We start from the raw sequence: 1,153,433 nt of genomic DNA on the forward strand, positions 1-1,153,433 counted from the left end.
ACTGCCCCCATGATCCAGCCACCTCCCACCTGATCTCTCCTTTGACATGTAGGGATTACAGGGATTATAATCTGAGATGAGATTTGGGTGGGGACACAGAGCCAAACCATATTGGTACCTTACACCACACATTGGTAGGGTATTTGTAAATCAAGTAGAGGGAATGATTAGATGACTTCCAAGATATTCCATGAGAAAGCAAGGTGTCACCTGTAAAGCACCGGACACATCATTGCAATTATCCTCACCTCAGTGCCACCAGGTCTCATGACACCCAGTGATGTGGTATTAAATGGATGCGTGGAAAAATAGGTCATTAATTTCTCAGCCCACAAAATTTTACAATTTAGTGGTTCTAAGATGTCTCTATGGACCTGATGTGATGTTGAAAAAAAAAGAAAAAGTCCTTTGGAGCCAGACAGACATGAGTTTGAAGCCTGGTGCTACCACTTCATGGCTATGTGACCTTGGGCAAGCCAGTTTATCTCTCCCTGGCACAGTTTGCTTATCTGGAAGGTGAGAAGACCACGTCCTGACTCACAAGGCTGCAGGGCACTCCAGTGAGGTCCTGAAAAGTGTCTTGGTCATAGGACGGGGCTGTAGAAACAAGCCCAGAGGAAATTGTGATGGGGTGGGAAAGGAACTAAGTTCAGCATAAGACGGTCTTGGTTTAAATCTGAGGTCACTTTCTTATTGGCTGGATGACCTTGGGCAGGTCAGCTGGCTTCAGTTTTTCTTGGCCATAAAATGGAATGAGATGGAAGAGCAGAGGCAGGAGAGCGGGCAGCAGTGCTCTGCAGTGAGAAGACCCCATGCTCTCATCCTCGGCAGCTCAGGGGGCCTGTAGCTCAGTTCCCAGGGTTACGAGCAAACACTGTCCCCCCAACTAGCCCTTTAAGGAAGCTTGGGATGTGTCAGACATGGCAGCCCCCCTGTGCTCCACCTTAGGGACCTGCTGACCGGCCCACAGAGCCCAAGGGGCAGCCCTTTGGACATGTGGCCACGTGGCTCTGGCTGCAGCTGGTGGGACCAGCTTAGGGTGGACACCTTAGCTAATGGGAAATTTTGTTTTTCCTCCTTGGAAACTTCTCTTGGAATTAAAACCCAGGGAGGATGAATTGGGTGGCTCTATGGGCTTGACCTGTGAGGGGTTGACAGCCATGGTGACTGCCTCTGGTGGCCTGTGCCCCAGCAGATGAAGCCAATCTGTGGAGAAGAGAGAGGGGAGAGGCAGAGGCAGGAGGGCAGGAGACCCCAGAGAAAGGAGTGTGTGTGTGAACGTGTGTGTGTGAGTGTGTGTATGAATGTGCACGTGTGAATATGTGTGCGTGCATGTGTGAATTTGTGTGGGCGTGAACGTGTGTGTGCACGTGAATGTGTGCATGCACGTGTCAATTTGCTTGGGTGTGAATGTGTGTGGGCACATGTGTGTGTTAATGTGTGCATGCACACGTGTGTGTGTGAATGTATGTGCGTGCATGTGTGAATTTGTGTGGACATGAATGTGTGTGTGCATGTGTACCTGTTGATGTGCGTGTGCGTGTGCGCGTGTGTGTGTGTCAGATATGGGGGATAAAGCCAGAGAAAAACACAGACTTCTGTTCTCCAGGGCTGGCCCCAAGTGTCAGTCCCACTTTATTGTCCTCCTGCCCCGAGATTTCAGTTGCCCCTCCCCCACCTCATCCCCTTGCCCTCTGTCCCCTGTTTGAGCAGATTGAGTGAGATTCCTCTCCCTGTAGTCATCATGTCCTGAAAACACCAAGCTGGTGTCCCTAGTTCATGGAAACCGAGGCTCAGTAATAGCCAGGCAGGTGTCTGGGCCGTCGTGTCTGACACCTGGGCACCCGTCAGCTTCCCATACCCTCAAGCTGCCTCTCTGTGGAGCGGCTTCCAGGGCAGGACCATCACTGGCTCCTGGCGTGGGCAGTGGGGACAGCGTCAGGATGAGCAGGCGGCCTGCTCTCTAATGCCTCAGGAGGAGGGGCCATTTTCTCTGTTGATCTCGGCTGGCCACACCCTGGAGCCAGGGGCCTGTTTGGGGATCACAAACCAGATATTGGAATTTTGGGGTCCAGGTGGATATTCTCTGGGTTGAGCAAGGAGTCCAGGAACAGAGATTGGGCACGAGTCCCTTGAGGCCAGTGTCCGGCCTGTTTCCAACCCGGCTCCTTCTCATGTGTTCCTCCCAGTGTGGGCTAAGGGCCGGGCCTCCCTGACAGACAAGGACTGCAGGACACAGGGCTTGGAGGGGCTGAGGATCAAGGCCCAGGAGTCCCACACTCCCCGGGGAGCCTCTGGGCCCTGAGCTCCCTCGGCGTCCTGTCCTGCCCTCCGTCTGCTGTCCCACCCCCATGCATCTCCTCCTTGACTCTGAACTCAGGGAGACAGCTTTGTGCCCCCAGAACATGGCTGGATGTTTTGCAGTGATTGAAGAGTGAGTGTTGTTGAGCAAAGGAAGCCTTTGAGAAGAGAGGAGAGCAGGGGGCACTGGGCCTCCTTGTGAGGTCTGCAGCCCATGGCCTGCTGGGAAGTGTCTGGAAGAACCTCACCATGGACCCTCCCTGCAGTCTGGACGGCCCAGGCCTTAGTCACTCAACGTGCATGATATTGAACTGTGAAAGATCTCCAGCCTGTGTCCGGAAGCCTCCATATATACCAATTGCAATACAGCAACCCATGTTGGATTTGCTCCCAATTTGTAATTGGAGTTGATAAACAAGGGAAGCCTGCATTTATTAGATGGCTGCTTTGGAAGCCTCACTAATCATCTTCTGTGGTCAATTTCAATTGTTTCTTTCCTGCATGTGAAAAATGCACTGTGATGTAATTCGAATATGGGTCTACTTTGTGGGGTGGAACTGTCAGTCATCCTGGCTCAGGAGTTGGGCTGGAATTCTGGCCAAGGCTCACTGGGGGCCCACCAGACACTTTGCTGGAGTTTCGACTCATCCGTGGGGCTCCAGCCAAAGGCAATTGTTGATTTGCATTCTATAAAGAATCCCACTTTTTTTTTTGTTCTCTCCAGATCATTTTACTCCCTTTTTAAGAATTCCTTTAGCCAAAAGTGATTACTCCGAGGCTTATGTCCTGGAAAGTCCTGGAGTCAGAAAGAACCGAATTTGAAACGTGTCGTGTATCTTCTGTGTTATGATTGGCAAGTCATTTTCCTTTCCAGGGTTTCATATGCCAAATGGGGCTAAAATAGCTTATACTGGAAACGTATTTTTTGCATCAGATGGGATAGCAAGTAAAAAGGCTTTGCAGGTTTAATAAAAACTCAAACTACACTGTATACATTTTCTCAAGCATTGCTAGTTAAATAGTTAAAAAGTGAGCTGGCCATCACAAGACATGTTGTTTAGTCAAAAAAAGTGACTCCCGCATGTTTCATTTAGTCATTCTGCAATTATTAGGCACCATCTGTTTTCAATGATGTGCGATGTATTCTGTTGAAAATAAAATGGCTTTAGATACCATCTTACTGTCTGGTAAGAGAAAGAGGACATGGTATTGATAACGGCAAGGTCCCTTCACCCTAAGCTGTTTATTTTTATTTTACTAAATATATTTACTAAATCAAATTAGAATATATTTGGAATAAGGCTGGGTACAAAAGAATTTCGCTCTAGTGTTCGAGTTAATCAAACATCTGGAAGAAATATGATTGTTAAAGTCCAGTTTTATGCCATGAGCCATGGGCATTCTTGGCATTGGAGTGTTGGGCTCCTGGGTGCTCTAGGGAGTTCTAGGTCTCAGGTTGGACAGCGCGACCATTAAAAACAGCTGAGCCAACAGCACAGAGTCCAGGGCTGCCTTCACAGGCATGCGACCTGGGCAATCACACAAGGTCTTGTGCTCAAAAGGGCCCCATGCTTGCTTTAATGCTCTGATCTTTTTGTCTTGAAATCTTTTATTTAAAAAAATTTTTTTTAAAATTATTTTATTTGTTTAAGTTCTGGTGTACACGTGCAGGATACATAGGTAAACGTGTGCCATGGTGGTTTGCTGCACCTATCAACCCATCACCTAGGTCTTAAGTCCAGCATGCATTAGCTATTTTCACTAATGTTCTCCCCCGCCACCCTCACCCAACAGGCCCCATTGTTTGTTGTTCTTCTCTCTGTGTCCATGTGTTCTCATTGTTCAGCTCCCACTTGTAAGTCAGAACATGCAGTGTTTGGTTTTCTGTTCCTGCGTTAGTTTGCTGAGGATAATGGCTTCCAGCTTCATCCATGTCCCTGCAAAGGACATGATCTTGTTCCTTTTCATGGCTGTATAGCATTCCATGGTGTATACGTACTACATTTTCTTTATCCAGTCTATCATTGATGGGCATTTTGGTTGATTCCATGTCTTTGCTATTGTGAATAGTGCTGCAGTGAACACACGTGTGCATGTATCTTTATAGTAGAATGATTTATATTCCTTTGGGGATATACCCAGTAATGGCATTGCTGGGTCAAATGGTATTAATTTTATTCCCAAACTTAGGTTTTGTGAATGAAGTTCAATGGGACAATGGAGCATGTGCCTTGAGTGCAACGTGCATGTCCCTGCTTCCTGCTGTCCCATTCACATGTGGCCTTCTCAATGTCTCCTTGACAGAATGTTAGTGGACCCCCCGGTGTGTAGAAGTTCAGCAAGATTAAAAGCCAATACAAGGTGAGCATGTCCTGGAAAACTTTCAGCTTCCATAGAATGTTGGCAGAATATGCATGTATGAAGAAGTGAAATAAAAAAGTGGAGTTAATTTTCTGCAGCGTTTCCATATTTCTGGTAAGAATGAAATAAACATGCATGTACAAGCTGCAAAGTACAAATTGTATAATTTTGCTTATTCTATGCATGAGTTAAATGCTCTTACATTTGTGTTTAAACTGGAATTGCATGACATAAAGATGTATGATACACTTCATGCTAATAATTTAAGTTTAATTTTTCTTTACTTAGAATGACAAATATATAGCAAACAAAGACAAGTAGGGAGAGAGAGGAAGGAACAGTGAGGGTACATTTCAGTACTTTGCAGGGCACGTTTTTCCTGCTTTTAGAGCAAGTGCCTCTGCTTCTACATTTTATACTGTGCCCCACAGATTATGTAGCCACTGCTTTTGTTGGGATTGAGACACAGTCTTTTGTTGGGATTGAGACCAGTCTTTTGTTGGGATTGAGACACAGATATGTTACACCGTATTCTAGCAGGATGAGGGTTTGCAGAAGCTCATGGAACAAAGTGTCCAGAATTAGAGTTGAACCCACTCTACCAAGGCTTCATAGGAAAAACCAGATGGTGGGAATTGGTGAGAAGAAATCTCTTCCTTTTGGAAGTTGGATTTTCCTTAGAATTGTGTATACGTGGTGTGATTATTCTTGTGGTGGACTAAGGCCCAGAGAAGTGCAGTGTTCCACTCAAAGTCACACAGTTCATCAGCTGCAGGGTAGACCTGAACTCAGGTATCCTACATCCTGATGGCCAGAGTCCTCGGCCTATCTTTTCTACTCCACGCTTGGAAGCCAGGTGGGCACATTTCCTCATCTGTGCCTCTTTGATTGTGTAGTGGGCACTCATTCTTCAAACATTCAGTGAGTTCTACCTTGTGTTGGGTCACAGGTCTGGTGCTGGGGAGATAGCTGTGCTAGCAAGGAGTGTGGGCTATTGGTTATGAGCTTGGTTTCTGGAGATGGACAGAATTGGGTTCAGAGGGCAGCACTCCCCCTCATTAGCTAAGTGATGCTGGCCATATCCATAGAGCATTTGAAGAGCTCCTGCCCTGCCTGGGGCCATTAGTATGGCAGTGAGCAGATGGGTGCACTTCCCTCCTGGAGGCTAGAGCTAGGGAGACAGATATCAACAAAGCTACTACAAAAATATTTATTTACTGTGTGGTAAAGGCTATGAAGGAAAAGTGCAGGATTCAAAGGGAGATTGTAACAGAGAAAGTTACCAAATTTTTAAAGTCTCATTTTCCCACCTGCAAAATGGGAATAATAAAACCTATCTCAGAGGTTCATGGGGAGAATTTAAAGAGATACTTCAGGCCGGGCGCGGTGATTCATGCCTGTAATCTCAGCACTTTGGCAGGCTGGGGCAGGCAGATCACTTGAGCTCATGAGTTCGAGACTAAGCTTGGCCACGTGGCGAAATCCCGTCTCTACTAAAAAATACAAAAATTAGTCAGGTGTGGTGGTGAGTGCCTGTGGCCCCAGCTACATGTAGGGCTGAGGTGGGAGGATCATTTGAGCTGGGAGGTGGAGGCTGCAGTGAGTCCAGATCATGCCACTGCACTCCAGCCTAGGCAGCAGAGTGAGACCCTGTCTCAAAAAAAAAAAAAAAAAAAAGACAGGTACCTCATGTGTGTACTAGCTGCTTTTAAAGGTAACTATTTGGGAAGCACAAATTTGGCCCAAATTTGGACCACTGAACTCTTTTGCCTTCTTTTAACATACGATGTCCATACTTTATCTTTGAAAGAAAGTCAACTATTATATTTATTCTCAATAAACAAAGTTGCCTTTCAACTATTAATAATTATCGTTAGCTACATTTATTATAGACAGAGTTGTAGTTTAAAAGAATCTGGAAAAACCCTGACAGTTCGCAAAACATTTGGGGTAAAAATTTAAATTTCTCCCAAGTACTATATGATGGTATTTACTTGGATCATTCACCAATTAAATGTTCCTTCTATTTAATAACATCATCTAGACACCTATAGGAAAGATCCCACAGTGAGTAACCTCACCTACATTTTGTCTTATTCAAGCCTTGAGACGGGGCCCTTGCTTTGTATATAATTTTTTGGCCAATGCTAATACAATGGTCTATAATAAATATATTCAATTAAATAATATAAAGTACTAACACATAGTTTTCTTATGAATATTTAATCTCATGTTTATAGTAATATTTTTCTTCTAAGGACTATATGCTTAAATATTTATTCTTACCAGGAATTGTATTTTGTGTCATGATAGAAGTTGGGAAAATGATTAGGAAAACTCAGTGATTATTTGGGGAATAAAAACAGCATCACATGAAACTTATGTGAAAATAAAATACACCAAAAAAAAACCCCATAAAATGTTAAAGTATAACCATTTCTAAATGATCACTTAAAAAGGGTTCCAAAGAAACCTTTCTTCTAGTTCCTGTTGTAACATACAAGTAATATTAAAAATTCTTGAATAAAGACGATGGTTGTAAAATTCTGTGAATACACTGAAAACCAGTGAATTAAACGGAGGAATTGTACAGTATGTTGGTATGTGAATTATATCTCAATAAAGCAGTTTTTAAAAAGACTGAAAAAACCTCTCCAAAAACCGAATGTCATTCTTCTCCCCTTTTTGTTAAAATGAGCAGAGGCGCTGTTAATAACTATATTCTGTCCTCCAGTCATCTGCTGAAGGGCTTCTCTAAAACCAGTCAGCTAAACAACCAAACAGCCAAACCTAAGCCTGTATTCCACAGCTGCTGTGAACAAGGACACACAAGGCCGCTTTCCTTAGGAAGCTTCCCCTGCGCTCACGAGTGGGATGAAACTTGCCCTCTTCCCTGATGTTTCATCCTTGCTCTGTTGGGTTGTTTTTGGTGACACTGAACAGAAAATCTGGCCCAGTGAGGCATACATAATGGCCCTCACATCTAAAGAGAAGTCCAGAGGTATGTGAATTTCAGGTGCTGAATATCAGGGGTTGGGTGGGTGCTTGGTTCTGATTCTTTGTGATTCTCTGGGTCCTGCTTGATGTGTGAGCTTCACCCTTGGGCTGGTAGCAAGATGGTGGCAGCAGCAACTCTTGCTTCCCACGAGCCACTTCTTATCATCTGGGACGACTTTTCCCAGAAGCTCCAGGGAGAGGCCCCTCATGCCACATCTCATTGGCCAGAAGTGAGTCACATGTTCACACCGAAACTCATTGCTGGCTCAAGACCTGGAGTTACACCATCTGGCATAGACCAATCAGGATCTCCGCAAGAACAGGGCTCGCCAGTTCCTGAATTCCATAGTGAGCTGGCAGTTTCCCTGAGCACCATCAGGGCTTCTGATAGGAAGAGAAAGCAGGCGAATGCATGCTGGGAAGCAGCCGTACGTTCTCCCTGGGCTTCATCCTGCTTGCCTATCTATACTTTGTGCCCCTTTTCTGGATGCCTGGAGGCCAAGGCCAGGGTCTTTCTTATCTCTGAGTCTTCCTCACTGCCTGACACCCAGGCTGTAATCCTGGGAGTGAGCCGATTAGATTGCCTTCTTTTTAAAGGGAATTAAAACAAAAACCCAAATGCTATGAGCGCATCACGAATATGTAGACACTGCCATCCGCTGTTGTCTTTGGTGGTACTTAAAAAAAAAAATCTTAACACTGACAGCATGCTTACAAACCTGCTATATCTGCAGTGAGCAAACAGTTTGATTTTGCAACAATAACAGGCAACTTCTGACGCACGTTCACGCTAACCGCTTCTTTTCGGCAGGCAGCCATCTCCCCTCTGTTGGTGAAATTGGCCTCTCCTCATCTTCCCGGTATCTTCTCCCACAGTCTACATCCTTGGGGGGCTTTGCTCATAAGCTCAAATCAGGCGAATTCCCTTTTTAATACACGGAGGCACACACAAGACATTAATACTAAAACAAAACCTACCTGCACACAGATCCTTTTTTTATCTGTGATGTTTGTCTTCAAACTTCCAAAATTTGTTTTCAATCCATCCTTGAAATCCAGAGGAACTTTCTGTGGATCATTAACAATGGAATGTCAACAGAAAGCAAGGCCTGCCACTGTGCATAAGAAATGGGTGTGGAACCAAGGAGAGAAAAAAGAGGAAGAGTAGAAGAATCTTTACGCCCTCCCTTCAAAAAGTCACACTTTACTATTTCTCTCTCATTTTCATCAATCACCAGGGCAATACCCCCTAGATCAATGCATTAACTTGTTTGTTTTTTACAATGAAGAAAAACTTCATAGCCTCATCATTCATTCCAGAGTGTGGGGGAAAAAAACAAAAGCCAGCCACCGAAATTTGCATGGTGCTCAATTATACATTAGTGAACATCACTTGGCAATCTGTTCATATCAATTTAATTGGATTTTAATACTGCCTCTGATCTTGTTTTCTAATTAACAGCAGTGCTTGGAAATAAAGCAGAACCATGCACCCAGCAACACCTTTGATCTCGACCATATGGAGCCCCACCAAGCTCTGGAAAAAAATCTCCCTTGCCTCCACAGCCGGCCGAGAGAAGCGGGGGCCCCCAGATGGCTAGATACCATGGGCGCCCGCACCCTATGGCTTGTCTTGTCTTCTGATTGGTCCCCAACGCAAAGGCAGGGGACTTGCTTCTAAGGCTGGAGGCAAATCCGTGTCCCCCACGTTGGTGAAGTTGACAGTTTTCACAACTGGGTTTTGGGGAGCAAATATTTGAGTAAACAGCCTTGACCCTGTTGGGTTTGTTTTAGAGTGGAATCTCACCATCAGGACAGAGCAAAAATGTCATGGGACCAGCGTGGGAAGCCCACTAAACCATTTTTCCAGCCGAGGCTTTTTCTTCTCTCTCTTTTGTAAAATCCTTGGGTCTCTAACTTTGCTGATCATCGTCTTGCGAACTGACCACATGGGAGGACTGATTACACTCTGGGTCAGCCCGAGAAGGAAAAAGCCCATGACCAAGGACATCGGGGGGTCCACAGGGAAGCTGGCTAGGGCAGAGGGAGCAGGTGGGCCATGGCCAAGGGCCAAGGACCTGCATCCTCATCTTCCTCTCACCAGCGTGGGGACTGGCAGGTTTAAGAGGCAGTTAGGAGAGGCAGGGGTGAGTAATGGGAAAAGCACTGGGTTTCACCAAGCAACCAGGTTCACGGTAGCCGTCATGTGACCTTGGGCATGTGACTCTACCTCTCTGTGAGGCAGTTTGCTCATGGATTCTTCTGCAATTCTGAAATCTGAAAGTGCCAAAAGTCAATGCTTTGATAATTTCATAGCAGACTCATGTGGCAGCAAAGCCTGACCTGAGCTGACGCGAGACTATTTGTAATCTTTATTTATGCTGCTTAATGCAGGTACTCATTCATTCTGCTGTGGAAATAGTCCTGTCTGGGACAGTTGAAGGCTGCCCTAGACTCCATTGGGATATTATATGTTTACTTTTGTAAAATCCAAAATATCCTGGATTCTAAACCACACTGGGCCCCAGGAATTTAAGAATAGGGATTTTGGGCCGGATGCAGTGGCTCACGCTTGTAATCCCAGCACTTTGGGAGGCCGAGGCGGGTGGATCACGAGGTCAGGAGATTGAGACCACAGTGAAACCTCGTCTCTACTAAAAATACAAAAAAAAAAAAAAAAAAAAAAATTAGCCGGGTGTGGTGGCGGGCGCCTGTAGTCCCAGCTACTCGGAGAGGCTGAGGCAGGAGAATGGCGTGAACCTGGGAGGTGGAGCTTGCAGTGAGCCGAGATTGTGCCACTGCACTCCAGCCTGGGCGACAGAGAGAGACTCCATCTCAAAAAAAAAAAAAAAAAAAAAAAAGAGTAGGGATTTTGGACCAGAGCCTTCCTCTGGGATGTCAGTTAATCAACCTAGAGCAGTGATTCTCGCCAGGGTGATTTTATTCCCCAGGGAACATGTACCAATGCCTGGAGACATTTTTTATGATTGTAATGTGTGTGCAGGGTTCCCACTAGCATCTACTAGGCAGAGTCCAGGGATGCTGCTAAACATCCTACAATACCATAGGACAGACACAGAATACTCCAGTCCCAAATGCCCATGATGCTGAGGGTGGGAAACCCTAATCCATAGAATAGTACGCATTCCAGCTTTATTCTTATTTCACCACTCTGAGCTCCTCTTCCTTCATTTGCCGGTTGGAGAGCATGAACAACTGCCTCCAAGAGTTCTGGGGAAACCATATGAGACAGTAGCCGTGACTGTGCCTTCTAAACTTTACCACTCAATAGAAAAATGAAAGATAGTTTACTCATTCAAAAAATGAAGTGTTGGCTGGACCCAGTGGCTCACAACTGTAATTCCAGTACTTTGGGAGGCTGAGGCGGGTGGATCGCTTGAGCCCAGGAGTTAGAGCAACATGGTGAAATCTGTCTCTGCCAAAAATATAAAAAATTAGCTGGGCATGGTGGCACACGCCTGTAGTCTCAACTACTCGGGGGTCTGAGGTCAGGGGATCACCTGAGCTTGGGAGGTTGAGGCTGTAGTGAGTCGTGATTGCACCATTACACTCCAGCCTGGGTGACACAGCAAGACCTTGTCTCAAAAAAACATAAAACCACCGCAAAAAAGAATAAAGTGTGTTCTTTGTAACCCTGGTCTTCATGATAAACACCTGTGTATACACCATGGGTGCTAGGCAGTGTGCAAGACACGTGGAGAGGGATTCATGGTTTCCGCTTTCAGGGAACTTGTAGCCTAGTTACTCTCCTGCTAGAGGTAGCCATTTATAACTTGATCGATAATTTAGATGTTCTCGAAAGCAATATTTCCTTTGACTTGTTTTAACCTTTAGACTTCCCACTTTCCGAAGAACCCCAGCCCACGCACATACATCCCTTGTTGCTAATTAGAGAACTTTGATATGCAGGAGAAAGCACTAATAAAGAACCGTAAATAGGTCCTGCCTGGCTCCTGCCTCCTCTGAGCTCCTCTCACTCCAGCTGGAACCACTTCACCCCTACTTGCAGGCTTAACCCCAAAGCTAGATTTCAGGAACAGCATTGCCTATGTAGTGGGGCCCTGGAGCAAGGAGCTCTCTACTCTGTTAGCTCAGCTTTGAGTCTTCATGGATTTAATCCACCCCCACACTTGTGGACTGTTTGTGGCCTGTGGGCTTTGGTCTTGTCCCAGGTCCTGGTCTCCTGAGTCCCAGGTTTGGAAACTGGGCTTCTCCGCTGTGATCCTTCCTGGTGACTCAGGTTGTTCCAATCCCTTTACACTTTGCCCTTCCTTGCGCTGGTATAGGCTCTCCCCACAAATATTGGATCCTGGCTCTTAGCAACCAGTGAATGGCAGACTATTTAGATGTTGCCTGCCTGTTCCCTGACCCCTGTCCTTAGATTCCTGTGACCCTGGTCCTCTGTGAGGCAGGATATTTTATGTTATAGGCCATTCTGGGATGTAGAGGTCAATTCAAACTGTCATTGCTGGAACACAGTGACTTCTGCTTGAAGGACCTTTGATTGGCCACAGTCCTTGCTATAGTGTCCTGCATTCACTCTGGTGTCTGGCCATTCCCATGCCACCTGTGCCTTGCAGAAGTTACACAAGCTCCTTGGATGTCAACCAGCCTTTTGCATTGGCTCAGATGTTAGATACACGGATGCCAAGCTCACACATACTTCCTTAAATATGACCAGGTGTATCGGTTAGTATAAGTAACACTGGTTGCTGAAATAACCAATCCTTAAACCAGCTCTCAGGAGCTATAAATAAAAGTTGATTTCTTGCTCATATCATCATCTGATGACCTTCACAAGCCTCTCCTGGGCAGATTATCTTCAAGTGCGGACTCGGGGATCCTGGTGTTTTCTACTGTGTGGCTACGCTGCCTTGGATTCCTTTGCTTCCAGCCATGTGGATTGGAGGGAAAGAGACAATGGAAGGTAATATGGGACTTTTTGGGGACCAGGCAGAGAACTGATGTACATGACTCTTACACCCACATTCAGTTGGCCAGAATTTAGTCACATGACCCAACCTGACTACAGTTGGGCTGGGAATTATAATCTCTCCATGCATCCTGGAAGAGGAAATGGGATTGAGGAGCCTTAAGATAATGATGGCCACAGTGCATCTTTCCGGTTGTCAAATCACTGTTTGACTTTTCCTCCTACACACAGAAGACACTCACCCCCTTCCAAGGGGAAAAACCTCAAAAACCATCCAGTTTCCATCCAGTCTCTAGATCTAGCTGAAAGTCCAGGATTTCTGAGTGCTACATTATCCTCTACATCTGGCCTAAATGTGGCTTCTCATGAGCCAGTGACTTATGCACCACGATGACAAGCTACTTGTCCCCATACAGTCAACATGAGGTGGTGCAACAAAGGCTGGGTCATTGCAATAAATACTTCCTTTAGGAAAATGGATGCGTGGAAGACATTAGCAGCCCCTGATTCCTAACAGGCCCGAGAGTCTCAGCCTGGGTGTGTGTTGTGAAGGCTGTCTGCACCTGAGTTCTGGGGACTGCCACTGATGAAGTTCTGGTCTTGGTTTCTGAGACAAACCCCTGGGTACACGTTTCTCTGCTGCTCCTGCCTCCATCCTTTAGGGGAGTCCCCTTGTTCATCTCTCTCCTTAGCCACCTCTAAAGTTGTTGTTGGGGGCATACTCTTCTTAGGGGCTGAGTAGCCTTTGAAGGCTGCATTCTTCTTGAGGGGAGGTTGGGGGCTTAAATGTTTTTAATGCAAATCAATTATTGATTGCCTATGATAAACTTTTATTCATATTTTTAAAAATTGAGGTATAATTTAAGTATGGTAAAATTCACCTTTAGTGCATACTTCTGACTTTTGACAAAGACTTGTAATCATGTAACCGTTGCCACAATTGAGAATTAGGATAGTTCCATCACCTCCCCAAATTTCCGCGTCTTGTTTGTCATCAATCCCTCCCCCAACTCTAGTACCTGGCAACCTCTGATCTGTTTTGGAATCATACAGTATGTAGCCTTTGGGTCTAACTTCTTGCACCATGCATAATGCATTTGGGATTCATCCAAGTTGTTTCCCGTATCGATGAAACAGTTTATTTTTATTGCCAAGTAATATTCTAAGTATATAGACGTCACCTCTTGAAGGACATTTGTGTTGTTTCTGTTTTTTGTTTTTTTTTTTGGCTGGAAATAGAATAAAGCTGCTGTGAATAAATAGAACTTTCACATATAGGTTTTAAGTTTTCATTTCTTTTGGGTACATAGAGAATGGAATTACTGGGTCATATTGTAAGTGTATGTTTAGTTTTATGAGAAACTGCCAGTGTTTTCCAAAGCAGCAGTACCATTTTGCACGCCCACCATCAATATATGGGAGTATCAGTTGCTTTCTGTCCTGTCAGCACCTGGTGTTTGTCTTTTTCATTTTAACCATTCTAATAAGTGTGTCGTTGTATCTCATTGTAGCTTTAATTTGCATTTCCCTAATAACTGAGCATGTGTTTATTTGACCTTTATAAATCTTATTTGATGATAGATCTCTTCAAAACTTTTGCCCATTTTGTTATTGAATTATTTTCTTATTTTGAGTTGTGAGAGTTCTTTGTATACTTTGAACACAAGTCCTTTCTCTGTTATGTGATTTGCAAAAACTTCTTCCCAGTCTTTTGGCTTGTGTTTTGCTGTCTTTCTTTCTTTCTTCTTTCTTTCTTTCTTTCCTTTCTTTCCTTTCTTTCCTTTCTTTCTTTTCTTTCTTTTCTTTCTTTCTTTCTTTTCTTTCTTTTCTTTCTTTTCTTTCTTTCTTTCTTCTTTCTTTCTTTCTTTTCTCTCCTTTCTTTCCTTCCTTCCTTCCTTCCTTCCTTCCTTCCTTCCTTCCTTCCTTCTTTCTTTCCTTTCTTTCTTTCTTTCGATAGAGCCTTGCTTTGTCACCCAAGCTGGAGTGCAGTGGCAAGCGATTCTCCTGCCTCAGCCTCCCAAGTAGCTGGGAATACAGGCGTCTGCCATCACTCCTGACTAATTTTTGTATTTTTAGTAGAGATGGGGTTTCATCATGTTGGCCAGGCTCATCTCGAACTCCTAACCTCAGGTAATCTGCCTGCCTTGGCCTCTCAAACTGTGATTACATGTGTGAGCCTCCGCACCTGGTCTGTCTTTTACTGTTTCTTAACAGTGACTTTTAAGAGCAGAGCTTTCATTTTGATGAAGTCTAATTTATCAATTTCTTTCTTAAAGACTGTGATTTGTGATGCTGTATCTAAGAAATCTTTACCTAAGCCAAGGTCACTCAGTGTTTCTCCTGTTTTCTTTTAGAACAAAATGTGTTTTAAGTCTTGAATAGTGAAAGGCCTTTAGAATTCAGACTTTTGGTTTCTTTAGATGCATAACCGTTAAGAATTTAGTAAGCTTCTGATCAATTTGCCTGGCTCCATTCTGTGTACTGGTAGCCACACCCAAAGTCCCTTTTGAGGTGTGGTTCTCGGATGGGTTTCATTTCTTTGCTTTCTCTCCCCTGCCTTTCTCTCTCTCATTCTCTTTCGATTTACTGGTGTTTCTCTGGAGTTAAAAGGCTTGAATAGAAATGCCATACCCTTAATCTGAATCTTTGCTTCAAGTTCCTTTACCCAACTCAGAAGATTTCCTAGGCCTTTGCCCTTCAAACCTTTTAAAATCCCATTTCTGACTCCTGAGGACTTGAAGCATTTGGCTTTTCTAACCTGGCAAAATCCCAAATTTCTGGATTCTCTAATTCTCCTTCCATTCTGCTTGCAAACTGGTCAAATCTTTCCTCAGCTTATCTCTTTCTTTAATAGTTTTCCAGATGCACTCAAATGTAGCTGATACACGCAGATTATTAACGCTGTGTTTTCCAACTGCTTCTCTAGAGCTTAAGTTCAGTAGTCACAAGTTTTGCCTGCCACATAATCACAGGCAACAGTCTTAGAAAGTGCCTTTCCCTGGATAACTTAAATGTCTAGCCATCTATCCTGCAAAATCTGTTTCCTCACCTCCTGATAGTTGACTGATAATCTGATGACATCTATTTTAGAATATAAAGAAATCTGCACCCCTCTTTTTTCTCCTTGTTTTGTTAATCAGGATAAGAAGCAGTAGTTGCTATAACAAACAATCCAGCATTTCAGTGCCTTAACATAACAAAAGCTTCCTTTTGACTTGTGTTAGAGTCCATTGACTTTCCTGTGAGTACTGACTGGGCTTCTTCCACAGTGCAGCTCCCCTATGTCCACAGCCTTTTACCTTCAGCCACGAGGACAGAGGAAGCAGAGAGAGCATGAAGTAGCCTGTAGAGTGGATTGGAGCTGGACTTGACAGGTGCCTATATGTCCACTCCCATTCCGTTGGCCAGAACCGAGGCACATGGCCCTAATATCACTGTGAGCAACATTGGAAAGTGTAGTCTTCCTGTGTGTCCAAGAAGACAGGAGTAGTGAGAATCTCGCTGGATCCATCCTAGAACTTTGTCTTTGGCAAAGAGATGGGGGTTCTCCCCTGAGTTAGATCTCTCCTGGCTCTTTTAAGGATTGTGTATTGAGTAAAACCTCAGCACCTTCTTAAAATCCATCCGTTCAGTGATTTATTGGTGAGCATTTCAACCTGCCAGGCATAGTGTTTGGAAGGGGGAGGTGGGAGGGGAAGGGGGTGGCCCTAACATGTAGTAAGTGGCTTCTATGTTTCTAGCACTTGAAATGATTATTTATTTATTTTTGAGGTGGCGTCTCACTCTGTTGCCCAGGCTGAAGTGTAGTGGTGTGATCTCGGCTCATTGCAACCTCTGCCTCCCGGGTTCAAGTGATTCTCCTGCCTCAGCCTCCTGAGTAGCTGGGACTACAGGTACCTGCCACCATGCCCAACTAATTTTTGTATTTTTAGTAGACACAGGGTTTAACTTGTTGGCCAGGCTAGTCTTGAACTCCTGACCTCAGGTGATCTGCCTGCCTCAGCCTCCCAAAGTGTTGAAATTACAGGCATGAGCCACCACACCTGGCTTGAAGTGATTATTTAATCCCCACAGTGATAGAGATACCTGTTTTATCCCCCTTGGACAGATGAGTGAACTGGTTCTGAAAGGTGATTGTGCCCAAGGTCACAGAGCTAATAACCTGATCAACCACAATTACATCCTACATTCATTCTACATGACTAACCTATGTTTGTACCATGAGGAGATTTATATCCTCTAATTCTAGTCTGGTGCGGGAGACAGACATCAAAATCCAGTGAGACAAGCGGACATGGTATTGTCAGAGTACTGGCCACCATAACTGGGGGTGGAGGAGACACTGGGAAATCTAGGGGGAAGGACATTTGAGCTGGGCTTCTGCAGGACAGCCAGGAGCTCAGCAGATGGTGGAAGACAAGGTACTTGCTACCTATGGTTTCCCATGGCCTCTGCTCCAGGCTAGGCCCTACAGGGGAGGGCCTCCCTCAAGTTTCAGTTTGGGGTTCTTATTTTAATTTGTAGTGCCTGTGATGTGGGGTTCTGGGGAGAAGACCTAAAGGAAATTGCTGTTTTGAGCCTGCTGGGCTGTGTCCCCAGTAGGTGCAGATGTTCTGATAAGGTGTGGTGATCGTGACCTCACAGAGCCGCTCCGCTAGGAGATAAGGGCAGATGAGTTGCAGAAAGAGCTTCCTGTCGTGGACTGATTGGCTGGCAGGGCGGATCTGTAGCTGCGGCTGGGCCAGCCCTGCAGAGGCCGCTGACTGGGTCAGTGAAGTGCTGAGGCTGCACTTCTTGCTCTACCCTCCATGGCTGCGTCTCTGGGTCACCTCGTCCATGGAGGACCCCTTTGAGACACGTGAGGGCAAAGGAGAGAACAGTGTTTTAGGGGATCCTTAGAGCTGGTTTCAGTCTTGCCTATGTTATTAGTTAGATATACGGCTGTAGCAAAGCCACCTCGCTACTCTGAGCATCCTTCCCCCATCTATAAAATGGAGTTATCAGTCCCAACTTCAAAGGACTATTGGTGGCGTTCAGCAGTCGGTGAACCTGAAGTTCCTACGAGGGCACCGGGTGTAGAATAGATGCTCAGTCAAAGGTGGCTACACTTTGTGTCATTGCCCTATTCGTCATGATTGTCCCATCACTCATTATCCTGGTCTGATTTTTGCTTCTGCTCTCTGGAGAATCTTTCTTGAGCTCTGTAGCCTTGCACCAAGCTCTGGGATTTCAGCTATAATCAGTCTCATATACAGTGCCCCGCCTGGAGCTTCCAGGCCAGGAGAAGAGACTGTGCTTAACAATTGATCAACCCCATATGTCACGAGTGGGGTGGACTCTGTGGAAGTAAAGCCTGTGGGTGGAGAGGTGGCCTATGGGGTCTCACCCAGACCAGCCAGAGAGGTTCCGCCAGAAGCCTTCAGCCTGGTAAGCAGCAGGGCAGGGGCTGTGACCCCGATCTGGCTCTGCCTGACTCTGAAGACGTTGTGCCCTTTGATAGCTATGCAATGAGGTCACCATGCTCTAGGCACCAACATTTGTCCTATTTGGTGTCACCTCAGTCCTTTGGGTTCAGTCCTCAAAATAGGTAAGCGTCAGAAGTCATCCCTTTCCTTTTTGGTTTGTCAAAATGCTGCAGGCTTTTTGCTCTTCCTCCCTCCCTCCCTCCTTCTTTCCTTCTTTCCTTCATTCCTTCTTTCTTTCTTCTTTCGTTCCCTTTCTCCTTTCCTCCTTCCCTTTCTTCCCTTCCTCCCTCCCTTCCTTTTGATGCTGCTTCACGGTGTGAAACTGTCCCTGTGAACACACGATCTGTACGTGTTGCTGGGGCACTGTACTTGAGCTCCGGTATCATCCCTCCTCTGTGTGCACCATGAAAACCAGGTTGCTACCTAGAGGAGTCCAGACACCTCAAATGTCAAAGGAAGCTTCTCTTTCTGTCTCTGTCTCTTCCCTCTTCTGTGGGAGGGGCCACAGCTTGAGGAAAGGGCCCATTTTGGGGGCCAAGGAATCATTCAAGGGGGCCAGGGAATCAATTTTTACTCATCTACTAAGGAGCAGCTCCAGGCCTGGCCCAGGGCCCTGCTAGAAAGAACATTCCAATACAGGCTGACAGGCTGTAGAAATTAACGTGCAATGCAGTGAGGGGCGGTTATTCACATGGGTTGGGAACAATAACAAAAAATGCGGGAATATTAATTGGCGTGCTATGTTCATAAAATGAAGAGGGGGGAGGAGAGCTTGAAATGATGGGGACGAAACAGTAACAAGATGATTCTTAACAGGAAACATCAAACATACATACAGTGGCAGCGAATTGGATACGTTCGCAACAGATTTCCTACTAACACAAATTGGCTGTTAGCCTCTTTACAGACAGCTGAGGGAAGCTGGCATCTTGGTTTGAACTAAGTGGAGAATTTTAACCGGTTAGGGAATGTGGGGTGCTAAAAACCATCCTCCATCCCCTGATAGCTGATATATTATTTTGTAAAATCTGCAAAAAGCAAGCTAAGAAGACAGGTCTAGGTCTCTGGCTTCTGGATTCCAATGTTCCTCTCATCTTCCTCTCTCATGACACACATGTGATTTCCCCTTCTGTAGCACTTCCTGCAAAAACTTACATGTTTATTTATTTGGTGTGATGTCTGTCTCTCCAGCTAAGCTGTAGACTACAGTGTTTTTGCCCAGGCATTCTAGGAGTTGGGTGTTTCCTCTACCTTAGCACCTTTGAGATCTCCTGTTCTTACTGAATGCTGCCTTGTAGCACCGTAGCCCAATCCCAGAAGAAACAATTCTGGTATCACATCTGGACCCAAGTCCTCGTTTTGCTCTCTGGCTATTCTCAATGTGACCTTGGGCAAGCCACTCCACCTCTCTGCATTTCAGATTCCTAGTCTGCATAACGGAGGTAAGAATTGGGTGAGATAGGGTGGCACAGGATATAGTAGAATCCAGGTTTCCTGACCCCACGCCAACACTCTGTTCCTCACAATTGAATGTTCTTGCGGCTTCCAAAGCGGGTAGATGTACATGTACATGCAGGGAGTTAACACTGAAGACAAGGAAAAAACACTAGAACTTTTATTTATGGTTAACTCAGCTCAATATAAATAACAACACATGCTTAATAATACATGTGTTTAATTTATAAAGAAGTGTATACGTAGGAAGTCCATGCTCGAACATTCCGTCTCTGCTTTGAAACAGCTCACAAACTATGCCTAGATGACACAAGCTCAGCAATTTAGGCATCTACCGCCTTTTGTTTTAACCACTTTAAGTGGAAATAATTTCCACTTAGGCAGAGACAGTGGAATACGATGTAGCATTGTCTGTGAAATTCCGAGCTCCAATTGGGAATATCAGCTAGTACCATTCTAGAATACTGTGTGACTTTTACATGGGGCTACTGTTTTTCACTGACACTAAATGGCCCCAGACTTCAGTTCCTTTTCAGGATTCCTGTCTGCTTTTTGTAGTCGTTCTATCTCTTTCTCAAGCTACTGCATAAAGGTAAGAGCCTAAGAGGAATTTTGGAGGATTTGGGATTCTGGGTTCAGGTCGGCCACTAGCTTACCAGGTAAGCTTGGGAAGATCTCTTCTCTTCCCCAAGTTCTGGGTTCCTGGTTTGTAAATGAGTGGATTGGTCCAGGTCATCATCTCTGGTCCCTTCTAGCCCAGTGATGCCATCACACTGAAAGATGTAGGCCAGCATATCTTTCAGCACCCCTCCTCCCTCCCGCTCCCTGAAATCTATTGTGGATTGGAAAGAAGAAACATATACAAGAAGTTGCATTAGGTCTTTATGCATGGAAAAAAAAAAGTAAATAAGCAAGATTACTACAAAAGAGCCAAAGTAAGATTTAAGAGAGAATTGGAGGGCCTCTTCCCGGGACAAGTACATGAAGGTTCATGTATACTTTTTTTTTTTTCTTTTTTTTGAGACAGAGCCCCATTCTGTCACCCAGGCTGGAGTGCAATGGCGAGATCTGGGCTCACTGCAGCCTCCACCTCCCAAGTTCAAGAGATTCTCATGCCTCAGCCTCCTGAGTAGCTGGTGCCTGCCACCACACCTGGCTAGTTTTTGTATTTTTAGTAGAGATGGGGTTTCACCATATTGACCAGGCTGGTCTCGAACTCCTAACCTCAAGTGATCTGCCTGCCTTGGCCTCCCAGAGTGCTGTGATTACAGGCATGAGACACTGTGCCTGGCCCATGCATGCGTTTTGTTTTTTTCATTGTGTTAACATATACCTAACATAGAATTTACCATCTTAACCATTTCTCAGCATGCTGTTAATGGCATTAAATACATCCATAATCCTGTGCAAGCATCTCCACCATCTGCCCCCAAGACTCTTCATCGGAAACTCTGTCCCCATTAAACACTTACTCCCCATTCCCCTTCCCCCAACCCTGGCAACCTCCATTCTACTTTCTGGTTCTATAAATTTGACTACTGCAGATACCTCATGTAACTGAAATCATATGGCATTTGTCCTTTTTTTTTCTTTTTGAGACAGAGTCTTGCTCTGTCACCCAGGCTTGAGTGCAGTGGCACAATCTCAGCTCACTGCAATCTCTGGCTCCCAGGTTCAAGAATTCTCGTGCCTCAGCCTCCCAAGTAACTGGGATTATAAACATACACCACCAAGCCTGGCTAATTTTTGTATTTTTAGTAGAGACGGGGTTTCACCATGTTGGCCAGGCTGGTCTTGAACTTCTGACCTCAGGTTATCTGCCTACCTTGGCCTCCCAAAGTGCTGGGATTACAGATGTAAGCCACCAAGCCTGGACAGCATTTGTCCTTTTGTGACTGGATTATTTCACTCAGCATAATGTCCTCACAGTTCATCCATGTTGTAACATATGTCAGAATTTCTCTCCTCTGTAATGCTGAATAATATCACATTGTATGGATAGACCTCATTTTGTTTATCCATTCTTCTATTAGTGGATACTTGTGCTGCTTCCATGCTTTAGCTATCGTGAATAATGCTGCTGTACAAAAATGCTGAACATAGCTGTACAAATATCTCTTCAAGAAAGTGTTTTTAATTCTTTTGGATCTATACCCTGTCTTAGTTCATTTGGGCTGCTTTGGAGTGGGTAATTTATAAGCAATAGGAATTTATTGTTCACAATTCTGGAGGCTGGGAAGTCCAATATCAAGGTACCAGCAGATTCAGTTTCTGATGAGGGCCTGTTCCTGATAGATGGCATTTTCTAGCTGTATCTTCACAGGGTGGAAGGGATAAAAAAGCTCCTTTAGTCTCTTTTATGAGGGCACTAATCCTATTCATTAGAGTGGAGCCCTCTTGACCTAATCACCTCCCAAAAGCCCCACCTCTTAGTACCATCACATTGGAGATTAGATTTCATCATATACATTTTGAGGGGACACACACACTCAGACGTAGTATAGCCAGAAGTGGAACTGCTGAATCACATGGTGTATTAGTCTGTTCCGGCATTACCATAAAGAACTACCTGAGACTGAGTAATTTATAAAGAAAAGAGGTTTAATTGGCTCACAGTTCCACAGGCTGTACAGGAAGCATGGCTGGGGAGGACTCAGGAAACTTACAATCATGGTGGAAGGTGAAGAGGAAGGAGGCAAGGAGGCATATCTTATTATTATTATTATTTTTTAGACAGAGTCATGCTCTGTCACCCTGGCTGGAGTGTAGTGGTGCCAATCTTGGCTCACCGCAACCTCTGCCTCCTGGGTTCAAGTGATTCTCCTGCGTCAGCCTCCCGAGTAGCTGGGACTACAGGCGCGTGCCACCATGCCCAGCTAAGTTTTTGTATTCTTAGTAGAGACGGGGTTTCACCATGTTAGCCAGGATGGTCTTGATCTCCTGACTTCATGATCCACCCTCCTTGGCCTCCCAAAGTGCTGGAATTACAGGTGTGAGCCACTGCACCTGGCTGGTAGGAGGCATATCTTACATGGCCGAAGCAGGAGGAAGAAAGTGAGGGGGGAGGTGCTACACACCTTTAAACAACTGGATAGCAGGCGAACTCACTCACTATCATGAGAAAAGCAAGGGCGAAGTTTGCCCCTATGATCTAGTCACCTCCCACCAGACCCCTCCTCCAACACTGAGGATTACAGTTTGACATGAGATTTGGGCGGGGACACAAATCCAAACCATCCCACAGGGTAATTCTAATTTTTTATTTTTTGAAGGAGTGACATACTATTTTTGCAGTGACTACACCATTTTACACTCCCACCAACAGTGCATAAGTGTTTCAATTTCTCCACATCCTTACCAACATTTTTTTTTAACTTTGTTTTAAAAATTACTGTTTTGAGATTTCTTTATGTATTCTGGTTATGGTTCTTTATTAGATATGCAATTTGCAAATACATTCTCTCATTTTGTGGTTTGCCTTTTAAGTTTCCAAAGTGTCTTTTGAAGAATAGAAGTTCTTAGTTTTGATGAGGTCAATTATAATTTTTTTCCTTTAAGAATTGTGCTTCTATTGTTGTATCTTGGAAATATTTGCTTAACCCTAGGTTACAAAGATTTTCTTCTATGTTTTCTTCTAGAAGTTTTATAGTTTAATTTTTTACATTTAGTTTTATCATTCATTTTGAGTTAATTTTTGTATATGGTGTGAGGTATGGATTGAAGTGCTTTTTTGGCGTATAATTGTTTAGTTGTTCTAGCACTATTTATTGAAAAGACTGTCTTTCCTTCACTAAATTGTCTTAATATTTGTGTTGAAAATCAATTGACCATATCTATGTGAGTTGATTTCTGAACTTTGATCTAGTTGTCTATTTTAGCACCAATACCATACTGTTTTTGATTACAGTATTTTTGTAATAAGTCTTGAAGTCAGTCAGTGTTAGTCACCCTACTATGTCCTTCTTTTTAAAAGTTGTTTTGGCTATTCTAGGTTATTTGCATTTCCATACAAAATTTAATGTTGGCTTTCTACAAAAAGTCTTGCTTGGATTTTGATTGAGATTACATTGCAGCTATAGATCAATTAGAAGAGATGCGGTATCTTAAAATTGTAAATCTTCTGGTTCATGATTATGAAAACCTTCATTAACTTAGATCTTTCTTAGTTTTTCTCAGCAATATTTTGTAGTTTTCTGTACTCAGGTCTTCCACATCTTTAGTTAGATTTATTCCCCTAAATGTTTCTTATTTTTTAATGCTACATAAATAATTTTTATTTCAATTTCTGGTTGTTTGTTTCCAGTCTATAGAAATATAACTGATTTTTATATTGATCTTATATTCTGCAACCTTGCCATACTCACTTATTTAGTTTTAATCAATTTCTTTTGCAGATTACATAGAATTTTCTATATGGGCAATATGTCCATGAATAAAAACAGTTTTATGCTTTCTCTTTCAATAGTTCCTTTTATTTCTTTTACTTGCTTTATTGCACTGCCTAGAACTTCCAGTTCAATGGCAAATTGAAGTGGTGAGAGTGAGCTTCTCTGACTTGCTTCTGAACTTAGGATGGAAAAATTTAGTATTTTACCATTAAATATGCTATTAGCAAAAGTTTTTGGACAATGATCCTTATTATATTGAGCAAGTTTCCTTGTATTCCTACTTTGCTGAGTGTCTTTGTTTTTCTTTTTTATTTTTTTTTACATGATAGGCTCTTTTATTTATTCATTCACTACACGTCTTCAGAAATAGATGCTTCATTTGGCCAAATGCTTTTTATGTGTCTATTAAGATGATCATATGTTTTTTAAATTTTTTTGTCTGTTAGTATAATGAACTGTAGTGATTTTCAAAAATTAAACCAATCTGTTATTCCAAGGAGAAAATCCTTTATATTTGTTATTAGATTTGATTTGCTAAAAAATTTTAAAGAAATTTTGCATTTATGATTATGTAAGCATTTATGATCATGTTGTTCTATAGTTTTTCTATCTTGTAGTAATCTAGTTTTGCTATCAAGATTGTGCTGGTTTATTGAATATGTGGAGAAACAGTCCCACCTCTTCTATTTTCTGGAAACATTTGATATTATTTCTTTCTGAAATATTTGAGTAGAGTTTACCAGTGAAGCCATCTGGGCCTGGTGTTTTCTACTGGGAAAGTTTTAAACAAAAATTTGAATTTATTCAATAGTCAAAGTGCTATTTGGGTTATTTACTTCTTTTTAAGTAAGCTTTGGTAATTTGTTGAATTTCATCTAAGTTGTTGATTTTGTTGGCATAAAACATGTAATAATGTTCACTAGTTATCCTTTTAATATCTATAGAATTTTAGTGATATCACCTCTCTTATTCCTGACATTAGTAATTTTTTCTTCTCTTTTTTGTTCCTGGTCAGCCTGGCTAAAATTTCATCAGCTAATCTTGTCAAAAAACCAGTTTTTGGTTTTATTAGTTTTTTTCTACTGATTTTTATTTTTTCAATTTCTGCTATGATTGTTTTTATTTTCACTATTTTCTGCTTAAATTTGGATTCATTTATTCTTCTTTAGCTAGTTTCTAAAGCTGAAAGCTGAAATAATTGACTTGAGACACTTCTTATTCTGTAATGCCATAAATTTCTCCCTAAGTGCTGCTCTAGCAGCATTCTATAAATTTTGATGTGTTTTCATTTTTACTCAGTTTAAAACATTTTCTCATTTTTATTTTGATTGCTCCTTTGCCCTGTGGAGCATTAGGAGAGTGTTTAGTTTCCAAATACAGTTAGCCTGTGTATCTTTGGGTTTACACCCATGGATTCAACCAATTATAGATTGGTTGAATCATAGATAGGTTTGAAAATATTTTAAAAAAATCGCATCTGTACTGAACATGTATTGACTTAGTTTTTTTGTCATTATTTCCTAAACAATACAGAATAACAATAATTTACATAGAATTTACACTGTATTTATTAGGTATGACATGTAATCTAGAGATGATTTAAAGTGTATGGGAGAGTGTGCATAAGTTGTATGAAAATACTATGCCATTTTATATCAGAGACTTAAACATCTGCAGGTTTTGTTATCTGTGGGAGGTCCTGGAATCAATCCCCCACAGATACCAAGGAATGACTGTACTTGACGATTTTCCAGATATCTTTGTGTTATTGATGTTCAATTTAATTCTATTGTGGTCAGTGAAAATGCTGTGTATGACATGGATTAGTGAGACTTGTTTTATGGCCCAGAATATGTTCTACTTTGATGACTGTTTCAAGTGCACTTGAAAAAGAATGTATATTCTGCTGTTGTTGGGTAAAGTGCTCTATATGGGTCAATTAGGTTGGTTGATAGTGTTCTTCAAGTATTATTAATGATTTCATATCTACTTGTTCTGTCAATTATTGAAAAGGGGACATTAAAATCTACAACTAGAATTGTGAAATTGTCTGTTTCTTTATGCAGTTCTGACATTTTTTCCCTCTATATTTTGAGGTTTTGTTAGTGGATGAGTAAACATTTAGGATCATTATGTTCTCTTGATGAATTAATACCTTTTCATTAAAAATGACCTTTGCTATCTCTGTTATTCTTTGCTCTGAAATCTACTTTGTCTGATTTTTAATATAACCACTCCCACTTTGTTTTAATTAGTGTTAGTGTGGTATATTTTTTTCTCATCCTTTTACTTTTAACCTTTTAGTGTGTTTATATTTAAAGTGAGTTCCTTATAGGTAGTATAGAGTTGGGTCTATTTGTTTTGTTTTTATCCAATCTGACAATCAATCTCTGTCTTTTAATTGTGATGTTTGGATGACTAATTTTTGATACCATTATAGATATGGTTAGGTTTAAATCTACCATCTTGCTATTAGTCTTTTATTATTCTCATCTGTTCTTTGTTCTTTTTTTCTTCTTTTTTACCTGTCTTTTGGATTGAGTTTTTTTTTTTTTGAGATGGACTCTCGCTCTGTCGCCCAGGCTGGAGTGCAGTGGTGCAATCTCGGCTCAGTGCAACCTCTGTCTCCCAGGTTCACTCCATTCTCCTGCTTCAGCCTCCCCAGTAGCTGGGACTACAGGCGCCCGCCACTACGCCCAGCTAATTTTTTGTATTTTTAATAGAGTTAGGGTTTCACCGCGTTAGCCAGGATAGTCTTGATCGCCTGACCTCGTGATCCACCTGCCTCGGCCTCCCAACGTGCTGGGATTACAGGCGTGAGCCACTGTGCCCAGCCTGGATTGAGTATTTTTTTAATGATCCATGTTGTCTCATTTGGTTTATTAGCTTATTAGTATGACTTTTTGTTCAGTTATTTTAGTAGTTGCTTTAGGGTTAATATGCATGTTTAGTTTACCATGGCCAACCTTCAAGTGTTATTATATCACTTCACATATGGTATAAGTTGCTTATAACACTGTATTTCTATTTTTCCTTTCCTGGCCTTTGCACTATTGTTGCCATACATTTTACGTCTACATACATTATACATAATACATTGTTGTTATTTTTCTTTAAGCAGTCAATTGTCTTTTAAAGAGTTTCAGATAATAAGAAAAGTGTCTGTATATTTACCCACATGATTATCACGTGTGGTGCTCTCCATTCTTTTGTGTAGATCCAGGTTTTCATCTGCTATCATTTTCCTTCTGCATGAAGGATTTTCTTTAACATTTCTTGTAGCACAGGTCTGCTGGTGATGAATTCTTTTAGCTTTTATACGTCTGAAAAAAGGCTTTATTTTGCCTCTGCTCACTGAAGGACAGTCTCAAAGTCTCAACAAATCTACCAACAATTCCTTTTTTCTTTTTTACTGCCCCTCAAGGCTCTAAGAGGATTGTGCAAAAAATGGTAGGATTTAGAATTCTTTTGTGCAGAATATTTTACAAGGGCATAGAGGAATCTGCGTGTGTCTGAGCATCCACTGAGGCAGGAGCCAGTGTGGCTGATTCTCCATTCTGACAGCAGGAGTCATAATTAGAAAACAAAAGGACAGTGTGTGGGAGAGGGCAATTTGTCACTAATAAAATTGACATGGCTGGGGAGGAGAAGAGTATTTTTTTTTCTTAACTATCTCCTCATTGAGATAAATTTTTTGTGGTGATAATTTTTTTGCCACCAGAAAATGAATATCTTTTGTGCCTCAGTGACCAAGTTTTAGGTTTCCATGTAGCATCAAAGTCATGTCTATCTTTCATGCTGTGTAGAAGGAACTAGATTTGCAGAAATTGTGAGAGATTTCTGTCCTCTTGGCTTATGGTACCTGTGGCTGGTTTCACAGATCACCTTTTCCTTGTCCTCCAAGGCAACACCTCCCTGGTTCAGGTGACATTTTGAGTCATTCTGTCTTGTTAATTTGGTTGGCTGTGTGAAACTAGACAAACAACCTTCGTGCTTTCAGATCAATATTTTCCCCCTATGGTGCATATTGCTTATTTGAACAATCCTGGTACTGACACTTAAGCCCAGCTGATTTCTTAAGGTGATAGGACTTAAAGGGAGGGGCCACAAAAACCAAAAACAATCAAAGCCTGGGTCACGGAAACACCTTCAGAGTCTGGTTGTCTCAAGGTCAAGGCCTGGCTGGCTCATCTGAACCACTCTCTTTTCTAGGCCTCAGTCTTTCAGCTGTGCAAATGGATTAGTGACTTCCTTTCCAATTCTAATATCAAATGGATGCACCATTCCAGATTCCATGCATTCTCTCCCTTGCATAATCTCACATTGGATATTTTGCATGTGTCCAGCATGTTGCAAATTCCATTCCCATGCTTTCTCGTAATAAAAACAGGTATTTTGTTTAATGCTCATGATTATTTTTTCTATTACACAAATAGTCATGTGAACGATAGAAAATTTAGAAAATACAGATTTGCAAAAAGAAGAAAATATCTATACAAAAATCATACTGTCCAGAAATGACCACTATTTTAAATTTTTGGTTATATATCTGATATGGTTTGGATCTGTGTCCCTGTCCAAATCTCATGTTGAATTGTAATCCCCAGTGTTGGAGGTGAGGCCTGGTAGGAGGTGATTGGATCATGGGGGCAGAGTTCTCATGATGGGTTATAACCATCCCCTCCATGCTGTTCTTGTGATAGTGAGTGGGTGAGTTATTGTGAGATCTGGTTGTTTAGAAGTGTGTAGCACCTCCCTTCTCTCTCTCTCTGTTCTTTCTGCTCTGGCCATATGAAGATGCCTCTGCTCTGGCTTTACCTTGTGCCATGAGTAAAAGTTCCCTGAGGCCTCCCCAGAAGCAGATGCTGGCCCTGTGCTTCCTGTACAGCCTGTGGAACTGTGAGCCAATTAAACTTCTTTTCTTATAAATTACCCAGTCTCAGGCATTATTTTCTAGCAATGCAAGAAAGGATTAATACAATATCCTTCCAGTCTTTCTTCTCTGAATATACTTATGCATATATTTCTATTTTTCCTTTATAAAATAGTATTATACAGGATAACTGGCTTTGTAAATTTTTTCATTTAACATTTTCTGTAATCAGCTTTCTACATAATTAAATATTCTTTCACCATGAATTTTCAATGCTTACTACATATTTGCTTTTAGATGTGTCATGACTTATTTAACCATCTCCTGTTTTTGGACATTTGAGTGGTTTGCAAATTTTCACTGCCTTGAACAATTCTATGCTGAGCCCCTTAAAGTGGAGATTTTGTACACAGCTATGATAATTTTCTTAGGATCAATTTCTAGCAGCAGAATTTCTGGGACAAAGAACATTTACTTTTTTTTTTTTTTTTAGGTATTGAAACATTCCAAATTAAATTCTGGAAAAGGTTTTATGAATATAAACTTCAATTTATAAAGCAAGAGTACATCTTTTTCTAGCCACCTCCTCAATTCTAGATATTATTTATAAGTTTTCAACCCTTCATATGTAATTCTGATATCCAAAAGGCTCTGAAAACCCAAAATTTTTTCATCATTCATTTAGCATCAAAACCTGACCTCAATTGACGTGAAGACATTAACAGCCTTTATCTGTCTCATTTAGTGTGGATATTCATATTTTGCTTTAGAAATATCTTGCTGTTGGATTTTGAGACATTTCAGGGTGAAAGGGCTGCTTATGTCCAGCATATGCACCACAATTCCTTTCTAAAGTCTGAAAAATTCTAAGTTTGGACTCACATTTGGCCTCAAGAATATCAGATAAATAGCTGTGAGCCTACATTAAAAAAAAATTGACACCAACCAATAGGCAAAAGTGATGCCTCAGTTATTTTAATTTACATTTCTTTGTTTACTAGTAAGGTTAAATATATATTACCTATCTTTAGCATCAATATGATTATTCATAGTTTTTGTTTATTTTGGTAGAGATTTTGGTTGTCTAGAGAATTTCTTTCTTTTTTTTGAGAGACGTAGTCTGTAACTTTATTTGGCTGATGATTGCAAGGATGTATACATTTGTCAGAACTCATTGATCTGTACATTTTACTATCTGGAAAATATTCTTCAAAGAATAAAAAAAAAAACAAGCAACATAAAGGAGTGGTCCCATCCTGGCAGCCCCTCCCTGCGTGCGTTGGTGGGAATGTAACAGTTAGTATAATGAAGGAGCAAAAATAGACTTTAGGATACACTGAGCTGAGTGTATATTTTTTCTTTACGATTCAATAGTGGTAACCATGGGCAAATTCTTTAATCTCTGCAAGCCTTAGTTTTCTTATCTCAAAAATCATGCTGGTGCTAACGTTTACTTTATAAAGTTCCAATGAAGAATGAATGCGTATAAATAGATGAAGAAGTTAGCACAGTTTCGGGTACACAGTCCCCCAGAACCAAACATTCCCTGAAGGTGGGTGGTTATCTGCCATGAAAAACGGTGCACAGGCCGGGCGCGGTGGCTCACGCTTGTAATCCCAGCACTTTGGGAGGCCGAGGCGGGCGGATCACGAGGTCAGGAGATCGAGACCACGGTGAAACCCCGTCTCTACTAAAAATACAAAAAATTAGCCGGGCGAGGTGGCGGGCGCCTGTAGTCTCAGCTACTCCGGAGGCTGAGGCAGGAGAATGGCGTGAACCCGGGAGGTGGAGCTTGTAGTGAGCCGAGATGGCGCCACTGTCCTCCAGCCTGGACGACAGAGCGGGACTCCGTCTCAAAAAAAAAAAAAAAAAAAAAGAAAAGAAAATGGTGCACAGTGAAGGAAAGAAAGATCTGTCTTTAATTACGAGAACCTTGAGTATTTTCAGGTTTTGAAGATGTGTTTTATTAATCCTTACTTCAGAAACATGATACAACATCTGCACACCAATATCAAAAATACACTTTGGAAAAATTTTAAGAAAATTGGGCATGTCTCTGATGGAGCTCTCCCACCTTACAGAGGCATTTTTATATATTTCTGGTTACTAGACGATTTATTTTGAAATGAAATAAGGGATGATTAAAAAAATAGATAATTTAGAGCAGGAAGGATTCTTATTTCCTGGTTCAAGTTAGAGAATTTCTCTCAGAGTAAATGTTTTCTCCTCAAAGCCACGTGAGAAATATATTTTCGGAGTTCCAGAATCCTTTCTTTCATTCTTTTCTGTTTCTTCTTCTTCATCTTTGATCCATTTCTTGGCAGAGAAAAATTCTTGGGTCACTAACTCTCCCTCCTAGTCTATGGAGAAGGCCCTGTTGTCCTGTTGTGTTCTGTCATTTGGGAATATGGAGGAAAATCTTGAAGCCAAATCATTTTTCCCCTACCTAGGATGCCAGTACATTTTTTTTTCTTCATCCTTTGACATTAGTCTCTTTGATTTTGTCGAAAAAAGAACATGAAAAATCAACACAAGGAGAGATTTTCTTGATCCCAGGGCAACTATTTTCCCCTTAGTCCTTAAATTAGTGCTTGCTTTCGGTCTGATCTGGACTCTCTAGAATTTCAGTTGCACAAATATTGTGCCACTAGAATAGTTTTCTTGACACATATCACTTTGTTCCTCATGCTATTGATCCTTTCTTTTGGGTTACAGGAGGATTTTTCAGCCAGTGCTCTAGTTGGCTGATTTGGTTTTCTGCTCCATCAGTTCTGCCCTTCTCTCTCTCTGTCTCTCCTGCTTGTGTCCATCATGTGACTATTCTCTTAATCTCAGTCTTTCCTACTGCAGGATGGGTGGGTAGGAGTCAGACTGGACATCCTGGATGGCCTTTTTAGCACCATAATTCTAAGAGTTATTCCTGAAATTGCTCTAAAAAGAGGAATAATAAACACTTGACTCAATTCCTCCCCTCTTTTCGGTTGAAGACATTAAAGGGTCATGATATTTAGTGTTTGGGGCCAGAAAAAAATCCTGTAAGAATACATAAAAGGGCCGGGCACAGTGGGTCATGCCTGTAATCCCAGCACTTTGGGAGGCTGAGGCAGGCAGATCACGAGGTCAGGAGATCGAGACTATCCTGGTGAACACAGTAAAACCCCATCTTTACTAAAAATACAAATATATATATATATATATATATATATATATATATTAGCTGGGCATGGTGGCATGCAGCTTGTAGTCCCAGACACTTGGAAGGCTGAGGCAGGAGAATTGCTTGAACCCAGGAGGTGGAGGTTGCAGTAAGCCAAGATCGCGGCCACTATACTCCAGCCTGGGTGACAGAGCGAGACTCTGTCTAAAAAAAAAAAAAAAAAAAAAAAAAAGAATACATAAAGGAATACATACTCCTTTGATCAGAATAGCCTTGCTCTGGGGTGCAGAAATGCACTGCCCTGGGGGTTAGGGGCTTGTTATGCCACAAGCCCACTGAGTACCTGGGATGAATCCTTTCTCCCTCTGTGCCTCAGTTTCCCCATATGCCATATGTAGGGGCTGGACCAAGCATGCCAAATTCTCCTCCCCCTTCTATGGGACCCCACGGATCTGCTGGAGGACAATTGATTTAATGAGTGAAATGTAATCAATTTTTGGTGAATATAGTTATCTTCTTTCCTTGGGCCCTTCAAAACTGTGATGAATGTGTTTCCCCCCAAGGCATCTGATTTTGGACCAACCCCGAAGACAAACAGCATGAAATTGTTCTGTGCCTGCCTCATAGCTAAATGTACATGCTTGACTTGACAGAGTTTGCCCATTTCCAGAGTCTCCCAGGGGATCCCCTTTTCATATATTTAAATTTCCAAACAACTACAGCTGGTTGAACATATATGGTTTGTCCTCTTTGGGATTCAAAATGAGGGGAAACCATTGTTTCCACTCAAAATGGGTTCAATATGGCGAATCTCAAGACAAGTTTTGACCCACAGTGACCTGAGTTTTCTGTTTATAGTGAGACTCCAGGTCATGTGAGAAATCGATCTTGAATTTGGTTTCTGTCTTAGTCCATTTGTGCTGCTATAACAAAATCCCTGAGACTGGTAATTTATAAAGAATGGAAATTTATTTTCTTATGGCTCTGGAGGTTGGGAAGTCCAAGATCAAGGTGCTGGCAGATTCAGTGTCTGGTGAGGGCTCCTGTCTACTTCCAAGATGGAACCCTGTGGCTGCATCCTCTGAAGGGAAGGAAGGCTGTATCTTCACATGGCAGAAGGAATGAAAAGGCAGGATAGTGCTCCTTTCAACCTCAAGACCTTTTATAAGGGTGTCTCTCAAAGGCCACACCTCTTGATACTGTTGTACTGGGGATTAAGTTGCAACAAGAATTTTGGAAGGGACACTTCTATACAAACCATAGCAGTTTCAAAGAGTTTGCATGGCTTTAGCAATGCACTGGGCTAGAGCTTCTACCTTGGAGAGAAGGCTGTAGTCTTTGAAATGCCTTCAGCATCGATCTGGGGACACAGCACAGTGTCTTACAAAGATCATGGGTAGCAGACAGTTGATTAACCAAGCTCTTCCACTTTCTATGTAACCACAGACAAGTTATTTTACCATGAGGAGCCTCAGTTTTCTCATTTGTAGAATAAGGAATGCTAATGCCTACCTCACATAAGCTAAAGATCAAGTGAGATCACATATGAACAGTGCCTGGCAGACCTGTTCTTTTTCATTCATGAAGCAGGGGCCACATACAGATCTAGAACAGGATTTCTCAACTTCACATTCCTGCATTTTGGGTGGGCGAAATCTTTGCTGTGAAGGGCTGTCCTGTGCATTGCAGCATCACTCTTTCTACCCATTAGATGCCCGTAGCACTTAGATTGGGTCAAATGTGCCCTGGGGCACAAAATCCTCCCTGGCTGAGAACCACTGCTCTGAAGCAAGCAAGGTGCTGTTCTAGAACTTCACTCTGAGCTGTCAGTATGGGGATGATTTTTGTGCCGGTGGAAAAGATTCGGTGGGATGATATCTACCTCATCTAAAATCCTCATCTTCCTGGTGATGGCTGTAGCACATTTAAATCAATAGGCTATTTCCCGATTGCTGGGTGTGCAGGTGGACTTTCATGTCTGCTGCCATAGGGCCTGCAGCAGTGGCCATCACTGTACAGGTCTCCTTTGTACACCTGCCTTGAACTTCTAAAGGGCTCTGCTTTTAGTATCAATGTGGCCTCCCTCGTGATTGGCCTATGAAGTAGGGATAACGAGGGTGATGTGAAGCAGCCCAGGGATTCTGAAGCCAGTCTCACTGGTGCCCAAACATGATTGTGTGGGTGGAGGTTGCCCAGCCTTCACTTCTCTCTACCTACCCCATTCCCTGGAGCCTGCCAATGTCCTCTGGAATTGTGGCCCTAGAACATTTTCCAGGCCAATCCCGAGTACCTCATGTGTCTGGAGAGACCAGTACTCAATCAGGTTTTACTCATAGCAGCGAGGGCCAGGTTTCATTCCTTCCATTGGGTGGGTGAGAAAATAGAGACTCAGAGAGAATTAACTTTCTAAGGTTACACCAGACACTTTTCTTTTGTGGTAATGAGCTCTCCATTCCTGGAAGTACCCAACACTGGGGACCTTGGCATGGTGCAGGGGAGCATGCTGGGCCATGCCACCAAGTTCTCCGTCTTGGGACAACACTTCTCTTCCTTCCTTGGAGGCTGCCCACCTGGCTTCAGCTCTTTCCACTTTCTTCCTTCTCCCTTGGAACCTGGTCTCCATCCTCTCTCTGAAGTGAACTCGCTCTATGAGTTCTAACAAGAAACATTATGATCTAACTTCTTGTGGCTTCAGGAGATACAGATCTGTGGCAACACTTCAAATTAAGTGTCGTGAGTGAGTAATTACTTTCTGAATCCGAGGCGTTCCATTGAATGGGAATCATTACTGTGTGTTAATTAAAATCCCACTGATTATTAAAATTATATTTTGGTGTTTTAATAACTCTATAAGGGACATGTAGATAAAGCCCAAAGATACACATTGGTGTGGATTCTTGTTCAACCCCAATAAATATTTATATTACTTCAGACATGTACTTATTGATTCATGAAATGTAAGTGGAATTCACACTGGAGATGGGTCTGGGTGTCGCAATGACGTCTGCCCCTCTTTGAAAGCCGAGTGCAGGGATCTTTTGATCTTTATGAAGTCTGAGTTTGGAGCAAGCTTCCTCAGAGTGCAGAGTGGTTGGGAATATCAAGGAGGAGGTGTGGGGTGGTTATGACACACTCCTGTCTAATTCCTTCTGTGTGCTTCCAAGGACCAGAGTAGAATTGGAACTTGCAATCTTCATGGAATCTGATTAATATTAGATCATAGGGCTGTAGATACTCAGGATTGGCATTCAGGAATTTTAAGTCATTTACTCACCAAGCCTGGCTGCTGATCAGAATCCGCTTGGGAAGCTTTGCAAACATTCACATTTCCTACTGCTTCTTTGAGGTCCTGACTGGGCAGGTAGGTGGGTCCAGTCCAGCCCCATAGGTGATCTGTCCACTCCAGTGTTTCTGTTTGTCTGGGGATGCATCAGGAATATTTTCACCTCCTTGTTCCTACTTTTCCATGTCCCTCTTGGGGCTCTGTCTCCCAAACTTCCTTCTACTCAAAGAGTCTGCAGAGGTGTTTTCTAGAGGTTGGCATTCACTGGATTGGGAACATTGACACATTCCTGTCCTCTGTAGCAGTATGGGCTCCAACACCCCCAGCAGTGCCCAGCCAGCCTTGCCTTCCTGCTTCTAGAAGCTGAGCTCACCCTAGGACTTCTCAGATGTCTAGAAAATTATTATCCAGGGGAGAGATAGGTGCCCCAGGAGCTAGACGGAGAAATGATATTATCTACCTGAATGGAGCCAGATATTTGGAAGGGTCCACTTGATGTGGTCATTTAATGGGGCTGTTTTGCTATAGGAAGTGTATTGGTCAGGCCCTGGCAGGAAATAGGACACCCTCAAATTGGGTCACTTGAGGAGAATTTAGCAGATGTGCCGTCTGCAAAGGGGTGAGGAGGGAGAAGGGTCATCCTAAGAGATAGTGCAGTGCCCTGGACTCAGGGTCTGCAGTAGAGACAGGAGGAAGAGCTCCCTGGGACAGGGATGCAGAGAGAACTGGGGATGGGGGGATGTAGCCCACTTGCCTGTGGTGAGCCTGGGAGAGAGTGCTGGGGGGGAAATACCCCACCAACCTCACTCTCCTTCCCACAGAGCTGAGCAGCAGCAGCAGGTCTCCTGTGGCTCTGCAAGGTGCACAGCGCAGCAGGTGCTCACAAGTGACCAAGGGGCAGCACCTCTGTAGAGTGCGTGGCCTTTGAGATGGCCTGGGTGGGGTGGCGGTGGAGGGGGTCTAGGAGTTGGGAGATGATGCTTGATCCGGGTGGAGGGAGTTTTCAGGTTCAGAGTTGGGGTGGGTGAGGCCAGGAGCTGGGTTCTGGATTGGACAGGGGCCCAGGCTGGACCAGATAGGAGGGTAGGGAGGGCTGGTTCCTGTCCCTCGCGTGAAGGGTCTTTGATTCCACACGACACGAGCATCCACTGACGGGGTGAAGAGAGGAGAGCCTGGTTCTGGGAAGAGGACTGCAGTGAGATGGATTGGACTGGGGAGATGCTGGAGATGGGGACCTGTTGGGGTTACTGTGTTGTCCAGGTGGGAAGTTAAGAGGGTCTGGGTCCCAGTGGAGAGGAGAATGGAGGGAGAAGCCCTGAGGCTCTTGCAGAGGAAGGACAGGACTGGATAACAGAGATCACGGGGGAGGAGACGGGGAGACGCCTTGGCCCCGAGCCAGGTGATACCTGCAGAGGGAGGCTTATCCTTCCCATACCCAAGGAAAGTCGTGGTGGATTTTTCTCTTACTGGCATGGAAACCGAGGCACAGGGAGGTGAGTGGCTTGCCCAGACTCATACAGTTTGAACCCAGGCTGGCATCTGTGCAGAGCCGCAGTCCTGTGGTCTCACAAAGCCAAGACCTGGAGGAGACTGAAGGGGAGGGGTGGGAGCCCAACTTCGGTTTCTTTACTCTCACCTCTAGGGCTACCAACAGCTCGCTGGGAGGCCGTCTCCTGCAGTGCAGGGTGGGGCAGGGCAGGCTGCACAGGGAGTGGGCGTGTGGGTGCCAGACCCTTCCTGGTGGCCAGGACCTTGGCAGACAGACCCCGACCGGGCCTGCTCAGGCTCAGCAAGCCCTCCAGAGCAATCTGAGCAAGGGTGGGGGGTGCTGATCAGCCCCTGGGTCCTGGAGGGTTCATTTTGAAAGGATTATAAATGATGAAATGGGCTTGTATCCTTCTCTCTTCAGCTGGAAACACTGCCAAGGAAAATCACGCTTTCATGCCTTGGGGATTTTACTGATTAACTGTGCTTCACCAGGGCAAGGCGTGTGGCCTCAGTTTGCCTAACCTGTCAAATGGGAACTAGTGTGGAAGTTTAGTGTCACATACTCAGATGGGCCTGGCTTCGTATCCCAACCCATGCCCTTGGGCAATTGTCTCTGTCTCCTACTTTCTACATCTGCAAAGCAGAGACAGTGACGCCAGTCTCACTGTGTTATAGTGGGTATCGAATGGAATGCGATGAGAGCACACATAGCTAAGCACAGTACTGGGCATGGGCAGGAGGAAGCTACTGATTGCTGCTATTAGCCCAAGTACCTGGCACATCCCACATGCTGTTCATTTGTTGGTGAAGACAAATATTTAGTGTCTGTGTGAATTGCTGTATGCAGGAATATGGACATATATGGAACTTGGCAAGCAGAAGTTTATGATCTAATGGGCTGGGACAGCAGAGAGATCTGCTGTCTGAATACCTTGTTGTGTCTTGAGCACTGGCCTGGGTCTTCTTTGGGACCCAGAAATGTGAACAGGAGAACGAATAAATTTCTTAGCACCCCACGTATGCTAGGGTCACTCTAGGCTGTTTATAGTCAGCCTTACTGAACTATTTGGCAACCTTTTTTCTTTTTTTTTTTTTTTTTTTTGAGACGGAGTCTCTCTGTGTCACCCAGGCTGGAGTGCAGTGGCGCGATCTCGGCTCACTGCAAGCTCCGCCTCCCGGGTTCACACCAGTCTCAGCCTCTCGGAGTAGCTGGGACTACAGGCGCCCGCCACCACGCCCGGCTAATTTTTTTGTATTTTTAGTAGAGACGGGGTTTCACCATGGTCTTGATCTCCTAACCTCGTGATCCGCCCGCCTCGGCCTCCCAAAGTGCTGGGATTACAAGCGTGAGCCACTGCACCCGGCCAACTTTTTTTCTCTTCTCTTCTCTTCTCTTCTCTTCTCTTCTCTTCTCTTCTCTTCTCTTCTCTTCTCTTCTCTTCTCTTCTTTCTCTTCTCTTCTTCTTCTTCTTCTTCTTCTTCTTCTTCTTCTTCTTCTTCTTCTTCTTCTTCTTCTTCTTCTTCTTCCTCCTCCTCCTCCTCCTCCTCCTCCTCCTCCTCCTCCTCCTCCTCCTCCTCTTCTTCTTCTCCTTCTCCTTCTCCTTCTTCTTCTTCTTCTTCTTCTGATGGAGTCTTGCTCTGTCACTCAGGCTGGAGTGCAGTGGTGCAATCTCGGTTCACTGCAACCTCTGCCTCCTGGGTTCAAGCAATTCTCTGCCTCAGCCTCCCTAGTAGTTGGGATTACAGGTGCCCACCACCACGCCCAGCTAATTTTTGTATTTTCAGTAGAGATAGGGTTTCACCATATTGGCCAGGCTGGTCTTGAACTCCTGACCTTGTGATACACTCCTCTCCGCTTCCCAAAGTGCTGGGATTACAGGCATGAGCCACTGCCCCTGGCCCTGCCAACTATTTCTGAACTTGATGTGTTCCCTTTCTCCTTCATGATGCCACCAACTCCTATACATCCTTGAAAATCCTACTCATATATTCCTCTCACTGAGAATCATTTCCTGACCCGTGCATGCTCCCCTGGGCTGGGTTAGTGCTTCTCTGCCTCCATGGCTGGGGCCTGCACCATCGGATGCCCATCTCACTGTGTGGTAGGAGGTGATTGTCCAACCCCCACTGGATTGTCAGTGGCTGGAGGGCACCAGCCATGACCCTAGTGTCCAGCCCAGGATGTGGCACAGAATAAAGGACAGCTTTGTTGAGTAAATGAATGGACATAAAGAAAAAGAGATCACAGTCCCTGCCTGAAGGAATAAGCATGGACACAGGGCAATTGGGCCGTCCTGCCAAACATGACAAGGGCCGGGTAAGTGATGCATTGGGGAGCCCAGAGAAAGCAGCAGTTTCTCGGGGGGACCCAGAAGGACTTCCAGGAACAGGTGGCCTTTAAGATGGACTTGAAAGGTAAAGGGATGACTTATTCCCAAGTTCGTTCTTCTCCATCTTACAGGGAGTGAGCCCAGCCACGACAGGGTGGAGCCAGATGATTCACCTCCAGCCTGCTCCCCTGCATCAAGAATCAGGTGCACATTTTGCCGAGTTTGAGAGTGGGTCCCATCGCTCCGTGGTTCCACTGGCCACAGTTCACCTCCAACACAGTCAAGGGTTTTACTTTCAGAAAGGTGGGACCGGAAGAGCTGAGGCAGGGCCAAAGGAAAATGAAATGAGGCAGGAAGAGCCAGGTCTGCCAGGTTGGGGCTGGCCCCACTGCTGGGACATCCTGGGCAGTGGACAAAGATGTTATGTCAGGGGGTGCATGGGACTATTCTGGCACAGTGGCCGCTGTTCCTTTAGTTGTTCGGAATACAAGCTCTGGGGGCACCTCCAATGAGATGGGCCTTGTGCTCTGGGCCAGGGGAGCAGGTGAACAAATCATACCCTGTGCCCCTGGGAGGTCACAGGTGAAAGAGGCAGACAGATATGGAGATGATCAAGTACATGAAAGCCTCCTAGAATCGCTGACAGCCTACTTTACAGAGACTGTCTGTCCTGTGAAATGACCATTCACACACATGCATGGATTAAACATGTGTACATGCCCAGTAGCATGGATCAGACAGTTAAAGTAATTGAAAGAGCTAGCCATTCATCAAAGCATCACTAGTAAGTGCTGGAGATGCTGTTAGGAGTGAGGTCTTCCCTGGTCAGGAAGGCCATGGGTGGAGATGTGAAGGTAAGAAGGCCAGATAGGGCAGGGACATCACTAGAGGGGACAGTGCAGTTGCAAAGGGCCTGAGGAGGGGCCCTGGAGGGGGCCATTCTGGCTGGAGTGGTGACAGTGGGAGTTGAGTGGCAGGAGGTGGGCTGGAGGGGTGGGCTGGAAGGGCATTAGCCCACCCACCAGGGATCCCATACCACCCGGTGCTCACTGGAAACCCCCCGGCATCCTCTCCCACCCTGGCCCTTGGCTGTTATGACATGGTGAGATCAGGCCTGTTAAATGACTGGCTGGACCCGTGACTCACGGACATCCTGGGTGGACTCAGGGATGGAGTGAGAAAGAGGGAAAGAATAGAAAGGTAGCAAACGCCAAATGCCTTGATGCCAAAATGATGGGCATCCGGGCCTGAGTAAAGATTCCATCTCTACCCCAAAAGCACTGATAGAAGGACCCTATCCTGCTTTAGGTGGAGTGTATCTGGTGTGACCAGATTAGCATTTGAAAAGGATCGCACTGATGGGAGCGGTAAGAGCAGAAGCTTCTGGAGGCCTGAGTTGTGGTATTTTCCATCCAAAGCTGTTTCCAGATGAGTTTTGAGACAATGCCCATTCATCTATTATTACCTGCTCTGTCCTGGAGGAGAAGCAATGGAAGTGTTCTCTGCCTCCTGCTCAGGCCACCAGCATTTGATGCCAACCACGAAAGGACTGTGCCTGGTGTTCTGGGGCCAGCCCTGGGTCCTCAGGAAGCTCACAGCCCAGCCAGCATGACCTGGGGGCCCACCTGGCAGTGACAATGGTGCTCCCTCCACTCCCTGGGAGCCCTAAACCAATCACAGGTGCTAGGGAAGGATTTCTGCCTGGGCTGATGCTTGGGCCTTATCTGGGTGCAGAAGGCAAGGAAGGGTGTGCCAAATAGAGGAAACAGCAAACTTGAAAAGGGGGAGACTTTGGAGAGCGTGCTATCTGAGGAAGGTGGTTAGGTGCTGTTAGAAAGAGAAATGCGAGTAGGTGGTGGGGGTGGAGCAATGCCGGAGCCAAGGTGGGGTGTTTGAAAAGGCCTGGGACCTGGCAGGCGGGGTGGCGGGCAATGGGGCAGGACGCAGCCTGGGCCTGCTCCAGGCGGTGGGGCGCTTCCCGCAGGTGTCCCTTTGATCTCACAACAAATGGCCTATTTAGCATCTCCAAGACTGGGCCAGCTTCTGGCAGCCAGGGCGGGAAGGTGGGAAAACACAAGGGGATTGTCTGCCCATTTCCAAAGCCGGGAATTTGCTCAGCAACACTGCACACGCAGGGAGTAGCCAGGTTCTAGCAGTCGTCAGGATGGCTGTTTGCCAAGGACTCCCCTGATGGGCTGCAGGCAGACCCTGGGGGCTGGGATGCCCAGGCTCCTTTGCCTGCCTTTGCAGGTCCTGGGGCAGGAGTGGTGTGTGGCATGGAGATAGGGATTGCTTGGATTGGGGTGTTGGGTGCAGTTGTTCATTTGTGCACAGATCCAAGAAAGACAGACCCTTCAGCAGGGCAGAGTGAACCGGCAGCCTTGCCACTGAGCCCCCAGAAACACTGACAGATGCGAACTTCTTTCTTCTGCTGGAAACTTTTTTCTGTGGGTGAAGGCCCATTTGTGGAGGGAGGCAAGGTTGGATATTGTGATCCTTCATACTGAAGAAGCTGGGTTCTCCTTCCCACCCTCCACCTGCCATTCCAAATGAAGCCAACACTAAAACTACAAGAGACTCTTTTATTTTATTGAAGTGACACCAAACATGATGAATGCTGAAAGCAAAACAGCTTCTTTGTAGACTTTTGGGCTCTTTTTCTTTATTAATTTATTATAGGTGTGTTCTCTGGTGTCCCAAGCCCACATTTGGAAGGTCCACTGGATAAGTGCTGATGCTGGAGAAAGGTCTGTTTGCAGACCGCCAAATTCAAGAGAGAAACTTGTTTGGGGGCTGAGGGGTGTTCCCGGGCAGTGTGGGCAGCTCAAGTGTGGACGCACACAGTCCTGGCCTTTGACCTTCCTGGCTTCACCAAGCTGTATGCACTCAGGGAAGTTGCACAGCCACTCTGAACCTCGGTCTTTTCCTCTGGTAATAACTGGCATTAACGCCCATTTGCAGTGTTGCTGTGAACCAGATCAACTGTGTCGATATGCACAAGATGGTGTGTGTACTCATAGTAGCTGCTCAGTGAACATTAGTTTCCCATCTCTTAAGAAAGAAAAGTTGGCTTAGAAATCAACTTAAAAATATTTTTGTTAAGAATGGTTCAAAAGTCACAAAATTATTTAGAAATTGTTTTCACTGAGTTCAGAAATCCAGGAGACTATTTAGTCAACAGTCTGTTTTCTTCCCGATAGCCTCATGATGGACTCATCTTTGAAAACCCAAGTAAAGCAATTTAAGTTTTCAAATTCATTTTGCTCATTTACCCACTCATTCATTTATTCTGCAAACAAGTAGTCAACACCTCCTATGTGTGAGGTCCGGGGCTGCTCCCAATTACACAGAAAAAGTGGAGAGGAGGCTTGGAGCTGTGGGAAAGAGAAAACTCGGGTCCAAGAGGTCCCTGCAATTTACTAACTGTGACCTGGGGCAAGTCATTTCAGCTCTGGAGCCCTCGGTTTTCTCATTTGTATAATCAGGATAATAATATTTCCGTTGCAGGGTTGTTTACAAGAATTAGAGATATGTGTAAAATGCGGGGTGCGTGGAGCCATGGGAGCAGCTGGTCCTGCTAAGATGAGGTCCCTGCCCTTGTGGCTGAGGCCCCTGTGGTGGTGACAGACCGATGGACAGAGGCACCCAGAGTGATTTAAGAGTACATCTCTCCATCTGCATCTGTATATAACAGACCTGAGATACAGGCACTTTGCCTGTATCTGTTTGCAGACTGCCAAATTCAAGAGAGGAAACTTGTCCGGGGGCTGAAGGGCATTCAGGGGCAGTGTGGGCAGGTCAAGTGTGGACGCACACAGTCCTGGCCTTTGACCGTTCTGGCTTACCAAGCTGTATTCACTCAGGTAAGTTACACAGCCGCTCTGAACCTCAGTCCCTTCCTTGTCTCCAGGCAAAATGACCCAAGGACCTTTCTTTGGGTGGGCCTTTTTATCCCGTCCATGTGTAAAAGCCCACTCCAAATGAACCAAATCTGCCACATGCTTTGCAAGGTGTGACTCAAGAGTCAAGGCAGCGCGGGGACCTGCCTGTGGCCCTGGATCTTAAATGAGCCCCTGGAGCTCAGCAGCAGGTTCCCGGGAGTCTGGCTGGCTGAGGGCTTGGCTGGGATGAGTGGGAGCAGCCGCAGGAAAAGGGAGAACTAGTTTCTCCGGAGTGTGTTTATCCTGCTTATCTGACCTCAGAACTCAACCATCCTAATGGTTTTTAATGACTCTAATGTGCCTCACATCTTGACTGGACCCACTGGCCATGCCGCGCTATTGAATGGCCTCTTTCCCATGCGTATTGCCCGGTGGAAGTGGGTCCAGATGCCAGGTGGGATTACTTGGGTCGCACACATGGTGGGACTTAGTTCAAAAGGATTTGACACCAGGCTCTGCCGGAGCTCAGAGCTTGGGGAGATGGCTGCAACCAAGCCCCTTTGTCAAGCCAGGTGGAAACATGCTCAGGGAAATGGGATCAGCTTCAAAGTCAAATCTCAGCAGTGCTGCTGACTCGCTGAGCTCTCAGGATACGAACTTGGCTTCTCTGGTCTCTATTTCCTCATCTGAGAAATGGGTGCCATAATGAGATCTTCCTCGCCTTGCCAGGATCCCTGGTCCTCCGCCCTCTGTGGGCCTGAGCTTTGCCTGTAGCAAATGTAGGATTTCTCAGGCGCCTCCCAATTTTGTAACCCTATGACTCTCTCGCTGGCCAGCTTCTTCCTGTCCACGCCCATTCCCACCCACCTGAAAAATACCTGCCCTTGGACGATATGGCCTTGGCCAAGCCATTTCCCAAGAAGGGCTGCCATGGCCTGGGGTTGCCACCCACCTGAGACCTCGTGGGGCCAGGGCTGAGCTTTCAGGGTGAGCCTTGTGAATAGCATAAACACTCACTAGTTCCCATCCCGTCCCTGCTGGCTGTCTTTAGGCAAACTGGACAGGGAAGCACCAAAGCCCTTGCCTCCCCTTCACACGCATGACGTAACTGTCACTGGTGAATGTGGAGATTTCTAGAAAGTGAGGGCTTCTCCATTAGTGAGTCAAAAGGCTCAGATCAGCTCTCTGCCTTTTATGCAGGCTCCAACTGTTGCTTCACCCGAACCCACCCTCTTTCGTAAGCAAGAGTATCCTTGCCAGCTGAGTCACTGAGTCCGGGGACTCCAGCCAGAACATGGTAGTGGCTTCATGGCCCAGACCCTGGCTTGAGGAGGGGCCTTGTCTCTTCTTGGTCAGCTGTGTGGGTGGGAGCCCCCTTATCCCAAGGGATCATTTGCTCTCTCTCTCCCAACAATCTGCAGATGAACACCCTTGGGGTGGAGGAGAATTTCAGCTACTTGCCTGATGCTTTATGGTTCTGGGCAATAGAGCAGCTTTGTTTTGGGGTCTGACCACAAAGCCCTAGCCATTATTATTATTAATATTTCTTAGAAATATTTATTTCTTATTTAATAAGATGTCTTAGAAATCTCAGGAGTGCGTCAGATGAGAAAGTTGGGAAAGGTGTGAAAATGTCCTTAATGACAGCACAGTGCTTCTCAGCTGGGGAAGTGTTGCCCCCAGGGGATGTTTGGTAATGTCTGGAGACGTTTCTGTTGCCATAATTGAGGGGCAGGAGGTGTCACTGGCATCAGGTGAAGAGAGGCAGGGGATGCTGCTATATACATGCTACAAGGCACAGGGCAGCCCTCCACAAAGAGTGACCCAGTTCAAATCATCAATATCGCCCAGGCTGAGAATTCATGATACAGGGAAGCTGAAGAGCTCCCTTGCCTTGGAACTAGACCATGAGGCCTCCAGAGGGTCTCAAAAATAGTGTTTATATATAGAAAAACAAAAACCCCATTTTAATCGTAAGATAGATTTGAATATTGAGGTTGAAGGGCTGGTGAGTGCCCAAGTCAGAGTGCAGCCTGGTGGCATCTCCGGGAGTCCCCATCGCTGCCAGCCCCGGGCTGTCCTGACTCCTGCCCCGGGGCAGTGATGACACCCACTCCCTGCCCTAGGCACAGGTGGCACCCCACTCTGCCTCTGCAGCCCTGATCTCTACCTGGGGCGATTCTCCCACATTTCACTGCTGGTTGGAAGTGACACCTGGGTTTCCCATCCATAGCTCAAAATGCAATGTGTCCCGACCTGAGCCCGGCCCCTGCCCTCCCAGCCTGCTGCTCCTTGTGGGTCTGGTGTGCCTGAGCCTCCCCCCATTCCCTCACCTCATTGGCCTCCTTCCCACCACTCCACAGCTGTCTTATTTTACATTCACCACCATCTTTCTGTCCTTCCTTTCCCTGCCCATGCCTTCTGTCATCCTTTCCTTTCTACCTGGGATCCCATTCGATCTGTCTTCTTCCTTGTCTCTTCAGGATTCTCTTGTGTCAAATGTTTTGTCTGAACTGCTGTAAACTTCATCTTTCCGAAGCTGTTTTTCATTTGTACTACTTTTCTGGTCAAAACTCCTCCATGGCTCCCTTTGCTAACAAGGGAAGGTCTTTCTACCTCCCTAACTTGGGAGTCCCAGCTCCTTGTGACTGGGCTATCAACTTCCCAAGACAGTGCAAACTTCTCCCTCTCTCAGGCCACTCCCTGCTGCAATATAGGGCACACTTGTGGTGGCCAGAGCTGTCTATGCACTCCCTAGACCGTGAGATCTGTGAGGCCAGGAGCAAATCTTGCCTGTTCAGTGTGGGGAAGCTGTGCTAGTAGGTCCTCAGCTCACCTTTGCCAAATGCTCCATTGAATAGTAGATGAACCAGCCCCTCTCCTAGGCGATCCATGATTCCTCCCTCTGTTGTCCTTCCTGCTGTTCTCCACTCTTAGAACCTTCCCTCTCCTACATCCACACCTCACTATGGGTTCCATTTGAAGTCAGCTCTCCGCTCAGATGCCATCCCCCACCTGGAAGAAGGGATGGTTTCAGTTTTCAATCAACCTCCGTAACACTTTGTCTACCCCCCTCGAACAGTGCTCACTACTCTCAGCCTTAAATTATAGCTATTTATGATAAAATAAATAATAAGGGTGGTTGTTGAGTACAGCCAGGCTCTCTTATTTGCAGGCCAGGCACCTTGTTGAAGCCACACGAGGACCTGGTTCATGTAGGCTTCAATGGGTCCTTTTTACAAAGAGGAAAACAGAGGTGCAGAGATGTTTATAGATGTGCCTCAAGGGTGTGAGGCTAGTTTATTTCTGAGCCAGAGGCAGTGCACCTTGATTATGACAGCTCCATGCTTGGAGCTGAGAGCACCAAACTCTGGGCCTAGGCTTGCATTCATTCCCTCATTCATTCATTCACTCATCCATTCATTCTCTCATTCATGAGGGAATGCACAAATCAGTGAAACAAATGAATTCCTTTGTTCACTAAACTAATATTAATTGAGTATTTTTCATGTGTCAGGCACATCCTAGCTGCTCAATGAAAGGTTTTCTTTTGTCTTTTCTTGAGGAGGAGGGAATGAACACATCGATACCTCTGGTCTATTGAATTAGGAAGCAAGTGGCTTAAAATCATCTTTTGAATTTCAGAGCCCTAACCTGGTAACACTGGAAGGGACACATGTGATTGTTCTTATCCACAGGCTTAAGTTACAGATGAGAACAGTGGGCCCGCTCAGGGAAGGGCTTGCTCGGGGCCACCCAACAGCCCCATGATCAAGCCTGGACTTGGCCCCTCTGGCTTTAGACTTACCATTCGTTGTTTTCCTTTCACCGACTAACTGCTCTTGACTGTGTCTGGGGGATGGGTATGAGTAACCCTGGCTTCCAGGACATGTATGACTTGAGTGAGATGTGGATTTTGGGGGTGGACAAGAAAACAGAGGAGAGGAGAGATTTCACAAGTTCTTATCAGGTCCTTGTCATCTTGTGTGCTGTGAGGGAGCCATCAGGGTTCCATCTCACCGATGGAAACCTGGACATTAGGAGAAGGGAGCCCCCCAGGAGCATGCAGGGCTGAGTAGCGCCAAAGCTCTCAGCTCTGGAGAGGCATGGCAGAGCCACCCAGAGAGAAGTTAGGTGCTTTTGCTGTAGTGATGCGGAACGTGGGTTTGAGCTCTGCCCCTCACTTCTGTGTGGCCGGGGCAGGGTATTTCACCTGTGGGCATCTCAGTTCACTCGGGTATAAAATGGGGAACTGATGCTTCTTACCTCATACGCTTGTTGTGAGGATCCAATGAGTAATAACCCAGCCAGGACTCAAACCTATGCCACACAAGTGAATGCTCATGGTTAGCTCATATTTTTAATGTTATCATCAGAGAAACCTTTGGTTCCAGACCCAGGTCTGCCAATCACTCCCCAGGTGACCTTGGGCAAATCCGTTAAAGTTTCTGCGCCTCGGTTTCCTTATGTGTAAAATAAGGTAGACAGTAACCCCCAGCCATAACCCGAGATCCTGGTGCCCCGGGCCTGGCCTCCTGCCCTGCCCCGGGAGCTGCTCAGCCAGCACAGGCGGCTCTTTCTGTTTCCACTGCTCCATCGAGGTTGTTAGAGTTAAAAGGAAAGGAAGGGGTTTTGATGCTGAAGAAAGAGCTGGGGAATTAGGGGAGCTGGGAGTTAGCCCCGAGGAATTCTGGCTTTTGGCAGTTTTCCCTGAGCTTCTCTGGAAATGTTGGGTAGACACCGAATGTCCCTCTTGCTTCATCTGGCTGGGCATTGCGACATCGGCACAATGTGAAAAATAGAGCTGTCCTGGGAGAGCCGCCTTAGTCATGGGAACCTGGGGAACCTCTCCCAGGAGTGTCCTGCAGTTGGGGCAGGGCTTGGACTGCGGGATCGGCGGTTAGTCAGGGGCCTGGCCGGGGAAGACCTTGTTGTGCAAGTAGCCACTTGGCAGGACCATCCCCAGCGTCTGCACAAACTCAGAGGTCTTGGTGTGCCCAAGAGAAACTGGGGGGCTGCTCCTGCCCCCAATAAGTGGGGGAGGTCATAGCTGGGATTTCTGTGGCCTCCTCAGCAGGCCAGGAGGCATGGATCCAGCTTCTACTCCTAGCTCCTCCATCAACTTGCTGAGTGAACTTAGGCAAGGCTGGGCTTCAGGGCTCCCATCTGTAAAAGGAAGTGATCAGACTTGGTCTCTGCCATCCATTTCAATTTTACATTTCTCCAAGTTGAGTTCTCTGCTCCTCATCTAGGGTGCACGGTGGGTTCCCAGTAGCTGTGATGTGAAGAAATGAATGAACAAATGATAGATCAAAACACAAACCTTTCCACTTCTTTCCAGCCTATGGAATGCTTAGCTCAGAGATGAGCTCAGAGCAGAGCCATCAGCAAATGCAAGGTGGCTGCAGAGACCAAGTGCAAAGAGTCTTTTAGAGAGGCTCAAGTCGGCGGATTAGAACAAACCAATTAAGGGTGTTTGTGTATTTAGCATTTTGCACTCAAAATACTTACGGGGGAAGGGTAATCCTTGAAATCAAACACATCTTGCCGGTTAATGTTGGTGTAAGTCTTTTTTGGAGGTAGGGCCCAGACATGGCGGCCAGAGCTCATGTGAAAAGGCAGATTACCTACACATGAGGTTATGCCTAATTACCTGAAATACCCTCGTCTGTTGAGTGAAAAACACGGTTTTCATCAGTCCTGTATTAATTATGGCTGCTGAGAGCTGCAATTGGCAAAGGCGTGTTTTTAGCTTATGACTCAGGGCTGACTCAGGGTTGGGGACTGAGCTTTCTGTGGCCTCGAGCTGGGCTCCCCTTTTTTCCTGGAAACGCCTAAACTGCTTGCCAATCCCTTTGACAGGGCTCTTGGACTTTCCCGGGAGGCTCAGCATATTGTCTTTTTTTTTTTGTTAAGATGTATTTTCTTTTTTTCTTTCTAATTTTTCATTTTAGATTTGGGAGGTACATGTGCAGCTTTGTTACATGGATAAATTGCATGTTGTGGGGGTTTGGTGTACAGATTATTTTGTCATTCAGGTGATTGGCATAATATCTGAAAGACAGTTTTTCAATCCTCATCGTCCTCCCACCCTCCACCCTCAAGTAGGTCCCATGGTCTATTGTCCCTTTCTTTGTGTCTATATGTACTCAATGTTCAGCTTCCACTTTTAAGTGACAACATAAGATATTTTGTTTTCTGTTCCTGCACTAATTCACTTAGGATAATGGCCTCCAGCTCCATCCATGTCATAGCAAAGGACATGATTTCATTCTTTTTTGTGGCTGCGTAGTATTCCATGGTGTATACGTACTACATTTTCTTTATTTAGTCTGCTGTTGATGTGCAGCTAGGTTGATTCTCTGTGCTTGCTATTGTGCACAGTGCTGTAATGAACATACCAGTGCACGTGTCTTTAGGGTAGAAAGATTTCTATTCCTTTGGGTGTATATACCCAGTAATGGGATTGCTGGGTCAATGGTAGTTCTGTTTAAAGTTATTTGAGAAATCTCCAGACTAGAGCCCCTGGATTTAAGCTCCTGGATTCCAAGCTGGGGGTAGTGGGTGGGTATGTGGCCAGTTTGCCTTCAGCCCCATGTGGCTGCCTGTGCTGGGTGCGCCTGTTCCCACCCGTGCGTCAACCTGTTGACTGTCCTGAGACGCCAGTGTTAGCTTCTCCTTCAGAAAGGTGAGGAAACTGAGGCCTTGGCTTTGAAGTGGTGCAGCATGGATTTGAACTCAGCATTTCCTGACCAGAACCGCTTTTTTCTCCTCATTGCTTTTTGGGGGTCTCACTCAGGTTACCTGCAGGGCACGAGGTGCTAAGTGGCCTCAAGAAGGTGGGTCTCACTTCTTCAAGCTGCGCCCCTGTGGCTCAGGAATGAACAAGTTTGTGATTCCATCTGAAGGGCTTTGAGGACATGCCAAATTATAAACTGTGGAAGATTTTCCAGGTGGGGAGAAAGGACTTTGTCATCCATCCTGGCCTTGCTTCTGCACTGATGGATGGATTGACCATTTGGTCGTGTTTGTGAGACTATTTTCCCATCTTGTTTATCTTCAAACACACAATCACCTCTGCCTTTGAGTTGTCTCCCAGGCCTGACTCTACAATGCTGGCTTGGAGGGTCAGTGGGCATCCTGAGCAAATGCTGTCCCATGTAAATATCTGGCGAGCTCCCTGCATGGGCCCTCAGGAAATGTCCGTTTCCCTCCCGGCCTCTCTGGCCCTCCAAGGCTGACAGGTGCGTTCTCTTTCTCTATTTTCCCCTCACAGTGAGGGGAGGTAGGACTTCATAGACCCAGACTTGACAGATGACAGATGGGGAAGCGCAGCTTCAAAAAGTGACCTTTTCCCAGCCAAAATGGGGCTAGGTTTTGGCACCTTAGTCCAGACCTCCTATGGTCTTTCTGGGAAGCATGAGGTAAGAGTTCCAATGAGTTGCCTCCCATTTAAGCACCAAATATCCCTGGTCAGCATCCTTCCTCTAACACCCCCACCCCCATCACATGGGGATGGCCTCAGGAGAGGATGAACCAGCATGAACTACCCTCTAGGTTGTGAGCCTCACAGTTAACTATTCACATCTATCAGTTCATTTCTTTTTCTCTTAAATACCCTCAGGAACTGGGTTTTATTATTCCATCTTTTCAGAAGAGTAAACTGAGGCATACAGATAATTAAGGCATCTCGTTCACGATGATTCATCCTGACTGTTCAAGACAGACCAGCTTGGCATGGTCCAGCTTGGTGTAGCCTGGCCAAGACTGCAGCCCAGTCTGGCCAGATCCTACCGCAAGCTCCTTCCAGCCCCTGTGGCCAGGCTCACCTGTGAGGGGGGCAGGGGCTCTGTGGGGGCCCCAGTGGGCCAAGTGATAGGAGTGACAGTGCCCCCCAGGGTCTGTCATGGTGTGTTCACCACCGAGGGTGCACAAGCCATGCAGACACAAACTCTGCCTCCTGTTGGAGATTGACAAGGCCAGCTGGCATTTGCAGGCCAGGAGAACACCTGCCCCACAACAGGAGGTTGAATTCTGCCCAAATCTTCAGTCTCCCAATTTGTCAGACCACAGGAAGCCTTTTCCCCTCCCCTCCTCTCCCCTCCCCTCTCCTCCCCTCCCTCCCCTCTTCGTCCTCTCCCCTCCCCTTTCCTTTTCTGTCTCTTTCCTTTCCTATCTTTTTCCCATCCTTTCATTTCCTTCCTTTCTCTTCCCCTTCCCTTCCCTTCCCTTCCCTTCCCCTTCCCTTCCCTTCCCTTCTCCTGTCTTTCCTTTATCTCTCTCTTTCTGTCTCTTCCTGTGTATCTCTATCTCACCCCATGTCCCTCTGTCTCTGTCTGTCTGTCTCGCTCACTCTCCCTCTCTCTTTTCCAAATCACCAAAGGCCAAAGACTCTTTGGGAAGTAGGGCTCTGAGACTTTGAGAAGGAGAAGACTGAGCTCCAGTCTGCAAACCTGTTTGTTTCCGGGCCAACTTTGGGCCTGGTGTCCTGAAGTTAGACACTCACTGTCACTGGGTAGACTCTCACCATCCCTCACCACAACCAAGGCGTGTGACTCTCCCAGGTTCCCCAGTGAGCACACAGAGGCCCGGACAGCCCATGTAGACAGTGAGCTGGGTTCAAGCCTGGGTCTGAGTGCCTGTCCCGGCCCCTCTCCTGTGACCATGGACACTTGGATGTAGAGGGATGAACTTGGGGTTTGGATGGGGTTGCAGCCCCTGCTTCCAGCCGCCACTTGGGCTGTCAGGTTATCTCTCTTCAGCCTGGGCTCCCTGGATGTTGTGGTCTGTCCTGTTGCGCGAAGCCCCCAGGGGAGGCAGGGAGGAGTCTTGTTCATCTTTAGTTCATCTTCATGCAAATGAGCCGGCCAGTTGGCACTCGCATGCATTTCCACTGCAGCAACAGGAAAGACGAGATCCACGGTAATTGCCTTCCCATCTTCTTATTCTCTGGTCAGAGCCGTTCCCAACTGTCAGAGTGACTTCTTGCTCCCTGACACAATAGCCCTTGTGACACTTCTTTGTTCCCCTAAGAGTTTGAAGGCAGGAAAATTCTCAGCTCCTTAGGGTTACCTAGGGCTGACTCTGATGCTTAGGGACAGTTCTTGTCCCCAGACACGATGTGGCCTCTCCTTTCCCCCTGAGCTAAGATCTATTGTTTTTACTTAACCTTGCTTCCAGGATCTGAAAACATCTTTTAACCAAATAGCGATGATTCATTTCTGGACAGGCCAGCAGAAAGACAGGATTAAGATTTGGAGCTCCTCCTGGCCCCACTTCCCTTTTATCTCCTCATCGCCTTCTCTTTCTTCCTTTCCCACCCGGCCCACCTTCCTTTGGCCTCCTCCCCAAGCCCCAATTAGCAGACAAGAGGGGCTGCTTGGTCAAGGGCACATTGTGGGTGGTCCAGATCTTTGAGAGGATTTTCTCTCTGCATCTCTAGCTCTGGGGAGACAGGAGGCTGACATCAGTGGGAAAATCTTCCCAGGAGGTTTCAAAGCACTGGAGACTGAACTGTTGATGGTGAATTAAAAAGAAAAAAAAGGCAAAATCTCCCAAAGGCAGTATTTGGACATGATCATTTGACCTCACCCCATCGTTGCTCCCCTGCAACCCCAGTGTTTGGATTCCACGATCTCAGGCTTCCCTGGAACCGCAGAATTTGCTGTTGATGCAAACTTTCCTGACTAGTAGAAAACATGCAGGGGTATGAGGAAAGACAGCTGATGTTTGTGGAGAGCTAACTTTGTGCCACGTGCTTTTTTTGTGTGTCCACATATTTTGTTACTCTTTGGTCCCCTAAGAATGATGATGATAGCAGACACATGGGAGAGGCACTGGGTGCCGGCCGGTGTCTCCGTACTTTGCATGTACTAGCTAATTTAATTTTCACAGCAACCTATTTTTCTTTTTTTTTTTTTTGAGACAGAATCTTGCTCTGTCGCCCAGGCTGGAGTGCAGTGGCATGAACCCGGCTCACTGCAACCTCCGCCTCCTGGGTTCAAGCAATTCTCCTGCCTCAGCTTCCCGAGTAGCTGGGACTACAGGTGCGCACCACCACGCCCAGCAAATTTTTGTATTTTTAGTAGAGATGGGGTTTTGCATGTTGGCCAGGCTGGTCTCAAACTCCTGACCTCATGTGATCCACTTGCCTCGGCCTCCCAAAGTGCTGGGATTATGGGTGTGAGTCACCACGCCCGGCCTCACAGTGATCTTATGAAGTAGAAACTATTATTATCCTGATTCTACAGTAGAGGATTTTGAAGCACAGAGACATTTAGTAACCTGGTGAAGGTCACACAGCTCAGAAGTGGTGGAGCCAGAAGTCCAACTGCAACTGTCTGACTCCAGGAAAACTCTGTGCTGTTATCCATTTAGTCAGACTGCAACTTAGTCCTTAGGGATAGCCTCCCCCAGAATTGTGTAGCTGCAAGAGGTGAGGTGATGTCAGCTGGGGATGGGTAGGCATGGCAGTGCTGCACATCCAGACCTCAGCTTGGCCACCAGTGGGAACATGTTCCTGCCTATTGTGCCTGTGTGAGCCAGAGCATGAATTGGGATCTATCTCTCTCAAACCAGCATGGTTGGGGGTGGATGTGTCTATGTCATAAGTCACCACCTTTCCCCTGCTTTGAGGCAATGTCAGTGTGGGGCACACAGGAAGAGGCCTACAGAACAAATCTCAGGGGGATGGGACACACCGTTGTTAATTATCATTGCTGTTACTGTTATCATCTCTTAGCAAAGAGGCTCTAGTAGTTGATATCAACCACTAGAAATGTAGTTTTGTTCATGACACACTAAGCTCTAGAAACGATGTGTTCTTTGCTCCACGGGGAGCTTTCAATGTTTATTTACTCACTGTTTGCTTGTGTGAGTTGCAGAATCCCTGCCAATGTTATTCCAGCCAGTGAGCCAGAGTGGATAGGTAGGCATTTGGAATGGAGGTACGATGACTACCAGGGGCAAGATTTTGGTAAAATCTGATGGAATTCTGTCTGGCCAGGTGTTTTCCTGGCTAAGTGTGTTTCCTGGCATGCATTTACACGTACTTTGCTTTGCTTTATTTCACTTCCCTCTTATTGAATATTTCCTTTTTTCCACAGTCTCATGGAATAGATGTTGACTTTCACTCTCCCAAAGACCACACAGAGATGGAGTGGCCCGTGCTCCCCACCAGGGCCACGTGTGGTGGGCGGCAGCATCAGGTCCCACGTGTGAAGCCAGGATCTGCATTTTCCTTTGGGTCTGCCAGCAGTTCCTGGTACTAACTCCCTCCGCCGCTGGCCCTTTCTCTCCCAGCCCGTAGCCACTCCTCCTCCCCCTTTGCCTGCTGCATCCAGGCAGAACAGGGCAGCAGAACAGGCAGAGGAGCATGGAGCTCCTTGGACTGTAAATACTTTGTCTGCGGTGATTGCGACAGCAGCTTTTGCCAAATTCTGAGTCTGTTTGGCCTCTGAGGGTGCTGAGTTTGGAAATAAATGCAGCAGCCCCTTTGGAGTCAAAATTTGGTTTCCTCTTGGAAAATGAGTACTTCCTGATTGCTAGAGAAATAGAAGAAAGTCTTTAAAAGACTCTGGTGTTCCTGTTGGCCTCCAAACCATCGGCCTATAGCATTTTGATGATTTAAGTGTCGATGGATTAAAAACATGTGGTCCGAGTTTCCCCTGAATTCAGATGCATGTGGAACTTAAAGGAAAGTTTTTTTTTTTTTTTTTAAAGGATTTGGAGAAATAGCCTGGGTTTTACTCAATGCCCTGACTTTGAAAACTTGGCGTAAGGTATTTGCCGTGTATAAGCTCCAAAGGGGCTCTCCTGGGCCCTCTGGAAATGTCTTTGATTGGTGGGGAGGCAGAAGAGACTTGTGCAGGAGTGGGGTGGAGGTGGGGGCTCAGATCCCTTCTGCACTGGACCCAGATCAGCTTTGTGCACCTCCAAACACGGGGAGAGGGCTAAGACTTGAGGAGGGAAAAAATGCTGCAACCTCATCTCTTCCAGAGACCTCCCCCTTTCATCCTACTTTTGCTCAAAGTCTATCAATGTCCAGCCAGTCAACATCTATTGAACACCTCCTCTGTGCCAGGATTCTGAGTGGATTCATGTGAATGCCTACTGCTTGCTCTTTCTTATCCCATGCTCTACCCAACCAAGCACCTCAACGTTCCAGCCGCCCTGCCTTGGCCTGTGTGGATTCCCCCTACCTGGCATGCCCTTTTCTGATCTTTATCAGCCAAATCTCATCCATTCACACCCATAATGTTCACTGCGGTGCTTTCTGCAGACTCTGGGCTCCATCAACTCTTGAGAGTAATGGCGGACTCACAGGGAGATCTGGCTCCTTGGGTTGGAATCCCTAATTGCTCAGGACACAGAGCTGCACAGAGGGATGTTGGCATTTGCTCCTGCCGCTCAGCTCCGCCCCGTCATTTTTGGAGGGTTTTCTCTGGCCTCCTCCCTCTCGTGCCTTGTTTACTGCAGGGAGTGATTTTAGCTTAATAGAACCGGGAAGGAATTCCGCTTTCATGTGGTTGAGAAGCAGAGGCCCACTCAGATATCCATGGGGTTTCATGGCCAGGCAGGGGAGCTGGTGAATTTGTTGGGGAGAGCCCTGATCCCAGCAGCTCACTGGGAATGAGGCCTATAAATAACTCCTGCCAGTCAAAGCATAATGATTTCAATCTTCCCACTGTATAAATAAACAGTATTGTTCAGGAGTTCTCCCTGGCTACAGTTTTGGCCCATTAGCAAAGGCTTGCAGAGGATCCAGCTGGAATTTTCATCGAAGGCAAAGGATCTGACATTTGGGGAGTAATTACTGTGTGCCCGGCCCTGTGTGAGACATCTGAATAGACTGTCCCGTTAAACTCTCATGCCAACTCCAAGAGTCAGTATCATCCCCATTCGACAGATGAGGAAATGGAGGCTCAGAGATGACATGGCACAAACTGGACCTCTCGGGCCAGGGAAAGGGAAGTAATGTCAGGCTTGTCAGAGTGCAGACCCCTGGCACCTCAGCCCCCCTCGCTGTCTCAGTCATCCTGCAGCAACACTACCAAGATCAGTATTCATGGAAGGCTTGTGTTTTTTCTTGGTAATATAAATAACACATGCTCTTTTCTTTACAGGAACATTTGAAAATTTAGAAATGCAGAAAGGAAATTAAAATCACCTGTATCCTTGCCACCCAGTAAAATACACATGAGTATGTTTTGTTTACATTGTTCCTGTGTTTAGACAGATCGGTAGATAGATAAGAGATGGAGAAATGACCTTACAGAAACACACACTGAGGGATAAATGGTTTTTAAAAACACAACTAAGATAACAGAGTAGGTTCTGTTTCAGAAGGGACTTTGGTTCACTTGATGTTGATGACGCAGTTATTATCTCCATTTTCAGTATGAGGCATTGGTGGCTCAGAGGGTGTGATGACGTGTCTATGCTCATGGCTCATGCAGGTGGACAGGACCAGCTTTCCATCCTGCCTCCTCCTTCTCTTCTCTTTCTGTCCCCATATCCAGGTGCAGGTACTACTCTGGTCATGGATCGACTAGCTCATTTCATTCTTCCATTAGTCTCTAGATTGCTGAAGGTCAGCATTCTAGTCCTGACTGTGTGGCTTACTAGCTGTGGGGCCTTAGACTACTCTCCTTTCGTTTTGTTTCATCCATAAAATGGGTACACTTTGATCTAAATCTGTAGTGAACCCAAAAGTGTTGGTAGAACATGCTCTACAGATCGTCTCTCCAGGTTGGGAACAGGGAAGAGCAGAGGTTTGGATTTTGAAGCCAAGGTTTGACACTTAGGTACTGGGAAGACTTGGGAAAGTCATTTGACCTGTGCTTCAGTTTTCACATCTGTCACACGAAGACAATGGTGTCTACCTCATGAAGTTGTGGGATCATTATCATAACAATAGGAGGTGTTGAGTACTTGCGATGGGCTGTGTTGAGATCTTTTCATAGATTCCTTCACTGGTCCTCATAACAATTGTGTGAAGATTAGGGATGATGACTCTCCCCATTTTACAGATGAGCAAACTGTGCCACAGTTAAGAAATTGAGGGCTAAGTTTACACAGCTAGAAAACTGGATCTGAGCTGGATGAAGACCCTTTGAAACGGGAAACCCTTTTTCTATACAAGACTCAAGCCAGGCTTCTGGCTACACAAAGTGGATTTGGGGCATTTGTCTCTATTACTGTTAGCCAAAATGTATCTCAGCCAACAAACAATGAAAATGAGAAACAAATTTTTTACTTTCCTTGGCATAAGGAAAAACTACCCTCCCAAACCGTGGAAAGTCATGTGTATCTCCTAAATCCTGCAAAATGCAATTGAAGAGGAAGGTACCCAGAGCTAGTACCAACTCTTTGGACTTTGAGCAGGAAACAACTTTCCCTAAGAAAGAGTCACCCAGGGCTAAAAGACATACCGAATGAACCATGGATTATGACCACATCATCTAAGCATGGGTGGGCAATGTCCTGTGGAGACTCAGATGACATCTTGCAATGATGAGAGTGTGGAGGCGCAGGAGAAATGGACTCAGCATGCCAGTTCTAGTACATATGAGCAAGGTCCCTGGTCTTGGGAAAGCACTGGTTATATATGCAATGTGGAGGAGGAGAGATAGACACCGAACGCTGGATCAAACGCAGAGACCTCCTCTGGAAAAGGAAAAGCTCCCCTTCAAGGCCAACAGGACAGAGACATGTTTCAGGGCAAAGGAAATCACATTTAAGAAACGAGGAGTTCCAGACCCCAGGCTGTGTCCAAGTTCATGATGTCCCAATTCATGATCTTTCTCACTTCACTCTCTCTCAAGTCAATATGTGGCTAGCTCCATTCAACATGAAAGGTTACACAGAGAAACCAGCCCGTGACGTACTGTACTGCAAAAATAAAATAATCACAGCCATGGTGGGAAGAAATCCCTCATTAAAAGGCAGATAAAGGGAATTTCTAACATAAATTGCCCAAGGAAAGAGTGAAAAAATTTAGACAAATACTTCTCCATAAATTAAAAAAAATTATAAAGCAAGATATAAAGAGATGATGAAAAGGGAGCTGGCAGAACTCAAGAAAAAAAACTGATGTGAAAAAGAAAAATGCTACACAAATGTAAGCTTCACTAGAATCTGAAAGTGGGAATCAACATACTAGAAAAACATCGTCAAGGACATGGTGGTCTGGCCAACTCTATAACATCTATTGGCATCTTCAGCACCACATTCATTATAGCACAAGACTCCCACATATTGAAAGATATTTAGGAGCCTTATGTAACTCCCAGCCTCTCCAGCTACTGTGTCAAGCAAAAATACCATCCCCCATTTTCAATGTATGATGATATAAAATGATTGTAAAGATGATATACTACTATTATAATTTTTTTTTTTTTTTGTGGTGGGGGACAGGTTCTTGCTCTGTCACCCAGGCTGGAGTTTAGTGTCACAATCATTGGTAACTGCAGCCTCAAACTCCTGGGCTAAAGTAATTCTCCTGCCTCAGCCTCCTGAGTAGCTGGGACTCCAGGGGCATACCACCATGCCCAGTTACTTTTTAAATTTTTTGTAGAGATGAGGTCTTGCTACATTGCCCAGGCTGGTCTTGAACTTCTGGCCTCAAGCAATCCTCCCACTTCAGTATATTTTTATAAAAGATAGGCAGAAAAGAGAAATGGGAAAAATGCATAATTTGTGTTCTTTGGGAAGAGACCAGAACAAATGACACAGAAAAACATTAAATGATATAACTGAAGAAAACATTACTGAAATAAGGGCTACAGATCACAATACTTATGAGCATTTCAGGGAAAAATAAACATTCCTCAAATGGAAACTCCCAATTTATTTTGTTTTTCAGATCTATACAACACAAAGATGAACTAAAATAAATAATGCAGGAATGATGGCATCATGGCCAGATGGTGAACATAATAATCATTAAAACTGACTGAACCAAAATTTTGTTCACTGAATGAAATGTAAATATTATAAAGCTAGACAATAATAATACAACTAAAAAGAGTTGAGAGGTAGAGAAGGAGAAATGTATGGTGTTAATTTCCACTTCCTTCATTGCAGGAAGCTAATAGTCTAAAATTAAAATGTAGTTTAAAGATAACTCAAACCCAGTGTGTGGTATAATGTCTTGTCTTCCTTTAGAGAGACCTTTTAGGAAGGAAGTCATATCCCATATACTGAAGAGAATGGATCTGAGATAAGCCTTCCAATTTTACTTTAGTTTCTTTTTTATTCCATTAAATTCAAGTAAAATATAATCTAGAACTTTTAAATATTGAAAAGAGCATGCATAATGTTTCTATTTTTGTCCCTTTATCTTTCTTTTATTTCATCATCACTATCATTTTATCTGTTTTTACACATAGAAGAATGCTTAGAATAATGTTTACCAAATACTGGTGGCCATTGTTTGAGTGGTGGAATTTTGAATAGTTTTTCTTTTTTTTTTTTTAACTGGCTTTTTTGTACTTTTTTTGTATTATCGGGGTATTTTCACAATGAACATGTTTCATATTTACTAAACAGAGTCAATATTCTTAAAAAAAGCATGCTATCACAATGGAAGCAAAAGACAAACTAATTTTATTTTATCCCCACTTTATAATGGGAGGTGTCTCTCTGGGCCGCCCATTCTGGGCATTCAAATTCTAATGGTGGCTTCAAACCTATTTCCAACAATTTTTCTCAAGAATATGTGATGTGCTTTGAAGCTCAGGCTACATCTTAAGAAAAAATGGAGCCATACAATGGAGTAAAGTTCAAGTGCAGTTGCATTTAAGTTAATTATAAAGAATACATTAATTTAACTGCATTGAGGTGATATCATGAACCCCAATGCCTCTTTTCTTGTGGGAGTTGCCTGACACAAAGCAGGTGTGAAGAGGGTAAATGTGTGTGCTGTGGACTCATTCAGAGACTAGTTTGGTGTCATCTGCTGATTCACTTCTCATAGTGTCCCATAATAATAATGTGTGGTTTAAGTCTGGTATTATATAAAGCTTTTCATTTGGACTCTGCTAAATACCTTCACATTTATAATCTCGATTTGATAGCAATTGATGAGAAAGCCATATAGCACCCATTTTGTTACTTTCTGAAGCTCCAACACACCTGAGGATATGCAATAGCCCCTTCCGCCATCCATGTCATGTGGATGAGGCTTGCCTCCTTCTGTAAATCCCAAGAGTGTGCAGGTGACCTGGGCTCAGGAACTCAGTGCAGTCCACCTGCCTGGGCACCATGAATTAGTTCAGGGATGGGCAAGGACTCAGAGGTGGCCCATAGGAGCAAACACGGGGCCTTTTCCTAGTGTGCCCAATAGAGAGAGTAGTACAGTAGCGCAAAAGTAGTACAGACGACACAAATCTGTACCTGCTAAGCACCACCACATAGGTTCCAGGAATAAAGCCGACAAGGAGGAAAACAGAGACAAGAGAGAAAGACAGACTAATTCCCATTGCGTTGTTAAAGATCTCGGATCCAGCCATGCCTGAACCCAGCGCATCTTGGATTTTGGAGATACACAAGATACTTTATCCATTCGGCTTTTGGTCACTTGAGGCTTAGTGGTCCTTATGCATTTGGAAACAACACACTAGATAGAGCCGAGGTGGAAGCTAGATCTTCTCACTCTCAGTGTGGACTCCTTCTATCAGACTCCTTATACCAGACCAGTGTGGACTCCTACCAGACCAGTGTGGACTCCTACCAGACTCTGGGGGTACCTCTGTGGCTTTGTTTGTAGAAGAGGAAGGCTTACTCATTTACTGTGCACCCCGTATCTCACGTATGGCTTTCTCCATGAAAACTGAACTGCAATAGATGAATAAATTACAACTAAGGTTGTCACTTGGAAAGTTTTGTTTTAAATGATCTAAATTAAAGGAAAGATCTTTCTCTTTTAATGTGCGTATAAAATCACTGCACTTTTCTGGTTAACAATATAGTTTCCATTCTCATTATCAAAATCATAAAAATGAGTGAGATGACAGTTTCTTTTTAAAATGCAAAGTATTTTATGCCAGAAGTTAGAAGAAATTAGATGGGGACTCTCGCTATCTGCAGGTGTAAAAGAGTGACTTTCTTTCTTTGTGTATTTTTTCACAATTCTGATCTAATCCCCTTTCTTTAAAAACAAGAATAGATATATGTATATATATATATATATATATATATATATATATATATATATATACCATTAACGAAAGAAAACAAGAAAATCCACACACAAACCCCCGTATTTTTATGGAGACAAAGAGAAGGCAGTGAGCTGTTCAAAAGGAAAGTTATAAATGTAATGATAGGAAGATCACGTGATGCACATTAATTCAAAAGGGCCCCTTCATTGGATTGTGATCTGATTGTGTTTACAAATATATAGCCAGAAGGCTTTTAATTTTGGGGCAATTTCATTGTTCATAGATATATATCTGGCTGCAGATATACGTCTATGAAATTATGTGCTTATGTGTTTTCAATGAGATACAGCCCCTCTCCTTTAATGCAATAATGTTCCCACTTTATGATCTACGGTTGCCCAAAGTTGGGGCAATTTTATAACAATCTTATTTGAAATACCATAATATATGAAAGATGTAAATAATGTGATGTTTAGAGACCCGGTTGAAATTTGAATTCATTGGAATTTAGCATTTGCTGGAGCTAACAAGGACAGACTTTATTAAATCACAAGGATTGGGTTCCTCTTGCATTTCCAGCTACTTCTTGCCTTCTTGCTGTTTATTTTTCTTTTAAGCCCGAGTTCAATAAATAAACCCAACTAACAATTAAAAAGTCCCCAAATGATTCTAGATTGAAAAATGCAAAAATAGCCTGGCTGGCACTGCACTTGCAGTGGAGTTTGATTAAATTCTCTAATTGCATTCGAAAGGGTGGGGAAGACCACAATACGCCGGCGCTTTTAGCATAAGCCTCCGACGAGAAACTTCAGTCACCACTAAAAATGGAAAATGTTCATAAGAGATAAATGCTCTTCCCATTTGAGGGTTGCCTTTTAAACATTACATAACTGGTTTGGGTGAGGTACTATTCTATTTCCTGTTGTATGCTGTGGATCGATTTACACCCCCTGCCCCAAACCTGGAAACCTTCTCTCTCTTCCAGGGGAGAGGCTTTGCCTGTAGCTGGCTTGGCTGAAACAGCTTTTTTCCTAGTCTGAGACTGGATGTCTTGTGTTAGGGCTGGTGGAGTCTTCCAAGTTCCTCGGACAGAAGGAAGAACAAAGACAGAGGAAGATGTTAGTAGGATGGCTTTAGAGCAACTGTGGCGTCTACTGTTGGTTTGGACTCTGCTGTGGAAAGTGGGTGAATAAGGGGCAGGGCAGGGCAGGGCAGGGCAGGGCAGGAAAAGGTGTCAGGCACTGCCAATATTCCCATGTTGCCCTGAACCAAATATGCCTTGATCTTCTGGGAAGATGGATGCTTACTCACATGGCTTAGCTCAAATGTCACCTCCTCCAGGAAGCCTTCCCTCACCCTGTCTCCTCTGTGCCCTCAAGAACACTGTGCATTCCCTATAGTGGCTTGTTCTGCTTTAGTACGATCATTGTTCATACCACCTCCTGCCTCCCAATGCACCTTTGTGAACTCCCTGGGGTCAGAGCCCATATTTGGTTTTCTGTGTCTCGATCAGGGTTTGGCCCCTTGTGGGCTAGAAAAGCACCACCCCTACTAAGCAGTTTTCCGATGCTATTCATCTCTTCCTGTTTCTCCTCCACTGTCTCCCTCCACACTAGAAAACAGGAGCTGCAGAGTCACAAAGACCAGGATTTGACTCCTGTCCTGCCCATTTTAAACTGTGCAGAGAGCTCCACACTTTGGACCTCGGCATTCTCATCTGTAAAACAGGGATAAGATTACCCGTTCCATAAAATTGCCGAGCAGGGTTAATGGAAATTCCAGTGGTGAAGGCAGCTAGTAGATGCCGAGCGCATACAGTAGACACTCAATCTATACTAGTTTTCTTCTTGATTTCTCTCATTCTAACCACCACCTCTGCCATCGTCAGGGTTTAAAGAGCATTTACTCAGCGCTGGGCCCTGTGCTGAGTGCTCTACACAGATCATCTCATCGAGTTCTCCACGTCCTTAGGTTTCCCTTTTTATTCCCCTCTTTGCTGTGTTCCAGCCTTATTGCCCAGCCTCATGGCTTTTCTTTGGAGGGGCGGGATGGGTAGGACTCAGCCCAGGCGTGCTCCAGGCTCCATGGCAATTCTGATTCCAGCTTTGGCCTCACTTTCCAGGGGCTGGACCTGTACTTTTTGCAGCCCAGTGAGCCAATATGCACCGCCTCAGAGAGAGGCTGAGGTACATTCCCATGAGATTGGACAGACCAGACAGACAACACTGCCTTGAGTGGTGCCTGAGCATGGTCCAGTGTGGCCCGGTATCTGTCTTCTGCCCCGGCTCTACTCATCTCCCCATGTTCCAAGCCCGCCTAACACTCAGCCACACCTGTTTCTGCAGAGGCCCCTGCCACCTCGGCTTCCTCCCTTCCTGTCTCAGGCTTACCTGCACCTACTCAGGTGTGGCACATTCCTGTGGTCCCCTCCTCTATTCCTTTCACATTTGCTGCCCTTCCTGTCATCCCTCCTTCCTTCTTCCATTTTCTCTCTTTTCTCAGCCCCTAATTTTTTATGGCAGATTCTAGCATTACAGACATTCATAAGACTGAGTCACTTCCTAGAGGAGCTCCAGCCCGATGAGGAAGACAGAGCAATGACCCATGACCACAAAACCTTTTGGGCCCTGGAGCTACATTCATGCAACCTCCTACATGTAGGGTCAAAGAACAGGAGCACAAGGAAGATCAGGGTAGGGTAAATTCAGCTTTGTAGAAATGCGTGAATCAAATGCCTTGGGAATCGTACTCAACACAAGTCAACAGATGCTGTGGTAGCTTATATAAAGTGATTGAGATCTGAGGTTGCATTACAATGGGCTCAGGTTTAGGATGGGGAGATGGGCGCACTGATCATTTCTGCATTGCTCCCTTATGCTGCAGGCATTGTGCTCACTTCAGAGTGGGCAGTGGGCTCTCCCTCCCCAAAAAGCAGCAAATCGCAGGACATTTTATAAGAAGGTGATGAGGAGTGGGGGAGGGGAGACTTCCATCTCATCGGATACTGAGGAGGGACAGAATTGAGCTGTGGAAGGACGGAACATGCTGCCCCTAGAGGAACACATGCCATTGCCCTCAGATTTCAGGGGCTAACTGAGAAAAGGAGTGAAGGCACTCAGTAGGGCCTGAAAGCAAAACAAGAAGACATCAATAGGGAAGCCGACTTTGGCACAGGCTAAGGAAGATCTTTGACATCAGCCAAGCCTACTGTGCCAATCATGTCTGAGGGAGGCCATTCCCTGACACTGGAGGTGATCAAGCAGGAATACACATTTTAGGGGACTGGCCAGAGCAGTTGGCACCCTAGGTATAGACTTCATCTCTTTGCCTCCCAACCTTTCCCTTGCTGGCACCTTCACAGGGCTGAGTCATAGAGCAAGCGGTTCCGCCCTCCATCCCTTCTTACTTCCCTGCCCCACACTAGGACAGGTGACTGTCCCCAGCACCAGGCAGCTGATATCCTGGAGGCCCACACTTCTCCAGCTTGCAGCCTATGGATGAAGTTTTGTGTTGGGAGTTATAATCTTCTCCTTTTGCTTCTGAATCCATGTAGTCTCAGATACATGGCAAATGTAGAGTATTGAATGAGCCATGCAGGCCTAGCCATGCCAGAAACTTTCAGACTCTCCCAGAGGCGAGCTTGGTTGGCTCCCCTCTAAAGGAACAGCAACAGAGTGCAGACACCAGACTCTCCTCTAGTTCCTGTCTCTTCTTCTCTTTCCTCTCTGTGAATGTTGCCCCATAGAAATCACACAGGCTCCCACTCTTTCTCACTGCTCATGACTGGTGGTGCCCCTCAGTCCCGTGGCTTCTATCTCCCAGGCCCTCTTTCGTGTATGGTTCCTGCTCCTTCTCCACTGTCCATATCCTTATGTCCACCATTCCTTAATCTCACCCCAGAAATAGGGGTTTGAAATGGGTCCTATTGGGCTCAAATCAAGGACTCAGCAGGGCCACCTTCCTCTTGGAGGTTCTAGGGCAGAACTTATTTCCTTGACTCTTCCATCTTCCAGAAGCTGCTTGTAATTTTTGGCTCTTTGTTCCTGCCCCCATCTTCAAAGCCAGCCACCTGGCAACCTTGAATCTCCTAATCCTGCCCCTCCTGCCTCTCTTTTATCAGGACCTTGTGATGACACTGGGCCGGCTTGGGTAATCCAGGATCACCTGCCCATCTCAAAGTCCTTAATTTAATTATGCTAGCAAAGTCCCTTTGCCATGTAAAATGACATATTCACAGGTCCTGGGACTAGGATGTGGACATTTTTGGGTGCCATTATTCTGTCGAGCACAAGACTCCACTACGCTGCCTGCAGTTACCGTCTTTAATCCCACACTGCATCATCCCAAGGCTGCTAGCTCTCATCTCCTACCTGACAAGGGACAGTCTCCTTAGCCTGGTGAATGGTGCACCCTGTGATCTGGTCCTGGCCAGCCAGCCTTGTTCTCCATCCTCTACAGAATCCACTTGCTGGGACTTGGTCCTGCATGTTTCTCCCTCTCACTGTCCTGTGCCTATCCCCCGGTGGCCCCTTCCACCTAGATGTGGCCCCATCTTAGCCACAGCTCAAGCCTGACCTCAGCATGACCACACCAAGGATTTGCATTGCCAAGGGTTGCCATCAGCAGGGGATGATCCTCAGGAGACTCCCAATAGGTGTGTGCCATGTCTTTTTGCTGCTGTGCCTCTCCAAGCCTTAAATTCATCCTCAGTAGCTCCTTAAAGACCAAAATCCCTCCCCGTGACTTTCCAGGCCTGGTTTCCTTTTTTGATTTTGTCTGGCTTCATCAAACCAGGCCTGGTTTTGGTTTTCCTTTTGGTTTTGTTGGGTTTCATCTCAGGCCAGGGTTTTCCTTGCTCCTCCTCCAGCCACCATCGCCTTTTTGCAGTTCTTCAAGAGCACCTCGAACCCTCCCGTGTCTTGGCTCTTGCTCATACTTTTCAGGTCCTCTGCTGGATGGCTTCATCCCCTTTTATGTTCACCCAGCTTTGGCCTGCTCATCCCTCAGCTCAAATTCTCATCCCTGAAGAAGCCTTCCCTAACCCTCCAGATGAAGGCAGAGACCCTCAGTGGCGCCCAATCCTTTGAGCACCTCACAGGGCTTGTAATCATGTGCTCATTCGTGTGTCCATGCAATGAATTTTGTCTCATCTCCTGGGGAAGGTGGACATTGTAGTGGATGCTGTTATGCATGGCGTGTGTACTCTGTTAGGGCCCAGGAACTCACTTCCCAGCTGCTGAGGTTGTTGGCCAGGGCTGGCTCAGAGTTGTATCCCTTTCTGGAAATTGCTCTTGGCTGAAGGAAGCTGCTTAGCCCTAAGTTTCTCCCTCTCCCTGGGTGTATCCCATCTCTACTAACTGCACCATGTGGGAACATAAAGGCCTGGCCCCCTTGTCTCAATCCAGGACAGCTCTGATGGGTGACGCCATATTGAGAGTTCCCCATGGGGTTGGCTGAGGCCTTTACTGCAACTGGATCCCAATCCAGCTTCTCCCTGTGCCCTGTCCTCCCCTTGCTCCATCACAGGCGTGGTTCTTGAGAGCTTGTGTTAGTCCATTTTCATGCTGCTGATAAAGACATACCCCAGACTGGGTAATTTATAAAGAAAAAGAGGTTTAATGGACTCAAGCTTTCACGTGGCTGGGGAGGCCTCACAATCATGGCAGAAGGTCAAAGGCACATCTTACATGATGGGAGACAAGAAAGAAGAAAACCAAATGAAAGGGGTTTCCCCTTATAAAACCATCAGATCTTGTTTGACTTATTCACTGTCATGAGGACAGTATGGGGGAAAACACCCCATGATAAAATTATCTTCCACCAGATCCCTCCCACAACACGCGGGAATTACAGGAGCTAACAATTCAAGATGAGATTTGGGTGGGGACACGGCCAAACCATATCAGAGCTCTCTTCAACAAACCTCCAGGACGTGAATTCCATCTCATGGTCTATTACCTAGGAGCCCACTAAACAATCAATGCTCCTGCAGTGGCCCTATGATGCTCACTCCAGAATTTGATTTTGGCACTGGATCACCTGCTGGCTAACTGGCAGCGGAGACTCCATCCCAGGAGAAGGTGCTGCATGGACAGACCCTGGCATGCAGTGGCAATGCAATTATTCAACCTTTTTGCTGGTGGTGAAATGAGATGGGATACTGGGGGAAGGGATGCACTGGCAGGTGCAATTTCTCAGGTGAGGAGGGAGGGGATAGTAATTAAAAGTATTATGGAATTGTCGCTGGGGGCAACGAATGCATTACAGAGACAATGCTAGGCTGAGAGTGATTAATCACCAATTAAGGGCTAAGTGTGAAAGCCAGAGGGCAGCAGATAAAGAGATTCGCCTTCCTGGAGGATGGAGAGTTGAGGATCAGGCCCAGGTCATAATTATAAAAGTGGCAGAGTGTTCCAGAGGAAGTCAGATCCTCAGACCCTGCAGGTCTGTTATGCCAAGGTCAGATCCCTAATTAGGAAGGCATGGGACCCACTGAAGTTCAGCTTCTCCCTTTGTCCAGTCCTGCTTCCCTCATCCTTCAAGTGAGAGTTTTACAGTGGCGAGATGGGGTGGTTCGTTCCCTCTGGTGAGCCCCTGTTCCACGCCATGCAGTAGAAATGCTGACAACAATAAGCAGGGGTGTAAAATGTGCTATAGGAGGGACCATGAGTGTTAGATGCAGCTATGACAACAGGACAGTAGTGGTGGCTGCAGTTTGTCCCATTAACCTTTCTCTTGTAAGTCCTCCCAGGGAAAATGACCAACCAGAATCCTGGAGCAGCTGTTCCCAGATAGAGTAAACTCAGTATGTGAAATAAATGGGTATAGGCACCACAAGGGGTGGACAATGGTGGATACGGTGGGGAGCAGCCCTGATTCCAGTTTGCCTTAGGTGCCTGGAGTGTTGGCTGTGTCATTGCTCTCTGGACATTGCCCTTGGCCAAAACATGCCTTCTCCATAGGCAGCCTGCATCCAGTTAATGCTGGGGTACAAATGCCCAACCCCTTTGCTTTGATTTGGGGCATCCCTGAAGATCTCTCCTAGCTCCAGGGTTTCCTGTGAGATCAGCTGCAGCACCCCTTGCAACTGAACCACAGTACAACTTTCTCCTCTGCCCAATCCTGCTTTCCTCAATGCTCCCTCCACCCCTCCCAACCTGTTGTGCCAGAGAACACTCATTAATAACCCTTCTCCCATGTAACTCTCAGAGTCTCGCTCTTGGACTCCCAGAGAACCAGATCTTCACACACATTATGGTCAGGAGCTCTTGTCCCCTCCATCTCTCTTCTGGGTTAATCTCCAAATACGAGGTCCCTACTCACTGTCCCCAAACTCCCCAAGGATGCTGCTATAATTCTGTGCCTGCCACTTGCTTCTCTGGCCCTATTCCCACCACCTACCTCTGCTACTTTTCAAGCACCCTGGGCTCTAGCCTCTCCAGCTGGTCCACCCAGCTGCAAAATAAGTCCTGGTTTTGCAGAGAAAACAGGAAAGAGAGGAGGCGTTTACCTGCTGATGAAGAATGCCCAGGGAAGATACTCAGTAAAAGTGCAAGTGCATGAAGCATGCCCTCCCTGTCACCTGGGAATCATTTACTCCCCAAAGCCACATTGCTTGGGGAATGACAAGACAGAGGAGGTGAGGTGCGGGGTAGGGAGTGCCCATGCACTTTCCTTTCTAAAGACACGTGGCTAGATGAGCTGATCACCCCAGGAGGGCTTATGGTCCGTGGATTCTGGTAGCTTCTCCCATAGGCACCCGGAGTCCACTCTAGTTGTACAGTTAGTGGATCGGATGCCAGGCTATAGTTAAAAATCTTTTCAAACATTTGGGCTTGGCAAAGCACCAAGCGTGGTTTTTTGTTTTTCATGTTTCTTAAAAAGTGTACTTCTCTGCTAATTTCCAAGCCTCCTGTGCTTTGAGGGATCTTTAAACTGCGTGATTTGGATTCATGTACATGAAACTCATCAAAGTGCTATTTTGTGAGATGGGTTTGATGTCCAAGCAGGCATTAAAAGCTGTTTTGTTTTTGCTCCTTGACCCAGTGATTTATGCTTTACTAAGACTGAAAGGACTGCCCGGCGTGCTCAGGAAGGAGTTCGGCCTCTTTTCTAAAGGCAGGCTGTCCAGTGTCCTGATGAGATCTCAAAGCTGGCACAGCAGATTGTCTTTTAGGCCTAATAATTTCCATGCTTACCCTTTCATGAGAAGGAAGAGTATTTTGGAAGAAAATGACTTTTTTTTTTCCTTTTGGTAGCCTTAAAAATTTGCATTACCAAAAGAGAGTGAAGGCAGCAAATTGTCCCCCCGCCCAGCCAACTTGTGGCTTTGCTGCAAAGGCCTCTGGGAAGCCTCTCTCTACATGCCTTGTTCTTCTCGCCAACCACATCCTGCAACTCCACAGGCAGTGCTAGACTTGGGTGGCCAATGCTTCTCACTGGGACACGCTGGCCTGTCTTAGCCACTAGGACAGGTTAGGAGCAGCTGCGACTGTTTTTAGGCTGACCCGAAGCGGGAGGAATTTGCAGAGGACCTTCCTGCAGATGACATGGGCATCCTTGTGCAATTTATAGGGAGAGAAGGCAAGAGCTGGTCAAAGCTTGCTGATGACTCCAGAGCACACTGTCTTCTTCCTGGGGATGTACAGATGGTCCAGTGATCGCAGCCTGTTGCCTGGGAGTGCTGGGGATGTTTTGCATTGAAAGGGTGTGAATGTAACCACAGAAGGTTTGGGGACTGGAACCCATCCTCACATGGCTTTTGAACTTGCCAAGCTACAAACATGCAGTGACTTTGTCCAGGGCAAAAAGCTTTGAACTTGGAGCTAGCCCCTGGCCTGGCTGGGTGTGGACTGGGCAGATTCCTCTGAGTTCCTTAGGTTATTGTGAGGACCCGTGGTAAAAAGCAGGTGGTGTGCTTAGTACAAGGCCAGCCTCACAGCCAGCGTGCTGATTTTTATGATTATGGGATCAGGAGTCCAGTTTCTTTCCTTACCCCTTGGCTGGTGACCACTGGGATCAGATCAGACCACAGCTCTCTTGGAGTGCTTCACCTGAGTGAGGTGCTTCGATTCCAAGCCCACTGAGAGGTGGCCTGGAATAGGCAGATAGGAGTGGCTTGCCTGGTCTTGACTCTACTAGATGGGGAAGGGTGGCTGGCTCTGCACATGCACCTGGGGGAGAGGGGTTGGAGGTGGTGGGATGTACAGAACATGGAGAAAGGTACTTTCTCTGGGCTGAAGTGGTCTGACCTCCCTGACTGAGATACTGCAGTAGAACTCACCAGGGGCCATTCAGTGGAGACAGGCTTAAGGTTCTAGCTGTTACTTGTACAGCCCAGTGGGGTGTGCATGTCCTGCGTGCACAGAAGAGAGGTGGAGTTGCATCACGTAGAGACACTTGTGTTGCTGGGTTGGTAAGACCTTGCTGCTACTTCTCAACATGGACCCTAAGTGGATTCCTCTTCTGTCCATTTTCCTTCTTACATTTAGCAATTGATACTTTTGCCGTATGAAACATCTAGTTTATTTTTAGTCTGGCTGGAAAATATCACTTGGTTGGGAAGGGATCTGCCCCCACCTCTGTGTGTGGAGCTCACGGGGCTAAGAACTAGAAGCTAACATGAGTGATTGTTTAACCCAATCCCTTTGGTCACCAGTGAGGAAACTGAGTCACACAGAGGGAAAGGGCATTGCCAAGATCCTCATAACTTGTTAGCAGCAGAGATGGGATCTGAACCCAGAATTATTTTCACAGAATTTTTTTTGGAATTTGAAAAGGAAGAAAAGGTGCAAATAATTTACAATCACCTTATATTCTCACCACTCATAATTAACCTTTTACCTTTTCTTATATATGTTTCAGTTATTTTTCTGTGTATATAGTTGAGCTATTCTGCAAGTAATATATGAATGTACCAGAGTACTTTAAAAACTATTAGAACCTTGTAGATAAATACACAATTCATGCCTACCTCCTATGAAAACTATTTCCATCCTGGTCTATTTCCTTGTCTCCAGAAGCAGCGATTATTATGAGTTTCACATCCTTCTAAGCCACTAAAAAATTGTGTGTGTATTTTATAAGTATTATATATATTATTTTTGTGTTTAAACATTTACATAAATGATATCTTGTATCATATCATCCAGAACCATCAGCAACATACTCCCCCAGTGATGTGTTCCTGGCATCTGTTTATGTTGCTGGCTAGTGATCAGGTGCATTTTTCTCTGTGGCTGAACATATTCTACTGTGCTGCCCTGCTATTTCTTAGTTATCCACCGAGGCATGGGTTATCACCAAATGCATGACTTGCTTTTCAGTGATCTGTATTTATTTATTTATTTATTTATTTATTGAGACAGGATCTTGCTCTGTTATTCAGGCTGGAGTGCGGTGGTGAGATCATAGCCCACTGTAGCTTCAACCTCCTGGGCTCAAGAGATCCTCCCACCTCAACCTCCCAGGTAGCTGGGACTATAGGCCCCAGAAAGCACAGCCTGTATCTGGCTAATTTTTTGTTTATTTTTTGTAGAGATGAGGTCTCCTTATGTTGCCCAGACTGGTCTTGAACTCCTGAGCTCAAGCGATTCATCTGCCTCCGACCCCCAAAATGCTGGGATTATAGGAGTGAGCCATTGAATCTGGCTTAATGAATTTCTGAAAAAATAACCTGGAAACAAGAAGGACTTCTGTCCATGACCTGAAATTATGGAGGTGGGCACTGAGCCAGTCACTTCACCATTCTGTGCCTCAACTTCCCTATCTTATCAAGTTGAATACTACTTGTCAACGAATTATGTGGATAAACGTGAGGTTCCACCATAGCTCCAGCTGCCTCCACACCTAAGGGTCTAAGTATTAAATACAAAACTCCCTTGTCCTCAACATAGGATGTGTTTGTGATGAAATAACCACACCCCTATCCCCCATATTGCTCCCTTTGCGTGTACGGATTTCGTCATGGGAAGGCTGTGCTTTCTGTGACACCTCAGGATACGATATGTCTGCAATGGAGAAGTCCCGCCAAAGAGTAGAAAGAGAGAGGGCTCCCTCTTGAAAGGTGAAGTCATTTCTAGTTTCTGTCACCTCAGAAACAGGTGGATCCTGATATAGAAAAAGCCCCGGGCAGGCGAGAATCATAAAGAAGTCGAGATATTTCTATGGCAGCTCCAAAAGACAGTGAGCCCCTCCTCCAGGCGATGGATGCACGTGGGTAGGTGACCTTTCTAAGATTACAAAATGAGCTCAAGAAAAGCCCAGAGTTCAAACTCACGGCTGGGTCTGCTGTCTGTGGTGTGGGCTCTTCCCATTCTGCCCATTTACAAAGGGGACTGGTTGATGAAACTTTAGCTTGTCTCAATGGAATGTATTGTTGATGGAATTTCAGGCAGCGCTGAGTCTAACAGCAGGTGAAAGATAATCGACCCTGCTGGGGTAGCTGGGAAAGCCTTCATATGAGAGGTGACATGTCAGCTGAGTTTTGAAGCATGAACAGGAGTTTTCCAGGTGAGATAGGCAAAGGCCATTCCAAGCAAAAGGAGAAAATAGCCAAAGATATGCAGGTTTAAAAAATCAGGAAGAATTTCCTGGGAAATGGTGCAATGTGTATGAGGATTGGGCTGTGGAAAAGTCAGGAGGCTGCAGAGACAGATGTGGATCCGACCATATCACGGAGGGGCTGAGGAGCTGTGGGAAATTCAAGAGCAGGGAAGCAATAAAGTGAGGTTTGTGGCTCAGGAAGATGATCAGGGAAGCCATGGGGCAGAGGATGGATTGGAGGGAATGTGGCTCAGGGCAGAGGGGCGGGTGGATGAGCTCATTGCAGCAGTGCTCGTGAGAGATGCCAGCTGTGGGGGGTCGAGAGGAGAGGCTGGAAGACTGTAAGGGAGTGTGGTAGGGGTGAGAGGGAAGGGAAGGGAAGGGACATAGCTTGCAAATGTTCACCATGACCCTGTGATAGAGGCATTATCGCCTGCTTTTACAGATAAGACAGCAGAGACACACACAAAAATTTGGTAACAAAGGCTCACAAGTCCTACCTGTCTATGGGACTCCACAGTCAGCTCTGTTGCCCCTAACTCCTAGGGAAGGGGGAAAAAGCGTCCATTAATCTCAGAAGACCAGAGTTTCACCCTGGGGTCCTGGGCAAATAGCAATATTGACAGACATCACTGCTGCTTCCCAGTATCCCGCCTCCTTTTTTGTGGGCAGGTGCGGGCACGTGACTAGTTCTGGCCAATGTGTTGAGAGTAAAGCTGACCGATGACACTTCTGGACTGGCACATGTGCCAGCTGATGTGAGGCCCTTCAGCTCTCCATTTTGCTTTGTTGAACAAGGAAACACGTGTTAAGATGCAGACTTAATCAGCTTGGGAACTTTAGCAACGGGGACGAGCAGGAGCCACCTGCCTACCCATGTTGCTGCCGAGTATGAGTGGGAAATAATTCCTGGCTGTTTTAGGCCATGGCCATTTAGAGTCATCTGTGCTTGCGGCAGAGCCTGCTGCATACCGACTGATACGGTGATGTGGGTCCTTGAGCAAGGGCATAAAGGAGGAGAAGCAGGCCGAGGGCAGGGGTGGATAAAATGGATTTGGCAAGACTGAGTTGGGGCATACCATTTTAGTAGAAGGAAATCAGGCTTTGGAGGTTAGCAAGCCTGGGTCCAATGTCACGTCAGGCACCCGCTATCTGAAGGCTTGCAGGCAAAGGCTCCTGGCTTTTCTGGCCTCAGTTTCCTGAGCAATAGGAAAGCCTCCCGGCTCTTCTGGCTTCAGTTTCTGTGCAATAGGGAGTGCTGTAATCACTACCTCCTTGGCCTTTAGGGTGAGTAGAGCTGACACATATAGAGCTCCAGCAAGGTACCCAGGCCCTAGGAAGCACTCAGCAAACAAAATCATCACCCTGGGAAGATGGCGAGAAGAGGGTGGGCAATTTGTGCACCGAAATAATAGACATCTTTTTTTTTTTCTTTTTTTTGAGACAGTTTCACTCTGTGGCCCAGGCTGGAGTGCAGTGGTGCGATCTCCACCCACTACAACCTTTGACTCCTGGGTTCAAGTGATTCTCCTGCCTCAGCCTCTAGAGTAGCTGAGATTACAGGCACCCGCCACCATGCCCGGCTAATTTTTTGCATTTTTAGTGGAGATGAGGTTTCATCATATTGGCCAGGCTGGTCTTGAAGTCCTGACCTTGAGTGATCCAGTCACCTCGGCCTCCCAAAGTGCTGGGAATACAGGCATGAGCCACTGCACCCAGTCAGAATAGACATAATTTCTATCTTATTCACTTGATTTTGTCTAGTACCGAGAACGGTGCCTGGGCATAATAGGTGTTCATTTTATATTCACTGGATAAATGAGGGAATAAAACATACTACAATTTGCAGAATGTACCTATTTACTCTTACAACCAGGCTGGGAACTCTGATGGGAAGGACCTAGATGTATTACTTCATCTGTTTCCTCAATGCCCAGTGAAAATCAGTTCTCAGGAAATTTTCTTTGAAAAAAATGAGTCATCCCGGCCTTTAGAAATAGCCAGATCTGACTTGGACACAGGGCGGGAAACATCACACACTGGGGCCTGTCGGGGGGTGGGGGGCTGGGAGAGGGCTAACATTAGGAGAAATACCTAATGTAAATGACGAGTTGATGGGGGCAGCCAACCAGCATGGCACATGTATACCTATGTATCAAACCTGCATGTTGTACACATGTACCCCAGAACTTAAAGTATATAAAAAAAAAAGAAAAAAAGAAATAGGCAGACCTGTGGGGGCATTTCTCCTTGACATACTGATACAAAGCCCAGCCTTGGTTTTCCAGGGGATGCCCCACTCCTTATTGCAAGGTGTCTGTTCTGACCTCTGGTATCCCCTCAAGGACCTTTCAGGCCGTGAGTTCAAATGCCTGGGAAGCCCACCTCACAGGAGCCTCAAGTCCCCTCCGTCTTGTTCCCAAGTCTGGCAGGATCCTGACAGCCCCTGCATGTGCCCGTCCTCAGACCCCTGCAGAGGGCTGGGTGCAGACCTTGGCAGGAGTAGGCTGGCAGGCAGTCTCTTTCCTTCCCAGGCAGACGTGTGTGTAGCAAGTCTGTTTATCAGGCAACGCCTCGTAGCCAGCAGTGGCGGCTTAACAGTGGCAGAAACGCCCGCATTGCCTCACCAGCTGCTGGGTACTAAGATGCGCCCTTGGCCTCAGCCAGCAGATAAGCACCTGCATTGGAGAGGGAACCCTTGATCGTGGGCTGATAAGTGCAGGGAAGAAACAACAACAACAACAAGAAAAAGCCGAGCGACCCGCCATGGAAGGCTTTTGCATGTACGCATGGGCGTGTTTCTTGTCCTCGCCAACACACAGGTGATGCAAAAGCTCTGATTCTAATTTAATTTGGTGGTCACGCAATCATGGAATGAGAGCATGTCAGAGCTGGAAGGGACTCTGGGGATTGTCTGGTTGAACTCTTTAATCTTCCAGGTGAGGGCAGTGAGGGCCACAGAGCTGTACTGACTTGTTCAGGATCATCCAGCAAAGTTTTGGTGGAGCTGGAACTAAACCTGGGTCTCCGGACCCTCGGGCCTGCGATCTTTCCATCACATGGGATTGCTTCACAGGCTGCCACCCGATTGCTCAGGTGTAGACTGCAGGTTGCCCTTTGGTGCCTAAACAGTCCTCTTTAATATCACGAATTGGCCCTGTCTGCCTGCAGAGTCAGATAGATGACCCCTGTCCCTGCCTCTCCCCCACCACGTGCCAGCTATTGGGGTTGACCAGTTAGCTCAAGGCCACAAGGTCTGATGCTACTGTTTCAAACCCTGTTATTTCATATTTTGAAAAAGCAAGGTTCAGATAAGAGAGGCGACTTGCCTAGGTGATACAGCTAGAGAAAGTGAAAGACCTGGGTCTAAAATTTTCAGCCTCCTGATTTCAGTTCTTTCCATACATAGTGTATGAAACCCAGGTGTGGGTGAAGGTGGGCAGAAGGGCACCCGGCCTCTGCAACTTTCCCCTGTGACTTGGTTTTGGGGAAGAGTTACACATGTTTCCTCAAGGACAGAAATGGAGTCTGGCAAGCCTTTGTATTGAAAATCTTGTTGTTCTCAGTAGGGGCCTCCTAAGCAATGGGTATAGATAAATGAATGAATCCTTTTTTTTTGTTTGTTTTTTTGATATGGAGTCTTGGCTCCATCGCTGAGGCTGGAGTGTGATGATCCGATCTTGGCTCACTGCAACCTCCACCTCCTGGGTTCAAGCGATTCTCCTGTCTCAGCTTCCCCAGTAGCTGGGACCACAGGCATGTGCCACTATGCCCAGCTAAGTTTTATATTTTTTTTAGTAGAGAGGGGTTTTCACCATGTTGGCCAGGCTGTTCTTGAACTCCTGACCTTAGGTGATCTGGCCACTTTGGCCTTCCAAAGTGCTGGGATTACAGGCGTGAGCCACTGTGCCTGTTTTTTTTTTTTTTTTTTTTTTTTTAGAAGGAGTCTCACTCGGTTGCCCAGGCTGGAGTACAGTGGCACTATTTCAGCTCACTGCAACCTCCATCCCCTGGGTTCAAGCCATTCTCCTGCCTCAGCCTCCCGATTAGCTGGGATTACAGGCGCCCACCACCACACCTGGCTAATTTTGTATTTTTAGTAGAGATGGGGTTTCACCATGTTGGCCAGCCTGGTCTCGAACTCCTGACCTCAGGCGATCTGCCCATCTCAGCCACCCTAAGTGCTGGGATTACAGGTGTGAGCCACTGTGCCCGGCGGATAAATGAGTGAATGGTAGGGTTTTGATGGAATATTCATACCGCAAAAAGTGTTTTCAAACTGTAGGCTACTTATTTTTCTCTGTGAAACTTGCTTTCTAGGTTTGATCTGTGAATGGGGCAAAAGAGAGAAATCTAGATTTGAGTTTAAAATTGCTTCTACATCAAAAAGAGTCACGAACAACAGCAACAACAAACTAGTATCACCTCAAGAGTCATCAATATAATTGATACACTCCAATTTCAGTTACCTGCGTGTCCTGCTGGATCTCTATCAACTGCAATAGAGAGGCACCAGGATCAAGAGACCCAGAGCTAGCAAATGAGGCATAGGGTTTTATTAGCGGAAACTTACCTCCTGAGTGGTCCCATGGTGGCAGGTGAGGTAGAAGAACTGCAACCTCTTGCAAAAGGCATGCAGTTGATATAGCATTTTCTCTTAGCACCCTCCCGCTGACAACCTCCACCTGGCGAACTTCAGCCAGCCCTCAAAATTGAGGCTTCAATCCCTTTCATGGCCCACATTCCAAGGGACAGGTGGGGGGTTCAGGTGTTCCTCATAGATAAGGAATGAATTTCCGGATTGTCCACCCCTGGACTCATCAGCTTGGAACTCTGAACACACAAGCAGGTGTGTCCACCATACACTGTGGCTGCAAGCATGAAGTCAGCCTTGGAAATGATATCTATATTGATCAAATACCTGCATGTGATTAAAAAATCATATCATAGAGATATATTGCTATTAGGTTGGTGCAAAAGTACTCGTGGTTTTTGCCATTAAAAGTTATGGCAAAAACCGCAGTTACTTTTCCACCAACCTAATAATAAAAAATAATGGTTTCATCACAGCACCCCTTCACGCTAGTCATTTTCTCCCGAGTAAGCCACTTTTAATTCTGTTAACCAGTTTTGCTTGTTTGTTTTTGTTTGTCCTGGTGATTCACTTCATGTCTCTATACACATTAATCATGTTTTTTTTTTTTTGAACAGTCAGCTTTAGACATCATCTGCTGACCTCTTCTCGTAACAGATGAAGAATTTGTTCTTTCAAACCATCACCTTCGTCTTCATCTTTTTCCCTACAACTTATTTTATACACACACCCCTCACAGTTTAGTTCCCTTATTATTTGCATTTGTAAATGTAAATTATATATGAATACATATTCCTTCAACTGTATACAATAACATTTGACTCACTATTTATAAAATGGACATAGGAACACTGCAAATCTCTCATCACCTCTTCTTTCCTTGCTACTTCTCATTTTTAACAACTGTACTTTTGCTTTTATATGGCTAAGATTGATAACATTTATTTTTTATTTTAGAAACTTAAGTCTACAACACTTTGTCTATATATAGGCATTCTAGAAGTTCAGAAAACAAATTATGTTTACTGTATACTGTAAATATTGCATTTTCAGCCAAGTAGTATACTGTGATTACTACTATAATTACTGTTCATTTCAGCCAGGCACAGTGGCTCACGCCTGTAATCCCAGCACTTTGGGAGGCTGAGGCTGGTGGATCACCTGAGGTCAGGAGTTCAAGACCAGCCTGGCCAACATGGTGAAACCTCATCTCTACTAAAAATACAAAAATTAGCTGGTGTGGTGGTGGGCACCTGTAAACCCAGCTACTCAGGAGGCTAAGGCAGGAGAATCACTTGAACACAGGAGGTGGAGAATGCAGTGAGCTGAGATGGAGCCACTGCACTTTAGCCTGGGCAACAAGAGTCAAACTCCGTCCCCTGCCCCCAAAATACCGTATATTTCTTTTTCTTCTTTTAGTTTCTAATTGTATTCATCACCTACTTGAGGTATCCCCAATTCTCAAAAATAAATTTGAACCCATAGAATTCTACCTCTTTTTCACAGATTCTTCCCAACCCCTGGAATCCTCCATTCTTCTGCTCTAGTCTCGTCCAATTACTCTGGGTGCTGTAGAGCTGTCATTCTATGTCCTGGGTTGAATACTATATCTTATTCATCTTTCTTGCTTATTTACTCACTATATTACACAAGCATAGCCTCTATAAACTTTCCTATAAATCTTCGTATGCCTGATTATGTCTTTCTTCATCTCTCACACATTATTCTACTCTTGCCCTTCAGTGACAGTTTAGCAGGATATAGAATTCCAAGTTGTTGCTTATTTACCCTCAGAACTTTGGAGGGATTTCACCATTGTGCCAAACCCAGAGGTGCTAATGACAAGTCTGACCTTGGTTCTATTCCTTTTTCTTTGAAGATGATCCCTAGATGATTGAACATTTATCTCTTTATTGTTGGTGTTCTAAAATTGTATAACGATGTGCTTACTTATGGATCTGTTTAAACATTTGTGTGCTGGCCACTCAATGGCCCAATATTTCTGAAGACTTTTGTCTTCTACCTTTGGCACCTTCTTTTGTATTATTATTTTTTTGAAGATGGCAGTTTTCTCTCCTTCATTTCAACCTGTTTTCTCTTTCTAGAACCTTTATCTGTTGGATGCAGAACCTCTTAAATCATGCTTCTTTGCCTCTTCTCTTTTCTTTTTTTCTCATATTTCCATCTCATAACATTTTTATTCTGCTCTCTAGATTTTCTTTATGTTAGCTTCCAAGGCTTTCATTGAATTTTCTTCCCTTTTGACAATCATATATTTAATTTTCCAGAACATCTTCTTGTTAAATGATTGCTCCTTTTACATAGCATCTTGTTCTTACCTTATAGGTGCAATATCTGTTTACGTATCTCACAGGATACAAGCTTATTTTCTCTGAATTATCTTTGTTTTCTCTAAAATCGGTTTTTCAGTTTGTTTCTTTTGGCTTCTCTTCTATTTTCAGACTTCCCTAAGATGTCTGGAGAGCCTTGACTAACCGTCTAACTAAAAAGGTGAGATTCTAGATAACTAACAGGGAGTTCTGTGTATCTGGGCAGAGCTGGCTGATGAGCAGGTTCCCCTCTGGGATCAGGGAGTTATATGAAGAATGATGTGGACCTGGGGCATGCTCATTCACTTGGATCTAGGCACCGGTGCCCACACCAGCAATCCTACTTCTTTCCACTTAATGTCTTTAAAGAAAAATTATCCTCTTAAAAAAATAGGGCTAGGCATTTGGTCACTTTTTTTCTATGTCCGTGTGGGTGATATGGTTTGGCTGCGTCCCCATCCAATTCTCATCTTGAATTGTGGTTCCCATAATCCCCACGGGTTATGGGAGGGACCTGGTGGGAGGTAATTGAATCATGGGGGTGGTTACTCCCATGCTGCTGCTCTCATGAAAGTGAGTTCATCCTCATGAGATCTGATGGTTTATAAGGGGCTTTCCCCCTTTTGCTCGGCACTTCTCCTTCCTGCTGCCATGTGAAGAAGGACGTGTTTGCTTCGCCTTCTGCCATGATTGTAAGTTTCCTGAGGCCTCCCCAGCCATGTGGAACTGTGAGTCAATTAAACCTCTTTCCTTATAAATGACCCAGTCTTGGGTATGTCCTTATAGCAGCATGAGGATGGACTAATATAGTGGGGATGGGCCAATGAGGAACTCAATTGACAGGGATCCACCATTGTATGACCATGTAGAGCATTTTCACTGCCCTAGAAGTCCTCTGTGCTCTGTCTGTTCATCACTGTCTCTCCCGACCCCTGCCAGCCAGAGATCTTTTTTTACTGTCTCCAAAATTTTGCCTTTTCCCATGTGTCACAGAGTTGGAATTATACAGTAGGTAGCCTTTTCAGACTGGCTTCTTTCACTTAGTGCTATGCGTGAAAGGTTCCTCCATGTTTTTTCATGGCTTGATAGCTCGTTTCTTTACTCTCTGCCGTTTTAGAACAGCATTTCCCTGATCGCTGTATTTAACTTTGCAGCCCTTCTAGCATTCCCCCTACCCTTCTCCTTGTTTTGTTCTCCCTCAAAGCATTTAACATCTTTGATATATACCTTAAAGTCAGCTAACTTATTTTTATCCATCTTCTCTATGAGGGTGAGAATTGTTATCTGTTTTATTCACTGCCATTTTCCAGAGCCTAGAACAGTGTCTGGTACACAGTAGGTCTCAACAAATACATCCTGACTTGGATATAGAATGGTGTGGTTCACACATACAGCTGTATCAGCTGCAGGCCTCTGCTTTCGCTCCAAAAGAACCTGTTATGTGTTGTTTTTTCACAAAAACAAGAGTATTCTCTTTCTTCAATGATAAATTCACATCTTCGTGTATATGTTAAAAACAGATCAGTTGGAAGCTTTGAAATTAGCTACCCTCTCCAATCCTAAATGAGGTTTCAAAAATTTCAGGACCAATTTTTAGTTCTGGCAAAGCATGCAGTACTTCTCCCTGCCTTCCTTTTCAACCCTTTCATTTTATTTTATATTGATTGGTTGATTGAGATGGAGTCTCGCTGTCACCCAGGCTGGAGTGCAGTGGTGTGATCTAGGCTCACTACAACCTCCGCCTCCAGGGTTCAAGCGATTCTCCTGCCTCAGCCTCCCATGTAGTTGTGACTACAGGCATGCACCACCTTGCCCAGCTAATTTTTGTGTTTTTAGTAAAGATGGGGTTTCGCCATGTTGGCCAGACTGGTCTCTAACTCCTGACCTCAAGTGACCTGCCCCCCTAGGCCTCCCAAAGTGTTGGGCTTACAGGCGTGAGCTACTGCACCCGGCCCATCTCCAACCCTTTTACTTCCTCCATTTCAGCACCATCAATCCAGTGACAAGAAGATGATGGTCTTCTTCTGTTGTATAAAACAAACTCAATTCACTTTATTGAAGATGTGACCATGTGGTCCAGACACTGGGGGCTTAAGGACAGGAAACACAGCTCCACTGGCAAAAGTCAACTGAAAAACCATTGCCTTTTTCCTTGCTTTTCTCTGAGTTCATCTGAGGGACGCCATTTGTAAATGGCAAGCACACCTTCTCAGATCCTCGTTTCCCCTCTCTCCAGTCCTCTCGTGCCTCTGCTGGGTGACTTGCCTGCCAGCCTTTTGCCCTCACCTGTAAATGCACAGAGTAAGGGCTGTCCTGCCCCTCCCCACTCTGCAGGGTTGCCATGAGAAGCAAAGAAGCCATTGCATGCAAAAAAGCACGAAGGGTTGGGCCAGCCCTTCACACTGGCTGTGGTGTGGTGTGGCCAAGGCGTGGACCTACTGGGACCTCCCAGGGCGCTGCCCCTGCTGGTGCACTTTGTGGTATCTGGCCTGGTCCTGTTGCTCAGGGCCTGGATGAGGTCAAGGTGACACCCAGGGGTTTGGAGCAGCTCATCCTTCCTTCCTTAGCAGGTTCTGTCTTTAGGAAAAAAGGTGGGGCTGCAGAGAGTTTGATGTTGAGCATAGCCCTGAAATGGACTAGGACCATCACCAGGTCAGCATCAGCCAGAAGTGGAGTTGGGGCCAGGGGTGGTGTCCCCAGATGATGTCCCCTTTCTACTGGCATCTGTGCCCCGTCCCATCTCTTAGACATGGTTTGGGTCCATGAAAATAGAAGCTGTTTCTAGAAGACGTGTCTATGATTTTCATTGAATTTGTTGTTGTTATTAGGAGAGAAATCCTAACACCTGAGCAGACAAAGCTTGATTTGATTTTTTTCCAGGGTTCTGATTAGAAGAGATATAATTGATATGGGGATTGGCCAATGCGGATGAAGCTGGGGCTGTGGTTGAGGAGGGATGTATGTGCGGGGGGTGTCCAGCGGCAGCTTTAGCCTGAGCCTGCAGCCTACGGGAGTCAGGGGAGGAGGGGAGGGCAAGAGCTGGGGAGTGTGTGGGAGCAGCTCAGGGGGAGGCCAGAGAGGGAGGGGTGCTGTGTTGTGGGCCCCCAGCTGACATTCTAAGTACATTTCTGCTTAGCACTCAGGCTATATTCCGTGTGTGTGTGTGTGTGTGTGTGGTGTGTGTGTCCATTGAGCTTGTCCTTGTACCCTTTGAGAATCTGGCTTTTTATAATGAGGATCTTCTCTTGGACACACTCCCTTCACCTGCCTTCCTATCCCCACTCCACCTGAATGGGCTCTGGGCTTTGTCGTATGTCTCGGTATCCTTGGACGCTCTGAAAATGCAAGGTCAAGGTCCCTATAGGGATACCGGATGTCCTCAGAGCTTTGCAGCTCCCCTTCCTTCTCTAACCCTAGTTAGATTTGGACTTCAGGACTTCTTGCTGTCTTGCCAGCTGTTCTACCTGTTTAAGAAGCTGTTTGGTAGAGTTTACCCTGAGTCTGTGTGTGTGTGTGTGTGTGTGTGTGTGTGTGATTTCCAGCCAACCTAGGTGGCTTTATTACAGGAAATGGCACTCTTCCCTTGAGTGGCTCTATCACTGCCGTGAGGTGCTCTATGCCTCAATATCCCCCCTCTGAGAGTGGAAGAAAATAGTACTTGCTCTGCTTAACTTTTTTTTTTTTTTTGAGACAGAGTCTCACTCTGTCACCCAGGCTGGAGTGCAGGGGCTCAATCTCAGCTCACTGCAACCTCTGCCTCCAGGGTTCAAGAGATTCTCCTGCCTCAACCTCCTGAATAGCTGGAATTATAGGTGCACGCTATGACACTCAGCTAACTTTTTCTGAAGCGTGGATGAGGTTAATGGCTGTGGTGTTCTTGCAGGGACATGAACTCTTCTTCTTATGACGGATTTGGAGGGTCCCAGCTGCTTTGGAACTTGTGACAGGTGGTGTCGTTTTACAGCTGGAAGTCTGAGCCCAGAGAGAAGTCAGCAGCCTAAAATCAGCCCATCAGGGGCAGCATCAGGACTGGAAACTGTGTTTTTTGGATTCCATATCTTGCTTCCTGTTCTCTTCACAGCTCCTCTCCTCTTATCACAAATCATGAACCACTATGTGAGTGGGGCCAATTAGGTTGATCCCGCTCAGGAATATAGCTGGGGTGGGTAGGGCTACACACCAGTTTCACTGGGATTTTGCAAGCTGATGATGGGCTGGGTGTTCAAAGCTCTGCTTTCCGTCCTCCTCCTCAGCCTGAGCACAGTTCAGCAGGGCGGCGAGGACGTCACTTTGGTGGCTGTATCTTTTTCTCTCAGTCAAGGACCAGGCTAAAGGCTGAAGATGAAAGCTTGACTCCTTGTTGGGTATAGCTGGCCACAGATGATTAGGGAGGAGGCCCCAGACTCTGAACTTTTTCTCCAACTCTTCCTTTAGGTAGAAAGGGATGGAATGCAGGATTATGATGACTCAGTGGGAAAGGACAGAGACCTCATGCATGGAGTTGCCTTAATAAACAGAGGATTTAACACTGAAGCCAGAGAAGTCTGGGTCTTAATCAATCTATATGAGACCAATTCTATCACAGACACAAGAGCGAGTCTCCACCCTTTTAAGACTTAATTTGCTCTTCTCATGTCAAAGCAGAAATGGGATGCAACTGTCTAACTGCCAACTCTAAGAAATTATTTATGAAAAGACAAATTCCCCACAAGGCCATCCAGAGAAGGGGGAAAGACAAGGGGGGCAAAAGGAAGAAAGAAAGGAAGGGTGGGGGGAAGGCAACCGGTAGACCTGGCGCTTGACACTTAAGGCTTAACATCAAATGCAGCCAGAAATCCATTTCCACAGTTTTATTGGCCATTCCGGACGCCTCATTTCAAAGGGAAAGATTTGAATTCAGAGACATAACGTTCCCTTTGTTCTCTTGCCCTCCAGTCTTTGGTGCCAGTGTGGACTGTACTACAGGGAGAGGGTGAGATCAAACCCCTCTCCGCTCAGCTACCTGCCCCAGAGCTGGCCCTTGGCATGCTTAATGAAATCAGCTTCTCGATAGATTGACAATGCCCTGTCAATTATAATCATTTATCTTGGCAAGCAGAGCATTGGAACACTTAAAAGAGCAGGGGTTCAGCAGGCCCAGGAAAACCAGAATAAAATTATACTGCATGGTAATCAGAGCGAGAGTATATTGCTCACATAAAATTTTACTTTAACTGTCAGAAGGACTGATACAATCTTACTTCTCATTTTCTGCCCATAGGGCGTTCACAGTTCTATTTGGGTCACTTTCTGCTAACTGTGATGTAATAGGGGATTTGCACACGGTCTATATAAGAGGAGGGGGGCAATTACCCAGTGCACAGGGAAGTTGGGGGTGTTTTCTCATTGCTGTTTTTAGGGAACACCAGGATGGGTGTGCAATGGCAATGACAGAGACGGGAATACAGGATTGGAGGGGAGTCCTTGTTCTCCACTTCCTGACTGTGTTAGCAAGGGCAAAGCATGCCACTTTGCAGTGTCTCACTGTCTTTCACAACAGAGGAAACAGAGGTTGTGTATTATTATAAATCCTGATTTTTGCTGGGCATACGTCAGCCTGGAGGATGTACCTTCCCCCTTCTTGGATCAACTTTGGATGAAGCAGCAACAGCAAGCCCAGACCCATGAGAGAGGCAGCTGGGGGAAGCTGTATCTTGCTTCTCTGCTCATGATCTAGATGGAAGGGCCAGGTCCCACCTGGCTGCAGAGCAAGGAGCAGTGAGTTGAGGGGTCTCCTGGCCTCACAGTCCCACAGGCCCTGCATGGCACCTGTCTGCAAAGCCTCCAGGAGAATCTGAGCCCCCTGAGATTGGGGCACTGCTGGGAGAGGGCTGGGGGACACAGCACAAGGGAGGCCTTGTGAATGGAGAGCATGGAGGAAGGCAGCTGTCATCCTCAGATCCCCAGCCATGAAAACAAGGACAGAAGGGGACCAGAGTCAGCCCTCCAAGGCCAGTGGGCACTGGGACCACTGGGGTCAGAATAATATGCACTTCCCTCCTTCTGGGCTCAGACCTTCCCTGGAGAGAAGAGAGACAAACCCTGAAGGGAACCGGGTGTTTCCCCCATTTGACATCAGAAGGCACCAAGTTATCCTGAGCAGATGATTTTCTACCCTCAGCAGAAAGGAAGCCTGAGAGCTCACTTTGCACCCTGGGACTTGGCCTGGGAACACATGCAGACCAGTAAGGTCATGCTTCTAGTTCCTCTGCTGCAACCTGTTGGGGACATTTTGGTCAATGAAGTACAAATAAAACATATCTGCAGCCAACCAGGAAAAGCACTCCCTTTCTGAATGGCCTTTTCAACAGGCATAGACTGAGCTGCCAGTACCTGGCTTTCAGTAGGGCACAACCTGCTTAGAAGCCCCAGAATTTGGCAATTTGTCTATGGTGAGGGAGAGAGAGGTGTATATGTTCCTTGCAGTCTGGGGGCCAGGGAGGGGTGGGGGTAGGCTGTATGACAGCAGAAACTGGGAATGGTGGTTGTGCTGGACTTTCGAGGGGGACCTACCAAGAACGCACATTATATTAACATTTGGGGCGGACCTACTAAGAACACACCCCATGACAGGCCTTGCCTAGGACCCTCCACGATGTTTTCTCCTCCTTACCATCACTGTGCAATGTGGGGGATGGGGATTCTCTGTACTTTACACCTGGGGAAACTGAGGCTTGAGAAGGCAGAGAGAGGCTCTTTTCACTCCTCTAGGAATGCCTTTCTTCCTTCTCCTGCCGACCCTGGCCCCTGTGCCCCAGCCCTCAGCCCCTCCATTTCCAGGGCAGTGGGCCAATTTATTGCAGAACATAGCTCTGGGCAGCTGTGGGCAGCTGTTTTGGAAAAGGGCTTTATGAGGCCAGCACGTTGGCCTCTGCAGCCTTACTAAATTTCTTCACTTGTGCTTCTGCCCACAGGGGCCCTGACAGCTGAAGCTGGACAGCAGGGGTTGGGGAGTGCAGAGCTGTTCAGCCTGTCCTCCTTTTAGCTGGAGTCCCTGTGAGATGGGGTGGGGTCTGGGGCCAGGTCCCCTAAAGGGTACATCCCATGTTAATTATGGTAACATGGTAACAACCATACCTAATTCACAGGGGTATTGTAATTGTTAGCAGAGACACTATTCGACGAGCGTGGGAAGCCATCCCTTAGAGAGTCATGAGGCTCAGAGAGGTTAAGCCCCTTTTCCAAAGTCACACAGTACTCTGGGGGTCACTTTGTGAGCTAAACCTGGCTCTCTTAGCTTCCAACTCACTCCTCTTTCTTCACACTTACTTTCTCAGCCTTTAGACAAGAAACAGCTCACTCCCTGGGACCTTTCTAATAACATTTTCTTTCTCTAATTCATACATCACAAATGTACTCCATAAATTAAAAAAAAATCATACAGCCAGTGGGAATGAATGAAGCTATTGTAAAATGACATGAATAGGAATTAAAATCTCAAGCTACATTTTTCTTTTCGGGGGCCGGGGAGGGGACACTAAATCTCTCAGTGGCGAGCAGGGTGCATTATGTCACGAGGGGAGAAGCAGACGCCTGAGTGGGAACAGTGGTCTTTGAAAGGGTAAAACGGGAGTGTCGAGGTTTGTAATCACATTCCCCCAAGATCATGCAGAGCAGGCCGCAGAACAAGGGGCCTTCTGTGTAGGGTCAGGCAGTGGGAGAAGTGGTTAGCATCGCACTGGCCACAGATGGGGAATTGGGAAGAGGTCTGGACTCTAACTATCCTTCTCCTTACCTCCCTCTTTCCCACCCTGCCTCCCTCCCTGCTTCCTCACTCCTTTCCTCCCTCTCTTCTTTCCTTCCTTCTTCTCTCCCTCCCTTCCTCTCTCCCTTCTTTCCTTTTCTCTTCCCTTCCTCCCTCCCTTCTTTGCTTGTTTCCTTCCTTCGTTCTTCTTCTCTCCCCCATCCCTTCTTCTTCTTTTCCATCCTCCTTTCTTTGTTTTCTGCTACCACCTGCTGTATTCCAGACATGTGTTGGGGGCTCTGCTTGAGTCTGACCATCTGAGAATCTTCCCGGGCTTTGGATCATTGCCCCGGCTTGTCCCTTCCACTGCCCCATTTCTGACTGTCTAAAGTCCTGTCGTCCTTTAGTGTCATCTGAAACCCCTGCTTCCCCAAAGAACTGGCTCAGCTGCTGCTTCCTTGAGTCTTTTGCAGCCGAGAGACTCAGCTTGTCCTTAACGGGTGGGTACCCAGCTCATGCAGTTGTAATACATAGATTCTCTCACGTCATCTTTCCTATAACCCCTTGTGGCATGCTGGTGCAAGGTTAATAGCACAGTTCTTGAGTTTCATCTGATGCATGCTTATTGCTGAAGGAAATTACTCCACAAGCAGGTGGAAGCTAACCCCATCTTACAAAGAAATAGAGGCTCAGAGGAGCTAGGCAGGGAGTGTAGATCATTAGTGAATAGCAGAACCAGAATTTGAACCCAAGGCAGTCACATTCCAGTGATCCTGTTCCCACCTCATTGAAGCTTTGATGGTGTCCTATTTGACTCTCTATGTTAGCCCTTCTGAGAGTCTTCTTTCAGAGCTATTTGTGGACATGTGGCAGTTGCATTGAGTGGAAAGATTATGTGATTTGAAGTCAGTTTTATCTCAGCTGCCTCTGAACTTATATTAATAGAAAGGCCTCATCTAGAACTGGCCAACAGATATGCTCTGTCCTAAGAGCTTTACACACCAAGGAACCCCACAACATCTATGAGGAGGGTACTTTTCCAGATGGGGAAACCAGGCAGAGAGAGGTCACGTCACCTGCCCAGGCTCACACAGTTGGTCCTAGCAGAGCTGGGCTTTCCTCCCAGGCAGCTGCAGTGCAGCATCCATGCTCCTAGCCCTGAAGCTGTCTCTAGCATGAGTATCTGGGATGAGGCTTAGAAGTAAGGCCAGGAATTTGTAGGACTCAGTGAGAGGGCTCACTTGAGAACAGGCAGCTTCTATACATTATCCCTCTTCTCTCACTACAGTCTCTCCTGGCCAGGGCAAACCTGTTTTCCTCACTTCCATATAGCCCCTAGCACGAAACAGGGCATGTAGTTGCTGTTCAGGGTGCCCTGTACATTGCACTCGCCCAAGGTCTTCTGCACCACCACGGTATATTTACTTCAGAGGAAGCACATAGCATCCTGGTGGTGTCCTGTGACTTGTGTGCTCTTGACAGCTGTGGTTTTATGATGCTTGGTTGCTGAGTCTGCTTTGGGGTTGTTGGAGGAAGTTGTCCCAAGGTATTCTATTTTAATGATATCTAAACAAAACAAAACAGAAAGCTGTGCAGTAAAGCAAAGAACCCAAACGCGAAATTGCTTATGAATCTTGTTTGTAGCTTCCCAGTTGAATTCAGGAATATAGGAATAGTTTCCCTGTGTTGCCTCATACTCATACTTCTCAGTTCTGCAGAATATTCTATTGTATGAGCGTTTCTCTGTGTACTTAAGTGTCCCCCTACTGCTGACATAGCTTATATTTTTACCATTTTTTATGGCACTACAGTGGAAATTGTTGGGCATAAATCTTTGCCATTTGGGTCATTGAAATGCAGAGTCCCTTGATGAAATTACTGGTTCAAAGGAAATTCCCTAAGTTTTAAATATATATTATCTCTCTTTTTTCTTTCTTCATTAATCTAGCTAGCTGGTGGTCTGTGAATCTTACTTGTTCTTTTGAAGAACCAACTCTTGGATTCATTGATCTTCTTATAGGCTTTTGGGTCTCAATTTCCTTCAATTCTTATCTGATTTTATTTATTTATTTTCTTCTACTAGCTTTGGGGTTTAATTGTTCTTTTTTTTTTTCTCATTCCCCTAGTTGCAATGTTAGATCATTAATTTGAGATTGTTCTAACTCTTGATGAAGGCATTTAGCACTATAAACTCTCCTCTTGACACTGCTTTAACTGCAACCCAAAGATTTTGGTAAGCTGTGTCTCTATTTTCATTAATTTCAAAGAATTTTTGATTTCTGCCTAAATGTCATTGTTCACCCAAGAGTTATTCAGAAACAAATTGTTTACTTTCCATGTTTTTGTGTAGTTTTGAGAGGTCCTCTTGGTATTGATTTCTCTTTTTATTGCACGGTGGTCCAGGAGTGTACTTGGAATTATTTTGCTTTTTCTGAATTTATTAAGACTTGCTTTATGGTCAAACATGTGGTTGATCTTAGACTATGTTCTAAGTGGAGACAAGAAGATATATATTCTGTGGTTGAGTAACATATTCCATAAATGCCTATTGGGTTCGATTGGTCAAACACTGAGTTTAAGCCCAGAACTACTTTATTAGTTTTCTGTCTCAATGATCTGCCTCACACTGTCAGTGGGGTGTGGAGTGGACATTCATGGAACATTCTAGAGAAAGAAAACCAACATGGATTAAGTGCCCATGAAGTCAATGTTGTATTATATTTAATTCAACTATGAGTCTTGAGAGGTGGGTATTTGTATTGGGAATATATGGATACAGAAACTGAAGCTCAGAGGAGAATTCAGCTTGTCCAGGGTCACATGGCAAGATGAGGTCACACTCCAGATGTGTAAGGCACTAAAACAGGGTCACTTCTGACCCCAGGCCAGGGAGGAACATTATTGACATGAACATACCTGTTAAACAGTGCATTTTAGGCCCCTATTGGCATTCAGAGCTCCTCTGTCTCTTGGGCACATGAGAACCAAGTGTCTAGTCCTTCAGTTGTTCCATGTTTAGGGGAAGCTGTGGGCAAAATAACCAAGTTATGGAGGACACCCACACAAGAGTGCAGAGGACTGGCTCTCTCCCAGGTATGGCAACATGTGTCTTATTATCCTGCTGATGCTATGAAAATATTTACTTTGCGATTCCATACCAAATGAAGAGCACGTTGCCACAGAAACCATCAAACCATGAACACTTAGCTAACAACTCCTGGTATCTTCCACTTTTTAAAATCTAATTTTCTGGGCACGAGATTGGCTAGAGAATGTTTCCCCCATTTCCTCTGCACTGTGTCTTTACTTGGCAAAAACGAGTCCATCATTCAGGGGCCATTTGCTCCTCCTCTGAGAAGTCACTTTGGCTGACATCCAGCTTGCTTGATTGGTAACGAAGTGTCCTTTCTACCCAGGTTCATTAAAACCCTCTTAGTTAGTTGGGATTTATTTATTTATTTAATCATTCATTCATTCATCATCCGTCATTCATCCATCCGTCCTTCCACCCCTCCACCCATCCATCCATCCATTTATTCATTCAACAAGCATCTGCTGCTAGCAGTTGTAGTAGGCAATCCCCCCACCGAAAAACCCCACGAAACAAAATATAAGCATCTTCTCAGCACCTACTCTGTACCAGACCTTGTGTTGGGGTGCTAACATGAGAACACCAGAAAAACCAAACAAACTCAGTAACTACTCTCAAAAGGCTCAAAGACAAGTTGGGGAGACATTAATCGAAACATGCATTTACAATCTGGGGTAAGGAAGACTCCAATAGGGCATGACACAGAAAAGGGTGTGGTCGACTCTGTTTTCTGGGTCTTCGGGAAGCTTCCCTAGAGAAAGGGGCAGCTAAACTCTCACTGATGGACGAGTAGGAGCTTCCAGAGCAGCCTGCTTGAATAACGACCTCTAGACCTGCCACTGGCCCGATGGAGCTTTTATGTGAATTAGAAAGAAGAGTGACCTTTCTCTGGGTACCTCCGTGCAGTCAATAACCTGCACAGCCCTACTGATAATCCTGCAGCTCACTGTCTCCTCTGTCATCGCTGAGCACATGTTTCAGGCTTTCTTGTGCTCCTGAACACAGAGGCCCACTTGGACTATATATGTGGCTTAGGAGTTGTTTTTGCTGGCTTAGGCAGTGGCTCTCTGAGGACAGAGAGTACCTTTTCCATCTTTGCACCACTCAGGCCTTCATACAGAGTGGCACTCAAAACATTATTGGAATATTCCTAACATCAGAGAGCTTCATATAACTTACGGTGGTTCCTAAGTGCCAGGCCAGCAACTCACTGCTTCAGAATCATTTGTGGAGGATTTTAAAAAATCAGCCAGAGAATGTTGCCTCCATTACTTCTGCACTGTATCTCCACCTGGCAAAACCAAATCCATCCTTCAGGAGCCATATAAACTTGGTTCCTGATCTCCCTGGGAGATCTGATTGAGCCGGGCTGTGGTTGGGACTGAGGGTCCTGTGGTTTCTGAAGATAACTAATTCTTATGAGGCTATTACTAATGTCAGACACTGTCGTGTTGTATATATCCTCTCAGTTAAGGCTCACGACAGTTCTATAAGGCAGATACTGCTATTGTCCCAGAGTTTTTAAAGAGCAGGAGGCAGATGCATGGCAAGGTTACATGACCTGATTAGGGTCACCCAGCCAGTAAGTACTCAGGCCACGGTCTGCACCCAGGTGAACAGAACCCAGAGGACACTGGCTTCTGTACTATGTGATAACACTGGTCCCAGGGCGGCAAAATCTGGGACATCTGCCAATACTAGATTAAAATGGTGCTTGTGAGTCATCCTTCAGCCTTTCCATGTTAGAGAGGGGAAGACTGAGTCCCAAAAGGGCAAACAGACTTGTCCAAAGTCCCTTGTGAGCCAGCCTGTGGACATCTGACACACTCCGACTGTGATGTCCTGAAGTCCCGCTGTCCAGCCCCCAGAGCGATTCATTCCCACCGACCGTAGGCAAGTTAGTGATTAATAATAATAATGCCATGTGTGATCAGTGTTTGCCGTGACATGCTCTGTGTTCTTTCCCTTTTGGGCATTGTGTATTCTGCATTTCTAGATGTCCTTGAGAGAAATAACATAGACTTTCTTGAAGGAAAGCTGAAAACTGTGAGGCAATTGTTCGCAACTGGGGTAGGAGTGATTTCCCCCCCGCCCCCCACGCGCAGGGGACATCTGGCAATGTTGACACATTTTGGTTGTCACAACTGTCCCGGGAGAGGGGAGTTCGCTACTCCCAGAGGATGCTGCTAAACATTCTACAATGGACAGGGCAGCCTCTTATTACCCAGTTCCAAATGGCCATGGTGCATGGGGACAGCCCGGTTCTAAGGCAGCTTGGTTTCCCCTTCATCTGCGTCTCCAAAGGGAGGGAAAGTTAGAGGGTTGCAAAGATAGGAGGTCTCATTTTGCCAGTGTGCTTAGCCAGGGCTTCCTGGCCCATCATGTGCCCTCCCTGACTTCAATTCTCTCATGTGTAAGGTGAGCCGGGTGGTACCTACCTTCTGGTCCTTAGAGGATTGGTGCTTCTGTATGCAGCATGTCCAAGGCCAGAGGGCACATTCCAAAGGCAGCCATTCCTACTATAAATAGGACAGGAGGCCCTGAGTGGACATCCCATCCACCTGTATCCAGGCCTTTTGTCACCTGGGGTGGTGATCTGCTTGCCCTGCCATTTCTGCATCTCTTAAATGGGCCTAATGAGACAGTGCTCTCAGAGTTGATAAGACAGTGATATGAAGCAACTGGCAGGGGAGCATTCAGTTAATTAATTGGTTCTAGAATGTAATTGTCCCCTTGCTGCTGTCACTATCCTGGGGTTGAGAGCTGAAGGGGAGGCACCGCCTGCTTCACCCCATGCCAAACGGACAGACAGATCCAACAGGTGGGGAAGGAGTGAGGGAGGAGGACTGGGAGGGACGGTGGGGCAGATGGAAGGGCTCGTCATCCCATCACACAGGGCCCAGGATGGAAGAAAGTCCTGTGGGGACAGGTGGGGCGGGGTGGCAGGGATCAAACCTGCCACACTGTAATTTGGAAACAGTGCCCCAGGGAGGGATTTAGACACAGTCAGGCTGCTTTGTACAAATCACCCCCCTTCCCGGACAGCTGTCAGAATGAGTCCTGCATGAAGCCTGCTCTATCCCTCCCCCAAGGGAAGGAAGGGGCAGGTGGGGGACTGGAGGAGGGGCAGGGGCTCACAGGCCCTAAGCCAGGCCCTACACAAACGTCGTCCCCTCCTTCCACACAACAACCCCGAGTGCCGGCCTTGTAAGGCAGAAACTGAACTTAGGAAGCAGAGAGTAGTCGAATGCTGCAACTCCTGGGGGAGAGTGGGCGTTGGAATTCAAGAAGTGTGTTTCCTCCAGAGTGCACATCTAGCAGAAGGTCTCATACATAGTAGGTGCTCAATAAAAATGACGACCACAAAAATGAAGGGCAAGCTTGAGGGAGAGCAGACAGGCAAAGGAAGAACAAAGAAAGCACAGGAATGAAAAAACACCAACGCAAAATGGAGAAACTCCCAGAATACGTTTTTTAGGGTGATTTTGGAGCTGTGTTTCAGCTGGGTCAGGTTAGGTCTGATGCAGCCTCTAGGCCCCTGTTGGTCACCAGTAGCCCAGGGATGACAATAGCTGCCTAACAGCTGGGTAGGGACAATCATAGAGGATAAAGCCATCACAAAATCTGGACAACGGCACGTGGCTCACAGCTAGGGTTCTACCTTACTGCTCTCACTCTCACTGAGCTCAGAACTGGGGGTCAAATGACTACCCCCTGATTCTCGGGCAGGAAAGGGAGCAAACTTCTCCTTTGTCTTCCTGGGCTAGCCCTTGCTGTGCTGGTGGTGTGGGCTGGGCAGTACCTCTGGATCTGGTAATATGCCCCCTCCCCCATGCTGCCGTCAGGGCTGGGTAGGGAGGACAAACAGACAACACAAATGAAAAGGAACCCCCAACTCCTGGGGCCTGCTTTCCTGCCCTTCCCTCCCGCAGGCTGATTCAGTTTTTTGAATAATGAAGATGCACGCTTTGAGTCAGCCTTTGAGTCAGAACACAGTAGTGGAAAAACATTGGCTTCGGAGTTCGGCAGAGCTGGGGTTAAGACTATGCCATACTTCCTGGCCGCGAGACCTTAAACCACTCATTTTATCTATGCCTTAGTTTCCTCATCTGTAAAGTGGGTAGTAAATACTAGAAACAAAGCATACAAGGCACTGAGCGCCTGGTAGACTGTCAGTAAACTGCAACTGCTGTTGGAGGCACTGGTAGAGAAACATCCATCTCATCCTTTGGAAGACGTGAGGATGCAGCTCCCTGATGCTGTCGAGGCCTGTTTCGCCGTGGTCATTTGGAGTTTGGAGGAGGTTGTGGGTTGTGAGTGGGGAGGGATCGCTTTTCTCTCCTTGTGCTTTTGAATAAACAGTTCCCTCTGATCTTAGCTGCCCTCGCTCCCCGGGAGCACAATTTCAAAGGATTTCTCCATCGAGCAAAAGCAAACCTCAATCATCTTCGTGCACAAAACACCCACCCAGGCTATTTGTCTCCGTCCTGAGCGCTTGGCATGGGGCCCAAGAGGAGCCTTCAGAAGGGAGTGCTTAGCAAAGAATGCTGGCATTCAGATGCAGTTGACTGTCCGCTGTCGGACAGCCCCACCCTCTGTACTGTGCCTGGGGATCTTGGCAGCCCAAGTTAACCACAAGACAAGTTTTATCATCTGTTAAACCTGTCATTCGGAAAAAAAAAAAATGACTTCAATAAAATATTTCAACAATTATAGTCCATTTTAATTAGGTGTGTACCACATAATTATAGATTTAAAAAATGTATAGGGTTTCAAAACGCAGCACCATGGTCATATGGAGTAAGCTTTTCTTCCCTTCGGAATTTCTAGCCAGATTCTCCACCTGAGGAGACGCTGCATACCTGGCTGAGACAGCTCACCCCTCTACAACTTGGCCTAATTACCTCCTTTTTACCATTCTTTCCATTTCCATCTGGAATCTCAGAGTCCTGTAGGCAGCCACTAAGCCCACAGGAGGGGGACTGGATGGCAGGTGGGCCCTGGAAGGCTGCAGAGTCAACATTAGGATAGAGGGAGGTCAGGTGATGGGGGCAGTGTGAGAAGGGCTCTGGATGTGGAGTCTGGAGGTCTGGATCCTCTTTCTGGCCCCATCAGCAGCTTGCTAGGCGATCTTGGTCACGTTGTATTCTCTCTCTGGGCGTTCGTGTCTTATCTTTAAAAGGGAAGAATTAGACCATAATTTTTCAAAATTTTGATTTTGGTAATTTTTTGTGTGCGAAATTTCAGTTTGCAAATGAAATTTGGAAAGCCCAATATGTAAACAGCTAAAAACAGAGGTACTTAGGTCAGGTGGGATACAGCCCCAGACTTTCTCTAGTGATCCCTGCAGCCCCTTAACAATTTGAAAATGGCCAGGTGCAGTGGCTCACCCCTCTAATCCCAGCACTTTGGGAGGCCGAGGCGGGCGGATCACGAGGTCAGGAGTTCGAGACCAGCTTGGCCAACATGGCGAAACCCGGTCTCTACTAAAAATACAAAAATTAGCCAGGCGTGGTGACGGGTGCCTGTAATCCCAGCTACTCAGGAGGCTGAGGCAGGAGAATGGCTTGAACCCAGGAGGCGGAGGTTGCAGGGAGCTGAGATCATGCCATGGCGCTGCAGCCTGGGTGACAGACCAAGACTCCAACTCAAAAAAAAAAAACCAAAAAACTTTGAAAATGACTGGACGAGATAATTTCAAAAATCCCTTTCCAGTTCAATCATTCATTTATTCAACAAATATTTACCAAGCATCCACTGTGTGCCAGCCCTGTTCTAGGCTCTGGATAGACAGCAGGGAATAAGGCTGGCCCAATCCCAGTCTGGGCCATCAGGAGGCCTCACGGCTGGGACACGGACAATGGTTTCATCCACTGGTGTCCTCAAAACAGCTCCAGGACAGGGAACCATGTGAGGCTCACTCAGGTTGAGGAAGCCACCCAAGGTCTCAGGACTCCTTGGTGGCAGTTCTAGAATGGAGTCCAGGATCTTGCAGCTCCATATTCCTCTGCCCTAGCCAGGACACCCAGCAGCCCATATCTTTACTTATGAAGTTGGCGGCTGCCAGATGAGGGTGGGATTCCCCTTCCTTGGCCCAGTTGTCCACCCAGCACCTGAGGGAGCAGTCTTCACCACTGCCCCACATGTCTTTGGAAGTCTTCCATGGCCTCAGGGAGCACTACCCTTAGGGGAGAACTCCCTGGTTGCCCTGGCCCAAATTACCCTCTTCCCTTGGTGCCCTAAAGAACCTGGCTTCTCCTTTCCCAATCATGCTGTGACTCACTTCTTCCCTGAGGTGGGCTGACTGCAGTCTGAGGCTCATCTCCTGTGTGAGACCCAGGTGTGAGCAGGTGACACCCTCGCCTTGATTGTTCTTACTTGCTTTCCCCAGAGGAGGAGCTGATTCTTGAGTGAATATGTGTTCAAGTTAATGAATAAATGCAGTGATTGAGTGGATGGATAAAGAGACAGTGGATGGGTGAATGCATTAATAAATACATTAATAATGTGAGTCAATGTCTGGGGAAATAAATGAATGGATGAATGAATAAATAGATGAGTGGGCAGGTGGATGATGGATGCATTAATACAGAGTAAGTGAACAAGGGAATCTATATCAATCAATATCTATATCTGGATCTATATCTATACATAAACTAGTAAAACTCTGAGTGAATGAATGAGTGAGGGAGAAAATGAGTAAAATAGTCTAAGCTGCAATAAACAAAGAAACAAATGAATAGATGAATGGAAGAATTTATGTGTGAGTGAATACATGAGTGAACAGATAACTTCTCTCATTAATGAGCTTCTCAGGCATATGCCAGGCACCTCAGCACCAAGTTCTGCCAATGCACCCTCGTCCTGGGAAATCTGTCTAAGGATGGCACGAAGAATCCACCCAAAACTCAAGGCAGCTTTGATGAGCACCAGCCGATGGAAGGATATGGGTGACAATACTGGGCACCCTTTGCTGTCTATGGCCCGGATGGGCTGCAGCCTTGGGTGGTGACTAGCCGACTCTGAAGCTCTCCAGGAGTTTGCTGAGTTGCGTGCCTAGAGTAGCTCCTGTCTCTAGCCCAGGGAAATTCCAAGAGCCTCTAATTAGCCAAAGTGCACAGTGAGGGTGGGAGGGCATAGTGTGGTGCAGGACAGGCACAGAGGGGGTTGCTGTGCATTTTTTTTTGCCATGACCCAGCTAAGAGAAGCCAAGTGATTTTCCATAAATTCTAGAACAAATGTTTGCCTTAAGGCTCAGGCCTCTGGTGCCAAGTTTCAACGCAACCAAATACTTCTGGGTTTGGGAGTTGTGTGGTGTGTGTGTGTGTGTGTGTGTGTATGTGTGTGAGTTAGAGTTAGTTAGAGAGAGAAAGAGAGAGAGAGAGAAGTGGGGTTGGGGGAGGGATATGAGGCCCAGGGTGGAAATACAAAATGTCCTTTGGGGACCGTGGCCCTGTCAAGTGTACCTGATAAAAAAAAATTATTAAACCCCACCCATGGCAAGGTGACCTATGTCACAGTTGGTGTGACAACTAAGGCTCAGAGGGCTGTGAGACACACTCTGATTCCATGTGGGTTAGAATTCAAGTGTGGGCCTGCCTGGCCCCAAGGGAGAGTGGGCGTGGTCGTGTTTGGGGAGAAAATATGTGACTGTATAAAAGTGTAGTGTATTCCAGGCAGAAACCTTTCCGTGCCAGCGGGAAGTCCAGCTGAAGGAGCCAGGGCTTCCCATCAGAGGTGGTTTGGGATTGGGTTAATCTAAATGCCTTCAGAGCCAGGCAGGGGCCACCGATGCATGTGGCTGACCAGGTGACATTACCGGTGCCCTGATGGTTGGTGACGGAAGGTCCCCTTAGGTGAGAGTGTCTTAGTCTGTTTTGTGTTGCTATAAAGGGATACCTGAGATTGAATAATTTATAAAGAAAAAAGGTTTATTTGGCTCACAGTTCTGATGTTGGAAAAGTTCAAGATTGGGCATCTGGTGAGGACTTCAGGCTGCTTCCACTCGTGGCAGAAAGCAAAGGGGAGCTGGTGTGTGCGTCACTCCCATGGAGACAAGGGACACAAGGCTCGGGGATGGTGCTGGGCTCTTTTTAACAACCAGTTCTGCTGGGCACTGTCAGCGTGAGAACTCACTTACTCCCAAGTGAGAACACGAATCTGTTCATAAGGGATTCGCTCCGATGATGTAAACACCTCCTACCAGACCCCAGAAATCCAGATTTTAATTTGAAATTCCCAATGACTAAATGTTGGCCATGCATCTAAAAAAAAATCTAAAGTGCTGTGCTGGTCAAGCAAAACTGGACTTCCAGCCTGTGACCTCTGATGTACGATTAGGAGAAGGAAGATAGACTGAGAAGGAGGGAGGGAGTTTTGACCCCTGCCTGGAGGCGCTCTTCCTCCTCCCACCTTCACACAGGCCTGTCTGCTGGGATCTCCTTCACCCACATCTGTTTAAACCCACCTTGACCCATGAAGCCCTGCTCAAAGAGCTCTTCCATGAAACCCCGGGTCCCTTGAGTCAGGTGTTTGTTATCTTCTGCTCATTGCGGCAGCCCTAGCACCTCTGTCTTTTAATGTAGTCTGTAGGATTTTCCCAGCAGTGCCAGTGTGATGCAGAGTGGTGGCTGCGGGGAAGGCCTGGGAGGATTGCACAGTCTGTGTGTGCGTGTTGGGGTGTGGGGTGGGGGGTGGTGGTGCAGGGAGCAGAGATTTTTTCTAAGTGTGTAGGCCATACCTACAAAGCAGAAGCACCCACCCCAGCCTTGGGGAAGGTCAGGAGGGCTTCCTGCAGGAGGTGACTGATTCTTAAAGAATAAGAGGGAGTCAGGCAGATGGACAGGGACCCAGAGCTCCCACTTTGTGCCTGGGAAGAGGTGTCATAAGGGTGCAGGGCATGAGCTTTGGAGACAGGGACCAGCACTTAGAGCCTGAACCTTCCTCTTACTAACTGGTGACTCTGAGCAAGCCACTTTGCCATTCTGAGCCTCAGTTTCCTCCTCGGTGACAAGGATCTAATGATGGTTCCCCAATGGGTGTCTTGGGGATTGGATGGGTGGACCCACGTGAAGTGCTGAGCATCGTGCCTGGCACTTGGTTGGGTTTTGGCTGTGGCTATTACGGAGGGGCTGTCACCTCTCAGGACCCAGCACCCTCCAAGTTGGCCGAAACTCTCTGTGCCTGTGCCCTTTGGGGAGGGAGAATGGTGGAAGCGAGGGTGCAGAGGAGGTGCCTTCCTGGGCCTCCATGTGGTGGAGGGTGAGACTGGAGGTTTCATATCCAGGTGTGGAGGATGTGGGCTCCACCCTGCCATGGCTGTAGGTGGCAGTCCTGTGAGCTCTGCTGTGCTTGGGAGATTATTCAGGCAGGTGCAGTGTGTCCTGGAGGATGGGTGTGATGGGGAGGCATGGGAGGCAGGGAGGCCAGACTGAGGGCTGTGACAGTGGCTGGGCAGGGGCCCTGTAGGTCTGGCTGTGAATGGTTGTGACTGAGTGGGCAGAAGAGCAGGAGCCCAGCTGGCAGACTTTATAGAGTGAGATGCAACAGGACATGATGCCTAATGGGTCAGTGAGGCACAGCAGGGAGAGGAGGCCATGCTGGCATTGAGCTTCTGAGTCGGGGAGGTGAGAAGGCTGGTGGCACCAACAAGGACTGGGGCATCAGGAGAGGAGACCGCTCAGCAGGGGGCTGTTGGGACAAACTTCTGTCTTGTGGGCTCCACTAACTCCTCAAAGTGTAGGCCATCAGGACTCAGTGCAGGCGACACCTCCTCTGTGAAGCCTTCCTGGAGCCCATCAGTCCCCCTCTTCCCTCTTCTATGTCTGCTCCATGTCCTGGACACATGTGTGTTTCTCCATGTGGCCCAGGATGCAGCCCACAGCAGGGCACAGCTACTGTCAACTGAGTACGGAAGAACGAAAGACAGATGAGAGAGAAGGGGTGGGAGGGAAGAGGGAAAGGAAGTAGGCAGGTAGGAAAGGCTAAAAAAGAAATGCAGGAAGGAAAGAAGGTAGGGCGGTCCAATTCAGGAGGCTGGAGTTGGCTTAAGTCTCTGTTTGCCAAGGTCATTAGATCAAGAACCCCCCAATGGAAGGGGAGATGATGCAATTGGAGGTAAGGCCATTTCCCTTGGGCAGTGGAGCAGGAACCTTTGGCTCGGGCTGCCATCTGGTTTGCTACTAAATGAGGTATCTGGGAGACCCTGTTATTGCAAAACAACAACTGATAATCTTTGTTCTCCTAAGAGGTCTGCGATTCTCTGGGCTGGAATCACAGGTGCTAGGGGCTGGAGATAGAGAGACGGCTGAGATCATGAGTGGAGCTTCAGAGTCAAGTCCAGCTCTGTCCTAACATCACTGTGTAACTTGAAAAATCGCCAACCTGAGTTTCCTCCACAGCAGATCAGACCAAAGGGCTGACTATCAAGGATTTAGGGAGGATGGCAAGAGCATGCATCTAAGTCACCCAGCACTGTGCCTCACGTGCGGCAAGTGCTCAGCGGACAGTGGCTGTTCATCGTTGTTGTGACAGGCTGGTGGAGAGTAAGGCATGGGGGCCAGCACTCACATGGCACCACATAGTACACACCAAGAGAGGAGGCAGCAGCATTCACACCCACGCTGCCTGGGAGAGCTTCAGAGCCATGAGGATGGCAGCTCTAGGACATGAAGACAGAAGGGACAGAGAGTGTCTTCCAGATAGAAGGAATAGCAGGGCAAATGGATGGCAGGTCCTGGTGCTTGGCTGGGGGTCCTGGGAGGCTCTGATAGAAGCAGGCACCTCCCTCTTTGTTCGTGTCCTCGGGGGCCGCTCCCGGGGGGGTAATTGTCTGCTGCTGCCCCAGCCCGAGTGCGGCAACCATGAGGGAGCGACAGAGTAGTCACAATTCTGATGGCCATGGCGTTCGCCGTGAAGATTGCTTTCTGCATTTTTAAATCAAAAATTGTAATTCTCTTCTCACTGCACACACAAAAATGGGAAGTATGTGAGGCTATGGATGTGTTAATTAGCTTGATTGAGCCTTTCCCCAATGTGTACCTACCTCAAAACATCAAGCTTCACAGCAGCAAACATGTACAACTTTTATTTGTCAACTAAACATTTAAGTAAATACTTTTTAAAGTAATTTTGTTTCCTCTATTAATAAATCCCTTTCACCCAATAGGAGAGGCTGTGCGAGGGACATGCAAAATGAAGGCATGCCTTCCAGCCCCTGTTGAAGGGCTCCTGGCTTTGCGACAGAGCCGGTAGCATCTACCACTGCCAGAGAAGCCCTAGCTCACAGTGACTTTCCAGGGAGCCCCTGGCGTGTACCGCCTCTGATTCTATCAGACACCAGCCACACTTCGAGGGTCATCACTCCTCTTTTACACGGGAGGGAAATGATCAAGGTTGGTCTGTGTCCTTCCAAACCAGCCACCCATGGGTGTGGTCGGTGAAGACGTAGCAGGAGCCGGCCCCTGAAGGCGCCTGGAAATGACACCAGGTACAAACAGTGGGGGCTGCGACTGCAGGGTCACCTGGGGGGGAAGCGTGGTGGCCCGCAGCACTGCTCTCAGGCTGTCACCGGGCAGAGGACCCCGGGCTCCCCTGGCTTGTCTAGACGATGTCGCACAAACGGACTTTCCCAATCCACGCTGCTGGGGTTGGGGGCAGGAATCATCCCCTGTTCTTGGAGGGGTTTCCCCAGAGCATGGCCTTGTGAGAACATTCTAGCGCTGGGGAGGGAGGTCAAACGCAGTGGCTGCTCAGGCTTCTCCCCACTTTAAATTCCACATTGCACATCCACCGCAGGCAGGACTCCAGCCTGAAGGTCTTCCAGCACCCGGCGCGTCCTGCCGGCACGAGAACCTCCTGCCACAGGGCATTCTCCTGGCTAAGCGTTCCCCCTCCCCAGTCTTCTGGAGCAGACCCACTTCTGGGAGTGGGTAGTGCCTGGTGTCTTAGCATGGCTGTTCCCTCTGCAGCTGTGGGCAGAAGCGTAAGGAAAATGCGGGGCTGAAGCCTCTCATGGGGAGGGTGGGGTGTGGAGTCAGGAAAGGGAGCCCACTCTGCAATTCAGAGTCCTGAGTGACAGTCCTGCCCGGCCACTTTCTCACTGGCTGCCTGCATAAGTCTCGTCCCCTCTCAGAGTCTCGGTTTCCTCATCTGTAAACTAGAGAGGACACAGAGGCCACCCTCACAGGCTGATGGGAGGTACATGTGAGATATAGCCCAGGAAAACGCTTTGTCAGCTCGGAAGGGCTGTCCTGATGCGAGCTATGATGAGACCGTGTTTGGAAAGCACTTAGCATGTCACCTTACTAAATGCCTAATAAACGTGAGCTATTATTATTATTATTATCATTATTATTACTACTACCGTGTTACAGTTTTGTCCTCGGGCTGTTCCACTTTGTGCAGAACTGTATGGCACCATCCTGCGCAGCCAGTGATAATTACACAGGAACTTTTAACCTCAGTGTGTTCTTCGCTCTCCCCCGTGAGATATTAAATAATGCGTCGATGTGAAATGGATGCCATTTCCTGGACGGTGGGGGCTACCTGGCGATAGCTATCATTTGATGAGAGTCTACTTTGTGCCAGGCCCTATTTAAAAGTGATGTTCCTAGAGATTATTTCATTATGACAACCAACCTATGATGCAGGCACTCTGACTGCCTCCACTTTACAAATTGAGAAGAGTGAGGCTCTGAGAGGGTCCAGAGCCAGGCAGTGTGGAGCTGGGGCTTGAACTGGGCATTTGGGGCCAACACTTGTGCTCCTGTTACATTTGCGTGAGCCTGGGGCGTGAGGAATTGCTAGTGGTTGAATTGTGCTAAATATATGAATTAATGACCACAGCCAGTCATGAGCAATAATGGAGGGGAAGAGTCGTGTACAACCCGGATGGAAAGAGTGTCCTGAAATCAACACGGGAAGTGGACGTGTGAAAGGCTATGAGGATTGAGACAACCACGGGCTCCAAGACGTCAGGCCCACCCAGATTCAAATTCTTACTCAGTCCCTTCCTGGTCATGTAACAATGGATAAAATATCATGGGTTGGCAAGCTATGGCCTGTGGGCCACACCTGGCCTGCTACATGTTTTAGTAAATACAATTCTATTGGAACTCAGCCATGCCCATTCGTTTATGTATCGTCCATGGCTGTTTTTGCACTCCTGGGTCAGGGTTGAGTATTTGGAACAAGGACCATTGGGCCTGCAAAGCTAAAATATTTACTCTCTGGCCCTTTATAGAATATGTTTGCTGATCCCTGGAGAGATGGTGACTTCTCTTGAATCTTAGTTTCTGCAGGAAAAAGCTAGCTGTGAGTGAGAATATGAGATGACACAAGTGACCGTGGATTATTTGAGACCTGTCAGTGCTGGTTCTTGGTAGGTGCTGAATGTGCTGATTAATGGTTGGATGATGTGAGGAAAGCCAGTGCACTGCCCGATGCCACAGGAGGCAGGAGAGAAGGGTGGTGAGCGGCAGATCAGCCTCAGGGAGAGGCAGACCTGGGTCCAGCCCTGACTCTGCTCCTTACCGGCTTGTGACCTTGGCCAAGGGGCTTCATCATTCTTGCACTTCGGTCTTCCCAGCTGTCAAGTGGGAATAAGAACAGCTTGTATCTCTATGGTATCTGCCAGGATTCTCTAAGTTAATTGATAAAAACAAATCACTTGGCAATAGTAAAAAGATATGCAATAGCAAGTGTTGGTTAGGGTGTGGGGCAACTGGAACCCTCGTCCGTTTCTGGTGGAGCCATGAAATACTGCAGCCACTTTGGAAAACACTGTGGCAGTCTTTTTAAAAAGTTAAACATAAATTTACACAGCAGCAATTCCACTTCTAGATGTCTATTCAGGAGAAATAAAAACACATCTGCGCAAAGACTTGTACGTGAATGTTCACAGCAGAATTATTCATCATAGCTTCAAAGTAGAAACAACCCAAATGCCCATCCATGGATTAATAGAGAAAAAATGTGTTAGAGCCATCAATGGAATATTATTCAGCAATAAAAAGGAATGAGATACTGATAATGCTACAAAAAAGTGGATTTCAAAAACATCACTCTACATGAAAGAAGCCAGGCACAAAGGACCCCATGTGGTATGATTTCATTTACATGAAATGTCCCGAGTGGGCAAATCCATGGAAAGAGAAAGTAGGTTCATGGTTGCTATGGACTGGGGACAGAGGGGAGTGGGATGTGACTGTATATAAGCCTGAGGGATTCTCCTGTGGTGGTGCAAATGTTCTAAAGTTGGATTGTGGCGATGGTTGCATAACTGAAAATTTACTAAATAGCATTGAATTGTACACTTAAAATGAGTACATTTTATGGTATATAAATGAAACTGTTAAAAAAAAAAGGCCTTGGAATCATACGTGGTGCAGAACAAGGCGTGGTGGTGGCTGTCAATGGTGTTAATTCCTCCCATTGTCTCTGGCTGGGGTGGAGAGATCATTAAACCTGAAGCATTGATCTAGGCCTGGGAATTCAGATGCAGAGCCTCCCTGCAGCTTTGCTCTTCCATACCCAACCGCTTTGCCTGCTCTTATCTGTGTAACTTTGAGCCTCTGTTTTCTCCGTAAATTGCAAATTGTAACAATTCCCGAATCTGTGGGGGTGGTGTGTGTGTGTTTTGTTTTACATATTTACATATTGAACTGAATGTTTGCATTCCCCCCAAGTTCATGTGCTGAAGCCCTCATCCCCAATGTGGTGGTATTTGGAGACAGGGCCTTTGGGAGGGGATCGGGTTTGGATGAGGTCATGGGGTGAAGCATCCGTGATGGGATTAGTGCCTTTATAAGGGAGTGAAGGGACCAGCACTTTCTTTACCTGCCATATGAAAATGGCAAGAAAGTGTCTGTCTGGACCGGGCGTGGTGGCTCACTCCTGTAATCCCAGCACTTTGGGAGACTGAGGGGGCAGATCACTTGAGGTCATGAGATCTAGACCATCCTGGCCAACATGGTGAAACTCCATCTCTACTAAAAATACAAAAATTAGCCGGGTGTGGTGGCGGGTGCCTGTATTCCCAGCTACTTGGGAGCCTAAGGCAGAAGACTCGCTTGAACTCGGGAGGCGGAGGTTGCAGCGAGCCGAGTTCGCACCACTGTACTCCAGCCTGGGTGACAAAGAGAGACTCTGTCTCAAAAAAAAAGAAAAAAAAAAGAAAGTGTCTGTCTGTAAACCAGGAGGTAATTCTTCACCAGGAACCCCACCATGCCAGCACCTTGCTCTTGGACTTCCAGCCTCCAAAACTGTGAGAAATATATGTTTGCTGCTGCAGACACCCAGTCTATGGTGTTTTGTTATAGTATCCCGAACTGACGAAGACATATCTGAAATCTGGAAAGTGCTGGCACATGACAAACACTCACATTTTCTTTCTCAGATGAACAAATGAATGTGGTGGCCATGATACTGCCCATTGTTCAGCTGACACAAATCTTCACTTTCTGTTCATGGAAAATGGACAAAATAAATAGTGTCCTTAAAGTTCAAAGACCAGAACCCTATTTCCAGCTCTGCTGCTAACCAGTCGTATGTTCTTTCCCATCTGAGTCTTTTTTATTTTTATTTTTGGTTGCCCAGGCTGGAGTGCAGTGGCACAATCTCAGCTCACTGCAACCTCCGTCTCCTGGGTTCAAGCCATTCTCTTCCCTCAGCCTCCCGCATAGCTGGGACTACAGTAGCCCACCACCATGCCTGGCTAATTTTTTGTATTTTTAGTGGAGATGGGGTTTTGCCATGTTGGCCAGGCTGGTCTCAAACTTCTGACCTCAGGTGATCTGCCTGCCTCGGCCTCCCAAAGTGCTGGGATTACAGGTGTGAGCCACCACGCCTCACCTCCCCTCTGAGTCTTTAAGGTCAACAGGGCTCTTTGGCAAAATCCTGCCTGTCAGGGCTTTGGAGAGCATCCGGTGCAATATGAGTAGCCCTGTGTTACCTCTGGGTGCATTGCATGGCTTTGGTTTGGTAGTCTCAATCCCAGGCAGCATGAGCTGCTCCCAGGAAAAAGATCTGGAGCTCATGAAGGAGAGGGTCCAAGTTTAGAAGGACACCCAACGGAGGTCCCAGAGCCCCCTGGGCCATGCATTAATTTAAGAGACTGGAGGCTCCAGCTCTGATGGGGGTCTGTCCTGAATGGGAAAGCTGAGGTTCCTCATGGGAGGTCACCCCTGCCAGCCCTCTCTGGGACATCTCCATGAGCAGGGACCACTGGAAAGCTCCTCAATGCTGGAAGTTCTCTAAGCTTGTGAGTCTGGCAGCTTGGTGTTGTTCAAAGGCTTGCCAAGCCCTGGAATAACCAAAGTTAAGCAAAGATAAGGAAGCAGGGAAGAGGCCTGGACCCACGCCAAGCTGTGTTGCATTTCAGGAGGAGCTGTTTTGGTTGGTTTTGATGGGAGAGTCTTAAGGAGAGGCCAAGTACACCAGTACTCGGAGCATAGGTCCTCTCGCCCAGGCTGTTCCTGTCCCCTAAGCTGCTGCTGACTTCAGGCCAGTTTCTCCTTCCCCTGGAGCCTTGCCCCTTTCTTGGAGAAGAAAAAGATGTTGATTGGAGCAGAAGTCTCCCACTGATGGCCAGGCATTTATTTTTATCGTATACATTTTTGGTGTCTGTAGTATGGCAATCACTGTTTTTTTTTTTTTAAAAGCTGGCTTACTTGCTAATATATTAACATCACGAGGTTCTACTGAAAAAATCAGATTTTTGGCTTCTCTTTGAAAAAAAAAAACCAACTGGTGCCACTTAGGCTGCTGGCATTTCAACATGGCCACAGTAATGCAGAGAGGGCAGAAGCTGCCCCTGTCTCTGACCCCCTTATGCCACAATCTCCAATCACCTCTATCGCTCCCACTCTGGGCTGAATGCTAGCTGTCGTTTATGGAAACATGAAGAGGAACAAAAGATCTCTTAGGCTCATGTTTTTTCTGAAAGTGGGAAAATAAAAAACAAACTAAAGAAACAAGGTTTCAAGAAAGATAAGCTAAGTTTTTTGATGGAAGAGAAACATAGTCTCAAACATCTATTAGGGCAGAAGTGTGTCTGTGGGGTTCTAAGGCTCACTCACATCCACTTGCTTTCCCTTCTGGGCTTGTTGGAGATTTATAATGTCCCACCCTGCTGTAATTAGGTAGAGACACAGGACTAATTTGAATTGGTTAGTAGACAGTGAATTGGTTAGGGCAGCTGGTTGAAGTGAAGCTTATTACTTATGAGTTGAAGAATGTAATTGCTGGTCCAAGATTCCTGGCATTCTTTCTCTGCCTTGGTGTGTTCTAGCAGGTGCAGTTGCAAGGTGGTGGCCTTGGTCAGCCTGAGTGACTGGGTAAACTTGAGCCTCCTCTGCCAACCTGTTTGGGTATGGTGTGAGTGCATTGTTTCTTACTGCAGCACAACCTATCTCATTCTGACTAATACAGTACCAAGAGATACACCCTTCTGCTTCTGTCATTTATTCCACTTGCTTTTGAAATCAAACATTTGCACCTGTTCCCTCTGGATTTGATGGTCTGTAGCTCCTGTCCCCATTTGACTCCTCAGAGGATCACTCTAGGCTCCACTGGATGGTGAGCTCCTTGAGAGCAGAAGCTCCTTGAGCTAAGTCTTGTTGTATATATACGCCCAGCATCTAGCCATGGACCCGACACAGACGGCGTGCTCCATAAGAGTTTGATGAATGAATGCCTGAACTCTGCCACTGGTCTGACCTGACATCTGGGCAAGTTGCTTTCCTTCTATTTCTTCAACTGTAGAATAAATGGAAGCAGAAGACTAGGTTGCCTCTGTCCTTCCCAGCTCTGGAAGTCTATACTCTATGTTTAACCTCTGTTTCTATATGAGCTCAGATGCCAGGGAAAGCACCTGCCATGGGAGCTGTCCATGTCATTAGGAAATGGCCAACTACTTTAGGCACTTAGATGACTTGAACTTGAACATGTCCTTGCTGGACTTCCATCCCTGATGTCCACATAAATGATGCGTTACTGAGAACTGACGAGGCCTCACTTCCTGGGACCTTTGATCTAATGGCATTTTTGCTTTGCTCAATTACAAATCTGCTACTCTCAGGACACGGGAGGTCTCGCCCATCATAAAATGATACCCACTCAGAAAGGATGATTGTAAAGGCTGAGCCCTGCTGCCAGGAGGCCCCAATTGATGGAAATCAGCAGGCATGGTGCCCAGCACACTCCAGGGGAACGAGTGAGGTTGTGGCTCACTCCTCATCACCTTGGGATCCTGCTGTCCTGGTCCATGGCACCTAGTGACTCAGTGGCACCTCCTTTTCTCTACCTAGGTAGGACCAAAAGAAGGGGCTGCCTAATAAAGTGAGAAAGAGCAAAGGATTCGGAGTCAAGAGACCTGGGTGTCGTCCTGAACCCACCATTTACTAACTGCCTAAACAGGGCTACAAATGTTTTCTGCATCTTATTAGGGCAGGGCCTGTCACTCTGAGGCTCTTTGCCCATCCGAATGTCTGTGGTTAGTCCTGACTCTGCCCCATGCTGTGTGGTCTCAGTCAAGTATACAACCTCTCATCTATAAAGTTCTTGATCTAAAGAATGAAGTAGAACAATTGTTTTTATTTACTGGGTGCTTCATGTATGTCCAGCACCATATGGATGCTTTCCTGCATCTTCTGTCATAATCCTGAAGATAACCCTATTGATCATGGTCAGGGTCACCCATATTGCACCATTGCACCTCGATTCTCCAGGCAAGAGACCGAGGCATAGAGGGACTAATAAGGCACCTGTCCTGGGAGGTCTCCCAGCTTGCATGGGGGTGGAGTGGGACCTGAAGCCTGGCAGGTGGACTCTGGGAACGGCCCAACTGGGCATGCCATGCTGCTCCCTGGGGTGTGGTAAAAACAGCAATGGCTCGAGCTTTGGAAGAACGGGCTTGAACTTGTACTCTTGCACCTTCTCAGTTTGTGGGCAGGTCACCTAGCTTGGTTTTTGCAATTCTGAAGCAAGATCGGCATCCACTGCCTCCCTGGCTGGTAGAGGGACCTGATGAGGTCATGGATGTGGAAATGTCTCGTAACCAGTGGGCTGGGGAGCTGGGCATGTCCTCTTCTTGTTCTGAGATCCCTGCATGCTCCATGATTTTCTGCTGTCTGTCCTCACTATCTACATCTGTCCGCGTCTGTCCCCAGCTTGTTTTCAGGGAGGGACTGGGGTTCAATCTGGGTTGCTCACCCTGGCCCTGAGGGCCAAGGGAAGAGTTCCTCTTTCCATCGCTGACACAGAGACCCTGAAGAGTGGCTCTGGAGTAACTTATACTGTTTTATGTGCTGATTCTTTAATCGCTGCGGGAGGCAATAAATCCACGGATAAGATGGGGCACATCTTATCTCACTCGTGAGAGGGAAAAGGAACACGGGAAGCAGAGATCCCATTGATCAGGGCCTAGGGTGGATGTCACAGGGAGGAAAAGGACACACAGGGCTGTTGCCTTTGACCTGCCCGTAGGATGCATGGAGGATGAGAGTGGGGACAAGGTGGACAGGGTAGGTGGGTGTGACCACCAATGGCCTCGTGGGCCAAGATAGCTACAAAAACAAGAACAGTCGCAGCCAGTGCCTAGGATGGTGCCAGGCACACAGCAGAACCTCTGTGAAGGGCCGTGGAACACATGTGCTGGGTGCTGGCTGGGATCCTCCCAGTTCCACTGACGTGAACCGCCCCATGGGATGTTGGGGTGCAGTCAGAATCAGTTTCCAGAAGCCGCTGCAGAGAGCGCGGCGGCTCTGCCCCCTAGTTACCCAGGTTGCTTTAACCTGAGCAAATATGCCGAGCACGGTTGCTGGATGCTTTCTTCCTTGGAAAACATACTTGGTAAATAGGAGCCTGTGCTATTATCTCAGAATGGGCTGGGTTTGTCTAAATATAGACATTTGATAATTACCCCTGGAAGCATGCGTTCTGGTGCAAAAACGGATCAACAACTCACTCCCTATTCTGCTGTTCCTTCCCTTGGAAGAAGGAGTGGGCTGGCCTTCCAGGGCTTGTCTCAGCATTAGCTTCTTAAGATCCCAGCAGTCTCTGCAGAGATTAGGGCTTCCCTTAACCACCAGTGTCGAGTCTAGGATCAAGCATTTTCCCCTGCAGTGGAAACTTTTTCCCTTGAAAGGGGTATTAGGTAAACCAGTTACATGTTTCCAAACAGCTTTAAAAACAGAAGGCTCTTTCCTCTCTGTGTTATTTCTTTTCTTCTTCTGGTGAAATGAAAACTAGTGTGGCCAACCTGGTTATAAATGTGGTAAATCCAGTTGCACAATGAATTCCAGTCTGTACTCTTTTTTTAAAAAAATTTTCAATAAAGGCTACTTAGGGCCAACAGAATTTTTGACTTTAAGAAGCATGTAAAAGGGAGTCGCCGTTAATAGGGTGAGCTCTTTGCTTTGGGATTAGGCCTATGTGACAGCGCCCGGGTCCCTTTATTCATTGGGATTGCGCCAAGAGAATGCTTTGTGCCGCTCTGAAAAAGATAGAATTAGGCGTTCCATTTATTCTATTGATCTTAATAACCTCATCTCATAAATACCTACTTTATGACATCAATAAAAAGGGATCGTGGCCGCTCAGAACAATACAAATGGTTACTTTGCAACTGAAGTGTTCCATTGAGTGCCTCAATGAAATTCCAGAGAGCAGAGCTGTCAAGAGATTTCTGTGCTGGCTTTTTAAAGTTCATGCAGCAGGACAGATTTCCACCTCTTTCCCTGAAAATGCAAATGAACTGGGTGCATAGGATCGCATGGTGCAGCCTCTTGCTTCTCAGGCATATGGTGATTTTTCTTCTCGTGTAACTCAGACTTAAGTTATCATCTTGCAGTGTTACAAGGGTCTGCATTGGTCGACCAAAGGCTACCCGATCAGCAAAATATCACGGATAATCCTCTGTTCACGGGTTGAGCACAAAGGATGCTTCACACACAGGTGGTACTTGAAGGTGTTCCCAACACTCCCACCTCCTCTGTTTTGTTCTTTCACTTTGTGGAAGAAAAGCCTGAGGGTCAGAGAGGTGCCATAACGCTGATGCCAATCAAAGCCCATGGTGCTGGTCTCACAGACACCCAAGCTGCCACCGAATGGGGCTCATCTTAGAGCCACGAGGCATGAGGTCTGTCAGTCCTGTTCTGGGGAGAAGCTGGCCTCGCCTGCCCTCCGGGGCTACCTGGGCCAGGGTTTAGCATGTGTCTCTTCTGTGGAGCTCCATCTTATTCCAGCAGGCCCGGATTTCAGGTGAGGAGTTGCATTTGAAGGGCTGTGCCAGCGTTCCTGGAATCCCCTCACAATGATAGGTTGGCTTCAGGCCTCCACTGGAAAGAACTCCAGGTCTAGAAGACAGTGAAGGAAAGGCAGCCCGGGGAATTGAGGCTGGTTGAGTGCCAAGGCCGTGCCTTGTGAGAGAACTGAGGCATCCTGGCCAGCACAGCACCCACTGCCAGACGTGTGAGTGACGCTGTCTTGGACCTCCCAGCCAGCCAGTCTTCCAGGGCAGTGTGGCTGCAGGTGCTTCAGTGATGCCAGCAGAGGAACTGTGCAGCCAATTCATGGGATCAGAAGAAATTTGAGATGGTGGTTGTTGCAAGCTGCTAAGCTTCAGGGCCATTCGTTACATAGCAGAGGCTGACTGACGCGTCCTCCCATGCCACTGTCTCCCTCTGCCCTCTACCCTCCAGCCCCGCTGGCTTTCCTGCTCCTGCCTAAGGTCACTCAAGTCAGGAGTCCTCTGTGTCTGGCTTGCTCTTCCCCAGATCTTCTTGTCACTCAGGTTGTAGCTTAAACATCATGAGGCCCAGTCAGATTCCAGTCTTCACCATTGCATGGGGTGGGGGTGCAGCAACATTGTATTGCATAGGAGTGGGATTCCTGCATCTGGAGGAATTCAAAGCCTTTAAGAGATGGGAATGAAAAGAGGTAGGAAGCTTTGAGAGCATAGCGTGTGGCAGCCAGGGCAAGAAGTTAGGATCGTATCTTACGTGTGATGGCAGCCATCTGAGGGCTTTGAACAGGGCAGTGCCGTGACACAGTTTGCAGTTTTAAAAGACAACTCTGTTTGATCTGCAAAGAATAAAGTGAGGGGCTGGGGGTAGGAGAGAGATCAGGGGGATCAGGTAGGACATAAGGGCTGGTGGTAGCTTGGGCCAGGCTGGTTAATATGGGAGAATGATGCACAGATTCAGAACATACTTTGGATACGTGGGTGGATGACTTTGCTTCCAATCATTTATTTCCCTCCTCTGCTTCCACACACACCCCTGGACTTCGCTGTTCCCTTGCCATAACTTTACAGCTTGCAAACTCCAGGCTGCAAACATCCTCTCCCTGACATCCACTCCTCTCTTTCCAGCTCCCTCCAGTATCCCCACCCCACCCTGGACCCAGATCCACTGGCCTGCGGTACTTAGTTAGTCACTTCCACAGTCTTCTACTCTCTCCCTCGCCCCTTACCCTCCAAGGTACTTGTCTGATAAAATGGCAACCTTGAAATACTCAGCACTGCCCCTCCTCTGGCCTGCACAGAAGCAGTTGCAAATTGCCAGGAAATAAGGCACCCAGCCGTGCCCACTGTGGACAGTGGAGAAGGCAGCTACATACATACATTTAGACCTCCTGGCAGAGAGGCTGGAAATAGGGATTTGAGAGCCATCAGCTTATTGAGGGTATTGGAAGCTGGGGTTGGGGCAGGGCTGGGCCAAGTCTGTGGGGAGTGGAGTTAGACAGGGAACCTGGGATGGAGCCCAGGGGTACCTAATCTAGAAGCAAGGAGAGGAGGAGGAGGGAGCCAAGGGGATCCTCCCACCACCATCACCCCCCTGGATGCCTAGGAAGAAAGGAAGATGGGGCTGGGGACTTCCCCATTCATATGGGAATCAACCCCAAGCCACCTGTCCTGCTCTCAAGCTGGTGAGCTCTCCTGGCAGGGCATGGCTCCAAAGCCTTGACTCTTGGTGAACTTCCTAGAGTAATTGATGCAGCTGCCTGAGGCTCCCACAGCAATGTCACAGCCTCAGCTCCTCACTGTGACTTCAGTGCCATGACTTCCAGTGAGAATTTTTTTAAGAAAGAAAAATGATAGAAACCACATCATCCATATCGTCTGACTCTTGCTGGATCTTTGCTTCGATCTGGTTTTCTTTCTTTTTCTTTTTTCTTTTCTTTTCTTTTTTTTTTTTTTTTGAGGCAGAGTCTTGCTGTGTTGCCCAGGCTGGAGCGCAGTGGCGCGATCTCGGCTCACTGCAAGCTCCACCTCCCGGGTTCGCGCCATTCTCCTGCCTCAGCCTCCCGAGTAGGTGGGACTACAGGTGCCTGCCACAGCACCCGGCTAATTTTTTTTTTTGTATTTTTAGTAGAGACGGGGTTTCACCATGTTAGCCAGGATGTTCTTGATCTCCTGACCTCGTGATTCGCCCACCTCGGCCTCCCAGAGTGCTGGGATTACAGGCGTGAGCCACCGTGCCCGGCCTCGATCTGGTTTTCATTTTTCTGCAGGATTTCCGAAAATGAGTGATTGAGCAGAGGGCAGATGGATGGATTCCTGTCACTGTGGGCTTTGAGATATTCCTCTCTGTCCAGTGCTTAACCCCTTGGAGACTCAGTTTCTACATCTGTAAGGTGGTGCAATATGAGCACACACTTAAATTATGCTTTTCTTTCTTTCTTTCTTTCTTTTTCTTTCTTTCTTCCTTCCTTCCTTCCTTCCTTCCTTCCTTCCTTCCTTCCTTCCTTCCTTCCTTCTTTCTTTCTTCTTTCTTTCTTTCTTTCTTTCTTTCTTTCTTTCTTTCTTTCTTTCTTTCTTTCTCTTTCTTTCTTTTTTTCTTCTCTCTCTCTCCTTCCTTCCTTCCTTCCTTCCTTCCTTCCTTCCTTCCTTCCTTCCTTTTCTTTCTTTCTTTCTTTTTGAGACGGAGTCTCGCTCTGTTGCTCAGGCTGGAGTGCAGTGGCGCGATCTCAGCTCATGGCAAGCTCTGCCTCCCGGGTTCACACCGTTCTCCTGCCTCAGCCTCCTGAGTAGCTGGGACTACAGGTGCCCACCACCATGCCCGGCTAAATTTTTGCAGTTTTAGTAGAGATGGGGTTTCACCTTTTTAGCCAAATGATACTTTTCTAAATGCTGCTTATGTACACGAACTCATTCATCTTCAAAATGGTTACACCCCATTTACACATGAGGAAACTGAGGCACAGAGAGGTTAAGTCACTGGGCTCCCATTCACACAGCAGTCATTTGAAACCAGGTCATCCTGCTGTAAAGTCCACTTGCGAGCAACAGCACAGGTGCCTCCTAAGAGTCTGTCCATCTTCCTGCTTGACTCAGAGATCACGGTGGGGGAAAGGATGAGTTGGTGCCTGTGAAATGATGCATTGCATTGGAAAGAGTGACTCTCAAATTGTTTATTTTTTTTAAGTGGCAGATTTATTTTTTACTTGACTCCAGCCTAAAGGAGGAAAGGGCAGCCCCTGGAAACTCAGTGACTTGCGAGGCCCACCTCTCTGCACTGTGGGGCAGGCCCTGGTCTGGGCCTCCATGCCCCACCTCTCTCCACCCTGGTGCCTTCACCCATCTGTCACTGAGTGGTGTCTGGCAGCACCAGCCTCTCTCAATCACCCCCACTCCACCCCAGGCCGTGCCCTTGCCTTGCCTTCTGCCCCCTGCTCTGATCTCCTCCCGCCCCGCCTTCCCTCCTCAGGGGACCTGTGCAGACTGGCCTCCTGCGTTGCCTCCTCACGCACCTTGGCTCCCTGCTCAGCTGGCAGGGCCCTCTGAGTCAGCCTGTCCCCCGCCCCCACGCCAGAGTACCTCTCCAGCCTGCGGGCTCCCAGGCTGTCCTGGAGCGTGCCTGGCTCTCCCTGCAGCTGGCTTTGCTCACACTTCCTCCCTCTTTCCCATTCTGCCCTTCCTGGTCTGGGACTCAGACCACTCGTCCTCAACCCTCTCCTCAGGGGACGTAAGTACACCCTGTTTGGTCCTCTGGGCTCCTCTCTCCCTGCCCCATTCTGCTGGCTCCTGTTCTTTCATGTCCAGGGAGGACTCTGGCCTCTGTGGAGGAACTCACAGGGATCCACCATTGCTGGAAGTGTGGAATCCAGGAGAAGGAGCCCAGTTGTGTATTTACTTGGCATATTATTCAATTCTTAGACCTACTACCTCCTACATCCTGTCTACCTCAGGGCCTTTGCCATTACTCTCTCCTGCCTGGAATATGCCCCCTTCCTGCACCCAGGCCAGGCCTTGGGTTCTACCCAGTTACCTTCCCACTCATCCTTCCATTGTGGATTCAAATGCCCATCCTCAGGGAGCCTGTCTGGGTTTGATTGCTGTTGCTGTTGGCACTGTTTTTCCCGTAGGTCCATCCTGTTTTCTGCCTTTTTGCATGTCGTGGCTGTGAATCCCAATGTATTTATTTGTGGTATTATTCCAAGCTCCAGGAGGGCAGAGAGTGTATCCCCTTCTCATTACTACATCCTCCCGGCCTAACATGGGGCTTGGCTACTCATGCAATGAAAGTAGAGTAAAAGGAAATTATTTGGGGGATTATGACATTTTGCTGTGTCCCAGGGCCTGCAATGGCAACTAAATACTTATATTTGCTGAAGAGAGAAAGAAAAGAAGAAAAAGAAGCAGGAGAGGGAGTGAGAAAAGAAGGACCAACAGGAGCTGTGTTTCCTGGTTTCCCTGTGCCCTGCAGTGCATGGGCAGAGCAGGGCTCTGTGCGGGCCTGTGCCCAGTAGTGTCTGAGTAGTGTGAGGCCAGAGCCCCAGCACGGGTGGGGACTGCTTCCTCTGTGGCCGAAGACCTGTGACACCTGCGTGTTTACAGCTGGCCCTGCAGCCTGTGGTCCCCACTGTGGCAATCAGATATGGTGGCCAGGCCGGCTCGAGCCTGTCCCACTACTGGCCCACACGCCCGCAAGCCTGGCCCTTGGCTGGATGCGTTCTGTGTTCTGGGTCTGGTTTGGTCAGCCCAGATCTAGTGGTCCCTGGGAGTCTGCAAAGCTTCTTAATCTCACATCCAGCAAGGACAGAATCATTTCCTTTCAAAGGACCACAGTAGCACTCAAAGAGGTGACCAGAGCATATGCATATCTTCCTTTGTCCTGGCGGAAAGAGACAGGCCCTTCCCACTTATTTCATTGACATAGACAGAAGGCCTCTGTTGTGGGTCTGGTCTTAGTATTGGGGGCTGGGATTCAGGCCTGAAAAGACTCTGCCACTGCAATCACCCAGAGGAACAGCAGACTCCCCTAGAGCCCTCCCAGTGTGGCTTCCCAGGTGCAACGCAAAATGTGGCACAGAGGCTCCGGGAGCACAGAGATGAGCTTCTGGAGGAAGCAATGTCTGATGGTTCTTCAAGGGTGAAGAGGAGTAGGAAAGAAAAAGAGAGAAGAAAATCCATTTGGAGAGAAGATCATGAGCCAGCAGGAAGGAGGGATAAGGAGTCAGGGGTGGAGGGCTGTCTGCAGGCCAACACAGAGATATTAAGAGGCCAGAGGCATTAGAAGATGACTTGGAGGGGTAGGCTGAGGTGGTCAGGAGGGCCACAGACTCCAGATCAATGAGTCGAGATGAGACTTTATCACTCAGATTCATCAAAGAGTCTGGGACAAGGGAGTGATTGATAAAGGGCATGATCTTGGAAGATTTCTCTGTTGGCCACAGCGTGGAGAAAGGGCAGAAGAGAGACAGGAAAACCATTTAGGATGCAAGTAAGGCCATGAGGATTGAGAAGAAGGAGAGATTTGGAAGGAAAAGAAGGAGGTTGAAGGAATGAATGTCAGAGCAGGCTGGACATGGAGGGTCAGGGAGGTGACTGGTGAGTCTTCCATTTATAGTTGGGCTCTGTAGGCAGTTGCTTGAATTAATTTTATCACGTCACTACTTTTTTCTGTCTTATCCTTAAGAATCTTTAGTCCCATAAGTTTGAAAAAAGAATCTTCTCCAAAGTGATGTATTAAAAAGGAATAAAATAATTACAGAAAGGGAATAAACAGGAAGCAACACACTGTTTCATTGTTGCAGAAGCTGCTGATGCTCCACTCTAACTAATGATGGATACAAGTTGGTGTATAGATACCCCAGCGGTGTAACTAACTCTCAGGTGTGCTCTATGTTGGATCCCAGAGTTCCCCAGTGGGCTTGAACTACCATTGCCCACAGTGGTTACTGACTTGATAACCTTTTCTTTGCTTCCCTGCCTCACCTCACCTCTTCCTTACGGGGATCACTCTTGGGGCAACCCAACCTGGGATATTCATATTCTAGAAACTGCCCTCTCTCTGACAGCCTGGCTTATGGCAGAGATCCTGAAGCCTCTCAAATTTTATCCTTTGTCCCTGTCCCTTCCATCGCAGTCTCTTTAGCTGAAAGGGAATTGAAATACACTTCAGGAGCCCTAGAACTGGCTATTGAAATGATTTTTTCGAAACACTGGGCAGGAGAAGTGTATTAGTCAGCCCAGGCTGCCATAACAAAATATTGGAGACTGAGCAGATTAAACAACAGAAATTGATTTTCTCCAAGGTCTAGAGGCTGGAAGTCTGAGGACATGGAGCCAGCATGGTCAGGTTCTGGTGAGGGCTCTCTCCCTGGCTTGCAGACGGCTGCCTTCCTGTTGTGTTCTCACAGAGTGGAGAGTAACATGGTGGAGAGAGTCATCTCTCTCGTTCTCTCTCTCTGTCATCCTTTCGAGGCCACTAATCCCATCAGGTGGCCCTCATTGTCACAACTTAATCTAACCATGATCACCTGAAGGCCCTACCTACTGTATCATTACATTGGGTGTTAGGGCTTCAACATATAGATTTGGTGGGGGACACAAACATTAAGTTCATCACAGAAGGGAAGCAAGGCAATTCTTAAAATGAAACTTCTTTCTCCAGCGGCCGACCCTGTTTCCTTGGCTGAGAAGATATTTTTGTTCTCAGGGAGAAACCTAAGGCTGTGCTTTTGCCTAGAGTCACGGCCTCCAGACCTGCCCTCGTTCACGACAAGCCTGGAAATGGCTCCATTTTTGGCAGCTGTGGAAGCTCCCTGGCGTTTCTCCTGCTTTTTACATTTTTTTATTTGTAAAATGTTTTTCTTCTTCTCTTCAGGGAGTCCTTTACTTTTTAGTCACTGCTAATTTAAGATCTAGAAACAAAAAGAAATTAGGTAACAATCATTGAACCTATATTGTGTGGTAGGTTATTTGCATGTATTTTTATAAAATAAATGTTAGCATAACCTGGCATGGAAGATTTTATTATTTAAGAGATCATATGGTACAAAATACTCATTTTGTAAGTGGGGAAACTGACTCAGAAAGCCAAATCCTTGCTCAGATGCACACAGCCATTGAATGGAGGTTTCAGGATGCAAATTGCAGTTAGTCTGATGCTATGCCTGTGTTCTGCCAGTTTTAACCTGGCTGTGGCCAGAGTGACTGAAAGTGCATGGCTCCAGGTAGGTGACATGCTACTGTATAAGTTTTCTTGACCCACGGTTGGCTTCTTGAGTCAATGGATCAAAGATAGAGGTAGACAGCCACATTTCTATGCCCCAAGAACACTCGAGATCCCTCTGCATTCTCTGCTGCTGTCTGATCACGTTTTTGTTTTACGACAAGTAGCTCGAACTGCCCCACAGCTTAGCAAACTACAGCGCATGGGCCAAATCTCACCTGTTAAAAAAATTATTTTATTTTTGTTTTTAAATTGGGGTAAAATATACATAACATAAAATTTGCTATCCTAACAATATCTGAGTGGCATTAAGGACATTCACCTGGTTTTGTATCCATCACTACCATCCATCTCTAGAACTCTTCATCTTCCCAGTCTGAAGCTCTGTACCCATTAAGCACTAGCTTTCACTTCCCTCTGCTCCCAGCCCCTGGCAACCTCCATTCTACTTTCTATAATTTGACTCCCCGGGAGCTTCCTAAAAGTAGAGAGATGTCAGCCGGGCACAGTGTCTCATGTCTGTAATCTGGGCGCTTTGGGAGGCCAAGGCAGGCAGTTCACTTGAGGTCAGGAGTTCAAGACCAGCCTTGGCAATATGGTGAAACCGCATCTCTACTAAAAATACAAAAATTAGAAGGGTATGATGGCAGGTGCTTGTAATCCCAGCTACTTGGAAGGCTGAGGCAGGAGAATCACTTGAACCTGGGAGGCGGAGGTTGCAGTGAGCCGAAATCGCACCACTACACTCCAACCTGGGCGGCAAGAGTAAGAATCTGTCCCTGACGAAAAGAAAAAAAAAGTAGAATCATGCCATATTTGTCCTTTTGTGACTGGCTTATTTCACTCAGTCCCCGAGGTTCATCCATGTTATAGCATGGGTCAGACTTCCCTTCCTTTTTAAGACTGAATAGTATTCCATTATATAGATGTAACACATTTTGTTTATCCATTCATCTGTTCATGGATACTTGAGTTGCTTCCACACTTGACTATTGTGAATAATGCTGCTATGAACATTGTACAGATATTACTGCTTGTTTTTATAAATAATGTTTTACTAGAACCCCAACATGTCCATTAGTTTACGTATTGTCCATGGCTTCTTTTGAGCTATAATGGTACAGCTGTGTGCTTGCAACAGAGACCATATTCCCTCAACATTTACTATCTGGACTTTTGTGGAGAACTTCACAGAAACAATTTGCCAACCCCTGAATTAGAGGGACCAGGCCCTGACCCGATCTTGCCTTGGCCTTTGAGCAAGGTACTTCCTGACCATGGGGCTCAGTTTCCTCATCTGTAAAATGAAAAGTTTGGGTTAAACTGGTTTTCAAGTTGTGCTTTCTGGATTCCTGGTGGTCCCCACTTGGCCCCAGAGTGGAGTTTATTGGGAGGAACAGATACTGGTGGGATAGGTGGTTAAGTCTGAAACTGACTAATTCATCCAGAGCTTCTTCCTTTTTTTTTGTTTTATATCCCAGGGCAGACATTCTGCCCAAGGGTTCTGATATGGTTTGGTTGTGTCCCCACCCAATTCTCATCTTGAATTGCAGTTCTCATTATCCCCATGGGTTGTGAGAGGGACCCAGTGGGAGGTAATTGAATCATGAGGGTGGTTACCCCCATGCTGGTATTCTCATGATAGTGAGTTCTCATGAGATCTTATAGTTTTATAAGGTACTTTCTCCCCTTTTGCTCGGCACTTCTCCTTGCTGCTGCCATGTGAAGAAGGATGTGTTTTCTTCCCCTTTCACCACGATTGTAAGTTTCCTGAGGCCTCCCCAGCCCTGCAGAACTGTGTTTCAATTAAATCTCTTTTCTTTATAAATTACCCAGTCTCAGGTGTGTCTTTATAAGTAGCATGATAACTGACTAATACAGCTTCCTTTGACCAAAAAGTTCTTTAGCTTTAGGAAATATATTGGGTTTGGGATTAAGAATGGTTCCCAGGTGGATCATGGGTGTCATGAGATTCAGGAAAAGCAAGTCAGCAGAGTGTATGAGTCCATTCTTGCATTGCTTAAAAGAATGCCAGAGACTGGGTAATATATAAAGAAAAGAGGTTTAATTGGCTCACCATTCTGCAGGCTCTACAGGAAGCATGGTGTTGGAATCTGTTTCTGGTGAGGCCTCAGGAAGGCTACAGTCATGGTGGAAGAGAAAGGCTGAGCAGGCATATCACATGGTGAGAGCAGGAGCAAGAGTAGGGGAGGTGCCAGGCTCTTTAAAACCAGATCTCTTGTGAATCCAGAGTGAGAACTCACTCATTACTGCAAGGATGCCATCAAGACATTCATGAAGGACCTGCACCCATCATCCAACCACCTCCCACCAGGCCCTGCCTCTAACACTGGGGATCACATTTCAAAATGAGATTTGGAGGTGTATTAGTTCATTTTCATGCTGCTGATAAAGACATACCAGAGACTGAGCAATTTACAAAGGAAAGAGATTTAATGGAGAACTCATGGTTCCACGTGGCTGGGGAAGCCTCACAGTCAAGGTGGAAGGAAAGGAGGAGCAAGTCACATCTTACGTGGATGGCAGCAGGCAAAGAGAGAGAGTTGGTGTAGGGAAACTTCCATTTTTAAAAAAACCATCAGATCTCATGAGACTTACTCACTATTGCAAGAACAGCATGGGAAAGACCCGCCCCCACGATTCAATTACCTCCCACCAGGTTCCTCCCATGATACACGGGAATTGTGGGAGTTACAATTCATGATGAGATTTGGGTGAGGACACAGACAAACCATATCAGGAGGGAACAAACATCCAAGCCATATCAGCATGGGAGACCCAGTCCTCCAGGTTGAGGAGAATTTCTTTTTTTTTTTTTTTTTTTTGAGATGGAGTCTCACCCTGTCACCCAGGCTGGAGTGCAGTGGCATGATCTCAGCTCACTGCAAGCTCCTCCTCGTGGGTTCACGCCATTCTCCTGCCTCAGCCTCCTGAGCAGCTGGGACTACAGGTGCCTGACACCACGCCCAGCTAATTTTGTGTGTGTGTGTTTTTTTTTTTTTTTTTTTTAGGAGAGATGGGGTTTCACCATGTTAGTCAGGATTATCTCCATCTCCTGACCTCGTGATCTGCCCACCTCGGCCTCCCAAAGTGCTGGGATTACAGGCGTGAGCCACCACGCCCTGTCGAGAATTTCCAGTGAAGATCGCAGCCACTCTCTGTTGCAGTATAGAGGAGTCCCTTGGAGTCTAGAAAGCACAGCACTTCCGGACTCCAGACTAGATTTTGTCATGATGCCAATCTTTGAAAGGTGGAGGAGGTATCTCTGGGGACTTCGGGCACTAAATATTCCTTCAGGGCAGAGTGGACAGAGCAGTTGTCTCTAGACTCTTCCTCTCAGCCCCAGTGGAATTATTTGCTGTTAAAATAACAATGGGGTGACGTTTCCTGAGGTTCCAAATTATCCAACAGGAGACAAACACATCTTTGGCTCACTCACAGATGCAGACACCACCCTACAGGTCTCCTGTGCCTCAAAGCCATCTGGTTCCTTTCAGCCAGCACAATGCCTGAACGGTGCATTCTCATTCTCCTGCAGGCGTACGAGGTGAATAGAAAAGAATGCCCCGGGCATACCATGAAATGAAAGAAGCCTCTGGACATATTTCCAAAACATTTTGGACATTGACTCCGAACGGACTTTCTGAGTAAATGCAATTTGGGATTTTCAGTGCATCCTCTAGCGTGTTATTTTATTTATATTTTTGGAGGCTTGCAGATGTGAAGTGGTGATATTTGTGTTTTTCTTATCCTGGATTAGGCAGGAGAGTGTATCCATGCCTCTGCTTGGGGTGTTTATTTGCCAGTTGTGGGGGAGATTTGTGACATTCCAAGAGGAGTTGACCTTCAGGATTGTAACCCCTGCTGGCTATCCCTGACCGCCAGCCACTTTCGGCTTTAATGGCACAAGCTGAGGAAGTGTCAGTGTCTGGTCTCAAGGTGGGTGACTGTGTATGTATTGAGGAGGAAATATGATTATCATTCCCATCAGAGGAAGCTGGAACTCAAGAGAAGGAAGGGCCTTGCTGGAGATAATAAGGTAATAAATCCTTATTATAATAATAACATATATAAACAAATCCATCATGGCAGCACACAGCCAGTAAGTGACAAAGGGATGTTTCTAACTTAGGTCCCCCATAGCCATTGCTGCCTTCCACCCCCAGTGGTCCTCTGCGTCCTGTGACAGCTTCTGCTGGCCTGGGAGACCAGTGTTGATGAGCTTGACCTTTCTGCTTTAAAGTACAGCTTTATTCAATCCAGTCACCATCAATGACTTTTGGTGACTCTTTGGTTAAGAGTCTCTTGCGCCCCAAAGTGAAATGCCTCCCAGTGTCTGGTTTCCTAAAATTTTCTGAAATGATTTCATTTATCTCCAAGCTTGGGTTGGTGCTGTGGGTGTGGCCCTCTTGGTACTGATGTTCCCTCCTATGACTCCTGTAGCTCCTTTGGCTCCTGGGACACAGTCTTGCCTCAGTGGCTCCCATCATTGATATGGCTTGGCTGTGTCACACCCAAATCTCATCTGGAATTCCCACGTGTTGTGGGAGGGATCCAATGGGAGGTAATTGAATCATGGGGCATGTCTTTTCTGCACTGTTCTTGTGATGAGTCTCATGAGATCTGATGGTTTTATAAGGGGGAGTTTCCCTGAACAAGCTCTCTCTTTACCTTCTGCCATACATGTAAGACATCACTTGCTCCTCCTTGCCTTCTGCCATGATTACGAGGCCTCCTCAGCCACATGGAACTGTGAGTTCTTTAAACCTCTTTTTTTGGTAAATTGCCCAGTCTTGGCTATGTCTCTATCAACAGCATGAAAATGGACTAATATAATTGTGCCATCTGTTCTGTCTTCCTGGACCACTTTTCACCTAGGTGGTCACAAGACTCACCCCAGTCCCACTCTCATTAGGGACTCCACTCCAGTATCACTGCTCAGAAAGGCCTTCTGACTCATCTGCCTGAAACAGCAGCTCATGTCACTCACTGTCCTCTTACCCTCTTTTATTTGGACTCAGCCCATCTCACTACCTGACTTTCTATTAAAGGAATTGGCAAATTTTCTTTAAAGGAACAGATAGTAAATATTTTCGGCTTTATGAGTTATATGGTCTCTGTTGCAACTATTCATTCCTGCTGTTGTGGCATAAAATATCTAAACACAATATGTAAATAAATGAGTGTGGCTGGCTGTCAATAAAACTTTATTTATAACAACAGGTGATGGGCTGGGTTTGGCTCTTGGACTGTAGTTTATTTGCTTAATGTCTCTCTCATCCAATAGTATGTAGGGTATTTATGTAGGGTAGACTCATTACTGTAGTCCATAATCTAGAATAGAATAATTCAATGAATGTTGAATCACGAATGAATGAATGCTTAAATGTATCTCTTCCATTTAAAAAGAATAGCTTTATTGAAACATAATTTGCATACATACAGTTCACTTATTTAAAGTACACACTTCATTGGTTTTTGGTAAATTCACTGAGTTACCCAAGCATTGCTGCAATCTAATTTTAGAACATTTTCTGCACTCCAAAAAGAAACCCTGTATCCAGTAACATCCTTCTCCATTTTCCCCAAACCTAGGGAACTACTATTCTATTTCTGTCTGTATGCATTTTTCTGTGCTGGCCATTTCAAATAAATTAAATCATATAATATGTGGTCTTTTGTGACTGGCTTCTTTCACTTAGTGTAATGTTTTCGAGGTTCATCCATGTTGTAACATGTATCAGAACTTCATTGCTTTTTATTGTGAAATAGCATTCCATTTTGTGAAAACACCACATTCTATTTGTCTATTTATCAGTTGATGGGCACTGGGTTGTTTTCATGTTTTATTTATTTTGGAATATGGACAATGAATAATGCTGCTTGAACATCCATGTATAAGTTTTTGTGTGATCTATGTGCTCATTTCTCATGGGTGTAATTTAGAAATAGAATTGTTGAGTCATACAGTAGCTGTACAGTTAACATTTGGAAGGACTGCCAATTCTTTTCCAAAGTAACTGCACCATTTATACTCTCGCCTGCTATGAGGCTTCTCTGTATCGTCAACAACAATTGTTATTGTCCATCCTTTTGATTCCAGCCATCCTACTGGGTGTAAAATGGGTGTCTCATTGTGGTGTTGATTTGCATTTCTCTGATGACTAATGATGTTGTGCATTTTCTCATGTCTTTATTGGTCATTTGTATATAATCCTTGGAGAAATGCCTATTCAGATCCTTTGCCCATTTAAATATTGTGTTATGTAAGTTTTTACTATGGAGTTGAGTTTGTTGTATATTCTGGAAACAAGTCCTGTATCAGACATATAATTTTCAAATGTAGTTTTCCATCCTTTGGGATGTCTTTTCACTTTCCTGATAGAAGTCTAAATCATAAAAGTCCTAAATTTTGATAAAGTCCAATTTGTCTACTTTTTTCTTTTATTGCTCATGCTTTTGTTGTTGGAGCTAAGAAAACATTGCTTATCTCAAGCTCATAAAAATTTGCTCCTACTTTTCCTCTAAGAGTTTTATAGTTTTATCTTTTATATTTATGTGTTTGGTCCATTTTGAATTAATTTTTATATATGTATGAAGGAGGGGTTAGACTTTGCTCATTTATGTGGGGCTATCCAGTTATCCCAGCATCATTTATTGAAAAGTCTATTCTTTCTGTTTAACTATCTTGACACCCTTATAAAGAATCAATTGACCACAAGTATAAAGGCTTGTTTCTGGATTCTCATTTCTGTTTCATTGATCTATGTGTCTATCCTTATGCCGGTACCATATTGTTCTGATTACTGCAGTTTTGTAGCAAGTTTTGAAATTAGGAAGTGTGAGTCCTTCAATGTCGTCCTTCTTTTTCAAGATTGTTCTGGTGTCTTCTTCCTTTTTACTCACATGTGAAGGCCGCAGGCTTCAAAGGGCTGAGTGCCTTGCTCAGAGAGCTTTTCAATTGCCTCAAAGGAGCTTCAAGCCCTGTGCTCAATTAAGTCATGACCTTTTCAAACTGTAAGAGACCGGGGACAAAATGTCTGTGGGGTCTAGTCCTGATGCTGCCAGCAACCATGAGGCACAAGCAGCTCCCTTTCCCTCTCTGCATCTGAGATGGGCCATCTTGAAATGAGAGATTCAGGCTAGATGACAACTTTCCTGTCCTCTTGCTGCTGAGATCCTGTGGTGCTATGGTGTTAGTTCCATCCAACTGGAGGAAAATATCACTGGGTCTGACAAACCTATTCTACCCTTTAGAAGAAATGTTGAATATGACAAATTTAGGGTGAGGTAAAGCACAGGATATTCACTTAATTGCCTGTTCAATTATTTCATGTTTTCAATCTCATTAGAAAGTTGTTGTTTTCAACATTGACCTTAAAAATTAACGTGGGGTCTGTCACAGTTTATGATGTGAAATTTGTTGGACCATTGCGTGACTGTAATCCGGAGTTAAACAATCTTCTTTTTTTTTGGTCTAAATTTATCCACTTGTTTTCTTTGTCTTATCTGAATTCTTACCCAATTATTAAGGGAGCTTAAAAAAAAAAAAACTGTCCTCAAGAAAGGATTTAAAAATCAGAGTAAGAGAGCTTGTGTCCCAGGTAGATATAGGAATGACAGTTACATGGTGCTTCCCACCCATTGTGCACACGGATGGGGTCACTGTTCTCAGGGTGTCCCCTGTAATCCTCACGGTGGCTCTCTGAAGTAGGCATGATTCATATCCTCACTTCAGGTATATATCCTCAGTTTGAGCAACTGCAAGGGGCCTGGTCATTTCTTAGGACATTAGTGTGCATCATTGTTCACATTTATCATCTCAGGCATTCTAGAGGCCATTCCATCTTGGAGACAGTTTCCATGTCCCACAGCCTCTAGGCCCTGGGCCACGCTGCCATGACAAGTACTGGGGTAAGTAGCATCTTTATCTTAAAGATCACATGGGAGCTATGCATCCTTCACTGATTCCTTGGGGTTCCTTGGTGGTGTGTTCCTGTCCTGGGTAAGGCTCCTCTCCAGGGTGTCTGTCCGTGGGTCAGCTACGGTGAGATGCAGGTTCTGAGCCACAAAGGGCAATGCTTCTTCATGGACGTGATGAGCATTCTGGAAGTTCTCATCTCAAACAAAGCTGTAAAAAAATGCAAGAAGGGCTGATGCTGTGCTGTGGAAATAATAGGCATTCAATAAAAAGCAGTCAAATCTGTAGCAGATTTGCCATGGAATGAAGGCACGAGTCAACGCGACTGTGCCGAGTGGGAGAAACACTATTTAACATTATCTTGGCTTGCTAGATGTCACTGAGAGAAGTTCAGATGTCACTGGAAGTTGAGGGGTGCAAGGATGAACATGTAGTCTTATGTTTATGTCTAAGATGAAAACTGTACAATAACAGAACAGAGCAGAGCTCAGATGCACCCTTCTCTTGGCTTCAGTGCTTTGGTCTCTAACCTTCTGCATCTGTGCCCCTCTGTGTGGTCTGCCTTCAGGCTACTGGAGCTGCTTTGCCATTCCTGGAAGAGAACAGGGACTGCCTGGGAGGTTATGACCCTTTGGGGTTTCCTTAGCCAAGGGCTGACCAGTGAGAGAGTATGAGAGCCCAGCTCCCTGGCTCAAGTCTGACAAACTCGAAGGTATAATTATTACTCCAGAGCTCCCATGCAGGGTCAGTCTGAGGCTGCCCTTTTGATACGGTTTGGATTTGTGTGTTCCCACCCAAATCTCATGTGGAATTGTAATCCCCAATGTTGGAGGAGGGGCCTGGTGGGAGGTGACTGTTTCATGGAGGTGGACTTACCCTGTGCTATTCTTGTGAGAGTGAATTCTCATGAGATCTGGTTGTTTAAAACTGTGTTGCACCTCCCCCCACCTTCCTTCCGCTCTGGCCATATAGGATGAGCCTGCTTCCCCTTCCTCTTCCGCCATGCTGGAAAGCTTCCTGAGGCCTCCCCAGCCATGCTACTTGTACATTCTACAGAACCATGGGCCAATTAAACCTCTTTTCTTGATAAATTACCCAGTTTCAGGTATTTATTTATAGAAGTGTGAGAACAAACCTTCCTAGGGCTTTGGCTGTGGTCACAGCCTTGCCAGGTTTCTTCCTTTTGATGCCCTCCTTACCACAGTCTCTTACTAGTTTCCTCCAGAACAACCTTTCTAATAAGTCCCTACTCCATTTCTGGGAAACCTGACCACAAGTATCTGCCAAAGTAGTGTATACTTGGGTTGCAATAACAGCAGTATAGTCTCTACGATAAGGGAGCTGAAAATTCTACTTTGTGCTACTCAGACCATATCTGGAGTATTGGGTCAGTTGGCTAAAATGTTTAGAATATTTTTTAAAAGTATAAGCAGGTCCAAGGAATGGTGACTAAGATAGTCCAAGAATTCCAAGGGAAGTCCTGTGAGGAGTAGAGTTAGAGGACCTGAGATTATGCTTGAGAAAATATGGAATAAGCCAGAGCACCATCATTAAGTAACTGGAGTGCTCTTATGGGGATGGAGAAGCAGCTCACCATGGCAGGTTCTACAGGAGGGAAGGAGGCCCAGAAAGAAGATGTTGCAGGAAGGCAAAGCTCCATGTGAGAAAGACCTACTTAGTCATCAAAGTCATTTAAGGATAGGATCAGTGTCCTTGGGAGAACATGGATTTCCTGCCATGGGAGGCAGCCAGGCAACTGAGAAACAGTTGCCTCTAAGGAGCTTCAAAGGGGATTCCAGTATTTCCTGGGGCACTGCACCAGTGAGTTCTGGCCCAGTTCAACAATTCTGTTACTCTGACCATTCTAAGCTATGCCTGAAGTGTCAAAACAGATCTTGTTCCTGCCCTCAAGCAGCTTCTGGTCTAGTGGGGAAGACAGAGAGACAAACAGACACATACACACAAATAACTAAGCCACAAGAAAGTGTGTTTCGAGTGCTGCAGGCATAATAAAGCTGTCACAAGTCCAATTTCCTTTATAGAAGGTAGACAAGGAAGGCCTCCCCAAGGCGTGAGGAGTTGGGCAGTTTTGAGAATGCAGGTAAGGCACTGAGGCTGAGGGGGCAGCGGGGCAAAGGCCTTGTGGTGAGCACGCTTTGGTGCCATTGGGGTGTGTGGGCGAGTGAGCCATTGCATGGGGTCGGGGAGCCGTGTGTCCATTTTGGGGACCATAAGGGCCAACTATGACAGGAGATTTTGATTTTATTCTAAGAGCAATGAAAAGTCCTTGAAGGATTTGAAGCTGGGCGGAGATTGACCTACAGCCTCTGAAAGACCCCTCCAAGGGTGGAGTGGAACCCGGGAGCAGGGGGATCCAGAGACAGGGCTACGGCTGAGGTCCAGGGGAGAGATGAACAGCCTGAACAAAGGTACAGACCAGGAGGAGGGGAAAGGGAGAGGCAATGAGAACAGAAATTGATGCTGGAGTTCAGCCAGGATGATGGCCTTCTGTCTTGGAAGTGAAAAGTGCAAGAGACAGAAGGTTCATGTGCGGGTCAGACATCAGACTTGACCACCTGGGTGGATGACGGGGCCATCTGATGAGAAGCACGCCAGGGACACATTTTGGGGAAGCAGCTGTGAGAGCAGCTTCGGGAGCCTTCTGCAGTCCCTCCTGTCTGTGTCTTTCTGCACACTAGGCTGGAAGTCCCCACAGGGAAGGGCTGTGCCTCTGTTGTTTTGCACACCCTGAACCAGGCCAAGGGCTGAATGAAAGATTCCTTCTTTCTGTGATTGTCCGAGTGGGGAGAGGTATCACTGAGATCCCACCTAATCACAAAGGGTCACGATCCCTCTCCCTGATATTTTCCCTTCTTCCTGCCGGGGACGGATGCCTGCATGTGTCGTGGACTCAGACACCCAAGGCTCTGGCCTCTCATGACTGTGGACTGGGAGATTCTGTTCAAAGATTTTGCGTTTTCATTTGAAGGAATTATTCCCACTTATCTGTAATCTAGACCAGATTGGTTTAATACGAAACAAAAGTCCCTTGGTGGCCCAGGGCAGATGCTTGCTCGGCTGTCTCCAGGCCGTGGGGGGCTGGTGATGCTTAAGTGTGTCCCAAAGAACAGGCCTATAACACCGTGACACTGTGTGTGTGTGTGTGTGTGTGTGTGTATGTGTGTGAGAAATAGAACATTTTCCTACATACTTTATGCTTTGGGGGTTTCAGAAAAATGCCGTGGAACAGATGCAAACTGTTTGAGCATCAGCTGACCACTTTTACTGTTGACAGTTGGGTGACATCGGACCCTCTGCGTTTTTGGGCCTCCCTGGGTCTCTGACTCTCTGTTGTCCTCCACAGCCCTTTCTACATGGGAGGCAGCCCTTGTGGTGTGGTGAGCAAAGCACTGGATACGGAGTCAGAACTCCTGGGTCCCGTCCAAGCTCTGACTCTTACTAGCTGGGTGACCTTGGGCAAGCCGCCCAACTTCTCAAAGCCTCGTTTGGGCTGCTGCAAAATGCCCAGTACCTACTTGGTAGAGTTGCTGTGTGGTTCCATTAAATGCAAAATGAATGTGAAAGGTGGGCCACAGCTCTTTGCCTCCCTGGCCACTGTGTTTCCTTCTGTACAGTGGGAAGTGGGATTCAGGGATTTTTGGGTGTTTTTGGCTGAATGCCATATGTAACATGTTAAATAAAACAGCTTTCTATACAAAACAAAAAGATCTTGATTAATGGCTTAGTTAAAGTCTGTGGTCTTAGAAAGCACAAATGCAAATGTCTGCAGGCACCATGTATGTGGAATAAAGCTGATGGGGTGGAGTGTGGCAGGGTGGGGTAGGGACCCTGTACGTTGAGATGACTGTCTAAACTGGGATGTCTGTTGTTTAGCTCCAGTTGATTGAAGTCATGTAGCTAAGCAGGTCCTGGGTTGCCAGAATTGTTTTTTTATTTTAATTATTTTCAGTAGTGGCAGAGACTTACTGTTGGTTAGGCTGGACTACGGTGGTGCAGTCCTAGCTCGTGGCAGCTTCGACCTGCTGGGCTCAAGCAATGCCTTAGCCTCAGCCTCCTGAGTAACTGAGACCACAGCTGTGCACCACTCCATTAGGCTATTTTTATTTTTTAATTTTAGTTATTATTATTATTATTATTATTATGTAGATGAAGTCTTATTCCGTTGCCCAGGCTGGAGTATAGTGGTGCAATCTCTGCTCACTGCAACCTCCGCCCCCCGGGTTCAAGTGATTCTCCTGCCTCAGCCTCCTGAATAGCTGGGATTACAGGCATGTGCCACCACACCAGGCTAATTTTTGTATTTTTAGTGGAGACGGGGTTTCACCATGTTGGTCAGGCTGGTCTTGAACTCCTGACCTCGTGATCTGCCTGCCTTGGCCTCCCAAAGTGCTGGGATTACAGGCATGAGCCACTGTGCCTGGCTTATTTTAATTTTTTGTAGAGATGGGGTCTCACTATGTTGCCCAGGATGGTCTCAAACTCCTGGCCTCAAGCAATCCTCCTGCTTCAGCATCCCAGAGTGCTGGGATTATAGGTGTGGGCCACCGAGCCTAGCCAGTTGCCAGATCTTATGTAAATCTGGTCTTTAAAGGTTCACCCTCCTCTAAACATTTTTCAACATTGGCAGCCAAATGAAGTCTGTGAGCTGGGTATGGTCTGCTGCTTGCAGTGTTACTTCTTCTGGGTAAACATCCTCTTCCATCAAGATCTGCTTCACGTAGCCTCTTCTGAGCAGGACCTGCCATCTGTACTTCTGTAATTGGTAAGGTGTCCATCCTAGAGCCTGCCACCCTCTTTGTCATGCTTGGTTGCTGAGGTTGTGCCTGGTAGGCCTGAGCTACCCAAGGACAAACCTAGGTCCCATTCATCTTATTCACCTTTGCATCCTGGGGATCACCCCAGACCCCGAATGCACTGAGCCCTCAGTCAGTGCGTTGTCATGGGAACAAGCCTGCCTACTTCTCATTTGCTGTTAGCCATGTTTTCACTTCCAAAAAATGAGCCTACCATTGCTGCTTAGCAAGCTATCTGGGAGGCTTCCTTGGGGATGTGCACATACAGTGTCCAGCACACAGTAGGTCCTCTCATCTTTCCGAGCTGGTCTCTGCCATGCTCTGGGATGGAACTGCATGGAATCTATGAAGCACACCCAGTTGGAGGGCAACCTTTGGCATGACTGTAGCATCTGCCTCAAGTGTCTTCCCTCTGGTCTCAGGGGCTCTGCTCTCTGATGCTGGCAGTTGGTCAGGTAGCGCCTTTTCTCAGGCCCAGAGGTGTGGTCCTCTGAACATTACTCTGCCCCATCCTCTTCTTCCTCAGCTCTCAAATGCCAAAGATGCTGTCTTTTTAAGAATATATTTTATGTTTTATTTTATTTTTAATTTTTTAAATTTTCATAGGTTATTGGGGAACAGGTGATATTTGGTTATATGAGTAAGTTCCTTAGTGGTGATTTGTGAGATTTTCATGTACCCATCACCCGAGCAGTATACACTGCACACAATTTGTACTCTTTTATCCCTCACCCCCTTTCCACCCTTTCACCCTGAGTCCCCAAAGTCTACTGTGTCATTCTCATGCCTTTGCATCCTCGTAGCTTAGCTGTCACTTATGAGTGAGAACATATGATATTTGGTTTTCCATTCCTGAGTTACTTCACTTAGAATAACAGTCTCCAATCTCATCCAGGTTGCTGTGAATGCTATTAATTCATTCCTTTTTATGGCTGAGTAGTAGTATCCCATCATATATTAAGTATACTTCCAGGTAATGTAATCTTGGCCTTTATCCTCTGTCTTCAATCCCCCAAGCATTTTAAAGCTCCCAGAATTGTAATAATTAGGTATTATCACGTCACCTGATAAGGTGTTTTTCCCTCACTTTGGGGTATTGCTTTATATTTTCTTGTTTTTCTATCATTACATTGCTGGCAAAAACAATGATGCATGCTTTTTTTTCAAATGCTCCCTTCAGATGCTCCTGGGTCTTAAGTAAACATGAAAGAAAGGGCCTCCAAGGTCCTTCCTGGGAGGAAGATGCCTGCAATTTTGGGGTCAGGCAGGTCAGTGCTGTGCAGTTGCCCAGATAGGGAGTCTCACGCTTGCTGGTAATTGGGAGAGCCTCTCGCTCTGCAGACTGGCCAGTAGAAGGAAAATGTCCCCAGTGGTTATCATGTCCTTGGCTGGAGGGTGGAGAGGCCCATATGACCCGAGCTCCCCGCTTGATCCTAGAACTGTGGGACCCTCCCTGGGTGGCTCCAACTTTGTCCAACCCTTCTTAGCTGTGAACGAGCAACAGTGACAGCCCCTGAGCCTTCTGTATCCAGTGTCTGGCACTTCCTGAGTGGCTCTGCGCATGTCATCCTGGGGCCCTGGCTGGACCCCAGGGCTGCTCAGCCTCACTTTACAGATGAAACCACAGCTCAGGCACCCAAGGGCGACATGGCAGGCATGGGCCAGAATGGGCCTGGGATCGAAACCTGTCTGACCCCAAAACCCATTTTCTCACACTGCCAGCCAAGCTGCTTCAAGAACCAGGACTCCTGAGTCCTCTGCCTCCCTGTCTAGTGCTCTTTTTGAAGTAATAATACAGATGATGGTAATAATAACGATGATGATAATAAGAAGAACAGTAATCACAGCTGATGTTTATTGAGTCATTCTGTGTCCAGGGCCCTGCTCTAAGTGCTTTGTATGATTGATGCATTTAAACTTCATACACAATCATGTGAGGTAGGTACTATTATTATTCCCATTTTACAGATGAGGAAACTGAGTCACAGAAAGTTTGAAGAACCTGTTCTAGGTAATATAGCTAGGACAAGACCCAGGTGAGCTTCAAACCCAGACCACCTTGCCCCAGAACTTGTGGTCTTAGAGGTTCAGTTAAACTCCCTACATCTGTAAGTTCTTTCTAATTCTCAAAGCCCCTTTCAAATATGTGAGTAGCTCTGCCCCTTGCACCTGCCATTTCCCCTCCTGGAGTAGTTATTTATTGCCTCTAGCCTGGGGATGCTGAGAACATGTTGGTGTGAGGTTCAGTGAGACAGGAAACGGCCTGGCATCCTGATTTCTACCTCTACGGACTGATGTTATGTTATTTGTTATTTCTTATTTATTATCCATCTTCCCAGACACTCTTCAAGGTGACAAGGTTCTTTCCACTTCATTGAGGGAGAAACTGAGGCACAGAGTGGAGAGTGACTTTCTCAAGATCACGTGCCTGGAAAACATCACAGCCAGGTTTCTTTCCAGTCTGCACAAGGCTGCTCAGGTCTACCCAAGACACCATTCTGTCTCTTAAGAACAAGGGGTTCAGACCAAAGGGAAGATGAAGGAATGAAGCACCTTAAGAAAGGAAAAATCAGAGCAAAAACATCAAGCACCAGTTTGGGGAGAACCACGTGAGAACGGGCAGGGGGCAAGGACATGGGCTGTGCTTGGCTGTGCCCAGTGCCCTGGCATAGCCTCCTGCTGCAGGCATTCTGGGTGCTGATGTGGAGTGCATGCCACGGGAGCCCAGGAAGCATGGCTGGGTCACCCCGTGAACAGGTATGGAGGAGCACAGGCAGGCTGGGATTCTGTTCTGGGCAGGCACCATGGACTACCTCTGGTGTTCGTTGCAGACGTTTATTGTGCAATATTAGATGTACCCATATCCCTTCCAGGGCACATTTGGGAGGAGAAGAAGAAGGAAGAAACTTTCTGGAAAGAATCAGATTTGCAGGGAAATCTAATTTTCCTGTGTAGGGACCAAGTGCTTGGTGGATCAGGCATCTGGCCAGAGGTTGGGGGTCTGTGATGGGCTTCCAAGCTGTGTGTTGGAGCTGGGGGAAAGAGAAAGGAGGCCAGCGCCAAGTTCTTCTCTTGGTGTTTCACTCAGTAAATGAGAAATAGGAGTCACACATTGGGCCTAGATACCAAAAATTGGTGAGGAAAATGGCCTGGGGTTCACAGCTGATGGAGCTGCATGTGAGCTCCAGAGGTTCTGGCAAGAGCCACCCTTCACTCCACAGTGGAATGCACCAAACTACTGCCCTGGACAAATGTGGCTGGCTGGGATTCTGGCTTCTCAACCACAATCGCTTAATCTGCCAGGGCTGCCATGACAAAGCACCACAGACCCAGGGGTGGGGGGCGCGCAAATGACAGATATTTACTTGCTAACAGTTCTGGAGGCCAGAAGTCCAAGATCAAGGTGTCAGTAGGGTTGGTTTCCCCTGAGGCCTCTCTCCTTGGCTTCTAGATGGCCACCTTCTCTTGTGTCCTCACATGGCCTTTCTTTTGCATGTGTCTCCATCTTAATTTCCTATAAGGACAACAGTCAGATTGAACTAGGGCCCACCTGAATGACCTCGTTTTAACTTAATTCCCTCTTTAGAAACCCTATCCCCAAATAGTTACATTCGGAGGTATTAGGGGTTAGGGCTTCATCATGTAAATTTTGGGGGGAGATGATTCCACCCATCACAGTCACTTTGATGACAGTGGTAACAGCTGACGTTTGCTATTGAGAGTGAACTTTAGCCAGTGCTAGGTGCCTTCTGCAGCTTTATGCAGAACTCACCACCACCACCCAGGGAGGTCCAAGCTCGTCTCTCCCTTGCCCCATAAGTGAGGAAACAGAGGCGCAGAGCTGCAAAAGGATTTGTCCAGAGGCCACAGCAAGTGAGGGTTGCAGCTAGCCCTGAACCGGGAGGCAGTCTCCAGAGCCTTCTTTGACCAGTACTGCTGCATCTGCCTGCAGATATTGACACCTCCATTGCAGATGCCAAAATCAAGACCAGGTGACTTGTCCAAAGTCATGCTGCTTGATGGAGGCAGGAGCACCTGAGTAGTGTGGGCTGGCTGCTGAAGCACATTCCAGTAAACTGCACAGCTGCCCATTTCCTCTGGGGACAGGCAGTCCCCAGCACAGATGCAGATGCTGGGCAGAGAGGACAGTGTATGCTCTGAGGTGCGGCCAGGGAAATGTCAGAGCAGGTGCATGGGACAGGCCTGTGATGGGATGGGATACAGGCAGGTGAGAGCCTGAAGGTCTTAAAACTACCTGTAGCCAGAGTTTGCTACATGTCCATGCCTTTTTTTTTTTAAGCCAGTTTATTGAGATAGAGTTTATTGAGATAGAATTATATACATAAAATTCACACTTCAAAGGTCTACTGGTCTATAAGTTCTAATCAATGTATATCGTGGTGTAATCAATGCCACACTCAAGGTATAGAGTATTTCTGTCATCCCCCAAATTCCCCGGTGCCCCTCTGTAGCCACTCCCCAACCCAACCTCTGGACACCACATAGAATCATATCAACACCATGAGAATCAAGATTTATAATGCTTCCATCACTCCCCAAAATGCCCCTCATTTCTCTTTATGGTCACCTTCTCAATTTCTGATCTGTTTTCTGTTACTATAGTTTCACCTTTGCAGCATAGCCTATACATGGAATCATACGGTAGGTAGCTTTCGGCCCTCGTTTCTTTCAGTTAGGATAAGACACTTTCCATCCATCAAGTTGTTGCCTGTATCCACCGTTCATTCCTTTTCATTGCCAAGTAGTATTCCATGATATGGATGCACCACTATTTGTGGATCTATTAGCGATTATGAATAAGGCTGCTCTAAACATTTGCATACAGGTTTTTGTATGGACATGTCTTCATTACTTTTAGGTCAATACCTAGGAATGGATTTGCTGGGTCGCATGCAAGAATATATGAACTTTGTCAGATGCTGCCAAAATATTATCCAAAAAGGTTGTGCCATGTCACACTTCTGCCAGCAATGTGTGACAGTTTCAGTTGCCCCATATCCTTGAGAGCATTTAATATTGCCAGTATATTTTTAGCTATTCTAATAAATGTGTAGTAGTGTTCCATTTTGATTTTTAAATTTGCATTTTTCTTAACACCGATGATGTTGAATGCACTTTTTCATATGCTTGTTTGCCATACATGCATCTTCTTTGGTAGGATTTCTGGTTAAATTCTGGATATGAGTCTTTTGTCAGATAAATAACTTGCAAACATTTTCTCCCAAACTGTGGCTTATCTTTTCATTCTCTTAACAGTGTCTTTCAAAGAGCATAAATATTTAATTTTGATGGAGTCCAATTTATCAATATTTTTCTTTAATGGCTTGTACTTTCTGTGTCTTAGCTAAGAAATTCTTACCTAACCCAAGGTCACATAGACTTTCTCCTAGGCCTCTGAGAAATTTGATAGCACTATGTTTAAAATTGAGGTCTCACAAGACTCTTCAAAAATGAAGAGTCTTCAGTCTCACTTGAATCTCGCACCAAGCTTGCAGGTTGGCTCTTTTAACCCTCAGTTTACAGATGAGGAAACTGAGGCACAAAGAGGTTCATTGTCTCATCCAATGACCACAAAGGTAGGACATGTTGATCAATATTTGAATGTTAGTCTCTCAGGTTCCCAAACTTGTCCTTGCCTTTGCTTTCAGCTGGGAGAAAAACGTGGCCTTCCTCAGAGCCCCCTAAAGTGCCCGTTTAGGGAGGTGGTTTCAAATGATCAAGGTAGGTAGGAAATGATCAAGACTTGAATGCAAGTCTCTCAGATTCCAAAACTTGTCCTCGACTTTGCTTTCAGCTGGGAGACAAACATGGGCTTCCTCAGAGCCTCCTGAAGTGCCCTTTTAAGGAGATGGTCACAGTTTCCCTCACGTGCTCAGCCTTTGCTCAGTGTCTCCTCTCAAGCAGACCCTGCTGGCGCCAGCACACAGAGTGGAAGGTGGGGACAGTGAGGTGGGGAGAGGAGAAAAGCCAATACATGGCACATAACTGAGATGGTGGCTGCTGTGGGCATCTGGACGCATTTCCTCTAGGCAGCCTCTGAAGGACCAAATAAATGTGCCTCACCCTTGCGTTATTGAAGGCTGGGAGGCTGGCCCACTCATCCACCAACTCCCACTCCACTGTTGAGGGCGGGCCCCTAGGGAATTCATAACGAGGCCCTGCCCTGCGATGGCAAAGCAGAGAGGTGCCCTGCTCTGGCCACATGCATGGAACTATCTACCCAGCTGCGCTGAAATCAGGTGTGGCAAGAGGACTCAGGTGGGTCCATGCCCCTCAGCTATAGCTCCACCCAGCAGGGCAGCAACAGATCCTTCTCATGCACCACCCAGATGTTCTAGGTCTCACTTTCTCACTCAATTAGGTGATCAGCTCTGTGTAGGCTTCACTAATTTCCATGAGGACACCAGGGTAGCCCTGTGCCTCTGGCCTGCTGCCCTGTAGTTGGAGAGGCAGCGGATGCGGGAATGTCTGTCCCATGTCCTTGAAGGGGCAACCCGGAAGTGGAGAGGATTTATGTTCTTTCCTGAAACAGGCTTGCAAATTTGTAGAGCTGTTAAAAGCCCTTCTAGAGGGGGCTGGGGGTTTCTGCCATGATTTGGACATGTTGGTTTGCGGATGCCACACATCTGGTTCTACCCGCTTGCATTTTTAAATTTTCAACCCAAAGAAGGGCGTCCTCTACTCAGTCTCTAACTTCAGGGTGGCATTGCATAACCGAGGGTGTGGGTGTGTTTAATTCCTGACTCTTCTCTTAACAGTTGCGGAACAATGTACACAAAGTTTACCTTCTTTTTCCATTAAGGTAAATTATCATGAATTTTATGTTAAGAGCATTTTTAGAGTGTCACATTAGGATGCTTGGAACCATCTTGAGACAATTCCAGACATGATGGAAAACCAGGGCCATGTGAGACTGATATCCGAGGGGCACTTGTCTAAAGGGCAAAAATAACAACAACTTAAAAGCATCTCTCCTCAACAGAAGCAAAACAAAGCAAAATGAAGACAAAAAAAAAAACACTCGGTTGGTGATCAGGGGAAATAAGGTTGCATCTTGGCTCTGCCATTTATGTGACCTTCACCATGTGCCCTTCAGCAGGCTGCCTTAACGTCTTTTACAGGCTCCATATGACATGTTGGAGATGTCACAGGAGGTGTGGCAGGGCAGGTCTTTCTAGGCACAGTGTGCCCCACATGGGGATAGGAGGCACTGGGAGGTGGAAGAGGCAATGTCTCCAAGATTGTGTCTCCTAATTCCTCGAATAAAGACTAGGCTACCGCTAACTCTCCCAGCCCCTGTTTGAGAGGGGCGTCTCTCATTCCGGGCGCTGTGCTAAAGTAATGTCTGTTTCCTAAGGCTGCCATAACAAATTCACACAAACTGGTGACTTACAACAACAGAAACTCATTCTTTCAGGGTCCTGAAGGCAGAAGTCCAAAACCAAGGTGTCCACAGGTGAGTTCCTTCTAGAGGCTCTGAGAGAGACTCCCGTCTGTGCCTCTTCCAGATTCTGGTGGCTGCTGGAAACCCGTGTTCCTTGGCTTGTGTATGCATCACTCTAGCCTCCGCCTCCTTTATCACGTGATGCTCTACTCTGTGTCTATGTAAACTTTCCTCTGCCATTTTCATTATAAGGACACTTGTCATTGCACCTGGAGCCCTCCCAGGTAATCCAGGAGGATCTCATCTCTAGATCTTTCACTTGATTACTTCTGCAAAGACTTTCCAAGGAAGATCATGCTCTCAGGCTCCAGATTATCATATCCTCCCATCTGAGGTGGAGAAAAATGAAACACATAGTTCTAGACTTCACCCTTAGTGACTGACAGAACTGGAACTCAGATTCAGGTCTGGCTTCAAAACTCATGCTCTTAGATCTCAAACTATCGAACTGTTTCCCCTCCTTTTAAGTTGCTAATAATAACAGCTACCGTCTACAGTATCACTTACTTTCCAAACATCTTTTCTAATCCTCTTGCGATCCCTGAAAGATGATATGACCATCTTCCTTGGACAGTGGAGATTACTGAGGCTGAAAAATGTGCAATGTCTTGCCTGGTGTCACACAGCAGGCGAGAGGCCAAGAGCAAGCTTGGACCCAGCATTGATGAATTCCAAACTTTGAATTCTTCCTTTTTCCCTTTAGGTAGTGTGTGGTTAAGAGCACTGAGTGTCCACCTGAGGCTCTCAGGATTTGCACCTGTTCAATGAGGTGGGTCACCTACTGGCTGACCCCAAGTGTAGACCACCCTGCCTCCAAGTTCTGCATCTGTTTGATCATACCTCCTGGTCTTCTGGTACTTGATGAACAAAGCACAGTGGGTACATATTTCATTGCCTCCATCTTTATGACTGTATTCAGTAGCCGAGTGTGATTATTAAATCTGAGCTTCCTTCTGCATCCGTCTACTCAGGGGCTATGTTCCCCGGCCAAGTCATCTGGGCAGGCCAGAGACCACATGTGAGCCTTAAGATTTTCAGAACTCCATTTTGCCACTTGGGTTGGACCACAGGAGCAATTTCAGCCCCTAGTCTTTGATGCAGGCTGTTTGGTTTCATAAAAGTTATATAGAAAGTTATAAAAGAGTGATAAGACTCTCCAGTTTTACCACCAAATGGAAAAGTTGTCCACACAAAGACTTTATAACCATCTTGTAGCAATTTTGAGGCTCTGCCATCATCTTAGCTGATTATGTATTAAAGGAGTCTTTGAAAGAAGCCCTAACCTTTGGTTTCATATGGACAAGACAGAAAGACAACAACTGAGCTTCTTGGCTTCAAAGTTTGGGCTTGGAGACTAGATGTTCTCAGAAGGGGTGGATGTTTCCATTGGTTACTTAGACTGGCTTCCTCTGATTCAGATATATTACATCTTAGGAATAAAGCTATTTACAACCACTGTAAAAGTCACAGCTGGTGAGAAGCTGCTTCTGAAACAAGGACATAGTTTGTCAAAGCAGAAAGCCTGGGATTCTTTTGCAAATTTGCTGCTCCTTTAGCTGGGAGGTTCTGGAAGCATCAGTTTTCTGACCTTTGGTTTCCCCATATGAAAACTGGATGGTGATGCCTTCACAGTGTTGTTCTAAGCAGGGGTCAAGTGTGCACGGCATAGCTTTGTCATCTGCATAGGACAACTCAGACTTTAGTTAATATTAACTTCAGTTAATGTGGTTTAATAAAACTCTTAAACGTGTATGTAATTCCTAAGCCTTTCTCCTAGGAATGGGTATGTGTAGATTAGGATTTGTTTTATTTAAAACCGTCACATTTGCTTTCTGATCTAAAATTGTGCATTCACACAGGGTAGGTGGATTTGTTCCTGGGGCTGCTATAACATGTAGCACAAGTGGGGTGGGGGCTTAAAACAACAGAAATTTATTCTCTCCTGGTTCTGGAGACCAGATGTCCAAGGTCAAGGTGCAGGGCTGTACTTACTCCAAAGGCCCAGGAGGAGAATCTTTCCCTGCCTCTTTTGTCTTCTGGTGGTTCCTAGTGTTCCCTGGCTTGTGTCATCATCACACCAATCTCTGCCTTGGTCTCCACATGTATCTCAAAGCTCCCTCTACCATTCCCTCACAGGACAATTGTCATTGGATTAGGGTCCATCCAGATAATCCAGGATGATCTCATCTCGAGATCCTTAATTTAATTTCATCTGCAAAAGCCCTTTCTCCAAATAAGGTCCTATTCACAGATTCTGGGTGGAGCTATATTCTCAGTGGTGGTGGTGGGGGACCATTTGACCCATGATCCTAGGTATTTGTGAAGAATTCTTAAGACCCCACTTTGAGAGGTATCAAAGGCACCTTACCTCTGAAGGACACATTTTCCAGTAACCATGCTATATTATTTTAGGGGGGTGCAAGCTGGCATGAGACACACATCTTTCTTCTTTATTATGTCTCACTACAGAGCTTTCGTTAGGCAATAAACTCACCCCAGTGGGAATTTAACAAAAGCAATATCAAATCAGACCAAAATGCCTCCTTCTCCTGAGTATATGATACGATAGTCGTGCTTCGTAACCAGGGGCACGTCATTTCTTTACAGCCATCAACTCGTAATAGGAGCATGTGGCTCCTGGAGCTCTCTTCACCCAAGAACAGCCATGTGGAGACAGGAACACAGTGATTCAACAACACGGAAATCAAGCCACACGTCTGTCTCTGAGCCATTTGTGTCTCTGCTGGCATCTCTGAAAGAAGCTGAAGACTGTGGCTGGCAAGTGTCATGGGATTTGGGGACCTCACTTCTTTGACGAATGTCTGGGTTGCAGGATCGGAGGTGGAACGGAAATTGGGAATAACCTTGAGACGTTGTCACTCCCCAAGTTCTGGGAAGTGTCCTGCATGTGAGGCAGTCTTGATGTCAGGCCCTAGGATGCTCCAAACATATTAGTGAAATGAAATTGCATGGCTGTTTTTCTGAGACTCAAACACACATTTCCATGGCTGTTTCTCGTGCCCAGATGCCTGGGGTACCGCTGCCCCATGGAGCTAAAGGAGGAGCAAACTGCCATGAGATGGGGCAGCAGTACTTCCACTCTCTAGCCCAGGCACCCGCAGCCCTGGCCCTCATGCATGTTATGTGGTGGCCACCGCCCCCAAGCCTGGCGCCTGCTGCCCCTCAGTCAGCCTCTGATGGGCTTCTGCTTGATTGCGTGTCCAGGCCCTGGCTCGGGTCTTTCCTGAGTCCCCTTGGCCCCCAGCCTCTGTCTTCTCTTCTCTAACCCTCCGTTAATCCCATGCACAGCCATCCTTTTGGAAGGCTCCTATGAGGGCATGCCCTCTCCACTCCCCATCCCTGGCTGGTTCCTTCCCTTTGCGGGTCTGGGCTCTGCACCCTCCACCCCCATCCCTAACCCACTTGGGGCTGTCTCTTGGACCACAGTGTTCCCCAAGTTCTTGCCTGCACTTTCTGCTCCCTGTCAGGAGCACCTGACAAGCTCCCTCCCCGGCAGCATCAGCCCCTCAATCACAGTGACTTTTCCTGCCCTCTTCTCTTCCACTGAGCTGTGAGCCTGCCCTGCAGCTTGAGGGCCAGCGTTGCTCATCCCTGAGTCTCCAGCATGTAGCTGGGGCTTGGTGCAGAGTAGGGGCTCAGTGTTTGCTCTGTGGATGGAAGCCACCTCCTTCCTGGCCTCCAGGCTCCCACAGCTTGGGGCTGGAGCCTGAACTCAGCTGCTCATTCCTTCCTAATTCTCTTTTAATGCTTGGCCCCCAGGTGTGGCCAAGTGACCCCCTCTGTCTAATCCACAGCACAGCTGAGGGCAGGCTGCTTGGTTTCCAGCAAGCTGGGAAAAGTGAACAGAAATACAGGGTCTCAGACACCCCAGTAGCCTGGGTCACCAGGGCCTGTACATTTCTGGCTCCCTGTCTACTCCCACCCAGTAGACAGTGCTCCTAGGTGACACCACTGGTGGCCTGTCCCCCTGGGTCTGGACTGAGGGGAGGGCAAGAGCTGGGGGGGTCTTGGGGTCCGCCTCCCAGGCTGTTCCTCTGGGCTCGGGCCCTCCTCAGTCCCTGCCTTGCGGGTAGCCAGAGTTCACTCACCTGCTTCCCCATCAGCATCCTCTTCCTTACCACAGAAGGCACCAGAACTTCCCATTTGTGACCAGGTTACGATTCTTTCCTTACCGTTGGGAGTCACATTGCAAGCATCCATTCCAAGGGCAGAAAGATGAAAACACGTAAGCGCGTGAGCCCGTGGGAGGCTCAGCTGGTGAGCTCAAGCACATACGGGCCATTTCTTTCTCTGTGGAAGGGGAGGTTAAAAATCCTCCTGTGCCTGGCCTGGCAGGACAGAGCAAGTAACAGCAACATGGATTCTGGGGCTCTATGGATGGGGTGGCATCGGCTCAGTGAGAGGCTGGCTGGCTTCGAGCATACAAGGCCCTGGTGAGGACAGGGGGCAGCTTGGCATGCAAAATGAGCCAGGCATCAGAGGGCTGGGGATGCTGGGAGGTGCTGGGGCAAGGGGAGGGTGGCCAGGCTAGGCCACAATGCCCAGCAGCCTCCACTTTGGCGCCCCTGCTCAGAGCTTCCCCTGCTGTGTGACCCAGGAGTGAGTGATCCCCCAACCCCAGAATCTCACCCTGACACCTGCCCAGGTCTAGACTGACGTCACTCCTTCCCCAGGCACCTGCCACGGCTTATTCATGAGCTGTCCACACCTGCCACCTGTTCTTGTCTGTGCCAATCCTTTCTCCACACTGCACGGAGCAAGCTTTACGAAATCCCAAGCTTCAGGGTCCCTCTGCTTCCTGTGGCTCACAGGGTCAAGCCACGACTTTAACATGCCCACTGGCCAGGTGCCCTGGGGACCTGGTCTCCACCCACCTCTCCCCTTCCACTCCCTGACAGTGGCCTTCTTTCTGTACCCTAGAGCCTTCTGCCAGCATGTCCACCCCAGAGCCTTTGCTTGTGCCATGCTCTGCCCGGAGTGCTCTTCTCTCCCTCTTCCCGTGGCTAATCCCTGCCACGCTCCGGATCTCAACCGACTTCGTGGGCCAAGTCCCCTTGCTGTCAGGTCTTGTAGCACGCTGTGCTTTTCCTTCATAGATTCTCATTCTATAGTTGTTTATTTCTCCTGTAATTGCTTATGTGATTATTTGGCTCATGCATAGTCCCTCTGTGCTCAATGGACTAATTAACTCAACCGTATTCATTGAGTGCCTACTATGTGTTGGCTGCTGATGCTGCACTGGCGCCCTACAAACACTGTGCACTTCGTACTCTGTCTGCCCCGCTCACCACTGTGCGCTGGGTACTCTGTGTGCCCCGCTCACCATAGCAGGGTACCAGGCACATCCAAGGAGCTGGAGAAATGTTTGCTGAATGAATCGATGAGTGACTGAGCACATCGACTGTCTCAGCACACTGGGGAGGCCCCATCAGAGAACCAGCGACAAAGTGAGTCTCCAGTTGTGGAACAGACACTGAGGGTCCCTAATGCCTGCTATGTCCACCCAGGGAGAATGCGCATCAAGAACCCAGACCCAGGCCTGTAATCCTAGCACTTTGGGAGGCTGAAGCAGGCAGATCACTTGAGGTCAGGAGTTTGAGACCAGCCTGGCCAACGCGGTGAAACCCCGTCTTTACTAAAACTACAAAAATTAGCTGGGTGTGGTAGTGGGTGCCTATAATCCCAGCTACTTGGGAGGCTGAGGCAAGAGAATCACTTGAACCCGGGAGGCAGAGGTTGCAGTGAGCTGAGATCGGGCCACTGCACTCCAGCCTGGGCCACAGAGTGAGACTCCATGACAAATTTAAAAAAAAAAAAGAAGAGAAAAAAAAGAACCTAGACCCAGGCTTCCCACTGCATGCCAAGCGTCTTTCCCCCAGCTTCCCTCCTGTGGTTTTGATTCTCCCTCAGCTTTAGCTCCCAGGTGGATTAACAGGGAAGAGGGAATTCATGTCTTAGAGACAATTCATGTCTTAGAGAAAATGCTTAGGTCAGCATTCACCACTTTTACACAAGTGATGGAATTTGACATCTTTCACAATGCCGTACATCAGGTGAGCCTCCCTAATTTTGCACATGACGAGCTGGAGGTCAGTCTGTCAATAGAGTGAGGACCTGGTGAAGCCAGCACTTGAACTCGAGCTTTTAAAGTACACACTGTCTCTACCAGGCATTATTGATCACCCAGCTCGTACTCGCTAATCTCAACAGTTAGTAATCTTTTAATATACATTTATCTCAACATCCTCTTAAAATTTAACCCAGCGGTGGAAGGGTCACCAGCCTCATGGTCAGAGAGTCACGGGGGCCACGAATCCACATCGGTCCGTGGCTGCGAACTGCAGGCACCTGTTCTTGGCAGGAGCTCTTCTGGGTAGCCATGCGTAGCTCCCCTGCGCCCCTGGCCAGGATGAAGCTGTAGGAGCTAATGTATTCTGAGTCAGACCAACTGCCGCTCATGAAGGGGGAAAAAAAGACTTGCTTGAGTAACCGTAATAATTGGAAAATTATTTTGATAGCCTGAAACAATCTAATATATTACAGAATTTTATTAAAATAATATCAAATCAAATTAACTGCTATTCCATAATGAATTAGGTAACAAGGTAGGCAGATATTAATCGGCCTTGGCTTCTAGGCAGGGGAGCCGGGAATTTATTAGTTCTTGCGGCTGGCGTGAGGGTGAAGGCAGAAACCACTATCACCGCGGGAGAGGGAACCCCCTGAGACAAGCGGGCTTTTACTTTTTCTCTTCCCCCTACTTCCACTTTCTAATCCATCATTAAACACTTGTATTTCTTTTATGTAGAGTCTTATGAAATTTTTAATTTTTTAATTGCTTTGTGATTTAATAATGAGGCCTTTTCATTTTGCCCGAATAAGGAACGAGATGTGATATTGAAATTCTTTCACTTTCTCCACCCTGGCTAACCTTCTTCCCCGCTTCTCGCCTTGTCTCTTTCATTTCCTAAGTCTAGGTACAAGTAATCTAATCGCCAAGGGGACCAATCGCCAGGCAAACAGGCTGCCTGGACACTTACTTGTTTGAAAAACAGGTGAGGGTCCAGACGCCTAGATGGGCTGTAGGGAGACATTCTCTGAGAGGCCATTCAGGAGTAAAGGTTGGCGGGTTTTCTGATGACTCAGTGACCTGGGGACTCTAAATAACTCAGCCCCTATTTTATCCTTTTGGAATTTTCTCGGCTCTTTGACTTCATTCTTTCCAACGTTTTAAAATGTCTTGGCACACATAGAATATGACAGTGAGAACAGGTTTTCGGCACCTTGGAATACAGTGGGGGCTGACCTGCTGGGGGCTCCAGCAGCCCCAGGTCCTGCCTGGCTGCAGGGAGCAATGCCTCTGACCCTTCAGTGCTCATTTGCCTCCAACCGTTGCAAAGAGATAATGCTGTTTTCATGGCTTAGGCAGCCAGCAGTATCTGAAAGAGCTTGTTAGTGCTAGAGCACGTTTCTCTGAACCTTGGTCTGCTCTTCTGTGAAGTGGGGATTACATAACCTTGTGAAGTTGTAAGGCATAGAAATATTACATACAAAGCTCCCAAGGCACAGCCTTCGCTCCACAAATGGCCATGTATTAAGTACTACAGAGCTGAAGGAGGAGAAATGATGGCGATGAAGTGTTATCACATTGAATCTTCATGATACCCAGATAACGAGGGCACTCTTAATTTCCACTTTACCAATAAGGAAATCAAGGCTTAGATTAATTGCCTGATGCCACGGAACCAGTCATGGTAGAGCTGAATTTGGAAACCAGTTCCATCTGATAGCAAAGCTTTTCTACCACACGAAGAATCTCACGTTTTATGCTTCTGGTTTGGATTCTTTCTGATTTGGGTAGATTTTTTTTTTTTTTTGAAGGATGCTTGGTTCTAGATCAAAGTTTAAGTAGAAGATTAAACATTAGGGAACCTCATAAATTCTGTGTAATAAGAAAGAGAATATATCACTTCAAGGGCAAACATCGAGTGGAAAGAACAACGCGTGTGTTGTCATTTCTCCTAACATGGTATCGTCACATGGTTTGAATTTTTTGTCTTTATTGACAAGGACTTGTCAAAATTCTTTGACAAATGTCCCAAGTTAAGAAACAGCATCTGCTCACCTGCAATATTTCACAGCAAGGGATCAACCTGATTTTGATGAGAAAGTTGGGGGATAGAGGAGAATGCAGCGTTCTCTTAACAACAGGGGAAGGTTGGAGTTATACACACTTCTCAAACGCTCACCACAACAGCTTAAGCTTTGAGAACTTGTTTCTCCCTCCCTCTTGTAGGGGGCAATTGTTACAGATTTCTTTCTCTTTTGGCCCCAGCCCCGACTTCTTTTTGGGGAAGGACACTCTTGGGAGCCTTGTCAGAGGGTCTGTCAACTAAATGACTCCTCTCAGCATTTAGCTGAGGGGTAGACAAGTGACATAGGACAGGTCATTTAGATTATTTATCCCCAGGCCTTGCATTTGGAGGTGGAGGGGAGAGATGCAAGAAAAATAAGAATGACATGAACAACCAACCAGTTTTAAACAATTGAAGCCAGTCCATCTCTTTCCTTCATCTCCCTGATGGTGCCATGAGGAGGACCTGGATTCCGTCCGGGAGTGGACCTTATTTAGAAAAGGTTTGGACATTCAGTCACAGACAGACTTGATAGCACTACATTTTACATGTAAGTAAGGGCTATACGGTTATGGAAAGTGGGAAAACCAATGCCCAGTGATAAGTTCAGGTCTGTAATGAAAGGCTTTTGGTAGCTAACCACATGCTTTTCCCTGCATTGAATTAAAAGCCAGACTTGGGCTAGATGTGAGCACATACCCCCACACACAGAGCTGATAAACATAGACCTGCCCCAGGGAGTCACAGCCTATTGGTGGGAGGTAGTTTAAGGTGATTAAAAGCAGAATGTGTTAGTGCCTAGGCTAGGACTGATAAAGTGTCTTCTGAAGTTTAGAGGAAGGAAAGGGAGGGAAGGCAGGGACTGGAGGCAGCAGGGTGCCTCCTCCTCCTTCTGTTTTTTTTTTTTTTTTTGCCTAGTGGATGGATACTTAGGGACTTAGGGGGAGAATGGAGGATATTTGGAGGGAGGGAAGAAAACAAGTGGATGCCCACAGGCAGGGCCTGCCAGAGCCTGTTTGAGGCACTGGGATTAGTCACTTTGAAAGGCAGAGGGGACAGCTCCCAGTCTGGTTGTGGGGTCCTAAGGGTGGGAGTCTGCCTGTTTACCCCAAAGGCACCAGCTGCCCAGGCTCCTGCACCAAGCAATAACCCCTCTGAGAGGGGGCTCCCGGGGTGGGCACAGCAATCACTTTAATGAACCACGGTGACTGAATTCTCATTTTTCTGTTTGGAGTGAAGTGAACAGTGCTTTCAAAAGCTCGCCCCCAAAAGCTCAGTGTGGGCTTCTCTGTGGGCAGAAGGTGTGGTCAGGATTTGCTAACTTGGGGTTGCATGGTTTATTTTTCCTCATGGAGAGAAAAAGCAAAGGCTGTAGGACAGAAGGTCAAGATCCAAATGAAATGAATAAGGAATTGTTCCCGTGAATCGCAAACACGGCTCAGGGAGTTCATTTATTTAGAAGCCATTTTCTTCTAACCCCGAATGTTCTTAGTCACTGATACAGGGTCAGCGGCATTTCCTTTTATGGTAAAAGGTGCACAGTAAGAGGTGCTTCGTCCTAGGCATTCAAGGGTTGGGGGTGTGTAGGACGAGTCTTCCAAAATGAGATGATTTGCAGGGGATGAAATTATACCACTCAGTCTCTTTCTTATTGAAAAAGTCCATTGACAAATATTTTATTGAGGCAGTAAAATATTTTGACAAGTGCAGCAAACACAAGCAATGTAACCACTCAGCAAGAAGTCAGGATCCTGGTCTCTAAGAGCTGCCTGCAGGGGCGGCCTGGGCCACTCTTCGGGCATATATGAATCTGCTCCCCTCGGTCAGTGCCTGGATGGAGCTCATGAGGCTGACGACCTTTCTACCCACATTTGCACATGGCTTGGGGTTTTTAAATGTTGTGAGATCGAAACAGAAAAGAGGAGTTGCCCAGGTGCTGATACTGATGTGCAGTTTGATGTAAATTCTCTTTAGTTCAGTCACATTTTATAAAATTGACAAAAATCAATGCAATTGTTTCCTGATGAATAACTACAAGACAGGTAGGAAACTTTATTGTTGTTACTGATAATAATTAATTTAAAGCATCATTAGTAAATTAAAATGAGACACAGACATGCTATACCATAGGATGCAGTATTACATAATATTTGAGGACACATGAGACTTCACACAGAAATTTTATGCTTATAATTAATCTTGTAGAGCTGGAGCCCCAATTCAGCCCTTTTCTACCTGCCCCCCAGCCCAGGCATGAAGAACTCCTCTAGGAAAAAACATAAAGACATAGAGGTCAGAGGATTTTGCAATTGTGAAGTTCTTTTTTTTTGCCCAAGCAAGAATAACTCTTCTTTCAAATTTGCAGACAGCTTGGGGTCTGTGAGTTCTGAATGAATGTGCAATTAAAATGAAAGTTTTTTATTCACCCTATTAGGCAGTAAAGAGATAATCTTAGGGCTACGAGAAAGAATATGGTATAAGCAGTTGCCACTCACCTTGTCTTCCAAAGAGGGCTCGTTCAACAGGCAGCTGAATGGAAATTCACAGGGAAGGACTTTGCAGTGTCTGAGCTGCACAGGCAAAGTCAATTTTGTGCATTTTTTATCATGGTTTGGAAATAAAATGCAACCCAAATGAAGTGAACGCCTCTCTTGTGGATAATTGCTTCCAAAAGAATGAGTACCAAACAACCCCCTTGGTGCTTACATGGGAAAAAATAGTAATAAAAAGGATTTAAAATTAAGGACAAAAAGAATAAAAGGGTAGATAAAATCTGAGATGCATCGGAGGGAAGATAAAGTGACTTTTTGGCTGCAACTTTAATAGAAGCTTTGCTTCAAAAGTCATCTAACTGTGGTGTTAATCTGCGCCTTCTTTGCTAAACCTCATGAATGCATGCTTCTATGTTATTATCTCAGTTAAAAAGGATATATATCTCAAATCAGAATCCGCTGAAACTAGTTATTGCACATCATTCCGCATTTCCCATTTCCGTCAGTGGGTAATGAGAGATCACGCTGTTTAACCCATTTTGGAAAAGATTATGAAATGGCCTTTCACTTCCCAAACCCGGCTGCAGGCCATCCTGTGTGGTAGGAGCCGCTTAGCACCAGCCAGGGCGAAGCAGTGGAGGGGCTGGATGTTCAGGGAGAGGAGGAAACTCGGGTGCTAAGAGCTGAGAAGCAGCCGCCACTGTGCCATGCCTCGAGGGGATCGGTGTTCACCTGGTCCTCCCTGGGGCCCCTTGGCCTATGGGTTACGATGATTCGCAGGGAATGAAATGGACCTCAGTGGGGTGTGCTGGTCTGTCTGGGGTCACCAGGAAGTGAGCAGGGGAGTTGGAATTCTCATGTGGTTGAGACTGACCCATGCCTAGTGCCAGCAATATGTAGGATAATCAGCCAGGTGCCCATGATGTGGCTCTCCAGCCTTCCTATTTGCTCCCTGCACTAGACCCAAATCGGCAGGAGGGAGTGGCTGTGGAGGAACCTAGTAGGGAGATGCCCTGACATCTAGGTATGGCGAAAGAGCCGCCACGGCCCAGTCACTGCTGTCTAATGAAAGCCTTGTTTGCCTCATCTGTAAAATGGGAACAATGATATTTGCCTTCTAGACTTTGGAGGCAACATGAGAAAACTCATTGGAACATTGTTTGTTCATGACACAGGTCGGGGCTATTACAATTTTTTTAAAATATCTTCATTTATGTAGGTGCAGCTGCCCATATCACAATAGGTGCTATTATCTCTTTGAAAAGGAAATGAAGTAAATGAGCTATTCTGTTTAACAAGGGACATTATCTAGAGTCTTCTGTTACCAGAAGGCACCAAGGAAAAACAACGGCTCTGCTAGGGCTGCCATAAAAAGTCACAAAAATGAAGCACCTTAAACAGCAGACATTTATTATCCCACAGTGCTGGAGGCTAGAAGTTCAAGATCAAGCGGTTGGCAGGACCATGCTCCCTCTGAAGGCACAAGAAATGATCTGTTCTAGGCCTTTCTCTGAGCTTCTGGCAGTTCCTGGGCTTGGGACAACATAACCTTAGCTCTAAACTTCACCTGGTGTTCTCCCTGTGGACGTGCCTGTGTCCTAATTTCTCCTTTTTATATGGACACCAGTCATTTTGGATTAGGTCCCACTCTGCTGCAGTCTGACCTCATTTTAACTGATTACATTTGCATTTGAAAAGTCAATTGAAGACCCTATTTCCAAGTAAGGTCACATTTTGAGATACTGGGGGTTAGGACTTCAACATATGTATTTTAGCGTCACAAAATTTAACCCGTAACAATGGCCAAAATTAAACTTGGAGAGCTCTGCAAACTTTAGTCTTCTCTTAAGGATTTACAGTGTATTTTAGTTTTATCTATAGGCCATATAATAACATGTAAGAAGAAAGAAACCTGTGTCATATTTCTTTTTACATTTTAAATGTCTTTAACTTATTTTATTTTAATATTTTAATTGAGGTAAAATACGGTCTGATGATTTTTTTAGATGCATACACCTATATATTCTATACTTCATTAAGATAAAGGAACTTCTTTCATTTCAGAGAGTTCTTTATGCTTCCTTCCAGACATCCCTTGCAAGAAAGAACTATTGCTAATAAAATTCCTTTAATCATGGGTTATAATAACTTTGCCATTTGTAGAACTTTCTATAAATGAAAGTATATAGTAGGTAAAATCGATGTTGTTGCATTTATCCATAGTTCATTCCTGTTTATTGCCAGATAGAATTTTATTGTATGGATTTGCTGCAGTTTGTTTATCAGTTCACCTGTTGAGGAACAGGTGGGTTATTTCCAGGTTTGACTACAACAAACACAGCAGCTATGAACATTTATGTACAAGTGTTTATATGTGAACATATGTTTTCATGTCTATACCTAGGAGTAAAAATGCTGGGTCATGAGGTTGGTATAACTTTAATTTTTTATGAAACTGCCAAACAGTTTTCCAATGTGGTTGTGCCATTTTATATTCCTACTAGCAAGAAATATGGGTTCTGGTTACTCAATATCCTTGACAACATTTGACGTTATCAGTCTTTTTAATTTTAGCCATTTTGATGAGTGCATGGTTGTAGCTCATCATAGTTTTAATTTTTGTGTCTTTTTTGATGAATAATGAAAGCTACTGGCTGGGTGCGGTGGCTCACACCTGTAATCCCAGCACTTTGGAAGGCTGAGGTGGGAGGATCACGAGGTTAGGAGTTTGAGACCAGCCTGGTCAACATGGTGAAACATTAGTGTCTCTACTAAAAATACAAAAAAAAAAAAAAAAAAAACAACAATTAGCTGGGTGTGGTGGCAGGCACCTATAATCCCAGCTACTCGGTAGGCTGAGTCAGGAGAATCTCTTGAACCCAGGAAGGTGGAGGTTGCAGTGAGCCAAGATTGCGCCACTGCATTCCAGTCTGGGCAACAAGAGCAAGACTCTGTCTAAAAAAAAAAAAAAAAAAAAAAAGAAAAAGAAAAAAATAAGAAAAAAACAAAGCTACAGTAATCAAAATGGTATGGTATTGGCAGGATGGTGGGATGATGGTGTCGAAATGAAACAGAATAGAGAGTTCAGAAACAGATGCACACTTACATGGCCAATTGATTTTTAACAGAGGTAGCAAAGCAGCTCGGCAGAGAAAATTCTTTAAAAAAAAATGGTACTGGAACAACCAAGTATTCATATGAAAAATAACGTACCTCTATCCTCATCCTATATTATATATGAAAAATAATTGAAGAATGATTATATCTCTAAATATAAAAGGTAAAACAATTTTTTATTTTATTTTATTGTTTTTTGTACTTTATTTTTATTTTTATTTTTTTATTATACTTTAGGTTTTAGGGTACATGTGCACAATGTGCAGGTTTGTTACATATGTATCCATGTGTCATGTTGTTTTGCTGCACCCATTAGCTGGTCATTTAGCATTAGGTTTATCTCCTAATGCTGTCCCTCCCCCCTCCCTCAATCCCACAACAGTCCCCAGATTGTGATGTTCCCCTTCCTGTGTCCATGAGTTCTCATTGTTCAATTCTCACCTATGAGTGAGAACATGCGGTGTTTGGTTTTTTGTCCTTGCGATAGTTTACTGAGAATGATGTTTTCCAGTTTCATCCATGTCCCTACAAAGGACATGAACTCATCGTTTTTTATGGCTGCATAGTATTCCATGGTGTATATGTGCCACATTTTCTTAATCCAGTCTATCGTTTTTGGACATTTGGGTTGGTTCCAACTCTTTGCTATTGTGGATAGTGCCGCAATAAACATACATGTGCATGTGTCTTTATAGCAGCATGATTTATAGTCCTTTGGGTATATACCCAGTAATGGGATGGCTGGGTCAAATGGTATTTCTAGTTCTAGATCCCTGAGGAATCGCCACACTGACTTCCACAATGGTTGAACTAGTTTACAGTCCCACCAACAGTGTAAAAGTGTTCCTATTTCTCCACATCCTCTCCAGCACCGGTTGTTTCCTGACTTTTTAATGATGGCCATTCTAACTGGTGTGAGATGGTATCTCACTGTGGTTTTGATTTGCATTTCTCTGATGGCCAGTGATGATGAGCATTTTTTCATGTGTTTTTTGGCTGCATAAATGTCTTCTTTTGAGAAGTGTCTGTTCATGTCCTTTGCCCACTTTTTGATGGGGTTGTTTGTTTTTTCTTGTAAATTTGTTTGAGTTCATTGTAGATTCTGGATATTAGCCCTTTGTCAGATGAATAGGTTGCAAAAATTTTCTCCCATTCTGTAGGTTGCCTGTTCACTCTGATGGTAGTTTCTTTTGCTGTGCAGAAGCTCTTTAGTTTAATTAGATCCCATTTGTCAATTTTGGCTTTTGTTGCCATTGCTTTTGGTGTTTTAGACATGAAGTCCTTGCCCACGCCTATGTCCTGAATGGTATTGCCTAGGTTTTCTTGTAGGATTTTAATGGTTTTAGGTCTAACATTTAAGTCTTTAATCCATCTTGAATTAACTTTTGTATAAGGCGTAAGGAAGAGATCCAGTTTCAGCTTTCTACGTATGGCTAGCCAGTTTTCCCAGCACCATTTATTAAATAGGGAATCCTTTCCCCATTTCTTGTTTTTGTTAGGTTTGTCAAAGATCAGATAGTTGTAGATATGCGGCATCATTTCTGAGGGCTCTGTTCTGTTCCGTTGATCTATGTCTCTGTTGTGGTACCAGTACCATGCTGTTTTGGTTACTGTAGCCTTGTAGTATAGTTTGAAGTCAGGTAGCGTGATGCCTCCAGCTTTGTTCTTTTGGCTTAGGATTGACTTGGCAATGTGGGCTCTTTTTTGGTTCCATATGAACTTTAAAGTAGTTTTTTCCAATTCTGTGAAGAAAGTCATTGGTAGCTTGATGGAGATGGCATTGAATCTATAAATTACCTTGGGCAGTATGGCCATTTTCACGATATTGATTCTTCCAACCCATGAGCATGGAATGTTCTTCCATTTGTTTGTATCCTCTTTTATTTCATTGAGCAGTGGTTTGTAGTTTTCCTTGAAGAGGTCCTTCACATCCCTTGTAAGTTGGATTCCTAGGTATTTTATTCTCTTTGAAGCAATTGTGAATGGGAGTTCACTCATGATTTGGCTCTCTGTCTGTGATTGGTGTACAAGAATGCTTGTGATTTTTGTACATTGATTTTGTATCCTGAGACTTTGCTGAAGTTGCTAATCAGCTTAAGAAGATTTTGGGCTGAGACGATGGGGTTTTCTAGATATACAATCATGTCATCTGCAAACAGGGACAATTTGACTTCCTCTTTTCCTAATTGAATACCCTTTATTTCCTTCTCCCGCCTGATTGCCCTGGCCAGAACTTCCAGCACTATATTGAATAGGAGTGGTGAGAGAGGGCATCCCTCTCTTGTGCCAGTTTTCAAAGGGAATGCTTCCAGTTTTTGCCCATTCAGTGTGATATTGGCTGTGGGTTTGTCATAGATAGCTCTTATTATTTTGAGATATGTCCCATCAATACCTAATTTATTGAGAGTTTTTAGCATGAAGTGTTGTTGAATTTTGTCAAAGGCCTTTTCTGCATCTATTGAGATAATCAGGTGGTTTTTGTCTTTGGTTCTGTTTATATGCTGGATTACATTTATTGATCTGCGTATGTTGAACCAGCCTTGCACCCCAGGGATGAAGCCCACTCGATCATGGTGTATAAGCTTTTTGATGTGCTGCTGGATTAAGTTTGCCAGTATTTTATTGAGGATTTTTGCATCAATGTTCATCAAAGATATTGGTCTGAAATTCTCTTTTTTGGTTATGTCTCTGCCAGGCTTTGGTATCAGGACGATGCTGGCTTCATAAAATGTGTTAGGGAGGATTCCCTCTTTTTCTATCGATTGGAATAGTTTCAGAAGGAATGGTACCAGTTCCTCCTTGTACCTCTGGTAGAATTCGGCTGTGAATCCATCAGGTCCTGGACTCTTTTTGGTTGGTAAGCTATTGATTATTGCCACAATTTCAGAGCCTGTTATTGGTCTATTCAGAGATTCAACTTCTTCCTGGTTTAGTCTTGGGAGGGTGTATTTGTCGAGGAATTTATCCATTTCTTCTAGATTTTCTAGTTTATTTGCATAGAGGTGTTTGTAGTATTCTCTGATGGTAGATTGTATTTCTGTGGGATCAGTGGTGATATCCCCTTTTTCATTTTTTATTGCATCTATTTGATTCTTCTCTCTTTTCTTCTTTATTAGTCTTGTTAGCGGCCTATCAATTTTGTTGATCTTTTCAAAAAACCAGCTCCTGGATTCATTAATTTTTTGAAGGGTTTTTTGTGTCTCTATTTCCTTCAGTTCTGCTCTGATTTTAGTTATTTCTAGCCTTCTGCTAGCTTTGGAATGTGTTTGCTCTTGCTTTTCTAGTTCTTTTAATTGTGATGTTAGGGTGTCAATTTTGGATCTTTCCTGCTTTCTCTTGTGGGCATTTAGTGCTATAAATTTCCCTCTACACACTGCTTTGAATGTGTCCCAGAGATTCTGGTATGTTGTGTCTTTGTTCTTGTTGGTTTCAAAGAACATCTTTATTTCTGCCTTCATTTCATTATGTACCCAATAGTCATTCAGGAGCAGGTTGTTCAGTTTCCATGTAGTTGAGCAGTTTTGAGTGAGTTTCTTAATCCTGAGTTCTAGTTTGATTGCACTGTGGTCTGAGAGACAGTTTGTCATAATTTCTGTTCTTTTACATTTGCTGAGGAGAGCTTTACTTCCAACTATGTGGTCAATTTTGGAATAGGTGTGGTGTGGTGCTGAAAAAAATGTATATTCTGTTGATTTGGGGTGGAGAGTTCTGTAGATGTCTATTAGGTCCACTTTGTGCAGAGCTGAATTCAATTCCTGGATATCCTTGTTAACTTTCTGTCTCGTTGATCTGTCTAATGTTGACAGTGGGGTGTTAAAATCTCCCATTATTATTGTGTGGGAGTTTAAGTCCCTTTGTAGGTCACTCAGGACTTGCTTTATGAATCTGGGTGCTCCTGTGTTGGGTGCATATATATTTAGGATAGTTAGCTCTTCTTGTTGAATTGATCCCTTTACTATTATGTAATGGCCTTCTTTGTCTCTTTTGATCTTTGTTGGTTTAAAGTCTATTTTATCAGAGACTAGGATTGCAACCCCTGCCTTTTTTTGTTTTCCATTTGCTTGATAGATCTTCCTCCATCCCTTTATTTTGAGTCTATGTGTGTCTCTGCACGTGAGATGGGTTTCCTGAATACAGCACACTGATGGGTCTTGACTCCTTATCCAGTTTGCCAGTCTGTGTCTTTTAATTGGAGCATTTAGCCCATTTACAGTTAAAGTTAATATTGTTATGTGTGAATCTGATCCTGTCATTATGATGTTAGTTGGTTATTTTGCTCATTAGTTGATGCAGTTTCTTCCTAGCCTCGATGGTCTTTACAATTTGGCATGTTTTTGCAGGGGCTGGTACCGGTTGTTCCTTTCCATGTTTAGTGCTTCCTTCAGGAGCTCTTTTAGGGCAGGCCTGGTGGTGACAAAATCACTCAGCGTTTGCTTGTCTGTAAAGTATTTTATTTCTCCTTCACTTATGAAGCTTAGTTTGGCTGGATATGAAATTCTGGGTTGAAAATTCTTTTCTTTAAGAATGTTGAATATTGGCCCCCACTCTCTTCTGGCTTGTAGAGTTTCTGCCGAGAGATCAGCTGCTAGTCTGATGGGCTTCCCTTTGTGGGTAACCCGACCTTTCTCTCTGGCTGCCCTTAACATTTTTTCCGTCATTTCAACTTTGGTGAATCTGACAATTATGTGTCTTGGAGTTGCTCTTCTCGAGGAGTATCTTTGTGGCGTTCTCTGTGTTTCCTGAATCTGAATGTTGGCCTGCCTTGCTAGATTGGGGAAGTTCTCCCGGATAATATCTTGCAGAGTGTTTTCCAACTTGGTTCCATTCTCCCCGTCATTTTCAGGTACACCAATCAGACGTAGGTTTGGTCTTTTCACACAGTCCCAAATTTCTTGGAGGCTTTGTTTGTTTCTTTTTATTCTTTTTTCTCTAAACTTCCCTTCTTGCTTCATTTCATTCATTTCTTCTTCCATCAGCGATACCCTTTCTTCCAGTTGATTGCATCGGCTACCGAGGCTTCTGCAATCTTTGCGTAGTTCTCGATACTTGGCTTTCAGCTCCATCAGCTCTTTTAAGCCCTTCTCTCCATTGGTTATTCTAGTTATCCATTCGACTAATTTTTTTCAAAGTTTTTAACTTCTTTGCTATTGTTTTGAATTTCCTCCTGTAGCTCGGAGTAGTTTGATCGTCTGAAGCCTTCTTCTCTCAACTTGTCAAAGTCATTCTCCATCCAGCTTTGTTCCGTTGCTGGTGAGGAACTGCATTCCTTTGGAGGAGGAGAGGCGCTCTGCTTTTTAGAGTTTCCAGTTTTTCTGCTCTGTTTTTTCCCCATCTTGGTGGTTTTATCTACTTTTGGTCTTTGATGATGGTGATGTTCAGATGGGTTTTTGGTGTGGATGTCCTTTCTGTTTGTTAGTTTTCCTTCTACCAGACAGGAACCTCAGCTGCAGGTCTGTTGGAGTTTGCTAGAGGTCCACTCCAGTCCCTGTTTGGCTGGGTGTCAGCAGCGGTGGCTGCAGAACAGAGGATTTTCGTGAGACCACAAATTCAGCTCTCTGATAGTTCCTCTGGAAGTTTTGTCTCAGAGGAGTACCTGGCCGAGTGAGGTGTCAGTCTGTCCCTACTGGGGGGTGCCTCCAAGTTAGGCTGCTCAGGGGTCAGGGACCCACTTTAGGAGGCAGTCTGTCTGTTCTCAGATCTCCAGCTGCGTGCTGGGAGAACCACTACTCTCTTCAAAGCTGTCAGTCAGACAGGGATATTTAAGTCTGCAGAGGTTCCTGCTGAATTTTTGTTTGTCTGTGCCCTGCCCCCAGAGGTGGAGCCTACAGAGGCAGGCAGGCCTCCTTGAGCTGTGGTGGGCTCCACCCAGTTCGAGCTTCCTGGCTGCTTTGTTTACCTAAGCAAGACTGGGCAATGGCGGGTGCCCCTTCCCCAGCCTCGTTGCCACCTTGCAGTTTGATCTCAGACTGCTGTGCTAGCAATCAGCGAGACTCTGTGGGCATAGGACCCTCCGAGCCAGGTGCGGGACACAATCTGGTGTGCCATTTTCCAGGCCCATTGGAAAAGTGCAGTATTAGGGTGGGACTGACCCAATTTTCTAGGTGCTGTCTGTTACCCCTTTCTTTGACTGGGAAAGGGAACTCCCTGACCTCTTGCGCCTCCCGAGTGAGGCAATGCCTCGCCCTGCTTTGGCTCGTGCACAGTGCGCTGCACCGACTGTCCTGCACCCACTATTTGGCACTCCCTAGTGAGATGAAACCGGTACCTCAAATGGAAATGCAGAAATCACCCGTCTTCTGTGTCGTTCAGGCTGGGAGCTGTAGACCGGAGCTGTTCCTATTCAGCCATCTTGGCTTCTGCCAGTAAAACAATTTTTTAAAAAGCAGAAAATTTTTGTGACCTTGGGACAGAAAAAAAAAGTATAGCTTTAACAGAACACAGAAAATGCTAACTATAAAAGAAAACACTGATAAATTGCACTTCATCAAAATTAAATACTTCTGCTCATCAAGAAAATAAAAAGGCAAGCTATGCACTGGGAGAAAATATTTGCAATATGTATAATAGCTACAAAAGACTGATTACTAGGATATATAAAAATGTCCCACAAATCAGTAGTAAAAAGACACACAACCCAATAAAAATGCACAAAATATCAAACAGATACTTCACAAAAGAAGACTACTGAATGGCCAATAAGCACATGAAAACATGCTTAGCAGGAACATGCTTGACTTGGAAATTTTTTTTTTTAAACCCAGAGTTTTTTTTTTTTTTTTTTTTTAAACCTAGAGTTTTCTTGGCTTCTTTGACCATGTGGAACTGGTGATGTGCAGTGGTGAAAGTTCAGATACTCGGTTCTGACCGCAGGAGTTGAATATCAGCTTTCTTACTGACTAGCTCTATGAGTTTGGCAGCAACTTCATACTTCATGCCTCCATTTCCCTGGGTCTAAAATAAGGATCATATTAGCTGGTGGGATCAGATGGATTAATATCATAATGTGCTTAGTGAGTGGCATGCAGTGAATGTTACATGGATAACACTGACTATTATTGAACTCCTTTTTGCAGGTCTGACCTTTGTTTATACTCCATAGAAACAGGGGTTCCGGAGAACCCACTTTGGAAAACATCCCTAGTAGGAAAGACAGTTTTGAAGGAACAGAGACTGTGTAAGCCTGGAAGGCAATAGTTCCACCTCTTCCCGTCTCTCCTGCCCCTGGAGACTCTAACATCTTTGACTTCTGAAGGGTCTCACGGGCAAGAAAATGTGGAATTAGTATACACCTGTCTTGTTCAATGCTGTAGCCTCAGAGCCTAGAACAGTGCTGGGCATTTAGTATGTATTCGGCAAATGTTAACTGAATAAACAAATACGCAATTTCCCAGTGTGCAGCTCAATCAGTCTCAAAGGCAGGGTCCAGGGGTCCGCCTTTAGACCAACAACTCGTAGGGGAAGGGCCAGCATTCCTCAAACTTGTCCTGACTCCACCATCTATCTATGGAGTTAAGTGCAGAAGTAATTGCAGGTCTGAAATGGCCAAAGAGTGCCGTCCTAGTAGCTGGGATTAGTGAGGTTTAGCAGTTTTTCCTGTAAATGGCCTCCATGTGGAGAAGGTCACATGTTCCAGAAACTTGGAGTCTGGACACTTGGCCGATTCAGTGGAGAGAGAGCCAGAGTCAATATGCAAAGCTCCGGAGACCCAGTTAGCAGAAATGAGGGTCAGAAAAGACTGCACTTGCAAAACTCAGCTCTTGAAAACAGAGTACTTTATCACCTCCCTCCGACAAACCTGCAGTCCTTCTCCTGCACCCTCTCATCCCTTCCTTCTTCCTCTTTTTTCCCTCCTTTCTTTTCTTCTCTGCATCTCTCTTTCCTTGACCGCGTACATCTGACTCACCACTGATTCTGCCAAGGGCCACCCCCGGTCAGATTGCTGTCATTGCAATGGTCTCCAAGGTAACCCATGGAGTGTAGTCTCCAACCCCTCTTCCCACACTAGGCCATCCTCCAAACTGCTTCTGGATTAGGCATACAGAAAATAAATGTTTTATGTCACTCTTCTACTGAACGACCTCTTGTGGGGAACTGTTTGATGCAAAAGCGATCCACAACTCCTGGTTTATGGACTGGCTGCATCAGACTCACCTGGGGCATTTATCAGAACTACAAATATCTCTGCCTCTTTCCACACACTCCGAAGAAGAATTGCTGTGGGTGGCACCATAGAATTTCATTGACACATGTTTCCTAGGTGAATTGGAGATAAGGCCATGTTAAAGAAACACTGGCCTTGAGATTAGTGCCTTTTGACTCCTCTTTGAGTTCCTCTCTTATCTTCCACTTGCCACTCTTCTCATAGCTCTAGGAATGCCTGAATCAATTCCGTTCTTGAAATAAACTGTATATGTTCTTGCTACTATGCCTTTGCATATGCATTCCCTTTGCCTGAAATTTTCTCCACTTCCTATAATCAGCAAATTCTTACTCTTTCACCAATATCCTTGCATTCGTTTCCTATTGCTTCATAAAAAACAACTACAAATTTAGTAGCTTAACACAATTTACTGTGTACAGATAATTTCACAGTTTCTGTGAGTCAGGAGAGTAGGCATAGCTTGACTAGGTCCTCTGCTTGGGGTTTCACGAGGCTTCAGTCAAGGAGCTGGGCAAGTTTGGTGCCTCATCTGGAGGCTCAACCCGGGAAGGATCTGCTTCCTATTCATGTGATTGTGCTCTGTTTCCCACTTGTTGCCAACATTTAGTTCCCTATAGCTGTGGGACTCAGAGCTTCAGTGTTTTGCTGACTATCAGCTGGGTACTGCCTGTATTAATCTGTTCTCATACCGCTATGAAGAAATACCCAAGACTGGATAATTTTTAAAGGAGAAAGTTTTAATTGACTCAATGTTCTGCAGGGCTGGGGAGGCCTCAGGAAATTTACAATCGTGGTGGAAGGGGAAGGGGAAGGGGAAGGGGAAGGGGAAGCAAACACGTCCTTCTTTATGTGATGGCAGCAAGGAGAAGTGCAGCGTGAAGGAGGGGAAAAGCCCCTCATAAAACCATCAGGTCTCATGAGAACTCACTCACTATCACGAAAACAGCATGAAAGTAACCTCCCCCATGATTCAATTACCTCCTATCGGGTCCCTTCGATGACAGGTGGGGATTATGGGAACTACAATTCAAGATGAGATTTGTGTGAGGACACAGCCAAACCATATCACTGTCTTTAGATTCTAGAAGCTTCCCATGGTTCTTTGTACATGGGGTTTCCCAATTTGGCTGTTTCTTCACGGCCAACGAAAGTGAGAGAGAGACCCCTGCAAGAGAGTGATTACAGTTGTATGTAACCCAATCCCGTAGTCATGTGCACACAGTCACATACGTCCTGTTAGCTTTGCTGTGTTCTATGGCAAGGGAAAGCCACAGGTCCCTGTGACTCTCAAGGGGAAAGGATCAAGCAAGGGTGTGAATGCCACGTGGTGGGGATCCCAAGGACTGCTGTAAGGATCTGTCAAAGTCCTTCTGGAAACATCCCCATTCTCTCTGAAACCTTCCCAGATGACCTCCAGGACAGAGTTTCCCATCTTTCAGGGCTTCCATGGCAATGTGTTGCTCATCAGTGTGAACTGGTTGCTCACAGTTCACATCTGAGAAAGATAGTGGAAGCAGCTTCCGCCCTCTGGATGGTTTCTTCCATTTCTTTTCTTTTTTGTTTTGTTTTCAATTCTCATACCACAAATTTTTTTGTGTAATTTTAAAGTAAGCCCTTTTGCCAATGAGTGTGCATGGTCATGTTCTGTTACTCATAGTGCATCACCAAAGAGAAATATTTGAAAACAAGAGCTCCTGTCACCATCACACCCCTCTGCTGTCCTTTCCTAGGCGTTGGATCCCTGGCGAATCCTAATGCATGAGTTATCTTTGACTTGGGCTCTGCCAGGGGCTGAGATGTCTTGGACAATAGAATAGCAAAGGAGGCACAGACTGAGATGCTTCTGAGTATGAAAGACAAGGTGAAAGTCAAAGAGCCTTACCTTCTCTCCCCCCTTTGTCGTGCTCTGCCTCTCTCACATGCGCCTGAAGCCTGTCTCCCTCTCTTCAAACATTTCTTAATAATCTGTAATTTCATGGAAGGGATAAAGGATAAGAAGAACCTAGAAGGTAACTGGATTTACATATGAATGTAGGGTTTTCATTTTAATTTTGACAAAGTGTAAAGGTTGCTAATAAAAGCATCATTACTGCCTCACCGTTTCTTTGATGAACTACAGAACAGATTGCTAAGATATGGAGACAAATCCAGGGGTCACCAGTTTTACCAGGAGCCATCGTTCATCCTTTAACAAGAAACAAAACACCATGACAATTTAGAAAAAAAGGATAAAAGAGAAATGACATTATTTTCAAGGCAGTTCTGACCATTGTGAGCACTTCATAGAGGGACTGAACCCACTGTCCGCTTCAGCACAGGTTCTGAGTTTACTGAGAGTCAGGGATGCTGATGTGGCTGGGTGTGCCAGAGACCTCTGAGACTCTGGCTCCTTCTAACCAAGAAGCCTTGGATCAGTCCTGGAGGTGGGACCAAAGAGCAGGGAAGCTGGGCTGTCCTGACGTTCAAGCTTATATCTTGGTTTTACCCCAGAGCTAATACTGAATCAAAAGGACAAGGTGACTGATTAGATGTGGATGGAAGGGATCCAGTGCTATCTCCACCAGGGGTGAGAAGTGAGAGGGCTGGGTGACATTGATGAGCAAGTGGGTGAGACCCTAGAGCTGGCTTCTGGTGTGTTCATCCGCCTTGGGTCTGAAGGCAGCATGATGCCATAGGAAGAGCTTGGTCAGTCCTCAATCTGCTGTGACCTCAAGCAAGTCACATTTCCTCTTTGAACCCTGGTTTCTAAACTGGATGAGACCAGCGGCTTTCAACATGTGCTCTGTGGCACCCCAGAGATGCTGTAGAGGGACTTGGTGGCATCCCCAGTGGGTACCACCCAGCAGGAGTCTGTCTCTGTGCACCTTTCTTCAGTGAGAGCAGCTCTGCTTTTAACTGTGTGCCATGTGGGATTTCATTTGAAGGAAGGGTTTTATGAATTGAAAGAAATACTGAGAAGTAGTAGTTGGGTGATCTCTGAAGATCTTTCTAGTGCTATGATTTTCTACTATTATTTAATAAGTGGATGCTGTGTATCAAGAGGGGAAGCCTTCTGTGCTGTGTTTGAGTGAGGTGTTTGTGCATGTGTGTGTGTGTGTGTGTGTGGTTTTTACAGCTGGAAGTCTATTTTCTCCTGGCTCTTATTAACATTTCAGAGCTGTTTTGTCTTTGTTCTTATCTGATCTTCTAGGGGCAATGGCTCTTAGTTGTTGCTATTGTGCTTACCAGTTTCTGTTTATGTGTATTAATTTAGTTTAATGTTTAAGTTTCTGCTTGGTCTGAGTCTTTTGGTTGTCATAGATGGAGATTCTTAGGGGTGGGAGGTCCAGCTATTGATCAGTAACTTCCATTCTTTCAGTGTTTGGATGCAATTATTTTTAAAATTTTTTTGTCCTTACCACACTCCTAAAGAGCTGGTAAGTCCTTTAGAAATCATATAGTCTACATTCTTCTCTATATAAATAGGGAAACTGAGGCACTGAGCGATTAAGGTGACCAGCCACCAAAACCACATACTTTAATACTCTTCTGGTCTAATTGAGGCCTTCGTCTCTCCTTTTATTGGTCTGTGACTCACTGTATGTGTGCCAGCTTAATGTACCCCTGGCAGTTTCTTATATAAAGTAAAGAATCTCTCTTTCCTGTAAGGGTCACCCTTTAATTATACATGTTGAAGTTCACCTGCTAATTATCTTGTGAGTCATCCCGGCAGAATAGGAGTAGCTCACAAATGTGTCTGTGAAAATTATTCCTTTTATTAATAAGAGTATGGGGCCAGTAATCAAGATACCTGGGTTTTAGAAAGGCATTTATCTGTTTGATGTCAGAAATGGCTTCTTTTGATTAATGCTAATGTTTTTCCTGATTATGAAAGTAAACAGATATTTATGAGGAGACACTGGAAATATGGCAAAGATCAGAAAGCTTACAATCATACTGCGTCCTGCCATTCGTTGATTAAAAACTTACCATTTTAGTATATCATGGGAGTCTTTGCTGTGTGTATATGCTATCCTTACATAAAGATTACCAAATTTAGTATGCGATTTTTATTTGCTTACCATCTCAAGCATTTGCTCCCACCTTTCCCAACTAAATGCCAGCTTTCTAATGGCCATCTGGCCAAGTATGAAGTAGACTCACTGAGAAACAGTGAGCCTCCATCAATACAGTGTGCAAATGGGGGTCACTTTACTCCTAGATAAGGTATCAAGAAAATTCATGCAGCAGAGAGAAGGGTGGAGCAGGTCTCAGTGTGTGCCCTGCTGGCCATGACCTTCCCCAAGACTCACACAGCCATCTCCTTTTCAAGAAACTCACACTGGCCAGGTGCGGTTGCCCACACATGTAATCCCAGCACTTTGGGAGGCCAAGGCAGGTGGGTCAAGAGGTCAAGAGTTCGAGACCAGCCTGGCCAGCATGGTGAAACCCCATCTCTACTAAAAATACAAAACATTAGCAGGCATGGTGGCACGTGCCTGTAGTCCCAGCTACTCGGGAGGCTGAGGCAGGAGAATTGCTTGAACCCAGCAGGCAGAAGTTGCAGTGAACTGAGATCACTTCACCACTGCACTCCAGCCTGGGTGACAGAGCGAGACTCCATCTCAAGAAGAAAGAAAGAAAGAGAGAGAGAGAGAGAGAAAGAAAGAAAGAAAGAAAGAAAAGAAAGAAAGAAAGAAAGAAAGAAAGAAAGACAGACTCACACTAAGTCCCCATATCTTCCCAGGGTCTCTCTCATCCAGTGCAGGAAAGAATGTTCAATTTCCCATTTCCCAAAGGCAAAGGAGAGGCTGATGGGATCCTGTAGGTATGGACTGAGAAGTGTCCAAAGTTCCTCAAAAGTCGTTTATAGACATCCAGCCTTCTTAGAATGGGTCGTGTTGAACCTAACTCTCCAAACCTTGAGGCATTTATTTCATGTTGTGTCCATTGCCACCCAGGTGATGTTCCTGTCTAGGGGGATGTTGAGTGCCTCCAAGACTGAGTACACAGTCTCTCAAGAGAAGGAAACCAGCCTTTGTGCAGTGTGCTGGGCATTTTACGCCTGCTTTTCCCTTCCCCGGGGCACCTTTGCAAGATGAATGACAACCTTATGACAGATGAAGTGGCAGAAGCTGAAAGGTTAAGGAATAAACCCAGGGGCACCTGGAAGCATCTTGGTGGAGCTGAGATTTGAACCTGCATCTGGGTAACTCCAAAGCCAGGTCTTTGGTCTTTGACAGCCCTGTCACATGGTCTCTGTGCTGGTAGGACCTGAGAGGTGAATCCCTTGCTTCAGTCTCTCTAGCTGTGTCCTCCATGGGCTCACATTGAGATGATGGGCCACAGCCTTCAACCTTATTCACAGGTTACTGCTCAGGTCAGTAGCCTTCAGGGACTAGTCTCTTACTGAGTCGGGGGGTGAGGGACAGGAGGTATACTTTCGTGCCTGTCGAGACTTCGCAGGGCAGGGGAAGACAGCTGTAACATCTTAGCCTGCAACTGAATTTGAATTGTATCTACTGGCCTGGTAACACCATGGCTTGGCAGTTTGGTATAATAACTTCGGGACACAAATGTCTCAGCTCTGGGGAGTAAGGCATGGTCACTAGGAAGTTTAGACAAGAAATGTGCAGTTGATGATGTAAGACCCAGTGTCTTGCTCCCATCTTCCTATGCTGGCCGCTGAATACCATGAGGTGCTTTCATGAGGTGAGCAGCTCCTAGAAGCTGAGTTCTGCATCTCGCTGTTATCACTGGGATCCTGATGGGACTCGCCAGTGACAAAGAGGCTGCCAGCCTTAGCCACTGGCTTCTTGGACAGGCTGTGGAAACACCTCTCCACTCTCTGTGGAACTTGAGCTGTGGGGGTGGGGAGAGCTCTTGGTATGGACTCAGGAAGCTGTAGCTCATGTTTCTGTTCAGTGACTCTCCATCTCTGGGGCTCTGGGCATTTTATTTTACCTCCCTGCACATCAGGTTCCTTGATCTACAGTGGGGCAGATACCCACCATATGGAGCTGCTGTGAGACTCCCCCCGATAATGGTATGGAGTACTTTGTAAATCCCAGAGCTTACCACACAAATGTGGTTAATATCACCCCTCCCAATCCTTTTTGCTCCTGCCAGAGGGAAAACATACACACATTCAAACACACTCACACACACACATGCATATACATATACATATATGTACACACATACATACATGCACATGCCCATATATTCACATACACACATGCATACACATACACACACCTCTCACTCTTTCATCTTTATGTCTCCATCTTTCTTGCTTTCAAATCTTAGCTCCTACTGACACTTCTGCTAGAATAATCATCCCCCTTTAAAATGCTGCTAAATTTTCGTTGCTGCTTTCTCCACAAAGCCTGGCCCAGGTTGCTGGCTGCACACAGAAGTGGCTGTGGAGGTGTGGACTGAGATTTGAACTGGGCACCAGGACCTCTGGCTGTCAGTTCTGCTTCTGCTCACTCTGTGGTCCTGGGTGAGCTGCATAAGCAGCCAGTGCTTTATTCACACGCAACTCATGTGTTCACACACCCATTTATTCATCCACTTGCCCATTCACTCAGTTCCTCATGGTCTGAACAAGAGGCCTGGGATCAGAGCTTCTTCCAGAGCTGATGGGCACATGGGGGTAGGAAAGCCCCAACACCCATTATCCTTTAGGGAAGACCGAACTCTTTCCTGGGGAATACTGGAGCCCCGGAGCTCACTCAGTTACCCCAGAACTCCTGTCTCCTCTGTGGTGTGTGTCTACCCCGGGGCAGGCACAAAAATCCCCAAATTCCTGGATTTGATCATAATAATCAACTTGGAAATATTTGGCCACCAGGGCTGCTCGGTGTGCTGGAGCAACTGGAGGATGAGATCTTCACATTTACTTGGAGGGATGTGTGTCTGTGTGTGTTTACTCTTTTCACTGCAAGCAACAAGTTCAATATTAATCTTCATTTCTTGGGAAATAATTAGTGTTAAGTGAACTGTGATTTCTATCTCTAGTTATTTCTCATGTGTTAATTTTAGCAGCAAGGAAAATGCTCTGTGTTGGCTGGATCCAGGGCTGCAAAGACATATTCCAACATAGGAAGAAAGGCGGGGAGGATGGGGAAGAGGCAGACCACCCATTCAACAGGGGATTGAATTCCAGCACGCCAAGAGTATCCAGCTGTGGGGAAAATTGTCCTTCCTGTCACAGGCCCCTCTAAGAGGGACCAGCCCACCCATGCACTTGCGTGCTGGAGCTCAGAAAAGGAAAAGCCCAGCCTTGGGCATGACCTCTTGTCTCTGGAATCTGCAAACTCCTCTCTGCTCATGCTCCCTGGCTCTGACTTGCTTTCCTGGTTCTCCAGCCCCGTTCCACTCTAAACCTTGGAATTGGACTCTTGTCTCCTACATCCCAGGCTGGAAACCCATCAGGGACCCACTCTCCTGTCTTGATGTTAGTGTTCTCCTTTCCAACGCACATCTTTGCTTGTCATTCCTCCTTGAAAGGTCTCATGAGAATGGCCAGCCAGGCCAGCTCTTCCTGCCTGAACCCCCTAAGATCCCCGATCCCGTTCCCACTTATGGTTAGCATGATTATTCACTGCTAATTTTCCATGTGCCAAGGGCTTCAGGAGTGCGGTGTCTTAATCCTCATGAGCCCTGTTTTACAGATGGGGAAACTGAGTATCTGAGAGACTGATTTGCCCAAGTGAGTGGGGAGAACTAGGGTTGTAATTTAGATCTGCGTGACTCAAAATCTCATGCTCTTAACCATCATTTCGAATGGGATATGAACAAAGGCAATTTGGAAGCCCAACATAGGCACTAAAGAACTTGGGGCAGGAGTGGTGATGTGGTGATGTCTCTAAACCTCAAAGCGCAAGCTGGAAAATAAACCAGAACCAATTCCTAGGCAGTCATGTACCTTTTAATTCATTCAAAATGTGCTTCCAGCTTCAGCTGGGTGACCTTGGACAAGTTACTTAACTTCCCTAAATCTCACCATTCTTGTCTGCAAACTGACAATCAAGACAGGTCTCCTCTAATTGAGCTGCTGTGGACGTTAAACGACCAATAGTCCTGCTCAGAGGAAGCAGCCCTCCAATGACCATTGCCGTTACTACAAGGCCCTCATTCATTCACGCTCATTCATTCACCCACACACTGTTGGTGAATATCTACTCTGTGCCAGGGAACATGCAGGTGCTGATTTTACTGCATAAATATTATGGGGTCCCTGACCGCAGGGAACTCTTGCTTTCATGGGAGATCCTGAAGAAAACATGGATATGCATAGCTGGGTGTGGTGAGTAATGAGATGGTGATGAGAATCGGGTAAGATGGGAAGAAGGGGGTGGGCTCAGCTGACTTGGGAGGTCCATCCAGGGAAGCCTTCCTGGGAGAGGTGACATTAGGCCAGTGTCTAGGAGAAATCGCTCAGTTGAAGAAGAGATGGGATAGTGTTCCTGCAAGAAGAAATTGGCCCTGTGAGTGTGTGGAGGTGGGAGACAGTATGGCCCCTTGAGTTCTGGTGCCCGCTGATGTTAGACGGAAGGAAAGCTCCTGTGAGGGAGAGGAGCAGGAATGCAGCTCTGAGCTCGTGTGCTTCCTCACCACTGCTGGGAAGAGCCTGATGCATGATGCCGGGTGGAGGTTGAGGGGCCCATCCTTGCTCTTGGTTCTCAGCCCTGGGGGAGGGCACATTTGCTACTGTGATTGCACCTTCCTGCTGCCCCTCACTACACCCTCTAGCTTGTGGAAGAAAATCATCCCTCTGACTCATCCCTGACTTACTAATTGGCAGGGCCACTCTGTGTTAATGGCCATTGCTTCCTTTATTTAAAGAAATTATCATGGTAAACTATACAAAACAAAATTTGCCACTGTCACCCTTTTTGGTGTACTGTTCAGTAGCATTAAGCACATGTACAAAGTTGTGAAGTTATCTCCACGACTATCTCCAGAACTCTTTCATCATCTCAGACAGAAGCAGGGCACTCATTAACCACTCGCTCCCCATCCTCCCTCCACCAGACCCTGGCCCCGCCATTCCAGTTTCTGTCTCTATGAATTTGCCTACTCTGGGAAGCTCATATGTGTGGGATCACACAGGATTTGTCCTGGATGACTATCTTATTTCACTAGCACAATGTTTTCAAGGCTCACCTGTAGTGCCGCACATGTCAGAATTTTCTTCCTTTATCAGGCTTAATAGTGTTCCATTGTATGGATATACCACATTTTGTTTATCCATTAATCAGTCTACGGACACTGGGGTTATTTCTGCCTTTTGGTGAATAATGCTGCTATAAACATGGAAATACAAATATCTGTTCTTGTTCCTGCTTTGTGCTCTTTTGGGCTTATACCCAGAAGTGGAATTAGGGGTCATATGGACAGTCTATGTTTCACTTTGAGATAGCCTGGAGAGGCTGTGTCTTCAAAGGTGTGCTCACCATACTGGGATGGTGCCTGCAAAAGTCATGGCTGGAAATGGCACCGCCAGCTGTCTGACTCTCTCCACTCTCTCTTCTGGCTTCTCAGCACCTGCCATGGGTGGTCAGTCAGGCCACACTCAGGTGTGTGGACTCAGACATCCTGTATGTGGGAGAGTAAGAGGTTCATTGAATTGAAGTACATTAAATTCATGATACTCGCTTGAATCAGGTGTACTATGAGAAAACTGGTGCTCAGAGAGGTGAAAGAACTTACCTGATATCACACAGCTGGCATGTGACTTCAGAGATTTCAGTCCAGGCTTGCCAGACTCCCAAGTTCCCACTTCTGTCCCCATACTCCACTGGTTCTACTTCACTCATCTGGAAAGGCTGCCGCCTCTGTCCAGCACTGGTCCCTTCTGTCTCACAATAGTACCGTGAGGCTGCAGAAGGGGGTGCCACTGCTATGCCCCACCCATTTCCAAGACCTCAGTGCCCACCCCAGTTTTGCCACAGAGCATGCCCCGAGCCCATGCATGCACAGATGAGGCCGTGGGGACACAGATTCTATTACCAGCCTAGGGAACGAAGTGATGGATTGACTTCCAGCAATCTTAGACTGTGGAGAAAGAGTGTGAGCCTGGAGTATGATACAGAGATGAAGACCTTAGTTGAGGCGCCGAGAACGGTGAGCTCTAGCTGTGCCTCTGCCACCAGCTGTGTGGACTCCAGCAAGTTTCTTTTCTCTCCATGCCTTAATTTTCTCATCTGCATAATGGGATGAGCTTTGACACAGCCCCTTGGTCCTAATAAACTGTGTCACGAGCACAGTCCTGGGCCCCACTGCCCACCTCTGCCTGCAGAGACCCTTGACATCACCATCCCTGCCCAGAAACGTCAGAGGCCCTCAAATCTGGGCTTTGGAGTCTGTGTCTGCACAGGGCGGAGCTGTGCATGGCTAGAGGGTCCTGGGATACTGAGATGTTCATCTTTTTGACCTGATCGAGTTTCGTATGCTTCTTCCAATATCCTCTGTCCTGCATCACCCAAGCATGAAGTACAGCCACCTGTTGTCTCAGAGCCTGGCTTCTCGACACTACTAGAGAGATTGGGTTCTTCCAGAGTCCCTTTTTGGCTGGCTCTGACACGTTCTGGCTCAGGCTTCCACAGCCAGACCTGAGGGACCGACCACAGAGCGCAGGCGACAACAGCATGCTTTTCTGATTGTTGTTGTTGTTTGTATTTTTGTAAAAAAAAGAGAACAGATTGAGGATGGAGGGTGTGGCTGTGCAGGATGCGACAGAAGTGGCCACTTATTGTCGAATGCTTTGGGCTTGGAAAATCCCAAAGTAGAATCATCCAAGTCTTTGCTTTTAATTTTTCAAAAAGATGTGTGTAAGTGAGTGCAGTGTGTGTGTGAAGCGAGTGTGGTGTGTGTGTGTGTATGTGTGTGTGTGGTTGGCAGAATGATGGACTCTCAAAGACATCCATGTCCCAATCCCTAGAACCGAGGGCTCTGTTACACGTCACAAGGCAAAGGGGAATGAAGACTGAGGGTGGGATGAAGGTTTCCCAAGGGCTGACCTTAAAATGGAGACTATCCTGGGTGATCCTGGTGGGCCCAATGTCATCACAAGGGTCCTTAAGACTGAGAGCACGAGGAGGGGGAGGAGGCCACAGTGCTGCCCCGGGAGGCAGGCCTGCCCTACCACTGCTGGCTGCGAAGATGGAGGAAGGGGCCCAGAGCTGAGGGACGTAGGCCACCTCCAGAAGCCGGGAAAGGTGAGAAAGGGCTTCTCTACTGGATCCCCCAGAGGGAGGGCGGCTTTGCTGGCACTTGATGTTAGCCCAGAGGGACACATGTTGGATTTGAATGCCCAGAAGAGCAAGGCAATATATTTGTATTAAGTCACTAAATCTGTGGTAATTTGTTATAGCAGGGATAGGAAATTCATATAGTGTTTGTGTGTAAGTGTGAATGGAATGTGTATGTGAGGTCTGTGCATATGTGTGAATGATTGAGTTGTGGCCTGTGTGTGTGCGGGGTGGGGGGTGGTTGTGAGTGAACAGGTGTGAGTGTGTGTGGGTGAGTGTGAATGCATGTGGGTGACTTGAGTGAGCACAGGTGTGGGTGAGTGTGAATTGGTGAGTGTATGTGAACATGAGTGAACAGGTATAAGTGTGTGTGGGTGAATGTGAGTGTGACTGTGTGGGTGAGAGTGAGTGTGGGTGAGTGTAAGTGAGCAGGTATGAGTGTAAGTATGTGGGTGAGTGTGAGGGAGCAGGTGTGTGAGTGTGTGGGGGTGTGAGTGAGCAGGTTGTGTTAGTGAGCAGGTGTAAGCATGAGTGTGTGGGTGAATGTGAGTGTGTCGGTGAGTGCAAGTGAGTGAGTGTGTGTGGGTGAGTATGAACAAGTGGGTGTATGTGTGGATAAATGTGTGTGTATGGCTGAGTGTGACTGAGCAGGTGTGAGTGTGTGAGCATGTGTGTGAGTGGGTGTGAGTATGAGTGTGTGTGTGTGAGTGGGAGTGTGTGGGTTTGAGTGAGTTGGTGTGTGTGAGTGAGCAGGTGTGACCATGTGTGTATGCAAGTGAGCAGGAGTGAGCGTGTGTGGGTGTGAATGAATGTGAGTGTGAGTGAGTGGGTGTGAGCATAAGTGTGTGGGAGTGCACATGAGCAGGTGTGAGTGTGTCAGTGAGCCAGAGTGTGAGTGTGAGTGAGCCTGTGTGTGTGTGAATGTGACTGAGCAAGTGTGAGCATGAGTGCATGTGTGAGTGAGTGTGTGTGAGTCTGTGTGAGTGAGCTGGTCTGTGTGTGTGAGTGAGCGGGTGTTAGCATGAGTTTATGTGGGTGTGAGTGAGCTGGTTTGTGTGCGTGAGTGCGAGTGAGCACATGTGAGTGTGTGGAAGCGTGTGTGTGAGTGTGAGTGAGCATGTGTGAACCTGTGTGTGGGTGTGCGTGATTCTTTCAGAGGAAATGCCATTGACATGTGCCTGAACCACTTATCCCCTAAGCATTGCAGGGTTGCCTGCTGAGAACTTCTTACTGGTCCTGCTGACTTTGGGGTTCGTCTAACACCTCCCGACTTCTCCCAGCCTTCACACAGCTGCTTTCGCTGGAGAGAACCTGGGCCCAGGAATCATAATGAGTCACATTTTCTTCTCAGAGCTCTGAACCTCTGCAGGCGTGAAGCTGCCTCCTTGAACATTGGAAGGTCAGGATTCAATGTGGCATGGACACCTGGGTTCCTGAGGCTTAGCTCAGATCTTTCTGAGTCTGTGAGCTGGCCCAGGCCCCAGAGTGGACCAGAGGGCTGGTCCAGGTTGGGGACCAGCTGAAGGCTCTGAGTGCCTTGGTAGCCTAGTGACCCAGAAGGCAGGGGTTGCCCACAATTCCCTGGTCATTGCAATCCCCAGGACTGGAGGAGATTTCCAGGGCATAAGTTTTCAGAATTTTACTGCCATTAGTCTGGGGCTGGGTCCCAGCTGACACTGAAGGGTACACCTAATACCTTTTCCATGACAAGCTGACATATACACAGGCACCTCTCTACTGACTGCTAAAATACTCAAATTGTTCTCAACAAAATTGGTTGGTAACTAGCCACTCTCTGAGGTCCCTAAGTGCTGCCCTATCCACTCAGCCTCTTCCCTGGGATCCACCATCCAGCAACTGAAGGGCTAATGTTCAGCCTTGCAGGGCATCTCTGAGATCCTGCTTTAGCCCTTCAGCCTCTGTTTTCTCTGATTACCTGGATGTCTGCTTTCCCCATGTTAAGTATTTTGGGCATTATCCCTGATTGTCACAACATTTTTGCTGAGTCACAAATATTGCATGTTAGACAGTAGGAAGACGTGGGAGGGAGGAAAAGAACACAAGCTCTTTTGTCCTAAAAAATTTTGCATGGGCCCATCAGCCTCTCTAAGCCTAATTTTAGATACCTTCAAAATGGGCTTACTAATGACTAGATTACCAATAGAACCAGACTGGCCCACCCTGTAGAGATTTCTAGCCAGCAGTTGCTGCCTCACTAGATAGGCGTTCAGGCCCTCTTCTGTCCCATGTATCTGTGATAGGCTGGCTACCTTCCAGAGGTCCTGTTTTCTGACTTGCTTATATTGGCCTAGTGTGAACTGGTCTCTGGTGAAACACAGATCTTTTTCCGTGAACACTCAAGAGTGGTTCTCCCTGGAACTTCCCAGCTCCTTCTGTCCTCTCATCAAGCACTTGTTTTCAGGTTGGAGATTCTCTCCACCTGCTGTGATTGACATTCTCTGGGCCCCACTGTGTGATGGTTAGAACTTTCCAGGCTCAAGTTATCAGTTCTTCAGCTCTGCCCATCCCTGGGCTCTGAAAGTCCACCCATTCCCATGAGTCTCTTCCCACTCCCTGTACCTGACGATGTGGGAGGGTGACTGTCTTGCAGCTGCCAGCCCAGGCGTTAACCTCCCAGGTCTCCACGGCCAGCCTGTTTATTTCCTTCCTTGAGTCCCATCCGCCCAGCTCACAGGGTCTCAAATTCTGTTTCCTCACCAAACTTGGCAGGTCACTTCATAGCCTGCTTCTGCATGCAACCTTGGAATCTCCTCTGTTGCTGTCTATGACCCCCTCACTTTCTCCTGGCTTCTTTGCCCACCTATGGAAGGAGGATGAACTTATTTTCTGAAACCTCACCAGGAGAGATTGGGATCACAAGTGGGTAGAAGCCACAGGGACACAGATTTGTGGTCAAATGGAAGAAGGGCTTTCAGAGGTGGCTGGGGCTATCCCAAGCTAGAGTGGGCCACCTACCAACTGGTGCTGGGCTCTTTGGAAGGTTGAGGTCAAGAAGGACCCAGGTCCAGGGCTGGAGTGTGGGGGCAGAAGGGGCCCATCTTTAGGCATATTCTTGGTCAAGGTTCCCCTGGTTTGTCTTCCTCCATTACTCTTGGTATTTTTTTTCTTGAAACTGATCATCAATTTAATTTTCACAACTACCTTTCTAAGTTGGAAAGAACTTTTCCATTTTGCTTGTCAAGAAAGTAAGTCTTGGAGAAGTTAAATAATTTAATTTATTTAAATAGACAATTCTTTTAACTTTTAACAACCAAAATTTCAATCCATGTTTTATTTGAAGGCAAAGGCCATCCACTTTCAATGATAACACACTAGCTGAATACACTGAATAGAAAATGATACTTTTATTTCTTTCTCCTTTAAAAATCATTTTAATACTCGAAAGAATTGAAAACAGGGACTTCAACAGATATTTGTACATCCATGTTTATAGAAGCATTATTCACGATAGCCCATAACAACCCGTGTCTATTGATGGATGAATGGCTAAAGGAAATATGGTATATACATATAATGGAATGTTACCTAGCTTTAAAGAGGGAGGAAGTTCTGATACATCCTATGTCATGGGCAAACTTTAAAAACATTGTGCTAAGTGAAATAAGCCAGCCAGAAAAAGACAAATTCTGCTTGATTCCACTTACCCGAGGCATCTAGAGTGGGCAAATTCGTAGAAACAGAAAGTAGCTTGGTGGTTTCCATGGGCTGGGGTAGGGAGGGAATGGAATGGACGGTTATGGTTCAGTGAGGACAGAGTTTTAGTCTGGGAAGACAAAAAGAAGTTCTGGAGATGGATGGTGGCAATGGCTTCCTAAGAATGTGAATGCACTTCATGACACTGAACTGTATATTTTAAAATGGCTAAAATGGTAAATGTTATGTTATGTTATGTTATGTTATGTTATGTTATGTTATGTGTGTTTTACCACTATCATAAAAAAAGCTTTTTAAAAGGAATGTCCAGAGCATAATTTAACATTTATGCTTATGGATCTATCATAGGGCAGGCTGTTAGAGCAAACTGCAGAGGCCCTTATCACAAGTAAGCAAGCTTGATGTCCCAAGTATCCTTGGAGCAGTGGACCACTCAACAGATGATTAAAAAATACAAAACAAACAAACAGAAAAACCCAGATGGTATTGATACTTAATATTTGCAGGCAAATCACATCATGAAAAATAAAATAATGTTTTTTTCAGAGAAACCACACTGTGGAAAGTCAGATGCAGTTTGGAGGGCAGATATGGTGGCTTCCTTAATGCCTACACCCCAGGTCAGGTGGATATTAGCACTATCCTTATTTGTAGCTACTGACACAGAGGTCACGGGCTCACTAACACACCCGGGATCTCAGTGGTGGCCCTTGTCTTTGTACTCCGTCCTCACTCCCTGTCTTCACAGTTGAGCCATGTGTGTGGTATGTGAGTGCATGTCCACACACACATGTGTGAGCGTACAGCTAAAGGCATATGTGTTGTCTGGATGTGCCGCCAGGTAACATAGCCTCAGTAGATAATTCTTAGGGGCGAAGATCCCTCCTGGGAGTTTGAAAGACAAGGAGAAAAGTCTCCACCTACAAATCTCTCCTCTGCAAGGGATGCCAAGGAGGATTGGGAGGCAGGGTCTGCATTCCTGGCCGGGTTTACCTGGTCGCCTAGGACAACAGACTTGCAGGCAGCCAAAGAGATCGTCAAGCAGCTGAGCGTGACAGTCAACATCAAAGTGGGAATGCCACTCCTTGATCCAGACTTGGCCATACCTGCCAGGGCAGAGTCTCACATATGACCACCCCGGGAATTCAAAGGCGTTCTTAGAGCAAACGGACACCACACACACACACATACACACACACACACACACACACACACACACAGCCCAAATGCAAAATCCTCCTACTTTCAAATGAAAATAAAAGTCTAGACATCCTTTCTTCACAATTCTTCACTGACCTAATTATTCAGATCTGTGCTTCCTTTTGGTCTTTTCAAAGAACAAGAAGAATGGTTAATTTCACTTAATGGAATAATTGAATGTCATAATTGTTTTTTACATTTCAGCACGAATGTTTGGGTTAAGCTGCACACACTCTCTCTCCCTGTCTAGAGCTCTTAATAACCAGGCTGCTCAAAGGGGCCTTTCTGTTCCATCTTTTTGTTTCCTAACTGGACTGTCTGGGCCGGCTTCTGGCAGCCAGCGTGTTCTGGGAGGGGGTCTGGAGGGAGTGGCAGTTAATGACTGTTTTGGTCTTGGATGTTCTGATCTCTTTCTAATTCATTATTTGTCAGGCATGAGAGGCACCCCGAACAGGATCGTGAACAATGCCTTTTTATTCTCACTCTTATTCTCTCTCCTTCCCTCCTCTCCTTTCTTTTCCTTCTTCATCTTGGATGAAGGAATAAAATCGTAACACAATGGCAGGTCCAAGAAGTCATCATTTTCAATGAAGTTTGCTGCAGTCTTATTTTATTCTACCAACAGCTAAGCTTACGCTAGTAGATTCATTCATTTGTTCAATCATTCATTGACCATATATGGAGAGATTACTATATGCCAAGACTGTTCCTTGGTGTTGGGGGTCTAGTGAACACAATATTTTGATAGAGACACTGTCAAAAATTCGGTAAGCACAAGAAAAGGTAGCTTCCGTTGGAGGTATGTTTTGTGAAGATAATAGAACAAAATATGGTGTAGCATTAGTGGGGAGAGAGGATGGTTGGCTTAGCAAAGGGGTACCAGGAAGACCTCTTTAAGGAGTTGAGAAGAGATGAAGAGAAGTTGTCAAGTGTGGGAAGAGCTGGTGGAGAGGGCACTGCAGGTAACAGGAGCAACTGGTGCAAAGACCTTGAGGTGGGAGGGCCATCAAGGAGGCAAGGGTGACAGGGGAAGGAATCAGCACAGGGTGTAATTAATTGTCATGGATGGGGCTGAAGAAGTGATGTGGAGCCAAGGCACACAGGACCTTGCAAGCCACAGTGCGGAATTCAGATCTGTTCTCAAGACAGTGGGTCACCATAAGCAAGGAAAATTAGAAATAGTAAATATTGGAAAAAGTCCCTCTTGCTTCTATGTGGAGATGAGAGGAGAAGCAGAAGGATCAGTGGATGAGCTGCTCCAGTCCTTTGCCAGGGGGAGTGGGATGGAGATAGTGATAAACACTCAGTTCCAGAAACACTTTGAGGGTAGATCTGCCGGGACTTAGTGATGGGTCAGAAAAGTGTGTCAGGCTGGGACACGAAAGAGAGGCATCATAGGTTTCCGGCCCGAGTAACTGAACAGCACTATGAATGAAGACTGTGCAAGACATGGTGTACTCATCCGCAGGGACGGGTTATGCTGCAGTAACAAATAACCCCCCACATCACAAAACCTTAATACAACAAATATTTATTTTCATGCTTTTATCTAGTGTAGGTGCAGAGCCACCATCTGGCAGCTGTGCCTTCTAGGGCATGTGGCCACGTCAGTGACTGCAGTGTGGAAAGTATGAGAGCATGGAGATCCCATGGCCCCTCTTCTATGCTCCGGCTGAGAAGAGACACATGTCACTTTAGTTCTTAGCTCCCTGCCCAGAACCAGTCGAGGGAGACAAACTGTGCACCAAGAAGGCGATATGAGTCAGATATTTGTGAGTACCAGGATGTCTACTATTGCGGGGGAGACACATGTCTCGGTGGGATATAAAGAGATTTTCCTTGTATGTGGTAAATATTGAATATCCAAGTGGGTAAGTGCACTAGGGTATTAGAGCCCAGGACTCAGGGAGAGAACCTGGGGCTTGATATAGAAATGTACAGTTGCTAGTGAATATCTTTTACTCTATTGCAGGTCCTAATTTTGCATTTTGAATACAGCAATGACAAAAATGCAATTCTTTCCTCACCCCAGATTTGCTTGAAGGACACATGATATTCCCATCAATTTCCATTGAAGTACCTAGGAAAGTGCTCCTAGGAACAGCCCACCTGTGCTTGGCCCTGGGCTGTCTTCACAACCATGCATCCAATTTGTCCCATAGCAACCATTCATTCATGCCACAAATATGTCCTGAGCACCTACTATGTTCCAGGTACAGAACAATTTCATGAGTTCGTAAACTTTTCACACACTTGTCTCTGCACATTTGCTAGAGCTGCCCTTTTGTGGTGTGGCTTTGGTCTCCCATCTGCCTGGAAAACTCTTATGCACTCCTCAAGGCCCATCTCAATTTCACTGCCATTGTGAAGCATTTGCTCACATCTCACTTGTCTCCCCAGAAAAGTTCGCTGCCTCCTTCTCTGGGGCCCTTGCTGTGACATCTCAGTTGTTGCCCTGTTGGTCTCCCCATCAGAACTGAATTACACAGGGGGTGACTTATTCATTTATTCAACAAACACTTAGCAAAGGAAAACTGTGTTTTACCATACAGAGGCTGTGGCAGAGATTGGCTGTCAGTCTTCTTCATGTTAGCCATACCCAGCATGGGTTGAATAGTTACTTGGTCATAATAACGTCCTCCTCTAAGCACTCATGCCACTCTGTGCCTTGCCTGATGCTTTGTATTTTACAAATAGCTTCTCACTGGCTTCTCTGCCCTCACCTATACTCCTCTGCCCCAAGTCTGTTAAAAGCACAGCAGCCAAATAACCCGTTGAAAAGTGTCTTGAGGTCTAAATTACATTATATCAATCCTTCCGAAGTACAGATAAAATCATGTCACTGTTGTCCTCTACATGGCTTCTCATCTCACTCAGAGTCATTGCCCAGGTCCTAGCAGTGACCTAGCAGTTTCCAGCACTAGGGTAATGCTCCTGCTGTTTCTCTGGCCCATCCCCTTGCTGTCTCTACCTAGCCCATGCTGGGCTCCTGGCTTTTCTTCAGACTCCAAATATGCTGTCATTTCAGAGCCTTTGTGCTTACCCTCCCATCTGCCTGGCACCCTCTTCCCCCAGATGCTTGCAGAGTGTGCTTCTCTGTTTATGTGGCTTCAGCTAGGGCCTCCCTCTGCAGAGGGCGTGAGTATTCAGTAAGATCATGCAAGGAAAGCACTCAGCATGGTTCCTGGCACTTAGCAACACTTAGCAACTCATGCCAGCTGCTGCCATGTGAAGATCATGCCATAGGGCATAAAGGGTTGTGGAGGGCTGGGTGTCCCAACCTGTTTCCTCTTTCCCTTTGCAATTGAAGACTTAGAGTTTATGATGCGATATGCCAATAAGAGAACGATGTGGGCCATGGAGATCCAGCTAGAGCTAAATGAAGGCTACAAACACTTCTGTGATGTGTAGAACCCACCAGGCCCACCTCACATCTAGCCTCATGAGAAGATGCCTTCTGAGGGGATTCCTGCATCTTGCCTGCAATGCCCCCTTCTCAATTTCTTCTCTTCTCCATTTTGCTAGAGTTGACCATTTCTAACTTCTCATGGAGACACTTGTGCCAGGCCTATCTGCCCATCGGAATATATCCTCCTCGAGGCTGAGATCATGTCTTTACCTTCTGTGTCATGGTACCTAGCACAAGACCTGATACTGAGGACACAGTGAAAGTGTTTGCTCAATGAATGAATGAGGTATTCTTTACTCTTTCAATAAACGGATACTATAGCTTGAAAAAGCAGAGATATTTTCCGAGGTTATCAAACTGGGACTCAGGAAGCAGATTCTTTCTCTATTGAAAATCAGAATAAATCCAGCTCCATGGATATTACCCATTTCCACTTTACTGCCCTTTTCCTTGACAGTGACTCCCATCTGCCATTCCTCAGCCCTCCCCTGACCCCTCTCTCCATCATCCCTTCCCACTTGTGTTCTGTTCACTCTTCTCCTGGACTTCCTAAGTTCTTCCTCTTTGTCTTGCGTAAGTGGCACTGTCGTCCATGCAGTCTGCTGTTGACCTGGGTTTCCAATGGCTGGGGTCCACGTATTTGCAGCATTTATAGAAAATTTGTGCACATCAGATTACATGAAGACAATGGCTCATTCCATTTTCTTGTTTTCACTTGTGCAAATGGTAGGAAAATTTTGGGAAATTTAACCCTAAAAGATCATAGAACATACTGCCCTCATCTGGGGCTGGGTGAGATATGAGATAGCAGGATGGAGAACTGCTCTTACTCTTGTCTTCCTCTGGGGCCAAAGAGGAGCACCCTTTCTCTCTGACTTTGAGGTGATCCTACACTCCCCATGGAGCCTCCTGGTCAAATCCCATCATGAGAAGGGATGGGGTACATGAGAAAGCCTTTATGTTTCTCAGAGTTTTGTCTGTTTGGGAATTTTTTATGGGAACTGAATGAAGTTGTTTATGAAAATGAAATTTGCAAATGGGAACATGTTCATTCAATAAAGCAATGTATGAATGCCTGCCTACTGTGTGTTTGGCACACAGCAGGTCCTTGGGGAGGCAGAACTTAGTAAGACACAATCCTTGCCATTAGTTCCCCTTCTAGCTTCATGCAAATTACAGGAAGTGGCTTTTGCTAAGCAGAGGTGGCCTTCTGCCAGAACACACAGCTTGGCAAGAGGAGCAGAGACTGGGTTTTCCTCTGCACTTGGCCTCTTATCCAGATGACCCCAGCAGTTAACAACCTGTATAACCTATGGGGCAGTCCTGCCTGCCATCAATGAGTGGTGGCAGGTACTGTCTAGAGGAACATCTTAGATTCTATGGGACAAGCAGACAGACTTAGCCAGGTGCCAGCTCTGCTGCCTACTAAGGATATGACTTTGAATGAATACTTGACATTTCTACACCTCACTTTCCTCATCTGTAAAATTGGACTGAAATGAATGACTTCCCCAGGTTGTTGCAAGAATTAGATGGGATAAGAAATGTGGAGGCACTTTGACGACTCTGGAATAACAGGTAAATATGCTTGTCAATCTACGTTATTATTATTACCTGTGTTATTGTGTAAATCATGCTGCAAGCAAATGGGCTACATAGTCCAGCTAGAAATCGAATTGTCACTTGGAGTGCTTTGCTTTGATGATAGTCATTACAGTGGAATTCATTGTGGACTCCAAATTTGCTGTTTGAGCTCCACCTCATATCCCTTCATGTTTTCTGTATATGCACAGTGACGTAAGGCAAATCATTTTCTGCTGAGCAACATTTTATCTCACTTGACAAACATTAATTGAGGTCCTACTCTGTTATATATTTCACTACATATAAAGGATGAAGATCTGAATAATGTACAGACCTTGCCATCATGGTGATGACAATGTAGTGAAAGAGACCAACATGGACATAGGAAAATTTAGGACAAGTTAGAAAGTGGTGACTGGTACAAAAATGGAACAGATAATGGGGGAAATTCAAGCAAGCGAAGAGATCGTTATTTGCAATATGGAAGTCTTCATGTAGCTGTGTCATTTGATCTGGGTGTTAAAGGGTGGTTATGACTTTGGTATTTGGAGATAGGGGGAAAGGTGCTGCTGATAAAAGGACCGCTGTGGAGAACACAGAGAGGAAGGAGGAGTAGATTTCAATTTACTGAGGTTTGGGATTAAGAAAGAGAGGGACGCTTTGAATAAATAGACGGGATAAAGATGGACCACAGGGCCTTTCTTCTATAACATTTAATTAAATGAATAAAAATTAATAAAAAGCAGCCAAGAATGAATAATTGCAATAAAGCAAGGAACTAGACCCAATCTCATGCTATTTGCATGCAGAAGTGGAGTCAAAAAAAGAAACATAAGATTCCGAAGTGACTGTCTGCATATTTATCTCAATCCCCCAAATAATAACTATCCCATAAAAAAGTGAGTCAACTGAGGCCGGGTGCGGTGGCTCACGCCTGTAATCCCAGCACTTTGGGAGGCCGAGGCGGGCAGATCACGAGGTCAGGAGATCGAGACCATCCTGGCTAACATGGTGAAACCCCGTCTCTACTAAAACCACAAAAATTAGCCAGGCATGGTGGTGGGTCCTGTAGTCCTAGCTACTCAGGAGGCTGAGGCAGGAGAACGGTGTGAACCTGGGAGGTGGAGGTTGCAGTGAGCCGAGATCACACCACAGCACTCCAGCCTGGGCGACAAAGCGAGACTGTCTCTAAAAAAAAAAAAAAAAAAAAAAATGAGCCAACCAAATTCTCCAATATTTTTTGGCAAAAGCCCCGTTTCCTAACTTTGAGATAGGTAGACTGAGGAGATGAATAGGCAGCTTTAGGAAACATCAGGGAAAATTCATTGCATTTTCTTCAAGTAAGACCAGTCTATATCAGTCAAGGTAGCAACAGGATAGAGTTGGAGCTAAATTTACTTATTCCTAAGCTCTTTCTGGAGTTATGAATCTTGTTTCCACCTGGAGTGTCTAGCCTTGCCATGAAAATGAAGTGGATTAATAAAGGGTGGAGGGGCCAGTCATGCACATCTGTTAGGGGCTCAGAGGAAGAAGCAGACCCCGGTTTTCATAACAAGAAGTTTCTTTATTTAAGAAAATAGAAGATCTGGGAAGAGATGCACTTGTTTAGGATAAGTTAGGTGACAAGAAATAATTTGGCCACTCTACAAATATGCTACATCAAAAGACAATTATAAAAAAATTAAAGACCATTATATATCAAATATAGATGAAGAAACTAGTTCTGAAGAAGGCATAATCCCAGAAACTGAAGAAAATCCTTAGCAACTGCTGCTTTGTGTTATATAAAATATAATATGATCATAGGTTTAGTAAAATAGGGAGTCAACGATGTGTTAGTGACATCACAAGATGAAAAGAACATGATAGGATAAAGAAAACCACATGATTACTGAAACAACAGCATGCCAGAATCAATAAATAAATCACAACAAAGAAAAGAACTACGTGGTTGAAATACTGAATTAACTGATATTGAGAAAATGCTTGAGAAAATCTAAATGAATGCAGAAAAAAGAGATTGACTCAATCAGAGGAAAGATAATAGACAAAGATAATGTCTTATATGACTGATCTGTGGCCCTAAAATCTAGAAATCAGCAAATGGGACAACTGTTCACAGTCCTAATTAAAGGAAAAAATTCTCCTGAAGAGAGGAAAGAAATTTATTCATATTAAAAGACCACACTACGTTTTACAAAAAGTCAATAAAGAACATTTGACACCAAGACATATCCTGTTTAGTTTATTGAACACCAAAAGCATGTGGAATTTTTCAGACATCCGAGTGGGAACAAAAATCAAGCTTTAGATTTTCCCTGCAGCAACATGTCACACCCAAAGACAGGGAGCAGTACATAGAGTTCTAAATGATATGAGGTATGAATCAAGAATCTCATTGCAGGTAAGTTGTATTTCAGGTATAAATGCAACAGGTAGATACTCTGAAACCTGAAAGGAGTTATGCAATAGAGTCCTGTCAGGCCTTAGGAAGAAATAGTGCTCTATGTTAAAGTTCAGCAAATCAGAAGGTGATCAGAAGATGGTTGCGCAGCCTTCAGTGCCCCCAGAAGGCTGATATATAAAGTTCTGGGGGAAATAAGTGTGACTTCCAGCTCCAGATTTCACAACCAGCCAGATCACTTGAAGGCAGGGGCTAAGTCTGATTTTTCTCCTTAAGTCTAATGACACAAATGATCAAAAACAAACTAACAGAAAACATGGAATGTCAATCGAACAGTAGAATCTCAAGAAACACAGCATATAAGTGCCTTTCTTTTTTTTCACCCTCTTAACCTGGCTTTTCCCATAAGTGGCTTTCTTGAAAAAAACAAGAAAGAAATTGACGGCAAATTTCAACTAACCAAGTGATGAATTAAATAAAGAACTCAAGAATGGGGAAGCTGAAGAGAAAGACTGGTGGTAAGCATTGAGACTATAGAGATGTTAGATTAATAGTAAAACATGTAGGAATTATGGTTATAGATTGGAACACAAATATTAAAAAAAATTGATGTAAAAATAATAATATGACTAGCTAGATGAGGGGTTGGGAACATTTTTCTGTAAAGGGCCAGCTAATAAATATTTCAGGCTTTGCAGGCCGTGTAGAGTGTGGTCGCATATTTATAAAATTTTATTCATTTATTTACAACCCTATGAAAATTTAAAGACCTTTCATAGCTCATATGCCATACAAAAACCTGCTGGGGGCTGATTTTGGCCCATGGGCTGTAGTTTGCTGACCTCTGACCTAGATCATTGGTCTTTTATCTACCATTAAATCTATGAATCAACATGGCTTTGCCTTGCATAATGATCCCATTTTCTCCACTCTTGAATATTTGGAAAAGCTGACAATGTGGCTTTAAACAAAGATAAAGAGGGAAAGCCAAGCTAGACCTCACAACTCCAAGTCATGATACAAACCACTCTGCCATTTCACACGCAATTCTAGAGCTGTCCTGTCCAATATGGCAGCCCTTTCCAATATGGCAGCCATTATCATATGTGGCTGGTGAGCACTTGAAATGGGGCTGGTTCAAATGGAGATGTGCTATTGATATATGTTGCAATGATAATATTTGGGGTATTTTGGGTTAATTAAAGTATATCATTAAAATTAGTTGTACTTGTTTGCTTTACTTTTAAAAAAATGTGGTACTAGAAAATTAAAAATTACGTTGTGGCTTGCATTATATTTCTATTGGACAGTAGAATTTGAAGCACCTGGCAAGAAGATAAAATAACTTTTCACAAAGATGGAGACTTGCCATGAATGAAACCAGGTGTGTTAGGCAAATGGATTCTTTGTCTTCTGTCCCTTTGTTTTCCCAGTTGAAAGGAGGGTGGCTAGAGTCCCTTAAAAAGAACGTGAGGCTTCCGTTCAAATGGTGGAGGTTTCACCTGTTATCTCCTTGGCCTTAGGAAAGACTGGCGTTTTGAGGTTTACTTTCTCATTGAGAAATAGGCAAAAAAGTGTGTGGGGAAGATTTAATACAAATCTCTATATTACAAAACCCTATAAATAGTTGTATAAACGAAAGGGTTCAGTAATACCCGCCTCACCCAGAGGTGGGCTGGTTTCATGAACAGCAGGATTTAGAACTCAGCAGAAGGATGACACTCTTCGAGGTGGGCGGGTTGTGTCTCCAAATACATGTGCCTTCCCCAGCATTGTCTTCCTCCCAGTATGTGCCCTACTCTCCCCTACCTTTCTGCACCACTCAGCAGGCTGTGCCACGAGTTCCCTCTGTCATTACTCTTTCTCCTTTCTATGCTGTGCCTGGGCTGAAATAACCCCTCTCTCCCTATCTTCTATTCAGCTCCCAGTGAGACTCCGTCAGGCAAGCTAATCCCTTCTTCTCTGGGCTGCCTGGTCTTCCCACCTCTCCTCCCTTCTCTTCCAGTTTGGCTGCTCCTTGAAGGCAGGGATTACATCTGATACACCTTAGTAAACCTCACAAACAGCCTAGACTCGGGTCCAGTTGGCCCCGGCGATTGATTGGTAAACAAATGCATGTGCAATGACATTTCCTCTCACTTTCAGGCAACTTGTGGAAATCCTTGTAACAAAATCTTCACCTCTGTTGAGAAGTTGCTTTGGAAAGACCGTTTTGGGGTAAGCATTGATACCCCCAGTTTTGGCATGAGGATGGCACTGAGAGAAAATGAAAATACTGGTGGGCTTCATTTGAGGCCCCTCAGAAGCAGATGCTGAGACAGAGGATTGTGTGCAAGGACATAGTTTGGAGTGTGGTCCAGGGAGACCTCCTGGAGGTGGCCAAGAACGAGGTCATTTCTGTGCAAGTGTTTCCTGCGGACACACCTAGAGGCTAACCCTGCTGGGGCACCCTGGGAGACAGCACAGAGCATATCTCTGAGCTATCCCACCTAGGTAGGGAAGAAAGCCTGGGGATCTATTCCCCATCTTCCATCCATCATGGTGGAGGCCCAGGGGGAACAGATCTGCTTGGAGGGCTAGGTCTCTTAGCATCCAGCTTCTCCCTCCCCCAAGCAGACGAGCGCAGCTGCAAGCTGGGCTGGTGTGCACTGCAGGAGAGCGGTGATCATGGGGACACCCATGCATCTGCTACATCCACACACCCAACATTTTTTTCCTTGTTCAGAAAAATGGATTTTGTTTGCAACACCAGTGTGTCAAGGCAACGAATCACATGTGGACTAAGGGAGATATGATCATCCCATCATGTTATTTTTTGGTCTTCTTTGAAGACAAGCGGTGATTGTGGGACCCAGTTTTGATGAGACCAAAAGATAGGGCAGCTCTGGAGGCTTTGGGGAAAATTTCTGCCTTTCTGATCTGACCTATCTAGCACCATGCCCAACCCCTTCTTCTAGAATTTGGTGTCGATATAATTTGTAAAGTCACAGCAGCCTCCTTGGCATCCTGAGTGAAGAATTTTGAGAACCACTGCCATACCATGCCTACGTTGACCTCCACGCTCTGGTTGTGTGGGGAAAATAATGAGTTAGGTGCATGGGCACTGGCGCTTAGATTTTCCCTTCCCTGCCAATGAAAGCACTTCCACCTGATGCTCTTGGGGAAAATGGGGGAGGAAATGGAGTGAGGAGGTTGTTTATAGAAGGCCAAGTACTCCAGGATGTGACACTACGGACCGCATAGCTCCCCAAATTTTGGAGAGTAATGTTTTCTATTGCTGCTGTAACAAATTACCATAAACTCAGTGACTTAAAACAACACAAATTTATTCTCTTACAGCCCTGGTGGTCAGAATTCTAAAATCAAGTTGTCAGCAGGGATGGCTCCTTCTGGAGGTTCAGGTGAGAATCCTTTCCCCTGCCTTTTTCGGTTTCTAGAGGCCGCCTGCCTTGCTTGACGTGAGATCCCCACCTCGCCTCACTCTGACCACTGCTTGCTTCCATTGTCACAACTCCTACTGTCTGACCCTGTGTCTTCTTTCATCCCTTATATAACGACACTCATGATTGCACTGGGTCTACCCAGACCATCAGGATCATCTTCCCACCTCAAGATCCTTGACTTGATCACATCTGCATAGTTCATTCTACCATATAAAGTAGCATTCACAGGTTCTAGGGATGAGGACATGGATATGTTTGGGAGGGACATTATTCTACCTATGATAGAAGACACAAGTGGATTATTTTAAAAATAGGGAGCAAGTGTTCTTCATGACTGGATACTGGAGCTGGGGCTGGAGGCAGGGGTAGGTATTGCATTTACATGCAGGAGCACCAAGGCAGACAGAAGCAAGAAGTGAGCTGCAGAGACAAGCAGAGCTTATAGGCCCAGGGCTGTGACTCTCAAAAGCCTGGGACAAGTTTAACTGTAAGTAGCTGGGGGTGGGGGAGGAGCACAGTGGCCACCTGGGTTATGTGGATGGAGAAATCAATGAATATACAAATTAGTATCAGTATCCTCTTCCTGGTGAGGGAAAAACCAAGCTGTCCCCTGCTCCCCTCCTCCAGGGGTTCAGGTGCTGGGCGCAGTCTCTTCTGTCGCAGGAGTTTAGATAAGCACTGAGCCTGTGCTTGCACTTGAGGCCGGTCGGGGGGACCCTCAGGGAGGTGAAGGCCAGGCAGATGTGCACTTCCTGGGCAGCCTCCCCAGACAGTGAGAGGCCTGGGAATTTGGGCCTAGAACAAAGCCTCTCTGCTGGGAGCACAAACAGGCTGCCAGGAATGTCGCTCCACTGGTTCTTGCGCCTGCCCCTCAGAGCCCTGCCCTGGGCAATGTGGAAGAGCATCAATAGCAGGAGAAAATCAATCAAGCCCTGGAAAGCCAACCCCACTGTCACACGCATCCCTCGTCCTCTCCACTCCTTCACAGCTCCTCAGATCATCTGCCCCATTGGTTTCAGGCCTTTACGCATTCTGTTTGGTTTCTAGAGGTGGGTGGATATTCTGCAGAAGAAAAGGGATTCCGATATCCTGGGCGTTCAGCTGAAATAATCCTGTGGAATAACCACTATGACCCTCACTTTTGGAAGGAGGCTCAGAGAGGTTAGGCCACTTGCCCATGGTCACACAGCACACAGACGGGTCATAGAGGAGAGAGGATTCTGGTCTCTGTGTGCCCTTCCCCAAACTCCATGCTCTTCTCAGCTGACAGTTGCCTCCTTTCCTCTTTCAACCTGTCAGTGGACATAGACTTGTGGAACAGGCCCATTTCCTCCACCACTAAATAATGGGAAACACAACGGCTTAACTCAAAACAGGGTGGGGGTTGGGAACAAAGCCACGCCAAGATATTTTAAGTCGAACTTCGCGATAAACGGAAATTTGATATTTCTGGATAATTCCCAATGAGCACCCTTCCCCTTTAATTATCTTGTGGTCGCCCTTTCAGAGGTGATTAAAGCTATTCTTTAGTAGATGTGGTTATAGAGTGAGTGGGAACCTGGTCTTTCTTGTGGTTTTTATCGTAGCAATTAAATCTGGCCAGCTCATAGAAGCTGTGTGGCAGGAGGGGTTTTATCAAGCAAAATGATTTTCCCCTTCGAGCAATGTTAAATTTAGGAAAATACAATTAATTATATCAGACAGGTATCTATTATACATTGTGCATGCATTAGAGCTCCTGGGCTCATTTCACTCCGAGAGGGAGCCTCACTCCTCCTAGCCTGCATGTGTCCCAGGCCAAAGCTTTCACTGAGGGCTGGCGGGAAGCTTCCTGCCCCCTCCCACCCCTCAGTTCAACACCCACAACTCTTTGGAAGTAAAAATGAAAGGACTTATGTTTACCAGAACTTTCTCAAACGCTGTCAAAGGTGTATTTAGGTGTTTATGTTGATAAATAAGGGTGTTCCCAAATAGCAGAGAAAAAAACCTTTCACCTCTTGGAAGAAGAAAAAGACAAAAAAAAAAAAAAAAATTCACCTGGCCTCTGCCCTCTACTCACTGTGACTCAGGGGGAGTCCCCCAAGATCTTTGAGGCTCCTTTTTTCCCCTTCTTCAAAATGAGAGGGTTAGACCAGATACCTTCAAAATCCTGCTCAGCTCAGAGCTAGGAATGTAAACGAAGGCTCAGTGGCACGAAGTCCTGATTCCTCGTTAAAAGACATAATTAATATTTTTTCTCAGGTGCTTGCTTTGTGTTCCTGACGTTGAAAGGGGCTTGGAATTCATATATGATTATGCTCTTTCCTTTTTGCTGGAAGCTTCATTGGCACTCAGATAAATTTAGGAAGAAGGATTCATAAACATTATTGATAAGCGTCACTCATCTGTATTGCCAGTGGGAGCTGGTGTTGAGCATATGCTTTGCAAGTATTTGCTGAGAAACAAAAAGGTGACTTTCGAAGATGTCAATGATTTGATATCATCTCCTAAACACCAATGAAATGTCAGACATATCCATTACTCACTTATGCGATGCAGATACGTTTTTATAGAACGCACATGTCCAGCTGGTCCATGGACTGGGTTTATGATGCAGCCAGCTTGGGTGCGAGGTCCCAAGCGCTTCCATCTCTTTGTCTGATCCTAGTCCCTTCTCTAAGCATCATCTTTCTGTCTCCTTTCCCTTTCCTGATAAACTGGGATAGGTTTACCTGCCAGCTGTCTCACGAGGGTGTTGTGAGGATTAATGAGATAATATTTTTTAAGTACTCAGAGATCTTCTGATGAAAGAGGCTATAAAAGTACAGAGTGTCACTATTATTATAATTAATGGCATTTCTGAGAACTTTCAGAGTATACATTGGGTTACGCCAAAGACAGAGGAGATCCCTGCTTCAGGAGGCAGCTGCCTGTAGGAGAAAACAAGGCGTTAGAGTCTGTGTGTGGCCAAGACGGTGGTGAAAAGTGGGCTCAGATTCAGCAGTAGGACGGGCATTGAAAATCTGATTCCACAATAGGGGGCATTGGTGGGGAACGTGCCTTTGCTGGGAGACAGACGACTGTCTGCAGAGACGGCTTCCCTTGCAGGGAAGTGTGGCCAAGTCGAGGTCAACTTGTGAGCAGATCTCAATGTGGGCAGCAAAGCAACGTGCGTCCCTGGGTGGCTGTTTTTCCTGTTATGCCCTGCACACGAGGGAACCTGCCAAAGAGTCTTGCTCCTCACCACTACTCCACAAACAATGACTGTGGTCCTGCCAGGCATCAGGGCTCCAATGAGAAAAGGCATCATCCCTGTTGCAAAGAGCTCAGAATCTGCTGGGGCAGACAGACACATGCTCTAGGCATGACTGTAGGGAATGGGAGTGCTGTCAAAACAGACGGAAAGCAGGAAAGCCAAGGGCACTGTGGGAGGACAGAAAAGGGTGATTTGACCATACTATGGAAGTCAGGGAAGGAGTCCTAGAGGAAACAGCCCCTGAGCTAACCTCTGCAGGTCCAGGAAGGAAGCTAGAGGGGAGGCCAAGAAAGGAGACAGTGCACGCTCGATTGGGGTCGCTGTAAACAGGTGGGCTGTGGGATGAGATGAGGAACCTGAGAGCTGAGCGGGGGCGGCCTGCCAGGAGGAGGGTCTGACCTGAGTTACTGCCACAAGGAGGGGTGAGTAGGGGCCCCAAGGAAGTAGCATTTGGGGGACCAGTTCAGGCAGCTGGAGGAGAGGAGGTTTTTTTTTTCAGTATCTGTACTGCTTGCTCACATGTCTGAGTTGTGGACAAAACTGCAGGGTCTTCCCTAGAAGACTTGATGTATCTTTGGGAAATGAGGGCTAAGGATAGTGCCAGGCACAGGACCTGCTACATCATTTGTGGGACCCAGTGCACAATGAAAATGCTGAGCCCCTTGTTCAAAAATTAAGAATTGCAAGATGGTGACATCAGAGCATTAAACCAAGATCAGGGTCCTTCTAAGCACAGGGCCCTGTTCAACTGTGCATGTTGAACCCCAGGAAACCATCTCTGACCAACCACGTGGAAGGCATTCAGTGCCTGGAACAGGACAGCACGGCGCACACGGTGGGAGTATCGGGCCGCTAGGCTGGTCGTCTGGCCATTCTCCTGTGCACATGGACACCATTCTGGTGGCCAGGAAGAGAGCAACACAGAAATGCAGGAGGAAGAAGAAGAAATTCTGGTGGACCTTCCATATACGTTGGATAGAAGTCACAGAAAGTTTCTTCTGTGTCCAGGGCAGGAGCCATGCGAGTCAGTTCTTGCCTTGGCACCTGAATGCATGTTCTTGCCAGATGTATCAGAGTAAATGGAAACATTAATTTCTGGAGTTCGTATGCCAGTGATGGTGCCAACACATCAGACCAGCAGGAACTTCCACAGAGAAAACTCTGGCAGATGTGTGTGTCTCCTTGGGAGGAGAATTCGAAGTTAATCAATAGAATTCATATATTAATTCAGAAACACCTTTTGAGCACTGACTTTGCCAGCTTCTCCCCTGGGAACTGGAATGCAGATGGGAGCAAGACACAGACCCTGCTGTCCTCAAGGGGCTTTCATTTTGTGAAACATGACTAGTAAAATACCAATTATTACTAAGGCAAGTAACACAAACATTCACGGCTATTTATTTAGTTGTCTTCATCTACAAAATGCGTTCAATTTCAGTAAACACACAAACACGTGTAAGTTTTCCCATAGTTTGTGTCTTACTTCTGAGCCTACTGAATGTTGTTTTCCCTATAAAATCTTGAGCCTCTCTAGCTGGTCTTTACCTACCAAGAGGATACACAGGAAGGTGACATTCTTAGGATGGAAGCAGCCACTCTGTTGTTTTCCAGAAACATAGTTTTATATTATATTTAACCATATCCATTAGCATTATTATTGTTGAATGCAATTGGTGTTTGCTTAGATTTACCTTTCGTGTTTTCCAATCTTGTTCATGATTCCTTCCTGTATCTCAGACCTCACTGCTGCATCTTTTTCCTTCTCAATTATGTACATCATTTATACATTTCTTTGGTGAAGTATGTTGGTGGTAAATTCTCACTTTTATTTTTAAGAAATAATTTTGACAGCCTATTACAGTTTTTTAGATCATAAATATCTTGGAAGTTCAGATAAATAGTGTGTGTGTGTGTATTTGTGTATGCTGGTGTAGGAGTGTGTACATGTGTGCTATAAATCCGAATATGCTCTTTTTCAAGTCATTTGGGTACCACAGCAGTCACAATGACCACTGGAAATGTCATGGGCTCAGTGTCAAGAAGACAGAATTTTAATGCCATTTATTAACTTTGCGACTTGGAGAAGACTATGTACTCTCTGTAAGCCTCTGTCTCTGCATTTTTTTTTTTTTTTTTGAGATGAAGTCTCACGCTGTTGCCCATGCTGGAGTGCAGTGGCATAATCTCGACTCATTGCAACCTCCGCCTCCCAGGTTCAAGCGATTCTCCTGCCTCAGCCTCCCAAGTATCTGGGATTACAGGTGCCCACCACCACGCCCAGCTAATTTTTGTATTTTTAGTAGAGACAGGGTTTCACCACGTTGGCCAGGCTGGTCTCGAACTCCTGACCTCAAGTGATCTGCCCCTCTCAGTCTCCCAAAGAGCTGAGATTACAGGAGTGAGCCAAGGCGCCCAGCCTGTCTCTGCATCTTTAAATTGGGGAAAACAGTGCCTTTTTTCATGGAGTTTTTGTGGCGAGCAGAAGGAATGTCTCCCGATGCAGCCCTTCAATACATTGATCGCAGCTATTATTAATCTTCTGTGTATTCAGTGTCATCCTTTGAAAAAGTTATGTTTGCCAGGAGCTTTTGGAAAAAAAAAATCACCCTGACGATAGTATCACTATCTCACAGATTCCCTCCCCTGTCTCTTCCCTAACCTCCTCAATGTTTTCAAATTTAAACCCACCACGTTTTGGGAACGTGTCTGGGAAGTCCTTCAGCTTGTAGACCAGTGACAGCGTACAAGACAGGGTGCACCCTGGTCAGTGCCAGGCTCAGCCCCCTCGGTCTGCTTCTTCTGTCTGCCAGGTTCAATAATTGGACTGTCACATCACTGCTTTCTTTAGTGCCAAAGCCTTAACTCCACTTCTCCCCAGTGAGGACCTGTGAGTCAGGTCAATGGGCTAACCACAGCCTAAGCCGTTATCTTTGAGCCGAGCAAACTCATGGTTCCAGACCTGTCAAAGCCCATCGGTTTCCAGGTTCCCTATGCTGCCCAATTAAAGTAGAAAGTCATAAGCCGGCATTTAGATTTTCAGAAGGGTGGATATGACATCCTTTCCAGTAATTTCCTAATAGAACCACCTTTCAAATAGGCTTTCAGTTATCTAAAGCCTAAGTATATTTTCCTCTAAATGGAATTTAATGAGATGGAAAGCATTAAAATGAGCAAGAGAAAAATATTTGTGCAGTGCAAGGAGTACCATGAACATTGAAGTCATAAACCTATGTTCGGACTTCTCCATGCTGTCCTTGCTGGGAGAACTACTGCAGAGTGCCATGCAGCCTCGGAGCCTCAGTCTCTTCCTCTGTAAAATGGGATGGCCACTGCTAACTCATAAGGCAACTTAGAGCAGATAGCATACGAAGGATCTAGCTTACTGCTAACACTGTGTGTTTTCTGTCTTTCTGTCCCTCCCTGAATCCTTCCCAATTAGCATGCCATAGCTGAAAAATACTTTAGATACCATTTAATTAGAGCCCCCTTGTTTTACACACGTGGGAACCTAACGCCAAGTCAGTAGAAGATAGCTGCCAGAGGCTTCCAGTGAGAGGAAGACAGCATTGGAGCTACACCCAGACCCCACTTCGGGGCCCATCTTCATCCACCCACATGGGACTGAAAGTTCCCTCCCTCTTTGCCAGCTTAAGATGTTTCTGATTGTAATTGAACAATGAATTAAAGAGAAGAAAAAGAAGGCAAATTTGACCCACAGCGGTTATTCCGTACATGTTTGTGGGATTCATGGAATTCTTCGAAACTAGAGACTCAGACGCAAATTCACTCGAAACATTGATGCTAAGAAATGTAATTTCAGGCATGTGTTGACAATTACGCAGTTCTGCCTCCAATCCTCATTACTGAAGGCTTGGGCTGGATTATACCATTTTTGGCAGCTGGGGGAAATGAAGTCAGACAAAGCAAAGGATGTGGTTGGATGAAAAGGTAGGCTCTGGCCCCTAGTTGGTCCAAAACAAAGTTCAGAGTTCTGGATCTTTGAGCTTGGAACTTAGTCCTCAACTCTGCCGTGTTCAATAATTTTATCACCAATGTGAACAACAACAGGGAATAATTTGGGAAGAAGACCAGGCTTGGAGAGAAAGCCCAGTTGCTGGCTGACAAAATCCAGGAAGACCTAGTAAATTAGAGTATCATGGTGACCTAAACAAGATGAAAATTCATTAAACATGGAAAAGATAGTTTTTTTTTTTTAAATTGAAAACAAAGACACCAAGAACCAAAACAAGGACAGAAAAATTGAAGAGAGGGGTTAGGTTGTGATTTAATAGGTTTAATAAGCAAAAGTCTGAGAGATTATTAGTTCACTGTAAGGTTGATAATAGTCAATATTAGAATATTTCTAATACAACAGAATTGAAATAACAATAAGTTTCGGTTGTTTTAAGAGAAATTTGCATTTAACAAAGTAAGATGTAATTCCAGCACTTTGGGAGGCAGAGGTGGGTGGATCACGAGGTCAGGAGATTGAGACCATCCTGGCTAACATGGTGAAATCCTGTCTCTACTAAAAATACAAAAAATTAGCTGGGTGTGGTGGCAGGTGCCTGTAGTCCCAGCTACTTGGGAGGCTGAGGCAGGAGAATGGCGTGAACCCGGGAGGCGGAGCTTGCAGTGAGCCAAGATCGTGCCACTGCACTCCAGCCTGGGCGACAGAGTGAGACTCCGTCTCAAAAAAAAAAAACAACAAAAAATAACAAAGTAAGAAATGAAATGAGAACTGTTTATATTTTTGTAATAAAATCAAGTTTGGTGGATATCCTAAACTTCCTGATGTGATGTGAGCAGAAAGGACTTTATCTCTGTGGTATGATTTCCAAAAACTGTCACCCCAGTCCAGTCGTGAGAAATCACACAAACCCAGACTGGGGGACATCCTATAGGGTGCCTGATCAGTACTCCTCAAGAATGTCAAGCTACTATACACAGGGAAAGGCTGAGAAACTGTAATAAATCAGGGGACGCTGGGGAGACCTGATAACTATGTGCATTGTGGTGTCCTGAATTAGTAAGATGACATTAATGGAAACACTGGTGAAATTTAAATAAAGTATGTTTAGTAAATATTGATGTGGCAATGTTGGTTTCCTACTTCTGACAAACATATCACAGCACCGCAAGATGTTAACAACAGAAGAAACTGGGTGAAGGTATATGAGAACCCTCTTCATTATCTTTGCAAACTTTCTATAAATCTAAAGTTTTTTCCAAAATAAAAGAATTTATTAAAAACACTATGCTGAAGTCACATTGTCTAGCTCATTACCTAATGCCCCTACATAAGCAAAGTCTGTCATGATTTATTGTTTGGAACATGTTTGCCCCCACTGCTCCCTACATTCAGATGTTGTTATGTTTCTACTAGTCTGACAACTTGAGGTGTTAAATATTGTATTTCCCTTTTTGCCATGACCACCAGGAAACTCGATCCAACTTTGATATTACATCAACCAAATGAGCTCTCATGGTTACCTTCTTCCCTTTTCTAATTTTTATCATACATTTTCTCTTTATAGACATAAACTTTGTTGAGGACCACTCTTTTGCACTCCCCAATTCCATTTCCTAAGAGAGATGGAGAGCAAACTGGTGACTCATGAAAGAGGAGAGGTGGAGAGAGAACATCATGTTGTTTGAGGAAGGAGTGCAACATCTGGGTTATCTTGGAGATGACCAGCATGGGCATAGCATTATCTCATGATGAGGACATGGTGGTTAATAAAGAGGATTAAGCCCTCTCTGTGTGTTCACAGAGCTTAGGGTCAGAACTCAAGTGTGGAAATTACGCGAAGTGTCACCTTCTGAGATACAAAGCTGAGCTGCAATGTTGCAGATTCAGAGCATGACCTGCTACCTCATGCAAAACACCTGCCAAGGGCTTCACTTTGCTTTGCCTTCCTATCTTTGACTTTGGAATTTGAGTATTCAAAAATACCAAAACGTGTCTTTTCAGCCTATTTAGGATTGCGCTTTTTTTTTTTGGCACTTGCAACCGGAACAATCCTAACTTCATGTATTCATTCTTTCATGTCTTGATCAATTCAGCAAATATTTGTGAAGCTGCTGCTTCCTGCCCAGCACTGTGCTAGGTGGTAACACAATAAGAAAGAGGATGGGATAACAGGGGCTGAGAAATTACACAGTGTCCGTTTGCTTGCTCTGAAATATTTCTTCTCTTCCATGCCAAAAGGTCGAGATGCACATTTCCTGTATATCCAAAATTTTCAATAACTTCTCTCAGCTTTTTTTTTTTTTTTTTTTTTTTGGTTTTTTTTTTTTTTTTTTTACATTTTTTTTTTTTTTTATTATACTTTAGGGTTTTAGGGTACATGTGCACAATGTGCAGGTTTGTTACATATGTATCCATGTGCCATGTTGATTTCCTGCACCCATTAACTCGTCATTTAGCATTAGGTGTATCTCCTAATGCTGTCCCTCTCCCCTCCCCCCACCCCACAACAGTCCCCGGAGTGTGATGTTCCCCTTCCTGTGTCCATGAGTTCTCATTGTTCAATTCCCACCTATGAGAGAGAACATGCGGTGTTTGGTTTAGAAAATGTGGCACATATACACCATGGAATACTATGCAGCCATAAAAAATGATGAGTTCGTGTCCTTTGTAGGGACATGGATGAAACTGGAAAACATCATTCTCAGTAAACTATCGCAAGGACTTCTCTCAGCTTTTAAATGTGCACCCTGCCTCCACTTCTACCAGGAATTGTCTTCCTTCCTTCATTTTCCTTGAAGAGGATAGGCACTTCTGTGAGCCTTTTCCCCCCATGGAATGAATAGGTTCAATTCGGTTTAATAAGCTCCCTATCTTCAGCGGGCATGAGAGTATATGAGAAGGAACGAGGCACAATTCCTACCCACAGAGGACTCAACGAATGGTAGCTATGATAGTCGCACACACAGACAGCTCCATTGCAACATGATGAACAAAATGAGAGTGGTAGGACCCATTGTAAAGGGAACACCCCGGACCCAGTCATCCCCTCCAGGAAGATTCACTTGGAAGGATTCAGGGAGAAGTGGTTAATGGTACCACCTGCTGCAGGAAGACAGATTTGGAGGCAAAGATAATGACTCTGAAGGTTTTAGGTGGTTGCAGCTATTGTGATAGACTCCAATAGTTCCCCTCACCAGCACAGATTTGGGAAGAGATAGCAGGGAAGTCAGGGGTGCATTCAAGGAGGCGCAGGAGTTGGACCACGTACAGAAACATGTCAGTTTTTCAATTCTTCTATCTTGGAACCCTTAGGAGGTCTTGGCTTTGCAAAACAACATATTACCTCTGAATCTGAATCTTTGAAATGCTGGCAGGGGGGCCAGTCCAGCCGGCACTGTTGCCATATGTGTTTAGAATTTCATGCACAATAATTAATTTCCATTCTGCAAAAATGAATAATTAATATAGCATCCCACATCAATTGATCCAAACAGAAGTTGACACATATTAAGAGACACACGCTGCTGAGCAAACTTTTTAAACTGAAGCGTTTTATTAACAAAGCAACTTTTAAAAATTCCCTATCTACCAGACAATAGGAACTGAACGTATTCCAACAAAGAGGGCAGGCCAAGCAGGGGGTGTTGAGTTGCGATTTCGAGAGGGGGAGGTAACGGGAAGATTACATTCATTTGAAGTTGCCTGTGGGGGAGCCAGTACAGAGGTGAAGGATGCTCCAGGGATGGAAGGAAAATAAAATAAAGTGACAGCCTTAAAGAAATTTAAGAGCTAAATATTTTACTTTGATTTTTAATTATGCAGCCATGATGGAGAAATATGGGCAGATCGATGGTAAAATTAGGGAGATGCAAAAACTATTTCAAAAACTGCCCATGACAAATACTAGTTAGGAGATGCAACAGCATCCCGACGGCTTTATCATCCCTGTCTGATTCAAAGGTGCTCTTAATAAGTCAGTTGAAAACGTTGACAGTGTTACCAAATTTGCGGGGGACAAGAAGCTGAATTGAAAATACCTGGGGCCGTATGACAAGGATCTAAAAGATCTTCTTTGATCAGAACTTTGAGACACCATGGAATATATCATCATATAATTGTTATCATTTTCATGATTGTTAACACTGTTATTAATTCTAACATCTTCCATTTATTCAGAGCACTCTGGGTCAGACACTGTGCTGGGCACCTGAAATGCTTTGGTGCTCCTGATGAGAAGAGAGCAGGCACAGCTGCCCCGACATTCCGGACTAGGAAACAGGAGTTAGCAATAAGGTGCTCCTGGCCCCTTACACAGGAAGGTTGGAGCCTGGACTCGTGCCTGGATCTGTGACTCCAAGTCTTCTGCTTATTTTGTAAAATAGGGCTATCTTCCCTTTAACAGGAGTGGAGACAAGTTCCAGATGTGAGGTCTTGCAAAACAAACAAATAAACAATTTCCTTAATGGAGGAAGGGAAAGAAATAGCATAATAATCATTTTCCCTTGGAACCCTGAAAGTCTTGGATCTGGGAAGCACTGGCGTTTACAAAATCTCATGTTACCAGCGTGGATGTCAAGAAGGGTAATGCAGGTTTTGGCCACATGAACAGAAGAATGATTCTTAGAATGAGGGAGGTGCTAGTGTCGTGTGCCTGGCTTAAATCAGTTATGTGCTTGGGTGATGCATTTCAGCAGCCATCTAGACCTCCAGGAGGACAGTGGGAAGAGGCCTGCTGGGATGGTTGTGGGACTCAAGGACCATTGAGGGAGCTCTTTGGTTTGCTGAAGATGGGGCTTCTGGAGCTAGAATCATGCCCTCTGTCCCCTGAAAGATCTCCTACTTGGAGATTTTCTGACTCACTCCAGAGGCCAGAAGAGGCACCGCTGGGGTGGTAACTCTCAGACTGAGACTTAGTCCCAAGGAGAAAACTCAACCTTGGAGGAATGCAGTGGCAGACGGCCCAGGAGACACACGACATGCCTGCAGGTGCCAGACGCTGGGTTGAGGTGGGGGCAGATGGAAGTGAGGGAGGTACAATCCTTGTTCTTCGGAGGGGAAGAGGGAGGGAGAGAGACAGGGAAGAAGGGAGGGACAGAGGATGGGGATCAGGGATGAAAGGAGAAGAGGAGAGAGAAGAGAAGAGAGAAGAAAGTGAGAAGTGAAGAGAGGTGTCCGGCCAACCTCAGACTGCCCTAGCCACCCTGGTGAGGCACCAGACTTGTAGGGAGGAAGCTGTCTTGGATGTCCAACCTAGCTGAGCCTTCAGATGACTTCAGCCCTAGCTGTCATCTGTCTGCAGACACGAGAGAGATATGAGGAACCAGAAAAGAGAATAACAAATACTTGGGGCCATATGACAAGGCTCTAAAAGATCTCCTTTGATCAGAATTTTGAGGCACCATGGTTTAAGCCGTAGAATTTGGGGTGGTTTGTTACATAGCGATGGGGAACCAGAGATGTCCACAGCTGCGGCAACCTTTCTGTGTGGCGTTGATTTTCTCTAACAGGCTGGCCTGGGCTTGTTTCATGGTAACCAGGCAGCTTTCTTTGCAAAGCAGAAGTGTGCAGGGCCTCTCAAGGCCTTCTCTGAGAACGGGCACACTGTTCCTTCCACTGTGACCACACGGCCAGCCCAGAGTCAAGGTGTGGGAAGTGGATTCATTGTCTCTTGATGGAAGGTGTTGTGCTCATAGTGCAAAGGTTGTGGATATGGGGAGGGGAATAGTTGGGGGGCATTCTTGGGATGCTCCTGTGAGCTTTCTAGACCTGCTTACAAAAAAGCATTGAGGTGAAGAGTGATGGCGACGTGACCATTTCAAGTGGTGATGCTGTGAGCTGAACAAGCATGTCAGAGTTATGAGCCAGAAAACACTTTTAAAATCATTTTTTTCAACCCTCCTGTTTTACAAATGAAGACACAGAATATCCAAGAAGCTAAGAGGTTCCGAAGGCCAACGGATCCCAAGGGCCGTGGGATCTTTTGTGAGAAAGCATGGACATTGGAGCAGGCTGACACCAATATCATCTGGCTGGGTAACCTTGGGGACCTCCTGTAAGCTCAGGCTCCTCCCCTATAAACAGGGGCTGTTGGCGCTCTCGGGAATATACAAACAGTTGCCACTTACCAGGTGCCCCCGAACAAGGGGTCACATTGATGATCGTTATTGCAAGATGTGGCCTGGAACCTGGGTCCCCTGGGTCCTAGTTCAGTCTCTTCCCGCTTCATCAATGGCCACTCAGTAAGCTTCCAGATCCAGATCAACTCATGCCCAAAACAGGAAGGAATGTCAGGTCTGGAGAAGCGAGCTGGGGTAAGTGAACACCACCGAACGTCTGCATAGTGTGGATGTCCACGCGGTGACCTGCTGGGTGCTAGAAAGAGCCAGTGAAACACACCGGGCGTCTTCTCTATGGAAGCCAGTTTTAGCTGCTGTGTGTATGTGTATGTGTGCCTGGAAAAATATCATTATCTTTTCATAACAAATCCCACATCATAGTGGCTGACAGAATAGATTTACTGCTTAAGGTAAATGTTGGATTTCTACACTATAGCCATGTGGTCTCAGTTAGAGGAATCACAAACAATTTATTGATTTTTTCTAAAAAACATGACTGCAGAAAAATTACACCTTGATGATAGGGTGTGGAAGACCTGGAGCAGGACTCTGGTTAAAGACACAGGAGGAAATATTATGAATCAAAAATTAGTGGATGTCTGTGAAACAAGTATGAATGGAATGTTGAGTAAAAACAACTCTTTGCTTTGTCACAAATATCATATTGAGGTGCCGACTTATTTCTAGAAGATAGAATCTGAGAGGTACAATTGCTGTTTAAAACTGTATTCGCTAAAACAGTGTAGCATCTTAGATAAATATTAAAAAGGCTGTCTGGCTCTGGGGCAGCTCACTGGGCCCAGTCTTCAGGTTCAATTTGCTCTTGAAACTGAAGCCAGAGAGCAGAGTCAAGGTCAAGTAGATGAGGAGGAAGGAAAGCTCCTTAAATGACCTTGGACAAGTTAATGAACTCTGAGGCTCAGTTTCCCTCTGGAAATATATTCCAGATTAGAGCGCACTGGTTCCTTCCAGCTGTGGGGAAGGTTTGCATCTATAAATGTAAAGCTTTGCCCATATACCGGCAAGGTAGCTGCACACACGAGTGCACACACACACACACACACACTTACTAAATCAAATACCAAAGACCTAAATTTTATTAAATGCATTTTATGACAATATGAAATGAAGCCAGAGTCCAGCTGGATGAAAGAACTAATGCTAATTGTGTGTGTGTGTGTGTGTGTATGCAGACACAGTTTGCATATGGCCACCTACAAGCAAAGGTGGGGTGCAGGGAGAGGGTTATGTCATAACCATATGCTCTTAGCACTATTCTTGATTTGGAAGACTGTTATTCATTGGGGTTTAAACACATCAGGTTTGATACCTTTAGCTTCTTATTTTGCCTTATTTTAGTAGAATTTTCTTTCCTAAATAAAAAAAAAGTTAGTTAAAGTAAAGGAACTGGAGGGGGCCCAACACCCAGCCCTCCCATTCCTTCTGTGAGTAAGTGGCTACTGGAGCCTTCTGCAAGAGGGCCGGCACTGCAGGTAGGTGCAGTCAACGTGGAAGGCATTGGTGTTGCTGGATTCGTTTTCATCAGAGATTCCCAGCTTACACTCCCCAGCTTCATTGCATTAAAATCTATGACCGTTAAAATTTCAGGGAGAAACATTGATCTTTCTTTTGCCCATTAACCCTTCCCCCCACCTTCCGAGAAAATCTGAACCAACCTGTCTACCTTCATTCCAAAGTTCTTTTCTCCCACCAAACACAGCTCCACCTCCTTGTACCCTGACTCTCCAGGGGCCTCCCCATCCCATCTGCAGGGACAGGGCTTGTGGAAAGACAGGATGCTGAGGGTGGCTGAGGGGGCGGGTTCCTGGGGGCCAGGCCAGGGCAGCATGTGGGGCTTTCCCGGAGGGTCCCCAGCAGCGAAGCCCTCTCTCTCCTGTCGGCCCCTTTGTGCAGGGAGCTCTTCCACGGGGGCCATACCAGGATGTGCTGAGCTGCCAATCACACCATCAAGGCATCAAGTCATGCAGGTGAAGATGTGAACTCTTGGGAGGAGAATCCCTGGTAAATTCATTCACCTGACTCTTTTCTTTTTTCTTTTTTTTTCCCAAGACGGTGTGTTGCTTTGTCGCTCAAGCTGGAGTGGAGTAGCACGATCTCGGCTCACTGCAACCTCTGCCTCCCAGATTCGAGCGATTCTCCTGCCTCAGCCTCCTGAGTAGCTGGGATTACAGGTGCCCGCCACCACGCATGGCTAATTTCTGTATTTTTAGTAGAGACGGGGTTTCACCACGTTGGCCAGACTGGTTCTGAACTCTTGACCTTGTGATCTGCCTGTCTCACCTTCCAAAGTGCTGGAATTACAGGGCTGAGCCACCACGCCTGGCCTTTTTTTTTTTTAATTGTGGTAAAATACTCATAACATGAAACTCATCATTTTAACCATGTTTGAACGTACAATTCAGAATATTGTACAACCATTATCACTATTTATTTCCAAGACTTGTTTTATCATCCAAAGCAGAAACTGTGTCCCCACTGAACAACCCCTCATTTCCCCTCTCACCAGCCCCTGGCACCCACCATTCTACTTCCTGTCTCTATGAATCTGACTACTCTGGGGGCCTCCTGTAAGTGGAATTGTGCAGAGTTTGTCCTTTCATGACTGGCTTCCTTCAATCAGCACAATGGTGTCAAGGTGTGCCTGTGTTGTAGCATGTGTTACAATTTCCTTCCTTTTTAAGGCTGTATAATATTCCATTGTGTGTATACCACATTTTGTTTATCCATTTGACTATGGATGGACATATGGGTTGCTTCTACCTTTTGTTTAGTGTGAACAATGCTGCTATGGCCATGGGTGTACAAATCTGCATTCCAGTTCCTGCTTGCAATTCTTCTGGGTGTATTCCCAGAAGAGAAATTGCTGGCTCACATGATAATTTCGTGTTTAACTTTCTGAGGAACTGCCATACTGTTAGCTGGCCTTTGAGTTCTGAACTGGGGTCTGCAGATGTGTGGATCTGCACAGGGCAACAGTTGGCCCTTCAGAGGAAAAATGAGTTGCAAAAGGCTTCGAGGGCTCGAGCCATCTGTTCTGTCATGGACATTGCTGATTCAGCACCACTCCCACGCAGACCCCAGTTCCTTGAGCATTTCAGTTTTTTTCTACGTAAATTTCCTGGAGTACCAGGTACTGTGAATTCTTTGCCAGAGCCTGCACAGAGAGATTTTTAGACGCGTTAGACAGGAGGAGATGAAGTTTGGAGAGCTGCAGAGATCTGCCTCCAAGCCACAGACGCCCAAGTCAAATGTCAGCTCCTCCACTCCTGGATAGGAGCTTGGGCATATTAGGCAAACTCTCTGGGCCTCAAATGCCTCCATTGTAGAACAGAGGCCAGCACACCCTCCGAAGGGTGTGACTTAGGAATGCCAGATGACGTGCTCAAGCACCGTGGTAGGTATGGTCTAAACAGTCACATTTATCAGCTCTGAACTAGCAAATGCCAAGCCTGGGACTTCCATCCATATCCACCTGATTCTGAAGTCCATGCTTCTTCCACTGCAATTCACATAGATCTGGATTCAGTTTTATCTGTAAGAAGAAACCACAAATACTCTCCTCCCAGAGCAGCTGTGAGGAGCCAAGGGGATGGTTGATGTGAAGAGCTTGCTCATTCTTTGGGACAAATAAGCACTTACGACTTGCCAGGTGCTGGGCTGGGCTGTTCAAACATGATCTCATGGTGTGTATCTCTACCATGGTCCTTCAAAATGGGGATCATGCCATCTTGCAGGAATCACCATGAGAGAAGGAGAAGTTCACTCAAGACTCACAGCTATGAAGTGGTGGGGCTGGGTACAAACCGATGTCCACATGACCCCAAAGCCAGTGCTCATAACACAGGGCTGTTTAGCTTCTTAGATTTCCATCCAGGATCAGCCTCTCAGCCCACTCTTGCTGGGGGTCATTTCTGGGGGATCTAAAGGCATGTTCACCCATCTCCATTCCTCGGGCCAGGCCCTTGGCCTACAGCAGGAGGGGTGGGCAGCGTCTAGGAGGAGGCAGGCAGAGGCTGCCTGTGTTGGGCTGTGTCTCCCGGCTGACGCCACGGCCAGGGCCGCCACTGTCTCTGACTGGTTTCCTGAGTCTGGATGGGTCTGAGGTTTCCTGTTTCCCTGCAGCTCAGGACTGGCCTAATTGGAAAGACATGTCAGGCTGATGTGTCCAGCATGCTGGAGATGAGAAGGAGGAGGAAGGGGGAAGTTCAGTTTGCTCAGGTCATGTCTGTAGAGGAACCTGGAAGCAGACCCAAGGGGAGGATTGGAGACCATAGACCTCACAGGTGGTGAGCAAACAAGAGATTTTCGGAGGAGCTTCCCTGGACCACAGAATCCAGACCCTTCTGCGCAAAGCAATTTGGAGGAGGAAACAGAGTCTGCTCTTTGCTACTCTCCAGCCCTGGGCAGTGTTCCTGGCTCTCTAAGTCTCTTTTTCTCACCATTAGATGGGTGCAGTTCTACTTCACAAAGATGGGAGCCCGTGGATGGCCACGTGCTTTGTACAATGACCAATGTGATTCTGAAAACCTGGGACAAACATCTGCAGGTGAACAAATACATGTAACTTTTAGAGCACGCCATCTAGCCCCCGAAGAAACTACGTGAAGTAAGAGCACTATGTGAAGTCACAGCACTACGAGAAATTTGCCAGTTCTCTTCAAAGTGGATAAAGAAGGGAACTCAAGCGAGCAGTGCATATTGGTGAACACTTGTACCCTGTTGGGTTTCACACCAAGGAAATGAGAGGACCAGATAGGTCCCCTTTCTCCAGGTTTACTCTCAGATTATTCCTGATCTGGTCAAGAAATCTCTGGATTCAGGTTTAAGCTTCTTGCTCCCAATGTTAATATTGAGGGTGGAATAGAGTCATTCCCCTCCATCATTTTCTTCTCTAAGCATCCAATGGTCCTCAGTTTTCTCATCTGCAAAATGGCCATCAAGGCATTGCCTTGGGGCTTGAATGGGGTGGGCAGAGTAAGGGCCCTGGCTGAGGGCCAAACCCATGCTCAGTCTCTATTTAATACTGTGGCTGCTGGTCCTCCTCCTCCCTAAATCTGTGTGGATGCCTCTGGACATCAGTTTATCTTCATGAATCTCCAATGCTGCCAGCAGTCCCCCTGCCCCTACACTGGGGCTCTTTGGTGAGCAGGCACAGATGTGGAGGCTGGACTTCATGCTGTGAAGGGGACTCCCACATGCCTGTAGAAACCATGGCCACCACAAGTAACATTCCATCCCCCGGCTCATGGCAGCCGGCCACAGGGACACGCGCCAATGCACGAGGCTCAACTCACGATGGCACATGGGTCTATCTCCCTGCAGGGCTCTGGGAGGGCGGGGAGTCCCATGTCCCTCCACCCACAGTTCTCTGGCCCTGAAGTTCAAGGGGTCCAGGCTTGTGCAAAATAAGGACCTGGGATGCTAAAGGGGTATTGGTAGGAAGACCTAGCCCTTCCCTTGTTCCTGAAGCCAGCACAATCCATTGTTCAGCCAGGTTGGCCCCCATGGTTCCTCCCACCAGCGATGGCAGCGGGTCAGACAGCAAGAACCTCCCAGCTGGCTCTAGGAAAAATGGCAAAGGAAGCAAAAATTTCTTCAGGATTTCAAAGAAACAGTGTGGCATTGCAAGGGTTTTGCAGTCAGATGTGAGCTTCATTCGAACTCTGACAGCCACTAGCTGTGTGGTCTTGAACAGGTTGGCTCACGTCTCCAGACTCAATCTTATTCATCTGTAGAAACGGGGATGGTGTCTGCTGTGTGTGTGTGCCTAGGTGTGCCTGTAATGATTAACCGCGAAGAGGCTCCAGGTACAGCCTCTGGCACATGCTAGGTGTTCCATAAAATTAAATTCATGTGGAGAGAGTGAATAAGACTTAGTATGTGATAGCGCAGCAACACGGTGACCAAAGTCCATTGTAACTTAATTGTACATTTAAAAATAACTAAAAGAGTGTAATTGGACTGTTTGTAACACAAAGGATAAATGCTTGAGGGGATGGAGACCCCATTTTACTTGATGGGATTATTACGCGTTGCATGCCCATATCAAAACGTCTTATGCACCCCAGAAATATGTACACCTACTATGTACTCACATAAATAAAAATAAAAAATAAATAAATCCACTCTCCCCTCCTTTCCTCCAGTGCGCTGTTACATGGCTGTCAACCACTTCTCAGCTACTAGCTCTCAAGCACCTACTACGTGCTAGGCATTCCATTCCATTGCAGAAATGTGACTGACAGCAACTTAGACGCAGCCACTGTGGCTCTTAGAGTCTTCTGAGGAAGGACATGTAGACAAGCAGTCATGCCCCAGAATGGCCCTGGCCATTGGCAGTGGTAGAGGGGGGCGGGGGAAGTGCAGGTGGTATGGGACATGGGAAGAGTTTCTATCTGCTTCAGTCACTCAATAAGCATTCATTAGAAACCTTGGCATGCTGTCCGCCAGGCACTTGGTGTACTGAGATGGATAATAAGTGGTTTATGCTCTCGAGGAGCTTATGGTCTAGTGGGGCAGAGGGGTATGCACACAGATAGTTGCAGACTTTAGAATTAAGATCACTTGAGAGTACAGATACTGGGGCCAAAATATACCTTTTTAAGGCAGCATCCTATAGGGAGATAAGATGCTTCCACTCTGGACAGCACAGCCTTGACTGTAATGGAGATCTGGGGTAGAACCTTGACTCTAGCATCAGATGATCAACCTTCACCTTAGTTTTCCTGTTTGTTGAATAGGGGATAAAGGGATATAATGAGAGAGTTTAAGTCCATCCCTAGGCTAAGTATTTTAACAGTGTTGGCCAGGCGCGGTGGCTCAAGCCTGTAATCCCAGCACTTTGGGAGGCCGAGGCGGGTGGATCACGAGGTCAGGAGATCGAGACCATCCTGGCTAACACGGTGAAACCCCGTCTCTACTAAAAAATATAAAAAAATTAGCCGGGCGTGTTGGTGGGCGCCTGTGGTCCCAGCTACTCGGGAGGCTGAGGCAGGAGAATGGCGTGAACCCAGGAGATGGAGGTTGCAGTGAGCCGAGATCGCGCCACCGCACTCCAGCCTGGGGGACAGAGAAAGACTCCGTCTCAAAAAAAAAAAAAAAAAAAAAAAAAAAAAAACAAACAAACAAAAAAAACAGTGTTAGCTTATTTGATCTACAGTTAGGTGGGTACCATTCATGTTATACAAAGAAGTAGACATCAAGGAGGTAAAGTGACTTGATGAAGATCTCAAGGCCAGTGTGCAGCAGAGTAGGTGTGAAACCTAGACTGATTTGGTCCCCAAATCACATGCATTTTGTTGTTGTTGCTGTTGTCCTTGCATTTTGCCTCCCTGGGTAGGACTAGTTGACACCCACTGTCCTGACTCTCACTTAGAATTTACTCCAAGGCAAGATGCTGTGGACTGTCACAGTGCAGCTTCCAGTGGCCACTCCATGGAGAAGGGTGACTGTGAATGGAATGCTGTCCAATTATAGGGCTCTGTGCATCATTTCTCAAGCAGAAGGTGCCAGAATCACCAGACCCAGAGGAGACTGTTTTCCTGACCATATTCGGAGGAAGCCTCTTTGCTCTGTATTTATCTAATTGATCCCAGGGCTGGGCAGTGGCGAGCCAACGTGAGGCATTTGCTGACTATATGCCATTCTATTTTTTGAGCTGGGATTCACAGGAAAGTGAAGCCACATTTTTTTTTTTGCAGCCAAGGGGAGTGGGGCCAGGCATTTGAACAATGGGTTGTCTCCTTGGCCACGAGGCCAGGCATAGTCATATTTGGTTATGTGTGGGGCAGAAAATAATTATTTATCAGTACATTTATTTTCAGGGCTCTGGGTAACAGGCAATTGAATCCAAATATGGCCTGGAGAAAGCTTTAATTCTGTTGTATACTGTCTTCTTCTCCTGGCCCTGATTCTTTTAACTTTTGCAATTGTCCTTTAAACAATTCCAACTACGTTTTTCAGTGAAATTATCCCCATTAAACACATAGGCACACATGCATGCACACTGCTTTTTAAAGAGAGGGTAATAAAGGAAACTTCATGTGGATCAAGCACTGTACAGAGAATTGCCTTTCAGGGCCCTGTGGATTCTGGAATCAGAGCTGAGTTGGAACACTGGCTCCATCAACTACTGGCTCTGAAATATTCAAGAAGTTATTCAATCTCTCCCGGTCTCAGTGTCCTCGCCTGTACCGTGGGCATGAGAATTCCTACGCATCATGGTGTTGCAAGGGTAAAATGAGATAATACGTTTCAAAGCACTTTGACACATGTATCTGTCCTGGGTTGAATAGCGTCCCCTCAAATTCATGTCCTTCTCAGAAGCTCAGACTGTTTTGAGGTGGGTTTTGGGGGCCTTTACCATACATAGAGATGGAGGCCATGTGGAGACAGAGGCAGAGCTTAGAGTGATACAGCTGTAAGCCCAGGAGTACACAGGATGCAAGGCCACCGAAACAACCAGGGAGTGGCAGAAAGAACTCTACACCTTGATTTTGGAGTTTTGGCCTCTAGAACTGTGACAGAATAAATCTCTTTCTTTTTTTTTTTCTTTTTTTTTTTGAGATGGAGCCTCACTCTGTTGCCCAGGCTGGAGTGCAGTGGCATGATTTCGGCTCACTGCAACCTCTGCCTCCCGGGTTCAAGCAATTCTCTGCCTCAGCCTCCCAAATAGCTGGGATTACAGGCCCCTACCGCCACGCCCGACTATTTTTTGTATTTTTAGTAGAGACAACATTTCACCATCTTGGTCAGGGTGGTCCCGAGCTCCTGACCTCGTGATCCACGCACCTACGCCTTCCAAAGTGCTGGGATTACAGGTGTGAGCCACCATGCCCGGCAATCTCTGCTGTCTTAAGTCATCACCCAGTTTGTGATGACTTTTCTCATGGCAGTCCTAAGAAAGGATCTACTGCCCAACAAATATTTTCATAGAAAACTTAGCACAGAACCTGGCACAGAGGCCCAGAATTTATTATTTGCTTGAACTTGGTGTCTGGAGATGCCTAGACATTGGTCTGGTTCAATACATATGAGTTCCTTTCTTTCTTCTCTTATTTCTGTTCTCCACTTAGCCCTCTGCAAACAGCTCAGCAGAAAATCTTAGTCAATTTTGCATGCATTCCCATAGTATGCAAATGCAGGGCACTGGTTTATTTTATACTGAGACCATATATACAAATTCTACTTATATATACAGTTCCATATAAAGTACCATGTCTCCTGTAAATAGACTTTTTGAAGTTTGCAGAGATGTTTTGAGCTGTCACACTCTTCCCAGGTGGTGTGTTACCATCAAATATCTGAGTGGGCAAGTGTAATTTATGTAGGCATATATCATGCTTATAAAGGCCAATGCCATTGCTCCAGGCCCCCGTGAACACTTAGGGCTGACAGTGCCTAAATAAACTGGTTTATTTACTGCAGTAGTTACCTGTTTAAGACTAGCCGTTACGTTAAGTAACACAGAGTGCCCAGACTAATAAATTTACAGCGTGCCTGTTTGTTTTACTGAAGAATTTATTGCAGCAGTAGTAACTGTCAGAGGGTGAGGCTGGTGAAAGGGCCAGAGCTACACAGAGGATCCATCACATGATCGGCTTCCTGACAGCCCTCTGGGGAGCTCTTTTGTCACCAACACAAGCACCTGAGTGGATACCTTGGATCGATGGACAGGGAACTTGGGAACCAGCTTCCTGGGGCAAGGCCACCTCTTTTATTTGACCCATATGGATGTGAGTGCCAGGCTTTCTATGTTGTGGTAATGATTTACAGCAAGGCCCTGGAGATGGGCGCGCGTGGATTTGATGAGTGCTTCATGCCAGCCAGAAGAGGGGAATCCCCTGCTTTCAAATCCTGGCTAACTAGATGGTGATCAGGGGAAAAACTACTTACAGTCTGCAGTCTTACACTTTCTATTCTTAACTCATATGGGCTTTTTGTTTTGACACCAGCCAGGGGCCTGAGGACTGAAGATTAGATTGGATTGGATAGGATTGGATTAGAAGCCTTGTGGAGGGGCTTGACACATGGGTTTTGGAGGCAGGTAGGTAAATTCGAATCTTAGAATGGTCATTTATAAGTTGTGCAGCAGTGAGCAAATGTATTTAAATTCTCCAAGCCACGCATTTGTCCTCTGAAAAACTGGAATAATTCTCTATTTTACAAGGTTTTTGTGAGGACTGGAGGAGATATTATTCATGATGCTGCTTCTATTGCCATTTGATCCACTATTTATAGACTCTAGGGTTTAGACAAAAAGAAGACAAGAAAGAGGTTTTCTAGTCTGGCCCTTCCCTCTTCCTATTTTGCAGAAGGAGAAACTACGCACATGAGAGGACCATTGACTTTTCCCAGCTCAGCCTGCAAATTAGTGGCAAAGTCTTGGTTAGACAAAAGGTCTCTCAAGTCCCAATCCGACCTCTGAGTCAATCAATCAATCATTCCACAAATGATTATGGAGCACCTCCTATGGGCTCATCAACAATGGCAGAAAAGATGGGGTATTTGTCTGTCCTGCCAGGTGCAGCCTCAGGCTTCTCCGGCTCTCAGGTGTCAATCACAGGACCTGGTATTGAGTAGAAAAGCCAGAGAGGTTTGTGAAATGAATAAATGACAGCCCTGCTTAAGAACGTAACGGCACTGTGGAAAACACAAGCAAAGAATTTTGAGGGGGTTTAGAGGAGGGTCTATTAGTCCTCTTGGGATGGGAAGGCTTTCTAGAGCAGGAAATACCCTCTCTTTGTCCTGATAGACATGAGCAGCCAGCCAGACAGGGAACAGGGTGGCATTTCAAACGGAAAACAGTGTAAGGAGAGGCCCTTTGAAGTTAAAAAAAAGTCTGCTTAAAGCTGCAGAAGTGTAGGTTGAGCGTGGTTAGTTGGGTAGATGAGCTATGTGTCTGGGAGATGCATGTCTTGGGCGAGCTTTCCTTACGTCCTCTGTGGTGATCCTATGAGGCTCTGTGAATGAGACACTGGAGGGGTTATTGTTCCTACTTTTCAGAAAACAGGCTTCGAGTCTGGAGTGACCTGCCCAAGATCACTTAGGTGGCATTCATTCATTCATTCATTCACATAGAGCCGACTACAAAATTTATGGGACAAATAAAAACATAGAACCTTTCCTTCAAAATTGTTAAAAATTTCAAGACAGCAACAGCAGAGCATTAATTCAGGTGCAGGGCCATTCTGGACTTGGGGCCATGTGCAATGGCACAGGTCATGTGCCCATGAAGCCAGTCCTGGTTCCACAGGTATTTATTGTGTGCTTACTATATGCCACCAGCAGTTCAGGCGCTGGGGATACAGCAGTGAACAAGCAAGAGGTGCCCCTTCCTCTCCTGAATTATTTGGGTGTGTGTGGGGGTGGTGGTTGGAAGGAAGATACAATAAACAAGTAAAGGGATCAATGAATGAGATGGTTTCAGGCAATAATGAGTGCTAAGAAGGGCCTAAAAATTTCAAGGGTGGGATGGAACAGGTAATCAGGCATTACTGAGTGGGTGAGCTGATGTCTAGGTGATGAGATGTTGTGGAGATCAGAGGAAACCGCACTGCAGCCAAAGAAAAAGCAAAGGATCTAAATGGAGCACAAGCTTGGAGCATTCAGGAAGAGGCACCGATGCCGAAGGGGTTGTAGGAGCAGGGAGGCTGCAGTGTGTGTATCTCGTGGGCCCTGCAGGACTTGGCAGGGGGTGCTGGATGAAAGACACTGGACAGTGCTGCAGAGGGTGACCCGGCAGGAGCATGGAAGCCTCTGGGCCGGGATGTCTCTTCATCAGCCTCTCCTCTCAAGGGCGGGGAGCTCTGGGGATCAGATGCCCCTGGCTGGTCACATGGCTCAGTAAAGAATGATGTGAAAGTATTGTTTTTGACTGACAAGTAGAACATTAGATGACCACTTAGGTGGTTGTTATGCAACTCGTGTCCAAGAAATTATAAGAAAATGGGGATGGCATTTGGTGGTAGGGATAAACAATTTTTCTTTTGTTAAAAACTCTGATAATTATGAAAAAATGCAAGCGGTTAAGTGAAAAGAAACTTAAAAAATGTCATTTCAAATCACTCAGAAGTAACAATTATCTAACATTTGGTAATCATTAGTTGGACCCTTTTGTGTATACAATAGGAAACAAGTTAAAATATAGCTAGAAAGAAAATGGATTGTTAGTACAAATTATATTTCTGGTTTTTATAAAAATCAAATGCATATTTTTGCTTCACTACAACAACAGCGGCAAGAAACTGAACAACTTGATTTATAGACACGTTTCTTCATCTAAAAGTGAGATTCATTATGGAAAAAGTTGAAGAATTTTTAGAAGACCCTCTCAACTTTAAAGAGTATCTACTGATTTTTTCCATCAAAGATGAAAAAATTAGCATGTCTGTGCTTTCTTTTATGCCTTCCTCTAGTCCCTGATTTTTGTCAGTTATATTATTAATTTTACATTTGAATTTTGTCATTTTTATGGTTTATATGTTTTTTACATTTATGAGTTTGTTAATTATACTTTTTACATTGTTTAATGCACCTTTACATTTGAATGAACTCAATGCCTTTTATTAGTCTTCTTAACACAGCTTCTCTATTCCTGAGTTTGCTTTTTTATTTTTATTTTTTTGAGATGGAGTCTCGCTCTGTCACCTAGGCTGGAGTGCAGTGGTGCGATCTTGGCTCACCGTAACCTACGCCTCCTGGGTTCAAGCCATTCTCCTGCCTCAGCCTCCTGAGTAGCTGGGATTACAGAAACGAGCTACCACACCCAACTAATTTTCATATTTTTAGTAGAGATGTGGTTTCACCATATTGGCCAGGCTGGTCTTGAACTCCTGACCCCAAGTGATCTGCCCACCCCTGCCTCCCAAAGTGCTGGGATGACAGGCGTGAGCCACTGCACCCAGCCAAGTTTGTTTTTTTATTCCCAGCATTGTTAACTGGGTTTATAGTCCAGCAGATTTTAAAAGAAGGAGTCAGGGCTGCTAGAGTCCTCCAGTTATTCCATCCTTTGATAGCTTCTGTTGTTTTTATGGCTAAAGACTAGCTTGCTCCCTATGCAATTTAGGAGTACATTGTTTTCCCTCAAAACTTTGTAATAGTCAACTCTCTTCTGACATTGAATAGCTGAGGTGCATTCTGGGTAACTTGATTCTCTCGTTTAGATGTTTTCATGATTTTTTTTGTTTCTCTTTGAGGGTCAGTCATATTACTGGGATTTTATTATTTTTTCCTGAAATATAACATGTTATTTGTTTTGCAGATTTTAGTGTTTATTTCAGAATTTTTTTAAGAGGCCATGGATAATTTGTTTGATTTTTTTTCCTCCAGAAGCACCAACTATACATTTATTGGCTCTTGTTTAGCTCTTTTATATGTTATTATCCTCTATGTAATCATTTTTGTTGCTTTTCTTTTCTATTTTACTTTGTGCCATTTCCTGAAGTTTACTCTCCAAGTTTTTTTTGTTCTGAATTGTGTTTATCTTTTTTCTTCTTTCCAAAATGGTTTTCATCTCTAATATCATTTTCTTTCACATTTCTTTCTTTTCCAAATTATCAGCTCTTTTTTTTTGTCTGATAACCTCTTCTTTGCACCATTGTATAACTTCCTTGAATTCAATTCTATAGAGAAAAATCCCCTCAAAGCTACGTATAAGTATTTTGTGATCTATTTTTTTATCCTTATGGGTAATTCCTCCTGATATCTATCTATATCTATATCATCTATATAGATATAAATATATAGATATGGATATGTATATTCAGCATGAATACATATGGATATATTCATATATATGGATATACAAATATATATATATGTTCATCTCTCTCTCTTTCTTTTTTTTTTCTTAGACAGGGTCTCACTCTATCACCTAGGCTGGAGTGCAGCGGCACAGTCACAGGTCACTGCAGCCTTGACTTCCTGGTCTCAAGTGATCCTCCCACCTTAGCCTCCTGAGTAGGTCAGACTACAGGCACTTGCCACCATATCCAGCTAATTTTGTTTTTTGTAAATATAGGGTTTCACATCTTTCCCAGGCTGGTCTTGTACTCCTAGGCTTGAGTGATTCACTTGGCTTGGCCTCCCAAAGTGCTGATATTACAGGTGTGAGCCACAGTACCTTGCCCCTACCTATCTCTTTTTTATATCTCTTTTCTTTTCGATTTTTTTTTTTAGTATCATTAACATTTTTTATATCCAAAATTTGTTTCAGCCTACCTACGGACAAATGGTATGAAGAAGGACAGGGAAAAATGAGCTGGGGCAGATGGAAGCCTCAAGTCTGACAAAGTGAATCTTTCATCCTCTTCACAATACCTAGGACGTCTTGTATCCTGGGAGATACAAGGCATTTTTTCTTTTTTTGCCTCAGTTTATTTTTTTGTTTTTTTTTTTGAGACGGAGTCTCGCTCTGTCGCCCAGGCTGGAGTGCAGTGGCGAGATCTCTGCTCACTGCAAGCTCCGCCTCCCATGTTCCCGCCATTCTCCTGCCTCAGCCTCCCGAGTAGCTGGGACTACAGGCACTCTGTGAGGTCAGGAGATCGAGACCATCCTGGCTAACATGGTGAAACCCCGTCTCTATTAAAAAATACAAAAAATTAGTCAGGCGTGGTGGCGGGTGCCTCAGTTTTTAACATTCAAATGCTGTTGTGGCTAAGAGCAAAGCCACACATTCTCTGTGCTGCCATCTTGAATTCCCACCTCCTCTCCCTCTTGGGATCCTTTTGACCTCCACAATATTTATCTGCTAAGAGACAATGAGGCCATGAGTCCTGTAGCCCATACTTCTTTAGACAATTAATATTTTTGGATGGGATCTCCAGAAGGGCATTGCTCACCTCTTCTGTATTTTGCAAACAATTCTAGAATCTTAATCAAAGAACCATTGGCTACACGTTGGCTACACACTGGCTACATTGCTCAAAAAGTTGGCATTTTAGGGACGACATACTCCGCTTGAGATCCAAGCTGGTGGAGTATTTCTTTGCTTAGTATCCTCCACTATCTAGGTTTAAACTAGGTGCTGTTTGGCAGGCGTGTCCTATAGCTTTTGGTTTGTGGTGGTGCTTCCCTTGTGTCATCTTCTCTCTTATTCTCATTCCTTTTTTAAAATGTTATTATTTTTGGTAAGGTTTAAGAGTTGAGCATCAAGCAAAAATGTACTTTCTTAACCATCTTCAAATGAACAATTCCTTTGACTTCCAGATTAAGAGAGATGATAATCTAGGGCTTCTATATCTCCCTACTTTAATTGTAAAACAGATGCAAATTTAGCTTAAGAATTTAGGCTAAGAGCCAAGGGATCGTAGGACCAATAGTTATTTGTAGCCCAAATAAGTTTTGCCCAGAGGAATTTGAGCATAACAATGATAATATTGACTATAGCCTCTTGAATGCCTATGATGGTCCAGGAGCTTGGCTGATGCTTTGCTTATTTCAATTCAAATCCAAACAAGAACCTCCGCCCCCACTTCTCCAGACAATTTATATTCTTGGATGGGATCTCCAGAAGGACATTGCCACCTCTTCTATATTTTGCAAACAATTCTGGAATCTTAATCAAAGAACCACTGGCTACACATAGGCTACATTGCTGAGGTGAGGTTTGTTAACCCCATTTTACCAAAGGAAAAAGAGAAAAGTGAGAATCTGAAAGATCAGGTGACTGGATGATAAATCACTGAGCTTGCATTCAAAATCAAGTGAGTTTCATTTCCTGACTCCTCCTCCTATTTTTCTCTATAGGCAATATATGAAGTCTAAAAATAAAATTTTAATTCAGTAGAAGTTTCAGCAAACCCTAGTAGTTTCTTTTTCCTCATGCCCTTTGCTTTGAGTTTAATCTCTGTGGCTATTTTAGCAGCACCTCATGGGTACTTTTCCCTGGGCTCACTTATTATCAGTGTCCATTCACTAACCAGTGTGTAACAGGGACTGTTAAGTGTGCCTGGATGAGAAAGGGGCTTTTTTTGTACCTTTATAGCTATTATTGATTGGTTCAATAATTTGGTTTATTTACAATCAATATGTTCTATGCTGGGCTGAAGAGAACCAACTTCAAAAACTTTGTAAAGTTGAACTCTGGCCACAGCATCCTTTCACTCACTCAGCAATTGCAAATAACATAATGAGAGTGACTACACACTGTCTTCATCTTCAAATTCTCTCACTTCCTCATGGTACATCTCCTAACCCCGTTTCTTTTCTTGCTGTATCTAGTATCTGCTGAGGGGATAACCTACCACCTGGTTAGGAGAACTGCCTCTCCAGCCCTCCTCTGTGTATTGATCTCCAGCATTCAGTGGGTTCACAGGTGTCTGCCCGCAGAGTCTCTGCTTTGCTTTTGTCATGGAGGCATGGTGAGTGTTGTGACTCTACAGTCCTTTAGTCTTTTGTATTTGCTTAAACATTTAAAACAGTTTTGTAATAAAAAAATGAATCTAGAGTGATTATTTTCACATCATCATTAGAAACATTTCCATAGGTGACCAAAAGCCTCAGTCATAGAAACTAGTAAGACATTATTGAGAAAATGTGCTTAAATTCAAGTTACATTTGACCATTTTCAAAAACTTGCTTTCCTCCTTCTCCCACCAGAAATACCTACTTCTCCACCTTAAAATTGTACTTTCAGCTTGACCTCCTCTGGTGGTACATAGCTTGGTAGCATTTGGTACATAGCATTTGCCACTTAATATTGAACTTACCTATGTGTGGTTCTGTCTCTCTAAGGCGTTCCTTGAGTTCCCATCTTCTCTAAGAAGTTTCCACTTGTATCCTCAGTATCCAGTCCAGAAACCAGCAAAAAATTGGTTGTCTAGCGAATGCTTCCTGCAGGGCATCATGAAAAAGCTAATATTTATAGAACACTCTTTGAAAAAACGGCCTCATGATTAAAGAGTGGTGGGAGAGGGAACCTGACTGCTTGGTGGCTCCTAAGCCTGCCACACCATGGGCAGACACCCGTGAACCCACTGAAGTTTGGAGATTAATACACAAGAGGATGGGTGGAGAGGCAGTTCTCCTAACTGCTCCTTGCAGGACCTGACTGTAGCTCCCAGGATTCCACCCTAGCAGCAGTTCTTTGGGAGGCCAATCTCATGACCCGTGGTTCTCAACATCAAGATGGTGTGTTGTCATATCCAGACCTTGAGTGGACTTTCCAATGATCAAGAAGTCAAGTAACCTCTCTCTTCATGGCTGTTAAAAACTTCAGCCAACATAGCATACTCAGTACAGGATTGGATTGAGGCAATGATACTGTGCTATAAAAGTGAGAGGCTGTCATGCATTTATACCCACATCTTGACACACACCCGTCCTAACTTTCCATGTTCTTTGCTTCTCTACAGATTTTATAGAAACTTTAAATAAAAATAAGATAATAAAATTCACACCATATAAAATTATACCATGTAACATTTATAGATGCCATTGACATCTTTGTTTTAAAGAATGTAAAAGGGCATTATATATGGGAGTTTTATAAAATTCCAAATTTTCAGCTGACAGGATGTTCCATCCTCAAACTCGACAAATGTCATTTTTGGCCAAGCATGGTCAAAGAAATAAGAGACACAAGAAGATGTCATTGATGTTTCAGGGTCTACTCTCTGACAGCTCTGTGGAAGATGGATTGAAAGGTGAGAGAAAGATGGAAGATTCTCATGATGGGCGTAGAAGTCAGAGTCCCTGCTCGCAAACAACCTTTATTCAAGTTCCAGGAACTGTCCTTCTGAGGCTCTCACAGCCATCCTGGGTGTTATATCTTCTGATTTTGCCACTGCTTCACAGCGGGACTGGGTGGGAGCAGGAGGCTATGGTTTTTTATACCTAGAAGTGCATCTGAAGAGCAAATGATCTAGCTTCTTTATTTTACAGATGGAAAAACCAAGGCCAAGGGAAGAAAATGGCCTGTCCAAAGTTCCTGGGTCAGGCTGGCTCAGTGTGAATAAGGAAACCAGCGTCTGCTCCCCCACAGCTGCACTCCCAGCCCCAACAAGGAGACCCATCCTACTGTGGCCTGAGTGGTAGCCATTTGAAGACCCTGACCCTCTGGGACTCAGAATCAACCCCTGTAATGACTTGTTTCATGTCCTAGTTTGGGTAACCATGTTTATTCTTTGTTCTGGGACTCACACTCATTTTTAGTTTTAGCTGAAGGTTCTGAGAGTTCTTCTTATGGAACTGACCAGTACATAATTCCTTTAGGAGTGAGCTCTATTCAACCTTATTATTTAGGACTATTCCTTTGGCAGTGAATTAAACTCAATGGAGATGGGCTTAAACCAGATACAAGGAGACTTGCAGCAGTCCAGAGCTGTAAAGTCCAGTGGTGCTTCCGGGGGGCTGCATAGCATTATTCGGGCTTGGTTTCTTTCTATCTCTCCTCCATGTTGGCTTTCTATTTAGGGACTCTCTCTCCTTCTGGTGCCCCCTAAGCTACCCCCTAGTTTCATCTAGTTGCTGGAACTAGCTCAGCAATATCATCAGAAAGAAGGCTTCCTTCCCCCCTCCAAATTCCAGTGCTTTCTCCGTTGGACCCGAGTAAGACTCACACTCATCCCCAGGTATGTGGGAATGGGGTAAGTCAGTCTCACCTGAACCATATGGACTGAGAGAGGGAGAGTAAATTTTCCTAAGAGAAGTCATGGATGCTCGTTATCAGAAAAAAGGGAGATACAGTTTGTGTGGGCAAAACAGCAGATGTTCAAGATGTCTCTCCTGCCCTCTCTCACCCTCGTTTGGCATTCTATCCGTGACTACCCTTGGCCTGGAGTCCGGCCCTGAAGGCTGTCGATAGACCTCTCCAAATATGACTGATCTTAAACACTTTTAAGGATTAGCTGTTTGCTTTTTCTCCTTCATATTGGAGTTCTCCACCCTCCCTCTAACAGAGATGGTCCACCTGGGTTATCACCTGCTTGTCGCTCTACCTTGTGACTCTTAACCATGAATAATGGACAAGAAAGCCTCCCTGCATTCTCTCCTATCTACAGACAAATGGTATGAAGAAAGACAGGGGCAAAGTGAGCTGGGGCAGATGGAAATCTTCTAGTCTTTATTTCAGAAAATTTTATTTTAAGACGGCATTGAATAGTTTGGTTATTTTCTCCAGGAACACCAATTATACTGTCATCCCATGGCTCTGTCTGGTCCCATGACCCATTCCTTCCCCGTTAACCCCAATCTGGGTCAATAAATGGGGACGGATCCAACGGGCATCAGATCACGACCAATGCCCCGCAGCAAGTAAATGGCTCCTCTGGGACTTGCAGCCAGTTCTCTAGGCTCATCTGCCCTTTGCACTATTCCAAAGAGCCAACGACACTGGAAAATCAAACAAAGAAATTAACACAAAGTAGCTCCGAGTGTGAATATGTCAGCCAGCCTACAATCAGAAGAGAAGAATCAAAACCAGAATCAAGGCTGCTATTGGGCGTTGTCGTTATAGATGGGCACCCTCGTACTGCCATCCGAGGAGCAAGTTCTTTGACAGGTGGGGGAAGCACTGACTTCATTAGCTCGTGTGGGAGTGAAGGGGGGAGATGTCCCTGGGAACTTCTGGCAGCCTTGCGGGAAAAGGATGGTGACGTCGTGTTTCATATTGAACTTGGCATACATGGGAGTGATGGGGGTGTTCATAGGAGATCAGATGGCACTTCCAGTTTGTCTGCAAGAGCCTAATTACTGACCTGACACCCGTTGCTTCAAATAGGCCCGGGAAGCAGCTAACTGGTGTATGGAAGCATCTGGTAGTGCAATTACCCTGTCAGCTCTTTATCCACTTGTAGCCCTGTCATTAGACACTTCTTTTCCTTGATATGCTTAAAATGTAGAGTTACTAACCAGAGCAATTTAAAATGATATATAGTTATTTTTTTCTCTCCTCTCCTGTCGAGGGAGAACTTCATAAATGATGTCACAATAAACGGAATGTGAGAGAAACCTCAGAAATGAAATTTGTAAGGGCAGAGACGGCGGGAGGAAGAGAAAGATCATGCCAGGGCTTCCGAGTGCTAATGAATTAACGGAGAAGCCGAGTTAACGAGTGCCGAGGAGGAGTTGTTGTCGGAGGTTTTGAGGTAATAGTGAAGAGTTATGGAGCCAGGAGGCAGAGGCTGGAGTGTTCAAAGTGGCCCCCATGGCTCCAGAAAGGGAAGGTAGAAAAATTAGGGAGATGGGTCTCCAGGCTAGGTAAAGAGTCAGGAAGACAAGGAGAATGCTGAGAATGATGGGAGTCCTGCAGCCCTGGAGAGAGTCCTGCAGCTGAGGAGTTTGAGAACAGCCTGGACAACATGGAGAAACCCCGTCTCCACAAAAAAAGTACAAAAATTAGCAGGGCGTGTTGGTGCACACCTGTAGTCCCAGCTACTCAGGAGGCTGAGGTGGGAGAATCGCTTGATCCGAGGAGGTCAAGGCTACAGTGAGCTGTGATCACACCACTGCACTCCACTGCACTCCAGCCTGGGCAACAAAGTAAGACTCTGACAAAAAAAAAAAAAAAAAAAGAAAAAAAAAGATGGAGAAGGGGTGATTAAAGAGTGTAGGAAAGGTAGATGAATTTGGGGACATGAGGTGATTTGCAACTGTGTTTTGACTTAATTTATCCCCTGAGTCTGCATTTGAAAACGGAAGGATTTGAAACTCAGAGAGGTTTAATTATTTGCCCAGGGCTCACCCAGCTCCCAGTTGTGGTACAACTCAGATTCTGCTCAACACTTTCAGAATTTGCTATAAAAATGCAGATGCTGTCTTGGACTCAGAAAACTCACAGCCTCAGCAGGGGAGGCAGATATGCACCCCAACAACAATATATCATGGGAAAAGTTAAAGTAGAATTTCTTCCAGATTTATCTCCAGCCTTCTCTCCCACCAGGCTGCTATTTCCCCTACCAGATGGTTGTGGGCATCAACTAAGACCAAGGATGTGAACAGTTTTGTAAACTCCAGAGGTCTCTAGAAATATTACAGCAATCCTCCTTGTGGTTCTCTGAATAACCTCAAAAGAACAGTGCTGCTCGATTTATTTAGATGAAAACTTAAGGCAAACAGGTAATCCTGGTTGTCCAAGTACCAAGGACATCTTTTGCACCTCCAGATTGCCATTGCTTTCCTTGGTGTGTCTCTTGCTTCCATCACTCTTTCTGCAAGAACCCATTTGGCATCTACTGCATGTGAGGTCCTGTGCTGGTGCTGGGAGCATGATGTTGAAGAGCAAAGCCAAAGTGGTTTCAAGGAGCTTTCAGCCTGGGAAGAGCAGCTGACACTTGTCAACAACCCCTCATGTGGACATCAGTCATGATGCAGAATTGTTTTCTTACCTTGGTGCCTTCCGTTATATTGCCTTCCTCATCTCCTAGATGATGAATTTCTCTTGTAAAGTTCTGTCTTGCCTGTGAAAGCAACCCCAATTGCACAAAGTAGGAGAGATCAGCCTAAGCCCTGGGTCCTTGGTAGGTGCTGTGCACACCTCTGTGGAAGCACTCCCACATTCTGTGGCGGTCTTACTGCCCCTTTGTTCAATGGAGTGGCTTGTCCACACTAAGAGGGGAGGTAAGTCTGATTCAGCACTGAAAACCCAGCACCAATAGGGCAGGTGGCATAAATGAGAATTCAATAACTATTTATTGATTGTATAAATTAATATCTGATGTTTAAGGGAGTGAATTTTCTTTTTCTGAATTTACTATGTATAACCAACCTGAAAGATAACTGTCTTCTCATAAATAATGGATAGCAGTCATTTTAGGAGCTCCACAAATCTCAGAATTGATCACATTGCTCTTTTTCTGTGGCCTCTAGGAAGCTCAGAGCCTACTTTTAGCAAAATATGGAACCATCTGGCTTGCATTTTCAGTTACTTACCTAAGCAATAGTTTTTTTCTTTTCCTTCTTTACGATAGGATCACACTGATTTCTTTCCATGCTATTCTATTCTATAGAATAGAATTGAAACCACTTTTGCTATGCTATTCTATTCCATAGCATAAACATGGAAAGAAAGGAGATTTAATAGACATCTTTTAAAGTGAACTGGTTGTTAGAGTCATCTGGGTGGCCGTACTCCTTAAGTTGCTTAGTCATTGACTGCAGAGTCATAGCATATTCATAAATGATAACGTTCCCTCTCTTATTCTCTCTGAGGGTCTCTTAGGCAAAATACGGTATTGCACACAAGCACATTCAGATAAAAATCCTATAGTTGGTGATAGCTTCGAATGATAGAATCTTAATAAACTTTCTGTGTTTGAGTGGGTGAGATAACTAGAGATACATATCATGTGTGATCACTGCACGACGGAAGATAAGCTGGTCATCATTTTCAGATAAAAATGCCCATCCATCCACAGATTGCAATCAGGGGGCTGCCATGCAGTTCTTGGTCTATTCCAGTTAATTAAATGCTAAATGAAATTCAGAATTCTGGCTTCTAGAGATTCAACAATCTGTTGCCATGTGCTGCAAAGTCACAGAATACAGTCTGAGAGCTTTCCTGAGGTTCTAGTAGTTGCTCAAGAAATACTCATTCCCTTCTGTTGAGATCTCCTCTACAAAGCTAAATGGGGTGATGTCTGAGCCCTCTTCTTCCTCTGACAGATGTGGGTCACAGGTGTTTGCCGGTGGGGTGGGTGAGGGGTCTGGAAAGACCTCTGTGTCCCATTCTACCTGCAGTGGGGTCAGCATTCCTGAGTTCCCATTTTGTGCACTGAAAACATGAAGCATATTTAGATGAAAATGAGAGAAAAAGATATATTATAACAATTCTCTATGTTGGAATAGTGTCCTGATTTTTCTCTCTCCAGGAACCAGAATCAGGCAGTCTCTACTGGGCCTTGATACCTACCTCTAACTATATGTAGTTTTCTGCTGGAACTTCACACAGATGAGCACTAGCCATTATTACTGAGCACCTATCAATGTCAAGTGCTGAGCTAAATACTTCAAACTCAAGTTCATCCTCACAACATCCCTACACGGAAAGTATTATCACCTACATGATTCCGAAGCTCAGAAACTGTAAGCAACTTGCCTAGGGTCACCCCACTAGCAAGTGGTAGACCTAGGATTCCTATGTGTGCCTATTTAATTAATAATGTTATTTAAACACTAAATAACAATTAAACCTACCATTGGAATTACTTATTCAATAAACACATCATTCAGTATCGACTCCATGCCAGGCACTGTACTAGGGGCTGACATGAGAACTGTGTATAGTTTGCAGTACTGGCTGCTGTCATATGAGCTATAAAAACTACCAAGTCGGCCGGGCGCGGTGGCTCACGCTTGTAATCCCAGCACTTTGGGAGGCCGAGGCGGGCGGATCACGAGGTCAGGAGATCGAGACCACGGTGAAACCCCGTCTCTACTAAAAATACAAAAAATTAGCCGGGCGTGGTGGCGGGCGCCTGTAGTCCCAGCTACTCGGAGAGGCTGAGGCAGGAGAATGGCGTGAACCCGGGAGGCGGAGCTTGCAGTGAGCCGAGACTGCGCCACTGCACTCCAGCCTGGGCGACAGAGCGAGACTCCGTCTCAAAAAAAAAAAAAAACAAAAAAAACAAAAAAAACAAAAAGAAACAAACTACCAAGTCATGGATCTTCTGTGTGTCCCACTGTGGTACACTTTATGACAAGGAGGTCTCTTCTTGCCTGAGCTCTCTTAATGATAGTGAAGAAGGCTAGTTGTTGTTGTTGTTGTTATTCATACTCTTGCTCGAAGCCCAGGTTCTAAGACTGTGTAAACTACATTTAATTTGTCCCCAAGATTGTGTTTTCTCTGAGCTGTTCTGCAAATTGCCGACCACTGGCATTCCCAGGAGGGAGGGGAACCTGGAGAGGACTCAACTCTCTACCTCCCTTTTACTGTCCACTCTGCCAGCCTGTCACTTAGCAGTGTCAATGGTCTTTCATTGAACAGTCCACAGATGACCAAGGGACAGTCCAAATCTCCTCTGGGGATTGCTATCTACCTAGAAGAATAAACCATGTTCTTCATGCTTAAATATGGAAAGATAACCAAACGCCACTAAACATCTGAAGGAAACCAGTGTAACAAAAGAGAGATTAAGATCAACATGCAGTCTGGAAATAAATCAGAGAAAATTCAGAAGCAATCGCCTCTAGGTTTGAAGTTCTTTGAAATGATATTGCATCAATAAAACAAGAAAAAGATGCCACAGTAAAAGAAAAGAAGAAAGAAAACTCTTTATTAAATGTCAAACCAATAAAATGAAATAGCTGGATAGAAATGGCAGAAGTTAAAGTCAAAGACAACTCCTAAATAAATAAGAATATTGATAGGAATTATAAGAGCTGTAGAGCATTAATCCAGGAGTCCCAGTTGAATGAGTTTCCTACTGTGCCTGTGACAAAGTACACAAATAGTGACTTCACATGACACAGATTTATTCTCTTACAGTCCTGTGGATTAGAACTCCAACTTGTGCCTCACTGGACTAAAAGTCAGGTGTGGTTGGGCTGCATTTTTCCTCGAAGCTCTAGGGGAAAATCTGTTTTCTTACCTTCTTCAGTTTCTAGAGGCTACCTATAATTCTTGGCTTGTGGCCCCTTCTTCCATCTTCAAGGCCAGCAACAGCAGTTTGAGTCCTCATATTTCCCTCCTGTGACTTCCTCTCCTGACTCTCCCATTCACTCTTCAGGATCTCATGACTCCTTTGGGCCCACCTGGGTAATTCAGGACAATCTTCCTACATTAAGGAGAGCTGATTAGCAACCTCAATTCCATTTGCAACCCAAACTCCCCTTTGCCACACAACCTAGCACATGCACAGGTTCTGGGAATTAGAGCGTGAACATCTTTGGAGGACCATTATTCTGCCAACCACAGCCATATACAACTTACTGAAACCAAAGAAAAAAATGAGTCAGAAATGGTCACACAGATAGATTTTTTTTTCCCAAAGCTGAAAAGATATGTCAGTAATTGGATTGAATGAGCTTTCCCAGAGGGAGGAGAATGAATGAAGAATGATCTATTCCTAGACATGCCAATGTGACATTTAAAACCCTGAGGATAAAACACATATCTTAAATGTTTTCAGAGAGAGAGAGAGAGAGAGAGAGAGAGGATTAGAAGAGAGAAAGGAGAGTGAGAGAATTGGAGAGGGAGAGGGCAAAGAGGCAGAAGTGTCTGGAATAGGGTGTAGCCAATAGGGTTATGCACAGGGAGGAGCTGAGAGCTTTGGAAGAAGGAAGGGACAATGGTTTACTAATCTCCAGATCCCTAATGTCCACATGACCCAATACTCAGTAGAAGCCAGGTTTCCTAGATTGTTAAATAAACAACAACTGAGCTCTTAATTGTTAGCTGTTATTAATTGCTTAACTCTGCTATGCCAGGGTCAATATCTGATGCATCATCAAGCTGCAGAGGATAAGCTGACAAAATTCAGTAAGAATCGGTGCCAGTGAATCAACAAGATGCTTTGGGAGTTTTTCAGATTCTCTTATTAAAAAAGTCACTCTGGATTTGTCACCTGGAGGAGATTCTTGTAGCACTTACCATTCCAGAGTTTACTGATGTCAGTCACTGCTGGGGAAGCATTAAGGTGCTAGAATATTCCAGAAGCATCCATACTACTTGGCACTATTTGGACAAAGATTACAGCAAGAGAAAGACAAAGAGTGCTTCGGCATAAAGCCTGTCCATATCACATTATTAAATCACACCAAACTCATGGAGGAAGCAGAGATGTTTGGCATGGTTGAATTTCTGAGCTAACTAGTACATTGGTTTTATTTTCCAGACAGATTTATTCATTTCTCCTTGGCTTTTTCCACAGAACACATATTTATAGTCACCCACAAGTGCCAATGAATGCAGCGGGCTGCCATGACTCCAGCGTGGCTCCTTCCTGCCATCAGTCAGTGCAATCCTGCTGGTGCATGCTCTCACCTCTGGTGCCTGCACACACTGGTTCCTGTCTAGGCTGCCGGTTCCCTCCTGTCCATGTCTGGTCATCTTTGAGACTCACCTAAGCTCCCTGAAAGCCTTTTCTGCCCCTGGGCCCTAATCCAGCCAGGGTCCACTGCTTCTCTGGGCTCCTAGAATTTACCTCTGACCATAGAACTCCTAGAAACACTTATATCAGGATTGAAGATCAGGGAACGTTTCTCTTCTTCTGAGGAACTGTCCGAGGTCTCCCATTCTGATAACACAAGTGATGGATTCCCCATGTTCTCCTCTTTGTGTTAGCTGCTAGGAGCTTAAGGCATAGAAATTATCTTAACTCCTATACCACAAATAACAGCATGCTCCCTTTTTCATGTTACTCTTTTCAATTTCATTGTATTTTCATGTCATGCCATCACTATAGTTGTTGTAAACTGCCTTACATCCTCTCTAACATGTAGGGTCTAGGTAAAGAAGTGTAGGTAAATATATAAATGAGCAAATTGGAAGAGATGGGTCACAATCATATGTTCCCCCAGGGCCTGAACTTCTGGTGATGATGATGATGATGATGATGATGAGAGCAGTAACTCATAGCACGTGGGACCTTTGATAACAGCCCTATGGGCACCCTCTATTTATTCTGCAAGGTGACAAGGAAAGAGGATGAGCAACCAGTTTGTCATAGTAACCATAGCCACTCTGGGTCTAATGCTGCTCTGGGTCTAATGCTGTGGGTCTAATGCAGCTCTGATTGTGTTTCCATGAAAGTCCTGTAGTTCTGGAGGTGCTACTGGGCTCTCATCTACTAATAGACTGCAGCTGTAGATTCTGAGTCCAGATTTAACTTCTGTTTTTATTTTGAACAATTGATTATTGGGAAAATGGGTGCATTAGGGTTCCCTAGAGGGGCAGAACTAATAGGAGATACATATATCTATATAGATAGATCTATATAGTATATATAGATATCTATATACATATTATATAATATATCATACGATATATTATAATATATCGTATGATATATTAAATAATTATATATTATATAATATATAAATATGATATATTATATTATATCCTGTTATATATTATATAATATATTATACAATATCCTATTATATAATATATTATATAATATCATATATAATATATCATATAATATCCTATATAATATATCATATAGTATCCTATTATATGATATATTATATCATATAATATATCATATAAATTATATGATATATTATATGATATAATATCCTACTATATAATATATAATTATATAGTATATATAGATATCTATATACATATTATATAATATATCATATTATATATTATATATTATATATCATATGATATATTATATAATTATATATTATATAATATATTATATCATATATTATATAACAGGATATAATATAATATATCATATTTATATATTATATAATATATAATTATATATCATATGATATATAATATATAATATATCATATGATATATTATATAATATGTATATAGATATCTATATATACTATATAGATCTATCTATATAGATATATGTGTCTCCTATTAGTTCTGCCCCTCTAGGGAACCCTAATGCACCCATTTTTCCAATAATCAATTGGATATTGATTAATATTATATAATATATATATTATAGACTGGCCTAGCCTCCCTGCCTGTATCTTTCTCCTGTGCTGCCTGCTTCCTGCCTTCAAACATCACATTCCAAGTTCTTCAGTTCTGAGGCTCACACTGGCTCTCCTTGCTCCTCAAGCCTGCAGACAGCCTACTGGGGGACCTTGTGACCTTGTGATCGTGTAAGTTAATACTTAATAAACTCATATATATATATATATCCTATTATAAAGGGATAGTTAATAAACTCCCCTTTTTATATCTATCTATCTATATAATAGGGGATAGAATATATAATAGCGGATATAATAGGATATGTATATATCCTATTATATAAAACAGGGGATATAATAGGATATATATGTATATTATATAATAGGATATTATATAACATATTATATAATAGGATATTATATAACATATTATATAATAGGATATTATATAACATATTATATAATAGGATATTATATAACATATTATATAATAGGATATTATATAACATATTATATAATAGGATATTATATAACATATTATATAATAGGATATTATATAACATGTTATATAATAGGATATTATATAACATGTTATATAATAGGATATTATATAACATGTTATATAATAGGATATTATATAACATATTATATAATAGGATATTATATAACATATTATATAATAGGAGATTATATAACATATTACATAACATATTATATAATAGGATATTATATGTATTATTATATAATAGGATATTATATGTATTATTATATAATATATATTATATATAATATATTATATAATATATATAATATATAATATAATATATATATAATAGGATATTATATGTATTATTATATAATATATATTATATATAATATGTATTATATAATATATTATATATTATATATATAATATATTATATAATATATATTATATATTATATATTATATAATATATATTATATAATATATTATTATTATATTATTATATAATAATACATATATACTTATATATAATATAGATTATATATTATATAATAATACATATATACTTATATATAATATAGATTATATATTATATAATAATACATATATACTTATATATAATATATATTATATATTATATAATAATACATATATAATTATATATAATATATATTATATATTATATAATAACACATATATAATTATATATAATATATATTATATATTATATAATAATACATATAAGTACATATAAGTATATATGTATTATTATATATTATATAATATATATTATATAATATATTATATAATATATTATATAATATATAATATATATTATATATAAGTATATATATAATATATATATTATATATATATATATATAATATATAATATATATTATATATAATAATACATATAAGTAATATAAGTATATATGTATTATTATATAATATATAATATATATTATATAATATATTATATAATATATTATATAATATATAATATATATTATATATAAGTATATATGTGTTATTATATAATATATAATATATATTATATATAAGTATATATGTATTATTATATAATATATAATATATATTATATATAGTATATATGTATTATTATATAATATATAATATATATTATATATAAGTATATATGTATTATTATATAATATATAATATATATTATATATAAGTATATATGTATTATTATATAATAATATAATAATAATATATTATATAATATATAGTTATATAATATATAATATAATATATAATATATTATATAATATATATTATATAATATATTATATATAATATATATTATATAATATATTATATATAATATATATTATATAATAATACATATAATATCCTATTATATAATATGTTATATAATATCCTATTATATAATATGTTATATAATATCCTATTATATAATATGTTATATAATATCCTATTATATAATATGTTATATAATATCCTATTATATAATATGTTATATAATATCCTATTATATAATATGTTATATAATATCCTATTATATAATATGTTATATAATATCCTATTATATAATATGTTATATAATATCCTATTATATAATATGTTATATGATATCCTATTATATAATATGTTATATGATATCCTATTATATAATATACATATATATCCTATTATATCCCCTGTTTTATATAATAGGATATATACATATCCTATTATATCCGCTATTATATATTCTATCCCCTATTATATAGATAGATAGATATAAAAAGGGGAGTTTATTAACTATCCCTTTATAATAGGATATATATATATATATGAGTTTATTAAGTATTAACTTACACGATCACAAGGTCACAAGGTCCCCCAGTAGGCTGTCTGCAGGCTTGAGGAGCAAGGAGAGCCAGTGTGAGCCTCAGAACTGAAGAACTTGGAATCTGATGTTTGAAGGCAGGAAGCAGGCAGCACAGGAGAAAGATACAGGCAGGGAGGCTAGGCCAGTCTCGCCTTTTCATGTTTTTCTGCCTGCTTTATATTTGCTGGCAGCTGATTAGATTGTGCCCACCAGATTGTGGGTGGGCCTGCCTTTCCCAGCCCACTGACTCAGATGTTAACCTCCTTTGGCAACACCCTCACAGACACACCCAGGAACAATACTTTGCATCCTTCAATCCAACCAAGTTGACACTCAGTATTAACTGTCACAATGGGTCTATATTCTTTGAAGGCACAATTTAGAAAGTAAAAAGAAAACAAAGATAGACGTCCATTTAGCCAGGAATGTTTGTTTTCTACCAATTTATAGATGAGTAAGTAGAGACGCAGAGAGTTAATGATGCATTCAAAGCCACAAGGCAAATCAATGAGAGCCACAATTTGAACTCAGGCCGGTGGCCATGGGAGTCTCTGTCCACTGCACTGTGTCCTTGCCGATGGACTCTACCAGGTATCTGCAGCTCCTTGATGCTTCTCACATCTGCTCCCCACATCCTCTGGACTTCCACTGCTGGAGGGTGTAAACTGCTTTCTCAGGACCCAGGGGTTCAGGCCCATTACCTAGGCTCCAAGCATTTTCTCCAGAGTGTCAAGCTGGGAAAGCAGCCTGACTTGTGAACATTCCATATCAGGGCACAAGAAAAGCAGAGGCCTCTGCTTTGTTTCTGCATTTCTTTTAAGCCATATAACATCTCAGTTGGAATAACAAGGCAGAAGTCACGTTGCAAGGACACGATGTCCACACCTACTAAGAGAGATGAGATCCACCCTGCTAGTAATCCATCCCAGCCTCCTTGTTAGTGATTTAACTCACTCTTCAGTTAGCACTTTTCAGTCTTTCTATGATCTCACCTTAAATTACCTTTTCAGTGGTATTTCCACAGGTGCCTACTAGCACCTGACAGTCTTGTCAAACTGGATAATTAATGCATTTGTATCTGCCCTGAATGCATTTGTAGTTCTGTACATATTAGGTTTTCCGTAAGAGTATGGTGATCATGCTGAATGCAACTAAATTGTAATCTAGTAGAGCATACCTAATTGTGTGCTTTCCCAATGTTTGGCACCGCTCAAATCTCTATTGTCCACCCACGGTGAAGGAAATCAAGAGTGGTGGCCTGTATTTGACTGAAATGTATCTAATATTTTAAAATATAAGATTAGAGTGCCACAGAAGTACCTCAAAGACAGCAGAGCTTCTGCTCTGAAGAGATGGCTCTTTGTGACATGCTTCGAGTCTCTTCATCATAGTCTAGTTATAGATAAATCAAGGAGTAGGGCTGGCTGATTCTCCCTGGGAGATCCCCATGTTAGTTTTGACTCAGGGACTGTTTCTTGGAATTCACACCAAGATGTTTGTCCTATTGAATGTGACTGCATTTTATCTTTTTAAATTTAACTTGTATTTATTAAATACTCACTAAATGCATTGAAATACAGAACCAGAATACATGCCTTCATATGGTTGCTGCAATAAATGCAAATAGCTCATCTTTTTAAATGCAAAGTAAACTGTGCCAGTGACCAGAAAGAGCATGGGTTCTTTGTATATAGTGAGAAGACCTGTGTAGATGGCTTTGGGGGCCCTAAGAGGGACATTTCCTGAGATCTGAGATACGGCAACAGGCAAATGGAACTAGGTCAAGGTTGGCCCTGGGGAGCTTCAGGTGGCTTACACGCCAGCTGTGGGTGGCTTTTGGGGTTCCCTATGGTTGAAACGTGGAAGGTGGTGTATGGAGGGTTATGTGGGGCTGTCATTGAAAATGCAGCATGCAAGAGTGATGGCCTGCACTAGGACGGAGGCAGTGAAAGAAGGACAAGAAGCACTGTCTCTACCACATTCTGGTTGTAGAATCCACAGGACTTGCTGATAAAATTTTATGCACTCTGGTAGAAAGGAATTTTATGCAAGGTGGTAGAAAGGAGGAGGTCAAGGTCACCTACGAGATTTCTGGGCCAAGGAAGTGAATAATGGTGGTGCTAAAACAATAAGATGAAATAAAATAGAATAACATAACTAATGTTCGCTGTACTTAAGCTATGTGCCAAGTGTTATCTTGGGTGTTCTACATGCACAAACTCATTTAATTCTGATAAAAACAAACATGGTAGGAACTGGTATAACCCCCATTTGAAAATGAGGAAACTGAGTCATGGAGCAGTGATGTCACTTGCCTAAGTTGAAGAACAAGAATTTGAATTTTCACCTTGATATTTCAATGTGTGTGTCCACACCATTAATGCTGCCTTGCAGTATAACCAAACACACCAATGAAAGGTGCACAACAGAAAAATTACACGCTGGGTAGGTACTTGGCCAAAAGATTCTTTGCTTTACAAAATGATTCATTCATGTTTCTACTGAACTACGTTAGTGAGCTTACCATAGGGTTTGTTAAATAGTTCCGTTGCCACACATGCACGAGCAAAAAGGCACACACACGCAAGCTATTGAGGAAGAGATCTGTGGCAGAAAAGAAGGCATATTACTGTTAGATTTCATTGTTATGTTGGGAGTGACAGCATCTGCCTGTCCCCAGTCAATGTCTCTAGCAGTAGGCAGTCCAACACCCCTACCCAAAAATACCCTCAGGGGTACCCCAAACAAAGTCTGGGATCCTCTAGAGATCTTCCTAGTTTGCTTTTTGCTTCCTTCCCTGCCAGGACATTCAGCTGGATCTTAAGCTGTTAATTCATCAGATTTTTCTATACTTGCCATTGCTTCTTGGACTTTTGACATTTCTGTGTACCAAGAATTAGACCAAGCCCTTTATATGCATTTTAATGCAGGGGTGCCCCAGATGAATTCTGGGATCCTCTACCGGTTTGTTTTTTGCTTCCTTCCCTGCCAGGATCTTAAGCTATTGGTTCATCAGATTTTTCTATACTTGCCATTGCCTCTTGGACTTTTGACACTTCCATGTGCCAAGAATTAGACCAAGCCCTTTATATGCATTTTAATGCTTAATTTTAAAAAATTTTTATAGGTTATTGGAGTATAGATGGTATTTGATTACATGAGTAAGTTCTTTAGTGGTGATTTGTGAGATTTTGGTACACCCATCACCTGAACATCACCTGAACACTGCACCCTATTTGTAGTCTTTTATCCTTCACCCCTCTCCTCCCATTCCCCACAAGTGCCCAAAGTCCATTGTATCATTCTTATGACTTTGCATCCTCATAGCTTAGCTCCCACATATCAGTGAGAACATACAATTTTCCATTCCTGAGTTACTTCACTTAGAATAATAGTCTCCAATCTCATTCAGGTCACTGCGAATGCCGTTAATCATTCCTTTTTATGACTGAGTAGTGTTTCACCATATATGTATGCCACAGTTTCTTTATCCACTTGTTGATTGGTGGACATTTGGGTTGGTTCCATGATTTTGCAATTGCGAATTGTGCTGCTATAAACATGTTAATGCTTAATTTTTAAATAATTGATACGTAGGCATTATAAGACCTACTTTGCCAATGAAGAAACTGGTCCAGAAATGTTAAGCTCTTGGACCAAGGTGAACAACAATGGCCAATATGACCCATTCCATCCATATTCTGCCGCCACTGGGTGATACTCTTTCTCAGTCCCTGACTCCCAGTTTCCTTTCTCAGATCCCCAGTTTTACCTGACCCCTGGCTTCATTCATTCCAACTGACCATTTCAGACCTCCAGCCTCAGTCCGGGGAGCTGGTGCCCCTGAGCTGCCCGGCCTAGGACCCTGTGGACAGGAGGACAGGAGATATACTATTAGATAATCATACTCCTTTACCTTCAGATGCAAATGGCCTTGGGCTATTTTGGCCTTTTAAATCTCTGATTTTCCATAGACTCTTAAGGTTTAAGAGGAGGTTCTTTTGACTTCCCCCAAATAAAGGTTTCTGTGCACAAAAAGAAATAAGCATAGGTGAGATCAGCAAAGGTGATTTGTTACTGCTATGTTGGATTAAAAACATATATACTGTAAAAAGAGAACTCCAACTCCTTACTCATATATTTATAAAAAGAGAAATTTGGCTGATTACAACTTGTTAGATCTGCTGCTTCTCTAGTTCCATTTAGGAAAAAAAATGTGGCTTTATATTCCCACCCACTGATTTCCAACTAAAACAGAAGTTAGTTGCCTGCTGATCCCGCTGGCTTTTTAAATGAAAAACTTATTCTTTTTAAACTACTGGAAAATGATATTTAAAAATCAGCATAATTCCATTGCCTATTTTTTCTGGATTCCTTGAATAATGCAGGGCTGGTTTCTGGAACAACCCTACGTAATCTGATGGACAAATCTGGTTATCGACATGCATGTTAGCTGGTGATCTGTACTCTTGCTAAGCTGTAGAGTCTATTTGCACTTGCTAATTAATATAATCTGAGTTAAGATTTTTATTCTCTCTAATCTAATTATAACTTCAGGAGGTAAGACTTTGGTAAGACTTGAAAAGATATTATAATAGTATTATATATTTTTCTATATATTTCATATGTATATATGTTCCAAATTCTTGACTCACAGACTCATGAATTGTAGTCACAGTAAATTGTTGTATTAAGCCACTGCGTTTTGGAGTCTGTGTTATGCAACAGTAGGTAACTGGAGTACTGAATATCCAGCCAAAGTCCACTACACAGCACATCCCACCCCCTTATGCCATTAGCCCAGCTAGAAATAGACTATAATAGATCACTTCCAAAAGTTTACCTATATTTGACCTTACTTATAAAGAACACAGATGCTATGAAAGTCTCCATCTTGGTACCTCCTTATTTATCTGGAAGGAATTGTTTAGATTCCTGTCACTGTTACGGTTAATCTAGGGGTACAACACTTGTGATACTCTGCACCATGATGTGAGATCTGGGGGGGCTGGACTAGTTCAGATATAATATTTGGTGGCACTGAAGCAGGTAGAGTAAGCCATGAATCAATCTTGCTATCAAGATATCAAGACTGGAAAGTCAGAGACAATCCCTGGGTGAGTTATCAGATCTGGGAACAGAAGAGGTGGAGAGGTATCCACTGGGGTCCCAGACCAGGGTTGGTCTGGATAGTGGAGTGCAGGAGGCATCAGAGCGAGAGTTCTGGACTGAGCCCAAGAACTTCCCAAGGGTTTAGGAAGACCATTCTTCATGTGGGGACTACTATTTAATACAATGCTAGGCCTACTGACTTGCTCAAGGGATAAACTAATAAATAAATGAATGCATGAATAAAAATAAAAGAGGTACCAGTAATGACACCTAGTATTGAAACACTTCTATAGCAGGCACTGTGTTAAGTGTCAAGTGTATTAGCTCATCTTTTTCTCACAACATTTTTATGAGGTTAATACTTTCATTTTTCTCATTTTACAAAGGTGGAAACAGATGTTGACAGAGGTGAAAGGTTACTTGCCAAAGCTTGCACAGAATTGTCATGAGAGAACATATGTCCGAATCCAGAGTGTTTGAACTCCAAAGCCCATGGTCTCTAATACTCATCTTTGAACCGCCTTGTGGGTGAGATTGAAAAGCAATATAGATGGCTTGTCTCATGCAGAGATGTTCCCTTCATTGTGTCAATGGTGCAGGTGACTCATCTGCAATACTGCTCATGAAGAATCAACATGATTCTCTTTTGAAATGCAAAGGCATCCAGTAGAGTTCTAGAAATACCATGAAGCATCCATCACACAACATATAGAAGACTCCCAAAATAATGCTCTTCCTCTACTCCTGGTAAACATTTACTTTTTGTTATTTGTTCATTTATGGACAAAACTCAAGGAGTGGTAACTTTGTGCAGACATGATGCTCCAGAAATACACAATAATCCCAGAAAGATGGCCAGTGGGAAAGTAGATCTAGAAACAAGCAGGAGAGAGAGTACGAAATGTACTGCAGCCACGTGACAAATTAAATGATGATTAAACATGCTTGCAGTGATGAAAGAAAGAAAAAGGCAGATTGGGGAAGGGCAGGAGGGCGTTTCACCGGGAAGGAAAGGCCAGCATACTAAGGTATTAAGGGGTGCAGCGATAGGGCTTACTTGGGAAACCCTGGGTAAGAACCTGATGCCATCACTAGAAATTAATGCCGTCCCAATAATCCAGAAATGTCATTGGTTCTAGTAAGCAGGAAGATTGAAGAAAAAAATTTTACTTCTCACCAATCATTCCATTGGCAGTGGCCGGGGTGTGCCTGAGAGTCATCAGTGCAGGGTGGGGGCGTGCGTGAGAGTGGGGTAGTGAGGTATGGCTTGATGAAATTTGAACAGCATTTGCTTTGAACAATTCTATCTTCATTGTCATCTCATCAAAAACAAACAATTGCACAGTCAGCTCTGGAAAGCCAGGTAATAATATGCAATTCTTTGAATGTCCTCTGTAACCTTTTCTATTTTCTCACATGTCCTTAAAAAGACAGATAGAGCTACAGATGATTATCAGGTAAGGAGAGAAAAAGATAAGCAAACACAAAGTAATAATATAGCTCTCTGAAATCATTGGTTGTTTCCCTGCCGAGTATGTGCACTCACATAAGCCTTCACTTAATGTCTTATTCTGCTTCTTAAAAATCCCACGAAGGCAGGATGTTTTCTCATTCTCACCCTTGGCTACCTCTGTGAATAGGCTCTGGGAAGCAGAATATTTCTCTGGCTTTCCTCCCTGCTGTTCCTCTGTTTCTCTCCATCTCCAAGGTCTTCCAAACTTTCCATCACATGGGGATATACGGGAGCAAAGCACTCAGTGGCACCTCCGAGGCCTCAACTATCTCCTGCATTCCCTTCCAATCAGACAGATTTCCTCATTATCCCTGGACCACAACATGCATTTCCACCACTGTACCTTTTTTCAAGTAATTTGCCCAACTCAGCAAGCTCTCCCCTTCTCACTTTGTTGGTGCCATTTTGGGGAGAGTGGGGGTGGGGGTAAGCAATGTAGAAAGAGGTGGGAAGGGTCTGAGCTGGGCAGGCCTGGGTGTGAGCCCTGCTCTACTGTTTGTCCCCTCTGTGAGACTTGAGCAAGACATTTAATGCAGCCTTTGAAATGTGGCAAGCCCTCCATGAGTATTTGTGCACAAATGGTTATGAGTATTCACAGATCTCTAAATCCTATCCATCCAAGATCCAGCTCAAATTCTGCAAGGCAGACCTTTAGCCTGGGGGAAAATGGTGGTGGCCATCTCGACCACCTATTTGTGAGAAGTGCACATGAACCTTTTGCATTACAGGCTTTGAGAGGACACTCTTCCTAGGACTAAGCTGAAGGCTGCCTCCCTGAACGTTGGTCACTGACCTGACTTTGGCTTTTAGAGACACTGGAAGTGGTGGGCTGGTGCTGCTGCCTCTCCCCCAGGTGTTTGAGTCCTACTTTCTGAAAGGTCCACGGAAATTCAGAGAAGGGACAGATGTAATTTCTTTTGCCTGGGACTCCTTTCCTCCCTGCTCACATGGCCAAGTCCTGCTTGTCCTTCAATACCTAGCTTGGGTGTGACCAGCACATTGGTTACATTGCAGATAAAATACAGATCAACCTGTTAAATTTAAATTTCAAATAAGCAACAAATGATTTCTTAGTGTAAGTATGCCCCTAATACTGCATGAAACATCTGAGGATTAAAAACAATGTTTATCTGAGATTCAAATTTACCTGGGCCTCTTGAATTTTTATCTGCTAAATCTGGCAGCCAGTCAGATGTCCCTCCTCTGTGTGTCCCTAATGCCGGTGCACATCCCTATCAAAGCACTCCCATGCGTGCATTTATTTATCATGCTGTTCTGCTCATACTTCACATCAGAAAACTCTATGGGCTTCCAGCACCCCGGCTCCAGACACACTGACCCCTCCCTTCTGTTGTTGTGGTTGTCTTCCACCTGGTGGCCTTGCTCCATCCTTGTTGCCTTGTGTCTGTTCTTTGCACAGAGAGATTTCTCTAAAATAAAAGTCGATGAAGTCCCAACTCTGCTCAGAATCCTGAAAATAAAACCCAAAGTCCTTCCAACATCGATGAGACCCCCTCTCACTTTGCCCCACCTGCATATCTGACCTCATGTCCTGTCATCCTTTCTTCCCTTTCCCCTCCCCAGTTCTTCCCCAGACATGCCCGGTGCCCTCCCACTGAAAGGCTTTTGCATTTCCAGTGCTTCTACCCTGAGCACTCTTTGCTGTATGATGTCATGGCCCTCTCTCCCACTGTATTCCCATCACCTCCTCAGACTCTCCTGTTGCTCTCTGTAAAATCTTGCTTTCAACCATGCTCTTCATCCCCCACAGCCTGCTTTATTTCCTTAGCATTATTTTATTGGCACTTGACATATTATATGTCCATGCATTTGCTTTTGGGCTGTCTTCCCCACTGCAACTTCCACAAAGGCAGAATTTGTTTCGTGCCCTCTTCTAGATCCCCACTGCCTAGCCTTCTGCCGGCCATTTAGTAGTTGCTTAATAAATATTGATTACATGAATGAATGTTTATACACCCACTCTTTTCCATAGAATGGGCCATCCCTAGTTGTCCAGGGTCCTTCTCCAAATCCCCAGTTCCTAGCACAAGACCAGAGATGTGGTAGTACTTCTCTAAAGCTCTGTGCCTAACATAGGGGGTGGCACATGGTAGGGCCTCAGTATGTGCTACTTGTCTTGAACTGTAGAACGTGTTCCTGGCTCTTGACAATGAAGCTGAAGGTCTTAATTAACATGCTCCTGGAAACCCGTCAGAATGTTATGGGATTTGAACACTGCTAGTGAAAAAAGCAGTGAAATAAAATAAAATAGAATCACAGTCTTGGAAAACTCTGAGCGTTGCATGCCTCCTTAATAGATCTTGATTTTGAGCTTTCTCTCCAGGGTATGGAAAGTTCAGAGCTGCTAAATAGTCAAATATATTTGTTGAGAAAAAATCCATATGAACAAAGAACACAATAAACATCCTTAATTAGGAGTAGAATAGGCAAGTAAAGGGCTGGCTCTGATGTGTGCCATAGTTAGCAACAATGGGAACACAAGCACCTCAGCCTTTTCCCCCTTCAGTCAGGAATAAAGAGCTTGATTTATATGAATCCTCACTTATTAGCAAACAAGATATCTTGGTTTACCATTAGGAGGCAAAGACATGCCTCAGGAATGAATAGCTAATATTTATTAAGGATTTCTACTATGCTAATTATTAGAGCTGACACTTTCACCTCACCAAAAAAAGTTATGATCAAGGTGTGATATGATCTTTGTCTTCGAAGGATCAGTATTCATAGGTAGCTCCATCCAAGAGAGCTTTCTGCCATGGAGATGTCCTATATCTGTGCTTTCTGATATGGCAGCCACTAGTGAGAAGAAAGGTGGTCGATAACATCAAGAAACTGGATTTTAAAATGTATTTAATTGTAATCGATGTACATTTAGATACCCCTGTGGCTAGTGGCATTGGATAGTAGAGTTCTAAAGTAAATAAAACTTAGAAAGGACTCAAAGGTACCGCTGGTCAGCTTGGCAAAGTGGATAAGAATCTGAGTGCCCTGGTGATCAGGGAGTCTGAATTCCATGTCAACTTTAATTTACTTCCTCCATTGATATACTCAACCTCTCTGTGGCTTGGTGTTCTTATCTCTAAAGTGGAGATACTAATAGTTCCTGCCTTATGGGTTGTTCAAATAATTAACTGAGCTAATACGGATAAGGCATGCGGGATAGTACTTGATACATAGAAAGCCCTTTGTAAATGCCATATAATTAGGAGAATTATTTATAGAAGTGGGGGGCTAAGGGGTGGGTTGTTTGTTGATCAGTTATATCTGTGCATGCAATTAAATATCGACAAATATATGCCCCAGTTCTCACTAATCTGACACACATTACTGATGTCCTATTCTGGGTACCAGGTGACAGGAACACAGGTGTGCACACAATGCTGCTTTTGTCCTCAAGGTGCTGACAGTCCAGCAGAGATGACCAGAATGTAAACAGAACATTTTAATTTGTTCATTTATTCATCAAGCATTTACTGAAGATCTACCATGTGCCAGTCATGTCTTCGTCTCTGGGAATTTCTTAGTGAACAAGATAGCCAAAGGCCCCCATTCTTACAGTGCTTAGAGTCTAATGGCAGAGACAGGCAATCCGTCAGTCAATCAATCAAGAAGAGTTCAATGCTCCATAAAAAAACATTAAAGAAGGATAGAGGCTGAGTAGCCTTGCAAACTTCTCCAAAAAGGCACGATTTACCCGAAAAGTTAGGGTGATGAGGACTCTGCTGTAAAAGGTGACATATAAGGTTTCCAGGTAGATGACGCTGAGCCAGGATGCAGATTGCCTCAGGTGGGAGGCAGTGGGGAGGTGGCACGGACTGAATGGCAGCCTTGGGGGTGGGAGGGTGAGCGAACTCATTTCAGATATGTTTGGGAATAGAGTCAACAGAAAGAGCTTGCTTCTGGATCTGATGTGAGTAGTGAGAGAAAGAGAGAAATAAGGCTGCCTGTGATTTTGGCTGGAGCTTCTGAGTGGTTCTGTGGACTGACATGAGGAAGGAGAGGCAGAACAGCATTACATGGAAAAGCTAGAGGTCTATGTGAACTCCTTGGTTAAGTTGAACGTACTTCCTCTAATCCCAGCACTTTGGGAGGCCAAGGTGGGAGAATCACTTGAGGCAGGGAGTTTGAGACCACCGTATGCAATACAGTGAAACCCCTGTCTCTACAAAATATTAAAAAAGCATACCCAGGTGTGGTGGTGTGTGCCTGTAGTCCCAGCCACTTGAGAGGCTGTGGCGGGAGGATCGCTTGAGCCCAGGAGGTTGAGGCTGCAGTGAGCCAAGATGACACCACTGCACTCCAGCCTGGGTGACAGAGAGAGACCCTGTCTCTATTTTTTTTTAAAAAAGTTTAACATGCTTATTAGATGCCTAAATGAAGGCAGAGTGGTGTTATTCTAGGAGTAGCCAGGTTTTAGATGGTCAAGAAGTAAGGGGAGTATTTAAAGAAGGTGAGAAGGGATGTGTTGGATTAAACCACTGGGCAGTGGGAACTGGAACATGTAAGGAGACCCGGCACATAATGGGTGGAGGCCAGGGAACAGCAAATACTTCCTCAATGAGGACACTCAGAGAAGCTTTAGTTATCGGAAAGCATTAGGAGTGGAGTTGGGGGTGAAGCAATGCCTTCCTGGAGTTATCGGCTCCTTCCAACGCTCTGTATAAGGAGCTGGCAGATGAAGCCTCTGAGCGGGCAGATCGTGTTTGAGACTCCACTGCTTGGCTGGTGCTGTTCAGGCATCTGAACATTGCCCTCCTTAGCATCTATGGCCAGGAAGGTTTTCTGAGATTTCTTTCGTGTAAGAAAATGATGAGCGTTCCTACAAGGATTTCTGTGAATCTGTATAAAAGAAAAACAAAGCAAACCCAAAAATCAACAGCTTCTTTCTCATGTGTAAAGCCACATGATGGATTTGATGCATTTGTGTCCTCAACATTGACCCGTTATTTTGCTGCCATGTCAACAACCACTTCTTGCTCAGAGGGGCAACTGTGACTAAGCAATTCTAAGTGGAACGTATTTCTCATTTTAAATGTGTCTCTTCCTTTCCACTTAACATTCTGTCACAAGCATTTCTCCACGTGGCTGCGTCGGTTGAGATCCACTGCGACTTTATGCTTCTTGAGACTGAAGCTCTTAGTTTCCTACATTTACATGAAAAGGTACTTATCTAAAAATTACGCTTCCACTTGCATTAAAGTTGTTTCTATTTTAGTTTATTTTCTCTGATTATAAAATCATTATTGAATCTTTGTAGGAAATTTAAATGCAATGTGCAAAGAGAATAAAATATCGTCTATAATTCCTCCATATTATCTCATTACATTTCACTGATGGCCTATGATGCAATTTCACAATGTTTTAAAATTTATTTTTGAAAAAGCATTGTATAAACATATTTTAAATGTTTGGGTAGTACACAGAGTATACGCTGAAAGACAGATCTCTCTTCCTCTGGCCTTGAACCTGTTCACCTACCAGTTGCGATATTTCTTACAAGTTGGTGTTTAAATTTGCAGGAGTGTCTGCCTACCCGGGCATGTATCTTGTATTACCCATGTCTATCTTGCTCTTTTTTATTTGTCTATATATATCTGGGTATACTTTATGCATCTTTTCTGTTATTCTGCTTTCTCCCCCTTAATATTGGAGATCATTCCGAATCGAACATTCAGATTTATTGAATTCTTTTCAAAATAGCTGTGTTATTTCAATGCATAGAAATACTAGAATGTAATCAGTCTTTTTTCAAAAATTGTCCATGATGAACAAATTACCCTAATTTTCTAACATCTATTGTTTCCACTGAGGGCACTGTCAATCTAAACTTTATCTTCTGAAGGTCATTTTTTTTGCTGTTTGCCTTTAAGATTATTTTTGTCCATGATATTCTTCCCTTTCTCTGTGATGCATTCAGATGTGGACTTACATTGTTTTGTACTGAGTTCACACCTTTTATCTTGGGACTCATATATTTCTTAATGTTTGAAAACATTCAGCTACTGTCTCTTTAAACGTTCCTCTCCACCACAATCTTAAACTCCTATTGGACACATATTGGAACTTCTCAAACTTTCCTTTAAGTATTTTAATTTTCCCGTCTCTTCATCTCTCTGAATTCTGGTTAATTCCTCAGCCTTATATTCTCTTTTCATAAATTCACTTTTTGATTGTGTCCTGTGTGCTGTTTAAATATTGGGTTTTCCACGAGAATTCTATATTTTACACTTGTGGGTTTTCTAATTGCTTACTACCTCTCTGTTCATATCAATCTGTCTGCTTTTTTTTAAATAGTCTTCTGTCTAGCTTTCTGTATGCTATTCATTCTTATCACATTGAGAACTTTATTCTTATATTTAGAGTCTTTTCCCAATTACATAATTATTTCCATTTCCTTATGAAAATGTATCTTGCCTTAGTTGTATTTAGGTAACTTTTATGATGTCAGCTTTCCTCATGTGCCTTGAAATTTTAATCTGTACACTCTTGTTAAATGAAGATTTTAAATCTCTGATCTTATCCCTCTCTGAGTCATTGTTTTAGGATGGTCTCCCCCTGCTTTCTGGGGCCTCTGCAGCATGAACGAGCGTGCTTATTGGCTCTCCTCAGCTTCCCATCTCTGAACTTGAAGAGTAGAAAGACTAAGTCTCAGCATACTGTCGAAAGATTGAGCATACTGGATTTGGGATTGTTTACTTGGGAATGCAGTTGAGTATATTTTATATATGCAAAGACAAGTGAAATGGGTGTTAGCTGTCCAGAAAGGTGGAGCATGCTGGGACTAGGTAGGTGTTCCACACACCTTTCCCAGAGCACATGGCTAGACTCTGTTTTCCCGCAGTCTTTGCAGCTGCTTAGAGCCCTGCAGCTGAGTAGAGGTCAGTAGACTGCAGGGAGGGAAGACGCACATCACTTCCACAGCTGGCTCACACAACTTCCTATGTGCCATCGTCCCTTCTCCCTTCCCTCATCTGCACCCTGAATGTCCATCCTGGAGCCCCCTTGGGAGTCACATGTTGGAGATTGCTGAGCCCCCAACAGACTTGGTCCCTGTAGGTCTGGGAGTTGAGTCCTCCACTTTCACCAGCACTACTTTTTGTGATTGAGAAATCTGCTTCTTTTGTGTTGAGTCACTGAGACTTGGAGGCTCAGCTGCACAGCAATAAACCTAACGCCTGCCTTCTTTGTCCTTGTGAGCTTATGCCTTTAAAAATATTACTTCACTGTCATTGGAGTGGTGTTCCAGGAAGGAACATGTCCACGTCACCCTGGTGAAGCAACATTTCTCTCCATTTACTTTCTCTCTCTGCTCTGGAAGTCTGAGAGCTCCCTCATTGTATTTTTGAGTGCATGAATTTATTTGTTTGTTTTCAAAATAGCTTTACTATCATTTCTATGGATCGGATGCAGGGAGGGGGAAGCTCAGACTGCCATCTTCAAACTAGTTTAGTGTGCTGCTGGAGTCTATTTGCTAATATTTTATTTAGGATTTTTCATCAATATTCATATGTGAGATTGGTCTGTAGTTTTACTTTATCCTCTCTGTCAGGTTTTTAAATCGATAGTAGACTGGTTTCACAAAAGGAATTTAGAAGCCTCTCTTCTTTCTCTATGTTTCCAAAGAGTCAAAGAACGTTGAAGTAATGCATTCCCTAAAATTTGAGGATTTCATTGGTAGAACTATCTCAGCCAGGGATTTTGGGAGGAACAGCTTTTTTAAAAAAGTCTTCAATTTCTTTTATGGAACTATTTATATGCAGAAAGTCTATCCATCTGAGATCAACTTGTTTATGATTTCTTAGAAAACCGCCTATTTCATAAAGAATTTCAAGTTTATTTGCATAGCATTAAGCCAATTATTTTCTTATGTGTCTTTAATTTCTATTATTTTTCTGGGTTTTTTTTGATACTCATATTTTTATGTAGGTATTTATACTTTCAAAGAAAGATTTGTATTCTTGACTATCTTATTTAAGATTTTTAAAAAAATTCTTGGTTGTTAAGCTCTTAAATGTATTTATTCTTTCTATCATTTTCTATTTTCAAATTCATTACTTTTTGTTTTTATCGTTTGCATTCCTTTTGTCTGCCTCAGCTTCTGTTAGATTTCTTGCATTTACCTTTTCTTTTACCTCTTCAATTGAATGTTTCCTATAGTTTTATTAATTTATTCTTGTAATATAAAAAAATTAAATTATTTTAAGGCGTTTTGTTCTGAATGTAGTTTTAACAATAGCTTGTTGGTCAGTGTTTGTATAATTGTAATTTATGTTATAAAGATATTCTATATTTTGCAGCTGAAGCTCAGGCATCTGGGTCAAGCATCACTCATAAAATACATGTTTGGAAGTGAGCATTCCTTAAATCAAAGAAATTTTTTAAAATGAAAAAGTTAGCCATTGGAGGGATGTAAGTCTAGTAGGTGAGGCAGAGCAAGTTTCTGGGACAGAAAGGGCTTTTCTACTTGTGGAATTTGAAGTGGTAAGGAAGAAGGTTTCTTTATCAGGCCACTTTATGATTATCATTTTGAGGGTCTTTCCTATAAGCATGTCAACTAGTGTGGTTCTTTAGACCTGCTTGCGATTCTGTGACCTGACCATCAAACAAGCTCCTTGTTGTACTTCATCAACCAGAGATAGCTTCTGTTGTTGTGGCTTTGAACCCAGACTGTTTTAGAAGCATACAAATCAATTCTATATATTCTGTCACTTCATGTATAGTATATTAAATATCCACAAATTATCTTATGTTATGTAGGTTTTCTGTATCCTGACTGACTTTTTTTTAGTTTTTTAAAGATTTTTAGTATTAGATGATTGTAGAGTCTTACTTTCATTTTATTTTACTTTATCTGATTTAAATTTCTACTCTTATGGGCTGAGAGAGATGCATTAAAATCTCCTAATGCTATTTTTTCTGTCTCTTCTTACATTTCTTCTATCTTTGTTGATTAATTTTGCTGAAGTTTTAATTGTTGCATACTTATTCAAAACTGCCACATCTTCATTGTGGTTTCTTTACTCATGAAAAATTGCCTTACATTAACTTCTTTAAAACTCTGTGCCTTGAATTTATTGTTATCTGACATTTTAAGGTTAGTATCTGCCTTGGAGTGTGTATGCATGAGTGTGGCTGTATATGGTTGTGTTTCTTCTACTAGTAATCATTTGGAAGGACTATTGTGTGTTTTCATTTCTTCTGGTAGTTATATTTGTAGCTATAAACGTATAGAACACACACGATTTTTACTTCTACCGGTAGAATTTATTGATTTTCCTCTTTCAGACACACTGTGGTGATCTTGATTTTCTCTCCTTAATCACCATCATCCCCCCATCCTTCCTGTACTACTAGTTTTGATTAGTTGTACTATAATTTTATTTCTTCAAGTGAATGCTTTACACTTTTAATATAATTTGTTTTTCTGAATTTATTAGCTTTTAAAATTATATATATTGATTGTCCAACCATCCCCAAAAAAGATGATGAGCTTGGCATTCATATAATATCTGTCCCCTTCTTTCTTTTCCTTCCAATTTTTGATAGTTTACATGTCATGGTTGAGAGTATACACTGTATTCAATAGCGAAATTTCCCCACAGCTGTGTAATATTTTTTAAAATTAATTCATTTAGGTTAACTTAATAACAATCTTTAATTCTTTTACAATATCTTCTTCCTTTATTCCTGGATTGGTGACAGCATAGCTTTTAATAATTTCTTTAAGAAGAGAGCATGGAATCTCTTTCTTGAGTTGTTAATGTTTAAAAATGACTATCTGTTGCCTTGCTTTATAAGAACATTTTGGCTAGGTATAAAATTATTGCATCACACTTTTCCTGAGGACTCTAAAGACACTGTTCCATTCTTCTATAGCACTGAATCGTTCAGGGAAAAGTTTAAAGGCAGATTCTTATTACTTTTTATTCTTGTAGATGAATTGGCTTTTTCTTTCTAGCTATAGAGTTTTATTGGTATTTTTGAGGTTTAATAGGTATAAAATGTGCCTCTCTGTTCAAGGATCTGCCTCAATTCATCTGGGAATTGGTTCTTTCAAAATGTAGATTCAAATTTTTATTTCAAAAATATTTTCTTTACTTCACATCTTTAAGTAATTTTAATGTTCTATTTGTTTTGCTCATTAATCCAGTCACCAATTTCACATATCTTGGTTCTCCTTTGTCACTTTTTATATCCATTATTTTCTTTTCTATAAGTTTAAACTTTTGGTTACTTTTTTTCTATTTTATTTTCCTCAGTTTCCTTAAGCATGTCCTACATGCCGAAATCATTATTGTGGCAAAGTCTATTTCTTATTTACTGCTTTCAAAATGGCCTTTACTTATTTGATAATTTTACTTTTATTTTTCTCTTCTATTTTGTCTTGATCTTTGCCAATTCATTTTTTTCAATTTTATTTCATTGTCTTTTTTCATAATTTGGTTCTTATATTTCTGCTTTGATCTTTTATTTCATAAATGCCATAATTTCTTTTAAAGAGACAATGCTAAGGTCCACTGTTTTCTTCCTGAATATTCAATTTTTTCTGAAGTATGCTTATTGCCTACTCTCTTTTGCCATGTTTTTCTTACTCCATACCTAGGATTTTGGAGGACTGCCTTGTTGGTTATTTTTCTTTGGTTTTCCCTCTTCTTTAAATAGGGTCATTCCTTCTGGATGAGCTATGTGCTGCTGGAATATGTGTGAGAGAAAGGCCAGGAGAGGGAGGTAAACTTGAGGTCAGCTTGAAGGTGGGAGCAAAAATTTGAATGTTGATCTGTTGCCTGTGGAGACTGTCCCATCATCTCCTTATTTTTTGAAGAATACATGGTCTCCTGGCTATGCTGTGGTAGGTGTCCTGTCTCAACATCCTCACATATGCTGGGTCAGTTTTCTCTTCAAAACATCTTTCCTGGCTTTATGGAAGATACAATTTGTTTTTTTCTCAGTCTCCTTATTTTATGTTGTATCAGAAACAATAAAGATCAGAAGCACCTATACGATACACTTTTAAAATGGACCATTCTCCCTCCTTGTTTAATCATTCTTGTAATGCTGTGTTGTTTCTCATTTTGGACTTTAAATAATTGTGTGATAAATCTTAAGGTATAATGTTTCATCCATATAAGAGGTTCTTTATTTGGGGCAGATGTCTGCAAATGAAATTACCAGGTATAGGACATGAACATTCTTAAGGCTTCTGATTTATGTTTAGAAATTGCTATTTACAAATTTTTCTTTACATTTCTTCCAAAAATGTACCAGAATGTGTCAGAATTACCCCTCTTCACAACTTCCCTCTCCAAACACTGACCAGTTGTATTAAAAAACAACAACAACAAAATTTCTTTATCAGTTGACAAATATCATAGTATATTTTATTTATTTACTGGTAGATTTAATTATTTTAAAAAATGGTTTTTTTCTTTTGTGTGCTTGAATTATCTGCCCATATTCTCCACCCATTTATCCAACATATCTATTCTCAGTTTGTGTGAGTTTTTTTAAATAAGAAGAGTGATATATTTGTCATAGTTGTTAAAATAATGTCATTCTGTTTGCTTTAATTTTCTTTATGACATATTTTACTTCAGAATTTTACATTTTCATGTAGTAAAATTGATTTTTAAATTTTTCAGTGATTTTTTTCTTTGTTTTGAGGCATCCCTCTCCTATTTAGAGAATAGATAAGTTTGGTAATTTCTTTTAGCTTATTGAGAGTTTGATGTTTTTAAATTTTTTAATTCTTTATTTCACTTAAACTTTTGTTTACTTGATTTTGTACTCTATGTTCACTTAACATTATGTTAAATATGTAACCTTGCTATTAAAGATTTTCTTTATGACTATTTTTCTACACAATAATCTCTTGTGGGATATGTCATAATTTATCTGACCCTATTATTAGCTGTTTAGATTGCTTCTGGGACTTTTACTATTTTAGAGTATACTGTAATAAAAAATATTCCAAATAATTATTTTCTCCATAGTTCGCATTATTTCATTTCTATTAAAAGTGTGATCTATAGGACTAAAGTTATAAACATAATTAAATCTTTTGAGACAGATGACTTTGCAAATGGAGTTTTCCATTTTGTAATCTGATCAATGGTATTGTCTGGAGAGTTTCAACACAGAATTCCCTGAGGTGATCAGGCTGTTTAGCCTGGCATGTTAACTAGTATTCCCAATCTACTACATTTTCTTTATCAATTTCTAGTATGCAAAAGCTGTTGTTGCTTTGCCAACTATTTATTTTCTCATCATTTATAGAGGAAAACACTGGGGCCAAGGAATGCTCAACCCCTCTTCCCAGGTTGACAGAGCCAGAAATTGAGCTAGCCAAGCTAGGAGCCATGTTGTCTGATTTGTACTCTTTCCCCGTCTCATTGCCTCTTAATGACAAACACAAGCCCATTGACCAAAAGGCCAAGGCAAGAGATGATTTTAAAGCTCAGAGGGATCTGCATGCTCATCAATATTCAAGAGAAATATCAGCCACCCATCTATGCAACAGCAGAAGCATTTGGCAAATTTCTTGAGAAGGAAGCTGCCTTTTACTGACTCCCCAAAGTCCTTATGATATTCAAGAAATCTTCGAGCAGTTGCTCCTGAAAATTTTGTGAGGTGAAAATCCCAAGAATTTGGCCTGGTTTTAATCAAATATTTATGATGTCCTCATTAGTCTCCAGTCCAAGGGTGGTATAGGCTCTCATTTGAATTTCTGAGCGGTTAGAAAGTTTTGAAAAGAAATTTCGTATTATATGCACTGTTTATATAGATCAAATATGCATGTGTTGGTTTTGCAGACTGGTGTCACTGCTGCTGTTATTTACCAGTGCAGTGATAATGGGGTGCACCAGGACCCTCCATGCTCCTCACTGCAGATCCTGGGGAACATCTGGGCTGTGGTGGGCTGGGGGAGACCACCTCATGGCACTTGAGGCTTCTGTAGGGCCAAGGGATGTTAGGAGGGTTCCCGTCACTGCATTGCCTGGCAAGTTTGACTGGTGTGTGATAATGAGGTGACATTCACACCAACCAGGCAATGGGGGAGGGGGGACGGAGAATATTCCAGAAAAAGCCACTTCTATAACAGGCTGGAGGCCACAGAGAGCAAAGTGAGTCTCAATAATTGAAGGTTCAGTGTAGCTGGAGAATGCACAATGGAGGAGTGACTGAAGGGGACCCGGAAAGGAATGCAGGGGCTGGAATCTGAGTGGCCTTGTAGGTTCTTCAAGGAATTTAGGCATTATCCTTGGGGCAATGGGAAGGCATCTGTGGGTTTATAGCTAGAGGGTGACATCATCTTGCTTATGTTTTAAGAAGATTACTCTGGCTGTTGTGTAGACATGGACTGGCAAGAGAGAAAGCTGAGACAGAGGAACAAGGTAGGAGGCTCAGAATTCCTGGAGGTAATGACAGAGACATGGAGAAGCATGGTGGCCATGGAGAAGCTGAGGAGGGCATGCATCGAGTTAGGTTCTAAGATCGACATGATTCTGTGGCTATGTGGGTATGTGGGGTGAGGAAGGAAGACACTTCAGCGTTGACTCTTTTGTTTCAATTTAGGTGACTGTTTCACGAGACCTCTAGAGCACCAGGTGAGACAGTTCGAAGAGGAATATGAGGAGTTTGTCCAAGAGAATCTTGAGTTTGAGTTGCCTGTGGGCTGCCCTAGAGGAGAGTCTAAGTGGACTCTTGGGTGTACAGATCTGGAGCTCAGGAGGAAAAATGGGGGCCTATACAGGTGTGTGTAGATTTAGAAGCTGGAAGTGGAGGATCTTCTTATCCTATGACTTCTGTTTTCTCTGAGAGGAAACAGATGCTTTCCTAAGCATGAGCCTGGAAGTCTTGGAAGGCATAGAGGTGCGAGGAGAGAGCTAGCTGTGGGGAACAAAGCCACGAATGACACCAAGCGCCCTTGCATTGAGCAGCTTGCACTCTAGTTGGGGATGCAGGTAAGTGGCAGATGGCTCCACCAGAGGTGAGGAGGGCAACCGAAAGGGCAGGAAAAGCAGATAATGAGGGGGTATCTCACCCCAACTCCAAGAGGGCAGGTTGAAAAGAGGGGAGGAGTCTAGAACAAAACCAAAACTCACAAGTCAAAAAAAACCCCACAAAAACAAACAAAAAAAACCCCTCAAACCCAAAACACCCTAACATTTGATTTGGGATTTAAAGGACGAGAGGGTTTTATTCAGGTGGGGTGGGTACCTGGAATGGAGACAAAGCCTATTCACCTGGGAGGCTGCCATCACAGCACATGACTAAGAGCCCAGGAGTGAACAGGTGATCAATATTTATTAGAAAGGAAGTAGAAAAGAAAGGAAGGAGAGAGAGAGATGTGGCAGGGGGGTGAACAAAAGGCAGGAAGAAAAAGACAGAAGGAAGAAAGAAAAGGAAAAACAAGGAAAAAAGAAAGAAAAGGAGGGAGGAAAAAAGGACAGAAGAAAGGAAGGAAAGAAGAAAGGGAGAGGATGAAGAAAGGGAGGGAGGGAGGATGGGAAGAAGGAAGGGAGGAAGGATGGAAAAGGAGTTAGGAAGGCAGGGAAGGTGGAAAGTCAAAGGAAGGAAGGAAAAGAGGATAATGAACTAAGGACTTAATCAGAATGAAGGTCAGTGAGGCTGGAGAACTACAAGGCAGGGTGATGCAGGGCCTGGTGGATCCAGGTGAGGTGTTTAGACTTAACCTGAGGTCAAGGGAATCTCACGGATGAGCTGACTCCAGAAGGAGACGTGGTTACATCTGCAGGCACTTGCTAATGTTTTAACAGGAGGGTTAGAGCCTCTTTTGGCAAATTCATGAAAGAGGTAAATGTTTAGATTTTTGTCAACCAGTGTTTCCAGGTCTTTGTTTAGTGCAATTTCTGCAAAAAAAATAGGCTCTGTGAAAGTTGGTCTAAAGAGGTCTAAGGCAGCTGTCACCAGGAGGAGGCTGAAGGGCTCACAGGTGTATGGCAGGGAGGATTCCCACAGGCCACACAAGCCCTTCCCAGCACCCTTGCCCACCCCACACTCAGGGAGGGTCCTGGCAAGAGAACAACCAGAATGGGAAAATGAAGAGGGTGTGGAGCTGTGCCACTCCCTAGGGCAGAGAGTGGTCAGGGCTCTCCCATCTTGGCTCTGTCTGATTGGTGGCAGGGTGGGTGCCTTGGGAAGGAGGCCCAAATGTGTTAAGAAAGTTCTCTCTCTCTTTTCTCTCCATCTTCCTTTTTTTTTTTTTTTTTGAGATGGAGTTGCACTCTTGTTGCCCAGGCTGGAGTGCAGTGGTGTGATCATGGCTCACTGCAACCTCCGCCTCCCGGATTCAAGGGAGTCTCCTGCCTCAGCCTCCTGAGTAGCTGGAATTACAGGCATGGGCCACCACACCTGGCTAATTTTTTGTATTTTTAGTAGAGACAGGGTTTCACCATGTTGGACAGGCTGGTCTCAAACTCCTGACCTCAGGTGATCCACCTGCCTTGGCTTCCCAAAGTGCTGGGATTACAGGCTTGAGCCTTCGTGCCTGGCCCTTCCTTTTTCATTAACCTACAGAGAGAGCGATGTAGTGTGGACCTAGACCTGCCTTTTCCTTGGGAAGTCCTCACTTAATCAAAAGAACACAAACTTTGGAGAAAGGCAGCCCTGGTTTCTAATCTCAGTTTTGCTTCCTTTTACTACTTGTGTGTGACATAAGATGGATTATTTTTCAAGGTTTCGTGTGTGTGTGTGTATGTTTGGCTCTTAAAGAACAATCCTTTTTCAATCAGAGCATGACTGTGAGGCTGCAATGCTTAGCATTCAGTGGGCATTAAAAAAAATATTCATTCTTGTCCTCACCCATCTTGGGACTTGCTTTTGTATCTAGGGATCTAAGAAGGTTCTAGAAGTAGGAGCAGGGAGGCAGAGCCTTTTAGAAAGAGAGCAGTTAAGGAAACAGGGTATACCTTTGAGGTCAGCTTATCTGTTGGAAGAGAAGTCAGAGAGTCACTGTTTGTAGTTATGAATAATTTATGTATAAACCACATAGTCATATGGATGTTTTTCTCCTCACTAACTCCAGTGAATCCAACAGAACTCAAACGTATTTATCAGGGTCTTTACTATGGCCTAGATGAATAGTGATTAGAATCAACAAACTAAAAAGAAATAGGAAAAGACCCAGCCCCTGACCTGGGGATCTCCCACTGTAGTTGGAGATAGTCATAAAAGTTTCCTACCTGCATACTTGTTAAATGAAAGATAACATAGTTGAATATCAAGAGCGTACCATTAGAGGCCAGTACTCAGAGCCCTGAGGGGTCATGACCAACTTGCATGAGGAAGCTGGGAAGATCTCACAGCAGAAGAAACCTTTGAGTTGGATCTTGGGGGAGGGGAGTGGGAGGAGAACATGGCGGCGAACAGCAAGCAAGACCATCAGGTTGGAGACCTGGTTTTCAGCTGCCCCTGCCCTGTAGACTTGTGCTGAATGTGCAGGGCAAAAATTAAACTCTTTGCCATTGGTTTTCCCATCTGTAATGAATACACCTGAGCCTCAGTTTCTACAACATCCCGACCCACACCACTGACTCCATATCGAAAAGAGGAATCCATGTGGTATTAGACTTGAAAATGCTTGGAAAAGCACATCATGCTGCCTCAATGCCTAAGGCCTGGTGAGGAAGTGCCTGGGGCTTCTCCCGGCTATGTCCTCAGGTGTGGTACATCCATCTTCTCCACAAGCCCACTGGCTCAGTCCTTCATTCTCTCAGTAACTACTACCAGCCTCATTTGTGTTTACTTTCCCTCACGACTGGCGTACACCAGGCTGCATGTTTGTGAACTCCATGAAGGCCACAGTCATATCTGGAATTTTCATCTCTGTGCTCCTTATGCTTAGCTTAGAATCTGACAGGAGTTAGGGATCCATAGATCTGCAGGGAATGGATGAATGAACGGGCAGAAGAATGAATGCTTACATGAACGCAGGCAAGAAGTTGCATGGACTTCCCTAGTGCTTCATTCCCCTGTAGATTCTGAAGCTGAGACCACTGTGCTCTCCTTCCTTTAAAACATATTATTTATTTATTTATCTATTTACTTTTTCTTTTACTGTCTGTGGTTTCTAAATTCCATGGTAGGAAATTTCATCTCCATGTTTCCCATGCCTTGCCTGAAATTTCACTGTAGAAATTCAAAAATTTCTCTACATCCTAATTCACTACAGAATTTTTTTTAAATAAAGAACAGACATAGAAAAACATTGCTCCTATTTCACTAGACAGGTTAATATTTTGTTCATTTTCTTTATTTTTGTCCTGTGCATGTATCTGAATAGTTACCTACCTATCAATAGCTATCAGTGTATTTTAAAAATCAAATATAATTATACAGTTTTGTTCTTTACTTATTTTCTACTTAGCATTATATCATGAGAATAGTATGTCAATTTTTTAAAAGGAAATTAAAGTTTCATCATATGGTCATATAATTCATTAAATTATTCTTATTTTGTTGGACGTTTTAGACAATATTTACCTTTATAATATTATTGACAGAGAGGAAATAAATATACTGCAGCCTGAATCTTTGAAGGCAATTTGATTGTTTCCTTAAAATGAAAGTTAATGGATTTAGATTAATGGATTAATAGAGATATAATGGATTAATAGGGTCAATATATATAGATAGTTTAAGGCTTGTGGTAGAAATTGCCAAATTGGTTTTCTGAAAAATTGCTTCCATTTACATAGTTTTCAGCAATAACAGGGCTCATCTTACACAGTCTTCATAGGTCTGTGGCCAAAATTCAAAAGCAATTTGAAGCTAACTCTAGGGTTTACTGGCTTTAATGCTTATTGTCTGTTCTTAAATGCTATCATTCAGTCCTTAATTTTGCTTGATCGCCATGGTTTTGCATAAATTTTTAACTAAATTTTCAGAGACAGGCTTGTATTGATATATGTCCTGACCCCTTATCTAGCTGAGAAAAAATGACTCTCTATTTCATTCACATGTGAAAGACAATTTTGCTTGGTATAACACTGTTGGGTCACAAATTTTGTTCCCCAAATCTATGTAGAGTCTGGCTCATGATCTCTGGTCATATAATCTCAAAAAAGGTAGAATAATCCTGAACTTTACTTCGTCTTGAGTCTGCATTGTATGCTTGGATACTTGTATAACTCATTTTTTTCTTCTCCTTTTAATTCATCACTTTTGCTATTAGCCTCTCTTTTCTTTGATTTTTCTCCCTCTAAATCAGATAGGCTTTCTGACTGCAATGCCTGGTATCTTCTGAATCCAGTTGTCCCTTCTATTCCTGTGGGCCTGACTTCTTATGCATGATCACCTTTAACTCAAGAGGTCCAACATTTTTCTTGTTTTCATTACCTTGTCTCATCGTCTAATTATTTACAATTCTTTTTCTTTTTGTCTGAAGTCTAAAAGATCTAGTCAAATTTTCTCTACACGTCACTGATTTTATTTTTTACAGTGCTGGTTCCACTCTTTAAAACCTTCCATAGAGTATCTTTAGTGCTCAGGCAATCCTTCCTCACCACACTTTTCTTCTTTTTATTCTTATTTAGTTGATTTGATTTTGACGTTGTTCTTACTTCTGACTTCTGGCTGGCCCCTGCTGAAGATGTCCAATAATGCCAGATAATTTTCTTTTTTAAAAATTTCAGCATTAAGTTGTTATCTGTGTCCTGAGTTGTCATTGACTATTGAAACTACTGTTTTCTTCCTCCTTTCTTGTTCAGTGTTGTTCTTTCATCAGCTCCTTTTCCTGTTGACTCATCCTCATATGAGGAGTGAGCTCTCTAGACCCTGGGCTGACCAAAGACAAGACATGTGTTCTACATGTGCTCTCTCTACCATTTCCCAATTCATAAATTATATGTAACTTGAGCTCCTCACCGTCAAGTGTCTTCTATAGTAATGATATGGATAAACGCAACAGAAACAGCAACACTACCTATTGTCAATCAAGGATGAACACATGACATTCAATATGCTAAGTGCTTTACATACATGAGCTCATTTTGTTCTTCAAACCACCCTGCCAGGGAAGCATGATCTGTCATAAGGGATTTTGTAGATGAGGACACCAAGAGCTGGCAAAGTGGAGAGCTTGACTGAGGTTGACCATCTAGCCAAGATTGCAGAATCTGGCCTCTAGCCCACCACATGCTATGGAATGAGTCATCCAGGGAGACTGTGTGCTCACATACTCCTTTTCACAGTCCCGTACGGGCTTAGACTCAGCACACAAGTTGTGTGGAAAACGAACATTTCCAGCATACACTGCTACCGGGACCTTCCACCCTCTCTTTCTACTTGATGTGCCTCAGTGATGAAGATCACGTCTTCCAGGACCTGTCATGTGACCACTGGGTGTCTTGGATTTGACTCACATGATTTCTGAGAGTTACAATCTGTTAAAAGCTAGAAAATAATAATGTGAATGGTAACAGTAGGAATAATTGACCTCTTTTGAGTCTATGATGTGGACTGTACTGTGGGAAGTGCTCCATCTATATGAGTCCTGTGAATACTCAAAAAAATTCTGAGAGAAAGGTTTTTATGTTCCCATTTCACAGCTAAATACACTGAGGTGGAGCCTGCTGTCCTGATGCCTCTCCTCTTTGGAGTGCAAGGGCAACTGATGGAGGGAGAGAGCAAGAAACAGCAGGGAGATTACCACCCAAAGTTGTGCTGATACTAAAATGAAAGAGCTATGTGGTTTCCACTTTGGACAGATCTTGTATTTCTGTCCCAGAAGACCCTGGAGGGTGGGTGCAGGGGCTTTCTTCCTAACCTCAAGTAAGTGGGTTTGCTTTATCAGCAGTGCCACAGTAAAGGCAGGCTAAGAATGGCGATGTTTAGTCCTGCTCCCAAGTTCTGCCCCCAGCCTTATTCTGGCCAGATTTTCCAGTGAAAATCCAGTGAGGATTTGGTGAGATTTTTTTTCTCCATGTTTCTGAGACTCTGATTTCTCTTCAGTGGACTAATGATTTTAATAATATCACCCTTGTGGACCTGTCAGCCTCAAGTAAAAATTGTGCCAAGCCTTTATCATACTGACTGGATCAAAAATATCAGAGCTCAAAAATGCCTATTGCCCTTACTATTACTATTCTGTGTTCAGAATGACTGCAGTAAGAAGTTGAAAGAAATTCCACCAGAGACTGCTAGTTTGATGCCCTTTTAAAAGCTCAACTAATGCAGACTAACTTAAAAATCTGTGGAGGTATATGTTCATATGGATTCTAGATTAGTGCTAGTGCAGGAGAACCAGACAGGGGTGCAAAATGGAAGGCAGGGACAACGTTAAAGCCTTTAACTGTCATGGCTCCCAAACCTTATTTCCTAACTTTGTTGCTTAGATAGTTCCTGAAACATACTGATTGTCTTTACAAACCTTGTTTATTATAGGTTTCACCGTAGCCGAGCTCAACCCTTCAGATCTAAGCACTTTGGCCATTCTGGCCTTATGTTCCAAGGCAGCTCGTTTAATTCATTCATTCATTCATTCATCCATCCATCCCTCCATCCATCCATCCATCCATCCACTCACTCCATCATCCATTCATCCATCCATGCATCCATCCCTCCATCAATCACCCACCCTATCATCCATCTATGCATCCTCTATCCACCCATCCACCAATGCATTCATCCATCCACCCACTCATCCATCCATCCATCCACCCACCTACCCATCTATCTGTCCATCCATCCACCCACCCATCCAACAGACATTAGCTAAATAACTACTGTACACCAGGCTTGGCCCAAGGTGCTGGGGATACACAAGATTCTCAAGATAAAAGTCCCAACATCTGGTTCCTCGTGATCCCACAAACCTGATGCAGCCAGCAGGGTGGGACAATCCGTAGACACTCAAATACATTGAGGTGCTTCCTTGAATGAGGGGACAATAGATTTTAGGTGACTTCCCAAATGAATGATACCACCACTCAACCCACCTTACAACATCCTCTTGCACCTTTCTTCAGAGCAAATAAAAATGAAAAGCCCAAAGCACTTCCGTCTCTATCCGTCTCTAAATATAGAAATGACAGTGTTGGTTTCCTTGGCCTCTTGGTGTGAAGGTCTGCCTCAGCAGTGATAAGGGCCCTCTCCCCACACCACTTTCCTCTGGATTACTCCAGGTTTTCTTATGCAGCCTGTGCCCATCGGTGCTTTCAACAGCTGTCTCTAGAGGAGATAACTCTGGCATGACAAGCTCCTTCAGAGGGTAGATATTTTTAAAGGTTGTCAGGATCCTGCCAGCAGCTCTTATTACTGAGTACTTCGAGGCTTTTCACGGGAACAAAGTTGGGTGCAAATACCTTTCTAACGTGCAGTCTGCCCTGACAGAGAGTGTGCTATTATTACTCCAGGAGGTTAACATCCCACTGGGTTTTGAAGTTGATTCATTACTTTTTTCATGACTTATATTTATTTTTCAGCACCTGTGAAAAAACACATTGATATTTCAATACCCACTATCATCGACTGCCTGTTGTGTGTAAGCACTTGCGCTCCTTGAAGGCAATTTTTTTAAAAATAGAAAGTTATTTAAAAGTTTAAAATCAAAAGTGACTTTATATTAGTCATTTTAGCATCTGACTTAAACAGGTGGGTTTTTTTTTTTTTTGAACTTTCATCCCAATTGAGAATTTGGATTTAAATAGTTCAAAGATGGTATTTTGAATTTAAATTTGAAAAAGAGAGGCTATATTCTATAGATTTAAAAGAAATTCACCCCCAAATAGATCTCATCTGAGTTCCAGGTTTGTTTTCTAAGCATCTGCTGGATGTCTCTAGCTGGAAGTCCCACAGACCATGCAAACTCAGCATGAAAAAAGAAAAATAATTTTCTTCCCCTTCAATCTTGCCTCTTCTCCTCTGTCTCCTTAGTTCTTATATTAGCAAGCTTTCCTATCCAATATCCAGGGCTAAATGTCCCAGATTCATTTGCAAGCTCCCTCCTCCTTTATCACTCATGTTTCTTCTTCATCACAAAATCCTCCTCCCTATGTTTCTAGAACCCTGTGGCTCTCAACTGTGACTCACCAGAAGAGCTTGTTAAGATGCAGATGCCCTTGCCCCACCTAGAGATCTAGGGCAGGGTCTTGCAGTTGGTATTTTCAGCACACTTCCATGGTCATTCTGCTGACCCCAGAGTGTGAGATCTCTCAAGTCTCCCTCTCATGAACCTGGCCAGGTACTCCTTGTCTCTAGTTTCATGTTCCTAGAACATGATCTGCCTGGCTTCCTTGCTCCCCACTCCTACCTTCTCCAGGCCTTTTCTGCACTATTCCATCTATGCATCCCTCTATCCACCCGTATACCCATCCATTCATCCATCCACCCACTCCATCCATCCATCCATCCATCCATCCATCCACCCATCCACCCATCCATCCATCCATTCATTCACCCACCCATCCAACAAACATTAGCTAAGTAACTACTGTACATCAGGTTTCTCTTCTGTGAATTGAGCAATATCTTTATCATCAGCATTTGATTATGCTGTTACTCTTCTGTTAGAAGAGTCAGTGGAATTCCGTGACTTGAGGATGATGCCCAGGCAAGTTAAGGTGGCATCTTAGGAGTTCTGACAGTGTTATCCACTGTAATTTTCCCTAATTGTCTTCCACACGATCTCTGTTTGTGGATGGATATAACATAGGGTGCTTCCAAGAATACAAAACTGAAGTCAGATTGCACGGATGCAAGTAAAGTACCGTGAATGGGGAGGGATTGTTATGCTGATCAGAACACATCTAGGTTATGCATTCAGTGTGGGTTTCTTAAATGAGAAGTGGCCAAGTACAGTTCCTTGGAGAGGCATGGAGATAGTGACAGAACCTATGGGAATGCTGGTGCAAGCAAAAGGATTGTCACTGGAGTTACTGTGAAAGGAAGTCTTGGAGAAGACATGAGGGTGGACTTCAAATATGCAAAGAGAGATCACAAAGGAAGGTGTTAGTCCTTAGGGACAGAAGGGGAATTGTTGGGTGGAAGCCAAGGGACACTGTTTTCAGCTGGACATAAAGCTGCCCAGCCAGAGTTCTCCAAAGATAAAATGAACTTTGACAGTAGGTGATGAGCTCCCTGTCATTGGAGATATGCAAGCAGTGACTCAGTGGTGTCTTGGCCAGACCATTTAAAAAATGGAAGGTGCTTCAACAGTGACTGGCACATTACAGGGTTAGTTGTCATCATCATAATCACTGTTGATTTCATCCCAGTATTGGAGGTGTGCAGATAATGTGTTATTTAAGGTCCTCTCTGACACTGGGATTTTGGGAGCCTGTGCATTGCAGCAGACTAACACAGCTGGTCACAGTCACAGTGCCGGAGCCTGCTGGAATGTTCCAAAACCAGCAGCATGGATCGCCTGGGCAATGCTCCACCCAGACCCTGCTCTCTCTATTCAGGTTGACACTTTTTTTTTTTTTTTAAATGACTGGAAATTGCTTTTTCATAATCTCCCCATATTGTTTTATTCCAAAGATTTATTCCTCACCTGCATTATCTTGTATGGTTTCTGAGATATTTGTGATCAACCTTTGCAACAGCAGGCACCAAATTCTACTTTGAAGCAAAGTAATGAGAACAATTCAAAGAGAGGCACTGCCTGGCACGATGGCTGTGATAGACCAGGGGACTCCCTAGGCCATTTCCCAAGGTTGATGCCATCTGCAACATTACAAATGCATTCTCAATAAAACCCAAACCTGCTTTTCTGATGCATTACTAAATACTGAGGTCTTTTATTTTCTTCCTAACTTGTATTTTTACATCTCGCCATATTGCATCAGTGTTTATTAAAAGAGCAACTAACTTATCATGGAGTTATAAAAATGAATATAAAAATACTAAGTATTGTTGTGAATAATTCTGGCTTATAATATTATTCCAAAAATTATGTTAAGATTATTGAGAAACTGGATGTCAAACAATAAATTTTACGCATCTATATTTATTTTCTTTTCTTCCTTATGTTATTGGAGGAGCTTAAAAAAGCTCTAGGTAGTTGTTTAAGAACAGTCTTAAAATTGAGAAAATATTGCCATGGGATGATCCTCTTGGAACTCTTGATGAGCAGAAATATATACATACATATACATATATGCATATCATATATACATATAAATGCATGCATACATACATAAATATTCAAATTTTAAAGATGATAAATATACCCAACATCTAGAATTTAATCTCTATAGCTATCTGTCTATCAATCATCTATTTATCTGTTCTCTTTCTCTGTAGGTCTCTATCTCTCTATCTGTCATCTATCTCTTTATCATCTCTCTCTGTCTCTATCTGTCATCTCTCTATAGAGCTCTCTATTATCTAGCTAGCTAGCTATCATCTATTTATCTATTATATATCTATCTCTGTCTATCTGCCATCTATCTATCTTTCTATCATCTATCTATTGTCTATCATCTATCTATCTGTCATCTATTTATTTACCTATCCATCATCTGTCTTTCTCTTTCATTCTGTCTCTATCTGTAATCTATTTTTCTATCCACCTTTCTGTCTATTATCTGTCATCTATCTGTCTATCCATCTATCTATCTATCATCTATTTGTCTATTTTCATCTGTCATCTATCTCTTGTCTGTCTCTATCTCTGTATCATCTATTATCTATCATTTATCTATTTATCTATTCCTTACCTATCATCTATTTATCATCTATCATCTATCTGCCTATCTGCCATCTATATCTCTATCTATCAATTATCCATTTTATGTCTGGAATACATTTAAGTATGAGTTCAAGTCACTTTTTTATCCTGCATGGCTCTAATTATTCTCCCTCCTTTCTCAAATGCAACAATTATCAGGCATTTCCTGTGAATCCTTTTGGTCTACACTTTAATGAGTTATTACAAGAAAATCCATAAACAATATATTGTTCATAGTAAGTAGTAAACAGCATTGTCTTGTGCCACATTTTAATATATACACAAATAGAAGAGCACTGTGGTTTTGCTTATTTTGTACCTTGCTTTATACCCTCAGCAGTATGTTTGAGACCTCTATGTGCACAGCTTAATCTCTTTTACCTGCTTTGCGATATCCCATTTTATGAATATGCTACATGTATTTATTTATTCATATCATTTGCTATTTTCAATTTTTAATGCTTACAAACTGTGCTGGAATTGACATCTTGGTTATGCCTTCTTGAGTATTTGTGGAAGGCTTCTATAGGGCAGGGTAACAATTTGGGGGTTCAGGGCTTAAAAGAAGAAAAAAGTCTATGTTTTTAAACATTTGCCTGAAATTTGGTATTTCCTCCGACTTTGAATGCAGGCAACCAACTTCAGTAGCATTAGCAGCCCTGTGGCTTTGAAAGCAATGGAAAGTACAATTTCAGATCACATTACAGTTGTTGAAGATATCTGAAATATTATTCAGGAGCATCAGCACTTCAAAATTACAGTAATTGTGTGAACCTTACTAGATCTCTATTTTAACAAGTGAAGAAGTAACACATATGTTACAATATCAAAGATTTGTTTTTTAAACATTTATAGATGTTTTCAGTACAATTGGCTTTCATTTCAATACTGTGTATTTTATTGTATACATATATATTTTAAATGCGATATATACACACACACACATATACAAACACATACAAACATTTAGACATACATGTATATTTATAAGCATCAAAGACTGTCAACAGGGTCCATGACAAAAAAAAGAAATTGAATAAGCCCTTCTCTAGGACGTAAGGGTTGGAAATATAATTGCTAGAGTGCATGGTGTTTACAATTTCAGCTTTAGTAGAAATTGACAGTTGTTCTAATAAAAGATGTTACCAATTATTTGACGAACCCACTAGCGATAGCTGGGAATTCCCATCTCCTGCACCCTTGCCAGTACTTGGTATTTGAAGACTTTTTCATATTTGCCAGTCTGATGTTTGAGAAAGAGTATCTCATCATTTTAATTTGCATTTCCCTGATTCCTAACGAGGCTGAGCTTCATCTCAAATGTTTGTTAGCCATTTTAGTTTCTCTTCTGCGAATTGGGCAATATCTTTATCATCATGCCACTCCTAAGAGAGTGATGAAAAGCATGGAGTTTTGGGAGGTATTTCTTTTCCTGTGAAACTGCACTCATCAATAACCTTGAAGCCTACATTTTCTACTGATGATATTAAAAGTGAAGTGATTGCTCATTGGGGTACCTAAAATGATTTAGACATAGTTGAGATTCTATTTATATTTGTTTTTATCTAAAACATAAGAAAAAATTTAAACTTTCTTTAAAATTTTATGTATAGGCTAATATTTACACATATCTATAATTTACAACATGAAATATATGCACATATATAGGGAAAGCATGCTTATTGTTTCCAAAAACGTTTTGACACCATTGTTTAAGACAAGGGGCTCCATGATAAAAATAATTACATCTATTGAGCACCTACTGTGTGCCAGTTGCCTTACAAGCCTTATTCAATTTAATTCTCATGATAACCCTATAGAGTAGGTACAATCATTTCTGCTTCATCAGGAACCCAAGAATGAAGGCTGTTACGTAATTTGCCTCAATGCTGCTTTTAGTAAATTGCGGAATTAGGAATTCCATTTACATTTATTACTTTTTGATTCCATAGCTCAATCGCTTTTTACCATGCCCTGCTCTCCTTCTGCTAAAATATTAGTTCCATGAGGGTGGAGCCCATCTGTCCTTTTCACTACTCTACCCTCAAATCTCAAAACAGTGCCTGCCATGCCAGAGGATAGCAGTCTATTTTTATTTAATGAATAATTGAAGAGATGAAAGAAGGGAGGGAGGGAAGGAAAAAGAGAGAGTGACTGCACAAGGAATTCACAAAGCAGTGTGGGAACGGACAGGGCAGCTGATGAGTGGGACACTCTGGGGCGTAGTGTGCATGGTGTGGTAGAAGCGTGTATGTGGGACAGAGTAGCTGGGATGATTTCTTAGCTTGGGTTGGAGAAGGGAAGAGACCCTGAATGGACATGACATGATGTCTGATCATGAAATTTGACATCTATTAAGTATTTCTGTACATAGGTGAGGGAGTGGATGTGGAGCTGAGATCCTGGGTGTGACTTCAGTTTGGGGTCATGGGCTCAGTGCTTTCTTATTGGAGTTGTGGACCTCCAAAGAGCAAGGGGGTGTGTGTGTGGCTTTAGCTTGCCTGTGGCTGTAGGGCACCTTTGGTCTTCTTTTTCTATTTACCTTTCTAGGCAGGGTTGTTCATCACACTTCTGGGGAAATGCAGGACAAAGCTGATATGGAAAAGAACCCTTGTTCTTCCGAATCCAATTTTTTGTTTGTTTGTTTGTTTTTGTTTTTTGAATATGTGGCCTGTATGAAACTGGACACTGAAGTCACTAAGCAGGCAGGCAGGGGGAGTCAGCAAGCAAGTGCCAGGCTATTCATGTCATGTTCTGTGTGGTTTTGGATGAGGGATATCAGGGGATAATGGCTCTTATTAACCCCAATAACCCTGCTGTACAGAAAGCATCTAAGACTTTCCTTACTTCATAGCAACAAGCAGAGGTGCAGGGCACAAGGTGCAGGGCAAAGTGTATCAACATGACAGACAGGAGCTATCTCTTGGTTAACTAAAAGCCATCAAGTTCACTTTTGTAAACTATAATGAAGAAAGAATCCTCCCCAGGAAACAACTGCTGAAGACAGAACACCGAAAAGAAACTTTCCACATTGGTAGATACAAAGGATTCCAGATGTTTTGCAGAGCAGACTGAAGAGTTCTACCCGAGTATAAGAGCATGTCAGCGCAGAAGTGCAGAGGGCGTGGAACAAGAACGTTGACAACTCCCAGAGAGACACAGCAGGACTTGCACCATGCATAGAGAATCTTGATTATCTTGTATTAAGGAGGAAGAACTGGGCCTTTGATCAGATCCTTCTGAGTCCATGGTCTGCCTCATGGTTAGGTTGATGTTGGGTGACCTTCAGGGAGAAGCCACTCTGGGCTGTGGGTTCATTCTTCATTCATTGGCAAGCAGTCCTGTTGTGTTCATAAAGTCTCCAGTTGATGGCCGGGCGCGGTGGCTCACGCCTGTAATCCCAGCACTTTGAGAGGCCGAGGCAGATGGATCACGAGGTCAGGAGATCAAGACCATCCTGGCTAACACGGTGAAACCCCGTCTCTACTAAAAATACAACTAATTAGCCGGGCATGGTGGCTGGCGCCTGTAGTCCCAGCCACTTGGGGGGCTTAGATAGGAGAATGGCGTGAACCCGGGAGGCCGAGCTTGCAGTGAGCCAAGATTGCGCCACTGCACTCCAGCCTGGGCGACAGAGCGAGACTCTTGTCTCAAAAAAAAAAAAAAAAAGTCTCCAGTTGGTGTACCTCAGAGGGTGTTTTGATAGATATATTTAGACCCAACCTGGAAATGGCAACTGTAATTTTGATGCCAAAAAACAAACAAACAAACAAAAAAACAAAAAAGCAGTGGGTCTGTTGGAGTAAACTGTGTGCTACTTTTAGTAAAAGAGGGCTGTTGAAGCTCAAGATGACGCCCTTTGGCCCTAATAGTTGTTTTGATCTCCAGGCTGAACTGCATATTGCATTATGGGCAGGTAGGAAACACCTCCGTGGACCCTGAGCCCCACAGTCTTGGTGGGATCGAGTTGACACTCAAGCGTTCGTGGGAACTTCATTTCTGAAAAAAACCCTTGAGATGCTGCTGCAGTGGCAAAGCCCTAAACCAGAAGATCTTTACTTTGTGTGATCTTGAAATCATCACTTGTCCAAAATCAGTGTGGATGCTTTCTTTGTTCCTTTTAAGACCAGGGACAATGAACGGTGGATCCAGTTGTGTTCTGGTTGTAGTAGGCAGAAGGCTAAAGGATGTAGGGCTATTTTATGACAAAATTTGCCAAAATAAATTGCCTTCTTGCTCATTGGAAAGACTTTGAAAATGGAGCTGCTCTCAGTGGCGGTGATGTGGTTAAATAAATAATGCTAACGCCCTAGCGTGGCAAGAGCCCTGTTCGTTTTCCCATCCTCCACACTTTTGATTTATTTTTCCCCCATTTGGTGCTAATTGGACTACATTTGCAAAAATCGTTATGACCTGTTGTCCTGTGTACTTGGTCTAAGGGACACTCAAGAGATTTCAGAGAAAAAGAAGATGAGGACTTGTCTGATCTTTTTTTTTTATGTTAATAAAACCGAAGGCAAAATAGTCCAGTTTCAACCAAGAAAGGAACTTAAAATAGGTCTTTTTTTTTTTAGGACTGATAGTGAAAGCACCGTTCCTTGTGTCTTTTCTTTCTTTCTTTCTTTTTTTTTCTTTCTTTCTTTCTTTCTTTCTTTCTTTTTCTTTCTTTTCTTTCTTTCTTTTTCTTTCTTTCTTTCTTTTCTTTCTTTCTTCTTTTCTTTCTTTCTTTTTCTTTCTTCTTTCTTTCTTCTTTCCTTCCTTCCTTCTTTTCTCTCTCTCTTTCTTCTTTCTTTCTTTCTCTCTCTTTCTTTCTTTCTTTCCTTCTTTCCTTCCTTCCTTCCCTTCCTTCCTTTCTCTTTCTTTCTTTCTCTTTCTTTCTTTCTTTTTTCTTTGCTTTTTTTTTTTTTTCTTTCTTTCTTTCTTTCTTTCTTTCTTTCTTTCTTTCTTTCCTCTTTCTTCTTTCTCTTTCTTTCTTTCTTTCTTTCTTTCTTTCTTTCTTTCTTTCTTTTTCTTTCCTCTTTCTCTCTTTCTTTCTTTTTCTTTCCTTCTCTTTCTTTTCCCAAATGTACCTGAAGACTATTAAGCAGCTGCTGTTGGCTATTTTGAGAAAAATGCTAATATTCTTTGGTACCATCATTTAACATTCGTAAAAAGTAACCACTTAGCTTTAAAAATGTGGTTTGGTTGAAAAGGTTATGTTTGTTTCATGCTTTTATAGCAGCCAGTGTGAGCAAGACAGCAGTTGGGAGAAGGAATGATTTGTTTCCCCATGTGGTGTATTGATTATCACATCTTACTACATTATATTTGGAGATAAAAAATTGCCCAGGAGGGCAGCGGCAGGACTCCACTCACCTCATCCCTCACAGGTGCCCTTGGAGGCATGCTTTATCTCCGGCTCCTGCTGGCTTGGTCGTATCTGCCTATGCCCCACCTGATTGGACCCATCTTCAGAGTATGGATGCAGTGGAGAGGGACTGGGGAGACTCCTTGCCCCAGAATGTGTGACAAACTGGAATGAGATATTTTAACAAGAAGGACTTTTATGGCCTCTTAGAGCAAATGCCCATTGCTGGGGCCTTGTACACATTCATGCTCATTCATCAGTAACTACAGATGGTCCCCGACTCACCATGGGTGCAATTGGGATTTTTGACTTAAGTCAAAATAGAAACTGTTCAATAGAAACTGTACTTTGAATTTTGATTCATAATTCTTTAGAACAACATGATTATATGTTATATTGTATTATATTATAAATATATGTAAATATAAAATATATTATTACATTTGGCCCGGGCGTGGTGGCTCATGCCTATAATGCCAGCACTTTGGGAGGCTGAGGTGGGCAGATCACTTGAGCCCAGGAGTTTGAGACAACCCTAGGTAACATGGCAAGACTCCATCTCTACAAGAAATACAAAAATGTGCTGGGCATGGTGGCCATGCCTGTATTCCCAGCTACTTGGGAGGCTGATGTGAGAAGATCACCTGAGTGCAGGGAGGTCAAGGCTGCAGTGAGACAAAATTGCACCATGGCACTCCAGCTTGGGCAATAGTGTAGGACCCTATCTCAAAAAAAAAAAAAAAAAAAAAGACAAACCCAAAACAAACAAACAAAACACGCGCCCCCCCCCCCCAAAACCCATTACTATAAAACTGGCTTTGTTTTAGGCCCTTTTGCCCAACTGTAGGCTAATGTAAGTCTTCTGAGCTCACTTAAGGTGGGCTAGGCTAAACTATGAAACTCAATAGGTTAAATGTACTAAATGCATTTTCAGCTTATGATATTTTTCAACGTATCATGGCCTTATCTGTCCAGATAAGACATAACCTCATTGTAGGTTGAGGAGCATCTGTATTTTGAGCATCTCTATCTCTTTTATGCCTGGCTCTGGGATGGATGCTGTAGACAGAAGAAGCAAATGAGATATAGTCCTGTTTTCAAAGCACTCACAGTCTAGGGAGGGAGACAGGCGTGGGAACAGACGGCCAGACAAATTTCCTAGCCTGTAGGGTAGAGGTGAGAAGAAGATGCTTTGGGAATTCAGAAGAGGTATCTTCTTATTGAAGGTGCAGACTGTGGAGGCAAGTCATTCATTCCTTCAATATCTGTTGAGACCCTAAAATTTATAAATGTGCTAGTGAGTCTGAGGTGTTAAAATAGACATGGCTCTTCCTTAGGATCAAGTTCAAAATAAATTATTAGATCTCTCTTTTCTCTCCCTGCCTTTTCTCAGATGTATAAACGTACACACACAGCCATACTCAGAGACATACATACACTCACCGCACATTCACAGATGCACGCACAGTAGTTAAGGGGTCTGTATGCTTTTCAATGTATAAAGGTGTGTGTGTGTGCATGTGCGTGTCTGCAGTCAAGACAGTCTTTCAGGATCAGGAGCAGGGCTGTCGCAGCTGATAGAGGACCAAGCAGTAATTAAGAGCAGATGGAGATCAAGAGCTCTTTTTATCCAGGAAGTGCAGCCACTCTGGGGAACCTAGTGTGGCTTAGAGAGCGTGAAGCTTGGGGCCAAGGTTGAGCGGGGAGAGACTCAGGGAATTGCAGGAGCCTGTGGGCTGAGGGCTGGGGAGGCATCCTCTAGGTGATGGGGGAACTGCTATGAGCACTAAGGGTGGCAGGAGTGTGGTTGGATCCCATCCTTGAGTTGAAACCCTCACATGGCGGCAGCTCGTCTTCCTCTACTCTGTGCTGGACTTCATTGACTTGCCTCATCTAGTGTAGAATTTTGCTTCAGACATCTTTTTTTGTATTTATTATTTATTTATTTATTTTTGAGCAGGTTCTTTCTCTGTCAGCCAGGCTGGAATGCAGTGGCACGATCACAGCTCACTGTAGCCTCTACCTCCCAGGCTCAAGCTATTCCCCCCTGCCTCAGCCTCTCGCGTACCTGGGACTGCAGGTGCCCACCACCATGCTTGGCTAATTATTTTATTTCTGCAGAGACGGGGCCTCCCTATATTGCCCAGGCTGGTCTTGAACTCCTGAACTCAAGTGATCCTCCCACCTCGGCCTCCCAAAATGTTGCGATTACAGGCGTGAGCCACTGCTGCTAGCCAGACTTCTCCTTTTCGATACTGTAGTCTGAAAAGCTGGGTCTTGGTTGAAGAAATTGTAAATAGAGTTTTAAAAAGGGAGGGGCTCTCCTGGGGGTGGGCGAGAACTGGATTGGGATTGGGCTGGGGATGGTGTGACTGGTGGGCATACCCTTGACCTCGGCAGTATCCGCAGCACAAGCTGTCCAGAAAGATGACCTGTGACCTGCTTGCCTTGGAATGTCTGGTGGGTTGGGAACTGAGAGAGAGGGGAGTTGGGGGATGCATAACGAGGTGCTTGGCCGGCCCTTCCTTTTCCTTCCCCTCCTACCCCCGCTCTCTCCTCTCCCTCCTTAAGACATCCAATGCTTCTTCCCTAGTCTGAGCCTGGGATCTGGCTCCTCCTGCCTAAACTGCCTCATGGATCGGAATGTCAGAGAACAGAAAGCCCTGGGGCTTCTAGACTTGAGCTGGAAATTAGAAGACCATTGATTCCAACATGGAAACGGAAGAACAAAGAAGAAGTAAACAGAAAACAAGAAAGAGAAAATCAAAGGGGAAAAAAAAACGGAAAAAAATGGTGGGGAAAACAGTGCCTAATATGTGGGGAGGCCATAGCTGTTTATGTTGATTAGCAAATCAAGAGAAAATATGAAGCAGATTGTTTCATAAGTTGTTTTGGTGATATGAAAGTGATTCCAATTATAGCAATTTATAAAAATCAGTGTCTATATTTGCATATTGCTTTGGTGCAGTCTGAGGGTGGGGTTTGCAAAGCTCATTTTAAAGTGGGAAAACTGAGGCTCAGGTGCTGCATGATAAGCTGGGTTCATTCCGCTAGAAGTGGAAAGTTGGCCTTGGACAATCAAGGGTACAGCAGCCTATAGCTTATGTCCAGGAGTTATCTGTCCTAAAGAGAATGAGATTCCCCTGGGAGGGAGCCATGCAAATTTGGAGAAATGGAATCTTCCAGAAAGAAAATGACCTGAAAATGGGTTGGGGAAGTTCTGGCACCCTAGGATCTTGGGCAAGAATCTTTTTTTTTTTTTTTTTTTCTGAGACGGAGTCTCGCTCTGTCTCCCAGGCTGGAGCGCAGTGGCATGATCTCGGCTCACTGCAAGCTCCGCCTCCCAGGTTCACGCCATTTTCCTGCCTCAGCCTCCTGAGTAGCTGGGACTATAGGCGCCCGCCACCACACCTGGCTAATTTTTTTTGTATTTTTAGTAGAGATGGAGTTTCACCGTGTTAGCCAGGATGGTCTCTATCTCCTGACCTCGTGATCCGCCCGCCTCGGCCTCTCGAAGTGCTGGGATTACAGGCATGAGCCTGCAAGATTCTCTTATCTCCCATTTCCCCAGTGGCAAAACAGGTAACCAGGCATAGAGAGATGGGAGGCTGCCTGAGAGAGAGGGAGGAGAGCTTATGGAAATTGGCTTTTTCCTCCTCTTCTTCCTGCTGAGGTACACAGCTAATCCTGGGACAACAACATTTTTTAATTCCTCTTCTCCTGCTCTGCAAACAATTTTCTGCTTCCAAATGTAACTCTGGTTAAAAACTACAGACATGCAGGTGCAATTGTAGACAGGTTTGTGATGAAAGTCAAGTTCATACATATTTGCCTATTAAGACAGGACCCTTAAATCTCCAAGCCAGGGGGAAAGGAAGTTAAGTCTTAAAATGCACATGTACAAACTTCCCTGTATAACTGAGATTTTCTGTAGCTCTGGTTTTTATTTATGGATTTCTGCAGTTCACTTTGACGGGGAGGGATTATTTTTCTCTCTGCCGACTCCAGCTGATTGATCCAATGCGCCTGCTCACTTTCAGATACGGCCGCAGAAGCTGCGGCCTAACTTTGTGTCTGTATTTAAAATTGGGAATACAAAATGAGTTTAAACTTGAATATTTCATCGAGACACTACATTTTTATAAGTAATTTATTTTGGAAATCCAGGCCTCTGCCTGGGCTGTGTAGATTTTGAGCGACTTGGGATGCTCAGAGTTACTTCTGAATATTAATATCATTTGGGCAGTACACATTCTGAGATTTCATATAACCTTATCACTGCTAGATACTTAAATAGCCATGAAGGGGGGGATAAAGCAAACACTTTCCTCAACGTTTATATCAGGATATTGGCTTTCCATATGATGACTTTAACTAATATAATCTCAGGCAAGACAAACAGCAACATTTACAATGAAAGACAACTCTGTTAATCACAAAAGACGTTGGATGCAAGACTTAATCATTTTTAGGACCATGGAAGTTATGTGCGCAGAGTAAATGTAGATTTTTCTTTTCTAACCGGCTCACACAATAAATATTTCCTCAATTTCTTGAAGATGGAAGCTTTCGTAAGTCTGGTTTAGCAAAGACTCAGTCATGGCCAATTCCATTTCTCATGAGTACATCCTGTTTAGAGGGGGAAGCTCATCAAGCTCTGAAAAAAAAAAAGGCTGGGTGCTGTGGCTCATGCCTGTAATCTCAGCACTTTGGGAGGCTGAGGTGGGTGGATCACCTGAGGTTAGGGGTTCGTGACCAGCCTGACCAACATGGTGAAACACCATCTTTATAAAGAATACAAAAATTAGCTGGGAATGATGGCAGATGCCTATAATCCCAGCTACTTATGAGGCTGAAGTGGGAGACTCGCTTGAACCCAGGAGGCACAGGTTGCAGTCAGCCGAGATCACACCATTGCACTCTAGCCTGGGCAACAGAGTGAGACTCTGTCTCAAAAAAAAGAATAAAAATAAAAAAAGCATGAGGATTGGTGGATTGGAGTAAGGGAACAGGTTCAGATTGGAGCTCTGACATTCTGGGATCACTTCCTTTCCCTGAGGATCAACTTGCCCTTCTATAACCTGTGAACATTTCATAATTGTCAACTGGAAGATGACTTTCATTTTAAATGAGAGAGAGGGAGCCTGGCATGAGTGTGGGGTAGGGGTGATGACAATGGATATTATATAGGTTGAGTTGTATCCCCAAGAAAGATACCTTAAAATCCTAACCCTTGGTACCTGTGAAGGTGCTCTTGTTTGAAATTAGGGTCTTTACAGATATAATCAAGTTAAGAGGAATCATACTGAATTAAAGGAGATCCTAATTTAATCTGATCAGTGCCCTCATAAAAAGAGGAGAGACAGAGACAGAGACACAAAAAGAAGGCAGTTCAGAGACTGAAGTGATGTGGCCACAAGCCAAGGAATGGCTGAAGCTACCAGGGCTTGAGGAGGCCAGGAAGGATCCTCCCCTAGAAGCTTCAAGGGAGCATATCCCTGCCAACACCTTCACATCTGACTTCTAGCCTTCAGAACTGTGAGAGTAAGTTTCTGTTGTTTTAAGCTACCTTGTTACCACACTTTGGCAGGTGCTGTAGATATGAGTGGCATCATGGCTAGAACTCTGAAGAGAGATCAATCTGGGTTTCAGCTCTTGGGCCCTCCCAGGTTATGTGACCACCAGATAAGTTACTTCATTTCTTTTAGCTTCTGTAAAGTGGAGATGATGTAAGTATTTGCCTCATAGGACTGTGTATAGGTTAAATAAATGATGTGTGTGAAGTGTTTAGCATAGATAAATCACTGTGCGCATGTGTGTGTTTGTGATCTTGTCAACACTGGTCATTTTGTTTGCTGACGTTAAGAGTTACAACCCTGGTGGCAAATGCACTGTAGGAGACCAGTACAGACTGGTCTGAGTCAATACAAATTATTTCCATTCTATTGAAACAAGGTATTCATCTTTCAGTTCTCTAAAGTACCTGTATCTGTACCAGAAGTCCAATGTAGAGAAAGGAACACAGAATTGAAAGTCTGAAACCTTAGCTTCAAGCCCAATTTCTACTGCTTTAGTAACTGTGTGACCCTGAGAAAGTGGCTTGATGTCTCTGATCCTCATTGGCCACTGTCAAATGACATTGATAATTAAGACCTCACAGGCTTGTAGCATAAATCAATGAGACAATGGTCATGAAAGGTTTATTAAATTGTAACTTCCCAGAAGTTGTCAGTTGTTCTTGTTACTGGAGCTTAGCATAATGTCCGGTGCTGAGTTTTCTGCATAGATGAGACTCAATCCAACTGATATTTATTAAACCAAATTGTGTTGGTCTGAGTACCCCTGCATCTAATCACAGTTGTTTTCATAGGCGTGTGATTTTCCTGACTCTCCCTATTTGTTCTGATGGGAACATATGCATCTCAGTGGACTGATGATACAGGTTTTCCCTAGACACGAAGTGACTATGTGAATGCAGACATATATTCCTGGTGAGAGGCCCTGAGAAGAACAGAGTTCCTTGAGCACCTTGGATGCCTGAAAAGGGAGGTGGGATTTCCAGACCTTTTCACTGGATCACGTTCTGGATTCGCCTGGGAGGGAATATGGCGGCACCGTGGCTGGTGCAGAGAGTCAGTGGAACGGAAATCCCAAGGCTCGTGTGAGCTGCGGAAGGCCGCCGGCCAGAACCTTCTCAGAGCAGAAAGCATTTCCTGTGCTTCCATGGCCGTCTCCCCTGCCTGCCTCCTCCCAGCCTGCCCCACTAAGGCTCAGGATTGAGGCCATTTAGCTTCTGTAAATACCAGGTTTCATCATCTTAACCTCCAAGAGATTATGCTTTTTGAGTAAAACAACTGAAGCAGAAATCTTGAAAACTTTAATTACGATGGGCTCGCACTGCTTGCTTTGTTCAAGACCAGATCCTCAAGGCAGGGAATCTCTGTGGCAATGTGAAGGGTGTGGGTGGCAGCTGATGCCTCTTTTGTCTGCTCCTGAGCTCTCCCTGTCTACACTGGCCACAGCAAGCCCAAGGGCTCCACGGCAGTGGGGAGCAGCCACCCTGTCTGGCTATGCTCTGGGAATTGTTCAGGGGAGAATTGAAGGCTAACAAAAAGGCAGCATTCTGACACAGGTGGGGCTCAGAAGCTGGCCGGCATCCTACCCACACCCTGGAATTACCCAAACTGACAGTTGACAACTGCACACAGTATCTGTCGTATCTCCCCAGTAGAAACTGACCTAAGTTTTGCCATAAAAATGCTGTCAAAAAAGGAATCTTTTATGTGAGGATCCAAAAAATAAACTTAGAGCTGGACGAGTATCTCCCAGGAAACGTTCTTATTTTCTCCCATCCAGCGATTCCACAAGACAACCCTGGCCTGGGCTGCCATGGACTCTGCCCAAGGTTCAACTGTGGCAGCTGTTTTAAACAAGAGCCTCAGTGGATTTCTCTTTTCCCTCATTCCAGATGACCTCTAATTATTCTTTTTAAGCACAATTTTAACAATTTCTTTGCACATGCATCTAACCATAAGCTGTTGCACATAGATTTAGAAGTAAGCAAGATAAAAATCTCAGAAAGCCAGGTTCCTAGAAGCTCTTGAAAAGATCTTTGCACTTTATCCTTGTGCTTTTACACACGCTTGACTCTAGAATCTACATTGCCACACACAGACTCGCTAGCATGGACTGATATTTGATAAGTGTCTTCAACCTGGGGTGTTGGTATCTGTGTCCATGCCCATAGCCTGACCCTTGGCTGACTATGGATTCTAGTTCTCTAGCCTCGCCTCTGTTCAATTGCATTCTTATCAGCTCTATCCCTGGGTTCTACCCAGAAATGCCTTCCCTGGCCACATTCACATCTACCTTGTCTGCTAGGCGTGGCCACACCCTGGGCAGGGACTTCATGAGTCCTGGGTTCTGGATCTATAAAATGGGGTTAATCACATCTCCCTGCCACCCCATTGTTTCTCTGGGAGGATCACAGTGAGCATGAGGAGTCCTGTGAGTTACTCCTCAAATATGACCACCTCCTTCCTTCTGATGCTCCTTTTTCTGGAGTTCTCTTTCCTTGGATCTGTGCATGACTTCCCTCTTCACATCATCTGGGTGCCTGCTTACCGTCATTGGCCCCCTGTCCCTAATATACAAAACTACACCCTTACCCTATCTCCTTAAGGTGCTTCCTCATTCTCCATGACTCTGATCTCTACCTGGAATTACAATACTTATTGATTTGTGTTCTGGTTTAGTGTCTGTCTCCCTCATCAGAATGCAAGTGCTAAGCAGACAAAGCCCCTGACTGTCCAATCTTCACTGCATCTCAGCATCTCCTGGTCACTGCCTGCAACAGAGACGATGCTCAATAAACACTTGCTGAATGCCTTACTAAGTGAACAAGTGATCATAGTGACCATGGTGATCCCTGTCAATGTTGGTCATCATGCATACCACTTACAGGGGTGGGGTCCAAAGCCATCATGGAAAGTGAAGATTGAACAAGGCAATGACGTCTTGAAATCCCTTTGGAGGCCACCATGTTGAGGCTGATAAGTCATCTCTCACCCTGTCCCCTCTAGTTTTCTCCAGTGGTGGAACATTCTATTGTTTCTTTGGTAGAAGATCAGAGGCAGAACTAGGCCATGGTTTTGGATCCACATTGCATGAGACATGCCCATCAATAAGCAACAGAATCACACCCTTCTTGGTAAGTTGTTCACATGTGTTGGAACTGGGACCCATTTAGTAAAAGAAGCCACAATGCCCAAGTCATGCACACCTTGGGACATATTCTCTTTGAGTGGAATCATAGACAAACCCTCCCAAGCTATTTGATCTAACCATCAACACTGTGATCATTTTCTCCTGCCCCTGAAGCCTCGTGTTTATAGTAACTTTATAAATGATGCTATACCCCTGTGCTTATTCTTAACACTTTACCTGCCCCATGCCCTTAGTTTTGGATCAATCTGGTGAAGATGCTCTTGGAAGATGGCCCTACTTCCTCCAATGACTCACTTCTGTGCCTCAGTGACCCTCCCCTCCAAGACTGGGGCATACCTTCCTAGCATGTGAGTCTTGTGCATGGTGACATTCTAGCCTAGGTTTTGCTACACAACCAAAGTGAGTCATCCATAATCATTGACTTATTTAGAGCTATTTTTCTGTAATTTTTTCTTCCTTCAAATTGCTACCTCTGCTGAAAAGACCCCCAGGCACAGAGACAATAACATCATTCATTAAAATATTTAAATCAGCTGCAGCAGCAGTAATGACCAAGATGAAACCTTAAAGCACAAATTGCCTGTAACAGAGGCACCTATTTTGCCAAAGGGGCTTGAAATGGTCTGGATTTCTGGTGCTGGCAACGACTAAACTCTTGTCAATAGAAAGGATCTCAGATTAGGTCCTACGTTTGCAATCTGGGCTCATGATCCTGAAATGTTTCCTAAAGATCACTAATCCCGAGGTCTAATAAGATCTTCACTTTTAGTGCCAGAAATACAATTCTCATAATATGATAAAAACTGTTACTTAAGATAAAACTGATTTTCACTCAGTTATCTGAAAAAAGCATCACAAATAACAGTTTTTTTAAATGTTTTTATCAAAAGATTAAATTTTGCTGTACCTCCTGAAAGCAAGTAATTGCCAGTTGATAGAATCTGGGATTAGAACAAAGACCCTGGTAAGTTAAATTTGAGAAATAAATCTAATTTGAAAAATAGAAATAGCAGCATTTTTTGGAAGTTAAATGAGCAGAATATTTAGTGAAGGCTAAAGATTGGGAGGTGGTGTTGTGAAAAGGTTAAGAGCAAAGTCTCTGGGGAAGAGAGGCCTGCTTGTGTCCCGTGTGCACCATTGTAGGACGAGCTGTGTTCATGACCTTTGGCAGGTGGCTTAATGGCTCTGAGTCTTGGCAACATCCTCTACAACATGAGGCACTGCATTTACCCAATCCAACTCTCCTCCAACTTCCGAGTGGGGCTGACTATTGGGAGACACTGCCAGAAGGTCAGAGGGGAGGGGAAGGAAAAGCCTGTGTGCTTTCCCCGCTCTCCAGTGTCATGTTCCTCTGTGTTTCCAGCTCCTACTGGGAAGTGTCTCCTGTGGCTCTAGCTCCCACCAGATGGCCTCTGCTCCTGGGTTCTGATAATACCATCTCCTTTCTTGGTGGCAGTGGCTTCCAGCTGTTACTAATTCCTATATTCTCTCACTATTCTCTTATTTGACTCCTCAGAAATTCCATGGCTCTGTGTAACCAATTCCCAATATCTGACTCCCTCCAACTGAAGCACCTGGACTAATTTCTATCTTCCTAACTGGGTACTTCTTCTTAACCTCCCTTTCTCTTCTTATCTTCTTTTCTTCCTTTCTTCCTCCCTTCTGTTTATTTTTCTTTGTTTCTTCTCATTATTTAAATTGGTTATAGACCCTAATCAATATGATGACCTTTCTTTTACTCGTATTTCAAGACCTGGGTCAAATCTTATTTCCTGAATGAGGCTTTTCTTTTTGTCACCTTCAGCAGAAATAATTATTTTTTCCTCTTTACTGCCATGTCTTCTATTAAACCTCTTTCATAACAAACCATGAAGATCTAATTTATTTAGTTTTTTTCCTTTCTTTTTATCTGACTTCTTTACCAGACTGTTTCTTATTCATGTTTGTGTCCTTAGCTTCTGGCATGGAACAGAAATTAGCTTATGTTATTGAGTTAATTGAACTAATATTTCCCAAATGATAACAGCAGGTGTTGCATTGTGCACTAAGGATGCAAAGGTATCTCTAGACTCAACACAAGCACTGAGTCCCTCCAGATTCTCAATTACCAACACCTGGGTGACTCTGTTTCAGGCCTAACTTTGCCCCCCACCCCCGACTCCACCAGCTAGACCTCCACCTGTGGATTTGGGTTTTCTTTGTTTTCTTGGTGGAAGAGGATCAGGAATAAGAAAGGCTCCATCCTACATCTGCTCTGGCTGCCTGTGGACTTACAATTTGAATTGCCTCTCTCTGGGCTTAGCTCCTGATCTCCACATCTATCAAATAAGGCATTTGAGCTGAAGCAGGACCCTTTAACTGGAGCGCAAGGACTCTTAGGATGTTCCTGGAGGGCTTCTAGCAGCCTGTGCACATTGGGAATTATGGAAAACTTGTTGGATGTGTAAGCATATACTCATTTTCCTGGGAGGAAGGTCCACAGCTCTTGAAACAGCCCATTTCAGCCCTGCTATTTTGTGAGTCCAAGAGTCCTTGACCTTCGCTGTGCAGGCCGTGGGTGGCCAAGAGTGGCTGTGGAGGAGAGGGCAGCTCGACTGCAGGAATACCTGCCTCTTTCAGAGGAATTCTTCATTTGGTTCTGATGGAACCAAAGGAAGCACTTCAGGATGTTATAATTTTTCCCCATCACCCCATTTTTAAAAAGCACTGTATAATTCATAAACTATCTGCCTAAATAAATGTTTATCTGAACACTGGGCAAGAAGCCTGCAATATCTCCGTGGAAAATGAATTATTTTCTAACCTTTGATGAATTAGTATTTATGGGACTCAAGCAAGCCAACAAACCCATCCTCCTCTTTCCCTCCCCATGCCCCTCCTTTTCCCTTGAGGAAAAATAAAAACAAATCTCTCCCTGTTCATCTGGATTATCATCCAGATCTGAACAGACAAGGGTTCAGGTTATGGCAGCATCAGTGACTGTGGTAAAGTCCTGTGGAGGAAACAGACTCAGGCCAAATGTGCAAAGAAAATCCACATGATTCTCCACAGAGTCCTTGAGGTCAGATGGCTGCACAGCTATCAGGCCTGTGGGTTGTCCTTGAAGCTGGGTGTTACTGCCTGCCATACAATCCATCCATACAATGAGTCAAATGTCAAATTCCTTAACTTTTCTTTTTTCCTCTACCTACTGTCATTTGGAAAAAATACTCAACATCATAAAATGTGTCTGATCCTTAGTCATCGATAACTCAGGTAGATGAGATCAGAGCAAGGAGTGGTTTCATTATAAAATGCAGGAGAACTATTTTGCTTGAATTTCCCAGGGTAGACACTGAGTCAGCAGGGCTCACATTGGCCTGGAGATCCTTAGGAAGCCGTTTTCCTCATACGGGTTCAAGAAGACCAGGAACAAGTGGCCTGGTTGTTGTATCTCAGGGTCAAATCCAGTGGGGATGCAGGTAGAGTCACTGGAGCAAGACTTGGCTTGGGGTTTCCTCCAGAGAGAAGACAGAAAGGCACGTTTTCAGGGGCGAATGCAGAATGCAGCCCCTGGAAGCCCAAGATGTGTGCAGGCAAGGAGGGCTGTGTTTCTTGTCAGACTTGGAAAGGAGTGGGAGAACGCCGTCAGGCAATCAATTAGGCTAGAGGTGAGGAGATCAATACAGCAGGTTTGGAGGCAGATGGCAAAGCAGGAGACAGTGATAGGCTCATGGCATTGGCTTTGCTGAAAGCTCCCCCACTCTGAGAATAGAGGCAGATCCGATGGTGAGAAAAGGATGGTTGATCTGAGGTGTTAGGTCATGCTGGACACAATCCGATGGACAGCTTTCTAGGTAATTCTGACCTCTCTGGAGGTCAAGGTCCCCATTTATAAGTTGGTATAAATAACCTCCATTTTTCTCCTACTCCTCAAAAAAAGGTTTTGTAGTGAGACATGAGGGAGAATAACCATCAAAGCCTTAAGGAGATTACCTGGATCCAAAGCAGTATTACTTATGACCTTTACAAGCCAAAGAGCAAGAAAGAAGCTGGCTGCATGCACACAGGCCCTTAATGCTCTGCTCGGCAGCTCCGGTGTCTGGCACCCACACCAGGACAGTCAGCACGTCCCTAGCTTCTGTGGCCAGATGAACTTTGGGAGAAAAGCCTCTTTCTCCTTCCCCATCTCTTTCCCTTGAGTCAACTACGTTGGGAACAACTCTCCTATGCCAAAAAATGTTTGCTAGCTTTTTAATTGGACAGTGCATATCCCATTTTCATTGCTTAACCAACTTACCTTTTTAAGAAATAAAATAAAAACTTTAGGAGTGAAGTCAAAGGGGATGAATTCAATTGCTCAAGCACTTTTTCCCCCTTAATATGTACCCACTTGCTTTGCTAGGCCTCGTCTTATGCTTCCCATCTGTGTACAAGTATTCATCCTAGCACTGGCTCTGTGGAGACCTAATTCCCTTTGCCGTGTCTAGGAAAGGCAATTATATCCTGTAAACATTCCATTTGCTGTCAGTGCCTGGAGTATGTTTTGGTTAACTCTGAATCCTTCAAAGCACCTTCATTTGAAGTAATTCAGCAGACAAGAGGATTATATTGGGGTCCACTCTTTGGGGGTTTGTGCTGATAGCTGTCCAAGCTTGACCTCCACATGTCTGCCTGAGGCAGGCTGGTGTGCCAAGGCTAGTCCAGAACCAATTCAAATGCAAGAGCAGAAGCCAAAACTTTCTTATCTGCACAATGGCTTTGCTGTCAGAAATGCACCCTGACCTCTGATTACAACATGTTGCCTCAAAATACAAGGGGTGGTTTTGGGCATCAGGGAAGGATTTCTGGAGTCAGTGTTGGCTTACTTTAGTCCTTGTGGGATGGACAGAGTTTGGACAGGCAATGGGTAAGGGGAAGAGCCTTAATGCGGAAATCCCTAGTGTCAACATGATTAGTAATCAACAATCAGCTGTGTTACGAAACAAGCGGTGTAACCAGATTTGGCATTGTATGGTCCCCCACCAGAGCAATCTCTTAGGGCAATCCAGCCTGATTCTAGCCAGAACACACTGGTGATTGTCAAAACAGCACCAAGACCCTGGCAGGAGTGCTTATTAGCAACTGGTGGTGGTAGCTGGTCCGCAGAGGGCCCTGGGAGGACAGCAAGGGGAGAAGCCTGATCACACAGACAGGCATTAGATTGAGAATTACCATACCTGGGCTCTGATATTGCCTTTACCACCAACACAAGGCACACGATCTCAGTTGAACACTTGGTCTCAGTTCCTCTCCTGGATCTCCTAGGTGGAAGTGGTTTTCCCTAATTTGGGGATCCCACACTTGATGACAGAGACCCTTAATCACTTGGCAGCAGAGTCTGGCTGCAAACTCTGAGGGCAGCAGTGTTGCCCCATTGGCCTCTGTCTCAACCTCCTGGGCTGGCCCACTTCCCTTGGCCTCAGCTACCCTAGGACACAATGCCTGAACACGTGGGTTAAATGAAAATGACTGCAGTCCAATGGAGGACTTGCCTGCCTCTCAGTAAATGCAGGCATTCTGACCCGACTCTTCCTGAGTCTAGGAAAAGCTGGGAAGCTGGTTTGTATCACCATGGTGAGGGGTTGTGGAGTAGTCGAGTGCTGACTCTGACATCTCAGAGGTGACATCTCAGCCCTGCCTCTGTGCTTTCTCTGACACCATTATTAGCCCCACCCTCGCTCTCCTGAATCGCACAGCAGATCTGATACACCCCGCAGAATACAAAGACATGGACTGTCATGCAAATGACATGAAATCATCATCTCGACCTGATTTCTCCCTCTAGAACACTGTGGAAATGCAAATCTGCCAGCACCCTTCCCCATATGTAATGCAAACAATGTTTTTTTGTTGTTTTTGTTTTTTTGTTTTGTTTTCCATCTGGAAATTATTCCCTCTGATTGAGAGGTTCGAGTCCCTTCTGCTTGTAATAATATTATTATTTATAATTTATGTTCTTAATTTTTATAAATAGCGCTCAGTCACCATGGCAACAGAATCTTCACAAATCATTAAATTAAATAATGAGTAGTCATGATGCTTTGCACTTATGTTCATTTTCTTATTAAAAAATAGATCTCCAAGTTTTTTAAAAGTCCTAATTAATTGAGCCCTTCAACCAGTATTTTCTGAAGGTGGGTAATCAGGTAAATGCCTTTTACCTTTCTGCTGCTTCTCTCTTGAAGTCAGGAGATTACAGGGTTGGAGGGACCTCAAAGGTCATCTGGCAAAATATTTCTTAGAATGGGGGCCCCAAATTCCTACTTAGGGTCACCGGGGTTCTTGTTAACAGAAAAGCCGGCTCCCAAGCCTACTCCAGACCCACTGAAATAACATCCCTAGGAGCTGGAACCCAAGAGTATGGACATTTAACCAGCTTACCTGGTGAGTCTTAGGCATGATAAACTCTCACACTCATGCTACGTTACCAATACATGGTCTGCTTTGGGATGAAATACTTCTGGTACAAGGTTTCTCAATTGCAGCACTATAGAAATTTGGGTCCTGACAATCCTTTCTTGTGGGCTGTCTTGTGTACTGTAGGTTTTTGAGCAGCATTTTTGGCCTCCGCCCACTGGAAGCCAGTAGCAGTCCCCCATCCAACAGTGTTTCAATTCAAGAAGGCTCCAGACATTGGCAAAATCCCCTGGGTGTGGGGGTCGAGGGTGTCAAAATTGCCCCAGTTGAGAACTTCTGCCCTAGATTTAGAGAACTCATTCTGGATCGGGGAAACATGGCCTTCTTGTTTTGTTTTATTGTTTTATTACTTTATTTTTTGACAGCTCCATGAGGAATTTCTTCTGCATGTTGAACTAAAACCTGACTCCCTTAAGTTCTGTGTATGAATCCTCTTGGTAGGATAGAGTAACTAGTAGGTGGCATTCACTCTGTCTGACCTAGCACAGCCTTTCCAATCAGAAGCCTGTGATCTTAGGCCCTTTGAGCCACTTATTAGGATGAAATTTGGTCCTTCTTTCAACTGTCCTTCCTAAGACTTGAGTTTGAATTCTCCCTCTAATGGTTTTGATAACACGTCTCTAAAGCAGAAACTTTTTTTTCAGTATCCATATTGAAGATCAGTGCCCAGGTATAAACACAACCATTCTTGAATGGCATTTGTTCTGCCCCTGTTATTTGCAAAGTTACCTATGCGTGGTGCTGGAAAGACAAAGATGAACCTACCGGAGGGGACATAAACTCAAAGTCAATGTATTTCTATAAGCAGGACATAGTCTAATGGTGGATGCAAGAAGAGAAGCCAAAATAATTCCAAGGCAATCCGTGGAGGAGGTGATATAAAGTAGCCTTTTAGCAGAAAGGAAAGCTGAAGGAAGCATTCACGCTGCCTGCGGGAGTAGTTGGTGGGGCCTGCGAAGGAGAAGAGATTGTGTTTAGCTCACTCTGGAAGACAGAGCAGCTGGCAGGCTCAGGGACAGCCTGAGCAGGGCCCCAGGATGTGCCAACGTGGGTCATGTTTCAGGAAGATCGAATGTGATGTGTGATGAGAGCCCAGAAGGCCCAGATGCCACGTGAACACACACCTGAGGCAGAGAGGGCCTGGGCTTCCGGGAAGCAGCTTGTCCATGAACCTCAAAGACCTAATGAAACCAGAGGGAAAACCAGGCTCCCGACTGTGTGGAAGACACCTCCAGTGCTTTTCCGAAGAAGATCCTCAAACATTCATAGGTATAATCCAAAGCAGGGATGGCAAATGCCAGCCATGTGGAAACCTGCTGCCAGTCTCCTTCAGCTCCAGACCAATGCCTGCCTTGCCTCTCTGGTTTTTAGAGAGGCCGTTTGTCAAAAAAGAAAGAAAGACTCTGCTCCTTGGAATTGTTGGGGAGACTTGGTTTAGAACAGCCATGCCAAAAACTAGTTCCCAGACCTGGCATGCATTGCTTCTCTGAGATTCATTTATTTATTTATTTATTTATTTATTTATTTTACCTGAGCAGTGAAAAAAAAATAAGACCCACTGTTATGGGTTGAATTATGTCTGCTCAAAATTTGTATGTTGGAGCCCTAAGCCCCAGGACCTCAAAAATTGAAACTTATTCAAAAATGGGCTCCTTACAGATGTTCTTAGTTAAGACAAAGTCACACTGCAGTAGGGTAGGCCCTAATCTAGTATGATTTGCATCCTAATCAAAAGGGGGAAATTAGACATGGAGACATGCACACAAAGAGAACGCCATGTGAAGAGGAAGGCAGAGATCAAGCGATGCTTCTCCAAGTCAAGAAACGACAGAGATGACTGGCAGCCAGCAGAAGTCAGGAAGAAGATGGAAAACACATTCTCACTCACAGCCTCAGAGGCAGCCACCCTACCAACACCTTGACCTCAGACTTCCAGCCTCCAGAACCGTCCCAGAATCAATTTCTGTTGTCGAAGACATCCTGTTTCTTTCGTTAGGCATCTGTGTTATTTTGTTCCACACAGTCCTAGAAAACTAACACAGCCACCTTACTGCATTGTGTGAAAATAAGATGGAATACATGAAAGCCAGAAGGTGAATTGCTTGGCACTTAGTGCAGGTACTGCCATGTGAGCCCAAGTTACCAGTAGAAGAAAGAAGTTGGTTTTGGAAGGGAGCATGTGAGAGCCACTAGAGCCCAGTAGGAAGGATGTGACAAAGGAGCACAGAGAGCAAAGCATGTGGAACCACAGCAGGAGGCTGACTCAAAGGCTGCAGAGGAGCCCTGACAAAAACGTAGGTCATGGAGGCAGTTGAGCCTGTGCCTGTGTTTTAATGAAGTGAGCGATGGACCTGGGGTCAAAACAAGAACAGCTCTCATCCTTAAGCACCCACTAGGTTCCAGACGCCACCTGTGGTGTTTGACAGATGCTGTCTCTCAACCTGGGAAGAGTCTTTCAAGGTAAATGGAATTTCTCCCATTTGCCAGGGGTTTGCTAAAGTTCCCAGGGATGCCAGTCAGCCCAGTCCTCCTGGGCAGCAAGGGGCCCGATGATATCCATGCACAGCATCTGGGTCTAGACAGACGACTGGCTAGTGGCATCCTGACTGTTGGTTAAAATAAAAGTGGAGGGACTTGAATTCAAACCTAGGACCTTCTAGTCCAGAGCTCACTCTTTTTTGTTTTCCTCTTTACTGCCCAATTTAACAGACAGCTTATCTAGCAGGACGGCGAGGCCTGTGAGCCAGCCGCAGACGGTCTAGACCCTCAGCTGCCCCATCTGTAAATTAGAAGTAATAAAATGCATTCCAAAGCCTCCTTACTTAGGACTAAATGAGCTATTTTAAGTGAACGGGCTTTGCAAACTGTAAATTGCCACATAAACATGAGGAGATGAAATGACAACTGAAAGTGTCCACCAGCACTTCGCCTGCACCCAGGTGCTCTTGTTTTGAACACAGCCTTCCGCAGCTAATGAGTAATTTACTCCCCGAAAATCCACAGTGTGTGTCCCTGAGCAGCTTCACCCAGAGCCAGACACTCAATTAATAAGTCCCCATTACCCTGCAAAATACCCCAAACAGACAAAAAGCCATTTTCTAGTAACTAAACAACAGGATTTTCGACTTAAGACACAACACCAGCCTAATTAACTAATTAGAAAACAAAATAAATAATGATCCAATGTATCAGCAAGAGGAAGAGAGGCGCATTAAAAGGTTACTCGGATGCATAGCCTCCTCTGGAAAGGGATCGAGACAGCTTCACCAGGAACCGGACAGTTTTATTGGTGGGTTTTTCAGTCAGAGACCTCTCCCGGGCTGCCATGTAATTACGCCCGTCTCCTGTTAATGGGTAATGGCAGAGCCTGGGCATGCAGACTTTCTGGGTGATGAGCAGTCGTGTCTCTCTCCCTCTGCATTTTCCCTGCGTTTCAACGCAAGCCTGTTTCCAAATTCCTCTCCCGAACAAACTTATCAGAGCTGTAACATCTACAAGTTGAAGAAGATGATGCTATTTATCAAGTGAGCCCCACACATGCACTCAGAGGATAGATTTTGGTCCCTTCCTTTGTAATCCTCAAGCAAATTGCTTTTATGTCATTGCAACTCTGAGTTCTCAGGCAGGCGACTGGGGCGAAAGGTCCCACATTTACTAATAGGAACAGAATCTATACAAGGTATCCAAGTTCATGTATTTATTTTTTTCTGAAAGAGATGAAATTACTTTATTGATTCAAATAAACCGAAAAAATAGAAAGACAGACAAATTACTTAGTTGTAATTTTAAGGACTACCACAAAATAAACTTGAATTTAAGCATAAACTTATGCTTACTGATTACTATTTGAATTAAGCAGTAAGAACTACAATTTAAGTTTTTTAGTTTTATAGATTGAATTTGCAGGTATGCTGTCTTGCTCATATTGAAATAAATTTATTTTTTAGGAATTATTATTTTAGTGGATTATGTCAGAAATAGGGCTGTATTCTTGAGAAGGGACATGTTTTTTCTTGTGCTGGTGACAAAATCATGTATACACCAAACCCCAGTGACACACAGTTTAGCTATGTAACAAACTTGCACATGTACCACCCCCCTGAACCTAAAAAAGAAGTTGGAGGAGAAAATAAATAAATAAAAATAATATTCTGAAAAAAAGAATTAAATAAATGATGCATGTAAAGCTTTTAGCATAGCACTCAATACCTATTGAGCCTCCAACAAATAGTACTTTGAAAAAGAAGACTTTTCTTTTAAACAATAGCTTCTTATGCCTACTAAAGCCATATAATGGGAGCTTGAGCCTCTTCCCACTCCGTGGATGTTCATGACCACAGCCCACTCTGCATATGAGGCAGTGCACTATCCTTAACTACAAAAGAACAAACAAGGTGTCTCCAGTCAGCCTTGGTGAAAATTGACCCTGATCCCCCTCTTCTTTCAGGGGTCACAGCAGCTCAGACAATTCTATAGTGTGAAAGGAGGGATGACTATCATGGCATGAAAAGGCATCACTATGGAATCTTATTTTTCTGGTTATCTTTTCTTTGACCTCATTTAGAGTCTTGAATGTGTGGAAGTAGCCAGAGTTGAGCACATCCTAATTGGTTTTCTTTGCCTCCCTGAAAAGTCCTGTGTACCTTCTCATCACTCATTTATTAATTTGAAAAAAGTAGGGTGATGAGAAGCATGCATCAAGCCATGTGGCAGGTGATACAACACACACTGCCTGCTGGTTCCTCCCAACACCGCTTGATGTGTATGCTCTGGGAAGAGATGGTATACTGTGCCCAATGGATGATGTCCCCATCTTCAGGGGAATGGATTTGATGATGGTTATCAAATGAAATCCAAATTTAAAAAATGTCTCAAATGAAGGAACTGATGTTACCTTCCAAATATTAAGATTCCAAATCTCAAAATGTCCCTAGCGTTTGGTTGGAAAGATGATTCTGGACCTGGGGCTTATGCATATAATGATACCATCACACTTGCAAAGAAGAGAAATGCAGTGAGTTGAGCCTATGCCTGTGATTTAATGAAGCGATGGATCTGGGGTCAAAACAAGAATAGGTCTCATCCTTAAGCATCTACTGGGTTCCAGATGCCATGTTTGCTGCTTGTCAACATCTGTCAAGCATCAAGTGAACAAGTGAAACAATTCACTTTTCGTAAAAGGACTTTATACTTCTCATTCGTATCTTGAAGAAGAAATTCCTTTTTCCTCATTCTCTTTTCTCTGCAAACTCTTTGCATGCACTAAGAATCTAACAGTAAACAACTCCATTCATTTCCTTGTGAAACTTACATTTTTGTAAGGGAGGCAGACATTATCCCAGTTATGCAATCAGTTATTTAATAAAAGGGGCGATTGATGCCACAAAGAATAAGTCCAAGAACTTCAATAGTAGGTAACAAAGACATCCTGAATTAGTGTGGTAGTGAAGGAAGTGGCCTTTGAACTGAAATCTGAGAAAGTCAAGAGACAGGTACTTAGGAATCAGCTTTTGCCGAGAGTGGAGGCTGAGATTTTTACCTTCAGACCAGTAGGGAGCCATGGACGTATTGTATATAGAGCAGAGTCCTGATCAGACTTTCATGGTCATGATGGCTGCTGTATGGTGAATGTGTTGGAAGTGGTCAACATTAGATGAACAGAGACAAGATAGACAACTTGGAGATAGACAACAGGAGACAGGGCTGCTGAGTGGTCCTAGAGAGAAGCTGCTAGGTATCAGAGATGTGCAGGGAGAAATCCACAGGGTTTGGAAAGTGATTAGATTGGGTGGGAAATGAAGGAGAGAGAATTGTCTAAATCTGAGTCCTAAGGTTCAGCTTCTACCATTAGATGAATAGCAGTGCAAAGTCACAGAGATAGTTGGTGGAGAACCTCACACAACTGATCAAAGGGCCTCATTCTGTGAACTACAAGACAATTCAAGGGACGCATCCTCTGCCCCCCAAGTGAGGATATATCACACAGAAATGGGGGATGCCTCATGCCCATCAAGGGCAGGGCTGATGCAAGTCACCCGTTTGGGGCAGAAAACTAAAAGCTAAGAACAGTGAGGAGCCTTGAGGCTGGAGACCCTAGTGCACAGAGGCCATCTGGGCTGCAGGGGACTTGTGGAGCCCAGGCAGGTGCAGTGGGAAGCTGTTAAAAGTAGCACAGCTTTGTGCAGAGACAGGCAGTATGGCAGGACCTGAGGATGGGCCCTGAAGAAAGACAAAGCTGGGTTTGAATCCTGGATCTGCCACTCACCAGGTGAGTGGATTTGGGCAGGCATCTCAACCTGTCTGAGCTTCCCATCTGTATTGGTCCATTCTCATGCTGCTAATAAAGACACACCCAAGACTGGATAATTTATAAAGAAAAGAGGTTTAATTGCCTCACAGTTCAGCAAGGCTGGGGAGGCCTCAATCATGGCAGAAGGCAAGGAGAAGCAAAGTCATGTCTTACATGGCAGCAGGCAAGAGAGCGTGCACAGGGGAACTCTCCTTTATAAAACCATCAGGTCTTGTGAGACTAATTCATATCATGAGAACAGCACAGGAAAGACCTGTCCCACCTCCATGATTCTATTACCTCCTACCGGGTCTCTCTCACAACACGTGGAGGTTATGGGAGCTACAATTCAAGATGAGATTTGAGTGGGGACACATCCAAATCATATCACCATCTGTGGAAGGAAGGTAACCTTAGCATTAACCTTAAAGTGAAGACTGGATGAGATGATGGGGAGAAGAACCAAACACAACAACTCACGGGTGATGGGTGTTCAATGAACCTGCTACTGTTGTTATCATTATCATCATAAGTGGAGCAAACATCAAACCTAACACCAAAGCAAAGCAAAAGTCAGGGTGGCCCCTGCGGAGCAGTGCAGGCTTTAGGGTAGCAGCAGAAAGGAGGCAGGCAGCGGAGACTGAGCTCTGGTGTCCCTCTTTTGCTTTCATAAAGCTTCAGGTTTCTGAACAAACCACAAGCACTCAATCTGAATAATTATAGAAAGTCAAGGACCAACCTCTCATGCTGCAAAGCAGCAACTGCTAGTAATGAACCATGAGTCCACAGCCAATCATAGTCTGACCTTGGCCACAGCCAGAGCCAGTAGGCTTTGTTAGGTCTGGCTTGCAGATTTGTTTTGTTTGGCCTTCACACTGTTTTTTTTTTTTTTTTTTGTAATTAGTAATAAACATCTAACATTTGGATTTGCCACATTAAAATGAGAATTTTCTGCTTCTACTGAGAGACCAGAAGATCTGACAAAGCTTGAGTTCACATGTCAACAGGGTTGGAGACCCCTGGACCTAAAGGGTGGCTGTCTCTGAAAAGAGACACCTGCTCTCCAAGTCCCCAAAGTCCTAGGGTGACTCTTAATGGTTTCTGTATTTTCTTACACCACCCCTGCGTCTCTGACCTTCCTGAGTCCTGTAGCCTTGAGACTTTTTGAAACCTTTATCTGAAGCAATGGTTATCAACTATGTTCCAGGTAGAAACACTATTTCTCTTTAAAGTGGATAAAGCGTCATTAACATGGACCATTGACAGTATTTTCCAAGTCTTAACAGCCATGCACAAGGACACACGTGTGCTCATGCTAAGCAAAGCTTATTGATGAGTTTTCTGAACTTTTTCTCCAATAATGTTCTTTAAAGTCTTAAGCTTGTCTATACTAGAATCTGCTGTCAGCAGCAGATCGGGCTCACATTTACATCTTTGGGTTTTTTTTTTTTTACATTGAAGGCATCTATCTTTCACAGTTCTTCTCCAGGTGTTTTGCCACCTGAATGCTTCTGAGATGCACTTGGCCAAAAGTTCTGGTTCAAAAGAATCAAAAACTCTTCTAGGCCCTGAGGGAAATATCTTTCGACAATTCCTCTTCTCCATTCTCCCTTGATGAGCTCGGGAGGAGGTAAAGAGACACATAGGAAAAAATCTACCTGTTCTATTAAAACAAAACAAAATAAAACAAGGCTGAAAAATAGTAGACAGGGAAGGTATTTTGCCTCAGCAGCAAAATCAACTACTTGTGGAATTTCATTTACCAGAGGAGACAGTGTTTTCTTAAATATTCTGTAGTGATTAGCTGGCAAAATCTCAAGCATTTTTTAACACAAGATGTCTTTGGTCAATAAATACCAGAACTGAAATGTCCTGGGGGTGGAGATTTATGATCTAAGCACAAGAAACACACCCATAAATCAGGCAGAGAAAGCTCTCAGGTAGCCGAGCAGGCATTATGCAGATCTCAGCAGAGGCCCAGGAAGGAAGCCTTGGGGTCCTGGCATGGCTGAGCTCATATCAGCCTGTGGGAGGAAGGGACGGGCTTTCGAAGGCTCCATTTCTTCATCCACAAAGGAATGAACACTTTGGCTTTGCACTGTTGAGTTCCTCTTTTTCTAATCATTGGAAATTTTTCCTTTTCTATTGTTCACAGACATTTGCAAAGACAGACATGTTGTGAAGGACCTGGGGAACCAGGGTGAAATCGTGGCTGGAACACTCGGCTGTGTGACCTTGGGCAAGTCTCTTAAACGTTCTAACATTTTGCATCCTTCTCTGAAAAGTGAGGATAATAATACCCACCATACAGGATGACTGTGAGGATTAAATCAGATAATGTTGTGAAATGCTTAGCACAGTGCCTTGCAAAGTTTCACTTATAGATAACATTTATCAAAGTGCCTGGCACCATGTAGGTCTTCTATAAATTACCCTTAGCCCTTTCCAATGTGCAAAGTTAAGGGAAAATGTGGATGATGCTCTATAATAAATAGTAGCTTCATCCAGATGCAAACTTGACTAAAGCTTTTTGTGGTTTATCTTCATATGGAGTCCAGTTCTGATAATTGGGCTTCTCTTGGGTCCCAAGATCCAGTCTCACCTTGAATTTGGTTTGTTTACTCTCTGTTCCCTCCCAGACTTGTTCTCCATCTCTGGCTTTTTCAACTCTGAGTCTATGCTCTCTTCTCCTCCCTCCCCTGGCCTCCTCACCCCTCCTCTCCTCTTCCCTCTCCTCCCCTTCTTTTCCATTCCCCTCCCTTCCTCTCTACAGTTTAGTCAAAACACTCCCTCATTATCTCAAGTGCTTCCATGCTTTAGGTTACTGTCTATGTATCCTGATGACTCCAAGGGACCTGTAGCTCCCCCCAGTCCTCTCTTCTGGGATAGACAGGTAACCCAGGTACCCCTGTCCAGACAGCTCTTCCACCTGACATTTCCACCAGGGTATGTCACAGGGGTCCCAAATGCAACCTTACCCACACATATCTCTGGATCCTTCTTTACCATTCTCACAGTCATGTTCAGCCTCTCCCATGTGCTGAGCCTTTTGTACGATTTGGAGGAAGCAGCAGTGAGAGGTCCCGGTCTGGACTTGGTGGTGCTCACACCTGGTCCACCCCTGTACTCATCATCTGGGTAAATGTCCCCAGTGACATAACTGCGGCCCAGGTTAAATATCTGAGAGGCCATGCTGACACCTTCCTCTCCTGCATACAAACTTCTCCCACGTCCCGTGGACTTTACTTCCTAGATACCCTTCATGTCTGTTTATTCTGTCCATTTCTACGTCCCCATCCTATTTAAAACCACTCGCTTCTGTCACCTGGGTGACTATGGCAGGCAGCCTTTCAGTGGAACGCTGCGTTTCCCCAGCCATGGCCCACAAAGTACCGAGAATAACTAAATACACAAGCCTGGTCATGTAATCCCCCTGCTCAAAACTCCTGCGGCTTCCCAAGGACTTCGGCATAGAATCCAACGTCTTAACCAGCTTCCAAGGTGCCTCCCCGTTCAGACCCCTGCCTCCATCCCCAGTATGTCTCCAGCTTCCCTTCCTGCCCCTTCCACACTAGACTTTATGTTTTCTTTTTTCTTTTCTTTTCTTTGGAGATGGAGTCTTGCTCTGTCACCCAGGCTGGAGTGCAGTGGCTCGATCTCAGCTCACTGCAACCTACACCTCTTAGGTTCAAGCAATTCTCCCTGCCTCAGGCTCCTGAGTCCCTGGGATTACAGGTGCCCAACACCACGCCTGGCTAATTTTTGTATTTTTAGTAGAGACGTGGTTTCGCCATTTTGGCCCAGCAGGTCTTGAACTCCTGACCTCAGGTGATCCGCCCACCTCGGCCTCCCAAAGTGCTGGGATTACCACCGCACCCAGCCGACTTTATGTTCCTTCGGGTTTTCTAATATGCTGCGATCCCCTTTGCTTCCAAACTTGCTCTGGATCAGACTTTCCACTGCCTGGAAGACCCTACCCTGACTGTTCCCGGTTCCTGGCTCAGGAGTCAGCTGAAATGAGACCTTCTAATAAGATGTTTCTGAGACTTCCTACCCTCGATACATCCCTTTGTTCTACACTTCCACACCACCCCCGACTCTTTCTTAGGAGCTCTTTAGGCACTTGCAATTGTTTAATGAGTTCTAGGATGCGATGGAGTCCCGAGACAATGTCTCTTCAAATGTGCTCCAAATCACTTGGTCAGTAAGCCTTAGAAAAATGCAAAGTTGGGGAATTCCTGGGAGGTGGGGTCTGGAATTTTATATTTTTAGCAAGTTCCACAAGTGAATCTAAGCACAGCAAACTCAAAGCGCCGTTGCCGTGAGTGCTTGGCCCACGGGACGGGGGTGATTTCTTCTCTGGACTCAGGGATGCTGCAGGAAGGAAAGCCTGCACTCGGCATAAGCCCTCAGAACATCCTGGAAAGCTTCTCCCTCCTCAGGTTCTCTGCTATTACTGCATGGTTCAGACATCCAGCTGTCTTAAGATCACTCGACAAGCACGTATGTCACAAAACGTGAACAGTGTTCTGGAAGTGTCAGCACGAGCGTCTTTCTTCTTTCCTATCCTGGGGGGTCTGCCACTTAGATTCCTCTGCTTGGACATTCTTCTGACACATGCATAAGCCTCATGGACAATAAAGCCCCCCTATCCAAGTTATGGGTCTGGAGGAGGCAAATGGAAAAGGCCAGTCTTTCCATCTATGAAATCTGACTACCTTTCAAGAATAGTTACATCTGTGACATCTATTCTACTGTTTCTTTGAACAGCTGCTTAAATCTTGGTGTAGCACAAAATGCAGAGATGGTCAAAGCAGACATTATTTGGTGATTACATGACCCTGGAGAACTTTCTTCATTTCTCTGGCATTCTGATTTCTCTTCTGTACAGAAACAGGTGGAGCACTTACGTGGAGGGGGATTGAAACGTGCAATGGTGCTGGACACAGGGAAGCCTCTTGAGGATATTCACCACCCTCCCCGCCTCCCTCTCTGCCAAGTGCACATCGTATCTAGCATCCATAGAGGCCAGCTCCTCTCTGACAGTGACCTCACTCCTGCCCCCAGGTACATGCTACAATCATCTTTGAACCAGGCAGAAGCACTCCTTGCTATGGTAAATTGCTCTATCAAATGCTTATCTCATTTTATCCTCTCTTGAAGATCAAAAGGACTCATAGCTTCATTTTCCGTAGAGGAAATCTAGAAACTTAGAATTGTCCATTTTTTTCCTGTGATCAATTAATGATTTATCAGGATTCAGGTCGTGGCTGTACTCCTTGCTAGCTGTGTGATACAGGGCAAGAACCCCAATGACATCCCTGCAAACATCAATCATGTACCTGGTGTCAGGCGCTGGTTGGAGTGTTTGGCTGACTCTTCCCCTTTCCCTCACTTTGCAATGATGGTCTTGATTTTACAGGGGCAGAAAAGGAGGCTGGGTGGAGTAAGCCTGTGGTCTGAGCCTCCACTCCTGGGAAAAGGCTGTGGGACAGCAGAGTCGGCAAGTCTCTGTCACTCTCTACCACAGTGGTTGCCTTTCTAAGCCATAGTTAGTCCCATGTGGGAATATAGTGAAATTTTATAAGCAAGGCGATGTATGGGAAATACTTACCACAGCACCTGGCCTTGGTGAGTGTCAGGGCATGCTGCTTGTTATGTCTTAGGCTCCGCAGGTGCTGAGAACTTGGGCATTTCCCTTCACCAAGGTGGCCCACTGATGGGAGTCTGATCATCGGCTTTGTTCCCTGCTTATGTGGCCCTGGCAGCTCCTCTTGTGGCCTCCAGCCTTGCCCCAGGCTCTTTCCGATGCATCCAATCCTACTGAAAGAGATTGATTCCCGTGGCTCCCACGCCTGGTCACGGGCCTTCAGTGCTTGCCTCCACACTCTGGTTAATAAAGGCATGGAGGGGGTGCTCAGTGAGGAGCTAGTGTTGGGCTGGGCCCCCAGCCTGTTGCAGGCACTGTGGAGGGAGTGGCTCCTCCAGGGGCCCCTCACCTGCTGCACCTCCCCACCAGCCCCTAACTCATGCAGGCTCCTTGCAGAACGGGCTCTGGATCTTTCTTCTCCATCTCAGCCTGGGCCCTCCCTGCTCCTCACATGGGGTAATTTGACAGCCTTCTGAATGGCTCCCTACATCCAGGCTCTAGAGCAGGGGTCAGCACATGACAGCCTGTGGTCAAATCCAGCCCTTAGTCTGTTTTCATAGCCCTTGAGCTAAGAATATTTCTACGTTTCTAAAGAGTTGTTAGAAACCAACCACATGACAAAAATAAAGAAGAATATGCAACAACGACCGACTGCAAAGCCCTTTACAGATACTGTTTGCAGACGCCTGCTCTAGACCATTCTTCATATTGACCTTCTCGCCCAGCCTCAAGGTCTCACCCTGATTCCACCCAAGGTCTCACATCCTGTCTCTACCCTGCTTAAAAATCTTTAAGCCACGCTGTGTGCAAAAAAGGCACCCTGAAGGTAGTCTAAGAAGATCTGGATTCAATTCCCAACTCTGATACTTATTAGCTGTATGACCCTCTTGAACCTCAGTCTCTTCCTCTGTGTAATAGAGTTAACAGGGTGAACCCAGGAGGTTATTTGGGGGACCTGATGACTTTGAGGTATGAAAATGCACTCTGAGATACACAAAGCTATTCAAAATATGAAATTTCATCATAACTGTTTTGTCCATGGGCAGTGTCCACAACCCAGAGCCTGCTGTAGACTCTGTCCCCAGCTGAGACCCAGTTTGCTTTCCAAACCTCATCCCTGTGACTTTCCACATGACATCCCAACCCACATGCCGCATGGCTTTGCTCTCACCCTGGCTTGGTTGAAATGCTCTTCCCAGTATCATCTTGCATTTGAGCCCTACCTGATCTTCAGATTTCACACCCAGCTCAGTGGCAGGTGCCTCTGATGTGTGGATCCTGCAATCTGCATGGGGACAGTTAGAGACACGGCGATGGGAGGAGTCTTCAGCAGTCAAAGCGCTTGTTCTCCAGCCCGAGAAGGCATTAACCATTTCAATCTGTGCGCTAGTCTTAAATCTTCTCCTCCCTCCTCTCTCTTTTTCCTTTCTCTTCCCTTTTCTCTCCTTCAACCACTCTAACCATGGAAAACAGTGGCCCTGCCTGGTGGCCAGTAAAAAATATTTTTGGGCTGCCCTCCCTTTTTTAAAAACGTTGAACTTGCGATTCGTTATGAGCTAGAATTGTTAGTATGATTTAAGGCATAATATGGGTTTAGAAATAGTATTTCTTTTACTACTAATAGTTATAACTTTGCAGGATGATGCCTACAGTTCTCATTCAATAGACTCTTTTTTTCTTTTCTTTTCTTTTCTTTCTTTTTTTTTTTTTGAAGCAGAGTCTCGCTCTGTCACCTAGGCTGGAGTGCAGTGGTGCGATCTTGGCTCATGGCAACCTCTGCCCCCTGGGTTTAAGTGATTCTTGTGACTCAGCTTCCCAAGTAGCTGGGATTACAGTTATGCACCACCACGCCCAGCTATTTTTTTTTTTTTTGGCATTTTTAGTAGAGATGGGGTTTCACTATGTTAGCAAGGCTGGTCTCGAACTCCTGGCCTGAAGCGATCCACCTGCCTGGGCCTCCCAAAGTGCTAGGATTACAGGCTTGAGCCACCACTCTCAGCTGACTCTTTTTAAATAAAATTATTATTATTATTATGTGATACAGGGTCTGGCTCTGTCATCCAGGCTGGAGTACAGTAGCACAGTCTTAGCTCGTTGCAACCTCCACCTCTTGGGCTCAAGCAGTCCTCTCACCTCAGCCTCCCAAGTAGCTGGGATTATAGGTGTGCACCACCATGTCTGGCTAATTTTTGTTATTTCATGTAGAGAAGGGATTTTGCCCTGTTGCCCAGGCTGGTCTCCAACTCCTGAGCTCAAGGGATCCTCCTGCCTCGGCCTCCCAAAGTGCTGGGATTACAGGTTCCTATGAATCATGGCCCCCCAGCCACATTCAATAGACTCTTTACACTGGGGTGGGTGCTGTGGCCACAGCAAAAGGAAATGTGCATTTATTTATACAGTGACCAAATGTTTATGACCTGCCATCGTGGTTGGTATGTGAGAGTAAAATCATTCTCATTTTATAGAAGATAACACTGAGACTAAGTGAAGTTGGAATGACTATTCATACTCATATCTGTAACACTAGCTCATTCTACGTGGCTCATCTTAGGGCCCTAGTCTCAATAAGAATTCCCATAGTAGGCTTTCAACTTACTGATTCTTCAAGTCATTCCTAAGTGTAAAACAAGTTATTACTTATGATGCACTATTAAATAAAGTGAGCTATTAGGTTGGTGCAAAAGTAATCATGATTTTGCCATTCTTTTAATGGCGAAAACCACAATTACTTTTGCACCAACCTAATATTTTGGATTGCAATTATTTCAATATACCACTTCATATGATATTTTGGGACTGCCTTTGAATGAGCTCTATTGCTTGTATTGTGCCTCAGTAAAGTCCCATTTAGAACTCTTCTGTAATTCAGTCTTTCAGAAAATCAAGACTCTTTAATAAGTCTGCGATTTGCTCATTCTTGCACATCATTAGTCACTATGTTAAAGAGGCTTTCATGATCAATGTGTTTTGGAAATATGACTAAACAAAGTAAGGTTAGTGCCTTTATAGCAGGGCCTCTTGCATCCTGTAATGCAAGGGTATGTATCTGAGATCTCCATGAGGGTGTTGCCATTTGCTGCTTTTACTTTTCCTGAAGTTCTTTTACTCTGGAAAGTACTATCATGGAATTTCTGACAGCACTGGCATTCACAGAAATCTGTGTTGCCCCCAGTTAATCTTAATTTCTCTCATCGGCACTGTATCTGTGGGGTTTTTCTGCAATGTGAAATAGAATAATGACTATTTGTTATATTTTAGACACTTTATGGATTCCAAAGCATTCATCTCATACGGTTCTTAAAGCCATCTTGAGAGATGGATGTGATTACTCCATTGTATTCACAAAGCAGTGAGAATTTTAGTGTAGAATGGTGTACCAAATAAATACTACAACTTTTCCCCACTTCTCTGAACACATAAGGAAGATGGTAATAATATTAGTAAGTCATACTAACTGCATAGCAGGGCCCTGAAACAAGAATGGGCAATCTACAGATACCAGAAATGGAAATATTTCCTGGAAAGGAGGGTGCTTGGGATGATTACTAGGGGCTGAATCACTGGGGCCTAAGAGGGTGTAGGGAAAAGAGCTGAGAGCCATGCACAAGGCTGCATCGAGGGTTTCAGGTCCTAGGAGGGGCAGGGGACCACATCTGGCAATCTAGGTGTGGCAAAGGACAGCAAACCTGCAGTGGGGACTGAAAATCTACCCCCACTCATTTCTAGAGTCTGCAACTGCTCTGTGTCTGCCTACCGAGTGCTGTGGCTGAAGCCCTGGTCCTGGAACTTGAGAAGCACCTTCTGCATGGGGTAGGGTCTGGAGCCACCATAAGAGTAGGAGCTGTCTGGAAATAAGTTCATCATGTGGGTTTGGGGCTGAACTTAGACACGTACAGAACCTGTGTTTATAGCCATGATAATGCATCTTGGAGGTTCCTGGAATTCAGAGAAGGGAAATCACCCAGGGTGGTGATGACCTCACAATTAAGAATTACACAACACTGGAGGAAGACAGAGCCCAAGTGAGACAAACAAAAACACAGCACAGAGGACTATATACCCGGTGAAAAGAAGGGAACTTAGAGAATCTGAAAAGACATGTGAAACGTTTTTTAATATCCTGAAAGAAAGCAGAGGAAGCAACCATGGCAGGAGGAACGAAGGCTCTGGAGGAAAAGAAGTCTTGAAATAATAACAGGAAGTTAGGGAAGGCAGTGATAAATTCCATCTATAAAAATACATTTTTGGGCCAGGCACGGTGGCTCACACCTGTAATCCCAGCACTTTGGGAGGCCGAGGCGGGCGGATCACGAGGTCAGGAGATTGAGACCATCCTGGCTAACACGGTGAAACCCCGTCTCTACTGAAAATACAAAAAAAATTAGCTGGGTTTGGTGGCAGGTGACTGTAGTCCCAGCTACTCGGGAGGCTGAGGCAGGAGGATGGCATGAACCCAGGAGGCGGAGCTTGCAGTGAGCCGAGATTGCACCACTGCACCCCAGCCTGGGCGACAGAGCGAGACTCCGTCTCAAAAAAAAGAAAATACATTTTTGAAAATCACAAAAGTACCTTTAAAGATGTGCTGGACAGATGAAACCTCCAAGATCATAGCAGCACAAAGAGAAAACACATTAGAAAAGTTAGGGGACATAGAAGATGGGTGGCCCTGTGACACAATTTCAGTGGGGTTTCTAGGAAAAGCAAATGAATAGAAGAGAGCACAGGAGACCTCTACAAATGTGCCACGTGGGTATTCCAAGAACTAGCTGATGTCATCTAGAAAACACACAGATACACACAGACAAACACAGACACACACACACATTTTCTGCAAAGGAATGAAAATGAATATTGACATCATTTTCTCATCAGGAATATTAGATGACAGAAGAATAATTAAGTAATATATTCAAAGAGAAAACAGTTTTCTGTCATAAATACTTTACTCATTCCAGGTAGTTTTCAAGAGTAAGTATCATATAAAATAAAGAAATTTAAAGACATAGACAAACCAGCACATTACCACAGACCCTCTCTGGAAGAACAACACAACCTAGAGCCATCGTCAAACCATGGCCCGTGGGCCAAATCCAGCGAGCACCTATTTTTGTATGGTCTTTGGGTTAAAAATGGATTTAATTTTTTAAATGATTGAAATGAAATCAAATAAGGATTAACATTTTCTGACAAATGAAAGTTACATAAAATTCAAATTTTGTTGTCCATAAGTAAAGTTCTGTTGGAACATAAACATGCCCTCTGGCTTCCCCGTTGCCTGTGGCTGCTTTCCTGCTACAAGGGCAGAGCTGAGAAGCTGCGACAGATGCCAGATGTTTGGCAAAACTTGCACTATTTATTATCTAGCCCTTAACCAGAAAATTGCCAATCCTGAAGGATGTACTTTAGCAAAAAGAAATATGAACCCAGGAGAAAGGAATTAGATGCTGAAAATGAAAGTAAATAATTTTTATTGAGTCTATTATTTGATACATGATGTAATAGTGATTAATAAAAATAAAATGTAAAAACAAGCTGGAGCTAAATTTTAGACAACAATGAAATGGGGAGGAGAGTTATTTGGAGGCAGTGGACTCTGCAGATTGTCTTGCTCAGGAAGATGCCAAGACACTGATGATAGCTCTGCCTTCCAGAAAAAGCACTTAATAGGTGACTTACATTTTTTGAGAGCCATTAATAAATAAAGAAAATGCATAATTTCCAAATGAGTAGAAATAAAAAAAAAACTGCTTAAATGAAATTTCAATCATCTAACAGAAGGAAAGGGGAAAAATTTAAAAAAGGGAAAGTAGAGTAAATAGAAAACATTAAGAAGGCAGAAATAAATCCAAAATTTTAATAATTCCAATATAAAACAAGTTAAACTCATCAAAAACAGACCTACTAAAATATGGCAAAATGCTGTTTATGGGAAACACATATAAACAAATAACTCCGAGGACTGAAAATGGATGGGAAGAGATATTCAAGCAACATTTTCACCTAAAGAAGGCTGGTGTGTCAATTATTAACATCTAAAAAAGAGAATTAAAAGGGAAAAAGGGACAACAATGCTACTTGTTGATAAAAGGACTAATGTATAAGTTATGAACTTTCAGAGCCCTTTAAAAATGTAGAAACTATTTTAGCTGACAGCCTTTACAAAAACAGCCTGTGATTTGGATCTGAGTAGCTTCTGCTCATGGTTGTCTCAGGGTTGCAAGTGGTGGCTTCTTCAGTAATAGAATCTTCATTCTAAGAAGAATGAAATAAAAGAAAAAAGAGAAAGAAGGAGAGAGAGAGAGGGAGGGAGAGAGGGAGGGAGAGACAGAGAAAGGAAAAAGAAAGAAAGAAAAAGAAAGAAAGACAGAAAGGAAGGAGGAAAGAAAGGAAGAAGGGAAAAAGAAAAAAGAAAGAACATAGAAAGAAGGAAGGAAGGAAAGAAAAATAAATATAAATAGATAAATAAATAGCAGTTGCTTCGGCAACGGTGTAGAGGACACTCAGCTGTCTTTCTCAATAAGTGAAATAAGCCAGGCACAGAATATTGCATATTCCCACTTATTTGTGGGATCTAAAAATCAAAACAATTGAACTCATGGACATAGAGAGTAGAAGGCCGGTTACCAGAGGCTGGGAAGGGTAGTTGAGGGCTGGGGAGGAGATGGGGATGGTTGATGGGTACAAAAAGTAGTTAGAATGAATAAGACCTACTGTTTCATAGTATAACAGGGTGACTACAGCCTGTAATAACTTAATTGTACATTTAAAAATAACTAAAGTAGTGTAATTGAATTGTTTATAACACAAAGGAGAAATGCTTGGTGGGATGGGTACTGCTTATTTCACATTGCATGCCTGTATCAAAACATCTCATGTATCCTGTAAATATATACACCTACTATGTACTCACAAAAAATGAAAATTAAAAAATAAACTTAAAAACTCAAAAAAAAAAAGATTTACCCAGCTGGAATTTTTAGATGCACATCCTCCTTTGTCATTTATAAAAACAAGAACTAACCCCAAATATAAACCCAGAGGTGGTCAGAGAGTGAAACTTGACTTGAAACAGATGATGTGGGGTGGTGTGCACAGGCTGCTGTTCGAGTCCCAGTTCCCCACCACCCTTTATCCTCCTCTGGTGCTTGCAGACACAGCATTTTCTCACTCAATAGCAGTTTCCTTGCTTTTTGGTTATTTTGTTGTCGTTGATTTCTAGTTGTGCTGTGACCATGGTTTGCATGATGCCCGTCTTGGGAGGAGGGAGGAGGATTAGACTTAGTACAGGATCAATTTCTATAACTCTTCCATGTGTACTTAAAAAGAGCATATAGTACACGTTCATGCATCTATCAGTTACACTACCTGCACATCCTGGTATATGCGCTGTACATCAGCATCTCAATAGTGATATTCAGTCCTATCATATATTCTACTTGTGTTATGACTGTTCTGTCATTTTCCGAGCCAAGTGTGTTAGAGATTCTTGCTTGTGTTGAGGATTTGTCCCTTTTTTGTGGAGGTTTTGCCAAGCTTTTGTTTCCTATGTTTTGGGAATTGTATTATTAGGTACTAAAAAAAATTCTTTCCTCCCAAGATCCACTCGCTACTTCTTACTAACATAACCTCTACATTACTGGAAGGAGCAATGTGCCTAACTTAGAAATTATATTTTCTTCCAAGAAACAGAAAATAACAAATGTTGTAAGGATGTGAAGAAAGCGGAACCCTTGGGCATTGCTGATGGAAATGTAAACTGGTTCAGTCACCAGTGGAAAACAGTATGAGGAGGTTCCTCAAAAAATTAAACATAGGGCCGTTTACGGTGGCTCACGCCTGCAAGCCTAGCACTTTGGGATGCCAAGGTGGGCAGATTACCTGAGATCAGGAATTTGAGACCAGCCTGGCTAACATGGTGAAACCCCGTCCCTACTAAAAATACAAAAATTAGCCAGGTGTGGTGGCACATGCCTGTAATCCCAGCTACTCAGGAGGCTGAGGCAGGAGAATTGCTTGAGCCTAGGAGATGGAGGTTGCAGTGAGCTGAGATCATGCCACTGCACTCCAGCCTGGCTGACAGAGCAAGATTCTGTCTCAAAAAAAAAAAAAAAATTAAACAATTAAACATAGAATTGCCATATGATCCAGAAATCCTACTGCTGGGTCTATATATCCAAAATATTGAAAGTAGCAACTCAAACACCTATTTGTACACCTGTGTTCATAGAATCATAATTCACAGTAGTCAAAATGTAGAAACAACCTAAATATTTGTCTATAGAAGAAAGAATAAACATAATGTGCTATATTAATTCAATGGAATATTATTCAGCCTTTAAAAAGTAAGGGAATTCTGACACACATTACAACATGAATGAACCTTCAGGACATCAAGCTAAGTGAAATAAGCCAGTTACAAGAGGGCAAATACTATATGATTCTACTTATATGCAGTATCTAGTGTAGTCAAATTCATAGAAGCAGAAAGTAGAATAGTGGTCCCCAGGGCCTGGGGAAGGGGGACAGTGGGACTTAGTATTTCATGGGCATGCAGTTTCAGTTTGGGATGGTAAAAAAAGTTCTGGAGATAGGCAACGGTGATGGTTGTGTAACATTGTGAATATACTTAATGCCACTGAACTGTACATTTAAAAATAACTAAAATGGTAAATTTCTACTATGCATATTTTATCACAATAAGAAAGTTATTAAAATTATGTTTCCCAATATCTGTAGGCAAAAATAATTGGATGGGACTTTGAGGAGGAATGGGACAAGTCGTTAGGCACTCATTGGCTTCTTACCATTTTTTTTCCTCTGCATTCTCTTGGAACGGTGGGGTGTGGGGGTGCGGCTGAGGACGCCCTGTTTCCTCGTGCACACAGCAGGATACCCACAGGCCGGCACTTGGCTCGAGAGTCCTGGATCCCACCCTGACATGAAGGACTATGGAGGGTTGACTCAGATCTGCCTTCCCTTTGTCAGAAATCCTTCATCATGCCCCAATTTCATGATGCGATTTTACTGGAATGTAGCAGGAACAGCAGTGCATTATAGAATTAATTATATTCAGCTTTAAGGCCTGTGAATAATTGATATGCAGCTCTAAGTGTGATGCCTGGAGAGCCAGTATCGCAGCACTGTGTGTGCAGGGCCAGGGTGGAAGAACCACACCCCCCACCCGGCCATTTCTGCTTATTCGCTTCTTCCCTCCCTGACTCTTTCCCACCATCCACTCCTCTTCACCTTCACATTCCTGCTGCCCTCCCCTTTTTCACAGGTGAGAGATCTTTAGCCCGGGGAGGTGGTGAACAGTCCCAGATGATACACCTTGTAACAGACAGAGTTGAGATGCAGACACAGAGCTATCAGGCTTTGAATTGCCTTTCTTTCTGGATCTGCTCCCCCATTCAAAGAAAACATCTCCTAGACTCTGTCTTAGGAGTCTGCTCCTTTTCCTGAAAAGGACTGCTCAGGAGAGTATTAGACGATGAGGGATTAAAAGACTGTGTAACTCCAGGGATTTGCACTTTTCTTCCAGTGGGAATTTGTACGTCTGCTCAAAAGCTTCCTGACTGAAATAAGTTGCAGGCAGCAGGCTTTCCCCATGCTCCCCTAATCAACCCATTTTTCCTAATTCCCCGCCAGTCCTCTCTGACAGGTTCCAGAATCTACCAAAAGTCAAGGAGCTCTTTTCTGCAATTTTTGGTGCTCCTCAAATAACAAAGCTTTTTTTCCTTTTCTCCTCCCCTTTTCCATTGACCGGCTGCACCTTACTTGTCATCTGAAATTCTCTAACCTTATTCATAAATCGTGAAATATGCATTTATGGAAGAAAAAAATCTCTTCAAAGCATTGTGCTATTCACTGGGAATCCCGAGATTAAAAAAAGGACAAAGTCTTGATTCTCCAGCAATTCATAACTCAGTGTGATATATAAACAGATAGTGATAATTAATATTTATTGGACGTTTACTATTACACATTGCCATTTAGTCCTTCACACACTGTAACCTCAATTAATCCTCAAAACAAACAACTATATGAGGAAGGTATTATTATCAGCCCGATTTCAGGGATGTGAGAGTTGCAGGCGAGCCAGTAGGAGGTAGGGGCAGGCTCATTCCCTGATCTGGGGACGGCCAAATCCACACACTTCGCGTGGGCAACAAGGCCACTTGCATTAGGGTGTGATGCTTCCCATACTTAATGGACCCCATGACGGAGGATGGTATCAACTCTACCAGTGACGTTTTAGGGCAGCCTGCCCAGAAGGGGGTGCAAAGTAAACTGAGTCTTGAATAATGAGTCAGAGTTCACCAGGGAGAGCTGGAAGAAGGAGGGAGAGGGGACAGAGGAGGCAAAGACCTACAATCACTGTGCAGCTTGGCATGTTTATGCAACTACACGTGGTTTAGCATTGCAAAAGCTTATAGCAAGTTGGGGGCAAGTGGGGAGTAGGAAGGAAGGAAGGGGGAGGAGTTGAGAGTGAGAAGCCAGTGGGGCCAAGTCAGGGGAGGTCCTGCAAGGACTGGGACATCTTCCCGTTGGAGACAGGAAACGCAGACATGTTTTCGGCAGGGGTTGGTGTGATGTGTTTGTGGCTGTTTCACCTTGCCAGGAGCAGAGTAGGTGTTCAATTCATGTCTGTGAAACAAACCTATTTGCTCTGGAATCATCTCTGAGTTTTCAGTTTAGATTGTTCATTAACACAAAGAACTAAACTGCAGTAAAAGCCAACAATGTGTCTATTACATGCCCATGTCTGTTTTAGACCATTCACAGAATAATTATCAGGATGGCTAACAATGGATGATTTATTATAAATATCAGCTTTGCTGCTTGTTAATTCAGAACCAAAATATTTGCCCATTTCCATCCCAAAGGGAGAAATCTAGTTAGTTTGTTCCCCATATTATAACTATGAAATTAAATTAAATGAACTGAATGGATTGCATGGGGGTAAATAAACTATTTAATATAATTCACACGATGAAGAATAATACTGAATACATCTATAGTTGGCTAAATAAACCAATTAACTATTTTCTCTTTAGACAGCACAAGCCAATAGTGCAGCCACGACAAAAGGAAAAAAAAAAAACAGAATAAGAGAAAAAGAACTTGTCTTAATTAAGTGTAATCCAAATCTCTCTGGAGCCACCATCCCTGGGCTTCAACTCCCTTGCCCTCTTGGGTAACTCACACATTGGCTTCAGGTATGCCTCTTTCTTGTCTTCCAGGGTTTTTTGGTTTATTTTTTAAATCACAGATTGACAGAAATAAGCTCATGAGGTTGAATATGATGTGGTCTCATTCCTCCAGCAGACACCTGGAAATGACAAACTGTGGGGAAAGGGAGCACAAGTTGACCTGTAAGTATATCTGCAAATGGTGGGTAAGAATTTAGGGTTTGGGGTCAAGTAGATCTCAGCTTGAATTCTTTCTCTGATGCTCATGGCTGGGTGATCTTAGGCAGGTTACACAGCCTCCTTCAGCCTCAGTCTCCTTAGTTCTAAAATGGGAACAGCGACTACTTCCTGTGATGATGGTGAGGAGTAAATGAGACGGAATTTAAAGGCATAGCCCAGTGGCAGGTACCCAAGCGCTGCATGGTTGGTGCTTCCTGCCTGCTAGAGGCATTAATCTGCCTGTGTTCTTAGAGTTAGAACTAAATTCTTTCATCCACTATTTACTGAGTACCTACTGTATGCTTGGTTTTTTCCTCGAGGTAGGGGGTGGTGATAGGTAGATAAATGGGATCCCTGAGAGCATATAGTCTAGTAGGTAAGTCAAATTCTGTCCCCATAGGTAACAGAATTGGAATTTGATAAGAATGGGTGGAATGAGGTTTTAGAGCTGAGCTGGGCTTCAAATTAATGTCCTGACTTCCAGAAGTCACTGACAGCAAGGGTCTCAAAAAGCTGTAGACATTTTCTGACTGTAGTTTCAAGTTCAATAAGCCAAGTTTTTGCTTTTTCTGAGGTCGATTCTTAGTACAAATGAAGCTGATTGAGAGTAAGCTAGGGTTTTATGAGCATTACTTCCGGTTGGCCAGGGGTGAGTATCAGCAAAGAACAGCGGGAGGGAAAGGAGTGCTGTTGCTAGGAGAGGCGTCCTGGATCAGTGTCGGGGTCCTGGGCCTGTGCAGGCTTGGCTTGGCACTACACGGCTTTCCCCTCTCTGGGTCTCAGTTTCTACATCTGTGAAGTGGGGGTGGGGGAAGTTTTCCTCCAGTTGTGAGACTCTGGAGCTATGAGTGCAGTTTGTTGTTGAGAGAGAAAATTAATTAATTATCTATTTATTGGACATTTTTTCAATTCTGACAGTACCATGAACTGAAGTTGGTGCTGGGGTACAGAGAGATTGAGCCCAAAGTGTCCGCAGTCCAATGGGTGATAGAGAAACCCAAGTGATATTTTATGTAAGACTTGGTGAGTGCAAAAGTAAAGTGCAGAGCCAGGGAAGCTGTAGCTGTGGGGAAATGGGACTGACCCCAACCCTGGACTGGGGATGGGGGGTTGAGGAATCTGCAGTCTCTGGAGGAGCTGAAACCTGATATGAATCATCAAGGACATGAACGAATTAAGAAGGTAAAGGTGCGAGTCTGCCTGGTGTACAGTCTGAGCTGGGGGATGAAAGTTGTTCGGTGTTGCCGAAGTTGAAAGAGACAAGGACACAGAGAATGGCATGGTCAAAGTGGGGAAGGACTTTCTAAATTTTGCTAAGGAATGGGACTGGTGCAGGGTGACCCTAGCAGAGGTCTAAGCAGGGAGAAAGGGCCACAGAATCAGATGTGCATTGAAAATACATATCTCAGGAAAAGTGAGTTTGAGAGGTCTTTATTGGAGAATAAAAGAACTGCTAGGATTGATTCTACCGCTTTGCTATTGTGAATAGTGGTGCAATAACCATACAAGGGCAGATATCTCATGGAATCGACCTAAGTATCCATAAATGGATGACTGGATAAAGAAAATGTGGTATGTATATATATATATGTGTGTGTGTGTGTGTGCGTGTGTGTGTATGCATGTATTCAATAGAATACTATACAGCTATTAAAAAGAAAGAAATCGTATCAGCAACATGGTTGGAACTGGAGGCCATTATCCTAAGTGAAACAACTTAGAAACAGAAAGTCAAATACTGCAGGTTCTCACTTACAAGTGGGAGCTAAATAATGTGCACACATGGAGTGTAGAATGATAGACACTGGAGACTCAGAAGGTGGGATGGGGGAGGAGGATAGGGGATGAGATATTACTTAATGGGCACAATGTACATTACTGGGGTAATGAACATCCTAAAAATTTGGACTTTACCACCATGCAATATATCCATGTAACAATACTGCACTTGCACCCCTTAAATTTATTTTTTAAAAAGAGCCGCTGGGAGGTGATAAGAGAGTGAACAGTAGTCGGAGTGGTGTGGGAAAGGGCTAGAGTTAAGAAAAGTTTAGAGATAAAATCTTTAGGATGCTAGGAATGCAGGAGACAGAAGAAGGTCCCGACTTTCTGTCCTGAGCCACGATGGATGGGTATCCTCTGCAGAGTCACAAACCACAGGGGACAGAGGCCACGGGAGGTGACAGCTCCCAGCTGGAACTGCTGATGTAAGAAGCCCACCAGCCTCCAGAAGGGAAGAGGATAAGCATCAGGTGCAGAGCTCAGAGGGAGGCTCCAAGGCAGGAGATGCACATTTGGCAGCTGAGATGGCGCAGGAAAGTGAGGGAGTCTGATACCCTCACTTGAATTAAATCTCTGTCTTCAAACAGAGAGGAAAATCAATCACAGGTGAAGATGCAGCATTTGATTGAAACCTGACAATCCCCAAATAAAAAACCCTGTGTACGTGTTGTCCTTTCTCCTGAGCTTTCTCAACTCCACGTGGATGTTCATGACAGCTTGTCAGAGGAGTTTCTCCAGAAGAGCTGATCTTCTGAACACAAAACACAACTTGGTTCAGTAGATTGTGCTAATTGCCCTGAGATACCCTGCCGACTTCATCTGTCCAATGTCATTAGAGGGAAGATAACGAATTTTAAAAATCTGAGGTGATTCAAAGAGGGTAGCCAATGGTTATTTCAAACTTTGTGCCTTGGCATCCCCTCTCTCCAATATATTTGTTTAGAAGTTTTTTCTTTGGAAATATATATTGTTGTTTGCCTTTGTTTTCAATTAGGGAATAGGGTGATTGTGTAACTTTGCTAGCTCTGAAGGATGCCCTGATATAGATCATTATCCTAAACCTGGTCTTCGAGACCTCACACTCTCATCTTGCTCCACCTACAGGTTCTCACTTGTCTGTTTAACCATATGCCTTAATCCTGCCGGGTGAGAGGAGCTCATTACCTGGCCCAGTGAACTGGGAGATTTTGGAGGGCCGGACAGGCTGGAACTGCTCCCCTCCTTGTCCCCTCCAAGCCCCACACAGGTCTCGCATTGACAGGTGCTCAGCAAGGTTTTCTGAGACTAGACTTGTTTTCCTAGAACAAATCACATCTTTGCTCATGCAGTGACCCCCCGCTTGGAAGGTCTTCCTCCATCTCTGCATTTCATTCCCTCATTAAAATCCAGCTCCAGTTACCTTTCTCTGGAAGCTGTTCCCAGTGCCCCCAGCGGTGAACACTCTGCGCGTATCTTTCTGTACCGTGTCTCTCTAAGTGTTTCTGGGTAGTGGGCTATGCAGCGTATTCTTTCTGTTTCTAAACCAAGCCTTACTGTGCACAGGACTCAGCTTAGGACTTGCAGGCTTTTGGGTACTCCTACAAACATCTCTTGAGGCCTCATTTCTTTCCCATTCTCTGGGCCTTGCAAATACAGAGTTTCCAGCACCAAGTCATTGCAGGCCACACACCATCAAAGGGTCACACCGGCTTATGATGGGGAGTACCATCCTCTCTTAGGGCCTTGTTCGTATGATATCACATCTTCCTCACTTGGTGCACTGCTGCCATTTTGCAGTCAGTATTCACCCCAATACAGCGTCTTGGTTGAAACTGGTCAACTGGTTTCCACACTAGGATACTGGTCCTCTAATTGTCAGTAAGGGAACCTTTTCTCCAGTCTAGGACACTGTCCACTGACATACAACAAGTGCACAATCAATGCACGTTGGGTGGCTCAGGCTATCACAATGGTTTGTATATAATACAGATATGCCAGGCAGTGATATGGTGAAGTGGAATGAACAGAATTTGAATATTGCCTTTGCCACTGAACAGCTACATGACCTTGGACATGCTTTGAGGGCTGCCCTAGAGGTATATAACTGGCCTAGGCAAGGGAAGATTGTTTAGAGTTTAGAGACCCTGCTAATTATTTATGCAACCACCATCTCCTATGTCATGGTGCCGATATCAGAGAGCCGGCTAAGCTCCATATCGCAGCTAGGTTCTAGAAATAGAAGCATGGATTAACTATTTTCCTTACCATGAAAGAGCTAAGTCTATTGGAAGAAACAAACATATAGACAGGTAAATTTCCACCCAGTGCACATTGACTAAATGGGTTAGCCCATCTCATATTGTAGAATACAGGGCCAGTGACATTCTAACCTATTAGTTGAAGTTGCCCCTTTTATTTGGCCTCCATAAACATAGTGAGAACAAGGTGAGAGAGTGAGTCAGTGGCTGGAGAAAGACTCATAACAATGACTTTTGTCTTTACAACCTGGGTGGCCATAAACAGGTTACCCCATGATACCGTTTGTGTATGTTCCCACCAAAATCTCAACTTGAATCGTATCTCGCAGAATTCCCATCTGTTGTGGGTGGAACCCCGGGGGAGGTAATTGAATCATGGAGGCTTGTCTTTCCTGTGATATTCTTGTGATAGTGAATAACTCTCACGAGATCTGATGGGTTTATCAAGGGTTTCTGCTTTTGCTTCTTCCTCATTTTATCTTGCTGCCACCATGTAAGAAATGCCTTTTCCCTCCTGCCATGATTTGGAGGCCTCCGCAGCCATGTGGAACTGTAAGTCTGATTAAACCTCTTTTTCTTCCCAGTCTTGGGTATGTAGTTATCAGCAGTGTAAAAAGAGACTAATACACCCCACCTCGTGGAACCTGTTGTTTCTTCTGTGAAATGAGGATCAATCTTCCCATTTGTTTGAAGAATATTTGCTCATGTTTCCGAAGCACCTGGTCTGCAGTGGACCTAGAGGAAGCACACCGTGAATGCTAGCCATGGTTCAGGTATTCTGGACTAAAGGGTCACCTTTTGGAGAGATAGGAAGCAGGCATCCCACACAGGAGGTGACGGCCTCAGCCCTTATGTTCTTCTGGCTGTGGGACCAGAGAAATTGGAGGCCTTCAGAGGGCTTTTCTGATTTTTGCTCTTTCTCTAGCATGAAGTGCAGAGAAGTTGTCCTCATCACCTCTAAGTCCCACTTAGAGTCTCACTAAGTCTCCGTGGGTTCCTGTGCATTTTTGCACTCAAGGGAAAAAGTGAGAGTGTGCTGCGGTGACGCTGGATATCTCCCAGTCCCAGATTGCTCCCTGACTGCTCTTTCTAGGTGAGGGTGCCCATTCATGGAGATACAGAAGTCCCTGGGCATGCTCAGAAAGTGGTCTGCTCAGATATTCAGTGCCCATCAGTGCAAGGACCCCATGCCAGTGGCCACACTGGGAATGGAGAAATGGTCTGCATGTTTGCACTGCATTTGACTTCTGGGGGTGGCAGAGACCTACACTTGACTGCCCACCCAATCTAACAGGCTACCCTGAGCTTGAATCCCCTCTTTCCTGGGTCTGACCAGGGATCATTCAGCCTCACCTTGAATATTCCTGGAGAAGAGGAACTCACCAACAACAGAACAAGCATGCATTGAAAGAGAAATGTCAAAATCATCTTCTTTATGTGCCACCAAAACCTTTATTCTTGTAACTTCCACAAATTCATCTTATGTACTAGGAAAATTACTAAAATTTGGACTCTGAAATTTGCCAGCCCATTCATTTCTCCACATGATAAGTGTCTTAAAGACAGTGGGGAGCCTTCTCTCTCTTTATATTACCAGCTGACAGAAGAATGGGCAACACTGTTAACAAAGCCTGTGAGAGGGAGTATTAAATGAATGAATAACTGTGAGAGGCAGGATTAAATGAATGAATAGCTTGTTGATTGACTCCACCTCTGCAGATTTCTTGGTCCATGGTTGCATACTAATCACACAACCTCTCTGAGTTTTCCTCATCTGAAAAACAGGAATACTCTATTCCCGTTATAACATTCTTCCATCCATCCATCCATCCATCCATTCAATTATCATTACCTATTTCTATGTGGTAGGCTGTGTGCTACACACTGGACATTAAATGGTGAGCAAGCCAAAATGCAAGTAGGATGGTTGAGAATTTCCCTGTGTCAGGGAGATAAAATCAGCGTACCCCCACGGAGTCAGGAGAGTGACAGGAAGGTCAGAAGGTGTGAGCAAAGCACCCTGCAGATACCACCTGCTGCATGTACACCTGGAAGAATTTTAGTTCCCTTCCCTCCCTCACACACACATCCCCTCATCAGATGTCTGGAGATCTCAGATATCAGTGATTAGAGAACAATCACTACCATATCCTTAAATCTCTGTGTCCAGAATGTGGGCAGAGTAGCCAAAGGGAACTACCTCTGATGGGTCTTTGGCATGTGCCAGAAAAAAGCTGCCTGGGGCTTTGTGTGGGTCATAGCTCACAATTTCTCCAGGGCAAGCAGGGCACAGAGGCCTCCCTGATGATTCCCTATGATGCCACCTCCACTCCTGCCTCTCTGCATCCTTGCCTTCCTTCATTATCTTCATTTCCTCATATGTTATATACTTCTTCATTTTATTAGCTTCTTGTCATGTATAACCACCCATCCTCTCTCCCACCTACATACCTCTCCACATTTCACTTTTCTGCTTCCTCTGTTAGAAACAGTGGAGAGCTGGAATGGTGCATCTCTTGCTCCTACTGCATCCCAGATGCTTAACACAGAGACTGCCCCATAAGAGGTCTTCATTAAAGATTTATTGATTGTGCAAAGAATCTACAGTTCTTACAATTGTTACTCTTATTCTATGGTACTTATACCCTTCACTCAGCAGTTCTCCTGAATCCACCTCTCAATCTTCCTGGAAGCACCCCCACCCCCACCTGTGGCCCCAGGCAGAATTCAGCAGGCTGTGCACCACACCATCCTTGCATTCTGTGTGCCTCTCAGTTTCAGATCTTAACATACATGACTGTCTCCTCCATCCCATTCCCAGAGCTAGATCAGGGCTTGGTCCTGTCCACTTCATGCTGAACAGAGCTTAGCTCATGGTAATTGATGAATAAGGATGTGCTGAATGAATGAATGAGTGAGCAGCCTGGTTGGAATTCAACTTTGGAAAAAATTGGAAAATGTCTGGAAAGACTTAATAGAAGAGTGAAGTACAAGCTTAATGAGAGGGGTGATGGACCCCTCTCATTAAGAGGGGATAGTCTTAATGAGATCATGAATAAGGTATTCCAGTAGCTTTTTGCTATAATTAGCTTTTTATGTTTTATGCTACAGTGCTAATGAGCAGTTTAAATAGACTTGAAAACTACTCAACATGGGGATAGTCCCTATTATTCAGTTTTCTGAAGGCACAAGGCATAGGTACTGAACATGGCTCTCAAAAAGTCCCTGAAAATGTCCGTCCAGTCATCCTGGCTTTTTGGCTGCCAGTATTTTAGATCAACATCTGCCACTTCTTTCACCATTCATAGAACATAAATTAACTTTCACTGAGTGACTCTCACATGTCTGGAGTTGTGACAAGGTATTTTACAAAATTAAAACACATTAATTCTGTCCACCATTTTGCATGATAGATATTTTATCACCATATTCCAGGGTTAAGAATAAAAGGCCTTAATAATATACATAATCTGACAGATACAAGGTTGTATATTTCATACCTACTGGATTTGACCTGTTATTGATCTAACACTAAAGCTTTGTTGTTTTTATTTAACTAATTAAGAGTCATAGACTCATAAGGGAAGTGGAAAATCTTTGAAGTCACCTGGCTCCTCCGCTTCCCATCCGGTGTGAGGATCTCTCACTCAACATTTTTGACAGAAGCAGACTGTGTTTACATTGTTATCACACTCTTGTCTTCCTCATCACCATTTTTCTCATTAGTGTCATCTTCATCATCATTACCATCACCATCATCACCATCGTCATTGCTACTATCATCATCACCATTGCTATTATCATCATCATCACCAATATCACCATCATCATCATCACCATCACCATCATCATTATCCTCACCATCATTATCATCATCATCATCACCATCATTATCTTCAGCATGTTCGCTGTTTTATGCAGCTAAAAAGTCTCATGGTTCTTCAGTTGGAGCTAAGACATGAACTCAAGTTTGCCCTGAGTGCTGTGATAGAATTGGCTGTCTTGCACTTGGGTTGGGCAATTCTTTCACAAGACAAGACATCTATTTTTTGGCCCACTTGTCTGATATGGTTTGGCTCCGTGTGCCCACTCAAATCTCACCTTGAATTGTAATTCCCACAAGTCAAAGGTGGAACCAGGAGGAGGTAATTTAATCATGGTGGCAGTTTCTTTCATGCTGTTCTTGTGATAATGAGTGAGTCTCACCAGATCTGATGGTTTTTTTAAGCATCTGGCATTTCCTCTGCCTGCACTTATTCTGTCTCCTGCTGCCCTGTGAAGAGGTGTGTTCTGCCATGATCATAAGTTTCCTGAGGCCTCCCCAGCCATGCAGAACTATAAGTCAACTAAACCTCTTTTCTTTATAAATTACCCAGTGTCAGGTATTTCTTCATAGCAGTGTGAGAATGAACTAATGCATTGTCATTGCCAGAAAGGTCTTCAATTAGTATATAAATGGACTGGCCACTTGAATGATTCTAGCTTTACTCTGTGCAGACAATTTTGATTCCTCATGTACACCACAACCTGCACTTCAGATATTTGAAGACAATGCTCAATAGGCCAATGCTCAATTTTTCATTCTGTAATTATTTTAACCTTCTTATCTGAGCCACACCCAGGTTAATCTCTTCCCTGGTAAGATGCACTGACACAAAGTGTAAACTCTTCTCTAAGATGAGGTCTAGGTTTGGTAGCTCCTCTAGATATAAACATTGTGGAAATGGAATGGTAATAAAACACTAGAGCAGTGTTTGCAATGGTTAGCTGGAGACGCTCATCATGTATAAAGTTTTAGGGGGTGAAAGAGTAGATAGTCACCCTGGGCAATATGGACCATGGCCAAAAATGGGGATGGACAGGCAGATACATCCAACACCACCCTCTTACAGAGACATTCTGCACAAAATAAAAGATCATCCCATCTAAGATCCCACGGATCTAGTCCCAGCTCTGCCATGAATTTGCTGTGTGACCTTGGCTTATCCACTCTGGTTTTCAGATAGACCATCTGAAAAACAAAGGGACGTGATGTAATGATCATATTACTTACATTGTGCAACATCTCTGAATCAATGGATTCAAAGGGAATGAATGAAACTAGTAGCTTTAAGACAAACCAAACATTAACTCAACTGAAGACTTTGAGGAAGAGAGGAGGCCAACCACTAAAATTAGTCATTCTTCTCACACATGGAAAACAAGAATAAAAACTAACAATGAATCTGCTTAAAATCAATCCAAACATACTTAGAAATATAAGTTGTAATAAAAAGAAAGGGACTGAGCCTATTTTGGATGTAGATGTGAAATTACAAGTGGAAAATATAATTGAACTTATTACTTGGTGCAATGTCATTGATATATCAGCTTGGGTTTCAAAGGGAATGGCAATGATCTAGTAAGAATGGTAGGCCGACTTGCTGTTTGAAAAAGAACAGAGACCCTGAGGCCAGTAGCCAGTTCTCAGTGTCTTCTAGTTTGGGAAGCAAAGCTGAGGTCAAATGAGCTCACTCCCACTACTCCAGATCAAACCTTTTGCCAGACCCTGGCTTATATTTTAAGGCATATTTTTAATATACAGCGTTTGCAGTAAGGTAAGTAAGTGCTTATCCTATTAATTTAATCAATACCAAAATGATCACAGATCAGTTATTCTTCAAATAAGTGACACAACCCATCTTTATTATTTATGTAGTGAGCTGATCATGTTCAGTTTGAAAATAAATGAAATATGAAACCCTCTGGAACAAAGAAGATATATTAGCCATCTAGGTCTACATCTTGCTTATACCACCTTTGACATTTTGTAGAATATAATGGAGGTATAAATAAAACTATATAATAAATTTCACATTTTCTTTCTCTGTCACCATATCAAGCAAAAATGGCCAGATTCCTATGCACTGCGTTTGGGGTGGCTGGACAGAAAACTCGAGCTCTATGGCATGTGTAACGTTCACTTTGGGGATCCTGATGGCCTTTCTAAGAGAGAGGCAGGCAGCTCCAGCCGACCTTGAGGTTTAATGAGAAGTATGTGTGTCGGCTTATGGGGAAAGATAGACCACAGCATAAAGATGCTGTGGACAAAGAAGATGAATAGTGGTTTCAACAACAGGCTCTAAATTAAAAGTCCCAGGGGCAAAAGTTTGAACTTCAGGTGTTGCTTTGTAACCAAGCTGCTTCTTTGGTGAGCAACTCTATGGTGAGGAGGATTAGCATCAGGGGTCAGTTTAATTGACAAGTGTTAATAATTTTAATCAGTAAAAGGAGAGATGTATGGACACGTATTAACTGCACATATGTAACATATTTATAGATATAAAACATATCTGTAGCAATACCTATGGGTAAGTTTAGGCATACATACAGATTTGTTTATACCTGCTATATGTAACAATGATAATATCAATTTCTCTCAAGGTGACTTAATTTTTTGGCTCCATTTTTTTTTTAAAGAAAAAGGGTGGAATTAATACAATTTTCAAGTCTATTTAAACTACTCTAATTAGCACTGTAGCATAAAACATAAAAAGCTAATTATAGCAAAAAACTACTGGAATACCTTATTCAGTAACTAAGCGAACCATTAAGGAGAAAAATCAGCTAAACGTCCTTCCATATGTCCACTAGTTGTGACACAGTCTGCAGTCAGGCCACTATGGTTCAGAATCCAGCTGTGCCACGCACTGGCTGTGTGACCTTGAACAAGTCACTACTTCTCTCTGGCTCTTGATCACCTTAGTCTGAAATGAGCCGAAAACTCATCTTCTAGCAGCACTGTGGTGAGGGTCGCAGGAGATGAGGAATGTGGAGCAGTGTGGCATGATGATTTAGGGCTCAGACTGTCTCAGTGTGCCAGGTCTTGATTGAGTAACTGTGGATTAGTAAGACTGAGCTCTTGGGGTTTCACTTTCCTCATATGTAAAATAAGGATGTTGATATTAATATCAAGGGGTCACTGGGAAGTTTCAGTTAATTGAAGAGCTTTGCACAGTGGCAGGCACTTAGGAAGAGGACTGCTAGCTGGTGTGATTAACAAGCCATGCAGAACCATCAGCCACTCATCCTCATCAGCTTTCTGGGGACCAGTGGCCTTGCAGTCCTCTCTCAGGCTTGGAGAAAGAGGACAGGGGAAGGACAAGAAGGAGGGCAATTGCTCTTTCCCTCCCAGCCCCTTAACAAAGCTTCCGGAGTTGAGCAGGTTCTGAAGGTCCTTGCTATCTTTCTCCACAGTGAGCCTGCCTCCTCGCCTTGACAGGTGGACATTATTATCTCTATCAGGATGGCTAAGTTACTGAAGGGAAAAATTCCATCCTGAAGCCAGCAATTTTACTTTTGATCCTTCTCCTCAGGTTGAAGCTTCCTTCCAAAGTCACTTTTAAAATATTTTTTAAAAATCTTTAAATGGAGGTTTTATGCAACAGACAATGTCCCCTATTTGAATTCTCTTGTGCTGGGATAGCATTTCTCTTGCCCACCGTCCAATAAAACGTTAATCACAGAAATATTGAACATTAAAGGGTGTCTTCAACTCTCTAACGCATCCATGTCAACCACTTGGGGGAATGGATATATTATAAATCTGGAAGGGAGCTCAGCTACGAAGTTCACCACTTCCAATAGAGACGCTAGCCAGCGGGGTAAGGAGCTTATTCTGAGTCATGCACTCCTTGGAGCGGGGAGAAGGCATGCATAGGAAGAAAGGAGCTCACATTCGGAATTTCATGGTGCCATGCATCCCAAGCAGCTCTGTGTGGCCACCAGGAGCTGCTGTCACACAGACTTGGATTTTTTTTTTTTTTTTTAGAAGGAGTTTTGCCCCATCGTCCAGGCTGGAGCGCAATGGCACAATCTCAGCTCACTGCAACCTCCACCTCTTGGGTTCAAGCGATTCCCCTGCCTCAGCCTCCTGAGTAGCTGGGATTACAGGTGCCTGCCACCATGCCCAGCTAATTTTTGTATTTTTAGCAGAGATGGGGTTTCACCGTGTTGGTCAGGCTGGTCTTGAACTCCTGACCTCAGGTGATCTGCCCACCTCGGCTTCCCAAAGTGCTGGGGTTACAGGCATGAGCCACTGCGCCCAGCCTGGATCACTGCTTAGTTCTGCTTTTAGATGCCTTGAGGACATTAGGCACATTGTTTAGCCTCCATGGGACTCTGTTTCATCACAGGTCATGGTAAGGATCTAATAAGCTAAGGATACTAGGGCTTACAAACATGTAAACCATTTTCGAGAACTCGCCAGGTTGTAGATATTACTCTGACTGCATTACACACACAATCTCTTTCAATCCATGGTTTCTTCTTTGTGGTGGGCATTATCACCATTCCCTTCTTGCGGCAGACATTAGATTTAGCAATTTGTTCAAGATCCTACAGCTTATAAATATGGACTCCAGATATCTGCACTCATTATCGTAAGTACATGCTGCCTGTCTCTCTATGAGGTAGGTAAATAGATGTCCTGTGCCTGATGTGTGGGAGATGCTCAAAAATGCCAGTTCTTTGCCTTCCTTTGCCCGTTTGCAGTTAATGTCTGTCCGAGGACCCTTTTTCTTGAAAGAAAGAACACACTCTGCCCACATGCGTGGGGAGACAAAAACGCTTTATACTCAATGGCCTTGGAAAAAACTATCAACCACTCATGGGTGGCACATTGGTGACTAAATACCCTAGCTCCCTAGTACCTGATTTGGGGGTGTAGTATATCACCTCCCAGAGTTCCTAAGACTGAGCCTACTGCCCTCCAAAGTATTTTGCTTGGTGGCGCAACCCTTTGTTACAAATTTCCCATCTCTGTCACCTTTCCCAACTGCCTCACTAGTGCTTTCTGGAATCATCTTCCAAATAAACACCTTGCTCACCAATCATTGTCCCAAGTCCTGCTTCTGTGAGAACTCAGACCAAGCCTGAGCTTTCAGAGAGTTCTGGCCTGTCTGGTCGTTCTTGGATGCTCTGGCAGGTGGCACAATGCCTGGAAAAGAGGAGGTGCCCAGCAAGTGCTTCATGTGACAGGCAGATAAAAGCAGAGGGGGCACAGGTGTCCTGGGTACAAGCCTTGGCTTGGGAATGTGCTGGCTGTGATCCTGAGCCAGTTACATAGCTCCTTTGAGCCTCAGTTTACTCATACGGATCAAAGTCCTTATAGGATTATTTCTGGGCTTGTACAAAATTCACAGAGAGCAACTAACATGTAGTGGGCATCCAATAAATAGTAGCTGTGGTGACACTGTGTAGAAGGCACTGGAGTTTAGATTCCCAACTTGCCTTTCACACTGGCAAGTTCAAGTCCCATGATGCAATGAGGTTAGCAGCTGTTGAATAAACTATTGATAACGCTCCCTCCAAAAGCAGTCTGAGCTTGTGTGTGACTTGAACTAGACACTTCTGTTGAATTGGGCCGCTCTTTTTAGCAATAGCCTCCAATGGGCGTCTCTGGCAAAAGGGATGAGGGAGGAGGTGGATCTTCTAAGTTCATTCTTTGAGAAAAAAAAAAAATGAGTTTCTTTTATCCCAAGTTTGAGAATGGTCTGTGGAGGTCAGTACATTTTTGCTCCAAAGTCAATGGCTTAGACAAAAGGCATTTGACTAAGAGGATAAACAGATGCAAATACCCCAGCTACAGACCTGGCTATCCTCCAAGAACAACGAAGGGCCCCTGGAAGTGGAACTGATTGGACAAATGCCCCACCTTCCTCCGTAATCTTTTTGAATACCCCCCTCTCAATTAAATGTGTTAGACTTGCAAAGGCAATTTCTGAAACAGGACCTGATAGAACAAGAGGCATGAGCTTTGCCAGCATCTTAAGGCAAGTGCGCCTGGCCTCTGTTCCAGGGTATGAGTCTGCCTTAACCAAAACTTTTATTCAGAGAAGCCACAGGAAACAGAAATAACCTGCATTTTCTGAACATATATGCTGTTTTGTTGTTGTTGTTTTTAATTGAGTAAGTGCATGAGTCATGCATCCTGCATCCAGGAAAATTACTCTCAGAAGATCTCAGTGTATCTGCATTGAATTGTATGGACATTTAAACTCATATGATATGGCATGAGTTTAAATGGCCTCTGCCATGGGATATGATGGACCCAGAGAGCGTATGCACTGCATGTTGAATATCTGGGTTTAGGCAGCACACATAGAAATGACTATCCCCTTCGAAGGAAAGGCTATTTTCACCACACTCTTTGCTGCATATATTAGGCCGTTTTGTGCATTGCTATAAAAGAATACCTGAGACTGGGTAATTTATAATGAAAAGAGGTTTTATTTTGGCCCCCGATTCTGCAGGCTGTACAGAAAGTGTGGTGTCAGCATCTGGTAAGGGCCTCAGGAAGCTTCCAATCTTAGCAGAAGGGAAGGGAAGCTGGTGTGTCTCATAGTGAGAGTGGGAGCAAGAGACAGAGAAGTGAGAGGTCCCAGACTTTTAAACAAGCAGATCTCCCATGAAGGAACTGAATGAGAACTCACTCATCACCAAGAGGATGATGCTAAGCTATTCATGAGGGACTGGCCCCTGTGATCCCATCAAGGCCCCACCACCAGGCCCCACCTCCAGCATTGGGGATTACATTTCAACATGAAATTTGGAGGGGACACACCTCCAAACTGTCTCACTGTCCCTATGCTGGGAGAAGGGAGACGTGGATTTGGAAATACACTTTAGGAAGGAAATCAGTGTTTGTTGTGGTCCACTAGGCAAGATACCTGTGTACTACAGCAGGTATGAAATGTGCACAGCAGCTCATAAAGACCTCTCTTTTGGATGCAGTGAAGCAGTGATGTAGCTGGGATTTTAGGCTCAGCCGGGCCTGGTTTCCAAGACTTTTCCACCGCAACTGAGTGATACTCTAAAAATGTAAGTTAAATCACATCAGCAAATGCAGTGATTATTTGATCAGAGGGATGAAATCTCCAGTACAACCAAAACTCGGTCCTCTCCACCAGATGCATGTCTTTTTGAGCTTTGTTGGAAATAGACAGAGCAGCAAATTGTTATGGATGGCAAAGACAGCCCATGGTTGTTCAGCTCCCATTTGAGTACTAAATAGCAGCCTCATTCTCAGGCCTGAGTTCCTGGCGCTTGGCCTGGGACACAGACAGAAACCAGCTGGTCACCACACTGGCCAGATTTTCTGAGTGCTCAGAGAGGTATATCCACCGACGAGGGTGTGCCCTGATCATCCCAGCCTGGCTGAGCCCGGGGCCATCCTTGCCATTCCTCAGTCGGCCTTCAGTACATCAGGAGTGTCCCCTCCACATGTTTTCACTTACTGCCTGAATTCGGTTCCTACCCTTTCAACATGAACCAAGTCCAATTAAGTAATTTATTTATCACCAAACTAGCATCCTGGTCCTTAGAGAGTTAAAGAATATTATTTTATAAAAGAAACCATTTATTAATTTGTTCTTCAGTAGATATTATCTGGGCATCCATTCTTTTCTGCTCGGCTTTCCCCTGAGCTCTGCTGTGATAAAGATAGATATGGCTCTGTCATGCCTTTGAGAAGCTCATGGTTTAGTGTACTGCTCAGATGCAGATGTGGAAACCTTCAATGCAGCAGGAAACGTGTTGCAATGAAGGTAGTGAAGCCAGGCAGGCTGCATAGAGGAAGGGGATGAACTCACCAATGAGTGAAAGCAAGTCCAGGAAGGCTTCCCTGAGCAAGTGAGGTTGGGCTGAACTTGACTGAAGAGTAGGGATCCTCCAGGAGGAAAATAAAGGAAGGGTGCTCAGGCAGGAGGGACCGCATGTATTTGTTTGTTGGTTGGTTGGTTTTGAGATGGAGTCTCACTCTGTCACCAGGCTGGAGTGCAGTGGCACAATCTCGGCTCACGGCAACCTCTGCCTCCCGGGTTCAAGCGATTCTCCTGCCTCAGCCTCCTGAGTAAGCTGGGACTACAGGCACGCGCCACCACGCCTAGCTAATTTTTGTATTTTTATTAGAGACAGGGGTTTCACCATGTTGGCCAGGATGGTCTCGATCTCTTCACCTTGTGATCCACCTGCCTCAGCCTCCCAAAGTGCTGGGATTACAGGCATGAGCCACCACACCCAACTGGGGCCGTATGTTTCAGGAAAGCGACCTGTACACAAAGATGGTATCAATAGAGTCAGCTGTAATTGGAGCATAGGAGGAGGGGAACTGGATGAGAGACAGGCCCATCCAGGATGACCTGGGTCCCCACTGTGCATCTGTCCCTAAGGAGCTGGGTGGACCCAGTAAGGTGTGGACAATGAAGGGTTATGTCGGCTGGTCTCCCCACACCCCTCCAGGGCAGGATTCTAGGACCATGATGCTATGAACAGCTGGGTGCCAGGTGGCCCAGGCCTGCAGGCCCCTGCGTTCCTGGGTAAATTCAGAACAGCTGAGCATCCTGGCCCTTTCCTCGAAGCGCATTGTCCACACAGGCCTCCTTTGGCAGAAAAATCAACTTTCATTCTTGGGAGCTCTGGGGATTTGGGACAGTTCTCAAAGCCTGCCCCTTTCTCTCCTTCCATTCATTAATTATTGTCATGGGGAACTTCTATTTATCAGGCACCGAGCACAGGTTTTGGTGAGAGATAGACCCATGTAGAATGCCCGTGATCTGATACAACTGGACTCTTACAAGAGCTACCAGACCACGGATGTTAGTTAATTAGGAATTTGGAGCCTGCCATTCAAAGGTGGTTGATAACCAGCTCTAAACATCATTATCTCTGCAGCCAATGGAGCGACTGGCTGCCTCTCTGCCAAGCCACCCTGCCCCCTGGGAGGGAGAGAAGTTCCCTGCATTTCGAACAGCACCTGAGCGTCCGAGGCAAAGCTCTGCTGTCAGGTCAGTGCCGGGCCAGCCCACACGGAGCTTGGTCTGCTTGGACTGCAGCTCTACTTTCCAGTTTTTTCTTACACACTGCCAGCCTCACTTTGCTCATCAGTCCCATGGGGCTGATGCCAGATCCCTGCCTGCATTGCTGATGCGAAAATGTGATCACAGGATACAAGAACATGACAGACCACAGACTCACATGCCAATCGACGAAGGTTCAGAAACACTGAAGGGTGATATCCGAAGGGGATTCCCATAGTCTTTCTTTCTCTTTGGGATTATTGTGTTTCTAAATTCTGTGAGGGCTCCCATGAAGATCATGGAGAGGATGCCAATTGTCAAGGGGGCTTGGTACCCAGCTGCATTGCTTGTGCAAAGATGATGGAAAGGCCAGTGGGGTCTATGCTGAAGGTTTTCACCAACACAGCCCCTGATCCTGCCCCACCCTGCCTTTCTTCTCCTCACCAGTAGCCATGGTGGGGCCTTGCATTTCATGCAAGCATGTGGCCCACCCAGTTGTTGGTCTTCCTGGATCTGCCCTGATCCCGTCAGTTTCCCCTTTTGTGGGAGATTCATTCTGCAGGGGTTCAACTAGCAGGACTCACCACCTTGGCTTTGAGCTGCTATAATTCCAGTTCACGTGGATTAAAAACATCCAGTTGTCCATCCTGATCCAGGAGGGAATCAGGATGTGCACTTCCCAGTCTCTTTTTATATATAGGTATAAGGCAAAGGGAATAGGAGAGAGTGAGGGTCATTTTGGGGCCTGGGAAACCTGTGACTCTAGAATTGGGGGGAAAGGGGAAGTGAATTCATAAAAATCTAGTTGAGAAAATGGTGTTCATTTTTCCTTTCTCCATCCTTCTAAAAACATCCCAAAGGTTGCAGGCCAAACAGCTCCAGGGAAAATTAACAAAAATGGTGATAGAAGTTTAGTTTTAGGGTTTTCTTCTGTGTGGGGGTTACGTTTATTTTGTTTTTTACAGAGCATGGATGAAGGATCACAGTTTTCACTATCTAATTGGGACAGCAAGTGAGGCATGGCCCTAGCTTTCCGTCCCTGGGCTGAGACTTGAGTAAGGAGAGCTGGCCACCCCTGGAAGGGCATCCCTTCCTGCTCACAGAAAGGCTGCAAGCTGCTGCCCTGGAACCTCTCTGCTCTGAGGGATTGAGCTCAGGCTTCCCTCTTGCTGCAGGCTGTGCTAGTGAGAGCTCAAAACACATGCTGCAAAGCAGTGCAATTGTTTCTGTTCCCCATTAGACAGCCAATTCATTCCTCTCAATGTTTCTGGCACCTGATTTGCTTCTTGGCACATCTTAGGCCCTCAGTATGTCTTTACTGATAGAATAAATGAACAACAAGAAGGAATGCTCAGAGCATGTTTGCTGAATTACAGAACACTAAATACACTTCTCATACCTATTATCCTAACTCAATTCTCATAGACACCCTAATCGGGCAGAGTGGAAGATGGGAACTTATCATCTCCATTTGACCCAGAGAAATACTGATGTCCAGATAAGTTTAGGCAACTTACTCAAGGACAAAATGCTAGTGACTTGTTGTTAAGGGGGCTTGGTACCCAGCTCCATTGCTTGTGCAAAGATGATGGAAAGGCCAGTGGGACCTATGCTGAAGGTTTTCACCAACACAGCCCCTGATCCTGCCCCACCCTCCATTTCTTCTCCTCCCCAGTAGCCATGGTGGGGCCTTGCATTTCATGCAAGCATGTGGCCCACCCAATTGTTGGTCTTCCTGGATCTGCCCTGATCCTGTCAGTTTCCCCTTCACAAGGCCCTCCGTGAGAATGCACATCCAGGCTGGAACAGAGAGGAGAGAGAATCCCATTCTCACTCACCACTTTCCAGGGAATGCCTGACACTTGGGCTAGATGACAAAGCCTCTCTACCACCAGGCTCCACTCAGGAGGCCACAGGGGGTGTTTCCGGGCAGATGTTGGCCCCTAGCCATGAGTCCACCCTGCTGGACCCCTCGATCATCTGGCCCAGCTGTGCATAAGCTTTAGAACTAATCCACAAGAATGTCCTTTTCAGCTTTGATTGGCTGCTGGTGACATCATAGGAATCTGGGGGAAGTGATTTTTGTGTATATCTTGTTTTATATGTCTTTGATTAATAAACATTGGGCAATCAAATTAATTATGTCAGCCTAAGAACACATTGGTTGGCAAAATATTTTGAAAATGTAAAGTTCAGTCAACTAAGACCTGATTAGAGTTGTAACCCTCTCAGTGTATAAATGAGGAAACCAAGAGCCAGCCGGAAAGATTTTTTGTCTAAATTAATATCCAAACTCAAGTTTCCTGACCCAAGCCAGGGCCCTTATCCTTTACTCTCTACTATCTGGGAAGATCTTCCAAGGAGACAATGAGATTTTTAAAATGTCATATACAAGGCAACACTTCTCCACGGTACACATATGAGACATGTATGTATGCATGTACAGAGGACATGCGTGGGTACTCTGCCAGAAGGTGTCCAGTTGTAATAGAATGATGCTGAATTAGTTTTTCAGGCTGCAGTAACAAAGTACTACACATTAAGTGGCCTAAACAACAGAAATACATTCTCTCATAGCTCTGGAGGTCTGAAGTCTGAATTAAGGGATCAACATGTTTCCTCTGAGGCTGGCAAAAAACTGTGCTCCAGGCCCTCTGCCCTATTGTCTGGGGGTTTCTGGTAAACTCTGCCATTCCTTGGCTTGCAGAAGCATCACCCTAGTCTCTGCCTTCATCTTCAGGTGGCATTATTTGTGTGTCTCTGTCCAAATTCCCCCTCTTTGTGATGACACCAGTCATACTGGATTAGGGCCCACCCTAATGACTTTATCTTAACTAATTGCATCTACCATGACTTGTATCTCCAAATAAGGTCACACTCTGAAAATATTGGGATTAGGACTTCAACATACTAAGTTTGGGGGGGAGGAAGGGGAGTGGGAGAGAAAAGTCACAATTCAAGCCATAAAATATGCCTTTTTCAAGAGTTCAAAACCAGCCAGGCCAACATGGTGAAACCCCATCTCTACTAAAGATATAAAAAAAATTAGCCAGACATGGTGGCAGGAACCTGTAATCCTAGCTACTCAGGAAGCTGAGACAGGAAAATCATTTGAACCAGGAAGGAAGAAGTGCATGCAGTGAGCTGAGACTGTGCCACTGCACTCCAGCCTGGGCAACAGAGTGAGACTCCGTTTAAAAGAGATTACAGGTTATAAAAAAAAAGTATTGTCTGGAATACATTCGAGATCTTCCACCTGGGCAAGTCAATTTCCTTCACTGAATATGAATTTCTTCACCTTTAAGGTGGATGTAAGGATAGTCACATGAAGGATAATCACATGTATGCTTTGGTTTGTCCAGTAAGATGAAAACTTAAGGATCAGATAGGGTGATGACTTGACCAAGTTCACACAGAGTAAATGACAAAGTCTAGGCTTAAGCTTTCGGTTTCCTAAAGTAGCTCTTTCTACTTTATTAGGCAGCATCTCTATCTTTAGTATATTTTCTCCACATTGAAGTTTTTTTTTTCCTCTACATCTAAAGAAAGATAGCATAAAGGAAAAGTCCCCTGAATGAAATATAGGAGATCTGAGTTCTAGAGTCCAATCTCCCTTTACTTACATGTATGAGTTTAGGTGTTGATATGTCTGTATTAGACATTCATGACTTTGTGCTTGTTGTGTATCAAGAACTACATTTAGCTTATTACCTGGGAAATGGTGAAGGTGAATAAATGACAGTTTCCCCCAAACGAAATCTGGCTATGTGCGATGTATAAGAGACACATCTAAAAATAAGATAATACAGAATGTCTGAAAGTGAAAGAATGGCAAAAAATATATCAGACGAATGCTAATAACAAGTAGGTGTTCCGTTTAGGTATAAAAATATATTTTATATATAGAATAAAATATAAGTACTTATAAAGATAAGTATTCCAGTTAGATTGCTTCTATAACTTGGCTATTGTGAATACCAGTGCTGAAATGAGCATGGGAGTGTAGATTTCACTTTGACATACTGATTTTAGTTCCTTTGGGTATATATCCAGAAGTGGGATTGCTGGATCATAGGTAACTCTATTTTTAGATTTTTTGAGGAAACTCCATACTATTTTCTGAAATGGCTGTACCAGTTTAAATTCTCACTCACAATATCCACATCCTCACCAACACTTGTTATTCTTTGTCTTTTTTTTTTTTTTTAATTTTGACAGGGTTTTGCTCCATTACCCAGGGTGGAGTGCCGTGGCACAATCACTGTTCTTTACAACCTCTGCCTCCTGGGGTCAAGTGATCCTCCCACCTCAGCCTCCCAAGTAGCTGAGACCACAAGCGCACACCACCATGCCTGGCTAATATTTGTATTTTTTGGCAGAGACAGGTGTTTGCCATGTTGCGCAGGCTGATTGGTCTTGAACTCTTGAGCTCAAGTGATCTACCCACCTCAGCCTCCCAAATGCTGGGATTATAGGCATGAACCACTGTGCCCAGCCCATCATTTATCTTCTTGATAATAGCCACTCCAATGGGTGTGAGATGATGTCTAATTGTGGTTTTAATTTGCATTTCCCTGATAATTAGAGATGTTGAGCATTTTTTAACGTATCTATTGGCCATTTGTATCTCTTGTTTTGGGAAATGTCTATGCAGAACTTTAGTCCATTTTTAAAATCAGCTTATTTGATGTCTTGCTATTGAGTTGAGCTTCCTATATATTTTAGATATTAGCTATTAGACATTGTTAGATATTTGATATTATACATTTGTATGGTTTACAAATGTCTTCTTCCAACTCATGGGTTGGCTCTTCACTCCAATTGTTTCCTTTGCAGTCCAGAAGCTTTTTAGTTTGATACAATTCCATTTGTCCATTTTTGCTTTTGTTTCCTAGGCTTTTGGAGTTCTGTTCAAGAAATCATTGCTCCAACCAACGTCATGAAACTTTTTTTTTTTCTAGTAGCTTTACAGTTTTAGGTTTTACATTTAAGTATTTTTTATTGATTTTGAGTTTATTTCTGTAGACAGTGCAAGATTAGGTTCCTATTTTATTCTTTTGCCTGTGGATATTCAGTTTTCTCAATACGATGTATTACAAATTATCTTTACCCCATCATGTATTCTTGGAAACTTTATCAAAAAATCAATTGACAATTGACCATAAATACTTGGGTTTATTTCAAGGTTTTCTATCTTGTTTCACTGGTCAATGTGTTGTTTTTTTATGCCAGTATCATACTCTTTTATTAAAATAGATCTATCATATATTTTGAAACCAGGGAGTGTGATGCTTCTAGCTTTGTTCCTTTTCTAAAGATTGCTTTGGCTATTTGGAGTCCTACAGTGCAAATTTTAAGAATTTTTTTTTTTTTTTAGATGGAGTCTCACCCTGCCTCCCAGACTAGAGTGCAGTGGCGCGATCTCGGCTGTCTGCAAGCTCCGCCTCCCGGGTTCACGCCATTCTCCTGCCTCAGCCTCCCGGTAGCTGGGACTACAGATGCCTGCCACCATGCCCGGCTAATTTTTTTGTATTTTTAGTAGAGACGGGGTTTCACCGTGTTAGCCAAGATGGTCTCGATCTCCTGACCTCATGATCCTCCCCCCTCGGCCTCCCAAAGTGCTGGGATTACAGGTATGAGCCACCGTGCCCAGCCTTAAGATTGATTTTTATCTCTGTAAAAAGTGACATTGAAATTTTGATGAGGATTGCCTTGAATCTGTCGATGGCTTTGGCTAGTGTCCGTCAATGGATGAATGGATAAAGAAAATGTGGTATATACAAACAATGGTATACTATACAACCTTGAAAAAGAAGGAAATCTTGTCATTTGTGACAACACGGATGGAACTGGAAGATGTTGTGCTTAGTGAAATAACCCTGGAAGAGAAAGATAAATACTTTATTATCTCACCTATATGGGGAATCTTTAAAAAGTCAATCTTTAAGAAACAGAATGTAGAAAGTTAGTTTCCAGAGTCTGGGGTAAGAGCAAAGAGAAAGGAAAAAGGAGATGCTGATTCAAAGGTGCAAAGTCTCAGTTAGACTAAAAGAATAAGTAAGGCACTTCGTGGTGAACACTGTTAATAGTAAGGTACTCTTTCAAAATTACTATAACAGTAGATTTTTAAGATTCTCACCAAAAAATGTTGGTGAGGTGCTAGATATGTTAATTACTTTGATTGAATCTTTCTACAATGTATACATAGATTAAAAAATCATGTTGTATTCCATAAATATATACAATTATTGGCAATTAAAAATGAGTAAATTTAAAAACAGGTATTCAAATTAATATCAAAAAATTTCAAAATAAAAAATTATTATTAGGGATTTGGTTTGTCATTACTTATAATAAAAAGAATATTTTATCTGAATATACAATAATCATGAACCTGAATGCAACTAGCAACACAACTATAAAACATATAAAGCAAAAGTTTGCAGAGTTATAAGCAGAAATTAGCAAATTCATAATCAGAGTAAGATTATTTTAGTAAGCCTCTTTTGAAACTGTTAGTAAAGATACAGAAAATGTGAACAACATGCTGAAAAACTTAAGCTATATATAAAATTCTGAAAAACGCAGAAAATATTCATTTTCAAGAATATCTATGTACTACTTTCAAACACTGAGCATGTAATAAACTGAATGAAAGTTTCAGCCAATATTTTCAATACTATTTTATTTGTATATCCAATAGACCACAATCTCTAAACCTATTGCAGGAAATCCAGAGATTAGTGAAATAATCTCTCCCAATCTGATCATCTGCTTAGACACTAAAACAGAAGAATGCTACATTTAGTAATTCATGGAACACAGAAGAAGACATAATGTAAATAAGAAAATATTTAAAACTAAATAAGAAAATCATTACCAATAAAAATTTCAGGTAAAATTAAAGTGTTATTTAGATGGGAATTTGTAACTTTCAAGGCACACATTAGGAAATACTAAAGTTTAAAAATTAAATAGGCACTTAATAAATTAATAAAGACAGTAGAGTAAGTCCAAAGAAAGTAGAAGCAAAGATGTAATAAACATAAGAGCAAATATTACAAAAAAAAGCATTAAAGGATTAAAGAAATCAAAGGTAACTATTTAAAAGAGTACTGAAACAGAAAAAGCCCTGGTAAAATTAATTGAGAAAAAGCAAAAATAAAAATATTGGGAACAAGAATATTTGTGACAGGAAAAGATTTTTATGAACAACTTTATTGCAGTAAATATAACAATTTAGATGAAATAGATAATTATTTAAAATTATGACTATAATCAGATGAAACAAAAGAAAATATATAGATACACCAATTACCATTAAAAAGTAAACTTACTGATATATAAATTACATCAGTTGTATCTCTTTTAGAAAGACACCAAATCTTGTTTTTTTACAAATGAACTTTACCAGACTATCAGGGAGAAAACACACCATAGTTTGTGTGTGTGTGTGTGTGTGTGTGTGTGTGTGTACAGTTTGTTTCTGAATAAAGAGGAAGAAACCTACTCAACTTTTTATGATGCTAATTTTAGCTTGATTTTAAAATTGGTAAAGGACAGATCAAGAGGAGAAAAATTACAAATTTACCTTACTAAAAGAAAAAATCATAAGTAAAATATTAGGAAACCAAATTCAATAGTGAATTAAAACACTACATGCTAGATTGGTCTCAGAAATGCATAATTTGCTTAAAATCACAAAGTTTATTAAAATACACCAGAGTATCAACAATTGATGTAAAAAACAATTGGATAAAATCCAATACATCTCTGTGATAAAAACTCTTGATAAACTAATAAGAAGGTAAGGGTGTCTATTATTAAAATAAAAGGGTCTCAATAAATTTAAGAAGATTTAAATACAAATTTTGATACAAATTATGTTGTTTAACATACCAAAGATAATTTAGAAACCAATAAAATAAAATCTCCAGAAAAATTTCAAATGCTGAGAAATTAAACAACATAACTGTAACTAACTATGGTTCAAAGAAGAAATTGCAATGGAAACTAGAAAGTATCATAAAGTGAATGAAAATAAAATCACAATGTATTAAAATCTATGGGATACATACAGCTAAAGCAGTTTTTTAGAGGAAAATGATTAGAATTAAATTCATATAGTAGAAAAAGGAGTGCCTCAAATCAATGAGCTAATGGTCCATAAAAGAAACTTAAAGAAAAGAAAGAGCAAAGTAAACCCAGAGCAACTAAAAGAAGGAAACAATAAAATAGAAGAACAGAATTTAATGATGTAGAAAACAGAAAGGTAATAGAAAAAAATGACAGAGTCAAAATCTGATTGCTGGGAAAGATTAATAAAACTAATGACTCTCTAGACATGATGATCAAGATAAAAACAAGAAAGACACAAATTACCATTAAAGGAATGAAAGAAGTGACATCCCTAATACTGCTAAAAATAAGAAGAACATAATGAAGTATTATGAATAACATTATGTCAAATGAATCTGCAACTTAGGTGAAATGGGCAAAGTCACTGAAAGACACAAAGTATGAACCTAACTCAAGAAGATAGCCTGAAAATCATCGTGTCTATCTTATAAATCAAATTTGTATTTAATGTCCCCCAGCCAGGCAAACTCTCAGCCCAAATATTTCACAGGTAAATTCTGCCATATATTTAAAGAAGACATTTAACCAATTCTAATGGGATTATTTCAGGATATACGAGAAGAATTATTTTTCAACCCATTTTATGAGTCTTGCATTATCACGATACTATAATCAGACAAAGGTAGTACACCTAAAGAACAGGCTAGGCGTGGTGGCCCATGCCTGTAGTCCTAGCATTCTGGGATGCCAAGGTAGGAGGATTGCTTGAGCCCAGGAGTTCTAGACCAGCCTAAGCAACATAGTGAGACCCCATCTCTACAGAAAATACAAAAATTAGCTGGGCATGGTGGTGTGCACTTGTAGTCTCAGCTACTCAGGAGCCTGAGGTGGGACGATCAAGAGGTTGAAGCTGTGGTGAGAAGAGATCATGCACTTCAGCTTGTGCAACAGAGGGAGATCCTTTCTTAAAAAAAACAAAACACAAAAACAAAACACAAAAACAAAAACAAAAGTGAGGTAGGAGGCCGGACTAGACTCTGGAGGTGGGGCTTGGACACTAGACCAAATTGAGGGCTAGATAAAATGATCTGGGGTGGAAGCACCTCCCCATAAGACATGCCCACCAGTATGCCATGTGAGTTTACCATTGCCATGGCAACACTCAGAAGTTACTGCCCCTTTTCATGGCAATAACCCTGCAACCCAGAAGTTAACCACCCTCATCCTGGAAATTGCTGCAAAAATTGCCCGTTAATTTGCATACAATTAAAAGTGGGTATAAATATGAGTGCAAACCTGCCTCTGAGCTGCTGCTCTGGGCACTCTGCCTATGGAGTAAGCCCTGCTCTGCAAGGAGGAGTCCCTCTGCTGCTGCTGTACTCCACGGCCTCAATAAAAGATGCTGATGAACACCCCCAGCCTGTTCTTGAATTCTTTCCTGGGTAAAGCCAAGAAACCTCCTGGGCTAAGACTCAATCTTGGGGCTTGCCTGTCCTGCATCAAAAGGACACTATAGAGCAATATCCCTCAAAGACATAGATGCAAAAATCTTTAAGAAATTTGTTTTTGCAAATCAAATCCAACAACATACATGCAAATGTCCTAATGTATCATAATCAAAAGAAGTTTATCCCAGTAAAGCAAATTTAGTTTAGCTTTCCAAAATCAATCAATGCAATTCACTGTAATAGCAGACTAAAAAGGAAAATATATTTTAATAGATGCAGAAATATATTCACTAAATTCAACACCTAGTTAACTCTATGCAAACTAGGAACTCTATATAAACTAGGAATGGAAAATTCTGTCACCCTGCTAAAGGGAATCGAACAAAAACTTTGAGCTAACCTCATCATTCACAGTGAGAGATTGAATGTTTTCCCCGAAAGAATAGAAATAAGGCACAACTATCCATAGTCACCATTTGTATTTAATATACCAGAGATACTAGCTTCTGCAACCAGGGAGCAAAAAGGACATAAAAGCCACTCACATTGGAACAAAAAAAGTAAAATTGTCACTATTAATAGAAACTTGATTGTCTATGTAGAAAAGTCTAAGAGTAATATAATTTTTAGAAATTTAATAATTCTTTAATAAAGTGAGTTTAGCCAGACCATAGGATACAAAATCAGTATACAAAACTCAAATGTATTTCCCATACCAGCAATGGACAGTTAAAAAGTTGAAATTTAAATAAACAATACCATTTACCAGAACATAAAATATAAGAAATATGTAAGGACAAATTTAACACAATATTTGCAAGATCTGTACACTAAAACCTATAGAACACTGCTGAATTAAGTTAAAGAAACCAAAATAAATGGAGAGATGAAACACGTTAAGGATTGGAAGAGTGTCACTTAGTATTCTTAAATTCAACTCTAGATTGAATAAAATTCCAATAAAAATCTCAGTAGAATTTTTTAAATTGGCAAGCCGATTCTAAAATTTATATGGAAATACAAAATATTTAGAGAACATTTTATAAGGAATTGTAGTACCTAAGTTGAAGCTTCCTGTAAAGCTACAGTAATCAAGTCATTGTGCTATTGGTGTAAACACAGACATAATAGATCAGTGGAAAATAATCCAAAGTAGAAAAATAGACCCTCACATATATGGTCAATTGAATTTCAACAAAGCTGCCAAAGTAATTCAAAAGGGAAATAATAGTCTTTTCAACAAATGGTACTTGAACAATTGGACATCCAGATTGAAAACAATGAAGCTCAACCCTTATCTAATACTATATAAACAATGAATTTCAAATGAATTAGATGTATCAATATAAGAGCAGCTAAAATTGTAAAGCTTCTAGCTAAAAACACTGGAAAAAATATTTGTGACCTTGAGTTAGGTGAATATTTCTTAGAACACACAAAATTAACATAAAAAGAAAAATATAATAACTGGAAGTTCATAAAAATTTAAAACTTTTGCCTTTTATGAGACAGTGTTAAAGAATTTAAAAGACTGGGAGAAAATATTTGCAAAACAGACATCTGACAAAGAGCTAGTATTTAGGATATATAAAGAACTCCCACAACTCAGTAATAATAAGAAAAACAATCTGATTTTAAAAACTCTGGTTATAAAAATTGAGCAGACACTTCACCAAAGAAAATACAAAGATGACCGATAAATACGTGAAAAAGCTCTCAAAGTAATTTGTCTTTAGGGAAAAACAATTTGAAAGTATCATTTTAAAACTGGACACATTCCAATATCAAGTGTTGGTTGGGGGTGAGGAGCAATTTCCACTCTCACAGATGGCTGCTAAAAATGCAAAGTGGTGCAATAATTTGAAATATAGTTTCTTACAAAGTTATAATACCTATCATACTGCCTGTCAATCTTATTCCCAGGTAGTTTCCCAAGAGAAATGAAAATGTATGCCCACACAAAGACTTTGAAGGAGTTAAAAATATAACCCTCTAGCATATTGAATATTTAAGTTAAAGGCACTTGGAAAACAGCAGGTGCAAAAAGATTACTCTGACCTTTGTGCTGTTTCTTAAAAGCAAAAGGTGAAAGTCTCGTGTGAAAGATGCAACATCTTTATCCTCAAGGATGAGAAATTGAGACCAAGAGACTTCTGCACAGACCTTGTTAAAATAACTCTTTTAAGTCTCCCTACATGATTTAGCTGCTTCTTCAAACTTACTATTCTTTGCCCAACTCGTATTTATGTAACTGATTGTAACTGCTTCTTTTGTTCTTCATTTCTTTACGAGGGCTCCCATCCTGCTTAACTCTTGTATTAAATATATCTGTATGTTTTTCTCCTGTTAATCTATCTTATGTCAATTTAATTCCCCAACCCAGCTGGGACCCTAAAAGGATGAGGGTGGGATTTTGTCTCTCCTTCAACTTGTACTTGAATATTCATGGTAGCTTCATTTGTAAATGTAAAAAAAAAAAAAAAAACTGGAAACAACTCAAATATCCACCAACTGATGAATAAATAAACAAATTGTGGTATATTTACACAAGAAAATACTACTCAGCCATAAAAAGGGACATGCTGCTGATACGGGCATCAACATTGATGAATCTCAAAACCATTATGCTAAATGAAGAAATTCAGACACCAAGGCTACATACTGTATGATTAATTTTACATAATTAAAAATTTAAAACAGTTATATGGACAAGCAGATCAGTGGTTGCCCAGGGGTCGGGGAGGTGCTTAACAACAGATGAACATTCAGGAGCCTTTTCAGGTAATGAGAATGTTCTGTTCCATCATTGTGACAATGAACATTCGTCAAAACTTATCCAACTGTACACTCTAAACTGGTGAGTTTTATTTTCTGTAAATTATATCTCAATAAAGCTGATTTTTAAAAAAGTAGTAGCATAAACACTGTAGAAAGATAAGCCAAGGTCTGGGAAAATATAATTGCAACATACTTACCTAACCAGGATTAGCATACTGGAATAAGAAAATGCATTTTTTTCCCTTATAATGTAATAAGAAAGAGACAAGAAAAACAGGAGAAAAGCAGGCACAGGTTATGAACAAAAAATTATAGAAGAGAAAATCCTACAGGACAGTGAACACATTTTCACTATGTTTCAGGGAAATGCAAATTAAGATAACATCTCACATTATTTCGCTCCCTTTGGAGTAATTAAAATTTAAACAATAAAGTAGCAAATATTTTGTGACTCCATGCTGTGGATGAGAGTAGATATTTCTTCTGGCTTCCTGGCACCTATAGTATACATAGGATCTGAAGTTAAACAATCACATGTTCCTCTTGAATCTTGAGCAAGCATCACCAATTATGTAGATACAGATGCAGATATAAATACAATTCATTTCTTGTCCATCATCCCCTCCACAGTGTAAGCCCTTTGAGGGCAAACAGTTGGTTTTATTCAGTGCTCTGTTCTCAGGGCATAAGATAGTGCCTGAGAAATGAGGGAATCCACAGACTACTAGAATGAAGATGGAGGTAGCAGCACCAGTGAGTACCAGCAAATGCGACAGATGGGGTAACATGCATGGTTCACTGGAGCATAGCCACTGATGGTGGCTGTGCTGGTGGCAGGCAAACTGCAGAGGTGCCACCAGGGGTACCCAATTGCACTTCCTTTGGTAAGACTAGGTGTGTGATTTCAGTTGCCTGGCCTCTTGCCCAACTAACTACCCTTTTCCAAAGCCTGTATCTTCAGACTGTATGTTTCTCCTGTCAAATCCCCAACAACCTTCTAATTGAATCATTTTCTGCTTAATTTAATGAGAGTCAGTTTCTGTTGTTTTTGACCAGGACCCTTGATGATGACAGAGGCACCGCTGTTAAAAGGAATTAAACAGATCTGTGGATATTGATGTGGATAAAACTTAAAAACAATTTTGAGTGAACAAAAACAAGTTACAGAATGATACATGCAGTATAATATATGCACCGAACAATACCGTCTATTATTTATAGATAAAAAGATATAGAGTGGAAGCATTACAAATATAATGGGAAGTACATGCAACATCTTCAAAATGCTAAAGACCTCTAGAAAAAAGAAAGGGAAATGAGAGAATAAGAGAAGGAAATAAGTTTACATTTGTAAACTTATTATCTTTACTTTTCTTTATATTCGACATATTTCATAATTATTAAAAAAGCTGAGCAGTGCTTTTTACTTCTGTCCTCCACAGTGACCCCAACCAGAGCCACCAACTCAGGACCTGTGGATTTTCAAGAGCTGAATTTGGAATCTGCTGGTTCAAGTTAAGAACCTGCTCCCTCTTTGGAAAATGTGGTCATTGTGGTTACAGCTACTGCTGCCTTGGTTGTCAAAATAATCAAGCATTTCTTAAAAATGTTAAATGGTCTTAGTGATAGGAAATTTACACCCCAAATGGGATTAAGGACATAATATAATAGAAATGAATCTTTAATGTATGGATTAACCATTGTTTCATTGAAGCAATATAAAGAAGTCCTTATAAATGTTATTAAATATTAGAATACAATGAATCTTTACTGTTAAGATAGTTGTTACATGTTTGAAATTTAAAAAAGCACAGTTTGCATTCTATCATATTTTAACTGATTCCTTACCAAAGACTACCATCTGTTAAGGTTTTATATATACATATATGTGTGTATGTACACACAAATATATAATATCTTCTTAAAATCTTTATAAAATCTTCTTATGATCTAGCAAGAATGTTAGTGCTGTAAATATATCCTGATATTTCTCTTAAAAGGCTGAGAGTTGTGATGGGATGAGATAAAGTAAATCCCTGTGGAATAGTGATCATACTTGCATTTTTAAAACACTCAATAATTTCTATATTTTTTCTTCTTTTAAAACTCAAAAAACTTCCAACTAGGTGTGGAGGCCAGGAATTATGCCCACGATGTACATGAAAAGACTGATGCGCAGAGAGAAATGCCCATCAAGGGTCTCGCATTGTTTCAGGAAAAAAGAAGGACTAGGATTTGGTTCCCTTTGCTATTCTTTTGAATAATTTTTCATTTAATGATGTTGATTTACCCTAGACCTCAACCCTGTGACCTCTGGGTTATTAAGATAACTTTGAAGCTTACTTGAACAAACATTTAAGGAGTATTCTGTGTGTGAAGGACTCTATGCTAGGCTCTGGGAAACCAAAAACAAATAAATCTGTTCCTATGCTCATAGCCTAATGGGTGAGACAAACATGTGAACTGATCACTTCAATTGAATTCTGAAAGGCTTGTGTGAGATGTAAACACAAGGAATTATGGGAAACTCACCCGGGCAGAAGGTCAGGAAAAGCTCATGGAAAAGGTGATGTGTGAGTTAAATGACAGAAAATGAATAGGTATTAGCCAGGAGTAGAGGAGAACAGAGGGCATTAAAAACAGAGGAAGCCACATAAATTTAAGTGTGAACGGCATGACATGTGTTGACACTGACAAGCATTATCAGAGGCAAAAAGACCAGGAGATGGAAGAACTTATGGTTTTGGTTGTGGACAAGATTCTGAGGAAACACAACTGCTGAATTCCTTCCCTGAGAACACTCTGGAGGAACTACAGGGAAAAAGAAAGAAAACTGCAGGAAATGCCTTAGATAAAATTTAATAAGAGATAGGAAAGAATATGTAAATAGAGGGAGAAATATACGATGTTCATTGATAGGAAATCTTAATATTATAAATGTATCAATTCTTCCCAAAGTGATCTATCTATTCAGTGTAGTTCCAGCTATGGAACTTGAAAAGTGATTTCTAAAATATATTCTAAAGGTTAAAGATTAAACCTGCAAGTTTAGCCAGGACATTGCTGAAGGAGAAAAGCTGGAAGGAGTGATATCAGTTATTAACATCTATTATGAGACCACAGACATCACGGGAGTATGAAAATAGAGGAGAAATAGACACATAGACCAATGGGCTATAAGAAAGAAACCAAGCTACATGTGCAGGGGAGTTTGGTATACATCAGGGTGGTATGTGAGATTAAAGAGGGGAGAAAAGATTAAAAAATCATTCTGAAAAATGGCTATCTAAATTGAAAAATAGAACATTTAACCCCTACCTTATGCCATGCACATAGTTAATTCCTAAAGGATTAAGGTCTTATGTATTAAAAAAATTAAAACTATTTGCAGAAATATGTTTTAGATCTCAAAAATTGACTGGACCTTTGAACTAGACATAAAGTATTCACTATGAAACTAATGGCAAAAAATTTTACCTTATTAAAATTAATCCAAAAACACCTTAAACAAGTGAAAAGAAGGGTTATAAACCGAGAGAAGATATTTACGATAACCATCTAATAGAGAAGTAGTATAAAAATCCAGTAAATTTTGAAAACCAGGCAAACATGTGAACAATAAGGTCGATAAACATGTGAACAATAAGGTCGATAAACATATAAAGATCTGTTCAGCATACTTGGTGAACCAAGACCACAAAGTCATATTTTATATACTTTCAATTGGCGATTTTGAACATTGCAGGTGATGGATATGATGGAATCTGCAGAATCTTCTCTGTATAACTGATGAAACAAAAAATTGGTGCAAATGCTTTGAAATCCATTTTGTTACTACTTTCTAAAGTGGAGATTTTAGTAAATCAATAACCTTGATAACTATTTCTAGGAATATTCTTGAAAGAAATTCTTGCACATATACAGGCACACTATAGCTGCACTGCTCATGATTACAGAACTATAGGAACAAAAACATTTGATGTCAGTGAGAGTGGATAAATAAATGGAATATTAGATACAGTCACACAATGAAATATTAGACATCAGTCAAAATTGCTGAACTATTGTGACTCATAACTAAAGGCTGAATATTAGCAATATAATATTACATGAAAAAATCCTGAATACATGTAACAGCATGATATTATTTTTATAAAGTTTATAACCTGTTAAATAAAAAACATTTTTAATGGATACGCATAAATGCTATAAATGTATTAAAAAAGAAAGCAAGTTAAAGATGAACAGAAGCTTGAGAATGAAGTTTACCTTGGATGAAAAAAGGCAGGGGTTGGGATGGTGTGTGGGGACATTTGGTTAGATGGAATTATTGTCAAGGTCCTGGCTTTCATTTCACAAGGTGGGTTTATGTTTGCATATGTTTAGAAATGTCTATATAGCTAGCTAAATAAATGAAAGTGTGTCATGAACTAAACATTACCTTTATTCCAGTTCTGCGCACTTGAAGTAGATAAAAAGAGGGGAGGGAGGGAAGGGGAAAGAAAAGAGGAAGAAAGAAAAGAAGGAAGCAAGCAAGGAAGAAAAAAGGGAGGGGAAAAGGGAAAGAAGGAGGGAGGGAAGGAAGAAGGGAGAGAAGGAGGGAAAGAAGGAAGGAGAGAGGGAGGAAAGGGAGGAAGGAAGAAAGGAAGGAGGGAGGGAGGGCAGAAAGGAAGGAGAGAGGAAAGAGGAAGGAAGGAAGGAGAGAGGGAGGGGAGAAAGGAAGGAGAGAGGGAGGGAGGAAGGGAGAGAGGGAGGAAAGAAGGGAGGGAGAGAGAGAGGGAGGAAGTGAGGAAAGAAAGAGAGAGGGAGGGAGGGGAGAAAGGAAGGAGAGAAGGAGCGAGGGGAGAAAGAAAGGAGAGAGGGAGGGAGGGAGGGGAGAAAGGAAGGAGAGAGAGAGGGAGGGAGAGAGGGAGGAAAGAAGGGAGGGAGAGAGGGAGGGAGGAAGTAAGGAAGGAAGGAGAGAGGGAGGAAGTAAGGAAGGAAGGAGAGAGGGAGGGGAGAAAGGAAGGAGAGAAGGAGGGAGGGGAGAAAGAAAGGAGAGAGGGAGGGAGGGAGGGGAGAAAGGAAGGAGAGAGGAAGGGAGGGAGGGAGAAAGGGAGGAAGGAAGGGAGGGAGAGAGGGGGGAGGGAAAGAAAGAGAAAGGGAGGGAGGAAGGGAGGGAGAGAGGGAGGGAGGAAAGGAAGGAAAAAAGGAGGAAGGAAAGAAAGAGGGAAGGAAAGGAGGGAGGGGGGAGGAAAGAAGGAAGGAAAAGGAAGGACGGACAGACAGGGTGGTGAGCAACCTCAGAAAAAAACTCAGATAACAGAAGCTGGCAGGCAACAAAATTTGTGTTTCTCATGGAATAAACTTTCATAGACCTGTAAAGTTTTATGAAAAGTTTTTGAGATGACCATATGATTGCCAATTTTTATCTTTAGCTAAATTGGTCATGAGCAACTAACTACACAACCTACTACCACCTCTCACCATCATTCCTAAAGGGGAATACATTCAGCTCTTTGGAATATTTGCTGTTGGCCTCATTTTTCTGTTTCTGTCATAGTTCAAGCAAAGCTTTTTTTTTTTTTTTACAAAGGGTCCTGGTGCATGGACTGCATTTGTGGAGTGTTGGACAAATGGCCAGTTAGGGATAAATGTGTACCATTCCATAGACTCATAGCTTTAGCCTGAAACAGCCACTAAATTTTCCCCCGCTACTCAGCAATTTCTTGACAAGTTAGAAAATATATAGCAAAAGATAAACATTTATAGAACATTCAACACCTTTTCCCTTGAGGTGAAAAAAAATAGCACTCTCACCAATGATCCAAGTTTTTAAATAGCTCTGATTGCATTCCTGCAAGCCTCCTTCCAGTCACTTGAAATCACCTTTCAGTAACAGGAATAATCGGAGATGTAACCAGAGTTATGTGTGTGAGGCTGCTCCGTGCAGTGTCATTCACACACACGTGCACACACAGGCAGCTTCCTAAATTGCCAAATTTGCAGAAATGGGTAAATACATTTTGAGACATTTCATCATGGGAAATTACACAGCCATTAAACATCACACTTTCAAGGGGTCTTTACTCATGTAGGAAAATGGAGATGATTGACATAATGTAAGAAAAGCAGGACACAAAGCAATATTCAGGTGACCCTTGAACAACACAGATTTGTACTGCATGGGTCCACTTATCCGCAGATTTTCTTCTGTCTGTGCCAACCCTGAGACAGCAAGACCAACCCCTCTGTTTCTTCCTCCTCCTTGGCCTACTCAACGTGAAGATTATGAGGATGAAGTCCTGTGTGACAATACACTTCCATTTAATGAACGGTAAATATATTTTCCCTTCCTTATGATTTTCTTAATAGCATATTTTCTAGCTTACTTTAATCTAAGAATACAGTATATAATACATATAACACACATAAGATGTGCTAATCAACTGTTTTATGTTATTGGTAACGCTTCTGGTCAACAGTAGGCTATTAGAAGTTATGTTTTGGGCTGGGCATGGTGGCTCACGCCTGTAATCCCAGCACTTTGGGAGGCCGAGGCAGGCAGATCACCTGAGGTCGGGAGTTTGAGACCAGCCTGACCAACATGGAGAAACCCTGTCTCTACTAAAAATACAAAATTAGCAGGGCATGGTGGCACATGCCTGTAATCCCAGCTATTCAGGAGGCTGAGGCAGGAGAATCGCTGGAACCTGGGAGGCGGAGGTTACGGTGAGCCGAGATTGCGCCATTCATTGCACTCCAGCCTGGGCAGCAAGAGCGAAACTCCAGCTCAAAAAAAAAAAATAAATAAATAAAAAGAAGAAGAAGAGTGCTACTACTGCTGCTGCCTGGGGGAGGTTTGAAGATGGGACACAGGAAGTCTCATCACACGGTTCCGGTGGAAAGCATCCTCAGGCTGGACCCCATACAGAAAGTGACTTTTACTCTGAAAAGGATTTTCAATGCCCCCTTTATCACCACAGCAACCAGAGTATGTTGATGTCAATAGTGACTATAGGCAGAACAGCACATGCAGGTTATGGGGGAAATTGGCCAGATCAGACATTAGATAAAATCCACTTCTAAGTTAAAGAGTTAAACAGGCAGACAGTATTTTGCTGAGCATATTGGAGGAAAGCAGAACAAGCTAAATATAAATTTAGCTTTGAGCATTTGCAGATATAAAGACTAAAAACTCAGAAGTGTGGGTCATGAGATGAGAAAGCAATATCAGAGCCCATAACACTCTGGGGTGAGAATTGGGGGGTACCCACTTGAGCTTGAATCTGAACACTGCAGAGAAAATAAAATCAGGGGTGTGTCAGAGGAGGGTTCTCTGCAGCTGTTTAGGGAGGGTAACAAGGAAGATGGTTAATTGTTTATTTTTATGCCTTAGCCAATTGTGTAGGTAACTAAAGAGAGTTCAATTTTGAGGTCTATCTATTCCTTATAATTATTTTAAATATCTTAAACCTCCCCCAAGCCACTGTTGATCCACAATCCCTTATCAGCAATACCAAAATCTGAACAGTTCCGTAAAGCACATTTTAAGAAAAGTTTGTGGCAAACACGTTTGGCAGCAGACCTTGACCTAAAGTGAAGTGAGGCTATTTATAGTCGTTATCAGAGCCCTCTTTGTGTGAATATTCATGTCTTCTGTAGCAGAAATATTCATGTGTTTAATTACAGGTTGCTGCTTCAGATCCTGCTGGGGCTGTTAAGTCATATCCAGTACATGGATCATATTACATTTCTAAAATCTAAAAAACTTCTGAAATATGAAACCATCTGCCCCAAAGGTTCCAGCCAAGGAATTATGGATTTTTATATTAATATACATATCCTATGAGTGTGCCCCTATACTCTATAAAATTCTAACAGACTGTAAGAAATTAAATATTAGAGAAATAGTTTAAATCTCTTATCTATTACTCTCCTATTCCAATGTCCTTCTTTCTTCTTCAAAATCTCCATTTTGAATGTTGGTATCTATTATTTCCATACAAGTTTCCATAAAATGACATATATTAATTTTAATATCCATACATATTCTATGAATATTAACATATTCTATACATTTATATACATATATGCATGCATAAAACATCTACATACTGTATATATTTATAGGTTGCTGTAACTCCATAAAAATTGTTTTATATATGGGATTCTTTACATGTTTTTAAGTGTTATGAATAGAATCTTTCAGGAATTATCTTTACTTTTTATTGATGACTATTGATGTCAAGCTTGTTTTTGCATGCTTATTGATCATTGATATATCTTCTCTAGTGAAGTGTCTGTTCAAATGTTATATCAGTTTTTAAAATTGATTTGTTTGTTTTCTTGTCATCGACTGATAGTAATTCTTTATATAATCTCCACATAAGTTCCTTGTCAGATATATGATTTGCAAATATTTTCTTCCAGTAAGTGGCATAGCTTTACATTTTCTTAACATGTTTTTGAAAGAGTAAGTCTTTTCTATCAGTTTTTTCTTTCATGGCTTGTGCTTTGGTTCTTGTTTTAGAAATCATTACCTAACCCATTGTTACAAAGATTTTCTTCTAGTTTTTCTTCTAGATACTTGTTTCAGCTCACATATTTAAGTCAGTAATCCATATTAAGCTATATTTTTCTATGGTGTGAGATAAACGTGAATGTTCATTTAGAGTTTTTTTTTGTACAGGTAATCTAGTTGTTCCTATTATTGAAGGACTATCATTTCTTCATTGACTAGTATTAACATCTTTGGCAAAAATTAATTAGCCATGTAAGTGTGGATGTATTTTTGGAATCTTAGTTCTATTTAAGTCATTTATATGCCTATTCTCACGTCAATACTACCTTGTCTTTATTACTATACTTTTATAGTATATGCTGAAAGTAGGAAGTATGAACATCTGTGCTCTTCTTTTTCAAAATTATTTTGGTTATTCTAGATCCTCTATTTTTCTCATATAAAATTTAGAATTGGCATGCCAATTTAAAAAAATAAAGCTGCCTAAAAAGATTTGTATTGAGGTGGCACTGAATATCTTTGCATTTACTTGAGTCACCTTTAATTTCTCTTTGCAAAATTTTGTAGTTCTCAGTGTTTTATTCCTAGTATGTATTCATTGTTTATTCCTCATATGGAGAAATGCATTATATTGATGTGTATATTGACCATTTATTCTGTCATGCTACTCACTTCACTTATTGCTTCTAGTGTTTTATTTATTTTGTAGATTTTTAAGGATTTTCTTAAGTCCTTTCTATCAATTTTTTCTTTCATGGCTTGATTTTAGGTACAAGGCTATATCGTCGACAAATGAAGAAGTTTTCATTTTATCCCTTTTGCTATGGTTTGAATGTGTCCCCCCAAAGTTCATGTGTTGGAAACTTGATTCCCCATGTGGAGATGTTGGGAGGTAAGTCCTTTAAGAGGTGTTTAGATCATGAGGTCACTACCCTCATGAATGGATTAATGTCCTTATCGTGGGAGTGGATTTATACATAAAGATGGGTTTCCCGTCTTCTTGTGTGCTCTCTGTCTCTCCCTCCCCCTCTCTTTGCTCTTTCACTATATTATGATGTAGCAAGAAGGTCTTCATCAGACATAACCCATAGATCTTGGATTTCCCAGCTTCCAGAAATTGTGAGAACTAAATTTCTGTTTATTATAAATTACCCGATCTATAGTATTTTGTTATAGCAGTGCAAAATGGACTAAGATACTGTTCAATTTACATGCCTTTTATTTTGTCTTTTTATTGCCTTATGATGCCATCTAGGACCTCCAATGCAGTGCTGAACAGAAGTAAAGAGAGAAGACCTCTCTGTCTTGTTTCTGGTCATTGGCAGAAAGTATTGAGTCTTTTACCACTGTGAATGATGTTGGTCATAGAACTTTTGTAGATGTCCTCAATTAGACTAAGGGAGTCTCATTCAATTACTAGTTTGGTGAGGGTTTTTTTAAAAAAAAATCATGTATGTATTTTGAATTTTTTCAAAGACTATCTTTATCTATTACATTGTCATAAGTTTTTCCCTTTTATATCCTTTTATTTAGTACATTACATTGATTACGTTTCAGATGTTAAATCAACCTAGCATTTTTGAGTTAAAATCCACTGTGTCATAAAATATCACTGATTTTACATACTGTTTGATTTAATTTGCTAAAATTTTGTAAAGGATTTTGCATCCAGATTCAAGAGGAATGAATACTTATCTATAATTTCTCTTCTTGTGATGTTTTTATCTGCTTTTGATTTCATAATCTCAGATTTGTAAGATGAGTTGTAAAGGATTCTCTTCTCTATATATTCTGAATGAGTTTGTGTATGGTTGATATTATTTCTCTCATATATATTTGATTGAATTCACCAATCAAGCAATCTGGCCATGAAATTTCATTTGTGGAAAGAATTTTACTCAATGATTTCATTTATATAGGCCTACTGAGTTTTCTATTTCCTATTGGGTGAATTTTGGTTACTTTTGCTTATCAAGGAATTTGCCCATTTTATTTAGGTTTTAAAATTTATAGGCGAGGCTGGGCGCAGTGGCTCAGGCCTGTAATCCCAGCACTTTGGGGGGCCGAGGCAGGCAGATCACAAGGTCAGTAGATTGAGACCGTCCTGGCTAACACGATGAAACCCTGTCTCTACTAAAAATACAAAAAATTAGCCGGGCGTGGTGGCGGTAGCCTGTAGTCCCAGCTCCTCGGGAGGCTGAGGCAGGAGAATGGCATGAACCTGGGAGGCGGAGCTTGTAGTGAGCTGAGATCAAACCCCTACACTCCAGCCTGGGCAACAGAGCAAGACTCCGTCTCAAAAAAAAAAAAGTTATAAGCGAAATGTTGTCCATAATTTCCTTTTAAGGTCGATAGAATCCTTACTGCTGCCCATCCTTTTATCCTTAGTATTAGGAATTTATGTCTTATTTCTTTTTTTCTTTATCAGCCTATGTAGAGGCTTATTTATGTGATTTGTTCTTTGAAAGAATCAAATATTAGTTTAAAATTTTATGTCATTTATTCCTGCCTTTATCATTCTTTCCTTGCTTATTCTTAGTTTACGTTTGCTTTTCTTTACCATGCCTTGAAAGTTGAATCTCAGATAGTTGACTGTGGGTCTCCTTTGAAATGTAATCTATATTGGCACCAAATTTCCTGTATGTATGACTTTATCTATATCTCACAAATTTTGAGATATTGTATTTCCATTAACATTTATTTAAAAATATTTTCTCATTTTTTGTGTTTTTTGACTATGGATTCTTTAGAAATGTCATATGCAATTTCTAAATATTTCTATTTTCCTTAGTTATCTTATTGTTATTTGTATTTTAATTGCTTTATTGAGGTATAATTAACATGTTATGCATTCTATATGTTTAATGTATACAATTTGAAAATTTTTGAAATGTGCATACTTCATTAAAGCTATCACCACAATCAAGATAATGAACACGTCCATCATTCCAAAAAGTTTTATTATATTATTTTGTAATCCCTCTTGCCAGACCCTCTCCCTCATCCCTAGGCAACCACTGATCTGGCTTCTTTTGTTATATATTACTTTACATATACTAGATACTTTTTTCTGAATAAATGGAATTAAACTGTATATGATTCTTTAGTCTGACTTCTTTTAATCATTGTAATTATTTGAGATTTATGTATATCTATTTCTTTTCATTTTTAAGTACTTTTCCATTATACGTACAGGCACAATACCTCAGGTATATGGCAAGTTTGGTTTCGGACCACTGCATCAAAGCAAATATCACGATAAAGCAAATCACACAATTTTTTTGGTTTTCCAAAGCATATAAAAGTTATGTTCACACTATATTGTAATCTAAGTGTGCAATAATATCTAAAAAAAATGTACACACCTTAATTTTAAAATCCTTCATTGTTAAAGGATGCTAACAATCATCTGAGTCTTCAGTGAGTCATAATCTTCTTGCTGGTAGAGGGTCTTTCCTTGATGTTCATGGCTGCTGCCTGATCACAATGGCGATTGCTGAAAGTGGGGGTGGCTGTAGCAATTTCTCAAAATAAAACAACAATGTCCCAGCACTTTGAGAGGCCAAGACAGGTGGATTGCCTGGATCCCAGGAGTTTCAGATTAGCCTGGGCAACATGACAAAACCCCATCTCTACAGAAATTACAAAATATTAGCTGAGTGTGGTGGTGCATGCTTGTAGTCCAAGCTACTCAGGAGGCTGAGGTTGGAGGATCTCTTGAGCCTGGAAGCAGAGGTTGCAATGAGCCATAATCACACCACTGCACTCCAGCATGGGTGACAGAGTGAGATCCTGTCTAAAAAAAAAGAAAAACCAAAACAAAAAGACAACAGTGAAAACAGGGAAGTTTGCCATGTTGATAGGCTCTTCCTTTCAAAAAAATTTCCTTGTAGCATGCAAGGCTATTTGATAGTATTTTACCCACAGTAGGACTTCTTTCAAAATTGAAGTGAATCCTCTCAAATCATATCACTGCTTTATCAACTAAGTTAAGGTACAATTCTAAATGCTTTGTTGTCAATTCAACAACATTCACAGCATCTTCACCAGCAGTAGATTCCTTCCCAAGAAACCACTTCCTTTGTTTATCCATAAGAAGTGGCTCCTCATTCATTCAAGTTTTATCGTAAGATTTCAGCAATTCAGTCACATCTTCAGGTTTCACTTCTACTTCTAGTTGTTTTGCTCTTTCTATCATATCTGCAGTTACTTCTTCTGTTGAAGTTTTGAATCTCTGAAAGGCATCCATGAGGGTCGAAATTAACTTCTTTCAAGCTCCTGTTTATGTGGACATTTTGACCTCATCTTATGAATCATGAATGTTCTTAGTAGTATCTAGAATGCTGAATGCATTCCAGAGGATTCAACTTATTTTGCTCTGACCCATCAGGAGAACCACTATCTATGGTAGCTATAGCTTTATGAAATGTATTTCTTAAACAATAAGACTTGAAAATCAAAATTATTCCTTGATCCATGCGCTGCAGATTGGATGTGTTAGCAGGCATGAAAACAACATTCACCTCCTTGTACATCTCCATCAGAACTCTTGGTCACCAGTTGTAAGGTAGATGAGTAGTACATTTTCAATTTTTTTTTTTTTTTCTGAGCAGTAGGTCTCAACAGTGGGCTTAAAATATTCACTAAACTATGTTGTAAACAGATGAGCCATCATCTGGACTTTGTTGTTTCATTTGTAGAGCACAGGCAGAGTAGATTTAGCGTAATTCTTAAGGGCTCTAGAGTTCTTGGAACAGTAAATAAGCATTGGCTTCAACTTAAAGTCACCAGCTGCAGTGGACCCTAACAAGAAACAGCCTGTTCTTTGAAGTTTTGAAGCCAGGCATGGTCTTCTCCTCTCTAACAATGAAAGTCTTAGCTGGCATCTTCTTCCAATATAAGTCTGCTTCATCTACAGTGAAAATCTGTTGCTTAATGCGTCAATAATCTTAAGTAGATCTGGGTAACTTGATGCAGCTTCTACAACAGCACTTGCTGCTTCACCTTGTTTTTTCATGTTGTGGACATGGCTTCTTTCCTTAAACCTCATGATCCAACATCTGCTAGCTTCCAGCTTTTCATCTGCAGCTTCCTCATCTCTTTCAGCCTTCATAAAATTGAAAGGAGTTAGGTCCTTGCTATGGATTAGGATTTGGATTAAGAAAATATTATGACTGGTTTGATCTTCTATGTAGATCACTAAAATTTTATCCTTATTAGCAATAAGGCTGTTTTGCTTTCATATTATTTTTGTCTTGATTGGAATATCATCTTTAATTTCCTTCAAGAACTTTTCATTTATATTCACAACTTGGCTAACTATTTGGCACAAGATATCTAGCTTTTGACATGCCTTCTTCACAAAGCTTAATCATTTCTGGCTTTTGAATTAAAATGAGATAACGTGACTCTGCCTTTCACTTGAACACCTATTGGCCATCATATGGTTATTATTTGGCCTAATCTCAATATTGTTGTGTCCCAAGTAATAGAAAGCCTGAAGGAAAGGGAGAGAGAGGGGGACATGGCTGGTCAGTGGAGCAGTCAGAACACACACATTTATTGATTAAGTTCACCATCTTAAATGGGTAGTTTGTGGTGCTCCAAAACAATTACAAGAGTAACATCAAAGATCACCGGCCCAAGGTCACCATAGCAGATGTGATAATAATGAAAAAGTTTGAAATATTGCTAGAATTGCCAAAATGTCACACAGAGATACAGAGTGAGCACCTGTTTTGGGAAAAATCGTGCCAAAAGACTTGCTGAACTCAGGGTTGCCACAATAGTTCAGCTTGTAAAAAACACAGATAAAGCAAAGCACAATAAAATGAGATATGCCTGCTTCTTCTTTCTAATGGGAGTGCTTAATCCCTTAACACTTAATATAATTATTTATATGATTGGGTTTGGATCTACATTTTAATTTATGGTGTACTTGTCTTTTCTGGTTTTGGATCATCTATTCCTTCTTTTCTACCTTTAAAAAATAATGTGAACATGTTTTAGAATTCCCTCTTTAATGGTTATGTTGGCTTTTTCGCTACCATTAATTACGTTATATTTTTAGTGGTTGCTGTAAAAATTATAATATACCTGTTTGCATCTTCACATTTTATATGTGGTTAACAGTATCCCACTTCATGTAAAATAGTAAAACTTAAAACTGCACTAGTTCATATCTCCCATCCTGTGCTTTATGCTATAGTCATTGTATGTGTAACATCTACATACATTTTAAAACTCACCAGAAACATCACATGTTGTTTAAAATATTTACATGTATCATAAAAAATTGGCAAGAATGAAACAAAAAATACAGTCTTTTGGGTTTACAAAGATTTCTGAGGAAGAAAGCTCAGATCTTCAAAATTAAAAATAAAAAAGGCATAGAAATGCCCTTTTGAGCTCAGGAGTTTGAGACTAGCCTAAGCTACACAGTGAGACCTCGTCTCTACAAAACATCAAAAAATTAGCCAGGCGTGGTGGCATATGCCTGCAGTCCCAGGTACTTGGGAGGCTGGGGTGGGAGGATTGCTTGAAACCAGGAGGTGAAGGCTGCAGTGTGCTGTGATGAAATGCCCCCCCGCCTTTATTTTTTTTTAATTTTGAAGATCTGAGCTTTCTTCCTTCAGCTTGAAAGGAAGCATTTCTTGCAGTGCAGCTTTTTGGGTGGTACTCTCTTAGGTTTCTTTAATCTGAAAATATACTTTACTTTTATTCTTAGAGAATATTTTTGCTGCAATATAATTCTGGGTGGAGAGCTTTGGTTTTCATTTTTTCACTAATATAAAATCTTCCACAGTCTTCTGACCTCTGTAGTTTCTGATATTTATTCATTTACTCTTTACTTTCATACATATTTGTCTTTCTCTCAATGTTTTCCATATTTGACTGCACCTTTGGCTTTCAACGGTTTAACTATGATGTTCCTTCATGTTTATTTTGACTGACGTTTATCAGTATCTTGTATCTGTAAACTTCTCTCTGCCATCATGTTTGGAACATTTTCAGCCTTTCTTTTTCAAATATTATTTTTGGCCTTTCTTTCCTCTCCCTCTGGAACTCCAATTACACATATGTTGGAACACTTGGTATCATTGAGCAGCTCCCTGAGGCTCTGCTCATCTTTACATTTCTTTTTCTCTTTGTTTCTTTGAATAATTTCTATCAATTTATTTCCAGTTTACATAATCTTTCCTTTGTTGTCTCTGTTACTATGATTATTTTTTTAGGCCTTGTTCTGTTTCTCATCTGAAGTTTCCTATCTCATTATTTAGTGCAAGTCTATTTACAAAATTAATTAATTGTTAATTATAACAGCCACTTAAAAATCTTGGTCTTTTGTTTTCCATATCAAGATCATCTTAGGGTTGGTCTCAGTTTATTTTCTTTTCTCCTTTGCATGTGTTTTGTATTCTTGGTTCTCTATGTGTCTGGTATTTTATTTATTTATTTTTTTTGAGGCAGGGTATCACTCTGTTGCCCAGGCTGGATTGCAGTGGCGCCATCACAGCTCACTGTAGCCTTGAACTTCTGGTTTCAAGCAATCCTCCCACCTCAGCCTCCTGAGTAGCTGGGACTACAGGCATGTGCCACCACATCTGGCTAATTTTTTGATGTTTTGTAGAGACAGGGTCTCACTAGTAGCTTAGGCTGGTCTGAAACTCCTGAGCTCTAGCTATCCTCCTGCCTTAGCCTCCCAAAATGCTGGGCTTACAGACATGAACCACTCACCGTGCCCAGCTGTATCTGGTTACAGTTTTGGACTGTAACCGAGACATTGTGGATACTAATTTGTGGAGATTCTTTATTCTGTCACTTTTCTCTGGTGAATGATGCCCCTTTATTTTAGTAGGCAATTACGTTGGATGGACTTGAACTGCAAACTCCGTATCTTGGGTGGCATATCGTCTCTCTTCACATATTTTGTCTTTAGCTGGAGTGCTTTGAGTCTGTGTGCTTGGGTGATCCGAGTGTGAGTCGCTGTCAGTCAGAGATACAGGGAGGCAGAATTTAAGGATCCACCCTAGGCTCTTTCCTTTCTAGAATTCTTCAGCTCTCTTCAGTAGCCATAGATTCCTTGTATATAGTTTTCTGGTTCTCCAAACCAGAAACATTGTGGTTTTCCCACTGGCCCTCCTTGCCATCTCAAATGTTTTGCTGACTTGTCTTAGGCTAAAAGCCATGAAAATGGGGACTGACTTTATTCCTTCCTCTTCTCTGTGCATGGACTCCCTGCCAGAGTTCATCTACTTCTGCACACTATTCAGTGACTTCAAACAACTGTTTGTACTATCACATACCTATTCTATAGTTGTTTGCTGTGGCGTCATATGCTCAAAAGAATCTTACTCCTTCATTACCACAGCAGATCCTGAAACTTGCTTTTTACACACGCACACACAAAATGCTTTTGAAAATCACTCATGGCACCATGTTAGTTCCAGTTATTTTTTTATTGCTGTCTAGTGTTCTCATTGAAGGACTATAAACATCTTAAATCCAATTTTCATACAATGGATATTTAGCTTTCCAGTGTTTCTTACAGGAAATGCTGAGATGAACATTTTGCAACTTCTATATTTACTTTTTTTTTTTTTTTAAATAGTTCAGTTTCTTTTAGGTATATGCCCAGAAGTGAAATTTCTAACTTGAAGGTCATTGATATATTTAGCTTTCCTAGATGGTGCCAAATTGTTCTTTGAATTTGTCAAACCAACTTTGCATCCCACCAACAGCATGCAGTTCTTGTTTCTTCAGATATTCACCATAACTAAGTATCATTAGACACTTGTGTGCTTGACAGTCTGATGAGTGTGAAATGAAATGGTGTCTTACTGTTGTTTTTATTTGCACACCTCAGATGATTAATGTGGAACACAATTTCTCTCTATATTAATCATTATAATAGCTTCTTGTGACTTTCCTTTTCAGATTTTAGCAAACATTTTTCAGAAATTTATTTCCTTTCCTTTCTTTTTAATTTTCTACATTTGTAGTAGTTTATTATGTATTCTAGATACCTTTTCTATTTAGTTCTATGCTTTATAAACATCTTTTCTCAATCTGGCCTGTCTTTTCTTATAGTTGAGAGTTTCTTGTTATGCAGAAATGCTTATGAGTTAATTTTTTCAGTCAATTCCATTAGATTTAATTTCTTACTATGTAAGGTTTCTTGTTAGATTTTTTCAAGAAATTCTTCACTGCCCTTATATCATAAAGATATTTTCTTATACATTCTCCCACAATTTCAGAGTTTTTCCTTTTTAGATTTAGATATTTATTATGTCTGAAATTTATTTCTTGAGGATACTATAAGGCAGGTATGTGACATTTTATTTTCCACATGGAGAAGCAATTGTTCTTTACACTTTATTGTGTGATCCTTTTCACCCCTCACTACAATTTAGTGCCACCCTTGGGCCAGTTCTGGTCCTCCATACTTCCATAGGTCAATTTCTGGGCTTCAGTTTTCAGTCAATTTTCTATCACCTGCATTGACCTCATGGTTTTAGTTACAAGAAGTTTGTAACACATCAAGGCAAGTTTTCTGACAAGCCAAACAGTTGGATTGTAACTGCAATATAATAATTTTGAGGAAAATTTGTATCTTTATGATATTAGTTCCTCTAAAAAACCTGACTATATTTCATGTAGGTCTCCTTTTAAGTACTTCTGTTCCCCGGCGGGGGCGTTCCTTGCTCCCAGAGCTCCAAAGATGGTGGTAGGCCGCTTCCAAAATGGCAGCTGGCTGCTTCCAAGATGGTGGCAAGCCTCGTGTTCTCTGACCTGGGGTTCTTGGCCTCACGGATTCCAAAGAATGGAATCTTGGGCCATGCAGTGAGTGTTATAGCTCTATTAGAAGTGTGGGTCATGGAAGAGAACCGTGGAACCCAGTGACTAGTGTTCAGCTTGATTAGGATGAACCCAGGCACTTAGCCGTGCAGGAACAATGGCAAGCCTTTAGTCCAATCGGGAGCAGCAATGGGCGCCTCGCTGGATCAGGAGCACAGCAGACACCCTGCTGGATCTGGAGGGATGGAAGTCAGCGGCGGGTCTGAGATGGCAGCAAACAGCAGTGGTGGACGGCTAGTGAAAGCTCAGCTCGCGCCATAACAAACATGGAACAGAAGGGTGCAGTTGCAAGATTTAATAGAGTGAAAAGAGAGCTCCCATACAAAGGGAGGGGACCCAAAGCGGGTAGCTGTTGCCAGCTCGAATGCCTGGGTTTATATCCCAATCATTGTCCCTCCCCCTGTGCTCTCAGGTGATAGATGATTGGCTACTTCTTTACCTCCTGTTTTAGCCTAATTAGCATTTAGTGAGCTCTCTTTACTATCTGACTGGTCGGGTGTGAGCTAAGTTGCAAGCCCCATGTTTAAAGGTGGATGGGGTCACCTTCCCGGCTAGGCTTAGGAATTCTTAGTCGGCCTAGGAAATCCAGCTAGTGCTGTCTCTCACTTCAATGGCATTTCTGTAATTATTTTCATAGCTATGTGACACATCTTTTAATAGATTATTACTGTATCTTACAGAATTGTTGCTATTGTTAATAGAACGTTTTTGTTAGTTTTTTTAGTAATTGGCTATTATTGGTAAATAAGAAACAACTTTCTTGAATATTAATCTTGTTAAAACAAACTTGCTTAATTCTTGCATTAATGTTAACAAGTTGTTTGCAGATTTTCAATCATATCAATTTATTTTAAATTCTTATTGTTTAAAATAAATTCAGTAAAGCTATGCATTTGTCTTAAATATTAATTTAGCTTTTCACAAAAGTTGTGATATATAGTATACTGATTTCTAATTTATTCTAAATATTCATAATTTTCCAAAATTAATTTTGATTCCACTTTTGGCCCATTATATTTCCAAGTATATTAAAGGAAAGGAGCATTGATGATACTTTTATTGTTGATTTAAAATTTTAATTGCATTGTAATCAGAGAACTTGGGCTGTGTTATATTGATTCTTTGAAATGTGTTGTATGTAATACGCTTTGGAAACTAACACATATTACAGTTCTTTATAACATGAAAAATAATAGATATTTTCTCATTCTACATATAGAATTATTTATTTGTGTGAGTGTATACACTATAGATAGATAAATAGATACATACACACTCATTTAAGCAGAGTGTATTTTGTTCTAATCATTTATTTTCCATCTTTTTTGTCTTCTTGGGTTATTACTTTTTGATAGAGCACATAATATAAAATTTAGATTTTATAATTTCTCCTTATAATTCTATCATTAGAATTCATTTTTATAGTTCTTCATGATAAAGTGTACTCTTTGTAATTTTCTAGTTTCTGCTTTCTTTTCAAAGAAATTGCTATAAATAAGTTCTATTTTCTCTCCAGTAATATTTTATACCAGTTGCCTAAACTGTGAACTTCTTGAAGGTAGGGTTACCTGATGCTCCCCTGGGTTGTCAGTGCCCAGGAGGTAGGCAGGGCAGTGACTGCAGCACAGGAAGCAGTGACACTCATCAGCCATCATCAAATTGAATAACATGAGCGGCTGATGGAAACTAGCTGGAAGGAAACTGCAGTCATAATATCTGTAAGCATGTTTTTTTTTTTTTTTTAATGTTCTACCCTTTACACCTTTCATGCGCGTCCGTGTGAAGAGACTACTAAACAGGCTTTGTGTGAGCAACATGGCTGTTTATTTCACCTGGGTGCAGGTGGGCTGAGTCCGAAAAGAGAGTCAGCAAAGGGTGGTGGGTTATCATTAGTTCTTATAGGTTTTGGGATAGGCGGTGGAGTTAAGAGCAATGTTTTGCGGGCAGGGGTGGATCTTACAAAGTACATTCTCAAGGGTGGGGAGAATTACAAAGAACCTTCTTAAGGGTGGGGGAGATTACAAAGTACATTGATCAGTTAGGGTGGGGCAGAAACAAATCACAATGGTGGAATGTCATCAGTTAAGGCTATTTTTACTTCTTTTGTGGATCTTCAGTTACTTCAGGCCATCTGGATGTATATGTGCAAGTCACAGGGGATGCAATGGCTTGGCTTGGGCTCAGAGGCCTGACAACACCTATCATTTTATGAACATTTCTCTATATCAGGGGTTGGCAAACTTTTTCGGTGAAAGGTAAGATAATAAATATTTCAAGCTTTGTGGGCTATTTGGTGTGTGTCCCGAATCCTCAACCTGCCATTGCAATGAAAAGCAGCCATAAATGAGTGATCATGGCTGTGTTCCAATAAAACTTTATCTAAGAAAAAAGTGGCAGGCTGAAAGTGCTGACCCCTACTCTACATCATTAGAGCTTCTATAAAAATGGCTATAAGATATTCCAGGCTGTGAATATTTTACGGTATATTTCACGAATTCTCTATTGTTGCACAGTTAGACAGTTTTTCTTTTTCATTATTAAAAATAACATTGTAATACGAGTTCTTAGATACAAATGTTTTTGTGTGTTGGATTTCTTTCATAAATTGTGATTTATCTGGCATGTGATAGATAATAAATATTTATTGAATTAATTAATTAACAAATTTCTATTGTAGCAAGAACACTTCACTGGGTACTATGGATATAGATTGAAATGAAGGTCAAGTTGGCTTGGAGAAATTCACAGTCTAAGGAGACAAGGCAACTTTGTTTTCCAGCTGTGTGGCCTTGGTCAAGGCACTTACTCCTCTGGGCCTCACTTCCCATAATTTAAAAAAAGGAAATAACGCCTTCCTTGGAGATATGCTGTGAGGCTTGGATGACATCAAATGGGACTGCCTGGCAGGAAATACCTGTGAGAGGGTGGTTTTAAGAAGTCACCTTTACTGGGCTGACATTGTGCAGTGCAGTCACATTTTTCATTATTATTCAAAACCTTGCTTGCCCACAGCAGGAATGCTTTGAGGCCATGGCCTAGGGGTCCTTGGAAATTTACAGCAATTTGCATAAATCTGCATAGGGAGCCTAATGCCTGTAGTATCATTATTGTTAAGTTACTCAGGTCTCAGCTTTACATGTTATACATAAAAAAACACACTTCCGAATTCCCAGCTTACCTCCCTAGGCATAGACCAGAAATGTCAGGTCAGGGATTAGCATGCTCTGGACAAAAAGGAACAATAGTTTATTTCTAGAATTGTGTGTTCCAAATAAGCCACCATTAACAACTAGAGTATGTTATACAATAGCTGGAACTCAAATATGCCAGGAACAAAATACTGTAGATCTGTCACTAGGTCATTTATTGGTAGAAAAAGCTGAAATGAATTTTCTAAATCAAGAAGGAGTTATTCAATTATCTTTCTATTATATAAAGGTGAACTATAGGCAATACAGACAGTAAAATGTGCTTCCCAGTTCTTAATAATAATAAATAGAATTTAGATTTCTTCCCCCGGCAGTTTAAATTCCAAAAAGGAAGAAATATGTTGGAAGAGCATTATAATTATGATAAGTAAATAAAAACATGCAGGACAAAAGTTTAGGACAAAAAAGAGTTTAGGATGGAGCCTGGCACATAATAAATGTGAAATAAATGATATTTATAATGTTGGCTGTGATTTTTCTTTATTTATATCACCAACTTCAAAATAAGTTGCCTTGTAATAAAAATGTAAGTATCATCCTAATCAAAGTAGAGATAATATTGAGTACTTATGCGTGAGACATTGCTCAAAATACTCTCTATATATTAACTAATAACTCATTTAATTCTAAAAAAACTTATGAGATGGTGATTATTAGTAGCAGATGAAGAAACTGAGGTAGAGTTTCACAGACAAGAAGTCTTTTAAGACAAGGTGCTGTGGCTCACACCTATAATCCCATGAGGCCAAGGCAGGAGGATCACTCAAGCCCAGGAGTTCAATACCAGCTTAGGCAACCTGATGATAACATGTCTGTAAAAAACATTAAAAAAAAAAAAAAAAGCTGGATGTGGTGGTACACACCTGTAGTCACAGCTACTCTGGAGGCTGAGGCTGGAAAATTGCTTGAGCCTGGGAAGTTGAGGCTGGGGTGAACCCTGATGGCACTACTGCATTTCAGCCTGGGCAACAGAGTGACACGGTCTAAAAAAAAAAGAAAAGGCCGGGCGCAGTGGCTCACGCTTGTTATCCCAGTGTTTTGGGAGGCCGAGGCGGGTGGATCATGAGGTCAAGAGATCGAGTCCCTCCTGGCCAACGTGGTGAAACCCTGTCTCTCCTAAAAATACAAAAATTAGCTGGGTGTGGTGGTGTGCACCTGTAGTCCCAGCTACTTGGGAGGCTGAGGCAGGAGAATCACTTGAAAGTGGAAGGTGGAGGTTGCACTGAGCCGAGATCATGCCATTGTCCTCCAGCCTGGGGAAAGAGCAAAAGTCCGTCTCAAATTTAAAAAAAAAAAAAAAAAAAAAAAAAAATTAACTACTAAGCTATACTGCCTTTGATACAAATATTTACTGAATACTTCTTATGTCCTAGTTACTGTTCTAGTTACATAAGTTTTGAGTGAGAAGAAAAGGTTCATGCTTATATCTCTGGTAACAGAACAACTTCAGCTGAATTAAATTAAAAGGAGTTTAATTGAGCAACGAACGATCATGAATCAGGCAGCTCACACAATCACAGCAGAATAGAGACTCCAGGGATGCCTGTGGTCATAACAAATTTATAGGCAAAAAAAGGGAAGTGATGTACAGAAATTGGAGGTGAGCTACAGAAAGAGCTGGATAGGTTACAGGCTGGCGTTTGCCTTATTTGAACAGTCTGAACACTCAGCAGTGTATAACTGGTTGAAGTATGGATGCTGGGATTGGCCAAGACGCAGCCACTATTACTGGAGCATACTCCTAAGTCAGGATTTCAATCTTGTCTACTCGCTAAGTTAGGTTGCAGTTCGTCCACAAGGACTCAAATATAGAAGAACAGAATCCTTCTCAGACCATATTTAGTTTGCTTTAACATCTCTTAGGAATCCTTCTCAGGACATATTTAGTTTGCTTTAACATCTAACATATTTTGCTGTGTAATAAAACCAATCCAAAATTTAGTGGTTTAAAAAAATACCCATTCTATGTAATTCATAATTCTGTGTGGCAGCTGCATGGCTTCTGCCTGGGACGGCATGCTGGTCTGTCTCCTGACCCTCTGGAAAGCTGGCTGACTGGCTGCCAGCTTGATGAACTAGGCTAGCCTTTTCACATGGTTGGTGGTTGGTAGGCTGTTGGCTAAGGGCTGGCTGCACCCTGGTTCTCTCACTGTGACCTTTCATCCTCCAGCAGGCTAGCTTAGACTCACTCATGTGGTTGTCTCAGGGTCAAAGTGCAGGATGAGAGAAGGTAAGCTCCAATGTGCAAGCTTTTTTTTTTTTTTTTTTTTTTTTTTTTTGAGACGGAGTCTCGCTCTGTCGCCCAGGCTGGAGTGCAGTGGCGCAATCTCGGCTCACTGCAAGCTCCACCTCCCGGGTTCACGCCATTCTCCTGCCTCAGCCTCTCCGAGTAGCTGGGACTACAGGCGCCCGCCACCACGCCCGGCTAATTTTTTGTATTTTTAGTAGAGACGGGGTTTCATTGTGGTCTCGATCTCCTGACCTCGTGATCTGCCAGCCTCGGCCTCCCAAAGTGCTGGGATTACAAGCGTGAGCCACCGCGCCCGGCCTGCAAGTGCTTTTTGAAAATAGCAATATATCCCCTTGATTTGGGGCATGTGGGAGTCACTATAGACAATGACTCGGCAGTATGTTTTGCTGTTTTGTGTTTTAAAACTTGAGCATCAGCTGTGTTTCTGACCCAGTACTAGGTATGTAGGAGACAGAAATGTGGATGGTCTGTCTCCTACAGTTAAACGTCTCCTAGGGTAGGGGTGGATAGAGGCAAGTAAACTTGCTTTTTTATTTTAAGTTTAATAAACGCTGTATGCCAGATCCTGTTGTAAGCATTTAAAAATATTAATCTATTAGCCAGTTTAGTCTCCATAATGACCCAGGCAGGCTTGGACCACTGTACCCATTTTCAGTTGCTGAAATATAGAGAACGGTTAGATAATTAACAGAGTTCTCCAGGCTACAGTATGGTAAGCCAGGGTTTGAATCTGTGCAATCTGCTGTCCAGTTCAGGCTACACAAACCATGTTCCCTTGAAATTTGACAGCAATGAACCAGATTTGAAAACCAAATACTTTATGAACACAGAGTTGGGACCAACTATTTCTCTTGTTAAGGGATTAATTCTCAGAGGACACATGACATTTAAGCTGAGCTGGCAGATTGAATAGGATTTTTCAGGTATATGTATGGGTAGATGTAATTTTCCTGTTGGGGGTTAAAGTGTCTGCAAAGTCATGGGGATGGGAAAAATACAATTTTAATTATTGTGTATGTCAGTTTTCCTTGGCTAGATGAAGACAAGCAGCAGATTATTAGTCTAGAAAGGGTAGGAATGGCCTAACATTCTTACTTTGGTGATGTAACTTCCAAACTCCATTCCTGTGTTTGACAGTGGGAGTGAAACATTTTAAACTGGTAGTAAAAAGCCATACAATCATGTCACTCTGGAAAGTCCCGTGTGCAATAAAGAACCTGTACTTGTGGGGTATGCATTTTCTGGCGTTGGGTCTAAATACCCTGTAATAAGTGAGTGGGAGATTGCGAGGAGGTGAAACCTTTGATGTTGATTTTTTTTCCACTTAATGGTGCCATAAGTAAGACAAATTTGATCAGAAAATGGGTCAACCCATGAGTGATTGGGATACAGATGTTTCCCAGTTGGAGAGATGAACATAAAAGAATAACAGATAATTGATTCAAGTGCACCAGTGTTGGGAATGATAGCAGGAGCACGGCACCTGAACATAATTTTACATATTTTAAGGACTATTGTATTAGTTCTACATTTGCAAGTGGCCCCAGGAAAAGTGTGCATGAAAAATCAATGAGGACCTAAACCATCAAATGGAAGAGCTTATGATAATATGGCGTGATCATCTCACTCATGGCAGAATTGTTATTCTGAGAGACCTTTCATAGTTTTCTATCTATATCTAATATAGATATAATTGATATCTATATCTATCTAATATCCATATATAATATAGATATAATCTAATATAGATTACATGTATTTATATATCACTTTTATTCTGGAATACTTCAAACATTTAGAAAAATACGGAGGATACAGAGAATATTCTAACCATTACTATTTTCTTCTAGACAATGCAACATTAATAATAGGTGAGTACAAAGCAGATTCTAGGATACAGTCTGAACACTTTGGAACTCTGGGGGTAAAATTCTCTGACTGGCATTTATTTTCCAAGCAAGGATGCACAGTAACTGCAGAAAGAACCTGGAAGTACCCAGCAGGATCCATCAGTGCCTACAAGGTCTTACATCAACTATTTTATCTCTACCCTAATGATGACTGTGCACGGCATCATTATATGATAGTGCCTTGGTGGGTTCACACCCTGCATAAGACCCTACAGCATCTCCCCCATTTTATTTAGACAGTTTCACATCTGTTTGGCCTTGGACATCAATCTCTTTTCATGCCCTAACTTCCAAGCACACTGAATTGTCAGTCAGCCAGCCTACCCTGCCACAGTCCCTGTGTCTACACAGCTTGCTGGTGGTGGAAGAGAGACAAAATGAATTAATTACTCCTCTGGGCATGAAATCTAAAGGATAGGTAGGAGCTAGCCAGAAGAAGCCGGGGGAACACATGGCCAAGACAGGCAACAGAATAATCTTTCCTAACCACCCTTCCAGAACAGTGCTCTTTAGTTGAAATATAATCTGAGCCACATAGGCAATTCAAAATTTCCTAGTAGGCCCGTTAAAAAAGCAAAAAAAAAAAAGCTGAAATTAATTTTTAGTAATATATTTTATCTAACCTAATATATCAGAAATGCTATTATTTCAACATGTAATCAATATGAAAATTATTAATAAAATATTTTGCATTTTTGTTCATACTGAGCCTTTGAAATCTGGTGTATATTTTACACGGCAGCACATCTCAGTCCAGACTGGACACTTTTCCAGTGCTTGATGGCCACATGAAGCTAATGCTTACCATATTGGACAATGGAGCTCTAACCTACTCTGTTTTAATTTTCTTTGTAGCATTTATGGCTATCTGAAATTAGCTTGCTTATTTCTTTACCCACTTATTTACTCATTTATTTTTCTCTGTCTCTCTCCACCAGAACATGAGCTTCATGAGACCAGGAACTTGGCTGACTGTTCAATTTCAGATGGAGATAAAGGCACTCCGTTCATGGTAAGCTCTTGTTACATCCTTGTTGAATAGTGAATGAGCAGAAGGTATGAGGGCCTGGAAGTGGGAAAGATCTTGGCATCTTGGATGCCTGCAGCATTGTGAGAAATGGAAACAAGAGTGTGAAGGGATATGGAGGAAGAGACAGGGGCCAGGCCTGGTTAAAGATGCCTGACATGTAAACATGCTGCTGTCTACTTAGAAATTTCCCTATTCTTTAACATCCAAGTTAATGCCATGTCAAATGAGTAGCTTTCTCACATATGTTCCCCAAACAGGGGAAATCTCAGTTTCGGGGCTCACTAGTTCGGACAATTATTCCATTGGTTTACACGTTGATCTTCCCTAGTGGAATGCAAGCTCCTTGAGAACAAAGCTTAGGTTGTGAACACTTTGTGTTAATTTTTCTGTGTTCAGCAAAATGATTTTTGACATTTACCCACATTGATGCATGTCTTAGTTATTTATTCCTTTTTATTGCTGAGTAGCATTTCATTGTGTGGCTGTAACATTATTTATCCACACACTTATTGATGAACATTTGGGTTGACTCCAGCTTGGAGCTATTATGGATAAATTTGCTATGATCATTTCTGTAAATGTTTTTGTGTGGACGTATCTTCCTTTCACTTAAGTGAATAACTAGAAAGATAATTTCTGGGTCATATAGTAACAGTACTTTTAAATTTATATCAAACTATTGAGGCGGGCGGATCACAAGGTCCAGATATCGAAGTCATCCTGGCTAACATGGTGAAACCCTGTCTCTATTAAAAATACAAAAAATTAGCCAGGGGTGGTGGCACGTGCCTGTAGTCCCAGCTACCCAGGAGGCTGAGGCAGGAGAATTGCTTGAACCTGGGAGCGGAGGTGGTAGTGAGCCGAGATCATGCCACTGTATCCCAGCCTGGGTGAAGAGTGAGACTCTGTTTAAAATAAAATAAAATAAAAAAATTTGTGTCATTTTATATTTTCATGCACAACATATTAAAATTCATATTAGAATTCACCAATACTTGGCAGAGTCTGCCATTTTAATTTTAGCATTCTAAGGGGTGTGGTGTAGGGTCCATTGTAGTTTTAAGTTACAACTAGTAATGTTGAACGTATTTTTCATTTGCTTATTTGCCATTTGTTTATCTTCTTTAGTAGCGTCAGCTTAATTTTTTTGCCTATTTTAAAAACTGAGCTGTTTGCTTTCTTGTTTTTAAGAGTTCTTCACATATTCTGGACATAAATTCTTTGTCAAAATATATATTTACCATAGTTTCTCCTGAGTATGATTTGCCTTTTCATTGTCTCAGTGGTGTCTTTCGAAGAGCTAAAGATTTTAATTATAATGAAGTCTAATTCATTAATAATTTTTTCACAGTTCATGTGTTTTGTGCTTCTTCTAACAAATTTTTGCTTCTTTCAAGGTCTTAAAGTTTTCTTCAAGAACATTTTTAATTTTAGCTGCCATGTTTAAGTGTAAATCCATTTTGAGTTTATTTTTGTGTATGAAAATGTTCATTTTCTTGTGGATATTTATCTATTTCTCTCTCTTTTGTTGAATAGAATTTTTCCCCATTGAATAGTTTGGTATATTTTTGAACAATCATTAATATGTTCCTTTGTTCTATATGTCTCTTCTCATACCACTAACACACTATCATGACCATTGTAGCTTTATAGCAAATCTTAAAATCATGCAGTATCTATCAATCACCTGATTGTATTCTTCTTTTGTGAAGTTTGCTGGGTATTCGAGGTCCCATAGTTTTTTCATATAAATTTTACAACCAGCCTGTCAATTTCTAAGTTAAAAAACCTTCTGGGATTTTGTTTGGAATTGTGTTGAATATATGAATCAATTTGGAGAGAGTTAACATTTTAATAAATATAGTATAATTTTCTGATTATGTCTTCATTACTTGCTTCTCAGCAATATTTTATAGTTTTTAAAGTATAGGTCTTACAGATGTTTTATTAATCTTGTCTTGGGTTATTTCCTATTAAGGAATGCTACTATCTTTATTTAAATTTGCAATTATTTGTTGCTAGTATATGGAAATAAAATGACTTTTGTATATAAGCCTTATTGCACTCCTTTATTAATCCTAGGCTTAATTTTTTTTGTATATAACTTAGGGTTTTCTATGATGTTGTCTGCCAGTAAAGATAGTTTAACTTCCCTTCCCATTTTTATGTATTGTATTTCTTTTTCTTACTTTATTGCACTGGCTACTACATTTAACACACTGTTACATAGAACTGGTAAAAACAGGCATCTTTACCTTGTTTCCTAATATAAAGGGAAAATATACATTTTTTAAAGTATGTCTGATCTTAGCTTTGTAGAGCTCTTTATCAAGTTGGTGCTGTTCCCTTTTTTTTCTAGTTTGCAGAGTTTTTATCCTGAATGAGTTTTGAATTTTGGCAAATTATGCTCCTCATTTAATAAGATAATCATATTTAAATTTTATTTAGTAAATTAACATAGGAAATTTTACTCTTTGATTTTAATGTTAAACTAATGTGTCATTCCTTAGATTTACTGTATTTTGTCATGTTTACATAGGTTATGTGTGTCTATATATATTGTTGTATGTATTACACTGTATATGTATATATATATATACACACACACACATATTTATGTGTGTGCATGTTTATGCATGTGAAACGATTTGTTAATATTTTGTAAATGATTTTTTTTACCTATAATCAAGAGGGATAATTTGTTCTGTAATTTTATTTTAATATCTTTGTTTTTGTCTAGTTATGGTAATAAAGTTAACTTAGTCCCATTAAATTAATTTGAAAGTATTTTTCTTTACCTTACTTTTATGAGGGAATTTAATTACAATTTCTTCCTTAAATGTGTGACAGAATTAACTAGTAAAGTCACTTGGGCTACAAAATTTTCTGTGTGGAAAAGTGTCTAATTACAGCTTTAATTTCTTAGATAGATATGAAATTATTTGTGTTTTCTATTCCATCTTGCATCAATTTTAGTAATTTATTGGCATAATATTGTTCATGATGTTCTCTTATTATTTTTAGTGTCTCTTGGATCTGTAGCAAATTCCCCTTTGTTACTCCTGACACTTGCTATTTGTACTTTCTCTCTTTTTTCTTGATTTACTTTATTGTCTGTCCACATTGTATTTCATTAATTTTTACTCTTTTCCTTTTACTTTGTTATTTGTTATTTTTTCTTAATACTTTCTTCTTTGCCTACCTTCTTATTGTAAAAACTTATAATAATATTCGTTTGGACTTTTCTTCCTTTTAATGTAAGTATTTAATGCCATACAGTTTCCTCTAAGAATTCTTTTAGCCACATCCCCCAGATTTGATAAGTTGTATATTCATTTTCATTTATTTTAACATTTAAGAAATCTTTTCTAATTATTATTATTATTTATTTTATTTTATTTTATTATTATACTTTAGGTTTTAGGGTACATGTGCACAATGTGCAGGTTTGTTACATATGTATCCATGTGCCATGTTGGTTTGCTGCACCCATTAACTCATCATTTAGCATTAGGTATATCTCCTAATGCTGTCCCTCCCCACTCCCCCCACCCCACAACAGTCCCCGGAGTGTGATGTTCCCCTTCCTGTGTCCATGAGTTCTCATTGTTCAATTCCCACCTATGAGTGAGAACATGTGGTGTTTGGCTTTTTGTCCTTGCGATAGTTTACTGAGAATGATGTTTTCCAGTTTCATCCATGTCCCTACAAAGGACATGAACTCATTTTCTAATTATTGTTATACTTTCTTTTGGATCCATATTTATGTAGAAGTGTTTTGTTCAATTTTAAATTATTTTAACATATTTTCCTGGTGATATTTCTAATTTTATTTTATTGTTATTAGAGAGAAAATTCTAAATTTATGGAGACCTGATTTATGGCCCATAATATGGTTTATCTTTGTCAATGTTTCATTTATACTTGAAAATAAAAGATGTATTCTGCTATTGTTGGGTGGAGTGTCATATAATCCTTAATGAAAGCAAGTTAGTAGTGTTTTTCAGGTCTTCTATATGCTTGCCGATTTTCTGTTTTCTTGTATTGTCTGTCACTGAGAGCTGTGTTAAAGATTCCAACTATGATTGTGGATTTACCTATTTCTACTTTCAATTCTGTGGGATTTTGGTTCCTGTGTTTTGAAGCTCTGCTACTAGATGCACATACAATATTAAGGAAATGAAAACATTATACGTTTTAGGTGAAATTAAATCTAATAAAAACCTAGCTTATTATAATTATTTGAAGTCATTGGAAATATCTAGAAACGAATATATTTGTAACATATATGATGGAACAATGATAAATGTCAATATTACATAAAGAGTTCATGAAATTTAATAAATAAGTGAAATGTTGAAATCTCCATACACAAATATGCAAAGAATATGAGAAGACCATTCACCAAAGAGGAAATTCCACCAGTAAAGAAACAACGATACATGCTAAATTTTTGTAGTAATCAAGAGCTATAAAAAAAAACAACTGTGCATATTTTTGTCTGTTAATTGACTAATATATCTTGAAAGTTTTAATAACCAGTGCTAGGAAAGGTACAGTGTGATTACACTCTCACACAATGATAGCGACAGTGTTAAGTGACTTTAATAATGTATAAATAAATGCAGTCTGAAAACAATTGAGCCACATCGATTAAGAGCAGTAAAAAGTCTCATGCATTCATTCAGCATATTTTTTAGTATGTATCACATTTTAGACACTGTGCTAAGTGATGGTGATACAACCTCTTATTGAAGAAAAAATTCTGTTCTATTGGAACTTAATCATGATTTTGGTCTATATCCCTAAGGAAATAATACATGTGTGGCTCACATTATATAAGTGAAGACATTTATCATGTCACATATAACTATCAAATTAATTAGAAACAAATCAACTGTTCATTAGCTAAGTGAACTACAGTACACCAGCACTTTGAAATATTATTAATACGCTACAATAAAATTATTTATTCATTTGTTAACTAAACAGGCTTTTATTTATTATAAAATAAGTGCCAGGGATTGTACTAGACATTATGGATATAATGGTACACAAGACAGAGAAATTCTTTGCCCTCAAGAGGTTTATATTCTATAATACAAACATAATGTCATAAGAGCTAGCATTATTTCAAAAGGAGTGTATAAAATAAATTCTGATTCTATGATTTTAATTTTTATATAAAAATATAATTGGAACCTAAATAATGTATTACTTTTTAAAAAAAAATTCTGTGTAACAGATTGGCATGAAAGTAGTGGCTTTAAACATCACACACATTAATTATCTTGCAGAGTCTGTGGGTCAGGAGTCTAGGCACAGCTTAGCTTGGTTTTCGGCAAGACAAAAATCAAGATGTTGGGGGCTGGATTATCATCTGGAGGCTCAACTGGGGAAGGACCTGTTTTCATACCCACTTAGTGTGCTTGCAGAATTCATTTTCTAGCTGCTATAGGATTTATTACAATTTGCATTTACAAAGCCAGCAAGGAGAGCAAGACTGCAGAGGAAATCTGCTAGCAAAATAGTCTTACTAATGTAATGTAATAATGGGATAATGAGAATGACATCCCATTACCTTACCATGAGATGTAAAACAATCATTAGAATGACATCCCATTGCCTTTGCTCTATTCTATTGAGTACAAGCAAGTCACAGCGTTACTGAAACTCCAGGGGTTCTGTTTAGGTCATGCTGCTCACTGCATAGAAAGCCAATCACTGAGACTCCAAGTATTGCCAAGGAAGAAGGTTTTAATAGGGTGCTGCAGTTGAGGAGATGGGAGATCAGTCTTAAATTCATCTCCCTGACTGAGTAAAATCAGGGGTCGATATAGCACGCAAGACAATGTAATCATGTGTGGGAAAACAGGAATTAGGGAAAGGTAAGGATGAGAAGTTGGTCAACAGGAAACAAGTGGTCATCTAAGCAATCATTATGGGTGAGGGGTCTGGCATCTCACAGTCCAGATGCAGTGATCTGGTAAGTTTTAGCTCCTTGACACTACTTGGGAGGCCTAAACCTTGGTTTCCTGAGGAAGAAACTCAGATAAAACAAATGTAACTTTCTCAGGTTTTAAGACTGGGAGGGTCAATGTCTGTATTTATTCAGAGAAACCATAAACATCAGTTCTGCAGGAAAATTGGGCTGGTTTCAACAGTTCCTGGCTACATTCAACAATAAAAGGGAACTGTACAAGGGCATGGGCAAAAAGGCAAGGGTCATAGAGGGCCATCTTCAAGTCTGTCTGTCATAGCAAGTAACTGTAATGTTAGGGCTGGAGTACTACAGACAAGTTTCTAGCCTACTTTTTAATATTTATGATAAAGTTGCTATGCTCTTCATAATAATTTAACACATATTAATTTTCAGAGGCCATAGCTAACCATTTACTCTCTAATTTACCTGTTGTCAAACCTATCTTATCTTCATGATGCAATTATTTCTTTTAAGACAGCCATTTATCCTTGGTTTTTATTATTTTTTAAATTATGTCTCTTAACTAATAAAGCAGTAGTCCCCTTTTCTGCTACTTTCATTAAAAAAGCACATTATCTCAGCTACAGATCATTGTCAGCATTTTCTGAGTTAGTCTTGGAAAATAACCACTATTTGTATTTTTTTTTCTAAGGTTGTTGATTCCTATGGTCACTTGGTATCTGTTGTATGCAGCCTACTGCATGGCTGATACCTAAACACAGACAGACAGAAATGGCAAAGGTAGTCATTTCATTTGGGCATGTCTTCGTCAGGTGAGAAGCAGAGGCACACTGCACCAGGAGCAGACAGAGCTGTGTGCCAGGAATTAGGTGTCACGAGAGAGGCTAATAGTGAACTCACATAATCCTTCACCTTTCCTCCTTGACAAAGATCCAAGGAGTGAATGAGGGGTGGGCCTATCTAAGTCCTGATGATTAACTTACACTTGGAAGACATTGAGGGTGTGGTAATTGTTGCCATTTTTACAATATTGTGATCTTAATCTTATGGAATATTGAATCTCCAAATAGCCCATGACATAAAGAGACCTTTATGGCTTCGAAGGAGCTATTATACTTTATTATCTCACGAATCTTCAGATTTAAAGAGTCCTCAATGAGACCTTGACATAATTAAGCCTAATGAGTCCAAAAGAGTTACAATGGCCTATTGTGTCAATAATTTAGACATGACAGGTCTTTGTTGGAAGTAGGCTTTGGTATCCAGTGTAGTCTGTGTGCTGTGTAGATATGATTGACAGCTGAGTTACATAACAAACAGTAGTTATTCAAAAGTTGCCTTATACATCAAACATACAGTTGAAAATTTTCAAATAAAGACTTTTTACTACATTGAATCTATATTTTAATAATACCCTGGTTATTAGCTCATTCATATCTTCATTTATTAACACCATTTGTGCCTGCCTACTCATCCATATGCTGTACTAGGTATAGGACTGCAAAGGTGAATTGAGACACAGTCCCTGCCCTCAAGGAGTGTAGCACGTAAAGGTTTAAGAAGTTTACAGTCTAGAATGATGTTTGGAAAACTATGGCTCACAGGGCAGCTGCCAGCTTTGCAATGAAATTTTATTGAAATACAGGCAGAATCATTCACGTATGTCTTGTCTATGGCTGCTTTTGTATTATGGCAGCTAAACTGAGTAGCTGTGACAGAGACTACATAGACCACATCTCTGAAAATATTTGTGATCTGGACCTTGAAGACAAACATCGCCAATCCCTAGTCTACAATTTCAAAGGTTCTGGGGCTACTTCAGTAAATCCCAAATATGCATGAATTAGCATTGTCAGTTCCCATACTTTTGGTGTAATTCAGAGAGAAGGTCTTATTTTCTCATTATTTTGTATTTATTGTGTTTTAATATCGATGGAATGTTATAGTTAATTCTTCAAAACATTACTCAGCACTATTTCTACACCAAGTTTTGTGATACACTCTTGGTCTAGCGCCTGGAGTATAAAAGATGGTTAATGTTTACAAAACATGAATCCTATTTGTCTATACCATGAAGCATAGGGTGATTTTAAAGGTATATCCTCAACTTATTGGATATTCCTCCCCCAAAGAGATGAATTTTTCCCTTTCCCCTCTGTGTGGGCTAGGCTGTGATTCACTTCTACCAGACAGAATATCTCAGACGTGAGGGGATACCGCTTTTGAGATTAAGTTATAAAGAAAACTACAGCTTCCATCTTGGAAGCTTCCATCTCTCTCTCTTAAGTCATTCTGGGAGAAGTCATCTGCCATAGAGGAGGTGATCCAGGGGAGATGGAAGCCACCTGCTGTGTGGTGAGTACCCCAGGCAGCAGGCAGAGAAGCCCACATGGTGAGGAGCTAGGGCCCAACAACAATGAGTGTACTTGGAAATGGATCTTCTGAGGCCTGTCAGTAGCCAGGCAAGTTTGTTTGGAAGTGAGTCCTATCTCATTTGGGCCTTGAGATGTCTATAGCCCCAGCTGAAAGCTTACCTGCAACTTCATGAGAGATCCTGAGTCTCTCAGCTAAGCCACTCCTGACTGCTGACCCACAGAAGCTGTGTGATAATAGATGCTTGTTTTCTTAGGTCACTCAGTTTGGAGTAATTTATTATGCATCAAGCAATAACTAATGCAGAAGGCAACTGGCCGATTGGGTGTGAGAGGGAGTAATAGTTGTCTCTTGCTGTGAACTCCCCTCCATGCCCCTGCAAGACTACTCATTGCTTGGTTAAGTTCCTGAGATAGTTCTGAAATTCTCTGCCTGCATACCCAGATGGCAGTCTTCTCCCCATTTCCATGTAGTCATCTTTGCCATGTTGCCATTCTCAAAGGCAGTCTGGGCTCATCTAGATATGATGTGGGTATGTATTGCTATTAGCCTCATGCAACTTTGGTGTTGATGCTGTCTTGGAGACTCCTTTCATTTATTGCTCCCTTACTCGCAGGAGGGAAGTGAGTTCTGTCTATCAGAGTCGTAATTACTTTACAAGACTCAGAAATAGGATTGAAGCTGGCAATGCTTATAAATCTTTCATTTGACTTGCTTTTAATATATATCTTTCTCGCCACTCCAAAATGTAAGATGTCAGTTGTAGATCATTATTTGGGATGATGCCATTCAGGGTAAGAGCCAAGTATGTCCACCTTTGCTAACTGACAACTAGCGCAGCACCTTGCTTCTTTTAACCTCAGTGTGATTTGAATGACTACATGGTGTGGCTTATGGGGTTGCTGGCATGTTGTCATGCTCTTTTTCTCAGAAAGCCTTGGCCACATGACCAACAGGCAACTCCACAGTGTCTTCCAAAAGATTGATTGGAACTTAGTGTCCACAGAGATTCCCTTCTCCACAGGACACCTATGAGATGATATCTGCCAGAATTCCACATTGAGCAGTTCTGGGACTCTTACTACCAAACCCAGCACAAAGCAGGCTGTGATCAATGCCAACCCACAGATACAAGCAAAGTTCAATAAAAACACAAATGTGGCTAAATTCAATGTTGTGTCCCACATTGGATCCTGGAGTGGAAAAAAAGGACATTGGTGGGAAAACTAGCAAAATCTGTGTATGGTGTGGAATTTAATCAACAGCAATGCACCAATGTTGGTTTCTTAGTTGTGACAAACACAGGGCAGTAATAATGTAAAATTAGTAGTAGGGAAAAATGGGAGAGGGGTCTATAGGGGCTCTCTATACTATCTTGACATCTTTACTGTAAGTCTATGCGTGCGCGCACACACACACACACACACACACTCACCATGAGCAGGAAATTTATAGGAGGGATATGGACAGGCAGAGAAGGTGGGTGTGGAGAACTTTCTAGGCAGAAACGACAACATAAAATGTTTGAGAGCAGCCACCTGTGGCAGGTTCTGTGATTGGTGAGGTGTCCCCAGAACATGCCCTAGTATCCATGGTGGGTGTTGTGGGGATACAGAGCAAAAAAAGAAAGCATGGCTGGGCCTTGAGTGGTCCAGTAAAGGGTCTGAATTATCATACTACTGGCATGATGGGCCTACCGAGGGCTGTGACGTGAGCAGAGATGTTTACAAAGGTTCTAGGACATTATAGGATGCATTTCTGTGGCCCTTGCCTGAACATATACATATAGCCTCACCCACACAAGCACTGCACCTTATCTCAGGTGACTTCTTTTTCATTTTCACTTGCAGCCTCTAACTCCTGGGCTCAAGCGATTTTCCCACCTCACCCCCACCAAGTAGCTGGGACTACAGGAGAGCACCACCACACCCAGCTAATTTTTGTACTTTTTGTAGAGATGGGGTTTTGCCATGTTGCCCAGGCTTGTCTCAAACTCATGAGCCTAAACAATCCACCCACCTCAGCCTCCCAAAGTGCTGGGATTACAGGTGTGAGCCTCTGCACTGCGCTGTTCTCAGGTGACTTCTAATTAATTATCTTTCAAATCTCCGCTTCAGGGAGGCCTTCCTGGCCCCTGTAGGAAGGGTTGCGCACTCCATCTTCATCCTTACTATCCCTTGTTCAAAATATGGCTGCCTCCTCCTTTATAGTTTGTACCCAAGGGTAGAGACCACACCTATCTCACCTGTCCTCAGGACCAAGCACATGTCATGTGCCCAATATTATTGTTGAAGGAATGAATTAATGGGTAAATCTAGGGGTGTTCGGGGGGCAAACCAAGTGCCAAGGAGCCACTTGTTCATGGAGTTAAATGATCTGCCTGGCTCTCAGTGGATAAGAATTATTAATCAAAATAAACACTATCTGAGCCCTAGTTGATTTTAGAAGGACTTTAAGAAAGCCTCTGGGGTTAGAATAAGATAAGGGGCAGGAGGGGTTTTGGTGTTTTCCGGGAAATGACCTGTGAGTCAGGTCAGCCTTCCTGGTAACTCAGCATAGCCTCTCGGCCCCTCAGCTCTGCTGTCAGACACTGGGCCATGCTCCATGGAGACCCCATGGCCATAGCACCTATAGAAAATCAATGTCTTCAACTTTCCCCTACATGCTAAGATATCAAACAGCCCAAAAGTCGGCAATTCACAAGGAAAGTTGGCTCCATCCAACTTTCAGCTCTTTGAAAAGTTTGCCTTAAGAATTGAGACATCACTTTTCTCTTCCCAAAGAATGTGTATCTTTTCAGGATTCAAAGAGGCCGGAAAAAATGTCCTCATTTTCCTTGACAGAAGACGTGCTGTGTTCTCCGGGTTGCTGATCGGCAAATCGGAACAGACGATTTTTCCTTTTTATCCCTCCTCGTTACCCCGATGTGGCTTTTTGGTCTTTCTCCAAATGAAGCCCTCGGTGAGACATTGCAAGATGAAAGGGATGGTGGTCGAACTCTCCGTCACTGAGCCTATCAAGGATTTAACATTTTGATTGATAACTCTGCTGTGTCAGGGACATATGTATTTAAAAGCCCTCTGAAATTTGGAGTGAATATATCTGAGAGATGCATCTGATTTTCCTCCCGCAAGGAAAGAAAGACCGAGGTCAGGTGCCACTTTCTAACATTCTCAAACATAAATCTCGGGTTTATTTTTCTGACCTTTCAGTGTGCAAGAGGTAGGTTTGGTGCTGGAGAAAGAAGGGTTTAAAGCTTTCTTTCTTCCTCCTTCTTTTTTAATATAATAGCACCCTTTTCTCCTCCTTTCTTTATCCAAAGCACAAATTAACACCTCCTTGTTGGGGAAACGGGAGACAAAGGGAGATTATTGGAAATTACTGACCACAGAAACACCATAAGTGGATTACACTAGACCTGGGGATCCCCAGGGACAAAGAAGCAAACCCAGGCAGAGACAGGGGCCTCAGATGAGTGAAGCCAACAAAGGATGGGATGAATCTTACCGAATGAGAGAGCTGCTCCTCTGCAAGGAGTGGTGAATTCTCCGCAGCTACATCTGAAGGGACGTCCCTATTTGCAGACCATCCCCAGGTTGCCAGTGAATATGATAAGTCTCCAACCAGGGCCAGGTATAAGTCCACATCCTTGGACACTAGTAAAACCGCTAAAGACAAAGTCTCCAAGTCCTGATAACCTGCTAAGCAACCATGTAAATCCTGAGTGAGTCGTTTGAATGATATAAGCCTCAGGTTCTCCTCCTCTGTAACCTATTGTTAACCCTCATAGCAAGGTTGGCAATATTGAAGGAGAAAAAGTGCTTATCATGATGTCAGCAAATAATTACTCATTGAATGTGACCTCTTGTTATTGTTATTATCATCACCATTGTTGTCGTTGTATATTCATTTAGAGACAGAGATAGCATTTCCTCCTGTTTCCTGTGACTCTGCGCAAATGGCCAGGGCTGTCCAGTTCTTTGATTTTCCCTTGCTTCTTATTAAATCTTCTCTGACATCCTGAATATAACCTGCAAGAAAACTCAAAACTGAGCAGATTTTATTTTTTCTACCCCTTCTTAAAGGGAAACCAAGACACAATTTATCCTGAATATAACCTGCAAGAAAACTCAAAACTGAGCAGATTTTATTTTTTCTACCCCTTCTTAAAGGGAAACCAAGACAGAATTTACCCTTCTATGAATAGATTGCTGTTTGGATAATCTTTACTCCACGCCAGTTCGGTTTCTGTTCTGAACATAACTTTATTTTTCCCCACTGGAGGATATAGCAAAACCCTTCTTTGTGCAGGGGCCATTAAGACTGCCCATTCTTAAATTAGCTCAGCAAAAAAAAAAAATAAATAAATAAAAAGAAGTGCATTTTATAGTCAAGCCAGCAGTAATTGGACACTGTGACTATGAGTGGCCCTTGCAGTGTTTGGACGTGGGCCAAATGTACCTTCTGTCTGTCTCTGACACAGGCAGACAATAGCGGTATTATTTACTGCACTGGCTCTGTGCAATTCCAAAGGCCAGCTGCGAGAACAAAAGAATCACTAACACTTTGCCCAGCCCTAGACTAAACTGGACGTGCTATCTATGTTTCCTAAATAATTCACCCCTCCATCCCAAATGTTGGATCATCTATTCTTCCTTTCTTTCCTTTTGCACTGATCATGGCTGTAAGGAAAATACGTATCACTACTCTGAATCCTTAAAAGGGAATGGAATGAAGGAAGGAATGGCCAACAGTTCTTTGTTTCCTTATCTTAAGGTGCAGCATCACCACCACAGACCAGCTGTGAGAGGATGGTAGCAGAATCAGTGTATGGAACAATCTTGGCAAGGGTTAGTCTTCCCTGGAAAGTGATGCTTCCCAGGAATGCCATTCTGAGTTTTATTTTCAGAACTTCGTAAAAGAGCCTGATGTTCACCTGGGTAACATTCACCGGTTGCCACACTCACAGACCTGTAACCCCTGTGTTACAACCTGAGCTTTGAGTAGACTGAGCTGAAAGTATCACCCTTGACTTGGCTCTGGTTCATATCCAGATTCTGGGAAACTGGACCCCACTGCCTTGTACTGTCCTATTGCAGTCCCCACTGACACGATATTTATGAGGAAATAGCCTCATCAGTTGTTGAACATGCAGCTGCACATGGAGATGGGATTCGCAGCTTCTGAAGCCACCAGTCCAACCTGAACTGTACCTCCAGGTTACAAATAGAGTAGCCTCCAGCCTTCTAAATCTTTCCATAGCAATCTGTGTGTCCTCATCTCCTCTTCCCACTTTGAACTGTGTTTTCTGACCTGTTCCTGAGATATCCAGCTCCTGGCTCTGCACAGACATTTGATCCTGCCTCCCACGTACTTTGGGATCTGCTGCCTGCTATTGCTCTTTCCTGATGGGTCAAGGAGCCTCGGTCTGCAGGCTTGGCCTGTGTGTGCCCTGTACAGCATCTGTCTCCAACTGCTTAACCGACACTTGACCTGAAATCCACACCTGGCATTCTGTCCAGCCACAGCAAAGCACCATCCTACATCCACAGGCTCTAGAACTCCAGCAGGAGCACTTTCCCAGATCAGTCACAATCATAGCATTTAGCTGTCATTGGGGGATTCCTAACAACTCATAAACTAACAGTTTCTAAGCTTTGTGCCGCCCCTTTTCTCATTTGCTTCTCACTCTATGAGACAGACCAGGCAGACCTTATCATCTATGTTTTAGAGGTAAGTTGAAGTGAGCTTTCAACTTATCTCTAAGTTGGTGCAAAAGTATTTGCAGTTTTTGCATTGTTGAATTTTGCCATTTGATATTGGAATAAATTCTTAAATAAATGTGGTTATGTTATACATAATTTTAATGGGCATTTTTCACATTTTTTTGCTAATGACTTATTACTTGCTGTTTATTTTATATTTATTTGAGGGACTATGGAAATGATATTGGATGAAAAGCAAATTCGAGTGATTTCCTTATTCGAGTTCAAATTGGGTTCTAAAGCAGCAGAGACAACTTGCAACATCAACAATGCATGTGGCCCAGGAGCTGCTAACAAACATATATTACATTGGTGGTGCCAGAAGTTTTGCAAAGTAGAAGAGAGCCTTGAAGATGAGGAGTGTAGTAACTGGCCATCAGAAGTTGACAACGACCAGTTGAGAGCAATCGTCAACACTGATCCTCTTACAACTACACAAGACATTGCTGAAGAACTCAACGTTGACCGTTCTACAGTCATTCAGCATTTGAAGCAAATTGAAAAGGTGAAAAAGCTCCAAAAGTGGATGCTCCATGAACTGAGTGAAAATAAAAAAAAAAATCGTTGTTTTGAAATGTTGTCTTCTCTTATTCTATGCAACAACAAACCATTTCTTGATTGGATTGTGATGTGAGAGGAAAAGTGGATTTTATGCGACAACTGGCTATGAGTGACTCAATGGTTGGTGGGAGAAGAAGCTCCAAAGCACTTCCCAAAGCCCAACTTGCATCAAAAAAAGGTTGTGGTCACTGTTTGGTGGTCTGCTGCTGGCCTGATCCACTACAGCTTTCTGAATCCTGGTGAAACCATTACATCTGAGAAGTATGCTCAGCAAATTGATGAGATGCACCAAAAACTGCAATGCCTGAAGCTGGTATTGGTCAACAGAAAGGGCCCAATTCTTCTCCACAACATGGCCTGACTGCATGTCCCAAAACCAATGCTTTGAAGGTTGAAAGAATTGGGCTATGGAAGTTTTGCCTCATCTGCCACATTCATCTGACTCTCGCCAACCGAATACCACTTCTTTAAACATCTTGACAACTTTTTGCTGGGAAAATGCTTCCACAACCAGCAGGATGCAGAAAACGCTTTCCCAGAGTTTGTTAAATCCTGAAGCAAGGATTTTTACACCACAGGAATAAACAAACTTATTTCTCATTGGCAAAAATGTGTTGATTGTAATGGTGCCTATTTTGATTAATAAAGATGTGTTTGAGCCTAGTTATAATGGTTTAAAATTCCCCGCCTGAAACTGCAATTACTTTTGTACCAACCTATTTTGCCAAAAAGGGGAGAAAGCAAGCCTAAGGTTTTCAACTCTCCAAGTCCATAGGCATTTTAATATGCCTCAGTCAGAGGGTGGAGGGAGATTAGAATTTTATTTTCCTTGATTTTGAAAGTCTCATTCCATTCTCCACTGGCCTTGTGCTCAGCCCTTGGATTTGTCTTTTGTGGACAATGCTCCCTAAAGAACGGACTCTGCCCCACTACGCTGGACTTCCTATGATGGAGAGGCTGTTTATCGTCACTCAGCATTGTATCTCCCGGGCCTAGCACAGACTTATATGTGAGCAGGTGTGGAATAAATGAATGAATGGATTGAATGGATACATGGACGGATGGATGAGTGGCTGAAAGAATGAATGTTCCATTCCACATATGCTGCAGGTTGGCAAGTTCATTGTTTGATTGCGCTTGGCACCAGAATCCTATCTGTCCCTTTCTCAGAGTTTTCTTTCCATCTCTTGCATCATCCAAACTCTTCCCTGGATACTCCAGGCCTCTTAGGCACTGGGAGAACTTCCATTCTCATGGAAGATGGATACTTTCTTTCCATGTAGCCTCACCTGCCACCCTCGTGCCATCCTGGAATGAAACTGCAGGTACCACTATGCCTCCTTGCTGGGCAACTCCACTTTCCATTTCTCTTAGGGTCTCTCTCTGATGTGGGTGTGCATGGACCAGAGGCCAGGAATCCTGAGGCCCCTCTTTCTGACCCCTTGACATAATCTTTCATCTTCCACCAAGAGCCCTCTCCCCACCCGGTGCTCATGCTGTGGATAATGAATCAAGTCAGCCTCCTGACTTTTTTCAGAGACTCCCAGAGCCAGATGGGACTTCAGACACTTTGTTTTGTTTCTTATTTTCAGGCAGAGAGAACTGGAGCCTGGAGAAGTAATGGGTTTTGCCCAAGGATCTGTGGCCCTTCAGTGACAGGCAGGGACTTGAAACCACAGTGCCAGCCCAAGTACTCTGAGCCTCCCAGGCTATCCTCTTTGTGTGTCATAACATGTGCCATATTTTCTTCAGGGTTTGGCCTAGAAGGATTTTGACATTTTGAGCATGAGGATGAGGGCCTTTGGAATGTCACCGTACCTACTCTGAGAGAAAGCCAATTTTCCCTTAGTTCAGTACTTGCAAATAGCAAAGTTAATTAATCCCCTGTAAATAAACATTTGCAAACTTCAGCTCAATATAGCACTGACCAGGAATGCTTCCAAATGTATGCTGAGATTAAATGATTAAAAGACGAGAGCTGATCATGTGATGGTGAATCCGCAAGTTGGGCTTGTTAATTTATTGGTATGGTAGAAAAAGCATTGGTTTCGTGGTTCATAAAAGGCACAGGCCTGATTCCACTCTGCCATTGACTGACTGAGATGTCTGGCAAATCATAAACACCCTCCAAGCCTCTCTTCTTATATGTAAAATACACAGAGGTCATGCCTATGAGCATTATGCTAGATACTGTGAGTAGGAGTGTGAGGTCTGCCCCCAGGGAAGCACTCTATCAATAATAGATTCCTCCATCCTCTCTCCAGCCACCCACCTTCCTGCCATCTAGAGTAGACAGTGCCTTCAAATCTGCTGACCTCTAGGGACTCCTGGACTTTTGGAAGCCTCTTTGGTTAATGAAGGTGTCGAGCAGGTTTGAACCAGACCTTTTCCAGCTCTTCTAATTTTTGATGGACTTACACAGACCACTGGTTTGCATCATCCACCTTCCCCTTTAATGAGCTCGTGTGCTCACAGTTAATGAACTAATTACTTCTGGGCAAAATCAACATTAGGTTGCAAACCTGGTTTCTGCAGCCTCCGCCAGACCAGCATTCTTTTGTCAAGTCAAAAAGATCTGGCAACGCAGCAACTCCGCCAGATTTCGGCGACAAGTCTTCTCCGACTAGGAGATGTCCAACTCAGCTGGCACAATTTGAATTAAAATATCTCACCAAGTGAGCAGCATCAAACATGACATGTACTTTCTCGAGATCCAGGGTGAGGCTGAAGTGCAGGCTGTGACCTGAAGGTCTTATCACCTTCCAGTCAGAAATATAGCTCTTCTTGAAGGCTACAGATTTTTCCCCTGCAAAATGACTCAGTTAATGGCAATAAAATGGAGGTATGCCAAACGGCCTTCTTTAAATTCAGGTGGTGGTGAGAAGACCATCTCTTGAGTATACAGAGGGGACATTTATGCACAAAGTGCATCTTAATTGGAGGAAAACACTCTACACTTTGAAACAGTTAAGCCATTAGCCTGGGGAACACCTTTAAGTGGTGTAGTACAAGGTTACTTGCTGTGAAGGGCTCCGTTTTCATTCCTTCAAGACTCATTTACTGAGAGGCCAGAACACAGACTTCAGAGCTGATCCTCCTAGATTTGAATCCTGGCCTTGCCCCATTTGCTGTGCTACAGTGGAGAAGTCACTTAATGTCTCTGTGCCTTAGTTTCTTCTTTCCTGACATAGGGAAAGTAACAGAGCCCAATCACATTAGGGTCATTGGGAGGTCTAAATGGAATGGAGATATATTTAATTATTCTACAAATATTTACTTAACACCATGGCAGAGACCATCAGTGTTCTTCCAGTTTCTATGTGTCTTCTTGCATTTCACAGCCTTCTTTATAGTTGGGTTGGGGACATGCGCCTGAGTTCTGACAATTGGGAATGTGAGAAGAAGCGAGCCCTCTCTATCTCTTAGTCCCTATCAACAGGGGCCTGGAGGGTCACTTGTTCTAGATGATATGGTTGCAATAAGGATGAGTCTTAGTCAGCTTGGGTCCCTGAGTCACTGTGTGGAGCTAGGCTGTATTAGCTTCTTCTGCTATGTTAGTTTCATAGGACAGCCTTAATAAAGTGCCACAAACTAGGTGGCTCTAAACAAAAGAAATTTCTTCTCTGACAGTTCCAGAAGCTGGAAGTCTGAAGTCAAGGTGTCAGCAGGGCCATGCTCTGTCTGAGACTTTGGGTAGAATCCTTTCTTGCCTATTCCTAGCTTCTGATGTGTGCCTTCATCCTTTGTGTTCCTTGACTTGTAGGTGCATTGCTCAAACCTCTACCTTGGTCATCACATAGCATACTTCTCCTCTTATAAATATACCCACCATATTAGATTAGGGCCCACCCTAATGATCTCATCTTCACCTGATTACATCTGCAAAGACCTTATTTCTAAATAAGGTCATATTCACAGATACGGGGATTAGGAGTTTGACATATCTTTTTGTGAGTTCAGCCCATAACACCTATAACACCTCCAAATTTGTGTTAGACATGTAACATGAGTGAGAGAGTAACCTTAGTTGGATTAAACCAATGAGATTTGGGGATTCATTTGTAACCAAAGTATAGTCTGGCCTGTCTCCACTAACACACATAGTTGACTGATGCAGCACCGTGCCAGTGACCAGGGATTAAAAATGTAACAAGGTAGAGACAGCTCTTGCTCACTTGCAGCTTACAGTCTAGTTCAGTGCCTGGAAAATAGAAAGTGTTCAATGAATGGTAGCTATTACAGTTGTTATTTGAGAATATTAGCATTCTGGTTATCAAGATGGATAAAACACAGTTGGGTAGACAGAAAGGGAAACAGATTTATAATATAGCAAGATAGCTAATTCACTGAGTGTGTAAAATGATTACTTTTGGCAAAAAGAGTGCCTTCTCAGCTCCCCAAGGCATGGGATACAAGGTGTGAGGGTGTGGAGGGGTGGCAGTTGGAAAGAGCCCATGGCACAGAGGCCACCGCATAACAAGCCACACTCTTGAATGTAGGAACTGGTGAATGTGCAATAGCATAAAGGCAGATCTGTCCTTGGTGGGAACAAAAAGTTTTGCCTTTCTTACCTAGATTATTACAGTAGCCGCTTAGCTGGTCACCTGCCTTGGGTACTGCCTCCCTCTAATCTTCATGCCATAGTGATGGCTCCTGACCTACCTTTTAACATGGTCACACACCTTTGAAAAAACCTTTCAAATCTACCCATTGCCTAAGGGATAAAGGTCCAGCTCTTTAAGTCCCTCCTCACTCTCCAAGGTTCAGTTCCAATATTAACAATATTAATTCCCCATTAGGACTTTCCTGGCCTCTTCACTTACATTTAGCATTGCTGTGTTCTGTGTGCATTCTGACATGTATGACTTATGACTTATATGTGTATATGCATGTTTAAGTAAAGTAATTCAGTAAACACTGAGCACCCTCCATGTGCCAAATTCTGAGCAGTCATAACAAATCGGGTTTTAAAAATTATTTTTTCCTTCTTCAGGCTTCCATCCATACGAATCCCACTGCAAGAAATGCCCTTTTCCTATCTCTTCCTTGGCTCAGTCTTTCCTGTTCTCCAGCTTTCTCGACATCTGCTCCCAGAAGTCCTTGATCCCTCCAGAATAGGTCAAGATCTCACCATATACTTTCCCTCTGAATTAGTTTCCTGTGAGTGCTGTAACCAATTACCACCAACATTGTGATTTAAAGCAACACAAATTTATCCTTGGTTCTGAAGGTCAGAAGTTTAAAATGGGCCTTGTGGGCTAAAATCAAGGGGTCAGGGGGCTGTATTCCTTCCGGAAGCTGTAGAGGAGAATCTGTTCCTTGCCTTTTCCAGCTTTTAGGGGATGCCTGTGATCCTCGGCTTGTGGCTGCATCCCTACAATCTCTGTCTCTGTTTTCATGTCTCTTTATCTGACTCTGACCCTTTCCTGTATCTCTCTTATAAGGGAGATAACCTTTGTGATTATTTCGGGCCCATCCAGATAACACAAGATAGTCTCTTCATCTCAGGATCTTTAACTTGATCACATCTGTGAAGTCCATTTTGCTACAGAAAGTACCATATTCACAGGTTCCAGGGATTAGAATGTGGACATCTTTAACACATTTTTATGCTCTGTTATAATTTTGGGGGCTTCCTTCCCACGGACCCATGATATCCTGAAGGTAGAAACAACATCCTATACAAGGTCCCAAAAATGATTTATGTATGAATGAAGTCTCATGCACATCCTGTAGCCTCTTCTCTTGGAAAACTGTCCTGGACTGTCAGTTGGTGAGACAAAGTTAGGGGGCTTAGTTAGCAAAAATCCTGCCACGACAGTGCGGAAACAGAAGTTTCCTCCAGTGTTGGTACACTACAAAAGACAGGGCCATGGAGCTCTACAGAAATCCAGGAGAAAAGGAAGGCTCTCATTTGGACATCTGTAGGATTGATGCAATTCTTCACCAAGTCCTTTGCCTTGACTGAACTGATTCTGCACATTTTATTTGCTCTAGGTTTCCAACTGGGACTGTAAACATAGAACACATTGAATGAATGAGTAAGATATATTAACATTTTTCTAACATGCACCTGGCTTAAGTGCTTGAACGCATTGTTAATTAAGTCTCGTTTTCAGAAATTAGTCATGCCAAGCTATAGTTGCCTTATAGGAGGTAGAAAATCAATGTCTAGCTTTTATTTGTAGTGTTCTAGTAGCTGTTATTTTCTTTGTTTTAATCATCCTCCAAATGATGGAGGAAATGTTCTTGTGTTAATACTGGACCATACTTGCAGCCAGAAGGAAATCAGGAACAATGACATTTGAAAGAAGTAGAAGTGGGGAAGAAGAAAGTAGAAGTAGAAGAAGGCAGCTAACGTGTTGATCATCTGATATATGACTGGATCTGTATAGAGTTATTCCCATTGTATCAGTCAGCTATGTCAAAATAATGCTGTATACAAGTTATCCTGATCTTCAGTTGTGTAAAACAGCAATTATTCCCATTTCTCTGCAGGTAGACTTGGGTAGCTCTTCTTCAGGTTGCAGCTGTGTAGATCTGGGCCTCCTCCACATTATTTTCATTCTTCTTAGACAAGCATGCATGTTGGGGCTTATTCTTGTCATGGTGATGACAGACGCATAAGAGAGACAGTGGAAACAGCAAGATGTGATAACTTGTTGACTTGACTTGGGAAAAGCAAATCACATGACCAAAGTTCTGGGGTCAGAGAAAGTCAAGGGTTAGGGGTGCAGAGAGAGAGATGATAATTGGAGCCAAACACTTAATCTACCACACTCATATGGACAGAATTATGTCCCTCATATGGATGAGGAAACAGAGGTTGAAAGAGAGTAAAGTCACTTGTCTAACATCAAAATGCTAGAAAATGATAGAATCTGGACTAAATTCTAAATCTATTTAACTTAGTGTTCCTCAGCCAGGAGAAACTTTCATCCCCAGGAAATATTGGCCAATATCCAGAGGCATTTTTGTTTGTCACATTGTTGGAGAGGGTTAGGGAGGGGTTGCTGCTGGTGTCTAGTGAGTAGAGACCAGGGATGCTGCTAGACACCCTACAGTGTGCAGGTCAGTCCCCCATGACACAGAATTATCCAAAATGTCAATAATGCTGAGGTGGAGGAGGTGTGTCCTCTTTCTGTTCTGTCTAAACAGCTTCCCCAAGTAGAGAGAAGTGGTGAGCTTGTCCCAAGTACAGAGAGTGACCCTGGGCACATAATAGTATGATGATTTCATTTTGGGCCTTTTTGTATTTATTTGATAACTTTTTATATTCAGTCACTTATTCATTCAATATGCATTTGGGGCAACTACAGTGCACAAAGCTTTGTCTTGTCTTACTTTTCCATTGAGACTACGATATCTCCAAGTGCTAGTCTCTGACTGTTTTTATGTGCCTCTTAGTACTCACCACATGCCTGCAATTGAATCTCATCCTTGATGGTTTAATTGGCACAGTGGTAGGCACGTGGGAAGCTCTTGCTCTATGTCACCCATCATAATTATAATGGCACTGGAGAAGGCCAGGTTTCCCTAGTTCCATCCTACACTCACGGTGCCCCAGCATAATGCCATGTAACCAACTTCCTTTATACAGCATTTAATTATCTTTCATATATACAACACTCCTTACTGAATAAAATATTCAGACATCTCATTTGAAGGGGGGAAGCAAACAGTAATATGTAGCATTTCATTTGTTTTTTCATTAAATCGGGCATGACCATTGTTGGTGCTGGGGAGTTTACGACCGCAGGTCTGACACGCTGACATTACTCATCTATTCATAGTGGGTTTGAGCTCCATGCAAGTGCCTCATTTTCTCTCTATTTACATTAGCCAAATAAATTCATCTTTTATTTTGTTGAGCTGAATGCTTCCATCTGTGGGGCTGTTTATGAGACCCACCAATTCTATTTGGTTATTTATTTTATTACTGATTTTTTTTTTTGTTTTGCTGCCACCGCTGCTGCTGCTGCCACTGCTGCCTTCTCATTAAAATGTCTTTTAGCTTTTAGACATGAAGGCAGAAAAGGATTAATTAAAATCTCCCTGGTTCTCAGATATTGCAAAATGAAGAAATGTCAGATGCACATTATCAACCAGGTACAAACAAAAAATATGGAGCTACATCAGGACTCGAATTGCACAAATTCCTTCAGAAACAGAGTTAATAACTCAGATAATTGAATTAAACCAGTCCCACAGACTGCTCACCTGGTCCCCACCTGGGATTCAGAGGTCACTGGGAGGTTGTTTATGAGGCCTGGCCTGCCAGCTGAGTCTAAATTCTAGAACAGTTATGTTCTGAATTTATCATGCTGTTTAGCTGGGGAAAACCTTGCTCAAAATGATCATTATCATAGATAGTCTACAGTGTTTTCTTTATATTTGTTTAATCAACATTCTAGTGTGTAAAAGATCTAATTCATTGGGTATGTGCTAAATATGAAACACCTTGACCATAACTAGTTTACAGGCAGAATCTCTTTTTAATCTTTTAATAACACTGAGAAATAAGGCATTAACAAGTTTTTTTTAGTTGGTATATAATTACATGCAGAAAAATGCACAGATTTTAAGTATAAAGTGCTGTGTGCTGTGACAAATTGATACACCTGTATAACTCACACCATTATTAAAATTTTGAATATTCTTGTCACCCCAGAAAGCTCCATGATGTTCCCTTCACAGTGAAATTCTGCCAACCGCCTGCAGCCCTGCAACTACTGTTGTGATTTCTTTTGCCACTGATTACCTTTGGCTGGTGGATAATTTCACATAAATGGACTCATACTGTATGTGCTCTTTTATATCTTGATTCTTTCACTCAGTATAATGATCTGGGGACTCATGATCTTGTTGTGTGCCAGTAGTTAATAGTTTTGTTGCTGAGTCATAATCCATTGTATGAATATAGTATAATTTATCTGTTCTGTGGATGGACATTTTCAAAACTGGCTCTTTATAGTTTGTGGCTGCTATGAATAAAACAGACAAGTCATTTTGGAAGTTTCTGTTGGGTAAATACCTAGAAGTGGAGTGGCTCAGTTATTGGGTGGTGTCATGGACTGAATGCTTTTGTCTTCCCAAAACTCACACACAGGCATACCTCAGAGATATTGCAGGTTCGGTTCCGGACCACATAAAGTGACTGTCAAAGTGAGTTGCACAAATGCTTTGGCTTCCCAGTGTATATAAAAGTTATGTTTACACTGTGCTATAGTCTTTTAAGTGTACGACAGCATTACGTCTACAAACACAACATATATACCTTAATTTAAAAAAAAAACTGTATTTCTTAAAAAATGCTAACAATTTTCTGAGACTTCAGTGAATTATAGTATATTTATTTAGCGATGGAGGGTCTTGCCTTGCTGTTGATGGCTGCCGACTAATCAGGGTGGTGGTTACTGAAGTTTGGGGTGGCAGTAGCAATTTCTTAAGGCAACAATGAAGTTTCCCACACTGATGGACTCTTCTTTTCACAAAAGATTTCTCTGTAGCGTGCAATTTGCTTTGATAGTATTTTACCCACGGTAGAACTTATTTCACAATTGGAGTTGATTCCCTCAAACCCTGTCACTGCATTGTTGATTAAGTTTTGTATAATATTCCAAATTCTTTGCTGTCATATCAGCAACGTTGACAACATCTTCACCATGAGTAGATTCCATCTCAAGAAACCACTTGCTTTGCTCACCCTTAAGAAGCATCTCCTCATCTGTTCAAGTTTTATCATGAGAATGCAGTAATTCAGTCACTTCTAATTCAAGTTCTCTTGCCCTTTCCACCATATCTACAGTTACTTCCCTCACTGAAGTCTTGAACCCCTCAAAGTCAGCCATGAAGTTTGAAATCAACTTTTTCCAAATGCCTGTTTATTTTGATATTTTGACCTCTTCCCATGAATCGTGAATGTTCCTAATGGTATTTAGAACGGTGAATGCATTCCAGAAGGTTTTCAATTTACTTTGCTCTGATTCCATCAGGGGAATCACTATCTATGGCAGCTATAGCCATATAAAACGTATTTCTTGAATAATAAGACTTGTAAGTCAAAATTATTCCTTGATTCATGGGCTGCAGAATGGATGTTGCGTTAGCAGGCATGAAAACAACATTCAGGCTGGGGGGCGATGGCTCATTCACCCCCTTGTACATCTCCATCAGAGCGCTTTGTGACCAGGTGCCTTGTCAATGGCAGTAATAGTTTTTTGTTTTTTGTTTTTTTCTAAGCAGTAGGTCTCAATTGTGGGCTTAAAATAGACAGTCTAACATGCTGTAAACTTATGTGCTGTCATCCAGGCTTTGTTGTTCTGTTTGATTATTGATTCCAATGCCATCAGGCCCTGAAAAGATTCTTCTTGGTCCACTGGAATCACAATAAGACACTTGTTCGTAAGAAAGAGTAGTAGTTTTTTATTAATTCATTAATACAAAAGTATTTATTGAATATCTGCAATGTACCACATATATCTCCAGTTTCCAGGAAGTGAAAGACATTCAATAAGACATAGTGGTAATTATCAAGGATTCGATTTAGCATAATTCTTAAGGGCCCTAGAGTTTTCAGAATGAGAAATGAGCATTGGCTTTAACTTAAAGTCACCAGCTACAGTAGACTCTAACAAGAATCAGCCTGTTCTTTGAAATTTTGAAACCAGGCATGGTCTTCTCCTCTCTAAAAATGAAAGTCTTAGATGGCATCTTCTTCCAATGTAAGGCTGCTTCATCTACAGTGAAAATCTGTTGTTTAGTGTAACCACCTTCATTGATGATTTTAGCTAGATCTTCTGGGTAACTTGCTGCAGCTTCTACATCAGCACTTGCTCCTTTACCTTGCATTTTTATGTTTTGGAGATGGCTTCTTTCCTTAAACCTCATGTACGAACCTATGCTAGTTTCCAGCTTTTCTTCTAGTGTATTCTCATGTCTCTCGGCCCTCACAGAATTGAAGAAAGTTAGGGCTTTGCTCTGGATTGGGCTTTGGCTTAAGGAAATGTTATGGCTCGTTTGATTTTTCTGTCCAGACCACTAATAAGCTAATTCGCTTTCTTATCATTCATTCATCTGTTCACTGGAATAGCACTTTTAATTTCTTTCAAGAACTATTCATTTGCATTCATAATTTGGCTAACTGGTGCAAGAGACCTAACTTTCAGCCTACCTTAACTTTTGGCATGATTTCCCCACTAAGCTTAATCATTTCTAACTTTTGACTTTAAGTAAGAGGTAAATGACTCTGCTTTTCACTTAAACACTTAGAAGCTATCGTGGGGTTATTAATTGGCCTGATTTCAATATTTTTGTATCTCAGGGAGTAAGGAGGTGCAAGGACAGAGAGAGAGGGATGGGAGAACTGTGAGCTGGTGGGGCACTTAGAACACACAAACTATGTATTGATTAATTTCATTGTCTGATATGGACATGGTTTATGGCACCACTAAAACAATTACAATCATAACATAAAAGATCATTAATCACAGATCACTGTAACAGATATAATAATAATAATAAAGCTTGAAATATTGTGAGAATTACCCAAATGTGACACAGAGACACAAAGTGAGCACATGCTGTTGGAAAAATGGCCCAGATAGATTTGCTCAATGCAGGGTTGCCACAAACCTTGGCAAAAAATGGCACTTAGAGGTGGGGCTTTTAGGAGGTAATAAGGGCATAAGGGTGAAGCCCTCATGAATGGATTAGTGCCTTTACAAGAAGAGACAGGAAGAAAGATGATCTCTTTCTCTTCAGTACGTGAGGATATAGTAAAAGGTGGTTATTGAAAACCAGGAAGTAGGTGGTCATCAGAGTAGGTTGGCACCTTGATCTTGGACTTTCCAACCTTCAGAACTGTGAGAAATAAATGTTGATTGTTTAAGCCACCCTGTCTATGATAATTTGTTAAAGCAGCCCGAGCTAACCATGAACTGACCAGGTGGTAAATGATTAATTTATTTATTGCCAAAGGCTTTCCAAAGTCATGCACCATTTTACCCTTTTACCAGCAATGTATGAGCATTCAGTTTGCTCCACATCTTCACCAATGTTTCGTGTTGTCAATCTTTTTTAACTTTACTATTCTCATGGGCATGTAGTGGTGCCTCATTATGGTTTTATTTGTATTTCTATGACGGTTAATTATATTGAATAATTTTTCATGTGCCTGTTGGCTCTTTGTACATTTTCTTTTGTAAAATGTATGTTCTAGTCTTTGCCCATTTTTGTTATTGAATTTTAGGATTTCTTTTTCTATTACAGATGTAGATAGAGATACTGCAGATATATTATGTACTGTCAGGAATGTTCTCCCAGTCCATGGCTTGGCTTCTCATCTCCTTAATGTCTTTTAATGAACAGAAGTTTTTAAACATGTTGATTACATTAATTTTGAAATTCATATATTTTTAATAATCATCCATTGCTCAAGCTTTTAAAATTTATAGGTAATAAATTTGTATATAATGTCATTTAAAAATTATTATCTGATTCCATGATTTTATATAATCTCTTATTCCTGATTTTGCTTATTTTTGTCTTCTTTTTTCTTCATTTCAGATTTCCTGATAAGTCTTTTAACTATTTTATTGATGCTTTCAAATAATATGCTTCAGAATCTATTAATTATACCATTTTTTTGTTCCCTATGTAAGACATCTCTGCCTCTAAATTGATTAATTTTTTATTTTAATTTGTTTAATTTTATTGTATTTTTAGCATTTTAAGTTGAAATCTCAATTTCTTTTTTCCAGTTTTCAATTTCTAATAAATGCAGTTATGACTAGAAATTTTTCTTTATATTTCTTTGGTCATATCTCTAAGGATTTGTTTTATAGTTTTTTCATTTTATTTATTTCTAAAATGTATTTTATTCTGTTTTAATATCTTCTGTAACTCAAGACGTATGCAGAGGGATAAATTTTCAATTCAATGTGAAAACTTTTAGTTTTTTTTTCCTATTGTTCTTATTTATACAAATACTATAGTCAGATATTTTTCTTCTTATTTTCTGCTTTTGTGAATATATTGATATTTTATCTGACACATTACCTGTATTCAATTCTGTTGTCTCTGTCAGAGGAATTTGAAAAGGTTTGTATTTTCTGTTTGGCACTGCATGTTAGTGGTATATTCAATGTTTTTGTATTTCTACTTATTTTTTGTTTACTTGATGTGACATTTGATCTGGGAGGAATGTGTTAAAATCTTCTATTATGATTGTGGATTTATTAGTTTTTTTCTTGTCTCTCCAACAGGTTTTGTTTTATGTAGTTTGGAGTTTTATTACTGGATGTGTGAATATTCTTCTGATGGAGTGTAATATTTAATAATATTGAAATCCCTTTTTGTCCTATTTAATATTTTTGAGTTGGATTATATGTTTTCTGATATATATTTTTCTTCACCTCTTTTATTTAAGCATTTGCTGATTTCTCTTTTTCCATCTGTCTGTTTTCAGGCTTTCCCTGTCATTTTGTTTTGGGGCATGCCTTATAAACATAACATAAATAAGTTTTTCTTAAATTTTCCTTTGTTTATCACCCAATAAGAAAATCTCTATCTTTTCACAGGGGGATTTGACCCATTCACATTTATTGCAATTATTGGTATTGTTATACTTATCAATTCTCTCTTTTTTTTTTTTCAAAACAGCAACATTTATTGGATTGAATTTTATCTTCAGCATGAAGCAGAAGTTTTAAGTTGAATATTGTCTGCTTTTTTAAATTTTATTATTATTATACTTTAAGTTTAGGGTACATGTGCACAATGTGCAGGTTTGTTACATATGTATACATGTGCCATGTTGGTGTGCTGCACCCATTAACTCATCATTTAGCATTAGGTATATCTCCTAATGCTATCCCTCCCCGCTCATCCCACCCCATAACAGTCCCCGGAGTGTGATGTTCCCCTTCCTGTGTCCATGTGTTCTCATTGTTCAATTCCCACCTATGAGTGAGAACATGCGGTGTTTGGTTTTTTGTCCTTGTGATAGTTTACTAAGAATGATGATTTCCAGTTTCATCCATGTCCCTACAAAGGACATGAACTCATCATTTTTTATGGCTGCATAGTATTCCATGGTATATATGTGCCACATTTTCTTAATCCAGTCTATTGTTGTTGGACATTTGGGTTGGTTCCAAGTCTTTGCTATTGTGAATAGTGCCGCAATAAACATACATGTGCATGTGTCTTTATAGCAGCATGATTTATAGTCCTTTGGGTATATACCCAGTCATGGGATCACTGGGTCAAATGGTATTTCTAGTTCTAGATCCCTGAGGAATCACCACACTGACTTCCACAATGGTTGAACTAGTTTACAGTCCCATCAACAGTGTAAAAGTGTTCCTATTTCTCCACATCCTCTCCAGCACCTGTTGTTTCCTGACTTTTTAATGATCACCATTCTAACTGGTGTGAGATGGTCTCTCATTGTGGTTTTGATTTGCATTGCTCTGATGGCCAGTGATGATGAGCATTTTTTCATGTGTTTTTTGGCTGCATAAATGTCTTCTTTTGAGAAGTGTCTGTTCATGTCCTTCACCCACTTTTTGATGGGGTTGTTTGTTTTTTTCTTGTAAATTTGTTTGAGTTCATTGTAGATTCTGGATAATAGCCCTTTGTCAGATGAGTAGGTTGTGAAAATTTTCTCCCATGTTGTAGGTTGCCCGTTCACTCTGATGGTAGTTTCTTTTGCTGTGCAGAAGCTCTTTAGTTTAATGAGATCCCATCTGTCAATTTTGGCTTTTGTTGCCATTGCTTTTGGTGTTTTAGACATGAAGTCCTTGCCCATGCCTATGTCCTGAATGGTATTGCCTAGGTTTTCTTCTAGGGTTTTTATGGTTTTAGGTCTAACATGTAAGTCTTTAATCCATCTTGAATTAATTTTTGTATAAGGTGTAAGGAAGGGATCTAGTTTCATCTTTCTACATATGGCTAGCTGGTTTTCCCAGCACCATTTATTAAATAGGGAATCCTTTCTCCATTTCTTGTTTTTGTCAGGTTTGTCAAAGATCAGATAGTTGTAGATAAGCGGCGTTATTTCTGAGGGCTCTGTTCTGTTCCATTGATCTATATCTCTGTTTTGGTACCAGTACCATGCTGTTTTGGTTACTGTAGCCTTGTAGTACAGTTTGAAGTCAGGTAGCATGATGCCTCCAGCTTTGTTCTTTTGGCTTAGGATTGACTTGGCCTATACTTACGAATTCTTTTAATTTCCATTTATTGTTTTATTTTTTTAAATATGGTTGTTATATTGGTTTAGTATTCTTCACTTATTTGCTTTCCTCTAGGGTATTCGAAGATATATATCTGATTTTAAGCAATTTTTGATGCATAACATAAAGAAATTAAGGACAGTTTGGTAGACTAAATCAGATCATGGCATGTGAGGGACAGAACTGTAAGGACAAAAAGCATGGTGGGCATTGGAATCACAATAAGACACTAGTTAGCAAGAAAGACTAGTAGGTTTTCATTAATTCATTCATATGAAAGTATTGAATATCTGCAATATACCACATGCATCTCCAGTTTCCAGGAAGTGAAAGACATTCAATCAGGCATAGTGGTAATTATGAAGGAAATTCCTGCCATAAGAGAGACAGAAATAAATGCGATAGGTTATGCTGAGTGAATCTTAGACTTAGGTAAGGGCAATAAGAACTCATTACCCAGGTATAGAGGAGCGTGGAGTGGTGTGAGCCATGTAGGGCACAGAGAGGTGGTGGTGAGGGTAGAAGTGCTTGCTCTGAACACTGAGTAGGTGTGCATTAAGGGAACTGACCAGTTTAGTGTGGCTGGATCATGTTGAAGGTGAAAACTTACATGTATTGAGGCTGAAGAAGTAATAGGTGGGCGACAGTGGACCTGAAATGTATCCTACAGCAGTAAGAAAATGGTGTGGCTGAACCATGGGGTCAGATGTAGGGATGGGGTAAACACTGAACCAAGAAGAATCTTTTCAGGGTCTGATGGCACTGGAATCAACATTTGGACTTTTATTTGGGGGGAGAAAATACAAATTTAGAACTTCTGTGTGAAATTTGGGCTACTTATCATTAAGGAAGGTGACCAAAAGGAACTCATATTTTCCAGAACCTGCTATATTATAGGCATTATCCATGCAATATCTCACTGAATTCCCACAACAGTACTGCCTTCTGGGTGGTCCTATCACCACTTCCTACAGATTAAGAAGCTGAGATTTAGAGAAATAAAACTCCATGGCAAAGGACTAGGAAGTAATTATCATAGTTCAAACTCAGACCTATCTGGCCAATAAAATATGTGTTTTTTAGAAAGGAAGAGTTTCTGAGTGCTTTGAAAAAACATGCTGCTCACTGCCCACCATATCTCAGTAACCTAGACAGTAACAGCCCTGTAGTTTTTTCAACAGTCAGTTGTTCCGGAGCAGGCCCCTTGGAGGAAGGGTAAGGTGCAGGGTGAGTTCTGGGAGAAGCTTGGCTCTCCATGTGACCACAAAACCACAAGGATAAGGCATGTGCCAGACCATGTGTGCAGTCCCATTTACAGCCACCTGCAAATAATGGGACCGGGCAGTCTGCCGGCCACAGGATAATACACCTTAACCGCAGAACCCTCTCTCTGGGAGCTCCCAGATCTGGCACTGAGTGGCCGGAATCAGAGGTGCTCATTTTTCATTCTCCCAATTCTAGGTGGCTCATTTAAATACCTTTACAAGCCGGATAGCTCCTGGACACTTGAGGGTGTTTCTCTGCCTCACTTCCTTACTCTGAGCTCTCCTTGAGGCAAGAATTGCATCTCACTCATTACCCAAAGACTGCACAGATCTTAGCAGGCATCCAATAAGCAAGTTCGAATAAATGAGTGAAAACTAAAGTCGTGTGCCTGTGTGAGGGGCGTGACTCCAATTTCCTTCCTTCTGCCTCCCCTCTCACACATGGAAGCTACAGGCCCTTGAAATGCAGTGTGTGGAGCCCTGTGGGGTTTGACTCCTTCCACGTTAACTTCCACTGCAATGGGGAGAAGCAGCTTGAAGTCAGATATGCAAGAAATGGGAGTGAATGGCAATTCCTTAGTAGTTTGTGCTTCAAACTATCGTTTGGCCTGGATGAGACGGGGAGGAGATGTGGTGATTGTTGTCCCTTAAATGATGTGTTTCTCTATGACAGAATTTTGCCTATGAAGGCGAGGATTTTCTTCTTCTTCTTTTTTTTTTTTGAGAGGGAGTCTCTCTCCGTTACCAGGCTAGAGTGCAGTGGCACAATCTCAGCTCACTGCAATCTCAGTCTCCTGGGTTTAAGCGATTCTCCTGCCACAGCCTCCCAAGTAGCTGGGACTACAGGTGCGTGCCACCATGCCCAGCTAATTTTTGTATTTTTGGTAGAGACGGGGTTTCACCATATTGGTCAGGCTGGTCTTGAACTCCTGACGTAGTGATCGGCCCACCTTGGCCTCCCAAAGTGCTGGGATTACAGGCGTGAGCCACTGTGCCCGGCCGAAGATGAGGATTTTCAAGACCTGTTCTGGGAAAGACTTGCTGCTGCAACTTGCCATAAGTTTTAATGCTTTATGATTAGGTGTGAGAATGTTAAGTAACGCTATCAGAACCATAATGGAATTTAATGTGCTTTAATATCCTCAACCATGTAAATCTGCTGTAGTTCTAATTACTAAAGGGATACCCTTACCAGAGGATCTCAAAGTGCCTTATAATTACTGGAATATTATTTTGTTCTCTATTATGGGAACCATCAAAAACATCTTTTAAAGAAAAATCGCAGCTAGAAGAAGATTATGAATTAATAACAATAATATTAATAAAAGTAATAATAACTAAAAACTTCAGTCGTAGGTCCATATGAACAATAATCATCACTTTTTAATCCATGACTTCACTTGATCACATGACAGCCCTGTGAGTTATGGAGTATAGTTCCCATTTGACAAATGAAATTAAGACGCTTAAGAAATTCTAGGTAAAATAAGCCCGAATCTTGGAAAATGCCCACCTCTGACACAGCCTCCATAGGCAGACAGAAGGATCATGTTACCCACAAAAGAACATTCTCAAAGTGTTAGAGATACATATCCAGCATCAATCCTCTCAAAAACACCTGTCATTGAGCGCTAGTGTTGTCCGTGTTACTGTGTGCTGAGTTCTGCCTTGATTTGCGAGCCCAGCTTAGAGATCTTTAAATTTATATACTCATTTTCCACAGGTGTAACCTCCACTTTGTGGTGCTCAGGGTTCATTTCCCCAGGTGGTTCCAAGCTTCCCTGTGGATATTTACAGGTGTCCATGAAGCAATCTTTGTCTCTGTTCACTGGCTTCTGTGGCCCCATAGGGCCACGAGCCCCTTGAGGCCACATGACCTGCTGCTGGCTCTTATAGCCCTGCCCATTGTATGATCTTACCAGATCAAGCACAGCTACCTCCAAGCCATTAATGATAGAAGCCAGGTTGTAATTCTTCAGGCTGGATGCTGTTGAATCTGGGTTTTGGTGTCCACAGCCCCTGAGGTCTTCCAAAGGTATTGCTCCAAGCAGAGCGTGCCATATGGCTGGCTTTGCTGCTTTAAACACCTTGGCCTGGAGTAGTCCACTGCTACTAACTCCAGCTGCACTCTCCTGTAAGCCATCCAGGCCATGAAGGTTCCTGTACTCCTTCTCTTTCTCCCTTCAAGTAGCATTCTGGGGTGTCCTATCATAGAAAAATGGCCTGTAAAATCCCATTACTGGGTATTTACCCAAAGGATTATAAACCATTCTACTATTAAGACACATGCACACATATGTTTATTGCAGCACTATTTACAATAGCAAAAACTTTGAACCAACCCAAATGTCTGTCAGTAATAGACTGTATAAAGAAAATGTGGCACATATACACCATGGAATACTATGCAGCCATAAAAAAGAATGAGATCATGTCCTCTGCAGGGACAGACATGGATGATGCTGGAAGCCATCATTCTCAGCAAACTAACACAGGAACAGAAAATCAAATACTGCCCTGTGGGGGTCATACTATAGATGGTGGTAGCTGTGATTTATTAAGCCTCTACTCCATATCTGACATAGCACTATACTCCTTGCCTACATCATTTCTGATCACAACATCCTGGTTAATGGAATGTCATCACCTTGCAGGCCCATTTTTTTTTTTTAGCTCTTCTAGTTCACACAAAAACATAGTGATTTCATCCTGAGGTACATCCATGGTGCCAGGAGGATATGTTGAGATGGGCTGTGCTTTCAAGGGCACACCATGCCCTGAGCTCCAAGTTCACTTACTGTCTTCAGAAGATTTAGTTCATGGCCCTTGAGTCCCAGACAGGACTCCAATGCACCTGGGATAGATTGTCTGCAAAAATGGTCCCACTTGATGAAAAGAGTTATTATGGAGACGGGTGTTAGTGAAAATCATATAACATTTGAGTGTATTTAATACCACTGTCCTGTACACATAAAAATGGTTAAGATGATACATTTCATGTTATGTGTATTTTAACACAATTTTTAAAAATTGGGAAAATAATGGTCATTTTCTTGCATCTGTGTCCCTCTACAACATGACCTTGCAGCTCCAGGCCTTACATGAACTTTGCATGTATTGTCTTGTTCAATGCTCACAGCTGCTGCACATCAAGTACTAGGATTATCCCCATTTTACAGACTAGGAACACAGGCACAGTTTAATTGTCACTCAAGTTATATGTGGGAAATGATCAAGCTGGGATTTGAAGCCAGCCAGCTGGGCTCCAGAGCCAGTGCCTGTAACCACCAAGCCACACTGTCTCATAGCATGCAAGAGGACGCAGGAGGGAAGGAGTATGTGGATAAGCAGGCAAGGCACTGAGGAGTGAGAGAGTGAGCACATGAGTGCAGGAGTGAACCGGTGGATGGCGGTGAACAGCTGATCCGGTGAAGGAACCCTGAAAGCATGGATGCATGAGTAAATAAGAGTATGTAAATGCATGCTGAGTCCAGGCACTGATGCCTGAATGACTGAACGGGTCCCTGCAGGGAGACTTTCCTTTTGGGCTGTGCACAATTGGACAGCCTGAGTGACCCCTGGCCACCAGGCCCAGCCATGTTTTGCTGCTGTGGCTGCTCATGCAGCAGGTTGTTTACCAGCTCATGGAGCTGCAAATCTGATTTCCCAAAATAGTCTCAGATAACACAGTGTACGACACTGGGGCGTTGGAGCCCACTCCAGGAAAGGCAAGGTGTACTTCAGAAGCTCATTATAATCAGCAGGCGGATCTTGGCACAAGCTGTTGTCTCCTCTTACAGCTCCTGACTTTCAACAGGCCCTTGGCTTCCTCCTTCCCCAAGTCTCTGCCTCAGCAGGAGGCTTAGCTCAAGGAGACTGCATGCAATTCTGCACGGCATGCTGATATCTGCCATCCCCAGCAACTCCTACCACGGCCAGCTGATTTCTAGGTTATGTTGGGGATCTCCATCACCTTTAACACAGAATCCAAGTGCTTTAGCTGACTTTTCAAAGGGCTTTCTTCCCTGGCCCCACCTCAATTCTTCAGCACCCTCTCACTCCGGCTCCCATCTCCTCCAGCTCTGACCTGGATCATCAGTCAGGCTTCTGAAGCCCATCTCTTCAAATCCCCTATCTAACCTCATTTGAAACCCTACTCACCTTTCCAGCTCTAGCTCCTAACATGTGCTTTGTACTTTCTGCCTCCTACCTAGTGATTACCATGCCCCACCTTCCAGCCTAGGCTTAGAGCTTCTTAAAGGCTTATTATATTTGTATTCTAGTTCACTGATTGCTGCTGAATATGTACCTTACAAGCCACAATTACCAACCATTTTGTTACAACTATCATCTGTCTTTCCAGTGGAACCCCCGTTTCTGAAGTGATAGGCATGGTCTCTGAGCTTCTGCCTCAGCTCAACCCTGTCTCACAGCTTTCCCCTGCTGTTCGCTATGTGGTCACAGAGCAGTGGCTTCATCTGGGTTTAATTTCCAGGCCAGCCACTGCATGTTGTGTAAACTTGGTGAATTTCTGAACCCTTGGCACCTTGGTTTTCTCTTCTGTAAAGTGGGAATAATGATAATTGCCATATAGTGCTGTTGCAAAAACGTATTATAAAATAAGTAAAGAACCTGCTCAATGCTTGGCCTGTACTGATGTTAGAATTATTGTTATTGTCATGAAAGAGTCAAACCAGTTTAAACATTTAAATAAGTTGACTCATTACTAAATGCCAGGCCCTGTGCTGGCTTTGTATTCATTATCTTATGCACCAGGGAGACACTGCTGTTTCCGCTCTCCTAATTTTGTCGATGTGGAAACTGAGTCTTAGGGCTTTAAGGAACTTGTCCAGGGTCATTCAGCTTCAGTGGGCACTAGACCATCACTTCGTAGATGAAATTGAGCTTTTATAAGAGGTTTTGCCAAATGTTATTCCCACTTTTTAGACCAGTTTCTTGTGGATGTGAAGATATTTGTCAGAAACTGTGAGGTGCTCTCTTGTACACCGCAGGGTTGCCTTTCATTCCTAGAATTCCAGCTCACTCCCTGGTTTGCTTATATGGGTTTGAGATTCCTAGTAGAAGCATGCATTTCAGGCCAACACTAGCTTCGGTAATGCCTTGTAATGCTGGGAGGTACTTCCTTGCCCCTTGATGGCTCCTTTTTTTTTTTTTTTTTTTTTTTTTTCAGAATTGTTCATGATTTGTTGAAAGGTGACGTTCTTTTCTGATACTTTAATTTGAAGGTCCTTAGAACATCAAACTTTCACAGGAAGGAACCGGAGAAGTGACATTCACACATTCATTGGTTCATTTGTTCAGGCCACAAAAATGCATTAAGACCTTAGACACTGTGAGGACGCAAAAATAACTGGAAAAAGGACCTTCCTTCAGTGAGTTCAGAGGCCGGTAAGAGGGAGCAAAATACAACATAACAGATTTAACTAAATACCATCCTGCACATCTTCCCAAACATTTCAAAATGAGTTTCTATTCTTGGATTATGTAATAGTGTTCTAATCTTAAAATACCTTGCAGGAAAAAATGTGTGTTGTCCATTCATTCATTCATTTTTTTATTTACTTACTGGCATCTACTTTGGACCAGGCTTTGTGCTGGGTGCTTGAAGGAGAAGACCCCCATGAACCTGCCCTCAGGGTGCTATGGCCTACAAGGGGGTGGTGGTAAGGGGACCAGTTAAGCAGATGGAGCAGTGCTGTGTGACAAGGGCTTTGCCAGTGGGAAGAGCAGGGAGGCGAGGGCATACACAGGACGCCCAAGGCTGGAGAGTCCACAAGGCTTCCTGCAGGAAGAAAATCTCAAGGGAAGTGAGTACAGAAAGACACCGTGACTGAGGGAGAGGATGGAAAGGGTGCGAGAGGAGCCAGGGCATGGCTTCCTGCACGAGCGGTTGAGAGCAGCAGCTCGGGAGCTCCACAGGAGAAAGCTGCAGTCAAGCCCATCTCTGTTCCCTGTGAAGATGTGATGTGGTCACTGCACTTAAGCGATACAGCCCCTTCTTGAAAGCCACACATAAGGACATTTCTAAAAGAAAGCATTTTGCACGGAGAATATTTGTAGTCAATAATCTCTAATAACTAGGATGTTCTTAGCTAGCACTTTCCCGAACGTATGCAGTGACTTCTTGCCCTACCCCCAGGAGTGTTGCTGGTGATGGTGGAAGACCTGCCATCATGGCTGCAGTAGCCTCGCTGGAATGTTCTGGAAACAGCACCTTCTTTATTGGATAAAGTTTTTTGATGGCATCTTAGACTGTGTGGTGAAACTGGGGCTCCCAGCCCACCCTAGAGAAGGTGAGGTGTACTTCAAAGACTCATTATAATCAGCAGAGGGATCTTGGCACAGGCTATTGTCTCCTCTTACAGCTCCTGACTTTCAACAGGCACTTGGCTTCCTCTTTCTCCAAGTCCTCACCTTTAGATAGCAAAGTAATCTCTCCATCTATCCCAAAGTGCTTTAGATAGTAAGTAATTCACTACTTTGACTAGTTTTTACTCCAGCCACCCCCTGCCCTTACTCTTGTTTACTCTAGCTGCCTAATTTTAGTATGAATTTTTCCCTACTCGCCACTCTGCCTTTCTTTGGAGTTCAGCCCACTACAAGTCCAGAAGTTCACCTTATTTGATGACATTCTGCTCCATAAATCCCAGAAACAGGTCTCTCATAAGTACCTTTTTTTTTTTCATGAGTTCCTACATAATCTTCATAACCATTACATTTTAGTTTTTTTTTTCTGGTTACCAACTTACCACATGCTTGTTGTAGAAAAGCTGGAAAAACACAAAACATTCAAGGAAAAAATTGAAATCTCCTAGACATTTATAATCCTGAGAAAACCACCAATGACACATCAAGACCGGTATTTTAAGCACTGAATAATATTTTATCACATTAAAACCATCATTTACTTAGCAGCTCTGATCGCACAAAGGTTATTTCCGTTCTTTTTTTTTTTAATCATAAACCCTCAGGGAACAGCTTTTTCTCACACTTATGTTTAAGAAAAGATCCATCTATGTATAGAAAAAAATTGCAACTGCAACCCCTGAGCTGTCAGCAGGTTCGTGATTTTCCTTGTAGATTCTCTTTATAGAGAAAATGAGAGGAAAAAGAGGAAGAAAGAAAGGAAAAGAAGTTGGGAAAGAGAGAGAGAGGACAGGAAGCAGGATGGACAAAGGCAGGACAGATGAAAGCAAGTTGGTGATTCAGATCCCCAGCCCGAGGCAGATGGAAGTGGAGTGCGACCCCTCATCTGCTACCCCTTCACTGAGGGGTGCTGACACTTGTCTTAGCGCCTCTGACTCCAGATCCCCTCTCTGTAAAGTAGGAGAAGAGTAACATTTACATTACAGAGTTATTGAGGGTATTGAATGAGATAATACAGCTCAAGTGCTTAGCAAGGTACCTGGGGCATAGTCAAGGGCTCCATGAATATTAGCTGTGATTCTAGATGACCCGCTGATCACAGGAAAGTCTGGAGAGGCTTTCCCTCTCTGCCCTCCACCTGCACATAACCGCCTCCATGCTCTAAGAGTTGATGCCCAAGCCTGCAGGGGCAAGACAAAGTTCAGGGCACTCGACTTACAGCACACATGGCAGCCCACGTGTGACACTGGGATGTCTTCCAAACAGCCTGGGGTTCAGGTTCCTGTTCCTTAAAATGGGCGCACAGGGATATGGTCAAGGTAATTTGTACACTGGATGAATGAAGTCTTTTGGTGGCAAAGCTCTGCAAACAGATGTCAGATATGGTGGAAAGGGTGAGTGTGCGGGGATGTGACCTCCTTGAGGTGCATGCCATGCAAGTGAGGAGGCCATGCCCGTCTAAGAGCCTCACTTTCCTTCTCTGGGAACTGGGGGTTTTGCTACCTGCCTTGCGTCTATGAGAGAAGTAAGCACTCTGGGGGACTCCAGCCTACAGCAGAGCTCAGGGCTCTGTGATCATTTCCTGTGCAGTCCCTGGGGCAGCCATTCTCTTCTATAGTGCAGGATCACTTGCCAGCACAGCTCAGGGGTTCATCTGCTCCACACAGTCCTAGTTCCAGGGACACAGTCTTAGGCCTCTCTGATGGAGAGACCACAAATGAAGACGATATCATTCCTGGAGCCTCCATAATCTGGGTAGATGGCAGATGATCCCTGGCAGTCTCTAGGGAGAGTCTGAAGCCTGTACTGAGCCTGGCTTTGGTCCCCAGGAGAGGAGTTGCGAGGATGGCTGCTTCTCTGCATGGAGGCCCTCCTCCCACTGTGCTCTGAGGAGGAAATCACCTTTCTTTCAAGGTGTAGTCCTTTCAGTGCATAAGACTTGACAGGTTCACAGGGAAGCGTGTTGCCAGGGCCCAGGAGAGAAGGCAGTGGAGAAGACATCACTGGCAGCTGCACAGATGGGGCCTTTGGGCAGGAATTGCTGGCCAGCTTGGGGGAGGTTGGTGTGGCCCACCATGCACAGGGCTGCTGGAAGCCAGGTGTGTCTGCGTGGGAATCCTTCCTTCTCCCTTCTGGGAGTGGGCAGGGGCAGGCAAGGAAGTGCTCTTCACAGAGGAAGATAGGACACAGATGGCAAGTGGTGGGGCTCCCAGGGACAGCCTGGCCTTGCCCAGCTGCAGACACAGATACAGGGACCCTACAGGCTTAGCCCAGGTGAGTGGTAACCCTGGGGTGGGGTTGAAGGGCTGGACTGGGGTGGGATGGGGAGCCGCTGTTTTCTCAGCACTTGTTATGAAGCTTTCATCATGCTGCATACTTCAATACATTTTTAAAGACGTAGTTCTTAGAAAATATTGCAAAGTGGATTTAAGCCCCTTTTAATCAGTGGAGAAACCAAGGCTCAGAAGGGTTCAATAAGTCACCCAAGGTTACCAGCTGGTCAGTGGCGAATTGGAATTCAGATCCGGGGTTCCTGAGCTAGCAGCGCCCTCGTGTCCTGTGTTCTGCTTCTCCGGAAGATCAGTAAGACCTGCACCTTTCCAAGCTGCCAGCTCGTCTTGCCCAGCCATGGCCTTCCTGGAGTCCCTCAGGAGCCTCCTGTCCCAGCTGTGCCCCATGCCAGGTGTCTGACCATGGCCAAGCCCACTTGCCCCGGTGGCTCCCTTTTTAGTAACAGGATCCAAAGTTTCCAGTTTATAAGGTTGTTGGGAAGTGCCCGAGGAAGAAAGCAGGGAGTGCTGAGAAGGGAACTGCAGAACACTGATTAAAATGCACTTCCTCCTTCTTACCTATCAAGGTTTGGGCTCCCCAGTAAGCTGACTGACAGATGATAGGTAGTGTGTGGAGGTTCAGTAGGGACCACGGATCACCTGTGGAAGGGAGGAAGGGAGCAGAATTGGACAGAGGAAGAGTCCTGCTGAGATGTGGGCACGAGGACTGCTGAGTTGTCCCACCCTTACACTCTTGTCACCAGCCTGTGGGTGGGAGTCAGCCCAATAAAGCTATGACCTTGCTCAAAGCAGCCCTCTGAGGTGGAGGCAATTCTGCAAGGGCCCACAGTATTCCCAGAAGCTGGCACACTGAACAGACACCTGGGCAGGGTGGCCCAGGGTCAGCCATATCCTGGCTCCATGCTCTGCCCCCAGCCCCTCTCTGGGTGGCCTTTGACTCCCTCCCTCTGATCTGGCTCTATTCCCCTCCCTGTTGGTTCATCCCAACATGCTGCCTAGCTCTTGTCTTCTTCCCCCAGCTTCATAGCAGACTCTGCCTCCTGAGTCGCCCAGTGGAAACAGATGCTTCCTAAGACTTCCAGACAATTTTCCCGGGACTTCTCCCTCCACCCAGCATGTGTCTGGCCTGAGGTTACTGGACCCCTTGGAGTTGCACCTACACCCTGCCCCCAACCAGGCCTACCACCTGGCCAGCACCTCCAGCCCTACCACCTGGCCAGCACCTCCAGCCCTACCACCTGGCCAGCACCTCCAGCCCTGGCCTCTTGTGCTCCACCTTCCCTGGCCTCCCTGCCAGCCTATGCCGCGACTACGCCCCCTTCAGTCCCAGCATCCAGCATCTTCCCAGTGACACAAGGGCATCATCCCTGTTTAAATAAAGGAACTGAATGTATTGGAAGGTGTGAGTACAATCACCCGATCCACGTTTCCCTTTAGCTGTAACAAAGACATACACGCCAATAGCAATTTCTTCTCCTTACATTCTCAGCACCTTTTGCTCCAAAGGCAGTCACCTCCTCCCATGTGGACAGCCTCTGTGTAATTGGAAAGAATGGAGCTTCAGCTAAGCAGAGACACGGGAGCTAATGTTACTTGAAATGAAGAGCACTTAGAGCCCCACTTCCACGACGGTGCCCCGAGCAAGATACTGCTGAGGATGGCTAATAAGACCCAGCAGGGAGAGAGGGGAGGGGCACCTCCCTGGCAAGGGCTCTTCAGGTAGAAAACAAAGCCAGGGCCTTTTCTTTGAGGCACCGGCCCAGCTCCAGGCTGTTGGGAGTTTTGTGCAAGCAAGAACTGCCCTCGTAAGACAGCATCCCAGCTACACAAGCTCTGTGTTGAGTCCCCTCGGCCACTCAGTTTGTTTGGCCATTATTTTCCTGGCCTGGCCCACACAGTCCTGGCCTTCTCTTGGCTCTGATGATGGCCTGCTGTGTTCCCCACCCTTGAATCTCACTGCAGCAGCTTCCAGACAATCCCTGCCTCCCAGCCTTGGGGGCCATCCTCACGGTTGGTGGTTTGTCCTGGCCTCCCTGGCAGGGAACTGGACATGCACAGCCAGTCTCCCCTCATCCTAACTGGCTCTGGAGGGTGAGCACTCTGTTGCTTTCTCTCTTTACCTGATGCTGATCTTGACACTAGACTTTCACTAACAACTCCCTTGGTCTCCCGGTTTATCTTAGAGGGAGTGTGTTAGGTGTGAAGTTTAAGTGAATATGGTCTAGGAGAGAGGCTGAAGGAACGGCCAAAATCAGGTTTATTGCTTCGCCCTTGTGGCTTTGTGTATATGATTATCTTCTGGTCCTAAGATTTTGTGACTCTGTTTTTCTGCCTAACTATGAAATTTCAAGTCATTAACATTGAGCATCCATTCTGGGATGGGATGGGAGGGTGGAGTGTGACTTAAATCTGCTGGAGTCCACTAAAAGATTTTGACGTGCTAACAGCTCCTAACACAAAAGGAGGACATTGATTAAGTTAATAAGCTGTTAAGTGGAGTGAGATTGGTCATGTCAGTTTAAATTCAACCTATTTCCTAGGATTGTAGGATGTTAACCATAGCCACGCACTTGTATTTGTCTGCGTACATTCCTTCTATTCAAAAATCTATAAAACTAATCCAACTGGCAAAGAAAGTTTTGTGCTAATAAGGTTGCTAATGGAGCTTAGGACTAGGATTTAAATAACTAACACTGAATGCAGAAAAGAAACATTTTAATTATTTAATAGGGCATGAAAAGGAATTCCAAAGTATTTCTACAGAAGCAATCCCAATGGGTATAATTTTGGTCCCCAAATTTTATTCTTATTCTTTGAAGATGATGGCCTGAACTTCTTATTTCATCGGATTAAAGGAATTGAGATTCTCAAGGGGAAGTGTTAGGAGGATGGGCTAATTTAGAGACCAGCAGGGGAGGCTGTATCCCAGCAAAGGGAGGCATTTAGGGGGAGATGAGGTGTCCCGAAGAAGAGATGGAAGAACTGAGATGCGGAAAAAACACGTCTTGGGACAACCCTTGGGTCCTTATAAATAATCATGATAATTTGCATCTCAGTAATGTTTTATAATTTATAGTCTACTTCCTACATTTCTTCTCATCAGTTACTAATTACAGCCCTCTCCAGAAGTTGTTATTATTCCTGTTTCACAGACAAGGAAACCGAGGCTCAGAAAAAAGATAGGTTATCTATGTAGTAAGCCCAAATTCTTCCCTACTCTGCTCCAGGATGTAGGAGACATCTGTGTCACACTTGGAGTTCTGGCCATGAGTACCATCCCTTCCATAGAGGCAGGCACCCGGAAAAATGGGGTGGGGGCAGAGAGAAGGCATCCTCCAGGGATGCTCCTGATCTTGGCACTTGTTTCCTAAATCTTAGTGCATTGCTGTGTTGCTAGGTTGTTCAAGAAGTCAGCTTATTAATACTGAAGATGAGATACCCCCACAGTTGAGAAAGACCTGAGTCTAAGTCTAGAAGCAAAGAGTCACTGCTAAGGAGAATGTTCTCAAAGCAGGCACAGGTGTCTTGTTAATTTCTAGGATCCTCGCCATTGTAATGCTCCCCTCTAACTGGCATCCCCTTCCCACTTGGCTCTGGCCCTGGTGAAGTTCTTGCCTGTGTATTTGCCACTTAGACCCTTAATTTAGTTTCCCCCACCTGCCCCACATGACCAAGTACTCTAATGCACTGAAGCCATTTCGGAAGAGGTTCTGTCTGGACCTCAGTGCCAAGTCATGGCCTTCACGTTTGAAAAGTTTGGTGGAAGCCATGTTGATAGGAAACCTGTCTGAACTCTTGAAGTTTAACCGTTTAGAAGCAAAGCTCTCCCTTTCTGCGCACTTTCTATCTATAGCTGGCCAAACAGATCTTTAGGAAAGTTATTTTGTAAGTAACAAAGTCCCTTAGGTAGCAAGTAATTCTTCAAAACCATTTTGATCAGTTGAAGTACATCCTATGTTGGATTGAATGTTCTGGAATGTACACCCAAGTTTATGAAGTTTAAAGTGCTTGAAAAAAATGCATTTTTGTTTCTGTTGAATCTTGAATGTTGGAATAATTTATGCAATGCCTGTTCTTATTGCACACCTAATGCTGCTATTTCTTCTGTGTGCAGCAAAAAAAAAAAAAAGTATTCAGCAAGGAATTCCAAAATGTGTGTTCATCCATCTGTTACCATCACATCTGACTCTAGAGGTGAGTAAACTCAGTAAACTCCATGTCAATCAGTCTGGACTCTCCATTTAAACAGGGGTTGAGTTTAGGAGGAAAAAAGACCCACTAAATGTATGTGTAGATATAAAACAGATATTCGAGATGACTTAGCTGGTAGTTTTCAAAGCTAGGTTTTAAAATCCGTTTACCGAGACAATTTAGCAATTCACCAAAAGAGAGGTTTGGAATTGGCAAATCAAACACACAAAAGGTCATAGGCTTCAAGATGTGAAGATTATGTCATTTTACCTGAAACATTCCCTTAAAAATTCATTTCAATGTGAAAATTATTTTGTGGTCTGTGTATATTTATACATGGGATAATGATGATTACAGAGAATTTAGTAATATCTTAAACCTGGAGTCACAATTCACATTACTTCTGAAGTGTAGAACCTCAAAAGATGGTTTTCCATTGTGAAATGTATGGTGAATGCTTGTGCCAAGAAATAAGCACCAGCCCAAGGCTTATTACAGGTGTCCTCCCATGAGGCTCTGACTCTGTACGTGGAATTCCTTATCATCATTCTGGTAACTCTTCAGGGTGATGTTGATTGTTTGGCACTAACACATTACCGGTGCTGAATGACATTCAGGTTGACTAACCATTAAATCCCTTCTAGTTTGTTTTAAAAAGAGATTAAAATCCACTGCCTGTGGATGACCACCCGAAGCCTATCTCCATGTGGCCCTCTGCAGACTCCTTTTTGACCTCAGCCCTTGCTACCCAACCCTGAGCCACGTGGAGCCTCCTGCTGGCCCCCCGTGCACCTCGTGGCACTTCGTGTCTCTGGCTCTGTTCCAGCTACTGGGCCCTCCCCTCTGCCTGCTGTTCTTCTCCGTCCCCATGGACTGCGCAGCTAGCTCACGCCACACACTTCCTTCCTGCAGTTTCCCAGCTGGAGTGAGTCCTTCTGCTCTCCCTGCCATCTTGTCCACACTTCTATTTTCTAGCTTGTTTCTGTCTACCTGACTCTGTTCCTCCGTAGACTGTGAACTTCCTGAGGACACTGACCGATGAAGGCATTTCTTGTTTTTTGTCTTGTGTTCTTTTGTCCAGAGGAAACCACAGGCAGATATATTCAGCGAGTCCAGGAATGTGGAGTGAAATGACCACAGGACCACAAGCTCTCGGAGGATAGAGTGGGGGCCTGATTTCGGAGTCAATACTGGGTTCTGATGCCTCCGATTTAATCCAAGATCTGAAGAGGCAGGAGTGTGTTAGTGATCAGGGCTGTAACCTTTAAGTTCCTGGGAGACCCCAAGTGTCTTGAGTAAGTTTGATGCCCAGCAATGGGGAAAGTGGGAACCCATGGATGAAACCTAGGAAACAGTCAAGGTCACAGGTGCAGGGAGAGGGACGCAGGGGGAAGAGAGAAATGTGATCGATTTTGCCCGGTGATACCTTTTTATCTGTGGCTTCCTCTATTCCATGGTGTGCAAACTGGAGTCCTCTGGCATTATAAAGATGTTTTTGGTATCTGTTTGTATTTTCAGTAAGTTGCTTCTGACTTCCATGGGTGTTTCCTTCCATTGGGTGAGTTCATTTTTTCATTCACTTATTTATTCATTCATTCATATATTCAACAAAGATATGCCAGACGCAGTTGCCAGGCTGCATGGGGGAGATGGGGAGAAGCAGGTGGGGACTTATCCTCATGGAGCCTCTGATCTTGTGGTTGAGACCAGCAAGGCAGCAGAAGGCAGGATAGAGAGCTGCAGGGGACAGAGGAGGGCCAATCCACCCTGCGGAGGCTGGGGCCAGGGAAGACTTCCAGAAGAGATGACGTTTGAAGTGAGTCTTAAACAAGTAGGATGAGGGTTAAATGGAAATGCTGGGGGAGGAGGGCCTTGCAGACAGAAAGAACTGCATGTAGGGGTATGTGAGGGAATCTGACTGAACTTGGGGCTGCATTTGCAACAGCGGTGAGCTGCTGGGCCGAGGGGCCACAAGGCTTGAAGCAGGGGTGTCGGGATGAGATGTGTGTTTTAAAAAGGCCCCTCAGGCAGTTACATTGTGCAGGAAGATTCACTGCCTGTAGAATGATAAGCAACTTTGTTCAGGCTGAGACACTTCCGAATTGCACCTTGTGAAGCTGACGCCCTGTGGTTCTAATGGACCCCGTGAGCAGGTGTTATTGAACTTGTGGAGGTCTTGCAAACAGGACAATCTGCACCTCCTGCCTGAAGGCAAGACAGGGAGTGGGTTAGAAATTTCCAAGCAGTGTTCCAGAAGCAGAAGCCACCAGTTCCTAGTGTGCATTTCTTAAGTAGACATTGGCTTTGAGGCTTGTGTAAGAAAACTGTATTTTTGCAGAGTTTAGGTTGACACATGAAATCTGTCCCGAATCAGGACGTTTTTCACATCCTCAAATAATGCTCCCAACTCCACCTCTCATAAGGGCTTTCAAAAGTCCATGCACCATTGATTTCCAGCCAGAGAGGGCTGCGTACACCTGGTGCCCACAGGCAGGGGACATAGGACCTCTGTGGAAGGGAAGAACTTTCTTTTAACTCAGCTGGTAGAGAATGGAAAAGGCTGCTCATGAGGAACTGGCTTGCACCCTTTGAGACGGTTGAGAGGCTGAGAAGGGGGCAGACACCCACTTATGTGCACCATGGGTGGACACATATGAGAACTGTGCACTGCACACTTCCTCACAGAGGGGAATGGAGTAGACTCTGTAAAACTTTTTTTTTTTTTTTTTTTTTTTTGAGATGGAGTCTCACTCTGTCGCCCAGGCTGGAGTGCAGTGGTGCGATCTCGGCTCGCTGCAACCTCCGCCTCCTGGATTCAAGCTATTCTCCTGCCTCAGCCTCCCTGGTAGCTGGGACTACAGGCACATGCCACCACGCCTGGCTGATTTTTTGTATTTTTAGTAGAGACAGGGTTTCACTGTGTTAACGAGGATGGTCTCAATCTCCCGACCTCGTGGTCCCCCTGCCTTGGCCTCCCAAAGTGCTGGGATTACAGGTATGAGTCACCGCACCCGGCTTATAAAATTTTTTTAAAGTTAAAAAGTAACACCGGATTGCAAAAATGAAAAAAAAAATAGAGAAACATATAGAAGAAAAAGTCTTTCATTATTTATGTTTTCTACTCTTCCCTCTTCTACTCTTCGAGCTGCCCCTATCTATATTTCTACACCCTTCTAGAAAGATCAGCCTGGGAAACAGAGATATGCAAATACCTGGGAAACAGATATTCAATTGGCATATATTTGGTAGGAATGAATAAGCATATTTATATTTGCTTTAATTGCATGGATATATATCTGCATATATATCATATCACATGCAATATAATGCATACTCTTGCATTCATCAGTGCAGAGATGGATGCACATACATCAATGTATTTCAAGAGTATATATTTTATATCTTCCTTTAAACTGCTTTTCTCACTTGTATGTATTTTAATTTATATTAGTTTTTTTCACTTAATAACATAACAAATGTCTTTCTATGCCAATTTCCATGAAGTGCTTTTTTTTTGAGATGGAGTCTCACTTTGTTGCCCCGGCTAGAGTGCAGTGGTATGATCTCAGTTCATTGCAACCTCTGCCTCCCGGGTTCAAGCAATTCTCCTGCCTCAGTCTCCTGAGTAGCTGAGATCACAGGCGTGTACCACTACGTCCAGCTGATTTTTTGTGTTTTTTGTAGAGACGTAGTTTCGACATGTTGGCCAGGACGATCTTGAACTCCTGACCTCAGGTGATCCACCTGCCTCAGACTCCCAAAGTGCTAGGATTATAGGCATGAGCCACTGCACCTGGCTTGAAGCACATTTTTTAATGGCAGCAAAAAAAAAAAACAAACAAAAAAAACCCATAGTTTAGATTTAATTAACTGATCCTACTTTTAAAATTTTTATATTTTACAAACATTGCTAAAAATATCGTTGTATACCAAGTTGCATATTATTTTAAATATACTTGTTTAAATGTATGAGTATTTACATATTACAAAATATACAATTTCTTGGTCAAAACTATGTGTATGTTTCAAATGATTATAAAAAAGCCACATGGCCCTTTTAAAATGGTACCAGTTTTCACTTCAATAAAGTTTGTTAAGAAGTGCCTGCTTTCCAAAACTTTTGCCAATTGCATTTTAAAAAATTATTTTTTAATTAGAGGGTTGAAAATCGTACCACAACTTTTAAGTTTTCATTCTCTGGTTAATAGTAGGCCTATTAATCTTTTTTATAAATTTATTGGCTATTTGTGTTTACTTTCCTTGCATTGACTGTACATAACTTTTGGACATTTTTTTTCCTTTCTCATTTGCCCTTTTGTATTAACTTTATAAAGAGGCTTTATAATTTACTGAGTTATTTATGTAGTAAAATAATCTATTGAGAAAGTAACTTTTATGTTTCCTACCTGTAGGCACTCCTTAAAGAAATGACAGATACTTCCCCAAATCGTGTCTCCACCCTCAGGCTTCTCTTTCTACCAGGCATGGTGCCAGGTTTTGCTCTTGGTGTCCGGGCCCTCCCTAATCCCATGGCTGGAAGGGTTTTGTGCATCGCAGGCCCAGGGAGGAGAACACGCCAGGTGGCAGGCACCCTCCCTAAACAGGTCTTTGATTTCCATGCCTGGGCCCACTGAGGCAATTAAGCTGGATTTGTCTGATGGGGCAGGGGATCAAAGGTTTGATGTTTTGAAAACTGAAGAGGTAAAAAGCTCCACTTGAGAATGGGAAGGAAAATTCCCCCAGGACAGGAGTTACAGGCTCCTCAGCGGTAGGAATCTGATCTGGAGAGAAAACAGACCCTCTGGCATGGAAGACCTTACTGTTGGAGTCCTGAGCCCTTGGCCCTGTGGCCTGGGAGCCCGTGCTGTTGCTGGGACAGCAGGAGGAAATCGATCAGAATTGCCTGTCCTAGAATTGAACCACGCAGGCTTGAGCCAGGAACTGGGCTGCAGCATTCACTCATCCTGGAGGGAGGCCCGTGGTTGGGCCCCATTGCCCAGGACAGGTTCATGTGTGATAAAAATACCATGGAAGGGCCCATGGCTGACTCTTGGTAATGAGTCCACTGACCATCTTTGTTTTCGAATTAAATACACAGAAAGGTAGCATTGGCATGACAGCAGAGCCTGGTGGAGAGGAAAATGGGCTCTGGAGCCAGGCAGCTGGGGTTGGGATCAGGTCCTTCCACCTACTTGAGCAATCTTGACCAAGTGACTTCTGTCTGTCTCTCAGTTTCCTCACCTGTGCAATGGGAATGACAATAGTGCTTGCCTCATGGACTATATGTAGTTAACTTTTGTAAAGCATGTATCAAGTGCTCTGTGGGTGTTTACCATTAATAATATTGTGATCCTCGTTAAGACATGCTGCAAACATGTTCTCCATTTTTTAACTTTGTTTATGGTTAATTCTGTCATGTAAAAGTGTAATGGTGGTAGTAGTTGTTTTGCTGAAGAATTTCTATCTCTGTGTGTGCTGCTATAACAAAATACCACAAACTGGATGGCTTAAACAACATAAATTTATTTACCACAGTTCTGGAGGCTGGAAAGTCTAAGATCAAGGTGCTGGCAGGTTCACTGTTTGGTGAAGGCTGGAAAGTCTAAGATCAAGGTGCTGGCAGGTTCACTGTCTGGTGAAGGCCCCGTCTTGGTCTCTGCTTTCAAGATGGTGCCTTGAATGCTGAGTCTTTCTGAGGGAACGAACACTGTGTGCTTACACGGCAGAAGTCAGAAGGGTGAAAGAGTTGAATGCTGCTTGGAACCTGTATTAGTCTGTTCTCATGCTGCTGATAAAGACATGCCAGAGACTGGGTAATTTCTAAAGAAAAAGAGGTTTAATGGACTCACAGTTCCACGTGACTGAGGAAGCCTAGCAATCATGAGACTTATTAACTACCATGAGAACAGTATGGGGGAAACCACCGGGTGAATCAATTATCTCCCACCCCACCAATCTCCCCCATGAGGTGTGAGAATTGTGGGAGCTACAATTCAAGATGAGATTTGGGTGGAGACACAGCCAGACCATATCAGGGCCTTTTTGATAAGGGCCTTAAACCTATTCAGGAATGTAGGAGCCCTCATGACCCAATCACCTCTTAGAGCCCCTTTATTAGGCCGGGTGCAGTGGCTCATGCCTGTAATCTCACCACTTTGGAAGGCCGAGGCAGGTGGATCACATGGTCAGAAGTTCGAAACGACTGGCCAATATGGTGAAACCCTGTCTCTACAAAAAATACAAAAATTAGCCAGGCCTGCTGGTGCACACCTGCAGTCCCAACTACTCAGGAAGCTGAGGTAGAAGAATCGCTTGAACCTGGGAGGTAGAGGTTGCAGTGAGCCGAGATTGTGCCACTGCACTCCAGCCTGGGCAACAGAGCAAGACTCCATTGCAAAAGTAAAAGCCCCTGTATTAGTCCATTCTGATACTGCTGTAAAGAAATAAGGAAAAAAAGGTTTAATGAACTCACAGTTACACATGGCCGGGGAGTCCTCAGGAAACTTACAGTCATGGTGTAAGGGGAAGGAGGTGCAAAGCCATGTCTTACATGGTGGCAGGCAAGAGAGCATGTGCAGGGCAACTGCCCTTTATAAAACCATCAGATCTCATGAGACTTATTTACTATCATGAGAACAGCATGAGACAAACCTGTCCCCATGATTCAATTACCTCCCACAGAGTTCCTCCCATGACACATGGGGATTGTGGGAGCTACAGTTCAAGATGAGATTTGGGTGGGGGCACAGCCAAACCATATCAGCCTCCACCTCTTAATAACATCACATTGGCCATTAAGTTTCAACATCTGAATTTTGGAGGAGACATATTCAAACCATAACAGTATCTGTTTCATGGCTTTTGGGTTTTGCATCTTTCTTAGGAAGACTCTGCCACCTCTTCCTCTCTTCTTAGGAAGACTCTCCCACCTCTGCTCTCTTGGGGGGCAGAGTCAGCCATGATTTTCTCTACTCTTCTTACTTGTCCCTTTGACATTTAGATTTCTAATACTGCTTATCTCTGTAACCACATGTCTTGACATTCCTGCCTTCAGACACCATGTTCAGGCCAACAGGCTCCCTTCAGATTCTAGGACACATCAAGCCTTTTTCTGGGTTTGGCATTTCACATGCCTTTTCTTCTGCTTCAAACTCCACCCTGCATTTCTGAGTCAAGGTCCTCTCTGATGAAACTCCAGTCTTCTCAGTCATGGAAGTTGACTGGTTCCCTTCCTAGCAGTTCTCACAGTTGTAACATCTTTATTACCTTGCCTATTGTATAGCTCCCCACTGTAGGAACCATTAATTCAGGGTCCCTGTCTGTTTCATCTATCTTCTACCATGCTCCCAAGTGCCTAGTAAGGCCTTAAGGCATAGATGTTCAATAAACATTTCTAAAGCGAATGAACAAATTCATAAAAAATTATTTATTTGGGGATATATTTTGCAGAAGGCATTTGCTTATTTTTCTCCAAATAGATAACCAAATGTAACTTCATTCTTTGAATAAAGATAAGGTATCTTTCCTTCATTGTTTTGAAATGCCCTCTTTGCTATACATTTTATTCTCAAACACAGTTGGCACCAATTCTGAACTCCTCTCTCTTTGTATTTCTCCCTTCATTTCTTCCTGGGCTGATATGGCACTGTTTTAGTTATTGTAGCTTGATAGCCATTTTTATGGCAGGGCAAGCTACGCCTCTCATTATTCTTTATTTAAAATATTTTCTTTGCCAATTCATGTACATTTTCTTTTCTGAAGGAGTTCAGCACTATCTTGTCAATTTCCATAAAAGATTCCATTGCGATTTTGATTGGAGTTGCATTGTTTTTGTAGTCTAAATTGAAGAGACTCAACATTTCTATACCATTCGGTCCACTCATCCATGGCATTGTGTCTCTTCATTAATTCATGTCTTTTTTTTTTTTTTGGAACAATCTAGACAACTCTAGCTTTCAACATATAAGTCTTGGACATTTCACATTAGTTTTAGTCCTAGATTTTTTATATATTGTTTTTGACAGTGTGAATGGAAATATTTTCCATTACATTTTTTTGCAATCTATAGTACTATAAAATTGAATAATTTCTAAGCTTATACTTTTTATGATATGGTGACTCTGGTACTGAGATAATAGTAATAGTAATGATAAATCATAATAACAACCCATTATCAAATGCCTACTAAGTGTCATGTACCATGGTAGAGATTTCTATCATTTTATCATATAACTTTATGTATAATAATATATAATATGCATATATATTACAGATTGAGCAATCCCAGTCTGAAAACCTGAAATCTGAAATGCTCCAAAATCTGAAAAATGATGCTCAAGTAGAATGCAAATTAAAGCATTTTGGATTTCAGATTTCTGGATCGGGGTGCTAAGCCAGCACTACAAATGTTACAAAATCTGGGAAGATCCATAATCTGAAACACTCTAATCCCAAGAATTTTGGATAAGGGATACTCAACCTCAATTAGATTTTATTTCATATATTATTTATAAATAGTATATTTATATGTAATATATTATAATGCATTAGATATGTTAGTATATCTTGTTTAATCATAACAAAAATGCTACAAAGTTGGAATAGTCACCTTGCTTATGCTATATAATGTAGGAAGCTAAGGCTCACAAAGCCAACGTGGCTGGCGTATACCACAGGTCTGTCTGATGCTGGACATAGCCTTATCCCACTGTCTGTGCCTCCCAGGTGAGAAGCTCTCTTAAAGGCAGATGTTTTATTAGAACTTATATAATGACAATAATCAGTAATTATACTCCCTAATTTTCAGAAATTACCAGAATTTTAATGAATCTTCAGGTTTATCCAATCTAACTTCATTGGCTGGGGCTTGCAGCTCCTTGGTAGTGTCTGTCATGAGATTGTGCAGGCACTGCACACACAACACCTCCATTAACGGGGGGCTCACCACCTCACATGCTGCCCACAGAGTCTTTGGATGCCTCTGACTGTCTGAACATTCCTCCTTGGGTTGATTAAAACCCATCTCCTGGCCGGGCATGGTGGCTCACGCCCGTAATCCCAGAACTTTGGGAGGCCTACACGGGTGGATCACGAGGTCAGGAGATCGAGACCATCCTGGCTAACACGGTCAAACCCCGTCTCTACTAAAAATACAAAAAATTAACCGGGTGTGATGGTGGGCACATGCAGTGGGCCCAAGCTACTCAGGAGGCTGAGGCAGGAAAATGGTGTGAACCCGGGAGGCGGAGATTGCAGTGAGCTGAGATCCCGCCACTGCGCTCCAGCCTGGGCGACAGAGCGAGACTCCGTCTCAAAAAAAAAAAAAAAAACAAAAAAAAAACATGTCTCTCTGATCTTCACTCCCTTCCATGGGGTCCCATTGCTCCCTGAATCCACTCATTTTAGCTGGCATGTGTTCAGCGGAATCTTTCTGTGGAGGCTTTGAGCCAAATTAGGACAAAGGCTGTTTGTCTTCCATTTTCCACTGAATCCCCAGTGCCGCTCTTCACCCTCGACATGGACAAAGTCCTCAATAAATATTTGGTGGATGAGTTGATAAATTGGCTTCATTGACTTACCCAGAGCAAGCTTGTTCCCACCTCCTCATGGAGCTTTCTCCTAAGATGAGGACTGAAGAATACCCGTCTAAGCACATTTCTTTGGACATGGTGCAGGTTACTACTGTCCCTATTACAGTACGGTGTCCTGGGCCACTCCATTTCTCTAGCTTTCACCTGAGCGGACCAAGGACAGGATGATTAACGCTCACCGCCGACACACTGTATTCCATGCCTCTCTAACAATCACAATATTTTTTCAGCTTTCTTCACTACAATCTCTGGCCTCCGTGTAGTATTTATTTTACTTTATTCCAAGTGATATAAATATCACTAGCCTTGTACTCCTGGGGCTGGGGCTAGTGACCTTCCTTCCCAAATGCACAGAGCCTGACTCATCAGGAAACTTGTAGATTGCACAGGGCAATACCTAATGGTCTGTTTCAGTTTTATGCATGTTTTAGAGATATATGTTCTTCGGGAGAGCTGTCTGACCATTTCTCCACTCAGATTTCTCCATGCAACAGGACCGTGATAGTCCTTAAAATATTGCTAATGAGACAGGAGGCATTGCTGCTGCTGAGTTTCGGCTCCCTGCTCTCCGTGGGATGTGAAGCTGACTGGAGCTGGCTGGGTCAGGCAGCTGTGGAGGGCTGGGCTCCCAGACACAGCAAAACAATGAGGGCCAGTGGAGGAGGCCGAGCCAGGGCTGAGAGGGACACTCGTGCCCCTGTCTTCATTTGGCTCCAAACCCCCAGGACAAAGCAAACATTGTGCAGAGGTCAGGCTGCTCTGGATGAAAGGCCCTGCCTTGTACAGTGGGAAAGAGCCCCCAGGGAGGGAATGTGTATGGGGCGGGGAGTGGGAGTAGAGGGCACAGGAGACGAAGCAACTAGAGAGGCCGCGCTGACACCATGAATGGAGGCGGGACACAGAGACCAGGGGACAGAGGAAAAAGGGAGAGGCCACAGCCCAGGCAAAGGGACACAGAGGAGGGGCAGGGAGGAGTGGGAAGGAGGGGGAAAAAGGTGACGGATAAAAGGCAGAGAGAGCACAGCCTGGGAAAGCGGGGTGAAAAGAAGAAGAAGGACCCCGCAGGGAGTTGGAAGGGAGAGGGAAGGGCATGGAGAAGGGGGCCTGAGGGCCAGGTGGCACTGCAGGGACCCCATGGGAATTGTGTCGCCCTGGGCTGTTGCTGCTGCTGCCTTCCTAGGCCCGGCTCCTCACTGAACCTATGTGGGGTGTGTGGAGGGGCTGCCATCAGGGCCCCAGGGGAGCCGCTGGCAGGGAGGACCAGCTGCTGTCCCGGTCCTCCTGGCCCTCAGATGGCCTCCGGGATGGGCGTGGGAGGCCAGGACCAAGGACGGCTACCACCAAAAGAGAAGCAGAGATCTGCTTGAAGTTGCAGGGTTGGCTGGGTCTGAGAGGTTGACTGGAGGTAGCCGAGCACACAGGAGAAGAGCTGCCAGTGCCTCCCATGGCGCCCAGGTGGGTGGGACCAGCGCCCCCGCCCTGTTCCCCAGGCCGAGCCGCGCATGCGCACCTGCACATCCACCTGCGCTGGGCCACCTGAACTTGGAGGGAATGACCCCAGCTCCGCATGCCCGGCAGGGCCCAGCTTAGTGCTTTTTACATATGGCATCTTTAATGCCCTGTGGTTGGGATTAGCCTCTCCATTAAAAAAAAAAAAAGAAAAAAAATGAGAGAACAGGTGTGTTCAGTTGATCTAGAAAGCAAAGCATTAAGTGAATGCTCAAAGTGCCGGTTAATTATCTGACAGAAGCGGGATGTCCTGTTAAGACTTTGCGACTCCATATCAGTTGATCTGGATTTTAATGTTCCTTGAGACCTTGACCAAGACATTTAGCCTCTACTAGCCCCAGTTTTATCACCTGTAAATTGAGGGGAATATTCTCTGTAGTGGAGAGCCCTTCTGTGGATGACGTGAAATTACTTGGCAGGCCGTAGAAGCACTGTCTTCCCATGAGAGAAGATGTATCCTGTTTGCCTGTGCTCCCAGTCTCTCCTCCTGACCTTTGTATTTATTGTACTGGAGTTTCCCAGGTAGGGCTTAATTTTTAATTACCAATACCTTTTCTAAAGGCATAATTGAGGGCATCTTGCCTATGAAACACTGTGGACTCCACTCCTAGATCTGTTATTTTGTACTGTGTGGTCCTGCATGGGACACGGCTCTGGATCTCTTTCCTCATCTGTTTAAAATAGCATTGCTGGCCAGGTGCAGTGGCTCATGCCTAAATTCCAGCACTTTGGGAGGTGGAGGCCGGTGGATGGCTTGAGCCCAAGGGTTTGAGACCAGCCTGGGCAAAATGGCAAAAGTGTCTCTATGAAAATTACAAAAATTAACTGGGCTTGGTGGCAAGTGTTTGTGGTCCCAGCTACTCAGGAAGCTGAGGCTGGAGACCACCTGAGTCCAGGGAGATCGAGGCTGCATGAGCTGAGATTGTGCCACTGCACTCCAGCCTGCACAACAAAACGAGAGACCCTGTCTCAAAAAAACAAAAATAAATAAATAATAGGATAGTGCTTCTAACACTGACTGCCCTAAAGTGGTGTTTTGAGATTGAATTCTTGACATGAACGTGAACGCATTTTGTCCGCTGGAAACGGAGGAGCAACTGGGAGGTAGATCCAATCCCTGGGAAAGCTGGCCCATAGGGGGTTCCTAGTTTTTGCTAAAAGAGTAAATGAATGACTCTGAGAGAGATGAACTACCCCCTTCTTGAGTTTCTTGGACAATAAGGTAGCATCTCTCTCTCTCTTTCTCTCCTGCCTTTTCTCTTTCTCTCTCTCTAGGCCTGGTGCGTTTATGACATTTCCAACATAACATAGGAAGATTGACCAAGGTTAATGAGAGCAGCTCCCCACAGCGCGAATCTGGATATCACACATAGCTGACTGCTGAACAGCAGAAATCAGTGTCCTGCCAAGTCCTCTGCGGTGCTCTGGACCCAGAGCCAGAAATCTGCTCACCTCCAGTGTCTTAAGACACTGAAATGAGAACCCGCACAGCTTGGAAAACCAGCACATAAAACCAGGCTCTGTGTTCCCCACCCTCTTCACTTATTTAACCATGCCAGCTCTCAGGCAACTGGAAAACATGAAAAAGGCCTCAGGATGCCTCCTGGAATATGTTCTACATTAACTCACAGCTGGTAGCAGTTACAGCAAAATTAGAAAACATCGAAGCAAAATTGTCCTTTCTTTCAAGTTAAAACTCTCCGAATTCAAGGTTGTGAGCAGTTGGGGTGGCGGGGGTGGGTGGCAGGGATTGAGAGAAAGCGGGGGAAACTGTGACCTCAACCTTCCAGTCATGCTGTGCTTCTGGCTGGGTGATTCCCACTGAAAAATAGACATATGTTCTAAACTCTGACCACATCTCAGTCTCTCCCCAAGAGGAGATTCAATAGAGAAGGTGCTTTGGGACCCCTGAAATTCACAGAGTTCTAATAAATAACCCAGATCAATTTCACCGAGGCTGAAAATGTTTCATATCCCTTCATCATTCTAATTTATTTATTTTTAATTAATTTTTTAATTGAGAGAATTTCAGATTCATAAGCAGTTGTGCGGAATAATACAGAGGGATCTGGTATAGACGTTACCCAGTTTCCCACGATGGCAGGGTTTTGCAACACCATCCCATGATATATCATAACCAGATTATGGACCTTGATGCAGTCCACCAGTCTTACTCACATTTCCCCAGTGTGACTTGCAGTTATGCTTGTGTACATTTCGTTCAGCTCATTCTTACATAATTTTATTACATGCCGTAGATTTATGCATGCACCACGTCAGTCAAGATACTACAGTGCCATCACCACAAGGATCCCACACGTTAACCTTTAATAACTACACCATGCCCATCTCCCTTCTGCTTCCATCTCTCCCATCACTAAACCCTGGCAATCACTAATTGATTTTCCATGTCTATAACTTTGCTATTTCAAGAACACTATATAAATATAATCATACTGTATGCAATTTTTAGGTTTTGACTTTTTTCCACTCAACTCCTTTGAGATTCATCCACACTATTGCCTGAAATAGTAGTTGATTTCTCTTTATTGCTCAGCAGTATTTCATGGTATGAATGTATCAGAGTTTATTTAACCATTTACCTATTGAAGGACTTATGAATTGTTTCCAGTTTGGGGATATTGTGAATAAAACTGCTGTGAATATTCATGACCAGGTTTTTGTGTTAATGTACGTTTTCATTCCTAATTATTTTTGCACTGAAGGTTGAGGTTGTGCTTACTGGGGAGGAATTAAGGCTGAGGACAGGGGTCAAGGACTGCAGTAGACCAGTTGAGGGGTCAAAGGGAAACTTGGAAAATGAGGCTAACCATTCTCCCTTTAAAGTTGTTTAGTGAATGGAAGTAAAGATTGCATATAAAATGTTCTAAGTTAGAGGCCTACAGAAGTGTACATTAGTGCCTGGTGCAGTGGCTCACACCTATAATCCTAGCACATTAGGAGGCCGAGATGGGTGGATCGTTTGAGCCCAGGAGTTCCAGACTAGCCTGGGCAACATGGTGAAATCCTATCTCTACAAAAAATACAAAACTTAGCCAGTTTTGATAGAGTGCACCTGTAGTCCAGACTACTTGGGAGGCTGAGGTGGGAGGACCATCTGAGCCTGGGGAGGTCAAGGTTCTAGTGAGCCCACTATACTCCAGCCTGGGTGACAGAGTGAGAGATCCTATCTCAAAGAATGTACATTAGCATTACTATTGCATTTCTTCTTTATTGTTTAACTTTTATTTTGGGTTCCGGGGTACATGTGCAGGTTTGTTATATAGATAAACTATTGTCACAGAGGTTTGTTGTACAGATTATTTCATCACCCACGCATTAAGCCTAGTACCCAGTAGTGATTTTTTCTGATCCTCTCCCTCCTTCCACCCTCCATCCTTAATATGTCCAGTGTAATTTTTTGACCAGAGACAAAGAAGGGCTAATAAAATATATTATTACAAAAAATCCCCCCCCACACACACATATTTAAGGGAACCAGCTGGAAGCTAAGGTAATTTCGTCCACAACAGATGACAGTGTACGTGGATGGGACTGGTTTTAGAAAGCAGGATAAGGGTTTTGTATTAGTCCATTCTCGCATTGCTATAAAGAAATACCTGAGACTGAATAATTTACAAAGAAAAGAGGTTTAATTGGCTGATGGTTCTGCAGGCTGTATAGGAAGCATGGCGCTGGCATCTGCCTGGCTTCTGAGGGGGCCTCAAGAAACTTATAATCATGGTGGAATGTGAAGGGGAGTGGCATGTCTTGCATGGCTGGAGCATTGAGAGAGAGAAGGGCGTTCCACACACTTTTAAACAACCTGTTATCACGAGGACTCATTCACTATTGTGAGGACAGGGCCAAGGGGGAAATCTACCCCCATGATCCAGTTACCTCCCACCAGGCTCCACCTCCGACAATGGGGATTGCATTCCACCATGAGATTTGGCTAGGTACCACACCTAGATCATGTTAGGTTTTTGTTGTTGTTTTCTTTCTTTTTCTTTTTTTTTTTCTGAGATGGAGTTTCACTCTTGTTACCCAGGCTGGTGTGCAATGGCACGATCTCAGCTCACCGCAATGCCCCGGGTTCAAGCAATTCTCATGCCTCAGCCTCCCAAGTAGCTGGGATTACAAGCATGTGCCACCATGCTCCGCTAATTTATTGTATTTTTAGTAGACATGGGGTTTCTCCATGTTGGTCAGGCTGGTCTTGAACTTCCGACCTCTGGTGATCCACCCGCCTCAGCCTCCCAAAGTGCCTGGACCACAAGTGTGAGCCACCGCACCCAGCCTAGGTTTGGTTTAAGAACAGGCAGGCTTCAGGGATTTTGACCAGTTGAAAGCTGTATGAATGACATGGGCACATGGGGGACTCCTCTGAGGCTCTGTTTCTTTACCTGTAAAATAGGCATAATGACTTTGCCCTCCCGGAGTGCTGCTGTGCTGATTAAATGAGGTGATATTGATAAACCCCTCAGCATGGTGGTGGCTGACATGGCCAGGTCTTAACAAGTAGCTTTAGGGTATGTATCAACAGTTTTTTATATATATATATATATATATATATATATATATATATATATATATATATATACACACACACATATATATACATATATATATGTATATATATATATACATATATATATATGTATATATTTACCTCTGACAACTATTAGGCTGAAAATGTGCCATCAGTAAATCATTCAAAATTAAGAGAAAGCTTCATTTTCTAAAACAATTTAAATATCCATTCATATATTGTATCATGCTATTAATATAGATGAATAAAGATGAAATACACAGACAAAATATGTTGAAATATTGGATATTTCTCCGCCCTCTGTTTCAGGTGAAAACAGTAGGATCTGCATTTATCTACAGCGTGATATTATCGGTGTTCAAAAACAGTGTTCAAAGAAGAAGAGAAAAATATTTTAAAAACCCGTCGATGATAATATCTAGATGCCAGAATATTTATTTTTTTATCTACAATCTTCTGATTTTACCTATTTTCTATAATAGTGCTGTTAACTTTGCATTCAGAAGAAAAACTTACTTAAAATATCCTACAGCAAAATCTATTTTTTTGGAGGCATGATATTGTTCTAAAGGAGGTCGTGGAGAGTGAGTGGCTGTCAGAGGATGCAAGTGGACAGGTTGGGAGCACCCACTGCCTGCCTGAGATGGACATCAGCCACTGCTGGAATGCTTGAAGGCACCCGGAGCATGAAGCAGGGGCCAGCTAGGAGGATGCACACTTTGTACTCAGTGCAGACTCAGGGACAGGGCCCTTCATCTCCCCTGTCTTCTGTCTCCTCCCCAAATGACGGTGGTAACAATCCCTGCTTCAAAGGTTGCATTGAAGAATAGGCATAAAGAAATTAATTCAGGCCCAGTACATAACTGTTGCAAAAGTGGGATTTATCATAGGCCAAGCAGAAGAAAACTGAGTGAATTGTGTCGTAATTAGACCCACATATGTAGAATTGAGATCTGAGAGAGGGAGGCAGAGAAAGTCCAGGTACTGCCGAGCACCCTGATGACAGTGAGAAAAGAGAATTCTAAAAAGAGGATGCAAAAGTCACAGGCTTGTGGCTGCTCTTCTCCACCAACCTTCCTCCATTCCTGCCCCACTCCCTGGATGCAGGGCTTTGTCCCCTCATTTGTGGTTCAAGGGAATGGTTGTTGTGTTCCACCACGGTCACTTGATTTGTGGTCACAGTGCCTCCTCCAGTCCTCACCTGGGGGGTCTGAGGTCAGGTAAGCTGAGTGAGGGCCCCCTGCACTGCTTCCTAGCTGTGTGGCCCTGACCAAGCTACTTCTGTATTCTTTCCCCAGTTTTGAGGATTAACATCAAAAGCAACTTAAACATTTTGTGGTGGGGATGAAATAAATTTAATCCAAGGAGAGTGCTTAGGCCAGGATGTATCACATGGTAAGTGCTCCGCACGCATGATCTGTGTGTGATCGTTTGTAATAAGCCATACTGAGTCAGTTATATGTTACTGATCTCCAAGTCCCTGAAGTCTTAGGATGTGATGGTACACGATTCATCCTTCACACATTTATGGAACATCTACCATGTGCTAATTGCTGTTCTGGGCACAGATATAAAGTAATGACACACGAAGCAAAATCTCTGCCTCGTGGCCACATGTTCTCAACAGTTACTCAAACAAACACAGCTACCATGTCAGTTGGTGATGAATTCTGAGAACAGTGGGAATTGGAGAGGAGGCCTCTCTGGAACCCTGATGGAGGATGTTACATAGGATGTCCATGCCATACTACCTTTCTAAAACCCTAGACATCCTGAATTCTAAACATGCATCTCCTTCCCACACTAGGCTATGCAGCTTCAGAAACTTCTCTTAGAGCGAGCCACATGCACAACCTGAACGCTCACGCCCATGGCTTTCCATTGTCCTATTTTGACTGAAAGCCTGGAATAGAAGTAGGAGTTGCAAATGGGTCACTTAGAAGCCCTCAAACTCAAACAGAGCAGCTTTCATTACTTACCATAGCCAAAAGGAATCAGGGTCAATATTAAATATAATTACCATGCATGGGGCTAATAAATGGCATTTTTATCCTGGGTGCACTTGTGGGGGTGAGAGGGCCCCACTGTGGCCCCTCAGGTCACCTAATCCTCCCTTTGCTTTTATCCTCAGAGTCTGAGCAGATGGAGGCCAGGGCTCTCAAATTACCTTTCTTCCTTTTTCACTCTGAGTACATTCTGCAACTGCTGTGGCTTTCTCCTTCTGTCTCGTTCCCATGTCCTGCCCCTCCTCATTCCTTCCTTGTCTCTCTCCTCCTCTCCTCACCCTAGCCCCTGGCCTTTCTCTACTGGGACATCTTAAAGCGTCGTTTGTGCAGTCTGGGATCTTTGTGATTTCTCCCTTTCTGACCTCAGTATGTATGTCAGACTTATTTGCCCCAGGCTGCAACTCTGGGCGAGGATAGAATTTTTCAAAATCCTGTTGCATCACTCACAGCCACAGAGCCTTTGAACATTGACCAGATACTTTGCACAGGCTTCTTTTTGGTCCTCAGAGCAGTGTCTGTCTTGGACACACTGTAAAGAATAAGCAGGTTGCTGAATCTCTGTGTCTATTGCCCTGTGTCATTGGTTATGTTGAAGGTCTAAATGACCACCCTGCATGACCCCACTGATCAAGCGACAGACACTCCTCCAAAAGCTAAGTGAGGGTGAGAACCAGGCCAGCCCTGCCCTCCAGGTGCCCCAGCACAGACCACAGGGCGGGTACGTGGTAGTTGCATATGCTCAGCAAGTGTCGAGTGCGTGGCTGGCATACATGATATGGTCAAGGAGTGGATAGAACACAGAATCTTGGGCTGCTCAGAGATCTTAGTGTCCATGCCCCTTTGACGGCATCGTAAACCAAGCATCAGACCAGCAGTTTGAAAATCTGACTCAGGTTGGTCTCTGCTCTGCCACACGGGAAGGTTTTCCCCTAGGACATGGCCTTGCATTTAAGGAATAAGTGAGGACATGAGGTGAGTGATCTCCAAAGCCCTTTCTACACCATGACTCTGAGATATAACAATGTATAATGAAATTATTTGTGCCTTTGCATGAGTTCATTGGTGACAGAGGGCCTCAGCCTCACATTTCACTACTGCAGAAGGCAGGAATCCTTTTGTCTTTTATTTCTCAGTGAGGGTGGATTAAGCTTTCATCTGGGTGTGCCGAAAAGAGCCACAGTTGGCCCTGCTACCAGCATGTGTCCCAGAATCTCATCACCTGCCCCCATGACCCGGGGGAGTCCCTACTCCCGGCCACCATCTCAACTCCCATGAGTGTTTCCCTGGACTCCCAGTCTCCTTTACTCACATCGGCCTCCAGTCCTTCTCCTTGTGGCCCCCAAAGATGCTCTCTATCACCCTCATCACCCACCGCCTTCAACCTCCATTGCCTTCCCAATGCAAGTCCAATACACTCCAAACTCCTTCTTGGCCCAAGGTGCTCTGCTGGGACTGGCCCCAGCTCCTCTAACTTCTTCCTTCATCTCTAGCCACACTGACCTACCTGTAATACAAGGAGCTCTTTGAACTGATTGGCCTTTTTGGCTGAAAGCATCTTCCTATAAAGGCCACCCAAGTAGCTGGGATTACAGGCATGTGTGGCCACGCCCTGGCTAATTTTTGTATTTTTAGTAGAGACAGGGCTTTGACATGTTGGCCAGGCTGGTCTTGAACTCCTGACCTTAGGTGATCCACTTGCCTCGGCCTCCCAAAGTGCTGGGATTACAGTATCTGCACTTTGAATTTGCTCTGTAAGCCCAGGTGTAGGTGAGTACTGGCCTTCCTCTGTGTGTGGGTGCATGTGAGCACACCTTCTCCTGTTGGGTGAAGGTTCTCTTAGAGTTGGGATAGGGCATTCAGCTTCAGAGAGGTGTGCCTCACCGCTGGTGAATGACTTGGGCAGCTGTGAGCAGAGCTTCTGCGGTGCCATTTGAGGTCAAGTTGTGATTGACTTATACAACCTCTTGAATAATTAGAATTCTCTATGAATTGGGCAAAAACAAACTGCAGCCCCAGTTAGGTTGATGAGTAATAAACATCTCATTTCTGGGCCTGCAGGACCAGGGTCTGGGTGTGGGTCTTTGTCACATACAGCCATGTGATATTGGACAAATGAATTAGGTTCTTTTGAACCCTGGCTTCTTCATCTCTAAAGAGAGAGAAATAATAGCACTCTGCTTGTTGAGATGTTGTAGGGATTACATGAGGTGATGCAAGGTACTTGGTGCCTGGTACACGTTGAAAAGAGCTTACTGAGTTGATCATGGTTGTTCTTCCATCTCCACAGATGTGTGGTGGCAGCAAGGCACCATTTGCACTGTGCTGGGGAGAGCTGCAGAGGCAAACCACACAATGCAGTGCCTACAAGCACAGGCCATGGGCCCAGGCAGTCTAGGGTGAGCACCTCTGTGCTTCTCGCTACCTGTGTGACTCTACGTTCTGCTTGCCTTATTTTCAAAAGGGAGCGTGGGCATGATACCACCCTGGTATTCTTGCTGTGAAGATTTTATAGGATCTTTTATGTTAACACAAGGCCTAACCTATAGCAAGAGCTTAATCAATGTTAACAACCACCACAGTGGAAAATTATTGAGTCTTGAAGAGCCTATCTTCAGTGTGGGCAATAGATGTGTAGATGGCAAAACCCACAAACCCACACAAAACAAAGCCACAGAAATTCTGATACAGTACTAAAAGTAATAAAACATACATGGGCCAGACAGAGTGGCTCATGCCTATAATCCCAGTACTTTGGGAAGCCAAAGTAGGAGGATTGCCTGAGGCCAGGAATTCGAGACCAGATTGGATGACATAGTGAGAAGCCATCTCTGCAATTTTTTTTTTTTTTAAATTTAGCTGTGTGTCGTTGTGTGCGCCTGTGGTCTCAGCTACTTGAGAGGCTGAGGATGGAGGATCATTTGAGCCTAGGAAATTGAGGCTGCAGTGAGCTATGATCACACCACTGTACTCTAGTCAGAGCAAGACTCTATCATAAAAACAAAAGCAAAAGCAAACAAAAACCAAAACAACAACAACAACAACAAAAAGGTGTTTGGGCAAGGAGCACAGAAAAAGGGATTCTTTTCCATAGAGGTATCAGGGAAGGCTTCAGGAAGAACATGATACATAAACTGGACCTTGAATGAGTATTATTTTCCATGAAAGAAGAAGCATTGGGATTGTGAGTTCAGGCAGGTGATGTCTGGAAGGGGCTAAATCAGGCTTGTGTAGTAGTCCTCGTGGCAGGCTTTCCTGGGGTCTGGTGGAGCCAGAAAAGGGGGTCTGGGGAGGAGGGTGAGGCACAGGAGGGGAAGAGAGGGAGGCCGGCTAGTCCCTCGGGGATGCTGAGTTTCAGCCTCATTCCTGGGGGCTGCCTTGTCTCGAAGGGGCTTTGAGCTAAGGAGCAGCACCATGGAGCAGTGCCTTGATGATTCACTGTTGTGTTGGATGCATTGACTCATTTCCTCACTCCTTCATACAAAAAGCACTTTTGTAGATAACAGTATAAGGCTATTTTCATGGAGTGAGGTGTTGTTCAGCCCTCTGTGTTCACAGTTCACCATGGGAAAAAGGATATAAATCAAGTTATTTGGAGGGATGAAAATGCCAAGGTTTGGAGAAGACAGACAAAGTGCAACAGGCTTCAGGGATGGGGAGATGACTTCAACTGGGAGATTGTGGAAGACTTTGAAAGGAGGTTGTGTTCAGCAAGAGAGAAGGGTAGGTGTGGGCAAATAATGATAGCAGAGCTGGGAATTCTGGGGGAAGGAACCCTTGGGAGCAAAATTCAAAAGGTAATGCAGGAGAAGACCGGCACCGGGAAGGGGGAGCAGAGAGAAGGGGTGTGGGAAGTGCAAGCAGAAAGCCAGGCTTCCCCTAGATCTTCACAGGCACTTGAAAGGCAGACAGAGGCATTCGTACTTTTCCCTGTGGAATTGGTACAAAACAGAGAAACAATAGCATGCAAGGAGGCTGGGCTACAAAAGGACTTGTTTCAATCAGCATTTTTAACCTCTTCTTTCACATTTTTTAATTTTCTGATTCACTTTCTCAACTTTTAATCCAAAGCTCGGCTGGAGAAGCTGCTGTTTTCAATTTGTATTATCATTTTTTTCACATTTTAATCCTCTTAGATCCCATTTCTGCTGGGTTAGTTTACCCACTAATCAGGTAAGCAGCCAGCAGCAGTCAGTCCAATTATGAAGAAAAATCAGGCAAAGATGGGTCAGGGCACCAAGAGGTTCCATGCTACCACAAAAACCACCCTGGGGCACTTGGGTCCTCATCACAGAAACACTGAGACACCCCCTGAGGGTGGAAGCCAGGGGCTGCTCATCCCCAGGTGAGAGTCCCTCTGCCTCCTCTCTTGGCTTGGTTTCCTCAACATCCCTGCCACTTCACAGGTGGCAGCATGACAAAGTCCTACTTATTCTTCAAGGCTCAACTCAGATGCGTTCCCCTCTGGAGCATCTTGGAAGGGGGCCAGGCTGAGTTGAAAAAGACCTGAAATGGAATGAGGCTGAGTTCCAACTTTGCCATGTGCAACCTCTGTGACTAGGAGGGGGAGTGAAACATTTTTGACCCTCAGTTTCCCCTTTTATTGTCAACTTCATAAGGTTGTTATGAGTATTAAAAAGTGAGCACTTAGCAGAATTTTGAGCACATGTAAAATGCTCAGTATATGTAGTGACTGAAGAACCTTCCAGAATCCTCAACACATGGAGTTGGTTTTCCTCTGAGTTCCCATAGCACCCTTTCTTTCTCTTTCAAGTGAGTTATCACACTGTGTTATGACTACCTTTCCATACCTGTGTCCCCACCTGTCTTGACTGTCTGTTCCTTGATGGCAGACTTTATAACACTTAGCACTTTATAACACTTAGACTTTATAGCACTTATAATTCCATAGCACAAGTCTTGCTAACTAAGCCATTATTCAATTAAGAGGTGAATAAACAAATAATAAACAAGACAATCTTGTGGCTTTAGGAGAGTTCCTGGAACATAGTAGGTGCTAGATAAGCATCTGTTGAATAAATAAATTAATCGGTTGATTTACAGGCAGGAGGGGCAATTAGGTTGGTGGGGGAAAATCAAGCCGTTGTTGTGGGAAAGTTATCCAAGGAGATGAGAATGAGGATGAAGTAGATTCTAAGGACTTAGTCCAAATTAAGTTGAAGGAAAATAGACATCAGAAAGGAAGAGTCATTTGTCTTAGAAGTACTCACTTCTCCTTCCATCTCTTTCTGTGGTCGTCATGCCATAGGATGTGTTCTGTGCATGGGCAGCACTACACCAAATCCTGCCATGTTCTTGCATCCCAGCTCACCCCCTCCTTTGTTCAGCCTTCACCTGCTCTTCAGCCCAGCTTCTCTCTTCCTTCTCTTAACTCTCTTTTCATTATATTGCGACTTACGTTTTAATAGTCGACTTTTTTTCCACATGGAGATGGTGCAATGCTTCACTCACTGTGTTGAAATGATCTAGAATCCATTGCTTATTTGAAGGTCTAACTGTAGACCTTATACACAATCAGCCCCTGTAACAATCAGTGATTCTTGCCATTTGAATACAGCTGTATACACATCCTGATGTCTGCTTTAGACCCAGTTTTATGGTTCAGAGGTATCCTGACTTCAATATGGACAGTCAAATGGCCACAGAGTGAAGGCTATCTCTCCTTTCTATTCTCCACTACAGTAGCAAATTTAATTTGGAGCTGTAGATGCTATAGTCATAGTATGGCTAGAATGTTTGGGTACTGGGGCTGACGTGATACTGTCCATGGTGCTGAAACGCCATTTGTTTTTGTTGTGGTGGTTTCCTTCCAAACTGTAGTACATTGGGAGACTCCTGTTGAGTTTTTCCCGAAGAGCACTTCACTGTTGTATTTATTGTTATTATTATTATCTTTTAATTTCTAATACATTAAATATTTGAAATTATTTACTCTCATGAAATGGTTTACTCTTATGAAATCGTTTACACTCATGGGATTATTAACCCACCCCGCCTCCATTGTGCGTCCTTCACCTTCTCTTCAGACAGCCCTGGAAAGGTATAAAGGGAAAACCCAGACATAATGCTCTCTGAAACACATAACCCTGGTCCTGGTCCTGTCTGGTGCATTAGGTGCCTGGGGAGGGTACAGGTTGCCTCCAGATGAAACCCATAATCAGCGAGACTTATAATACTCTCTGTATGCACGTGTGTGTGTGAGTGTGTAATTTTTATCATAATTTCAAAAATATTGTTTTACCTCTTGGAAGTGAAGAAGCATGTGAGGTACGTCCACATTATGCTCCTTCAATGCTGTGTTTTTTGTAGGTGATTCTGTTTGTGAGGCTCTGATTAAGTGGGGTTAGGTTGGTGTCAGAGAAATGTACTTAATGTTAACTCTTTAAATTCATTTTAATTGACATTTTTCACATTTTAGTGAATTAGAAAACAAGTTTGGAGGCTTGTAGGAGATGAAAGTCCTACAGTTGCTGCATTTTGTAGGTTAGCACACACAGGCAGGTGCTTAGCTTAACAAAAATTCATCAAGCACATGCTTTTACTGTTTTAAGCAAACATTTTATAGACACTTTTTCTAAGAAGCTAATAGACTACTGGCAGATGAGTACATATGAAGCAATAAGTTTAGTTGGTATGATATTTGAGTAACAATATGAGGCATAGATAAAATCCAAAGGAGGGAGTGTTTAGTTCTTTTCAGAAGGACAAGAAGCCTCCTCAGAAGATGTTTTGAAGGAGAATCAGCAGTGCCCAAACCAGATGAGACATACTGGGGCTAGTATTTATGGATGAAATAGCAACACTCATAACTGCCTGGAGGCAGGTGATGACTCCAGACAGCCCTGGAAAGGAGTAGAGACCCAGGTGCAGTGCTCTCTGAGTCACATAACTCTGGGCATAAATGGCACAGCAGCTGCCTGGAGAGGGTATAGGTTACCACCAGGTGAAACCCATAATCAGTGGGAATGTCAGCCCCTGGTGCTCAATCAGTGCTCATTGAGCAAACAGAGACATACACAAGTCATTACCTGAGATTCCTTCAGTCGTAAGAAACCAAGTATGGCATTGGGAAGGTGTGGAAATCCTAAATTTACCCACAAGTTATGACACTTCAAAATAACTTCTGTAGTTAAACTCAGAAGTTCCACTTCCCAAACCACGCTATTTAATGAGTTAAAATTCCAAGAATATATGCTATTTTGAAAAAAGGTACAATATCTGCCTTTTCAGCCCATAATGAAAACATTGGGTTATGAAATTTTATCTTACAGAGCATTATGGGGATTATGAAATTTTCCCATTCCTCTTTTAAAATCTGAAGTTGTATTACTTTATCTGTAGGATCAATTTCATAAAAATCATAACATTGTTTTCTAAGTTCATTTGTAGTCATTGGGATGCCTCTCTTTGATAGTTTTAGAGACACTGATTATTTCACAAGCTTTTGAAAATCCATATTCTCACATACACACTGTATCAGTCATCAAGTGTTACAAAAATGCTCTGTAACAAACCACCCCAATCCTAGTATTTTGATATAATAAGCATTTACTTAGCTAATTAAATATAGCTTTTCTAGAAATAATTATTCTATTTCCAGTTATGCTAGTCTTGGACAGTTATGCTAGCCTTGGATGGCTCTCTTGCTTATCTGGGGGTCACTGACTCTCAGCTGATCAGGGACAGCCTCACCTACAATAAGTGGTAAAATGCAATTCTAGGTGATTCATCTTCTATTAGTCCAGTTGGGCATGTTCTCATAACAAAGGCTGAGGAGTAATAAAAAAGCAAAAATGAGCAAATACTTTTTCAGATCTTTGTTTGTATGACAAATTCTGACTCATGAGCCAAAGCAAGTCACATGGCTGAAGAAACCTTGGCCATTTATAAGAAGAGTTCAAAAATCACATTGCAAGCAAAGGGCATAAATACAGGAAGGATTAAGACATGAGGTCATTCAATGCTCTTTCTGAGTTTCAGGGAACTTAGCAATTCTTAAGTTCATTCATGAAACTTAGTTCTGTGAGCACCAGCAGGCTTCAGAATTTATGCTCCACTTTTCTGTGAACAATTTATTGAACTAGGGCATAGCAGATATATCTGCACAAAATATTATCATAATCAGTTATTTTTGCAGAAGAGTGTAAAAATTCATATGTAGAAAAAAACAACATAAAAAACAAAAAATGGAAACCAAAAAGAAATAACAAAATATAGTACAAAGAAAAGTCAGAGTAATAAATCCAAACATATCCATAATCACAAAAAATGTGAACAAACTAAATTTATCATAGAAAGAGAGAGAAAGGAGCTGAGTTAAAGAAAATATAAAAAGAAAATTTTACTTATAGATAGCATTTAATATAGTTAAAACAAAAGAGTATACATTATTTGAAAAAAGCTCTTGAAAATATATATCAGATAAAAATAAAATGTATTTGTATAGAACTATTAACACATGCTAAAAAGTTAATATGGAAGGTAGTTCACAGGACAGAGTGATACATTTTATGTAAATAAGATACAGCATGCTAAGAAGATATAATAGGCATAAACCTTTATGCAGATAACAACATAGGCTTGGAAATATAAAGCAAAACTATTAGAAATGCAAGGTAAAAAGTGAAAATGCATAATCACGGTAGGTGATATTAACATTTCTCAGAAATAGAAACAGAGATAAATATGGAAATGGAAGTTTTGACTAACACAATTAGTGTGCTGAATAAAACACACACGTTATATAATGTCTATATGTATGCACATATACATGGGTATACACACATAGTCACACACATATACATATATAAATATTTAATAAATTAATTTTGGTCCATTGAATATGTATGTAATATTAAATGGACCAAAATAAATTTGGTTCTGGGGTTCTTGGACACACACACAAGTGCACACAGACACACACACAGACACACACACACACACACACACATATATATGTATATTTACTGGATCAAAATAAATTCTGTTAAAACACTTATTAAACCTTCTCAGTATTTTGAATATGTAATGAGTAATAAAGGAAACCTCAAAAATTTTTAAAAAGCAGGTAAATTACAGATTTTATTCACTGACCATAGTGACCATACTACTCAACTAAAAAATACACAGCCAAATTTCTTCAACTTAATTTTCTCATCTCTCCAGTTAAACCAATATACCTGAAGAAAAAGAATATGTTGTACTTCTGCATTCCTTGACTTGGTATTTACAATCAAAACAGTGCTGATGTTCTAAGTTGATGCTCAAAATATTTCTTATTAAAGTGTTCAAATGTATGAATAGTAATGTTTGAGATTAGTTTGTTTGCATATTTGACATAAGAGTGTGAACAGATATAGCTGTAGTCTTTTGGAGCTTATCCTAAAGCTGTAGGGACTTACTATGAAGGTCAGGAACTTAGGCTCTGGCATTTGAGCCCTGTGATGATTATTTTTCACTTGGCGAGGTTACCATACCCAGTTATTTAATCAAATACGAATCTCGGTGTTGCTGTGAAGGTGTTTGTTTAACATATACAATCAGTTCACTTTAAGTAAAGGTAGGTACCTTTTATAATGTGGGTGGGCCTCAACCAATCAGTGGAAGGCCTTAAGAGCAAGAGCTGAGGTTTCTTGGAGAAGAATAATAATGCCATAGTTTCCATCCTGCTGGTCTACCCTATGGGTTTCAGACTTGCCAGTCCTTACCATTGCAAGAGCCAATTCCTTGAAATAAATAAACTGTGCGTGTGTGTGTGTGTGTGTGTGTATCTAATATTGGTTCTGTCTCCCTGAAAAATCCTGGCAGATACAGTCCCCAATCCTCTTTCAGGTATCTTTCTTTCTAAAGCTCTAGCTGGGAGTCAATGCACTGGGGCAGAAACAGCATGGTCTTTGGAGTTGTATTTTCCCGGGTTTGAATACTGTTCACACTACCAACAAGCCACATGGCTACATACAAGTCACTTAGATTTCCTGAGGCTAGTTTCTGCATGAACAAATTGGAAATAATAATCTTCCTCATAGTTTTTTTAAGGAAATAAGGAAAATTAACATAATGTATACGAAAGTGGTATTATGTTTGGAGTTCAAGAACTCTGTTTCTTAATCTGGCCTTAAACTCTGCTCTGAGCTTGGTTTTAATACATAAAAGTCTTTGTGTTGGGGTATTTGGAAAGTTAGGGCATGAGATAAAAAGGACATTGTGTGGGAGGGCTGCGGCTTTACATTCATGTGATGCAAAACCTGAAATCTGGATAGTCATCATTCCGTGATATGGTAGGATTTGTTTCCAGCATATGGAATTAAAAGAAAGCATGTGTTGCAGCTAGTTTTCTTCAGAATTCTCAAAAATGTTTTCCAAACAATGGAATGAAATTGCTCTTATAAAGTCACCACCATCTATGGAGCAATTAATATACATATTAAACATTTTCAATCTATATGTCATCACAAGGCAACACAAGTTGCCTGAAGCACTATATGCGTTTGCACTCACCAGGCTGGGATGTTTGGAAAAGCTGTGAAAGTCTATTTGATTGAGACTGCTCTGAAATGTTTGGGAAATGCAGCTAAGTAGGTACCATGCAGGTCAATGAAATAGAATCCTTTCTTCTCAGTACCTGGGAAAGTGGCAGCTTGATCTATGTAGGTAGGACAGCAGGGAGAAAAGATGGTCAAGTGAGAGATTAAAGTTTATTGTTTGTGTTTGCTTTGATTTTCATTTCTGAGAAAAGAGATGGCTTCGGAGACTGCAAGCAGAGAGTCCAGCCATGATCAAGGAGCAGCAAACCAGGTAAAAATCACGCTGCCATTCACTCAAATATGGATTTATTAAACTCTTCCTGAACCCTGGAAACTATGGGAGGAGATTTTGTGCATCTCATCTTATGCTAAAATGTAGGTACTATTGTTAGATTACACTCTTGAAAATTAATGATTAGCTCAGTCTTTAAAATCAATAGCAGGATTTTGCCTTTAAACTCGGGATTTTTATGAGCTTTAAGTGACTCAATCACACTGCACCTCAGTTTCTCCTTCTGTAAACCTGGAGTATTGGGGAAAAATCACTCATTTGAAAGCAGGAATTCAGCAAATTAGGTCTAGATCTATAACCTACTATGTCTCTTTCAGTCATTGGCGGCCACAAATCGCCCTCAAACTCAGTGACTTGAAATGATATTTATCATTGTTCTCAATTCCATAAGGCAGCTGAGTGGCTCTTTGGGTCTTAGCTGGGCTTACTCAAGTATGGACTGTCAGCTGCAGGTTGGGGTCAGCCAGCTGTCAGCTGGTTTAGAATGGCCTCAGCCAGGACAACTGGGGCATCCTGGCTCTGCCCGATGTATCTTATTCCTTAGCAGGTTGGCCTGACCATGTTCTCAGGGCAATCGTAGAGGAGGAAAAGAGGAAGCAGAGGTGGGCAAGGGCATTTGAAAAATCTGGGCTTAGTTCTAATATCCCATTGTCAAAATATGTCCTAAGTCCAGGAGTGAGTCCACCCATGGAGAGAGGGTACTGCAAATTTATACAGCAAAAGGCATGGATTCTTTAGGTAGGGAAGAAGCATGATCAATCTACCACAGTCACATTGAATAAGTTTCTTTCTCCACTCCACCTTCCCTTCCCTTCTACCCTCAGGACAGTGTGCCAGGCAGTAGTTTCCCATTATGGAGAATGCATCGTGTGAAAAGGGCTGGAAACATATAAGGCATTGCTGTTTTTCTGATTATTATAGTTATAATAAACAGTTTCTTTATTCTCTTACTCCTTACATCTTTGTCTTGGAAGATAGCGTTCAAATTGAAATTATACTTGCCAAAATCTTGTCAGTAACAGGAAATGTAGAAAATAAAAGGGATTCTATGAGCTGGTATAACAAAGCCAAGGCCCAGGGCATGACTGTGTTTGTGTCAGTATGTACGGCTCTGAGCCTGTCAGGGGCTTGCATTTGAGCCCCCTGCGTGTGTATGTGTGTGTGTCATATGCCACACATTACTGATGCCTTTTATCTCTCCCTTCATGTGAGTGGTTATAATTCAATGGCCATTGCAATGCAGCTGTCAGCACCATCATCTGATGAACAAAGCCATATTTTGCAGCTATGGCATGATGTAACCAGAACACTATATTTGCTTATGTGTGAACCCACACCCCTCTTTTGACCATAGCAACTAGGAACTATTTACAAAATTAAAAACATAAATTGCACAAGCAACTATAGTGAGTTGCACTGAATAAGTCCATGGCTGGTGCCAGAAATATGTTATAACTGACTAATAGTAATGAATCAAGCCCCTCTGAACAAAAACTGAGTAGTTGCAGAGTTTGGAATTTCTGTCTTAAAAGTGTTCATTTGCTTTATCAGAGTTTGGGAACTCTGGGAGGGTCTTGTCATCCTGAGTTTCAACCTAGGAGTGAGACCTCAGCCTTGGATGGTCAGAGCCTCTTATACGGACACTGCATTCAGGGAATTCAAAATGGCTGAGACTCTGATGGCAGGCAGATCTGGGTAAGATTTCAGCATTTCAGTAGCTCTATCATTTGGGCCTATTTGAGTTCCAGGTGTCAAAAGGCGATAAAGATTTGTACCCAGTATTGATCACGAAGTGAACATGAGATCACGCTTAATTCTAGTGTGTCCTAGACAAATGTTTTGCTTACCCACTAAAGATGTATTTCCTGAGCACCACATGTCAGACACTACCCCATATTTCTTTCTAAACCTTTTGCCTCACCTACATCCAACTATAGAGGCTGCAAAGCCTTATAATCACATTTCCATCCACTCTTGCTGCTAGAAGGAGCTGGTCAACCAGTTATAAAGAATAAAATATAAAGAATAAAATAAGCCTATTGAATGGCTCCCAGGAAAGAGAATTCTGCCTTGATAAAAGCAGAGAGGTTCATGAGGGGAGCTCTTCTTCACCACCCCGGTCATCTCTTGCTTTCTATCTTTGACTCTGCTTGTGTGAAGATATGATGCTTAGAGCTGTTGCAGCCATCTTAGAACCATGAGGCAACAAGGCTAGCCATGAAAAACCCATCATGCTGAACATGGTAGAGATAGGGATGAAACACAGCAGGTTTCTGGTGATCTCACTGAGCTGGCAAACCAATATAGGAACAATCTACCTGCAAATTTTCTAATAAATAAAGAATAAATTATTTCTGGCTTAAACCACTGCTTATTACCTATAGACAATGATATTACTAACCAACGTAATCTTACTGTGTCATAAGTAGTGTATCAGGCTCATAGCAGTAAGCAAGGCACTCACATTCTCTGTCTTCATGGGAGCTTCAGGCCTGCAGGAGATGGAGATGCTATGGATAATGGGCAAAAATTTGAGGTAAGATAGACAGGGATGTCTTCAAGCCAGGTCTTGTGATTTATGGTAATTATTTTGAACTTTATCCCCAATAAAACAGAAACACATTGAAGCATTTACGCATACCAGCAGCTTGATTTGATATTCTATAGAAAGTCAGATGGTTTTTCACAGAAAACACTGTGGTATTTGAACTCCAAGCAGAAAATAACTAACCATCCTTTCTATAGCCACAGCACATGGAAAGGACAAGGGCTTCTTGGAGGACCTCCTACAGGATGCCAGACACAGAGAGCTGCAGCAACATGCATTCAACCCCAACACTGCACTAGACAGACTGAGGGCATCTGCAAGCATCTATAGAAGCAGACTCGACATTTACAGACTACAAGAGAGCTAGAGTGATCCCTGATAAACACTATCTCTGCTGGGTGATCAAAGTCAAAATCAACAGTGATAACTCATATTGATAGCATATACCCTTGAAAAGATGTGATGGAAATGACATTTTATCTCTGTGCCTCCTCCCCTAAGTCCACAATCCTAGTCTAATTATGAGAAAAACATCAGACAAATCCTACTTGGGGACATTCTACGAAGTATCTGACAAGTACTTATCAAAACTGTCAAGGTCATCAAAAACAAGGAAAGTCAAAGAAATTGTCACAGCCAAGAAGTGCTTAAGAAGATATGGTAATGAAGTAAAATGTGGTATCTTGGATAATATCCTGAAACATTAAAAATACATTAGGAAAAATTAGGAAATTTTAATTAAATGTGGAGTTTAGTTAACAATAGTACATCAATATTGTCTCATTAATTGTAATAAATTTACTGTACTAATGCAAGATGTTAACAATAGAAAAAAATGGGTGTGAAGTAGAAAAGAACCCTCTGTACTATCTTCACAACAATTTTGTACATTTAAAGCTGTCCTAACATAACATTTTATTTTTTATAAAAGCAGTGTGAGCAACTAGACAAAGGAGGAAATTGTAAAATAATCATTGAGTTTTTGTCAGAATTTATGCAACCCAGAAGACAATTGAGTGGCATATTTAAATTCTGAAAGAAAAAGTAAATCAACCTAAAATTCTATATTCATTAAAAATACTCTTCAAAAATGAAGGTGAATTAAAGACAGAAGGATAAATATCTCTATCAATGGAATAAAATATACAAACCAGAAATAAATATACATATATTTTATCAATTGATTTTCAACAAAGATCCTAGTGGGGGAAGGATTGTTTTTTCAACAAATGGTGCTCAAACAACTTTAAAATTTAGGATAAGGGGTGGAAACTTGATGTTTTTATCACATCACAAGAAAAATTAAATTGCAGCAAATTATATAAATCAATGTAAACTACAAAAATATAAAACTTCTAGAAAGAACACAAAAACTGTATTTGCAAACAGAATGGGCAAAGATTTCACTGATAGGATACAAAAAGCACAGGGAATAAAATTTAAAAAGTAATAATTTTAAGATCCTGTTGTTTGAAAGAAATCATTAAAAAAATAAAAAGGTAAGGCACACTCTGAGAAAACATTTACAATACATATATCTGAGAAAGGACTAGTATGCAGACAATATAAAGAACACTCACAACTAAATTATGATAAAACAAACAACTTGCTTCAAAAATGGGTACAAGTTTTGAACAGATATTTCATAAAATAAAATATATAGAGATCTGACATGCACATGAAAAGAGGCTCAACAACGTTAATCATCAGAAAAATGCAAATTCAAACTACAAGGGGATACCACAGCACACACACTAGAATGGCTGAAATGTAAAAGAGACAATGCCAAATGTTGGTAAAGATGTGGAACACCTAGAGTGCTCATACATTGAGAAAACATTTTGTAAGTTTCTTACAACGTTAAACATATACTTCTGTGCAAATCCCATTTTCCAATTTACCCAAGAGAAGTGAAAACATTTGTCCACTTAAAGACATTTTCTGTACATTTATAACAACCTTATTGTGAAGTAGTCAAAACCCAGAAATAATTCATGCATCCATCAACCAGTGAATGCATAAATAAATTGTGATATGTCCATACAAGAATATTACTCAGCAGTAAAAAATAACAAAGTACTGATACATGAAGCCACACAGGGGATCTCAGAAACATTATATAAATAAAGTAGGAAGACATAAAGGGTACATGCTGTATGACCCTATCATCTGGAATTCTGGCAAATACAAAGCCAATATAGAGTGTCAGGAACTGGAGCTATGGCTGTCTAGGGCAGAATGAGTCAATTGAAAAGATGCATGAGAGAATTTTGGAGTGGCAAAAATGTTCTTATTACTATAGTGGTGGTTACATTGGTTTATTTTTTCTCAAGCCTCACCAAATTGTGCTTAAAATAGATGCATTTTAAAATACAAATTATACCTCAGTAAAGTAATTCAAAATTATATTGGATCCAGATTGTGGAGATCCTTGCACATCAGAATATAACCTCTGTGATCACAGAACAGTTTTATTTATTGCTGTTTATTCAGAACCTTGAGTAGTGTCTGCCACACATGAGACACTGAGTGCATGTTTGTTGAATGCATAGATGAGTGAATGAATTGCTGAAGGAATATCAGGGAAGGGATTTTGAGCTCTTGTTGTAAAATCATTCCCATTTTCCTCTTTTGTGAAGTGACATAATCAGATTGTTTTCAATATGGGGCAGGATGACTGTGTGGCAGGTGGATTTTAGAGGCTGTATGTAGTTAGGGTGCATCAGTGAAACTGACAAGAGAACACAGGTGCTGTCTGCCCTTGGGTAGCACCATGCTATTTTTTCTTTGAAAAGTACTCATGGAAATATAAGCTTTTATCCTAACAAAGAAAAGATGAGAATGTTCTCATATATCCTGCCAGGATGCTTCCTAAAACTGAATGAAAGATGAGAAGATGGCAATGTGGGAAGAAAAGGAATAGGAAACACGTTCCTTCAAATTCTAAATGAACTGTTAACATGATCTTCTCCTTCACCCTGGATCTTGAGTAATGTGGTCAGAAGGTTGATGACTCTGGAGAAACATGACCCTTGGGGAGGAAGAACTCTCTCTCTTTCTGACTGATTAAACTTAACACTGTTATTAGAACTTTCTTAGCAGATGAGAATTCAAAACTTTGGGCACCTCAGCTTCACCTTTAAGAGAAACTGTGTTATTGCCTTCATAACTGGAAGCAGCAAATCAGAAGTTAGGAAGAAGGCACACTGACAACGATTGATGCCCAAGGCTTCCTCCTGATTCGCTGATTAAGCTCATCAATCTATATGCAGAAGATGCGTCCAAGGCAAATGGAAGCAACCAGCCTTAACGAATCTGGCTGTCAGAACTGAGGGGAAAAGGAGACTGTCAGTTTGGTGGTGCACAGAAAATACCGGGAAAAAGTAAGGAGCACCGGGAGAATATTTACTTTCAAGTAGGAGAAGCCCTAGGGACAAAAGGTTCCCCCAGGAGGAGCTATGAGTGTCCTTGTTGAAGGATTAGAGAAGTGAGGAAACAATGATTCCCTAGAGAATCCAAAAGATTTGCCAAGTTGCTTCTTGGGAAACTGGAAGGTCTCCAGAGAATTCAGGGACAGACCCTTACCTTCCTTGTTTGCTGATTAATTCCTTCTCAGCCTATTAAATATAAGCCAAGACTCATCTTCTGAAAGCAGCTTTTGCTAATATAATTTCCCTCTGTCCTGCTACCTTCATCACCTAAAAGTCTGGGTTAGAAGACCCTTCTCTATACTTGCACTGGGTTGTGTCCCTCCCTTTCTGACAGCACTGTCACCATTGTGTTGGGGTTTTCTGTTCTTTTGTTTGTTTGTCTAACTATTAGATATTGGGCTTTTTGAGGACAAGGACTTTGTTTTGCTCATTACTCTTTTGTGAGTATTAAAATGATTCCCGTGACAGGGGTGCTTGTTGCCATTTGGCAAATTGTCTTTCAGAGGCTTCTCCGTACTTTACAGCTATGAATAGGTCTTGTTGGTGGGTTGTTCCTAAGTACTTCTCCAGCCTCCATTATTCCTGCTCTCGCCATGTTCATTTCACAAGCCTGCTGTAACCAATTACCGGCAAACTGGGTGGCTTAAACCCACAGATATTTATTCTCTCATAGTTCTGAATGCTGGGTGTCTGAGATCATGTGTCATCAGGGCCTCACTCGCTCCAGAGGCCCTAGAGGAGAATCTCTCCTTGCCTCTTCCATCTTCTAGTGGCTCCAGGCATTCTTTATCTTGTGGCTTCATCTCTCCCATCCCTGCCTTCACACAGCTTTTTCTTCTGTGTGAGAGTGTCTTCTTTTCTTTCTCGTATAAGAACAACTTGTTATTGGATTTAGGGTCCACCCTTATCCAAAATGATATCATTTCTTGATCCATACCTTAATTATATTTGTAAAGGCCTTTATTCCAAATATGATTACATTCTGAGGTTCTCAGTGGACATATTTTTCAGGAGTCCACCATTCAACTCACTACACTCCCTTAACTGCAGTCTAAGATGGTTCCATCCTTTTCAGCCATATGGTTTGGCCAGCACAGAGCCCAGTGGTGCACTCACATGAACTTAAGACAACCCACATGTTCTATCCTTTGGCCAACATAATGACTCCAGACCAGACAGGGTCACATGACACTGTTCAGGCCAAACAGTGGCAATGAGAGACAATTCCAACTGATCTTTATAGGAAGCAGATTCTTTTGTTTTCAAGGGAAACGTGGAGGAAAACCTGTAGCCCTGGAAGTTGCTATCAGCCATATTGGACTATGAAGAGACAATCTACAGAAGAATGGACCCAGGAGGCAGAGGCTAGAGATGGAGGGGAGAGGGAGGGAGGAGAGAAGAAAGAAGGGAAATGGAACAAGAGATAATCAAAATGCCAAGTCACGGCCACATCATTCATTGTGGTCCAGGATAAAACCTCATTTGATTTGTAACTAAACAGGTTACCAGAGTTACTCAAACAATAAATAAACTGTCTTTTTGTGTTAACCCAGTTCAAGTTAAGTGCTTTGTTACTTGCAATTGAAGAATCCTAATTTATACAACCGTTTGGGGGAAAAGTTAGCTCAAGGTATGCATTATCGCAGAAGGTTATAATGAAATTGAATATGTTTGCATGTTCACTTTATCTTCTTTCATAACATTGGTCACAGACTTTATTTTTAAAATTAATGCTAACAATTTTAAGTGAGGTGCAAATCCTAGGAGTGGTGCTATTAATAACTTACATTCATTTCTCTTTCATTTACTTCTGCGTTTGTTCCACAATTATTTCCACAGGCACTGGAGGCATTTTTAAGGTCTCACATCGTTTGAAAAGTTTTTCCTGAGATAAGTGAAACTAACATTTAATGCATTTCTACTATGTGCCTTGCACGTGGCTGGATGTTTTTAATAGACAATCTCAGATGCTCTCCAAAGCCACCTTAGGTATGAGGTAGAACTCTGCTCATATTGGCAGGTGTGGGAACCCATGATGTGACTAATTCATTGATGTGCTTAGGATGGCACAGTTGATATTTGATGGATCTAGGAAACCAGCTCAAGTTGATACCACCTCAAATCCTATCCGTAAATCAGCCATGGAGCCAAGTAGCAAAGACATACTTACAGTTCTTAGTGAGCTTAAAGGTTAACTGGGGCTATTAACTGATATATGTTATGCAATTTAATAAAATGAAAGAGCATTATCCTGGAGATCATAAAATACGGTGTCTCGGCTTGGTGACAGAGCCACAGTTGTGTTTCGAGGGTCTTGAAATCTCTTAAAGGTGTCTACACATTTTGTGGACAAGTGCAAATGTACATTTTTTAGGGAGACTGTTTATAGCTTTCTGTAGAAGCTTTAAGTTTCTATAGCCCCCGAATATTACAGATCAAGGTAGTCTTTAAATGGTGGAATTGAAGGGGGTCTTTAGATAATTGAGTTCAATCAGAATCAAGATTCTGATTAAGAAATGAATACCAGGGAACTTTCTTATTATGTGTGCTAACATCTCACAGAAAGAGAGATGCAAGTGATCTGGAAAAGTTATTTAGGGATGGTTTTCATGGAAGACAGCTAGTGGAAGGAAGGCACCTTGAGGGTGAAAATGTGAAAGGATTGTGGAGAGATTCAGAGTGTGTGGATCTTCCTGGAGCTCAGGATTAAACTTTTCAGTTTAAGAGAAAAGAAAGGGAAGACTTTGAGTTGCTGAAATAGCAAATAATCCACTTGGGGAAGGGAAGAGTGATCTCCAGAATCTTTATAATTTAGAAAGGGCTAAATTTCTATCCTTCCTGTTGTCAATCCAAAAGAACATTGGCTTGAACTAGAAGAAATATTTGGTAAATTGAGAGGAATGAGTTAGTATTTTCTTCTTGAGTGAAAACATAAATTTGTAGGAAATCTTCTCCATTTTAATGCATGATTAACAAACACAAAAATCACCCTGATGCATTGCCATGTCTTTCTCCAAAATATCTTTTCCCCGGGCCACCCCTCTTCATTACCACCATGCATACATCCCTCAGGTCCTTGTCTGCTCACAGACGGGCCCTCCCAGAGCCTTCCAGCTGGTTTTCCCACTTTCATTCTTCTCCCAACTTAAGCCGAACTTGAAGTCACAAGTGAATACACAAGAGATTGCAACTTCCACAAAGAGAAAAGACATAGACTTCCATGATGCTTGGGTTTCAGAATCTCCCTTACTTAGAGTTCTGCAGTGGACATAGGATGCCTGTCTTCCAACAGAATCCTAAATCTTTGGCCCTATAGGTCTACCCTGGCTTCCCTCTGATTTCTCCTCTCTATACTTCTAGGGCACCCTCTATGCCCTAATTGCTTCCCAGAAGGCTAAGGGAAGATTAAGTGGGGTGCCATATGTAAAGGACAGCACTTGGTTTCAGTATGCGATGGAGCTGTTGGAGTTGTTGTCTATTTGCTGCCTTCCGTCAGAGCTCAGGGAAATAACAACGTAGACTACTCTTCCTTCTGGACTTCCGTTATTTTTATTTTATTTTAATTCCTATTCTAGTTATTTATTATTATTATTGATTTAGATAGCTGTGATTTACTTTATATTCTTTCTGTTACCTTTAGCAACTTCCACTGGCACATGTCAAAGAAATAATTACCTGTCCTGTGACTAATCCATGATGGCTAAGATTAAAAGGATATTCTTGCTGACAGTCTTTAAGCACTATGTCTTTATATCTCTGCTGCATGAGGGCTGATCATGTCTTTGAGGATTATAGCTAAAGTAATAAATAAGGATAAAGCTCATGAGTGGACATTATAAAGAGAATATAAAGCACACAAGCACTTTTGTGAGCAGTGACTCTACATTCAGTACAAAATAAGCATTATGTTTGATTGTCATCGCAATGCTGCAGGGTCAATACCATTATTACACATATTTTATTGAGGATGAGACAGAGGTTTAAAGATGGATCGTTTGGAAGGGCAAAGAGAAAGAGAGACAAAAGCAGAAGGTGGCTGAATCTGTCAGCCTTCACAGGGGCCACTTTAACTCAGCATCAAAAACTTGGAAAGCATCCCCTTAGTAGTTCATGAAGCTACGTGCTGGTACTAAAGCAATTTCCAACTGGCTTAACACGCTTTCTAACACACCAATAAAATAGCACTTGCCCTCTCCCACCAGGTCTTAACCTTTCAGCTTCATGGCCAGTTCCCTGATTTATGCTTACTGATTGCCATGGGGGCTTACCCTTTCTCTGACCTAATGGCCTGCGTATAGGCCATTCCACTGACAAAGGGACCTTCTGGGGCTTAGGGTTTACTAGGGAACTGATCTCAGATGTCAGGGCTGATTTATCAAGTTAAAAGGACTATGTTAAAGTAATAATGAGCCTCCTTTCTTATCTTTTCACTCCTCTCTCTCCACTCCATGGCCCTTCCCCATCCTTCTGGTGCTGCTGAGTTAATCTTCCTTAAGCACAGCTCTCTCTCTCTCACTCACTCTCTCGGTGTGTGTGTGTGTGTGTGTGTGTGTGTGTGTGTGTGTATCTTCCTCTTCTCTTCTTCTTTTCTTCAACTGACCAACAAACTCTTTGTCTACCATTCAAATCAACCTTATAATTCTGATGACCCACTCAATCAGAATTCTGTTAATTCCAGTTCTTTTCAAGGCTTGCCTGGTTTATTACCTTCTAAACTGTTCTGTCCAATAGGGTTGCCACTATTTAAATTAATTAAAATTATATAGAATGCAATACTATTCCGTAGTACTATTCCTTAATACTCCATTCCTTAATTGCATCAACCACATTTCAAGGGCTTGATGGCCACACATGGCTAGTGGCTACCATATTGGACAACGAAATACAGAATATTTCTCATTCCAGAAAGGTTTATTGGATTGTGCTGTCCTAAATCCTCTCTCTAAACTATAGGAACCTTCCAAATAGAGTTCAGAGTGATCATCAGCATGTACAGGTTAAGTTTCAGTTTGGTCAGCACGACAGTGGAAGCTTTTCTGTTGGTTTACAAACTACCTTTCTAAGTTGCATTTGAGTTAAAATGACTGGCCTTGGATGGTGCTGGTTTGGGGACACTGTGGGAGCTGGGGAGATTCAGTATGTGCATCTCTCACTCTCTGGTGCCCACAGCTGCCTCTGACATCTCTTACATTTATTTTCTCACCCTTAAGCCAGCTTCCAGAGGTACTCCAAAACCTGGTCAAACTTTATCAGCTTTATATAGAGGCAGGGAAAACAATTTTGCATAGCACAGTTATACTTTGTTTTTCCTCTCTTATCTGCCATTCTTTTCCCTCAGCCATCCACCTTCTCCTCCTGGCTTCTCTCTAATTTTTCTTTTTCTCAGATGAGCTCCTTCTACACATACATTGTGCATATTGTTCCAGAAGGTGGCAAGTTGTATCCTCATGAAATTATACCCATTTATAGATGTTATAGCTATATTTTTTCCACTTCCTATAATAACCATCTATTCATTCATTTCTGCATTTACTCATTGATTCATTCATTCATCAATTTGACAAATATTTTTGAGCATCTATGTGCCAGTCCTGTGGGTTTTCTCCATTTATGCATTCCCTGACCTTGCACTCCAGTAAAAAAGGATAATAGATGCTGCGTACTTATATTAAAAATTAGCACAGCTATTCAAGTGTAGTAAGTGCTAAGACTTAAGACAATGAGTTGATGATGTAGTAAGGGAACATATCCTGGTCAGGAGGTTGAGGAAGTGTCATCCTGGAGGCTGCTGGGAGTCAGGAGAGCATCTGGAGGGGTGAGGGTGGGAAGGCACAGAGCACTACAGACAGGGAAGCAACACCTGTGTCAGGAGGGAGCATATACCTTTCAAAGAACTTGCAGAAGACCATTGTGGCTACAAGGCATGGAGCAAGGAAGCGGCTGAAGGAGTAAGCCACACTAACAATATCACATGTAAACTAGGATGATCATAATATTTATCCTTCCAACAGAGAAACTTGAGATAGCAAACACAGGTGCTATTAATGATTATGCTGAGATAGCAGACATAGACTGGATCGTACTGGGCAGATTGAGGTGTACAGTCACACCACTTTACACGAAGAGGAAGAGGAAATCACTGAGTCATTTAAAGCCTGGGAATGGCATGCTCAGATTTGCATTAGAAAACCATCTCTCTTTGGGAGGCTGAGGCAGGCAGATCATGAGGTCAAGAGATCAAGACCATCCTGACCAACATGGTAAAACTCTGTCTCTACTAAAAATACAAAAATTAGCTGGGTGTGGTGGCACATGCCTGTAGTCCCAGCTACTCGGGATGCTGAGGCAGGAAAATCGCTTGAACCAGGGAGGCAGGGGTTGCAGTGAGCTGAGATCACGTACTGCACTCCAGCCTGGCATTGGAGTGAGACTCAGTCTCAAAAAAACAAAAACACAAACAAACGAACAAAAAACAATCTCTCTGGTTCCAACGCATTGCTGGAATGGAGGACAGCAAGAACAAATGCAACAAAAAGACTGCCACTCAGAGAGGGGTGGAGGAGTCAGGAGATAGTAAAGTGGTGGGAAGGAAAATCTACACCTTTGGAATCTGACATGTGGGGGACTAGGTGAAGAGGTGTATCCAGGAGGCCTCTGTGGGAGCCACTGGGAGCAGATGGGCCATGCTAGGGGTTGTCCAACAGGGTGGTGAATGGTGGATGTTTGAGATGTCAATGATACTGGCACCTTGACCTCAACACCTATGGCTTCTCGCAGCTTCTTCATTCAACCCCCAACCTGTGTCTTCAACACCAGATTTTCTGACTAGTTACCACAGCTCCCACTACCTTCCACACATACAGTAATGGCCCGTGAGATATTTTTAAAAATGAAACTCATATTGGAGACATTTAATAGAATGCACATCTGTCAAACACAATTTTTTGAAAGGGAAAAGTCAATAATAAGTCAATAGAAGCAAAGCTGTTTTTCTCCTAGACAGAGGACTCAATGGCATGGAAGTGGGTAGGATTCGCATTCTAGCGACAGCATCTTGAATTATAGAGTGTGAGCAGCTCATCCCATGGAACCTTGTAATTTAGAGTTCTTTATTTTCAGCATTGTGTTTGGTCTTGGCTTCTAGTTTTCTTTTATTCAGAATTAGTCATCACATTTACTGTCTTTCCTGGCATTATTTATAACGGCTCCAGCTCCTAGCATGGAGCAGATTCATGCAGCACACTGTATTTGGGTCTTAAATCAATCACAGACTGAGAAACTGCACATTATTCAAAGCAACTCGTTTAATATTTTATCAAGAAAATATAATTAGGATTTTTGAAAACAAGTTTCTAGATAATTGGGGAAACAGCTACAATCAATTTATAAGATTGGTTGTGGGTAGAATTTCTTGGGTAGCTGGGCCAAGATCTTAAACTTCTTTATCATGATGCAATTCTATGACCCTCTTCTATTGACTTGCACATGGGTGAACATGATTTTTCAAAATAGGCAAAAAAAAAAAAAAAAAGGATAGCTAACAAGCAAACAAAAAAACTTGCTTTAATAGTCCCCCCATCATTAAAAATAATTTATAAAGTAATCTTTTTTTTTTTTTTTTTGGAGACAGAGTTTCACTCTTTTTGCCCAGGCTGGAGTGCAATGGCATTATCTCGGCTCACTGCAAACTCTGCCTCCCAGGTTCAAGGGGTTCTCCTACCTCAGAATCCCGAGTGGCTGGGATTACAGGTGTATGCCAGCACGCCTGGATAATTTTGTATTTTTAGTAGAGACAGGGTTTCACCATGTTGGCTAGGCTGGCCTCGAACTCCTGACCTTAGGTGATCCACCTGCCTTGGCCTCCCAAAGTGTTGGGATTACAGGCATGAGCCACGGCGCCCGGCCTACGAAGCAATCTTATTTTGAGACTTATTTTGTATAATTCGCTGGGTGGAGACCTTAAGGATACTAGGATGAATAAAGTCATATAACTGCCCTCCAGTGGGGCACACTCTAAAAGGAGAAGTGAGAGTAATGCCAAGACAAAATGTACAGTGAGAAAACCAGAGAGAGAGAGATTCATTGTAACTAGCAGCACCTGGGAAAGTCAAATGAAGAAATTGCCGTTACTTAAGCTTCATCTTCAGGAAATACAGTGTGAATGTGTTACCAGTGGTTGTCCAGGTTCTTGGCATTTTAAACAAAGAATTGGACAAAATGCACCACCAAAGCAACAAAAGAATGAATCAGCAAAAACATAGATTTATTGAAACGAAAGTAATACTCCACAGTCAGAGTTGGAGCAGGCTGGAGCAAGTGGCTCAAGAGTGCTGGTTACAGAATTTTTGAGGGGTTTAAATTCCCTCTATAGGTTTTCCATTGGTTGTTTGATTACACCCTATGCAAATGAAGGAGTGGCCCACGACCAGTCTGATTGGTCATGGGAGGCAACCAATCAGAGGCTGAAGTGAAATGACAAAATTGCACCCTATGCAAATGTATGATTGGTTGCAAGAGGGGAAAAATTAGAGGCTGAAGTGAAGTTACAAAGTTACAGCCCCATGCAAATGAATGCTATGCCCCTGACCAGTCTGATTGGTTGTGGAAGGGCACCAATCACAGGTACTTTTCATTTCTCATCTGCCATACAGAAAGTGGGGGGTTGCAAAGGGAGTAGCCATTGTTCTTTTGTTATTTGGGCATGGAAAGTTGGGGTTTTCCTTTTGATGTAGTTCTAGGAAGTCAGTGTGAATTGACTCTAGGTTCCCAGCCTCCAGAACCTATTCTCCTACCTCAAATGCTGTATCTAGTTCAGAAAGGACACACTTCTGTGTGTGTGATATGATTCGTTTATGTGTCCTCACCCAAATCTCATCTTGTATCTCCCATAATTCCCACATGTTGTGGGAGATGATTGAATCATGGGGGCGGATCTTTCCCATGCTGTTCTTGTGATAGTGAATGGGTCTCATGAGATCTGATGGTTTTACAAACCTGAGTTTCTCCACACAAGCTCTCTCTGCCTGCTGCCATCCACATAAGATGTGACTTGCTCCTCCTTGCCTTCCACCATGACTGTGAGGCTTCCTCAGCCACGTGGAACTGTAAATCCAATAAACCTCGTTCTTTTGTAAATTGCCTAGTCTCGGATATGTCTTTGTCAGCAGTGTGAAAACGAACTAATACAGTGTGTCTTTGGGGATGGAGCACAGAGACTCATCAAGACTCATGCCCACTTTTCTCTGGGCACACAGTGCATCCTCAGCTAAGTGCCTGCCCTCAATGCAGTTAGGATAACTACAGGACTGGTGCCAGCCAGTGGAATGTGAGCAAAAATGATGGATGCTGCTCCACACGTCTGACCTGTAAAGACAACCTTCTTTTTCCTCACTCTCTGCATGAAGGCATGGCAAAAAAAGGCTCCCAGACAAATCTTATCCATGGCTTGTTTTTGTATGAGCCAAAGGCTAAGAATGGTTTTTACAGTTTTAAATAGTTGAAGAAAGATTTAAAATAGAATATTAGAATATTTGGTCACATGTGAAAATTATATAAAATTCAAATTTCTATGTCCACGAATAAAGTTTTATCCACACATAGCCACACTCATTCATTCACGTATTGTCTATGGCTGCATTCATGCTCCAGTGGTAGAGTTGGGTAGTTTCCAAGAGAATGTATGGCCCCAAAGACAAAAATATTCACTACCTGACCCTTCATAGTAAACGTTTGCCAACTCCTGTTCCAGAGAAATGGAGAGAACTTGGCACTGCAGGTGGAGTGCCCATTTGGGAAGGGTAGGCTTCTAGGAATACAACATTGGCAGTGGATTTGGTATTAGCTAAAATAATAATAATAATGATAATTTTGTTGTGTTAAGGCAATGAGATTTTGGGGTTTACCTCAATACCTTAAGTCATGCATTGTGGGTTGTGGGAGTTGTAGAAGGAACAAGAAACCAACAGAAACTGTGTCTTGAGAGTTTGGACTCCAAACAAGCAAATTTTAATGTGTGCTGAACCCACTGCCTGAATGGAACTTCAGACAGTGGACAACAGACCTGTGCCTTAGTAGAGCAGACTTCATATTTTCAAGAAATTGTCAATCTGTTACCTGAAATAAGCAGAATAACACCAGTGCTACCAGCACCACCACCAAGAAAAAGACAATATTAGAAAGTAAAGTACCCTAATATAAATAGTTCTAGAAAAATAAGCATTGCTAAATTCAGTGCTTTATACTGAAGGCTATTCAATTGACTACTTTTATTTCAGCCACATCTCTGAAATAACCTAAGTGTTCAATAATAGGGAAATGGTTAGATAAAGTGTGTTATGTCTGAGGCACCTTTTTCCCCATGGGTCCCTTCCTCCATAAAACGTACGTATCTGATGACTCCATTGGTATGATGTACTATGCATTAAAATGTTTCTTCAACCTAATAGTTTATTTTCTCTTAAATTTTAGAATAAATTAAACTATTTTCATGGGCCCTTGAAAGTACGATGGGCCCTAGGTACTGTGTCTGCTGCATCTAATGGGGAAGTTGGCCCTGGTTACAAAATAATTTTTTTTTCTTAGATACTCATGGAAGGAAATATGTCAAATTTTATATGTTGGGGTTTCAATGATGGCATTTTGGGTGAGTATTATCTTATGTGTCTTTTTAATATTTTCAAAAATCATCAATACTCATATTATGATTAAGAAAAAATTAGACACAAGCTTTCTAAGGTGCAGGTTAACTTTTTGACTTCCCTCCTCTATTCTCTTCTGTAGATTTCTGTTTGCTATAGCTGTGTTTCTTTACGTGTACAACTAGGGCTTTTGCACCAAAATGTTTAGCAGACAAGTTAAAAACATACATTTCAGAATGGTCGCTAAGTCATAATCCATCAAAGTATTTGGAGCTAGGGCCCCAAAACCTGCATTTCATATTTGATGAACATGAGTGAACATACTCTTTGGCAGTTCTTATACATAAGAAATCGGAAAACCACTAATCTTGGGACAAAGCCCCAAATTCATTTGATTTCAAATGAGGTACTTCAAAAACCAGCCTGTGTCTACTCCCACAGCCTCAATTCTGCATTCTCCTAATACTCATCTTCATCCACCCCTTTATCCGATGCCTTTTCTCCCATTCACCTTCATCAAGCAACCAAGATGGAAATAATCAAGACTTTGCTCTAAGGCAATGCATTTTTAAAAGGGAGTGCAAGGTCTGCATGGTGGCTCATGCCTGTAATCTCAGCAATTTGGGAGGCCCAGGCAGACCCAGGAGTTTGAGACCAGCCTGGGCAACATAGTGAGACCCCATGTCTACAAAAACAAATTTAAAACTATTAGCCAGGCATGATGGTATGTGCCTGTAGTCCCAGCTACTCAAGAAACTGAGGCAGGAGGATTGCTTGAGCCCAGTAGCTCAAGGCTGCAGTAAGCTATGATTTAGACAGTGCCCTGTAGCCTGGGTAACAGAACAAGACCCTGTCAATAAATAAATAAATAAATAAATAAGAATACACATATTTGAAAACATTGGGTTTAAAATATTTAAAACATTTAGTCCTTTGCTACCTCCTTGCCACTGCTTCTCCTGCTTTGAACTCACCATAAGAATTGGAGTCTGACTCTTAGAGCTCCTCTGTGCAACAATGAAGAGATCCTCCCTCCGTATTTCTTATTGTTTTTCCTGTTATCTTGTACAACATTCCTGTTATTTGCCTTGGAGGGATGCACACACACTGGCATACCCACACCTATCTTTGTCACACCTTTGTGCTTTTGATACTCCACTTTCCACCTGAAATGCTGCTACTTAATCATCCAGTCCCAACTAGAATATCTTATTCTTTGGGGCACTGCTGTGTGGGCCTTTGTCATAGTATGGCTACAATTATTTTACACTCATTATGCCTTTGTTTTTATATAGGTATATTTATTTCAAAAGGAATGCCTAAAGGAAAGGTAATTGCAGGAATAAAGGCAATGCAAACAAAAGTTTGAGGCTTGCTCCATATTAGCAGGGGAGGTTGACAGTGCAAGAGATAGATTGAAGACAAGTTAGCACTGAATGAGGGCTTTCTGTGTGTACAATGCAAAGATGGAGGAGAAGTGAAAAGTGGCACCTTGTCCGTATGTCATTATTGTTGTTTGAGGCTGATCGATGAGTCACCCGACATCACATATGGGAAACCCAGGTATGGCAGAAGGAGCAATGGACCCTATCTCAGAAGACCTTGGTTAGAATCATGTCCTGGCTCTTTCAGCCAGCCCTCCAGGCCTCAGTTTCTTCATCTGATAAATGGAAATAAGGATATCAGCATTGCCCATCTCACTGGGTTTCCCTGAGGGACACATGGCATAGTATTTCTTTTTTAATTTGCTTTATTGAACTTGATGGTCTAAGTCAGAAACATATAGGTTTCAAACAAACCTATATGTTTGAAAATATAGGCGTCCCATGTTGATTGTCACAGTGTTTGAGGGCAAGGGATACTTGTTTTTAGGCAATAGTCAGTTTATGAATGGGGAACAGAGGGGCCAGATACACTACAAATGAAGTAACATACTGACTAGCAAACAATAAATTTTCCTGCAGTCTGCAGACTCTCAATGTCCCCCAAACATTCAGGTAAGTTACCTGAATCTGCTTTACACATCAATAAAGTCAGTCTGCTTTTTTTCTTTTCTTTCTTTCTAACTTCTCTTGTTCTTTTGTTCTTCCCTTTCTTCTATTTTTACAGACATTTTAGTTGGAAATAATTTTAGACTCACATAGAAGTTGCAAAAAATAGCATAGAGATTTTATGAATACCCTTCATCCAGTTACCCCTAGGGATGATATCTTATGTAACCAAAGTCCAATGATCAGAGCCAGGAATTTGGCAATGGTATAATACTGTATAAACTACAGAGCTTAATTATATTTTATAAGTTTTTGCATGCACCTATTTATTTATTTTTGGTGTTTAGTTCTACAAGATTTTATTCCATCTGTAATTTTATGTAGCCACCATAACAAATAGGATAGAGAAGTATTCTATTCCTTCCAAAGAAACTCACTTGTACTATCCTATTATTCATACTTTTAAAGATATTATTTTAGCTCAATAAACGTATGTTAAATTAATAAAACAATGGATTAATATATGGTTGAGATGTCACTTCTTGAACTTTTGGAAGAGTTAATTTAGTGATATCTTTACCTAAAATAGCCTTCCCTAATCGTAGAGCACATTTTTGAGGATCTCAACACTGTAGTGAAAATCAGTATTTGAGTCAGGACAAACACTACTTCATACAACATATGTAGTTTCCCAATGCCAAATCTGAATCAAATCAATTTAATTACCTAACAAAGGTAGTTGTTATGGCAACAATGCAACTAATCTATCTCAGCAAATACTCAGTATACTTGACTTGTTGCTAGGCAACAACCAATACCTTGCATGGTGGGTGATGACAAATTTCATCTGACGCAGATGTTGTTATAAGGTCATAAATTAGTCCTCTGGTCAAGGAGAAGTTTCCCAGAGAACATCATTGAGATATGAAAATGATATTCCTGAAGACCAACTAGAGCACTGATACCCAGAAACAACGAAAACCCAAATTTATATTGGTTTATAGGTCAAAAGTCTAGCAAAATCGTAATTATGAAAATTAGGATGAGGACCTGTATACTTAGTATGATGTATTTGGAATGACATAGTTATTTTCATTTTCTACAGGCTTGTTCAATATCTCTGGGAAAAATTCTCTCTCTTTCTTTTTGTAGGGACAAAATACCCATTTATAAATTATAGTTCATGTATGGAGAATAAATCAGGGTAGGCAGAATTGTTGGGCATAATGCAAATAGAACTGTGTTATTCAACAATTCAGCATCCTTGAAGAACTGCCTCTACCTCCTCTATCCTTTGGTATTCTCTTATTCAAGATAGTCCATACCACACAATTTAAAACTTTACTTACTTTCATTTGAGGTAGCCAATTAATTGTTTCCTAGGTTGCTAAGTAAGAGACTTGTCTCTCATGATCTGCCTTCTTAAACCATAAATAGAAGCCATGAATTCAAATGGGCTCCAAAGGAAATACAAGTAGAGGTGCCATGTGGGTGGGCTGAGGGTGCCATTACTGTCAGGGGCTGCCTGGACAAGTTAGCCCAGGTGTTCTTGGTAAACTGCCAAGAAGGTCACACTTTAGACCAATGTTTGTAAACTGAGAAGTGTTCAGGTGTCCAGCAGGTAAAGTGCAAGTGTGAAATAGCCATATGCAGGGTGATGAGGGGGAGTGGGCACTAGAGAGCAGGTTATACCAAAAGGCATTTGAGTATAAATATCTTCTTCAACAACACCCTGCCCTTGCACTCATTTACTTCTCATAGAACCACTGAAATGGGCCTATTCCCTGGCTGGGTTGACCCCGGGTAGAGACATAGAGTTTGACTCATGTGGAAGTTGCATTTTGTAGCCTGAGGTCACATGGCACCATGGGAGACACATAGGGCTGAGTCTCTGATCAAGGGTGGATTGTTTCTGATGCTCTTAGGTGCACAGCCACGGTGAGTCATTTCATCTGGGCTCTGTTCCCCATCTGTTACAGGAGGTGATATTCAGGAAGTCTTTCCCAATCCTTGGGACTAACTGCATAGTTCCAATTAAGCACCTTGTATCCCTGGTCACAAGGGATTTAATGAGAGAGTTTGAGGAAAATTTCACCTAAGCCAGCCTATTCCCACTTCCCACCACTGGCAAGAAGGAGGACAAGGGAGACCTCACTAGTTGAGAACATTGGTGAGGCTGTCCACGGAAAAGGCAGTGATAATCATGACGAGGGTAATGCTAAGTAACTACCTACATGGAAAGCTTTGTGAAAGCCGTCTTTCTTCATAGAACTCTGCCTGGAAGATCAAATCTGTCTCCCTGATTCAGAAAGTTAGTAGACCAGACAGCATTGTAATTAAGTAAGAAGAAGAACAGGGGAGAACGTGGAGGAAGAGAAAAGAGGAGAATAAAAAGAGAAAGTGGGGGGGAGGAAGAGAAGGAAGAAAAGAAGGAAAAGAGGAAGGAAGAGAGGGGATGAGGGAGGGAAGGAAGGAAAAGAGAAAAAGAGAAGGTGGGAAAGAGGAAGGAAAGGCAGAAAAAAGGGAGAGAGAAAAATGGATGGAAACTTTTTCTGTGGGAGTATAATTCAGATATATTTGTAACATATATCAAAGTGTCCTTTTCTGTTAATGTATCCTGTTGATTCGTCCAGTATTTGCTCATATATATATATATATATATATGATTTTTTTGCCGTGATTCCATGCCATCAACTAAAAATTATTGCATAAGAGGAAGCTAATTTGGGAGGAGCAATTTTCTCAGAACTGATTGCAGAAGCAGCCATACAATTATCTCAACAGAGCACTTAGCACAGTGCTGAAAGGGCCACGCTTTAAGATTTACCCCCATCTCCTGCACCCTGGCTGAATTTTGTGCATCCAGTCACCCTCCGAATGAGACAGACTGAAATCTTATCTCCTGAAAATGACCATGGATCAGGGGATGCCCGAGAGTTGGGGTCTGAAGCTGTCTTCTCGCCCTCAGGTCCTCCCCTCTCGGGGCTGACCAATTTCTGAAGCAGCTGCTTGGATGGTGGAAAACTGGTCTCATGCAGCCTGCTTCCATGTAAAAGGTGCCCCTGGTCGACCAATCTAACTCTTCTAATCTCTGGTTACTCCATGTTTCTGATGGAAAAGATTTGCAAGCATGCTTTGTAAGATCCTCTACAAATATATGATGGTATTAGAAGTCATAGTAGAAATAATTAGGAAGATATTTGGACATCTTGGGCAAGTTGAATATTTGGACAAGCTCTTTGGCTTGAACTTTAGAAATAGAGAGAGTATGTACATATGTGATTCAGGCACTAGAGCTCAGGCAAGATAAAATAATAGCAAAAAATGTGTGCCCTGGGTTGTGACAACCAGAGTTTAAAGGCCAGTCTATGAGACCTTGAGAAAGATATTTAATTTCCCTAAACTTCAGTTTACTCCTAAGTAAACTGAGGAAATGAACAGCATTTCCTTTACAGTGTCAATGCAAGGATTCAATGCTACAATCTGGATAAAATGCCTGGCCACAGTTTCTACTCCAGAAATGTTGGCCATTATTATTGCTAATGTCATTAGGCCCTCCTGACAATAATCCCAGAAGGTTGGCACTCTCCCCATTTTCCCAGATGATAAACATGAGGCCCGAAGAGGAGACACGGCTGGCCCAGTGTCACCTCCCTGATAAGGGAGGGCAGGGGCTCCAACCCGGGCAGCTTCCAAAGTCCCCCTTCTCTGTGCAGCTTAATGAGGGCTTCAGCTTCACGCTTCTCTCCCCTTGATTAGGTGTTAAATATTTACCATCTTGCCTTTCTTCCTCTCTACCCTCTTTAAAAACGGTTTAATTAAAATCATTCGTTGAGCTCATGATAAAAATATGTAAATGTGATGATTTTTGTGAAATGAATCTATTGTTGCCCTTTCATTCCCAAGGGACTGTGGATAAGAAGGGATGGATAGCTGGGTCTTCCACACATTTGAAAACACACTGTAGAACCGATTTCAAGGTCTGGTGGCCACAGGCTCCAGTAATTTATGTATGTGAAGCACAACTGGGTTTGCAGGCATGGGGTGGGCGTGGAGGGCGAGCATGACCTCAGTATCCCTAGAGAACCAAGTGGAATAAGCTGGAGGAGGTAGAGCTGAGGGGAAACTCATTTTTACTTCCTTGCATCTGCTTTGAGTGGCCTACCCTCCTCCAACTTGCCCACCAGAAGGCAGCCTGGTGACCTTTGCCTCCTCCTTCTCTGATGCCACATATGGACACTCATGCCTCCCCTAAGTTCCTGCCTGGCACGTACCCTCAGTAGAACTCAGTGCAGTTCTTTCGTTCATTAGGCAAGTGCTCTGGAGTTCCAGTTTTGCATTTAGTACGTATTTCCTTATTGAGATTCAGTGGGCCAGGCATTGGGATAAATGAGGACCCCCTTGCTTAAGGTTTCAAGAAACCTAGGAATGGTCACGTTTACTTCAGAACGTCTGGTCTAATACAAGTCAGAGGAAGGACAATCTCCTACACCAGCGCCTTTGACATATTCCTGCTCCTTGCCAACCATTATAAAATGCTCCTCCCAAGTTTGCTCCTGAGTCTAACCGAGCTGGATTAGGAGCTATTTTTAAATTTTATTTTATTTTATTTTAATTTAATTTTATTTTATTTTATTTTATTTTATTATTTTATTTTATGCTCCAGGATATATGTACAGGACATCCAGGTTTGTTGCATAGGTAAATGTGTGCCATGGTGGTTTGCTACACCCATCAACCCATCACCTAGGTATTAAACCCCATATTCATTAGCTATCTATCTTGATAGGAGCTGATTTTTAATGGCCCCTATTATCCCACAATCAGATAGGGTTAGTTCCATAACAACAGCCCCCATCTCAATGACTTAGCACAGTGAATTTTATTCCTTACCCATAGATTAGGAGTGGGCATTGGTCACTTGGTAGGGGGACTCTGCTTGTTGTAGTTATTCAATGATCAATATCTCTTCCATCTGGTGACTCCAGCTTCCTTTACTTCTTAACAAGGATCCTGCGGGAAGTTTTGTTGGGCCAGAAAGTGATGCAAATTTCTGCCCATGTTCCATAGCTCAGCCATATGGCTGTACTGGAAGGCAGGTTGGCAAGTGGAATCTAGCTTTGGGTCCAAGAAGAGGAGTATGTGGCATATTAGTGAGGGACACATCTGCATGTTTTTGGGTTCTGTGACAGTGAGGTGCTTTAGGACAGAGACTATGTCACACAACCACACATGCTGTGTACTCATGCCTCCTCCATGCTTGGTTTAGGTAAATAATAAATACTTCCTGGGAAAAAAGAACAAAGGAGCAAATAAATAAATAATGTATAACCATAATGTAATGGCCAAAGTGAATAGGTTTACCTGAAACCATTAATAAAACATTATTGCACATCACAATTTACTTCTAACATATGTTTTATTCTTCTTTGCTGTGTTGGACATGGCAGGAAGTGGAGTACAACCTGGATGTTTCAGACTCCTTCTCAAACTTTTTGACATTTCGACTAGAATTTCAATCATTTCACACCCCTCTTCTCTCACCAAATCTTGGGGAAGTTGGAGGTTTAGCTCCTTTAGGTGATGTTTGTTCTGTGGCCTCTTTTCCTCCAACGCCCCCACTTACTCTCCATTGTGCCACTGTTTTTGTTTGTTTGTTTGTTTGTTTGTTTTCTTCCTTACCCAGTGTCTTAGTTTGTTCCTGCAGCTATAACAAAACACTTTAGTCTGAGTAACTTACAAATGACAGAAATTTATTACTTGCAGTTCTGGAACCTGGGAAGTCTAAGATCAAGGAGTCAGCAGATTCTGTGTCTGGTGAGGACTCACTCTCTGCTGTTTCCTCATGTGGCAGAAAGGGCAAACAGTCTCCCACAAGCCTCGTTTATGAGGACACAAATCCTACTCATGAAAGTTCTACCCTCATGACCTAATCACCTCCTAAAGGCCTCACCTCTTAATACTTTTGCATCGGGACTTAGGTTTCAACATAAATTTTGGGTGTGCACCAACATTCAGACCAGAGCAACCAGTCACAGATAAAATGGTCAGAAGTTCTGTCTTGTACCACTTTCTATCAAACAGCTCATAGTAAACCCCTCAGCTCAGGCCTTTTATGATTGTTGTTGATATAGAACCAGACTATTTTTCTTTATAAGATTATGAAATTCTTTTATACATGAAAAAATTCACCTGTTAAGAACATCGTTTTTCTTTAGACACACAAAAAAAGTGTAAATGGAAACTCAAAGTTGAGTCCTTTGATCTACGTGGTATCTGCCTTCTCTGTGAATATGTCATTGATGTAATGGAGGTGGGCACAGCATAATTGGAAAAGGAATGGAAAACAACTACTTTAATAACTCAAAATATGATTGCCATTACAATAGTTTTGCCAAAACAAAGGGATGAAGAGCAACTTTATATTTATGTATGATACTTGCTCCTCTTTCATCACGAGTCTTCAACGCAAGGTCCCAAGGAAATCTCAAAGGGATCCTGGAATGGTTCATGTTATGTGTCAACTTGGCTGGGCCATGGTTCCCAGATATTTGGTCTAACATTATTATGGGTGCTTCTGTGAGGGTGTTTTTTGATGATATTAACATTTACATAAGTAAACCCTAGGTAAAGCAGATTGCTCTCTCTGATGTGGGAGGGTCCATTCAATCAGTTGAAGGCCAGAATAGAACAAAAGACTGACCTTCCCTGAGCAAGAGGGAATTCTTCCAGCAGACAACCTTCAAACTTCATCTACACCATCAGCTCCCTGGGTCTCCAGTCTGATGGCCCACTCTGCAGATTTTAGACCTGCCAGTCTCCATAATCACATGAGCCAAAATCCTTAAAACAATCTCTCTCATATCTATATATACACACACATACATATATTTGTGTGTGTACAGGATGTACATGTATGTATACAAGTATGTAGGTATACACACATTCTGTCAGTTCTTCCTCAGGAGAACCCCGACTAATACAGATCTCAAGGGAAAGAGGATTGTACTAGTCCATTCTCACGATGCTATAAAGGACTGCCCAAGACTGGGTAATTTATAAAGGAAAGAGGTTTAATTGACTCAGTGTTCCACATGGCTGAGGAGGCCTCAGGAAACTTATGATCATGGTGGAAGGGGAAGTAAACATGTCCTTTACATGATGGCAGGAAGGAGAGGTGCCAAGCAAAAGGGGCAAAAACCACTTATAAAACCATCAGATCTCATGAGAACTCACCCACTATCATGAGAACAGCAGCATGTGGTAACCGCCCCCATGATTCAATTATCTCCCACGAGGTCCCTCCCACAACACGTGGGGATTATGGGAATGACAATTCAAGATGAGATTTGGGTGGGCACACAGCCAAACCATATCAAGGAGCCATCTGGAATCCCCCTTAGGACCTTCCCTCTTCTACTTCTTGCTTTAACTTCCTCCCATCTAAGCATGAGGCTTTTTCCTCTAGAACATCAGGCCATGAGAGCCAATATAACTATCTCAATCTACACATAGTTCTCCACTAGATGAGATTAACATTTTATCAGTAGTCTCAGTAAAGCAGATTACCTTCTATAATGTGGGTGATTTTCACCCAGTCAGTTGAAGGCTTTACGAGAAAACAGATGAGTCACCTGAAAAAGAGATAGAATTCTGCCTCTGGACTGTTTTCGGACTCCAGACTGCAACATCAACTCGTCCCTGGGTCTCCAGCCTGCCTACCAGGCTGCCCGGCAGAATTTACATGCTTCAGGGCCCAGAATCATGCCACCCAATTTCTTAAAATCTCTCCCTACCTCTGGCTCTCCCCACTCCCACTCCTCTCTAAACACCTGGTAAGTTAGTGACTCCAAATACTCTCTTTTTTTCCCAAATGAAAAGATAGAAGTACAAGATTTTTGTCACCTTGAGAATATAAACTTTTAGGAATGAAGATGAAATAGTTAAGTGTCTACTTACATTTATTTCATTTATTTATTTACACATACATATTGAAAATACCTGATAAATACAGCACTAATGGCAATATTGTGAATGAAATAAATCTTGAAAATATTATAAATTAAAAATAGACTACTTGGAATTTACCAATCACTTTGTCAATCTGCATTTTTTGGTTTTGATTTGTTTTGAATTTTACAAAATCAGAAAAATTTTAAAAGGTATCGCGTCAATAGTACTTACTTTGGTAATTCAGCTCAAATATTATCCCCTTGATAATTTCTAAGGAAAATGAATGTTTTCAGAATCTTATTTCTTCAGAATTCTTCTTTACTCCTTTTAATTTTGAGCAATACATGAATAATGAAAGCAATCATTTAAAAAACTGAGAATTCCTGATTTCTACTTATACCACCAAAATTCTTTTCTGAAAGAAATTTTTCATTTTAATAATTGTAGTTAAGATGGCTCTTTAGCTTTGGGAAATTTGTCATAGCTTTAAGAGACCACATTTTTTGCTGTTTTGCAATAAGCAAAAGAGCTTCTTTAGGACAGTCTAACTAGATTCAAATATGAGCAAAATATCTAAAAAGTTTGCTTAAACAATTATTTTTTTGCTTTGTACTAAACAATGGTGAAATTTTTCTAGGTACCTAAAAACCCAAATGTAGAGCAATTTCTTCTTTCTGATGGACATTTTTGGGGAATATATATTATTTTCCCCAAATAATATAATCCTTTGGGGAACAATCCTATAATAAAATAATCTTTGGGGGAACAAAGCATTTTCTGCCCAGAATGTTAGTGGGACGGGAGGAGAGACTGACCTGGGAGCCACTTCAGAACATCCTTCCTCCTTTTCTCCCACCCACATCCTCAATCTACTAAACTTAATGCAGTGGAAATACAGGAGCAAGTTATTTCAAATTATTGAGATGTGACCTATTCTCGATTGAACAATGCTGCCCAATTGAAATATAATTTGAAATGCATGCAATTTTAAGTTGTTTAGTAGCACTTTAAAAAAGATGAAAAAAAACCCAGCTTCAATTAATTTTAATAATGTATTCATTCCACACAGTGTATTATCATTCTAACACATAATCAATATGAAAGATATTAAGGAGATGTTTCGTATCATTTTTTCCTAATAAGTCTTAAAAATTGGGTGTGATTTTTACACTTACAACACATCTCTGTTTGGGTTCACCATATTTCAAAGCTCCCTGGGTGTCTGTGGCTAAGGGTTAACAAATTGGAGGACACTGCAGTTTTAGATATAAGGTGTATATATATACATATATGTATGTGTGAGTGTATATATATATAGTTGTTCTTCTGTACAAAGGAACAAAAACTCTACAATTGCCAACTGACTGAGTACCTAATTTTAAGGGGTGAGTTAGGGAAATGAAACATTTACTTCCAGGCAGTTCTGTTCCATGCACGTAGGTGTGATTTCTGAAGCAGACACTTTATCTGTTTGGAACTTACCCTTGACGTGTTCTCTGCTGGGCTAGAGCAAGCTGGTCTTGGGTTCTCCATTCCCACAATTTGTATCATTCTCTTTCTGCTGCTGTCCTGGGGTCATGGTCCAAGGGTTGTGGAGAACTTGTTGTTTTGAAATCTGTTATTCTACTGTCTCTTAAAGGCTTTAAACTTTAAATGAGAAAAAAATACACATAATAGAATTCAAGTTTTCACATATTAGACATTCATGAGGAAAGACTACTCCGCTTGCTATTGACTATTTGATGCAATATTAGTAGCGATCCTAACAGTGGTAATTCATTAAAAGCCTACTTCACACTTCACATTGCCAAGGTATTTAAACATATGTCTCACTTTATTTAATCCTCATAACAACACCATGAGGGTAAAAATACCTGTTCTGTAGATGGTAAAATGGACCTCAAGTGAAGGCATGTGTTCAAGGGGAGAGACCCGGTAAGGAACGAAGATTTAAACACAAGCGTTTTGCTTTTTGTTCAGATTCAGATATCTGATTCCAAAGCTCATGGTTTTGCACTGTTAAGAGAATTTCTTCCAAGTACCATTACCAAACCTTCATCTCTCATAGGCCAATTGGCCTTGAAGAGAAAACACTCATGTTTGAGTCCTTTCTGTTTTCTTACCACATACTTTATGGTTTTAGGAAAATCATGAATTTGACTTTTATTTCCTCTACTCCAAAATGGAATAAAGAAGTCACTCTCCCAAGGGGACTCATGCAGCTTAGACATCAAAGCATGCTATAGCCAAGAAAACTAAAAGCAACTTAATTGTTTATTAATAGTGGAGTAACAGATATAAAATAAAAATATATGTCATGCTAAGGCCAAATGATGATTATGTAGCCATTAAATGCCAAGTTTTCAGAGACTATTTAATATCTAGACTCTAGATGCAATGCTAAATATATTTTTAAAAACACAATATAAAAAACAATATATACCATATGATTCTAACTTGGTAGTTCACAGATGCAAACATAAACACTTAGGAAAAAAGACAGTCTTGCTAGGAAACACATTTCTTGTGGTTATCTTACAGTCATAAATTACAAGTGATTTTTTTTGTGGAATACATTTCTTTATATTCCAAAATTTCTATAATGGTCATATATTAATTTCTCTCGCTTAATCAGAAAAAAAATGTATTTTTAAGTGGAATTTCTAGTTCCTTGGAAAAGTTCACTTTTAATGAAGACCATTTGATTCATCAAATAAAGTTTTCTACCTCCTACACTTAATGAACTATTTTAAGTCTCCTTTTTTCTTAGACTCCCACTGTTCCTATTAATTCTAATACACTATCAGCCCTCATTATAACACCCCTAAGGGACTGTAGGAACAAGTGTATTCTCCGACAGGCATAAAGTGAGGTCATGGGGAAAGTAAGGAAAATCTGTGACTTTCTCATTCCCCTGTGACGTGCTCTCAGTGATTTTCCCTAAGTAAGTAAGACTTCTGTGAATGACCATGTGTGTATCATTAGAGTCCTAGATACAGTTGATCTTTTATGGAATAGCGAAGTTCTGCTTTAGTTAGAAATGTCAGTGCATCTCACAGAAAGTAATTTAAATGCCTAGCAAAACCTAAAAGCTCTTTAAAGGGGTATGAACCCTAACTGTAATTCTCTAGTACTAGAGATTGAGCAAGGAATCCTGGAGACATGTATTTAACTCTTTGGCCCTCCCCTGGAAAGATTTTGAGCTAGTCACTGAACATCTCGGAGACTTAATGGCCTCATCTATAGAAAGGAGCTGGACTTTCTCCTCTTAATGTTGTTGTGTGGGTGAAATGGGACATCTGCTGACTCTGTGTTCGCAAGGGTACCTTAAAAATGAGAATTTTTGCTTTTCCTTTTTTTTTTTTTTTTTTGAGACAGAGTCTCGCTCTGTCGCCCAGGCTGGAGTGCAGTGGCGCGATCTGGGCTCACTGCAAGCTCCGCCTCCCGGGTTCAAGCGATTCTCGTGCCTTAGCCTCCCAAGCAGCTGGGACTACCGGTGCCTGCCACCACGCCCCGGCTAATTTTTTTTTTGTATTTTAATAGAGACGGGGTTTCACATCGTGTTGCCCAGGCTGGTCTCGAACGCTTGAGCTCAGGAAACCCCCACTCCTCGTCCTCCCAAAGTGCTAGGATTACAGGCGTGAGCCACTGTGCCCAGCCTACCTGATATATTTCTATTGGAACAGGCTATCAAGGAGGGAATGTGAGGCGGCGGATGAACACTGGATTTCAAGTCAGAACCATGTGATTCTACGTCTGTCTCTACCATGCACAGGTCTCTATCATGGACCTGTGTTAAGTTACTTTAACCCTCCAAACCTTTCTCTTCTGGCAAGAAAGGATAAAACCATCTGTCTCACACGGTTATGACAATGATACACTGAGAGTGAACACTGCAAAGAAAGCAAAGCGTTCTGACTATTTCATTCTAGTTAATGGATAGACTCTCTAACTGATATAGCAAAAGGTGACATGTTACTTAAACATTCTTTGACGGCAGACTAGAGTTTAAAAAGTGTCACGTTTCAAGAAGTGCTTAAATATTTGGAAAATAATACATTTGCCCTTGGTATAATTATTTGAGGCACTAAAATTGTTAGAATTTAAAAAAAGTTGTCCTCACTATGTTTTCTCATGTATGGTCATACTTAGAATTGCTCATGGTGATAAAATATAAAATCGTGGAATAGATGAGGCTCAGAATCTTATCTGAGAGTCCCAGGGCCTGTCTCTTGGGTGCGTTCTAAGTTCTCATTGGCAGGTGCAGGGCAGAGGAAAGAGCAAGTCCAGATCTGTAGCTTCCCTTTAACTTTCTTTCTTAGGCACTTGATCCTTCACTGCAGATGCCTAGAGGAAGGTTTACAGGAGAACTGAGAAATTCTTTTCGTGTCTTGAGAAAGTTTTTTTGGGAGGGAGTAAGGGGGAGCTTTATAGGGCAACATGAAATCCCAAAAAAAAGTACTTTTATGAAAGCTATCCATCAAATGTCAAGGATAATAATCAATTTTCTGTCACAATGAACTGATAAAAGCTTTCAGTAATAATGTCATGGGGGGAAAAATTTGTGTTGGAACTCAAAACGCACAGCCCTGATATCAAACGAATTCATAAAAGCTCGATGCCGCTGTAGCCCTCGGAGGCATGACAAAATACAATTTCTCATCCACAGGATATAGAATAATTCCCCTCTTTTTTATTTTTACGCTGAGAAAAAGCAGAAGGAAATCTGAATTTCGAAAAAAAAATTACACAATCCTGCTTTTGCAGGTGAACATTAGTGATCATTTTGGCCGCTGATATCAGAAACATTCTGGTGATTTCTCTCACATCATGCAAATGGCTGCATAATGCCTGCTCCTCTTGGAATGTACAATCAAATCAGCATTCTAATGCTACAAGCCGGTGATGAGCTTGGGAATAAATATGCAGGAGCGCATAAAAAAAATCAAGGCAATCAAGAGCAGCCAGCGTCCTCGCTCGGACTATAAATCTTTGTCTATTTCAATCGTAGGGCTGGCCGAATCAGTGTAAAATTCCAGCGGGGATGTCATCAATTTCTGTTAACCTCTCTATTCCTCTTTGTGTTGGCTCTGGGGTGATGGATTGGTTTTGTCACTTCTGCTCGGTTCACAGTATGTTAACATGGAAGGGTGCAGGCAGGTGATGAGGAAAGGTTATTGCTGTCCCAGCCTTGACCCTCACATGCTCTCTTCTGTAGGATCTGGGGTACCTTTCTGTCTGGGGACACGATATCTCCTTCTGGTTCCAGGATGCTCAGCTCAAGGACCACATGCGGGCTGGGCCGGTGTTGAATCGCAGGTCATCTTTTTGAAGTGGAAACAGGTCTATCTACACAGCTTGCAGAGGAACAGACAACAATGAAAGGAAAGAGTTAGGAACCTGAGCTCCAAACGGGACAGAATCCTCTCTGTGTTAGCAAGGGTACCTTAGAAATCAGGATCTTTGCTTCTCAAATGCCATTGTGGTTCCTGATTTCTCTGAGACTACTAGGAAGCTCCTCCCCAAATTCTCCAATGAAAACTAATACTGCTTTATTAGAATTTGCACAAAGTGTGAGTGCCTCCTTGTCTGCAGGAAGACTGGAGCAGAGTGTGACAGGATTGTGACGTCAAGAACAATGACAGTGGAGGGACCAGGCCAGGTGTTTGAGATCCATTGTGATTTGATTGCTCTGCCTAAGAGAGAGAGAGAGAGAGTGTGTGTGTGTGAGTGTGTTTCTGTTTGAATGAACAATTGAGTTGAAAATATATATTCCTAAAGGTGATGCCTGATGTATTTTATTGGTATAGGCTATCCTTGGAGATTCTGACTCACTGACTGGTCCAGGGCATAGCCGTGTCTCTCTGTGCCTCACTTTCCAAACCATAAATGGCTGTTCCTGGCCATCATGTTATGGTTCTCTGCAACAATTCTAACGTTGTATTGAGGGTCTTCATTTCCCCTAGAGATGCGTTTTAACACTCTACAATACATGGCCTGTGTACGATATGTGACAATAAGCCTAGTGGCTAAGTCCATATTCTCATAGCACACACATGTGCTTCTGAGTATTTATCCAAAGGAGTGGAAATTAAAATCTTAAAGTGCTATTAGCACTCCTGTGTTTGTTGCAGCACTATTTACAACAGACAAATATGAAAACAACCTAACTGCTTACTGACGAATGAATGGATGATAAAAATGTGGTGTATACATACGATGGAATAATATTCAGCCTTAAAAAGGAAGGAAATTCTGCCATATGGGACGGCATAGATGAAACTTAAGGACAATATACTAAGTGAAATTAGCCAGTCAAAGGACAAATACTGCCTGATTCCATATATATGAAGTATCCACAACAGTCAGTAGGCTGAGAGTGTTTGCCAATGGCTGGTGGGGGGGAAGTGGGGAACTGCTAATCAAATTTCAGTTAAGTCAGATAATTAAGTTCTAGAGATCTGCTGTACAGCATAGTGCCTATAGTTAACTGTATTGTGCACTTAAAACTTTAAGAGGGTGGATGTCATATTAAGTGTTATTACCATGATAAAATAATTAAAAAAAAAAAAGAAAACCAGGTTCCAGAATGGGTTATTTTTGTTGCAGTTGCTACTGTTACTAACCCATAGCTTATACCATGTGTTATCCTGGCCAAAGGTGGCTGTTTAAGTTTTAAATTCATTAAAATTAAGTAAAATTTAAAATTTTAACTCTTTAGTCTCACTAGCCAAATTTCAAGTGTTTAACAGTTACCTGTGACTCGTGAGTATTGCATTAAACAGCATAGACATTGAACATTTCCATCATCATAGAAAATTCTATAGGACAGAGCTGGCTTAGGTTGCATTAGTCTAAATGAGTTTGTGCCTTTCAAAGTAGTCACCAAGGGAAGCCAGATATTCATTTCAGTAAGGTTGCCATTGTTGAAACATGGGAGCTTAGTTATGCAGCTATTAATCAAAGATGTGGCATGCTCCTAAGGTAATGGCCTGCTTGGAAATTGACTAAAGGAATTCCAAAGAAGTTTCATGCTTGTTTTGAGTGATGGCAAAGTTATTGGAATAAGCATGATAGAAAAAGCCTATAGAACTTTGCTTTAGGCTCATCTGGATTCCAGACACAAATCTGACACCTCCCTGGGTCTCAACTTTCTCATGCACAACAGAAGAAATAACACTTTCTCCCTAAGTTCTTTTTTTTTCTGAAATTTAAATTAGATAACATTGTAAAAAAGTCTAGAACAGAAGCTTAAAACATATTTGTTCATATGAACTTAAAAATTATGTAGGCATAACAAAATCTCCAAAAAGTTTTATAAAACAGTGTATAGTAAAAAGCAAAAGTGAAATGGTACTTTTAAAATCACTGGAACACAAAGCCAAGCACAAACTAACCACCTGGGTTTTTTTTTTTTTTTTTTAAATTGTGGGGTGAGTTAGAGCACGTGGGTGTCTCCCGGTTCATATTTACATCCTTTCTGCTGACCACCTAAGTTTTTCTGGGCTTCTAGGACCTCCATTTGTAAACTTAGCCCTCCGTGAAATGGCAAATCAGCCATAACTTCTGCAGGCCATGCATTGGCAGATAGCAATATGAGCCAGGGAATAGGATGCTGCCAGTGGAGGGTCATATTCCAAGCCTGGGATCCCATGTGGGCATATTCATCAGGTTGTCCATAACCCCTTACCCAGTATCTTTCACTTTTAATTAGAATGGGGAACCTGTGTGCAAAGGGTATGCTTTTGAGCAAAGCTTTCCTCCTTTATTGAGGGCCTTGATTCTTCACACTGGTCTTTGCACTTGGAGCCTGATTAGTGGCACACTAGCCATTCCTCATTGCCACCCTCAAAGAGACAGGATACTACTCTAAATCCAAGAATATGGGTGGGGCAGAAGCATCTTGCCAAGGCTTGAAGCCTAGCAACCTATTGTTTCAGGCCATCAGAACATCTCCACCTCTGAACAATCTGTTCATGTTGTTTGTATCTCAAGGCTATAGATCTTTGTCTTGTACATCATACTAAGTGCTCCATAAACATCTGATAAATGGTAAGTAAATGTGGATGAATGTTACATGTTAACATTATGATACAACATATTGCCAATTTCAATATGTCTAGTTTCCTTAACAAAATAGCAGCATTATTTTATAGCTATATTTAAGACTCATCAATTAACTATTAACCAATTAACTTATTTGTTGGTGTATTAGTCCATTTTCATACTGCTATGAAGAAATACCCAAGACTGGGTAATTCATAAAGAAAAAGAGGTTTAATGTACTCACAGTTTCACATGGTTGGGGAGGCCTCACAATCATGGGAGAAGGCAAAGGAGGAAAGGCAAGTCCTACATGGCAGCAGGCAAGAGAGTGTGTGAGGGGAACTGCCCTTTATAAAATCATCAGGTCTTGTGAGACTTATTCACTGTCACAAAAACAGCACTGGAAAGACTCACTCCCATGATTCAATTACCTCCCATCAGGTCCCTCCCATGACACATGGGGATTATGGGAGCTACAATTCAAGATGAGATTAGGGTGGGGATACAGCCAAGCCATATCAGTTTGCACTGATATGTAACAAGATATATGGAATAAACATGATAGAAAGTAAACAGGCTGGAGACAGTGGCTCATGACTGTAATCCCAGCACTTTGAGAGGCCGAGGCGGGCAGATCACCCGAGGTCAGGAGTTCAAGACCAGCCTGACCAACATGGAGAAATCCTGTGTCTACTAAAAAAATACAAAATTACCCGGGGGTGGTGGCGCACGCCTGTAATCCCAGCTACTTGGGAGGCTGAGGCAGGACAATCACTTGAACCCAGGAGGCGGAGGTTGTGGTGAGCTGACATCATGCCTTTGCACTCCAGTCTGGGCAACAAGAGTGAAACTCTGTCTCAAAAAAAAAAAAAAAAAAGAGGGAAAGAAAGTAAAAAAGTAGAAGAAAAAAATCATGTCAGTATTAATGCACATTAGATATGACACATACTAATAAACAAAGATAAAAAATGCCTATGAAATTGTATTGAATTTCCACTATGAGTTGAAGTATTTTGCTATACTATTATTTCTAAACCTCAAAACCAACTTGGTTTTTAAGTCAACTAATGCACAGAGAAACTAATTGATTTGCTCAACGTCACTCAGTGAATGCAAGATTCTGGATATGAATCCAGGTGGTCTCCCTTTCTACCCCATGGGGCTACAACTATAAAATCCAGTTTGGTCAACATCAAAATGTAGGAAATTGGACAAATAACAAAGATTGGTGATTTCCGTAACTTGGAAGAGCTATTGTGTTTAGACATGAATATAAGTATATCAAACAAAGATCTGAAAAAATAAAACCTTTAGCTGGACTCCACAGTCTGGCAGCCCAAGTGGTATGGAAACTCTTTGATCTATTCCAGGAACATCAGAAACTATAAATTAAAAACCGACCACTACTAACCCTATCTAGGGAGGCACTACCATGTGGTGGTGAGGCAAAGAGCCACTGAAACTAGATTATCTGCAGTGGAATCTCTGCTCTGCCATTGGCAAGCTCAATACCATTAAGCAAGATATTTTCAGCCATTAAGGTCTAGGTTTTCTCATCTATAAATTGGGGATCCTGTTACCTACGTCACAGGGCTACTATGGAAGTTAAATCTGATAATCTATGTGACGTGCTTAACACAGTGCTCCCTCGGGCTACGTCAATGGCACCTGTTTATATTTTTATAGTAACTGGTGCTCTCACAATGCACTGTGGTGCACAGAGCTCTTCCACAGGCACAATTTCACTTGGTCCTGGGCTGTTTCACTCAGTTGTGTTACCAGGATCACCACACTCATCTTGTTGATGAGAAAACTACACAAAGGCAATGCAATCTACCTTCATGACCACACAGCCAGGAGGCTGCAAGTCTAGCTGATTTCAAGCCTATAGCATTTAGAAGAGAGTTAAGACATAAATTGAAATAAAAGATTAACATTGCTATGGAGACCAAATTAATCAGAAAACAGTGTGGTCTCAGCTCCAATTTGAACCATATATGTATCTGTGTGCCTGTGTGTGTGTATAATGGGGATCTTGTTACACACATGTGCAGACGCAGACACACATGTGCGTGCATGAGATTGGATAACTACTTTTAAGGATTCAGAATAATCTGACCCTGAGGTGGTAGTATTAGGAGGGTATAGGAAAGACAAGGTAATGGACAAAGGCAAGTGAGAGACATATCCATCCAAGCAGGTGTTAAATTGTAAGTTCTACAAGCACAGGAATGGACTGCTGAATTTACTATGTCAAGAAAATATCCAATAGAATGCCTGATATGCTAGAAGTTTTTGTGATTAGTGGATAGAAGAATAATTGAAAGCTTGGATGGAGGAACGTAGGAAGCCAGCAGGAAAATCATTCTAACTAGTCCAGTGGTTCTCAGCAGAATCACGATAGAATCACTTGCAGAGCTTTTTACAAACTGTGGTGCCTGGACCCCAACATAGACCAATAGAATCAGAATCTCTGGGCATGGGGCTTGAGCAAAAATACTTTGGAGTTCCCCAAGAGAGTCTAGTGTCTAACCAGGTTTGAGAACCATTGATTTGATACCACCCTTTAATTTTACATATGGATCCATGTGCAGAAAGGACGTGCCTAAGGATACAATGCAAATGTGTGGTGGTGTGAAAGCAAGGAGTGTGTGTGTGTGAATGTATACTGTGATTTCTTGTGCTATTCCTTTCATGCATGCTAGTGATTATTTGGCTTCTGAAAGTCATTCTCCATTTGTCCTCTTTCTATAAGTTTCCATCCCCTATAAGCCTCTCTTCTGGGTTTCCGCGTTTAGAAGCCTCCACTGACTTGTTGTATCCGCAGGTTGAGTGACTTCCTCCAGTTGGTGCTCTCACAGTCCCCTGCGTTTCCCGAAGCACATGGATCCCAATGCACTGTGCTTGTGAGTTCTTACTCCTGTGTCCTCCACTATAGGATGAGCTCATCAAGGGCAGAGAGGATGTCTCCTTTTTAGCTGCAGTCTCCAGGGCTTGACACGCAGGCTTGATAGATAATGAATAAATATAGGCCAATTGCTTTACATTTATAAAAGTGATTTTTATATGCATATTCGTGTGAGCATATGTCATTTGTGGAAGACCTAGTTAAAGGATACATTTTGCTTGTACATATGATTAAATGTAAATGAGATAATTTAATTTAATTTGAGAGAATCTGTTGAGCGCTTATATCTAAAACAATTTGTAAAAACAGAAGATTAATGATAGGTAGGACATAGTCTCTGACCTTACCAGAGCTCTCAGGCTAATGGGTCAGGCTTACCAGTTCTAACAGTGCATTCTTCAGAGTGTGTTAACTGTGGTGACGGACCAGCAGGCAAAGCTCTGAAGGAGCAAAAATAAGCTGAAAATACTTGTTTAAATGAAACATTAATTCAATGGTCCTTAAACTCCCTTTGGAGGGAAGGTATAGGTCTTTGTCGGACCTTGATGAAAACTATGGATACTCTTGATGAAAACTATGGACACGTGTACACAAGGAATACCATTTGGAGATTCACTGTGAATTTTTCGTAGACCCTTTGGCCACCCACAGATACAGAATAAAATGTTGGGCCCTGGTCACTACCTCCATGTGGTTCAATGACACCCAGCTTTGAGCTTTCTGTGCAATGTACTGAGCCAGGGTTTTTCCCATTCAAGACAAGTTAGCAACCTAGGGACCAAATATGTTTATGTGTTTCTTACCTCCACTTTGCAAGGGCTGAAAGGATTAAGAAGGAGGTTCTTTCACTGCAGAGGTGCCAGACATGACAATACCCAACTGAATTTCCTCTTGATGTGGCTGCGGCTTGGTGCATGACCTGGCAAAGAAAACCCTGGAGGACCACTGGAAGGTCAGAGTTCAGTCACTACACTGTTCATTGAAAGAAACAAATTCTCATTGTTACGATGGGTAGAGTCACTTCCTGATTTGGGATCGGCATGTCAATGGATTCCTCATTGTGCTGAAACAAGGGTGCCATTTCTCCTGTAACGTCATTCACTATTTCCTGGGCTGAAACAACTTCTGAGAAATTTCTATTAACTACCTGGCATATTATTTAATGCAGTGGTTTTCACACTTTGGGATCTCACTTTACAGTCTGAAAAATTATTGACAACTCAGAAAGCTTTGCTCATGTGGGTTATATGCATTAGTATTTACCATATTAGCAATTAAAACAAATGTTTAGAATACATACGTCTTTATTCATTTAAAAATAACAACCACATACTCATTACTTGATAATGAAAATAAGATATTTATAATAAAAAATAGTGAAATGTTCTCCCCAAAAAAACCTCTGAGAAAAATGACATTCTTTTTTACGTTTTTGCAAATCTTTTTTAATGCCTAAATTAGAAGACAGCTGGATTCTAATGTCTGCTTCTGTATTCAATTTGTCATGATCTATTGTTTTGATTGAAGTGTATGAAGGAAATTGAGCCTCACATAGTTATGTAGTTGGAAGTGAAAGAAGCATTATAATAGCTTTCACAGATACTTAGGGATAGTCTTCTTTAACACTACAACAACAAAATTCAACAAGTGGTAGTTTCTTCAAGGTTAGTTGTAATGTAAAAGTTGAAACCATATCAATGAGCTTTTTATGCTCTGTTATGTTAAATTCTTTTGGTCTGTTTAAATGTAATTAGTGATAGACTCATACATAATTTTGGAGTACCATATATCTGTCATTTGGAAAGTACAATATTGGTTCAGGAAGTTATACAGATCTTCCAAATGCTGACACATTTCTTTACGCATTACCAAAAAAAAAAAAAACACCTTCATTAAAGATGATTTTCAGTGATCTCATCAGAAAAGTCTTTAAGTATTGGGAAGTTGTCAGGATTATGATAGTAGATACAAGTTTTTCAAAATTCTAATGTTAACTTGAAAGTTCTAATTTTATTATTGGCAACACATACAATCGGTTGTTGTTTGGGGCTTTCAGAACCTGAAGGTGGGCATTTAAAGTGTCTTTAAGTCTTCCTATTAAGAGGCATGCTCTTGGGATTGATGAGACTGTTGTGTTTCTGTATGCAACAGAGGGGCTTTAGGCATACATCCCACCGTGTCAGTCAGAATCCCATAAAAACTGTCCTAGAAAGAATAATGACCCCCAAAGATATCCACATTCTAATATCCAGAACCTGTGAATGTTACCCTAGATGGCACAAGGGACTTTGCAGGTGTGATTAAATTAAGAACCTTGAGATGAGAAGATGATCCTGCTTTATCTAGATGGACTTAGTCCCATCACGTAGGTCCTTATAAATGGAGAAATTTTTATGGCTGTATTCAGAGCAGAGACAGAGATGTCACCACAAAAGAAAGACCCAGAGGGAGGCAGTGGTGCTGACTTTCAAAATGGAAGAAGGAGGTTATGAGCCAAGGAGTGCAGGCAGCCTCAAAAGCTGGAAAAGACCAGGAGATGAACTCTCCCGTAGAGCTGCCAGGCAGGGAGGTCGCCTTGCTAACACCTTGATTCAAAACACAAAACGAGACCTTGTTAGACTTCTCACCTATAGAACTGTGAGATAAATAAGTGTGTGTTGTTTTAAGCCACTGTGGTAATTTGTGTGGCAGTGGCAGAAAATTAATACAGACCTGTACTCCTTGGTTAAGATATAATAACATTGATAATTTTTACTATTTTATTAAATACATTCTTAAGTAAACCTGGGAGGAGAGATGACTACCAATGCATTCTGGGGCCACTGCCTTGATCAGGGCTAGGACTCCAGGAATTTTGCCCACCAGTGCTTTGTATTGCCAGTGCAAATGTCAACACAGAGGAAACGGCAGATAATGCCTGGGTATAATTATAAACATAGTTTTGGCTGAGTGTGGTGGCTAACTCTTATAAACTCAGCACTTTGAGAAGCTGAGTTTATAAGGCAGGAGGCTTGCTTGAGCCCAGGAGTTCAAAGCCAGCTTAGGCAACATAGCAAGATCCCATCTCTAAAAAAAAATATATATTAGCCAGGCATGGTGGTACATACCTGTAGTCCCAGGTACATGCTGAAGCAGGAGGATCCCCTGAGTCCAGGAATTCCAGGCTGCAGTGAGCCATGATCACACCACTGCATTCCAACCTGGGCGACAGGGACAGACCTTGTCTAAAAAAAATTATTTTGACCTCATGGATCCCTTGAAAATGTCTCAAGGACCTTAGGGTCCGTGGCCCACATTAGATTTTAGTTGTACAACCATTTTTCATAGCATCATGATAATCCCCCCTGTCAGTCAAGTTCAATTTGTGAACTACCTAAAGAATTAAACCAAACAGTTATGAGTATCAACAAGTAAGGTGAGATGGAAATTTGGAGCTCTTGAATTTTATCTTTTGAGAGTTCCTTCCATAATATTCAGATTGCTGGGAAATTTTCAATGCAACTTTGAGTTTTAACACATCAATAACCTGTACATAAGCATTTTCAGTGATTTAATTTTGGTTTCACTCTATCTAGTATATCCCAGTATTTACCAATTTAATTAAAATAAAGACACAAATACATACATCCTTCCATTTCAGTACATGGTTCCATCTATTTCAATCAAATTATTCACTTTCTCAGAGAATTAAAAATGATGAAATTGATGAAGTTTTCCCATGGGGGAAAACTTTTTTGGGGAGCCAATTCAAACCATCTAAGCTGGAATACATGGAGCTAAAAATGTACACTGTGGGCTTTCAGAACCTGAAGGTGTGCATTTAAAATGTTTTAAGTATTCTTATTAAGAGACATGTTCTTTTTGATTGATTGATTTTCAAAAAAAGAAATCTGCCAGCGAAGTAAAAAATTTAGCAATAGTTAAAAGTTAACAGCAGTAAAAGTGATTACACTGAGGACACCAAAACCCTCTCTGGGAGGAGATCCACTCAGTGTCTGACCAACCCAACTCTACAGTGTTGAACTAGACACAACAAATAGATCCTTCATTTCTGATTTCCAAAGCAAGGACTGAATGATTTGCTGAGGGGTAGAAACCCATTTAGACTGAGATAACACTTAGAAATTGATGACTTTGCTCCAAATACTAAATCTCTCTAATTGTGGTTCTTTTATATACATAGAATTTTTATTAATAAGCTGATGTCTTCTAAAGTAGGTAGATCATGAAGACTGGCAAGCCTTTTGTTTCCTAAGGACTCTTAGGAAGGTGTGGGTGTGGCAGTTTCAAGACAGGGTCAGAGAAAGTGCTGCATTACTCTTCACGATGGAGGGTGGGCCAATTAGGATTTTCAAGGAGAAGATGCAAGTAAAAGGAAACAGCAGTAATCAAGGCTGAATAACGTGGGAGGGAAGGGTAGGAAAAAAGAAACCTTCTGATGATGTAGCAGAGAAGAGGAGATCTTGACAAATAGACATGTTTGATGTGTGTTTTTTTTTTAAGTTTATTATTGGGTATGAAAGCTTCAGCACAATCTACAGTTCTCATTAATGCCTTTGGTGCAAATGGATTCATTCTGGGGAACAGGAATAGATTTTTGAATTCTGCTTCAAAATTGGCATGTGCAACCAAGAACAGCTGAGACTTGTATAGCATGTAAAAGAAGCCACAGGCAACCTATGTGAAGAACCTGCCGAGTTGGGTGCACAGTATTTATTTTCTGACTTGGATTCAATAAAGTCTATTTGAACACAGGGAAGTAAGTTCAGTTTTCGTGAATAGAGGCAAGAGTTGGGACCAGAAATAACCTGGTTTTGTGCCTAGGTCTGGGTAGGGCCAAGAACAGGTTTTACACAGCAAGTCAGAGCTCCATCATAGTTAAATTTCTACCAGCAAGGGGAAAGTGAGAAATAACATTTTTCTTTCTGTTCACCTCATGGATAAATAAGCACACAAGTATGATGATTCTATTTCTTGAGTGTTTACTATCCACCAACCCTAACCAGCCACATTACAGCCATTTTCTCTTATAGCAACTCTGTTTTACAGATAAGGAAAATATGAACCTGAGATCATTTGTTAATATCTCAAGGTGAGTAATTGTTTCTAGTAAATATTTATCCTACAATTCCTGGCATTCGACAATTGCACAAAAACCCCTCCTGTCTGGAGAAACCAATGTACAGTACAGCTGGTGGAAGGGCTTCTTCTGGGCATCTGGTCTATCCACCTCCTCCTCAGGTAGAAACTCCTACCCCTACCTCATCGCCATCATTCCTGTCAGGCTTTCCATTCTGTGTCCAAACAGTGAAGGCATGGCACAACAGTAATTTTGTTATACAAGAGTTCACAATTTAGGATATGGATGTTTGGCCTCAAGTCCTGGTTTTTATAGAATGGTGGGTTGATTCTGAGTGGCAGAGACTTTTGCTGGCTGTTTAGCAAACCCCTTTTATCCATATAGCAACTGAATTACATTCCCCAGTCTCTTTTACAGTTAAGAGTAACCACATTGGCCAATGCAATGTGAGCTGAGTAAAGAATGTCACATCCAGGACTGGTCCTTATAAGCCTCCTTTGCAATGCTTTTGCCCCAGAGCAACCATGGAAGCCATATGTTAAACCTAGATCCCTGAATGACTGCATAGAGCAGTTTTCTCTCTCATATTTACCCTACTGCTGGCTGGACTTTAAGTGAGAGAGAAAGAATTTATCTGGTGTTAAGCTACTGAAATTTGGAGTTTTAGTATGTAATTAGAACTTATATTATCTTAATAAAATTTATCTTACGTTTGAATATTAAATACTCCTGCCACTCTTGATAATAGCTGCTATTTACTGTTCAACCACTGTGAGCTGGGATTGTGCTAAGAGTTGAATATGGATGATCTTACTCAGGTTTTACCCAAATACTAAGAAGTGGATAATGTCATCTTCATTAACAAATGAAGAAGTCCCACATTGTGAAAGTGAATTGCTTGGGTCACATATCTGCTGGATGATGGGAGATGGATTAGGAGCTGAGTCTTCCTGATTAAAGCCCATCTCCTGTTATGCTGTGATGTTGCCCTGCCTTCTTGACTGGAACCTCTCTTCTTCTTCCTCTGTGTCTGCACAGAACCTAGAAATCACTTGATTCCATTGGGGAATACTTATCAATCAAGTTAAAAGCAACATTTTTGTAATCTTATAAACTTAACAGCGGCCAGTCTATGTCAAGCTGTGCACTGACTCTTTGAGGAACACGTGGAGAAGCAATTATGGCACCTGCTCTCACAAAATACATTGAGGTGACATCTGTGATCCCAGACCAGTGAGAAGATGAATGCTTCAGCATCCTGGATGGCGGGACCATGGCTGTAGCACGTCAAAAATGTCTCTGTGTCTATGGCCTGTACTGGGTCTCTTCTGAGTGTGGATACCCCAGCAACCCCAGGTGACCTGCTTAAGTAAAAGGAAATGTATACTCCATGGGAGGCTGTAGGGTTGGAGACCTACAGAGGCAGAACAAGCCCCACTCTTGGCATGGATAACTCCCCTTTGTTCTTCAGGTCCTGGTTTACGTCACTTTGTTCTGGCATTTCCTTACCCCAGGGTCTCTTCCTGAACCTATCTCTCTCAAAGCATCAGAGAGCACAGCACCGAAGCCTCAGCCTTGAAGTGATTCTTGATGAAGGATGATAGAAATGAATAAAAGGGGATTTTTTTTCAGAAGGAACATTAAGAAGGAAAATTTGGGTTGGTTCTGAGAACCTCAGGGTTTCTTGGTCTGTTGTTACTGTACAATATGACTGAGGCCCACAGGTTTGTCTCAGTGAGGATGCATTGAGATGGCTGTCCCTGTGGTTAAATATTTAAACGTGATGAGAAATAGCTTCTGAGTGTAGCCACCTCCCACACCTGGACCCTCTCCTCTCTCCTAGAATCACCCCCATGACCAAGCAACTAAAGAGCTCAGGTCCCACCCCTATGCTACCGCCAGAGACTAATCTGGCTGTCCAGGCCCCATTGATGACATACCACCTTTGATGCCCCACTGATGCATGGAGCTATGTATACAAAGTTCTGGCCGTTGTCTTCACTTCCCATTTCCTTCCACTTGGGTCCTTGGGTTTATCTTTCCTGTTCCATGCAAGGCTTGTTCCATGCAAGGGGGGTGACATGGCGATTTATATTTTCAGTATATATATACATGTTCTTTAATCTCCTAGTTAGGTAGAGGTTGGAGTATAAGGGCCTAGAATGTAAAAAGTGTAAGTTCATGTTATTAGAAGGAGGACAATTCATGAAAAATTGGTCTCAACTTTCAATAGAAAACAAAACCCAGCACACCTGTTTATTGGATAAAGTGCTTGTGAGTGGCTGTGTGTGTAATACACAATGGAAGTGCATCTTGTTTGGGAGAGGCACCCCAGTCAATGTGTTGGAGATCATGGAATGCACATCCCATCCTCTTATCCTTGATTTCCTCCTCCTTTTCCTTCATGGCTTTGAACCCCTTGCTTGGCCCTTGGTATTCCCTGTGGATTCCTGCTAGTGAAGACCCTCCTGTCTGCAGTTATGTACCTGCCACTCACTGCTAGATACTTCTGTCCTTTTGAGATTCTGTGTTTTCCCAGCTTCTGCTCAATATAACCTTGAGCAGTAACCCTTGAGGGGATCTGGGAAGGAATCTGTAGGATGAGACCTGCTCTCCATCCTCATGACGTGTCCACCTCCATGGGGCCAGCTGGGATGGACACATAAACAATTAGCCAACTGTAGATGGGAAATGTTGGAGGGATGTTCTTGCAAATCTACCCATCAGGGCATGCTTATGAGAGAAGGGAACATTTAGGCTTGGTTTTAATTTTAGTCCAGTGTGGAAGACTTATTTATTTATTTAATTTTTTGGAGATGGAGTCTCGCTCTGTCACCCAGGCTGGAGTGCAGTGGCACGATCTCAGCTCACTGCAAGCTCCGCCTCCCGGGTTCACACCATTCTCCTGCCTTAGCCTCCCGAGTAGCTGGGACTACAGGCACCCGCCACCACGCCCAGCTAATTTTTTTTTTTGTATTTGTATTTGTTAGTAGAGACGGGTTTCACCATATCAGCCAGGATGGTCTTGATCTGACCTCGTGATCCACCCGCCTTGGCCTCCCAAAGTGCTGGGATTACAGGCATGAGCCACTGCGCCCGGCCGGAAGACTTATTTTTAAGTGCTCAGTTGATTCTTTGATAACCACAAACATCTTCCAAGCCAATCTGTGCATTGAATTCAGGTGACCTCCCTCACTACACATGGCTGGCAGCCTCTAAAACAGAGCTGTGTGCACACCTGCCCTGTAGGAGGCGTGAGGCTATGTATTCGAAGCTCTGGCCGTTGTCTTCACTTCCCATTTCCTTCCACTTGGGCCCTTGGGTTTCTCTTTCTTGTCTTGTCCCTTATACTTGACTGTAGAATTCACCTTCCATGGCCTTGACCTTTGCTACTTTCTTTTTCTTCTTTTTTTTTTTTTTTTGAGTCAGAGTTTCACTCTTGTTGCCCAGGCTGGAGTGCAATGGCGTGATCTCGGCTCAATGCAACCTCTACATCCTGGGTTCAAGTGATTATCCTGACTCAGCCTCCCAAGTAGCTGGGATTACAGGCACCCATGACCACGCCCAGCTAATTTTGTATTTTTAGTAGAGACAGGGTTTCTCCGTGTTGGTCAGGCTGGTCTCGAACTCCCGACCCCAGGTGATCCTCCCGCCTCGGCCTCTCAAAGTGTTTGTATTACAGGTGTGAGCCACTGTGCCTGGCCTGACCCTTGCTACTTTCTCAGGACATCTCTTTTGCAAATCCTTGCCTTTCTCCATTCTTTTTCTAATTCCTAACCCCCTTTAGATAACATTATTACTGGCCACAGGCTCTGGGAACTCAGTCCTTATTTCAACCTATGTGGGTACAGAGAGGGAGAACACGGTAAGACCATGTGGATGATACAAGCTTGACCATGCATTGCTGGGCCTGTCTTGTCCAGTGTTGTGTCTTTCTGTTTCTAGAACAATACCTGAATGTCACAGCACTGAATATGAAATGAATAAGTGGAAGAAAGTATAGGAAGACGGAGTATGCTTACTATCAGCTGAAACAAAAGAAAAGTTCATGAGTTGACAACTCGGTAACAGCGTGAAAACAAATTAAGCAAAAGAAATACCTCCCCTGAGATGCTTCATTACTTTCCCCATCTAGGTGTGGATGCCATTAAGGCAAATTATTGCCTCTCAAATATTTTTAGCTCGATGCCCATTTCCGTCTGCATTTGCCTTAGAGGTATATGTTTTCAACTAAGTAATAGGACATACAAATTAAATGCAATTTCAACTTTAAACCTGTAAAAGTGTCACTTACCAAGTCCCCCCTGATAGTTCCAGCGGGCTGCCCATAGCACTGTTGGAAAGTATATTACTGTACTTGGTTCCCATTATTTAGTCCAAGAGATTCTTATTAAAATGAAAGCCAACAATAAGTTTAATATTTTATATACTGCACAACCACAGCGCATGTTTGGGCCCTAAGAAATAGATTTATTTCTCATATACTTCTTCTTGCTTACATTATTTTTTATTTTCTAATACACATAATGACGTATACGTATAAACACCCACCTAGGATATTTCAAGATTAAAAGGTAGCATAAGAATAAAAATTGAAAACAGTTATAGAAAAAGGTTGACATATTCAGAACTCAGAATTCTGGCTGGATCCTCAGCCCCCAAGAACCTGATACTGCAGCCTTAAACTCAGTTGAGGTACCAGCCTTGGTAGCAAGGGAGGCTTTTACAGCGGATTTTATCAGTTGACACAGTTACCTGCGACTCTTTCTTCTCTTGACTTGCTTTTCTCCCAAACCTGAATGCCTAGGAGTTTGGCCAGGTGTTCACATTCCAATTCAGGTTATTACAGACCCTAGGTTTACCACCCATACCACTTAGCACAGCCAGAATGAAGCTGACTTGGGTACTAGACCATGAGCTCCTTCATGGGAGGGACTGTGCTAACTTGTCTCTACTTTCCCAATGACTGTGTACTGCTTGGTGCAGAGTAGGTATTAAGTAGGTGAGGTATTGTTGAGATGAGCTTGGATTTGGAAGCTGGCCTGGACCCTGGCTTTTTCTATCAATGGATTCTTTCCTTCTTCTGCGTTATGCAATGGCTCACCTAGCAGGCCCTGGGTGTTCTTCTGGTATTATCTGTGCTTACTGTTGATCTCTCCATCCGTACTCTGGAATCTGTCAAATACGCCTTACTTAATTTTTTTTTCAAGCAAACATAGCAAGAAGACTTTGGATCTTTAAAAAGGAGAGGTTTGAATGACTCATTGACACAATGAGTTGCTTTAGATATACCAAGTAAAATCTTCAATCTGTTTACAGATCTGGAAAATGAGAGGACTGGATTAAATAATAGATCTTACCTCTTCCAGGTCCTTGATTCTCTTTTTCTGATTCCACAAGAATTGGGATATATGCTATTAATGCAAACAAAATTAAAATAGCAATCTTTATGGAGTTCCTATCTGACACCCATGGTATAGGGTGTAATTTTCTGTACAAGATTTGGATGGAGATCTTTAAGTTGGTAGAATGATTTCCTTGAAAAAGACCTGTTTTCCATCTGGAGAAGACATGCCACAGTCTTGGAAGGCAAAGCAAGTACTCACTGAACCAGGAGGCTCAGAAAATGTTTATAGGGAGATTGGAAAGCTACTGAGTTCCAGGTTTAGCAGGCAGTGTAGCAAAAACATAATAACTTAAAAGGAAAAAAAGAAAGCAACTCATTCATTCATTCATTCATTCATTTAAAAGTGCTCATTGAAAATCTGCTCTGTGCTGCAAATGTTTGTGCCATCTAGCTCAGCCAGAACATTTAAAACATAGAGCAGAAAAAATGAAGAGCAAGGCTGCCACCAGCCTTGGAGTGAGCATGTATGTGTGAAGGGGTGTTCTTTAAACCCTTTTTTCTTTATGCATACCACTTGTCATATACTTTCAAAGATGGTGGACACATGTTGAGGCATTCTGTTTTGCTCATTTCACATTAATAGCATAAGAGTTTTCCATGTGGTAGCATAGTTTCAATAATTATCATTCATTCTACCAGAATTTAATTATTGTTTGCTTTGTGATGGATTGTTTAGATTTTCCTTGTCTTTGTTTTATTACAAATAATACTTCAGTGAAAATATCTGTGAACATAACTTTTTTTTTTTTTTTTTTGATACGTAGTCTCACTCTGTTGCCCAGGCTGGAGTGCAGTGGCGCGATCTCGGCTCACTGCAAGCTCCGCCTCCTGGGTTCACGCCATTCTCCTGCCTCAGCCTCCCGAGTAGCTGGGACTACAGGTGCCCACCACTGTGTCCAGCTAAATTTTTGTATTTTTAGTAGAGACAGGATTTCACTGTGTTAGCCAGGATGGTCTCGATCTCCTGACCTCGTGATCCACCCACCTCGGCCTCCCAAAGTGCTGGGATTACAGGCGTGAACTTGAGCAAATCAATTAGTTTCCCTGTGCATTAGTTGACTTAAAAACTAAGTTGGTTTTGAGGTTTAGAAATAATAGTATAGCCCAGCCTGTGAACATAACTTTTATTCATCTTTAGACTACTCTCTTTGAGTAAATCTCCCAAAATACTAAAATGTGGGAACCATTTTTTTCTCTTTAACTATTTGTTAATTTTAGCAGTATTACTTAGCTCCTTTCCATAGAAGGTAAAGTTCATCATTTTGTCAATGCTGAGGTGCTGCGCATGCCTTCCTGCCATCATAATTCCCCTAGCTCTTTGTCCAGGGTTCTTTATTTAAATGGACTCAGTACTTATTTTCAATTGTTTTTCTTAAGATTCCCTTTTCCTGAATATATTGTTTTGATTCTGTCCTTGCCTTGATGGATTTTATCATTGAGTCTTTCAAGAGGCTCACTCTGATCCTGTCTTCCCTGAGTTTTTTCTTGTTTGAAAGTGTCATCTATTTTAATGCTATGCTTATGGCTAATAGTAACTCATATGAATCATTGGATTTGAGTTAACAAATCACATTAATAAGAGATAATAAAGAAGATCAAATTTGGCATTATGATTAAGATCTTAGACTTTGGAGACAACATTTGCTCCTGAATCTTGGTTATGTTACTTACCTGGCTGTGTGAACTTGAACAAATAACCTAACCTCTCTGAGCCTCAAAGTCCTCCACTGAAGAATGGGGCTTACAATGGAACCTGCTTGCCAAGGCGACCATGAGGTTTAGGTGACATGATGCATAAACAGCACTTAGTGCTTGACATACAGTAAGCAGTGAATAATAATACAAGATTTCTAAACACATTTTCTTTAAACAGTTATTGAGTATTAGTAGTTTATTAGTGTAATTATGGTCATTCAAATCAAATAGAATGTCTTGAGCATGTTCTATGTTCCAGGTAAAAATAAGTTATAGTATCTCGGGTCATTATGCAGAGAAAATAAAATATTAAGTTTCTAAGTTTGAGAAGGGAGGTATGGGAGTCACAATAACAGTCACCTGTTTGTAAAGCTTTTGATCATGTGCTTTCTTATTCTGGTGATGGAAAGTTATGTACCTACCACTCACTGCTAGATACCCCCACTGGTGACACAACTCATGCCTCAATACTATGCTACTTAGAAATGATTGGAAGTGGAAAACAAATGAGGATTTACAGCTGATGTCCTCTAACAAAATAAACAACATTGAGAAAAAAAAAAAAACACTTCAAAAAGAACATTTTAGCCCCGATCCTTTCACAAACTGCTGCAGAGAAACTCAAGAAGCTTTGGGGGGCAGGGGACACTTGGAAGTAAATGGAACAAAATTTGGGAAACACTCAATGGTACTTTCTGGATTAAGTGTGAGGACATTTCATTTCCATAAAAGGATAGGTGGAACTCTACTAATTTAAATCTTACTAAAGCATGACACATAATATGCTGACCTCTGTGGAAAGGAAACCTGGGGGAAATGGGTGTTACCTTGTGAGGCACACAGCCCATCAGTGTGTGAGCCCAGAACACAGTGCAGAGCGTGTCTCAGCAGGAGAATGAGGAAAAGAGCTGGGTTTCCAGGGTCCTGAAATCATAAGCTTGAGCCCAACCATAAGAAAGATCATAAGAAAGAGAATAAAAAAAGTCACATTACCTACAAATCTTAGATGACCTTCTTGACACTTGACATTGGGCTGTTGAGGTTCAACCAAGCTGATTGTGTTGGACAAGCTGGTTGTGTTGTATGAGTTTCTCCCACGTAGAAAACACTGATGATCTGGACTGAGCTCTCAGCTCTAAAAGAAGAAGTTTCCCACCTCTTGGAGGAGTGCCTTCATGGGGGTTTGGGGCAGGGGAAGAATAGGGATATTCAAGATAAACCTTAATTTCCAAGAAATGCTGAAATTACATTTTTTTTACCTGCTCTTGCAGTTGTGTGGCAGCCTTGATGGTATCAATGGGATCTTCTAGCCCCAAACTCAAAGTACAATCTATGTCCAAAGTTGGCCCATGAGTCTCTGACTGGTGTCTATGAAGGGTTCACTTTTTCATTTATGTTCCAATAAATGACATATGTGGGCCTCTGCAGCTCATTGGACAGTCTTGGAGGCCCAGATAATTGAAACAAAATCTCACAATAAATACTCTATATGTAGATAGCAATAAGCCTAAAATGATGGAGTGTGTGGCAAATATTTGCTAGATATGAAGGGGTCAATTTAAGATTTATCTATCATATGATCCGGCAATCCCATTGCTGGGTATATATTCAAAGGAAAGGAAGTCACTACATCCAAGAGTTACCTGCACTGCCATGTTTATTGCAGCACTATTCACAATAGCCAAGATATGGAATCAACCTAAGTGTCCATCAACAGATGAAAGGATAAAGAAAATGTAGTTCATATATAGAACAAACTACTGTTTAGCCATAAAAAAGAATGAAATCCTATCATTTGCAGTAACACGGATGAAACTAGAGGACATTGTGTTAAGCGGAATAAACCAGGCACAGAAAGACAAATATCACATCTTTTCACTCATATATTTGAGCTGAAAATTTGATATCATGAGAGTAGGGGTAGAATGGTGTTTACCAGAGGCTAGTAAGTGTTGTGTGGGGGAAGAAAGAAGGATCAATTAATGTGTAGAAAAACACAGTTAGATAGATGGAGTAAGTTCTTGTGTTCAATAGCACAGTGGGGCAAATATAGCTAACAAGAATTTATAGTATATTTCAAGATAGCTAGAAGGGAAGATAGGGAATGTTTCTAACACAAAGAAGATGATATGTGTTTGAGGTGATGGATATCCCAATTACCCTGATTTGATCATTACGCATTGTATGCATGGATCAAGAAAACACATGTGCCCTATAAATATGTATGGTTATTATGTATCAACAAAAACAGATCTATATGGAATATAATACATTGGCTTAAAAAGCCAGTATCTCGGTTTGCTTTATGATGTGTTCTGCTAGTGAGTCACTCACCCAACAGGGCAAATAAGAAATCCAGAAAACATTCCTAAAACCTCTTCCTCCCTAGTCCCGTTTCCCCAACTTCAACCATTTACCAACTTCTGTCAATTTCATACACTAAAAATATTCTGAATTCATCTCTTTCTCTGCATTCTTCCAATGTCTTGGTAGACCAGGCTATCTTTGTCCCTGTGAAACCAACAGTCATGTTACTGGTGGTCTTCCTTATTGAGTTTTCTCAATGATGGCAGGGGCCCACCCTAGTATCTACAATCTACACAAATCTGATCACATAGCTCCACCACTGAAGAACTTTCAGTAGCTTCCTCTTAGTGAAACTTGAGGCCTTGTATTACGATCTGGACATCTCTCACCTTTCCAGCCTCATCTTGCTATTCTCTCCCTTCTCTCTTTCTGTTCCAGACAGTTGACTTTCTTTCAATTCTTTGAGCCTGGTACATCCGTGCTCACCTCAGTGCCTTAGCACATGGTGTTCACTCTGCCTTGGGTGCTTGACCCATCTGCGCCCCTCTCATTCACCAAGTAGGCTCCTATTCATGTCAAGATCTCAGCTGGGCTGTCATTTCTTCAATAGTGAGACTAGATAAGGTCTCAGGAGACTGTCACAGCAAACTGTATTTTCACAGTGCATATTTGTTAATCTGTGTGATTATTTGATCAATGTCACTTTTCTTCACTGGGCAGTAAGCTCCCTGATGGCTGACACTCTCTATCTCATCCTCTATGGCATCCCCCACTCACAGCACAGAGCCTGACAAATAGCAAACATTCCATAAAAGTGCGTTGATGAAAAAGAAGAATAATTGAACTAGTTTGATACTTAAATTAAACCTTTAGCTTATTAAATTTTATAATTATAAAACAAGTTGACTTTTCTAACATCAGCCAGTTCACGACTATGGCATGCACGAAGCACTATCTCAGGCATCTGAGGCTGAACCAGGAGATCAAGCATGATCAGTTTACTCCAAGCACTGACATGTGAAAAAGGGGAGAAAGACAGGCAAATGTGTTTTTCATGGGAAGGACAGTAGTTTTTTCCACTAATCACAGTCCCTCTAATAAACTAGGTATTACGTTGTTCTGTAATGATCTCTTTCCATGCTTGTTTTCCCCATTAGGCTGATGACTCCTCAGGGGCCAGAACTATTTGGTATTAATCTCTGTGGTCCCAAAACCTTGTAGGGACCAGGCCCAACATGAATTGTCAATAAATATTTTACACATAATTAAATAACTATAAATAAATAAAAATCTAGGAATATTAAGTAATAGTTGAAGTATCCCTGCTTATTTTATGTATATGTTTTTAATTTGGAGGAAGCCTACAAATTTCAAAGTTTAGTTCTATGCTGCTAAGCCCTCAACTGCAATCAACAAAGTACCATAGACCAGCTCTCATCCCACAGTAAGAGTGCAGATGGCATATAATTAGTATATTTTAACATATACATTCCTAAGTTGGGGGTATTTATATTTATACATATATATAAAATAAAAGCTACCCCTCATCATCTCATAAGCTCAGATCCACTGTCTGTGCTGCCAAACTCTCTCCTTCAAGTGGTGTCCTTGAAACTAAGGCACAATCAGGGCGCTTGATAAAGTCAAATGCTTCACTGATCTAAACAAAAGGCAGTTTGAAGATGTCTGGTTGGCATCCAGGGAGGGGGAGGATCCTTGGAGAGACTTGTCACATCCCTCCTTCTACTTTTTTAAAAATTTCTTGGCTGAGGGAGTTAGGATATCTGTGTTGGTTAGAGAGAAGTTATTTCTTGAGAAATTTTTTTTTTTTCCCAAGGACCAGGGTCAGGAAGAATCCACCCCAAGGGTAGTTGGAGGGAAGAAAAATAACAAGGCTCATGGGTGTCTGGGGACCACAACATTGTTCACATCCTCTATAATCATCAGTGCATGGCTTGGCTGTCTTGGTAATTTACATAATTCCATCCTGACACCTTCACTTCAGTTATCCATCACTACCACAATGGAGCTTTCTCTCCTGGCATGCTTGCTTCACTCTCTGTCCCTTGGTCTCTCTCCGGGTCCCTATTTTTTTCTTCTCCTTTCCCCCTGCCCTCTTGTATGTTTCTGCCTCTCTCTCTCCCTCTCTCTCTCCATTTGTGCTTATGTTGATAGAACCAAGAAAAAAAAGAGATTTCACATCATTTCTGTCTTTCTTGTTCAACTCACATGAATTTGCTAAATGATGAAGCATCAAGTCAATAGAGATAGGAACGATGCAGAAGAAGAGAGTTCCCTTTTTCTATAATAAATAGTATCACTGGGGTGGGGGGAAGGGAGTTGCTTTAATAAATTTATACATGAACACGCTGGGGGAAATGAGGTCTTCAGTTTATATGTTGTTTTGAACATAAATCAGTTTATACTTTGCACTGAACATAAATTTGCAAATAGAGAAAAATTGGACACTGAATATTCAATTCATCTTTCAGTATAATCCAAAGAGTCCATAAGTAAATAAATCCAAGGATTGCATGCAAATAGGAATATAATCAAGGCACAGTGCTGATGATTTTCTGCAAATATTTTAATTGACTGTTTTTATGGTTTAGGCAGCAATAGGCAAATAATCTGAAGAATCTATAGTTGGTTTTTTTTTTTCCTCACAGTACACTTTAGGGAAAAATACATAGTTGGGAACATTATATAAAAATACCTAGAAAACCTGTTGCACAGAATACATGCTTTGTGATCTTACCAATATGCAGTGCAAGTTATTATGAAATGTTTGACAAAGACTGAAGAAAACCAAGGTCACTAGGGATGAAATGCTACGAGACGGCAATTTATGCATATCTGATTTTTAAAGACAAAAATTATGTAATTGAATTGATTCTAATAGTTTTTCATAAATTTCATTTTTTTTAAATGCCCGCACTACCCCATCATTCTTTGCTTTATTTTTCTTTTTATCCAAGTCTCCTATTTATAGGAGCACGTGGATAGGGCACATGGATAAATAGTACGTGCGTACATGCTTTCAATAGTTGTTTTCTGAAAGGCAAGCTCAATGTTTTAGCACTGCCTGTAGAGTTTTTTAAAAAGAAATACTGATGCTTAGACTCTCACCTAGACATACTGAATTGGAGTTCTGAAATAAAGAACAGCCACTAGGTTCCTGTACATTTTAATGGTAAACTTTCCATATGACATCTCTATTCACCTTCTAAATTTTCACCCATGCCCTTATGTAATTTTCAAGAATCTTTTCTACTGATGCTTGATGATCTGATGCCATTAAAATAGTCTTAGATTGGTTTTATTAAATGTAAAATGATAAATCATAAGTGGCCACATCCTCATTTGTAGGGACTCTGTGGCTACCTGAGCTGGGCACTATGCTAAGAACTTCATTTGCATGATCACACATCCTCACCACAATGCCACATGGTAGGAAACGTTACTGTCTCCGTTGTACAGATGAATACATTAAGGCTCACAAAGGGAAGTAACTTGCCCAAGGCCACTCAGCCAGGACAATGCGGAGCAAGGATTGTAAGTAGGGAAATAGGGTATTGTATGCATGAACAAATGATGGCTGTTTATGAGGTAATCCCTGCTCTTTTAGTCTGTGGGTCTTGCTAGGAGACGCTATTGATATTTTTAAAAATGGGAGATTAAAAGCATCGAGGAATAAATGTACCTGCAGTCAGTGGATGAACTAGCCTGAGAGCTTCCTGAGGCCAGAGGTTGGATTTATTTCCTTTGTGTGTCCTTCGTCCCTTGATGGGGTTCAGAGGTCCTAACTAGAATGCAGCAGTAATTTGTTGAAGTGAATCCCATTCTGATTCCACAGAATTCTACTAATGGCTAGGTTGTGCTTGGAGAGGTGATACAGTCATGTTTCCTCAGTGAGAAGCAGGTGGTACCTGGCCCACCAGCTGCCACTTCTGCCAGCAAGGGGTAGACCCTGGATTATGGCAAAAAATTATAACTATCTCAGAATATTGAACTTGGATGCTAATGCCTCTGTCTCTATCACTAGGACTGTCCAACCAGCGAGACTGTATGTTGGTCCTCTCAGCATCTCCCTACGGAGCAGTGTGCATGGAACAGAGGAAGTATTGAATGGCTGCTGACCTGGACTGGCTGAACTGTATTGGCACCTGCTGTTTTCCTCACCTTTGTAGCCTAGGATCTAACACAGAGCTTGGCACATGGAAGAACCAGATTATTACTTGTGGAATCAGTGGATAAGTTAGTAGAGGCATGGAATGCATTAACATTTCCAAGTGTGATCTCATTGGCAGAATTCCCTTTGAACAAGTCTCCTAAGAGCTCCCCCTGGAGCAAACTGTATGACTCCCTGAAGAAGGATAATGCATATACTCTCATTCCCAGCTTTCTCAAAGGGCAAGACTTCACATTTCCACTGCACACTCAGATGACAGGCATCCCAAAGAAAACACAGAGTTTGTACAGTAAGAAGGGAGAAACATGAGCTAGGAAGTCTAGAAGCACCACAGCCAAGCTGAAGGGAAGTCTTCCTTGGAAGTCCTGCATACCAAGTCAATAGAAGATTCCAAAGTATCCTTCCTCGAGAAACTTCCCACTGATCCTGACATCAACTCACATCCTCCTGCACTACTCTCTTGTAGCATCCTCACTCCTTTCTTCATGACACTGTCTACCTGAATTGACTTTGTGTATATGTATGTGTTTACTTTCATTTATTCACCTAACGAAGACTCAGTTTCAAGTCTCTTTGCTAGGTGTGATGCTAGAGCCTGATTACTGCCTTTTGTCCTGAACAGAATGCAAAGTCTATAAGCTCAGGGATCATAAGTATGCCTTGTTCATCAATGCATCCCTACCATCATCTGCTACGTGGTGGGTCCTCAATAAACATGTTGCTGATGAACACATGATGAATGAATGAGTGAATAAGCTGGGCTCTGTGCTAGACACTGGGGATGCAAAAGTGATTCAGCAGCGGCACTTGCCTTACCCTAAAGGGACTCAAACTCTGTGAAGTAGCACTTCTACCTGAATAACAGCACACCGGTCTGCAGCAATGCACTTACTGTCAGCGTAGAGACATGCCATCAATATGCAATGGATGGTGTTTGCAAACACTTCCCCCAGAGCTAATGAGCCTGTGGGAGTCAGGGATCACGTCAAATTCATCTCTGAATTCCCTACAGCACCTACTCCAGGATGCTGTCCCAGTGGGCACCTTGCAAGTACTGGTGGATTTGACATTTGAATGTAGACTTCCAGCCCACTGCGTGTCAGAACCCCCAGGGCTGAATGTAACAATGTTGACTGAAGAGAGCAACAGGATAATAGGGCAAGAGTAGAGTAGCCATTTATTGAGTTCTTAGTGTATACCAGGAATGACTGAACACTGAACAGAGGTGTCATTTATTCCTGACAGTAACCCAAGGGGCTAGTTTCTCATGTCCTCATTCTATAGGATCAAACACTTGCCCCGGTTAAGACATGTTTGCTGGGATTACACAGCTGGGTATTTATAGAACCTGAACCCCAAACCAAGTTGGGCTATGCCTGGAGCTTTTGACCTTCATGTACCACTCAAAGACATTGGTTCTCTGCACAAACATAGACAGATGGAGAGATCGCTACACAGCGGGGTGACCTACTGTTGCCAGCACTTGGAAAGTTCCAAATTTTGTCTCATATCTTCATCTCCACATAGTATCTAGGAAGTGCTTTTCAAGCAATCCTATTTTCACAATGGTTTGGCATTTGATATAAAACTCCTAGCTCCCTACAGGAATGTTCATGATCCAACTGTGCACTGAAAAAAAAGTTACTGTTTTTTGGTAACAAATTTATAAGCCTTGGCAGAATCCACCTGGAATTTACATTCAGAGAGGAATTCTCATCAAACAACTAACATTGTGCTTCTGTCAGTTATCATTGTACTGGCTTCTATTAGCACTTGATTAAACTACAGGAACGGAAATCTTCTCCACACCCCTATATACACCAAGAAGTAAAAAAACAGGAAAAAAAAAAAAGAAGCAAAATTAGAAATCACTTGAGCCATTTGGGGCAGGTTCCTTCTATTTCCACAAAGTTACATTTCAATATGTTTTTCAGATCCATCATCTGCAAATCCAGAAAAATTGGTGGCCCCTAGACTTTCACAGTGGCTTTTTCTTTTGTTCTATCTAATACTAGGAAGTTACTTTATTAAGATTGGAGTTTATGGTATAAATTGAATTAAGGCACAACTATATACAGTTCATTTTGTCTTTTAGCACTGCCCACTCTTACTTTCTCTTGTGATAAAGAAAACCATTAGCTCCTGTCAGAACCATGAGGAGGGAGATCATTTTTATTGAAATAAGAAGGAAATGATAGTGTCAGGCACTGAGTCCGAGAGATAAAATATTACATCTAATAAACATGCTACATATGGGATTCGACAAGGGGTCCTTGAATTATGGAACAACAGAAGCTTCAGGAAAACAATAACATTAATATTGAAAAATAATCACTAACCCTTTCATCTTGGAGAAACCTGCATTTTAATAAACAGGAGAGAAATTCAGGAATCTCTGAGAAAGCAACTTAATGGTATCCAGTGCATTGGAAGGACTGTCAAAGGCGGACAAGTGGAATGATAGCAGGAATGGATGTTCAAGACAATCAGTAATTAGGGCATGGGAGGTGGGGGCAGCCAGGAGACTTTGTTGAGAAGTAGAAGATACTTCATATGCTGCAGAGAAGCAAATTAAGGCACGGACAGGAGTCTAAATTCAAATGGGTAAAAATTTTCAAAAGAATAGATCCACAGTGGCTGTCTGGTATGCTGGGTGGACACAGTATCTAGGTCTATGTTGGGCTCAGCAGTATATGGTGTCAGGAGTGATGATTGGCACCTGCTTTAGGGATGGGGTGGGGGTGGAGGCTGAAAGGACAGTGTGTGGTGTTGTTGGCAGAATATATTTGCCATTATTTGTTCAAATCACTAGTTCTCAACTGGGGGTTATTTTGGTTATCACACTAAGGGCATGGAGATGCTATTGGCATTTAGTGGGTGGAGTTCAGGGATGCTGTTGCATATCCTACGGTGTCCAGGGCAGGCCCCTACGGTAACAAAGAATTACCGAGGCCTAACTGTCAATAGTGCTATGGTTGAAAAACCAGGGTTAAAAGTTGATGTTTTCCATTTCCCAGTGTAGAGTCCACCTGCTCCTCAATGACCCCACATCAAATGCTCTTTTGAGTACACTTTCCCTTGGCAGTTTCTGATTTTTCACACCAGCCTCCTAAGTCAGGATTAGTGTTTCTCCGCAGATCTAGATCTTCACTTGGTTTATCAAAGTTTCTAAAAAATAAATTGAGTATTATTATTGACAATATCACAAACTACAACAGTGAATGAGCAATTTCAGTAGTTGCCACTTATTGAGTGTCTACATGTTGTCAAGTACAAAGTTCAACACATTCTACATATTATCTTAGATTAAGCAGACATACCTGTAAAGGTATTCTCTTCCCCAAATTATACAGACAGAAATTTACGGAAAGTTGTCCAAGCTAGTAAGCTACAGAGTCAAGATTCAATACAATTCTGCTGACCTCAAAGCTTGATCTGTTTGGGGCTATCCAAAGGTTTTTTCAGCCTCAGTACTAATGACACTTAGGGCTATGTAATTTTCTGTTGGGGTGGTGGTGGGTATTTCCTGCGCACTGTAAAATGTTTAGCAGCATCCCTGGCCTCTACCCACTAGCTACCACTAGCCACCCTGCCCAGCCCCAGTTATGACAACCAAAATTGTCTCCAGACATTGTTAAATATCCCCTGGAGGGCAAAATTGCCCATGATTGAGTCCCGTTCACCTAGACAATATGTGTTAGAGTTTCAGCACTGAAACCCCACAGACCTTACAGGATTGTAAATGGTTAACTGTTTGCTATGAAATTAGAAGACAAAGAAATAAGTTCTATGCACTCTTTCCCTTCCTCTGCCATTAGAAACGCATCTGTCTTATTTGTAACATGTGCGAACTTGAGGGTTTTTGGCATAGATTGTTTCCATGAAAACATATTGGGAAAATCCCCTACCTGCCAGATTCAGGCCTCTGCCTGACTTGGCCTGGGTTAAAATATCCTGACTTTCCCCTGGGCTTTTATTCCTGTGAGATGATTCACTGATGCGTCTCAAGACAGTGATCATCGTGGTCATACTAAGCACCTGCTCTGGGACTGGTTCTGTACTTCTTATTCCATTTGTATACAATATGATTCTGTCACATAGATGCCTTCATTCATATTGTGTAATAAGTAAAGTCGGACTCTGAAATTAGGAAACTGGCTGTAGTCATACCCTGTGAGAGGGTGCTGAGGACTTTGAATCCAAAGTCGATCCCTGCAAAGCCCACATTGCTTTACCTCCAATCCCCTGGTGCCCATGACATGTGAGTCATATATATTGCTCCTTCCCTCTAATTAAAAAAATAAAATTTTAATCGTTGTTGAAACTAAGTGGTTAATGAATGTTTATGCTTTCCTCTTTATTTTTATGTATGTTTGAAGAGTACCACAATAAAAGATGTCTAAAAATTCAACTGCCCACCACCCCATAGAAAACAAAATCACTCATTTCACACTTGATTTTAATTCAAGTGCCTAAGTACTGTCTTTCAGTTGCCTGGAGTTTACTTTGAACCCAAACTTTTAGTTGAATCTTGTAGGGGAGTTCGGTGCTCAGACAGCACAGGGAGCTCTAAGCTTCCTGAAAGTCCTTGATGGAGAAAATCATCTTCTCCTCTGCCTTCCTGGGACTCCTCCCTTTGCCTCCCCCAGCAGCCCAAACCCCAGCAGAGCAGCGTGGGGTGCTGGCTGCCTGGCATTTGGTCTTCCTCATGCTCAATGGCCCAGTTGTCTGTTGCTCGGAAGTGCAGATAACTGTAATTCAAACAAAGATTTCAAAAGAGACTCACAGACACGTTGCCTTACACCTTTTTTACCTACTCAACTGTTTAAACTGAGAAAAAGACAGGATTGGGGGACTTCAGCTCCTGAATATTTCACAAGCGTGTCTCTATTCTGCAACACAGCCAGAGCCACCTTCAGAGAAAAGGTAAGAGGAAAAGTACTGAGATTTCCCTGGGTAAAGGGACCTGAGAAATTCCCTGTTTTTCCCCATGAAAATGAAAGCGATAGCATGGGCTTGGTTTATCAGATGAGAGTTTTGCTATTAATCACCTAAGCATAACTCTCATCTCCACCAGTGTGCTAAAAATAGACATTTTGAATATGAACCACATCTTTTTAACCTGACAGCTGTTTGGAAGATTAGAAAGCGTTGTTTGCTTTAAGTTGCCTTGGGAAGACCGAGATTACCTCCTCGTCTTCTCTCTCTCTTTCCACCCCTTCTGCCATTAACCAAGATTCTCCATCTCTAGATTGATCTGTGAGCCCCGGGAGAAGAAACGTAGAACTTCCACAGGCCATCCTGTTTTGCTCTCTGCAAGAATCTAAATGTGACCCTTTCTTTGTGGATTTGAGATTCCCTGGGCTAGGACATATTCTGGGTAAACTCTCCAAATTATCTTTTTCATATATTATTTCAAAAATATCCATTGCTCCTACTGTGTACTCAATACTATGCTAAGCACAGCAGGACCAGAAAGAAATATGGCTACCACCACTACTTCTGCTACTGAAGATTACAGTGATAAATAAAATCCCGCTCTCATGTAACCCACAGTAGAGTGGGATGGGACAGATGGGGAGAATGCAGGAAGCTGTGGAAAGAGGTATGAATCTCCCACTGTGAAGAGTCAAGGCAGGAATGGGAGAAGGGGATTCAAGACAATTTTGCAGAGGAAAACAGAAGTGAAGTCTGAAGGTATGTAGGAGTTAACTGGAGGATGCGGCCAAAGAGTGTTCCAAGAGGGAATAATAAAGCAATGGTGGAAGAGCAGCAAAGTCATGGTCCAGGACCTGATGAGTGAGTGAGTTTCAAATAGGTTGAAAGTGAAGGTGTACAGAAGAGCAGCCCAGAAACGGTTGTAGGGAATGATCAGATTGTTCCCCCAAAGCCCAGCCTTCACTCTGACAATTATAGAAAGCCACTGAAAGAATAAGACTGGGAGGAATAGGGCCATATTGGGTGTGTTTTTAAAAACACCTTTATGGAGACTTAATTGACCAGAATTAAGCTGTATCTGTTTTGTGTATGATTTGATGAGTTTTGACACCATCTATAAAACCATTACCATAATCAAAGTACTCCTCTTTTCCTTCTACTCCTTACACATATATTAGACTGATTGAAGTCATCCCACAACCCACTGATACTTGGTTTAATTTTTCCCCATTTTGTTGCTCACGTTGTTTAGTTTGAAAACTGTCTATTGTTTTGACTTCAAGTTTAGTAATACTTCCTTCTTCAATATCTAATCTTTCCTTAATCCTATTTGGTGTATTTTTCAGTTTAAGCACTGTAGTTTTTACCTGTAAAAGCTTAATTTGGTCTTTTTCTATGTTCTATTTATCTACTTTACTTTTTGTCTACTCATTCTATTATGTGTGTAGTTTCCAGGTTAATTTTGACTGGGTTTTCCTTCTCATTGCCATCTGTATTTTCCTGCTTGTACGGATGCCTGGTAATTTTTTATTAGATGCTAAACATTGTAAATTTAGTCTTGTTGGGTGCTAGACATTTTTGTGTTTAAATAAGTATTTTTGAACTTTGTTTCGGGTCCTGGCTAAGTTATTTAAAAATAGTTTGAGTCTTTTAAATCTTGCTTTTATGCTTTGTTAGGAGGGACCAGAGCAGTATTTAGTCTAGAGCTAATTTTTCTCTGCAACAGAGGTAACACTGCTTTGAGAATTCTACCCAGTACTCTGAACTGTGTGTTTTCCACCCCGGCTGGAGAGAACAGAAATTATTTCTGGAGGTGTCTAAAGACGGTTCCCTGTTATCCTTTCAGGCAGCTCTCTCCTTGAGGAGTTTTCTCGCATGGATGCAATGACCAGTACACTAGTCTCCTCTTACTCTTAAATGATACATTTCAAGACCCCCAGTGGGTGTCTGAAACCTGAATATTACCAAACCCTATATATACAATGCTTTTTAATACATGCATACCTATGATGAAGTTTTATGTATAACTTAGGCGTAGTAAGAGATTAACAAGAATAATAAAGATGGAACACATAACAATATACTGTAATAAAAGTTATGTGAACGTGATCTCTCTCTCTCTCTCAAAATACCTTATTGTACTTTACTTCAGGTAACTGAAACCGTGAAAAGCAAAACCATGGATAAGACAGGCTACCGGATTCTGTTGAAGATTAGAGAAAAGCCTTTCTCAGAGTTTTTCTTTCTGTGTAGCTCTTTCCTCTCTGCTACTTCATTCTGAAAACTCCTGCAGTCCTTCCCTCCATGGCCTCCCAGCTCCATTGCTTCACCTCAGGAAGACACTGGGCTCTGCGTCTATTCCCCAGTGTTCTAAAAACTCTCTCTAAGCAGTAAGCTGGGGGGAAATGACAGGGTTTACTTCATGTGCTGCCCATATTTCAGGGAAACCTGCTTTTTTGCCTCATGTTAATTTGATTAAAACTGTTGTTCTAAATATTTTGTTGTTGTTTTTCAATTGACTCAAGTGAGAATGAGCGTGTGGTCCCTGTTAGTACAAGTTAGCTGGAAGTGGGAGTCTTCTCATGTTGTTTGTGAACAGTCTCTGACTGGGACATACATCCGGGACTGGGATTGTCAGGCTGGAGGCTGGACATCCTTTGGAGACCATTGTGATGTCTTCCCAGGGATGGAGGATTTGCCTTAGGCTGGGGGACGTAGGGAAGGGCAAGCGGGAAAGGAATCTGAAATACTAAGAAATTAGCCTCTTTCTGTGATGCAGTGTATGTAAATAATGAGTGAGAAGAAATACAGGTGCTCCCAGTCTTCTGTCCCCGGTGACCCAATGAATCATCTCCTGATTTTGCAGAATTCTCAAGGAACTCGCTGGCTTCCTTCTGGGACAAGCCATAGACGTCACTGCTTCCCTCAATATGGGCCTTTTGCTTTCTGATTATGCCATAGAACCTGATAGGGAAGTGTCAGAAAAATGTATTAGGATGTGAGAAAGATATAAAGTCCTAAAAGGAATTTGAAAATAGGTGAATGTTATCTAAAGTGGAAAAAAAATGCAACCTCAACAATAGAACTAATCACTATAGTCCCCTCCAAGAGTTTAACAAGATTCTTTCTGTTTATAGATAATCACTTCATCTCAACCATTGTTGGGTATTTTTTATTATGTAATTAATGTTCTTCTGCTATTCTTCTTTCCAGAGACTTAATCTTATTTAAATTAAAAAAGCACACACCTTGTTAATTAAAACACCAGATGAGAGCAATTGATAATTCATGCAAGGGAAAGCAAACATCTTTTCTATAAATATTTCTCCTCTTGGTTCTTTAGGTGCTTATTATTTAAGCTTTAGGAAACCACTTTATGCTCTAAACCAAACTAATTAATAATAACCACTTACATGTGCACAATAGTTCACAGTATAGAAAGCTTTGCTTTTATCTCTTATTTAATTTCATCTCTTTAACCATCCTACAAAGGGGCAAGGCCAAGAATTAATCATCCTTCACATGATAGAGGAGGAAACCAAGGTTGTAAGACACGACATGATGTGCCCAATGTCTCAGTTGGCAACTTTCAGCATCTGACTCCAAATTCAGCAGTTTTAGCTTTCTATCATGCATTGGGGTTTTCTTGCAAGTGAAGAATGAAAAAATTTCATTTTGCAAGTGGGATCTAGCTCTCGACATAATTTTAAGATGTTGAAACAGGTGAGTAGTATCTCTCAAAACAAGAGAGTTTAGGGAAGGGAAAATACTGCTTCTTTCAGATGCTTTGAATGACAGCTTGATGGCTGTATCAATATAACCTCAAAAACAAAGAGGGAAGAGGGAAGCAGTCCCATCTCACCAGTTATTTGGTGTCATCTAAGGCAAATAAGAAAGAACAAATCTCCGTAATTCTTGAAGTGAATTAATTTTTTAGCACAGAAGTCAGCCAATCTGTTTTGAGTCTACAAAAATAACTTCAATAGTTTTGCCTGAAATAGCAGGGTGATGTTTTTTCTTTTGTTTAATGCCTATCTTCAATTTGCTCATTACCAAATGGGCCTGGGCAGTCTCTGAAATTAGAGAGCTTGGATGGAGATATCGGATCCAGACTCCAGGCCCAGCTGAAGGTCCGTTTCTCCTGATAAGGCTGTCGTTTTCATCCCATGTCACAGAGAGTTCTCTCGACTCTGCACCACCTCAAGTCAAGTCCTCAGGACAGTGGAGCCAAGGTTCATGTGAGTTTTCCCCAGGAGTTTTTCATGGGGCTGACCTTCAATGTATTCTTTACCAGGGATGTCGTGTAGCAGAGTCACCAGAGTATGCATTGGAAGTCTGAAAAACTTGGAGTCAAATTCTGAAATGTGCATGCCTTTTGGACACTTTATCTAACCTATTCAAACCTTAGTCACTTTACGATTAAAATGAGTTTAATACCCATTGTATCAGTGCCTCAGTCTGTTCAGGCTGCTATTGCAAAATACCTTAGGCTGGGTGGCTTATAAACAACAAAAGTTTATTTCTAACAGATCTGGAGGCTGGGAAGTCCAAGGTCAAGACTTCCAAGGTTTGGTGTCTGGTGAGGGTCTGTTTCCTGGTTCACAGATGGGGCTTTCTAGCTGTGTCTTCAAGTGGTGGAAAGGCAAGGCAGCTCTCTGGGTTATTTTTATAAGGGCACTAATCCCATTTATGAGGACCACACCCTCATGACCTCATCACCTCCCATGTCTTAAACTATCACATTGGAGATTAGGTTTCAACATATGGATTTAGGAGGACACAAACATCATCACTGCAGCAATGAGATATTCTGTGTATAACCCAAATAAATCCCAGGCTCCTGTGGTACTATCTCAACATAGCACTGCATTCAAACAAATACATTCCAGCAACCAAAAGGTAGCTGAAAGTACTTAACAACTTATTTATCTTGTGAAAGAAATGTCAAAGTAAGAGGAAGACATAATTAATACACATCAACCATCTAAAAATTCCTCTTTTCTGATCTCTGTCACATTTAAAATCCCCAATACCTAATTCTCAACACTTTCATTCTCTGCTTGCAATTCCAAACAGAGAACTCCTAGCTTATGTGTTTCTTCTTCTCCCTTCTCCCTCTTTTTCTTCTCTGTATTGCATGGATACTATGGTCTTTATGGATTTTTTTTAACTTTCTCTCTTCCTTGCTTACTTCCCAAATTCTTTACAGCAGTGGAAAGCCCTTGACCTGACCTAGCATGCAGAGATCTTTCTTTTATAGAAGTCAGGGGAGTGAGTAATACTGTAATTATCCATTTGTCGACAACTTTGGTCAAAGAACCATCTGATTTTTGCACATATCTCATGTGCCAAATGCCTAACACAGTGCCTGGAATTCAATACTGTACATGCCATTCTTTTCATACAACCTTGGAAAGAGTTCCAATTACTCAGTATGAGTGTTCCTCATCTCCCCAAGTGGACAGCAAATTTCCAGAAGTCTAGAATCCTATCTGGTAGCTTATTAAATTCTTAGAGTCTAGAACGATTCTCTAATGATTATAGGTCATTCATTTAAAGCAATACAGTCACTTATTTAAAACAATATAGTGCTCCTACTACATTTCCAATATTGAGCTAGGCTCTCAGGATTTAATATAAAGAAGATGTATTCACAATTTCCATGAGTCTCCCAGGTTAATGAAAGGGAGCCCTGTACAAAAAATAAAAATAAAAATAAAGGAAGCACAGTTTGTAATAAACCTTCAGATCACTTCAACCAGACTGGTGCAGTCATCCTTCAGCCGCTGAGTGTGGCTACCAATGGCTCATAGCTTTACCCTTCCCAGGAAATTAATATGGCCAGTGGGGCTGCCTCACCCAGCCCAGTGCTGACCAGGAGGTCCTGTCTCCTCATCCGTTATCCAAAACATGGCCTATAGCCAATGACTGGCTGATAGGGAGCAAAGAAGCCTGACACTGATTTCAAGGCAGAACAGGTTATGCCTCAGAGCTCCCCTCGGGATCAAGATAAGGCTAGACTTCAGCTGAAACCATGTCTTCTTCCCCAGCACCATCTTGCTATTCACTTTTCTTACAGGTTTTACCTGAGAGCTCTCCCTCAATAAGTTACATACAAAAGAATCTTCATTCAGGCTATGTAGTTAGGAATGGCGACTTAAAACACAGTGCTATTATAGCTCAGGATATGATGGGCAGGGAGAAGAGAAGGCTACTCCTTCAGACATCGGCGTTAGGGGCATTGCATTTCATCTTGAAGGATGCATTGGAGTGAGGATAGTAGGAAAGAGATGATGTATGTGGAGTGCTACCAAGCCCACAGTGCATACTAATTGCTGAAGAAATGATAATTTCTGTCATTTCTTTCCTAATATAAGCAAAAATAACTATAGGAGCAAAGACATCAGAGTATGAAAGATCATGGCATTGTTAGACAATGCAGAAAAGTTCTATGGCCTGGAGCTCAAGGAGACTGGTGGAGACTTGTAGGAGAGCCAGGTCCCTAAGGCATCCAGGTACCATGCTTTTTCTCATACACATCAGAAAGCCAGAAGTTTTAAATCAAAAGGATGATATTGGATCTGTGCTTCTAGAAGCTAACTCTGGTGGCAGTGGGAGGGTGCACTGGTGTAGTGAGACAGGGAGATGAGATAGGCAGGAGAAGCTTGAGAGAGAGATGGAGAAAAGAGGTTTTAGAGTTGGGGATACATTTAAAGGATTCTTAAAAGAGTGACACTTCAGCATGAAGAGACCAGTTTAGATGGAACAAGGAGCCAATATTAGAGTGAGTGATGATATTCTGGCATCTTGCAGTGATAAAATACTAAACTTGAATAAGGATTATTCTATTAACTATATTGGTAAAAAACAATTCTAACGAATGGTGCCACCCAAGTAAAACATACATTATCCTCTTATTTGAAATCTCCCTGTAATTTAAGACATCACTGTCGTATTTAAAAGAATGCATTATTGCAAGTGCTAGTAGGTCAACATTCATTAGCAACCCCACAATAATAGCCAACAAGTGTGAAGAGTGAGCCTGCGCTTGAGGAAAACAATTTCAGTTAGAAAATAGACTCTCATTTCTGTCTCTTGCAAGGTTATTATAGCAACAAGAAAATGAAAACACTTTTATTTTTCGAATTTATGAAAAAGCCTTCACCACCACTGTCATTGTAGGCAGGAAAACATCTTTAGCCGGTGTAGCCTTTTCTTCTCTGAACTTAAATAAAGACACACAGCTATCAAACATAAGAAGAACGGGAGATTTTGATGATTTCTTTATAAAATGCAAATGAAAACTAAGCTGTTAATGTTTAATACAGATATCGGATTAGATGTATTTTCTTGCCGTTGGTGGATGTGTGTGTGTGTGTGTGTATGTGTGTGTCTGCTTGTGTTGTCTGAACTGAGTGTATGTGTGTGGGTGTGGGTGTGCCTCTGTTGTCTGAACTGTGTGTGTGTGTGTGTCTTGTGTTTTCTGAGGTGGGTGCATGTGTGTGTGTGTGTGCTTGCATTGTCTGAAGTGTGTGTGCATGCCTGCTTGTGTTGTCTGACCTGGTGCATGCGTGTGTTTATCTGAGATTGCTGGAGGTAAGTGGTCATTTTAATTCAGCATACTTTTTCAACAGTTGACATTTTCACATAGTTTATTTCCTTTACTTTTCATAAGAACCCTTGGATAAGTATTAAAAAGCCATTTTAAAGGAAAGAAAACAGAGCCTCAGAAATATTGGGTGGCTTCTTCAAGATCACTGAGCAAATAAGGAAGCAAGGAGTGTTGGGGCAAGAGAGGAGACACAGTCCCGGAGCCATTGGGTAGCTTGTGAAGGCTTGCAGGTGCCATTAAAAGGCAGAGCCAGGATGTAAACTCAAAGTGGAGAGGCTTATCTCTCTCCACTCCCCGATCATCTCATCCCCGAACCCTAGACTAGAGGGAGCTTTATAGGCGGATGCAGAAGTTCCCAAACTTGTCAGCACACTGGGAGCACCAAGGGAGCTTCCAAGAGCACTCATGCCTGTATCTTACCCTAGAGTTGGTGAATTAATGGGTACAAGATATGACCTTAGCCTTGGAAATTTTCAGATTCCCAGGTGATCCTAATTTGAGACAAGCTGGGGAACTACTGGTAGAGTCATAAAGAACAAGTTCTCTGAAGCCCACAGACCTAAGTTCAAATCCCAGATGCTACACCTCCTAGCTGTGTGACCTTGGGCAAAATGCTTGATCACTCTCTGCCTTCGTTTCCCCATAGCATCTACTCCACAGAGATGTTGTGAAGATTAAAATAATGAATGATTATAAAGCACTTAGAAGCGTTTGCCATTATTAGTTTCTTAAAACAGCAGTAAACCAACTACCAAAACATGGACCCCTGGCTTCTGTGCCTGGGTGTCCAGGAGGAAGAACATGCTGAAAAAGACCACCAATATAGAGAGACCACCAATCAGAACTTGGGCTGGGAGGAGTTAACGGAATCTTCAGCCATCAGAGCTGGAAAGGGGCCTTAGACAGCATCTCCCTCCTCATCAGGTCCGGGTTGTATGGGTGATAACAGAGGTCCAAAGAAGCTAAATGACTTGTCCAAAGCCACACAGCGATCATACACTGCTTGAGATAGGACCAAGGTTCTTCCATTACTCTCCGGAACAAGTTCTGCTTTATGGTGGCTGTTCTTGGAGGGTTCAAGGTGTTGGGTGGGTCTCATGAGTATGGGTTATGTTGATTTAAAGGCGGAAGCTCACAGACTCCTGAGAACCCTCTCTGACCTGCAGTGACCTCGATTCACATACTCTTGATGGACAAGTCTCAATTGACCAGCAGGGCTGGTGCTTGTCATAGCTTCTCTGCGTGTCTCTTCAACGTGCCCTGGCTGGTGGGGAGAAATTCTCTTTAAAGCATCTTTGAATTAGAATCATCCAAAAAGGGTTTGATTTGCCTTTCAGCATTTTAAAGGGAGGCATTTTCACTTGTGTACCTAAGCAATCAGTACAGCCCCTCTGTCTATGAGGAGTCTACTGGCATTGTGCAGTCATACAAACTCTAATCACAGCGGCAGTACTTGACTCATTCTTTCCATGTTTGCATTTTTAAAGGCCATTTAACTGGAACACATCTTTTCAAACAAAATCCTTGGGAGAATGTTGGCTTTTGTGTGAGTATGAGGTAGTGCGAGAAAGGTGTTCTCTGGAATCAAACAGACATGAGTTGTCTGCTGACATCTGACACAGGAATTTCTCAACCTTGATGCACCTTAGTTTTCTTACCTTTTAAAGTGGGGGTTATGAGAGCCTTGTAGTGAACTTGTGAGATCAAATCAGATAATGCACAAATCAGATAGTTAGTATGATGATCAGTGCCTAACAATTAACTGGGGAATAGTTTCTTTTTGTTCTGGTATTTTATGTGGAGAGAATGAAGTGAATTAATCAGAGTGCATCAGAAACAAATGTTCATGGCTCAGTTTCCCGGGAAGCACCCTGTGGGCTGTCAAAGCTGAGTCAGGTAGCATCTCTGCCCTGGAGGAGTTTTTGATGTAGTTAGAGGCAAGAAATTAATGAAATATGTGTTAATGTATCAGGTAGATAAGGTAGGTTACTCAAGTAATGTAGTGTGTTAGAGGCGGCTATCAATGTTGTAGAACAGGTCACCAGCTAGCAATTTCAGGCTAGTTCAGGACTGTGAACAAGTGCTATTTGGTTTTTCTTGACAAATAAACAAATAAAACAGGAAAACAACGAACAAAAACCATTTGATTTAGTTGCCAAAATTGTAAATTCAGATTTCACTAAAAAATCTTTATTGCCCAATTACCTTTAAAAAGGGAAGAATTTGGAAATCTGGAAACACTCCACTGAATTTTAGCCCCAGCTGTTCCCTTTAGATGAAGTGTTAATATATTCTCTTTAGTTTGGTGCAGTCCCCACCAGCCCCTGCTGTCTCTCCAGTTGGGGTGCCCCTTACAATCTGACCTGCATTGTCATGTTAGTCACAGTCGAGTTAAGAGGAAAATGAAATAGACCACGCTCCAGGAAAGCGTTTCAAGGAAAACAGAAGAGAGCATAATGGACTAAAAGAAAGACCATTCTTATATGAGTAACATATAAACCAACAAAGATTTATGTGTCATGAAAATAAAACATAAGTTTTCATTACAAAATAAAATATCGCAAAACAACACAGATGTAAGGGAAAAACGCATGATGAAAAGCACAAGTGAAAATTGGTGAAAAAATATCCATCTTGGTCTAATGTGTTGATTGCCATTAGCACCTTGGTAATTGTCTCTTGTATGCGTGTTGGTGCAGAAATGCAAGCATGAAATTGAATCCTTAATTTACTGTACCTTTGTTGCATGGCATGAATCTTTCTGATATTTACTTTTGCAAAATGAAGACAATAACATTGACCTCCTAGGATTTGGGGGAGGACTAGATGAACAATGTGCAGAAAAGTGCCTGTGGTTGTGGCTCATGGCTGATGGTAATACATGTTAGTTAAATCTGAAAATGCAGAGGGCTGGGGGAAGAATTTTGAGACCTTGAGTAATGAGAGATGTCATTGAGAAAGTAAGACATCACTGGACTTCTCAGAGAAAAAAGTAAGATGCAAATGGGCCTGGGGCAGGGAGATGTCCTAGGTGAATTGCACAGCACACATCCAGTTGGGGATGTGGATGGGGACAGGTTGGGCATCGAGCTTCTGGATTCTGCTGGGCTGAGGGTCCATGTTGCTGAGCTGAGTCATCCCACGTGGTGGGTGAGTCAGGTCTTCAAAGCCTGGCCATGGGGTCTTTAGGCTTCTTATCCCTTCAGACCTAGGGTCCAACCCACCGTATGTGTTGATCTCTTGCGTGCCGGTCATTGAGCTAGGTCCTGGGAGCAGAGAGATGTTGAAACTCAGATTCTAAATGTATTCTGCCTAACGTCAGACCACAGGTCCATCAGTTGGAAAATGTGTTACCCTGGACACATTCCTTAACCTGTCTTCATCTCAGTTTTCTCATCTGAAAAATGGAAATTGTAATGGTGGCTGCCGCATTGCATTTTGTGAGTGGGGGGTTGTGAGCAAAATGAAGACTTCATACATGTGCATGAAGGTTTTTTATAAGGCCTGGACCTCAAGCCCAAACTGTTCATTATCCAGTGCTCCGGGAAATGGATCACTGCAATGGAGTAAAACACGTGCAGAGACAGAGGTTAATCCAGGGCTGCTGGAACAGCTTGTAGTACGACTGGCCCCACCTGGGTGACTCAGGACTTAACAGAGAAGGTGACGTGAGGCTTGGTCAGGGCCTGCAGGTTGAGGAAGCTCTGTGGGAAGAAGAGCAGGCAGTAGGGAAGGCCTTAGCGACAGTAGAGATTACAGGAGCAAGAAGGTAGTCAGGGATGCTTGGGAACCACAGACAGACAGGTAGCTTGGAGCCAGGGAGGGCTACAAGGAGCTGGGAGGATGGATCTGAAATTGTCCAGCTGAGACTAGAATAAGAAGAGCCTTAAGTGTTGCATTGAAGAGATTTTATTTTCTTCTATAGGTGATCAGGGGCCTCTGTGTGACTTAAGAATACAGGTTGAGACTATCCTGGCTAATACTGTGAAACCTCGTCTCTACTGAAGAAAAAAAAAAAAATTACATGGGCGTGGTGGCCAGCACCAGTAGTCCCAGCTACTCGAGAGGCTGAGATAGGAGAATGGCGTGAACCCAGGAGGTGGAGCTTGCAGTGAGCCGAGATTGCGCCACCGCACTCCAGCCTGGGCGACAGAGGAAGACTCCATCTCAGAAAAAAAAAAAAAAAGAATACAGGAATGACACCATTCCTCTAGAAGTAGTGTTTTTTAAGCATCCACACTGGTGCTTGCAAAAAGGAAGACTGGACAAACCTCTCTTTGAGAGACAGGGGGAAGCAGGTGGCATGAAGTCTGGGGTTTCTCTGGGACAGCGTCTGGCCTTTGCCCCTGCCAGTTGTTTAGCTCTGTTTAGTATCTTTTATGCATTTAACACATCACACATTGCAAAACATTGCTTTTCAGGGTTGCTTGAGTTTTTATAAAGAGATAACAGCTGTTGTTTCAAGTAAGACTGATCCAGGCATTGCTGCCAGCCATGTACCATGCTTGTGGAAAGCATCGCTTCAGTAACATCCAGCGGTGTGGAGTCTCTGGTTTGGATTGGATGTTTCCCAGAAGGGAGAGCTGGGTGGAAAGGGATGCATTCCTGCCAGAGAAGAGAAAGGCACGCCCCGTGAGGCGTCCTCCAGAATGAAGGATCTCAAAGGCCAGATATATGGTGAGCACTTGAAAAATATTCATTGAATGAATGAAAGGATGAATGAATAAACAAATTAATTAATGATCTCTCTCACCTCATTGATACATAGTATGTTGGGGGAGAAGAAAATTAAAACAAATGTATTCCAGGTTTTTTTTTTCTTAAATTAGCTTTTAAAAAATTTCACAAGTACAATGTTAATCCTTTCTTGACATTATAAAAGTCAAGACCAAGACAGTCTTTCTTCATGGCGCCCTTTTCTGAGGGTCCTGTCTTCTCACTCTGGCACCCACCGTTTAAACCTGTTTCTCCACATTTACATATGCATAGCTAGGACTTTTATGTGGCTGTCTGTATTTACAAATATATCTCCACGTACTTTTAGGAAATTAGGGATTATTTTCCTTATTTAAAATATAGGGAAACTGAGGCTCAGGGAAGCGATCTTCTAAGTTGAAGGTCTTTAAGAGTCAATATTTGAACCCGGCTCTGGTGACCCCGACTCCTGTTCTTTCTCAGGCTTCCCTCAGAATGAGTTCTTCCCCCAGTTCCCATTGTGTGTTTGCCTTTGAATTGTGAGTAGAGTAAACCCTCTCCACACAGGAAGGGGAAGCAGATAGTAGGAAAAACCACAGTGCAGTGGAGAAAGTGAACTCCTGTGCTATTCAATATGGTAGCCACTGGTCACGCATGGCTTTTTAAACACATTTAAGTCAAAATTAAATGAAATTAGAAACTCGGTTTCTCTGTTGCACTGGCCACATTTCAAGTGCTCAGTTGTCACATGTGGCTGCCAGATTGGACAATACAGATATAGAACATTTCCATCATCACTGAAAGTTCATTTGGACAGCACTGCAGCTAGACTGTAAAGCATTGTAGCAGAGTGAGGGCTTATTCACATTATGCAGGAAGAATATTTTTCATAGCTTTCCTGACATTGAACTAATACATACACACTGAACTAATACATACACCATATCATACACACTGACATTGAACTAAGGTATTCTCCCATTGCTCTCCAAAGACGCTGAAGTGCAGGCTTTTCTGTGAATCTCTTTTGCATGTTCTGGTGATTCTACGCAGCAGAAGTATCTCAAATGGTCCACAAACACCTCTTGGACTTCAACTTTATTCAAAGTCTAACTAATTCAGACCACTAAGGGTTCTGCAGCATTTTCCTCATGGAAGCCCTTTAATGGAGCTGAACTTTGCGTTACAACCTCTGCTTGACATAGGTGTGTTAAGAAATAGGCTTATCTTGTAGAATTGACAGTTGGGGATATCATTGATTCTACTCACAACTCACACCTTTTTATGAGGACATCTTGAATAAATTTATTTTAGACTTGAATTCTTCTGGGTGACTTCTGTTATGTATTTCCTATCTGGTTCTCACAACTGACTGTTTTCTTGTTTACTTTAGCTACTAGAGAGCTCGGAGTTAATTTTTTAACTCAACTTTAACAATTATGAAGTACTGTCTATCATATGTTTCTGTGAACTAATTTTTCTCTCTGTTTATTTCACTAACCTCCTGTTTGTCTTCTTTCACTTTGCCTTCTTTATCTATTCTTCATCCCATTGTACTATAGGATTTCTTCTTCTCTCCCCTTCTGTCACCTGCCCTCTCTCCCTCCCTCCCTTCTTTCCTTCCTTCCTTCCTTCCTTCCTTCCTTCCTTCCTCCTTTCATCTTTCTTTTTTTTTTTCTACATCTTTTTGTGTCTCTCCTTTTTCTTTTCTTCCTCTCTCCTACCTTTCTGGTATTCCGGTTTCAACACCTTGAGATGGGGTACACAAAAGTAAGTCAGAGGTGGAAGTGCAGGGCGAGCAATGGCCCTGCTCACTCCACATCAAATAAAGGCCACTACTTCAGAAGCATGTTGCATTTGCCCCTGAGGCTGGCCTTGACACGTGGCCAGTCCTCACCAAGAAGGGGAAGGCTGGAGACGTGTCTGGGCAATTCAAGCTTCTGGGATCTGAATTGGGATGGCCCCACCTGTCCCCACTCCTGATCATAATCAGGAACATCTAAGCTGAGTCACTTGAGCCTTTGGCCTCTCTCCTTTCAGGGAGTGGCTTTCCCAGAACACTGATGCCCCACCACCCTGCCCTCTCCTTCCAGTGAGTGACAGCCCCAATTAAGGGTCAAAACAGCGAGTCATTTGTCTCTCTGGCCTTCCCCATTTCAGGAGCTGATTTACTCCTTGTATCAATTATTCATTTTCCTTGGGGAGGAGGCTTTTACGAGATCTTGGTCAGCAGCACCAAGCTAGCTGGAGGGTGTGTCCTGCCTGAGGGCTGCGCCAGGCAGCTCTGAGCCTCTGGAAAACAGCAAGTCCCAGCCAAATGGAGGCGAAGGATTGCAACCTAAATGTGCTTCCATCATGTCTTGCATTAGGATTTGATTTAATTTTTACCTGATGCTTCACCTACTACAATGAGACATAAAAAGGGAATTTGCAGCTGCCTGCTTATCAGAAAAGATCAACTGTTTCTGTAATTAATATGGAAGATAACAATTTAAAATAATGAAACACCCATAATATGCTTAGGGGAAGCAGCTTGTTGCTATAATTAGAATGAGAATCAAATTGTTCTGATGGCAAACACATCATTTATTGAACTGAAGCTACTCTATGAATGAAAGTAAATAGCACAGCAGGAAAAAAAAAAGACGAGTAAGAGACATTTCATAAAACTCTGGGTCTGAGAAAGCTATTACAGGCACCAGGGATAGGGCTTAACAGAACCAGACGTTCCTGCAGTGCCCTGAGAGTCTCCACCCAAGCTCCTGTGTGGTGTTTGTTCAGTGGCTTTTGAGGCCCTTGAGAATTTTCTACAGTACGTCTCTGATTATGTCACACCTGTGCTTAAACATCCCCCCACGACATTAAATGTAATAAGGTTTATATCTGTAAGTGTGTGCGTGCACACACACACACACACATCTTCCATGACACCTGTGTAGAACTTTTTACCCAGGGAACTGTTGTTTCCTCTTCAATAAAATTTTGACTGGGAAGGGAGGATTGAGGAGGTACTTTCAACTTAACACATCATTTTCACTCTTCTATCTTAAAAAAATCCATCAGTATATATTATTTCATGATTAATAAAGAAGTTGTTATTTCCCACAGATAGCCAACCAGGTCAGTCTCCTCTCCTGCCGATGTCCTCCTGTACCTGCTCCAGCTCGCTAGGCTGTAGCTTCCTGGAAAACTCCTTGGATTCATCACTTACCTGTATTTTTAGGACTTTTGTTCCTATTCATCACTTAGCCAGCAACTTTCTCCCTCTCTTTTCTTGCCTTGAAGTCTCTGACTTTTCCAAAGAGGCCTGATGCAAATGTTACCTCTTCGTTCTGTCACCCAGGCTGGAGTTCAATGTCACGATCTCTGCTCACTGCAACCTCCATCTCATGGGTCCAAGTGATTCTCCTGCCTCAACCTCCTGAGTAGCTGGGATTATAGGCACACACCACCACGCCCGGCTAATTTTTGTATTAACAGGGAAGAAAGGAAGGGAAGGTATTAACTATGTTGGCCAGGCTGGTCTCAAACTCCTGACCTCAGCAGACCCATCCACTTTGGCCTCCCAAAGTGCTGGGATTACAGGCGTGAACCACTGCACTCGGCTGTCACCTCTTCTTAGTAGCCTTCTTAGACCAATGCTCTACTCTGGGACACAATTTATTTCTTTCTCCTCTGAGTTCTCATGGTATTTCCCACAAACGTGTATCAATACATTATTTTGTACTACACACTTGCATCCATTCACATCTCCCGCTCTCAATGTGTGTGTGTGTGTGTGTGTGTGTGTGTTTATGTGCCTGGCACATAGTAGGTATAAATGTTTACTAGAATGGTGTTAGATTAATTTGGGTGAACAAGGACACATTTTGGGTTCATTAGACATGTTACGATATTTTTAAAGTTTTGTGGTTAGAGTAAAATTTGAGATGCATCTTGCCAAGTATGTTTCTCCCTATTTTGTAAAGCCCATATGTCTATTAAGGGAGGAAAAGCCATATGGTTCTGATTTCTTTACTCATAGATCAGTATTTCATTTTGTAGGATATCTGATGTTCAGGATGCTGCCTGTACTGTGTGTATTGGTCCCTCTTTTTGAACGTTTTTCTTTGAACCGAGGAGATCGTCTTTCCCAAAAATAGAAACTTAACTCTCAACAGTATAGAGGATATTTTCAGTCCTGAACTTGTGAGGCTTGGGAGATGGGTTCTCAAATGAAACCACTTTGTGTCTTTTCTTGTGAAGAAAAAGGTGATGGCCCTTAAACAGGATCTTTTGGTCAAGACGAGCTGAATTAAGGTACAGTTCATGTGGGGTCATTTGGGTTTATTTTTGATGTTGCTGAAGGTAATCCATGGGCAGTAAGGATATATTAACCAAATGGATTAATGAATTAATAGATGAATAAATGAATGAAAGCAGTCTAGAGAAGGGTGATGTCATAAACACAATTTTAAAATTAGAAATCCTGGATTTAATTACTGTTGCGCTTGACTTTGGGCCTTAATAACTGAGAGTCTTGTGCCATCTCTGGCTTCTCTGAATGTGGTCTCCTAATTAAAAGATGACGTTAATACTGTCTTGGATGCCTTCAAGTTTATTTTCTTCTTCTTGCTGCTGCTGCTGCTTCTCCCTCTTCTCCCTCTTCTCCTTCCCCTCCTTCTCCCCCTCCTCCTCCTCCTCTGTCGTCTTCTTCTTCTTCTTCTTCTCCCTCTCCCTCTCCCTCTCCTTCTCCTTCTCCTCTTTCTTCTTCTCTTTCTTCTTCTTCTCTTTCTTCTTCTTCTCCTTCTTCTTCTTCTTTTTCTTCTAAGACAGGGTCTTGCTCTGTCACCCAGGCTGGAATGCAGTGGCACGATCATAGCTCACTGAAGCCTCCAACTCCTGGGCTCATGTGACCTCCCACTTCCACCTCCCGAGTAGCTGGAATTACAGATACACAGTAGTATATCTGGCTAATTAAAAAAACTTTTTTTTCCTTGTAGATACAGGGATCTTGCTGTGTTTCCCAAGCTGGTCTTGAACTCTTGGCCTCTAGCCATCCTCTGCCTTGGTTTCCCAAAATCCTGGGATTATAGGCCTGAGCCACTACACCATGTCTTGAAGTTTTAATGACAACTTCGTGAAGATCTATTTGAGCAACATTTGCCAAACTTTAGTCATTCATCCAATGTCTCTGCAATCTTATCACTTAACATTTTTTTCTAAATGAACTTTTCTTCATTTTATAAAGTACTTAAACAAATATATTTACAAAGAAGACATTCTGTCGCTGTCTGTGAAGAACTCATATTGCATACTGTAAAGAAATTCCTTACTGTGGAAAAAAAGAGATATTTATTAATCTTTGTTCTAAATATTAGTCTGTGTACCACCTAAAATTATCTCACTCAGCATCAGTGTTGCCCATGCCCACCTTTGGAAAGCATCCATGTTGAGAGTATATCTGGGAGCATTTTTGTAAAGTGTATGACTCTATAAGCATTTTGAATAACTATTATTGTTGTTATTGAAAGGATTAATCTAGGAGCTGTCAGAAACTATGGCTTAAACCTTAGCCAAGGCATTTTAATATATACAATTATAGAGCTACAGTATCCTTACCTGAAAAGCAGAGTTGTTTCAGCAGTGTGGGCCACATTTTATAATTATTTGTGGTTTTCCATCCCTACCTCCATGGGATGCCAAACACTTGAGTGGAAAACAGAGTCAGTTGTGTGGATGTGTGTCATTTTCTGGCCCTCTGCCACATCGTCATCATGCACTTTCTTCAATGGTGACTCATCAGATGATTGTGCTACCCTCATGAGGCAGGCATGGTCATGACTGGGATTCCCATTTTAAGAGTGAAGAAATCAAGGCTTCAAGGAAGTGACATGCAGTTCTCAGGGCCTTGCAGCTCACAAAAGGCTGAACTGGTTCTAGAAGGACACAGGAGCTTCTGACCAATACTGGTCATGGCTGCTTGTTTCTGTGCCACTGAATAGGCAAAATGTATGACCTAGAGCAGGTCAGTGAGAAATAATGGGACCTGAAACTCTGCTGAGAAGCTTGAATGTGTGAAATCCTAAAAGATCTCCTCTGTCTTTTTATTTGTTTGAGTAGAGCTCAGAGAAGACACAGCCCAGAAAGCCTACTTGTGACTTAACAGGCCATCTTTTGAACTTGGGAAATTTAATGAATGCTATACAGAAATAGAATGCGTCAGGTCCTAAGATAGTTACTGGAGAAACAGAAATAATTTAATTCCATGTTTTCTTGAAAGTGTTCATAGTCTGGTGGGGAGATCCACTGATTAGAAAATGCACCCAAAAAAACCCCAACAACAACAAAACACACAAAACAAAAATGATGTAAGGTCATGGCTAAAATGAAACTATGTGCAAGGTATCCTGGAAGAACAGAGAAAGTAGTAATTATTTGTATTAAAAAGTATGAATGTGATGCTATTTGAATGTAGGTTAATGGAGTCCAAGCCCCCAAACTATTTTGTTTTGTCTTTAAAATAAGCCACTTATAAAGAAATCTATCTTTTTTTCCTTTTATCTTGTTAGTAATAGACTGGCCACCAATCAAAATCTCTTTCAGTAGATCTCTAAAACTTTCTTAGTTCTTATTTTAACATCTAGCTCAGAATGCAACTTGTCCCCAAGGCATACAGGCTACAAACTTGAGGGGGCCCCTAGCATTTTACAGCAGATATGGGAAAAAGCTCAGCAATCAGAGCTACTGAGAAACAGAATCTTAAACTTGGCAACAAGAAGCAGAGGAATTCATTTTTAGACTTTAAAAATAAAAATGTCCATCTTCAAGTCAACACATTCCCCTGTTTTGGCATCTTGAATAATCTTATTAAAAAAAAAATTTCAGCTTACCTTTGCATCTATAAAACGGCTTTTTTTAAAATAAAAAAATTCCAAATTCCACATTACTAAACCCTGCATGACTTGCATTAAGAGACAAGATTATGATTTCCGCATGCACAGACTTACAGACTGGCCAGCCACAGGGGGTTGATCAGCCATGACAGGGTCGGATACTGGGCAAGAGCAGGAAGAGGCCAATCTAAAGTGAAGCCAACTGCTTTGTATTCTTGCACCGCCCCTGGGAAAACAGAGGGGCTGGAAACCCACTGATTCCTGGTCAATGGCTGAGAATGGTTGCTAGTGGGACACCCATCTCTGCAAGTGGAAAAGGCCATTTTAAAAGTAGCTTCCCAAGCTTTGACCAAGTAGAACAACTTGGTATGCAAGCAAAATTAACACAGGCCTTATCTTTTTGTGCTGGCTTTGGTTATATTTTCCAAACACTGGCTGTTCTGTTACAAAGCCATGAGTGATGAGCTCACTGAGGTGTGTGGGAGCTCCCTAGACCCTCTGTGCCTCAGTTTCCTCATCTGCAAAGCAGGGATGGGAGTGGCACCTCTTTCGCAGAGCTGTGTGAGGATGATTTGGATAAAACATACATAACACGGTGCCTGATGCATTTTAAGTACTCAGAAAGTACAATATATTATTACTTGTGAATAATGATAACAGTTATTGATTCCTGCTAATCTTCACCAAAAAACTGTGCAGAATAGGTTTGATTGTATCCCTTTTTCAGATGACAATAACTGAGGTTCAAAAGCTATTTTTTTCTAAGGCATTGTCAGAGACATTTCAGAAGTTAAAACTGAAGCAAGAGCTATTTGACTTCAAAGTCCAGTTTTACCAGCTTCCCATGCTGTTTAACATAGGAACGATTTTTGAGCTTCTTAGGCTGTTTGCAGGATTTGGGATTGAAAGGTGGAAACCTGAGTCATTCAACCTTTTGTTTTAACTCTATAAAGCCCATATATCAGATATTTTTCCTTTTTGGTTTGATGGGATATCACAAGTAACGATGGCTATATGTGGAGGACACGCCTTGCCAGTGCATCTGAGATTTACCTTCCTTGACAACAGAGTGAATAGCGGGTAACATCATCCCCATTTTACTCGTGTCTTGCTGTTCGGTGGTGGAGGCTGACATACGTTTCTGGTCGGCCTTATTTGAAAAACTCAAGCTCTTTGAAACAACTGGCTTGTTAATAATTTGCCCTAAGTCTTGAAGCACAGGGTCCAGAAATTATTTTATATTTATCTGGAGAGCACATGAGGACTCTGGAAAAAACACTGGCAACATATGAAGAAGTAGAAACTTTTATAAGCTCAATACACCTCTTGGGCGGTTAGAAATGTCATCTGTGATGTAGCCAGAGAAGCTGATTCCATTATAAAGTGATATAGCATCTTCATTTCCCGTTTTCCCAATCTTTGGGTCTAATTATTGTTGACATTCCTTGCAAAGAGTTCTACTAACTACATATACTGTGTCAAATTTTTAAGTATTGATTCCTGGGGATTAGCTGTGAGGTACTTTGGTGTCTCAGTATTCATTCCTTTGTTTAAGATATTTACTGTTGAAAATTAGGAAAAGTGGAAAAGACAACGAGGCCCCAAGAATTCCACCATTTAGAGAAATACACTTTTACCTTTTTCTTCTACACTTTTGTTCTATGTTTTAAAAAAATGTATGAGGTTACAATACATACATTTATTTGTACTGAAAATATAATTATTCTGGGAAGAAGTCAGAAAAATACAGAAAATTTCCAAGGTGACAACAACAACTGGCCATGTTCTATAAACATTGAGGTACATTTTCCAGCCTTTTCTCCTACCATAAATATGTGTCAGCTGGGCATGGCAACTTACACCTATAATCCCACCACATTGGGAGGCCAGTGAGTGAGGGGATTATCTGAGCTCAGGAGTTCAAGACCAGCCTGGAAAACATAACAAGACTTTGTCTTTACAAAAAATAATAATAAAAAAATTAGCTGGGCATAATGGTGTGCATTTGTACTCCCACCTACTGAGGAGGCTGAGGTGGGAAGGCCACTTGAGCCCAGGAGGCCCAAGCTGCAGTGAGCCAGGATCACAACACTGCACTCCAGCCTGGGCAACAGAGCCAGACTCTCTCTCAAAAGAAGGATAAATAAATAAATATAAATAAATAAATAAATAAATATAAATAAATAAATAAATGAATAAGTCAGATAATATAGGAATGCATTCTCTTTAAAATGAATAAATAAAATAAATTAGAATGGCTGAAATAGCTCCACTTTCATCCTAAGACAATATTCTTCATGCATGTTTATTTCCATTTATTCTCCCCAACGGTCAGCTTCATATTTTAATTCCCCACATTACTCTTGCCAGTAGCTTTAGCTTTTATACATTTATAACTTTTTTATACATATATAGTTATAATGTATAATTTATACATTATAAATTTTATGGCCAGTAGTTATTTATAATCACCAATGTCTAACTGATTTATTAGTTAATTTTTTCTTCCCAAATTCCACTGTTTCTTTCTGGTGAATTTTTTTCCTTGCTGCATAAAGTTCAGAAGAGGCCGTGGCTTTCTGAATGACTTTGTGTCCAAAATGCATATTTATTTTACATTCTCTTTAAAATGATATCTTTCCTGGGTATAAAATTTTAGGTTTTAATTTTCTTTTCTTATCAACAATATTGAAAGCATCGTACCAGTGTCTTCCTGCATTGCAGTGTTTCTAATGAGAGTCTGAGATAAACTGTGTTCTCAGTTCCTTGTGAATAATATAATCTTTTTCTTGGTAATATTTCAGGATTTTCTCTTAATGCTTGATTTTCATGGGTTCAATAGAAAGCATATAAGTATGGTTATTTATGTTCTTTTATTAATTCTGCTTGAAAATTGGTGAGCTCTTTCTTTCTGGGGTATCTTGAATTCCTTTAATTCTAGGAATCCTCAGCCATCTTGTCTTTAAATGTTGCCTGTTCAACTGGAGCTTCAATGAGATGGATGTTAAAATTTCTGGATTTATTCCACATGAAACACAGCTGTACTGTCGAACTTTCCATCTGTTTGTGCTATAGTCTGGAGAAATGTCTCAAATTAATATTCTAACATTTGTTATTTAGTCTTTCTCTGTATCCAGTTTGCTTTTTAACATTTCTACAGAAGTATTTCATTTCAATCATTAGAGATTTCATTTAAGGAATCTCAAGTAATTACCTTTTCTAAATCTGATTGAACTTGTAATTAAATTGTTTTTATGGCAGTATACATGTATTTAAATGATTAATTTAATATTAATATTTTTAAATAATTTTATAATTTATTATTACGTAAAATTAACAAAATTAAGTTTTAAAATAAATTGAAATACTTTAAAAATACAATTAAAATCTTTTTCTGATTGCTTTATTTGGTCTGTTTCCAGAAGGTATTGTGCAGTGAGTTTTTATATTTTTTATGGAATGTGTGGAAGGAATTTCTTTTTTCCTGACATCATATTGCCATTTGAATCCACTAACAAACATCTGACAGTGCGATGTAATGAATCTATCTTTTCTCTCTGGTTTCTTTGAAGACTTTCTCTTAGTCTTTGGCATCTAGAATTATATTATGATGTGTTTAGGCACAAATTTGTTTTAATGTGGTATTCTTTATATAAATAGGATGTTTAGATCATAAGTGTTCAGTGTGATGAAGTTTGTCAATTTTATACAACTTTCTGTAACACAAACACGAGAACATTTTTATTGCCCTAAGAAGTTCCCTTATTTCCAGAGATACTTTTGATTTTTAGTATGATAGACTAGATTTGTTTGTTCATGAACTTCATGTAAATGGAGTCATACAGCGTAAATGGTTTTGCCTCCAACTTCTTTCACATGATATAATATATCTGAGATTTATCATGTTGTTGCATGTATCCGTAGTTTCTTCTTTTTTACAGTTGAATAGTGTTCCACTGTATTACCATATAACAATTTATTAATCTATTCAAGAGTTGACAGGTTTTGGGGTTGTTTACAACTTTCCTTTATTATGAATAAGGTTGCTATGAACATTCTTGTATAAGACTATGTAAACACGTTTTGTTTTTCTTGGATCAATATTTAAGAGTGCATTTTCTGGGTCATAGGATTGGAGTACATTTAACCTTATAAGAAACTGTCAAAACATCCTTCTAAGTAATCGTGTCATTTTACACTTCCCCCAGCAATGAGTAAGAGTTCCGATTACTCCACATCCTCACAGATGTTAGGTATTGTCAGTGGCTTTAATGTTAGTCTGTCTACTGGATATGAAGTGATATCTCATTGTGTTTTCATATCACGTTTCTTGAATGGCTAACAGAGCTTAACTTATATCTGAGTATTTACTGGTCATTTCTACGTTTTCATTGTATAGTTTTTGTTCAAATCTGTTGTCCTATTTTATTGGATTTGTTGTTATCATTACTATTACTACTGATTTTCAGATGTTCCTTATATATTCTACATATCAGTTCTTTGTCAAATATGCTACAATTATTTTCTCCCACTCTGTATTTTTCTTCTTCATTTTATTAATAGTGTATTTTGGTGAGACAAATGTTCATCTTGAAGACATGTAATTATTATTTTTTTCTCTTGTGGTTAGTATTTCTTGTGTCTTTTCTAAGAAATGTTTACCTAACTCAAAGTCACAATGATATTCTTTGATTTCCTTCTGAAAGTTTTATGCTTTAAGTTCAAATCTATGATCTATATAGTAAAAATTACTAAGGTATTTTCCCCTCATACACAATTTGTTAATTACTTGCAGTTTGGAAACCAGGTAATTTTTTTCTTTTTCAAGATAATTTTGGCTATTCTAGATTCTTTGCATTTACATATAAATATTTATATCAACCTGTCAATTTCAAAAAAAGAATAAAAATAAAAAATAAAAAGGCTGCTGGGGTTCTGATTGGGATTACATAGAGTCTATAAACAATTTAGGAAAAACTGTCATCTTAACAACATTGCATCTTCTAATTCGTAAGTATGGTCTATATCTCCGTGAATTAGGTCTTCTTTAATTTCCCTCTGCTCAAACCTTCTTTTTGAAGCATAGAAATCTTCCACATCTTTTGTTAAATATATTCCTTGTTTGATATTTTGATGCTATTGTAATGGTAATACATTTTTAATTTCATTTTTAAATTATTTTGGTAATGTATAGAAATACAATTAAGTTTTGTGTAATAACCTTGTATATTACAACTTTACTAAATTTATTATTTTTAGTAATATTTATGTATATCCCACAAGATTTTCTATGCACACACTTATATTCTCTCTAAATAATGATGGTTTACTTCATCCTTGTAATATTTATTCATTCATTTATTTATTTTCATTTATTTTTTTTTTTTGAGATGGACTCTAGATCTGTTGCTCAGGCTGGAGTGCAGTGGTGCAATCTCAGCTCACCATAACCTCTGCCTCCCGGGTTCAAGGGATTCTCATGCCTCATTCTCCCAAGTAGCTGGGACTACAGTCGTGAGCCACCAAGCCCAGCTACCTTTCAATATTTTATGTAATATTTTCTTTTCTTTCTTTTTCTTGCTTTATTGTGCTAGTAATGACAGCAGACACTTTTGCCTGTCTCTTGGTCTTAGGGGAAAAGTGTTTAATGTTTTGTCATCTATTATTATAGAAGCTGCACGATTTTCCCAAGTGTCCCTTATTGGAATAGGGAAGTAATTGTTGTGAGAATTTTTACCAGAAATGGATGTTGAATTTTATCAAATACTAAATAATCTTATAATTTTTCTTATTAATGTATGTGGTACACTATTTTAATTGCTTTCCAAATATAAATAGTCAAATAATAACCAACCTAGACTAAATTTCACAGAATTATGATGGATTTAATATTATTTGTACATATTCCTGGATTCAATATATAAAAATATCATATGATATCATATTAGGGATTTTTGCATCTACATTCATGAAAACATTAGTCTATAATTTTCTTTGTAAAAATGTCAGTGTCAAGTTTTGGTATGAGGGTTATTCTGATGTAAACAAGATGAGAAGGGTTTCTTCTGTATTTCCTGAGAGACTATAAGATTGGTAGTTTCTTTCCTTACATTTTCTGGAACTCACCAATAAAGCCCTCAGAGCCTGGAGTTTTCTTAGTGTGCAGGTATGGTAGGCAGAATTATGGCATCTCAAAGACATATGTACATCTTAACTCCCAGAATCTGTGAATATATTATGTGCCACTTGAATATATTAATATGTAACTATGGCAAGAGGAATTAAAGTTGCCGATACAATTAAAGTTGCTAATTTTTGGCCGTAATATGTGGAGATGATTCTGGATTACACAGGTAAATCCAATGTAATTACAAGGGTTGTTTAAAGTGTAAAAACAGCATAAGAGGAAATCAGAGTCAGACATATTTGAAAATGCCACACTGCTGGTTTTAAAGATGGAAGATGAGGCCAAGCCAAGGAATGTGGAAGTCCTGTAGAAGCTAGAAAGGACAAGGAACTGGATTCTTTCCAATACCCTCCAGAAAGATCGTGATCTAGCTTTTAGACTCCGGACTGCCAGACCTGAGAACTCCAAAATCTAATGGCTGAATAATAAAACATAAGCTTCAAAGGAGACAGAGAATGAATAGCAGATTAAGATAATAAACTTGTGTTGTTTTAAGCCACTGTGGTTGTGCTTATTTGTTATAAGCAGCAATAGAAAACTAATTAGAAAGTGTTAGGAACAAATTCAATGTATTTAATAGACAGGGGGCTTTTTAGGCTTTCTATTTCTTCTTGTAAAAACTTTTGCAAGTAGTACTTTTTAATGCCCTTTTTTTCCCTAAGTTTCCAACATTTTTTTATATAGGCCTTTACATTTATTTATATGTTTAGTCTTTCCAATGCTCTTCCCTCCTTTCTGAAGATCCAGAGTCTCATCTGGATCAAGTCTTCAACTTGATGAACTTTTTTGTGGTATGTTTTAAAGATCATGTCTAGTGAAGGAAAATATTCTCTGCTTCTGCATCTTTGGAAATAGATCTGTTTGATCTTCATTTATAAAGAATATCCTTGCTGGATATAGAATGCTAGTTTGATTGATTTGTTTTTCTTTCAGCACTTAAAATATTCCAATTTTTTTGGCCTCCATTGTTTCTAATTATCATGCTTATACTTGTTCATGTATGTATATGTCCTTTTTTCTACTTATTTTATGATTTTTATTTTATTTTAGGGTTTTAGCTCTTTGATTACAATGTTCCTAAATGTGGTTTCTCTTCAATGTATGCTTCTTAAGGTTTGGTGTTATTCTTGAATTTGTTGGTTGATACTTACATCAGTGTTATTTACAATCTCTTTACATACGTATTTTGTTTAATTTTCTGTCTCTTTTACTTCTGGGACTCAAATCAGACTTGTATTAGACTACTTAACAGTGTTCCACCGATTTAGGACATTCTGTTCTTTGCTTTTTACTCTGTTTTCTTTTCGTGTTTCAGATTTAATGATTTTGATTGGCTGTCTTCAAGGTCATTGATTTGTTTCCTCTGCGATACAGTCTGTGCTTAATATCATCTAATGAATCATTTTTTTCTGATATCACACTTTTCTTTTATAGAATTTCTATTTTTTTCTCCTCTATGGATTTCTATTTCCATTGCAATTCTCCATTCATTTGCACATGGTATATACCACTCTGCCAGACTCTTTAATGTACTTACAATAGCTATTTTTCTGTTATCATTCCAACATCTAAGCCATCTCTAGTATGCTTCTATTTTTTGTTTCTCTTCTCAATCACACATCACCTTTTCTTGCGTCTTCATATTTCTCATAAACTTAAATTCTATGTTGGACACGATAGAGGCTAAATTACCTCTAGAATATTTTTTTAGCAGAAAAGATTTTTCTTCTTTCAGACTACCAGTGGCCAGGGTTACACAAATCTAACATGAAGGTAAGTGTAGTTTGGGTTTTATTGCAGCTATTTTTAAATTTAAATCTTACCACTGGCTTTGACCTTTATGTTCAGCAGGCAGGAAATCTAAAAATTTGCAAAATTTGAAGATCTCTTTATGTTTATCATTCAGCCTCCAGATTTCTGAAGATCTCTGCTTTAAATTTTGGCTACTAGCTTCCAGGAACATTATGGAGTTCTCTTTGCTCCCAGCTTCATTCAAGATTTCTTTGCATTCGGAAATTTCTTAACACTTGATGTTTTGTCTCCAGTCTTCATAGGGCTGCTTCATTGCTCTCATTAAAACCTGGAGTACTTGTAACGGTTTCTCTATTAAAGGTTTTTCTCTTAGCCATGCTTTCTGCCCTAGTCTTTCCAGCAGCTGCTGTCTTACATGTGAAGAAGGCTATGTGTTTTTGCATTTAATTGGTCATGTTTGATAGTCCTTGTTTTCTTAATCTGAAAATTCACATCTTTCAACAATTGGGGAAATTATTACATGTGATTGCTTTATATATTATTGTTTCCTTATTTTATATATACAATTTGTTTGGAATTTGTATTGGAGTACATTTCTGCATTTTATTCTGTCCTCTATGTCTTTTTATGTCTTTCTCACATTTCCAATTTTGTTACTACTCCATGCTATATTCCAGATAATTTCCTCCAACATATCTTCTAGTTCATTGATTCTCTCTTAATCAATCTGTGTATAGTATGCTGTCAATTCCTCCCATTAAGTTTTTAACTTTATTGATAGTATTTTTTCATTTCTAGAATTTCTAGTTAGTTTGCTTTCAACTAGTTTTTCTTTTTCCATAACATCTTTTATGCACAATGTCATTTCTGTACCCCTCCCTATTCATATGTTGAAGCCTCAACCCCGCAATGTGATGATATTTGGAGACAAGCACTTTGGGAGATAATTAAGTTTAGATGAGGTTATAAGGGTGGGGCCAACCATAATGAGATTTGTGTCCTTATAAGAAAAGACACAGAGTGTTTTCTATCTCTCTCTCCTGTCCATGTAGGAATACAGCAAGAAGGTAGAAACAGAGCCCTCATCAGGCACTGAACATGCTGGCACCTTAATATTAGAATTCTGGCCTCCAGGACTATGAGAAGATCCATTTCAGTATTTAAGCTACGTAGTCTTGTATTTTGTTATGGCAACCTGAGGTGACTAATACAGCATCTTATTATTTTCCTGTAGTTTTAGTTTGTTTTCAATGTGTTTAATCAATTAAAATATAGAATGCATTTATTGTATAATTTCTATAGATTTTCTATTTTATAAACCTTTAAGTTATTAAATCTAGCCTTTCTTATATTTTTTAACTCACAGTGAATTGTTACTTTTTTATTTTATAGTTTTAGATCGTGAACTCTTCTTTAGTGGGAGTATTTGTGAACATTGCATGGCCTAGGAAGAGTAGAGTCCCTCAGAGAGGCTCTGCCTTTATTTTCATCATAAATGCAAAAGGTATTAACAATTTATATACACATACACATATATTCTTAGCTTGTGAATGTTTAATACTACATTAAGTTGATTCTATAAATATAAGCCTTCAATATATCCATAACAGCATCATGTTTACAAATCCTCAAAACCAACATTTCCCTAGTCTCTGATTCCTATTTGAAACGAACATAACTTTATTGTTGACTTATTGTAACTACAGGTAAATTTATTTCTAACTTTTCTTTGAGGAATTTTTTTTCTGGCATAAAATCAGGTAAGTCTCAATTACCCTTATTTTAAATACACAATAGTATTTCCCCTGTCTCTGTATAGTCATTCAAATTGAAGTATCGAAATTACAAAAATGGAAATTACATTAATAGCTTATTGTCAGCTTTTCTTATGATTTGAGCTTTTGTTCCTTCTTTGTATTTTGTTGTTTTATTTTGTTTTATGTTATTGGTGGTTTATCTAAGCATGTAAGGGATGTTTGTTATAGTGTATATTTCATTTTTATGTGTTTTTGTAATGAGGGGGTTTTAAATTGTAAGTAGTTTGCTATATTGCCAAAAATGAAAATTAAAACTCATTTTACAATGTCACTATAACTTGATGTCAAAAATGGATATTGATAGTAATGTAAAATAAAATTATATACCAATCTCACTAATGACTATAATAGCAAAAGTCCTAAGTAAAATTTTAGTAAAGAGATTCCAGTAATATATTAAAAGAATTATATATCATAATCAGATATGGTTTTTTTAAAGAATGTAAGAATTGGCCAATATTGGAAAACTGTACAAATAATTGCTATGTAATAGTTTAAGATAGAAAAGTCATATTTCCTCAATAGGCAATAAAAGTCATTTAAGAAAACATCATATAATCCTGAATAAAGGAAAAAATTCTAGCATACTAGAGGTAATAGCTTTCTAAATTATAATTATCAGAAATCTTCATTGTGCCATACTTAGTGAAACTATTAACCAATAGCATTCACTTTCCATTCCTATAGTGAAAATATATTAATCACTTATTAATGTATTGTTCTAACTAAACATTGTTTTAGATATAGGGATATAGCAGAGTAGATAATAAAGCCCTAGATTTTGATGTTAAATAACAAAAGAAAATAAATTAATTACATTTTATTAAAAAGCAATAATATTGTCATAATTTGCAAGTGAGGTTCTTAAGAATCAACTGACCAAACACTAGTGCTAGTGAAGGAGTTCTACAAGGTGACCTGAGTAAGCTCAGCACTCAGATGTTACATTTTCCTATTGATATATCAATTATCAATTAGGAAAGTTAGCCAACATATTTTCCAGTAGCTATAATATCAATACTGTGTGTAGTGCCAAATTTAAATAAAAATGTGTTCAGCCTGGCCAGGCGTTGTGGTTCATGTCTGTAAACTCAGTACTTTGGGAGGCCAAGGTAGGCAGATCACTGAGGTCAGGAGTTCGAGACCAGCCATGATGACCAACATGGAGAAATCCTGTCTCTACCAAAAATACAAAATTAGCTGGGTGTGGTGGCGCATGCCTGTAATCCCAGCTACTTGGGAGGCTGAGGCAAGGGAATCATTTGAACCTGGGAGGTGGAGGTTGTGGTAAGCTGAGATCGCGCCATTGCACTCCAACCTGGGCAACAAGAGCGAAGCTCTGTCTCAAAAAAAAAAAAAAAAAAAAAAGGAGAGAAAGGATAAAACAGAAATGTGTTCAGCCTTTTTGAAGAAATTTATAACATTTTAATAAGAGACATAAAATAATTCAAATAAACTGAGAAAATATCTATGGTCATAAGTGAAAAGAATCAATATTAACATTTTACAAAATCAATCTATTATTTAGAGAATTTAATTAATCTATTATTTGAATGCAATCCACTCAAAGCCAAACAGGATTTTTTTGTCCAGGGATTCTAACAAATTCATTCTAAATTTGTTCTTGTGTGTAGAAATTCCAAACAATTTTAAAAAAACAAAAATCAAGAAATAATTGTTTTTTTAGAACAATTTTGAAAAAACTATATACAATGTAAATTATATTTCAAATTCAACAAAGAATCTAGAAGTAGACTCACACAGATAAAATAATTTGGTTTACCTTAAAGGTAGCATTGCAAATGGCTGAGAAGGGGGTAGACTATATCTTCCACAGTATTGGGTGAACTGGCTATATATTTTAAAAGAGATCATCAGTTCTGATCTCAAGCCATTTAGAAAAATATGTTTCAGATAAATTATTCTTATATTCTCATTTATATCATAAGGAAATTTAGGTTAATATGTTCTTAATACTGATGTGTCTTTTCAACAAGACACAAAATCATAAGGGATTAAAGGAAAGATTGATTTCCCCTGAAAATGCCAAAATTTAAAAGTATTTATTTAAAAAAGTTAAAATGTGAATGATAATTCAGGAGAAAAACCTTCTTGCGTTATATAGAAAATATATAAAGAAATGATATCAAATATCTAAATATATGTAGGACACATGTTAATAATTAGGGTAGTAATAACATAATAAAGAAGAAAAAATAAATAAACTGGCAATGAAGAGTAGAGGAAATTCAAAAGGCCAATAAACATGGGAAAATTGATACTTTTTATAAAACAACATCAAGCAAATGTAAATTATGACAACAATTATATACTATCACCCATTAGATCAGAAAAAAATAAAAAGTAAAGAGTATCAAGCGTAGGTGACAGTATGAGGAAACATCATTAAATTGCTAGTAAGATACTAGGTCAGAATAGATGCTGAACTACCTCCATGCCTATAAGAAGGGGCATGTTCAAACTAAGGTGTATCCTCATAATAGAATCATACGCCATACACATCAATTAAAACTAGTGAGGTTTTACTGTTTGCAGAGATTGGGAAAGCACTTTAATATGTATTATGAAACGGAAAAGAAATGTGCAGGTTTCTATGTAACTTATGATACTATTTATGTGAAACTGTCACACATGCACATATATATGTGTGCACACAGACATGTGCACACACTGATATATTTCCAACGGCAATATATTACAAATAAGCAGATGCATAGAAAAATGTCTAAAAAGACATATTTAAAATATAGCAGCGATTAACTTGGGGGCAGAGGTAGACTGTTTGCAAAGGACTTAAATCTTATTCATTTTTAAGAGACAGGTCTCTCTCTGTCATCCAGGCTGGAGTGCAGTGGTGCAAGCATAGCTCACTGTAGCCTCAAACTCCTGGCCACAAGCAATCCCTCCACCTTAGCCTCTCAAGTAGCTAGGACTACAGACATACATCACCATGCTCAGCTAATATTTTAATTTTTTTATTTTTTGCAAAGACAAGGTCATCCTGTGTTTCGCAGGCTGGTCTTGAACTCCTGGATTTAAGGGTTCCTCTTTCCTCAGCCTCCCAAAGTGCTGAATTACAAGCATGAGCCACCACACTTGGCCTTGAGTCTTATTGAAATCTTCTAATTTTTTATCCCAAAAATATTTTTATGAATTACTTCTATTTTATAAAGAAGTAGATCATGTAAGGAAGATAGAAGAAACTAATTTCCTTTTTCTAAAAAGTAGTATTTATTTATTTCCAAAAATGTTTTGCTCATATATCATCCTTATGCCTGACTCATTTTCATAGGTGCTATCTCTCACACTCTCACACAAGCAGTAGTCTTCCACCTGCGTATGTGCACACAGAACTCTTCTGAAGTCCCCATGGAGCTTGGAAAAAAAACATTTCTCCACTAAAACCTTATATTCTGTCTAGAAGAGACATACAATAACACAGGGAATAACTGTGGTAATTACTCAGTAAATAGTAGTGACCCTAATTATAATGGTAATAATAATAATTTAAAAAAGCATGTTTGTGATTGCATCACTGCACTCCAGCCTGAGCAACAGAGCAAGACTCTGACTCTGAACAATAACAACAAAAAAGCATGTTTGTTTTGGGTCATGTCCAGATCATATCTACATCTCATATCTTGTCAGCTTCCATGCAGTTTTGTTAGCATCCACTCTGTATTAGGCACAGTGCTAAACCATGGTAAGATGTAGATGAATAATGCTTGGTGCCTGTCTTCAGTCACTCTCCATTTCTCAGATAAATGTTGCATAGGTTGAGAAAATCTGGAAAAGGTATCCCTATAAAATGAAATAAAAAGCTCTATGGAAATCTCAGCAGATATCTTATATTTCAAGGGCAATAACATGATCACCTAGCAGACTTTAGCTGCAAGGGAGGCTGAAAAATTTAAGTTTTAAGTTTCCTAACTTCTATATTAAAGTACGGTAAGCAAAAGAAAAGTGGGGGATAAAAGGGTATTGGGAATGTGTGTTGAGTGAGAAAACACTTGGCAAGCTGTGGGCATGCAAAGAATAATTGTGATATCATTTTTTTTGTAAACATGACCAGAATTCTGTAAGAGCCCACTGTGAGGTCTTTTGCAATAGATTGACCAGCTCATGTCAGTGCATGTACAGCAACAAAATGACTATTTTTCTTCATCATCATCATCATCATCATCATCATCATCATCAACACTCAGTGCCTCTAATGGTGGTTGGAACAGTTACATGGTAGGCACTCAATATGTGTTGAATGAATGAAGCAATACAACAAAATCATTATCATCATTAACACAGCTGCCAGTTATTTGGTGCATATTTTATGCTAGACTGTGTAATAGGATATTTCAAACACACTATCTAATTTAATCTCAAGGTAACCTTTAGTAAGTGGCAGAAGTTGAGATTTAGAGAGGTTACATAGCTAATTAAAGATCAAATAGGTACTAAAGTTGAGAGCCAAGGCTCAGTTCCAGTTGTCTCTGGGTTTGTTCTCTCTAGTAGCATTAACTCCATCTGTGTGGATAATATACATATATGAATTATTAGTATTTTGTTAGCTGTAATCCCTTTTTGTTGCTGGGGATCTCGAGAAATCTATTTATTTAAAAGACATATGAAAAAGATGAAGTTTTTGATGACAGCAGCCGATGCAATTTTAGTAAATATCATATTTATAGGACTCTGCAATTAATTTACAAATTTTTTACATCAAAATTTGCCCCGATGATCTTATTCTTTGGGGACAACAATTGTCTCCTCCTTGATGTTTTCCTACACTAAAGGCAATTATTGTTGCTTCTAGCTGTAATAAAAAAATAACCGAAACAGATAGAAGTGTCTTCATTGAAATTGAGCTGAAACTCCCACTGTGGAAATAATCAGAAAATTAAAAGCTCTGCAATCTTGCAAATAACATTGCAACTTAATATTATTGGAACATAACATTATTATCTCTTTTTATAGAGAAAACAAACATAAATATATTTTCAAATGACATTGTAATATTAGTTTTATTTTATTGGATGGGATGGGAGGGGAGTAAAGAACAATAACTTTTTAGGGTAGAGCAAATGAAACAATGGGGATTTCTGAAAAACGATCAAAAGCACAAAGCTATGTACGCTGCAAGTCTCAATCTCAGGCCGAATCCTTCAAATACAATGTGGCCCTACCCCAGCATGTCCTGCGTGATTTTCTGAGATGACTTCATCTATAGTTCTCCATGGCAGCAACCAGGCACAGGGTCTGCTACCAGCTGTGCATTCAATCAATGTGGGTTAAATGAGTTTTTAATTATTATTGAAAGAGATCAAAGTCAGGTTCTTCCTTTTTCTATACCTTACCCTTCCTTTCTGTCTGTCTTCCTCTATATTAGTTTGAGTTATGAGAAGGTGTAAACTATAATAGTTCATCTATACAAATAAAATACATCATTTGAACTCAGAAAAGCAATTAAACAAGCATCCATTGAGGACTCAGCCTGTGGAAGATAATCTGCTAGACACTCAGGATGAAACAATGGATATGTCTTAATGTCTGGCTTCAAAAAATGTTCAGTACTGCCTGACTTTGACCCTGTACCATGCAAGGATCTGGGGGCTGCAGACATGAGTCAGCCTCCACAATGCTTCACAGGCTGTGCCGTCCCAACACAAGTAGATTGGCAGGCACATTGCCATTTGCAGAAATGTTGAAGTTGGTGTAAGAGACTTCTTGGGAATTGGTAGGGGAAGGAGTTGATGATTTCAATTTTAGACAAGTTATGTGGACATTGGGACAGGCGAATGGAGCTGTTCCCAAGCATCTAAGAAGTTGAAAAGTCCTAGGGTTGGTGTTGCAGTGTTTTTTTTTAATAATGATAATGTAAATCATAAATTGGTCAGCCATTATTTTCTTAAACTGCATGGAGTGAACATGATTTTCTTTTCCTCAGAATATCCTGATGCTCCTTGAAACAATCGGAAACACTTTTCTATATTATGGGTGGGTAATCACGGATAAGAAAGCATGGTTCAGCATACCTGGCCACTTAGCTGCTATTGGGCAAGCTCCCACTTTCTTCCCAAGATGCTCAGAATTAAACCCAATCCCTGGCTGCTTCCTCAGGAGAACTAACTGTAATTGCTTCTGGGCATGATTTTGTGGTGAAACAGTAACACTTTTGTGGGGAAAGTACAATGACGTGGAAAAAGTACAAGCTTTGGACTTGGGTTTGCATCCCAGATCTGCAACTTAACTAGGTCTAAATTGCCACACAATTATTTTACTTTGTTGTCTCCTTGGTTTCTTAATCTGTAAAATGGAAATGAATTCAGGGTCAGGTGAATATGTTCTAATACTTAATGCCTGGCTCAGGGCTTAGTTGAGAATACAGGCCAGATATAGTCTAACCTAAGTGATCTCAGTTCTCTGTACTACAGTTTTGGGTCCAAGTTCAGTCTTTAAATCAAGCATCACTTTCTTTCCCTTAGTTACAGTTCTTTGTGCATATTACTTTCTCTACAGAAACCTGCAGTCAAATATTCTTGGGTTCCTCAGCTTATTTCTGCCTAATGTCACCCTATTCCAAATATGATGAATACAATTAATAACTGGATGAAGACCTGGGTCAGACTGTCAATGGCTTGATTTCTGGGATTCCCTGCCTTTGAAATAGGGACACAAGAAATTCAGAAGTCACAGGCTGCTTCTTCCCTCCTGGAGACTTGCATGGCCGGCGCAGATGATGATACAACCATGGAGCTTTCTTTTAGTTTTCTTTCCTGACTTGGTTTCTGTCCAGAGTTTAAACAAATAAGCTGGAAATTGAAGTTATACAAAGTACTGGCATCTTTCTTTTGGGATTGCTTTATTTAAAGAGACTTTTTATGATAGATAAGTTCTGTGATATATATGTTTATATGAAGGGTTTGAATACGATTTAGATCTGAACTTCCTGCAGAGTGAAAAAGAGTTACTTCTCTTTTATCCAAAATGTTCAATATTTAAATTGTAAATTAAAGATATGCTCAGCTTCTGCCTCACTTGGTTGGGGCATTTTTCTTCAATTTAATTCAATCTAGTGCATTCAACATAAATTAAAGCTTATTGAGTACCTACTGCATATATAGTGCCATGCAAGGACCCAGGAACACAGAGAGAAATAGCACTCATTCCCCACCCACCTCTTCCAAATGTGCCTTGAACTCGTCCACTTCTCTCCATTCTCCCTGTTGCTTCCTATGCAGCCTCCATCATTACCTAGACTGTGGACATAGCCTTCCAAGTAGTCTCCCTGCATTGGGTGGTCCCGTCCACATTCTTCCCCACAAACTAAATGATGTTTTTGAAATGGAATTTAGATTACAAGATTCCCTTCCTTAAAATCCCCCATGGCTTTAACTGAATTTAGAAGAGCATTCAACTTTTTTTTTTTTTTTGCAACCTCTTTGCTCTTCTTTCATGCCTGTATCTCCAAAATCCCTTTAAGCCAGTCCCCTCTTTGCCACCAGTCTTCCTCCCCAGCCTTCTTCTTGTCCCTGGTGTATTTAGTGTCTTGGTTCTCTCCAATACTATTTCCTTGGCTGGAATGCTCTTCAGTTGGATCCGGTCTGTGGCTCTCTCCTCTGATGTCATTAAATTTGTCTTCTCAGAGAAGTCTTCTCTGCTCACCCAGTCTAGAATAGCCTCTCTCTATAGCACTGGTCACTGCCCAATATTGTTCTTGTTTACTTGTCCATCATCTTCCCACTCTAAGTTTCATTGAGAACGTGCTGTGTCTGACTTTTTTTATTATTATTTTAGATGGAGTCTTGCTCTGTAGCTAGGCCAGAGTGCAGTGGCACGATCTTGGCTCATTGCAACCTCCACCTCCCGGGTTCAAGTGATTCTCCTGCCTCAGCCTCCTGAGTAGCTGGAAATGAAGGCACACATCACCATGCCCAATTAATTTTTGTATTTTTAGTAGAGACGGGGTTTCACCACGTTGGCCAGGATGATCTTGATCTCTTGACCTCGTGATCTGCCCACCTCAGCTCCCAAAGTGCTGGAATTATAGGCATGAGCCACCGCACCCAGCAGTGTCTGACTTCTTATAGCTGTCTTCCTAGTGCTAGAATAGAGTACCCTCAGAGGTGCTCAATAGATGTTTGTTAAAAGAACAAGTAAATCCATTCAAGATAGTCACGGGCCATTGGAATCTGAAGTGCTGCAACCTAACTGATAGAAGGGAGACATGGAATTCAAGGAAAGGGTGCACCATTATGGGACCATTAACAGAAGCCAGGGGATGGGAAGATGGGTCTTTGCAATATGGCATCACTTTCGGAAAATGTTCCACTGCTTGTCCTCAGAAATCTGACATATAGGTATGACAATGTCTTCTCTTTTGGGAGTAAACTTTCTCGTAAGAATGATCTATAAATGTGAATGAAACCATATCAACTTTAAATGAGAAATGTGGCTGTCAATGAATGGGATTAGGTCATAGAATCATGAAAACAGCGTATTTTCAGTCTCTACGTAGAATGTCTGGGAGCTAATACATTCTCAAAAAGTTACTTAGGGAGCTTGGTGTCATATCATAGCAGTTAGTAATCAGTTTACAGTTTTAATAGAATTGCCAAGTCAAAAGCTAGGAAAATCCCCAGCTGTTTAGCAGGTGGAGTGCAAATGGGTCAAGATAAATGGTCAGGCCCAAGATCAAATGCAACACAAGGGTTGGCAACCCCCTTTCATGTGGAGCCTGCTTTGTAAGAGTGCTGAAGTGTGAATAGTTAGAGGAGCCGAAATATACAAGTTTTCCTATTTGCTGCCCTGCTTCTAACTCAGACCCAATCAAAGAAAACCAAATGTACCCCATAAATAAATGACATAAGATGCTGCTCGTAGTTTATCTGAGCTCCCCATTGCAAACAGCCTCCAATCAGGGCACCCTTTAAGCCATCCCTGTTTTGACTATAAAGCTCCTCCATTCCCCTGCCTGCCACAAGTGATGGTGCGTGAGTTCTTTGCTATAGCAAGTTCTGAATCAATAGCTTCTGATTGTTCTCCTTTGGGTGGTCTATTTATTTCCTCATTCCCAAGACCCTGAATAAGAGACATTAATATTTTCATTTTACTTTAAGGAAACTGAGGCTGAGAATGGTTATAAAACTTGGTCAATTTCTTATAGCCAAATGGGACAAAGCCAGCATTTGAAGTCATGGCTCTCTGATTCCAAAGCAATTGCTCTTTCTATTCTGCAGTGACGTCTGTTCCAGGACCCATACCTGCTATGCACTTGTTGAAGGCAAGGCCTGTGTCTTATTTCTCTGTACAACCCCAGTGCCTTCCACAGGGACAGGCCAATGCTGATCAAATAGTTGAGGGCTTGCATTATTGCTAATGTTCCTATGACATTGTTCTAGATAGGTTTTAACAGGTCTGTATTTCTTAAAGCAGACAATGTAAGCAGGTTCTGGTGAACATTTCTGTTCTTAGGTTAAATGTGAGCTGTTATTTGTTGCAAAAAATACCAAGACTCATTTTTTAAAATACTGCTTAATGTAATAATTCCTGGAAATGGTTCCCCTGTGGTGAAATCATGAAAAGTAAGTGAAAAGAGCTGCAAATGTTGCTTCTGAGCAAAAGATTAGTTGAACGTATTCCTCTCCTTGGGTTTGCTTCACATGTTTGAGTAATAGAATTTGCTGGTTGGCCTCACATTGTAAATTACAAACCCAACCATTGTGGGGCTCCTGAGTGACAGCCTGGGTCACGTGACTTTGGTATGTGCAGGTCATGTGATCAGAGCTGGGTATTCTTGGGAGAAATCCATTCTGAAGGAACCATGTTGCCAGTGTCCCAAACCTCTGGCTCATTGATGAAACTGTTCATAAAATCATGTTTTGTAGGTGTGAGCTCATGGAAGTAGAGACTAGAATGATGGTTATCAGAAGCTTGGAACTTGGGGAAGGGAGGTGGGGATGAATGGTTAGTTAATGGGCATAAACATACAATTAGAAGAACCAACTTCTGGTGTTCAATAGCACAGTAGGGTGACTATAGTTAACAATGTAGTGTATATTACACAATAGCCAGAAGAGAAGATTTGAAATGTTTCCAACACAAAGAAATGATCAATGTTCCAAATGATGAATATCCTAAATGCCCTGATTTAATCATTACACATGGTATGCATGTATCAAGATATCACATGCACACCATAAATATGTACAATTTTTATATATCAATACAAATTTTAAAATATTCATTTCTGTGGAAGTTTAGTAGTTCTGGGAATACTTTAAACTAGAAGCAAAACACAGAAGAAAACATCCATTATGGAAAGCATGCATATTGGCAGCAGTTCTTTTACAACAGTTTGCAAAGGTTGCTGAAGCAATAATTATATAGGGTGTTGTTAAGAAATGAATTTTCTCAGAGCAGCGAGGAGTAGGAATGCAGCAGTCTGGATTTTACAGAGGACTAGGTGTTTTGAGCAAGAGAGGTTTTATCAATTTTCAGAAGCCTCAATAATCTGATCTATCAACTAGGTATAAGTGCTGTCTGCTCTATTTTAAGTATTAAAAGAGATAATAAACGTGAAAGTACTTTGTGCACTCTGAAAGGTCATGCAGATATGATCATTATTATCACAAAACAAATTATCCAAAATGATTGCTGGTTTTCCACAGACTATCCTAGCAAAATAAATCTTAGTTTTAGAGAGGTGAAATGTCACTGTCAGTTGTGTAAAACCTAGAACCTTACATTTGCATCAGTGATTGTATTAGTTTGTCACGCTGCTATAAGGACATACCTGAAACTGGGTTACTTATATAGGAAACACTCACAGTTACACAGGGTTCTAGAGGCCTCAGGAAACTTACAATCGTTGTGGAAGGGGAAGCAAGCATGTTCTTCACAAGGCAGCAGGAGAGAGAAAAATGAGAGATGGGTGAAGGCGGAAGTTCCTTATAAAACCATCAGATCTCATGAAAACTCACTATCCCAAGAATAGCGTGGGGAAAACCACCCCCAGGATTCAATTACCTCCCACTGGGTCCCTCCAAGGACACATGGGGATTATGGGAACTACATCAAGATGAGATTTGGGTGGGAACACAGCCAAATCATATCAGGGATCATAGAATTGCTAGTATTTGTCAAGCTCTAAAAGATCAGATCATTTAGTTCACCCTATGTATTTGAAGTCTAAAGAGAATTTGCCCAATGTCAAAAGCCTTTGTTTCAGGGAAAGACAAAGTGAGAAGGCCTTGAAGGGATGGGCCTATGTGAAAAAAGGGAAGAAACAGGAGTTGAACCTGATATATATGCTTAAGTGCTTTTTCTAGGTAGGAACGTTAAATTCCATTAACCCACCACTTGTGAAATCAAGGAAGCAAGATGGCGACTGGACACCACGTGGGGTGGTCAGTAAGAATGATGGTAAAGAGAAGATAAATATGGTGTCTCTCTATGGTCTTATCCCCGTGTAGCTGAAATGGAGCTTTTTCAGCAGAAGATTGGCTAACTGTGAGTTTCAATATTTTTGTACAATTTGTTACATAGACGATTGGTATTTTTGCATTCTACCACAAATCTTTGGCCTAACATAATTTAGAAAATTCTGGTATGTCTCAGTTGCACTGGAGGAACCAAGGCAAGATGGGTGTCTGCTCAAACGAGGACTCTTCCTGATGAGGCAGAGTCTTGTCCTTGGAAAATATGATTTTTCAGAGTGACTTAGAAATCGCTGGCACAGGATTATGACTCCTTGGGACTTATTGATCCAGCTGCCTTGTTACAATGTTGAACCTTTTTGAGTTCTCTTTTCTGCCCTAACTATAGAGCTCTGTGCTTTGTTTTCCAACAAGGTTGGAAAGAAGGGCTGGGTTCACTGCTTTCAGTTAACTTTGGAGGGGTCGTTTCTGAGCAACCTGGCACACACAATAACCTGTCCTTTAACTAGCGATGTGGCTCCCTGATAAGAGCCACCTGATACATCCTAATGGGTGCACACCTCTTCATAGGAGTAGGCACATTCCTCAGATGTCTGGCTCCAACCTGACAGCCTTTTGAACTTCCTATATTCTGAAAGCCCATTATTTGACTTAATAATTTGGGGGAGATTTCAGGGCTTGCTCTTGCCAAGGTTTTTTCAGACATTTGTCTAAGGACAAGACATGATTTGTAAGAAAATATTTTTGAAAGTAATCTCTGTGGAAGACCAACATGTTCAGATCTCACCTTATCCCTTTGACCCACCCACTCCCTCTTCCAGTATTTTTGCCTCCAAGGAGAGATTGTAACTGGTTGTCTCCTTTTTGCCATACTCCAATGACTTACCACATATCTACCCCAAAGCTTTCCTATTGTTCCTGCAAAACTGTGGTTTCCATGGACTCCATGGCTAGTTGCTGGTCCAGCTGAACAACTTCTGCCCTTATCTTGACCTTTCTGCTATACTTAACTCTGATAACTCCCTCTACTTTCTTGGAACTCTTTCATAAGCTTCTATTCTCACCTAGTCGTCTAATTTTTTTCATATTTCTTTTCTCTCACAGGTCAGGTTCTCCAGAAGCAGATGCTGAAATAACATCTAGAGTGCAGAGTGTTGATTAAGGATGAATTTCTGTGAGCAGAAGAGAGAAAAGAGGAGATAGAGGAAGAAGGTGAACTTCCTCATGGGAACAACCATGCCTCAGTAACCCCAGGATCTGCGGAGGGAGGACTGGACAAATCACACCTAACAGCGTGTCCTGTGTCACAGGAAAATGAGCAGGTGTTTATTGCCACCTGGCTCAGTCACAAAATGCCTTGGCCCTGGGAAGGACAGGAGAACTGCAGGCAGAGCAGTTCTCTGCAGGGCAGGTGGAATCTGAAGGAGCTGACAGCCAAATGCTGTTTATAGACCACACTCTCTACTCCTGGGCAGGCAAGTCTGGACTTCAAGGGGAAGGTCAGCGACTCAGCCTCCTATGACTTCTACACTTCCTTGCAGGTATGACTTTGCATCAGCTGGTCATAAACACCCCTCACAATGATGAAAGCAATGGACTCTCTCTCTGAAGAGAAATGTGTGAGTGCCCACTGATAAGTATGTCACCAACAACTTCAAAAATTGTTCATAAGTGTTCCAAAACCCACCCATGAGTTTTTACAGTGGATAAACCTAATTAGGGTTAACTTGACATTGAATTTTATTTTCGTACTGCATTTAAATTCACATCCAACTGTATTTCAATAAAATCTCAAAATCAAAATGATGCTGGGCACTTTCTCCTGTATTATTTTATTTAGTCCTGACTACATGCCTTTGAGTTGAATATTGTTAATCCTGTTGACATATTAGGAAACTGAGTCCCTGAGAGGGTAAATGATTCACCTGAGAGCTCACTGACATTGAGTGGTGGAGCCAGGATGTCACAGCAGCTCTGTTTACCTCCGTCACTCACGTCTCTTCCACTCAATCTCCCTTCCTCAAAGAGTTTCTCAGTTCTCCAGGAGTTAGTTCCACTGCAATGCCATAGAGAAGTGGGTAGTGTTTGTAACATGGAATGGACCTAATGTTTTTGTTATTCTCTCTCACTACCCCTTGTGTGGGCTCATTTAAAATGGATTTAATTATAAATGCTTATTATGTAGGTAGTACATGTGTTTGTTATACACAGTATAACATACAGAACTTCTTATGTTCTTACTGAGTCAACATTTACTAAATCTATTAAATAACATTTCTGCTAGCTGGCCTGAGACTGATGCAGGGCTAGGCCCACAAGAGGTATCTAATGAGTAGTCTAAGGGAATGCATAAATGATTCAGCAGAAGAATGAGTGAACAGATTTTTTATTGCCAAATCCTCAGGCCTTCTCTAAGATCTCTTCCTACTGGGTACCACTTCTACATTTGTAATTGTTGGAAAGCATGGAAATCCATCTGGCTGCCTCCTCTTTCATTCTGAATTTGGTACGCTCAACCCAATGGACAACTGGGAGTCACTCTTGTGTGTACATCAAGCCCCCAAAACCCAACATCTGCACAGCTCACTCGGTGGCAGCAATTTTGTGGTGGTTAACAGTGAGGCTTTGAAACCCCAAGTGCCTGGGTTTGGATTCTGGCTTCCGCCACTTCCTGGCTGCTGAGGTCTTGGCCAAGGTGTTTAAGCCTCCATTATTGTGAGGATTGAGCATGTGAGCTACATGCAAAAAACACCTATCACATAGGAAAACTCTGTCAAGGAGAGCTCTCATCATCCTGACCAACTCAGCTTTTCCTGTAAGGCCCATCAGATCCCTACCTGTATCTGATCAGTACCCCCCTGCACCCATCAAACTGGATTCCCCAGGCTTCCTCCATCCCTACATTCAAAGTCACCTCAACAACATCTCTCAAATCCACTCTCAACTTCTCCTTCCCCAGCATCCTGCTCTGGCTCTGGCCTTCCTTCTCTGGAGTCTCGACTCTTGAAGTGTGTTCCCACCTGACCTCCTCCCAGTGGCCAGACTTATTTTCCTGGAGCTCAAGCCACACACTCCATTTAAAGTATAGATTCAGTGATGTTGATGTCCTTGCCTCAGTGACTCCTGCTACCCTCAGACTCAAGTTTAAATTCCTTCCTTGCCTCAGTGACCCCCACTACCCTCAGACTCAACTTTAAACTCCTTAGCATCATGGCATCCAATATCCTCTAGCACCTGGTATCACTTCTGTCCCCAGATTCTTCTTTCCCTGTTTTTCTTCCGACTTCCAACTATGCTAAACCTATGAGTTTCCCAGACATGTCTATATTTTCCTTTTCCCCTTGGCCTTTGCATATGCATTCCTTCTTTCCTCTCTAGGACACCCTGCAGTTTCCTTAACTCTCATGCTTGCTGTCTTTCTCTGGAAGCTGTCCCTAAATCTCCACAGATTGACTGGGTGGCTCTCTATGTACTATCACTGCATTTTGGTAGGAGCTGAAAGCCTCACACGAGGGGAAAAGGAACACAGACATGTAGGACTGATCCATGCTCCAGGCAGAGTAAGGCTACATACTTACATGACTAGGGCCTCCTAGACACCTGTGCAGCTCACCTGAACTTAATCTTCCACAGGGCTTGGAGTTGGCCACCTCATCTAGGGCCCCAACGTCAGACCTACTGCAGCCTCTCTGCCAGAAAAAGGCCTCTTGGTTCTCCCATTACTCAGCTGCACCAGAATAGATAGGGTCCAGGATTTTATAAAGTTCTTGGGGTCACTGGTGATTACTGGCCCTACTAGAGGAAGTAAATCCTGTTATCTTCCTGGACCCTTGGAGAGGAAACAGGGTCAGTGTCTGACTCCAGGGCCTAGCAGCTCAGAAAACAGTCTCCTGGGCCATCCTCCCACATGGACTTCCTCTTCCGCTCTCCCTACCTCCTTGAGAGCTTTATGAATTATATATATATATATGTGTGTGTGTGTGTGTGTTTGAAATCATACAGAAAACTGATCAATGTGTGTGTGTGTGTGTGTGTGTGTGTTTGAAATCATACAGAAAACTGATCAACTCTGTATCCAGTAGGGATGATGTGGAACCTGGACCTACACATGGTTTACATGGCCTACATTGCAGGAGAGGAGGGTCTGGGTGGGCTGTGGTTAAAAGACCGATTTGATGGTTAGACCATTTGGGTTCACCTTCTTAGGTCTGGGGCTCCCAGAACCTAATTTATCAGTGTTTCACTTTCCCTATCTTTAAATGGGGGTAATAGCAGTGCTAACCTTCACTGCAGTGAGTAGTGTTTAGTGCAGCTCTGGTACAAAGCAAGCATGTGCTTAGACTTAGCTATTACCTAAGGCTTCTGCTATCCAGTTAAAGGAGGAAATCTATGTAAAGAGGCATTAGAAAATTGATCGGTTGGGGGCTTTGGGGTGGAACTTTTGTTTGAAATCCAGTCCCATCATTTAAAGAATGTGGTGCCCATCCTCATTGTCTTCACCTCCAAAACATGGATCATACACCTGAGAGACTTGCTGGGAAGTTTAGAAATAACAGTGTAGGTCAGGGAGTGCAAAACGCCTGTCTCATTTGTGCAAATCCTCTTCTCCTTGAGTTCCTGTAAAGATTAAATAGAGTACCTGTGACCACAGACAGCACTTTCCCTCAGAGGAGCTAAAAGATAGGAACTGGGTCACTGATCCAACTTAAGTGCGGGCAGCCAGGCCGTGGAAGAAATTACTAAACCCTGTCAGAGACTTTCATGGACAAAAACTGGCATGGGGAAGAGAGAGGACCTTCAGCAAACCCCACACAGGCACAGGGAGGAAAGACTTGGGAGCTGTGCTGCTAGGAAATTGTGAAAGGCAGCCGCAGGAGTGTGGGGAGCTGAGGCTGCCGTCCCCAGGGGGCCCCCAGTGGGCTTAGGGAGTGTGTGGGTCCCTCATGCCCAGGAGCAAACCAGGGACTTGGGTTTGGCAGAGACAGGCAGGAACTGGCGCCTGGCACCTTCTCTGTTCCAGAAGGCACACCAAGCCAAGAGAGAGTGGATTTGGAGGATTTAAAGTACAAAAAGTAAAACAAGCTGTTTTGTTTTTTTCTTAGACACCCATCCTCAAAGACAGTGAGTGGAATTTGTGTCAATTTAAATAAGCAATGTGTCAGGAGGAAAAATGAAGTAGAAAGATCCCCCATGTCTCTCTTCTGGAGACAGTGAGACAACACACCGGTCAGTGTGCCAGACACAGCCACACCCACCCCTCTCTCGGCCATGCATTTTTTTCTGTGATTCACTCCCCATCCCTCACGCTGCCTAAAGTCTATTATTCTTGTCCTCAGGAGTTCTTTAGTTCAAGGGAAGCCAGCAATTCCCTGCCAATGATTTCTCTCTATTATCACAAATGTGAGTGATTCAACCGAAGTTCATTGAGTGTCTACTTAAGCTCAAGAGGAAAGCGCAAAAACTCTGTACAAAGGCAAATATTTGGTTCTATTCTGGAGGGAAGGCTGATTTCTGGGATGGAAAACACTCCCAAAAAGCACTGGAATATAAAAATGACAACTAATGAAGTTAGTCCAGAACTCCTTTATAAAGAGCGTTTGCACACGTTACCACATTTCACAAAACAACCCTGTAAATAGGAAATGAGTGTTAACAAGCCCCACTGCATGAAAGAGGGGAAAAAAGGTCACTAAAAGGATGTGAATTATCCAGAGTCAATCAACTAGAGAGATGATTGGCCTATGGTCCCAGAGGGGGAAGGTCACCTTCAAGATGCTTGCTAAGACACTCACCGTCTTCTCTTTAAGTTGCACCCCCATGGCCATCTCAAGGACAGACCACTGTCAACTACAGTGTTACTCCATGGTCCTGCTCTTTGGCCATTGCTTGGTGAGCCAGGTCCTGCACAGCTGAACAAATCTCTGCAGGTGTGCATGGAAATGGTAAAATGATCAGAAAGAATTAAAGAGGAATGCTGAGGCCGGGCGCAGTGCCTCATGCCTGTAATCCCAGCACTTTGGGAGGCCGAGGTGGGCAGATCACAAGGTCAAGAGATCAAGAGCATCCTGGCCAACATGGTGAAACCCCGCCTCTACTAAAAATACAAAAATTAGCTGGGCGTGGTGGCGTGTGCTTGTAGTCCCAGCTACTCGGGAGGCTGAGGCAGGAGAATTGCTTGAACCCTGGAAGTGTAGGTTGCAGTGAGCCAAGATCGAGCACTGCACTCCAGCCTGGGTGACACAGCAAGACCCTGTCTCAAAAAAAAAAAAAAAAAAAAAAAAAAGAGGAATGCTGACAATTCTGCTACAGTTACCCTCAATTTCTAAATTTGCACCTTTAAACAAAATCTAAAACAAATCATTCCTTCCATTCTCCTCACAAACAAGGCAAAGACCTTAAAGTCCTTTAATTCACTCTGAATTCCACTCATTTCTCTGAACTCACAGTTATCATCTAATATTTCAGTTCCAAATCATTTTTATGCACAAACGATTAGCAGTAATAAAATAATAATGATGATTATTATTATATAAAGTCAATCCTGATTCAGCATTTCCATCATGTATGACCGGCGTGTTTACTCACTATTGCCTCTTGGTTCCCGCTTCTTTCTTCTGGCCTAATTTTCTTTCTTACTGAAGTTTCTTCTTCCAGTGAAAGGATCTTTCAAGTGAAGATCTGTGGATAGAATTCTCTTAGTTTTTAGATACCTGAAAATCTATTTTTCTGAATCTGTTAAAGATTATGTCAACTGTGAATAGTAGAGTGTTCCTCAGAACAATGACTTAAACCCATCCAAATTTTATTTTCCTCATTTGATAACAAAATCAGGGCTGGGTGTGGTGGCTCACGCCTGTAATCCCAGGACTTTGGGAGTTCTGGGAGGCCTAGGCAGGTGGATTACGAGGTCAAGAGATCAAGACCATCCTGGCCAACAGGGTGAAACCCCGTCTCTATTAAAAATACAAAAATTACCCTGGCGTGGTTGTGCACACCTGTAATCCCAGCCACTCAGAAGGCTGAGAGAGGAGAATCGCTTGAACCCGGGAGGTGGAGGTTGCAGTGAGCCGAGATCACGCCACTGCATTCCAGCCTGGGTGACGGCGTGAGACTCTGTGTCAAAATAAAATAAAATAAAATAAATCAGAAAGGCCAACTATGGCTTATGTGCTAATTGTGCAACAGACACAGGCATCTGGCCCTGCTGTTTCCTTTTTGATGGCCTCTAGGTCACTTCATGCTCATAATTTGGTGGCTGAAGCTCCAGCCTTCTCTGAAGTTCCAGGTAGAACCAAACGGAAAGGTAGAAAGCAAAAATGACATTATCTGTTGCCTCAGACCCTTCCAAGCAGATTCTGTCTGCGCTTTACTAACAATTGTGTTCATTGCTGCATACACGCCAGTCAGCCAGTGACACTTCAAACATCATTTTTCTGCAATCCTGTTTTCTCTCCACCTGGGTCTTCGTGTAGGGAAATTTGAGCTTCTGTATCTTTAAACTTATCATTCATATATTCCATCTTTTGATCCTTCTGACAGATATACTTTACATTTCTTTATCTCCCAATTTGCTAATTCTCTAATTTTCTGTGCTACAATTACTGTTTTACTCAGTTATTGAAATTAAAATTAAATTCTTGTTTTTATTTTATTACTTGCATATCTAGGCTTCCTAACTGGTTATTGTTACTATTTGGCTTCCTTTGTTGGTTCTTGCTTTATGTATGACGTTCCCTTTTATCTTTGAACATATTAAATATTTTTATTGTAAATAACTTTCAGACTCCTCTATTTTATATGGCCCCATGGGTCTAAGTTTCCCATCTTTCAATCTGTAGACTATTATTTCTGGTGGTGTATGTTTGCAGTTCTTGAGTTCAAGGTCACTTCTGAAGGGCATTATCTTCAATGGACATTCCCTTCTCTTGAGCATGAAGTTATCCTTTTGAGAAATTTGGAACTTGCCTCTGCTTAGACAATGCAGAGTTCACCGGCTGTGAATGAATTTCGGGGGCCTTGGGTTGGGGTTTCTGTATTTCATGGGTTGCTCTATTTGAATTCTGAACCTACTGCTGTGCACCTTTTGGTTTGTCATCTTTTTCACCATGGCTTTGGGTTGGCAGCAAGCTTCTGGACAGGGGGTTAAGATTGTCTAGTTCCAGTTCACAGAGGGTCAATATACAAGACACCCATGGCTTCATGCTTATTGTCTTGGTCCTCTGCTGTTTGCTCTTGGGCTTATGTCCCTTGGACTCTAATTCCAGCTTTCTAATTCATCTCCCTTACTCCATGATTTCTCTGTCCACTCTATGCAGTGTCCAGTGCCAGCTTTCTAGAAGGCAACTCTTATACCTGCAGGTAAAGAAGTGGTTTCCATGGCTCCACAAGTCTGGTCCAGAGCCCCCCATTTGGGCTATATACTCAGAACCCTGAGTTTCTTCTACACGACTGGCCCCTGCATATCTTCTTGCTTGCTTTGAAGCACAGCTAAATACGTGTTTGATAATTTATATGTCACCTAACATTTCCATGTGTTCAGAGCAGGAAGGATGGTATTAATATGTGCTTCATAAGTCGTCTTGCTGTGAAGTTAGAGTCTACAATCTATGGAAAAGAGAGTTTGTACAAGGGGTTGAGAAGTGCTGTTTGCTCAGGGCAGGGTGCCTGGATCAGTACCGTGTACCTTAGGAGATTCACAACTGTCCTGCATGTTACGCACTTGTCTGAAGATTTAGCTGCAGAGAGAGATGAATAGAGCCCGTTTGCTAAGTGGGGTCGAGTCAGGAGGGGAGCTTTCTGGCTTCTCAACAGCTTTCCAACCTGTTTCCAGTCCCTTACATGGCTATCTGACACTTGCTGTCTTTGATTGCGTAAGATAATTCACTGTCCTTCAAGTGTATGCTTTTGTAGAAATTCATTGAAGTGATTCTCTCTACATGCAACCAGAGGAGCTTTCACCAAAATGTGGAATTCAAGCTCAGACCCATCAAAAGCCCAACTCAGATCCTCCAATTTCCTCAGAGAATGGGTTGGCCTGTTTGATCAGAAGTTGAGGCTTACGTAGGTCATTTTAAGTAACACAGTACTGAAATAAGAACATTTCAATAAGCCATAAACTTTGGTCCTCCAAGTGAATTTCTCTCTGTCATCACAAAATGCCTGAAATCAGTGGGAAAAATTGCTTTGAAGATGGGCAGTGTCTCATTGTTTCTTAGTAGTTGAATAAGCCTGAGTCTGTTAGTTAACCTCTCAAACTCTTGGACTGGTAATTTGTGAATACTCAGGCTATTTGGAACGTTAGAAGCATCAGTGTAGTCTACAGGGCCAAAGCAGTAGACTACAAGCAAGTTTGTCCCTGTAATCTACAAGGACAAAACATCTGTCATCTCGTCTTCTCTCTGCTTACAATGAGCAGGTACTTAGAGAAGAAAGAAGTGGTACTGCCATAGAAGAAACTCCCTTTGAGGAAAGATCTGGCATTACTTTGGGGCAGGGAGCCCTTTTGGCCAAGGGAGCATGTGCTTACTTGGAGGCATGACCATGTCCAGTCTTCAGCTACTCTTGGGAGTGCCCTCCATGGTTTGGTTTTTGGAGGCTGAGGCTTGCATTGTCTGATGAGTGTCAGGAGCAGTAAGTTGACACTGCATGTTTTCCTCCTCTGAGTTTAAATGTGTTATGAGGGAGGCAGGCAAGTTCCTATGAGGAAGGTAATTAAGTTCCCATTGATTGTGCCTGTCTTCATTTCCCCAACTTGTTTCATGGCTTCACTAGTTGGTGTTCAGGGTCCACAGGGGCAGTAACAGACATTGCTACAAGGTCAAGATTTAAATAAGGGCAGAGGGAGATGGCCCTTGACCTGATTCTCAGGGGAAGAACTTGGCATTTTTTGAATATTTTGCTTGTTTTTTTTTCCCAATTATTCATATTCAAAAGGCCCCCTTTTATTTGCCAAGAAGCACTGAGAATGCAGTTTGGAGCAGGCAGAAAGAAGTTGAGCTTCCACACTGCTTATCCTCTCAAATGACACAGAGATTGTCTCTTTTCAGGCAATGGGTGATGGGGCACATTGCTTAAGAAGTGCTGGAGGGATGCCTCCACGTCCAAGCTGGATGGCATTCCTGTGTGTGATATCTCACAGTGAGGTGAGGAACTGGCATCTTCTAAAGAAAAGCCTCGTTTAGAAGTGCAGGCTAGGTTGTGGGTCCCTTGGATTGTAACTCCAGCTTTCTAATTCATCACCCTTACCGCACATTTGCTCTGTCTACTCCATGCAGTGACCAGTGCCAGCTTTCTAGAAAGCAACTCTGACCATGCCTCCCTGTAAGCTGCCACTTAGCCCTCAGGACAATCTCAGGGCTTAAATCATGGAGTATGGGGCTTCATACAGCCAGCATGACTTCTCTGTTTTCATCTGTGCTTAGAGAAAAAACGTTAACACAAAGATTGTTTAGTTGGGCCATGTGTTGGTCTGTTTGCTTTGCTATGAAGGAAGGCCTGAGGCAAAATAATTTATAAAGAAAAGAGGTTTATTTTGGCCCACAGTTACACAGGCTGTACAAGAAGCATGGTACCAGCATCTGCTTCTGGTGAGGCCTCAGGAAGCTTCCACTTATGGCAGGAAGCAAAGAGAAGCCGATGTATTACATGGTGAGAAGATACAAGCAAGAGAAAGGGGAGGTGCCAGGCTCTTTAAACAACCAGCTCTTGTGTGAACTACCAGAGTGAGAACTCCCTCATCACTATAGGGATGGCACCAAGCCATTCATAAGGAATCCACCCTCATGACCCAAACACCTCCCAGTAGGCCTCACTGCTAACACTGGAGGTCACATTTTAACATGACATTCAGACGGGACACATATTCAAACTATATCAGGTCATGAACACAAAAATACCTGTAGGAGAATGAGGAAGTGAGTTAGAGAAGAGCATGTTAACAAGCTGTTTACCACCAAGGCAACAGGAGCTTAATCCATCTAAGATTCCACAGAGGTGGTGAGGGAGGTGGGGTATGGATTCCCCGATGGCTATAGGTGTGGGTGGGTGCTGCTGAAGGAGCAGCCCCAGGCCTTTCTGGCCCTCTGCCCACATGGTCCAAGTGGGTTCTGATGGCCAGAGGAAGTCCTCAGCAAGGAAAGAAGGTACTGATAATCTGAGCAGGGCTTATGAGCACGGACATTCTAATGATGGGAGGGAAGTCAGGGTCCACCTATCTCTCTCTTTCTCACCTGCAGAAAATGTATAATATTAATATATACATAATGCAAGGTTAATGAAAACATTGTGCTCTTTACCATGGCCTTTTTCCCAGGTCCATCCCTAAGATGCTAAAATATTCCAGATTGTCCTGTTTACCTGATGTCTACTTATTCATTAAGTAAAATCATTGAATTACTTTTACTCACTGATTATTATATACACTGTGAGGATGTCTGTGGATTTCTTCTTTAATATGGCACAAGATTTTTGTCCTTAGAAACGTATAATTTCACAGTAAGTGGTGGAGCAAGTAACATGCAGACCAGAAACCAGGCAATTACATTGCATTGCATCAAGTCCAATGATTGGGGGAGAACAGGGTAATATGAAAACTTTTTATTTTTTTTGAGATGGGGTCTCACCCTGTTGCCCAGCCTGGTGTGCAATAGAGCGATCTTGGCTCACTGCAACCTCCACCTCCCGGGTTCAAGAGATTCTCTGGCCTCCGCCTCCAGAGTAGCTGGGGTTACAGGTGCGTACCACCAGGCCCGGCTAATTTTTTTTTTGCATCTTTAGTAGAGGTGAGGTTTCACCATGTTGGCCAGGCTGGTCTTGACCTCCTAACCTCGTGATCTGCCCACCTCGGCTTCCCAAAGTGCTGGGATTACAGGTGTTAGCACCGCATCCACCGTGCCTGGCTGAAAACTTCTTTTTTTAATGCCCCCATCTTGGATGATGAAAAATTCCAAGAGGAATGTCGAGGCTCATCTAGAGAGAAAGGGATGTTTAAGCCTAGACTCATTGGACATGTGAGAGTGAAGTGGGGTTGGAGATGAGAGGCCATGACTGGTGCCATCAATGTCACTTGGCAGATGACCCACCAAGGTCTTGGATGAAAATGGTTAAAAAGACCACACACACACAGACACACACACACACACACACACACACACACACGCTGCCCTAAGACAAGTGACTTTGGCAGTTGGTGCTTTTGTATGTGCCTCCGTGTCAAGGTCTTGAGCATCCATTAGGTTTCCTTTAGCAGCACTGTCTTGGCCCTCCCAGAGACCACATTGCGATACTCTTTTCATTCAGGGCATTCTTCTCTGATGGAGACTTCTCTGGAAGAACATGGCTGCTTGCTTTAGCTGGAGCCAGACAATGCCTCCCCGGGAAGACATTCTCCATTATGGGGTCCAGGGCAGGCTCTCCTTAGAAAGATTGTGGAGAATTTTCCTTGTCTTTTTTCTTTTTCTCTTTTTTTTCTTTTTTTTTTTTAATGTGCTGGAGTTGTATCATTCTTTCCCTTCTATGCTTTTGGTTCAAATGCTTTTATTTCTTTTGGTTCAAAAGAAATACGCACATCCTGAGACTATACAATAATATAACAGTTACTAATTTTTAATGAACACTTTAGTACCTGGCCATCTAAATATCTACCACCCTTCAACACAGCCACTTTGGGATGCTACATATTTGTTTGAAATATATTGCTTCCTTGGGATTTTGCTTGTTTGTTTTAATGGCAGAGTGGCACGGCCAGGGACTTCTGAATCAAAGATTTGGGGTTTGGGGTCTCTCACTTGTGATGTTGAGATCTATCAATGAAACCATTTCCTCTGGGAGCCCCAGTCTCCAACTCTGATAAAAGGATGGATTTTGTCTGAGCCCCAGAGATGGAGCAAGAATTAAGGAAGTAATGAAGTGGCAACTATTGGCATTTGGTAAATGCCTGAACATTGTTGAATGCAAAGTCAAATGCTGTGAGGAGATAATTTCGCAATTTCAAAATGTTAAATTAGTTTTAATGCTAGAACTATTATTTAAAGCAAAACTATATAGCAAGCACAGCCATATAATGCTGACTCAAGAAAAACAGCTCTGGTTTCAGAGGGGTGGGTGACGAATGCAGTCTCCTTGGAACACTCAGCTCCCTGGGACAAACTGTCACCTTGTCCAAGAAACTGCTGGCTCAAAAAAAGACATCTGCTTTCTTTAGGTTCCACCTCCCCATAAGAGACTAAGATTTTGAGGGGCATATAGAAAGCCCCAGTTAGACTCACAACAAGAAAGGAAGGGCTTTGGTCCTTGCTACTAAAAATTGTGAAAGCCACACCATCTGATCATCCGTGAAGAATGAACCCATAGGCTGATTGTGGGGTTGCATGCTTAGTCCCCGTGGTTTTGCATGCTCAGTCCCCATGGTTTTGCAATTTCCAAACCAATTTTGCAGATGCAAAGACTCAACGAACAAAGAACAACAAAGTTTACTGATTGTGTGCATTTGTGTGTGCATTTCATTTAGCTTCCCCTTATTCTAACATAACCCAGTGGAGATGCTCCCCTTCTATAAAGATCTCCCAGCTCCCTTCCCCCAAAGACTTAACCTCTCCTCTTCATTGTCTTCTTTTGACAAGCCTGTTTGCTCCAGTAGACACTGAGCTTCTTGGGAACATAAACGATTATTGAGCTCGTTCAGTGGCCTGGAATGACACATGATGTGGACAAGACATTGAAATGAAATAACATTGAGCCTCTGGGTCTGCAGCCAAGCTTTTTAGGCACTTTTTTATTCTTCTCAAGGAGAATAAAGTCATTATCTCATGAAATCCATCTCCACTTCATTTATTGGACAGAGTCTATTGTTCTACCAGTTCTCTCTGCCATTGAACTATTGTTCCTGGCCAAGTGACTCGTAGAATGAGACGCCCTGGGCCTCTGGGCCTGGAGAAGGCCACTGTGAGCTCTATGACATGACTCGAGGATTCGTAATTGCTCTTTAAGCTTTCACTGATGGCAGGCCATGCTCTGCAGTAGAAACATAGCTGTCAGAGGGTGAGGACCCCAGCTCTACAGTGAACCCACTGTGTAGCCTGGGAGGGCCACATAAAAACTCTGGCCTCAGCTGAGTCATCAGTCAAAAAAAGAGTGGGGTTAGATCAGTGGTGTCGAACTTTTTTCAGTGTGTAGAAGAGTACAGAAGGTAGAAGGTAGAGAAGGTAGAAAAGTAGAGAAGGCTGGTTCAAAAGAAGGCAATCCTGGAAGCCTAACCTGAGAGCCACATAAGAGTAGGACTCTTCTCCTTGAAGTGGGGGCTGTGCATGTGAGGATGTGTCTGAGGTGGGGTTTGCTCTTTGTCCAGCCCCCTACCTTGTAGCATCACTATCACATGCTTTCAAGATGCCTGAGGGCTTCCAAGAAACCCCAGTGGTTCAGAGTAGGATAGTTTGGAAGAACCAACACAAAACAGTGGATTAAATTACTTCTAAGGCTCCTTCCAACTCTAATATTTCATAAGCCTTGGATTAAGTCAGATGCTGGTTAGTGTTCTTATAAGAGTTACTTTTCCTGGAGAACTTCCTGGACAACAAGATGGTGCCGGTTTGAAGCAAATATTACCCATGGGAGACAGAACTTGTTGACCGTGATGCCTGTGGAGCACTTCAAGGACAATTTGAAAGCCAGCTCCATTAGGGTGTGGCACCACCAGCATGGGGACTGCTGACTCCCCAGCACCCAGCACAGGTGACAGCACATGGCAGGTACTCATAAATAAATACTAAATACAGTCATAAAGAATTCATTTGTGACCTGAGCCTTAACCTTGACTTTGCCTTGAGCCCTTGTTTTCTTACCTGTAAAATAGCAATGCTAATGCCTACTCATCTACTCTATCAACACCTAATATAGTAACCTGAGCATAAACAGTTGTTGTCTTCCTGATTAACAGGACTAGGCATTCTGACCCACCAACTGCATCCTATTTAATAAGCCTCAAGGTTATGAGAAGGTAGGGACTTCCCAAGGCCCAGTCAATGCTGAGTAGGCTGAGAAAGGATGAATGGGAAAGAGAGGGGCTTTTGGAAAGGGAGGGAGGTGTCTGGTGGTGGAGACATGTAGCTTTGACAGGGTTGCCATTATGTCAAGCACCCAAGATGTGGCCTGGGATGCTCCACAGTCATTTTTCTCATGAACCCTTGCAAAGACTCCAAAGAGCTTATTAACTTGACCTGCCAGTATGAAAGCAGTCCCCAGAGGACTTAGAGGATGGGGCATGTCTTTGGACGCATCCTTGGATTTGGAATGCTTGCCACCTTCACTGGTGGATTTTCCCAGCCTACCTGGGTCACTGTGGAGCAAGAGAGATTCATCATGTTTCCTTGACTGAAATGTGGTGCTGAGATAGACTCGTAGTTCCATGGAGATCACGTCACCCCCTGTTGTGACCCCTCTCTGCCATCTCTGTTCTTGCTGGCATGTGAACCACTTGTTCCTGCCAGAGGAGTCAGTTGTGATGAGAACACTAATTTCCTTGCATGGACATGTGTCCATGTCACTTGTAAAGAATAATGCTATACCTAACACATGCTCACACAGAAGCAGGTGACAGCACTCCCTTCCAGCACATACCAACAAGTGACTACATGATGATGCCTCGAAACCACATCACACGTGCCCATGCCATGGGGAGATGACTCTACATAATGATTGTTTATCTCATTCTCACCCTCATCCCTTATGTTCCAATAGCCCTCCATAGCCCAAAGAACATCCTTTAATGTTCTTTAATTCACGTCCTTTCATTCACTTAATCCACAAAAATTGCTGCAGGGAAGAGACAATGAGTCTCTGTGTTGAGGCAAGGAAACTGAGGCTTTGAGAAAGGATGGGATAGAATGTACCCCAGGCAGAAAAGCTGGCACAAATTGCAAGCAGGATTTGGCCCCAGCAATCAACAGCTGGTCCCACGCTGCTCACGAGTCCTTCTGTCCAGAAGTCCTGCTTCTTTTCACTGGATCGTAATCTCGAGGGACATGTCCATTCACACAGAAAGTCACATTTGGCATCATGTGTGAGGTTTGAGGCACTAGACAGGGGAGAAAATATATACAGTCATTCATTTACATATAACATGCAAAAACACGCAAACATAAGCTACACTTTTTAAGACATTTAGGACAACATTCTCCTCTAAGACTAAAAAATGCCTCTTAATTTAGCAGGTACCAATGCAAAGGCTCAGGCTTATTTTGCGTCATTCACAAAGCAGGGTCACAGTAATCACGGAAGGTTTATATTGATAACTTTTAGCAATTTAAGTAAGTGTGTGTGTGTGTGTGTGTGTGTGTGTGCGTGTGTGTTGGAGAAAGCAGTTTTCACTGGGTTAGCCAAGACAGAATCTGGGGGACACTGACGAATACTGTTGATTTGCTTCCTATTTCAAGTATTAAGTATCAGTAGAGTCTCTTAGATTCAAATGTTAGTTATAATACTATTTTATTGAGCATCTATTATGTACTAGGCTCTGCCCACAGCATATTTTATACAATGTTTCCCATAAACTAAGCATCTAGGAAGAGATAAGATACAAGGTATTGCATTCTGTCTGAATTTTATTTACATTTCTATTAAAGTATTTAATTTTTACTTAATTGTTTTTCTTTCATAATTTGGTTTGAGACTTCAGGGAAATGGAAGTACTGACTACTGTTTTATAAGTTCAGTATGATAAATGTCTTCTTACCTGAGGACACAGGGCATAAAAAAGTAACAACACCCTTGGATGACCCTGGCCATCAGGGTTGCAGCGACGGCATGGACACATAGAAGTACTCGGCTTAGATCAAGCCCAAAGAACTTCCCAGCTGTGTGGTCCTGTGGATGTTCCCTGACCTCTGAGAGCAGCAGTGTCCTCATTGAATAGCTTCCTGCTATGACATGATATATGTACTCCTGAAAACGCTTGCATTCTGCAAAATCGCACACCAAAAATAACAGGGCTTATGGCAGAAATAGCACGGAGACCTAACAACTCAAAAGGTAAGTAACACTGCCGCCAACCACCTAAAAATATGAACAAAAATGATAGTGCCATTTAAAGAAATGTGTTAAATGTTAATAAAAGCATTCTACAGTAACTTTAGTTCATTACTTGTAACACACAGAGAAAGTTCCTCATGAAAGCAGGTGTAAGGAAAGATTATGGCTGCTGAATTGAGACAAGGACAAAATGTTTCAAGATTGGGGAGAACCTGGACATAAGCACTTCCAAGAAAGAGCATATGGGGAAACTGAGTCAAGACAAAGACCAGGGTGAGAACAAGCATCAGTACAGGACTGTTCTCCTCCCCAGCTTGCTGTGACCCACTGGACTAGTGCACTTTGTTTAGCTGCTGTTACTCATTGTGGAAAATCTAATATAGAGAGAAAATTAAATCTCACATGAACCAACTCTCTTGTGCATTACACACACAGCTTTCCTATTTACTCATTCCTGCTTTACGAATATGCTTCATAGAGAAACAAATAATCGCATATCCCAATGAGGTTGTTTTGGTGCTTGGAGGTAGGAAATATAAAGGCTTTAATGGTGTCAAACACTTAGTAGAGCCTTCCTAAATTCTGGCTCTCATTCATGCTATGCCATTATTCCTTTTAGGAGGATAAGCAGTAGTTGTAGTTTTGCAATAATGAGTTGTCTCACTTCTGGTTCAGTCATTTTCCAGACACACTGCTCCTTATTTTTTTAAGACTATTAATCTGCACAGAAGGGGCAGAAAAAGTAACATCCTGAAACCTTGGGGAAGCTTGTGTAAGCTGATATTCTTTTAGAGGGTCGTCCTGAGAGAATGAATCAGGAAGGAAGGCTGCAAAGAAATGCAAACACAAACTTTCAAATGTAAATCTCGTTCAAATAGCATCTTTTGGAAAAGTAAATTTATGTCCTGTTGATTGACTCTGTGGTATTTGGTGAGATTGTAAATAGAACCTCTGTCAGACATGACCAGGGGCTGAGTGCAACATAAATAAAATATTAACCTAATTAAGGAGTGTCTTTTCTATCTTGATGAACCTCGTGAGGTCTGATACATAAGTGCAAAAAACCCCACAGAAATAGTCATCCTGAGCACAAAGAGTAAATGCAAGCCTGGGATTATGGTTGTCTTGGTCACCCTTGGTACATGGACTGTTTAAATAGAAAGGCCAAGTCATTCAGAGGCATCAAAGAGAGAGGCAGAGGGATTTAAAATCATACCACATGAAAATCAGTTAAAGATCTGGTCTCATTTAGCCTCAAGAAGATAAACTCAGACTCAGAAGCACTTATGATCAATGATATCATTTGTTTTCTAAGTCTTTGAAGGTTAAATAGGAGCCATAGAAGGGAGGTGCAGGAAATCAGTGTAGTGTAGACTGATGAAGAACTCTCTAACAGTGGAATCTGCTCAATTCTTGAAGGCTGTGTTGCCAGAAGTGAGTGTGTAAGCAGAGAGAAGGGTCTCCAGGGATCATAGGAAGTTAATCAACTGAAGCCGTCATCCTGTTTTACAGCCTTCTGCCCTGCAGCTTGTTTTTACAAAAGCCTGTGTGGAATGTGGTCACCTTGTTGGTTGGAACCAGCTCCTGACAGACTCTGGCAGCTTATAGGAGAAACTGAATCAGGTTTCCTAGTGACCATAATAAAGTATCCACCCCAGGAAGAGCTATAGCTTCTGATATGGTTCGGCTGGGTCCCCACCCAAATCTCATGTTAAATTGTAGTTCCCACAATCCCTATGTGTCTTGAGAGGGACCAGGTGGAGATACTTGAATCATGGGAGCAGTTTCCCCCATCCTTTTCTCATGATAGTGAGTTAGATCTTATGAAATTTGATGGTTTTATAAGGGTCTTCCCCCTTCACTGGGCACTCATTGTCCTTCTTGCCACCATGTGAAGAAGAACATCTTTGTTTCCCCTTCCGCCATGATTGTAAGTTTCCTGAGGCCTCCCCAGCCATGCAGAACTGTCAGTCAATTAAACCTCTTTCCTTTATAAATTACCCAGTCTCAGGTATGTCTTTATTAGCAGCATAAGAATGGACTAAGACAGCTTCATTACCATAACACGTGACCCGTATGCTGGCATGATGACTCACTGCCTCTGCCCAACTTGGAATCCTGCTCTACATTTGATGCTGCACCTTCTCCCCTCCCAATCACTCCATGAGATCCTCCTGTCACTTTCCTTAGGTGAGACACTGCTTTGGACAATACTCCCAGTGTCCTCCTACTTTGGGCCAAGTAATAAAACTCCATCAACTCTGCCTTCTCATGGAGAGTCTTTGTTACTCACCAGGCAAACAAACCCCAGTTTTTTGGGTGACAAGTGTGCTGTCTCTGGTGGGCCTGACCACTTTGTGAGCAGGTTACTGTCAGGCCTCTGAGCCCAAGCTAAGCCATCATATCCCCTGTGACCAGCACAGACACATCCAGATGGCTGGTTCCTGCCTCAACTGATGACATTCCACCACAAAAGAAGTGAAAATGGCCTGCTCCTGCCTTAACTGATGACATCACCTTGTGAAATTCCTTCTCCTGCCTCATCCTGGCTCAAAAGCTCCCCCGCTGAGCACCTTGTGACCCCCGCCCCTGCCTGCCAGAGAACAACCCCCTTTGACTGTAATTTTCCTTTACCTACCCAAATCCTATAAAATGGCCCCACCCCCATCTCCCTTTGCTGACTCTCTTTTTGGACTCAGCCCGCCTGCACCCAGGTGAAATAAACAGCCTTGTTGCTCACACAAAGCCTGTTTGGTGGTCTCTTCACACGGACATGAGTGAAATTTGGTGCCGTGACTCGTATTGGGGACCTCCCTTAGGAGATCAATCCCCTATCCTCCTGCTCTTTACTCCATGAGAGAGATTCACCTACGACCTCTGGTGCTCAGACCGACCAGCCTAAAGAACATCTCACCAATTTTAAATCCGGTAAGCAGCCTCTCTTTACTCTCTTCTCCAACCCCTCTCACTATCCCTCAACCTCTTTCTCCTTTCAATCTTGGCGCCACACTTCAATCTCTCCCTTCTCTTAATTTCAATTCCTTTCATTTTCTGGTAGAGACAAAGGAGACACATTTTATCCATGGACCCAAAACTCCGGCACTGGTCACGGGCTCGGGAAGGCAGCCTTCCCTTGGTGTTTAATCATTGCGGGGACACCTCTCTGATCATTCACCTGCATTCCGTTGGTGTCTGATCTCCACGAGGATGCCTGCCTTGATCGTTCACCCACATTCCCTTGGTGGCAAGTCGGTTTCAGGGATGCCTGCTTTTGGCTGCTCACCCACATTGCAGCCTAGGGCTGCTCCCCAAACCCCCTCCAATGTGTCTCTACCCTTCTTTTTAAACTTGCCTCCTTCATATAGGCACCCTCTATTCCTCCCTTTTCTCCCTTAGCCTTTGTTCTCAAGAAGTTAAAACCTCTTCAACTCTCACCTAACCTAAAATCTAAGCATCTTGTTTTCTTCTGCACCACCGATTGTCCCCAGTACAAACTCCACAGTGGTTCCAAATAGCCAGAAAACGGCACTTTTGATTTTTCCATTCTACAAAATCTAGATAATTCTTGTCATAAAATGGGCAAATGGTCTGAGGTGCCTGACGTCCAGGCATTCTTTTACACATCGGTCCCTCCCTAGTCTCTGTTCCCAGTGCAACTCATCCCAAATCTTCCTTCTTTCCCTCCTGCCTGTCCCCTCAGTCCCAACCCCAAGTGTTGCTGAGTCTTGCTAATCTTTTCTACAGACCCATCTGACCTCTCCCCTCCTCCCCAGGCTGCTCCTCGCCAGGCCGAGCTAGGTCCCAATTCTTCCTCAGCCTCTGCTCCTCCACCCTATAATCCTTTTATCACCTCCCCTCCTCATACCCAGTCCGGCTTACAGTTTTCGTTCCGTGACTAGCCCTCCCCCACCTGCCCAGCAATTTCCTCTTAAAAAGGGGCTGGAGCTAAAGGCATAGTCAAGGTTAATGCTCCTTTTTCCTTATCTGACCTCTCCCAGATCAGTTAGCTTTTAGGCTGTTTTTCATCAAATATGAAAAACCCAGCCTAGTTCATGGCTCGTTTGGCAGCAACCCTGAGATGCTTTACAGCCCTAGACCCTAAAAGGTCAAAAGGCCGTCTTATTCTCAATATACATATTATTACCCAGTCTGCTCCCGACATTAAATAAAACTCCAAAAATTAAATTCTGGCCCTCAAACCCCACAACAGGACTTAATTAACCTCGCCTTCAAGGTGTACAATAATAGAGTAGAGCCAGCCAAGTAGCAATGTATTTCTGAGTTGCAATTCCTTGCCTCCACTGTGAGACAAACTCCAGCCACATCTCCAGCACACAAGAACTCCAAATGCCTGAATCACAGCTGCCAGGGGTTCCTCCAGAACCTCCTCCTCGAGGAGCTTGCTACAAGTGTGGGAAATCTGGCCACTGGGCCAAGGAATGCCCACAGCCCGGGATTCCTCCTAAGCTGTGTCCCATCTCTGTGGGACCCCACTGAAAATCAGACTGTTCAATTCACCTGGCAGCCACTTCCAGAGCCCCTGGAACTCTGGCCCAAGGCTCTCTGACTGACTCCTTTCCAGATCTTCTTGGCTTAGTGGCTGAAAACTGACGCTGCCCAATCGCCTTGGAAGCCCCCAGACCATCATGGATGCCGAGCTTTGGGTAACTTTTACAGTGGAGGGTAAGTCCATCTCCTTCTTAATCATTATGGAGGCTACCCACTCCACATTACCTTCTTTTCAAAGGCCTGTTTCCCTTGCCTCCATAACTGTTGTGGGTATTGATGGCCAGTATTCTAAACCGCTTAAAACTCCCCAACTCTGGTGCCAAATGGGACAACACTCTTTTATGCACTCTTTTTTAGTTATCCCCACCTGCCCAGTTCCCTTATTAGGCAGAGACATTTTAATCAAATTATCTACTTCCCTGACTATTCCTTGGCTACAGCCACACCTCACTGCTGCTCTTTCCCCCAGTTCAAAGGCTCCTTCACATCCTCCCGTTGTATCTCCCCAACTTAATTCACAAGAATAGGACACCTCTACTCCCTCCTTGGCGACCAATCATGCACCCCTTACCATCCCATTAAAACCTAATCACCCTTACCCAGCTCAATGCCAATATCCCATCCCACGGGATGCTTTAAAAGGATTAAAGCCTGTTATCACTTGCCTGTTATAGCAAGGCCTTTTAAAGCCTATAAACTCTCCTTACAACTCCCCCATTTTACCTGTCCTAAAAGCAGACAAGTCTTACAGGTTAGTCCAGGATCTGTGCCTTATCAACTAAATTGTTTTGCCTATCCACCCCATGGTGCCAAAGCCATATACTCTCCTATCCGCAATACCTCCCTCCACAACCCATTATTCTGTTCTGGATCTCAAACATGCTTTCTTTACTATTCCTTTGCGCCCTCCATCCCAGCCTCTCTTCGCTTTCACTTGGACTGACACTGACACCCATCAGGCTCAGCAAATTACCTGGGCTGTACTGCCGCAAGGCTTCACAGACAGCCCCCACTACTTCAGTCAAGCCAGAATTCTTACACAAAAGCTGGGACCATGCCCTGTAGCCTTTTTATCCAAACAATTTGACCTTACTGTTTTAGCCTAGCCCTCACGTCTGCGTGCAGTGGCTGCCACTACTTTAATACTTTTAGAGGCCCTAAAAATCACAAACTATGCTGAACTCACTCTCTACAGTTCTCATAACTTCCAAAATCTATTTTCTTCCTCCCACCTGATACATATACTTTCTGCTCCCTGGCTCCTTCAGCTATACTCACTCTTTGTTGAGTCTCCCACAATTACCATTGTTCCTGGCCCGGACTTCAATCCATCCTCCCACATTATTCTGGATACCACACATGACCCCTGTGACTGTATCTCTCTGATCCACCTGACATTTACCCCATTTCCCCATATTTCCTTATTTCCTATTCCTCGCCCTGAACACACTTGGTTTATTGATGGCAGTTCCAACAGGCCTAATCGCCACTCACCAGCAAAGACAGGTGATTCTATAGTATCTTCCACACCTATCATTGAGGCTATCGCTCTGCCCCCTCCACTACCTCTCAGCAAGCCAAACTCATTGCCTTAACTTGGGCCCTCACTCCTGCAAAGGGACTACACATCAATATTTATACTGACTCTAAACGTGCCTTCCATATCCTGCACCACCATGCTGTTACATGGGCTGGAAAAAATTTCCTCACTATGCAAGGGTCCTCCATCATTAATGCCTCTTTAATAAAAATACTTCTCAAAGCCACTTTACTTCCAAAGGAAGCTGGAGTCATTCACTGTAAAGGCCAGCAAAAGGCATCAGATCCCATTGCTTGAGACAATGCTTATGCTGATAAGATAGCTAAAAAAGCAGCTAGCGTTCCAACTTCTATCCCTCATGGCAGTTTTTCTCCTTCTCATCTGGCCACTCCCACCTACTACCCCACTGAAACTTGCACCTATCAATCTCTTCCCACACAAGGCAAATGGTTCTTGGACCAAGGAAAATATCTCCTTCTAGCCTCACAGGCCAGTTCTATTCTGTCGTCATTTCATAACCTCTTCCATGTAGGTTACAAGCCGCTAGCCCGCCTCTTAGAGCCTCTCATTTCCTCTCCATCATGGAAATCTATCCTCAAGGAAATCACTTCTCAGTGTTCCATCTGCTATTCTACTACTCCTCAAGAATTTCTCAGGCCCCCTCCCTTCCCTACACATCAAGCTCAGGGATTTGCCCCCACCCAGGACTGGAAAATTGACTTTACTTAAATGCCTCGAGTCAGGAAACTAAAATACCTCTTGGTCTGGGTAGATACTTTCACTGGATAGGTAGAGGCCTTTCCCACAGGGTCTGAGAAGGCCACTGCGGTCATTTCTTCCTTTCTGTCAGACATAATTCCTCAGTTTGGCCTTCCCACCTCTATACAGTCTGATAACGGACCAGCCTTTATTAGTCAAATCACCCAAGCAGTTTCTCAGGCTCTTCGTATTCAGTGAAACCTTTATATCCCTTACAGTCCTCAGTCTTCAAGAAAGGTAGAACAGACTAATGGTCTTTTACAAACACACCTCACCAAGCTCAGCCACCAACTTAAAAAGGACTGGACAATACTTTTACCACTTTCCTTTCTCAGAATTCGGGCCTGTCCTCAGAATTCGGGCCTGTCCTCAGAATTCTACAGGGTACAGCCCATTTGAGCTCCTGTATGGATGCTCCTTTTTATTAGGCCCCAATCTCATTCCAGACACCAGACCAACTTGGACTGAACTCCAAAAAACTTGTCATCCCTACTATCTTCTGTCTAGTCATACTCCTATTCACCATTCTTAACTACTCATAAATGCCCTGCTCTTGTTTACACTGCCAGTTTACACTGTTTCTCCAAGCCATCACAGCTGATATCTCCTGGTGCTCTCCCCAAACCACCACTCTTAAAGTAAATAAATAATCTTTGCTGGCAGGGCTATGCTGAACCTCCTTAGGCACTCACTATTTGGATGTCCTGAGTCCTCCCAATTCTTCGTACTTTAATACCTGTTTTTCTCCTTCTCTTATTCCGTTTAGTTTTTCAATTCATACAAAACCATATCCAGGCCATCAACAATAATTCTATATAACAAATGTTTCTTCTAACAACCCCACAATGTCACCCCTTTTCACAAAATCTTCCTTCAGCTTAATCTTTCCCAGTCTAGGTTCCCATGTCACCCCTAATCCTGCTTGAAGCAGCCCTGAGAAACATCACCCATTATCTCTCCATACCACTCCCAAAAAATTTTTGCTGCCCCAACACTTTACCACTATTTCATTTTATTTTTCTTATTAATATAAGAAGACAGGAATGTCAGGCCTCTGAGCCCCAGCTAAGCCATCATATCCCCTGTGACCGGCACATACACATCCAGATGGCTGGTTCCGCCTTAACTGATGACATTCCACCACAAAAGAAGTGAAAATGGCCTGCTCCTGCCTTAACTGATGACATCACCTTGTGAAATTCCTTCTCCTGGCTCATCCTGGCTCAAAAGCTCCCCCGCTGAGCACCTTGTGACCCCCGCCCCTGCCTGCCAGAGAACAACCCCCTTTGACTGTAATTTTCCTTTACCTACCCAAATCCTATAAAATGGCCCCACCCCTATCTCCCTTTGCTGACTCTCTTTTTGGACTCAGCCCGCCTGCACCCAGGTGAAATAAACAGCCTTGTTGCTCACAAAAAGCCTGTTTAGTGGTGTCTTCACACGGACACGAGTGAAAGTTACCATGCTTGGTCCTGCTTCCCACTGTTATAATAGGTAGATTGGCAGATAAGAGCAGGACAAGAAAGGGCCCCAAAGAATGTCAGATGATTCCCAGATGACTGTCTTGTGATTGTCAGGTGGGATCCTCAGGCATTATAAGGTAAGTGGTCACAACCGGGGGAAAAATTCCTGACAAACAGGAAACATCTTGAGCTTGTGGGCAACAACTTCCCAATAAGATCCTAGGAACTGAATCTTATTGGGAACCTTCATAACAAGGGTACCTTCATAACAAGGTACTGCAGACTGGGGGATTTACACAACGGAAATTGATTTTCTTGCAGCTGCAAAGTCTAAAAGTTCAAGATTAAGGTGTCAGCAAGGTTGATTTTTTTCTGAGGTCTCTCTCCTTGGGTGGTAGATGGCTGTGTTTTGTCTGTGTCTTCACATGGTTTTCAAGCCTTCATGTCTTCAGATGTCTTCAAGTGAGGTTGAACTAGGGCCCACTCTGAGGACCTCATTCTAACCTAATTACATCTTTAAAGGCCTTATCTACAAATACAGGCACACTCCAAGGTCATCTTCATTCAACATATGAACTGGGAGGCAGGGGCACAATTCAGCTCATAACAGGTGTCATTACTCCCATTTTACTAATGAGGAAACTGAGGCAGCGTATTTTGCCTAAAGTCACACAGTGAGCTGGGATTGGAACCTGGATCTGTCTGAGACCAAAACCCACATCCAACCCTCCAAGCTGTATCGCTCATCCTGAATAAGGCAAAGTCAGGGCAGCCATCCCAACTTGAATCTTTAAAGGGGAAGCTGAGATGGGCCCCAGAGGACAGGAGATAAAGGGAATTGCATGCTGAGAGCTGGCAGGGGTGTGGGAGAAGCTGCAGGACAGGCACTATGCAAGCAGAGATGGGAACACGGCTGTGGATTCCGAGTACCTTTCCAGACCATCTGGTGCATGGTGCACCTGTGTTAGAGCTCCTTAAACATCCTAGGTGGAGACAGATCTAAAAGAAAGCTGCTCTTCTTGTATTCCTGTGAGAGAAAGCTGCTTGCTAGCTGGAAAGACAAGGGATACTGTGGAGGGAGAGTGAGAAGAAGACCAGTTCCTTCTCCACATCACAGACGCTACGCTAATACAACAATGGGAGGTCGGCCCATTGCTAATTGTTCTGGGAGAAGAAAGAGTGAGCATCACACGAATGTACAGGCACACGAGAGATGTAATAAACAGAGTCTAAAATATCACCAGCTCCCATACAGGGCTGATTTGCAATTGTAAATCCATTAGTAGCGTACATGAATACTAAGAACGTCGGAGTGCCAGGCTGTGAATTTGCCAAGGAAACTGACGTGCTTTTCTGCCAGAGAAGAAGTATATACCCTGTGGAAAATTATTTTTTTTCCCATGCAATTAGGTCTGTCTCTCCATTTAAATCATTTTTAATAATCTCCTGATCAGTGGTGTATTTTTAAGTGTGAGTAATATAACTCTACATTTACACTCAACATAAACCATTAAACAAAAAGTATTTTATGAACTGGAACTTACCTTCCCTTAAATAATGGCTACAAATAAATGATTTCATGCAAGCAAGATGATCCAATCGAGCTGCTATCTTTGGAGCAGTAGGACTACATTGTTTATTCCCATAGAGCAGGGATCGCCACACTCCATCCATCTGGCCAAGTCCAGCCCATTGCTTTTGTAAATAAAGTTTTATTGGAACAGAACTACATCCATTTGGTTGGGTACTGTCTACAGCTACTTTTGCATTACAACAGTAGAACGGAGTAGTTGCAATAGCTATAGTATGGCTGGCAGAGCCTTGTATTTCTAGCTAGCCCTGTACAGAGAAAGTTTGCCCATCCCTGCCTTACAGCCTTATGTCAGCAGGGTCCCTTCTCCATCCCAGGAAACTCTTCCGGTGGAATCATAAGAGGATGTGTCCAAGGCTCTCTTGAATCTGGTTCTGGTTCTACCTGGCTCAGAACATCCAGTAACTAATAATGTCATGACTACCATCGTTTGTTCCTGATGGTATATTGGACTCAACTATCAACAGCAGTTCCTAACTCCGAAGAGTCAGGGAAACCACTATAAAAAGATGAAATTGATGTAAAATGAGCACATATCCATGCTGTTGGATGTTGGCGCTGGTTCTGGGCCCACTTTGTGCTTAGACCCAGTCTTCGCTTGGGCCTCGTTGAGCTCTCTCTCTGGGAGGGTTGACTTTTGCTGGTTCTTCTCCAGGTTTTACACTGGTCAGCTGCTTTCCACCTGAATGTGGCCATTGGCAGCCCTGGGCAAGCGACCTGGCAGCAGGTGGAAGGGAGAAGCTAGGCTACTTCTGTCTTTCTCTCTGTCTCTTTGCCTTGGGTATATCTGTGGTAACAGCTTTATTTACTCTCAAGCAGGTTAAGCATTCATCAAAGACTTTCTATCTAGGAAACGAAAGAGCTGGGACTCCAACTCTGCCATGGCTGTTTTTAAAGGCTCTGTTCTTTGCCACACCTTGTTGTCTTTCAGACAGTGAGTGACCTCAGAATGCCACCCCCACTTCCCGCCCGGAGGTACTCAGCAAAGGTGAGGTGAAAAGAGCCCTTTAGTAAAATTACCATGGAGGGAGAGTAGAAAGCAAACTATAGCAGCATGCAGGTTGGAAGCAAGGAGGAAAGTCAAGGTTCTCCAGAGGAACTTCTAGAACAAAGCTAGGACCATCAATTGCACCTAGGCACATGTATTGTTCTATGCACTGCTTCCTTTAGCTTCCTTGCCAAGATGCCCTTCAAAGCATGGTTATCAATGAGGTGGGGCGGGGGATGATGTCCCCATGGGTGGGGAAGCAGTTTTGCCCCCAGTCCTGGGGATATTTTGCAATGTCTGGAGACAGTTTTGGTTGTCACATTGGGTGGGTGCTGCTACTAGCACCTAAAGGGTGGAGGTTGGGGATACTGCTAAACATCCTGTAATGCCCAAGATAGGCCCTGCAGCACAGGGGCCCATGCATTTGGGCCCCAAATGTCAATAGTGCTGAGGTTGAGCGACTTTCAGATTCAGAGTATTCACCTGACAGCATAAAGTAATTGTGGCCTGGCAAGATTAATAAAACGAAGATTCCTGGAATAGCCCAGGAAAATATGTCCCCAGTGGAAGATATTCTTCCTCTATGGTTTACATTATCTGCCAGATCCCCTCCTCACACATATGTAAATTATTTGAATCCCCTCTTTTTCAGTAACTTCAAGTGGCTAACCACATTTCATTGTGAATTTCAATACCAGTTTACCTAGGAAAATGTATTCCAGATACATCAAAAGATGCTGAATGAAAAATATCATGTGTATCCTTTTTATATTTTTAAAGTCAGATTGTAATGTATTAGCAATAGATATAATACTTTAGACTTTTCTTTTTTGGTCAAATCATGTTTGATTTGGTTAATCTCAGTTGAACAGGAATTTAACACCAGGTCTTTTAAGTGAAATCATTTCTATATTAATGAGATCCAGACTGATTCAACTAAAAAAATGATTAAAAAACTAAAGTGTCCCTTTGCTATTATTCAAATGAATGGAAGGAAAGAGGTGGTATTTTTGAAGCTCTCTCTCTCTCTCCCTCTCCCCACTATTTTTTTCCTGGCCTAATTGACTTGGATCTGGTTCATCTTGAGTAGGTTATGTTTTCTTATTGTAACAGCCTTTCCCCAGCAAAATCATTCCCCTCACTAATGAGCTCCATCCTCCTATGATAGGGAGAGAGTTTTAAAAACACCCACTGTTCTCACTCGTTCATTTGAATAGCACCAAAGGGGCACTTTTCCCATCATTTCTATCAGAGAGATAGGGTTGGATCTCATTAATAAAGAGTTGATTTTACTCCAAAGAGCCCTCAGCATTGAGCCCTAACCTAGATTAGAACTTTGTTAAACACTGAGCCCCAGCCATTGAAAGGTCCTCCTGGGCTGTTCCGGCACCCAGTGTCACCAGAGCCGAGATTTTACCCATTGAAGGAATGGACAGCCAGGGTCAGCCTGTGCCCTCAGTTCCCAAACCTGCAAATCCTATGATGCTGGTACTATTCAAATGAACAAGTGAGAACAGTGGGTGTTTTTAAAACTGTCTCCCTATCATAGGGATACACCTTTAATCAGCTGTATTTCACCTGTATTTCACAGTGGTCTTCTCCGACCTGACCCTTCAAACCCAAGGGCCTTCCACAAGCCATGCAGCCAGACTGAGATGTAGGGGAAGGACTCCAGCAGAAGGGTTTCCCAGCTCTGCCCTCACTTCCACTCTCTGCTCCCTGTCACCATGCCTTGCCTTCATTCTTCTGGGTCTCAATTTCTATTCCTTCATAGCCCAGTTCACTCTCAAACTCCTGTCTCTGGCCTGCTAATTGCAGCAGACCCTCTGACTCTGGGGTAATGAGCTGCAGGTTAGATGCATAGCCCAAGACACCTATGGCCCCAGAGAGCCCCTGGCTTTGCATGAGTCCTCTCTTAGCCACCCTCATCTTTCAGGTGCCCTGAGAGCTTGGGAGAAAGCAGAGCCTGGTGGTTAGCATGTGGGCTCTGCAGTGTCCCAGTTTGAGTCCAATCTTGCCATTCATGACCTTAGATACATGCCTTATGTTGGAAAAGATTATGTGTTTCTTGTGTTTCTGCACATCTTATGAATAAGGCACTGACTGCTCCTTGTTCTGGTCTATCTGTCTAAGGTTGTTTATAGGATAGTGTTTCCCTCTAGAGGAAAGAGCTAGCAGCCTTACTGTTAATTATAAAACATTTGGGTTTCCTAAGCTCAGAGATCCTCTCTTGTAATACAAGTAATTGCATATGAAGGTGTCACTTGGCTCTCTTTGTGTCATCCTGTGAGAATTGGAGCTCCTGGGGCAGGTGCAAGAAATACTGATACTCTGGCTACTTCTATAACTGTGATTAAAAAACTGTTCTGTATCTCTGACCCAGGAAGCTTGTGTCTTCCGCTAGCATCCATGAAACTGTGACAGGCTCACTTGTTAGCTGTTTCACAGTTCTTGACAACTTGCTTATTTTGAGCTTCAGTTTTCTATGTGTAAAATGGGAGAATAATAAGAATACTGCTATAAACTAAACATTTACATTTCTCTAAAATTTGTATGTTGAAATCCTAACCCCTAATGTGACGGCATTAGGAGGTGGAAGTCTTTGCAAGGGCGGAAACTTGAAAATGGGATTAGTATCCTTATAAAAGAGACCCTAGAGAGCTCCTTTGCCCCTTCTGCCATGTGAGAAAACAGGGAGAAGGTGCCATCTATGAAACAGAAAAGAAACATTCACTAGACAGTGAATCTGCCAGCACCTCGATCTTGGACTCTCCAGTCTCCAGAACTGTGAGAAATTGATGTGTGTTGTTTATAAGCCACCCAGTTTATGGTATTTTGTTACAGCAGCCTGAATTGATGAAAACAAATACCTCTTTTAGAAGATAGTTGTAAAGATTTAATATGATAATCAATGTTAATGATGATAAACATTGGCAAATAGTGAGCATTAAATTAATATTATCTAATTTTCATTATGTCACTTTTGCCTGTCACCTTATTATAGCAGAGAAGGCTGATCAGAGGATTTGAGAGATCAATGTGGTCAGAGGGAACCCTGATCTCAGCAAAATAACCAGTTCTATTGTCAGCTACAATGGTCATACAGATAGGAAACACTCCTCTTTGGATCACCAATTGGAAGGAGATTAGTGATCAATTTCCCCTCCTTTGAGTTTCCATCAGTAACTGCAGTGGACTGTGTCTTATTTTATTATAGTCCCTAGTCATGTGTAGGTACTTACTCATAAGATGGAACATATAAATATGAATTTAGTTACCATCACCAGGAGGAAATACCATATTGGAACAATGGGCCCATTCCCTTGCATTTACAATCATATTTATCCTCTCTTAAAATCTCTCCCTAGCTCCTTATTGCTCCCGAGATAAAAATCTAAACACCTACCTCTTTAGTGCACTCTCCCACCCCTGCACACCCATACTTTGTCTAGAGAGACTAAATGTCCATCAGTTATTCCAATGGGCCTCTAGACAGTCATACATTCTGTGTACTCTGCTTACAGTTCTCCATCCTCCTTTGCCCTCAGTCTTAGTCTGTTTTGTGCTGCTCTAAGAATATACCTGAGACTAGGTAATTTATAAAGAAACGAAATGTATTTCAAACACTTCTAGAGGTTGGGAAGTCCAAGATCAAGTCACTTGCAGATTTGGTGTCTGGTAAAGGCTGCTCATATGGTTTGGCTATGTGTCCCCACCCAAATCTCATCTTGAATTCTAATCCCCATATGCCAAGGGAGGTACCTATAATCCTCACATGTCAAGGGAGGGAAGTGATTGGATTATGGAGGCAGTTTTCCCCCATGCTGTTCTTGTGATAGTGACTAAGTTCTCATGAGATCTGGTGGTTTTTATAAATGATCGTTTTTCCTGTGCTCTCATTCTCTCTCCCGCCACCTTGTGAAGAAGGTACTTGCTTCTTTGCCTTCTGCTATGATGGTAAGTTTCCTGAGGCCTCTCCAGCCATGTGCAACTGTGAGTCGATTAAACCTCTTTTCTTCATAAATTACCCAGTCTCAAGTATCTCAGCTATTTATTTGTAGCAGTGTGAGAATGGACGAATATAGCTGCTCTCCACTTTCAATATGGTGCCCTTTGGAAGGGGAGAAATGCTGCATCCTCATGTTAGAGAAAGTGGAAGGGCAAGCCAGCAGAAGACTGCATGAAGCCTCTTTTATACAGGCATTAATCTCATTCATTAGGGGAGAAGCCCTAATGATCTAATCACCACTTAAAGGTCCTACCTTTTAATACCATTATATTGGCCATTAAGTTTCAACATCTGGATTTTGGAAGAAACCATAATATTATATTACAGCCCCCCCCACTCTCAACTCTTGCATCTGTTAACTCCTATCAGTTAACATCTGTTAACTCCTATTCATCTCTAAAATGTCAGCTTAATATTACTTTCCTGGAAAGTTCTTTCTTCCCCAGGTCCCAGAGTAGCACAATATCCTTGCCATACAACCCTCCATCTGGCATTATTTCCTCTATCTCAAGTTCCATCACATAATTTTGAGGGGTATTTATCACTAAACCTGATTTAGAAAGGTCAAAATCAGAAGATTAGGCAAAAGTATACCAGAGAAACATAAGATAAAGCAGGTTTTGCTGTGGTAGATTTAAAGCATGTCTGTAAAGCATTTGATACTTCTTCCATCAAGATATGAAACCCAATAGCTGACTCATCTAATACAGTCTACTCTTCGTAACTTACTTCTTGTGAAAAATTTAGGAAAAAGGGATTCTGAGAGACTATTGAAGGAAATTCATGAAGGGAAATATAGTTCTTGCTTGGCTGTTTCTTGGGACCCCTAATCTTGGAACCCAGACGCCATGCACTGAGGAAGCCCAAGCCACATGTAGACGCAATGTGCAGGTGTTCTCACTGAGATCTCCGGGTGAGGTCCAGCCAACTTTTGTCATCCACTGCCAGTCATGAATGAGGAAGCTTTTGAGATGACTCCATCCTCACTTCTGGAGTCTGGGAAGTCTAAGATCAAGTTGCTTGCAGATTCAGTGTCTGTTGCAGGCTGTTCTCTACTTTTAATATGGCACCCTCTGGAACGGGAGAAATGCTAGCAGCCCAAACCACTCCCTGCCTTCAATAAGAAGAGATACCCTGAACGAGAACCACCCAGCAGATCCTTGTCAAACCCAGACCCATGAGAGATTCGTAATAATAATAATAGTAATAAATGATTGCTTTCTTATAATTCTAAAGCTTGAGTGGTTTTTACATAATTATAAATAACCAGAATACTTGGACTGTTTTTGCCTTTTATAATGCTAAAGGCTACCATTCATAATAAAGATATAACCATTCTAAATATCTATGCAAAAATGGCATGTTAGCAACATTCATAAGGCAGGAATTTCTGGACTCTAGTCAAAAATACATGAAAACCTGAAAAAAGTAGATAATTTCTCAGGAAAACATCATTTATTAAGCCCAGTGCAGAAAAGAGACAAAATGTAAAGGACTTAATGTCCATAGAAGAAATAGAGAAAGTTGTCAAAGCTCCAAAGAAAAGCAGCAGACCTAAATAAACTGTTAGAGAACATTTTTTAATCAATATTTTATTTTTGTCAAATAAATATATGCAAATGTTTATATATAAAGTAGGATTAACTTCTTCACCAGTTTCTTCTGAAATTTATCTTCTCATTCTTAGCATGTTTATATTGCTAATTCTTGATTGATCACTTTTGACATCATCTATTGATAACAATTTTTTTCTCTATGGAATTTTGGATATATTTTTAATTTTATAACCGTTTTAGATTTACAGAAAAATTGCATAGGTGGTCAGAAATTCCTCCATGTCCCACACTCAGTTTTCCCTATTATTAACACTTTGCATTAGTATGATATATTAATAAAACAATATTGTTATATGATTATTAATTAAAGGCCATGCTTCATTAAGATTTTCTTGCATTTTACCTAATGTCCTTTTTCTACTCAAGGATTCCATCCAGGACACCACATTACATTTAGTTTTCATTTTTCTTAGACTCCTCTTGGCTGTGCAAGTTTCTAAGACTTTCCTTGTTTTTTTGTTTTGTTTTTGTTTGTTTGTTTTTTGAGATGAAGTTTCACGCTGTCACTCAGACTGGAGTGCAGTGGAACTATCTCGGCTCACTGCAACCTCCAATTCCCCTGCCTCAGCCTCCTGAGTAGCTGGGGATTACAGGCATGCACCCCCATGCCTGGCTAATTTTTGTATTTTTAGTAGAGATGGGGTTTCACTATGTTGGCCAGGCTGGTCTTGAACTCCTGACCTCAGGTGATCCCATCTGCCTCGACCTCCCAAAATGCTGGGATTACAGGTGTGAGCCACCACTCCTGGCTGACTTTCCTTGTTTTTGATGACCTTAACAGTTTTGAAGAGTAGTGGTCAAGTATTTTGTAGACTATCCTTCAACTGGGATTGGTCTAATGTCTTTCTGTGGAAAGATTGAGGTTATGAGATTTGGGGAGGAAGACCAGGAAAGTAAAATGCCATCTTTATCACATCATATCAGGGGTACCTACTATCTACATAACTTATGACTGCTGATGCTGACCCTGATCACTTGGCTGAAGTAGTGTTTGACAGATTTTCCCATTATGAAGTTACTTTTTTCCCTACTTTTTTTTTTTTTTTTTTTGAGATGGAGTCTCGCTCTGTCGCCCAGGCTGGAGTGCAGTGGCACAATCTCGGCTCACTGCAAGCTCTGCCTCCCAGGTTCACGCCATTCTCCTGCCTCAGCATCTCCAAGCAGCTGGGACTACAGGCACCTGCCACCACACCCGGCTAATTTTCAAATATTTTTTAGTAGAGACGGGGTTTCACTGTGGTCTCGATCTCCTGACCTCATGATCCACCCGCCTCGGCCTCCCAAAGTGCTGGGATTACAAGCGTGAACCACTGTGCCTGGCCCCTACTTTTTAATACTGCACTCTTTAGAAGGAAAGTCCCTGTGCATAGCCTGTCCTTGAGGAGTCGGGAGCTATGGTCCACCTACTTACAGGTAGAATATTTACATAAATTGTCTGAAATTCATATGCATCATGTATTTGCCTCTTCTGCCCCTATTTATTTATTCAAACACTTATTTATATCAGTATAATTCAATACTAATTTATTTTGTTGCTTAAATTTTTAGAGCTTTAGCTATTGAAAGAACTTTCCATTGGCTTCTGTGTCTTGCATACTTTCATCATTGTGCAATTCTTTTTTTAGCACAATTTTTGGCACTACAACTTATTCCAGGCTCATCTTATGTATTTCCTGAACCAATCTCACTTTTCCAAGGAGCAGGGCAATTTTTAAATGGGAGATAAGGCCTCATACTACTTAAACTGTTTCTGATAACATTAAAAGAAGTACAGTGTCCCAATCATTTTGGAAATGAATAACTCACTAGTTGGCAAGTGAATAAGACTGTTGGCAAAACATGACATACACTGGACAAAAATATAAATTAACAATGTTACTTATCAAACTTGATGTACTTATCTTAAGCAAAGGGTTGGAAAACTAAATTCAGCAGCATGATATGTAGTATTTATTCCAGGAATGCAAAGGTCCTTCATTATTAGGAAATTCATCATATTAATGGGCCTAAGGGATGCAAATTATGTAGTCATCTCTATAAATGTTGAAAGAAATTTGAAAAAATTTAACATATAGATCTTATTTTAAAACTCTCAACAAAAATTAATAAGAACACTAACAACTTCACTAAAAATGTGCAAAATGTTTGAACAGACACTTCACCAAAGAAAATATATGAATGGCAAATGCACATAGGAAGAAATTGCTGCATCATAAATCACTAGGGAAATGAAAAGTAAAGTTGTAATAAGACAACACTAGACAGGTTAAAATTGAAAGACTGACATACCAGGTGTTGATGAAGATGTGGAGACACTGTAACTTTTACTCATAGCTGATGGAAATGCAAGAGGGTAACCACTTTGGAAAACATTTTGGTAGTTTCTCAAAGCATTAATTCTATGCCTACAATATGGGCCAGTAATTGCACTCATAGATATTTACTCAGGAGAAATAAAAACATACGTTGACATAAAGACTTGTGCAAAACTCTTCATAACTACTTTCTTTGGAATAACTAAAAACTAGAAACTATCTGTCCATAAAGAGATAGATGGATAAATAAATTGTGATACAGTTGTAGAATGGAAAACTACTCAGCAATAAAAAGTAATAAACTACTGATGTACACAACATAAAAACCCCGATGAATCTCAAAGTTATGCTAAGTAAATGAAGTTGGACTACCCCCATCACCAAAACAGCACACACTGAATGGTTCTCTTCAGATAAAATTCTGTAAGGGGCAAAGTAACCTATAGTGATAGAAAGCCTTGATTACGTGGGGAAGAGGGTGGGGAAGGAGCAATTCCAAAGGTGTTTGAGTACACACTTGGGGGTGATGAGTATATTTATTCTGTTATTGGGATAATGTACAGTATAAATACATCTAAATGTATCAAATTGTATGCTTTAAATATGTGCAGTACACCAATTAGACCTCCATAAAGTTATAAAACAAATTTTTAAATCCTCAATAATATTGCAATATATAAACCCTTCTTCAATATGATATTGATATACAAATATTGGAAATATAGATAATTATAAATAGATACATGGATATAGATATATATCTTTATATATAAGATATACATACATATTTTTGGCTATGGATACAGATATAAATGTAAACTTATATAGGTTTATAGATTATGTAGATACAGATAGAGACTTACAGTAAGTTCACTCATTCTTCTACCCAAAAACCATCATCAACTTACTGGAGAGGCAGTAGAGTCACATCACTATATTCTGAAATATGACAAGGATGCCTGCTGTGACCACTATTTTTCAACACTGTACTGGAGTAAAAATAAAAGGAAGGGAAGAAAATACTTTCATTACAGCAGTGAGAGTATATAATTGATTACCAGAAAATCCAAGAGAGTCAAGTTAAAAAAAAAAGGCAACAAATAATAATTCTATAATGACATAATACTGAGATAGTAGGCTTTGAACCCAATAAACATAAATCAATATGTACAAGCAATGAATAATTGGAAAAGATAATGGAAGAAATGACTCCCATTAATAGCAGAAACAAAAAAGATGAAATGCCAGGGACTAAACTTAATAAAAGATACGCAAAACCTTTACAAAAAAACTTTAAAACACTGTTGAAGGACATAAATAAGTTCTGAACAAATGAAAACAAAAGTTCTGAAAAGGATTTTAGAAAGGAAAACTCAACATAGTAAAGATATCAAATCTCCTTTATTTTATTTATGTATTAAATGAGATTGCAATTTAAAAATACTAAAATTGTTTTGTTTGTTTTGCTTTTGGAACTAGACAAAGGTGATTCTAAAATTCACACAAAATAAATATAAAAATGTTTTCAAAAATAAAAGAGTGAATAATGATTGACCGTATTGAATATATAAAACTATATTTTAAAGACTTTTAAAACATATGACATCAGCACATCAATGTATAGATTAATCAAAGGAAAAGATTTGAAAGTTCAAAAATAGGCATAGATAAATTCAGAAATGTAGCATATGACGTTGGAATCTCAGAGTTAGCCAAACAAGATCTCTTCAATAAATGATGTTGGAACTTCTGAGTAGTGATCAGAAAAAAAAAAAAAAAAAAAGTTGAATCCATACCTCACTCCACTTACCAGAAGAAAATCCAAATACATTAAAGATTTAAAGCATAAATAGGAAAGTATAAAAAGAAAAGAAAAAAAATAGGTAGATTTCTTTATAACCGTGGTATCACAAAGCTGTATCTATCGGATTCAAAGTCCACAAACTAAGCACACGGAAAAAGATTGATAGGTTCAATCACATTGAAAATAAAACAAAATATTCATTAGGGGTCAAAAACATCAAAAGAAAATCAAATGATAGATAACAAAATCGGAAAAATGTTTACAAGTCGTATTATAGATAAAGGCTACTTTCTCACAATCAAATCTGTAAGTTAAAATAATCACATTATTAAACTGCACTCTAGCCTGGCGACAGTGCAAGACTCTCTCAAAAAAAAAGCAAGATGTCAAAAAAGTGATATGAATAAACCCTTTGCAGCAACAGCGAGAATCACAAGTCACTCATAATCCCAGAAACAGTGATGCAAATTATACTGTGGTGCCATTTTTTACCTATCAGATTGGAAAAATTTATGAAGTTATACTAACACACTCTCAAGCATACCTAGTAGGAAAGGCCAATTGGAATGATCCCTTTGGAGGGAATTTAGCAATGCCGTCAAATTTAACAATGCGCCTGCCCCTCTATTCACTAAGAAATAATTTTTTTTGTAGTCTAAGTATGTCCCAAATATTGCATGGGACATACTTATACTGATTATTTATTGTTCATCTGAAATTCAAATTCCACTGAGTATCTTATATTTTTATCTGGCAACTCCACCATAAAAATTTCTGTCTATGTTCATATGTTCATAATCCCTGCTCAAAATTCACTCCCTATCTTGGGGGCATTGTTCTAAGACAAATGGGCAGCAGCCTGGTGTTCGCTTATCGCAAAGCTAGTGGTCTTAAGCAAGCTGTAATGTCTCTTCTTATGTAAAATGGAACCATTAGCCTGGATGATCTTAATGGCTCCTTCCAGCTGTAATTTTCAGGATTTCTTCATCACACTGGTTCCTGTGACCATTTTCTTGATACTCTCCCTGAGAGACAGAACTTTCACAGTTTAATTTTTGTTTGTTTGTTTTAATACAAAATGATGAAGTGGGGTCACTGGGGCCATGGATTTTGGCAGTGGACCATCTCAACGATTTCCTGTGTGGTACTTCCTAGATGAAACTGGCAAACCCTCCAGATCACAACCACGACAAACCAGAGCTACGTTTGTATTTGGATCCACTCATCTGAGACAAAAATTACAGTCAAAACTCTAAATTCCAGGAAGGGCATTTCACTGGACGTGGGAACAGTTTCAAGAAATCAAGATCTTGAGAACAGAAATGAAACAAGTGAAACAGCGTTTTTGTTTGTTTGTTTTGTTTTGTTTTGTTTTTCGAATTTCAAGAACTGTACTGTCAAAAAGAAACTGATGATAACAGTACCCTTCACAATTAAAAATTTCACAAGTTATTTTTCACATACCTTGTCTCACGTGACTATTCTACCTTCCTTGTGGGCAATGACAGATTTGGTTATTATTTCCCAGAGAAAAGCAACCAAAAGACACAACACTTATGTGTGGGGAAACTAAGACTCACATCCTGGATTTCCAATTCCAGGCCTGGTTCCACCACTCCTTATGATCAAACAGACTTGACTCCATGCAGCTGACATTAGAGTCACAGAAACTAAAGAAAGAGACACTTTCTGAATCTTCAGGGAGTAGAATATTGCAAGAATCATAACTGTCAGAGTGGGCATGGGCTGCTTCTAGAAGTAGAGAGTTCTGTGCCACTGGAGGATTTTAATCAGAAGCCAGGAAAATTGTCTTGGGGAGTGGTTAAAACAGATGCATGAAAAGCACAGAAGTTGGGACCAAATAATTTGCAATACTATTTATAATTCAGACCTCTTAATCTAATGCTAAACACTCAGCCCATTCCTTCCCCTCCCCTCAACACCAAACTGTGAAGGAGAATGGAGGAATGAATCCTTTTCTTATTAATTCTCCCCAGGCTTATTCCTACTCCACTCCCGAACTTCTACAGGTGCATTTTCTATGAAAGCATCTTACCATACTTCACATCATTGTCTTTACCTGCCTGTTTTTCACACTAGATGTGAGATCTCAGATGGCAGGGGTCCCTCTAACATATCCTGTATCTCCAGCACCTCCCATAGAGAACTGAGGATGTCCTTTCTAAGCAAATGCTTGCTGACTAATTGAACTTCTTGGCTGAACTGACAACGTGCAAACTCACTCTGCGTCTTTTTGACATGCTTTTGTTTATTTTACCAAATGTTCCTCTCATATCCTCTCATCAGTTTCTCTTTCACTTCTTCGCGCATAATCTATCCTGCATATTCTCTCCTTTGAAAAAACAACATTTGTATTTTTGTTTTGTCCCAGTCACAGTCCTCTTGCCCCTTACAAGCAGGAAATAACAGGGAATACGGACTTCCCTTTCCCCTGGGAGAGTCTTTTAAGCTCAAAGTCAGTAACCAATCGGTACTATTCATTTTAGCAGAGGTAAATTACGAATCATGTTTCTGAGATATTGATAAAAATGGCGATTAGCAATTGCTTGCTTAATAGAGAAGAAAAAGGTCTGTCCTAGACCTAATGGGAGTTGACAGGGTTGTTTTATTAATGTTGCTAATTGATTCTTGGTTTAGGTGGAAGCCATCTTAGTTGAAAAAATGGCCTCTAATAGGTATGGACAGCTAGTAATGAAGACCTTTCAATTAACATGGCAGATGCTTTTAATGTATAAATTTGTCAAGTTCCAGAAAAACTATTCAAACTAAAGTACTGATTTTGAGCAGACCTGCTTAAAACAGTCTATAGAAAAAAAGAGAGAGAAAGAAAAAGAAAAAAGAGCAAAGCGATTGTCTTCCGTTGTTACCTAGTACTCACATTTATTTCCATGATGAGTTTCACATCCTTGGCCTCATTGGTACCTTTGGTGTATTGCTCATACATGTGTACAAAATAGAACAACAAGAAAAGGCTGTATGAAGCACATAACTCCAGCATGTGATTCTTTAAAGAAGATTTTTACCTGGGCAGGTAAAGGTTGTAATTCTATAGCTGAGTGTGCTACATAGACTTCACTTAGTTATTAAACATGCATATAGTGTTTTCATGAATCTAGCTTGTCAGCTGAATTAATCATTCCAACACAGTCATTGTGAGGACACATTTACTTACCTGATTTGTAGATTAGGTGGCTGAGGCTCAGAGATGTTAAGTAACTTGCCTAAGGTCACACAACTAGTAAGCAATGGCACTGAGGTTCATCTCCAGGAAGCCTGGCTCTAGAGCCTGTACTCACCACCTCATTATCTTGCATCTCATATTTTCACAAATACTTTCCCATTGCATACCTATTCTTGGAGGTTAGGCATTATTGTTAGTTCTACTTTGTAGATGAGCAAAATGAAGATTTTTGGAGTGAGGACTTCTTGGTTGGGCATTAACTGATAAAATTAACAACTCTGAGACGTGAATGTCAGCAGTCTTTCCAATTAATGCTATCTTTTGTGTTTCCATCCAAAACTATAGCTTTTTTGTTGTTGTTTTCTGATTATAAAGTGAATACATGTTTATGTCAAAAATCAAATATATGGAAAAATAGAAAGAAAATTCACCTGACAATTCACAAACCAAAGGTATGGCTTTAACATTTTGAATGTATTTTCAGGAATATATTTTTTTCATCTGTGTATTTATATAAATGAAACCATACTCTCTCTCTCTCTCTCTATACTCTCTCTCTCTCTCTCTCTCTCTCTCTATATATATATATATATATATATATATATATATATTTTGTGGGGGAGACAGAGTTTCCCTTTTGTTGCCCAGGCCGGAGTAGAATGGCATGATCTCTACTCACTGCAACCTCTGCCTCCCTAGTTCAAGCGATTCTCCTGCCTCGGCCTCCTGAGTAGCTGGGATTACAGGCTCCCACCACCATGCCTGGCTGATTTTGTATTTTTAGTAGAGACAGGGTTTCTCCATGTTGGTCAGGGTGGTCTCAAACACCCGACCTCAGATGATCTGCCAGCCTCAGCCTCCCAAAGTGCTGGGATTACAGGCATGAGCCATTGCACCTGGCCTTCAAATTAATGCTATCTTTTTTGTTTCCATCCAAAAATATAGCTTTTGTTGTTGTTGTTTTCTGATTATAAAGTGAATATATGTTTATGTCAAAAATCAAATATATGGAAAAAATAGAAAATTCACCAGACAATTCACAAACCAAAGGTATGCTTTAACATTTTGAACGTATTTTCAGGAATATATTTTTGTGATCTGTGTGTTTATATCAATGAAACCATACTATATTTTTTAAATGCTGTTTTATAACCAAATCTATCCCTCAACAATGGGTCACTGAAATCTTCCTTTTCATTGTAGAGCTATATCTGCCCTCTCAGTGACTACATATTAGTCCATTGAATAGATATACCACAATTTATTTAAACAAAATCTTCCAGTAAATATTCATGTCATCACCTTATTTTAAATTATAGAAGCAGTCCCAGACTGCTTGTGATTTTCAAGGCCTCAATGAATTCACTTTGCGTATATAGATGATCCTTGGAGAAAATCCCCCTTAGAAGAGCCCTCTGTTTTCAGGAGTAAAGAGGAAAGAGATGCGTCTTCCATGGTCCCTTCTGAGGCTGAAAACTGATTAAACTGTGTCTAGAGAGGGAGTTGGCCCTTCTTATTGCCTAGCAGGTTGGCCCCTGGGTCCTGCAGTAGATGCAAGAGGGAATGGCTGGAGAGGAGAGATGGGACAGAAGCGAGGTGCCCCCACCCCTGCCCAGCTCTGTATTCACATCCCCGTCCTACCTAGTTTCCAGCACTTGTCACTCGATGCAGTTATAGGGGTTGAATGACTTTCTTCACTTCAGCAAAGACTGCATTTGAAATCTGATTCCAAAGCTGGGAGGCATGTGTGTTATATACCTGTTATCTAACAAAAGTTGTCAAAGTAAATTTCCTCATGGAAACACATGACAGTTACTGCTGTTCACACCAGGAAACATCATACCCACAACTTAAATAGAACACCGGGTGGTTATTATGCCAGGCTTGTTTTTTTTTTTTTAATTAAAGCATCATGGAAACACCACCTTCTAATGAAATCAGTGCACTTACAGATCTTTAGTATATAGAAAGAGTCAGGTGACAAAATTGGGGCACAGAGGCTTTTTTCCACAATAGAGAATAAAAAGAGAGATTTCCTATCTTGAATGCATTTAAAACTTGTATTCCATATCTATATATTTCCTTCATTTTATCTCTAAGTCTACATCTACCTAAAGTTGCATTATTTTTGTGTATATGTATGTTTATGTATATATGGAGAGAGAGAGAAAGACAAAAAGATATTGAGCTCCTCAGAGTATCTTATATATTAGCAGTTTGACTTTGTCATCAAGTCTCCTCAGTGGCCAAGACTAAACAGTTGTCAAAGAATCCAGATGCTAAATTAAGTGCTAAAATAAAAAGGGCCTGTGAACTTATTCACTGTTCACTGTTCATAATTCTAAAATACCTTGGATATGAGTGGTGACGTATGAAATGTCCTAGCACACCTAAGGTGGAAATTCAGACCTTAGTTGAGTAATTTCATGTTGCATATAAGTCTTAGGGAAGCAGAGAATAGACATGGCTTTCACAAAATTGTCTGTTCTTGATATTTTCTTTCCTCAAGAAGAAAAAAATCTATAAATACAAATAAAAATATACATATGTGAATTCAGTTATATACACATACATACATATATACATATATACGCATATCTGTTTATATATACACATATCATCTGTATCTAATATAAACATACCTATCAGTATATAGACAGATGGACGAATACATAGGTGGATACACACGTATGTATTTACCAGTCTTTAGTAGTCATCTGTATGTGGTGAACTGAGATGAGTCATCATAACAAACTAAAGTTACCAAGATAACTTGAGAGATAAGATGCATTTCTTAATTGACTACACAGAACACATCTTTGAAACACTGGAGAAATAGCATGAGCTCTTACTGTTTTAAAAAATAGTAAAGTTCTTTGTGATCTGCTATGTGGTTTACTGTTTGGGACTCACTGCAAAAACTCTGTTTATTCATTCCTTCCATGATCAAAGGAATGGAGTTGATGAGTGCAGAGATGTTGTTAGTGAATTCTGCTTAAATATGGTGGGTTGAAAATATGCATTTCTGCTACTTTCCTGAAAACCAAGAAAAGAAAAGTAAAATAATATCAAAAGTATACAGTCAAAGGATGAAGAGAATTAGAAATTCAGTGTCAGCAAATGCGATGTGTTCAAACATGGAGGATGAACACGTGGCCGCTGCTCCTCCAAAGCAGAGAGGAGAGCCTCACGTTCTGCACAGGGATGACACTCAGAAACAGGCAGATTCTTGCAATGAGAAGAAGAAATGAAAAGAAATGTGAGGGTCCAGTTACCTCTGGAGGCCAGAATGTGGGGTGGGCTTGAAAATTGGAATGAAATTGTAACTGAGAAAATAGCAGCAGCCCCCTCATTCTCCTTCCTTACTCTATACAGCCAGACCATTCTCTCCACCCACCCTCAGAGAAGATGGAGCGACAGCAGTCCAGGACTGTAGGATTCCAGCCACAGGGGTCAGGTGTCAAGCTGAATAAAAAGGGACAGGATAGGTAAGTGAAAACCACTACAGAACTACGAGACCCTAGGCAAAGTTTTTCCTCTCAACTCCCAGACCACTGAAAGCCTGCCTTGTATACCTAGGCAGGAAATTGGAGAAATTAATCTTTAGAAAACTGACCAGCATGAGAGAATAGAGCTGCAGTTAAGGACATTTGAGTATCTCCCAACTGTGCATAGTGAAAGCCCAGTTTGCAAGCCCTGCTTACACACAAGGTTTCAGTCAATATTTCAGTGCCTTGTTCTTAAATATGCATGAACAATCAGGGTCTCCAAACATTTTAAGAAATTGGCTAATGTTAAAGACAGAGAACAAAGCATAAAGGAAAAGGAACATAGAAGAAACAGAGCAAATAGAGTGAGTAGAAAAAAACCTTAATAAAACTACAAATAAAGTTATAATTAATTTCCTAAGAGAAACTATTTTTTGTCTAAAGCTATTGAGAAATAGAGTCCTTAAAAATTAAAAATCTAAAGCAAATAATTAATAATTCAATAGAAGGATTGAAAGACAGTTTAAAATTCTCCCAGAAAAAAAAGTTTCTTCAAAGAAGAGATACACATTGACATTGAAAACATGAAAATATTCTTACACCATGAGTCGCTTAAAAATGCAAATAAAAGCCATAATAAGAGGCTGCTTTGCCTTGACTTTATGACTGAACTTTTTAAAAAGACAATAAGAAGTGTTGTTGAGAATGTGGGGCATGTTTGAGCTATGGCATAGTTTGCCTACTTTGGAAAATGGTTTGAAAATGTTTAACATAGAGTTACTATATGGCCCCTGATATGGTTTGGCTCAGTGTCCCTATGCAAATCTCACCTTCAATTGAATAATCCCCATGCATCAATGGTGGGGCCAGGTGGAGATAATCGAATCATGGGGACAGTTTCCCCCATACTGTTCTCATGATAATAAGTGAGTTCTCAAGAGATCTGATGGTTGTATAAGGGGTTTCCCTCTTTGCTTGGCTCTCATTCTCTATCCTGCCACCTTGTGAAGAGGTGCCTTCCACCATGATTGTAAGAGTCCTCCCCAGCCATGCTGAACTGTGAGTCAATTAAACCTCTTTTTTTTATAAATTACCCAGTCTCTGGTATGTCTTTACTAGCAGCATGAAAACGGATTAATTCAGCCCCCAGTTATATTCTCAGATGTATACCCAAGAGAATTGAAAAAAAGAATGTCCACAGAAAAACCTGTGCATGAATGTTCATAGCAGCATTACTCACAATAGTCAAAAAGTGAAAACAACCCACATGTCCATCATCTGATAAATCAATAAACACAACACGGCATATCCATAAAATGGAATATTGTTTGGCTGTAGAAAGAAAGGAAGTAACTTGAGCCACAAAGACATATGCTACATAAAATACACCGCCCAAAAAGACACACATGGTATGATTCTATTTATATGAAAAGTCCAAAATAGGCAAAGCTATGGAAACAGAAAGGAGATTGCCTCTTGCCAAGGGCTTGGAGAGTGAATACTATTAGGTATTGATGGGGTTTCTTTAGGAAATGATAAAAGTATCCTTAAATTAGAATGTAGCGGTGATGGTAGCACAGCTCAGAATACACAAAAAATCACTGAATAAGGATGAATTTTGTGGCATATGAATTATATCTCAACAAAGCTGTCATTAATAATATTTTTATTAGAAAGCAGAACAAATGACAAAAATACATGTGATCAGAAAGAAAGAATAAGGAGGTGAGAAAATCAATCTAGAAGATCAAACATCCAAATAATACAATCTCTAAGAAGAGAGAACCAAGGCAATAAAGGGGAGAAAATAATCAGTTAGTTACACAGTAATATTTCCTGGAAAGGAAGGACATAAGCTTTTAGATGGAAAGGCTCACTAAGTATGGAGCACCATGAGTGAGAAGAGACCCAACTGAGGCACACACTTTTCAAAACTCTCAAAAATTTAAAAAGGTTTTTTTAGAGGGCTTCTGATGAGAAAAACTCAGATACATCCAACACTTTGGGAATCAAAATGTTATTGGGATTCACAATGGAAGTATTTGGTCTAAAAGAGAATAAAAAAGTAATTTGAAAATTTTGACCAAAAATAATTAGTAACCTACAATTCTATAATCAGCTAAACCATCAAATAAATACATGTAGTAGAAATATAGGCATCTTTCAGAAGATTTTTGAGGATGATTAAAAAACTTTTTTAAATGATAAAAAACAACAAAGAATGATGAATACGCAGAATTCAGGATGTGAGATCTAACATGAAATATAAGTAAAGGGATTTCCCAGAATGAAGGTGATAGAGGTCCCAGGTGGAGAGCTATGAAGTAGCTCTTGAGAACAATCAGTCCGTTGCAGGAGAAGACTGAAGGGCTCTAGAATGATTGCTTGCAAAAAATAAAAACAGTACTGATCTATTTTATTTGGTATTTGACCATAGAGAGAGGAGTTTCATAGTTTTGTGAAAAAGTGGTTGGCACTTAAAAACCAAGAAAAATGGAAACAAATTATGAGGCAATTATCACACTCAACAAAAGGCTGTACAGAAAATGTAATCATAGGATTCTAAGTGACTCAGCTGTGAACATTATTTTTACAGTCCCAAGGAGAGCACCAAATATAGTTGACCTCTGAACAACATGGAAGTTGTGGTGCTGACCCCCTATACAGTTAGTAATATATTATAACTTTTAAGTCCCTCAAAACTTAACTACTACTAGCCTACGGTTGGCTAGAAGTCTTACCAATAACAGAGGAACACATATTTTTTGTATATGTGTTATGTACTGTGTTCTTAAAACAAAGTAACCTAGAGAGAAGAAAATGTTAAGGAAATCATAAGGAGAAAATATATTTGCTATTGGAATATACTTTTTACAAAGTGGAAGTGGATCAGCATAACGGTATTCATCCTCATTCACATTCATGTTGAGTGGGCTGAGAAGGAGGGGGAGAAGGAGGAGGGGTTGGTCTTGCTGTCTCAGCAGTAGCAGAGGAGGAAGAAAGTCAATGTGTAGGTGAACCTAGGCAGTTCAAACCTGGGTTGTTCAATGGTCAGCTGTATTGAAATAACCCCAAATTATGCTATAATACTACTTTGAAAATGTAGAGAACAGAGCTGTGTACAGGAAGGACCACGTAAGAGAGAAAATGTCAAAAAAGTGAAAAGCATTTAAAGAAATGTCAGCGATATAGGTATATTACTTTAAAATACAGAGGTATGGCTGGGTGCAGTGGCTGACGCCTGCAGTCCCAGCACTTTGGGAGGCAGAGGAGGGCAGATCACTCGAGGCCAAAAGTTCGAGACTAGCCTGGCCAACAGGCTACTTAAAAAAAAAAAAAAAAAGACAAAAATTAGCCGAGCATGGTGGTGCATGCTTGTAATCCTAGCTACTTGGGAAGCTGAGGCAGGAGGATCACTTGAACCCGGGAGGGGGATGTTACAACGAGGCAAGATCTTGCCGCTACATTCCAGCCTGGGCGACAGAGTGAGACCGTGTCTCAAAAATAAATGTATTAATTAATTGAATTAAATTAAATTAAAGTAAATACAGAGGTATAAATACCAGCAGGGACAGATAAAAAATGGTAAGTGGATGTTCTTGGGAGCTGATTATGGAGTAGCAAAACGTGGTAAAATGGACTGCTTTGTTGTTATTAAGTTTAAAACACAATTTAACTTTTAAAAAGAGTCTATGTGCAATAATTTGATCAGAACATTAAATAAGTAAAATAAATTGAGTTGGCCCCCACAAAAGGTAAGGAGTAAATGGGGCACAGATATAGAGGTCAGAGCTTATGGACAATGCTGGCCTCTTCTTCTTGTCACACAGGTGGCATCCGAATTAACCTGAGCAGCCACTTAACCTGGGCAAGTTTCTCATCCTCTCACCTGCACCTTCTAAACTCATGTTGTTGCAAAGTGCCCGTGAGGTAATGCATGTGTGAGTTCTTGTAAGCTCTACAAGTGTGAGTGGATATTATCAATAACCGCTACAATTTATTTGTTTTTTCATTCATTTACCCATTTATTTTTGAAATATGAAATGCCTAAGATGACATTAGATAGAGTTACCATAAATGGATAATTTTATATTGTATACAAATATGGGCATCCCAAAGAACTGACACCAGGAAGTCAAAATGAATATAATTACCAAATTACCATGCAAAGGTATTGATTTTCTCTTTTGGGCTTCATGCGGAGACATTGTTGCACAACTCAGAAGGGAGAAGTCTCCTAACTGACCGATCATTTTCTACTTTTCCCCATGTAGTTCACTCTCCAAAAAGCTCATTTTGTAATTTGAAAGGTTATACTTGAAAGTGCCTTACTGAATTGTTTAGTAGATTGAGATCTCAATTTTGGCTGCAGGATCTACAATCATTGATGGAATGAATTATTTCTCACTCCCCTGGAAGATGTCAGCTGGAAAACAACTTGGTCATTTTCTTAGTCTTTCAGACTTAGGACTATCAATCTTCCCCAAAGATTGGATCAATGGGATTAATAGAAGGTATAATAGTAATGAGACCCCTATAAGGTATAAGAGGATATATATTTGAACCAAGGCATTATGCGTTTTGGGTGGACAATTTGCCATTGTAGTCGTGGAGAATCCCTCATCTAGTCAAATCGTCTCATTTTGTAGGTGAGGAAACTGAGTGTTAGAGGGGTGAAGTGATTTGATTTGTTCACGGCCACTTATGTTTTTAAATGAATGAGCGCTTCAGTGCCAAAAACCAGCCAGGGCATTTTTAAGAATTTTTGATAAGATGCATTTTCAAATGTAAGTATATAAATGATGATAAATGAATAGCCAATGATTAGAGTTAATATTGATTGTAGATGCTAATTAATTGTGCTAAATGCTTTATTTACAATCAACTCTCCAAAGCCCTCATGTGGAGGTACTATTAACCTTTTTCCAGAATGAGACAGGTGCAGGGCAAGGCTTGCTGATTGAGAGGAATTAAGTGACTTGTCCAGTGTGGGCGGCTTCACTGAAGTCCAAGGCAAGATTCAAACCCAGGCCTGCTGAGTGCCTTGCCACTAAAGCCTCTGTCCTAGATCCCACTGTGACATAGTGTACTGAGAAGTGAGCAGGGCAGTCGCTAGTCACCTGGGCCTGGAGAGAATGCTCAGGCACAGTAGGTCTGTGGGGAGAGCTGCTCTGGCTGAACACTACAGGGCTGCCACATAGGACATCCTCCAGGAATTCTGATAATTTGACGGTGTGCTGGGCGCAGTGCTAACTGCTGCTGATGCAGTTTTGAGCAAAGCAGACATTCATTCTCTTCTTGTCTTCATGGAGCTTATATCACGTAGTTACACATACAATATGTATATTTCAAATAGCCTTAAGAGCAGTGAAGGGAACTGCCAAGACCTGGGAGGGAGCAGATCAGAGGGTGGACTGAACGTGGCCATCAAGAAAGGTTTCCATGAGAGCATGGCATCTGTGTGGGGACAGTGGCAATGGCCATCTGGGTAATTTGGGAAGTGAAATAATCTGGGTCTTGGAAGTGGCGGCAGGTGCAGTGACTTTAGCAGGAGCCACCTTGAGTCTGAGAGGGCCTGGGTTTCCCTGCAGCACGCGCTTATGTGCAGCACACTGGCGGGCATCCCAGGAATTCCTCAATTGTTCTGCCTCAGGAGCTTGAGGAGAGGAGCCAGGATTGGCACTGAGAGCTGAATCAGCTCCTCTGGGAATTTCCTCGGCATTCCATAAAGGAGGTCCCTAAATGGGAGGGAGAATTGGATCACCTGCTGGTGTGGGCAGTTTTGGGACCCCGTTAAGCAGCGTAGTGGCTGAATTCCCAGAACGTGTGATTACTATCTTATTTGGAAAAGTAGATCTTTGCAGAAGTGATTCAATTAAGGATTCTGAGATAAGGGGATTACCCTTGATTATCTGGGTGACCCCTTAACTTAATGACAGGTGTCCTTATCAGAGAGAAAAGCAGGAGGTTAGATGCTGAAGACAAGCAAGCGGCCTGACCCCGGAGGTGGAGATCAGAGGGATGTGACCACAAGTCAGAAGCTGGGAGAAGCAAAGAATTCCTTCTTTCCTAGAGCCTCCACAGAGAAGTGAGCACAGCCCGGCCGACACATGGAGTTCTGATTCCTGGACTCAAAACTTTGAGTATATAAATTTCTGTTGCTTTAAGCCACCCCTTTGTGGTCATTAGTTACAGGAACTTCTGAAAATTAATATAGCAGGTGACATTTAAAAATATTCCTGTTAAGGTGGACTCACCAGCTACTATAAGAATATTATGCTATTACTGTATTGCATTTTATTTTTCAATTGCACTTCGAGAGCAGGAGGCTAAGGTAATCATACCCTATAGTATGTTCATGGTGCATTATTGCTACCTGTCATTCATTCATTCATTCATTCTTCTCTTTCACCCCCATACTCCATTCTCATAGTCCCCATCCATCTTCAGTGTATTCAATGAATTCTTATAAAATGAATTTTGCTTTCTGTGCATGTATTTTAATTTGCATAAATGTTGCATTTTAAAACATTTTCTATTTTTTCACTCATGTTTTAAGATGTCCTCCCATGTGCACGTCCAACCTGTTGGTTTTAACTGCTTCATGGTCCTCCACAGTCTATACAGCCCCTCTTGACAGTCCGCTTTGCCTGTGATGGCCCCAAGCTGCCTGCAGTGTTTTCCCAGTACACATGCTGCTGGGGTGAATGTCGGCAGGCCATTCCCCTTGTGGGTTGTAAGAATCTATTTGGGCCATAATATCTTGGGATGGCATTTATTAAGCATGCATTATGTGCCAGGCATGGTGTAAAGCACTTTCCACCTCTTTTAAGCATTTGTTTTTCCAACTCCACTTGACATTCATGTAATTAAGGAGTGGAGGCTTTTAAGACCATGGCAAAACCACCCTCAGCAAGAAATAAAACTAGGATTCAGACCAGATGTGTTTGACCCAGGAAATAAACACTGCTTTTCAAACTTTCGAACTTTAAACACAATTCTTTAAATTTCAAGTCATTGAAACTATATATCCAGCAGATTTGTTGTTAATGATTAGATGATAATACTTCCTCATATTTGCATATGATGTATGTTTTAAAAAGAACATATATATCATCTTATTAAATCTTTGCAGAGAAAACGGAGACAGGAGTTACATGTTATGTCCAGAAACACACAGCTGATAATGGGATTCAAACTCAAGATCAGGTCCTCTAACCCCGAGTTCAGCCATCATTTTTCACAGTATAAAAGCAGAAAGTATGTTCACCTTTGGAGACAAGGTTGATTTTTGGATCATGACAAGTAAATAAATATTGTTTGTGATTGACGTAGTCCAACATTTCCCACGTGATGCTCAGTTCACTGAGAGGCACTGTGTCCATCAAAGACCAATAGTCCATCCCTCAACCTCTATGGCTGAGGGGGATGAAGTCCTCCCTGGACATGCCCTCCTGTGTCTGCTCACACTGATTTATAAGCCAGGAGAGACCTCACTGCTGTGTACATTTCTCATGGGAACATTGGAATAAGTAGACTAGAGGCCTGGTGGAAGCAATGGCTGTACTAAACAAATTAGTTGTAGAACCAAATTTCTGGGAAAATATTTAAACTACCTAAGAGCACACACTGTTTTCAAGCATCCTCAAGCACTTCCCAAGCATCCTTTGCCATCCAAACAAATGACGGACTAATTACAAGCCATTCTTATCTATTCATTAAGCCTCATCCTCTGAAGGCTGCTACTTAACTGTACGCTGGCCTACTTCTGGCTAGTGTGTGTCCTTGAAGGAGATAAAATTGGATTTCTTTAAAGATATTTTCTAGATCCAATTTCTCACCATTCAGTGGGAAGGTCCTTCAGATAATGAGTCTGAATTGGTGAGGTTTTGTGGTCACTATGCTTTAATGTCTTATTCACATTGTCCAGAACTCACCAATTGAAGAAATGCGAATCTGTGATGGCATTCTCCCAAATTGTGCACCACTTACGGATTATTTGGAAGAGCTTAAATTGTAGCCTTGATTGAGGTTTTACTTGAAAGTAAGTATAACAGGGGAAAAAACAAGAGATGGCCAAATACTTGGAAAGGAAAATGCCCAAATGGAATTTGAGTTTTAGGCAATTTTAGGATTCTCTCTGCTTCATCGTTGGTCCACTAACCAAGGCTACTCCACCCATGTCTCATGCTCAGCCAATAACTACAACCAAGTCAGAAATCTCTGCTGTCCAAGGCACTCCTGGAGCTCCCTGCTCATTGCCTGCCTGTGGAACCCGGCCAGCATGACCTCAGCCCATCACTGTGGCCCACATCTTGTGGCTTGGGACCTGAACCTGGGCCCCAGGCCTGTCTTCTCCCCATTTTCGATTATGTTTGCTACCTTTTCCCCTGCTTTTGACAAATCAGTTCTTCGTTGCCTCACTGCAAAGCTCCAGGGCTCTCCGGGCTTCATAAACATTTAGGCTCCCCTGCTACAGGGAACACTCCTATTTTGGGCTCTTGGTTAAAGCCTCACTAGATGTGGTTAGTCCCTTCTTTGCAAGGTGGGTTCTTGGAGAGTGCGTTAGTTTCCTAGGGCTGTAATGACACAGTGCCAGAAAGTTGGTGCCTTAAACATCAGAAATTTATTCTTTCCCAGTTCTGGAGGCCCAAAGTCAGAATTCAAGGTGTTGGTAGGGCCATATTCTCCCTGAAGACTGTGATAGAGGATAGTTTTTTGTTTTGCTTTGTTTGCCTCTTCCTCACTTTGTTTGTGGTTGCTGGTAAACTCTGGTGTTCCTTGGCTTCATTCTCTGCCTCCATCTTCATGTGGCGGTCTCCCTTTGTGTGTCTCTTCTCTTTAATTCAGTATAACCTCATTTTAACTTAATTGATTATAACTGCAAAGACCCTGTTTCCAAATAAGGCCACATTGTGAGGTTCCAGATAGACCTAAATTTTGGAGAGGCACTATTCAATCCAATACAGAGAGATATCAGTACTTATATCACACAAGATGACCACTCTGGGATACTGGTATATATATACAGGATGGGAGAGGATGAAAGTTTTCATTTATCCATCCATCTATTCATCTATCCATCTATCCAATGTATATTTGTGAAACAATACTTATGGACTAAGTACGGTTTTATACCAATAAAACCAGCAATCCTAGACCCTTCTCTCAAGATACTTATAGTTCAGAACTACTGACAAGCAATGAAAACAACCAAAAGCGTTTCAAGAGAAGATGGCCACAAATCAGGTGTGATGTGGATTCAGGTCAGGAAGCGACCACATCCAGCAAAATAAATGAGGTAAAACTTTGTGGAAGAGATGCATTTTGAACATCATCTCAAGATTTACAAGCATATAAAAAGGGCTTAGGAGAAAGGAACTACAATGACTGAGATCTATGTAAACTTGGGTCAAAAGTGTCTCATTATTTTATCTGAACAAAGTTTGTTTCTTAGAAAATTCTGTGTGCAGTTGGATGGTAACATTTTCCTTCACTCATCAGTATTTTCAGAAGAGCAAATGGCCCAACCACTTCTCCTATTGTCTGTCCACAGAATATAAAGGTCATGGTGTCTGCTGTTGTGAATTTCCTGGGATGAGAGATCCATCAAGATATTTCCATGTGTATAATAAACTACCAAGGACAAAGTTCAAGACTGAGAGTAACTTGGGCTATAAGTGACTTACTTTCCCACAATCAATTATTAAGATGATTATACCATGTCTTGGGAATACATTGCTAAATGAAAGAATCTCTCAGAGAATGTACAGTCTTGATTTTACCATAAAATTACACAAAAATCCAGCACACAGAAATCTTATCCATTAGAAACTAGCAATACAGCTTGGATGTCTAGTAATTAGAAGCAGCAGTCTTTCTACAAGGCTCAAAGATATTCAGATATCACAAATATAGCTTTCTTAAATGTGTACACACACACACTCTCTCCTCTCACACACACACACACACACACACACAGAGGAAACCTTTGGATCCATGCCAGACTTGGTGAAAATACCCATTCCGTTCCAAGCAGAACGCTCAGGCAGGGAGTTAAAGACCTCACTGTTGGGAGCATCTTAGATGGATTATCCATGTGCTTACAGCTCAAGTTCTACTCCCCAGTCTTCTAAACAAATAAATAATTGAAACCCATTACCACTTTTTGGGCTGTCTTCACTTGCTTCTTTGGCTCCCATCAAAGCCGAGCTCCATGTCAAAGGCAACAGCCACCTTGAGCAGAGTCTCAGGGAGACGACTGATTAATTGCTTTTGCGCTTTGGAAGTGCATCCAAAGATGTTGTAAAATAGTGTTTGTTTTTGCTGTTGCCAAACCTTGTTTAGGAGGGCTCTGGAGGGTGACGGTGATGTACTCAAGATGGTGAGAGAGGCGAGAGCAATCAGCTCAGGTAAGCTTGCCAACTCTGCTTCCCGTGAAGTTTCTAAACACAGGTATGGGAGGGGCTTGAGGAGGTGGGAAGAAGTGGAGATCCACACTGGTGACTCTGGCTGCAGCAACTACAGGCCTTCTTCCGCTGGCATTGCTGGGAACTCTGCATAAATCAAGACGACCAATTAGAGTTTCAAAAAATCCTAGATTTGCTGGCAATCAGGAGACAGAAATAGGAAACCAAGGAGAGGCTTACCCTCCTGGGCGTCGTGGGTGCCAGAGACCTTACTGAAATTCGGTAATAGATGACACGGAGCATGGACTCATTTCGTTACGGCAAATTCTGTCAACATGAGCAGGCCTCACACTGCGCTCTGCCTCTCTGCCTCTCGCTCTATCAACTCCACATGTTGCCCCAGTGGCCGTCTTTGTACTTAATAGAACTTGTCAAAACATATCTATCAGTTGTGCGGAGAGCAGACTTGGGTGGTCACGGGGGCGCTGGCCAGGGATGGACTGCAGTTCCTGGCAGCCACACGCGTCCTCCTGCCCAGTTCTCCCCCAAATTAAGGGAGAATCTGCACATACTGTTGAGTCACTGGGTTTTTAAACCGTTCTCACACCAGCAACTGCTTTAACAGAACATTGGTGTTTATTTGAAGTCCCTGATCTCTACTTTCATGTGGATATTTGGTGGTTCTCGAAACTGTGAGAGGAACAAAATGTGTTTCCATTTGTTTTGAGGAGTTTTTAATACTTTGAATATGTTTACAGACATACACACAAATATATAGAAGTATGTGGATATACATTAGTTTATATCTTTGCATGTGTATATATTAAGTAGAATGGATGTACTGTATATATGTGTGTACACACACACAATACAGCAAAGCTTTACATACAAACTGATATGGACCTATTATGTACACACACATCCACGCATGAGTTCATATGTAAACGTGTGATAGTACTTATGGGCCAGACTGCATAAACACATAACCATTCCTGTCCTTGGACTCTCAATATAGCATGTCCTTCCAAGAGATTGGTCTGTGTGGTTCCCAGTGACATCTCCCTGCCAGGCGTCCGACTTTCCCTGAGCCATGTCCAAGGCCACTGGAATGTTTTGCGGCTGGCATCCAGCAGAGACTCCCCCATCCACTGCTGGCCCAGGGGCGAGGGAAAGGAGTTTCTGGAATAGTTCAAGAAAATCATTGGCCAAGGAGAAATCCAGCAACACTCACCTCAGTTCCTTCCCTTCATGCCACTGAGAATCTTCAGGGTTCCCAGATGGGATGGAAAGGTTCATCTCCATGGTGCTACTCTGTCATTTCATCTGAAACATGTAGGGAGCACAAGGGTGTGGTGGGGCAGCTTGCTGTGTGGCAGGGAGCATGGGGGTGCAGCCTGTCGGGCCTGGCTTCTGCAATTACTAGTAGCGAGGTCTTGAATAAAACAGTTTCCCTATTGGCAAAATGAGGCTAATAATACTGTGTGTTATCCAGGGAAGTAATACTAGCTGCGGTAGCAAACAACTCTCAAATGTCAGTGGCTTAATACAATACAAGCTTTACTTCTTGCTCATGTCATAATCCAATGAGGTTGAGCACAGCAGGAGGTGGGACAGAACATTCTGCTTCACGGAGCTGTTTGGTTATCCAAGCTCCATCCTTGCCTGAGTTCTGCCTTGTGGTACAGCCTGAGTCCCCCACTGGGTCCTCTCCTCCAGCCAGCCGATATGCAAAACAAGAGGGCATGGAAAAACAGAAGACTTGTTTTAGAGGACAAGACTGGGAGTGGCGTGTGTCACTTTCAGCCATGTTCCAGTGGCCAGAAATTAATCTCAGGGACCAACCTTTCTGCAGAGGAACCTGGGAAATTTTTTAGCTGAGTGTCAGGAGACAAATGAAAGGGGTTGTGTCAGCAACAGTCTGGCGGGTTGTGAGGATTGTATGAGAACATGTATTTAAAGCTTTCAGTGCCGTGCTTACAGCAGGCACTCAAGTCATTTTATCTACGTTCATTATTATTATATTCAGTATTTGTCAGCCAGAAAAGAAATGTTTTGTAACATTTATAATGTCATATTTTAAGGTGATATTTACACACAGACATACACTATGCTATATTATATTGTACTTTAGTTACCATACTATATTTACTACAATCAGGAAATGCTGTTTGTTTACAGTGTGCTACATTCTAGAAGTATAATACGAGCAAAAGAAGTAATACCTTCTCTCTAAAAAATATAACTTATGAAATATATATTCCGTTAGATTTTTTAAATATATATTTCATATTTCCCAAGTCAGATATGAATATTCAATATATACACATATATGTTTGTGTACACACACACACACACACACACACACACACAGAGTTTATTCTTGCTTGAGGTCCAGGCATTCACCATCTACAAGGTGGCATTTCATGTTCTAGGCTTGTGGGGTAGGTCTCTTCTCCTATATTTGTAATGACATGCGAATAGTTGTTGAGTCCTTCATACCCCACATCTCTCTGGCTGGGATCAGAGTAATAAAAGTCAAGAAAATAGGCACAAATATTGGACAGTGTGCGAGCTACCAGGGCTGGGCCGGAATTCTGATTCTGATATTTACTGGCCTTATGATGTTAGGTGAGCCACCTTCCTTCTCTAGCTTAGTTTTCTTGTCTGTAAAATGCAAAACAGCAGAAATAAACTTTAGGAGAATAATCTTGAGGATTAAATGGATAATGTAAATAAAATCCTCAGCATGAAGTACAACACATAAAAAGGCTTGACTTAAAAGTACAGAAAACAAACAAGTGAAACTTAATGATGGCTTCTGGTGTTAAGGGGCAGGGAATACACAGACCTACGGGGCAACTCTGACACCTTCATTTTCCATCTCCAATGACCTACTAACTCCAATACCAACAACAGAGGTTGGTGTCTGGGCAGACTCCTCCCAACCCTTTTTCAGGGTGGGTTTTATTGGGACAGAATGTACATTATGCCCAATTCACAGATCCTAGGGGCTTGTAATTTAATAGACTGTGTTTTGCTTTTGGAACTAAATGGCCCCAGGGCTCTCTTATTCTAAATCTTAAGTGTTCCCTGATGTCTCAGACCTGCATGTACTATGTCCCCATCACTGAGAATATAAGCTGATGAAGTAGCTTCCACTTTTTTGTCTCGTGGAAGACTGTGCTTTTGAGTATTCTTCGTGTTTGGATTTCATGCTGCCTCCTTACTTCTCAGCCTCCCACGCTAAATTACTCTTAACTCCTTCTAGACCTCAGGGTACCCCAAGAGAAGAAGTGACCATGTTTTTTGTTGAAGATAGGAATGAACGAATAGCAGCATTGTAAGATACTTTCTCTAGCGCATTTTCTTTTGGGATCATGAAAGGTGGATACATTTCTTCCATGTGGTGATTTGTTAAATACATATTTGTTCATTTCTCCTAAGTAACATCTCTTCCATCTGCTTCACGGAGAAACGAGAACCAGATCACAGAGCAAACTGTGCTGTTACAGGAGAACGTGGCTTTGAGCTGGAAATCCTAGGTTGAAGCCAGCAATGTGCTGCTAATTAGCCATATGAACTCAGGCAAGTTACACAAAGTTCCCAAGCCTCAGTTTCCATATGTGTGCAGAGAGGACACTTGACTTCATAGTCTTTAAGGCTGTTTCCAGAGGTGTACTCCAGTGACCACTTAGATGCAGGTTCTGGCTTCCCTCAGGTAATCTGAGTAAGAAATGCTATGGGCGGAACCCACAAATCTGCATTTTTAACAAGCACCTAAAGTGGTTTGTCTGTCTAATTTTTCTAAAATTCCCCTTTTGCAGAAACATTGCAGGATTATAGTCCTGCAGGGTACTTGTCTTGCAAAGAAATTACTTGTAAAAATAGTTTACTATGTCACAATGTATTATGAAATTTGTCAAATTTCTCTTCAAAAAGGTCATCAATGTATGTTTTTGGTTAGTATTAACAGTCTCAGCTGTTTGGTCCCTTTCCATGGGAAATCTTGCCATATTTCCCCCCTCCTTTGCCTTCTCCACCTCCCCTGCATCCCATTGGTGTGGCTTGCATGAACGTATATATTCCAATGGTATAGCGACAAGCTGCAACCCTTGATCAGTAAATAATTTGTTGAGCAAGCAAATTAGTGCCATGTTAAACCCATTCAAGATTATCTGGTTAGAGTTATTTTTAGCTTTTATTCTAGAAAATGCTAGCCCTACATCATAACAAACATTGCAGGCAGCATTCATCCATTCTTTCACTCAGTGTTATCACCAATCTATTATGCACGAATACTAGTGATCCTCACCTTGATAAACTGTAAGGATACGATAGCAACAAAAACAACTTTGTCCCTGTTCTCAACAAGCTTTGGCTGCTGAGGAAGACAGAGATGTAAACAGGCAATGCAAAATGCATAAAATGAGCCAAGTCTGATGTGCCTGGAGAGTACAGAACCAGGCCCTTAACCTTATCTCAGTAGTCTTGGAGGGTTACCCAGATGAAATGACAACTAAGCCAAGACCTGAAGAATTAGAAAAGCAAGGCAGAGACAGAATTGTGTTAGGTGGGTGAAAATCAAGTGTAAATGTATTTGCAGGGTGAAGTTGGGCATCTTTATGATTTGTCCTTGACTTACTCTCTAGCTCTTTTTTACATATACAAGTTTTGTTTCCTGGCCTGAACTGTAGAACAACCATGAGTGTCTGCTTCTTCTTCGGTGCTCCTCAATAAACCTAGTCCAAGCTTGGGTGTCTTCCTGCTATGACTCTCACTGAATTCACAACAGTTGTGCATTTGCAGATCCAAACACTTTTTGGTATGTTCCTAGTGTGCTCTTTCACTGCACCATTCTCCGTTTCTGTTCTGTTTGTGCAACAATCTGTGCTTCCTTCTATAAAAATACTGACTAGCTCAGGGTCACAGACTCAAAAACCTCCCTGGGCCAGGCCAGTGGTATGCATATGCCATCAATCTGGGAAGGGCTACAACATAAGGGCGTGGTGGGGCCTGTGAGCATCTAGACTGCACATGCCTGATGAAGGAATTCCAATTCTTTGTTTTGTTTTTCTGAAACACTGAGCCACCCAAACAGAACACCTCTGTTGGATAGGTCTGGCCCACTAGTCTCCCATTATGACCTCTGTCTGTGAGGTCCCTGGGGGCAACATGACGTGTTATTTATTTTCCAATCCCCAGGGCTTGGTGCAGGGTAGGTGTCTGGGAATTGTTTGTGGTTGAATCAAATCACCCTTTCCCAGGGGAGCTTTGGAAAACACCAGCTGTGCAAGTTCTGATCCACCCTGAATGATTCCTGGCTCAGTCAGATAAAGGTAACTTGGTACACTGATGTGTAAGAAAGAAATGAAACTCTAAAATTACAGACAAACTTGCCTCAGATTATTCATCTAGTAAGAGACTGAGTTGGAATTCAGACATAGCAATGCCTGACCTCAGATAACACAGTGTTTCATGTAATGTAAGAAAAAACATAAATTGCATATTCTAACAATAAGACCTGATGACTTTTTTTCTCTTCAGTTGGCTAAAATATTTGTTGAAGGCCATTTTTATCATGCCATTTTTTTGCTTAAAACTTTTCGCATTGTTCTCAGCGCAAAGAACAGTGTGGCCCAAAGGGCCCTGAAGGACCCTGCAGGACCCAGTACACACAACTCCCTCACTTGCTGATCCGACTGGTCTTATGGCCTTCACATTTTTCTCGTTAACTCTGAATTTGCAGTTATATGCCCTCTGCTGCAAATTCTTCCCCGTATAGCCCATTGCTTACACCCAACTTATTCTCCAGCTCTGAGCTTTAGAGTCTCTCCTTAAAGAAAGCAACTCCTTACACATCAGGGCAAGGTATAGTCCCTCTGTCCATGCTGTCATTATTCTCCATACTGTCCCTTTAAAGCATAATTACTGTTTGTGATTACACAATCCTGTGATTAACTATTTAGAGTGTTGCTTGGGCCGGCAGGGACAACGTCTATCTTGTCCCTGTTACAGCGCCAATGCCTAAGGCAGAGTTTGGCTCAGAACCAGGGATCAATACATATTTGCTGAGTGGATAAATGGAGGAAGTAGGAAGTTGCCCATGACCAAGGATGCATGGGTGTCAGCCAGTTGGCCACTCTTCAATGACCCTGCAGCTGAGTGAAGCTCATAGATGGTGTGGAAGAGGAAGAGGTTAGCATGGCTGACCGTGAAGATTTCTTCAGAGATCCTGAGTCTAGGCTGTCTCTACCCAGACATTCCGAGGACACTGATGGGGTTTGTGCACTGCTTGTACCGCAGTCTGAGACCTGTACAAAGTAGGTCAGTTACCATAATATAACTCGACAAGTCACTCACGAGAGACGCGGCTGTCCCAAATAATTCAAGTCAGGGAGCCAGGCTATGGCTGAATAAGCAGAGGACGAGGGTGTTTATTAAGGTGATAGAGCATAATGAACCCAGGGCAACAGAGGGATGTCTGACTCGTTGTTAGATCAGTTATCAAACTGCAGCAGTGTCCCCTCTTCAGAATGGAGTGACATGAGCCAGTGACATGTTAGGTCAGTCAAGGCCTGCGGTTGTGGTCCCTGGAAAACAAGCACTAAAATCTCTTTTGAAGTCTAATTTAGTGCTTGGATTTATACTGGACCTTCAGGATCACCTTGTATAGAACTAATGACAAGGTGACTTTGGGACGTCCCTTCTCCCAGCTTTCTTTAAACCATCCTGGGCTATTTCAGCCCTTCCTGTTTGGAGACAAGTAGCTTCAAAAGTCAACAGAAGTTAAATACTAAATAATTTTAGTGAAACAGACAAACTTCAGTCTCACCAAAGAGGTTTTAGCAAGGGATGGACAAAACGACCTTGAGATAATGGGTTGCTCAAAAGTAAATTGATTATGATGGTTCTCCTGATTACAAACTTCTGTAGGATCGCTTTTCCCAACAAGAAAACACCCAAACCTCTAGCACAGTAATAGGTATCTTATTCAATCTAGCACCAACCTGCCTCTTTATTTAGCTCTATCACCTTCCTCTCCAAACAATGTCTGCTGGTGTCCTTTCTGCAAAGAACACTTCCCAAACTACTATCTCCTCACGCTGCCATGGACAAATGCATAAGCAAATGTTATAGCATTTGTTAAATTATTAGCTACTTACTTTTCTGCAGGTCTGAGCCCCTCCTGAGGCTAAATAATCATCAAGGGCAGGATCTTTACTTCAGTCTTTTTTAATAGTTTCTGGCAAACAGACAATATTGCATACATACTGGGGGAGCTTATCAGGGAATGAATGAATGGAGGAATGAATGCAGGACTGGGAGTCAAGGGGGTTGATCCTGTGTAAAAATGTGGACTTTTCTCCAAGGGTGAAGTGAAACCACTGGATGGCTTACAAGAGAGAGTGACAGATTTGCTTTGGAAAGATCAATCTAGTCACAAGGATGGGGCTTAGAGGGACCCATGCAGAAGGTCTAGGGGAAGCAGCTGTAGGAATCCACTAAAGACACAATGGTGGCCAGATGAGGGCATGCAAAGAAGTTAACAAACAAGCAAGATAATTAGGGCCAATATCAACAAGACTTGGTGAATATTTGGTCATGGGTGGTAAGGATGACTTCTGGATCTCTGCCACATATGACTGGGTAGATGGAGACAGTACTTAATAAAATGGAAAATTGTTTTAAAATATGTAAGGATACTTTCCAGAATTACTTTGGATATGCACATTTGATCTCATAATCACATTAATATTTTATCAGTTGACTTGAGTGGCTTTTTTGGTACTCAAGGATTTGTGAGTTATATGGTTTCAGTGCATTTGCTTGTCTTTCAGTTGCCTAAGAGTTTTAATTGGTTAATTTTATTTATCACAATCTGCAGTTCTTTTGGTTTTGATTAGGTTGAGATTTATTTTCTTTATGAGACCTTGTCAGTCTGACAATATATTTATTTGTTTCATTCATAAAATAAAATTGGCTACATGAAATTCTTTGAGCAACATACTATTTTTCATGTCAGAATCACATGAAGATTGTATATTTTGGGTTGCAAAGGAAAAGTCTAGGTTTTCTCACCCACATTAATAATAAGAAGATTTACAATTCAAATTAAAAAAATACATAGACATAGCTACACATATTCATATACATTGTGTTATATTTGATTAGGGCTTAACCTTCCTTTGTTTATGGGAGTTTATAAAGCCTATAACATCAGCCCTGGCTCCCCCATGATGAAAGAATGTTACACCAAAATGCAGTCTATTACTGCTGCCAGGGTATTCAGTAAAAGTAAGAAAATCAATTTGAGCAGATGTTTGTTTATGGAAAGTAATAAATGATATTTTTAAATGTGAAATATTCCCTCTTTATTAGGCATTTCTTTATTATGTGCTGTATTGTCATTAAATTTTATAAACATTTCATCATCACATACTTTATCCTTTGGGAAACAGAAGAAAGATGAATTTACAGTTTATCAATACATACATTTTAACTACTTATGTGTGCATCCCAAAATACTGTTCATTAAATCTGTATTCATTTGATCGTCAAGTACTTCTAAATTCCAATCGGAAAACATCTTATTGTCCCCAGTTCTGCTCTTGACACTGGGGATACAGGGATGGGTTTCGTTCAGGTCCCTGACTTGGAGGGCCTCACAGTGTGGGGGTAAAGACAGACATGCCAACGATGACTCGTGCTGAGTGAGTGTGGCACAGGGAAGAGAGAGGCAGCCACAGAGCAGGAAATGATTTATGCTCTCCAGAGGGGTTGAAATGAGGTATGGGAGAGACTTCTAGGAAGAGATGGTTTCTGAACGGAAATGACACAGGGGCATGGGATTTTAAGATGTGCCCATAAAACTATAAGTAGTTCTTTATACTTGGATCATAACATTCAAGGTAGGAGAGACAGGAGGTGATCTGGGTTAGAAGCTCCTGTGAGCCACACGAAGTCCTTTAAAATACATTTTGAGGGCTCCTAATAGATAATCATTTGAGGCAGGCAGAGCAAGGAAACCTAAAAATCCAAGGTGGCTGCTGAAATATATCCCACCCTGCCTTCCCCATCCTTTTTGGCACAGAATCCCAAGATCAAATATATGATAGCATCAGGATGACATTTTGGAGTTTGTTTGTTTGTTTATTAATTAATTTATTAAAGGAAAGTCATCTCAGCCACCATGGAGTTACAGGAGGAGAGCAGTGCCTTCCTGCATTCATTGGTGCTGGGATTGTGAGTCAATGCCAGGGTGACGGTGCCCCCCCATTGGGATACGCCCACCCTAAGCTAAGTGGGCGGCCAAAGCAGGCAGGAGCTGGCTTTCCCCTTCCAAGCTCTGGGTTTTTCTTTTCACAGAGGCAGTGTGATTCCAAGTGAATTGCCCAGGAAGTGAGGAAGCTGCATCTCTTTTCAGGCTGTGGCCCTGAACACCCAGGCCTGAACAATGGCTTGCCTGATAGCAACAGGCTGTGGAAGACTTATTGTGCTCTCTGAATTTTGTTTCGTGCACTGCACTTTTTCTTTTCCGTGAAAAGAAAAGGGATCATTCTTTCCAGAATCCAGCACATTTTTCTCCTCCACAGAGTCCCTCAGCAACCTTGAAATTTGAAGCAGTTATAAAAACAACTTTGCTTCCTCACTCTGCCCTTCCGAGGCCAAGGCATGCTTTCTCAGGGACAATGGGCTAAAAGCACCCCTAGCCATCAATTCTTCTTGTTAAAAGGAATAATGAACGCCATTTGCTGAGCATCTTTCTTGTATGTTAAATACAAAGCCAAATTTGTTTTCCTATTTAATTAAAAATGTTCAAATTTTGAATTTTGAAATAATTTAGATGTATTGAAATTGAAAAAAGAAAGCAAACTTCCTTATACTCTTCACCTACCCCTTACACTCTTCGCAGCTACCCCGACTGTGAGTGTCCACAGAACAAGGTTCACAGGCATCACATTTACATCCACATGGTCCTATTAGTTCATCTCCAGCCCTCTTTCAGATCTGTCAATCTTCCTTTCTCTCTGGTCTGGGATCTGATTCGAGATCTTAGGCTGCATTTGCTTGCAAGATCCCTCATCTTTAATCTGGAACAAGTCCTCCAGTCTTTCCCATTTTTTCATGATTTTGACACTTTTGAAGGGGACTGGTCAGTTATTTTGTAAAGAACCGCTTAATTTGATTTGGGGTGCCTAATGTTTCTTCATGATTAAATTCCAGCTATGCATTTCTTGAAGAAATATTATGAAAGTGATTTTGTGTCCTTCTTGATATCAAGAGCCCAGAATCATGCTATGTGTCATTGCCAGTGATGTTCACTCTTGTGAAGGTCACCTAGTGTCTGCCTGGTTTATCCACCAAAAAGTTAGTATTTTTTTTCTTTGTAATCAGTAAGGGTTTTATGGCACCAAATTTCGAGACTGTGAATATATTGCTTCTCGTTATTCTTTCACCCACTCATTCTGGCAAGCATCAATGACTCTTGAGTGAAACAATTTGTACTGTAGTGTTTGCCAAACAATGATTTCAAAAAGGTTTACATTATTTTATACATTTCTAAATTGAGATTCTACTATAAGGAAGAGCCTTCCCCTTTGCTTTATTTACTTATTTGGATACTTACATCAATATGAACCCATAGATTCCTATTTTGCTTAGGCGATAGAGCCCGTCATGACCGTCATATATCCTGTTGTTTAAATTGTCCAAGGTGTGGCCATCAGGAGCCCTTCAAGTTGGCTTCCATGTCCTTCCAACATTCCCCCATCTTTTCCATCTTTCCTGAGTGCATCCTTACTTTCAGACACTACAAGATATTCCAGGCTTATCCTGTACTTCTCTTGCCTTAGTCCTAGAATCACCCACTTCTCCAGATCAATTCCTTTTATCATAGAATGATACTTAGAAATCAACATCTGGGTTCTAGGAACCCTCATTGTTACTCGTGGACAACACAAAGCTAGCTTTTACATGCATTGCCTTGTTTAATCTTCTTGGGAAATAATAATTGTGATGATCTTACAGATAATGAAAATGAAAGCAATTGGCATGGATTAATTGGGGTTTTACAGCTAAAATGTGGAGGAACTAGAATTCAAGCTCAAGCACTTTGGCTTGAAGAGGCAGCCTCCTGCCTGCTGTGTGATGCTAGCTCCCGGAGGATGAGGATAGGATGGAACAAGTCAGTTCTGGGAGAGCCTGCCCTCTCCAGTTGGCCCTGCATCCTCTTCCCTATATGTTCTCCAGCTAATCTGATGGGGACCTTGAGGCTGTCTTGCTCTACAACTGCAGTTCTTATCCCTCTGAGGCCAGTGTCATCTACTTTTTGGACCCTTACCTTGGACCCTGATGCAATCTTTGATTTGCCTACAAGTTCTCCTCTTTTCTAGTTGATTCCTATTCAGCCATCCAGTCCTTTATTTCCCTAGGAGGCCCACCTTGATAACTGCATGTTCCTAGCATCTCACTTGTAGCTAATCAATCAATTGGTTTTGTGACTCTTTGCTTAATGTATTGCTTTTTTTCTGCTGGAATTTAAAATCTGAGAGAATAGAAACAGTGGTTGACACTTTGCTTGGCATGTAATAGGAGCCTAACCAATATTTGTTGAGTGAACCCATTAAAGGCTGAATGACTATTGACGCCTCTCCACACCCCTCTCTAACATGGAGCTCTTACAAGGCTTCTACCTGTTGGACAGAGCTCTCTGGGGTTCCCAGGCCCACGTTGCGGTTGAGCATTTCTCTTTGCACCCCACTTGAACTGCAGAAAGATTAAGTACTGAAAGCAATTACACTCCTAAATGAAGTGGCCATCTGTAATTAATTTAGGAGTCACAGGAGCTGTGGATCAGGATTGTGATTAGGGAACAGTGTGGACGAAAGTGGACTGTGCACAGCTGGTGGTGAGGAAAACAGTTGAGGCTGGTGAGTGTATTGGAGCCTAGAAGAAAGAGAGGGTAAGGGCCTGTGAACTAGAGAGGGGGTGCAAAGAAGGTGCCAGCTGGGAGACACTGGAGAGTGCAAAGCCCAGAGGGAAGGGCTGGTCTCCCAGTGAAGAAAGAAGCTCTGCTATTGAAATATTCACCCAAAGTTCTCCACTGGCTGAGCTCTATTTCCTGAAATGTCACCAACTTACATCAGTCTTGACTGCAGCTTTGGAGGCTGACTGGGCCTGGGATCACAGAGGGGTATTTGTGAAGCCTGTTGTGTAGGGAGATGAGGACAAGTTGGGGCTGTAACTCAAGGCCAGAGTCCATCATAATCTGGGGTATCAGAGGTGGTTGATCACCTGGAATTCTGCCTGCCAAAGAGTTTCATTTATGGACACTGAGAGAAGGCTCTTGTGCTTCCCCAGGCTCAGAGGCAATGCTTTCCCTTTCTCTGTCTCTTCTCAACAGAAGAAAGGCAATTCCTCTATTATCAGCAGGGATTCCCTTCTGCTTTAACTGCTTAATTGTTTAAATAAGCCTAATTGCTTAATTGGATTAATCCCTTTTTCCCCCAAGGGGTATCAGCAGTGGACAAGCTGTCCATCCACTGGGGAGAGGCTTTACTGCAGCAATATCTGAGTAGGGCTGTGGCCTTCTGGTCTCTTCTATGTGTAACCTCTGGAGGGAGATAAGAATCTCTGCAGATTAGCAGGGCTTCAAGAGATTAGTTGATGGGCCTTTGGAGGAAGCTACTGGGGCAAGGCTAAGTAACTGCATTCCAGGATGACAGCTAAGATTCCAGGTCCAATGCAACTTATCCTCAGTCTCCCCACAGCATACCAAGAGATAGAGGTCACATCCAAACCCAGCACCAGAGGGACAGTGCATGGACGAAAAGAGCAATGCCATGAATAGAAACAGTGCTTCCAAAGCTGACCTGACTCCCAGCCTTGGCTTCCCTTCCTCTCCTTACAAAGTTGGCTTCACAAAATCCTCCCTGTGAGTCCAGCCCCCATCAGTCCCCAAGGGTGTAGTCAATCTTGATGTAAATTGGAGACATTTCGGAAAATAGGCTCAGCTACTGGACAGGTTTGGATGAACATTCTAGCAGCAGAGCTTCTTTCTTCATTGGGAGATGAGCCGTCACCCTCTAGGCTTCCTTGCTCTTACCATGGATCCCTGTCGCATTCTAGAAGCCTGAGTCCATGCTCTGGTCACTGTCTCGATGTGTCTTGAAATATGGAATGATTAAAATCCATGAGGGTAGGGCTTGTGTCTTTCTGTTCATGGCTATGTCCCCAGAGCCACACCCAGGGTCTGGCATATAGCAGGGGCTTAATCAATTTTTAGAGAATGAGTAAATGGAAGGCCTCCTATCTTTATGGCTGACAGATACACACAGTGTGACCAGTATGGCAAAACAGGGGATGAGTTTTGGTCCACAACTAGGAGGGTTGGTTTAACAGTCAGTTACAGAGTCATAGATAGTATCTCCATCCCTGGGGGACTTCAGGCAGATTGCAGGCACAGCAACAAGGGAAAGAGAACTCTACAGAGCTGACCAGATGGACCTCGCCATCTCTACAGTTCTAAGGTGTTAGCAAAAGCATAATAGTGGGTGCACAGAGCTTAGAGTCATAGAACTGGATGTGTACATTTCAATTTATTTATTTTTTGAGACAGAGTCTCATTCTGTGGCCTAGGCTGGAGTGCAGTGGTGCATCACAGCTGACTGCTGTGTCCACCTCCCAGGCTCAAGCAGTCCTGAGATCTGTCTCCTGAGTAGCTGGGCCACAGACATGTGCCAACAAGCCCAGCTAATTTTCATTTTTTTTTAATTTTTTTTTTTTTTTTTTTTTTTGTAGAGATGGGATCTCCCTATGTTGCCCAAGATGGTCTTGAACTTCTGGTCTCAAGTGAACCTCCCACTTCAGCCTCCCAAAGTGCTGGGATTACCGACGTGAGCTACCATGCCAGGCCTAGTTTTCATTCCTAATGTTACCATTTTCCAGCTTTGTGACTGGAGCCAGTCACTTGCCTTTCTGGGCTTCCACTGCCTCTGCTGTTCAATGGGGCTCAGAAAGCCTAATTCAGAAGGTGGATGTAAGGATTAAAGGGGCTAATGATATAAAGTGCAGGGCATAGTAAGTGTTCAAGAAATGTTAGTGTCATCACTCTTCCGCTTTACCTGCAAAACAGTGGAATGACCAGAGACCACGGCTGAGAGAATGGTGTCTACTTAATTGATTTCTACTCTGCACTTTGCATTTGGGAAGTTTTCCCCAGTGTTTATTTTCCACAGGGTCCCAGCAGGATGGCCACTGTCCTTCCTTGTCACACACAAATACATGCACACACATACATCAATTCAGACTAGGAATGTTTTTCTCATTTTGATTTTGAAAACGACATGAAAATCCATCATTCGAACTATTTTCGTTACATGTGAGGCTCAGGGGAGAAAGTTATTTGTACATAGTCAGAGGGGGCGGCTTGACACGAGGCTTCCTGAAGCGCATTTCCATGGCCTCCACCAGCATGCTCTGTGATTTGGGATCAGCTGGTCTCCAGCAACTGAATGAGAGCAAAGCCAACCCGGGCCTCTTCCCAAGGGGCGGGGAGTGTTTGTGAGCATTGAGAATAGATGTGCAGATTTCTGCTAAAACGTGCTACAGGCCTCCTGGCACGGCGTTCACACTTACCTGTTCCTGGACTATTTTTAGGATGTTCTGATGCCGGAGGCCCTGTAAAAGTGTTACTTTTTTTGACAGTGAATTTTGCATTTCAGCACATAAAAATTTCAAAGGAGAAAAAAACTGGTTTTTAACTTTTCTCCCTTTGCAACTTTTCTGGTCTTTACTATAATTTCCTGGGAATCATATTTATGTCAGCAAAGCAAAAGGGATTGTTTGGGAGTCTGGGGTCAGACAGCATTAAACAACACCACCAACTGACCCTAAGGGCAGGGGGCAAACATGGCTAGTCTAGAGGAGATTTCTCAGCCCCCAGGGCTTCAGGTTCCACAGGTCTCAATTCAGCCAGAGCACTTTGCAGTATCAGTTGCCTCGTGCTAATCCACTTCTGTTTCAGGTGATTTGGGAAGAGACACTTCCTAAAGTCACCGAAACATTCTGTGCTGTGATTCCTCAACTGAACAATATTAAAGACACAGGTATGTGTTAACTCTATAAGGATTCTTGTGCAAAAAAAAAAAAAGTATTTTATTTCGAATCAGGCCTCTGAGGCTGCAGAAAAGTAAAGATTTTCTAGCCTATGCCTAAAGTCACTCCTAATATTAGATAAAAAACAAATTTTTATAATAAATTTTGAGCACCTTTTATGTGCCAGGAATCATTTAAATCACTTATTATGCTTTTTAACAATTATTTTAGAGGGGCCAATTGAAGTTCATGATGAGAAGGGGGCTGAATCAGTTGGCCAGGAAAAGAATCATGGAAACGGGTGAAGCAGGATTCAAACCAAGTGCTCCAAAGCCCATGTTGTCATGTTTTTCACTATTACAAAATGACTTTCATTAAAAAAAAACTCAGAAAAAACTTTCACATCTTTTGTTATAGTCAATTGAGGGTTTGAGACGTTCATAATAGGCTGAGTGACTGAACATGACCCCGGCTGAGAAGCAGGTAATTGAGCCATGCTGGAGTTCATCAGGATAGAGGGGTCTAGAAGCCCATGGCACCACTAGGAGCTCAATGACACAGAATTACAAAGATTGCATCACAGTGACAGGCAACTGAAATACATTCAGGAATTCACTCTTGGGGCTGGAAGAGAAGGTCAACAAGTTTTAAGGCAAAGAGATATGGGTCAAATGCATTTTGGACATTTGCTTGATGAGTGACTTTGGAAAGCCTAACAAAATTCATCAGGTTCACTATCTTGTCACATCTACCTCCCAACGTTGTTGCAAGAACTAAAGTGAGTTTGGACATTTGCTCAAGAGGAAGCACCAAATTTTGATCCCCTCCATGCCCATTTTTCTTGGTGTCTCAGCTGTAACTGCCAAGTCCATTCTTTACTCTTCCTTATTCTGGAAATATCCCATTGGCTCAGGTGGGTGACTGAAGGTTGATGAAGCACCAAATATTTACTTTAGCAATGCACAGCCAAGCAACATTATTGGAATTACTATTCAAATAACTCAATCTTTTCCGTTTTTTTATTGTATATATTTCTTTTTATTGTATATATTTAAGATGTACAACATGATGTTTAATACACACATACACAGTGATTACTTCAGTCAAGCAAATTAACATACCTATTATCTTATATAGTCTCCCTTCCCTTCCCTGCCCCTTTCTCTTTTTTCTTTCCTTCCTTACGTCCTTCCTTCCTTCTTCTTTCCTTCCTTCCTCCCTCCCTCCCGCCTTTCTTTCTTTCTTTCTTTCTTTCTTTCTTTCTTTCTTTCTTTCTTTCTTTCTTTCTTTCTCTCTTTCTTTCTCTTTCTTTCTCTTTCTTTCTCTCTTTCTTTCTCTTTCTTTCTTTCTTCTTTCTTTCTTTCTTTCTTTCTTTCTCTTTCCTTCTTTCTCTCTCTTTCCTTTCTTTCTTTTTCTCTTTCTTTCCTTCCTTCCTTTTTTTCTCTTTCTTTCTTTCTCTTTCTTTCTTTCCTTTCTCTCTTTCTTTCTTTCCCTTCCTCCCTCCCTCCCTCCTTCCCTCTCTCTTTCTCTCTTCTTTCTTTCTTTCATCCCAAATCTGCTCCTCTGGGAAATTTCCAGTATACAATAAAATATTATTAACTCTAGTCCTCATGTTGTACATTAGATCTCCAGGCTTATTTATTTCTATGTAGCTGCAACTTTGTACTCTTTAACCTATATTTTCTGCCTCCTTACCACCCCTGGTAACTGCCTTTCTATGTACTCCATTTAATTTTTTTTAGGTTTCACATACAAGTGAGATCATACAGTATTTCTCTTTATTAGTCTGGCTTGTTTCACTTAGCATAATGTCCTTCAGCTTCAACCATGTTGTTGTAAATGGCAGGATCTCCTCCTTTTTAAAATATACGTACATACACACACACACATATACACATACGTATATACATGTAGATACGTGTATATATACACACACATATACAGTGGAATATTGTATATATGTTCCATATAGTAACTTATATATATATATCACAATTTCTATATCCATTCATGTTTTAATGGGGATATGCTACATCATATGGTAGTTCTATTTATTTTATTTAGGAACCGCTATACTGTTTTCCACAGTGGCTGCGCTAATATACGTTCCCACCCATTGTGCAAGGATTCCCCTCTCTCCACACTCTCACTGTCACTTGTTTGTCTTTTTGATAATGACCATCCTAACAGGTGTGAGGTGATGTCTCATTGTGGTTTTAATTCGCATTTCCCTGATGATAGTGATTCTGAGCACCTTTTCATCTATCTGTTGACCATTTCTGTGCCTTCTTTGGAGAAATGTCTATTCAGGTCCTTTGCCCATTTTTAAAATTAGGTTATTTATGTTTTTACTATTGAATTGTGTGAGTTCCTTATATATTTATGGTATTAATCCCTTATTAGATATATGGTTCATAAATATTTTCTCCCAACCCATAGGCAGTCTTTTTTTTGGTTATTTTTTTTTTTTCTGTGCAGAAGTTTTTGGTTTGATGTCTTACCACTTGATTACTTTGCCTTCTATTTTTCACTGGCTGAACTGGTGTTCAAGTTTGAACTTCTTTGTTTCTTCCTTGAAAAATTAGATTTAAAATTCTAGCTCCTACCAATGAGCTTTAACTTATGGAAATGATCAATTTTAAATAGTAAAAATTGTATAGTCCTCACTTATGCTATAGACTGGGTACTTGCCATTATTACCTTCATTTAATGATGACTAAACTGAGATTTACAGACTCAAAGCAATTGGCACCAAAGCCAATGACTACAATTAAGTAAAGTCTTTTGAATTCAAGTCCAGTGCTACTTTCTTAGATTGACTTTTGAACAACAAAATACTAACAGATCAACATTTTATGGATGTGTTCGTTCTGAACAGACTCTAGCTTTATGACAGACACATTTTTTAATGTGTTTCTCTATTGTAGCTCAACATGAATTAGCCTACAGTTCACAGTTAGTTCATAATGAATTTAACAGCCAAGTTGGTGGCCTCAGAGGACCTGAACCAAGGCGGGTGGAAGTTGATCGTTTAAACAGCTCTCCAGCAATGTTAAGCCATGTAAGCCAGAGTGGGGAATATATCACCCTGCTCTTGGGGCAGTTCGACATTCAGTAAATCAGCTCAACTATTTCATTTCTCTTCATTCTGTTCTTATGAGTTTTTAAAAATAATAGTCAACATTTTTACTTTAAAACAGACTGCACTTCAGCCTGGCGCGGTGGCTCACTCCTGTAATCCCAGCACTTTGGGAGGCCAAGATGGGCGGATCACGAGGTCAGGAGATCGAGACCATCCTGGCTAACATGGTGAAACCCTGTCTCTACTAAAAATACAAAAAAAGTTAGCCGGGCGCAGTGGTAGGCACCTGTAGCCCCAGCTACTCAGGAGGCTGAGGCAGGAGAATAGTGTGAACCCAAGAGGCGAAGCTTGCAGTGAGCCTAGATCACGCCACTGCACTCCAGCCTGGGCAACAGAGTGAGACTCTGACTCAAAAAATAACAACAACAACAACAACAACAAACAAAACAAAACAAAAAAAACAGACCATGCTCCAATCATGGGACTTTGACCTTTCTGAAAAGTCTAGACTCTCCAAGTTCAATGAAGGCAAAATGTATGTGCCCAAAGGGTATCATCGAGACTATTTGACCTTGAAAAAGTTACTGGACTCTAAGTCGAGTTTGTTTATCACTTGGGTCTTGACGAAGGGGCCTGAAATTTAGATGTAAGTTTATGCTTATTAAAACTCAGAGGACTCTCAAGGCCTACTGTGCTGCAGCACTGGAAAGAAAATGAGAAGTGATACCGTGTTAAGAAGGCCTATTCCCGGCTGGGCATGGTGGCTCACGCCTGTGCTCTTAACCATGATTCTCAACTGCCACCTAATAAATTTAATGCATAGTCTACTCTTTATTAGCTCTGTGATTGGTACTCAGGAGCCACCGTGCCTGGCCTTTATTTTATTTTATTTATTTATTTTTTTTGAGACGGAGTCTCGCTCTCTCACCCAGGCTGGAGTGCAGTGGCGGAATCTCGGCTCACTGCAAGCTCCACCTCCCAGGTTCACGCCATTCTCCTGCCTCAGCCTCTCCGAGTAGCTGGGACTGCAGGCGCCCGCCACCATGCCCGGCTAATTTTTTGTATTTTTAGTAGAGACGGGGTTTCACCGTGGTCTCGCTCTCCTGACCCCGTGATCCGCCCGCCTCGGCCTCCCAAAGTGCTGGGATTACAAGCGTGAGCCACCGCACTGGGCTTAAGCATTTTATTTTTAATGCACATGTCTTTGCAACAATATAAATATTAGTTAAACTCATATGCACATGTATTCTCTCCTCTTAATACTAATTTTCATTTTCCTGTACTTTTTAAATTTGTCCCACAATATATATTAAGCATCTACTATGTTGCAAGCACGTGGGCTGGGCATTAGTTTTAAATTCACATGCATACTTATTCCAAGTATATACTTTATTATCTACATTAATTAGTTTATATCATTTGTAAGAATTTGACTATATTTCTACAGCATCCATATGTTGCATTTATTAATGTGGCCTGATAGTCACTGAGATCTGTCTAAATAATTCTATTGTTAGATATTTGAAGATTTTTCTCTAAATTATACACCTATTGTCATACGCATTAAATTTAAACATTTCTGATGATAGCGGGAGAAACCCTTGTTTGCTGGGTCTTTTTAAAACATCCATTTTATTCAACAAACATTCCCCAAGGAGCAGTAATATGCCTTGCACTCAGCTTGGTGCAGGTAGACAGGAAGGGCCAACCGGCAGAAGGTGGGAGACATGTCAATCAGTCACACTAGTACATGTAAAATTCAAGGTCTTGAGGGCCTACAAGGGCCATCCATGGTGCGATGGAGCCGAGAAAATGTGTTTTTGAGAAAGCGAATTAAGGGAAAGTTGTGGTATTAGATGCTGGATCCTACTTCTTTGACTTAACTTTAGAAAGAATGAAATGGGGAAACTAGTAATGAAAAACACCATTTTTGGGTCTCAGATGGTCATTATCTAACCCTCTGCCTGCCTGTAAATGTAGGTGATGCATGGTGCAGCTGATTTCTTTTTTTAAGCATTAATTGTATTATTCTATAAGGGTACTTCACAGCACAGTTTGGCTAGATACTTTATTGGTTGAGTTAACACAACGAATACCATAAGTCCAGTAATTACTTAATTGTCTCCTCCATTATCAAGAAAGAAATGAATCATAAACCTTTTATTACTTTACCAGTGGACTACAGGAAGGATTAATCTCCCAGAGAGGCATTTTTCATCTTTACCTGGTGCCGGCTCCTGCCCTGCCCTCATCCTACCATCCTGGGCTTCCTGCTTAATGCTCTGCGGTGGTCTCCGTTAGGATCAGGATGCCTTGAACTTATCAGCAAGGTTTGGCAACTGGTGATAAATCTCTGCAGGCTTCAGTGTCTTGGCAATTACTCTCTTTCCTTTGTTGGGAAGAGGATTAAACAGAGACAGTGGTTATACAGAGCACTTCACCACTATGCCCCTTGCCTTGCTGTGAGCTGGGAGTGTGGGCTATTTCTCCGGGCACCCGGGGGCAAGAACAAGTCTTTAGAAATACCACTGTGTAGCTGGCAAACTGTGCTTGAAAAGAATGGCTCTTCTCTGGCAAGCTACAGCTTTGACCTGTGTATTGATTTTCCAAGTACGATGCCTTGGGTTTATTATCTCCTACAGGTTGACTAACACAGCCAAATATGAAGAGCCTATGTGACAAGAACTCCAGATAAAAGGAAGCATGCAGCCATCGTCAGTGACAACCTCGTGCTGTTTTTAAAGCCTTTTCCCACCAATCACATGGGTGGGTCTCTTGTCACTCTCTGTTCCTCATGCTCCTCCTCTTCTACATCCACTCACCATTTATCAGCACTCAGGGCAGCTTGACGTGGTATGGCTTCTCCAGTCCAGGACCTGGGTTAGGACTCGTGGTATTGACTCAGGCATGTTATTTAATCTTTCTCTCTGAGTCTCAGTTTTCTCAACCACAAGGTAAGCCCAGTCATATCTAGCTTATAGTAGAGGGACAGGTGTGTATGATCAGTCCTTATTATGTGAGGTTCCCAAGGGCCTTGGACACAGGTACTCACAGATCTTCTCTACTCTGGCCTTTTTGTGCTCTTCCCCGATGCCCACCACAATGCCTCTGTATGGTAATGGTTCACTGTTAGCTGAACAATTATACTTTGTACAGGTGAATGCAGCACATGCTTTTGAGCACCTCTTATATGCCCAGCTCTTGTCTTGGCCCATGGGATACATTGGTGAACAAACAGACAGAGGCCTCTACTTGCTAAAGCTAGCATGCTAATGAGGGATATGGACAACAGGCAATAGATACAGTAAAGAAATGAATCATATAGGATGTTAGAAAGTGATAAAGGCTGGAATTATTTTTTAAAGAAGCATTGAGGGTGGGGAGTGAAGAGGGTTGCCATTTTGTGTGGCGAGGTTGAGAAGACCTCATGAAGGAGACCTCTGCTCACTGCAGAACAGATACCTGCTGACTTCCCACTTCCCAGCAGCCCTATAAAGGTGGGTTTTTATCTACAGTTTATAGGGACAGGAACTGAAGCTCAAATAAGTTAAATAATGTGCTCCATCCAGCTATCAAGACTCAGGCCAGTATTGAAATCTGTGCTCTTAACCATGATTCTCAACTGCCACCTAATAAATTTAATGCATAGTCTATTCTTTATTAGCTCTGTGATTGGTACTCTGGAGCTGAATAGGTTTAAGAAGTGGCCACATGGCCTCCTAAAAGCTAAAATCTCAATAACTGTAAAAAAATTAACCTTAGTGGCCATAGATGTTCTGGGGCAGAAATTCATGGAGGAAGCAGAAGTAAAAAGCAATTGGAGCAGAAATCAGAAGTGGGCTGATGTGTAATTGCTTGTTAAACACTCCTATGTCCTGTTAGAAACTTTTCTGGGCGGGGGTGTGTTGCCAGTGATAGACTGCCTCTATCACTGTCCAGCACACAATATACATTTGTTAAACAAATTTAACACTGACAATGTGTTTGGAAATTCACAATGAGCCTCAGTATATTTAAAACTCCCTGAATGCCAACAACAAAGAAATTGACTTAACTTTGTTTAAGCCGTCATTTTCCAAAATTGTTTGAGAGAACTCGTTTTCCGTGAATTCATCATGAAGCTAATATTCTAAAAAAAACTAAGCTTAGGAAAATACAGCTCTAGAGAAATAGAAATTTCTATAAAATTTACTATAAAAATAAATGTATTTGAGTGTTCATTGACACTACTAAGTCTTGCGTTAACATAAATACATAATAGGTATACGGAGGATCTTAGTTAGAATTAGGAATAAAAGTTGGATTCAGGAGCCTGAGATTTGATCTTGAGGTTACCATTTCCATTTTCGTGACCTTGGGCTTGTCACTTAACTTTTTCTGAGATTCAAATTTCTCACCTGGAAAATTTTGTAGAGAAAGTAAATGCTATAAGGGATAGAGATACTTCTGAGAAAGTGCCTTGCATGGAGAGACATTCAATAAGTACAATTTGCATGTAAATTTATGATCTCCTTCTGCTTAGAAAATGCTTCTATGACACTCAAAATGCAACTTTTCAATGTCCTTCCTCAAGGGAGCTGGAAAAGAAGTTTTTTTTGTTTTGTTTTGTTTTGTTTTTTAATGCCAAAAGCAATAACTTCCTAGCCCCCCCAAATAAGTAAAATGTTCAGGAAATATAGGAAATAGAACTCTGTGTTGCTGCAGGTTGTCCCCCATCAATTACCCAAGATAACATCTGAGCTTCCCCAAACATCTACCAATGTCCTTAAGGAGAAATGAAAAAAGAGAAGAACATGACATTGTTGAGCATCTGATAGAAGGTCCACAAATGTGACCATAATCTATTGAATGGCATACAATAGGTAATGGTCCCATTTATGGACCTGGTGAAACCTGATTCTTCTATTTTTACATGCTGTGAAAAAGTGACTTATTTTCAATCACAATAGATACAAAAAACAAACATGCAAATATATATATTTGTCTAAGTATTTGGCCCTTGACATCAATATCATTATCCTTTTGCATTAGAGAAGAGATGAGGTGGCTTTCTTTCCCCAGTGTCATTTTCTGTAAGGATAATGCCTTTAACTTGAAAAAAAAATAAGTGATTTCTGATATTATCACTATCTAGGTTGGATAATGAAAGTTTTCTTCTAGTCAATATGAACATGCATAAATTACTTTCAAATTCCTTCAGATTCTGTGCTTTTAGAGTACAATACTATGATGCTACTCCAAAAAGGAAAAGATGGTTTGAGTGCAACATTCTTGATCCTGTTGCCTCTGAAGGAATTTCAAATAGACAGGTTGGAAATACAAGAGTTGGCTGATCCCCAAGCTCATCCTCAGGCAAACATCTTCACAACTTTAGTTCCAGCTTGAGTCTCTTGCCCTGTAAAGCCTGCCCAGACCCATCCATGCAAAGCTGGCCACTTATTCTTGTGTTCAGACATTTTTATTCTATTTACCTTCATTGTGGTGGTTCACCCTTGTGTTAGTCTGTCTAGCTACTATAAGAAAGCAAGTCCAAAACCCAACAGAGTATATTCCATGAGATCTTAAGGCTTGAAAGTAATCCTCTTTGACTGAGTGCTCTGCCTTCCAGGTTTCCTGGAGCAGCGGCCTTTTCTTCTGGACCCACTGGGATCTTGGTCCTGCCCCCACAGCTTTGCCAGCCTGTGGCTGGGTCCCCAAGGTTCCAGCTGGCGCTGACCCATGGTTTTGGGTGGCATCAGCCCCATATGTGTTCTGTGCCTTGGCCCCACCCAGCAGCCATTCACTGCCTGGCTCTGAGGCTCTCCAGGGCTGGGATTCTGAGCCTGCAGCTCTGCAGGAGGCCCCACCGATTGAAGTCTAGTGGAAGCAACTGTTCCGCCTTGACTTTGCTGAACACAGCTCACACCTTTCCAGGGCCCTACAGAGTCACACAGGGATCCATCAGAGTTGCACCTGAGGTGGCTGAGGAACAGTGCAGGGCAGTGTACCCTGAGACCCCACAGACACCAGCAGCCCCTTCTTTAAAACTGTTCTGCCTCCAGGGCCTTTACACTCTGGGCCTGTGATAGAGGGCAGCCCTGATGGTTTCTGAACTTCCTTCAGGGTCTTTCTTCCATAGTCTTCAACAATAGCTTCTGAATCAAGAAGATAAGGAGATAACTGACTAATCTCCTTATCACAGGTACCTTGGCTACCCCAGAAAGTTCTCTCCTGAATAGACTTTCTCATTTTTCCAATACAGTCTGAAAATTTTTCAGATCTTTAAGTTCTGCTTCCATATTGGTTAACAATTCATTTAAAACATTTCTTTCTTCTCACATTTTTACTGTAAATTGTCAGAAGAAACCAGGCAATTTCTTCAACACTTTGTTTAGAAATTTCATCCTTCATGATCTGCACAGCAAATCACCATAGCACACATTTATCTACATAACAAACCTGAACTTCCTCCACATGCACCCCTGAACTTAAAATAAAAATCGGAAAAAAAAAGAAATTTCCTTCATCAAATATCCAATTCCATTATTCCTAAGTTCTACCTTTCAAAAAACACTTGAATACAAACACAATTCTGCCAAATTATTTGCCACTTTTTAAGAATGATTCTTTTGTTACATTGTCCAATAACATGTTTCTCATTTCTACCGGAGACTTTATCAGGATGGCTTGTAGTTCTACCAATATTCTGTTCAGGATTACCTGGATATTCTCTAAGATTGAAACTTTCTCTGTAACTCTCTTCTCCTTTTCCTTATGTCTCACCAGAATAACCTCTGAAGGTCCATTCATGGCAATGTAAACTTTTCCTAGTATGCACCTCAAAACTATTCTAGCCTCTAGTTATCACCTAGTTTCAAAGCTACTTCCACAATTTTAGGTATTTGTTTCAACAGTACAATATTCCCAGGACTAATTCTATCTTAGTACATTCTGGCTGATTCTGTATTGGCATACATTGGGTAGTCTATAAATCATAGAAATGTATTGCTTGCAGTTGTGAAGGCTGAGAAGTCCAAGATCAAGGCACCAGGAGATTTGGTGTCTTGTATGAACCTGCTTCCTAGTTCATAGAAGTCTTCTTACTGTGTCCTTACATGGTGGATGGGGTGGGGGACATTTCTGGATCTTCTTTTTTAAGGGCACTCATCCCATTTATGAGGACTCCACTCTCATGACCTAACCACTTCTCAAAGGCCCCCATCTCCAAATAGCATCCCACTGAGGATTAGGTTTCAACATGAATTTAGGAGTCACACAAACATTCAGTCTACGACAACCCTTTTTGCTGAGATCTTGAGCATCTCTTCCTTCTTGCTCTCAACTTTCCACCAGAGCAAGGATTATTTCTGACCCACCTCTCGATCCCTCTATCCCTCATTCCTGGAATGCTGCCTGGCGTAGACAATGAGGAGTGAGCTATGAAATCCAGGGTCCCAATGCATACTCCAAGATCTACCAGCTCTGCGCCCCAAACAGATTATTACTGTGTTTGTTTTTTGGCTTCCCCAACTACAAAAATCAGAATAATACCAGTATCTTCCACATAGGGTTGTGGTGAGAATCAGATGCAATAGTGTATAAAATGTTAGAGGAAATTCTTGCTGCACGTTGGTGAAAAGAAAGCTCTATCTCTGTTGGTAGTGAGCTTAAAAAACTTTCTTCCACATTCAGAAATGTCTATAGTGCATTTGTGGTCTGGGGATTTGAACTTTTTTCAAAAAATGCATTTGCTTTGAGTGTTCAGACACAAACAAGGGAGGATCCACCTCACCATGTGCTATCTGCATGGCTATGGGGTTGGGGGAGTTGATAGCAGAATGAGCCCCATGGCAGGGCAGTGGTTCATGAACCAAACCATGATAAAGACCTATCAACTCTCACAGCTGTACCCCCCAAAAGTTAATTTATTTATATATATACATATATATATTTTTATATATACATATATATTTATATATATACATATATATTTATATATATATATACTTATATATATGTATATTTATATATATATATTTTTGCTTTGGAATCAAAGGGCCCATGGATGAAGAAATCTGCAGAAATTATCTAAGGCTGCTTCAACCGAAGCATTTATTATTCAACACCTCACTCATTGCCCTGATTATAAATATTTAATCACTCAACAACTGTAAGTGGTTGACTCTTCCAGGAGGACCTGAGAGCATTAAGGGGAAAGTAGGTGGGGAGTCGGGGGGAGCAAGAGATGAATATGACAAACGTGGGGCCACAAAGCTGTGTCTAGGTGATGTAGGGCTGAGACAGGAGGCAGGAAGGACACTACTGAGTCGTACTTTGAAAACAGGTTACTAAGGGCCTGGACACTATTTTGTTTTTTATTTATACACTGGAGTCCAAAAGCCACTCCCTGTCCTCCACTGCTCCACAGCCACTGTCAGAGGGCACCCTTGGAAAGCAGGCAGAAAATGTTCTTAATAAAAGAATCCCTAGCAATGAGAGGTGCCTTCCTTGTTCATGCCTTTTGTCTTTTCCCTTCTCTCTTTCTCTCAAACCACACACACACAACCAACACACTTGGCAAACTTAGGGGTCTATGAATAATTCATGGGCAGCATTTCATCAACCCCCAGGCCAGGAGAGGGAATGGGGGGAAGAGGTTGTATTACTTCTGAGCCTTGCAGAGGTCATGTCTGTGATTGGTTCATTGAGAGATGACTCCCTAAGTGCAAATGTGTGTATGTGTGTTTGTGTGTTTGCCCAGATAGTGTAAGTGGCACACACTCAGAAACAAATGACACTAACCAAGGTGTCACGGGTTGAATTGTGTCCTTTCAAAAAACATTCATTGCAGTCCTCACCCACAGACCCTCAGACTATAATCATATTTGGAAAAAGGGTGGATACAGATGTAATTAGTTAAGATGAATTATACCGGAGTAAGGTGAGGCGCTCATCCAATGTGCTCTGGTGTCTTTATAAAACAGAGAAATTTGGACACAGAGAGAACACCACATGGAGATGAAGGCAGAGATCAGGTGATGCTTTGACAAACCAAGGAAGGACAAAGATTGCCAGCTGTATTAGTGTCTTCTCATGCTGCTAATAAAGACATACCTGAGACTGGGTAATTTATAAAGGAAAAAGGCTTAATTTATAAAGGAAAAAGGCTTAATTGACTCACAACTCCACAAGACTGGGGAGGCCTCACAAACATGGTGGAAGAACACGGGACATCTTACATGGCAGCAGGCAAGAGAGAGCTTGTGCAAGGGAACTCTCCTTTATAAAACCATCAGATGTCATGAGGTTTATTCACTATCATGAGAACAGCATGAGAAAGACCCACCCTCATGATTCAATTACCTTCCACCGGGTGCCTCCATGTGGGAATTGTGAAAGCTACAATTCAAGATGAGGTTTGGGTGGGAACACAGCCAAACCATATCACCAGCAACCACCAGAAGCCAGGAGAGAGGCAGGGGATAGGTTCTCCCTCACAGCTGCAGAAGGAACCAACCCTGTGGACACCTTAATCACAGAGCCCCAGTCTCTAGAACTGTGAGACAATAAATTTGCATTGTTTAAACTCCCTAGTTTGTAGTGCTTGGTTACAGCAACACTAGCAAAGGAACACCAAAGCAGGTGTATTGGGAGAGTTACCTCCCAGAACCTTGGCAATGCCATCCTACAAGGAGACACTCTCCAGGTGTTTTGCCTCTGATTCCTCTACTCACTGTGTCTTCACCTCAACACTTTATGGGCCAAGAAAAGGGCTATGACTGAACCACACAGTGGGCTGATCTGTTAGAGTTCTCCAGAGAAACAGAAGCAGTAGGAGATACACATACACATGTGAGTGGGTGTGTATATATAGAAAGAGACAGTGGGAGGGAGTGGTGGGAGAAGGAGGGAGGGAGGGACATTATAAGAAACTGGTTCTCAGGATCATGGAGGTAGGCGAGTCCCCAGATATGCAGAGTGAGTTGGCAAACCGTAGACCCAGGAGAGCCAAGGGTGGAGCTCCTGCCCAGTGACCACTAGTCTTGAGACCCAGGAATAGCTGATGTTTAGCTTGAGTCCAGAGATGAAGGTGTTTCTAAATGTTTCTAACATTTTAATTAGCAGACAGAGTAAAGAGAATCTCTCTCCCTCAAGTAGGTTGATCTCATACAATCAGTTGAAGGCCAATATAGAACAAAAAGTCTGACCGCTGAAAGTAAGAGAGGATATCTCAAGTCTAACTGCCTTCAAACACTCAAACATGGCAGCACCATTCAAAATAGCCAAAAGGTGGAAGAAACCCAGGTGTCCATTGATGGATAAATGGATAAGCAAAATAGGGTCTATTCATACAATGGAATATTATTCGGCTTTAAAAGAGAGGGACATCCTGTCGCACTCTACCACGTGGTAGCCACTCGCAGAAAGGCAAAAAATGCATGATTTCACTTACATGAGTTACATAGAGTAGTCAAATTCATAAAGACAGAAAATGGTGGTTGCCAGGATTGGGAGGAGTGAGGAATGAGGAGTTGTTGTTTAATGGAGACAGAGTTCTGGTTTGGTAAATAAGAGATCAGGAGATGGATGGTGTGATGATGGCACAGTAAGGTGAATGTCGTCAACACTACTGAACCGTACATTTAAAAATGGTTAAGATGCTAAGTTTTATGTTACATGTATTTTACCACAATTTTTAAAATATTAAAGGTGATTGTGTGTCTTGCAGAATAGCTGGGAGGTCTGCAGAATTAGGTTCTGTGTTAAGTTTCCAGAACTGATCTGACAGGAAACAGCAACTGCAGCCTCTGCTGCTGGTGCCTTTGCCTTATGGGGGCCACGAAGCTGGTCCTCTCACCATGAGGCCACTCTTGCACCAGACACCCAACCCTTAGAGCAGCTTCCTTCTCTGATGCCTAGTGTCAGCCAACAGCCTCACTAGCAAAGTGCCCTCGGTATGATACTGCTCTCTACTCATTGCTTGCTTCCTGTCTTGGCATCCCAGGGGCACGTCTGCAGGAATACATTCCAAGTCTGCACCCTGGCTGTAGTGAAGGCAGGGGAAGAAAATATCCTGGGTCCTACTGCAGAAACCAAGCTCACAGCAGGCCAGGCATTTCTCCCCAAAGAGCAAGAGTATCTAAAAGGCACTGAGCAAACAGAAAAAGAGAAGCTGTCCAAAACAAACACCTCCCTTGCATGTTTGTTATTAGGATAAAAAACACTGCTCAGTAGGTAACCATCACCATGAGCAACATGGAGAAATCCAGCAATGTATGAGTGCAATTGTTTTTATTGTTGTTGCAATAATGTTATGATCTCTTTTATTGCTAGTGTAATATAGTCTATTCTAGTAGATCTTAATGGTTGTTAATAAAATATTAATGTATTTTACTTATTTTTTCATATATTTTACTGCAAACATGCACTGATTCTTGTCACGTGCAATCATTAGTCTAATGATTGACCTCCCAAGAGAGTAACCTTTAGTCTATGATTAAATACAGGTTTCAGGAGGTAGAAGTGGAGGCTGCAAAAGTCCAGCCACTGCATATTGGAGATCACTGGAGGGGAAAATTATGTGAAAATTGTCTTTTTTTTTTTTTTTTTTTTTTTACTATGAGAGGCATATTGCTGTCAGACAAAACGAGAAGCGTGCATGATCTGAAGCAGTATACTCATAACCACGCTGCTTTTCTAAGTTATCGTCTTCTTGTCTACAAAATTGGTTAATCATGTTCAGTGCTCATTTGATGGGCTTTGCAGTATTCCACTCTCCTTACTCCCCAAAGCTCTTGTCTCTCTTTTTCTCTTCCCCAAAGCTCTTATCTTTCTTTCCCTTTGCCAGCCTCTACTCTAATGCTGTGTTGGCATTTCTCCTTTGTCGTTTAGAGTTACAGTGCACAGTTCAGCCATTTCTAAACTTCCTAAAACTTTTAAAATATGTCTGAAGTAATAAAGGCTGCCTTATCATTTGACAGTCTTATAAACTTGTTCCCCATTTGCTTCCTGCCACTATTGGTTGGAAAAAAAGAAGAAAAGAAAGAAAGAAAAAAATGCTTGCAGTTACATAAAGCATTGTTGATTTTACAGTGTACTTAAATACGAAAATGACAGAGTTTGGGGTTATTCTAATTTCCCTTAATATTTTATGATTCCAATTAAGACATAATAAATTTTTTCCACTCTCAATCCCTAGAGGAGGAATACACACCTTTAAAAATAATACAGTGTTGCAAAACAATCTTCGATGCCAAATGGAAACTTTCAGATCTCTAGCTGGAAGATGAGTGGAAAATGTACCTATTCTGTTTAGAAGCATTTAAACCCCAAGAAAAAGAGGTCTTTGTATTTGCTCCTCCACTCCATGACTTGAACAGGATACCTTTGAAGATAAAACTTATATATTACCATAGTTTGGAAGAAGTGGCTTTTTTCATTTTTTGAAATTCCCTTTAAGAAGGTTAGAAAGCCTATCTTCAATAATGTTGAGACTTCCTGAAGGAAGCCAGTGAGTTTTGGAGAGCTTCCCTGGGGACATAATGAGACTTCTGTCATTTGTTTGCCAATGGATATCTCAAAGATATATGGTGCATTTATGGTAAGAAACCAAAGCTACCTGGAGTATGATTTTCCTGCCTTTCCATTCATGAGGTACACAGTAATTTATACAAGCATGCTTGGATTCTTGCACCTACATCCATCCTATAGAGATAGTCATAATGTCATTTCCCATGCCTGCTAGGTGCCCTGGGGAAGAAAAACCATCACTAAAATAAAAATGTTTAAGTATTTTTATTTGTGATGTTACACACGTTATATTTGTAACATTTTATCAAAATATAACATTACTCAAACATGCCTTTCTATTTAAGAGCTAGACAATGGCCAGTCCCCCTCCTTGTTGGCCAATCTTCTACTGATTCACCAGAGATTATTTATGAATTTCTAAATTAAAAGAAAAAGAGATGGACATCATTTGTAAAACAAATTTGCAAGTCTTGCAAAAGATGTAGAATTTCATAAAGTTGACAAAAGTGTTGGAAGAATGGCTCAGATTACGTCTAAAGACACTGATTAATAAGTATCTGGGAGGAAAGATAAGTCAATAGTCTCATTACAGACTTACTGTTACAGGATCTGTGGGTTGTCAGTTTTCTGGCTGGAAACCTCTGTGGCCACAGTGACTTTGCCCAGTTCTTGTCCTGCATCCAAGAAGAATGAGGTATGCAGACAAGTGAAAAGTGAACAAGACAAAGATGAGCTTTACTGAGTGTTGCAACAGCTCAGAAGAGACCTGCAGTGGATAGCTCCTCTCTGTAGACAGGTCATGCATGGAGTATTCAGTTCTCAGATGAGAGGAGGCACTGGAGAGGGTGGCTCCTTTCTGCCAGCAGGTTGTCTCTGCAGCTCTTGGCAGAGAAGGTAGCTCCTCTCTGTAGTTGGTTGTCCCATCATCTCCAGCTGTCAGCAGAGAGAGTGTTCCTCTCTGCAGCTGGTCATCCCATTGTCTCTCTACTCTCTTCCTCCTCTGGCCATCCTCTCCTGTGCTCTGGCTGAGCCTGGGGCTTTTATGAACCCCAGAGGGGAGAAAGTGCTTGTGATTGGTCCATGGGTGGCCATGAGCAGGCCTGGAAGAGGCACCATGAGTCCCCACTCTGGTCAGCAGGACTGGCAGCTCAGCCCCCAACCTTCAAGACCTCCCTGGCTGCCTCCAGCTGCCTTTCATGGCCCCTGGGGCTTGGCCCCAACCCCTGATCCAAGATCAGAGTAGGTGCCCTGAGCAGAGAGAGGCCAGGCAGCAGGAGCAGATCCCCAAGCTTGCAGGAATGGGTGGGAGGGTCCTTCCTGGGGTCCCTGAGGGTGTAGGCTGCAGAGATACTGGGGTTCTGTGCCTGGAAGAGCAGCTGCAGCTGCACCTGGGAGCTCCTAAACCACCAACTCAGAAGGAGCGGGGCTTCCGCTTGTCCCAGGATCCTGCCTGCTCCGTGGAGCTGGAGGCCCAGGTCTGCAGCTGTGGGTTGGGCAGTTGCAGCTGCACCCAGGAGAGCAGATCCTGCACCCCACCCCAAGAGCACAGGAAGGCTCTGATCCACTGCCACAGTTTGGGAGGCTGTAGCCCTGCCCAGGAGGGTAGTGCTCTTGCCTGCTCCTTAGAGCAGGAATCCTGGGTCTGCACTGTGGTTGGGGTGGCTGCAACTGCACCCAGGGAGCTCCTGCCCTGACTCAGACAGGGCAAGGCTCCCACTGGCTCTATAGAGTGTGCAGCCCCAGCCCTGCCTCCCTGATGCAGCCTGCAGCCACTGCCATCATTACCATATGATATTTTTTTCCAGAGTAGTTGTCACCATACATTAGATTCTATTTATTTATGTTTTGGCCCTTTTAGAATGGATGTTTCATGACAGCTGATATCTTTGTCTTTTTTTGTTCTCTGATAAATTCCAAGCACCTAGCAGTGTGCTATGGAACATAGTAGACGTAGATGTTCTAGCAATATTTATTCATTCAATTCATGAATGTCTTTCTTTCCTTTCTAGGATGTTAGTGAGGCTGAGGGCTTGGTCTGTTTGTTGTTGCTGTTACTGTTGCTGTTACTCCTCCACCCCAGGTCATTGAAAAATGCCTGATTCACAATAGGCACTCCATAGACAGCTGTTGAATAAATAACAACACATGCTTCCAATGAGCAAGGTTTGAATAAGAAAGAACTGGGAGACCCTTGGGAAAATTAATACAAATCTTGAGTATTTTTGTAAAAAAAAAAAGGCTTTCTTTATGAACAGTTTACAAAAGTGAAATATCATATAAAGCTTGTTGTACCATGCTATCAATCAATTCTGTAACTAAATAATTGCAAAACAAATCACCATGTTTATTCTTTTCTCACTTAAAAATTTATTTGGATTTATAATTATAAACTATATGTGTGTATGAATACAAATCTGTAATGCATAATACATTTATTTTCATAATGATATTTCTATTTTTTCAAGATAAGTTGCCAACTAAGCTTAGTTTATTCCACTATTGACTATGAAATTGTTATCTCTGTTTTCAAATAGATGACTTTAAACGTCTTATTGCCAGTGCCAACTCACCCTAAGCCAACTCGGAATAGCTTTTATATTTAATTTTATATCCTGCATTGGCCACCTATATTACATGTCTACTGCCATATCATTTTACTAAAACTCTTTACAACCAAAGTTAGCTGCAAAATATTTTATTTTGCAGATGTGAAAAGTTTTCTTAAACTATCTTCAATTTAAAAATATTTCATTTCCAACTTTATGCTCTAAATCACATTGCCATGAGGCTTCCATGCACAGATTGTGATTTTCTCTTTTTCTCCCTCTCATCACAGACGATTTCCTTGAGAGTCAAAGAATAAATATATTTAAGACTTTTAACACGTTTGCCAAATTGCTTTCCAGAAGGGTGACACCTAGTATATTGCCATCGCTAATGCACGAGAATGTTTGTTCCATTGAAACCTATCATTTTACTCGTTAATTTCATAGGCTTAAAATAGTTGCTCATTGTTTAAATTTCTGTCTTATTGCTGATGAATGAATTCGATCTTTCCTCCATCACCCGGTGGTTACTCAGTTGTATTTAATCTTTTGTATGAGGTTCTGCCTACCTAATCTTTCCCATTTGAGGTAATCCATATTCAAATCCTGGCTTTTGCACTTAATATCAACTTGACATTAGAAGTCACTTAAGCTCTATGAGTTTCCATTTTCTCACTTATTAAATGGGAAAATCCACTTTAAATGGAAAATCTGGTTTCTTTCTTTGTTGTATAGACTCATTATCCACAGCAGGAGAGTTTGAATTTTATATAAAGTAGAAAGTCCTTCTTAGACTACCCTTATCTTACATCCCAGAGTAATCATTTGAAACTTCCCTCCCACTTCATGCTCCCTTGATGAACTCCTCACAATTCTCAGGAAAGGATGGCATCACTTTTGCTTGGCCCCAAGTCTGTGTACATGCTCTTCCCTCTCTCTGAGCTGACCTGCTATGCCCTCCATTCTTTGCTTGGATAACTTTTCTTCATTCTTAAATTTCAAGTGAGGATTTTCCTCTTCCTATTGGTATGCCACTTCTGTGTATTCCATTCCAGGTTAGGTGTCCCATTTCTCTGTTCCCAAAGGACTTTTGCAGAGATGCACAACCCACCCCCCCACATCCTTGTTATTGTACTCTGTAGAAATTGATGACTTCTACCACTTGCTACCAGATCGGGTGCTTTTGCAGGGGTAAGGGATTGTTTCAGTATCTTAGTCCTATACCTTGCAAAAGGATACTCAACACATTTTGTAGTAAATAAATAGATTCGTTGAGTCTCTTATGAGCCTACTTAAAGAAGATTATGAGATACAGCAGGAAATTCAGTTTTCCAGTGCCTTGATAAGCAGGAGATTACCATACTGTGGAGCAGTTTTTGCCACTGAAGGGTCAAACCATCTACCACCCATGGGTCCACTCCCCTCCCCAGCTCAGTAAACTTTTATGATCCAGGGCTCTTGGTGCTTCATTCTAACATGGGGAAGTTCCTTGCTGCCAAGAATAGGCAAGCACAGAAGCCTGGGATGCAGGTCCTGCCAACAGAGCTAATTGTACAGCAACATTCTTTGGCAATTCCACAAAGAACGTCAGGACTGTCAAAGGTATGGACAGAGAGGCAGTGCCTACGTGCCTGCTGGGGGGTGAGTGTTTATACCCTTGGGATGCCAGGAGGCAGGGAGCTGGCAGGAGGTGCCTTTGCCCTCTTTTACTCATTAGACTCATAAACTGTGCTCCTGCACAGACTTTCTCAGGCACATCTCATCAGTTAGGGGAGCAAATCTGGGCTGCAAAGGGAAGTCTCAGGAGCCACCCAAGAGCTGTTCCTTCAGGGCAAGTTCCTTGCGTCAGCTTGAGCTTGGACCTTACCCTGTGAAATATATGCTCTGTTCTGAGGAACAAAAGCCATTTTAGACATAGCATCCAACCCTCTGGGGCTCAAAACCTGGAAAACAGCCTGCGAGTGAGAGTGGTGAAATAGGAGAGTCTCCAGCAGACTCATCCATGAGATCACCAGCGCTGGGAATGAGGTCCTCATGGGCCCTCCACATTCCACTAAAGGACCACCCTGTGTGTTGATACAAAGGGACTGGAAAACCCAGAACTCCAACACTATCTCCCGAGCCCTGCTTCAAACAAAGGAAAGACTTGGCACTATGTCCTGGGTACTGTCACACCTATGCCATCCTTCTGTCCTCACAATACCTTGCCATGTGGGTACCATCCCAATCAGTTGTTCAGAAAGAGCCACCTGAGATCTGGTGGATGATCTCTCTCTGTAACGCCACTCTGTGAATGGATTCTGGAGTTCTATTCCATTCCGATCTAGATGATTCAAACATGTCCTCTCTAGACCACCCCCCCCCACCCTCCTACAACTGACTGTGGACTTCCAGGGAGCAGCAGAACCACCTCAAGTGTCACAACCCAAACAGAGTCACTGCTGAGCTCAGCCTGATCAGCCAAACTTCAGCCAATCCAAAGCTTCCTGAGAATAAATTATTATTGTTTGTGCCAAGATAATAATAATAATACAAATTCAATGTGTGAACTTTGCTTGACCCTTAATTGAAACAAACCTACTGGAAAAAGTATATATATATTTGCGACAAAGAAGAAAACCAAACAGGAGTTATATTGCGTGAACTAGCTGGTCCATGATATTAAGAAATTGCTGTTAATACTGGTAACTGTGACACTGTTCTGTGAGTTTGTGAGTGTGTATGTTTTCTCTTTGCTGTTAGAAATGCACATAGAGAAGTATGCCTGGTAAATAAAATGGTACAATGGCTGAGAAGTGCTTTAGAATATTCCAACATAAGAAAAAAATGGGAAGAGGAAGAATGAAACAAGAATGACAAATTTTCCATAACTGTTAAAGCTGGGCAAAACGCCCATGGGTACTTTTCTGCACGTATGAACATTTTCATGATTAAAAAAAATGTTAACAGTATTATCTTTGAGAATTGGGAATTGGGTGACTTTTCCTTTTTCGTGCCTTTCAGGAATTTTCAAATTTGATACGGTAAACATGCATTCCATTGGTTATATTAAAAAAATGCACATTCTCATTTCACATCTTGAATTTTCTAGATAGCTGATGCTTAATGCTGAATTTATCTCATCCATTTGTATGAAAACCCTCTAAAATGTTTCACAAACCTTCCTGCTTTCTTTGAAAGATGAGATGGGAAAATATAAACTGAGCTTTTCTTTGTGACTGTGGCAGATTGCAAAAATGCCCCTGAGCTCCACTTTTCTTGATTCCAGACCTCTGCAACTTGACTGTTCATCTCCTCCCACCATGGGGTGGAGTCTGTTTCCCATTCCCTTGATAAAAGTTGGGCCAGGCTGTGAATTGCCATTAGAATATGGCAGAAGCGAAGATGGGCCAGTTCAGGTCTAGGCTTTGCAGACCTTCTTTCTCCCTCTCCCTACCATTGCCAGGAGAACACACCCAGGTTAGCCTGCTGGAGCAAGAGAAACCACTCAAAGTATAACCATGCTGTCCTAGCTGAGACCATCTCAAGGTCAGGTCATGATCTATAACCTCCAGATGGGCGAAGATTTATGCCCAAGCCCAACTGACAGAAACCAGCCCAGCCACATACCCAGAACTGCCCGGTGCCAGGAGAACCCTGGAAAATACTCATTGCTTATTATTGTATGCCACTGGGGTTTGTGGTTATTTGTTACACAGAATTGTTGTGGCAGCAGATAGAAGATAACAGTGTTTCTGAGTCCAGTTTTATGAAAATAAACCATGACGCTTGCTGAAGTTAAATGGCAGCATTGAGGAGTGGAGGTACAACTGCCTCTGCCCTGAAGAATCCCATTGTCCGGTGCATTGGAACTTTGTTCTTTTAGACAAATATTGGGCAAGCTTTTACTATGATAAAGGTACTGTACAATGCAGTGCTAGGAGATCAGGCTTATAGTCCCAGTTTCAGGGACCCACACTTAGCCAAAGTTATTCACTCTTTTGTCCCTTTCCCCAGGACGAAGACATAGGTGACCTCTTGTGCTTTGGATGGGGCTGTACTGGGGGTCTCACACAGCTGCTCAATTTTAGGAGGAGCACATACCTGCTTTAAGGCTGAGAATATTTTTTCACAGGCTGAGAAATCCCTCACTACATTAAATCCATTAAATGATGCTGAAGATCCGCCTTCTTTCCAGCAAATCCCTAGAGTTCCAGGCAGGAACTATCTCATGCAATTAAGGAGATAGAATCAAACAAGAGATATTTACTACAGATTTTTTTTTTTTTGCACATACAGACATAATGAATTAAAAACTCTGAACAATAGAAAAACCAGAACAGCTATCTATAAATCTATTCTAGAGAAATAAAAGTACAAGCTATACAATTTAATCCTAAGTGCTTTTTTTATTAATGAAATCAAGCACTGTCAAATATTCATGTACATTAAATTTCTTATAATTAAAATGCTGACATATGCTTAAAATAACAATATTCAAAAGAAATGATGAGATCTGTGATGCCAATTCAAAATGATGGTGTTTTCACTCCTGACTTACGCTAGACCACTGATCTGAGTACAAATTACAGTTTTTGAAAATGTGTACTTTCAAGATTTTATAAGTTAGTTCAATTCTGTTGAGCAAATATGTTTTCAGTGCCTATTCTAGGCCAGAAAGTATCAAGCTAGAGAGAAGACACTTTACTGCTACCAAAAATTCAACTGGTTAATGACATTACAATGCACTCCCATAACAATAACCCCAAGAATCTGTATAAGTCTAGAAAGGAGACTTAGCCCAGCCTGGGAGAGATCTTCATTTGTGGGTGTAGGTAGAGTGGTAGGGGGTGATTTTTTGGACTCAGTCTTGAACGATGAGCAAGAGTTAACCAAGTGAAGGAATATAGATGAAGGCTGACCTTAATAGAAAAGGGTTTTTTGTTTTTTTGTTTTTTTTAGAGATGGAGTCCTGCTCTGTCACCCAGGTTGGAGGCTCACCACAACCTTGGCCTCCTGGATTCAAGCGATTCTCCTGCTTCAGCCTCCTGAGTAGCTGGAATTACAGGCACATTCCACCATGCCTGGCTAATTTTTATATTTTTTAGTAGAGACAAGATTTTGCCATGTTAGTCAGGCTGGCGTCAAACCCTTGACCTCATGATCCACCCACCTCCGCCTCCCAAAGTACTGGAATTACAGGCGTGAGCCACTGTGCCTGGCTAGGAAAGCTTTATCTCTGGTTCACAAATGAGCATGCCAAGGCTGGCAGGAGTTGAGTCAATCAGGCATGTTCACATTACAAGGTGCAGCACTTGGGATTTGAATGCAGGACTATCTGATTCTGAAGTCTACAAACTTTCTGTTACAGCTACCATCCTTCTTCCAGGAAGTATCTCCCCTCCTTGTTGGAGAGGTGAGTGGCATGGAGCTCTTGATAACTTTCTATGTGTGAGTATGAAAATCATCTTCCCAGGTCAACAGCAATGTGGATTGGAAAACAAAATGGCTTATAACTTTGTTTGAAAGTCAAGCACGATTCTGAAACACATCTGATGTGCTCAGAGTCAACAAGCCTGCAGTATGAATGATTTCATATATATACATTTTATCATCCCATGAAGTCTGGCTAATGCTCTATCTCATCCATGGAGCTGTCCACTCTGGTTCTGAATCATTCCAGCAAAATTACATTTGTACTCATATTTGACAATAACTGCTTATCAAAGGGGCCCTAATTCATCCAGTTTCTTCCTACCTCCTCAACGTCATCTTCCACAAGTGACTGCTCATTTACTAAGCTCTGACCAAGCTGGTCTTCTTTTCCCTCTTCCAGCCTGCCCATCTCTTGGCCACACTGGTGGTTTGGCATTTGCTAACCCTCTGCTTAGTGTAAACTCCCTACCCTCTTCTCACCATGATCTTTGGATACCTGGCTCCTTCTCACCATGTAAGTTTCAGGTTAATGTTACCTCCTCAGTAAAGCCTTCTCTGATCATTCTATCTAAACTTTCCTTGAGCACTGTCCGTCTACATCACTAGTCCACAAGCTTTATGTCCATTAGCTGTGACTTTCAGCTACTGCTTTTTGAGAGGGTGCCTCAACCTGTTGCCCAGGCTGGAGTGCAGTGGCATGATTTTGGCTCACTGCAACCTCCATTTCCTGGGTTCTCCTGCCTCAGCCATATTGGCCAGGGTGGTCTTGAACTCCTGACCTCAAGTGATCTGCCCACCTTGGCCTCCCAAAGTGCTGGGATTACAGGTGTGAGCCACCATGCCTGGACTCAGCTACTTTTCCTTATTTATATGTTTGTTTGCTCACTTTCTGTGTCTGAGCACATGAAGGCATGGACTTTGTCCTATTTTTACTGTTTCTCTGGAGCCAAGACCAGATTCTAGCACATATTAAGTCTTGAATAAATATTGATTGAATGAGAGAACAAAAGCATGAGGATCACCAGCTTGGGTGGATTGGGATGAATGTCTTATCTGACTCTTTTCCTAAATGGTAAATTTCTTGAAGAAAAGGACAGTTTCCTATGACCAAAAGCACACCATTAAAATGTGGTCCAGTTGGGTTTGCCATCAAGGACTTAATGCCATAGTTTGAGCGTCTCCCTTCAAAACAGCCTACTTTTTGGTATTAGGGATTAATTTCTTATTTGTCAATGGAATAAACACTTTTTTAAGTGACTCTCATCATAATCTGCTGTTTTATGCATCCATAGCCCTGTCTTTGGATCTGTTGTAAGTATTTATAATAGCATTTTATGCTTTGCTATTGCCTTAAATGATATCTGTGATTTCCAATCTATTTTCCACTTTGTTTTGGGGATACATGTATTATTATTTATCTCAATGCACAGAGAGAAAACTGAGCTTCACTGAGCTTAATTCCCTTCTTAGGCAGAGTCAGATGTGGCTCAGAGATCACTAGGATGAGGCAGAATCATTGCCCTCAGGGAACTTATAGTCACAACCCAGCTTTGATGTGTTGTCAGCTGAGCAAGGCACTTGGCGTGGAGTACAAATCTAGTAAGTATTTAGTAAATTACTGCAAAGGAAGCAATAAACTAACAGCACACTGAATTGTCTGCTGTGATTTTGTGACTCTCTACATGATCATATAAGTGGAAAATCAGTATTAAAGCACTTTAGTAAGGAACAAAAGGTGACTCGAGAGCTTCAGATATCTTGATAGAGGTCATTCTAATGGTGTCAAAACAAGATGTACTTATCAATGGAATTGTGTGTACATGTGTTGTCAAAACTTAAAAATGTTGTGCTTAATGCACTGACAATTTCTGATCTGTCCTGTTGAAAATAGTTTGAGCAATTTAATTTGGCTAGAATAAGGAGATAGGCAAGAAGAGATTGTCACCCTCTTTACGTATTGAGTGTTTTCAGCAGATCACTCCAGAGTTCCTCGTTCCTCTCTGCTCCCTAAAGATAAAAGTGCCTCTTTACCTTGCATCACTTTAACATTTAAGATATAGGATAAGACAAAACAGTAACAAGGGGCAGAGAACAAAAATATGTATGTTGTGAGGAAAAACTGTGGGTGCATCACATATGTAAAGCTAACAGGCAGTTCTGAAAAATGAGCACAGATGCCATTTCAGTTTGAAACGGGGGAGCCAGGCCATTTTCTATCAGCTTAATTATTAAGTGAGTCTCTTTGGAATAAATTATAGGCATTTTAAACCCGATTGAGTTATTATACTGCTTCCCCCAAAATAAGAACAAACAAGAGCGCTGCATTGATCGGATGCTGCAAATGGCAAGGGGGATGGTAAAAGGAGTCCTTTTGCAATCAATGCTTATTTTGTATTCTTTTTTAGAGTTTAGAGAATCCAAAGAAAGATGTATATTTCTATCCTGTGATAAGATGCACCTCTATTTGGAAACTTCATCAAATAAACCAGTGTAGACCATGTGGACTTATGGATCTGGAGAAGGAGGAACTATCTGGGCTCCCTTGGGTCAGTTAATTCATCATCTAGTGGAAGTACCAAACACACACTCCCTCTGATTTTATTCACAAGTTGCAAGACATCACATAAAAACCCTTTTAACATATATTATTGAAAATCTCTATTATAGTGCTCCAACTTAGTGAATTTGATTAAATCTCCATGACAGAAAATAAGGCATTGTAACGTATGCACCGCCTTGCAAAGGTCCTATTATAGTGCGGGCACGCTGGCCTTATTATGTTGAAAATGAATGGTCCTGGGAAAATAATTTAGTGAGAGATGAACTTAGAAGAACTAAAAGCATTTAGTATCGAGCAAATTACCAAGTGAAATTGCTTTCCTATGAAACTTTGGGCTTATTGTCAGAGATGTTTAGTCTGCTCAGAATGTTTCATCTAGGAGAATGCCTGTGTTCAGAGAGAAATTCAATTTCCACAGTGGGGGCTCCAGGAGGCTACCACAAGCGGTCTTGGAGAGGGGCTGCATCTGGGCTCTAGAGGAACAAGGTCCAGACACACTTCTGCAAAGTCCCAGTTCTAAGTCTTAGTCTCAAACACAATGATGTCTCCACCCATGGCTGCCCATTTGCCCCGGCAAGGAGTGGGGAATGTATACCTTAGAGCAAACTGACCCAGGCAAGCGTCCTTGGTGCAAACAGTGCTGTTCTTGCTGCAGGACATTTGATATACTTTCCAGCTCTATGTCTAGCATTGGCCATGAGAAATCAGCAACTACAGCAATAGCTGCATGCACAGACCAGAGAGGCAGCATGATGATTTCTCTGGTGAGCGTACACTTTCAAAGGATTTCACATCACTTACACAGAGGAGGTGTTAGTCCTTAATGGCAAAGATATGGATAGAATCACAGAATACCCTACTATGCCTGGAGTACTGAAAGATCATCTAGGGCCTACGACTAGGTGTGACTTCACATGTATATTGATGAGAAACAGGGGCCTGGCGATGTAAGACAAAGAGTTAAAGGGAAGCTTGAAGGTCTTGACCAGAACTCAGGCCTCCTGGCATTATAATCAAGGCTCATAGTATACAATGAACTCTCTTAGCCTCAACAAAGAGGGTTGTACACACAGGGCTCCATGTTGCTTTTGCTTTTCACTCCCAGAAAGCAGCCAGACTAGGAATTGCCATCTGCAATTTACAAATGGAAAAATGGAGGCTTGCAAAGGCCACAGGTAGCAGAGCAAGGTCTTATTCCAAAATCTCTGGAGCCAATATCTTGGGGCTCATCCCCTGACTATAAACCCTCAGTCATACCGATCAGTTTGAATGAGATGAATTTCAGAATACCCGTGGCATCTCCTGCAACTAAAATAGGTAAAGCTGCTTCCAAATTTGATGTGCCGTGTTTTATCAGGATTTAGAGTACGAGGCGATGTTGCAAACATCAACCAAGGACAAGGGGCCTTGACTAGCAGGAAGACTGAGCCTGCAGACGTTATTCTATGGCTGGCTGAGTGTTTTGCAAGACTTGTATGGCTTGATCTAGACTGTGGCTGAATAAGATAACTGGTGGAATTAATTGATAATCATATACCTTGAAAGAGACCCAGAAAGGTTTAATCCAGCCAAGAGAAATGCACGGGACACTTCCTACTTCACTGCAGTCCACTTAAAGGTCAATAAAGCATAGAATCCAAATTGCCTTGTGACTTGAAGGTAGCAACAGGGCAAACCATACCTCACCTTGCTACATGTCCATCAGAATTTGGTTGGGAAGCACAGCTCAGAAGCTTTTCCTGACAGCCCCAAGGCTGGGGTTGGTGCTGATACCCTTTCAAGTTCCCACAGCACCTGGTGTTTGGCTAAAGCACATGGGACACTCTGCTATGTCATTCTGCCTATTCTCAGAGGAACCCAGAGCAACCTCCAGGCAGGTCCTGCATCTGATTCATGGCTCTCTCTCTCTCTCCGGTGCCTAGACCCAGGGCCTGGCACACAGGGCAGAGACACGGCTTCCACACGTGTTTGTTGAAGGAAGGAAGGAAAAACAGGATGCGTTACCATTTTTGTCTCGGTAAATATTGACAGACTCACTCTCTCTACTTGCAGTCTGGTGTCACTATGTCTGCTGTTGCTGTATAAATGTGTGTGAGCCTGGCGAAGGTTCATTCGCTGCTATTGTGTATAATGTGTGTGTGTATTTCCCTCTTTAGCTGTAGAAAAAGCAAGCATCTCCATAAATCTCCATACTGATCATATGCAAAAAAAAAAAAAATTCAACTCTTGTCCAAATGCTGAAGGAAGCGTGTGCAAGGAATCATGGTGTGGAAGGAACTTAAGAGATGAGCCCGATCAACCTCTGCTTTTTACAGATGAAGAAGGGAAAGGCCAGATAAACACAGGATCTTGCTGAAGCTTCTATGGCTAATTAGAAGCAGAGTTTTTACTACAACCTCAGAATCTCTTATCCCAGTCTATTATTCACCCTCTAGGAGCTCTCAGCCTAATTGATTTAATTTGTCACTGACATGTCATACTTAGGATGGGACCAAAAACTGAAACTGGCTATGTCCACAGCAAGGAAGAATAATTAGCAAATTCACATGTTGTGCTGATTTTTGTCTCCCCAAAATCAGAGCCAATTATTGCTTTAAGTAAAGCCATAGGTGGAAGAAAAACACAGACACTGAAAACTTTTTCCAGAATCTGACAAGACAGAACTTGTGCTTTCTCTTCTGGGTTATCTAGGTTGTGATAGACTCAGAATTCAAGTACTCCTTTTCCCATCCCATTTTTTCTTCCCCCTCTCCCTTGCTGACACACATTGAGTATACAATAAGGTATAAAATATGAATTTTGCAGATTTCTCAATAACCTTTACATCATATTTTCCCACTAGTATATTAACACATTGTTGTTCATTGTATCCCAAAGAAAGCTATATACATGTCCTAAACTCTGGTATTTGTGAACGTGACCCTATTATAGGTAGGTCTTGCGGATATAATTAAGGATCTCAAAATCAAATTATCTTGGATTTAGATCAGCTCTAAACCTGCTGACAATTGTCGTTCTCTGAGACAGAGACACAGAGGGGGAGACGATGTGAAGATAAAGGAAGTGGTTGGACTGATGGGTCCACAAACCAAGGGATGCCAAGGACTGCAGGCAGCCTTCAAAAGGCGAGAGGGAGGTTAATGTAGGCAGAATTGGTTCTTTCTGAAGGCTGTGAGGAAGAATCTGTTCTCTCTCTTTCTCCCAGCCTCTGGCAGCCTCTGGCATTCCTTGGCTGGTAGGTGACCTCCCAGTGTCTTCCCACGGCATTCTCTCCAGCATGTCTGTCTCTGTGACCAATTTTTAAACTTTTCTAAGCATACAATCATAGCAGATTAGGATGTATTCTAATCACCTCATTTTAACTTGATCACCTATAAAAGCCTCATATCCAAATAAGATCACATTTGTAAGTACAGGGGGTCAAGACTTCAACATTTTTGAGAGACTACAATTCAGTCCACAACAGGAGGTGTGGAGCAGATTCTTTTTGCTTACACTTTGATATCAGGAATCCTGGCTTTCAGAACCGTGAGAGAATGAATGCGTTTTCAGCTTTCAGCTGGTGGGAGTTTCTTACTGCGGTCCTAGGAAACGCACACACCTTAACAAGGCTGTGCCTCGTTGGTCTCTCCTTCCCTCTCTCTTCTCCTGTTGTTGCATGGTCATCACCTCCTTACATGGCAGCTTTCCATCTATGAGTTGATGCTATTTTATTTTAAAATGATAAGCAGAAATGTACATTCTGTGCTGTTTTATAAGTTGCTCGTGGTTATCAGGGAGACAAAAGTTCATAGCAAAATGATCGCTTTGATAATAGATGTATAAGAAGAAATGTCATCGTCCTTCCCTATCAAGGATACACTGTTGTAGTTGAGTGTTGCAGTGATACCACTGTTCTGGGATAGCATCTCTGTGGTCCTCTTGAGTTTCTTCTCTGGGTTGCAATCTCACCCTTACACACTGCATTGGCAGTCAGGAACATAGGTGGCCATAGATTCCCTTGGAATTTCTCCTATTTTTTTTTTTTCTGCTGAGGAGAGAAATATTTTCCCCAAAACCCTCAGTGGGTCTCCCCATACACCTCATTAGTCAGAATTTGGTTTCATGGCCACCTTTAGCTGTCAGAGTGGGAAAGAGAATGTCTGATTTTCTAAGTCTCTGTATTGGGGTATAGGCAAGGGAAAAGAATATAAGTGGTCAACCAATAACAGTGGCCACAGTCCCCACTGTGCCACTAAGGGCTGTGGGTGCCTTTGCAGTCATCCAGTCATCTGATTGCTTTTGTCTAGCTCAGTGATCCAAAAAATGCAGTGGGCATTGGAATTACCTGGAGAATTTATTAAAATCCAGATGTGTAGGATCCGCTAAGCTCCCCAGGAACCCTGAGCCTGCTGGTCCTCGGATACTCTAAGCAGCACTGGCCCAGAATCACTGCTGGTACCATTGACCTCATTGTTTCTCAGGAAGGTAAAAACACAAGGAGTGGTCAAGACTACTCTTTTAATACTATTATTACTACTATTACTAAAATTTAAAAAGAGGGAAGAGAAAGGGGAATTTCCAGCTGTTGTTTAGCTAGCAGCAACTTCATTTTTGACCTACAGTTGAAAGACACTGGCCTAGGAGTTTGGAGAACTAGCTCCAGTGCTTATTCTGCCATGACATGGTTACATGGCCTTGGGTCAGATACTACCCCAGTAAGGGTCTCGTCTTTTTCTTTGTGAAGTGGCAGCACTAAACTTTGTTTGTTATTATTCCCTTTTCTGCTTTCACATCTATGATTCATTGTTTGTTCACATAAGCAAAACTCACTCTTTCTTTTAACAGAAACTTTTTCAGCATTTACCCAGGGTCATGTCTGTGCTGGGAGCACCCAGTTTGCCTGTGATCGCCCTGTGAATAGGATTTTTAATTCTTTATTTTTGCAGATGTGGGAATCAAGGCTAAATGATCAGTCTATGTGTGTTCAATGGCAGAAAAATTATTGAATAGAGTAACGTGGACAAAGAATACTCCTTTTGCCTTGAAAACCTATTAGATCACCCTTCAACTTCATGTACCTTGAAGGACCTGAATGGAAAGACTCAGTGTTCCTGAACTCAGATGCAAGAAAAGACATGCTTCCCTTGCTCAGAGAATATGTTTGTTGTCTTTTGCAAATCAAAGTATGAATTGTTTAATGGATTTGGCTTTTCAGTTTTAGTGTTGAGAGAGAGAGAGAGACAGAGAGACAGAGAGAGAGAGAAAGGCAGAGACAAAAAATGTCACAAACTCATTTAGTTTGGTGGCTGTCCACTGATAGTTTCCCAAGTAGACATAAGTAATTTTAGCACTTAGCACATCAGTCAGATCTAATTCCAGATCCAACTGAAAGGAATAAGCTCTTTTCCAATGGACCTTTGACCCTCTTACAGCTCCAGATAGGATGGTGTCCTGTGCAAGAGAGAAGAAGGCTGATTGCCGTGGGCTCCCAGTCCAGTGCCTTATGCCAAATCTCTACATTCCAGAAGAATTAAATAATTATGGGGGTGGAGGCACCACTGTCACAAACAATTTTGAATGCGTTCTGCACTAGAAAGCAGAGGTCCCTTAATGACATCAGATCAGTATGCCAGAGGCTCTTTCCAAACCCAAGCTGCTGGCCAGTAGCAGTGGGGGCACAAAGGACAGCCACAAATGCCATACTGGGGTGTGCTGCCTGTGGGGCACTCGCCGGCTATTGTTAAGATCGGAAGAGACGCAGCCTGGTAATCCCGGTGTTTCTGTTGATCCAAGGATCGTCTTTTCTTTCATTTCCCTCTCACCCTCTTTCAACAGGGCTTTGCATGCTTGCACTTGACCAGGGATTAATGAGATTGTTTGCATAAGCCAAGTTGGAGAGGCAGAAGGAGAGACACAGCTTGCGGACACCACTGAGACCTGAGTTTTCTTGGGTCAGGATTCGAGGATAAAGTAGTGCCCCACAGGACAGCCAGTTTACTCACGGATTTGCAGTCCTAGGGCGAGCTGCCACAAGCCAACCAGCGTTCCTTCAGCTCTTCCCGCTGAAGAGAAATTTAGCTTTTGTTATGTAAGGGGCACAGCTTTGGTATTTCTTAGAACTTTTGAGTAGAAAACTCTATGAACACTATTATGATTTTAGATCTGGTTATTATTGTTTGGTTTGCAATAACCAATGGAACGCCTTTAAAACTTTTTACTTTTCCTTTTCCTGTTTCTATTTGTCAGTTTATCTTATGGTCTCATATTGATTCTCCATCCGTTCTCACCCTGAAGCCAGGGTATAATTGATGCCAGGAGCCTGTAATAGGGCTGGGTAGGTGATATGGTTTGGCTGTGTCGCCACCCAAATCTCTTCTCGAATTTCCACATGTTGTGGGAGGGACCCAGTGGGAGGTAATTGAATTGTGGGGGCAGGTCTTTCCATTGCTGTTCTCCTGATAGTGAATATGTCTCGTGAGATCTGATGGTTTTAAAAATGGGAGTTTCCCTGCGCAAGCTCTCTTCTCTTGTTTGCCACCATGTGAGATGTGCTTTTCACCTTCTGCCATGATTGTGAGGCCTCCCCAGCCACGTGGAACTGTAAGTCCATTAAACCTCTTTCTTTTGTCAATTGCCCAGTCTCAGGTGTGTCTTTATCAGCAGTGTGAAAATGAACTAATACCGTAGGACAGACCACAGTCCAAGTTAGAGGAAGCCTTAAATGAGTTCTATGTTCATTATTCATTTTTACTTAGTTTTTCAATATGCAGATGGAGGTGATAATAATCTATCCAAAGTATGTCCTAGAATGGCATGCAAGGAAGTGGTTAAAAATGCTATAAAGTCATTGTCATTGTTGCTGTTGTTGCTGTTGACTTTCCCCCACAGCCACTCTGCAGTTAGTAAGTGCATCTCCTGGTCATCCTGACTACTCCTCTACTTAGCCGTCTCGTAGGTTTAACCCCCGCTTGGTGTGACACAGGTCGCAATTTTCCTGAAATCAGCAGAGTTGTATTTTTTCAGCTTTCAGGCTTTTCACATGTCTTGAAGCAGTAAGAATGGTTCTCTTTGGCATGAATTTGGGGGTTTTGTACTTTAGAAGTAGTTGTATTTGCCCTCCATTGTCAAATATGTCATTTCAACCTGAAAACAAGTTATTTCAACTTAAAGCTTAGGGTCACCTGAGGCCACTCTGATTGCTGCCTGGAAAGTGGAAGGATTGAGTACAGCAGGAGTTCAAGGTGTGCTGACACAAGAGCCGGCTGGCAAGCAGGTCTGGACTGGAAGCAGCATTTGTAGGAGAGGCTCACGGGGCTGGTTCCTGTTCCCTGGGCCTGTTGAATTCCTCAGTCCTCAGAACAGATGCAAAGTCCTGTGGATTCTCCTGGCTAACTTCTCCTGCCACATTCCTTTTTTGACTATGTCTCTCAATTCCTTCTGTGTTTTCCGTCATCAGAGTGGTAAGTAGCAAGACTAGAGGAGGAATTAACAAAAGTGAAAAAATGAGGAGATGATGAGGGGAAAATTTAGTAAATTTCCTTCTTACTTTAAACGCTGGGGGATGGGGAGGGGAGCGGTGCTTGTCACCCGCTTCCTATTATAATATAGTACAAGACCTAATTAAGAAGTTAATTTACCAGTTCTCATGGCAGCAATAATAAAAATATTATTATATTAAATATTATAAAAAATCTGTGTATGGTATTTTTATAAAGTGTTTGTAGAGTTTTCACATATTTTATTTATTATTCAGTAAACATCCATTGAATGCTTGCACTGCCAGAACTCCTATAGGTGTCACAGGAGAGTTTATCATTCTAGTGTTAGAGACATTAAACACAGACACACACACTCAAAGCAGAATGAAGTGGACATATGACAGGGTATGCTCCCCAGTGCTATCAGAGAAGCAGGTACAGTGGGTTGCCTGGCCAGCAGCCCCTGTGAGGGCCTCGCCATGCCTGTCCAGATGTAACTCATCCCCTATTGACACAGACCTTGAGTCCTGGGAGGGCAAAGACTGATCTTGCCCAACACTCACATGCCAGTGCCGAGCCCAGCCTGGGGCTGGAACACCTTTCTGCTTGCTCTTTATTCAGCCCTTTGACATCATTCATGCCTCCATCTATTCCCCTCTTGTGAAACTCTCTGCTCACTGAACTTCCTTGACACCACCCTCTCCTAGAGTTACTGGATGGGAAGTCTTGACTGCAAGTTTTCCAGGTTCTTGGCATATTCAACAAAGAGTTGAACAAAATGCACAGATAAAGCAATGGAAGACAAAAGCAAAGAATTATGGAAATAAAAGTACACTCCACAGAGTGGGAGTAGGCTGCAGCAAGTGGCTTAAGAGCCCTGATGGTAATATTCCCTGAATTTTTTATTGAATTAAAAGAGCATGGTAACACCCCTAAGTATACTTTAGAAGCCTCTGATACTTTACACCCTATACAAAAGAAGGATTCTGCCGAGGACCAATCAGAGGCATCCCACCTATGATGTATATGCAAATGAAGGTTTCAGAATGGACCGTTTACAGACCTTCCCTTTAGTGACATAACAGAGGGGAGGTTTGAAGAGGGAGGGGCCTTTGACCTCTCATTACTTGGTCATAGAAAGGTGGGGTTTTCCTCTTAGTCTAATTTCAAGAAGGCAGCTATGGGTTGGCCTTAGGTTTCCTGTCTCCAGACCCTGTTCTTCTCACTAGTGTTCCTCCTACCTGGTGAGAATGCCTTTTCCATCTTCCAATGTGGCGATGCCTCAGGAATAACTTCTGGGTCCTCTTCTGTCTTGTCTGTCTATCGTTTCTCCAGGTGTTCTCATTCTCTGTCATGGCTTTAAATGTAAGCTAAAAACTCCCAAATATAGATTATCAGCCCAGACATTTGTCATATCCTTTTTGATAAGTAATGGAAACCCTCAACAATGATGTGTTCAAAATGAGTCTACTTCCACTCCAAACCTATTTTTCCTCCTAGTCTTCCCTGACTAGGAAAATTTTTCTCTCTCCTCAGCTCCCCACATTGTTACTGCTAGAAGCCCAAGGGTCCCTTGGACTGTTTCCTTTCTCTCAAGGGTAGACCCCAGTCCAATTCATCACTACCTCCTGATGACTCCAGTTCCACTTACATCTCCAATACCCCCCAGTTTCCAACTGCACTGCCATGATACTGGCAGGTGGTCCAAGCCATCATCGTGCTCTGCTCAGCTTCCTGTTTCCAGGCTCACTCCCTGACCGTCCTGCCCTTCTCGTCAGACAGCCAGAATGATCTTTAAATCTGTAAAACATCCGGGTGTTGTGGCCCATGCTTATAATCTGGGCATTTTGGGAGCCCGAGGTAGGAGAATCATTTGAAGCCAGGAGTTTGAGACCAGCCTAGGCAACATGGTGAGACCCCAGTCTTTACAAAAAATAATTAAAAAATAGCCAGGTGCAGTGGTGCATGGCTGCAATCACAGCAACCCAGGCGGCTAAAGCAGGAGGATCACTTGAGCCTGGGAATTTGAGGCTGCCATGACCTGTGATCCTGCCACTGCACTGCAGCCTGGATAACAGGGCAAGCCCCTGTGTCCATAAAGAAAAACCACGACAAAGATAAGAACAAAAATCCATAAATCACTAAAACAAACCAAAAGACTCTAATGGTTTCCCAGGAAAGTAAGAGTAAAACTCAAAGCCCTCATTGTGATGCACAGGGACCTGCAGGATACGGCACCTGGTCTCTGCTATGTACTTCTCCAACTTTCTGCAATTCCACTCACTTTGTTCCTTGAGACTGCCAGGCTGTTTCTTACCTTGGCCCCTTTGCCCAGGCCTTGCCTTTCGTTCTGCAGGTCTCTTTTAAAAGACCGCCACCTTGGAGAGACCTTCTGAATCAAGTAGCCTACCAACCAGCTTCCCTCACTCCCTCTGGGTCCCACTTATTTCCTTCACGGCACTCCTCACAGCATCACCTGTACTTTCCTGGCCACTAGCATATCAGTTTCTTGAGGGTGATACCACACTCCACTTTGCTACAGCTTAACTGGCGGGTAACACAGTGTGTGGGATGGAGCAGAACCTAAATAAGTACTTGTCTACCAAATAAGTAAATCCTTAAAGATGTTTTCTTCAAGGATGTGTGTACAAGTCACCTGCATCATGGTAGCATTCAGTGTGGGGATTATCTCTCTCTTTAAATTTAGTAATTGTTCATCTAAGATCCATTTTTTAGAGAAACATGTTTCAGAAGAAGAAAGAGATACTGATTCCTATCCTCTATTTAAATGCCATGGGTGTCGAACCAACCTACTTAGCCACCTTATGTTAATCACTGTTATGAATTACTTATTTTTAATTAAGTGCTTGATTATTAAATGATAAAATCTATTCACTGCATGGCTAATATGCTCCTCTCTGCTTTGACTCTTCTAAATCGGGCCAGGTAAAAAGGCTTCACATCATGGATGTTGGTAAGTCCCACGTTAGGATCTGTTCTGTTGATCAGCTTTCTCAGATTCTGTCCTGCGTATTACAGACTCCTGAGAGACCCCTGTGTACACTGAGTAGATAAGAGCTGTTGGGGATTCCTGCAGTAAAGAAGTCTGCTTGCCCTTAGAATTTCCTACACTTACCTTAGTATGTAGCACTTTCATCTCGATGTCTAATATCTTGCTGTGCAAAAGTGTGGTTGGCACCCAGCATCACTGGCATTAGAAATCTCAGGCTCTATCCTAGATGCAATGAATTGGAACCTTGATTTTAAGGCCATCCCCATGTGACTCATAAGCACATTAAAGCTCCAGAAGCACTGCATCAGACAACAGTGAGACGCTATCCCACTTGATCTTGCCAAGGACACTTTGCAGTAGTATTATCATCCTCACTTTAGAGATGACAAAACTGAGGTCAAGAAAGAGAATGTGACTTGGTCAGTTTCTCATGTTCAATGAGAAGCAGACACAAGAAAAGAAGAACTCACATTCTGCTTCCTAGTCCTTCCATTGTAACAGGATGCAAGAATATCAGATCAGAATGAAACAGCAGGAAAGTATTGATTTCTCAGATTCCAAAATAGAAATTTCATCATAAATCAGAACAAGGAATAGCCACCATCCATATTAAAGAGGTCTGGGGAAGGAGGAAAAGAGGCAGAGGAAGTGAAGATGGGAACTCTAATAAGTCTTCTGAAACAAAGGAGACTGATTTGTGTAATGTTTAGTCTGCCAGCTCCATCCTTGCAGGGTTGCCAGGGTCCAGCTGCATCCCCCTCTGTACGGCCTCCTGCCAGGATCTGGCAACTCCTCCTGACATGCACTTATCCAACTCTAGTGTGCTCCAGGATTTCCATAGCCTCAAGACCAGGTGCTTCAACATCCCTTCATGATTTTCCCAAAGCGAGCATACTTTTTAAAACTGTCTCAGCACTAAACTCCCCTCAAATTCTCGCAGTTTTGGTGTGTCATGTATTTTCTGCTGAAACTCTAACAACTGTGTATGCTCTTATAATCCCCATGTTATATTTTTACATTGACATGCTATCCAAATGAAAATGTATTATTTATGATGTATGTACATTTGAACACGGAGAGAAATGGAAAAGTTCTAGAGAAATTGTTCTGAAACATGCTTTTCTCAAAAAAATTTTATTTTTTGGCATGTATTTAGCCTGAAACTCATTTATCTAGTTTGTTTCTCTTGATATTATTTCATCATATGAGACTCTGTATTTTATTTAAATAGTCCTATGTTGATAGACTTTAAAGTGACTGCCAGTCCCTTGTTCTTGATCATGATGCATTGAACATCTTGCACGGTTGTGCTTGCACAAGAGCTGATGTTGCTTTAGGGGCGCCCTTATAATTGGTACTGCCAGGTACTGGATGCATGCACAGTTCTCCCAGATAATGCTATGCTGTGCTCCTAGATGTCACCAGGGTTCTCCCCTCCTGCAACTCGTGGGTGGGTTCTTCAACACTTGGAATTATCAAACTGTTTAATCTTTGCCATTCTGACGTATGATAAATGGTATCTTATTCTTGTTTAATTTGCATTTCCAGACAATTAAAGAATTTAGCATCTTTTCATAAATTTACAGGCCATTTTAATTTCCTCTTCTACTCACAGCCTTCACTTACTTTCCTTTTCATCATTTGACTTTTAAATATTAATTTGTAGATATGCTTTACATATGTTGAATCATAATACTGCTTTATGTGTTGTGAATGTTTTCCTTCCTACTGTCAAATTATATATTCTGTTCTCTGAGGTTCTGGTATGAGATTTCTTTTGGGAATTTTGATCTGGTTAAATTAGTCATTTTTTTTCTTTAAGATTAGTGTTTCATTCTGTTATCCATTTTGTTTGAGAAAGCCCTCTTAATTCCCAAATCAACAAAACATTCTCCTATGTTACTTTCTTATACTTTTAAGTGTATTTTTAATTACTGGGTATTTATTCCTTCTCAAATTCATTTTTCTCTTTTATAGGAATCCAAGTACTAATTATGTTTCATTTTTACTTTATTATACATAGCTATTTTCACCAAGCTACATATTAAATGTTCATTGTTTTCCTGGCTGTTAATTAGGGGCTTAATGCTAACTATTGTAACACTCCTTATTCATCTTTGACTTACACAACTCAATTTCTACAATTCAATGTGGGTCAGCTTGTCCTCCTGGACAGCTCTTCTTCATGCAAGGCTACAGAAATCTGGCTCACTCCGTTTTGATCTTGTACCATCTTGGAGTCCTTTACTTCTAATCATGCTGCACGAAGTAAATGGAAATAACCACTCAGGACATTTTAGGGACTAGATATGGAAATACTGTATATCATTTTCATCTATATTCCATTGGCTCATTTCTAGACACAAAGAAAGATGGGGAATGTAGCTTCCCTGTGTTCCCAGGAAAAAAAATAAAATGATCTGGTTACTGTTTGGCAGAGGCTCTGTCATACCCACTGGTTAGCCATCCTTCCTCTATCCTATGCTAAGTGCCCTTATATGCAAGTGTTTGCTTCTGCCCTCATCCTTATGGTCCAGTGATCTGTTTATCATTTATTGGATAATACTTAGTCATTTTAATTTCTATAAAATATAATGCATCTCCATATTTAGTAGAAAAATCACCCATTTAAAAACATTTTTGACTTATTCGTCTATTTTTCACCTGTATTCATCCATGTGAAATTAAAAATCAATTTGTCATATACCATGAAGAATATTACTGGGATTCAATTGGGTTGGATTAGTAAATTGTTAACTTACAGATTAATTGGAAGAAAACATTTAAAAAATTTGTTAATTTCCCATGTTTAATATTATGTTTTTGGTGGCGGTTATAAGACTGTATGCATCTTATTAAAAGTATGCTTTTAAATGGTAAATTTTAGTAAAGCTGACCAAAAAAATGGATAGAACTGAGGACACAGTTGCTTAATTTTCAACCTTCCTTGATCTGTAATAAATGCTTTACAGCTTTGCATTTCCTTCCGAGCACCACTTTAAATCCTTCAAGATTTTTCTTAATAAAAACATTCAAACACACCAAAAGTAGGTGATGGTACCATGAACTTCTGATGTCCACTTACCCCAATTCAACAATTATCAATGTTTTACTGTATTTACTTCATCTAGTCCCCTTTGCTTGTCTTAGTTGAAATAATTTAAAGCAAATCCAAGACATATCATTTCATTTTTATATAATTAGGCATTTTATGACACATAACCATAAGTTGTTGGATTAAGTGAAAAATCAAATCATTGTCTTTGTTTTTAAATAGGTGAATTTAATTTGTTTTTTATTGCATTTTATATACTTGGACATATAAAGGTCATATTATTATTATTATTTTTGCTTTGTTTCAGTATCCTGCTATTAGTTTTTTTCTTCCAGTCTTGTGTTAGAGAGACTTTTTTTTTCTTCTTTTGGTGTAGAAGATATACTTTGATTTTATAAATTTTGTATGGCCACTCTTGTATCTTAACCCCCATATTTAACTTTTCTTCCTGAAAATGCCTAACTGTATCATTACCCTCTTTGTACTTAATGAAGACAGAGACTGTAATCTACTACTTTTTCCCACTGGCCTCTGCCTTCTAGATCTCATGTTATTTTTTCCTAAAATTTAGCTTCAGATTACTATTAAACACATCAAGGTACAATTTACTGATAATGATTAGTACTGTGACTACTACGCTGGGATGGCAGAGGCTCCAGCGGAGGACCTACGCTCAGCTGAGTTGCCATCTTGGCTGTGTTTCCCATTCTGTCTGTAAAGTTTACAGCCCAGGGCCCACTGCAGTTCAGGCAAATTACCCCTTCTACACATCGGCTCTTCTGCTCCCACAGTGGACACTGGGAGCATAGCAAGAGTCATGTTTGTCCTCAAAACTGATTATGCCAGGGGTAAACTCTATGATTTAAATATCCCACGAATCACCAATATGAATGCTAAAGGAGAAAGAGTTGTTTCCATGAAAACCACATTGAATTATATGAAAGAAGTATCATAATCACGCTGTCTAATTAAATGTAAGACAAATATAAAGGAATGAAACATTTGTAAAATATTAGGAACATTCTACCTTCAGATTCCTTGTCAAATTAGTTTCTCACACTAATTAAAAGTAATTAAGGTTTTTTAAAAGCCATATGCTGATCTGAAGGTGTGGTGCATACATAAGAAACATATAGAACTTCATTCAGCCACATGTATAGAAATTGAAAAGCCTCAAAAAGTCAATGAATTCATCATTAAGGTATAAATTTTAAATAAAAATATATTTTAATGAAAATAAAACCTTGTGTCATTGATACATTATTGTTATTTTCTTTTTTGCCTACTAGTCTTATATTTGTATATAGGAAAGCTTCCACTGTATTATTATTCTTATTGTTTAGAATTATTTTTTATTACAGATTTCTTTATCCTCCATTATTTCTTGTCCTTTCTTATCACTCCATTTATCTTCTTGTTAGCGTATATCCATTAAGATTAAAAAAAAAATTGACTGGGTGCAGTGGCTCACGCCTGTAATCTCAGCACTTTGGGAGGCTGAGGTGGGTGGATCACGAGGTCAGGAGTTCACGACCAGCCTGGCCAAGATGGTGAAACCCCATCTCTACTAAAAATACAAAAATTAGCTGGGCGTGGTGGCAGGCACCTGTAATTGCAGCTACTCGGGAGGTTGAGGCAGAGAATTGCTTGAACTTGGAAGGAGGAAGATGCAGTGAGCCAAGACTGCGCCACTGCACTCCAGCCTGGGTGACAGACAGAGGCTCAAAAAAAAAAAAAAAAAAAAAAAAAAACGTGAGATTCTGCAGGTGGTAAATTCTCTAAGACCTGCACATCAGACAAATGTCTGTACATCACCTTCCTTCTTCCCCTATGACATGGCTAATGTGAAGCTCTGAGTTTAAAGCAATTTTCCCTTAGTATTTTGTAAACAGCATTCTCATAACTTCTAGCATCCTGTGCTGTAAATGGAAAACCTGATGTCAGTTCAACTATCATTACTTATTATGTGATTTATCTTTTCTCACTTGAAGCTTTTCAAACTTCATTTTTGTTTGGTGTGTTGATTTTTTAATTTTCGGAAACCTCATCCATGTTCATTCAAAATATTACCCTCCACCATTGTCTTTATTCTCTGTTTTCTCTATCTAGAATTTCTTTCAGGTGACATGTAGAGTTTCTAGATCTATGCCACATACCTCTTAAATTTTCTTTCCTATTTTCTATTTCTTTACCCATTTATGCTGCATTCTGGATGTTTCCCTAAGCTTTGTCTCCCAGTAACTGTTTCACGGTTCCTGTGCTTCCAAGCTGCTATTTAACAGTTATGGAGGGCATTTTCCTACTAATTATCTTTTTTTCTCAAGAATGCTAACTGGTGTTCTCTGCAAATGCATGCTCTTGTTTCTTGACATCATCTTCTTATTTTATGGTGCTCTCTTCCTTTTCTCTCTTTGAGAATATATTTGTTAAGTAAGTTTGTCTGACATGACTTTCATCATCCGCAGGTGCCTTCTTAGTTATGAAATCATGATGCACTCTCATCTTGGAAATACATAAGGACTGGTGTTTATTGACTACCTACTCTGTGTGATTCAATGTAGGGCAGCCAGCAGTGCTAGCGTCAGTACTAGTACAGTACTAAAGGGTTTCCCAGGATATGAAACTTTCAGTGCTAAGACCAAGAAAGTCCCAGTCAAATCAGAACGAGTGCATCACCCTAGTTCAATGTCCCGGGACCCTTATGGTGGATGAAACATGCAAGAAGTCTCCTGCTCCATGGACCCTGTATTCCAATGAAGAGAGAAACATAATAAACAAGTAAATACAATGAATTATGAAGGTAAGGCCAAGAAGTGAAATTTGATAAGAAGAAAATAAAGCAAGGTGATTTAACAGAGGGTGACTGTTTAGGGTGGTTGATCCAGAAGGTCCTCACTTAGGCAGATGGTGTTCTTTTCTGTTTCTGAGACCTTTGTAATAAGAAAGAGTCAAGTGTAAGAACATCTGGAAACTAAGCTTTTTAATCAGTGTGAATAGTAATTACAAAAATTCTACAAAGGCATAGGTGTGGCATATTAAAAAAGATAGGGAGAGAGAAAGAAAGAAATCTAGGGCTGGGCACAATGGCTCATGTCTGTAATCCCAATATTTTCGGAGGCCAAGGAGGGTGGATCACTTGAGGCCAGGAGTTTAAGACCAGCCTGACCAACATGGTGAAACCCCATCTCTATGAAAAATACAAAAATTAGCTGGGCATGTTGGCATGTGCCTGAAATCCCAGCTTCTAGGGAAGGTGAGGCAGGACAATCACTTGAAGCTGAAAGGCAGAGATTTCAGTGAACCAATGCTGGGCCACTGCACTCCAGCTTAGGAGACAGAGCTAGATTCTGTCAAGAAAGGAAGAAAGAAAGAAAGGAAGAAAGATGAAAGAAAGAAAGAAAGAAAGAAAGAAAGAAAGAGAAAGAGAGAGAGAGAAAGAGAGAAAGAAAGAAAGAAAGGAAAAGAAGGAAAGGAAGGAAGGAAGGGAGAGAGGGAGGGAAGGAAGGAAGAAGGAAAAAAGAGAGAGAAAGAGAAAAAAAGAGAAAGATAAAGAAAGAAAAAGAAGAAAGAAAAGAAAAGAAATCTAATGTGGGTAGATCATCATCGTGAGCAAGAAGGTACATTTAGAAAGAAAGGCAAAGGCCAGGTCTGTTCGGGCCATGTGGTGCATGGCAAGGAATGTGGATACCACTCTTACCACAATAGCAAGCTTTTAAAGGGTTTAAATAGGACAGTGACATACTGTGATTTATGTCTTCAAAAAATATCTCTGGATGGTGTATGGAGAAAGGATGGCAGTGGAGTCTAGTAAGACTAGCTAGGAAATGATTGCAGTAGGGTCCAGCAGGAAGCAACTGAGGTCTGGACTAAATTGATAACAGTAGAAATGGAGAAAGGGTGGTGGACCTGAAATATAACTTGAAGGTAGGGTTGGCAACATGTGCTGATGTATTAGAGAGCTAGAAAAAGAAAAGAAAACACGACTACTGGATTTTAGGCTTCAGTAAGTGAATGGATAGTATTGACCAGGAGGGGAAGATTGAGATGGGGTGGGAAGCTCCGAGTCCTGCTTTGGCAGGTTAGGTTTGAGATGTCTTTGAGACATCACACTGTGTCAGGTCGGCAGTGTGTATGAACATTAGGTGTTCGATGGTGTGGGAAGCTCAGAAATGTAACTTTGGAGATTATTAACGAATAGTTGGCATTTAAAGTCAGGTGTCTGGATGGGATTACAAAATGTAATCCTACTGTAAAACAACAACAACAACAAAACAAAGCACACTGTAGATGTAGGAGCTGAGGACCTAGTTTTGGGGCATTCCAACATTTTAATGTGTGCCAGAGGACGAGGGCTGAGCATAGCCCTCCACTCAAATATTCTAAGGGGAGGCAGCTCCAACCCTAGACCAAGAGGGTGACCCCATGTGTGTTTCCTGTCCTTCAACAGTGGCATTTGCCATAGACCCTTACTTCAGTCTCCCACAAATGCTATGATTTGAAGACTGAGATCTTGGGGGTGGGAGTGGGCAATGAGCTCTTGGCAATGACAAATAGCTCTGCCTTGGGAGTCCTCCCAAGACAATCTTCGTAGACATTCTTCACGATCAAGAAGCACCTGTCCATCTTCAGATTATCTCAGGAAACAGAAATAGAAACATGCCAGCCATAGGTAGCAGCTTCAGTCCAGCCCTCTTTCTTCCCTGGGTCCGGATGCCCTGCCCCTTCCCTCCCTCTCACATCCTGCCAAGCTCTTCTCATCCTAAGTCCAGGCTTCATGTCTCTACTCTGTACTCAGGACAATGACCCTTACTTTCTCTCTCTCTTTGGAAAGATAGTTTCATACCTGCACTGCAGAAATGTCTCTTTCTTATTTCAGACCTTGTTTGTTTACATATTTAATTATTTTTATTGTATCTTTTCTGTAGTATGTTTTGGGACATGAAAGTGAGGTTTCAATATATGCTCAACCTACCATCTTAGAAATGGCATTTCATCTATGGTATTTATCATTAAAATGAGTTGGGATTTGATATTAATTATAATTACCTAAAATGTATATTCTAATGGGGAGCTTAGAACTGATTTTAGTATAAACACTCAGACCCCACAAAAATTTAAATTTGGTTAGTGAAAACGCTGAATTTTTTAGCATTCACAATGATACATCTGCCAAGGGAAGTGCACAGTCTCCAATCCTTGGTGCATTGGTCTCTTTTTCCAAGGATAAGTGTCATTAAGTCTTGGTTAAAGTCAAAGATACTGATGATGCCACATTATCCAGGAGTTTAGTCTATGGGAAAGGGTATAAATAACCGTGAACGGAGTCAAATGCCTTATTTTCTTTTCACCCGCTGCTCTATTATAGAGAAAACTTCATATACTCGTGGCGGCGAGATCTGGGACTTAGCATTAAGTTTAGGTAAAAGGAGACAAGAAAACCACTTAGCTGGATTTCATTCAGGCATGTTTAGCCTGGTGAAAAGTCAATCCTGCTTGGGCCCAAATTCTCTCACAGGGATGACATCCACATTTGGAGCAAAGTCGTAGGCCATAATGAACCATCTCTCTGTCTTTGCACTTCTTCTGTGTGTGCATTCCTGTTGAGAATCCCACATTTGTTCAAGAAATCCTATGTTCTCAACACTCATATATTCTTTCCCTTTAGCTTGCAGAGAAATGAAATTCTCGAACTGTCCACAAATGGATTTAATGCACTTTTAGACTCCAGAAAGATTGTGATAGAAGAGGATAACATTGTGCATATAGAAGTGCATATTTGCTTCAAAATTTTAAGAATTTAAAATAACCTAATTCCATTGCCTCACTCCTGTCATGCATTGCAAAGCACTTCTGAATTACAAGAAAAGTGTAGTGTTTTGTTTTCTTTAGCAAAATTATTTTAGAAGTGGAAAAACATTTCACATGAAACTTAACCATGGGGATACATCAAAATCCTGCATGAAGATAATTGTTTTCAGACATTAAATACATGTACACAACCTCACTAAAGTAAGCCACAAATATAAAACATACTAATTACTTAGTAAATGTGGAGATAATTTCCAATGGAAAAAAGTAAGTTTTTTAAAGCTACACGAAAGTGAACTCTAAAAGTAAGAGACCAGTGTGGAGAAAAATATGAAAAGATAAAATCTACAATTTCAGTTTCTTTTTTAATGCAAGTAAAAGTTTGGATGCTGCAGGGAATTTCCACAACATTTTATACTATTGAAAAATAAGTTTGTCATCTTAGGTCCTGTCACATAGCTGTTTGTGTTCGGTTTCTAAAGCCTTGACATCAGAACTAACTGAAAAAGTATCTGAAAAAGAAGGAAAAATGGAAGGAAGGAAGGAAGGAAGGAAGGAAGGAAGGAAGGAAGGAAGGAAGGAAGGAAGGAAAGAAAGAAGGGAGGGAGGGAGGAAGGAAAAATGGAAGAAAGGAAGGAAGGAAAAATGGAAGAAAGGAAGGAAGGGGAAATGGAAGGAAGGAAGGAAGGAAAGAAGGAAAGGAAGGCAGGCAAGCAGGAAGGAAAAAAGGAAGAAAGGAAGAAAGGAAGGAAGAAAAGCTGGGCTTTAAAGCTCAAATAAGTGAAGGAGAAATAAAATCAGTCTATTGGTCATTGCAGAGAAGACTGACTAAATTCTGTCCTAATAAGTTATTTTACTATTTGAGAAGGTCACAGAAGGGACTTCACTTTATGTTATATATATTTTTTCCTAATCTAGTATTCTTATCCTTGTCATCTTAATTTCTGTTGCAAACTGTGCTCTCAAATCGTCACCCATGTACCATTTTGCCCTGTGATAGGCAGAAGAGTGGCTCCTAAATTTGTCCTTGTCCTAATTTCTTCAGCTTGTAAATATGTTATCATACAGGCAAAGGGACTTTGCAGATGTGATTAACTGAAGGATCTGGAGATGGGAAGATGATCCCAGATTACCCAGTGGGCCTAATGTCATCACAAGAGTTTTTATGAAAAGGTGATGTGGGGTGATGTCAGAAGAGGTCAGAGGTCAGAGTGATGCAATTGCCAAGAGGAGACCATGAGCCAAGAAGTGTGGGCAGCCTCTGGGGGTTGGAGAGGTCAAGGAAACGGATTATTCCCTGAACCTTCAGAAGAAATGAAGTCCTGTGGCACATTGATATTAGGGTTCTTGATATTCAGAACTGTAAGAAAATAAGCTTGTGTTGTTTGTTACCCCCTAAGTTTGTGGTATCACTTACCATAGCAATACGACACTAATACATCCACCTTCCATGTGGGACTAGAAGATAGTTGTCCCTGGGTTTACCTTGGAACCAAAATCCTCATATGCTTAAGCCTTTGATATGAAAAGGTGTAGTATTTGCATATAACCTACACACATTCTTTCATATGATGTACTTTAAATCACCTCTAGATTACTTATAATACTTAACATAATGTAGATGATATGTAAATCATTTACATTGTTTAGGGAAAAATGATAAGGAAAAAAGGCCTGTTCATGTTCAGTACAGGTGTCATTTTTTTTTTTTTTTTGGATAATTTTGATCTGCAGGTGGTTGCATCCATGGATGTGGTATCCACAGATAGGAAAGGGGGCCGACCCCATGTGCTGTCTCCGGCTTCCCTTCCCAGCTTCTCTCTCCAACTTCTCAGAAATTGTCCATGATGTTTTTGAGGTCCTGAGACTCAGAAGGAGCCCCTCACTTGTAATCTAAGTTTCCTTGTAGGTGGACTAGAGCCTTTACCTTTTCTGTAAAGCTAATCCCATTTAATAAGGTGAAATGGCTTGAATCAAGCCAGCCTAACCGCCCTCCCAGAGCAGAAGGCCTCCTCCAATTTCCATCTCCTGTCTAATTCCCCCGAAACAGACATGGAGGCCTTTACACAGCTGACTGCTCTGTGCCCCTCCTTGGCTCCCCACGGCCTCCCATCTGCCTCCTCATGAGTGGCTTACAAGCATGAGCTCCTCTGCAGCTTCATCTGTTACCTGTCTGCCTTTAGCACCACTCATGCCCCCCATTCCATGCTCCAAGCACAGGGAACTTCCCCAGGCCTCCGGACACCCAACACAAGCTCTTCCTTCGTATTCTTGATGGGGCCAAAGTCCTCCACCTGGACACACTTCCGCTTCCTCCTCTCTCTCCCTAACTCCTTCTCATCCTGAACTTTTCCCAGGAGGCCTTCCTTGGTATTCCTGCTCCCTCAACTAGGTTCAGGGTTGCCTCCTCCTTGCACTTGCTCCTTAGAGTCCCTCCCAACATCCCCCATTCACAGAGCTTATCCCATTTTACAAAACCACTGATTGAACTGTCTACTCTTCCTAATGGTCTGCCATTTTCTAGGACGATGCTTCTCAAAGTGGGGTCCCCCAACCTGTATCAGCAGGATCAATAGAGTATTTCTTAGAAATGTTAATTGTGGGTTTATACCCCAAGCCCACTGAAGGAGAAACTCAGGAGTGGGGCTGGCAGGGTTTGTCTCAACTGGCCCTCCAGAGGGTTATGATGGATGCTAAGTCTGAGAACCACTATTCTAGGTAATGCATACCATTTTTGTGTTATTCATCTGAGAATATCCTAGCATCTATTTAGTGTTTAATAAATCCTTATGGAATTAGTACAGCAATTTTTTACTAGAGGGTAGGCTGGCACAAAATTGAGTCACAGTAACTATCAGAATTTTGCGTGTGCTGTCCCATTAATCCCCACGCAAATTTTAAGCAGGGAATATTGTTCAGTGTTACATATGGAAAAACTAAGTCTCAGACAGACCCTTATATGTATTTGCTTATATATAAATATGGTTGCTTATATATGAATATAATTGCTTATATATAAATATAATTTGCATATATAAAAAACACATATATATAAGCAAATTATATTTATATATATATTTGCTCTTTTACAAGTATGTGGCGTCAAACCCAGATCTGGCTGATTCCACAGCTGCTGTCCATCTCTGTACCAGGCTATGTCAGATACTTGACGGTTTGCAACTTTGCAAGTTTGGATCCATATGAGAATCACCCAGGAAGCAACAACAAAAATCCAAGGCACTGGCATCAGTGTTTTTTAAAAGCATATTCTACTGTGCATTCAGGGTTGGAAACTACCACTGCCTTACCCTAGCCTAGCCCAGGAAGCTGGGGGAGAATAAAGTATTTCTCCACGATGTTGGCAGATCATGTCTACAGTGGATCTTATCACCTCCAGGCTTCCTTTCCTTACTTGTGGCTTCTTGCTATTCCACCTTAGCCTGGAATTATGCTCCATTTCCTTGGTGTCTGTAATTCATCTTGTCCCTTGATTGACAGCCCATTTGGGGCATCCTTTTCTGGCAACACTTAGGAATTCCTTCTGGCAAGGCTGTGATTTGTCTCTTAACAGCATGCACCCTGATAGCAGGTAAGGGGCTCCCCTCCATCCTCATATCCCAGTCCCTGTCTTCATCTCCTGATTACCCTACTGCTAGCGGAGGGGAAGCTGATAGTTGTAAACTCTAAATTGCTTGCAAATATTTTATACTATTCTTCCAATCAGCACAGTTATTATGAGTATATACTAAGAAGTCACAGACAGGAGGACATCATCAGGTTCGAAACATAAACCTCGTGCTCAAATGTGACAGAGCCTAGCCTCTGACGCAAGTGTGTTGGTCAAAGTTGAATACTCACATTCCGTTAATGCCGCTTGCAAATTACTTTTCTAATTAAGTGCTTGCTTATTAAAGATGCAATCTGTCACTGCATGGGTGATGCCCGACCACATTCCTGTCTCTTCTTTGCTTCGTCCAGATGTTGTTTACTAAAATGTGTTTCCTCAAAATTCTACTTTGCCATTCCATCCCTGAAGTCCTCCAGCTATGAGTAACACAGCCAGCTGATGGCTACTCAATAAGTAACTGCGTGCAGAGGAATTTTGGGGGGGGATGGGGGAAGAGGGGATTGAGTTAGTGTGGCTGATTTGTTTTTCCAGGTTGAATGAGCCAATTGCTATTAATCCATATCCCTAGGAGGATTTCTCTTGACATCAATTGATCTACCTGTTCTCGGGACAAAACACAAATGAGAATGTGCTGGTATTTGAGGTAGAGAGTTCTCCCTCTCTGGGCAAAAAAGCAAGGATATACAGAAATGGTTACCAGAAATGTTCAGGCCATGAAAATGATGGTCAATAAGTATAACACTTATCTGGAAGGGACACACAGAGTTCATTCATGCAGTCTCATTATGTCCAAGAAGTTTAAAAACCAAAAGTAATTCAAAGGATTTCTATTCTCTCCTTGATGTTCTTGTGCCCGATTAAAAGTGATCCTAGTATAGTTCAGAGAACATTTACCAGCATCGTCTTCATCTCCTTTTCCCCATCTTCCTTCATGCCTTTCATACAATGCCACTCTTCTTAAACACATCTTCATGTAATAAACTAATAAAAACCCCTTCTCAGCTGTTCCCTGTCCATGTGGCTCTTTTTCTACCTTCTATTCTCTCCCAAATCTCTCAGCCCTTAAAATGTAGACCCACTTATCTTTTTTTTCTCTCTGGAAAAAAGATGTCCCTTGACATCTTTCTCTTTGGAAGGAGAAAATTTGGGGGCTACTGATTGGATTCTTTTGAGTGTAATCAGAAAGGGATGATATCTGTGAGTATTCTTTCACTAATAACATGTTTCTTATAAAATAATAATAAGACATATTACTTATTTAACATTTGCTGTATTCATTACAGCAAACATTGTATTGCTTTTCTTAAATCTTCCCAGCAAATCTGACTAGGTCTCAGCATGCCCACTTTCTTAGTGTGTTTGGGACACTGTAACAAAGTACTGGAAACTGTGTGGCTTATAAATAACAGGAATTTATTTTTCACACTTCTTGGGGCTGAAAAGTCCAAGATCAAGGCACCAGTAGATTTGGTGTATGCTGGCGGCCTGCTTCTTGGTTCAGAGATGGTGACTTCTCACTGTGTCTTCACATGGCCAAAGGGACATGAGAGCTCTCTGGGGCCTCTTTTATGTGGGCACTAATCCCATTGATGAAGGCTTCCCCCTTATCACCGAATCACCTCCTAAAGACCACGTCCTACCACCATCATACTGGGGATGCTTCTCTAGTCTTTTGATGGAGCACCGCCTGTCCAAAACACTGTTAATGAGAAAGAGCTCTGCCAGGTGTGGTGGCAGGCACCTGTAGTCCCAACTACTTGGGAGGCTGAGGCAGGAAGATTGCTTGAATCCAGGAGTTCTGAGCTGTAGTGTGCTATGCTTATTAGGCATCCACACTAAGTTCAGCATTAATATAGTGACCTCCTGAGAACAGGGAACCACCAGGTTACCTAAGGAGGGCTGAACCGGCCCAGGTCAGAAATGGAGAAGGTGAAACTTCCATGCTGATTAGTCGTGGGATCGTGCCTGTGATTAGCCACCGCACTCCAGCCTGGGCAATGTAGTGAAAACTCATCTCTAAACAAATAATAAAAATAAAAATAAACTCTGCAAACGGGGCTAGGCTCAGTTCCTCAATTAGAAAACAACGACATTGAAAGAGGTTTCAGAGATTTTTCCCCCCACAAGGAATAGTTGTTTTCTGTTTTGCAAATATTTACTGAATCCTTTTTTTTTTGAGACGGAGTCTTGTTCTGTTGCCCAGGCTGGAGTTCAGTGACATGATCTTGGCTCACTGCAACCTCTGCCTCCCGGGTTCAAGTGATTTTCCTGCCTCAGCCTCGTGAGTAGCTGGGACTACAGGCATCTGCCACCATGCCCGGCTAATTTTTTTTTTTTTTTTTTGTATTTTTAGTAGAGACGGGGTTTCACTGTGTTAGCCAGGATGGTCTCGATTTCCTGACCTCGTGATCTGCCCGCCTTGGCATCCCAAAGTGCTGGGATTACAGGTGTGAGCCACCATGCCTGGCTACTGAATTCTTTTTAAATGCCAGTATCCTCACTATCCTCAGTGTCCTCACTGAGAAGCTGAGATTTGACACCAGTGAGAACCTGGCACAGGAGGAAGATGCTGGGATTTGAAGGCAGACAGCTCAGGGTTTATCTCCTCTTTCTATTGCTGTGTGACTTTTACTTTTAGTGTATCCTTTTACCACCCTGAGGGACTCTCTCTACCTTTGTAAACACCAAGTACTCTTGTGTCTTATAGAAATGCCTTGAGTCATTATTGAGACAGGAAATTCACACAAAGGGTTTAGCACAGGGCCAAAGCAGCTCACTTTGGGTTACTATATTTCTCTAACCTTTTGTTCCTCTGAGTGCTTGGGGCTGCATCTTCTCTGTGTGAAGCAAGAAGACTGACTTTCTGATGGCAGGTCATATTTGGTTTCTATAATGGTCAAGCTGGTAGGGAAATATAGCCCAATGAAAACTTGAGTCACAGAAGCAGAGTCATACATTATCATCCTGAGCTGGTGCAGCGACAGCAAGACAGGGACCCATGAGCAATCCAGCCATCCACGGTGCTTCTCAGGTTTCTTTGTTTTCTCTTGCTCCAATCAGCTGTCCTTCTGGGGCTGGGAAAGGACTTATCCAAGGCCAGGAAGCAAGTTGTAATAGAGTCAGACCAATGATTCAGCCTGTCAAATGCTTGATTTTCAACTCCGGTTAGCCTCACTCCTCAAGGTGAGCTCATCTTCTGATTGCTGATATTTCCATCATCAGTACACGAGAGGGAAGTATTTCCAGAAGATGCAGAGGGACTCTGATGGAGACACAAAACACAGGTGTGGACTGGGCGTTGTGGCTCACTCCTGTAACCCCAGCACTTTGGGAAGCAGAGGCAGGCAGATCACTTGAGGCCAGGAGTTTGAGACCAGCCTAACCAACATGGCAAAAACCCCGTCTCTACTAAATAAAAAAAAATACAAAAATTAGCCAGGTGTGGTGGCACAGGCCTGTAATCCCAGCTATTTGGGATGCTGAGGCATGAGAATCGTTTGAACTCAGGAGGCAGAGGTTGCAGTGAGCCAAGATTGTGCCATTGCACACCACCCTGGGTGATAGAGCAAGACTCCGTCTCAAAACAAACAAACAAACAAACAAACCCAAAACTACAGGTGTAGAGGACCTGCCACTTCAGCAAACCTAGTCACACTAGATCCAGAAAAAGCCAGAGCAGACTCATGAGAACAAATGGATCATTTGCCCACCTCTGGCTCCATCCTGAATTTCTCCAGAATTCTGAGGTTTCTCAGCTGCTGGCAAGGCCCAAGCAAATGTGCAGACCAAAGTGAAAGAGAGTGACCATATGTCCTTAAAGCTCTTCAAGTGGCTTTGGGCAGAGGTAGAAAGAGGGGACTATCAAGAGAGTTTCTTTGGCTCATTGTAGTTTCAAGTCCATGTCCAAATACATCTTCACAGTAAAATTCAAGGTCTAGGCAAAAAACAGAACCCACTCTAGGCATCTCAAAAGGATGGGATTTAGAATGGAAATTAGTAACACAAATGACGGAGGACAGAGGAAGTCATTCGAACAAGAAGCAGGCACAACAGGGGCTCCAGGGAGCAGGGATCATAAAGAGGATCATCTGCTGGACAGGGAGTCAGCATGAGACACTGCCATTGCTGGAGCTGCTCAGGGAAGGGGAGGGGGAAGTGTGTTCTCCCCTCTCCCTTCTTCTCACCCTCTGGCTCCAATAGTGTCTCCCAATAGAAGATCTGGCCAGGAACCAGAGAGCAAGTGTGTCAGGAAAACCCGGAGCATGACAGGGCTGGGCAGGGATGATCTGAATCACACTGGTAGGAGCCACTTGTGACCTCAGGGAGTTTGTCCATGAATCTAAGCATTGCATGTGCCTTATAGGAATCCAGACACTAGAGAGAATATAACCCTTCTTCTGTACATTCTTCCCAGACCTAGAGGAGAGGAATGGAGGTGGGTAGGGAGCTTGTGGATATTAGCCACTCCCTTCCTGGACATTTAATTAAATAGATGGACTGAACTATTGCCAGAAGGTATTTTTATTTTTATTTAAGTAAACAGAATGTGGATAAAAGCAAGATCCACTTTCTGCAAGGTTACCCGGTGGCAGCCATTGTGCTAATCATACTTGACTGATTTTTCACTCATCAGCTCAACAACGCCAGGAAGTCGGTCTTATTCCCTCCATGTCGCTAATGAACAAATGAAAGGAAGCTCCACAAAGAACAGTCGATGTGTCCAGGTCACACAGCTCCTCCACAGGAGGTTCTACAAGGGCTGGACCCCACTTTTGGGTTGAAAGCCCACATTTTCTCAAATAGCCTACGCCCACTAAAACGCTGCCCCACTAAAATACTCGAGAGGCAAAGAGCCGTGGTGTGTTGGTTGTTTAGTGTGCACTCATGTATTCTCTGCTTTAGCATTATAAGAGCTAAAAAAGGAAAGAAAATTAAAAAAAAAGAAGGCAAAGAAAACAATAGTAACAACACCAAACTGGCCTGTGGATTTTGATTCAGGAGAAAAGCTAACTTCAGCCAAAGGGACAAATGCAAGTCGCTCCACGTTCTAACATGATTTCAAGAACCCAGAAGCAATAGCAGTTCCCGTTTCTGATTCCATTGTTGCAGAATGTCGTGTGCTTTCAGCCCTGGTGCTTCCCTTCCTGTCGCCTCCTGTGAGTTGTGTTTGCTTCCTTCTCTTCCTTGGGAACCTAGGTCCTCTCCTAGAACATCTTCTCTCAACTGTTTGCCTGTTGTAGAGAACAAAGGAGGCACAGTGTCACTGATGAATGCATGGCAATGTCAAAGTCATAATTACTGAAACCAAATGGAAACAAAAAATGACAATTCATGTGAGGCACCCAACTCACTCAGGATTTCTTCTTAGAGTATGTGAATAGCTTCCACCATAACCCAGCAGGAGCAAAAGGTTCTTTCCAAATTATCCTCAGGCAGAGACTGTCTGTGAGGAGCAGAGGGAAGGGCAGCCATGGGACCAAAGCTCACGGCCTTGTGTCTGCCTCTGACCCTGCCTGGAGCGGGCTGGGGAGGGGGCTCACTCGTCTTTTGTTCTTCTTTCATTTTCAAAATACATTCCCATGGCAGCCAGGACTCTTGAAAGAGTATGACTGAGTGGCTTTTTGAGAGGCAGGCGGTGGCAGATGGGTAAGTGTGAAAATGTGATCTATCTGGATCTCACACTAGGCAACATGCACAAAACACCACTGGAATCGTAGCTTTCAAGGAGATAACTCTCAATTTATGGCCAAAGAACTGTGACTAGCATTTGGCTTTGGAAACTGAATGGACAAGATGCCCAAGAGATTGGGGGTTAAACCTTCTTTGCAGGATATTCCCGTCCTCAACACCACCTCATTCATATAATCTTGGAAAACGCATGGAGCTGATAAATTCATTTCTATCCATTCTAAAATCATATGCACACAACAGTATTTGCATTAAAAAAGTTGGGGGTGGGAGATGGAGTTGTTTTTTTTTCCCCCCCAGCTGGTATCTCTAATTGATATCTGGTTCAGCCATCCTGGTACAATCAAAACCAGTTAAACAAACAAATAAACAAACAAAAGCCACGCAAAATTGATTTGAAGATACAGAATGGATTTGAAATAGGTTACTGCAGTACTTGTTTCCACAAACATTAAAAAATACAGACCATGTGCCAGGCAATATTCTGACCCTAAACAAAATAAGTAGAAGGAGGCATGTTTGCTTTTCAAAGGAGTCTGAGCTACCAGACAAAGAGAAGGCAGGAAGATGGCCCTGGAGTTTCCTCAGTGCCCCGAGCTGCCCATAGACTCTGGAACCCTTGGAGCCTATTAAAAGACCTTGAGTCTTTGTTCTCCCCCAGCATTGACCAGAGTCCCTGGCTCTAGGGAAGCTAAACTCACAGGACTGGACTGGAATAAACCAACCTTATTCAGAGAAGGTGATGTTTATGCTAGATCTTGAAGGATAGATGGACATTTCCCAAGTATAAGAAGATAAAAGCACTTCAAGGTGGGAAACACTATTGCAAAGGTCAGGAGGTGTGAACCAAGGACATGAGCTTCAGTATGGGAAGGTGGGACTCTTAAGGGCAGGAAAATAAGGTATTTTTCCTTATTTGTGGGGGCCAGGCTATCCTCATCATCTTCCATGGTCAATATGCTTTATCACTGCAACTGAATCAGATTACTAAAATATCCTAAATGTGAGGGATTGAAGTCTACAATTTGAGTCTCTTTACCAGACCCCATACAAATATGAAAACTGCATAAAGCATGCTTCAGACCTTTAGGCTTTCTGTATTATGTAGTTTTAAAAGTAAAGCAACCATTTACAAAAATTTCTGTATTTTCTTATCCTGGTGTCTTTATATTTTAAAAACAAATCTCATACTCCAGAATTTTGCCTTAAGACACAAGATGTCCCAAGATTTCTATGTGGCAAAACTACTTCCAATATTTTAAACAAAATTTCCCTTAAGACATTTTAATACCCCAATAAACATTTACTCAATTTAAAATTCAGTTTGGCAAGGATTTTTTTTTTTCAATTTAACTAAATTAAAACTCAGATTTTCTCTTGATATGGTTTGGCTGTGTCTCCACCCAAATCTCATCTTGAATTATAACTCCCACAATTCCCCTGTGTCATGGGAGGAACCCAGTGGGAGGTGATTGAATTATGGGGGTGAGCCTTTCCTGCACTGCTCTCATGATAGTGAATGAGTCTAATGAGATTGGATGGTTTTAAAAATGGGAGTTTTCCTGTACCAATTTTTTGCCTGTTGCCATCCATGTAAGACATGATTTGCTCCTCCTTGCCTTCTGCGGTGATTCTGAGGTCTCCCCAGTCATGTGGAACTGTAAGTCCATTGAACCTCTTTCTTTTGTAAATTTTCCAGTTTCGGGTATATCTTTACCAGCAGCATGAAAATGGACGAATACATCCCTCATTCTTACAACAAGACCATTGATGAGTATCCCTCTTCCTATTAGATAACTGAGTAAATGATGGATCAAAAATCTGCCCACATTCATGGCTGTGAGCAGTGAGGAGAACTGACCAGAGGTCTATCTTTCTCCTTTGTCCTAATGCCATCCCAGGCTTTGAACATCGAAAGGAAAATTAAATAACCTGTTTCAAGAATAAATAAGCAAAAAGTCTGCTAGCCTTTTCTAGTTGATGTCAAGAAGGTTTAATGTGGGACATTTCCCCACCTGCATACCTAGCCTCTGAAACCAAGAAGACAAAGAGATAAAATTATCATCAAAGCTCCCCCTACCCCTCCATCTGCTTTACAACCATGAGCCAGGAATCTGGTGAAACTTCAAAAACTAACAGGAGCTCTGCAATGTGATTTGTGGGCAAGGAGGCATCATTGATCCCCATCAAGGCTGCTGTCATTATTTCTTAAGGGTTAACTCACATCAGAATGCTGGAGAGCAGATGACCACAGAAATCGAACTCCCACAGCCCAGGCTGATGCTTAGTTCCTGAAGAATGAGTCATCCAGGAAAAATTAATCATGAAAATGGCTAATTTATAACTGGGCACATCCAAGAAGAGGGTGCATGCATGTGGAAAGATTGGATAATGGTCATTTTTCTCATTAACAATAGAACCCAACTGAGTGAGTAAACTGGAACAGAAATGAGCTGTTTGGAAGGACCACAGAAGTCACCATTCTGGACACCAGAGCACAGGCTGGGGAGCTGCCTTCCCTTGTCCGTGGCCCCAGACATCCTCTGGCACCTCTCTGGCCTGCTTTCACTCCAGCCGTCAGCTGACTGAGTCCCTGGGTGCCTCTCTTTCTTCTTTATTATCTCCCTTCTCTTTTCCCTGGGTTTTTCTCTTCTTTTTTCTTTCTCTCTTTTTCTTTCTTTCGCCTTGCCTTGCCTTGCCTTGCCTTCCTGCCTGCTTTCCTTCCTTCCATCCTTCCTTCCTTCCTCTTCTTTTTTTTTTGGGGGGGGGGTCTCACTCTATCACCCAGGCTGGAGTGCAGTGGTGTGATCTTGGCTCACCGTAACCTCTGTCTCCCAGGCTCAAGTGATCCTCCCACCTCAGCCTCCCAAGTAGCTGAGACCACAGGCACACACCACCATGACCGGCTAACTTGTTGCATTTTTGGTAGAGACGGGATTTCATCATGTTGTCTAGGCTGGTCTCCTGAGCTCAGGTGATCTGCCTGCCTTGGCCTCCCAAAGTGCTGGGATTACAGGCCTGAGCCACCATGCCTGGCCGGTCTTTCTTTTTTCTTCCTGTTTTTCTGCCTTTCTCTCTCGCTCTCTCCTTTTCCCTCCCCTCCTCTCCCTGTTTGCTTGGCATTCTTTCTCTGCCTTTCTAACCTCTTTTATTTCTCTCTCACTCCCCTATTTGTCTCTCTCTTTACTATTTCTCAGAGGTTCCCTCTTCCTTTTTCCTGCAACCTCCTTTTCCACCCTTTTTCCTTCCTGTTGGCACCCGAGACTTCCCTCTGTTGGCACCGGAGACATAAAACCAAGCCTTGGGACATGAAAAGTGGAAGGACCTTTAGCACAGAGCTTCTCAAGCTTTAATAGGTACATGAGTTACCCAGGGATGTTGTGAAAATGCAGATTCTGCTGCAGCGGGTCTGGCTGGGACCTGGGATTCTGCAGTTCTCACACTCCCAGCTGAGGCTGATGCTGTGGCTTCCGGGAGCCACATGCTTTGAGTTCCAAGGCTTTCCAGGACCTCTGTTTCAAGTGCTCCACTCAGCAGAGCAAAAAAGCTGACCCTAAGAAGGCAGAGGCTTCCTCTGAGCTCATACTTCAGACACTCTGGGAGCTGGTGGCTGGATGGGAGCTTGACCCCCTGCAGGGCCTGTGTCCTTTACCTGAGTGGGTGGGACAGCAAGTACTTCCTTCCCTCTTTGAAGCTGGCTACACCTTGGTATGCTTTAATTCTGTTGTTGTTGTTGTTGTTGTTGGTTTTGTTTTTGTGACAGGGTCTTGCCCTGCCCCACAGGCTGGAGTGCACTGGTGCAAACACTGCTCACCGCAGCCTCAACCTCCCAGACTCAAGCAATCCTCCCACCTTAGCCCTGAGGTTCTGCAGCTGGGACTACAGGTGTGTGCCACCTCACCTGGCTAATATTTTATTTTTTGTAGAGATGGGGGTCTTGCTATGTTGCCCAGGTGTGGTCTCAAACTCGTGGGCTCGAGCAATTGTCCCTCTTTGTTCTCTCAAAGTTCTGGGATTACAGGCTTGAGCCACCAGCTTAACCATGCTTTAGTTTTTATATTTATCACTTAGGGTGGAGAAAACCCTATTTTCCAATTTGAGGCAAAGTTTAAAATTAAAACCTTGGACCCAGACAGTCCTGTTCTGGGTTTCAAATTTTAGCTCTATCACATAACCTCTCTTTGAAATTGGACAGGTCATCTAACCCCTTTGGGCCTCAGTCTTCATATTTAAAAAATGATTGGTATTTATCTCTCAGGGAGGTTGTGAGAATCAATCTGCAAGTGATGTGTGCTAAGTACTGCTCTAGGAGCCAGCACTCCACAAAGTCATGCTCATCTAGGTCCTCTGCATCTCAAAGCCCTAAGCTCTGGATGGGCAGTTCTCATTTTTAACATGGGCACCTGTTTTGCATGTGGAAAGGCACACCGAGGAATGAGTTTCTCACCCCTTCCATTTCTGCGGGCAGCATGTGTCCCAGTGTGCATTCAGCCTTCCAGGAGCCATCAACAGAAGAGGAGCCTATGGCCCAGAAAGCAGAAGCAACTTTCCCAAATGCGTCCCAGGAATTTGCAGGGAGTTGGACTAAAACTGAAGCCCTGAATGCGCATTCAGGTATCTTCAGGCTGTGGCCTACTGACCTTCAACTCCAATCGATTTCCAACCATATTTTCTTTTCTTTTCTTTTTTTTTTTTTTTTGAGACAGCGTCTCGCACTTTCTCCCAGTCCCAGGCCGGAGTGCAGTGGCGCGATTTCGGCTCACTGCAAGCTCTGCCTCCTGGGTTCATGCCATTCTCCTGCCTCAGCCTCTCCAGTAGCTGGGACTACAGGCACCCGCCACCACGCCCAGCTAATTTTTTGTATTTTTAGTAGAGACGGGGTTTCACCATGTTAGCCAGGATGGTCTCGATCTCCTGACCTCGTGATCTGCGTGTCTCAGCCTCCCAAAGTGCTGGGATTACAGGCGTGAGCCACCGCGCCTGGCCAACCATATTTTCTTATGGTCTCCTTTTCTCAGGACTGAAATAAAGTTTGCAAACTTTCACGGCAAAAAGTAATTCACCTCCTGAGCTACATACCTCTAGTCCAGCTAAAAAGATCTATGAGGTTAGCAGTCCAGAGGTCATTTCACATGGGAATATAAAATGCTTGGTATTTTGATATTTTTTATGTAAATGGAAATTACCAGTCCTTGAGCAGGATCCTATTGGCCTTTGCTATAAATTTTGCTGCCATTACAAATAGCTTCCAAATGCACTATTTTGCCTTCCTTTTCTTCCCCACCCTTGCATATTTATCTTCATTTCCAGAATGCACCTTGCTGCTTATAGTCAGACTTGTATACTACGGGATCATTGCCTGTTTTCAGGGTCTCAAGGGAAAGGGGTGGTGGATGGTTTATTTGCATTCAACCCTGTAAATCATGGGGATTTTGAGTTTGCAGGCTTCTGATTCCACTCAACACAGCAGATACTCCGTGCACCATTTCTTAATTGCCCAGGAATATTTTTCCTGAACAGCCTCAAAACCCAAGTGAGGGTGAAAGACGCTGAGAGTGTCAACTTGAAGATTAGGTGAGAGTAGAGCTTTATTCTGCAGGGTGTGATTGCCAGCTGCATTGTTTGCTGAATCTGTGACATAGAAAACTCATTTTCCCTTTGAACCCTCACTGTCCTCAAATGAAAAATGGGGATGGCAATTCCTGCTTCCTGCAGCACTTGCAAGGGGTGTTTGACTCTGTGCATCCCACGGGCCTAGCTCAGTGCCTGGCGGAGAGAGATGCTTAGCTGATGCATATGTGCTTCCTCCCAGCCCCACGGCCCTTGTTGCCACTCAGGTCATTTCTCTCACCCCACGGCCTCTCTGATCTCACATCAGTGTGGCAGATTTTCTGAGTTTGGAAAGACCAGGTTGGACATAGGGCCCTCTCTATAGTCGCACCAACAAAGCTCATGCCCCAAATCATTTCAGAGGGTTTTTTGCTTTGTTGTTTCATTTTCATGACACCCACAATAAATCTGAATATGTTTACATTCTGATTTTAGAAAGGAGGAAAGGTAAGATGTTCACTAAAATTTAATTACAGGCCATGGAGTATGATTAAAACAGATGGTTGTAGAAAATATGTTCTATGTGTGGGTTTTTTTCTTTTCTCTTTTTCTAAAGAAAAATCAACAATATGATTGTGTTGGCCTCCTTTTCGTGGGTCTCTTCTTTCTATTTGGGTTTCTTTTTTTTCTTCTTCTCCTTTCTTAATTCACTTTCTGCCTTTCTTATTTGCTAAAAGGCTCTGGATTGCTGCCAGTTATTATTATAAGCTGAATGCATTGGCTTTGAGCCAAGATGCCGATAGTTAAGCATGAAGCCAAAATGGATGGTTTCTCTCCTTTTCCCCTCACATGCTGGCACATTGTCGCTTATGGTGTGGGGTCGGGGTTGGGGGGTGGGCAAGTACTCCTGCTGCCCAGACTTTTCAAGTATGTTCTGATGGCTAGGAGAGCAGGATCATGTTAAGAACAGAAAAGGCAAGATGATATTAAAGGTTAACATGAAGGACTTTTAGGGCCCTCTTCTAGTTATTAGTTATTTTGATAATCCAGTTGATTATCTTAATCCAGGTCTTACAGAAGTGTAAGGGCTTATGCTGGCCTGTGACATTGGCCTGCAGATTGTTACTGCGTGTCTTTGTCAAGTTTCTCTACAGAGATAGAACCAATATGATGGATGGATGGATGGATGGATGAATGGATGGATGGATGGGTGGATGGATGGATGGATTGATGGATGAATGGACACGCAGATAGATGATAGATAGATAGATACATAGATAGATAGATAGATAGATAGATAGATAGATAGATAGATAGATAGATAAGTAGACAGGTGGAAAGAAAGGCGGGTGTCAGATGGATAGATAGATAGATAGATAGGCAGGCAGGTGGCAGATAGGTAGATCCATAGATAGACCAACAGGTAAGTAGATAGATGGATAGAAAGGCAGGTGGCTGATAGATAGATAGGCAGGTGGAAGATAGATTGATAGATCAATAGATAGGCAGGCAGATAGATCGATAGATTGATCAATAAATAAATAGATAGGCAGGTGGAAGATGATGATAGATAGATAGATAAGAGGGGATTTATTAGAGGAATTGGCTCATGTAATTATGGGGGCTGAAAATTCCCAATACAGGCCTTCTGCAAGCTGGAGAAATAGAGAAGCCAGTAGCGTGGTTCAGTTCAAGTCTGAAGGCCTCAGAGCCAGGCAAGCTGATGATGTAACTCTCAGTGGGAGGCCAAAGGTCAGAGAAACTAAGAGGTCAATGATACAGAGGGGTCTATTATACTAAGGGACCAATGATACAATGATATAGGTCCCAGAGTCCAAAGGCCAGAAAACTTGGGGTTTTGTTGTCCAAGAGAAGAAGGGTGTCTGAGCTCCAGGGGAGAAAGAGAATTCACTTTTCCTCTGCTTTTTTGTTTTATCCTGGTCCCCAGCCAATGGGATGGTGTCCACTCACTTTGAGGGAAGATCTTCTTCACTCAGCCCACTGATTCGAATGCCAATCTCTTCTAGAAACACCCTCACAGTCATACTCCAACATAGTGCTTTATTGGCTATCTGAGTATTTCTTCATCTAGTCAAGATGACACCTAAAATTAACCATCACAGTGTGGAAGTGCACAGTTATTTCAACATGCCACTTGAACCAATTTCAGGAAAAGGGAGACTAAAATTTCAAAAAATGAAAAATAAATAAGGTCAAACCTTTGCATTCATTGAAATGTTTCTGACCTCATATCTAAAGAAAGGGTCCTTCAAAATGAAAACATTGAGAGGGGGTGTATGAGTTTCATGCTGTTGCACCAACAAATCACTATACACTTGGAGGCATGGAACAATGCCAATTTATGATCTTATAGTTCTGAGGTCTGAAGTCCTGAAATCCAGGCGTCAGTGCTGTGTTCCTGCTGGAGGCTCTGGGGGAAATATGCTCCCTGTCTTTTCCAGCTTTGGGAAGTCACCATGCACCTTGACTTCTGGCTGCTCCCAGCAATGGGATTACTGTGATCTGCTTCCACCTTCAAGTCCCCTTCCCACCCTTGGCTTCCATCATCACGTCTCCTACTTTTCTCTCACCTTTCTGCCTCCCTCTTATAGGAGCCATTGTCATTACATTGAGCCCACTTGGCTAATCCTGAATCATCTTCCCATCTCAATGTATTTAATCATATCAGCAAAATCTCTTTTGCTATGTAAGGTAATGTATCCACAGATTCTGAGAATTAGGACAGAGATGACCTTGAGGAGGGGCCGTTTTTCCCCCCATGCCAGGGTTTGCTAATTCTCACTTGCTGGCCCAATGGTGAGACATGTGAGACCCAGAAATATGAGATTCAAGATAGCCACAGTTCTGGAAAAGTCCCATTATCTTTCCTAATTTAGCTGAAGAATATGACTGTGTATAAGTAGACACCTACCTACTTATCTATTGATCTATCTGTCATCTATCTATCTATCTATCTATTATCTATCTATCTATCTATCATCTATCTATCTATCCATCTATCTATCCATCTATCTATCTATCTATCTGCATGTCCGTCCATCCATCCATCCATCCATCCATCTATCCATTCTTTTAGCTGAAGAATGTGACTATGTATACACGGGGTTTTGTTCTCCAACCCTATGACCGATCATTGAGGTCTAAGACTTAGATCTGCCAGTGAAAAACTCAAGGCCCAGCAAGCTAGGACTTGCAGGGCACTAACATTACCCGTTCTTTTCTAGGTGCAGCCAGCTGCATAAGTTGTTGGATGTATCTTGTCTCAGCCTCCCTGGTTTCCCCCAAACCTCACTCCTGTATTACTTGCTTTGTCCCCATTTCTTCCCCAATCTTAGTGCCCCCTTCTCCAGTGCACTCGGGAATAAGTAGACACAGTCCCATGCAAGTATTTGAAATGAATTTACAATAAATAAGAAGTCTAGGAACTGTTTCCAAACCACACCTGGGCGTCTTGAGATTTTCTCTTATCCATAATATAAACACTAGGATAGAAGAAAAGAACAGTTAAAAGAGGAAGTCTTCAAATTCAACTTCCCACATTCTTTCTTTCCTCCTTATTTAAGCTGTTATGTGAACAATTTCAACAGAGATGGAGTCTTTAAACCCAGTTGTTTTCAGCAGATGGTTTCATAAAATTTCAAAATGCAATGGTATGAAAATCATGCAAAGAAATCCACAACATCATCTATAGAGGACATGCATGTCTCAAACCTGTTCAAAACACATGCAGAAGCTCAACCATTCTGTTTTTTTTTTTTTTTTTCTTTTCTGATATGGAGTCTCACTCTGTTGCCCAGGCTGGAGTGCGATGGTGCAATCTCGGCTTGCTGCAGCCTCTGCCTCCCAGGTTCAAGTGATTCTCCTGCCTCCGCCTCCCGAGTAGCTGGGATTACAGACATGTGCCACAACACCTGGCTAATTTTGTATTTTTAGTAGACATGGATTTTCGCCATGTTGATCAGGCTGGTCTCAAACTCCCGACCTCAGGTGATCCACCTGTCTCGGCCTTCCAAAGTGCTGGGATTACAGGCATGAGCCACTGCACTAGGCCCATCCTGGATTTTTAAGCAACAGTTTTTCTAAAGTGAGCAAATCAATATATTAGCAATTCAAAAAAAGATAACCAAATGAGAGTTAAAAAAAGAAACAGTAAGCATGGTGGAAGACAGGAGAGAGTTATTTAGATCTTGGCTGCTAAGGACTAGAGTACACGTAGAAGAGTGTTGCTTTCATATATAAACTCGATATTATGCCATTGCAATAACCTTTGCTCGATGCAGATATTAAAACTTCATGGTTTGAACATGTTTTTGTACAACTGAGTAAATAAAAGAATATTATTTATGATACTCTCCAGAGGAAAGGCTTAATATCTCTTCATTATTGGAGATGTAGGGATGTGTGACTCTAGTTATTTTTCAGGTCTTTTTGAGATTCATGAATGTAAGAATATGAGGCTCTGTAACATTCGTGAGAAACATAGGTAACTCAAGAAAAGAGAACAATATTTTTTCTGAAGACTTGCTTTTGTGGTAAGGGAAATTTGGGATCATTTTGTGGCATCCTCCTATTTGCCATTTTTGTTCACTGTTACTGCCTTCAAAGCAAGTGAAAGAGCATACGAGGTTCTCTTTAAAGACAACAAAGGCAAGGGGAAATGAATGGCTTTGCCCAGTACTGCAGCCAACCTTGGGAGGCAAGAACTACAAAGGCTGGGCAGGGGAGGCTCACTTCAGAAAGAGAAGAACATTAAGAAAGTGATGCTGGCCTGGGGCTGATAATTGGCACTTAGTAACAAGGTACTTAACAAGTACCTTAAGCATTTTATGTGCCCATCCTATGACATCAAACGCTTCTTGGACTGTGCTTTCCTTGTATACTAGCACATCCCTCATGAACTACAAGTGCTTTGTGGGCTGCAAATATTGTTCCTTTCTTGTTCCTTCCAATATGGCAGATGCAAGTTAGGTCCCAGAGAGCTGAAGAATAGATGAAAGACAAGAATTTCTTTCCCATTAGATTTCATAGTATCTCACCTAAAATAAGTGATAGATAGATATTGATAGACATCCCTTTTCTGCACAAAGTTTACTTCCATGTATAGTTTCAAGGGTACATTGCTAAGTCTGCAAGTTGATGAAATAGGGCTTGTTAGGAATACTAAATGACATGTAGGACATTTTCAATGTGATGCACCAAAATGATCATTTGGACTTTAATTAAACTCACAATTCCCCAACTCTTAAAGAGAGAAATTTCAGCTATGATTAAAACTTCATAATTTGTCAATTGCTCATGATTGATGTACATACATTCAATTTAATCGATTATAAAAAGCATATACTTTATCCTCAAGATGTATAATCTATACCTCACTCAGATACTTTCAATCCTTAAATGGTGATGTATTTTCCAACTTATTTTTGTTTACAGGAAGTCTCAGAAGAATAAATATCAGGCTTCTCTTGGGTTTGAATCTGCCCTACTCACACTCAGAGAGCTGTTTGTCCTCATGCACACATATAATCTCTTTTATGAACTCCTGATTTTAAAATTTATTACCTGAAGTAAGGGGTCCTCTCTGCTCTTCCTAATAATAACTTTTTCTGCAGCTTCCTCTGATGTCATTTTCTTATCTAACAAAAGTCTATATTTCATCAACCTTTTTTCTTTACCTAAAAGCCTCCTTCTATTCACAATGGAGGAAGATTGGCAAGGAATCCTTTACTTGGAGTAAAGTAAAATACAACTTGGCCTCTTCCTTTCTGTGACCTCTGAGGTTCATTCCTTCCTCCCTCTGAGCTTGGCTTTTCCCTTTGCCTAAAGAGGGAGGTCAGATTAGTTTATGCCCAGGATCCAATTCTACCACGCACCCATGATCTTTTTTTTTTTTGAGGCAGAGTCTCGCTCTGTCGCCCAGGCTGGAGTGCAGTGGCGCGATCACCGCTCACCGCAAGCTCCGCTTCCCGGGTTCCCGCCATTCTCCTGCCTCAGCCTCCCCAGTAGCTGGGACTACAGGCCCCCGCCGCTGCCCCTGGCTAATTTTTTTTTGTATTTTTAGTAGAGACGGGATTTCACCGTGGTCTCGATCTCCAGACCTCGTGATCCACCCGCCTCGGCCTCCCAAAGTACTGGGATTACAGGCGTGAGCCACTGCGCCCAGCCATGATCTTACCACCAGGGAGAGCTCTGTAAAAAGAGCTTGCATATTTCACAAGTTTTGTATCCAAACTTTTCAACAATGCAATCTTTGGGGGCACATTTTTGGAAAAAAAAAACCATCTTTTCTCAATATCAAGAACGTATCTCAGAGGCATTCCAAGTTCCTTCTTTGCCATCCTGTTGGATAGCATTTGTTGGGAGAGAAGGCAGAACATTCAGTGGAGCAATTCAGAATATCTCAATTGGCTTGCTTCCTCTGTACAACTCTGAACAAGTTATGAGGCCTTTGAGGTTCAATTTTTCTCTTCTCAAACTGAAGAATTAAATACTGATCTTCTTGACCTGGGGACATCTAAAAAGGACGATGTAAATAAAAAAGAGTTTGCCACACACAGGTGCATAGCAGTAGCTGTCTTTAATCTGTATCTCTACAATCCATCCGCTATGAGGCCACCAGCAGGGTTCTTAGAATACAAATTTGATGATGCCATTCCTGGCTCCCCACCACCTACAGGATGTACCGCTAACTTCTTTATCAACTCAAGCCTCGTCTCCCACCATCTCCCCTCACCCAATGAGAAGCCTATTTTCCACCCACGGAGCCATCTGTAGTCTTGTCTGTCATCCTTTTTGGACTTCAGAGACTTTGGTAGACTTTTCTCTCTGCCTGGAATATCCTTTCCCACTTTTCCCATCTGGTTAAATTCTTGTTTCTTAAGTAGCATAGTTTGTAAAAAGATCTACCCCCCCTTCTCCTTATTTAAACAACAACAGCAAAATATTTCAAATACAATTGAAGTCTTCTGGTCCCCTTCATTGATACCATTTCTTTCACTTCTCAGGAGTAAACTCTCAACTCAACTTGGCAATAATCAGTCCCTTGAGTGGTTTTTATAAATGCCTAAATATGCATGTTGCCATAAAGCATATTGTGCTGTTGATAGTGTTTTAAAATGTGTATTATATATGTATATGTGTGTGTTATAGTACCCTGGGCATTTTAATCTTTTTGCTAAAATTTTGACATGCAAAAGGTCTGAAAACCAGCCAAATTTTTTTTTCCATAATGTATTTGGCAACAAAGTTTAACCTAATCCGAACTCATTAGGTGGCAAAACATGCCCTGAATTGATGTGAGGCTATCTTTGGCCATGATTTATTCTACTTAGGTGAATCTCTATTTTTTTTTTCAGAGGAAATATTAGTATGTTTGGTTTTATAGTGCTGGCCCAGCTTCTGAGGGGGTGTTACCAAAATATAAATATATGCCTCTCTGAAGTATTTTTAAAACATTGAATTCTGAAACACATCTGGCCACCAAAGGTTTTGGAAAAGGAATTTGGACTGAGATGTTTTTGAAATCAACCCATGTTGACTCAAAAAGCTCTAGTGCATTTAATTTAACAGCTTTAACAGCTTGATAATATTACATTGTGTGATACAGCTCAATTTACCTATTCAGTCCCTGGTTAATGGACATTTAGGGTATTTCCAATTTTTAACAATTTTAAACAGTGCTGCAGTATGGTTCTGGTACATGAATACTGCTGCAATGAATAGGAATTTCCTAAAGTAGAAGTGCTGATGCATGCAGTATATGCTTTTCTCATTTTATTAGCTATTGCCAAATTGCTCTCCAAAATGGGCGTACCCACATAGATATGAACTGCTAGGGCGTAACAGATTCCTTTGCTCCACATTTTGGCAAACACTTGGAATCAGTGGTCTAGGAAATGGTCAACATTTGTATGTTCTTTATGCATGTTCTAAATGCACATTTTGTCTCCAATTTGGGAGATACAGGATTCTATATATCTTATTTCACACTCAGGAATTATGTGGTTCAAATATTCTAGATCTTTCTTATTTTGTTCCTGAGATATCAGTTACTGAGAGAAGTATATTAATATCTCCCACTATAATGGTAGATTCTTCAGCTAGTTTTTTTTTAATTTTGTCATTTCTTTGATATGATTTAAAGATACATAATTGGGTATATAGAAGTTCTAAACCATAATAACTCCTTTATGTATTTTAGTTCCCTGTAATAATTTGAGGCTTCAATTTTTTCCCCGATATTAAAATAGCTACACCAGCTTTTTCTAAGGCTAGTTTCTGCCTGGTATATATTTTCTCAATCCTTTACTTCCATATTTAATGAGTAATTATGTTTCTCTTTTCTTCTCCTTCAGACACTTGTATGTGGCAAGCTAAGAACATTTACATTTATTGTAACTACTGACATATTTAGATTGATTTATAATTTCTTATTTTATGTGTTCTACTGGCTCATGTTTTTTTCATTTCTCCTTTCTTCGTTTCTATTGGATTGATAGATTATTTTTATTTCCTTTCCCCCCGATGAGGTATAACATAATCATTCTATTATCATACTTTGATGGTTGTCTTTAAAATGTTACCTTTCATATTTGATTTAACATAGTAAAAAAGGAAGTAATAACTCTTTTTTTCTGGAGCAACAAAAGACCCTTGCTTCGAACATTATTGTTAAAAATGTTGGTACCACATTGTTTCTGGATGTGTGTATGTGTTTCTTTCTTTCTGACACAAAACTTTTAGTTTTTTTTTTTCAGGAAGATTCTGTTTCTGATAAGTTCTTATTCATCTTATAATGCCCTTATTATACCTTTACCCATTAATGACACTTGTAGAATTCTTGGTGGAATTCTTATTTTCTCCATCAATTTGGGAGATATGATGACCTCTTCTTCTAGCCTGAGGACTCAATAAATGCTGGTTGTTGTGTGGATTACACAAGTCATATAATGTCTGTTCTCCAATTCACCAACGCTTTTCATCTGACTTGAATTTGCTATTTAAACCTTTGATTAATTTTTCAGTTATGTTTTTACCTTTTAAATTTTACATTTAGTTCTTTGTCACATTTTTCTGTTTTTTCTTTCTTAGAGTATCTAATTATTTTAGTTTTTGAATCTTTAGTTTTTATCACTTAAATACTTATTTTTTGGTGTTTAGTAGATATATATATATATATATACATATTTTACTTAACCTCTTTGATCTTTTATCTGTCCCATGACAAAGATGTCACTCCCAATGATACCAAAAATAGTTATTTGTTTGATGTCACATTATGCATACATAACACTCTCAGAAGAACATGGCTGACACTATCACTAACAACATAAGTATCAGAAGTTTAAAATTTTACTTACAGCCATATTTAACTTTTTACTTCCTTTAAAGTTGTTATTTGTATTATAACTATATACGTGAAACAGCATCCAGGTAATGCTATAATTTTTGTTTTCCACATTCATTTATATTAAAAAAGATAAATGGATAAAAACATTGTATTAGATATACCCAAATGGTTACCATTTCTATTGTTCCTTCTTCATTTTTACAGCTCCAAGTTTCCCTCATATATCATGTTTCTTCACTCTGAACAACTTTTATGAATTCTTTAAAAGCATATCTGCAGGTGACTAATTCCCCTAGTTTATCTTTATATGAGAATGTTTCTATTTTGCTTTTATTCCTGATGAGTAATTTTGTTACGCATAGAATTTTACATAGATAGTTCTTTTAGCAACTGAAAAATGTTCTTCTATTGTCCTCTGGTTTCCATAATTTCTGATGAAAAATCCATAGTCATTTAAATTATTTTTTCTTTATATACAATTATTGGTTTCCTTTGGATACTATGAAGATTTTTAAAAAGTTATCCTCAGTTTTCATCAGCTTTAATGTCATATTTCTGGGAATTTTTTTTAAAGTTTATCATGTTTGTGTTTTACGGAACTTTCTGAATCTGTAAATGCATGTTTCATAAAATTTGGAAAGATTTTGCCACCTGTTTCTTCAAACATTTTTTCATATCTATTTTCTCTTCTGAAATTCTAATGGCATGGATTTAGACCTTTTAAAACTTTCCCAGGGGTCCCTGAGTCTCTGCTCATTTTTAAGATCATTTTTCTCTATGTTCAGCTTGTATAATTTATATTCATCTATATTCAAGTACTTTACTGTTTTCTATTTCACCTAAATTCTGCTTCTGAGTCTAATGAATTCTTTTAATTTCTATATTAAATTTAATTATAAAATGTTAAATAGTTTATATTTATCTAATGAGAATACTTATCTTTACATTCATTTCCAGAGTGTTCACCTTGACTCCATGGATAATTATTACAATAGCTATTTTAAAAGCTTTCTCTGGTAATTCCGCCATATGGTTTTGGTTCATCTTGGGATTGGCACCAAATGATTTTCTTAGCCCTTAGCATTGGTTAGCTTCCCCTGTTTTGTGTATGTATTTAGGTTCATGAAAAAGTAATTGGGGTTTTTGCCGTTACTTTTGGTGGCTAAAGCCACGATTATACATGTATGTATGTGTGTGTGTTTTTACATACTAAGTAATTTTGAAATGTATCCTGGACATTTTCATATTATTTTGTGAAACTCTGGATCCTGCTAAAATCTTCTGGAAAATGTTGATTTTTGTTTTGTTCTAATAGGCAATCAATCGAGTTAGGCTGAGAGTACAAGTTCCACCTTACTGCCTGTGATTGGTGGTTCTAACAACAGTTCAGTTTTCAGAGTCTTTGCTGTGCTGTTTGCATCTGCCTGCATATGTATATACCACTGAGGGGTTAGGCTGGGATTTAGGCTATAATTTATTTTACAGTCCAGTTCCTAAAGCCTTTGCTATGCTTTGCTGGCTCTGCTCCACCCAGGCACAGCCCAGAGGGAAGTCTTAGACTTATGCAAGTTCATGCACAGGAAGTGGGGAAGAGCCTTCTTCAACCTCTCCTCTCTAGATTTTCCTTGACAATAGTTCCCAAAGGCCACTTTTTCAGTCTCTCTGAATGAAAAGATAAGGTTCTTTCTGGATTTTATCCCCCCCAGACTGTTGGAGAATTCCATGAAACTTGGACTACCTTTAGGGCAAAGTGGTGGGAAAGAAGTAATGGAGAAAAAAATCAGGGACTCTCTTTTTCTCAGCCTTCTTAACAGAGAGGAGGGTCTTTCCTTAGGGCTTCAGGTGCCTGTGATGCCTCAGAAGTCTCAGAATAGTTCTGCTACCAGGGCTGTCCTAATAACATGGCTGTGGAAAAAAGAGAAAACAAAAACTTTAAGGGGAGGGGAAATTTTTCCTCGCTCTCTGACATGTGGAGTTTTACCTTCCCTTTCCTTTAGCCTTCCCTTTTCTTTGGCCAGGATAGAGTTTTTCTTTCTACGCCCGTTATACTTTTTTTTTTTTTTTTTTTTGAGACGAAGTCTTGCTCTGTTGCCCAGGTTAAAGTGCAGTGATGTGATCTCAGTGCACTGCGACCTCCCACAGTTCTTGTGCCTCAACCTTTCGAGTAGCTGGGATTACAGGCATGCACCACCATACTTGGTTTATATATATGTATATATATATAAAAATTTTTTTTTTTGTTTGTTTGTTTGTTTTTACTAGAGATAGGGTTTCGCCATGTTGGCCAGGCTGGTCTCAAACTCCTGACATCAGGTGATCCACCTGCCTCAACCCCCCAAAGTGATGACAGGAGTGAGCCACAGCACCTGGCCTCACTATACTTTTAGCAATTTGACCTATCCTTGAACCAAAGCTGACAGACAAAAAAGGAAGCAAAGCAAAATAAAACACTGTAGATACCATTCCTGAAGTGGAAAATGATTCAGGGTGTTATTTCAGTTTCCTATGTCCCTCTTAGTTTTCAGAATCCTCAGGTAGTTTCCTTCTGTATTCTGCTCAATGATTTTAGCCATAATCAGACTGTAGTTGACTTACCCCATCTTATCAATACTGGGATATTTTTTAAATTTACATTTTATGTTTAGGAATTGCTTTGAAAAGTTTGATTTAATTTTGCTTTTAAGTATAAAACTATCTATATGGTTCTCAAGTATTTATATACCTCCTAGGTAAAAACTAAAAAACAAAGTTGTTAGGAGCTGTAACATGTCTCACCCCAAATTCATATGTTGAATTCCTAAATGCCAATACTTCAGAATGTGACTGTATTTGGAAACAAGATCTTTCAAGCCTATTAAATTAAAATAATAAAGAAAAATAAGGCCACTAAAGTGGATCCTAATCCAATCTGATTTGTGTCCTTACGGGAATAATACACTTGTGCACACAGAGAGACACTAGGGATGTGCATGCACAGAGAAAAGACCATGCAAAGAGGCAACAAGAGGGCCGCCATCTGCAAGCCAAGAAGAAAAGCCTTAGGAGAAACCAGGCCTGCTGATGTCTTGTTCTTGGGCTTCTGGCTTCTAGAACTGTGCAAGAACTAGATTCCTTTTGTTTAAAGCCCCCTAGTTATGGTACTTCATCATGGCAACCCTAGTAGACTAAACTTGTATTAGTCTGTTCTCATGCTGCTAATAAAAACATACCTGAGACTGGGTAATTTGTAAAGGAAAGAAGTTTAATGGACTCACAATTCCACATGGATGCAGAGGCCTCACAATCATAGTGGAAGGCAAAGGAGGAGCAAAGGCACGTCTTACATGGTGGCAGGCAAGACACCTTGTGCAGGGGAACTCCCATTTATAAAACCATCAGATCTAATGAGATGTATTCACTACCACAAGAACAGTATGGGGGAAACCTTTTCCACGATTCAATTATCTCCACCTGGACCCACCCTTGACACATGGGGATTATTATAATTCAAGTTGAGATTTTGGTGGGGACACAGCCAAACCATACCAAAATCCTATTCTCTTTTTGTCCTGCCAATTTGTTCAGTATTTATAATTTGCCTTCCTATATGCCATGATCTCCTACAATATTTCTGTCTTCTTCACATGCAACAACTCCTTAAGTTGGTATTTCTGTGTCTACTTCTACGAATTAAGAAACTATTACAGCTGGTGAGCAGGAGAGCTGGTGCTATAGATTGAGCATTTGTCTCCCCAAAATTCACATATTGAAACCCTGATCCCCAAGATAATGGTATTAGGAGGTAGGGGCCTTTGGCAGGTGATTAGGTCATGAGGGCAGAGCCCTGGTGAATGGGATTGGTGCCCTTATAAAAAGAGACTCCAGAGAATCCCCTGGGCCCTTCTACCATGTGAGGACATGGAGAGAAGGAGCCATCGCTGAACCAGGAATTGAGCCCTCATCAGACTCTGAATCGGCCGGCTCCTTGATCTTGGTCTTCTCAGCTTCCAGAACTGTGAGAAATAAATTTCTGTTGTTTATAAGTCACCCAGTCTACGGTATTCTATTACAGCAGACGGAACAGACTAAGCCAGCTGTCCTCCAACACATGGTTACACAGCCCAAATGTTTCTTGATGCATTGCACTGCTAAGTTAAGCTGGAGTGCAAATATGGAGAAGAAGGTAAATGCACAGGCGTGAGATTCTCTAGGTTGTCATTAAACCACAGCTCCAAAGCTGAAGAGTAATGTCATTTTAATTCACCAATCTTTTTTTTTTTTCATTAAACTACCATTCATGCAGTCAGGGCGGTGCAGATCCCTTCCTGAAAAATTTTGACAAACTCCAAGTACCATTCAGAAACATGAAGGGCTCTCAGTGGGACCTTGTTATTCTGAACATTAACACAAAGCCATTTCACACAATACAATACAACTTGATTTTGTATGGCACCCCATTTCTGTAGGGACCCCAGTGGAAATTCATGCATCCTGTTTTTAATCCTACTGGAGTGATTTAATTTCAAACATACAACTACTTTTGCCTAATGCAACCTGCATTTGAAGAAAGGTTCCTTCTTGACAACTTGAGTGAGAGGATGACAAGGTCTTTATTCTGGCTGTGACTCAATAGACCACATTTTGCCTCTGATGAGGGTATACGAATACCACCTAGGGAGGGTGGTATGAATGGTACTTGGAGTTTGTCAGAATTTTTCATTTCCCCCCCTGTATGAAGTACTTATGGACTAAAATTATAGTATTGAATAACAATAAAAACTACCAAAATGACTTAATATTTTTTGCGTTTCCTTGAAAATAGAAATTCTGTTTAAGAAAGACGGCTTGGTCAAGTGGAGCCAACAGCAAGTTGCAATTCTTGGTTTCTGCCCCAGGAAAAACTTTGCCAAGCTGTGTGACCTTGGGCGAGTCTTTTCCCCTCCCTGATATTCTGGTTCCCTACTCAGGAGAAGCAAGGAGTCCACTTTTGACATATATACTCTCTGTCCTGTTTATTAACACAGATTCCTGTTAAGCTCCTTTTTCTTAGGCTTGGTTAGTTCACTGATCCACATCCTAGGGGATTTGGGAAGTACTCACGGAGAAGCTCCTGTTTGAACAGTCGCTTATGAGTTAAACATAACTTGAGGAGTGGGGTGAGGAGGGAGCATGCTGTGCAAACATATGGATTAACACACAGCATTGAAACTGATACCAGAAATCAAGAGGGCTTCTTTACCCTGATAGCCTGGCTTCATTTCTAGGTGACCAACAAAGACTCACTAAATAATGGTGAGGCAGTCTCTTAGCAGGCAGGTGTTCCTGTTAATTTAGACCATGAATCATATAGCTAAGAAGTAGCAGAGATAGTATTTGACCTTAGCTGGCTTGGTTCTAGCATAAGCTTAGCCACAATGCTGATACTCCTTGCAAGCTAAAGCAGTCTTTCTGCCTCCAGCTCTGTTTTCTTAGCTGCCCCAGCACAACAGACTCTATGTTACAGGACCACGAGAAGCAGCAGATCTCCTCCTGAGTAATACACCCCAACGCAGTCATGGCAATGGCCCTCAGAGTTGGATGAATTGTGTACAGTTTGGTCTACCTAATTCAGAGAACAGGAACAACTGTTTTTCTGTATCATATGGGAAATCTAGGACTTCTGTCTGGTGGTATACTTGGGCTTCTATTTCCCTACATCCCTGATTCTCTGCATTTCAGAATTCTATTCCTGTGGAGTGGGACACAAGGTGACATATCTGAGGACCCTGTTTTCATAAGTGAGGTTGCTTGTCTGTTGCCTTAATTCACAGATAAGAGGCAGATGATGACTCCAGGTCATTAGGAGCCATTGCCCTGTGTCCCCCTTACCCAGTTCCCAGCTGTGCTGAGCCTGGCCTAGATTCAGGATTAAGCAACGACTTATGGCCCTATGGGTATACAGGTTGGCTGTTGCTTTCACAGGTTCTGATATTTAGCTTTTTTATTTTATTTTTATTTTTTATTTTTTAGATGGGGTCCTACTCTGTCACCAGGCTGGAAAGCAGTGGCACGATCTCAGCTCACTGCAACCTCCACATACTGGGTTCAAGGGATTCTCCTGCCTCAGCCTCCCGAGTAGCTGGGACTACAGTCATGTGCCACCAAGCCCAGCTAATTTTTGTATTTTTAATAGAGATGGGTTTTCACCATGTTGGCCAGGATGGTCTCGATCTCTTGACCTCGTGATCCGCCTGCCTTGGCCTCCCAAAGTGCATATTTAGCACTTTCTATGACCTTTGGTGCAATCTCCATTCTGGCTCATTTAGCTCCTGGCTGCTTGGAGCCTAATACCAACATTCTAAGCCAGGCTGAGCTTCTCAGAAGCCAACCCTGGCCACTGACTCACTTTGCTCAGCCTTTGATTCTGGACATAGAGTTTCCTTAGAAAATATCTCTGTTCTACCTTCCTACTGAACTTCTGAGAATTGGCCCTAAGTCTTTCATGGAGAAAACTAAGAACATTGAGCTAATAAGCTCCGCTTTGAAACTTGTGTGGGTTTTCCCCAATATCAATAACCAGTTCTCCAATTATTTAACAACTGGGAACTCAGAAATTCAACTCAATCTCAGCACTAACTACCTGGAATTGGCACAGCCCCCACAGGTGAAGGGCTCAATCCCATAAGGATGCCCCGACTTCAGATGCCAGTGCAAGTGGGATTCCCAGATGACTCACATTTCTGCTCAACCAAGTACAAATTCAGGGGTTCCCAAGACCTCTTCTCTTCAGGTTTGATAATTCGCTAGAATGACTCACAGAACTCAGGACAGCACTTTAATGATTAACACAGATTCCTGCTAAGCTCCTATTTAGGCTCGGTCTTTGAGTGCTTAAGAGAATTCATTGATCCACAGCCTAAGTGATTTGGGAAATACTCAAGGAGAAGCTCCTGTTGGAACAGTCTTTATTATGAAGGATATAAGGCAGAAAGAGCCAGATGGAAGAGAAGCACAGGACAAGGTATCGTGGAGGTGAGTGTGTGCACAGACCTTCCATGCTCTCACCTGCTGCCCACCCTCCCAGCACAGTGATGTGGTCACTGATAGGAGGCTCCTGGAACCTTCTCCTTTAGGGGGTTTTAGGAAGATTACAATACATAGGCATGATTGACTCAATCATTGGCCATTCGTGATTAAACTCCATCTCCAGCTTCTCTCCTTGGGAGGGCAGAAGGTGGGGCTAAAAGTTCTTACTCTCTAATTGTGCCTTGGTCTTTTGGCCACCTACCCCTAACCTGAAGCTATCTAGGGCTTTGCCCACCGTCAGGAGTCATCTCATTAGCTGACAAAAGACACTGTTTTCACTCAGGAGATTGCAAGTGTTTGAAAAGCTCAGGATCAGGAACTAGGGACAAATACCACTTTTTTTTTTTTTTTTTTTTCTGAGACAGAGTCTCGTCCTGTCACCCAGGCTGGAGTGCAGTGTGATCTCGGCTCACTGGAACTTCCACTTTCCAGATTCAAGCAATTCTCTGCCTCAGCCTTCCGAGTAGCTGGGATTACAGGCGTGTGTCACCATTCCTGGCTAATTTTTGTATTTTTTTTTTTTTTTTAGTAGAGTTGGGGTTTTGCCATGTTGGCCAGGCTGGTCTCGAACTCCTGACCTCATGATCCACCCACCTTGGCCTCCCAAAGTGTTGGGATTACAGGCATGAGCCACCGTGCCTGGCCCAAAGGCCACATTTTAAAAATTATTATTGTATACCATAGGAACCTAATAAAAATTTGAACTCATAGTGGATTCAACCTAGCCAAGATTCCAAAGAAAGATCTATGTCATTGGGCAGAAGGGAAACGCTTCTTCAATTTTCAGGATCCTTTGGCTGCAAGAGCTGACGAGGAGCTCAGCGGAAAGCCAAGCATGGGACAAAGGATCCACGACTTTAGGATTTTTATTTTCAACTTCACAATAGTGTGAAAGTGATACTCATTCAGTAAGAACTCTACCTAGAGTGCCCATACAATCATTCTGCTTTTTACTTTCAGTACAGTATTCAATAAATTGCATGAGGTATTCAACACTGTATTATAAAAATAGGCTTTGTGCTAGATGATTTTGCCCAACTGCAGGCTGATATAAGTGTTCTGAGCATGTTTAAGTTAGGCTAGGCTATGCTATGACGTTTAGTAGGTTTAGGGGTATGTCTCTATAAGTTGAAGATAGAGATGCTGCACTTCCCATCACCAAGATGCCCTGAGCACATCTTGTACATTAGATGATAATCGAAGCTGTGAGATGACATCTGGATCAAGGCCACACACCCTTGTTCTGGTACAAGAGGCGTGTCCTACCCATGCTGACCCTTCAGGAGCCCTAGGAGACTCCACCCCAGCAGCAGAGTGAGATGTCTCTGAAGGAAAGGGTGGGATGAGAGGAGAAAAGCAGTAGGAAAGGATCAGGAGCTGCAGGAGAAAGTCCTCACTCCACCAAGGGGGTCTAGTGGGAAGAAATGGGACAAGTGACCCCACTCTGTGGAACTTGGAAACCCAAGACATGAATTTCCATTGCCAGGCTGTCCACATAGCTTGTCACTGCCCCCCCTACCGCCCATGTGCTCAGATGAAAATCGCCATCCTTTAGAGCCACAACAGAGGAAAGGGCTTGGCACTGCTTTCACCATTGCCCCTCATCTCCCGCTCTCCCTTTATTTTAACCACACTGACTGTTCTCACATTACTGTAACCACAGTTGGCCTCTGGAATCTTCCTCCAACCAACCAAGCACATTCCTGACTCTGGACATTTGGCCCAGAGATTCTCTTTGCCTGGAACACTCTGCCTTCCAATATTCATGTCCTTTGCTTCCCCACTGCACAGAGATCTTGACGAGTCCGCAGTGGGGTTCCCTGCCCACCTCGTGCCAAGTAATCCCTCTGGACACACAGAATATCACCTCTACTCTTTTATCCTGGAATGCATTTTTCTGCTTACAACTTGATTTATATATATTTCTTCCCATCCCCATCATTTTACAGTAACTGCTACATGGAAAGTTCTTTAATTATTTTACTCATGACCTACTTTTGGAGCAGTACCTAGTACTGGGGAAGTGCTTAATGATTGATGAATGACAGTTGATTGAATGAATATAGATAGATATTGTGCCCTATCCTATGTGACCCAGGAACTCAGGACAAAGATGGACTCAAGAGGGAATAGTGGCTTGTTCCTTCAAGACAATCTTTGGGCGACTGGTGGCCTAAGAGTTTGGCCTACCTGGAATCATGTACCCATCAACTTTTTAGGTTTGGATTAGAATTGGAGAGGCTGGCATAGAGGCAACTAGTGCTTGTCAAATTTTTGGGTTTGGATTAGAATTAGAGAGGCTGAGACAGAGGTAACTGGTACAGGGAAGGCTTGCAGAAAGATAATTGCTAGGTCCCATAGAGTCTTGGTGTACAAGTTCCTTCTGCTGAGGCATAGAGAGAGTGCTTAGTCTCTGGGGAAGCACTGGATCATGAGGCCCAACTATGTTGTGATTCCTCTTTTTCCCACTATTTTTGAAACCCTCTAGAACCTGGACAAGTGGCTGAGAATGTAAGTTTTCTTTTTTGTACATGTGTATTCTTACACCAGACCCTCTTTGCCTTCAGAAACTCGAGAGATTCTCTTGTTTCTTGGAAACTGATAAATTTTAAGAGTGTCATCATGGTTTTTGTGAGTTTTCAGGCCTGGTAACATCAAGATGTGTTTGGGTTGCAGAGAGAAGAGGAAGGAATCAATAAAAAAGTAAAGCAAAACAGAGGAAAGAAAATTAAATGACATCTTTTGAGGACTTAGCAAACACTATTAATTGTGTGGCTGTTATTTATCATATTTGATTTTCATATTTCTATGTTTAGGATATTTTTAAATAGAAGAAGCAAAAAAAAAAAAACCCTGCAAACTCTCTTAAAGAATAAAGAAATTTGTCTCACGTAACAAGAAGTCCAAGTTAACAGTGTCTATACAGCAGGATCAGCAATAAAGCTCCACTTCTTTCATATTCTTTTGCCTCCTTTTGGTGACAGCTTCATCCTCAGGGTGGCTATCTCTATACTTGCATGATGGATTCTAGAAGCTCCCAGGAAGCATGTTTCCAGATGGCCAGAGTGAGAAGGCTGCTCCCGCATTCGCAGCCAACCTACACGTGGCCTCAAGCTCTGACAGGTGCAAGCCTGGGTTTCTGAACCCCTCAGCCTTCAGAGAGAAGGGATGACCATTATTGGCTTGGACCATTCAAAGTCTCATTCTTAGATCTGAGGGTGTTTTCCACTCCCCTGACTCTTAAGAGCTGAATGCGGGAGAGTTGGCCTCGTGAAAATGGAAGACAGATTCTTCTAGGAAGAAGCAAGTGAGGAATGGATGTCTCATTACCATTTCACAGATAAGAAAACTGATACTCAGATGGATGAGATATTCTGCTTACATGATACAAATTGGCCACACAACTAAGTAGCATGCACCAAGTCTATTAATAGGTACATGTAAATACCAAGCCTGTATTTAAAGCCTGTAAATAAAGCCTGTATTTATTGCATAAGAGATAAAGGAAGGAAGTGGTAGAAGCAAGAGAGTAAAAGGAAGGAAAAGGGAAAAAAACAGAAAAGAAAGGAAAATAAGAAGTAAAGACATCATGAGCTTCTTCCCCAGCCAACCTAACACACGAGGGCCAAGTTAAGAAGCGACTGTCACCATGTGGTTTTCCAGTTCATTACTTCCTGGCATCAGCAAGGTCTCATTTGTGAGAAGAAAACAATGACTTTAAAAGACTCATAAGGATTCTTGGACATCAACAGTCTTCCCCAAACATAATTTTATTAAATCTGAAGAAAAGTGAATCTGCTTCTTCCAGAGACCATCTTTGCTTCCAGATATATTAATTTACTAATGAACAGAGAACAAGTGTCCTGTGGTTGGCTGAACCCCAGATATTAGAGGAAGAAAATAGCTGAAGCCATTCAACAAAAAGTTAAATGTAATAGAGTTTCCGTATCTGACTTTTTAAAAGAAACTTCCAGATTTATGATTTTATTCTGAAGTTGGACCACTTAGTACCAGAGAATAGTAATATTTTAAAAGAGAGGAAAGTTTTCCTCTTCCCTATGGAACAAGCTTGCCTATTCCTTTATGCTGTGATGTTATTATTAGCTGAGTATCATAGGCCAGGATTTAGTATAGGCAAGGATTGGGAGTGAGGGAACCTCCTGGACTATAGTGCCAGGCCTTAGGGGAAGTGTTTCAAAGGATGTGAGTTCATGGGAATTCCCATGTAAGCCTAATCGGGCAGGTGAATTGGACTGGCAAGGGTCTGAATAGCATGTCTTACTCAAAGCTCAAAGTCAAGCCTTAAGGTGATTTGGCTGTTTTGGGAAGAGTCGCCACCTGTGATTAAGATTGTAGGGGCCTGTGTTATCCAGATAGAGATCTGAAAAGAGCCAGGAAGATGTCTGGAGCCCCAGATAATCAGGACAAGATTCTGAAAAGTCTGGAATCTTTTCATGGATTCCAGAAAAGATGGAAAAACTCTGCTCCCATCAGGATGCCTATATCCAAAGCCAGTCACTACCCAGAGGGAATATTCCGACCTAATGCCCTAACTCCCCCTATTATCAGTGCATTCCATGATTGACAACCATATTTCCTACCAAACTCACCTGAACTTGAGTCTCAATACTGTTTCATAGGCTTAATCATAGGCTTCAGTTCCTTCTGCTATAAGACTGATATCACAAACCTAACTCAAGGGATGGTTAGAGCAGAGAAGTTTGAGTGTTCTTGTCCCCACCAAAACTCATGTTGAAACTTAATTCCCAAAATAACAGTGCTGGAATATAGAACTTAGCGGGAAGTCTGTAGGTCAGAAGGGCTTTGTCCTAATAATGGATTCATATGGCTATAAAAAGACTTGTGGTAATTTGCTCTCTTCTGCTCTTCTGCCATAGGAGGAACAGCATTTCTTCCCTCTGGAGGACGTACCATTCAAAGAACCACCTCAAATGTGGAAACCAGGCCCTTGTCAGACACCAGACCTGAACACACCTTGACCCTGGATTTCCTAGGCTCTAGAACTGTGAGAAGGAAATTTCTGTTTTTTACAAATTACCTAACCTTAGGACCTCTGACATAACAGGATAAATGAACTAAGACAAGTAGACTAACAGAATGAATACAAGCAAGATATAAAATATTAGATGGTTGCATGGCACATGGAAAATAACACTGAATAACTACACAACTAATAATGAATGTAATTTTTAATAACTATAAAACCTGTATAAATAAAGGTGCCTAAAAATTTTCCTAGCCGAGATTATCAGTTTACCCTAGGCTCCCAAAGCTGCCTAGGCTCCCAAAGCTGCCTAGCAAAGTTCCATCTGATGATTTGCCAAGGTTAGTGGGATCACTGCATCACTGTTGTTGGATATCAACATTGAATAATTGGTAAGCAACCCTGCTCAGAAGAAACAGTGGGCTAGGCAATTGCAGAAGCTCCCTTCCTTGGTAATCCATGTGAGTTGTCCTGGGATTGTCTTGAAGATCCCTGGTGTTTAAATTGCTCACCTTGCCTAAGTCTGTTGCCTAGAGAGTTGGACTCACTCAGAGTAAAAAGTGGGATTAGAACACAGAGTCACGACCATTTGCAGTGATGGTCATCTCTTCCCAAGATCATTGCCATCTTTTTTTTTCTTTTTCTTTTTACTTAAATTAATGAAATATTTTCTCCTAGGAAGGAAAGTCCCATCTAAAACTCATTTTAATTACCTTACACTTGTACTCATAATTCCAGCATTGGTGTGTATGACAGATATTAAGGGACACCAAGAAGTTTGGCAGAAGCCAGTATTTGAGGTCTAAGGAATTGAGTAGTGTTAGAGTTGCCCACCACTGGGGAGGTGCAATTTAGAGTTAAAGTCCCACCAGATATCCCAGCACTTTGGGAGGCCCAGGAGGGCGGATCACGAGGTCAGGAGATCGAGACCACGGTGAAACCCCCTCTCTACTAAAAATACAAAAAATTAGCCAGGCGTGGTGGCAGGCGCCTGTAGTCCCAGCTACTCGGAGAGGCTGAGGCAGGAGAATGGCGTGAACCCGGGAGGCGGAGCTTGCAGTGAGCCGAGATTCCGCCACTGCACTCCAGCCTGGGCGACAGAGCGAGACTCCATCTCAAAAAAAAAAAAAAAGTCCCACCAGATTAGAGGAATTTCACAAAACATTTGATTTCTCATTGAAAACACAGAAATTCTATGTCGTAAGAGCAAGAACTAAGTGAAAAACCAAAGTAAACTAGTCTGAGAAAGGCATAAGGCATAAATCCAAGCTACTACAGGGTCAGGTGATCTAGTAATTTCATTGCCTGTCAGAAAAAAACAAACAAAAACCTCAATATTATTTTGAGGATGATAACAAAATCCAGAGTAGCCATATAAATCCATGGTATCTAGTATACAATAAAAATTCACTAAACACACCAAAAAGTAGAAAAATGTGGCTTGTAATCAAGAGAAAATATAGTCAAAAGAAGCAGACTGGCAGCTGACTCAGGTGTTAGAATTTGTAAAAAATAACCTCAATAAATAAAACTATTATAACTTTTGAAAATAAATTACTGAAAAAATGAATTAGCAAACATTGAGCACTCTCAGGAAAGAGATAAAAGCTACAAAAGAGAACCTAATGAAAATTGTACAACTGAGAAAAAAATACAATATATAAAGTGAATAGTACAATAATATGCTTAAAAGATTGAATACAGCAGGAGACAGGATCAGTAACTAGATCAATACAAATTATTTAATGCAAAACCCAGAGAAGAAATAAAATTTAAAATAAATTACTCAGAACCACATTGACATATTGCACAGTTTGAAACGGTCTAATATGCATATAATTAAAATTTTAGAAGGAGAGAAAAGAGAAGATGGAGTGGAATAATAAATGAAAGCATAATGGTCAGAAATGTTCAAATTTGGAGAAAAATGTTCAGATTTGGAGAAAAATGTTCAAATTTGGAGACAAATATTCATGTACAGGTTCAAGAAGCCCAGGAAATCACAAGGAGATAAAGTTATGTAGCCATCATAGTCAAACTCATGCAAACAATAAATAAAGGAAAAAAATCATTAAAGTAGCCAGAATAAAATATATGCTATATATAGAGGAATAAATAAAATAATTACGATGGATTTTTTGTTAAATATGATGAGGGTTAGGATTCAATGAAATAACATCTTTTAAATGCTGAAAAAAATCTTTCAATTCATAATTTTATCAGCAAAAATATCCTTCAAAAGTAAAGATATAATTAAAATTTTTATATTTTTAAAAATGTGAGAAAATTTATCACCAGAAATCTCGCCAAAGAAAAAGTGCTCAAGGAAGTTCTTCAGAAAGCAGAAAAATAATATCAGGTGAAAATTCAGATTTAAGTAAAGGATGAGTGCCAGAAGCAGTAGTATATATACATAAAGTCAGATATATATATGACTTTTTTCAATTTTCAATAATTTTCAATAATCAAATGCCATATACGTATAGTGATATCTATAACACAGGTAGAATAGAATAAAATGTATGATAACAATAGCATAAATTGTGTAAAAAGGAATTGAAAGAATGCCACTGTAAGAGTCTTACTTTATCTTTGAATTGATATAATATTTAAAAATAGAATGGGATAAGTTAATTACAATAATTAAAATAATCAAACAGTAAAATAAAGAGGTAGATCCAGAAGCTTTAACTTAAGAAAACATGGAATCATAACAACTACTTAATTAATTCAAAAGAAAGCAAAGGGCAGATAAAGCGAAAGAGCACTTGGGACAAATAGAAAACAAATACCAAGACAGAATATTTAAATCTTACCATATTGATAATTACATTACATGTAAATGGTCTAAATATGCCAAATATAAGGTAGACATTCTCCTAATGAATTAAAAAACTAGAACCAACTATATGTTATTTACAAAAATAACCTTTAAAATATAAAAGCACCAACAGATTTAAAATAAAAAGAGGAAAACAAATGAAAATAAAAGAGGAAAACAACGGAAAATAAAAAGTTAAATAAAAATATGTGAGATGCAGCTAACACAGTGCTTAGAGGAAAATTTATACAGTCAAATTCCTATATTAGAAAAAAGAACGTTGTAAAATCAATGGTCTAAACTTCTGTAAAAAATTAGAATGAGAAAAGAAGCTAAACACAAAGTAAGAAGTGAAATTTAATAATGAAGTGGGAAATCACCTCAATAGAAATAGAAAACAATAGTAAAATAAAATGTAGCTAAGAGCTGGTGCTTTAAAAAAATCTGTAGCGAGACTAATAAAGAGAGAGAGAGGAAGAGAGAGAGAGAGAGAATAGATTACCAATATTAGAAATAAAGGGGATATATTCTTGAAACATCTGCAGTCCTACAGATATCAAGAGGACAGTACAGTAAGAAAATATAATAAATAAGTTTATTGCAATAAATATGACAACTTAGAAGAAAGAGACAAAGATTTTGAAAGACACAAACTACTAAAGCATTCCTTACAAAAGAAGAAATAGGTAATCTAGGTATCCCTGCATATATTACATAAATCGAATTAAGATTTTCAAAATTTTATATACGGAAAATTCTATGTCCATATTTCTTCATTGGTAAATTTTACCAATAATCAAATAATAATTAATAATGACTCTATACATATTTTTTCAACACATACTGTCTCAGAAAATAGAAGAGAAGAAGATATTTCCAAATTTATTTTATCAGATCAAAAATCACACAAAGACATTACCAATAAAATGTCAATAACTTTTATAAACATAGATTCACAAATAGTATCACTTTGACATTTTTCTGGGTTTGTTTTTGTAAATCAATCAAATGCAGCAATATATTAATAGTATAATGTAATATGAGCAAGTAGGATTTATTTTAAGAATGCACTGTTGGTTTAACATTTGAAAATCAATTGGTAAAATATCCCATGTTAACAGTCAAAAAATGAGGTTTTATTTGATCATCTTAATATATGCATAAAAAGAATCTAATTAAAAAGAAACTCATGATTTTAAAAAAATTGTAATCCATCAACAAACTAGAAGTACGAGGAAACTTCCTCAATCTGACAAAAGGCATCGGGAAAAATCCTACAGACAATTCTTAATTAATGAGAAATTATTGTTCACTTTGCTACAAAGATTGGCAACACAGCAAGATGCCCATTTTCAATATGTCTTTTCACATTATACTGTTGATCTTTGCAAGTGCTAGGCCAGAAAATTGAAAAAGTGGCATTAAGATTGGCACAAAAGAAATGAAATTGTCTTTATCCAGGGATGATTTGATTATTCATGCAAATAAGCTTAGAAACTCTTAAACCAATAAGTAAGGTTAGCAAGGTTGCAGAATACAAGATCGGAATACAAAATTAAAAAAAAAAAATAAAGAATTTCTGTGTACCAGAATTCTTATGTACAGTGCATTCTTAATAGAAATAATAGACAATGATACTTAAAAGTCACTATTTATAATAGTGTTAAAATTTGAAAAATAATATCTATTTTCCAATGATGCACAAGACCTCTCTTCTTAAAATTAGCAAACATTGCTAAAAGATACTTTTATAGATATAAATAAATGGAGACGTTTACTATGTTCATGAATGGGAAAATCCATGTATGTGGCAATTCCCTTCAGAATTAGATCTTAGATAGAAAAAAATGCCAATCAGAATCCTAGAAGGATTTATTTTAAAAATTGACAAGCTGGCCGGGCATGGTGACTCATGCCTATAATCCCAGCACTTTGGGAAGCCAAGGCGGCCGGATCACCTGAGGTAGGGAGTTCGAGACCAGCCTGACCAACATGGAGAAATCTGCTTCTACTAAATAAATAAATAAATAAATAAATAAATAAATAAATAGCCAGGTGTGGTGGTGCATGCCTGTAATCCCAGCTACTCAAGATATTGAGGCAGGAGAATCACTTGAACCCAGGAGGTGGAGGTTGCAGTGAGCCGAGATCGTGCCATTGCACTCCAGCCTGGGCAACAAGAGTGAAATTCCATATTAAAAAAAAAAAAATTGACCATCTGATTCTAAAATTTATAATGAAATGTAAAAGATCTTTAAAGAAAAACACAAAATTGGAAAACTTACACTATTTGTTTTAAAGTATTCCTAAACAATAATATCATAAATAGTGTAGTATTGGAGTGAGAATAGAAAAACTCATTACTAGAACTGAATGGAAAATTCAGAAACAGATTCACAAACATATGATCTATTAATTTTTGGCAAAGTCACCTTGCAATATCATGGGAAAAGGAAAGTCATTTCAATAAATAGTCTTTTCAACGATTGACCCTGGAACAACTATTATACACACACACACACACACACACACACACACACACATAATTGAACTTTACCTTATACCACACAAAAAATATTTTGAGATAAACTGTAGAACTAAATGTAAGGTAAAACTCCAAAGATTCTAGAAGAAAACGAAAGAACAACTTTGTGACCCTATTTCTTAGAAAACAAAAAGCACTAAATGAAAGACAATAAAATCAACAAATTTGACTTCATCAAATTCTTTCCAAGACATCAAGACACCAGTAAGAAAATAAAAAGGCAAGCCACAGACTAAGGGGGAAAAAGCATTTTCAATACATATATCTGACAAAAAAAGTATTGAGAATATATATAAAGAACTTCCACATATCAAAATAAGATTGCAGCCCAATAAAAATAGGCAAGAGACAAACATATATTTTACAAGAAAAGATAAATGAAAGAACAAAAAGGAAATTAAAATGTGTTTAAAAATATTAGTCATCAGGAAGCATGCATTAAAAACTAGAATGACAGGCCAGGCACGGTAGCTCAGGCCTGTAATCCCAGCACTTTGGGAGGCTGAGGTGGGCAGATCACCTGTGGTTGGGAGTTCAAGACCAGCCTGACAAACATGGAGAAACGTCATCTCTACTAAAAATACAAAATTAGCCGGGTGTGGTGGTGGACACCTGTAATCCCAGCTACTTGGGAGGCTGAGGCAGGAGAATTGCTTGAACCTAGGAGGTGGATGTTGCAGTGAGCCAAGATTACTCCATTGCACTCCAGCCTGGCCAATAGAGCAAGATTCCATTTCAAAAACAAACAAACAAACAAACAAATAAAAAAACTAGAATAACAAAATTTCAAATACTAACAATTTCAAATACTGCTGAGGATGTGTAACAACTGGGCCTCATACATCTTGGGGGGTGATGTAAAATGGTACAACCATTTGGGGAAAATGTTCCGTTTCACTGAAAATTAAACATTCAGCTATACTATGAACCCTTTCTAGGGATTTGTAGGAGAGAACTGACAACATATCTCCACAAAATGGTGCGTATCAGAATTTTCAAAGCAGTTTTATTGATTACAGCCCAAAACAAAAAGTGACCCAGATGTTTATTGTCAGGAAAACACATAAACAGATTTTGATATACTCTCAGAATACTATACAACCATGAAAAGTAACTAATAAATACCCACATGGATGAATATCAGAAATATTAATGTTCAGTGAAAGACGTGGCACTGTTCACAATAGCAAAGTCTTGGAACCAACCCAAATGCCCATCAATGACAGACTGGATAAAGAAAATGTGGCACATATACACCATAGAATACTACGCAGGAATAGAAAAGTATGAGCTCATGTTCTTTGCAGGGACATGGATGAAGCTGGAAACCATCATTCTCAGCAAACTAACAGAAGAACAGAAAACCAAACACCACATGTTCTCACTCATAAGTGGGAGCTGAACAATGAGAACATATGGACACAGGGAGGGGAACATCACACACCAGGGCCTGTGGGTGGCGGCGGGGGGGTTAGGGGAGAGATAGCATTGGGAGAAATACCTAATGTAGACGACAGGTTGATGGGTGCAACAAACCACCATGGGACGTGTATGCCTATGTAACAAACCTGCATGTTCTGCACATGTATCCCAGAACTTAAAGTATTAAAAAATAAAAAAAGAATAAGCCAGATACAAAAGAGTGAACGTCGTATCATTTCCTTCCAGTAAGTTAAACAGATTCAACTAAACTACCGGCATGGAAATAAAAGTAGTGTTTACCTGTGCGTGTAGTTTGGGATTGACTACAAGTGATCATAAGGTAATGCTCTGTGATGATAAAAATATTATGCATCTTTCCTGGTGTATCAGTTATGTTTTGCTATGGAACAAACGACCACAAGAATAAGAGACATCCGTGTAATTCAACCACTTGTGCAGGGCTTGGTTGGGTGGTTCTTTGGTCCCCCGTGAGCCGCCTTCAGCCAGGAACATGGCTAAGATTGGAGTGGCCAAGAAGGCTCCACACACCGGTCTGCCGTTGCTGCTGGCCGTTGGCAATGGCACTGCTTATGTGGGCTCTCTCCTGCTGTTGTTTGTCCTGGTTTTTTACAGGATTCGGGTACAGAAGCAGGCTTCTTAAGGGCTAGGTCTGAAACCAGCAAAGTCTTGTTTCTGCCACATAGATTGGGAAGTAGACTTCATCTCTTGATGGGAGGAGCAGCAGTCACATATGGGAAAGGGGGATCTATTGGCAGTTCTTTGGAGATCATTTAGCACAGTTGAGTCTTGGTTACATGGATGCACATATGTGTCAAAACTCATTCAATTATGCTCTTAAGATCTGCATGTGTCACTATGTAAATTAAAGCACATGTGCAATGGAGTTGGCTGTGACTATTTAGAGCTCCCATCTTAACTCTTTTTAGCTGAGCAGCTGAAATAAAAGTAAGGGAGGAAAAAGGTTCTAATAAATAACTCTGATAAAGTTCACTAATTTTCTGAAAATGTATGTGGGTTTCTTTCCAGATTTAATTAAACAGATAAAAGACAAACTGAAAACCAGAGGGAAAATTAAAGTTGCTCATTAAGTTTTTTGTAAAACTCTCTTCTTAAAGAATTGCAATGTGTAATGAAGGTACTTGAACAAACTTGTCAAAGTTTGGTGTAATGTAGTTTTTTGTTTGTTTGTTTGTTTGCTTATTTATTTGTTTTTTACCTTATGCCAGATAGAGGAGGGTCTTCTGTGGTTTGTACCTCTTTTCTCCCTGGTTCCCTTCTTTTCCAGGTATATGGAAAAACAGTGAAGTCCAGGGTGGGGAGGCAGAGGCTTTGGGGACAGACTGTTTGGATTGGATTCTACCACTTGCCAGTTGTGTAAACTTGGGTAAGTAGATTAACATCCCTGTTACTCATTTTTTCCACCTTTAAAATAAGAATAATGCCGCTAAACCACTGGGGTTGTTGTAAGAAATAAGAGATTATTGTAGCCAGGCACCGTGGCTCACGCCTATAATCCCAGCACTTTGGGAGGCTGAGGTGGGCAGATCCTGAGGTCAGGAGTTCGAGACCAGTCTTGCCAACATGGTGAAAATGCATCTCTACTAAAAATACAAAATTATCTGGGTGTGGTAGTGCGTGCCTGTGGTCCCAGCTATTCTGGAGGCTGAGGCAGGAGAACCGCTTAAACCTGGGAGGCAGAGGTTGGGGTGAGTCGAGATCGTGCCATTGCACTCCAGCCTGGGCAACAAGAAAAAAAAAATATTCTAACATGCTTAGCATGGTGTGGGGCATGATAAAAGGTAAAATACTAAAATGTAACAGAAATTCCACAACTCAGAAGCTATAGTCCTGTATGAAAATGAACTCTTGGCAGCCCCTTCCCCCACTCGGGACCCTATCATGTCTCTCTTTTTTTTCTCTCTCTCTGTCCTTTTGACCTTCTCTGTCTCTTTGGGGCTCAGATAGTTGTAACTAAAATCTAAATATCTAGATACTAGTGATCATAGGATTATGGGTAGAAATGCAAATCTGCCTAAGAAAAAAACCTTATAATTATTAGACTTTTCTCTAGGAGAATGGATTGTCCAGTAGACAGTGGCTTTCTTGTCACGAGAGGTATTAGATAGGAGATGGTTTAATAACTTTCAAGTTTTCCTCCCTAATGCTGCAAGAAGGAAGTGGGCTGCAATCCTAGTTCTGACAGGAACTATCCATGTATCTCTAGCTGGGTTGAGCCTTACTGTCCTCATCTATAAAACGGAGATATTAATAATCACATTAAAAAGCTGCTGTCAGGAACAGTGGTGATAGGTATCAAGTGCCTGGCCCACAGTGAATGCTCTACGAAGTTTCCACCGCTAACCTTACTGTTGCAAAACCCCGTTATAAGTTATCATCCCTGCAATTACTGTGACAAAAAAACCTCATTATATATCAAGCCCTATGCTGGAATTTACGGTCCACTGGGAATACCCACATAGCAAGACATAATTACAATACAGAGTGAAAAAAAGTTATATGAAATATGAAAACAATTCTACAAGTACAACAAGAGAAAGCTAACTGCCTAGGTAATTATGAAGTAAAACTGAAGATTAAAAACAAACAAAGCTCAACTGCATTAGATTATTAAATTTGAAAGATGACAGTGGTGTTTGGAAAGCATTCTGAGACGTTTATGCTTGGTATGATAGGGGAAATACAGACGTGAGGTATTAAGCCCTAGTGGAGGTTATAATAAAAAGAGAATTGGCTTTGAAGTGAAAGAGAATATAGTTTGACTACTAAATGCAACTTTATCTGTGTGACCTTGGATAGTTACTGTACACGCTCTATGCCTCAGTTACCAAATCTGTTAGATGGGACTAATATAGGCCCTTCGCTGGTTGTGGAGGTTATGTGGGATAAAACATACAAGATCATACAGCAGTACCTGACACAGCTGGGTAAAAGCTTGGTTTCTCCAAGTGCAATGTGACATGGTCTGTTTAGCAGTTACGATGCTGTTAGCTGCAATAATAGAAATAGCCATCTAAGACGGGCTTGAAAAATCAGAATATTCTTATTATCTCACAGAATGAGAAGCCTAAAGCTAAGTAAATAGACTTGATAGACTGGGTTGCTCCGTGAGGTCAGCAAGAGCCCAGCTGTTTTTCATGTTTCTGCTCTGCAGTCCTCAGCTGACTGGCTTCATCTTTCATCTGCCCCTCAAGTTGGCTATTGCAGCTCCAGATACCATGGCCTAATAATACAAAGACATCCAGGAAGAAGGCAGTTTCCTCCTATGTATCTTCTATTTGGTTTCCTACAATGTAGTGGCTTCCAAATATGTTGGTCTCAGGACCCCATTTCACTCAAACATTATTGAGGAGCCCAAAGAGCATTATTTATGTGGATTATACATAGTGACATTTACAGTAATAGAAATTAACACTGATAATTTTCAAATACGAATTTTTAAAAACTAACAATCCAATCCCATTTTATGCTACTAAAAGTAACATTTTAAGAAAAACACATTTTCTAAACCAAAAAATTATCATTTTCTTTTAATTTAAAAATATAGTGAGAAGTGGCATTGTGTTTCATTTTTGCAAATCTTTTTAATGTCTAGCTCAGTAGAACACAGCTAGATTCCAATCTCATCTTCTGCATGCAGGCTGTTGGGATATACTGTTTTGGTTGACGTATATGATGAAAATCTGGCCTTACACAGATATGGAGGCAGGAAAAGAAGGAGTATTTTAGTGCCCTTTTAAGATAATTCTAGACATTTTTCTTTTCTACTGCACTAAACTCAACAAGTAGTAGTTTCTTACACATTGGTTGCCATGCAGCATCTGAAACTATATTGATGAAAATTTTGTCTCATTTTACACTAACTTTCTTGCACTTTGAATAGGTATATTCCCCATGCACAACCTTATAACATCATGCATTGATTAGTTGAAAAATATTGCTCAATTGTGTTATTGTGGAACTTTCAAATGTCAACACATTTCATTATACAATATCTAAAAGCAAATCACCCACTATCTCATCAAGTCTATAATTATTGGAAAGCAGTCAAGCTCATGGTAAAAGGTACATGTTTTCAAAAAGTTGTATTGTTTACTTAAAATTTCAAATTTTGTCACTAGCAACAAATACTGTCAATTGCTTGTGCAGTGGGAGATTCACTTCGCTCATTTTCACAAAAGTGTCTGCCACATCATCACATTTAATTACTGTAGTTTGTGAATTTCTCATTCAATTGAAAATGGTGCCTCTGTGGAAAGAGCGGTGAGTTCACCTTGTAACTCATACAATCACACATGTGCCTTCCCAAGTATAGGGCATGCAGAAGCACTGGACATGTAGTTCCTATTTTGCAGCACATAATAATACAAAGAAATAGAATACAATTAATATTTTTACTGCTTCATCAAGGACATGCTTCAACAAAACGGGCTCCCTCCTCCTTTTTTTTTCCTCCTTCTTTTTTTGGCTGCAAGTGTGTGGCAGTGAAAACAGTAGCCTCTATGACAGCATGGTACCACTAACTTACCACCCTACTTTATGTGAAAGAGCCACATGAAGCTGTCTTTTCACCCTGCATCCCTGCAAGTGCTCACACAGTGACAAAGAGAAATAACATATCAGTATCATTACGAAAATAATTTTGCTATCCTCGAATCCAGGAAGAGAGTGACACTTTGAGATCTGCTGCTTATTTTAATAGGTAAGAAAAAACAGCTTTAGCTAAGCAAACTTCTTAACAGAGGAAATAAAATTTTATAGTAAAGGGTTGATTGAATAAATCTCATTAAAACATATTCTCCCTGGATTAAAAAATATATATGTGTATATATATATATATGTGTAGTGTATATACACACACCATTTTTTAGCATAGAAATTTAGACCTACAAAAAATGAGAAAATGTAGATGATAATTTTTCCACCTGGAAATAAATCCTGTTAATATTTTAGTGAACATTTTCTTTTCTTTCCATGCATTTATACTATTTTGCAATCTGCCTTTTTTTTTTTAACTTAACAATGTCTCATGAACATTTTTTCATATCCTTAAATATTTATGGACGACATCACTCTAAATTATTCAGTTCCCTTTCTGACAGGACATCACATTCTGCCTGCAGTGCAGTGCTGCCTGGATGCTTGGTGAGATAGTGTTGAGAACCGATGTTGTGGAGCTTTAGGAATTCTTCCTTGTGATGATCGTGTTTACTGATGAAGATGCCACCCTGAGACCTGTAGCCTTTGACAGCTGCTGGTTACTCACAGACATCCCACATACAAGCTCCCTCTTCTCATGTTTTCCCTCCATGCATTGCACATTTTTCTTTTCTTACAATTTCATTTCTTTCTTTTTCTTTTTTTTCTTTTTTGAGGTGGAGTTTCACTCTTGTCACCAGACTGGAGTACAATGGCATGATCTCGGCTCACCACAGTCTCTGCCTCCTGGGTTCAAGTGATTCTCCTGCCTCAGCCTCCCGAGTACCTGGGTTAACAGGCACCTGCCACCACGCCCAGCTAATTCTGTTTGTATATTTAGTAGAGATGTGGTTTCACTGTGTTGGCCAGGCTAATCTCGAACTCCTGACCTTGTGATCCGCCCACCTCAGCCTCCCAAAGTGCTGGGATTACAGGCATGAGCCACCAGGCCTGGCCTTTTCTTACAATTTCTATAGCCACCCCTAGGTTCTCTTACACCTGCCTGGCTGGGCAAAGCATCCTCCTGATCTTTCTTTCACCAGCTTCTACCATCTGATATTCATACTTTTCATATTGGCACAAATCATCCTCTTTGAATGTTTGCTCCTCCTCATCCTTTAAATCTTTAATTTGCTGTGACTCCCTTTAACTCCTATGGCAAACCTGAGTACCTCATCCGGCATACAAGTGGTTTCTGCAGTTGTCTCCAACCTTCATTCTTGCTTGCCTCTTCCTGGACTCCTAATTCCACTCCAGCCAGGCTGCTGACTGAAATATAACACACAGTGGTAGATTGTGTTTTCCCAAAGTGGCCAAAGCAACATTTCCAGTTCTACATGTTCTTCCAGAACCTTCATATTTCCCCACCGAGAACAAGCATTGATCTTCTCTCCTCTTGAAAGTGAGTGGACTTTAGTGACTGCCTTGATGAAGAGAATGTGGCAGGAATGCCACTGTATGGTTTCTGAGGCTGATTTGGAAAAGGACTCACAGCTTCCCCCGTCTGTCTGTCTTGGGGATACAGCTGTGAAGCCCTATACCAATATCTGAGAAGGCTGACTGCCCTGCAGTTACCAGGCTGGAGAAGCCACACAGAGGTAGAGGGAGAATGAAATGCTCACAGAGTCCCAGCTAGTGCAGCCTCCAGCTGGTTAAGTCTTTCCAGTCCCGACCTGTAAGTATGCAAACCCTTAAGAATTCCAGTCCTAGGTCTGAAGCTTCCCCGCTGACAGTGAGTGTAGCTATTTCTGCTGAGTCCTGCACTAACTGCCGATTTGCAAGAAACATAAATGCTTTGGCTGCTTAAACCATTCGATTTGGGTATGGATTTCAATGTAACAAAGGAAGACAAGAACACACATCTTGACATTTGCCATTATTATACAACAGATAAGCTTTTTTTATTTTATTTTATTTTTTTAGAGGGAGTCTCGCTTTGTTGCTCGGGCTGGAGTGCAGTGGTGCGATCTCAGCTCACTGCAACCTCCTACTCCCAGGTTCAAGCGATTCTCCTGCCTCAGCCTCCTGAGTAGCTGGGACTACAGGCACGTGCCACCATGCCCGGCTAATTTTTGTATTTTTAGTAGAGATGGGGTTTCACCATATTGGCCAGGCTGGTCTCGAACTCCTGACCTTGTGATCCACCTGCCTCAGCCTCCAAAAGTGCTGGGATTACAGGCGTGAGCCACCGCGCCCAGCTCCTTCTTTTTAGTAATCAAGACTCAACCAAGCTTTAACACTCTGACTGCACTCTGCGTTCCTTAAGCAGTTATATATCCAGTTTATTTTCTGGTCCTTCTCTTTTTATTTTTTTTAAAGTTATTATTTAATATTTGACTCATACAAAATAATATATTTAATATATGCATGTGAAGAAGCATAATAATATAATGAACACTCATGAAGCAAATCTTTACCAGTGCCATAATGTATATGTCACTCTTGCCCTGTTCTCACACTGCTAATAAAGACATAGCTGAGACTGGGTAATTTATAAAGGAAAGAGGTTAATGGACTCACAGTCCCACATGGCTGGGGAAGCCTCACAATCATGGTGGAAGGTGAAGGAGGAGCAAAGGCACATCTTACATGGTGGCAGGCAAGAGCGTGTGCAGAACTGCCCTTGTATAAAACCATCAGATCTCGTGAGACTTATTCACTATCATGAGAATAGCATGGGAAAAATCCACCCCCATGATTCAATTACCTCCCACCAGCTCCCTTCCATGACATGTGGGAATTATGGGAGCTAAAATTCAAGATGAGATTTGGGTGGGGACATGGCCCAATCACATCAACACTTCTCTCAGAGAATTTCTGGCTTATTCTCGTTTTTAATGTTTCATATGTATGTGTATTCCTAAACAATGTATTGGGTTTTTAAATATTATTATTTTGGGTTTGAAAAAATGGCATCATTCTCTCTGTAAGAGTCTATACCTATCACTGATCAATCCACCTTATACTTTAAAATATACCCATGTTGACTTGTGGCAGCGATTCATTTTTACTTGTGTGTAATAATCTGGTGGGTGGATATACCTCAATGTCATTTATGTTTTCTCCAGTTAATGGGTACGTGAATTGCGTCCAGTTTTTTTTTCTACGATAAACAGGGCTTATGTAAACATTCTTGTGCATGTGTCCTGGAGCACATACATCTGAGAATAGAATGTGTCATATTTGAAAATAGAAAAGTTCAGTTTCACAAGAAAATGTAAAATTGCTTTCCAAAGGGAAGGTACCAACTTTCACTTCCATCAACAAGATAGAGTCACCAACACTTGGCATTGTTGGGTATCTTAGTTTTTACATATCTAGTGGTTGCAAATGGTCTTAGTTATATTTAACTTGTTACTAATTATATGTGTATATTTGTATACTAATTATATATGTGCATATATTTGTGCTTTCTTTCTGTGAATGGAACTGTTCAAGGCTTTTGCCTATAATTCTGCTAAATTTTGTGTTTTTCTTATTAATTTGGATTAAGTGCATACATATCAATATTTTGGATATGAGCCTTTTATTTGCTGTGTGTATTGCAACTCTTATTCCAGTTTGTGAATGGTCTTTTCATAATCTCTATGGTGTGGTGACTTGGGGTGAACAGAAGTTTTGATTTTAACACAATCACATGTTCTATGTCAGTATGTCTTTCTCAGGGAAGATTGAGGGAATGCCTATGTAAGAAAATCCTTCCCTGTTTAGATATTATAAAAATGTCTAAGATATCTAGATATCAAACTTTTTTATGTTTTCTCTTACATTTTGATCTTTAATGCATTTAAATAATTTTTACTTTAGTAATCAAGCCTCAACCAAGCTTTAATACTCAGGCCGCACTCTGTGTTCCTTAGGCAGTTATACACCCAGTTTATCTTCTGTTCCTTCTCTTTTGATTCTTTTAAAAAGTTATTTAATATTTGACTCATACAAAACAATATATTTAATATATGCATGTGAAGAAGCATAATAAAAAAATGAACATTCATGAACCACTGCCATAATGTATATGTCACTATTGTCTTGTTTGCAACAGATCCCACAAAAATACAGAATATCCTGAGACTAATATGAACACCTCTATGTACACAAATTAGAAAATCTAAAGGAAATGGATAAATTCATGGAAACAAAATCTCCCAAGATTGATCCAGGAAGAAAGTGAAAACTGGAACAGACCAAAAACAAATTCTGAAGTTGACTCAGTAACAAAAAGAAAAGCAAAAGTACTATCAACCAAAAAAGACCCTGGACCAGATACGGATTCACAGCTGAATTCTGCCAGATTTACAAAGAAGAACTGATACGAATCCTACTGAAACAATTCAAAAAACTCGGGGAAGAGCAGCTCCTTCCTAACTCATTCTGCAAAGCCATCATCAGCCTGAATCAAAATCTGACAGAGACAAAATGAGTAAAAATAACTTCAGGTCAATATCCCTGATGAACATAGGCAAAAATTATTAACCAAATACTAGCAAACAGAATCAAGCAGCACAACAAAAAGTTAGTATGTCACAATCAAGTAGACTGCATTCCTGTGATGCAAGGCTGGCTAAACATATACAAATCAATAAATGTGATTTACCACATAAAAATAATTAAAAACAAAGACCACATGACCATCTCAATAGATGCAGTAAAAGCTTTCAATCAATCCAATATCCCTTCATGATAAAAATCCTCAACAGACTAGGCATCCAAGGAACACACCTCAAAATAATAAAAGCCGTTTATGACAAATCCACAGCCAACATCATACCAAATAGGCAAAAACTGGGTCATTCATTTTTTATTATAATTATTAATATAATTATTGTTTTTTTAGAGACAAGTCTACCATTTTAGTATTTATTATTTGTTACCCCATTTATTCTCTTATTTTCTTTGCTGATTTTATTTCGGATTATTTAAATAATTTGTATCCATCTATTGAGGTTTTGACTATATCTCTTTTGTAGTTTTTTAATGGTTTTTATTTAAAGAACATTCTTTAGCATTCTTTAAAAGACAGTCAGCTGGTGACAAATTCTCTCTTAGTTTTCTTTCATCTGAGGATGTTTTTATTTCACCTTTATTCCTGAAAAATATTTTCACTGGCTACAGAGATCTGGGTTGACAGCTTTTTTTTTTTTTTTTTTTTCTCAGCACTTTAAAAATGTTGTCCACTTCCTTCTGGCCTTCAATGTTTTAGATGAGAAATCTCCAATTATTTATATAATTGTTTTCCCTAAAGAAACATGTCATCTTTCTCTGGTTGCTTTCAGAAGTTTTTCTTTGTTTTAAGTTTTCAGCAGATTTATTATGATGTGTCTGAGAATAAATTTATTTGAATTGGTCCTATATGGAATTCATTTACAAATGCATTGATGCAAAAGCCTGTGAGAGCTGAAGGAAATGAGCAGCTCCTTCCAACCTCAATACAGATCTGACCTCCATAGAAAAAAAGGAGGGAGAAAGAGGAGGATTGGTTAGAAATGCTTTTGGACTGTTCTAAGTTCCAAGAAATGTTTGTCCAAGGCAGTGGTTGTTCTTGAGCCAAGGTCATCAATTGCTGGAGTTCTATATCTTTCAGCCATGGGCCTGAATTAGTACCTTCACCATGCTTGGTTACTGGCTGGGAGCAGCTCTTGAGAAGTATAGCTTTGGCACAAATATGGTAGTGGATCTAGAGGAACAGAAGCTGGGATTGTTGATTATTTATGCTCCTTGCAGCAGGAGATCTGAGTGGTACAGCTTCCTGGCTGCCATGTTGGATTTACTTTGTAAAATATCATGCTGACGGCTGCGTGGAGAGTAGCACACAGGAACCAGGGAAGGAGCAGGGACAGTAGTTAAACTACAGTAACTACTAATGAAAGAGTACTAATGAGTGATAGTGTCAAAGTTGGCAGAAGAGCTCAGATTTGGAGTATATTTTTAACATAGGGCCAACAGAATTTTCTGAAGGCATAGCTTTCGCATATGGGATAAAATTCAAGAACAACCCAGATTTTCAGCTTGAACAACTCAGAAACAGTCATATAGTGATAAGCTTCAGGTTATTTCAGAGTTAGAGGAAGAAATAAGGAAGATAGAAATGGAAGATATTGAATATGGAATTCAGTAATGTTTATAAACAGTTAAGATTTAGAGGGTGAGAGGAAGAAAGGCTCCCTAAAGAATATATACCGTTTTTAAAAAATGATAGAGGAAAATTAAAGGTTAACATGAATGTGAAAGAATGAGACCCAGGGGAGTGAGGAGACTGGCAATTAACTGGTAGACCTTTATCATAGACAAAGCTGATGTTTTTCATTGTCTGGGTCAACACAGCAACCTTATATGTGTGTGTGACATGACACTTAATTGGCAGCCAAAATGAAATCTAACGTTGGAATCTTTCATGAAAATGAATGCTTAGCAGCTCAGATTTTTCAGAATTAAAAGAGTCCTGAGAGATTCTCACTCCAGCCTCTCAGTATATGGGTGGAGAAATTGAGGCCAGGTAGGGGTGAAACATAATCCAAAATCACATAGCCCTTAAATCTCAAGAAGAGCAATAAGCCCAGCTCTGATGGCTGGTCTCGTGTTTTCCTCTCACTTCTAAATCCAGGCAAGGCCTCCTTATCTCCATCCAATGTATACCGTGTTAGGCACTCTGTTCATGAGAGTACTTCTGAGAAAACAGTTAATCTCCTATGACTGAGGTTTCTAAAATTCTACACACAGACAGTAGTTCATCAAAATGAGTATAGTCCTAAACGATTTGCAAGATAACGGAGGAGAAACAGGCTTTTCTCAGATATTCAAGTCCCACTGCCTCCTTGCCAACTTCCTGCCCCAGCCCTGAATAATGTGAGCATCAGAATCTCTCCCAACTTATTTTCATGTTCAAGTCCTCCTAGATTTCGTGTCCAGCTCACATACCAACACTTCAGAAAGATTTCCAAATTTTATCAACAGAAGCAATCTGTTTCTTTCTATAGACATAAAATTGTGTTTGTGTTTCTCTTAGAAGTCATCAACTTCTGTCTTGTGTTAGAATTGCTTTGCATAATCTTTATGTCCTCTCTATTCATCAGCTTCGCTTTTGTCACAAGCAGCCCCACAGTCTCAACAATGTATATTAACATTTATGTCTCATCCATGTTATATGTAGCCTGCTCTTTGGCTCTGCTTTAAGTTTGCAGCTCTGTGGGTTGGAGCTGAATCTAATGTCTTCTCATTCTGAGAGACAGGCTGATGGAGCAGCATCTCTCTGGGACATACCAGTGTCATGGAAGAAGGCAGAAGAGTGGTGGAAGAAAGTTTCCATGTCTTTTAAAGCATTTGCTTAGACAGTATATACTTTTTGTCTCCCATATCCCACTGGCCAAGTCCAAAGTCAATGAGGTATGAACTTTATGGCTTCCAACAGAAGGAGAAGCAAGTCACATAGAAATGAACGAAGATGTATGACGAATTTTGCAGAAAAATTATACGATCAATCTCATCTTACCTACCTAGTATTGAGCTCTTGAAAAGCAGAGCCTGAAAACAATCCCTTTCTGACTTTCTTAAGATCTAGCACTATGGCTAATGGACAGTAAGTACTCAGCCACTGTTTGAGTAATGTCCAAACATTCTTCAAAAACTACAAGGCAGCCTATTGTCATGTGAAAAATCTTCAAGCGATCTAGATTTTTTATTCCCCATTTATTTCTATTTCTAGCCAGTTACCACTTTACAATGAAGCAAAATAGTCCTGATCCAAAAATTTATCCAAAGTATTGCATTACTTTTATAAAAATGTAGAACACAATGATAATAACTATAATGTGTATGACATTTTCTAATCTATTTAGTGTGCTTTCTCACAGGAATAAAGTCCAGAAAGCTGTGTTTTAAGCCCTTTATCTCTCTGAGTCTTGGTTTCTTCTACGAAATGCATGGTTTGTCTAGGTGGTCTTCAGGTCTTCTCTGCCCATATCCTGGCTCTTAGGCTGGAGCATTTCAGCAACTTCGATGCTGCCATAGGACTTGCGAGCAGTCAGCTTCTTTGGGAAACCACAGGCACAGGTAATTTTAACAACATTGGCCACAGCCTGGCTGTGTAACCTCAGTCAAGCCTCTTCCCTTCCTGTGCCTCAGTTTCCCCATGTGTAAATTGAGAATGTTGGGCAAAATAATCTCATAACTGCATTCCATTAGAAATAATTTGCATTCCTAATATAATTTTTGTTGCAGCTAATCATTTTGAAAAGCCAAAGTGTGGAATTCACTCTGATTGGCTCTATCAAGTTGGCCAAAGTGTTTTATTTTAGTGGCATGACCCAGAAAAAAAGAATAAGTTTGATTGCTCTGCCTCAGTTAGCTGGGTGTTAGAGTCAAATAGCCACTGGAATTCTTTTCTTTGTTTTCAAGCTCTTTGTGAATTGATGGTTCCATTTTTGTCCTGAGAAGATAGTTTTGTCTACGACATGAACTGGCTGCTCTAGAGACTTCCTGGCTGGGAATTCGGGTGGATTGTTCTTTTCTTCTGCTCCAGTTTGTGAAAAATACTCCAATTTGAGCAGAGTTCTCTGTGTCTCCGAGGTTGCATTTTCTCATCCTCGCTCTATTGCCAATAGCAATGGTAATTATTTCTAATTCTGATCTCTGAGGGCAAATTCTTTCTCTTGGTACTGACTGCTAAATCCTCCCATTCCAAGAGCAAGTGAACAAATGACCTGATGAAGACTTCAAAGGAGAAAAACCTAATGCCAGACAATTACATCTGCAGCATACGCTAGATCCTGGGCCCTGTCTGTGTCATGTTTGATCTGTGCACCTGAGGCACCTCTTCCTGAGTAGCTGGTGCTGCAGAATATTCTCTCTGTTGACCTACATACTCCCATGCCCATGATCCTTAGTGTAGCCAAAGCACAAGACTGACCCACTTACTTCAGAGAGGATTTCAGTATCTAATAATAGGTCTCAGGATTGTCTCAAGAGCTTTATCACATACTCCTGGCCCCTGTCCCAGAGATTGTAACATAATAGGTTACCCTGATAGAAATTTAAGGAATTTCCAATGTAACTTAACACACATCTTTTCATAAGGAAGGTAAAATGTTATGCACTATGTTAATCTAAGTTGACACCCATAACCTCATCTGTGAGGCTGAGGACAACTTTCAGCAGGCCTCACCCCAGATCTGGGTTCAGCCGTCTTCTGTGGCACATCCACATCAGTGAGCCTGGCTCCAAGGCACCAGCCCGTCGGCTCGGCTCTGTATACCCTGCTACTCTCTGCAACACTTCCTGGGCTGTCTGCAACACATGCTTCCAGATAGACAGCTGCGGTTTCTATTAATTAATTCTTTCAAAACACATGGACCTACCCTTGAGTAGAAATTCTTGTGTTTTCTCCGAGAAGCTTCCTAGAAGATACAGGACTTCAACTGAACAAACAGGTAGTGGGAGGAGGAGGAAATTAAAAGGATGAACCACATTGATGGAGGAGAGAGCTGGTGGAGATGGAGAATGATGCAGAGACCAGGAGGATGTGATATTGCAGATGTATAGAGCTGATGCTACCTCTACCAGGAGCTTTCCTTGATTCCCAACTGGAAGTCACCCTTTCCTCAGCTAAATCCTGACAACACTTTATCTGCCTTCTCCTATGGCATTCAAAACGCTCTGTTTCATCATATCTGTGCTCATGGAATGTTTCTACCAATTTTTACTGTACCTTAAAAAAAAAGAAGCAACATGTTAGTAATGTGATTAAAAATGTGCATAGATTTGGAATCATAAAGTCCAGGTTTTAGGTGCAGGATCTGCTTCTTAGTACTTTAAGGAAAATGATTTCCTTAGTACTTTAGGAAAGTCTCAATAAACTCTTTAAGTTTTGGTTTTCTTATCTATAAATTGACAATAACAACAACATTAAATTCAGTGATTGTTAAAACAGCATATCAAGACAATGTATGTAAATGCCTCACTCCAGCATCTGCCACATGTGAGCACTGGGAGTTTAGCCGTTACTATTTTAAGAAGAATTGGTACTGGTTTTCTCCCTTCACTCCGGAAATAGAAATATGTAAAAACTATTTCAGAACTAATCTCTCTAGAGTTATTTCTCGGACATATCACAGGCCTTTATGTGCTGGGTGCCCCTCCTAGGCAGCTGTCTTCCACGCAGTGACTCAGGGACCCACACTGTTTCCTTCTCGTGGCTACGCCATCCCCTTTTTCAGAAGCAACCCACAATTTCTAAAGAAGAGAAGAATGCACCGGACAACAGAGACAGGCAGGACGGGAGCTTCCACACACATCCTGGCGGCCAGGACTCAAGCACATGACTCCACCTAAGAACAGAGGCAGGGCTGGTTCAGGAAATGCTGGTGTGTGCCACTAGCCCTGGAACATCATCCTTTAGGACAATCCACCCATTATTATTTTTCTGTGATAAAACTGACGTCTTAGCAGGTTAAACAATTTGGCCCAGGGCATGGAGTTAGTGGGTGAGGTGTGTAGCTTCCCTTAAAAACACGGAGCCCGTGCTGTAGCCTTGGCTTAATGTGATCACTGTGAGGTGAACATGCATAAACTACTTTCTATAAGCTGGGCACGCTTTAATTCCTTCATGTCCAGGGTACTCACTGAATCCTCACAACAAGCTCTGAGGCAGGTGTTTGCGTCATCTTCATTTTACAGATGAGGGAACTGAGGCTCAGGTAGGTTAAATAATTTTCCCAAGGTCACACAGCTCAATGAAGCAGGGCAGAGATTTGAACTTGCAAAGCCCTTACCCCTAACCACAGCACCACGCTGCCTGAGAGTGGCTGGAGCTCACTTCCCATATCGGAGTCTCCTGGCATGGGACAGTTTGTCAGGGAATCCCTGGGGGGTGCAACCCTCCTGGCCTTAGAACCAGATAAAAGCCCCTGAGGAGCCCATGTGCAGACACCAGTCTCCAGCAGGAGCTGAGGTTTGGGGAGTGGGCCTGGCTGGTAAAGGGGAGGTCACATGGGCAAGAGCCTGGCTTCGGGTCTCCTGGAAGTGCAGCTGCCAGTGACAGACTGTGTGTTCCCCCAGGGCTAAGGGTTGGGGGAAGAGGGTAAGTGATATTCACATGGTTCCTTCTGAAAAACCAAACCTAGAATCCGGGAGAATTGGGCAGATTAGAGCCTCAAACTCTGTCTTTCTCTTAACTGCTGTGGGATTAAAAAATAGCAATATTGGTTAGGCTGATTTATAGGAGAACAAAAACATCTCTCCCCAAATGCCTCCCTAGATTGGGGCTCTTACCCCAGGGGGTCTATGAGTGGGCTTCAGAGGTCTTTGAGAGCCTTTTTAAAAGTCTCTGACTTTGTGAGATTTGGGGTAGTTGCATTAATAACTTATCAGATTCTTTCAGGATCAGCAACCAAAAAGAATAGATGAATGAACGAATGGAAATTTTCAAAACCACTGCCTCTGTATGTCCTTCAAAGCTACTGAATAAGTGCTGGTGGCTGCCATGTCAATCATTGATTAGTAAGTTGATCCCAGTGGACAATCAGTCAGGGAAGAAACTTGGGCTCTGTTTCGGGCCTTTCCTGCACTGCTATAAAGAAATACCCAAGACCGGGTAATTTATAAAGACAAGAGGTTCAGTTAGCTCCCAGTTCTACAGGCTGTACAGGAAGCATGGCACGGACATCTGCTCTGCTGCTGGGGAAGCCTCAGGGAGCTTTCATTCATGGCAGAAGGTGAAGGGGGAGCAGGCACTTCACAAGGCGTGAACGGATGCAAGAGAGAGAGGGGGAGACACCACACACTTTTAAACAACCAGATCTCATGAGACTGGCTCACTCTCTCAAGGACAGCACCAAGCCATGCAGGATCCTCCCCCATGACCCAAACACCTCCCACCAGGCCCCACCTCCAACACTGGGGACTTAGAAGGGGCATACAGCCAAACTATATCAGGCTTATACATTGATTTCTCAAATGAGTATTTACAAAGCAACAATTTTGGGCAGCTAAGGATGAGGGTGCTGGGGATGAAGCAGTAAAGAGGACAGTGAAGTTCCCCTCCTGAAGCCTATATTCTCGTTGTGGAGACAATAAATACACTTATAACCAAATTCATAAAATCATGTCAGGTAGTGATAGTGACTAATTAGGTGACATTAAAGAAATCAAGTGATAGCCTCTGAACCTTTGATTCTTCATCTGTGAAGTGGGGATGCTCATGCCTTCCCTGCCAGTTGCAAGACTGTCATAGGAAGCAGAAGAAAGCAAAAATAAGGGGGAACCCCACAGGTGAAAGGGCTCCCATTCACCAGGCACCTGTGGGCCACCGGTGCAATTGGTGCCCTTCAGGGGATAACATATACTCTTCCCAGCAGCAGCAGCTGGGTAGGAGTAGCCTTATTCTATAGATGAGAAACTGTGGCTCAGAGAGTCTGAACGATATGTCCAGGGTCACACAGCTGGGGAATGATGGAACCCACGGTCAGGTCAATGTCTATAAGGTCTCCAGTATATGCCTTTTTCCACTAGGCTTCCGCTTACTCCTTTGAGGATGGAGGTAGAAGTGTGTTCCATGAGGGAGCCAGAAGGTGAGCATGGCAGGGTCAAGTTCAAGTGTTTGCTCACCCCTTGTCAGTCTTGAGCACTAGAACAAGGCAATGTTAATGTCTCAGTCTTTATTTCCACGTTGTAAAGTGAGGGTGCCGATACAGGTTCATCAGGGGCTAGAGGTCCCAGATTTTGAACTATAATGTGGTCAGCAGCTTCCAACATGGCTTCCAAAGACATCCACCTCCAGGGGTTCATGTCCTTCTGAAATCCCCTGGTCTTGGGTGTGGGCTAGATCGACTCTCTCTCAACTAATGAAAGACTATGGGGAAGGTGATGGGATTTCACTCACACAATTAGGTTACGAAGACTGGGACTTCTGTCTTGCTGCTGTTTAGCTCTCTGGCCTTCTTACCTGCTTACTTTGATGGAGAGAGTCACCTGGGAAGGAGCTGAGGGCAGCCTCTGGCCAAGAGCCAGTGAGTAACTGAGGGTGTCAGTCCAACAGCCAGCGAGGAGCTGAATCCTGCCAGCAACCATGTGAGCGATCTCAGAAGAGTACGCTGTCCCAATCCAACATTGTGATAACTATGCCTCTGCTTGTACCTTTACTGCAAGCCTGAGAAAGACCCTGGGCTGCTACTCTGATCTCAGCCTCTTAAGAGACTCTAAGGCAGAGGATCCAGTTAAGCCAAGCTCAGATTCTTGACCTATGGAAAATGTGAAATAACAAATGCTAGTTGCTTTACATTGCTAAGTTTTGGTATACTTTGTTAAGCAGCAATCAATAACAAACAGGCAATAAGTGCCCATATAGTATACTGTGTGCTACCTCCAGTGGGGTCTGGGAGTGTGCCCTGTAAACTCATTAATATTTCTGTGCTCAAAACTGTGCTTAGTGCCATTCCGTAGGATAAATGAAGATTATAAATGACATCACATTTGTTCAGTTCAGATTTTGCCACCACATACGTTTGTGCCAAATTTATGAACAAACATCTGGCTTTCAGAGGATTCTGAATTTCAGGATTTCAGATAAACAGTTGTGGATTTCTTGCACATCCCCCAAGGATATTGCTATGATTCAGTAACAATGTATTGGGGGAACACACTTCACAAGCTGCAAAGACCCTTTGGTAGCTGGAGCCTGCTGTGGCTGATGGTGAGCTATCAGCACTGAGTAGACATGAGCTCCTCCAGCTCAGACTCGGACCCTCCACCAGGCAGAAGAAACCAGGAATGCAGAGACCCACACAGGCTCAACTGGGCCCATTGCACTCTTTGCCAAGCTGCTGCTGAAAGAAACTTTTATTCAGTAAACATTTGCTCAGCACCTGCCGTGGAGCATTGTTCCCACCTAAAAGAAGGCATGAATGATTCACCAAAACCAGGATCCAGGCCAGGGCTTGTGTGAGGTGCTCCCTGTTCCAGGGCCTGATTTCCAAGAACAAAATTCAATTCTGCCAGAATGCCATCAGAAACCGAATTAAGAACTTACAAGACCACATGGTGTGCAGGAAGGTGGGGGCCACACGACAGGGTTCTTTGTTCCCGTAGAGAGCATGTCCACACCAGCTAACCTGCCCAGCCTCCCGGTAGTGAATTGCTGAAGGAGACGTCCAAGCCAGCCCTTATCAAATCCAAGGCTGAGTCTAAAGGGGGTTGTGAGGTTTTCACTGTGTCAGGGCATCATATTTCTCAAAAAGGCTGCCACTACACACTGACCATATCTATGTTAAGTGTGTGGCCAAGTATTACAAGGTAACTTTACCGACTTTCAGAAACCTTCCCACTTCATCAAGGATTTTATTTAAGGTGCATACATTTTAATGATTTTAGTATTTGGGAGATGAAAAGAAGAGAGACCATTCCTGATATATATATATTTTCAATTCCAAGCTTCAGGCTGAATTTTTGGTTTGTGTTCATGATTTTTTTTTTTCAACAAAAACTAGATCTTGTTGCTATCTTCAATGTATCAGTGACTCTCAAACAGCTTTGGAATTCTTTTTCCCACCCTTATAAATTGACATAAGAAAAAGCTTCACATTTTCCTGAAGTCACCCTCATAATTCACACACTCACCGAAAGCTAACTTGGTTTTTCAACCCAGAGTGGTGTTTAAGAGCTCCAAGGGTTGGTTTTGGCAGTGGCTTAATTGTAATACTGTAACGTCGCTGCAGGCAATTTTCTTTGATTTAATTAGATGAACTGTGTTTTTTTTTTCTTTTTGCAAAAAGGCTTTATTATGTAGAAATGAAATATGTATAAATTTAATTTTTAATCTTGTCACTACAGTGTAGGAAGGAGCAAGCTGATTCTTTTAATTTTCCCTCTTTGTTTAAGAAAAAAATTAATTCAAGTGTTTATGAGTAATTGATTTTATTTTTTGCACTGTAGTCAGAAGTGAAAGAGTTAAGACTGCCCAATTTATCCCCAATCTGAGACTCCAATATGACTATCTCAATATGTAAAAGCTAACACTTAGAGAGTCCCCTATATACCCATTTCTGAGAATACAGCAGGTTTGGCCATGGCACTGACACCATAGTTTAGTGAGATATAGAATAATCCAAAACTATGCTTTAGAAGGGAAACGTGGTGGCAGAGGAGAAGGAATGACCTGGTTGCTGACTCCTTGCAGGAATATTCAGAACATACTACCTGTCCTCGGTGAGTGGATTTAACCGTAAACTCCAATTGTTGTACTTCTAATAATTGAATCATTCTTGCCCATTCCTCCCAGCTCAGCCTGGCATCAACTCAGGGTTAGTGGTGGGAAACTGCTTTGCTTCTTGAACCTAGAAGGGCTAACATTGTGCTTCTCCAATTGTGGTGTGCCCGATGATCTGAAAAATGTTGGAAGAATCGTGGGACATCCAGCAGGTCTGGGGTGGGGGCAGGAAGTGGCACCTGGTCAGGTGTTTTCCTACGGGGGACTAGACAATCAGGCCCACGGGAGGGGTGTGTACTCGTTTTTTTTTTTTTTTTTTTTTTTTTAAGATGGACTCTTGCTCTGTCGCCAGACTGGAGTGCAGTGGTGCGATCTCGGCTCACTGCAACTTCCACCTGCCAGGTTCAAGTGACTCCACTGCCTCAGCCTCCTGAGTAGCTGGGACTACAGGCACCCGCCACGATGCCCTGCTAATTTTTTGTATTTTAGTAGAGATGGGGTTTCACCATGTTGGCCAGGATGGTCTCGATCTCCTGACCTCATGATCCACCCTCCTCGGCCTCCCAAAGTGCTGGGGTTGCAGGCGTGAGCCACCGCGCCCGGCCCTGTACTCTTTTCTCTCTGGGCAGAGCCTGCAAAGGTGGCCCTGCAGTTTTCAGCAGATCCTTCTACCAACTATTCCTTTCCATCCATGTCTTCCTGACTCTGTTTTGCTGGGCGTATAATTATTTTGTGTGCATATTAAAATATATAAACATGTATTTATATTATATAATATAAATTATTTTATATTCTGACATTATTTTATATTATGACATATAATATAAAATAAATATTAAAATACTTATAATATACAATGATAATACATATGCAGTCTATTATATACATGTATGAGATGCAGAGTAAGAATGCAGAAAAAAACACATTGGTGCTATTTTTGTATGTAAGTTTCGTTTTTTTGGTAAGATAGTTTTAAGCTTTAGAAAAAAGCAATTATCCCTTTAGGTCAGGGTTTCTCAATCTTGGCAATCTGGACACTTGGGGCTGGATAACATTTTGGTCACTAAGGGACATCATGTGCAGTGTGGGATGTTTAGCAGCATCTCTGGCCTTTACTTACTAAATGCTGGCGGTGCTTTCCTCCCAAGGTTTGACACCAAAAACGTCTCTAGATATTGTCAAATGTCACCTGAGGGGCAAAGTTGCCCCTGCATGAGAACTACTGAGTTACGCCAAGTCCTAAGATGCTGAGCAGGCCCACCAGAACGCAGCCATCCTGGGGACACACCAGCTCAGCCTGCAGCCCTCTGTCTTAGGACTTACGTTCCCATGTGTTGGACTAGGAAAGGGAGGCGCTAAGAGACCTCTTCTCTCAAAGAAAATAAGATTGCTAGTAAATGGCAAAAATGGACTTCAAAGCAAGGTAATATTTCTGACAAGTTCAGAACCGAACTTCAACCAGGCACAGTGGCTCACTCCTGTAATCTCAGCACTTTGGGAGGCCAAGGTAGGAGGGTTGCTCGAGCCCGGGAGTTCAGGACCAGCCTGGGCAACATAATGAGACGCTCATCTATACAAAAAGTTTAACAAATTAGCTGGATGCTATGGTGCCTGCCTGTAGTGCTAGCTACTCAAGCAAGGTGGGGAGGCATTGGTGGGGGTGGAGGACTGAGTTGAGAAGATCACTTGATTCTGGGAGGTTGAGTGAGCCATGAGTTACTGAGTCTGCAGCGAGCCATGATGGAGTCACTGCACTCTAGCCTGGGCAACAGAGTCAGACTCTGTCTCAAAAAAACAAAACAAAACAAAACAAATACACACAGACACACATACAAAAACAAAAAAACAAAAGCTGAACTTCAAAAATTAGTATCTTTCCACAACAACAAGTATATACAAATAATAGATGCTTCCTGTGGGTCCAAAATCCTTCAATGCCAAATTCAGAAGCCTTGCAGTTCATTGAGTGAGACATGACATATCAGAAATGAGTTTCAGAGTAGCAGTCAGGGCAGCAGAGAGGTGTTAGGAAGAGTGCTAAGCCATTTGGGCCACTCAATCATTTATGGTTTCTCTTGGTAAATATCAGTGGCCTTTGACAATTCTGGGCAGGCAGGTGCTCCATCTGCCCCTGTGAGGGCTGGTTGTCAGGAGCTAGAGAGAAGGCACCTCTCAGACTACACCTAACAGGGGGTCATCAGCAGGAAGGTGCAGTGGCCACAGTTTCTGAGAGGTCAGCTGTTTAGCACTGGTGAGGCATGCTGTGTTCCAGGGGCAGCATCCACTGGATCCAGGCTGACTGGGTGGCGGGTTGCTCTGCAATGTGGGGCATCAGAATCAAACGCACTGCTAGACTAATCCAAGACCTCCACCTGGACGGTGTACCAGCATGAGCTGTAGCTTTTGCCAGGTCCAGAAACCATGCCCCTGCCTACCCACTGCTACCTGGACAGTCTTTCGAGCCCCAGCCATGTTTTGAACACCTTCCCTTTGAACAATGGAGACTGATCTGTAACTTCCTAATGCAGCTTGGAAAACACTGCAGTGAACATTTAAATAAAGGACTGCGCATGCTGGCTCACGCCTATAGTCCCAGCACTTGGGAGGCCAAGGCAGAACAATCGCTTGAGGCCAGGAGTTCGAGACCAGCCTGGACAACATAACGAGACCCTATCTCTACAAAAACCACAAAAAATTGGCCAAGGCAGGTGGATCACGAGGTCAGGAGATCGAGACCACCCTGGCTGACATGGCAAAACCCCGTCTCTACCAAAAAAAAATACAAAAAATTAGCCAGGCATGGTGGCGGGCGCCTGTAGTCCCAGCTACTTGGCAGGCTGAGGCAGGAGAATGACATGAACCCAGGAGGCGGAGCTTGATGTGAGCTGAGATCACACCACTGCACTCCAGCCTGGGCAACAGGGCGAGACTCCATCTCAAAAAAAAAAAAAAAATAGCTGGGCATAGTGTCATGCACTGGTAGTCCTGGTTACTTGGGAGGCTGAGGAGGAAGGATTTCTTGAGCCCAGGAGTTAGAGGCTGCAGTGAGCTATGACACACCACCACACTCCAGTCTAGGCAACAGAGCAAGACTCTGTCTCAAATATATAAATAAATACATAATAAAGAAAAAAATTAATGCTATTTGAAGCTCTCACTATCCCTGGGAGCTAGACTAGAGTGAGCTTACTAGCAAATGCATCTAACTCTTTATACTGGGTTATTTTCAGTAAAAGGCAGACAACTTGATTTGGTGGTTGAGATGAAGAGAAGAGATGAGGAGGAATTGACGAAGCCTGTTTCCAGAAACTGGGGCATTTTAAACTCCTTTCCATATGAGGCAAAGGGGGCCCAGAAATATCCAATGACCTGTCTGGTGTCACATGGCTCATGAAGAGGCAGGGTAGGCGCTGGTTCCCAGGCCCCTGAGCAGCCAGCCTTATCCCACCATTTACTTCCAGCTGCCCTGAATTTCCTTGGAGCCAGCAAGATGGCTGGAACACTCCCAGGCTTGTGAATCACTATGGATCACACCCTCCCTGCCCCCTCCCCACCTCTGCATGAAGCTTCTCTTTTCCTGGCCCCTCTAAGGGCCTCCCCCGTGCAAGCATCCACATGAAATTACTACACTTATAATCTTTCCCCACATGTAACACTTATCTTTTTAAGACATGGTCCGGTGGTTGCACACATGATATTTCCCGCTTGATGCATTTTCATTTCCCACCCTCTGGAAAAATGTTTTTATGGGAGTTTGCTGTATTTGGCTAAATATTGGGTTTATTAAAATGCATCATGTTTCTCTGACAATCTGCTCGGCTGTGGGGGCTGAATGGGCATATTTAACCCAATTGAAAGCACACATTATTGACCTAATAGTTGAGAAGGGGGATTCTCACACATTGAAGGAGAGATTGATTGGCACTAGGGTAGAAAACCCCTCATAGTTTTCCTGAAGCTACACAGTCACTATGTTTCTTACCTTCCCCATTTGGATTTGAGTGCTTGGCATAAGCAAATTTTAGTTAGGATTTCTTTAAGTTTCTCCACTTGTAATTAAATTAAGCTGTGGCTTGGTTTTGCCTAGAGTCCCAAGTGCCAACCCAAAGCATCTTTAAATGACACATTTTACGAGCATACGTGGGGTTTACAGTTAAACATGTCCATTGATGGGAATCTGATTGAAGAGTTTTCTCTCATCCTGAAACTCAAGACACCACATCCAAAGGTGGAATGAGGAGCTGTGTGATCCATGGTTGTGTTTCCTGCTTTCTGAGATGCTCAGGGGGAACTGACCATAATTAGTTTGTATTTGTCACCAGGGATGTTGCCACTCAGACGGAAAGCAGTGGAAGAGGGAAGTCACCCCAATCAAAGCCCCCCTAATTCTCACAGGGAATTTGAAACTCTGGGGTGGCACTGAAGACCCAAGAGGAGCAGCCGTGGAGAGTGGAGGCCCACAGGGAAGAGGATGTGAGCTGGCCCTGTGTCTGCTGCTGGTTTACTGTGGGGCCTTTGCAGGTCAACTCACTGCAGATTCCTCAACTCACAGAATGGCTTTGGACTGAACATCCAGGCCAGTTGGGCCAAGGGGTGTTAATGCATGTGTAAGAGCACAGATTGTGACTCACAGGCTTGACCCTGGGTCTTCCAACCAGGCTTCAGCTTTGAACAGATCATGTAACTTTAAGCCCAGGTTTTTGTGTCTTTAAGACAGATTTTAAAATTCTTACCTCAGTAGGTTAGTATAAGAAATAAAAGGTGTTTAAACTCAAATCTTAACCCCAAGATGATGGTCTTTTGTGTAGAGTTCAGGAAGATTATTGGAAGATAGTTCTGCAGTGTGAAGGAGTCTGAATGAAATTACCTCCAACTCTGGGATTCCATTGCCCAGTGGCCTCCAGTGCCTTTCCATTATCCAAAAGTCAGGTCCACATATTTTAGTGGGAATGAGAATCATGGTAGCTCAAAGAATGTAACTTCCTCCTGCTCTCAGGCAGGGATTAATTTGAAGATTGGCTAAGGCCAGCTATCTGGATTTTAAGATAACTCTTTTAGGTGCAAATGATCTGCAGACTATCTCCATGAGACATGCTTCTAGAATAAAATGCATGGATTCTAAAGCCTCCTATAACCTGGTTTCATGGTACCCCTCACCTTTACACCCTGCCCACCCTACACACACTCAATATCTGTTTCCACCCTCACTCAGCTTTGCTTTCATCCTCACACATGCCCATGTCTTCTGTACTCATTGCTCTTACACATACCTGAAAATTACTCTGCCCCAAATCTGCCTGGACTATGTCCTCATCATCTAATATTTTTATGGGGTACAATTTTGTATGCAGGTTTCTTTCTCACTACTATGGTTTGAATGAGTTCCCCAACATTTGTGTATTGGAAATAATCCCCAATGCAATGATATTGAGAGATGAGACCTTTTCTTAAACAAACAAACAACAAACGAACAAACAAAAAACACTTTTATTAAGTTCAGCGTACATGTGCAGGTTAGTTACATAGGTAAATGTGTGTATAGGGGTTTGTTATGCAGACTATTTCCTCACCCAGGTATGATGCCTAGTACTCATCAGTTATTTTCCCTGATCCTCTCCCTCCCCACACTCTCCATCCTCCAATACTGGTGAGGTTGTGAAGAATAAAGGAAGCTTATACACTGTTGGTGGGAGTATAAATTAGTTCAACCACTGTGGAAGAGTGTGGTGATTTCTCAAAGACCTAAAGACTGAAATATTAGTATTATTCCACCCAGCAATCTCATACTGGGTGTATACAGAAAGGAATATAAATTGTTCTATTATAAAGACACATGTGTGTGTATGTTCATTGCAGCACTATCCACAAAAGCAAAGACATGGAATCAACTTATATGCCCATCGATGATAGACTGGATAAAAAAAATGTGGTGCATATACACCTTGGAATACTATGCAGCCGTAAATAAGAACAAGATATGTCATTTGCAATGGCGTGAATGGAGCTGGAGGCCATTATCTTTAGCAAACTGACACAGGAACAGAAAACCAAATACTGCATGTTCTCACTTATAAGTGGGAGCTAAATGGTAAGAACACGTGGACACATAGAGGGGAGCAACACACATTGGGGCCTATCAGAGGTGAGACCTTTAAGAGATGATTAAGTTATAAGGGCTTTGCCCTCATAAATGGATTCATACTGTTATCCAGGAAGTGTGTTCTTTATAAAATGAGACTATCCCCTTTTCTGTTCTCTCTTGCATGTCCTCTCTTGCCCTTTGGCCTTCTTCCACGCAAGAAGGCCCTCACAGGATGCCAGCACTTTAGTCTTTGACTTCCCAGCCTCCAGAACTGCAAGAAACAAATTTCTGTTCTTTGTAAATTACCCAGCCTCAGGTATTCTGTTATAGCAGCACAAAACTGACTAAGATACTCACCACAGACATTTTTCTGTTTGCCATTCCTCAGCACTAATATCACCTGTAGGAGTAGAAAGTTTTTTGGTTGTGTTTTAATTGTTTTAAATAACCTGAAGTCAGTACTTGTTAGAGTCAACTGAAAAGGCCCTGTAAAACAGAGGGCCTTTTTGGATGGTGGCAGCTTCTGAGGTCTAGCCTGAAAACCTACTATTACTTACAATACGGTTCTGTTGGGTAATGCATTCTGAGTTCCAACTCATTATGCCAAATAAGGCAGCAACATGCCCTCCCTTTTCCTCTGACCCCAGTAGTAGGGATCCTATCTTCTCTCCTCACTGCTTCCGCATTGCTTGTGGCAGGGAGAGATGGCATGTTGGTCCTAACAATTGCTCTGTCCTGCAATTGCTATGCAAGACACAACAACTGGGGAGTGGGAGAGAGCAAGAAGGTGACCATGGGAAGATTGGATCTCCATGGCCCACTTGTACATCTACTCCTGAGTTGGAAGATGAACATGTTTGTATTAATAGCTGCCCAAGTTTTCTAAATGGGTGAAGAAAAAGCAAAAGTAGTCCAGGTAGCGTGGCCAATAAATGGAGAAGATTACCTGAGTATCTGACATAGGTGAGTCACTGGGCTAGGAGTTTTCCATGGGGTATTATATTTAAGCCTCAAAATACCCTAGGAGGTAGGCACTTTTATCCTCATTTTATAGAAGAATGGATGGGGACTCCGTGAGGTAAAGGAACGTGCTTCAATGTCATCGAGCTCTGAGTGGAGTTTGGCTTTGAATCTTTGCCACGCCCTCCTCAAAGTCTACATTCATTGCACTAACTTAGGAAGTAGATGCTCAAGAACTTGTTCAGTAAAGAATCATAGACTCCAATAATGAAGTAAGATGCTGCCTCTAATAATAAGGTATAGAAATTATTTATAAAAAAGAATGATGATGATTTTTGTTTTTTGTTTTGTTTTGTTTTGGAAAGGGGGTGATGTTTTTGATTCAGTAAAAAAGCCAGGTTATAAAACAGTCTGTTCTATATAAAACGAATGTGTGCATTTTAAAGTATGTGAATGAAAACCGAGTAGGGGTTATATTGTTAATGTGATTTTATATTATTTTTCAATGAATATGTATCATTTATGTAAAAAAACCAATAATTTATAAAACAAAACACCACCAAGAAGAAGAACAAAATAATATGCATTTGGTAAAAAATTAAGTCATCATCAACAAAGCAAGCACCTCCCCCTCCAATACTTATGCTACTGATGGAGGTACCAGCACTACCACCACAATCACTATTACCAGCAAAACCAGCGTCACTTCACTCATCACAATCAATACCAAACCACCACCACAAATACCACCACTGCAATTACCACCACCACCAGCATCAGCAGCAGTCTCACAAACACCAGCCCACAAACACCAGGACCACCCCACCATCAACAATGAAGTTATTCATTGTCTTACTATTCAACAGACACGACTTGTAAATGTCAGCAGAGACGTATAAAACATAACTTCTGCCCTTGAGGGGTTCTGATGAGCTTGAAGAGGATGGTTAACTTGTGTTAAAAGATAAGCCCTTTCATCTTGGTGTCCCTAAAAATTAGGATGGTTCTTGGCATTAGTAAGTGCTCAGTAAATGTTTGGTGAAGAAAATAAATGAATAAACCAGCATGTGTTAACCATAAGTGTTGCTGAATTTCAAACTATTACTTCAGAACCACAGGCTGTGCAGATAGATGGAGCTAATTTGTGATGATAGGGAGACGCCATTTTATTTTCATTAAAGTCCTCATCTGGTGCCTTTGTAGCTTGCATTAAATGTCATTTGTCATGCTGTGGTCGTAGAAGGGCCCCTGGACCCTGGTCCCATTAAACAAGCTCTGTCTCCCACATGTCCATTTGATGTCATGAGAGGCAGTTAAAGCTAGATGGGCCCTTCAAATTTGCTCCACACCTCTAGGGAAACTGAGGCTGAGGAAGCAGATATGATCCATGGATGGCCACATGGCCTCATTCTTCCCTCTGTAGCACACTGTCTTCCTGTCTGCTCTTTTGTTTGTTTCTCCTGTGCTTAAAGAAAGAACAAAAGGGCCAGAATTTCCATAAGGAAAATAACACAAAAGCTAATCATTTCTTATTTCTATGTGAGATGCAAGGCTAGAAATCTTTCACACATGGTCTCATTTTTCTCCCAGCAACTCAGAGAAGTGGGCCATGTTTTGTACACTGCACAGATGAAGAAAGTGAGACACAGGGTGGTGAAGGTTCTATCGAGGTCACACAGCTGCTATGGAGTTAAACCCAGGTCTCACTGGCTCCCAAACCCATTCCCTTTCCACTTCACTGCCTTTGGTAGTCATTCAGTTATGTTTTGAAAAGACAATTGTGATAGCAATTTATTATTTAAATGTATCAATGGTTTCTATTAGCCACAGAAGAGCCTCCAAACTCTTCAAGATGGCAGTCCAAGGCCTTGATAGTTGGGTCCCAGCAAGTTCGCCCAGCTCCCTTTTCTCCACTTTACCCATAAACATGATCGACTTTCTGGTCCTCAAGGCAGTGCTCTCTGATACTGTTTGGCTGTGTCCCTACCCAAATCTCATCTTGAATTGTAGCTCCCATAATTCCCATATGTCTTGGGAGGGACCTGATGGGAGGTAATTGAATCATGTGGGTGGATCTTTACCGTGCTGTTCTCATGATAGTGAGTAAGTCTCACGAGATCTGATGGTTACATAAAAGGAAGTTGCCCTGCACACGCTCTTTCTTGCCTGCCACCATGTAAGACATTCCTTTGCTCTTTCACCATAATTGTGAGGCCTCCCCAGCCATGTGTAACTGTGAGTCCATTAAACCTCTTTCCTTTATAAATTATGTTTTTATTAGCAGCATGAGAACAGACTAATACACTCTCTAATACTCAATACTTTGGGCTTGCATGAGCACTGCTCCCCTTTCCTGAAATCCTCCTCCCGTGCTTCTCACCAGACGCATCCTTGTGATGTCTCTGATCCTACTGTAAATTCCATCTTTTCTCTGCTATCAAATCTGCAAGCAAAGCTCTGTCTCTGAGCCCCATGTCCTCCCAGTGTCTTGCATATGCAGTAGCCCCTCATTCATGTTATCCAACCCCAGTGGATTCCGGAAACCTCAGATAATGCTGAACCCCATATAAGTTTAATTTATAAATTAGGCACAGAAAGAGATGCACAACAATAACTGCTAATAAAATGGAACAATCTCAATGTCACACTGTGACATGGAAGAAAAGTTTTATGAATGTAGTCTGTCTCTCTCTCTTTCTCTCAAAGCATCCTATTCTACCGTACCCACCTATTTTGGACCATGGTTAACCTTGGGTAACTGAACCACAGGAAGTAAAACTTTGGATAAGGGGGACCACTGTAATGCCTTCTTCTATACTTGGAGTAGTTGGTTTGTGCCTGCAGTGCTAGGCTTGCCCAGTTGAACCCGGACAATTGTTTTGTGTGTGTGTTTACCCACTAGACTGTGAGCTCCTAGAAGACAGGGACCATGTTAATGTTCACGCATGGAGCCTATGGACCCCTAAGCCCACGGCCCAGCTGGCACAGTTGTTGTTCACTAGATATTTGTTACACTCCATCTTCTCAGCATTTTCATTTTTTGCTTTTGTTAAAACAGTAATTGGCTTTCACAGCTGGAGATAATTTACAGTGTATAAAACTGCTTTCTTAGAGGCTTTGTGGGGTAGGTCAGACCGACTTAGTGTTCCCACTCTGCAGATCAGGAAAGAGAGGCACAGAGAGACTTCGTCTTAGTCAGGGGGCAAAAGCAGGAAGAGGGATGCAGCCGACCCTACTCAGCTTTCTCCTGTCAGTTTCAGGTCTCCTTCCAGGAGTGCTCAGCTGCTACAGTGTCCCTCCCCTGACTTTTTTGAGAGATGACAAATTATATTCACTATTGTCCTAAAGTGGTTTTCATTTCTGATTACTTAATTTGCCCAGCGTTTGCTTTAAATGATTTTCCACGGCAGGCTGTAGATGTTTGCGGTTGACTTTTTGACATTATAACACTTTAGTACAAAGGATGCTACAGAAAGAAACAATGAAAACATTTACTAAGTATGTTTATAATCAAATATATTCCTCAGTAATTTAATTTGGAGGAAGCAGAGAGCCCGGCATTACAAACAGAAGGCTCGTTAATAATTCATAAGTCCTGAAACAGGGAGGCTGGAACGAAGATTTAGAATCATGCTACAGTGAAGGAAGATTTAGAGTCATGCTACAGTTGGTTTCCCTGCTCAGAATGCACCTCTGCCCACTGAGGATCTGGGATATTCAACTAGCAAGGGCCTCCGACAGCTTCGAAGTTGCTTGGTTTTGAACGGTAGTCTTAGGAGAGCTCAGATTCTGAGGGATCCAAGTCAGGGATGAAGAGGAGATGGGGGGTTGGGGGAGGCTCAAGAGGCCTGGCTTGCCACCCCACTCATGAGCACCAGGTCTGAGAGGTGGGTCTCCAGGCAGTGGTGGGGCCTGGGCAGTCATGTCCCTGGCATCCCTTACGCAAGGCCTTCGCTGTGGGTGTTGCCGAACATCTGGGGCACAGAATAAATGGAAATAAGAGAACATGCTTCATTCCACCCAAGCCTACAATAGGCTGGGCTTCAGCTTAGAAACACCCACTAGCTATACAGTCTGGAAAAGGCTTTCACACTCATCGGCTTATTCATGGCTCACTGCCCCCAAGAGAGACAAGAGGTGCCTCTGCGGATTGGATCCCTTGTCAGGGGGAAGGAAGTCTCAGAGTGGCAGTGGCTTGATCAAGTCTCAGGCCAAGGGTGGGGTGGAGGGTAGACAGCTACCCCAAGATCCCTGCCTACGAGTGGCTTTCTGTGACCGCAGGAAAAAAAGAAGAGATGTGTTTTGTCTCTTGTCTCATATTTGTGTATTTTCCAGATTAACCCGTGATCTAAAAGATGACAGAAAGAGGCTTGATCAACTTCTTGGAACTTAGTCATTAAAGGAATTATCAAAAAAAAAAAAAAGTCAAAAAAGCAGGAAAAAGATGAGAACAAAACAGTTTTCCTATGAACAATAGTTCATAGAGAAACACAAGTGGCTTTTGTGCATAAAAAATATACAAAATTTACTTGTAATAAGATAAATGCAAATTAAAACTATTATCAAATATTAGTTTTCTCCTATCAGATTGGCAAAGCTGAGTCTAAAAACACATTGAGTGGGGCAGAGTGTGGACAGCTATGCAGGGTATTTCATTGCTGTTGGAAGTGCAGGTTATTGCAACACTAGTGCAGAGACGTTCAGCAGTGACTAGTTAGAATAAAGCTTCGCAAACACTTTGACCCAGCTATTTTAGGAAGATTGTGTAAAGCCAATGTATAAAGAGATTTGTTGCAACATAATCTGTAGAATCAAAATACAGTAAATGCCTTAAATATTCAGAATAGTAGATAGCCATTAAAAAGATAATTCTTCAAGTGTGTGTATATATATGTGTATGTATATGAAATTAAATAGATACATTTAATTGTATTATCTATCTGTCTATCTATCTATCTATCATCTATCTATCTATACACACCCATATATATATATGGGTGTATACACACACATATTCCCACAGATATGCAAGCACACACTGTACTAATATGGAATGCTCTACCTGTTAAGTGAACTAAACATTAGTTAAGAGAGGTGTATGTATGGTGCACTCCTATTTGGGTAAAAGTAATTTGCACGCATGCACACACATGCCTGGAGTCCACATATTTACAAAGAACTAGAGAACTCAAAAATAGTAAGGTATCAAGAAGTGACATACACCTTTGTAGTATTAACTATCATATACCATCATCTATTTAAGTAGGTAAAATTGATATTTAAATACATATATGTATATCGTATAAGCCTAAATTAAAATTAGAGGAGAAGGAAATATAAAATGCTCTGGCAGCCACTGTTGGCCGCCCATGCAACAACCATCCCTCCATCCCTTCCTTTTGGTAACCAAATCCTACTTTTATTTCTACTTCCCCTAAATGCATCAGGGGAGAAAGAATCCAGCTTCAGCCTGGGGGCCTTGGAACACGACAACCTCTGCAGTCGCACTCCACTATTTCCTCTGCGTCTTTCTGCAGTACCTGGAACTGTGCTCACAACATGCGGAGGACGGTGGAGTGTGAACATATTATGGAGCCACAAAACCCACCTGCCCTGTCCCTAACCTTCTTGCCAGGAGAACTCACACAGCCCTGGGTGCTTCAGCAGTCTTGAGTTGGATTTTCCGTGAGCTATAGTAAGAAGTATCCTGACTCACCCAATGCTCACCCAGCCTGCATGTCACTGCCCCAGCTGTCATTTGGGACCATGGTTCAGCATTTCTGGCTAGGGGGCCTATCCCTTTCTGCTTCAGCAAACCCAGTGGCAGAGAATTCACCACTATCTGTGGCAGTCAGCATCTCTCTGAAGAGCTCATTCTGTTGGAATGTTCTTCTCCCACCAAATGGGAGCATCCTCTATGATTCTTCTTTCCAAGGGCCCCAGGTATTTCTCCCTTCTCATCTGTCCATATTCTCTCATCTATCCATCCATCCATATAAGAACTCACCACAGACGGCCCAAAATGAGCAAGGAATTTGGCAAAAACACAATCCAGGCCTTTCCTTATAGTTCTTCGGCTATTTGAACACAGTTCGTGCCTCTAATAGTCAAGATGTTTTCTTTTCAAGTTGACCTTTATGTTTTTTTCTGGATAGGTGCTGATGTTTTATGCTGTCTGTGTCTCAGTCACTCCCTGCTGAGGATTCTCCCTGCACATCCTCTGTGAAGCTCGGTGTTCAGAATTAAAGACAAAATGCCAAGTGTGGGCTGGCTGGCACAGACCAGAGCAAGTCAGTCACCTCCCTTTCCTGAGACACTCTCATTGTTAATATAGCCCAAGTGCATGAAGCTGTGTGAGGGCTCCCACTACCATGTGGATGAAGTTTCATTGACAGCTAAGATCCTACATCATTTTCCTAACTCTAAGTAGCATCTACCATTTCCTCTCAGTACAACTGGTCCCCTGGACCCAAGAGCTGAGCATTATTTGCCTGGGATTTGTGTTCAACTTTTTCACTTTAAACCATTTTCCACTCACAATCCTTGGCCCCTCCTCAGTCCCATTTCAACCATAGTCCCTCACCACCCCTTCCCCATTTACAAAGCACGTGTTTCCTGGCTGAACTCTGATTGTGGTATTTTTTTTTTTCTTTGCACTGTGTCACCCATGCATGGTACAATCAGGGCTCCTCTTTCAGTAAGATGCTGATTGGTCAAAAATGGCTTCCAGTAACTCAGCCTTTGTTTTGTAAAAACATTATTGCAACATTGTATAACACTTTAGAAATGTTTCAAATTTAGGCTGGCTGGTGATTTAGCAGACTAGGGGGCTAGCATATGGAATCTGCTATGCTCAAGAGACTGTGGTTCCATTCCTGGCACCACCAGGCAAGGCAGGCTTACCACCCGCAAGGACCTTCCCAGCATTCAAGCTGGCGAGGACACCAGGTATGGTTCTCTCCTTTGCATCAGAAGCTGAAGACTTGTGGGCACATGGGAGAGAGAAAATTTGGATATCCCGAGGCAAGCAGTTTCTAACAGGCTTGGTTCATCTACATCAGTCATTCATTCAGATTTTACTTAGCATCTACAGCATGCCAGGGACAAAGATGTTGAAGTGTATGAGACAAGGTCCTTCTCTCAAAGCATTCATAGTCAAGTCAAAGATATAAGTAAGAGAATAAAAATTACAGATGGGGTTGATGATTCAAGGCAAGGGTGTTTGGGGGGTGGGTACTTGGGAGTGGCAGTGAGAGACTGAGGGGTTCACAGAAAAGATGATAGCTTATTTGAGTTTAAGATTTTATCCTAAATATATTTATGTAAATATTAACTTCAGTCAATATTTATTGAGAATCATAGGAAGTGGTAGAGGAATACTTCACGTAGAAGGAATTCCATGCAAAATCTTTGTGTAACAGTAAAAGCTGTGAATTGGAAATAGCAAATATCCTTCACTGTAGCATGTGTGTGCACCAGCTACATGGTCACGGGCCATCAGGTCACCTGGGGATCCCCGGGGCTTTAGCTTTCTGAAGGGACATTCAATTCATTTGCTCTGACCTGAGACCTCGCATGAAGCTGGCGTCTTTTGCAAAAGCACCCCTGTCACTGTCTCACTGCCTTCTCAAGTACCTTCGGTAACAGAAGGTTTATAATAATGATACATTTGGAATGTAAAGTCAGAAGTTCCAGCCTGGCTTTGGGGTTTGTTCATGATGAGTCCTGAAGGTTTACATCATTTGTTGTGCCCTGCACACCCTCGGTTTCCTTGTTTGAAACAAATGAGTGGAAATTAGTACCTGCTTCACAAAGATGGTATCAGGATCAAATTATCGTGTGGAAGAGGACTTGGTGGTCTGGAACATGCTTTGTAAATGGCAGTTGTCTTGTAATTTCCTTTTCTGTAAGCATGCTAATTATTCGATGTCCACGCTGAGGCAACTGGTTTCCTCTTTGGACAGCTCTGAAAACCAGGGAATAATTCCTTATATTGAGCCCCAATATTGCACTCTCCATGATTTCCCAGCCACTGTTACTAGGGCTGCCCTTGGGGCCACATAGAATAAATGGAACCAATCTTGCATGACAGCCATTCTCAGCTCTACAGACTGCTTTCCTGAATCCACATTTTCTGTTCTTTCTTCCAAGTCTGTCACCTGGGAGTTTGAGAGCAGAATTTGATGAGCTGAAGAGTGATGTGATTTTGCCTAAGACTCTGTTGAGGTTAAGTGCTTGTCTCGTTCATCCGTCTCTTCGGGAATTCTTCTCTTCTGTAAAATGAGAGGTTGGAAAAGCAGATGATATGCTTTCTGAGATCCTCCTGGTTCTAGCCTACATGTTCTGGAATTTCTAGATTATTTTTGGAAGTTCTCCACAGCTGGAGGGAATCAGGAACATGCAGATAGAATGAGAGTGGATCACTGCACAGGATTATAGGGAGAGGGAGTCTTCCTGGTCCTTCCCAGCCCTCCTGGAGGGAACTCAGAGCACTGTGCCTCATCCATCCACTGAAAATTCAAGCGAGGCTGAAGATGGCATCAGGACAAGAGGGGAGTCTTCAGGAAGACTCAACTTCTGAATGAGAAGACAGAGGCACACAGCATTAACCTCCTGGGATGCGAGTGTCTCCCAAGATCACGCAACACCTCCTTCTTCTTCAAGAGACTTGGACTGGTCAGCCTTTCATGTATTGATTGATTTCCTTGATTCTCACCCTCTCATATCCAGAAGGAATGAAAAGGGCATGGACAAAAAGAAAAAGAGGGGAGGAAAATTTCACTTTCTGCCATAGTATATTATTGGTGTCTCCCTTTTGTAACAACAAAACAATGACAAAAATGCTATCAGCAGTGTGGGAGCTTCCAAAGGGTGGGTGGAAAAATCTCACAGGAGTAGGAAGGGAGGATATGGAGGAACTCAATGACCTTAGGGGTTCACCCTTTCCAATTGCTCCAGCTGCCTCATGTACTCCCTAGTAAATGGGCAAAAGAAGGTTTCCCTAAGAGGTTTATAGGGAAAAATATAATCCAGGTACAGAAGTGTTTCATTGGGATCCTTTAGGGATGTCAGCACTAGGGACAAGTTCTTTGTATTCAGAGCTGGGATGATAGACACGAACCACTGCAGAGGGTCAGGATAGGATTGGTAAAACGAATGGGCCTAAGCCAAAATCCTGAAAAAATGCCAAAGCTGATACCCAGGAAACTAAAATCATATGTTGAGGGTGGTCCCTTCTAAACACTCCCCTCTAGTTCTTACACATTTGCATTGGAAAGCACCTCCAGCTTCCAACTGTTTGTTTCCTGTCTCCTGTATCCCCACAAGTGGAGTGTAAGCATCAAGAGAAAAGGAACTACATCCAATCTCTGCTGTTTTCTTGCACCTCCTAATATTTCACAAATGCGTTTTGAATAAATGAATAAAGTGTTGTGTCCTGAGCAAGACTGAAATAGAAAGAGAGGAACCAGGCTTATCTGGACAAAGAAAAGGAACAAAAGAGAGAAAGGTGTGGCCACCAGTGGGTGAGAGGCTGGGCAGTTTGTGGGCGCCCTTCCAACCTATTGAGGGGACAGGCTTGGAGCAGATGCCAGCAGACATTCTTCTGAGTCTCTGAAAGCCAGGCTGGCCATATGAGCTGCCACTGGGCAGGGCGACCACAGTGTCATTATGTAAGGGCCCAGTCTCATTAGAAGAGAGATGCATGGGTCTGCAGGGAAAGGGGCTTTCATTAAGGGAGTGGAGCTGCTGGGGCCATGGAAATTGAGCAAAGTTTACTGGAAATTGAGCAAAGTGACACCGTCAGTCCAGAGTGGAAGCAACAGAAGAGACCAGAGCCGGTTCAGAGTTGGAGGGGAGAACAGCCCCACAGCAGTTCCAGCCAATAATGTCTGTATTCGGATGCCATTAGTGGGTTTGGCAGGCAAGCTCACCATCTACTTCAGAGGACCACGGCACAGATTAAGGGAGGCTGGATGCTAATTTGCACATATGGAAATGCTTTTTCTCGCCGTCGATGGCTCTGTTGTGGACAGATGGAATTAGCAAGAACTTCGAAGTCGTGAAGGCAAACACATCAAAAAAAAAAAGAAAGAAAAGAAAAAAGAAAAGAAAGCCTGCCTCTTTTCTTTCCCACTTTTCCTCTTTCTGTCGGCCTGTCTCTTTTCTCTTTCTTTTTTCCATCATTCCCCTGCCCTTCTCTCCTTTTCTTTTACCTTTCTCTTGTGAGACTCTTCTGACTATACAAGAGTAAATAAATATTGCCCCAGAATGGCTCCTGGCATTAATAATGCATTGGTCATATTTCAATTGCAAATTGTTCTTTAACAGCAAGTCTACCCCCGTCACCCCACCCATATCAATTGTAAGTAAGATTCAGATGCCAGAAAGCACCTGACAATAAAGGCTTAAGGCTGGTCTTCAGAGGACTGTGGTCTCCCCACCAGCACTGACCTGGGACATCAACACCCCCTTCCCTGAGTTGGTTTCCCTGTCAGCTCCTGTGGATGGGTCCCCTTCTGGACAGCCTCGCCACTCTACTGAGAAAGGGTTCTTTAGATGCACTCGGCTTGCTTCAGGGCTGAAACGATAAATCCGATGGGATTACCTTTTATTATTATTTTTCTTTCTTTCTTGCACTCTGTGTCTTTGACTGGGAAGGTCTGTAATATTTTATTTATTTGACAGACTAACCAGGGTTAGCGTCCCTTTGGAAATTGTCACATAAAGGTGTCTACTGAGCAGAGACACCTACCCTGGTAATTGCCCCTCTTCAGGGTTTAGCAAACTTTTTCACTAAAGGGCCAGATAGTAAATATTTTCATCTTTCCAGGCCAGACAACTTTCTTGCACCCAGGAAAGCAGCCATAGAGAATACATCAATGAATGGGTGTGTCTGTGTCCAATAAAGTATTATTTACATAAACAGATGGAGGGGCTTGGTTTGGACAGAGGGGGTACTTTGCCACCCCCTGGTTCAGGAACTCTTTAACTGTAGGAGTCACACAGTTGGGTCTACAACCCTCAGCCTCTGTTTTCTAACTTATCCAAGGGGTAGATGAATATATGTCATGCATTTGAGAAGGATGTTCTAGTTTTGTTTTGCCTCAACTAACTTTGGAATGTCTTCACCTCTGGGCTTCAGGCAGATGATAGGGCTCAGCAAGTAAGCCACGATGTTGCTGGTGGCTTCTCCCTTCCCTGACTCTGGGAGTCTGCAAGCTCTGTGCCAGGCTGATCATGCACCCCAAATTTGCAGTCTTAATACTTCCCTTCTCTCCTTCCTTTAATGACACAGGTACCTTAAAGTTTCAGGAATGGCAGGAAATTTCAGGAAAATGCAGGAAAATTTCAGGAAATGCAGGAGTTTCAGGATATTCAGGAAAGGCAGATTCAGCTTAAAGGGCAGAATCTGCCTCCTCCAAGGGGTGCCTGAAAAGAAAGTACATTATTCTATCAAATACCTCGTTGTATGACCTCTTTATTCCAGGTGTTGTTGTTGTTGCTGATATGGGTGGGGTGACGGGGGTAGACTTGCTGTTAAAGAACAATTTGCAATTGAAATATGACCAATGCATTATTAATGCCAGGAGCCATTCTGGGGCAATATTTATTTACTCTTGTATAGTCAGAAGAGTCTCACAAGAGAAAGGTAGTGGAGTGGAGAAGTGGGGAAGGAGATGAATTCCGAAGTCTAGATGATCCATTGAGTTTTTCCACTTTCCAACCAGTTATTCTATAACCGACCCACTAAGTCTTGCACCTGCTGCTCCCAGTCCTGACAAGTACCACCACTAATTATATTCAGGTTCCCTGGATCAAGTGAGCTTTCTGGGTGTTGCTTTATCTCAAGGAAACTTTGATTCCTCTTTCCTGATTTCATGTTCTGTTCACTCAGTGATATTCCAAATTCCCTGGAGCAAAGAGCCACTTCTTTTATTAAAATTGCTGTGTGTGATTTGGATACAATCCAGGTCCAGTACCTGTGCAGCAATGTACAAATCTATATAAGATGTGCTTTTCAAACTACTAGACTGGAAATCTAGTGCTGCCAGCAGACTAGTACTAAGTCTCTTAGAGAGACTTAGGGTAACATCTAAACTCCACTCCTTACTAGCTGTGTATCTTCCAGGTAGGTTAACTCTGAACTTGTTTCCTGTCTTTTAAAGAGGAATGAGACTAGTTTTGCTGATGTTTTATGTGAATGTTCTCAAGATGTATTGGATTCTCCTTGCAGTGGGTAGTCAAGCTCAGTGAAGCTATTGCCCACAGGATGTTAGTGCAACCCTCAACCACACCTTTCCAAACCTCTGGTGCTGGAGGGAACTAAACTTCTATTGAGGAAGGCTAGAAGCAGAGTAGATAAACAGAATCTGTGGTCCAGGGAAGCTATATAAAGACCATTTGATTTGAGAAAGAATCCAAAGGCTGGAAAATAAGTTAGAGGATAAGAGCTGAGAGAAGCAGCGGTGAGTGAGTATTGGTCAGCTCAGGTGAGGGGCTTTGGTTAATGAACCTGCATGTGCTGTGAGCTACTGTCTAGTAAGTGTCTGCTCTGTGCTAGGCATTAAGCTCAGTGTTATGCATGCATTATTTCCAAACCTTCTGATATCTGTCACAGATAAAGTGCTTTCTTCTCATTTTATACACTCTCAGAGATGTTGAGGGCCTTTAATCAAGGCCCCAGCTCTGAAAGTGTGTAAAGACAAGATTGGACTTTAGTTCTGTCTGGTCCCCAAATCAACGTGTGAACTATTTCTGCTAGCTTACTTGAAACCTTGAGGCCAAGCACTGCCTGTGTGCGCATCACTTTGCCTACCCATGACCCTCTGACTCAACCTATGAATTAGGTCAGATGGCCTGAGGTCTGCTCGTGTCTCAGGAGACTCTCAGGGAAGGTGATTCCTCTCCTTGAGCCTCTCCACACACCGATGACCTCTGGTACCCAGTGGCTGATGAAGTACATGGCTTCTGAGATGACCCCAGAGTCATATCATGGCCAATATCATGGCCAATACTCCTACTCATTCTCCTCATGACTTATGTGTTCATCTCCTTTGAGTTCAGTTCTATAAGAGCAGGGATAAGGCCAACCCCATGTACACAGTAAGTTCATTTAATGAACTCTGACCAAATGTCTCATTGATTGAATAAATAATGGCTGGAAAGGTGTTTTAAAAGTGCATAATACAGGACAATACAATGGACTGATATAATTTTTGTTTTGTTATCTGGAGGCCATGTGTACATTTTTCTCTGGAAAACAAATAACAAAACAAAATGAAAAAAAAAAAACTGATCTAGTCTCTTCCTTACCTAGTCATCCACATTAGCCTGGCCTTGTTTCCTTCAGGTAATTTCACTGGAACATTTCCAGCATTATGGATATTAGGTTGAGGATATCTGCCAAATCCACAGGATATCCCAAATCCCAAAGGGAGATGCCAAATCCGTGGGAAAAGAGCACATTGATAGCCACATTCCAGTTCAGCCAACAATGTCCCAGCCATTAGATCACTAGACCATGCTCTGTGAGAAGACCGTAAGTGTTCTATATATACCTATTAAAAATTATACACATACATATGCAAACACATATGGTTATATATATGCAAAAAGAGAAAAGGTATAAAGATATATAGGCATAGCAGTAAAAGAAAGGATGCATGCGCAGTGGCTCAAGCCTGTAATCCCAGCACTTCGGGAGGCTGAGGCGGGTGGATCACAAGGTCAGGAGATCGAGACCATCCTGGCTAACATGGTGAAACCCCGTCTCTACTAAAAATACAAAAAATTAGCCGGGCGTGATGGCGGGTGCCTGTAGTCCCAGCTACGTGGGAGGCTGAGGCAGGAGAATGGCGTGAACCCCAAGGGGTGGAGCTTGCAGTGAGCCGAGATCATGCCACTGCACTCCAGCCTGGGCGACAGAGCAAGACTCTGTCTCAAAAAAAAAAAAAAAAAAAAAAAGAAAGGATACATGGATGGGTGACTGGTGGGATGTTTGGATGGATACAAGGATGGATGGATGGATGGATAGATGGGTGGATGGATGCATAAATGAACTGTAAAAAGGCAAGCCCTAGAAATCCTCTGTATGTCACTATTTCTCCTGTTTTATAATACATGTTCCTTTTAGTTAAACAAGAATCTAATAAGAATTTTATGTCCTCTCATGTTTTAATTTGAGGAATAATTAATTTATAAATTCTTAAGTGCTTTGAGAATTGTAACGGGCAATTCAGACATAAAATTGTGTTGTTCTTCACCTTGATCATCCTGATTTCTATTTGAAAATTTCCAAGAAATTTAATATTATGACCAAATATAAATTGCTACTATTACTATTAATACAATTTAGAATTTATACAAATTAAAAATTGTTACAAAAATTAAAGAAAATATAATATTGAATTTTCTTTTAGGTTCTGCATCTGTTCTCACAGAAATTCTGATTAGTGGCATGCTCTCCCCACCAGGTTAAGATTCATCTTTTTGTATTGCTGACATTTTAACATTGGTTCAAAACTCTACACTAGTAAAACAGTTAAAAAAAAAACTTTAGTGATTTTGTAATATGAAGCTAAATTTTACATTACCAAGCACTCTGCAAGCCTGTCTTAACAACAAATTCAATTCTACTGGATGTTTCCAGCTATTGAATACAATTCCCCATGTAGTCTTTCCAAACTGGGCAAGGATTGGTTTCAGATAAGTCATTATTGCTTGCATGGCCGAACTTCTATTTAATTTGAAAAATAGACTCAGTAAAGTTTTTTCCACTCATTACTCAGGAATGCCTTGCTTTAGTGGGGAAGAGGCGTTCCATGAAGTTTGAAAAATGGTGCAGAAACTGAGCTCAGAATGTGTCACCTGTGCTCTAGAACATGAATGGTTTCAAAAGGCAGGAGGAGAATGAAAAGAAACGCTAACAAAGGAAGGAGAGCATTGCCAGATCACACTAATGGATTGCAGAAAGGCAATGGCAGGTGAGTCCAGGTTGCCTCTAACTAGCTGTGAGATTTGAGTCAAATCTCTGACCGTAAGAAAATCATTTCCAAGAGGGAGAACAAGTGGGGGACTACAGGGAAAGGGAGAGAGAGGGAGGGAGGAAGGGAGAGGTGGGGGGGGGAGAGAGAGAGAGAAAGAGCGAGTTCAGGCAATTGTCTCAAAGTGGTGGTCTGGAATTTAAAGTTACATCTTCTGATTCCACGTTCTGTTGAAAACCTCCATGATCATAGCCTAATATCCTAATAGTCATAGAAACCTATGGAATTTCCCATTCTTTTTACCCTCTCCACAGCTTAGTTCTATAATATTATGTCACTTATAATCATGATTACACTCAATACTTCACTAGTGTTACCTCCATGCACTAAAGTACCATAGGCAGAAAACAACCTTAATGTACATTTTCCAGACTACTGTACCCTAACATTCTGCGGGCCAAGGGAAGCACTTGGTATGAGTCAGACTGATGCTTTCTGTCTAAACTTGTGCTTTGGTTATATAACAAATGTCTGAATGGTGTAAGTTCTTGCAACTTAAAGCCAGGAAAATGATGACAATACATTTAAGGTCCATCAATCTTTCATAATTTCATATTTTTATAGCTTTTTCAGATTATAAAAGAAATACCTGGACACAATGAATAAAAATAGTTGGACTACAGAATAATAGAGATGAAAATACAAATCAGCCATAATCTTACAACAAAGCAAACACTCTTCTTTCATAATTTTGTGTGTGTGCTTGAGTTTATTTGCATTATGGTGATTATATTTAATACAAAGTTTTACATTCTACTTTCTTCACTCAACTTTGGTTTGTAAAATTTTCCAAGCGTTCAAATTATTCTACAACTCAACATTTTATGGCCAACTGTGCATTATGTGACTATGTAAAAATTTGTTTACCATTCACCTTTAATTGAGCTTTTACATTCTTATTTTGTTTTTATTAAAAGTAATGCAATGCCTGCCTTTTTCCCTATTTTTCTTTCCTTCTTCCTAAAATATTTTTACCTGTCCAGTCATCTTTTTCACTACCTCCCTGGGAATTTTCTCTTCATTGAACCTTTTTTCAATTCTTCAAATTAAAATCCATGGGTTTTTATATTATGACTTTGATATGGAAATAGATGTCTATTATTTTATGTATGATGTTTTGTGATATATGTTTTATTATCTACCCTAGCTAAGTCGGTCACTCTCTAGGGAACATAAACAATTCGCCTTCCCACTATACTCTCAGGGTGTTCATTTCTAAGGTAAAGATAGCAATACTTTCCTCTTAGAGCTGACATGAAAGTTAAATGGGATACTAGATGTAAAGTGCATAGAATAGAAATTGGCATATAGAAAGTTCTCTATCAACCTTAGCTTTATTCCTCTGTTGGTTTATTTATAGTTTCCCATGATAATATGAACTCTTGAAGAAAAAGGCACACACACACTTGTCCACACATAGGCACAGACACACATACATATATAGCTTCCCTGCCTAGCATAGTGCCTAGTCTTTAGAACTCAGGAATTACTAGTTGAATGAAATGACTGAAGTTTAATTTTGTTAACATTAACATCACAAGGCCTTTTGGTCAATGAATATGCTAATATATTGTTACTTATAAAGGGATTTTGCATCTACTATGGAGTATTTATTTATAGATATAACATTCACATGTACTTGAGGATTGTATAAATCAAGACTTATTTTATCTACAGGAGTTTCATATCACTAGAAAAAAAAGATTTTAGAAATGTTCTAATAATTGCCATATGTTTGGCAAGAGAGGCTCTTTTAATCATACAAAAATGAAGTTAGATAATTGGATGGTTATGATAGCTACAGAAGGGGTTTATAAAAGTCACAATTAAGAGGCACCCACTGTAAGAAAAAGCAAAACGTATTTTCTTTAGGCTCCCATAAGCTGCATTTTCAATGCACAGATTTAAGGAAATTCCCTTTCCAAATCCTCTTTTGTCCCACATGAAAGCGATGATGACTTTCTACACAGCAGACTCAGGACTTAAAAAAAAATAAAATAAAAGGAATGTTTACTCTAAGTAGAACATCATGGGCTTCGTCATAGCAGTTTCATGGCATTCTCCCTCCAGCTGTTTTAATTTATCCCTCCACTTCCAATAAAACTTGTATTTTATTTCAAGGGGTAATCCATAATTAACTTTTCAACTGGTGGCAGTGGTTTTTTAGGTGCCACCAACAGTGTGTGGAACTCAACCTTAAAAAAAAAAAAGTAAAAGTAAAAGACCTGGTAGGTATGCTTTCCCTGGTTCCATCGAGGTTTTCTCCCTGAAAAGTTTTACAATGATAGAGACGTGGTGGGATTTGGCTTGACTGTACAAGCAAAGGAAGAAGGGCCATGGGACAAGGATGGAAGGTCAAGTATTCCATCCTTTCTAAAGACAGGTGTCTGGATCACACAAATATTTCCAATTCCACCAGATAAATAAATAAATGGCAAGATAGACAGATAAAGATATATGCATGTACACCTATCTCTATAGCTATCTATCTATCTATCTATCTATCATCTATCTATCTATCTATCATCTATCTATCTCACCTATCCATCCATCTATCCATCCATCCACCCATCCATCCATCCATCCACCATCCGTCCATCCATCCACCATCCATCCATCCACCCATCCGTCCATCCATCCACCCATCCGTCCATCCATCCACCCATCCATCCATCATCCATCATCCAGTCTCTATCCATTCATTTGTTATCTATCTATCTATCTATCTATCTATCTATCTATCTATCTATCTAATCTATCATCTATCTACCTATCTATCCATCTTTCTATCCATCCATTATCTATATGTCTAGCTACCTATTCATCTACTTATCCCATCCATCCATCCATCCATCCATCCATCCATCCATCCATCGGTCCATCCATCCTCCATTCTCTATTGATCTAACTATCCATCTGTCTGTTCATTCACCATTATCTTTCTCTCTCTCTCTCTCTCTCTCAATTTACCATCTACCAGAGAGATAAGCATGAAGTTGGACAGTGTTTTTCTCCCCTAATGTCCTCAGCATATTTTGTAAGCATAAAGAGCAATTAGAGAAGAGAAAAGAAAATATTATTTTTTTTTGTTTACATTGTACTTCCATCACTCAACTTTGGTTAGTAAAATTTGGCAAATGTTCAAATTATTCTACAATTCAACATTTTATGGCCAACTGTGATTATGTGACTGTGTAAGAATTTGTTTACCATTCGCCTTTAATTGAGCTTTTACATTCTTATTTTGTAAGAGAAATATTCCTTTTATTGAGAATAAAAAAGAGAAATACTATTTTTATTGAGCATCTACTGATGTCAAGGTGAGAATACAGAGGGGATAAGAAAATAGGAGAGAAAAGTCAAATATGAGTGAAAAAGAAGAGCGAATCTCAATGAAGCTATCTGTCTAACTACTGCTTGGACACAGAGAGATGACATGGAAAGCCCATGGCAGAGGTGTCTTGGCCCTGAAGTGATTGCATGGGTGAACTTGCTTTTCTCTGACACCCCACTGAAGATCATTATTGCTTGTCTTGATGCTGAGCTTGAATTCGCCCCAAGGCCCTTAGGCCCTGGGGCAAGGGGCTGAGAGGAGGAAGGTTGGCATGTTGTAGCTGCATCCCAGGGGAAATGGGCACAGGCAGGAAAGACTCAGTCTCAGGAGCTCCCCATGGGGACCCCTCATCTGCAATGTACCCAGGCAGCTGTGTGCAGAACCTAGACAGCGGGAAATGCTCTCTTGGTGGGTGGCTGACATGGTGGGGAAAGGTGGCCTCTGGCATCAGGCCAGACTGGGTTCTGACCCTTTCCCTGCCCCTCCCTGGCTGGAACACTTGCAGGAACTCTCTCAACTCTCCTGTGTCTCAGGCAAATGGAGAGACATGAGTTTGTGCTTCTAAGGTACCCAGCATGGTGCCTGAGACAGTGAGCATTTAAGAATGTTAATTCTCCCATCCAATTTATATTCGGAAGGTCTGTGTAACTCAGGGGTTTCCAGGCCTTCCAGCCCTGTAGTTTTTCTTGTGCCCTTTAATTTATGAATAAAATGAGTCTCCATCTCACGAGAACCCAGAAATCCCAGCAGCTACTCAAGCCAGACCTCTCAAGCCTGTCTCTCCTTCCCCTAGAGTTTTTCTGTTTTTTCACACTCAGAGCACAGTTCCTGGCTTACAGTGATTCCTTTCCCTCATAGCTCTCCTCTCTTCTGCTGCCTGTTACTTCTGCTTCCTCTGGTTCCATTTATATTGCAATATGTATCTAGGAGACACCACCACTGAGCTCAACCACACACCGCCTGTGTTATTTTGGGTAGGCTACTCAACCTCTCTGTGGCTCAGTCTTTGCATCTGTAAATTGTGGATAATGACAGTACTTACCACATTTATTTTATTGCAGCAATTTTCTCTCTATTACCCATGTGAAGTCCTTAGCAAGATGCATGGCATCATGTTCACATTCAATGAATAATGATATTCTTACTATATGGCACTGTGGGTAGCACACATACATTGGCCATAAAATAATTAATTAGCTATTAAAATAATTAAGTAGCCATGTGTCCCAGTAGCTCCTGAGTTTCAGTGTTTGGAATAGAGCTGAGGGGGGGATATGGTTGATGCTAGCAAACAAGTAAGTCACTCACTGACCTGGGCAATGCTATTCATCTCCTTAATGGTGGATCCATTGTCCATGGCATTCCGGAGCAAGAGATGCTTCTTTCATTCAAGAGGGGATTAGACTGTTCTTCCAGTTACCCAGACTCCTTAGAACACTGTTCCCAAACAGAGAGACTGGAACCAAGAAGACACATGGGCATCAAGGTTGGAGACAATTCAGTCCATAGTCCCAGCATATCTGTTACTAACACGTCAAGCAGAGATCTGGCCATTCACAGAGGATAAATGGGGAAGTAACACTGGCTATGTAAATATACTTTATTAAAGCGTGCATTTTAAGCAAGTGTTGAGTACAGTGTGGCTTAATACTTGAAGGCACTGAAGCAAACGTGCCCTTTTCAGTATGGTGCAGAGGTACTGGGAGAGTACAGACTCAAAACAATAGAGAAGCCAGAGTGGCCCAGCATAGGCATAAATCCCCAGTGACATGTGTTATTTTAGGGTGGAAAATGGAGAGGAAGATTGAACTCACTGTGCATCAGAATATTGAGTAATCAGGTAAAGTTCTCATAAAGAACAAGAGGATAGTAATTCTCAAAGCCTTTTTTTGTTGTCTTTGTACAGTTTCAAGTGAAAAGGGCTCTCATGATGGTGTGACCAGGCAGCATCAACCTAATCACAGCACTTAGAATGTTTTCTCCGATAGATAAAAGGATCCTTGACCCAAGTGGACAGGGCAGGGTATGACACCACACTGCAAAGAATCAGATGGCAAGGAGGCTCTGGAAAATTAGGACATTGGCTCAGTCAAGGAACCAGGAATGCAGGTTCCTTCTGCTTTCTCTCTGCCTTCCATAGTAGATAGACTGGCCCCAGGTCAGCTTTTCTCGAAGATCTGCACGGCTGCATCAGTTCCGGCATTCTGCGGAGACCCATAAATGAGAGAGAAATTAGCTTCCTAGAACTGTTGTAACAAAGTGCCACAAACGGAGTGGCTTAAAACAACAAAAATAGGTTGTCTCACAATTCTGGACTTCAGTGGTCTACAGTCAAGGTGTTCAGCAGGCCGTGCTTCCTCTGAAACCTGTAGGAGCAAATTCTTCCTTACCTCTTTAGCTTCCAGGGTTTGCCAGTGATCCTTGATGTTCTGTGGCTAGCAGTTAGATCACTCCAATCCCTGCCTCCACCGTCACATGGCTGTCTTCTCCCTGTGTGTCCCTGTCTTCCTGTGGTACTCTTCTCTCTGTCTCTCTTTCCCCTGCTTAGAAGGACACCAGTCATACAGGGTTAGGGGCCTACCCTATGACCTCATTGTAACTAAATTTATTTGTAATGACCCTATTTTCAAACAAGGTCATGTTCTGGAGTACCAGGGATTAGGATGTCTATAAATCTTTTAGGAGACACAATTTAACCCATAACAAAGGGGCATCTCCTCTTTGTGTCTCTTTTAATAAGAGAGGAACTATTTCCCAGAAAGAGCAAAAGGATATCTCCTCACAGCTCATCGGCCACATCAGGTTACATGCCCTCACTTCACCCATCACCAGCAAGGGAAATGCTGTTTCTACAATTAATTAGAATTTGTTCCTGATCATCACAGGGCAGAACTATCTACATGGACAGGGCAGCAATGCAAAAGTGGGGATGGTTTAGGGTAGGCCGCCCAAAGTTTCTGCCACACTGACAATTAGAGCCAGATTGTATTGTGCTGAGCAAATTACATACATAAATAAAGCAGGTAAGGGCCATCTTGTATAAATCTGCACACAGGGAGGTCATTTACTTACTTCTGGATATGCAATAGGGTCAAACGTCATCACTGTTCTGCCTGACATGGATATCTCAAAGCTCTATTCCTTCTTCTACAATGAGCCCACGTTGTCCTCATGAAGCACAGATTACTACCCTTCACTTCCCTCCAATAAGAACAGATCCTCCATAAAAAAGAAATTCAAGCTATTCAGCACGTCCTTTAACCCTGTCTGATCTGGACCCTGAATCCTTCTTGGATCCTCTTCCAATCATTTACTGTCACTCTTCAGTTAGAAATGCGGTGTTTTGCTTCCTAATGCAAAGCTTCTTCATTCTTCCAGACTTAACTCGAATGCAGCTCCTTGAGAAAAATTATTGCTCCACCTTTTTGTTTGTGATCCCACCAGCCCCTTTTTGTTTCTCAGCCTGGCATCTATAACTAAACCCTCGAGGCCCTCAGAGTGCATGTATCCCTTCCTTTAGGTCTGAAACACCTTTTCTGACTGTTTCAGGAAGAGGGAATTATTCTCCTGGGTTCTTGACTTTTGCCAATCACTGTTTTTGTTGTTGTTGTTGTTTGTTTGCTTTTTTGCCCTGTCGTGGCTCACTGAAAACTCTGTTTCCTGGGTTCAAGAGATTCTCCTGTCTCAGCCTCCCGAGTAGCTGGGATTACAGGTGCCCACCACCACGACAGGCTAATTTTTATATTTTTAATAGAGACAGAGTTTCACCACGTTGCCCAAGCTGGTCTCCAACTCCTAACCTCAAACATTCCACCTGCCTGGGCCTCCCAAAGTGCTGGGATTACAGGCATGAGCCACTGCGCCCAGCCTGTTTCTCCATCTCTAAGAGCAAGCAGCCCTTGCTTTGATAATATCTCCATGTGCACCTGGATTTCTTACACTAGACTGGGAGCATCTAGGGAAACACAAGCCTATGCATCTCTGCAGTGCCCACACTGTGCCAGGAACAGGTGATCTTGGTCATCTATCTCTTGGCCTTTATAAAGCAGTGTGGTATGTGCAGAAATACAGTCCTGAGAAACATACAAGATAAAGACGAAGCCGAGAACAGTGGTTAACTATATTTGCAGGAGAAATTTCCTGGAGGTTTCAAAATGGACTTTCACGCACATTGCCTCATTTCGCCCTTATAGAAGTCCTGAGTAATAGAATTGTTCCTTTAGGAAATTAAGGAGTTGAGGCCCAGGGAAGATGTCAATTGCACAAGGTCACAAATATAGTTTGAATGTGTGTTCCTGCCCAAATCTCACATCAAAATGTAATCCCCAGTGTTGGAGGTGGGGCCTGGTGGGCAGTGACTGGATCATGGGGGCATATTTCTCATGAATGGCTTAGTGCCATCCTTTAGTACTGTTCTCAAGATAATGAGTGAGTTCTCCTGAGATCGGGTTGTTTAAAAGTGTGTAGCACCACCCCCCTTCCCCTCTTGCTTCTGCTTTTGCCATGTGACATGGCTGCTCTCCCTCTACCTCCCACAATGATTGGGAGTTCCTGAGGTCTCCCCAGAAGCAGATGCCAGCATTATGCTTCCTGTACAGCCTGAAGAACCTTGAGCCAATGAGGCCTCTTATAAATTACCCAGTCTTGGGTATTTCTCTGCAGCAATGCAAGAACAGAATCATAGAGTCAGGTAGTCTGTAAATAGTAGAACTGTGGATTAAACCTGGTCCTCTAGTTCTTATTCCATTGTTCCAACATGCATGTGCCTGCTATGGTTTCAATCTTTGTCCGTTTTAAAACTTACGTTCAAATGCAATTGACATTGTAATGGTATTGAGAGGTGGGGCCTTTCAGAGGTGTTTAGACCCTGAGGTTCCATCATCATGAAAAGACTAATGTCCTTTTTGAGGAAGTGAGTGATTCGCCCCCTCCTGCTCTCTCTCTCTCTTTCTCAAGCTCTCATCTCCCACCACGCTATGATGCAGCAAGAAGGCCCTCATCAAAGGCCAGCTCCGCAATCATGGACTTCCAAGCTTCCAAAACTGTGAGCCCACAAGTTTCTTTCATAATATACACAGTCTCAGGTGTTCTCTTATAGCAGCACAAAACAAACTACCACAGTGCCCAAGACACGGCAGGGCTGGATGTAGGTTTTTTTCCTAGTCTACGTCTTTGAAATTTTGCTCAGTTTTTGCAGGTCTGAAGAACACAGCTGGGAACAGGCTAGGTATTAAATAGCAAGCACGCAGCAAAACTTGGATTTCTGGGCTGCCAACTTGGACTGGCTAGAAATCCACAAGGGTGTGGAAATCAGATACACACAGAAGGTTCCTGCAGTACATCCACAGAGTTTATTCAAGCAGCTGTTTTCTGGAATCAACCCCAGTGCTATATTTTAGCTCTTGCAGTGGGGGAGATTATTTTTTTTCCTGTAATTCCTGTTTCATCATGAGCAGAGGGTCACACAGGTGACCAGGGTAGAGAGAGTTTTTATTTTAATGTTTCCTAACTCCTATTCTTGATAACATTGTTGCCTTCTCCTGCCTTCCTTTCTTAGTGAAAGTGGTTATGACCACATTCCCCTCCTCTCTTCCCAGGACCTTTTTTTTTCTCATTTTGGAAATTCAGCTAGTTAACCAGCTGAGGGTGCAGCATGGTCTAAGCATCATCACTGGCTGCAGAGAGACATCATCCTACAGGAGGAAGACGCGCAGAGCAATATGTAGAGAAGACATGAAATACGCAGAGAGGGCTTCAAGTCTCAGCTGTGTGAGGTTGGGCAATTTATTTAGCCTCTTGGAACATCAGTGTTCTCATCTATAAAATAGGAGTGGTAGAAAGCAAGATATCGTTGGAAGAAACAAATGAGAAATTGTCATTCAGGCAAAGTCTGTGGACAGATGTCTGTTCAGTGCCCGGACACTTGATTAGTGAACAGCTTCACCCTTGAACAACTTGGATTTGAATTGTGAGGGTCTTCTTATATGTAGATTAAAATTATATTAAAATATTATTATTATAGGAATAATATAATACATATTTATTTTATAGGAACAAAATATATATACATATCAAAAATATTTTGGAGATTTTTGGCAATTTGATAAAACTTGCAGATAAAACTCACAGCTTAGAATGTAGAAAAATTAGAAAAAAGTTTGGCATGTGATAAATGCACAAAATATATGTAGATACTAGTGTATTTTATCATTTACTACCATATAACACACACCAATCTGTTACAAAAAGTTAAAGTTTATCAAAACTTACAACTACAAACACTTAAAGACTGTACTTGACACCATTCACATTGAAAAGAAATATAAACAAACATATAGATGCAGTATTAAATCGTAACGGCAAAAAAATCAACTGTGTAAAATAATACACACTGGCTGGGCACAGTGGCTCACCCCTGTAATCCCAGCACTTTGGGAGGCTAAGGTGGGCGGATTATCTGAGGTCAGGAGTTCGAGACCAGCCTGGCCAACATGGTGAAACCCCGTCTCTACTAAAAGTACAAAAATTAGCCAGGCATGGTGGCAGATGCCTGTAGTCCCAGCTACTAGGAAGGATGAGGCAGGAGAATTGCTTGAACTCAGGAGGCAGAGGTTGCAATGAGCCAAGATCGTGCCACTGCAATCCAGCTTGGGCGACAGAGTGAGATTCTGTCTCAAAAAAAAAAAAAAAGTACATACAGTTCTATGGTAATAACTTTGTAGCCACCTCCTGTTGCTATTGTGGGGAGCTCACATGTTGTATCAGCTTACATGCCATGTGACTGGCATCAGCTCCATGTGGGCAGTTCCTCTCTCCAGTAAATTGCGGATAGCAGTAAAAAGTGATTGCTCATGGTTCTTGCATATTTTTCATTCAGTGCAATATTGTAAACCTTGAATAACGCCATGGGACCCATACAAAATGCCACTAGTGATGCCAGAAATGCTTCCAAGAAGCAGACAAAAGTCATAACTTTACAAGAAAAAGTTGAATTGCTTGATACATATCGTAGATTGAGGTCTGCAACTGCAGTTGCCCGCTGTTTCAGACAGAAGATTTACCTTGAAAACAGATGACATAAACTTATAGTGGAATAACAATAAATACAGCACAGTACTGTGAATGTATTGTCTATTCCTTGTGATTTTCTTAATGATATTGTCTTTTCTTTAGCTTACTTTAATGTAAGAATACAACGTACAATACATGTAACATATGAAAGATGTATTAATTGACCGTTTATGTTACTGATAAGGCGTCCAGTCAACAGTTGGCTATTAATAGTTAAGTTTTGGGGGAGTGAAAATTATATGTGAGTTTTTGACTGCAAACATGGCAGGTGCCCCTGACTTTTGCATTGTTCAACAGTCAACTGTATTTTTAAAAAATAAATGCATATAAAATGCTTTGCAAAGTTTCTGGCACATAAGCACATTTGACCATAATTAGTTATTTTTATAACAAATGTGGTAAAAACTTGATTAAGATAAATGCTAAAATAGAAAAAGAAGTGATCTTTGAAGGTTCCATAAGGGCAGGGCAGATTAAGTCTGACTGGGTCCCACCTGGGCCCTAGAGGCTCCAGACCAATAATCCATGGACAGCTAAACCTGCTGACCAATAGTCTGATAATGAATGCAAACCAACCATGCCCCTGCAGCTGATGGTGATCTCAACCTTTTAAACATAAAAATTAAAACGGATCCATGGCTGAATGTACCTGTCCTTGGAAAGTATTTCTAACACTAAATGTAACCATGAATATCTAGTCTGGCTCAACAGATATTTTTCTGGATAATAAAATAGCCTGGCTAACTGAGGTCTCATGTAAACTAATCACAAAATACTACTGTGTGAGGAATCAATACAGAGTTTTGTTGATAAAGTAAAGCAAAGTCCTTGCCTTCAAGGAGCTCACATTCTTATGAGGGAAAGAAGAGAGTAAATAAATCAATTTACAGTATATATGAAAAAAATCAAAGAAAAGCAAGAGAGACAAGAGCATTGAGGAGGAGCTGCTGTTTGATATCCTGTAGTGGAGGGTGGCCTCCACAATTAAGTGGCATTTGTGTGGGCACTCTGAAGAAGAAAAGAAAGGAGCTCTTGGTTATTGAGGTAAGAACATTCCAGACAGGGACAACAAAAAAGCCAAAATCCTGGGGAGAAACATACTTGAGTGTTTGAGAAACTTCGTGGTAGTCAATGTGGTTGAAGCAGAATGAGAAACGGAGGAACACAATCAGAGAGGAAGAAACAAGTTAGGTGCTGTCAGCTCTCCAGGTTGATTCTAAGGTGAGTGAAGTGGGAAGCTCTCAGAGGGTGCTATGTTTGGGATGTGCTCCCCAAAACTCAGGTGTTGGAAACTTAATCCCTAATGCAACAGTATTGGGAGGTGGGGCTTTTTGAGAAGTGTTTAGCTCATGAGGACTCCACCCTCATAAATGAATTAATGCTGTTATAAAAGGGCTTCACAGAGAATGTTTGATTCTTATTGTCCCCTCCACCTTCTGCCAAGTGAGGGCACAGCATTCCTCCCCTCCGGAGGATGCAGCATTCAAGGCAACATCTTGGAAGCAGAAAGCAGCCCCCACCAGACACTGAACCTGCCAGCAGGTTGATCTTGGACTTCCTAGCCTCTAGAACTGTGAGAAATAATTTCTGTTCTTCATAAATTTCCCAGTCTGTGCTATTTCATTATAGAGGCAAAAGCAAACGAAGATGGAGAGTTTGAGTGGGACCTGACTTAAATTAGTACACTGTCACTTTAGGTGCTCTGTGATGACTAGACCAGGCATATATGGAAGAAGGGGGACTACTTAGATGGAGCCTATCGCAATAGTCAAGGCAGGAGTCATGGTACCCCTCGATGAGCATGTTAGCAATGAAGGCAGTAAGGAGTGGTTAGTTTCAAGACATATTGTGAGGTTGAAATGTGCATCTGGAGGCCAGGCGCAGTGGCTCATGCCTGCAATCCCAGCACTTTGGGAGGCCGAGGTGGGCAGATAATCTGAGGTCAGGAGTTTGAGACCAGCCTGGCCAACATGATGAAACCCTGTCTCTACTAAAGATACAAAATTAGCCAGGAGTGGTGGTGCACGCCTGTAATCCCAGCTACTCAGGAGGCTGAGGCAGGAGAATCACTTGATCCTGGGAGGTGGAGGTTGCAGTGAGCTGAGATAGCGTGATTGCACTCCAGCCGGGGTGACAGAGCGAAACTCTGTCTCAAAAAAACAAAACAAAACAAAACAAAAAAGATGTGCATCTGGAGTGAAGTGGAGGAGGGCGCAAAGGACAGTGTTTTGAATTCACAGCACAAGGAACAAAGCCTTGGGAACTTCAAGACATTTGGGGAAAGCTTTGGAATGTCCAAGACCATGGAATTGCCTCCCAATTGTGGAAATGAAGCCTCTAAAATAAATGACCCTTCCTGGGTGTAAAACTACTATTTGTCAAAGTTAAGAGCAGTGCCTGGCTTTCTTCCTCCTTCATCCTCTTCCAGCAGTGAATTCTAGGAAACATCTCCTCTGATATTACTGTAATTCTGAACGCAGATCAGATGGTGCTGCAGGTTGGAGAAGTGGCCCACCCGCATGTAGAGGACACAGACCCTACACTTGGCTCTATCCTGAAATTGCTGTTTAACCTTGGACACATTCACTTGAAAAGCCAAACAAATATAAATTTAGCAAGGAGACTTTATTTCTTATAAAGGTTGTAACGTTCAAGGTGGCTATTCTGACAGGATGAAAAGCATCGCCTCTGGCAGAGACTGTTATCAGGCACTTAGAAGGAGGAGGGATTGTAGAAGGAGCTTTATGCTGAATGGGTTGGATAAACATACATATGCAACAGGTAATGGAAGGAGCTATGAATATTCATGAAGGGAGTCCTGATGCATGTGTACTGAGCAAGCATGCATATTACATTCACCTCATGTTGACTGTGGTGTGGAGGCTTAACATTTAAATTCATTGAAATTAGGCACTCTATGTCAAAAGGTGAAGGAGAGACATAAAGACGCTTAGTGCACACCCTCTGTAACTGACTAGAACCAGTCCATGGTGGGTGGTCTCTTATCAGGAGAAAGTTATTTAAAATCAGTCTCTTTGTCCAATCAAAGCTGGGTTGTGGAACAGGGGGTCAGTTGATATCTGGAGGTAGATGGACGCCATTGTTTTAATATTGCTTATCTCGAGTGCAGTACTTGTTTAGCTGTTAGAGAAAAAGAAAAATCTGTGGCCGTTAGAAAATAGTTTATTCTTTAAGCATAGGGGTGTGTGACTTAACCCTTCTCTGGCATGGCCTTCAGTCTTGTTTATAATTTGGTGTCTTTTTGCCACAAAGAGTCCCTTCTGTCAGTCTTATGGTCTCTATTTTAACATTAATACCGGTCAATAGTTGTGTCCAAATGGCAAAAGAGAGTGGGTATAATGAAGCATGTCTGATCTCCCTTCCTGCCATGGCTGCAACTTAGGTTTTAAGGTTCCTTTGGGATTCCCTTAGCCAAGAGGAGCCCATTCAGTAAGTGGGGGAGTGGGGGGTGGGGGGGGCTTATAATTAATTTTATTTTCAGTTGTCACTTAGCACAACTAACACTGTACTAATATCTTTTTATACAATTTGCCAGATTTGGGCACAACAAATATAAATACACTTCACTGTCTTTAGGTAACATATCAGCTAGAAGAAAAGAAATACCTGCTCTTTTCTGTACAAATCCTAATGTTGCCCTTTAGCTGAGGTGCATTCACAGGTATTATTACTCTTGTTGTTCTGCCTTTTAAGTGAGAGCACATTTTGGACTTAGGGAGCTTAAAGTTAGTGACTTTAATGGAATTCATAGGGATGGTAACCCATGACTTGGAAAGGGCTGCTGGGAAAAAAATTCTATGGAGGGTGGGCCAGATTAGAGAGACTGAGATTGTGCCTCTGTGAGCACGTGCCTCTGTGAGCATTATGAGATGCTTTTATTCCTCTCTATCTGAGATCCAGGTGCTGCTTCCTTCTGAATTGGCTTCTTCTGAGGCTGTTGGAATCTGTTTGGTGTTTGTTGGTTGGCTGGCCATCTTTGGCATTCCTTGGCTTGTAGAAGCATCACCCTGATCTCTACCTTCATGTTCAATTCACATGATATTCAATTTTTTGTGTGTGTATCTCTGTGTCTCTTTAGAAGAACTCCAGCCATGTTGGATTAGGACTTATCCTAAGGGCCTCACCTTAACCTGATTATCTTCAAAGACTCTATTTCCAAAGAAGGTCACATTCACCAGTACTGGGGGTTAGGACCTCAACATCTTTCAGAAAGCACAATTCAACCCATAATGACTGTGCACAAGTAACCAGTGGTGAGATGCTCCGAGTGCAAGGCTGGTGACATGGTCATGGCTGAATATATGTTGAAGAACTAAAGGAGTGAGTAAATGAATGCCATAAACCCTGTGTTTTTTTGTCCCCACCTCTCACACCTTTCCCTGGCACACACAGCATCACCCAATAAAGTTTGTTCTGAAAACGAAGAACCTTTCACTAACACGGTGAGCAACTCTTCAAACCGGAGGACCTTCTGCCCCAACAGCAGGGCAGCATCCAGCCCTCTGGGCACCAGTTCAAAGGACCACCTTTATGCCTGAGCCTCTGCCACACGCGCTTTGCACACAAGCGGACAGCAGCATTCTCACCTCCAGACTCAGAGGGGGCTCCGCATGCCAACTGCAGGCCAGGAAATTGTTAGCTTTTAATTAAACTCCCCCTTGGCACTGCAATTCTTATGCAAAATGTCCGTGGCAGGAGCAACACTGGTTGGTTAAACAGGTTTATTTAAAGCAACAAGTCTCAGAGTGCATTTTTCCCTATAAAGGACTGGATTTGAGGGGTGCCTTTAAGCAGAAATAAACTCCATGTTGAAACTCAGAATCCTGCACCAGCCTTGGACTTCAGAAGACAGTACCAGGAGGGTCTAACTTTGTGCAGCTGCACTTGCTTAAAGGGAGCGTGACATTAAAGGCGGAGAAAGAGAAAACCCTCCAAGCACGAGGCTTTTAGCTGGAGGTCAGATTTCAGGTAAATATACAGGGAGCTGGCAAGAAGGGCTGGCCATGCATCCCTGTGCTCCCAACTCCAGCAAACACAGGCCTGGTCCTCAGAGCCTTCATCTTCATAAATTCTTTATAGAAAGAATTTCACAAAACCATTCACCTTTCTGGCTCCTGCTCAAATGAAAGCTTGCTCACTCACAGAAAGAAATGGAGAGAAAAAAAAATCATTCTCACGTTTGGAATATCTATTCACTCAACAAATAGAGACTGAGTCCTAGGCGTTGGACTCACAGGGCCTGGCTTCTGGTGACCTGGGTCAACTCAATAAACCTTATGAGATTCAGTTTTCTTACCAGGAAAATAGGCCCAAGGCTTACTCATGTTTCATACACATTGCTGGAAGGATTATAAAGATTATTGTAATGGGTATGGAAGAGTTTGTGAACTGGCACGGAGATGCATTTATTGTTAGAAGTGGCGTTATGCTGCTCCCCTGAGCATCACAAGGAAGATGCGTCCCTTTTCCTCTTAAGAATAACATAGAGACCTTACATTCATTGTTTCCTTGACCAAGGCACAAGGAAGTTTCTCTGGCTCTCTCTGTTTTCATCTCTCTCTCTCTCTCTCTCTCTCTCCACACACCACACACACACACACACACACACACACACATATTTTTATATATGACTAAATTGTACTGAGCGGATAAGCCCCGTCCCCTCCACCTGGTAGAGCTGTCCTTCCCAATTCACAGTTATCTTTCAGGGCAACATACTCCACCTGTGGTCTTCAGTCCTGCACACCTGTGCAAATGCTACTAATTCATGAAGAGAAAAGTGCAGAAATTAAGAGTAAACCCTTAGAAATTTTTATAGCAACTTCACATGGCACAGATATCCAGGTGCATCTCCATGGACTCATCTCAGTGAATAGAATAAAGACTCACAGAACTGGGTATATAGCCGGCGGGACTAGCTCAAGAGGAATTTTAGGACCCCTTGTTCACAAAGTGTGAAGAATGTCACCCTGGTGACCACAGAGCATCAAACGATGGGGCCCAGTGTGACTGCACTGGTCACAGGCCCATGACACCAGTCCTGGCTGAGTTATTTTCTGAGCCTCCTGGATGGCAAGCTGCGTGCCAGTCATGCACAGTAGGACCACTGGAGTGTCCTGCTAAGGGCTGGAGGGAAACTGGTCCCCAGAGAAATTAGGGCTTACTTCTCTAGGACCCAGTTAAGACCCACCTTGCTCAGCAAACCTTCCCCGATGACCCAGCCAGGAGGATTTTCCCAGCATGGCAGAGGATCTAGGCTCACTTTTAGGAAATTTAGCACTTTCTTCCTTCCCTGACTCAGAGTTATTCACTGACCTGCTTCTGGTACATTCTTTCCCCCTCCCTTCAGAGCCCCTCTCATGCTGGGTGCCATTAGCCATCTGTAAACTGTCTCTTTTGCCTTTCCCCATGTGGCCTGAGCAACTCAAAGACAAGGAATTGTGTCTTTTTCATTTTGACAACCATTGCCTTGGCTAATATTTGATAAGCACCAACTATATTCTCTGCAGTTTGCTAGATAGAAATGAGAGTGGGCGGTTCTGCTCATGAGAAGCCCATAGTCAAAGGAAAAAGGATAGAGGGGTGACATGCAAGGACAAGGTGGGGTGTGCAGGTCACCTGCCAGGTCAGCACAGAGGAGGGAATTCCTCTGAAGAAGCTACTTTGTTTAGTTCTCTCAAAGGCCAGGAAAGAAGGGAGTGAGGAAAAGCAAGAACGAAAGAAGGAAGGGTTGATTTATCTATCTAGAATTGACCCTGGCACCCAGCCCAGTACTGCAGGAGCAGAGCAGGCCATTCGTGCTTACAGACACACCCTCCTGCTTTTCTCCGTCCCATTTACAGCAAAAGTCCTTGCACTTGCTGACCACTGCTGTCCCCTTTGCTGTCCTCTATTCTCTTCTTGACATTCTATCCTGTCAAGCTTTCATTCCACCATCCTGCCCAGACAGTTCTCCCCAGAGTTACTGGATGAGCCTTGTTATGAAATCAGTGGCCAACTCATGACTTTCCCCTACGAGGCTCAACAGCACCATGACCTGCTGCCTGCTCGCACCTTCTGGATGTCTATTTCATCCTCATTTGCTCAATGCTCTGCATCACCCAGACCTCTAGACATGGGCGTGCCATAGGACTCAGTTGCCAAACACTTCTATTTTCTTTACACTCCCATTCCCTAGGTGGATTCATCTAGTCTGGTGTCTTTATTTTTAATTTTTTTTAATTTTTTAAAATTTTACTTTAAGTTATGGGATACATGTGCAGAATGTGCAGGTTTGTTATATAGGTATATATGTGTCATGGTGGTTTGCTGCACCTATCAACCATCATCTAGGTTTTAAGCTCTGCATGCATTAAGCATTTGTCCTAGTCTTGTGTCTAGTCTTGTGTCTTTAAATATCAGTTCTCAAACTCTTACTTCTGCAGCAAGGACCTTCCCATTTAACTCTATAGATAGGTACATGCAACTGACTTATTGACAGCTCCATGCCATGCTCACCAGGAAGCCCAAATATACCAGGTTCAGATGCAAACTCCTGATCTATCTTCTCTCAGCCAAACTACTCCTTCCCTAGTCTTCCCTAGCTCAGGAAATCACAATTCTATCCCTCCTACCACTGGGCTAGAAATCTTACAGGAATCTTTTCTCTCTTCTCTGTTCAGAAATCCTTTTTGCTGTGCTTTCAAAATGCATCTGAAATATGATGACTTCTCACCACATCCTCAGCTCCTTCCCGCAAATCCAGGTAAACCTCAATTCTCACATATTTTCATAGCCCAACTGGTCACATCATCAGTCTCTCTCCCTCTAAGGCTGTATTGTCCAATATCATAGCTGCTAGGTACATGGAGTTGTATATATTTAAGTTTAATTTAAATTAAATGAAATTAAGCATTCAACTGTTCAGTTGCACTCATTACATTTCAAGTGCTCAGTGGCCACCTGGGGCTAGTGGCAACATTATAGGACAGCACAGTTATAAAACATTTACATTATTGAAGAGAGTTTTATTTTTCCAGGGTCTATTCTCATCATAGCAGCCATGGGGAGGTGGTTGTAACATATGCACATGTTAGTCCTCCCCTCAAACCTGTTCAGCAGTTCTCTTCCTCACTTGGAGTAAAAGACAATGTCCATTCAGTGGCAAGTGCCTGCATCATCTGCTGCTCTTGCCCATGTATTAATCCAACTGATCTCCCAACTTCACATCATGCTACCACCTCCCTCAATCTGCTGCATGACACTGACCTTCCTACTCCTACTTAAATATGCTGTGCATGCTTTCACCACAGGGCCTTTGCACTTGCTATGATTCCTGCCTGGAATACTCTTCCCCTGGAAGCCCATATGGCTCAGGCCCTTCATTCCTTCCAGGGCACTGCTCCAATGCTGCCTTCTCCATGAAGCTGCTGCCTCCTTAGGCTTTCTTCAGAGACTGTATCAGCATTTAGTGTCACACATTTTCAGGTGTTTGGTTTTCATTCTGTGCTATAGAATGTAAGCCCTATGTGAGTGAAGACTTTTGCTTAAATGGTATATCTCCAGAGCCCTAAACACTGTGTAGCACATAGTAGGTGCTCAGAATACATGTATTAAATTGATGAAGAAATTAAAAGAAGAGAGACACATAGGCGAGAAAATGCATTTCAATCACCCACAAAATTAGGATATAAATATGCTTATTAGGTACTTCATGATAGAAAATATTTACTCGCCACTCTGATTTCTTTATCACATGGATCCATAGATTAACCACGTATTATTCTATGTTGAGAAATATGAAATGGAATTCTAATTTTGTGGCTTCAGGTCTAGCTTTTAGTGTAGAAGGTATGCATTTGTCACAATATGGCAATGAAATAGTGAGTTTACGCTCTTCGGTTTATCAAACCCTCCTCCAAATCCGTATCTCAGCAGGAATGATTACACACAGCACCAGTGGAGGAAGTCCTTTCAGCAGCGCCTCTGGCCCAGAAAAACTCACTCCATTAGTGGTGCACGAGGCATCCTAGCTGCTGGAACAAACATGCTCTGGAGTACATGACAGCTCAATCATGATGGAGGTGGAATTCTTACTCTGGGAAAGTCCAATGCAGATACTCCAACTGACAAACAGCTCTACTCCAAGGGAGGATTCAGGCTTTTGACTCCCATCTCATAACCTCATCATCTTGAAAACATGGTCTCTAAGATTGCCAGGTATACCTGCATTAAACCAGAAGTGGAGAGACAGCAAGAAGGATGTTGCCAGGGAGGTTTCCCTGGACCAGGTCTGGAAGAGGTATACATCACTTCTGTTAGCATCCTCTTAGCTAGAACTCAGTCATAGCCTCACATATCTGCAAAGAGGTCTACAAAATATCATCTGTCCACATGTGCAGGAAGAAGAGGAAATGGTGAACAGCTGACCACTGTCTCACAGGTAGCTAGTGCTGAGTACCAGATGAACACGATGAAGGAGTTTGCAGTAGAAAGAAGAGATGCAGAGTCAATTCCAGTTGACATTTGAAAAGGCTGCAGAGAAAAAGAATTTTGAAACCGTATGGACAAGAAAGTAGAATAGAAAGGAACAACTCAGCATACCTATGTTCAGGCCTCAGTGAAGTCTTTCTTTTTAAAAACTGCCTGAAAAAGGAGAAGAATATTCTGTTAGAAAGAGGAATTGGGGCAAGAATCTGGGATACTTGGAATGCTCGGCTTGGATTGTCCTGTGTGTATGATGTCCAGGAGTGAGACTGGCTCACTGAAGCATACAGACACACATGCAGGCCGGGGGTCCTCTCCGCAGCTGACAGAAGAGGAAACCAGCTGAATGAAGGGAGTGACTTACTTAAGGGCACATGATTAGGGTCAGAGTTGAGGCCAGACCCCCACATCTAGGGTGTGCTCATATTGGAAGTGCTGAGAAGCACCAGCCTCACCCTCTCTATCATTAAGGATTTGAAGGCTCGAGCTAATCAGACCTCTGAAGTTTATTGCATTTTCATTTGTCCCATTCAGATAATAAGGTAGGCAATGTAAAACCAAATTAAAATTTGAAGCATGGTTACATTATTAAAATATTTTGACTGCCCTTCAGCTGTTCTCTTCAGCTTCTGATCTTATCTCACAAGCATTTTAATTGCAACGGGCACAGATTTAAAGTCACCATACCTGCCCTAATGTCAACACCAGCACATTAAAGACACTCAGAGACTTCAGAGGCCAAGCTCCGGGGGATGGACAGAGGGTCCACTTCCAGCTTTTCTAGACTTCTGGCCTAGGAAAGTTCCTCTCCAGGCATGATGTGGGTCATCTGGGAATATTACCAGGAGAGGAAAGACACATTTTCAAAGCTTATTGTCATGCTAATGATAATGGCTGCCCATCCATTCCCCGTGTGCTTTCACATCCAACAGCTCATCTCATCTCCTCTTCACAACAGCCTAGAGCCAAGGAAAGGGCTTATCACATAGTAGGTTCACAATGTGTATTTGCAATGTAATGGATAGATGACTCCATGGAAATCAGTATAATGTGTTTTATAATTCTCATTGTGGAAAAGTGGAAAGGACGGCTCAGTGGTTTAATGACTTGCTGACAGACATCGGGTGGCTGACCTGGCAGTAGAAGCAGGTGTCTGAATTTGGACCCAGAGCACTTTCCTTCCTAACAAAGCTTCCCCAAGTGCACAGGCCTACACAGATGGGACCCGAGATGATTTTAGGCAATTCATGGCAATGGCGTCAGATAACACCAAATCCCATTATGAGAACCAGTCTATCCTTTTCAACTTCATTTCAAATGCTTCAAGAGGAAGCTTCAAGTTGAGACTCAGATGCTTGTGTGTCTTTAACATCTTTATAATGCAGACTTGGAGTCTCCCTTCTTAATAGAGATGGTAAGGCGTACCCTCAGGCCTCAGCAGGAAACAGCTTCTAGTTAGAATTTCCTACCAATATTCTATTCTCATTGTCTTTATTTTACCCTCTTCTCTAATTGATGAAAAGAGAGACTGCTGTCCCTTTAAAAATGTAATATAGTGTGTGTACAAAAAACTGAAGTTGTGCACATGTACCCTAAAACTTGAAGTATAATAATAATAAAAAAAGATTCCATTAAAGGGAACAGTAATGAGACAATAACATGAAGGATTAGCTGTGGCAAAAGCCATGAATGTCATCTAGCTTAGTAATAGAAGTCTGGAAATCATTACTTTTTATCAAGACACCTTCTTAAACAAACCAAAAGGACCTAAAATCTTTTATGTAAATAAAAGGTAGAGAGTCTATGGGCAGGGTGTGAGTCCTACTTGAAGCATGAAGATTAGTCTGTGATATTGATCAGATCTTGGCTAAGCTAACTGGTTGTCATACCCTTAATACAAATACTACTCCCTTCATGAAGACTTTAACAATTTCTCCAACCAGGGCTGATGCTTTTCTTGTTAAAATCCCTGCAATAATTTATTTGTAGCATTCTTAGGGCAACTGGGTTGCTTTGCTTTTTTTTCAAGTCATTTACATGTGTTTCTCCATTTTTTTTTCCCCAGTCCTCTTGAAAGAAGTTCTAGAGCTGGGCGAGGTGGCTCAAGCCTGTAATCCCAGCACTTTGGGAGGCCGAAGTGGGCAGATCATTTGAGGTCAGGAGTTCGAGACCAGCCCAGCTAATATGGTGAAACCCTGTCTCTATTAAAAATACAAAAAAATTAGCCAGACATGGTGGCAGGCACCTGTAATCCCAGCTACTTGGGAGGGTGAGGCAGGAGAATTGCTTGTACCCGGGAGGTGGATATTGCAGTGAGCCGAGACTGTAGCACTGCACTCCAGCCTGGGCGATGGAGCAAGACTCCCCTCCCCCATCCCTCCCCACACCAAGAAAAAGTAAGTTCTGTACCTGGCATCCCTGGATTTTCTTGAATTGAGTCAGTTCTACTCCTTCGTGAGTATTGAAAAAGTACTCTGTAGGACTTTAGGTAGAGGGGCAATGGTACAATAGATACTGACAGCAGGACTTGCTTCTCTGTGGGGAAGCAAATGGAAGCTATGCAAGAAATTACCTTGAGGGAGTGACTGGATTTCTGGGATCCCTAAATGGTATAAATCGCTGGCACAGCCTGGGGTTCTTAGCCATCTCAATTCTTTTCTGAGATAGCCCAGAAGACCTAATTCCTTACTGGTCTTTAAACTCCGTTCAGCATTCCAACCCAGCCTTGTTTCCAGGAAACATCTTTTCTCCAGTGCAATGACCTGCAAAAATGAGCAGTCTTGGGTATCTCGAAATAAATAGAAATTTGCCAGAGAGGGAATGGAATTCCAGGAAAAAGGAACGGCATGTGCAGACAATTGAAGGCATGAAACGGTTATACTCATCGAAGGGGTACTGGTGGGCTCAATGTGGTGGAACACAAGGTGAATGTGGACATGAGACTAAGGAGCTAGGCATGGGGGTAAAGTGCATTTTTGCAAGGATGAGGAAGTAATGTGCTAGTATCTAAACTTCATCCTGAAAGTTAGAGAAATCCTCAGCAATGTCGAAGGAAGTGATGGAAGAACATGGTCAAGTTGTGTTTTGCATGGAAAGGCTTTTGCAGTGCCACGGTGTAGGAGAGTGGATTGAATGAGGCACGCCTGCAAAACCCATGTGAATTTCCAGTTTGGAGCAGTAGCAGGGAGGGTAGGGAAGCTAGGGGCAGAGAGATGAGCAAGGAGGCCTATGCTATGGAACCTGACTTTAGACCCCCGTTCATATAGAACACATGAGAATATTCAGGAAGCATCCTCCAGAATAGAACATCGATTGAACAATTTGCTCTGAATAATTAAACTTGCAGTTTTAAGCCCATCGCAGTAGAGTTTATTTATAATTGGAGCCACAGTTTGCACGCACTTTAAATGCAAAGAAGGGCTTTGACTGTCAAGTTATTATATTACTCAAGAGTTTAATTAATAACACACTAATTGTAGAAGCCAACATCAAGAGTCACACCATATTGTCCCTGTTACGTTTGGAAACTGTTTGAAGTGATTTAGTAATTAAAAAAAGAACTTGAAAATTTAGCCTTATCTTCTCATATATATGGAGGGTCTTTTGTTTCACGTGTTCTAGTACTTTTTTAAGATAGAGGGGTCTTTCTTTGGTTTTATGAAGAAGAGCCTCTGAATAATATTTTTAGAATAGACATACGCCTGTATATTAAAACAAGCTAAAAGGCAACATACTTGGATACCGATGGTTTTTTGATAAGACATCTATCAAAAAGTTAAATCAAATAGTAAAATTTAAAAAATTAAATCTTAGAATTAGAGCTATAAGGGACTCCAGGCTTGATCTATTTTACCCTCAAACGTATTTTCCAAATGTGAAAGTGAGGTTAGTAAAGTCAAAACGTTAGTTTGAAAATGGTCGAAGAACCGAACTGCATCTCTTAATCTCTAAATTCCCTTCCACTTCTAAAATTTTATACTGTATCTATCTCTGACCAAAAAGAATGACTTCCCCTCTGAAAGACACAGACCTAACTAAAAGAGTGTTTAGACAATTCATTAGCATCTGCCCTTCCTATCTAGAGAATAAACTTCTTCAAGGAAGAGCTCATACCTTTTTCATCTTTGATGGCCATGAACTTGGTATTCCTAACTCAATGCCTAGTAATAGCTAATCATAAATACCTGTCAAATAAAACTAGATTTACCCCCCTGCCCTGATATTCCCTATTCTAAGTACTACATCTACTTAAATCTTAAGTAAGCAATTTAAGTAAAACTTAAATCTACCTACAGCTTCTGGGCAGATACATTAACCACCACTTAGTTAAACCTAGGAGCCACTGAGTTAAACTGTGTACCAAATCAGCCAAGGCAATTTAGCAAATACTTAATTTACATGCTGCTGTGTGTCAAGATATCAGAAGCTGGGATACAAAGTTAAACAGAGCACACTACTCTGGGGAAAAAGTAAATAAATAAAAATTTCTCTTTATAAAATATATACATTTATAAATGTATATAAACATACACACACGCGCATACACACACACATACAAATATATATATATATAAATGTGCAAAGAAGAATTTTTCAAAAATGTTCTGTGAATATAGATTTGAGTCCAGCGGACTTCCTGTGAGGAGCCTACTAATAGGTATTTTCTGTTTTGCCAGCCACACAGTCTCTGCCACAACCAAGCAACTCTGCCGCCATAGTGTGGAAGCAAACACAGGCAGTACATAAATGAATGAGCATGGCTGTAATAAAACTTTGTTTATTGACACTGAAGTTGGAACTTCACATAGTTTTTATGTGTCATTATCCTTTTTGGACATTTAAAAATGCGAATCCATTTCTAGCTCTCCTGGTCTACAGATAGGTGGTGAGCCAGATTTGGGCCCTCAGGGGCTGCTGTAGTTTGCTGACCTTGTTGTAGCTGAGATAAAGTCCTCCCTTAATTTTAAGGAGAAGATCTCTCAAACATAGAGGGAAGCAGCAGTTGGGTCTGAGGCAGAGGGCAGCCTGAATTTGGAAGGCCTTGGACAGGAGGCCCTAAAGGCAAGCTGGGCCAAGTTTTAAAGGGTTGTTGATGCCATGTTAAATAATTTTGAGTCTATTCTACAGACAACTGGGAGCTGAAGGAGAATGTTCTGCAGCAGAATGCTATGGTTACGTTTGGTTTTAAAGATCATTCTAATGCGCCCCTCCCAACCCCTAACTCTGCTGAGAAGGGCCTGGAAAGAGGTAACAGCAGCCAGACAGCCAGCAAGGATGTGACTGCAGTAATCCAGGGAAAGGAACGTGCCAGAATGAGTTATTAAATCAACAGGAGTGTGTTGAACTGAAGCTTTAACACATAGCTAAGCAAGTTTGAGCAAACCTCCCAAGTCTAAAGAGGTAACTAGGCAAAATAAACACTTATGGCTTGAGGAAAGTTTTGTCCTTATTTCTTCCTATAGGGCACTAAACCCAAAAATACCATTTTGAATGGATAATGGAGCAAAACCCTTCCAAGTCACCAGTGATTCCCGGCACAGAGAGGTTAAGGCATTTCTCCAAGACTACACAGCTAGTTCATGATCTGCCATGGTCACAAACCCTGGCCTCCTGTTAATTTCTATCCCTGGACTTTATAAGGTTTACATGCAGTTTTATTAGGTTGGTAAAAAAGTAACTGCGGCTTTTGCAATGGCAAAAACCACAATTACTTTTGCACCAACCTAATAGCTTCATAAAATGTCAGGGCATGAACACAAACCAGGAAGTCAAGTATTCTGGCCCCTCTTAATAGCTCACGTATGGGGTGGCTCAATAAAGTCCTCCAGTAAAAGTGCAGATGAGGTTGAAGCTCACAAACAAAATATTGGGTAAAATAAGCCAGGCATAACGGAGTGCATGCTGTATGAGTTCGTTTGCCTGGAGCATGAAAACAGGCACAGCTAACACCAGCTGTTAGAAGTAGGATAGTGGTTAGTCTCTGGGAGCCGGTGGGTAGGTAAGGATTGAGGGAGTCTGAGGGAGGTTCCTCAGGATTGATGATGGAAGGTTTCCTGAGTTAGGAGAGGGTTCAATGGGCACATTTGATTTGTGAAAATGCCTTCAGCTGTACCCTTACATGTGCCCTTCTCAGTATGTATGCTGTGTGCCTCAACAAAAGGTGAAAAACATAGCCATCTATAGATATATCTGTATTTGTATCTATATCAATAACTATATCTATATCCAGCTCAATATCTATGTCAATATCTGCATATATACATATAGACAGAGGTATAAATGACTTACAGATATAAATAAACAGGTATAAACTGTATCTATATATTTGTGTCTATCTAAAATTTTTTGTTTTCTTATTATAATAAAACAAACTGATCCTACACTTAGAAAATTATTTATTCTCCCTGAAACTCAGATTATGAATCTGTAAAATGAAGATTATTAAATACAGCCTGGCCCATAGCAGAAGCTCCCCCCATCTTAGTGAGCTCCCTCCATCCTGCACATTTTTTTCCATGTGGCCTGGCTAGAGTGGAAGTTCCCAACATGTAGAAGTCTTCCTGGGTGACCAGATGTCCTGCCCAGGCCTGGAGCCTTGGGCAGGTTCTACCCAGCCCCATCCAGAACTCCGCTGGGAGCGTCGCTATCCACCTACCAGGGAGTCCTCTCAGCTCACCCTTCACATCTGTCAGAGGTTGATGTAACTGGTCGGCTAGGATTCTGTATTACCAAGTCCCTGGTCCAAATATGAAATACCACAAAATACCATCTTGATTTCTAACAGCTTTCTTGTCTGGTAAATAGGGTTAATAATAAGAGTCTTTCTCATTTCCCAGAGCTACTGTAAAGATCAAATGAGATAATAAATGTGAAAGCATTTTGTCTTCTTTAAAGATATACACAATCATAAGGCTTAGCTAACTTAGTGACTCAATGCTGTGCATGTCTTCTCACAGGTCCGTCACCCCCACTGGAATTTGATCTCTGCAAGGTGAGGGCAGAGTTGCCTTCATTACTGCAACACTGGAACCTAAGGCACACAGCCTGGGACAGAGCTGTTGTGTGACAAATATCTGAATGAGTGAGAAGTCCTTGCATGATCATATGTTCTCAGTGTTTCATGAAGAAATGCCACATGTCAGCAACAACTCCATGGCCCTCCAGCCCTTATAAATTTTCAACATATTTTCACTGAATTTTACAATCTATGCCTTGGATGTCAAAACGTATGTTAGGAACCATAAACAGTAATAAATGATGACACCATGATAACCACAGAAAATCGATGATAAAACAGGAAAACAATATCTTACTACTGGCTTGAGTGAAATAGAAATCAGGGTACATTTTCATGATTAGGAATTAGATTAGAAAATTGACAACATGATAACTTTTAACAAAAATAAGATTCAGCCGTCCGCAGAATGTAAAAGGCATGATGGTAATTCACGAGCTATAATATGGTATTTTGTGGTGTCACTAATGTTATATGAACCATTTCATCTATGAGAAGATTACCTCTAGGTTTGAATCTGAAGGTGTGTTTTATTACATATTCTAAAGGCAACCTGATCGTGTCCGTTTCACAATCTGTAAATACAAAAAAGAAAAATGGCCTTTTGTTTAATTTACCAATTTCTAAGTCAAAGATGTGCAATTTGTAGGCTCCTAATGATTTACAAATTCCTGTAATCTTATTTTGTGGGCTATGATGTGAGAAAGCCGTGAAGAAGAAAGAAAGAAAATACATGAAGAAATAACAGGAAGGGGTCCCATCCATTCTCTGTGTTGTTGTAATTTATGCGAAGATGAGAAGGGATCTGTTTGATAAGCAATTCCACTCACTCTGGGTAGAAGTGGAGTTGATATCATTCGTTGATATGGGTCAGTACAGTTTATTCGCCCCGTGCCAATATTTTGGTTATGCATTCAGGTTTTAAAATATTTAGCCTCAAAATGCAGTGCACACAATTTTGAAATCCATTTTCCACTGTGGGTCTCTGAATGGGATGCAAACCCGATAAAGGTCTCATGGGTGAAATTTAAAATTTGTCCCATTTGATGTGATTCCAATAGGATTTATAGCAGCAACAACAAAGATAGTCAAATATTTTCCGGTTTTAAATGGGAATGTTAGTGCTTGTGAAAGGCATCAACGTGATGTTGCCTGGAGGACTGAGGTCTTTTAGCCACAGAACTGATAAAGAGAAAGAAAAAAAAATCAAATCAAATCAAAATACCGAATGAGCTTCCCCAGGCTGGTCAGAGTTCAAGCTTGAGGACTCAAGGATGGGTCAAAATCAAAGCTTTTGCAACACGGGAAGGAGGTATCACCCGTGTTCCTGCTGTCGGCCTAAACGTGGCACTTCAGTAGTCTCTCTTAATCTTCTCCGCAATCCACTTTTCAGAGGGAGCGGGTGGCTTTGCCAGGATCTCACAGCATCGAGATGGGCTCTGAACTTGGATGTGTTTGACTCCAAAGCCCAGGCTTCTTATTAATTATAGTCCAAAGCAGAGCCCTTAGGAAGGAGAAAGGAGGGCGCTATGAATAATTATACCAGGACAGCAGAGAGCAGCCAGAACAGACCCAGGTAAACTTCAGAGCAGCATGCCTGTATTCCACTCCTGGGAACATGGGACCCCACTGCCCCACGTAGCGCAGAAACAGACGAACAGGAGCACCGTATATTTTGAGAAAATGGAAGGGGGCTACAGGACCCTTTGCCCAGAATCCACACTACCACCCCGACACAGAAACAGTTCCTGGATGCTGGTTCACAGGGTTTGCAATACAGATTTAGTATCCCTCATCCAAAATGCTTGGGGTCAGAAGTGTTTCAGATTTCCAATTTCTTCAGATTTTGGAATATTTGTATGCACATAATGAGATATCTTGGGGATGAGACCCAAGACTAAACACAAATTTTTTTTTATGTTTCATATGCCTTATACACACAGCCACAAGGTAATTTTTATACAATATTTTAAATAATTGGTGCATGAAACAAAGTTTGTGTTAAGTAATTATGTATGGAATTTTCCACTTGTGACATCATGTTGGTGCTCAAAAGTTCTGGATTTTGGAGCATTTCAGATTTTGGATTTTGGGATTAGTGGTGCTCTCCCTGTACACACAAAGCAGGGGGCAGGGGCTGGCATGTGCACAAGAATTCCTGGGGTCCAGGCCTCTGCCATGCCCCTTCTCTGGGGAGCAGTCCCTCTCCTCCCCAGCTGCAACCTTGAGAACAGAATGGAAGCTTCCTGCTGGCCACAGGGAATAATCTAATGTCTCTCATCTCCCTCCCCATATATACACACTTCCCAAATGATTGATCCAGGCCTGTGATCCAACCTGGGCCAATTAGGAACCTTCCTCCAAATTTCCTACTTGGGGCTGGAGCCCTGTAAATTGCTGCTGCCAGCCAACAAGGAGAGTACAGTGGGGGTGAGAGGCAGGAGGTGAGGGTCCCTTCCAGGAAGTGTCTGGCTCCAGCCTTCCCCAGCTGCTCCCTCACCTTTCACAAAATGTGAGCCAGTGCAACCCCCACTTTGGGCTTGGGCTAATCCTCCCTCTGTTCATATATTAGCAACTCAAAGGGTTCTAGATAATGTGAGTCCTACAGACGGAACCTGGCTGATGTGAGGGACTGTGAGGTAGGGGTGGCAGAGCAGTGAGCCAGGTGCCCGGACAAGTCTGCAGGCTCCAGTAGGCGGAACATTGTCACTAGCCAAAGTGTACCCCATCAGTCAATAGTGAGAGCATCCCCTAGGAGCTTACAGGAATGTAGAACCCTGGAACCACTGAATGGGAGTCTGCATTTTCACAAGATTCCCAGGACATTCATACGGCATTAAAGTTAGAAATGCACTTAACTCAAGGACAATAACACCATCTGTTGATTCAGTGGTATAAATTCATCAACAGTGGACCAAGGGCAAAAACTTGGCTTCACTCTCTGGGGCTGTCATTGAGAGAAAGCAGTGTGTATCTGTATACAAGGACTGTTAGATCTCATTTTGTTCACATGCAGGTGGAAATACTGAGGCCCAGGAAAGTAGAGTGAGGCCCCTGAAACCTCATAGCTGGTTCCATGTGCTGAGTCTAGGACAAGGGGGCTCTTTCATCCTATCACATCATAAAGATAGGTCAGTTCTTAGCCTGCCTTGCTTTTCTTTTCTTTCCTTTCCTTTCCTTTTCCTTTCCTTTCCTTTTCTTTCCTTTTCTTTTCTTTTCTTTTCTTTCTTTCTTTTTTCTTTCTTTCTTTCTTTCTTCTTTCTTTCTTTCTTTCTTCCTTCTTCCTTCCTTTCTTCCTTCCTTCCTTCCTTCCTTCCTTCCTTCCTTCTTCCTTTCTTTCTTTCTTTCTTTCTTTCTTTCTTTCTTTCTTTCTTTCTTTCTTTCTCTCTCTCTCTCTCTCTCTCTCTCTCCTTTCTTCCTTCCTTCCCTCCTTCCTTCCTTCCTTCCTTCCTTCTTTTTATCTTTTTTTTTTTTTTCTGGAGTCTTGCTCTGTCTCCCAGGCCAGAGTGCAGTGGCGCGATCTCGGCTCACTGCAAGCTCCACCTCCCAGGTTCATGCCATTCTCCTGCCTCAGCCTTCCAAGTAGCTGGGACTACAGGTGCCTGCCACCACGCCCGGCTAATTTTTTCTATTTTTAGTAGATGGTCTCCATCTCCTGACCTCGTGATCTGCCTGTCTCAGCCTCCCAAAGTGCTGGGATCACAGGCTTGAGCTACTGGGCCTGGCCCTTTTCTTTCTTACTCATTACCCCTCTGTGTTCAGATCTGTGAAGAGGAACAGTTGTGTGTATAGAGTACACAGCTACTCTAGGTCGCCTTACCTGTCCCAAAGTGACAGAGTCTTCCCTACCATGACAGCATGCTCATTTGCTGAGCTGTACGTGGGCTACAATTTCACCCCCCATAATTCATCTGTTGAGAATCTCTAATAGCTTCGTAAATCTGGGAAGCAAGAAAATCATCAACTTTTCTTAAGCTTAAATTAAGTTCAGATCCTTCTTTCCATATAAATCACAGCAAAAGCTTTGCTTTTCATTCAGCTCCACACATATTTATGGGCATCTACCAGTACTCAGTGCTTCCTCCTATCACTCCACATGCAGGCCTCTAATCACGATTCATATTTGGACAGAAACTTGGAGTTTACAAAGCCCTTTTACATGTGTTTCTTTATTTGATCCAAACAAATGATAAATGCAAAAAAAGCTTTTGCACTGAAGTACAGATGCTAGCTAATATGGTAATAATATTAATGCTGATAATCATGTTAAATTAAGAGTAGTGATAATAATAAGTCTTATGGGACAGGTATTCAAATGTTTGTTGAATTAATGAACATAAAAACTTTCATTATTTATGGGTTGATCTTTATATCTAGATCCTGTGAGAGTTGCCTTAATGCAAAGTTAAAATCGGCGATGCCTGTGCCCATCACTTCTGTCGTGCTTTGGCTAGTGTGGTAATCAGAAAAATGGACCTCTCTTAATGGACCTCTAGAGAGGTCCCTGTCTGAATCCCCATAACCTGTGATTATACTGCCTTATATGGCAGAGGAACTTTGCAGGAAAGATCAGGAATGTGAACCTGGAGATAGGACGATTACCCTGGGTTATCCCAGCTAATCGTATCATATGAATCCTTCAAAGTGGAGAAGCTTTTCCAGCTTTTGTGGGGATGAAGATGTGAACATTGAAGAACGTAGAGTGGAATGCTACCTGGCTGGCTTTGAAGATGGAGGAAGGGGGTCAGAAACCAAGGAATGTTGGTGTCCTCTAGTAGCTGGAAAAGGTAAAGAAATGAATTCTACCCTCAAACCTCCAGGGTGACTGACTAACAGACATCTTGCTTTTAGCCTGATGAAACCTATGCTGGGTTTCTAAACTGTCAAGAAGGTAATACATTTATGTTGTTTAAGCCAGGGCTCCCCAGTCCCCAGCCACGGATGGATACTGTCCATGGCTTGTTAGGAACGGGGCTGCATAGCAGGAGGTTAGCAGGAGGGTAAGTGAAGCTTCATCTGTATTTACAGCCAGTCCCCATCACTCACATTACCACCTGAGCTCCTCCTTCTGGCAGATCAATGGCAGTATTAGATCCTCACAGGAACACAAACCCTACTGTGAACTGCACATGTGAGGGATCTAGGTTATGTGCTCCTTATGATAATCTAATGCCTGATGATCTGTCAGTGTCTCCCATCTCCCCCAGACAGGACCATGTCGTTGCAGGAAAACAAGCTCAGGGCTCCCACTGATTCTACTTTATGGTCAGTTGTATTTCATTATATATTATAATGTAATAATAAAGGAAATAAAGTTCACTATGTAATGTGCTTGAGTCATCCCCAAACCATTCCCTGCTCCCAGTCTGTGGAAAAATTGTCTTCCATGAAACCACTCCCTGGTGCCAAAAAGTTGGGGATCACTGGTTTAAGGTATCAATTTTGTGCTCAGTTTTTACAGCAGCAACTGAAAACTCACATTATTATCAGAAAAAAAATGCACATAAGGGTCTCTGGGTCTTTGATCAGGAACAGCACAAGTGAAGAGCAACATCATTTACAATCCTAAAAAGATTCCTCCCCAGCAGCACAGCAGATGAGGAAAGTGCCACGGCAGATTCCAATTTGCCCAGTAGTCCTGTGAAGCGATTGGGAGCCAGGCTGGTTGGGTTAAAATCTGATATGCATCAGTAAGCAGCTGTGTGACCCTTGACAGATGACCCAACCTCTCTGTGTCTCAGTTCCTTACACTAAAAATAGGAATAATAATGATACGAATGTCGTAGTCCTGTGTGAGGGTGGATTAAGTTAACATACGTAAGCACTAACATAGTGCCTGGTACACAGTAAGTGCCATACACATTTTGGGCTCTCCTTAAATTTACTTTAGAAATTGTAGCTTAGCCTACAAATTTATTTAAGAGAAGACAAAAAAAAAAGATTCAATACTTTAGGAATTTAGAAAGAATATAATCCATGGAGTCAGATTCAAGTCACAGCTCAGCTGAAGTGATAGGCAGTTTATTTCACTTCTTTGGCCTTCAGTTTCCACCCTCTAAACAAGAACAACAACAAATAAACAAACAAAACAACGAAAACTACTCAGTGGTGTTACCATAACGTTGAAATGCGGTATCATCAGTGGACAGAGCTGTCTCTTCAATTTGAGAGCCACACACAGCTGCCCCATGTCTCTTAGCCCATTGCGTCATCTTCCCATGAGGCTTAAGTGTTCTACCACTGTTTCTACCCCTACCAGGATTTACGCTGCATAAAAATTGCCTCTTCAAAGGCAGGCTAATATATGCCTGACATAGTTATTATTGAATGGCTTTATTGTACACACCGGTTTTTATTATTGCATTATAATAATGAAATATCAGCAGTAGATTAAAGTCCCTGTGCCAAACAGCACTGCTTCCCTTTGACAAGCCTGGTCATGGTTTTGTGTGTGGATGCTCCCAGCTCCTGGATATTCAGTGGCTGGCCACCTTAAATAAAAAGTCCCTGGTAATCTGAAAGAACATTTACTTTCAGGAGCACACTTTAAAGCATGACTAACTGTGAAGCTGTACAATTGGGCAAGGCATTAGCAAAACCCCAAGGGGTAAGTTGCCTCCTAGGCAATTAGCATGTCGAAATAGCCAACTGACCACTGAGAATTGTGTTGTCATTGAAAGGAGAGGGGCGCTTGGGATTCCGTGTGGTTCCCTAGTGCTACTGAGCCACTGTGGGTTTTCAGAACTGCAGGGATTTTTGCTCTCTGGGGACTGCTCAGTTGCCACAGTCCACTGCAGATTTCATCTGTGGAAGGAGACCTGCTTACTTTGAGCATATGCAAGATGCATGCTGCTTCATCTCTCTCCTCTTTGATCCCCTCACCCTCTCCTACTCCTCTTCTGACAACGTTGCATCTCAGCCCTTTCACATAGCTAACTCTTAGCTGACTTAAAGGTCTTAGCGTCTCTGACAGATGGAAAAAGCCAATGGAAGATGGTGGAAGGAAGCCATTGTGAGGGGCTCAGTTCAATTCAGTGGAGATATGGGAAATGTGAATTATGGGGGCATGAGGGCATTAGCTCTTAGAGGAATAGGGGGCTTAGAAAGAGCCCATCTCTTAGCTGTCCAGCTTGAACATGGAGACAAAAGGCCTGGGCTTGAGACTCTCAGTTTGCATCATGGACTCAGTTTCCACATCTACGAAATGGGCATGACTAACACTATTTGGAAATGTTACGCACATAAACAGAATATATGTAAACTGCAGCATGCTGCATGCCACCTCGCAGGTGGTCAACATCTGCTCCTTTTTAGTGATGAGTTCGGTGGGGGTAGGGTGAGAATTGTTTGGAATATCTGAAGAAAACTTCCCCCACTATCACTGTGTGGCCTCAGATATGTTATTTAATCTCTCAGACCCTCACCTACCAAACTAAATAACACCCTCCCCTCGCCTCCCTCCTGGGAGCTGCTGGTCTGGCTACTGAAACGCAGATGCTTACCTGCTCTCTTCAAGATCTGAAGTCACTCAGGGGCCTTTTTCAAGATCTGGAGGTGAGGGGTTTACTCAGCCACAAACGGATTAATTGAGAATGAAGGCACCTACCTACAGAATGATGTTTTGATAAAGTTGACATGAATAGTTACATGGCAAAATTGCATAACACAATTACAATTGTGGTTTTGTGTTAAACTTCAACCTCTTCTCTCCAATGTCTAGGAAACCTCCTGGTAGTTGGGACTCAGAAAAACGTCTCAGCTCTGGTTCCATTTCAATTCTCTTTGTTGATGTCTGGGTTCTAGGAGGTTGCTGATGCTCCTCTGCATCCCTTCCAGGACCATGGAGTTTATTTCAATCAGGGCCTTGAATATCAGTACTGAGAATTCTTTTTTTCTGCATGATTCTGCATTTTACGCAGTTAGGTCAGTCTCCATGAAATATACTTCTAGACAGGTCCCTTTCCTCCAGTATGCTCTATTCATGAAAGGAAAGCACTTGGCTTGGCCAAACAGGTTCTTCCTGTAACTTCTTCTCTGTCTCTCTCATTGTTTTTCTCTGAACCTTCTTCTCCTACCCTTCCCCAACCAACATCTTTTCCTCTTATCTTTTATGCTTTGGCTCAGTTAAAGGTCCTTTTAGGAGTCCTCTCTAACTTCAAAGGTCAGGGATTGATGGCCTTCCATGTCACCCTGCTCTTCGCCAAATCAGGGCTTTTTTAAAAGAAATCTAACATTCTGTCTGTCTGTCTGTCTGTCTATCGATCTATCTATCATCTATCTATCATCTATCATCTATCTATCTATCTTAGCTAGCTATCTATCTATATCGATCACCTATCATTGATGCAACTATATTCTATCTACACATACACATACATACATACACATATACATCTATGGTTTAAAATTAAAATAAGACTAGATAGATCTTAATGGAGGAGAGCAAACCTCTGCCCTAGCCCTGTTCACACCCAATATCTGCCCCCTAGAAGAAAACACTTTTGAATGTTTAGCTGTTTTTGCTTGTTATTTATCTCTCTATATTTATAATAACCTGCTTACATAGCTACATATTTTATACTTATTGTAGGGAATATCTGTTGACTTTCTATGATACAAAATGAGCACTGGAACTTTGCATGCCCTCTCCCATGCACGTGCAGAAATACACAAATTGTGCATTTCTCCCTCCTCTCATTACTGTTCAGTTTTTGTTTGACTCAGTATATAATGATCCTGACATCATGGCCATGCCTGTGTTGTCCATGCTGAGTCACAGGGAGTGTGATAATTGGATTTCCCTTCTTGTACAGTCTCAATGAGTTAACCACTGCCTCGTCTATTTAAGTCATTGTTGCTGTTTTCTGTATCCTTACTTTTAGTTCATCTCTGAGCTCTCTCTTATACATGTTTTTCCTAATGCAGTTGAGAATCAGATCATCTGTAGGGTCTGTTTTGTTCTAGGAAAAGTCTTTTCTGAAGCTTTCTGTACTCCTGCTTTGGTCTGGTCCTATTTTTCTGCACACCACACATGTCGTCCTAGAGATTCCTTCCTTCCTGATCCTGGAAATTCCTTTCACTTCTGCCCTTGGTTGGTCTTTTTTCTCTGCATTCCGTGTCCCCCTTGTTCTTAGTTATCACCTTTGTTTGGGGCTCACAATCTTCTGTCATTCCTGGAGAAAGGGCACAGGATATGTATGGGCATTTCCTTATCCGACCTTCCCACTTGATTGTAGTTTGGCACTAGGCATGGAATTCTAGGTTGGACTATCTTTCCCTTTGAATCTAAGGACACTGAGGCACTGCCTTCCAGCTCCCAGGGCTGCTGAGAAGCCAGTGTCATACAGAGTCTTCACGACACGAATGCCACTTGTTTGTTCTTGCTCTCTGGAAGCTTTACAAATCTTCTTTGTATCTCCAGTGTTCTAAAAGTGGCCGTGCTAGGTTAATTCTGTGTGTTTGCTATTGTGAATAGAGCTGCGATGAACATGTGAGTGCGTCTGTCTTTCTGATAGAATGAATTATTTTCCTTCGAGTTGACATAGCTTACATGATCATGTAGATCTTGCAAATGTTGACACATATCATCATACTATATGAAAAACACATTTGTTAATATCACCAATCTCATTACAAAGAGTCCTTAAGAATTGGGAAGCTGTCAAATTCACGGAGAGATACAGAAAACTTTCAAAATTCGAATTTTCACTGGAGATTTTGAATTTTATCGCTAAAAGCAGATTGTTAGCTGTTTTCCCAACAGGCGCACTTCACTAACTTTTAATAAACTATCTGACCAGCAAAACAACAACAAAATAAAAATGACAGTCCTTCCTTGGGTCATTTTACACCGATCGCGCAGAACACTTCGAGGACATTTTAAATTGTGTTTTGATTATCTTCCCTGCCGGCAATCATTTTTGTTTTATCGTTGCTTAAGCCTCTTTTTATTTCTTTTGAGGTAAAATTTACATTCAATAAAGTGACAAATCTCAAGTGTCCCACATTGATGAGTTTTGACTGATGCATACACCAGTGCAACCGAAAGCACAGTCCAGATAGAGAACATTCCCATTGTAGAAAAGACTTCTCTCTTCTTGCTCCTCAAGTAGGGAGAAAGAGTCACTCTCTACTTCTCTACCAAAGGAAAGGCGCTTTGGACTTCTTCATGATGCACTAGTTTGGCTTTCGGGAACTGTACATAAAAGAAATAATATTGCATACTGTCTGTGTCCAGCCTCTTTACCTTGACATGTTTCTGGGATTTCTTTATACTGTTACCCATAACCATGGCGTGTTCCTTCTTATTTCTGAGTATTATTCTATTTACTATCAATTGCCTTTCAAGGAACCCCTGGGGTGTTTCCAGTTTGGGGTTATTATGAATAAAGCTGAATTTAATATTTTGTGCAGTTCTTCCAGTAAACATCTTTTTATTTCTACTGGGTAAATACCTAGAAGTGGAATATTTAGGTCATAGGGTAGAACGATGCTCAGGTTTTTTTCAGAAACTGCCAGAAGTTTTTCCAATATAATTGAAGCATTTTTTACTACCATTAACGGTACATGAGCATTCTAAATGTTCCACATCCTTGTCAACATTTGGCTTTGTCAGTCATTTTCATTTTAGCTGTTTTGGTGACTATATAGTGGTATCTTGTTATGATTTTTATTTGTATTTTTCTGATGGCTGATGATGTTGAGCGTTTTTTTATGTCCTTATTGGCCATTTGTCTATATTCTTTAATGAAGTGTCTGTTGTCCATTTTTTATTGGGTTGTTTGTCTTCATTGATTTGAAGGGGTTCATTATATATCCCATATACATACGACATATGTATGTATCATTTGTGAAACCATTTAGATACTTTAAAAACTTTTAATTGTGCAAAATATATATAGTATAAAATCCACCATCTTAATCATTTTTCAGTGTATAACTCAGTAGTGTTAAGTGCTAACACACTTTTAATCCTCGAGACAGTTTTCTTTTGCTCCAAATGTTTTCTTTTAATAGCGTCTTATTCTTTTGCAATAGATGCAGTATCTTCTTTTATTTCTCTAAATTATATAATTATCTTGCAGTGTCTCATTTTCCTTTTTGATTTAGAGTCTGGAGTTCATGCTCTTCTCAAATACACATGATCCTTTGTTGCCCATTGACAATGAACAGCATGGAGCCATAGCTTGTGTGGAGGCTGTGTGTGTTGGGTGAGATTTGTCAAACGCTTTGCTTTAAAATAGATAAAAGACTCAGCTCTTTCACTGGTTCAACTCCAAATTTTAATATTTGTAGGTCCTGGATCATAAGCTGCTCAGAGTTTCCAATGATGATAAAGCTCCAATCCCTTGCCTGGCCTCTCTCATCCTAACCATGTTCTGGTGGCCAAGTAGGGGAAGTGAATTGAGGCAATGGGTGTGAAGGATCTCACCACGCAGTCACTAGACTTTCACCTAATCTTCTTGGTTTCACTGGGCTACCTGGGATCTGGAGCCTTCCTAGTTCAGTTCTTCTACAGACTAAACCCCATGTCTCTTGTCTCTGTCAGGGTAGGGTGGAAGGAACAGTTCATGCTGGGGCAGGCTGGAAGTAGCCTCCTAGCCAGTCATCCTGTATTCAGTCTGACCTTGAATCTGGCCTTCAAAGGCAAGTGGTTGTCCCATCCTCAGCCTCCCCAGGACTTCCCAGTGCACATTTCCCTAGCCCTCGAGGCCCCTCCTCCAGGACAACAAGTGATTTTCAATCACTTTGTGATTTTCAACTTTGGTGTTGTTCTTACTGTCAGCCAAGTGATTTGCTGCCTTCCCACCTATTCTCTAAGGTCCTAGTACTTGACACCCTTGGTCTGTTGTTCCTGCCTCTCAGATTTCTTTATCTTTGTGGATTTGTACATTCCCTACTTTGCAGTGCTATGGGAAGATCAGATGAGGGATGTCCATCATGTGCCTTACACAATATATGGTCAATGCCAGCTTACACTTATCTCTGAGCTCCTTCCAAGGAAGGAGCCATAAACATGTGGTCATCATTGTCTCCCACATGGCAGGTGCACAATGAACATTTGTTGAGTTGACTGTATTCCTGTACTGCTTCCAGAGATGGGCCCATCCCATCCTGGTTTGTGATAATAGAGCCTCATTGCTAGGTGATTCAAACCTGGAAATAGCTCCTTCAGTATTCTGAAGTCTGGACTCTGTGAGACATTCCCTATGCCATGACGAGCATGCCCTCTTGCTGCGGCACTCTTCCAGGAGCTGGCTTCTCCACCACCTTCCTTCCACTCTTCCATAGGTTACAGGCAGGCACTTGCAGTCCACAAGGAGCTTTGCTCTGCTTTGCAGGCTTCCTGCCTTGAATGTCTGAGCTTGGGGCCCATGCTTATTTTCGTGTTTTCATTACAGGCTGCCACTGGATTCTCAAAAGGCAAATTGGCCCCAACTCTCTTAAAAAACAAACGGCCTCTCCTAGTGCTTCAAAATAATTATCTCCAAAAGGCAAGGAGGCAGCCCATCCACTGTCAGTCCTAAATGACATCATGGCTGGTGTGCAGTGTTTAGAAGATTAATAACATCTGCTTTTCAAATCACGGTTGGTCGCAGACCCCGGAGCTCACATCAAACATATGGGGTGTTTTGTATGCATGATGTGCAGGAGAACACTCCACAGCCAAGGCCACAGTCTAGAGAAAATGTTGTCACAATAACACTGGCTTCCTTTTATTGAGGGCCTTCGATGAGATGGGCACATACTGACTCCTTACACAGATGACACCTCTATTACCAAAGTCAGCCTGCAGCATTGGTACTGTTATTCTGACTTAGTTTAAAGGAAAGCTAAAGATCTCAAAGATTGAAAAATGTATCCAACTTCCGACAGAGAGTCAGTGATGAAGTCAACAATCAAATTCAAGTAGACATGATTCCAAACAGGACTCTTTCAACTCTCCCAACCTGTTTCCAATTTTGACCAGCAGGGCACATCCAGAAACACAGAAACATCCGTGATGAGACGAGACCCTCCACTTATTCGATCATCTTCTTCTACTCAGTTAAACACATTCCAGAGAGCGGAGTTTGAATGGAGAACCCTTTCATCCCTGGAGCAGTGTCCACATTTGTTTCTTGATGTTGAATACTTGCATCACTGCAAATCAAGAATGTACGTGATAACCCAGCAACCCCAGCTTCTGATTGATACAGACTGATACTGAAAGATGAAAATGGAAGTGAACCACTGTCTGCATTTTAAACACGTTTGCCTGAGGTTTTATGTTGTTTTCTTTTTCTTCTTTGAGGGTTAGAGAAATTGGCAGGCTGCCCCCAGCCTTTCAAGCGGGTTTCAATGAGTGAAGAGAAGTAAAGGAAAGGTCGAAAATAAGGAGCATGTGAACAATTTCTAAATGTTTCCAGGACGAAAACAGTTGTTCAGATAACCAGAAAGGAAAGTAATAAAAAGACAGGACGGGGTATTCTTACTTTTCTCCTGCATCTGAGAGAAGACACCAGAGGCTACACTGGGGACAAGGGATGTCTTGCTCAGTCCCTAAGAACGGGAGTGCCCAGGACTCCATCAGCCTGAGTCTTCAGGAAAAATCTTCCCTTGTCATAGCTCCAATCCCACATTTCAGACCATCTCTCAATCTCTTTAAGAAACTTAGAGTAGGAGGATGGGGGATGAAAAAAAATTCTTTTTTTTTTTTTTTTTTTTTTTTTTTTTTGAGACAGAGTTTTGCTTGTTACCCAGGCTGGAGGGCAGTGGTGCAATCTCGGCTCACTGCAACCTCTGCCTCCCGGGTTCAAGCAATTCTCCTGCCTCAGCCTCCTGAGTAGCTGGGATTACAGGCACCTGCCACCACACCCAGCTATTTTTTTGTATTTTTAGTAGAGACAGGGTTTCACCATGTTGGCCAGACTGCCCTCAAACTCCTGACCTCAGGTGATCTGCCCACTTCGGCCTCCCAAAGTGTTGGGATTACAGGCATGAGCCACTGCGCCTGGCCAAAAAATACTTTTAGAGCTTTTTTACCCACAGTATCAAAGCTACTGATATCAGTTAAGGATATGTATCTTCATTGCCAAGCTTGAATCAGCTTTTGGGGGGTGGGTGGGAGGAGCAAGGAATTAAGGGATGCTCTTAATTCTGCCAAGGTTGTCTACAGGAGGCCATGGATGGCAGTGGACAATGGCCAGAGCATGGACTGTGAAACCCAAAAGAAGGGCCAGTGCCTCACTCGCATTCATTTCACAAATTCACATGGTGCCCCTTCTTTGTGTCAATCACAGAAGGATATAGAACAAGATGTGTATGATTCCTGTTCTGTGGAGTTTATGCTGATGAGGGAAGTTGATGAAGAAACAAGCAAAGACACAAATTAATAAAAAATTGCAAGAGGAGTTGGGTGTTTTGAAGGGGGCAAGAAGGGGAAGTGTAGTGAATCCTAGCAAGTCATCTGTAGAGCTGTCAGGAAGGGCTCTGTGAGGAAGCAGCATTTAATCTGAGACCTAAAGGAAAAGAGAAAACCTGCCATGCAAAAGAGAGCAGAACACTGCAGAAGGAGAGAAGAGAGTGACCAATCTTGAGTGGGGAGAGGTGGGAGACTGAGCACCAGCCAGCGGTCCGCCTGCCATGTGGAGTCCTGGCTAGGTCCTGGGGGCCTCTAGAACACAAGCAAGTCATATATAATTCTCAATGGCCTGGGCAATCACGATAGAGTCTTAAGTAGTGTAAGATCATGCACCAGGGGCCAGCAGTTCCAACTCTGCCACCTGCTTTTGTAAAAAAAGATTGCCACATAGCCACCCCAATTTGTTTATATGTTTTCTGTGCTGTTGGGTACTACAAAGGAAGAATTAGTAGTTGTGACAGAGACCTTATGGCCCCAAAGCCAAAAATATTTACCATCTGGCCTTTAACAGAAAAAATTGCCCATACCTGTCCTGTACCACGTGATCTGTGGTGAACTCAACCTCTTTGAGCATCAGTTTCTCCTTTATAAAATGATGCTGGTACACTGGAAACAGGTAAATTTTGTGGTATGTAAATTATATCTCAATAGAACTGTTTATAGAGATGAAGGTGTCAATGGGACAGGCATGGAACTGCTAGAAAAAGGGTTAAAAGGAATATCAAATAAAAATCACAGAGCAGATTGGCACACAGAGCTCAACAACACTTTCTACTGCTAATACTATGGCTAACAGCCTGGTAAAGCAGGTCTTATTATCCTTCCCTTATCCATACACTATGGCTCAGAGAAGTGAAGTCACTACCCTAAGGATGCACAGCATTAAACCATAGGTCCAGGATTCTAGCCCAGATCTCTGGGACCCCAGTGTTCCTTCCTGTGAATGCACTGCCTTGCCTTTGAGGTAGCTGTGACTCCCGAAATTGAGTTAGGCTGAATAGTGGAAGTAAATTGTAGGGAAGGTAGGCAGTGCTGGTGAGCTGGAGGGCACTCATTAAATGTCTTTTTTCCCTGTTTGGTTTCAGGCTGTGTGAATTCTCACTGGCCCATGTTTCGCTTTGAGCTGGGTGTTCATGTGAGCTTTCTACTTCACATGAACTCCGGCCTGAGTTTTGCTTGTTGGAGGCTGAAACTGTCAGAAACTGCTGAGCTGGGCCCAGTTGCTAGGCCCCATCAAAGGCGCTGGCCGGGGCTTCCAGACCTGGGTCTCAGGCCAGCCCACCCACGGCTTACTCTGAGCCAGGACACAGTCAGCTCATCTTGTTTCGAGTTTCGGCTCACCTCCTTTCAAGTTTCGCTCTGAAGCAGTTCACACACCACCCTCTCTCCCTCTTTCTGTGGGCTGGTCTGGGCTGTGAAATGCACCCTGGGAGATCAGCAGCCCTAGCCGGGAGCCATAGTCTGGAAGGCTGAGGGTGGTCCCATCTGGATCTGTAAGCCAGAAGCCTTGGCTCCGTGTGGAGCTCTGCTCCAGCCGATGAACCCGGTGAGCTTTGCCAAGCACAGCCACCTCTCCAAGTCTCAGTTTACTCCTCTGTCAACTGAGAGATTGAACTATGACGTTTAAGTTCTTTTGAGCTCAAATAATCTAGGTGTCCTGGTCTAGGGATGTATCTTTAGGACGAGTAGATTTTAGAGTCCCAGGTTTTATGCTTCCCACTTTTTTTAAGAGCTGAAACTGTCTTTAGAAATTTTCTAGTTTTTCATCTTCATTTTACAATGGAGGGAACAAAACCCAGAAAGTCTAAAGGATTGTTCCAGGGTCCCAAGGAAGTCAGTGGCAAAATGGAGACTAGAAACCATGTCCACAGGCTCTCAGTGCAGTGCCCCAGGGACAACTCCTGAGAGGCACTCTGAAGCCCCTAAGTCTTTGTAAGATTTGAGCCTTTCTTGTAAACAAAAACATGAGAAACAGGCTTCATTAATACTTATTACACCTTAGATAAATTAGCAGCAATTTTCTTTGCTGTAGCCTGGCAACTTTCCCAAACATCTGGTCAGGGCCGGGCAGGCCTGGCCCTCCCACCCCTTGGAGGAGCAGTTGGGGCTGCCAAAGCTGGAGCCTCGGGGTTCCCCTGGGACGGATGCTACCTAATGTGCTGTCTGCGATGCTCGCTTCACTTCCACAACACCTGCTTTCCGAAGCTGAGCTGCCACTCAATCCCAGGCCAGTGGAGCATGGGAAATCGGCAACAGTTGGGGGAAGCTGGGGAGGAGATGACACAGAAAGGAGGCACACCAGCCCCTGTGAGGAGCAGCCTGGTGACAGGGGCTTCTAGAGGAGAGTGGTGGGGTTTAACATGCACCATTATTTGGGGGCCATGAAGGATGGTGACTCTGTGGTTAAGACAAGCTGGGGTGCTCAGAAAGCCCTCCAGCCCTGGGATCAGCTGGCCTGGTGTGTGTCTTGACACCTTGTGTGGTTTTTAATTTCCGTGACCTCTTCTGGCCTAGGACTCTCTCAGCAGCAATGGAAGCCATGTTCTGAAGCACACAGATCAAAATCCAGAATGCAGATTCTGATCCAAACTTCTTACTGACATTAGGCAAGTCACTGTCTTCCATACAAGAGACACACGTGCCACGTTCCTGCTCTAGGCCTTGACTGGGCCTAAGAGTTGAGAAACAGAATTAAAGGAAACTGGGTCCCCTTCTTCTAGCCCACTATTATCCAATTAGAGAGGAAGAATGAAGGCAGATATTAAAATACTTATTCTGAGATTTATAAAGGAATGAGGACGGAAGAGCAAGAAAAAGAGAGAGAAGGAAAAAGAAGGAGGGAGAGGGGGAGGAAGGAAGGGAGAGCAAGAGAGGGAGAAACTTGGGCACATGGGGAACAGAGAAAGAACATCTAACACAGCATGGGAGAAACAAATGACGATCCAAGAAGGCCCAGTGGTGGAGTGGATGTCTGAGCTGAGTGTCACATGACGGTAGGCATCAGCCAGTGAGAAAGAGAGAGATCAACTGCACAATGTTTAATGCGTGAACTTGAGAAATGGAAAACTGCACATAAAACACTCACCATGGTGCTCAATGAATGCCTGCTGCAAATATCAACCAAATTAACAGGCCAGAGGGGCCCTTGGACATGGTGGCCACTTGATTTAATTTTTCCTATGCTTTAAACTTTATTAGCTGTTACATATTGGGAATCTACCTTATGGAAAACACAACACCTAGAGTTAAGGGATTGAAAAGACCGTAAATAAAGACCAACTGTGGCAGTCACTGGTAGTCATCTACCCTACCTACACCTTGCCACCTCTTTGAAGACAGATTCAAATTTTGTTTGAGACTGCAATGCACCCATCTGAGGGCATGAATCTGGCTTGGTAAGAGGCCAGTTGGCTCTTTTAGTTTTGCCTTGCCAGAGGCACACTTTCCCAGCCTCCTTTGCAACATGCGGCCATGTGACACAGCCTGGCCAATGGGGTTTCTGGGAAAACATTTACTTCCTAGCCAAGTAATAGTGGCATAAATAGAGCTCCCCAAGAAACTCAGTGTTCCTTCTGGTTCCCAAGTACTAATCAACCACTGTGCAGCTTAAAAACAAATATCAGCGGTAATACCCACCAAAATCTAGACCTCAAAGCAAAAGACATGCTCAGAGGCATAGTGTTACCACTTTTAGCTGCAAGACTCTTGGCATACCACTTAAGCCTGCATTTCATTTTTGGCAGAATTAGAACAAAAATACTCCAACTGCAAAGGTTGATTTTGAGGAATGGCCGGACCTTTGCATGTGAAAGCATAGGTGTAAATACAAAAAGTGCTTTCCAGAAGTTTCCTTCTTAATAATATTTTGGTGCTATTCTCTTGACTATTCGATATAATAATAATTGCTGCTTATATAATTTTTCTCAGTTAATTGTATTTCCTTGTATTTAAGACTGCTAAATTATGAAATATTATCCAAACCCAATGTTTCCCAATAATTTTTCAAAAACATTTTAAGTCTTTTTCATAATATTTATGAAGTAAAAGGAGGCTGTGCATGGTAGTTCCTTTTTCATAGATTTTTATCAATTGTATTATATTTTGTATTATGCTACTTACGTGATCTTATAGTTTTTTATCTAGTGATGTCTTTAGCAGACATAAAATTAATGAGTAAAACTAAATATATTTTTAAAGGATAAAATTGTTCTTACTAAATTTTAGAAAAACATGTAGCCTTCTGACTCAAGGACTTTGTATGTTAACCACATAAGCATGGCCAGTAGTGGGGCTTTAGATGAAGTTTGAGCAAACGTGCTGTCACAAATTTGCAAAATTTCTCAATAAAGTTCGATGTGATCATCTCTAAAGTTTCTCCTCATTTATTTCAATATTTTATTCCATCTTTTTCAATAAAATCGAGGACCTAATACATGCTCAATTCACGATGGGGTCCAATTGAGCACATACTAGGTCCTCAACTGAATTAGAATCATTTCCATTTATGACATAATACATATTTTTGAAGTATCTACTTCATAAACACTGGAGAAATGCATAGAAACTCTAGACAGAACTTCTAGATGAGAAGGCAGATCTTGAAGTAATTTTAACTATGAACTCTACCAAAAAGAGGTACAGCATATAATAGAGCATGCTCTGAAACTCCCAACTCTGGCACTTTTAGCTATCTTAGATGATTGTGGCACAGGAAATGAGGCCTCGAATCACATCAGAGCCCTAAGAAACCACCCAGTGCTCTTGGAGGTCCTGGGCTCCTCCCTTCCTTCTCCAGGAAGTGAGAAATCCCTTTCTTCTCTTCCTATCAAAACATCATCTCTCTTGTGACTTTTTTTTTTTTTTTGAGACAGAGTGTCACTCTGTCACCCAGGCTGGAGTGCAGTGGTGCCATCTCGGCTCACTACAACCTCTGCCTCTCAGGTTCAAGCAATTCTCCTGCCTCAGCCTTCTGAGTAGCTGGGACTACAGGCACAGGCCACCACACCTGGCTAATTTTTGTATTTTTGGTAGAGACAGGGTCTCACCATGTTGGCCAGCTGGTCTTGAACTCCCGACCTTAAGTGATTTCACCCGCCTTGGCCTCCCAAAGTCTAATCTGCCATTTCTTATTTCCCTGTTTTCACATCCAACCTTCCAGATAGACCCAAGGTTGGTAAAACCAGGAGACTGTCTATCCTACCTGCTACCAGGTTTGCGGAGTCAGGAGGGGATGAGCTTGATTCTGGCTGCTGACCGCCATCTTACTTTTCCCTCTGCACTCTGCTTTCCTCCTGAGCCAGTGAGCCTTCCCCTACCCTTGCTGTGTTCTCAAGTGTTCTTTCTACCCTAACATTTCCCACAGCTTTTCCAGAGTCGTTTGGATCCGACTGAGATCCCAATCTCCCACATTTTAGCCAAAGTTCAAATAGTGACTCATCTGTCTATTTTAGACCAAGTTGATGTGTAACTTAATATTTCCAGAGAATACATCACTTAGTGTGTGATAACTTCGCAGTGAAAGCCACAATATCCCAAAGGCATGATTGGGAATTATCCCGTAAGTTGGGAAAGTTGGAGTGCCCACACTCGATAGCTATACTGTCTTTGCAGGGGTCCTCTCAGAGCCTTTACTCATCACCAGGAAAAAGAGCAGAGCAGGGAGATGCAGAAGCACAGGGGCTGTGGGCCTCGTTGTCCCTTGCTTCACTCCTAGCAAAGGAAAGACTGAGCGGCAATCTGTTCCCCATATGACACAGGGACCTCCGCAGATATTTAATGACACTGCAGATGAGTATGAAGGCCATGGCAGCATTATTAAAAATGTACGGGACAGGGATGGGAAGGATGGGGCTGGGGGATGTGGATGGTTTTCAAAACCTGGAACAAATGAAAGCAATTTGGGAAGAGTCGCAAGCAATTTAAGCTAAGGTACCATGTCTCCCTTGAAAATGGCCAGGAACGTGGAAGCTAGTGAGAAATAAAAGAATCCAATCATGACACTTTTCCTTTGCTTATATTTTTTCAGTTGTTTGGGGAGTGGGAGAAAGATGGTTGACTTCATCCATGTCTCTTCCCAAACATGGTTTTGGTATTATGATTAAATGATAGTTCTCCAAAAGACCTGACAAGTTAAGTGAAGACAAAACGTTTATTTTGCCAGGTACTGAGAGAATCTGTATATCAATATGTATAACATTTAAAAAAATCTATTTGTTATCAATGCTTATTTTCCACTTTGCATTACGTGCACTTTTGTAAGGCACTGCAAATCATTTATGGAAAGACACAAAGCAAAATTTTAAAAGATGATTATTAATTAAATGTTAGATCTGAAGTGATGCTTATAAGAACACTTTAAGATACTGTTGCTCCATTTTCTAGATGACAGAAGCAAAGCTTAGAAGAAGTGAATTAGCTACAGCTCAGGGTGGGATTGAGTTTTGATCTGGAATTGGCTTACACTAAAGTCCATTCCATCTGCCATGCTGCATGCTTTCTGGAGGAAGTCCCCTTCTCCCAAGATCATGGCAACTCGGAATTTCACTGTTACGTGGTACTTCCAGAGAAGAGTACACTGTCAGCAAAAAATATGTACAACTCTGAAGTAGATTAAATGCTCACTCTTCAATATTGGGAGATTCTCCTAAATATTCAATGTGTAATGGTATCTTTCCCATTTATTTTATTCATTCCACAAATAATTACTGAATGCCTAATATCTGAAAATTAGTAAATCTTAAAGTCAATAAAAATACCTATTGGAAGTTTTAGGAGATGCCTAATTAGTTTTAAATTTCTGAGATGTTTGGTTTTATACATTGCCCAAGAAAATCAGTCATGTAGATTTTCTTAATTCTCATCATCCTGGTCTTGGCATCACCTTATGCCTGGTTATTATTCTGTATACTTGTTTAACCTTAAAAATCAATGTATAACCACTAACAAATAATATAAAATATTTCTTTTTTTTTCGGTGCAGTGCAATGTTATCAAAAGAAGAGAGGTTAGACATGCTATAAGATTCTACTTCTAGTCATGGTTCAACCACTGACCAGACTACTGTCTTTATTTATAGCATTGTATCTTTTTGAGGCTCTAGATTGCCTTAAAATGGAATAATAATAATAATAGTAATAATGATAATAATACTACTCTCACATAATTGTTTAGAGGACTAACTTAGATCCTGGTGTTAAAGTCTTTAACACAATATCATGCTTTCTAAATTAGGCAAAAACAAATCCCAGATTTGTTGCTTTGATTAAATGAACTGGTGAATATAAAAAAATGCAATGCATAATAAAAATTGCTGTATATATTTACTTTTTATGGTAGCTATTTCTATCTGTCTAGGTAGGAAGCTAGTTATCTATCTACCATCTTTTTCCAGAAATAATTTAATGTGGTCTATTTAATATTATTATCATGTTTTATGATTCATTTTCTAGTCAACCCTATTCAGACACATTATTTTCTAGAAATAATAATTATAGTGATTTCAGTATAAAATACAGTATACATGTATTGTTGGTTTCCTTCTAAGAGGCTGTCATCTACTTGTAGGTTTAATTGCTGCCACTGACGGGGATTTACAAGACTGCAAAACTGTAAGGTGAAATCTCTATGCATTCACAGTCTCATACTTCAAAGGATTTAGAGTAGCAAGAAAGTCTACACTTAAACAACAAATCATCAGGCGTTAATATACTACTTTTGCACCAAAACTTCCATCATGTCCCTGGATATAAAATTTCCGTGTTCAAAGTAGACTTTTCATATTAAATTCTGCTCAAAGTGAATCTATGGAGCAAGGATTTCCATGCCAAAAACTACAGAGTTTCAAAGAAAACATGGGATAGTGGTACTGTAAAGGAATCCTACATATAATCTTGTCTTATTTCATCCTTAAATCATTCTTATAGCATAAAGCCTCTTATAGCATTCTTAGAAGGAAGCTATGCAGATTCTGCTTGGCTGCTCAGAGTGACTGGAAGCTCATTACTTAATGAGAATGAGTCCATTGTGGGGCAACTCTCACTGTTAGAAAATGGTCCATTGCCAGTTGGAGAGAGTGTGACTTTCTAGTCAAAAGATCTGTGCATTCGCTGTTCTCAGTCACTTAAATGGCCATGGAACCTTAGACAAATAATTTCTCCAACATCTGTCAAAGCTTTGTCAACTGTGAAATGAGGACAGGAATGTACTCCTCCAAAAATAGTCAGGAAAAGAGGATAATGAATATGAGGTTCCAGCACAGCTTAGCCGGTACCCAACAGAACGTCACTTGTTCCCTCCTGACTTTACTTTCCTTTGAGTTAAAATCTCACTTGTTACCAACATCTAGATAGGGAACTTTCTCATAAAATAATAATTATAGTAATATTTTTTAGAAAACTGGAGTTTTGCCTACTTCTTGTGGGCAAAGACTGGATGGAACCGAGCTTCTGCTGTCCCATTTAGACAGAACATGTGCTCTATATATTCCCCTAGTCTCCACCCAGCCAGTTTGCTCTTTCTAATGTGAACTGAATGCTATAGGCATTGAGGTTTGTGATCTTTATTTTAATGTGTAAAACAGATCAGATGTCCTAGATCACTTCTTCTCCAGACTTCAACTTAGACCGACTTCCACCAACAGCCCACCACCCCGGGGGCCTGCCTTTACAAAAGCGCAGTGGCCAGTCACAGTCAGTGCCCTGCAAATGATCAGAACTACTTCTGGGTGCATGCCCTGAGAGATGCTCAGAGCCCATCCTCTCCTCCAGGAGCAGCCCATCTGACCCCTGTGTGAATCGGGCCAAGACACTTCCTAGGCTTGCATAGCCTTTGCTTTAGAAGCCGGCTGACTAAGTGTTATCAATTCATACTGAAATTTACACTCGCCTCCTCGCTCTGTTCCCATCAAACACTGCGGAACATTTTGTCCTCTGTTCTCAAGCAAGAGGATGGTCCCTGCGTACCTCCTAGATGGTGGTGCTGGGTATCACATGTGGGCCAAAGGAAGCCTGGGAAGGTCTGGTTTTCTCAATGTGGAGATATGTCCCCTGTCTAGTACTTTATGGGAGAGTCCATGAGGTCAGGCACAGATGGAGCCTCCGGGCAGAGTTGAGGTCCCTTCCCAACTCCCCTGCCACAGTGAACCTGGGGAATATCTTCAAGGAGAAGGGCACATTGTTTTGCTGGTGGTTTACCCTCAATCGTTGTCACATTCGGTTTCTAGGAGTGAATTGCTGAAGAAGAGTGACCAAACTTAAGGCAGAAGGAAGATAAGCCTGTGACCCTTGGTGGGAGCTCCGGCTTTATTAACTGTGGTGTGGCTGACGTTCTCAGACTCCAGTGGGATTCCCGGATATTGTATGGAATCCCTTACCTTGGGTCATGGTTCCAATTCACCATCATTCCTTCATTTATTCAAATTTGATTGAGCACCTGCTATGCCTCAGCCTCTTTTTAGGTATTCAGAGTACATTAATGAATACAATAGATAAAGGTCTCTGCCCTAGTGAACTGAGACATAAGAAACAATAACAGAACAAACTGGTGCATTATATGGCAGAGTTCAGACATGCTAAAGACAAATAAAAATAGGAAAAATAGGGCTGACCAAGGGAGTGTATCGTATATATGGACTGGTTAGCCAAAAAAAAAAAAAAAAAATAGAGAAGCAGTTGAGTGGCAATGGCTCAGGGCATGGGCTCTGACAATGGGATTCCTGGTTTTTCAGCCTTGGCACTAGCACTTTCTAGTCAGACGACCATGGAAAAATGACTTAACCTCTCTCAGCTTCTGCATCTATAAAAGGAAAATAACAATATGTCTTCTTCACAAAGGTGCAGTGAGGGTTCATTGAGAAAGGTGCTCGGCACACACAAAGTGCTCAGTGAGTGTGTTAACTCATTATTATTCACATCCCCGTGTTGTAATTGAGAAGATAGAGACCCAGAGAAGAGGAGCAGCTTCCCCAGAGGGCAGGCAAGGCAGGACCTGAGCTCAAAGGCAGGCAAGGCAGAACTTGGGATAATCATATTTAATCATAAACCACAATGGCTGTATCTGCAAATCCTCTGTGTCTTTTCAAGAATCCCCTCTGCCTACTCCCTTTGCTCCCAGGCACTGACTAGACATCTTGGTGGCATGTCTAGGGGTCATCTCTTGGGAACCTCAATGAATGTCGCTTGACCAGTCAACCAGCCAGCTGGGTCAGCTGCAGCCCTCACACATGGCACAATCAGTGTTTCCTCCCACACCCTGGCTTTGCTGTGAAGCAAGGGCAGCCGCCTGCTGATTAGCATCCACATGCCCTTATGCATAATTGAAGACATGTGAAGTCACCCAACTGAGTTCTCCTCCCCAGACCGCATGGTCCCAGAGCACTGAGTTCCCAAAGGCCTCCCTTTTAAAAGCTTTTATCTTGTCTATCACTCCTAGACTTTTCTCCTTTCTTATCCCTCTTCGAAGGACATGCACTAGGTAAAAGGCAAGAGGCTGCTACGGGAGAGAAGGGGAGAAAGAGGGAAACAGGAAGGGAATCACTCCTTTCAGGCTACTCCCTGCATCTCTAGATGAGACTGCAGGGAGAGAGTGAATCCAAGGACAGACAGGGCAGTGCAGTTTGAACCTGAGATATTCTCCTCAACCCTCTGATTTGGATTGTCACTTGCTTTCACATCCCTCCGGGCATTAGCATTGCCTGGGGGTCATGGTCTCTGTAAATGTTAGAAAAGATGGTGGGTGCTTTGCTCATCCTGATACTTCATCCATCCATCCATCCACTTCACTGAGTGTCTTCTATGCTCTGGGTTCTGTGGCCCTGAGAAAACACAAAAAACTAGAACAAGGCAGCTTAGAGACAACCACAGGGAGCCCAGAACCACAGCAAGGGCAGTAAGCTTTGATCATGAGGAGGGATGCTCAGACAGGGATGTGTAGAGGAGGCAAAGTGTGAGGTTGCAACGAATGGACAAGAAAGAGACAAACAGAAAATGAGGAGTACAGACGGAGCCACATGTGCAAAGACACAAAGGTGAGCAGAACTGAGGCACACATGTGAGCTTGGAACAGAGTGAACAGAGACAATGGCAGGGGCCCAGAGGCAGGGCCTGGATAATGAAGGGCTTTGGAAGAAACAGAGAGCAGTTTGAGTTCTATTCAGAGTGAACAGGGAGACATTGAAGGGGTTTCATGGGGAAAGGGAGAGGATGGGTTTTGTATTTTGCAGAGATCACTCTGGCTATATTATGGATAATGGAGCAGAGGATGACAAAAAAAGGGGAAGGAAAACCTCATAGAATCCTTTCACAAACCTCAAGGGAGGGTATGATGGTGACCTGAGTGAAAGCAACCCTGGTTTGGATGGAGAGGGAAGGTTTGATGACAGGGACATTTATGGTGGTCTCCACAGAAATTGACTACTTCTATCAGTCAGATAAGTCTATGTTAGAATAACAAACAATCCCCAAATCACAGTGGTTCACAGAGAGGCAGGGTTATTTGTAACATATATTGTTGTTCATCAAGGAATCACAGGAATTCTGTGGCTCTGTGATGTGTCCTCTTCATCTGGACAGGCTGGTCTCCTAAAAGGGGAAAATGAAAGAGAGCAGAACTACACAGGGATTCTAGCAACTTCTGTCCACAAGCTGCACCCACCACCTTGACTCATATGCGACTGGCCAAAGCAAGTCACAAGGTCAAGGCTGACATTACTGTGGCGGGAAGTAGTGTGTTTCTGCAAGGGACAGAAAATGTGTTCAGATTAGTACTGTCTATCCTCATCTGCCCGCTTGGTCACAAGTATTCACCTTCCCCCTTTGCTCATGTATGAGAAGCTCACTCCTTCCTAAAGAAAAACAAAGGTCCTATCCAATCCATCTTGGACTCAAAATCCAGGATGTCATCTTTGTCTCTATATAAAGTCTGGAGACTGACCTCTTGCATCTGAAGTGCCATAAAATAAAAATGTGAGTTAGTTGTGATCTTACCACCACACCCAAACACAAAGGTGCTATGGGGAGAGAGGAAGAACAAAAGCAAGAAAACTCCTGTTTAAGAAGGGAAGAGTAAGCAGCATACAGTGCCCGCCAGTCTTTAGCAATTCTGAAACCCAGACAGACATGATGAGGATTCCCCATCCTGGAGTGGGGGAATGTCCTGGATGAGGCCCAAGTTCTCCTCCCTGGGAGCATTTCCCAGTTCATCATCCTCCATGGCTCTTAGAGGGCAAAACATGTGTTCAGAGGTAGGGTCAGGGAGGTGGAATTAAGAGTTAAATTTTGGTAGCATGTTCATACAGGAGGCTCTTTGCTAGTTTAGATCATACATGTGAGTGGAGTATGTGTTTGTATGGGAGTGACTGTGTGCGTGTGTGTGTGTGTGTGTGTGTCTGTGTATGTATGAATGTGATGCCTTTTCTTCCAACATTACATTTATTTTTTCATAATTCTAACCTTTGTTTAGATACTGACAGGGCTCTTGATCTCCCTTCAGCATTGTACGTGAGCATCAAGAGCTCCTTTCTCCCCACAAAGAAGAATTTGATCACCAGTCTTTCAGAACAGCACTTTAAAGACCACCTTGGTCTAAAATCCTCCAATAGCATTGGGAGAAAGTCACATTGGAAAGTAGCATTGGAAAAAGAATCTATTGGTCAAAATTATAACACTTAGGAGAAGGATTAGAACATGATCCAGTACTTAGGCTCCTGCTCCACACTGCAATTAAAACAAGTACTCTTTTTTTTCTTGGTATCTAATAGACGCAGTCACATGCTTGATATCACACTTAATATTCAAAATTACACAAATGGTTTCAACATCAGCTACTCCATCCCAAATAAAATTAAACTATTTGTGCTGCATGCATATTTATGCAATCACGCCCTGTGACTAGATGTAGTCATGTGCGTAGACATCGGAGCTAAATCATGTATTGTCTGAACAACACACATGCTGGCAAAGGACGGGCTGGTGTTGGGAGCTGGGGATGGTGTCTCCATTAGGCAGGCAGTTAATTTAAAGTTTAAAAAATGGATTTTCAACAGCTGATACATGGCAGATTTAATAACCTGACAGTTTTTTCTCTCTTCCTAGCTAGTCCGTTCAACTTTGACTGGACCTGTTGCAGGATGATATGATTACCATTGTGTGCACCCTCTGGCATTATTTAAAAAAGCAAATCCCTAATCCCCGCTTAATTTTATGAACTGTCAAAATGATTCTAAATATCTGCTCTGTTTGCATTTTCACCTTGGGACTGAAGTCCAGAGGTATAGATTGGGTGTACAACAGTGGACTTGAGGCAATTTTCATCTCTTAATGCCTGTAGCGTGAAAGGCTGAATTTGTAATAATCACCAGATTATCTCTAAAGATCGCTCTGTTGTACCTGCAAAATGGTTCTGCAGAAAAATGCAAAAGATACGGGGAAAAGTAATGATGAGAGGCAGGAGATGATTGCTCTTCCTAATCCCTGATGGAAAGAAAAAAAAAAACCCTCACACAACACCCACCCTGCCCAAGACAAACGTTGGTAATTTCTGTTAAATGCTGTTTGGAATTTGCAGTGGCAGAAACTTGCTCTTGAATCAAAGATGGGCTCCAGTCCCTGTGCTCCTGCAAGCAGCTCCTGATGCTGAGGCATAAGTGCTGAGGGTCATTTGCAAAACAGGTCTAGAAGAAGAGGCAGGCTCTCAACCCAACTGAAGAGAGAATGAGAAAGCAGATAATGCATGGAAGAGCCCTAGTGCATCCCCTGGGATGTGTTTGTTTCTCTTTTCTCTCTCTTCTGGGGACAGGCAGCAGGGGGATGTGGGAGGCAGGTCAGGGCTGGACCCCAGTGTGGCTCAAGATGGCTGTAGGACTTTCATCAAATGTCACCTTGTCCCTGTCCTGGCTTCTGTTTATGCTCCTGACAAACGGGAGTGGAAGGTGGGTGCTGGCTACAAATCCCACCAACACCAATACACACAGCAGAGAGGATGTGCGCACTTCTCTCTGCTGGGATCTGGATTCTAAGCTGCACATCCAGGCTTCCTTTAATCCTCGGTATTCTGAGATGCAGGTGTCAGAAAGGTGAGGGTGTAGAACTATGCTCACCTGTGCATTACAGGTCTCTAAGCAAGGAAAAGGAGGTAAGTTTAGGTCTAACTACAGGCAAGAAAAGATGCAACTTTATATCTAACTATAGGCAACAACATGTTACATATCTGGGAAGAGCTCATCTTCTCCCCTTCACACACACACACACACACACACACACACACACACACACACACACACACACAAAATCTATGGTTTTCAAGACGCCTAAATAATCACAGAGTCAAAAGAACATTGTATGATGATCCCTCACCTTAAAGTTTTAAGAATGGAAGTTTTAGGTAATTCGATATTCTGCAAAATTGAGGGAGAAATTCTGCCTTCCCTTTTAACTCACTGGCAAAAGGGGCCAGAATATAAACTTTCTTCTACCTTTTATCTTGAGGACATTAGGAATGGAGCTGGAAAGTAAATTATTCTTTTTTTAGGATTGATAGACAAGGAAAAGTCCGAGTTGAATATGCTCAGACTTGTTTATGCACTTGTAAAAAATTATGGTAAATTCTAGACCAAGCCTGTCTTCTTGTAGTGTGTTCCTCAAAGAAAAGCCAGTATCCAATCCTATTTCTCACAATACCTTGGAGTGGCTGTGGAGCAGAAGGCGGATTCCTGGAGTCAGAAACCAGAGGTCTTCTGAAGGAAGTGCTCTGCTGTGAGTCCTAATGCATCAGGATATCTTACAGGTTGTTGATTGTGTTTTGTTTGCTGATTTTAAATCTGTGAAATCTTTGGTTATTCTTCAGGTACTCCTAAGTAGCGGCTTTGATAGTGAAATCTTCCTAGGTGTAAACTGAAATTGGCCCCAAATAATCAGAAGTTGAGAGTTTTCTGAGAAAACCAGTGGAATACATTCTCCTTTGCTCTATTTTTAAAATGCCCTGTGGTTTATTAATTAATAAGCTAATCCTCTTCTTCTGATACACTTTCACAGAAAGAAAATATTTAGATCACTTCAACATCAAAACAAAAGCGTAACTACCACTTTAAACGCTAGATAATACCTCATGGTGATCCCTTACAGTTGCTTCAACATATTATAGTTTATAAAGTGCTTTTAAAACACTGTACATCACAACAGTGTGACTTCATATTGTTTTATTGACTAATAAAATAACTTAAATAACATTAATAATATTTAATATTTAATCACATTAATAACATTTAACATTCCACACACATTAAAGTAATAAATGAGGAGGGTACAGACATAAACCAGATACTGTGTAGGTGCTTCACATAATCTTACTCCATTCTTCACAGCAATACTAAAAGGGTGGCTGTAGTCACCATGCAAAATAAAATGAAGCCCAGAGAGATAAAGCAGTTGGTTGGCCCAGGTCACACACCTTGTCAGTGACAGACAGAGCACAACCCCAGGTCCTCAGATGCCAATTGAAATAGTTTTTATGGTGCATAATATTAACCAGGTTTCAAACATATCATGTGTCATTTGCAAATTACATGACCGTCTCTTACAAGTGCTATCATTTGCAGAAACTTTCAATTGTTTGATTGATGTCCAAGCACTTACTGGGTACAATGAGGATTTCCACCTTATAATGAAACCCAAGAAGGAAAAATTAAAAACAAAACAATCAGACAATCTGGAAAGTAAATTGAACACAAGCTCTCATTAGAGGAAGCAAAATCCTTTCTTTTTGGAGAAGGCATTTTGTACACCACCACATGGGAGATGCAAGTGCAAATTTTGTACTGCAGGGGACCTGCGTGAACATATGGGCCCATTAATCATGAAATATTGATTGGGGATTGAAAGTATGAAACAGGTTCCATGACACATGGGTTTGTTTTGTTGGTCCGAAGTGTTAAGTAACACAGGAGCCATGTTAACATTCATCTCCTACTCTTCTTTTGTTAGCAGGTTAGTGCTCACCCAATTCACATATCCTTGGGTTTATGAATTATTAATCAAAAGAGCTAAAAAGTCAATCCAATCTGGTTAGATACAGTAGGACTTGTGGCTTCCAAACTTTTAAATAATGAATGGTTTCATCACTTCCCCAGTGGATGTCAAGCAAGGAGAATGTCTGGCATCAAAATCCCACTGGGTAATGAAGGAAACATAGTGAAAAAAGTAGTAATTTTTAATAATAGCAACTCCAACCTATTGTATCATCACTGCCACTCTCCAGAGAGATCATTTCAGAATGGGAAGGAGAGGTGGCTTGAAAAAAGGGCTTTATGGGATCAAATATTCCCAGAAAAAGTGTTATAACATAAGGGAGTAGGTAGAGAAAAAGAATACATCCACACAAATAAGTTGTAAAGTTAAAAATGTATGCCTTTCAGTGTTCCTAATTCTTCAAAAGAAAAACACATCTTTAATTATTTCTTACGTTGGAGGAATTCTTTAATAAACTTCTCCTCATGATCGGGAACTTGGACAAGAAACATAGAATAAAAGGCAGAAATAAATGGTGTAAATGGTGTATTTAGATTGACCAAATTATTGTCAACAATAGTACTTAGTGCAGAAAGGGAGGTGTTTAGTAGGTAATAATAGAAAGAAAAGACCAACCCAGAAATAATGGGTTCTATGAGCATGGGAATGTGATAGAGAAATGGGGATCGTAATTAAGACCTAAGAGAAGAAGAAAGTATTACAAAGTGTTGATGCATGACAAAGGATGAATTGGTGAAGGCATGCTGGAAAGAAATAAAAAACAAACGGTTTCAGAACTCTCTACTGGGTTCAGATAATTCTGTTGGGTCACTTTTGCCCTTAGGTGGGAGCACAAATGAAGATTAAAACCAGGGTTGGCTGAGACTTGGATCATTTGCTGAATGTTTGGTGTTCAATTTATTCTGCCCATTCTAATACATGCTAAACATTCTCATTCACTTGGAAGATTTCATTTCACTCTGACATTCCCATTCACACTGAAACTTCCAAATCCCTCCAAAAGTTCCAAGTCACCAGTGTTAGAAATCATTGGCTATATTTAGGCTTCTATTATATGTATTTGACTAAGTGATTGGGTTGTCTTGGGGGAAGATATCTGTACAAGGAACATAGAAAACAGGAAGCAGAGTGTGCCTTTATTGTTAACTAGGCTTTTGCCCCAAATCCCACTGAGGAGCTCTTTGGTGAAATATGCTCAAACATGTGTAGGTTAATGACAAGTCCAAAGGCCTGTTATTTTTTTTCCTTCCTCCAAAAACTAGGGTTACCATATAAAACACAAGTCATCCAGTTACATTTGAATTTCAAATGAGCAAGATATTTTTGAGTACAAATGTGACCTAAATATTGTGTAGGCATACTGAGAAAAAAATATTTGTTGGTCTTCTGAAATTCTAATTTAACTGGGCATCCTATATTTTTATTTGCGGTCTTATTCTAAGCCCAAACTCAGATCCGAAGGTATCACCATACTCCAAAATTAATCCACACAGAAAAAATCTTAGTGACAGTGCCTCGTATATAAATAAATTTGAGGTTTAAAATATGTTCCCATTGCATCCTCTTCCTCCTTTTCTTTTATCCTCCCTTTTTTTTCTTCTTTCCATTTTTTTTTTTTTCTGAGCAGGTGTATCTGGAATTGTGCTACACATGAAGATTTACAAATGAATTCGACCCATCCCTTTTCTTGGAATAGCTCCTAGTCTTTTGGGAAAGAAAGGCATGCATCTATCCATTGTACAAAACAAAATGCTTTAATAGAATTTCTATCCATCCATCCACCCATCCATCCATCCATCCATCCATCCTCCACCTGAACTCTGATTCATGGAAGAACAACTTACTGATTCCGCTCAAGGAGAAACCTTGGCACACTGTGACAATGTATCTTGAAAACAGACCTCTCATTTTTTTGGATGGTAAAACTGAGTCTTAGAGAAGTTACTCAACTGCAGAGTAGCCAGGTAAGTGGCAGATTCGGGCTATAAATCCCAATCCTTAGCCTCGATATGCAGGACAAAGCTCAACCTGCTCAGCCCCACTTTCCTTCTGCTGTTTTTTTGTCCCCTCTTTCTCACAGAACCTCTACTCCCTCATGTGCCAAGGCTCACACGTCTCTCTTGGGTGACATCTGCGGTGGGCGCCCTGACTCCTATCACCTGTGCGGGGGCCCGGGCTGCCTCCTCCCCTACCCCGCCTTCCTCACCCTGGGCCTGACCGCAGGGGCTGAGTGTCTGGCCTCTGCACACCACTTTCTCAGCAGGGCACTTCCTCCCTGCACGCTGCTCCTGCAAGTTGTTTATCTCTCACAAGGATAGTAACAAAGATCGTATCGGTGAAACTCTATCTGTCTGGGCACAGATGTCTGGCTCCCTGGCAGCTCTTCATCACCCTGCTGTGCCTCACCTTCCAGAAGTTCTGCTTCCTCCTCCCCCTGGAGCCCCCTTCTTCCACGCTGTGGATGATTGGTTGAAACACAGCAGGGCAGAGCAGGAGGCTGCACTGCTCCACTGAAAGTCTTGGAGCTGCCAGGAGCCAAGGCCCTTCCAGCAACTGTTTAGACACTGGTTGCCCCTGGGCCAGGCATTAGAAGGGGACAGACAGGGAGGTCACAGGGACCCCAGATGGTAGTGAGGATAGCAGCTTGTTGAAGGATGGAAAGGAAAAGAGAGATGGGGTGGACCACGTGACTAATTTAAAATGCCCCAAGCTGGTGGTCTGGGTGCAGAGTCTTCAGTTGTGCACTGTCCAGCAAGGCCTTTAGCAGTGATGAAAACATTCCCTTGCTGGGCTGTCCAAGATGGCAGCCACCTGCCCCAGGAGGCTATTGTGAACCTGAGATATAGCTGGTATGACTGAGGAATGGGATTTTTAACTTTATTTATTTGAATTACTTTGAATGTAAATAACCACATATGGCTAGCAGCTAGCAAATTAGAGAGCACAGTTTCACAGCGTGCTGCCAGATGACCATGTCGAAGGTGCAACCCTTCAGGCTGACGGACTAGCTCCTTTCTGACCACTGCTAATACGAAGAGAAGTCCTTGGCTTCTTTGCTCTTGATTTATTAGTTCAGTTTCTCTATATTTAAAGTAAGATTAATAATTCTTGCCTCACCTTCTTCACAATGTGTTGGGAAAATCCAATAAAATCATGAAATAATTGATCATTTTAGCTCACAGCTTTAACATAAGCATCACCACCTTGGCAGGACGCTGCTGTGTGATCTTCCTGTACATTTCTCCCTGGCAATGCCTACAATGATTGTTTAAGATATTTGCACATGTGCAAAGCTCAAAACAAATGCAGGAAACATTCCAATACTTATGTATTGTTTTCTATTACTGAACATGGAGAGTTCACCTGGTGATGTGGGTGGAGTGCCCTGGGTGTCTGACCAACCGGAGTCTCAATCCCATATTTTCAGAAGACTACCAGCAGACAGGTCACTTAACCTCTTGGATATCCCACCCCCCATTGGTGAAAGCAAATCCTGATACTCATGGCACAGAAGCTGTCAGGAGAAATGAGAGGAGGTCCTGTCTTTGAAGCATCAAACGCAGTACCCAGGGTACCCACTAAAGGTCAGTCCCTGGCCTTCCCGTTGGAAAACAAGGGGATTGTGATGAAACACTTAGGACAAATGGTAGCCTTTGAATGCCTCGACGAAGGGCTACTGGGAACATTGCGAAGGCAAGTTCTGCAAATCTGAATGCAGCTCTTAGTGGGTGCAAAAAGGACTTCTACTGTTTTCAAACCCCTGTCAAATGCTGTGACATTTCTAGACTTAAGTCACTCATCTCCACTGGGTTTATTTACAAGCAGCAAAGCAAAGTTTCCGGCTTCTAAGGAAAGAGGCTTCTAAAATCATATTAAAAAGACCTCAAAAGGTTTCCTAGACATCAAACAGCCCTTAAAATAATATTTCGATGATTTAATTGTAAATAGATCAGGAACATGTGGATTAAATTTCAAGCAAAATATGCATGATTTTTAAAATCATGGGATCGGACAGAGGACTTGGCACAATGCACTTTGGGGCTTTATTGAACTCGGAGCATTTGAGAAATGTTTTGTGACATGGGACAGGGCTCAGGTGGGTGCACCAGCCTCTGCTTCTTCATATACACCAAAGGAAATTGTAGCTGGGAAGGGAGTTTCCAACTTTCAGGAGATCTGATTTGGAATGGCCTTGATGTCCTCCTACCCATGGGCAGCCCTAAAGCACATGAAGCCCTGCACACTTTCTGAAAGCTGAAAGAGGAGCACCAAAGTCCACCTCGATGGCAAAGCAAGCAAGAGAAGTGAAACTTTGGGGGTAATTTTGTTTCTTCAACTCCACAAAGAGGACAAGGCTGTCTGTCTAGTCACTGGGTGGTGACACTGAGTTCACCTTCCAGCTGCTGCTGAAAGCAGACCTGCAGGGCTAAGGGACCCATGGACGTGGGTCCAGGATGACCAATAAGTCTCTTTGCACACATGCACAGACACACAGGGACACACTCTCACACACACACAGATGCATAATTGCATACACACAGGCAAACATGAACAAAGGAGGAAGTAGATTTGGGAGACTGTCCACATGCTGCTGGACCCAATCCACTCTCTTCTTCCTTTTGATCTTGGGCCCTTTTCTCCCATTCTCTAAATGAATTCAAGCCAGCAAGCTACGGTGGAAATGAGGGATCTTTCCTCTTCTCTCCTCCCCTCCCCTTCTCTCCCTTACCTCCCCTCTTCTCTCTCTTCCCTTTTTTCCTTTCCCTTCCTCCATCCCTCTCTCTTTTTCCCTTTCTCCCCTCTGCCCCTCCCTCTCTTCTTTCTTTCCCTTATGTGCTCCTTTGCTTCTTATGAGCCTTTCTCCTATGCAAACACAGGCTTTATAATGCATCATGTTCAAATCAATCCCAAATGTCCTTTCCTACTCAAGGGAAGCCCAGGTTCCTGCTAGTTCTCACCCCTACTGCTTGACACTGGCTGCCCCCTCTGGAAGGCAGTTGATGGCTGCCACAAGCCGCGTGGCACGCCGCGCACAATGGGAGACCCCTAGGTTCAAGCAGAAGTGCAGCTGAGTTTGAGGCTCCCAGCAGTGAAGCTGACAATTGGACTTTCTCAGTGGGGTGAGACTTGTATGCACATGGCTGGCCTGAGGATGCCAAGCCTCAGAGCCTCAGTGTGGTTTAAGAGGAGGGACAGGATTAAACTAGACCAGCTACATACAGGCTCCTAGGCACCTGAATGGCCCCATCCACAGGTCGCTTGGTTGCTCCCAAGTGCACAGAATCTGAAGACCTGAGACCTGGGCTGCTGCATCTACAGTTGAGTGATTGTCAGACAAGGTAGCTGTCAAGAACCTCAGGTTCTTCATTTCCTGCAGGGGAATTTTAGAAAACTTGGACCACAGGATTCCTTGGATGGACAAAGAAACCTGTGTCTAAAACAAGGCAGTGTATAGTTGTCAGCAATTACCATCATGAGTGGTGTGGGTAGGGTGTCCATGTGACAGGGGTCCTCTTCAGCTGCCTGCAGTGGTGATCCTCACTGCAGGCATCACCCCTAGCCTCAGCAGGCCAACCAGGGTGCTGGGGTTGGTCTTGCCCTCAGGGTGCCTGAAAGTGCTAGGAGGAAGGCACTGGAGTGGTGGCTGGGAATTGCCTGCTGGGAAACTTGGCAATTGCAAGACAGTGGCCCAATGAGAACAGCCCAGAGCCCTGACCCTAGTACGTAGCAGAAGAAATAGCCCCAAGGTGACAGTGACAATGATGGAATGACGGTTGTGGCTATGAAATCACGGCCACCACCATGCTGAGTGCTCTCCCACCTCCTTTTATCCTCCAGAGAATCCTGGGTCCTAGGTAACATCATCTGCATTTCACAGATGAAGAAACTCAGTTTCTGTGGCATTACTGACTCACAGAAGGACACACTGGGAGGAAGTGATAGAGTTTGGACACTAAGAACTAGGGTCCATACAACCGTCAAGGAAGTTTGCTTATTGTAAGCGTGGGATGACATAAAATATATCCAAACAATTTGCCAACGCTGAAGATCTATTCAAAGATTTTTTTAGTAAGTTGAATACCATAAAAATCTAACATTAGCACTAAGATATCAATATTAATTCTATTGCTACTAATATAATCAGTAGTGATACTAATTATTACTGCTGATGATAGTGGCAACAGAGCACCAGAGCTGGTTCAGTCTGTTTCAGCCCACGTTTCCTAATGGAGATCTGCTAAGCTTCGGGTGCTGTGTGTGTTGACATATCACTGATTTATCTTAAGTGCTATATTCACAGAGATTGGGATGCTGAATCTTGAAACATGATACTATTCGATAGGTCCATATCTCACTTGTCCGGTAAGACCAGGTATCCCCAAGTTACTTTGCTGGTCCTGGGAACCCCTTCAAGGATGATTCATTGAGGACTGCTCCCATCCATGCATGCTACAAAAAACCATCCTGAGGAGACAGTGGCCTCTTCACTCTCGATGTGAGCAGCAGTTCTCACTTGGCTGAGAGGTCCTGTCTTCTGTCACTCCTGTCCCTGTAGATATTTCAAAGTACCTAGCGGGCAGGAAATGGCCAATGTCTAGCTCTGCTGTTGTAGTTAAGCAGCATTGAACAAGCTGCGAAAGTGCTCTGCTCCCTGGTTTTTTCATCTGCCCCATGGGCAGCTCTATTTCCACCATGGAAATTGAAGACATACTGTATGAAGGATGCCTGCACAGATCCTGGCTCTAGCTGTGGGTCAGGGCCTATTTGCTACTCTGGGCTCCCTTCCAAGCCTGGGGCTGACTCTGAGCATCAGTACCCAAGGAAGATGCTCTAGCACACACCCACCAGTGTGGGGTGGACTGGGGAGGTCGTGGAGGTGGATGGACAGACGTGACTTCCGTTCTTGGCTCTGTATGCACTGAAGGGCAGAAACCAGGCCAGGCTCAGAATATTCTAGAGCTTAGTTTCCTTATCTCCAGAGAGAATAATATCTGCCTCTCAGGACAATGGCGAGAATTAAATGCAAGCAAGTGCTAGCATATTAGGAAGACAGAAGTTGTTTTTTAAAAATATTTATTCTCTCTTTTCCTTCCCAGAGCGAATGTTTCAACAATGGCGATGGAGTTGGGGTTGGGGAGGAAAGAGAATTGGGGGAAGGAGTTGGTCTTCACACTCATGGGTTGCTTTCCAGTTTATGGAATTCTTTAACAAATCTACCCCTATATGACAAATTTGCAACAATCTGAGGGGGGAGATGTTATTATCACACCCATTTTACAGACTTAGAAACTGAGGAACTGTTGGCTTAAAAGAACTGCCAAGTTGCCCAGTTGGGCCTGTCAAATGCCCCTATAACTTTTAGTGGCATTGTTCCTCACAAGCTTCCCACCTTTCTGGGAAGTCCGAGTTAGGGTCCCTTAGGTTCAAAGCCAAGGCCATAGACATTGAGAACACGCCCTGTTTGTTCAGGTTGTACTTAGAGAAAGGAGGTGGGCATGGGGGTGAGGGCTTGACCGAGGATTCCTTCCTTCTGCAGGTTCCTCTTTGAAGATGAAAACAATTCAACAACCTTCTTCTCCATGCCTTTCAGAATGAATTTCTTCTTCTCCCGGATTTTTCTTTCAATTCTTGCCTGAAGTTTCAAGCTGTGATCACTCCAGGTGAGAGCGGAATTTGAGTTAACTTTGTGTGTCAGAGAGGCCATGGCAGGCAAGGTGAAGGAAAAAGATTGCAGCATCCCCGCTGCATTCCCAGCCGCATCCCCGCTGCGTTCCCAGCCCTATCCCCGCGTATTCTAGTTTCTGTGTCTTTGTTCACACTGATCCTGTAGCTGGATGGCCACTGTCTCTAACCCATCGGCTTGTCTACACCTCTATCTTCAGACACCCTTTGACACACCTTTCCAAGGAAGGCAGTCATCCCCACACTCCCTTCTCTCCACTCCCAAACTCCTGAATGCATTTCTAGGAAATTAATATGCTCAAGTTTCTGACCTCTCTGCAAGGGGCCCCAAGGGTCTCTCCTCTGTAGTTAACACTCAGCATTTTATCTTCTCCAACTCAGACCCCCTAAATGTCTCTGCCCCAGTCTCTGTTGCTATTAATCCAGGGTTGGCCACAGGCAAAGCTGTTATTCACCCCTAAATGCCTCCATCACTCCCACTCAGGCCCTCTGACCTTTGGCCCCACACCCCAGTTCCCACTACCCAGCCCAGTCTCCTGTTGGTGTTCTGATCTTTTAGGCCTCTCTAGCTCAAAAGCTCAGCATGAGTCAGAATCAGAATTCACTCCTGATTCTGAGGCACTGCAGCCAGAGGGAAAGTCTCCCCACCTTCCACTCTGGCCCCTGTAGGTGCAGGAAGGCAAGGCCAGCCCCTACTGGCCATGAGGTGTGGCCTCTAGCTTCCAAGCTTGACTCTCCCACTCACCAGCCACACATCCTTCCCTGGCTGCCCCTCTGCTTGTGATAAACTTCTCACTGGATCATGGTTTCTTCATCTGGAGAATGAGGGAGTTGAACCACATGTGTGTAAGGGTACCTCCTGCTTCTATGATGCCTTTTCAAATGGCTGAATATTTGGAATATCTTTCTTTAAGGGACCTCAGAAAAGCTCAAGACACAAGACTAATTTTATTAATAAAGCCAGCCTTGTGGGATCTCTAAGAATTAATCATTAGACTCTTTTCAAAGTATCTATTAATGACCTGGAAAAAGACAAAGACAACTTCATCTGATGTGTGCATAGCCCAGAGGGAGAGGCAATGGGAGATGTTGTAATGCAATCCCCCAGACCCCATAAAAGATGCGGAGGAACTAGAATGATGAGCTATATTGGAGTGGATTTTCCTTGTAGAGGAAATTAAATCTGAGCAGAATCTGAAAAGATACTTTTCCTGTGAAGAAAATGAAGACATTTAAGTTGTTGTAGGGATTGGAAACACCAGGGAGACCTGATTTCTGTCTTCAAAGATGAGAAGGCCACAGATCCCCCATTTGGCATCATAAAGCACATGCTCATGGACAAAAGAAACCAGATTCAACGGCAGAGTTACAGCCTGCCGTGGCAGTGGTAGTGATGGGCATTGTGGTGAGGCTGATGTTCGCTCTCAGTAAGGGACTTTGGACAGCAGGTGTGGCCTGCCAGGTTTCCTTCATTAGGCAGGGGTTCCCAGAGGAGCTACTCTACCTGAGAAGCAAAAGTGACCAAGACAGAGGAACTTCTTCTGTCCTAATCGTGCACTTCAGAGGAGGAGATAAATGATAGTACCCAGGTAAATGCATGCATAAACAGCCCATAATAGTACAGAGATAGTACAGAATTACATATAGGTAAGCACATGCATATCCAGTACATAATAGGACACAGGTGCTGTGGTTTGGAGGTTTCTGTCCCCTCCAAAACTCATGTTGAAACTTAATCCCCAGTGTAATCATGTTGGGAGGTGTAGCCTAATGGAAAGTGTTTAGGTCATGAGGGCTCTGCCCTCATTAATAAATTAATGCTTCTATACAGAAGGATTGCAGGAATGAGTTTGCCCTTCTCTTCTGCTCTTGGATCATGTGAGGACACAGAGTTCCTATCCCTGAAAATGCACCAACGAGCCATCATCTTGGAAGTGGAGACCAGGCCCTTAACAGACACCCAACCTACAGGAATCTTGATGTTGGATCTCCCAGCCTCCAAAACTGTGAGAAATAGATTTATGTTCTTTATAAATCACCCAGTCTGTGGTGCTGTGTTATAGCAGCACAAAACAGACTAAGATAGCAGGTACATATGGACAAACAGTATATGATTGTACACAGGTGAACACGTACTTAAACAGAATATGGTAGTGCACAGGCAAACACATGCATAAACAGTACGTAGTCACACACAGGCTAATGCATACATAGGCCAGATCATTTCCCACACTGGCAGTGCTATGAAGGGGATGAAGATGGGCTCAGAGGATCAGGAGTGGATAGAGGTCCAGGGCAGTAAGAGCCACTGTAGATGAGGTGGTCAGGGCAGGTGTCCCTGAAAAGATTCCACCTGAACTGAGACCAAAGGGCAGGGTTGAACAGTGATGAAAAGGGCCCCTCTCTCAGGCAGAGAGCAGCAAATTCACTGTCATTGAGGCAGGACACAGCTCAGCGTTACTCAGGACAATACGATCGATGTGGCTGGAGATCAATGCACTTTCGGAGGTGACATGGATTGAGGTTAGGAAGATGAGCAGGTGTTGACTCCTGCAGCTCTTAATTTATAAGGGTAGCAGATCTGATAGGCTATTGTGATGTGGTGAGCTCACCATCAACTGGGGAATGGAAAGAGGGGCTGGATGACCACTGATCAGGAATGTCAGATGTGGGAGAGAGTGAGGAAGAAATTGAAGTGGAATGCTTTAAAGCACTGTCCATCTTTGACATCAAGACACTCACTTTTCTGGGCTCAGAGACATCTGAAGTTTAATCACCTGGCAGATTTGATTGAATGCATTTTGCCAATATTGAGGGACAGCCACCATGAGGAGAAGTGCCAGTGCAGATGCCAACTGAGGAGAGGCCAGGACCTCAGTACTATGGATACAGGGAATGTGGACAGAGCCAGTGCCGTGGCTCATTTAGAGCCAGACATGAAAGGCAGCTGTCTGTGCCTGCTCGCTTTGACTGCTGAAAACCATAAATAAATACATGTAAAAAGTTGGATGTTAGCTCTGTCATTATTTTACAATGATGATAGGACGTTAGAATATGAATGCAGTTTGAAAGATAGCACTGTCTTTGATACATCAAAAAGCCCTCTCCACTTGACTAGAACTTTGGAGGGACACTACGAGGATAAACTCCTCCCTGCCTGTTCTCCTGATGTTGTCTTACAATGACAGAAGCTCTCAATGTATCAACTTAATATCGGTTCAAAAACCGTCTTAGTTCTGCCCTAGTGAAGTCAAATGGAGTCTTATTTTTTCTTGAGCATAAGATGCTCAATTTTCCAGAGGGAAAAATGCAGAATGGGGCTGAAAATGTAATCATATTTGGGAGAAATGGGTAATCATATTCTTGTGGTATTAAAGACTTCCCTAAGAAAACTCTGCTACCAAGAATGGGGTCACAGGATTGAGAAGCCATCTGACACTATGGAAGAAAGGCAATGTTATCCCTATCTACATTTCCAGAATCTGATATCTATTTTCTCCCCATTCACTTGCCCGTGGTATGGCTACACCTGCATCTATGCAGTGGATTTTCCATCTACTCGTCCTTCCGTGATCAGAGCTCAACCTCTGTGAGCTTTGATTTCCAATTCTTAGAATAGAGACAGGGTACTTGCCCCTGAGCCCCTCCATACCCGGTGGCTGAATTCCCTCTGTTCTGGCTTTCGTGACACTGTCCAGGTAGACTCCCCTTTAATGGAGACTTCTGAGTCTGCTCTGGTTCTAGAAAGGCAGTCTAAGTTAATTTCCACAATTTTTATTGTATTGCCAAAGAACTTGAGGCTTTGTTGTTCAAGAAACTTCCTAGGATCTATTAAGGGGCCGGTCTATTTATCAAACCCAGACTTACTGATGCCAGTGTTCAAGCTTTGCCCTGTTCCCCATAATTGCCCCTAAGAACCATCTGTAGTGCATCTGAAATGGAGCCACAGAGTCCTAGTCTGGCCTCCTGGAATCCACCCACCCCTGTCTGGGGAGCTGCCTGCCCTTTGCTGGCCCTTCTGATGAAGGCTCCCCTCCATCTGGTGAGACCTGGGAGCCTCTGGTCCTGTTACCAGCTAGCCCTCCCATCTCCCATATTTTGAAGTCTGCTGGGAGGGAAGACTCAGGTAATAACCACGCTAATGACAAAGCACTAACTGAAGACCCCAGTAACCTCTTGGTTTCCTCCCTTCCCATGGCCATGGTATAATGAAGCCAGGCAGGCACTTGGGGAGTAATCGGATCCAGCTCAGGGTTAGCTAAGAGGTGGTTTGTGGTCAGGTGCCCAACAGATGGGTTCAAATTACCTGACTTTAATTTCAAGTAATTGGCGAGCTGGATTACCCTCCAGCTCAGGGGACCTGGAACTATATGTCTTTTGCTATCAGCCCTGAAGGAAAAGGAGAGTCTGCTCCATGGGGGTGGTGCGGGCAGGGGTGGGAAAGGCCAGGGTCTGGACACAGGGGTATCCAAATGATTCCAGAGGCTGGGCCAGAGTCCCTCAACCTTCAAGGAAGTTTTCTAATAATAGGTTAAGATTCTATTGCAGAACTTGCAAAGACTTCTCTTCAGATGATGGAAGAGAGTTAAAATCATAAAGGGTGAGATTTGGTTATGTAATTCTCTCTCTTCTGTTTTTGTTGTTGTTGTTGCTGTTGTTGTTTAATTACCAAAATGTTTATGCAAATGCACATATTTCCAAATGCTTGTTTAGTCTGCTTGTACATCTATTTAAACTCTTAATAATCGCTAGACTTTACTGGGGATGTCCAGGCACTTGGCTAAGTGTTTTACATGTCAGAGCTTCTCCAATGTTCCAATGACCCTTATGGGGTAGAGACTCACAGCTATCACTTTACAGATGTGAATACTGATAGTGAAAGGGGTGGATGGGCCTGTCCCTGGTCCACGGCTCCTCATGGAGAGCTGGATCCCAGCTCAGTAAACCACCTCAATGGCTCCATCCCTTTGTCTCTGCTAAGTGCAAGCTCTTCACCTCCTCTCAGGAAGATGACAAGGACTTTCACCCCAACGCCTCCACTCCTGCTCTCTCCCTAGTCTCTTCATCTTGTGTTCATTCATTTATTTATTCTTGCAAAAATCACATCCCCAAGTCTGTATTTAGCCTGTGCTTGGCTTATATTAGACACTCAATAAACATTTTGAGGGTGAATCAATGAACACGAATGCAAGGGTTAATAAGACAGGGCTCTTCCATCAACAGGTTATGCATACCTGGTGAGAACAAAACTATAAACACATCCATGCACACCAAGATGGTAATTTCACAATATATAATGATAAAAAGAATTGTGAGAAAAAAATGAAGCCACATTTGCAAAAAAGTGAAGTGCTTTACACAGCATTGGGTGCATATGTAATAAGTGGTCAGTGAGCAGGCTGGGTAGCTTCCCCAGTTGACTATTGTTTCCACAGGTGGGACATGTGTGCATGTGTGTGTGTGTATGTGTGTGTGTGTATGTGTGTGTGTGCATGTGCATATATGTGTGTTTGTGTAAACGAATCTGTGCATGTATGTGTATGAGTGCTTGCCGGGTCTTTAATCTTCAGCGTTTTCAGCTGCTGGTCCATGCCTGGTCATATTATTGGTACTCAGATTATGATGGATGTTTAAATAAATTAAAAACAAGGCCTGAGACCAAGTGAAGAGGCAGTTAAAATGTCACCTCAAAGCTTCCTGAGGGCTCTTGAAAGGCGGTCTGAGTTATTTTGTATTCTGCATTTGTGCTAAGAAGTGCTGTCTGACAGAGCATCTGGGAAGAAAACCAAGAGAAAATATAGCCATCTTGATCCTACCTGCTTGAGAGCTGTAAGCCACAGCTTTCAGAGAGATGTTCCAGTGAGAGAGAGGGGCTAGCTTGAAAGAATTAGACTACAAACAGGGAAGTTTCATTGTCTGCAAAGTGGGGAGACTCCAGGTTTTGTGGGGCTGTGAGATAATAATCTGACATCACCTATGGAAGGCTCTCAGTTGTTGTCTGGTCAGTTGGACAGACCCTCAGCCTTGACCATCCTCACTTTGCACATCTGCAGCATGGAACCCACAAGGCATCCAACGGGGTTGCTGTAACTCTCAGATGAGGCGATGGATGTACCCGATTGCTTTAGATTCACTGTCACATGCCACAAGAGGGCTGGCGTATTTATTAATTTATAATGTATGAACTTGTAATATCTTACTGAATAGCAAGCATGGTCCTTACACCTCTAGTGCATTATGTAATCGCCATGGCCAACTGAACAATTCTCACATCAAGTTTGTCTACGTTACTTAGGTGGCCACTGAGAGAGCTCGGGCCCCCAGACAGTTAAACCACGCTGGGGCCACCTGGTACTTGAAGCACCTTAAGGGCCTTCATAAAACTGCTGGGTGACCACAAAACTAACCACCAGTTCCTCTGGAGCCCAGCCCAGCAGTGTGCACCCGAACCGCGGGAGAAAAAGGTGATGCAGCACTTTGTCACTCCCTGTCTCGAGCAGGCAGGCAGGCCAGGGGCAGCCAGCCCAGTTATCAGTTTCTCACAGAAACCTGCTCCGGTCAGCCTGCCTGGAAAGTCCCACGGGGTGAGGACGCTGGTGCCCTGCCTCCTCTGTCTATGCCTGGGCTGTTCCCTCAGGGGCAGCAGATCTTGAATTCTTAGCATTGTCAAGAGTTCCAGTGACTTTGGGTTCGAAGGGTATGGTCTTTCAGATAAGACTGGCTTTTCCTGGGTATCCTTAGGAAGCTGGAGGGGATGCTGGGACAAATCATATGTTGGAAAATGCATCTCATAATGGGAACATCTCAGCAGTGTCTTGACCACTGTAGAGTTCAGACATTTGGGGACAGAGCCTGAGGGTATATTGCTTTCCTCCCTAAATCTTAGGCCACTCTAACTCTGACTACACTACCCTGCAACCTTCCTGACACACACATACACACACACACACACACTCTCTCTCTCTCTCTTTCTCTCTCAATCATCCTGTCAATTCCTCCTTGGAAAACCAGCAAGGTCTGATTGCTTAGTTAATCAAACCCCCTTTTGATCAAGGTAATGAAAACATTACCTTGGAAGCCAGTCCCCAGGTTTGAATCCCAGGGTCACCAAATACTAACCACGTGGTCTGGGCAGCTCATCTGTCCTCCTTACTCTGTCCATTCTGTCTCAGTAGGTCTAGGGATGGGGTCTGGGAATCTGTGTTAAGGCAAACCAACAAATCAACTACCCCAGGGGTTTGCGCCAGCAGTGGTTCACGGGCTACTCTGAGAAACCCTGCACTGATGGAGGATGGGGGGCCCAGGGATTAAGTTCTGAGGGTTAGTGACCCCTGGAAATGGTAAGAAAGATAGTATTACTTGTGTGTTTCCATGTGGGAAGAGACAAAGTGTCATTGAGTCTCAAAGGGCCCTTTGGCCCAAAACAACTTAGAACCAGAAGGTAGAAAAGAGAGAAGAGCTGGCAATGACTCCAAGGGTTAGACCCTATCCTCCTAGAAGAACATGGCACCCCCACCCTATTGGTGTGGCAGATAATAGCGAGACAGTAGTTCTGTTTAAATATGTGAAGATCCAGAACTGTGGGTGGATGGCAAGTTATTTAAATGGCAAGGTCCCAGGAAACACAGGGAAGACCAACTAGCCCTTCAAGGCTTCCCGTGCACAGCTTCCTGACACTGCAGGCTCTGGAAGTAGCCCCATGGAGAAGAGGACTGGGAATGATTGCAGAAAGGCCAGGCAGTGAAGGTGGAAAGAAATCGAGGCTTTGCAGATGAGGTAGGACTTAAGGTGCACTTGGAATGATGGCAATGTGCTAATTTTCCAACATAGCTTAGGCACGTAGAAAGAAAAAAAAAAAAGAAGAAGATTCTGAGTTTCTACAGAGTTTTCAAAATCCCCCAGTTCATGGACCCTTGCTGGTACTTTGGTGGTGGAATGAAACAGGTCTCCAAACTCTTCACACAGGATCCTTTGTATCAACACCACCCAGAACACATTGCTTGTCTTTTCCTTGAAGACGTGTTCCATTTGGGGAATTTTTTTTTTTTTTTCATGACATCACAATCTCCAAGCCAAAGACTGTAGTCCCAAGAATCTGGTGTTTGTCTTTCAGGGTAGAAAGCTCAGAGAGTGTCATCTTGGCCCACTATTCAGCAGACAGAACAAAGAAGAAGAGAGATCCAGCAGACTCCCTAAAATTACTGTAGTAGCTCAAACACAAACTTTACCTAAACACTGATTGTGTTAGTCCGGTCATACCATTAATCTTCTGCCAGCTGCATTTAGGAGGTGAAAGGCTGCTCTTTGATACTCAGTGTGTCCCTCCGTATGCTGCTGAATGGACAAAGGAGAAGATATCAGAAAGAAACAATCACCCAGTCACGGTGGCTCGCGCCTGTAATCCCTGCAATTCGGGTCACCGAAGCAGGCGGATCACCTGAGGTCAGGAGTTCGAGACTAGCCTGGACAATACGGTGAAACCCCATCTCTAATAAAAATACGAAAATTAGCTGGGCGTGGTGGCAGGCGCCTGTAATCCCAGCTACTCAGGAGGCTGACTGAGGCAGGAGAATCGCTGGAAGGTGGAGAATGCAGTAAGTGGAGATCGCACCACTGCACTCCATCCTGGGTTAAAGTGCGAAACTCTGTCTCAAAAAAAAAAAGAAAAAAATTAGCCAGGCGTGGTGGCGAATTCCTATAGTCCCAGCTATTTGGGAGGCTGAGGCAGGAGAATCACTTGAACATGGGAGGCGGAGGTTGCAGTGCGCCGAGATCGCGCCACTGCACTCCAGCCTGGGTGACAGAGCAACACTGTCTCAAAAAAAAAAAAAAAAAAAAAAAAAAAAAAAAAAAGAAAGAAAACAGAGTCATTCCAATCCCATGCAGATTTACTGAGTACTTACTATATGGTGCACCTGATGCAGGATCTAAAGAAAGAAGGTCTTAGAACCAAAGCCTCACTTAAGATATTTCTGGCCTTATGACTGTTTGATGCAAGACTCAAAAGTTGTTAAGACTGTCCTGGCACCATTTTGTTCAGCCTGTAGGACCTATCACTAGGTCCTGAAACTCCCAAAACCTCAGTGTCCCATCTTTAAGACAAGGAATAGCCAAATTCTCCTCTCCATTCACGTTCTCTCAACAGGAAGCCGAGACAAAAGCGGAGTCAGACTTTTGAAACTGAAATTCCTGGGGTGGGAGGTGGGCTTCACACCCTGGGCTTCCAGCACCACCCACAGGCATTTCAGAAGCTCACTTCTTATTTCAGCATCTGACAAATAAAAAGAAAAGACCAAAAAAAAAAAAAAAAAAGAGAGAGATACTCTATTCAGTGTCAACAGTTTCTTCCTTTTTGCATCTAGATGTGAAGGTCACCAACCACTCCTTAAAAAGATACAAGCTTTGCAATATGAATCCATGACCCCATATTTGAAACCTTGAGGCCATGTGCCCTTTGGCATTCAGTATGTTTCAGATTTAGAACGGTAATATGTTGCATGCACTCAGTATTATTTAACACCCCCAGTGGAGCCTGGGGCAGTGCCCTGCAATCAAGCCCATTAATATTTCTGCAGAAAAACGTATGAATATGCACACCAAGTAGGATAAATAAAGACTATCAACAGCCCAGTATCAGTCCAGGTCAACTTTTGCTGCCTAATGAGTTCAGATCAGGCCAGTTGTTGCAGTCAAATACGTCATAAAATGTAAGCTTTCAGAGCGTTTGGGCTTCCAGAATTGTAGGTAAGGGATTGCGGACCTGTAATAGCAAGAAGCATTGAGTGAGAGTTTATCATGTGCCAGCCAGTGTGCTAAGTGTGCCCAGCCACATGGGCAGGTGTTCCTATTACCCCCATGTTGTAGCAAAGAAACAGAGTCTGAGTGAGGGTAATGTGGGTGATCGTGAGCAAGGGGAGGTCTCTCTGCCTCATTCCAAGGCTCCATTCTGAATGAAGGCATCAGAATAAAGTCCTATGCCTGTCAGCTGAGAGTGATAGGAATGATTTGAAAATGTAAGTGGCTTGCGTGGGCCAAAAAAGCGGCTCATTCCGACATTCCTAATTTTACCGGTACCTCCTCCCAGCCAGGAAGAGAGGATAATATTAACATAAGGGGAATCAGAGAACAAGTAGAACATAGACATGCCAGTTTCTCCCCTTGGGTGTCGAGGAATCAGGAGTCCTGTCTAACCAGACTGGAATTTTCAGCCTCAAGGACAACAGAGACTCCTCACCTCTCCTCCTTCCCAAAGCATGAGCCTCATGACTGATTGCCTTGTCTCCAGATTGGCTCTTTCTAACATCCCTCACACCATGGTTAGATTTATCTTCCTAAAATGTTTCTCTGAACATATTATTTCTCTGCTGACAATACTCCAGGGCTTCCTGCTGTCTACAGAAGTTCACATGTTTTGACTTGGCCTCCAAAGGACGCACTGGATACCTCCTCAGATAAACTAAATCATGTGATGTCACTGCATAGCCCCCCATTTTCCCATACCATGTTCTATTGCTACCACCATCTCTCCACCTTTGCCGTCTTTGCTTTGTGTTTTAAGCAACAGTTTCTTCAGCTCCAAGATCACCTCCTCAAAGAAGTCTTGTCTGTGGCCCACCAAATGGAAGCAGATCTGTGTATTCTCAGCTCATGTTGCCTTTGCTTCTCTTCTGACAGCTTTCAAATGCCTCTTCAGTTCAATTATTCTTTCAGGTCCCCTGTGTTTAATATGGCAAATGGGACCCCATTTTATCAATCAAATTATTACTATCTTATCAGTTAATCTGTATAATTTTATACTGTTATGTTGAATAAATGAAACCCAGTAGGTTGCAAATGTAAATCCAGATTAGCTTAGCTTCAGAACAAGTAGGTTACATATTCAGTTCCCTACTTGCATAGGTTTGCAACCTGGGAGGTTCTCAGATAACAGCCCAAGTGTTAGGGTATTGCTTGTCAAATATGTTCCTTGCTCTATGATAACAAAAAAATCTAACTTCAAAAGATTCCTTATAATCAACTATTTATCTACCCATTCTTATCTATGTGAATAGATAATGTTATCCCCTTCATTTATTCTCTAAAAAACTCACAAAGATTATAAACCAAAGAGGAAACAAGTCATTTCTTTTAGCTCTATACTACTTCAAATGTCACAGCTCCTCCCTGTCCAGCTTCTTAGAGCAATTACATGCACCATCAGGATCCTTGGTGGTTTTGTAGACTTTCTTGGTCTTTAGTTGACAGTTCAAGGCTTTGGAGAGGTATAAAGGATGCTTGCAAAGATGGCAACTAAAGGCCTGGGTAATCCTTCAATGAAGGGATCCCTTGTTTTCTGCATTCACCTGTGTTTGGCTTAGTCAGTTGTGGTATGTCTATAAGCAGATTTCCAAGCCTCTTTTGCTGAATTCTGAATGGTAGATAAAAGATTTCCCAGTGATTTGATCTTAATGGTGTTTTGGGGAGTCGAGGGGTTGAAATCTTTATGGGAGAGGTGAATTTTCATGGAGAGATCAGATTTCTGTGATTCTTCAGATAGGCAAGAGACTGCAGTGCTGAATTGAATCTCAGAATAGGGCTCTTCTTTTTCTCTTGCTCAGTGAGTCTTCCAGCATTTATGTTAGCTTCACATCCTAAGGCAGCCATGTAACTGGAAGTCCTTTTAATTATTCCCAGTGATTCTTATAGACATATCTTTCTTTATCAGTTTCCCAGACTCAGTCCTGGTCATCCCTGACCTCAAGGCTCTCCTAGTCTAGAAGAAGAGGTGAACACTGGCCCATTACATCTGACTTAGGCCCTTCCTCTTTCCCCAGCCCTTTGAGATGCTGGAGATGACTTGCCTCCTGACCCGGCTCACATGTCATCCTTGAGAGTGTGGGCAGCTCCAACATGACTTTCCTTCTGGAGTTTGGGCCACCAGGAGTGGGCGTACTTCTGCCTGTCACTAAGCAGACATGACATGAGTGGGTACAACTGACATGTTTTTTTTTTTTTTTCCTTTTGGATGTGTGGGTGCCTGCAAAATTTTCTTGTCTTCCTTCCTTTCAGAAGTGCAGCAGGGAGAATACCAATCAGGAGTCAGTGGTTCCATCCACAGCCATTCAACCGGCCACCCTGACTGAGTTCCTCAAATCATAGACATCTATGATGCTGTGGGATTGAGATCTGACAGTATGCGGCTTCCTCACTCTCCCATGTTGGAGGATGCTCAGAGTGCTGCCAGAACAGGACACAGAGATTGCACAGATCTTTCTACTAATAGAACACCAATGCTGTGGAAGGCTAATACTAGCACATACCATCATAATAGTAGGGCTTTCTGTTCCTGTATACAAATGTTTTAGCTTACATTTCGCTTCTTTCACTTTCTTCATGGAAAGCTCGCAGCCTCATCTTCCCAATGTAGTTAATATTCTCTTTACACTTCCTGCGATGGCTCCCATCCCATTCCATGCGTTCCCTTCCACTGCATGCCTTATGTATGTCGGTCTATGTTCAATGTCTGCATTTGCCATTAGACTATAAGCTTCACTAGGAGGAAAAGTGAGTAAGTGGGTCTTGTTCATCATTGTCCTCTCAGTGTCCAGTATGGTTCCTTGCATAGAGTAGGTATTTAATAAATATATGTACAATTGAAATAGGATTCAGTATTAAGTTTAATGACCCCAAAGGCTTCTAAGTGATGCAAGGGAGATCTTATTATTCTAATTTAAAGATGAGGAAACAGGTTCAGGGTGGGTGACTGGGATTAAGCCAAAGCTCTAGAGCCTATTTTCTAACTCATATCGATATTTTTGGGAAAACAAATATGAAATTTTGGTCAAGACCAGAGAAATGTTTAGTATTCATTGTCTGTAGAATGAACATAAAATGGTCTTTAACACTTATATCAGGCAACCAATTTAGGAAGCTATAAGTCATGGTTCACCTATGTACTTTGGAAAGAGCCTTGTGTACATAGACAGTCAACAAGAATGGGTGAATGTACCTCAGTTTCCTTTCTGTACAGTAGGGGCAAATATATTTGCTATACCTAGTTTATTGTGTTGGTCTCAGGAGTGAATACAATATTAACGGCACAAAATTTGGGGAGACTACCTCTGTCTTAGGTGATGCGCATTTACCTAAATGCCATCCCCATTCCATTTTGAAAGCCTGTCTCTGTGTCATAGTATAGGGGTGTGCCCATCTATGCTCCCTTCCCAGCCATGATGTTCTCTAGTTTCCAGAATGCTGGGTCTCTAAGAATTTTATTTTAAAATCTTCATCTTGACCTGGTCCTAGACTCTATCCTTTTATGTTTATGGGCCAGGGTGTGGGGAAGGTGCACTGGATTTGTCTTTGGGATTATCTTGCCAATCCGTTTGCCAAGAAAAATAGTTGTCCCTCAGAAAGGGGAGAAATTTAGATAACACTTGTCTTCCTAATGCCAATGTTTATTGGTATCAACTAGCTCTATACACACATTGGTATGCTACCTTCAGATCCCAACATTTCTGAGGCGATGGATATAATTCTACAATCTTGGAAGTTTCCTTTTTTAAAAAAAATGTGGAGGCTTTTCAGCAAAATCTAATTCTGCCTAACTATGTCTTTTAGCTTGCTTCACACATTTAAAAATTTAGAAAAGTGTGTCCCACGCCTAGCGAAATTTGCCCCAAAGGTAACAGAGATGACCCTATCTTGATGATTGATTGAGGCTGGGGTGAAAGATCTATACTGATCAATTGTAGAGGAAAGACTTACCTCTAGAATGTTCAATATTCTCAATGGGGGTTTCAGTTCTAGAATTTTATTCTGTATCATGTAATGCCAAGATTAATCATAAAAACAAATATTTATTTTCACAAACATCTCTTAAATATGTACAGTTGACTCTCCCATTTATGTAAAAATTGGAAGCTCAGCTGGGATTTCTGCTGGATCCAGGGGTCAGACTAAGATTAATACCACACTACTAATGGCAACTGTCACTGCCATTTTTCTAAGTCCTGTTTTGTTCAGAATCTTGAATTACTAGAATCACTGTAACCTCTCCCCAACTCAACCTCTTACGCAAGAGCTCTTTTGAGCAGGCTTTTATAGCTTCATCTTATCCACTGTTTGGTTATTGGAATCGGGTAGTTGTTTTCCAGCTTCTATTTGAGAAAAGAAATCTTCCTATCTTTTGCACCTGGGATTGTGTGACTTATTTAAGAGCAAGTTATTTGATGAAGTGCACAGTTCACTAGACCTCCTAATACCCTAGAGAGATAATTCAAAAGCTGCATCCAGATGGGATGATGTGGACACTTCTTACATAAGACCACGGGAGATAAGAGCTTTATCAATGGGCTTTATCATTCATTGATCGAAAGTCTTCTGGCAAACTTCCCTATCATCCTGTAATGACATAGGGCCATCTCAGAGACTTCAGACAAGGCCCATCTGAGAATCCATGGTGGACAGGTATCTGGAAACCAGGCAACATACGCCTTGTGCATCTGATTCTTTCTTCATACTTTGAATCACTTATGCACACATCAAATAATTGAGCATCTACTATGCTCTAGGAGGCATTGTTTAGGTACTGAAAATGCAGAGGTAAATAAAATATTATTTCTGCTTCAAAATAACCTCGGAGGTAGTCAAACATGGGTATAATTAACCAGAAGGAGACACATTGACTTATTTTCTTATCAATTTTCTCTTCACTTCATGCATGTTTTAGACTCAAATTCTTTCTACTCCTCACTGATACTGATGGCAATTTCGGCAGAAAAAATGAGAGCAAGAGCAGTAAGTAAGAGGAGCACTAAACCAGAAAGTATCAGGAGGCAGGAGTGTCTGTCCTACCTCTGTCCTGACAGGACATGAGTGTGGCCATAAGCCAGTCAAGTCATGGCTGTAAGTTTCATTTCCTTAGCTGTAAGATGGGCTACTGGTAACCACTCCTGTTACTGAGTCAAAGGGGATATTTATATGTGAGAAAGCTTTGAAAAGTCTCCAATGTAATGCAAATATGGGCAATTATATTAAGCAACTTCATATAGTCACATGCAACTAACTTTACTGAAGCAAACTGAAAAGGCATGAAGACACAAGAAGCCAGTGGCCATTGAATCTTCTGCTAATCTTGTGAAACACAAAAAAATTCTAAGAAAACGCACAAACCTACAACATTTTGCAGAAAAAATAAAGTAAGGGGGTTCACAGACTTCCTGGTAGCCCATTTATGGAACACTAAAGGGCTCGTGGTCCCCAGTTGGAAGCTATCATGTCGAAGGCAGTATCTTCGGATCTCAGTAGGCAGGACTAACCTAACCTAAAGAAGAAAACCTCCCACCCACCTAGAAATTACCGAGCACCTAGAGTCGAGCCCCTTCTCCATCCTCACTGCTGAGTGTATCATGTGTATTTACACCTTACCGTTTCTTCTAGTGAAACAAAAGAACACCATCTGCCCAACCACATTCCGCTTCCAGGAAACTGAAATGAGAGCGGATGTTGTCTTTCACTGCTTGTTTTCATTTTTTCTTTATCCTTTTATGTGTGCCTCTATTTTTGTTATCTCACTCTTAAAAGAAAAGATATACTTGGAGCAATTTTACCTCACATTTCTCCCTGAATTTTCCTAAGCTTGGACATACTTAGGTGCCAGATGCCTGCTGCACAGGAGAAGTGGTGAGTACTCCTGTGGCCATTTACCAAAATAAGCTTTGAACCACCCAGTAAACACTCCCTTACACCCCTCCATAGCAAGGGCCATATCTTAGTCCCCTTATGTCTCCATTCCATCAGTTCTTAGCAAGTAGGGGTTGAGAATTTGAGACCAGGAACGGGTCAGGAAACACTGTGGGTGAGAGGCCACAGGAGACAGTTCAACAGAACAAGGGTGCCAGGGTGTGGCCTTCAAGAGGGCCTTCCTGTGAAAAGCTTATTGACAGAGGTTCTTATGACAGAGTCCCTGAGAAGAAATATCCATAACAGGGCAAATAAGTCCCCCAAGGCCAGAAGGACTTGGGATTCTGCCCAGGTTGGAAGCTCAGTCCTACCCAGAAGAACAAGAGCAAGAGATTAATTCGTGAGCAGCAGGTTTAGGAATCAAAGTAGACAGGCAGTATTACCAGAGTGCATCAGAGAATCACCTATGAAAGACGGAAGCCACAGAACATGGATAGAACTTTGTCACTGTCCTCCGTTTGTCTATGCAATGCTTTAGCCCATGAACTTCTTGGTGGATAACCGCTTAAATGAGTCTACTGACTTATTTTCAAGGGACGACGAGCAGGAAAAAGCTGGCAGACTGTGTCTATGAAGAGAAAAATGTTCTCTTTCCATTGAGACCCAAGGTTGAGAATTAAATTAAATAGACAGCAGAAGAAGAAAAGCCCAGTTCTATAATGGTGAAAGAGCAAGGCATGTGAACCCACCAATATTGGGTCTCAAAGAGATAATATCAAAAAGAAGGCCAAGGGTTGCAAATAAAGAAAAATTTAGTCTTCTGAAAAGTCCACAGCAATGTATCTTTTTTCCCTCCAAGATGAGCAAGAATTTAATCATTCAACAGTGGCCTGGTTCTTGAGAAACACTGCCAAAAATTAACAATTAAATGGATCTGGGGACTGGGTCTTGCTCTTCAAATTAACTTACCTTTTAAATAACCATTTATACCTCACAACATATGAGCCTATTTTTACCATAGATGGAAACTTCCTACTGCTGGGTGTTGGGGTTACATTGATGAAGAAGACAAATTTCCTGATTTTAGGATGCTCAGAGTCTCTGACAAGCTTCCAGGCTCGTGTGCTGGACTTCCCAACATCACAGCAGATAAAGGCTGACTTTTTTGTGCATGAGACTGTTTTTGTCCCAAGAAAACCCCTTTAAATATTCAATACATTCTTTTCTTTATTGTTGGGGAAACCAAAGCAAAAGGCTGATAACTCAAGAATAGAGAAGTTCAGCTTTGATAGACTCTTATTTTCTCTCTTGTTCACTGAACATATCTAGGTGAAACAAACAAACAAATAAATCAATCAGGGGCTAGATTGTATTAGCCAGTGTCTTTCTGGGAGAAAAAGAGGGTGCTGACCTATTTTCTGGTGTTTATGTAGCTATTAATAACAACTGCTTGGTTTTGCTAGGATTTGACTTCAAGGCAAATTAGAAAAAAAGACATTTTTGAAGGAAGAGAACACTTTTTGTGGTAAGAGAGGTGATAAAATAAAGATTCATCTAATGTAGGGTAGCAAATAATTGACCTCCAATTCCTTTCAAATAACAATGATAGTAACATGTTTTCTCTGTGTTCAGAACTCTCCCTTCTGAGCAATTCCCAGACATTAACTCATTTAATCCACACAGCACGCCTGGGCTCCAGCCATGTCTCCACCCCACAGTGGACTCCTGGGTTGGCGTGTCCACCAAGAAATCCGGGATCCTCAGCTGTCCAGGGATGTTGGACTTCCCAAGAGGATCTCCCCACAGAGATCTTTATGTCCTCCTAGTTATTTTCATCAAAGTTATATGAAAATCCACCCAAGGTGGAGGAGGGGAAGAACAAGGGCAGGAAACAGGTCTGGTTTTGTGACTATATGTGATCTTAGCCCTAGTTTGCCTTCTTATGAAACAGGTAGGGAAAGTCACAGAATTGCAGAGCATGCTCACGGGTGTTGCAGGTTTGCAGGAAAGGATCCCAGAAGAAATCTCCCCAGGAGCCATGTAGCATCGTTTCCTGGTGGCAGGTGGGTGTGCCATTTGCCACAGACGAAAGTGTTTTGATTGTAAGGAAAGAACCCTTGAAAATATTTTGAATTAACTTTTTTCTGGGTAACTGTGCTTCCCTAGCCCAAGTGGAGAGGTGAAAAAAGGCAGAAGTCTTAGTTCCATAGCCTCACTCATCACATCATTCAATATCTGTCTGTCCTCAAGGAGAGATTATTGGAAATTCTTTCATAGCTCATGCTCCACTCTTTTGCATTCATATCACACAAAACAGAACTTTTCAAAGAGCTCATCTCTAGGTCAGTTGTTCACTCCTCCCTTTAAACACCATGATATACAAGAAAGCCAATGTTGTTTGAGAAATGAACGCCTAGCTCAAGAAATGCGCTCTTGATAGCAAAGCTCTCTTTTATCGGACTATAATTAATGAAACTTCTTTCTGTCTTATGGAGTTACCTTGTTAGTTCCCATAAAACTCCATTAAGTAAAGACATATCATTTTTTGTAGCACCAAGACAGGATTTCACCAATTGGAGGCTGGTTCTTCATTTTATGACTTGATTTTTTTTAGTAGCACTGTATGTATCCTCTCATTGGGTCTAAGCATTTTTTTTCTGGAATACTAAAGTGTATTTAAATATAAGAGAATAAGTCTCTGAACAAGAGGCTTTTTAATAGTTCAAGTTTTATATATGAAATGGTCCCAACTTTAATCCATCATTTTTATTCTAAGGAAATGTGTCTGGCAAGGACACTAGCGTTTCTGGACCTAGCTAGAGGGAAGAGATACTCTAAGACACTCTAGAACTATCTTTTTTCTCCTTTCTAGAGAGCCTTGATAAATAGTTTATATAAAATATTTTTATATTCATTGAAACAGCCAACACCCTGTGTGACCACATTAGATAAAAATGCAGAAATGCCCAGGAGAAAACCTCCAAGCATGTGATAATATGACAAACGCCAATGACAAGTCAGGACACATTTCAAAACCTGCTCAATCCTTCTAAAGTCCATCTGAAACCTCAGTTTGGTTTTCGCTCTCATATATATGTATATATACATACATGCACACGCACACATACACGCACACACATACGCTCATGCCCACTCCTTTTCTAGTAGCACAAGGGTTTGTGAACGTCAAGAATTAAAGACAAAGTGACATTTCATGCAACAGAAGGGAAGTCCACTAGCTTATGTAATAAAGGGGGAAAAAGGTCCTTAAATTGCACTAATATACTGATTTTGCTAACCTGATTTGAATTAAAGCAAATAATGAAAATTGTGTTCAGCTCCTTCTATCAGAGGCAAACCAAAATTGGCTGTAAACTGTTTTGAATGATGCATTTCAACCCTCAGCAGAGGGTGTCTTATGATGCAGTCAGTCAGCCTCCTAAATGGGGCTCTGAGCTGCGTTTTTCCCTCCACTTCTTGTCCGATCTGTGAGACAGGAATAGCCCCTATAATCCAGTATGCCAGGGTCTCTTTGGGAACAAAACTACCAAGATTCAAATTCCGACTCTGCCACCCTCTCACTGTGAACTCTTGGGTATGTTTCGGAGCCCCTGAGCATCTCAGCATCCTCATGAGATATGTAGGACATGATGCAAAAAGCTTGCTGTATAGGTGGCCTTCCATAAATGTGAGCTATTATCATCTTCTAGTTTTTATTTTCCTGGGGGGATCATAATATCAAAATATAAGTTACCTGATTCAGGTATATGTGATTTGATTAAAATATATGCTATCTCATCAAAACGAGCTCAAATGCCACCTCCTCCAGCAAGGTGTCCCAGATGCGTGGTGAGGGGAAATCTACTCTACCATCTTTGCTGATAACAGTGGTACCATTTGCACCTCTCTTGTAGCTCTCATCCCACCTGCCTTCTTGAGTCCCGGGAGTGTTGCCAGGCTCTCGGGGCACTCCTGACAGCGTGGGCTACACCTGCTCACCTGTGCATCCCCCCAGAGTCCCAGCACAGTGCTGGGCACAGAGGTTCCACTCATGTGCATGTGTCAACTTGAGAGCCAGGCACAAGCAAAGCCAGCCCTGGGTGCGATGAACAGTCGGCTAATGTCCCATGATACAGGCAAACCGGTATGTTTCTTCAGCCCGTTGAAATGTCTGCTTGTTTTCAGAACTGATTTCCTGCTGGGGGTAAAGTTGTTGAAGGCAGAGTCCACGGTTGAGGCCGGGAAGAGAATTCTTCTTTTGGAGCCTGGGCCTTCTGTGGTTTTTTCTAATGGATGGTCATTTAATCTGCCATAGGCATCAACATTACAACCACCACAGACCTCGTGTTTTCTTTCAGTTAGAGTTATAAAGAAAAAAAAAAGAAAACAGAAAATAAATTGTCACCTGCCATGAATATCATAAAAAAATATTGGTGGAGGGTGGCGGGAGAATTCTCAAATAACAACCCCAAAAAGAAATTTCAGCTTCTAGTATGAACATAATTTAAATTTTCATGAACAAATCATCTGGTTCTCACAAAGGCAGCAGCGATGAAAAAAAGTAATAAACCACGGGGGGGTTGGGGGAGAATCTGTGACCCAACAGGGTCCCCCAAAGGACCCCTCTGACCAGGCTTTGGTGCATGCTCCTTGTCTCAGAGAGCACCTCCTGCACTGGGCTAATTATCTTTTAAAATTCATATCTGAAGCCATGGGCTGGCTCATGGGATTAAGCACAGTATGCTTTGCAAATTGAAAATCAGATAGCTGTTAGGAATATACACTTGCCTCTATGATTACCGCGGCAAACAAAGGCAAAACATTAATTTACATCTATTATAATAGAGAAACAAAGCCGGAGATATTCCTCATATCGCAGGCAAGAGATGAATTTGCAAAGGTGATGTTCCCAGAAGATGAGGCAAGTGATGGGCTACAGAGGTAGGTGTGGGGCTTTAGGGATAGCATTGAGAGACCATTGAGTCCTTCGGAGGTCATTATGTCCCCTGCACTCACCTTTTAGACAAGGAAACAGGTTTAGACAGAGAAAAGACAGGGTCATTTCTACCCAGCTGGCTAGGGGCAGAAAGAACTTGATCTCTCTGAAATCCACACTTGATTTTCTAACCAGAGGTAGCCATTGGATTGTGGTCTTTAATCAGAAGGCTGTTAGGATCACACTGAAACTCCTAAGATAATGTATTTTACCCTACCAAGGCTTTCTTCGGTGCTTCGCATGTTTGAGCCATTGCATCTGCTGTGCTGGGTACTATTATTATTTTTCCTTTTTCTCAGATGAAGATATTGACATGCCTCAGGTTAAGGCACTTCCCCACATCCAGTCAGTCAGAAGACAACAGTGCCTAGACTGTCCCTCAGACACTTGACCCCAAAGCAGCTGGTGCCACGGTTCCTGGAAGGCCATTCCCAGCTTCTCATTCTAGATGCTCCTTGATGGGTCAAATCACCTGACAAAGAGCATTTACAAATCTAACAGGAATAATTTACCTACCCCTCCCCTGAGTCTACCATCTCCCTCTTCACAAATATCCCATGTGGCATGAGGCATTACTGCTGTGTGTTGAAGAGTCCTAGGCACCACTGAGCTGTGAGCCCCCGAGGGCAAAGACCACCTCTCTCTACCAGAGCCGCCATGTCTGCCCTCTGTCAGGACTTAGGGCGTGGCTCCGGAAGTGAGACTCTGCCCGCTTCATGGAGACTTCATCCTGCTGCATCTTGGCAGTTCTCCTGTTGCTCATCATCCAGACCTTTCATCCTCTCATCAGTACACATACATGGTGCCACATTCTACCCATGTCGAATGCCAGCTTCTCAAACACAACGTGTCCACAAGACAACACCAAGTGACTCTCACAGAAAACATGATCTTAACAGAGTCTTACTGGATATTGGTGAGATGCTAGTGGCTGGTTTGAGGCGGGCCTTACAGTATGGTTCTCTGATTAGGAATAAAACTGGGTCCAGAGATAATCGTTTAGGATTGGTGGTGGGTGTAGCAAGGTGAAGATTTTGAGGTGAAAGTTTTCAAAGAGTCGTGGGGTGTAAACTCGAAGTTTACCACTACTTATTGAAGAGTTAGAATAGCTTGTTGTTCTTTTACATGGATTTTCTTGGAAGTTCGTAGAATAAATAATAAAGGTGTTTACAACATTTTTTCTTCCCAGGCAAGGATTTCCTGGAATTGTGGAACCACATTGATGTAGCCAGGAAACTGGGGCAAATGGGTCTGGTTCTCTAACATGTAATTTATGTCACCTCTTATTGAATGTCATGGCGGGCAATTTCTCTGGCGATTTCTATGCCACCCAAAGGACTTTGGTCTTAGGAGGGACAGAGCCTGAATTCTGGTCCCAACAGTGTTACTCTCTCATTGCAATACCTCGGTGAGTCACTGGCCCTCTCTGACCCTCAGTTTTCTCCTCTGTCCATTGAGTCTTACAGGCAAGACTACACTTCATTCCACCCCTTTATGACTAAGTTTATTTGCCTAAGGGGGAGGCTTGAGTGGTGACCTGACTTCCCAGCAGAGGCAGGAAAGAGGAGGAGTGGGGGTGGGGGGTGGCGGGGGCATCAGAACAGGAGGAGGTAGAGAGGCAGAAAAGGGCAGGTGTGGAAGGCTCTAGAACAGCAAGGTCACTTTCCTCAGGTCTGGGATTTTTAAGTGTTTTATCTGGTAGAAATGCATACAGCATTTACAAATTGGAAATAACTCTGTAAGCTCAGATAAGATTGTCGCAGTAATATTGTAGCCAGAAACAGCTCACCATGGCTTCCTTTCAATTAACCATTTAAATCACAGCCCATACAAACCCCAACCCCTGCTGCTATATAATAAAAAAAAGAAAGTTAGACTAGAGCTGAAGAGTTTTGATTCATGCTGCTGAATATGGAAGATGTGCAATCTTTCTCATGGAGCCTATAGTCTAATGTGACTCTTTGAAAGAACATTCCTTCGGCTGCTGGGAAAGATATCTTCCCCCCCGACCCTTTCCTCCTGAGCTGCATGGTGATTCATTATGGATAACCCCTCCTGATTAATTTTGTTTTGACTTTAACTTTGACATTAAAAAAAAAAGAAAGAAAAAAATATAAGAGGTAAAATTCTCCCCTCTAACATTCACTGTGCGACTATTTTTAGCCGGCTTTGGTGTTTGATGCAGAAAAGGGAAAAATCTAAATTTAGAAATAAATTAAATTGTTGATCGTCATCAAAAGTCCCAGCTGTCAGATTAGAAAGTCATTGTGTTAGACCATTTGTGATAAATAATAAATCAGTGATTTCCTTGAATCCCTTGTTTGAGTTCTTTTTCTCTGTCAACTGATGCTTCAGAAGATGCCTAGGCTGGTGAGGCACAGGCTGGCTGATCTTCACCAAAGCTCTTTCAAAGGTGCACATTTGCAGAGGAGTCAGTGTGTCCTGGCCCCCAGCAAAGGGACTGGCCAATTATCTGTGTACCTGGATTGACAGAGGGGGCCTGGCCCAGCTGCCCAACAAGGGGTACACAAGGCTGAGCTTGGATTCTGGTTCCAACTAGTGTGGGAACCCAGTGATGTTATTTCCAGGAGGCTCAGTTTCCAAGTCTATAAAATGGTTTGAACAACACGCATTATGCAGGGATGTTGTGTGGAAATTGTGAGCACAGTATGCAACATATGTAGGTGTCAGGATTTGGAAACAGTTATCATAATTATCATAATTATTACTAGTAGTGTAGACAGCTACAGTAACTCGATAGTGCAGACGCCAGAGGGAATCTGCAGGGAAGTCTGAAAGTGACTTTCAAGTGTGTTCTGTCCATTTTGGCTCAAAGTAAATGACTAAACGGTCTCCCTTATATACACTAAGCTGTGCAAATACGTGCGAGATCAAGATTCCACTCCCTTTCGTGCTACAAGGCACGGCTGTGTTCTAAATGACTCTCAAACATCATGCTCCTGGCTAAAACTCACAGTGGAGGACTGAAATCAAACCCTTTGAGGAAAAATTAAGTGATAGAAACTAAACTGAATGTGAACCTTGGCCAGCTAAAATTAGACGGAAATGTTGGTGAGCGTCTTCCTCAATGACCCTTCCAGGCCCCTGTGTCCTCACCCTTAGAGACGCGCCCTGCGTTAATTTCCTTTTTGAAGCCCTGTAGAGAGTACAGTGCCTGGACAAACGTTCAGGGAAGAGCACTTAGGGCACTGCATTGTTGGAAGAAATAAATGAAGGAAGAAGGAAAGAAAGAAAAGAGCAAGGGAGGGAGGAAGGAAAGAGGAAAGGAAAGGAGAGAGTAAGGAAAGGAAGGGCAGCAGAAGAAGAGGAGAGAGAGAGGAAAGAAGGAAGAAGGGAAATGTAATAAGTCTCTGTGGTATGAGCAATTTTACAGTATACAGCATTATTTTGCAGTTTCTAAATTATGAAGACCTGAGTGTAAACTACTCTGTACATAATATTATGCATATAGAAGGCAGCTGATAAATACCTTTGATTAATTTGGAGGAAATTTTACATTTACATTGGGATAATAGCATTTGTTACCATTACAAGCAAACTATTCTGTGTACATGTGTATACAGCAGTATGCAATTATTTTCCTTAGGCGATTCCAAAGGTTCCTTTAATTTAATAAAATTTTAATTTTATTAAATTAAAATTTAATAAATAGGCCAGGTGTGATGGCTCACACCTGTAATCCCAGCACTTTGGGAGGCTGAGGCAGGCAGATTACTTGAGGTCAGGAGTTTGAGACCAGTCTAGGCAATATGGCAAAACCCCGTCTCTACTAAAAAGATAAAAATTTGCCGGGCGTGGTGGTGGGTGCCTGTAATTCCAGCTACTCTGGAGCCCGAGGCAGGAGAATTGCTTGAACTCTGGAGGCAGAGGTTGCAGTGAGCTGAGATTGCACCACTGCATTCCAGCCTGAGCGACAGAGCAAGACTCTGTCTTAAAACAAAACAAAACAAACAAACAAACTAAATTAATAAGTGATAAAAGTAAGAGACACTGGGCTCTTTTTAAAAATTTTATTGCTTACATCGAAAGAGTATTACTTGATGATTCAGTATATGTATGCCTGTGAAATAATCACCACAATCAAGCAAATTAACACATCTATCACTTCCCATAGTTATGATTGGTGTGTGCATGTGTGTGTGGTTAGACAACGTGCAGGGGCCTGGAACATGGAGGACATTATACTAAGTGAAATAAGCGAGACCCAGAAAGACAAATATTGCATGACCTCATTTAAACATGGAATGTAAAATAAAGGTGTCAGTCTCTATCTGTGCTCTGCTCTGTCATCAAGTCATGTGCCTCCTTCACCATCATTGGTTCTGAGTTTCATAGAAGTCCATAAACATCCTAAGCTAGTGAAGAATGGGCCCTGGAGCTCACTGAGAACAGTGGCTTTGGCTGAATCCACTGGGGACCCTTCCATCAGATGCACCCACCTGAGAAACCTGGTATAAGGCTCAGCTCAGCAACCTCAGGTCTCTGGTCCAGGGAGGATCTCTGAGCCTTCCTTCTCTAGGCTGGGGTTGGTGGATTGAGTTCCTCATGGACAAGTACTTTCCGTAGTGGTTGACGTTCTTGTCTAGGGTCACTCGGCAAATTAGGGTCAAGACTTGGTTTAGAAAAAAATTGTTCAGAATCTGTGTTGGTAAGTGGGTGGACTCTTTTGATCAGGTTGCTTCCTTTTGATTATAAAATAAGAACTTTGGGCTAGATCTCTTTGGAATACGATCACTCAGTCATGATGTCTGGATACGCACGTTTATTTCTAGGGGACCTCATAGTACATGAATCTAGGCCAACTGGAATTGGGCTAAACAGAAGTCTAGATTTGGGGGAAAGTTGGTAACCCAGATTCATTTCGTTTTCTCAAGAGGAGCAGGTTGTGCAAATCAAGCTCCCCTGGGGGTGGCCCAGAGGCTATGTCTTCAAAGATGGGGGCTGGCAACAGTCCATACAGTGTCCCTGCTTGACTGGAGCTGATGCTCATGTCAGTCTGCAATGTCGGCACCTGCTCTGTCCAGGACCCATGGACATAGAGGGGCCTCTATCCATGTCTGACAAGTGGAGAAATGAGCCTTTGAGCTTGAAGACAGCATCAAGTCCATGCTTTGCTTCTTGGTGTTAGGGCCCACTGTGGGTATCACTTGCTTGGAACAAAAAGTTTTTCTGCTTTTGATCATAGAATCAGATGTTTTGCTATAGATATGGGATCAGCCCAGAATAGTCACGCTTATTCTCAGCTCACTAAAGTCCTTTCAATTAGCTATCCTCTCTTTACCTGACTAATGTCCGGAACTGCGGTCCCCTATATATATTTAGACAGATTTGTATCAACATTGCATTGTTACACTTCACTTCCTCCTTTTTTTAATTATGTAAAAAAACTCACATTAAGCCGAATCTAATTACTGCAATGTATATTAGAAGCAGGGCAACATCAAAATTTTATTTAAATTAATCAGGTTTTGATTTAAGATATTAAATTCAAATTAATCATGTAAAAATGGAAATGATCCTTGACGTGCTTCCAGCTGTGACTTCAGTCTGTTTTCTCGTGAGTCACTTTCGGGATGTCTTGGGGGGAACATTACAAAAATTCACGCCGGTGCTATTTCAATTAGAGTTATTTAGCAGGACAGATGTAAAGAATATGGTATAATTAAGAAGGAGTTGACGACACGGCTACAGATTTTCAGGATTAAAAGGAAAAAAAATACATGAACTAGAGTGAAAATTGACTACTGGCCATGATGCCCAAGTTCAAGTGCAGGGAGGTTAAGCATTCATTAAAGACAGAAAGAAGATTTGCAGAACCACAGGACGTTTTCTCTGGAGCAATCTGCAGATCCCACTTTGGTTTCAACTTTGAAGTTTCATTAACAAGCCAGTACTAACTGATATTGCAAGTCTTATCATTCCTAAAATTATCTTTCCCTGTGGCAATCATAGCCTTTAACTAATTTGATTCCAGGGCCATCAGAAAGCTACGAGAGTTAAAATAGTACTTCAAGACCCATTTTAAATCCAATTGCATACACTGGCATATATAATACTGCATATAGATATCCAAATATTATTTATGCTCGTGAACATATATATTAGGTGTGACTATGTCAATAAATTCCTAAGATGATGCTACTTTTTCATATTTATATATGACAGATTACAAATTGTTTGAACACACCCCGACTCATTTTTAATAGCACTTAGGTGGAGTGAGTAATGGTCCTCTATTCATGGAGAACTAAGATTGGACTTAGAATGGTTATGTAATTTGCCCAAAGCCTCTTATCTAACTGGACACTAGAGACCAGAACCTGACCATTCTCCTGATCTTCACACAGCAATTTGTTACTGTGATCCGTATACTCCGTAGCAGTCTCACCTGTAGGTGAATCTGGTTTTCAAGTCTTTAGAAAGCCCCAAGAGTCAGAATACAACTTCAACGGCCTGTATGGGGCACACCTGGTCAGAACAAAAATCCTGGCAATGTGATCACTGTGCTGGGGCCCCTCGTCTGTTTCCAGTGTTTTGGCTGAACCCCAGAGAGGGACTGGGGCAGGGGCTTTCCTACCAGAGGATGTGACTCAGTCTGGGTTTCAGAGTCTCAAATAATCAATATTTCCATGCAAAGAGTGCATGTGTCCTTTCTTGCATCCCCTCTGACAAACACTATGCTCTGTCATCTGGTCTCTCTGTCCTGCTCTGACCCACCTGAGCCCCACAGACCAAGGCTGTACCCCTCCACCCCAAGGCAGCCCACTGAGGCTTGGGGGCAAGTAGAACCTTTTCTCCACTCATGTCTTCAGGTCCCTGGTACAGAGCCTTGACTCCTCCCATCCTACCTTTGACTTGACCCTTACCTCAGGCTGGATTCTGTTGTCTTCAGTTGTCCAGCTGCCACTAGAATGTGAGTTCCCCAAGGAAAGGAACCCAGCCTTGTTTCTCATAAATAAACCCAATTCAATAAAATGCAGAGACTGTAGTTTGTTGGTCTTTGGATGCTCCATAGGCAGCAGGGGACTCAACACCCAGTAGGTACATAGTAAATTGTTTAATGAGCAAAAGTGGAAGGAAGAGAAAGAATAAAATAATAAATTAGTGAATGAATGTTTCTATGGCTGAGTTTATCATGGATGCTCATTGTATATTGAAGGTGAAGGTGCCAGAGACTCTCCTCTCGCCCTTATGCCAACACACCTCAAGTGAAGATCCAGTCAGGGAAATGGTCCCACACCATGGACATCAACCTGACATGTGTCTAGATTGATTTGAGAGTTGTAGAAAGGAGATGATTCATTGACGGCTTCTGCTTCCCACTCATGTGATATCAGTGTATGTAATTCTTCTTTCAAAATCACGTTTCACTCTTTTTAGAAAATGAATCAGGTGGGAGGTTAAAATAATAACCCTTTTTTTTCTTGGTGGAAAATAGTCTTTGTCAATGAAATGCTATTGCTGATGGTTCACAAATCCATTCAACCAAAATTAAAGGCGTGTTTTAAATACTAGGAGAAAAATGGTATTTTTTCTCTGGCATCCTTTTGCTTGAATTTTTCAATCTCATTTTACACTTGTACACTAGTACCATGCAACACGGTGAGGGGAAAGGATTTGAATTTAGATCTCACTGCTCACAGGCTGTGGGCCTTGGATGAAATGCTTGACGTCTCTGAGCCTCAGTTTCCTTAGTGGTGAGTGATCAATTGTTTTGGGGCTCAGATTTCAACCTATCCTTCTGCTGTTTCTCACCTCCTCCTAGAAGCCAGAGTTTTCAGGATTGTCACTTGTGGTAGCTGTTCCTGACTTTGGAGGCTGGGACAGTTGCTCTGTCCCTATGCCACTCCATTTAAATAAGATCCTAACAGCTGGCTGGTGCTTACAGCTTCATTCTAACTCCCCCAGCTCTAGTAAAGCCTTGTGGAAGGCAGTTTGTTCTTTGTAGGTTTTCGTTAGAATCTCACCTTAGTAACTAACTTGAAATTTCTGTGATTTGTGGCCAACAATTTCTATTTTCTGATCCACATTTGGCTAATGACCTCTCTCTAGAAGAAAGATTGCAAAGATCAAATGGGAAAATATTAAGCTTCTCTGACCCTTTATTCCATCGTCTTGTGTACTCTTGGCTACTCTTTAAATACACCCAGCAGATTTCTGCTGCAGCGTCTTTGCTCTTTCTCTTTTCCTCTGTCTGGGAAGCTCTTCCCCAGTTAGCAACACACTTTCTGTGTCGCTTCGCTCAGGACACCTCAAAGCTCCCTTGTCAGTGATCATTCTCCCCTGCCCCCAGCATTTTCTATCCCATCATCTGCCTTTATTTTTCTTCAGAGCACTTATCACCTTCTGAAATGCCAGGTCTCATTTATGTCTCTATATAATCCCTTTCCCCAGCCCACCATTAGAGCAGAGTTCCTCTCTTGTTCACTATTGCATCCACAGCGCCTGGTAGGTGCTCCATAAATATCTGTCGAATAAATATTTCTGTTTGAAATATAATAGAACAGTCACCCAGAAAATGCCAGCTATCCTGTTCTCTATGAATCACCTTCTCTTTGGAGAGAACCATGGGCTCAATGGAAGAGTAGGGACAATCAGCCGCCACGTGACTTAAGCTTTACGCTCTGAGGGTAGAATGCCCTGGAGTATGCATGTGAGAAGAGACAGACACAGACACAGGGAGAAAGGCCTAGAGAGAGACTGACAGGGACCAAACCACAAGGTCGTAGACAGAGACATGTGGAAGGAGGCAGATTAGAGAGAGGCCCAATGCAGGAGAGAAACAGAGAGATCAGAGCAGAAACCAAAAAAAACAAAAAAAAAAAAAACAGAGGGGAGAAAGACTAGCCATCAGAGTGGAAACAGGGAGGCTGAGCCTGCGGGCACCAGGCTCAGTCCTTCCACCCGTTGTCAGTGCTTCATCCTTCCAGAGTCTGCCTCTCACATGCACACAGGGAGACACTTCTTGCATCAGCCCCTGGCCCTTTGGAAGCCAAGCTTCATCCTATTTACTCAGCTCTTATGGTCAGAGCTGAGCTCCTCTGTGAGTGGCAACGTCTCTGAGGGCTCTCCAGAGGCCTGGAAATCCTCTGTAGCACCAGGGCAGGGACAGCTAATTAATACTGAGAAGGTCTTGGTGGCTCCTGCTAATTGCCCTGACCTAGGCAGGTCTTCATGGGCTGTTACCTCCTCCCCAGCCCCAAGCTCCCAGGGGCCACGTCCTACTCCAAGCACAGGACAACAAACTTGAACGAGGTGAAAATTTTACAACATCTTTGTGCTTGACTCTGAAATTCATTACGAAGAACATCTGCAAATATGGACAACCTTAGAGTGTCTCAATGGCCAGTGCACGAATAACCCTTAAGTAGATAATCTCACAGAAACCTTGCAAGGAAGATGCTGCTGTTTTCCTCTTTGTAACTGGGCAACCTGAGGCTCTAATGAGTTCCAGTTTGGCCAAGGATGCCGTAGACCTTAGCTTCATAAACAAGAATTAGAGTTGAGGTTGATTGATCTCTCTGACCCCTATAATTGCCACTACCCAAGGGTGTCTACAGGACACACCTTTATTGTGGGACTACAGATTTGGTTTGCAGGCCCACAATCTGTTTTCAGAAACCTTTGAAACCACATGTAATTTAGAAATCAGAATTTGGTACATTTAAAATAATATATCTCATAATTACATATCATACAGCATCGTGCAGAGGAGTCTAGGACAGCACTTAGGGATAGAACACAGTATTTTTGCAGTGAAATAAATGACTGTTCACATTACATGAGAAAAATAAAGACTATAAATAGCCTTATATTGGTTCTATCAGTTCAGGTCAGGTTTTACCACCAGATTAATGATAAAAACTACTTTTGGTTTTGCAAAACTTTTTTGGAATCACGACTATAAGATTATGGGCTCGAACAGAATAAGTCTCAAGAGAAGGTCTTTCTTCTTTTCCATAGGCAGACCACACATATGGCAACCAAGAACCACACACAGTTTCACTTTATCAATTACATGTTGTTCACAAGTAGGGCATGCATGGAAAGCAGAGAACATTATTCAACCAAGTAGTTGAGGACAGACTGCTGTCAGCCTGGCCAGGTTTAATTTGGGACAATGCCCTCATGGGTGTGTCACCCAACCTCAATGTGCATAGCAGTCATCTTAAACTCTTCTTAGGGAGGCACCTTGGCCTGAATAAAAGATCAGCCCAGGGGCTGATGCACAGTAAGTGTTCCCTAATGTTGCCTATGATTGCTATTACCCAGAAGAGGCTTCATGGCACTCACATTAAACCTATATTAAATAAGCAGACACATAGACCCTGGACATTCAATAATTGGTAACTCATTTCTCCAAGCCTTTCTCTAATCAGGGTCTTGCAATGCAGTGCATTTAATGTGAAGCAGTGTTCAGATGTGCACTTCCCACCCTCCAGCCAGTGCACAGCTCTCCACTATTAAAGCTCATGCACCACCCTCTTTAGAAACACAGAGGGTAGAGTCAGGTAGAAATCACAGGAAACAGGGCTTTTTCTAGGACTTTAATTAGGTACATCTTCTCCAAAATTCTGGAAGAATCTTTCACACCACTCAAGACAGCTCATGAGAAAAAAAAGCATCTCTTTATATTTAGACCGGCGATCTCACCACAGGTGCCCCACTCGTGTGGGAGATAGGCTATTTTTTTTTCTAGGCCCCAAGAAAACTTCTCCCTCCTCCCATCTGATAGGGTTGCTACTTCCTTTACAGTGCAAAGATCAGAGGGGCAGCTCCCATCCCCCACCAGTGTGGCGAAGGAAGAGGGCAAAAAACAGGCCAGGTTTTCACAAAGGAAGACCAGAAGCTGCAATGATGTAACGAAGTACAGTGCATGCCAGTTCATGGGCAGGCAGGAAGGAAGGCAATCACAGGCTTCGAGGCAGGGCACCTGCCTTCTACTTGTCTGATTTTAGCAGCTGGAAGACAAAAAATAACTCGGGCTTCCTGCAGCGTGAGCTCCTCAGTAATCCCCTCTGAGATGGGGTAGGTATGGAGTCTCCTCATATGGAATCACAGCTCAGAAAGGATTTGCTGCCTCAGTTTTGTCATCCGTAAAGCGCGTGGCTGATGACCACTTCACAGGACTGTGAGGACGTAATAATCTTAAGTATAAGAAAGAATCTAACGTATAGCAAGGGAGCAAATGAACTAAGGCTTCCTAAGCTCATGATTTTGCACTCATTTCATTTGATCCTTTCCAATCTATGGCACTGATTACTTTTATCTCCATTTATCAATAGAGAGATGAAGACACAATATGCTCAAATGATTTGCCCAAGTCATGGGTAAAACCAAAGCCAGTGTTGGTTCTTTCTGACTCTGAACACACATTAATTAATTTCACTCACTATGCTAATTGTAAAACTGAAGTTAAATGACAACAAAGAAACAAACACTGATCGGTAGCTATAACAGTAAGAACACAATTATTGTTCTGATCAAAGAGTCCATCTTTGCAAAGACTATTATTGCAAGAAAATATTAGATGTTCCTATTTTTATAAGTAAGCACCCTTCCTAGCTCAGGGCAGAGGGTCAAGAATTAACTGTTGACTTAATTTGCATCCAGACTGCAACCTTTTTGTGGGCATCTGGACCAATGTGTAAAGATGGACTTGCCCTGCAGGTGGCATGACCCTGGAGCATTTCAGGTTCTCTACCTTGCTGAGTCTCTGGGCCTAGGAGAGGGAAGAGGTTAACCTTTGAGACCTTTGAGAATGGGGACCTGTGTCTTTAATAGATCGGCCTGCTCTTGCATTCTCAGGGCAAAGCACAGCAGCTGTGCTGCCCCCCAGGCCCAGGCCTCCTGTTTTGCACAGCCTCTGAAGCCAGCCTGGCTCTGCCCTGGGAGTCCCCCGGCCACAGGTGAGGTTCCACGGCCCCAGCAATGCCCAGGGGGCCAATCAGGCTGGGCCTACATGAGGTAAGATGGAGAATCACCCTGTGTGCTCTGGGCTCTCTCAGAAATCTCAGCAGATCAATGTCACTGTGGCTTTAATTACCCCTCCTAGGCCTCATCCTTATTTCATGGCCTTTAACATGCCTGGTAAACAGCTGTGGACACACAGATAAACAGCCACCCACCATGGCCTGGCCAGAGGTGGTGCCCACTGTGGCCTCCCAGGCCAAGGGATGGTGGTCTCACAGGTCCCTAGCCCTGTCCAGTGCAGAGCATTTTGACACCTAGATCCTTTGAGTATCTTGCAACAGCTCTGTTGTACAACGGAGGCTTGGCACCGGTTTGCTGAGGACCTACTGTGTGCCAGGCATTGCCCCTGAGGCTGGAAGCACTGCGGCAGGCCCCAAGTGACTTCTCTAGGCTGTTTCCTGCTGAGACCTCTCTAGTCACAGGCTGTCCCTGTATGCTTACAGCCTTTTGCCTAGAGCAGTGTTAACCCAGGGCGATTTTGCCCCCAGGGGACATTTGACAATGCCTGGAGATATTTTCCGTTGTCACAACTGGAGGAGGGACTGCTACTGGCATCTAGTGGGTAGAGGCCAGGGCTGCTGCTCAGCACCCTACAATGCACAGGACAGCCCCCCACAAAGAAGGATCTAGCACCAAATGTCAACAGGGCCAAGGGGGAGCAACCATGTAGCACAGACAGCTTCCTTAACATGGCATATATAAGGCCGTAGAGGTCCCAGGGACTTCCTGGGCCACTCCCTGAGTCAGGGCTTCTTCTTCAACAGTTTAAATCAACCATGGGTCCCCTTGGTCCTCACCAGCCACCCACCAGACAGAGCTTGCCTCTTGCTTGTCCTAGTTCTTCTATCTGGATGTTCTCATTTTTTTCGAGGGCTGACACGCACTCATCTTTAATCACACCTCGCCTTGAAAGCTCCCTGGAGTGGCCATCCCTGGCTTAGTTGTTAGCCCTGGGAATTGCATGGGTTGGTTTATGTTCCTTCCCCAATACCTACCACAGCAAACCCGCAGGTCACACACTGAATCCCACACATGGTTCACAGGCATAGTTAAAGTATGGGAAGTTGGTTTACATTTTTAAGTAGATTAGAAATATCCAGTGACAACTCTGTAAAATGGTCTTTTTATTGTACAAATGTGCTGCTGCATTTCTCTGCATACACAAGGGACCCCGTGGCTCATGGGCAAGAACACAGGCTTTGCAGCTGTCCTGTCAGTCCCCGGGGGCACACAGCCCCCTGTGTCTGGATCAGTGATTGGGACAAGTCAATGCTCAAGAAATACCTGTCGTGTCGATGAATCCATCGCATGTTCCTTGATGGAAAAGAAGAGTTTGAACTAGCAGACCCAGGCTGGGATCCCCTTGAAATCAGGATCAAGGGTAATGGCTTTTTCATTCTTCTAACTCCTGCTCCCATCCCAAGGTTACTAAATCCACATTTGCTAACCTCGGGATGCAGGCCTCCAAGAACTGTCATTTAGTTCGAGTTATTCACTCCCTCTCAGCTCCAAGTTTTAAATCAGTAAAATGAGAAGAATGAAAAGACCTCCCTCCAGGTGCCGGTGCGAGGGATCCCTGGTGCAAGGCACAGAAGGTGTTGATGCCTATGTGGCCGGGAGTGCAGTGCGGGGAACAGACTGGGGACTCTGTCTCTAGAGTACAACAGGTTGGGTCCTACTTCCACGTTTTTGCATACAATTTTTCTGCCTGAGATGTGTCAAGTAAAGGAGGCAGAGGGGGGCAGGAAGAACTTTCTAGGGCACCTTCTCACTGCCCATGAAGAGTGTCTGAGAGATCTATGAACCAAATGAGAGGCAGTGGCACCTGCTGAGGAGTCTCTGCCCTGGTTCAGCTGTGCTGCCTCCCAGACCACACAACAGACCTCAATGACTAGGAAAGATCCTTTCAAAACCTTTATGTCATGCCATTGCCGAGTGGCCTGGCTGGTATCTTACGTTTTCACAAAGCACCACATCTGCGGGAGAAAGAAGAAATACCTCTCGGGTTCAAATTGTAATACAGGGTTTGGCACTGAATAGGATCATCATTGGGTTGTAATTTTTTTGTTGTTTCTTAATGGAAACTGAATCTATAATATTTTTAACTGGTCAGTAAACTAATCAGTTAGCTAGCTGATTGCCGTGTTAGACAGACTTAGAGAAATAAGAAAAAAAATTCACTTGTTTTGGTTTAGGAGAGATTTGAGTTTAGCTTCTCACAAATTCAACTTTAAAATATTTGAGTTTACCTAAGGGAAAATTCTTTCAAGAAAAAAATTATTCCATTTTTTCCAAGAAACAATTCTGAAAAATTTGGAAAAAAACAAAACAAACCCAGCAGCAATTTGGAAAGGTCACAGAGATCTATTTATTCCAGTTTTCCACTCACCCTCCCATCCTTTGGCTTGCCCTTCTTCACCCATTCTGGAACTCCTACACATTGGACCATGGCAAGAACGCCACCTGTGTGATACTCAGGGATTCACGCTCGTTCAGGACCTAATTTACACTGATGCCTCTTCGAGGAGCTTTATGTCACCCTCATAGCAGTCCTTCCAGGGAAGCATTACTTTCCCTACTTTTGCACAGATTTGCCAATTTTCCCACATTCACAGAAACTGCACCTTTCAAAGCTGGGTTTCAACACAAGACAGTCTGACCTCAAAACCAGTGATCTTTCCTCCACAGAAACATTCATGAGGTAGCCCAACATTACATGAGGAGCTCTGTAAGGCAGTTTGTCCATTCGGTGATGGGCTGTACTAACAGGACATTTTGAACTTTAACCTCAATTTGAAGATTGTGTTTTTCCTGGACTGTGGACATTTCCCCAGAATGGGAGTGGGGGGCATGGTGTATCATTTCAAGCTCAGTAACTGAACTCAGGACATCTCTAACTGAACTGTGGGCAGCTCTGACTGAACTCTGGTTGTCTCTGTGTGAGCTCAGGCTCTCTCTGACTAAACTGCCTCTGACTGAACTCTGGTCATTTCTGACTGAACTCTAGCTATTTTTGACTGAAATCTGGTCATCTCTGACTGAATTCTGGCCTTCTCTGATTGCATTCTGGACACCTCTGACTGAACTTTGATTGTCTGTGGATGAACTCTGGGTGTCTCTGACTGAACTCTGGGCAGCTCTGATTGAACTCTGGTTATTCCTGACTGAATTCTAGTTGTTTTCGACTGATAATCTCAGACTGAACTCTGGTTGTCTGTGACTGAATTCTGGGCATCTCTGGCTGAACTCTGACAGCTTTGATTGAACTCTGATCATTTCTGACTGAACTCTAGTGGTTTTTGACTGAATTCTGGTCGTCTTTGACTGAACTCTGAGTGTCTCTGACTGAACTCTGGTAATTTCTGACTGAACTCCGGTTGTCTCTGACAGTACTCTGGTTGTCTCTGACTGAATTCTGGGCATCTCTGACTAAATCTGGGCAGCTCTGATTGAACTCTGGTTATTTCTGACTGAATTCTAGTTGTTTTTGACTGAACTCTGATACTCTCAGACTGAACTCTGGGGTTGCCTCTGACTGAATTCTGGGCAGCTCTGTCTGAACTCTGGTCATTTCTGACTGACTCTCGGCATCTCTGACTGAACTCTGGGTGTCTCTGACTGAACTCTAGGCATCTTCAGCTTCCACTCCCTGGTGTGGTGAGCACAGGGTGTGGCCTGGAGCCATTGCTGGAGACCCAGGTAGGATTGGTAGGCCCTCTCCCATCTTTTCAAGCTCTCCACCTTCTGTATGTTTTGTTAGCGCCTTAATACCAACCCCTCACACCTTCCTGGCACCCTAAGATCCAGTAATGTTCACGACTTGTTCTCACATCTAAGCTCTTCCATGAAGCCGCAGGGCAGTAGCTGGTGCCCTGCCAATAAGCCAATAAGAAGTCTTTGAGACCCTGAGCCATTTCTTTTTCTCTTTTTATACTGGTCGGCCTCTTAAACAACCTTATCTCCAACCTTTTCCCCCGTTTGTTGGGATTTTATTATTATTATTTTTTTGATCTGGTAGGGTAGAAGCTAAAAAAAAAAATCTCACAAAGAAACTGTAGAAAAATCTGTCACCATCCCTTTCCCCCATCCTGGAGGCCTTGCTGTTTTAGACTCTCCAAAGAAACACTTTCAGTTGGTCACACCCTTTGCCAACAGCTGAGCTCGTGGCCTGGTCACGTTTATAGCTCGCCCTGGAACGCTCCATGTGGTGGAGGCTTTGGCGGAGCAAAACCTCAAGCCACGGTGTCAACTGGCTAAACACCAACCCAGGTGATGGGGGAGGAGGCTCAGGGTAGACACCTGCACGTCCGCCCACACTGGTGGGAGGGCAGGAGCAGGAGGCCGAGTTCCGGCAGGAAGGCCACTGGGCCCTGGATCAGAAGGAGGGGTAGGGCAGCAGAGGCCAACATCAGCAGCTGGGGCCTCAGCGCGGCTGGGATGCTCTCCAGCAAGGGATTCCTCTCTTGATAATGGAGCCAGGGAAACAAAAAGGGCACGGCCACTGCTCCACTGTGCAGAGTGTGCATTTTTAAACATCGACCACTCTTAAAGTAGCTCTTTGAGAGAGGCCTGGATACAGAAGTGAATATTTTAAAATACTAGGGTTTATCAAGGCACTTTTTAAAGAAAGCACTGTACAGTCCCCATGGGAGGAGAGGTGCGGTAGGCAGTGCAGCCCCTGGCCCCTGTCTGGCCAGCCCATCCTAGGTCTCCCCTTCCTAACAGTGAAATCTCCTCTCCAGCAGAGGCACCCTGAAGGTAGAGAGAGGAGAGGCAGGTGGGAGCCTCCGTGGTGGCATGTGATGAAAGGAAAAGCTAGACAAGGAAGACAGGAAGAAAGGAAGAAGGCACCGTAGGCAGAGGCTGATGTTTTGGGAAGTGTGGCTGGAACTGTGAACAGTCAGTGCTCCTTCTCTGAATGAATTTTCTGGAAAATCTCCATTTAAGATCCAAAAAAAAAAAACTAGGGCTCCTTTCTGTCCGCCCCTGCAGGCTTGGTAAGTGGTGCCACCAGCAAGACCAGAGGATGACCCTGAGGGCTTCTGTTTCTGAATGCTTAGCCGCACCCTCTTGCCACCCCAAAGCCCTGCACTCCCCTCTTTGCTCATGGCCAGCAAGTAGCCCTGACAGGTGTCCCATTTGTTTGTCAACGTTGGCTGTGAAAAATCATGGGGGAGCAAATTGTTTTTCTGCAGAGGGGAGTCAGGGATCTGATGGGAAACCCCAGCTCCTGGAAACCAGCATTGGTGGGGACATCTTTGAGAAATAAAAAAGGAAATGCCTGGAAGCCCTTGGGTTGGGGCAGAAAGCCAGTGCCTCAGAGCCAGCCCCAGGAGCTCTCGGGGCGAGGTGAGGAGGAAGCTGCTGTCAGAAACACGCGGCGAGTGTGTGGCCAAAGCACTCCATCCAACAGGTCCCCACGCATTCTAAATAATTAGGCTGACATCTGGGAATGATTTATAACCACAGTTTATTTGATCCAACAATAAAATTGCAGAGTTTGGTAAGGCGATGAAGGCCGCCAAGGCCGAAATGTGAACGTGATATTGTTAAGCTAAAGAAAATGCATCTATAAATCACATTACACATCCTTATGGGGATTGCAGATTAATGTGCTCAAGTTGACAGGATTTTGGACTCCAAAACCAGTTTTACAAAATGGTCACAAGAAAATAAAAATCTAACTAACAAAACAAATTTGAGGAAATTGGGTGGGGATAGGAAGAAAGGGAAACTTAAGGAAGGGCCCACATCTCTGCATGTGTGAACTCTGATTGGGGAGTAAAGTCAAAAGAAGAACATTTTGGCAAGTTGGATTATAATGCTGAGTAGGGTTTATTGAGCATTTACTGTATGCCACTCACAGTGGGCCTTTAAGGGGTATCTCATTTAATCCTCACAATAGCACAGTGGCGTAAGCAGCACATTACAGCTGAGGCAACTGAAGCATAGAGAAGTGATATCATCCCCCAGGTAGCCCCCTTGACCCTGGTGGAGACAATATTCAAACTGAGAGCCCCCACACGCTCGCCTCACAGACTGAGCGGGCAGATGGATTGGAAAGCCTCCGCCATCCTGTCCTCTACACCACCTTGCAGCTGGGCCTCAGCATCTGGGTATGTAGAATGGGGATGATGACGCTCGCCATGTGGACTTGTCATCGGGATAACATTTAATTTAATCTGATAAAAATACTAATTGACCACAGTGCTCAGTACCATGTTGGATCTCGAGGTATGGCAGCTTCTTCCTTGTTTTTATTCCTCCTATAGGAAGTTAATTGAATTTCACATGACTTGTAGCCAGTGGACGAGGGGTTGACTCACAGCAAGATGCGTGCTATTCTATGTAGGAGACAGGCCATGAGGGCTAGCGGGAAACAATCTGAGGCATGGTATTGTCATTCCCTGCCTAGTGGTTTGTTGGGTAATGAGGGACGTTGAGACTTCTACCTTGTGGCAAATCAGCTCAAGGCCTACCACCTGTATCCAGAAGAGCATTCACTCAGGGATCAGCCAAGGTTAATCAGAATGGTCCTGCCAACTGGCCTGTTTATCCAATCAGAATAGATATGAGCTGGGAAGCAAAAATGAACATGGGACATTTGCTCAGTGCCTAGGCCACAAGGAAGACACACAAAGTGTCCCTTAGTCCAGGGCCAGCTCAGCCTAAGAGGGTGAGTCCTTACTTGTGTCCCAGCCTGTCTACACTAAGCTGGAGTTCCCCAGTTCTCACAAATCCATGGCTGGGCACATCCACTCTAGTGATGCTGTTTGCACTTCAGGGTGGTCCTTAGGATTTCATACAGCACTTACTGAAAATTAACTCATATTTTATTGAAAATAAGACCTACACATTGCCAAAAATTCAAACTACATAAAATTGATAGATAAAAAAATTATGTCTTGTTTTGGAGATGACCACTGGTTTTTATTCATTCTTTCAGGAGTAGTCTACATGTTATCATACACGTTTGTCTCTTTGTGTGATATGCTGTTCTGCCTCTTGCTTTTTATTCAGTTAACAATAGTTAATTTAGTTAACTCTTCTGTATCAGCACATTTAGAGTGATCTCATTTTTCTTCATGACTGCATAGGGCTCTTTTGCATGACTGGATTATCATAGGGATTCCTGTTTAGCTGAACATCCTGGCTGCTTTCAGACTTTTACCATTATAAGCAATGCAAGCAGCAAGGCCATCCGGGAAAACCAAGCCTGGTCTTAGAAGTAGGTTTCTGGTAGCAAAGCAGAGTTTCTTTCCCTGTGGGCACTATGTGCCAGGTCCTGAGCCTGGGTCTGGGGATAAGGAGGTGCCTCCTGCAAGCCCTGCCTTGAGGATGTCTGGATGCGTGGTTCAAGGGCAGCTCTTAGAAACCATAGAAACCAGAACCAGCTTCCAGCCCTCGATTCCAGGCAATCTCCAGATCTCCAAGTCTTGCTTCCAGCCCTCACTACACTGCTGGTTCCATAGGTCATCCAGAGAACACAGTGGTATTAAGGTGCTAAACAGAAGGTCTTCAGTCCATTTAAGAGATGAGAGCAGAGCTATCTCTTAGGGTTATTATGAAGATTACTAAGGGCTCAGTGTGTATAGGGGTGCTGACTTTTGTGATGGTTATCAGGGAGACTGACCTGAAAACAGATGCTGTATAATACAACTTGGTGGGTGCCATTACTCAGGGACGAGAAAAGACATGCGGGGTGTTGTTTTTGTTGTTGTTGTTGTTGTGGGGAGTTTGTATTTTATTCTTGAGGAGTAAAGAAAGATTTCACAGGAAGTAAAAGGTTTTGAAGGATGAATAGGAGTTTTCCCTACCTTTAAAAAAATAGAATAGAGAGAATTTCAGGATTCCAGGTAGGGAGAATAGCATACTCAGAAAAGTGGAGAGGACATTGTGTGTGTATGTGTGTGTGTGTGTGTGTGTGTGTGCACGCGTGCGTGAGCGTCTGTGATAGAGAGAGAGAGAGAGAGAAATAGTGGAGAAAGTCACAAAGGGAGTTCAGATGAAGCCTCAGCCCAGGTCACCAATCCTGTTGCTCTGTAACTTTGGGTGGGGCTGTGGCAGCCCCCAGGGGCAGAGGGTACCCGGACAAGATAGCTCTCCCAGGCACCTTTGCTCATTACCAAGATGCTGCTGTGCCAGAAAGTTGTTTCAAAGCCTTTCCTAAACTCCTCTCTCCCCATGCCCTATGCCCTTGGCAGAATAGCACGGCACTTAACAACAGACTGCTGGTCTTAGAAGTAGGGGTTCTGATGCTGGGTTCAAATTCTAGTCTGTCCCTGGCTAGTTCTTCGACTTTCTGCAAGGTGCTTAACATGGCGTTCTGTCCCAGTTTCCTCATCTATAAGATGAGAACAGAATGGCCTACTTTAATGGGTGGCTGGGAAGTCTAAATGGGCTAATCCATGTACAAAGTTTAGAATGCAAAAAAAAGCCCCCCAAAATATTATGGTTACATCACTCTTAATAGGCACTGTAAAGTCTTGTAAGCGTGAGGTTCTGGGATAGAGAAGAAAGTAGGAGGATGGGCTGTGAAACAGGCAGTTGTCACATAAGTGCTCCGACAGGGCAGAGAGGAGGGGACAGGATGGTGGAGGAACCAGGGGCCACTCCCCACAGAAAGGGATTTGATCCAGCTCTTAAAGAAGATCGGGCACTGCCAGGCCTGAGTGAGGACACCTGGGGCCAGGTTTCTTCTAAATCTTTCTGTTCTCTCCCATAAGCCGAGGAAGCCTGAGCGTTCACAGCCACCATCTCCGCTTAATCCCGATGCTTTCCTCGCCTCAACGGGCATTTAAATAATGCAGCTTTGGCGGGAGGTGGGATGGGTCTGAGAAACTTCCTAACTCGCTGGCGCCCCTGTATGCAGGTGCCACTGCATAATGATCCGGGCTGGCTGGAAAGAAGAAACTTGGTTCAAAATGTATGAGTTCATTTTTATGTTCTACTGAGAAAATTTATTCAGTGTGACTGCTCAGTAGCGAGTGCCGTAAAACACCTTAATCCCTGGTTGAAGAAAGGTAATGCCTTGACAGATGTGTGCCTCCTACTTTCCTCCCGGCCATGTTTCAACAACAAACCTTTATTTCTGCTTCTCGGCTGTAGCAGGCAAGAGAAAAAAATGAGGAGAGCAATAAAGCAGTCAGAAATCTCAGGAGCCAGGCGGCGATGCGATCGTAATGACAGATTTTTAATGTGGCGGGAGAGATTGACAAGGAAATGTCTTCAGAGCAAACGCTCACCAGATGGAATGCAAACGGTTTATTGGAGTAGAGAGGTGCAGCTGAACCGAAGAGAGGGCGGGTGGAAGGTGGTCTTTCTGGCTGCTGCAAGTAAACATGCCCGAGACAGGGAGAAGGGGAAGAGAAAAGACACGAAAAATAACAAGAGGAGGGAGAAAGGCACTGGGCGAGATCCCAGATAGGCCATTCTGAGAGGCGTTTGGCATCTCCTCACTCCCCGAACTGGAGCCCAGCGTGAGGCCCCAAGAGGCTGATGAGACAGCAGAGGACCACATTTGGAAGCAAGAAGACCTGGATTCAAGACTAGCATTCAACTGACAAAATTCCATTGGATCTTGAAGCCCAGTCGTTGTTCTGGAGCTTCTAGTCCTTCCGACGGTGCAGATGTTTTTGTGTGGCCAACATTTTCAGCATTGACTTGATGGCAGGTCCTGCCTGGACCAGGCACTGCAGACAGTGAGGAGAGGGGCAGCTCTGTCCTTGAGCTCAATGAGATGCACACGTGTAGGATTTATCAATCAGGTCTCTGTACAAAATAATACATTTATTATTAAAATGGTATGTATGTGTGCATATGTAAATATATGCCTATGTATTCATTTATTTACTCATCCATGCTATCTATCTATCCATCCATCACTCTTTAAAATCAGTTTCCTGTATACAACTCATAATATATTTGAAGTGGCCAAAAAACGATAATATCCTCCAATTCGAAATTCTCCAAAGGCATGTGATGTCATTTAAAACTGTCAGAGTAGGAAAACCATTTTATAAAATTCTGCAAAATAATCAAATATTAATAATATGTGTGAGTCTAGAGAGATGGTATTACATATAAGGGCCATCTGTTTTTAAGTATACATACATGTGGTATAAAAGTGCATAAGAATGGCTACAGCAAAAAATGAAATGAACATTGAATGAATCCTGAAGACCATGTGGATTATGCCAATGATCTGAGGCCCTCAATTCGGGAATTCTTCCAATGTTGTCATAACCAGCTCTAACCTTGAGCAAACCCTTTCTTTTTTGCCCAACTCAGTTTCCCCACCTTGTAAAATCAGATGCCCAGGTAACATGATTCTCACCTTTTTGTGACTAACATTTTAGAATGCTAAGTGCAAATTTCTGCCAGTGGATATTCTCAAGGCCAATAGTAACTTTAAAACAACAAAGCAGTGAAATGACATGCAAAAGTGGAATGTGCTTTCACAATACATAATACAATAAAAATACTTTTCTTAAATAATACATGACAGTTGAATTCATCTCTTTAGAAACATCCAATCCAACATAAAGATGCCCCTTTTCAGCACTAAGAGCTGCAGCACTTCTTGTCCTCGGAAGCAAACAAACGAAAATCCACGTTTCACAGGGATGGCAAATCAAGTTGAAACCTGTTGTTACAGCCCTGCAGAAAATGCAGATCCGTAAGATTTCATGCCAGACGCTGGGTGCCAGACATCTTGCAATAAGGAGGGGAGGAAGAGGGGGGACAAGAAAAATAGTGGCTAAATGGAAAGACAGAATGGGAGAAAGTAAAACTGTACTTCTAGCCATCCTGACTGCATTCTTCTCTGGCACACTGGTGGTACTGATACCTTCTGAGACAAAATTCCAGGGCGAGAAACTGTGCACCACAAGCTCTGAGAGGTGGAAGGGATTTGTGTGTTAGGATTGGCTTGGCGCAAAGGGGCCTTTCGAATCACTTTGCATATGACGGTATTCTCCAGCTCCATGCAGTGCTTGGGGCATCAGCTTCTGAGAAAAAGAAAAAGGGATGACCAACTCAGTGTGCGATAGAAAGTTGTGTTTGTATTTGCGCAGCGTACATCTGGCATGTTTTCTATTCACGTTTCATCCTGCCCGGTCTCATGGTCTCACAGGAAATCGCCCAAAGCCTCTCCTGTCTCTGTTCAGCCCAGTGTTTCTACTTTTGTCTTAAAACAAATGGCCAAATAAACAAACGATTTGTTTTTTGTAGACTACTGTTCTTCAGAGCTTCCATATTGTCCTGTTAAAATTTACTTCTTAAAAAATTGAAACCCTGTTTGGCTTGGAAAGCTGGTTGAGTAAAGACATTTTGGTCTAAAAAATAAACAAGGTGAAAGGTTTTGGAAGACAGGCAAAACAGACAGCTGGATTTTTAGAGTACATACAATAGGTTTTATTGGTTATGTTAGAAAGAGAGAAGGAAAGAAAGAAAGAAAGAAGGAGAGAAAGAAAGGAAAGAAGGAGGGAAAAGAAAAAAAGGCAATGAAATAAATTCCTCATTTGATTTTGCACCCCCTTTCCAAATTTCTGACAAGAATTTTCAATCCAAAAGCTATTATAAAAAACATTTTCCAGCCGGGAGCAGTGGCTCACGCCTGTAATTCCAGCACTTTGGGAGGCTGAGGCAGGCAGATCACGAGGTCAGGGGTTCGAGACCAGCCTGATCAACATGGTGAAACTCTATCTGTAATAAAAATACAAAAATTAGCTGGGCGTGATGGCACACGCCTGTAATCCCAGCTACTCAGTAGGCTGACGCAAGAAAATCACTTGAACACAGGAGGCAGAGGTTGCAGCAAGCCAAGATCGCACCACCGAACTCCAGCCTGGCAACAGAGCAAAACTGTGCCCCTCCCTGCAACCCCCCTGCCCCCACAAAAAAAAAAAAACTTTTCCCATTCTGTCCTTCAAGAAGGAGCAGTGAACTGATGCCAGGGGGTTTGTATCAGCTCTGCTCCACTTCTGAGATGTGACTGCAGGTTAGCCATTTGATTGACCAAAACCTCAACATGCTTGCCTATAAACTGGGCACAAGATGGGCACTATAGGATTCATAGCAGAATCACATGACAGATGTTTGTAAGTGGGATCTGTAAACCATAAAGCGCCCTACAGTTATGTTCTAATAATTATCCTAAATAATTATCCTAGTATCAGTGTTGATAAGGGAGACAACGTCTAACTTGCTGCTTTCCAGGTTAATTCAGGGTGCATTTACAAATGTATGGAACTACATCTTGATCAAAATAGGCTTGAACCATTTTAGTTCAGAAATAAAACATTCGTTATTTCTCATTGGTGGATATAGCTCCTATGTTATGCCCATTCTCACTTTCCCTTTACCTATGCACAGGACGGAGAAGCTACTTCTATTCTAAGGAGATTAAACAGAGTTTAGTTAGCTTCGTCCTGCTTTTGTTTAGAGGTAGACTCTATCATGGAAATGCTAACCATTGTTGGTGATATTTTTACTCCTCTCCCTGCTTTCTGTCATTTTAGATACTGAGCAGGTAGCAATAGGTTGAGTATTAAACTAAAATCATAGAGAGGAAGATAGTGAGGTTGTGCATTGAAAAAAAATGTGAAGCCAAGTCATTTTGAGTTGATTAGGGCCCAATTCTTACTTTAAGAATTGAGCAAGTCTCCTAAATTTCCTCAACTCTGAACTGAGTACTGGGCTGAAGATGAATCCTAAAGTCTTTTGCTTTTTTTCAGATCTTAGGACATAAGTCTTCTATACTATGAAAAACAAAATCGGGAGAATGACCTAGCACTCATTTTCATTATTGCTTCTAGTTATTAAGAAATCAAATCTTGAGGCTTCCACAAAGTATAAATCCAATGACTTTTTTAAAAGTAGAATCAATAGCTAAGCATTGACTTGACGTATGTATGTATCAATAATCTCTGCTTTGGTTTAGTTTTGCTTTTATTTTAAAAGTAACAAATGCAAAAAATTTAGAACCAAATCTGGAGACTTGGTGTAAATCCTCCTAGTATTTTAGAAATGTGTAGCTTGCCTATTTCTGCTGATTTACACCAATGGCTTCACACTGCATGCACTGTCATATAGCCATTTTCACTTCTTAGAACATGTTTTTTTTTTTTCCTTCTGCACATCATGAAATACACTGCAGCAACACAAAGTTTAGTTATATATTTTCTCTCTTCGCAATTAGAACATAAACTCTAGGACTGCAGAGATTCCTTGCCTTGTGTACTGCCGTGTCCTGATTTAAAACAGTGCCTGGAATATGGTAGGCCCTAAGTAAATATTGTGTGAAAACAGGCCCACAGTATTCCATCACCTGTACACACCACCGCTTATTAGATCTTCCTGCACTATAACTGGATGTCCATGAGCATGGGACCCAGTCTATTTTGCTCTCTGCACTGTGTCAGCCCTTGGATCACAGTCAGATCCTGGGTAAGTGCTCTGTGAAACTGCTCCGTGAATGGTGAATGAACACCATCTCCCAGCGTGAGACTCTACCACTTGCAAGATTTTGCTGCTATAAACAACAACGTGGTGAACATCTTTGTCATTAAATATTTGCTAACATCCCTTAATTTTTTAAGAGTAAATTCCAGGGAAGTATAATTGTTGGGTCAATGGGTGGGTATATGTTTAAGCTTTTGATGCATATTGGAAATTTTCTTCCCAAAAAGTTTTTTTCCTTTTCTATTTTTTAAAAATCATTTTATGCGTCCACCAGCAGTATAGAAAATACCTCTTTTCTTGAAGCCTCAGCACCAGTGATGGCAGTTTTCAAAACCTTATTAACTTGATAGATAAAAAAACCATAATTCCTCGATGTCATTTTTCATTTCCTTGACTATAAGATTTAACATTTTTATATATTATTTCTGTGTTTCTTTCTTTCTTTTGTGTTTTGTTTTGTTTTGTTGTTGTTGAGATGGAGTCTTGCTCTGTCACCCAGGCTGGAGTGCAGTGGTGCAATCTTGGCTCACTGCAACCTCCGCCTCCTGGGTTCAAGTGATTCTCCTGCCTCAGCCTCCCGAGTAGCTGGGATTACAGGCGTGTGCCACCACACCCGGCTAATTTTTGTATATTTTTTAGTAGAGATGGGGCTTCACATTGTTGGCCAGGCTGGTTTCAAACTCCTGACCTCAGGTGATCTCCCTCCTTAGCCTCTCAAAGTGCTCTGGGATTACAGGCATGAGCCACCATGCCTGACCTCAGTGTTTGTTTCTTTATTTGTTGATTTTTATTTGATTTTTTTTCTTGCTAAATACATTCAAATACATAAAACTTTTAGGGCAGTGCTTGTAATGTAGTAAACATTATATACTGTTATTAAAATTCCTATTTTATTATCTTTTCCTTTTAATCAGTTTGTTAGAACTTACATATTATGTATCATATAAACATTTACATATTATTATTTGACCCATACATTAAAAATATTTTGTCTATTTAGTTTATTTGATAACTATTTCATTTTCATATTGTCACACTTACCCATCTTTTTGTTTTTTGCCTTCTGCCTTTGCAACTAGCTTATTTTTTGAACCATTTAATATACTTTTCAGACTCATGCAATATTTACAGAAGGAATCAAGTTTACGAAAAAAAAACAGTAGGCTAAATTATATTATTAAATATAATCCCATTTTGTTTATGCTTTACAATTTTCAAAGCAGTTTAATATATATTTCTCTTGAGTGTTCCAATAATCCTTGCTGTGGTGGATGATGTTAATACACCCATTTTTACAGATGAGGTTAACTGAGATGTGGGCACAAAGGGAACACATATAAATTCAGCAAGGGATCGAGGACTGGCACATATTCTGAATTTGTTTTCAGGATTCCATGCATTTTGGCTTTTTCTTCAAAAACTTGAGGAAAATGATGATGATGATGATGATGACGACAACGATGATGACTAATTCTAAGTCTGATGTCAGCATTGTGGTGATCTCTGGTCACCTTACATTTCCTAAGTCCAAAGTCTACAGGCAGAGTAAGGTCATTAAGCTCTCCTGAGTGCCCCTTGTGGGCTAGGTGCTTCCATGTGCATGGTCTTAGTTCATCCCCACTGCAAACCTAGGCAGTCACAGTTGTAATTCCGGGTGTCTCTTTTCCTTTTCAATGGGCAGGAACTTCAGACTCCCAGGTGCCCCCTGTGAACCCCAGGACACAATGCTAGTAAACAATAGAGGCGTGATTCCCACCCAGAGAGGGCACATCCAGGACCACAGTTCCCCCCATTTACTCTGCAGCATTGAGTCTGACAACACCAGCCTCTGACTTTGAGTGGCAAATTATAGCCTGGTTGTATAATAGCTCTCCATCTTATTTATTCATTTTTTTGAATTCCTAAAAAATCATGGCAAGTAGATCAGCATGGCCCCCTGCCCCCCGCACTGTGGAAGTTTGATAATGTATGTCCTAACCGCTTAATTGATTGATTACCTCACTGCAGCTTCCTGAGGTAGCGAATTTATCTCTAATAGCCAGAGTCAGGCTCTGCAGGCAACTGTGGGGGGGACGGGGGTCCCTTGGTGTCGATTTGCTCTTAACTGGAAAGTCATTACCACTTAATACATGTAGATTGTGTTGAAAGAAAATTATGTGTAATGAAATGAGGGAAAAATTAGTCGAGTGTTATGGGCGAAAGCAGATGTTAGGGAGGAATTATGCTAGCAGAGATAATCACCTTCGTTGGTTTTGTGTGTGCTGGGGTGTTAACTGAGGGAGAGGCAGGGGGAGAGTGGAGCGAATGCATTGATCGACGCAGATTCACCCCTTAGAAGCAGCAGTAAAGATTGACACTCCCTGGACTCAGAGACTGGGCTTCCGTAGCTTGTCTCACCCATATCTGTGGCTCTTCCTCCTTGCAGTCTCCCACGATGCCTGGACACAAAACATCCACCTGCGGGTGCTGAGGAAGACGGCAGGGAGCATCCAGAGAGGCCTCTTGCTAACTGAGGCCAGGTGATGAGTATCCTACTCTAATTCTTAGAACATTAGCTGAATCAGATACCAAACAAAACAAAACATCCTCTCCCTCCTAAAACAAAACAAAACAAAAACCTAAGCAAACAACAAACCAACAACTAAAAAAAGCTTCGCCTGAAAGAGGATAAGGCTATTGAACCTTTTGGTAAATTGTCGTATCTCAAATGGAGGCGTTTAAGTGCCTGTGCTTGTGTGAGTGATGCCAGAGAGAATAAAAACTCATTGTTTTTATGTCTTAGGATCCTTGGGTAAAAGAGCTTGGCACACACAGCCCAAACCTCTTGCCTGATATATTTGCTGCTGAGGAAACTGAAGCAGAGAGAGAGAAAGGTCCTTGCCCACAGTCATACACCCAGTGAGTGGAAGGCAAGGCCAGCCCCTGAGTGCAGGACAGGGGGGTCTCACAACCCGCACTGCTTCTTCTAGGACTTCGGGTCTGACCCACTATGAGGTGAGGCTGCAAAACAACTGGATGTTTTTAATATCCTGGCAAGCATGCATCACAGAGCCATCCAAGGTATGAATTTCAGCCTCAGTTTGCAGCAGGTGGCTCCTCCCATAGTCTGCACCAGAGTGTTTAGAAACAATTGTGTTGATCGTCTTTGTGGAAGTTCCCAATGTAAGTCCCCAAGATGACTGGCAGGTAGGTTCCATCCTTTTGGTTTTCTGTAGGACTAAACAGGCTTTGTAAAACTGTAACTAGTCATCCCTAATCATGTGGGTTATGGGCTCAAGGGTCAGGGAGAAGTGCATTGTGTGACCATGCCAAGTTACTAACCTCTCAAGCCAGTGTCCCATCTGTTAAAGAGGTGATGGCAGTTAGACAAAAATAATATTTACAAAACACTGAGAACAATGCCTGGTGCATATGGTAAGTGCCCAGTAGTTTATGTTCATTAAGTTCATTGTTCATATAAATAAATGTTAGATTTTGCATAGAAGCATACTACACGCTAGTGTGTGTGTGTGTGTGTACGTGTGTGTAGAGAGCATGTGTATGCAAATCTCTCTCTCTCTCTCTCTCTCTCTATATATATATATATATACATACATATATATATATGCCTGTATGTGTGCCTGTATCTGTACATGTATATATCATCTTTAAGGACTCCATGGTATGCAGTTAAATGAATATATATATATATATATATATATATATATATATATATACACATACATATATATACATATACAGAGAGAGAGAGAGAGAGATTCTATTGGGATTAAAATACAACAAATCATTTTGAAAGGTTACTGAATTAATGCATCAAAGCCTTTCATTAATAGGCATATTTTAATCAGTTAATCTGAGGAATGCTACAATCTGATGTTGCAGACTCCTGTTTTGTTTTTAATGTTAAGATACCCTACTATGTGAACTTGTTGAGGGTGCCTACTCTACACATCATAAATTACTCCATTCTGGAAATAACTGGCAGAAAACTAAAAGACCAAGAGTTTAAATAAACAAAGGCATATTACCTATACTGACAGTGTCCTTGTATGAAACCTATTTCACTGCAGAAAACGTTGCTTTGCCATCTGAACAGTCACATAGAAATGTGGAGATTCTCCTCCATCCACTTGCAAATGTTTAAGACAAATTCACTTTGGATTTTGTTAACGGATCCCAGCATCATGGCTTCATTTAGAACCGGAAGCATTTACCAGATATTCATGATTACCAAGGAGACTATGCAGTTCACTGAGGCTGTGAAGGTGCGACTAGTTCCAGGATGTTTTGTTCGAGTTACGGTAATGGTCATGGTTGAGAGCAGGATTGGGCTACAACACAGAGTATGTCAGCATGATTCTTCATTTGCTAGTCATACTAGAGAAGTCACACTCAATGAGGAAAACCTGGCAAACACAAAGAAGCTTAATGAAACACAACACACAGGCACATGCACACACGCACACACACAAACACATACACACACTACCAAACTCATCCATAATCCCCTCCTCACCCAACATGAAGCCACTGTTAAATTGTTCTTGGTATTCTTCTGGTTTTTGCCTGTGGATGTGTGTACGTGTGTGTGCCAGCTCATGTGCCTGTATGTGTGCCTGTATCTGTACATGTATATACCATCTTTAAGGACTTCATGGTATGCAGTTAAATGAATACACCATAACTGATATAACCAGTCACAATCTAAGGATGTTCCCAGTATTTTGTTATAATAATCCAACAATGAATATCTTTCAATAATGTGTAGTATATCTCTGATTATTTTCTTAGGATAAATTCCTAAAATGTAATTCCCCTGCCATAGAGTAAGATCACTTTAAAGATCTGATCAATATTGCAGTTAGTAGCTTTAGAATGGAGTCCGGGTGGAAGGAGGCACTAAGGTATCTTAGCTCCCTCTGAAAAAAATACATTTGATTCTTTGCCATACTGACATCATAAAGCTCAGTGGTATAGATGCCATCATTTACCCATTAAAACTAGTTATTTATCTATCACCTTATGTTATGCACATGTCGTAGCCTATCTCATTTTCAAACATCACAAAAGCCAACAAACTGGGTATCAAGCCATTTTACAAAATGGAGGAATAATTTTAACTAAATATTGTTTCTTGTATTTATAAATAAGAGCAAAGTGCTTTTGCCTACTATTGCATATTGACTAAGGTTTACAATAATTATTGAAGAATTCCATCATGATTCTACTAATACAAATGCACAATATATCTAACTTGCTAGATTATTTGGAGAATTCAAATAAATCATGTATGCAGAAATGCCTAGCATACAATTAAATGAATATACGATAACTTACATAGCCAATGGTATGTAAGTTTTGCTTCAATTATAACTATAATCAGTATTGTTACAATTAACTACAAATTTCATGATCCTGACAAGGGTTTTGGACAGACCCATGTTCCAATCCTAGCTAGAAATGTGGCTTTGGTGAAATAGCTTTAACTCTCCAGTACTTAATTTTCTCATCTGTAAAATGAATATAAAGATACCTGCCTCGCTGGGCTTTAGTGATGAATAAATGAGAACATTTAAGTAAAATAGCCCAGTGCTTATCCTGGCACACAGTAGGGACTCATCGTAGAAATGCAATCAGTCTTTACTTTTTAACTCCATGACTAACATCCACAGAAATTCCACTTTCAAAAGCATTAGACCCCAGATTCACAGCTGAGCAGATTTGTTAAGGGAAAGCCAACTCACTTCTCACTGGTCTCTGTGTCAATGGCTTCAAGAGGCAAGCATATTTTTTCAGAGCCCCTGAAAAACTATGATGAAGGTTTCAGAGACTAAAAGATTAATTAAGTTGCTCAGTGCTGCGCCATTAAATGAAATGGCACTGTGCTAGTGGCACATTGCTGTTGTTATTTATAAATACAAGAAAGCAACATTTAGTTGATGCTTTGGGTGAGCCTGCTGTCAGTCACTCACACAGGCAGGCTGCATGTGAAGTCCAAGCTCTACCTCCCTCTCTTATTTACTTAGGGGAAGGAGCTTGCAACTTGCAACCAGCTTGGCAGGGAAGGGAAGGGCCCTGGATCTGGGTTTAGTTTTGCAGATGACTTGGCGGAAAATGTTAACAACCCCCTGTCTTCCAAAACATTATCTTTAATACCAGAACCTCAACTTTTCTTACTTCATCTGGAAACACACTTCCACATGCAAGGATTACCCATATTATCCATACATCTCACAGCATGGGCATTAGAAGAGAAAGCCCTTGGGTTAGAGGCTCTCAATATAAATTTAACCAAGAGGGTTTTCCTTGAATCTCAGCCTCCTCAGTGGTAAAAATGAGATGAAACAGACCTAAAAGATCTTTTTATGGTAACTAGAGGAAATAACATGTGGATAATCTCAGGCATATGGTGGGACTTCAACAAGGGTGAATCCTTCCCTTTCTCCCTCTGAAGGCAAATTTATTCCTATTGTCTTTTTTTATGTGTTTGTTTTATCTCAATGTGGTGGGAAAACTTTGCAATACATATTCAAAGCCACGTAGTTATTCTTCAAACTTTATTTTGTGTATAACACTTATTACTCAGATAAACAATCATGACTTTGAGGCGCCCTTATACCAAATGTGCCAGAACACCATGGTTCTTTGTCCTTATATTTTCTAATTTTTGAAAACAACCCTTTTTTGTCTTTCTCTTTCTGGTTGGTCTGCTAATAACCAATTCTCTGAGTAATACCACTTTTATCAGCTACTGCAGTCTCCTATCCTTTTGAGCAAGCTTAAAAAACAAGTGATCATTATAAAATTTATTGATTCTGAACTAGAGTCTCCCATATAATTAAAGAAATTGTCTCTTGAAAAGACGTTTCAGCTTCTGGGCTGTGCTGAGGACAGTTGAGGACTCAAATGGGCAATGCACACATAGGAGTATTCAAGCCCTGAAGTGCGGAATCAGAATAATGACATTTAAAGTCCTTCACATACTCAGATTGAATGACTCACAAGACCAGTTATTATACTGTAATGTATTCCAATCCGATGCCGTCAGTTGAATTTTGAATAAAGAATTCATCAGTATTTATGTGAGTGCTTAGTAAACCTCTGAGAACTATTTCATGCAAGGTGAGGTGTTAGGTCACCTTGCCTATGATTGGGTTGCATCCCATCATTTTTCCCCATCCCCTCTGGTTCCCACTGGAGTAAGTGTGTGTCTTTCTGGAGCATGGGGCAATCTCCAGTAGGCTTGTCCCAGTGCTTTTAGGTGGCCTCATGGGCCTATGTCACCTCTTTCCAGATTGCTCACACATCTGCTGTTTCTTGCAGTGTCACACAGATAAAACCATTTCTTATGTGTGCTGTAGTATAAGAAAGTTAGGCAAGCACTGCTAGATGATCCCTCATCCTGCAAGAGTATCTGCTGCTAATGCCTATGGTAATGATGCCCTTACATGGTGTATCTTCATATTCGCCTCTTCTAGTAAGACAAAAATGTTACGGCATGACCTTCCCTGCTTGACGCTAATATCCTGGCACATCATCTAAGAAGCTCCCCTAACAGACTCTTGCTTAAACCATTTGCTCTTTTGCTTCATCCCGTTTACCAAAGCAGAAGAAGACAATGTAGGTAGATTATGGGTTAGATTATATGATCTGCAGTCCAACAAGACTCTGTATGATTTATCAACCTGATACTTGTTAGCTGTGTTACTTTGGACACAGACTTTCTTCATTTCTTTAAGTCAGTTTCTCCATCTTTAAAATGACACTATTAAAGGAAAAGATGTGTGCGTGTGTGTGTGTGTGAGAGAGAGAGAGAGAGAGAAATGTAAAAAGCTAAATATTGATACAATTTAACCATTTTAGAAAGTACCATTTGATGCCTTTACTCCTTTACCAGTGAATCTAAAGACATACTCAAGTATTAAATAAGCTTTCTCTGGATACATACTCTATGCTAGAAATAAGAGATTGAAAGATATCTATTTTATGACCCATTACCTTATTGATCAGTGGAGGAGAAACATAATATGTAGATAGATAACAAAATCAATTTTGTTCTTTGTACATAAATATTTACTTCCTCTCCACTTCTGCAATTCTGAAGAGTTTATATCTCATTTCCTTGACATTGAGGTTGATTGTATGATTTTCTTTGGCCAACGGGATGTTTAAAAAAATGTAACATTAACTTCATTTATGTAAGAGCTTTTAGAGGCAGTGAGAGTTTCAGCCAACTCCCTTATTCCTGATCTCTGCCATGAACAAACAATACTCAGCAGGCAGGAGATCTTCCTTTAACCTGGATCCCAGCATGAGAAGACCCAGGAAGCAGATCCACATTCCACCAGAAGATTGGAGGGGAGCCTCTGAGCACAGAGCTGCAAAGCTTCAGCCTACCCAAGGCTGGCATGTAACATGGGGTAACAAATAATTGGAAGTTATTTGGTACACAGCATCATTATAGCACAGCTGACAGATACAGATAAGAACAGAATAGTTACATATTATAAGCCAGGAAGTGTAAGAGTAGTGAAAAATATTTAGATCTATCCTGTGGTGACAAGGGGAATTTCTTGTGTGTTTTTTTTTTTTTTTAAGACACAGTTTCACTATTGTTGCCCAGGCTGCAGTGCAATGGTACAATTTTGGCTCACTGCAACCTCCGCCTCCCAGGTTCAAGCGATTCTCCTGCCTCAGCCTCCCAAGTAGCTGGGATTACAGGCATGCACCACCACGCCCGGCTAACTTTGTACTTTTAATAGAGACAAGGTTTTGCCATGTTGGCCAGGCTGGTTTCGAACCCCTGACCTCAAGTAATCCACCCATCTCAGACTCCTGAAGTGCTGGGATTACAGGCGTGAGCCACCGAGCCCAGCCAGGGAATTCATAGAAGGGTAACATTGGAAGTATGGGTCAAGAATGATGGCATGAAGAGTACATTTGTTTAAATGCTGACAATATATTTGGTGAAACATTAAATATGTTATCAATGAACAGTCCACCAGTCAGCTTGGACAAAGGGCCAACTAGAAAAGTGTGTTCAATGAATAAGTCATCTCTTGTGCGTTTCTCTTGAGTTTGGGCTCTGCAATGGCATAGAGATTGAGGACATCATTCTGGCCTTGACTTGCTTTGAGTTCTTTCAGGAATTCAGACATTGGTTTGTAAATCCAGAGTTTAGGCTCAATTCAATTTTGAAGAAAACACAAAATGTGACCTCAGCATCAACATGATCCTTTGTAGAATTTCCTAACACAAACTAACACCTATCCAGAAAATCACAAATGCATACTTTTGTTGAGGTGCTTATTCTTAGACAGGTTGTCATATGTGTTTGAACATGAGGTACAATTATAATAATTCTTTATAAATCTAAGTCTCTAATGGTTTATGTTTATCAAGCTTGTTCAACGTAAATTTTTGAGATATATGTACAATAAATTGAATGCTGCTTCTTTATTCCTTGCTATTATATGACTTGGGGAAAATCATTTAACTTTACAGAGGCTCAGTAGTCTCATCCTCAAAACTGGGCAATTATTTCATATGTAATGTTATTATTTTGAAAAGCAAATGAAACAACACCTGTAAAAGTACCTGATGTAAAAATAAGTACTTCTTATCCTACTTCTCTTCCTTTCTTGAAATACATATGGTGTGTGTGTACTTTTTATGCATTAAATAAAGATATGTGTTCAAAACCCAGCCAAAATTTAGGACTTAGGAAAAAAATGGGCTGGGCATGGTGACTCACACCTGTAATCCCAGCACTTTGGGAAGCCAAGGCGGGCGGATCACTCGAAGTCAGAAGTTCTAAACCAGCCTGGCCAACATGGTGAAACCCCATTTCTACGAAATATACAAAAATTAGCCAGGCATGGTAATGAACGCCTGTAGTCTCAGCTGCTCATTATCGCTTGAGCCCAGGAGGTGAAGGTTGCAGTGGGCCAAGATCGCACCACTGCACACCAGCCTGGGTGACAGAGCAAGATTTCATCTAAAAATAATAGTAAAAAAAAAGACTCTATCTAGGTAATAAAGAAACATGTCTCTATTATCAGCCAATGTTTTCCTATTTGCAGTTCTCTCTCCTTCAAAACCTCTAACTCTGGATATAGCCCCATGCATTTCTCATAGCCTTTGTCTCATGTCAATGATATCACTTTAAACATAAGGGTGGGTAGCATGGTGGGCAGGTTCAATAAACAAGCTTGCCTGGAATATGGGTACATTTCTGAAAGGCTCCTCCATAAATAAAAGATTAGAGTAGAAGGGAAGTGTAGGGCACATGATGAAGAGTGAAATCAGCTTAAGCATCTGAAATTTGCTCTTTGGTCAATGGGCATCCACTGATCATTTTGGATTTAGATTGGTATTTTTTAATGGCTAGTAATAGTATTACCAAAAAAAGACTGATATTTGATCATTTTTGTTTGGCAAAATTCTGAGATAAACAAATAATTATTTATAGCAGGAAATCACAGCGCTTTTAATATATTAATGTCTTAATTTATTGAGTCTTGGATTTTCATGTCTCTCTCTCTCTTTTTCTCTCTTTCTGTCTACTTCCCTCCATGCTCTCACCTTTGTTATATAATTTTAAATAACCTTATTTAATTCTAAAAAAAACCCTATGAGGTAGTTATCACTCATTTATATTAACTTATTTTTATAGATGAAGAAACCAGATTGTAGGAAAGTTAAATAAATTATTGCTTAAGGTCCCAGAGTTAATAAATAATGAATCTCAGGAGAGATTTTAACCACTACAACTTTAACTGCTTTCAAAATTTTCTGTTGTTTACTTTGAAATTTAAAATTATTTTATCTTGCTTGCCATCAAATAAAATTATTGCTTTGAAAACGTTCAATGTGTTTATCCTGGGATACCACTTTTGCCTGTGGTTCCCCTGGTCTCCCCAAGAATAGGCACAAACCAGCCTAAGAAACATGAGTGCTAAATGTGACTGAGATGGAACATGTCTCACTGTGGCAAGTATTTGGACCAAACTGAATGTGATTCTTTATGGAGACTCTAGTGACAGAGTCCACCTGCTACAACTGGCCAACTGTATCATAAATCCAACCATTTAATTTTTTTAAAACGCAATTGGAGGGTTACAGCCGCAAGGATATTTTCTTGCAGAAGGCTTCCGATGAAAGAATTTTACCTTCTTTGCCTTGTCCATACCAAGCTCCTTATAAAGAAAGCAAGCAGACCTAATATTCAGAATTGAATCATGTGGCGTTTTTAACCAAGCACCAGATTTGTTTTAATGATTCTCTTAACAGTGATTCATCCAGGATTCTCGCCTGTGTCCCTTTTGTGCCCGAGTACAGATGTGCATCTAGAACACATTTAGTTCTATGATTTCAAAGAGTGGATGCCCACTTTATGCATATGATTAATTCTACATGCAGCTAATTATACCCACAATTGGCTAATTGTCGGTGCAATTAGCCAATTGCAGGCCCAATTGGCCACTTGTCCCATAATTTGAAGGTGCAAGTGGACAACTGAAGGAACAATTAGAGGCATGCAGAGTTTTACATATTTAAAGAGGAGGCTGGGGGAGGAAAAGCGGCTGAAAATGTGGTCCTGAATGCAAAATAAAAAAATCCATATGTATAGGTCTTTGAGAAAGAAGGTTATTGTTCATTGGACTTTTTATTGTCATGCAATTTTCAAAGTCAATATTTTTTTCCTAAAAACTTATAACACAAACAAACAGATTTTCGGGACTGACACAGCTGAAGCCAAACTTTAGATCAGTAAGAACTAACTCCTCCATCTCAAAGCCTGTGCATTTTAAGGGTTACTAGTATAAACGAATGTCTCTCAGAGGAAAATCACAAATGTTACCAAGTTTTGGCCAAATTCCTTTGACTTTTCTCATTTTTTCTCTAATTATTCTTAATTTTCTTCAACAAGAATTTTTTTCCAGTAACTACACAATCCAGGAGATGTAGAAGAAATGACTGCTTTCACTCACAGCTTTATTTATCTGGCCACCTTCAGAGATTATGATATTGTTAGAAATTATTTGCTCCAGTACAACTACCTAATTTCAAAGCCCCAAACCTATAAATACTCTCCCTTCGGTGCATGCCTCCTCCTCAGGTGTCTCACCGCAGGACGCCGAGATCCAGAAGGAGCCAAAAATAGCCAGAAACGGTGCGAAAAGTGGCACATTGCAGGCACTTAGTAAACAGTGATTGAGGACGAGTGCCACTCATTAGGGGTTTAGGGCTGAAAAAGAAGTTTGGAACCATCTCCCATAGTGTGGATTCGGTGGCTGCTAATGTCCTTGTGAGTTAAAATAAAACAAGATTGCTATGATTCCCCTCCTATCTGCAGTTGATATTTTCAGACCTTAATCTGACATACATTGGTCAAGACTCAGAAGCAAACCCAGCAGACTTTCAGATATCAGAAATACCTGCTACACATAAATGCATGAACGCCCTGCAAGAGATCCCACTGCCCCCAAGTTCCCCAAATTGTGTGATCTATTAAACATGAGTCTCAAGGAGTTTTCTGAGAGCAAATAATGTTATGGTCAAACATGGATGGAAACACAGAAAAAAAATAAAAAGGTCAGCAATAAAAACAAAAACAGAGACTGTGTAAGTCACATTTTAACCCAGTATATTTCACATGCAATTATCCAAGGAATCCTAACAAAATAACTAATACTATGCCACAGAATTAAAAGAGACACATGTTGGGAAATACAACTAGGTGCGTTTTAGAGCTAAATCGATAAGTTAATACACACTTTTACCAAACTTGATTATCTGGTTTTCAGCTCACAGGACAATTTTTAAATAGGTCACTTCGGGGGCTCAAGAGTGAGACTGCATAAGGGGACTCTGACATAAAAATTCATTTGAAATTTGTATCAGAACGCCATTCATTGGAGGGGAATAATTCATCTTTCTGGGCCTCAGTTTCCTCATTTGTATAATAAAAGCATTGAATCTGATGGACACCAAAGTTCTTCCGGTCCTGGCATCTTGTGATTGTGGTTGCGCCGAACAGTGCTTTACTTAATGAACATATCTCTCCTCTCTCTACTCAAACTCCAGGGCTTGCTACCCCAGTAGTCAAAAGGTGGAATTCCTAATTCCAAATTTTCTGCATGTTCATTTATGATCTGGGATAAGTCTCTTAACTTTTCAAACCTCAATTTCCCCGAAGAGAAACTAAGGATAATAATGTCTCCAAAGAAGTCTCAGTGAGCTGAAGAAATGTGAAAGCCATTTGAAAAGTATGAAGCACTCCCTATTACTGTTTCTGTTTTTATTAAGTAGGATACTAGCCATTTATAATAACTAGTAGTTATATTAATGACCTTAACACAGATTCAATTATTATTAACATTAGTTGCCTTATAACTACTACTGATATGCTAATCGTGATAATGAACCGATGCTGTGCTTGATGCATTTCAGCAGCAGATTTTGTTCTGCTAAACTTGGGGTTTTGCTTGGAGGGGAGAAGAGCAGTGCTGGCCTTCGGGCCGTGCCAGGAAAATGTGTGGGCCAGATGGCAATCCAAGTTGGTCTGATAGAACATTTCTATTTCTGTGGATTCTCAAAAATGAACTGACAGGCACGAAGCAAAGTGGTGACTCATAGCCTTCAGGTCCCTAAGTTACAGCTTCTGAGCTGCAATTTCCTATTGTCCTGGCAAACTCATTTATGGGAAGATTCAATCTAGAACCTTCTATCTTCATTGCCATCATTGTCATCATTACAGTCATCACAACCACTCTTTACCAAGCACCTACTGTGTGAATGGGAGTATTATATATTATGGTCTATCAAAAAAGACTATGTTGGCTAGGCACAGTGGCTCACGCCTGTAATTCCAGCACTTTGGGAGGCCGAGGTAGGTGGATCACGAGGTCAAGAGATTGAGACCATTCTGGCCAACACAGTGAAACCCCGTCTCTACTAAAAAAAAAAAAAAAAAAAAAAATTAGCTGGGTGTGGTGGTGTGTGCCTGTAGTCCCAGCTACTCAGGAGGCTGAGGCAGGAGAATCACTTAAACCCAGGAGGTGGAGGTTGCAGTGAGCCAAGATCGTGCCACTGCACTCCGGCCTGGTAACAGAGTGAGACTCTGTCTCAAAAAAAAAAAAAAAAAAAAAGACTATGTTAATCTCTGTAATGACCTCATAATGTATACATTCCTATCTCCATTTATTCTTCAGCTGAGGATACCCCGGGTCAAATAAGCAACTTGCCCGCCAGGGCAGAGATGCTGATGGGTGGAGTTGAGATCTGAATCCCAGAAGTCTACTTTTTTTCTTCTATATGATACTATCTTTCCAACTGACAGCATCCTGAAGATTGCAATCCTCCTGCAGGCAGCCACTGTCTTGTGTGTGAGTGTGTACACACATGGGCATGCACGTATGTGTATTGTATATTTTAATTCCACTTAGCAGGGAGACTACAAACTGGCCTGGCACAGAATGTCCAATGCATAAATGCTTGCTGGCCTGAATTTACAACTCTAAGAGATGGTCTACCGTGATTTTTTTTTTTACCTTCATAAACTGATAAAATATTAATGCTAGTCCCATATTCTCATTCTACAGATGTAGCTACAAGGGCTTGGGCACAACAGTCATTGGCAGAACTACGCTTAGAATCTAAACCTGACTCCCAAGCGGCCACTCCACATACCACGTCTCATGGGAAAGGAGGAGTCCGTTTGTTCTTAGTCACAGTTTCTCTGTAGTCTTCTCTAGTTGCTGAACATCAAATGATGATTTAATGAAAGGAAGACATATCTAGATACTACAAACATCTTTTCATTATTGTCAAGAACACGTGGAAAAGGGTAGAAGTCTGAGTTTCTCAACTTGTATTTGGATGTGAGATTGGACTGCAGTGAGAATCACTTCTACAATAGGAGTCCTTAGAGACTTGGGGGCTTTGGAGGGCTTCCTCTGGGATGGCCATCCAGTCCCCAGCCTCAGAGAAACACCATCCTATGCCATCAGAGCAGAGGGGATGGACACTCAGTACAGTTATTTTAGTAGTGAGATAGTAAAATACTATTTTGTATCATATTCTTGCAAGGATTGACTTTTTTAGACACACACTGAGTTGTCTTTACCAAATGAACATTCCGTTTACAAAAAGTATTATCAAATTAATAGCATAACAAGTTTTCAGGGGAGGTTTATTAGAGTCAAATATTTTAAAAGCTGTCATTTAAACAGAAGTAGTTGTTAAACTGAGGAGATAATTAGGTACCTGAAATTAATCAAAGTATGTTTTTAAAAATAAACTCTATATTTGACTCGTTGCAAATATATTTCAGTCTTGTCCAAATTCCCTGTAATATATTTGAAACTGGCAATTTTGCAAGCAAATCTGCAAATAGCCTTTGGCCATTAAAATCTTGCTCTGCCCTTACCGTGGTGAATTCCACAAAAAAAGTGCCCCAAATTAAAATTTAAGCTATAAGATACGTGGAGTCTACAGACATTGACATATAATTTATAAAGCTGATAATGCTGGATTGAATGCCTTTATGCTCAATTTCCTACTACTTTCCTCTTTCTCCCTGTTTTTTTTTCTCTCTCTCTCTTTTTTGAATTGCCTTTTATACTATGATCACGCCAGCTTAGTGGCCTAGATGAATTTATAAGAGAGAATAACTAGATCGGTGACACTCCACCAGTAGGAAAACTGGAGTGAGTTGAGATTCTTTATTCAAAAAATATTTTTCGAGCACCTGTAACATGGTAGGTTAGGGGACGGGGCAGTAGGCAAAGACACTATATTGCAGAGAGGGAAAAAGTAATGGTATACAGCAAAACAAACAAGCAAACAAAACCCCAAAGGAAATAGATGATGTATCAGGTGGGAATAAGTCCTATAAAACATAGAGCGGGGTAAAAGGATAAGGAGTGATGTGGGGAGTGGGAGGAGCCTGCTTGGGAGGTAGAGGTGAAAGAGATAATTCCTCCCTTGCATGGATGAATATTTTTGTGCTGTGTGATCTTTGGCACTTGTATTTCTGTTTCATTTTTAATTTTTAAATACAATTTCAGTTTTGTAAGAGCTGAGGTGATGAATGAAATACAGGTTTCTACTTAGTACACAGACAATTGTATGGCAAAGGCAGAATGTCAGGTTTTTGTGCAAACAGGAGAGATAGCAGCAGTTCTCACTGACACTGAGCCAGCTAGACTCAGTGATCACTGTCTCCCATCACCCCCAGCCTGGAGGAAATCAGACCCCATCCAATATAGACAGTGTTAATTATGGAGAATATTAAGGTCATCCTTTCTTCATCATCTCAGCTAATTGAATGCATATTTTCCCAACCCCATTGGTAAAATGGGCTCTGCCTAAATTGTGGCTTAGAGTTATTTTTCTCTCTTGGCAGAGTAACCACTTTACAAATTCTTTTTGTTTTTGCTTTTGTTTTTGAGGCAGGGTCTTGTTCTGTCACCCAGGCTGGAGTGCAGTGGTACTATCAGGGCTCACTGCAGCCTTGGCCTCCTGGCCTTAAGTGATCCTCCCAATTCGACCCCTATGAGTAGCTGGGATTACAGGCATGTGCCACCATGCCCGGCTAATTTTTTGTAGAGATGGGGTTTTGCTATGTTTCTCAGGCTGGTCTTGAACTCCTGAGGTCAAGAGATCCTCCGTCTTTGGCCTCCCAAAGTGCTAGGATTACAGGCATAACTCAGTATGCCTGACCTTACAAAGTTTTTATTCTCGTCTTTTCTCAGCCTTTATAGAGCTTGCTGCTTCTATTCAAATGGCTTTCTCTTGTGTTCATAATTTCAATGAGGTATGATTTGACGTGCCATGAGGAGGAATAGGGAAAAAAAAAAACAAAAAACATGGCTCTAGTTATGTGCCAAGACCTGGGCTAGGTGTTTTGCCAACTTTTGTTGTATTAGTTAATCCACATTAACAACCACAGGAGTTAAAGAACACCTCTTTGTTCAATAATATTCCCAAGGTCACAGAGATGATAAACAGAGAGGATTCACCCTAGAGCCCCTAGAGTACGCTTGGCCTTTTAGTCCAGGGCTTCTTAAATATAGTTGTACATCTGTAATACTTTGGGCTGGTTTGTTAAACAATGCAGATTCTGAGGCTCCAGGTCCAGAAGAATCTGGTAGTCTGAATCCCTAGGTGAGCCTGGGATTCTATAAAGTTAAAAAACCGCATTCCTCCATAGTGATTCCTAAGATCCGTCAAGTTTGGGAAATTTTGGTTCATGGAATATGAAGCCCAAAAGGAAAAGATGCGCAAGACATATCTGGGGCTGGATCCCACGTTCCTGATCAGAGTATTTAATATGAAAACTGAAACTGCTCCCCATTTCTGCCTGACCCAGCTTTACTTTTATTTTTTCCATAGCACACCGTCTTCTGACATGTTGTGCTGTGGCTTGCTGTTTAGTCTGACTCCCCAGTTACAACGTAGGTTCCACCGTTGCAAGCATCTTTGCCTTCATGTGTTTCACTGCTATCCCAAGCACCAAGAACCAGGTCTGGCTCATGGTGGGACCTCAACAATTTATTGTTAAATTAATTAAGATCTTCCTTGACTTTCAGTTTGAGCTATTTCCATGGGGCACAGCTACCACTTCCCTCTTCCGACAAGGGTTCCTTTAGCTGTCCAGAATTAGATTTCAGTGGCTTATCTCCCTTGTCTCAGTATCAGTCTAATAGTTGTGGCAAGCAATGTCCATTTCCTCGCAAAAAGCAGAAAGTGTGGGGCTTAGAGATATGGGCGCATGGGGCTCCTACTCCTCTGTCTCAGCTCCCAACGCCCTGGTGCTCATGTCTATTACTGGGTGATGATGCCTGTTGTGCTAAGGTCTCTCCCTACCTTGCTAGAATCTGAACACATAGAAATAAAGGGCATTGACGACTGTTGGTGAGAGATGCTAACGGAGATGCTGGCAGTAGGCTAAGGCCAAAAGATAGCACAGTTTTATAGTCTCACAGACCTGACTTGAATCACATAGATGTCATATACCACCTGTATGATCCTGAACAAGTCTCTTTACCCCTCTAAGCTTCACTTTCCTCTGTTGTCAAAAGAAAATGAGTCTCTACCTCATAGAGCTATTTAAAAGGCTAAAGTAAAATAAGGTCTATAGAACTGGCTAATAAGTCAAAATAATCATTTTTGCATTCTCTGGACCACGAAAAGATAGTGAAATCATGAAATAAATCATATATCTTTATGTGCATAAATGTATACATAATTTAGAATTTTATATGTGCATATAATTTAAAAGTGAACTCTGATGATTTAATTGAAAAAGGGGAGATACAATTCAATTGTAGATGGTCTGTGGCTTGAAGCAAAAGTCCTCATCCTAGGCCCAATACAAGTGAGAGCAGTGGACACGACATAAAGTCAAGAGTGAGCAAATGCAAGAGGTTCAGGATAAGCTGAACCTGTCATATAAGCTAGAGTCCTATGTCCCAATGCAAAGATTAGAAATAGCCTCCCTTGCCCAGATCCAGTATAACCAGTACATGGCAATTAAAAGATAAAACCAGTGTCACCTTGGGTAGCATCAGTATAGACTGCTATCAGGAGGACCTCCGATAGTATTACCAGCTGCAATAAAAAAGCACTTCTTTGAATGCTTTTTCTACCTAATTGTCAAAACCGAATAATATTATCAGCTTTTTTATCCTTTGAGTATTTTTCTAATAAGAAAGCACGGAGATGCATTGCAAATAAAAGCAGAAGATTTGAGGATGCAAAGCAATCATGCAAAATGACTTTCATATCAGTTTGATAAGCAGCTGAAATTTAATAACTACATCTCTCCTATGGTGCTGGATGAAAGTTTAATACTTTCTGCTTTGGCTTCTTTCTTCTGCAAGATGCTTATTCAGAACTGTAGCTTCTCTTTTATAGTCAGGAAAATGAGAGGTGCAGTGGATTAATCAAAGCCTTGAGAGGCTGGGCCCAGCCCCAGCCCAGTCCAAATCACAGTTTCTGAGAATCTAAACCAAGTCAAGCCCAAGGCTGTCCATGACCACTGGGGAAACAGGTAAAGATTTCCAAATATCTCAATATACAGGTAAGATGTCAGTCACTGTGGAAATCACATACCTATTTAAAGCTATGAAATAAATTTAACTCTCCAAATTATCTTTATTCTTTCTTTGGTTGAGAGTAAATTGTACAACAACAAAAAGAATAAAGAAAACCATTTGGAATTAAACAAATATTCCATATTTTAAAAAAGAACAAATCAAACCCAAGAGTATGATGACTCTGTTATACACAGGAATGTCTTCTGCAGATCAGGGTGCATCTTGTCAAGAGTGGATGAGTGAATTAATTAATATCTGACTGGTTTGCAATTTATAGCTGGAAGAGTTCTGAGATGGTATCAAGCTCAACTTCCTCGTTTTAGGGTTGGGGGAATTGAAATGTAGAAAGAATTTTGATGGTCCAATTCACGTGGTAGTAAGTAACTGCATCAGCACAGGTCCGATGGCACTGGACATTTGTCTCAGTAGGCCTGGCGAGACCATCAGGATCCCAAGGGTCTCCCATTCCCCACGTTGTCTACACAACCTAGGCAGGGAATTTGTTCAGTGCTCCCAGCACCCAGCTGACAACAGCCACAGCTTTCAGTGAACCACTTTGAAAAGATATAAAACCTAAAAGGAGAGGGAGAAGCATTTGATATTAGATGTTATCCAGACAGAATTGGGAGACCAATTCAAAACCAGTGTTCTGTACTAATGGATCTTTCCAACTCTGCTTTCCAACGGAAGCCAAGAGGGGATGGGTCTCCCAGAGCCGGGAAGTCTTGGCCCTGTTAAAGGGCCAGCCGAAATGGGGTTCCGCTGGCTTGCTCTTCTACTGCCCCCTACTGGGGAGATTTTTACCAAGGAACGAAGTGGGCTACTGCTAAGTTGTTTTTCACAGTGGGGGCAACTAAAGTCAACAAGGGATTTTAACTCAGGAGTAGAAGGCAGAGATCATTTTCAAACACATAAGGCAATGCGAAAATGTACATGAGTCTCCTAAAGGTTAAAGATGAATCCTGATAACGACTCACATTACCTACTAGGCGAATTTGTCTGAAAAAACACCAGCACATGTCTTTCTGCTATTTCTGTACGTATGCACGTATGCAGATACGTGCAGAATATTATATATTTTTAAGATAGGTATAAACAGATAGTAACACAATGAAGGAACATCTGAGCCAGTCATCAGCTCTAACTGCAGCCTTTTAAAAGAAAATGTAACTCCAGATGTCGTCTTAAGAAAATGAATCAATTAGGCAAATGAGGAATTTCCTCATAAATCAGAGGATGAGAAGCTAAAGTCCAGTCCTTGCCCAGGGGAGGAAACAGAGATGAGGGCTGCCCGGAGGTTGCCATTTTTCATGGCCAGGTAACCCAGCCGCCTTCCTGCTCTCCTGAAGTCGTGTTTACCTTATTGAATGCTGGTTTGATTTGGAAAGAGTGTTCTGAATGTTCCAACCCTTTTACCCTGAAGATAATAATGCCTCAGCCTTCAGGAGTGGGACCCAGTATAAGCTGGTGTCACTATTCATGAAATAATTGAGTTTACACAAAAAGTGATTTCAGTAATAGCTGCCTTTTTACAAGTATGTACATTTTATTTAAAATTACTGACTCAAAAGGCAAGGTAGAAAAAAAAATCACCTCCAACAACTTCCTGTAATTGCGAATTATTGTGAGGGAAACAGAAGGAAAAGATTTCGAAATTATGAGCCATTATGCTCGAGAGAGAGAGAGAGAGAGAGAGAGAGAGGGAGAGAGAGGGAGAGAGAGAGAGGCAGTGGGAAAAAAAAAAAAGACAGCCTGGCTTCATGAAACACAGCTGACAAGCTCGACTAAATTACCCCCGGACCATTACAAAAATCACTTAATTGCCAAGCATTTTGTTAGGTCAATTGACTCTAATTGAAAAAATAACAAAAAGCTTATTATGCTGCAAATGCGGCCGTGGAAAATGAGTCTTCTGTTAGAAGGAAACAATAATTCTAAATTTCAGCTGCTGCTAACACTACAAAGTTCAGTGTTTCCTTCGGATAGAATCCGCAGTGGAGGAGAAAGTGAATATGCATCAATTGATTTTTTTTCCTTTTAGCGCTTCCCCCCCTGCCCCCGACTTCTTGCTCTTCCTGATCTTCTTCCCCGCCTCATCCTACCCCCACCCTCATCCCCACCTTGTCCCCACATGATTAGCAGGGCCCCCCCCACCCCCTTCCATCAGCAAATATACACCTCACTCCCATCTCCCTCCTTATCTTCCTGCAAGATAGGGTTGGGAGACAAAGAGGGGGCCAGCAGTGTGCGGCCCTGGGTTAGGAGAGATGTCCAGTATCTGCCCTCCCCATCCCAGGCAAGACGCTGCAGCCTTGGTAAAATGCCTCCCCCACCATTTTCTTTCCATGAGCTGCTCTTTCTCTCTCCCCTCCTGGCTGTCGCCTTATCTCCTCCCCTCCCCTTTTAAATGCAGATAATAGAATAAGGCGAACAGCTTATGTCCGCAAAATTCTTCTGAAATTGCCCCCTAACATGCACACCCAGAGCTGGCCTTGATTGACATCAAGTGCAGTAATTAAAAACCCCGCCAGCTGACATAGGTGAAGGTTTATTTATAATTACACATTTTTAGGATGGCTCGTCCAGGGTCGGTGCATTTAAAAAGATAAGTCGGCCACAGCTCTGTTACTCCCCCAATTATACATTTGAATGGTGGGAGTTTATAATGCGGGGGGATTCTGCTTTGCAAAAGAAGGAATTATTTGTTCATGAAACCAGGAGGCCAGGGTAGGAAAGTCTGATGGCAGAGCCTTTGTCTAGAAAGCTGTGGGAGAGAGAATGTGTGTCTGTGTGTGTACATGTGTGTGCCTGTGTGTGCACCTGTGTGTGCCTGTGTGTGCATGGGTGTGTGCACCTGCACGTGTACATGGGAGTGTGTCTATCTATGGGTGTGTGTGGGCCTGTATGTGTACATGTGTGGGTCTGTGTGTATGGATGCATGCACCTGTGTATATACATGTGTGTGCCTGCATGCACATGTGGGTGTATGGAAGGGGAGTCATGTGGTGAAGCAGAAAACACCTCCCTCGCCCTGTGCATAAACACAGAGCTGTACTCACAAATTGTTTCCCTGCTTGCTTTATCTAAAAATGTTAAAAATCATGCCCAGCTTCAAATCCAAGATGATCAGATCTGACATTCTCAAGAACCCACTGCGAGAGAGGATTCCTCCGTGGGAGCCCAGGGAGCTGGGACAGGAGCTTCTGGGAGGCCTGTGTGGGCATAGAGTTCATAGGAGGCAGAAGCTGCCTGCATACAGCAGGGTGTTTGACACCCATGGGGCAGTGCCCAAAAGAAGCAGCCAGCAGGTCTCCTCTCCCCAACATCCGCTTCTCATTGTTGCCTTTTTTTAGAGCTTGGTATCACTTACCCAGAGGGGCACAGCCGGCCATATCAGACTGTGCATCTCACGCGTGTGGTTTCTTGGGCCCCACAGCTGGAGACAATGGCAGGATTGGCCTTGGAGAGCCCCGAGTGTCACCTGGCGTCTTGGCAGGCAGCTGAACCTAGAAGTAAACTGAGCCAGGCCGGGAGCTACAGGTGTTAAAGGTACCAGAAAGCAAGGCTTGAAAATCAGATATGAGAGAAAAGGGGAGCAACAGGAAGCCTTTGTATAGGGGGTGCCACTGCATTTCAGACATGCCTGGCCGGGGGACACAGGGCACAGGGCTTGTCCAAGAAGACAGGATGCAAAACTCACTGCTGACCAGGGAGTCAAGAGCTGTGAAAGGGTGCAGGTGGGTCACCCAGAACAGTCCCTCTGCCCCAGAATGCTGCAAAGAGAGATTGCCTGGAAGGAAGCAGGTCCTTCCGATTAAGTGGCAGAACCCTACTGAGAGAAATAAAAGTGAGGAATGGTGAATTCGGCACCACTTGCCAGACCAATGGGCTTCATCAATTAATCACAGCCAAATAATCACCACCTACATTAAAGAATAATACATGAAAAGGACAGGAGCCTCTCTGTAACTTATTCAGAAAGGGCTGCCTCCCTAATCCCTCTGAGTCCTGACATGTTAACTGGCTAGCGACTAATTAGATGTCAAAAATTCATAAGCGCTCTTTAATATTGCATATATCTGCAGCCGACATTTCAATATGAGAGTTGTATACACAGAAGTCACTATAGCATTAAAACACAGCGGGGTGGAAGAAATAAAAGGGAACCAATAAAAACAATGTCCCTTAAAAACCCCAGAGAGTGCCAGCTTTGGAAGTGTGTACTTTCTTATTCTGAATAGGTATCACCTTAATAAGAATTATAGGCAAAGGGGTTTCGCTGCTCCATGCTGCGTGGACAGAAAGGGGGAGAGGAGACGAGCTTATCAAAGGCACTGCCAGGTAAATAGTAATTTATTGTGCATGCACAATGAACATTACCCAGTGTCCTGACACTGGGTGATAATGAAAGGCATGTTATTGTGGAATCCACTGAGGGAATTTCCACCCCCGCCCCCGCTCCCTTCTCCTCTTGTCTCTCTTGAGCAAAGAAGCCGTGATGGGTCCTGGCAGCTTCTGCCTGTTTCAAGCCATTTCACATAACATAGAAAGCACCTGAAGTTTAGTGGATTAAGTAAGTGAGTTAGTTTGCCAGCTCGGTGATATATATGTTGCCTGCATGTGAACTTATATTTCAAATGCTGGGGACTATATTTTTATGAAACAAGCCTTTTCCTGTCGGAAGAATTATAGGAATGTGATATAATACAAGGCAGTGAGATTAAAAACAATGCATCATAGCAGAGAGAAAACACACTGTTTTATGACTTGCATCCGTTAATTGAACCTCTCAGGAATCAAGAGAAGGGCTCTGCAGGAACCTGCTGGAAAATCACTTTCTTTTTTTACTTCCATGTTTTGTTTTTTTGTTGTTGTAGCTGTTATTTTTATTTTTTATCATACATATCGATACATATATACATGCATATATATATATATATACACACACACATATTTATGGACACACACAGGCATGAATGACATATGTTGCTTTCTGTACAATACTGTACTTTTATTTTCTTTTATTGCTGCTCACATTTGACTTAGAGTGAGGCAGTTGTGTTGAAGAGCATTAAAGAAGCTATCTGAATTCAAATCATTAGGTGGACAATTGTTAGTAGCTGTGCACAAATCCCATTAGACTTCTGGGCCTCAGTTTTCTCTTCTGCAAGATGGGTGTGGTGATGTCATCCTTCCAGGTTGGTTAAAGCAAAGTACAGTAAAGACAACAGGAAAGCCAAGGCTTCTGTGATATTCCAAGTGCTATATAGACTTTCTGTCCTGATTATCTTGAGTTGAGACCATGGCTGGGCTGCTTTTTGCCACATATACTGTGATATTGACATAGATTTATATTTTATTGTCAGGTGAATTTTTTTTACTTGAATTTCCCCATCATTGCAACAATGCAGAAAGCTACGCAAAAGTGATTAATGATCAGTTTCATGGTTTGAAGGAAATCCCTCTTAAAGGCAGTCCCGTGCCCCATCTCTGATTACATCTATGTAGACTCAACATTTGGGTGCATTGCTGGACCCATGCCTCTCCCTGGAATGTCAACACCAACGGGAAGTTTCCCAAGAAAGGATGAGACCTGATTTAGTCATCTGGCACAATGCCAGGGTCAATGGTCAATCTTTATCTGATTATACAGGGTCTTTGATTTGAAATTCACTGTATTAATTCAGGTTGAAAGAGTCCTTTCTGATCAATATTTAAATCATAATTAACTACATTCACTTGCTATTTTTGTACCTCTGATTCTTCTTACGATGTTAAATTGGGTTCTTCCCTGGTTTCAGCATTTCATATTTCAAAACAATATACTCTATCAAATTTGACCAGTATCTAGGAAAACAAGATCTCTCCTGGCTTGCCTGGAGTGCTGATAATGAGACCTTTCTTTATTTCAGTTGGTTAAGATTAAAGTCCAAGTCACTTCATTCATTCATTTCATTATTCACCCACCTCATTCATTCACTCATCCCCCCAACTCCTGCATTCACCTTTCAAATAGTTTTGAGCACAGCTCCTAGTGCCTGAAGCTATGTGTTTTCTCTTGGCAATACTGTGAAAAAAATTTATAGTACAGTGGGTTTGGGCAACAAGTAAACAAGTGACTCAGACGCTGATGGAAGTGCCAGGAGAGCAGCAGGTGCTTGTTAGGGGAGTGTCGGAGGAGGCAAAACAGGGCCACTTAATCTGGTCTAGGAAGGGAGTGGTCAGGAGAGCTCCCCAGAAATGTCAGTCACTGGGGATAGAAGGACTAGTCTGAGATGAGAAATGAGGGTAGGGGAATTGGCAGAGGTGAGAGGAACAGCACATGTAAGGGTTTAACTGAGGAGGTCGGTGGAGTGAAGTTGTATGGTACTTGTTCTCTTTCTTCCATCCAACCATCTTCAGGAAATAGTACTTGGCATTGTTAAGGGGGAACTACTTCCTCCTGTTCTCAGCTGTAATTAATAGCAAAATTAACCCCTGTGGCTAGTTTCAGGAGTGGACTCTCATTGGCTTTACCAATTATTGTACCCATCCCTTTGGCCACTGTGATTGGTTCAAGGATGAGCACACAACCCAATCAGAGACAAGGAAATATGAGGTATTTATTGGGGATTCTGAGAAAGGGAAGCCTTCTTTTTCTTCATAGGATCTCTCGGAACTCTTTCTCTTTCCCTGGATAGTATTTTGTGAGGGTGTAAAGTCTGCAACAGCTACAGCCATTTTCTTTTTTAATCAATGAGGAAGAGTCCAGAACATCCAGGACTATTGCATAGAACGAGAGGGTGAAGCCAGCATCGTGAAAAGCAGTACAGAAAGGTAGGGAGAAAATGGGTGCCTGTCATTCATGGGGCTAGGTCTGTGGTTGGCAAGCTCAAGAACCAGGAGACCCAGTGATTTAGTTCTAGTCCAAGTCTGAGCATCAGGAGAGTCTATAGTATAAGTTGCTCTGTGAAGGCCAGTAGACTCTCAACCCAGAAAGAGATTTGCCACTGGAAAAAAAAACCCCAGTGTTCCAGTTCAAGGCAGTCAGGTAGCAGATGTTCCCTGTAATGTAGGACAAGGTCAGCCTTTTTGTTCTATTCAGGCCTTCAACTGATTGGTTAAGGCCCACTCAAATTCAGAAGGGCAGTATGCTTTATCCAAAGCCTACCAATTTAAATGTTAATCTCATTCCAAAACAGCTTCATAAAAACACTCAGAATAATGTGTGATCAAATATCTAATTAGTCTGCAATCCAGTCAAGCTGACGCATAAAATTAACCACAACAGGCAGGAACTAGGACTTTGTGTGAGTATCCATAACGTAAAATGTAGTGCCTGGTACACGGTAGGTGCTCAATAAATACTTCTGAATAAAGTTCATAAATAGCCAGGCTGGCTGGTAATTTTTAGCAAAGAAGACACATCACTGGGATATGGTATTTATCTTTAAGAGTATAAAGTTCAATTTGATAACCCCTGGCTTGTGTACTACTCCTGAGCTCTTCACTGGTGAACTTGAGCCAAAGGTTAGGTTCAGCTTCTCATCATTTCTGATTTGGAAGGAGCTTTTCCAAGAGTTCAGAGGCTCCTTTCAAAACTGAGCCTGAGCCTCCTAGCACCCACAGTCACAGGACCTGAGCAGCCAAACCCATTCTGCCTTCAGGGTTGCTGCTCTCTCCCCAGGCGCACACATTACACCAGCCCCTTCCAGTCGCAGAGCCACTGAGCATTTCTGTAGCCTCAGTGTGCAGCTGTGCAAATGAGCACCCTTGGCTCTGAGGTATGCCATTCCCCAGGAACATGACATTGAGCACCAAATCCCAGGACTTATCCTCTGTTTTCAGCCCTCTTTCCAGAAAAGCTACATGATGTGAGTCCTGAGCTCTCTCTGATCAGACTCCTTCCACATCTGAACTCTTTCACTCTGGCCTCTAGTTCCAAGTCCTGCTTCCTGTGGTTTGAGTGTTGCTTGTGTGGTCAACATGCTCATGCCTGACAGTGACCTTGGAAATGACAACTATGTTGAAAAGAGGAGACTTATTTTGTGTGTACATGTAGGGGAGGAACTAGATCTGGCAAGCAGGAAAGATGATTTTGACTCAAAGTGAAGATCAAGCTATGTCCAGGGATAGTTCAGAATATGGGATCATGGGCAAGTTATATATTCAAGATCCTCAGTTTGACTTGGTCAGGCCTTGATCTGCTCTCCACCATGTCTTGGACAGGTAGGGATAAAAATGATCAGAGAATAAGAAAAGGATGAAGGAAGCAATGATGGACAAGGAGAGAGAGTTTTGGAAGCTTGGGCTTGTGCAACAGAAAAGACTTTTTGATTGAAGGTGGGCCATGGGCAGGTTTGCTCTGCACACATGTAAGTGATGGGAGCCCCTTTATAACTTGGCTCTGTGGTCATCGGGAGGTGACTCTTCCTTATTTATTCTCATCATCCAGAAGAGAGTCAAATCCTCCAAGTCCCCCAACCCCGCCCTTTTTTTTTTTTTTTTTTTTTTTTACTTTTCTAGGCCAGTTTGGGAGAGGAGGTTTTGCTTAGATATCTACAGTGGCCCAGGTCAAAGAAAGTCAGTCATTGCAAACCTTCACTAGGTCTTTTGCATATCAGAGATGCCAATCATTTCTATTCACGGTGAGCTTTAGCACAGTCAGGAATCAGGATGATTAACAACAGGACTGGCTCTGTTCTGTGGAATGATGTAAGTGGTGGATGGTGCCAAGTCCATGATACACAGAAGCAGATTACGTTACAGTTAGAGCCAATATTTTCTCAGCATGAACTTAAACTGCTCTACTTCTGAGAATGATTATACATCCCTGAGATGCCACATCTGTGTAGATGTGTATGTTCATATGTGTATGTCCACATGCTTTTATTGAGCATCTACTGTAGAGTAGGCAATGTTCTGGATAAAGGCAATATGGAACACTGTCTTTACTGGGCTGAAGTTTGCCATCTGGTGAAAAAGACATGCATTAGATAAATGATTATGAATGCACTCAACAATCAGGGTAGTAGGAAATTGTCAGATGCAGAATTGAGCTCTGAGGATCTATTGTTTCCTCTGGGCGCTCATTTGAGAATCAGGACCAAGTCCCACTTGCTATGTAAAATGGGGGCAAATGTGTGTCCCAGACGTTCAGGAAGAGCTGTCAGTTTAGTGGTCACTTTGGGACTTTGTATAGATCTGCTTTATTCAGACTGATCACCTATCTTCCAATTGCTCCAAGTCTTGGCTCTTACAGGCTCAAAGCTGCACCATTCTGTAGAGAATCATCCTCTGCTGTTAGAACTCTTCACCCTAGAAATTGCATTCTCCACCCACCCACCCCAACACAGGTGGCCTGCAGCTAATAGCTAACTGATGCGTGGGAACATTCGTCTGGAGTCCAAGTCACCAAGGGGACCACCATTGTGGTGCCATTTATACCCCAGAGCTTCTGTGGGATCAGGCATGAGCTAGTCTGCATCTGAGACTTCATCCTTGCTCAGCATCTTCACCTGCCCATTCCCTGATTTCCTCCCTCTTTTTAAAGTTTCTCTCTCAGTAAATAACTTGCACAAAGATCTCCATCTCAGGCTCTGCTTCTTGGGACCACAAGCTCAGTGATGTGCAGTAGGGCAGGGTGACCTCACCAGGGGTTAGCGATAACATCTTCTGCTCAGTGCTTATTTAGTTGCTAGGGCCTAAACCTATTCCTTATGCACCCCAGACAATGGTCAGGGGCAAATGAATAATGTATGGGCCATACTAAATAATCCAGAAGAAGCTTCTAGTTTATCCCTGGCTGAATTCTTAGAACTCTATGGCTTTGAGCTCTGAGGGAAAGACAAGCAGATCTCAGCAGAAGTAGCCGGTTGGAAGCTGACAAAAGGAAACTAATTTGGGGTTCAGCTAGGATTAACTCACTGGAGAGACCATTGGACTTTAAGTCTTAAAGATAAAGGAGGAAATGGTCATTGGCCATGGTGGTGAGGGCTTTGTCCCAGAAGTCACAACTCCAAGTAGAAGCTATAAACATTCAATGGGTGACAATGGTTCTACTTTCGTGACATAACAAATGATAATTACACTCATTATAGTTATAATTTATTACAAGCTTATAAAGTGTCATTCTATATAGAATGCATATTATATCACTAACATCCCCCACAAAATGCTACTGTGGCAAATGTTATTACTCCGATTTTCCAGGTGGAAAACTGCATTTCAAGGAGAGTTACCTAAGTGTTGGAGATGAGCTTTAAAGCTTGGTCTCGCATATCCCAAATCCAGTGTATTTATTTGACTCCAAGTCAAAGGCCAACATTTCAACAGCAGATTGGTTTTTTTTTGTTTGGTTGGTTGTTTTTGTTTGTTTGGTTTTCACTAAGACACTTAATATGTATGTGACAAAGAATTACCCTTGGTGAGTGTTGCTCAGTTGTACCTGGGCAGTGCCCAAGCCAGCATTAACCAACTCCTAAAGGCAAGTATGATAACTGCTGGGCCTGAAGACTGTACCGCCTGCTCACAGCATCTCAACAAAACCACCCAGGTACAGGAACATGAATTTAAATGGCTTTTGTGCTTTGAATTTCCCTGATCATTCCTTCACTTTGTATTTCATTTTGTGTATCAGACATTCCTCGTGAAATGATGTGGAAATAATAAAGTCTAGAGAAATGGCACCCAAATTGATAGTTAAAAATTATGGCAGAGTTTGGAAATAAATTCTTACAATTTACATGAGAAATTCAGTGTTTTGTGGGGCAGGGTTAAGGGGGGACTAGATTGGCAGTCTAGTCTTGAGACATATGGGCACAGTTGTAATAAATATAGAAACGTTTGCTCTCAGAAGTGTCTGTTGAGTCAAATAGACTGATGGGCAGAGGGGAAGTGAGGTGGAGGAAAAGGGAAAGAATTTCCATAGGGAGGAAGAAACGGACATTGTGACTTCTTCAGTCATTGATACAGTCATTCTTAGCATGTAAGGAACAGAGTGTCTCTTTTGCAGATAACTGTCTTTATGCTTTACGATTTCAAGACACAGTGTCTAATTGGCCTAGTGATTATGAAGTCCTGCTCACCAGGTGACCCAGTTGACTTAGACTTATCTCAATGGGGATGATGATGATGACAGAAATAGCAATAACAACAAAGCAGCCACAGTAATCATGGTTCCCAGTTACTGAATGTTTGCTTTTTCACATGAGACATTAAACAGAAATGTCTGTAGACTCTGTTGCAACTAGAAATTCTCTTTGGTTTGGAAGAAAAAAGAAAGAAAATATGGAAACATTTTTGAGGATTTGCTCCATGCAAGATGCTTGACACTTTATATAGGGTATGTTATTGAATACTAATAGCAGTCCCTACAAGATACAGGATATAATCCTCATGAGGAAAAAGAGGCTCAGAGGAGTTAACTGGTCACCCAAATTGCACAGCAAATTAACAGCAGGGTGTAGATTCAGGACAGGATGCATTACTACTTTCACAGGGATGGGAATGGCCAATTCCTGCTGGGCAGGTGCCACTTAGCAGAAAAGGAGTAGAACAGACGCCTAGCTATGTTTTCAAGATGTTGCCTGGGTCAGACTGCCTCTCTCTTCTCTTCGTGCCTCCCCATGGCTGTAACGAAGATTCACTTTCCCCCCAAGACAACTGAATTATTATTTATAAAGCAAACTCCTAGATAGGTCATTGCAAGTACACAACTGATAAACATTGCCCAGAGTCATTGATCCCCAGTGAGCACCACAGTGATTCCTTCTAACCCAGGAATACAGCTCTTCTTTATATATTTAAAGGAAATTATTCAGAGGAGAAATAAACTTGAAGAAAACAGATACTTTAGAGTGCTTTCATTTATAATACATCCAAATTGAGAAGAGCTCCTGTATCTAACGTGAAAATATCAAAAAAGAATCACCCCCTCTAACTTAAACCAAAATGCAACTTGCTGTGAAACAGAAGAATAATTACCACTGTGATTTTATTTGGAGATAGCATCAGAAAACAAAACTAGTGCTAAGATATGAAATGAGAGCAAAACTATGATGACTTTTTAAAAGGAAGATGCAAAATTTAGATTACTGCAAAATCATCATGATTGCATTTGTTATGAGCGTCTACCTCAAAAACAGGAGAACAGAAAATCCAATGGTTTATAAACAAAAAAATTTTTGGAATAATCACAGTTAAGTAATGAGACTGTTTCAAAAAAATCTAAAATTTAATGGTTTTCCATATATTAGCAGCAATCATTTAGAAAATATGGAAATTTTAATTCATTCTCTCTAGAAATCTTAATTCATTCTCTCTAGAAAATATAATTTTACCTAAAAGCACTATGGATATAGTACACATATAGGAAACATTGTGTAAACTTATTAATCAAAAATATAAGCATGGACTTAATTCGGTTCCCTCATGAATAGTATCCTGTGCAGTTCCAGGGTGTTTGCACTTACCATTTCCTCTTCCCCAAATGCTTTTCCTCCTGATTTCATAATTGGTTGAGAGTTATCAAACCGTCCAATCATCTCAAAGAGGATTCCCTTACTTCCATTCCATAGCTGCCCACTGTGATACTGTAATTGTAATATTATATATACATGTATTTTGTCATCATTTTTCCCCTTTTTCCTGGCACATAGCTCCCCAAAAACCTTGGAATCTTTTAGTATCGCTTAAGAGTGTCTAATTTGTATGCTAAGGAGATAGCTGGTGGCTGGTGGCTCCCAGCATCAAGATGGGGCCTGGTTGTCTGAGGTACCAGCCCTAGAATTGGGGGGTCGAAATTTTCAGCCTCATCTTTGAACTCTGGGGAGGTGAGAAAAACTGAAGGTTGGGTTGATCACCTGTGGTCAATGATGTCGTCGATCATACCTATGTAATGAAGCTTTCATAAACCCCCAAAAGGACAGGATTCTGAGAACTTCCAAATTGCTGAACACTGGGAGGTACCTTTAGGGTAGCTTGCCTGGAGAGGGCATGGAAGCTCCTTGCTCTCTCTCTCCCTATCTCATTCTATGCACCTTTTCTTCTGGCTGTTCATCTGTATCTTTTGGAAAATCCTTTACAATAAACCAGCAAACATAAGCACATGTTCCCCTGCGTTCTGTGAGCTACTCTATCAAATTAATCACACCTGAGCACAGGGCTGGCAAACAATTGATTTGTAAGCAAGTTTGGCTGAAGTTGTGGGTAACCTACTACCTTTCATGGGCATCTAAAGTAGGGAGCAGTCTTGTAGGTCTGAGAATTTAACCCATGAGATCTGACGCTATCTCCAAATAGACAGTGTCAGAATTAAGTTAAGTCATAGGACACCCAGTTGGTGTCCGCTAGAGAACTGATGTGTGGGAAAAAACCTACAGAGGTTGTGTCAGAAGTATTGACTTTATAAGAAGAGGAACAAGTGTGCATTTTCCCATCTCTCACACCCACTGTCAGCCCAGTCACTTTCGCTCACTTTACCCTATTCTTCCCAGCACTTAGCATTATTTGAAATAATTTTATTCACTTGTTTACTTATTTATCGTCCATCTTCTTAACAGAAACCAGAGCTCTATGGAGCACGCTTCTTTATGTTCAACTCTGGCGAAGAGTTGACACTCAACACACGTGTGTTTAATCAAATTTGAAAGTAAAAGTATGGTCTATGTAGAAAGACCACACGCTATAAAGGTGTAATTTTTCCCCAATATAATACATTGGTTTCACTAGCTCAAAATCAAATTTCAAATAAGATAGCCTCCAGACTGGAGAATGGGAGCTTGATAAATGATGCCAGGGATCATTTGGGAGAATAAATATATAAATAAAACTGCAGACAGTTATTCTTGAGAGAAGACCAAATTGAGGGCACCTAGCCTAGCTATGTCACAAAACATTTTATATTTCTATAATAATGCAGCAACAGAGCACAGGCCTGAGTACAGAGTTCATTGGCAGGTCATGATGTATAGAACAAAAATGAAATATAGTAACGTGATAAAGAAGTTATCGAATACTTATCAAAGATGAACTATCGTAACATGTGATAGAAAAGTAATGAGGAAGTAGGCAAAATTTTGGACTTGTCCCCAAGATCTGTGCTCCCTGGTACACACCCTGCATAACCACCACCCCCCCAACTCCTTTGAGTGTCACCAGGACTGGTGAATATGACGAGTTGCATCCCGCTTGTTAGGTTACCATATATGACAAAGGTGAATAAGTTTTGCAAATGTAATTAAGGTTCCTAATCAGTTGACTGAGTTAATAAGAAGGGAGATCATTCTGATAGTCTTGACCTAATCAGAAGGGATCTAAAAGTGATTTAGTCCTTTCTCAAGATTCAAAATGTGAGGCTGGGCTCAGTGGTTCACACCTGTAATTCTAGCACTTTGGGAGGACCAGGCAGGTGGATAACATGAGGTCAGGAGTTTGAGACCAGACTGGCCACCATGGTGAAACCTCATCTCTACTAAAAATACAAAACTCAACCAGGCATGGTGGTGCAGGCTTGTAATCCGAGCTACTTGAGCGGCTGAGGCAGGAGAATCATGTGAACCTGGGAGGCAGAGGTTGCAGTGAGCCGAGATTGCACCACTGCACTCCAGCCTAGGCGACAGAGTGAGGATCTGTCTCAAGGAAAAAAAAAAAAAGTGAGAGGGGTTATGGATGGGGTCACGTGACAAGAACCTGAGGTCAGACTCTAGGAGCTAAGGGTGATCCTCAGCCCCTCAGCCCTGAGCAAGGAAACGGGGACCTGAGTCTTATAAAGGCAAGAAAGTGAATTCTCCCAAAACCTGAGAGAGATGGAGGCAAATCTTTCTCTAGTGGAGTTCCTAGATAAGGCCACATGCATTGACACCTTGATTCCAGACTTGTGAGGCCCTGAGCAGGGGCCCGAGACACACTGTGCCTAGAATTCTGACCTACAGAATAGTGAGCTAATAGTGGCTGCTGTTGTAAGTCACTACGTTTGCTGATCTTGCAATGCAGAAATAGAAAACTAGTGCAGTGGCAAAGGGAAGAACAGTTCAAAACGTATCACTGGGATCGCTTATTAACCTCTTCAGAAGTATCAGTATGGGCTTCCATAAAATACTCTGTAGTGGTAAATTCCAGAGACATTAAATAACTAGGTAGAAAAAGTGAAACTACGTTGTCTTAGTTTGTTTGAGGTGTTCTAACAAAGTACCATAGACTGGGCAGCTTATAAACAACAGAAATTTATCTCTCATAGTGGTGGAGGCTGGAAATCTGAGATCAGGGTGCTAGCTTGGCTGGGTTCTGGTCAGGGCTCTCTTCCTGGCCTGCAGACTACAGACTTTTCACGTAGATATAGATATAGATATAGATATAGATATAGATATAGATATAGATATAGATGGTATAGTTATAGATTACAGATAGATAGAGATGGAGAGAATACCTTGTCATTAGTTTCCTGTGGCTGCTGTAACAAAATGCCACAGAGTAGGTGACTAATACCACAGAAAGTTATTTTCTCACAGTTCTGGAGGCCAGAAGTCCAAGATCAAGGTGCCGGTAGGGCTGGTACCTTCTGCAGACTCTCTCCTGGCTTCAGATACCTGTCTTCTCCCTATGTCTTCAGATCGTCTTCCTCTGTGTGTTTCTGTGTCCTTTTTAAATAAGAAAATCAGTGATACTGCATTAAGGCCCACCCCAATGACTTCATTTTAACTTAATAACCCTATCTCCAAATACGGCCTTAAAGACCCTATCTCCAAATACGGTCACAGTCTGAGGTACTGGGGCTTAGTACTTCAACACAGGCTTCTTTTGGGGGGTGAGGGCATATACAATTCAGGCCATAATATCAGCAAAAAATCTCTCCTTATAAGGAGAGAACAGCTCTCAACTTGAAATGCTGTGTTAATATCTTTCTTAGGCATGGCCTTAGAAAAGTTACTTAATAAAATGGGAATAACATTATCCTGTTATCCTTAACTTGGCTCTTTCAGCCTTGATTTTGTCAAAGGGGCAAATATTGTGGCCCCGTGTATTATAAAGATTATCATTAGGATGATACATGGGGAAGATCAAGCACAGTGCCTGGTGCTCAGGAAGCACTGAGGGGTGTGCATTGAGGATCTCCCCCACTCACCCTATGGCTTAGTCAGTGTTTCCCAGGTTGCTTTTTTATACATGTTCTCTAAGAGCAGGGAGAGATAACTTGAGGCAAAACCTAAAGAGGCACTTGGCAATGTCGTTTTTATATTTACTTAAAAACAACAAAACACATTGACCGTTTCTATAACAGACCCATATTGATGACAATAAAAGTTTCAACTCATTGTGATGTAAAATTTTCTGGGAAAACAGTCCACATTAACTTTGTGGCTTTATAAGCATAGAGCTGTATACCCTGTGTTTCTGTAAACACACACTTTGGATGCAGACATACGCCACCAGAGAAATAAGACCCTACGCTTCTCTCCAGTTCTAGAATTTATCATAGCCTGTCCTCAAAAAGGGAGCAAGATAGAAAAATCAAACAGTAGGCTCATATTGCAAAATCACTGGGAAGACAAGAAAAAAAAAAACCAGAAAAACATAAAAAAATGGGCAGGCAACAATGCCAGAGGACAAATAACAGATGGACAAACAGAATTTGAAAGCAAACGCCAAAGACTAGAAGAGGCAGTAGCTACGTTGGACAACATTGTTAGAAAAGATTGCAAAATCATCAGATGCAGCCAGTGTGAACTCTTATAGGGCTCCTACCTGTAGAGCCAAAACACAGGGCATCACAACTTCCTTATGGGAACATGTGCCCCTGCTACTCTATCTATTGTCTTGTAATAAAACTCAGAAGGCTGGAATTCCTGCAGTATTGGAAAGAGGAACCAATTTTGAAGATTAAGTTGCAATGGGGTTTTCCAGTGAGGAACTGTAAGCATTTGTTTCATCCACATGCTCATGACAACCCTAACCCAGTGCATTCATAACCTCTACAGACCGCTGATGGCCATCATAGGGACATAACAGAATCCATGCCACCACCACAGTTTTCCTACCAAACAAGACTGTGTTAAACACCCACACCAGAAGTCCTTTGTTATTTTGCAATGTGGCTCATCAATATTTGTTCATATAAACAAAAAATTTGCTTTCCCTTCAAGAATCGGCTTCATTAGCTGTACTTAAAGTCTCTAGTAATGAGTAAGTCTACCTCACTGCTGACAGATGAGCCAAGGGGATGCATCACCTCCCATGTTATTGAAGTGAAACCAGCTAGAGAAGAGCTGATGACTCACAGTTAGCTCTCAGGGAAAGTACATTGAACGGATGAATGCAGGCATACACCTTGTGCACTGAATGTTTACCTGCACGAAGGGTGGTCTTGAGCTCCTTCCAGAATAGAGGTTAAATGGGAATCTCCCATAAAGAAAATCAATCAAAATAGATGCCATAAATGTTGGTTAGATCAGGGATTGTCAAACTCTGCTCACTGGCCAAATTTGGCCATGACCTGTTTTTATATGTCCCTCCAGCTAAGAATTGCTTTTACATGTTTAAAGATCTATAAAAAGAGAAAGAGACAGAAAAAAATGACAAGAATATGTAAGAGATACCAAATAAAGCTTGCAAATCCTAAAATACATATTACCTGGAACCTTATAAAAAAAAATTACTTCCACTGCTCCTCCCCAAGAATTGGCTGATTCTTTGTAGAGTGGAGATTATGCATTACTTTCCAGTTTTGTCTTGTCTGCCCTGAAGGTGATGGCTTCCTGGATCACTCTGTGGAGACGAGTTTCAAAAGCATGAGATAGTCTGTAATCCCAGCACTTTGGGAGGCCAAGGTGGGCAGATTATGAAGTCAGGAGATCGAGACCATCCTGGCCAGCATGGTGAAAACCTGACTCTACTAAAATACAAAAAAATTAGCTGGGTGGTGGCACGTACCTGTAGTCCCATCTACTCGGGAGGCTGAGGCAGGGGAATCACTTGAACTCAGGAGGCGGAGGTTGCAGTGAGCTGAGATCGAGCCACTGCACTCCAGCCTGGCGACAGAGCAAGACTGTCTAAAAAAACAAATAAAAATAAAAATAAATTTAAAAAAGCATGAGATAATCGTAGAAAGTATTTATTAATGCATGTTATGTGCCTATAACAAATAAGAGCTTTACCTGTATTAACTAACTGAATCCTTACAACAACCCTTTATATGAATACTCTCTACTCCTCTTTTTAAGAGGAGACAAATGAGCAACAGAGAAACTAAATGACTTGTCCGAACACACAGCTAGGAAGTGGTAGGAACCAGGATTTGAACTGGGGCTATCTATAGTTGTGGATAGTTACATATAGATGAGTCAGGATAGGGTAATATATGCTACAGTAACAAATCACTACACATTTTATGTGGCTTTCAATAGAGAAGGCTCATTTCTTGCTCATGCTGTGGCTCCATAGTGAGTCTGCTGTTGCCTCACAGGGGGCTGGCTGTGGCCCTACTTCATGTGTGGGTCTCTGGGACCCACGCAGAGGGTGCAGCCTGTCTCTAGAACATTGCAAGCCATGCTGCAAAAGGAAAAGAGAAGGAACTCTATGTTGACTCTTAAAGCCTCTGACTAGATGTGACATATGCCTCTCTGATCAGGTGTCATCAGACGGAGCAGGTCAAGTGGCCACGCCTGATGTCAGTGGGGCTAGAAAGCATAATCCTCCTTTGGGAGGGACAGTGAATACCTGAGTCAGCAGGACTGTCTGCCATGGAACATGACAGAGGATTTCAACCAGTGTCCCCGTGTCACAGGATGTTGGTTAGGAGTCCTGGAAACTGGCTGATTCTCCCTATTGTTTTTCCCTGACTCTTCAGAAATGAGAGCACGCCAGTCAGTAGTAGCATCTCATTCATCAGTCAGGGTCCCAAGTACCACCTCCCACCTCTCTCTCTTTCCATGTGTGTCTATAGTGCTTAAAATAAATAAATAAATAAGTGCATTTAAGTTAATTTATTTAAATAAATATTACATATAACATACATTATTATATTTTAATATATATAACATAGATTTGTATATTATATATTATATTGATATATTTGTATATATGATATATATATAGCACGTATGTATGTATGTATCTAGTTTAAGAAATTTGCTTACTCAGTTCTGGGAGCTGGCAAGTCTGTAATCCATAGGGCAAGCCAGTAGGCTGGAGATCCATAAGATGTAGTGTACCAGTCTTGAGTCCAAAGCCTGGAAACTCAGGCAGAATTTCTATGTTGCAGTCCGGAGCCATAATTCCTTCTTTGGGAAACCTTGATTTTTTCCATTTAAAGCCTTCAACTGGTTGGACGAGGCCCACCCACAGAGTGGAGGGTAATCTGCTTTCATTAAAGTCAATGGATTATAAATGTTAATTACATCTGAAAAATGCCCTGATAGTAACATTTAGACTAGTGTTTGATCAAACAACTGGGCACCACAATCTAGCCAAGTTGTCACATATTAATAAAATCAATTGTCACATTTAAGGACCATGCTTCACTGTAAAAGTCCTACCAACAAAGCTATCACCCACATGGTCTTTAGCTCTTTATATTATTAAGTTGACACTAATTGTGGTAGTAAATTCCCAAATGCCTTAAGGATTCAAGTGCACTACAATTTATGTTTTTCCATTTGAGGTCCAGAATAAATGTTCCCAACTGGTGAATGGCTCTTTTCCATGTTATTGCGAGACCCAGGCACCTTTCATGTTGCACCACCCTACCTTTAACACATGACTTTCAGACTTGTCTCTATCGGGCCAATGGAATGAGGGGAACAAGAAAAATTGTTAGTGGGAGTATTTTATAGACCAGAGAGGAATTGCTACAAAGCATTTCTGCTTAGAGCCATTGGCTAGAACTCAGGCAAAGGTCCATGCTCATCTCAAAAAAGTATAGGAACTATAGTCAAGCCTGTACCCAGGAAATATAAACAATAAAATTGATGATCTTCAAACTAACCTTTGCCTTATTTCCGCACCCCACATTCTCCACAGTGATCTTAAATTGTAACATGGTTATGGGGGAAAGAGATTATACCAAGTTATGAAAATTTTTGGTTTGTAAATTGTATATTTGCAAATTGGAAAGAATGTTTCCTCTTCTCATGTGAGGAGTAAATGATCTATGGAAGTAACAGTGTCTGATGTAGTTTAGATGCCCAGCATTTCAAATGTTTGCTTTTAAACAGTTGAAAAAAATAAAACAACTGCACTTTTCAGAAGATTTGGCAATCCCATCCTTTACAGTTGACTGGTTTTGGAAGGGGAAGAAAAGAGTCAAATGTCCCAAGATAAAACAAATAAAATCTGTACACTTTAAAAGTCTGTTTTCAAAGTTCCTCTGAACTTCTTCATGGCTAAAGCCTGCAAAACTGAGTCATACACCTAAGAAACCAGCTCATCTTTGTTAAAATGGGTTTCATTTCTTACTGACCCTGTCAACAGCCCTGAAGAGCTAATTTGCTAGTTCAGTGGCTCATCATCAGTTTCTCTTACATGAAAATGACAAAGGTCAACTGTGTTAAAAATTTTATTTTTCTTAATCCAAGAAATTTCAATATTTCTGTCCCTCTCTGATTGAATTAACAAGAAACTCATTTAATTGCTTATTATACATGGAGAACATAGGTTGTCCTTGCTGGACTGTATCCCTATCTGACTGCATTTGAATGACATTTGAGGCTCTATTTCAGTTAATTTGATAAGTATCTCTCTATGATCTGTAAATAAACCAACTTGTAGTCACGGAATTCAGATGTGACATGTCATATATCACCTTTGTCATTCTTTAAGGACTAGTGTGGCATCCTCACACTTTCGATATAGTTGACTTGGCTTCACACTTTGATTCCAAAACTTACTGACTTTAGCATCTTGTCCAAATCACTTGAATTAGCTGAGCCTCAGTTTCTTCTTCTGTAAAAAGGACCTACTAAATATCCTTACCATGAGACCCATTTAGGATTAAATAAATTTTTTACAGAAAAGTTGTTAGGAATCACGTTAGGTGTTCACTCGTTTCTTGGCACCTTTTCTGTCTGTTTAGGTATAGCTCAGCTATTTTTTTACTACATGTCACCCCACTGAGTTAGAGCACTTTGTTTGCAAGCAGAAGAAACCAAAACCAGTTGGATAAAATAAAAACTGGGCATTTACTTGAAGCCCACAGTCATGTCTTCCACGGGGGTAATACACCCAGTCCTTGAACAAGGCATGGGACAGCATCTATACAGTCTAGGAAATGCACAAAGATGTCATATTTCAACTTCTCTCTGTTCAATCCAACTTCTTCTTTTCTATCTGCAGATCTGCTTTACTATATACAGTATCTACCAGGTGAAAGACACTGAAATCATAGCTCTGAATTGTTAGACTCCCCCATAGACTTCGTGTTTGCTGGGAGCTAATCTAGTATGAAATATAGCTTATAAAATTTCAATTCCAAATTCAACTGGCCCATCTTATATCACCTGTTTACATCTAGCCCAACCCACTGTGCTATTGTGTGGATTCTCAGGGCCCCTTTCTGTGAGTAAGAAAAGAAGCTAAGACGATGTTGTGAGTTTAACAGACACCGCACATGTCTACTACAGTGGGCAATTAAGAATGATTTTATTTTTATTCTGAATAACATAGATGAGAAAAAATAGAATTTTGCCTCCTTCTTCTTACTCCCATAATTTCAGGGACATAGAAAAATCACTCTGGTTTCCGTTGCAGGTCATGATAGAGTTGACAATCTGAGATGGAGGGAAATAAATTACATCAGTGAACCCACTGTAAGCATTATCTGGAAGCCACTGGAAGCCTCTGGAAAACTTAAATACCAATGCTAGTAGAGGGGAAGTTTCCTTTACATAAAGCAGAGAACTGTAGAATGTGAGAGCATCACACTTGGCTGCATTTTTAATGATCTCTCTCCAGTGGGATAGATGGCAAGAGCTCTTTTGACTGAGGTGTATGGGCAGCTCTGCGCGCGTGGCCTGGCGAGACCCAGGCGAAGTTGTGGGAGCTGCTGGCACTGCCTATGATGAGTCTCCTGCAGGCCTCTCAGCAGGTTCCCAAATGAAAATGCCCTCTTCCTGGGCTGAGGCAATTAATTGAGGACTTATTTTTACCTGTAAGAGAAACTTCAATCTCATATATATGTGAAACACACTGCTGCAAACATACTCAATTTCAAATAAATATTTTATGCCTGCATCTTTTAGAGTATAGCTGTTATTAGAGAAAGTAAAAGAAAAAAGTCCAAATTTGAGTTCTATCTCTTTTTTTAATATAGGATCTGGCTCTGTTGCCCAGGCTGGAGTACAGCGGCACAGTCATAGCTCACTGCAGCCTCAATCTCCTGAGTTTCAGTGATCTGCCTCAGCCTCCCAAGTAGCTGGGATTATAATAGGAACATAGGCACACATCTCTCCGCACCCGGCCCAGTTGATTTTTTTTTTTTTTTTAATTTTTGTAGAGGCAAAGTTTTTCTATGTTGCCCAGGCTGGTCTCCAATTCCTGAGCTCAAGTGATCCTCCTGCCTCTACCTCCCAAAATGCTGGGATTACAGGCTGAGCCACCATGCCCAGCCTGAGTTCCTTGTTAAAGGAACACATTTTACAGGTCTCTCTTGATGAAAATGAAGATGAATAAATAAATAAACAAATAGGCAGATGAATAAAAAAAAACTGCTACTGGCTTTGGGACAATGAATGAATCTTGGCATTTTAAAGTGTACAGCTTTTAATTGCCTTTAATTAGTCAATAGTTTTCCAGACATTTCCTATGAGGAAGCCATTGCATATATATATATATATATATATATATTATATGTTTGTTTCTAATTTACTAATTATAAGTACATTATGTAGGTGATAAAATTCCCATTTTTCAGATTTAAAGATATTGAGGCAAGAGAGTTCAGGTCATTTGTCTGAGATAATATAGCTTGTTAAAAGCAATCTAAGGCATGAACCCAGTTTATCAGACTCTTAGAAAGGGCAATTGAAGAAAGAGAGTTGATTCAAAGAGAACTACTCCCTAAACTAAGGATAAAATTGGCCATGATTTCAAAAAAAAAAAAAAATCAGCATTTTTTTTCAGCAAAACATATTTCTCTAGATTCTTCTCAAAGATACTAATTACATGAGTCATGTTATGATAGAAACCTAAACCCAACTTTAGTTTATGACCAGGAGAAGTAAAAGAAACTAAAAGTAGCCTCAAATATAAAATGCATAAAAATGATTTAAAAATACTTGAGGAATCCTTTTAAACAATGGGACATTTTTAAGAAGAACAGGGATCCCTGAGAGATGAAAAACAAATTGAGCGTAGTCTCAAGTTATCCAAGCTGATTGCTTAGAGGGCTTTGCAGTCTCCCTGAGTTGAGGGGATATTGCCAGGAGGCTAAGGTTACTAGAGCTCACAGGATAGGGTATCAGAGAGCAGAGAGAGGTGCTGGGAGAAATTTTGAGAATTTCTGGGTTCTCCCCTTCACTCTTTAACTAAGTGCTGACCAGCACATGTATGTGTGGAATGTAGCCAACACTGGGAAAGAACCACAAAATAAAATAAAATAAAATAAAATAAAGTCAAAGGAAGTAATCCCCAGAGCTCTCACAGGCCTGGGGAGAGTTCCTGTTCCCACCAGCCAGAATCTAAAACCTAATAACTCATGGGAGAGCAGGTAGAACGCTTAGATGTGCTTTATCTTAGCAGGAGGATGCAGTCTAAATGTTGCTCTGGTCTTGTCTAATAAACACTAAAAGTAAGATCCAAAAGAATCAAACTATTTCCAAGTAACATAACTACATCCCAGAATAACACTTAATAATATTTATGAGAATATAAAATATCCAGTATTCAACAAAGTAAAATTCACTGTCTTCAACATTTAATAAAAAATCACCAGGCATTCAAAGGAGAAAGAAAATATGACTCATAATGAGGAGGAAAATAAATCAATTGAAACTGACTCAGAAATGACATAACTGATAGAATTAGTAGACAAGGCTATTAAAACAATTATTATAACTTTTCCCTGTATTTCATGTTTAATGACCTTGAGGAATGAGTATATTGAGACATGGGACATATAAAAAGAAAAACCCAAGTCAAACTTCTAGAGATAAAAATTATAATGTCTGAGATGAAAAGTACATTGCTAAAGATTAACAACAAATTAGGCATTGCAGAAGAAAAGATTAATGAACTTGAAGATATAATAATAGGAACTATTGAAAATGAAATACACAGACAAAGCAGGTTAAGGAAAAAATTGAACAGAGGATCAGCAACATGTGGAACAGCTTCAAATGGCCTAAAATACATGTAATTGGAGTCTTTGAAGGAGGGCAGAGCAGAAAAATACCTGAAGAACTAAAGACTGTAATTTTTAAAATTTAATGAAAACCATATTCTAAAGATCCAAGAATCCCAATGAACTTCAAGGAGAAGAAATAAAAGACAGGAATTAGAAGGTACTGTGAACTGAGTGAAAATTAGAACACAGCATTAAAAAAATGGGTGGGATGGAGCTAACAGTTCTTTGAGGGGAGTTTTTGGCACAAAAATGCCTGTATTAAAAAAGAAGAAAGGCTTAAAATCAGTGACGTCAGCTTCCATATTAAGAAACTCGAAAAATAAAGTTCCGCACAATTTATACATAACCACACACCATAAATAAATAATATTGTGATCCAAACAGCATACATAGCCTCTCTTTCTCCACCCATAGGCAGACCAGACATAGATTTGAAAGCCACAGAGCCAAGTCCTGACACTAGCACCACCTACATGATCTCTGGCAAATAGCTGAGGTTCTCTGGTTTTCATTTCCTCCTCCATAGAATGGGAGAATAGGGCTAGATCTTGAAGACTGGACAGAAGTTCCCCAAAATAACAGAAGGGTAGGAGTGACATTTCAGACAAAGGGAAATATAGACAAAGATCTGAAGGCATCCAGGAACATGGTGCCTCAGGCAAGGGATGTGTGTACAGTTTAATATGTCTGTTCCTTAGCAGGTGAAGGGAGGTTGCAGGTATGTATGATGCTAGGCTTAACGGTAGATGGCCTCACCTGACATCTTGAAGGCAATGGATCCAGGAATGACCTCAACAGAGGCCTGTGGTGTCTAGAGACCACAGCTGTTGTCTTTGGATAATCCAAATCATATGCTTCAGTTAATCATCAAATCTACATTTACAAGGTGAATGAGTGGTTAGAGAATTTTGTTGCACAACAATACAACAAAAAAAAACATCAGTTTATCTGTCTGTCTGTATTAGAAATTTGCCCAGGCCAATTCATTATGTAGGAGTATTGATTAAATGAATTATTTATCTTAGCTCATACAGTTTGTCTGTAGAGTCCCTAAATAAGACAAAGCTCTCAAATGTGATTCTTCCTTGGAAAGACTCTTAAAATGTTTTCAGAACATTTTTTCCTTTTTATTTTAGATGAATTCACTGGATTTCAAAGCAAAGATTCTTGCTATTAAAGTATGGAAAGAAACACACATGTGCATCTTGTGGGACATACCCAAGGTCTAAATGCAGATGTACTCAGAGCATGTGCTTAGTGGGCTGTCACCTGAGCCAAGATTTAGTTACCAGCTTCTGGGAATGTCAAATACTTATCAGCTTTTATTCTTTTCTGCAGAAAGTGACAAATGCCTATCTTGATCACTAGAGCACAAAATTAGCTGAGTGCTTCAGGGAAAGGGCAACAAGGAAAGAAATGATCAAGGGGTCAGAGACCCCGACCCCTGCGGGGAACTGTAGAAACGACTAGGAAAAAGATTCATCTGTCATAGAGATCATGCTGTCCATGGTGCCAAATCACTCCATGAAGTTCTCAGAAGTTCCTCCTGTCCTAGACACCGATATGGTGCATGGCAGAACTGAAACTTAACCTTGACAAGGCGGAGCTCTTTATTTCAAAAGATCAGGAACTGCACTGTGCCTCATGTCTTGTCCACATTCGTGACCAATGTTTTCTTTTTTTTTCATTCTTGAGTTATTTAAACTGAATTCATCTTTCAGGAAACTTGGGTTCTTCTTCATCAGTTTTTTTTTTTCCAAGAAGAGAGAGTGCATGGCACCCTTTTTTGAGTGTTTAAATAGATGATGATGTCTTTCCATTGCCTCCCTAGATGGAGTAAAGCCTTGCCAGTTTTACAGTTAAAGATCAGAACTGTTTTTCTTGCAAAGTATTTAGATAACAATCAAAACATTCAGTGTTGGGAAGCAAAAGTCCGAGTTAGCATGATTTGCATTTATTTTTAGGCAAATTATTTATTAACCAGGTATACACTGTCTTTGTTTACATCCTTTTGATGCTTTTGTCAGGACATCTTTAGACCTAAATTTATTTTTATTGGCTTTCCATAATCATGGACTAAACTTTAATTTCTATACTCAGGTCTTTTATAAACATTGGAACCTTTTGTTCCGTTGTAAACTAAGTATAGCTAAGTGTTTGAAAGCATAAACTGCAGTAGAACAACTTCAGGTTGTGTTCATTAACTTAACATTCCACAAATAGTTATTGGTTTCCTATTTGGTTCAGGAAAATATCCTACACAGTGGCTACTGGGACAGGTTTTGGCTCTCACAGAGCTTAGAGTTCAATAGAGATCAAGACAGCAAACTAAGAAACAGTTAGCAGCTTGCTCAGTGACAAGTTGGGAGTTTCTTCTCTTCCCTTTTCTGCTTGGCCATTTATGGCAAGTTGGTGCCCTTTTTTGGGCATAGGGCTCTAAGTTATATATGAACATAATGTACCTCAAAGAATGGGTGGCTGAACCTTACATATAAAGAATGGAAACATGGTGGCTAAAATATGGGTGTTCCTTTGATTATTTCTGACTGATAACATTTGCACTCAATGAGACCTGTCACTTAAAGCTGAGGTCCCCAATCCCTGGGCCACAGATTGGAACCAATCCATGGCCTGTTGGGAACTGGGCTGCACAGCAGGAGGTGAGTGGCAGGTAAGTGAGCATTACTGCCTGAGCTCCACCTCCTGTCAGGTCAGCAGCATTAGATTCTCATAGGAGCACAAACCCTCTTGTGAACTGCGCATGCAAGGGTTCAAAGGATCTAGGTTGCATGCTCGCTCCTTATGAAAATCTAATTAATGCCTGATGATCTGAGGTGGAGGACTTTCATCCTGAAACCATCCCCCACCACCCCACCTGCTGTCTGTGGAAAAATTGTCTTCCATGAAACTGGGCATTGGTGTCAAAAAGGTTGGGGACTACTGACTTAGACTGTCAGCTCCAAGAGCTCATGAATTTTTGTCTGTATTGTTCGCTTATATAGCTAAGATACAAAAACAGTCCTTGCTATATGATAGGTTATCAATAAATACTCACTGAATGGACCATAGACTAAAATTCATCTTTGTATCCTAAGACTGTGATCTGCCATATCATTTTTCTTTACCTTTACATTCTGATGAGGAATGTAAAATTCCTAGTCCTCAACAGTGGCTTACTTTCTACCGGGCTGATTGTGCCTCTTCTGCCTTCCATAGTCCTTTTCTGGCTCCAGTGTGAGTTTGATCTTTGTCATCCTGCTTTGTGTTGCTTCCAGGTGGTTTGTTTTCTGTCCCATTTCTATTTCCATCTCATCCCATTGCTTCTCTTAGTTGTGGGGCTATTTTGATTTCAGGGAGGTAATCTCTTCTTTTCTTTCTTTTTCTATGCAGAAAACCTGTCACTTTTCACGTCACTCTAGTTTGTCTTTTTTATTTTGAAGCCAATCTTTTCTCTATTCTGAGAACAGTCTTTCCTTTTTCTTGATACTTTTACTCCTACTTAAAAAGCAAGAGTGGCCATGTTGGCTAACACCTGGTGACACATGAGCTTACCTCCAGCACTACTTGCTCTCTATTATGAGGGCAGAACTTTTCCTTGGCCTGCAGTGGCCTCCGACCAGTGGCTGAGCTCTTAACTTCTTTTTGTCCCCTTGCAGTTTATGAAATCAATCTTTTGGCTATGTCTGCTTTCATCCTCAAAGCAAGTAAATAAATAAATAGTAGGGTCAATGGACATTGACTTAGAGTGGAGTAAAAGAATAGGAGGAGGCTTAGAGACTTCTTACGCTCTGAATTTCCTCATTTTACAAATGAGAAAACCAAGGCCCCAAAAGAACATGGTCTTGGTCAGTCGCAGAGCTAATGCACAAAGCTTTAGAAACAGGAACGTGTGCTCCCAGTTCCCCTGCTCTCTCCATTGAAGCGATGAGTGAGTATCATTTCTTACGAGGATCCTGTCACATGGAAAGTGTTTCTCAAAGGACTACCCTGGCTCTAAAATGAGGGGAAAGCTTTGGCTTTGTGACTACTTCTTTCTTCTATCTGCAATACCTTCCTGTATTCTCACACTCTTGAATCATGTATAAATAGATACATAAATAATTTTTAAAGACCATGTTCTTTGTCTTACAGAGAGTGAGTATTTTTGACTTAATTAAGCATGGAGGTGAGGTGAGTGGTAGGTTTGGGGTGGAGGACATATTCTGGGAGAATGAGATGATGATGTTATCTTCTCTGAAGCTTTTCCGGGGCCATTTGCCAGTGGTCCTTGATAAGGGCTCATTTTGGACTAGGACCCAGCAGCTGGCTGGCCTTGCCCTTTGTTGCCATAAAGACATCATCAATTTCCTGGAAATTAGCTACAGAAATCCAAGAGTGATCACTCAGGGCTCAGTCCAGTCCAGTTCAGGGATGTAAAGAAGAATTCTCTTTTACAAATCAATTAAGATTTATTGCAAGGGACTTGAAAAGGGAGTGAGATTTATTCTCCAGAGGGACTTCCAGAGCCCAGTGATAGCCTAGTTTGTGTCAACAGGCTTTAGTCAAAGTCCTAATGGCATTTAAATATGAAGAGTTTCATTATTTGGGCTTAAGAGCTACTTATTATTACCAGTCTGTGGCAAAAAATAAATAAATAAATAAAATGACTCTAAATTAAGGAGCTGATATGAAAATAGATGAAGTTTGCATTCTATTGAGCAAGCATACTTTTATTATTAATTTTATGCATTATTTACAGTGATAGTTAAAAATATTGATCTTAGCAAAGCAGGAAGTGTTGTTACACTAACAATGAGATTTGACTAAGAAAAAAGGTAATAATTATCAATTAGCAGAAATTACTGCTAATAAGAGTGGGGGAAGTGCAGAAAATTCTGATTAGGAAGAACTGACACTTTCACAGTGTTGTGTAAATTGCCAGGATTTTAAAAATACATCTGCCTTGTATGATGTTTACAAAGAAAAAAAAAAGTGTCAGGCATATAATTACTAGATACATCCAAGATACAAACCTTTTTGTTGTTCTTTTAATCATTTGGAAGAAGAGGAGTCATTGCTTAGAAGATTTTTGCCCTTTTCTGCAGATAACAAGTAAAATTAACTAACAGCTCAATTATTCTGTTAATGAGGCAACTCCCTCCCCACTTGCATAAATTTAATTTATTTTTCTTTCCGATGTCCTTTCTGCTACCATCAATCAACTGCCCTTACAGAGGAAAAAAATTATACACTAAAAATGGGGTATGGACTGGGGGCTGATATCAAAATTGAGGTTGATCATACATTATAATGTGAAAGAGGAAATGAACATAAAAGAAAGGGAGAAAACTAAGTCTCAACAAGTCGCCAGGCCAGCCTGCCAAAGCAAGCTTGAAATTTCCTATTGGGTAAAGTCTATTCTATTAGGATGACATGTACACTAAAATAAAAGCCCAAAATTCACCACTATGCAATATATCCATCTAATAAAACTGCACTTTGTACTCCCTAAATCGATAAAAAGAAAAAAAAAGTTCCCTGCACTGAGGCTTATGCTATTATCCAACCCCGAAGGTATGGAACGAAGCACATTCTTTGTAGACTGTTGTTTTCCATAGATGTTTGGTCATTGGTTTGTCTTTCCACTTTATCAATCAGAGCTTTTAAGCTGCACCAGGTGAGCAATACAAGTGGGATGATTCCAGGCAAAAGCAAAGAAAATCTCTGCAGTTAGTGAGGGCAGCCTCATTTCAGACAAACAGACATTTTCCTTTCAGATTTTTGAAACATTGGCAGTTAAGAGCTTGCTGTCCTGGGCAGCTGTAGAAGTTCAGGGTCCACAGGTCAGGAGCTGAGACAATTAATGTCCATTTTGGCTCCAAAGTGGGATGGTTTAAGTCCATTGATTAAACCTAAGTTAGAGGCCAAATAAAATTGGTCTACAGCTCACCCAACTCCTATAACCTTGATCCCAGTTGTTCTTTGCACTTTCCTAAGTATAACCCCCACATAAAATAACACCACGTGCATGCTTCCTTGGGATTCAATTGCTTTTCCACATTCTGCATTACTTATCATTGTTAATGGCACCACCATCACCCTGTAACTTACCCAATACACTCTGAGCATATTTGTTGATAAGTTCCTGCCCTGTCGGATAACCCAATGGTCTGGATTCTTACCTCTCAGCATTTCATGACTTTAGCTCCTGTTCTCCAAATTCAACTATGGCCATCGTGGATCAGCTCACAGGTCTTCACATGCTGCCCAGATCCCTGCAAGATCCCCTCTCCAGGCTTTCTGATCACTTCAATCCATCCTGGGCACTGCTACCAGAGTGATCTATTTCTTACGCCACATTTTGTTAGTTGGTTTTTCTTTCAAATCACATGAGTAAATAATAGACACATTCTCATTGTAAAATCTCTAAAAAGAAATAATATAAAGCCAATTATATAAACTCCCTTTTTGCCAAAAAAAATATAGCACCCTCACACAAGCTTGCCGACTCCCGCAAGGCTCCCAGGCCATCTTCTATTCATTGAGAGGACTTTGTATGCAGACACATTTTTACTTGTTTGTTTACATGAATGGAGCATTCATCTATTTCTGGGGCTTATTCTTTTTATCTAGCAATGACATAGTTCTACAGCTCTTCATATAACTGCCATAACTTATGCTCAAGAGCTCTTTGCTAATTCAGAGTTCAAGGATTTGGGATGTGTATATATATATATATATATACACACACACACACACATATAATCTATTGAAGGACATGGGAATTAGTTTTGGAGCCATTGTTGCTATTACAGGTTATGATGCAGTGGAAACAAACTGCTGCATGCATATCAATGTGACAAACAGTGTGGACTTTTAAAACATTTTGAGGGCCAGGAGCGGTGGCTCATGCCTGTAATCCCAGCACTTTGGGAGGCTGAGGCAGGCAGGTCACTTGAGCTCATGAGTTTGAGACAAGCCTGGGCAACATGGTGAAACCCCGTTTCTACTAACAATACAAAAATGAGCTGGGCATGATGGTGCACGCCTGTTGTCCCAGCTACTCAGGAGGCTGAGACAGGAGAATTGCTTGAACCTGGGAGGCAGAGGCTGCAGTGAGCTGAGATCATACCACTGCACTCTACCCTGGGCGACAGAGTAAGATTCTGTGTCAAAAAAAAAAAAAAGGAAAGGAAAAAAGAAAAAAGAAAAAAAAATTGAAAGTTAATTGCCAAATTGCTCACTAAAAAGACTGTATCGGTTTATGAAACACTCTTGAGTAGCTGTCTGTGAAAGAGCAGACGTTCTTCCAGCTTCTCAGCTTAGAACCATTATCAATTTTTTAAAGAAAAACATTATGATGGTTGAACAATGCCATCTTATTGCTTTGGTTTGCATTTCTCTGACTACTAGTGGCTATTTGCAGTGAATTAATATTTCATCTTTCTATGAATTGACTAATTTTCCTATTGAGCTGCTTTTAAAATTGTTAATAATTTTTGTGCAAAAGTGGCAAATATGGTCTCTCAATCTGTTGTCTTCTAACTTTTTGCATTGTATCTTCTGACACATAAAATATGTATAATTTTATATATTCAAATACGCCAGTTGGCCACGGGGGCTCACACCTGTAATCCAAGTATTTGGGGAGGCCAAGGCGGGAGGATCACCTGAAGTCAAGAGTTTGAGACCAGCCTGGCCAACATGGCAAAACCCCATCTCTAAGAAAAATACAAAAATTAGCTGGGCATGGTCGTGGTTGCCTGTAATCCTAGCTATTCAGGAGGCTGAGGCAGGAGAATTGCTTGAACCTGGAGGCAGAGGTTGCAGTGAGCTGAGATTGCACCACTGCACTCCAGCCTGGGTAACAGAGCAAGACTCCATCTAATCTCAAAACAAACAAACAAACAAACAAACACAAAATAAACAAACAAATATGCCAACATTTTCTCTCTGGTTTCTAGTTCTTGTGGATAGACTTCATAAATTCAAGTTATTGTGTTAGGAAGACTTAATGAATTCCAAAATTTTATTTATCTATCACCTATCTACCTATCTATCTATCTATCTATCTGTCTATCTATCTATCTATCTTACCCATCCACTCATCTGTCCAATCATTCATTCATTATGTATATATCTGCGTTTCTATCTATCATCTATACATCCATTATCTAACTATGTATGTATCTATCATCTATCCATCCATTATCTATCATCTATCTGTCCATTCACTCATTATCTTACCCATCCATCCATCTGTCCATCCATTCATCAATTATTGCTGTATCTATGTATTTATCTATCCATCCATCCATTATCTATCCATTATTTGTATTTATCTATCATATATATGATGTACATATGCACATCTATATATACATATACTTTTCTATCTCCAGTAACTTTTATATCTGTGATTAAAAATTTAAAAATATAAATTTAATATCTCCCTTATAAGTTTAAAATACTTTATTGTTCTTGTCTTCTCTCTTCTTCCTCTTCAGAATAAAGTTGAAACTCCAGTGTCCTTTTACCCTTCAGGGGCCTCTCCTACCTCATTCCCTCCAACCCTGCCGCCAGACACCTAGGAGAAAAGGCTTCATTTCAAACCTCAGTGGACCAGGCTCCCTTGCACCTCTGGACCTTCTCATATGCTGCCTGCTGCCCTTGAAGGATGGTGGGCTGCTGTTCTTCTCAGTGTCCCTCCCAGTAACTGGCCAAGGAGAATGTCCAGGCCCTCTCTTGCTGGGTGAGAGGAGGGAGGGCAGGCAAAAGGGAGAGAGTGGAGGAAGGAGAACCCAAGCCAAGTGTTGACTCTTCAGCATAAAATCTGTCTAAAGTCCTTCTTAGTTGTAGTGGGGAAAGGCAGGAACTGGTTGTAAGGCAGGAATGATGGCAGCGGGGTAAGGTTTTCTAAACTGACTACTCACACCTTTGGAGTTATTTATTTCTTGAGAGAGTGGTTTGTTTCTAGTACTCCATAATTTTGTGTTGGCACATCTACCCAGAGCCAACTTCCTAAACAAGCCAAGGGCCATGCACAGAAACTGGAAAAGATGAGAGGGACTTCTCCATGGTTGGAGATATGCACTTCATGTCACCCCCATCCCTGCATAAAATCCTCCTGCGATCTCCATAATCTTCCATATAAATTGAACACTTTATTCCAGGTTCCAGGGTCCTCCCTCCTGACCCTCAGCACAGCATCTCTCCCCTCTCCCAGCACCCAAGCCTGCATGGGTCCCCTGGGAAGTTCTCTGCATGGATCATTCTGTTTCACTTCCTCAGGCAGATGGTCAGTCTGTTCCCTCTGCCAGGGGTGACTATGAAGTCACTCTTAGGTGGACACACTTGTCTTGATCATTCACATGTCCACTAGGTATCAACTCTGCTGGAGTGCTTTCATGTCCTCCCTAAATCCAGCTTCCATCTCCTCATCTCTACCTCTAAATTGAACCCTCACTCTACCCATGAAGGGATGAGGTGTATGGTTGAGTGTGTGGAGACATGGATGAATGAATGGACAGGTGAGTAGTTGAGTGTATGGAGGGATGGATGAATGAATGAACAGGTGGATGGATGAGTGTATGGAGGAATGGATGGATGAATGGATAAGTGAGTAGGTGAATGGTTGGGTGATGGATGGAAAAATGGATGATGGATGACTGGGTGGATAAATAATGGATAGATAGTGGGGTGCATGCATCCGTTTGGAGTGTGTGAGTATATGATGATCATGATGATGGTGATAACAAAATGACTCACTGGATGCAGAGAGACCCGTAATAAAAATGTCATGTGAGAGGCCTGAACTAATGCAGTGGCAGAAGAAAGGAGGATACAGACATAAAGTACAGGATGATTTTTAGGAGTCAGTGATGTCATCAATGAAGGAGAGGAAGCTGTTGACAAAAACAAGTGATGCAGCCCAATGAGTATCAGAAGCCTATGTCTGCTAGTGCTGCATAAAAGCTAAACATATTTCTTTAGCACCTGCTGCATGTTTCACACAGTGGGGCACTAGGGGGCTGCGAATGTAGTTGCGTGGCACATGGCTGGCTTCAGGATGATGACACTGCAGCTATTAGTCTACAGAGAATTGAGGATGCACTGCTTTAGAAGGAAGTGGGTTTATTATGTAACTCATTAAGTCAGTGATTCTCAGCCTTCTATGTACATCAGAATCACCTGGGGGGATTAAAAAGATGCACATGCAGAATTTACAACTTCTATTCAACTGGTATGAAGTGGTCTCAGGTATTGCCCAGATGTGAATTCAAGGTGTGAACTACTTCATGAGCATACTAATTAATAAAATTCAACCTCCAAAATTTCTACTCATTTTTCCAAATTGGTATTGCCTATTTGGTGACACTTTCTTTGCTTACAGAGCCAGTCAGCCACCCTCTTCCCAACTCCTGTAGCACTTTGCTCACATCCTTATTAAACCAAGTACTGCAACATGTGTCTAGCTGTGCCAGAGGTCTGTCCCTTTTCCCTCACTGAGGGCATAGCCAGAGATCAGCTGGCTGCAGAGGACAGAAACCTGAGGACATTTGGAACTTAATTTCAAAAAAGATCACGGGGTGTTCTAGGCAGTGAGAAGGCTTGTTTTCCTTGGAGATATGCGGCATCTCTTCCCTTTAAGCACCTGCCTCGTCCTTTTTGCAAGTTGTCACTGGGCACATCGTGAATAAGACTACTCGACAAACAGTGAACAAACAAGAAAACAGGGGCTTCATCTCCTAATTCATTGTGGGGCTGATATATGGCCAGGTATCCATTCCTGATCCAATCAGCTGAGGCCAAGGAGACAAAACCTGTGTTGCTTAAATTCACTTTTCCCTAGAAGGCAGAAGACAGCAGGTCTCCAAAGGAGGGCTTATGGCTGGGAGAAAGTGACAAATGCCTTGTCCCATCCACCTCCTTGTCAACCCAGTGTCTGGTCCAGGATGCATAATGGGTGCTCAGGAAAGATTTTTGGTTTTTAATCAAAAACTGGAAAAACTGAATGCTGAGAGCCTGGCTAGTGATAAGGAGTAATTTTTCTCCCAAGTTCCAAAGGCCACTTAGTACTCACTTAGAAGTAGATTCAGGAGATTTTACAAATCTAAGTCATCCTAATTGGGTGAATGATGAAGACTTGAAGGAATTTTCCCCTTTCCTAAATGTCATATCTGCCTCCTAGATGAGCAATACCCCATCGAAGAAGTCCAGTCATCTATGCTGCCTGGCAATTTCTAAATGTGTACTATAGTGGGTTGAATAGCGGCCCCCAAAAAGAACTTAGAACTTGTGAATGTGACCTTGCTTTGAAATGGGGTCTTTGTAGATGTAATTAAGAATTTTGAGATGAGGACATCCTGTATTTAGGGTGGGCCCTAAAGTCAATAGAAGGTATCCTTGTAAGACAAGGGTAGAGGGAGATTTGAGACACACCAGAGCAGAGAGATGGCCATGTGAAGAAAGAAGCAGAGTAGAGGGATGCTTCCTGAAGTCAAGAAATGTTTGGAGATGCAGGAGTCTCGAAGAGGGAAGGAAGGATTATTTCCTACAGCTTTTGGAGGGAGTATGACCTTACTGAAGCCTTAATTTTGGACTTCTGGTCTCCAAAACTATTAGAGAATGAATTTCTGTTGTTTTAAGCCACCCAGTTTGTGATAATTTGTTACAACAGTCCTAGAAAACTAATATGGGTACTCAGAAGAAAGAAACCTCATCTTCTAGGAAGACAAGAAGCATATTTTCCATATTATTTCAGTTTCTTTTTTTAATTTTTAATTTTTGTGGGTGCATAGTAGGTATATATATTTTTGGGTTACATGAGATATTTTGATACAGGCATGAAATGTGTGATAATCACATCAAGGGAAATAGGATATTCATCACCTCAAGCATTTATCTTTTGTGTTACAAACACATCCTATTATACTCTTAGTTATTTTAAAATGAATAATTAAATTATCTTTTAATATAGTCACCCTGTTGTGCTAACAAATACTAGGTCTTGTTTATTCTTTCTATTTTTTTTGTGCTCACTAACCATTCCTCCTTTCCCCAACCACTACCCTTCCCAGCCTTTGATAATCATCCTTTCAACCTCTATCTCCGTGAGTTCAATTGTTTTAACGTTTAGTCCCTACAGATAAGTAAGAACATGTGATATTTATATTTCTGTGCATGGCTTAGAAAGACCTCCATCTTCATTCATGTTCTTGCAGATGACAGAATTTTATTCTTTTTATGGCTGAATAGTACTTCACTGTGTATATGTACCACATTTTCTTCATTCATTCACCTGTTGATGGGCACTTAGGTTGCTTTCAAATCTTGGCTATTGTGAATAGTGTTGCAATAAACATAGGAGTTCAGATATCTCTTTGATATACTGGTTTCCTTTCTTTGAGGTATATACCTGGGAGAGGGATTGCTGAATTTTATGGTAGCTCTATTTTTAGCTTTTGAGGACCCATCAAACTGTTCTTCATAGTAGTTGTACTAGTATACATTCCCACCAACAGTGTATGAAGGTTCCCTTTTCTCTACATCCTCGCCAGTATTTGTGATTGACTGTCTTTTGGAAAGAAAGCCATTTTAACTGGGGTGAGATAATGTGTTATTGTGGTTTTGATTTGCATTTCTCTGATAATCATTGATGTTAAGCACCTTTTCATATACCTGTTTGTTTTCTAAGTCCTTCTTTTGAGAAATGTCTATTCAGATCTTTTGCACATTTTTAAATCGAATTAATAGATTATTTTCCTGTAGAGTTGTTTGAGCTCCATATATATTCTGAGTGTTAACCCCTTGTCAGATGGGTGGTTTGTAAATATTTTCTCCTATTCTGTGAGTTGTCTCTTCCCTTTGTTGATTTTTTCTTTTGCTGTGCAGAAGCTTTAAACTTTATGTAATCCCATTCGTCCATTTCTGGTTTGGTTGCCTATGCCTGTGGGGTGTTACTCAAGAAGTCTTTGCTCACTCCAGTGTTCTAGAGAGTTTCCCCAATTTTTTTTCTTTTAGTAATTTCATAGTTTAAGGTCTTGGATTTAAGTATTTAACCCATTTTGATTTGACTTTTCTATATGGTGACAGATAAGAAGTCTAGTTTATTCTTCTGCATATGGATATCCATTTTTCCCAGTACTATTTATCGAAAAGACTATCCTTTCCACAATGTATGTTCTTGGAATCTTTGTCAAAAATTAGTTCACTGTAGATATACGAATTTATTTCTGGGTTCTCTATTCTGTTCCACTGGTTTGTGTGTCTGTTTTTATGCCAGTATAATTATTTTGGTTTCTTTACCTCTGTAGTATAATTTGAAGTAAAGTAATGTGATTCCTTCTCTTTTGTTCTTTTTGCTTAGAATAGCTTGGGTTATTCTAGGTCTTTTGTGATTCCATAAAATCTTAAGATTTTTCTATTTCTGTGATGAATGCCACTGATATTTTGATAGGGATTGCATTGAATCTGTAAATTGCTTTGGGTAGGATGAAGATTTTCACAATATTTATCCCTCCAATCCATGAACAAAAAATATCTTTCCATTTTTTTGGTGTCCTCTTCAATTCCTTGCATTAATTTTTTATAGTTTTTATTATAGACATCTGTATTAATTTGTTTTCATGCTGCTATGAAGAAATATCTGAGACTGGGTAATTTATAAATGGAAGAAGTTTAATTGACTCACAGTTGTGCATGGCTGGGAAGGCCTTAGGAAACTTACAACCATGGCAGAAGGGAAAGCAAGCACATTTTTCTTCACAAGGCAGCAGAGAGAGAGCTATGAGAGGTGAGTGGAAGGGGAAGCCCCTTATTAAACCATCAGACCTCATGATAGCTTACTCACTATCATGGGAATAACATGAAGGAAACCACCCCCATGATTCAATTACTTCCTACTGGGTCCCTCCCACCACATGTGGGGATTATGGAAACTACAATTTAAGATGAGATTTGGGTGGGGACACGCCAAACCTTATCAACGTTTTTCACCTCTTCAGTTAATTCCTAGGTATTTTATTTTACTTGTAGCTACTGTAAATGGAATTATTTCCTTTATTTTGTTTTCAGATTGTTGGCTGTTGGCATATAAAAAAAAGTTACTGCTTTTTTATGTTAATTTTGTATACTGCAACTTCACAGGATTTATCATTTTTTTTTTTGGTGGAGCATTTAGGATTTTCCAAATATAAAATCATATATGCAAACAAGGATAATTTGACTTCTTTTTCCATTTTGATGCCATTTCTTTCTTTCTCTTTTCTGATTGCTGTTGCTGGGACTTCCATTACTATGTTGAATAACAGTGGTGAAAGGGGGCATCTTTGTCATGTTCTAGATCTTAGAGAAAAGGCTTTCAATTTCCCCCCATTCAATATGATACTAACGGTGGGTCTGTCATATATGCCTTTTATTATGTTGAGGTATGTTCCTTCTATACCTAGTTTTTTGAGGGTATTTATCATGAAGGATACTAATTATACCAAATACTATTTCAACAAGAATTGAATGATTACATAGTTCTATTCTTTGTTTTGTCGATATGATGTATCACATTGATTGATTTGCATATGTTAAGCCATCCTTGCAGGTTTGTTTCTTTTCTCTTGCTGTTTTTATGATCCTTTTTTATCATTGACCTTTAGAAGTTTATTAAATGCCTTGAGGTAATCTTCTTTGGGTTAAAGCTGCTTGGTGTTTTGTAACCTTCTTGCACTTGAATATTGATATCTTTCTCTAGGTTTGGGAAGTTCTCTGTTATTATCATTTTGAATAAACTTTCTACTGCTATCTCTTTCTCTATCACCTCTTTAAGACCTAGAACTTTAAGATTTGCCTTTTTGAGGCTATTTTCTAGATTCTATAGGCATACTTCACTTTTTTATTATTTTCTCTTTTGTCTTCTCTGATTGTATATTTTCAAATAATCTGTCTTCAAGCTCACTAATTCTTTCCTGTGCTTGATCAATTCTGCTGTTAAAAGACTGGCACTTTTTCTGTATGTCAAATGCATTTTTTCAGCTCCAGAATTTCTGCTTGGAGAAATTCTTGATTCTTGCTTGATTCTTTTAAATTATTTCAACCTCTTTGTTGAATTTAACTGGTAAAATTTCCAATTCCTTCTCTGAATCATGTTGAATTTTTTTAGTTTCCTCAACACAGCTATTTTGAATGCTCTGTCTGAAAAGTAACATATCTCTGTTTCTCCAGGGTTGGTCCCTAGTGACTTATTTGGTTCATTTGGTTATGCTTTCATGGATGGTTTTGATACTTGCGGATGTTTGTCTGTATCTAGGCATTGAAGAGTTGGCTATTTATTGTGGTCTTTGCAGTCTGGGCTTGTTTGTACCCATCCTTCTTGGGAAGGCTTTCCACGTACTTAAAAGGACTTAGGCATTGTGATCTAAGCTGTATCTGCATTACTGATTTTTGAGATCTGGCATCTCAAACCTAGTAACACGGTGGTTCTTGCACACTCATAGAAGTACCACTTTGATGGTCTTGGATTGAGTTTCAATTTACTAATAAGGGCTTGTCCTGGACAAAGCCAGAGCAAGTGGGGATTTTCCTTGAATGTGTGATTCAGACCAAGTTACTTTAGGAGAACAAAGAAAAACGGAATAACTTACTGCTGTGTTTTGACCTTTGACAAGCCAGAAGATGTGTCAGATGTCTTTCATATACTGACTACTTTATGCTTCAAAACCACCCACTAAACAGAGATGCACAGGAAGGAGAGATAGAGGCACCTAAGTGGCTGTGACTTAAAACTCCTCAACACTGCAAGACCTTAGGGTTTTGTTTTTAAGACTTAGAGATCCATTAATCAAGTACTTAAATGCAGGCAGTTTTTACACATAATTCTGCCTGCTCTATGCCTTTCTAGATGATCAAAATCCAGTCTATTTTAGTAGAAAATAAATGCAAACATAAGAGGACTCTTATTCTTCACGGGCAATCACTTTGTCTTCATTAGAGTATTCTGCTCACCGCTTCCAGTAATGCATGTATATATATTTATTTTTATCTTTCTTTACTGTTACGAGGAAGCAGTATAAACACTCTCACCCCCATTTCCTGCCTCATCTTCAATCAAAAGAGAAATGACCATGTCCTCAAGTCTCTGCGTTCCAGCCCTGAAGACTTCACCTCGCTTCCCCTAATTTTTTGCTTATGTGGAAACCTCTTCTTCCTTTTCATCGACATTGACTTTAGGAAAAATGACATAAACCACTTTTCACACTTATCATCATTATTGTCATTATTTACCTTAAAAATAATTGCTCAGGTCATTATACCAACTTGGAGTAGGATCACTGGGAAAAGACTCTCATTCACACCTTGGTGCAGCAAACCAAGTGATACCAGCACAACTGAATTATATTGTACATGGTGCCCTCCAATGTGCATCATTTGAAATATTTCTCTTCAATTCCCAACCCGTCTCCCTCTGCTGCCCCAGTAGTTGTTACTATTGGAGGAATGATGAGGTGCAGGCCATGAGAAAAAACTTTGTCCTAGCTAACTGTGGTGAAAAACGGTCTTAATATTAAGGAGGAGTGGTTTCAATCACCCGTGAACAGGAAGGCTTCGTAGTCATTAGACCTTTTCTTCAAACATTATTATCTTTCCTTTGTGGGCATATGAAGTCTCATAGTTTTCAATGAGTTTGAGCAGATGTTTTGGGTGCACTTCCAGGTAACAGGCTTCAGAGATTTTTCTCCCCCTGGGGTGATGCCTGGCAATATTCCAAATAGTGGTGATTCAGTCTATCTGGACTGGTAGAACCACTACTATATGAAACAGTCTCTAGTGATATAAGATGGACATGTAGCAGGCACTGTAAACACATACTCGTTGCTTTAATTCATGGAGCTGTGGGGGCTATTTGTTATTGCAGCATAACTTAGCTTTTCCAGGATCCTGGACAAAGCATTACAAAAGGAGGGAAGAGAGAAACTACCTGTATTCTAGATTGGGCTCCACCTGCTTGAGACTATTAAACCATGGGAAAACCGATGTATATAAACCCAGCATCTTTTTTTTTTTTTTTTTTTTTTTTTGAGACGGAGTCTCGCTCTGTCGCCCAGGCTGGAGTGCAGTGGCGCAATCTTGGCTCACTGCAAGCTCCACTTCCCGGGTTCACGCCATTCTCCTGCCTCAGCCTCTCCGAGTAGCTGGGACTACAGGTGCCCGCCACTACGCCCGGCTAATTTTTTTGTATTTTTAGTAGAGACGGGGTTTCACCGTGGTCTCGATCTCCTGACCTCGTGATCCGCCCGCCTCGGCCTCCCAAAGTGCTGGGATTACAAGCGTGAGCCACCGCGCCCGGCCAAATCCAGCATCTTTATCACTAAGATGTATATAACAAGCTCTAATCCCCTGCAAACTTCAGGTAAGTAACAGACATTAAAAATGTTTTAAAAATATGCAAATTTTAAATGGCATTATGGTTAGACTGCTCTTGGACCTTGGTAATCTAATAATTTTGTAAATACTCTTTTACTGTATATATTGGATTATCATCTCTTTCTTATTTATTTTCTTTCTAATTATAGAATGTTTCTGATGAAATAAAAATATAAGTAATAACTCAGAAACACACGCTACATCAAAGTACTAATTGAAAGATTGCTTTTCAGATTTTCTTAAAGATTGACAGTTATCAGAAGTCCTTATTATTGCCTTCCCTATCTCACAGAATAGTAACATTGAAATAATATTTTTAAAGTTTTAATTCTTATCAAAATAGTCTATGTATGTAGTTTAATGAGTCAAATAGTGTGTAATCTCCCACCCTAATCCTGTTCTCTTCCAAATCGAGCTTCTCAGAGCCAATCACTTGTATCTCATTTATTTGTTTATTTCTTCATATTTTTAAATGATATGCTCATGCTACTATTTTTGACTTTCCCTTTTTAATCTTTATTTATCTCTCCTTTCTATGGAAAAGGCCACACTAAAGGGTTGGGGATTTGTCTGTGAGTGACCGGGAGCCCCTGGCAGTAATTTGACTTATGCGTTCAATAATACATTCCACAGAGGGACTGCTCTGGACCCAGATAGGGTTACAAACATAGCACGCCCAGATCAAGTACTCTGTCTCCAACAGGTAAGGTCCCAGCCCTGCCATATTGGTGGGAAGGCATCAGAGAGGGGAGATACCATAGATAAAAAGTTCTGTCATCAAATAGCCACATGGCATGGATGTGCGAAGAAAGAAATGGGAAAGCTGTCTTTGGTGGATGCGTAACTTCTCTACCCCTACTCTGTATAGCTCCTTTCTCCACCCTCTTTGTAAACAAATTGGAACTGGCCTCTGAGTCTGTAAGAGAGATATTGCTACCATGACAGTTACAGTTGATACAGTTATGCTATATGTCCAAGATTGGTCCAATCTCAAATCTCTTGATAAAGAGTCTATTATTTGTATTATTTTGTGTTTTTATATCCCTAATTGGCTTTATCTTGAAGACAAAGAGGTAGAAGATCTACTGTCTGTGTTTGAGGCTTGTTAAGGGACCAAAGATGCTGCCAGTAGATGGAATCTGTTTTGTTGGAATCCCAATTTCATTTACAGCCCTCTTAGGCCCTTTTGGAGTAAAGCAGTTGTGTCCATGGGCTGGGGAACACTCTAGTCTAATATACCTTTGGAAATGGAAGGAAATGAGAAGTAACAAGAAGGTGAGGGAGAAAGTCAGAGAACAGAGACTGCTCTACAGTTGACAAATACTTTCTTTCATGCTCCATATCATATTGATAACACATCTGTAAAGTAGATATACCTAGTAAATAACCCACATGGTGCAGGTGGGAAAATGGTCAAAGACACTTTCCAGTAGGCATCTTGGAATAGTGCAAGGTGCATATCATTTGATCCAGCAATCCCACTACTGGGTATCCACCCAGAGGAAAAGAAGTCATTATTCTAAAAAGATACTTGCACACACATTTATAGCAGCACAGTTCGCAATCACAAAATTTTGGAACCAACCCAAATGCCCATCAATCAATGAGTGGATAAAGAAACTCTGACATATACATATACATACATATATATATGTACATATATATGTACATATATGTACATACATATATATATACACACATACGATTGAATACTATTCAGCCATAAAAACGGAATGAATTAACAGCATTTGCAATGACCTGGGTGAGATTAGAGGCTATTATTCTAAGTTAAGTAACTCTGAAATAGAAAGCCAAACATTGTATGTTCTCACTGATATGTGGGAGCTAAGCTATGAGGATGCAAAAGCATAAGAATGATAACAATGGACTTTGGGGACTTGGGAGGAATAGTGGGAAAGGGGCAAGGGATAAAAGACAACAAATATGGTGCAGTGTATACTGCTTGGGTGATGGGTGCATCAGGTTCTCACAAATCTCCACTAAAGAACTTATTCTTATAACCAAACACCACCTATACCCCAATAACTTATGGAAAAAAGTAAAGTTTTTTCTTTAAAAGTTTACATCAGAGAGGAAAAGCATTAGAAGAATGCTTAAGTAATGAGTGGTCCAGGTCACACTTCAGGGCCACCCAGAATTATTTCCCAGACATTCATTGCATGGGACAAATCAATGCTCACCAGCCTTGGTCACTTTTTTTGTTTTTCTTCTAAGGACTGTTGCTGTTGCTTTTTTGGAAATAAAACAAAGACACTAGCCACCCCCCCACCAAAAAAAAAAAAAAAGAAGAAGAAGTTAAGCCAGCTCTCTCTAGATCCCAATTCTTCCAGCCACTAAGGACAATAAGTGTTAAACAAGCTTAGCACTGTATGAGCTTTAAGAATTATTGTGGCTAAGCTGATCTTATACCTTAGTTATTTGGCATCTTGGGCAAACTCCTAACCTTCCCTGAGCCTCAGTTTCTTTCAAGTACGAAATAGAAGCAATAATAGCTGCCTCAAGGTTTTGGGTAAGCATTGAAAGCAATGCTATTAAATATGCATTGTTTATGTGTGTCAGAATTGTTGAAGTACTTCGTGCATATTAACTCATGTATGACAAGCTCATGATGTGGGTTCTGCAATAACCAACATCTCGGTCTTACAGAGGGAGAGTAGCTTCCCTGCAAGGTTGAGTGATGTGCCCAAGCTCACTGTCTGTTTAGTGGAGAAACTGAGATTTAGCTCTAGACAGTGTGATGCAAGAGTCTAATCTCATAACCACTATGAGGTATTAAAGGATGTAACTGGGCTGCATAGGTCATAGATTCTCGGTCAATGTTGGTGTCTTGGAGCAACAATGACTCAGCAGTTCAAAAATGTCAACTAAACCCAGCAGTTCAATAATGTCAACTAATCCCCCAGAATTTCTCCTAATCCACTAACTACTCACGTTTCCTCCTAGCACAGTCTAGATTGCTTCAGGAATATTTTTGCCAGGACCATGAAATCCCTTACCCTTTGCCTTTCATATCTTAGTAAAGTCAAATTCCAAATGAACTCTCTGACTCATTCATCTTCATTCAAGAAGCAAGTGCTGCTGAAAGAGATAACCGAGCAGGGCAGAATGCATTAATGTTCAGCCTCAAAGACAGGATCACTACTGCCGGAAGCCCTCCTGTCTTTTCTTTTTCCATCAAGGTCCCATTTTCAAAACAGATATTTTAAACCCTTAGCACTTCTCTCAAATCTCTGCAATCACTCCCACAACACATAGGAGATGACAAAATTTTTTATTTCTTAGAGAAATTTGAAACAATAAGATGAGAACTCCCTCAACTTCTGAATATCACACCTTCAACTAACCTACATCCTCTTCTTCTGTTCTGGTAACTTCAAGGAGGCAGTCGCCTCTCTCATTTGAGGTTATCCCTAACCCCTTTTTCTAAGACAGACTTCCCTGCTTGGTCAGGAATCTTAAAATCTCAATTATTTCTTGTCTGTCTACAGCACATTTAATGAGATCTTTCACAATGATTTTAGATAACTTACTCATGATCTTCCCATTTTTAGAGAGAAAAAAATCATTGTTCTCAACCACTCATTAATGAGCACCTTATCTTGAGTCCCTTTTTGCAGACAGCTCTTAGAAAAAGTCTCTTTTTTTCCCTACGATTCCCAACATTTGCTTTTTCTCCTACTTATCTGCCTTCTGCTCACATCTGCCCTCTTGATGAGTTTTTGCTTGGGCCATTCTCTTAGTGATCTTCATGATCTTTCATGCTCATTCTCTTAATGATCTTCATTCTCTTCATGATCTTTCCCAAGATCCAGGACACAGGAACACTCCTCCATCTCTAAGTTTTTTCTTCTCAACCTATCCTCCATTGCTGCCTTTTGAATGCTGGAGTTTCTTCATCTTGAACTCCACAGTTTTATTTTGAACTTCTTCCCTAGGCCAATTCATTCAGATCTGTGGCTTTCGTGGTCATTTCTAGGCTAATGACTCTCAACGGATAGACTGAGTTGAGCTTCTTCCTCTGAGTTGTAGACCCTTACTTGTAGATACCTACTCATTATCTCTACTTTGAATGCTGAGGGTTACATTAAATTTAAAATGTCAAAAGCCAAATTCTTTGTCTTCATCACTCCTCTGTCTGAATAAATGATATCACCATCAAAAAGCAGCATAACCCTGCCTCTTAGGAGCCAAGGAGACCTCTCCCAGAGACACATCCTCTTCATCAAGCCATGGTCAACACAAGGAAACTTTACCTTCTAAGGATCTCTCTACTCTTTTCACTTATACCAAGGTCCACCTGCACTCTCTTAGTTCAAGATGCCACCATCTCTCACCTAGATAAGTCAATGATATCTGAGGCTAGATTCCAAACCTAGCCCAGGCCCTTTTTAATCCAGCATTGTCCACACTGCAGCCCATGTGATCTTTCAAAACACAAATCTGGTTTTGTTTTTCCCAGGTCGAAACCTCTCACTAGCTTCCCATTTCCCTAGGGATAGTGACCAAAGTCCTCATTATGGTTCTCAAAACCAGCAAGTTCTAAAGCAGATATCTCTCCAACCTCACTTCACAGCGTGCCTGGTCCTTATAGTTTGCGTTCTGCCTACAGGACTTGTTCCACTTGTCTGTTAGCATGAAACAAAGAACCCCATACTTAGAAGAGCCACACAGCAACCATCTTATTTGATCAGAAATCCTATGGGTAAAAAATTTAGAAAAAAAGCCCGGTGGGAATGGTTGTCCTTGCCTCTACTCTGCTCTGGATGTCTGAGACCAGGTATTGGGTCTTACATGAGCTTGGACTGGAGGGTCCACCTACAAGATGGCATCTTTCTTCACAAGCCTGGAGTCTGAGCTGAAATGGCTAAAGACAGGCTCAGCTGGGACTGTTGACCAGGGCTGGGACCTCAAAGGGAGCAAGTAGCAGTCTTTCAGAAGTGAGTGTTCAATGAGAACCTGCCAGAAACTGTCTAGCCTTGCATGACTGAGCCTGGGAAGTTACAAAGCATTGCTCTGTCATAATCTGTTCACCGAGGCAGTCACAAAAGTCTACGTCATTTCAAAGGACATAAACTCCTCCCCTTGATGAAAGGAAAGGAGAGTCAAAGAATTCGGGAATCACCTTTTTCAAATGGTTTCATTCCCTTTTTCCATTCCTTAAAGGTACGATCCACTCTCCCACCAGGAGAGAGCTGTGTCCAGCTCTGCCCTTTCACTCCCACAACCTAATTAATCCTGTCCATCCTATTGACCCCAGTTCCTTCTTTTCTTCTGCTAGGAAGCTCTTCCTAAGACTCGGAGCTGCTCAGATCCCCTCTTTACAGAGGCTTCTTCCACCATGAACATCTTTGCCATTGACATGCACTCACTGCCAGTGTCATTCTAATCTAAAGTTATTGATGATGCATCACCCTCCTTCATTAGGTAATGAACTCCCCAAAGGCAGAGATGTTAGTGGATGAATGAAGAAATGAAATGAGAAGGAGCTAGAAATGGAACACGCTATCTGTGATGGTGCCTGCAGAGCTGTCTGCATCCCATTATGCCTCACTCTATGGAAAGGTAGACCATTCTAGTTTATGAGGCAGGAAAGGCAAGGCCTGTCTTCAGAGCACAATGTCGGGAGGTCCTCTCTTGCCCTATTTCCTAATCTTTCCAAATGAATGAACAAAAACACTTTATGGCCTCCCCTGGCAGCCTCTGGCCTTTTCACGTGGCAGAAAATGAAGGTATGGCTGCCAGGCTTGCCTGAGATGGTTTGAGTGTAAGCAGGAGGGCACAGGGTGCGAGGCAGTAACAAGAAACAAACCTGCAGTTACACCTGGATATTCCCCTCTTTCTAACCCTGGGGGCACCTGGATGCTTTCCAGAAGGACAGCACCTGGGTCCCCCACTGTCTGGACAGCTGCCATGTGCCTTTGCTTCCTCCTGAATATCGGGCAGAACAGCCTGCGCTGGGAGAGGCACGCAGATCCCAATGCACGAGATGGGGTGTACGGAGGGTGGGTTCTTAAACAAGTCATCCCACCTTCCTGAAACCATGCAGTCACACTTTCGCTGCTTCTTGGTATGCTGATTTTCTTCTCCAAAGCAACTGTTCATCCTGAACACACACACACACAAACACGCACATGCACAGGTGACCCCCCAAATCCCTAAGTCCCAGTAGATGGGGTTAGATGATCCACTTAGTGAAAGGTTCCAACAACAAAGAATGCTAACGTGAGAGGTAAGAAAACAAGATCATTTTTTCCTACTCTGGTTTAAGAATTTACCAGGTCCAAAAGCACAATATTGAAAGAAGGTAAGAAATGGGCTTGGCTCCATTTTGGGTACTTTTTTTTTTGAATATAAGGTGTCACCTTTCTAACAATCAAGTCTTGTTTTGTATTTACTTTTAAAAAGCCCCCTTCTTGGGGGCTACCATTTAAATGACTACAATGCATAACCCTGAGCAAGTCACTTCCTCCTTCTATGTCTCATTTTCCACTCCTCTAAGCTAGGACAAGGATGGAGTAGTTTGCTTCTCAACCCCTTCATTCTAAGGCTGCACTTTTCAACACAGTTAATAGCAGCCACATGTGGTTGTTGAACATTTGAAATGTGGCTAGTCTGAATTGAGATATGGATTGCAAGCATAAAAATATACACTAAATTTCAAGCATGCAGTATGAAAAATAATGTAAAACATCTCATAAATAATTTTTATTAGCCCAGAATGGTGGTGCACACCTGTAGTCCTAGCTACTCAGGAGGCTGAGGCAGGAGGATTGCTTGAGCTTAGGAGATTAAGACTGCGGTGAGCCATGATCACATCACTGCACTCCAGTCTGGGTGAAAGAGCAAAACCCTGCCTCGAAATAATTATGATTATTTATTTTTATCTTTATTTCATATGCAATTATAATATTTTTGATATATTGCGATACATCAAATTTCTGTCTCAAATTAATTTCACCTGTATGTTTTTATTTTTTGTAATGTACCTACTAGAAAATGTACAATTATATATGTGGCTTGCATTATATTTACCTGGGCAGCTCTGTTCTAAAGAATAGATTTCCTGACTGATTAATGATCACCATTCTAACTGGCATGAGATGGTATCTCATTGTGGTTTTGATTTGTATTTCTCTAATAACCTGTGATGATGAGTTTTTTTTCTTCATATGTTTGTTGGCTGCATAAATGTCTTCTTTTGAAAAGTGTCTGTTCATATCCTTCACCCACTTTTTGATGGGGTTGTTTTTTTCTTATAAATTTGTTTAAGTTCCTTGTAGATTCTGGATATTAGCCCTTTGTCAGATGGATAGATTGCAAAAATTTTCTCCCATTCTAAGTTGCCTGTTCACTCTGATGGTAGTTTCTTTTGCTGGGCAGAAGATCTTTAGTTTAATTAGATCCCATTTGTCAATTTTGGTTTTCGTTGCAATTGCTTTTGGTGTTTTAGTCATGAAGTCTTTGCCCATGCCTATGTCCTGAATGGTATTGCCTAGGTTTTCTTCTGGGGTTTTTATGGTTTTAGGTCTTACATTTAAATTTTTAATCAATCTTGAGTTAATTTTTGTATAAGGTGTAAGGAAGGGGTCCAGTTTCTGTTTTCTGCATGTGGCTAGCCAGTTTTCCCAACACCATTTATTAAATAGGGAATCCTTTCCCCATTGCTTGTTTTTTTCAGGTTTGTCAAAGATCAGTTGGTTGTAAATGTGTGGTTTTATTTCTGAGGACTCTGTTCTGTTCCATTGGTCTATATATCTGTTTTGGTACCAGTATCATGCTGTTTTGGTTACTGTAGCCTTGTAGTATATTTTGAAGTCAGGTAGTCTGATGCCTCCAGCTGTGTTCTTTTTGCATAGGACTGTCTTGGCTATACAGGCTCTTTTGTTCCATATGAAACTTAGTTTTTTTTTTTCTAATTCTGTGAAAAAAGTCAATGGCAGCTTGATGGGAATATCATTGAATCTACAAATTACTTGGGGCAGTATGGCCATTTTCACAATACTGATTTTTCCTATGCATGAGCATGAAATATTTTTCCATTTGTTTGTGTCCTCTCTTATTTCCTTGAGCAGTGGTTTGTAGTTCTCCTGGAAGAGGTCCTTCACATCCCCTGTAAGTTGTATTCCTAGGTATTTTATTCCCTTTGTAGCAATTGTGACCAGATTCTGGAAAGGATGTAGAAATATAGGAACACTTTTACACTGTTGGTGGGAGTGTAAATTAGTTTAACCATTCTGGAAGACAGTGTGGTGATTCCTCAAGGATCTAGAACTAGAAATACCATTTGGCGCAGCAATCCTATTATGAGTATATACCCAAAGGTTTACAGATCATTCTACTATAAAGACACATGTACATATATGTTTATTGCAGCACTATTCACAATAGCAAAGACTTGGAACCAACCCAAATGCACATCCATGATAGACTGGAAAAAGAAAATGGGGCACATATGCACCATGGAATACTATACAGCCATACAAAAAGAATGAGTTCATGTCCTTTGCAGGGACATGGATGGAGCTAGAAACCGTAATTCCCAGCAAACTAACACAGGAACAGAGACCCAAACACCACATATTCTCACTCATAAGTGGGAGTTGAACAATGAGAACATATTGGCACAGGGAGGGGAACATCACACACTGGGGCCTGTTGGGGGGTGGAGGGCAAGGGGAAGGATAGCATTAGGAGAAATACCTAACGTAGATGACAGGTTGATGGGTGCAGCAAACCAACGTGGCACAGGTATACCTAGGTAACAAACCTGCATATTCTGCACATATATCCCAGAACCTGAAGTATAATTTAAAAAAAAAGATTATATCAAGTAAATTAATAAAAAGCAACTGGATAATATAAATAGACATTTATCTCAAGAAAAAATAATTTTCTTGCAATTTTTAGATGAAGTTCCATATAGATTAATAGCCCCTCAATGACTTAGGAAATCTAGCTCTGTTGTACATAGCTGTTAAAATAAACATCACAGTCATTAGTGATAAAATACAATAATAATGATTCTTCCAATTTAGACTATTCTGCAAATGTCTCTCAGACAATGATCCACGTTCTAGAGTTATGTATTACTGTCACTACATTCCAACAATCTCAGAGAGGACAAACGGCTAGACCGTGGTCACACAGATGAAAAGTGACAGAGGCAGGTTTACAAGGTCTTCTTTCAGATCCAGGTTTCATGCCATTTAAAACCTCTACCCAAAGGAAGTTTGACCGAGGTAGGTGCTCATAATGTATTTTACTAGAGTGCAGCTTCAGGTAATCTAATTTTAAAATTATTATAAAATTATAAATCTGCTCTGCTTTTCCTGAGAATAGAGGTGACCTGCTAGTATTTTGGAATGAATTAAATGTCTCTCTCCTTAAAGTATACTTTTTGTGGTGAAGGGTTAACAACAAACCAAATACTTCTTATATTCACAATCTCTTTGTATCCCCTTCCCCCAACCAGGGATTTAATGCTAGACTCTCATTTTAGAAATATGGTCTCTATCCCTTTAAATAATAATAATAATAATAATAATAAACTTTCTCTTGTTCCCTGAACTTCATCTACAGCCTCCGAGGAACTGGAGATTTGTCTATGATCAGTGCATATTCCGCTCTGTGTAAGAATCACAAATGTTGATAGAAATAGCCATGGGGTGTGCAAAGAACCCATTTCGTATGTCAGAAGAGTTGGGCCTCCGTTAGATGAAATGTCAAGGGAAGGCAGATATCGCAATCGGAAATGACCTTAAGAAAGCCCCGACCTCACCAAAGATGACCTTTTTGCAGCAAGAAACATTAAAATTACAACCATATTCGTTTCAGTTTCAAAAACAATATGTATTTCTCCTCCACACTCTCCTGACTTGGCAACCTACATATCTTAAATAAAGATATACTGGGGTCCTATTTCTACTTGGCAGAGCCGAGTTGATTTATTTCTGTCTGAACACACCCACGGAATGAAGCTGCTCTTTTTAATTCCTCAAGGGGCTCATTGGAGGTCCATTTTATTGCTATGCTGAATGTTTTACTACTATATCTGTATTTAATATTTCCAGCGTGGCCTCATTTTTGGAATTTTTTTCCCCAAAATCCCACAGGCACCCTTGTATTAACTAAAATATATGTCTTATCAATGTGTTAATCAAACTAAAAATTCTGAGGCTGTTTAAATGCAGCTATGGAGAAATGTCCATATCTGATAGCATTTGGGTCTTCAAGTGGCAAGGTACAAAGTGACAGATCAGGGGCAGAAATTTGTTTTCATAGCAGTGACAGAATGATTCTGGTCAAACTCTACATTGAGAAACAGGCTTTACAAGGTACCTACTTTACTCTAGCTTATTATTTTTGTTGTTTGTTTATTTTTAATCTACCTGCTTTGCAATGCCTCATCTTACAAATCCATTTTCTTGATCAGCACTAATTCCGTGGAATATGGAAAGCCCTTTTCCTCAACATCTAACTTATGAAGTAAAACAAATATTTCAAATATTTGTTTGACTTTGGAGCTCTCCAGGCTTTGTGTGTGTGTGTGTTTCAGGGTTACATGATGCAAACCCTTCCAGTCTCCTACACAAGTGGGAAATTAGAATGAGAACCCTTTCCAAAACAGGGCACCAATGAGAGCTGCAAACTGTTTACCAGAGCTAAGACATGGCCAAATGCAGATGCCAGCGGCACATGGTGAGGTGTGTTGGAAAAGCGCTATTGCTACTTTTGATCTGGCTTACACTGGTCAATTCACTCCAATCCTCACCTTCAAGTGAGAAGAATCGCACCTATGTTATGCATCTGCTGTGAAAACAGTGAAATCGTGTGAGAGAAACTGCTGGGATAATGCAGATGTTCACATTTTCTCAAATTTTCTTTCCCAAATATTTATCTGCCTGAAAATACCTTTTAAAAATGTCTTTAGAACATTCTGTTGGTCATAATTTTCTCAGTTTTGAGCTATTAGAAAATATCTTTTGCTCAAAGCAATTTACAGGTTCAATGCTATCCCTATCAAAATACCATCATCATTTTTCACATAATTAGAAAATTCCATTCTGAAATTCATATGCAAACAAAAAAGAGCCCAAATAGCCACAGTAATTCTAAGGAAAAAGAACAAAGCCAGAGGCATCATGCTACCTGACTTCAAGCCATACTACACAGCCACAGTAACCAAAACAATGTGGCACTATGGAACAGGTTAGAGAACCCAGAAATAAAACCACACACCTACAGCCATCTGATCTTCCACAAAGTTGACAGTAACAAGCAAGGGGGAAAGAACTCCTATTTGTTAAGTGGTACTGCTGTAACTGGCTGGCCATATGCAGAAGATTTAAACTGAACCACTTCCTTAAACCATATAAAAAAATCAACTCAAGATGGATTAAATAATTAAATGTAAGAGATAAAACTATAAAAACTCTTAATGAAAATCTAGGAAATGCCATTCTGGATATAGGCCTTGCAAAGATTTCACAACAAAGATTCCAAAAGCAATTGCAACAAAAACAAAAATTCACAAGTAGGACCTAATAAAATGAAAGAGCTTTTGCACAGAAAAATAAACTATCAACAGAATAAAAAGACAACCTAAAGAATGGGAAGAAACATGTGCAAACTATGCATCTGACAAAGTCTAGTATCCAGAATCCAGCCGGAACTTAAATCAACAAGCAAAAAAACAAAACAACCCCATTCAATAGGGGCAAAGGACATGAACAGACACTTCTCAAAACAAGACATACACACCATGTCAACAGGTATAAGAAAAAGTGCTCAACGTCACTAATCATTATAGAAATGAAAATCAAAACCACAAGGAGATACCATCTCAGGTAAGTCAGAATGGGTATTATTAAAAAACAAAAAAAGTAACAGATGTTGGTGAGGTTGAGGAGAAAAAGGAATGCTTATACACTGCTGGTTGGAATGTAAATTAGCTCAGCCACTGTGGAAAGCAGTTTGGAGATTTCTCAAATAACTTAAAACATAACTACTATTTGACCCAGCAGTCCCATTACTAAGTATATACCCAAAGGAATATAAAGCATTCTACCATAAAGACACATTCACATGTAGGCTTATTGCAGCACTTTTCTTAATAGCAATGACATGGAATCAACCTAGATGCACATCAGTGGTGGACTCGATAAAGAAAATGTGGTACTCATATATACACCATGGAATACGTACAACCATAAAAAAGAACAAAATCATGTGCTGTGCAGCAACATGGAGGCAGCTGGAGGCCATTATTCTAAGCAAATTTATGCAGGAACAGAAAACCAAATACTGCATGTTCATATTTATAAGTGGGAGCTAAACATTGAGTGTACATGGACACAAAGAGGGAAACAATAGACAATGGAGCCTACTGGAGGGTGGAGGGTGGGAGGAGGAAGAGGATAGAAAAACTACCTATTGGGTACTATGGTTACTACCTGGGTGACAAAATCATTTGTACACAAAAGCCGAGTGACACACAATTTATCCATGTAACAAACCTGCACGTGTACCCCCGAACTTAAAATAAATGTTGGAAAAAAAAAAGAAAATATTTTTATATATTTCTTTTTAATGATAGCTCTATTGAGTATCAAGTTCTTGCTTGAAATTTACCACCTCTCAAAACTTAGAAAATGTTACTCCACCGTCTTCTTTTTTCCATTATTTCTTTTGAGAAGTCTAGTGTTAGCTTGGTAATCTTTTCACTCTGGCTGCTTTTAAAATCTTATTTGAAGTTCTTTAGTTTTACAACAGTGCATTGAAGGGTGAAGTTACTTGTTTGCTTTCTTTAATACTGCTTGATGTCCATTGCAATTTCTATATTTTTCTACATTCTGTGTTTCTACATTTTATCACCTTTTTTATTTTCTGTTTGCTTGCCTTTTTTTCAAATATGCTGAGCATTTCTTCTGATTTGCCTCCTTGATCACTAATTTTCAGTTCGTTTCTCAGTTAACATTTATGTATTTACTAGGTTTTGAATTTCAATAATTTTATTTCTAGAAAGACTATGTAGCTCTCTTCTCTAATCTGCTGTGCTATGTTTGATAAACTGTTTCTAATTTTTTTATTTCATCTTTTATTTCTTGAGATATTTCACATTACTTATTTTATATCAAATCTATAACTCTGTGTGTGTGTGAAAATACACTTATGCATAGGGGCTACATGTGCCATATGATCTGAGAAAGGAATTTCATTTGCTTTTGCTGAGGGCCAGAGAACCCTGCAGACCTGGTACTATTTTTGGCTCTTTGGAAGGTTGCTGATGTTACAGGTAGGTCTGAGGTCAAGCTCCTCCATCTTACCAGGGTCTTGGGCTTGGCTTCCTTAACATAGACTTGCCCATTGCTCAAGTTCCTTGTTCCAGTCTCAGTTCAGTCGTGCTTGTTTCTTTGTTTTTATTTCTTAGAGATTGCCCTTATATTCTATCAATCCCATAAAAGCATTAAAATTATGTTTGCATTGTAATTTTCTAATCATCTCAAGAGCTAGTGTATCTTAGCCAAGACATCCTTCTGGTCTCCTTGCCTGCCGTGCTACAGAAGCCCACTTGCTGGAGTTATGTTTAGAGAAATATTTTCATCTCTATCATTTAGTGTCCCCTGGACTTCCATGTAATGAAAATAAAAATAGTAATAATAACAGCAACTGTATACTGAGAATTGACAAAGTCTCAGAGACCATGGTCACCATTTAACAAAAAGCATCTGTAGCCCTCTCAACATGGTGAAGAAACTGCATTTCTGAGAATAAAAGTGAATAGTATTTATTTGTTACACAACTAGTTGATGATGAAAAAATACTTAAAAATAGCTGTTGATGAAGCTGGGATAGAAAGAGGTTTGGCATAATATTCTATACATTTGAGACTATGCTATGAAATACCTCAATTTTTAAAATATAAAATTATATGAACTCTTCATAAAAGTACTTTAGAAATATAGCTAGAAAATAAATTTATTTACCCCAAGAGAGTGACCTGATCACTCTTTTCCAGCAATGAATATTTTATGACTGATCATGTCTTCACTTCACCTGGGACAGCAGCAAGCTCTGCAACATATTGGAAGGTCAAATTAGTCAGATATGGCTGCCATTACATTATTTGTACTCCTCCTTTAGTCTTTTTTTTTTTTTTTTTTTTTGAGACGGAGTCTCGCTCTGTCACCCAGGCTGGAGTGCAGTGGCGCTATCTCGGCTCACTGCAAGCTCCGCCTCCCGGGTTCACGCCATTCTCCTGCCTCAGCCTCTCTGAGTAGCTGGGACTACAGGCGCCCGCCACCACGCCCGGCTAATTTTTTGTATTTTTAGTAGAGACGGGGTTTCACCGTGGTCTCGATCTCCTGACCTCGTGATCCGCCCGCCTCGGCCTCCCAAAGTGCTGGGATTACAAGCGTGAGCCACTGCGCCCGGCCTCCTCCTTTAGTCTTAACGTTCAGTTCTATGTATATTGCATTGTACTATTGCATTATTTTGCATTGCAACCATTTTATAAATAAATTAATTAATTAAAAATATTGAGCATCCTAGGTACATGACTGCCTTATGTAGAAATGGTCTGTATTACTCAGATTTTGTTTTCAGAGCACATGTAAGACTCTAGCAGGTCAAATGTTCACATCGCGCAATATTTTAGTTTTCTTTTTGGAGGGAACATCTCCTTCTAGTTCTTCTAGTATACCAGGTGACGACAACAACAACAACAGCAACAAAATAATAGCAGCACATGCAATTTTGATAACCTTAGAAATTTTGCAAAAAGTTTTTCTTCAGTTTGTTTTCTATGCACAACAGCTCTTCCTGGATTTGTTGGGTTCTGCACATTGTGGAGAGGAGAAAACAGGTAACGTGAGGCTTTCAGGTTTGCCCGTACCACAGGAATAATAAATGTCTTTATTGTAAAGAATTGGCTCATGTGAATATGGAGGCTGAGAAGTCCCACAGTCTGCTGTCTGCAAGCTGGAGACCAAAAAAAGCTAATGGTGTAGTCCTGAGAACCAGAGAGCTGATGGTTTAAGTCCCAGTCAAGGGCAGGAGCAAGTCGATGTCCCAGCTCAAGCAGTCAGGCAGAGAGAGCTAGTTCCCCCTTCTTTTGCCTTTTTGTTCTATTTGGGCCTCCAACAGATTGAACTATGCCCACCCACACTGCAAAGGGCAATCTGCTTAACTGAGTCTATTGATTCAAATGCTAATCTCATAATAATGTTGAATCTGGGTACCGTGTGGTCCAGTCAAGTTGACATATAAAATTATCACAGCTACCAAGTGGGAGAGCCAGGAAGGACAACCTCACCAGTCTGGAATTCTTCTTTCTCTCTTTTGCTTCCTCTACAGAGAAAATGAATACTGATCACTTCCCCTTTTCTAACTTTCCAGGGGGAAATGCCCTCTCATTTGTTTTACCCCTTGAGATTGCACTCTACACTTTTATCTCATTAAGAAAAAATCATCTATTGCTCTTCCCCTTGAAATTCATTATTTTGTAGCTGTCTTTCTATTTGGTCCTGGGGACTCTGAGTGCCAGTGTGAGGGTCTATGTAACGACCTGAGTGACCTCAGCATACATGGGGTTCTCCCTCATTTCCTAAGGTAAACAATTCTCACAAGAACCTCTTCATTGGCCTCCCAGGGATCTGCTTATCCTCCATTAATATGACCCTCCAGCCTTTGGAAGAGCCCTCTTTTTTCCTACTAGATTTGAGCTGGGGAGACCGAGACTCAGCAACAGCCACCACGTGGAGTCAGAGAATCTAGAGATGGGGTTTTGTTTGAAAAACCTGGGAACTGTTTATTAGGGCTGACTGGAAGCCCAAGCACAGAATTCCATTTCCTGAGCTGTCGTACAAATATTCAAAGCTACTTCATGAACAAATGAACAAAGCAAAAAACCTGGGCACCTGGGTGCAGGGAAAGGGTGAGATACGAGGTCGGAGAAGGGCTGACTGCTGGGCAGCCAGGACACTGAATTGAGTGGGCAGGCAGCATGGTGGGCTTGGAGATCAGTGGGTTAAGAGTGCATCCCCCCAGAATTGCAAAATCTCTCCTTCATACACATGCTGTGTGACCTTCACTAAGCACTTAACCTCTCTGAGCACCAAATTTCTCATCTCTAAAATGAGGAGGATGATACTTATGGAGGCATTTTAAGAAGTAAATAACATAATATGCATCGTGTTTGTTACACAGTAGGCTATCATTCTATGAACATAGATTAATTCTTTTGAAACTTCCTATATATCGGTTCCTTATTGCCACTGTAACAAATTACCACAAGCTTAGATGCTTAAAACAAAACAATTTTTTATTTTAAAATTGTGAAGGTCAAAAGTCCAAAATGGGTCTTAACTGAGCTGCAAGCAGAGTGCTGGTGGGGCTGCATTCCTTCTGGAAGCTCCAGGGGAGAGAAAATCTGTTTCCTTGCCCTTTCCAGCTACCAGGGCCTGCCCACATTTCTTGACATATGTCCTATTTCTCCATATTGGAAGCCAGTAGTGTGACGTCATCAAATCTTTTTCTGTTTCCATCTTCACATCTCCTTCTCCAACTCTGATCCTGCTACCATCCCCCTTGTAATAACATCGGGCCCATGCAGGTAATCCAGGATCATCTCCCCAACTCAAGATCCAGAACTCAATCACATCTGCAAAGACTGTCTTCCCACATGAAGTAGCATGGGTACAATTTTCAGGTATAATAATGTGGACATCTTTGGGGGGTCATTATTCTGCTGATCACACATTGTAAGGATCACATGATCCCAGATACACATTTGGAACCGCGTCTAGAGACAGGGTTCACCTGGAACCCACTGCAGAGAGAGGTTTTGGGTGAGTGGTGATTCTGTCATTATACTTTGTGAGCAGTCCACTCCATCTCTTCCATAGTTGAAAAAACTGTGACCAGGGAGGCAAAATGTGTTGTCCAAGGGTACAGAGAATGAGTCTGAGGTGATTCCTTCATATTTAACTTAAACAGAAAACTTTTTTACTCTCCATTCATAAACAAAGGTTACTTATGGCTCCTGCATTAAATTCTCCTTATCTTTTTTTCAGGGCCTTAAGATTCAATTGCCCATTATCCTATGACTGTGCTTATTTAGGTTTAATCTTAACACTTGCCATTTTCTGAAATTACCTGCTTTTAATTTGTTTGTTTTCCAAATTGACTGCATTCTTTTAAACATTGCCTAGTTCAACAAGTAAGGATTGGATGGATGGAGGGATGGATAGATAGATGGAGGGATAGATGGAGGGATAGACGGAGGGATAGACGGAGGGATAGATGGAGGGATAGACGGAGGGATAGACGGAGGGATAGATGGAGGGATAGACGGAGGGATAGACAGAGGGATAGACGGAGGGATAGATGGAGGGATAGATGGAGGGATAGATGGAGGGATGGATAGATAGATGGAGGGATAGACGGAGGGATAGATGGAGGGATAGATGGAGGGATAGACGGAGGGATAGATGGAGGGATAGATGGAGGGATAGATGGAGGGATAGATGGAGGGATAGATGGAGGGATGGATAGATAGATGGAGGGATAGATGGAGGGATAGATGGAGGGATAGATGGAGGGATAGATGGAGGGATGGATGGAGGGATAGACGGAGGGATAGACGGAGGGATGGATAGATAGATGGAGGGATAGACGGAGGGATAGACGGAGGGATAGACGGAGGGATAGATGGAGGGATGGTAGATAGATGGAGGGATAGATGAAGGGATAGACGGAGGGATAGACGGAGGGATAGACGGAGGGATAGATGGAGGGATGGATAGATAGATGGAGGGATAGACGGAGGGATAGACAGAGGGATAGACGGAGGGATAGACGGAGGGATAGACGGAGGGATAGATGGAGGGATAGACGGAGGGATAGATGGAGGGATAGATGGAGGGATAGACGGAGGGATAGATGGGTACTCTGTGTTAAACATAGGCTAAGCATTTCATATGCTTTATATGATGTTATCCTCATGTCTCTGCAAGGTAAATACTATTGTTATCACCACATTAACATGAGACACAGAGACATCCAGAAGATTACAGGATGTGACCAAGCTCACAAGTGAGTGGCAGAGTTGGGACTAGAATCCAGGCAGTGCACTCCTGAGCTATGAAGAACTTCACCCTGCAAAGTGCTGGGCAAACCCCTCATTCAGAGCCAGCATTGTACAGGGCAGTGTGGTTACTTTCCGGGAGGGAGTAATCTCAAGACTCTCACGACTATGTCTGCTCTGTGTTCTTCACAGGCTTTTAATTTCAGTCTAATTCAAGTCAGCAGCACAGGGCAGCTCTTGGGAAATTGGTTTACACATGCGGATGAGCCCAGTAGCCCAGAGCTAACCCACTCACCATCCCTGACCACAGAGCAGAAAAAATATGAATTCACTGTCAACTCTAACACATATTAAAAAATATCCTAGCCGAGCGGGGTGGTGCATGCCTGTAGTAGATCCTGCTGCTTGGGAGGCTGAGGTGCGAGGATCACCTGAGCCCAGGAGTTCGAGGCTGCAGTGCACTATGATTGCACTTATGAATAGCTACTGCACTGCAGTCTGGGCAGCATAGCAAGATCCCACCTCAAAAAGAAATCCAAGCCTTGTACATGGGCTCTACATTTACACTTAAAAGTAGTTGTACTTACTCATCATCTCATTGAATCACCCTAAGAAAATTTATATAAATTTATGTAATAGAAGTTACTCCATTTGGCAGAAAAGAAAACAAGCTCAGGAAAACAGGGTAACATGCCTGTATCTGTACAGCTGGTAGGTGTTGTTATGATTTGAACCCAAGTACCTGCTTCCTCCATGTCCTGAGCTGAATGGTGGCCCCCGAAAAAGATATGCTCGTGTCCTAATCCCTAAAACTTGTCTGCAAATATTACCATATATGGCAAGAGCTGTGATTACGTTAAGTACTTGCAGAGAAGGAGTTTCTCCTGGATTATCTGGGTGGCCCATCAATGCAGTCCTATGTGTCCTTATCACAGAGCAGCAGAGGGAGTTTTGAGACAGGAGAGGAGGCAGAAAGTAAAATGATGTGGTCACAAGTCATGGAACATCCGGAGCTACTAGAAGCCGGAAGAGGAAAGAGAGGATTTGTTTCTAGAACCTTCAGGTGGGCAACCCTGTTGACACTTTGATTTTGGATTTTAACCTCTAGAACCATGAGAGAATGAACTTCTGTAGTTTTTAGTGACCCAGCAAAGCTAACTTTACTTTGTCACAGAAGCCAAAGGAAACATTAGGTTGGTGCAAAAGTAAATGCTGTTTTTCCATTAAAAGTAATGACAAAGAGCAATCAATTTAGCATCCTCCTAGTAATACCTCCCACCATATCAAGTTTCCTCTGGCTTTCCTTAATCTGATAGATTAGAACAAAGCTGGCTTTTTCAATCAAGAATGATATTTTAACAAGAAGGTTTTAAAGATGCGTATTTATTGTGCCTTAAAAACATAGTTTTGAACATTTTTAATAATCCATATATAAGTAAATGTGTATTTACAAGATACATGCTTTTTATTCATTCATTTCAAAGTGAATTGCCAGTAACAGGTCCTTTCTGATAGTGTGTGAGCAGAATATGTTCTTCAAGACAAAAAAAATGATTTTTTTTTTTTTTTGAGATGGAGTCTCGCTCTGTCACCCAGGCTGGGGTGCAGTGGCGCAATCTTGGCTCACTGCAAGCTCCGCCTCCTGGGTTCACGCCTTTCTCCTGCCTCAGCCTCCTGAGTAGCTGGGACTACAGGCGCCCACCACCACGCCCGGCTAATTTTTTGTGTTTTTAGTAGAGACGGGGTTTCAACATGTTAGCCAGGATGGTCTCCATCTCCTGATCTCGTGATCTGCCCACCTCGGCCTCCCAAAGTGCTGGGATTACAGATGTGAGCCACCGTGCCTGGCCAAAAAATGATTTTTTAAAGGTATCTTCAAGGCTATTTAAGAAGACAGCTGCTCATCACATAAGACTGAAGCACACAAAAAAGGCTTGAGTTCCAGTCTGGCAGCACTTGGCTTGCTCTGTCTGCCCAGAATTTAGTGATCATCAAACCTGAAATGGTGAAGGATCACGAAGGGTGGTGGATTCTGGAAGGATATCCAGCACCTGCAGACATAGTGGTTAGAGCTCCCTTAAAGTCCTGTGCAGGAGAAATACATAAAACTCAAAGCCAGCCTGCAGCGTCCTTTATGCTATCAGATTGAATCAGTGGAGAGAGATGATCGAATTCACCACAGAGCTGAAGTGGAAGGAACAAAATTAATTATTCACCCTGAATAAATAAAACCTAAATGGCTTTGGGAGGCTTGGTCCAGATGGAACTTTGAAATGCTCTTCAAACATTTGCAGAGTGCTAGAAGATCCTAGGAACCTAAAGACTATGAGGGTGGCAGTGATGTGAAGATGACAATGGTAGTGCCAACAGAGTGATGATAATAACAATAGCATCGATGGTGGCCCTGATTGTCAGGAGGATGAGGATAGTAGTGATGGTGTGCAGGTGACAAAGCTGATGATGATGGCGGTGGTAATCGTGAGTGCAGTGACTATTAATCCAGGCCCTTTCCATTCTACAATTCTATTCTTTGGGATGACAAAGTTGTATTAGGTCCTTGGTTCAATTGAAACAAGCATATTTCGAATTATGCCCAATTCTCAAACTGATTATTTTATCCAATAGATATTTTGCAAGAGAGGGTAATATTCAAAGTGCTGTCCTCAGCCCTGAAGAGCACATTTTAATGAGAGTCTCAAGGAGTTCAGAGTTGCTAAAGACAGAATGTTTGTGTTGCCCCAAAATTCGTATGTTGAAATCTTAATTTTTCGTGTGATGATTTTAGGAAGGGGTCTTTCGGTAAGTGATTAGATGGGTAATTAGATTATCATCTTCACAAAAGAGACATGCCCCTTGTGCCATGTGAGGACACAGAGAGAAGACAGCTGATTATAAACCAAGAAGGAAGCCCTCAGCAGACACTGGATCTCATGGCACCTTGATCCTGGATTTTCTAGCCTCCAGAACAGTGAGAAATAAGCTTTGGTTGTTTGTACATCATCCAGTTGACGGTATTCTGCTTTAGCAGCCCAAGAAAACTATGGAACAGTCTAGGCAAGGAGACGCAAGAGTAGCATGCAATTTTAAGAGGTTTAGGAAACACTGCAGTGGTCTGGTGAAGAAACACAGGTCAGTAGAGAAGTGTGAAGGGGCATTTAACTTTCTAACTGGAGAGAGTCACCCTTGCCATGAAGAGCAGGTGAGACATGGAATGGCGAAAGAGCATGCCCCAGCATGCCCCAGTGGGCAGCAGAGAAGGAATGAGATGGGTATGTGTGGTGTGTGTGTGTATGTATCTATGCATATGTGGGCATTTTGTATGGCATGTGTTTGAATGAGTGTACATTTATATGTGTAGGGTGTTCGTATAAGTGTTGTATGTGTGAATTTGTGGTGTGTGTATGTGGTATGTGCAGTTATGCATGTGTAGCTTGTGTGTATATGTATGCTGTGTGTATGTGAGAGTGTGTGTGTGCACGCATGTGTGTGCTTTGGGGATGGTAGAGTGAGAACTGAAAACCTTAAAGGTGTGTTTTATGTGTAGTGAGATGAACAAGTTTGAGTTTTCCTGCACTTGAATAATAATTAGAATTATCGATGTATTTGTTTAAATAAACAATGAATGGAGTAGTAAATGATTAGGGAGTAGTTAAGAGTTTGTGACTTTTTACAACATGCCAGGCCTGTGTTGAGCCTGGTACATAGCTAATCTCACATCACCATCAGAACCTCCTCATGAGGCTGATACTCTAATATTCATATCCCCCTTTGACAGATGAGAAAAGGGAGGCACAGGGAGTTGAACAGCTGGCTGAAGGTCCCAGAGTGGCCCATCCAGATTTAATTCCAGGCATGAAGCTGAAAGCTCCAGTGCTCTTGACCACCAGGCCTTACTGCAGGACGACCCATGGGCAAGCACCTTAAGGAGTCTGGGCTGCCTGGCTGCATTCCTGAGCGTTTGAAGGGTCTCGGCTGTGTGGGGGCATGGGTGTGAATGACCACAGAGCCTTGGCCCAAACTGATGCTTGGATGAACAAACACATCGGCATTAAATTGTGCCTGCCTCTGTCACAGAAGAAAAAGTCGCTTTGGTCTTTTTCTTCTTTTTGTTAGTTTTTTTTCTCAGGCACGTGTATTAATATTTTGCTGTCCTCTGACATTTAGAAATATTCATTTTGTAAATACGGTCTGGGCTCATGGGTACATGGTGATACTCAGGGGCCTGGGAGTGGGGTGGCTCTGGAGGGGACAGATGGAAACAGAAAGCTGGGGCTAGTCTTCTTACCTGTACAACCTCATGCTCCTCTTTGCATCTCTGAGCCGTGCTTCCTGCTTTGCAAAGTGCTTAATTCACAAAGATTAGGACCATATCTAAACCAAAGTACCTGGTTATTTCCACATCATAATAAGTGTTTGCTAATTAATAGTTTTTATTATTACTATAAAAATGTCTACTTAATGATTTTTTTTATTGCTTTGTTTGCTCTTTATCTCAAATGGACTTTCCCTCCTCTTGGAGCATCCAAACATTCTTTGGGCCTTTTGACATAAATGCTCTTGCTGCTGGCCCTTCCGTGTCCTTATAAACAGCCACTGCTGCGGAGCTGCTGCTGATTCTGCAAACCAGGCTCCTGCATTCTGGCTGAGCTGACGTCCCGGCTTGGTCACTTTCCTAATTCCCAAGTCCTTCTAAAGTCATTCCCAGCTTTGACGTCAGCCCTGCAGTTAGGAACCTCCCTGATCTCTCATTAAATGAGCACCTGTTAGAGGTCACAGCCCATGGCAGACAGGTGTCATTTATTTGTTCGAAAGATGAGGAAAAGGAAGCTCAGGAACAGTTAAGTGGTTTGCACAAAGCCACACAGCTAGAGGCAGAACTGTAACTTCTGCTTCAAGAGAAAGAGGATAAATCCTCAACAGCTTCTGCCCAATGAGCTCATTTGAGGACATCAGGGACTTAGGCAGATGGGTTTGCAAACACACATGCCTTCTGGGGCACGTGTTTCCTCGACTCTGCCCATCTGGGTCTTACTGCTAAAGAAGCCGCTCCCTGACCTGCCCTTCAGCCTTTCCTGCCCTACCTGCCATTGCATGATGTGCGTTTTCCCCTATGTCTGGCTTGTGCCCTCTCCGCTCTCTGGTCTTTGCTTTTAAATGTTGCCACTCTGAGGAGTCTCCCTGACCACCCTGTTTGAAATGTACCCTTCAATCCCCCATCCTGGCATTTCCTATCTGCCTACCTTGCTTTATTTTCCTTCACAGGACTATTCCCATCAAAAATGTTATATATTGCACTTTTCGTATTTTATTTATATTAGCTTATTTGATTTATTACTAGAAATGTGTAAGAGGGCATTCACTCCCACATCCTCATCACCTACAGCTTCAGTTCTAAAATAATATTCCTTGAATGAAAATCCTGCAGGCAAGTATTCTTGCCAAACTAGGCTGGGCAATTTCGATGATTTCGGGAAGTAACAACCTGATTAACCCTGATCGATAGGATACTGACCTGAGTGAATTATTGTTATAGCAGTTACCCTTGATTGCATGTCAATTACCTACAACCACATATACTAGAATATCTTTTTTTGTTGTTGTAGTATCAGAGGCACTATAAAGTATTGTCCCCTTCAGAGGGGAAAAATATCTTGCTCAGCACCATCATGTGAAACAATAGCAAAGTCTGGATTATCTCCTGGGCCAAACTGGCTCCAAAGATGGTCTTTAGCCCATTGCAAGAGGAAGTTTCAGATTTATTGAAAGTCAGAATCTGATGTGGCCCTTTAATAGATAGAGATTCTCAGGGCCGAACAGTAAGGTTTCTGATTCCAGGGGTCCAGGGAATCACATTTTTCGATGCTCTCCTACGTGGTTCTGATGTGTTTGGCCCGTAGACCTGGGTTTGAGAAACCCCACGCTTTCATCTGCTGCTCTCCATTGAAATAGCTAGAGTGAATTTGATTGGAGTTTCCTTAGTAGCCATACGTAGCTGATATTCTATGCGTGCGTGAGAAAGGAGGGTGAGGAAGGGGGCAAAGTAAACAGGAGAAGGAATAATTGATTGAGGGATTTTATTATTTTATCCCCCCACCCCCAGATATTTATAGCTCAAATAATGCTGCAAAGAGACCCGTTGACTCCAAACTCATAAAATGCCTACTTGGGAGTCAGACTGTAATTTACTTTTCTAAAGATGCCTCAATTATATCCAAGGAAAAGCCTGGTTACATTTTTAAAACTCAGGAGCAGCAGCTTTTAAATTTATTCAGACTAATGAGCGTGTATAAATTTGGCAAATGCTAATTCACAAGAGTCGGTTGCGGCAGTGGGAGAAACACAACAAGAGTGTCACAGCCAAGGAACAAAGTGAATGGGTGATGGGAGTGACAGTAAAGATTTCTTTTAACATCACTAAAAGGCGGCTGAAGTGACAGGTAAGAGAAGAGATGCAGAAGTCTGCAGCACTTGGAGAATTTGTGTACTATCAGGAAGGGACGCGTTGACTTGATACTGACTTAATAAATTCAGCAGAGAATAAGAGCCGGGGATGGAGGCTGAGACCTATGGCAGAAGTGCGTCCACCCTGCTTCCTTGGGAGCCAGGAGATGTTGATCACAGTGCCTGCAGAATGTGGCTTCTCTTCTAACTGGAGGCCCCTCCTTTTGCAAATTTCAAGGCATCAGGCAGATGGTTTTAATCTGTCTCCACAGGTCTCAGAAATGAATTTAGCCTCCTCTGGAGACAGCTTCCACTTAGGATCACCTCGAAGGGAAAGAAATCCTAAATCAAAACCCATCAGTGTACACCTGGATTTCAAGAGAGATGCTCCCAATCACATCTGCAGGCTTCTGAGGTTGGAAGCCTCCAGCCCAAGAGAAAGCAGTGGGAAGCAAAATTTTGAAACCTTAATAAAGGTGGCTTTGGCTTTGAGGCCTGCAATTGTGTTTTAGGGGAAGGAGGGATGTCTGAATGGAATGCAGACCCCAAAATGGCTAAAGTCTCATGGTTTCAATTTCTTTCTGCCGAAGGCAAGCACCTTCTCGTGCTGATCTGTTGAGTTAGGCTTATTCATGATCCTGGGAAACCCAGAGCCCAACTTGAGTGCACCCCGATCCTGGGAGACCAAGAGCCCAACTTGAGTGCACCCCTGCTTACCATTCCAGCCTTTCCTCTCCTCACTTCTGCCAGAATTATGAGGCTACTTGCCATTGTTATAGATTAACTTGTGTCTCCCAAATTCGTATGTTGAAGCCCTAGCTCCCTATATGACTATATTTGGAAATGGGGCCATAAAGGAAATAATGAAGGTTAAATGAGTTCATAAGGGTGGGACTCTAGTCCAACAGGATTGGAAAAGGAAGAGATACCAGACCCCTCTCTCTCTTCATGTATACAGAGGAAAGGCCGTGCAAAGATGCACTGAGAAAGCACAGCTCTCTGCATGCCAGGAAAGATCCCTTGCCAGAAGCAAACCCTGTTAGCACTCTGCTCTTGAACTAGCCTTCAGGACTGTGAGAAAATAAATATCTGTTGTTCAAACCACCCAGTTGGTGGTATTATGTTATGGCAGCCTGAGCTAAGTTTATATTCTCAGAGTAATCCCTGTGCTTCAGGCCATATGCCAGTTGCTTCTTTTGTTTGGAATGTCTTTTCTGAGGATCATTTGATTGATCACCCCCTTAAGCACCAAATAATCCTCAGATCAATTTCCTGAAAGGCACCCTGGATTTTTCTAGATTGAAAGGGTATCCTTGCTTAGTGCTTACTTAGCACCTCATGCCCTTTCTCTTGTAATGTTGAACCCATTGTTTTGAAAATGTGGCATTGCCTGATTTGACCCTCGACTAAGCTTTAAATACCTTGAGGCCCTAAACTCAGACTTACGTCTTGGTGTTTGTAGAACCCACCAAGCCACCTTAGTATGTGTCAGGGACTCAAATGTCATCACTGCTTGTAGAGTGGATTGACTGACGGATGGATGAAATTAATTGATAAGTAAACAAAGACCAGATGGATGGATGGACAAGTGGCTGGCTGGATGGGTAGATGGGTGGATGAATGGATAGTTGGATGAATCGGTGGATGAGTGGATGGATAGATGAATAAATGGATGGGTAGGTGGATGGGTGCATGAATGGATAGATGGATGGAAGGATGGATGGATAGAAGAATGGATGGATAGATGGATGGAAGGATGGATGGATAAATTAATGGATGGATGATTAGATGCATAGTTGTCTAAAAGCCTATTGCCTTTCCTAGTTCAGAGCTCCCAGAAGTACACAGGATAGGAAGGGGGTGGAGGTTGAAGCACCAGAGTATTCTTCCCTAATGCACCATGTTCTCTTCATCAAATCTTTATAACTAAAATGTCTTTACTTGTTCCCTTTAGTGCCCGTGCCACTGGCTGCTGAATCTTTGCAGCACTGAATAGATATTCTTAGATCTTTGCTTAGAAGCACACTGGTCACTTTATTTATCTTGGATGTTGTCACATCCCATTGTTGGGCTAATTTCTATTCAAAGTAGAGTCTGCAGAATAATATGAAATAGCAGTAACTATGAATCAGGAACTTCAACAAATGACCGTCTCATTTAATTCTTACAAATAAATACCTCAAAGTTGGTATTATTAACCTCATGTTATAGCTGAAAGCCATGAGGCACAGCCAATTGAGGGCAAAGACAGGATTCAAATTGTATGTCTGCAGCCCTAGTCCAAAATCGCAAGATGAATGAGCAGCTCTGCTGCCCTGTGCCTTCTTGAAAGATGGACACCAGTGCTATCTGGAATTGCACCTGCATTTTCTGCAAGAAGAATTAGGCTGGGAGACATATTTCTCTTTGAAATAGTTTTACTAGGGACATTTCCTACTGTGCTGAAAGCTGACCTCTTGGACAAACACACTGTCATAAAATCGTGCTATTTGCTACAAGTGCGTTGGGAGTTTTAAATCATCAAACTAAAGTACCCCAGGCTCTGACAGTAACATTTTCATTCAAAGAAGGACTCAGCTTCACAACATAATAAATTATATATGACTGGGACATATAAAACATTTAAAGATATACAGAATTTCTCTGCATTTGTGTTCAGTGAGTGAGTTCAGCTCTTGAAGTACTTTTTTATGTCAATCCTGCCTATTCATAAGAAGAAAATAGGCCCCTTTTTCTTTCTCTGCAAATGAGAACCACAAAACAAGTTGCCTTCATCCCATGTTCTGAAGTTCAGATTTTATATTTGGTTTTTTCTCTTTTTTCTCCAAGAATGTGTTGGGTGAGGCAATAACACAGTGATAGCAGGACTGCAAGTGCAGCCTGTGTTGACCCCTGAAAACTGAGTAATTAAACATCAGAGACACCCACCAGAGATACTGGAGGGGGCCAACCAAGACATGTTAGGATTTGGATTGGGGGCTATAGGTAAACAGCGAAGCTCATACAAATAAAAGCTGTAATTACCAGGAACCACTTTTTAAAGGGTGCTGAGTTTAGAGAGACATGTATTAAAATGATTGAAACATTGCATTCCAAGATACAAGGTGACAAGCACTATCCTGGCACATGGTAGGCAATAAATGACAAGATATCTTGTCTTTCTGGACAGAAAGATGGTCCTAGCATAATGCTAATACGCTAGTGTGTATTTGTCAGCAATTGCTGCATTAATGCTGTATAACAAACTACCCTCCAAATCAGTGGCTTACAACAACAAACATGTTCATGCTTATGAGTCATCTGCCGTTTGACTGAGCTAGGCTGGGGTCTTTCCTGAGTGGCTCTAAAGCAGGATCATGAGCAGCTAGACTTGCCTCTAGACTGAGGATTGTGTTCAATACCATGCTGTGTGTTTCTTCCTTCTCTTTGGACTGGAGCCATTAGAGGCATGCTCTGCTCTTGGTGAATGGCAGGAATCCAAGAGTCGACAAAAACAGGCAATGCCCTAAGGGGCCTTGGTTCACAACTGGCTCACTGTCCTTCTAACTAATTCCGTTGGCCCAAGCAAGTCATATGCCCAAGGCTGATATTAGTGGGGCAGAGGAATATCACCTCTGTTAACGGTCTTAAAAGTCATGTGGCCAAAGGCATGAATATGTAATTCAAATACAACTAGAGTATCAAGAATTGCAAACACCTTTATCTACCTCTCGTGGGCTTTCCTGATCCTAATCTGCTGCAGAACTTTGAGTGAAAGCATCTCTGTCTCCAATTCCAGCAGCAATCAAAGTGTGGCCCTAATCAACGGCACCAGCCTCACCTTGGAATTTACTAAATATGCGAAGGTCTCATGGCTCCTCCCAGACCTTGTGAATCAAAAACCTAAGTTCAGGTAGTTAAAGTTACTTTTGCAAGTTCACACGGCACTAACTGAGGGTCTGACCCCAAAGCGCCTGTTCTTTTCATACATCTCACTGTCTACCAGGAAGAAGGGGGAAGGGAAACAAGTAGAGTTGGCAAGTTAGTCAATATTTTCTTAAATGAAAATGAGAGTTAAAAGCACTTCCCAAGTATGCAGACAGCTCCATTCATGTGCCTCTCACCTCTTGCCAAGCCCACATTCCAGCGGCGGTATTTGGTTAATCATCCTTTGTGCAGAAACTTGATCCCAACCCTCAGGTCCTTCACTCTGATTTAGTCTATTTTTGTTTTCTGAAATCTTGTCTGTTTCCTCGGTGACTTCCAGGCCCTCCTAGCCCTGGAAGGGGAATGGTGAGGCCTCTTGACAGGTAAAAGCCCCTTGTCCTCACAGGCAGCCTGAGCCTGAGGGGCCTCCCCTCCGGCAGCCACTATGCTGCAGGGTGCCGTCCCCTGAAGACGTGCGTGAGGGTCAGCAATGTGCTGGGCACAGGCGGCACTGGGAGCTGGATGGAGCATCTGCATTTAGTGACACAGAGCCCTGTGGCTGGGGAGGGACAGGCTCAGGCCACAGCTGGCTGGAAGGGCTGAGAACTGAGAGCCAAGGGTCTGGTTCAGACACAAACCCTGACTCTTCAGAGCTGTGTGGGCGAGACAGCCTTCCTGGGCTTTAGGAAGCTTATCTACCAGTGTGGATGAAGATCATTCTTATTATATTATATATGTTACTATATGGTAAGATAGAAAATAGCACATATTAACACAATATAACACTGTATCATATTATAACACGTGTATGTATATGCTAACATATTAATATGTTAGAGTTTTATATAACTATATATAATATGATAAACTATGTGATATACATATTAAATTTGCCTTATATCAATATATTATTTTGTCATTTATTATGCCATATTATGCATACTAATATACTATACCTACATTATATTATTATAAATTGTAATTATAAATTATTACAAATGTGGAAACATGATGTATATAATATAGTCTATTAGAGTGTATAATCATATTTGTGATATAGATGCTATAATAGTATTGTGTTATATTTTTATTACTACTCTTATTACAGTGGTCATCGTGTGCTGGGTTTGCCCTAGAGCTGAAACTCCCACCCTGGTGTCCCAGAGTCTAGAACATGTGTGCTTCAACCCCAAGCAAGATTTGCCTCTGTAAAATCAGGGACTTCAAAAAAGGTACACTTCCAAAGCCCCTGCTACTGTAGGAAGCCGACTGAAAGGTCAAAGGCACTGCAGGCTCTGGTGTCAGACAAAGCCAGACTGGAGTCTCAACTCCGTCACTTAGTGGGCCAGGCCCCCCCTGAAGTCTCAGTTTCCTCATCTGTAAAAGGTGGTCATTTTAACACCTAAATCACAAGAGCTAAGTAATTGCAGAGATAGCCCATGTTTCAAGGCTCAGCATATACCTGGTACACAACAGGTATCTACATAAATATGAGTGTGTCTTGGGGGCACATGCACAGGTCTGGGTTGAACAGTATCAAGTGTGCAAGCTAGGCCCCAGTTCACCAGCTGGGGACTTAGAGACAAGCCTCATAAACTGTTTGAGACCTTCTGACATCAACCCCTACCTCTTGTTGTCACTGATAGGCTGGAGGTGAAACAGTGCACAAAGCTCTTGACTCTCAACAGGTGTCTAGTAATTGGCACTCTTTACCAGAGCCCCTGCTTTCTTTCCAGAGCTAGGACAAGTTCCACTGTGGATGGCAAGGAAATGAGGAGCCAGCAACCTGTTAATGAGACTCAAGGATGTCAAGACCCATTTTTGTTATCTGGATTTTCAAGGCTAAGTTCAAACGTGAGGATCCTGGAAAGGTTGGCAGACGTCTGCTGAAGCTACCTTCTCTATTGTAAAAGTCCACAAATGAGAAGTGGCTGCAGTGTGTAAACCTGTGGACAGCTCTTCTTGTACTGTCACCCACTCTCATAGCTCACCATCCTCAGGCATCCTCTTATCTCTGCTCACACAGTCCCCACCTGAAGTGCCTGGCCTGCTAACTCCACCCAGTGAAATTCTGTGAATCCCGCAAGGTGTGTCTTCAATGCCTCCTTTCCACTGCTCATTCCTTCCACAGACATGTATTGTACGCACCTTGGGTGCTCAGCGGCAGTCTCTGGATTCCCCAAACAGTACAGTAGTTTCTTTTAACCCTGCCCATTGCACTTGTCAAGGGCATTTGCTTTTGGCATTCAAATTTGCGTCTAGTACATAGTGGAGACCTGGCTACAGAAGTATTGCAGTACTGAAAACAATCTCTGCTATCCATGGGCTTGAAATTTACCCTCTGCAAGTGTAACTGGAGGAAAATACAGTAGTCACCAACTATGGGCAGTTACTGAAATTCAAATTAGTTGAAATAAAATAAAACTAAAAATACAAATCCTTATTCTCACTGACCGCATTTCAGGTGCTCAGTGGCTACATGTGGCTGTGACTGCTGTATCACCCGGTGCAGAGAGAAAGCATTTCTACCCTTACAGAGCATTCCATTAGACAGTGCTGCTTGGGATTTTATATCCCCCTGAACCTCTGCTATTCCCTGTCACTGGGTCCGTTTCCTTTAAAACTCTAACCAATTATTTACACACTTATTTGTTTAATGGTGATTCCCCACAAGTAGACTGTAAGCTCTGGGAGAGTGAGGACTATCTTTATCTCTTTTACCACTTCCACCGTTACACTTAGAAGAGACCTGGCAGGTGACAAAAATATATTGCTAAAGTGAACAAATGGGATGGTGAGTTTCTATCCACTAGAGAGTCATAGCTCTCTAAAGGGACACCATGCACCATTTTTCCAGCCTTACCTGGTCCTCCAGATGCCCCGCAGATACCTCGTGGTGTCGCCTTTGCTCTCGCAGGGTCTCAGCCCCCTGGGACATCCTCCTACATCCACATCTTCATGACTGAATCCCACCCAGACCTCAGCAATGAAATGAAAGGCCACCTTCAGGAAGCCTTCCTCAATCCAGGGCTTCCCTTTTGTCTCCTCATCTTCTTCCCCCTCAAAGGACTTAAGAATGATGTCCTCCAACTTTGACCACCTTGGCTTTTAAACTGCAACTCTCTGGAAGCTTCACGCCTGTTGCCTTATTGATGGCTGATTTATACACATTTGTTCATGTTTCTTATCCACTGCTTGAGAGCAGGGTCTATGTCTAGCTTACAATCATCTTCCCAGGCTCTAAGAAAAGCATTTAAAATACAGCAGAGGCTTAAAACATAATATTTGAATGAGTATATGAGTAAATAAATGATCATGTTTTAAAGCTATGATTTTACTATTTTTAAAAGATCATTGACACTAAAGAACATCATTTCTTTATTTTTTAATCCATGGCTTTTTATTTTTATTTTTTAAAGATTCATACTAAACAATACACCAAAAAGCTCTATAACTTATAAAATTTGTAAAACCAAATTATAAAATTAAGAATTTATTATACACAAAAGTTAAAGAACCTAGGGCTGGAAGAAGCAAATTTCTACATTGAAATGTCTTTAGGAATGGGCACATATTCATTTTTATTTTGCAACAAAGTAATTTCATTAAAATAAGAAAAAAATGTGAACCGTTAGTGTTAACTTACTTGTTTTTTAGATGAATATTAATCTTATATCTAGAAGTATATGTCTTGCATCAGCATTTCAATAAATAAGCAATAAATGCAGAACCAGCCCTGTATCCCTTTTTCATCATATGTTCAGAAGTACCATGAGGACACTTCTGTGTGTTTAAGGCTTGTAAAGTCTTTGCCCATCCACTGTCACCTTCCACTTTTGTATCAACCTTACCATTTGGAATTCTGTTGAATGCTGGCTCTCCAAATATCACCAGCACAACCTGTTTACTGCCTACTAAAATAATGGTTAACCTCAAAAGAGCTGAGGCTGTGTCTGTGAGGTGGGGCGGGGGAAGGCTGGAAATTATTCCAGATTGGAAATTCAGTTTAAAGCAAGTCTTCCAATGGACGGCTTGACTGGGATTAGGTAAGAATCCTAATACAACAGTCCAGACAGAGTAGGATTAGCAAAGTGAACAAGGGATTGAAAGAATGTTAAGGTGCAAAGTGTCAATTATGTTTTACATTGAAGAAGAGTTGACGGTTGTTTTGGGAAGCCCCTGTAATGAACAATGAAGTCATCAAGCCATTTGCCTGGGGCCAGAATCTTTGGCCTAGCAAGATCATGCTAACCAATGCAGTGGAAGAGTAAAGTTGTGTTAATGTGGGGAGTAGATTGAGTGAGGACAGAGAGTTTCAGTCCTTGGTGATTTGATCCAGCTGTGTGTGCAGGTGGATGCTTTTGGTTCTCAAGCCACACTGGACAGAAGAGAAGCAGATAGCTTTTACCTTCCCCCAAATTATATAGCTTTGTGTTACAGATACAATTTCCCTCTTCTATAAAAATATAAATATAAACATATATATACCTATACATATATGTTTCAATATGTAGAAACAGACACACACACATATATATATATATATATTTAAATATATATTTGAAATGATTGCCTGCCTTGTTCTTGAACTCTGGAGTGTGAATTAAAGATCCCTCCCTGTCTGCAGGGAACCCCCACCTAGGAGGGTAGAAGATGGTGTAGAAAGAAAGTTGTTCTTCCCTGTCTGTAACAGCATTTGAAAAATAAGTCCTTAATTTGAGTGCTTTTTGAAACACTACAGTTGATTTCTGATCTATTAAAATGTTATGTAAGTAAAGATAGAAATACACGTTGATCAGCTTTTTATTCCATTGTCTTTCTCGTTTGAGCCACCTTCCAGGCAGGTGGCTATTGACAGCACTAAGAATTGTAAATGCTGGTTCGCAGCTAGTACTTAGTGACTTAATTTCATTCTGTAAAGTATTGGAGGCGTGTGGAAAGGTGCTATTCTCTTTCAAGGAAGTAATCTGCAAAATGAATGCTAGATTGGGTATTAGGGCTAATGGAACACGTTAATAATATAGCAGGTTAACACTGATGCTTACTTACAATAAAGCTGCCAGAGCTGGGACACTGAGCCCCTGAAGGAAGCATTCTTCACTGTGTTCACACTTAGAAACTCCCTTCTTACTTCATGGACACAACTGAAATGTTGCATTTCGTATCTGCCGCAGCCACAACACAGCATCCAACACACAGCTCTCCTTCCTCCAGCTCTGCAGGCTGATCTTGTTTTACACTAAACATTCTCCTGGTTTCAAATTTTATCCAACTCTCTCCCTTTTTCTACGCAAAGAATAAGACGCTTGGACAAGGCTATTAATGGCAATTTCCTAAGGCTTTTGAAGCCCCTGTAGACAAGGATGAGAACGAGCATTCTAAAATAGGAAGGTCAGCAAAGCAAAGGATGGCAATGAGGCCACCCATGGGAAATTACAGGAGCAGAGGCTGCCCCAAGAGGTGGGGCAGAGGTTCCCATCCAGCCTCACAAACTCAGGGCACCATAATGAAGACAAGGTCCTGACCTAAACAACCCTTTTCTCTGCCACTGTGTCCTTAGACTCTAGAATGTGAATTTAAGATCCCTCCCTATCTGCAGGGAGCCCGCCCTGCCCCCTTCTGCAAAGTGACTCTAACAATCCCTACCTAGCAGGGGTGTTGTATTAGTCCATCTTCATGCTGCTGATGAAGACATACCTGAGACTGGGTAATGTATAAAGAAAAAGAGGTTTAATGGGCGCACAGTTCCACCACGTGATTGGGGAGGCCTCACAGTCATGGCAGAAGGCAAAACACATGTCTTACATGGCAGCAGACGAGAGAATGAGAGCCAAGTGAAAGCAGAAACCCCTAATAAAGCCATCAGATCTCGTGAGAGTTATTCACTACCACGAGAACAGTATGGGAGAAACTGCCCCCATGATTCAATTATCTTCAACTGGGCCCCTCCCACAACACATGGGAATTATGGGAACTACAATTCAAGATGAGATTTGGGTAGGGATACAGAGCCAAACCTTATCAGGTGTTGTATCAAATGTGGTCACATGTGTTAAAAGACTTTGTAAATTGTAAAATTTAGAAGAGGGCATAATCAACATCATACCAACAGTGAATATATCTGAGTGATGGAATTAAGTCTTGGTTTGATTTTATTCTTTACAGATCTGTGGTGTTTGCAATAATAAACAAGTTTTCTTGTTCCTAGGAAGAAAAGCTGTAAAATAAGATATATGTATGTGTGTATGCCTATAAAGAAAAAAATGAATGAAGGCAGAGTCACTCCAACTACCTTATTTTACCTAAATTAAATATTTTACATCTATCACTAGCCAGCATAGTATTCACTATTTGTTTTTCGTTGTTGTTGTTGTTGTTTGAGATGAAGTATCACTCTGTTGCCCAGGCTGGAATGCAGTGGTGGGATCTTGGCTCACTGCAACCTCCACCCCCCGCCGGCTCAAGCTATTCTCCTGCCTCGCTTCCCAAGTAGCTGGGATTACCGGCAACCACCACCACACCCAGCTAATTTTTGTATTTTTAGTAGAGATGGGGTTTCACCATGTTGACCAGGCTGGTCTCGAACTCCTGACCTCAGGTGATCCACCGGCCTCAGCCTCCTAAAGTGCTGGGATTATGGGCGTGAGCCACCGCGCCTGGCATATTCCCTATTTGAATCTATTTATTTAACAGCTCCATCCTTTTCCTAACTGAATGGATGCTCGGGAGGGCAGCCATTGCTCTAATGGTTTAATTACACGGCCTCCTCAGTCAGGGAAATCCCAATGTTTGTGATGCAGGAGTAAGCGAATGAAAGGAGAAACAGGCCCTCTCCACAGTTCCCTCCCACCTTTGAGCCCACCCTGCAGCAAGAACCAACTGCAAGTCTACAGACTTCATGACGCATAGAGACAGCTGCTCCTGTCCCACTGGTGACACCATCCTCCCTGCAGAATACAGACAGGAAGAGGCCCACATAGGCACAGGCAGTAAAAGTGGGCTTGCAGCTTTAAGCAAAGAATTCTGGGGTCTTGGGTAGGGGAAATGTGATGGGGAAGGAGGAGTGGGCTCTGGATGAGTGAGTCCCTTTAGCCCCAAGAAGTCCTCACCTAGATGGGAGGGTTGAGGTTGAAGGAAAGCCCAGGAGGACCCTTGAGAACAGAAGGCCTAATTCTGAGCCCCGCAGTACCTCAAGTTAAGGGTGACACTGTCCTAGTGCTGACTATGGTCCTGCCTGAGGGGTGTCCAATAAACCTTGGCTAAATAAAGGAATAAATGAAGTAGATCACCACATGACATTCATGATCATAAGAATGACTTAAAAACTGAAGGTGAAAACTTCTAGAAACTTCTCTCTGCTTATGCTAGAGAATAGAAAACTGACATTGGGAGGGGCTCTGAGTTTTCATAGTGGTCACACTTTTGAAGTGGCACCGTTTCAGGGTAGATGCCTTTTCTTTTTGTATTAATTATATATTCAGTTCTACCCATTTTAACTCACTTGCCTTCCTTCAGACTAATACTAATCATGGTATATGGCCATATTCTACAATTATTCTATGTTTCTTATTGAAAGTTTAATTGCATGGAGGTTGGGATGGGGTGACAGCAGAAATCTTGATGTTGGAAAATTTGGCAGAATTAAGAAGGAGAACGAAAGATGTCTTGGAATGCTCTTTACTCTAGCTTCATAAGTTACACTGGACAAGGAGAACTTGGAAGGAAACAGTTTATCACACTCACGATCGTAGGACAGATATTTATCACATGATTCGCTTTAGCCTTGTAGAATGAAAGCAGAAGCCATAAACTGTGCACAGAGGAGAGTGCAAACTGTTGCATTTTCTGAATTCATTGAAGATGACGTGAAAAAGTTGTTTGGATGCTTTATTATGTGTGGAAGGGCCATAAAATCCAGGCTGAGCACCAAGAGGAAAGTGCGGTCAAAGATAAGGGAGAGTGTGAAGGGACGGCACTGCAATTAAATTTGAAAACCACTCTTTATAGACACATTAAAAATCACACTCCAACCAATAGAATGGATAAGCAGCCTCATTGTATCAGGAAACTGCCACTATGAACGCACACCCTGAGAAAGGATCTGTAGTGTTTATTACATCTCAGTTATGAAATGATGAAGCATGTGATTTAAATACCATTTAAATGCTAGGTACCACCTACTTATTCATTTAACAAATAGTCATTAAGTGCCACCTCTATGCCAAATTCTGTACCAGTAGCTGGAGACATAGCTATAAAAAGTCATGGTTTCTATTAGGGAGAAGCTGTTGAACTTGGGAGAATGACTACTAACCGGGAAGGTAGAGGACTGAAGAGGAGGGGCTAACTTGGACTTTTTAGTAGAGAGTGGGATTATCTGCCTATGGCTGATTATATACTCTATGCACACTTGTTTGTTTGCTTTAACTTTTATTTTTAATTTCTGGGGTACATTTGCAGGATGTGCAGGTTTGTTACATAGGTAAATGTGTGCCGTGGTGGTTTGCTGCACCTCTCAACCCATCACCTAGGTATGAAGCCCAGCATACATGAGCTCTTTTTCCTAATGCTCTCCCTCCCCCTACACCTCACAACAGGCCTCCATGTGTGTTTTTCCCCTCCCTGTGTCCGTGTGTTCTTATTGTTCAGCTCCCACTTATAAGTGAGAACATGCGGTGTTTGGTTTTCTGTCCCTACATTACTTTGCTGAGGATAATGGCTTCCAGCTCCACCCATGTCCCATGTCCCTGCAAAGGACATGATCTTGTGTTTTTTATGGCTGCATAGTATTCCATGGTGTATATGTACCACATTTTCTTTATCCAGTCTATCATTAATGGGCATTTGGGTTGATTCCATTGCTATTGTGACTAGTGTTCCAATAAACGTATGCGTGCATGTATCTTTGTAATAGAATGATTTATATTCCTTTGGGTATATACTCAATAATGGGATTGCTGGATCAAATGGTATTTCTGATTCTAGATCTGTGAGGAATCGCCACACTGTCTCCCAAAAACCACAATGAGGTACCATCTCATGCCAGTCAGAATGGCGATTGTTAAAAAGTCAAGAAACAACAGATGTTGGCAAGGTTGCGGAAATGTTATTATAATCTTAGGTAAGGTTTTACGTGCTCATGGAAGAAAGTTTTCAAAACGCAGAAAAGTAAGAAGAAAAAATATCATCGCTTAGAAACAATCATAGATCACCTTGTATTCTATTTCCTTCTGTTCTTTTACCTGTGCATATATTTTGACATCGTGGGTATTTTTTGTTATTTTTCTTAATAATAGAAGTACTTACATGCAATAATAAATGCTCGATGACATGATTTTCACGGTTTCAAAACATTCAATCACATTTGGGATGCTGCACATTGGAATGGGGTGGGGGGAATTTTTGTAAAACTTCAATGCCTGGGAACCTCCTCCCCCGAGACTGAATCACTCAGTCTCTGGGATGGAAGACAGTTCTCAGTATTATGAATAAGTTAATCATTATTATTTTATTATTAGACAATTGAATTTTGCCTGAGTTGTTTGTTTGTTTTCAATAATGTTTACAATCCTGTAATAACATCTTGGTAGGAGGCAAATCAGCATTCTCCATTATTTCCTCAGCACAGAATCTGAGCAATGGGATTAGCACATAAAAAGAATGCACCTGTGTTAATATGTTATGATTCCTTCTCATTTCTCAAAGGGGAAGAGACAATTCAGTGGTGGTGTAACAATGTAACAGAGGGGAAATTCAGACTCAGAAAGTTTAAAAAATTGGTTGTATTTGGCTCCAACGAATGTGTCCTTTCCACTGCAACTGTGTTACCTCACAGGACAATCCTTCTAAAACTTGCATCCATATAATTTTTAGTGCAGGTCTGGTTTTCTCAGGCCAATAGCCATCAGGAGAAACACTTAAGAACCTGCCTCCTAGTGACTTGTACAATTCTGGATGATCTGAATGCAACTGCAGATAGAGGATTACAGTGAGATTTGTTGTCACAGACAATGACTAACAGATAATTATTCCTATCATCTAGTTATCAGAAATAAAAAGATTAAAATAAAAACTAAAATCCCAATCATCACTTTATTATTATGTCCACTTTGTAGATAAAGAAATTGCAGTTAGGAAATTGAAGTACCTTTTTTTCTTCCAGCATGACACAGCAAGATCTGACTGCAAAGCCGGGATTTGTTCTACTGTGCTTTGATTAAAAAAAAAAAAATTACCTAGGAAGTTTATTAAAAATTGTAGCTTTTCCAAAATTGTCTGATTTCACAGGTCGAAAGGTCCTAGAAGTCTATATGTTTATACAGTGCTAATAAGTGTTTAGATTCTGGTACAGGCAGTCTGTGGCCTTCCATGCCAGACTGCCTTTGTATTTGATCCTTTCTGGTTTCAGATATGTTACCAGCTGAAGTAGCACAGCTTCAGATCTCGGCTCCTTGGATCTTCTTCCAACATAGAACCTTTTGTGAGAGGTGTAAGTAGCCAACAGCCTCCAGCTGCCATGCCCTCAAGATCCAGAATCTTCCACGGGGCTCACAACAAAGCCATCACTCCCTGAGCTGCTCCTAGCTAATAACTAGAGATTTGACTGAGGGGATAGAGCCAGGCCTTTTTCTGCCTCTAGCAGAATGTCCCTAAGAGGGAACCCATGGCTTTCTCAGAACTGCTTTGCAGCCTGAGGCACTTCCTAATCTACCCTCCTCCTTTCTCCCTCTCCTCTCACAGGTATCAGACCCACAAATCTCCCTCCTACTTCTTCCCCTTCCCCTTTGTCCTTCCTGGCATTCCTCTTGATAAATCTCCTACGGTTCAGATGCAGTTTTTGTAACAGCTTCCTGGAGAACTCTAACACAAGATGCTACCCTGTAGAGTAGACTAAAAAACGCTCCAACCTGGCGGGGAGCCAGGGGCTGCCCAGGGCACTCCCACTCCCAGGAGCCACTGCAGACATCTTTTTACAGATCCGTGTTGAGTGATGTCCCATTGGTGGCTTGAAATCAGGCATGGTAGAAGTGTTTACACCATAGAAATTAGTCAAGTCTACAATCAAGACTGTTTGGTTTTTGTCTCTCCTTAGAACACCACTGTCTCTAACATTGCTAAAGCTAGGTGTATTAGTCAGGGTTCTCTTAGAGGGGCAGAAATAATAGGAGATACAGACATATATATATATGTAAAGGGGAGTTTGTTAAGTATTAACTTACATGATCACAAGGTCCCACAATAGGTTGTTTGCAAGCTGAAAGAACTGAAGAATTTGGAGTCCACCGTTCAAGGTCAGGAAGCATCAAGCACGGGAGAAAGATGTAGGCTGGGAGGCTAGGCCTGTCTCTCCTTTTCACATTTTTCTGCCTGCTTTATATTCACTGGCAGCTGATTTGATTGTGCCCACCAGATTCAAGGTGGATCTGCATTCTCCAGCCTACTGACTCAAATGTTAATCTCTTTTAGCCTCACAGACAGCCCGAGGATCAATACTTTGTATCCTTCAATCTAGTCAAGCCAACACTCAGTATTAAGCATCACACCAGGATTCTCAGGAATTCTGATCCACAAAGCGTATCCCCTCTTCATGGTGGGAGCAGTGCAGAGGGGCCAGAGCCCACCCCCTTGTTGTCAGTCTCCCACGGACTTTTCTCCTGATGCAGGATAAAGCCCTGTTGCTTCATATCCCAAGAGTCCAGCATATAAACTCTGCTGTCCACCTACTTGCGGCTAGAGTTTGTATTTTCAAGTGCTTTTTGTCATTCCTGCTTGCTCAAAATTCCCTAATAGCCAACAACATTATATATGTGTGTGTGGGTGTGTGTGTGTGTGTGTGTGTGTGTATGTTGTGTGTGTGTGTGTAGAGAGCAAGAGAGAGACAGAGAGACAGAGTCCGCTTTGTCATCCAGGCTGCAGTACAGTGGCACAATCTCAGCTCACTGCAACTTCCGCCTCCAGGGTTCAAGTGATTCTCAGGCCTCAGCCTCCTGAGAAGCTGGGACTACAGGCATGAGCCGCTGCACTCCAGGCTGGGGGACAGAGTGACACCCTGTCTCAAAAATAAATAAATGCATAAATAGAACACCTAAAGTAGTAAGACTGACATAAATACAGAAATAAATAAATATATTGGTACATAAATAGTTTGGGTTAAACAAGGAGCATTTCTGCTTTACATGGGAAGAAGAACACAAATTTCCTTGGGACTGTTGATATAAATACAAAAAATCGTATTCAAAGATTCTAACTTTTGTTTTATCAGTGAAATGTAAGTATCCATTTTCTTAACTGCAAAATAGGTTTCCTAACACCAATATCAGAGTGCTGTCTGTAGGCCCAGTTACTTTATATACAGTTTCCAAGATGCTAACAAGTGTTCAATAAAAGGAAATATGTTGTCTGCCTTTTTTGTTGTTGTTGCTAGACAATATGGAAAATAAGGTACCAACCTTTCCTGAGTATATTTATTATTAAAAAAGAGAGATTGCTTTCTGGTGTTTCTATAAGTGAACACTAATGTACTGAAAGTTGAAAATAAATTAAACAGGCAGATAAAAAGGCTAGGAAGAATTCACAGTGCAAATACCTCTGTTAAACCTTGCCACACCAGAGTATGACCATGAGGGAGACGGGGAGGTGGGGAGTTGTTTAGGAGGCAGAGAAGCAGTGACGCTGGGAGATGCGTGACCTAGACTGTCAGGGATGCCAGTGAGGGGCTCGTTATGAAGAATATGATTTTATTAATAAATAATAAAAACTTCCTAAATGCTTGCTCTAACTTTGCCCTACAAATTCCACACTGAGCCGGGCAGAGACGTTAAAGAAGATCCATATCGTGCAAGGCGTGCTGGATTTTGTTCCTTCCGTCAAAATCAGGTAAGGGCAGGGGAGTGAGAATGGGGAGGTTGCTTGACAAATTGCCTTGGATTTATTTTTCATCATTTATATTATATTACATAGGGTTGGAACGCACCTCAATGGATGGACAGCATAATAGTCTGCACGTTTAATACGATTTCTGCTACAGGCAAAATAGTACCAGATAAAGCATTTGTATCTTAATGATAGGTAAATAATCCTTTAGTGTCACAGATGAACATGCGACAGACAGGCATTCTCTATTCATGAAAACACCTTTATTTTCCTACCCCATTACAGCAGAGATATTACTACATCGGTGGCTATATTCCCACACTGATAGACAGAGAATAAACAATCACACATGCACACACACACCAGCAAGATAATGGTAGTATAGTCACACAATAATAACTCCTTTATAGATGCTAGAGAATTTCTCTCTCCATTTTGCTACTATATGAGAGATGGCACCATATGATAGAAAGAAAGCTGGGCATCCGTGAGACAGGGGTTCAAATCCCGGGTGCTCTCCTGATTAGCTGTGCAATTTCAATTACTGTTTTCCACACTGTAATGTGCTCATGAATCATCCAAGCATCTTTCTAAAACGCAGGTTCTGATTTTCCAGGTTTGGGGTGAGCCTGTCACTACATTCGTCACAGACCCCATAGTAAGTGACACTCAGGCTAGTGATCTTTGGACTCCACACTGAATCGTGAAAAATTAAAACCTATGATTCGTGTTTTGCAAGCCTCAGTTTCTTCGTGGGCAAAATGCAAATGGCTAATGTTTAATAATACCATGAGGATTATACCAAACAATGCTTATAAAAGCCCTCCCTGTGTGTCCTGGCACATACTGTGTTCCATCGGGGCGTGCTGTTACTATTATTATGAATAACGTGCTCGTGAGAACAGTGCGGAGATTAACCACCTGATGGGAACAAGGTAGGTTAAATTAGATGCATGTGGCTCTATCACTTTTTTTTTTTTATCTTACAGCTGATGACAGCGTTGCAGATTTACTTAGCCCTTTACATTCTGGTGACAATGAATTGTGCATGCCATCTCCATCCTCCCCAAAATGATAAAATTTGGAGAGAAATAAAAGAAGAAAATCTGTTTGCCTTAGAAAGTTTCCACAGCTCAGCAGAGCTGCATGTATTGGATACTAACTTCATTTCCCAGGGACTGGCGGAGCCCATAATCCATGAAAATGGAGCACAAGTCCCTGCATGATGTACTTGTGCAGGAAGCTGCTAAGATTCACTTGCAGCTCTGCGTGAGCCCACCGAGTTCTCTTTGATAAGTTGCCCGACCTGAGAAAGCTGAAAATGTGTCCATTATTGTGGAAGCTGCTGGGAGGATATGGTATTAGAAGTGGAGAGAGTGGAGGATCAGGGATCCTGGGGTGGAGAGTGTGCCTCCCAACCTCATAGATTCTGAGAGAGGGGGAGTCTGAATTGGAAAGCCCAAGTTTTACAAGCTACTCAGAGCCCTGGAAAGGGAGGCTTAAAGGTGCTTTGGGTTGCCTTCCACCAAATACACGTGGGTGGCATGGTTGAGGTGTCAGGAAGGGGCTCAACACCTGTGGAAAGAGGACAGCTGGCACCAGCCAACTTTGCCCTTCCCCTGCAAGAGGAAGAGACACCCTGATGTTAAAATTGGAAAGCCTGAGAAAAATAATGCATAGCACAGGCAAGGCCATGGGGTGCTAGGCTCCCACATTTCCGGCTTGGGAGAGGATAAACAGTTTCCGCTTTTCTGGAGGGCAATTTGGCATTGTGTTTCAAAACCTTTAAAAAAATGCATACCCTTGGACCCTGCAGACCTGCATCTGGAAAATTATCCCAAGGAAATAATATAAACATGTGGAAAATTTAGCTTTAGGGAGCCATGCCTGGAATCAGGATGCAAAAAAAATTTTTTTTGGTTATCTTGATGGGTGGGGTAGCAGAAAAAAACAAAACCAAAATGAGGACAATAAGAGAGAGAGAAAACAAAAAACAAAAAACAAACAAACAAAAAACTTTCAAAACTATAGGCATCTCTACTTTCCCAAGAGGTAGGAGGTTGCTTTGTGGCTTGGAAGCAATCTCTACACAGGGAAGAATATTAAGCAAACACCCTCCTCGGTATTCATGGGCAAATCTAAGAATGCAGGTGTGTTAGACTCAGAAGTTAAATGTCCTGCTTTGTTATGTAAATTGTTAAGTGCTGTTTTTAGTGAAAACTACATTTCTGCAGACTTGGATGCTCCGATAGCACTGTTTCTCTTCTTGGTAAGAATTCATGCTGGTTGCAATTTGCTTAGAAATAGTGGCCATAAGCCATGCAATATATAGGTTGGTGGCAGGAAGTGAGTGGTTGTGTATGCAGCTTGAGGACTTGCTCTCAATCCGCTTACATTCTCGTGGGCTGGGACAGATAAAAACGTGCACAAATAAAAAACTAAGTGGATAAAAACATACTGCTACTACTACTAACTTCTTTGAAGAAGAAAAATAAAGTAGCGTGATAGTAATGGAAGGGGGTTGCTTTAGTTTGGACAGGATCTGAGGACCTCTCCAAAGAAATGACAAGTGAATGGTCCATTAAGGAAAAAGTAGGGGGTGGGGCAGTTGCACTCAAATTGTGGAAAATTCTTGGTTACAGAGCACGAAGTGTTGCTATGAACCTGAAAAATGGCATGGTAGTTGAAGACGATGTCAAGGCATGGGGAATTTTATTTTGGATGGATAATTTTGTAGCAAATTTGTAAGCTTATGAGAATGATGCAGCAGAGAAGGAAAAATTGATGATACTGAATAAAATGAGAAAAACTGGAGGGATACAGTTCTTGAGAAAGCAAGAACATATGGGATAGAGATCGTAAATAGGGGCGTTTGTCTTTGGGATGAGTTGTGGTGGTTACTCCATCAACAGGGTGGAATTCAGGGCTTGTACATAAAGACAACAGCCAGGATCACTGGGAAAACTCAGTTGGGGGCTTCATATCTGAATGCATCAAAGATAAATGCAATCGGATATAAACTCTCCAACTAAATCTGTCTTTGATGTAAGGTGAGGTTGTCAGTAGACTGTAGACAGTGTGCCTGAGGAAAGATAAGCTGTGAAATCATCATGTCTAGAGTTGGGAAGAAAAATTTACTTAGAAAATGTTGAAGAATCATCTGGTTGGATTAAATGCATTTCAGATGTGTGGCCATTTATTGATGTGTCCACTCAACACCGTTCTGTAACATCTTCCAGCCACAAGCAGCTTTTGGGGAGCAGATGCAAAGAAGGTAAGCAGTTGGGCATAACTAGGTATTATGGTTAATTTTATGTGTCCATTTGTCTGGGCCATTCACCCAGATACCTGATCAAGCATTACTCTAAATGTTTGCAGTAAAGGAATTTTTTAGATGAGGTTAACATTTAAATTGATAGACTGAGAAAAGCAGATTGCCCTCCATAATGTGTGAGTTGGCCTCATCAGTTGAAGGCCTTAATAGGAAAAGCTGATCTCCTGGCCTGCTGGCCTACTCTGCAGATTTTGGACTTGCCAGCATCCACAATTCTGTGAGTGAGTTCCTTAAAATAAATCTGTATATATGTACATACTATTGTTTCTGTCTCTCTGGAGACCCCCGACTAATGAACAAGGTTTGGAAGAGAGGTAGGGTTACTAAGGAAATCTGGTGAATAGAGAATGGGCAAGAGTGAGCAGTCTGCTTTCAAGGGATCCTTAAGGTCATGGTGAGAGAAATTGTATATAGTGAGAGGCTGTACCAACCAGAACAGGCTAGATTATGCTGTGATAAGGAACAAGCCCCAAATCTCAATGGCTTGTCAAAACAAAAGTTAATTTCTTAAGGAGGTTGAAGTGGTCTCTGATCATTGTGGTCACTCAGGGACTTGGGCTAAGGCTCCATTTTGACAATGGCTTCCACAACCACTGCAACAGGAGGGGAAAAGCATAAGTGACTTGCATTGGCAGTTAAAATGTCACATGTCACTTCTGCTTACATTTCAAATTTCAAATCACAAGGCTCCATCTAATTTTAAGAGGTTGTCAGGGAGCGGTTAGTTCTACTGTGTTTTGGAAAGGAGAATAGTCTGAAATTGGTGGAATAATTTTAACAATTACCATCAGTAACAGACATAAAAAAAGTGGTAGGAAAAATGGACTGGAGTACTCAAAGACGCTGCAGAATTTCTAGACTGGGAAGACTGGAATGAACTGGAAGCTTAGAGATGTAGCCAGAGAGTGTTGAATGGCTCGAAGTTAATTCAGAGATGGTGAAGCTGTTGGAGATGACAATTTAAAGACAGGAACATGTACATAGATACCTAAAATAGAGTGAAGGGTAAGTTCCTTACACAGTCATTCTCAGACTTCAGTGTGTATCAGAATCACAGGAAGGACTTGTGAAAACACAGATTGCTGAACCTCACTGATTCAGTGTCTGAAGATTTACATTTCTAATAAATTTGTACATAGTACTGAGGATGTCTGCCTTATTAAAGGTATGGATGCACAAGGAATAAGAGGCCTTAGCATTAGATGAGTTAGCAACATGGTGTTAATGTTATGAATGATGACTGGAGCCACTTATGAAAATAATTAATGAATAATAGGGAGCCATAGGTCATTAATAGATGACAGCAACAAGAAAAATAATAGTAAAATCTAATCATATGTATTTTGAAGATTTATCTTGTGGAAGGAAGGAAAGGAGATGATTTGGAAAGAGCATTGGGAAGTAAAGAGGACATCCACCCAGCCTCCAGATATTAAGGTATATGGGATGATGTGGGAACAAAACAGTGCCCATAATTTACATGTGGTGAAATGCATAAACCTTGTGTGTTTCACTGAATGTTGACTAACATGTAGACCCGTGTAACTCATAATCCCTTCAACATCCATCACCACAGATAGTTGTCTCATACTACTTTCTGGTCAATCTTACAAATATTAATTGTTTCAGTACATGAGCATGGTATATCTCCCTTTATATTTATGTCTTATTTGTTTCCTCAATATTTTGTAGATTTCAGTGTACAGGTTTTGTGTCTATTTGATTTAATTTATTCCAAAATATTTTATGTGTTTTATGCTATTGCAAATCATATTTTTAGAATTTCATTGTCCATCATTCACTCATAGTATATAAAATTCATTCTTGTATATCGAATTTATATTCTGTCATTTTGTTAAAAATCACCTTTCATTGTTAATATTTTCTTTTTGTTGAATTCTTTGGAAAATGTATGTAATTAATTTTATCATTTGCAAGTAAAAACAATTTTGCCTCTTCTTTTCCTATTTTTTGTGCATTTTTGAATCATTTGTTTGCTTATTGCTTGAACTAGAAATGCTAGTACAATGTTGAATAAAAGTAGTAAGAGTGCACATCCTAGGCTTACTCCCAGTCTTAAAGGGGAAATTAAATATTTCAGCATACAGCATGATGTCAGCTGCAGCTTTTTCATAGATTCCCTTTATTTGTTTGAAGTGGTTTTGTTTTTTCTCTAATTTATTCAGAGTTTTTATCACGACTAAGTACTAAGTTTTATTAAATATTTTATCATCTTTTAAAATGATAAATGATTTTCCTTTATTTTGATTTTCTTTTAATGTTAAATTAGCTTTGTATTTCTAAGACAAACCACTTTGTTATAAAGCATTATCTTTTTTATGTATTGTTGGATTTGGTTTGCTAACCTTTTTCTAACATTTTTTGTAATGTCCTTTTCTGCTTTGATTTTAAAGTAGTGTCAATAGAGAGAAAGTTTTGCCTCCTCCTATATTTTTCCCAAAGAATTTACATTTGATTTTATTACTTATTCCTTAAATTTTTGATCGACTTCACCAGGCAATGCTACCTGAGCTTAGAATTTTCTCTGTGGAAAGACTTTTAAATATAAATTTAATTTTTAAAAACATAGATGTAGGGCTATTCAAAATTTCTAATTCTTTTTATGTTAGTTTTTCTAACTCGTGTATCTAAAGAAATTGTCTATTTAACCTAAGATTTGCCATTGTTTTTATATTCTTTGGTCCTTTTAATCTGCTTAAGATAACTCCTGTTTCATTCTTGATACGAGTCTTCAAGCTGTCCCCTCCTTTATGTCTGATATTGCTTTCTATCTTCTTTTCTTGATCAATTTAACCAAAGGTATAAATTTTATTACTCATCGTTTTAAAGAATCATCATTTGTTTTCATTGATTTGCTCATTTTTTTCCTATTTTTTGTCATTTATTTTTGAATTTTTTTTTACTATTTTTGTTATTGTGCATTAGATATAATTTGTTCTTCTTTCTCTAGCTTCTTAAGTTGAAAACTTATGTCAGTAATTTAAATCCTATTTCCCTTTTAATATAGTTATTTAGAGCTCTAAATTTCCCTCTGCATGCAGTTTTAGCCACATCCTGAAAGTTTTGTAAATAGGGTTTTTATTTTAATTCTATTCAAAATATTTTCTTTTATCTCTTATGATTTCTGTTTTGATCCATGAGTCATTTAAAAATATATTGGTGAATGTGAAAACTTTACAGGTATCTTTTTTGTTATTGTTTTGTCACTTAATTCAGTTTTCAAAATTACTGAGGCTTGGTTTATAGCCCAGAATATAGTCTATCTTGGTGAAAATTATGTGTGCTTTGTACCATAAATATTCATTAAGTTTTGTAAGTTGGTTTTTGGTTCATAATGTTGCTCAACTTTTCTTTTTCCTTACTGAATTGTTCTAAATCTACTTATTCTATCAAATATTAAAAAGCAGAGGGGGCAGTCTCCAAATATGGTTGTGAATTTGTCTCTTTCTCTTTTTACTTTGTCAGTTTTTTTCAGGTATTTTGAAACTTTATTTTGTATATATACATTTAGTATTGTTATGTGGTCTTAAAATGTTGACCTGCTTATCATTAATAAATGATGATTATATTTGCATTATTAAATGTCCATCTTTATCTCTGGCATTGTACTTTGTCTTGGTGTCTTGTTTGGCTTTCTTACGGTTAGTGTTTTCATGGATTATGTTTTTTTATCCATTCCTTTTAAATCTACATCTGTCTTTGCTTTTAAAGTGGATTTCTTGTAGGTAACGTAGGGTTGGTTGTTGCTTATACACTCATCCGAAAATTCCTGCCTTTTAATTGGAATGTATAGTTCACTTGCATTTATTTATTGATATTGCCACTTTAATTTTACTATTTGCATTACTTTTGACCCATCAATTCTTTATTTCTTTATTCGTTTTAAATTCTGGACTGTGTATTTATTATTTATTTTTAAGTTTTAAAAATCTACTATATTAGCTTTTAGTTATTCCTCATTTATTGCTTAAGGCATCTATATATTATCAAAGTCTACATACATTAATAATATAACCCTTCTATAAGAATTTTAAAATAGTATATTGCCATTTCTCTCCTCTTAGCTTTTATGCTATTGTTTTCATACATTTTACCAGATGTTACAGATCAGAGGACATCATGAAGCAGGGTGTGAGCTTCTACTATGAGGAGAATTGCAGGTAGGTGAGGACTGCCGAGCTCTTTCGGTTTTAAAAATGGATATAAGTTAGGCATTCTTTTACATGTCCATTCTTTTATCTACAAAATTTCTGTAAAGTTTTACCAAAGAAGAAAAAATTTTCTCCACTACGTATATAAAATTAGAAATGGGAACTATTGCATACTTGAACATGAGTATTTAGGTATATCTGTTTATATACTTTCTTTTGAAGAAGAGAGTATTTAATAATAAGCTAGGCCAGGCGCGGTGGCTCACGCTTGTAATCCCGGCACTTTGGGAGGCCGAGGCAGGCGGATCACGAGGTCAGGAGATCGAGACCACGGTGAAACCCTGTCTCTACTAAAAATACAAAAAATTAGCCGGGCGTGGTGGCGGGTGCCTGTAGTCCCAGCTACTCGGAGAGGCTGAGGCAGGAGAATGGTGTGAACCCGGGAGGTGGAGCTTGCAGTGAGCCGAGATTGTGCCACTGCACTCCAGCCTGGGCGACAGAGTGAGACTCCGTCTCAAAAAAATAATAATAAATAAATAAATAAATAATAATAATAATAAGCTAAACAGGTATTGAATAACTGAAAAGAAAAGAAACACTAAGGAGACAGAGGGATAGTAATTGCAGGATCAGAGTTCAAGGAAAACAAAATAAGTCGGATTACTAAAAGGTGGGAACTTGCAGGAGAGGCTTGCAGAACTGGGACTCAGCCCAGTGAGGCAGGGAAGCCTCCAGACTGGTGCAGGTATTTCTGGAGCCCAGAGGAGAAGCCAGAGACCCATACTCTGGGCAAAGGAGGTGCCTGGCAGGCGCCGGTATCTCCCAGGAGGTTTGATGCGCTGGATCTCTGGAAGGACCGCAAGGAAGGCAAGTCTGGATATTGGAACCACCTTTGGCTGCCAGGGGTCTGAGCTCTTGCTGAGACAGCACTGCCAGTGACAATAAAGACAGTTAAAAGGAGTAGTTCTTTGTCTCGTTTCTTCCTTCCAGGCTCCCTCTAGCATATATTCTCAGCAAAATCTAGTAGGGAGCAGACTGGCAAAGGAGAGATGCAGTTTGAGGTGTGAGCTCCAACATCATACAGAGGAGTATAAAAGACTAGGTGTAGAGTTGTGAGATGATCACTTAGAATTGGTGACCCTTCCCCAAGCCACACTGGTGGTAGATGACACTGAACCCAGGGGGTCACCTATCTTTGAGGGTCTCAGCAGCAAACATGATCCTTCTAAAGATGCTAAAATACATAGATATGGTCTGTGCCCCTGCAGATACCTAGCACAGGGCCCTGGAGAATCTCTGAAAAGAGAACAACCAACAAGCACTGTAAGGAGACAAGGTTCCTGCATCAACAGGTAGGGGACAGCAGATATCACAGTTTGGATATTGATGAACTATGACCCCATTTTTGTATTCACAAACTTTTGAAGCATGCCAGTTATATGAATAATATTGAATGGAAGGCAAATGTGATGGTAAATAGGAGGACACTGGCTAAATAAATTCAGATACACTTACACAATGAATAACTCTGCAGCTATTAAAATAATGCTGTAAAATAATATTTAGTAATATGGGAACATGTTCATATTAGATTTTTTTTAAAGTTTATGAATGTGTTAAATTTTCAATATACAAATGTTTATTTTTATATTTATTATATATTATATGTATTATAAGTATATTATATGTATGATACATATATCTATAATATGTATGATACATATATTATGTGTATGATACATATATCTATTATATGTGTACATAATATATGTATGATACATATTATATATGTATAGACATATAATGTATGTATTATATGTACATATATAATATGTAATATATGTACTATACATAAACTACATATTACAAGTATAAATTATAGATTTATATATTAATATATACAATATATTTATAATTTATATAATTTATATAAATACATAATATATTTAAACATTGACAACTTGTATTAGTATTTATAATTAATATGATATATTAATATAAGTAATATATTACTTATATATGTAACATATAAATAATATATCATTAATTTTTGTATAAAATATATAAAGACAGTATTTACATACAGTAAATTTATATATTTGTGTTTATATTTTTTACATATTACTTATGCAGAAGTTTCTACAGTAATTGTTATAGTGTATCTGTGTAGGTTCAACCAGATATGATTTTTACTTTGTGTGTTTATATTTTTTAGTATGTCCTGAATTTTCTACAAAAAAGCCATTTTTTACTTTCATAAAAATATTTACTTTTTAAAGAATAATGTGAAATGATTGGAATATCATCTTCTTAAATCCTTCTCAACTATTTAAACTCCTTTCTACCCTGTCTTGAGTATAGAAACATACCTTCATGTACTATAGAATACCTGAAGAATACATATTTTCTATACTCTATACTCTCAACATCATCAACCTCAAAATGGGGAGTAAAACATTAGAAGGTTTCTTACATTCTGAACCTCACCTCTATGACCAGCTACTCACAGCCACAAGTCCTTGGAATGGCAATGGAAATACGTCTCTCTTCTTTAGTGAACAAAGCCTTTTCATGCTATTGTATTAGGCTTTGTACTGGGCTGCTCCTGTCTCTTAAATACCTTTTTTCTGGCTGCTTCTGGAAGACTCCTATTGAACCTTGAAAGTCCAATTCCCACTTTCCTACTCTGCCACGATTGCAAATTTCTTGAGGCCTCCCAGAAGCAGAAGCCACTATGCTTTCTGTATAGCCAGCAGAACCATGAGCCAATTGAACCTCTTTTTATGTAAATTACCCAGTCTCAGGTATTTCTTCATAGCAGTGCAAGAACAGACTAACACAAACACCTAGATTAGTGTTTGAGTAAACAACTGGGTACTATAACTTAGCCAAGTTTATACATAAACTAACAATCACACACAACAATAGAAAACTAATACAAATACGTTAAATTTCAAGGGACAAAACATTAAAATAGTGTAAATAAAACCTTTAGTAAGGAACATGGCATATAGCACACTCAATAAACATCTGCTTTTTATTATGGCCATCATTCTGAAAATTCAAATTTTAAAAATTATATATATTCCCCACATGCAAAAGGCAGCATGGTATAATGGTACAATCACTAGACACAAAATAGGGAGAATTAGAAAGGGCCTTGGTTTCAAGTGGGAGTTGAGCAATGAGAACACATGGACACAAAGAGAGAAACAGCACACACAAGGGCTGGCTGGGGACGGGTGGGGTGAGGAGAGGGAACTTAGAGGACGGGTCAATAGGTGCAGCAATCCACCATGGCACATGTATACCTATGTAAAAAACCTGCATGTTCTGCACATGTATCCTGCTTTTTTTTTTAGAAGAAAATAAAATAAAAAGAGTGCCTTTGTTCCAAAATTTACCTGCTTATTTAATTTTGGCAAGTATCTTTGTTTCCCGATCTATAAAATCAGGATGACAATCCACGATCTCATCTTAAAGTAGTATATGATTAATTGACTTGAAAATTCTAATGGTTCAAATCACCTAAAAATGATCCAGAGAGGCTTACAATAAAATAAACTATAAGCCAATGAAATCAGAACCAGAAATTTAAAATCCATTGAGAAGGATACAAGAGCATATTTATTTTTAAGCTGATAAAATGCTTGTGATTGAGCAATGAATTGAGCCCTGAGACTCCAGCAGCAAATAAAGATGTTGAGATACATTTATTTATTATTTCAACAACAGCAGCAGGAGCTCATTCTGTAATGGGAGGACATATGCATTTATTAGGTCACAGGAACGTTTCTTGGAAATATTTCAGTGTCACGACTCATAAAAGGAACAGTGAACAAGTAATGGGTGTACTCCAGTATAATGGATGCAAGTCAGGTTGGACTGAATTCAAGTCCCAAATCTGCCAGTTTTGAGATATCACTCTGCACTAAGCCAAAATACTTAATGTCTCCAAGCCTTTGTTTCCTCGTCCCAAAATTAGGAATTTGCATAGTATGTACTTCATTGAGTAGTTCGTGATGTGTTTAATGGAATTGGAGCTTCTCAAGGATTTAGCACAGTGTGATACAGAATTTCAATATATGTCACCTAGTTCATTCGAATTTTTATTATCATTGTTATGCAGACACCTAAAAGTTCTTCATATGATCTTTGGTCATACTAACCCATTGGTAGATGTCGTACTAGTCTGTTCTTGAATTGCTATAAAGAATTACACGAGACTGTGTAATTTATAAAGAAAAGAGGTTAACTTGGCTCACAGTTCTGCAGGCTGTACAGGAAGCATGGCTAGGGAGGCCTCAGGAAACTTAGAATCATGGCGGAAGGTGAAGAGGAAGCAGGCATGTCCGACATGGTCAGCGCAGGAGGAAGAGGGTGAAGGGTGAGGTGTTACATGTTTTTAAACAACCAGATCTCACGAGAACTCATTCAGTATTATGAGAACATCAAGGAGGAAATCCACCCCCATGATCCAGTCACCTCCTACCGGGACCCTTTTGCAACATTAGGGATTACAACTCAACATGAGATTATGGCCAGGGCACAAATCCACACCATATCAGATGTCTTCCCATCTATAGAATGAATATGGAAGATTCATTCCCTCTGCATATGTTTTCTGAGCACCCCATGATGTGCCTAGCACTGTTCCAGGAGGTGACCCTTAAGGTTAGGTTAAGGCCTCTGATCCCAAGGAGCTTGCTGGGGAAACACAATAAAAAGATGAAAAATAAAGAGAAAGACAACTGTGAATAGTTCTATGCAGATAATTAAAATGGGCGGTGCTGTGGACAGCAACTGATGGCTGCTGCAGGTAGACAGCTTGGGTGACCTCTCTGAGGACATGGCACTTGGGTGGAGATGGAAATGCAATTGGAACCCATTATGACAAGGGCAGAGAAAGGCACTTTGGTGGAAGCATCCCCAGGGCTAATGCACTATAGTGGGTGTGAACTTAGAGGGCTCAGGAATCAAGGAGAAGGTCAGTGTGGCTGGAGCCTGTTTAGCAACAGGGTGAGGTGATGGATGCAAAAAGATGGCAAGAGAGAAATCCTCAAGGGTTGGCTTCTGAAAGTCCTGGTAAGCAGGTCAAGGGGTTTGAACTGAATTCAAAGTATGATGGAATTCTCATGGGAGGAGTCTAAGCAGAAGAAGGATGTAAACACTTTGCACTTCCTAAAGAGCCTTCGGGCTGCTGAACAGAGAATGTCTTGCAAGAAGACAAGAGGAAAAGCCCAAAGGCCAGTCTGCAGGTGGTGAAGTTGTCCAGGTGATGATAGGGGTGGTTAGGACCAGGGCAACAGAAGGAACAGAAGTGGATGTGAGGACACTGGAGCTTGGGTCTCCTGGATGTGGGAAGGACTGCCTGTTGGCCTTTGGGATGGTGACGTCAGGTGGACAGAGACTCAAAGGGACCTCAAAGCCTGCACAAACATTGGGAACATTAAACTGTATCCCATTTGTGCTCCTGTCCCCGCAAGAACTACTCTCCAATACCTCTATAGCCAGCAGCTCCATTTACCTGGGAGAGAATCACAAGATATCTGCTCTATCTGTCTGGTTGTCTCTCTAGGAAATCAGCAAATCAACTCTTTCTCCCCATACCATACATTTGTTTACTCTGTACAACCAGGCCATCTGAATAAAGCTCAAACTCCTTTACATAATTTTTAAGATACTGTACAAAGCGACCTAGAATCCAGCACATGCCATCAAGTTATGATCACATCAGCACTGCACCATCATTCCCTGACTTGCTCTTCTTTCTCCATCTCACCCCCAGTATCCAAGACTCCAGTGATGATAGAGATGCGCTCACTCTATCTGCATATTTTCTGCCTGGAATATAGTGACACTCAGTTAATGTTGGTTATTTTATTCTAGGTGTTGCTGTTTTAGTTATTTTTCTGATTATTGTTACAGTAATTTTTTGATGATCTTGGTACTCGTGCATTTATTGATCCACTTGTCTAGAATGTTCACTTCCACCTCTGCACTGAAGACTCAATAAAGATTGGTTGAATAAACTGATCAAGAGAAGTTATGTTTACTTCTCTAAAGCCTACACAAACATTACCACCACCTCCAGGGAGCCCTCTCTGACTACCTCAAACTTAGGCATTCGTGCTCTCATCAGTGCCCCACAACACCTGCTCAAAATGCCATCTCCTTGGGTTGTGGTTGTTTCCCCACTATCTTGGGAGATTCCAGCAGGCTGGGCTATTATTTATTGCAAAATGTATGATAGACTAAGGTACATATTTGAAGTATGTTAAACTTGGAAAGAAAAAGATAAAGATGAGACAAAGCCAGTTTGTTCTTTCAGCCAAAGCAGCTGTAAAGCCATCCATGCCATACTTGGGGATTTAGGAATCAGTTCAAAATGTATTTGAGCCGTGACATGTGATAATACGTGGGTCCCTCCTAGATGCCTGTTTTTTGTTGCCTTCGAGCAGTATGGCTGCTCACGTATGTATGGAATTATCCAACCTCTTGGAGAAGAATTGTACCTTTACCTTTGCACCCCACCTCTTCTAGTATTTGGTAAATCAGGAATCATCTCCATGCTATGTAAGCAAATAATCACTCAGACAACCCCATTGCCTTCCTCTGAATGCATGCTAAGACTGTGCACCAGCATCTGGGGTTCAGCACCTATGCTCACATGCCAGGACACACTGCAGTCAGTGCACCGACCCACTGAGCCACCACCCTACCCCACATGCACATGTGTACAAGCACTTTCTGAATCCCAGGGTTAAATGTTGGTTTGGACATGTCTGAAGACTATGGTGTAAATTTTAAAGTTCAAGTGATATTTCTACCAGGAAGTTGGCCCTCCTCTGTGATCAGGAGCCACTCATCTATGCTGCTTGTTATTTCATCTGCAGCTTTTCTTCTTGCAACCCATGTGAGGACTTCTCACATGGGAGGAGATAGTGTACCTGCTTCTCTCCTGTAAATGACTTTTAAGTTCCTAAAGAACTAGGACCTTGTGGTATGTTGAGCTCTCTCTCGCTGGGACCCAACCTCTTATCTGCCTCATGTTAATTGTTTAGTCCACTGGCATTTAGTTTAGGCTTGGTTAAATAAATAAATAATTGAAAAAAGAAAAAAATATCATAGTTATCCTTTAATTATTGAGATTCTACAATTTTCTAATTGGGCCCTTGTTAATTGACATACTTCAAAATACTGTAGAGATATTTTGGTATTATCTATAAAAGTCCAAGGTAGCAGGGAGTAATGCTGTTTACCTGAGTAGATAGTGAAATAATGCTAGAAAGTGCTACCGATGTGATTCAGACCCTGGACGTGCCCCACCTGACCTACTCCCTGAAGATCACCTCGGCCTGAGAAAACAGATGGCCTTCTCCAAGACGATGATTATATATATGAACCTCACATCTCAAAGAACATGTGTCTGACAGGAAATTGATGTCAAGGCACACTGCACTTCAGCAACTGTAATAGGGCGAAATTAACCTCTGCTCAAGTAAACCCTTCCCAAACGCAATGATGGAGATTCATAAGCTGAGAGCTTATCTCTGTGGGACTTGCATAAGCTCTAAAACGGAAGCTTCTCTTCTGAATAAGAGACTGCCATACACCAGTAAGTGTGTTTATCCAAAGGGAGGATTGTTTTATTTATTTATTTTTTCCTTAGGATATCAGTCCTGCTAGTCTACACTTCCACGGGTTCATAATCTTTCAATTAGATACTCAGTTGAATATAAATTATTTTGCCAGTGATTCTTGCTAAGGAATGTTTGGGGGGAAAAAAGAGGAAGACAGAGTAAGCTTTGCAAACAAGAGGTCTCATCAGCTCAATATTACACTTTGTCATTAACGACTGTGACTGTTTTCATTCATTATTGAGCCCAACTTAACAGTAATTTGTGCCTGAGAGCAGGGGCAAAAAGGAGAACAAATGAGGACTGGAGAGAATGTGTTTATATTAGAAATAATTTTAAAATAGTGTCTCTAATGCATAGTGGAATGAATATTATTTTCACCATTTAAATTCAATTATATGCACAGTGGTTTTGCTTTTCTCTTAAATGATAAAAGAGTTCTATAGTGCCTTAAGTGCAATGATAGTTTGAGTATATATATGTATGTATATATATATATATATTTCTTTCTTTTTTGTACCACATTCTATATATACTTTTTATTTCTAAATTAATTATCTTTCAGTAGGAAGCTTTTTAAGGTGAAGGAGGTTCTCATTTAGGAAACACTTCAGAATACAAAGAGAATAGCTCTGAAGCTCACAGGTTGCATTTGTTCGTTGCTCCTGTGAGCATGTTTCTTAGGCATGGTGCTGGCATAGAAATCTCCAGGAAGTAAAGATGAATCCCAGCCCAAGGTAGACATATTTCCAAAGGGGGCTGGCCTTTGAGCAAGCCATTGCAACAAGGCAGTGACACATGGCAGGCAGCAGGGACATGGGAAGAGAGGCAGAGAGGCAACACCAAGATAGGAGCTTGGGATCTGAGACATTTGCTGGCAGCGATGTTGAGAAAGGATATTTGGGATCAAGAGCAGAACACAATCAAACAACATGATATCTTGGGGATTCATAGGTAGATCAAGTTGCTGGGAAGCAAAGGGTGAGGAGTGAGTTGGTGACGGGATGGACAACTTAGTGGGCTCCTCCTTGTGCGTGGCCTCTTGTGAGGACAAAGGAAGCTAGATAGATGATTGCAAGCAAATGAGGAAAGTTCAAATAAGCTCTGTGGCTTGGTTAATGGTATAATGGTAGTACTTAGTTAATAGTACCAATATCAATTTCCTGTCTATCTTTGGGGGAAGCTGGGTAAAGAGTACACCAGAACTCTCTGCATGAATTTCTTTCAATTTCCTGTGATTTTAAAATTATTTTAAAGTAAAAGTAGTTTCAAATATGCATATTTATATTTATATATGTATATTTGTATATATGTACTTATAATATACATCTATTTATATATGTATATTATATATGTAAATATATACACATACTGAGCAAGCCATTGCAATGAGGTGGTGACACATGGCAGACTGAAAGTCATTTTTCTTTCTCAACAAATTGTTGTAGCATTTTATAATGGCTGCATAATAGTTCTTTGGGGGAGGAGTGTATCTATTCATTCAATGATTCTTGAATGGAAGATTCTTAACATACATACATATGTAACATACATATATGTAAATATATACATCTATACATAAATATATGTAAATGTATACATCTATACATATGTAAATATATACATCTATACAATGGGGATAAGTATAAGTATTTTTATATATGTATATTTATGTGTGTGTATATATCGATGCACGCACACACACACACACACACACACACACTTTTTTATTAAGGACTCTAAGACATGAAGGTGAAAGTGAGCCAGCAAAGACTCCAAAGCAGAGATGTGTTTCCTAGTAAGGTTGGACTTTGAAGGGACTTCAAACGTTTTCAAATCACATCCTTTCTCCATCATGTAAAAAATTATTTAAATAGACTCCCAGACAGGATGAACTAGGGTACATAATGCATTGGTGATTGAGCTGTAATGAAATATCAGGATCGTTCATTGGTTTGGTTGCTGTTTCATTTTTTGACGTTTGTGTAATCAGAGGAACTATATTGGAAGGAGGACCATCTTTTGGATTCACTCTGAGTTTGAATGCTGATCTTGCTGGCTGCAGACTTTGCTGGTTGTGTCCTGAAGTCATTTATGGTGCTCTATGGGGTTCACTGCCCAATACCGACTCCACTGTTATGACCTATGGGATGTTGAGTCAAGTGCACCTCATGCTCCCCATCTGTAGCATTGAGGAAAGCATGGCACCTGACAGATGGGTCTGTAGCAAGGACTAAACTGAAATATGTATGGAAAGACCTTAGCATTTGTTATGGTGCAAGCATATTCAATAATTAACTATCATTATTATTCAAGCTGGCTGAATCTGGATGTCTTATTTAATCTTTATTAACTTCCAAGTTCACATCTAAACAATGGAGATAAGTATATATACTTAAGCAAGACATTGAGAAGATGGAGTGAGATAATAAGTCATGGGCCTGGAACAGAGAGGGCATCCATCCATGTTAGTTTCTCCCTCCTGACTCTCATACTGGACAGCCCCTGTGGGTTGAAATCTACCAACAGCACATAGCTGGGGACCCTGACTTCGGCTCATAGCCAGCTCTGCTCCAGACTCTTGGCCTTAGTCTCTCACCTTGCAATATATTTTCATTTTATACAAAATACACACTAATTATGAAAAAAATAAAAACAAAGAATAAATAACAAGAAACAAACCCTCATTTTGTGTGTGTGTGTAGAGCCATGTGCTGTGAATATTTTGGCACTATTTCCTCCTGGTTCATTCTACATATTTTTAAATGGGTAAATTTTCCAGAGAGAGGACAATTTTGCCCCCTCTCATATTAGGGGGTACGAGGAGTGGAGCTGAAACTCATTTTTCTTTCTCAGCAAATTTTTGCAACATTTTATAATGTCTGTGTAATAGTTCTTTGGGGGAGGAGTGTATCTATTCATTCAATGATTCTTGAATGAAAGATTCTTAACATCCATACATAAACAAATGTTATATATATATATATATATATGTGGCTGTTATGATTGAACAACACTGTGATAAACACACCTTTATTCATATAACTTGGAGAGTATCTATTGGCTTGCTGACATGACAAACTTAACCAATGTTGAATTCTTACCTTCTCTCCTGCATTTGTGAATATCATAAGCTCCACCCTGAGTTTTAGCCCTTGGATTCTCTGGAGTTCATCAATGGAGGATTGTAGCCTCTTGCTTGGCCTGCTACCTGCCTCCCCACGTCTTGGGTACCATATCCTTTCTCATAAGAACTGGATCCATCATTCCAGGGTCATTGCTGGTCGAAGCTCCTGGTCATGTCTTCTTGCCTGATCCTGTTAGAGTTAATAGTAACTATTCATAATTGTTCAAAACAACAACAACAAAAACAAAACACAACAGATGATTCTATCATACTGCTTTTTTAGAAGGCATTTTGGCTCTCATCTTTCCACTAATTTGATTTTGAGTGGAAAAAATATTAGGTATTCCAGGAGGCACAAAGTGAAATAATTTGGTTTTAGGTGGGTTAGCTGTCGTGCAAATATTCAAAATTGTAATTCCAGTTCGAACAGCATGAGCTTTGAACTACAGCAGAGCCTAGTTCCAGTCTCAACTCTTCTACATTCTAAATGTGTGAAGGATGAGAAAGTGATTAAACCTCTCTGAGCTTCAGTTTTCTATCTGGAAATGGAAGATGGCAACACATACTGGAAGAGTCGCTGTGAGGGCTTCTGATCCTTAGGTTTACGTCGGTGACTGAACACTTTTGTGACCAATCCAGCCTCATGGACAGTTGCAGCACTGGCGTCAGTGCTAGAAAATTATGACCCTACCCTTACTCTTGGTGTGAACTTGGACAAGAGAGTTATACTCTATGAGCCTCAGTTTCTCTCCTTGAAAAAAAAATAGAGAAACACATATTTATTCCTTGGGGCTGTTCCATCAAAGGAGATAATGCATTTAAAGCGCCTGGCATATGCCAGAACTCAATAAATATTCATCTCTTCTCACCCTCCTTCTCCTCCCTAATGCCATCTTGGATTTCATCACGAGGCGTCTGACCAGGCGACGAAGGTCACGGAGGAGACACAGGCAGTGTGGAGCCACACTTCTCCAGGCTTTTTTGAAAATGATTGAAAGTTAAACTGGGCCAGGAGTCTGGTGACGTTTGGGTGAGAGACAGAGTTAAATTAAGGTTTAATCTTAGCCCTTTCCATGTGTTAACAGGCTGCGCAGAGAGAAGAGTTTGAAAGAGATTCAATGCTGAATTTTCTCACTAATCTGAGGAGAAGAGAGACATGGAAAGAAAGAACATGAGAGAGAGGGAGAATCAGAGTTCATATGGCTAATTTTCTAGCCAGCAGCTACTGGAACGTTTCCATTAAGAGATATGAGAAGAGACAAAGAGAAATAATAACTGAAGATGGCTTTGTTGGCCAGAAAAAGAGTTGTTCTGCCGAGGTGGAGGGCAGTGGGTGAGAGCGCAGTTGAAGTAGGTGCCCAGGGGACACATTTCATTTTAATGTCGTCTCTTTAGTACCTCTCGATTTGCACATTCAATTAACATCGGAGGGAGGAAATAAAAAGTTCCTCCCATGTTAGCCTGCTTGGGGAACAGAAATGGGGAGACACAGTGACCTCACATGTTCTTCTCGGAGAGTGCTTTCCGTCTCTGAGTTGGCCTTCAACGTTCAAGAAAATGGATATATTATTTTTTTCCCTTTTCTATTTCCTTCAGGAAAGACTAGGTTTCAGTACTGTTTCAAATAAAAGCAGTGGAGTAATTTTCTTTCCCATAGGTTCTCCCTCTGCCCCAAGAATCATGAGAATCAACCCTCGTTCCTTTTCTCCCATCCTCTCAGGTGCATTTTGCTGAGTCACTGTATATTGGCTTGAAACAGGGTCCATGTGTCTCCCCACCATTTCCAAGGCATGGAGGTGGGAAGTGGGAAGTAGGGAGGGTGAGCTTTGGGCTGAACACCCAAACACCCAAGGCCCACGGCCACCAGCTACGAGGCTTCCCCCAGGCTTGTCTTTCTCCGTATGTCTCTCACAGGATTCCAGTTCTCCAGTCAAACCAGTGATGCTTCTTTGGCCCTGTGCTCCCTCAAGTCCTTCCTTTATATCATAAGTAACCAAGGGGCCCTTCAGGCCTGATTTTTGAATGCTAGAAAATTTTCAACATCCTCATCCAGCTCTATGTCCCAGGCTTCCCTGCTCCAAACTCCAAATCACCTGAAAAATATGTTCCAGTCACCCCACCTCTGCACCAACTTGAGTGAGTCTGAACTGAGAAGCATTCATTCCAATTTGTCATATTTGTGGAGGATTTTTCTTAAATGGTCACAATATTTCTAGTTCCATGGGCTCTTCCAAGGCTTTGTCACTTCCCGTCCAGAGGCAGTTTCTGTGTTCTTCCCCTTGAACATGGGAAGCATTTGTGACTGCTGCCTTGACCAACAGGGTGGAAGAGACACTGCGTGACCTCTGAGTGAGTAAAGGCCATGCAACCCTTGCTTGACTCTCTTCCTTGAGATGTCATCCTTAGAACCTCCATGTTGTGAGAAAGCTCAGGCCACTGGGAGGAACACATAGGTGTTCCCATTGTTGACAGCCTACAGACAATATCAAACACCAGACATGTGAATGAATGAGCCTCCAGGTAGGTCCAGCCATTGAGCCATCCCTCACTCAGGTGTACCAGCTGTGACCCCAGACATATTGGGGTAGAGACAATTATAGTATCTCTACTCTGCCTTGTTCCTGTTGCTGACCCACAATCTGTGAGTCTACTGCTGGTCATGAAAAAAAACCAATTGAACTTTCATTCATTCATTCATTCATTCATCTATCTACCTACTCATCCATCCACCAAAGACACATTTGCTGGTATCCCACTGTGTATCATAGACTATAAGCATGGGGGCTGCAGAGATAAAGAAAGAAGTGAAGGTCCTGAGGAGCTCACAGACGTACTGTTGACCCATCACCCCAAGTGACAAAAGAGCACCCCTCCTAATATCCTGCTTCAGATTTTCACAGTTGCTCAATTATGCAGGCATTTCTGCTTTGCCATTCCAACTAAATGCCTTTAGAATAAGGGATCAACTTTGTTTCCCATGGTGCTTAGCATGGTTTTATAAATTTAACACATATTTGATATAACTTGTTAATTTTTGAAAAATCAGTCCATATACTGCTAGAGGTTTTCAAGGCTTCAAGTAAATAAAAGAATTACATTTTGGAAAAATACCTTAATAAATGAAATCCTTGTGCCAATAGGAGAAAAAGAAGAAAGATACGAATGATTTTTGGGTCCTTATTAGATGACTGGGGCCTGCTACTTCATTTAATCTTCATAGCAAATTTATACAAATTATGACGATCCTCAAATTGCAGATTCAGACTTTAAGATAAACTGGCTAAATTGTATGACTATCAAATGTGGAGCTAGGAGTTTAGCCAATGCCAGGGACTCTTTTGCAGCCACTGTGGTGACTCCAGCACATGAAGATGCCACCCAGATGACATTTGCTTTCAAGACCTTTGAACAGGCTGCCTTGAAAAGAATGCTTTCCAATGTGCAACTCCATATCTTCTGTGGCTCTGGTAAGTGAGGACTTTATAGCTTATGTTCACTCTGGATGCCTCCTCTTTCCTGTAATCATTTCCAGGCCTTGTGGAAAAGTGTTACCAATTAATACTCCCATTATATAACTGGAACAAAACAAGGCACAGGACATGAGACAAATCAGTTAAATAGCCTCAAGAAACCTTAAAAATGGAAATGAAAACTATCATGTTTATCACAAAAACCTCACTTTAATTTTCTTTGTACTTTGTGAACAGGCGTTTTGTGAAGCATTGCTAAACCTAGTGCAGTAAACACAGAAATGCAGCTGAGGAGTAAGGAATCATCTTTCCTTGAAAAGCGAAAAGCTTCTCTTGTCCTGCTGGTTTGCTCTGTGGGCAGAAGTGAGGGGGCTGAGAGGTGGGAGGCCTGGACTCAATGCCCCTGTGCTGCATTGCTCGGGGTGACCTCGACATCCAAAGCCTTCATTTTTAAGAACAATCCATCTGTGGTGAGGCTGTGGGTGGTAGTCTCTAAAAAGATGATGTAACTGCTTATTAAAAGAAACTGTGGTGTTGGGAATTATTCTTCGGATAGTGGGACTTCTTGCAAGAAATTCCAAGAACCCCAGAAGCTTCTGGATAGCATATGTGGGTCGATGGATGAAGACATACTCTTTCCTCTGACAAAATCTTTCTGTCTTGCATCTAGGGACCTGTGTAATTGAAATCAGAATTCAGAAAGTGACCGTCGTGATGTCATTTACCCACATCTTTCATCATGAGGAAACTAGAGGCACTGGAGGGGGGAGGTCACTTGCCCAGAGTGGCCCAGTGGTTAAGAATGGTCGTGATGAGCTATGAATGGCTCTGTGGAGCCAGCACAGTGCGGCTGGAGGCTGGATCTGCACACCTTGGACTGGTCCACTCACCTCACCCATGCTCAGTCCCGTTCTCTGCCTTCCTGGCTTCTGACCTTATTGTGGAATTTTTGGTCCAGGCCTCACTCCTCCTATAGGATTTCACCACTGTTTCTCTTCTTAGCAACATCTTCCCCCAGAATAGGGCCAGGCATGTAAACACAAAAATATGCCAGGTAAAAAAATCCCACAGAAACTGGGCAGGTCATCAAGTGCGAGGGTCACTTAAATTCGAATGCATAGACCGTCCTGGCTAAAGCAATATGTCTGCTAGTTGGAACTGGCTGGAGCTTGCTGTAAACAGCAGACTTGAAAACCAGTATGGCCCAGACTACAAACTAGGTTTGATGTTTTGTTTGACAGGCTGGTCTAGATGAACACTGAAATATCATCATCTCCTCGAACATTTTTTCGTCTGAAAATCATTTAAAGTTTTAACCATGTAAAGTGGTAGCTCAGTCCCCCTTTTCCAAGATTGAGCCATCCTTCTTTCCCTTCTGTATCCCCACTGCCATATTGCCATGAAAAAAAATAAGAATGAATAACATTAACAACAACAAATGTCATTGCTGGATGTTCACATGTCAGGTAAGATGCTAGGTATGTTTTATTTATTTTTTATTTTTTTGAGAAGGAGTTTCATTCTTGTCGCCCAGGCTGGAGAGCAATGGCATGATCTTGGAGGCTCACTGCAACCCTGCCTTCTGAGTAGCTGGGATTACAGGCATGTGCTACTACACCTGGCTAATTTTGTATTTTTAGTAGAGGCGGGGTTTCTACATGTTCCTCAGGCTGGTCTCGAACTTACGACCTCAGGTGATCCACCAGCCTCGGCCTCCCAAAGTGATGGGATTACAGGCGTGAGCTACTGCACCTGGCCCACGTAATTTGTTTAAGAGCTAATTCTATCTTATGAAATGAAATCTCTTCTTTATTCCATTTTACAGATTAGGAAACTAAGGCAGAGCTGTTAAATAACTTACTCAAGGTCTAGGAATTGGCATAGCTAAGGCTCATTCGCATGCATGTCTTATTCTAGAGTTCATGTTCCTCATTACTGGGCATCTCTCTCCATCAGCCATCAGCAGCTATGTGAAGACCTCCAGAACTCTTTTCTAACTTAATTATTTAGGATTCTTCTCTACTGCTTGACCCATGAGTTTTTAAAAGACAAGCACAAAGGGCTTCACACATTGTAAGGACTCAATAAACATGATGCATGGGTCAGTGATGCCCCTGCAAAGCTTTGAAACTTAGAACTGTATGTTGACATCATCATAGATCATGGTGCTGCTAATGGAACAAACACAGGGCCTTGCATGAAGGGAACACGTGGAAAAGTGGTTTTTTTTTTACTTGTTTTGTTTTTAATTCACAATTGCCCCCTTTAAATCATGATGACATGGTCACTACATTTTGCTGCATAAAGGGCTTTTCCTAAAATGGGACACTTCATTCTGGTCTCTTCCAATTACATCCTAACTTGATGTAAATAAAATCAAGACTTTGCTGCCTAACATCATCATGATCTCATCTTGGCGAGTATCCATCAATGCCTGACTATATATGACAATGACAGAGATGAGGTACTCATATGTCCCCTTCAGTCCAGGGAGGGCAATGCCCACAGGGGGCTTTGGAATAATTCCTGAGATTATCAGGAGTACTCAGAGGGCTGTCATGGGGGAAAGAATAGAGGAAATCTGGATTTCTCTTGGGGGATCTGGTGAGGAAGAGGGGACCCTGATCTAGATAATGTAACACCTTGTCAATTACAAAGAAAACTTGAGATCTTCACATGCAGCTATCCTCAAAATTATTTCTCACACTGTGAATTTCACACGATGCTCTGAAATAATGGGAATCTATAATCGAATAATTAAGAAACACATATCCCATACTGGAAATGTCACAATGCACATTTGCGCTTAAAAAGATCTGAAAAATGCAGTAAAGAAATCTACTTAACTGTAACCCAGTATGTTATAGTTTTCTTTGGCCACTTTGGTAGGAATTATTAGTTACCAGTAAGTAACCATTCTCTTCAAATTTCCTGGTAATAGAACTCTGATTTTGTTCATATTGGCAATACTCCTGGCTAAGTTAAATTTTCCACCACTTCTTACAGCTGGATGTGGTTATGCGGCTACATTCTGGTCCATGAGATTAAAACAGAAGTGTCCTAAGGGACATCAGGAGAGACTACTTAAAAAGAGCTCTTTATTTAGAAGTTTCTTCCTGTCTACCATGCTTTATGCTCCCTCATTTTTTTTGCTTCTGGGAATGTGGATGTGATGGCTGGAGCTCTGGCAACCATCTTGAAGTACAAAGTATCTTGTAGACGAAAGTCATTGCTAAGGATGGTGGAGATGGAAGATAGAGGATCTGGGTTCATTGGTATGCCAGCCAAAGACTGCTTACCTCTCTACTCATTTATCTATTTGTTTAGAGATGGGGTCTGTATTAGTCTGTGTTCATGCTGCTGATAAAGAAATACCTGAGACTGGGTAATTTACAAAAGAAAGAGGTTTAATTGAACTTACAGTTCCATGTGGCTTGGAGGGACACACAATCATAGTGGAAGGCAAGGAGGAGCAAGTCATATCTTACATGGATGGCAGCAGGCAAAAAAAAAAAAAAAAGAGAACGTGCAGGGGAACTCCTCTTTTTAAAATGATCAGATCTCATGAGAACCATGCACTATCATGAGAACAGCATGGGAAAGACTCACTCCCATGATTCAATCATCTCCCACCAGGTCCCTCTCACAACATGTGGGAATTATGGGGGCTACAAGCTGAGATTTGGGTTGGGACATGGAGCCAAACCATATCAGGGTCTTACCCTGTTGCTCAGGCTGGAGTGCAGTGGCACTATCATTGCTTACTGCAACTTGGAACTCCTGGGCTCAAGAAACCCTCCCACCTCAGCCTCCTGAGTAGCTAGGACTACAAACACATGCCATCACAGTGAGCTAATTGTTTTAAAATTTTTTTTGTTGTAGAGATGGGGTCTTACTGTGTTTTCTAGACTGGTCTGAAACTTTGGCTTCAAGCTATCCTCCTGCCTGGACCTCCCAAAGTGTTGGGATTACATGAGTGAGTCACCATCCTGGCCACTACTTCTTTTATTTGGAAAAAAAAACAAAAACTTCTATCTTGCTTAACCTACTGTCACTTCTGGCCTTTTTTTGGTGGTACTGGAACACAATTCCTGATAGAATTAATCATTGAACGCTTTTTCCACAGTATTGTTATTAACATCCTTTGGAACACATTCTGGAAAACAGCAATCTGAGCCAATCTTCAATGCCTTCCTGCAGGAAAAAAAGCCGAGGCTCAGGAAATGGCAGTGATAGCTCAGTGGTCACACAGCTGTCTGCCTGTACAACTGGGTTTTGGCTCTAGTGGCCTGAAAATTGGTCCCTTGCTCTTACCGCACTTCATGCAAATTTGCCAGATCAATTCTAAAATCATTTTAGATCAGCAGTATAAATGAGTGAGTGCATGAATTATAGATCTTTGAGCACCTCAGAGAGAAATTCAGTGAAAGAAAGCCGTCTTGGGTGACCTTGTAATGGAATGTTTGCCACTGGGCATTTGGGGGAACTTGAAATCTCCCTGTCACTAAGTCATGAGGGAAAGTCTCTCTGAGAGGAGTCAATGTGGTTGCCAGCCAGAATGATACTTTTGTCTTCTGTCCTTTCAAACCCAAATAAATCAGAAAGGCTTTTAAATCCATCCTGCAAGAATGCTGCTGCGGATTGTTCAGGGTGGTCTATCAACTTGTCTCAGAGTCTGCAGACTGATTAAAACACCTAAAGGAACCTACAAGTCGCAACAGAGGCAAATATGTGGCCCCTGTTTAATGATGGCTCGCAAATGAATAAATTCACTTTTTAAAACTTATTGCTACACGCTCCTCCCTTCTCCTGCCCCTGACGACTCCGCATGTGCACCCGCATGCGTGTTCGAGACACACACATGGAGAACTCTGCCTGGCCAAAATGGAAACAGGAAAAGGGGAAGCTGCATCGTGAATTACTCCCCCACTGTTAGAAAGATTTTTAAATTATGATATTGTTACCTGAGGGCTTGATGACAGACTTCTTCAGTTCTCCTCCATCTGGCTCACATCCAAGGCTTCTTTCCTTCCTTCTTTCTTGTGAATTCTGGAATGCAGACAGCAAAATTTTCCATCAGTAAACGAATGTGTCTAAACTCCAATTATCATACCGTGCCACAAAAAGGGGCCCTTCACCATCAATTCACTGCACTTTTAAGCAATGAAACTGTGGGACCTTGTGGTATTCGTAGACTGTGTCGTCCAGGATTTTCTATGCATTTTAGTACTCTGCCTGGATACATCCCCAGTCACACTCACTTTCAAGGGATTGTTTAAAGCTTGTGATGGCATTTCTTACTCTAAATCCCACAGGTTGTCACTTTTTCACTGAGGAACATAGGATGCGTTCACGGCCCTTTTTCTTTCCTCTTATGTAAGTCAAAGTTAACTATCACAGCAAACCACCTGCAAGGCTTAGAAGTTTAATCAACCAAAGTGGGCCTCATGCCCTGGTTTCTCACAATCCAGTGATGTCAGTGGGAGGCAACTCTTTGCTGGCGGCCAGGAGTTGACCACCATGCAACCCATGTTCCTCATCCAGCCTGTCACTTGTTTTCCCAAAGAAAGTTTTGTTTGGAACACAGACATGCCATTCATTCACACTGTCTATGGTTGCTTTTGTGCTACCATGGTAGAAGTGAGTAGCTGTGACAGAGACCCTACATGGCCTCAAAGCCTAGAAGGTTTACTTTCTAGTTCTTCACAGAAAACGTCTGCTGACCCTTGCCCTCGGCAGGCACCCAGGGACGCTGTCCCCTTCTGACTGGTTCCACTCTCCTCTCTGTTCCTGGTCTCCCCATTCTCCTGACGGGTGTTGAGGCAGCAAATGGCTCACATGTGAAAGTCTTTTTTATGGGCTGGGCAAGGAAGTGTTGTAGGAAGTTTCTGCTCATCTTCTATTGGCCAGGACTCAGTCACATGGCCACACTGATCTCTCAGAGGTGCTGGAAAAGGAGTCTATCTTTGCGCCCAGGATGAAGGGGAACCAGTATCAGTGAGCATCCAATCTCTGCCCCACTTTTCTCTGTGGACTTAAACAGTTGTATCCTGGCAGTCATGATTCCCACAGGCTCTGTTGCCATCACACTTCTCAAGTCCTTCCTGTGTCACTCACCACTCAGCCACAGCCCTGGTTCAGGTCTTGGTGTTTTTCACTTCTGTTGTTGGAACTGCTTCCTCTCTGCATTAATGGCTTGTCTGTCTTGCTCTGCTGGATCAATCTTGTAATCACATGGCTTTTTGCTGAAATGATCTCAGATGCTCTTTGGATGGGCAGCCAGTTCTTCCCAGATCTGATCAAAAGCCCTGATTTCAGCATGATATCCTTTCATGCATAACCCCAGTCTTTTCCACCCCACTGAATGGACTTTTTTGTTTTCACTCTTTTGCCCATATCCACTTTGTGGCTTTAGGCTTCCATTGTTCCCTTGGTCTAATAAGTCCTCATCTCCTCACACCTCTAACAACTAATCCATTTTAACATTTTCAAATAGTACCTACCTTCCCTTTCCAGTAAACTGTAGACATCACAGGGGAGCAAGAACTGGGTCATTTTTATCCATCCACACTTTCCCTAGAGCTAGCAGATTCCCCAGCACATGGCAGATGATCAACATTGTTTTAAATGAATTAATGAATAAATAAATACCTGTTGGATTCCATACACACTTGCATACCCAATGAGCTGCCATCTTTCCTTCCTCCGGACTCTGAACTGTATTATTTTTAAGTAACTTATCCCTCTTTATTTTGTATCAGCTATATGTGTGTGTTTTGTATTGTCTTTACAAGGCTGCACAATTCTCACGGATGAGAGAACCACCATCACGACCTCTAGCCCATGGTAGATGCTCAGTGAATGCATGAGCAATAAATAAATGGATGAATGAAGGGTACACAGTTATTTTTTGGTGAATCTGGCCCCATACACATACTCTAAGCCTCATATTACATCCTTCAGGTGGGGAAAGACAGTGAAGACGTTAATGTTAGAATGAGAAATGTCTTTTTCTCTTAAAAAGGGTTTGAAAGGCTTTAAATCAAGAGCCAAAAAGATTCAAGGTTAAGTAACAGCTTAAGTCCCTGAGCAGGGTAGCTGTTCCTGCTCTTTTATGCGTAGACAGGAATTAAGGGCCTAATACCAAGATGAATAACTTTAGACTTAGTTGTCATATGAAGAGACAAGAAAAAGAAAAAAAAAAGGACCGGACTCTGAATAGGGAATTGTTGGAATTTTATATCAAGTATCACACTAACTATGTGCAATTGAGTGGAAGTGACTAGGCCTGAGTCCTTTTTCCTATTCATACCATGGGCATCGCTTCATTAATCAAAGCTTAGCATCAGTGTAAGGAGGGCGGATGTGATTGCAAAGCCTCATTATGTGGCAGACTCAGACATAAGACACTAAGAATCAATTCATGACAACCACGAGTTTTCTGATTTTTCACCATTTCTGGGGACTTAGAAATAGATTGTGAACAGGCAGAAACTTCTCCCTGTGCTACGAGTTTGGGTGGTGTCATTTCATTGGACAGGCTGGATGTGGCAGAGCCAGTTGATTCCAAATGTTCCAAGTGTTCCTTTTCAGTTCCTATGCAACTGTCTTTGAGTTGGATGGTTTTACGGTATGGGTTTCCCCAGATGGAGACCCCAGGTCAAGGATTGATAGGCTAGTAGTGTCCTAAAAAGATGATCTCTGATGATGCTGCAGGGGAGGGGAAGAGAGTGAGGGCAAGAACCAGCGTGGTATCAAGCCGACTTCCACTGTAGTCGACTGGAGCTTAACACACTGGGAACTCTAGAAATCAGTATAAAGAGACCCTCGGAATCACCCTGATGGAGCAGTAAGGAAGCTAGGGTGATTATCTGCTGCTGCTCCTTTCGTTGTTGGCTGAGGGCTGCTATCAGAGGTCTTCACTCTCAGGCACTCTTTGCTGACCCTGCATGTGGGCAGAATCATATTCCATGGCAGAGCAGAGGGTGGCAAGACAAGCAGTGTCAAGGTGAATGTGAACATGACACCAACCATGTGCCAAGTTCTGCTCAATTGACTGGAGAGGAAGTGATGCAGACCCTGTTAGGCTAAGTGCTGCTTTCACCACTTCTTATCTTCCATTACCTCAGTGACCACACAGCTCTGTGTTTCAAATGAATTAACTGTACAGTGATGAACTTACTAGCCTCGATACCTGAGTGACTGTGTGGAACAATCCTTGCCTCCATGATCTCCCACAACTGGCATTGAACTTTTAATGTGAATGAGAAGAAAAACCTTTGCAGTTGATATGGTTTGGCTCTGTGTCCCCACCCAAATCTCATCTCAAATTGTAATCCCTATGTGTCAAGGGAGGGACCTGTAATTCCCACGTGTCAAAGGAAGGAGGTGATTAGATCCTGGGGGTGATTTCCCCCATGCTGTTCTCATGATACTGAGTTCTCAAGAGATCTGGTGGATTTATAAGTATATGGAAGTCCCTCCTTTGCTGTCTCTCACCTGCTGCCATGTAAGATGTGCCTGCTTCCCTTTCCACTCTGATTGTAAGTTTCCTGAGGCCTCCCAGCCATACAGAACTGTCTGTAAATTAAACCTTTTTATTTATAAGTTACACAGTCTCAGACAGTTCTTTATAGCAATGTGAAAACAGACTAATACAGTGGTGTTAAGCCACTGAGACTTCAAGACTTACCCGTTGTAGCAATTAGTGTTCATTAACCTGGTGGACATCCTAGATATTATAGCTCCAGTCCTAATTTTATTGATATTCAGCCATCAGTAAGTTTCTACTAAGTGCTGGGCATAATCCTAGGGGCCTTTATATTTGTTCACTCATTTAATACTTATAACCAGCTATCTCGTTTGTGCAGCTATGAACTCCAAAGTTTTGGCAAATATATCTACATTTTTTCAACAACATATTTGTGGGTTTATTCTTCAAAAGGAGACATATTTCTGAATGATTTCTCTGTCTTCTAAAAGTGATTGAGGTTCTGGAAGCCATGTATTTTTATTAAGTTGCTGAAGTTTGCTACTTTCTACCAGTAAATTACATATATAATAGCTTTGTTTTTCACCAAAGAGATCCTCTGAGAAGATGAAGACTCCAGAAGTAATAAGTTGTAAACCCTAGGTTCACTCATTAATCAATTATTGTCCACCAGGGACCAGCATCCCATCCACTAGTCTTTTGATTTATCTGTCTGCCTAATAATTCACATTACTGTCTATGCATGTTTCCATCCATCCATCTCCCCATCCACCTACCATCCACTCATCCATCCATCTATGTATTCATCTATCCATCCACTAATTCATCCATCCACCCACCCACCATCCACTCACTCATCCCTTCTTTATTCATCCACTAATTCATCCATCTATCCATCCGTCTGTTTCATTTATTAAATTACCAACCATTGGTTACATCCAGACACAGTACTGGAACTGACTAAGCACAGCCCGTTTCCTACATGGCTTTCAACAGCTCATTAAAGGAATCATGCAAGTGGAGAGCCACGTTACACTATTTTGAGAGGTTTCAGTTACAAGGAGTGATCAATTCTGGGCTACAAGGAACACTTTAGCCTTCTTCAGGAAGGATCTCTTTGGTGAAAAAAAAAAAAAGCTATTATATATGTAATTTAGATGTATTTGCCAAAACTTTGGAGTTCATAGCCACGCAAACAAGACAACTTGAAAACTATACCTCCATTTTCTCTGTGTGTGTGTGTGTTTGTGTGTGTGTGTGTGTGCATATGAAGCAAGGGGTAGAGGGATGGGGAATGAGTGAAAGTGGTACTAATCTCTCTCTCTCTCCCCAAGTCATTTTTTTCATTTCCACTAGAATCATATTTTTTATAACTAAACTCTGACCAAGTCATTCCCCTGTCTCCCTCTTGTCTACTAGTCAGTGGTCCTCCTTCACTCACAGGACAAAGTCAGCAGCTTCCACGAGTTTTGATGCTGACCCTGATCTGGCCTCTTCCCCACATTCAGCCTTCTTGTTCCTTCCACTTTCACTGGTCACCAGCTGCCCCAGACCACTTGCCATTGTAGTCCAGAGAGACTTACCGGGAGCAAGAACCACACCAACTGGTCCATATCCCAGATCTGCAGGCTACAGCCTGTTTCCTTACTTGTATGTGGAAATAGTGCCTACATCAATGAATCAATAAATGTTAGCTAATTTTAACCTTGGAATGTCCTTTCCTCCTGCCTTTTTGGGGAGGACTCACCTGGTAGTCTATGAAGCCTTCATTTATCTCTAGGGCCTTGTTGCAGATTGACTTTACTGGCCCCACATCACCGTGGATCTGCCCCAAATAACCCTTTATCACACTGTAATGTCAGTATATATTGTTAGTATAGCCCTATGTGATTCTATCAGCCCCCAACAAAAAATAATGAGAGCTGTAGTTTACTGAATATTTAGTATGTGCCAGACCCTATTTTAGGAGCTTAAGTATATTAACTCATTTTACATTCACAACTGCCCTGTGATATAAGAATCACCCATATTTCCATTTTACAGATGAATAAAATGAGGGTCAGAAAGGGTATGCAGTAACTGTGAATTCTCTGAGAGCAGGTGTGTACTTTTCCATTATGGTGCCTGGCACATACTAGGTGTTTAATACATATTCATTTAATAAATGCCAAATAATCTGTTCTACATCATTTGATTCTGAGCTGAGATGGACGAATGAAGGGTGACCATCTCTTCATGTCATTCTTTGTGTGATATTAAACTGGTCTCTGCAGATTCCCATTTATTAAATTTCTCAAGTTTTCACCTAATGATTCATTCCCCTAGAAGTTTTATAATACTTTTAAGCTAAAAATAAAACACTGTTTTTGCATATATAAATCTAGGGTTTTCTTTAAGACTATTTTTAAAAAATTAATCTACACTATCTGCCCCTCAAAAGCTCTTCACCAGGAGAAACCTTTTGCAGAAGAGAAACTGACACAGCAGCTTAACTGTTTTGGGAAGTTCTGATAGTTAACTTTGTCTTATCATACATTTCACTTCCCTGATTGGTGCACTTGCCTTGTTCCATTTACTGTATGCATAAGACTTGAAGACTGAGCCTCTATATGAGTTTTAGAGCCTAAGTGTCCAGCAGAGCACCTGGTGCTGAGTAGCTGCTCAGCAAATGCTGGACAAATGACCAGAATGACTCTGCTGATACTTGACAGCTCAGAACCTCAATTCTATCTGCAAAATGGGTACAATAAAGACAACTACATGAACCTCTGGGAAAATGAACAAGAGGAAGCTTGCATTGAGCTGCATGTGTCGTAACTGACACACATGTAGGAAGCCTCCTGGGAATCCTGGGGAGGGAATGAGTTCTGAAGTGAAAAAGGTTCAAGGTCAGCAATTCTTACCCAATGTGCAGGCTGACCTTGGACTGCACCCCTTTAAGTCTCAGTACCCTTACATGTAAAATGTGGATAATAATATGATTTGCTCTATATTTAGCAATTAAGCATACAGGATACCCAGTTAAATTCAAATTTCAGATAAATAACATATAATTGGAACAATATTTGGAACATGCCTATATTTTCTAATGTGATTTATCTGTAACTTAATTTTAACCAGTGTCCTGTATTTTCTGGGAATGAGATAAAATAATACATGTAACATGCTTGCATGTGATACATACTCAGTAATGCTCGCCGTTATTTTATAATGCATGCTTGATAAATAGGAACTCCCCATCTCTCTTCCCCCTTTAAAAATAATCTGCATTCCTTTCATCACGCCTCCCTGCCATCCCCCACCCCGTCCTCTGCCTCTTAATACACATTGAGATGTCAGAAGGGGTCTTGGATGTAAAAAGGGAGCAAACAGCTGCCATAGAAAGAAGTTGCTGTCAGTTCAAATGAATGCTGAGCTAATAGGCCTATTAATAATGAGCTTTATTATAGAAGGCCACTTACGTTAATAATTCTCAGTATTTGGTATTTGATGCTGTGACATTTATACTGAGCTGAATGGTGATTGTGTGAGTGTGTGTGTACGTGTGTGTGTGTTTAAAGCCATTAGCTCAGTTTTACTCTGAATACAGCTGCGACATTGGGGAGCAGACTGTGTTTTATTTAAAACACACTACACACACATCTCATCTGAATCGACTTTTCCTACTGGGTATCGCTCAGCTTGGGGGCTTCAGAAACACTACAGAGCAAATGAAAGAAACAAGGATCTTGGGAGGAGGCTGAGGACCAGCTTTTACCTTTTCACCCGGCAATTGTCAATCCAGTCCCCAACCCCTGCCCTCCTAGCCCTGAGAAGCTTAGGGTCGGTTTAATCTGATTTGCATACTGTGAGTTCTCACAACAGTAGCTGGAATTGTGACAGGGCCTAATTAGCATTTCCACCCCCTCTCTTCGCCTCTTTTATATTTGAAGACAAGTGCCTGAGCAGTAGGGAAGTTTAACTAAATCCAGATTAAGAAGTCGAACTCTGATTCTAGAAGTTAGAAAAATCAACATTTCTAGCCGGCGTGGCTTTACAAGGATGAGGTTTGGGCAGAGGGAATTTTTATTTTCATGATGGCAGCTCCAAAGCAAGCCGCAGAGTGGCATTTGTATTTGAATGCACCTATCCAAGGAGGCTGGAGGGCCAGATGAACTTCCCCAAGCCCCTCAATCCAGCATGCCAGAGTTAGGATGGACGGAACTCAATGTCCTTTCTCAAGTCCAATGTGATAGAATTTCCTCAGATGGGTTAAACAGCTCATCCAAAACTGTACACAGCTAGGAACCTATAGAGCTTGGGTTCAAACCCCACCAGGGCTGTGTCTGCTATATTCTGTTGTCCTGCAGGTCAGGCACCGCACCGGAGACTCCACCTATGCCCAGTCCAGGTGGGGCCGGAAGTGTCCTTATCTTCTTGCAACTCTAAGAGGCTTCTGCAGAGCAGCGGGAGGGACATCATCACCCTCAAGCTTGTTAGAAATGCAGACACTTAGGCCTAATTAGAAGCTACATTTTAACCAAATCCCCGGTTGATTCATCTCTGCATTAAAATATGAGAAGTCCTGCTTTGTAGTTTTCTGGGGCCGACAACTGACTTCTCATTGAACATGACCTGTGACAAGCAGCTCGCCTTTTCGTAAAGCCATCTGTCCCCTTACTAGGCACATCTTACTAGGGCAAGCACTCAGGACTGATGCCTCACCTGCAAGTCCAAAGCACTGACGAAGTCCCCCTTTCCCAAGGCCACACTTTCAACCCCAGGCAGCCTTTACTTCAGTGGGTGTCGCTGTGTGCACCACCCATGCCCACCGCTACTCACAGTAGAACAATCAGTGGGTTAATTTCAAGGCCAACGGTGCATGTGCAAAGTACCTGACAATTACAAAAAAAAAAAGGTATATTTAAGGCAAACTGCTCATAAAAGATCAAGCTAGATGAATTTTCTTAATAAGTGGTTAAAACATCTTAAGAGTTTCCGGCGCTATTTTGCTGCTCAAGGGTTTTCAATAAGATGCTCTGATGATGGGAGAACCACTTTTATCAAATATTAAGCTACTGTAAATTTACTGTAATTGAATAATTTGCCTCTTAGCTTTGGTTCACTAAGACTGTAGTGAGGTTTTCATCCCTAAGTGATCGCTCCACAGTCTATTTCAATATATGTCATGTCAAGCAAAGCTCATCTACGGCACCATTTGAGATCTAGTAATTTCGAAGCCAAGGGACCCTGTAAATGGTCTGGATGATTGACCATAAAGTATGTACATATTTAGTTATATTAAATTGTGATTAGGGTTTTGACTTCCACGTTTAAACTGTGAGCAGTTTGCAGAGCCTTTATGACTTTTGTGGAAGTGCTAATGTGAATTCTGCAGGGCTTTGGATAGGAATTGAAGCAAAGGCAGACCTTTCGGTCCAGGTTGCATAAATATTAAGGAGATGAAGTAACAAACAAACAAGAAAAGCCAAAATGCCAGTTGGAAGTAGATCAAATCAATACTCACATCTATAAATTATGCCTTCAGAGACAGGAAAGCCAAAAAAGATCTTGAGGCCTGAAAGAGAAAATCTGAATTTGTTCCCCAACTCTTATCGTATATTGATTTAGTGTTTTGGAAAATCATTTTCTAAGCCTCAGTTGACTCATCTGTAAAATGAACATTATGTCACTTTGAGGGGACAAGTGAAATTTCTGTGAAGGACTTGGAAGACATTAAACCAGTGTGTTTCAAAGGATTGCCTTTGGAAAAAACAAAGAACCCAGCTAAGCTATGCCTAAACTTCTCACCCACAGAAACCATGCGACAATAAATTTGGTTGTTTCAAGTCACTCTTTGCAGTAATTTGTTACACAACCACAGAAAGCTAATGCAACAAAGCCGATGAATACTGAAGATACAGCAAGAAGACTGTAGGAATTCCTGAAAGCCCTGGAAACCTGGTCACAGATTTGTTTTTTTTTGGTTTTTTTTTTTTTTTTTTTGAGATGGAGTCTCACTCTGTTGCCCAGGCTGGAGTGCAGTGGCCCAATCTCGGCTCACTGCAAGCTCCACCTCCCGGGTTACACCATTCTCCTGCCTCAGCCTCCTGAGTAGCTGGGACTACAGGCACCCACCACCATGCCTGGCTAATTTTCTGTATTTTTAGTAGAGATGGGGTTTCACCATGTTAGTCAGGATGGTCTCAATCTCCTGACCTTGTGATCCGCCCACCTTGGCCTCCCGAAGTGCTGCGATTACAGGCATGAGTCACCATGCTCGGCCCACAGAAGCTTTTCATTAAAAGCCTGTATCCTCTACCTTGGGAGAGAGATGCCCTTGGACATCTGCATTAGAAATACTCCTGAGGTTTGTTTAAATACAGATTCCTGGCTATCATATCATATCATATCATATCATATCATATCATATCATACTGTTCAATCAGTATTTTTAGATATGGGACTCAGGAATCTGCATTTTTTCAAGCCTCTTAGTTAACTTGCATCTATGGCAAAGCATAAAGGAAAGATTGCAGCTCTAAATACGTGTTTATTCTTATTGTGCCAGAGTCGTGGAAGAAAGCTGTTTCACTTTTTTCCTTCAATCATCCTTTTCTGTCTACATTGTAAGATTTAGGTCTTCAGGTGTGACTAGCCCCACATACATGACATATCAAAAATGAAGGGTCTAATACTCACTTTCCAATGTCCCCAGCAGAAGACATACACCCAAGCACAGCAGGCATTATGATTATCAAACCTCGACCAAGTCATATCACTCGCCATGTCTGAATGGTCTCCTTTCCCTTTTCAACTTTAACTCCTACTCTTCCTTCAAAACCCAGGCCAAAATCATCTCTGCTTTAAAATGTGTGTGTTCAGACCCTGGACCTGACAGAAAAGGATACACAGCAGGTGCACACAGGAGGCACCAGGAATGACAAGTGTAACAGAATAATTCCAAGAGTCCTACCCCACAGTGAACAGAACCTCTAATCTCTTCCCCTTGGCTGTGGACAACGCCTGTGAATGTGATGAAGCAGCCACTTTGACTGGATTACATTACATAAACTTGAAGAGAGAGATTTTCCTGCTGGTTGATACCTTGATTTCCAACTGCTGAGTCTCTGAGCAAAGAAACCAGCTAAGCTGTGCCTACTCCTGACCCACAGAAACTGTGAGATTATAAATTTGTGTTGTTTGAAGCCACTGTTTGTGGTCATTTATTACAGCAATGGAAAACTCATGCAACAAAGAGGTTGAATACTGAAGACACAGTAAGAAGACTGTAGGCAATCCTGGAAGCCCCAGAACCCCAGTCACAGAAGCTTTTTATTAAAAAACTGTAGCCTCTGCCTTGAGGAGAAGCAGCAGGATGGACACACATCTGGTTCGACACCACCAGTCATGACCAGATAGTCAGAAAGCAAAGTGGCACAGTTCAGGAACAATATTCCAACCAACCGTGGTATATTATGAGATTTCCTTTGGGATTGGGCTGGTAAGAATTCCACAAGCAAACAGCCATGTCAACATCTTAAAATCTATCATTCTACAGTGACTTCCATTTGCATTTCAGTAGAGCTTTAGCGTGTATATCAATATTTTTTATCCATCAGCTTCCAGTGAAATAGTTTGGCTCCAGGAAGAACAAGTGCCTAGGTGCCCAGCGAATGCAGTTTTTGTAGTTTGTCATAAAATTGCTTCCTCCCAATCATGAATTCCCTTTCATCCAAAGAGCTCCTAGTGTTTTATTCATAAATATAATTATCCTCATTTTACAGATGAGGAAACTGGGTCATAGAGATTTGAACACTGTGAATTAATAACAGCAATAGAAGCAAAACCTGCTTTAAAATGCAAATGATTTACTTTCTCTTCTCAGTTATCATTTTGTATGCAGTTATCATATACCTATATATGCATATACATACACACACATATACATATACATAGAGGGAGAGAGTTCAATTTTGCAGAAGTAATTTTCAAGCTCTTGTTTTCACAGTACAATATCGCGGTCCCACTGTATTCAGCCAGGAGCACTCACAATGATTTAACTCCAAGTAAAATTCAGATGCCCTTTTATGTCAACATGGGCACACACACAAAAATTGGGACTGCCTATGGGGCGTACTGGCAATAGGGCCCTATATCATTCTGTGTTAGAGACAAAAAGTTTAAAAAAAAACCCTCCTTTATAAATACCAACATTGTGGAGTTGACAGCAACCAGGGATTTGCTTTGTTAAGATGCTGCCTGGGCTGATAGCTGGCATTCTTCCGTGGGGCTAGGAATATGAAAAGAGACAACCAGCTCTGCCTGGGATGTGCATAGCCTTTGCTGTGGTCTGAGTTGATTCAGTCAAGCCTTCATCACCGGAGATTTGAAAAGCCGGTGCAATCCTTACCAGCCCAATCCAAACCACAAATGTCATGTGAGGGCCGGGTGCAGACTGCATCCTGTTTTAGAAACATGAAGCCCGCTCTATGAAACTCACAAGGGCCTCTTCTCTGCTCCCCACCCTCCCCCTTGCCTTTGGTTAAATATTAATAGAACTCCTTTAATTTGAGTTTAAATTGAGTAAAGGAAAATAGACTCTGACACTGATTTTGGTATTTCCCACTATTATCTAGAGTAAAAACTGACTAATAAAAGTTATTCAGTAAATGATTCTTGCACAAAAATGAGAAACTCCTGTCTACTCTTCTTGAAACTCTGGCCTCTAGTCCATTCCCACTACCCCTAACTCACACGCTTGTTATCTTCTGCCTATTTCAACAGCCTCCTAACTTGTTTTGTGTTAACAATTTATCACTCCACCAAAGCTTGAGTAATATGTCCAAAACGTATCCTAACCCTCCTACAGCTTGAATTCTTCAACTATATGCTCTGCTCCTCTAAGAAAGAAAAAATTAAGTCCAAGCTCCTTGACATACAGACAAGGCCCCTGATCTGGCTTTGACCACTTGCTTGCCAGATCTCACACCTTTAATGACATTATCTTCTCCAGTATCCCAGGACTGCTCAGAGTTGCATGCATAATGTCATTTCTCTTTGCATCTCTGTCATTGCTGTTGCTGTTGACTCTGTCTGGAGGTCCATTTCCTCTTCTTGGCACCCTCTACAAAATTCCACCCTGCCACTCAATTTCTCTCTAACTGAAAAATATATATAGCCTTCAAGAATCGGCTTAGGGTTCTTTGCTTTCAGAAAACTGTGTTTATCACCCTTTCCTTCTCTAAATCTGAGCTGTGCTCTATGCTCTCCAATACCTAACTTTATAACTACACCTGCCTTATGTTACAGTTATCTGTATGTTTCTCTGTTTTCTCTCTTTGGACTATGAGGTTTGGTGAGCAGGGACACAATTATATACATCTGGGTATGCCCAGGGTTCGACACTGGTTCTCACACACAGTAGGCGCTCAATAATACTGAAAGAATGAATAGATGTCAGGAATTGGTGGTCCAAGAACAAGTGCATGAATGGCTGCAAAGGTCTGTTCTAAGTACTTAGCCTCCTATGCAGAAAAGGGTTAATTGCCGCTTACCTGGAGTTCTGAGTGAATTTTACTCTCTGGTGTCAAACTCCATTTCCATTCACCTCGCCCTTATTCTAATGACATAGAACTGGACAAATAGGAAAAAGCACCCATAGCACAATTTCTGCTGATGAATATTTCAGCAGGTGCCTCTTGGCTAAAAGTCGAGATGAAAGCCTGGCTCCAGGCAAATTAAGAGGGGAAGAAAGACTTGTAAGTACATAAGGCTTTGGAGAAATGCCCCAGTGCTGAGACCTCGACAGGAATCCTGCAATTGAAAACCAAGAGATCACAGCCCAGGGTACTCTCCATGTCTCCTCCTGGGCTTGAGTGGGGCATCCAGAGGAGTCAAGCTGCTCTCAGAGGTGGAGTACCGGCCACTCCCAGAACACTCAGCATCAGCATGCGAGGCACAGGGACCAGGCTGCCCATCCATCTGTAAATGTACGGCCCCTATTAAAGCATAGCTTCTGAGAAAAAGGTAGGGCTAGGTGACCTGCGGCCAGATCCTGCTACAAGAAGACTTTCGCGTTCTCTCCTCTTTTTCCCTTTCGTTTCCTTTTCCTTCCCTTCCCTTCCTTCCTTCTTTCCTTCCTTCCTTCCTCCCTCCCTCCCTCCCTTCCCTCCCTTCCCTTCCTCCCTTCCTTCCTTCCTTCCTTCCTTCCTTCCTTCCTTCCTTCTCTCTCTCTCTTTATTTCTTTCTTTCTTCTTTCTTTCTTTGTTTCTTTCTTTCTTATTTCTCTCTTTTTTCTTTCTTTCTTTGTTTCTTTCTTTCTTCTTTCTCTCTCTTTCTTTCTATCTCTTTCTCTTTCTTTTATTGAGGGGGTGGTGGGGGGTGACTGAACTGAATCAAGTCAGGCTGGGACCAGCTATGTGCACAACTACTTTCCCATCTTTCTACAAAGCCTATTGGGGAAGAATTTTAGGATGCTGTGTCTGGTTGGCCTTTGCCCGCTTGGGTGTAACAATAACTTATTGGGATTCTAGGATCAGGAAAAAGATTATACAAACATTCGGAGCTAAACCCAGATGAAGCTAGATGCAACTATTTTAGACATCTTGGAATCGGATGAATTTTAAAAAAGCGATCAGGGAAGAAAATGGAGGCTTAGTGAATTGCACAAGGAAAAGCACTGACTGGTAGGTGCCTGGGCAAGTTTGGACAGGTGGGAAAGTGGAGAGAGGACTGGAAGTTAGGAGCATGGGCTTTGGTCCTGGCCCTGGCCCTGACCTTAGGTAAGTCACTTTTTTTTCCTGCTATGGGCCTCAGTTTCTTCAATTCTAAAAAAAAAAAAAAAGCAATTGTCTAAGATCAGATAAAATGCCTTAAAGTCCTAATTGGTTGCACATTCATCTATTGATCTTTAGGAGACCTCCTGCAGCTCAGAAGTGATAAGAATAGAAAAAGGCCCTCTATAAACAAGGCATCTTTTTATAGATGAGGGTCTTGTCAGTTACACTACAGATATGCAATCTCATAGGAACCTCATGAAGCATTGGTTTTACTGGAAAAAATGACCTTTAATAGTGAAACTTGACAGGAAGCTGAGGTGGGAGGATTACTTGAGGGCAGGAGTTCAAGAGCAGCCTACACAACATAGCAAGGCCCCATCTAAAAAAATAAAAGAAAAAGGTATCCTGGTGTGGTGGTGTGCACCTGTAGTCTCAGCTGAGTCGGTCACATAGGAGACATGAATTAAATGCCTGCAAAACAAATAAATGGAAAAGCAAATTTGTGAATGAATGAAGGAATTACCAAGAATGCATGAAATCCTATGGTAGAAGATACTTGATTAGGGAAAATACAACAAAGAAGTGGTAATGACAAGATTAGAATTCAGAACCAGCCTAAGAATTGTTGAGATAGTATTGCTAAGCTAAACCTTTCAAGAGAAGATTTGAATTTAAGGCAAATGCTAACCCATGGAATTATACAATGATAACTCACCTTGGGAAGAAATTTAATTTTCATGTGAGCTAATAAAGCTGATTGCATTTAGATGGACTTTTAATGGAGAAGCCTAAAGAGGTAAAACATTTCTGAATATTTATTCTCGACAAAAGTCAAAAATTAAAATACAATTTTCACTGGTACATTGCTAAGGCCAAATCAACTGGAAGTAGGTATTTAAGGGTTTACTCTTTAATTTTAATTCGTTGAAGGCAGTCTAGTAGAGGTAGTTACACATTGGAGAGTGAAATTGGCAAACCCCATCAGTCACACAACAAAACAGCCGTGAATATAGTTTCTCCAAAGACTTCTCCAAATGCCTCTCCCTCAAAACTGGGCCTCCATCCAACTTCAAACAGGGAGTCCCAGCTGCCTCTCTTTGTTTCCAGACAAGCACCATCCATGAGTTTCTGATGGATATACCCTGACCTCCTTTCTCCAAGGCTAGGAAGAAAACACTTAATTACTTAGTCCCAAAGCATCACCTTTCTCTTTAAAGTGTGCCATTGGAAACAGAGCCTGTGGCTCAAAGAAAAATTGCAAATCTTCGAAGGTAATATGGCTTGACAGTGGCAAGCTCCTATCTTTAGTTCTTGATGATGGCTTGGAATATGGACTTGAATGTTAGCTTTAGACACCTGTAGGGGAATTCAAAACTTGCTCACAGCCATGCTTCCTCAAGATGGAATTTGAACAAAGGATGGTATTGAGCAATACTAGAGCAACCAACCAGTCTCTCTAGGAAGGGCTCACACCCTTAGTGAAATCATTGCTTGATCTTGGATGCCTAGCACTGTCCCCTGGCTTCTGGCTTCTCAGTGGACAGGAGAGTCACCTGCAGTAGGTGGTCTGCCTCAAGGGGATCTTCCCCAGCAGAATGTGAAATTCAGCGGAGCAAGAGGAAGCCTGACTGGGTCACATGTGTATCATGAGGGTCCACTCAGAGCCTAGTAGCAGTGAGATGGTGAGAAGATGGATAGGTGAGTGAATGGATGCATTAATTTATTCATCTTTTCTTTAGAAATAAAGGGCATAATGGGCCAGGCACAGGGTGGCTCACGCCTGTAATCCCAGTACTTTGGGAGGCCAAGGCAGGCAGATTGCCTGGTCTCAGGAGTTTGAAACCAGCCTGGGCAACATGGTGAAACCCTGTCTCTACTAAAATACAAAAAATTAGCTGAGCGTGGTGGCACATGCCTGTAGTCCCAGCTACTTGGGGGGCTTGAGGCACAAGAATTGCTTGAACCTGAGAGTGGAGGTTTCAGTGAGCCAAGATCAAGCCACTGCACTCTAGTCTGGAGGCTCTGTCTCCAATGAAACAAAACAAAACAAAACACCAAAAAAAAAAAAATGAGAGAATATGCTTTTTTTTTGTCTGACAGACAAGGGTGCAAAACTAGTGTTTAAAGCCATGCTCTGCTGAGTACCTGAGATTATTGATCTACAGATTTTCATCTGTAAAATGAAAACTGATGAAATGCTATGGTATTACTCCTAAATTAATGCCTGTCACATATGGAAGAAAGAAGGAAAGAGAAAAGAAGAAACAAGAAAGAAAAAGAAAGAAAGAAAGAAAGAAAGAAAGAAAGAAAGAAAGAAAGAAAGAAAGAAAGAAAGAAAGAAAAGAAAAGAAAGAAGAAAGAAAGAAAGAAAGAGAAAGGAAGGAAGGAAGGAGGGAGGGAGGCAAGGAGGGAGGGAGGGAGGAAAGGAGGGAAGGAGGGAGGGAGGCAAGGAGGGAGGGAGGAAAGGAGGGAGGAGGGAGGAAAGGAGGGAGGGAGGAAAGGAGGGAGGAGGAAAGGAGGGAGGAGGAAAGGAGGGAGGAGGAAAGGAGGAGGAGGAAAGGAGGGAGGAAAGGAAGAAAACCAGTTAGCTTTTTGCACCTCTTTTTAATTTTCCAGTCTTCACTGTCAGGACTCTATCACCTATTTACCTACCCAACAAGTTCCACCACTAACTATGGGATTTTGGGTGAGCCATTTAATATTTCTGAACTAAATTATTTTAAAATGAGGAAGGGAGCCAAGTATGGTGGTATATGCCCATTGTCCCAGCTACTAGGGAGGCTGAAGTGGGAGGATTGCTTGAACCCAGGAGTTTGAGGCTGTAATGTGCTAGGATCTCACCAGTGAATAGCTACTGCACTCCATCCTGGGCCACATAGTGAGACCCTATCTCTTAATTTTTTTTTTTTTAATGAGAAAGGTGATGACTGTCTCCAGCGAATTTTAAGGAATACTTGAATTCTATAAAATTCTGTAAATTCAGTAAAATGCTATTTGACTCCGAATGATTGATTTGGTATTGATTTGTCTTGGTGTAGCCTAAAACAAATCTGCGATTTCTATAGAGCTTGAGGTCGTGATAGAAGTTCTTAGTTTCCTTCAGGAAAGTTGAAATCTCTAATAAGATAAGCTTATATTAATTAACTAGGGAAACCATTAGCAAACATGGTAAATAACCAAATAGCAAATGCTAAGTGCAGGGTTTAATTGCCCCACCTGTATTCACAGAAAGAGCAATCCATAAAAATACAAAGGGGTGGAGCTTGAGTTTGGGTTTAGAAGAACCTGCCAGGCAGCTGGCAAAAATGACCTTTCTAGGTGAATAAATGAATTAAATAAATAAATAAGAAGTTTTGGCACCCCAGTGAAAAATAAACCACAGGAGGGTTAGCATAGTTGGAGAAGGAAAATGTGAATGATTAGAATGATTATAATGATTGTGTCAAATACAGCCATGAGATAAACAATTGTACAAAAAAATGGATACCATGTGAGTGTCACCCCATGCCTGACTGCCATTTCTACTTCTGCGATTTCAAGTTGAAACATATTGTCTCCATTTAAGACTGAGAACACCAAAAGTGGGTGGGGAGAGGGGAATGTTGATTTGCATGAATTCTATGGCCAGTGAGTGCTGGGAGGCAGTCTAGAATTTGTATCTCCTGCCTACCATTAAAATCTTCTCTCCCATTTATTATTACCTTTTATCTGCACTCCTGAGCAATGCCATGCAAAAAGCATAGGGTTTTACATGTAGGAAGGTTATGTTTGTGTCATGGATCTGCTAATTACCAGGGTTGCAGACATGGGCAAATCACATACTTCTCCTCTTCAACTAAAACATGGGGGTTGTGATAATGCCTATCTTTGTGTTATAAATGATTCCTCAGCTAAAAGGGGAATTCCTTGGTTTGCATAACCAAACACAAAGAGCAGAGACCACAACAGCCTGGATCTCAGAGTCAGATGGGGAAATCCCTGCCCATCTCTCATGCCACTTCTCTCTGTGTTTCAGCTTCGATTTTATCAAACTGGATTTCCCCAAAAGTCTGGAACTTTGGATGCTGGCAGCTTTAGGCTTGCAGCTTTTTCAACTCTATTAGCATAAAGCCTTTTAATTATTATTTTTTTGCCCATTTTTAATTAAGAAACCCCAGGTCAGGGCACTGATTGGCTTGGCTGAGGTCAAATGCTCTCCACTGGGACCTGGAGATGGGACAGTCTGATTAGACCACAAGCAGATACTCCTGGATGCCTGACCCAAGTCCATTCCCCTCCTGATTCTGACATCCTGACAAAGACTGCCTCTCATGAAATAAGATGGAAACGTCAGACTCTTGTTATCTCATATTCCCTTGTAGTTGGGGGTAGCTATGTGTCCCCCTCTGGGCAGTGATGAGTAAGCAGAGTCCAGTGGAAGAACTCCCTAGGGAGATTTTCTTTCCACATAAAAGGAGAGGGGCATTAGAGAGAGAGAACCTGTCTCTTGCTGCTTTTGCACATTGTAACAGGATGTGATACAAGGAACAACTGCAGCCTCCTTGAGAGCATGAGGGACCATCATGTCTACATGGTGCATACAGCCTACCAGAGAACATCGATGACCTTGATAAGCAGCAATCAGCCCTGGACCTGCATACATCCGGATGTCTTGTCAGATGAGAAAATTCCTGCTAAAAGAGAAAACTAAATCCTGTTGTAATCCCTTCTATTAGCCCAGGCCCTCTCCCTCTTACAATCATTTCTCCTTGGTCCCCTTTCTTCTTCTCCCACTGAGGTTGTATTACAGGGATCATTGGCATGAGGGGCCTTAGGGGCATCACACACAGAGAACAAAGCATCCCTGGTTTCCAGGCTGCAGAACAACACAGGGGGCGGGGCTGCACCTGTTGGTGGCCGGAGCCTCTCAATATCTGCCTGGAGCCCAGAGGACCCTGTCCATGGGTTTGACTGGAGGTGACTCCCAAGGTGGGCATCACTTTTTTCCTTTGACACTTTAAACCATCATCTGAATGTCCCCCAATTCCAACAGAACTGATACAGCTGGCATTTCAGTTCAGCACTTGGTATTTCTTGTCTCATTTAGAGTAACAAACTCTATCTGATATTATTCACCCAAAAGACAAAATGGGAAAATGAAGACTTGCCACACCTGGTGACATTGGAATAGAGATTTTGTGGAATTATAGCAACAAGGCCACTAGGCTGGGGCTCTCTGTGCTCCTGGCTCTCATCATTTTTGAATGGAAAATATTTAAAATTAGCTCAACTTCTAAATACACTTCATAATCTTTAAAATAAGGAGAACAGTTCCTACTTTATAGAATTTCTGCCAAAACAAAATTAGTTACATATAAAAAGATATTTATAAAACTAATTTATAAATCTAAATGTTCATAACAAGTACTATGACAAGAACAAAGGATAAGAGAACTTTTATCATCTATCTAAACTTTGTGACTCAGTTTCTCCATCTTTCAGAAGGGGCCCTCTCTAAGAAGACTTTAAAATCTACCTGCTTCCTAAAAAAAAATCACTTAGTGCATATAGTGTTTGTCCAGAAGGCCACTTCCTGTGACGTCTGTGTAATTGAAAAGAAAGAACTGCAAAAGCACTGTCTAAATATAAGGGGCTATTAATATTTCAGAATGTAACAATAATAAGGAATGGCTCACAACAGTACAGATTTAACTCACCAGTCCCCAGAAAATGAGAGGAGAAGAATTCCCGTGTGTGTGTGTCTGTGTGTACTCATGCATCCATGTAAACATTTTTAAAACTCCAGTATATAAAAAATAGAGTAGTAAATTTAGCAAATATTTCTCTTCTCTTCTTCTAGGCTTTTTTTTTTTTTTTTTTTTTTTTTTTGAAATGGAGTCTTGCTCTGTCACCCAGGCTGGAGTGCAGTGGTGTGATTTTGGCTCACTGCAACCTCTGCCTCCTGAGTTCAAGTGATTCTCCTGCCTCAGCCTCCTGAGTAGCTGGGACTACAGGCGCACACGACCACACCTGGCTAATTTTTGTATTTTTATTGGAGATGGGGGTTTCACCATGTTGGCCAGAGTGGTCTCGAACTCCTGACCTCAGGTGATCTGCCTGCCTCAGCCTCCCGAAGTGCTGGGATTACAGGTGTGAGCCACCACACCCAGCTTTCCTTCTAGTTTTAAACCTTCTTTTAGATTATTTTGACTTAAAAATATTTTTTTCCCTCCATTCCCGGGACCAGTGCATAAACATTTTGGTTTAATCCTGGATCTTGACTGTGAAAACAGCAGGAGGGAATGATCAATACTTTTAGTAAAAGATAGTGATGGTAAGCCCAGGCTTGAAATGATGATTAAATGACAAGACCCTGGGAGAAGGAGATAATTCAGTACCTTGCACAGAATAATCACTGTTTTTGTTTGTTGTTGCTATTGTTTATTATTGCTATTGTTGTTAACTCAAAAGTGACATAGGCATGAATTATGGTGAAATATCCCACCCAGATAAAGCAAAAGAAGAATAAAGAAAATTTAAAAATGGAAGGCTAAAAATTCATTGAGTTGCTATTTTAAAAAATTGTTTCTTAAACAACTGCTTAATATTTGAAGAAAAAAAAAGTGAATCAAAGCTGAAATTAGAAACCTGAATGTTCCCCAAGCAGAGGTTGCTGGATCACTTTCTCATGGTAAGACGAGGCTCATAAATGTGGAAAAGAGGGAATGACATTTGAGATTCACTCAAGCTGGTCCCCTTTTCTTAGAGAGAAAGGGAGAGGAAAAATCAAAAGCCACCCTTAGAAGAGAAGAAAATTAGCAAAGTCCCTGCTAAATGTTAGTTATTGGAGCTGGACAAATTTCCCCTATTAGACAATGTAATTATTCCCCATACTATATTTAATTATCAGGTGTACATATAAACTGACATTTTTATTCCTCTTTTAAATATTGAGAATTAATTGAAGGAAAATGCATTCTAAAATGTGGATAATTAAACAAATATGCTATGAAACAAGGCCATGTGCAATTTTATTTTATGTATAAATTATATGTAGACCCAAAGGGGATGCAGTCTTATTATATAGTTGGCTCCTCTATTAGCATTTCAATAGAGAGCCTTTGCTTCCTGGTTTTGAGGAATACAAGTAGAACTAGGCAGCACCTGCCAGAGATTCATACAAAAGAACACTTAAACGTTGGCCAGGCACGATGGCTCATGCCTGTAATCCCAATACTTTGGCAGCCAGAGGCAAGCAGATCACCTGAGGTCAGGAGTTAGAGACCAGCCTGACTAACATGGTGAAACCCTGTCTCTACTGAAAATACATAAATTAGCAGGCATGGTGGTGGGCACCTGTAATCCCAGCTACTCAGGAGACTGAGACGGGAGAATCACTTGAACACAGGAGGCAGAGGCTGCAGTGAGCCGAGATCATGCTATTGCACTCCAGTCTGGGCAACAAGAGTGAAACTCTATCTCAACAAAAAAAAAAAAAAAAAAAAAAAAAAGTTTGTATGCTTTCTGGATAGAAAAAAATATGTATTCCATGTATATTGCACTTGTGTAGCTTTCTGCTACCTAGGGAAAGTGAACCTCAGTTTGGGTTGGAGAATCAACACTATGTAGCGTTACTTGATCCTTGAAGTGAGTCATTTTAGCTGAGACAGGATGTCGAGAACATTTGGTCTGCCACTCTTGTTCAATGGATGATGAAACTCTAGTCCAGGGAGCAATGATTGGCTTCTGGTCATATAACTGAGAACTCTATGTGTCCTTTTTCATCTCTTGCCCATTATCTGACTGAATTTAGGTAGAGGTATAGAGTATGTCAATTAGGTGTGGTCAATAATAACTTAATCAATTTTACTAAGCACATACATTGTGCAAAGGCATGAACTAGGCAAAAAAGTGAAATGCAGAGGGATTTGTGCTGCCCCATAGTAGCCCATGACCACCCTAGGCCTAGGCAACCTCTGCTTTTCATATGAGAGTCCACTCCTGTCCACAACAGCCCCAGAAGAGCTCTAATGCTGGGACATTCCATCTTCAAAGTTGATTCATTTTGAGTCTTTGAGGTTTCCTTGACATTCAGTTACCTGCTTTGGCATGCAAATATTATTAAGGAGTAACACACTTAAAAATTCTTATATCTTAGTAGGGATTTGGTTGGAAAGAGAAACCAGAATGTCATCTACCATGGCCAAGAACTTTTCAACATTAGGTACTGCCCAAAGTTAGAATTGCTTAGTAAAAAGGCCAAGGCTAGAATTAAAGACCCATGCTCCCTCATTTGGTCAGCAACATTTGTTTATTTTCTGCTTTTCTCTGAAACCACCTTGCATTGCCCCACTGTCTATATTAGACTGAGAAGAAGAACCTTTATATGGAAGGAAGGAAATTCTCCAAATTTTTAGCACTTACTAATGCCACATAAAATATTCTAAATAAACCTATTCTAAATCACTGTATTAAAATGAGATTCATTTTAATTCGACCAATGCTACTCACCATTAAGATTGTTATTTAAAATAAGTTATTAATTGCTCTTTGGTTCATGCTGTCAGAACTCAAGATGAACCACGATGATAGGGTCAGAATGCTCTGGGTGAATTTGGAAGGTTTTTGCCAGGTGGAATGAGGGGTGAGGATTTCCAGGTCAGCTAAGGCAGCTGTAAATTGATAATGAATTTGCACTGAAGACAAGGAGGGGAGCTAAAGTGGTGTGGAGATTTACCAGGATATTTGTAATTGGGAAGAGGAAAAAGATCAAATGCCAAGCTAGCATCCTAAGCAGGCCCATTGAGGATGAGTGGATTGGATGGAAACAAGAGGATCAGGGGCAGGGGCATGAGATGAGACTGCATCGGTCCCTAGCTACAGGCATGATGAGATGTGAGTTGGAGATGGATGTGGTGGTTTGAAAGATGCTCAGACAATTTAATCCATTGCTATAGGTGGCCCAGAGCTAGAAAGAAAGCATCTAAGTTTAAAATCAGGAGAACTGAATTGTCTACATTGGGTCCCTTGACTCAGCTGGACTGTAGTGTCCCAGAAGAGATGTATATAGCAAAAAAAAAAAAAGAAAGAAAAGAAAAGAAAAAAAATGTAGTTTGGAAAGAAATAGCAAGACAAGGCAATTGAAAAGGAATTGGGTTTCAAATATTTCAGGACAGCCATAAGCACTCTCATAAAAGATCAGGATTCTACTGCATTTCCCACCGAGTTATTCAGACGGGAGACCTACTTTGAAATTTCTCTGTGAATTCTCGGAACCCTAATGCACAGCTTGAACCCCAAAGCAGCAGATGTTTTGAAATAGTGTAAATGCACAAAGAATGACTTTCAAGAATCTAATAAAATGTTGGTAGAGAGGTTAAGAATAACACTACTAAAAATGCAAACAACATGCATGATTCCCATATAGACATCATTTATACACTCATGTACAAAAGGATCCATTTTTATTACTAAGTTATATCAGGCCCTTTTCCTAATTTTCTCATAATTTAACATTCAATTTATTTTACTACCCACATCACAGATAATTCATGGATAGAGTCTTGAAAATTTGATATGATTCGTTTCACTTCCAAGTAACATAAGGCCTTCTGCCTAATTTTCCCATATTTTTACATTCAATTTGTTTTACTATCCACATCACGGATGGTGGTGGATAGAACCTTGAAAACTCAATTTGATTCAAAAAGTAGTGAACATGAAATTGGACATGAACGGCAATATAGTTACACATTCATTCGACAAACATTTATGGACTATTACTCTTGTTTTCCATAACATGGTAGTATAGGAATTAGAAACGAATTTGAAATAGACTGCACAAAACAGCCTATAATTTAGTAGAAATAATGCAATGTATATACAATGTAAATATGCAGGTAAAAACATAAGTCTTCTTTGAAGCCTGTGCTACATTAGGCACTTAATCTTAACAAGGTCTCTAGAAGCTAGATATTATCATGCCCGTTTTCTTGATAAAAGCTCTAAGTGTCCTTTAGCTCATTAGGTATCTGAGGTCAGATTAAGCGACAAGATCATTATTTAAACCAGATCAGTGTGATACAATATCTGCAGTCTTTTAGTTATACCACATTACTTTCCTTATTTTTTTGACAACTAAAAATTGTACGTATTGACAAGGTACCACATGATGTTTTGACACATGTATACATTGTGGAATGATTAAATGAAGCTAATTAACAGATCCATCACCTCACTTACTTATCTTTTTGTGGTGAGAACATTTAGGATCTACTCTCTTAACAATTTTCAAGTATACAAGACATTATTAGTAACTGTGGTCACCATGCTGTAGGTCTCCAGATCTGATTCATCCTGTCTAATTGAAACTTTGTATACGTTTACCGGCCTCTCCCCTTAGTTACACCATACTACTTTCTTTTTTCTTTATTTCTTTTTTTTTTTTTTTGAAATGGAGTCTTGCTCTGTTGCCCAGGCTGGAGTGCAACGGTGCAATCTTGGGTCACTTCAAACTCCTCCCCCTAAGTTTAAGCGATTCTCCCGCCTTAGCCTCCCGAGTAGCTAGGATTACAGGAGTGTGCCAACCCACCCGGCTAATGTATTTTTTTTTTTTTTTTAGTAGAGACTGGGTTTTCCCATGTTGGTCAGGCTGGTCTCAAACTCCTGACCTCAGGTGATCCACCTGCCTCGGCCTCCTAGAATGCTGGGATTACAAGCGTGAGCCACCGCACCATACTACTTTCTAATGAATTATGGAACAAGTTAGAAATCCATCAGTGTTGGAGACAAAGGTACAGAACTGGGGAAGAGGAAGCTTCTAGTTGGCCCAGCCCAGAAGGCAACCTAAAGGAGGTATTACTGGTATGTGATCCAGGCCTTGAAAGCTGATGAATTGGAAAGTGTGTGTGGGGGTATGCATCTGCCAATGCAAGTGTGTGTTATTTGTACACGTGTGTTGCGACTAGTCATTCATTACAAAAACTGGACCAGACCAGGTGTGGTGGCTCATGCCAGTATTACTAGCACTTTGGGAGGCTGAGGGGTGTATTGCCTGAGCTCAGGAGTTCAAGACCAGCCTGGGCAACATGGTGAAGCCCCTTCTCTACTAAAAATACAAAAAAATTAGTTTGGCATGGTGACGCATGCCTGTAATTTCAGCTACTCAGGAGGCCGAGGTATGAGATTCACTTGAACCCAAGAGGCAGAAGTTGCAGTGAGCTGAGATTCTGCCACTGCACTCCAGCCTGGGTGACAGAACGAGGCCCTGTCTCACAAAACAAACAAACAAAAACTGGACCAATATTTGTTTTTGTTTTTTTTTCCTTTCGAAAAAAATTTTTTAATACTTTGAGTTATAGGGTACATGTGCACAGCGTGCAGGTTTGTTACATATGCATACATGTGCCGTGTTGGTGTGCTGCACTCATTAACTCATCATTTACATTAGATATATCTCCTAATGCTACCTCTCCCCCCTTCCCCCACCCCACAACAGGCCCCAGTGTGTGATGTTCCCCTTCCTGTGTCCAAGTGTTCTCATTGTTCAATTCCCACCTATGAGTGAGAACATGTGGTGTTTGGTTTTTTGTCCTTGCAATACTTTGCTGAGAATGATGGTTTCCAGCTTCATCCATGTCCCTACAAAGGACATGAACTCATCCTTTTTTATGGCTGCATAGTATTCCATGGTGTATATGTGCCACATTTTCTTATTCCAGTCTATCATTGATGGACATTTGGGTTGGTTCCAAGTCTTTGCTATTGTGAATAGTGCCACAATGAACATACATGTGCATGTGTCTTTATAGTAGCATGATTTATAATCCTTTGGGTATATACCCAGTAATGGGATGGCTGGGTCAAATGGTATTTCTAGTTCTAGATCCTTGAGGAATTGCCACACTGTCTTCCACAATGGTTGAACTAGTTTACAGTCCCACCAACAGTGTAAAAGTGTTCCTATTTCTCCACATCCTCTCCAGCACCTGTTATTTCCTGACTTCTTAATGATTGCCATTCTAACTGGTGTGAGATGGTATCTCATTGTGGTTTGATTTGCATTTCTCTGATGGCCAGTGATGATGAGCATTTTTTCATGTGTCTGTTGGCTGCATAAATGTCTTCTTTTGAGAAGTGTCTGTTCATATCCTTCACCCACTTTTTGATGGGGTTGTTTTTTTTTTCTTGTAAGTTTGTTTGAGTTCTTTGTAGATTCTGGATATTAGCCCTTTGTCAGATGAGTAGATTGCAAAAATTTTCTCCCATTCTGTAGGTTGCCTGTTCACTCTGATGGTAGTTTCTTTCACTGTGCAGAAGCTCTTTAGTTTAATTAGATCCCATTTGTCAATTTTGGCTTTTGTTGCCATTGCTTTTGGTGTTTTAGACATGAAGTCCTTGCCCATGCATATGTCCTGAATGGTATTGCCTAGGTTTTCTTCTAGGGTTTTTTTTTGGTTTTAGGTCTAACATTTAAGTCTTTAATCCATCTTGAATTAATTTTTGTATAAGGTGTAAGGAAGGGATCCAGTTTCAGCTTTCTACATACGGATAGCAGTTTTTCCAGCACCATTTATGAAATAGGGAATCCTTTCTCCATTTCTTGTTTTCATCAGGTTTGTCAAAGATCAGATGGTGGTAGATGTGTGGTATTATTTCTGAGGGCTCTGTTCTGTTCCGTTGGTCTATATCTCTGTCTTAGTACCAGTACCATGCTGTTTTGGTTACTGTAGGCTTGTAGTATAGTTTGAAGTCAGGTAGCGTGATGCCTCCAGCTTTGTTCTTTTGGCTTGGGATTGTCTCAGCAATGCGGGCTCTGTTTTGATTCCATATGAACTTTAAAGTAGTTTTTTCCAATTATGTGAAGAAAGTCATTGGTAGCTTGATGGGGATGGCATTGAATCTATAAATTACCTTGGGCAGTATGGCCATTTTCACGATATTGATTCTTCCTATCCATGAGCATGGAATGTTCTTCCATTTGTTTGTGTCCTCTTTTATTTCATTGAGCAGTGGTTTGTAGTTCTCCTTGAAGAGGTCCTTCACACCCCTTGTAAGTTGGATTCCTAGGTATTTTATTCTCTTTGAAGCAATTGTGAATGGGAGTTCACTCATGATTTGGCTCTCTGTGTGTCTGTTATTGGTGTATAAGAATGCTTGTGATTTTTGCACATTGATTTTGAATCCTGAGACTTTGCTGAAGTTGCTTATCAGCTTAAGAAGATTTTGAGCTGAGATGATGGGGTTTTCTAAATATATAATCATGTCAGCTGCAAACAGGGATAATTTGACTTCCTGTTTTCCTAATTGAATACCCTTTATTTCTTTCTCCTGCCTGATTGCCCTGGCCAGAACTTCCAACACTATGTTAAATAGGAGTGGTGAGAGAGGACATCCCTGTCTTCAAAAGCTAGCAGAAGGCAAGAAATAGCTAAGATCAGAGCAGAACTGAAGGAGATAGAGACATAAAAAACCCTCCAAAAAATCAATGAATCCAGGAGCTGGTGTTTTGAAAAGATCAACAAAATTGACAGACCGTTAGCAAGACTAATAAAGAAGAAAAGAGAGAAGAATCAAATAGAAGCAATAAAAAATGATAAAGGGGATATCACCACCAATCCCACAGAAATACAAACTACCATCAGAGAATACTATAAACACCTCTACACAAATAAACTAGAAAATCTAGAAGAAATGGATAAATTCCTGGACACATACACCCTCCCAAGACTAAACCAGGAAGAAGTTGAATCCCTGAATAGACCAATAGCAGGCTCTGAAATTGAGACAATAATTAATAGCTTACCAACCAAAAAAAGCCCAGGACTAGATGGATTCACAGCTGAATTCTACCAGAGGTACAAGGAGGAGCTGGTACCATTCCTTCTGAAACTATTCCAATCAATAGAAAAAGAGGGAATCCTCCCTAACTCATTTTATGAGGCCAGCATCATCCTGATACCAAAGCCTGGCAGAGACACAACAAAAAAAGAGAATTTTAGACCAATGTCCCTGATGAACATTGATGCAAAAATCCTCAATAAAATACTGGCAAACCAAATCCAGCAGCACTTCAAAAAGCTTATCCACCATGATCAAGTGGGGCTTCATCCCTGGGATGGAAGGCTGGTTCAACATATGCCAATCAATAAACGTAATCCAGCATATAAACAGAACCAAAGGAAAAAACCACATTATTATTTCAATAGATGCAGAAAAGGCCTTTGACAAAATTCAACAGCCCTTCATGCTAAAAACTCTCAATAAATTAGGTATTGATGGGATGTATCTCAAAATAATAAGAGCTGTCTATGACAAACCCACAGTCAATAACTGAATGGGCAATAACTGGAAGCATTCCCTTTGAAAACTGGACCAATATTTAACTCCTTCCATAGAAAATGTCATTCCTGGCCTTTAGGCTTTTTTTTCCTCACACTACATGGTGCCTTCCTGGCGCTTTTCTTGATATTCTAGATGCCCTGTATCTTCTTGGAGAGATAGGAAAAATAGCTACACAGATGAGGAAGTTTGGAAGGAAAGCAGATGACTTTATCAAATGAAAATATCCCCATGTTTCTTATCTGGGTGGTGAACCTTAACAAGGGTTTGATGGGAGGTCCACTTTGAGAGGTCATTTGTGTTACTGTGGCCAGAGGGGCTGTAACCCACATAGTTCCCAAAAAATACAGAACATGGTGGGAGAAATCATAATGTTTTAGCGCTGTGGGAACTTTTAAACACCTCTTTTTGACCTGGAATGAGGTCATAGCTTTGCCCAGGTCCAACTTGATACAGGACTTTATCTATGTTACCTGTCAAGGCTGCAGGCCATTGAATTTCTTCCTCCTGTCGTGAAGAGTCCTGGATATCTTCCCCAAATTGCGAATATGCTCTGGCCTAAAGAAATGAATGAGTCAATGAATAAATGAATGAATGAATACGACATTTCTATTAGCTCCTTTTCTTGGGTTTCTGTGGATGAGTCACGTTGCTCTGATTTGCCTGGGAAATAAGACTTTAATATCCTGAATATTGTACACTCTTATTATTAAAATGTCACCTAGATTTAAAAAAAAATCTGCCCCTGCCATTTTCTTACTTTGTTATTTAAGTGTTGTTCTTATCAGGAAAGTGTTTGGTGAATGTGAAAAACAATAATCATGGCACATGAATGACAACTTGACTTGATAATGATTAATACCCTCAGCATGCTTATCTTCCTTTTCTTCATATAACTGTGTTCTCCACATTGGGTTCCCGAGGTATGGGAGTCCCCTCAGTAGGAAAATATTTCCTAAAATCAACCTGATAATCCATTCCGTTTTTGGTTGCAGGATGGTAGCTTGTATATTTCGATGTGGGGAGGGAGGGAGAGAGACTTCATCATGTCCACAGATTTTAGCAGTAACTAAACATATGCATTCACCTGTGATTCCTCAGAGCCTGGTTTTCTTCTACAAAGGATACAAAAGCACAACTCACTTTTCCAACTAAAGGAAGCTGTTTTAAGAAAAATACATGTTGAGATGCTTAAATAAGTCCATGCTTTACTTCTGAATGTTCACGCCCAAGAACAAAAGAAAGAAGAAGAAAGGACAAGAATCACAGCAAGCGGTATCACAACCCCTGCTTACAAATCCATAATTGAGACTGTTCTGCCAGGGAACAAAAATTTATCACCTGTCTCCAAGATGGGCACACACAGGATATTGAACACAGGGTAGAATTTCTGAAAAATCAATCCTGAGCCTGAATTCACAGCATATGTGAAGTTGAGAGAACTCCTGTTTTAGCCTTTTCTTTCCTCCCTCCTTTCTTTCCTTTCGTCTTTCTTTCCTTGTTTCTTTCTTTCTGGAAAATGAATGCTCTGTAGTCTTTAAATTTGTGCCTGTTTTTTCTCCAGTCCAGCAAAATTTGAGGATTGCCTGGGGCTCTCTGGGACAGGAAGATGTAATGTTGACTTTAATGAACAGATGGTATCCGGAGAAAAAAAATCTATCAGGGTTTTAAGTGTCAGAGTTTGGTAGAGAATTTGCCTGTGGGGTGTCTAGGAACCTGGACAGGAGAACATGTCTTGACCTCGTGGGAAGTGGGGTTGGATCCGGCTTGGGGAGTGGGCTCTAATTTGGGGGCATATATATATATATGTATATATATATGGTCAAATTATTTGAATAAAAGAGTCATATTTTCAAAAAGGAGATATAGCACAGTACTCAGCAGTAGAGACAGGACCATCCGAGCCAAATATAAATTCTCATAATACTTTTGACATTTGTTTTCAGGGAGGTAAGGAATGGAAGCCCCTTTCCTATTGATAATTACACACACACACACACACACACACACAATTTATTTCATCATTATTGTTATATCATTATCAGTAGCTTCCTAGCTGTTTGAACCTAGTTATGTAACCTCTCTTAGCCTCAGTTTCCTATTCTATAAAATTGGGATCGGGAACACCCACCCTACCCTTGCAGAGGTGCTGTGAGTATTAAATGAACCGAAGTACTGGGCCTACCTCTTGGAGGCTCTCAGTCCATTACAAGCTTACTTGCCAGGCTCCGAACAGATCTCTGAGCACGTTGGCTGCTATGACCTTGCCTCTGGTGCTCCAAGTAGAAGCACCATTTCAAGGACATATTAAGCACTCCATGTGTGTTTGCTGAATAGTTCTCTGCGTTTGGTTTCCACCCATAGACTTTCAGAAAGGCCCCACTTACTGACATTTAATCTTTCTGGAGTTTCTGCTTAAACTGAAGGTCCTCATTCCTTATTGATACACTCTAAGTCTTACTGGGGAGAGCTCCAAAACACTGTTGTTCCACAGTAAAAATGCTTCTAAATACAGCATCATCTACAGAAATTTTTTAGATAGTCAATGAGTAAAGAAAGGTTCTCTTCAGCTGTGCTTTCTTTCTATTTTAGTACATTCATTCTTTTATTACAAAAATATCAAGAACTGGGTGGGTTATAAAGAACAATCACGTATTTCTCACAGGTATGAAGGCTGGGAAATCCAAAATCAAGGCATGAGCAGATTTGAGGCATGGGTCTGTTGAGGGCCCACTTCATCTCAGATGACAAATTCTCTCTTTGTCTTCACATGGTGGAGAAAACAAAGCCCCTCAGTATTCTTTTATAAGAGCACTAATCCTACTCAAGAGGGCTCCACCCTTGTGATCTATAGGTTGATGCAAAAGCGATTGCAGTTTTTGCCATTAAAAGTAATTAAAAGTAATGGCAAAACCACAATTGCTTTTGCACCAACCTATAATTACCTCCCAAAAGCTCTACCTTCTAATATCATTTCTTAAGGGATTAGAATTTCAACATACACATTTTGGGGGCACAGAAACTTCCCGACTATATTCCTCTCCTACCCCTATCATGCAGACAGACCATGCTCTTGTATCCTGAAACTTCACAAAAATCAAATACATCAATCAGCACAAGTTTAGGGAGACCCAGCTTTCTGGTCAACCCCATGGTAGTGACAAAGAAAGAGCCTTCTTAGATTCAAAATTGCCCAGAATCACTTTGTCTAGAATTCTTGGGTGACAGGCTGTGATGTGCTGATTCTTTCTCACATTCTTCTTGGATCCAGTTGTCACTGCTTGTTTGGAGTTTGTGCTCTGTGCCAGACACTTTGCTACAGAGCTTTCTTCCTTGGAGCCCCAAATATTTTATGTCATCATTTTTGATAAAAACAACTTTTTAGAACATTCCACTGTGTCTTCTGTTTTTCAAAAATGCGTTTTCTGAACGTGATCTCATCTTTATGATTCAGGGATAGCCTTATTAACACAGTTAACAAACAGCACATCCTATAAGAAAAAAATGTCATGGGAACTTCTGTTTGTCCTAATTACTAAATGGTACACGATTGCATTTTGTGAAAAATCTGTTTTTCATAGTTTTCTGCTTTATTCACTTCCTGACCAGGCCTTATGACCACCCATGTTTCTGCCTGCTTGTCTACCCATAATACTTTTTCTATTTTTCTATTTTTTTTCCATAGGCTTGAGATTTAGAAAACCACGCAGGGAAGATGTGTAGTCAAAAACACTGATGGAATAGAACTGGCATCCTTATTGGAAGACTTACTAGTTGTGAGACTGGGCACATAATCTCACATCTCTGATCTTCATTGGGAAGATCACTTTAAATTGGGAAATTCATCAAATCCATCTTTTAGCATGGTTGGAAAGATTAGCTATGCTGTTTGCAAAACCCTGGACCAGCGGCCACAATGCTGCCTCTATTGGAGTACCCAGGATCATTCCTCCCTTGCCTATGGTAGCACCTGCCTTGGATGCCTAGGTTCATCTCCTGCTGTCCACACCATGATGATAATAATAATAGGGGAGTGTTACTGAAGCTATGCATGCTATATTCATTACATTCTTTAACCCTCACACCCTCACAGGGATGTAGCAATGTTGGCATTGCAGTGCTTGTTTTGCAGTTAAGAGCACCAGAACCAGAAGGTTAAATAACTTGCTGAGGTCACATAGATAGTAAGAGATTCAATCACATGCTTCCGACACCTGAACTATGAACCAATTCACTGCACTGGACTTCCTCTCCAGGAATAAGACAGGTTTGCAGAGCTCAAAGTAAGGGATCATCCAAATATAACTCTATCTGTCCCAGAAAGAAGCCAGCTCCTTGGGACATTGGCTACCTTTGGCGGACTGTTGCATTTGAGGTGATCAAAGATTCAGGCATTGAGAGAAGACAGATTTGTTCTTTATTATATGTGAGCTGAGTGCTTAGGGACTGGGACCTGCCTCATGTTTCAGGGATCTAGCTTGCTGTCTTCCTGCGGAGTGCCAGTGATAATGTATTTAAGAGATGCCGGACTGATCAGGTGAGAATTTATGTAAGCTGAAACCATTAGGTGGCTTAATTAAATCAGGGCATTTAACTCATTAGCCTTCTGCTCCTGGGACTAATAAATTTGAACCCAGTGGTGCTAATCACAAAGGAAGCCAAGTCCAGCATGTCCCCTCTTAGTGGAGAGAGGAAACACAGCAGGAGAAAGGTAGCAACAAACTCAGAAAAAGGATGACTGGCACCATCAGCAGAGTGTGTTGAGCATTCTGAGACCTAACTGGGAGTCAGGGAAACGTGGGAGAGAAAGAGGAGTTTGGTGACTAAAAGGAACCCCAAATTTCACTTGGTTATCCCCCAAAATATTCACTTGGGATTACCACATGCAAGCCATCAGAAAAACCCATGTCTGGTGCATAACATCTTGTCATAATCCTTACTAATATACTTGGTATCTCACAGTTATGATAGCTGTGACAGAAACTTCTTGCGGCTGATTCTCACTCTCCTGCTTACAAGTGAAATATGTGCATTGTCTTCCAATTGCCCAAGCTCACACATCTTACTTGCCAGGCTTTGGATGTGAATAGTGTCTCATTATTCTCTACCTGCATCACCAAAATAACTTACAAACCCATGTCTCTTTCTTTCTTCTCACTATTTCTTCCCCAACATAATGGCCAGGTTTACATTTTTAAAATAGAGATTTTGATGCCATCTCTCAGCCTGAAATCCTTCAGTAGCTTCCCATTATCTTCAAGATCAAGTTCAAATTCATTAACAGGCCCAACTAAGCCTTTCTCTAAGTTTCATCTCCCACCCCCATCATCTCTACTCCTTTTCTCCGAGGGAGGACAGGGTGCTTATAAACAGTGTGGAATGATTTGCATTTTCCCAAACATTCCACAAGCCTATACCTTGGCATATTCTATTACATTTAGAATATCCTTTAGAATTTCACTTTGAATTTCTTTTCACCCAGGGAATACTTCTTCACGTCTCTCAGTCGATGGCTGGGACAGCTCTATCAAGCTCTCTTTGATACCTTTGGGCTCCAAAAGTCATGCCTCATTCGGGTTTATGATGCATGCTTCCAAAAGCCTTTTCCTCTCTCCCAGGTACTCACCTCTTTATGTGTCTGTCTTCTCCTCTAGACACTCAATTTTTTGAGGTCAGGTATTATATATTCATAATCACAATAAGATGCTTGGCACGTCATGTTAGCATAGGCCTAGATGGTGTCCACAGCTTCCTGAAGGTGGGGTGACACTGGCTGGAATTGTGTGATTCTGAGTGGGGACCATGCTGTCAGCCTGAGCAGATGGGGAGCTTGCAGAGGCCATTGGAAAAGGAAAGAATGGTGAAGAGAAGTTAACACCAGGACAGGAAACATGGGGTGAGGAGAGCAGGTTCAAAGGAAGGTTTTATAGCCTTTTGCTACACAGCGTTTAATGAAAAACATTTCTGTATCTTCTGATGGCATTTTCAGTAAAATAAGCACTTCTTTCAAAATGTATAAGTTGGCTCTTCTGGGGAGGATGTGAAAAGTATTTTAATATGGCTTCCAGGTCTACCTCAGGGCGCTCACTGAATCCCTATTGTTGTTATGACAATGGCCGTGGTCTGTAGCGAGCTTTCATGAGCATTCCCCATGTGCCAGCACATGCTAGACACTAACTTGCACTGTTTCAGGGGCAGTAGCCCCTGGGAAGAGGTATTATTAGTAATATACTTTTATGGTGAGGAAAGTGACAAGAAGATAGGATAAAAGATGTTCCCAGAGCCACATGCTACATGAGAAACTGGGACTTGAACCAGGTCAGTGTGGGAGGCGAGCCCATGCTTGAAGCTGTTCTTCCCGGTCCTGCACTGGGACAGGACCTGGTGCATGGGCTTTTCTTGACATCAGCAGGCCAAGGCTGGCAGGAGAAGTGTTTATGTTCTGCCTGGGGTGGAGTAGAGAGAGGGAGGCTGGGCTGAATGTCTGGGTAGCTTCAGAATGCCTTAGAGGTGTGCTCCTGCTTCCTGGTGGAGGACAGTGACGTAACAAAGCTCCCACTGAGATTTCTGATGCTGCAATAACAACCTGACTGGTGTTTTGATATTTTTCCCCATTTTCTCTTTTTGGAAAATGTGAAGAAAATGACAGGGAGCTGTCTCTGTGAATGCTCAAGAGCCCAAACCAACCTGAGTATAAGAAAGAGGTGGAAGAAATAAGCTATGTTTGAAATGTGCTTTTGTTTCAACCTAAGTAAGATGAAAGGCAGCCTGCAAAGTTTTTAATTGAGAAGGCAGGAGGTACCACAGAACAGAGGTCATCTACCTGGTGATGTAGTCATTCATATCAATTCAGCAAATAAAATCTGTTATGCATAGGCACAATTCAGAGTTCCAATATCTTTTCCTAGAATAACAAGCAAAGTGCCCTTAAATATTAGCCACAAGCCAGTGAATTGACTCACAGGTATAGGCTCCCACCTTGGCTCCATGGCTTGTTGTGAATGTGACCTTCAATGTCATACCCAACATATGAGGGCCAGCGTGACTTTTGAGTCTGACTTCTAGCTCTGGAGTTGTGGTCCAGGTTGGAGATGATGCATGCAGATACTTTTAAGAGACTATCATCATCTGGCCCAAACTATTATTTTGTAGGTGTTGATGCAGACCATTCATCAAGAAGGGAAGGGGCTCCTCTATAATCACACAGCACCTCTTATGCTGGCCTTGGGACCACCAAACATAAGTCTTTTTCCTGTGACATGTGGCCCACCTCAAGGTCTGCCTCTTGTCATTAAAAGCCCTTGTCCATATTTCCTCAAAGTCAGTTACACACTAGACACAGGGACCATGTAAAGACAGTGCTCAGCGTCCTATGCCCTCCAGGACAGAGTGACCAACACACTATGCTGTGGAGAACTGGAACTGTGGCCAGCCTGAATTGAGATATGCTGTGGGCGGAAAACAAACTCAAGTTCTCATACTCAGCATACCATAAAAAAGTAAAATGTCTCATTGATAATTTTATAAGGTTTGCTGATTGAAATAATATTTTGAATGAATTGGGTTAAGTCAAATACATCATTAAACTTCATTTCACCTGTTTCATTTTATGTTCTTTTAAAATGTGGCTAACAGAACATTTAAAATTACACATGAGTCTCTCACTATGTTTTATTAGGCAGAGCCATAGTGGCTCAGAATTTGATTTTTCTTTCTTACTCTACCATCAGGAAATGTACTCCATTTCTTCTTCTGTGACAGAACCTGTGCTTGCCATCTCATTTTTACTCTGTGCACAGTTTCCTGTAGTAACAGTTGTAACGGTTCTCATAATGATGAAGGTTGTTTGTAAAACCCCACATCCTCGATGGTCTCTTCTTTACAAAACGTGCCCACAGAGATTCTTGCTTCACCATGTCTTTGCCTGCGTGGCCAAGATGACTTGGCCCCACACAGGAGTTTCTGCCGGGCATGTCACCATCCCTAGGTCCAATTCAGTGGAGTGAATGGTCACATTCTCAGCCTCCTGCTCCCTCTGATCCTTCTAAAGAAGGAAGTGCCTGCCTCTCTCTCTCTCGCCTTTCACCTGAGGTGATGTAGACACTGTTGATTCAAGGAGGTATTACTTCTTCCTGTTCTGTTCCCTCCAACCGTCCCCACACCACTTTCTTCTTTGTGACTCACTAAACCCATATAACCGACTGGGGTCCTGTTTAACTTATGTGCATATTCGTTTGGCAAACATTCATTCTGCATCTCCTAAACACCTGATACTGAGCTGGTGGCTAGGGATGGAAAGAAGAGCTTGAACATGGCCTTTGGTTGGCCTCAAGGAATCATAGACAAGTTGATAAAACACAGTATTACAATATATAGAGGCATCAGCTGGGGTCACAAAGTAGGTTGCCTAACACATCTGATGATGAAAGAGAAGACTCTCTAAAGATGTGTTCAGTTGAGTGGAAAGGATGACTATAGCTCAGCTAGGGCTTACTGTATTATTAGTATCATTACTGTTATTTTTGCTATCATCATCATTATTTTAAAGTTGACTGCAAAGGAATGGACTTAAGGAAGAGCATGTAAAATTTAGGGAATTAAAAACACAGATGGAGAATGAGGAAGCCGCTCCCGGAGGCCCCAAAAATCCGAGTTTAGGGATTCAGGTTTCATCATAAACTCAGTGAGAAGTCCCACATGGTACTCATAAAGATGCATGAAACAGTCAGATCAGCATTAGGAATCCATCACTTTGGTAACCACAGGGTAAGGAATAGAATTGTTCTTACCCTATGTGTGGAGAGAAGTTCAGCCCTGTGTCCAAAGAGTCCAACTGTTTTGTCTTAGAAGACACAGGCACAAGGTATTTGCAATTGTGTCTGCCTTCCTGTCATCTGAAGAAGGCCCCTCCTGGGGGTCCAGTGTTTGTCTGTGATATTATTTCCCACAGTCCCACCAAGCATAAAGGATTACATCAATGCTTCCTCTCATTGATGATGAGGGCAAAGGTGCTGGGTCCAGCAGGCGCCTTGGGGAACCGGAGCAGATTTGGGGATCTGTCCTTCCTGGCCCCAGAGAGACTGGTTTGGTTCAGGGACCCCTGGGGCCCTGTTTGAAAAGTGGCTTTTCTCATTTCCCTTTGATCAGGCAGTTCATGGCATATTTGGAAGGACAAGGAATGATTTGTCTTTCACATGTGTTTTCATTTATTCCTTAAAGGCAGAGCTAAAGCATTAAGCAAGAATACAATAAAGTACAGTGGGCAGACAAGCTTCAAACAGTCTCAAAGGGTATGTCTAAGATAAGCTCATTTGTTTATAATTCATGTATTTTTTAATGGTTTATGAAAAATACAGGTGGTAAAATTACATCTGGGTGAATAGGAGTAGAAGTAAAATACAATAATGCCAGGTGTAAGGTCAATTCTGAAAAAGTTTTCATAAATTCCTGTGTAATTCACCAATGGGAGCCATCATTTAGGCAGGAGCTTCCTAGTAGCCACTAAAATAAGAAACGGTGTTTCATAGATAATGGGTAAAAGAACACTTCTGATACATAGAGCTAAGGGAAATCACACTGGTAGTTCTTCACAAAGGACACATTTTCTAATTAAGTAAATCATGTTTTTAGTAATATTCTGACTTCCATTGACTATGGGTTTCAGAAGGTTATTTAAAATGATGCAAATTGACTTGATTTTCATAGCATTCCTTGACAGCCTCTGATGTACAAGGGTGGTAAACTGTAAGAACGTGTTCCAATATTTTGCCGCCATTCTCTGGGTGATGCTACACCACAAAGCATCTGCCCTCCCCATCCCAGTGGTACCAAGTTTGACCACATCATGTGACACATGCCACTCCCCAGCACAGAATCTAAGGACCACTGCATCATTCTGCCATGAACTCATTTCCTTCTGCCTCAAGAAGGTCAAGTGCCAGAGAGGAGCTATACATTTTCAGCCCAGATCTCAGTATAAAGGAGACACAAGGAGGAGAGCTGCCATTGACCCACGATTGACATACATGCAAGCAAACAAGAAACCTTTGTTGTAGTCAGCGCCTGAGATTTGAGGATTATTTGTTACTTCAGCATGACCTGGTAAAAGATCTCATCATACTGCTTTATCATGATGGATGCAACTTTATCAGTGCCTTGGGGAGATAGAGAGATATAAAAGACACAATTCTTACCCTCTGCGAACCTGCAATTTAGTAGAGTAAACTACATGTTTAAAAATAGGCTGAAGGCTGTAAGTGCCACCTTAGATTCTCAAAAAGTATCATGAGAATCAAGTCCAGATGCAAGAAAAAAAATATACCTAAAAAGAAAATTACTTCCTTAAAGAGCAGATACTGAGAGAAGGATCAAGGTTAGAATGGAACAGGTGAACCTCTGGGAGTAGGCACAGCAGAGTTTTTTGGGGGAAGACTCGATTTAGCAGAGTGTGTCCTGGGAATGGAGACAGAAACATCTCAAATGGAGCATTCAATGAGAGGAAGATTAGGATAGGAAATAAGTTTGGAGATCAGAGAGTTGACAGAGAAGATAATTATTTTTAGTGCAGTTTACACTTAAGGTAACAAAGTTTATCGAGGGCCTGCTTTGTGCTAGGCGTTGTCCTCAGTGTTTTACAAGTCTCACTTTATTTAATCCAAACAATAGCACTGGGAGACAGAGGTTCTAATTGCCATTTTATGTAGAGATGAGGAAACTGAGGCTCAGTCCTAAAGCAAAATAATTAGCAAATTGCAGAAATAAAATTTGAACCTCGGTCTTCCAGGCTCCAAAGCCCATGTGTCTTTGTTGTCCAGGCATACAGATGGATGACTGAGGGTCTTCCATACCATGTTCATTATTGTGTACTTCACTTAATGTGCGGTGGAAATCTACTGAAGCCTTCTGAGGTTGGGGAAAAGGGTGACACTGATTTGGCCTGTGTTTCAGGAAGATAATTTTATCAGCCATGTTGAGGCCAGCCTGGATGTGGTGACTGGGAGCAAGTAACAGGTAAAATGCAGTGACAATAATTCCATATATTGGTCACTAATTGTCCATTTAGCTATCATATGGGGGAAGTTGACTTTAACAGGTCTTACAAATGCCTTTGCAGAGGGTTCATAGGCCCTATATCCCAAGAGATTTTTCAATTTCTTAGAGGTGTTTTTAAAGAACAACAGTAACTGTCAGTTTTACTAACCATCTTCCCTTCGCGTTCGGTGGAGTTTGTATGTAGATCTACCTGAGACAGAGGGCTGAATCCTACAGACTCACAAGGCCCTTCTCATCTTGTAGCCATAACCCCTTCACCTTTATTAGTCAAATAGACAAAACCTAATTAAACTTTTTTTCTCCAGATCTCTGAGCATCTATATAATGAGAGAAAAATGTTCGAATTACAATGAGAAGTGTGAGTCCATTTAGTAGCTTTCTGTGGTATGCTTTTAGGACTTTTCCAAGGGAAGATGAAATAAACATCCTATACCCTGTCCTGGGAATCTGGTCTGATCTGAGACTAGTCCTCATGAGGGTGCTGGCAGGGCAGAATGTTCACCATAGTAACATAAGCAAGGGAGAGGAGAAAGGAAGAAAGCAACTTTTGGGCATTTGTAGGGGTGGGAGAGGCATTTAGTGAAGCTCAATGGAGTAGGATAAAGGGGAGATTCCATTAGTTGGTGGGCTTTGATAATGAATTATATGACTGATCGGCCACTGTTTCAGCAAAGACAGATTCTTTGGATGGCATGGCCATGGCAGGAAGAATAAATGGGCTTTTCTAGCGTTAGGCAGCATTGATCCCTTGAATAAAGGGTTTTGAACACAGCTCCCATGGAAGAACAGTGTGCTTGGCACGCAGAAAATGCTTAAAAAAAAATTGTTGTTGGGCTGGGCAGAGTGGCTTATGCCTGTAATCCCAGCACTTTGGGAGGCCGAGGCGGGCGGATCACGAGGTCAGGAGATCAAGATTATCCTGGCTAACACGGTGTAACCCCATCTCTACTAAAAATACAAAAAATTAGCTGAGTGTGGTGGCACATGCCTGTAGTCCCAGCTGCTCAGGAGGCTGAGGCAGAAGAATCGCTTGAACCTGGTAGACGGAGGTTGCAGGGAGCTGAGATCACACCACTGAACTCCAGCCTGGGCAATAGAGCAAGACTCCATCTCAAAAAAAAAAAAAAATATATATATATATATATATTTGTTATTTAATGAATAAATGATCTAGGCTCAGGGAGGACCCTACAAACCAACTTATTGCAAGGGGGTGACTCTATCCATTGGCATTTTAAAGACCGACTCTTGAGGGCCACTCTGGGCAGCCTATAGCAGCAACTCAATATTTCAAGAGCACCAGTTCTCAAGAAAGCCAATTAGACTTCCCTTTGAACTTGGCTCAATTTCACCTTCAGGCACTTTCACAGCAAAGGGTCAGGCTTCTGACCTCTGAAACATATAATCACTCCTTCTGCCAACGCCTTCTTTGACTGTACAGTTTGAACTTTAGCTGAAAAAGGAATTAGAAAAAGTGGAAAGTACCACACACATTAAAACACCAACTAATTATGCCTTCTTCCATCTTCTTCTGTCTACAAACATCAAAGAGATGCTTATGGCTGTCAACGATTGATATGGAAAGAAGACTGGCTTGTTATTTCAGATGTCTTATTTGGTTCAGGCTAAGGCATCAGTAATGGCAGAGATATTTAGCCAAGGACGTGTGAAGAGGGTACCCAGAGAGAGAAGGACGTAGGTAGCCTCAAGGATTCATGCTTGATGACTCTTAGGAGTCAAGATCAGAATGAAATTCTTTAGGAATTTCTCTACTGCAGCCGCATGTGTGGGGGACTCTGTGATATTTCTATTAGTGAAAGAGGAGGAAAGCATCAGTGTTATTTTTGAGTGTAAATTTTGGAGATTCTAATGAAAAATTTGTTCCATAATATTTTAAGAAGCTCTATTTTTGCAGAATAGGTAATACTAAACATTGCTGTTGGTGAAAAATCATCAATTACTGCATTCTAGCCTCAGTGCCTGTGTCAAGGAGGACTCAGCACCTTACCAGACAGAGTATTGAGATTTACCATAGGGTTTGTGACCACCCCACTTAGTGTAGTATTGGCTTTTCCTCAGTGTGAATTATTCCGAGGCACTGGACAGATGTAAGTGCTGAGTCTTCATGAGATAGAGAGTAACAGTCAAAACATTTTGTAATTTAGAGAGACAACTAGCCTGGGATTACATTCAAGTGGACATATTCAGTGTTTTTTTTTTTTTTTTTTTTTTTTCCTGCAAGATGCTCAACAACTTGGGATGGCAGCAAAACAGATATGAATGCTCATGGGTTACAATTGGATTCTTTGTGTTCAGGCAAATAAGTGTGTTTTTGGTGTCTTCTTTAAAGATAAAACTATGTAAGTCTCCTGTTGCCTCCTTTACATTCTGTACAGTGTTTTCTGGACAATTCAGTATTTCCAAAATTCAGAATGATTATAAAAAAAATCTATGCTAAAAAAACAAAATTTTTCAATAAAGGCAGGAACTACAGGGAATATTATTATGAAGCCATGGAGACAAGCATGTACAGCACTCAATCTTGACTATATTTAAAATTTTGAGGCTTTGTTTGTCTAGATGTTCATTATTAATTTTGATTTTTTAAATATTGTATTAAAATGCATTGACTTTGGCTATGGAGTCTTTTGTCACCCCTTATATCCTGCTTCTTTGGAGGGTACATCTCCTGAGTCCCCACATGCTAGATATGCCTTTTCATGTGACTTTACTCAGGGGAGTAAGTTGTGATGTACTTGAAGCCCATTCTTTATCTACTCGAGCTCAATGTCATTTGCTGCGTAAGTTAAAAGAACTTTGTGGATCAGAGACGTCTGCCAATCAGATCCTTGGGGCTCTGGCTTGAATTCCACCACCCTTCCAGTGTGGGGGTCTCACCTCCACATAGGAGGGAGGCTTTTCCATTTGGTCTGTTGATGAGATGTGGAAGGTGTGTACCCAGAATCCTCTGGGGGCCTTGCTTGCCTCAAAGAACAATCTGGCAGTTGCTGGCACTGGCTTGGAAAGGTATTTTTGTCATCTGTTAATCCAGAAGTTTGTTTTCTATTTACTAAATGCCCAGCTATTTACAGTGAGGAGATAGAGAACTGAAGGAGATCTCATGCACTGGACAGAAACATGGAGGACCAGAAGATGTGGGCTATTGATGGAGCATGGCCGTGATTTCACCACTGGAATTTCCTCTTCCATTTTCCTTTTCAAGGTGAAAGGGAGGTGCTCTTAGATCAGGGCTCTGCAAACTACAGCCTGTGTGGCAAATTCAGCCATCTCCTCTTTTTGTATGGCCCTGGAGCTAAGAATAAACTTAAAAAAAAGCAAAGGAAGAATAATATTTCATGACACATGGCAGAAACTATATGAAATTCAAATTTCATTGTCCATAAATTAAGTTTTATTGGAACACAGGCATGATCATTCATTTGCATATTGTCTATGACCATTGATGCTCTACAGCAGTAAGATTTAGTAGTTTTGACGAAGACTGTTTAAGGCCCACAAAGCCTGAAATACTTACTGTCTGCCCCATTACAAAAAAGAAAAGAGGAAAAAGTTGTTGACATCTGACCAAGATTATTCTGAATCTTGTTTCAGCTTCAAAATATAGAATCCAACACTATTTGTTGGCATCCATGTTGGGGACACATTACTCCTGTACTTCCCTTGTTGGCCATGCCTTTGGGGCAACATTTCAGGGGTCTCTCTTTCTTAACTGTGAAACAGAGGTAAAGTAACATCCATTTTGTTAAACTGTAAAAATAAAAACAAAACAAACAACTCAGCAAGATTTTCTACTGTAAAGGACAGTAAATGATAAAAACGTGATTGATTAATTGAGAGACTGATTGATTCTTATCTTTTCTACTTCTAAGAGGAAGCCAATGTAGCTGGTAGAAATACATATGCAACACATATAAAATTAAAACGGCAAGAAAATGGCTAAATATATTCCCTTGTGTATGTTTATGTTTATGCATCCAAACAGAAACCTCTCTAGCAGTTTGTTACCAAATTAATAGTTCAGCCCACACATATTTATTAACTGCTTATTATGTTTAAAGTGCAGCTCCATTCCCTATATGCATACAAGGAAGGTGGAAGACACTCTTTGTCGTCAGGAAGCTTACTGCACTGATAAGAAGGTCAGATTTAATTGCCAAGAAAATTAGGGATCCACTAGATGGTCATGTGTCTTGAAGGTGACTATTTGACTGGAGGCCAATAGTCTGGGATCCAGAGTACAGCCACCAGCATAGAGCATTGTGACTTTGGGAAAGCCACTCCCTCCTCCAAGTCTCAGTTTCAGCACATATGAAATGGCGGTAATGATGATGGTTTGAGTAGATGGTGTCTAATACATTAACATGAGCGAGATAGAGTATTAACTATATAAGCTATGAAAAATTTGATAAGCTAGCACAGTGCGCACTGTTCTCTACACAAGGACCGTGGAGATGAGTGAGCTCTAGTCAAGGACCTCAAGGAGTAAACGTCTCCTAAGGGGAATAGTGACACAGATGGACAATTACAGTTCCAAGGAGCAAATGCACCAACAAATAAACAAACAGAGGGGACTGTGGACCCTCAGAGAAGAGACAGCTGCAGAAGTGGCTAGGAGAGCTTCTGAATAAGGCAGCACCTGATATATAACCCAAAGTTTAAAATAAGGGAGACATAGAAGAAGAAACTTATTTGTTTTTTTTGGCAGAGGGTAATGATTTGAACAAATGCAAAGCAAGGAACCAACAACAACAAAACACAAAGGTAAAGAGATAAAATACAGCATAGTCTATGTGAGGAGGTGTTCATTCATTCCTTCATTCCTTCACTCATTCACTGAAGATTACAGTGAGCCAGACCTGGTCCCAGGCTCTGGAGGCACTGTGAAGTTCCTGATCTCTGTGAGCTCATATCCTAGTAAAGAAGACAACCAACAAACAAATAGCATAATTTCAAGTACAAATAACTGTTGAGGAGAAAACTAAAGTATGTGATGGGGCAGAGTGTGATCTGCTATTTTAGATAAATGACCAGAAAAAAATGGCCTCTTCAGAGAGGTGAATTGTTATATATGAATTTTAACTCCAAAATAGCAATACACAGCAAACACCAGTTGCTGAAAGATAGAGGGAGAAGCCAGGAGAGGTCAGTGGAGCAGATCACAAAGGGTGTTGGTCCTGGAGTTGATTGGATGCCCATCAGTGGGTGTTCAATGGTTGGTTTTGAATGCTGACAGCAGGGCTGGAGTAGCTGCCTGGAAGATGGAGGAAGGATTGTGTTTCAATAGTCCAGGAAGGCCATGCTGATCTCTGAACAGGAAAGAGGGAGGATGATGGGCAACAAGACAGACATACACTGTTCCTTAGATGGCGAATCATCCCCTTGAGGTGGGATAACAGTAGAAATGGTCGTCAAGGGCAGACTCACAAAAAAAGTTAAAAGCAAGACCCAGGGGTATGAGATAGGCAGTGAGCCTGGCAAAAGGGCTTGTGTCAGACAGAGCTTGAGCTAAGTATACATGAATTATAGAATCAAACTTGATTCTCAAAAGACAGTAATTGTCCCAAGGACATGATCATTTTCATTTCTTTGACAGGATGTAGTAGGAGTTTTTGCACAATCTTTTGGGGTCAGCTAACCTTGGCAAATCATGGGGCTACCACCTGCTCTGGCTCACAAAGGCCAAAAATGGCAGAGGTGACACTGGAAATGTTGATAGTCACCAGACATCTCCAAGGACGGGTGAAGCCCTTCAGGGTTTTGCCACCTAAGCTTCTCATTTCCTAGGAATTCAATTCAAAAGCATTTACTGAGCACCTACTGAATACCACTGGCTATGCCTCGGATATTTGAATGACTAAGATCGTGATCTATGGATAGCCATTGGATTCATTAATGGATTGATTGCCCAGTCAATTTTTCTATAATATACTTTTATACATATCATCCACTTGTCTGCTTTACAAACTGTGTAGATTTTCCATCAGTTAGCAACACAGCTTTCCATTTATCTAGGTGCCCGCAAGAAAGCATAATCTCAGATCCTCTACTTTCCAACAAAACCCATCTTTAGAGAGATTATAAGACTGTGGGAGGCACATGTTATTTATCCACTCATATAAGTTGCTATGCTGAGTTAAGTTCTTTTATCGAGTTAGATCCCTGGAAAGATATAGACTTGGACCATTTTATGTAGCCCCTTGCCAAATCACCTACTTGGAAGTAATGTTTTGTTACATCTTTGAGTTTTATTGAGAGTCATTATAGAAAACAATCCTATGAAATTAGGTATGCATTTATTCTAAAAGAGAGTGTTTGGGACTTTATCCAGGATGCTAACTAGATCTCCCAGAGGATTTGTTTTGCATCCTCTTTCTTAAAAACATAACAAAAATAAAAGCAAACATTTGCAATTGACCATATTTTTCCTTTGCTTTGGCTGCCAGGGAGCTCAAGAGCAAATTGGGGCTCAGATAGAGTAAGTACGAAAAACCTGGTGGTTAGCTGATGCTACATGCCCTCCTTTTTATGTATTGAACTTCTATTCCTGGCCATTATCTGTTTAAATGTATTGTATGTGAGTTCCTTAAACCGTTTCCCAAAAGGAAATCCAAGGAGATGAACTCTGTTTAAAATGAAAATAAATAAAGTCAGTATTTTCTTGTCTTCTTTGCAATTTCTGCACATGTGGTAATCCAGTCTCTTGAGCTAGAGTTTAAATACTGGAGAAGAGCAGCGAGACTTTATACTTTGTTCCTACTCTCTGCATTTTCGAGGATAATGCTGAGCATGTAGAAGGAACATAAAGAAAGTGGTATTACTAATTGCTGTTCATTTAACAGACGTCTCTATGGCAGGATGTTTTGGGTGTATTTCCACTGGGTATTTCTGATCCTTGACCCTCATTCCACAGATGGAAACAAGACCCCCATAGAATCGATCTTCCTTCCCCTCTGTTTGGGCAAGAAGAATGAGGTTTGTGGGATGCAGGCATCCTGCTTGTTTCAATGTTGGCTCCTGTGGCTAGTTTAGTGCCTGGCACAGAATAGGAACTCAATAAATGTTAAGTTTGTTAAATGCTTTATTCTGGCTAAAGGTGAACACAATTGATAATATTACTGTCTTCTATTAATGTTAGAGAGGATCTATTTTTGATCCTGAAGTTCATTTAGGGCTTTTCCGTTGTTATTTTTTTTTTCTTTCCCCCTGCTTTTCTCGTTTTATCCCTTGGCCTAGAAGGGATAAGACAAATTAATTTCAGTCATTATTGTATATATGACTGTCTTCCTTGGATACCCAGTCACTGCCCATGTCTACGGTTTGCTTTTGCTTTTAGATGGTGTCCAGAGGGCAGGACTGCAGCAAAGTTTCTGGCTGCTATAGCACCAGTGGGGGAAATGAAAATAGCTTGCTCTGGAAAATGCCAGCGAGTTTCTTGGCAAATCCCTTTGGTATAGTTTTAAAGTCTGTGCTAAGAAGACCCAGACACCCTAGAATTTTGTTGCTCAGCATTCATTTATCCCCAACTTCACGACCAGCCTGGAGAAAAAAAAAAATATGGGATAGTGATGTGTCACCAAGATGGCTGAGCCCTCCCACCCCCTGCCAGAAAACAAGCTCTCTGTTAGATATTGATAGCTAGACCGTCGCTATGAGGCCTGCAACGTTCCTGTGAGAACTATGCCATTTTCACAGGTGAAAAGTTCAGAGAAATTAGTGACTTGCCCATGATTTTATACATGTTTTTGGAAGAGCTGGCATTAAAACTCCCATATCTGCTTAATTCCAAATTACACAATCTTCAAAATGGGCACAGATTTTCTCCTGTGGCCTCCCAACCCCTTGCACTTCTGCAGAACACCCACCCTTCCTTATACCATTGCTGTTACTTGACACATCCCACCTTGGTGGAAGGAAAGCAGATAAACAGTAGATTGACTTATCTATACTCTATCTGTCTATACCTCTTTACAACCCCACCATTCCATCTTCATCACTGGAGTGATACTAACACAGGGGGTGTCTGTTCTGCCCAATATTTTCATTGGGCATTTTCCATCCTTGGCTTTCATTTCCACAGATGAGGGATGACCCAGGATTGCAAGGAATAGAGTTAAACAAAATATCATATTTGCCCATAGGGTTTTATTATCTGTTAGGTTCAACTGTATGAAATTGCCAACCCTTGATTATTTCTGACAATTCCATAAGATTCAAGCTAATAGTAAAGCAAGAAGAGAGTAATCATTTAGTGGGTGCATACTGTAAATTATAGGCCCCGTGTTGGCTGATTTCCACTCATCCAGTAGTTTACTGTTCACAGCAGCACCACAAGCACCCCCACTAAAGAACTGAGATTCAGGAGGTCACGTTGTTGCACAGGGCCACACTTTTGGGAAGCATCAGAGATATTATTTAAGCTCCTAGCTCCTTCACCCCGAAACCTGTATCCACATCACAGTTTCAGCAGTGCTAGGACCCTGTCCTGAGAATTTTGAGGGTTCTGAGTGGAAGTTCATTGGTGCTGACATCACAGGCCCTAGGAAGTTGGTGTTTGCTGGTATCGTTGTAGATACTGACAATCCAGGGTGATAGTCAAGCTATTTTAAAGCTATTAAGTTTAGGGCACTACCAAGCAAAACTGACACTTGACCAGTCAGAATGGATACTGGCTGTCAAGCACTAGAGATGCCTTAAAGGGAATTAGCATTCTGCTGATAAAGAAGGTATGGTGGTTGCTGCTATTCTAGTTTTCTGTATGCTGTTGTTTCCAGGGTACCCAATAGTTTGGATTATTTTTCAGCTAAACCTCATTCCCCTCTTCCCCAATACTACTGTGCAGAATTTCCTTCCCTACTTCCTGAGGTTGGGCTTGGCCATGTGGCTTGACCTGGAGTGCCTGTGGACATGATGCAATCTGAGACCTTAGATGTGCTTGCTCTTCTCTGCATTTAGGCTATAATGTGCCTGCGGTAGCTGTCACCCCTTAAGCTGGGATCCCACAACAAACACACATTGAGTGGATGAGAACCCAATCTATAGCTTAAAACCGTGCTCAGGGACACGCAACCTGCAGCAGAGCTGATCAGCTGAGCCAAATCTAGCTCAACAGAACCACAGTAAACCTAGAAACCAATGAGCATGAGAAGAAATACTTAGTGTTTCAAGCATCTGAGCTGGGATGATTTGTTATACAGCATTATTGTTGCAATTGCTGACTCAGGCAGGATTGTGAAGCTCAGGGTATGGCCTTTGAAACTGCATAATTCCAACCCTTGGCTCCCTCAACTTTAGGCTCCCCAAGTGTAATGTAGCTACATTTATGTTTTCTTGCAGAACTTTTGCTTTAACCAAGAGTTTCAAATCTGATTGTCATGACTATGTTAAATGCATAATGGTATCAACAACTAATGCAAAATGCCCTAAACGTAAAGTGATATGAATATTTATAGTCACTTCTCTGGAAGTGTGCATGTTTGTTTCCTCTGAACCCCATGGAAGATATTATTACAGATGGTCACACTCCTTATGAGCTTCATTGACTCATATCAGTACTGGTGATAAAGAGATGCAAATAGCAGTACAGAGAACATTTGGGATGCAAAGCTCTAAGCCAGTGTTTCAGGCAACACTGTCTGGGTGGTTTTAACAAATAATAATATCAAATAATAAATAATGGTATCAACTACCACTATGGCTGTTGCATTTTTTGAGTGCCTCCCTTGGCCAGGCACTGTGTGTACATTACCTAACCTATTACTCACAATCACACTCTAGGGAAAGCATTTTTAACCCCCATTTTTCAAAAGTGGGAAAAAAGACTCAGAGTGGTTAGTAGATTTATACAAGGCCACACAGCTAGTGGGTGACAGAGTGAGTAGAATTTCCATCTGACTCCATCTCCTTCCAAAAGTACAAAATGCACAAAAGTACAAAAATGCTTTTATTAGGGATTGAAAATTTCTATCCCTCCAAATATATATCCTGAGGCTCTAAACCCCAATATGGCCATATTTGGAGATGGGGGCTCGAAGGAAGTAAAACTCACTGAGGTCATAAAAGTAGAGTCCTGATATGATAGAATGAGAGTCTTTATAAGAGACACCAGAATGCTATTTCCTGAGGCACACACACCAAGGGAGGGCCATGTGGCTGTCTACAGGACAAGAGGTGAGCCCTCAGCAGAAACCAAGCCAGCCAGAAATGATCTTGGACTTGTCAGCCTCCAGAACACTGAGAAAACACATTTCTGGGATTTAAGTCACACAGTCTGTGGTATTTTGTTATAGCAGCTCAAGCAGGCATGTAGGGGCAGCCCACGATAGCTCAGAGAATGAGACCGGCTTCAGCTTGACCCTTTTTGCTCCAGGAAAGCATGACGCAGATCACATCTTACTTTACTCTCATAAAAATTTGCTGCTTCCTCCCATATAAATAACTAATCATGAGCAGCAGTGCGCTCCCTGTCGGAGCCTGATCAGGACCACAGGCGAGTGGGACTCAGCTTGGGTCTTCATGGCTATGGGAACCATCGCTGCTTTCTCTATTCTAGGTGGAACAGTCCTGGTGTAAGGGTCCTGTTTCAGTGTCTGTGAGCATGAATGGGTGTGCGTGTAGGCACACGTGCATAAGAAGCTTGTATCCTTCTTCTAGTGAAAGGAAATTCCCTGTACCTGTGGGTTGGGGGAGAAAGTGAGGTGTCAGGGAGCAAAAGGGACTACAGGAAAAGATGAGGACGCTGAGGCCCACCAACCTGTTTGTCCTCACCCTCTCCATCTGCTGAAAGGTGCATATTGGGTGTAGAATTGTCTCCAGCCCATTTCATTGGACCAGGTCATCCCAGTTAGCCTGACTGTCCTGTTTGCAGGTCAAGTACAGTGGGAATTTTGCCACAGTAAAACACGTTCTATTTTCAAGTCATATGTGAAAAAAAAAATAGACGAAGGAAGGATGGGGAAAAGGCCAAATGCTGCCAAGTGTCCACTACAGGCTCTTGTTTTCTGCAGGGGCAAATGGAAGGTGTACAAAATGTTCACCATAAGCCAAGGACACAAACATGTGTGCGCGTGCATGTGTATGTGTGTTTGATGTCTTAGCACAGCTCATGTTTGATGCTTGTGGTGGTTCTATTTATAAACTTTGTGCTCTCAGATGGGACAACCAGAGGCACTTCTTTCCTGCATTTCAAGTGTTTCATTTCCTTTTTAACATGTCTTTAAAATTAAGGGCATGCACACCAATGCATGGGCTCACTCTCATCTTACAGCAAGTTGATCAAACTAGGGTTAGTTGTCTGAGAAGCATGGGTGGTCTTTTTCACAAACAAGAAGAGAAGCAGGTCAAGGAAGAAGAAGACTAAGAACTAACACTGTTGTTTTGGTGGCATTGTTTGTTGGCTGACTGTCTACAAGGCACATGTTCTATCGAATATTCAGTGTTGGGTGCTGACAGTGTTATGAGCCTTGTACGTAGGGTTTAAACCCCAGAGCCACTCTATGAGTCCAGAACTGCTGTGGGATCTTTCAGACGAAGGAACCAACGTGAAGCCTTTGAAATCCTATGTCCAAAGCCACACAGAGAAACCAGAGTGAAACCCGGGAGTATTTGAATCAAGAGCTGAATCTTCTTTCCTCCCCAGAGGGAGAATCGCCCAGGGGCTGAGTGCAGGGGGAAAGGCTGGTTCTGAGGGGAAGAAGCTGAGCATGTTGTGGCACAGGACTTAGAAAAATTTAGAAGCATGGGCAATTGTTTTCCAGGGAAAGATACCCAAAAACAATCCAGAGAAGGAAATAAAACGAGAAAAATAGTAAGGCGACATGGAATATAAAAGTTGCCGCAATTAGGGCGAAGGAGAGAACCTCGCTGCTCCGTGGCGGTGTTAAAGCTATCCCCAAGGACGGGAGGTGGGAGTGGCCTGAGGGATGACTCCTCCAGCACTGCTCCCTGCCAGCTCCGGGCTGCACAGGGCTGAGCCGGCGCCAAGAATGCCCTCTTCTGGTGATATTCTCGAAGCCCAGGAAGACAGCAAGGCAGCCGAGACCTGTGTTTTCCAGATCCTGGGTAGATTCCCTCGTCAGACGTGGTTCTACTTAAGCAAATATCACTACCTTCTCTTTTTCCTCCTCAGCCCTCAAACTAGTGATAGGGAAATTATTTCAATAAGGTAAGCTGTACCTTAGTAGAGTTTGCTTCTTCTTTTTTTTTTTTTAACCCCGAATAATACTCTCTATGTCATCTGTATATTTATGATAGCTCAAAGACATGGGTGTGTGGATCTAATTAAAAATGTGAAAGGGTTTAGCAGCCTGCTGCTTCCCTGCAACTCTCTGGTTGCCAAATCTTGGCAGCCGCGTTGAACTTGAGCCAAGCGTTTAGTCCTCAGCTGAACTGCTGCCAGCCTGCGCACGGCATTGTGGGGCGAGAGCCGGAGGGGCTGCACTGCACCGAGCTTGCACAGGGCGAGGCGGGGGCAGGACCTGGGACCCAGCCACCCCGGAGGAAACCGGAGAGGAAGCCAGCTTGGTCTTGCTCTCTGCCTCGTCCCAATCCCCGGCTCTTACCAAATGCAGGTAGGACCAGCTAGGCCAATTTGGTGACCGGGTAGGGCTTCAAGCTACTAGGTGGGAAATTGTCCCTACAGTTTTGCTTTCATTTAATCGAAATCGGGCCTTTTCAGGGGAGAAACAGTTCTCCACTCTCCTGCAGTAGTTATGGCCTGAGTTTCAACAGTTGGATGGGGCATTTCTATTGAGTTCTCTGCTATCAGTCTGAGCTTTCCTTGATAGCTTGGCAATTGTTCTGTGTCTTCTCTCTGAAGCAGCTGAGTCCAGCACAGCGTTTCTCAAACCCTGTCGTGCACACATGTCACTTGGGAAATCTTGTGAAAATGCAGGTTTCTGAGTCTCCCTGGGGAAAGGGGAGAATTCACGTTGCCAAGATCAGAACTGACTAGAACTGCTTACGTTCCACATGATGACTCCAGACTGGAACTTTTGTAAATTCAAGGATGTTAGGCTTTGGAAAAGTACATCTCGGTGATTTGCTGTCAGAGGGAAAAACAATGCAAAGAACTCAGCATTCTCCACAATATGTTGACAAAAATAAGGGAAAATAAAAAAACATCAAAGGCAGGGGTCACTTTTTATTTTTTCGAAATGTACCAGCTATAAGCAAATTAAAGAGGAAGAAAGGGTCGTATTCTTTGTATACAGAACACCCTCCTGCAGAGTGAAGATTCAACCCTGAAAAGATCTTCTAATATACTTGAGGGGTTGAGAGAGAGGATGAGGGGGGACTTTGCCTTTTAACTTTATATCTTGTGTATTGTTGATTTTTCATGATGATGCATTTCTTTCGTAATTAAAAGAAGAGGCAGCAGCTGCAAGACTGCCCGGGAGCCTTCTTGGCAGTGACCTTCCCCAGGGCAGGCCACCATGGTGGGGAAAGTATGGACTTTGAAGCCACTTCGTCCTGGAGTGGAAGCAGGCTCTGGCATTAAGCTTGGGGAAGTTGGCTAACATTGCTGGGCCTTTGCAACTTCATCTGTGCAGTGGAGCAATGGGGCCTTCATTGAAGCACAGCTGTGGGTGCCGCAGACATGTTTGTGCGGGGCTCATACCCAGGGGTCCTTAACAGGCGTTTTAAAAATTCAAAGTCTCTCCCCGATGGGGTTAGGACACTATTCCAGATAGAATTTCACCCCGGCAGACTGCTTCTGAGCACAGATATGTTCCAGAACCTCCGGATAGGAGCTAATCACTTAAGAAGTCACAAAGCCTCTGTTCATGATATTAGAGGAGCTCCCCAAAAACGAGGCCTTGGGGAATAGCAGTGAATTTTCTCTTTCTTTTCAAATGGCAAATTTATACATATGAAAAGTCTAAAATGACATGGCAAATAAATCACAAGTAGTCATAATTTAGCCGGCCACTTTTATTATGAAACAATAAAATGCATGCAGTCGGGACGATGGAGGGAGATGCAGTCTCTGTGGCCCCTGTGCAATTAGGGGGCTGATACTTCCTTCATATCCTAAGTTGGGATGGCATGTCGCCTGCTTTGTGGTTTGGAATAATGCAGAACTGGCTGTTTCTATCACAGAAAGAGGGAGAGGGCGTGTGCCGCTAAGAATCTGGATATTTCCAGGAAAATTTCACTCCAAGAGGCTTTCTTGAATCTCACTCCTAACATGTGGGCAGATGATTGTCTAAACCACTGAGGGATGATGCTGGAGGTAAACATCTAATTAATTAAAGAAAATCTCCCTCTGCACCCCAACTCTGAAAATGCCCCACACTTGAGAAACACTGACACACACTCACCCACACTCACACACACACTCACCCACACACACATACTCACACATACACTCACAAATACACACACACTCACACACTCACACATAGTCACACATTCACACACACACACTCACACACATACCCACACTCACAAACACACACACTCACACACACACATACTCACACATACACTCACACTCACTCACACTGTCACACACACACTCACCCACACTCACATGCACACTCACCCACACTCACCTACACTCACACACACACTCTCTTACACATGTATTTGTAAAAAAAAAAAAGCTCCTTGGTGACTGAGTCCTTCGGTCCACCTGCCTTTGTTAATTCCAGGTTACAAACACCTTAATCTCCGTCACCCTTCTTCCAAGAACTTGTGACCACAACCCCTTCGCTCTTCCAAGCAACGTTTGCTCCAATTCAATATTCCGATGCTTTCGGGAACAACATTTTAAAATAAACCATTTTGGCACCTTGTCAAAGTCTTGTCTAAATTCCTTCATGACAACCACTCTCAGTGAGATTTTTTAAACCAAAGGGAGTTGGGGGCAAGGAAAAGAGGAGCTCCCCGTTTAGAGTCCTAATTTCAAACAGTATCAAATAAGAATGTATTTATTTCTCCCGCCCCCTCTTTAGTTCCCTCCTGTTCCCACAGGGTATCCTCAGCCCACCTCTATCCTTCAGTCCATATCTTTTTTGTCCCCTCCATGGGGTCTGGTCACCTGGGTCAGTGGGAAAGGGTCACTGGCCATTGGACAAAGAAGGGCTGGGCAGGGATGGGGCCTCGGGCAGGTGTTGAAATGTAGTTCTTGGTGTTTGGTAGTAATCACTGCAAAACAATCGTGTCTGCTCCATTCCTATCAACAACCTGCTCTCCTTGGTCTGTTGCTAAGAGACCAGCCTGTTGTTTACAAGATCCTTGGTGGCGTAGACTTCCATAATTTATAATTTATTATCTTAGTGTCAAAACTTGTGTTGGTTTTTATTTTATTTCACCATAGATCCAATTATAGTTAGATACAAAAAAGGTCATGCATCTGCCAGTGGCACAGTGACTGCACCAATAATATCCCTCACCATCCCCTAAGTTTAGGTGCTGCAGAAGAAAATGCTATTATTAACTGAAGATGAATATCATTTTTTGTCCATTAACTTCATGCATTATATGAGTGTTCAGGTCAATGGATTCCCTCAAGATTTGCTCACTACTGAAAACATGTTTCTGTCCAACCAAGAAGGAAATGAATTGAAATGATTTCAATTATCACAAGAAGGAGTTGAGTTTTCTTGCTGTACAGTTCAACACGTATTGACTCAACTCACCAATGCTCTCCCCGCAAAGTTCAGGGCCATAGACATTTATCCAGCACTAGACACTACTCTGGAACAACCGTAGGGCTTTGTGGATCCACAAAACCACCTTGTGAGGACATTCTCTACTTAGAATAATTCAATGAATTCAGAAAGGAAGTGATAGCACAGAAGAAAGGGTCGTTGAAGTAAAACAACTCAGTCTCAACATATCAGCTAAGAGAAGAAGAGAAACAGTAAAAGTGTTAAGATCATTGCCAACATGTATTGTATCAGGCACAAGGCTAAGTGTTTAATCTGGAATAACGTATTAAAAGGTACTGACAGATCTATGAGGAAAATTCTAGTATTAGTCTCATTTTTACAGACAACAAAATCAGAGCTTTCTACCTTAAGTAAGGTACTCAACGATGCCTAGCTATTAAGTGACAGGATGGAACTTAGGCTGAGAGACTCTAGGGCCATTTTTTATTCTCATAGAGATTTTTAAAATATGTATCAGCCTGGGCTTTGGAGTCTTTTTTTGTCTGTTTAAGAAGAGTCCCACATACATTCGATGAAACAGGGCAATGAGCATAGATTCCAAAACTTTATCCCCACATTATCCTCTACAGAGTCTTCATCATCTCTTAGAAACCACAGAGCATGAGAAATTTCTAGGAAGGGCATTTTATTTTCCCCATCAGAGGTCCTGGAAATTTCTAGTGCCGTTTTACTGGGAATTAAGCTTGTTGTTTTCCAGAAAGCAATTATGGCAATATTTCACACCGGCATTTTTCATCACTTAATTCCTGCCTGCTCCCTGGTGGGGTCACGGCCAGGACAGAATACTGTGCACAGATTTCCTGAACCCTCTCTGGTTGGGGTTGGCAGATTCATTTTTAGTACAGTGATGGAAAGAGATGAATAAACAAGCTAGGAACCATGGACCATCAAAGAAGCAGTCATGACACTGACAATGACTGAACCACTTCTCAGGCCTATTTGCTTTTCCTCCCCCAAGCAGGACATTGTTTTCATTCAGAAGTGCAAACCCTTAGACTGGACCCCATGGGCAGATCCCAGTCAATAAAGGAGTGGAGTGCACATCCCTCAGTTTATTTTCTGAGACCACTTCTCTGAGACTAGAACCTTCCTGAGGGTGCAGATGGGGTCCTATTCATCTTGGTAGCTGTGCACATCCATTTAAGATTCAGAATCAGTAGTCTGGGTTTCAAGTTCTCATCTACCACTTAGCAGCCTCATGAATTAAGGCAGGTTTTAAACTCTTAGGTTCCTAGTTACGACATTTGCAAAAATGGTGATGATAATACTATCTTCTTCACAAGGAAGAGAGGATTAAAATGAACAACAAATGCAACGTGAAATTTGAGATGGAACTAGATAAAAGTGATTAACATCATTAATCAAATGCCAGGACCAGTAAAATGCCTGACAAACAATAGCCCCTCATTCAGAAGCATGTGTAGCTATGAGATCGTAGTCAGTCTATATATGCCAACACTATGAAGCATTGGGATCCAGAGTTGGAAGACAGACCTTTTCTGCCAATTGTTCACAGCACATGGAGGAGAGGAATGTGTAAACAGTTACCCAGAAATATACATATACTTCTATGGAGACCAAAATTTAGATGTGATCTTTAACGCATTAACTTTTAACTCTTATGTCTCATTTTCTTCATCTGAGAAATGGTTCAGTCATCATTAAGTCATGACAGCTTCTTTGATGGTCCATGGTTTCTAGCTCATTTATTCATCCATTTCCATCACAGCAGTGAAAAGGAGGCTGCCAACCCCAAGCAGAGAGGATTCAGGAGATCCATGTATGGTATTCTGTCCTGGTCATGACCCTGTGAGGGACATGACTGCGTTGTCACCTGGAGAACTGAGAGAAGAATATCACATGCCATGTATCACTTAGGAAGCACTCAATGCCTGTGGGGGATGGGAATTGAAGAGTGTCTTGGGACTCTGTCCCAACTGATCTTTTTTTACTGGCTTTTAATGGGGGCTTCTAGAAAGAGAAGCACTTATTCATTGATAAAAATAAAACTTAATTAGACACAGCCTCCTCTGCCCCTCACCTGAGGGGGTTTTCAGCAATGTCAAGAAGAATCACCATACTGATAAGGCAAATCCTGATTCCCTCTGCCCCATTTCACTCCCTTTTAGTCTCACTTTTGGTCCATAGCAATTCGGCAAGCTAAGGAGTCAGGAAGTAGTAAAGTCAGCCAACTATTTCACCAGGATGGTGCCAGATAATGCCAGACAGTGTGATCAGTGGATAAAGGGAATGTGAATATGAAGAAGAAAAAAGCCCCTTGGCAACCAGAATGAGTTGGGCTAGAAATTGAACTCAGCCACTTTTAAAATCTGACCCAGGGCAAGGCAAGCTTCCTAAGGGTGACTTCGTAGTGTCAGCATTAGAGTTGATTAGATCATGTGGGTTAAGGTCTTAGAACAGAGGAGATGTTCGGCAGAAGGCAGCTGGCCTCCCTACCAAAGACTCTGAAAGACGTGATGCTGTCAGAGGTTGTGCCATGGTCTATGATCATGGTCTCTGATTCAACTCTAGAAAGTCAAATCGAATCCATCGCCAAGATTTGGCTAGCCCTTCATCTCCTCTCAAATTCCTAATATCTAGCCAATGCCACTGCCCACCGCTTCTGGTTTTGTTTTTGTTTTTTAATGGAAATAATAGGCAACAATGATCAGGACTAGGTTTATTGTAACTCAACTATCCCTTGCTGGACTCTAAAACTGTCCTCCTCTTGTCTTCCTGGAAAAACAGAATTGTCCTCCCTGTTGCCCAAGGCAAGCCCCAGGATACCCACCTCCTGAATCCCCTGCATTAATATCTAAAGCATACCCAGTCTCTTTCCTAAATATGTCTCCTCTCCACACAGTACTATAGTCTCTAGATACCTTTCTTATCTTCTTGTAAAGCTCTAAGTGTCCTCACATTTGGTAAGATGAGACTCAAGCTTCTTAGCACAGGCTTCCACTCCACTCCAAATCCTCATGTGCCCATATCCTCCCAGGCACCCCTCCACCACAAACCCATTGAACCTGCAACATGGAATTGCTTCTTGTTCTTCAAATACTTCATGTTGGGCCATGACTTGGACTTCACATATTCAGGTTCTCATGCTTGGCATGAATTCTCCTTTCCCAGAAAATTCCTTTTCAGCCTTCAAGACATAACCCTAATGTTTCTTTTTCTAAATCCTCCTGGCTTCTCTGGACAGTTAGGTCAGGTATGTTTCTCTTATTCATCTCTGTATCAAAAAAGCTGACCCCATAATAGAGTCTTAGTACTTATGCCCTGACCTATCCCATTATCTTGAAGAACATTCCTGGGTCCTGCCTGGGACTTCCTTAGTAGCCCCTAGGTCTGGGTTTCATTTTTGCCTCTTTCAGTGTTCTTCTTATTCTCCTTTCCGGGATTGTCTTTCTCTACTAGCCATTAGATGCTGATGTTCTTCAAGGTTTGCCATGGGCCATTTAAAATATCATAAATAATTTTTATATTACTTATTTACATTATCTCCTGGGATCCCTCTGCTTCCCAGACTGCATTAACCACTCATGGTGATGACTACGGAGCTTCATTCCCAGCCCTGATTCTCCATAGACCCCAGACCTTTGTATTCATATATGTGTTGTCTGTCTTGAGACTTGGCCATATCACAGAGCCTTCAAACTAATATCTTTGGTTGGGCGTTGTGACTCATGCCTGTAATCCCAGCACTTTGGGAGGCTGAGGCGTGCAGATCACTTGAGGTCAGGAGTTCAAGACCAGCCTGGCCAACATGGTGAAACCCCATCTCTACTGAAAATACAAAAATTAGCCGGTTGTGGTGGCAGGTGTCTGTAATCCCAGCTACTCGGGAAGCTGAAGCAGGAGAATGACTTGAACCCAGAAAGTGGAGGTTGCAGTGAGCCGAGTTCACGCCACTGTACTCCAGTCTGGGTAACAGAGCAAGACTCCATCTCAAAACAAAGAAACAAACAAAAAAAACCCAATATGTTCAAACTGACTTTACTTTAGTTTCCTTATAACATCTTCATCCCCAAATCTTCACTCCATTGTCAGTGTCCCCTGATTAACGGCATTACCACATACTTGATGCCCAAATGAGAAATTTAGATGTCTTTACCTAACCTTCCTCAACACCAACCCACCCATCTCATTAAAAAACAAGGTCTATGGATTCTATCTTTTCAATAGTTTTCATTTTTTTTTCATTCTCTCCAACCCACTACCATTTTCCACCATTCTCTCAGTCCAGGCCTCGTTATCTTTTTTTCTGGACTTCTACAACAAACTCCTAATTTATCTCCTACCTCTATTATTTCACCCTTCCTGTCTATTCTCTATTTCGGGGCCAGGACAATCTTTACAGATCTTTGCAGGATGATCAAAACACAAACTTTATTGTGTCATTTTTATATGTATGATTTTCCAATGGTCCCCCCTGCTGACTTGGGGTAATTCTCAGAAACCTCTGCATGAATCATAGAGATTTTGGTCTGGTTTCTAAATAGCCTGTAGTCTCCATGCCTTGCACCTGTGAGCCTTGCAGCCATATTGGACTATTCTTAGTCTTTGCACTGGGCTCTTCTCTCTCTAAGTCTTCACCTTCCATCAAATACACTGAAATATGTATTTTTGGACAGATTATTAATGTCCTCCTTTTTATTGAGATCAACTACAGGATTAACTTAGCAGTACTTGGCTTCAAAAAATGTATCAGTCTCTTTCCCCATCAGTTTGATTTTTCATCCTCTTTTCTTGGATATCCCTGAGTTCACATCTTCTGAATTGTACTTGTTTCTTTTTGAGGCTTATGTAGGGGCTTGTTTCAAAGAGATACTCTATATTCCATCATGGCTGTAAGAAACTTAGGGGTCCTGTTCTGTGCCCAAGGCTCTGCTTGTTGAATGCAAATGTAATTGAGCAACACAATTGGGGCTTCCCATTTGATGTCACATTGCCATAGTAGGCAATGATGACCTGTCTTAGCAGATCCTCTAAACTATTCTTTCATTGATTGCACACGGTTCCTCTCTTCCCAATGTACTTTTGAGAGTTTATGAGAGCAGATTTTGAATCACCCCCCAGATCTGAGTTCTTCCAAGGGAAGTAACTCCCCTGTGTTTTTGTTTAAGGTTTTCTGTCAGGCAAACTACATGTTAGCATCATACATTTGTTCTGGTTTTTTTTTTTTTTTTTTTTTTTGCAATTCTAGACCCTTGTGTCAGAGAGAGCAAATCCTCTAGCCCTTTGATCTTCACAATCCTTCAATTATCTTTCCGGTTTCCTTCTGTTGTCATTTAAGGTAAATACATACATTTGGTCTTTGTGTCCATCCATGAAAGGTAATCTCACTATTTTTTAAATTATTTTTAGATCCCTCGGCTGAGTGCCTTTTAGTCTGCATACATGCATCTCATACCACACAGCCCTAATTTCTTCAACTTCGTCCAGGTGCAGTCTCCTCAGAACTACAAAGCAAGAAAAGATCACCTTTCGGCTCAGGAACTCACAGTCGTTCTCCCTCTCCCAGAAGGCACAATGACCAGGACAGTACCGAGCTTTGCAGCCATATTGAACTCACCTCCAACTCAGCACATTCAGCTCAATCAGTCAAAATCGTCTTTTCCTGCTGATAAATAACACTGAAACATAAGTGCCAACTGTTAGTCTTTCTTATCTGGTGTCTTCTTCCCAAGTTTTTATTTTATGTGAAAGCATTTTGTTCTCAGCAGTTATTTTGGTCTCCATATTTTATAGCCAACCCCTTTGATTTAAAATATCATAGAAGGCTCTGCTCCATCCCTTTTCCTTCCTAAACTGCTTTCTGCAACACCCTTAATCTGGACTTGAAGGAAACACAATATTTTCCTACACAATTTTACTTCTTTTTTTTTTTTTTTTTTTTTTTCAGATGAGTCTCACTCTGTTGCACAGGCTGGAGTGCAGTGGTGCAATCTCAGCTCACTGCAACCTCCATCTCCCAGATTCAAGAGATTCTCCTCCCTCAGCCTCCCGAGTAGCCAGAACTACAGGAACACATCACCACATCCAGCTAATTTTTGTATTTTTAGTAGAGACGGGGTTTGCCTGTGTTGGCCAGGCTGGTTTCGAACTCCTGACCTCAGGCGATCCACCCACCTCGGCCTCCCACAGTGCTGTGATTATGTGAAGAGAAAGAATGAGAAATGCATCTGAGCCTCACTCCACCAAAACAACACACTTTCCCAACTCTCACTCCACTCCAATGAATGTCTATGAGTTTTCAGACTCCCTGCCAATGGTCTTAGGTAAATGCAGTAGTATCTGCTTTTTGGAATTTATAAGACAGGGGCCATGCTGGGTGCAGTGGCTCATGCCTGTAATCCTAGCACTTTAGGAGGCTGAGGTAGGCAGATCACCTGAGGTCAGGGGTTTGAGACCAGCCCAAAATGGCAAAACCCCATCTCTATTAAAAATACAAAAATTAACCCGGCATGGTGGCACAAGCCTGTAATCCCAGCTACTCAGGAGGCTAAGACAGGAGAATAGCTTGAACCCAGGAGGCGGATGTTGCAGTGAGCCAGGATTGCACCACTGCACTCCAGCCTTGGTGAAAGAGTCAGACTCTGTCTCAAAAAAAAAAAAAAAAAAAAAAAAAAGAAGACAATGGCCAGTGCCTTAAATTGAGCAGAAAATTTTCTGTCAAGTATCCTTGGATCCCCTTTCTCTCCTGCAGCATATTGGGCTTACTTTTGCTCATTCCCTCATGCCTTAACTTCTTCATCTGTCAAATGGATAGAAAATACTCTTTCAGTCCTTTGTGTAGGAAAAGTGATAATGGCTCCAGAAGTTTCCTGTCAACTCTGAAGCACTATATAAACAAATCAGACTGCCACCAGTAATCAAAAAAGGAAGGCCTAATACCTGAGGCTTATAACTTGTATAGTAAATTTCTAGTTTAAGTTGTTCAACTAAAAAAGGAGAGGACACTTGGTTAAGAGAAAATGAGATTTCAAACACATTATGGTCAAGTTTAAATGGTATTATTTGTTTCATTTTGCTAATGGAAGAAACTCTAGTATTTTTCAAGAGTCAGTCATTGGGAACCAGCCATTAATTTCAGAGTGTTATGGAAAGATCCATGGTGTCTAGGGTCTGTTGGGGAATTTGAGCTACAGCAAGAGCATTGTGCTCCAAGAGTACACAGCGGAGCTGGGGCTATCGTACTCCCCGTAAAACAGATAAAATTAGACTCAGAACACAGCTGTATTAGTCCATTCTCACGCTGCTATAAGGACATACCTGAGACTGGGTAATTTATAAAGGAAAGAGTTTAATTGACTCACAGTTCTGCAGGGCTGGGGAAGCCTCAGGAAACTTACAATCATGGCAGTAGGAGAAGGAAACACGTCCTTCTTCACATAGTGGCAGCAAGGAGAAGTATGAGTGAAGTGGGGGGAAAGCCCCTTAAAATAACATCAGATCTTGTGAGAATCACTATCATGAGAACAGCATGGGGGTAACTGCCCCCATGATTCAATTACCTCCGACCAGGTCCCTCCCATGACACAATATGTGGGAATTATGGGAACTATAGTTCAAGACGAGATTTGGGTGGGGACACAGCCAAACCATCAACAGCTATCAACAGCTTTGTTAGCATCCAAAGAAGGCCGAAAGAGGAAGAAGAGAAAGATGTAGGACCAGCACAGAAGACTTCCTGGAGTGACTGTGGTCCCATCTGGGTGCACAGGGGTCACAGCAGTCAGAGAGCATAGCAGAGAGAAGGCACTCCTGTGTGAGACCTCCAGGTGAAACTGGGGTGGCGGTGGAAAGAGTAATTATAAGAGATGAATAAACATATTAACAAGGAATGAAATTTATTGGGCTTTGAAAGTCAAATGCCACAGCAGCTTGAATTTGATCATTTGATCTGTAGGGAAAATGGGGAGTAGGGGACATTGGAAGGTGGAAAGGCCTAAAAAGCTCACCTTGAAAATCCATCAAAACATTCTTTAAATTTAAATGTAAAACTGTCACTATACCAATACTTACGGCCCCTTTTCCAAGAAAGCCCTCCCTGTGTCTCTTCCCTGCTAACTCCTGGCCATCTTTCTGGCCTTAATAAGGTGCTGTTTTCTCCACCAGCCCCACCCCAATAGCTCTCTTTCTCACAGAGGTGGGTCACCCAGAGTGGTCCAAACTTCCCTCATCAAAACAGCCTTTACACATCTTGCGGCTTACAATTTCTTCCTACCCTTCTGACCCTCCTCTTCTTTCCCTATTTAACATTATGAAAACTCTCATCAGTTTGCATTCAATGAATCCTTACCTACTCTGTGCACCTTGTCCCACAAGCCTCCCCTGATTGTAGACCCTCCACAGAGGTCTCGGATGACACCTTGTGAGCCACCAGGCTGTGGGGAGACTCCTCTCTTCCCTCATCAATGTCTTTACCCAGTGAGGTTAAGAAAGCCAGGGCAGGCTGAACTAGGAATTCCCTTGGTTCTAATGCAAAATATGGTCACTTTAAATGACCTAATTGTCCTGTCTAAACACTTCTCTCCTGGGATAATTGAAGATGCTCTTTTAGTCTGGCTCATAATTCCTCGCCTCCAGGCCCCCAGGGTTCCAGTGGGCGGGTGGTGGGAGTCCATTAGTCACTCACCTTCTGCCCTTTCTGGTCTCAGCTGGGCTCTTATCGCTTGTACCTGGGCCTCCTGGTCTCAAGAGGTCCATGACTGCCTCTCTGTAAGCTCCAGCAAAAGATGGTGAGGTTCAAGCAATTGCCTTTCTTATTCTAATGAGCCTTGCTTCTAACAGAACATGAGAAGGGTTAGGGTAAGTACTCCAGAAGGAAAGAAATTAAAGGAGAAAAACAATAAATTAATGTAATAGAGTGGGCAGAAAAAAAATGCTTAGATATGAGATATTCCTGGTTTAACTACATGACTTTCACATCTGATACGATCTGTCACACCTTGAGCCTCCTTATCAGTGGAATGGAGATACCAGTTCACACTCTGCTGTGAGATTGGAATTTGTATGTGATGCACCTGGCATAGCGCCTCAGACACAGGCCCTAAAATTGGTACCTAGTCCAATGGTGGTTGTCATTATAACAAAGAGTACCAGTGACTTGAAAAGCTGAGGTTGCTAGCCTTATCAGGACCCACATCTAGAGCGGGTAGAACTGTATTTTCCACACCTATTAGAAGTGGAGTCCTCCAATGTTTCCCTCCTGGGCATTTTATAGAATTGAATGGTTTGGGGGGCACTGAGACCCACCCCCTCTTCAGGTTACTCATACACTGTGTCGCAAATAAAGAAATCCATCAAAAAAGGATAGGCGAGCCTGCTTACAATGGCCACTCTTAGAAAATATTAAGCCACTTCCCAGGATAATAAAGGAACAATAGGAGAAGTGAACATATTCATGGTAGATTCTCATCCTAAGAGAGTAGCACTAAACCCTCTCCCTCCTGTTGTCAATGCCTCTTCAATTTAAAGAATGAACTGCACCTCATAAGAATCGAATTTGCCTATTGATTAATCCATATATACACAGCACTTGATACCATAAGCCATCACTCTGGAATACAATGTACTCCGAACTACAGGTGTCTAGTCATTTTAAGTATAAAAATTAGGTAATTATAGTCAGAAGTATTCATTAAAATTTGAAAGTAGATAAATAAAAGGGAACATTGATATCTAGTCATTAAACTTCTACAAATAAAATGTGAAAAGAGAAAAAAATGAAACAAAACAAAATCCTTCAAATTATCTTCCCCCCAAATCCCTTTTTTTTCCTTATGAATCAGATACGGCATCTCCAGGGAATAGTTATTTCTTCCCTCTGTGCATGAAGCAGAGCAGGTTGCGGGGGAGGCAGTGTCCACCCGGGAGTGGGGGAGGTCCCTGAAGCAGAAGGTGGCTCCATCACCTGCAATTCCCATCAGAAACCTACCTCAAAGACTATAGATCAGACATTGTTTATGGCATAGGGAGAAGGGCAGGGCTGGGGGGAGCCCACAGTGTGTGATTCTCAAAATGCTGAAAAGGCCAGAGCACAAATACATCTTCACAATTACACTTTGACTTTCTATAAGTGCTGTTTGGAGTCTGAGGAAGTCAGAGAGAGAGGGTGTGTGCCGAGCCTGTGCTCGCAAATTCTTCAGTGAAATGGGAAAAGACAAGTTAATGGTTAGTTGTCTCCGTGTGGGTGGGTGCGGGTGGAAGGGCAGAGCTGGGAGATGGTAGAATTTCAACATCAGTTGAAAAAAACAGGCCACGCAGGCTCCCCCCAGACCAGCTGATTTTCCCCCAGTGAATTCACCAGGGAAAAGGGATTTGGAGGCAAGATCTCATTACTAATTTTGTTAAAAACCCACCTGCGAACACAGAGAAATGAATAGTCCCTGGGACTTGGGGGTTTTGGCTGTGTGCTCAGGTGTAGACAGACCTTAACCTCATCAGCTGCTTGACTTTAGGGCTCTTGATAAAGTATGAGGTGTTCTTCCATATAAAGGGAATATGGATGCAACTGGAAACCCAGCCCTGAGTTTGTGGATGGTCACCCTAGGCCAGCTCACAGTACTGATGTGAATCATCTGTGAGCAAATGATAATGAATGAGAAAAACGGCTTGTATCCAGAGGCAAACAACCTCAGGAGGTTATTTTCACTACCTTGCCCATATTTATATGTGGGGTCATGCATCTGTTAGGACTTTCTGTCCATGGCATTTATTATCTCACGTTATATCTGAACATTTCCAAGGTTTCTAGCTGCAGAGGAGGCAGATCAAGAGGCTTAATCATGTCATCAAGGACCTGGTTCTTCTAAGCCTGTTCTTTCTGTGTCCCTTGGTGTTGGCCCTGTCCTCAGGCTCCATGCCATGCCTTCCTCAAAATCCCCAGCTCTCCTTTCACTACAGCAAAATGATTGCCATAGCTCTGTTCCTCACATCTTCCTGTCACTCCACCCATAGACAAGCAGGGTCTACCTTTGTAGCTCTGTCGGGTGGCCAGTCTCTAAGGTGATGCCAAGTGATCCTTGCTTCTTGGTATTCACACCCCTGTGTAATATCTTCCTCTTGAGTGTGGGACAGGCTTGGTGGCTTAATGATTGAGATGTCAGGTCCCAGATTAGGTGACGGTAGATGGTGACATGCTTTTGTTCTTCCATCCCTTCTCTAGCTGAGTGAGCAAGCTGCCCTATAGAGGCCTCAGGTGACCAAAAACTGAGAACAGTCTCTACCCAATAACAAGCAAGGAACTGAAACCCTCAGTCTAACAGCCCAGGAAGAACCAAGCCCTCCAGCAGCCCCATGAGTGGGCCTGGAAGCAGACCCTTTCCTGGCCAAGCCTTGGGATGGCTGCAGGTTTAGCTGATACCTGGATGGTAGCCTGGGGGTAACCTGGATGCAGAAGTCCCAGCTAAGCAACCTGGAATTGCTGACCCACAAAACCTCCAGGATAAAACATGTTTTTTGTTTTAGTTCAAAAAGTCTTGGAGTAGTTGTTATGCAGTAAGATATAATAAGCACACTCCCATAGAAAAGGAAAGGTGTTTCTTTTTTCAAGTTCCAAGTTCCAAGGTGTTTCTTTTTCCAAGGAAAGCATCCTTGATTCTCCTTGGCTCTGAATGCTCTATGTACATCTCTAAACCAAAGGTTGCATTCAGAGACAACAACTTTGAGACCTAGAGACAGGAAGGGCCTGGATTTGTGATAGAAGGAGCTGGTGTTCTGTTTTAATGTTCCCTTACTTCCTAGCTGTGTGCTGGTATGAGTCACTGAGCCTCGCGAAAACTCCTCTTGCTCATCTATGCAGTAGCAGGTTAAATTATGTCTCCCAAAGAGACCAGGCCAAGTCCTGATCTCCACGCCTGTGAATGTGACTTTATTTGGAAATAGGGTCTTTGCAGAAGTAATTGCGGTCATCTGGATTTAGGATGGGACCCTAAGCCCAACAACTGGTGTCCTTGTAAGACAAAGGAAAGGAAGATTGGACATACACAGACATAGAAGAGACCCCAAAAGAGAAGGCCATGTGATGATGGAGGCAGACGGGAGTGTGGCAGCCACAAGCCAAGGAATACCAAGGACTGCCAGCAGACAACCAAAGCTAGGAGGGAGGCATGGGTGAGATTCTCCTCACAGCCCCCAAAGGAAGCAACCCTGCTGCCACCTTGATTTCAGAGATCTGCCTTCATACTACGAGAGGGCAGGTTTCTCTTGTTTTAAGCCATCGTGCTTTGGTACTTTGTTATAGCAGCCTTAGGAAGCTATTAATAACACATATGGGTAACAATAATTGATGATGCTGTGAGATCATGGATGCAGAAGTCAGGAGTCTATATATAATAATTGTAGTGACCTGATGGCCAGGGCACACCTATTCTATCCCTCTCCACAATGGGATTCGGTGTGCCAAGAAATGACCTCTGGCAGAGGATGGAAGAGTTCAGATCTGATGGATAGAGATGGATGGCAAGTTTAAAAGCCATCCAAATAGAAAGCATTGGATTTGGGGCCTAATGACCTGGGCTCACTTTCTTCCGACATTAGGCAAAATTGCTTCATGGCAATCAGCCTCAGTTTTGTCAATACATGGGAATAATAAACCAAACTTAAAACATTGTTACGAGGGGCAGAAAGAAGAGTGAGAGGGTAGGAGAGAGAAAGAAGGGAGAGAGAGAGAGAGAGAGAACGAGAGAATATGCAGTTTTCTAGCACTTTGTAAGTGTCCAGTAAATGCTTCTGTTTTCACTGAGCTATACTTTTGGTCTTTCTTTATTGACTGTCATACGGTCTGGCTCAAGGCTGCCCCATCATTCCCGGACACTGTTGATGAACTATATTCACAGACTAGACATTAAAAAGTGCACTTGATCATGTTACTCCCCACTGACTGGGCTTGGAAGAGGAGTAGGGGAAGGAGGCAAAGCTGAGAGTTTAAGTCCATAGCTTCTTGATGGTGGTGACCAATAGATGTGACCATCGCATGCTTGTGCTTAAGTTATTTTAAACATTCCCCATTGTCATAAGGACAAAATTCAGGTTTCTGTGATCTGGTCCACTTGCTTACTGGCCTCATCCCCCTTATTCCTCTCTTGTAGTTTAGTTTCCATGACACAGCCTGACCTGTCCTGATTGAATCAGGTTCTGCATTTTCACATTATTATGCCTTGGCTTCTATTATTGCCACCAACTGGAATGTCCTTTCTCACTGACCACCTTTGTACTCTGCACACCTGTCTTCCCTCTCTCTCACGCATTCTTTTTCTATCCCTTCCTCCTTGCCACCAAACCCCTAAGAACCACTAATTTTTTTTTTTACTTTCTTGATATTTTAGCCTTTTCCAGAATGTCTTATGATTAGAATCAGAAAGCATATAGATTTTTAACCTCCTTTTACTTAATAATATGCATGTAAGTTTCCTCCATATCAATATTATTGCTGAATAATATTCCATGGTACAGATGTACCACAGTTTGTTCATTCCTTTACCTATTGAAGAACATCTTGATTGCTTCTAAGTTTTAGCAATTATCAATAAACCTTCTATGAATATTTGTGTGCAGCTTTCTATGTGGACATGAGTTTTCAACTGCCTGCCTTTTAAAATTAAGCTCAAATGCCACTTCCTCCAGGAAGCATTGCCTGATTCCCTGGTGTCTGCAACATTGATCTCCCTCCTGTTTCCAGTACTCCAATGCACCTGTTCGGCCATAGCACTTAGGGGACCGTGCTACACTAACTGTTCCCTGCGTGTCACCCCATTGAGACTGTGGGCTCCGGAATGAGAGTCCACGTATCTTGGTTCCCACAATACCTAGATTAAGTGGTCAAACATATTTGTTTACTTGAACTTTGACTGGGTTTTCTTTCCTTGAGCCCAATCCATCATTTTTTACCCAGCGCCTTTAAAGAGGCAATTCCTGGAGTTAGGTATCAAATAAGAAGGAAGGTCCAAGTGGTCCCTTGTGGGTCATGACTTTTGGATCACAATTTAAGTGTGATATTAATGTTTGGTGAAAACAGGCAGGACTGGGAACCCTTAATGGGTTCAGAACTGGGGGAAGTGGGGAGAAAGCAATAGTCGTCTTCTGGGAATACTCACTGGTGTTAGTTACCCAGAGAGCAGGTCAGCCCACTAGGGTTCTGGGAAGGAACCAGGAGCAGCAGGGAAGATAAAGTTACAAAGAACAAATCAAACATAAAAACATAAAAAAAAAATCAGAAAGGCTTTGTACAGATGTTAGGAATATAACACAAATTTGGCTCTGAGTTTCCTGGCAGCCCAAGCGCAGAAGGAAAGATGATGAATTCCAATGCATGATACTTGCCAGATTAAAAGGGGAAAATGTCCTTAAGAAGCCTTTCTGTCCCCTCTATTGAGCCTGGAGATTTACTTTTCCCCCCATGGGTGTTCATTAAAGGAACACTACGGCATGACATGGAATCCTTATCCAAACAGCAACAGGCCGTAGAACACTATTTTTTTCTTCTATTACTCCGTAGTGTGGGAAGATGGAATGGTAAGCACAAAATCTGTCTCTGGAAGCACGGGCGCTGTCTCTGAAGACAAATTGATTGTAACACAAGCAGACCTGGTGGAACGACCTCCATGCTGAACCCTCAGCTCCCCCTGCATTTGGACTGTGGCCTGATGGAAGGTGCGAGAAACCCTGTGACCACGTTACAGCACAGGGGCAGCTTGGCCAGGCCACCCCTTGGGCCTAATTTTTCTCCCTGGCCAAAGGGGTCAGACTATTCCAGTGCTGTCTGCTCCCTGGCCTCCAGAGTAATCAAACACACGTTTGGAGCTCCACTAATCAGGGAATGAAATAAAGCTAGATGTTTCCATATGTTGATTCAATTTACAAGCAAAAGTAAGTGTCAGGTAGGGGGCACAACAGTAAGGGGTGGGCAGTGAAGAAGTGGTTCCATGATGACGTTTTGTAAGGAGCAAAAAGATGAGGAAGAAAAGGGGAGACACATCACTGAAGGCCAGGCCCTGTGCCAAATTATTTGCCTATATATCTGTATCTCTCTCTGTCTTATCTAATGAAATACCAACAACAACCTGAGGACAGTTCTATCTTCCATCACAGACAAAGAGACTGATCTCAGAGTGGCACAGATCTACAACCATGTGAAGAATTAGATTTATATTCATGTGACTCCAGAAAGTTCCTGAGATTCCTCTAATTCATCATCTTTCCCATGCCTTTTAAAACACATTATCAAATAGCAACAGGTGGCGCAATCACTAGACAAATGATTCTCAGCCTTTGTCTTTGCCATTAGCACACCCGGAAGGAGACGCGTTGGACACGATTTCCTAGTCACCACCCCATGAACCTTCCATACCACAGGTATATTGTGTATTCGGTTATGTATCATCTGTACACCTGTTTCTAAAACATAGAAACAGTAAGAGCCCCCCATCCAAGAATCTATTTTAATCCTCTTGGGTGTGATGTCACTCGCCCAAAAATGCATATTCTCTGGACTCAGTCACAAACACATTACGAATGCATGATCACTTAAGAATGTTACCAAAGTTTATAAATTTGAGATGACAATTCTATATTATTTAGTTCATTTTAGAGATAAGTAAGAACCAGAGATTCCAGAGAGGTAGATCAAGCTGACAGAGCAAAGAAAGGCAGAGCCAGACATGCAACTGAAGCATCTGGATTCCCACTCTAGTGCTCCAGCTTAACCCGGATGATCAGTAAATGGTTGCTTTTCAGTGTGCTCTCAACACTTCCCACACTGCCTCCTTCATTAATAAAGGAATGGTATTTTGGGAGAAACCAGAATCTGCCCTGGGGCAATGCAAAGGCAGCAAAGCAACCTGCATTCAAGTCTTTGGGGGATTTTTTGGGAAGCAGAGTGTATTAGTCTGCTATTGCTGCTGTAACAAATTACCATAAATTTAGTGGCTTAAAACAACACACATTTGTTATCTTTAAGTTCTGGAGGTCAGAGTCCAAAATGGGTCTTATGGAGCTAAAATCAAGATGTCAGAAGGGCTGTGTTCCTTTGGGAGGCCCTGGGGGAGAATCTGTTCCATGCCTTCTCCAGCTCCTGGAAGTCACCTGCTTGCTTTGACTGTGGGGCACTTCCAGCAACTGCATCACTCTAACCTCTGCTACCATAGCCGTCTCCTTTTCTGACTCTCACCTTCTTCTTTCTTTCCCTTATAAGGACACTTGTAGTCCAGGATAATCTCCCCGTTTCAAAATCCTTTACTTAATCACAACTGCAAAGTCCATCTTGGCCTATAAGGTGACATACTTGCAGATTCCAGAAATTAGAATTTGGACATCTTTGGGTGGCTGTTATTATGCCTGCCACACAAACCAATGCATACACAATGTGGCCAATCCATCTTGGTTTGTCTGAGACTATACTGGCTTTAAAGCTGAAAGTTCTGCATCCCAGGAATCCCCTCAGTCCCAGGCAATTCAAGACAAATCATCATCACCCTATGTGCACCTCCTATGTGCTCCTTCAACTTAGAGAGTTGGTGTTTTCTCTCCTCTTCAGAGGGCTAACTCCTCTTCACCTAAAGAGTACAGAGAGGCTGGGTGTAGTGGCTTAGGCCTGTAATCTCAGTGCATTTGGGACACTGAGGCAGGAGGTTCACTTGAGCCCAGGAGTTTGAGACCATTCAGGGCAACATAGTGAGACCCCTTCTCTAAAAAAGTTTTTTAAAAATTAGTTGGGCATGGTGGCACATGCCTGTAGTCCCAACTACTTGGGAGTCTAAGGCGGCAGTATCCCCTGAGCTCGGGATTCAAGGCTGCAGTGAGCTATGATAGTGCCACTGTACTGCAGCTGAGGCAACAAAACGAGGCTCTGTCTATAAAAATACAAAAAAACAAACAAACAAACAAAAAGACTGCACAGAATAGACGGATGGACTGAAGGCTCTGCCCTTATCAAACATTCACTAAGTAATAATGATAAGTTTGCCTCCTAGACTGGGTGACTTCTCAAATTCCAGTTCAAGGTCATATTTATTTCTGTTGCCATAGGGTATTGTTGGGTCCCTGGTGCTTATATGTGATTCAGGAAATGCCTGCTGATGTGAATTGAAGAGAAGGATAGATAAATGCTTGGTTGGGGGGATGGCAGGAGATGGTAATGGGTAGATGGGTGGATGGATGAAAATATGAATGGATGGCTAAGAATGATCAGGAAGCTGGGAGAGCATCTCAGATCCCAACAGCATCTAGGCACAAAGCAATTTATATTTAATCTGCATAATTGTATGCCACCCCAGATGGGGAGAAAGACAAGGGAAAGAAAAGAGAGAAGGAAGGAAGGAAAAGAGAAGGGATGGGAAGAAATGGAAGAGAAGAGAAAAGAAGGCAAGAGAGAAGAAAGACAAAAGACAACCAATGAGATGAGTAGAGAAAAATAAAGACTGGAAAAGGAAGAGGGGAAAGGGAGGAGAGGAAAGGAAGGAAAACTCATGGGTGGTCCCCAGCTTAGACCACATGCCCACAACCAGCTCTGTATCCGAGAGGTGGGACTATGCTGGAATTCCAGAGGAAGAGGCATACAAGCCAAGCACAGGCCATTCCATCAGTTCTTCTAAATTATTTCTCCAGTCCAGACCCTCATCAGGGAGAGAATGTCTGTAGTGCATTTTAATCTCAGAGTTCTGGGCTGGTATTTGTCAGCCCCAGAGGAAAAACCACTTCTTTTTTTTTTTTTTTTTTTGCCCTTCTCACATGCTGGGCAGGCGTGTTACATTTTTTTTGGCTGTGAAGGCACTAAGTGTTTCTTGGCAGCATGTACGTCTGGAGCTCAGCCTCTTCCCAAGTCAGAACGACCAGAGATTCAAGATCAATGGGCGTAGCTTTCAGGTGGGTTCCCTCTCCAGTGCCATCTTGGGGAAAGACAGGAGGACTTTTGATCTTCCACTTGTCCAGCTGAGACTCAGCTCTCTCTCCCGAATGCGCATACGTGAATACCTCGTCTATTTCCATGAGCTTTCTCTTTTCATTATCGCTTCACCACCAATGAAGAAAGATCAGTAGAATATCATGTTGAAGACTCAGAGTCCTTGGAACTCTTTGGCATTGACAAATCGTGTTACAACAACCTCCTTTGCGTCTTAAACAGCCTGGCATTCTCACATTCAGCTTGGCAGCCTCATCAATATTCTGGAGAGATCTGAGCTCAAGGCCATCAAATATGACACTTTGGTTGTTTAGGCGGGAGTGAATCTACTGACTGTGGCCTTAGTGACACCAAGGCTGGCATGCTGTGTTTTCTCTGAATTCATGGGCTTTTCTGACGTGTCTCTCAAATCCAGCCCTGGGGAGGGGAAGGAAAAGCACCCAGACCCAGCTCTGTTCTATAGGAGCTGCATGATTTTGAGGGAGTCTCTTCCCCTTTCTGAGCCTCAGTTTCTCCACTGGCATGGTAAGGTGCAGTTTGGACCAGGTAGTTTCTAAAGTCTGTTACATTCCGGCATGCCCAACTTTGTTTAGGATTGCTCTGAATGAATGAGTGTCCAGCCATGGTCAGGCCTATAGATAGGGCCAGAAAATACAGTTTGCCACATATGCAGTCAAGGATTGATATAAATTGTCTGCCTGAATGCTAGCTTTGGTTGTTTGTGGATCAAACCATGCCCCCTGTGTGCACAGTAATGATTGGTTATGGCGACCATATGTCCTGGGTTTCCTCGGACAGCCTTGATTTCAAAAATTCTGTCCCATCGTCAAACCTTGTGTCAGATCATGTATCTCAATTTTTGATTCAGAAAATATGGTCACCATATGGCAAATGCATCTCCACCACTGTGACATAGATGGCTTGTCTTCATCCTCCTGCAAAGCTCTGTCTTATTCTCCCAGGCAGACAAGGATACATCTCCTATCTGTGCCCACTCCTGTCACCACAAAACCTTCAATCTATCACTTCCATGTCTGTGTCCTGTGCTGGACACCAGGCTCCCTAAGGGCAGGAAGAACATTTGGTTCATCTTCATATTCTTAGCACCAGCTCTGAATAAACTAAAAGCAATGAGTCTGTCACATTATACTGTAGAAATCTTTCTGAAAAGATGGGGGCGTACATTTTTAAATTATAATCTCTTTTAAATAGAACCAGGAAACTTAGTACTCAAGGAAGAAATCTTACATTTATTTTTTTCCTTCCTTTCCTTTCCTTTTCTTTTCTTTCTTTTCTCCAAATAATTATTTCAGATCTTCTAAAAGATCTGGACTTGCATATGCCATTTGCTAGCGGGGAGTAAATCTTGGAAGCAGATTCTCCTGGCTGTATAAGATTCAGTCCACTCAGGGCCAACAAACTGAGACATCGGAAGAGAGAATTCACCATTTTAAATCTGCAGTCAGCTGAGACTCAGTCCTTCAGTTATATAATTTCTTGTAAATTTGTTTCATGAACTAAAGAAGGCAAAGGCGGATAAAGTCCATCTTATGGTGTTTGGAGGAAAACCTTAGTCACCTTTCTTGTATTTCATTTTTCTTGGCCGCTTTTAGTGCTAGCTCCCTTCTTTGAATACCTTATCCTTCCTGAACTCTCTAGACATACATGTCTTCAAGCTCCTCTCTAACCCAGATTTCATTCTGGCAGCCATGCTAAACTTTGATCCAATGTTGTCCATAACTTCTACTTATTTCCAGAGTAATAATAATACTTCATAGCATGCCATTCAAGACTTCTTATGGTTTGACCACCATCTATTATTTTACACCTTAGATCCTCAAAAGACCCATACACCAACAACTTTTACCCCAGAAAAATCAAGAAATCCAGTCATTTTTACTATTGCCAATCCCAGAATATAGCCCAACTTACTCTCATAGTTCTGAGTCTTTGCACAAACTCTTTCTCTTCTCTGGTATGAGTTCCTGCCTTCAGCTACCTTGGCAAACCCTGGCTGTCTTTCAAAATCTTTTTTGATTATCCCTTTTATTGTGAAGGCTTCTCTCATTCAGTAAATACAGATGATGATGATGATGATGATGATGATGATGATGATGATAGTAATAACAACAATAGTGATGATAATGACAAAGCTCACATGTGTTCAACAGGAATTACATGCTGGGCTGGGAGCTAAGTGCTTTTCAGACTTCACCTGATCTTACATTTTATAGCAGAAAAGAAAATTCAAACCAAGAAATATTTGCATAGCAAAACTAAGTCCAAGGACACATAGTTAAAATAGGGCAGAGCTGAGGTTGGGACCCATTTTTTGTCTGACTTCAAAGTCAGAGTTCATAACTACTACATCCCACTTAGGCTCAGTCAGGTTCTAGGTTGGACCACTTCATACCCACGGAAGGTGCCTCTTGCTTGGTCATCCTCATGTTGACCAGCCAGCCTCAGGGATCTCGAGGACAGAGGCTCTGCCCTATAACTCTATTCTTTGTTAGTCCTTCCTATGGTCCCTGACACACAGTAAACATGCAAATAGAGTTGGCTAAAGAAATGGGCACAAAACCATTCCTTCATCTTGCTTCATTTTTGCAGAGAGGAACATCTCAAGGGGAATATATAGACACCTTCCACAAGATCTGTACATATATGCAAGCTCACACTTCAGAAGGGCCACCATAGTCAGCAAGCAGCAAAAATAACCTAGGCTGCTTCTAGCTGGAGCATAAACAGAACCCACCGAGGCCCCTCACTGGCACAGCAACTCTGTGCTCCCTAGAGCCTAAAGCTGATGAAGAAGTCTGCAAACCTTACCTTTCAAAGGAGCCAATGCCTAGAGGATGACAATATTAAGTCTGAATTCAATGAAAACTAACAAAGAAACAAACAACCCCAAAAGTAAACACAAAAGAAATAAAAACACCTTGGGAGGCCTAGGCAGGCAAATTGCCTGAGCTCAGGAGTTTGCGACCAGCCTGGGCAACACAGTGAAACCTCATCTCTACTAAAATACAAAACATTAGCTGGGTGTGGCAGCACGTGCCTGTAGTCCCAGCTACTTGGGAGGCTGAGACAGGAGAATTGCTTGAACCTGGCAGGCAGAGGTTGCAGTGACCGAGATCACACCACTGCACTCCAGCCTGGGCAACAGAGTGAGACTCCATCTCAAAAAAAAGAAGAAAGAAATGAAAGAAAGAAAGAAAGAGAGAGAGAGAGAGAGAGAAAGAAAGAAAGAAAGGAAAGAAAGAAAGAAAAGAAAAGAAAGAAAAGAAAAGAAAGAAAGAAAAGAAAAGAAAGAAAAAGAAAGAAAGAAAGAAAGAAAGAAGAAAGAAAGAAAGAAAGAAAGAAAGAAAGAAAGAAAGAAAGAAAGAAAGAAAGAAAGAAAAAGAAAGAAAGGAAGAAAGAGAGAAAGGAGGGAGGGAGGGAGGGCAGGCAGGAAGGAAGACAGACAAAAGTCCAAGTCATGACTGATAGAAGCAGTTTCACTGTTTGACTTGATTTAAGGGACAGTTTCACTGGCACAGAATCTTGTCTGGTCCTTTGCTTGAGATTGGCAGTCAAAGGTTCCCTAAGAGACCAAACCGAGTGTACATGAAGCCTCACGCAGTGAGGGAATGGACAAAACACATACATCAATCAACAACTGGCAAAGTGGATCTGCCTTCAATCACTCCACATCGGCAAAGAAAATCCAATCATTTTGACCACGTAGAAAGGGGAGATTGCAACTAACTTTCTGAGTGGCTCAGTTTCGGCAGCACTGTCCCAGCTCCGTGTGCTGATCTACTAATATAGAAAGGTCCCACTAATAGACATATTCTGTTTCTAATACGCTGCAACCTTTCTCTTGCCTCTCTCAATTGTCTCCTGACTGAATAAGGTTCACCAAAAGTCCTGGAGGCTCTCTTGGATCTGATTCCATTGTCCATCAAATTTCCATGGTTCCTCGAGGGAAACAGGCCATTCAAGAACTCCACATTGTGACTGGAGGAAATACTCCACACCAGCCCTGTCTCTCTGTGGTTATGTGTATCCCCATCCTGTTCTACTCTGAGAAGATTTCAAAGCTGGCAAATCATAGCAGTTCTACTAACTGCCTACAGTGCACCTACTGTGTGCCTACTGTGCACCTACTGTGTGCCTACTGTGATGACGGTGCTGAGGAAAGTGAAAATTGTGAGCTTGTAGATCTTCAGCTAGAGGTAGAACCATAAATATAAGCCAAGATTCAGATAAGAAACAACTACAGGATCAAAGTGGCACTTGTACATCAAGTAATGGGCTATACAGATCCTCGTTAGAATGTCAGAGAGAAGAAAGGCCCCCAGCAGAGGGGCCTCGGTCAGTCATAAGTAAGCAGAGAAGCTGTGGGAAAAAGGTCAAAGTGGATATGGAAGTTCAAGGCTTTGTCCAAACAGAGATATCAGAGACAATCCAGACCAGGAGGAAAAATAAAAGTGGTTGGGGTGGAGAGGGAGGGAGAGGGGAAAGGGGATGGGAGGTTGCATATTCAGCACTATTCTCCTAGTCTTTATTATACTGGCTGTATTTACTTTCCACGTGGCCTTCACTCCTCTGGATATGAAATCCTTTGAAATAAGAAAAGAAGGGTCCATTCAGTTCAATACCGCAGCACCCACCATAGGTCCTGACTCATAGGAGTCCAGGCAAGAATAAAGTAATGATGGATAGATACATGAAGTATCTGATCCTGGCTCACGTCATCCCCTGGAATCCTCTCCAGTCCCATGAGAGAAAGGATGAGCATGGAGAAGTGTGCACAGCACGTCCTCTGCCATGTGTGTAAGCCGGGGCAGGTCATTCCTTCAAACCCCAGCCATTATCCAATGGGTTGTTGAGTTAGAGGAAATGCATTTACACTGGCATGTAGTAGGTATTCCATAAGCAGGTATGGCTATGTTTCCTCCTTTTCTGGCACCCCACCTGGACTGTGATAGCTACCTATGGGAGAAATCACCAAAACCAATCCTAGGTTAGAATCAGATGTGTCAGTATCAAATGAAAACCTTTGTTGATTACAGTGAATGATAATAACTTTATCCTCTCTACAATTGCTCTTCAGTGAGTACCTAATGTATGCAAGTACAATGCAGAGTGCTTTTGTCCATGATGACATTGATTTCTCACAATAGCCTCACTGGGCGCAGAGACTGGGAGCCAACACTGGCCTCACTGTACAGATGACAATATGGAGGAGTTGAGAGAGGAAAGGCTTTGTCCAAGGCCACCCAGCTGAGAAACAACTCCAAAACCCATGCCTGTCTCTAACATTCTTTGATCTAATTACCACTCTTTAGGATGGATGAGGTTTTATTCTGATGTCCACATAGAAATAAGGACCCTCTGTCCTTTATAGTTCTGCTTTAGCTGCCTGTCACTTATAGTCACTTTTACTTTGTAACATCTATTAACATCATAGCAGTTTCTCCCATTTTTTTCACTGATTCATGGCTACAAAGCTCCTGGATGCAGGTCTGGGGCATAACTTGTCTTTGGATTTGAGAATTGCTTCATCTGGTATGGTATTTATGCAAAGGAGGAACTCATGGATAAAATGAACTGTTGTATATCTCCACAAATATGGGCATATCTACAAATTGGCAAATTGAATGCTCAATCCAGCATTTTTTTTAATTTATCCCTGCAAAATAAAATAAAGGTCAGATGCTATAGTAGGATTCAGTTTGCTTCTTGCCCCACTATTTCACACCTCCTATACTCTCATATTCCAAAACTCACACCTATTGAACTAAAAAGGGGGAAAATATGCCTGTCTCCTTTTGGCCTGATCAGTTGAAATCTCACTAAACTTTTCATCCAGGTCTGGTCTGAATGTCTTTAATTTGGCTAAGAAACACCATGCTTACTTAAAGTTGGATAAGATTATCTCCTACCTGTGGATTTCCACTCCTGGAGTAAATCAATAAATGTAATAGTAAAATTGCTAATCCAACGTAAAATACAAAATAAAAGTAAATCATCCAGGCAGCCTAGGCACTGAGTTGTCAGGAGCAGTGTCTTGAAGAAACTCTCCCTCCTGCTTCAGTCTCTGAGCTGGCTTTAGTGGCTTTGTGACATTGGAATCCGTTGTCTTTCTGAGTGCTACATAGCTCTTTTGTAAGGGGGAATTCAACTATCTCTTAGCTTAGGGTGGTCCATTTTCTTTCACAGAGTTGCCCAGTATTTTGGGCATTGGTGGCAGATGATTTTATCCTTTTTGATGCAAACTACCAGTAGGCTGTAGAAATCCAGGGAATAAGCAGATATCAACAGCTGAAGTACCTAAAGTTATCTCAGGAATTCTGTTCTCTGCCACTCTATCAAATAAAATAAAAATTTATCTTGATTAGACAAAATCAAACCTAACCTAAAACGGAATTACCTTCCTGAGGAAGGGGGAATACTACTTATAATACAAATTAATTGGAGAAAGCAGGATGCAAAATTGTTTATTCAGTGTGATCTCAAATGTGTAAAATAATATTTGCTGGAAGAATGAAGTACAGCAAGATGTTTTTACTTCTGGGTGATGCAATCATGTATGATTTGTATTTTCTTATCTATTCTGTGTTTGCCCAATTTTCTAAACTATCTCTTATGATTCTTAAATCTTTTATGATTTAAGAATTATATATATCCACTATTTAATTTTTTAATTGATACATAACAATTGTAGACATTTTCATGGTACACCAGTGATGTTTTGATATATATAATGTATGGTGATCAGATCAGGGTAATTAGCATATCTATCATCTCAAACATTCATCATTTCTTTGTGTTGGGAACACTCAATATCCTCCTTCTAGCTATCTGAAGCTATATAACGTATTATTGTTAACTATAACCACTCTTGACTTGTGTGCACGCACAGAAACTGGCTAACATTCACAGTGGCAGACACTGTGAATGTTATCAGAAGTTCACTTGACAACCCTGCCTTAGGAATCATGCCAGCATTGTAAAAACAAAATAAAAGACACAAATAGAAAAGTAGAAAAGTGAACTGCTTGTCAACCATCCGCTTATCATGTATTTAGTGTCAAACGTATTGCCAGGCCCTGAAGACTCCCGCCGTGCTCAGCCTCCACTCCCCTCAGCTCCTGAGAGCTAGTTATGATTCGGACATCACTGGGGTTTCCTTCTTGACCCCCACTCCCACCATGCCCACTTTGACATCCCTTGACCAGAGCAGTGTCATTGGCTGGGGAAACACAGCTTTCCAATGGTGGCACCACAATCAGCAGTAATCACTGTGTGGGTGGAAGAGAGGCTGGACACTGTGCTTCCCAATGGCAGGGACCCTGAATCCCTTGGGATGTGGCAGCTCCAAGGTGGCATGCATGTGGGATGTAGCATGGAGCAGAGTGAAGCCTGATGGTATCTCATGCCTCTTAGCAAAAGTTGGAGCCTTTGAGGGGGCATCAGGGCCACAGCCTTGCTAGAATCCTTCCTGTCTGTTCCTTTGCTCTTCTGAGGCTCTCTGAGTTACCGCAGCAGATCGATGGCATCCAATTAACTTTCTGTGGGTGGTTCAATTGGGTGACCACCCTGGAGGTCAGCGTCTATGCCTGCTTCCTTCTGGTCCATGAGTCATGCCTGGAGGTCTGCAGCCCTTAGCACGCTGCATGGTAACACAACCTAGTGCAGGAAGCATTTGCCTGGAGTCTGCTCTACCCCATTCAGGCCCCCTCCCCCAGCACAGCAGGACCTGCAAGCATGGGTCTGAAAAACAGATCGGAGACCTCCAATCCATGGCCAGATTCTGGCTGAGGGACATGAGGGTCTAGGGTTTCGCCAAGTTAACTCCCAGGAATCAGAGCAGGGAGGGGTTTCTGGCAGTCAGCCACTTGGACAAAGGCACCCAGAAAGCACTGGAGCCTGAGCCCCACCCCCTTGCCAACCCCTCTGCCTGGAGCGCCCTGGGCCGAGCTGCAGCGATGCGTGACATGCCCAGGCCTCACACAGCTGAGCAGAGCTGGAAGCCTCCCGACACATTCCTGGTCTCAACTTCACTTTCCCTGCCTGGTTCCTATTAATGCTGTGGGTTTCCAAGCCCTAATAGCAGAGCTCTGGCTTCAGAGGAGGGCTGCCTGGGGCTGCCGGCCGCCAACAAGGTCTCACACAAACGGGATCTTTTGGAGTCACCCTTTATGGCCCGGACACTGGATTATTTATAAACTTCTTGAAAACAAATAAACAAAAGCAGAACTGAAAACCTTGGAAGACACCAGGCTGGACATATGCTCCTTTCTTCAGGGACAGAAGTCAGGCAGATTGGAAGACGTGTTTGTTGGTAAACGCCGGCCTCCCTAACTCCATGCTGTTGATGTTGCATTCGGTGAAGCCCTTTCTTTGGAAGCTTCATCACTGGCATCGCCACTAGGCTGCTGGAGATGCCCTGCAAGTAATGAGATGCACAACTGGAGGGAGTGGGTGAGAGAGGTTGCTCCCCGTCTCATGAAGCAAGGTGGAAGGCAGGGGAATGTTCTGGAACTGCAGCCAAGGAGAAGTCAGCTCAGTACACTGAGGTCCTTGGCCAGGTAAGCTCTTGGCCAGCTCTGCTGGAAGAAAAGGCAGCCTGCCCTCCCCTTCTTGGGCCCTCCAGCCCCTTCCAGGGGTTAGCATTCTCATGACACACTCACTTCCTCTGAGGATCTCTCCAGCATCTTCAGGGTGAGGCCACCAGGTGCAGTGGCAGAGGCTTCTCTGCCTAGGTGGAAATGAAGGATAAAGTCTGAGGATGAGGGACCAATGCAATGAGGCTGCTTTAGGAAGACCCCTGGAGTTTCCCCTCTCACCACTCACGGAGTCTGCAGCATTCTGTGATCTAACTGTTTGGCAGTAAGTTTAGATCACTTTGTGAGGGGTCTCCAGCAGGTAGAATAGTCTGACCCAGAGCCTTATGAGTGGGTACACACCTGTCCATTTTCATGATGTAATTCAGTCGTTTGTGTGTCCATTTGTTCATTTGAAAATCCCTATGCAGTATCTAACACATCCTGGGAACTGTGTTTGATGTTGTATAGAGACGGGTAACAAAAACATGGTTCTAAAGGAGATAGTTTTGCAAACCCATGAAAGACACAGCCCAGCTCTCATGACAACTCAATTTGAATGAGACAGACACTAATTAAACAGGCAAACAATCACGTAAAGTGGCAGTTGCTATGGTACAGAAGTGTAGGATGCTAAAGATATAGGGAAATAAGTCCTAACCCCCTCTTGGCGATTCAGGAATGGTTTCCAGGAATGGAATCGAGCTGGTTTTGAAGAACAAGTAGGTGTTTTCCAGGTGGAAAAATGACAGCAGGATATCCCTGGTCAAGAGAATAGCATGTGCCAAAGTCATGGAGGGTGGGCAGAACAAACACATGCAGAACTTGGCTGGGGCATGCAGTGTGAGGTATGCTCATGAAGAGGAAGCTGGGAAAGAAAGCAGGGGCTTGACCATGAAAGACCTTCAAAGTCATGCTAAAGAGATGGCCCATGCATCAGATGTTCAAGTTAGAAATCCTCTCTCTCGCAGCAGTGGGGAACAGGGGATGGAATGGCAGGAGGCAGGGGGCAGTAAGATCACAGAGAAGCTGTTGCAGAAGCCCAAGTGCTCAGTGATGGGGTGGCCTGGATGTGGCTGGGCAAAGGGATAGCACTCAAGAGACATGAGAGAGTCACCGTCAGTGGCACCTGGGGACTGATCTGGTGAAAGGTAAGAGAGACAGGTAGTTGAAGATGCTTCCTGGACTTGAATGCAGAGAGGGTGGCAGTGCCATCCAGGGAGTGATGGAAAGATGAATATCCAGGTTATGTCATAAATGAAATATGGTCTTCCTTCACGTGAGGATGCTCCTCTTCCCTTCATCCGCTCTGCCCCAGGATTCGGCTGTCAGTCACACTGCCAGCGGGGCCCAAGAAGTCATTTGCACACTCCTTGGTAATCTGGATCACTTCCATTACTGCTTTCCCTTCACTTTGAGAATAAATGAAAAAATCGACTCCTCCGGATGCCAGATTTGTGTTCCTGTGTTAGGAGATTGTTTTTTCTTTTTTGCATCTGTGTGTACGTTAAACAGCAAGAAGAAAGTCGTGAAACTCAAGGAGTTTCCCCAAAAGTAAATCAATTTGCGGTTGAATGTGCTGTGGAATTTGTTTGCAAACCTACGAGAGCGAAGCGAGCTTAAAAAAGATGCAGTTGGATGAGACTGCAAAGTTTTGGAAAGTTCTTTGAACACATGTAAACATGATATGTGTAAGCAAATGTTTAACTTGCCTTTTTTACTTCTACAAATTATATTATGAAATCAGACGTCTGTGACTCCTTAAGAATGTCAAATCAGTGTATTCCTTCAAAACAGATAATTGCTTAGTGCTGCTCAGCTTCCAGGCTCCAGGCCTTGGGAAGGCTGGGTTTCCAGCCTGCCGATGAATGGGGGCTTGTCTGAGAAGTTGATTTGCATCATGCAGGTGGCAGGGCAGGGGCGTTCCTTGGGCTCTCCGCAAGGTGGGTCTGCTGGACACAGACCATCTGCCCTCCGGAGGAGGAGGCAAATCCCCATCATTGTTTACTTCCTCTTCCTGGGGATGCCAGCATGATGTAATGATTTCATTCCCTGCTCTGCCTTGTGATGAGAGAGACCAGCACTTTAATCCATTCTAGGGAAGGATGGTGCAAAATGTATTAGATCTGATAGTCATATCAGCACTGCTTAATACTCTGCTCTCTGAGAACGAGGGTTGAAGCATCTAGAATTAAACTGCCCTTCTGGCGCCAAAGGAGATGAAATTGGCCAGATTAGTATTTATGAGCACTGCTAATGTGGGGCGAGGTCATCTGATATGGAGACGATCCTATTGTTCCTAGCAGAGGGCATCCCTGTGGTTTGGAGGCAAAGATGGGGAAGATATACTGTATATGTCAATATTACATGCTCACACATACTATTAGGCTGTTATTACTAGACATATCTATTAACATTGCAGCCAGACCTGGAGAGATATCCTCTGGAACCATTACAGGGCTTTTCAAAGAATACACAGTCCCACTGAAATCAGCAGAATATTTCCTGGCCTCTCTACTGCACCCCAGGGGGGTGTTCACACTCCTCAAAGTCCAGGCCAGACTCCCGTTAACGCTAATAGCAACACATGTGCACTTTCAAGGGAGAGAGGACCACATAGTGCTTAGTTTGCTAGTAGGCATTAATTTGATTCCTTGGGTGCAAAACAATGTCAATGGGACCATTTTGATGCATATGCTACTGCTCACAAGCCCAATTAAACCAAAGGATTATTGTTATGTTGCATTATCTATAGGAGATGTATATATGATAGATTATTGGGGATGCAATTTGCAGTGTATTGTTTATTCCCAATGTATTGGATGTTTGTTGTTGGAAAGGTTGTTTACATTGAAAGTAAACTCACTTTAAAAAATATAAGTATGTCTAGTCTTCATTTGGAAATTGTAAAACCACAGCTGTCACTTTCCAAAACTCTAAGGGGGATTTTACACGATTGTTGGAACTAGAATAAATATTACAGTCACCTACTAATTGGCTGGGTGGCAATTTTTGTTCCAAGTACTTGACTCGCTGATTCATCAAATAGGGACAGTAGTAGTGCTGATAAATCCTGAAGATTTGAGCCTATTAAACAAAGGCTTTGTTCTCTAGGAGCTTACAATCATTATCTGAATCATTTCTCTGTCTCCGTCTCTCTCCTGTCTCTCTCTCTCTCTCTCTCTCAGTATGTATCTGTCTCTGTCTCTCTCTCTGTCTCTTTCTCTCTCTCACACACACACACAGACATACACACAGAGACACAATGATTGAATGAAGAATTTATGAATACCCTTGGCTTATAGATGAGGCTTTTCTGATACTCTGAGAAGAGAAGTGACTCAACCAAGGCCACCTGGCATGTAAATAAAAGAGATGGGGGGAGAGGCCAGGATTCTGTAATTTCGTATTTGTGACCTCTGTAAGCGACCTCCCTGAGGAGTAAAACATAAATCAATTAAATGAAATTGACCTTATGTTCAAAGAATGCAGGTTATGACTTAACATCTCTTGCATACAACCTAGCACTTTTTAATTGATGGGAGGAGAAAAAAATGGCATTCCGATGGCATAGTGTTGGGGGGGTGTTAGCGACCTCCCTCTCTTGAGGAGGTGTGTGACAATTTTAGGACTCAAGGGGATCTTTCCCTGTCTATAATAAACATTTTTTCCAGTTTAAAAGCTAAAACCATTAAGGATCTCATGGGGCTGAATTTAGTAGTCTTTGCAGATAGGCTGACTTGAGCTGGTATCTTTCACTGGGATGAAGAGGAGAGGTTATTCACCACTCTAAGACTCAGCTTTTCTTTCTGTGAGATAGAAATGACACCACCCACATTGGAAGATGTGACAGGATGAAATGCGATCCATCCTCTGCATGAGGCTGAAAAGCTCATGGCACAGTGCATTATGTTAGTTGGTGGTGAAGACAAAGTTGTCCTTGCTGGAGAAAATGACCTCAACTGTTTTATCATTTGATCCTCATCAAAACCCTTCTAGAAAATGCTCATTCTGCTATATTTTAGACATGCTCACAGAGGATCCAAAGTAACTTATCTAAGCTGGGAAAGATCATATCTGGAAAATCCAACCCACATCTCCTGTCCCCAAGTTCTGTGCTTTCTCCCTCCACTTTCACAGTCTATAGCATGACTGTGCTAGTCCTGGCTAGGGCTTCTAGTCCTGGCTTGAGAGGACCAATTGCAGGCACCTCTTCCTCATGCCAAATTCAGAGATGTCATGCTGGCAGTTTAGCATTGGCCATGGCAGAAGGAATTTACACCACAGACAGAGGCTAATGCCACAGCTCAAGGCGGTGTTTCACCAGGAGCCAGTTGGTAAACATTACTGGCACATCACTGCCCCTCTGCTTTTAGTCTTCATGTGTTCTCAAATAAAATATGATTTCTGAATGTCCCTGTTATAGTTTGGATTTTTAAAGAGAAATATTCTTGACCCTTTTGTTAAGTTTGAGCAGGCATTGCCAAGTAAGTAGGTTCAGCTTTTTAAAATGATTTACCTCCCAAGGCACTTCAAAAGGATGGGTATCTTTAGTCAGCCCTGACTCAGGATCGTGGGCAACAACACCTTGCCTGTCATCAGCATAGGCTGTTCTTGACATTCTGAGAACTAAAGACCCCTTGGATAGGGTTAGCAAGTGTCACTGCCAAGAGAAATCGTAAGTAGGAGTGTTCAGGAGTGTGTTCCTTGCTAGAAACAATCCACATCGTCCATAGCAGGGAAAGAAAGAGACTATTTCCAGATGACCTTTTGCAGGCACATCAGCTGATAGCAGAAGACCCTTCTGCCTTGGAATCAAAGGATGAGAAGATGGAGACATAGGAAATAATGGAATTGTTGCGGATAGCAGATTCATGGAATACATTTGTTTAATCATTGAAATTATTAGCAGCTGCTCTGGAGATATAAGGATGGGGTCACCATTTGTTGTCCATATCAGATCTATAGTCTCTAAGTCAAGCAAAAAGCATCAAACATGAACTTGGAACAAAAATTCACAGGAAAAGTCTATATTCACATATGGTATACTCATGATATGTTAAGAAGAAATAACAATAAAAAATAAACAAATCCCAGCCATTTGGGTTTGAGTATTTGGGGATAGACCAGAAATTTTAGGTGGCTTCTGTGTCTTCTAAAAAGAATCACAAGCAGGAACCAGAAGATAAATTAGAATGGGTTTGTCTCCTCCAGTAGGGAAGTCCTTCTGTGTGTGCGCATGCACACACATACACACACACTCCCCACATTTTCTCTAAATGAAAACATCACTACATTCTCTGGGCCAAAAGAAAAATTCTAGCCATGTGGTCTGAAGAAAACAATTCTTAGAATATTTCCATGTCAAGAGGCAGTGTAAGGGGTACAATTTTTATCCTGTTGTTAGCAGAATTGTAGAACATTTTTTGCCTTATTAAGATGGATAGAAATTCTGACATCAAACTCTTCTGAAAACAAGGAAACAGATAAAACAATTGGGACAGATATACACAGTTCTAGAACTCATTTCTATGGTCTGACTGTTTATGTCCCTCCTAAACTCACATGTTGAAATCCCGATCCCCGAAGTGACCATATTAGGAGGTGGAGGTGATTAGGTCATGAGGACTTCACCTTCATGAATGAGGTTAGTGCCCCTACAAAAGAGACCCAAGAGCTGCCTTGTCCCTTCAACCATGCAAGGACATGTAGAGATGGTGCCATCTGTGAACCAAAGGGCAGGCCCTCATCACATGCCGAGTCTGCTGGTGCCTTGATCTTGGAATTCCCAGCCTCCAGAACTGTGAGAAACAAATTTATGTTGTTTACAAGCCACCTAGTTCATGGTAATTTATTATGGCTGCCTAAGTGGACTGAAACACTCATAGAACTATTAAATGAATGGAATCAAGTCAAATCATCTTCCTCTTTTTCCTTTCCTCTTCTTCTTGCTACTTCTTTTTCTTGTCCTCCTTCTCAACATTATCCCTTTTCTTCCTCTTTTTTCTCCTCTTCTTTTTCTAATTGTAATAATAATTTTACCTTAAGAATCATATAGAGAGATATTTCTTCATAGAGACCACAGTGGAAGAGGTTCCTTTCTTCATTTCACTGGCCCCAACTCCTGGATATCCTGGATTAGATTTCCTTTTCTGAAGAATTAGTAAAAAGAAACCACTTCTACTTATACTACCAAAGGCCAAACTGGAAACACAGCACATTTCTTAAACATTGCCAGAATCTTTAAAGCGAGGAAGGAGACCTTTTCTTCAACTCCAAGAAAAATGCGTCTCATTTATCCCCTTTACCTCTTTCTCCTGAGCCATTTCAGCCAATCCTCCAAATATATATTTACATACTTGTCTTCAAATACCATCCACTTGCCCAATGTACTTTAATGGCTACAATAAAGAATTAACACTGTGGATAGAGCTAAGGCATTTTCAGTGCAGTTAAAAAAAGAACACTTTGGTTTGGTTCTGCTGAGGCGATATTGCTCAACAGTTAATGTAATCATATTACAAGTGCTTGTATTAAAATCACATGCAAGACAAAAATCGGTCTGAATGGCAGCAACTAACGAAAGACAAAGAAAGATCTGTGAGTTGTCATAATCCATTAAAGAAATGTTAGTAGGAGAAGATACTGACATACACACTCACACACACATAGATAGCCAGAAGAACCAGTAAGAACCCATAAGGGGATTTGCAAAAACACAAATGGATTTCTGGGAAAGCTTCTCTTCATACACATCCCTTCTGAAAGACGTCAAGCTTCTTGGCCATGATAAGCAGTGTGCTTAGAAGCGATGGTCACCCCGGACCTTGTATAGACCCACTGCAAAGCCAAGTCCAGCTTGATACGTTGGGAGATTGTGCAATTTTTCATTAGCTGGGGTTTTGCCAGACAGGACCTGGCAGGTAGCTCCTTGAAAGCTGGTGACTTTCCTAGTGTGGTCCTGGTTTTTGTTGGCAGTCGAACTCTGCCATTTTACACATTCCTGTGGTAGGGATTAAGTCTATCAAAACTATAAAGTTTCTTATAATATTAGACATTGGGACACAAAGTCAGCCTCCAGCAGTGGTCTCCTTCCCCTTCTTCCATGCAAAAAAAAGTCAGACTTAAAAAAAAGTATTTATTTTTGAATGTGTAGTACCTGGAGTCTACTTCAAACACTTTTTCATGGAACCAGAAGCATTGAATGTAAGGTTTTCCCAGCAGGACTTTACATAAACTTGAAACCCTGCCTGGATTTTCTATTTCCCCTCAAGGAAAGAGTCTGTAAAGGAGCCAGTGGAGGATCAGTAGCCAATCGTAGTTGGAGGGCAAGTTAAGCAAGGGAGGTACTCAATGGTGAGAGTCTTAAGACTTCAAGGTGACAAGGCCTAACCTGCAAGGCAACACCAGTAAGTGGTAGAAAACTCATCTGTGGATTTGTTTCTCAGTTTGTGGAATAGTTTTCTTTGTACTGCTCGTCCTATCCGTCTTGATTTCAACTTGCTTCCTCCAGCTTGGCTTTAAAGTGGAAGAACCATGTCAGACCAAACTGCCCTGGTATGCCTTTATTCCTGCAGCAAATCGTCAACCTTTGAAGGAGGAGAAGAGGCCCCATGTCATAAGCCTGAAAATGCTTTTCAACCTAGCAAATTCTGGAGAGAATCCTTCCTCCATTACAAATGCCTTCCTTTGTTTCTTGACTTTTTAAAAATAGATGAATGGATCAAGAAAATATGGTACATATGCACAATAGAATACTATTCAGCCATGAAAAAGAACGAGATTCTGCCATTTGCTGCAACATGGATGGAACTAGAGGGCATTACACTATGTGAAATAAGCCAGGCACAGAAAGACAAATAACTGCATGATCTTACACATGTCTGTAATCTACAGAAGTTGATCACATAGAGTGAGAAAGGAGAATAATGGTTAACAGAAGCTGAGGAGGGGTTGAGGGAGAGAGGATAAGGTGATATGGGTCAATTAATACAAAGAAAGGTCTTCCTTTTCTGACACCAAAGAGAATGAAAATGTTTCTCTTAACAGGCCACAATAAACTGGTTCAACCACTTGAGAGGTTTACTTTATTTTCTTTTTCTTTTTTTCGATTTATTAGTCTAAATAATAGAAGTTAAAAGAGTATTCCTATGTTTTGTTTTCCACTTGACATAAATTGTTATCTTATTTTTAGAATTCATATAATAGACCAATTAGAATGGTTAATCTTACAAACTTTACCACTCTGGTCAATGTAGATTTAGAAATGGTTGTAATTAATGACTTCAGCCGCCACAGATCCAGTGAAAGCAGACTCTTTTTCGGTGTGCATGTGTGTGTGTGAGGGTGAATATTACATTTGTGGCCATTGTTTTCTGAATTTTATCATTTTTTTCTCCTGTTATACACTTCTCAGTATTTGGTCTGGCTTGTCTTTTAAAAAGTATGGTGATTTCCTCTTAAATGATGTAATTTTATGAAAGACTAAAGCTTTGCAAACTTCAGTTTGGCAGTGAGAATTCCCAGTATTTATATGTCTGTTAATATGAATATAAAAAGGGCTTAGATTAGTCAGATAACTGCAGCTCACGTTTTTGTTTTATGGGTTTTTTGTTGTTGTTTTTCTTTTGTTTTTCTTCTTGCCTTTCCTCTTTCCTTTCTCTTTCTTTCTGTCTACAAATATATTAAAGTACTTCCTAAATACCAAAGTCTGTGTTGGGAGTGGTAAAAGTAGAGGTTGATCAGACAGTCCTTGGCCTTCTAACACGGGGTGATAGATGGTCGTCAAAGAGGTGACTATGAAAGGGCATGTTCAGGTCAGAAAAGGCACACATTAGGTCCCTGCAGGGTCCAATGAGAGCCTATATTTTGTCTTGGGTGGGGCCTGTGGAGAGTAGAAGGGCTGCAGTGGGTTTCCTAAAGGAGCTGACTTTCTTTCTGTGTGGAACAATCAATTGCTGATGCCCAGGCAGTTTGGAAGGTGAGGGTGAGCAGGGTGCTCTAAGGGCCCCAGCATAAGCAAAGTTTATAAAAAGAAAGAGTGTGCTAGATTCCTGGATTTGCAAGCAAGGTGCCAGGTTTGCAGTATGTAGGAAAGGGAGACAGAATGAGCAGGGGCCAGAGACGAAATGCTCTGTGCACTTGCTAGGCAGCTTGAACTTGACTCTTGAAGTGATGACATGCCCTCATGGACCTTTAAGGAAGAAAGAGAGAAGGTGGTGCCTAGTCCAGTGGGCAAGCCTGCACTTTCTAGGCCTGGTTTTCTGGGTTCATATTCCAGTTCTATCATCGTTGAATGGTGGGATCTTAATCAAGTCATAATATCTCCGTGTGAACAAAGCTTTCCTCAGCTGCTCAGCTGTCAAATGGTGACATTAAGTAGGGTTCCTAGCTCCAAGTGTTGACGTAGCCAAGCAGCAAATGCGTCTTCAGGAAATCTGCTGTAATAACAAGGGCAGAGCATAGAATAGTGAGAAGGTGTGGGAGAGAAGCAGCCATACATTTCTCTGCCATTTGCTTTGACCACTGGACAGTCATGGAATCCAAACAGATAAGCTCACCTTGCAAACCTTGGCCTCCTCATCTGTTTAATGGGATTGAGGAGATTCGCCACAAGTGGTTGAAAGGACCAGAAAATAAAAGATACAAGCGTGTTGCCTAATGTGCATGCTGGCACATATTAGGACCTCAATGCCCCATCTCCTCCTCTTTGTAGTAGATTGATGCCAAGGAAATATGACTGGTGTTTTCAGACTCTTGAGAAGCTTTGATGCCATGCCTGGTGATTATGATACACGTACCCTAAACTAAACTTTTGAGAATGGAGTATTTTCTTGGAAAACAAATTAGTCAAAAATAAAGTCACTAGGTTGTATGTCTCAGAATGAATTCTCTAAGTCTCTCAGGAACCTCAAAAATTGGAGATCTTTAAAAAATAACCTCAGTGATTATTTTTTTTGTGGCCAAGCATTTACAGAGATGTTCATCTTATTTTTCCTAAAATATCAGTCTGCATTGTGTGCCACAACTCCCTACCACATTGATGATACCCCAAGATACGAACATTCATTGTATCATGTTCACTAGACAAATGGTCATTCTAAAATGTAGCCATGACTACATGACTCCCCTACTCTAAAACCTCTCATGGCTGCCTTCAACCTCCAAAGAAGATCAGCCTCTCAGCATGGCAAACCAGCCCTCATGTCCTGGCCCCATCATGGCTCCAGGCCTCCCCCTGTCCCCCTGTTCACATCACGCCTTCCTACTTCTAGTTATTCAACCAGATTCTTCTGCTGCTTTTTTTTTTTTTTCCCCAAGCTGGCCATCACTCTTAGATGTTCTTTTCTATTTATCTGTCTGGAAAACTTCTATTTACTCTTCAAAACCTAATAGAAACTGTATTCTCCTGGAAGCCACCCTTGACCCCTATAAAGAATGTTAATTACCTTTTATTTTAACGGTAATTCATTTTACTCACAATTTTATTACTGAACTCATTATATGATTCTCGACTTTATTTGCTTGCATATGGCTTCCCTGCTAGAACATAAGCTCTTTGGAAGCAGAGAAAACAACACCAGGTGAGAGATGACCACAAAGCTATGGAAGATGAAAAATGAATTGACAAATGGTAATTGAAGTAGCTTTACTGAAAAGCTTCAGTCTAATGATCTACAGGCGTCTCTAGTAAGAAGCAGAGGATTGGTGCCAAAGAACCTGGAGAAGTCTCAAAAATTGGAGGTACCTGGTATTTCTGAGAATGAGGGTGTGAGATGGAATGGAAAATAGGAGGCCTGGGTTAAATTCTGTGTAAGGGATATTCAAACCTCTAGAGATTCCCCCCTTATGCAGGGTTACTATCAAAGTGTCTCTCACTTAGAGAAACCAGGTCCAGCTGAAACCAGAGGTCATGCTGTAGAAAGCAATTAGGGTGGTTAGCTGGCTTTCTGGGGCACAGGACATTAACCTCCAGCCCTGCTCAGCTGCTGGACTCCCAGCACGACGGCATCACACATAGCATCTAGGCATCCTCTTGGGAGAAACTGACTAGACCAGAAGAGAAGACTACAGGCACTGATACTTGACGGTCTTCCATTTAACAACCATGAGGCTTGGTAGGCTCAGTAGTAGATAAGCCCCACCCATGAACAAAATTCTATTTAGATATTTACTTCCTCGCTCCCAAATAGGAATTGACAACCGAGTATCTTCAGACATTTAATAAAGCTCCGAGCATAAAATAGTCACTAAAACAAATAAACAAACAGAAGTAAGGGAGATAGAGACTGTACTGGCCAGAAGAAACTGCAAATAATTATAATTATTTCCCTATCCTCAGGGAAATAAGAAAGAATATTACATTTAAGAAATGTTAGAGTGTAATAAAAGAATATTCAGAGTTCAATAAATAACCCTTGGTTTCTAACAAGTAAAACAGAAAAAATTATAATAGGAGAATTAAGAGATGAGGTTAGGAAAATCTCCTTGGAAAATGAATAAAAAAGTCAAGAATATAGAAAATGGGGTAATAAAAATCAATGGATAAATCTAAGAAACCAGATGTTTGACCCATATCAGTTCCAGGAAAAGAGAACAGAGGGGGAAAAAAAAGGAGAAAAAAATTCAAGACATAATGCAAGAAAATTTCTTAGAAATGATACACACAGGTTTTCATTTGAAACATATTTCGTCTTCCCAAAGTGACCAGCAGTGTTAATATGAAACCATCCACATTAAGGTACATCAGCATGGGGCTTCAGAATAAACACAACATCCTATACACTTACAGAACAAACATAAGTATTCAAATGATAAGAAAACTGTAGGGCACTGGATTTCTAATGACTGACACTAGAAATTAGAAAGCAAACAATGCTTTTCTTATTGTGAGAGAGAATGACTTTCAACCTTAAATTATACCCCATTGAAATTCTAATCAAGGTAAAGATAAAATAAAGATATTTTAAAAATCATAAGCAATCAAAGTATGTATTGCCTTCCTAGGAAGCTTCTAGAATATATTCTCTGATATAATAAGGTATTAGGCCAGTAATAAAGAAGACACAGAATTAATGAGAGGGGAAGTAAACAAAGAAAAGGGGAAAGAAGAAATCCCAAGATAAGAGTAAAAAGAAGTCCAAGCTTAAATTTAAGCAGGCACCCTAGGAAACAGTCAGTCCAATTGGAGCAGGGCAGAGGAATCAAGAATGGGTATTTCAGGAAAACAAAAACAAAAACAAAAGCAGTAGTAGTAAATTACCAGTGTTTGTCTGTATTGTGAGTTATCTTATAGTAGTTTTAAAGGTAAAAACTGGATAAGTAATAACTGTCTATAAAATTAAACACCAAATAAGAATAATAAATAGTGATTTACTCCGGGGAAAATAGCTTCACCATCAAGAATGTGTAATTGTAGTGTACTATGAGGCTCAGTATACTATGTGATTCAATATTTAACTTACCCAAACACTTCTGACTTATCAAAAATTTAAATTAAAACTACATGGGAGGTGTGTGTGTGTGTGTGTGTGTGTGTGTATGTGTGTGCATTTTAAGAGAGTTAGATCAGCATCTCTCATAGCATGAAGTAAATAATATTTAAAAAAGAAAATCAATAAATGTCAGTCTCGTAAGGATATTGTTTAGAAAATTGCAAGTAAATATTATAAAAACTAGCTAATACTCTTGCCTCTGCAAAGCAGGAATCTGGAAGATGGGTTGGGTTGAAGAGGAAACTCTCATTTCATGTCCTAATCTCTGTATTATCATTTGGTTTTAAAATTATATTCATCTGTTATTTTAATAAATATTTTAAAAATTCATAAAAGGAAATATTGTTGTTTGAAAGCCTTGCTAATTGTCACTTGAAACTTATAAGAGGTACTTAAATGGCTTGTTTTCCATACTTGCAAAAAAATGAAGCCATGATCTAAAGGGAAATGGTAAAATAATAAAAATAATATAATTTATTGAGCATCTACTAGGTTCTAGTGGCAACAGTTAGGTCATAGATAGATAGATTACTTATCTTGTGAAATTCTCAAACCAACCAGAAGTTATATACTGTTATTCCCAAATTAAGCTGAGCAAGGTTGTAGGATACCATGCAGGTAGTGAGTGGATAAAGCAGAACTTTACCTCAGGCCTGTCTGACTATAAGATCCATGAGTGTTTCCTTATCCCATACTACCTTTTGCAATCCAGTGCTGGCAGGTTAAACCTGTGGCATAATAGGGATAGGTGTTCCCTAGACCCAACCACAAAGGTTCAGCTCACCTCTCTTCCCCTGGGTGGCCTCTTTTCACTGCTCCTTTCTGGAAAGTTTCTGTCTAGGTCAAGGGCATTGTGGGCCACATCCCATATGGCACTAGGTGACCACAGCTAAGGTAGGCCTTGTACCATTTTATGTATGTGTTGGTTTATGTGTGTGTTGGTTTGTTTGCAGGATAAGCCTCAGAAGAAATGTTTATATGAGTCTTCTCTTGTAATAAATTATCACCAACTGGGTGGCTTAAAGCAATACAAATTTATTTTCTTTCAGCTCTGTAGGACAGACATCAGATATGGGTCTCACTAGGCTCACATCAAGATGCCAGAAGGTTGCATTCCTTTCTGGAAGCTCTAGGTGGAAAAATGTGTCCCCTTTTCAAGGTCACAGACGCCTCCCACATCCCTTGGCTCACGGGCCCCTTCCTCTTCTTCAAAGTCAGCAACATTGCTTCTCTCTGACCCTTCTTCATGATCTTCTCTCCCTCTGACTCTGAACTCAGTCAGGAATGGTTCATGGATTTCAAGGACCCTTGTGACTATATTTAGTGTCCTCCCAGCTGTACTAGGATCATCTTCCCATTTCAAGGTTTTTAACTTTATTACATCTGCACAGTCCCTTTATCCACATAAGGGGACATATTCATGGGTCCTGGGGACTAACGTGGGGCATCTTTAGGGTGCCTTGATTCTGCCTATTGCAATATCTCATCACAGCGACTCAGTAGCTCCCCACACAACTGCTGCCACCCAGCCCAGCACCTCTCTTTCTCCTCTTCATTGAACAGCTGAACAGAATACACAGTGAACAACTTTTTACTCCTTGTGCGAAGAGCTGCTGCATGATGATTCAAATGCAGGATAAAAACCACACACTTCCATCAAACACTCTACCTGCCCCTTGGTTCAAGGATGACACTATTGTTCCCATCACATTCAAACATGTGCATTTGGAAGATGTCTCCATTTCTAGATCCTTTATTGTCAGGGAATATGAATTCTCAAGTGCAAGAGAAATTCAGTTCTACCAGGTCTATTAGCCCTTATGTGCATTTAAGGAGCCTGATGTGTCAGCGTTGACACAATGAACTCCAAGGACACTGCTCAAAATGGCCCCTCCAACTGGGTACAGCTCTGTACCAGGAACAGTGCCAATGAGTGTGTGTATTTTTGTGTTTTTATACCCAAGTGCTGTAAAAGAAGGCGGTCTGCTTAAAGACTTATAGTTCCACAGAAGGCAAATGTAAGGGCAAAATTCGTGATGCTCTGTCACCTTGAGCTTCAGCTTCCTGCCTTGTCGATGAGGAAAATGATCTCTACTAAGCTGGGTGTTGTAAATAGTAGGCAATATCATAAAACCCCTAGCAAGATGCACTACATACAAGGCAATGAAGAAAAAGGGGCTACTTTATCTTCACTTTTGTTTGTTCCCTGATCTGTGCAATTATTTGTACCAAATATACTTGAAATATGAAGTTGGTGGCTATTGTCACAAAGATAACAAAACCTACTCTTAAGAGACTTGGAGTTTATTAAAGGTTACACGTAGACAGGGTGAGGCCAAGTAGACTTTTCACCAGGAAAGCAGATTTTGTTCTGGGCCTTGGAAGATTGCAAAGAGAGGAAGGAAGGAAAAGTTTCTCCTTACACTGGGAAAAGTTCATGCAAAGGCGGAGAGGAAGAGCAGAGCCCGAGATGATTAAGACAGGGCTGGTGTGTAGCAAGCCAGTGATGTGGACACACACAGTCACTTTTCCTTCTGGTTTCCCAGGTAAAATCAAAAGGCCCTCATGCCAGCCAGGCGCAGTGGCTCACGCCTGTAATCCCAGCACTTTGGGAGGCTGAGACGGGCAGATCACTAGGTGAGGAGATGGAGACCATCCTGGCTAACACGGTGAAACCCTGTCTCTACTAAAAATACAAAAAATTAGCCAGACATGGTGGCAGGTGCCTGTAGTCCCAGCTACTTGGGAGGCTGAGGCAGGAGAATGGCGTGAACATGGGAGGCAGAGCTTGCAGTGAGCGGAGATCCGGCCACTGCACTCCAGCCTGGGCAACAGAGGGACTCCATCTCAAAAAAAAAAAGAGAAAAAAAGAAAAAAAAAAGGCCCTCATGCCAACTCTCACCACCTCCAAATACCCCCGTTGAAGGTAGAATGTTCTGGCCTTGAATCAGGAGAGGTATTCCAAAGCACCTGTTGTACAAGAAGCACACTTCTCAGACTTTGGCAAGAAAAAGTCTTCCAGCCCTTTTAAATAGTCTTTGTGATGGTTAATATTAAGTGTCAACTTGATTGGATTGAAGTATGCAAAGTATTGTTTCTGGGCATATCTGGGTGTTTCTGGGTGTTGCCAAAAGAGGTGAACATTTGAGTCAGTGGCCTGGGAGAGGAAGACCCACCCTCAGGAAGACCCACCCACAACATGGGTGGCTCCATCCAGTCGGCTGCCAGTGTGGCTGGTAAAAGCAGGCATGGTTGGGCACAGTGGCTCATGCCTGTCATCCCAGGACTTTGGGAGGTCAGAAGTTCAAGACCAGCCTGGCTAACATGGTGAAACCTCATCTCTACAAAAATACAAAAATTAGCCAGGCATAATGGTGGGTGCCTGTAATCCCAGCTACTCAGGAGGCTGAGGTGGGAGAATTGCTTGAACCCTGGAGATGGAGCTTGCAGTGAGCCGAGATAGTGCCATTGCACTACAGCTTGGGTGACAGAGCAAGACTCTGTCTCAAAAAAGAAATAAATAAATTAATTATAAAAATAACGTAAAAACAGGCAGAAGAAATGGGAGATGACTTAGATGACTTGCTGAGTCTTCTAGCCTTCATCTTTCTCCTATGATGGATACTTCCTGTCCCCGAACATCAGATTGCAAGTTCTTCAGCTTTTGGACTCTTGGACCTAGACCAGTGGTTTGCCAGGGACTCCTCTTGGGTCTTTGGCGTTGGCCACAGACTGAATGCTGCCCTGTCGGCTTCCCTACTTTTGAGGTTTGGGGACTCGAATTGAGCTACTACTGGCTTCCTTGATCCTCAACTTGCAGATGACCTGTAGTGGGACTTCACCTTGTGATCCTGTGAGTCAATTCTCTTTAATAAACTCTCTTTCGTGTATACATATATCCTATTAGTTCTGTCCCTCTAGAGAACCCTGTCTAATAAAGTTCTCATATGTCCCCAACATGGACTGCATGTGTCATATGTGCCATCTCCTGTCATCTGCATCATACGTGCAGATCATTATATGGTGCATATCATTGGCCCAATGTTCTAGGACAAAGCTCAAGTTCAAAGAGGCTAAGTAACCACATAGCTAGAGGTAAATTTTTCACCAAGGTCAGTTGTTCCTCAACTCTGCATGTTTTTCAGCCTTCTGCTCTATGCATTTCTCTCCACTGGACCTCTGTCCTCAGCTTTACATCCCATCTGGTTCCACAAACACATACTTCCCTGCGCTTCCATAACATTTTTTTTTCCCATTTTTAAACCAAATTTAAACCACTGGAGACTCATGTTCTAACATTTTTTCAGACAAAGGATTTGGAATGTTTGTAAGAGCAGTGGGGATCATAGACCATCGGGTTGTGTTTCCCCAGCAGACATTCAGGCACTTCCTCAGCCAGCCTGGTCCTTCCTTGTGAGTGGTGTCTCCTCTGCTTTTTGCCCCACGTGGTTCTCTTCCCACACTGAGTCATTCTACATCTCTAGATTCACTCTGTACTCTCCTGCCTCATGCCTTCTTTCACTCTGGTCTCTTTTTCATAATATCTACCCCTTTCCTCAGTTCCACATTCCAAATTCCACCTGTTCATTGAGGCCTGCCTTAAAAGGCACCTCCTCCAAGAAGCCTTTTTCTGATTTATTTAAATGCAGGAATAATTCTTCTAAGTCAGGCATTGGCAAATGATGGCCTATGGGCCAAGTCCAACCCATCATCACATGTGTTTTTAAGTAAAGGTTTCTGGAACATAGCCAGGCCCATGTATTATCTAGAGCTGCTTTCCTGCCAGTGACAAAGGTATGTAGTCAAGACAGAGATCAAGTGGCCAGCAAAGCAGAAACTAAGAAACTACTTATGAGCTTCTGTCTCTTTACAGAAAAGAAAAATTGCTAATCTTTGCTATAAGCTATAAACGTAAAATGATCCTGTGACTTGTGAGAAATATTTATGGCATGATTTGAGTGCTGCTGTTGATGAAGGCTGTGTGTGTGTGTGTGTGTGTGTGGTGTGTGTGTCCACCATGGGTAGGAAGCTTCCAGGCTGCACCATTCCACATTGGAGGGAGCTCAGTATTATCTGTCCGCAGTGGAAAGACTACAGGTCCTCGAATCAGAATCAAAGGCCTATTACCTGTTCAACCTGGGCACATTACTCAACCTCTCTTTTCCTCAGCTTCCTCATCTGTCTCGGTGAGGACAACATTAGCAGCTACAGAGCTGCTGTGAAGGTGAAATGAAATAATACGTTCTCTGTTCTAGCACAATGCCAGGCGCACACAGTAAGTGCTCAAACAACATGTGTTCCCTTGTAACTGTAAAGAAACTCATTCCCATTTTTCCTACCTTTCAACCACACCAGCCCTGTAATGGCTGGCTCAACCCTGAGGCCCAGGGCCTCCTTGACATAATGTGGAAATCCTTGACGTTGAACCTGAAAGGGAATAGGGTGGGGGAGGTGGAGCTAGAGCCACCTTGGCCTCAGCCTGCCAGCTCATTTCACAGTGAGCCTCCCGATCCGCTAGCTGGAGACTTCCCGTCATTAAGAGCCTGGGCTGGGTTCCAGCTGGTACCCTGGAGAGGAGAGGTTTCTTATCCCATTACCAGCCTCCTAAGCCAGCCCGTCCCCCCCAGGATTAAGATCTTATAAACATCAGCCAGTCCTCAGGGGTGATCTGCTAAGGGCCCCCCCCATTGATTCCAGATGGAGAAGAGACTTGTTTTGAGGAACAAATGTTAACTTTCTCCTTTCAGCAAGGAAAAAAGCAACAACACAACCACAAAGAACAACGCAACCTGAATGTTTCACACAAACCAAGTGTTTTTCTTCTTCCCAAGACTCAAAGAACGAGAAGTTATTTTTAGGGGGCCGTGGGCTGGAAGCACTGTGACGGTGTGCCTTTTGTCCTTTGGAGTCTCCACCAGGGCCAGTGCAGGGATAAGGGGCGGGGCGGGCTCTGGTGGTTTCGGGTAAAAACCTGCCATCGCGGAGAGGTGCCAACAAGCAACCAAGTGGCAATCTTTATATGGAAGCTCTGCTCTCCAAGAAAGGTTTTAGTTTGCTTAATTTTTCTCCTATGGGTTGTGCAGCAACTCTTGTCTCTATCTGGGCTTTGTAAAACCCCAGCAGACCCTGATACGATGCTGTTCTTTTCAGTGAGAGGCAAACAGCCCATCTGCTGAAGCTTCCAGCATCTTCTTCTCTTTCTGATGGAGACTCTTCTAGTGTATAAGCTCAGGCCACTGTTAACATCAGGAATGGTAGTAACAGCTCTCACCTTCGAGGACAGCTTGGATTACCACCTGCACAGAGCCCCATCTCTGAGCCAAGTTATGGTTGATTTCAATTCCATGTCACATCGACAGGGATTTGTTTTCACCTCCACATATATAAATACCGCAACTCACAATTTGTAAGTCACCTGGAATTTCTAATTTTAGAAGCACTTTGAAATATTTGAAACAGCATGGGTTGTTAATTTAGACAACATAAATGTAGACGCCTTCCAGTCACTTTCTAGCTTTGTGACTTCTAGTAGGGCACACAGCCTCTCTGAGCCATAATTCCACCAATAGCAAGTGGGACTATCAATGCCAACCTCATGCGATTGTTGTGAGCATGTACAAAAGTGTTTACAAGATCCAAAAAGCTGTCCAGAGTGTCCCTATAATTGTTGCTTTTGCTAATGAAATGAGCCATCCTGTTCCCCTGGTCCCCCATAAAAGGACAAATGAGAGATTTTTTTCTTAATGCATGCAGAGTTCAGGAAAAGGCTCATTGAATAAGGAGAAATAAAATTTTCAGACATGTGAACATCTATTTCTGTATGAGACCAACAGTCACCATATATATAGTCAAGTCCAGCAGGTGTGGACCACAGTGGCTGAGACAGTGCTCTGTGTATCAGGGCTTATCAGAATCTTACATGCTCTGAAGTGCATTGTGATCTCCAGCGGCCCCTTCTTCAGAGGGATTAGACCACTGGGCTGGCTGGCTAGATGGCCTCCGGAGCTAGTTGATGGTCCACACAAATCTCAGAGATAGGCGTAGAGTGTGTTGGTAGGAAATCATAATGATAAGGACAATAACAATGTTAATACCGGGTTTTAGAGGTTACTATGTACCAAATCCTGATTCAAAAAGTTTTCACGAATTAACTCACATAACTTCATAGGCATGGCTGTCAGGGGCACCCAGGACACTGTGGGCTACAAGGGTCAAGTCTTTAGCTGGAACTGCAAATGGGCACAGCTCCCAAATCTACTAAAGTGTGGCAATTGTGAGGACAGAGGCCTGTGTCCCTGTTCCTTTCTTCATTTTCTGTTCTGGCCCAGGGCTGGGCCTAGGGCAGTATGCAGAAAGTGTTGACATTGTTCTGGAAGTAGGAATGAGACGGGCAAGCTCCTCTTTAATATTTGCTGGGGTGGAACCCCCATGGAGGGCTGCCTCACTGGAGGGACACCAATTCTAATTCCTCCACTGAACATTCTGCTCTGATCTGTTTCCTGAACAGTAACTTTTGTGGCACCCCACTGCTAATTCCAGCCAGCAAAGTAGCTTCCTTGGGCGTTTAAAATGTCTACAGTATGGTTCTACTCACTGTCTGTTCCCATTTCATTGAACACTCTTCTTTTTATTTATTTATTTATTTTTGTTTTGAGATAGAGTCTCACTCTGTCACCCAGGCTGGAGTGCAGTGGTGCAATCTCAGCTCACTGCAACCTCTGCCTCCCGGGTTCAAGCGATTCTCCTGCCTCAGCCTCCCAAGTAGCTGGGATTACAGGTAATCCTGTAATCCTGGGATTATCTGGGATTAGCAGGTAACCCTGCTAACTTTTGTAATTTTAGTAGAGACAGGGTTTCACCATGCTGGCCAGGCTGGTCTCGAACTACTGACCTCTGATGATCCGCCTGCCTCGGCCTCCCAAAGTGCTGGGATTACAGGCATGAGCCATTGCACCCAGCCTGTCATTGAACACTCTTTATTCTTCACCTTCATCAGCCTCGGAAAAAATATTTGACATCAGACTTTGCCCTAATATCCCTTCCCCACTGCCCGTTTTGCCCATCCCCATAACTTTGGTCAAACCGACCTCCCATTCTTCAGTTAGTGATGAGAACAGGTAATATAGCAAACAGAGGTGTCCTCACAGAGTCATGTTTTAACAGCCATGATCATTCTACATGAGCAAACGCAGCTGGCCAGATGTGTGTGGATTTTGATTCTGTGAATTCTGTATATTTGGATAATTGAGGCTTGAATGGGAATTTTATAGAATTGAAGTGGAGTCAGTAACTGCCCCACCTCTGGGGAAAATGGGGAGGTGGAAATCAGTGTAATTGGAATCTTTGAATCTCTCTGGCTCTGCGTCTTGGGTCTGCTGGAGGTTTTCTTCACATTGTGTTCTTGACCAATGATGTTTGATCTACCTCTTGGAAACTAGCATTCATGTATTCCATGTTGCAGATGGAAAAATTAAGTCCAAAGAAAAATAATTTCTAGGAAGCAAGATGAGAAACCAATATAGACATAAGGTTAGAATTTTTATTATTCATTTATTTTCTGTAAGTAAAGAAGGTTAATACATCCCTCTCCCTTTCAACCACTTCCCACAACATGTGTACACACATGTGCACATAAATACACACACATCCCTTTGTCAAGCAGGATGAACACAGTAAATGTTAGTTCTGCTCCTTCTCCAAGACTCAACTGCCAATCATGAAGGGTAGCCCAATTAATACAATCATTCTGGGGTTCCCCCTGAGCTTGTGTTGATTAGAGAATCTCCCCGTGGGGTGTTTGCTACCCCTCTAACCTTATGCCTTTCCCCCTGAGAGCTGGCCTCCTTCACTGGTCTCCACCCTTATCTCTAGCTCTGGGGCTGTCTCTGCAATCATTGTAACCAAAAGCAAAAAAATGTGTGCACCTCCCCTGACCCATCCCTGCCTCCCCCATCCAAGGCCTACACTATCTCCAACTCCAGATTGCTAGAGCTCTCTCAAGTCACCAGCATTGCTCCAAGCTGTGCAGCCTGGGAAGGTTTCCCCAATGCCTGTGGGCCTCACTTCCCTCACTTGCAAATGGGAATAAGAATATTGCCTTCTCACAAGGATGGGGTCAGGAATCAGAAGAACTCATATTAACATGTACAATATTCAGCATGGTGATAAATGTGCAATAAGTTACAACTTCTATTATAATAATGTCTATTATTACTACAGAGGTAAAAATGAAGGGTTAGAGAAAGGAAGCCCTGCCCATAAACAGGGATGCCCTGTGACATCCCTGTTGTGACAGAGAGATGTCACAGAGAGACAGAGAGAAAAAGAGCTCCAGTTGCAGACTGTGGAACACTGTCCTTCTCATTTTCAGCCAGAGGAGAAGTGTGAAAAATGAGGATGGGTCTTCTCCACTAGCAGCAAGTCTGTTTCTTGGCTGGTCCATTCTCAGAGCAAATATATTGGCCATGGGGGTCACAGGCTCAGTATTGCCACTTCAGGTAAAATAAGGAAGTGGCACAGAGAGATGTGGATGGCATCAGTGCAAGACCCATCTAGGGTGAAAGTAGGAATTCCTCTGTAGAGCCCATTCATGAAAACTCTGTGCTGAAGCACAGCCCCTAACTGACAGGAAGGGTGGGTAGGTGGGAGTCTGTGCATAACCAAGTGTGCCCATAGGCATGTTTGTGTGGACACACATGTATGTGTCTGCAGGTGCATGTTTGTGCTTGCATGCACACATGTGACTGTGAGCCTGCACGTAGATGAGCATGGACTTGGGAGGTGTGTACATATGCATATGGATCTGTAGGTGGGGGCCTGCTGTGTGCACATGTGTGTGAGCCTGTGTGTGCCTGAGCATGCATGTAGGTGTGCTTGTGTGAACATGCATGTTTGTGTCTGAGCTTCTGTGTACACATGGAGCTTGTATAGGATGAAGATGAACCAAACCCGCCACTCCTTACTTACTTGTCCTACCTTCCTTCATTCCTGGAGTCCACCAGCCTTGCTTCTCAAAGTGAGATTCCTAGACCAGTAGTAACTACGTTACCTGAGAGCTTGCTACACGTGTAGAATGTTTGCATCTACCCCAGACCTGCTAAATCAGAATATGCATTTAAACAAGCCCCCCACCTCCCCCATCAATGTGGTTTCTATACACATTAAAGCTTGAGAAGTCCTGCTTCACTAGAGAGTGAGGTCTGCTATGAGTTTAAACCACATGGCCTGGGGAAAAAAAATGCCATCTCAGGAAATGGGTATGGCATTAATTAAGCACTCCACAAGCCTTATCCAATTTGGCTCTTAAAAGAAGACTTACCATTATTCCCATTTCAGAGATGAGAAAACTAAGGTGCAGTAGAGTAAATTCTTGTGCCTGAGGCCATATAGGTTGAAAGGTCTCAGTAGGGGATGTGAAGGTAAGTCTGGTTAACATCACTTTCTTTTCAAGGCATCTTGTTGCCTTCTACAGTGGAGGAATGGCCTAAGATGAGAAGGATTTCAGAAAGCTAACTAAATATATTTGTCTTTCATGTGTGTTGAACTTGAGCCCACCTTGAGGATATATCCTGGCTGACTCAGAGCTTTGCTTATGAGTTTTCTATGTTAACAAGAGGCTTTTTTATATGGGATTCTAGGGGCATATCTGAGAGCAAAAAATGTTCACATCAACTCTGAATACGATTCCACATGTGCCCCAGGCACGTGCTTACCTTCTCCATCTGCACAGTGGGGAATGAATGATGAAATCCTGGTCTTAAAAGTTCCAGTGAGAAAGGGAGTTTAATTTCAGAGACTGATTCCCACAGACTTTATGTTGGAAGGTAATCTATTAAAAGTACAAAGTTTAGGTCCGTTTATAAATATATACAAATTGCCAGGATGCTTTCAATACCTGAATTAAGTAGGGGCTTTTAAGCACTTCATCATATTTAGTCCTCATGATTGCCTAAGAGGTCAACTTTATCAAATCCATTTTACAGATGAGAAACTGAGGCTCAGGGAGGGTAAGTGACTTTTCACAAGCGACTCCCCAGAGTCCTTATGTGGTTTGCCCCAGAGTCTTTGGTTGTTCTACCCCATTCTCTTAGCATAGCTTCGATATTTTAATTTCTGACTCAGCCTGAGATAAGGAAATCTGGCTAAACAGATAAATGCAGAGCTGTGTGTGAGACGAGCTTTAGCAAGTCTGCGTCATTTCGGGTGTCCGACACTTTCTCTTGACTGACGTCCTGGCAGTTCAAGCTCCCAGAATCCAGTGTGAGAGAAAAATAAAAATATCTGCTAAAATTTTTGACTCAACATTTCCTGTACTCAGAATAGTAGACACCAGAGCTGAGCAGCACAGCCTCTGGCGGGCTGATGGGCGGGATCTCCTCTCCTGACCTCCTTACTCTCCTTCCATGTAGGGATGAATTCATGTAAGACCAAAAGGCTCCCCCTATGAAAATTTGTGGCTGAATTTTTTTCTCCTTTGAGACAGAGTTTCACTCTTGTTGCCCAGGCTGGAGTGTGATGGCACGACCTTGGCTTACTGCAACCTCCGCCTCCGGGTTTCAAGCAATTCTTCTGCCTCAGCCTCTGGCGTAGCTGGGATTACAGGTGCACGCCAACATGCCCAGTTAATTTTTTTTTATTTTTAGTAGAGACAGGGTTTCACCATGTTGGTCAGGCTGGTCTTGAACTCCTGACCTCAGGTGATCCAGCCATCTCGGCCTCCCAAAGTGCTGGGATTACAGGCGTGAGCCACAGCACCCAGCCCTGAATTCTAATGATATAGACTTCCAGGTGCAATAGCCTTCCAGAGATCTTTACCCCAAGCCCATTGCTTCAGTATGGCTGAAACACACCCATTCATACCTCCTTCTAAATGTACCTTCTCTCTCCTGTTAGTCCTACTTATAGAGACAGCCACACTGATTTTGGACTTTAATGTACGTGTGTGTGTGTGTGTGTGTGTGTGTGTGTGTGTGTGTGTATTTAATGCCTAGCACCCGTGCCCTCCCTAGTTAGACCCTCATTTCTGTGTGATTGTCTCACTCAATGACTGTTACCCAGTGCTGGGCAGTGCATGGGTGATAGAGACAGTGGCTGCAGGCTTGTTAGTGGCTGACTTAGCCAATGAGCTGCGGCAACTCCTCAGCCATATCAGAGCCTAATGTTAGGTCTCTGATGACTCATCTGTCTCCGTGAAGACACAGCATATGACTTTGAACCTCCTGGAAGGAGAAAAGTGGCTGAATCGTGGCACTGTCGCCCAGGTGGTTTGTGCTTCCACCCACATGGCGATAACAAGCCAGTGCTATGTCTGGTGCTAGGACGGAGGGTGCGTGAGATAATCCCCTCCCTGCCAGCTCGCAGGCTTTTATAAAATAGAAATGCCAGAAATAGCAAGTGACAGGGCGGAGGCCAGCTGGATAGTGGCTGCATGTGGAGTCCGAGGAGTCCAAGGCCATGGGAGTTTGGTTCCAGCTCAGGGAAGATGGCATAAGCCAGGCCTTTGGAGTTGGAGCTTAAAGAGGCAGCCGGGGCACAGCCCTGGTCACAGAACATCCTGAAGACACGTGGCTTCTGGCGACTGCAGTCCCACCAGCTGAAATTAAACTTCCCTTGAGGTTCCAGCACTCCTTCTATCTGGCACTGCTCCTTCCAGTCAGTGTGGAATTTGCTCGTCACTGCATTTTTGTCCCCTCCCCTGTGGATTCTAGCAGTGGTTAGAGCCTTCTGTAGACCTTGCAGGCTGGACTCTCAGAAGGAAGGAAAGAGTGGAGGAAGGAGAGATGGGGATAGAAAATGACTTGTATTGGCCATGCATGGTGGCTCACGCCTGTAATCCCAGCACATTTTGGGGGCTGAGGTGGGTGAATCACGAGGTCCAGAGATCGAGACCATCCTAACCAACATGGTGAAACTCCTTCTCTACTAAAAATACAAAAATTACCTGGGCGTGGTTGCATGCGCCTGTAGTCCCAACTACTCAGGAGGCTGAGACAGGAGAATCACCTGAACCGGGGAGGCAGAGGTTGCAGTGAGCCGAGACAGCACCACTGCACTCCAACGTGGAGACAGAGCAAGACTCAGTCTCAAAAAAAAAAAAAAAAAAAAAAAAAAGAAGACTTGTATTAAGCGATTCTACATTTCAGATTCTGAGTCAGACACTTTAGATATATTATTCAATTGAACTCTCATAAAAATTCAAGAATTCTTCAAAGTGATTTGTATTATAAATAGGGAAACTTGGACAAGTTTAACGGACTTTTCAGGAGACTCAGAGGGAGGAAGCAGGAAAGCAAAACTTTGAGGGCAGGTCTGTCTATTTCCAGTGCATCTGTCCATCAGCCCTGGAGCCTCAGCCATGAAAGTCCAGCTTGGAAAAGAGTCTGATTTTATGCTCTGTCTTTGGCCTACATCCTGTTTTCTTATAGTACAGAAAAACCTTTGCAATTTTTAAGAATATAAGGTAATATTGAGCACAATCTTTATAATCTTATTTATTTGCATATAGACAATTCACTCCCTCTGCCCTTTAAGGAATACTATGAATCTCCTAGCATTTGCCAGGAGATAGATATAGTAGTTAAATCATTTTTTGGATAATACACTCAGATACAAGGACTGTTTTTAATAAGCTCATTGGTCAGGCACGGTGGCTCACACTTGTAACCCTAGCACTTTGGGAGGCCAAGGCAGGCAGATCACAGTCAGGAGTTGGAGACTGGCCAACATGGTGAAACACCATCTCTATTAAAAATATACAAAAATAAGCTGGACATGGTGGTGTGTGCCTCTAGTACCAGCTACTGGGGAGGCTGAGGCAGGAGAATCACTTGAACCCAAGAGGTGGAGGTTGCAGTGAACCAAGATCGTGTCACTGCACTCTAGCCTGGGCAACAGAGCAAGAACTCCAGACTGGGTGACAGAGCAAGACTCCATCAAACAAACAAACAAACAAAAAAAGCCCATTGACCAAACAATTCTCTAGACTAAGGATAACAGCTTCAAGTATTGGCTCTTAGTTTGCGTCTGTGTTGGCATTATATCCCAAACCTCAGGATAAATGTGTCTTCTGGGATGCATTTGAGTCTCACCTTAAAATGGAGTTACTCATGCTTGCATTTGGATGTGTTGTAAAATGTCTTCCCTCCCATTTCCTTGTTCTTTCCCTACTCCCTTTCTTCAGGTTTTGCTGTGCCTTCCAGGGCTTTGGGGGAGACTCTCCCAGGTCCCCATCTGAAGCAGCTCCCAGGAGCAGCTCCTGCTGGGGGACTCATGGCCTCAGACATCAAGAGACCCCCACCATGGTGTGAAGCTTGGTGAGGAACTGGAGTCCAGATGAGATGCTAGGCGGGCACAGAGAAGAGGACTGGCATTGTGCAGCCCTGAGCTGGGATGTCCTGCACTGAGCCCAGCTGACGAGAGGAACAACCCAGGATGACCTAGACTTGGACACTCTGGGGAGAAGAGAGCTCCAGAAGGCACAGCAGCTAACTATGGCCTTTTAGTCCTCGCAGTTCTGGGCTCCAAATTTACTGAGAGTGTGCTTGGGTAGCTTTTTTCCTCTCCAGAACCACAGTTCCCTCATTGATAAATGGCCAACAGCCCTCACATCCTCTTCTTGGATTTGCTGAGGAAGAAGTGAGATGGCAGGTAAAGTGCTTGGCTAGGGCTTGGCTCATTGTAAGAACCCAACACAAATTACTATTATTCTTATTGGCAGGAAAGAGATGATGATGAAGAACAATGAGAAAACAGAAGTACATGAGCCATAATGTGGTCTTTGCCTATTTCAATGTTGAAACCACAGGCTTTGTTCACATATGGGTGTGTGGATTTGGTCCCACAAAAGTAGCTGTGAAAATGGATGGCAATGTCTTTAAAATTTAAGAGCACGTGTCAAGCTTGCTTTAGATTTTGAGAAATCACCAATAGTTTCCATAGGTCATGTGCAAATTCAAGAATCAGATTATGCCTAATTTGCCCTTGAGTTATCTGAGCTTCAGAATTGGGGCCCACCTTGCCTGAGGTTGCACAAAGTTAGGAGGAGCTGGGGCTAGAACCCATGCCTCCCAGTTTCCACTGGGCTTCTTTCTAGAAGATAAAAGAGCTACATAACAGGAAGTCAGTTGTCCATCTGAGGGTAGATTTTCTTGGCAGCTGCTCTTGTTTTTCCTTTAGTAGGAGAGGCTGGGCATGGCTCACTGTAGGCCTTGCCCTGTCCTGGGGCACTTGGCACTCTGTGCTCATCCCAGCTCTGAGATTAATCACCGCCCTTCAGAAACACAGGTAGAGAGGTGAGCGGGGCTGCCAGCAAAGAAGAAGAGTGAGTTCATGTAGTTCTTGCTAAATTATGCAAAAGCCCTGCCTCACCCACTACACAACAAAGGGGGACAAGGCCCTGTCTTCTCTCCTCCAGGATGCAAGGAGGCACCCACCACCCTCCACCCCAACCTCGTAGAAGGGCTGTGCAGGAAAGGAAGGCATAGGCTGAAGAGGCAGTTGGAGAGCATGAGATGAATGGGGCAGTCTCTGTAAAGACAGTAGTGAGGTCCGTGAGAAAGCTCAAAGCTAAGGTTCTGGGACCTCTGTTGAGGCCCTGAGCATTGGCACAGGTAGGTTTTCACAGGCCAAGCCCATGTGCCTCCCTCCTGCCTGCAGAATGTTGTGCTGGCCAGCACAGTCTGGGAAGAGCTAGTCTTGCACCTCTTGAAAGCATTGGTGTTCCAATCCTTACACCATGACCAAGAACAAGTAGCTTTGTTCATCCATCTGCCTCTTTCTAGCCTCTCCCTGCAAGCCTGCATAAGAAAAGGAAAAAGTAACAAGAGAAAAAGGATGTTGATTGAGCGTCTACTGTTTGCTACGTGCTTCATTACATTGCTTTTGTTCTTAAAAAAGCCTGTGGGGAGAGGATTCTTCTCCTCCAACTGCAAAGGAGGAATTTGAGTCCACAGGAGGTAAATTTGACCAAGTTCTTGCTTCACATAAAAATGGAAAGACACTGGTTTTATCTTCTGATTCTTTCAACACGTCTGTGCTGTCCATTTCTATATGTTGACAATGGTAAACAGATGCTCCAGCACAGGCAGTCTCTGGAATGACATGCAGCTTTACAGAAGTAATTCTTGATTTCTGCACTCATATTTCCCCCAGCCCCCAAAGGTGGCCATTCCAAAGCAGTGCTGCCCAGTGAGACTAGCATGTGCTACAGGCCCTGAGTGGAAGCCCAGCTTTTCGTCTTTTATTGAGCAAGGTTGGCATGGTGCTAACTTCTGCATCTGTCATGCAGCCACACTAACAATTTCCACCTTGCCTACCTGGAGATGTTGATGAGAATATCAAAATGAGATGATGTCTGGGAAGAGATGTGTCAGCATGACACCTATGCAAACCACAATGCTGTGGGCATTATTCATCCATTTCTAATTGGCTGGGCCTCCATCACCCAAGCACTGTGGATAGGTGGGAAAGAGACCAGCAACAAGCACTGGAATGAGTTCAGGATATTTCCAAATGTCTGGCTCCTTTTCTCCATGGGTTTTGGATTGCAACGATCTCCATTCCCTTATGTCACCCAGAAAGGGCTTGAGTGGTTGGTATGGGTCCGATGTTGAGTTCTTGCTTCATGAGGTGCCTTAAGGAGCTGACTACATCCACTGAACTATGAATTTCCTAACCGCACCTGTGTCTGTGAATTTCCTGACTGCACCATTCTAAGAGCTGCCACAAGGAAACAGGCCGACAACCTTAGGCTCACAACTTGGGTGATCCCAGATATTTTGCTGATCCTTCTAGTGAAAGAAGGGGTACATTTCAGCCCAGAACACTAGAATGTGGCATGCCTAAAGTATTGGGTGAGTTGGGGGCAGCCTGGCATTGACAGGTGGCTATTCAGCTCCTTGACCAGAACCCCCTACTGCCCTTTGTGCTTGGAAAACACTCTTTCAGCTTGCCAAAGCCCTACCTTGATTTGGTTTCAAAAATCCCCTAATTTTTCTTTCAGGAGTACTCTCCTTCCCTGAAATTTTCTGTCCCCAAAAATTTCGAAGCCCTCACTTTCAAGGTTGGGAAGTTTGTCTAGGAGCTGTGTTTAATTCAGTAGGGTACCTATGCTTGGATGTGCCTACACCACACAGAACTTGGGAGCCCCCACTTCTCCCATCCAATGACCCCTAGCACAGGATGGGGAGGTGCTTGAATTTCCCAAAGGAAGGGGATGATATCTTGTCCATTTTCTGCCTTCTCCCTGGTGAACGTGCCAATGAGCCAACAAACCCGTGCATGGGAGAGGCACACTTGCAAATGGAGAAATGGTGTCCCTATAATCCCAGTGACTTTGGAAGGAAGGCCTGGGATCAGCAGGATAGAGAACAAACAGCCTTGGAATTATAGATTTCCTTAACTCCAGAATGTTAGCAGTGGAGCCGTCTGGAGACTTCCTAGAGCAGGGCTGTCCACCAAGCTCTCTGCCAGAATGGAAAAGCCCGATGCAATGTTCTATGCAATGCAAGTACATTAGGTAGACAATACACCGTAGACTGCAGGGTATATTAGCCACCAGCCAAATGTGGTACCCAGCACCTGAGAAGCAGAGGCTACTGTGGTTGAGAAAGTTAATATTTACATTTATTTACTTTTAATTCGTTTAAATTTAAATGGCCTCATGTAGCTAGTGGCTACCTTAGTAAACACTGCAGCTCTAGAGCATTTCTCCTTTTTTAACATACTTTATTTGATTCTTACCATGTTGAAGCTCAGAGCCATGGACTAAAGATCCTGCCCAAAGTCACACAGCTCATTCTGGAGTTCAGTCCAATACCTTGCCAGACTCTAGTCCCAAGTGAAAATACAGATTTGGGCAAGACAACGGACTTGCCTCGAAGAAGCTCACTATCATGTGCTGGGGAGTATCTAGAGGAGGGCACAGGCTGGGGAAGACTCAGCAGGACTGGAGGCTATGAGGGAAAGCTGGATTTGGGTCTGAGCACGGTGCTTCCACGCAGAGAGGGACAGCCCTGGGTTTTAGCAGAGCACTCTAGAAGCAGGCTGCGGTGCAACTTATGACAACCCCCCATATTCTCAGGAAGGGAAGATAAGAGAGGACCACTGAGGCAGAGGGAGGTGTGATCATGGAAATCTTTGCATGTTATGCTGAGGAATTTGGGCTTTTTTTATAAAAGGGATAGGGACCTCCTAGGGCAGTGGAAGCTCTTTGGGACAAGGGAACTCTGGACTGTCTCTCCACACTTTTGCCCACAATTTCCAGACAGGGTCATGGAGCCCAGGAAGTCTATTCCTGGAGTATTAGAACCTGGAGAGTGAGGTGATCACATTCACTCCTTGAGCCAGTATAGTTCCTCCTCGAGCCAGTATAGGATGGCTAGAAGGGGAAAAGGCTGATGCCCAAGACATTGCAATTTTAAATACCAAAGGAGCTACAGAGGTTGAGCTTGACCAAAGGACAGAGGAACAGAGGGACAGAAGGCAGCTCATAATGTTTTCTGCAGCATAAAGGAGCCTGCTCCTGTTCCTCCTGCAGCCACTGTCTCTAAGCCAGCTCCCTCTCTGTCCCTAGGGCATGTCTCCGTGTCTTCTCTTGCTATATCCCATTTTCCACAGCACAGGCATAAATCCAGAGGTCCCTACCAGGTGTGAAAAATGGTAGCCCTGCCCGACTGGACTGGGAAGAGATTCATTCTTTATTGATTTTGGCTTTGGGAGGCTTTATCTTCCTTACTCATTTCTTACCTCTCCTGCATTCAAAGGAAGTGAAATTAAAGTATTAATCAAAATCATACAAATGAGACAAAAGTGTCAGCCTGCCCTTGAATCACACTAATTATTTTCAGTAGGCCTGGTCCCTTCCCTGTGTGGATTGGGGGCAGTGAGGGCTGTACCCCTCTGCTCTATCCCGAATCGCCAGCCTCACCAGTGAGACCAGTTTTAATTAATCCTCTGTTACTGTTGAGATTACATTGTCCCAAGGGGAGGCCCAGCTAAGCAGGAATATTATTTTAAACATATACTGTAAACAACACTGGTCCTCTGGAGAGTCCAGGGGTGCTGTGGCTTTGACGCTTTCATTGCCAGAACAAGAAGCCATTTACTTTTTATCTCCTAAACTATGCACTTTGTATTTCTTTACCCACTCCTGTTCTGCTGATTTTCTAATACTAAAGAGATAAGGTCAGAAGAAAAGAACCACTAGCAATGATAAATATGTTAACTCCCCTGCAAAGTGATTGCTCATAACTTGCTTAAAACATCATCAGTTAAACAATGATAAAAGCTAACAATGGTATAATACTTGGCACTGTTCTAAGCCATAGATAGATAGATGCCAGATTGACAGCGATGGATGGATAGATTGATAGGTAGATAGATGGCAGATAATAGATAGGGGGCAGGTAGATATATACATGCATACCCATACCCCTTATACACATATACTATTCATTTAAACCTTGACAACCAACCATATGATATAAATACTATTAATCTGATTTTATCATTTGTAGACAGGAGGCACAGAAGGCTTGAGTAACTTGCTCAAGGTCATACAGCTAATAAATGACAGACCCAGGCTTTGGACGCAGGCAGTATGGCTTTGGGGTGCATATTCTTAGCTACTACATTATACCAGACGGACATTTTACTCTTTCCAAGCTTCTGATTTTATTCAGTGATTTGCGAGAATAAATTCCAAGTGGGGTTCAGCTCCTGCATCCTGGAGGCTCCCTTTTGAAAGTTAAATGCATGCAACTTCTTTTTTTGGCATTGTCCTCTTTTTTTTTTGTTTTTTTCATTTCCATCCACAATTACTTAATTGCATGCATAATGACTTGCATGGGAAATTGGCTCCCTAGTATCAGACAAACACGGGGAACCAACAAATTGCCCAGGAGGCCTCTCTGAAGGTGGGATGGATCATTCAGAATGAGCTGCTTTCATTGGAATTCTTTAAAAAATGACCTGCTTTCCTTCGGAAGGGCCAGAGAGGGGATTTGGAGAGTGCTTTTCCCCCTGAGGCTCCCCTGGGATGTTTGTGAACTTGGCAAACTTGCTCAGAATTACCCCAAAAGAGCAATTTGTTCCCTAGCAAAACAGGATAATTGTCTGGGGCAGACCTGGGGCTTCTGGTGTATGGGTCAACAGAATGGGAGGGAGCACGCTCTCCAGCGACAGAGTCTGTTTGGGAAACAATTATCTCACCTCCCTCGAATCAAAGATAGTCCTGCATACTGTGTACGTGCACTGAGATCAAATACAGTGTAAGGTCTCCACAGATTCTCTTCCTTTCAGGAAGTTATTCATTGATAAGGCTGCCGGCCCAGACAGCCAGCTTCCTTACAGTAACTGCTCTTTGCTTTCTGAAAATAAGCCAACTAGGCAGGAACTGTTCTTGCCCTTAATGAAGCCTCTTCTCTTTGGAGAATGCTCTCTCCTCTGCCCAACTTACACCACCTCAAGACATGGAAAAGCAGCTTCTTTCTCAGAAGTAGGGGAGCGCTCAGTGTTCCTTCTCATATGACTGGTGTCACTTTCGACTGGCTTCAAATTTGTAGCAGCAAGGGCTTTGATTGTTGCAAGCTATTCATTCAGTCTGCACCCATTAAACATTAGCTTAAATTAAGCATGGTGCTCAGAGCTGAGGTTTCAAAGAAGTACAAAAAAGAATCCCTGCTCTCCAGCATCTCATGGTCTATGCATGGCAAAAAGACTACATCCCACCTGTGATTGATGCCAACAAGCTGGACCACAATATGGAAAGAGACTTGGAGGCATTTCCAGGCCTGATGGAAAAGAATGCAGCTATCAGTTAGAGTTATACCTCATTGAACCAGGAAACAACAAAGAGTCTTTAGTATGCATTGATCCCCTTAGTTCTAGAATACTCCTAGAGATGATCTAGCATAGTCTTCTCATTTACATGGATGGAATCGAAGGTGCATAGTCAGAGATGCTTTGTCTAAGGCCACAGAGTGGATAAGAGAGACTGGGCTGGCAAAGGTCAGCCAGGGTGGGATGTTGAGTCTGCTGCCAGAGCAGGCATGTAGTAGAGCAGTCCAGGAGGACTTGTGCATGCATGAGAAGTGGACAGTTTCGGGAAAGCAGGGCCAGTCCCAGAAAATGCCCTGCAGGTGAGGAAAAGAGACCAGGAGTCACAAAGAGTAGGGCCAGAGCAACCACATTTGCAGCAAGTCTTAGTCCAGTCAAAAAGTCTGCTTTGTGGACACAGGAAGGGGAACATCACACTCTGGGGACTGTTGTGGAGTGGGGAGAGGGGGGAGGGATAGCATTAGGAGATATACCTAATGCTAAATGACAAGTTAATGGGTGCAGCACACCAACATGGCACATGTATACATATGTAACTAACCTGCACATTGTGCACATGTACCCTAAAACTTAAAGTATAATAATAACAAAATAAAATTTAAAATAAGTCTGCTTTATCTTCATGTAATTTTATCTTTTCTTTCTGTTGGTGACTCCATTGGCCATTGGAGTTATAAAATATTCAGAAAACTCAACATGATTTTCAACCCTGATTGAACGGGGTCAGGGGAAGGGGCATGCAAATGTCTGTCGGCATTTTTGAATACTCAAAGTTCTCTTGAACCCTTTGTGATAAAATGTATTAGCAAGAGAGTAAAGAAAGGCTACTTATCAGCTGAATCTCAAGGACTTTCTAGCTCTGCCTCCAAACACTCTACCAATGTGATCATCTCATTAATTTTTTTCAAAAATCTTGCGTAGTGTTATTATCTCTATTGTTCATAAAGAAATTGAGAGCCAAAGAGAATGAGCATCTCACAGCTGAGAAGGGAAAATAGAAACTTTTACTTAAGCCAGTGTCTCTTGGACCCCATACCTGTTCTGCTACTGTTAGAAACCCTGCAATTCGGAAAGATCTTTCCTGCCTGCATTCTCATTTGAGCAACATAAATTCCCATTTCACAGGTGACCAAGCTGAGACTTTGAAAAGTTAAATAATGTCACCAAAATTATATAGCTAGTGAGGACAAACCCATAAATAGAAATTTGGGATAGCATTGCTTGTGTTCCTAGCCTCTACTCCCTACAGGAACTTCAAAAGCAAGAGACAAAAAGTAGCACTGTGTTTGGCAAAACAACATATGGATTCAACAGCTTAATCCCATTTAAAGACAGATTTCTTAGAATTTCTCTGACCATTGGGCAACTCACTAAATTCTGGATAGATAAGCTATCACGATAGCATTTTTGCCCGACTGCCATGGGAATCTCTAGTGCACAGATAGTATCAGTCAATTCAGCATCACCATTATAAATGCTGTTTTTCCTCCTGTACCTCATATATATATATAACGTGATAAAGAGATATCAGAGGAGCTAATTCTAGCTAGAATGCATTTCTGTCTTCTGAGAAAAACACACAAACCACACACATACACACACTCAAAGTAAAGAAGACAGTTGTGGCTATTAGTTGTGTTCAACACAACAAAGAAATAGCCACAACTCCAAATCACTAGCCATGACACTTTCACCAAATATTACAAAATTTGAGCCCAAATATTGAAGAATGGAGAAAGCTGACACAGATTTCCTTAGACTTTGAGCAGAAGTCAGTTTTCTGTGAAAACCCTCTAAAAGTTGCTCTTACAGTCCTAAAAGTGCCATCTGGTGATCCTTACATCTAGAGTTGTGGATGATACGCAAGGGGGAAAAGAAAAAGAAATTTAAAAAGGTTAATGTTTTTGTAGAACTGGTTTTGTGTCACACAATGGCAAGTTTGGTGGAATCGAAACAGGAAAACCATATAGACTTCCCATCTAAATTTTCTGAGATCTTGTCTCCAGCCAAGAAAGACTGATGGAGATTGAATTAGGTTTTGAAGGGAGTAGAATCCACATATTATAGCACAAGGAGTCGCACATTGTGGGGTTTCATTGAATGCTTAAGAACCACCTGAAAGAACAGATATCATGTCCTTTGCAGGGACATGGATGGAGCTTGAAGCCATTTTCCTCAGCAAACTAATGCAGGGGCAGAAAACCAAACAACCACATGTTGTCATTTATAAGTGGGAGTTGAACAATAAGAACATATGGACACAGGAAAGGGAAAAACACACACTGAGCCCTGTCAGGGTGGTGGGGTTGGGGGGAAGAGAGAGCATCAGGATAAATAGCTAATGCATGTGAGGCTTAAAACTTAGGTGATGGGTTGATAGATGCAGCAAACCACCATGGCATGTGTTTACCTATGTGACAAAACTGCACATCCTGCATGTGTATCCTGGAATGTAAAATTAAATTAAATTAAATTAAAAAAAACACCTGAATGCCAGAAATAGAGATACTCCAACATGAATAAACACATATAGCTTCAACCTAATTCTAGAGGGCCTATAAGAAATAGCCTCTCTATACCATAATTCAACAAAATACTAACCCAGAAAATACTATTTGAAGATGAGTAAATGCCAGGAAGGAAATATCAGGGTTTTCAAAAGTTGATGAGAAAAGAAAGAAAAAGAGAGAGGAAGAGGAGGACAAGTCAGATAAAGAATATTTATTTAAGGAAGGATTAGTTTTAGACACAAATGAAGAGTTTGGGGAGATTAAAGATAATTGATGTCTTTGGAAAGCTGTTCAAGAAAGAGATACAGCAGAGATATTAAATAACAGTTGGCAAGATAATAGAAATAAATAAAAATGGCAGACCTTTGGAAAATGGATACAAGGGGAATATAAAGTACTATAGAAATAAAAGGAACATTAGAAACAGTCACAAAATAGAGAAATAAACAAAATTAAATCAAATACAGGAATATAGACAATATCCTTAGGAAAACTATAGTCCCTTAAGAGGAAAAAAATGAAAATGACTACAGAGAAGTTGCCACATGTAGGGAAAAAGTTTCTGTGTATAGATAATGAGCATAGCTGATCAAGATGACATAATAAGTATCCACAATAAAAAACATAATGATATAATACAAGAAAACTTCATTTGTATATGAAGACTTGAATTTTATATAAAGACTTGAATTTCACTGGGGCACCAGGTTCCAGGGACAGAGGTGAACAACACCAAGATTTATCAAAGATGAGAATTGAAATCTGTGAGTTTCAAGGCAGAGAAAAAAAAATAAGCTAGTTGCCTTCAGAGAAGAAAAAATTCAAATTAGCTATAGGTTTCTCTACAACAAAAGTGAATGTCAGAGACTAGAGAACAGTGTTCTGGGGAAAAGTGGCACCTGTCTCAAGCACCTCAGTTCACCTAACTCCCTGGTTATATTAAGTCCTGCTCTCAGAAGGAAATGTGCGAAACTGTACCCAGTCACAGAGCTACTACTTGTGTGTCAAACAAACCTCTAAAGGCCTTGTTGTCTCTCAGTACTGGGATGTCCTTTGCTTTAACAATGGCCCCAGTCAGGGTGTGTTAATAGTTCCTAATTCACCAGCTGGATTTGGTCTAATTCCATTCCTTCAAAACTTCAACCATTGTCCTTTCCCAAACTCCCTATCTTACCCTGTAGGATGGAACTAGCTTGAGTAATCATATCTTATATCAAATTGTTCTTATTCTTTACCTATTCATCACATGAACAAAGGAATCCTCTCACTCCAAACTAGGTCACAATTATTCCATTTCCTTGTAACTTTGTTTCTTTTTAAATTCCATTTTCCTTGTACCTTGTTTCTATGTAAATACATTTAAATGAAGACAGGGTACCCGACTAGGCAGCAGAAATGGCATCCACAAAATGTAGCCTTCACCAAGTCTTTGTCCCTACTTAGCTCAGTTCCAGCTGTGTTTTAGGGTGCACGTGTCATTTTGATCATCAGAATATAAGGCTTTGCAGGCATTTTCTCTGCTTCTTTTAGTGTTTTTCCTAAATTTATTGACTCAACACACTTCTAATTCCTTAATCTAATATATTTTCCTCCTTTGATAAAAAATGAATTTCCTTCTTAGCAGTATTCCCTAATATTTTTCATGTATAAGTCATATACAAAAATTCTGAAAGACCCAAGAATTTGAGAAATGAGATCTTCCTGGGGAAATAAAATGAGAGATAAAAATAAAACATTTAGAAATAGAAAAAAACAAATTAGAAGGACTGGCAGTGATAATTAAACCCATTAGGACACTGAAGTAGGAATAGGGAAATTTGAAATTTATAGTTAAATATGATATATATTCTATGTATATGTACATGTTATAAACCTTGGTAATATAAAAACATTATAACTAAAAAATCCCAATGGGTGAGGATGGAGAATGGAAGGAAATGTATTTGTGCTAGTGCCTCTATCTTTTAGGGCAAATAATCCATAAATACTGTCTAAAGGCTATATTTATGGCATTTTAAAAAAGAATTAAATAATAAAACACCAATGATTCCCAACTTCTAATTGTTTGTCATGCTCTTTTTTTGTAACTGGACTTGGCTATTAATGACTAACCTGACTTGTACAAAGATATTTAACTTCAGTTCAATAATTACTGCAATCTTATATTGGCTTCTTTTATGTTCAAATAAAATTATTTTTGAAACTCTAAAAGGTGGCATGGATGATAGATGGTACATTTTTCCAGAACTACTTTCATCTATTCATCTTTCTTTTATTTATGCATATGTACTAGAGAAAGGTTTGAAATAACATGTACCAACTGTCAAAAGTCATTTTTCAGATGACAACATTTTAGTAACTTCATTTTGGGGGGAAATTTTTGTGTTGTTCACATTTTCGTATTTTGAGAACATGTGTCTTTTATAAAACAATGTTATAATTTTAAAAATCTAAGAAGGGAGGATGTTATCAATTAAGTAGTCAGTTATTGGGTATTAAGCCTCTGTCAGCCAGACACTCTGGTTGGCCCTGAGGGGCAGACCCTGTCCCCCAGGTAATTAAGGAGAAAGAAAACATGAGAAAGATGAAGATGATGTCACAAAATACAGTAAAATGCAGCCCTTGAGTTTGAGGAGGGGACAACATTTCCTTGGAAGCAATAAGCCTTGAAGGACAGGGCGTTAGACTGAAGAACAAGAAGACCTCTAGGAGGTGTTTAGTGGATGTTTGAAGGATGGGTTATAGAGAGGCAGACGTGGGAAGCAAAGCACAACTTGACGCAATATAGAATAGAATTGAGAGAAAATTGCCCAACAGATCCTTTCTGTCTAAGGAAAGTTGTCACAGAATAAAGGCAGCCATAGGTGAGTGGAGAATGGGTGCCAGGTGAACTCATGTTCAGAGTGCCTGGCAGACTGGGTTCCACCTGTTGGCTTTGTGGGCGCAATCTCAGCAGTACATATTTCTCTCTGTAAAAATTTCTTTCTTAAAAAAATAAATAAATAAATTCAAAAATCAGCATTTGCTGGTTGTTTTGTGCAGAGTTTAGAACAAATATTGTTTGCAAGACAAACACAAGAAAATAAGTCTTCTCACAAAGCCAGTTTGGGAAATTAAACATTGATTGGATCATACCCAGAAAGGCTTGGGGGAAACCAAATTGTCAGAGTCTCAAACTCATTACAGCGGAGGGAAGGATTAAAGGTTTTTAGGCTTGACAGACTTAAGCTGAACCCTTCCCCAGAATTTTTTTTTTTTTTTTGCCCTGAAATGATGTATCCAGAGAAGGAGGGGAGGGAGGAAAAAATTTTAAAATTCACACACACAAAATAAAATGTAAAATATATACAGTTTTGTAGACTGTGGGTTGCCATTCAAAATCTTCTTTGTGCTGAAGTCACACGAAGAAAGAATTGCAGCTTGATCAAGTCGCCCAGGATTAAGAGACTAATGTATTAAAAACCTTATTACAAACAGAACCACATTCTCTGGATTTAGCAGAAAGTTTCAACTGTAATTAATTTGTAAAAGGGAAAAACCAAGTGAAACATTCCAAAAACTAACAGTCCCGAAAAAGTTACCTTGTACCACTGTTTAAAAGAAAACATTAAGCAAATGGAGGAGAGACAGGGAGGATGGGCAGAGAGATACTAAATAGAAGCTGAAGCCTCTGCCAGTTTCTGAGGCTGCACTCAATTATCCCAAACTTCACGGGTGTAATATAAGTAAAATAGCCTTCCACCAAATGTCATTAGCCTTCCACCAAATAGCACCCTATTCCAATTTGCACTGAGATTTATGGCTACTCCTTGGCTTTGAAAGTCTTAAAGAGCAAGTCACACTTTTATAACATGTTTTATTAGCCAGAATCTCTTATTGGAGAAGACCAGGCTACCAAAGCAGCCATCTGGGTTGCAATAAGAGAGAGAAGTTCCTGTGTGTATTTGGGGGATGGATACTACTCAGTAGTATTACAAGGCAAATCTTCGAAGAAGCAATCCCAGGGGGCTCCAGGCCATTCCAGACGTTAGATGGTGCTTGTCTGGGGGTTCCCCTATTTTACTGCTTTCTGTTATATTTTGGTCCCATTCCATTCCAGGTATGGTATTTGCACTGCCCTAATGAATCCTCACAACCACTCCATTTGATTGTCGTGAGGATTAAATGAGATCCCCAAAGGCACATCAAAGGTGCTTAATAAATATGTTTCATAAATAGTCACTAAATGAATTACTGATTGGGCCTGACTCAGAGTAGGTATCTAGAGACAGAAGCTATTGTAGTTGTCAGATATCAAGGCATATCTGTCCAGTAGCAACTTTGGCCACCCCCAGGAAAGGTTCTACAACTAACCTCTACCACGGTGCAACTGGAAATTCAAAAAAATCACCTGACCTGTGCTACGTATAGGTTTGCACTACTAAGCTCAGCATGACTTTTATAAAACCATACACATCTATACCCAACAGCCAAAACACACACAGCTCAGGAGCTGTGATACATTTTGATGACAAAGGAAAATGCATATTATATATATACACACACACACACACACACGCACACACACCATATGTATATATATGTGTATATATATGTAAGACTCCATCTTATATATATGTATATATGTGTATATACATTCATGCATATATATACATATATACATATAAATGTGTGTGCATATATATATATATATATATATGATGGAGTTGCCCCATCACCCAGGCTGCAGTGCAGTGGTGCAATCTTGGCTCACTGCAACCTCCACCTCCCAGGTTCAAGAGATTCTCCTGTCTCAGCCTCCTGAGTAGCTGGGACTACAGGTGCCCAACACCACGCCCAGCTAATTTTTCTATTTTTAGTAGAGACAGGGTTTCACCATGTTGGACAGGCTGACCTCGAACTCCTGACCTCAAGTTACCCACCCGCCCGAGCCACTGCACCTGGCTTTCCCCCCGCCCCCACCCCCATCTCTTCTTCCTTCATGGGAAAAAACAGGAACTGAGGGAATGATATGGAGAAGACAAGAGGGGAGTTACTGCTTTAAAAAGGTTGAAGTGACTATTGTTTATTTTTCCGTTAGTTCTAACAGTCATCTAAAATTAAATTAGGAAGAACAAAATTGATTTTGCTAGATTGAAAACCCATTCAGTATGTTGAGGTTTTAATATGATTCTGATGCTGATCTCTGGCTTTCTTAGAAACGTTTAATGTCTGGCTTTTAGGGAGACACCTTTTAAACTCAGAATGACTTCCTAAACAACTGTTGAAAAGCCAAGCCTCTCAGCCATTCCTGCCATTGGTCACTTCCCTTAACACTCTCGACTTTCTCCTCCTCTATATCATTGACTACTAAAATTCTTTCTCTCTTACAAGTATACATTAACCTGGAATCTTTTGGTTGCAAGTGGCAGAAGTTTAATGATTGCCTCAAGTGACCAAGAAGTCCAGAATTATGCTAGCTTCAGGCATAGCAGGATCTAGTCACACAAATGAAATTTATAAGAATCTGTCTAATTCTCCCCCCTTGGCTCCAATTTGCAGCCTGCTGGTTTCTGTCTTAGGCTTTACATCATTATGGCAAAGATAATGGCAGATAAAGACAACCTCTTTCCAGCAAAACTTCTAAAACTCCCAGGGCCAATTCTCATCAGTGTGGCTTAGATCTCATGGCCAGCCTTAAATACAAAGGTATAGGATTGTGTCATTGTCCTAACCCTGAACCTGGGGTTGGGTTCTTTCCAATGAAAACCACATAGATTGAGTGTGAAGGAGAGTAATGGGGATGGGATATTTGCCTGGCACAAACAAAACAAAATGTTAATCACTCGGGCCTATCTAATAGTACCCCTTCTGCAAAGGCTCTGATCAATTATCTGAATGCGAAGAATGTGCGTGTGCGTGCACACACACACACACGCACCCAACTTACATCATTCAGTACATTGCATGGTACAAAAAATGAGCTATACATGCCTTAAAAATTGTACTCACCTAATTCATCTGCTTTGTTTTTCAAAGTCCCTAAAACAATGGTTTCACACACAGGTAGTTTTTTATTTATTAATTTTTTTTGAGATGGAGTCTCGCTCTGTCGCCCAGGCTGGAGTGCAGTGGTGTGATCTCGGCTCACTGCAAGCTCCACCTCCTGGGTTCATGCCACTCACCTGCCTCAGCCTCCCGAGTAGCTGGGACTACACGCACCCGCCACCACGCCGGTCTAATTTTTTGTATTTTTAGTAGAGATGGGGTTTCACTGTGTTAGCCAGGATGGTCTCGATCTCCTGACCTCATGATCCGCCCATCTTGGGCTCCCAAAGTGCTGGGATTACAGGCATGAGCCACCATGTCCGGCCACACAGGTAGTTTTTAATGTTTGTTGAATGAGTAAAAGCATCACCTAATCAATGAGGGAAAAAAATATCTCCTTTGTAGAGTATTTTTTAACCCACCTGGGGAAGAAATAAAGACAGCCATTTCAGTACCCCATTTGAACTCCTATGCCCTGCCTCACTCAACTGGAATAGAGTTGGCAAATGTGCCTAAGGGCTGGTAACATTTAGGTGCCAACTTAGTATGAGGCAACACATTGGATATTGATTGACTCATCACTTGTTTCAGACTGTGAGGTCATCATATGTTTTCCTAAACAATATGTTACTTGATTGCAGAGAACAGTGGAAGTGAGAAAGCTCTAGACTGGGTTTTTGGAAACGTGGCTGCATCCAAGCCTTGCTTCCGCCATTTAAAACCACGAACCTGGGTAAGTCCTCACTGCCGCACATTGCAACGGAGATTTAATGTCTGCTTCATGGTATTTCCTTGAAGATGAAGATGGATCATGTTTGCTAGATGAGGGACATAAGAAATACCGACTGATTCCCCTGGTCCACCCTGGAACTCAGTATCCTAAGGTTTTTTTTCTTTTTTTGGAAACAGAGTCTCGCTCTGTCGCCCAGGCTGGAGTGCAGTGGCATGATCTCGGCTCACTCCTAAGTTTTTAAGTGAGACATTTGGAGCAGCTCAAAAATCTGAAGAATTGTTTTAGGGCTAAATGAGACTCATGTTGTAAAAACACACAAATCATTTAAAAAGTATCAGTTTCTCCTGTAAGCTGGTAATGAATGGGAAACAGTTGCAAATAAGCACACTGTAAAGTCTATGACAGCTTCAGTGTTGTTTGCATTTTTACAAAACGCCCAGACAAATTAGTAAAATCTAAACATGGCTGAACTAATGTCCTCCTAGATATTGTTTAATCTTCAAAGTAACATGCTACCCCAGAACACCCCCTCCAGGCTCTTTCCACATCTGTAGATCAGTGACAATTATTTTTTTTTCCACTGTTTATTCATCTGGAGATGGCCTCTCCCTGGACCTGAGCAACATGCAAAAGTAAAGATAATTCTGAGAGTAATTTCCCTACTAAAGAGGCCTTTATCCTTGAAGTCAGTCTCTTCCCATTGTCTCTGTGATTAACTTTTTATTCCATGCTTCCTATGGGGAACTTTTGAGGGATTGATAAACATTGGCTCAGAAAGTAGAGATAGCAATGCTTCTGAACTGGATGACCTTGGCCAACTTATTAAGTCACCTTGAACTTCAATTTTCTCATCTGCAAACTGGGGCCACCAATTATATCACTTCTGTGATTTTCTTTCCTCAAATTTATAACCTCAGGTTTAATCAGAAGAAAATATCAGACCAATCCAAACAGAGGGACTTTTTATAAAATGCCCTTCAAATGTGTCCAAGTCATGAAAAGCAAGGAAATTGAAAGAAACTACTACAGATCAGAGGAGACTAGGTTTAATATGGTATCCAAGATGGGATTCTGGAACAGGCAGAGGATACTAGTGGGAAAACTGGTGGAATCTGGACAAAGTTTGTTGTTGAGCTGATAGTGTTGTTTCAATGTTAATTTCTTAGTTTAAAAAAACAAATACAACATGTTTATGTAAGATGCTAATGTTAGAGGAAGCTAAAGTACATAGAAACTGTCTGTACTATCTTTGTAACTCTTCCATAAATCTAAAACTTTGTAAAATTTTATAAAATTTTGTAAAAATTTTATTTTACTTTATTTACTTTTTTTCTGAGATAGAGTCTCACTCTGTCGCACAGGCTGGAGTGCAGTGGTGCAATGTTGGCTCACTGCAACCTCTGCCTCCAGGGTTCAAGAGATTCTGCTGCCTTCCGCCACCATGCCCAACTAATTTCTGTATTTTTAGTAGAGACTGGGTTTCACAATGTAGGCCAGGCTGGTCTCGAACTCCTGACCTCAGATGATCCGCCCTCCTCAGCCTCCCAAAGTGCTGGGATTACAGGCGTAAGCCACTGCACCTGGCCTATTTTGTAAAAATTTTAAATAAAAATACTGGAGCCCATGACAATATCTAACTCATAAGGCTGAAGTGAAGATCAAGCAAGTTGATATGGACAAACTGTGTTGCACATTACAGGTACCGAACAAAGTTCTCTTCTTCTCTACAGATGTGTGATGTCTGAGTCTGTTGTTGCTTGGCCACCTTCACACAGAGTGGGGATAATTTTTTTTTCAATCTGGAAAACACACACACACACACAAATAATTGCCAAGTCTGTAATTTAGACAAATGGACAACATTACGGTAGGGGCAAGGAGCAGAAAGAGTATTATTTCAACTGTCTAAATCTTTTGAGAAATCTAAAGGGGAAAAAAAGAAGAAAGCCACTCAACATTACTTTCTTCCTTTCTCGCCAGCTGCTGAGGGTATTTGGCAGATGCAGTGCTGGAAGTCTGGTTGTGGAGGTAGAAAAGTCTCAGCTTCTGTCTGGCCAACTGCACACTGCCTCACACACAAAATACATTTTTTTTTCCTAAGTAGAACTTTCCCTTCGTGGAGCAGAAGAGGACTTCAGAAGCCAGTTTGGCAACACATTGTGTGAAATTTTCTGGAACGAGGGCTTTTGACTTTCTTCGCCTCAGCCTAGGCTTATCATGAGCAAGGAACAAGACATCAGTTCTACCAACCACACGGGACGATAAGCACATTGCTCTCAAAAGCCTGCGTCCTGTACTCACAACCACAGTGTCTTCACAGTCGTTTGACAGATACTTGCCTAAGGCATTCATCAGAGCAAAAGAGCAAACAACAAGTGCTGGGTGTTTAGAGAGATTCGAGATATTCTATAGTGACTTTCCTCGAATTTTCCCAGTTTTTAATCATTGCACATAAACAGCCCAATGGACTTGGTCTTAAATCTCTGCCCTTTTTGTTGAATTTTCTACCTTGCTGCAGTATTATAATTCTAAATTAGAGCTTTCTATCAGTTCGTGTTATTTCTTCCCTCAGTTTAGCACTGGCACCTGCTGTGTACAGCGGTGGTTCCCAAAATGTAGTCCCAGGACCCACAGCATGAGCATCACCTGGGACTCGTTAGAAATGCAGCCTCTTGGATTCCATCTCAGACCTACTGAATTAGAAGCTCCAGAATGTGGGATCCAGCAACTGTGCTTTTACAAGCTCACAAGTTGATTCTGGCGGCTGGTAAAGTTTGAGAATTACTGGCTTACAGCCTTAAGCCCAAACTTCTCAATCTAACACAGAAAACTCTAATTCCAGCCTCAGACCACTTTCTAGGATTACCTTATAGGACATGCAACTGACATGAATGATTTCACTTGAGATACAAATATGGTCCTATTTCATATATATATGAGAGAAAAATCTTTTGAGACACCCAAAGGGAAAAAAAGAAGAAAGCCACTCAACATTGCTTATTGCCTCTCATGCCAGCTGCTGAGGGTATTTGGCAGGTGCAGTGCTGGAAGTCTGGTTGTGGAGGTAGAAAATCTCAGCTTCCATCCAGCCAACCACACACTGCCTCACATACAAAATACATTTTTCTTCCCTAAGTTGAATATGCATATATAGTCTAATTTACCATAGACTCTTCTACCTACCCAACTTAGCATGCCTGCCAATATCCCCCTCTTAAAGTCATAAAATTTCCCTAAACCAAGCAAAGACCAAAGATTCAATCCAAGTGGTTAGTTCCCATACCTAATGCGAAGCGTGGAGGGACTTAATCATTGGCTCGGGGCACCAGAATTGGATATGGGTCCTTTGCTTGCCAATGAATGTTTTGTCTCTTCTGAAGTAATTAACTTGCTGGTCCAGAATTTTCAGACCAGAGCTATTCTTAGAGGCCCAGACACTTAAACCCATTGCGACCGTACGGCTTGATGCTCAGGTCTAGGGATGCCTCTGGGTTCAGATATACACTTTAAAAAGTAGCTATTTCCACAAGGCAGGGCCCTGAGGATAAAACCATGTCCCAGTCCAGCTTCCCCAACAATAAGTTTCCATGTGATGTTCTTTCCCACTGGCTGACCTTAGAAAGGACTATCAAACCCATCGAAAGCATTAAAATAATACTGAACCTATACATGAGAAGAATGGGGGTTTTAATTACTTTCTTTCCCAGGATGTTTCTAAGCTCTTGCACAAAATGACAAGCACCATCGCTGCAGAACCGAGTATCAAGAAGTTAGGAAAACCAAAGTTTTGACTGTGGCAAGCCAAGAGCCTCCAGGTTGCTCCTAGAAAATTGGCCAAGACCCCCTCCTTCATTTGCCCTCCTGGTATTAATTTTGCACCAGCTTCTCTCCAGCTCCTAACTTCACCTTTGCCACTCATTTTCATGATAACTCCCAACTTCCAGGCTTGTCAACTTGTCTTGTTTTAACCAACTCAGCTCTTAAGAGAGCTCTAGATTTTATTTAATTCTTTTGACCCTTCAGGGATTATTCCTAGCTGCAATCCAAGCCCTTTAGCTGACAAACCCTTGCACTATCCTTCTTGAAGCTGTCTTAATCAAGACATACAACTGCTGCTGTTGCCTCTGCCAGGAGCGGTAACCAGGGAAGAGTCTGAAAATTCCCTTAGTTAGATATCAGCAATATGCATCTATTTTCACAAAAAAAAAAAAAAAAACAGAAGTCAAAACAATCTATCAACAACTTCCCAAAATGAAAAATTTCTATATTGGTTATCTATGAGTACAAACATATTCCAAAACTTAGTTTAAATAACAATAATAGTTTATTAGTTCTCACAGTGTTTGTAGGTTAAAAATTGGAGAGTAGTTGGCTGGCCAATTCCGGCTTAGGGTGTCTCATTAAGCCAAAGTTATCTAAAGGCTCGACTGGGGCTGGAGGATCTACTTCCAGCATGACTCACTCATACAGTTGGCAAGTTGATGGTGGCTGTTGGTTGGGGGCCCCAGTTCTTCTCCATGTTTCAAATAGTACTTGGGACATACTTACAATAAAAAAAGTTGTTTATCAAAAATTCCAGTTTAGTCTATACCAGATTTGTATTTGATCCTATATTTGCATTTGATGTATCTGACCAACCTAGCCATTATGGCATGGCAGCCGGCTTCCCCCAGAATTAGCTAACTAAGAGACCAAGAGTGCTATAGAATCTTTTAGGACTTAGTCTTGAAAGTTGTCTGCCATATTCTGCTGATCATACAGTCCAGCCCTGATTTGATGTAGGAAGGGTCTATACAAGACTGTGAATACCAGGAGAAGTGATTCACAGGAACCACATCGAAGGTGGTACACTGGGGCCACATTAGAGGCTGTCTACCACCACTTCCAACTGAGTTAACCTAGCAAAGGCCTTAGGTATGGAAACAAGGACATTTGAGAACATGATTGGGGGGGATATTTTTTATTTAAATGCTTGACTTTAAACAAAATTTAAAAATTAAGACAGCAGAAACATAAAAGGATCAATTTATTGCTATTTTGCTATAAAAAGATTATTCAATCTAAAAGTTTAATTTTATTTTTAGGGTTAAAAAATTTAACTTACACCTTATAGAATTCATTAATTCACTAAATCTTGAGTCACAATTCAATACCACTTAAAGTCCATTTAAAAGAAAATTCTACATATGAAAAAAGAGAAGAAGAGTACCCAGATATAGAGGCAAAAATCGTTTTCTCTCAAATAAGAAGGCTGTGTTACTAACTCACCAGCTCCATACCTACTTTTCAGCAGAAGAAGGAAGAGGTTAGCAGCATTTAAATGAAAAGGGACATGGGTACAAACCAGGGTTTCTTATCTGCCTGCCTACCAGGGCTTCCCATCTGCCTACCTAGTAGATACCAGAAATTCTATCAGCTTATTTTGGGGTTTTGTGAAAAACAGGATTGATATATTTTCAAACTTTATAATAGGCTGGAATTTGTGCTATGATCTTCCTTATCAAAGATGCTACAAAGTCACCCTTTAGACATCCAAAAAAAGAAAAGGGGGAAGAAAAGATGTACAGAAAATGTCAGGTTTTCAACTTGATGAAACAGTCTATCTAAATGTAGATTCCTGGCAAAATGGCCAAGGGAATTTATACCCATCATGCAAATGTGGGCAGCTGGGAGGATACTCAGCAGGGACTATTGCAGGAAGGGTGTGTGTTGTGCTTTGATTCTGGTGCCCAAAACAGTGACAAGGAGCCCAGGGTCCCCTAAGCCAGGTTTGGATATCAGAGAAACCCTGCTGGTGTGCTGTTCTGAAGGCATACCCTCCACTTGGCCTTGGTCAACCACAGACTCATTTCCTATCCCCTGAGGAAACTATGGCCTCCAACTTTCTAGCTGAAAAATAAATTAGACTGTCAATGGGGAAGATACTTACTAGGCAGGAAGAAATGCATTTCATTTCTCAAGTATAAACATGAAGCAACTATTAAGCAGGACTCAGACCACCTCACTCCAGGGCCCAGACTGTTTTGTTCCTGTGGAACCGTGAAGCGAAATAAGACATTCAAAATGATCATCATATAAATAACTGTTGGGATATGGATGGGGACTAGGGGAGCGTCAGAATGCGGGCTCCGCAGGTTGGAGGAGCCACTGGAAAGGAGAGTGGGGATACGTTTGGATGTTTACACTCTGCATGGGGCATTGTGCCTTGGAATTTTTACTAATGAGTGAAGGTTGCAGCAAAGTGAGTAAAATGGTTAGCGCAAGAACACATCCTCCCAACTGCTTCATTTTTTAATATGTCCTGGATTTTCTTCATGAGATGAAGCTTCAGCCTGAAGGTGTTGAAGTTTGAAGTGTGACTGACATAGGAGATCACGCCGGGGCCCACCTGTTAGGAAGCGTGGAGATGTGACAAGGCTGGGACAGCTACGACAGTGCAGGTGGTGTGAGTGTGAGGGTGAGAGTGTGAGTGTGTAAGTCTGTGTGTGAAAGTGAATCTGTGTAAGAATCTGTGTGTGTGTCTGTGTGTGAGTGTATGAGTGTCTGTCTATGTGTGTGTCCATGTGAGTGTGAGCATGAGTCTGAGTGTGAGTCTGTGTGTGTGTTTGTGGGAGTGAGATCTCCATGTGTGACCCTGTGTGTGAGTACATATGAGCCTGTGTGTATGTCTGTATATGAGTGTGTGCCTGTGTGTATGGATCTGTATGCCTGTGTGTGTGTCTGTGTGCATGAGTATGGATCTGTGTGTGTGTCTCCCTGTGAGTCTGTGTGTAAGAGTCTGTATGTGTCTGTATGAGACTGTGTGAGTGTGAGTCTGTGTGTGTCTGTGTTTGTATGAGTGTGTGTGAGTCTGTGTCTGTGTGTGAGTCCATATGTGTGAGTGTGTTATTTGTGTGTATGTTTCAGTGTGAGTCTGTGTGTCTGTGTGTGTGAGTCTGTATGTGAGTGTGTGAGCCCATATGTGCATGTCTGTATGAGTCTATGTGTGAGTCTGTATGTGTGTGAGTGTGCATCTGTGGGTGTCTATGTGTGTGAGTCTGTGTGTGAATCTGCATGTGTGAGTATGTAAGTGTGTCAGTGTGTGAGTCTGTGTGTGTGAATCTGGTGTGAGCCTTTTTCTATGTGTTTGTGAATCTGTATGTGTGTGTGTCTGCATATGTCTGTGAGTGTAAGTCTGAGTGTGTGAGTGTGAGCCTATGTATGCATGTGTGTGTAAGTCTGTGTGTGAGTGCTAGTCTGTGTGTTAGTCTGTATGTGTGAGTGTGTGAGTGTGAGTCTGTGTATGCATGTGTATGTAAGTCTGTGTGTCTGTGTGTTAGTCTGTATGTGTGAGTGTGTGAGTGTGAGTCTGTGTAAGCTTGTGTGTGTAAGTCTGTATGTGTGTGAGTGTGAGTCTGTGGGTGTCGATGTGTGTGAGTCTGTGTGTGAATCTGTATGTGCGAGTATGTAAGTGTGTCAGTGTGTGAGTCTGTGTGTGTGAATCTGGTGTGAGCCTTTTTCTGTCTGTGTGTTTGTGAGTCTGTGTGTGTGACTGTGTCTATGTGTGTGTGAATCTGTATGTGTGTGTGTCTGTGTATGTCTGTGAATGTAAGTCTGAGTGTGTGAGTGTGAGTCTGTGTATGCGTGTGTGTAAGTCTGTGTGGGAGTGCGAGTCTGTGTATGTGTGTGTAAGTCTGTGTGTGAGTGTGAGTCTATGTATGAGTCTATAAGTGTGTGAGTGTGAGTCTGTGTATGTTTGTGTAAGTCTGTGAGTGTGAGTCTGTGTTAGTCTGTATGTGTGTGTGAGTGTGAGTCTGTGTATGCGTGTGTGTAAGTCTGTGTGGGAGTGCGAGTCTGCGTGTTTGTATGTGTGTGTGAGTCTGTGTGTGTCTATGTGAGTCTATGTATGAGTCTATAAGTGTGTGAGTGTGAGTCTGTGTATGTGTGTGTAAGTCTGTGTGTGAGTGTGAGTCTGTGTATGTGTGTGTAAGTCTGTGTGTGAGTGTGAGTCTGTGTGTTAGTCTGTATGTGTGTGTGAGTGTGAGTCTGTGTGTGCATGTGTGTAAGTCTGTATGTGTGTGAGTGAGTCTGTGTTAGTCTGTATGTGTGAGTGTGTGAATGTGAGTCTGTGTTTGTATGTGTGAGTGTGTGAGTGTGAGTCTGTGTGTCTATGTGAGTCTGTATGTATGAGTCTGTAAGTGTGTGTGTCTGTGTGTGCATGTGTGTGTTAGTCTGTATGTGTGTGAGTCTGTGTGTTTGTATGTGTGAGTGTGTGAGTGTGAGTCTGTGTGTGTCTATGTGAGTCTGTATGTATGAGTCTGTAAGTGTGTGTGAGTGTGTCTGTGTGTGCATGTGTGTGTTAGTCTGTATGTGTGTGAGTCTGTGTGTTTGTATGTGTGAGTGTGTGAGTGTGAGTCTGTGTGTGTCTATGTGAGTCTGTAAGTGTGTGTGAGTGTGAGTCTGTGTGTGAGTCCACATGATACCTTAAATTGGAATAGCTGAGGGTGCAGCCCAGGCAGTATTTTCTAAGCTCCAAATAAGTCCCATGTGCCACAGACAAAGCGAAACACTGGCCCTCCAGAGCATTCCGAGTGCTAAAGGAGCATGAGCCGCTCCTGGACAGCTGCTGCCCAGCAAACCCTGTTGCCAGTCACGAGTCCTGGGGTGGGGCCCACAAATGCTCTTTTCAACAGACACTGGAAAACTGTGAAGATGGCGCTTGCTCATCATAGATAACAACTCCATAGACCGTTTTAAGTTGCAAAGGTGAATAACACAAAGATATGGGCAATGATAGGGTAATGAAAGTGGCATGTGCAAACCTAGAAATGGAGAGAGAAGGCCAGGTTGAGAACTTCGTATTAAAGCACTTCATGCCTGCAGATGCCTACAGAATTGATAGCGACTTGGCCACATCCACTTGGCTGGTGGCAGAACCGTGACGCTCTCCCAGACTCAATTAAATGGAAACAGAAATTCCCAATATAAGTCAGCATTCACTCACATCATAATTATTCTGTCAATCAGATCTGTTAGAATGGCATGCACGGAACATGCAATAAGCTTGTATTGGCGTCTAATGGGTTGTTTTCCCCAATGTGAAAAGTACAAGAGTTTTAAAGAATGGGCATGGTAAAATTTGTGCTTACCTCTCCAAGTAAAATTTTGCTCACCTTTCAGGTCTATGCAGTGTCCTAAAGATTTGAGGCTGGCAAGCTATTGTTAATTTTGAAGACACAGATGTCAGTGTCCATCTATAGTCATAATTTCTTTCTCTCTCTCTCTCTCTCTCTCTCCCTCTCTTTCTCTCTCTCCATCTGTGGATCTGTTTATCTATGTAAGTATTCCTTCTCCTTTCTTCACTTAAAATGAGAGAATACCGCTGACTGAGAGCTCTTAGTTGGCTCTACATGAAAGGTTTTTACACACCAATCGCACTCCAGCTTCTCCTGAAACTTGGCCTTTCTCAGGCTGAATACATCCCGAGGAGGAGGAGCTGAAGTAAAGAAAGTTTTGGCCAGCTAAAGCTTTTAGAGAAATTCAGGTGTGGAGACTAATTCCCCACGCTGAAATGCAGCCAGGCCAGACGGGTTAACACCTAGCCTTTTGCAAGAAGTGACTTGGGACAGCGAGTGATGAGTCCTGAGATTTGGTCTGAGCTGCCTCTTATCTCTGATAGTGCCTCCTGGCATTATTCGGCTCAGCCCTGACTCACGGGACAATTCCAGCAGCAGAACCACCCTGCCCACTTCCCACGGACTTGGAGACACACTTGAAGGTTTTCTGTCCAATAACTGACTAACAAGACCAGTCTTTCCATATCAGATATGAACAGTGCTTAGGGCGAAACTGCTGCATGCACAGAAGAAAATGTCCACACATCGAAACTGGTAGACTGTCGCAGACCTTCAAAATAATTCCTCTGGAATTTCCTCCACTGCTACAGATGAAAAATGATTCCATCGTAGAAACTTAGTGCAAAAAGACATCATCACTTCCTTCCCTTTGGGGTAGAGAAGAGGCAATTGAAGATCGTGCAGCTAGTTTGTAGAAGGGTAGTGGCTAGAACTGCAGTCCCCTGGCTCCAGGTCCTGTATCTGAGAGTATATACCAGGAATGAATTTCTGCATGAGATCATTGGCTCATGTTGAAGTAGGAATTCTAGAATATTCCAGAGCTAAGCTGTCTACTGTGGTAGCCACTAATAGGGCGATTAAGCACTTGAAATACCGATGTGCAAGTTGAGATGTGGTGTGAGTATAAAATACACACCAGATTTCAAAGCCTTGGTGTGAAAAGAAAAGAATGTAAAATACCTCATTAATATTATATGCTGATTATGTATTAAAATAATAACATTCTGGATATATTGAGTTAATAAAATGTATTATTACAATTAAATCCTCTTTATTTTTACTCTTTTCAATGTGGCTACCAGAACAGTTAAAATTATTTGTGGCTTGCATTGTCGTTTCTTTCAGAAAGCATGGTTTTAAATACATAAATTTCAGAATGTCACCCAGGCTGGGAAAATGTTACCTCATCTCAAAAAATATGGCACCAATGTTATAATAGTCCAAGATATTTTCTAATCTCTCCTGGAATAATGGAGTCACTCCTAACCACATCATCTCTTGAACTCTCCCATCTTTTTCTTATACCCCAAATGGGGATCTCTTCTAAGGATGCAAGCCTGATTGTGCCATTCTTTGGTTTAAAACTCTAAATCTCCCTTTCCAGTGCCTTACTCAGAGGGCCCCATGTTCCCTTCTGCCTCTATACTGTTCCCTCTGATAGGATTGCTCTTCCCCTCCCTCTATGTCTTGAAAACGAGGCTATTTTGAGAACTGGGCATAAGGCTTCCTATTGAAGACAACTTTCCTATCCCTCCCCCTGCCCTTCTCTGCAAAGGTCACACCTCCACACAGCCAGATCACAGGTCACTGGGAGTGGGGGCCATGGGTCTGACTCACTGAGATGAGGTATTATGTTCTTATCCTTGGTGTAATCCCAGAGGAACCCATTAAACACCTACTGAATGCAAGTCTTTATCTCCAGTTATGCAGAAGGTTCATTTCAGTCCTAAGGATGTGGGTGAGAAAAATAAAAGCAGTCCTTAAAACACTGCCTGGAGTTTACTTAGCTCCCCAAAAAATCAAAAATAGAAGACATCAAAGGAGTGGGTGAAGTCTAAGTTGAGACAAGGAGATTTGATGAGCCCAAGAAGTAGTTTTTATGACTTGCTTCTACCTGGCTGTTATATTTTTTGAAAACCTCACAATTTGAAAACTTCAAGCATTTCTCCATGTGCCACAAATCCAGGCCATTAGCAAATGCTATAAACCAGGGGTGTTCAATCTTTTGGCTTCCCTAGGCCACATTGGAAGAAGAATTGTCTGGGGCCACACATAAAATATGCTAACACTAACTGTAGCTGATGAGCTTAAAGAAAATTGCAAAAAAAAAAAATTAATAATGTTTTGAGAAAGTTTACAAATTTGTGTTGGGCTGCATTCAAAGCCGTCCTGGGCTGCATGCAGCCCACGGGCTGTGGGTTGGACAAACTTGCTGTAAAATGTCTCCTAAGCACATCGGTGCTATGTGATATGTTCTGTCTTTTCTACTATCACCCCCTCTCTTCCTGGGCAACTCAGTTTGCCTCTTGCCTGGTTTAACTGCTTAGACCTATGCTTCCCCTCAATTATTCCGTACATAGTAGTTGGAGTGATTTTATTGAAATGCAAATAATGTTACATCAATGTCTCACTCCTGTGAATTCCCACCACACGCAAAACATAATCCAAGCTCCCTACCCAAGCTCAGGGAGCCTGGTCTGGCTACTTGCTATTCATGTCAGCCCTGACTACTGACTCCTGCCCTCCTGCCCTTCCCACTGCCTGTGCACTGGGCTTGTGTCTGTGCTATGATCATGACCATCTAATCTCTGCTATGGGGCCTTTGAACTGGCTGTTTCCTCAGCCTAAAATGCTCTCCGTTCTATGCCTAGCTGTCATCTTCTGTCATGTAGATTCAGCTCAGTGGTCATCTCTTCAGAGAGGTCTTGCTTGAACGGGTAACCTGAAGCCACCATTTAGTCACTCTCTGTCACATCCCCCATTATAATTTTTTGCCTAGAGGTTAAATTGTTTTTTATTTTATTTAGCTAAGCTTATTTTCTTTCTTCTCTGATTAAATTTTTAGCTCCATGAGAGAAAGGACATTGCCTGCTCTTCTATTCACTTCATCCTTATTATCTAAAAGAATGCCCACCCCATAGCGCCCAATCAATAAATATTTGTTGACATAATGACTACATGAGGTTTGACTATGTGATAAAATTATAACAATATTGACACTTTGTCTTAATACTGCTTATTAAGGAGCTAAAAATTAGATTGTTTTGTAAAGTAGGGAACCAAGATCCTTTAGATATTGACTGTATTAAATTACTTAATGATGTTTTTAACATAATTTTTGAGCAGTCAGTTCACTCTAAGAAGCTCTGTTTCCTTATTAACAACAGCAACAGAAACTAAAAAACAAGCTGGATGCAGTGGCTCACGCCTGTAATCCCAGCACTTTGGGAGACCCAGGCGGCTGGATGACTTGAGGTCAGGAGTCCGAGACCAGCCTGGCCAACATGTCAAAAACTCGTCTCTACAAAAAATGCAAAAAATTAGCTGGGCATGGTGGTGGGCACCCGTAATCCCAGCTACTTGGAAGGCTGAGGCAGGAGAATTGCTTAAACCTGGGAGGCGAAGGTTGCAGTGGGCCAAGATCGCACCAGCCTGGGCCACAGAGAAGACTCTGTCAACAAACAAAAACGAAAACAAAAACAAAACCAGTTTCCCTTTGCATTGCGCTCAAGTACATATGTATGTATAATTTTCTTTTTAAGAAGCTTCTTGAGGGTGTTAAAATGTGCTGTGCTTTAGTGGATCTCTCACAGTGATGACCAGAAGCAGGCTTCTCATCTCACTACAGAAGTTTGCACAGTCCACACAAGCTTCAAGACCTGATTTCATTGAAGGACTCTGGCAGCCCCACCTGCTGCCTAGGGAAAGGATGTTTTACATTATGAATCAAGAGGGATCACATAATTCATAGGGCACTTTGTGTAGCGAAAATCATATTTTCAGGTCAAATTCAATCTGGAAACTGCCCTCTCCCAGCTAAGTCTCAAGTGGGCTATGAACTAGCTTCCACCTCTGCATTTCAACTGAAGTTAGATTAAAGATTGCAGAGAACAGAGAAGGAAGAACGCATGCAATGAGCATTTGACAGAGTGCTTGGAAATGTAAGCAATCTTGGTTGTGCACTACGTAAGATGGTATGTGTTATAGCTGTAATTGTTACTGTAGACATTCAATGAACAAAGAATTCCTTGCAACACACTCCAAAAGACTTTATAACAGCAGCTCGGCTTCTGGATAGCTTCAAAGTGGCTGATACGGTGTAAAACAGGAAATCAAGGTGCACCCAAGGAAAGGGAATCAGGATATACCCAATACATAGGAAGGGTCCACAAATATTCAATGATTGAATGAAAAACTAAATGAACAAATTGCAGAAAAAAAGGTCTAAATGTCCCCAAATACAGAGAACTATTTTGATGACACTTTGCTAAGGGGTAAAGGGCTTATTGCGCATGCCTCAGTTTGTGGTTATTTACACTGTGTTTAAATTTTCATAGTGTGCATAATATTTTTATTCTGTATGTGTGAGTGTGTATGTGTGTATAAAAATGATCATACTGTATATAAATGTATAATAATAATAATTATACTGTGTTTAAGGTTGCTTTACTGTGTATAGCAAAAAGGATATTGTTTTCACAGCAGAGAATGTGTCCAGGCCAGGCACAGTGTCTCACACCTGTAATCCCAGCACTTTGGGAGTCCAAGGTGGGCAGATCCACTTAAGTCCAGGAGTTCGAGACCAGCCTGGGCAACATGGAGAACCCCCGTCTCTACAAAAAATACAAAAGTTAGTCTGGCATGGTGGTGCATGCCTGTGGTTCCAGCTACTTGGGAGGCTGAGGTGAGAGAATCACCTGAGCCCCAGAGGTCGAGGCTGCAGTGAGCCATGACCATGTCAGTGCCCTCCAGCCTGGGTGACAAAGCAAGACCTTGTCTTAAAAAAGAGAATGTGTCCAGTCATTGTGAAAGGTCGTTTTGTGAAAGAATCATTTTGCTATGGTATAAATAGAAATGAAAGAGGTGGAACCAATTGACCAGGAGGTCAGGGTCAGAGTTCTGGAGAGTTAAGTGGGCAGGCTAAGGAAAAACAAACAAACAAAAAAATGCATGCCTTAGTGATAAGGTTTTGCTGTGTCCCCACCCAAATATCATCTTGAATTGTAGTTCCCATAATCCCCATGTGTCATAGGAGGGGCCCCATGGGAGGTAACTGAATCATGGGGGCAGGATTTTCCTGTGCTGTTCTCATGATAGTGAATAATATCGTGAGATCTGATGGTTTTATAAAGGGCAGTTCCCCTGCCCTTCTGCTTGCTGCTGCCATGTAAAGAAGGACAAGTTTGCTTCCCCTTCCACCATGATGGTAAGTTTCCTGAGGCCTCCCCAGCCATGTGGAACTGTGAGTCAATTAAACCTCTTTCCTTTGTAAATTACCCAGTCTTGGGCACTCCTTTATAGCAGTGTGAGAACAGACTAATATGCTTAGCAAGAATTATTTCTCTTTGGATTTTCTATATGTGTGCTGGTCTTCATCTGGGGTTACTAAATGAGTGAAAATAGCTTCCAGTTTAACTCAGGATTTAAGAGGACATGGATCCTTGGGTTCTATGACCACATATGGTAATCCAGTTAACCTCTGAGGACCCTGCAGGTCCTAGCCAAAAATATGCATTCATTGAATTGAATAGAAATGCATTGAACTGACTTGGGAGATACGATGCCTTGCCTGAGGACTTGCATGAGTCCTTTAATTTATGTGGGCTTCCAATTCTTGTGCACTACGAAGGGTAGCACCAGGCTGCATGAACACTAAGGAGACTTCCAGCTGGAAGCACTCCTAGCTTTCACATATCTACTTTCTGTCATTTGACTACAAAATAAATAGACAGATAACATCTTATTCTTGGAATGCCCTCATGCACCCCAACATGTGGCCTCCCAGGTGGCCATGGCTCAACCTGTGGGCTGTGGGCCACCCCAAGCAGATGGAGGGACAAGCTGAATGTCTGGGTGGCTTCGGTGTCCTGCCAGAGCTGGTGTCTGGAGCATGGAGATCACAGATGTCCCTCCCAAACAACAAATCACAGCACATGCTCTCTTCCTGGGTGGAGGTTGCTGGGCTTGAGTTCAGAACAGGCTGGGAAGCGGTCTGACCTGACCGAACACCGTGTTCTACACATGCCAGGGTGTAATTACAGTTTTGCTGTAGGTGAAGAACTGTTCAGAGGATGGTTCCACCCTTTGCCACCTCCACCATCCCAGGCCTGCTTGTCCATTCTTGCTCCTCAGCCTTACTGGATTCCATGATGGGGATCAGCAGGGACCTTTTCTCTTGTTTTCCCTTTTGCATTCCTGCTTGGGTCAAGTCAATCACAGAGGAACAAATAAAATCATCTCCCTCCATTTGGCTATGTTTCTTGATGGCCTTGGGCACCAGAGGTGGTTGTTTTTGTGGCATCTGACCTCGCACAGAGTGCTGTTGTGGCTTGTCATTGATTTCATGTAATGTGTACTCATCTGATGGGACGTAGATCTCATTCAGATTGTTCAGAGTCCATTCTCTATGGGGACATCTCACTGGGATAATATTTGAGCCCCCAGAGTCTTGACAAAAAGCTGATTTCACCTAAAAGGAATTCAAAGCCCAACTCAAGCCAGCTCCTTCATGTTAGGCTTGTTCTCTGCCTCCTGGCACCTATTCCCCAAAGCCAGACCTGGGGTGAGGTAAGGGTGGCATCTAGGGTGCAGAATTTAAGGCAGCTCTTATTCTCAAGGTCACTTGCATGCCAGGTTGGCAGCTGGGTGTGAATGCCATCTTAAATTTTGCACCCTGTGTGTTTCCTATACCTCATGCTAGTCTCTGCCCTGCTGTTTCCATAAAATGGGCACAATAGCATATGTCAGGATTATCAAACTGTAAAGAGGCTACGTATATAAAATAGCGAGGACTCTTCCTGACAACTCCTTACATCTTGTTAGTAAAAACTATCAGAATCCTAAATTTAGGATTTATAACAGCAAGAAAAAGACTTGGCTGAAAAAGTCTAAATCCTCACAGTAGAACACACAAGGTTCAACTTACAAAGCAGTTAATTTAAACAGTCTACCCAAGCAAACCACAAGAAATAACGGGCTGATGTTAATGCAAATCCCTTCTCACTATGGACTGAAGAAAATTCCCCACTGAGTCCTGGAACAGGTTGGGAAGTGTCCTGGGCACGTGCTTTTCTCTTTCATCCGGTGTTGAGTTATTTGTTCATTTTCTTTCCTATCTTACTTTGGCCCACACCCAGTGCTTTTCCCCACTGGGGTTTCTCCCTCCATGAATCAGGCCCCTAGAGCAACCACAGTCATTCTGTGCTATCTTTGACAATATTGCGTAGTTAAGACTTCAAAACACAGTTCCACAATCTGAATTCTTGCCTCCAATCCTTCCGATACAGGACTCTTTGGATGGCACTGAAGCTTACAAAAGTTCACTTTTCCAAGGACATTCTGCAAAGCACCTGCCTCTTTCCCTGTTTCATGGTGTATTATGGAAGTGAGATACGTCATATAATCTGTCTTAAGAGAAAGCGAAATAAAAGTCTCACATTAGGTGTAACAGGAAAATTCCCTTTCATGCAAAGAATCCATTGACTCTATAGTATTCCTGTATTTCCTTGGCTGCAAAATCTTGGATTTTTGCCATGAAACTGTTGCATGCTTATCATCTATAAGTTATAGATATGCATGATTTACATTTTGAGTTCTAGATAATTGTCAGTTGCTAGGGAATCTGTTTTCTTTTGTGTGTCTATCTCTACACTTTTGTAGTCTTTGTCTTAACTTCTCCTACACATTCTGTCAAATTTCCACTGTAGTAAAACTTTAATAAGAGCCTTTTTAAGTAGCCGCTGCATTTCTGAGACTGTGCTGGGCTGGGCCTGTTACAGTATTTTCTCTCAGCCATGTGTCACCATGAGAGACAGATTGCCATTTCCCCTTTACAAATAAAATGATTGAGGCACAAAGAAGTTCATGATCCTTTCAAAGCAGGCTAAGAACTGAAATGTAAACCCAAGATAATTTAATGTTCAATTGAGACATCGGCCTTTCCCTGTGGCCAAACAAATGTGTTGGCATTCAGGCATTTCTTGTTCCAAGTACTGGTTCATTTTGGTCTCTCTGGCAAATGTTCCTCCTTTTTTTCTGAAACTTTCTTAACCAGTGCAGCCTGAAATACCATGACATCTATGACAAGGATCGTGCAGATATCCTTTTACTTGGCAATCTATCTATGTGCACTGCTCCTTCTGCTGACGGGTCTCTGAGAATGAATGTCATGTCCTTTGGACGTAGCGCATTACCCCCAAATAATTTGAAACCTGTGAACACATTCCAAAGGACATATGTCCAAAAGATGTCAAGTCATGGAAGGTGTTGGAGCCAGGGGACCTGGGCCTGTTCTCAGATGTTTAATGATGTATTTGGCTTTCGGGCCTCATTTACGTTGCAGTAAAAATCACAATGTAGTATTTATCTGAAATTTGAAAAAGTGTTGGTTATTTAGTTTTGCATGCAAAAAATCGCTTTGATGTGTGCAGCTTCTGAAATGTACATTCAAATTTGTATCCACATCGGAAATTCAAAATCCACCAGGCTGGTGTAAATGTTCACACTTAAAATTTAATTTAAGTGCTTACAATTAAAATAGACCTGCAAACAAGCTCATTTTTCAGAGTAATCTCATTGAATTTGATTCCACATATAAAGCTTATCCATGATATGAGTTGCAGTCCCTTGACCCCAGTGAAGCCAGAAGATCATAATTGATGGGCTCTAACCAAGCAATAGCAGGTAGGACGTGGCGACACAGAGGGAAGATGCTCCCTGGAGCAGGCAGAGGCAGAAAAGCTGGAAGGAAAATGTGTATCAGGTCTGCAGGGTTGGGGGAGGCCACATGTAAGGGTGTGGACAAATGGAAAATGGCACAGATGTCTGTGAGCAGGTCAGGATGTTAGTGATGTGTCAGAGAAGACCACAGGTTTTAGGACCCAGCCCTTAGAACCTTCCACAGACCAGTGTTAACTGGAAGCCAACACTGAGAATGCAGAGGCAGCTGTGGATAGCTTAAAGTGCCTGTTATGGGGAATTGTGTCCCCCCAAATTCTTCTGTTGAATTCTTATGTTGAATGTAAACTGAAGTTAATTTGATGTTCAACTGAAACATCAGCCTTTCTCTGTGGCCAAAGAACTGTGTCAGCATTCAGGCATTTCTTACTCCAAGTATTGGTTCATTTCAGTCTCCCTGGCAAATATCTCTCCTTTTTTTCTGAAACTTTCTTAACCACTGCAGCCCGAAATACCATGACTTCTAAGACAAGAATCCTTCAGATATCCTTTTACTTGGTAAAAGGATACTTCAGTACTTCAGAATGAGACTTTGTTTGGAGCTAGGCCCTTGAAAGAGATAATATGTTACAAGGGGATCACTAGTGTGGGCCCCAATCCAATATGACTGGTGTTCTTATCAGAAGAGAAAATTTAGACACACAGAGAGACACCAGGGTCACATGTGCACAGAGGACTGACGATGACCACATCAAGAGGCAGAAAAGAGGTGCTCATCAACCCTGCTGGCACCTTGGTCTTGTACGTTCAGGTTCCAAATTGTGAGAAAATACATTATCTGTTGTTCGAGCCAGCCAGCTCAGCCTGTGGTCCTTCGTTATTCCAACTCTAGCAAAGCAACCAAGGGCCATGATGGAAAACACTCCCATGAGTATTTCATTGTTGTTGCAAACTCAAAACTCTGATCAGTTTATGTGCTGAATTTTCATAGACTCATCATAATTTTACATAACTACTTATTTCATACTTTTTTTGTTCTGAATGTTAAACTCTCCTTCAATATTAAAAAAATCTTTTGTCATTGAATTATGTTAAATTTAATTCTTATACTTTCCTAATATGTTAAATAAATAAATTTACAAATGAGAAAGAAAAGATCTCTTCCTGGATCAAGAATCCTGTTTGAGGTTCTGAAGAAGTATACGTATGTGTTGATAATGAATTTCATAAATTTACAATGTTTGTCACACGGCAACAGCTAAATTCCAGCAAAACTAGAGTGAGCAAAAACCTTTTTAATTAATAGAACTAACAAGATCATCCCACATAAACAGACCCCAGAAGCTGCCGGGTTTTGGTAGCAGGGGGATATGTGCATTGGCAGAGGGTTTGGGTGGAAAAGTGTTATTTCTACAGTGGCCAAAACACATGACTGAGTTTACTTACTCCAGAACATTTGCTACCTAAAAGGATACTCTTTTCTCTTTAATGTGCACAGGTCACAGACTTCTGGTCCCCAGTAACCTAAGATACACACATTTGAGGTGCTTTTTTAGGTTCCCTCCTCACCCCCTCTTTTAAACCGAAAGTAGATTCTTTTCTACAACCGCCACCGAAGTCAAACAATTGGAAAGGAACAATAGAATGACAGATTGCTTGTTCCAAATAATTGGATCAGCAATGCAGCAAGCAGTGGGTTATGACAAAAATATTCCTCAAAGGGTATCAAATTTCAGTAACTCGCTGGACAAAGAGACACCGAGCTATGCCTTCCCGAAATAGCAGGCAGTTTTAAAAACAAGATGAAATTCTCCACCCCTTTCTCTATAAACAACCTAAACACAGACGAAGGATGAAAACTAGCCCACATGTAGGCACATGATTTAGAAGGTAGATCTAGAAGGTTCATTTCCCACTGGATGGGGAGGTGGCTGGGAGATAAGCTCCAGCTGAGATAAAGGCCTGCAGGACTTTGTCTCCACCAGACCATCATGGGATAAATGTGATGAATAGCAGAGAAGGAGCAGTGCATCTATCGCATGGCTACTGGGGGGCCCAGCTTGGATCTCTTGGAGATACTGAGCATTCCATGGACCATCCTAAGACTCAAAGCCAATGTCCAAGACTTTGGCCAGAGTCCAGGGTCAGGTAGGGATGGAGGAGATGCTCTCGTGTCCTTTTGATCTGAGGACTGTGAATGGAGGCTGAGCAGGAGAAGTCTTTTGCAAGCTCCAGCAATGGCTGCATCTCACCCCACAGGGCGTGACTAATGGGAGGCAGAGCTCAGCCCAGCCTCCCTTGATTTGGATGGAAGGGAATTTGAGATGTTCACCCCCACCACACACACAAACCAGCCAATGCTTCTCTGATATTGGCAGGGGGTGAGCTTTATGACCCACAAGGCCTTTTTTATGTCCAATGTCTGCATTAAAAGGCATAGCTTTCAGATTGGTTTAAGCTGACAGTCGGTCTGTGGGACTCTCGTGTGCACTGCTGAGTTTGTTTGTTTTTTTTTTCAAGAGTATGTTTATTTCATTAAGTTAAAACCAAAGCAATATCAGAAAAAAAAAAAAAAGAAAGAAAGAATTGTCTCCACCGTTACTTGGCTGTTTAATTTCTGAGGCATGGAGAAAACTCCAAACTCACCAACAGCCCCACGGACAACAAACTGTTTGGGCACTTAGTGGTAGCTTAAGGGGCTTAGGGATTCTAGCCATTCTCAGAACATTCCAGAAAAGTGCAACAGAAGACAGAAGGTCTGGTAGATGTACCTGCATGTGACCAGAACAACAACATAAAAAATCAGCAACGACAGGGTTTTAACTTATAGTCACCATCTGGAGGCCAGAGACTAAGAGTCTTTTCCCTTCTCTATAGACTGTTGAGCTCTTATGGATGACCTTGTTCATGCAACCAACGGAAAGAAGCCCAATTGCTACAGGGGGGCCCAGTTAGAGCAGCAGCTTGAGAAGTAACTACAGGCAGAATGTCAGGAATACGTACTTCCCTTAACCCCAGGGACATCTCTCCTAAGCTTCGTTAGAAACAACTAGTTTAGTGCTAAAGGCATAAAGCTCACTTATTCCTAAATGAGTCCACGGTCTCTGAAACCAGATCCCTCACCAGTTTCTACCACGCACACGATCACCCTGAAGTCTATCGGGAAAGAGCAAAAGTCTCAGCTTGCAATCAGATGGTTTGCAAGCCCAGCTCTGCCAAGGGGCTGCCGGAAGGTGATTTTCAGCAAGGCCAAGTCACCACCATCAGTCTCGGGGCCCTCTACCTAGGTCAGGCTGGTCTCGAACCCAGTCGTTATGTCACTCAACTGAAATCATCTGTGTTATCCAAAGTCAAAGAGGAGGTTAGTTAAGATGGCAATACCCAGTTACTGGGGCCCTGAATACTGTGGGAAGGAGTGTGGGCTTTGCCCTGGAGGAGACAGAGGCCATCAAATAGAGTTTATATCTTTAAGCAATTTTTTCACCTAGTCAAATTAATAAATTCACAAATTAATTAATGAGAATGGAACTGAGTTCCTATTATGTGTGGACTCTGAATGTGGAGGTTCTGCATTTGAAGAATTAACAGAGTAATAACATGTTTTTTCCTCTTCTCCCAAGACATGTGAAATGTAACCACTCAATTTTTATAGACACATCTAACAAAAAAGTAGAGGTAGGGGTAAGCTTGGGGACCAGCCAAACACCCATATAGGCAACGACTAGTATCTGAAAGGGTCTGGTGCAGAAGATGAACCAGTATCTCTCATTTTGTAAAATTGTTTATGTGACTTTCTTTTCAGTTATCCATGCAATCCATAGTCTCCATCTCTATGCCCTGATGACCATCAGCTATCAGGTAAGCAAGGTTTTTGTTTTTTTTTTTTTTCCTTTAGAAGGAATCTGGCTCTGTCACCCAGGCTGGAGTACATTTGGCACCATCTTGGCTCACTGCAACCTCCGCTTCCCGGGTTCAAGCAGTTCTCCTGCCTCAGCCTCCCGAGTAGCTGGGATTACAGGCTCAAGCCACCATGCCTGGCTAATTTTTGTATTTTTAGTAGAGACGGGGTTTCACCATGTTGGCCAGGCTGGTCTTGAACTCCTGACCTCAGGTGATCCACCCACCTCAGCCTCCCAAATTGCTGGTATTACTGACGTGAGCCACCACGCTTGGCCAAGTTGTATTTTATTTTTAATTAACACATAATAATTGTATATACTTACGAGATACAATGTGATGTTTCAATACATGTATACAATGTGTAATGACCAAATCAGGGGAATTAGCTAATTCATCACCTCAAACATTCATCTTTTTTTGCGTGTATGTGGTGAGAACATTCAAAATCCTCTCTGAGTTATTTTTAAATATACAATACAGTATTGTTAACTAAAGTCATCCTACTATACAATAGAACTTATTTCTCCTATCTATTTGTAATTTTGTACCCATTAGTACATCTGTCCTCATTCCCTGCTCACCATCCCCAGCCTCTAGTAACCACTATTCTACTCTGTACTTCAATGAGATCAGTTTTTAAAAATTTCAAAAATGAGTGAGATCATGTGATATTTGTATGTCTAGGCCTGGTTTACTTCACTTAATATAAGCTCCTCCAGGTTCATCCGTGTTGCCACAAATGGTAGGATTTCATTTTTTATGGCGGAATAGTACTCTATTCTATATATGTACCACATTTTCTTTATCCATTCGTCTACTGATGGACACTTTAGTTGATTCCATGTCTTGGCTACTATCAATATTGCTGCAATAAACATGGGCATGCAAATATTTATTTGACATACTAACTTCCTTTTGGTACTACCCTTTTGGATAAGCACCCAGCAGTGGGATTATTGGATTATATGGTAGTTCCATTTTTAATATTTTGAGGAACCTCCACACTGTTCTCCATAGTGGCTACACTAATTTACATTCCCTCTGATAGTGTATAAGGGTTCCCATTTTTCCACATCCAAATTAACATGTGTGCCTTTGTTGTGTTTTTGCTAATAGCTATTCTAATTCAGGTAAGGTAATATTTCACTGTGGTTTTGATTTGCATATCCCTGATCATCAGTGATGCTGAGCATTTTTCATACACTTGTGAGAGATTTGTACATAGGGGAGTGAGTCTGTAAGAGACACCATGATCTGGATGAAAGAGGAAGAAGCTGGTGACAGGTAGATTTCCCACTAGCCAACACTTGTTTGTGGCTAGTAGATTCTGGGACTTTCCTAAGTCTCAGTTTTCTTACGTGTCATAATAAGAATAACAACTTTCCATCTTCTTTAGAGAGATTTTGCAGGAATCAAATACAGGTTGTAAATTAGATTGAAAAAGGAAATAGTGCTAAAAAAATTCATTACAAAATCTTCAGTCCATAAAGAGAGTGGCCCTACAATCCAAACTCTGCAAAATTAATTCAAAACCATGTACAGGACATATAGAAAGAATAAGAATGGAATGTTATAATTGTGCAGACATAATGCTTGTCCTCAGAGACTGTGTGATCCAATTGGAAGGCAGGGCAAAACACAGAGATGATAACTAACAGCACTAGGAAGTGCCTAATTGGTTGTCAGATATGTGATAAACCCAAGTTGAAATATATATGGTCTTGGGAGGAATACATATTTTTGATGTGGATATTTATTTATGAGAAACATTTTGTAGGATTATAAAAATGTCTGTTTTTCAAATGCCTTCACTGAAAAGAACAAAATAAGATTATGGTATTGTCCAACAAAAAAAGGGGATTTTGTGATTACCTTCAGTGGGGTTAATTTTTGAACACATCTTTGTGAAGGTCATCATGATGGTGAACTTTTAAGTCAGTGCTTTTGAAAGGATATCAGGTAATTACTAGTCTGTCGACTAATTGAAATGAGACTTCTTGTCGTATTCATTTTTGTGTTTTTCCGAAGTGACCAGAGCAGTCACTGATATACTGGAAACATATGCTAAAGGCTTATTAAGAGAAAGAAATAAGAAGACAAGAGAGAGAAAATAACATTTGATAGGGAAGAATTTTCCTTTCTTTCTGGATATTTTTATCTGTGTTTGTGGATTTCCAAGGAGGAATTTATTTTTGGAGCCACCTTAGACTTGGGGTGGACATAAATTAACTTATGGCTTTTCCTAAGATCTTATTCTATCATCCACACTCTTGCTTCATATAAGAACAAGTGCTCGTTCATCCAAAAGCTACTCCATGCATCATTTCAGCCACCCAGGACTAGGAAAAGGACAACAAAAGGGACAAACAATGGCTAAGAGCTACTAAAAGAGATTCCTGAAGCCGTCACAGTTAACTCCAATGTTCAAACCCAGAAATGGCCTTGCCCCCTTACCCATGGTTTACTATTTGTTTTTTTCCAAGCAAAAAAAAGTCCATGGAGGTAGAAGAAACTGTACAAAAGCTAAAGACAGAAATATCTTAGCACACTTTTCAGCAGAAGGTCAGAAGCACTGACTAGAACAGGCTCAAGTCATGGAATTTATCTGAAGATGTAGAGTGATCTCCTGGAGATTGAGAAAAGGCCCCAAAACGGGCCTCAGAAAAGGCCTCAAAACAGGCTTCAGAACAGGTTGCTATTAAAACAGTTCTGGAGAAATCTACACATTTCCTGTGCTTCTCTGGAGAGCTCAAGACTGGGGCCTTCATCTTTGCAATGTGCCCATGATTTGTTTGTTTTCTGCCTCCCTCTCTTTCTTGATCAACTTTTTTCTCTTTTGCCTTTATGTTAAACACATGCCCCAGTGAACGCCCCAGTCCTCAGTGTACATGATTTTCAGCTCTGATCCCTACAGCTTTTTGGCAACAGACTCAGAATTCCAGTTTCACAACCCTTGGCAAGAGACCTCCTTGACTCAGCTCCCTTTCTGACCAATTCACACAGCATTGAGGTCCCTGACAAAGGCACATTTACCCTGAGGCAAAGAAAGCTCAAGATCCAGCTCTTCACTTGCACAGACCCTTTCAGAACCCTAGGAAGAACCCTATGAGTGGGTTCCAGGGTCCTCCTATGCATTTGGAACATCACCCTGGTAAAATACTTGTACCCACATTGGTAAAGACAGCTTCTCTTTCTGCTGTGATTTCCTGTCCTTCACATTAGCCTTTGTCCTAGAGGATCTTAGGGTTGTCAGGGCATTTTGGGGACCCAGAAAATAAGAAGTTGAGTTGGAGGGACATGCAGTTTGGGTTTGTGTGTTCACAGTTCCTTGGGTGGATAGCAAAATATTGATTGCTCTCCCAGTGCAGTAATGCCTTGGCTTCTGGAAGTAGTTCTGTTGCCTGCAGCACTAGCTCACCTGGCACTGTGACAGCAAGAGTGAGGCTAGAGGTTGTGTTGGGTTAGGAATACATCCTCAGTGCCTGGTCTTGGAAGCAGGTGAGTAAAGGAGGAGTTCTAGGCTTTCAACTATACAGAGACAAAAGCTAATTTGTGGACATTTTTTCCACTTATCAGGCGAGGAATATTGTAAGAGAGTATTGTTCTCACTAATGTCTGGTAGAAATGGATGTTCCATCAGAAATCTACTAGATCATACTATATATTCAAGCATAAACACGTAGAACTCTTTAAAAAATGGAATTCATTGTTAGGGAAAAACCTCTTGTAGAATTACAATCAGCAAATGCATTTGAAACAGCTCATCTATACAGGAGATTTGACAGTAGTTTCTATGTTTGGCCTCATCTTAATAATCTATATGATGCTACCAATAATGAGTCGTGAAGTTGTAAAGGACTTTTTTCAAAGTATAATTAAGAAAAAAATAAATAAATCACCCATGAGTTATTTTTCTATTCTCTCTAGAGATAATGATATATCAAAATATTAGTTATATGTACATGCGGTCAAAAATGCAGTGGAGGCTGGATGTGGTGGCTCATGCCTGTAATCCCAGCACTTTGGGAGGTGGAGGCAGACAGATCATATGAGGTCAGGAGTTTGAAACTGGCCTGGCCAACATGGTGAAACCCCATATCTACTAAAAATACTAAAATTAGCCAGGCATGGTGGTGGGTGCCTGTAATCCCAGCTACTCGGGAAGTTGAGACAGGAGAATCACTGGAGCCTGGGAAGCGGAGGTTGCAGTGAGCAGAGATCATGCCATTGCACTCCAGCCTGGGCAACAGAGGGGTGGAAATAAAGAGAAGGAAAGAAAAAAAAATGCAGGGGTAAAGAACTTTTGAGCTGTTTCAGGCAGAAAAGTAATAAAAGTTAAGTTGGTCTTCTGTATATTTGCCGACTTCTATGAATACACAATTTGTTGAAATGTATTTTCTCATCCTAAATATATATTTGATGACCTATATCACTTTATATTCTTTTTCAAAAACAGGATCCCCCAAATGCATAGGCACAGGGGTCCCAAACCCAGATCTGCTCTGTTCACTGGAGAGTGGAGACTAGATGGGTTAGCCAGGCTCAGATGGTCACTGTTGGTTTCATCATCTGTGACAGAATGGTTGGGGTAGAGAAGACTAGAAACAGATACACAGGACAGGACACAGGACATGGTTCCTATGTCATTCAGCTATGCGAATGGTCAGAATTTCAGCAGAAGGGGTGATAAGCAACTATGCATCCAAAACACAGTCTTAAAAGACACCAATGATAAATGGTGCCTTTCTCTTGAGGATCTCACCATCTATTGACAGAATAAATGGAAAGTGTTACTGTTATCTTCATGTTTGTAGATGGTGCAGTGAGACTTAAAAAGGAAGTACATAATCCTAGTTATTCAATCACCAAATTTGCATTCAGTGCTTTGCAAATAGGAGCTTATTTAATCTCCAGGATACCCTGATGAGTTAAGTACCCTTCTCATTCCTACTTTACAGAAGAGAAAATTGAGGCACACAGACATGTAGTAAGTTGCCTCAAATGACCAAGCTCATTATTGGCAAGGCAGTGATTTACAGCTGGGCATTCTTGGTGCTCCCAACCATGGCACCAGGCAGAGGGAAGAAAGAAATGTGAGGGAGGCTCCATTGAGGCAGCAGCTCTGTGGTGAAACCCTCCAAATTCCCTTCAGACACCAAGTCAATTAAGGGGCCGCCTCTTTTTTTTTTTTAAATTAAACTCTAAATTCTAAGGTACATGCGCAGAATGTGCAGGTTTGTTACATAGGTATACACGTGCCATGGTGGTTTGCTGCACCAATCAACCCGCCATCTACATTAGGTGTTTCTCCTAATGCTATCCCTCTTCTACCCCTCACCCCCTGACAGGCCCTGGTGTGTGATGTTCCCTTCCCTGTGTCCATGTGTTCTCATTGTTCAACTCCCACTTATAAGTGAGAACATGCTGTGTTTGATTTTCTGTTCCTGTATTCATTTGCTGAGAATGATAGTTTTCAGTTTCATCCAAGTACCTGCAAAGAACATGAACTCACCTTTTTTATGGCTACATAGTAATCCATGGTGTATATGTGTCACATTTTCTTTATCCAGTCTATCATTGATGGGCATTTGGGTTGGTTCCAAGTCTTTGCTATTGTGAATAGTGCCACAATAAACATACCTGTGCGTGAGTCTTCATAGTAGAATGATCTATAATCCTTTGAGTACATACCCAGTAATAGGATTGCTGGGTCAAATGGTATTTCTGGTTCTAGATGCTTGAGGAATCGCCACACTGTCTCCCACAACGGTTGAACTAATGTACACTCCCACCAACAGTGTAAAAGCATTACTATTTCTCCACATCCTCTCCTCTTATCTTAGGCTGTTGTAGAAGAGTCAGGCACCTGAAGGGAGGAGTTGTTGTCAGAAATCACAGATGGCAGCCTGAGAGCAAGAGACACAGGGACTCAAGAACACATTTAATAGCATGACACAAGAACTGAAAAGCACAGAAAACCTGGTGTCCTTCTGTGTGTGGTCAAATGGTCCTATGCCCCCTTTGTAGCTCTGACAGTCACTCTGACAGTACTGTCATTGGCATTCTAAATAATGATGAATTATTAGGTTGGTGCAAAAGTAATTGCTGGTTTTGCCAATAAAAAATTTATAAAATGGAAATTCATAAAAACCGAATTCCCATTATGTGTGGACTCTGTCTGTGGGGACTCTGCATTTGCAGAATGAATAGGGTGATGCGGGTTTTTTCCTCTTCTCCCAAGGCATTTGAAATGTAAACACTCAACCTTTATAGACACAACTAACAAAAAAGCAGATGTAAGGGGTTGGAGAGGTAGGGAGTTTGGGGACCAGCCAGACACCCACACAGGCAATCACTAGTATCTGAAAGGGTCTGGTGCCCAAGATGAACCAGCACCTCTCTTTTAATGAGATTGCTTGTGTGAGTTTCTTTTCAGTTATCCATGCAATCTGTAGTCTCCATCTCTACTGCCATTTTAATGGCAAAAAAACAGCAATTACTTTTGCAGCAAACTAAAAACACTAAGCACATTTTATTTCTTGTCTACATGGTATATTTCAAGCGGACTTCATGACTAAAGAGGTAAAGCTTGTTTGGGACACCTGCAAAGATAAGCTTCAGGCCCATGCTGCATGAACTAGCTTATTTGATAACATTCTAAGTGGCTGGGCATGACAGTCATTTGAAGCATCTCTCAAAGGGGGCTGGCGGTGAGGAGGATGGATAAGAAGGGATGCTGGCTGACAATGCGGCTTCCTGGATTTACGTCCTGGAGGGCTGGAACAGTGAGGAGAGAGTCTACTCTTGAAAAGAAGTAGAAGACAGCCCAGAGTGTGAAGTGTAAGGACAGAACTGGTGTCATGGAGCCACACAACACAAGCTAGCAAAGGAGCCACAGTAAAACCAAGAAGCAGAGTCCAACTTCAGATGGAGGCAGGTTAGTGCCTCCATCTGAACAGAAGCTGGGGGGTGGGGGGAATTCTCCCTGCAGTGTGGTCTTCAATGTTTGGGCAACTCCAGCCGATTCACAGAGACAGCTATCTTTACAAGAAAATAGGGTAGAACCAATGGTGAATCATGACCAAATGCTCTTAAGACTCCAGTCCTTCCTCTCAAATAAAGAAACACGGGGACTTTGATTTTGGCAAAAATGGACCAACAAATATTTCGGCACTCCTCAGCCTATTACTGCAAAGCGCTTTGTAAATCGTTATGCCCAATGTCTGTGGTTGCTGCGTGCATCCCCTTTTAATGTGCACATCCTTTTAAGTGCAGTGATTTTGAGTTTCTGACCATGCATTTTGGGTTAGCTTCCTTGCTGAGGGAAGAGGTGTTAATTTTTAGAAACAATTATCATTATGACCTTGATGATTAAGTAGGATAATTACACGGCGTTGTGACTAATATGTTTTATATCATAAACATTGCTTTCTGATCTACTTACTGGGGGGAAATGCCATTTTTGCAAAGAAATGAGTATTTTTTAACATGATTAGCAAGCCATCTGTTGACATTTCAGTGCAATCTCTCATGAAAGTCCCTAGCTTACAGCTTCAGTTTTATCATAGCAAGAACCCAAAATAGTACTGCCTTTTGCAGTTACATCAAAATAAGGTGATTTAGAAAGGGCACTCTTTAGAAAATGCAAGCATAGATTTCAAGCTTACCTAGGTCATATCTTTGGAGAGCCAAGGAAGCTTCGATGTGATGCTTGACAAATTAAGGAGAAAGTATTTTGTCCCTGTTTGCTTCCCTCCTTCCTTTCTCCCTTTTTATGAAGTAGAAGGAACACAGGCAGGCTTTGAATTTACATGGACCTAGGTCCAAATCCTGTATTCACCAGGATGCTTTGGGTTGTAGGTAACAGATGCCTAACTGAGATTAGCCAAAGCAAAAAGAGGGAAGTTATTGAGTCAAGAGTCAAACCACAAAGTGGACAGGGGTGGAGCTGGCCTTGGGAATAAACAATATGTCAGCATGAAACCTTCCTTGCTGTGTTTATCTCTGCTGTGTGCGTCACCTTCAAATCCTCAGATCAGCCACTGTGTGGCCCCCACACAGCCACAGGCAACACAGTTTGGCGAACAGAAAAGTGATGAGCCCTCTTTTAGCTCCAAATCAAAAGGAACATGATGGGCCAGACTTGGATCACATGATCACACTTTGAACCAGTCACTGCAGCCTGAAGACTGAGATATATTGTCCCCCTGCAGGACAGAGAAAATAAATACAGTTGTGTATCATTTCATCACAGGGATGTAATCTGAGAAATTTGCCCGTGAGTTTCTTTGTCATTGTGCAAACATCACAGTGTGTATATACACAAACCTAGATAGTGTATCCTGCCACATACCTAGGCTATATCGTACAGCCTATTACTCCTAGGCTACAAACCCATACAGCATGTTACTGTACTGAAGACAGTAGGCAACTGTGACACAATGGTAAATACATGTGCATCTAAACATATCTAGACATAGAAAAGGTACAGTAAAAATACAGCATTAGGGCATGACTGTAGTAATAACAAGGACACTAACTCTAAGGCCTAAGGCAAATGACCCAATTTAGTGAACCTTCACTCTCTGGTCTATAAAATGGGTATTAACATTTACAAGGCAATTTGCAAGGAGTCAATGAGATATTAACACATGAGAAGTGTCTGCCACTGAATGAGATGACCTCCTACTGTTCTTACTGTTTTATAAGTGATATCCCATTTGAAGTGGGGGCCAATATCCCCATTTTTACACATGAGGAAACTGAGTTGAGGTTTAATGACTTGTGTGATTTATGTAGCTAGTGAATAAAAAGGACAGAGAAGAAACACAGCCTCGTGAAAAGAAACATCCTTACTTTGTCCACACCTCCCTGAAATTGGAAGACTAATAGCCCCAAGCAAAGAAGGTGAGTGCTATTGGTTTATGTAAGTAGAAGCAATCCCAGAGAGGCTGGGAGGCTCCTGCCTGAGGAGCCACTGCTCTATTGTTTGGGAGAGTCTCACAGCTGACCCTTCCACCTGAGCTCTTCACTGTGGCCCCTGGTGACTGACCAAGGTGAGCTGAGAGCCTCTGTGGATCCCCTACAGTGCACAGGGACACGTTATCATTATTTGTCTTACTTTCCATCTGTATTCTCCTGCTTGTGAACACAAGTCACTTAAGACACTACTAAAACTGCACTCCACTTTGGTCAGTCGATTGCTGTAGATTTTCCCATGGAGTGGACAGAGAGGTCCTTATGCAATGATCTGATTTTCACGCTTCCTCCTACATGTCAAGTGGGTGTCATCAAGTCCCTGAGCCTCAGCTTTCTCATAGATAAAAAGAAAGGGTTCAGACAAACCCTGAAGTTTCTATTAAAACTAACTTTGTGTGACCGCTGTCCATGGGCACTTGTTTTTTTTTTTTTTTTTTTTTTTTTTGATAGCTTCATCTTTTGCTATAGATTTGAAGCCCTCAGGGACTTCTTATATGGTCAGGACTACTGTGGGCAGGGTGAGTCTGCCTCTTGGTCCTGCGAGGATTTTCCACCTCACCATGGTCCTCTGGCTTTGTCATCCTGTGCATGTCTCTCCCTATGGTTGCACAGAGGTGTCCTCGGTCCCCAGCCTTTACTGACCCACATGTATCAGTCAGTGCCATGACACTCAATGGCCCTTCCTTAGCCCTCTGTTCCATTGTTTTGGCCCCAGGATGAGCTCACTGTTCTCCAGTAACTTTCTCAGGCTCCTGGGTGACTTTGGGGTGGGGGCATGCTGCCATCTTGACACACCTGTGCTTTCATCTCAGCCCTGTTATTCCCACCCCTTGATATGCTGAGATATCAAGGTGACAACACTGTTGTTTATCAGAATTCCAGGCAGGAAGATGGGATGGGCGATGTACAGGTCCTCCTAACTCTTGGATTCCCCAGACTCAAAGCGGGGTTTCCACGATCTTCCCCACCTAGTACCAAGGCTGGGGGCCAAGAATGAGCAAAGCCGCTCCTTTCACCAACTCCTCTCTCACTGTCTCCTCCTTCCTCTCTCTCTCTATCTCTCTCACTGTCTCTCTCCATCTCCAGCTCAAAGGGCTTTTGTAGTTGCACATGGGAAGGAATATACCATCTCCCACCTGCATCTTCTTTTCTAAACTTTGCAGCCTCACATCTGAAGTATGACTTTTCAACTGAGAAGTTAAAAACGCATAACTTTGATTCTGAGATTCCAACAATCCTCTTCTGTCCACACAGTGGGTGACTCCTATCTGAACTGGATGAAGGGCATTTTGGTAGAAACATAGAAATTCAATGTGTATAGCCTTGGGGCAGGGGCGTGGAGGTGCAGCATTGAACACTTTGCAAACCAATTATGCCAAATCAATACCATACTTGATATTCATCTCTACTCTAACCAAATAATGAAGACACCAAGACTCTCCATCTACCTTAAGAGCAGAAATTGATATACCTAGAAAATCTTTCAGGTGCAAAGTTTTTATCAGAGCTATGCAAAATATTAAAATGTAAAATTAGAAAAAAGTAATTATTCAATAAGACAATATTGGTTAGTTAAACCGTGATTCCTGAAGTTAAAAGTAAATTAGACAATGATTGAAGAGAGTAATTGGAAAGAATATATGCTTCTTTTGCCAGGTTAAGCCAAATTTTTTGAAAGAGTAAAAAACAGACAAGTTAAAAAGTTGCAGACACAATATATTAGCTGTGTTGCCAAAACAGTTGGGTTTTATATAAAGAATGAATATCACAATTATCTTTCAGTCCTAGATTAATGAGAAATATTTTTCTCTGTTCTACTTTACAATCTAATTTATTTTATGATGAGATACTAGATGTTTTCAATTGGAAAAGAGTATTATTAAGAGTTTATTATTAACAAAAATCACACAAAAATTCTATCTGTACTTTAAGGTGCTCTTTACTTCCCATCCCTTCCCTAGGAAGCCTCCCCTGATGTGCCCCCAACCCCATCAAGTTCCCCAACCTAGAGGACATTCCTCCCTCCCATGAATGCTTAAGGAACCGTGGCAAATGTCTATGGCGTTGGCTTTATTCTCCTTTGTATTCTAGTTATTTATTTTCATGTCTTAGATCTGCCCAACTCCTGTTTTAATAGGATCAGATCAGCTATGTCTTGTTATTAAAAAAAAAACCCTCTAGTAATTTCATTTGATTTATTCCTGGTCACTTATATAATTGGATGAGCTTGGGGGAAATGGGATTTGGAGAAGGTAGTACTCACTGGGGCAGACAGGTTCAAGGGCTAACCAGGTGTGTCACTCCAGACCTCTCGTGACCCCTTATGCTCTGTGCCTGTATGAGTTGGCGGCTATTCCCAAATTATGTCCTGCAGACTGCAAAAGGCCCTGCGGATGTTTTTTTAAAGTTTTAAAAATCTTACAGAGACTCCTTTTCGGATAACTCCTCAGAGCCTTGGATACATCTGTGTCAGTCACCAAGAGGCAGAGGTAGTATGGAACGTGTCCCAGACTTAAGTGACAGAGGGGCATTTTTGAAGGGGAAGCATTCCCCCAACCAGCAGTCCACTGGCCACCTCTCAGAAAACTGAGCTCAGATTCCATATGTTCAAAAGAAAGCAATTATATCAACTACTCAGTAGCAATGTCCAGCATCTCTTATCATCCCTTGCACTCTGGGGAACCATACTCTACCTCCCAAGGCAAATCTGGACTCTCATTTTCTAAGTAACTTGGTGCTTCACCTTTTCCTCCAAATGAATCCAACCCTTAGCATATTCTGCATGTCCTCGGTTCTTTGAGCCCGGAGGACTCAAAGTGAATTCCTTTCCGTTCCTTTTAATGTGGTCTTTTGGCTGGGGTCAGATGCAATGCACTCCATCTACACAATATTTTAAATGCTTTCCATGTTCATTGTGAGGCAACAATGTCTACTGATTAAAAAGCCCTATCAAAGCTGAAGGGTTGGCTGGTGTTGCTTTCTTTGAAGGATGTTTCTATTATATTTCAGTGGTATCAATAAATAAAAAGAGCTAAGGGAGCTTTCAGCCACCCCCTACTTTCATGTTTTGTCCCTTGATCATCATGGGCACTTATACTTGGCAGCAAGACCCCCCAGAGAAAATTTTAATTATAATATTCAATTTCTGCATCCCGACATGACATTGTGTCACTGAATGTGTTGTTTGAAAAAGGTTAGGGAGTTAGTTTGCAAGAAAATGAGAATTCTTAAATTCATTTGGAACCAGGTAAATATGCCCTTCCCAGTGGGACGGTGACCTTGGTGGCTTCTTTTATTACTCCTCTTGAAAAGACAGGCTCCTTCATGCTTCATTCAATTACTTATTACCTTCTAAGAGAGACAGCAATGTGCTATGGTTGGAGTATGACTCTGGGGCTGATTCTTCAACTCCTGGCTGTATTTCTTCCTCACTGGTGACCCAGGAACATTGCTTAGTCTATTTGGGCACCTCTGTTTCCTCATCTATAAAGTGAGAATAAAAAGAGTACTGACCTCAGTGCCAGGCACACTGTTGAACACCATCTAAGTGGTTGCTCTTGTCATGATAGTGACATAGAGTCTTGGTACTGGGCACTGTGGGAGACAAGACGGAATTCATCACTGAAGTTGTTTGGGGTCTTTGGAGCAGCCAGGCATTTCCAGAACAGTGAGTGACACTTGCTATCACAGAGGCACACACTAAGCACTATAAGAGCACACCTGCTCCAACTTCCTAATAAGGATGGGCAGCATCCAGTAGACACATCTGCCATGTCAGTCAAAGATGGGAACAAGGGGCCAGGCATGGTGGCTCACACCTGTAATCCCAGCACTTTGGGAGGCTGAGGTGGGCGGATCTCTAGGTCAGGAGATCAAGACCATCCTGGCTAAAGCGGTGAAATCACGTCTCTACTAAAAAAAAAAAAAAAAAAAAAAAAAAATTGGCAGGGCATGGTGGCGGGCGCCTGTAGTCCCAGCTACTCAGGAGGCTGAGGCAGGAGACTGGCGTGAACCTGGGAGGCGGAGCTTGCAGTGAGCCAAGATCGCGCCACTGCACTCCAGCCTGGGCAACAGAGTGAGACTCCATCTTAAAAAAAAAAAAAAAAAAAAAAAAAAGGATGGGAGCAAGGTTCTCAGAGTTGCTCTTGGTCCATCTGGGGTTGATCGAGCAGGCAGAAGCCCACTAGGCTGAGGGAGGATTGCCAGTCCCAGCCACTGCGAGAGGCTTTAGTGCTCACAGGCCGTGAGGAAGAGGTGAAGAAGCCACAGGGGTGAGGCCCAAGGGCAGCAGCCCAAGCCATTAAAAAAAATGGCCAGAAGGCAAAGAGTGACTTGAGAGAGGTGGGGATAAAGAACACAGACTGTCATTTCTCCCTGATTACTATCGTGGTTACGTGGTTACGTTTGGTGGTGGTGGTGTGCTAGCTGTTATTTTTATTATGTATTGCCAGCTCTTTCTTTTCTTTTTTTTTTTGTTTGTGTGTTTGCTTTTGCGTGTTTTGTTTTGTTTTGTTTCGTTTCGTTTTGTTTTGTTTTGTTTTGTTTTGTTTGAGACAGAGTCTCACTCTGTCGCCCAGGCTGGAGTGTAGTGGCACGATCTCCACTCACTGCAAGCTCCCCCTCCAGGGTTCACGCCATTCTCCTGCCTCAGCCTCCTGAGTAGCTGGGACTACAGGCGCCCACCACCACACCTGGCTAATTTTTTGTATTCTTTTTTAGTAAAGATGGAGTTTCACCCTGTTAGCCAGGATGGTCTCAATCTCCTGACCTCGTGATCCATGAATCTCGGCCTCCCAAAGTGCTGGGATTACAGGCGTGAGCCACCACGCCCAACCTGTGTTTGTTTTGTTTTTGAGACTGAGTCTTGCTCTGTTGCCCATGCTGGAGTGCAGTGGCATGATCTTGGCTCGCTGCAACCTCTGCTTCCCGGGTTCAAGCAAATCTCCTGCCTCAGCCCCCAGAGTAGCTGGGACTAAAAGCGTGCATCACCATACCCGGCTAATTTTTGTATTTTTGTATTTTTAGTAGAGACAGAGTTTCATCATGTTGGCCAGGATGGTTTTCTAACTCCTGACTTCAGGTGATCCACTCGCCTCAGCCTCCCAAAGTGCTGGGATTACAGGCATAAGCCACTGCATCCAGCCTCAGTTCTTTCTTAAATACCTAATGGTAAAATTCCGGATTCATCCATTGAGATATAACTCTCTTTGTTTCCTTTGCTCTTATTTGCATCACGACTTTGCTGGTGGGTCATGCATGTGCTAAGTCAGTCCAGTAGCCTTTAGCATGAAGAATGACGCACCTCCAGCCTCTTGTCTCCAAGTCAGGAGCTCTGACAAACACGTGGCCCTCCATCTCCTGTCCTGTCTCCCCAAGGGAAGATGCCTCCTGGGCAGTACATGTTCCCTTTTCCTGTGCAGTGAGATCTCTCATAATAATGCTGTGTTTGGTGTTGGCCTCTGAATATGTATGTTTTCTTCACCTCCTGTCTGGAATATGCAGTTAAACCTTCCATGCGTCTCCTTCCATCTCATTCCATAGCACCCATTGCTCTTTGACTGGACCACACTGTGAATTTGCTCTATGCAGCAAGTGAGCATTTGGCCTGCTGGACCAACCTTTAGAACTGGTGTATTTAATAGAAGGTCATGTTGGATTAGTGCCCCCAAAGTCTCTATGCCATCCTCTTATACAACAGAAGAATTCCTAAATGTTTCTGCAGACATCTCCAAGTGAAACTGCTTTTAAAAGATATCATTGAAGAGACTGTCATTAAAGCATGATTAGGCTTGGTTGGAAAGATTATAGTTTACTGGCCCATCTGACGGTTCTGACTCAGACAGGGCTCCCTAAGTCCACCTGAATTTAGGAAACTTTGCCTGCCCTAGAGTGATACTACTGGTAGCATCATTTGATGTGCCGAGACTTGGCATCCTAAAATATTCATTTCATATCAGAAGTGATGTATTTTCAAGGGAGGTGCGTGGTTAAGAACTGCCAGCATTGACTTTCAATTTAACTGCATAAAGAATGTCAGGTCCATGTGACACAGTCATCATCCTCTTCATTGTAATGCAACTTCGTGGCATAAATGACATCATTGGAATGTGAGTTTCCATGCAAATAATGTCATTTGAATCCTTTTAACAGAAGGTAATGACACAAGAACTCCCAGAGCCGAGGGAACAGTCTTGAAATGAAGACTTTCAAGTGACAGCAATCAAGTTGTGCCTTGCTTATTTTTCCTCTTTTAATTTCTCCTCTTTTTTCTGATGATGAGATGGCACTTATGGGACAAACCAGGTTGAGAATTGGGGCTATGGAAGCCCTTAGTCCTCTCCTAAACAGCTCCTGTGCTGGTATAGAACTAGGACTTTTTGTGATCCAAGAACTAGGAAGTCCATTTTATCCCTCTTTATCCTTCCCCTGTGCTGCAAGGCAAGCAAGGACTTCTTTCTATCCAGATTTTGTGGCGTGGAATGCCAAGGTTCAGGGCAATGATGTAATCATCACTTGGTGATGATGTTGCTGAGAGTTACCGTTTGTTGTAGGTTGTGAACTCACCATGAGCCAATCATTGTTCTAGTATATTAATTCATTAAATCTTCCCCCAATCCCAGAAACCCAAAGCAGTAGATTTTATTATTGCTCATAGAGGCAGACAGAAGCAACATGACTTAACCAGGACCACCAGCCAGGAAAGCCAGGCATGTGGGAGATCTTGTCACCTGCACTTGAACCTCATGGTACTTCATTACCATTCTTCTTTAGAGAAAAAATATTTGCTGCAAAGTCATACACATGCCTTCCTGCATATTTGGATCAATCAGCAATTGGCTCAAATAGTTTGGACACCAAATCTCAAATTCCAGGGTAGGGCCCAGAGCCAAGCCGACTGTCTCCGGCCTCAAGATCTGATGCCGACATCAGCAATGGGAAAGGGTGTCCAGTTTGTCTACATTTGTTGATCCCAGAGTAAGTCCTCATTTCTGAGCTGAATCTGTGACCCTACGATGAAGTGCACGAAAAAAATTAAAATGTAAAAGCATGGCTTTAGGAATGTACATGATGGGTCCACAAGCTTTGAGCCATATACTTTGCATACAAACCTTCTGAATAACAGCTCTTTTGTGTCTGGCTCAGTGTAGACAGGTGGCTTCCCCATTTCCCCTCCCCCTTTGCTCTGGGGGTGGGGGGGGATATGTGGCCATGACCTTGGCCATTTGAGAATTTTCTCAGAGGAAAGACAGAAGCAGATGGAGGGTCTTGATATTTAATGAGAGCCTGACATTACCATGGCTTGCCTTAGAATGGGACACAGGGACTGAGGGGGAAGGCGATTCTCAAAACTAAACCACCACCATTGACAAAAAAACAATCCAAGGCACAGAATTTACCCATCATGCCCTGAGTTCAATATCCCTGGCATTAGGAAGGAGAAAGTGGCTTGGGTCTTTGGAAAAGTGAGCAGTGACGTGTCGCTCCTCCTAATGATTCTACGTTCTTGAAAATGCCAACAGAGAAAGAGGAAGACAGAACTCTCTACATGTAGTGCAAGGATCCTCAGAGACACTCTGCTCCCCCATACACTTCACCTTTTGGGTGAAGTTATTGCAGCCCAGAAGAAAGAATTGATGTGGTCCTGTTCCAAGGAGTATCCTAACATGATCTTCAATGCCACATCTTACAACTCTAGTCCTCTTTTTATGGGATACCTCCTTTCTGTTTTCACTTCATAAAGACAAAATATTGAACTTCAAAAAAGTCCAGCAAAAGTATGAAATGTAAAGTGCAGGCAATACTCATGTGACAAGTAAGACCACTTGCATCAAATGCTATTGCAGGAGTCATTGCCAGGGGGTGCTGAGCGAGGGAAAGAATCTTCAGGAGGCCGGCCTAGCTTGAATCCTGCAGCATGCAAGCTAGGACCCTGGGCTCACCATTGAAATCCTCAGAGCCGCAGTTTCTTCTTATCTGAAACAAGGTTGCTGATATGGATATGCATCTTCAATTTTGGTTGTGAGATCAAATGCATTTATGAACAATAGGACAGTATCTACTACATTGTTACATGCTCAGTAAGGATGTCTACATACATGAGACTGATTTCTTCGTAAACATTCACTCCTGTCAAAAGCAAAAGAATTCAATGGCCAGGAGATGCATTTTACATAAAATAGCTCCACATGCATTAACTCAAGTGTTTTGCAATGTTTGCCCCTAGAAAAGAAAAATAAGTCATTTTTTCCCCAAGACACTAGCCCTTGTCAAAGACAGCTCAAGGCTGCTGCTTCCCTGTTTTATGGCATTTTATCTTTCTGTGCACTCATTAAACCCAAAAGCTAGCTTACTTACCTAACACCTGAGGATCTTAAAACATTTTAGATATTAGATTAATTATATTTCTGAATTTGTACCAGAAAGTATAAGGAAACACATAAGAGGCACAGGATTGGGGCTCCTTGGTTTGAGATGAACTTGGGGCCTGACACTTGGGGTGTCATATCTCACGGGATTGAATCTAGGTCTGTTTTAACTAACTCAGTAACTTAGATCAAACTCATTGAACTTTGTTCGCTCTCACTTACTTGGTCTATAAAACGGAAAGATTTGGGTGTTGACATTTGAAGGGTCTTTCGTAGCTCTGAACTCAGTTTTTCTTGTGCCTCATCCCTTCCCCTTCTCTGCCTTTCCTGAATCTAGTTGCCCTCTCAGGCCCAGCTCAGGCCCTTACTGCCCTGCTCACCACCTCAGACGTCCTCCTGCCTCTCAGCTGCACCCCAAGATCTTTCTGCTTTGCTCCAGATTCCATTTATAGACTCTTAGGACCGGTTCTGTTTTGTTTGACTTGTCTTGCATTGTTTATTGATTTCCTTTTTTGACTGTGAACTGATTTCTAGATTCTTGGCCCTGACTTCCACCTGTGGCAACTGACAACTGACAACTGTGGAGTCTTCTGATCCCATCCTGATTCTCCTCCCCAGTTGCCACCTACTCAGAGAGCTGTGATGAGGGTCAGACAAGATGATACCCCAGTACACTTGGTAACAAGTTAAGCTAGGGGGTCCCAACAACTTTCCTTACTAAGACCTGGGACTTCTCAAGTCTGTGAGTGCATTCACGCATCATGAGAACACCCTACAGGCTAATTAAATACCCCGGGCCTTCCTTTGCTGGTGTTAGAGCAACTTGGTGTGGCCATGCAAATTATCCCAGGATGATCTGAAGCTCTGATTTATGGTTATATGTGTTTTTTATTAAGTCCTCTAAATTGAGAAATATATTTATTATTATTTACTAAGTAAAGCTCTTTTTCATATACACATTTTTTTTACCATGAAGACTCCTGTGGAAATTATGAAAATGGAGTATAATTATTATTTGATGTGAACACAGTCTTCTACCAGACCTAAAGTTAAAAAAAAAATGTAAAAATTCTTTGTTTCTGCCCAAAGTGCCCGTTTTCTTATGACTTGAGTCTGCATTAGAGATGCCTTTATTCGGATTTTTAAAATTCAACCTTTCTGGACTTCTGTGGCAGAAGTCCACTTGCATTTGAAATGCCACCAGCACCTCTCTTTTTTTCATAATTGATCTGCTTCCAAATTCAAAATTTTGTTGCAGCCATACCAGCGTCTAGTGGAGGACACGCACCCTAAATCATAGCATGCCTGTCATCTGACCCTTTGTCTGCCAGTCTGCTGGAAATCCAGTGCAAGCTTCTTTCCCTAACCTGGGATGAGACAGTGTTTCCCACCCAAATTCGATTAAACGTGCCCTCCCTTGCTGTTGTCCATATGGCACCAAAATGTGGGCTGCCTTTCTCATTTTTCCAGACTCTGGGGTCAGACGGTGCCCAGACAGGCAAATAATAGTCAAATTATACAGGAAGTTGTCAAAGGAGTCCGAACACAGACAGAGGGAACCTCTGACCCCACGACAGGTCAAAGGTCTGGTTCAAGTTTCTCCTTCTTAATCTGTCACCACAGCCAAATTAAAAGCAGCCCTTTGAATGAAACCATTTATGGAGTCTGCTTTTTTTTTTTTGAAAGTTTTTCTTTTATTACAAGCTGAAATTTTTTTTTAATTGCACTAACAATTCTCATCTGAAAAGACATTTATAATATTAAAAGAGTATATATGTGTGTGTGTACGTATATGCATATATATGTATACATACATATATAAAATATATATAGATATGTATATATATGTTTTTGTTTCTCTCAGGAAAGGGCCCAACTGAAGATATTTTCTTCCCGCTAAATTTAGATGTAGACTTTTTTTTAAGTCAGAAAAGGCACCAATAAATACAACTGTCTGCCTAACACACATCCGTACTTTGAACACCTCCCAGAGATCCTGAAAATATTTTAAGACCCACAGCAGGCTGTGAGAAAAAGAAAAACAAAAACAAAAACTGTGGGATGTGGAGACATTGTTGCCCAAGAAAGACAGTAATGGCAAATGGCAATTCCAAAAACATCATGTTTAAAAGCCAAAAGAATCTGTGGTCATGCTCAAACAGTGAAGATGATCTTTAACGGTTCCTAAGCCTTTCCCTACAGTGACATGTCCCTGGTCTTTTTTTGCCCAGAGCAGAGAGGCATGAAGATGGGAAACCTGCTCACGGTATTCCACAGCTTTTCTGTTTTCAGACTGACACCAGGAAAACCATCTTAGTGAGTGAAAATGCAGAGACCGAGGTGGGTGAATCACCTGAGGTCATGAGTTCGAGATCAGCCTGACCAACATGGAGAAGTCCTCTCTCTACTAAAAAAACAAAAAATTAGCCAGGCGCGGTGGTGCCTGCCTGTAATCCCAGCTACTCGGGAGGCCGAGGCAGGGGAATCACTTGAACCTGGGAGGTGGGAGATTATGATGAGCCAAGATCGCACCATTGTACTCCAGCCTGGGCGACAAGAACGAAACTCTGTCTCGGATAAGAAAACAAACAAAAATGCAAAGCAAGCTTCAGTGTTTTCCCTTGTTCGTCTGATGTTTAAGTGGTAAGTGGTGAAGGCATTGGTGGTATTCTCTAGGAGGAGTCTTGTTGGAGGAAATGGGTTATGTCTTTGGGAAGGGCACTGTGAGAAGGAATAGCTATTCAGGGTTCTTTCTTCCTCTGAGAAACAACTGAAAACCATTGACGTGAGACATGCACTCCATTGGAAGTACCAATGGTACCAATGAAATACTTAGAGGGGAGGGGTAGGTAGAATGGATACCCTACAAGGACAGGGATGGTGATCAGTTTTATTTCTTGATATGCCCCAAGCACCTAGGATAGTGACTGGCACATACCAGGTACTCAATAAATATTTGTTGATTATATATATGTGTGTGTGTGTGTGTGTGTGTGTGTGTATGAACATTTTGTTTCCATCTAACAAATTTTACATATAGGTGTCAGTAAACTGCTAAGGGGATATCAGTATCCCTCTGGCATACACCAAAAGTAGACAGCAAGCTAAATTCTACTATACCAGATAAAAATACCTTGGGTTGCAAATCATGGAAAACCAATAAGAAGTCAATTGAACAGTGAGGATATTCTTATTTTTACATTTAAAATTCTAGATCTAGTCAATGCAGGGCTGGAACAGTAGCTCAACAATTCCATTGAAAACTCAGGCTCTTTTTAATCTTTCTGTATTTTCCCTTCTAGCGTGGTGGCTACTACCACCTGATTATAAGAGTCCTGTCTTAGAACCCACTATCACATCTGCACACAAAGTGGAAAGAATAAAAAATGGTTGGGAGTAAGCACATCTTTCCCTTTTATTAGAAAACCTAACCCCTTCCCAGAAGTCCCTAGTAGACCCCTGCTTTTTGTCATTAATCTGAATATTTATATGGCAATCTGTATTGGCTTCCTATGACTGCTGTAATAAAGTACCACAAACTAGGAGGCTTCAAACAAAAGTAATTTATTGTCTCACAGTTTTGGAGGCCAGAGGTCTGAAATCAAATATCAGTAGAGCTGTACTCCCTCCAAAGCCTCTAGGGGAGGATCCATCCTTACCTCTTCCAGCTTCTGTTAGCCCCAGACATTCTTGACTCATGGCAGCATCACTCCAATCTCTGCAGCTTCTTCATGTGACCATCTGTCTTCTGTGTCTTCACATCACCTCCTATCTGTATATCTCCGTGTCCAAATTCCCATCTTCTTATAAGAACCCAGATCATTTTGAATTAAGGATCTATCCTATTCCAGTATGACTTCATCTTAACTGATACTATCTTCAACTGTCCTATTTCCAAATAAGGTGACATTCTCAGGTGCTGGCGGTTAGGATTTCAGCATATGTTTTTGGGGGATGTAATTTAACACATAACATCACCCTTAGCTTCAAGGGAAGCTCTCAAAGTGAAATGTTATCTTCATAAGCCTTTATAGTGGAATATGTTAGGAGAAGGGGATTGAAAAAGATTTGGGGTTGGCCAATGAGCAGTATTTGTCTTGCCTCTTTCTCCTTTCACAGGAGACAGCACGGTGGATGGAAGGGAAATGAGCTTCGCCAACACAAAGGTGACTTTCAATGAGCTTTAAACAAATGTTCATTTCAGACACCCACAGTGTACCTATTATTACATTACTCTTGACACGCCTCTGAAGACGTCAACGTAGCCCATGTAGTTGAGATCTTTTTTAGGTAAGAATGGAGCAGGATTCTGGGAAACTAGCCCCCTTGGTCCTACTTGGAAATACTCTACCTATCTGAAGGAAAAGGGTAAAATAAGAAGTGACTTCTTATCTGAAAAACCCAGGGTAAATTCAAAGGGGAGTGGGGGGTTAACCCATAGTTACTGACATATTAAAATGACACAGTTCAAGCCTGAGACATATAAGACACTGGAGATTTTATCCCTCCTTTGCCACAACCAACCTTCCCACCAAATAATGATCTCATTGTATTTCTTCTGCAGATAAAATTTATCATCAGCAATCTACTTCTATAAGCCAATAAGTGGATTATTTATAAATGAAAATATTCTCAAAATATTGTCATACTAAGCTATCATGCATAGAGCCATGGAATTTTAGCACTTGTAGTAATCTATGATTTATTTTACAACAGTTAGCTAATGTCACATAAATGCTGTGTAACAAACAACCTTAAAATCTCAGCAGGATATAATAAGCATGCATTTAACTTATGAAAATGTCCATCAGCTGGGGGTAGGCTAGCTAATCTAGTTTGCACTTGGCTAGTTTGAATGGGGCTTATTCATTTGTCTGTGGCCAGCTAGAGATCAACTGCCCTAGGTTAAGCACAACTGCTTGTGACTGCTCCACAGGTCTCCATTCCCCTTATGCAGCCAGCAAAGGAACCCAGGCACGTCTTCTCAGTGCCACAGTAGAGACGAATGAAAGCAATCACTTTCTGTCTGCTGACATCACATCTACTAACATCTCATTGGTCAAACAAGTCCACTGTTCAAACCAAGAGTCAAGATGAAAAGGAAGGAAGGCTTCCCTACCCTCAGTAAGCAGGCCCTGCAAAATCACATAGCAAAAGACCTGGTTATAGGGAAGGATGACTAATTGGGACTATTAATGCATTGGAATGCAGTCTTGGATACATCCTCATATGCTATAAGAGCACCATGAATTTGGGTTAAGTTAAGGAAATTACTAAAATTCATAGGTGAAGATGTGAGCTCCATTCAGTTGGTTGATGGTTACCATATCATAGAACAAGTTAAGGAAAGTAATTTATACTTTTTTAACAAGATAATATGTATCTCATCTGTACTTCTTCTGGCTTATTAAGCTGGTTGGACCAGGTAGACTTTAACACTGAAAGATAATCTTGAACATTGAAAGTAAATTAAAAATAATTTCAAAAATCATTTTGAAAGCATTTTAGATAGTGACTCTTTAGATAAACAGCTACTTTAAAAAAAAACAACAACAACATAAAACCAGGCTAGGAAATATTATTTTAATAATTATTAGCAATATTAATTGTTATAATATTATAATAATATTAGCAATAATAATTATTGTTACTTATTTTCTTGGTATACACATACATGTGCTTGTCTTATGCCTTTAAATCACTGTATTGGAAGAGTCATGTGTGCATGTTATCAGGGAGCTGGGGGCTTGGGGTCAGGAAACTGAAGAAATACTGAGGACAGGGCTGGGCGTGGTGGCTCACGCCTGTAATCCCAGCATTTTGGGAGGCCGAGGAGGGTGGATCACTTGTGGTCAGGAGTTCGTGACTAGCCTGGCCAACATGATGAAACCCTGTCTCTACTAAAAATACAAAAATTAGCCGGGCGTGGTGGCACGTGCCTGTAATCCCAGCTACTCGGGAGGCTGAGGCAGGAGAATGGCTTGAACCCGGGAGGTGGAGGTTGCAGTGAGCCAAGATGGCACCACTGCACTCCAACCTGGGTGACAAAGCGAGACTCCATCTCAAAAAAAAAAGAAAAAGAAAAAAGAAAAAAAAAATACTGAGGACAGAAGTCAAGACTTACTCCCCTATTAAGTCTTTGGCGGTCCCAATCTCTGCGATGTGATTTGGGTAGACCAGCAGAAGGTCTTACGAAAAGAAAAGAAAAAAAAAGTAACTCAGAATACCAGATCGAGTAGCATTCCTGTGGTGTATTGCAGTCAATAGTTGCTTGATCCATCTTCTGGCTCCTTGATTTGGTCACACACATTCACCATCTGTACCAGGCAATGTGAGTGAATGTCCAATCCACTCAGCTAATGTTTCCACAAGGAGTGGTAAATCATTTTGAGTGTAGAAAAAAGCAGAAGTTATTTTGTAGGGTTATAGCTTGTACATTGTTTGCTTTGAAATGTGTCTTGAAATGAGTTTTCAAGATATGGGAGCCAGTCCCCTGTCCCCTTGATTTACAGATGAGAAAAATTAGGTCCAGAAGAGAAAAGACTTGCTGAAGCAGGTGACTGTCTGAGTGGGGTCAGCAGCCCACCACTCTTTAATTCAGTTCTAGATTCCCTCACTGCACATCAGCATCACCCCTGCCAGCTTCATCTCCTCCTGGGAAGGTTCGGAACAAACAGAGGCTTTAATGCCAGAGCCCCCCTGCGGAGCTGGGCATCTCCAGTGGCTGGCAGTGGCCTGCATGGGCATGAGTTTTAGCATGCACCAAGCATGTCCACCTGCTCCTCAGCATTGAATCCCCACAACAGACTTGTGGCCAGTTGATATTGCATCACTCCCACGTCACAGATGAAAACGCATAATGACCCAGAGAAGTTCCACCTCCCTTAGCTCAGACCAGCCCCAAAACACATAGGTAGTAAACAGCAGGGAAAACAATGTCCTGTGGCTTCAGACCGTTAATCTCTTGCTCTCTGAACATGTGTCTGTGTACCATTGTCTTTCTATATATTTTTTTACCTGTCTTCCATCTGCCTGTCTATCCACCCAGCCATTATTCATCCACTCAACCAGTATTTATTGAGTGCTTACTATATGCCCCTCACTATTCAAAGATCTTGGGGTTTGAGTCTGGAATCAAGCAGTAGCAATTGGGGTTTCACATCCTAAGGGATATTTTTAACCTAATATGTCCACAATATTGTCATTTGGGGTAGAGCATTTCATGAAATAGAGAACATTATCTACTATTCTAGGAATCACCTTCTAGTAGCGAGGAAGATTAACAAAAAAAAAAACAAGTTATGTTACGTGTTTGATAGTAGTAAGTACTAAGAAGGAAAAATAAAACAGACAAAAAGCAAAAGAATGTCATGAATGGGAAGAGGTAGACTATTAGACCAAGAGGCCAGAAAAAGCAGCACTTAAGACATTATGCTGAACCCATCCATCCACCCACTGACTCATTTATTCATTCACATATTCCTTCCCCCGTTGTCCTTCCAACCAAGTAACCAGACATTCTTTCAGCTACTCAATCAATGGTACAGAAATATATGAATTTGATATTTTATTCATCCATTTATTCAAAAATTAATTGGTTCTTTTACTTACTCATTGATGTATTCACCAACTTATTTACTCATTCATCCACTTTATTTCTTCATTTCCTTTTTCTTTTTTCTTTTTTTATTTTTTATTTTTTGAGATGGAGTCTCGCTCTGTTGCCAGGTTGGAGTGCAGTGGTGCGATCTCAGCTCACTGCAACCTCTACCTCCCGAGTTCAAGCAATTCTCCTGCCTCAACCTCCCGAGTAGCTAGGACTACAGGTGTGTGTCATCATGCCCAGCTAATTTTTGTATTATTAGTAGAGACGGGGTTTCAGCACGTTAGCCAGTATGGTCTCGATCTCTTGACCTCGTGATCCGTCCGCCTTGGCCTCCCAAAGTGCTGGGATTACAGGCTTGAACCACCGCACCCAGCCTTCATTTCCTTTTTCAAAAATGTATTCATATACCAGATATTCACTAAACTCCTTCATTGTCCTTTGGCACTAGGAAAAACGAAGAAGGTGTGAACAAAGCATTCGGGGGGAAATTTCCCAGGCTGTCCCCTGATTGTAAATTTGTAACTGTGTTTTGTTTAAGTGCTTACGCTGAGTGCTTGCTGGGCTCAGTGCAAGCACTGAGCTCCTGGGACATCAGATAACACAGCCACAGTGCCAGGGGCTTTATCACAGCCTAATACTACTAAAAGGATGCTATCAGGCTTAACCCTGTCACCTTGAACCAGAAATGAATAATGAGCACCTTTCACAGTTAATATTAATCCAGACTGTCTCCATATATCATTTGCCAAAAGGCACAACTTCTCCTGAGTCCAGGAGCTCTGGGACAGCATGTGGAGGCCACGGGCGACTTCAGGGCGAGGCGGTAGGGTGAGTTCACACTTTGAGGCTGAGTTTGCCCATCCAACCTCAAAACACATAGCAAGACAGATATAGATAAAAGAAGAGTAAAGCAGACATGGCAATAGTCAAAAGCAAGACAAACATCCACAGGGAACAGAAACCCAATGCATAAATGAAGCTAAAGCCACGGGCTGCTGGGGTTTGAGCTTGGAAATAAGCAGCAGCAGTTGGGGTTCACATTGTAAGGATCATGTCTTTCCTCTACTGAATATGTCCACAATATTATCATTTAGACATGTAATCAATGTAAAATGTTATTAATGAAATATTCATATTTTCTATTCTTTTCTTTGTACTAAATCTTCAAACTCCATTATGTACACATTATATAAATTATATATACACATTATATACATTATGTGCACATTATATATACATAGGGTCCATGTCAATTTGGAATAGCCGCATTCGAGCTCTTGACAGCTACATCTGGCCAGTGGCTACTGAACTGGACATGCAACTCTCGAGGGTGGTGGTGATACTGGGGACAATGGGAGTAAAATGAGGGCAGTGAAGATGAAGACCCCATTTTCTCATTTGCCAGTAATGAGAACCACTGTGCATGGACATGGAGCTAGTCAATTAATATCACAGTAAGCTTTTGGGGTAGCTATTCTCTTATCCCATTTGTAGCATGGGGAATCCCAGGCACAGGCAGATTCAGTGACTTGCCCACAACCCAGAACTAAGAAGCAGTCATATGTGAACCAGAGTATGGGATGCCACAAGTCAGGGGCTTTAGTGGGTACTGCTGTCTGTCACAATATGAACCTTTGGAAAAGAGAAACTGCACCCCATGTGACTCTCGGCCTAGAAGGTTTTCTTCTTTTCACAATGACTTCCTGGCTTGTGTGGTGACAAAGGAGGGAGCTACTTCTTCTGTCTTAATGTTCTTTAGCAAAGGAATGCAGCACTGGTGCTGTCACCTCCTCCCTCCTTTCTCTCCCTGATTCCAGGGCTCCAGGAACCACCAGATCAGCATATCCGGTGCCCCACCCTTTTCGCTCTGTTCAGGCCCCTGGATAAGGGGTGCATCCGTTATTCAGTATTTACTTCGCATGGCAGACAAATGGATCCTTGAAGCTGCCTCCGGAGAACCAAGACCCAGACATTAAAATGAATTACAAAAAAAGTACCCTGTCATTTTCCTTGTTTGCTTCATCCACTCTCCAGTAAATAATCAGAAAGCACTTAGCAAGGACACAGGCCAGTAGTGTAAATAATAAGACCCCTTTGTCACTGACAAAGCTCTGGAAACAAAGCTGGAGACACGGCTGCCAAGTGAGATAAGCATTAGGCAAACTGTGGAGCCTCCAAGTTAGCCCTCAATCTTGCCTTCTCCTCCTGCTCCTTCCTCGGGCAAATCACAAGCCTGCTCTCCACCAGAGTGTCCTCATCAGTAAATAGGGCTGATAGTCCCCTGGCAGTTTATAAACAGAGGTGAGGTATTATTGATTTATCAAAATGAATTTTTTATTCACAGGTTATTTTATTTATTTATATTTAACCATTCAAAAAGCATCTATTGAACACCTACAGTGTGCCAGGTGCTGTGCTATGTATAGCCTGGGGATTCCACCATGTGGGCCCTCTATCTGTTTCGTCCTAGAGCACATAAATTCTATGGAAGCAGGGAGGGGGCCTTGTGCATGTGGCTCTGCAGTGACTACAACAGTATCTGACTGTTGTTTATCAAAAGTTGTCAAAAGAACAAGGCCCCTGACTTCAAGTTGCTCACATTCCCCACGGGGAGACAGCCAGATCAAAAAATAACAGAGAGTGAGACAGGTGGTGCTGGGGAGATACAGGATGCCGTGGGTTTTGGGTGTCAAGGCAGGGTTTGGGTGTCAAGGCAGGGTTCCTGGAGGAAGATTTTTCTAAACTGAGATTAGAAGGGTAAATGGGAGTGAACTAGATGAGCAGGAGGTGTGGCTGGGTGCATAAGGTTGTTGGGAGGCTCCCAGGAGAAATGCAGACATGATGGGTCAGCTGTCCTGCAGTGCTGAGGCTGGAGAGAGATGCGTTCGGACCCAGCACTGCGTGGTCAGCACACTGGGGATAGAGAGTGGGAAGTAACAGATCAATCACAAGTCTGGGCACACATGCACCTATCCTGGCCCTTCCTCCCCTGGCTGTGGTCTGATGCTCTTGGGACAGTCCTTGTCCCTTCTCTGAGCCTCAGTTTTTCTCTACAAAATAGGATTAACAATGCATACCATTGAAAGGTTATTTTGAGGCTGAAATGAATGAAATCATACAGTCCTAGCTGCGGGGCCTGACCACTAACACCACGTCCCATAAGTATACCAGTCACCTGGAGGGTGCCCTGCGGAAAAGGATCTTCTCTACTGAATATAATAGTAGCATCTCAGAGGGTGCTTCAGAGTTTACATCGTTAACACCTGGTAAAGCACTTAACCAAGAGCTATTATTTATTATACAGCACTTTAGAGACATTGCAATTGTCTAAATATAGCATAGCTCCAAGTACTGGAACCATTGAGAACTGACATTTTTTTTCCAACTCCAAACATCTAAGGGAAAGATGGAAATCACCAGAAAGCTTCTGTGTCAGCTAATGTCTCTGTTACCCAAAGCTACATCTGCAGGAGGCCCGCCAGGGCTGCCTCTGACTCCACCCTACCTCAACCATACTGACAGAGTCCAAAGGTCAAGACCTCGAGCTATATCAGAATATTCAGGTTTGTTCGCTGGACGCTTCCTCCCAAGAAAGAAATTCTGACTCTGGCATAAAGGTTGTCTAGAGCCAAACAAGAAGTTTCCCTTTGACCAGTGATTTGTATGGATTAATCAAAAGTGTCAATACTCAGCCTAGCCTGACCTCTGCCCATCGTGGTTAATCAGAAAATCACTTGCCTCAATGCCATAATGGAAGGAGCATAGAAATAAAGGAAGGTGAGAGAGTGAAGTGAGGAAGGGAGGGAAGGATGAGGAGGATGGGGGAAAGAGAAAGGAAGAAAGAAAGATGAAAAAAAGAGAGAGAGAGAAAGAAAGAGAATACATAGAGTATGAGAGTGATTATGAGAGAGGGAATGTAATAAAAATGAAAAAGGACGCACAGAGAAAGAAGAATGAATAAGAGAAGGGATGAGACAGAGATTGGAAAAGAAAGAAACAGGAAGAAAGAATCCAGGGACATGGTGGGCTTATTCATTATTACCCAAAATATTTCTTTTTTTTTCCTATTCCTCTTTAAATCCTAATTTAGGTATCTTGTGTTATTTCTGCCTTGCTGGATAGAATGGACCAATAACATTCATTTTATATATATATATATGTATATACAAATTATATATAAAATATATATACATATATATCTATTTCCAGGTTATTGTGAAATCATATACAGATTTAGAAGTTGTTTAAAAAATATATAAAAACTAATTTGCCATTGTTTTCATCAGGGAAGCTGTCTCCTTCCTTACCAAACATTTTTGTTTACGCAGCCCCCTTTATGCTTTCTGTGTACATGTGTGTGCATATGCATGTGTGTGTATGTGTGTGTGTGTATGTCTGTGCGTGCACAGAAGGGGAAAATGGTCCCAGTCAGCATTTGTTGGATGTTTCCATTCTGTCAAACCAGGATGATCTACATTAGAGATATACTCAGATCCAGTAGTATAATTAATCTACAACCCCTAAACAAGTCCATATCCCAGTTATAGAGATCCTATATTGAGGCCTGCCTGAAATTTTAAGTTTACCAAACCTTATATTTGGACCTTAAAACTGGGCCGCAATCAGGAAAGCCATCTTCTCAGCTCCGAGATTTGCCAATTAAATTTTTTAATCTAAATTTGGAAGCAGGTCATTAGCATATCATTATTGATGCCACATGCAAGCTACTTTTTTCCCCTCCAAGAAAAAAATAAATCACAGCATTTCCAGCACACATTTGTTAATATAAAAATTACCATATCAATAAAACGCCATTATTTGATAGGAACTGCCCCTCTCAAAAGGTTCCAAACTATTGTTTGGTCCAGATACGCATGCTCTTGGTGCAAGCTTTTATTTATTCATTATTATTATTGTTGATTTTTTTAGCTCCTGCTCTGGCTGGTGACGCTGTCCATTCCCACCAGGGCCGACCACAATCCCCCTGTTCCTCCTGAGGTCTCCGCGGTCCCACGCTCCATGACAGTGACCTTTTGACAGGACCGCATACTCAGGCGGGGGCTGGGGTACAAAGGAATACATTTTCCAGTGAAGAGCTATCATGAAGTTGGGCAGATGGATGTGAGATGTAAGCTCTTAATTAGGGCCACACGGCTGGTTGACCTCTCAGGAGACACAAAGGTGTGTCCGCAGAGCCCCCAGGCTCACCTGCTTCTATAGCTTCCGCGCATTAGCTGGGCGCCTCTCAGAATCTACCCGAAGCAGGCAGATTTGCGGGGAGGGTGTGCCTTTATTCTGAGACAGAAATCAGCAGTTTAGCATGAATATTCTCAGCTGGCAGATGGGAGAGGGCGGGTTGTCACGTCAATAGAATCTGATCCGGTGGTTAGGTAAGACCTGGGGACAAAGATGGAATTGTTCCAACATCAACCAGGCAATACAGTAACGACAATCACCTCTTCCATTTG

General features: G+C 42.1%; 1 non-coding gene across 1 annotated transcript; it reads right to left on the reverse strand.

Moving 5' to 3' along the window:
- Positions 1 to 294,047: 294,047 nt before the first annotated feature.
- On the reverse strand, positions 294,048 to 295,130 carry LOC100582430. Its single transcript, XR_004028048.1, has 3 exons — positions 294,931 to 295,130; positions 294,527 to 294,602; positions 294,048 to 294,255 (listed from the first exon to the last, which is right to left on the reverse strand). It is a non-coding gene; the product is annotated as a putative uncharacterized protein C14orf177 (transcript).
- Between the last annotated feature and the right edge of the window lie 858,303 nt (positions 295,131 to 1,153,433).

This window comes from Nomascus leucogenys, chromosome 22a, assembly GCF_006542625.1.
Source record: "Nomascus leucogenys isolate Asia chromosome 22a, Asia_NLE_v1, whole genome shotgun sequence".
Classification (NCBI taxonomy): domain Eukaryota; kingdom Metazoa; phylum Chordata; class Mammalia; order Primates; family Hylobatidae; genus Nomascus; species Nomascus leucogenys.